The sequence below is a fragment of the Dasypus novemcinctus genome, chromosome 11 (genome assembly GCF_030445035.2).
Source record: "Dasypus novemcinctus isolate mDasNov1 chromosome 11, mDasNov1.1.hap2, whole genome shotgun sequence".
NCBI classification, from domain to species: domain Eukaryota; kingdom Metazoa; phylum Chordata; class Mammalia; order Cingulata; family Dasypodidae; genus Dasypus; species Dasypus novemcinctus.
In genome coordinates, this window is record NC_080683.1 from 126,023,553 (window position 1) to 127,081,865 (window position 1,058,313).

General features: G+C 49.4%; 2 protein-coding genes and 1 long non-coding RNA gene across 15 annotated transcripts; 2 read left to right on the top strand and 1 right to left on the bottom strand.

Annotated features, from left to right (window-relative positions):
* Nucleotides 1–10,189: 10,189 nt before the first annotated feature.
* On the bottom strand, nt 10,190–40,941 carry LOC131280479 (uncharacterized). Its single transcript, XR_009188095.1, has 2 exons — nt 40,621–40,941; nt 10,190–18,560 (listed from the first exon to the last, which is right to left on the bottom strand). It is a non-coding gene; the product is annotated as an uncharacterized lncRNA (long non-coding RNA).
* A 455-nt stretch (nt 40,942–41,396) lies between these two features.
* On the top strand, nt 41,397–188,227 carry STXBP5 (syntaxin binding protein 5). 10 transcript variants are annotated; one of them, XM_004467633.5, is made up of 29 exons: nt 41,398–41,622; nt 42,810–42,907; nt 61,391–61,472; nt 64,368–64,468; nt 91,553–91,687; nt 92,843–92,906; nt 95,101–95,184; nt 108,924–109,047; nt 111,541–111,619; nt 124,121–124,275; nt 124,952–125,024; nt 126,807–126,954; nt 127,152–127,219; nt 127,918–127,958; nt 128,798–129,018; nt 129,416–129,594; nt 132,648–132,773; nt 134,573–134,724; nt 138,472–138,537; nt 144,198–144,257; nt 144,356–144,403; nt 158,918–158,968; nt 160,676–160,717; nt 163,455–163,694; nt 164,377–164,746; nt 165,029–165,194; nt 173,233–173,344; nt 181,484–181,704; nt 183,015–188,227. In XM_004467633.5, exons 1-29 carry the CDS (start codon nt 41,482–41,484, stop codon nt 183,054–183,056), a joined length of 3,489 nt encoding a protein of 1,162 aa, XP_004467690.1. In that variant the 5' UTR covers nt 41,398–41,481; the 3' UTR covers nt 183,057–188,227. The 10 variants fall into 10 exon arrangements, with proteins under 10 accessions (XP_058163605.1, XP_058163606.1, XP_058163607.1 ...); XM_071218699.1 differs by lacking the exon at nt 41,398–41,622 and adding an exon at nt 41,776–42,260; XM_058307622.2 differs by lacking the exon at nt 173,233–173,344 and having other exon boundaries at nt 41,397–41,622.
* A 46,451-nt stretch (nt 188,228–234,678) lies between these two features.
* Nucleotides 234,679–965,019, top strand: SASH1 (SAM and SH3 domain containing 1). Of its 4 annotated transcripts, none has more exons than XM_058307625.1 (20): nt 234,679–235,291; nt 828,378–828,506; nt 885,869–885,919; nt 886,038–886,087; nt 904,450–904,490; nt 905,869–905,955; nt 907,753–907,865; nt 919,699–919,797; nt 937,001–937,133; nt 940,332–941,107; nt 944,771–944,845; nt 946,091–946,234; nt 948,339–948,474; nt 948,937–949,106; nt 949,590–949,796; nt 950,226–950,376; nt 952,358–952,471; nt 959,227–960,278; nt 960,847–960,978; nt 961,815–965,019. In XM_058307625.1, exons 1-20 carry the CDS (start codon nt 234,875–234,877, stop codon nt 962,076–962,078), a joined length of 4,341 nt encoding a protein of 1,446 aa, XP_058163608.1. In that variant the 5' UTR covers nt 234,679–234,874; the 3' UTR covers nt 962,079–965,019. The 4 variants fall into 4 exon arrangements, with proteins under 4 accessions (XP_058163608.1, XP_058163610.1, XP_058163611.1 ...); XM_058307627.1 differs by lacking the exon at nt 234,679–235,291 and adding an exon at nt 748,283–748,542 and having other exon boundaries at nt 940,332–940,657; XM_058307626.1 differs by lacking the exon at nt 234,679–235,291 and adding an exon at nt 794,399–794,506 and having other exon boundaries at nt 940,332–940,657.
* The last annotated feature ends 93,294 nt before the right edge of the window (nt 965,020–1,058,313 follow it).

The following is a 1,058,313-nucleotide window of genomic DNA, read 5'->3' on the forward strand; positions in this document are numbered from 1 at the left end:
ATAAGAAGCAACTAATAAATTATGACTAAGTTCTACTTGTAAAGCACAGCCATAAAAAGGAAAGCAAAGGCTCTTAGAAACAGGCTACATGAGAATATTCAATTTATTTTGTACTTAAGTTCTCATCAGTACAAAATGATTGATGATGGTAGAGGAAACTAAGAAGAAAACACATTTTTTATGATGGTACTTTTATTTGCTGACTTAACAAAGAGAAACTTCTACTACTCAAAGAGTGAATTCATAGTGGAAAACCACAGAGGGATCTAAATATGACTGTCTACTGTTCAAAGGCAAAAGAAACTCAGAAAATGCTGTATGTGAAAAGAAAGTTGATTCGCTAATTTTCGTATCCTCGCATTTTCTTCCCGTCCATCGGGAATTTTAGGTTTAAAATCACTCTAATTTCTCTGATTGAAATGAGATTTTTTTTTTCATATTTTTCCCATTTAGTCTCATGTCAATTGATGATATAGGTGAGATAAACAGAAATGTTCTAGGATAAACAGAATTCTAAATTAAACGATTGATTTTTAAAGCGACATGGATTAAGTTCTCCGTCAGCATTTAAAAGCTCACTTTAATTTGATAACTGTGGGGACTCAGGCAGCAACACCTTCAGTTCCTGGTTGTGCGTCGGTGTGGGGGGACATTCAGAGTGTGCAAGAGGCGAGCCCTTCCCACGAGTCATCCCAGTGCCCTCGATCGCCCCTAACGGACTTGCTCTCCTCCCCACCACCCTCTGAATTGCACCACATGCCTTTCAAAAGCTGAAGTGCTCTGAGCTTCCCCTCTGGACCGTCTACCCGGGGTGGGGCAATCCTTAACCTCTCACTTATCTGCCTTCCTGTTGACATTACAGTGACTTCCACACACGTGAACATTTGATTGTTCTCTGAGTTTTCTGTGCTTTGTCCTTTCAATGAGTGCCTGTCCTTGAGGGCTACATTCCCATATCACCTTTCCTCTCTCCTCTTCTCTCCTCTCTTCACCCCATTTCATTCCAGTTCTCTGCTGAGCAACAAATGCCTCCACTCTTCCCTCCTCTATAATAGGACATTCAAATGGTTTTGAAACAATAAAGGCTTCCTGAACTAATTGAAAGAAAAAAATTTAACTTTGCGCTGGCTCTGCCCTGTCTTGTATAATTTTGAGGCTTCTTTGCAGCTTCTCATCTTTAAAAACTCGTTACCTGTTCAGGCTTACGTCTGGAGGGGTGGCCAGCTTGTTGTCTTCGTTCCGTCTACTTACTCCACGGCCCTGCCCATGTCCTCTACCGACAGAGCTCTCACCTCTCAGGCCTTCTCTGGCTGGCATTTCTGGAGGATCTGAAATGACTGGCCGCTCTTGTCTCTAAAACGCTCTTTGGCTGCCTGAACGCTGCTGCTCTTGGTCTTGCCTTGCTTCCCAGCCCCCTCCTCCGTTCTCCTCACATGCCTGTTCCTCAAACACCGGCTTCTCTCACACATCTCCAGTGACTCTTGTCGCTGTACACAAACTTCCCGGCTCATCTCAGCCACTCCTTGGCTACAATTGCCACCTCTAAATTTATGATTCCCAAATAGACTTCAGTCAAGAATCTTCTCCAGAGCTTCACATCTCCACACCCAACCGTCTGCACAGTGCCATTTGAATTGTGAAAGGGCCCCTCATGCGCACATCTAAAATTGAACTCATCATCTTAGTCCTCCAAATTCTCCTCTCCCTCAAATGCTTCATCTCCCAGCGACGCTGCGGCAGCAGCAGGAGCCTTGGAATGACGGTTCACTCGCCGTTCACACCCGCCTGCCGAGCAACGGGAAGGGCTGCCGGCCTTTGTCCCCAGTCCCCAGGGAAGCTTCGGGGTTTTCTGTGGCAGGAGGAGCCTTTGTTCCTGGCAGTGGGCTCAGGACCACCTGACACTTGCAGGGCAGGGCCGGCCACACCTGCCGCCTTAGGGTGTGTCCAGATGTGGGGTGCTGGGGCTTCAAGCCACCTCACCTCAGCCGGGGCCCCCCCCGACCTCTGGCAGGGAAGGGGCTGCCAACTGAGCTCAACCACAGGGACATTATTCCACCAATCGCCTACATCCTGAGACCAAAATAGACCCAGGATCCCTATGCGCCCACAAGAAAACACAGGGTTGCTCTGCTGGGCTGGGGGTGGAGGGGCGACACACCTGGCTCTGCCCGGAGAGGACACGCCGGCCGGCGTGCGAGACCCTCCGAGACCTCGCCCTGCACATCGCCTCTGTGGGTTTCTTATGTGTATCCATTTACTACAGTAAAACTATAATAATAAACATTACCTATGGCGCTCTCAGTAAGTCCTGTGAGTCACTGAGTGAACTGCTGAGCCCAAGGCAGGAGCCTACGCGGTGGAAGTGCAGGCACTGCAGGGTGATCTTGCAGGGGTGCCCCACCCGCGCAGGCTGCCAGTGCCCCACCCAGCAAGCTGCCAGTGCCCCACCCGCGCAGGCTGCCAGTGCCCCACCCGCGCAGGCTGCCAGTGCCCCCACCCAGCAGGCTGCCAGTGCCCCACCCGAGCAGGCTACCAGTGTCCCACCCGCGCAGGCTGCCAGTGCCCCACCCGTGCAGGCTGCCAGTGCCCCCACCCGAGCAGGCTGCCAGTGGCCCCACCCGCACAGGCTGCCAGTGCCCCACCTGAGCAGGCTGCCAGTGCCCACCCGTGCAGGCTGCCAGTGCCCCCACCCGAGCAGGCTGCCAGTGGCCCCACCCACACAGGCTGCCAGTGCCCCACCCGAGCAGGCTGCCAGTGCCCCACCCGTGCAGGCTGCCAGTGCCCCCACCCGAGCAGGCTGCCAGTGCCCCACCCACGCAGGCTGCCCTAACTCTGGGCACAGTTGGAGTGATATCGAATTGATTATTGCAATATTTGCAGATGGTGTCAGAAGCTGTGGACGTTGCAGACGTTTGTGGGAGCCTGCAAACCACACTTGCCCCTTTCTCCTTCCTGATAAAGACCCAGTTTTGCTCAGATCTCCACCATCCTTCATCTGAGCTCTAGCCTGGTAGTCCTGGCTGGTGGAAAATACTTTAAGCCAATAGTGGTAGAGTCGTTTCCCCCAGGCCCAAGGCTCGTCCTTCCACGGAGGTGCCCCAAGGACAGCTCCCGGCCCCCCACCCCCCACCCCCAGGCCCGGGTACCCGCCCAGCTGCGCCCCTCAGACAGGCGGCCTCGACAGCTGGGGTGCAGCGCCCCCCACAAGGCGTCCCAACCTCCCCGCCATCTGGACTCTGGATCCCACCGGCACCCCGAAGCCCACCGCCCCGAGGACCCTCCAGCTCGGCCCACGCCCGTGTCCTCACCCTCGAGCCGCACCTCGGGCGGCAGAAGGAGAATAAACCCCGCCTGGAGAGAAAGAGACAGGGCGGGACAGAGATGGGGGGGATGAGAGAGGCGGAGAGGGAGGGAGGGAGTCAGAATGGTGGGGGGACAGAGAGAGGGAGAGAGAGTTAGAGAGAGACAAAGAGGGACAGGGAGAGAGAAAGAGAACAGAGGGAGAGAACAAAAGAGATACAATGAAATTCAGAGAGAGGGAGAGACAGAGAGGGAGAGATAGAGGGAGAAGGTGCGACAGAGAGAGGGGGAAGGGGGAGGGCGGGGGGGGGCTGTCCTGCGGGGGAGGGGCCAGCCAGGCACCTGTGTAAACACCTGGCCACTCCCACGAAGCAGGTGGGAAGGCACCACCCACCCAGGCCTCACCTTTGCCAGAGGCCCCTGGGGGACCCCTGGGGACGCTCTCACCCAGTTGTTGAGACGGGGCCTCTCTGAAGTCCTGGGGAATCTTTTTTCCCTGGCTCTGCTGTTTGTGCTACTTTAATTGGCTTCTCAGGCGGGACAGAACACCTGCCCGCCTTCTCTGGCGCTTACCACCGGCTGCCTTTGACTTACCTTGCTCCAGAAGAAATGTGCAGAATCGAGACAAACACCCCCCGGACCCGGGCCCGCCCCCACTCTTTTAATAAACCTTTGCCCCTGCAGTTTTGGGCCTCACCGAGCGGACTCACATGAAGCTGTCATGAGAGCACGTTGGGAGAGCTGGGGCTGGACACAGCGTGACGGGCGCGATGGAGACCGGCCACGCCATTCCAGCCGGCCACCGAAACTAGTCAGCTTAGCACCGTGGGGGGCTGTGGGGGGCCAGGTGCTGGGCGCTGCCACCTGCTCAGGAGCACCGGGCAGGCCCGCCCCGGCCGGGAGCCCCTTCCGCCGGGGACACTGGGGCGGTGCCCGGGAGCAGGGCTGGCCCGACCCGCTGCCCGCGCGGCTGAGGGCACGAATGCTCAGCCACACCCTGGAGTCGGCGTCGTTGGTGAGCACTTGGCAAAGCCGTTTGGAAACGAGGACTGATATCAGGAGCCAACTGGCTGGTGGAGCAGCGGGTGCCATCAGGGACCCCAGGGTGGGCTCCACGGGCTCCGCAGGGGGCGGCCTCGTCACTCCTGGAGGCCGGGGCCTGAGCTGGCGCAGCAGTGAGCCCGCGTGCAGCGCACCCTCCCCGGCCCCTGGCGCCCGCCGGGGGACGCGCCGCCGCCTCCCGCCCTGCTCCACGTTCTCAGGGTCTCCGTGGAGGGTCACCTTCCCCGGGCTCACCACCGCCACGGGTTTCCACAGGTAAATGAAGGGGAGGACACTTTGCGACTTGGCCTAAGCGTGGGTGCGCGGTTTGCTGAAGGAGGGCAGGTGGGTGACTCTCCAGAGAAAGGGGCACCTTCCCTTGTGTGTTCTTTGCAGACTGGCCAAGTGAAGTTGTCACTAGCCAGCACGCCCACGGAGGCGTCTCACCCTGGGTGGCCGGCGTGGCGCCGCGGCTGCAGCCAGAACAGGCAGCGTGGGCCGGGCGGGTGGAGGCTCGGGCTTCAGCCCAGGAGCTCTCCCGGCTGATTTGTTTCCCACTCCTTGCACAATGTCTGACCTTACAGCCCCTCAATCAATAGTCAACATTTTCTGGTAAAATAAATAGAAAACCCAGAGGAAGTAGTTGACCTGAGTGCAGTATGAGGTACATTTTGTTTTGAGCTATGCTTTTCTTTTCTAAAAGGAGAAATGGTTTCTGCAAAGCTGCTTTGCACCAGCAGTTCCCTTATGGCAAATCTCCCGTAAACCGCACGTCAATGTGATGGAGAAATCCGCGGTCCTCGCGGTGCGGCCGTGTTGGGTGAGGCCACCACAGCTCCCTGAGAGGGTGCAGCACCCTGAGGGCCAAGCACGGCGCGCCTGGAGCCGCGGTGCCTCCCACAAGGGGTTTGCGAGATGGACAAACCGACGAGCAGCCGTTTCGCAAAGCGAGCGGTCGCTGCGGGGAGCCGGTGGGGCCAGCAGGTATTGCCTCACCCTCCTGCTCTGGCCAAATGGAGGTGGAGGCCGAGAAGCCTCCTGGCTCACCAAGGGCCCTTCTCAAACCCTTCCCTTCCAGCTCCCCAGAGAGTGCAATAAACCGAGAACAAGTTGCAATTTGGACGTCATTAAGCTTCAAGGGGCACCGTAACTTGGAATTAAAATATAGACCCCGCTCCAGGAGGCGCCGTTTCCCCGCTTTCAGCCTGTCTGGGGTGGGCTGTGTGTTGGAGACCTGAAGGGGAGCACAGAAAGAAGGCCACCATGGCCCTGCTGCCAGCCCACGAGGCCTGAGCCCTGGAGGCCGGAGCCCCTGGACGGCAGGGCTGGAGGCCAGAGCACTGGAGGCTGGAGCCCTGGAGGCCGGAGCCCCTGGACGGCAGGGCTGGAGGCCAGAGCACTGGAGGCTGGAGCCCTGGAGGCCTGAGCCCCTGGACGGCAGGGCTGGAGGCCGGAGCCCTGCAGGCTGGAGCCCTGGAGGCCAGAGCCCTGGAGGCCGGAGCCCTGGAGGCCGGAGCCCCTGGACAGCAGGGCTGGAGGCCAGAGCCCTGGAGGCTGGAGCCCTGCAGGCTGGAGCCCTGGAGCCTAGAGCCCTGGAGACCAGAGTCCTGGAGGCCGGAGCCCCTGGACGGCAGGGCTGGAAGCCAGAGCCCTGGAGGCTGGAGCCCTGGAGCCTGGAGCCCTGGAGACCAGAGCCCTGGAGGCCAAAGCGCCTGGACACAGGGCTGGAGGCCGGAGCCCTGCAGGCTGGAGCTCCTGGATGGCAGGGCTAGAGGCCAGAGCCCTGGAGGCTGGAGCCCTGGAGCCTGGAGCCCTAGAGACCAGAGCCCTGGAGGCCGGAGCCCCTGGACGGCAGGGCTGGAGGCCAGAGCACTGGAGGCCGAAGCCCAGGAGGCTGGAGCCCTGGAGGCCGGAGCCCTGGAGGCCAGAGCCCCTGGACAGCAGGGCTGGAGGCCAGAGCACTGGAGGCCGAAGCCCAGGAGGCCGGAGCCCTGCAGGCTGGAGCCCTGGAGGCCGGAGCCCTGGAGGCCAGAGCCCCTGGACAGCAGGGCTGGAGGCCAGAGTCCTGGAGGCCGGAGCCCAGGAGGCCGGAGCCCTGGAGGCCGGAGCCCAGGAGGCCGGAGCCCAGAAGGCCGGAGCCCCTTGCCAGCAGGGCTGCAGGCCCAGGAGAAAAGGGGCCCTGAGAGCTGAGGTGGAGCCAGGGCGGGTGCAGGGGCGCGTGAGGAGCGCACGGGGAATGACGGCTGCGCGGGTCGCGTCCAGGGTAGCTCCTGGGCTCTGGTGACGGTGCAGCCGGCAGGGGCTGGGGTCCTCTGGGGTCTGGCCTCCCGCAGGGGCCCCCCCGGTGACTTCACCCAGGTCGACCTTGGCGGCCCCGGCACCCTCACGCACCCCGAGCCCGCCTGGTCTGACGAGTCCTGACGACGCTGTGCCGCAGACGGCAGCGCGCCGCCCACATGGCGCTTAGATGCTTAAAACACTTCAGAAAAACACAGTGGAATACCGAAGTGACTCTTGAGAGTGGGAGTATGAGTGATTGTTACTTTCTCCTTTATACTCTTCTGTCAGTTATACCAGGAAGAGGAGTTACTTTTAAAGCCAGGCAGGAAAACATAATTGTTATTTTTAAAACGTCTTAGGGGTCACATTCATAAAAATTGTTTCACTTTAAAGTGGTATCTGCTAAGTTTAAGTTGCAGAAAGTATGTGAGGGCCCTAGGAGCCTCCCTTTAAATATGGAATATTTCCCTTGTCCCTGAGGCCCAAGCAGTTGGATTCTTTGAGACACTAAGGATTAATTTGATTTCTCTTGGGGAACTCTATCCTTTTCAGAGTTTAAATGTGTTCTTATGATGTACATTAGGCTAAAAAAAGACAAAAAAGAGAAAAATGATCTACTGAAACGTGCACTAGAGACACGGTTGCCTATCTTTAAGTCTTTCTTTCAATGAAGGTTTCACCTAAAGGACTGGCCCAACTGGCCAGCTGTGACCTCCGGAGGTGAAATGATGACGTCCTCCCTGAGCGTCTCTTACAGAAGTGGTTGGTTTTTTAATGCCTGCTGTTTTGTGCTGGTCTCGCACGCACATTCTGTGGCCCCCAGGGGACCCTCTACGGCGGGGGGGGCCCGGCCCATCCTCCCAGGCTGTCAGGGACCCTTTGGACAGTTCCAATGGTGCTCGACGCTCTTGTCTTTTAGGCTATAATGTTGACGCCGAGCCCTTTACTCACATAGTCAGCAAGTATACAGTTGGTGCCTAATGCATGCCTACCACTCAGGATCTTTGGCAGTTTAAGATTATTTATGAATTCAAAAAAGAGAGATTATGTAGGTAAACTGGTCTGTTCCCCTGGGCGTGATCTCCTTTGATTGTATCAGATCCAGCTGAGATGTCTTTGATTAAATTATGTTAAGATTAGGGCTTTGATTTGACCACATCAGTAGGGTGTAACTCAGGTTAAGCACCTGCCCCTTGGTGGGCTATGGAGACTGACACTGGCTCTGGAAGACAGAAGAAGGCACAGGAAGAAAGAGCGCTCCACAGAGAGGGAAGAGGAGAGAACGCTGTCATTTTCATCCTGCCAGGTGACAGGAAGGAGAAGGCACAAACAGCTAAAGCCCTGGGGAGAGAGCTGAGCCATTCACCTGTCAGTCTGCAGCTGAAGAGACCAGAGCCCTGAGCAGCTGAGAAGGCCTGAAAGGAAACGGCCCTGCAGCCTGCAGCTGAGATGGGCAGAAGCTGGGACCACGGAGCCTTAGGAGGAAAAGGAAGCCCGAGCCCTCGGTAGCCCGGCAGCCACCTTCTCCAACACTTGGCAACAGACTTTGGTGAGGAAGTACCTCTTACGATACCTTGTGTTGGGCTCTTTAGGTAAGCTTTTGCCCCAAATAAACACCCTTTATAAAAGCCAACAAAATTCTGGTACTGTGCATCAGCACCCCTTTGGCTGGCTAATACAGGCTCTAGCAAAAATGAGATGGATAAGAAAAGCCTCCACTCTTAAGCATTTCATATTCCATGCGAGACCCTCAAGAGCCTGGCAAGAAACCAAAGCTGCCCCGTTGCTGGCCAACGCTCGCTGCTCACGTCTGGAGACACAGCACTGCTGCTTTCCAGGAACCATGCCTGATTTTCTCTTGTCAGAACGCCACCTACACTCTGCAAAATGGTGGCCCCTGACCCCTGAAGCGTGGCGATCCAAACTGAGACGCGTGGGAGCGCGAAACACACACCTCCAGACCTAGAGTGGAAAATACCTCATTCATAATTGTTTACATGGAGTTCATGTCAAAATGACAATACTTTGGAGATAATATATTAAGTAAAAATAGTTATTAATTTCAGCTGTTCCATTTTACTTGTTTTAATGAGGCTACCAAAATTTTTACATTATAAACATCACTCCCATTATTCATCAGCACACGTGTATTGTACAAAATTCACTCCATTTGTTATTCTGGGGGGAAAAAGAGAAGCCTACCACCTCTCAAAGTATATTTTTTATAAAGTGTCAGGGTACATGCTTGGGTTTTGTCAGTCAGCTGTGGAGGTCAGTCCAGGTGAATGAGCACACATGATTGAGAAGAAATGAATTATGTGTGAGTCCTAATAGAGTTTGTGTATAGTGTAAGGATGATAAAATTCTTCAGCAACTAGTGGCTTATCTCTAGCTTCTAGCTTTGGCATGGAGGGAGGGAAGAGAAAGAAGTTGTCTTTTCCTACCTGGGTAATTTGATTCATATTATTGAAAAATGTAATTAATTTCTAAAACTCACTACCAAATCCATTCTTGCAGGTTTTATAATAACACATCTTCATAGGATTATTAGATATTTTAAGTACAGATTCTACATGCATCTGGACATGGCCTTATACCAGAGAAGGGCCTCCTGTCACATATAAATGAAAAATTACTTCTATTTTCCCCTTAAATTAAATAAAGCAAATTTATTTCTTATTTGCTGAGCTACAGACTGGTGTTTGTAGTTTGTCATTTAAATGAGTGGAACTCAAGAAAATGTCACAAAACTTTTTAAAAGATTCATTGTACATAAAAAAAGATATTTTCAAAAAGACAATTTAATAAAATCTTTTTATTAAACATATTACTTAATTTTTATAGAAAGAATAGTCAAAATTTTAAACTTTATTTAAAAAATTAATTTTAAACAGCTTATTTTACATCTTTCTCAATAATACAGTATATTAATCAGCCTAAAGGGTTGCTGAAGCAAAGTACCAGAAATCTGCTGACTTTTATAAAGGGCATTTATTTGGGGTAGAAGCTTACAGTCACAAGGCCTTAAAGAGTCCAACTCCAGGTATCATAAGAGGTACCTTCTCACCCAAAGTCACTGGCCACGTGTTGGAGCAAGATGGCGGGCGATGTCTGTGAGGCTCAACTTTCCTTCTTCCTCTTAAGTCTCCATGGTCCCAGCTTCTTCCCATCTCAGCTGTAGGCTGGGCTAAGGCTCTTCCCTCAGGGCTTCTCAGCTGCTCTGTTCTCTTCAGCTGCAAACTTTCAGGCTCATCTCTTTCCAGGGCCTCAGCATCAAGTTCTCCCCTCTTCCATGTCCATGGAGTGCTCTTCCCCGGGATCTTCTCCACTTCTACTTCTCTGTCTCCTTAACTGAGCACCTGTTTATATAACCCACCAAGGAGGCAGAGGCTCAACTTTGAGTTGCAGCAATGACACGGTTGAATCAAAGCCCTAATCTTGATTAATAAAGTTAAAGTGAAACCTCTGAATTTAATATAATCAAAGGGGTATCATGCCCAGAAGAACAAACCAGTTTATAAACATAATATCTCTTTTTAGAATTCATAAAAAATATCAAACTGCCACATACAGATTTTGTTGTTTATTTGCAAATTATACCACATTTGAGAGTATGCCACAGAAATTTTACAATGATCATTTTTACAGTGATATATCAATAATAAAATAAGTGTGCTTCCAAAATAATTTTAGATCTTAAAGGGTTAGAACAAAACATTCCATATTTTATTACTGGAATCCACCCCTCAAAAGTCTTACTTTGAATCGATTTGAAACAAACCAAAACAACATGTAAGAGCTCACAGTATGAAATATCCATTGAAAAGGAAAATCAAGCTTTATTCTGGTGGAACCATTGCCTTTAACAGTAGATGACAATACCTAAATGGACTTCTGTGTCCCGCATCCTCTCATTATCTTTCTCTCTTGAGAAGTCCAAGACTTCTAAATGTCTATCTCTGTGATTCCAGCCATAGAAAGCTTGATCAAAATGTTACATTCACTGGCATGACTGAGCAGAATCATGATGCTGCCTCCTTTCCCCCCGTTTCCATCCATTTAATCGCCTAGACAAACATCTGCTTTGTGCTGGCCGCTGCACTGGCCCCGACACTCCACAGGCCACCTCACAAATGTGTGCTCAGTGCCCACGATCAGAGGGACGGGGAGACGGATTCAGAAGAGGGAGGCTACGGAGGAGCAGGCTTTAGTAGAAAGGGCTCCACATAGACCACAGGGGGCCCACAGCCCCCAACAGCTGGCCATGCTGCCAGGGTGATGGGACAGACCATGCTGGCCCATGGACGTGTCTGCTGTGGGACAACTGGTCTACCCTGGAGTGCAGCCCAGGGCAGCGTGGCGTGGCAGCGTCCGCGTCCTGGAGGGGGTGGTGGGTTTCCATTGGCTGCTTTCCATTGTCTCGAGGTAGATGAGGCATCACACGGGCAACTTAAGTCTCGAAGGTTTGGGGAAGAAAAATGTTTTTAGTGTGGTACTCACAACTTTCCAGTGAGCTGAAGATCATTTCCAAAACAAGATTAGATCATGAAAGTCCCTTTCTCTTAATCCTCTAATCATTCTCCATTCCATTTAGGATTAAAACAAAAAATTCCAAGTGGAATAATTTTAAAGTTTTCAGGGAAATAGAACATGTGGGACAATTTTCCTTGCCCATTAGACACAGCTCCACGTTGTACATTCCCCACAAGTGTTTTAGCTTCCAAGGCTGCTCCAAGCAAATACCATGAAATAGGTTGGCACCAGCAATGGGAAGTTATTAGCTTACAAATCAAGGAATCATTTAAGTGATGCTTTCTCCCCAAAGAGAGATCCTGGCCTGATCCTGGGCTCCTCTGCCACAGGTGAGGCACATGGCCGTGCCCACTGGGCTCTCCTTCTCTTCAGGGTTTCCTCGCTTTCAGCTTCTTGCTTCCATGGTGCTGTTTCTCTCTCTCTCTCTCTCTCTCTCTCTCTCTCTCTCTCTCTTTCCTGATTAGAAAGGTCTCCAGTAAGAGGACCAAGACCCATTCTGAATGAGGTGGGTCACATGGTTACCCCTTCACCAAAGTAGCCTCATCAAAAGGTCCTACTTAGAGTGGGTCCACAACCACAGGAATGGATTAGATTGTTTTCCTGGGGTACACACAGCTTCAAACCACCACACCCTCCTTCTAACTGGGCTTTCTGTAGACAGATGGGCCGCCCTGGGTGGGCATGTTTTCAGGGACAGGGAAAGACAAAAGCAGCTTCTGTACAGGCTCCCAACTCTAGCTCATCATCATTGAATCCTGGGGCTGGGGAAGGACGTGCCTCTTGCCTGACTTTGAGGAGCCAGGGCAGGGGCACAAATGGAGGCCAGTGGCCAAATGCTGGATGGTTATAAAATCATAAATCGCGCTAATAGACTTTTCAGTAAAACATATTTTATCCTCCTTTCTTAACAATATGCCTTCATAACTACCCAGAAAGTGAATTTAGAGTGTATATGTTAACATTTAGAACTCCACTCCTTAGGAAGAGGACCCAGCCCCCTTCACTGCCCACAGAAGAGTCCTCCTCTCATTGCCAAGGCCCCCACCCACAGGTGGGCAGGGGACACCAGCAGCACCTGCCCCCCTGCCCCTCCACAGGTGGGTGACTCCACCACCTGCTCTGCTGGCCCCTCCCACAGGTGGGCAGGTGACGTCAGCACCCGCCCCCGGCCCCTCCACAGGTGGGTGGATGACACCAGCACCACCTGCTCCCCTTGCTTAGACTCTTGGGTCCAGGAACAGGCTCAGGCATCGTCCCCGTGTCCCGGAGACCCTTCAGGTTTCTTTCATGCTATTTTTGCATAAATTCCAGACCTTTTGCTCGGCATACACATTCACATCTCGAGCTCCATTGGGTAGGTGCTTATTTCTTTTTCTTTCCTTCTGCATCACATAAGTAGCAATATAGGAATGTACAACCTCTGTATAATAGCGTGGGTACCCCCTTCAGCTGGCTTTGTGAAGTGACCCCAGGTCCCAGGTACCCTCTAAGCCCTTATCAAAAGCCGTCTATGAGGTCCGTGTCATAAAGGCAATTTAAAATCCATACAGCGACTCAGAAGAAGTCACTCTGAGGACGGATAAAGTCACTGGTGAGTCCTAATTTGTGTTTTCAGCAGCTAGCACCCTCCCTCTCGAGTGCACAGTCTTGCCCAGCCCTACGGATGCCCCATTCTCACTTCTCCAGCCCTTCTCCTTCCCGATTATGCCAGCACTCCTCAGAGCGGCGATGGGCTGTGTCTATCAGAACCATCAAAAGGCGCCTGCTAAAATGCAGATTCCCAGGCTCCATTCCTACACTTCTGAATCAGAATCTCGGGGAGCAGGGTCCAAGGAATGTGTATTTTCTCAAGCCCTGGGCCCAGGTGATTGCTGTGCATCTGAAACTGAGAGCCATGTTGGTGCAATTCTCTATCCCAGAAATCTTGTCCAAGCTCTCGGCCTCACAGAGCATCGATGGGCAGAGCACAGCACCTCTTCATCTGTACCATGGCTTTCCCTCAAGAGTCAGCTGGTTTCTCACTGTCTATCCACAATGCAGGGAGAATAAAACCCCTTTCTGGGGTCTTTGGCACCAGCGGTCTCCCAGTTACCAACTATTAAAAAAATAAGAGTCGTGTCCGCCCTTTGCTCTCGCCCGGCACGTCGGTGAGTCCCAGAGCGGTGGCTTCTCCCTCCACTGAAGTCCAATTTCAGGCAGATCCGTCTCCCAACCAACTACCGTTCCCTGAGCAGCCGGTGCTGGGAAATGGTGATGGGAAGAGCCAGTTACAGACTCCCGAGGGGTCTGCGAGAGGCAGGAAGCGGAGGCGACGTCTGAGGTGGTGTTTTCTGAGGGGCAAGTAGTTCACCAGGTGGACAGCAGGGAAGGACACACAGACAGAGCAGGGGGGCAGCAGCCCAGGGGTGTGAGTGGCCGTGAGGTTGCCAGGTGGGTGCCAGGGAGTGAATGTGGTGGAAGCCAGGGCAGTGGACAGCGCCCAGCTATGGTGTCCAGTGGGACAAGCCACCACAGAGTTTAGTTTTATTTTTCAATTAACTTCTTATATTTATGAAAATATACACAAAGGGTTTTTAAATTCAGATACTATTACAAGGTGTAGCAGTTTGATATTATTGATGAATTCCAAAAATAAATATTTGATTATGTTTGTAAACTGATCTTTTCCTCTGGATATATTAGATTATATTGGATTCAGACGTTTGCTTGGTTAAGGAATTATGTAAATCCTCTTGTGCCAGTAGGGCACCCTTGGTGGGTGGGGACTCACAGATAAAAGACATGGCAAGAGGCAGAGTTGGGGAGTTTTTGATGTTGGAGTTTGATGCTGGAGTTGAAGCTTCAGGCTGGAACCCCAGGAAGTAAATACACAGAGGAAAGAGAGGCAAGCCTCAAAAAGAGAGGAAAACTGAGCCCAGGAAGAAACAAGCCCTGGGAAGAGAGAAACCCTGAAGCCAGAGAGAAGCAAGACCCTGGAAGGGAGGAGCCCAGGAAGCCTGAGCCCTGGCAGACGTCGGCAGCCATCTTGCTCCAACACAAGAAAATAGACTTTGGTGAGGGAAGTAACTGATGCTTTATGGCCTGGTGTCTGTAAGCTCCTACCCCAAATAAATACCCTTTATAGAAACCAGCCGATCTCTGGTATTTTGCATCAGCGCCCCTTTGGCTGACTAATACACAAGGCTTAACACCGAACTGACAGATCCCCGTCCTCCCACCACGACCCCCAGTGCAGGCTCCCCTCAGGGGATGCTCTGTAATTTAAAATAGTTCAAAATGAGACGGAGCCTGGCAGAAATCTCACGGGCAGCCATCCAATGTTGGAATCACCCAGCCTTTCCTTCTGGCCAGTCTCTTGTGCAAAGAGAAATCCCCCAGGGTCCTGCCCAAGGGATGAGAACGGTGGACCCGAGGGGGACGGAACCGGCCTCTCTGCCAGGTGCCAGACCACATTCCAGCCCCAATGCCCCCAAATCCAGCTCCAGGCCAGGTGGGAACACCGCCCCAGTCCCCCACACTCCAGCTTCAGAGCCAGGTGGGAGCACTGCCCTAATCCCCCCAAATCCAGCTCCACGGCCAGGTGGGAGCACCACCTCAGTCCTCCCTTATCCCATCCCTGGGACCACTTTCTGGACACAGTCTCGATGCTTCACGTGTCCAGGAGCCTTCTTTTGGCCTGAAGTGATGTCAGGTATCCCATTATCAAATGTCAAGACACTAATTTTAGACTTACACTTAGAAAAGCCCAAATTACTTAAATGTCATATGGCAACTGGAGCAACACAAGTCAATAAATGCAGCCGAGGACAGCAGTCACCACCCGTGGGACAAATCCAGCCTACTGCCTACTTTCACACAGCCCGTAGGGAAAAGCAGTGTTTACAGTTTCAAAGAGGTTTAAAAAATCAAAAGAAGGATATTTCGTGTTGGGACCATTGCGTGAAATCCTAACTTCCGTGTCCATGGTAAGGTTTTGCTGGAACATAGCCACATCCACTTGCGTACGGATTGCCCGTGGCGGGTTGGGTGCAGCCATCTCACCGCTGAGAGCCGGGGAGGGAAGCCGCATCCTTACCCTCCGGCTCTTTTCAGGAGGGGTTTGCAGACGCCTGCTCCAGGATGATCAGCGCCAGGCCAGGGGCTTAACGCCGGGTGCTGGCCGAGGAGTGCGGCCACCTGCACTGTGGGGCCATGAGCCTTGGGCGCTAAGTCCGCGGCAGCTTAGCTGGCTGCCTCTCGGAGCTTCCCACTCGGCCCCCAGTCTCCCGGCACCCTGCTGTCGTCTTGGCCCGGGCCGCCGACGTCTTTAGGAGTGCGTGCACGCGCGTGGCTACGAGCTCGTGTCCGCCTAGGGTCACCCCTCTTGGTGGGTTGAAAGGGCACGGCCGAGATGCACGCCGCCTCGTGCCCTGCACCAAGGCCGCGGAGCCCACATGCGGCCCTTCGCAGGCGTCCACGTCCCGAGAATCCCAACCACGGTGACGGGGCAGCCGGTCGGGGCGCGTGGCGAGCCCCGAGGCAGCGGGCGAGGCCTCGAGAACCTGCCTCTTTGCGCCCCTCACTCCATTCAGGGATGAATCCGAGGAGAAGCTTCTGGCAGTGAAAGGAAAGCAGAGAGAGGTCAGATGAGCAGGTGCTGAGCCACAGCGAGAAAAGGAAGCAGGTCCCGAGAGGCTCCCGGCCGCGCAGCTGTACGTCTGCGTTCCACCCAGGACCGGGGCTGCGGTTCTCTTTGAACTGACACCCATTTGGTAGGGCCTCCCTTTCCCTCTCGTGTCTTCATCGCGACTTGGAGGATAGAAACTGCTCTCGCCAGGGCTTTCGCCACGCATAAGCGACAGAGCCGGCCGCCCGCGGGGCCTGGGGCAGGAGCTCAGGGTGTCCGCCCCAGGAAGGAGACGACGCAGCGCCCCCGGCACCGCCCGCACAAGGCGCTGTCCGAATGCTAGGGCTGGAACCTAGGCCACAGCGCTGGCCGCAGGCCTCGGGTCTTCTGACTCAAGTGCGCGGGAGCTGAGGGCCTGGACCTCGGGCTCCTCCGCCGCCCACCAGGCAGACTACGTACGGCGCCCTCGGCGTCGCGCCCCGCCAGGCCGGCAGGCTGGAGCCGGGAGAGGCGAAGGAAGTCGGGCACGGGGACCAGCAAAGCGCCTGACAAGATGGAAGGAAACTTCCAAGACAGGCAGGACACGGGCCGGCCTTTTCAGAGGAGAAGCAGCAGGGGCCTGAACCTCTGCTGACGCAGACCACAGACTCCTCCTAGCTGGGGTCAGGGGTCACAGCACGTGCGGCCAGGAGCTCACCACGGTGCTGCCCACGGGAACCCCGCGTTGGGAATACCCCCTCCAGCCTCTCCACACGGCTGAGCCCGGGGCTGCCCTGAGGTGGGCCTGAGCCACAGCCAGGCTGCAAAGCACAGGGCTGAGGCGGAGAGCGCGGCGCCGGGCGGCCTGTGTGTGCACGCGGGGGACACGCCGGTGACCGCCCCGCTGCCGGGTGGGCGCCATGCAGGACGAGGCGTAAAGGAGCCTGCACGTGCCGCGGGGAAGGCGTCGTTGCCGCAACATGGGCCCGGGGCCTGGATTCGGCCCGGGGCTTGCTGGTGATGAGAATGGCAGCAGCGCAGAGACGCACACCCGCGCCCTGCGCCCCGCAGACACTGCGCACCCCCCTCTTCTCCTGGGCCACTGTTGGGCGCAGTGACCCCCCTCGGGCACGGGTGTGCGATGTGAGGGAATCTCCGTTCTGCTCGCTCTGCTGACGTTTTTACCTCTTCTGCAGCAGCACGGCTTGATCCCAGCATGAAAGTATTTCCTTTTGTCGCTTCGCAGTGCAAACACTACCCTGGATTGGGAAAGTACGCTATTCTGCATGAAAGCAGAACACGAGGGAAGGGATGAGTTACCGCTGATGTTTCCGAGGGTTTTAAGCTGTTCTCCTGCTCAGAAGACCCTGTGATCATCCTCGGGCTCCCCGAACCCGGGCGGTGTGAAAGCCAGAGCCGCTGTCTCAAAGTGCCGTTTACACGCTTCAGGGTTCGGGTGTCACAGAATCCAAGGTCTAGAGGGGGCAGGCAGGTGCAATAGCCACAGGGATGGGTGAGGGCAAGCAGGTTAAATGGCAATGGCCGGCAGCCCCTCTGGGGGACGGGTTGGGGAGGGGTACTGTGGGGACCCCAATGTAAAGCTCCAATTTTATGAGCAGGGCGGAGATTCAGATTGGTGTGGCAGGCTTTAAGCCTAATTCTGCCTCTTTTGGTAAAACACTGTGTAGCAGTTTGATATGGTTATGAACTCCAAAAATAGATACTGGATTATGTCTGTGGTCTGCTCTGTACTGGGCCTGATTGAGTTATGATTAGGGCTCTGATTGGGCCACGTCAGCAGGGCATTGAGTCCCTGCCCCTTGGTGGGTGGGGACTCGCAGATGAAAGGCATGGCAAAGGACAGAGCTGGGGTTCTTAATGTTGGAGTTTTGATGTTGGAGTTTGATGCTGAAGCCTTAAGCTGGAGCCCCAGGAAGTAAGCTCAGAGGAAAGAGATACAAGACCCTGGAAGAGAGGAGCCCAGGAAGCCTGAATCCTCGCAGACGTCGGCAGCCATCTTGCTCCAAAAAGACTTTGGTGAGGGAAGGAACTTAGGCTTTATGGCCTGGTATCTATAAGCTCCTACCGCAAAGAAATACCCTTTATAGAAACCAACCAACTCCTGTATTTTGCATCAGCGCCTCTATGGCTGACTGATACATACTGTAAAGGCCAAAACCACAGTCCAGGCCGAGCATGTCTGTGGGTTGTGCTAGCTGGGGCACCCCTTCTTCTCCATGTAACCCAGCGGCTGGGGGCGTCAGGCTCTGCTGCGGGGGTTCGTGCAGCAGTGGCCAGGCCATCTCAGCATTGCCTGTGCACTCGGCCTCCCGGGACGGCCGCTCGGCAGGACGGCTCTTTCCAAGGTGGCATGGCCCCGAGGCCCGGCTCCAAGCTCAGGCTTGGGGGCCAGCTGGCTGGGTTGGAATCAGCAGTCACCACCGGCTGTGAAACCTGGGGCAAGTGGGTTAATTTCTTCCTGGGTCAGTGTCACATCTGTAAATGGAGTTAAGAGGACAGGCATCTGGCCATATGAAGTCATCACTAGTCAGTGATTTGCTGTTACTGTTTGCTGTCTCCCGTTAGGCAACAAGCTGAGGCCGGAGGAAACTCCTTCTTTCACAGAATGGGGACTGTCTTTCCTAGAAGTGCCCTAACAACGAATCCTGGAACACTGAAAATGCTCGTGGCTAAGCTGCACGTGTCAAAGAGGGACATATCTACAGCAAATCCTGGACTACTGAAAATGCTCGTGGCTATTAGTACACCAAGCCATCTTGTCATTCTTCCCCTTTTGGAGATCATCCATTTTGTCCTAGGGCTGGAAGGCATAAAAATCAAAGAACAGTTATTTTCCTTGTAGTGAAGCATAAAACTTATTGACAGATGCTTGTGTTCAAGTTCATTTCACATTAAATCATTCCGGAGGTCATAATTAATTTCAAGGGAACCAAAAAGTTATTTGGCAAAAATAGAGAACATGGGTCCCTATCATCTCCTCTATTTCACTCAACTAACCATAAAATTCTTAAATTGTAACTGATAACACAAAGTTCATTTTCTGTGGTACAAACATATTTGCTCACACAGGAAGTTCAAGATACCCAGTGCTCTTTAAGGAAGTCTATGGCTTTGGTTTTTAGTTCCTGTGTTCCTATAAACAAGTGAGATGGTCAGGTCTGCCGTGCTTTCGCTCTTCCACATTTTCCCTTCCCAGGGCAGGAGAGGACAATCCTGACCCCCCAAAATAATTCTGGTTGATTTTATTAAGATTGACACAGGAAGAGTCTTCCTCGGAAGCAGATGAAAGCCCGTGGCTTTGTGAGGTGTACCTGGTGTAAAGGGAAGCACAGCCAGCACCCGACAGCCTGTAAATGTCCGCAGAGACTGCGTCTGGGGAGGGGGGGGCACTTCACTCCTCAACTCTGGCCTAGAAATGAGCATCCGAAGGTAATGCTTTGGTTTTTCACTATTTTTCCTCTTAATTTATTATTTATGTTAAAAGTGAAGTCCAGAGCTGAAATTAAACACTGAGAGAGATTAGATTTGAATTGTGTATCAAATTTTAAAACATGAAAGCTTGTAAATGGATTAAACTAGGAAGCGGCATTCCAAACACAAAAAGAGCCACACAGATGGTATAGAAAGCTCTTCCTTGACCTGTAGCCACCGTTTCTCAACAGCATCTTTAGTGCATACCCTGTGGGCAAATTGGTGCTTTTCAAAGACTCTATTTAGAGACTGACCAAAACTTCATGTTTTAATTTGAAACAATAACTATAGGAAATGCTCAAGGATATGTACTCAATGTTTCATTACAGAGGGGATAGCCCCTTGCTCTGTGTGACGGCGCTTTGCCTAGCCACCGCTTTGTTACCATTGTTCTCTATCTCTGCTAAGCCATGTCCATCGTGCGCAGCTCAGGGTTACTATTGACAGCCGTTTCCCCGACTCTGCTCTTCCAGATGCCATGCTCTCTCTACAGCCATACTCACGTCTTACCGGGGATACTGAATGCACTCAGGACACAAGCCAAAATTAAGTCCACAATAGTCTGGAGAGCTGGAGAAAGTTAAAATTATCCTTCTGAATTATTAATCAAACAGTATATAAAATAATGTCCATGATGCACCATGTTTTCATTACCTTTTCCACACACTTTTGTACATTGCCCTATAAAGCCATAGCCACATCTAATATCAAGCCATATATTTTATTCATCATTATAAAACTAGGGTATAGATTGGGCTTCAATAATAGCTTTCTGTAAATATTTGTAGAAAGACTTTTAATAGATTAGGTAGGACTGGCTAAATGTTTCCTAAATTTGTACTGGATTTGTTCTACCATGTTTCATCAAACCCCTGTATTTCACAATTTTTGGGGGAGATGGAGGCAGGGAAATGCTGTTTGGCTGGCCAGCACTGAGCAGGCGTCAATGGCGAGTAACAAGCTGCCTCCCAGGGGCCAGTGCCAGGACCCGGGTGTGCCCATGCCTCGGGTGCCACAGGAACCCAAAGAGGTGACCCGCAGTGAAATTCTCCACCTGGGCCCTGGCCTGGCACCTGCTCAGCTTCACACCTGGCCCGGTCAGCAATCCCTTCTCCAAAGTCCCTCTGGTCAAAGAGCAGAGCTACTGACCTCCACACCTGGCACCCACAGAGCCCTTCTGTGCCAGGAGCTGTGCCAAGCCCTTGACACCCTTTCAGTTTGTACAATTATGAAATCGCATCTTTCGGGTGAGAAGGCTAGAGCCTGTGCGCTTACTGACCAGGAATCTGCTTCCTGTGGAGGCAAAACCAGCGACGGGCCATGAAGCGCCGTGGATGACTCGCTCCTGTCGGCGCCCCCAGCGTGGCTGCAGGCTGGCCGGGAGGCCTTGCTGGTGGCTGTGGCGACACAAACGGGAACCCGGAAGAGACCGTGACTCCAACTTAGAGGGGGGTTCCGAAGGAGGACCCTCCAGCCAGCGGGCTCTCCCGAGGCTGCAGGGGGCCCCGCAGCGGGGCCTGGGCGCCGAGGGCCCGTCACGGGTCTCCAGCAGGGGCCCCGCAGCGGGGCCTGGGCGCCGAGGGCCCGTCACGGGTCTCCAGCAGGGGTCCCGCAGCGGGGCCTGGGCGCCGAGGGCCCGTCACGGGTCTCCAGCAGGGGCCCCGCAGCGGGGCCTGGGCGCCGAGGGCCCGTCACGGGTCTCCAGCAGGGGGCCCAGCAGCGGGGCCTGGGCGCCGAGGGCCCGTCACGGGTCTCCAGCAGGGGCCCCGCAGCGGGGCCTGGGCGCCGAGGGCCCGTCACGGGTCTCCAGCAGGGGCCCCGCAGCGGGGCCTGGGCGCCGAGGGCCCGTCACGGGTCTCAAGCAGGGGCCCCGCAGCAGGGCCTGGGCGCCGAGGGCCCGTCACGGGTCTCCAGCAGGGGCCCCGCAGCGGGGCCTGGGCGCCGAGGGCCCGTCACGGGTCTCCAGCAGGGGGCCCGCTGGACTCCACTGGCCTTTGTGGCCATTCAGTCTCCATGTCTCAGAACTTCTGTGATTTGCTTAGAACTGAGCTTAAAACTGAGCTGACAGGAAAAGCACATGGAGAAACTAATAAGCTCCAAACCACGTCATAAACAATCATCCAAAAAACCACATTCCCTGGAATACACGTAAGGCTGACCTTCGGAAGACTAGTTCTTAATTTGTAATTTGTCTGTAACAGTATTTGCCCCATGGAGCATCTTTGCAGCCACATGCTTTAGTGATTCTACATTGGCTACAGAAAGAACTGGTTGGGGTTCGTTCACTAGCTCCTGGTCATTGCCATTCTGGATTGATTAACTAAAAGAAAACCCTGGTCTCAGTCAAAATTGGCACCTTTTCAGCTATTTTTAATTTTTCAAGATGAATATGTTCAAAATAAGACCAGCATGACAATTCCTATGGAGTTACTTTATTATTCAGTATCATTTATTACTATAAGGTCACATGGTTAAAAGCGAAGGCAACGTCCTGTGGGAGCACAGTTCTTTTCTCTGTCATTTACAGAGACCTTCCAGCTCAAATGCATGAACCCAAGCTTAAACTCAGAAGACAGCTGCTCTCTTGTGCGTCAGGGTTGAGTAGCCTCTGCTCCGTTTCTCTCCAAGCATCAATTCTATCCTCCTCTCTGAAGACCCATTTTCTCCACTTATTCATTTTCCCTGTTTTCCCATATTCTGTTTGTGGGTTTGCATGTATATGCTTTTCTTAGTCTTTTTTCCTTTCTAAAGCATGAACTCTGGCCCCAAATTTACTTGCTTTATTAGTCCAGCATTGATATTAACCACACAGAGTTCTGTCTCTTAAATCAGATTCCCAGCAGAGCCCAGTGCTTCAGCATCTTCCCACCAGGCCCATAAACAGGATGAAGACTCCCATGTAACAATGAGCCGCTAAAGCCACCCATTCAGGATAATGCCCGAGGAAAGAAGGGTCGGCATGCAGGCGCCATGCCTGCCGTTCACAAGCATCCACAGCATGTCATGCTGCTGTGCGCAAGAACGGGGAGCATGGGGTTTTAGGGAAGCACATGGAACATGTCCTTATACTGGACCACTTCCTGGGGCGGCGACACATGAGTGAGGGTCAGAGGATAAGTGGGAATACGACTCAGGGAGAGACAATGTTATAGAGAGCTGGGAGCAAAGCAATCAGCGCGGGCGAAGGTAAGAGCTATGAACGAGTCAGGTATTTTGGGGCAATCGTAAGTGCTTGAGTCATGACTAGAGCATACGGGTGCGGGCAGACCACCCAGAGGTAAAACTGGAGGGCCGGGCAAGGGCCAGGGCACAGACAGCCTTCCTGGCCAGGCTCAGCCCAGGGGCAACTATAACCTCCTGGGCGATTTTAACAAGAGTCATGCCATGAAAACAGGATGATAATAACAGCTAACGTTTCCTTACTAATAAAATTTCACAGGAATGCATGCAGTGTCGTTTCAAATTAAATCCATAAGGATAGAGGCCTTGCCCAACTACAGTTACTATGAAAAGACTGGAGTGTTACTTGACCTCAAGACGCACGCATCTGCTCAAAGGTAACACAATGCTAGATTTTACGAGCAGGCTTGGTCCACAGAAGACGCTGGTTCACCAAGTATTCTATGCTGCACTCTTGGTGGGCCACCCCAGCACTGACAGTCTCTGGTCGCCTGGACTTCTCCCACATCAGGTGCTGTTGAGCCCATCTACTCTATCTGTTAACTATTCGTGAACTTGGTGGCACTGAGCTGGAATTGGAGGCATCGGGTTTGGACTCATCCACATACACAAACATTCACACACGTACATATACACATACACTTAATCATAGGTAGTCATATATCGTTACAATGAGAGCGTGTGCCCTCCTCAGCTCTCTCCAACCACAGACCTAGAAGCACAGGCCACGACAGTGAGGGGCATGCCTCATCCCCAGACCTTGGCTTCTTAATACCATTTTTCACTAAAAAGAACGAGGGTTCCTTAGAGGAATGGTCAAGTCCAGGCCTGGGTGAGGGAAACTACACAATTAGCCTAGTACATTTTGTTGTACCAGAAAGCAAGAAGGTGCTCAGAAAATAATACAGAGATGCCAAAACAAAACAGGACACAGCTTAAGGAGTGTTAAAGCTAGTGGATGGAAGCTTGATGAGCAAGAAGATTTTGGCATAGTATCGGCATAACCTCCCACAATTTACTTCTCAATAACAGAGACGAACCATGACTTCACAGCAGATTACCCTAGCAAACAGACATCTAAGTAATCACAGTTAACAGTAGAAGTAATGAGACAAATTGACTTTATGTGCTTCCCAGTGTGATGCCCCAAGGACATAACAGCCCTTCTATGCTGTTACTATTGAAAATATAAAACCTGAAACTGTGAGGAAACATCAATCAAATCCAAGCTGAAGGACATCCTACAAAATTACTGACTTTACTCTTCAAAAACGCCAAGGTATAAAAGGAAAAGATAGGCTGAGGGACAGCTTCAGATGAAAGGAAACTGTAAGAGTCCTGATAATTAATGCAATGTGTGACCCTGGATTTCATCTCCAACCAGGGAAAAAAAAAAGGCAACTTATGACATTGTTGGAACAATCAATGAAATCTGAATATGAACTGGGAATTAGATTTAGCATTCTATTTATGTTATAATTCCAGATTTCAATGAAAGTACTTTGGTTATGTAAGAGACAGTCCTTAGGAAATACACACTAAATTATGTATAAAATTTAGGGACATTGTGTCTGTAAAAACCCTCAAATGGTTTAGGAAAAAAGAGAGAAAATAGAACAAACGCTAAAGTAAATGGGACAAAATGTCAACATATGTTCAATCTGGGCATAATAGTTCATTGTAATAATTTTGTAATTTTTCTGTAAGCATGCAATTAACTCAAATTAGAAGTTAAAAATTAAAAAAAAAAGACCTTTTGAATCTGCCCCAAGTAGTTAGAATAGCTTGTTTACTGAATCTCATAAATATGTCTGTATTTAGCCAAAAGGGGTGCTGATGCAAAATGCTGGAAATCTGCGAGGCGTTATAAAGGGTATTTATTTGGGGTAGGAGCTTACGGATACCAGGCCATAAAACATAAGATACTTCCCTCACCAAGGTCTATTTGCACACGTTGGAGCAAGATGGCTGCTGACGTCTGCGAGGGTCAGGCTTCCTGGGTTCCTCTGGGCTCAGCTCCTCTCTTTTCTCCACAAGGTCAGCTGTAGACTCTCAGGCTCTCTAGGCTTTGCCTCTCTCCACAGGGTCAGCTGTAGACTATGAGGCAAATGGCCCACGGCGGCAGGATGGGCGCTGGCCTCTCCCTGCGGAGCAGGCCACAGAGTGGCGTGGCGCTTAGAGCCTGGACGCCGCCAGCTCACGACACCTGCGGGAAAGAGCACCTGCGAGCGCAAGCCTGGAGCAGCGGCTGCAGGGTTCGGTTCCAGGCTAACTGGACGTCAAGTGCGGGCTGACTCAGGAGCCCTGGGCAAACCGGACCGAACGCGGACAGACACACACCACCAGCGGATGTCAGGGGCGATGAGGGTCACCGTGGGGAGCCCCCCGTGGGGAGCCACCTGTGGGGGAGCCCCCCGTGGGGGAGTTACCCGTGGGGAGCCCCCCATGGCGGCCAACCAGCAGCTCGGGTTCCTGGGGCTGGAGAGCCTCCCCGTGAAGGACTCGGCCTGGAAGGGGCTTGGAGGGCAGAACAAGGGGTCCCCGGGGTGGGGGGGGGGGCGGGGGGGAAGGCCCAGGTGGGAGGGGCGGCAGTGGCCCCTCCTGCCAGCTCCTGTGGAGGCATCGCGGGGACTCCCAGCACGATGACTGGGTGCTCAGCATTATAATCCCCGACCTGGACTAGAGGCTTTGGGTACTTGCAAAACCACCCACGTGGCAGCTTACTAGACAGAAGTAATTTTTCTTACTTTTTTTTCACTTCTTATTAGGTAATTTTTGGATTGAAGTAAATCTGGACATTTCTGTTGATAATGCATATCCCTAAATTGCAACCACAAGGGTATAAGCTAACATAAAAATTTGACAAAGTGTTTTAAAACAATACCTCAAATCATTATTTTCAAAAATGGGAGACAACCAGCAATATGGCAGCAGAGTAAGGCGCTCCTGGAGTCAGCTCCTGCTACAGGGCAGTCAGCAAACACCCAGAGCTCTCTAGAGCTAGCTGAAGCGTCTGTCTGGGGACTCCAAGAGACCAGAAGAGCATCCTGCAACATCCTTCAAGGAGTGGAAGGAGGAGATGCTCATCTGGGGAGAAGATTTGCGAGTAGAGCACTCCATACCACGGACGCCAGTGCCCATCCTCCACTGGAGGCACAAGCTGCCTCAGGAGCTGTTCCGTGGCTGGAACTGGAAGCTCCACTTCCCAAAAACAGGGGAGGAAGAGATGGATGGTCAAGCACCAACTTCAGCTACTGATTAGTACACTCGGCAAGCTAAAGTATAATCCTTAGAGCAGCTCAAGTATGAACTTATCCAAGTCAGAAAGAGGCTGGTAGCTGCCATTTTAGCTGGTAGCTGCCATTTAGCTGCCCCCTGGCATGAAGGGAAGTGGGGTGGATTGAAAATCACAGGCTGGTAGGAACTGTCTTTTTTCCATCCAGATCAGATTGCAGCTCTAGCTTTAGCCCCAGTCCCACCTCCAGCATGGAGGAGGCTGGCAGGCCCCTGTGCCAGCCTATCCAGGTAACTGCAGGTACATTCGCCTGGCACAGACTGAATAATCGGAAGTCTACCAGGGCAACTGTGGTTATTTTGGACCCACATGGCATAGACTGCTGCCCACACCTGCAGCTCCATCCCCACTCCTGGTAGGGAGAAATTGTCTAGAAGTGTCATCAGTCTATTTGGGCACCTACAGTCTAGACTTGCACAACTTGGATTATTCCACAAAGCTGTGACTCTACCCTGGCAAAGGAGAAAGTTGGGAGAAGCTTCATTGGTCCCAGGGGCAATGAGGGCAGCTTGAGCCTCCAGAACTTACAGCCCCAACTACATGCTTGTCTCCTACTGCACAACCAGCAAGGGAGAAAGGGCAAGAAAACCCTAAACTAAAGAGAGAAATTACACTGAAAATAAATACATCTAGTAAGCCAGTTGCCAAGACACCAACAAAAAATTAAAATCCACACCAAGAAACAGGATTATACAGCCCAGTTAAAGGAACAAGATAAGCCTCCAGATAACATAAAGGAGTTGAGACAAATAATCACAGATGTTAAAACAAATCTCCATAACAAATTCAATGAGATGGCTAAAGAGATTAAGGATATTAAGAAGATATTGGATGAGCACAAAGAAAAATTTGAAAGCATACATGCAAAAATAGCAGATCTTATGGGAATAAAAGCTGCAATAAATGTTATTTTTAAAAAAATACACTGGAATCATATAATAGCAGATCTGAGAAGGTAGAAGAAAGGATTAATGAGCTTGAAGAAATGGCATCTGAAAGTGAACATACAAAAGAACAGATGAAGAAAATATTGGAAAAGATTGAACAAGATCTCAGGGAACTAAATGACAGCAAGAGACTTGCAAACATACATGTCATGGGTGTCCCAGAAGGAGAAGAGAAGGAAAAGGGGCAGAAGGAATATTCGAAGAAATAATGATAGAAAATTTCCCAACCCTATTGAAGGACATGGATATCCATGTCCAAGAAGTTCAACTTACTCCCATCCAAATAAATCTGAATAGGCCAACTCTGAGACACATACTCATCAGAATGTCAAATGCCAAAGACAGAGAGAATTCTGAGAGCAGCAAGAGAAAAGTAATGCATAACATATAAGGGATATCCAATAAGATTAATTGCTGATTTCTCACCAGAAACCATGGAGGCAAGAAGACAGTCATATGATATTTTTAAGATACTACAAGAGAAAAACTTTCAGCCAAGAATCTTATATCTAGCAAGACTGTCTTTCAAAAATGAGGGCAAAAACATAATATTCACAGATAAACAGAAACTGAGAGAATTTCTAAGCAAGAGACTGGCTTTGCAGGAAACACTAAAGGGTGTGCTACAGCCTGAAAAGAAAAAACAGGAGAGAAAGGCTTGGAAGAGAGTCTAGAAATGAAGATTATATCAGTAATAGTAACTAAAAGTCTCAAAAGAATGATGAAATAAAATATGACAGATAAAACCCAAATATTTAGGAATAAACTTAACCAATAATGTAAAGCACTTATATTCAGAAAACTACAAATCATTGTTAAAAGAAATCATAAAAGACCAAAATAGATCGAAGAACATTCCATGTTCATGGTTTGGAAGACTAAATATCATGTTCGTTCTATTCAAATTGATATACAGATTCAGTGCAATCCTGATAAAAATTCTCTACCAGTATTTTAAAAATAAATGGGAAGCATGATTATCAAATTTATTTGGAAGGGTAAGGGGTCCTGAATAGCCAGAAACACCTTAAAAAAGGAAAAGCAAAGTTGGAGGACTCTCACTTCTGGACTTTAAATCATATTACCTAGCTACAGTGGTAAAAACAGCATAGTGCTAGCATAAAGACAGACATATAGACCAATGGAACCAAACTAATGGTTCAAAAAACAGACCTACACTTCCTGGGTCAAGCGATTTTTTACAAGCTGTCAAACCCACCCAGCTTGGGCAGAACAGTCCATTCAACAAATGGTACTGGGAGAACTGAATATCCATAGTCAAATGAAGGAAATAGGTCCCCTATCTCATACTTTATACAAAAATTAACTCAAAATGAAACAAAAACCTAAATATAAAAGCAAGAAGCATAAAACTTTTAGAAGAAAATGTAGGAAAATATCTTCAAGACCTGGTGGTAGATGGTGGATTCTTAAAGGAGATAAGAGGAGGACTGAGATGGACTACTGATGTTTAATGTATGTAGAAGTTTTAGTTAACTGTACTGTAAAAGTGTGGAAATGTATAGAGTTGATGGTAACATATTATAGTGAGTAATAGTTGGTTTATAAATGGGAGTGTGGCTGGAAAGGGTAGTCTAGGGATATAAATCTGTCTAGGGACAGAAAGCTAGAGAATAATCTAGGAACTGAATAGCACTGTAAACTCAGAAGTGAATGAGAATTGTGGTTGATGGTACAGATGCAGGAGTGTCCTTTGTGACCTAGAGCAGATGTACATCACTACTGCAGGGTGGTGGGAATGTGGAGAAACTTGGGGAAAACACCACTGAGTGACCTAAGGACTGTGGTTAACAGTAACACTGTAATACTCATGCCTCTATGCCAAAGACACACTGTGTTGATAATGGGGGGTATGGAAAAAGTGTGTCAAATGTACGCTATGGACCTGGTAAAAATCTGATGACATTATCTCATAATCTGTAACAAGTGTGCCACCGTGGTGTGGTGTGTTGATAGAGAGGTATTGTATGGGAGTTCTGCATGTGTGCATTATTGTTTTGTGAGTTTACAACTTCTGTCATAAAAATATATTGAAAAAATAATAATTAGGTGGGTTTGGGGAAAAATACACCAGATGTAAGATTCTTTGGTTAGTAATATTTTGAGGATGTTTTTTCATCATTAGTTAAAAATGTTTCACAGCAATGCAAGGTGTTGGTGGTGGGGTGAGCTATGAGCGCCCTGTGTGATGTTTTGTATGTTTTTTCCAATGGTTCACAATTATTACTATATGTTTATTGTTTATGTATGTTTATGGATGGGCGATAAATGATTAAAAAGATGAAAAAAGAATGGAATGGGAGACCGACATTGAAAATGGAGACAACCAATGATGCTCATTTGTCACGAAGGCTGAGATGGGCCGTTCCTCCCCCTTTCCTGTGACATGAGACGGGGCCAGGGAAGCCCGGAAGGCTGGGCTCCTGGGGCAGGGAGCGGGTGGTGATGATTTAGGTCAGTCATGAGGGCCCTGGGAGGCCATAAGCGCTCTGGTGGAGAGCAACGGAGCCAAAGCCTTGGTTTTTCAGCTTAAATTTAACACAGAAGGATTTAAGAAACAGACAAAACTGACTAGGAGAAAAATAAAAGGATCTGTCTGCTCCCCTCCGCCGTGCAGGTGGGAGGTGGGCAGGCGGCAGGGAGCCTGAGCGCCTGAGCGCCTGAGCGCCCTCTTACCAGGTTGGTGGCCCACGCGTGGAGACCCCGGCCTCCTGCTGGAGGGGCAGAAGCAGCAGTTTCCCCGGAGGGAAACCCGCACCCCACCCCACCCCAGCCGGGGGCGGCCAGCCCTGTGGGGTAGCGGCGTGGGGGCTCATCAGGCTGCGAGGCGCCTGCCACAGGACGGGGCGTTGCGTTACGCCGCAGGGACCTGGCGGGCCAGGTGGAGCCCACTTGCGGAGGCGCGGGGGGCTCAGCGAGCAGGAGGGACGCACGTCTAAACCTGGAACCCCACGCCTGCCTGGTGAGACCAGACTCATTTCACACATCTGTGGAGGAAACGACGGAGGGCGGGCTTCACCTGCGGGACGGGGAAAGTTCCTCGCTGGCAGGCCTGGGCCCTGCTGAGCACTCCGCGCCCACGCTGTGACGAGACGTCTGGACGCACTCTGGGGGCGTCTGCCTCCTCCCCTGTGCTCTGGAGAAGCAGGGAGCCCAGATGGGGGGCTGCTGGCAGCACCCAGTGACCCCTGCCCAGGCCCTTGCACCCTGAGGCCCCGTGCATGGGACGCACTCAGCCCGTCCTCTGCAGAGGCCGCGGCTTCTGGAGGAGGCCGCGTGCACCCTCGGGCCACACGCTGCGCTTCTCGAAGACTTGGTCACCTCAGGTTTCGTGAGCACCAGTGCTAGACTTAAATCACAGAGAGCTAGAAGTCGGTGTTCATTATTTGAAGATTACTTGTGGTTTTCCCAAGAGATGAGGTGGCAGCAACTAACAAATGGACCCCTCTTTTTTAATCTCTTTGATAACTTTAACGGTGCTCTTCTAAAGTCGCATTTGCTGTTTGACGCTCTCTGAGTATATCTCGCTTTCCCCCACTTTATGGAGGGCGTTATGAGCTGTAAGGCTAGGTGCTCGCTCAGCCCCATGTTGGCTTGTTCTAGAAGGCAGGGGAGCCCAGCTCCTGCCCTCCCGCCAGGGGCCGCTGACGGACAAAGCCGGGGACAGGCCAGGGACAAAGCCCCCTGCCTTCCGAGGTCCATACAAATGAACGTGGAGCGTTGGGGTGGGCAGGGCTGTGGGGGGATCTGCGCAGCCTGGGGCGAGGATGGCGTGCCCGTAGGTGGGGGTCGTCCTAGTTACGGGGCGGTGTCAGGAAGGCTGCCCGAGGGAGCAGACATCTGTGACAGCGGCCAGGGCCGTGGCGGGAGTGAGGGAATGGGCCATGCAAACACACAGGGGAGTGCGCGGGCCAGGGGCTGCTGTTGTAAATACAGTGTTAGGCACAGCCTTGCCCGGCGTTCCTGAATGGCCTGTGGCCGCCTTGGTGCTCTAACGGCAGAGCTGAGCAGTTGTGACCGGACGGCATGCGGCCTGCAAAACTGAAGCTGTTCACCAGATGGGCCTTGACAGTGTTTGCTGACCCCCTTCTGGGCAGAAGGGACCGCAGACCAGAGCCCCAGGGCGCGAGTTCCTTGCTGTGTCCAAGAGAGAGCAAAGACCAGAGTGGCTGGCACGGGGAGGCAAGGGGACAGCACCCTGGGCTGAGCAGGAACGGACAGAATCGACTTGGTTTAGGCCCACCTGTCCACTTAGCACCGAGAGGCCAGGTCCTGCCTGGGCGCCGGGCATGGAGGGCGCCTGAGAGTTGTCAGATTGCTTCCTCTACCTCAGGAGGACGGAGCCCACCGGAGTCGCCAGTGGGCCTCAAGCAGGGAACGTGTGGGCTTGTGGGCGGCGGCCAAAGTCGACTTGTGGTCTGAGACCTGACCGCGGGGGGTGGGGTCCCTGTCATGGCAGCAAAAGGCGTCATCCAGGCAGACATTAGCTTCCAGACGCCGGCCGGATGTCCAAGGGGGGTGAGCCCCGAGCCCGGAGAGGGTCTGAACCATGCCTGGGCCACGGCTCGCCAGAGGACGGGAGGTCACGCCGCGCGCCGCAGGCCTGGGGGACGCCCTGGATGGCCGCAGCGCTCGCACAGCCCTGAGGGCGTGAGTCAGCCCCCTACCCACCAGGAGACAAACCCTCGAGGGGGCAGACTTGCCGAGGCCCCCGGGGTGGTGGGCCGGCAGCCCCTGGCTCAGAGGCGGCACAAAGGGCTGGCAGCCACAGTGCAGGCCTGTGACGGGGGCAGCCACGGGCACCGGTGCCCACGGCCCCGCTGCCCGACACGCCGCTTCAGGAGGCTGCCGGGTGGGAGCCATGCCTGCGCTGCCCGTGGCAGCCCTCAGCGCCCTGAGCCTCAGGGCTCCCGTGAGCAGGACCGGCTGGTTCAAGGGTGCCTGGGTGGCCTGCAGCTCTCCCAGGAGGGGGGCCACGCCCGGTGTCACGACGGGGAGCAGACCTCCCAGCTGGCACGTGGCCGCCGGGCACAGCACGCCCTAGCGCAGCCCGGCCTCCTCGTGGCCGTGGTGCCGCGTCTACCTTGCAGGTGTGTCGGCTGAAGGATCAGGTTTCTGGCTGAATCTCAAACTCCTTTTTGCTTTCACCCGAGTCTAGAGCCCACAGTCAAATGTGATTTGCAGGAAAACAATGTCACAAAGGAAGGCCCGGAGGCCCGGCCTCCCTGCCGCAGGCCGGCTCGCTGGTCACCTCAAGTCCAGAGAGGCGCGGCAGCCCCTGCCCTAGGCCGGGCTGGCCTGACGGCAGACGTGGTCACCGGCCTCGAAGCACGCGAGTCACACCCTCCCCATGGGGATGGGGCACCAGGAAGGGCCTGCGCCGGCGCAGCTGCAGGACCGGGTTAGGCTCGGGGAGTCGCGTGGATCAGGGAGCTCTGGAGGAAAGCGGGGGGCAGTCTGAGGTATGGGGTGAACAGCAGGGAATCGAGAGGCTCCAGCGCCTCTGCCCCCCACCCTCCTCGTTCCCCACACCAGGTATCGTTTCCACGGAGATCCGGGGCGAGCAGCATGTTGCTATGGAGACCTGCAACACCAGGCGGGGTCCCCAGGAGGCTCGGTGGCCTGGGCCTGGGCTCCGCATGGCCGCCTGATGCCGCGGGGTTCGGCGCGCTCGCGTCCCCGCTACAGCAGCTGGCACCTGCTTCCGAGTGGGCGGGTGCTCGCTCTGCTGGCTGGTGCTGACCGCCTCGCCACCGGCAGGTTCAGAACCCAGCTTCCATGGGAACGCTCCAGCACTGCCTCTTCCCATCCCTCTGGTCCTGTAGTCTCTGCCTCACCTGAGCTCTCGTCTGGTGTAGGTGTGGCCAGGAACAAGCTGGGGTCTTAAAGTGTAGGAACTCGCAGCCCCAGCCCCTGGGGAGGAGCGGCTGTACTTCTGAGCCGGTCGCCCTCGATTTCCCGGGCAGGTGTCAGCCGAGTGTCCGAGACGTGGGCGACCAAGAAGGTGCACGGGGAAGACAAAGGCTGGGACCGGGGGTGGGACTTGGAGCCAGGGGGCGAGCCACTTGGCAAAGGTGGGCTTTCTAAGGAGGGGCTGCCATTGGAAGGCCTGCTGTGAACTGGGGTGCAGTGGGGAGAGGGACTGCAAGGAGAGGACGGGGAATTGGGGGAAGTTGTCCTCTACCACGTCTTTTATCTTCCTTCAAAAGTAATCTTAAAAGCCTCATTCAGAAAGACCTAAATTGTTCCCCAAGGCTTGGGGAGCTGAAGATGTGTGTGCATGTATGTGCACATGTGTGCTTGTGCGCGCACTGTGGATTAGTGCATGTGCGTGTATATGGTGCGCTTCTGCACACACATGTGAGTGCATGTGTGCTTGTCCACGTACACGTGTGTGCATGTGCATGTATGTGCTTGTGTTATGTGTATGTGCGTGCACATGTTTGTGCTTGTGCATTGCATGTGTCCTTGTGCATGTACGTGCATTTATGTCCACATGTGTGTGCTTGAGCGTGCACACGTATATTATGCTGCTGACATGGCCATAGGTGAGAGTAAAGAGCCTGGTTTTCCGTGGGAGACACCGTGGTCTTTCCACTCGTTCCATGAACGCGTTAGCAGGTACTTGAGTTCACAGAGTCTGCGCATTAAACACTGCACACGAGGCACCCGGCGAGCGCCCGGCCCCAGAGCCGGAACGCTGGTGGCCACCCGTGCCTCCAGCCTGAGGGTGGTGAGGAGCGGGCGCCCGGGGTTGAAGTCGGCCTGTGCTGGGATGACCGTCTGCAGGCACGCCTGCTGGGCGGTCAGGAAATCCACACCGGGTCTCACCTCCACGCCTGGCACCCTGAGAGGAGCTGCGCCCCCTTTGCACAACCCACTGGCGCTCACGGCCCAGGTGTGCTCTCACGATGGTGCGGCTCTCCTTGGAGAGAGAAGCCGCCCTCCGCCCTGAGGCCTGCTTGTCCATCGTCCTCTCTGGGCTGACAGGAAGGAAGGAGCCTTGGGACCTGGCGGGGGAGCCACGCCCAGTCCGCCTGCCAGCAGCTGCGGCAGAGCAAGGGGCGCCCCTGCCAGGGAGCCCACCAGCTTCACGGCTGGTGCCAGGAGACGGCCATGGTCTGGTGGGCCGAGAAGGCAAAGTGGCCGCGAGTCCCTCAGACACCCTGGGGCTGCCAGACTGCCCAAGCGAGGCCTTTTCAGGAACACCCTGCGGGTGTCTCCCCTCCCTTTCTCCCTGACACCCCCACCCACCCAGTGCGGGGAGGTGGTGCAACAAACTGTTCATTTGATCTTAGCTTTTCTAAGCTTATTTAGCTCGAGGTCTATTGTGAATGGGTGCTATTTTATTTTCAAACTCTTTAATAGCATTTATTGTCTGTTATTGTTAGCAAGTTAAGATATAGCATAATTATAAATTACATGAAAGTAATAAATAATAACTAAATATAAAACAAATATAGTACAAAATATAATATGTATTATCATAAGCTTCTTCTTTTGGACCTAGCTCTAAAATTATTTTTAAAATAAACATGTAATCCTAGATATCTAAGAAAATCAATTCTCTAAAAAAAATTGTTTTTTGAGGTACCAGGGCCAGGGGTTGAACCCAGGACCTCATATGTGGGAAGATGGCGCTCAACCACTGAGCCATGTCCGCTCCCCTGAGTTGTTTTTTTTTGTTTATTTTTTTTTTAGGAGGCACCAGGAACTGAATCCAGGACCTCCCGTGTGGGAAGCAGGTGCTCAACAGCTTGAGGCACATCCACTTCCTTCAAATCATTTTAATACAGCCCCTTCACTTTGTACAGTTCTGTTATGCAAATTTCAGTTGCTACAATTTAGTAAAACAGTACCAGTCCCCCAAAAGCATGGTACAGATTTCAGTCGACACAGTATCTTAACTGAGTTATTGATTGCATGAAGTCAAACTTTGTTGCTAGCTTTTCAGTGCACAAGTCAAATTTTAAGGAGTTATTTGAAAAGCTAACCCTCTGGTAAGACTAGCAACATTCTCAAAATGGTTATAATCCTCAAACTGTAGAATAAAATGCTGAAACCAAAAATTCTGGGAGCATTAGTCATGCCTGCAACACTGCTCCCACTGTGGAGGCAGCAGAACGTCCATGAGGATCGAATGGGATCCTCCACTACTTTGCTGATTTCCAAGTTTTAGGAGCATGGGCACAGCCCGCCCCGCATTTATGCCTCATGTTAATGTCAGGGGTGATTAACCAGTTCTTTTTTTTAAAAAATTTTTTAAAATTAAAGTTAATAGATCACAAGGAATGCTACATTAAAAAACACACAAAAAAACAAGAAACGTAAGAGGTTCCCATATAACCCACTCCCCACCCCCCACCACATCATTTTTGTAAATTGTATTTTTTTGAAGATACATACATTCCAAAAATGTTACACTAAAAAATACAAGAGGTTCCTGTATCCCACACCAACAACCTCCCTCATCATTGCAGCACCCTCATCGCACTTGGTGAACACATTTTGGGGCACTGCTGCACTATATGCATAATAGTTTACCCTGTAGTTTGCACTCTCCCCCAGTACATTCAATGGCTTATGGCAGGATATGTAAAGTCCAGCATCTGACCCTGCAGTATCATTAAGGACAACTCAAAATCCCCAAGATGCCCCCACATCACATCTCTTCTTCCCTCTCCCTGCCCTCAGCAACTCCTGAGGTCACTGTCCCCACCTCGATGGTAAAATTTCTTCTATTACTCATCACAATAGCTTTATAGTAGAATATCTGCGAGTCCACTTGAGTCCGTACTTTATTCCTCCATCCTGTGGACCCTGGGATGGCGATGTCCCCCCACCTCTAGATCAAGAGGTTTAACCAGTTCTTAACCAGGTCCACGGGCTCCTTGGGGGCGTGCATGAGCTTAGATGAAAATTCAAGAAAACATGATTCTTGTGGGGACATGTTGGTGTGGGTGTGATATATTTATTAAATACACAGTATAGTGTGGACTAAGTATGATTTTTATTTTGCTGCAGTGGGTTCTGAGTGCCATGGATAACTGCCTGCAAAAGGGTGGTAAGGATAGCACGGATGATTTTATGACGCTGTGGGAAAACTCGAATTTCGAAGTGTTTGCCGAAAATGACCATTTGAGCGGACTTTAAACTGTTAGGTTATCATGTATTGAAATTACGGGAAAGTTGTAAAACATAATTTTGGGTAATCCTAAAATTCAATTTTTAGAGATGCCAGTGTTGAGTGTCATGGAACTCTCTGCCGCTACATTCTGAGAAGGGGTCTGCGGTTTTCACCTGACTGGCAAAGGGGTCCGTGGAAAACAAAAGGTTAAGGGCCCCTGCTTTACATTAAGTTTATTTGGTTGTGGTCGCTGTTTATCTTCTGGGATTTTCTCTCCCCTGGAAGACCAACCTTTGTCCAGTTTCACGCATGCTCACAAACGCCACTTGTGCCATCACAATGGTACTCCACTATCTGCCTTATGTTTTTCAGGAATGGCCAGAGCTCGGCCATGCCACAGTGGGCACAGCTGGGCCCCAGACGAGCCCCCTGCAGGCGAAAGCCCTGGAGGCAGGGACGGAGCTGCAGGGCCGCAGCTCAGGAGCCCTGCCCTTCTCTTCCTCTGGGCCGCCACGTGGCAGCACAGCAGCAGCCAACCCTCCCGACCTCAGCACCTGCATGCATCCCGCGTCTGCCTCCCTGCCTCTGTTAGCAGCTGGGCCACACTGTCCGTTCCTGCCGGGCCACTACAGGATGCTGCTGGCCGCTCCTGGTCGGCCGGGGGCCAGGGCCACAGAATCTCTACATTCTGTCACACGGGGCAGCGGCATCTAAATTCGTGTCTAAGAGAACGTTTGCTTGCTAGAATCAGAAACATCCAGTAAGGTTATGCAAAGAAGGAAAGAAAGTGTGGCCGGACGTCACAAGGCCACGGCCGGGCTGGCTGGTGGGCCTGGAAGCCCTTCTCGGCCCTCTCTGGAGTGGCCCTCCCTGCAGTCTCCGCCCCTAAGAGGAGCCTCTGGGAGCACGGGGCAAAATGCCTAGTTAGCAGTTCTGTGCTTCAACTCCAAGTGCCCAGCCCGCCTCTGACCCCGTCAGTGTGGGCCAAGAGACAGGGTAACCTGGTCAGAGCAGGTACCAGGCTGCACATTCCTGCAGGGCACAGAGCAGGGCGTGGGGACTAACATTTCTCCTGCAATTTGCAAATTATTTAAACTCCATATTCTGTTAAATGGTGTTGGGAATCAATTACTGCCATGCACATGTCCTTCAGGACTCAAAAAAAAAAAAAGAAAGAAATTAAGTGGACAAAAATGAATGCTATTCAGTAACAAAGAAGGCATCCTATCAGTGCAAAGGGTTAATGAACGATCGTGGGGTGTAAGAGGGTATGGGAGTGTTCCCCCTGGAGTAAACATCTGAAACTGATGGGTGATGATAGCACAACTCTGGGGCAAGTGAGAGCCACGGAGGTTCACTTGGAGGAGCTGTGCACGGCAGGGGCCGTGGGACACACCGAACCCCGCGGTGGATGAGGGACTGCGGTTAGCAGGACAAGCACATGAGTGCCGTCACATGAACACAACACACACTCAAAGCTAATACACGGTGCTAGTAATAGGGCTGTTTGTGGGGAAAACGACCAAATGTAAACTATGGTAATATTTTGACTTTCTTTCATCACTGGTAACAAATATCCCACAACAATGCAAAGTATTGGTGGTGGTTGATATATGGGAATCCTGTGTGTTACGCATGATTGTTTTGTAAACTCACAACTTCTCAAATAAAAAAACACACATACAAATTTGAAGGAAAAAATCTACCACAGAGGCAGAGGGTGCTCATTGGGACACAGAGACCAAATGAAGGCAGAAGCAGCTCTCCCGGAGGACGGGGTCTGAAAATAGCTTCAGCCCACTTCTGGAAAGGGGGTATGAGTTTATACAGTACTTTCCTAGGAGGGGAATGATAGTCAGTGGGAGGGGGTCGAGGGTACAAGTGAGGTGCAGGGGCCACAGGAAGCCCTAGAGGTGAAAATTTTCCCTGATATGGCTCCAGGGTAATTGGGCAGGTAGTTATGTTTTCTTGGAATGCTGGAGGAGCAGGTGGTACTTTGATTTGCAGGGAGTGACCGTCTCTATCTCCCTTTACTCCCCTGTCCACGTGGTTTCTTTGTTCAACCTTTGGGGAAGTGCGGTGCTTTCAGACACGTAGGCTTATAGGGGGCTTGTCTTTCCTCAGTGCCCGTCAGGGGGAACCGAGTCACAGCTTGTTCATTATTCCAAACCTAGAGAGAGGGAACCTCTAACACATATCCAGAAGAGAAGATGATGTGAAGATAGCAGAGAAAGACTTGTTGCCTTGAAAATTAGACAATTGGTCACGAGCTGAGGAAGGCTGGCAGTACCAGAAGCTGAACCGGGAAGGAATGGATTCTTCCCGCAGCCTGCCCAGACTTCAACTTTTGCCCAGGGAAACTGATTTCAGGCTTCTGGCCTCCAGAGTCATGTGAGAATAATTTCCTGATGTTTTAAGCTAATAAAGAATGCTTGGTAACTGAGGTAGATGTGGTCAACCTTTCAAAAAATTTTAGCCCATAGCATCATCTCGTTACAATGTTTCAGTGTCTAGTTTATCCCTTTCCATCAGCACCCAGCTGCCCCTACAAGAGTAGCATCAGAGCCTTCCAGAAGACTTTAAGCCAGATAATGAGGCTTGCCAGATTCAGGAATATATGAAATTCATGGTCCTTGGTCATCTGTCACGAATTGTTCAGTAGGTGGGTGTGGATTCTGTTTTTTTAATTTCCATTTTCATTCTCATTGCATTAACTATTGTTTAGTGCTGCCCTGACTCAGCTAAATACAATTAGCTATTTATAATTTGTCTGTGGTTTACTATTACACACCATCTCCAGGCCTACTCTTTAGTAAATAGGTGAGAAAGAATGCCATTTGGGAGAATGCCACGTGCCCAAAGGTAGAACACTACCGGATTGCTTGGAAAGAAGATACCCATGAAAACAAAACAGAACAAGTAAATAAAACCTTGTTGAGAAATTATTATTGGTAAAATTTTCCACCATGTGCTAAATACTGAAATGAATAACAAAAAATTCTTAAATTTTCTATCCTAATTTTAAAAATCAATTGATAGACTGAAAGTGACCTAGAAAATACCACCATGATTTTGAGTGCCCGTTATTTTACCTTTGCTGTCATACAGGGAGGTGCTAGGTGCCTTGTTCTTTCTACCTCCATGGTTTCTAGATCTGTTCTAGTCTCTGAGTTTGGAGAGAACTGGCAGCAAGGTCAGGAAGTTAACCTCCGTTAGCAGACATGCTCCACATTTCTCCTCTAGGAGTCAAAGTTTGGGAACAGCGGATGAGTCCACCTGATGAGAGGGAAATCAAAACTAAAGTTTAAACTCAAAAGTAGGGGCTTGGCTTAAAGTGGTGACCTCTGGAAGCTCCTGTTTGCTCAAATACCCTGATTACAGAATGATCTACTGGGCATTTGAGTATCTATGGAGTGCTCACCAGTGGGATGCAAATGCTACATCTTTTTTCCTTCTGGTTTATCATCACTAAACTGGAAGAAGGTAGTGTTGTCCTCATTTTAATAATGAGGAATTTGACCAGGGTTATGGCATTCAAGTTCAACAGTCAACAAAGCCTAGGATTTTCCCAAACACAGTTAAGGCCTCTCAGCAAGAGCCCATTCCTTCTCCAAGAAGCTTAATAATCCAGTGATGATGAAGTGTCCAACAACTTATTTTAAACCTAAATGGAAAGGAGTGATGGTAAAATCCCAATAGCTAAGTGCCCTGTTTTTGCCATTTCCCCTATGCCGGCACCTGTTTTTTGTTTTTTTTTTCTTTTGGTCATTATTTTTTAATGTAACATTTTGTTACATTATGTTACATTAAAAAAATATGAGGTCCCCATAGACCCCCAATCCCCTTACCCCACTCCTCCCCGGCACCTGTTTTCTGAAATGCTCTCCAGTGAGCTCCCAGGCTCCTGCTCTCCTCAGCCGACTCCAGGAAGGCTGACAGAGTCCCCAGCGGGGCTTCCGGCTCCCCCGGGGTGACACCAGCCGTGTCCCCGCAGTGCCACCGCTGAGCTCACTGCACGCCTGGCAGCGCTCAGCAGGTGAGCGGCACCGTCAGACTGCGGGGCAGGGCGAGAGCAGGAACGGTTCAGCGCCTACCGCGCCTTTCACTCAACGAGAACGCGTGAACTGAATCTTCAAGCAAGACGTGCAGAGCCACTTAGAAATAGTTTAAGCCCTCGGGTGGGATTTACTGCTGCACGCAGGGAACTGTGTAGCACAACAAACGACAAACTACAAAGCGGGGCCCAGGCGGAGCGCGTGGTCCGTGACCCCCACGCCCACGGAGGAGGGCGATTTCCCCAGGTCCGCAGGCTGTCGGGGGTGGGTTCGACTTCCTGGAGCGCTGCATGTCCCCCCAAAGGTCAGGGAGCCGAGGGGAGGCCGGCGCTCCGGTCTGCAGGACGAAGCGCTGCGCCCTCGGACTGGAGCCCACCCTCGCGCCTCCCGAGCCGCCGGCCTCCCCAGCCAGCCCCCTCTCACCCACCTCTCCGGGGGGCGCACCCGTCGTCCCCAAACCTGAGCCAGACTTTGCCTCGGGGCATCCCAGGAAAGGTGGGCGAGGCGGGGAGGGGGCGCTCCCCTGCCCCTCCCCTCCCGGAGCGAGGCGACCTGGGTCCCTCTGGGTGGGCCAAGTGCTCGCAGCCCGGCCTCGTCTCCCGCGCCCGCCCACTCCGCGTGCAGCCGGGCTGGCGTGGGGTCCCCGGGGAGCAGGCCGCGCTTCCGGCGGCACCTGCATGGCCAGGCTTTAACTCGACCCCGGGGCCAGCCTCAGGTATTTTCTCGGCCTGCCCCCTTGTCCAGGGACTTTCTCAGCCTGTCACCTCTTGGCACTGACGTGCTCGCCGCCTGGACGTCCTTCTCAGCCCCGCACACAACGCGTCCACGCGGAGCCCGCTCGCGGGGCGCTGGGGGCGCGGCGGCACGACCGGCACACCTGCGCAGGTGGGCGCAGGGCCCGCTCGCGGCCCGGGCTGCCGTCGGGGCGGCCCGCTGCTGGCAGTCGGGACCCTGCACCCTCCCAGCTGCAGGAGAAGGAGCTGCGCAGTCGGGCAACGTGATCGGGTGGGCGAACCGAGCGGTCCCAGCGGACTGTCGCAGGTGGGAGGCACGTCAGGAATCGCTACTGGGAGGGAGGGTGGGGAATCGCGGTGCGCATGCGCGGCGGCTGGGGTTCCTCGTTACGCTTCTGCGCACGTCCGGCGGCCAGCTCCGCCGCTGCGAACGCCGTGCGCCTGCGCACGCCCCGTGGCCTGAGGGGTTGCGGTGCGCCTGCGCACGCCGGCCGCCGGCTCCGCCGAGGCCCCGCGGCCGCCCCCTGGCGCCTGAGGCTGTCGAGGCGGTCGGCGTCGGTCGCCGCTCGGCGGGCGTTGGCGCGGGTGCGGGCGCGTCAGCGGCGGCGGGCGGTCCAGGCGGCGGCGCGGCGCGGGCCGGCGGGGGTCTCCGGGCGCTTGCGTGGGGCCGCGAGGCCGCGACTCGAGCGGCGGCGGGCGAGGGAGCGGAGCCGGAGCCAGAGCCGGGGCGGCGGGCCCGGGCCATGGGCGCGAGGGCGGCGGGGACGGCGCGGGGCCCGCCCGCGGCCAGGTGAGCCGGCACCCGGGCGCGGGGCCGCCGTCGCCGCGTTTCCTGTGCGGGGCCCGCGCGCGCCGCTGGCGTCTCGTGCCCTCGGGGGGCCCGCCGAGACCATGAGGAAATTCAACATCAGGAAGGTGCTGGACGGCCTGACGGCCGGGTCGTCCGCGCAGCCGCCGCCGCCCGCGCCGCCCGGGCCCCGCGAGCCCGAGGTCGCCGAGACGCTGCAGGCCGAGCACTTCCAGCTCTGCAAGGTGAGCGGGGCGCGGGCGCGGGGCGCTGGGGCGGGCGCGGGGCGCGGGGCGCTGGGGCGGGCGGCGGGAACCGGGGCGCGGGGCGCGGGCGGCGGGCGCGGGGCGCTGGAGCGGGCGGCGGGGCGCGGGCGGCGGGGCGCGGGGCGCGGGAGCGGGCGGCGGGGCGCGGGCGGCGCGGGCTCCCGCCTCGCGAAGGGCCTGCGGGCGGTGGCTGCAGGGTTCGGGTCCTTCCCGCGCGGGGTCCTGGCCCTGCGGGCTGGGACCTCGGAGCCTTCGGTGCCAGCGTTGTGGCGTAGTCCACCAATTTTGAGGTTTCCTTTGGAGACCCTGCGTGGTGGTCATCGGAGAGCCAACCTGTCCAGCTGGGTGTTTGATCGTCGCTTTTCCTTTAAAATGTGCTATGAGTGGTTTAAAATATGAAATCCGGGTTTCTTTAACCGTTATGTTCGGTTGAAAAATTAGTACTGTGACTTTTGCCTGATAATGGCACGGTCATTGCCATAGGGTTCTGTAGTTCTGAAAGAATGATGCAGCGAATTAATTCACCAGATGCTCCGTGAGAAATTGAAGCACACCCGGCATTAATATCTGTCTTCCCCGTAAATACTCTTGCTCCGTATCCGCAGAGTTTCTTGAAAGTATGTAGTGCACTTTTTGCCCCATCACCTGAAGTTATGACAGATTTAACAGTAAAATGCAAACTACCAGGTGCTTGTTTTCAGTGCTGTTACAATATTGGAATAGAGGTTTGATGATTGCTATCCAGAATCCTCCAAATTAGTAATGGTATGACAGCTTCTTAGTAATTGCATTTCGCATCCAAATAAAATAATGATGAAGTGATCACGTTTGAGATAGAGCATGAGTCACAATTTAAAATGAATTTACCGAATTTTTTGCAAACTTCAGTAATTCAGTGTTAGAAATAGTAATATAGAATATTAGTGAGAAATATTCTTCTGTGGAATACAAGTTCTGTGCAAATGCAGAAACTTAAAGTGTATGACACCAGTACAGGTATTTGGTAAAATAACTTATTTGTTAATGTTGTAGATTGCAGGGTGGTTGTTTTTTTTTTTTAAAGTAGTATGTGCGTGTCATTTATAATTGGTTCTAATTCTAATGACTGCTCTTGTTTCTAAATTTATTGGCTGCCCGGGTACTGCGGGGTCACCTGCGACCCATAGACTGTCCGCCACGGATTTCCCTACCGGCCCTCGGCCCTGGCCTTCGACCCTGTGCAGAAGATCCTGGCAGTGGGGACGCAGATTGGCGCTTTGCGGCTGTATCCTTCCGTAACTTCCTGCCCTCGAGTGGCCGATGGGCAGAGGAATGTGATGAGTCTGTGTGACACGAAGTCCCGCGGTGTTGACTTTTCCTTGGTCGTTGGAATATCCACTTCCATGTGGCTGTGATAGTTCTCACCAATCACCTGATAGTAATTAAACACCTGCCCAAATAGAGGTCCAAAGTTTAGCTATAGTAACAAGAAGTTTCTAAGGGACCTTTTCAAGGATCTGTTGAAGAGGTATTTTAAGGACGAGGTTAAAAGGTATCACCTGTTAATTGCTTTTTAAAGATATTATGCATGGGAGATGTTAAACTAGTGACCCCTTTATTATTCTAATGATTTTAAAGTTTGAATTTGAATTTCATTGTTTCTGACTTGTATAGAAAAAATGCTATAGCAAATTAACCTTATATAAATATTTATGAAGGTTGACATTTTGGGAAGTTTTAGAGCATTTTGTTATAAAGTGCATGTGGATAAATATCTCAGTTTTTCCTTTTATTACACATATGTAAAAGTTCTTAGGTTATCTGTACTTTATTAGTATAGAGAGAATTACTTTTCCTGGTTATCCAGGAACTCTACTAGTTTTGTCTTAAGCTTTTTTTTCAAATACCTACTCATTCTTCACAATTATTTTTTTTAGTTTAAACTATTTAGCTTGAAATAAAATGATTTCTTTTCCTACAATACTTAAGCTGAATGTCCTTACTTATAGGCTTAAATTCATTTTAAAAAGAAAATACTTTGTTCAGCCATCCTGAACTATATCTCCTTCCTACATTTTATTTGTATTATGGAGGTAATGTATTGTTCATATAGAAAAAAATCTCTAGTGGTTCTCAAAAGACACTTCTTTGTCAGGAAAGAAAAAAAAAAGAGGGGCTTTACCCTTTACATTTCAAATTTATCTGGCTCCTGAGAAGGGCAAAGGGAACCAGTATTTATATTAAACATATACCTGCAGTCTTTTAAAATCTTAGAGAAGTATTTCATGGTGTCAGAATATGCGTCACGTTTCCTTTGTGCTTTAGTGTGCTATCTTCAAAATGCTAATAACCATTTTCAAATGGGCCATGGAACTCCAGTACCACGGGAAGGCTGGCAGTACATTGGTACCTGGGAAAGTGGTCAGATCTGCCAGGTGGAGCTGGGCCTGTGAATTCCTGAGACTGTCTGTCTAAACTGCTCTTGCCCAAAATATCTAGGTAGTTGAGGGTAGAGTATTTTAGCTTCAGTCTTTAGTGTCTTAATTCTTGAACCCAGTGATCTAAACTTTTTAGTTCATGGTTCTGATTTTAGTCTTGTGAAACAGGAATAACGTATCGGTTTAGGCACTAAGTATTTAGCTAAACTTGGTGTAGTGATAAGGCTAGTGCATTGTTGGGTCTAGATGGGCTCTTGGAACTAAAAGCAGAATTTTTTTTTCAATAAAATCACTAGATGTGAAGACAAAATTAAAATTGAATTTTAGCAGTTATTTTTGCGTTGTTTGCTTTTCTTTTGAATGAGCTAATTTTTTAACAATTTTCCCAGTATGGTCTGGATTTTTATTGTACATACCTATATTTTTTTCCTGTTTGTCTGACCGTTTATTATTTAATATAAATATAGGTGAGTATGATTACCAAGACTTATTTGATAAAACCAATTATTTTTATTTTTCTTACACAAGACTTGTATGAGTGTGATGCTAATTGCCAATTAAAAGGAAGGGTCAGGTGACCAGAGTTATTACTTGTGTATGATTTGTGCTTTGTGTATTTTTTATAGTTAGATATTACAGGAAGGCAAATGAACCTGTAATTCTAGTTTACAATTATAGTCTTTTTTTTTTTTTTTAGAACCTATCTTAATATATTTTGAATGTCAGGAAACCTGCTTACCAATCTATTTCTGTTTTCCATTTTAAGGAAATTTGTGTGAACATGCCAGAAGGACAAACTGCGGTTTGCCTACCAGTAATACCATTTCATTCCTTCTGTTAGGTTTAAGTAGCAGATGAGTTTATGAGCTTTATTGATTTTGACTTTGGTTTATAGAGAATACCTATTTGATTTTCCACATACGTGATAAAAGATATGTTGGGTTCTCTGTTCCTAGTTATTTTCAAAGATAGACGTCTAAAATTTATGATTCTAATTTCAAAGCTCCATATTGGTTTAACATGCAGATTTATTACAGTCCACTTGGAACCTCACTCTTTTATATTACCCCCTGTTGCAGTTGGTTTTCCTTTTGGTCCTCTTTGCTTTTTTTGCATCTTGTACTCTTGTAACTTGTAATACATTTGTCCTAAAATGAGTCTCTAGAGCAGAGATACTTCTAGATTAGCTGCAGAGAAGAAAGTAGGGAGCTTTACAGGAGTAGGATTGAACTGTTAACGATTCTCAGGGCTTATCGAATTTGACCAATAGAGTGTCCTTAATGTTGGAGACAGTTCTAGTCTGCCAGTAGATGCCCTAAGATGGGTCGCCTTTTTTTTTTTAAAAGGTATGGAGCTCTGGTATTGGACCCAGGACCTCATATATGGGAAACCAGTACTCAACCACTGAGCCTCATCCGGTCCCCTGAGTTTAAGTTAATCCATCTACCTTGAGTTTTTAAAAAATCTAGATGAGAAAGGTATAGCTGATGTCTCCCAATAAGAATTAGTGAAAATATGAATCCATAAATAATATTTAGCCAATAATGAGGGAAAGCGTACTGTATTTATCACATTAACATATAGAAATGGCTGATGATATCATTATAGATTTGCCTAATGCTCAGCCTTTTTGCCTTCTGGAGAGAGTGGGAGCTTGGCCTGACTTTGTATTGGGAAGTGGGAGAGTGTGATTCTATATGCTAGGTCATGTACAGCAATGTGATTCTATCATCTTAATTCTCTTTGGCTGTGTAGGAATTGGTGCAGTTTTATTGTTATGAGTAGTCTGGGGGACAGAACTCTGGGATAAAATAATTATTTCTACATGTATGAATGAAAGAAAAAAGAAATTTCTATCTGCAGGCATCTCTGATAGACTGCTGTGGTTTCTACCTGGACTTCTGGTTCACTAGCACAGTCCCAAAGTGCTTCATATCCAAAGGTAAAGTTTTTTCTAAATACAATCAACTCATTTTATATATGAATATTTCAAGGACTGAGAAAAAAATGAAGTTTCAAATTTACATAAAAATCAGATTTTTTAAATATCAAATTATACATATTTTTAAGAGCCTCATTTATTGTCTTGTGGAAAATACAACATAATACTTTCATGAGGAATGGACTGTCTTAAATTTCAGGGTAAAGTAGTTGAGTGATTTGTATACCTTGGAGTTTATTTAACAAGCTCTTATTAAGTATTAAACAACATCAGGTTATAAATTATGACCTGAATGCTGGTCATTGTCTTGCCACTAAAGAATTATGTGTCCTTGAATAATTTAATTTGTGTTGGGATCCAGTCATGTCCCCTACAAAAGGAATATTGGAGTTCCCTGCATGGTCCTGGGGGTATGAGCCCATTTGTAACTAGGACCTTTGAAGGTGTGGCCAGGTAAGGTAGGTGTGCAGGTGCTTGGAGGGGGCGAGCCTTCTACACCTTGTTCAGAGAGGATGGGGCCTATTTCCTGGTGCTGGCAGAGAGTTGAGTTTGGAATGAGGACATCTCTTGCTTTGGCCATACTGCCATTTGGGGAACGTAGTGTAGCCTTATTTTGGCATGAGAATTTGACCCATGCCATGTTCACTTTTGATTTCCTCTGGGGCTGGTCCTTGGGGGCTTCCTGACTTCTGTTATGAACTGAATTGCTTGAAGTCACTGTGGGCTGCCTGGGCCTGTTTCTCCATCGTGGTGGATTTGGGCAGGATAATGCTGTGGGTTGTCCAGATACTGCAGAACATTGAGATATTTAGATCCTTCCTGCTACCTCCCCCCAGCTGCCCCTCGCCAGGACCCCTGTGCAGTGCCTTTGTCTTTGTGATGTTTTCTTGATTTAATCAGTCCGCACTTCTCACCTCTGTTTAGCCTTCCTTCTTGATTAAGCAACTAAAATCTTAAGTTTCTACATTACCATTCCTTGTAAATATATTTAAATGTTAAGTGTCTAGAAGTGGAACTTACAGCTACAGTACTGAGTGGTATTACAGCACAGATGATGCCGTGCAGTGCAGAGTAGTGCAGTTTGCAGTGTCCACCCGTATCCTGTGCCTTATCCAGAGTCCAGGACCTGGACGGGGTCTTTGTCCAAACCATTGGATCAGAACAGAAGGAGCAGACAGACCCTGAAGTGACCAGCACAGTCTGGCCTCAAATGAGGATCCTATAGAAGGTGGCTTGGTTTGTGTGTTTAAAGTGATGAAGAGCCAAATCTTTAGTTTGGGGGTCAGCAAACTTTTTCTGTACAGGGCTAGATAGTTAATATCTTGGGCTTTACAGACCACATGTTCTGCATCGCAGCACTGCCGATGCAGCCTAGAAGCAGCCTTGGAGTGTCTATAAATGGATGAGCTTGGCTGTGTTCCACTGAAACTACAGAATTGGGCAGTGGGCTGGCCTGGGCCTGTGGCCTAACTGGCTGGTCCCTGTTTTAGTTTATCAGGCTGCCTTGCTTTAAATGTGTGCTCGGGAGAGAGTTATAACTTACATCTTTACAGTTAAGTTTTATAAATTGCACCTCCATAACAGTTTTCACTTTCTTGTAGTAGGTAGACCAGCTTTTTAAGAAAGACTGTTTTAATGATACATAGAAGAGTGTATACCAAGGTGAATTATTTTTATGACTGTTTCTGTGATCCTGTGAAAGAGGCATTGTTTTTCTGGTGAACTACAATTAGGATTTTTTTTTTAAGATTTATTTTTTATTTATTTATCTCCCCCTCCCCCATTGTTTGCACTCCATATGCTCCCTGTGTCCATTTGCTGTGTGCTCTGTATCTGTTCATCTTCTCTTTTTTTAAAAAAAAGATTATTTTCCCCTCTTCCCCTCCTCCTGCCCTATTGATTTTGCTGTCTGTGTTGTCTTCTCATTTTCTCTCTCCTAGGATTCACTGGGATTTGATCCTGGAGACCTCTGATGTGGAGAGAGGTTCCCTGTCAATTGTGCCACCTCAGTTCCTGGTCTCTGTTGCGCTTCACCTTGACTTTCCCATTGCCTCTCTTTTGATACGTCAGCACCTTGCTGGGTGGCTCACTTGCACAGGGCACTGGCTTACCACATGGGCACTCACGCAGGCACTGGCTTGCCACTCAGGCAGGCTTTCTTTTTCACCAGGAGGCCCCAGGGATCAAACCCAGGTCCTCCCATATGGTGGGCGGAAGCTCTGTCACTTGAGCCTCATCTGCTTCCCTCACCTTCTCTTTAGGGCAGCAGGAACCTGGGACCTTTCATGCTTGAGCCACCTCCTCTCCCTTGTAATTAATATGTTAGCGAAGGTGCTCACTTAGGCATTCCCTGGGGGGGTTCAGTGATCAGTTCAGTCATTGACTATTCAGCTTGTTGGAGGCCTTTACTTCCTAATTTTAATTAAAATATATTTGCATTTATACGTTTTCCTTAATATTTTCATTAAATGCAATAGATAACCTTTCAGAAGCATTCGGTTATTTTTGTAAATATTGTGGCTTTGTAGATGTGTGGACATTTTGGTAAAATACTCATTTTCATTTATGAAACAAAAACAATTTGAAAAATGAATTTTGTGGGAGCAGAATAACTCGTCACTTGTGTGGTGTCATTTTTGGAGTCAGATATGTCACATGGCTCTTCTGGGAAAGAATATGTGCATTGTAACTAGAAGCAGATACCGTACTTCTGGAAAATTGTTTTAATTGTCCACTGCATTGTTTCTCAGTATCAACAAATATAGGTATACTTTTAGTTCCTAAACAAGGCTGACTTCTTCTTGATTCTGCTGTATTAGTGCTTTTGGGAGTTGTTTTGTAAGGCAAATGATTGATGTGGTGACATGGTAAGCATACTTCTTTATGTTTATCGGTGCCATGGTTTAAAAATGCTTTAATCCTGAATAATTTAGATCCTCTTAAAATGGGGGAGAAATGGTTTCTAAATAGAAAATAGCTTATTTTTTTGGTTTTATAGTCATCTTTATTTGAAAGTTTAGGTTTGCTTCGCATGATGTTATCTGCAGATATGGTACTACTCTGAGGAGGTGTGTGGCAGTTACTGTTACATAGTGGTTTGTGGTCCCCCCACAGTGAGCCCTGCCCTGGCTCTTGGAAACCTTCTCCTGTGTGGCTTTCCTTGTAGAGCTGCTCGTTCTTGTTCTTTGTGTCTCTTGACAAGGGGAAGTGGTGTGGAAACAGATGTTTCCATCTGTTCAGTCCTTGTTCTGTATTTGTCATAATGCGCTGTGTTTTCCTTTTAAGATTCACCTTGCTACACGTGAGAAAGGAACATTAGTCCTCTGAGAATGGGTCCTGGGTGATAAAAGATGGATTTTACTCACAGTGTGAGAATGTGCACTCCTTGCTCACTTCACCCAAGACTGCTTTCTTAGGACTGGATTTAAGGGTAGGCCGAGGAAGTGGTTCATGTAGAAGTATACTTACATGTCAAAAGCCGTTCTAAAATATTGCAATTAATTTTGATCTCTTAAAGGACAGCCCAAACTCCAAAACGGTGACTGAGAAGAATGAGTACTTTAAACCACTCTTAAGTAATTATAAAAAGACAGAAATTTCTTATTCAAAATAATATTGGAAGAGGTAACTAGAGGCCTATTTCAATTATATATTGGTCTAGATGCCTCAATTTTTTTTTTTATGATTTGGTTTAGTCATATTAAAAGAAGCAGTTGACTGAAATAGTTTTTCAAATATTATTAATTTATTGTAAAGTGCTACAATTGTATTCCTGTTAAATAATTGTTCAGTCTTACCCTAAAGATTTTTCATTCCTAGCATTTTGTTAAATTTTAATGCAGAAATAGCACACATTATAGTATCTCTTAGTAGTAGACTAGCAGGAAGTGAAGATGGTGAGTCAGCAATAAAAGCTAAGTATAATTCCTGGTAGCCGTGAGGAGGTGACTGTCTTCATTGTTTAATACATTAAATTTCACAGGCAAAAGATACATAATTTTCAAAAAGGGTTTAGAATTAATGTTTGTCAAGTAGCTGAAACTATGGATTGGTTTCTTGACTCTAAAAGTAAATAATTGTTATTGGCAAAGTCTTTGTATTGCAAAGATATTCATAGGTCATAATATGCTAAATAAAATGCCCTTCACTCTATTAAACTGGGAAGGGGATGTGTCTTAAGCGATTCCTGGGGCCCCCTGGTGAAGGCGAGCTGGCCTGTGTGGTGAGGTGGCCCAAGCAGTGTGCTGGCCCACACGGAATGCTGACCCAGGCAGAGAGCTGGCCCATGTGGAGAGCTGGTGGAGCAAGATGACACAACAACAACAACAAAAAAGAGAAACAGGAGAGGCAATAAGAGACACAGCAGACCAGGGAGCTGAGGTGGCACAAGAGAGTGAGCGCCTCTCTCTCACTCTGGAAGGTACCAGGATTGGTTCCCAGTGCTCCCTAAAGAGAAGACAAGCAGGCACAGAAGGACACACAATGAATGGACACAGAAAGCAGACAGGGTTAAAAAAAAAAAAAAAAGGTGTGGGGGGGATGAATAAATACATCTTTTCTAAAAAAATGTTTTGAGTATATACCTATTGGGTGGAATAGAAACTAGTTCAGAGAGGAGTAGCAAATTAATATAAGTTTGGAAAATAAGACCTATGGGAGATGTTAAGAGAATTAATGAGGATTTAATTTGAAGAAAGGAAGTCTGAAAAATGATTTTATGAATCTTTTGTGTATCTATAAATTAATTTTAAGGAAGACAATGCTTAATTATACTTGAGCCTACAGAGTTGCCAGCATTTCTCAACCGTGACTACATTAGAATCACTATGGAGCTGAAAAAACAGAACAGCCAGACAGTGCCCAAACATGTGCTTGGAGTTCTTCTCCAGACCGACTCAGGAAGTCTGGCCTGGCACCTGGCTTCTCTATTCTCCTTTTTTAATCTCCATGGATGTCTTTGACGTGGAGCTGGCACGAGAATCCTGCTGCTCTTGAGCAGGCTGTGGGCAGCATTTGTCTGTCGCAGATGGTGGGTTGGTGTGTTTGTAAAAGTGGTTCTTTGGCCCTCGGGACGCAGGCCTCTTGTCTGAGCCGTGGTGCCACTGCCTTGTGAGAAGGCCCTGATGGGATGGAGAGGTGGGAGTCCCAGCCTCGAGTTCCAGTGCTTCCTCTGCCCCTCTGACGATCCCTGGGCATGAGAGCCAGCAGGGAAAGGACCATGTGGTCCACAAGGGGCTGGGAAGTCTAGTCTTAAACTTGCCTGGGGTCCCCACGCTGACCAGGTGAACCATGCATCACATCTCTCAGGTCAAGGTCATTTTATACATTTCATTCCTTCTCTTCCCTGACAGCCTGTTAGGGTGGACATTTTATCTTCTTTAACAGATGGCGTTGTCCTGAATAGGATAATACATGGTGTACTGCCCTTATGTGCACTCCTTGTACTGTGAGCGTGGAGTTACAGGTGAGAATTCAGAGCTTCCAGGGGCCAGGTGACATGCTGTCCAGGCTCACACCAAGTGAAGGAGGGAGTCAGCCTGGTTCTAAGGCGCGTCGCTTCACAAACGCATGCATGGTGTCCTTTGACTGCATGATGGTGGTATTCCTTTAGGTTTTATTTATTTATTTTTAAAGATTTATTTATTTATTTCTCTCCCCTCCCCCCGGTTGTCTGTTCTCTGTGTCTATTTGCGTCGTCGTCTTTGTCCGCTTCTGTTGTCAGCGGCACGGGAATCTGTGTTTCTTTTTGTTGTGTCATCTTGCTGTGTCAGCTCTCTGTGTGGGTGGCACCATTCCTGGGCAGGCTGCACTTTCTTTTACCCTGGGTGGCTCTCCTTACGGGGCGCACTCCTTGCGCGTGGGGCTCCCCTACGTGGGGGACACCCCTGTGTGGCAGGGCACTCCTTGCGCGCATCAGCACTGCGCATGGGCCAGCTCCACACGTGTCAAGGAGGCCCGGGGTTTGAACCGCGGACCTCCCATGTGGTAGACGGACGTCCTAACCACTGGGCCAAGTCCGCTGCCTCCTTTAGGTTTTACATTCATTCTTGAAAAACAGTCACGTTATGATTAAATCTCTTCGAGACATGATATTAAATGGAAAAATCATCTTCTGGCCTTTTACCCGTGGTCACCTGCCAGTTCAGAGGCGCCCACGCCCAAGCTCAGCATTGATGATGTGTTAACGGTGGATCCTGGAGAGCAGTGGGTCCTGGAGAGCAGTGGATCCTGGAGAGCTGTGGGTCCTGGAGAGCTGTGGATCCTGGAGAGCAGTGGGTCCTGGAGAGCAGTGGATCCTGGAGAGCTGTGGGTCCTGGAGAGCAGTGGATCCTGGAGAGCAGCAGGGCTCTGAGGGATTAAAGTTAGGCCTGTGTGTTGCTGGACTAGAGCTTGAGGATGGGGTTGGCTTTGTGTCCCAGAGCTGCGTCCGCTTCCGAGCATGGTTAGGGAAGGAACCTCCTTGCTTGCTGCTTTACCTCTCAGAAGCTACGAGAACAAGGTAGATCAGGACAGGGAGCTCTGGTTTGTTTCTTGTAATTTGTCCTTTATAAAGCCACCCAAATCTATAAAAATAGTGAGTGAAAGAAGGTGGAGTTGGAAAGGAGCCAGAGGTTTTGGAGAAGGGAGGGCTAGCACGAGGCTTGTGGTGCACCCTGGAAACTGGCTTCCCTGGTGTGGCTGGGGGGGGGCTCTGGAGGCAGCTTTTCTAATGCTAATTTTTAAGTCAGCCTCTCAATGTAGGGATGCAATGATAGCCACTTCCAGTGGCACTTCTGAGTCTGCTGCTGCTCTTCTCCACTTGAAAAATGCGCTGAAAGAAGCTAAATTTGTCAAGACAGAAGGGACTGGGATGGAAAGAACAACGCTGGCAGAACCTTCAGGTGTTGTTTAATTGTTGGTTTCCTGTCTCCCACGCAGTTACTTCACCAGCTTTCCTTTCTCCTGGTCGCCGTTGCACTTTCAGTGAGTGTGTGGCACCTTATGTGGTACCTCATGTTGTACCTTTCAGTGACCATTTTGGAGTTGCTTGTTTATTTCTTGTGCTCTCAACGCTGCATAGTAGGTGTGGCCTCCCACTAAAATGCAGAACCTCCAGTTCTCTCCCCACCCCCTCCTCCTCCTCTGGCATCACTGAGCCCTGGCTGCTCGTCTCCCTTGTGTAAGTTCTTGAGGCTCTCGGGTCATAGGGTTTCATGGCCTGTAGCTTGGGTCTGTCTTTGTTGTGCCCAGCACGTCCATCTGGGGGCCATGCTCTCAAGGGCTTTGTGAAATACATTTCCTTCTGTTGTTTTTTTGATGATTTTCTCTTTATTCAGTCCTCCCTGTTAGATGTCTGGTGTACTTCAGCAAGCCCTGCTTGCTTTTGCTTGCTTTCTGTATGCCCCCTTCTGGCTTCACTTCTACAGTGGGAGCTTGGGAGGAAGTGGCAGCAGACTCATTCAGCTTGCCTTCTTGCATCAAAGCCTCTTTTCCCTTCATTTTAATTCATATATAATATTTAGAATTGGGTTTTTGTTTTGCATGAGTATGATTAATGTATATTTTAAATGATTACATGGGAATGTGATTAAATTAATAAAGGGAAGGCATGTTTCCCTTAGGATTTTAATTTATATTTCTCAAACCATACTATTTCTTGAGGCAGGTTAGTTTAGGGAACGAGGGAAGGCAGCTGGTCAGATATAGCTGTAACAGCTGGGACCCCTCTGTCAGACAAGGCTGAGACCCTGCCCAGAAACTCCCTGAGGGGAGGCAGCTGCTTGAGAAAAATGCCCACCACGGCCCTGCTTATGGCATCCAATTTGAAGCTCCTGGGCTCAAAAGAAGTCGTGGATAGCGCCAAGCAGAAGGGCCTCCTGTTGGTTCCCTGAAAGCTAACAGGTGAAGGGAGAAAGGCAGCCAGATCCGAACAGCAGGTCGCTGCACTCCCTCCTTAGTGGCGGGGTGAGGGGGCTGAAGGGGGCCTACCCCGCGGCCCCACGCTCCTGCCTCACCCCTGTCTCCCTATGTACTTTTCCTTTTTCTTGTTCTCAATAATATAATAATAAACCCTTGTCACTGGTCTCACTAAACTGGCACATCTCCGAAATCTTTCTTGCAATGAAGCCAAGAACTTAGAAACCCAGAACTTTCTGCTAATACATGATCAAAGTTCCCATTCATTTAAAAGAACACTGCATTTCGTTGTTGTTTTTCATGTTAAATACTTACTGTGTTTAAATTTTGAGTAAAATGAAAATTTAAAGCAGAAAACAGGACAAAAAGAAATAAGGTGTTTAGTTGCAAAAATGCTCCATATGTAGTCTTATTTTTTCCTGTAGTTAAACTCATTCATTGCTTATGGGAAATACATTTAAAAATTCCAGATAAAAGGGAGTGTATTTAAGAATATAATGTGTTTAAATTTGTTTCCTTTAATAATTGCAGTGATTTCTTTTGGCATGAGTTCATAGTCTTTATTTTTGGTTATTTATGTGTATTTGTAGTATTTATCATTCATCTAGGTTGATTCTTAATAGTTTTATTGAGATAAAAAAGAAAATTCAGTGTTCTCTTAAATGGGGAACTTTGCTCATAAAGAAATAGTACGGTTTGAGAAATAAATATATATAAATTAAAATCTTAAGAAAAACATACCTTCTGCTTTATAAATTTGATGACTTATGTTTCATGTAATTATTTAAAATATATATTAATCATATTCATACAAATACGTTGATGAAAACTGTTGAGGAATTTGGCTTCTGTGTGGCGTTGTGTCATATATCCTATACCTTTATTGAGGTTGAATAGTTTCTTAAAGAATGCCTCCTATTTCCCAGTCTTTGACTCAGATTAAGGGAGGTCTCCTTTGTCATATCTCTTTTTTGCCCTTCTGTCTTTGTTCACTGCCAGGAGATGTTGTACTCTTAGTACCATTATATAAGTATGTTATTTTCTAGCATTTAATACAGTATTTTGTAATAATTTTCCCCACTCTTCAGCTTTCTAGCTTTTGGAAGACATGGTTGCTTACTCATTTCTGTTTCTTTTACAACACTGCCACAGGCATGAAAATGTTGATTGGACTATCATCTCGCAGATGAAGGCATTTTGCAAGGAGGTTGCCTCAAAATTATAGCTGGAGTTAGAACACTCAACTTCAGATTTTTACTTATTATCCTGCTTGGCCATCGTCCTTCATTATTAAAAGTCATAGGTATTTAATGTTATAACTGACATGAGAAGTGAGATCTAGAATATTTTTGATTTGCATGTCTTTTTCCACCTTTTTGGTTTTTGATTACTTGGAACTACAAATCATATTTGGTTCAGTTTTATAATAGTATTACACAAATCTGGTTTTATTAAATATTCAGATGTAAAATATTGATTATAAATTTCTTCTGTGTTCATTTCTCCAGTTTTAAGAGGACTTAAATTAAGGCAGAAAATTGACTCACTGTGCTTTTCTGTGTGAGGAAGGTGAAGCTGACTGCCTGACCTCCAGTTCCCAGCTCCCCTCTGACTTGCTGCGTGGCCTTGGGCAGGTTCTTTCACCACCTCACTGCCTCAGGCCTGAGCGTCAGCGTTGGTAAAAACAGGACTTAAAAGAGACGTTCTGTTGTGAGGTGATACATATAGATGCTTGACACACGTTAAGTTTCCATTAATCTTAGCTGCTTGGTGATGCTGATAAGCTCAGAGACCTCCTAATTCTTTTCTCCTCAACCATAGAAAACCCCAGCTTGGCTCCTGGATGCATGCTTCTTTCGAATTTGATGCTACAGGGTTATAAAATGGAAAGTTTCCTGTCCCTGGTCTTGGTTCCTGATCACCTCTTCTTGATTAGTCTTTGTTAATTGCTAGTTTCATTGTGTTATTTCTTAAGTATTTCTTTGATCCCTTTTTCTGCCTTCAAAGAACATGTCTAAATTTCCTAGCCATCCATTCAAATACTCTGTTCTCAGCTTAATGCTTTAACTTTGCCACCTGCAGCTTCTTTTCAGAAAACATGCCAGTTAAGGTGGTGCTTGTCTGGACAAGGACCGGCTGTGCAGTGTAGGATAAATTAATTGGTTTGCTGGCTAGTGGGGTTAGTTAGCTCCCAGAGCTTCTGATAGGCACACGGTGGAAAAATGGAGACCAGCAAGCAGTCTGAGACAAGAGGGTTGTCCCATCCTGGAGCTGAGAGTGCGGGGGAGACTGACACCAGTCGAGATGGACACACCTTGCCAAGCATTGTACTCGTGGTGGGAAGAGGAAGGAAGTCGGAAGAGTAAGGGAACACCTCTCCGTTTAACACACATCTTCGTATAACCCCTTCCAATTTTCCTTCCTTTTAATTAGACATTTCCTGCATTCTCATTTAATTGTGAGCCCAGCCATGGTATGCAAGGGGATGCAAGGGCACGGCTTAATATGGCCCAGCCTGCTGAGTGCACCTTGTTACTGTCCAGCCCCAACAGTGCATCCAAGTGATGATTTTAGGAAGAACCGTGCATCCAAGAAGAATAATTATAGCTGTGAAAGGATATGAATATTTGTATCTATTCTGTGAGTAATGTGGTTAAAGAGAAAATGTAGGCCAAAAAAGTACTTTATTTTGGGATTTACCTCATATGTAATTCAGAAGGTAGTCTGTGACTCAGAAGGTAGCCGCTGAGTTTAGGAAGTGCTTTCCTAATTAGCTGGTCCCATGAGAGATCACGGGGCAGAGCCACAGAGCTGATAATCATATTCTTGTCATGCTTATCAGCAAAGTGCTTTGAGCAGAGGAAATCAGCACGCACCAAGCCTGCTTCGTGGTGCCTCTCCTTGCACAGCCGAGCTGTGTGCAGGTCCTCCAGATACAGGTCCCAGGTACAGGTGCCCTGGAGCAGGTGCAGGTGCCCCAGTGTGACTCCCTAGTTGCAGATCTCCCAGTGCAGGTACCCTGGGTGTGAGTCCCTAGGTGTGGATCCCCCAGTGCAGGTGCCCTGGAGCAGGTGCAGGTCCCCAGGTACAGGTGTGCTCCCTCATTTCCATGCACGTCCTCCTCTGCTGAGCTGGCACTGAGCTGGGGTGGGGCATAAGAGAGCAGTGGTTTCCCTAGGGTCCTCTCGGCCTTCTGTCCTTTGCCTCCAGGCCGGGTTTCATCGGTCCAGCCTGGTAGGTGGGTTCATCTTCCCCTCTTTCTTTTCCTTCTCCGACTTCCATCTGGAACTCATGTGGACTGTGAAATTAACATCTCTCTGAGAATTTCAGAGAAAGTTGAGTTCCAGACATTCGCTGGAAAAATACCCTTCAGAAAAATTGTAGCTTATAAATATATCATTTTTTTAGATTTGTAAATAAGATCCTTTTCCTTCATCCTCATTGTTTTTAAGACTCTCTTTCCTATGTTTTTTAAACATTGTGTCTTTCCAAGTTATGCATTTTTATTTTTCAAGCTTTTTCTCACTGTACAAACAGATCAATCAGCATTTTTTCAGGAACCATCTCTTGTAATTACATTTCTTAAAGCATAAATCAGCATTCAACAAACTGCAGTCCACAGGCCAAATCTAGCCTACTGCCCGTTATTGTGAATAAGATTATATGAAATTCAAATTTCAGTATCAATAAAGGTTCATGGAGCTCAGGTGTGCCCACTTGCGTAGGAGCTGTCTGGAGGTGCTTTGGGTGGTACTTGCTGTAGTGGGGGCTGGGGGATAGCTGAGTGGCTGCAGAACTGAGTGCGGCTGTTGCCCGGCCTTTGGCAGAGAGTAGCCCCGAGCTGTTTCTCAATATCGATGTTAAAACTGCTTCTTCTGTTAGGCTCAATTACTTCTTAAGCTTTAGAACGGCAGTGTTGACCCTGGGAACAAAGTGACCGTTAGATAATATACTAAAACCTTGCGCTTTGCTTGCATATGGCCATTCGCAACTAATGCAGTGAGCAGCGGTTGCTTGGTCAGGGAAGTGGAAAAGTAGTGTGCCTGCAACTGTTGGCGATCTAATATATCTGGGGTAGACGTTTTCTCAAGTTGAGTCATGTCACTGTAGGTGACATTTAGTTCCAGCCAACAGAATGGATACAGTATTTCTGAGGTGCCTGCCCCTCAGAAGCCCCCTGCACAGTTGAGGCAATGGAGAGGGCTCATCTCATCCCAGGTCATGGTATTGTATGAGCCGAGGTGCAAGGGCCACGACAGACTGTGGTGTGGGGCGCAGGGGCCACGGCAGGTGGAATGTGGAGTGGGCACAGGGGCCACGGGTAGTGGTTGGGCACGGGCCACAGCTGGTGGCATGTGGAGTGGGCACAGGGGCCGTGGCAGGCAGTATGTGGACTGGGTGCAGGGTCCACAGCAGGCGGAGTGTGGGCTGGGTGCAGGGCCATGGCAGGTGGAGTGTGGGCTGGGTTTAGGGGCCACGGCAGGTGGCATGTGGAGTGGGCGCAGGGTCCACAGCAGGCAGTGTATGGACTGGGCACAGGGGCCACGGGAGGTGTTATGCAGGCCGGATGCTGATGCCTTCTATCTGTTCTAGCCTCCCAGTGCCTCTGGCACCCCTGTGGCTCTCAGAAAAAGACTGGATGCCTGCCCAGGGGAGAGCTCCCTGCTCCATCTCCACGGCTTCCCCACCCCTGTCCACAGCAGCCTGAGCAGGGCTGTAATGGAGTAAGGACTCTTGAGGAAATTAGTTTTTCTCTGGCCCCCAGAGCTGATTTAGTAGGCAGACTCTGTAAGGTGGGCAGCCCAGTACAGAGGACAAGGGGGAGAGATGAGTAACCTTGGGAGTCACCTGGTTTCCCTGAGCCTCAGAGCTGCGGCCTGGGAAATGGGAAACTCTCTCAGTGCTGCTGCAATTGCAGGTTCAAGGCCCAGTGCCTAAGGACGTGTAAATCTCAGCATTTCTTAGTATTCTACTAAGAAAAGACTTAACCACCTTAGCCAGACCTTGTCTCTACAGTCTGTCTTTGTCCGGACAAGGGCCCCACACAGAGGAAGAGCACACCTTCCCAGGCCCAGCTTGGCTGGCTTAGTTTTCCTCTGTGTGGACTCATGCTGTCTGCTGCACATAGAGTTCCTCGACCAGGGGCAGGAGGGACTCAGTAGAGCTGTCTGCTTGCTCTGCTGACCAGGAGTCAGCTGTGTGCATTCCCAGATCTGTTTGCACCAGTTAGAATTGATGTTACACCAAGTAATTTACTTTAATATGCGAACTGATGAAATATGAAAACAAAAAGAGAAGTGTTTTATCAAAACCTAAGACGAGTGTTTTGGAAGACTTCATGAAGTAAATTACTAAAAAATTCCCATCTGACTATGTGTACGTAAGATAACTGTAGACAGTTTCAAAAAGAAATAATTAAACTCTCCCCGAGTGCTACACTCAGATTGGCATGGCACTTGTCTTTAAAGTTCCATCAATCAAAAAGTGAACAAACCAGAATTCTATACCTGGTAGGTATGGCTTTGTTTTGTTCAAGAAAAACAACTTGGGGAACTCTCTTGTGTAGATCCAGGCTCAAAGAAAACATTGTAGCTGAGTGTTGAAAGATTAACAAATTGTGGCTGTTTTATGGTAAAATAGTAGGAAGTATAATTTTTATGATTCTTTCTGATGAACTTATCAGTTACAGACCCTGATGTGTTCATATAAGGGAGGTATTACTTTGTTCATTCGTGTTAAATTTGGTGCCAGAAAACATCATTTAGTCAGGACGATTAGATTAGCCAGACTCTCTGCTGGGTGAAAGGGCAAGGTCTGCAGTCTCAGTGAGTAAACAAAGTGGGTGAACAGATGGGGACATGGCTTACCTTGGCGTATGTGGTGTGATTTGAACAGTATCAGTGCTAGAATATTCAGTACTAGAAATTTGAAGTCAAGTTTCCTTTAGCTGCACCTGAGCAACCAGCATAGCAAAAAAAAAGCTCCATCAATATATTAGTTTACAGAGTAATAAAAGTTAATTTCTAGTGATAAAATAGAAAAAGAATCTGCTGGAAATAAATATCACCTAGAAAAGTTTCTAGAAATTGAAAGGAAAAACTGTTATATAGAAAAGAGGAGTTTAACCTATGGTACAATTATTTTTTAATTAAGAAGAGCCCTCTACATTTATTAATTGAAATATAGAGATAGTATGTACATCTAAATATGAATTTGTATAAGAACTATAATTTTATTAAATCCCACTGAATTATATTCAGATTTAGCTTTTTATTTTCATTAGTTTTTGTTAACTAGTGAGCTGTGGATTGGATGAGCAGCATTTTAGTAACTTATTTCAAGTTGATGGAGGCAAGCACACGCGGCTTCAGGTGTGGGGCTCGCCTAGCTGAGGAGTGAGGGGCAGGCTCTGGAGCCAGAGTGAGCTTCTGTTCCGTCCACAGACGTCTCTGCGCCTTTCTGGCTGTGGGATTTGGCCAAGTTAATGGAATTTCTCACTTCGGTTTCCTTACCCTTTTAAATGGGAAAAATAATATATTCTTCATGGGTTATGAGTATTAAGTGAGCTAATACATGTTTAATGTCTGACACAGAAAATATTATGCATTTGCTATTTTATGCAAATTCATAGAAATTTACGCATTAGTGCACATTCATGCTTCTTTTAAAAGATTAATACATTAGTTTTATAGTATCAGGCTATAATTGAAACATGATTATGTGATTTGTCTTCTTATGTGTAGTCTGTAGTGCTAAAAAAATGACACTGCAGGAACAAAAAGTAGCAGTAAAGGGGTTATTGTTTCTAAAAGTAATACTCCAAAATGACATTTCAGATTTGTTTGCTGACTTGGGCAAAATCAGATGCTCCGCAGGTCAATTGTCTGTTCCCTTTTTTTTTGTTACTTTAAGTGGAAGGAAAATATTGAGTCAGTAAAATATATTAACTATATGATTATCTTGGTTTTGTGTATTCCTGCTTTTAGAACTTGGAATAAAACATTTTCTTATTCTTTTCTGTTCTGTAATCTTTTAGAATTCAGTACTGATTGGGTTGGTGTGGGACAAGCCTCTGGATTGGTGTGCAGTGAGCTTCACTGGATTGGATTGGTGTGCAGTGAGCCTCACTGGATTGTACTGGTGTATAACCAGCCTGGCTCTGTAATTAGCTTGGTGTGCAGTCAGCCTGGACCCGTGATTGAATTGGTGTGCAGTAAGCCTGGCTCTGATTGGCTTGGTGTGCAGTAAGCCTGGCTTTGTGATTGACTTGGTGTGCAATCAGCCTGACTCTGTGATTGGCTTGGTGTGTAGCTGCCTGGCTCTGATTGGCTTGGTGTGTACTAAACCTGACTTTGTGATTGGATTAGTGTGTAGTAAGTATTCTAATCTGGACCCCAGTGAGCAGCCTCCGCTGTACCTCTCAGTCTGCATGTAACCCTCGGTGTCTGGAGGGAGCCCACACATTCCGTCACTCCTTAACTGGACCCTGCAGCTTCGGCCGCCCGGGAGTTGAATGTCACTGCCAGCACGACAGTGGGGCCGCAGTCATCCAGCTCCAGTTCCTGGTCAACGAGGTCAGTGAGCCACTCTCGTCTCTCTTGTTTACCCTGGAATTAGCCAAATTCTGTCCTGCAGATCTCTTGCATAAGTTGCTATTTAAAGAGTGGGACGAAAGCTAATTTCTTATAGGTCCAACATAGCAATTCATGGTAGGGCACTGTTGTGAAGAGTGATATAAATAAATAATGAAGATGCTTTCATGTTTTTTCAAAGCAGTGTTGAAATAGAATGGCAGAAGGTACTATATGTAATACATATCCATATTAACGATTGCGCTTACTGTAGATAAGAGATTATGCTTTTTAAATGAATTGTTTTGAAATCCAACCAGGAAATCAAAGTCCATTGGAAACTGGTCAGTGCCTGAATTTCTTGAGTAACACTGAATTGGGCCATGAGTTGGTGGAGGTAATTGATGATGCCTTTCCTTTTTTTTTTGAAAACCCTCCCTTTCCTTTTGATAGAGTATAAATTATGGAAGAAGCTAGAGGAAACACCTTTTTTTTTTAATCAGTAGAGGAAACACTGTGTAGGTTTGAAGAAAAGTATGAGCTGCTCTGAAGTTTGATGTTTTCTGCAAGTATTGGCAGGCAGAGAGATCTGACCATAGAAGGAAGAGAAATTACTCCAGAAAAGGCTCTGATATCTCCAGATAGGAGGGTGTTTTGTGGTATCTTCTTACCCCTAAATCCTTGGGACCCATGGAATAAATTCTTAAATGAATATGAGAAAAAATTGCTGAATGCCCCTGGTGTTTTGATGTATGGTCCTGTTGGAGCCTGAAAGGGGCACATCATGCTGAGAAGTTGGTGATATAATGAAGCCATTAAAACGTCCAAGTCATAGGCACGTGTGTAGGTCTTGTTTTGCATAGCTTCAGTGTTCTGTGTAGAACTGGGTAAATGGCATCCCAAGAGGCTAAAACAAAAAGGGAGTCAGTCACAGTATAGAAAGTGATCGGCCCCCGTGTGGCAATTCAAGATTATTTTTTCTTTTTTAAGACTTTTTATTTGAAATTAGACTTATAGTTCCATTTCTCAGTATTTACAGAGAGGACCCATGTACCTCCCACTCCTCTGACTGCTTTTGTGGCATTTTATATGCCTAGTACAACAGCAGAACCAGGAAGATGGCTTCAGTGCCTTGCTGGTGACTGGACTGGATGACCACCTGACTTCGTCCTCTCCAGGGCTATGTCACTAAACACCCTGTGTGCGTGGGGTTTTATGTGACATCACACAGGTGTGGGTTCGCACTGCCTCTACCACAGTCAAGATCCTGAGTGATCCGACGCCCAAAGGCCCTGCAAGCAGCATCTCAAGCTTTGCAGTCACTCCCCTGCCCTCAGTCCCACCCCTGGCAATCACTAACCTATTTTCTTTCTTTATACTTGGGCTACAATTGTTTAATAAAACAGTATATTAGCCAGTATAAGTAGCATCCTGCCAGTCGATTGCTTGCACACCTATGTTTCAGAAAGCTTGGAGCCTTACGGCCCTTGCTACCCACGCTAGTAGGGTTCTGTTCACATCAGTGAAATTCAGCATAGCCTTTTTTGAAGTGACCGTTTTATTTCATTTTACATGCTTAAATGTTTCATTATAAAGGCTTAAAAGTGGTATTCTGTAGCAAATTATGAATATTCAAATGATGGCCATAGCAATCTAGCGGTTGGGAATACCCAGCTGCTTGTGTAAATTTGGGGAAATCATCTGTAGGTGGTGGAGGCCAGCTGTTACTGCATTGTGGCGCTCTGTCTTCTACCTCTGAGCCTCTGAGCTGGGGAACCAGCTTCAGAGGGACGATGCCCTTCTGAAAGCAGGATGGAGATAAGGAGGATTGATCCCCAGAATGCTTGGACTTCTATGCTTGAGTGTGATGTAGAGAAGAGGATGCTTTCTTCTGAAAGGGAGCCTGTGGACTTTGTGGACATCTGCTTCTCAGCAGTGGAGGATCCGCATAGGACTGGGGAGGTCCTTTCTTGTAAATCTCACCTTCAGAGCTATTTTATTTAGTCTTCTTGGAAGAGTGGAAACTCTTACTTTAAAAAGGGAGCTTTTAAGATGGACCTTTTAAGATTTCTTGGAGTAAACTAAAGTATCAGAATTGCAGATTTTTTTTGAAGTTAATATAAATTCTTCATTTACAACTTTTGTCTTACTCTTCTCTGAGTGTGATGATGCCTTTGAGGAAGAACATTCGTGTGTCTTAATAAATCATCCCTTAGACCTGCTCCCGCATCAAGGTTACATCTCTAGGTTCTAAATATATGTGCATGGGTCCTGCTCTGGAGAACCTGCCTTACTGGGCCTGGGCTGAGGCTGAGCAATCTAGCGGTTCTCTCCCGCTGCCAGGGTTTCCTTCTTCCCACGTAATGGGATTTAATATATCAGTTGTTGAGACTTCCTAAATTAGACTTTTCAACCCACTGGACATTGACGTCTCAGTGTGCCGAGTGGTATCTTCTTTGTCCAAACCGCTCTGGTCGAGCTGACCTAGTGTAGCCCTTCTGAAGGGTTGGTGCTGAGCCCATAGCAGGAAGGCAACTTTGTGTCATATGCTGCTGTTATGACCTCTAGCATTATGTCACTAGATCCAGCTCAATCCTTGTATGGTTTTGGTGTATACGATACTAAATCATACTTTAACTTACTGAAGGAGTTGAACAAATATATCTACCCACATGCACATACCTCTCCACCTGACATAGAGGTATGTGTGTATGGGTGGTCTTATGCACAGTCATACACGTCTGCTCTTCAGACTTTGGGTAAAGCAAATATTTCTCAGAACCTAATCTGTTGGTAGAAGATTTGAAATTTGGGGAGGAGGTTTTTTGGTGGCTGTGTAGTAGCTTTAATATCTACAACATGTATTATACCTGAACTCTATTGTGGCTTGCTTTTAAGGGAGCTCTGGTGAGTGCCTTGGCTGATGACACTTTACACTTGTGGAATTTACGTCAGAAGAGGCCTGCCATTTTGCATTCACTTAAATTCTGCAGAGAAAGGTAAGAATTATCCATTATCCTGTATGTATTTTTAAAGGTATTTCCTTTGAATTTTATACTTTGACTTTGCTTTGCAATGTAAGGACTTTATGCTCAATGTGAGTATTAATGTGAAGCTTCAGAAGACAGTCACTGAAGAACAGGTCTCCTTTCCAGGCCCATCTTCCTCTCTGGAGGGAACCTTCTGGAAATACTTGTGGACTGTGTAGTCGAGCAAAAATCTCTCTATATTACTACCCCTCACCTCCATTTTTTTTTGCATTAATGGGAGCATTACACATTCTCTTTCTGCCTTGTTTTCATGGATCAGTATATCTGATAGATTGCCTAGTATTGGCCCATTTAAATCTTCCACAGTCATTTTAATAACTTAATGGTACTCCATTCTGTAGAAGTGCTATAAATAACTCAGTCTTCATCACTGGGGGTTTATTTCATTTCCATCTGGCTCTTCATTTTGCTCTCTTACTATGTTATGTGACATATGTCTTTGTTCACATATACAAGTATATCTAGAAGATAAATTTGTACAAGTGGAACAGCTTGGTCAAAGAGTATTTGTATTTTAAATTTTCGTAAATATTGTTGTCCTCCAAAGAGCTTGCTTCAATGAACATTTGTACCAGCAGTCTTTGGGGGTACTAATTTCTCTCCATTCACTACTCAATGTGTGCTGCTCTGATACCATGTTGTTGGAACTTGCAATCTTTTATTTTCAGTGGCGTCAACATCTTTTTTTATTTATAAACATTTGTATTTCTCTTTTCTTGGATGTTGCCTATTATTTCTATTGAGTTAATTCTTTTCTCATTAATATGTGTGTTCTTAACATGTTAAAAAAAAAACTTTGTCCTGTATGTTATCTATCTTCTAGCATCATTGTTACCAACATCATTATAATTATAGTGCTGGCCATATATATTTTTTTCTTTTTTAATGAAGTTAAATTTAGCAATCTCTTCTTACGTGACTTGTGAATTTTGTGCTTTAGTTGGAAAGGCCTTTTGTACCTTTTTAAAAAAGTTTCACTTTTTACGTTTAATCGTGGTCCTTCTGGAACTCATGTAACATGAAGGGTGAGCGAGGCCGTGGACAGTCCTCCAGCTCACGTAAGGCACAGGTATGATGATAGGTGTGTGTATGTGTGGCTCTGCCTTTTAGTTTCTAAGGAAAAGTTGATTTGTTTGCTTGAAGAGGTCCTTTTTCCCCAGTTAATTCTTACTTCATTAAGAATAAAATGATGATTGCAACCACTTGGCAGTACAAGTGGGAGAAAGGCAGGGGAGGCCGCAGCTGAAGAGCTGGAGGAGGATGGGGCAGCTGTGGTGGGAAGAGGAAGGAAGCCCACAGTGTCTTGGCTTGCTCGGCTCTCCCAGCATTTCCTAGAGCGTGTGGGAGACTGGGGTTGGTGCAGTCCTGGGAATGAGTCAGGGCAGGAAGCAGCGTAGAGTCTAAAGAGGTGAAAGATGTGAGGAGAAATAAATCTAACACCTGGGTTGAATGAAGAGGAAGTGGTGACACTTATACTGGTTTACTAGGCCTTCTGTAAGTATTAGATTGTCAAATAGAAAACAGATATGTCAAAGTATGTCGTAACACTCTTGGGTTCCTTCTTTCCTCTTAGAGTGATATTCCATGTTACATTTCCTTGATTTTTGGGCTGTATTTCACTTCACTGATTTTTAAGACACTTTAAATTACTAGATTGTATTTTGTAGGACAGTTTTAGGTTTACAGAATAATCAAGTTCCTTTATAGAGTGTTCCCATATGCTGCCTTTCAGGCCCCACCACACATAGTTTCCCCTGTTATTAATAGCTTGCATTAGTGCAGTGCATGTGGTGTAATCAATTAGCCAATTTTGATACACTCTTAACACTGAAGTCTGTAGTTTACTTTAGGGTCCATTCTTTGTGTTGTGCAGTTCTGAGCTTCACACATGTGTCATGCTCTGTATCTACCACTACAGTGTTATACAGAGGCGTTTCCCTGCCGAAAAGTACCCCGCGGCCCCCTGCACCCCTAATCCCTGACAACCACCACTCTTCCTCTTATTGGTTTGTCTTTTATGGAATATCACTGAATGGGAACTATGCAGTGCGTACTCTTTTCACACTTAGTAATATGCATTTAAGCTTCTTCCATGTCTTCTGTGGCTTGATAGCTCATTTCTTTTTATTACTGAATAATATTCAGTTGTATGAATGGACCAGAGTTTGACCATTCACATTGGTTGCTTCTGGGTTTGGGAAGCCATGAATGTAGTTGCAGCAAACATTCACATATGTAAGCATGTGGACTTAAGATTCCCACACAGTTGTTAGATACACAGGAGTGTCATCGCTGGACCTTAGGCTATGATTCTGTTTCTTTGCCAGAAGATAGGAAGACAGGAAGCACCTGTCTTCCAAAGTAGCTGTAATGTGTCATGTTGCCACCAGCAGTGAGTGAGAGTTTCTTTGGCTCCACATGCTTGTCTGCACTTGGTGCTATCAGAGCTCTTATTTTAGCCATTCTAATAGGCGTGTCATGGCATCTCAGTAGGGTTTTAATTTGCAGTTCCCAAATGGCATACCATGTTGGGCATCTTTAAAAATTTTTTTTCAAAGATACTTTTAAATATTACACCGATCTAAATACCATTGAGCTTGTTACACCATGCTGTATTTTAGGAGTTAACAATGGGTGACAACCTAGAATTTTTAGGTATGCCTATAGTTTATGATAAAATTGGGAATTCTTTAGATTAATGTACACATAAAAATACATGAGGAACCTAGAAAAGTGGAACTCTTAACATCAATAGACTTACTCTGTGATTGTGGGTTGTTAACTATTGTAATTTCCCTTACAATTTTCTGTATGTTTTAAATGGTCAAAGGAAAAAGTACTATTATACATCCAGAATACGTCGCAGAATGTTGAATCTCTTACTCCTGGACACTGAGGTCGTTCCCAGTTTCTACCCTCACATTAAAGAAAACTTTAAAGAAATTTTTCATGACTGTACATCATCAGGAAGTGCAACATGCCCTCGTTTTCCACACATCAGCCTCATTCAAGTTGGACTTCCCTCCTGACTAGAAGGGAAAGATGTGTAGGTGGACCTTCCCTCCTACCGGTCCTTCCTTTAGAGTTGGTGGGACCCCTAGACTGGGACTGATTTTATACAGATGATCTGGTGGCCTGCCCCTTCTCCCCTCTGGAGAGAGAAATCCTGGGGAGAAGAGGATGTCACCGTGGGGTGGCGTAGGTCCTGGGATGTCTCCTCTGCAGGTGTTTATCGTAGGCTGTGAGCGCCGTTGCTGAGGCACCATCCTGAGCGGAGCGGGGTGCTCCGGGAGCGCCATCCTCCAGAAGCTAGCCTTCCCCCCACAGTTCATTTCTTTCTGTCCATCATGTGCCTTCCCCAGCCCCTGCTCTCCCTTTTCCACCTTCTTTCTTTCCTGAAGCCAGTCTCCTGCAGTCGTCCTTGGCCCAAGGTCATCATTGTCACGTCCATCTGGCTTCTTCCTTGGCCTCCCGGCAGCCTTGGACACAGCCAGTCACTCCTCGACCACTGGCCGCCTGGGTGCTGCTTGTCTTACCTCACGGCTGGAGCCTCTCAGTCTCAGCACCCCACGAGGCGGAGAGTCCGGTGCAGTCCTTGCTCAAGTGTGTTTCCAGCACCCTTTCAAAGTTAGGCTTGGTCCTGTTAGACGCCATGGTCCTGCTCATCTGATGGATGGTCTGTCAGTTGCCCTCAGCACAAGCTGCCAGGCCCTGCATGATCCGGCTCCCCACTGCCCCACACTTCTCCCCCGGCCGTACCTCTTGCCCCTGCTCTGTGTCAGCCACACTGGGTTCCTCACTGTCCCCCAGGCAGGCACGTCAGGGCCATGGCGCAGGTGTTCTCCCTGCACAGGCCTCCCTCATTCCCTTTTACTTTATAAGATGTTTACTCACGTGTCCCACAGGGAAGGCTCTTGACTGCCCTCTGCCCTGCTTCTGCTTCCCATTTCTTTTCTGCCTGCTCAGCTGTTCCTACTATCTGTCCTTACTTGCAGGCTGTTTGTCCACCTGTGGAAAGAGCTCCTGTTTGCAGTGCACTCAGTCCTAGGGCAGCATCCAGTGTGCAGTAGGAGCTCACATGTCTGCTAGTGGATGCTGGGGCAAATGATTTGTCTCTAGTCCCCCAGGTCCACACATGGGGAATAATTGTGCTCAAGAGCTCAATGTAAAGAATTGTCCTAGGAGCCTCCTTTGCAGCAAAGTTAGATGATGAGATCTGGGACTATTGAGCTGATGATGTTTAGATACGATTTTGTACTTGAGTGGATACTGTAGTGGGTTGAGGCTTTTGGGGATGTTGGGGGATGGACATGAATGTACTTGACATTGTAAGGGGCATGGATCTTTGGGACCTCAGAGGAAGACTGTGATGGGCAGACTTCCAAGATTTCCACCTGGGGACTACACATGCCCTCTCCCAGTTACTCAGTTACTCGGTGATAGGTAAACCAAGGTGTTGCTGCAAAGCTATTTTGCAGATGGAATTGAGATCCCAGGTCCATTGACCTGAATCTAGAGAGAGGATCGCATCGGTTTTAGGCTGGGTTACCTGATGATAATGGCAGCAAGAGAGAGGGGGTATCCAGGGTGGTTTGGCTCAGCGCTGAGAGTCGGGCGTGAGTTCCTCCCAAGCACCTAGGTGATGCGAAGGTGTGGCCACACTGAGGAACACCTGGTGCAGGTTGGCATGGACTGAGGAGTGGCTGGTGGTAGATAAACACCAGTGCCCACCCACTTCTCACTATCTGCAGAATGAAGTTTAAATCGTGAACATTTTGCGTTCTCTAAAGGGCCTTGCAAGATCCATGGCTGCGTCTCACCACATCTCATTCCCCGTACCTCTCCCAGTCCTTTCATGTTGCAGTTGTCCAGCCACCCCACATTTTCACTTTTTTAGTGTACATCCTGTCTTCTGCCTGTTCGATTTGACCCTGTGTTTAGAACACAACTCTGTCTTTTAAGACTTGTCAGACTTTCCCTGCTGCTTCTCTAAATTCCAAGTCTTGGTGTTTTGTCTGCTCCGTATCACCCCCTAGTACACCGCTGTTCCCCTCACATATGGGCCATGCTTACTGGGACTGCCTTGGGTACTTGCCTGCTTAGTGCTATTTAGTCTTCCAGTCCTTGAATAGGGAACGTCCTTCCATTTGTTCAGGTCACCTCTGATTTCTTTTAGCAGTTTTTTGTATTGTAGTGTTCTGAACACAGGTCCTTTATGTCCATGGTTAAGTTTATTCCTAAACATTTGATTCTTTTAGTCATTATTAGACTTTTTTTTCTTGACTTCCTCTTCAGATTGCTCATTAGTAGTGTAAAGAAATGCTACTGGTTTTTGCATATTAATCTTCCGTCCTGCCACTTCGCTGAACTTTTTAGCTCTAGGAGCTTTGTTGTGGATTTTTTACAATTTCCTGGGTATAGGATCATATCAAAAGGGAATAGTAAGTTTACTTCTTCTTTTCCTCTTTGAGTGCCTTTCTTTTCTTTATCTAGCCTAATTGCTCTAGCTAGAAATTCTAGCATGATACTGAACAACACTGGTGATAGTGGGCATCCTTTCTTGTTCCTGATCTCATTGGGAAAGCTTTCAGTCTTTCACTGTTTAGTACAGTCCCTCACTGTTTAGTTTTTTTTTTCTAACAAGAAAGGATGCCATATTTTGTCAAATGCCTTTTCTGCATCAATCAAGGGGATCATGTGATTTTTCTTCTTTAATTTATCAATGTGGTTTATTACACTAATTGATCTTCTTTTGTTGAACAACCACCCTTGTGTACCTGGGATAACACCCACTTGATTGTGGTGTTTAGTCCTTTAATGTGCTTTTGAATTGAGTTAGCAAGTGTTTTGTTGAGAATTTTTGCATCTGTGTTCATTACGGAAATTGGTCTGTAATCTTCATGTTTGTGGTATCTTTATCTGGCTTTGATATTAAGGTGATGTTGGCTTCATAGAATGAGTTTGGTGGCGTTTTTTCTTGTTCAGTTTTTTGGAAAAGTTTGAGCAAGACTGGTGTTAAATCTCCTTTGAATGATTGGTGGAATTTATTTGACTTTATTCTGGTTGTGGTGTGTTTCCCTTCTTGGATATTGATGTCTTTCATAAGCTTTGGGAAATTTGGGCCGATATTTTCTCATGTATTCTTTCTGTCCCTTTTCTGTCCTCTTCTCCTTCCAGGACACCCATAATCCATATGCTGGTGCCTTTCACGCTGTCATTCCGTTTTCTGAGACCCAATTTTTTCCGTTCCTTTCTCTCTCTCTTCTGCCATTTTTGGTTCAGATGCTCTGCTTTAGAATTTGTTCCTCCATCAGTTCAAATCTGCTGTTATATGCCTTTAATCTCATCCATTGTGTCTTTCATTCCCAAAAGAGCTGTTACTTTTCTTCACAAGCTTTCAGCTTTCTTTATGTTCACCTAGTGTCTTCTCAATCCTTTATCTCTTTAGCCATATTTTCCTTCCACTCCTTGAATTGATGCAGTAGATTTGCGTGAACATCATTGATTAGTTGTCTTAAATCCACGTCTCATAAGGATTGTTGGTTTGTTCCTTTGACTGGACTCTATCTTCCTTTTCTTAGTATGGCTTGTAAGTTTTTGGGGATGTCTAGGCATCTGATTGTGTTGGTGAGTTTATTATGATGGTCAGTTTTTCTCTCTAGCCTAGTGGTTTTGTCTTATGCCTCTTCTTTGATTTTTGGTTCAACCTATTCTAAAACTTTAGAATTGCCTTACATTATCAAAATGTGGCCAGGGATCCACTAACGGGGTGCAGCCCCGATCCTAGGGGCCTGGGCATGGGACAGGAGAGGCAAGCCTCATCTTCCTTTACTTTCCCAGCCGGCCAGCAGGCAGCACCCCTCCCGTTGCCTCAGCTCGTGCTGCTGAGCAGCCTGGAGCCACAGTCGAGAGTGGGGCTGGCCACACTCACCGAGGAGAAACCACTCAGCCCTCGCCCACCCGCCTCGCTCCCTCCAGTGGCTGCACCAGCCGGGTTTACCCAGCTGTTCGCCTCCAAGGTGGGTCTCAAACCTCAGGGTTTTCGCTTTGGCCTCTTTGTCTCTCTCCACCGCCCCTCTGGGATGATGCGCTGCTCTCTCCTGGTCTGCAGATCCCAAGCAGTGACCTTGGACAGTTTCTCCTCTCCTCTGCTGGTTTTGCCAGAGAGCTGAGCCCATCCTGCCTCTTCCAACACTCTCTTTCCAGAACCTTCTCTACCTAATTCTTAAACATATTCACTTCTACTCCTGGTTATTGATCCTTTAGGTTTTCTTCTTTCTTGAATTAATTTTATGATTCAAAGTATTGATTTCAGTGAGATTAGAGGCTTTTATTCCATTGTGTTCTTGAGTACTTATATTCATTTTTATTTTAAAAGTTTTTTTAAAGATTTATTTATCCCCCACCCCCACCCCATTGTCTGCTCTCTGTGTCTGTTTGTTGTGTGTTCTGTGTCGGCTTGTATTCTCTTTAGGTGGCACTGGGAACTGATCCAGGGACCTTCTGGGGTGGGAGAGGTGCTCAGTCTCTTGCACCATCTCAGCTCCCTGGTCTACTATGTCTCTTACTGTCTCTCCTCTGTATCTCTTTTTGTTGTGTCATCTTGCTGTGCCAGCTTTTCTCTCGGGCTAGCATTCCTGCGTGGGCCAGCATTCCACTTGGGCCAGCTTGCCACGTGGGCCAGCTCACTGCATGGGCCATTACTCTGCGTGGGCCAGCGCTCCACTTGGGCCAACTCGCCACGTGGGCCTGCTCACCACATGGGCCAGCACTCTGCATGGGCCAGCACTCCACTCAGGCCAGCTTGTTGCATGGTCCTGCACTCCACTCAAGGCAGCGTGGGCCAGCACTCCACATGGGCCAGCTTGCCTTTACCAGGGGGCCTTGGGAACGCCACGTGGTCTAGCACTCCACTCAGGCCAATATGGGCCAGCACTCCACATGGGCCAGCTCGCCATGTGGGCCAGCTTGCCTTCACCAGGAGACCCTGGGAGCTGAACCCTGAATCTCCCATATGGTAGATGGGAGCACAATCACTTAAGCCACATCTTCTTCCCATACATTCATATTTATACCCACAATACTTAATCACTTATATTATTATACCTCCTGTACCATATATATTATAGTTATATATTACTATACTTATACTATATTAACATTTTTAAAAAAAGATTTATTTATTTATCTCCCCTTTCCCTCCCCCACCCTGATTGTCTATTCTCTGTGTCTATTTGCTGCGTCGTCTTTGTCCGCTTCTGTTGTTGTCAGCGGCATGGGAATCTGTGTTTCTTTTTGTTGCGTCATCTTGTTGTGTCAATTCTCCAGTGTGACGCCATTCCTGTGCAGGCTGCACTTTCTTTCGCACTGGGCGGCTCTCTTTACAGGGCGCACTCCTTGCATGTGGGGCTCCCCTATGCGGGGGACACCCCTGCGTGGCACGGCACTCTTGTGTCCATCAGCACTGCGCATGGGCCAGCTCCACACGGGTCAAGGAGGCCCGGGGTTTGAACCGTGGACCTCCCATGTGGTAGACGGACGCCCTAACCACTGGGCTAAGTCTGCCGCCTATACTCACTTTCATATTCACTCACTTTTATATTCACTCACTTTCTCATTTTAATTTTATTGAACCTTATTTTTATTAATACGTTTGGCCAGAAGTTGGTCTAAATGACTTTTAATAAAGAAGCAGTTCATGGATTTGTGGGTTGTACTCTTTATCTTTTCTTGATACCTCATTTATTAATGTTTGTTGCCTCTTCTCTTTTTTGTAACTTCTTAGGTCAAGATTTATTTAGTTCTTTTAATTTGCTTACAAATGGGAACAGTTTAGGGCAGTGGGATGAATTTGATGGGGGAGAGAGTGATAAAGGAGAGGATGGAGAATTCAGTCTAAGAATTTTAGGAATTTGGGGATGGAAGGCAGGAAAAAAACAGAACAACAGAGGGGGATGACCAAAGGCAGAGCTGAAGGAAGTTTGCAGAGCTGAATAAATACCTGATTCTTCTACTTGAGTGGGCTGATTGGCGCTCACATAACTCCTGAAATAATGGACTAAAAATTATACGTTTGCATTTATTCTGGCAATGTTGTCAGGGTAAGTAAAGATGATTAGGATGCTGTCAATATTTTATTCATGATCTGGATAATTTGAGAAATATGGGCCTAGATGTTATTGGTACAGGTAACTTCTAGTCGAATTAAGGCCAGGATTTATTCTTTAGATGTCACTTCAGAAATTAAAAGCAAACTAAATTACCTATATACAGTAAAAGACAGAAAACAGTGAAAATAGAAAATCATACACTTGACCAAGAAGGGGACAAAATAATCTAAGCATGTAAATAATGGCAGTAAATTCAAATTGATTAGCCTTCCCTATTAAAAGATTTCATTTACTGTTGGTTTGTTTTGAAGTATGTTGTGCATACAAAATAATACACCTGGCTTACCTGTGCTGTTGACTAAGACAGAAGGCACTCCCTGGGGCACTGTTGTTAGCAGCAGTCTTGAGACCCTCTCTTCTGCTTGACTCCGACCCTACCCTTGCCCATAAATAGCACTACCAAGTCAAATTTTGTGTTAATTGTTCCTTTTCTTTTTTCTTTCCATATTTACTCACTTGTGTTATACCTGTACTTCTAAGTAAGATGTGGTTTGATTTTGCCAGGTTTTAAGTTTTACACACATGCAGCCATATGCACGCTGTTCTGCTCTCCTTTGTTTAGAGCTCCTCATTGATGTTTTGACACTTTTCTTCTTGACATATGCAGTTTATTTCCCACTACTGCCAGTTATTATTACACCAGTATATTAGTTCTGCAGTGGAAAATGAGGGATTTTAACATTGATATAGTATAATTATCAATCCAATACCATAGTCCATATTCTCAATTTTTTGTGCCCTTGTTTTATTGATTTGTAGCAGTTCTTTTTTTTTCCTTTCATTGCATGTTGGTATTTTCTCTTTATGGTATTTTTAGTGAATTTGATTTCTTTGAATTTATTGAATTTATTATTCTTTTATGGTTCTCTGTGTATGTGTACATGCCCACACGCCTACACACACCTTGTATTAGAAAATCTCTCCCTAAATGAAGTCATGAACATTCTATCTTGTATTTTCATTTAAAAGTGCCAAGATTTAAGACTAGAAGTCCATCTGGAATTTGGTTTTTGGTACAGTATAAGGTAGGAATCCAATTTTATTTTTTCATTTGGAAAATCACTTGTCACCCCATTATTTATTGATTAGTTCATCTCGTTTCCCTGTGATTGTGAGACAAGCTGTTTTACAGATTCCATTTATATAGAAACATGGATTGGATTCCATGTACTTTATGAAGCTCCATTACTTTTAGATTTTTAATCATGTGAAAGTAAATCTGGGACTTTGTGCTATTTTATACCCCTAAATACTTGGTTGTGTGTTTCTTAAGAAAAAGTACATTCTCTTTTATAACAATAGTATGTTTTTCAAAATCAGAAAATTTAACAACAATACAATACCACTATTTAAGCTGTAGTCCACATTCAAATCTCTCATTTGTCCAGCAGTATTCCATGTAGCTATTTTTGTTCCCTAGTCCAGGATCTGGTCCAGGATCATGAATTTCATTTAGATGGTATTCTCTTATTTTCTTTTAATGTGGAACAGTTCTTTCGCCATTATTTGTATTTCTTGACCTTGATTTTTTTGCATTTATTTATATTATGTATTGTAAGTGTAAGTTACAAATAACTTTTTTTCTTTATTAGATAAATTGTGGGTTTACAGAACAATCATCCATAAAATACAGAATTCCCATACACCACCCCATCACCAATACCATGCGTCTGTGTGGAACATTTATTAGAATTGGTGATAACACATTTTTATAATTGTATTGCTAGCAAAAGTCCATGGTTTAACTTAGAGTTCACCATCTGTGTAGGTAGTTCCATGGATTTAAAAAAATTTAAAAATTCTGTTGCCAGAAATACCTAACATTCCCTTTTTAGTCATATTCACATATATATTTTTAATTGAATTCACAGTGTTATGCTACCATCACCACCATCCATTACCAACACATTTCCATCATTCTGAATAAAACTCCTACACATTTTAAGCCTTAATTTCCCATTATCTGTTCCCACCCTATCCCCTGGAATTCTGACTCTCTAAGTATGCTTATTTTAATTTTTTAAAATCAGTGAGACCAGACAATATTTGTCCTTGTAAGTCTATCTTATTTCAGTCAACATGATAACTTCCATGTTGTCACATGTATCAGGACTTCATTCCTTTTTATGGCTGAATATTATTCCATTGTGTATATATACCACATTTTATTTATCTATTCTTAGGTTGACGGGAACTTGAGTTGCTTCTATCTTTTGGCAATTGTGAATAATGCTGCTGTGAACGTCAGTGTACAAATATCTGTTTGAATCCTTGCTTCCAGTTATTTTGTATAAATACCTAGTAGTGGGATTGCCAGGTCATATGGTAATTTTATAGTTTTCTGAGGAACTGCCAAACTGTCTTCCACTGTAGCTACACCATTTTACATTCCCACCAGCAATGAATGAGTGTTCCTATTTCTCCATATGTTCTTCAACACTTGTCTTTTTGCATTTTTTTAATAGCAGCCATTCTCATGTGTCTTAAGTGTCATCTCATTGTGGTTTTGATTTGCATTTCCCTCATGCTAAAGATTTTGAACATCTTTTCATGTGCTATTTGTATATCTTTCTTGGAAAAACGTCTACTCTGGTCTTTTGCCCATTTTTTAATCACGTTGTTTGTGTTTGTGTTGTCAGATTTCAGGGTTTCTTTAGATGTTTTGGATATTTATCCTTTATTGGATATATGGTGTCCAAATACATTTTCCGTAGGTTGTTTTTTACTTTCATGATAAAATCCTATGAGGAACAAAAGTTTTTTATTTTGATGAGGTCCCATTTATCTATTCTTTCCTTTGTTGCTTGCGTTTTTGGTGTAAAGTCTAAGGAACCATTGTCTAACATAAAGTCCTTAAGATGCTTCCTTGTGTTTTCTTCTAGGAGTTAAATAATTCTCTGTCTTATATTTTGGTCTTTGCTACAGTTTGAGTTGCTTTTTGGATATGGTGTGAAGAAGGGAATCCTCCTTTTTTTTTGCATTGGAGATCCAGTTTTCCCAGCACCATTTGTTGAAGAGACCGTTCTTTCTCAATTGACTGATCTTTACCACCTTGTCAAAAATCAGTTGGCCAGGAAGCGACTGTGGCTCAATCAGCTGGGCTCCCGTCTACTATATGAGGCCCTTGGGTTCATGTCCTGGGGCCTTCTAGTCCCATGCGCTGTGGAGTGCCACCGGCCTGTAAGTGCCGTGGAGAGCCAACTCAGCAAGGTGACGCAACTAAAAGGGAGACAGATAAAAACACAGAAGAGCACACAGCGAATGGACACAGAGTAGACAACAAGCAAGCCACAAGGGGAGGGGGAGAATAAATAAAAATAAATACAGACACAAAGAAGAACACACAGTGAATGGACACAGAGCAGACAGCAAGCAAGTTGCTGAGGGGTGGGGGGTGGGGGGAATAATAATAAAAAAAAATCGGTTGGCCGTAAATGAGAGGGTTAGTTTCTGAGCTCTCATATAGATTCCACTGGTCTGTATATATATGTCCTTGTGACAGTACCTTGCTGTTTTGATTACTGTGACTTTGTAATAAGTTTTAAGATCAGGAAGTATAAGTCCTCTAACTTTATTCTTCTTTTTCAAGATGGCTTTAGCTATTCAGGACTCCTTATTCTTCCGTATAAATTTAACGATTGGGTTTTCCATTTCTGCAAAGAAGGTGGTTAGAATTTTTATTGGGATTGCATCGAATCTATAAATTGCTTTAGAGACTATTGACATCCTAATGATACCCTGGATATCCTTCCATTTATTTAGGTCATCTTTAATTTCTTTAATGTTTTGTAGTGGTCTGTGTATAAGTCCTTTACATCCTTGGTTAGATTTATTCTTAGATATTTGATTCTTTAGTTGCTATTGTAAATGGATTTTTTTTTCTTGATTTCTTCCTATTGTTCATTGCTTGTGTATAGAAACACTACTGATTTTTGTGTGTTGATCTTGCTGAATTTATTAGCTCTAGGAGCTTTGCTGTGGCTTTTTCAGGATCTTCTGTATATAGGTCATATGATCTGCAAATAGGAAAAGTTTTACTTCTTCCTTTCCAATTTGGATGCCGTTTACTTCTTTCCTTTGCCTGATTGCTCCCGCAAGAACTTCCAGTACAATGCTGAGTAAAAATGGTGACAGTGGGCATCCTTGTCTTTTTCCTACTTTAGAGGAAAAGCTTTCAGTCTTTCACCATCAAGTAGAATGCTAGGTGTGGATTTTTCATATATACTCTCTATCATGTCAAGGAAGTTTCCTTTTATTCCTAGTGTTTTTATCAAGAAAGGGTGCTGTATTTTGTCAAATGCCTCTTTTGCATCATTTGAGATGATCACTTTTTATCTCCTTCATTGTGTTAATGCGGTATGTTACATTACTTGATTTTTTTTTTATGTTGAATCACCCTTGCATACCAGGGGTAAATCCTACTTGATCATAGTGTATAATTCCTTTAATATGGACTAGTTTGTTAGTATTTTGTTGAGGATTTCTGCCTCTGTATTCATAGGAGATATTGATCTGTAGTTTTCTTGTGGTATCTTTATCTAACTTTGTGTGGGAGTGACATTGGCCTCTGTTTTGTCAGCCAAAGGGGTGCTGATGCAAAATAGCAGAAATCTGTTGGCTTTTTAAAGGGTATTTTTTTGGGGTAGAAGCTTATAGTTATCAGGCCGTAAAGCGTTAAGTTACTTCCCTCACCAAGTCTGTTGCCACGTGTTAGAGCAAGATGGCTGCCAACATCTGCAAGGGTCCAAGACTTCCTCTTCCTCTTTTTTTTTTAATTTTTATTTATTTTTAAAAGATACATAGATCACACAAAATGCTACATTAAAGAATATAGGAGGTTCCCATATGCCCCACTCCCCATTCCCCACCTCCCTTCCTTTTAAAGCTCAGGGCTCCCAGCTTCTTCCAGTATCAGCTGTAGGACAGGATAAGTCTTGTGTCTCTCCCGGGGCTCATTTCTGGCCGGGCTCAGCTCCTCTGGTCTCTCCATAAGGCCAGCTATAGACTATCAGGCTCTCTCTTAATCTTACTCTTAATCAACTATAAGTGAAACCTCTGAATTCAGTACAAAATCTAATATGCCCTGAGGAACAGACCAAATAAACAACTTTTGGTTTTGTTGATTCCTATTTTTGTTTTCCATTTCATTTATCTCTGCTCTACTCTTCCTTCTCTTTGCTTCCAGTTTTGAGGCTAGGTTTCTGATTTGATGGTTTTCTTGCTTTTTAATGTAAGCATTTAGAGCTGTAAGTTTCTACTTCACAGCATCATGTAAGTTTTGGTATTTGTATGTTTATTTTTATTTGCCTCAACATATTTCACAAGTTCATGTCTGATTTCTCTTTAATACATAAGTTGTTTAATTTCCATATATTATATATATTAATTTCCCTTTTTTCCTTTGTTATTGATTCCTAGCCTCATTCCATTGTGGTTGGAGAATATACATTGCATGGATTCAGTATTTTTTAATTTATGAGACTTGTTTTGTGACCAAACATAAGGTCTCTCTTGAAGAATGATACATGTGTACTCGAGAAGAATGTGTTTTCTTTCCATTGTGTGCAGTTCAGTTGGTTTAGTGTATCATTCAGTTCCTGTACTTTATTGATTTTCTGACTAGATCTGTCCGTTGAGAGTGGTGTGTTAATGTCTCCTACTGTTAATTTAGGACCATCAGCTTCTCCCTTGCTCTGTTGCTAGGTGCATATATATTTATAATTGTTGTTGTTTTTTTTTTTAGAAGTTTCCATGCTTTCTTTTTTTTTTTAAGATTTTATTTTTATTTATTTAATTCCCCCCCTCCCCAAGTTGTCTGTTCTCGGTGTCTATTTGCTGCGTCTTGTTTCTTTGTCCACTTCTGTTGTCGTCAGCGGCACGGGAAGTGTGGGCGGTGCCATTCCTGGGCAGGCTGCACTTTCCTTCGCGCTCAGCGGCTCTCCTTACGGGTGCACTCCTTGCGCGTGAGGCTCCCCTACGCGGGGGACACCCCTGTGTGGCAGGGCACTCCTTGCGCGCATCAGCACTGCACATGGGACAGCTCCACACGGGGTCAAGGAGGCCCAGGGTTTGAACTGCGGACCTCCCATGTGGTAGACGGATGCCCTAACCACTGGGCCAAAGTCCGTTTCCCTCCTTAAGCATTTTTAAGATCATCTTTTAAAAGACTTTGTTCAGTATGTCCACATTCTGGTCATCTTTGATGTTTTCTGGAATTTTATCCTCTTCCTTTGGATGGGCCATCATTTTTGGTTCTTTGTCTTTGTACCCTTTTATTGCCCAGTCTACATTTTAGTATTTTAAAATGTTAACTCTGGGTTTTACTCTCTGGGATGTCTTGTTTCTTGGTTTTGTAACCAGCTGGTGATAAGACCAAGACTTTCTTGAGCTTCAGCCCTCCTGCGAGGAAGGTCTGTCCAAGGCAGATGTAGTGTTTAGGGTCCTCCCCGTCTTTCTGGGCCTCTCTCTTGTCCTGGGCTTTTCTTATTAACTGTTTTGGAGATCCTCTGTTTCCAGGAGTTGCTTGTCTGATCTCTTTCCCAGGGGACAGACCTCCCTTTCCTGGGTTTGGCAGACTTGGTCCCAGACTGTCCTTGGTAATATTTTATACTCATTTTGTTGTCTCAGTCAGTTTTGCCTGGAGGGCAAATTCTGGGAGGAAGGATACCCTAAGAAGAACTTTCCCAATTTGGTCTTTCCTAGTCAAAACAGGACCAGGGACTCACAAAGGGGGCTCAGACCAGCTCTAAAGTGCCCTGTGGAGGATGACCAGAATGGTGCAAAAACCTTCTTTGACGGCCCCCCAAAGGTGATGGTGGCCCGCAACGCAGAGGAAGCGCGGCATCTTCAGATCTCCACCACCTCCACCCCTGTCCAGGGAGGATAGAACAATGGCTGTCCTCAGAGCTGGGACCCAGCAGTCTGAATTTGGTCATCGAAAGTCGTGATCAGTGATCCATGTGTCCACCCCTCATCCTGGGGAAAAGGATTTTTAGGTCCCTTTCTGTCACTAGCAAGCTGTCCAGGGACTGGACCACAAGGCAGGCTGCCGTGAGTTTGGGGGATGGGTGCCAGCAGCCACTATGCGCAGAGAGCAGTTTACAGTTCTTTACTATAATTTATCACCCTCTTTCTCCTTCTCTTCCCTAGATGCTGTACAGTGTTGTTCTGGCCTCCAGAGTTTAAACATAGTTGCTTCAGACAATTTCTGCCTGCTTAATAGTTGTTTGGGTGGAAGGACTGAGTCCTGGAGCTCCCTACTCTGTCGTCTTTCCTGGAAGTATAAACCTTGATTTTTTAAAATGTTTTTATTTTCATGTATTTTTACTCAACATCAGGCCAATGATTAAACTCCTTGCTGTCACTGTTCCTTCATTCCTGATGTTCCAGGTTTCCGTCTGTCATCCTTTCCCTTCTGTCTGAACTTTTTTTAGCAATTAGTTTAGAGCAGCATGCTAGCAGCAAAATCTCTTAGTTTTCCTTTATTTAAGAGAGCTTTGTCTCCATTTACTGGATATAAAATTCCAGGTTGCCCACTTTCTTTCAGCAGTTGAAAAATGTTCTTCCTCTGTCCTTCATGGTTGCTGATGAGAAATTTTCCTTCATTCAAATCATTGTTCCACTGGAAGTTAAAGAGAAGCATTTTTTGTTTGTTTTAGTGACAGCATTCAAGAGTTTTTTTTTTCTTTTGTTGTCTTCAGTGTGATGTTTATGATGTGTACAGGCATGGACTTCTTTGGGTTTATCTAGATTGGTGTTCATGAAATTTCCTGAATCTGTAGGTTAATATTTTTTCCAAACTCGAGACTAAACTTTCAGCCACTGTTTCTTTAATTTTCTTTTTCTACATTGCAATTTTTCTCTTTTTCTTTTGCGTTCTGATGGCATGAATGTTAGACTTTTGGAATCCCAAAGTTCCGAGGTTCTTTTTTCTCAGACTTTTCTGTCACTGGACAGTTTCTCTCAGTCTTACCTCCAGGCTCACCGACATGTTCCTTAGTCTCTCCTTTCTGATATTAAGCCCATACAGTAAGATTGTTTTGTGTTTTTTTTTTTTTGATTTTCATTATTGTGTCTTTAATTTCTAAGATTTCCAATTGGTTCTTACATCTTCTATTTATTTTCTTACATTTTGTTTTAAGAGTATGTGCCATTTTCGGAGCATTTATATAATAGTTACTGTCATTCTCAGATAATTATAACGTCTGTATCATCTCTGTATTAGCATCTGTTTATTTTATTTTCCTATGTATGTTGAGATTTTCCTGGACCTTCTTCATATGCCAAGATTTTGGATAGTGTTCTGGTCATTTTGAATATTACATAATGGGACTCAGGGTCTGTTTAAATCTTATGGAGAATGTTGTCTTAGCATAATATTCCAGCCAGCCCTCTGAGAGTTGAGTTTTCAGTGTTAGCTCTGTTTTCAAGCCTTTGGAATACTCTCGGACCTGCCTTGCCTGTGTTCACCCAGGGCAGTCTAGGAGTGACAGGTGGTGGTCTCTGTTATGTAGTTCCCAGCCTTGGTTTGCTGAGTGGGATCAGAACCAGGCATGCAAAGCTCAGAGGTGAGCTTGTGCGTTCATAAACAACTTGAAGGGTTGCTTTTCTGAACTAGTCCCTGACCACCATCTTCCTGGGACTTTCTGGTTCCCTGGGACGTTTCTTTTGGGTTCCCCTTCCACCCTGAGCTGGGGCGTTTTTATGCTATTGTGCTGTACACTTACTGTGAGTCCACCTGTGTCTAGAGATGGGCTGTGGCAGGACAGAGAGATCCACAGGCACCTGCCCCACCTGTTTGGAGCCCCAGGAGAGAGAGAAACACATGGGGACCTGTCCCACCTTCTTGCGGCCCTAGTGCCTTTGATGACCTTGCAGGCTCACCCATCTGTAGGCAGGTCCCGCTGCTGCTCCAGGAGCCTCCGTTTTATCCTGCAGCTGGTTCCACTGGTGCCAGTGTTCAGACTCCAGGCTGGCTCCACAGTTTCCATGAGTCCACTGAGATTCTCAGTGACCATGATCATCGCTTTCTATTAAGCTTATAAATACCATATCCAATAGCTGCTTTAAGATCCTTGCATGGTAATTGTGTCTTCTGAGTTATCACAGGATCATCTGACAGTCTTTTGATTGGACTGTAGGATGTATTTTCCTGTTTATTTGCACGTGTATGGAATTTTTTTTAATTAGAAAAATTCTGGGTTTACAGAAAAATCATGCATAAAATACAGAGTTCCCATATACCACCCTACTGCATTGGCATGATGTATTTTTTACAATTGATGAAAGAAAATGTTTATACTTGTACTGTTAGCTATAGTCTACAGTTTACATTTGGTTGAGTGTGTTGTATAGTCCTGTGCTGTTTATTTAAAAAATTTTTGTTCTAGGAACTTACACACAACCTAAACTTTCCCCTTTTAACCATATTCAGATACATATATTTCAGTGCTGTAATTGTAGTCACATCATTGTGCTATAATCACCACCATCATCAAAACTTTTCCATCATTTCCAGTAGAAACTGTACAATTTAGGCATTAGGACTCTCTGTCCCTACCCCAGACCCTGTTAACCTATAGTCTAGTTTCTGACTTGAGGAATTTGCTTATTCTAATTATTTCAATACAGTGCTTGTCCTTTGGGTCTGGCATTATTTCACTCAAGAGGATGTCTTTAGGGTTCATCCATGTTGTCGCATGTACCATGACTTCATTCCTTTCTATAGCTGAGTAATACTGAATGGTATGTGCAGACCACATTTTGTTTATCCCTTCATTGGTTGATGGACATTTGGGTTGTTTCCATCTTTTGAAATTGTGAATAATGCTGCTGTGAACATCAGTGTGCAAATATCTGTTTGAGCGCCTCTTTTCAGTTCTTCTGGATAGGTACCTAGAAGTGGGATTGCCAGGTCATATGTAATTCTGTGCTAAGCTTTCTGAGGAACTGCCGATTGTCTTCCAAAGTGGTGTCAGCATTTTGCATTCCCACCACCATTGAATGAGTATTCCTATTTCTCCTCTTTCTCTCCAACACTTATTTTTTTTAAAGATTTATTTTTATTTCTCTCCCCTTCCCCCCCCCCCCCTATTTTCTGCTCTCTTGTGTCCATTTGCTCTGTGTTCTTCTGCATCTGCTTCTGTTATCAGGTGGCACTGGGAAACAGCATCTCCTTTTTGCTGCACCATCTTGGCTGTGTCAGCTCTGTGTGTGTGTAATGCCACTCCTGGTAGGCTGTGCTTTTTTCACGCAGGGCGGCTTTCCTTGCTGGGTGCTCTCCTTGCGTGTATGGCTTCCCTACACAGGGGCAGCACTGTGCGTGCGCCAGCTCACCACATGGGTCAGGAGGCCCTGGGTATAGAACCCTGGACCCTCCAATGGTAGTTGAGCCACGTCTGCTTCCCTCCAACACTTGTTATAGTCTGTTTTTCAAATAGCAGCCATGCAACAGGTGTGAAATGGTATCTCTCTATGGCTTTGATTTGCATTTCCCTAGCAGGTAATGATGCTGAGCATTTTTTCATGTGCTTCTTGGCTATTTGTATATCTTCTGTGGAGTGATCCCTCTTCAAGTCTTTTGCCATTGTTTTAATTGGGTTGTCTTTTGGTTGTTGAGTTGCCACATGACAGTGGATCTTCATTCTTTTGCATATGAACACTCAGTGCTCCCAGAACTATTTGTTGAAGTCTGATTGAGTGGTCTTGGCCCCCTTGTTAAAAACCAGTAAGCCATAAACGGGAGCATTGATTTCTGAGCATTTAGTTGGATTCCATGGTCTTTACACCTGTGTGCTAGTACCATGCTGTTTTGATTTGTGACTTCGAAATAAGTTCTGAGATTGGGAAGTATGAGCCTTCCAGCTTTGTTCTTCTTTTCCAAGATGGCTTTGGCTATTCAGGGTTCCTTACCCTTCCATAAATTTGATGATTTGCTTTCCCATTTCTGCGAAGAAGACTGTTGGAATTTCGAGTGGGAGGCATTGAATCTGTAAATCCCTTTGGGTAGAATTGGCATCTTTAGCAATAGTCTTTTAAATCATGAATACAGTATGACCTTCCTTTAGGTCTTTGATTTCTGTTAGCAGTGTTTGCAGTTTTTGTGTATAAATCTTACATACTTTGTTAAATTGGTTACTAGATATTGTATTCTTTTTGTTGCTATTGTAAATGAAATTTTTTTCTTGATTTTTTTTTTTCTTCCAGTTGTTCATTACTAGCATATAGAAAGACTACTGATTTTTGGGTGTCAATTATGGCCCTCCCACTTTGCTGAGTTTGTTAGTTCTAGTGGCTTTGTTGTGGCTTTCTCAGGGTTTTGTGTACCTGGGAATATGCCATCTGTAGTTTGGAAGTCTTCTGTTTTTCCTCTTGCCTAGTTGCTCTGGCTAGGGCTTCCAGGACAGGCTGACTCGCGGTCCTGTCCTGTCCTCATCCACAGGAAAGCACCAGTGTTTCACACATGCCCTTTGTCACCTTGAGGAAGTCTCCTTCTAGTCCCGGCTTTCTGAGTGTTTTCTGTCTTCCACAGCTCTAGGTCTAGCAGCTAGAACTGCATGAAGTAAGCGCTGATGAACATTTGCAGTGTGAAGGAAGAGTCTGTTTCCATTAACAGCACAATTCACTGTCACTTAGATTGAAATTGCATTAATTGTATATGCCAACTTGGTAGAGAATTTAGATCTTTACTCTAGTGTGGCTTTCGATTTATGAACATGGTATATTTCACCATTAATTATGGCTTCATCAGTGTATTTCACGTTTTAAAATATTCTTTTTTTGGTTTCTGTATTTTTTGTATTATTACTCTACTTTTTTTTTTTTTAAAGAATCTATAAATAATGTCTTTTGTAGAATTCATTTTCTAACTACCCCTGGTGAATATACAGTTAATTCATTTTTGTATTACCTTTCTGGCTACCTTGATAAACTCTTAGTAATTCTAATAATTTTCATGGACATCCTTTTGGTTTTTTGTAAATATAAAGTTGGGCTGCTCATAGGCAGCAGCACCTAAGTCAGTTCATGTCTGAAATGTTGAAGTTATTTATATAAGGGAAATACAAATGTAAAGTAGCAAGATGATAATGTTCACTGCAGAGAAAGAAGCCAAGACCAAAACATCTAATGAGACCCAAAAAATTATGCAATTAATAATGAAAGTATAACTGAATACTAATTAATACCTATTTTAGGAAAGATCCCAAGAAATTTCAAATAATGTATGTCCACAGAAGAGATAAATATACGTTTAAGATCCTAAAAATGATCACTGAAGGTACATTCCATTCATTGAAAAAGATGAACAAAGTCATTATAAAACAAACACAAAATAAATATGCACACATGCATGCACGTATGAAATGGGGGGCTCTGTAAAGCAGCAGTTAGCAAGGTTAGAAATTAAAATGTAATAATTTGAGATAGACTTAATAGATTTCTTGCGCTAGATCGAAAAATTTGAGAACTGGTGAATTGGTAGCAAGTTTTGAAGGATAAGTTTTTGAGTGTAGCATAAAGAATAAAAATGGGAAATATAAAAGTGGCTAATGGAAGTTCTAAGGATACAGAATTCATGGCATGTTTCAGGGATAATATCTGAAGAAATAGTGACTGACAATTTGCCAGAATCAAAGAAATAACCACATGCGAAGTTGAGAGAATTACATAGGCGCTTGATAAACTACACCTGCCTGGATCCTCCAAACTTAACTGATAGCGACTGCCATTGGGACAAGAGATGCTGGGAAACTGTGGCTCTCCACTCTGCTGCTTGTCAGAATTTTGTTCATTCAGTACTTTGGGTGTTATTGAGAACATATTCAGACATACAGAGAATAAGAGTTTGCCATCTACAGTTGCTTGCTCAAAGAACTGCTAACGGCATGTATTTATGCAAGAGAAGGTTATACTTAAGTATAACGCAAGCAGTGTTGGGCAATGAAAAGGGTTATGTCCAGTTGACTGTTGACTGAGAAAAACAGCAACCAGTATTTTTTTGTGATTGAAAGATAAGATGGTCAGGACACCTCTCTGAGAGGACTTGAAAGGGCATTAGGAAGAGAAAGTGGCATTGAATAATTTCAGACGTTGTTAGAAAGCTTTAAAGGTGGCTGTGTGTCTTAAGAGTGTGAGAGCAGCCACAAAAGGGGTAGAGAACATCTAACATTATAGCCATTAGGAGGAAAAGGAGAATAAAGAAAATGGGAAAGAAATAAGTGGTGGGAAGAGAAAGTATATTTCATTGTCATGGCAGAAATGAATTCTGTTAACTTAGTAATCTAAAAATTGTAAATATTAAATTCACCTACAATTTGATGATTTTTAAAAATTGGATTTAAAAACAACTAAACAATGTACAGCTGATAAACAGTTTATGAGCAATATAGCATAATGAGACATAAGTTTGAGAATGGAAAAAATTTAAAAATATACACATCATGGTAACAAAAACTAGTGTTCTCAGAAGCAACACTAGCAATATGTTAATATTTGTATGGAGAAAACATTAAGACTTTATTGAAGGAATAAGAGAAGAACTAAACAAATGGAGAACTTTATAGGAAGGAATATTCAAGTTTTAAAATCCATCCATTTCCCACAAATTAATCTGTGAATTCTGTGCTCGTGTAATGAAACTTTAACAGGGGTGTCCATGGGACTTAAGCTGATCATAAAATTCATACAAAAAAGAGAAAGCCCCAGAATAGTCAAGACAATTTTGAAAAAGGAAAATAAGATGATGGGATGTATCCTGTTAGATGAAAAATTGATATTATAAAGCTGCAGAAATGTTGTATAATGGTCTGGTAATTATACATGGAAGACAAATGAATCCCAAAACAGTATAGTGAGTCCAGAAACAACATGCATGGGAGAGATGGCCCTGATATGGGAGAGTGGCATTGCAAACAGTAAAACATGCTCCTACTAAATGGAGAAAACAGTCCCTACCTCTTCACTAGAATAAATTACACATGAGTTAAAGACCTAAGTGTGCAACAACCACAGGAAATAAACTTGGAAGAAACACTGTAGGGAGTGTCTGTGGGACAAGGACAAGGCGGCCTTGAGCAGCAACAGGACATCGATGGAAGAATGGCTTCCGTGAACTTCAAGTTCTGTAAAGCGACGGGGCAAGGCTGCATCGGAAAGCCATAGGCTGCAAGACATTTACATTGTACCCATCCAGTAAAGTGTAACAGAAGATAATCTTACATCAAAATGGAGACAGTGAGGAGGCGGCATTTCTGAGAAAAGCAGTGTTCCAGGTTACTTTTATCGTGCATTTGTTGTATAAAAACACCTGGCATCTTCATCCACAAAGCACAATAATTAAGAAATCCTGGCGCAACATGTTCTATCAGATGTTCCTCGTTATTTCTGTAGTTGATCTCTGCTCTCTTCCTGTTTGAGAGCCACCGTTACATCTTGCCTTTCAGATATTCAGTTTTTTGGTAACTATTGATGGTGTCATACTAAGTTTCATTTCACAAGAAAGATGAATATCATGATTAATTTTTTAATGTTTTATAAAAATTGAGATATCATTAGTAAAGAATATAGTAAATTAATAAAAGCGTAAAACGGCTTTCAAAGATCTGAAGCTTATTTTGTGAAACATCTACATGTACTGTTGGGTTGTATTTAATGATGATATTGAATGAAGATTTTTCTGAAGTAACTGTGATGGTTTATCAGAAAAGATATATGGGATGATAAATAGAAAAGAAATCCTTTGAGCAGGCTTATAAAGTGTTTTTGACGGACTCTACTGTTATTTCAAATACATTTCCATGTTCATTGATGCAGATTTAAATTTTCACCTATAGCAAGACAGAAAAAGGTACAACTGTTTCAATAAATGTACCAAATACTGTCTGCTGCTTTCCTGTTAGTGAAAGCATTCATTCATTTCATAAACACTGAGTTTCTGGTCCCTGCAAATAGAGTGGTAAATTCTGAGATATATTGGGTATTAGTAATGGGTAAGGTAGATGGAAGGGTTAAATTACAGTGCAGTGGAAAACTATAAATAGGAATATAACAAAGTTTTCTATGGAATTTTAAAGATGAACCAGAAAAGGGCTACATCACCCTACTTTGGGAAAAGAGAGCCTTTGTGAGCTGAGTGGGAGGGTTAGTTGGAATGTCCTGTGTGGCCAGCGGCCCTGGGCTCTGCGCTAGGCTCGGCCTGTTGAGGAGTAGCCCCCAGGCTTGGGGTCATTGCCGGGCCGTTTTGGGAACGCCGACATGGTCCAGCTCCAAAGGCCGGGATGCTCAGCCTTTCTTCTGCTTTAACACGTTAAAGGAACACGTTAGCTTCAGGCTCAGCCCAGGGGTATTTTTTGGTGTCCATGGCTCTCAGGTCTTGGGCATTTCCTTGCTGTGTTAGTGTTCAGTGCTTCAGCTGTTTCAGCATGCAGAGATTTACTCCAGGTGTGGCTGTTTGTCCTGTGTTTGGGAGTGCAGGGCCTGTTGAATGGACACAGTACCCTGGGTCCAGGGACAAGGTGCTGTGTGGGGCCCCTGCTGCCGGGCACCCCATCCCTGGGTCAGCAGGCGCAGCAGACTCAGCTTCAGCTCTGAGAGCTGTGAGGGCTTTCTGTGCACCCTACCCTCCCAGGCATGCACACGGGACCCGGTGGCGTGTAGAGAGGTCACAGCTGTGCTGGGCTTCAGAAGGGAGCTTGAGCTCGGCCCAGGCTGTGCAGGTGGAGGGCCAGTAAGGCAGGAAGCCCTGGCCAGTGGACCCCGTGTGGCTTGCTCACCTACATATGAGCGCTTCCTGGTCCGCGGTGCTGTGCCATGTGCTGAGGACGTATTTCCTGTCCTGGTGGGCTTATCGGTTGGTGATACAAGTATCCAGGTTTGCTCACTGTTCATATTCCTTTCTACAGATTCAGTTGTGAAATTGTAATGACCTCTGATTAGGTGGATGCTCTTGTTTATAGATGATTTCAGCATTTCTTAGGAGACTGTTTTCTGACATAGAAAATTGATAATAATAAGATCTTCCAAATTTATTGTTCGACTATTTAATATTTGATAGACTGCTGCTGAAACTAAGTAGTTACTAGAATATAAATTTATGACCCCCTGACACTTAGATTTTTTAAGTCCCTCGAGTGAATTAGAGGATGGTGTTTACAGTGGCACTGTGTGGAAACTGAGCACAGGATTCAGAAGGCAGCTCTGTGGCATGCCAAGGCCTCTTCATCTACAAGTCCAGATTAAAGTGTCATCAGGTGATGTTTTCTCCCCAAACATGGTGGCCCTGGGGCTGACTGGCAGATATCTGTGGTCCTGGCAGTTCCGTCTCTCAGCCATGCACAGGGCGGCATCTCCTCTCCTGGGCTCCGCTGACCTGGCTCCTGGCTGCTCCCTGCACCCTCCTCTCCCTGTGACCGTCCCTGGAGGCCATCAGTGATGGTGGAGACTGTCCTGGGGACTGGGCCGCACTTTAAGCTGAAGTGACCTCGTCCAACGTCACAGATCGACCTCTGTCACGTGTATCTGTAACCATGGTGATCTACATACACATACGTGCTTATGTAGGCCTAAGCGTTCCAACCTGTTAGCCCTTTATTTTATTTTTTTTAAAGATTTGTTTGTTTATTCATTCCTCTCCTGCTCCAGTTGTCTCCTCTCTCTGTCCGTTCGCTGTGTGTTCTTCTGTCTGTTTGTATTCTCATTAGGCATCTCCGAGAACTGATCCTGGGACCTTCTGGAGTAGGAGAGAGGAGATTATTTTCTTGTGCCACCTCAGCTTCCTGATCTGCTGCATCTCTTGTTATCTCTCCTCTATGTCTCTTTTTGTTGCATCATCTTGCTGTACCAGCTCTCCATGTGGGCCAGCACTCCTGTGCGGGACAGCACTCTTGTGTGGGGCAGTACTCCACGCAGGCCAGCACTCTGCCTGGGCCAGCTCACCACACGGGCCAGCCTGCCTTCACCAGGAGGCCCTGACATTGGACCCTGGACCTCCTATATGGTAGACAGGAGCCCATTTACTTGAGCCACATCCACTTTCTGCGTCATCCCTTTAAATAGTAGATCAGTATAATTACGTTGTAAGTTTTAATTGCTATATAAATGCTTGTTAGGTTACTCTTTGATTATTTTATTCTTTTAAACATAACAATTCCAATAAGGAAGGCTGGAATTCTTACGTTGTATATGAGGAAATGTGGTCATGTGTATACAACAGTTTGAAGGCATGCTGTGAAGTAGGAAATGACAAGTGCAGTTTGTCTCTGCCTCCAGTTTTGCATTTTGGTCACTGGCTGTTAAATAGCCCGTCATTTGATATCTTAATTTGTGGAAGGGCATGTTGACTGCTGAGCATTGTGGAGGGTTGTGCTCCCCATAGGTCCCCCCAGGTGGACACTGTGAGGGGCTGTGCACACCTGTAGCTGCCCCAGGTGGACACTGTGGAGGGTTGTGCTTACCATAGCTGCCCCAGGTGGACACTGTGGAGGACTCTGTTCGCTATAGGTGCCCCAGGTGGACACTGCAGGGGGCTGTGCTCACTGTAGCTGCCCACAGGTGGACACTGACGAATGAGCCTGTCTCCTGTCCTGCCAAGGCTCCGGCAGGCAGGTCGGGAGCAGCCTGTGGCTGGACGCTGGCATTGGGGGCAGCTGGCGGTGCCCAGCAGTAGGCGGCTCTGGACAGCTCCGAAACTCCACCCCGTGGCTTCTCCTTGCTGGGTCCACAGCTGCCTTGCTCAGGGCATCCTCGGGTGCCGTCACCGTGGTCGAGGTGCCTGGGGCCCATTACCCTCTTTGCTTTTCCCGGTGACATGATGCTATTAATCCTCTGATGCTTTGCTCATTTCCTTTCTGGGTGTTTTCTCCCACAGGGTCACCTTTTGCCACCTGCCTTTCCAGAGTAAGTGGCTGTATGTGGGCACGGAGCGAGGCAACATACACATCGTCAACGTGGAGTCCTTCTCGCTCTCTGGCTACGTCGTCATGTGGAACAAAGCCATCGAGCTGTGAGTCCCACACCGCCCCCTGCCCCGGTCACGCCACCCTGCGGCCTGCGCGCACAGTCCTAGTGGCCTGTGTACGCATGCAGGTCGCCTGTGCACGTCCCAGGGCAGGTGCTTGCAGGGATCGAGGACTGTGTTCCTGCTGGCCAGGAGGCACCCTGTCTCTGTTCTTTTGTCTTTCCTCGCTTTTCTTTGAATGCTGGTCAAGACCCGCTAAGGAGTCACCTGGTGTTTGAAACCACGGGTCTCAACCACTACTTGAGTCCAGTATTTGGCACTTACTATAAGTGCTAAAGTCAGCATGGCACAGGGTGAATCTGCAGGTTGCTTTTATTTAGTTTAGGTACAGGGGTGATTGTTTTGAAGCTACCAGACCCTGAGGATCCTGGGGCTTAACTTCTTACCTGGTCCCGAACCCTTTTGTACCTTGTCTCCTTCAGAGTCGAAGGATGTGGGCAAGGCCCATTTCAGTGCTCCTTTTTCTTATGTTCTTTTCTCTTTCTTTGTAAACACACCTCATGTATTGTGTTTGTAGCCTTGCTGTCTCTCTGCCACGGGGATGCCCATGGCCTGTCCCCAGCGTGCCCTGGCCTTGCTGCAGTGGAGTGGTGTCCGCGCCCTCTGGCCTGGGATGTGTGGTCTTGGGGCAGCCGCCGGCAGCACGGGGTCTGGATTGTGTCAGGACCTGGGCAGGCCTGGTCTGCCGCAGCCTCTGCCCCGCTGCCTTATCCCCGCCCTTTGCAGAGTGACTCTGAGCAGCAGCCTCTTTGCAGGCTGTTGGCACCACTTCTGGGGTGACCTGTGGAGCCGAGTGGGAAGCCCCGGTGGGGACTGGACCAGGGCACAACTCTGACATTTGCTTAGAGCTCTAGCTGGGGCCAGCGCCTGCTGAGCACTTCAGTTTGAAGGGCCTTTCTCACGCAGAAAATCTCTTCATTGTCAGGTTTACTGCTTGCATCAACATGGGTCACTTAACATTTCTTTCCTACTCCTTTTTCATCCTTTTTAAGAAATCCACATCCCTGTTGGATTACTTACTGAAATTCTTCTGTCCTTATAAATATATCAGTGTTTCCTATCCATTTATTCTTACTGTAATGAGCATATAGTTGTATTGGAATTTTTAATTGAGAAAAAATCCAATTTTTTTCTTTTTAGGTCATCTAAATCTCACCCGGGACCTGTTGTCCATATAAGTGATAATCCAATGGATGAGGGAAAGGTAAAGATTTTTCTAAGTTATATTTATCATTTAAAAGAATGAATTTTAGTACTTTTAAATATGTAAACTATTCCAGGACTATGCTTAACAAAATTGATTGTGAAAAAAGGTTGTATATGTCATACGCTAAATGAAGTATTTATACATTATGAAGAATAAGTGGAAAAGTGAGAAATATTTAAAGAACCATAAATACCCTAAAATATAAGTGAAATTAACTATTATTAAAAGTTGTTTGTTTATATTTGGCTTATTCAAAATATTTTCTGGATAACCCTGTTCAAAACTGACTCTCATAGTTTTTACAGGTTTTATGGTGCCTATCACATATTGCCTTGTATTAGAGAATTCTCTGTGTCTCATATAAATTTTCCTTCATAACTAGCTCAAATTAATAATGTAGCTTTTAAACATATTAATATAACATTTTAAACTATTTTCTGTTAATTATATGTAACTCAATCTGAAACTGTTTTTGTACAATTGGTATCTCGCTATTAGGTTCATTAACACACTTAAAGAGAAGAATGTTTACTTTCCCTTGAATCTGTTTCCTAATTTAAGCCAGTCTCTGAGGTGGTTTGATTTAATAGTTGCCGTGTTTCTACCTTTAGCGTCTTATGATGGTAGCCTGTGTAAATCCTGTCAGAAACCAGCCCCTTGAGATTGGCCTGGGGCGGAGCTGACCTCACTTGCCCTGCCCTCCGCCAGCTCCCTGCATACCAGATGGGCCTGCTGGGTTAGCTTGTAGTCGTGGCGTTTGGAGTTTGGAAAGAAGCCTTTTGGGAGCCCTTGTTTTCTCCTGTACAGTTGCGGCCTCTGCATGAGAGGACTGGCAGTGCTGCTGGAGAACATTGCTCACCTGGGCCCTGGCGTTGCTCCCTTCATGGTTTCTTGACCTAGAATCATTTCCAGGTCCGTCTTCTAGAGTGGAGACAGGAACTATGAATCAGAGCAGAGCAGAGTTCACGCAGGAGAATTTGGAAAACGTCTGGACAAGGGTGGGGTGGCAGGGGACGAAGTGTAAGGCAAGGGCACAGATTCCGTTCTGCAACCTGTTCATCCAGTAGACACCTTTCAAGCCCGTACACTGTCTTGGGCCCCGTGTCTTATATAAGAGGTAGGGTGGTCAGTGCCATTAAGCCATCCTTGCGCGGAAGACCAGTGTGGTGGACTTCAAAAGTGTTCAGGTAAAGGGGAAGGCCTTCAGGCCAGCCAGGTGCTGAGCACTGTGGGAGCACCCGGAAGGGCACTGGCTCACATTTGGGGGTCACAGAAGGCTCCACTGAGGAAGGATAGCTTAAATGGCACTATTAGGCAAGGCAACCTGAGGCAAGGAGGATTGACTGGACGCTCTGGGTGAGCAGAACACAGTGGAGTGGAGCTGGGAACGCAGCCTGTGGCTCGTGGCCTGAGCTCAGCTTCTGTCCTAAAAATAATGATGAGGCATGATAAGGTGTTCAGTGGGAGCTGAACAGTGCATGGTCTGGTTTGCATTTTAAAACTGCTGGAGGTAAAGTTGGAACAGTTTGGAAGGAGGCCAGGAAGCCAGAATCAGGAGCCAGGTGTTAGGAGTGGAGGGAGGTGAACTAGAGAGATGTGAATGCAGTTTTGAAGCACCTGGGCATTTTACCTGTTGTGGGGAGACGAGAGTTGAGGAGCACTCCCCAGTTTCTGGCCTCAGTGATTGGATAGATGTTGACATAAGGGATGGTGGTGGGTGGTGATGATAGGGAACTCCAAGAAGTGGCCAGCGCAGGCAGGTGCGCTCAACTTTGGGACCACTTGCTCTGAGGCTCCTTGAGGTGCAGGAGAGGGGCCCAGGTGGAGGAGAGTCATCTGGTAGCTGGTGAGTTAGGAGAATGTAAACTCGAGAGGACATAATTAATTTTAATCAGTGTTTTATTATACTGTATTGATTAGTGAAGATGTACAGTAACAACAGTATGGTACTTATTTGTTTTTGAAAACTCAGTTATATGATGTATGGTGAGTCCCTAACCATCAAAATCAAAGATAGGCAATGTAATATTCTCAGTTGTCATCTATGTACTTATAAATCACAGTGAAAATGGCTAATATGTCGTAAATGTACACTTGAAGCATATGCTGGCAATACTTACCTTAATTGTCAGCAAGTAAATGCCATGTAATTGTATCATTCCTAGGTAATGAGCCCTTTTTTCTGTTACAGCTTCTGATTGGCTTTGAATCCGGAACAGTAGTCTTGTGGGACCTCAAATCAAAGAAAGCAGACTACAGATACACGTACGATGAGGTAATGGCAGTGATTGGCTATCAAAAGTTGTTGGTTTAGCCAATTCAAAGCAGCTTCTCTAGGAACTTAATTGGTGATTTTAGTGTAGGCAGTCTTTGTCATTGCAGCGACTCAAATAACTTTAAAAAAAAATTTACATTGTCCTTTTTTTTTTTTAAAGATACAGAGATCACGAAAGATGTTATATTAAAAGATATAAGAGGGTCCCACATACCCCACACCCCACGCCCCCCACATCAACAACCTCTTTCATCATTGTGGCATATTCATTGCATTTAGTGAATACATTTTGGAGCACTGCTATACAGCATGGATTATAGTTTGCATTGTACTTTACACTCTCCCCCAGTCCATTCAGTGGGTTATGGCAGGATGTATAATGTCCAGCATCTGTTCCTGCAATATCATTTAGGACAATTCCATGCCCCCAAAATGCCCCCACATCTCATCTCTTCTTCCCTCTCCCTGCCCTCAGCAACTACCATGGCCACTTTCACCAGTTAAATGCTACAGTTTCTTCCATTACTAGTCACAATTGTTCTATAGTAGAACACTCTATTCTGTAAGTCCACTCTAATCCTGTGGACCCTGGGCTGGTGATGTCCACTCCACCTCTATATTGAGAGAGGTCTTAGATCCTACATGGTTGATGGATACGATTCTCCTGCTTAGAGTTGTAGGCACTCTCAGTTCCCTGGATATGGTGGTTGACCATCTTCACCGCCCTGTTAGCTGACCTGTGCAAGTCCAACAAACTGGAGAGTAGGAACTGGAACTCTGCTGAGGCTCGGGGCCCAGCTGGCACATGGCCAATCCAGGGACTGAAGCCTCCTGGGTATACACCAACCACAGGTTGAGTAAAAGTGACAAAAGAGGCATGTGTAGAAAGTTCACATCTGAGTCCAACTCCATCACACTCAGGAACACAAATTCCAAAGTAGGGCCCATTGATAAGGCACTGAACTCCAGAGCCAACTGCCATGACCGTAGAATCTGTGTGTCTCTGTAGCCTTCAGGATCATCAGTACCTGCTGTTGTATCTATTTTGGCTGTCTCTGGGATCCTGCTGAGGCGTGCATAAGTGCGACCCCTCTAATGACCTCCTCGCTCTTTTGAAGACTCTTAGCCATATGAACTCACTTGTCTTTACCATTTCCTCCTTTTATTCAAAGTATTTTTTTAGTTATATCACCAGTTAGTGATTGGTAGGAAGCCCTTGGTGCCAGGGAGGCTTGTCCTCAGGAGTCATTTCCCACAGTGGGAGGAAGGTAATGCATTTACATTCTGAGTTTGGCTTAAAGAGTGGCCAGATTTGAGCAACATGGAGGCTCTCAGAGGAGGTAACTGTTAGACACCCTGAGCTCTAGGTCTAGTTCAGATTTGTAAGCACACAGGCTCATAAGCATAGTGATTAGTGTCAAGGGCTTGTCATTGGAACATCCTTCTTCATTGGTCTTTGCCCTTGCACTTGGGGGATTGTTGCTGTTCCATTGGAGAATGTGACAGAGCTCCCCTGACTAGAAACTGAGCATTCCCTCAGTTGTCATTTGTAACAGTAACTACTACGAAAATACTCAACATATATCCGAATGTTTTTATGTACCCTATATACATGCCCTGGAGAACTCCCTCCTAACAATGTGTCCCCCCTCAATAACACCCCACACCATTGTTCCTTTCCTGCCATAGTTTTGGACCACAAAGGTGGACCACAAAAGTGAAACCTAATATATTGCCAAATTCAATTAATAAGAAAATGAAATAGTAGTGATAGGTTTAAAGATTAGAAAGAGAATACGTACTAATTTAGAAAGCCTAAAATTAAAAAATAAATTGGGATATTAAGAATGAAAAATATCGTAAAACTTTGTTTTTGACGTTTTGCCTTTCAACACTGTAATAGGTGTTCTGTATGTACAGTGGCAAGGCAGTTTCTTTCATTTCTTCCTCAGTGTCTACATCCTTCCCTTTTTTTTCTAATTTTTAATTTTGTCTTCAAAAAAGTTCTAGATTACAGTAAAGTCACATATACAATATAGGGGACTCCCATATATCCAACATCAAACCCTTTTCCCCATTCCCCAGCAATGATCTTTTTACATGTTTACATTTGCTGCAGCTGATGTACAGATATTGAAACATAGCTATTAAACATGGCTCCATTTTGGTTTACATTAAGGTTTATGTTTTAGACTATACAGCTTTCTAAATTTTTAGTTTCCTTTTGTTTTACATTGTGGTTTACATTTTAGCTTATAGACTTTTATACGTGTTTGGTGTAATTTAACATGTCCTTTGTCCATCATTGCACGATCTTGTGGAACACTTCCATTGCCCCCCAGTCACCCTGCTTCCACCTATTCTATTCCTCTCTCCTCCTCCCCTCAGTGCCCACAGTGACAATCTTCCCTGCTTGAAGGATTCACAGATACTTGCAACAATGCTGAGGGCTTGACACACTAGACTATTCTTCCCCATTGGGAACCACCAATTCTCTCAAGAGACACAATTCCTTCTATTTCTCAACATCAGGCCTCCCTAGGATGTGGGTATACCTTCCCACCATTGTATGGGTCTCCACCCTATGATATAACACACTATGACAAGATGAGCACCCCCACACACCCTAGAAGCCTGCCCCTGTGTGAGATGCCCACCTTAAGCACCTTAAACAGATAATCCTTTCTTTTAATGTTTTCTAAAGAGTTTTCTCAGCCTTATAGTTTCAACCACATACCTGACAATCTCCCATGTTCAGTTATTCCCCTCAACCCCCTTACCCCCAGTTCCTTGGGCCATCTGACTCATCCTCCCAACTCTAGCCCCCCTCAATCTTACATTGCCCTACCCAAAGGTATCCTATGCCCCCATCTTCTCTCTTCCCTGTACAAATACTTACCTCTACTTTATAATGGATTTCATCCATGTAGGCGTGAGCTCACAAACTTCCTCTCCCCCCAATTTCCTGTAAGCCTATCATCTAGTCTCAAGCTCTCTGAGACAGCTTGGTTTGATTCTTTCATATCAGAGAAGTCATGTAGTATTTGTCCTTCAATGCCTGGCTTGCTTCACTCAACATAAGGTCCTCAAGATTCATACATGTTATCCCATGTGTATGTACTGTATTCCTTCTTATAGCCGAATAGTATTCCATTGTATGTATATACCACATTTTGTTTATTTATCTGTCAATGGGCATTTGGGTTGATTCCAGCTTTTGGCAATAATGAATAATGCTGCTGTGAACATTGGTGTGCATTTATCAGTTTGTGTCCTTCTTTTCAGCTCTTCTGTGTATATACCCAGCAGTGGGATTGCTGGGTCATATGGCAAATATATAACTAGTTTTTTCAGAAACTACCAAACTGTCCTCCTGAATGGCTGGATCCTTCTGCATTCCCACCAGCAGTGGATGAGTGTTCCCATTCCTCCACATCCTCTTCTGTTTTTTTGATAGACGCCAGTCTTATGGGAATAATATGGTATCTCATTGTAGTTTTGATTTGCATTTCCCTAATAGCTAGTGATTTTGAGCAGTTTTTCATGTCTTTTTTAGCCATTTGTATTTCTTCTTTGGAGATGCATCTGTTCAGATCTCTTGCCCATTTTTTATATGGGTTGTTTGTCTTTTTATTTTTAAGATATAGGAGTTCTTTATATATGCAGGATATTAGTCTCCTATTAGATATATGGTTACCAAATATTTTCTCCTATTGGGTAGGCTGTCGTTTCACTTTCTTGGCAAACTCTGTTGAGATGCAGAAGGCTAGATCCTCATATGTACAGTCATCTGATATTCGAGAAGGCAACAAAGCCCTCCTCAGCTGGGAGAGAATTGCCTCTTCGACAAATGGTGCTTGGAGAACTGGATATCCATATGCAAAAGAGTGAAAGAGGATTACCATCTCCCACCTTATACAAAAATCAACTCAAGGTGGATCAGAGACCTAATATAAGAGCCAAGACCATAAAGACCTTGGAAAGCAGTGTAGGGAGGCATCTACAGGACCTTGTCATAGGAAGTGGCTTCATGAACTTTACACCTAAAGCACGAGCAGCAAAAGAACAAATAGATGAATGGGACCTCCTCAAAATCAAATGACGTTTAATAATAGCTAACACTGTCATGCAGTTCAAAAGACCCAGAAATCTCCTTCCCTCCCCTGTCCCTGGCCATCAGTTTCTCATGCATTCCAGGTATATTCTGTGCATTCACAAGCAAATTCCGTAATGTGTTCTATTGTTTATTTTTATACCAGTGATAGTCTACTGTAGACACTTGGGGTTTCTTTCTTGCTTTAAGATCCAAGCAAGGTTTGCTTGTGATTGATGGAGCAGACTTTTTGTCTGCTCGGTAGGTCTCTCCTCCTGCCCCCTTCCTTCCTTCAGCTCTTTCTGACCGATATCTGTTGGGGAAAGAGTCTCCCAAAGATTGGACTTTTCAGACCGCACCCCTACTTTGTTTAGCTTATTCTTTTGTCCTCAGATTGCCTATAAATTGGGTAGTTTGCTGAGCCTTGATGGACTTCAGGTTCACTTTTCACTTTTAGCAAGATGCTTCATGGTTGATGCTGAAGCTCTTGTCAGGAGGAACAGATGCCCGAGTGTCTGCAGCCAGCGATGTGTGAGAACATGCACTGCGCTGACGGCGGCACGTGGGGCATTCTGATCCTGCCCCTCCCTGCCTGTGTATGAGCTGGCACACCTCTGAGGATTACTGCCATCTGGCTGCCGCATCAGTCACACCACGTTGGTCACAGGAAAGTGCAGTTCACGAGCAGAGCAGGGCACGGCAGGACTTCCCTTTACTCTCCAGTGGTGGCCAGTTGGCTGTGCTTGAGGTTTCATCCTGAGCGCAGTGGTTGAGACCTGTCTGGCGCCTTGTTCTGCTGGAGTTGCTAGCCTTGATGGTTTCCATGTCGCCCCGAGTCCTGTGGCGGTGACCTCAGTGGTCCCCGCAGTGTCCTGGCCATGCAACCTCACACTTACAGGTCTTGAGTACTTCTGACCCAGGCCCAGAATGAGATAGCTGTCCTTAGAACTGTGGCTGGAGTGTGAAGTGGTGTCTGGCAACTTGAGTTTGAGTATTAGGAGTATTTGTTTCCTATTTGGTGCCTAGCGCCGGAACTAGGAAGCGTGTGGTTTTACTTGTTTGTTTTAAGATAAACTACCTCATGTCTCCATATTGAGGCTTCCACTTTCCTAACAGCAAACTACATTAGGAGTGCTTTGTAAATACCTTTATATCATCTTTGTAAGCATGACTGAAAGGAAATACCCTGTTTTTATAGAGGCACACTTTTATTTTTAAAGCTTTTTAGTTAATAAGAATTATCAGGCACACTAGTCAAGATCTTGAAATTTTAAAAGAACATAATTTGAATGGAGTCCCTTTTATTCCTCTGCAGGTTTTGGCCCATAAAGCTATTTTCAACATAAAATTACGGGATATTTTAAAAACAGACTTTTTTAGATTTGCTTACTACAAACCTAAGTAGTGGTCTTGGTTTCAACCAGTGTGGAGTTATGGGGACTCGATTTACCTCTTGCCGTAGACAAATAAACTGGACAAAATATATGAAAAAGCAATTTCAGAAAGTAGGGAGCAGGTGGCACAGGGCGGATTCCTGAGGGGGTGAATGAGGTGTGCCCATCACTGCCGTAGCTCACTGCCTGGGGGAGTTTCCGTGTCTGAGCACAGAGAGCCCATGAGGAGCCCAGCATATCCTAGGTTGGGGAGACAGAGTTGAGAGATTTAGGAAGCCAAGGCATCTGGGTCCTGCAAGACATAGTCCCAGAGAGAAGAGAAGAGAGCCCTTTGGAGAGCGTAGGGGTGTGCAGGGGCTGCCCCGGCGGAGTGTGGGGGTGTTCAGGCGCTGCCCTGGGGGAGCTTGGGGTGTGCAGGGGCTGCCCTGGGGGAGCTTGGGGGCGTGCAGGGGCTGCCCTGGGGGAGCTTGGGGGCGTGCAGGGGCTGCCCTGGGGGAGCTTGGGGTGTGCAGGGGCTGCCCTGGCGGAGCTTGGGGTGTGCAGGGGCTGCCCTGGGGGAGCGTGGGGTGTGCAGGGGCTGCCCTGGGGGAGCTTGGGGGCGTGCAGGGGCTGCCCTGGGGGAGCTTGGGAGTGTGCAGGGGCTGCCCTGGGGGAGCGTGGGGTGTGCAGGGGCTGCCCTGGGGGAGCTTGGGGTGTTCAGGCACTGTCCTGGGGGAGCGTGGGGGCGTGCAGGGGCTGCCCTGGGGGAGCTTGGGGTGTGCAGGGGCTGCCCTGGGGGAGCGTGGGGTGTGCAGGGGCTGCCCTGGGGGAGCTTGGGAGTGTGCAGGGGCTGCCCTGGGGGAGCTTGGGGTGTGCAGGGGCTGCCCTGGGGGAGCTTGGGGTGTGCAGGGGCTGCCCTGGCGGAGCTTGGGGTATGCAGGGGCTGCCCTGGGGGAGCGTGGGGTGTGCAGGGGCTGCCCTGGGGGAGCTTGGGAGTGTGCAGGGGCTGCCCTGGGGGAGCTTGGGGTGTGCAGGGGCTGCCCTGGCGGAGCTTGGGGTGTGCAGGGGCTGCCCTGGGGGAGCGTGGGGTGTGCAGGGGCTGCCCTGGGGGAGCTTGGGGGCGTGCAGGGGCTGCCCTGGCGGAGCTTGGGGTGTTCAGGCACTGTCCTGGGGGAGCGTGGGGGCGTGCAGGGGCTGCCCTGGGGGAGCTTGGGGTGTGCAGGGGCTGCCCTGGGGGAGCTTGGGGTGTGCAGGGGCTGCCCTGGGGGAGCTTGGGGGCGTGCAGGGGCTGCCCTGGGGGAGCTTGGGGTGTGCAGGGGCTGCCCTGGGGGAGCGTGGGGTGTGCAGGGGCTGCCCTGGGGGAGCTTGGGGTGTGCAGGGGCTGCCCTGGGGGAGCTTGGGGTGTGCAGGGGCTGCCCTGGGGGAGCTTGGGGGCGTGCAGGGGCTGCCCTGGGGGAGCTTGGGGTATGCAGGGGCTGCCCTGGGGGAGCTTGGGGTGTGCAGGGGCTGCCCTGGGGGAGCGTGGGGTGTTCAGGCACTGTCCTGGGGGAGCGTGGGGGCGTGCAGGGGCTGCCCTGGGGGAGCTTGGGGTGTGCAGGGGCTGCCCTGGGGGAGCTTGGGGTGTGCAGGGGCTGCCCTGGGGGAGCTTGGGGTGTGCAGGGGCTGCCCTGGGGGAGCTTGGGGTGTGCAGGGGCTGCCCTGGGGGAGCTTGGGGGCGTGCAGGGGCTGCCCTGGGGGAGCTTGGGGTGTGCAGGGGCTGCCCTGGGGGAGCTTGGGGTGTGCAGGGGCTGCCCTGGGGGAGCTTGGGGTGTGCAGGGGCTGCCCTGGGGGAGCTTGGGGGCGTGCAGGGGCTGCCCTGGGGGAGCTTGGGGTGTGCAGGGGCTGCCCTGGCGGAGCTTGGGGGCGTGCAGGGGCTGCCCTGGCGGAGCTTGGGGTGTGCAGGGGCTGCCCTGGGGGAGCTTGGGGTGTGCAGGGGCTGCCCTGGGGGAGCTTGGGGTGTGCAGGGGCTGCCCTGGGGGAGCGTGGGGTGTGCAGGGGCTGCCCTGGGGGAGCTTGGGGTGTGCAGGGGCTGCCCTGGGGGAGCTTGGGGTGTGCAGGGGCTGCCCTGGGGGAGCTTGGGGTGTGCAGGGGCTGCCCTGGCGGAGCTTGGGGTGTGCAGGGGCTGCCCTGGGGGAGCTTGGGGTGTGCAGGGGCTGCCCTGGGGGAGCTTGGGGTGTGCAGGGGCTGCCCTGGGGGAGCGTGGGGTGTGCAGGGGCTGCCCTGGGGGAGCTTGGGGTGTGCAGGGGCTGCCCTGGGGGAGCTTGGGGTGTGCAGGGGCTGCCCTGGGGGAGCTTGGGGTGTGCAGGGGCTGCCCTGGGGGAGCGTGGGGTGTGCAGGGGCTGCCCTGGGGGAGCTTGGGGTGTGCAGGGGCTGCCCTGGGGGAGCTTGGGGTGTGCAGGGGCTGCCCTGGGGGAGCTTGGGGGCGTGCAGGGGCTGCCCTGGGGGAGCTTGGGGGCGTGCAGGGGCTGCCCTGGCGGAGCTTGGGGTGTTCAGGCACTGTCCTGGGGGAGCGTGGGGGCGTGCAGGGGCTGCCCTGGGGGAGCTTGGGGTGTGCAGGGGCTGCCCTGGGGGAGCTTGGGGTGTGCAGGGGCTGCCCTGGGGGAGCTTGGGGTGTGCAGGGGCTGCCCTGGGGGAGCTTGGGGTGTGCAGGGGCTGCCCTGGGGGAGCTTGGGGTGTGCAGGGGCTGCCCTGGGGGAGCTTGGGGTGTGCAGGGGCTGCCCTGGGGGAGCTTGGGGTGTGCAGGGGCTGCCCTGGGGGAGCGTGGGGTGTGCAGGGGCTGCCCTGGGGGAGCTTGGGGGCGTGCAGGGGCTGCCCTGGGGGAGCTTGGGGTGTGCAGGGGCTGCCCTGGGGGAGCGTGGGGGTGTGCAGGGGCTGCCCTGGGGGAGCTTGGGGTGTGCAGGGGCTGCCCTGGGGTTGCGTGGGGCGTGCAGAGGCGGCCCTTTGGAGGGCTCCTGGGGTGCGGACACTGCCCTCCGTCTCTACCGCTGCCCCTCCCCTAGCACTTTGCATTCATGCTCTCCTCCGCACGTTTGCTTCTCTTCATTGTTTTTCTGTCTTTCTGTGCTCTGCTCTTTCTTTTCTGTCTACTAGCGCCTTTGAATCCTGTTTCTACAGTTTTCCTTCTTTTATTTCTTTTATTAAGTAACCTATTAAGAATGTGGTGGAAATTATATATTAAATTCTTTGGAAAAATATACAGACTCCATGTACACAGAAAGTCTTGTATCCCCAAGTGCTTCCTGCTTTAAATCTCCTGTCTTCTCCCCAAATTACTCAGGTTTGCTTCTGACCCACCTCACTGCTGGCTCTGCATATGTGGCAAATTTTGTTAGTCAAAAAATTATAGAAATAATGGAATAAAGAAATAGCATGTGTGTTGCATTTAAAAGTCAGAATTTGGTTTTTCTTATGTGGGTGCTTTCTGTTGTTTCTCTTATCCAGAATAAATGTAAACTATTGACCCCTATAATTAGATAGTATTTGATTTTAGAACAGCTAAGAAACTGAAAATACTAGGTGCTTTTGCAACGAGATGTGGATGCCAGGGAGGACTTAGCTGCCTCTACTCTGAACTACCTCTCTGCCTCCAAACTCCTCTGGGGCTGTGGCTGTCGCCCTGGCAACAAGGCAACGGCCAGGGGCTCCATGTCCCACCCGCAGTTTGCAGGTGGCTGCGCCCAGGCTGTGGAAAAGGCACCAGAGAGCGCGCCTGGGAGGCAGAGGTGCTGCATCGACTGCGCGGCGCTGGTGTCAGTAAGTGGCTCAGTGCGCGCATGGGGTTTAGCTTCCTGCCCATGACCGCCTGTGCTGGGGTCACACTCGACCCCCAGTGACGCCGCGGTGCGTTGTACTGTACCAGGGTTCTCCAGGGAAATGGCTGACAGGAGATCTCTATAAATAGCATGAGATTTTATAAAATTGTCTCATGCAATTATGGGGATGCAAAGGTCAAGATTCCACAGAGCAGGGCTGCAAGCTAGGAGCTCCGAGGAAGGTCCTTGTTGATTCCCTGAGACGCTGGCTTCCTGAAGTAGAGATGGGGATTCTCTCTCTGATGCTGAAATCACTTCCCCTTTTAAGGCCTTCAGCTGATAGGATGAGATGCAACTCACTGTGACAACAATCTCGTTGGTTGGTGGTAGATGTAACCAGCCGTCTATGCAATCAACTCACTGTGATTAAAGTCCGTGAAATGCCGATGGGTTAACAATTAGCCCAGTGCTTATTTGACCAGACAACTAAGCACCACGATCTGGCTGAGTTGACACGTGAGCCTGACCAGCACACAGAGTAGGCGGCACATGGAGGGCTCCTGGAGCCTGAAGGAGGGTGGGCCGGTGGAGGGCACCTCTGAGAAGTCTGGACCTGGCAGGTGAGAGGCAGCCCAAGGGGAAGAACATGCAGAAGCGTAGCTCCAGAGGAGACAGGTGCTGCAGGTGGTGGTCTAGGCTCTCGAGTGCCAGCTGCCACCTTAGCCCACGTCTGCCGGAGCACCCGCCAGATGGCGGCCTTGTGCCACTGACAGCTCAGCAGCCCCAGCCCAAGCCCTCCTCCTGTTGCGAGGAAGAGGAGGTGATCCACAGCCTGCCCTGTTCCCAGAAGCCCAGCACTGCGCCACGGTGGGTGGTCGTGCTTTTGCCACCAGGAAGTTCCAAATGCAGGCCTCAGTCGGCAGAGTGGAGGAAGTGTGCAGAGTGGGTAGGGGGTCCACAGTATCACCCCCTCTTCCATCTTGATGGGGTGGGGGAAGCAGAGGAGCTCCAGACATGCTCTCTCCAAGGGCAAGAGAGGACCTTTGGGAGAAATACCTCAAAAGCCTGCATGAAATGTTCCTAGAACCTCCATCTTTTGGACAATGCCTGGAGAGGGAAGTTGTTTTCTTTTGAAAGAAAGATTTACAAAAATATTTTTCAGGCCAGAGTGGAAAGATTAAGTATGAGGGCAGATCGATGACCCCAACCTAGGAGCAACTACATTCTGGAGAGGGAATCTCAGGGCTAGGGCAAGGTTTTATGAGGTCTTATCTCCTAGTAACCCACTCTGGGGACAGGGTGCTGGGAACTGTCCCAAGCACAGGACTGTGAGGATGGGCAAAAGGGGTGGTCGAGATGGCTGCAGACCTGCTGCTCCTGAGCTCGCTCCTGCCCCATTGGGCCAGCGCAATTTTATTTGCTCCCTTGGATAACTACTTTGGGTCCCACTTTGTCCAGGATGCAACTGCTCTAGCTGTGTGCAAATGACATACCTTGTGCATTTTTTACTTTTTCCTTAATATAAACATTCTGGTTTTGTACTTTTGTCTGTTTTAATTTAAGGCCCTCATTCCTGCACCGTGCTCCCAGGTACATGAGCGATCTCAGGGAGAAGCTGGCAGCCGCTCCAGGCCTGCACAGCAGGAGTACTGCTTTGTTGCTGCTGCGTTATCGCCACACACATGCACAAACTGTTAGAAGGACTCATTTTACCAGTCAGAGCTGGCTTTCCACCATGGTGTCCCCTTGAATCCCTCCACCTAGGAAGTATTCATGGGACACTAGTTTTTAATTGGGTCAACCCATGACCTGATGTCCTACTGTAAGTTGGTCTAAACAGGAAGGTGGCACAGAGAGGTTGGGAGAGGCTGGGCCAGGTTACAAGTCAAAGGAGGAAGCCAAGGCTAAGTGAGAGCTGTCTAGATATGAAATGTGGAATTCCTGTCCCCAGCCTTGCTTGGGTACCCCAGATCCATCCTTCCCTGATTAGGCTGGGCTTGCCATGTACACTGGGCGGTTGTTGTGTACAAGGATGGATGGATGAAGCAAAAACTAAAATCCCTAACCTTTCAAAAACCTGGACTTTTCCTGCTTGGCTTCCAGAGAGATCCTACGTGGAGGCAACTTTGTGGTGTCCGCAGCCGGTGTCCTGCCCTGCTGCCGTAGTGATTAGTGTCATGGGAGCTGAAGGAGAAAGGGGCTTCGTTTGCATACTGTGGAGTCCCTGCAGACCTGCCTCGCTGTTGGAGCAGGGCAAGCGCAATAGAACGCACTTGGTGCAGTGCGTGGGTTCTGGTCCCCTCCAAACACTGCCCCCTCTAGTTACTGTGTCTGTCTGGGCTTTGTAGAGCTCCCGAAGTTGGGTTTTTATTGTCCACAAACTTCTTTTCTGTGTTGAAAGAAAAATAGCAAAGCATATTTGACAGAAGATTCTGCACCAGGCAAAAGGATCTGAAACATGTGCATGGTCCCCTCTTGAAGTAGGCATCTCAAACCATCCTTTCTTTTATAGTTCCCCTCCCCCTATTTCCTATTTTGGACTAGATCTTCTGTCCTGAAAACCTATCCCATTGCTCCTTTCCAGTTTGCCTCCCCAACCCCACACATTAATTTTGGGGGTATCTCCACAACTCTTCAGTGATTTGTACAAAAAACCTGAAGAACTTAGGAACATGCCATCCCTCATTCCCAGCCTTCTGAGTCAAGGCCATTCCTGGATGTGATTCAAGCTGGAAGAGTAAGTAACACTGCTATGTTTGGATTGACCTACCTGCTTCCTCATCAATCCCAGGACAGAGAAACAATGGGCGGGGGCGCGGTTCCATGTAGAAAGTGGGGGTGAGAGATCAAGAAGGGGAAGGTGAATGTACACCGAAGTCATTCAGGAACTTCTGTGCCTGCGCAAGAAATTCGTGTCAAGTGGCATGAGACTTTTTTGAAGGAGACAGAAGAATGTAGCTTCCTCTTTACTGCTAGAAGCCAAAGCTGTGTGTGGAGTCTTGAATTTATGGGGAGGAAGCGAGGAGAGGGAAGGGTGCACCTGCCTGCATCCTGATTCTTTCCCCTAGCTCCTGAACTGCAGGAGACTGTCCCCCCTTGGGCTTTGGTGTCCCCATCGCTGTGTGTGTGTGTTTGAGGGTTGGGTTATACTGGTACTTCTTTTCCCTTCTGCTGTCATTTTGTAGCACATGCTGACCCTTTTCCCTGGGGTAATACAATGAATAAAGACTTTACTGGTACCAAAAAAAAATGTGTGCGCTGTTTTCGTTAGCATAAAAACATTTCTCTCTTACATACATGATACACATTTATGCGTGTGTTTAGAATATTTTTATTTCTAGGTTTCAGGTTTAACCATAAACCTCTCGTATTTCCTTTACTGGTTTTTAAAAATATTTAAGTAGTTTGGTTTATAGATTTTTGGCAGTTGTTAGTACTAATATTTTGCAGAACTAATTCCATCTGTAAAGGCTACAAGGGATTGCTAATTTAAACATTTTCTGGTTTGTAGAATGTTATGTATATTTTGGAATACACTTAGTTCTGTTGTAAGAGTGCAGTTATAATTTAATTTTGGAGATAATTTGAATCAAAAGCATTGTGTTAAATATTGGCATTTAGAAATACAGCTGATTCTTTTTATCAGACATCATTCATGTTATTTAATCTGACCCATTAACATTAACACTTTCATAAAAGTCACCTTAAATGTGTAAACCTCCAAGGAGCCACATAGGTGGACTTTGGGCTAGAGGATGGTAAATGCTGACCTGTGTGAGCGCTCGTTTGTGCTGTCACCTGAGTGCCATCGGCTTGCACTGCACTCTGGAAGCCACTGACCACAAGAACAAAAGTGCCAGGGCTTGAGTCAAAGGAGGTCATCCTGGGGTCTGGGGAAGTGATTTTCTTCAAGATATCTTTTTACAGGTGAAAAATACTAATGGTAAAGCAGTATGGTTGTGGAATGACACACTTCTGGATGTAGAAAAACAATTTCCAGATGGTTTTTCTTTAAGAGGCTCAGTGCTATCAAATTTATGGTCAGAAAAGTGTCTCTTCTGAGTTTTATTAATTTCCTCAATATTTGTCATAAGGAAGGCATGTCTTGAAACTCACCCTGGGCTATTTTCAGTTGATCTTAATCCTGTAGCTGTGTTTTTGTCTCCTGAGAATTTTGGTTACTGTAAAAAACAGGTCTAATCTGTCCACTAGTTTTTCTAATGGGGTATTGGTTGTAATTACTCAGTAATTCATGTTCAAGTGTGGTTATTCTATATATCTATGAGAATACGTTTATTTTGCCAATCTTGTCAGGAGTACCACAAGCATATCTTCCTTATACTGACTTGAGGAATAAGGAAAGTAAAAAGTAATAAAGGCATGTCGATTTCAAATTAAATCTCACTTGTGCTGCAAGAGAGCTAAATGTGGGTGTGCAGAGGTGGCGTGCTGCCTGATGCTGGGCTTCCTCTCTGCCCGCAGGCCATCCACTCTGTCGCGTGGCACCACGAGGGGAAGCAGTTCATCTGCAGTCACTCGGATGGCACCCTGACCACGTGGAACGTGAGGTCCCCCGCCAGGCCGGTGCAGACGATCACACCCCACGGTAAGGCGCCCCAGCCCCCACACTGGGCAGGGGAGCTGCCTGTCGGCTGCGTTTGGGCTTTGCTGAGGATGAGCACAGGCTCCTTTCATTGTGAGGGAAGTAAGATATTCAGGCCTATACAAAGAATACCTGACAACCAGATGATAGGATCTCAAGCTAAACATCTTTATAGTTGGACTTTGGGACAACGAATATCACAGTCTTCTGAATATCCCTTCTCTGATGGTGCAGGTAGTAAATACATTTGGTTCTTACTGTTCATGTAGTTCTGTAAAGTCTCTGCAAACATCAAATTAGAGCATTGGCAAACCCTCCCTCCTGCTGCAGCACAGTGTTCCTGCGAGCCTCTGGCCACACACAGCTTTCCCAGTGGCCCGCGCGTTGCCGTGCTTGGTGCATGTTTCTGTTTAGAGATAGCCTGTCAGTGTCCGTTTTGGGTTTGTCACATGAGCTCACCCAACCTGCTGTGGGTTGTGTCTGGGCAAGACTCGTCCAGCGCCATGTGGCATGCACAGCCTTCTTGTGCTTGGAGCCTTGGGCTTTGCTTCAGCACTAGATTTGGAGTCCATTTTAAGCAGTGACACCCACGAAGAGCACATGAAAGTGTAAGCGTGATGGCGGATGTGCTGCAGAAAAGATGCTTGTTTACAGCACAAGAGCTGAAGCATACAGCAGTGCGTTGCCTCATTCAGTCTATGCTGGGAACGTAATGTCGCACCTCTGACCTTTCAGCGCCCTAGCTTCTGTGAGTGACCACAAAGTGCTTTGAGTGCTAATGGGAGTTCCACGTAATTCCCAGCATGCAGGTGGATTTGCAGTTGCAGAAACTGAATAGTGAGGCTTGACTCTACTTCCATGAGTGTGATGCACGACTTCCTTTATGCTTCGTGGCATTTCAGGGTGATCACTGGCAAGAGGCTGTCATGTGTATCAGTGTGTTTGGAACACTTGGCTCTCAGTCGTGAGTTTTGTGCCTCAGTGGGGCACAGCTGTGACCTCGTGAAAGGACATTGGCCACACTTGAAAAAGGAAAAGCACATTTGTCAGTGTCCAGTGGGGCTGGGCACAAGCTTCCAAGGTCCACACCCCATGAAATCACTCAGGATATGCCTTGTTCCCCAGCGGGTGGTGACCACACCAGTAAATGGCGTTGACCATGGAGCTCCCTGAGCCAGGGTCTTTATCCTGCCTGACACAGACCCCTAGAAGGGCAGCTGGCGTTGAGCAAGGAACACCGAGGCACAGGGAGCCCTAAACCCAGGTGCCCAGGTGCTGGCCTCAGGGCAGCCGGCCCAGCGTGCGTGCTCTCCTGGACAGGGTGACCGGCAAGACTGGCCCGAGATTGTGTGTTTGAGACCAGCCTGTGAAGGTGAGGGAGCAGGTCATGGAAGCTTCCGTCAGCCCAGATCCTCTGGCCGAGGCAGAAGAGAAGCTGATGCCCTGGCCTCAGGGAATCAACGGCCAGGGCGTCCGAGATGGGAGCCGGCGTCTCACTTGACATGCTGGCGGTGTTCCTGACAAGGCTGGGCAGAGTGCCTGGTGGCGCAGGAATGGGCAGAGTGGGCACGGGCCTGAGGAGCGCTGCTGGCCCCTGCAAAGTGGCTCCAGCGGGGGTGGCCATGGGAGCAAGTGTCACCAGGGCTCGGCCTTGAGAGCCTCCATTGCACGTCACGATTCCAAAATTAGAAAACATTCTCATGTATATAGTGAAATATCTTAACACACAGCTGATAGGTGTGCGTGATTACAGATGGACCGGTACCCGTGTGTATATATTTAGCTCATCATGATACAGGTTCAAGTACTTTAAAAGGATTGAGAGAAATATAACATTGAGATGATTAATCTGTAAGAAATGGGAATTAGATGTTTTATTTCCTTAATATTTTTCTGAGTTTCCTGTAGTTTCTACAGTGAACATGTAAAAATAATAGAAATCCAAGTTTTTTAAAGCAATCAAAATTCTTTGACAAAATGTGTTCCTGGCACACTTTGCAGAGGTTGGTATATTTTAGCAGTGTTTTAGACATTGTAACTGATGAATTTTACTTTAGATGAATATATAGAAGGGAATTTCTTAACTGTTTAACTTTCCAGCCTGTGCCACTTGAAAAATGTGAAAATGTGATTTAGATATGTTTTTCTCAGATCCAGTTATTTTAAAGCATGAATTCATTTAGCAAATTGAAAATATTTTTCTTATCGGTAATTAAGAATATTCAGAAGACTTTTGTCAGTATCTTGTATTAGGATTTTGCACATAAATGTTCCTAAGTTATTCATTTTATTTGCTTTTCCACACTGGCATTCTTTCAAACAGTAAAATTTGCTTTATAATTTTTCAAATATCTTATTTTGTATTAAATACTTTCAGAATAATAAAATGTTTCATGGTGAACTTAATTATATTTCACTTACATTTTATAAATTATTAATGTAAGAATTTAGAGTAATTCAGGATTTTAGAATTTAATGAAGGAAAATGTATTTCAGGAAAACAGCTAAAGGATGGGAAGAAGCCAGAACCATGCAAGCCCATCCTCAAGGTGGAATTCAAGACGACTCGGGCTGGGTGAGCCTTCCCTCATTGCCTGCGCCCCTGCTCGTGGTTCCTCAGACCGGGTCTCTTCATTGTTGGTGTTTGAAGATTTAGCTCAGTCTTAAATTTTTTTGCTTCCCTTATTTAACAAAAAAAACCAAACCGAAATTGGTAAATTTAGGGCAGAATATTTCTCTGTGTTCTCTTGCTCTTTAGTAATTTTTCTATATATCTTGGAGAGTTTGATGCATTTTTCTCATCAAACTTCATACATTTTCTTGGATTAGTCTTCAGTAACAATGCAGTATTGTTTATTTGCTAGTGAAAGTCACAGGTTGTAAGCAATGAAAAAAATATATTTAAAACTTAACTTCTGTACTGTATGTTACTTATGAAAGTAAATCTTAGCTTAAGCATATTCGGGAATGATTTAAGAAAAGCAGCTTAATATTAAGGGGCATTTTTGCTTTTGAAGTTGATTGCCATTGTGTGGATTAGGTCTGAGAATTGGATGGTTTTAAAAGTTTATAAAGCTTCACTTATATTTTTGCATATATCAGATGTCACATTGAAAAATATAGTAAAGGAATTAAACCTTCAAAATCTTGCTTTGAAAATCCCACAGCTTCTTACCCGCTGGAAGGGCCCTTCTGTTGAGGCTCTGGTTCCCCAGGGAAAGCGGCTGTGGCTTTTGGCAGGCGTGTCGGGCCGCGAGCCTTGGTAGGACAGTGCAGCACTGGCACGTGGCAAGGTCTAACAGCACCCCCAGAACCTTCTAGAAATGCATCTGCCTGCAGAGACTCGGGCCAAGCCTACCCCTGGTTTCCCGTGGCCCTCAGGCAAGCCCGGAGCCTTGGGATAGCTGTGAGAAATGGCCCACCTGTGCTTCCCGGCTCCCCTCGGTCCTGTGTCGGGGCTTGAGCCTCTAGTAGCCGCCCTGTGGGTCAGGCCGCTGTGGGGGGGCCCGGGGGGTCGCCTGGCCGCAGGGGCTATGGCTCGCCCAGTGCTTGTCCGCGCTGCAGCCCCCGGCTCGCACCCCCCTGTTCCAGGCCAGGGGTGCCCTAGGTGAGGGCCTGGGGGCCTGGGGCTGCGCAGGGTAAACCCAGGGACCTGCAGTGCTTGCTGGGGAAGCCCCCTGCCACCAGCTAATGTGTTTGTCACCTCGTCACTTGGCAAAGAAATTTAAATAGGAAAAGAATGGCAGCAAGAAAGGGGGTGGGGAGAAAAGTAAAAGGAAGGAAATGTGAAAACACATGTTCATAAAGCAGTGCGGAAGAACTGTACATTTACTCTCAGCAGTGCCCGTTGCCTCTGAATATCGAGGGTGAGAAAGGGCACCTCTCCTGTGTCATGTCCATCTCTCTGGGTCTCAGTTCCTTCAGGATGGCAGCAGCACTGTTCCTTTTCTAGGATCAGAAAGGAAATGAGCAGACACACTGCTGTGCGCTCCTGCGGGCGCTTCAGACACAGCGGGTCTGTCGGGGAGCACCCTCTGAGAACAGGCTCCTCCAGTTTCCTGGCTTATTTTCACTCCTGGGAGAGGACAGTGAGTAAAGGAAATGTGGCTCTTCTCCTCCCCATGACCTCCTTCTTGAGGTGCCCTATCCCTCCCTCCACTTCCTCTTGATCCCCGTGGGCAAACAGGCGCATTTCCTGAGCAGCCCCCTCCTCTCCTCGGACCGCCACTGTTTCGTCTGCCTGGAGATCTTCTGGATCCTGGGAGATCCTGGACGAGACGGGGCTTCTTCAGGGGTGTCCAGGAGCAGACGCACAGAGCAGACGCCGTCTCATCTTCCCCCGTCACGGCCCTGCTCAGGGAAAGCAGTGGGTGTGCCTATCCCACTCCTGGTCCCCAGCCCTGGGTTGTGCTGCTGGGGCAGGAGGTGGAAAGCCCGGCCTGAGAGCGGGCTGCGAGGAAGAGTAAACGCTCATAAAAGTGGAATCAAGATGTTAAATCGCCTTCATTTCCCAGTAGATTAGGCGAGTCCAGGTTTTCCCTTACATGAGTAATAGTTACAGTACAACTAATATATTGTTTTAATAGAAGTTTATGAAAGAAGGGACAATTCTTCATAAAGCAGAAGTTGAGTCTTGTCTTAGTTTGCCAGAGGGCTGCTGATGGAAAGAACTGGCAATATGTTGGCTTTCGTAAAGGGGAATTTTATTTGGGAGAAAAGCTTAACAGTTCCGAGGTCATGAAATGTCCACATTAAGGCTTCAGCAGAGATGCTTTCTCACCAGTGAGTCGCCACATGGTGAAGCACAATGGCGCCTATCTCCGCCAAGCCCCTGCCTGCCTCCAGAACCCCCGTCTCCAGAGCTCAGCCACGGGCGGCCGGGCACAGGGCTTGTCTTTCTCCTGGTCGCCTGCATAGCCTCAGCTTCTCCGCTTTCTTACCGAGCTCAGTCACGGGTGGCCAGCACGGGCTTGTCTCTTCAGCCTTGAGCTGCTTCGGGCCCCGCCTTGTGGAGACTTTGTACCCCAGCTTTGGCTGCTGGTGGTCCTCGAGTCTTCCCTCACGTGGCCGGGTCAGAATGGCAGCTTCCTTTCTCCGTGTCTTCCTTCGCGTCTCTGTTTATATAAAGCCCAGCAAGAGGGCAGGGACCAGCCTGAGACGCGCCTCACTGACCTAGTCCAGTCAAAAGCGCCTCACACTCGTGGGGATGGATTAGTTCAAGAACATAAGCTTTCCCTTCTGGGGTTCTTGAAAGAGCCGCGAACCATCACAAGTGGTGAGTGACTGTCAGAGTTATTTCTTTGCAGAACTAATAAGACTCAGGAGTGACAACCCTGGTGCTAGAGCAACTAAGAGGGTCCTGAGCCCTCAGTGTGTCCCAGGAGTAGCCCAGGGCTGACCGCCCACCCCGAGCCCTCAGTGTGTCCAGGAATAGATGGGCTGACCGCCCGCCCCGAGCCCTCAGTGTGTCCAGGAATAGATGGGCTGACCGCCCGCCCCGAGCCCTCAGTGTGTCCCAGGAGTAGCCCAGGGCTGACCGCCCACCCCGAGCCCTCAGTGTGTCCAGGAATAGATGGGCTGACCGCCTGCCCCAAGCCCTCAGTGTGTCCAGGAATAGATGGGCTGACCGCCCGCCCCGAGCCCTCAGTGTGTCCAGGAATAGATGGGCTGACCGCCCGCCCCGAGCCCTCAGTGTGTGCCAGGTGTAGACCTGGGCTGACCGCCCGCCCCGAGCCCCCACTTGTCCAGGAGTAGCCCAGGGCTGACTGCCGGCCCAGAGTACCACTGCCGTGTGGACTCACCAGACTGGTGCTCCATGCATGCCTCCTCCTGACGGGAAGGACTGATGTTAGTGGCTGCCTCCTGCAGTTGGGAGATGAGGACGCACACAAAGCTCCTGCCGCACACCCGTGACCCTAGTTTCCCACGTCAGGGGTGCCACAGCAGTACCTGACGCCTGTGGGCATCGTGTAGAACGCTCTGTTCTCTTACCTGCCTTCAGCCTCCAAGTGACTAAAGGGCCTAACTGCTTCCTTTTCTCTGGATGGAGGGTCATCTAATCTCTGAGAGGAAACAGCAGGATTTAGCACAATGGGTAACAGTGACCCATTTGTGGGTCATGGAAATGATTTTGTCAGTTGTGTCCATCGATTTTTAAATGATAGACCAGAATAGGAAGTAGCAGCACATGCTGTACCTTTTAAGGGTAGATACTGGCTCCTGGTTCATGTGTACATACACATCCATTTGCTGGATTGTGAAGGAAACCTACTTCTGTGGGCCAGGATCAAAACAAGAAAGCTGCAGAAGTAATAGATGTTTTGGATTTTGAAACTTGGGTTTAAATCCCAGTTCTGCCACTCCTAACAGTAACTTTAGGCCAGTTGCTTAACCTCGCAGCTTTTCTCTCCTGACTTTCTTCAGTAGAGCAGGGCAGTAACTACTACCTCATAAATCCATTCCCCCAGATACCTGGCACACACCAGGTGTTTGGCAAATCCCAGCTCCTTCCCTCTATTTGTACGTCCTCCTCCGGGCATATGACATAAAGAGCAGAATGCAGGGCCGGATATCAGCAAGCAGACACTCAGCCGAGCCGAGCCATACCCCACAGATACTGTAAGAGTCGGATTCCGATGTCACTCAGGGCTGCCGGCTGGGGCTGAGACTTTTACGATAGGCCCTAAAGCTGCAGCACCGCCCAGGGTAGCCTCAGCCTCCTTGAGATGCCCCTCAGGTGGCCAGCCTTCCTTGGGGCTACTCAGCTTCTGGCACCTGCACAGGTTCCCAGGCATCCTTTCTCAGTGCAGCCGTGGGCCATCTAGGTGAGTGCTGCCCTCCGGAGAAACTCAACGGCTGACCCTGGAATTCACCTTTAAGGACAGCTGGTTGGGTTTTGTGCTTTTGTGTGCCCCCTTATCCCTCCCCTCTATGGTGTCTGTATTTATTTCCAAGTGCTTTAAAAGGCCAGATGATTTCTTAAATTTTAATTTTATATCATGGGCTAATAGCTGTATTTATACAGGGTTGCCTGTGGAAGAGTATGGAAGCCCAGGCCCAGGTACCTGTGATTTAACAACTCAGCTGTCGACATGTACCTGTTTCCTACATCTGAGCATGCCCGCGAAGGCAGCTGCTGCTGCTGTCCTGGACACTCAGCAGCAAGGGTCTGTCTTTTTACCCAGCTTGCCCATACTAGCCACTGGCCCCCAAGACCTTGCTTGGACCCTCGGGTCCCTGGCTCCAGGTCCAGCAGGTGTAGGCACCGACTGCAGTTCCTGCGTGCTGGCCATTGGGATGGTGCTTTGGGCTGGGTTTGGCAAGGGTGCAGGCATCTTTTTCTTGACCTTCTCTGGAGCCCCTGCTCCTCTGGTCTTTCCTACCTAGTGCTGGTCTTGGCAGCATGCTCTGTGCCTGCACGATGGTCAGTGCTGAGCAGCAAGGACCCCGGGGTGAGTGTAAGGACCCCGGGGTGAGTGTGGGGTGACGGCCACGTTCAGGAGCCGCTCCCTTGTGTGCTGCCTTTGCTGGACCCTCACTGGGTTAGCCTGAGATTAGCCTGAGGCGTAATCCCAAGAGATGAAAATGGACCAGTAGGTGGTAGTGCTGTCTTTTGATGAGTGAAGCCATGTAAGTAATGTATGACCAAGAATGGGTGTGTTCACAGCTTCTGTCCGTCGAAAATGCTAAGATCCTCACCCACCAGCTTCTAAGCGCATCTCTCTATTCTAAGCCGTGTTCATTACTACTGCATAAAACTGGGAATGTCTCCTGACTCGCACAGCCCTTTAGGCATCCCTGGCAGGTGGGCTTGTCGGCCTTCCTGACTCATGGGGCCCTGGGCACATTTCCAGCTGATGGGGACATGAGCAGAGGCGGCCTCGCTCAGGAGAAGGGCCGTGGAGCTCAGCTGGCCCTGCTGGCGCTGGTGCTGGTTCCTGGGAGGTACCTATGTGGAAGGGACAGAGGAGGACCAGAAGACAGGACACACAGGAGGGCCTCGCATCTGTGGAGCCAGAAACAGTGAGCACTGTTCAGGGCTCCTGAGGCGGGTCAGGGGAGCAGATGAGTGGCTGGTAGGAAGGATGAATTTGTGCAAGCACTTAGCTAGCCTAACTTCAGGCAAGTCAGGTTGTAGGAACATTAAAAGAAAGAAAAGGAAAGGGGGTAGGACGGGTTCAGTGAATTCAGCAGGAGCTGGAAGGAGCAGTTGTGTGTCACCAGGCAGCGTGAGCTGCTGAGCCCTGCTTTTAAGTTAATGACTAGTGACAGAAAAGGAGCTTTTGGAGTCATGTGGAAAGAAAGTACAGACAAGTTTCTTTCTTACCTACTGCAGGGTTGTCTTAGGACTGTGCTCCAGGAGCATTCCTCTCCCAGAAGGGTGTTTGGCTGTAGAACCCAGAGCCGCAGGGTCAGAATGGGACAGGAGCCTTGAAGCTGAGCGCTGATGGCCAGCGTGGAGGTAGGAGCAGGCCAGCAGCCCATAGCAAACCCTTCTCAGTGCTCCCTGGGAGGTGGCCCCGCGGCCTTCACCCTAACCCAGTGGTCACTCTCATCGGGCATTGGCAGGGGAAGCCTCTGCTTAAACTCAGCGTGCCTGAGCGAGCCTGCAGTGGTCAGACACGGAAGATGGCAGCCATTTTCAAGGTGTTTCAAGAAACGCTCCCTTCAAAGGGCGGTCACCCAGCAGTTAGGTTGATCTGACTGTTCACCTTTGATTATGATTGCTTGTACAAAGTGTCTTTGGAAATATCTAGGGTTTGAAAAAGTTATAAGCAAAACATCAATTTCTGGTATAAGAAGCATATCGTCCCTAATTCCACCATTCTAAAGCATTTTTTCATTTTGTTTCTCTTTCCCTAAGGTTTTTTTCAGCTGCATTTCCATTTTCACTTAAAAGTATACTCTTCTACTTCACATGTCTAAAATACTATTTGTGTTTATCGGTGTATTTTTTTTTTAATAATTTGTTTTAAGAGCTTTGGAATTTACTCAGCCTTTCTCGTTGCACATTTAGTGTTTTTGGTATTGTAGATTAGAGTTTTTGTAGTATAGGTAAAGGTATAGTAGTAAACATTATTCTCTTTTTTAAGTAGCAATACAGTAATAAAACTGAATTGTTTCTTTAGGGTAAATTTCTAGCAGTGGAAATTTGAAGGTTAAAAAAATGTGGCTGCTCCTACTGAAAAATTCCTCAGTGCGGATTCCTAAAAATCCCCGTGACCTTTTTCGCACGCTGCGCTGGCCAGGCCTTTGTGCCCAGGGCCTCACAGGCAACAGAGCAGTTGGAAAGAGCCCCAGGTGTGCCCCGCTCTCAGTGCTCATCCTTCAGCCAGAGACGGGCTCCTCAGTCGTCAGCGTGCCTGGTGCTGTGAGGCTTCCGGGCGCCCCCTGTTGCGTTCTGGGGACGTGGAAGCTGATCTGCACATGTGCCTCGGCTGCGCACCCTGGAGGCTGGTCTGCGCGTGCACTGAAGTGCTTCTCCTGCTCTTTGTAGGTAGACCACCGTCACACAGCGGTGGCACTTAGGTGGTCATATCACTTTTACTTGGCAGCTTGTGCTATGAGGTTGTTGCTGCAGCTTGTATTTAGGTTGTCTCTAGAGAGCATGCATCAAATCCATGCCAGACCTTGCCTACAGTAAAAACTGCAGTATTCTCACAGATTAGTTTCGAAATCCCAGCGTGGCTCCATGGGCTGCAGGTGGTCCATTTAGTCACAAAGCAACGCCACGTGGCCAGGATTCTGCTTAAGACCTTACTCAACTTTTTGAAGCAGTGCACGGTTGTTAATTGTTAAATTCCTTTGGCTTTGCAGTTATAAAGCTCTGCATCCCAACCCATCTGTATGTTAAAACTAATAACTAATATAAATAGAAATCTCACACGAGTGCCACAAAAAATAAACTCTGGGATTTCTCTTTATTAGGGTAGAGCAGAGTGGTTGGAGAATTTGATAAGTAGAGTGGTCGTGTAAACAGTTAAGGTTACAATTAAATCCCAGTGTTAAAATATGGAGAAATAGTGACATGAGGTCACAGAATGTGCAGAGAAGCCTCTGGAAGCACAAATGTCAAATCCCAAAATGCTGCAGGCAGCACTGACCCCACGGCTGCCCCACAGCGCGTCCAGTGCCCTGATCCCTGGACCAGCGGTGCTCAGGTTGGTGCAGTGGGAGGTTGACAAACTCTAGGGGTTCCCAGCCAGGATCTAGGGTGCAGAGCTGTCCTGGAGGAGTGTGCAGTACAAGGCGTGTGGGGCAGCGCGATGGTGGCAGCTGACAGTGCCGAGAGCTGAGTAGGGGTGCTCGGGAACACAGAGGGACCCCAGTCGGGATGCTTGGGAAAGGTTTTCCGAGGCAGTCAGGGCTGGCCTGAGTTCAGGAGGTGGCAAACAGGGGCGTTCCGGGGGGGAAGGAGCTTGTGCAGCTGCTACTGGGATGCTGCTTAGGGCGGTAGGGTGAAGGGCCAAGGGGGGACCACCTCTGGGGAACTCTGTGACCCCTTACCTCTACAGTCCCGCGACTGCCCTGCCTGCAGTGCCCTCCTGGCTCCCTCCTCGTCAGCCCTTTCTCTCTGTGCTCCGGGCCGTGTCCCTGTCTGCTCAGCTGGTCTGAAGAGGTGTTCTGCGTCCTCCTGGGTGTGCGCAGTGCCTCTGGGGCGGGCCCTGTCGGCGGGGAGCAGGTTAACCTGAGACGCGTCCACTCAGTCCTCGAACTTGCAGGTTTGTGCCTACCTGACCTGAGGGTCTTGGTTCACACCAGATACTGTCAAAAGGGGATTCTATTTAAAGGAAGGAACATAAAATTACATTATTGCTAGACCTGGTTATAACATCAGAAAGAATACCTTTTATTTTACAAAAGTAAAGAAACAAGATTCCCCACCTCTATAATTTATACATTGCCTAGAAATAATCTAGATCTCTAAAACTTTAAAATACAAAACTTGGGAATTTTTTTACTTTTGCTGCTTAGTGTTAAAATATTTGACTTCATTTTGGCATTGTGCATATGACTAGATTCTTCTAAGGTAATTGTTTCACTAATATTTATTATTCAAGGTTTGGGGCCTGTATTTGTCAGTCAAAGGGGTGCTGATACAGAGTGTCAGGAATCTGATGGCTTTTATATAGGGTATTGATTTGGGGTGGAAGCTTACGGGGACAGGCCCTGAGGAGTCCCGCTCAGGGCTGCTTTCTCTCCAGAGTCCGGGGTGTTGAGCAGGGCGGCCGCTGATTCTGCCTGCTCCCCTCTTCCTCCAGGCTTCCAGGCACCCCCTCTCCTCATGAGGGCTCCCCTCTCAGCGCTTCCTGTTTCAGGCTCCACACTCTTCCCAGGGTCAGCTGTAAGCTCCTAGGGGAATGGCCATCTCTCCCCGGGGCCCCAGGGTCAGCCATGACAGAGCTGTCCCTTCCTGTGCGGCTTCTAGTGTTGGCTTATCTGGGCCCACCAGGGGTGGGGACTCAGCCTGAGCCACGCCTTACTGCCACGGTCACGTCAAAACCCTGATCTTAACAGGTAATCTAATCAGGGGCCCCTCAACTGAATCTAGTGTAATCAAAGGGTATCACACTTAGAATGTATTAATTTACAAACACAATCTTTCTCTTTGGGGATGTGTAAATAATTTCAAAACTGCCACAGGGCCTTAAAATGGAAAAAAAAAAAAGGTGACTGGGGATGGGTTCGTAGGTCAGGTGAGTTTTGTCTGGCAGTCCTGTAGTCAATTTTAAAGAAACAGCACATAAAATAGGACAAACATTAAAAAAATAAAGGCACTGATACCTAGATTTTTGCAGGAAAAAATTCCTGTGACGCTGACCTGGTGGGCAAGCATTTCCTACTGTTTCTGTTTGCTTATCCGTGTTCTCCCTGTAAGGTTAGAAAAGAAGGGAGACAATGGTGAGGGCCTCTGGACAGCTTTACTAGCCTTGGGGAGGTGGCCACCTGACCTGGGCAGCCACCCACCGCTGGGGGTGGGACACAGCACCTTCCTGTCGTGGTTTTTCTATGATACCAGGTTTTTGTTTGTTTGTTTTTAAGTTGACTGTATGTGGAGAAAACAATCAGGGGTGCTTGAAACCCTCCAAATAAGATGCCTGGCCCAGCCTCCTGCACTCTGAAAGGGGCATGTCTCAGTTCTGTTGGCCCCTTGTACCTGTGTCCTGCATTTCAAGATACTGAAGAGGGTGCACTGTCTGGTCACAACACTTTAGAAACAACAGCGTGCTGGCTAAAGGCGTGTGCATGGGTGTGGTCACAGGCTGGGCTGGTGGGATGGGGGTGGTCACTGGGGCTCAGGGGGTGGGAGTGGGGGTGGTCATGGACTCAGCTGGAAGAGCACAATTGCCCAGGTCAGTTTAGTGAGGAAAGGTGAAGAGATGGTCCACTGAGAGCGGTTAGTGGACGTGCGTTCCTGTCCGCATGTCCAAGCATACATTGAACAGTACATGCCAGCCGGGCTGTCTGTGGCACTGTTTTGATACAGCAGTGAAGACACTGACAGACACCTCTGCCCTCGTGAAGCTTTGTCCATGAAAGAGGAAGACTGGGAAGTGGACTTGGCCAGTGGTTAGGGCATCCGTCTACCACATGGGAGGTCCACGGTTCAAGCCCCGGGCCTCCTTGACCCGTATGGAGCTGGCCATGCGCTGTGCTGATGGACGCAAGGAGTGCTGTGCCATGCAGGGGTGTCCCTGCGTAGGGGAGCCCCACGCGCAAGGAGCACGCCCCGTAAGGAGAGCCGCCCAGCGCAAAAGAAAGTGCAGCCTGCCCAGGAATGGCGCCGCCCACACGGAGAGCTGCCGCAGCAAGATGACGCAACAAAAAGAGACACAGATTCCCGTGCCGCTGACAACAACAGAAGCAGACAAAGAAGAACACGTAGCAAATAGACACAGAGAACAGAAAACTGGGGCAGGGGGCGGGGAAGGGAAGAGGAATAAATAAAAATAAATCTTTAAAAAAAAAAAGGAAGACAATAAGCGAAATGAATAAAATAGTTTTTAGTGATAAGAGCTATGAGGAAATAAAGGGGGTGTATGAGGAGGGTACAGTTTCATAATAAAATATGTTCACATAGTCACATGCACATTACACCTGTATGTATACAAAAGATACACATGTGTACACATGCTGTGTACAAGCTTTCTACATGCAGGCATGTTATACGCTTCTCTGTTATATGCATATTAGGTTACGTGTGCATATGTGGTAATTGCATACAGACATGTTCTATACACGTGTGTCTGTTATACACATACTTAGGTTACGTGTGCTTAGTGATAGCTGTATATACAGGCATGTTCTACACGTGTTATACACATATACTTAGGTTATATATGCGTATGTGATTGTAGCTGTGCATATAGACAGGTTATACACGTTATACACGTGCACACTTCTGTGTGTATGTTTTACATGTGTGCACGTTATACACAAAGTGATGCACACTTAAACAGACATTCACAGGTGTGCAGATGCCACGCACATGCACATATGTTCTCCACATATTTGTGTTGCTACTATTTCTCTTTTAAATAGGTAAAATGTTTCTTTATTAGAAACAATTGATTCCTTTGCCCCAATATTTCTGTACTACTGCCAATCTATCTAGGTACATTCATTTGTTCTTTCATATCAAATAAATAGGAGTTAGAACTTGTCTCCTGTCTACACACCATGAGAAAGGAGTAGGCACTCCCTGAGGATGCCCTGCAGTCAGACGCCGTCCGCAGTGCTCTCTGCGTCTCCTGCACCGTCCCTTGATGAGGAAACTACACACAGAGAGGCGAGGCAGCTCGCCCCGGTCCTAAAGGAAGCATAGGCAGGAGGTTTAGGTCCTGAACCAGCATGTGTTTCCTACCACCTGTACCAGGTGTAAAGTCTGGAGAATATGGGAAATGCAAAAGAAGGGGTGGCATCGTGAGCAGTGGATGAGGATGGAACTGGAGACACTGGCCTGAGAGTAAGCGTTAAAAATCTATTAAGAACTCATAAATGAAGAGATTCAAGAAAGCTTACAGAAGTTTAGCTCTGTGTGCATCACCATAAACAATGTGTGTAAATCTACCATAAACATGTCTTCCCACATATGGCAAGTCAAGAGCTAATTTCTTAAGTATGCAAAGAATTCATATGAACCAGGAAGTGAATGATGACTAATCCATGTTGGCCAAAACCACAAGTAGATATGTCTTAGAAAAAGATACATGCCTCAACTGGGACATGACAAGATACTTAGAATGCAGTTTTCTAAAGTGGGCCTAGATCAGGAATTCTTAACAAGGGGTCTGTGAGTTTGAACTGAAATTCAAAGAAAGGTTATTCTTGTGGGACCGTGTTGGTGCGGGTGTGAGATATTTATTAAATAATTCACAGTGTAGTGTGGACTTAGTAAGGGGTCAGTGGTTTTCACCTGACTGACAAAATGGTCTGTGTAACAAAAAAGGTTAAGAACCCCTGGCCTAGAGAAATCACTCAGGTTTAACAATCACCGACAGGAAGCCTGAGGGGAAAGGGCGAGCTGGCTGGGGTGTGGTCAGGCCTCTGGGAAGGGCCAGCTGGCCACTGTTCTCCAGAGGCTCCTGGAAGCCCTGTGGAGGGGCGGGCGCTGTTCTCAGTCATTCTCTCAAGGGTGACCTGTGGCCACCTGGTAAGTTAATTCATTACACACGGTGGATGCCTGGGGCCTGCAGCGGCCCTCCTGGACCCTCTGTGACAAGGCCTGATTAGGAACAGAAGAAAAGGGCATGCGTTCCAGAGACTTCTCTCAGCAGAGTCCTGAGAGCAGGCAGGGCAATGGTGTGAGGGGATGGAGGAAAAAGACCTCAGGCCAAGGAATGGTGAGAGCTGGACGCGGTTGCTGTCCACTCTTACTTGAGATGACTTTCCAGGAGTCCATGTAGGTCTTGCCCAGTGCTGTGGAAACCTCCACATCCAAGTATTCATTTAAATGTTAAAATGTTAGAACTTAAGGTTCTCTTGTTTCACTAAATTAAACAATTATGGCGTTAAGGAAATTACTTTGTCTTCACTCTGCTCTTTATAAAACCCCAGTTGTGCATCTTATTTCCAGGGAGCCTTTCATCATCCTCTCCGGAGGCTTGTCCTACGACACTGTAGGAAGAAGGCCTTGCTTAACTGTCATGCATGGGAAGAGCACTGCCGTGCTGGAAATGGACTATTCCGTCGTGGACTTCCTGACGCTGTGCGAGACCCCGTACCCAAACGGTGCGTTCTGTGACTAAAGTCCAGTGGTGGTAGATACCTGTTGTTCAGTACAAAGCCCCCTCATGTGCTCCAGGGTGTAGGCGCTGCCTTCACAGCTTTGGAATCTTGTTTAAGAAGTTAACTCGGTCTCATGAGCTGCTTCTGTCTGGTTTGCTTATTAGTAGCAAGTGCCTTTGAAGGGGGAACAGAAATATTCCTGTGAAGAAGCATTTTAAAATTCTGTAAACTCGGGTATATTTGATTTCAAGAAGAATATAAATCTGAATCTTCTACAGTTGTGCTCATTGAGGTATAAAGATGTAATGTGTTTTATAGTGGTTGAGGCACATATAAAAATCCAAGAGAAACTTGAATGCCATAGTCCAATATTTTTGAGTTCTCATGGATATGTAGATTTAAATTTGAGTTTTGTTGGCAATGCTTTGGTATTTGCAGTAGAAGTTACTATGAGCTGCTTTAGAGCAAGTATTTTGTCTTGTTCATCTTTACAAAAGTGAAAAAAATTTGAATAGGTTATTAGACTCACATCATTTAAAATAGGAAAGCCTAAAATATATAGGGTCAAAATGTTAAATACTTGAGAGAATGAAGCAAAATAAAAACCAAGCAAAACAAGAAATGTTGGTCTATTTTGCTGTCCTCTTATTGCTGTTTGTGCGTTATTTTCCTATTTCAGATTTTCAAGAACCATATGCTGTGGTGGTTCTTCTAGAAAAGGATTTAGTACTTATAGACCTTGCACAGAATGGGTAAGAAATAAAACACAAAGAGTGATTCTATTGGTATGTGATGAAAAGTGATCCCTTTTAGCCTCGGATTGGCAGTTCGATCTCTCTGAAAGATCATACTTTTCACTACCTTGGCCTCTTTTTACACCTCAGACCCACACTTCTGACTGCCTGTCCAAGTTCTCTCTTAGACTAAATCGTATAGACTCTCTATTTTAAGTCAGAATATATTGAATTTCCAAAATCCCAAGTGAGTTAACCTTGCACTTGGGTGTCCTGGGGCATGCCTAAAGCCACGCCACACCTCCGAAGCAGAGCCGTGGCTCAGCCTCGGTGGCCAGGATCCCAGGGGATGGTGCCTCTGGAGGCAGCATGTGCTCTTGGCATCCAGGGGAGGAGGGCAGAGGCAGGGGCGCCAGCCTAGCTGAAGAGTGGACTGGCCTGTGGTGCAGGGAGAGCTGCCGAGGCGCCCTGCAAAGGCGAGGGGGAACCCGCCGGGCCCAGCGGCCCTGCTGTCTCAGCCTCCTTCCTGGGGCGGCCCTGAGCACAGCACCGTTCTCGACTGCATGACGAGCCCACTGTGGGCAGTGGGATCTGAGGGGTTTCTATAGGACATTCTTAGAATTACTTACTCTTGATGTGATTTGCCTTTTGCATAAGCGAGGCATTTCACATATGGTCTAGATTGATATATATTTAAGTCAAAAAAAATGTTCAGGCAACCTGAATAAATAAAATTAGGCATCATTGTATTCAGCACATATAATTGTAAATGTTGAGAACTATAGCAGTAGAATCACTGAGCTAAGGAAACACCTATGTATAAAAAGAGAAAAGCTGCTTGCCATTTTATGAATACTGATTTTTGTGTCTTATCTTCCAATTTTTTGTGTATGTTGGGGGGAGAAAGGTGAGTTCATTTTGAAATCTATAAAGGACTTTTGAAATTTCTCATATCTGTTTTTTAATTATTGTCAGTAGTGGGCTGATGAATTCATACAATTTTTGCAGATTTAGTGAGGTAGGATTTGTTAGATTTTTTTTTAAGCCGGTTTCTGGTTTTCTAGATATTTTTAAGTATTCTCATTCTAAGAACTTTAAAACCAGAGAACAAATATCATGTGTATTTCTTTAGGATTTTACTTACCTTTTAGGATTTTTAAAAAACGTTTTTTCCCTTTTTCAGTAAAATAATTCCCTATCTAGAAAACACTTAAGATGGAATTTTACTTTCGATTATCATTAAAACAAGAGAAAGTTTCTAGATTAAAATTTGTACTAGGAATTGCACTGGTTACGAAGGAGGGTTAAAAGTTGTATGAGCGCCTGCCGCTGAGGCCCTCATGCCTCGAATTTGAGAGCAGCGCTCTGGCTCTGCCAGCTGGCATGCTTGGCACTTACTGTCCCTAAGCCTTTGTTCTTCAGGAAAAAGTCCACGTCTTACGTTTGGTGCAGAAAATAAGTTAGGTAAATATCTGCTGGGCTCCTAGTCCCAGTGCAGAAGCCATTGACCGATAGATGTCCTGTTCGAATGGAGCACCGCCCTTCAGCATACCTATTGGCGCACGTTAAAAGGCTTTAATCTCTGATATGTAAGATTCTGTAGAGAAGAGCATACTTTAAGAATTGAAACATTAATTCAGGTAAATTGTCATGTGGCTCTTCAAACAGTGTTGAAAAATCGAATTCATTTTTTAACATAATTCCTTCCAAATGTGTGAATATTAAAAGTTCTGATTGTTGTGTTACTCATAGGTTGTATTCATTACATCAGTAACTACTTCCTTTTTCCTGTTTTCAAAGCTACCCTATATTTGAAAACCCCTACCCTTTGAGCATACACGAGTCCCCTGTTACCTGCTGTGAATACTTTGCCGACTGTCCCGTGGACTTGATCCCTGCGCTGTATTCTGTCGGTGCTAGACAGAAACGCCAAGGCTACAGTAAAAAGGTATTGGTTGTGAATGTCAGCAGTTCACATTATGTCATAGCATTTTATGTTTCCTACCTGGGAGTGCTTGCTACTCCTTCCAAAGAAAATACATAGAAGTTAATTTTGGGGAGCAAAATATGTTGTCTGTTGTTTTCATACATATGAAAGCATGCAATATAAAATTGTGTTATACGATACTTTTTTTTTCCTTATAGGAATGGCCCATCAGTGGAGGTAATTGGGGCTTGGGTGCTCAGAGTTACCCAGAAATAATTATTACAGGGTAAGTTAAAGTCTCTTCACCAACTAGATTAGTAACAGCTAAATATAATTTATTAAGACTCCATGAACTTTATTTAATTAATTGGGCAGCTTTGTGTTGCTTTCTAACAGGAAATAAATTAAGACCTTACCAATTCTCATTTTTACTTTTTTACTCATTTTAGTGACTATCTTTTATTTTTTTTAAAGATTTATTTTTTTACTTTATTTCTCTCCCCTTCCCCCCTTCCTCCCCCAGTTGTCTGCTCTGTGCCCATTTGCTGTGCTTTCCTCTGTGACCACTTCCATCCTCATCAGCGGCACTGAGAATCTGTGTCTCTTTTTGTTGCGTCATCTTGTTGTGTCATCTCTCCATGTGTGCGGCGCCATTCTTGGGCAGGCTGCACTTTCTTTCGCGCTGTGCTGCTCTCCTCACGGGATGCACTCCTTGCGCGTGGGGCTCCTCTACGCAGGGGACACCCCTGTGTGGCACAGTACTCCTTGGGCGCATCAGCACTGTGCATGGGCCAGCTCCACACGGGTCAAGGAGGTCCGGGATTTGAACTGCAGACCTTCCATGTGGTAGGTGGACACCCTATCCATTGGGCCAAGTCTGCTTCCCTAGTGACTATCTTTTAAAATAACAATATGCTTAACTTCTAAAGAAATAATGTTTTTCCTGTTCTTTATCTCATTTCTAACTCATACTGCTTTTCCTAGGCATGCTGATGGGTCAGTTAAGTTCTGGGATGCTTCTGCAAGTACGTATTTTGAATATTTGTTACTCATTGTGTTACACAGTCATTGTTCTTATATATCCTTTATAATTGTATAACCAACATTTAATTTGAAATTTTGGAGGCTGTAAGTTTAATACCTGATGATATAGCGAGTATAACTTTTTAATGGATTAAAGATATCCTTAAAGATTTAATTAGTAAGTTAAGGATTATTCTCAGTAGAACTATTCAAATCCTTTCTTCAAAATTTCTTCAAACTTTCTCTGCCTAGCTCAGAGAAAGGAGAAGCAAAAATATGTTCCAAATCAATAGAAATTTCTAGAGTAATTTTAATGCCTAATTCCAAACTTATGAGCCCAAAGTTTGTCTTGTTTTCACAAAACATCAAAGCAAAAAAGGAAAGAATGCGTTTAATGGGTAATGTGGCAAAACATACATGGCAAGCATTCATTAGGAATCCAGTTAACTCAGAATATGTTTGTTATATTTCATAATGTGTGAATGATATATTGATGCATTTTTAAGACAAAATACATAGAAAATAATTTAGGAGGTATAATGTATTCTTTATTGTGTTCACTGAATTTATACCTCTTTCCCCCAAACCTTTTTTTTTTAACTCATCTTTTCAGGTTGTCTAAATCCAGCATTACGGTGTTTTTTCTTTTAATGAGGGCACATTTTACCATCACTAAGTACCTTAAAAGTATAATAGAAAAATGTAGAGTTAAGAGTGAAACTATGGTTCAGCTAAAACAGGCTATTTTATTTACGTAGTTGGATTGATTAAATCCATAGTTGGATTGTTGCCTTACATTTCATCTTTTTGCGTTAAAATGTCTAACATACCTTTTTTCTAGTCACTCTCCAGGTATTGTATAAATTGAAGACATCCAAAGTGTTTGAAAAGCCACGGGGTAAGGACGACAGGCCCAGCACCGACGTCGTGGATGAGGACCCGTACGCCGTCCAGATGGTGTCCTGGTGCCCTGAGAGCAGGGTGCTGTGCGTCGCTGGCGTCTCTGCCCATGTCCTTGTCTGCAGGTTCAGCAGGCAGGAAGCGCTGGCTGAAGTCATTCCGGTACCTGCACCTCCCAGTACTTTAGATTCAGAGTGCCGATGATTTTAAATTGTTTAGGAGACTGTTTCCAATCAGATTGCTCTAGAATGATTGAAAACACATTTGTATTTGCATTGCTGTATGTCTCTTGTGAAAAGGAGCATAAGTTTTATGGTTTTTTATTGTACGTTTAAGTCCTTAAATACATTGTATTTTTCCTTTAAAGAAACTAATATGAGAATGAGTGACCTCTAATTTAGTATTAATGGGAGTCTCATCAATTCCAAAATTGTTTATATGTATGTGCACACTTGCCAACATACACTCTTGCACACGATGTTTCAAAAATTGTGTGTGTAAACTAATAAAAAGAGCTGTAATGACTCGGAATAGGTAAACTGTTGTGCTCTTACTCCAGATGCTGGAAGTTCGATTGTACTGTGAGATGAACGATGAGGGATCCCCAGAAGGAGAGCAGGCTCCACCTCTGCCCACGCCAGGGGGGAGCTCCAGCCCTCAGCCCTTCCCCCTGCAGTCCCACCCATCCACCAGCAGCAGCTCCTCAGGTGGGCTTCGCGACAACGCCCCTTGTTTAAAGTAAGTGATGAAAGATTAGAGATGTTTTAGACATCTTACAATTTATATAAATTCTGAGTCTCAGTACAATTGCTGAAATATTTTCTTGAGATGAAGTTGGGGGGCAGAAGAACATATCTTCATGTTTTGGCAATGGTTAATCCAACTCATTTGTCTTTGTGTGACAGTGTCATCACAAAGGATAAGACTGTGTTCCAGGAATTTATTCTTAATATGCTAAGGCTGGCTTTCCATCCTCACCGTAGATGGCGAGGTTCTGACTCTAACGTCACCGTCGAGGCCGAGGTTGGCTCTCTGTCCTCACTGTAGAGGCCGAGGTTGGCTCTCCAGCCTCACAGGCAGAGGCCGGGGTTGGCTGTTCAGCGTCACTGGATGAACAGGGCTGCCCTGAATGTAGGGCCTGGTCTTCTAAAACCAGTGATGACTGGTAGTCTCGGTTTATGTGGATGTTAGGTTTGTGCTCAGACACATCTCTGAAATTGAGACATCCAGTCATTTTATAATAATTTCCCGGTCTTTTTCTAAATTTTCTCTAGCACCACAGTATTCTTCTTCAGATGGCTTTATTGTAGCATTCCAGATTTGGGCACATTTTGCTTGTATACAGGGATACGTTGGATAAGTTTTCTTTTTTTCTGTTTGATTTATATTATTGAGTGTTCAGGTGTTTTTAGAGATGATGCACCTTATTGGGCAGAGAAATAGCAGTACAAGGAGTGAAGAATTCTGTGAAGACTGTTGACAGAACTGCACTGACAGAGGGGCCCGTGTGGAGGGTGACTGGAAGGAGGCTGGAGTTTTCCGTGACAGGTCAAGAGGAGAGAGCAGCAGCGTGTGCAGCGTGGGCCGGCTGGCGTGGGCCGAGGCCAGAGGCCGGAGGCCTTTGAGGAAGAGAGAGCGCCTGCATTGGTAAAGGAAGCAGGCCTGCACCGTTCTGCTCCAGACCTACTGCAGACTGCTATGGGCAGACGTCCAGCAGTGGCTCACAGATTGCGTGCTGTCCGACATGCATTCGCTGCGGAGAGAGGCGGGGTGTGGTTTACATCTTGGCCAGGGTAGAAGTGCAGGGTTAGTTGCATGTTCCTTCTGTGCCCCCTTCAGCTTGAGAGCGAGTGTTCTAAGCCAGTGGCTCCCAGCCAGGTCGCCTCTGCCCCCAGGGCATGTTGGCTAAGTCTGGAGACACTCATGGTCCAGGAGCAGCAGTGGATGCCTCCAGGCGGTGAATTCCAGCCCCCCAGCAGGCTGAGCCTCCTGCAAGGTGCCTGGTGCACACTGCTTCCCTCTCGCTCTTTACTAGCCGCCACTGACTGCAGGGTCCTTGAGCTATGCTTTCCTGCATGGTCTATGGGGGAGGGTCCTTTTTTGTGTTGCTTCCCGTGGATAGACTTGACCTCTCCTGGGCACAGAGGGCAAGTCCATGGGACACATGTTTCTTCACTGAGTTTGATTGGATGATAGGTTCTTTTGATGGCTCTTGGCTGCCACTGTGCCATCCTGGTTTTTACCTGCTTGAACTTAGTCTGGGTGAATATAACTTGTCACCATCCTCCGGCCCACCCACAGCTCCTGTGACCGACTTTGGTCTCTGTCATTGAGACTCCCCAGGCCAGCCCCGATGCTTCCTAGCGTAGTGTGTGTCCATGACTAACTAGCTGGTTTCTGCTGGTGGGGAAGAGGTGTCCCATGAGAATGTGCTCTCCAGAACCTAGGAGAGCGTTGCTCTCGATGGGCACCACCCCACGACAACAGTGGGAAAATAGTACCATTGTTTGTTTTGATCAGTAAGTAGAACTTTTCATTGAATTTTCACATTTCTCTATAAGGTGACAAGTTAATTTTTTTAAGACTTCTTTCCCTAAATTAAAGTTGTGCCTCTTTTCTATCATATGTTTCCTGGAATTATTCCAGTAACTATTCGTCTTCTCTAGTAAAAAAACAATTCCAAATTTACAGTAATAAAATGTCACTGACCATTAAAGTACTGGCTAGATGATAAAACTTAACACCACAGTTGCCCTTCAGATGGCCTCTGAGCACATCCTGAGTGATGAGTCGCCAGGCTACTTGGTCTTACGTTGCTTGTCATAGTTTTTCTTCTACTGTGGCTCCGTAAACACTAGCCTGGTGTGCAGCCAGCTTGGTTGTAGGAATTGGTCTCACTGTAGGCAGACAGTGTCCTGACCGGCAGCTCCCTCCTGGCAGCAGCACGTGGTGTGGGATTTGGGTAGCATGCCCTTCAGTGCTGAGTGAGGGGAGTGCAGGCCACTTGCACTTGAAAGACCAGCTTGCAAGGCCTGGCCCGCGCCCAGGCCCCCGTGCTGTCCATGGGGCCTGCGGGTGGCAGCGTTGCTTCCTGGGCTCCTGGACTCACCGCGGGCGGCCCAGCATGTCTGCTCAGCTATTGGTAGAGGTGAACGGCGGCTGGCTCTGACCTGCTTGGTGGTGCCAGGGCTCCCTGGCCCTGCTCACGTGAGGGGCGGCGCAGGATGGCGTCGGGCGCATCTGCAGGCCACAGCGGCCCCGCTTGGCTTGGGCTTCCTCAGAGCAGGAGCCACGGCAGCCCATGGTGCCCCGAGCCCCCTCCTCCCGCCTCCGACTCCTCTGTTGGGCCAGCTTTCATTTAGTTTACCCATATTTTAAATTTAGGTCTGCTCTCTTAATGGAGATTTTCCAGCATGCCATACTTTCTGTCTTGACTTTTTTCCTAAGTTCCCAGGTGACTGCTTCTCCTTGTTCTTGCCCCTCCCCTCCTCATTCTCACCCTCCTCTTCTCCTTGCCCCTCTTCCCTCTCCCCGCTCCCCCTCCCTCTGTCCCCCTATGTGTACTGCAAATGGTGTTTCTTATTTTTATCCATGCAGACGTTCAGTCTTTCCAACTAGAGTGAATAGCACAAATAGTCTGGATTGCAGGGTTCTGTTTTAGTAAGTTTTTATATCTAGCACGGTTTCATGGATAAAGTTGTTGTGTAGCTTTATGTGACTTCCAATTCCACAGGCTGATTAGATACCTGAAAACGGGTTAAAAGGTAGCATCATGTTTTCCTTTATTGCAGAGTCAAGACGTCGCCACTTAAACAGCCTCCGGGCTTTCAGACCGAGCTGGTCGTGCAACTGGTGTGGGTCGGTGGAGAGCCGCCGCAGCAGATCACCAGCCTGGCTGTCAACTCTTCCTACGGGCTGTGAGTACAGGCTTTGCGTCTCTGTCTCCTTTGAGCAGTCCTCGTGCCACCTCCCTTTTAGAGATGAAATGACGGTCTCTGCTATCAGATCGGCTTTTCGAGACGGAGTGATGGTCTCCCCTAAAAAGCATGTCATCACTTTCAGACCACATTCAGTGTTTATTTGAACACAGTCCTGTTGTGAATGATTTTTCCCGGGTAGCAAATGCTGCTTCCTGATACAAACTTAAAAAAACTCATGGACCAGTGGAGTATTTGAAATAAAGTTGTAAAGTTATTATCTTCTCTCCCGAAATGTATTTCGATTACAACTTGGTACAGTGGAGGTTTTAACAGCAGACCCAAGCAGACTTATAAGCGTAACAGTGGCTATCCCATTCATACTTCTACCTGCCTGAGTTAACCAGTATGCATTGTGATGTTAAGTAAGAGTCTGCTCATCCATGCTACAAGAGTATCCACTTTATTTATCAATTCATGCCTTCAAGTGTGTCATGTTAACTGTAGTACGTATTATAATATGCAGACTTACAAAGTGTTTTTCTTGCAAAAAAGAAAACCTTCATGCCCCAGCCGTCTGTGCAGTCACTAGGCTGATGACTTAAGTCCATGAATGGCCCCACATATTACAGGCCAGCACCTGCTTAACCAGGCGGCCAGGTACTGTGACCTTCACCGTCACGTGCCCCTTCTGCAGTCTAGTCCAGGCCCACAGCTTGTAACAGTTGGATATTGTTTTTGAATTCCAAAAATAGATATTGGATTAGGTTTGTAAACTGGTCTATTCCTCTGGGCATATTAGATTATACTGGATTCAGAAGTTTCACTTTTACTTGATTAAATAACAATTAGGGCTTTGATTGGGTCGTGTCAGTAGGAGGTTGGTTCCCCACCCCGTTAGTGGGTGGGACTCACAGAGAAACCACAGGCAGAGAAGGGAGTTTGAGTCTTGAGTTGGAGCCTGGGAAGTCAACACACAGGAGAAGAACACAGAGGAATAGAGACAGCTCCTTAGCAGAGGTTCCGGGAAGAGAGACGAGCCATTCACCTGATAGTTTGCTGCTGACCTATAGCTTACATCGCCTGAGAAGTAAGCCTGAGCCCAGAGAGAATTGAGCCCTGGGGGGAGAGACAAAGCCTAGAAAGCCTAATGGCTTCCAGCTGATACTGGAAGGAGCCGGGCCCATGAGCCTTTGGAGGAATGGGAAGCTGGACCCTGCAGACATTGGCAGCCACCTTGCTCCAACACACTACAGCAGAGTTTGGTGAGGGAAGTAACGTACGCTTTGTGGCCTGGTAACTGTGTCTACCCCAAATAAATACCCTTTATAAAAGCCAGCAGAGTTCTGGTACTTTGCTTGTTTCTTTTTTTTTCTTTTCTTTTTTTAATGTTATAGTCAAAAAATATGAGGTCCCCATATACTCCCCACCCCCTCACCCCACTCCTCTCCCCATAACAACCACCTCCTCCATCATCGTGAGACATTCATTGCATTTGGTGAATACATCTCCGAGCACCACTGCACCTCATGGTCAATGGCCCACATCATAGCCCACACTCTTCCGCAGTCCACCCAGTGGGCCATGGGAGGACATGTGACCCTGACTTGGAAGAAGTTTGTTTGGAGAAGATAGAGACAGTTCCACGAGAAGGCAGTGTGCCAGCAGTGCCATGCCCTGCATTGTCTTTTGTTTCAGAGATGTTCCTGAAAGATCCATCATGCTTCAGTCTCAGCACACTGCATTGGTATGTTAGCTGTTCTGTTTTCCTTAAATGTCTGCTCATCTCTTCTGTCCAGGGTGGTTTTTGGCAACTGCGATGGCATTGCAGTGGTCGACTACCTGCAGAAGGCGGTGCTGCTCAGCCTGGGCACCGCTGACCTCTACGGCTCCAGCGACCCACATCGGAGAGAGCCCCGTTCCCCGCGCAAGTCCCGGCAGCCTTCAGCAGGTAAAGAGGACAGAGCTTTTTCTGTGGGTGTAAGTTCTTCCGTTAGGCAAATAACTGGTCTAAGTTAGTCTACTAGTGAAAGGCATGAGTCTTATTTTTGGTTTTCTGCTGTTATTTTTTGCTTTGTTTTTAATATCAGTCTAGGATTTAATGGTGGGAAGGAACCACCACAGTGGCAAACTTGTTGGTCTGCATTGTGACAGGGAAATTTGTCTCTATTACAGAACAAAGTTACTTTCAAATTCTTTGCCCCTTTTTAGTTTGGTCTCTATGAGACCAGAGTGATTCATTGTTTCAGCCATTTATTTCAAGAGCATCATTACCGTGTGAAAAACACACAGATGCAGAAGTGGATTTAAATCTGCAAAAATCCTGATTTCTTGGCTAGCCTTGATTCAGTGCAAGCCCAGGTTTGTGGAAGCTTTGCTCCAAGCATCTGAGTTGCCTGGGTAGTCTTGATTAAGTGCTAAACAAGCTCCCTGCCGTGGGTCGGTGCATGACAGGGTGTGCCACGCAGGGCCTCTGAAGCTGGAAGGCGGCTTCTTCCAGCATTGGTGTCTTCCGCTGGCCCACCGGCCTCGGGGCCCCTGGCTTTTCCCACATGTGGCGAAGCACATGGCGGCGTCTCCTCCTTTCTCTCTGGGTTCTTGACTCTGGCTTCTGGTCGCTCCCGTGGCTTCTCTCTGTGGCCTCTAGGAGGGGGCTGAGGACCCCTCAGCCAGGTGGCCTTGACCAGAGGTCTGCTCACTAGGGCATGCCCGCAGCGCGCACCAGAAGAAAGCATTTTCTGGGGTGCACAGCTCTGGCCGCTGCACGGTGAGCCATCTGCCCCTATTCCCAGCCTTTCTCCTGTCTCGTGGCGCACACGTGGGGTTGACTGATGGAGCCCCAGGGATGAGGGAACCTGCCTTGGGTGTTCTTAGAGTTTGCAGAATCCAGGGTGCAGTGGCCACTTCTCTCCCTCCAAATTAGCATCCTTCTGTAATTCACTTTTACTTTTGCTCAGAAATGAACAGTATTGCGGTTTATGAGAGAAAAAGACAAGGTAGGGGATGTCGCCCTCACCATCCCTTTGACTTGATGGTTGAGTTTCCTTTTGTTTATGGGATCATTTTGTCAGGGACCATTTGGCTTCTGTGCCACCATTGCCCTCTTGACTGTGTCTCTAAGCTGTGCTGATCACAGCCAAGCGCACATGTACTGTCTTAGCCAAAGAAGTACTGATGCAAAATACCAGAAACTGGCTGGTTTTTATAAAGGATATATATTTGGAGTAGGAGCTCACAGATAGCAGGCCATAAAGCATAATTTACTTCCCTCACCAAAGTCTATTTGGAGCAAGGTGGCTGCTGATGTCTGTGAAAGTTCAGGCTTCCTGGGTTCCTCCCTTCCACTGTCTTGCTGCTTCCTGGACTCAGGGTTCCTCTCTTCCTGGAGCTTGCTTCTCTTTCCTCTGTGAGCTTACTTCCCAGGGCTCCAGCTTAAGGCTTCAGCATCAAACTCCAACATCAAAAACCCTCCAACTCTATCCTTTGCCATACCTTTTATCTATGAGTCCCCACCCCACGCCCTAATGACGTGGCCCAATCAAAGCCCTAATCATAACTTAATCACGCCCAGGTACAAACCAGATTACAAACATAATCCAGTATCTATTTTTGGAATTCATAATCATATCAAACTGCTACATGCAGCCTTTCTAGCTCTACTCTGAGCAGGGGGAACACTCCACTCTTTCTTAGCTGAGTCATTTTTCATGACACTGAAATATTGTCATATTTTTTTCTTTTTAAAATCATTGGTTTTTCTCATTTTTACAAGAGCTTTCTTAAAACTTGATTTACAATTAAAAATCCATGATTTAGATTGATCTCATAAGTTTATGAAAACAGTAGTGGAACTGCTTGTGCCTCATAAAGCGAAGAAACTATTTATTGTTGGGAAATTAGAACATTGTAATAGAGAATTTTACAGTTTTAATATTTAAAAATTTGTTAACAATTTTTAGAAACCAGTGATAATTTTACTAGTCCTAATACTGCTCTCCTTTGTACCTCATACTAGTTTACATAAAACTGCTAGAAGTTACATATCTAGATTTATCCCAGGATAGAGGCCAGTTTTTGCCCTGAAATTTTAATAAGTTTTTCTAAGATTTCACTGTATCCTATTTTATTCTGTAACGGAAGATTGTTTTAAAAAACTAAAAGGCAACGGTATCAAAATTTGCCTCAACATAACATCTTAAGCATGTCTGGGTTTCTGATTCCAAAACTTAGTTGTTTATATTTCAAGTAAAACAGAAGGTAGTGTCATGGTCCCAGTGGCAGCCCTGGTGCCTGACCAGCTGGAGCGGTGTGGAGGGCGGGGGATTGGCGGAGGGCCGCGGGGTGGCGAGGAAGGCGGAACCGGCTGCGCTGAGGCGCCTCAGCCCTCTTGGTCATCGGCTCCTTCCCTAATTTAACTAAACTTCTATCCTCCTCCGTTAAGTCAGCTTCCTACAAATGTTTACTTCTAGGCTATTTCAAGAACAGGAATTATATCACATACGTACTTGATAGTTGACAAAAATGCCAAAGGCTTAAAAAGAAAAAACCGTGCTCATTGTCATTCAAAAATGTCCTACTCCATGAAGACAAATAATATACATTCAAATGAAAAAAACGCTTGTTTAAAAAAAGCTGATTTTAGTACCTAGCATTCTCTGAAACTGTTACTGCAAAAGCTGCCTCGGAGGGCACAGGACTGGGACACCTTGTCTTGTAAGCAGGTGGACATGCGACCGCACGCTTCCCCAGCTTCCAGCCGCCGCACGTGTCGGCTTATCACCTTTCATTCCAGGCTCTTGGCCCCCCGGGTGCTTGTCACTTGCATCGTCGCCATGGTCTTGCCGGTGGCGTACGGCATGGGTCTCTGCTAAGAATTTAGACTGGTTCTGTACTTCATAGTGTGTGAAAAGAAACTTTGTTTAGAACTTTTGAAAAACATGATGGTTTGGTTTTCAGAAGTTACAACCCCATTAGATAAATAATGTGCAGTGTTTTTAAAACTCCAAATTTTGAGGGACAGAATATTTCTGCAATTATTATTCAAAAAGATGTAAGGAAGGTGTTTTAGGCACTTAGGTGAAACCATTTCGAAGTTTGAGTTTGGGGTCCCTATGATGCCAAAATAACCACACTTATTGCCAGATATTTATTCTCCTCCAAGGGAAATCCAATAAGAAGTAAATCATATACCCCTAAACTTCTGATTATAAACAAAATCTTGTGTTAGGTCTGGTTTTCTTAAAGAAAGCAGATTATCTCTTTTGGAAATCCTGTGTTAAACCTACATTCTCATTTGTTTAATTGGAAACTGCTCTATTAGTTGGAAGGGTTTTAATGTAGATGTCCCTGTGTCCCCGCCCCTCAGACCTAGGGGCAGGTGTTTGCACCAGCACAGAGCAGTCCTCTGTGCAGACAAGAGAGCACCTGTCTACACAGCATGGGTGGACACGAGCTCACAGAGATCCTCTGTGCAGTTAGGAGAGCACCTGTCTACACAGTGTGGGGCGGGTGCCAGCTCACAGTGATTGTGCAGACAGGAGAGCACCTGTCCACATGGCATGGGGCGGACGCCAATGCAGAGCCATCCTCTACTGGCTCCTCTCAGGCCCAGGAAGTCTCCGTGTGCTGTGGACAGGGGAGGGGTGTGCACGTGCCTTCGCGTGTGGCTCACTTGTTCTTTGTGTTTTGGTTTCTCTAGCGGGCCTCTGTGACATCAGTGAAGGGACTGTGACCCCAGAGGATCGCTGCAAGTCTCCAACTTCTGGTAATTTGTTTTTTTAATGTAATGAATGATTATAATTCAGCATGTATGGCAGAGCTCAATATAGCCTATCAATGTTCCTTTTCACACATAAAATTTAAAATACATCATTCGCATCGCATATTTATACTTAAAACTTTAACTGTACTCTTCGTGTTAAATGAAAAGGAACGCAGTTTGCACTAGGTAAGCATCCACCCCAGTACCTGCATAAAAATGACGTGTTCCTTAACTTTTAGTGTTTATGCATCTTAGGAAAGCGTGCTTTGCTCTGGCCATTGGATCAAATGTTTTAGCATCCACAGGCTAGTCTTGGCTCTGGGCCACCGGGCTTCCTCTAGTAGGTAGAGCAGGATCAGAGACCAGTGGCTGTGAGAGCCGCTGCGCTCTGGCTTTAATGCTGCAGAAAACATGCAACCTTGTCCAGCAGTAACTCAAGACAATGGTTCTGATTCACTAAGTTTGTGTGTTTTTGATGAAAGTAACCTCTGATACCATTTAATAGCTGCCTTTTTGTATCCAAAAATAGGTGCGTGGGACCTCTGTGGCGTGTTTTACAGGAACATTGTTTCTAGTATCTTTTGAAGCACCTTAGGATTAAGTGTACCCTAGTTTATTATTTTATTTTAGGGGATGGAGACTTTGCTAAACTTCCATAACGTGCCTCCCTAACTCTGACTACTGTATTTGTTAAATCAACCTATCTGGAAATTTTCATCACCTTTCTGCTGGGAAGATTGCTCTTAGAATTAGTAACCATGTTCTTAGACTCCTCCATAGCTGGTGCTCTCACATCAGAAACAGTTTTAAAAATGGAAAACATTGAGAAGTGCTTGTTACTTTATTCACTCATATTTCAGTTTAGCACATCTTAGCCTTTGAAAGCTCTTGCGATGTTTTCTTTTTACAAGTTCATTATTTTTCTGATGGTTGTACACTTTCTTGTTTTTAAATCAAAGTGTGTCCAACGTCTGGCTTTCTTACTTTTAATTCATATCTAGATCCACCCATTAAATAGAGCCGTAGGGATCTCTCATGGAATCAGAGGCTGCATCTGGCCACTGGTGGCGTAAACTTCAGATCAGTCGTCTGTAGTGAATGCCTGCATCCCCATTTCATCAGACTAGAGTTATTTCTGAATTTGGAGTGTAGAGTTGTGTTATCTTTGAATTATTTTTTTTCATCCACCGAATATCCCCAAATACATACAATTTAGACTTTCTCAGCTTCCCTGAAGACTACATGATCACAGCTGTCAGCATGGAAAGGACATGAGCCAAATAGAACATTATATGTTTAATTCAGTAACTTACATCTTAATATGTTACTTGACTGTCAAAAGTGTCTTAAGATACTTTATTTGGGCTTCAGTTGGTAACGTGTCTGTTGCCGTATCTTCAAGCGCGTTGATTCTCCCCTCAGCCTTGCCCAGGCTCCTGATGCCATCAGAGGCCTCTTCCACTTCTGTTCCAGCGTTCTGGGTTTCTAGCGTTTCCTTTTGATCCTTAGAGTTTCCATTGGAGTTACTTTAAGATCCACATCTGGTAATTCCAAGGTCTCTGCCGTATTCGGGTCTGCTTCTGACGCTTGGGCTTTCCCTTCAGACTGTGTTTTGTCTTGCCTTTTAGTTGTACCTAAGAGTTTTCTTTTGAATGCTGGACATGGTGCATCAGATAAAAGCAATGAAATGGTTGCTTCCTTTCCCCCCGCTGGAGCACAAGGGGCTTTTCTCCCATCTTCACCCTCAGAACAGGGTGGGGCTCCTGGAGGTAAAACTCACTCAGGTCCCGGGTCTCCCCAAGGCCGGGCCTCCGGAGTTTCTGACTCCTGAGCTAGCTGGTGCTTGGTGGCTGTCCCCCCGAAGCTGGTTCCCAGGCCCTACTCCCCCTTGGCTGTGCTTCTGTCTCTCCCTTTGTCTCCAGTTTGGGGTCAGGGGCTGCCCTGAGACCCCAGTTCTCTGGTGGATCTAAGAAGAGTTGTGGATTTTTGATTCATTCAGCTTTTTTTGGTGTGAGGGCCAGAACGACAGTTTCCAAGTTCCCAAATAATTCAGTTAAATGAAGAGAAACTCTTTTTTAAATCCCATAATCAGATTTTTGGTCTCAGAGCCCTCTATTCAATAGTCTTTCTGAAAAAAGGTAAGCAATAGGTACAGGTTGTCTTTTCCTTTTATTTTTAGGTAAATGATGTGCTCTTTGAAGTAAAGTTGATTCTGCTTTCCTGGGTGTATGACACTGGACAGACAGATGGGGGAGCCAACACCTTACTTTTATTTCAGAGCTCATATTGCCTAACTGAGCTATTTAGTAATGCTGGGGATTTTTTTTCAGTGCTGCATCAAAATATACATGACTTGTTAAAGTCAGGAGCATACCTGTTAGGTCATTCCACACTGATGCCAGTGGCCCTCGGCGCCTGCAGGCTGTGGGACTGCCTGTGTTTGTCTGACCTCAGTAATTTGGGACACAGGTTCGGATAGGATATGTCGAAAACAACTTTGGAACTTTTTCATGAGATAGCAGAGAAATTATGCTGGCCAGGAATAGGTGACAGGCAAAAAATTAATGTTTGTTTTATTTAAGTTTATGGCGTATTTTTTTCTGTTTTTCTGTTAAAAATATCAAACATTTTCAGTATTTTGAATTTGTGTAGATATGCTACCATGCCATCATTCTAAAATGAAATGTATCAGGTAAAACTAATACTAATTTTTTATATTCATGTGACTGTTTAGTATCATATAACCATTATTTCCTCTAAACATTAATTATATTTATATGAAAAACAACTAGACTATTTTTTGTTTCTCTCACACATTACTGAGTTCACTGTTATCTATGTGATATTTCCAGTAGATATAGAAGGGTTTAATGAGAATGGCATGAATTTTAAAGAGTAGTTTCTGAGGACACTGTAGGAGTAATTGGATCCTGCAGTGTTTCCATGTTCTTCTTGGTCAGAGAAAAGATGTCAAGAATGTCTGCCACCTGGACACAGAAAGGAAGTGCAGTTTTTGGTGGAGCATTAGTTCTTGACCTTATTCTTTAAGATTCAGTATTGTTTTTATTGTGATAAAAAAAGAACAAAAAGGAATGCTTTGCATTTCTTTACAGTTATGTTCTAGATATTTGCCCATAGTGGATAAGCTTCATTTGTTCGGCAGATACTAGTTTAGAGATTCCTGATTGTCAGGTACTCTAGTCAATGCAGAGAGGACCCACAAATGAGTCATGGTCGTGCCTTAAGATGTCCAGTGAGACAGCTCATGTGTGCAAATTCATAGTGTAAGGTATTAATGCAAAGTGAGCAGTGTTGTAAGGAAGCGATAAAGAAAATCAAGGGAGGGAAAGTGTTTACAAGTGGAGCGGTGTAAAAATGTTGGGGTGAGGGGAACATCATTTGAGGTGTATCTATAAAGATTAGGGAGTTTGACTCTTAAAATACCAATCCAGAAATACTTGAGGATTGTGTTTATGTTTATGATAAAAGATTCATGGGAGAAATTAAATATGATGAAAAATTAGAAACACTTTTTTTTTTTTAAGGAAAAATGAGAAATAATTTTAGTCATAAAATCGGATAAACTAATATGACTAAATTGGATGTCATGGCCAAAATAAATTAGATATTTTCTATCCATAGTAAATTTAAGTCAAAATGTGAATATAACTAAAGATATAAATGTTTTAGTTTGCTAAAGGGTTGCTGATGCAAAGTACCAGAAATGAGCTGGCTTTTATAAAGGGGATTTATTTGGGTAAAAGCTTACAGTACCAAGGTTGTAAAAAGTCCAGCTGAGGCCCATGAGAGGTGCTTTCTCAACAAAGGCAGCTGCAGCACGTTGAAGCAAGATGGCAGCATCTCTGCCCAGGTTTGCGCTCAGCTGAGGCAGCCACGCCCAAGGCTTGTCTCTCTCAGTCCTGGCTGCTCCGCATTGTTCCTGGGTGCTGCTGTACGCTATTGGGCACATGGCTTGTTCCTCCCTGGGCCTCAGCTCCTTGAGCCGATCAGCGGCTTCTCTGCTCTTGAGCTGCTATATGGGCCGGGCCTCTTGGGGCTTCCTGCTTCAGCAGCCCTCCAGCTCTCTCTCACGTGGCAGGATCGAGCATGGAGGCTTCCTTCTCCTGCACCTGAGTCTCTGTGTCTCCCTTTTTATCAGACCCAGCAAGAGGGTGGGGGTCAACCTGAGCCATACCTCACTAACAGTCCAGTCAAAAGCCCCAGAACTATCTTATCAAGTAATCTAATCAAAGGGCACTCCAAGGAACTTAGTGCAAGGAGCATCACACCTATAGAAATAGGTCAGTTTAAAAACATTATCTTTTATGGGACTCGTCAATTCAAACTGCCACAAAAACTATTACACTCACTATTTTAAAGATTCTTATCTCAGAGTGGGGTATATAGTTTGAACTTCCTATCTAGCTCATTTGCTACAAGATTGTATAAGTTTTGCTGTTGTGGTACTAGTACAGAATTTTAGCTCTGCCAGATGAATCTTACTCAACTACTCTCAAGAACCTCTAAATATTCTTTAAAAAAAAAGTTAATCAATTGCTCTTGTTCTTTATATGTACTCTTACCATCCCTTTTAGTTCCCTGACTGTTCAAGCAAATATCACGCTTGGTTTAAACAATGGTTATTTATTAGCATACAGTTTTGAGGCTAAAGGAAAGTCCAACTTGAGGCGTTGTCGGGCGATGTTTTCTTCCTGGAGACTGGCACTCTGGGGCTGGCTGCCGTGGAGCCTTGCTCTTTACTTTCTGCCAGTGGCAAGATGTGGCAGCAGCTCCTGGTGCCCTCTCCCATCTCTGCTTTGTTTCGTTGGCCTTCAAGTTCTCGCTGCCCCTGCCTTTTCCTCTTTGTAGCTGGGCTTCATTCTGCCAGTCCTGACTGGACTGGGCCACACCTTAGCTGAAGGCACCACATCGGAAGGTCCTGCTTACCGTGGGCCCACACCCAAGCTGTGGGTTAAGTTAAAGAACCTGTTTTTCTGGGGTGCATGCAACTTGAGACCACTACACCAAGGTTTCATCATTTAGGAATCATAAACTTCATATGCTGTAGAAAACTGTAGTTTCTAGTGAACAAGTGTATTTATGTTTTCATTAAGGCAAACTAACTCCTGTTTAAAGAGCTTTTGTTTGTTTCTTTAAGCGCAACCAAAAATTCCAGGACAGGAATTCCAGCTACCTGTTCTTATGCACAAGAAATGAGGGAATAAGACATTTTTGGTAGGAAAAAAGCAGCATTAAAGTGATCCCTAATATTAAAGATTGTAAAATCATAAATACCTTTAAGGTGACAGGGTTAAAGGCAGTAGTTCTGTCTTTGATATTTAACAACAGACCTACCCATAGTAACTTCACACTGATAGAATGCTAATCAAATGATTACGTGGATTGAAATATTAGGTATTTATCTCTTCATCTTGCCAAATGATTAAGGAAAAATGACCATAGGTTACATTTAACATTTACTTCTATAAGGGGCTAGTCTCCCATGGAAAGACACTGCCCTGCAGGTTGCTGTTCTACTGTAACGTTTAAGTGCTGTGAGCTGTGGGCATGACAGGGCTCATTGAGCTGCTGCCAGACCTCCTCTTGATACTTTTTCCTTCACCCACACTGCCTGTGACTGACCTGTGTCTTTATCCATGTAGGTTCTTCATCAACCCACAATTCAGATGATGAGCAAAAAGTGAACAATTTTATAGAAAAGGGTAGAGTATCTTTCTTTTAAAGTATTTCTTTTGTGTTTAATTCATTTAATTTACTTTTGAATACATTTTGACATTTTATATCAAAATGTTGTTTTCAGTGAAGACCCAAAGCAGAAAGTTTTCCAAGATGGTAGCCAGTGATCTAGGTAGGAAATAGAAATTTCTCTTTTGTTTCTAATCGAATGTCTTACTCTGTGCAATGCTAACAATAGCAGAAAATTATCCAGTGCATTGTCTTGTGTATATTAATTTGTTATTCCTTTGCTAAGCAGTAATCTCTTGGGCTGTGTCTCTTCTAAACTCTTCAGAAAAATGGTTAATAAAAATCAGTTGCAGTTCTTTCTCTGATTTACAGTGCGAATTATTCTATTTTTATTTTTGCTTTATTTAAAATAAAGCAGGGTTCAATTTATGCCATGAAGAGCACAATTTTTTAATTCTCAGGATAAGGTTTAAAGGAATTTATCCCTTTTTATTTTTTTCCCCTCCCTTTATTCCATCTTCCCCACATTTCAAAGAAATGGTCTGGCTTTCTAGTCTATAGTCTGAATTACCATTGGGTTAAATGGGAATTTTCTAGGCCCCTCCCTCTGCACTCCCCCTTCCTTGAATAACTATGAATGATGGATAGTATATTATACTATTTCCTCAGATTATTTTTGTGACTATACTTTGAAGTAAATTACTCAGAAGTTTAAAATTGGGGAACCAATATATAATCAAAATGTGGGTACATGATACATAATCAGACTAGTTGGAGTGGGGTCAGTCACACACAAAAAATGGATGTTCTCCAAAGTTTTTAAAAGGTTTGAAAAATACTGTTTTAGAAAAAAGAATTTAATGTTTGAGTTAAATCCAAACTTCTTATACAGGGTTATATTGCCTATTTCCCCCCAAAATTCCTACCACATATTCCTTGAATTGCACTAAACTAGATGAATTCTAGGCAGCTGGAATAGCTTCAGTTTTCCCCAACTGGTAATGTGTGATGTGTATATAGTTAGATGAGAAGTAGCACCACGGAGCACCATGTTGTAAGTTGAGCCCTGTTTGGTGGTAGGTTGCAGCTGACTGCCAGCCCTGCTGAAAATAAGATCGTTTATTTTGGGCAGAGGGCTCTTTGTGAATATGGAGAATTGATCATTTACCTCTTTGTATTTGTGGGTTTTTGGTGAATCATTGGTGAAAGTTAAGATCACTCTAATTATGCGATGGCACCACAGCAAAATACTTTTTCAGCCAATTTCCTGATACTCTTACTTAAATTGTACTTTTGTACTTCTTTTATTGTTACATAATGTGAAAAGTTAGAAGAGACTTTCCTACGTACAGTTTACCAACCAGCTTTTAGAATTTAATTATGTAGAAATTACAACTTTTGTGAAAGGGAATTTGTACATAGTTGTACTTTTGAATAATTTAACCGACTTCTGGTAGTGGGGTTACATTGACTTGTTAAATGTATTGAGTAGCTTCCCTTTTTCTTTGTTTTGGATGGAGTATGGCATATTTGAGCTCTTAAATATTTGAAAGATTTTACTAACAAAGTTATTAGGGCTGAGATCAGTGTTAATAGGGTAGTTTTTGATAACTTCCTTGCTTTCTAAAGTATTGACCAATTGTTTTCCTTTCAGTCATGCCAGTTTTCATAGTTAAAATTTTGAAAAACATGTATCTTTATTCAACTCTTCAAAATTACGTTAGTCCACAATAATCCATGATTATTTTTCATGTTAGGAACCATTAATATAGCCCCTACTTGATATCCAGTGTTTGTATTCATTCTTTCTCTGTGTTTATTAATCCCAAGATTTAAGCATATACAACTGGAAAGCCAACTTCTCATGTTTTTCTTCATTCAAGGAAGACTTAAGCTGTCAGGGTTTTGCAGTTTAAAAAAAGAATGATGCATTAGTTTATCTCCTTACATTAGTATCTAGTTTTGTAGTAAGACTTAGCATAAAATACTCTGTTGAAAAACACATAAATGGTCAGTGGAACAACTAGAAGAAAATCAGAATCCTCCCAAGGCCTGGAGGGGCCTCGCCAGGCCCCTGCACCGAGCTGCCCTGCTTCCAAGGTCCCCAGCCTCATCTGCAGGCACGGTGCTCAGGCTTCCTGAGCCTCCGGGCCAGCTGGTCATAAAGCACCCCCTGTTGTCACACTGGACTCTGCTGCTTGGGCGCAGGACGGTATCAGTGTGGGGGCAGTCTGACCCAGCATGAAAAACAGGTTATCAGTGTACTCCATGGATAATTTTTCTCTGCCGGTCTGCTCCATGCCCTCCAAGCTGACTCCTGTGTCCTCTCTCCCGGGCGAGGTGTCTGTTGGGTACACAGCCTCGTGCCCCCCCTGTCATGTGTGTGCCTCCTGGACGAGGCTTGGAAGGCTCTAGGGTCCAAGCACCAGCCGTCCACAGGATGGCGGTGGCCCTGTCCTGCCGATGTGGTTACCTGTCAAGTTCCCCTCTGGCATTGGGACTGAACGCTGAGAACCTGGAGGAGATTCTGAGGGAGTAGGTGCGGTGCCCTGGGCCTCGTGTCCCCCCAGACCTAACTTCCTGGGAGGCCACAGATTTGCAGTCTCAGGTGCAGGGCCTGGCTCCGGGTGAGTTTCCCCGCTATGCACCGTGGGGCATCTACCACCTCAGCTTCCCCAGGCAGGGAGCGAGTTATTGTGCTTATTCAGACCTTAGTAAAATCTTTATAACTAACATTTCCAAAGTCGTGGACTCTTCCTGTAGTGTTAGCAGTTTCCATAACTCACTAAGGTTGGTTATCAATTCTTTATTTCTTCATTTATATTTTACAACACTCTAGAAATACACAGTTCTGTAAGACTGTCATTTTAAGTTTGTATAAAAATAGTACTAAAGTGTATCTCTTTATCAAAGTATTTATATAAAATTTGGCATGACATCCTTACGAATAAAATAATAAAATATGGACCACATGCTGGCATTGTTTCGTAGATTTAAAACTACGTGATTGTTTCTAAAGACTACTAATTCTACTTCTGTTTTGTTACGATTCTCTTTCTATGATGTGTGACCCAGCCAGAGTCCCATTTCATTGCTGATTTTCATATTTAAAAGGTATTATTGCTAAGTTTGCTGATTACTTGGAGCTACAAGGAGAAAATAATTCTAGTGATTAAAGAATAAAGATTATTCCTTATAGGGACCTAACAGGGTTGCCCAAACCAAACACCATCCATTTAATGGCACTCAAGGGTTAGGCACGCCCCAGACAGTGTCCATGTGCTTGCTACTGTCCAGAGCCCTTTGTCTCTCCAGTTCTGAGTTAGTTACATGAGTAATGCTTGATTTTCTTTACTATTGTCATGTTCAAAGTCCGTTTATATGAAGATAATACTCATTAATCCAAGTGCTGTTTTCATTAGTTCTCTTATACGAGAGTCCCAATAGTTCCTTTTAAAGTGTTCTAACACAACTTAAATCTATTTCTTTGTCATTTCATTCTGAATCACTTAACACATTAGCTCACCATTTTAAAGTTGTTCCAACCCCTTTATTTTTTAAGATCTGCGGTGGAGTCTCAGAGCCTTTGACCTTGCAGAGTGGTCGCCCGTGGGGCAGCCTTGCCAGCCGGCCTCCAGGCTTGTCCCCAGGCCCCATGCTGGGCTCTCAGGCACCCACTTTTTCTCTTACGTGGTCTCTTTTCCTTTTGCTGTCTTCCCACTTCTTTCACATTCACAAGTTGAAAAATAAATTCACAGAGGTCCCTTTGGAGTTCACAGCCATATGGATGAAAAGGTATGTATCAAATTAATAAAGCAGAGTTTTAATTTATGAAATTATTTTAGTTCATTATAAAGCTTGAATAAAATAGTGCTGATATTTTTACTTTATGTTTCTCAATATTCAACCCCAAATGTGACTAGTTGCCTGTGTGGAAGTTCATATTTGTAGTCAATTCCCAGTCTGGCTGGTCAAGGAGAAGATGGGACAAGGCTGCAGTGCAGCCTACTAGTGGGCGATTGTATAGGAAGGTTGTCACTTACCTTATCTGGCCAAGACCTAAATTTCACAGGCATGTATTTTAAAACATTTATTCAAGTCTGAATTCTTCTAATGAATTCTCTTTCTTTTTCAGGATAACTAAAAACTGAAGATTATTGGCATATTGAATATTCAAATCTTAATTTTATTATTTACAACTGTATTTTATGTCAAGTTTCATAATAAAATATGCTCAGCAAAGTCTGGCTGTGCTTTATATTCCAGCACTTACTCTGAGTGCATTTATCTCTATAAAATCATTTCTTTCTTTCTTTAGAGGAATATACAGTGTTTTTTAGAAACTTAACTAAGTATACTGTTCAAGAGGTACAATGATCTTTCTAGAAATAACTTGCTGTTTGCTTCCTAGCATAGTGAAATAAATCTAGTCCTAATTAAAGTTGCGTTATTGAGATAATTCCTGTGTCCACTGTGTTTAAGCAGAGCTGTAAATGTGGGAATTTGTGTTCTGTCTTTATTATTTTGCTAGATTTATATAATACCTTTCCTATAGAAAATGCTCTTTGAGATGGTACAAAGAGTTTTATGTAATATGTGATATACAAGTCATAGTTGACATTAATTTTTATGAGTTTTTACTTTAAAAAATAGAGGCAGGAAAAAATGTGGAAGACCAAAGTTCTAGTTCAAGAATGAGAAGGAACTGTTATAGCCACGTTTCCCTGGCAGGTGCTAGTGTCACTTAAAAGTTCTCCATCCATTTTAGGTAGTGGATATGTGCTCGAGCATAGTTCTGAAAATCATCTTTTGGATAAATAAGCTTGTATTTGATTTGTTCTCTTTCTTTGTTTCACTTCTTCTTTGTACTGTGGCAAGGTTCAGCGGCAGCGATTTTTCCTTTGTCTACACATGTGCACATGCAAGGCTAGTTGCGTCCACGCCAGACGCTAAGTGCATGCAGAGAGATGGTGTTTTTGCAGGATAGGTTGATTCTGTTCCCATACTCCTGGCATCTGCATTTCAACATGGCACTTATGACACTGCCTTCTTGGTTTCAGTGGCTGTTAAAATAATATGTGATACGTGCTCAGAGAGCTTCCTTAGTCTCCATTTTCACCTTGGATTTCTTAAAGTATAAGAATAAATCTAATCTTGACAGCTGCTGTCATATTTTAACATGAATCTTGTTTCTTCTCTGTTGTCATTGCTTGCAACCTGATGTTTGGTCCCTTTACCATCCTGGTGGTTTTACTGAACAAACATACATTTGTCTAGGCATTGCCCTTCTGTTTGAGGAGAGAAATTTGATAGTTACTTTATTGACTCTTTCAGCATAAACAAAGATGGATTGGCTTTTTGGCTGCCTCTTTATACTGTGTTAATAAGTGCTTTGACCTTTCATCTCTGGTAAGCTGTGCTTTTGCCAGAAATGTAACATTCTGAAGTCAGGAGTTTTAGTTCCATATGTATTTCTTTTAAGAAACTGTATTTAGGAAACTAAGGTGCGGAACACACTGGGTAGAAGAACTAAAGGAAAAGTACAAACCACATCTTGAATTACAAAGGAGCAATGAGAATCTCTGTAACTCAGAAGCCATACAGGGGCTTCACCAGTTGCAGAGAATTACTAGCAGTCCAAACAGCCCTTGCGTGGAGGTCACTCAGCCACGCAACTCGAAAGGCTCACTGGGAGGAGGGGCGCTGACCCAGAAGCAGCCTGCCGAGCACGTCCGGACCAGGTTCCTCAGCTTGAAGAGGCTCCCGATGCATCTCAGGCTCCCTGCTGTTGACTCTTCTGTGACAGAGCATGTTGGAGCAAGGAAGATGCTTGGGACAAAAGGTAGTTGAAGAAGAGAAGCAGAGGCTCCCACGGACCTCGCTGTGAAGGGCGCGCTCCCGCGGGCCTCGCTGTGAAGGGCGCGCTCCCGCGGGCCTCGCTGTGAAGAGCACATTCCCATGGGCTTTCGCAGCCCAGGGTCGGTCAAGCCCGGGCTCGCTGTGGGTCCCACTAAGCTGAGAAAGCAGAGATTCTGCCCCAGTGGTCTCGCAGGCCCACGCCGTTCCACAAGGCCTAGTGGCCAGCGCTTGCTACAGCCTGAGAGCTGAGCAAGCTGGAAGCTTTAGAGCTGAAAAGTTCGTTATCTGGAACCAGAACTTACTGGATGGGTTTAGTATCTCCAAATGGAGGTTGCAGAAGAGTTGGTGAGCCTGGAGACAGGTAAAGAGAAATTATATAGCCCGGAGAACAAAGTAAAGAAGGGGGAGAAAATGGAACAATTTCAGTAACGTGGAATGTGTCGTGGTTTCATTGGAGGTCCAGAAAATTAAAAAAAAAAAAAAATCAGGCAGAGAAAGTATTTGAAGAAATAATGATCAAAATCTTCCTAAACAAGTGGAAACATCAACTTAAGATCCCACTGAACCCAGTCAGGAAGGTGCCACGCCAGCAGCACCCAGGCCGCAGTCAAGCTGCTGATGACAGCCAGAGAGGACCAAAGATCCAGGACACACAGGGACACAGAGGCAGGGGGCAGGACAGTGTGGCGGATAAACTGCCCCAACATATGTGCAGAGAATATAAGGTGCCAGCCAGAATGTGCTTAAAAGTTAGAATGAAATGAAGACATTTTGGAGCTGAAGACTGCTTGTCACCAACAGACAGTAAAGCCAAAGGGAGATTGATAGGACTGGGGATGCTGGTTGGTGAAGGGTGAAGAGCCTGGAAATGGTAAAAGTGTGAGCAAACAAAAGACTTGTCTTAATTCTTTAAAAACCATTTCACCCCTGAAAACCAAAACCACATTGTATATGAGGGTAGGGAAATAAGTAAGTGTAAAATGTACAAAAACAGAATCAAAGGAGGGGAAGTTAAGGGAATTTTATTGTTGTAAGGTTTTCACATTTTGTATGACTAGGTAGACTGTTCCTTATACATAGCCTGTGCTAATTTGAAGATGCATATTGCAGTTCCTGTTGACTACCAAAAGTCACAAAGAGGCCATAGCCAAAGAGCCAATGAGGAATTAAAATGGAATTCTAAACTTGTTTCAGTTAATTTAAAGACAGAAGGAAAGAAGGAACAAAATGAGTGGGAAAAAAGATGGGACAACTGAAAGGAAAGACAAAAGTATACTTAAACCCAGCCATAGTAATGGCTACATCAAATACAAATAGACTGAACACTCCAGCTGAGAAGCAGGTATGAGATTACTTTGAAAGATAAAAGCAAAACTCAATTATATGCTTCTACAAGAAAGATACTTTAGTACCAAGAAAGAGTTGGGTTGAAAATAAAAGAATGGAAAAGCATATAGGGAAGAAGATGTGGCTCAAGCAGCTGGGCTCCTGTCTACCATATAGGAGGTCCAGGGTTCGAAGCCCAGAGCCTCCTGGTGAAGGCAGCTGGGCCGTGTAGTGAGCTGGCCCGTGCGGAGTGCTGGCCTGTGTGCAGTACTTCCCTGTGCAGGAGTGCTGGCCCACGTGGAGAGCTGGTGCAGCAAGATGACACAACAAAGAGACACAGAGGAGAGACAATAAGAAACATGGCAGATCAGGGAGTTGATGTGTGGCATAAGAGAATGATCGCCTCTCTCCCACTCTGGAAGGTCCCAGGATCAATTCTCGGAGCTGTCCAGTGAGAAAACAAGCAGACACAGAAGAACACACAGCAAATGGACACAGAGAGCAGACAACGGGGATAAATAAATAAATCTTTTTAAAAACATATATAATGGAAACTATGCATAGAAAGATGACATCTCTGTTAATATTTGACAGAGGTATGTTTAAAGATGAAATATTGTCACACATAGCCATTTAATAATCATAGATCAATTATCAAGAAGACATAATAATACTTAAATGTGTGTTCACGTAATAACAGCTGCAAAACCTGATGGTACTGACAGAAATGAACAAATGCACAACCAAAACTACAGATTTTAGTACCCCCTTTTTAGTAAGTGATTGAGCAACTAGATCTTGACCTAATGTACATTTGTAGGATTCAACACCCAGTATATTCTTTATAAGAATATACCATGTTCATCAAGATAGACCACATTCTGGGCCAGAAAACAATTTTCAGCTGAAAACTGAAATCTTGTACAGCATTTCACACTTCACACACTTCTCTGCACTGCCTGATACAGTAGCTACTAAACACAGGTGGCTACTTTAATTTTTATTAAATAAAATTTAAAGTCCTTTTCTCAGCCATACTAGGCACATTTCTGTCCCTCAGAAGTGTCATATGCTTTTACTGGATATTAGCACAGAAAAGAGCTTTTCCATCATCCTAAAAAGATTGTTGTGCTACATGTTTTTGAAAATCTAAAAATATTTGGAAATTAACTCACTTCTGAGTAATCTGTGGTTTGAAAAAACCAGTGAAAATTTTAAAGTATTTTGAACTGAATATAAGGCATAAAGAAAATATTTTCTTTGACTGCTTCTACTAGAATAGTTAAAAGCAATGATCTTAAAACTCCACCTTGAGTAGAAGGAATGAAATAGTAAAAAGCAAAAATCAATGAAATAGAAAACAGGTAAGAGGAAAATAGCAAAGCCAAGTTGAGGTTTTTCAACTGAGATGAAACTCTTAGCAGAACTAGTGAACCAAAGAAAAGAAAATAGAAATAACTAATATCAGGAGTGAAAGAGAAGATAATCACTATACATCCCACAGACAGAAAGGATATAGTAAGGATATTAGAAACAACTCCATGCCCAATACTTTTGGCAAAGTAAATGAAATGGAATTTTTTAAAAAGACGTGACACAGGATGAAATAGAAAAATCTAAAGAGCTCTGTATCTTTATAAAAAATTGAATTTATATTTGTTCAGCCTTCCACAGGAATCTTCAGGCTAGGCTTCCTTATGAATACTGTCGAACATTTAGTGAATAAATAAACCTGTCTTTCATAAACTCTTCCTGAAAATGAAGGAGGAAGGACACTTGTCACTCATTTTTTGATGCCAACATAACTGATACTAAAACCTGATGGACAATGCGAGAAAAGGAAGCTACAATCTGAAGCCTTTAAACGTAGACACAGAATCTAACAGCACATTAGCAGATTGAATACAGCAGTACATATGAGGAAAAACATGATGACCAATTGTGGTTTATCCAAGGAGTGCCAGGTCGATTTCATTTGAAAAATAAGTTATTGTAATTAACCCCAGAATAAAAGTAAAAGAGCCTCATAGTCACTCAGTAGATGCAGATAAAGCATTTGATAAAATTCAACACCTCTTTATGATGAGAAGGAAGGAGTCCTCTTAACAAACTGGAATCTAGCAGGGGGCATGCACAAGGAGTCTGCAGTTCCTACAGAATAGCTGATGAAACTGAACACCTTTGCCCTAAAATCAAGAAAAGTGAGACTGTAACCTCACTGCAATACTGGATCTCAAACAAATGTGGTAGGGTCAGAAGAGGAAAGACTGGAAAGGAAGAAGTAAAACTCTGCTTTTTCACAGGGGACGTGGTTGCTTGCTGGGAAACTTAAAGTGAATTTAGCGAGGTTGCAGGGTACAGGGCAGCAGAGCCAGGTTAGGCATCTTGGAAGAAAACGCAGACCAAGCCCAGGGACTGGGGTGCTGGTGCTGGAGGCACCATCTCTAGTTGAGAAGGTCACTGTTAAACTGAGCAGGAGCCGAGGAGTACAGCGCTTATCTGCACAGTGCTGATGAAATCAGCCAAACGCATAACGGGTCAAAGAGCCCGACACGTGGAGAAGCCGTGGTAAAGATCTAACTTGAAATCCATCCAGACCTACAACCAGCAGTAAACCTTTGTGCAAATCACAGTTACAACAGGGAGTGCAAGTGTTTAAAACTGGGAAGTGTGGGAAGCAGTACAGCTAGTGCAAGTCAGGACACGGGGGCCTTTGTTCCTTGGTGAGGAAGAGAGCAAGTTTCCTGATCTGTCACAGCTGAGAACCAAGTTGATGCTACCTGAGATTGAAGCACACAGTTATAAAAATGACTTCAGCCTCTTAATGGTTTTCATAAAGCACTTTCTTACTCTTAGGAAGATCTTTTAAGAAAGAATGTATTTTGTAGTAAAGGAAATATGATTGAATAGTTTCACCTTAGTTAAGTTTAAGTAAAATTAAATTGTCAATTATCTAGTATTATATTTTTATGAAAAATAATCAGTGGCCATCTATCTGTAGTTATACAAAGATGTTCAACCAGAAATGGTTATTTCTGATTAATGGGATGTAGGATGATTCAGTGTTTCAATTCTTTAATTAATAATGAATATAAAGTCTTTTTTATAAGAATAACCTTAACTTGAAAATCTAGAAAATATCTGCAAAGACATTCTTATTTCTGGTACCATCACCACTTCAGGTTTTCCCTCTTTACACTGATATACCTGTGAACTAAAGAAAGACGTGAGCATTCACAGGGTCTGTAGAAAACAGGTAAGGCCAGGTGAGTACACATGCAGTGGTGTGCTGTACCTTGGACTCGTGCTGACACCGCACGCTGCGTTTGCCTCGTCAGGGAGAAAAGGGTCAGATGGTTTCCTGCTCCCCTTGAAGAGAAGGATGTCCATTCAGCCTTGCTTAACACAGGTTTTAATTCCATGAATTAAAATCCCCCCCACCCCCCCACCCCACACAAAACCAGACAAGTTACATTCAAAGGTTGGGGATAATCAGCCTGGCTTCAGATTTCGCAGCTACACTATACAATAAGAAAATAGAACTTTTGAGGGATACAGTTGTGAGCTGAGACCCTTTTACACTTTGCCAGTTTTTCTCTGATGCTTGTTTTTCTTTGGTTTTAGCTAAACAGAAATTTAGAAAATATGCTTGTATGCCCTTCTTAAAAAAACACCTGAAGACATACTGTGAAGATCTTGGGCAGAGAGGGATGAGAGCTTTGTACTGGCATTAGTTCTCCCTTAAGAAACTCTAGCCTAAGGATGTAATCTAAAATATATGCCAGTATTTATGTGCAACATTTTTTGTTGCTTGATGTTAATTTATAGCAAACTTGAAAAATTCCTGAATGTGTAGTTAGTGGCCACATGAAGAGATATACAGGTATTAAAACATATTCACAGATAATGACGTGAAAACATTTGTTTTAGTAAGTGAAACGAACACAATACAGATTTGATATATTATTAATCTCAAACATGTAAAGAAAAGTAGATTTTTAAAAATGCCTGGCAGGAAATATGCAAAACTACTGTCGCCTCTTGGTTATGGGCATCAATAGTGATCTTTTACCTTATTTTCCAAAATTGCTATAAAGAACACGTAGTTTTTTAAAATTAAAGATAAAAACAGACTTGTATGGGGCAACAGTAAGCTCTTGTTAATCTGGTACTGTCTGAATCTATTAAGAGGATATTTCTGTCTGTCATCTAAAAACTCAAATTCTTTGCACTGAAAAAGAATATAAGCTTTAAGGTACTGTGGGAAGAAGCTAAAAGACAGTCTTTGATGAAAGATGCCCTACAGAAGAATTTTATAGTGTTATTTCATCTCTTTGAAGTTGTGGAAAGTCAAAACTGATACCGGGTGGAAAAAAGTCAAAACAGCGGCTGTTTTTGGGGCTGGGGGAAGGATTAATGGGAAGCAGCCTCGGTGACTTCCGAGTGATGAAAATGCATGTCTTAAGAAGGGTTTGGGCAAACAGGTGTACATGCTGTCAGCTCAGTGTGTCTTTGCTGAAGATGTGTGCTTTTATATGCAAATTTTACATGAAAAGATTGAGGAACATGTTTTATGAAAATAAGAAATTTCAAGTGTTCTTGGCATTGTCTCTACACCTCTCCGATTTAGCTGAGACGGGCATAAACCACCCTGTCCCTCTGTAAGTGGAGCTGACCACCCCACCTCGAGGCCTGCTCTCCTGCAGACACCTGGCGGCGGGGGGGGGGGGGGGGGGGGCGGTGCGCCTTCTGCCTGTGCCTGCGTGTGCGAGCAAGTATTTCAAGTGTGATAAGCAAGGGTCCCTCTGTCCTGGGCCCACCTCCACATGTGCTCCTTACAGCTGTGGACTCTATCCTCTTTATGTTGCTTGATGGCTGCAATTAATACAAAATGATCAAGATTAGTCCTAACATTGCCATTTCAAGTACTATATTCAAGGAGAATGCTTAAATTTATAGCCAGTTTTTAGCAACCATGTGGTTCTAAACACATGTCAGTTGAATGACAGGTTGACCAGGTGACTATGGCTCTAATCATTGGCAGTTGAATTACTTTGCTTGACCAGGTGACCAGGCTGTGGACCTCTAGTTGCAGACTCCATAATGAAATAATTTTGCAGCTTTTATAATAAAATTGCTGTATTCAGAGAATCTACTTCATCATTTTATATGGGGTTTTTAACAATATTGCTAAAATGTTGAAATACGATCAACTGAGCAATTATTTGAAAAATAGTTATTTTTAGTTTGAAAGATAAAGTACTAGGCAAAAGAATCTATGGGAGGGATTAACTTGAAGTTTTTGGAAATATTTAAGAAGTTAAATAATTTCTAGTAGAAGTCCTAAGGGAGATCTAAACCATGTACTTCTGAAATTCAGAAGGAAATTTTGTGCTCCTGAGGGTTTTTGGCAGACATCTACGTATGATTATGGAAAGCTTTAATAGATAAATTTTTCATTGATAAAATGTTTGGGTAGTTTGGAAGTTATTCAGGTTCTTTGTCTTCCTTGCCGTGTTTAACTGTTTATTGAATATACTTTTTGAAATGAGCTTGAGCATTTGCACTTAGAGCGATTCATGGCATCCTGTGCTAATGTCCTGAAGTTTTTCCTCACATCTTGTTTAAGTTATTTGGGACTGTTAACATTGAATTAGGAGAGGAGAACATTAGGTTATTAGCAGGTGTTTTACACAGTGTGGGGGATTTAGTGCTGTCTCTTTGGTCATTTGTAATAATAGACAGCGTTGTGCCCCAGGTGCTGTCCCCGTGCTTTGCTGCATCGTGTTACAGAATCTGTACAACGACATGAGGTGGGGACCATCCTCCTTTTAGAGGGGAGGGCCTCTGAGACCACATGAGCCCCAGTGGTGGCCTGAGGACAGCCGCCACCCCGAGGCTCGCACTCCCGCCCCCTGCAGACCTGAGCCCGCTGGCTCAGAAGCCCTGTGGCCTCCTCGGTGCCCTTCCCAGCTTCTGAGTTTTCCTGGCTCTTCCCCCGAAGTTGCCTTTCCTGCTACTCCTGGCCCCTCAGCACACGGCTAGAGCCAGTGCGTCCGCGGGAGGGAGAAACCAAGCTGCACCCAGCAGGAGGGTTGAGGGGCAGCTCCAGGCGACCAGAACGGCCCATTCAAGCCTGACGGTGGGCCTATCATCCTGTCATCCGTGTGGAGGGGCCTCCGCGGCGCGCCCAGGGCAGGAGTGCTGGCCGGCCTGCCTTGCTGCGCCCGGGTGCTGGGTGCCAGCCTCCAGCGCCTTGCAGAAATACTCGACTCTGCTTCTGGAGGGCTGCTGGGGAGGTACGAGAGCTTCTACTTTTCAGGAATTGCATATCAAGTGGGACCAGTTAGCCATAGACTTCATTTTATTATTAAATTGAGGTTAGGTCAGGGTGAAAATGGGAGAACACTGATTTATAAGTTTGACCCACTGTTGTTTTTTTAAAGGGTGCTAATTAGATTAATGGCGCTTAGAAGAGAAAACCTGTTTTTGTTTTTTGTTTTTTCCTCCATGGCCCTTCACAATTTGCCTAACGCCTCCTAACACTGAATTTGTCATTTTTTTAGATGTGGAAGGTATAAACTATGACTGGATTTCTCTTTGTTTCCATGGCGCCCTTAAGGAATAGCAGGGTCTGTGCTTTAAATATCTCCTAACACTCCACAGTTTAACCCAGTAACTGCTTCATGTATTAACTAACAAACGCTTTTGAAAATTTCACATAGGAGCCGCTGTTCTGTTATGCACGTGCTGCCACTAACGCAATAGAAATGGCTAATCATGCCTAACATATTCCTATTAAGGCAGTAACTGAGTTGGAGGATAGAAAATGAATTCCAATAAATTTATGCACTCACTTTTTCATTAGGCTAAGTATGCCCAGAAATTGAAGTGCCTGCAATCCACATTTTATGTAAATACCATTATTTTAAATTGTAAGTTTTTTGTTCTTCACTAAAATGGAAATGGAAATGTTAACTTATTTCAACTAATAGATGACCAAAAATATACTTTGATTTGATTGCCGACCTAGGTTTGTCCTATATTCTAGAAATTTACTTTAAAAATATGGAGCTCTGTATCTCTGAAGATAAAGACCTGGAAAGACTTTGTATCACCTACCCAAACTCAGTCCTGTGCTTCCATTGTCCTTATGTGCAGTACATTCCTTCAGAGAAATGACTATTCTTCTCTTAGAAATCCCAACCCTTTCCTGCAAATGTAAGGAATAATTGAATGTCAGAATTAAAAATATCTCCTCGAAGTAAAAGCTTCAAGGACACAAAGATAGTAAGGCAAATAAAGTACAAACATTTTAAAAATAAAGTAAGACTTATTTTAATATTTTATTTTATTACTAATCACATTTTAATTAGCCCAGCATCTTCATTTGGTACTAAAAGTATTCACTTTTATTTTGAAAGATCCTTTGGTTTTAATAAGCATGTATCAAATATTCTTCCGAATTTTGAAATTGTATTTTATCTTTCAGCAAAGATGTCAAGGAAGTTAAGCTTGCCTACTGACCTAAAACCTGATTTAGGTAAGTAAAAATTAAATAAATAACCACAGTAATTCAGTCCCAATAATGGGAAGACACGTAGGAAATCACAAGATTTACATGTAATTGTTGGCGAGGTTGTCATTGGAAATCAAGTCTTAAAATTACTAAAATATGTTATGATTAAACATTTCCTGGAATAAGCTTTGGAGTGCCATCTTTAAATTAAAAGAATTACAATACAGATTCTAGCAAACTAAAATTATAGATTTTCCAGCTCTCTCGTATTTCATCTCTAAACAAAACCTACCATGAGATTAAATTTTGTATATCAGATTGATTTTTATTAAAAGCTGTTTTTATCCTATTTAATCATCTGAAAACTTTCTTAGAATTCTAAAATTTATAAACTTACTTTAACATGCACTTAATATTTTTAAAATAAATTGTTTTCGATACTGGAGTGAATGTCCTATGTCAAGGATCCTTGCTGTCACTGTCACTTTGTATTCACAAGCTGGGACTTGCTCCTGCATAGGGACATTTTTTCTGCACCTCACTCATGGTGAGAGTAGGGAGATGGTGCCACACGTTCATGTTGCTTTATGTTCAGCTCAGAACAGCTCCCTGACATCCAGGATGGTGACAAGTGACATTGCAATAAAGGTGAAAATAGGATTTCATGTAAAAATCTAAAGCCGAGTTTTTTAGATACATTTCCATTTCAGAAACTTCTTTTGCCTTTACTTGAACAAAATGAGTGTCTTTGAAATGCCTTTGTCCTCCAGCATCTCCCACCGCCACCACCCACTGTCGATTTTTTACTCCCTGCATACCTTGACTATCTTATTGTGCATGATACTTCAGCATCCCAGTTTTAGCCTTCCTGAATCGTCGTTTCGTCACAGATGCGCTGTAGGAAGCTCACCCTTGGCTGGGCGTAGTGCCACACCTTCCCCGTAGAACCTGAAGTTATCCCTGGTGGGGGGGCCGGAGCCTGTCCTAGCCTGGAGGGCAGCATCCCTGCTGGGGAGGGGAGGGCGTAAGTGGGACCCCTGTGTGCCCCGGGTTACATGGCGCAGTTTTTCTTAGAGAAAACAGTTTCTAAAAGGGCCCTAAATTAGTTAACTAGTTAACTACTAGTTAACGTGGTTTTGTGTCTTCCAGTATCTTAAAAATTTGCGAAACACATGTGAAAATACTTTAAAAACTAGTACAAAAGCAGAACCCATTATTTTTAAAAGAATACTCAGATTTATGAGTACTATAAATGATTTCATCCAAGTTTGTACCCCGTGCCTTTGCAGGTTGTCTTTATTCAGTTTGGAGTTTGGTGTGTGCCCATGTGTTTTAACTCCTTAAGCACGTTGTCACTCTGACTGATGCTTAACTTGAAACATTTTCCATGTTGGGCAAGCAGTTTTCCTTCAGGTTATTCTGCTCCTGGAACTACTTTTTTGGTAGAGGCTCTTATTTTAGAATCTTGGCTGCTTTATTGTTTTACGTTGATCAGCAGGTTGTGGGAAAAGCCAGCTGTGTCGATAGGCTCGAACTGTCAGATGCTGCAGTGGCAGCTGAGGTGGTAGAGCCGCCCTGTGACTCTGGAAGCTTCTGTGAATAGAATTCACTTTTGTTTATGGGGAGATGGTGCAGCGCTGTGCTTTCACTGTAGCTGCGCCATGCCAGAGTCCGTGGGCCTCGAGCCGGGAACCATGGGTGACATTATTTGCTTTTGGTGTCACTTTTCAGGTGTCAACCAAGAAGGCAAGATGCCAGCTGCTATCTACCTCGGTATGAGCTCGTTTCTTACACTGATTTTCACCCTGCGCCTAGTCGCCTCTCGGCGTTACGTTTTGATTTGGGGGTCAGGGTTTTATAGTATGAGACTCTGCCTGGGGGGTCACACAGACTTTCCAGGCACCCGAGGGGAGCACGAAAGCAGTGGCTTTACGATGTGGCCTAACTGCAGGGGGATGGGCAGACCCAGGGCCATCTGCCGTCTGGGGTTGGTAGTGAGCAGCTGGACGCTGGGGACGGGGCTGCCGTGTCTACCTGGAGTAGGAGGTGGGGAGGTCTGGCCTGGATGGAGGCACAGCCTCTGGCCACGTCGTGTCACTTGTGCGATCGTGGTGGGGCGCTTTCGGGGCTCTCGTGTGGGCTCAGGAACGCCATGGCTCTGGGCGTAGCAGCCTGGCTTCGTGGTAGCTATCTTTAAGCCTGCTACCAGGAGAATCAAATTCCAGTTGTTTAGCTTTTCTGATTCTAGGAATCAAACCACAGGGACCCAAGGCATCTGGTCTTAGGAGAAATAATTGCAAGCTGTCACTGGTGAGCTGCTGGGGGCTCCGCCTTCTTCTCAGGCAGTCCCAGGCAGATGGTGTCAGCAGCCCTACTATCCAGTTCAGAACTGATTCTCATCCAGTCCATTTTCCCAGGCTAACTGAGCCTTAGGAGTTGGTTAATCTTATTTTTATAGTAAATAACATAAGCATGCATTGTAGTTTATGAGCTTTGTATAGTTAAATTAGCCTGCTAAATTAAAACACTGTTTATTTGGCTTATGACTTAACACTGAAAGTGTAGATTGCTGTGGATCACCTATTGTAATTTTAACAAATACAGAAAGATTTTTCCCACGGGTCTTTTATTTTGTCAGATCTTCCTGTATCGTTCATTTTCGTTGTTACTAGGTCACATTCTAAAATATTTCAGTTCCCCTTGTACTGTATGTATCTTAAGTAACAAATACGTTTGACACTGGGAAATAAATATTTGTTATTTTACTAAAATAACTTTGAAAACTCTAGGGAGTTAATATTTGGCATCGGTATCACATTACAAACTTATCCAGTGTTGAGCTATTGATTGTGGAGGGTATTTCGTTTTCAGTGAATCATTCTTTTCTGCTGTGTCATAATCAGTAACAGGAAACAGTCTCAGGCCCAACGACGCTGTTTCTGGAAAGTGCATCGGGAAGCGGCTGCACTGCTGTGGGTCTGGGGGCCTGTTGTCCTGGAGGCAGCTGCGGTCATGCCAGAGCACATAGATTGTTAATTGGGTGAAGACTTTTCAGTCTCTGTGAATCTAAATTTTGATTACAAGAAGCTTTTTATTGGGGGGGAGTGTATAACCAGGACTTAGTCATAATATATATACATTTTTTTAATCCAACCCAGAAGACATTTTCCTTTTTCATGATTACAGTCATTTCTTTTGAGATAGTGATGACAGTGCGTCATTTGAGGAGCATGTTATTGAAGTGAACAGTAGAAGCTGCTGAATATAGTGTGCTGATGGAGGTGCTCTCACCTTTAGGTGGGTCTCCACCAGGTGTCACTGACCATCTTCTACACCCAAGGCAGCAGCGGGTGGTCAGTTTAGAATGAGGCGAGGGAGAAAGAGCCTGCCCTCAGCAGATAGGCCCAGGCAGGGGCAGGGGGCCAGGTGAGCACAGGTGTGTTTGGAGAGCACGGACAGCAGGGTCTGCAGGAGCTCCTTGTGGAGGGTCCTAGGCCCAGAATAAGGTGATAAGCACCATCAGACAGGTGGGCAGGAGTCTTCACGGGCTTTGCTGGCAGGTGACCGCTCCAGTGCCTGGCCAGACCTCCCCAGGCTGTGTGCAGAGCGGCGTGTGCAGTTGCCTGGGTGAGAGGCGTGGGGCCAAGCAGGGTCTCAGACAGAGACGTGGGTCTAGGGTGCCTGAGGGCACAGGTGTCCCTGCAGGTGTGCAGGCAGGAGAGGGGGCATTAGACCACGACTCACTCTGGTGCTTCCTGGGAGAGCAGAGGACCGTTGATGTAAGTGGTGCGGTGAGAAGTCAGTGCTGTGGGAAGTGACGTGTCTTGATTTCCCTTGTGAGACGTGGCAGGAAAAAAGCCCAGGAAGCATTGGGAAGTGTAATTTGGAGGGAGAAGAGCCAGAACTCAAGCTGACTTGGGAGTGGCCGCGGAAGAGGCAGCTACAGCGGGGGGTCTCCCTGTGCTTCCGGCACGGGCAGAGGGGTGCTCTCGATGCCAGAAGGGTGAGCCCGTGCCCAGCACATGGTGATAAAAGACCCTGGAGGCAGGCGGCCATTGCAGAGTGGCATTCAGGGAAAAAGGGAGCTAAACTTTATCAATAAACCTTTCCCAGGTCCAATTTGAAAAAACAAACGCCCATCATATAATAAATTTGAAACTAGAATCCGAGTACTTCTAAGTACATTTTTAAGAGGTACGAAACTAAGAATGCTGTTTCCTCCTGCTGCCCAAGCTCAGATTCTATTGCCAGGTGCAGAGCCAGCACCACAGGGGGCGAGTGCGGTGAGGGTGGAACCTGCAGGGAGCTGCGGGGAAGGGTGGCCCTGACCCTTGGCTGAGCAGCATGAAGGCATGTTGCTTTATTCTCAATGAAAAGGAAACTGAGGTTAAATACACTGTAGATTTTGTCATTTTGCGGATTTGCTCTTTGGCCAAATGTATAGAAAAAACCCAGTGTGCTCTTTTATGACTCTCGCCGTCTCATTCTGGGCGTTCTCCATCCATTTCAGATGTGAAGGATAACTCCTTCAGCCCGTCCCGGAGCTCCAGCGTGGCCAGCATCGACAGGGAGGCCCGGGAGGCCATCTCCGCCCTGCACTTCGCCGAGACGTTCCCCCGCAAGGCCGACTCGTGCCTGGGTCCCTGCCTGTGGGTCGGCACCACGCTGGGGTCGGTGCTGGTGCTGGCCCTGGGCCTGCCTCCGGGAGAGGAGCAGCGGCTCCTCCAGCCCGTGGTCGCAGTGCCCAGCGGTGCGTCCCCTGCGCTGGCCGGGCTCAGGCAGGCTGGGGCCCTAAACCTTGAGCCAAGCGAGGGTGGCACGATGGTGAATGGAAGGAAGGACGCCTGGGACAAGACTTAGAGTGTCACTAATGTGTGCAGCCATTCTGGCCTTGAGTTATTTAGACGTCTAGGGTGTGTGTCACATTAAAAAGTAAAAAAATACAGGTTAAACTAATAATGTATTTTATTTAGCCCAATATATCCAAAGTGCTATTACTTCAACTCATAATCAATATTTTTAAATTATCGAGATATTTTTCATTTAATTTTTTTGTACTGAGTGTTCAAAATGTGTGTATTTTAACCTCACAGCATACCACTTTGAGACGCAGTGGCAGCTTGTCCAGTTACCCTAAGCCTCTCTGGTAGCGCACTTGCTAGAAGGAGAGGAGGAGAAAGCTGGCAGCTGTTTACTTATCTGAAGGCCAGAGAGAGGTTTGCAGAGTTTAATAAACCGCGACCATCAGGTAGTGATAGTGATCTAGTTTTATCGCAGCTGAAGTTTGAATTCTGTCCTCCAGCTAATCATGTGCACTTTCAGTTCGGTGTGCGCTCAACTTTTTTTGAGTGTTTACTGTGTGTCACAGGTAGAATAAGTTTTTAATCTCTGAATTTGAGCATTTCAGACATTTGCTGATCTGTGTGCTTTAGGTACTATGTTGCGGTTAAAAGGTGCAGTTTTGAGAATGGCTTTCCTGGACAGCACGGGCTGCCTACTGCCACCTGCACACCTGCCCTGGAGAGAACACAGCATTCCCGAAGAGAAGGAGGAGAAGGAGAAAGCAAAAAAGCGGCGGCCCGTCTCTGTGTCCCCCTCCTCTTCTCAGGAACTTGGTGAGAGCCAATATGCAGTGATTTGCTCTGAAAAGCAAGCCAAGGTCATTGCGTTGCCAGCCCAGAGCTGTGCATACCAGCAGAACATGGTGGAGACCTCCTTCGTGCTTCGCGGCGATGTCGTGGCGCTGAGCGCCAGCGTCTGCCTGGCCTGCTTCTGTGCCAATGGCCACATCATGACCTTCAGGTGAGCACTGGGTGGGAGGAGGTTGGACGCAGCACCGCATCTCCTCCCTCATGTTGAATCAGGTTTGAAGCTTGTATTTGTTTACAGTCTTGCAAACTGGGGATTTAATTTTCTTTCAGCTAGTAGTGAGTAAGTAATTGAAGACTACAAGCTTTTTTTAAATCTCTCACTGAAATAAATCACAAGGTTTCTAAGGTCTTTGCCCTTTTTGCATGCTGGAATACTCTGGTCAAGCCTAAAACCTGCCTTGTCGTCAGTAACAGGCGGGCTTTCTCCCACCAGCCTGCCCAGCCTGAGGCCGCTGCTGGACGTGTATTACCTGCCACTCACCAACATGCGGATAGCCAGGACGTTCTGCTTCACCAACAATGGGCAGGCCTTGTATCTCGTTTCCCCCACGGAAATCCAGAGACTCACCTACAGTCAAGAGACCTGTGAAAACCTTCAGGTAAGGAGCAGCACGCTTCTGGCATTGCTTCAGAGGTGAGGCATTCTGTCAGGCCCCACACTGCGGGAGCCACGGGCGCCTCCGGGGAAGCTCCCCTCCAGGGAAGCTCCCCTCTAGGAAGTGTGAAGGGTGCGCCTGCTCTGAGGCTGCTGTGACGGCCCCAGGCACTGTGGCTCCCCTGCTGGCTAGGCTCCTCTCACCAGCGAGGGTCCGTCCATCTTATGCCCACTCTGCATCTAGACTAAAGGTCTGTCCTGCACACATTGCAGAAATATCTTTTTAAAAACAGTGTGTTATGTGAGGATAATGGTATCTGTTTGGATGTGTACACATATAAGAAATAAAGGGTTTTATTGTTTTTCCTTGGAATGTTCTTGCTGATTTATTTGAGAGAGACTACAGGCAAATACTTGAAATAAAGAGCTGTGTTTAAGTGTTTTATGTGCTTACATAATAGAAATCAGTTTAGCTTCATCTTCTAGAATAAAAGTACTCTCAAAATATTGAGCTCAAATAAAAACAGATACTTGATATTTAGAGAAAACCACTACATGAAAGAACTTCACAGTGAAAGCTTTTGCAGTTAATCTCCCTATTTTTCTTATAAATTTGCATTGTATCTTATATTTTTAGAACATGAGCTTTAGAGTCAGGAGCACTGAACTCAAGGTCCAACTTTGCTAGGGACACAGTTACATCATCCTAGACAAGTTAATGTCTCTGAAAATTCTCTCATCCTAAGAATCGCTTCAGAACAGTAGGGGTCAGCGAGGGTGGGCTGCAGACTGAAGGAGATGGGTGTGCAAAGCACAGAACACTCCCGGGCCAGTGGCGTCGGCTGTCACTGCTTCCACAGCTGGCGCATGCACCGGTTAGTGAGTCCTGAGAGCAAATCACAATCACGGATCTGATAGTTTAGGCTGAAATTCCCCAGTTACATTTGGATGAATTTTTTTTCAAAGATTCCCATACTTTTGAGTTAAATTTTTGCTTTTTATGGGAAAGATAAACTTTAAAGTTTTGCATTTAGTGTTTCCTTTCACTCATTAAATGTTAGTCTATTAGGAATGAATATAGATATCCAACTGAAGAAATTTCTGATTGACTTTGATCTGAAATGTAGCCTTCATTCAACATTAATTCAAAACTTCATTTGCAACATCTCTCCTTATTTGTCAAAAAAAATCAATGGCAGGGAAGCATTGAGATTGCAAGGTGATGAATTTTGTTTTTTTTTATTTTTAGTCTTGGAATAATGAAAGTGCTCTAAAAATGATTGCAGTGGTGAATGGACAAATATGTGATTACACTGAGTACGACTGATTGTACACTTTGGATAGATTTATGCTTTATTAATATTTGTCAGTAAAAGTGATTTGTTAAAAAAATGATGACCATACACTTTACCTGTTTATGTTTAAACGAAATGGTCTTTTAGTACTAAAGTACATTTATTTTCATAATTATCTGGAACATGCCTTCATGACATGAAGCTGAGGATTTGGTGATAGAATGTTTCCTGTGGGCAGTATTGACAGTTAATTTGCCTCTGTATTTCCAGCACTTAGAAATAATGCCATGGCAAATGTGTTGAATGAAAGAATACCATAAACTTCATGAACAGTGTTCTTTGGTTTCTAGAGTGCCCTCTAATTAAGATTTGTTTCATGTTAACCAAAAGAATGAAGGAGAGACCTGTGAGCACTATGGAATATAGGAACCAGTTTAGCCCTCCTGCCTGCAAGAACCAAAAATGCAGGCAAAATGCACGGAACAACGGACCTTAAGACGTTAGAAGTGAGGTTGTGAAGGGACGTCGCCCCGGGAGGCAGTGTGCCAAGGCGGGGAGCCCCGGCAGCGCCTCCAGGAGGAAGCTTGGTGGGGAGCAGGACTGCGGCGAGGCCTGGCGCGTCCCAGAGGCCATGTCCTCAGAGTCCTTAGAACCCGAGACCCCATGGAGTGAGCTGCACAGGGGAGTTCCCAGGGCGGGCGGGGTTCCAGAGTACCCGGGAGCGCGCCTGCTGGCAAGCAGAGGGAGCCTGCTTTGAGAGGCCAGGAGCAGGGCCCCTCCCAGCGGGACCGGGAAGCTCGTGATGCCAAACGCGCGCTGTAAAACGCGCGCTGTAACGAAGCACCAGGAGCCGAGTAGCCTAGGGCAGCAGAAGTTTTCTCTCAGTTCTGAAGGCCAGAAGTCCAGAATGGTCGCGCCGAGTCAAAGCCAAGGTGTCTCCCTGGGGGCTCTGGGGAGAATGCGGGCATCACTCCCATCTCTGCCTCCCAGTCATGTCACCTGCCCCTGTCTGTGACGTCCTTGTGAGGACACCTGTGACTGGGTGAGGACAGCTGCCCTGTAATCCAGCGTGCTCTCCCTGTGCCAACACCTTCCTTCACCTTCACAAAGACCCTCCTACCTTAGGAGGAAATGTTTGCAGCTTCCAGAGTTAGGACTGATGTGCCTGCTGGTCGTTAGTCACCCACAGCAGTGGAGTTGGGGAGAGCACTCAGGAGGTTCTTCCCTCGTTAGTGAGGAAGGACTAGCCCTCCACTGAGCACTTCCCTGCCAGCAAGTCAAGGCGTGACCCAAGGAGTCAGCCCATCCCCAGGAAGCCAGCGCAGTGTGCGCCCTCAAGGTGACGATCGGTGCTTGACGTCCAGCCAGAACTGCCAGGTGCACAGGGAGATGGGACGAAATGGCTTATAAGGGGGAGACTAATGGAAAGAACCAAATTGGCCAGCACAGATGTTAGCACAGAGGGACATTAAAACTGGTTATAACTGTATCCGAATGTTCATAAAGTTAGAGACATGAAAGATGTAGAAGAGACCAAAATCTAACTCCTAGAGAAAACAACTAGTGTTCGAGACAAGAAATATATTGGATTGGATTAACAAAGTAGACATTTCAGAAGAAACACTTAATGAATGTGAAAACAATTGAAAAGATAATTGAGTATCTAACAGTAGTATTTAAAGGTAAATTTATAGATCTAAAACTCCTATATTAGGAAAGAAAGTTCCCAAATCAATGATCTCAGCTTCCTCCTTAAGAAACTGAAAAATGAAGAGCAAATTAACCCAAAGTAAGCAGAAGAAAGAAAATAGTGAAATTTCCAAGTAGAAATCAATAAGATAGAAAACAGGAAAAACTCAATTTACCAGTATCAGAAATGGGAGAAATGACATTACTGTAGATTCTACAGATAGTAAATGCGTATTAAGGCAATATTATGAACACCTTTTTGCCGCTAAAATCAGCAATTTAGGTGAAATGGAGAAATTAACCTGAAAAGCACAAATTACCAACCCCACTCAAGAGGAAATAGATAACCTGAATAGTCCTATATCTGTCAGAGAAATTGAATTCGAGGTTAGAAACTTTGGACAAAAGAAAATTCCAGATGTCTTCACTGGTAAATTCTGTCAGCATTGCAGAGAGAAATAATACCAATTCTGAACAAACCCTTCCAAAAAAATTGAAATGGGGAATACTTCCTAGTCTAGTCTATGAAGCTAGCATTACCCTGATGGCAAAGCCAGACAAAGAGATTACAAGAAAAGAAACTGAGACCAATATCCTTCAAGAATATAAATGTAAAAATTCTAAGCAAAATTTTAGAAAATTAGAGTCAACAGCTTATTAAAAGGGTAATATATCCCAGGAATGCATAGTTGACTTAACATTTGAAAATCAATCAATGTAACTTGCCATATTAAAAAACTAAGAAAAGAAAAAGCATATGACAAAATCCAACATCTGTGCTATTTTTAAAAACCTACAACAAATACTAGGCTCAATGAGGAAATATTGAATTATCTCTCCCAAAAACCAGGAAGAGTGAGGGCATCTGCTCTCACCACTTGTACTCAGCATTGCTGCTAAAGGCTGGCCAGCACTCCTGAGCCAGAAGAAGAAAGGCGTGAGCAGCTACGTAGAAGTCTAACGGAATCTACCAAAAAAGCTACTAGAACTAACAAGGAAGTGTTCAGTAGGGTTTCAGGGTATGAGATCAGTATCCAAAAATCAGTTTTACTTCTCTATGCTAGCAATGGAAATTTGGAAACAAATTTTAAAACAATGCCATTTACAGGAACAATAACAATAGTGTGAAATACTTTGGGATAATTTCGACAAAAGATATGAAAGACCTATACATCAAAAATTGTAAAATACTGATGAAAAAATTAAATATATAAATGAATTTAGATATGTACCTTGCTCATGGATCAGACTGAATTTTAAGATGTCGTTTCTCGTAGTATTGATCTATAGGATCCAGGCAATCTCTGTCAAATCTCATCAGGCTTTTCTGTAGGAATTGGCAAGCTTACTCTAAAATTCATGTGGAAATGCAGGGGACCTAGAATTGGCAAAACAACTCTTGAGAGGGCTAATGCTCCCTCATTTCAAAAAGCAGTGGTCCAAAGGGCCTGAGATTGTGTCAGTACAGACCAAAGATTAGTGGAACAGAGTCCAGAAATAAACCCACCCATAAGTGGACCCGGGAATTTTGACAAAGGCACAAAGGCAGAATAGTGGAGAAGAGATCGCCTTTTCTACAAATAATGCTGAAATAGATACTGAAATTTAAAAATAAACTTGGATCCATGCCTGATACTACATACAAATATTTAAGGGAATCCTGGATCTAAATGTGAACTCTAGAACTTGTAGGGAAAAACATAGGAGAAAAATCTTCATTATCTTGCTTTAGGCAAAGATTTCTTAGTTATGATACCCAAAGCAAGAACCGTAAGAGAACAAATGGATAATTTCAACTGTCTTCAAAAGACATTCAATAGAATGAAAAAAATAAGCTACAAACTGGAGAAAAATCTTGGCAGAACATATATCTGATAAAGAACTTACATCAATGAAATAGAATTATTAAACCTCAACAGAAAGAAGACAAACCACTCAATAAAAACATGGACAGAATACTTGAACAGACGCTTTACTATGAAAAGATACTTCTTTAAGGAACTGCAAATTAAAATATAATGAAATACCATTAAACACTTCAGAATGGCTAAAATTGAAAAGACAACCATGCCAAGTTTTAGCAAGATGTAGGGGATCTAGAACTCTCAGTCACTGCTAAAGGAGACGTAAAATAGTACAGCCACTTTGGAAAACAGGTTAGCAGTTTCTTTAAAAGCTAAACATTCACAAACCCTAAGATCCCGCCATTCTACTCCTAGATTTTTACCCAGGAGAAAAAGTAAAATGTTCATAGCTCCGTTATATGTCCTGGCCCCAAAATGGAAACTGTCCTTGTCATTTTCACCCAGCAAATGGATAAGCAAACTGCAGTGCATTGGCCAGGGGCCTGCTTCCCCGGGGAAAGGACTGGGCTACCAGGGCACCCAGCGACTCTCAGAATAACAACACAGAGTGAAAGATCCAGGCAGAGCAGCACCCTTTTCAAAATTCCATTTTGATAGAACTCAAGAAAAATGCGAGGAAGCATTTGAGCAGTGACTTGGAGATCAGTGGTGGGAGGAAGATTTTACTGAGCGTCACAAGGAGACGCGATGGTGGATGTGCAGGTATAGGCACATCACAGTTTGTCCCTTGCACACCTTATTGTGTGCAGTTTATGGTATGTCACTTACATCTCAGTAAAGCTGTTTTTTAAAAAATAGCAGATTCTAGGGCCTTTTACAATTGTTGAGAGGCAGTTATACAGAAGTAAATGTTTATACAAAGAAGTACTGGGTTTTCTTTGTACGACCTTATTCTCATCTCTTGAGTGAAAACACAAGAAAAATTTGCATAGGTTACTTTTTCAGGTTAACAATTTATTTTTATTTATTTGTAAACCTTAGATAAAACTTAGCATAATCATAAAGAGGTAGAATATACCACTTAATTTTAAACAATTAACTTTGATAAACTCAAGTTTTATTTATAAACAAAATGCCACATACTTGCTGTGAAAAACTGATAATTGTTGAACTATTAAGCTTCTCTTAAATATACTTCACATTCAGTATTGAAATTTATTGCTGTTTGTCATTGAAAGTATTTATTTATTCACTCAATTTTTACAAAATAAGGTTTTAATGAAAATTGCCAACTTCAGTGATTATTTGATCATCTGTAAAAGAGTCTGTGGTGATAACCAAACCCCATACATTGACAGTTCACATCCTGAGTTCTAAATATTTCCTTGTAATTTTGTTCAGCTCCCCGAGACAAAGGAGGTCACAGAATCTCACATCAGACAGTGTATTAGTATTTGTTCCTGTATATTTGTTCATACTTTGAAGTGTTTAAAAAGACCAAGATACCATGTCAGAAATAGTTTGCTGTAAGTTGAGGTAGGGAGCTGCTACAGGAAGTGGAAATCGCTTTTAGAGTTCACCAGTATACTAGTCATTTAACATCAATCACCCTAAATAGTCAGCTTAATCATGGTTAAATCCTGTTTACAGACAGGTTGTTTTAATGTATCCTTTTTAATACCAGTGTTTCCCTCACATCTTGCGCCAGGACTGTAGGCGGTGCAGACTGGCAGCCGTTGAGGCTGGACCCTCCACCCTCCGTGGGGCTGTGAGGCCTGACTTGCGCACTCTCTGTCGGTTTCACGTCTCTTTGTGATGTGCAGACGAGTGCCTGCTCTTGGCACTTGGCGCATTCGTTGTCTTTGACCCCGATGAAGTTCCTCAGGTGGGTCTTGTGTCTCCGCTTTCCAAGTGAGGAAACCAGCCCTCGGAGGGCCGGCGGCAGGGGAGGGGGCGCGTACGCCTGGCCTGCCGTCCACTGCCCGCAGCCTCTCCAGAGCCAGCCAGCATCTCTGCTTTGCTTGCTGCTTATTTTGAAGAACTAAGCTGATTAAATCTCAGATGAGCCAAGAGGGGTAAAACAGGGTTCTAAAGTGAGGTAGCGGATGGTAACCCCTAAAAGATGCTCAGGTAGTGGTAGCTGTTTGCCCTTACTGTTGTTTCATCAGTTTAATGGGTACAATTTAAATTAAAAACAGCGGTGTAGTCCAATCAAGACTGGGAATATGCCTACAGTCGCCTTTGCTCTGTAGTCTGATATGAATGTAAACACATTCATGGCTGTTGGTGTGTCCTTCACTGGGTGGAGCATGGCAGTGCCGGGTGTGCTCCAGAGGAAGGAGCGTGGCAGTGCCGGGCTTCCTAAGCAAGGCTCCACGTGCCCAGGGCTCGCGGCGCCCCCTGGTCGTCAGGGCGTGTCTGCGCACCCATGCCCTGGGCACGTTGAGCCTCTGCTCAGTGCAGGGAAGAAGTCCGGCCCTGCTGGAAACGCAGTGCCTGTTTCGTCACAGGCCCTGCCCAAGCCAGAGCCGCGGTGCTCCCCGACCACGGTGCTCCCCGGAGCTGCGCGGCCGGCCCGCTGCTGCATCTTCTCCTATGCAGAAGCCCCCATCCCTCTTGGTGGACAGCAGCCTTTCTCCTCCCCTGACTTGTATCATCTCTGCTCCCTGAAGAGTCTTGACAATAATTTCAGAAAAATGTGACAATATGGAAGGAAGTCTTCCCATTTTTCTGCCAGATTTCTCAAATTCAGTTGTATGTTGGCATAATTTTGTTCCTACCATATGTTTGTCAGGGAAGAAATCATTGGTCTTTCTTAATTACCAATTTCCTGACACAGTGGAAGGTTGCAGTTCCAGATCTGTGAATCATCATCATTACCCTGGAATTTTAAACTTGCTGGTAGAAAATGCTCTTTCTTGCTGTAGAGGAAAGTCTAATTATATACACTTATCAGTTCTCATTAGTAAAAGTTATGTGAAAATTTTGTCATAGAACTTAGAATTTCTTACCATTCAGACAGGAGTGTCCTTGCCCGTAGGACCAAGCAGCGGCCCTGGGTAGAGACGTCGTCTTAGGAACCTGCTGTTTGACTCACGTGGTGTGTCTTGAATCTGATCATTCGATACAATGCATTAATAGCGACTCTCAACCAGTAATTCTCTAAGCTTAAAGAGTTTACAGTGGTAGTTTTGTGACTTATAGTTTAGTTTCCCTGAAACTTTAACAATTAAAACTTGTTTTGATTTTAAAGGAAATGCTGGGTGAACTCTTCACACCTGTAGAAACACCTGAGGCACCAAACCGGGGATTCTTTAAAGGCTTATTTGGAGGTGGTGCTCAGTCCCTTGACAGAGAAGAGCTGTGTAAGTTGATGATTTAATGTGGCTACTATACGTTTAAAAGAGAAACGTTCAAGCATACCTGTATATTACGATCAGTTTTTTATTTGGAGGTGGTTCACAGTCCCTTGACAGAGAAGAGCTCTCTAGACTGATTTATTTAACATGGTGATCTACCTACAGAACAGGAACAGTCGCGCATACGTGTAAATTATGTTCAGTTTTTCCTCTTTGGTATGACATAATTAAAAAGCATGTTTTAGCAAAATACATAAAATTATTTTCTGGCATTCTGTCTCAAATTAGGGAACTATTGTGACCCAAAATCAGAATAGCTTCTGGTGGCTAAAAAGGATATTCACAACTCTAAGTGAATAATTTAGAAAATATTTTCTTTATTTCTATTAACTGTGATTTTCATTATTATTTTAATGCTCTGCCTTTGGTTGGTGACCTTAACCTTGAAACAGTTTTCATTTAAACATTCATTCTATCTTACAAACCCCCAAATCTATTCTACCTGTAGTAGAAGCTTATTTAAACCAGCAAAATTTGGTTCATTTACTTCTTTCCACATGGTTGATGCCTGTTGGTTACTTGATCCTTGAATGAACCAGTGAATTAGTGCATGCCAGGTCTTTTCAAATAGGAGCTATTACCAGTCCTTGAATTCCTGTTTCTTTCTTTGCTAAAATATTTTAGGATTTTGGCTTCGTGTTTGTTTGACTGACTAGAAAAACCGTGACATTAAGTAGGAGGTGGCAGCGCAGTTTCATTTTAAAAACTTGTTCATGGGATTGAGTTGTGGTTTCAGTTAAAAAAGGACGACTGCTCTTCATGTGTGGAGGCTAGGCACTTTGGGATTACATTTTCACCAAGGACAGTTGATACGCTAAGCACAGATGCTAAAGGTCTGAGTATCTTCCTATCAGTTTTTTAATCCATGTGAGCAATAGGGAGCTAGTAAGGCCTCGAGGAGTTTGAACAAGGGGGAGTGTGCATGGACAAGATGGGGCCCTGGCTCCCTGGGACGAGCAGCTTGGGCCACTCCCTCCCTGGAGCCTGGCCGGGTTCGAGTAGGAGCTGGGTGCCAAGACGCTGAGCCCTGACTGGGCAGGCAGGTGGGGATCTAGGGCAGGTGTGGGTGGGAGCCCTGGTAAACAACCACCCACCTGGCAGGGGCTCCCGAGACTGCCGCTTCCGACGGGGTGGCCCCGAGGTAAGCATGCTCACACACTCCAGCCCTGAAGCTCGGCTTCCAGAAAACCTCCAGCTGAGACCGCGCGCGTCCCTGGCACTGGGAGAAGTAAATGAGAATATTCACAAAGGAAGAGAACGTGTTCTAACGTCTGAAATTAATTCTGTAAATAATTTTTCAAACATGTAATCATAGATGACCAGGAACATAAGGAATCAACACTGTGATCAGTAAGACAGGAAAAGAGCAGCAGGTGAATCACAGGCACTTTGGATATTGGAATTATCAGACATGATTATAAAATTATTATGCTTATTGCGTTAGTACCATTCATACATGCCTGAAAATGTTATCAGAGACCTGAAAACCATAAAAAAATCATTGTAGTGTGAAAAAATTAAAATGAAATTCTAAACTGAAATATTAAAAAATTGAAATGAAAAATTCGGTGGACAGCTGAGAGAGGATTACATTATTGAAAGATGGGTCAGAATAAATCACCCTGAGTACAGTACAGATTTGGGAACAAAAAAAATATAAAATACAGAGGAGAGGCTAAAGGTATAGAAGTTGCAGTGAGAGGATTTAACTTTTGTTAGACTTTCTTGAGAAGGAAATAGAAAAGAATATGGAGGAGAATCAATATATGTAGAGATTAAGACTGAAAATTTTTTCAGAATCATTGAAAGACATCAATTCACAGTTAAAGAAACCTAATGAGTTCCGAGTAGGATTTCAACAACAAAAAAGTCATACCTAGATATGTCATTTGGAAATGTAGTAAACCAAAAACTAAAAACATCTTTGAGATGGCTATGAAAATTCATAGATTACCTTTTTTAAAATCAATTTTATTGAAACATATTCATAAACTATACAGTCCATTTAAAGTGTACAGTCAGTGGCACTTGGTATCACCAGAGTTGTGCATTCATCACTTCAATCAATATTAGAGCATTTTCAGTACTTCACCAAAAAAAAAAGAAAAAAAAAAGGAAATGAACAAAAGGGGAAAAAAAGACCCATCCCTTAGTAGTTAGCTCTCAACATAGATTACCCTTTGACAAGCCACAGAAGAGAATGTAATTTACAGCTGTATGTCAGAATGTTTGAAAATACCAAATTCCAAGAAAAGCAAAACCTGTCAAAAAGACAAAGGAAGAAAAAAATCTGAATAATCTAGTAACTATTAGGTATTGAATGAGATATCTATGAGAAAGGAAAATTAAAAAGGCAAGGATCACTTGCGACTATGATATAAAATCTGAAACGTAATTTTAACATGTCCAATCCAGCATTATGTAATAAGAATAGTATACCAAGTTTGAGCTGTTCCAGGGTTCAAAGATTGTTTGTCATTAATAAAACAGATCAATCAGTAATCTACCCCATTAATAGATTAAAGGAGGAAAATCACACAACCACCCAAAAAATGCCAAAAAAAAGCACTTGTTTTAGTATTTAATATCCACCCATGATAGACTCCTAGAAGAGAAATTGACCAATTTTAGCCACAAAACATTACGTTTAGTTCCAAAAGCCCCTCAGGAATCTCACACTTCATACCAGAACCTTAAACGATCTTAAAAACTTTTCCTTAGAGCTTAGGAAAGGGATATAACGTCCACTGCTGAAGTTCCAAGAAAGCGTGGACAGGGCGGGAAATCACATAAAAAGTGGAAAAACTGGGAAGGAGAACAAAACATCGTTGATATAACAACACATACATATGTCGGAAATCCAAAACCGTCTGTACCTAAATTGGTAGAAATAACAGTTTGGCAAAGCTCCTAAATATAATGTCAGTGTACAGAGGTAAAAACTGAGTTTACATTAATGTCTAAAAATGAAATGTAGAAAATACTGCTTATAACGGATGCTGTTGTCTTAGTGGCCCAGAAGCAGCACCCCTTTTACAGCCCTACATGTGGACATCAGTGGGCCCTGCTCCCATCCTGGGGCCTTTTCCAGCATCCAGAGACCCCCACATTCACGGTGCAGGGCCCCTACTTCCACTTCCACGGCCAGCAGCGCTGAGTGTCCTCGTTGGTGTCCGGCTCCCTCTGCCCACAGCTAGAAAGAGCTCCTGGGAGAAGGGACTCAGGTGACAAGGCTGCGCCTCCTGCACGGCGCAGCAGCCCCCACTGGGCACTTCGTCACTCTGCAGAGTCCCTTTTCCTTCAAAGGTTCCAAGAATGAGAATGTGACCAACTTTGGAGACCCGTTGTTCAGCCGACCACAGATCGTATCCCGAAGTCAAGGACTTGTAAAGAAAGAAGTCATTGGAGATGTTCAGGACCTCCATGGGGAAAACGTGGAACTCGTTGAGGGACTTTAGAGGTGACCCAAAGAAATGGAGGGATATTCCTGTTAAAGAGTAGACTCAATAAAAGAGAGCAGTTCTTCCCAAATTGATACATATACTCAATCCAGGTCAAATCATGTCCTCCACCCATGCACCCAAATTTTGGTGCTGATTCTGGATTCTAAGTGGAAATTTGAAGAGCTCAGTATATCCAAGAAACACACTTTTGAAGAAACAGAGCACATTGGGAGCACTTTGCTTCTCTGGATTCAGGACTTATTATAAAACTAACCGTTAAAGCAGGTGACGCTGGCGCAGCGCATCGTGGGCCAGTGGACTGCTTGAGCAGAAGGCAGGGCCCAGCGAGCACTCGTGCTCACCACGCCCACTGGGTGTAAGCACCCAGGGAGGCGGCTTTAGGGGCTCCTGGGCATCCAGACAGGGAAAGAAAGGAGAGGAACCTCCACTTCAGAGCAGACACTAGGGCCTTTTCCTAGGAGCTTTTAAGCCGTCATGAGATACATGACAGAGCCGGTGCCAGCGCCAAGGCCAGTGCACACGGAGCAGCTGCTGTATCAGCAGGCTCTACCACCCTCACAGGCACGGTGGGAAGAGAACTCCTCTGTGTGCTGTTTAAGGGCACACATCAGCACAGCCACTTAGGAGTGCGATTTGGCATTTCCAGGAAATGTGTAGCTGCACAAATCCTTAATGAGTCAGCAGTTGCACGCCTAGGAATATGTCCTTCAAAAATGTTTGCTGTGCTGCAGCATATAAAAAGGGTTGCATGTCCTGACCAAGTGGGATTTATCCTAAGAACGAAAGCTGGGTCCAACATTTGGAAATCAGCTTAATAATCATGTTGATAGAATAAAGGACAAAACCACACGATCAATTCAATAGATGTAGAAAAAGCATTTGACAAAAGCACCATTTCATGATTTTCAAAAAAAAATCAGTGTGCCAGGAGCAGAAGGAAAATTCCTCAAACTAATAAGGAGCATAATGACATCTTAGTGGTCATTAGAAGGATCCAGAACCAAGCAAGGATGTTCACTCTTGCCACCGCTGTTCAGCATTGTACTAGAGGCTCTAGCCAAAGTCCACAAATCATTTTAATGAATAAAGGAGTTCAGCAAGGTCACAGGATATAGGAGCAATACAAAAAATCAGTTGCATTTCTGTACACTAGCAGTGAACAATCTGAAGAGTAAATTAAGAAAACAATTCCATTTACAATAGTGTAAAAAGATAGACTGCTTAGGAATAAATAACACAGGAAGTTCAAAGCATTATCTACGGACATGAGGAAGCTCCAGTTCATTGGAATGCGTCAAAGGACCTGGCCGCCTTCTGCTGAGAAGCACCCCGGTTGATCTGCCCACTCCGCGCAGTTCCTCCTGAACCCAGCTGGGTTTTCATAGAAATCCCCAAGCTGATCCTAAAATTCATGTAGGCAAAGGAGACAGAAAGCCAAAAATTTTTTAATTCATAAAAGAGCGTGTTTGGAAAAGAGTAACAGAGTTGGAGGAGTCATAGTTCCTAGTTCCAAAACATACTCTAAACTTGACTGTAAGTCAAGACAGCACAGTGTTAGCATAAGGACCAAAGGAATCGAAGGAGAGAGACGAGAACTAAAAATCCTAAATTTATGGTCAATTGATTTTAGACCAGGGTACCAAGACAATCAGTTAAATGGGGAAAATCGTATTTTCAACAGATGGTGCTAGAACAGCTATGTATCTATGTGTAAAAGACTGAAGTCGACTCTGCCTCAACCATATACAAAAATTAATTCAAAATGACTGAGAAATACCAATGTAAGAGCTAAACCTATAAAACTAAAAGAAAACACAGGTGACATATCTAAGGTCACATGTTTTCTTACATACAACATCCAAATCACAAGCAGACAAAGAAAAAATAAACTTCTTCAAGATTTAAAATGTTTGTGCTTCAAAAGACCCTGTCAAGGGGAACAGACAGCCCCACAGATTGGGATGCAAATCACTGATCTGATGTGTCTTATGTTTGATAAGGGTCTAGTATCCAGAATATATGAGGAACTCTTATAACTCAACAATAAAAAGACAAATAGCCCAATTTTAAAATGGGCAAAGGGTATGAACAGAAATTTCTCCAAAAGATATACAAATGTCCATTAAGCTCATGAAAGGACGTTCAGCATCATTAACCATTAGGGAAATGCCAATCAAAACCACGAGATACCATGTCACACCCCCCAGAAGAGCCAGGATCAAAGACAATGGCCAGTGTGTTGACAAGGACATGGGGAAATTGGAACATTCGCACGTTGCTGTGGGACTGAAGTGGCACAGCTGCTGGGAACGCAAAGCATTCCTCAGGAAGCGAAGCCAGTGACCGTGCAGGCCAGCAGCCGCCTTCTTGGGTGTGTGTGTGCCCAGGAGAAATGAAATCAGATGTCGACGAAAAACTTGCACACAGATACCCACTGAGCATTTTTCAGAATAGTCAGGAGGTGGAAACACCCTAAATGTCTGTCAGCAGATGAATCGGTCAAGAAAGTGTGACTTCTCCATGGCCAGAAGCAGGGATTGAGTACTGAGACTTGCTGCGTGGATGAGCCTTGAAAACAGGGTGCTAAAGTTCATGGTTTACCACTGAGTTTTACACTTCAAAGAGGTGAGTTTTATGGCACCTGAATTAATTTCAGTTAAAAAGAACTGTGCTGACGCATATCAGGGTGCAGACAGGACGTTGTTTGGAGTAGCCCAAAACTGAAAGCAGCCCATGGGTTCGTGAGGTTAGAACGAGTGGACACGTGGCATTTCACGCTGTGGATCGTGTGCTCCATGGAAGTGGAAGAACTGGGCCACACGCCAAGATCTAGGAGTGAAGGTCTGGTGTCTGGTGTTACACTCTCCACCAGCATTGCAGCCGCGCTGCCAAGACGGGAGGAAAGCAGGGCAGGCCACGGAAGTGGGCAGGGTGCCTTGGGGGCTGTGGTGGGAAAGGGGTAGAGGCCTTTGCTTCCGTCTACGGGACAGTGACAGCGGCGTGGGTGTCTTTGTAATTGGTAAAGCTATACATACGTATCATCAGTTTTCCTTAGGAACATTATGTTTCAAAATAAAAAGCTTAAATTGAAAGCAAGAATTAATATTAAATCAGGATATTCTGTATTTGTGAATTATAAGTCATTTTAGATTTGCAAAACATTTGCATTTCCCTGGTTATTTTTTTTTTTTTTTAAGATTTATTTTTATTTCTCTCCCCTACGTCCCCCCCGCCCAGATGTCTGCTCCCTGTGTCCATTCACCGTGTGTTCTTCTGTGACCGCTTCTATCCTTATCAGTAGCACCGGGAATCTGTATTTCTTTTTCGTTGCGTCATCTTACTGTGTCACCTCTCTGTGTGTGCGGCGCCATTCCTGGGCAGGCTGGGCGGCTCTCCTTACTGTGCGCACTCCTTGCGCGTGGGGCTCCCCTACGCGGGGGACACCCTGTGTGGCATGGCACTCATTGCACGCATCAGCACTGTGCGTGGGCCATCTCACTACAGGGTTTGAATCTTGGACCTCCCATGTGGTAGGCAGACGCCCTATCCATTGGACCAAATCCACTTCCCTACCCTACTTTTTTACTCCTAATGGGAAGAAATTGTGTCTGCATCTAGAACTTTTAAACCCAGGATGGTTCGGGGAGGGCAGTGGTGATAGTTTTCCTGGACCCCACAGTGTGACAGATTCTACAGAAGCCCACCGTGCCCCGTGGCCATGGGCTGGGCGTCACAGGCTGAGTGGTGGGACACGACCTGCAGGCTGAATGGACAAGAGGCCCTCGGTGTGTTGGGTTGGATGGCAGGCGAGGCTCGAGCTGGGTCAGGATGCCTCGGAGGGTAGGCAGGTGAGCAGGGGGTGCTCCAGCTGGGCTGCCTGGGGCTGGACGTGGGCCCCGAAACACGGGAGAAGCTGGACAGGGCAGCTGCAGGAAGCAGGGTTGGAACGAGGGATGTGGGCAGCAACCTTCAACAAAGTCTGGAGACTTGCAGCGATTATCGTTAGGTGGTCGGCCCTGGGGGAAGGGGGACAGGGACAGGGGCGTCCTGAGACCTCTTAAAAGAACGATTTGATCTATTTCCTAATCGACAAGATAAATGGAGAGAAAGGAGCACAAGCTCGTCCGTGGCTTTTGGAAGCTGAGGTGAAAGGCCGAATAAATTCATGTTTCTCTCCTTTTAAGCCTAAGCATAACTTTTTAAAGAGAAAGCATGGAGTAAATAAACTAAATCAAATCACTATGTTTAAACTTAAATCTCTTGAAGTTAATTTAGCTTTGCTTTTGCACACTGAAGAATAGTGCCATTTTGTAAGTTACTGTCTGTTTGCTCCTTATTCAATTCAGAAGTCGTTCCCAGCCCTTTTCTGCACTAGGCCTGCTTTGTGAACTAGTGTAGGGTGGAATAGGATTAGCATACTTTATTTTTGCATGTTTGAAGAAGTGTCTAAAGATTATTTTCATAGTAAAAACACGTGTTATTTACAGAGGGAAATATGAGTGTATTCCAGTTATGTGGCATCTTGATCTTAGAGTTGTGCTGTGGTGCTGGCATGCAGTAGGGTTCTGTGTCAATAACATTTTGTTTTCTGGGTTCTTGCTGTTGTTTCACACCTGCCCAGTCGGAGAAGCGGCCTCTGGAAAGGCGTCGAGGAGCCTCGTGCAGCACATCCCCGGCCCCGGAGGCATCGAGGGGGTCAAAGGAGCCGCCTCCGGCGTCGTGGGCGAGTTGGCCCGGGCCAGGCTGGCGCTGGACGAGAGAGGCCAGAAGCTGGGGGAGCTGGAGGAGAGAGCAGCCGCGATGCTGTCCAGCGCAGATTCCTTCTCCAAGCACGCGCACGAGGCACGTCCCTCACTGTTGACACACAAGCCGTAGGCACAGCGAGGCTGGTGGTTATGTTTCCTCAGCTCTTCTCCTTTTACGTGTGTGAATGTTCCCGTGTCCTTTGCACGATTGCGGCTTCCTGGTTTTGGCACCATGGGAAGCACTAAGGAGTGTCCTGCGGCAGCCTGGCGGCTGCTGAGGTTTCTGAATTCCCAAGTGACCTGCTCAGCTCTGACCTTGTGGACACAGCAGCAGCTCTGCTTCACTGTCTCAGGGAAGGCAGAGACGATGCTTAGTTCTCCTGAGTGCTGGCTTCCTCTGAGCTGTAGACACCAGAGCATGCGAAACGCCTCGGCATCTAGGCACACTTGTCAGGAAGGAAATAAGCTGCGTCCTGCGTGCTCCAGTTAGAGCGCAGTGCGTGCCGCGGCAGGCAATTCTGTTCTGACACACAGCACAGGCTGCCTTGTTGGCCAGCCCGTAAGGAGGGGAGTGGTGCACGTCCACGCACTTGTCTGGAGGGGCCAAGGAAGCCCAGGTGGAACTCGCCCTGGCCCTCTTCCCTGCCTCACGCCTGTACCCCTGCCCGGGCCCTGTGGGCCGCCTGGGTCCCCTGGAGAAACCACGTCCAGCTTGCTCCATCAGTAGTTGCTCCTCTTTACATTCTTCCATCAAAAGTCATGTCTTCTTGCTCACGAAATGGCAGGGCACAGGCGCCTGGGCCGGCGGGTCCCTGCGGGGCCTTCGGGGCGTCCATGGTCGTGTGGCTGCACCCCCTGCCCCTACTCCGAGTCCATCTTGAGCGCAGGTTGTTGCTGCACAAGCCTGAGGGGCAAGGCAGCAGGCGAGCTGGGCTCTGGCGTGGCCTCAGCCCCGGCCTCGGTCCCTTCACCCGTAAGATGGGAGCTCAGGTCACGGGGACTCACCGGGGACCTAGTCCTTCTAGGCAGTGCTTATATCACTCTCTTAGCCTTCATTGCCAGGGTCTTTCTTTAAGCACTGTTTTTAGTTGAGTTTGGAGAACTGAAAATTACCTTACTTGTAGGGCATTTGTATATGTCACCAAAAAAATGCGCTGAACCAATATTTAGTGATGCCCTGCCTCCAGGAAGCGTGAGGACTGGGAGTTCGCTCTTACTGTCCCCGGCTTCTCTGCCTCTAGCTGGGGCTGCTCCCGCTGACTGCGGTCAGTGTAAGCTGACCTCAAGGAAGCAGCACGTTAGCGCCGCAGTGCTTCAGAGGGGCGCGTTTTGAGAGATGGGGAAGCTGGGTGTCCTGTGCAGCTGGCTTTTTTAAAACTCTTTTTTTTTTGTTTCCTCCCCCCATAGATGATGTTAAAATATAAAGATAAGAAGTGGTACCAGTTCTGACAACCAGAATCCAGCCAAGTCCGACGTCGGCCAGAAAGGGAAGGCGCCTGTTGCGTCTTGCTGATTTTCGAGGAACGCGAACCTTGCAGCTGCCCACAGCAGAGGCCGCCTTTGCCCGTGCGGTCTCGCTCTGCGCAGGGCTCCCCGCCTGCTGACGCCACGGCGTGGCTCGTGCTGGTGCCAGGGGCCAGGCAGGTTGCCCTTCCCCCACAGAGACCCTGCTTCCAGATCATTCCCGCGTTAAACGTTGATTTGCTAGAAGAGCGTGTGCCGTCCCTGTCAGAGGCAGCCGGCTGGAAGGCTTGCGGCGCAGAGGCCCCGTGGCAGCCTCTGGACTGGCTCCACAGCTGACCCTCCCTCCCGTAAACGGCATGGTCATCGGCAGCCTGAGGCCAAGAGGCGCAAACTGTGGCCATCTCTGTGGACAGCGGTAGCTGTAAATCGTGGATGCTTACCCTTGGGTGACTTGAGCCTGGGCCACTCCCACGTTCGTGTTGTACACTCGTGCTTAGTCCATATTTTGTCAGAAACAAAACAAGGCGTTAAATCACTTTTCATTGAGAAGAGAAGCCGAGCGCGTCTGAGCCGCTGCTCTGGGTGTGGCGCGCGGCTGCGCGAGCAGCACTGGGTCTGTCCTCACTGGTGGTTCAAGGTGGATTTGACCAAACCGGCACCTGGTTACGTTTATAGACACAGTGAAATTGGCTAAATTTTTCATTTATGCTTGAATTTTTATAAAATGTTTAACCAAATTTACCTTTGCATTATTTAATTAAAATTGCTAAAAAAAAAAAGTTTCCTTATTTACGTAAAATGCAGCGCCTCTGTTTAGCTGCCTGTTTCCTGCCTGTGGATCCCACACAGCAGGGCTCGGCCAGTCGGTCTTCGCGCTGGGAGACGCGGCTGCGGAGTCGCCCTGTAGGAACAGGCTGTGACTCTGCACGCGGCCCTTCGAGTCTCAAACGCCAGGAGGAGAGGAGAACCGTCCCCCAGCTCAACATTCACGTCTGCGGCCAGCGGGCAGCGCGCCGGCCCCGCCACCACCGGGCGCCACCACCGAGCGGGAGGCGTAGGGCGCTCTGGAGGCGCGAAAGCAGTGGGAGGCGCATGAGCGCGCTGACGGCAGCGCAGTGAGTTGGCGAGAAGTGTTTGACATCAGTCTTGGCTCGCTAATACTCAGCACCAAGTGAAAGCGAACCTGGTGGTTCCCTAACCACGAGCAGCGCAAAACCCGAACCCTCGCGGCCTCGGGGCGTTTCCTCCCCAAGCTGTCAGTAAGTCTTTCGAGTTTACTTTGTATTATGTGCGCTGCTGCGTGTGAAAGTTTACATTAAAGTTCACTTAAAATATCACTGGCTAATGATTAAATATGTGAAGAAGGTAATTCATCCCACCAAAAGAAATTTTTAAAATACAGCTGTTTTCAAAGTGTTTCAATTTATGGGAAGCACTAACGAATAGCTTGTTTTTAGCTAATGTCATCTGTACTGTAAACATGCAGCAGTTTACATGTTGTTTAATTTGTGTCAGATATTGCTTAATAAACCCATATTTCAGTGATAGGTCACCGGATAGTAGGGTCTTTTTAAAAGGTTCAATTTTGTGAGTTTCATCAATAAAATCAGCAGTTAGAGATATAAAGGTGTTGGAAAGCTCTAAAGCAGGGGTTCTTACCAAGAGGTCCATGAGCTTGAATAGCAATTCAGAAAACATTATTTTTGTGGGGATGTGTTGGTGTGGGTGTGATATATTTATTCAAGAATACACAGTATCGTGTGGACTTAGTAAGGGTCTGTGGTTTACAGCGGACTGGCAGAGGGGTCTGTGGAACAAAGGGTTAGGAATCCCTGCTCTGCAGTAAAGCAATATACCGATTCGAGTCCCCATCTATGTGGAAGGTCGTATTAGCTCCAGTCATTTGATTTGCTATGTTGCTATTTTGTGTTAATTGCTGTCAATTTCGTTATTACTCTTATGGTGCCTGTTTATAAAGTGAGCCAATGTCGTAATTATTTTTGAAATAGAATAGATATATTTGCCTGATAAGGGTTTTATAGGAAACTTGAATGGTATTTGAGCCTTTTTTTCTCTAGTAAATTAATTTACAGATTATGCACAGCAAGCTAAGAATTTAAAGAACCCGAAGTATTTTCTGAGCCTAGGAAATAGCTTCTTAAGAGTTAGACTTGATTGAGTCAAGATACAAGGCAGAAAGTCTGCAGTGATAACCAGCCCAGGGAATTATTGTGTTTTGAGACATGACAGCTCTATTTTTTTTTTTTTTCATTTTTAAATGCAAAAAGTAGTGGTTACCAGCAAGCCAAGGAAGGATGACAGAGTTCAGGAAAACAACCCCTCCCAAAAAAAATCAAAAAAGGAAATGTTAGGAAAGCATGCTTGTTGCCCTGAGCCTACCCTCCGCCGCCGTTGGCGGCGTCTTTGACCTAGTTTGCCAACAGTAAGTGGTTCCTTGTAAGCCGTGTCCAGCTCACTCCACTTTTCATATTATACTAGACCCCATAGACATTTGCTCTGAGAGCAATTTGAAATATTAATTCTGACAAATTCTGTACATTCCACCCCTTTGAGTTTTGCATCATTGTAATCCCCTTGATTTGCATTTTAGTTGTATAAAATGACTGCAAAAAGTGATTATAGATACAACTGTTACTAAGTTCTTAATTTGGTTTTTTTATGGAAGTGAAAAAATGCTGCTAACTTGTCTGTTACTGTGTGTGACATGTGCAGTTTAAGGCCAGTGGTTTAAAGGCACATCTTTTGCTTAGGGCTTCTCAATTCCTCTGAAGTTATTCCTTGTTGATGTGCATGTTCTAAAAACAAGTCTGAAAGTGGTCCGTTCTTTAGGCCAGAGGCCACGGACTGAGAAAAGGGGGCTTCGTGGAGGACCCCAAGCTCGTCTTGAGAGCTAGCTTCCAGGCACACTTTGCTTAGGCACACTTTGCTTAAGGCATGTCTCATGCAATATTAAGCAAGCTATATCCAAAGTTATACTTTCGTGGCAAAGATTTATTTTACATTTTAACTTGGGGGGTTTGTGCAAAATAAAGAGCACTCAATGTTCAACTTTAGTTGCTCTGCACTTTTTTAGGTAGTAATAACTTGGTCATTTACATCCACATTTCTCAGTTCAAGTTAAGTGGTACCTGTGTACAAAACATACCAAGACCGTGAGTGTGCTGCTGTGTGAGGCTGGCTGGAAAGCCTTTTGTAGGGTCTGGTCTAGTTTTCAAGGATGGAAAGTGTTAAACTCGCTGTTTGTGCCATTGTTGCAACACTTTGGGATTTGTTTTGAGTTCAGACAGTAACATTATATTTACACACACTGCTAGAGAATGTAATTTTAGTTCTCAAATAGAATTTTTATAAATGTACTCTTTAATTTTAAAAAGGTGAACTTAAGTTTAAGTCAAAGTACTTAAAAAGTATGTATATTATCCATACAAAAAGTTATGTTTTATGCTTATAATAAGAAATACTGGTATCTCATATCGAGATACAATTAATTTTAAAAAATCATGCATCATTAAAAAATCTTCACGACAGAAAAGATATTGCTATAGTTTTTAAAAAAACCTCTATTGAGCATTTTCAAATATTACTTTTATTTGAGGGGAAGTGCCCATGGCAATACCGGCAAGCCCTTTCTCAGGCCTGCAGCCGGCTGTTGATGTCGCCTTCACTGTTGTTTTAAATACAGAGAGGTGCTTGAAGTAGTTTTCCAGGTGTTCTCTTCTATCTTTTTTTAAAAATATATTTCCAAAAAATGAAAACAGGGTTTATGTATTTTTGTCAATGAAGTTATTTTGTTTTGTAGTTTATAGAATTTGTTTCTTATCAGTTTGATACTTGATCAATATTCCTAGACTTTTTAATCGTATTTACTTTGGAAAAGCACACTCCTGTACCTTGAGCACCTCCTCTCCCTTTTAGGTGGTCCATTTTCTTGGATTGAAATTCATTCCCACAAAATTGTTTTTTTCGTTTGAAAATGCATGTGACAATGCTATTTACAGTTTCTGTTAATTGGACTTTTCATCACTCAATTGCTTTCTTGTGAAGTACCCAGCAACTTTTTCCGGTGATTGTGATTGATCTTACTGCTGCCACAGAAGTTTTAAAGATTCTGTGGACAGAAAATAGTTGTTGCAAAAACACACAGCAGAGAACAAAAGGAATGCTTTGGCTTACCTTTCTCAGCTAAATTAAATTACTTTAATAACTTCCCAACCATCAGGTTATAATGTCACTTTGCGTGTTACAGTCTTAAATTACGAGACCCAGGTCATTTACAGACTGAGTGCAGTAAGCCAGGGTTACGTGGAAGTGTTCCTTTTACTGTACTCTGTCAGAAAAATTGCATCCGTTTTGCTGATATTTAGCAATGAGACAGTTAAAATTGTTAGAATTTTATATATACAAGATGTAAATAAATCAGTATTAATTTACTGCAGGCTGTTTGGCTCAGGTGTTTAAAATGAGTAGGTTAATGGCTATGGAATCCTAATCTGGAGTTTCATATTTACACTTTTGCTACTTGTTTTGTATTGTTGAAACTTGACTTGAACAGAAGATGATGCGAGCAGTTGGAAATAGACTCAACATTACATCAACAGAACGTATTGCAAAGAGGGTAAATCTTGTTTTCAAGTTTATTCTGTAAATAAGCGGGGCTGTGACGCTGGGCCGTGGCCTCTGCCACGTCCTCGTGGGACCAGGAAGGCTCTTCCCAGCTGCACCTCGACTCCTCGTAACCTCGTCGCCTCCCAGGTGCCCCTCGCTTGCTGCACGTCCTTTGTGTTTTTCAGCCTCGGTCTGGGGCCGATTGGAAGGTGGCTGCACTCCTCTGCAGTCTAATGCCGTAAACCCATCTCTGTACAGCTTCATTTAAAACAAACAAGGGAAACACTCTTTGCAAACACTAACTATATAACTTTGTAGTTATTTTGCATCCCTGTACTTTACAAATTGTCATCAATGCAGAAGATTAAACTTAGGTAGTGAAATATTTTTGTAAATAAATACACTTAAGCTGGTATTTTTAAAAATGTATTATAAATTAATGTTTCTGGAAATGTTCGTATAGATGTATATGTCTCTTTATGTGGAGGGCTCTGATTGGGCAAAATAAAATCTCTCCTGAAGCCAAGCAAGTCCTTTTTCCTAGAAGTTTATTTTTCTCTCTGTGAACTGTGAAATTAGCCCATTACTCTAACCTAAGCAAATAATAAAGTGGATTCCTACATTTGCAAAGGGAAAGTCAAGATAAATCAAGTAATTTGAGGAAAAGGTACCATATTTTTCTTTGGCAGGTGAGGAGGGCAGGTAGGCGATCGGAGAGGGGCGCCTGGTCCTGCGCGCTGGTGTGCGGTGCGTCTGCAGGTCACCCCTGGCGCGGGGCCCACAGGTGGGACCGTCCCTGTCCAAGGGCTGGGCCAAGAGAGCGTCCTCGCCTCGCTGTGCTCCGAAGGCACAGGCGGCACGGATGCCCAGGGCAGAGGCTGCTGGAGGCTTCACTGTCCAGTGTCACACGCCCTCGTTCTGTGCCCCAGGACAGCTCCGGCTGATTATTGTAAAGTGAGGCAGAGTGATCTGGTTTATCATCAGTATTTTTTTCAGAAAATGTAAGCACAGAGTGAGAAATCAGAAGCTGAGGAGCTGAAGAGGGTTTCCGTGCCTCTCAGTGCCTGCCCAAAGAACTGTGATCTGGGGTGTCGGGGAGAAAGCTGCCGCCCTGGCCGCTCAGGAGCTTGTCGGGCGGTTCTCTTCAGCTCTGGGTGCTGTGACTTTTTTTTCCAGATTTTGCACAGAAGTGTTCTTTCTTCCAGAGGTGACAGAGTTTTCAGATGCTGCTGTGACTGAAACAATTTTAAGAAAGAAAAGACTTCTCTCAACCATTTTATTTTTCCCAAATTTTATTCATTTATTTAACATCAATACTCCAGTATAAAGACTCTAACCGTTACTTTTGGTCACCTTTTCTAATTTTACAAATACAGTAACAGCATCTGGTAGAAACGGAAAAGCTCTCAGTCTGAGATCCAGCTCTTTGGTAAACATTTAGAGTGTGGCTCAGCTCTGACGCGGGCTGCGTGCTGTGTGCCAGACACCGCGCGCTGGGCGTCCTGCCAGCTGGCGCTTGAGGTTTCGAGGTGTGGACTGCAGGCACCCAGTGGAGCCCCTGCGTGCGCAAGTCAGACCCCACCTCCCAGAGAGGGACCCCCACATCCTCTGCAGGGTGCAGGTCCTACCGCCTTCGGTCTAGGCAAGCGGCTCTCAGGCTGGGGCATCAGAACCCCGGGGGTTGGGGCATTGTTGGAGCAGGATTGAGCCCGACTTAGCAGGTCTCAGGGCGAGACCCTGGCCCCAGCAGAGCCATTTCGCTCGGGATGCCTCCTACAAGGCTGACGTGAACTCCATGGTAATAGAACTTGCCTGTGCATTTAATTTTTAAGAATCAAGGTGCCGTGCTAATACACCAGCCAGAAGATGAAAGTGATGTACGACGAACGTGCCCTCCACTGTACAAATGCCAAGGCAACCCGAAGGGGTCACTCCCTGGCCTGCTGTCCCTCTGCCCAAGCCAGTGGCCTGAGGGCAGTGAGACTCACCCCGGTGGTCGAGGTGGGCGACATGACACGGGCGTCTGGTGGCCTCGTGACGCACTGGCCGGCGCCGACGCCGGGCCCCGCTCTCCTGCACTGCCTCTGGAGTGTCCCCAGGGACCGCCAGGTGAGAGGCAGTGTTGTCACCGGGCGCTCTGGGTCCTGGGCTCGGCTCTTGCCCAATGACACATAAAAGAGTTTAAGGACACGCCGTAGGGTCGGCGGAGGGGAGGGGTCAAGAGCTCATTAAGAAACAACGAGCGAAGCGCGCAGTCCGTGCTGGGGCTGGGCGGCCCCCGCGGCCGGTCGCTTCGTGGGGTCTCCCTCACCGTCGTTTCTGAGGGACCCACGTGAGGCTGTTTGAGGAGATCTGGGCTTTCCCTTTTTCCTTTGGCCCCGACCGGGATTTTTATCCCCAACGAGTCTTGTTCCAGGGCCTTGCAGGGTCCCCCGGGAGGTTTCTGGGCAGGGTCTCACAGCCACATGGTCTGTCAGCTGCGCTGTCTGCGGGTCCTCAGCTGTGACCCCCTGAGCTACGCTGCCTCAGCTACCCAAGAGAGCCCGCACCCTGATTCTGAAGGGGCAGCTCAGGGGCGACGGCCCTTCTGTAGCTGCTGCGCGCTGGGTAGGGAAGCAGACCCTGCCTGACGAGTGCAGAGCCCCCTGGCTGCTGTATTGCTGTTGAAGGAAGGGGAGTCAGGCACCCTAGTTGGAGCTGGATGAAGTCCTCACTTAGCATTTTGAAGATACATGGGTAAAGAGAATGGTTGTCGGCAGGCCCCAAAAGGGGGCCAGCTGTGACGTACTGGACCACGAGAGTGAGGGAGGCCAGGGGGCCCCAGAGCCCGCGTCCGTCCTTGAGTTCTTACCTACTGTTGGTTAACTGTAGGGAGACAGTGGTAGACCTAGGTTTGATAGAAATTGCCAACTTTAGTTCCCCCATCAGTGGTTATGCCTAGGGCAGCTAGGAGAGGGCTGAGGAGAGGCACTGCCCTAGACACAAACTCACAAAGAGCACAGGCACAAGACGATGGCAAGGAAAATAACAGTGCTTAAGAGAGCCGTTCTTTTACAGGCACATTCATGAATTACTTGGAAAACTAAGTTTACCAAGATTTTTAACATGTTCAGTATCCCTCTGCATATGATCTAAAATAAAAACTATCATATTCATCAGGTATACAGGTACAGTACTTAACACTAATCAATGTACAAGTCCCTCTTTGAGCTACAGTTAATAGAGCTAAGCTCCAGGTTTGCAATACCATGCCTGTTGTCTCTCCATGGGAGCAGGCCGTAATGCCAGTTGTGTCTGATTAGGTCCTGCTCACATCACTCTGGTAATCACTGCTCCACTTGGTGTGCCCTTTGCACAGCCAGCTTGCTCCCGCGCCACTGGCCCTTAGAGGGAAGCCAAGGCCTGGGCATAGCGCCTTCAGCACCGTGAAACAGCCAGTCTGTGGGCAGCGTCCATCGTACATTGGCCACATCGAGCCATCGCCAGCTGCTGCAGGACTGCGAAACCAACCTGCTCCCATCCGCTTCAGGAGCATGTCCAGAGATGCACGAGGGCACCTCCTGCTTTAGGAGCCAGGGACCAAGTAGCCAAGAACTCACTGAGGCTGGAGGAGGGACTGAGAGCAGAATCCGTGGCCTGGCAGGGAACCACTGCCATGAAACTGGTGGCCGTAGGCACTGCCCCGAGGAAAGACCACAGTGTGGCTGCGGGAAGAGCCCCATGAGGATTCCCGTTCAGAATGGGGCTTCCTCCAGAATCAAGGAGAAGCCCCAGGTATCCCCATGGGGTCTCATCACTAGGCCACGGAGGAATTGATGGGTGGGGTAACCAGTCAAAACAGCAGCAGCTGGGACTCCGCCCCCATCATTAGCAAAGGGACGCGATAATTAATGGTTCAAAAAGCAAGCGCAGACACGAGGCAGCCCTTCCTATGTTCTGGCCCTGCTCTGCCTGGACAACCTGCACGTACCTGGGAGACCCAAAATCAGTTACTTTTTCCCATTTCTCTCATTTTCTTAATAAACTACTGACCTAACTGATCTCGCTTGCACTTAATAGTATTTTTTGTCGCATAGTCAAGAACCTAGAGAAAATCTGGCAACGAAATGGTGAGGCAACAAACATGGAATGTGTATTTTAGCCTGGTTTGAATACACAAAAGAGTTTGACAGTACTCATCTCTATCTCCTTAATTTGTATATACTTTCTAAATATGTCCAAGGCAGTTTATCAAGAATACCAAGGCATTCAAAATGAACTTAACTATTTTAGTACTTTGCTTTTTACTTTTACACCTTTACCATGATTCATAAATTAACAGGTATTTTACTTTCTCAGTATAGGAAAAACTACTTCCTCCATTATTTTATGAAAATTTAAGATACCCAGTGGAATTAAGGTTCTTTTCCCTGCCACCACTTTAATATGCAGATTGAAGTGGCCTCTGATGGGGTCCCCTTTTATGAAGTCATTTTTATTAATATCAATTTAGATTTCTAATTAATAATGGCTTCCAAGAATTAGCCATTTAAATGCTTCAGTTTAGACAATGTGTTTACAAACTCCTTATAATTAACCGTAACCACACAGACTAGTTACTTTACCTTTAGGTAAGCTTATTAAATTCGTTAGCAACCAGTGAAATTTACCTTTATCTTAATTTCATTAAACATGGACCTACACCTTTCATCTTAAAGATTTAATAAATATAATGTTAATTCGTATTCTGTAAACCTAGGGAGATTACACCTAAGCTAAATAAAATTGAAACAATCATAGTTTGTGCAAGGAATGTTCTTTTTCCTTCCTTTAAGGAGACTGCGACCTCTTTCCTTTAATGAAATTCTGAAACTGAATCTTAAAAGCATACTGACCGCTAGGTTCCTGGATGTATTATAATTGTTTTAATTATAGATCTTTCCGTAGTTTTCAAGGACTTTTCCTTTACATACCGAAATTTGACACTGGATTCTATCAGCCACCCTCATTTTAAGGCTGATAAGGGGTTTACATTGGAGATGGAGGAGTCGAGTGGCCTGTGGCTCTGAGCCGGCTTCTCATCCTTGGGTTTTTAATTCTGCCTGAGCGGGGAAGGCTGGGAAGCAGCACCCCTGGGGCGAGGCAGGGCTTGGCAGTGAGTGAGCCGGGCCTCCTTTCCTCTTTTCTCAGCAAACTAGCCTTTCTGGCCCGGGAACCGCACAGGCCTCGCGAAGGAAGGAGACGCGGCCGTCAGCCCCCGGGGCACGGGCAGCCACGCGCCCATCTGAGCAGAACCCCACCTTCCCAGGACCGGCTTTGGCCACTGCTCCTGATCCGCCTGCCCAGGAGCGGGGTCCAGGCACGGGGGCACAGGTGGCCTCAGCGCTGGCCCAGGACGTGGCCAGGGCCGCTCGGGGGACCCCAGCTCCCAGCTCGTCCTCCTGCAGCCGGGGGAGTGGCCGCAGACTGTCCACACCGGGGCCTGTCCTGTCGCAGCCCCAGGAAGGCACAGAGGCCACTGACTCACCCCTGGCCCACGTCCAGCACTCCCTGCGGGCGCCGGCCAGGGCCTGGGCCCAGAGCTCGGGCAATGGGCAGGTCTGCAGAGGCTGCCGGCCAGTGCCCAGGCCTGAGGGCTGCACGCCATCCTCGGACGCCCCCACCAGCCGGCGTCCCCACCAGCTGGCACCCCACACCCCCAGGACCCCCTGCCCAGGACCTCTGACCCCCCAGGACCTCCCAGGACCCTCCACCCGGGATCCCCCACCCCAGGACACCCCCCGCCAGGACACCCCACCCCAGAGCCCTCCTATGGTCCCCCCCTCCCAGGTCCGTCCTCCGCTGCCCGTCAGCAAAGGCGCCTGCGCCCCGGCCTGGCCTCCGTTGGCGCCTGCGCCCACTTGGCGCTGCAGCTCAGGTGAAGCCCTCGGCCCGCGCCCACCCTGCCCACCATCGCCCACTCCGGTCCCCCGGCCCCTCAGGTGCTCGCACCGCCGTCTCCTCGCGGCGTCCATGTCAGACCCGAGCCTCTCCGTCCCCAGGCAGCACCGCTGGACGCCAGCCCCCCTTCCCGACCCGGCGCCCACCTTGCCTGCCTCCCTGGCCTCCTCTCCACCAGCCGGGACCCCCCTTTGCTGCCGACGGGGCCCAGCTTGGGCACCGAGATCCCAAGATATCACTGAATGGCAGAAAGAGCAGCGCATTTGACCTCACATCAAAAGGTTCCAAAGAAGCCTCGATGACCTTCCCCACCACAGGCAGCCCCCGCTTGCCCTCACAATAAACGGAACCCCGCCACATCCCACTTCCCTTCCACGGAGGCCACCAGAAAAGCAGCACTGCCTTGGTCAAAATTCACCCCCATGTACCAACCATTCTCCTTGGGCTGAGTCCTCCCCCCCTCCATCCCCCTCCTCCCTCTCCCTCCCCCTCCCCTGCACTGAGCCCTCCCTCCTCCCTCCTCCCTCTTCATCCTCCTCCTCCTCCTCCTGCCTCCTCCCCCTCCCCTGCCCTGTCCTCCCTCATCCTGATTCTGTCCCCCTACTCCCCATCAGTCACCCCAGCTGTGGGTCCAGAGTCCATATTGAGAACACGCTGTCCCCATAGAATTCGGCTGAAACTGCAGGTTCAGGAGTGGAGCCGGTGATTGTTGTCTTTAGCACAGTGTTTGCAGCTGTTTGTTAAGAGCCAGGGATACCCAAAACAGGAGCATAATTTACAACCATTATGGAGAAAGATCCAGGAACAGTTTTAAAGTAAAAAATACAGCTCCCTTTCAAACCAGAAATACCCCTCCTCAGATTCATCCCATGGAAAGAAAAACCCAGCACATACAGATATGTGAACAAGAATATTTCTTTTAACATGGAAAAAAAAAAAAAAACTAGAAAAAAGACAGCTAATCTTCACCACAGGAACAATGAGCACAGGATAACTCAGGTAAAGCCTGGCTTCAGGTTACACCAGTTTTCTTGGAGGGGTTTCCAGAAATAAAAAGGAAAATAAAAGGCAAGGAAGTATGTAAAATATCATCTTGTTTTTGTAAAGCAAACACTGAGTACAGGAAGCTCCCAAATATGTGTACAGAGCATATTTCATTAAGTCTAAGATGGTTAGACACATCGCAACATCAGGGACAGTAAAACATGAGGAACACGTGGGCCGAAGGGAAGTGGGAAGCGATGCCGGATGTTCACGTCTTGGCGGTCAAGAAAATGAGTAGGCAGATGAGCAAAGCCATAAATGGCTGAGTCTTATTTTTTAAAAGTATGTAAGGTAAATACCCTGCTTACATGAAATTTCCATGCTCACTGAGAAACCAGACTGAAAAAGAGATCTGAGACCAATTTGTAGGAGTGCTACAGAAAATGGTCAGATTTTAAAAAGCACCTGATAGAGCCATGCTCTGGTAAAAAGACACCAACCAGGTGCTCCTGCCCTGAACCTCGGAAGATTACCCAGTGGCAAGGCCACGTTCACGTGGCTCCACGTGTGGCAAGCATTCTTATCTCATGGTTTAAAAATGAGATGAAACTAGAACAGATAAAATTTGAGGGGAAAAGCACATGTTGCATAAAGCTGGCATCTCATGTGCCCTTCGAGCACCTGGTATCAGCTGTCCTCAGTGGCATGGCACACCGACAGGAGTGGCTACCTGGGTCTCCAACCAGGCCGTGGGGCTGGACTCGGTACTGCCTACATTCTCAGCACCTCCTTTACCTGTCCAAGCATTTTTAAAACCCCCATGGACCCCATAAACGCTTTATTCAGAGCTCAATTAACCTGGATAGCTTAAGCCCTCCCCATCAGGAAGGGACGGCAAAGCTAGACTTGCCCCGTGCAGCGCCCTTTTTCTGATCCTGGGGGACAAGAAGCCCCGAGTCTCGGGGGCACGGGGAAAAGGAGAGACCCTCGAGGACAGCCCCTCTCATACCATCCAGCAACCGTGTCCACCCCAGCTCGCAGCGGGGCGCTTTCCTCAGCTGTGCAATAGGGGTCTAGCACTTTATTTCTAATACTTACAGGAAAAACAATGCAACTGTCAAATTTATAAATTTTTATGCTTGTATTTTTTTGTGGGAGGAGAATCCCTAAAGCCAAATGCTCTTTCCATGCACATAAAGATTTGTTCAGTACTAAGTGTCAATGAGAAGTAACGATCTCACCAGTTCCCTTTAACAGACAAAGACGAGCGTCTCTTAGACCCTCTTTCCATAATGGCAGGCGATGTCATTTAAGGATGACATTGAAACGGTCCCTTATGAGATGCGTTTCCGTGTCTGGCGGAGCTCATCAGCTCCTCTGCGGCGAGCGCGAGACGTCCTATAGATTCCGCGTCCCTGCTGCTGGTGAAGGTGCTGTGGGCAGATGACCCGAGGGGCTTTTGGGTGACACCGATAAAGAGCTGCCAGGCCCTTCGCGCGGTTCTGACCGACCCCATATCTTTCTTGACACGGGTTTCTGCATGCCACCCATTTGCCAAAAACATCCCGAGGCTCGGGCCAGCGTCCTCCGCCTGCCTCCCGGGCTCCCTGCAGTCGACCCTCGGACGTCAGGCTGCAGCCCCCTGCCGGCAGGTGCACGCCTCGCCGGGTGGGCCTGTCTCTTCCCAGGGAAGCCGAGTCGGCCGGGTGCTGGGAAGGCAAGGCCCGAGCGCTCGAGTCCCGCGGCTGCGACGGCAGGTCCTCCACGCCTGAGGCCGCAGGTCCCCTGGGAGGCTGCCCTGCCTGGCCGAGTTGACACTCGCGCTGCGCTGTGGCCGAGCCTCACTTTTCCGGAGCAGTGCAAGCAACTCAGCCTGTCTGTGAGGGGATGAGGACCCGAGCGGGGCGGGGCCCATGACTCTCAGGACGTCGACGGCCACGCACCCGGGCCTGTTAGATCCCCAAGGCCGGAGCCCGCGCCTCGCTGTCCTCCCGTGTCCTCTCCACCGTCCTCTCCCCCTGAACAGGCCGCTCCTGCCTCTGGCCTGCGGTCTCAACGTGGTCTCCCCGCGCTCCTGCCCCTTGCCGGGCCTCGGCGGGCCGCATCCTGTGCAAACCGCGGGGCCACCGCCTGGGCTGGCGCGCGGCGGCCTGACTCGGCTCGCCTCCCGGCCCCAGCCCCCTCGGGGTGCACCTCCCGCAGCTGCACCCCTGCCCTGGGCCGGCCCCTCCGCTCGCCCGCCTGCCTGGGGTGGCAGAGCCCGGGAGAGGGACCTGGGGCCGGGCGCACGCCGGGAACGGCATCGGCTCGCCCTGCGCCCTGCTCGGCGCGCCCTTCCCGCCGCGCCCACGGAGCACGCCTCCCGCGTGCCAGCCGCATTCCCCTCCCCTCCGCTTTGGACCCCAGCGCGAGCCCACCGCAAGGGCGTCTGCCCCCCAGCCCCACGCGCTCCCTGGCTTGGGACCCCAGGGTCGTCCAGCCCGACCCCAGCACAGGGCCACGTGGATTCCGGGCGCGGGTGCGGGCGCGGGCGCTTTGCGTGCGGGCGTGGTGCACGCGAGCTCCTGGGCCCGCGGGGTTGGCGCGGCGTGCATGGCACACTGGGCCGCGCTGCCCGCACCTACGCGGCGCTCCCACCCCCGCGGCATCCTCGGTGGGCGCCTGCGCATTAGGCCTCTGCTTGTCGCATCATCACTTTTAATCTGTGGCTCCATTATTTGCTCTTAAACCCTGAACTGTAAGCAGCCCTCTCGGCGCAGGCCTCGCCGAGGCGGAGGGGAAGGTGCCGAGCGGCTCTGCTCTGCTGGCCTCCCCCACGAAGCTGTCGGCCCGGGGGGACGGTGGGGGGGACTGAGTGGCCCTGACACACATGTTTATCATCCCAGGGAAATTGTTTGAGGCTCCCTCCGGCCCCGACACACCTGTCAGGGCGTGTAGGATTCATGGCTGATGGCGCGGTGACGGTGATGAATGCTGCCGGCTACAGGTGGGCTCGTGCTGTCACAGGGTAGAATCGCAAATTCAGTGATGAGAGCAGTTGTTTCTACACCTGTCGGTGAACAAATCACCTTTGGGGCTTTTACAGAACCAGGCAGAGGGTCCCTCCCAAACCACAGCACCAGCGGCCACGGGCACTGGCCTTTCAGGGGCTCTCTGGATGCACGGCCAGCTTGGGGTCCCCTGGGACCGCAGGGCCAGCTCCAGCGCCTCCTGCAACGCAGCCTCGTCGTCAGGAGAGAGGACACCGCGTCGTGCCTCCGACTGATGAAGGGCAACGGCGCTTGCGTTTTGACAGATGCACCACGTCTCCCACTCGCCTTCCAGCAGCAGCTGAACCGTGGGTCACTCACAGCCACTCTCAGGGAGCCAGGAGAGCACCCAGGGGCTTATTAACACTTGATGATTCCTTAGGGGAAAACCTGGAAACTGTAAATAAATGGAGAGGGTGAGTGAGCCCGCTATAGGCATACGTTTCTGTTGAATATTTTACATCTCTGTATTTTGGATGCAGTGACTCTTAGCAAGATTATCACACCTCTAAAGAGGAGAATCCTTAACAAGAAAGCTCTTGGTGAGAAAGAGTGCCATTGCTTTAGGACAAAGTGAGGCTCCCAAGCGAGTGCATCCCCGCTGAGGTGACTTGGGACCAGGAAAAACCATCCTGAAGAGCCACAGTTTACACTGACACCGTGCCTTAAGGAGACTTCCCCGAGCTGCACCCTGCACAGTGGACCTGGGGCACGCGCCTTTCCTAACACCGGGCCAGGTTGAACTGTGTCCCTAAAAAGACGTGGAACCTGCAAAGGCTCCCCAGGGCACTTGGAAGAGGCGCAACGACACACAGACCAGCCGGCGAGGAGATGGAGGCCGGGCTGGGGCGCCGTGCCGGAAAGCCACGGGGTGTCGAGCCCGGCAGGCAGTGCCGAAGCTGCGGGGGAGGAAGCAGCCCCTGGCCAGCCTCGCGTCCGGCATCGAGGCCCAGGATCGACGTCCGCTGTCGTGCCGCCCAGCGCGGGGCCCTTTCCCAGGGCAGCCCAGGGGACGAAGACGCACACCAAATAATCCTCGGGATTATGAAGGGCTCCGGGCTTCAGCACAGAGGAGGCCAGCGGCCACCCAGCCGCCCGCCAGCCTCCAGGCCCCTTCCCAGGACTGAAGTCTCAGCCACTGCTGACCTGGTTCTGGGGGCGCGAAGCCTGACACATGCCACACAGCACATGGGCAACACGCAACCTGACACACGCCACACGGTATGCAGGCAACACACAACCCAACACATGCCACACGGCATGCGGGCAACACGCAACCTGACACGTCACACGGCACGCAGGCAACATGCAACCTGACACACACCACACGGCACACAGGCAACACACAACCTGACACATGCCACATGGCACGCAGGCAACACGCAACCCGACACACGCCACACGGCACGCAGGCAACACGCAACCTGACACATGGCACACAGCATGCAGACCGTGCACGACCTGATACATGCCACACGGCACGCAGGCAACATGCGACCTGACACGCCACATGGCACACAGGCAACACGTGACCCGGCATACCACATGGCACGTGGGCAACATGCAACCCGACACATGCCACACGGCATGCAGGCAACACGTGACCCAACACACACCACATGGCACGCAGGCAACATGTGACCCGACATACCACACGGCACACAGGTAACACGTGACCCAACACACCACATGGCACATGGGCAGTGCACGACCTGACACATGCCACATGACATGCAGGCAACATGTGGCCTGGCACGCCACATGGCACGCAGGCAGTGTGTGACCCTACACACGTCACATGGCACGCAGGCTGTGTGCGACCTGACACACGCAATACGGCACACAGGGAACACACAACCCAACACACGCCACATGGCACGCAGTGTGCGACCTGACACATGCAATACGGCACACAGGGAACACACAACCCGACACACACCACATGGCACGCAGGCAACACGCAATCTGACACACGCCACACGGCACACAGGCAACATGCAATCTGACACACGCCACATGGCATGCAGGCCACACGCAACCCGACACATGGCACACAGCATGCAGGCAGCATGCAGCCCGGCACGTGCCACATGCCGACCACACACCTGCCTCCCAGGTGTGCTCTCCCACATCCCTGTCAGTGTCTCCAGGATGGGGCATGAGCTCACCAGGAAATGTGCGTGACCAAACATGAAGTGCAGGAAGCATGTGTCATGTAACTGCGCTTGCTTTTATCTCATCCTTCAAAGGTCTTTTTGCCATGTTGAAGCAATTTATAAATTATCCCCAGAGCAGGCATTCCCACGTGGTTGGGCGGCGTGTGCTAACACAGGCGAGTAAGTGGGGCTAGAACTATGGACGCTGAAGACATCCAAGTTAACAAGCTGCACCTGCAGTTTCCAAAGCCTAAACACATCTGACCTACGATGTGCCAGGTGTGGCTCTTTGGGGTGCCAAGGGGCAGTCGCGGCTCCCAGCGCCAGACGGCCAGACCATTGGTGTGTTATCAGGGTAAGTCAGAGTGACCTCGATGCACCTGCAATTAGTAGAAATGAAATGGTTGATTATAACTGAGCATCATTGCCCTCTGGTGTGAATTCTAGTTGGCAATCAAATGATGTGATAGAATTTGTCAACCTGAAACAATCATTTAAAAAGCAGAAAAACAAAAGGCCTCACTTCCTATGGATAGTTTTTGCTGGTAAACTGCTTCACTGTCCCTAGAGTGGGGTTAACTTAGAGTGTCGTGTGTTGATTTTTTAAGAACAAGCCTCTTCTGCTGTCAGTAAGAGGTGAGTACATTTTAGGGACACTGGCCGCCCCTGCTGAAGCAGCTCCAGGTCGACAGAAGTCGGTGTGCGCAGCTCCCCCGTGGTCGCCACGCCTGCTCCCTTCTGCCTGCTTTCTTTGGCTCCGGCCCTGCCGTGTCTCGAGGGGCCGGGCTGGGGCTGCAGGAAGGCTGGAGCAGTGGCCCCGGCTCCTGTGTGTGCAGCCGTTTCCTAAGGGGCCCGTGGGAGGGGGCGGGGGTGAGCAGCGTCCCCCCAGCAGACACCCCACCAAGGCCCGACACCCGCAGGACGCTGCCTGGAGCGCGGACACGGCGGCCGTGGGGACTGGCCGGAGGTCTCAGTCCCTCCCGCCACCTGCGCCCCACACGCAGCTGGTGGAGGGCCGTCAGCCGTGCCAGCGCACGCCCAGAAACAACGCACGTGCACTCACAGACACACTCATCCCACACACAAACATGAACACACAATCACACCAACTCACAAACACACACACAATCACAAACAAACGCTCCCACACAAGCACACGCACTCTCACAAGCACACCAACCCTCACACACACATAAACACACAATTACACGCGCTTACACAAACTCAGAAACACACACACTCACAACAGCATGCGCACTCCTGCCCTTCACAGGCTGCCCGCCCTGGGCCTGGGTGGCGCTGGGGCCTGAGAGCGCGGCCGCTGGGTCCCTGGAAGGCCGGAGCTGCCCCCAGGTGCCCAAGGGGTGGCAGCGGGGGCCACGGGCGGCGCCGCTCGGCCTGTTTGCCCCTTGGGCGTGGCCTACGGCTCACTGACCCCTGGGGTCCTTTGGAGATGGGAGTGGCTCATGCTAAGTGTGACGTTTTCCAAAGAATTTTCATTTGTCATTTCCCCCCAGGTTTTCAAGCTCAGGATTGTATTTTGTCCACTTGGAGTCAAGGAAAGTGGTGCTCGCCCGGCCAGCGCCTCGCTGGTCTTTCAGCAGGACTCGCACCCAAGCCTCTGAGTCCCAGCTCATCCACTCCCCCTTCTCCTCCGACACTCCCACCCCAGGCAGTGGTGGCCCCTGATTCCGAATGACACACCCAGGGGAACGCGTGTCCTCCGAGGGGCTTGCCCCCGTCACCTGCTCCCGAGCCCCTTGTCTCTTCTTTCCTTCACGCGTGTCTTTCTTTCTGGCACTTTCACCGCTGTGGCTCTCTCCTCCCTCCGCAGCAGTCGAGGGCTGTGGCCCCTGGATCCCATCCCCTGGGGCACACGTGCCCCTGGCGCCTCAGCCGGACGCACGTGCGGGTCTGGGAACGCCTCCCGGGAGGTCGCCATAGAGGCAAGGCGCGCCCCGTCGCACCCCGTGCCCTGAGCCGCTTTCTAGAGACCTGCCGCGTGAACCCGCGCCGGTCTGCCCGAGTTCCCCAGGGCCGCAGCCGCCCCGCGTCGCCGCCAGGCCGAGGCCTGCCTCACCGGGGCCTTGCGCTGCGCAGCCTGGCTCCTGGGCTCACCCCGAGCTCCCGCCCCGTGGGGTAGCCTCTCCCGGGCTTGGCTTCTTTCTGCCTTCGGGGTCTCTCTCCTGGGCCTCCGGGCCGGGGCCCACCCTGACCGGAAGCCCCGTCCCCAGGCCCGCCCTGCAGGGGGCTCAGGCCCCGGGAATAGGATTACGGCGGGGAGCCTTCGCTCCTGGGGTATGGGGCGCCGTCCCCAAGGCTGATGCTGTCAGCACCCCACCGTTTCAGCACACAGCTGCCGTTGTCCTCTCCCGGCCAGGTGAGGGGCGCGCCAGGCCCCATTACTGCGATCGCCGCCCTTTTAGCTTCCATCTTTAGGTGGGGTTGACTGTCCTTGTCCCATCCTGAGGGGCGCCAGGATGTGCAGACGGATCTTCGACACCAGGGCCTGGTCCGAGGGTCCGGCAGATTCCACAGCAACCGCACCCCGCCCCGCTGCCACTCTACACGGGTGCCTTCTTTTTGTTTTCCTTATCAGTTGAACTTTCCTGCCGGCTCAAGCACGCGTGAAGAATACTTGTAAAACCTTAGCAGAGCTCTCTCTTTCTTCTGGGCCTTTAGTCGGCAGCACTGCCAGGACCAACCCCGCACGTCGCCGCAGGGGAGCTGGAGGGCCGTTCTCAGCCCTGGAATCTGACCTGCGCGCAGTCAGGTGCCTGCTGCTAAAGCTGGGTGGACTGGGTCTCCATGGGACCTTCTAGCAGCAAATGTCCACGCCGCTGAGACAGTCGTTTCTGCTCACGCAGGAAAAGCAATCGTAATTAATCACTCACAGGGCGTCATTTTACAGTCAAGTTGAGGCAGCTCCACTCAGAAGTGTAGTTTTCCTCTGTCCCAAGAAAGTTGTTCATTTCCTGGGCTGCGCACCTGGTGATGTCTGGTGTCACTCGAGGCCAGATATTTTGGACTATTGTACGATAAAGTATTGTGGACATACACCAGCACACACCAAAGTAGAAGTTTGCTTCTTTGGTTCACAAAGAGTTTAATAGTGCCCCCAAAAGGTAAAATAACTGTTATATCCTTGAAAGTAAGATAATCCATAACTACTGCTAGTTTTTTTACTTTAAAGGTATGATTTGGATTTCCTTCAAGGAGATTTCCTTACAATTTCTGACATTCTAAGACAACTTTTCAGCAGATTTAATACTTGCAAACCCTCAAAAACAACAATAAATTGGTAGCCACATTGAAAAGGGAAAAATCCTCTTGAAGCAAATGCCCTGTCTGCTGTGGAGAAACAGAGCCGTATAACCCACTAAAAGCACGTGGGCTTCGCTCTGCTGCTCGACGTGGAAGGGCCAAACCTGTGGTCTTGAAGTAATGAACAGCAGAGACTGGACAGAAATACGTTGTTTAGCTGCTTGCTGCATAACGTGATTTACATTGTTTTTCATTCCATTACCCTTGGCTTTTAGGCACTTAGGCTGTAGCAGATTTACAGGTATTTTCTAATAAACAAGGGTTCCTCTCTGGCAAAGAGAGTGCCCTCATTTGGGGGCGCATGGACGCGCGTCTCTCTCTGCCCCTGCCAAGCTTCTCCTACTGCACCATTACTTCCCTCCAGTCCGTGGCCCCGTTAACTTTAAAAACAGATTAGAATTAGACTCTTCGATGGTTCTCACTTCACGCAAATCAAAAGGCACTGACTTAGCTGCTTCTAGAGCATGCTGGGACCGCAGCAGGCTCGGATTCGAGCCGCGTAAACGATGGTCTAAGACAGAGGGGATTCAGGGGGGATTCTGAGTTGCGCAGCCCAGGGCGAGCCGCGTCCTTAGTCTCATCCCGTTCCCGAGGCGCCCCGTGCAGGCAGGACCTTGGGGAGGTGCGGCTGGAGCCCTGGTGCGGCCGGCTGGTCAGCAGGGTCCTGTCCTTGCCGGAGCATTCCAGGGAGGCACTGAGAGCTGGAAGAGCGGGCGCAGGAAGGAGCGGCCATCGCCAGGGCCCGGGGGGCGCCGGAGCCTGGAGCGCACCTGTGACACGGCGAGCCCAGGGACCCCTGCTGCGGAGCCATCCGCCGGGCGGTGCTGTCACGGCGGCCTGGAGACCAAGACACGGCCCTCAACGACGGCCTGCGCTCCAGCCACCGCGTCAGGCTCTGGGTCTTGAAGTCTGAAAACACCCACCCGGCCACTTGGTGTGGTCGCAAGTCCCTAACGAAGGGAGCGCTGGGACTGTCCTTGTGCCGAGGAGGTTTGGCAGCGCTGTGCGCTCTCGAGGGGCGCGGACCCCGCGGGGAGGGCCTGCCCGCAGCCCGCTGGCCCACGGCCCCTCGCCTGGCGGCACTGCCCCCGGCTCTCTGCGTACCAGCCGCTGGCACACCTAGCGTGAGAAACGGAGGCTTCGGGCTGGGAGGGTGACGGGCTTCCCAGCCGCCCTGAACCACGCAGGGGACACGCAGGCAGGGGTGGACCTCACCCGTTCCCCGACTGGGAGCACCAGGTGGGTTTCCCAGGATGGCGCAGGCAAGCGAACCCCGGAGGAGAGGGTCATTCTGGGGAGGCAGAGGCCCACGTGGGTGAGTGCTGCTGCGGAAGCAGAAGAGCCCTTTAGATCTGACAGGGGAGTGGAGGCGAGGAGGCCTGACTGGGGGGCGATAGGGAGAGCTGAGGGAGTGGAGACTGTGGTGAGACCTCGGGGGATGCTTTGTGAATAGCCACAGGAAATAGTCAAGTAACGAGACGGGCCGCGGGGGTGGTTTTAGGAAGAGAGTGTGGGACGAGTCACGCCGTAGGAGGGAGGCGTGGGTGCAGGCGCAGGGGGACCAGCGCAGCAGGGGAGGGAGGGCTGGGAGGGCCAGACCCTGGGGCTTTCCCGAAACACAGGAGGGGCGGGGCGGGGCGCAGGGGCTGGAACGCACTGCGCAGGGGATCCTGGCCGAGTGCGCCCACCTTCCCAGCAGTGGGAGAGCGCAGGAGGCTGGTGGAGGGGGAGCAGCTGCTGCTGTGGGGGCTGCAGTGGACGCGGCCACACGGCCCTGGGCAGGACTTGTCCTCTACGGCCGGCCAGCGACTGGAGGCCGGAAATGGGCAAACAAAGGGCGTAGAAAGAGCTGTTTTGGGGGGAGTCAATTTTGCTGGCAGGAGAGAAGCTGTAAGAAATTGGGAGGAGGGCTATGAAGAGAAATATAAAATTTTACTGAAAAAGACTGAAAGATAAAGTGGGATAGACATGCTACATTCCAGAACCAGAAGACTGGCCTGCGCAATCCTGTTCAAAAATTTTATTTTTTCAAAGGACTGTAAAACACATTTGAAATAATAGATAGGCTACAGTAAATAATTTTCTTGGGAAAAGGAGAGTGCAGAAAAGAGGCCAGATTCTAAACATCTCAAAAGATTATAAAAATTAAGTTAGTGTGGTATGGACGTAAGGATAGATAAACTGATGAATGGAATGGAATGGAAGAGAGAATGTAGAAACTCTGAAAATTCAAAAATGTTGGCTTCATAAACTCATGATGAAGGAGGGTTATTCAACAAGTGAGCTCAGGAATTGGTGAGTTATTTTTTTTAAAATTCAGATTCTCAACTGAGAACATATAATAAATAAGAGATGAATTAAAGACAAATATAAAAATGTAAATATAAAAAACAAAAAATCTAGAAAAGATTATTTTTTATTATTTATATTTATTATTTATTATAATAAATAATATTATTTATATGTATTAGCTAACATTTGATTAGGAAATGACTTCAGTGTCAAAGCAAAGGAAGAGAACAAAAGATTTGACTACATAGGGTGTTATTTTCTGTTTCAAAAAAATCACATGCACAATTAAAAGATAAATGGAGGTACGATATTATAAAAAAATAAAGTGCTCATGCAAATCAGTAAAAGAAATATTAAGTCTCAATGATAACTAGGTAAATGGACCAAGTTATGAACAGAGTTTACCAAGAAAAATAAAAACTATTATGAAATATTTGAACAAATGCAACTTCTCTAGTAATCAGAGATGAAAATGTAAACAATATTGATATGCTAATTTCAATTGTGAGAAAAAATAGTCTTTATATTGCTCAGAACTTGGTAAGACATATCTGACTCTTGTGTCAGTTTGAGTCTTTTTTGGACCCCAGGAAATTATGTTCTTAAACTGAGCCTAATTTGAGCCTTTGATCAAAGCAGATCAGTTAAGGGGGGTCTGATTAGCTTGCTCCAGAGGGGCGTGGCCTGGGTGGGTCTTTTTCTTCTTTTTTTTAAAGAGCTTTCCCCCTTCTCCTCCCTCTCCCCCAATCTGCTGTTTTCCTGTCTGTGCCCTTTCGCTGTGTGATCTTCTGTATCTATTTCTCTTTTGCCTTCTTTTTCTCATTTCTGTCCTCTAGGATTCACCAGGATTCGACCTTGGGAACCTCTGATGTGGAGAGAGGTTTCCTCTCACCTGCGCCACCTCAGTTCCTGGTCCCTGCTGTGCTTCACCTTGACTCTCCCCTTCATCTCTCTTCTTTTGCATCATCATCTTGCTGCGTGACTCTCTTGTGTGGGCACTGGCTCACCGCGCGGGCACGTGGCTCACTGCGCGGCACTCACATAGGCACTCGTCTTACTGTGCAGGCGCTCAGCACACCGTGCGGGTGCTCAGCTCGCCATGTGGGTGCTCAGAACACCATGAGGGCGCTCGGCACGCCATGTGGGTGCTCAGAATGCCATGCGGGCGCTCGGCACACTGTGCAGGTGCTCGGCTCGCCATGTGGGCGCTCAGCGAACCATGTGGGCGCTCAGAACACCATGAGGGCACTCGGCACACCATGTGGGCGCTCAGAATGCCATGCGGGCACTCGGCATGCCATGCGGGCATTCGGCACGCCATGCGGGCACTCAGCACATCATGTGGGCGCTCGGCACACCATGAGGGCACTCAGCACACCATGCGGGCGCTCAGAATGCCATGCGGGTGCTCAGAATGCCATGTGGGCACTCGGCACGCCATGCGGGCATTCGGCACGCTGTGCAGGTGCTCGGCTCGCCACGCAGGCGCTCGGCTCACCATGCGGGCGCTCGGCACGCCATGCGGGCATTCGGCATGCTGTGCAGGTGCTCGGCTCGCCACGCGGGTGCTCAGAATGCCATGTGGGCACTCGGCACACCATGCGGGCATTCAGCACGCCATGTGGGCATTTGGCACGCTGTGCAGGTGCTCGGCTCGCCATGCGGGCGCTCGGCTCACCATGTGGGCGCTCGGCACACCATGCGGGCATTCAGCACGCCATGCGGGCACTCGGCACATCATGTGGGCGCTCGGCACACCATGTGTGCGCTCGGCTCGCCATGTGTGCGCTCGACTCGCCATGTGGGCATTTGGCACGCTGTGCAGGTGCTCGGCTCGCCATGCGGGTGCTCGGCTCACCATGCGGGCGCTCGGCATGCCATGTGGGCATTCGGCACACCATGTGGGCGCTCGGCACGCCATGCGGGCATTTGGCATGCTGTGCAGGTGCTCGGCACGCCATGCAGGCATTCGGCACGCCATGCGGGCACTCGGCACATCATGTGGGCGCTCGGCACACCATGTGTGCGCTCGGCTCGCCATGTGTGCGCTCGACTCGCCATGTGGGCACTAACACAGGCACTTGGCTCGCCACGCAGGCACTTGTGTGAGCACTCGGCTCACTGTGAGGGTACTCAGCTCACCATGCAGGCACTCATGTGGCCACGGGATCACTGCACGGCACTCATGCGGGCATTCGGCTCCCTGTGTGGGTATTCGACTCGCCATGCGAGCACTTGTGTGGGCACTCGACTCACCGTGTGGGTACTTGGCTCACCATACGGGCACTCACGTGGGCACTTGGCTCGCTGCGTGGGCACTCGGCTCACCATGTGGGCACTCAGCTTGCCGCATGGGCACTGGCTCACCACACAGGCACACTTTCTTCTCTTCTTTTTCACCAGGAATCAAAGCTGGGTCCTCCAATAAGGCAGCTGGAGGCCCTATCACCTGAGCCACATCTGCTTCCCCGGGGGCCCCAGTCCTCCTCCTGAAGTCCTTCATAAACGGAGGAATGAAAGTCACAGACACAGTAAAGAGCTGCTGAGCCAGAGAGGTGCCCAGTTCCTGAGAGGGACGGTGCTGGGAACCAGAGACTGGAATCAGAGGAACACAGGCTGAGAGGAGCCGCTTTAGCCAGAAGCAGAAGCAACAAGGCTGGGAGGAGGGGGAGAGCCGAGTGGATGCCACGCGCCTCACTGCTCACGCTGCAGCTCGGGGAAGCGCCTCTGATGGTGCCTCCGCATGGACGCTTTCCCAGCCTCAGCACTGTAAGCTTTTAGCCCAATAAACTCCCATGGCAGGAGCCAGCCCCTTCCTGGTGTATCGCTCCCAACAGCGTCTAGTGAGCTAAAACAACTTTCTTAGAGAGGAAATTAGTGGACGCTTCAAGAAAAGTAGTTTTAGCAATATGTATCAGCCACTTTAACACTAAATTTCTTCTTCTAGGAATTTAGCCTAGGAAAATAATCAGAAATATGAACAAAGAGGAATATGCGAAGATGTTCATTGCGAGCCTGTTTATCCTAGTGAAAAATATGTATTCTCATGGTTTTATACATGTACATAAAATCTGAAAGAAATATGCCAGAATGTTAACAGTGGATATTATGATTGTGTGATATTTTCCTCTTCTTTGTCTATCTTCTAAACTTTCAACTTAAGTATATATTTCTCTTAAAATAAGTTTAAAGAAGTTTTCCTTTTAAGCAGATGAATGTATCAAAATCCTATGAAATGTGTGCAGTGGTTATTCCTCATGGTAATCATCCAAATATAATTTTATTAAAGAAAAGAAAATTCTTATTTATGGATGAAAGTGCAGTATAACCAGAGAAGACATGTCTATGTGAATTTCAAGTTTGTATATTTATTATTTTAAGGAAAAATTGAATAAACATTATTCAACATGTAGTTTATAATTTTGAAGATTGAAAAATAAAATTTACAGGACATATTCTTTTTCAAAAGGAATTGGTTACCTGACTCCTGCACCTGCAAACATTAAATAAGAATACTTACATGGATTTATACACATTTAAAAAAATTGTACTAGGTGTATGAATTATGATAAAACAAAGTTCCTTGTGGTGATTTGAGTGTGAAAAATAAGTGCTTAAGCAATACTTCTTCTGATATCCTAAGTGTAATGATTCAATGATGCACCTTAAAACTCACAATTAAAATCTAGACAAATGGGAAACAGAACAGATGCCTAGAGTACAGCTGCATAACTTATCCTTGTATATAATTTATGATATAATCTGCTTTGAAAAGTTTGAAATAAGCCCAATTCTTCTTCCATATATATCTCAAAAACTCATTTCTATTATAAATGTTTTTGCAAACAGCACAATGATGTTATATTTAATTTTCATTATTATCTCCTGGAACAATTGTGTTTCTCCCTGAAATATTAAAGAAGAAACTTGTTAGCATGGGTATGTAACTTACTACACCAGTAGGACCTGCTATTTTATTTTTTTGTAAGACATTTATTTTCTTGTATTTTTAAAAATTCAGAAGACATTCAATTCATTAATGAAATATTTTCTTCATCATCAAAGCACTGCCTTTACTTCTGAGAGTCTGCTTATGCTAAAATGTATAACATGTATCCATTATTTCCAGAGCATTGACCTCGAGTAGCAGAAAACCAAGCAAAAATCTTTATAACGTAAAAAAAGAATAGTGAACTATCAAGCGGGACTGTCGCTGAAAAGTAGCAGGATGGGCTGTACCGTTACATTAGGACCGCTTGACGAATGACCCTGCGAGGAGCTCGCTCCGGCTCTCTCCGCCACTGGCGACGGCGGGGACGGTTTCTGCGCCGTAGGGCAGGCCTGGCGACGGGACTTCTGACGGCCGGGGCTGCTCCCTCCGCCTCTCTCTGTGGTGTCTCTAGTTTTCATTGTTTCGACATTTCTTTTGATTTTGACGTTGACCGTGGATTCCCTTCTGCATCTCAGCCTCTTCCCTTTAACTGAAGCCACCACGGGAGACCTGCTGTTCTGGGCAAGGTTTCCCGCGGCTTCCTGGACACGGACGCCTTTGGAGTTTTTTAAGACTAAGTTCATTTCAGGTGCCTTGTCAGTTTCTGATCAAGGCTCAATTCACATGTTAACCTCCTGCAGGGAAGGGCCCCGTGCTTTATTTGTTATTGTTTTTGTGTGGTAAGGTTTCACTTTGACACTTCGTTCCTTCTATTTCCTTGCTCTTGTCTATTTTCCCTTGGAAAAATAAATTAGGACCAGAGAAAAGGAAAGAGATAAGAAGAGAGAAAGAATAATAGTAATAATAATTTAAAAGTTCGAAGAGGAGCCATCCAAGAAAAATAATTAACATGAGTGAAAAATCGTAAGAAGGACAGAGGAATAAGATTTTAAACGTTGAATAGAAAAAATGAAATGAGAAACAAAATAGAGAAATATATATAGAATGAATGAAAAGGCCACAATTATGAGAAGGAAAAGAAAAAAGAAGAGAAAAAAATTTTAAAAAATAAGGAAAGAAAACAGAAAAAAGTGAGAAAAATTTTTTTAAAAGTTGAAGACCAAACAAAAAGAGGTAGAATGTGTGAAAAACAATAGAAAATAGAAGATAGAAAAATGAAGGAAAGAAAAGAAATAACGTAGGTAGAAAAAAATCGGTAAAAGGAAAAAGGGGAATACAAAAAAGGGGAAACACAACAAAGAGCAACAAAACAGCAGCAACAACCACCAAAAACCAGCCGGGGGAGCCTGCCCTCCCGTTAGGCCCTCGGGAGCTTCTCAGGGGCAGGTGCTCCTCAGTCATCCTGCAGCCTGCCCTGCAGGTGATGCGCCTGGTTTTAGCAATTAAAATTAAAAACAATTTAAAAAAGGAACCTTTGAAAAAGGTAGCAGATCCAAGGAAGCCTAAATCAAGCAGAGAGCCTCAAGTCCCTGCCTGACAGCGGTGGCCGCCCTCTCGGGGACCTGGAGTTGAACCAGGGCCTCGTGTGTCCTGGGAATTCGCCCCCGAGCCACGTCTCCTCTGGCCAGTGGCCCTTCAGAGCGCTGCTCCCCGCATGGACCCTCCAGCTCACCGGGGCCTGGGGCGCTCTCCCGCCCTCTCGATCTCGTCGCCTTCCCCCGGTGGGCGCCGGCCTTGCCGCCTGCCTGAGCAGACCCCTGCCCTCTCCCTATTGGACTGGGTCCCTTCCGAGATTCAAAGGGGCTCAGCTGGCCAAACTCACCGCAAAGAAACCACTCCCAGCCTCCGGCGACACGGCTCGCAGCCCCTGGGCCTGTGCGGCTCCAGCCACTTCCTGTCTCTCCGGGAAGCTTGAGGTGGCGTTGAGCACTTCCCACTCGTACAAACCCTCGCCTCCTCACCCGCCGGTGGGGGCCACTGGGCCCGCCAGCTCCTCTTCCGTCGCTTCCCGCACGTCGCCCCTGCATTTCACAGCACGATGTTGGGCTGACCCGTCTCCGGCCACCGGCCGTTCTGTCCCTCTCCAGGTCGCCCAGCCCCTGGGACCCGGGTCCACACCGTGAAGGGATGAAAACACTTGTTTCAAGGCTTACAGCGGAGGAGGCCCAGGAAGGAGGACGTCCCCAGAGAGCCTGGCGTCCTTCGAGGCTGCAAGGCCGCGAGCGCTTCCTGCCGGCCTGGCGCCCGGCGGCCACGTGCGTGCTGGGCCCTGCCTCTCTGCTCGAAGTCCCAGGCTCCGCCGGCGCCCGGGGCCGGTGCCCTCGCGCCCGCTTTCCCGCGCACGCCGGGCCCAGCTCTGCTCCAGGCGCAGCGCGGTGGGCGGCCCCGCGGCAGAGAAGCCAGGGGTCGTGGAGGAGGCGGCTGCGGCTCGCGGCGGCTCTGAGGCTGCTGAAATCCTGTGCTCGGGGCACGTGACCACACGGCCCTGAACGTGCTCAGATAAGACAGGCCGGGACGAGGCCGGGAGCCGCGGGGGCCTTGCGACTCCCAAGACACAGCCCGACTCCTGGGGCGTGGCCCCGAGCGGTCGAGCACCGAGGCTCAAAGTGCTAAAGTGAATGTTTCCTTGGCAGAGAACTTGCAGAAATGGTGCTAGTCCTTTTATACAGACTTACGGCGCAAGCTCAGCCCGTGGACGCTTGCCCCGTCCTCCGCCGAGCAGCCTGTCCGGTCTCACGGCGTCACCCCTGCTCCTCGCTCCTCCTTCACTCCGAGACACTCCACAACCACCGCCGCCAAGCCGTGTTCTCCACACCGTGTGCACAGCGGCGGAAAAAACCCAAAAAGCCTTCGCTCATCAAACCTACTTAACAGGACGCCCACGGCGCGCCGGCGAGGGGGAAGCAGGGACGGGTGACGTGTGGCGCTGCCCGCTGGCTGCTCCTGCCCTTGACTTGCGTGCCTGGGGGGCCCAGCTGAGGGGCCTGGGCCCTTCAGGGGCCTTGGGAAGAGCTGCAGGCCAGGGGCAGCGTCCGAGGGGCTGAGGAGGGGCTGCCGGCGCCGTCGGGGGCCGTTTCCTGTGGGCTTTACCCGTCGCCGTGAGGACATCGGCATCCACCAGGGATTGGGGGAAGAGTGGACGGCGGCCAGCAGGATCCCCGGCCACGGTGGGTCAGAGGCGGGGGCACGGCCGCAGCACGTCTCAGCAGGAGCCCCTGGCCGCTGTGGGACAGAGGTGGGGAGGGCAGTCCCAGGCCCCTGCGGCCGGCTCGGCCAGGGCTGCCAAGGCTGGACGGTGTAGAACCTCCGAGAGGCCCTCTGGGGCTGCACGCTGCGGGACGGCGCTGCCTCAGGCCCTCAGAGTGGCCAAGGGACGGGGCTGCTGGGGCAATTCAGAAAGCTCTGCCTTCACCAGGGGAAGGGGACCCACCGAGGACCCCAGGACCTGTGGACCCAGCCAGTGCCCTGGGACGTCCACTCTCCGGCTTCACCCCTCAAGGTCATGCAGGGTGAAGGGAACTGAGTGTCCGGCTTTGACACGCCCGTGGCCCGCCCGGGCGCCCCCTCCATGCCCAGCCCCCTCACCCATCGTCCCAATCCTATGGCCAGGCCAGTGGCCAAAGCCCACCCCAGGCGTAAGCGGCAGGCGGTCCAGCCTCCTTGAGGTGAGGGGCTCCAAGCAGGGCGCCCACCTCACACCCAGAAGCTCGTTGCTGGTCAGCGGAGAGGGTGTGGGGCGTTTCCCAGGAGGCGACAGTCTCCCAAGACGTCCCCGGGCAGGGCGCTGCCCGCTCCCTGCTCGGGGCGCTGTCCATTCCTGCCTGGGGCACTGCCCATTCCTTTCATGGGGTGCTGTCTGTTCCCTGCTCGGGGCGTTGCCCGCTCCCTGCCCGGGCACTGCCCATTCCCTGCTCGGGGCGCTGCCCATTCCCTTCGCGGGGCGCTGCCCGCTCCCGCACAAGCCATGCCCACGTCATGAGGGAGCTCCTCTGGGCACTGCCCTCCCCTGCAGCGCTTCTCCAACGTGGCCCGAGCGTTTCGGGCGTCCCTCGGCGCAGGGGCACTTTCGGGTGATGTCCCAGGCCAGGCTAGCGTTGCTCAAGGGGGAATCTCTGGCGCCAAACCCAGCGGCTGCTTTGGGTGTGCCTGGTGGCTCTGGCCCCTGCCCAGGTCCGTGCCGCACCCTGGGCTGGTGTCGGGCGTTTGTCCCCACGGTCCCCGTTGCTAGCAGGGCTTCAGCTGCAGCGACCGTCTGGTTGCGTCTACCAGGGTTTCTACACTGTCCCAGGCAGGCGCGTCGGCTCCCTGCAAGGTTTTGATCCACAAAGTGAAGGAAGAGTGTTCGCTGCTCTTGAGAGTTACGGAGGACTGCGTTCCTGGACTGCTGGACAACAAGGAAGCAAAGCGAATAACAAACAGTTCCGTCCTCAGAGCCGGCGGGCACAGCCCAGACAGCGTCGTGGTGGAGATTGGCCAGGGGGTTGGGGGCAGAGCGGGGGCTCCCTGTGGCCGCCTGCACCGCAGGGCCGGGCCGGCTTGGGTCGGCTTTGAGCCTGACGATGTCCACGCACCCTAGAGGGCGGGCCATCGCCTGCATGGCGGAGGTCAACGGAGGGAGAGGCAGCAGGGCGCCCCGGGAGGCTGGAGGGCGCTGGCCTTGCGCTTAGGGGGCGTGGCTCATCAGCGTGACCAGGTAGGGGGCAGAAGGGGGGGCTTCACAGCTGCCATCAGGAAACCCCGCAGGCCTCCCCGCGCAGCCGAGCCCAGCTCCCGGGAGGGGCGTGGTCGGCACGGAGCCTGCGTGAGCACCAGGAAGCGGTCTGCTCACTATTGTTTGTGCCCGTTTGTAAGCACAATATATGGCAACTGCAGAAATACTAAAAATGCAGAAACTACAACATCGAAATAAAAATTTACTCATAATCTCACCAGTGGAGCTAAGAATCACCAAAGGACCAACACTGCCCCACATCATAAAAATACAGCGTACGTTTGTAAATCCATATTCGTTTTCCACTTTCATCTTTCAGATCCTTAAAAAACTTGTCAGAGCCAAGGGGAGAATCACAAACTTCCATGGTGTAAAAAACGCAAGGAGGCCAGGCGACGGTGGACGGGGCGCAGTGGGGCCCGCAGGCGCCTTCGCCCAAGTCGGCTTTTACTGCCACCTCTCAGGCGCAGAGAGGAAAAGATCGTCCTGTTGTGCGCCGCCGCTCGCCAGCTCATCCTCCACTCAGTGACCCTCAACCTCACCGGTGGTCAGCGCCGGCGGTCAGGCTGGGTGGAAGGATCTCAGCTGTGCAGGGACTTGGCCAGACCTTGGGTCCCGAGCCGGCCCCCGGGCAAAGGCAGACTTGGGGTCACCACCTGTGCTGGCGACGTCTGTGCCAAGAATAAAACAGGAATGCAGGCATTTGTAAAAAGGGGGTGCCCTGTGAGCCTTTACTTTGGGGAGTCACTGAGCATCTTCAGATCTTTATGCCGAGCACAACACCTAGGACACTTGCTCTCTGACCCTTCCAGAAAGAGGCTGCTCATCCCTGCCCTGTCCACAGAGTTCACAGAGTTGTTTATTTTGCCAGAATTTAACTGGCACTCAACGTGGCATCACGACAGTGTGGACTGGTAACTGGTGTCCACTGACCGTGGACCACCGAGGAGATGCCATGTGGCCTGCTGTCCCCTCAGGTTCCCTTAGCTCCTGTTTCCACGAGAAACGTGAGTTTGGAGCCCGTATGTTGTTGCATGGAAAAGGGCGTCCTGCCACCAGGAGCCCGTGCCTGGCAGGTGTGCACTGCCCACTGAGGCAAGGCGACTCCTCGCGCGGAGCAGAGAGGGCACGGGGCAGCGAGCGTCTCTGGGGCGGGGGGGCCACACTCCGAGCCCTGAGGTGCCAGGCAGGTCCATGGCTGGACGGGGCGCACACCGGCTGTTAGGAGGAAGCACCCCAGGAGGCGCCAGCCCCCGTCACCCCCCATGTGTGAGGAGGCCACCACCTGCAGAGCCTGCCTGCCACGTTCCCGGCACCGGGTGCCAGCGGCCCCTCGTCTTCTCAGCAGCCCCGTGGGGCGCCTGTCCCTTTAGGGAGGAGAGCCGGGACCCAGGAGCCCGCACCCTGTGGCCGTGGAGCGGGACGGCTCCGGTACTGCAGCACCTGCTCAAGGACCCCCACACCCCAGGAGGTGCTCTACCTACCGGGGGCCAGAAAGGACAGCAGGGGTGGGGGTCCCGCCAGAAGGCTTTCCGTCAGGAGCAGGGGTGGGGGAGAGCGCGACCCTCCGGAGTTCCCAGCTGCGGACACAGCGGCACCAGCGCAGGCTCTGGACAAGCAGGACGCGGTGTCCCTCCAGCCCCGAGAGATGCGAGCTGTGGCCCCTGGCCCCCAGCTGAGGGGGAGGGCTCTTGTCCTCGCCGTGCTCCCCTCCAGGTGCATCCGCCTGCCTCCACCCACGGCACACGCAGGCTGCTCCAGCTCCCACGCCCTCAGTCGGCCTCCCACGCGCATCCGAGTGCTCGCCCCCATCCGTCCCCGTGGGCTGCGTCCTCGCCCGCCTGGCCCGGGTGGGTGGTGGGCAGAGGCCCCAAGGCCCGGAAGGAGCTGCGCAAGGCGTGCGCCCAGTACCGAGAGGAGGCAGAAGCGCCAGCTGCGCGCCGAGCGGTGGCTGCCCCAGAGCGCATCCGGGCCGAGCCTGGCACGCTGGCGCAGCCTGAGGGCTCTGGGGGCACGGGTCGAGAGCCCTGTGGCCCTCTGGGAGGGGCTGGGCGCAGGCGGGTGCTGGGTGGGATTGCCAAGGGCCCTACCCCTGGCCCTCCGCGGACTCCAACCACAGGCCTGCAGGACGCAGCTTGGTGCTGCGGCTCTCGGGGTGGACGGCCGGCGTCGGGGCGCGCTGCAGCGAGCGAGCCTCGTGTTCATGTTGGGGGGCTCCCTGGGGCTGGGGGGGCGCCCAACTCCAGCTTGTTGACTCATGTTGAACTGAGTTGGGAGGAGAGAGGCGCTATTTCGGGCACTTGGAACTACCTTCGGGTACAATTGCCCTTCAGGTGACCTGGGACTTTGGATTTATAGCGGAAGAGAGCGGTGGTGGTTTTGAGTCATGCCTGGTGAGCCTCCCTTGTGCAGGGAGGGGACTGCAGACAAGTTCATTTAGCCATCGGCGGAGGAGGCCCGGGGAGAGCGGGAGGGGCGAGGAGGACCCTGGCCCGTCCGTGAGCCAGAGGGTCAGAGTGAGCCAAGGGTGTTTCCCCAGTCTTTACTGGAGCCCATGGACTTGCACCTACATTAGAATATCATGAACTTCCTTTTGCACCTTATCTTGATTTTAGAACACTTGAAACATCTATATGAAGGAGTAATTCAGGAAACAATGGAATTCTACCAGAAGAAGCGATGTTAAAACATTTTGCTTGTAGATTACTCTCTTCTGTGCAAGACCTGTCCTTTCCCCCAGTCATTGGCTAATTCCCTTGGATCATCATATCCCCTCAGAGTCCTTTGGAAAATGCAGGAGCCACATGTACCTAAAAGGAACTCCCAGCCTCTGCCTCTCCACCACACAACACTGACACTCTGCTTCAAAGAAGGCTGCCCTTATCCACTGATTCCACACAGAACTAGAAGATACGTGGGCACAAGTTTCTGCAGCATTATGTAATTTATCATATCAATCTTATTTATCATCTAGTATCTTCCTCACTGAATTTCTGTTTTAATGGACACCCTAAATTTGTTGACAAAAAACATAACCACCTTCTCCTGTAATCTCATAAAACATCATAGAGAACACAGTTTTTTCAAAGATCTTAAATTTCAACTTCTTCAGAAAAAGTCTACTTTATAGCTTTTACACTTTATAAATCTTTCAGGGTGATTTTTGTAAGTAATTTCCACCTTTCTACCAATCAAAAACATAATCTTTCAGAATTTTCTGGGAAGAATAGCTGCTTTAAATCACTTTCCATTATTCCCAGGTATAAGATTAAATTAATGCAATAAAATTTAAGGAAAAAATTCCTCCTTTCATAGAGCTTTTGTGCTAATTTCTTCTATTTCCTTTCCACCTGAAATTTATGTCTCTCTCTGCTCACAGCCAGTCACTTACAAATTGTCTTTTTCCGGCTGCTCCACTGAGCTCAGGCCCTGGAAAATGGCTTTTGAGTGCCGTGATCTCCTGTCCCGCAGCATTTCCAGGCTTGCAGGCGCTGCTGAGCTCGTTTCAGCTGAAGCCAAGTCCAGCCATGCTTCCTTGTCCTCGCGTGCCCAGGGCACTTACCCCTCCAGGACAGTTTGTGTGCTCCTACTGCAGCACAGCTGCCAGGATGAGAGTGTCTCTTATTTCTTAATCCTTTAAAAAGTTTTGACAGATATTGCTAAATTAAGAAGCTCTCTACAAATCAGATCATTTCTTCAATTAGGTCAATTTTTTTTTTTTTGGTCCTGGGGCCAGGAATTGAACCTGGGACCTTGTGTGTGGGAAGCCAGTGCTCAACCACTGGGCCACACCGGCTCCCCTGAGTTGTTTTTTCTTTTGTTTGTTTGCTTGTTGTTTGTTTTGTGTTTAGGAGGCACCGGGGATGGAACCTGGGATGTCCCATGTGGGAGGCAGGCACTCAACTGCTTGAGCCACATCCCCTCCCCCCACTTTTTTCTTCATACTGAATAACAGTAAGCCTGATGCTTCTCCATTTGCTTCTGTTTTCATTCCCTATATGTAAATTCCTCCTGCATTTTCCTGTTTGACACTTCAAGGTTTGGTTGACCTTAGCTCTTGGTCTGCTCAGGGGTGAAGGAGAACCCACACTGGCTGCTCTCCTCCAAGGCTGCAGCAGCTGACCACCCACGTGACCCCAGGACCCTGGCATTGCTGCCACGTCCACGTCCTTTCCCAGCAATGGGCAGCTGCTTCCATGCCAGCTCACGTCTCCCTTACCCCCCTCGGCCACCCGCTCAGGCCGTCCATCAGAGCAGCGCCGCCTCCAGCTTCCCCTCCACATCTGCTCACCCACCTGCTCCTGTACCATCCCACCCACTCAAATGGGTGAGCCCCTGGTGCCTCTCACACCCTGCCCCACCCCCAGGGCTTCCCTGTGCGGACCCCACCATGGTAAAGGAGCCCTGCTTGACCACTCATCCCTTGATCACTCGTCTCCTGACCACTCGTCCCTCTCCAGCCCTTGCCCTTTTCTGGGAGCCCCTCTAGTTTCACTCCTCAAAGTGGCATTTTGTACTGTGGCATCTGTCCCCCCGCCCCATCCTTCCCCAGCCTCTTCAGCTCCTGGCAAGGTGCAGACTGACCCCTGTGCCCAGTGGCACAGGCGCTCCCTCCCTCCTTCTGGCAACACGTCTCTTCACCTTTTCTGGATCCCTACCTCACGGGCGCCCAGAGTGTTAGCTCTGGGCCTTTCTGTGTGAGCTCACTTTGTGCTGACTTCAAATTCCAAATCCGTGTTGCCAACGGCCCATGCAGGTATGTCTGCCCTGCCTCTCTCCCGCCACAACAGACCCACCTGACAATTCTAGTTTGATACCTCAGGCATCACCTCAAAAGTGATTTGTCCACACCCAAGCTTGCTTCCCCCATCCCCTCCAGAATCACTCCTCTCCTGCTTGGTCCACCTTGCAATGTGGCACCTGTGCCAAAATGCCAGGTGGCAGGACCTGGGTTTGTCTCTCTTCCTAGTCCGCATCTGGCAAGTACAGCAAGGATCTCGCAAATCCCGTAACCTCAGCCCAGGGAGGCTCCCCTCTCTGGCTTGGAGGCTGACTCCCCAAAGCTGCCGGTGAGGTCCTGCTGAACGTCCTCCCCTCCCAGAGCTCCAGAGCCTCCCTCCCTGGATGGAACATGCTCCGGAGCCCCCAGGACTGGGCTCCCGGCCCCCTCCGGCTGCCACTCTGCCCCCTCGTCTGTCCAGCACACGGGCCTTCCCGAGTTCGGCCCTGCTGCCCCCAGGCACCCCATGGCACTGTTCCTTCTCCACTTTATTTTCCTTCGTACTCTTTGCCTTCACCTGAAACATGGAGCTATTTATTTAGCTCTGCTGGCACTGCAGTAGCTCCGTGCTCCTGGGATGTGCTGGCACTCAGGAAGCCTCCAGTGGTGGGTGAGCAGGGACGTGCTGGGCTTCGTGGCTCACGGCTGGCTCCTCCTCACAGCTGCCCTGGACACTGCCGCGTTTCCCGGCCGGATCCTCTCCAGCGCCCTGCAGGTCTGCCATCGTCCTCCTGCCCCTTGAGAGGTGCAAGGTCTCTGAGTTCACCCCCACAGGCCTTTGTGCTTTCCTCAGGGAGGCCTGGGAGCAGAGCAGGCTTCGCGTCTCTCCTGCAGCCGCTCAGCTGTTTGGGGGGAAACGTGCACATTTCCACGGAGAAAGGACTACTGAACCCAACACTCTACGCCAGCTTTTACAATTATCAACTCACGGTTAACCCCATTTCACCTGTCACTGCCTCCACCTGCCCAGCAGATTTTGAAGCATTGTATAATTTCATCTGTAAATATTTCGGTTGAGTCTCTAAAGTAAATGACTATACATGAAACACATAAATATAATACAATTATCACACCTCAACTTACCAGTAATTTCTTAATAGCAACAAGTTTCCAGTCAGTGTTGACATTTCTCTCACTTGTAACAATGTTAAGCAGCGTGTATTTGAATCAGGTTCCAGGAAAGTTTGATATTCTCAAATAGGGCGATCTGCCTAGTATATCTCTTGTAATCTCAAAGTCATGTTGTACTATGGTTTACATTAAAGCCCTGTCACCTATATCTAGCTAGCTATCTACTTAGCTATCACCTCTACCTATAATCAATTATCTTCTTCCCATGATCATCTGTCATCTCTAACCCCATCTATAATCATCCATCACTTCTCTCTGCTATCATCTCTATCATCGATCATCTATTATATAATCATCTATCATCATCTATCTATCATCTATCTATATCTACATCTATCTATCTATCATCTATTAGCTACCTAGCTACCTTTTACATATGGTCATCTATTATCTCTATCTACCCACCCATAATCATCCATCGTCTCTCTCTTCACTCCTTTTTGAAGTTGTCCTCCGTCTGGATTTTGCCGATGGCATCTCCCACGGGTTGCCTGTAATTGGTGGTTAACTCTGGACTTTTGATCAGCCCGGCTGGGTTCAGTGCAGGTGCTCGCAAGGCCGCCTTGCGGAGTGCTGTGCACTGTCACTAGAGGGGACTCATATCGGTGCCAGCGTCTTCTCGTGCGGTCAGCCATTGGGGTATACTTGCATCAGCAGTGATCATTTTTTGGTCTCAGGACTGTATTACATTCTTAACACTTATTAAGTATCCCGTCGCGCTTTTGTTTATGTGGATTTTATCTACCAACATTCATTATATTATAAATTAAAGCTTTAAAATAGCAATAACAAACCCAATGTGTAAGGAATAAGGGACATATTCCTTATGGAAAACAACTGAGCTTTCCAAAACAAAAAATTAACAAGAAGATTGGCATTGTTTTACATTTTTCAAATCTCTTTAATGTCTGGTTTAATGGAAGACAGCTGGATGTTCCTTTCTGCTTTTGTATTTAATCTGTTGTAACATGTTGCTTTGTTTGACGTATTCGAAGAAATCCACTCTCATAATGATGTACATTTTGGAAGAGGAAGGATTATTTAATACCATTTAAAAATAATTATAGATATTCTTCTTTGATGTTATATCAAAACTGGACAAGTGTTAGTTTCTTAAAGTTTAATTGCAATGTGAAATCTGAAATGATATCCATGAACTTTCCTACTATAGCTACTAAATAAAAATCATTCGTCCATCTTGCTCTTAGCCACCATATTATTTTCTGACATCATTTGGAAAACACTGAGTCACTATTGTATATAGATCTTCCAAATGTGGACATATTTCATTATTCAATAACAAAAAAATCAGGTTAAAATAAATAACCACTGATAATGTTGTAGAATTTGAGAGAGGTTCAATTATTTGTGTATAGAAAGGCCAGGACTCAGGAATGATTTTGAGAAGGAAAAATGGTTTATTGATGGCCAGCCGGACTTGGGAGCTTTCTGTTTTAACCCGAGGCCTGAACAAGACTTTTGAGTCCCTTTTATACAGAGAGGAAAGGCCAAATGGTCCTTTTGTTTCAGTTCTCAATAGGCTTGAATTAGCATATATCTTCCACATCTTAGGTAAGCTTTTAGCATGGACTTCATACCTTCTAGATAAGCTTTTAGCACATTTGGTTTGCATTTTCCCTGAATAGTTAAAGTCTATAGAGTTTGCATTGATAAACTGTTTCCTGGGACTGGAGCTGTTGCCATGGTTACCAAGGGCAGGGCTGCAGCCTCTCACCGTACCACACCCACAAGTCAGGACAGACAGCTTAGGTGAAGGTTATCTCCGAAGAGACAAAGAGCCTCCCACCCATAGCCCACATCAATAATATCAGGAAAACCTGTACGTGTGGGAAACTGTCAAGATCAGGGACACAAATATGAGTGTTCAAAAACTCTAAATTTCATTTGAAAGCTTAAACTTTACCACCGGCAGCAAATACTGTCATTTGTTTCCTTGAAGTACGAGGTTTGCTTCATTCATTTTCTTGAACATATCTACTCAGAACCAAATATGAACAACCACAATTTGTCTCTTGGTCATTGCTTAAAACGAACAATGAAGTTCCGTGAAAAAAGCTGCTAGTTCAGTTTGCAGCTCAAGACAAGGTGGCAGAGTGGCACGCTCAGAAGTGTTCCGGGCACAGCACTCAAGACAAGGTCTCGTGCAGTGAACAACTTCCCTCCTTTGCTAAGGAAATCCCTGAGTGCAGCTGGCTTTCCCCCGCAGCACGTGGTGGGAAGAGCGCAGGGCACTTCTCGGACGCTCGTGCCACCATCTCCAGGTCCCCTGGCCCCAGCGGTTTTGCCCACTGTTCCCTTTGCACCATCAGTGTCAGTGTTAACACAGTGAAAAAGGGTCAATGAAGTCTTAGGTTTTTCATGAAAATAATATTGAACTCATGGTCCTCCAAAAGGGTCTTGGGAAACTTCGACGCTTGATGCTTTGAGCTCTGTGTCCCAGATGCCTTCGTTTGTGAGGGCTGCATTGACGATATTCTTGGCTGGAACAGTTATGCAAAGACACTTCTGCTCATCAGTACAGATCATGTAAGAAAAATGTGAAAAATGCTCGATTTGTTACCTTTCTGGGTCAGTTTTCAAAGTAATGAACTGGTTCTCCAACGCTCTCTAAAGGGTACCAGTTATGTCCCTGCTTTTTGAAAGTATCACATAAACCTATGGTTTAAGTAGATTTGATGGGTTTGATCCCTTGTAGTTGTGGTCTGTATGGATCACGCTCAAATTACTCCTTTTGTGTCTGGTGGGAGCTCACTCAGGGCGACTCCTGAGTCCTCAGGGCACATTTAGCCGTCATTGGTAGACTCCTTGTTTTCTGGTATGACGAGATCTTCCAGGTTCCTTTTGCTCCTTCGTGCTTCTCCAGAGCTGGAATCAGGGTTTCTGCAAGGTGCCCTCGCTCCTTCTAGTGGAAATGGTACCCCAGAAATAATCTACATGGTAGCTACTTCTTTATTATCAGGTTAGTCATTGTTTATAAACCTTTTTAGCAGACAGAACTAGAAAATATATTTTTACATTAAAATACATCATGAGTTCATGCGGATATTTCAGATTAAAACTTATGGCTATGGAATTTTTATTTAGCCTCACTGATCTTTTTAATCATGCCTAAAATCCTGGCTCTTGGCAACCCCGACCATCACTCATTCATGTCCCCTTAGACACACGACTCTAACGCAGCCACCAGCGCATCACGCTGAAGGCGGCTTGCGCTTTGCGGCACCGTCCTCTGCTGTTAGGGTACTCCCATCAGGCAGCTTGGCCAATTCACCATTTTCTGAAGCCTCTTGGTAGACTGGTGCTCGGATCAGAACAAAAGCCACGCAGCATTGGGGCTGGGGCCACCTGTCCTCTGAGGCTGCACGCGCCATCTGGGAGGGAGTGGCAGCCATGGGGGGCGCGGAGCGTGAGGGCGCCAGGCGCAAACACGCGAAATGGGAGATGGCACGGGGGGCTCGGAGTGCGAGGGCGCCAGGCGCAAACACGCGAGTGCGAGACAGCCGATGGGCAGAAGACCAAAGCACAGCCGGAGCTTCCCTCTCTTAGAGACGCGGTCCATTCTGGGAGGTTTTGCCCAAAGAGCCCTGGAGACAGGGTGGATTTGTCCTGTGCGTCCCTACAAGGGGGTCAGAGTTCGGGTGCAGCCAAGAGATGCGCAGTCGGCAGGTAAAACCCAAGATCGAAATCCAGAATCTCAGGAGGGGTCCACAAACTTGACATGCACATTTTTATGTAAAATTGGTGGACTCTATTCAAACTGGTTGTTCCTGTAACATAAAGAGAGGGCCTGGGAGGAGATAAAAAGGGAAGGTTCACTGTTTACTGAGCCTCACCCTTATCCCCGTGGCATCCACGGCTTGAGGAAAGGCTCCCTCACGTGGAGGTTGTTATTGCCAGAGGAGACACGCCGAAAGTCCCCTGAGCGGGCCCACACTCTCCTCCTGAAGTTGGCACGGTTTTGTGGGCCTGTCCCTTTGCCGAACGCCATGGCCACTACCCACCCTTTGTACTCAAGAGTCCAAAAATTCTTTTTGCCTCAATTCTTCCCCTAACTCCGGGGCAGCGTTGTCCTCGCAGGAGAAGTCCTGGGTGGGTCCTCGTGTGCTCACCAGAAGCCACACGCCCATCCTGCACCCACGTCCTCCCTCATGCACCCCAAGGGGCAGAGGCCTGAGGAGCCACCAAGCCCCGGGAGCCAGCCCCCCACCAGGGGCCCTCAGAGGCCCTCCTGGAAATCGCAGGCCTAATTAGCAGAGCACCTGATGGCTTAATGACCCGACAGCCCACTTACAAGCTGCAACTCAGACCTCCCAAGAGGTGGGAGCTGCAGCTGCAAAGTACAGTAAACGAAACGAAAACCTCAGATGGACTCAAAAGCAGATTCGAACAAGAAGAATAAAGGACGAGCAAACTGGAAGACCAGGCAATGGAATTATCCAGTGTGAGGAGCAGAAGGAAAAATAGTGAAGGAAAATGAACAGAGCTGGAGGGACCTGTGCACACCATCGAACAGACCAACACACACATCGCTGGAGCCCAGAAGGACGAGAGAGAGGGAGAGGGGCAGGGAAGGACTTGAATAAATAACGGCGGAAACGTCCAGATCTGAGAAAGACATGACTATACACACCCTGGTATCTCGATGGACTCCAAACAGGATGGGCTCTAAGAGAGCGACACCTGATCACGTCACAGTGAAACTGTCAAAATCCACAGACCAAGGCTTTTGAAAGCAACGAGAGAAGCAACTTGTTAAATACAGGATCCCCAGTAAAATTAAGAACAGATTTTCATCAGAAACCATGGGGTTTGGAAGACAGTGGGATGGAATATTTAAAGTCCTTAAAGGAAAAAAAGTCATCCGAGAATTCTATATTTGGCAAAATTACTTTTAAAAAATGAAGGAGAAATTAAGACATTCAAAAATAAAGAGAAGTTTACCAGAAGCCCTGCCCTACAGGAAACGCGAAAGGGAGGCCTTCAGCCTGAAACTGAGAGCGCTAGACAGTGACTCGAAACCATAAGAAGGAATAAACATTGCTGATAATGGTAATCACACTGCTAAATATAAAATCCCATATTTTGTACTTTGGTTTTTAACTGTTTCCCCCCCTTATATGACTTAAAAGGCAAATGTGGAAAGCAGTCATTAAAATCTGTTAATGTGCATGCGATGTATGAAGCTGTAATCTGAGATGGTGAGAATATAAAGGGGAAGCATGGAGCGACGGGAGTAAGAGTTGATAGACAACTGAAACTGGTTTGGTACTGGTTGACTTAGGTTGTTATTAGTTTAAGATGTTAATTGTAATTACAAATGTAACCACTAAGAAAATAACTTTTAAAATACAGAGAAACAGAAAGAAGAGAATCAAAATGGTATGATACAAAAATCAACAAAATGCAAAAAAGGCAGTAATGGAGTAAGTATGGAACAAAATAAAAAAAAAGTGAAATGGCAGAAGTAAACCTTTCCTTATCAATTATTACCATAAATGTCAATGGATTCAATTTCCAAAAAATATCAGAGAACAGAGCATTTCCAAAGTGAACTTTGAGACCAGCATTATGCTGACACTAAGACACTATAAGAAAAGAAAACTATGGATCATTATCCCTTATGATTATAGATAAAAAAATCCTCAACCCAACACTAGCAAACTGAATTCAGCAGCACATTAAGAAAATTATATACTATGTTCAAGGCATAGGAAAATCAATGAATAGAATGAAGGAAATAAAACCACAAGATCATATCAATTGATGCAGAAAAAGCATTTGATAAAACCAAACAGCTTTCTATGATAAAAAACACTCAGAAGACGAGGACCAGAAGGAAGCCTCCTGAACCTGATAAAAAGCACCTGCAAAGCCCACAGCCAACATCACACTCGATGGTGAAGGACTGAAGGCTTTCCCTCTAAGATCAGGAGCAGATGGGGCTGCCTGCTTTCACCGTTTCCATCCACCCGCTGCTGGAAGTTAACAGCCAGGGCAATTAAGAGCAGTTAGGCAAAAACAAGCAAACAAACAAAAACCCAGCCAACCAACCAGATAAACAAAAACCAACAAGCAAGGCATCTGTATTACTCAGCCAAAGGGGTGCTGATGCAAAATACTAGTTTTTATAAGGGGTGTTTGTTTGGGGTAAGAACTTACAGATACCAGGCCATAAAGCATAAGCTACTTCCCTCACCAAAGTCTATTTCCACATGTTGGAGCAAGATGGCTGCTGACAGCTGCGAGGGTTCAGGCTTCCTGGGTTCCTCCCTTCCAGGGTCTGGCTTCTCTCTGGGTTCCAGGTTCCTCTCTTCCCAGGGCTTGCTTCTTCCTGGGCTCAGGGTTACTCTCTTCTTGGGTTTGCTTTTCTTTCCTCTCTGGGCTTACTTCCTGGGCTCCAGCTTAAGGCTTCAGCATCAAACTCCAACCTTAAAACTCCAACATCAAAAAGCCCCCTACTCTGTTCTTTGCCATGCCTTTTATCTGTGGGTGGGGACTCAATGCCCTAATGATGTGGCCCAATCAAAGCCCAAATCATAACTTAATCACACCCAGGTACAAACCAGATTACAAACACAATCCAATATCTATTTTTGGAATTCATAACCATATCAAACTGCTACAGCATCCAATTTGGAAAGGAAGAAAAACTCCCTATTTGCAGATGACATGATCTTTTATTTAGAAACTCTTAAGAATCTACATATCAAATACTCTTATAGCTAATAAATGAATTCAAGAAAGCTGCAGATTCAAAATCAACACAGAAAAATCAGTTGTATTTCTATACACCAGAAATGAACACTCTGAAAAGGATACTAAGAAAATAATTACAATTAAAGTATATCAAACTAATGAAGTACTTAGGAATAAATTTAACCAAGGAGATGCAAGATTTTTACAATGAAAACTACAAAACATTACTGAATGTATTAAAACCCAAATAAATAGAAAGACATCTTGTGTCCATGGATAGGAATGCTTAATGCTAAGATTCCACTCGAAGTGACGCGCAGATTCAAAGCAATCCCCATCAAAATCCCAATGCATTTGGAAAACCCATCCCAGGGTTCAGATTGAAGTTCAAGGGACCTGGAACTGCCAAACCAAGGAATTCGCAATTCCTTGAGAAGGAAGCGTGAAGCCCAAGACTCACATTCCCAATTTTGCAGCCCACCACAAAGCACTGGCACCAAGGAGATAAGCCCTTTACCATCGATGGCCAATTTATTTTCAACAAGAGTGCAAAAACCCCTCAGTGCGGAAAAGTGTTTCAACAAATGAGGCTGGGAACACTGGATATCCATGAGCAAAAGAGTGAAGTTGGAAGCAACACAAATATCTAAGGTCGGAAAGGGAAGTGGGGACATGACTACTGATTTTACAGAAATAAAAAAACTTCACAAGAGAATACTATGAACAACTGTATGCCAACAAGTGAGATGGTCAGATGAAATGGACAAATTCCTAGAATCATACAAATTACCTAATCTGACTCAAGAGAAAATAAAAAACTTGAAAGACTTCAATGTGGGAGTGAAAAGTATAAAATGCTTAGAAGAAAACTAACAGGCAATTCTCCATGGCCTTGGATTTAGCACTGGTTTCTTAAACTGATACCAAAAGCACAGGCAACAAAATAAATAGATATATTGGACTTTTTTAAAATTAAAAACTTTTTTTTATCGAAAGTCACTGTAGAGAGTGAAAAGACAATCCACAGAATGGGATAAAGTACTGGCAGATCATATACATGAAAAGGGTTTAATATCCAGAACATATAAAGAGCTCCTACAACTCAAAACAAAACAAAACAAAAACAACCAAATTTGAAAATGGGCAAAAGAATTGAATACACATTTCTTTTTTTTTTTAAGATTTATTTTTATTTATTTTTCTCCCCTTCCCCACCCCCCCAGTTGTCTGTTCTTTGTGTCCATTGCTGTTTGTTCTTCTTTGTCCGCTTCTGTTGTTGTCAGTGGCACAGGAATCTGTGTCTCTTTTTGCTGTGTCATCTTGCTGCGTCAGTTCTCTGTGTGTGCGGCGCCATTCCTGGGCAGTCTGAACTTCCTTTTGCGCTGGGCGGCTCTCCTTATGGGGCGCATTCCTTGCACGTGGGGCTCCCCTACACGGGGGGCACCCCTGTGTGGCACAACATTCCTTGCGCACATCAGCACTGTGCGTGGGCCAGCTGCACATGGGTCAAGGAGGCCCGGGGTTTGAACTGTGGACCTCCCATGTGGTAGATGGACGCCCTAACCACTGAGCCAAGTCTGCTTCCCTGAATACACATTTCTTCAAAGAATTTATGCAAATGGCCAATAAGCACATGAAAAGGTGCTCATAAGCCATTAGGGAAATGTAAATCAAAACCAGAATGAGGTATCACTTCATACCTGCTAGGGTGGCTATAATAAAAAGGAAAAATGAAGAATAAACAAGTGTTGTCAAAGATGTGAAAAAATTGGAACCCTGTACACTGCTGTTTGGAAAGTAAAGTGGTGAAGCCACCGTGAAAAAGTTTGCAGTTTCTGGAAAAGTTAAAGGAAGAGCCTCCATTCGAAGCAGCAGAGCCCTCCGGGGCAGGACAGCTTGGCCTGAGGCTCGGTTGACAAGGGCAGCGTGCTCAGGGGTCTGCCGCTCGTCACAGCCACGTGAAACTAAAAGCTTCCCAGGAGCAGAGCCAGCCTCCTCTGTGCCTTGTTCCAAGAGGAGCTTGTCTTTCCTAGAGGCTGCGGCCTGCCTGAGCCACGGCCGTGCCCTGGCCACGGCCTCAAGTCCGTGACAGCGGAGCCGGGGTCTCTCCATGGAGTGTCTGCTCCTCTGAGGCCTTAAACCCCTTCCTGCCAGGGCTCGGAACAGGCAGCCCCCAGAAAGCACACGGCAGGGCCCATGCCACGGACACGCAGTACGAGAGAGTGCCATGGCCACGCAGCAGGGGATAGTGCCATGACCATGCAGCAGGGCCTGTGCCACAGCCACGCAGCAGCGGACAGTACCACAGCTGCGCAGCAGGGCCCGCGCCATGGCCATGCAACAGGGCCCTTGCCACAGCCACACCACGGCCATGCAGCAGGGCCAGTGCCACGGCCACGCAGCAGCGGGCAGTGCCACAGCTGCGCAGCAGGGCCCGCGCCATGGCCATGCAACAGGGCCCTAGCCACGGCCACACAGCAGGGGCCACACCACGGCCATGCAGCAGGGCCTGTGCCACGGCCACGCAGCAGGGGACAGTGCCACAGTCAGGCAGCAGGGCCCACGTCATGATCACGCAGCAGGGGGCAGTGCCACGGCCACGCAGCAGGGGCCGCACCACGGAGGTTGCAGGGCCCAGCAGGGCCATCCACAGGGCGTGGGCGAGGGCCCTGGAGGTGGCGGCCTTGTCCAGTCCCAAGACGCTGGCCTTCCCTCATCCTACTGGCACCCGTGGCCCCACGGCCCGGCAAGTCCAGCCCCCACCGCCCCTGGGAAAAGGTCCGGGGGCCAGGGGCACAGCAGCCTCTTCCTCTTCCCTTCTGAGAACTGAGAGGGCTGGGCAGTCTCTAGGTTCCGGCGGGGCAGAGGGCAGGGGTGTCCTGGGGTCCCCGCCCTGGAGTGGCCGGACAGTGATGCCAAGAGGGGCCTTGCTCAGCAGAGGGCACCCGGCACTGCCTCCGCGGTTTCCTCTGTGGACAGTTCTGCGGTCACTTCTGTGTCTGCTCTGTGGTCACTTCTGTGTCTGCTCTGCGGTCAGCTCTGTGGTCAGCCACACCTTTGGTCCCAGTCGCTTTCTTCTCCCCGGAATTCTAGTGGCCGAGACGACTGCAGGCTGGCCTGACCTCGGGAGGACCTTCCTGGGGGCTCGAGCGCGGCGGGGGCAGCAGCAGGGGCCTGGGGTCGGCGGAGGGGTCCTCGTGTGTGGCCCCATCCCCGCGTCGCAGAGCCCGGCTCCGGGCGGCTGCAGGGCCCTGGCCAAGGCGGGGGTGGGGGCGGGGGCACCGCAGCTGGCGCTGCGCCCCACACTGACCGCCTGGCAGCAATGCTCCAGGGTCTCCCCAGGTTGGTGCCGGCACTGGTGGGCTCGGAGGCGATTCTGCGTCTCCCCAAAGCCCCTTCCCTGGAGCTGAAGCACCACCCCAGGCCAGCTGGGCCGCTAGTTGGGACTAAAGAGAAGGACGGGCGCCCCTCCGTGAAGCCCACCGGCTCCCTCCGTGAAGCCCCCCGCCTGCCAGCACCTCCCGAGACCCTTGAACCGGCGATCTGCTGGTAGCCCCATGCTGGCCCCTGCACCACGGGCCACAGGGGGGGACCTCATGGGGGTCGCAGGCGCCCCGCTCCTGGAGGGGGGCGCGCCACCAGCGCAGGGGAGCAGAGCGGGCTGGAGGCATGGGCAGCAGCCGAGCCCACCGGGAAAGCGGCCCCTGAGATGGCCTCTGGGGCAGCACGGGCCGGAGGCCCCTCTCCCGTGTTCCCTCACTGCCCGGGGTTGCCTGGACCCCTCCCCGCCATCGGAGGAACTGGGCTGAGGGGAAGCCGGGCCAGGGCAGCGCAAAGCCCCCAGGCGTGGGCAGGCGCGGGCCCCGCCTTCCCTGGGAGCAGCTCCGGGTGAAGGTGCCCAAGAGCACGTCCAGGGTCCTGGGCGCCCCCCGCGGCCCTGCCGGCCCCCGGGCTGGGTGGGGGGCAGCGCCCGAAGCCCCCGGGGAAGCCTCTGGCAGCCCTGGGGTAATCGGCGGCGCGGGAGCTGGACGCCTCGCAGAGGGCAGAAACAGTTACAAACCGCGCCGGCTCCCTGCCCCGGCTGGAGAGGGGCGCCGCCACCCTCAGCCACGGGTGTCTCGTGAGCCAAGGGCTCTGGAGCTCCGGCACATCTCTGACCTTAAATTCAGGCTGTGAGGTCACAGTTCTTCAAACAAAACCCAAAATTGCTGAGCCACAGAAAGCCACAGAAAGACGATGAGCCACGCTGCCAGCACCCCGGCCGACGGCCCGGAGCCGCACAGGCGCGTTTGTCCTGGCCACCGGGGGAAACCGGCGGGTTACTCAGCATGGCCAGCTGGTGGCCAGTGGAGAGACGTCCTTGTGATGACAAAAATAACTCATGCCTGTTTCAACCAGCTCCTCTCAGCAACAGTGCCCTTAGAGGAGGTCACTGAACCAGCGTTAGGGGCTGGGCTGACCGTGTGGACGGAGAGAAGGGACCCCAGACGCTGCAAGTGTTTCCCAGGAAGGACTGTCACTTCTTTTTCTCCTAGGGAGCTCATCCTTTCCTCTTCATCTTGAGTGCGGCTTCAGGTATGGAAATATTTTGGGGCTACCAGAGCCAAGACGAGAACTTTCAATGGGTTCTATTAGGAGTGTTGTCTGCAGCAAGGCTTTTTCCATCAGAACCTTCTGGAACAAGGGTCTTTGTCTTTGCACTTCCAGCTACAGAGAGAGAGAAAGGCCTGCTGTGGACGCGGTAGCAGAGAGACCTGATGGCAGCCTGCAGGGTGCGGCCCCCTGCCACTCAGGGGCCACGCCTGTGGCTCCACAGACCAAGAGACCCCCGCCTCACTGACCCCATATTCACACCTGCGGCTCCGTAGACTGAAACACCCCCCACCCCTGCCTCACTGCCCCCGTATCCTTCCCTTCCCTTCCTCTTTTAGGAGGCAAGACAGCGTTTGCCTGGTTAAGACGGATCCTGTACACCCCTGACTTTTACAAGGCTGGGCACCCCAGAGACTGACGTTTAATGGATGGAAATAGAATTTAATTTTTGCTTTCTACATGTGAACATTTATCTTCTGAGTAAAACTGTACAAAGCCCTTACGTGGCACTAAGAAAATTTCAAAACACATTATTTTCATGCTACATCTCTAAATCAAGTTACAGATTCCAAGCAAGGTAGAAAACCTGTTTATTGATATTTAGAATTAAAATTATCATTCATTAGTTAACTGAGAGTACCAACAGGCATTTTTCTATAGTTCTGCTGTTGCCTATCAGTTCTCAGATGGTGCCAAAAAGGAGGCTTCTTGTACAACCCATTTTCTCATAGATTTTCATTAAGCCTAAAATAAATAAATAAAATACAATAATAAAATAAAAATCTGGGCTCCATACTCATTAAGTAGCAGTGAACAAGATAAATGCTTTGAACATTTTTACATGAAGGAAAACTTCTAACAAAGCACTCAAGAATAGCTTGTGGAATTGCAGGTATTCCGCGGCATGTATGAGTGAGTGATTTAGGTTCCAAGGCGGTGACTAGCCATGACCCGTAACAGGAGAGCTACACTTTTCCTTAAAGTCCAGTTTTTTGCCTGGAAGTAGAATATAGTTTAATTTCAAATTTTGTCCACTGTCATGATTTGCAGAATTTGGCTGGTATTAAAGACAGAAGACAATCTTACCTCGTTGATCTCTACAATTGATGAACAACACAGAAAGGACTAACAATCTACTCTACGTATGTCAGTGCTGAGCCCCCAGTTCCAGCTGAACCCCCAGTTCCAGCTGGGAGGACCCTGGCACTGGAGACCTCCTGGTCAGCATGCGATGGGCGATGGGCCAGTGGCTGCTTCTGACCGCGGTCGTGGAGCCCCTTGCCCGCCTGGTCCTGCCCAGTGCCGAGCCGGCCCTCCTGGTGGCTGCCGCCCTCCCAGGCGGTGGACGTGCTCCCGCACACCAGAGGTGACGGGCAGTAGCCGAGAGCTGGGGCGCCAGCAGCAGGACGAGGAGACCGAATGAGCCCTGGGGCCTTGCCGCGCAGGAGACTGAGGCACCAGCTGGGGCACGGGACTCAGACCAGAAGGTGTGGACGTCCCGCTTGCCCCAGCCTGGACAGGATGGCCTAAGAGGGCCCCTTCCCAAGAGGACAAGCCGGGTACCCACTCCTAAGCGGAGCGCGACTTGCCACGGGGCACTGGCACGGCTGGCCCGTTCTCCTCTGCCCTGATTCACTCCACCACCTCGGGCAGCCCATCCACCGCCCCCTGAAGCAGCCCCCCTGATTATAAGATGGAAAGGCCACCGCCGTGGAGCACTGAGGAAGATGTCTGTCCCTCAGCCTCCAGGGGCCAGGCTTGTCCTGAGCGGTGCCCGACTTTTCACAGCCGTGGAAGGAAAATGACGCTGGCAACACCCAGAGCTGGAAGCCTCCCAGGCTTAACCCTGGGAGCCGCCTGGCCCCTGGGCAGCCCAGCGGGGTCTGCTGGAGACCCCCTGCCCACCCGGCAGCAGGGCCATCGCAGTACGGGAACTTCCGGGCGTCGCCTCCCCTTCTGCAAGGCACCAGGTAACAAGGCTTTCACTGCATACGCGCAGAGGCAGGCGCAGAGGCCTGGCCCAAAAGTAAGCCCCTCAAATAATTGCTGAGAACTTCTGATTTTTAGCAGCATAATTCAAACTGCTGGAGGGAGCATTTTCCTCCCCCAAATCAGAGGACCCCACGTGAGATCGTAGGGATAGCCAGGCAAACGAGAGGTAACCTCTGTGCTTCACACGCGGGCCGGGCGGGCAGGCAGTGGAACCCGCTGTTTTGGGGACCAGGACGGCGTCCTGCAGTTCGCAGCTGCGGTCGCCAGGGGTCGCGGCGGGTCTGCTCCGCGCGGGCAGCGCGGGCCTGGGTCTCCGCGCTCCAGCATCCGGGAGCCCCGGAGCGTCGCCCCAACCCGCAGTGATCCCCAACTCGGGCTAGGACTGCGCCCTGGGCATATGTCTGTGCGTTCCCTTCTCCCCGATACTGTCCTTCTCGGCAGCTGTTCTTAGTTAGGGATCCGGGGGTCCCGCGGTGGTGGGAACCTTTGGGGGCTCCCACGTCGGATATTTTTCTCGGCAAAAGCCCCCGAGGCGTCGCCTGATTCTTTAAGGGGCGCGTGTCCAAAGAGGCCAAGGGCTCCCGATTTAGGGGAGGGGCCCTCCAAAGGCCCGGCGCGCAGCAGGTGGGGAAGCGGCCCGGCCTGGGCGGCTCCGGGGCGGGGGGGACGTGTGCGCACCAGCCCGCGCGCCCTGCGCCCCGAGAAGGAGTGGGGCGATTGGGGACACTGGGGGAGGTGCGCGCCCAGTTCCCCCGTCCCCCGCCCCCACCCTGGCTGCTCTCGGAGACCTGAGGACCTCAGTGTCCCCGCGACCCCGCAGGGCGGGGAGGGTCTGCGGCGCCCGGGCGCCCCACAGAGCCGCGTGGGCAGGAGCCCGGGAGGAGGGGCAGTGCGAGCGCGAGGGGGCCGAGGATGGGTGCGGGGGCTGTTGGAGAGCGGGAAAGGGCACGGGAAAGCGGGGGCACCGGCGGGGGCGCAGAGCGCGGGGGCGGGGTGGGGGTCCCGGAGGAACGCGCTCGCCGGGAGGAGGTACCCCGCCCCCGCGCTGTCCCTGGTCTCGGGCTCCGGGTGCAGCAGGAGCAGCGAGGTGTCCCCGCGCCCCCGGCCGGCGGAGGGAGCCGAGTCCGCGGCCGGCCCTGGAGCGGCCGGGGGCGCGCAGGCCGAGGCTAGCGGGTGAAGGCGCGCTGGGCTGGGTTCGCAGAGAGCCGGCCGGCAGGCGAGGCGGGAGGCGCTAGAAGGCGCCGCGGGGCGCGGGCGGCGCCCAGGACCCTCTCCGCCAGGAGCGCGGCGGCGACTGGCGCTCCAGACCTGGCGCGGGCGTGCGCGGGGGCCCCTCCCGGCGGGGCGCGGGGACGCGGGAGGCACCGACGCCGACGCGGACGGGCGCGCGCGGGCAGCGCGGCGGCCCCCCGCGGCCCAGGGGTGCGCCGGCCCCGCCCCGCCCCGCCCCCGGGCGCACCCAGGCTGCGCGGCCCGGGCGCGCACCCAGCGCCGGTTCCCGGAGCCGCCGGCCGCTCGGGGCCCGCAGCCTCTCGCCTGCGGAGGCTGCCGCCCGCCGCTGCCCGCCGCCCGCGGCCGCCGGCGCTGCCCAAGGACAACTTCCGCGCCGTCCGGCCTCTCCGCGCGCCAAGGCCGAAGTTGGAGCGCGGGCGCCGGCATGGGCAGCGGCGTGGTGTACGAGTGGCTGCGGGCGCTGCGGCTCGCGCAGTACGCGCAGTCCTTCGTGGACAACGGCTACGACGACCTGGAGGTGTGCCGGCAGATCGGGGACCCCGACCTGGATGCCATCGGGGTGCTGGCGCCCGCGCACCGCCGCCGCCTCCTGGAGGCCGTGAGCCGCCTGCGCGAGCAGGACGCCGCCACCGCCGGCCTCTACTTCACGCTGGAGCCGCCGCCGCCCGCCGCCCCCGCCGCCTCCGGGGTCCCCGGAATCCCCGGCCGCCCGGGCCAGTCCCGCGGGGATCCCCGCACTCGGGAGCGGGTGCGCTTCCCCCGGCTGAAGCTGAAGATCCTGATTCGGGACAAGCTGGCGCGCGACGGCGTGCACCTGAGCAAGCCCCCGTACTCCCGCCAGGTAAGCAGGCGCGCGGGGCGGTGCGGGGCGCGCGGAGCGGTGCGGGGCGCGCGGAGCGGTGCGGGGCGGTGCAGGGCGCACGGCTTCGCGTCCAGGCTCCTGCCCTGGCTCCCGGGGCTCCTGGGCTGTGGGCGGCTCCCCCCAGCGCTAGGACCAGGTCTGCGCTCTCGGGCGGGACCTGGCGCCCTGGGCTCCTCCGGGGAGCCGAGGGAGCTCCCCCCGGCCTCTGGGGGCTGCGGGGCCTGAAGAACGAGGAGAGCCTCGGGCCTGCCTTTTCTTTTTGCTTCTGGAGCGTCTCCGAGAGGGAGATGGGCGTCTCGGGTGCTTATGCGCCGCTGGAGAGCGGCTCCCTTGCCGGGGGCTTCCCAGTAGCGGCGCGTCTGCGAAGGTACCGGCCCGCGGAGGGTGCGGAGGAGAAGTTCAGGAGGCGCGCGCGGGTCGCCGGGCCTGGGCGTCTTACACCCGAGTGCGCTGCGCGCAGCAGTCTGCGGGGCCTGGGCCCGGGGCCGCGGAGGGGGCTCCACAGGGCTTGGCTTGTTATTAACCCGACAGTACCGTCCCGGCAATGGGGAGTGGAGGACGGAGCGCCAGGCAGAGGGCTTTCCGGAGCTGCGAGGAGGGCCTGGGGAGGGGCTGCAAGCTCCGTGGCGGGCCCGGGTGTCTTAATAGCTAACAAAAAACGAGGTTTCACACCGGAGCCGCCCCAGCCCAGAGCCTGGCCGGAGAGGGCTCCTGCGGGTGTCCAGGCCCGGCTGCCCGGGAGCCTTCTCTGTTTAACCTGGAAAGTGCACCCAGTGCCTGGATAGTGGGCCAGGGCAGCCCGGGAGCAAACAGGAGGATGGACTCCCTGGGGTGGGGGCGATGGGGGCACTGAGCGCAGAGGGCCAGGGTCCGGCGTGATGTCTGGATTTGAGAAAGTCCCAGGAGAGCTTTGGGGACACTGCTCGAGTGTGGGCGCGGAGGAGCCGCAGGGCCTCACAGGGTCGGTGTTTCGTCTTGCCAGCAGGGCAGTTCAGATGACCGGCCCCGGCAGAATCGCTTTGTACAGGACTGAGGGGGGCAGCGCGCAATGCCGGGTTGTGGTGGCCCCAGCCGGGCCCTGCGTGGGCAGGGTCTCCCGCCGCCAGGGAGGGAGGGGGCTGGGGAGGGCCGGGGATGAAACGCTGCTGACATGCCCCTGGAAGTGGGCGCCAGCCTGGCTGGGAGGCTCTGCAGGTGCGGGGCGCCGCGGAGAGGAAGGGGCCAGCCGCCGGCGAGAGGCTGAGCCTGCGGCGGCAGGATCCGGCTCTGGTTCCCGAGGTCAGGAGCAGTGGGTGGAGCTGCGGGCGCAGCAGCGGGTGCCCGCGGGGTCCCCAGCGTGGCAGGAAGCGCGGGTTCCGGGAGACGGTTCAGCTTCGTGGAACCGCTGACTTGCGTGGAAGTGCTCCTTCCCCCGGCTTTACTTTTAATAAGCCCTGCGCGAGGATGGTTGGCCAGGAGGAGACCCTGCCCGCTTTCTCCGCGGGCTTGGCACTCCACTGGGATGAAATGCGCTGGTGGGACGGGAGCAGGGGGCTGTCGTTACTTCCTTCACGGGTGCTCCAGCTCGGGACCCAGAGCCTGGCGCCGACAAACGATGGCAGGTCCACAGACGGGCTGCCAGAGAAACCCGGGCTGATCAGGACTCGATTTACAGGAAACTGAGCATCAAGGCGGATAGCGCCCGTCCTGCCGGTCGTTTGAACTGGCGGTGTGTGTGTGAGCTGCCTCTTCATTTGGGGCTTTCCGTTTTTTAAGGTTTTCTTGCCGGGTGCAGCCCGTTTCTCTGAGAACGGTGGGAGGACTTTGTCTTCAGGGCCATCCCGGTTCGGCTCTCCGCCTCTAGGCCCTGCGCAGTGGGAACGCTGCGGCCTGCCGCCCCGAGCCTGCGTGGGGAGCGGCCTTGGCATGGGGGTGCTGGCGTGTTTCTGGAGAGGACGCTAGGTGCCTGGGGCGGATGGCCCAGGCCAGGGGCGGTGACCCCTGGGCGCGGAGGGCTGCGGTGCCCAGAGAGCGCAGGTGCAGTGCCGAGCCCTGAAGTCTTTCCAGCCATCGCCGCTTTTTCCTCTGGGGTGAGTCAAAGTCAAGTTTTCTGGACAAAGTCGGTGGCTTTGGACGTCCAGGAGCCGGGAAGAGTGAGGGCTGCTGGGCAGGCCGTGGTGAGCCGTCTTCCCGGGCGCGCCCCTTCTCCACCATGTGCTGCCCCAGGGACCCATGCGCCCCCTCACCTCCAGCCCCGGGCGGCGTCCAGCAGGGCAGGACGGTGACAACAGGGCAGGGGCGTCCACCCTGGGCAGGGGGGGGTCATGGGTCGCCCAGGGCCCGCACATCCCCTGGGCCTGGAGGTGCAGTGGCCCCAGGGGAGGAGCTTTCTTGGGGGAGAACGGTGTGCCAGGGCCTGGGAGGGGCGACAAGGGGCAGGGGGTGCTCCCAGGGCTCTGCCTGGAGCCCCGCAGGCTGGAGGGCGGGCAGGGTGTGCGGGCCTGGGCCCTAGAGCAGGGGCAGCCACTGACCAGGGACAGACAGGGAGGAGAGAGGGGCTGGCAGTCGAGGCTGGGGGCAGATGGGGCAGCAGGGGTCCCTGGCAAGTCAAACAGACAGAGCCTGGGGCTGTTTGGGCGACAGGGGCAGGGAGAGAGGCCTGACCACTCGCAGGTGTAGGACGTGAGGCCATTCCTGGGGTGGGGCCAGGAGCAGGGCTGGTTTGGGGAGAAAGTTGCTGGCTTCAGGCTTAGCTTGCTGAGTGTCCAGTGGCCGTGGCCTCCTAGCATGGCTGACCCGTGGGCGCTTGGCAACACAGCTGTGGGACAGGGGAGACCTGCGGTGAAGAGGGAGGTCTGGGGGCTGATGGCAGGGGTGAGTGGTCGGGGAGGAGCGGGAGGCCGGGGGCGGGGCCTGGGGCCGCAGAGGCCAGGGGCACCTAAGGGCGCTGAGTCACAGGCGGGAAGTGGGGGAGGCGGGGTCAAGCAGGAGGGTGGTCAGGAGCCCAGGGCCCGGAGGCTCTGTGGCGTGGGGCCGCCGGGTCTGCGAGGACCTTCGACATGGCCGGTGTGGGTGCTGGGACCGCCCCCTTCCAGCAGTCAGGGCTGGAGGGCAACGCCAAGGCAGGAAGCGGAGCCGCGAGTGTAGACGGCTCTAACAGGAGCTTGCCAAGGCCGCGCTGGCGGCAGGAGGGGGACTTCAGGTCAAAGGAGGTGTGTAGTGTCTCAGCTGCTAAAACAAGAACACACACCAGATTGGCTTGAACAGTGGAAATTTACCGACTCAGGGTTCTGAGGCTGGGGGAAGTCCCAAGTCCAGGAGCCGGAGGGCGAGGCCCCCAGGGGCCGCGGTGCTCTGGGCCGGCTGCCCCTCCTCGGTGGCGGGCTGCGTGGCGGGCGGTGCGTGGCTCTCCTCTCTTCTCCAGGTTCCTTGGGTCGCGGCTGCTTGGCTCTTCCCGTGGCGTCTCCCTCTGTGTCCGGTTTCCTTTGCGCATCAGGATGTCCTGCCTATTGGGTTACCCCCCTTAATTTGGGCACCCTAATAACACCTCAAAGTTCCTGTTAAAAACAGGTTCACACCCACAGCACATGCCTTCTGTGATTTGGCCCCTGCCAAGGGCTTGTGGGTCCGCGTCCCTCGGTGTGGGAGAGGCCTGAGCGCGTCCAAGCATTGGTGGCAGCGACCCGAGAGGAGAGGATGGCGCGGAGCTGGGGAGGGGGGCGGCCTGGAGATTCAGGTCCCCTGGGAGGTGGGAGGGGCGGCACCCAGAGTGCAGAAGGAAGGGGGATCTGCCCGGGTGGGGGCGGCGGGAAGGGGCGACGGGCAGGGCTCTGCGGGTGCCACGCGCAGTCGCTCTGTGTCGCGTGTCGTGCTCCTGCACGAGTGCCAGGGATCCCGGCGGGTGTGGATAGTGACAGCTAAATGTGCACGTCAGGCGGTAGTCAAATTGCGGTCACACCAAACGACTCGCGTGGACGAAGCCGCGGCTCGTCAGGTGGCGGCGCAGGTCGTGGGGTTCCCTGACCCTGCTGAGTGTGGGGCTGCTGGGGCCGCGGGGGGCTGTGGCGGTGGTTCTTTTCTAGCAGACGCAGGAAAGCGAGGCCGGCCCCGTGGGCTTTCCCCCGTCACCCGCAAATGCTGCCCGGCCGCAGGGCGCCAGGTCAGACTGTGCCAGTGCGACCGCGGGCGGTGCCGCGGGGCCGGCTCCAGCCCTGCCTTCGTGAGCGCGTAGCAGGACTCGTGAATAGGCCACTGTGGGTCTTTTGGAGCGAGGGCCTGGGACGGATGGTGCGGAGAGACGGACGGCGCCGCGCAGGCATGTGTACCTGCCGGGCGGGAGGGGAGGTGAGTGCTCCGTGGACCTGCCCCTGGGCTGCAGCTTTGCCTTTGGCCTGGAGAAGCTGGAGTAGCTGTAAGATCCCTCCTTCCAAGATCCCATCTGCCTCGTGAGCGGATCGGGGCCGGCCGGCTCGGCTTCCTCGCCCCCAGCAGGGTCCGAGCCCCTCGGGCACGGCAGGTCCTCGGCTTGTCCATCTTCAGCCCCTGACTCGCTGCGGAACAACGGACAAAAGGAAGAGGCGAGTGTGGGTGGGGACCCTGTCCTCATCTCCTTAGAGTGGACGTCGCGTTTCCACCCCCAGGGCCTCGGCCGCCGTCCTCACCGCCACCCGCCCCACCCGGCCTGCTCCCCTCCTCCCTCCTTCCTCCCTCCCTCCCTCTCTCCCTCCCTCCCTCCCTCTCTCCCTCCCTCCTTCCCTCTCTCCCTCCTCCTCCCTCCCTCCTCCCTCCCTCCCTCTCTCTCTCCCTCCCTCCCTCCTTCCCTCCCTCTCTCCCTCCCTCTCTCCCTCCTTCCTCCCCTCCTTCCTTCCCTCCTTCCCTCCCTTCCTTCCTTCTTTCTTCCCTCCCTGCCCCTCCCTCCCTCCTTCCCCCTCCCTCCCTCCTTCCCCCTTCTTCCCTCCTTCCCTCCCTCCCTCCCCCTCCCTCTCTCCCTCCTTCCTTCCTTCCCTCCTTCCTTCCTTCCTTCCTTCCTTCCTTCCCTCCTTCCCTCCTTCCTTCCTTCCCTCCTTCCCTCCTTCCCTCCTTCCTTCCTTCCTTCCTTCCTTCCTTCCTTCCTTCCTTCCTTCCTTCCTTCCTTCCCTCCTTCCTTCCTTCCTTCCCTCCCTCCTTCCTCCCCTCCCTCCCTCCTTCCTTCCTTCCCTCCTTCCCTCCCTTCCCCCCATCTGCCTGTCCACTCTCCGTTCATTCGTCCTCCCTCCATCCTTGCACTCACCGCCTCCACCTTCCATCTGAAGCCCTGCCTGCCATGGTGCCTGGACCACAGAGCATGAAGCGGGCGTGGCCCTGCTCCCCCAGAGGAGGCGGCGTGGGAGCCGGGCCCAGGGCTGGACCGGCAGGCGCGCCACGTAAGGCCGAGTGCTGCTTCCACAAATGCCGAGGGTTTGAGAATTTCACACCTGTATTTATTTCAAATGTTATAAGAAAGAACAACCTTGGACAAAATTTGAGTGTGAGATTTGAGATCAATTTTAAAATGGGAACATGTTTATTCATTAAGTGTTTTCCAAGAGTTGGGAGTTAACGCACGCCTCCTGTCGGGCCTTGAGAGCGCACCCTTCCCTGCTGGCTGGGTCGAGGGTGGGGCAAGTGTGGCACCAGCACAGAGCGGAGCGCGGCGCCCCTCAGGCCTCGGGCTCGCCTGCCAGGGAACGTCCTGACAGCGTGGCCCGCTGGACGGAGCGCGCGGCTCCTCTAGGTCCACACTGAGCCCACCCTCCATAGCCCCTCTGCAGGGTTCAGGCCCTGCTCTGCTCTCAGGGCCACCTCGGGCCCCTCTGCAGTGGGCAGGGGTGGCCCCAAACGGGGCTTTCACGGAGGCCCCCGGCTAGCACCTGGGACCTGGTGGAGGGATGCCTGGCTCGTGGAGGGCAGACTCGGGCTGCCCTGGTCGCCCCCCGGCTTGCAGGACACCCCAGCCCCAGCCGCGGAGGGTGCGGGCCGGGCTCGGTTAGATCAGCTCTGGGCGTTCAGTGCAGGAGGTGCCTGATCACCGCTTCTGCCGGAGGATGCAGGAATGAAGATGGCTTTTAAAATATAAACATCTCAAAATTTAGACATTCAAAATTAGGTTATAGTCATCAAAACAATCGCTTGGAAGGTTGCCGCGTTGCCATCACTGGACCATCTGGACGCTCCTGTGGTGCCTGCAGGTCCCCTTGGAGGAGCTCTGGGGGCCAGTCCTCTTGAGGTGGGCCTGGTTTGGAATAAGATGGGTTTCTCCAGAGCAGTGGCCCCTGTCAAAAAGGGAAGTGGAGACCAGAACCTGACCCCAAAATAATGAGTGTGTTCGGTGTGACTTGTGAGCCAGTTTTTATATTTTGGGATGTTTATGAATCTCGTCCTGGTTTTGAATCCCTAGAAAACCTGCTTTTAGTTGTATCCGTGGCTGCACACACGGAGACTCCCCCAAGTTTTTCTGAAACACAACCAGTTCCCTGTTTCTGTGCAAAGAGCAAGATGCCAGCCGTGTCTCTCCCAGGGGACCTGGTGTGGAGGCGCCCACGGCTGAGTGGGACCTTCAGGGTGGCTGTGTGGCCTGCACAGGTTAATGTGGCCTGCGTGGGCTAAGGTGGTCTGTGCGGATTAACGTGGCCTGCCTGGGTTAGTGTGGTCTGTGTGGGTTAGCGTGGCCAGCGTGGGCTAAGGTGGCTTGCGTGGGCTAGCATGGCCTGTGTGGGTTAATGTGGCTGTGTGGGCTAGTGTGGCCTGTGTGGGTTAACGTGGCCTGCGTGGGCTAAGGTGGCCTGTGTGGATTAACGTGGGCTGGTGTGGCCTAACATGGCCTGTGTGGGTTAGTGTGGCCTGCATGGGCTAGCATGGCCTGCGTGGGCTAAGGTGGCCTGTGCAGATTAACGTGGCCTGCCTGGGTTAGCGTGGCCTGTGTGGGTTAACGTGGCCAGTGTGGACTAGCGTGACCTGCGTGAGCTTGTGTGGCTGCGTGGGCTAGCGTGGCCTGCGTGGCTTCCTGCTGGCCTTGCACTGTCCCCATTCTCAGAAGGTGCCGTCCTCCCCACGCCGGGCTGTGCTTACCTGGATGTTGGTTGTCCTCATTCCCCCTCCCCGTGCTTGAGTGACGTGGGGACGCCAGCAGCACTTTGGCCCTTAGGCCCTCGTCGAAGGCGCACTGTGAGAATAAGGAAGAAGAGGGGCGGGTTTTGATAAAAGCACAGCTATTTCAAATGGTGGAAGCGCTCAGATGCCGGCTCATCAGGAGTGTGTTCTGAAACGCGTCTTCCGGCAGTGACGGGGGTCAGAGGACGCGGGGTCGGCGTGCGCGGGGCCTTCCGTGAGCAGGGAGCAGCCGAGCCTGCAGGAGAACCTGCCCCGGTATGGACTGCGGCAGCCGCGGCGTCCAGGCCACAGCCACGCAGGGCGAGGCAGCCCTGAGGCCTGGGCTCAAGGCCTGTGGCAGGTGCCGCTGCCCTGAGAGGTTTTCCTCGGATATTTTCTAGGCTCCGTGAAAAACGTCTCCTGAAGATCAGCCTCTGATTGGGCCATGGTGGAACCGGGAGGAGAATCCTCATTTTTGGTCAATATAAAAACTAGTAATAGTAAAGGACTGTGGCTCTTGCCAAAAGGCACTGCATGTGGTCTGCCTTCTTGGAGGCAGCTCGAGGACTTTTCATTACTGCTTCTAATTGGAATAAATGGTCTGGTGCGCTCCAAAAAGCTCACTGTTGTGTTGCATACAGTTATAAATGCAAGCAAAGCAAGAACCCACTTCGTTTAAAACGTGTTGGGAAGATAAGGGCAAACTGGTGGGATGTGTTCTTTGTGACCAAAATCATAATGAGTAGGTTTCCTGAATTTTAAGATGTTTTCTTTTGACATAACTTTATGAGAAAACTAGGGGCACACCCAGAATGTACCATTTTTTAACACTCACCTCCTCCATTGGGCAAAAGTATTTTAAGTAGTGGTCATGCAGTAATTCATCATTATCCATTATTGACTTCCTTAGTATAAAAGAAGCTAATAAAAATAAAGGATAAATTTCAATGTTAAATTATTCAAATTCAGTAAGAATAGCTCATCTGTGAAATAGAATTTGCGCATTCCAAACTAAAATATTATACCTCTCAGTGTACTGTTCGACTGTTTTAAATTTTCAGCACAATAAACACTCTGAGAAGGCACATCACAATAAAATATTTAAAGTAACTCAAGTTTCATTTCTTCCTTTTTTACAGATCCCCGTTTATTTCTTACCTGCTCTTTATTTTAGGAATATGTGGTAGGACAGGGCGCCCGACAGCCTTCCCAGCCTTCCTGTTGAAGGGCTCGTTGCCCTGGGCATTTTCTGAGTTAGCCCCAGGTGAGAAGCAGCACTTGCTGAAGAACCAGCCATAAAGGCGCACGTTTGAAGCTGATACACAAATTATTAAAACTCTGGAACCACAGCTGTTAGAATTTAGGCAACAGGGGACTCTCCTCGGGGAGGGCGTGTTGTCACCGACACTGGTGAGCATTGTCTGGAGTGCGTGTTGACCATGAAGGTGGCCTGATTTCCTTGAGTTTTATTTTGTTTTTAAATTCTCCTTACTGCCTGTACTTCTTAGTTTGCTAAAGGGCTTCTAATGCCAAAGTGCCAGAAATGGGTTGGCCTTCACAGTGGGAACTTTATGAGGGTAAAGCCTTACGGTTCCGAGGCTGTGAAAAGTGCAAATCAGGGCACATCAGAGGTGCCCTTAGAAGGTCAGCGGCCTTGACCCTGTGTCCTGCCACGTGGTGAAGCAGGATGGCACCGATCTCTGCCGAGGCCCCTGCCTGCCCCTCCAGACCCCTGTCTCTGGAGCTTGGCTGTGGGTGGCGGGCACGGGCTCGTCCCATCAGCCATGAGCTGTGTTGGCCCGCCTCGTGGGGGCTTCGTGCCTCGGCTGCGGGCGGTCCTCGGGTCCCCTCTCACGTGGCCGGGCGAAGAGCGCGAGCTCCCTCTTCTGCTTGCACCTTCTTTCTCTCTGTGCCTCTCTGTGTCAGCTCCCCTAAGAGGGTAGAGACCCAACCTGAGTCCTGCCCACTGATGTAGCCCAGTCAAAAGTGGTCTAGTGAAGGTCCCTTAACCAAGTGTAATGCAATCAAAGGGTCTAGCGCCCACAGGAATGGATTACTTCAAACATAATCCTTTTTTTTTGGATTCCCCAAATTCAGACTGTCATGCCTTCCTCCTGCTCTGCCCATGCAAGGCATAAAGAAATACAGTAATTTTAGTTCAAGGCAAACTTTTTCTTCTGTGGAATGGGGGCAATAATCTATCACACGGGGTTAGAATTAAATGACATAATACGTGTGAAATATCGTAAATTCTAAAATAATTTTACAGATTTAAGGTCTTTTTACTGATAGTGAAGAAATCATCCTGCTCATGAAATAAACTTAAAAAATCCCTGATGGGAAAGTAAACACGATGAATGGAGAGAATTTGGAGAACACTGAGGCACATAAAGAAGTGAAAATGACCTATACTACAATATTTAACATTATGTATTCCTTTAAAAAATTTATTTATGTGTAAGAATATCTGTTTTATACAGATGTACAAAATTGGTATCACACCATACATGGATAAAGGTAAGGTAAGTTTACTCCTATGTTGGCAGATTTTGTTTGAAAATGATTTTAATACTAAGACATACTCTGTCGTAGGTTAATACCATAATTAATTTAAGCATTTCCTTCCTGGGTTGAAATTTTGCCCATGTCATTATTGATGATTACTATAATTTTTTTTTATTATTTGAAAATGCCATGTTTGAGAAATGGTATTTCATCATTCTCCGAATTAGCATTTCTTGGATGACCACCTTACGTAATTTCACATTTGTGGCTCTTTGTAATTACGTATTGCCCACTCAGGCTGGGCTATTGTTTTCTCCTGGTGTTAGACCATTTCCATTGCTTTGTAAGAGCCCTTTACACATTAAGGATGATAATGTTGATCACAGAGGTTGTAAACATTTTTCTCAGAATGTGGCTTACCTTAGAATTTATGTTTTTTTCCCTAATATCTGTGATTTAGAAACTCTCCATGTTCCACCTTATCAATAACATTCTTCCCAAACAGAGAAAGAGAGAGCGAGTGCAGACTCAGTGAGAACCCAGTCTGACTGCTTTCTGTGCCACTTATTTGGGGGAGTTAGTTCACCTCCGGAGTCTGAGTTTCCTCACCTGGAAAACAGGTGCAGATTCAGAGCCACAGACGGGCAAAGGGCTGCCGGGGCCGCGGGTTGCTGTGGACCGGGTGGAGGGCTGCTGGGGCCACGCGCTGCTGTGGACCAAGCGGAGGGCTGCCGGGGCCGCGGGCTGCTGTGGACCGGGCGGAGGGCTGCCGGGGCCGCGGGCTGCTGTGGACCGGGCGGAGGGCTGCCGGGGCCGCGGGCTGCTGTGGACCGGGCGGAGGGCTGCCGGGGCCGCGGGCTGCTGTGGACCGGGCGGAGGGCTGCCGGGGCCGCGGGCTGCTGTGGACCGGGCGGAGGGCTGCCGGGGCCGCGGGCTGCTGTGGACCGGGCGGAGGGCTGCTGGGGCCACGGGCTGCTGTGGACTGGGCAGCACCGAGACTGCACCCGGAGCACCTCATCTTCCTTGTTAGCTCATGTTCTTGCATGTCCATCATTTGAAAGGACCCTTTAAACGATAACACAGCAACAGTGTTTTGGTCTATTCTAGCAACTGAAAATACTTTGCTCAATTTGTCACTTGTCTTTTAGGTTTTCTTTTTTCTTTTTTTAGTAAAGAAGTGTAGTTAAACACTCTATATTTGTGTTCGCTTTTATCCTTATAAATCCCTTCTCTAACTCAAAATCAGTTAATATTAAAGTGTATTTCCTATTGATCATTATGATTTCATTTTTACCTTTAACTTTCTAATCCACCTGACATTTATTTTGGTACATGGCATATGATGAAACACTGTTTTATTCTCTGAATAGCTGCTTTTTCCAAAAACCTTCTAAATAACCTTCTCCTTTGTTGGCCGCATGCTTCCTGCAGCCTATTTTAGCTTTCAGGATTTTGTGTCAGTCCTGACTGCTTTAAATACTGCAGATTTATAATTCTGGAGACCTTTCCATGACAAGTAGGCTACGCAGCTCTTGCTCTTTTTTAAAACATTTCCTAGTTACTCTCAACCCTTTATTATTGAAGACGAGCTCCAGAATATTTTTAAATGACCTTAAGAAAAATTCCTTTTGTCAGTAATTCAACTTATATAAATTTGGAGTCTATATTTATACAGAACAGTCTCCCTAATATGGCAATTTTATGCACATCTCTTATATTTTTAAATAAACTGTAGTAAGTTTCTTCATATGATTATGTTAATGTTACTCTTTTGTTATGTTTTTGTTAATTGTAAATTGAATTTTCCCATCTTATCATAGATAACAGACAACAACCAACAATATGAAAAATTACATTAAATGCAAAGGTTCTAAATACTCCAGTTAAAGGCAGAGATTGTCATGGTGGACACAAGGGTCAAAGAAGGAAACACAAGGGAATTAGGAAATGTTTTGAATATCACTCCCTCAGCATTGGTGGGGTGCCGCTGAAGAACTGTTTATAAGGAATTTTTAGAATGAATGCTGAATGCTTTCAATATAAATGAAGTGTGTTAGTCCACCAAAGGGCTGCTGATGCAAAGTACCCGGAATCTGTTGGTTTTTATAAAGGGTATTTCTTGAGGGTGAAAGCTTACAGTTCCTTAAAAAGTTCAGCGCAGGGCTGCTTCCTCGCCAAAGCCAGCCGCCATGTGCGGAGGCAGGACTGCTGGTCGCTGCTGGTGGCTCGGCTTCTGTCCTCTCTCTCGCTCGGGCTCATTCCTTCCGGGCCTTCTGGGCCAGCCTCAGCCGCTCTGTTCTCGTCCCAAGGTCAGCTGCAAACTGTCAGGCGCACGCTCCTCTCCCAGGGCCCCAGGACCGGAAACCGCGGAGCCCTCGCGGCTGGTCTGCCTCTGTGAGGCTCGCTCTGTGTCTCCACTGATTCCAGACCCCCAGGGCTGGAGACCCTGCCTGAGCCACGCCCTCTGATGTGGAATGGAAAGTCCTAAATCTATCCTAACAGGTAGTCCAACCCAAAGCCTCTCGGCTGAATTTAGACCTGCCACGGGGACCCCACCCAGAGGAGGAGATGCCTGTAGGCGCCTGACACTTCTGTTTTTGGGATTCGTAACTAATGTCGCACAAAGGAGTGATTCGGCTTCCACGCTACGGGGCCCGAACAGAGACGGGAAAGCTTCTTAGTGTACGAAAGGCTCAGACCGGGACGGCAACGCAGCCCGAGGCTCCAAGGTCTGCGTGCTGGAAGTGGGAGAAAGAGCGGCTTTACTCAGAGAAACCCGGCGCCCCGCGGGTGGGGCACGAGGCAGGGGCCCTCGAGGGCGTGGTGGGAAGCCACGTCACCCCGGGGTCTCCTGCCCAGCCCACCACCCAGTCCATCCTGAGCAAAGCTTCAGACCATCCTGATGAGGGACAGTCCCCAAGACGCCCGGCCAGCGCTGCGCAGGGCCCCCAGGACGTCGGAGACGAGGAGCGTCGGCACCCGTCCTGCCCAGAAGAGTTCAAGGAGCCGCGACGACTAAAGGTGACGTGGGGGCCTGGACAGGGGCCCGGACAGAGAAGGGCACTGGGACGACGACGGAAGTCAGAAGTAAGCGAGGACTTTAGTTCATAGTATTAACTGTAACACATGCTCCAGGCGAACGTAAGATGACGCAGTATAATGTAATGCAGTATAAATAATACAATATAACATGATAAGAGGGGAAACTGTGGGGTATATAGGAACTCTGCAGTGTCTTTGCTGTTCTTCTGTAAATCTGAAATTATTGTAGAAATATACTTTATTAAAGGATTATATCATTAAGGCATGCATTTAACTACATTGTTAAGAAAATAAAAGGACAATACAGTACGTGGGAGAAAGTATTAGCAAAACATAGGTCTGATAAAGAATACGAAGGATTCTTACAAGTCACATGCAGTGGAAAAGCGAGCAGACATGGGAAGCTGCTTCGCCAAGGCGACGTAGATTGTGGTTGTGACCTTAAGAAGATGCCCAGGGCCGCTGGTCGTCAGATACGCGTTGTCCCTCCTGGAATGCCGCTGGTGCGGCGGGCGTGAGGCGCTGGCAGAAGCACGTGCCGGAGGAGCGGGGCGTCGGGGAGCCCTCGCGGGCCGGCAGGAGTGTCGGGTGCTGTGCTGTGGAGAGCAGGCGGCCGTGTCCTGGGAAGGAAACGCACGCCCAGTGCACCTGCGCCCGGGCGGCCTCACGCCCAGGTGGAATGCCTGCGCGCGACGCTGAGGGCAGCTCTCCCGGAAACAGCCCCACACTGGACACAGCCCCGTGGCCACCCGACAGCGGGGCCCTGGGCAGTGCAGAGGCCACCGCTGCCCAGAGCCTCGTGACACGGAGAGGCCAGAGCTGCTGCCGGGTGGAAGAAGCCACTCCCCAAAGGGCACAGGGCGGGGTCCCCGACAGGACGTCCCAGAAGAGACCAGATTGAGAGACAGGGAGATCCCCGACGGCCACGGTGGGGTGGGGAACTAGAGACGTTGGCGTGCCGTCCGCCTCGGTCGTGGTGGTGGTGCTTGAGCGCACGCAGTCGTCAGACTCGGCGAACTGTGCGCGTCCAAAGGGTGAATCACACCCCGGCAAGCCCTTCCAAGGAGCCTCAGCACGGCGCGCGGTGAGTTCCCGGGGAATGTCGGGCACGCGGGCCCTCTGTGCCTGCGACCTGGCTGCGCTCTGCACGGCTTGAGCAGCTGGTTAGCATGGCTGTGCTTTCCTTACCCGAAAAGTGGAGCAGCAGCCTGCACGGCTTGTAGGGACAGTTTGCAGGGCTTTAACGAGCTGGCGCGCGTCCCTAGAGAATCCCCAGCGTGCAGTAAATACACCCGTGTCCATGGTGGCGTGGCCGATGCTTCCGCTCCTGGGGCTGAGGGCCGAGCCCCGGTGCCGGCTGTGCCCTGGGGGCCAGAGCTGGGCCGAGGCTGCGGTGCCACTGCAGACGGGGCACCCGAGCACCGTGCCGTCCTCACGCTTCTGTCGGGGGCCTGGTGTCAAACAAGGAATGCCGAGGAGTCCGACCGCGCCGCGGGAGCCCGTGCAGAGGGCCTGTCCACAGCCACGGCGCACCTGCTGCTCAAGTGCGGGCAGAGGCGCCAGGGCAGAGGATGGCTTCCTGGAGGCAGCGTGGAGGAGGGAACTGGCTGCTGCTTGCGGGCTCTTGGGCAGGGCGTGCGCTCTGTCAACCCAGGCGCCGTGGGCACACGAGGACGACGCTTGAAGGCCTGAATCCGCACCCCGGATGTGGCTCGTAGGGACTGTGCGGGGATCCCACAGCTCGGGCGGGGGTCGCGCGGCCGTGCGTGTCCGTCCCCCGTGACTCGGCGAATGCTGGACAGCCGCGTGCTGGCCTTCGGAGGACAGTCGCCTGGCTTTGGGTGGGCGGGCGAGTGCCGCCCCGCCTCGGCCCCCAGTCCCTGGTGACGGCCTCCTGGAAGGGACGGCGCCTGTGGCCGTGGGTGTCTTCTGGGCAGTGGAGGCCCAGCTGCGGTGTCCACGCCAGGCTCCTCGGACAGCTCTGGAGTGACTTCTGGCCAGAGCCCAGGCATGGCCAGCCGGCCTGGAGTGACCCCCCCGGAGCGCCTGGACATGGCGGGGCCGTGGCCATGACACGCAGGGACGCGCTGGAAGCCTGCTGGGGTGCGGGGGCTCAGGCCGCTGAGTTGGGGGTCTCGTTGGTCTGTGCCACGGCACGCTGGGGATTATTATCAGTCAACACTAAGGACGTTCACCATGCTGTTGGCGGCAGGGACGTGGGGAGCTCGGCTGGGGCGCTGGGTACGGCGCACTCGGGCTGCGGAGGCGCCGCGTTCAGCGCGGGAGGCGGGTGGGAGCAGCGGCTCCGTGGGCCAGGGCGGGCCCGCTCTGCCGCCTGGGGCTGGGCCTGCGAGGGCAGCTGGGGGCGCGGGCCCCTCGGCAGAACCGCAGGCTGGATGCGTCGCGGGGGCGCGGCCCTCAGCGCTGCAGGGGGCGTCAGCCGGGCCACATGCCTGCCGAGGACGCGCCGCAGAGCAGAATCGGGGAGGGTGCCAGGTGCGGACAGCGGCGTCCGTCCCCTAGTGGATGTGGATGGCGGTGTTCCCTGGTGGGTGGGGAGGGGACAGCGGCGTCCCCTGGTGGGTGTGGGCGGTGGTGTTCCCTGGTGGGTGGGTGTGGACAGCGGTGTTCCCGGGTGGATGTGGACGGTGGTGTCCCCTGCCGGGTGTGGACGGTTGTGTTGACTGGTGGGTGTAGATGGCAGTGTCCCCTGGGCGGGTGTAGACGGCGGTGTGCCCTGGGCGGGTGTAGACGGCGGTGTCCCCTGGGCGGGTGTAGACGGCGGTGTGCCCTGGGCGGGTGTAGACGGCGGTGTGCCCTGGGCGGGTGTAGACGGCGGTGTCCCCTGGGTGGGTGTAGACGGCGGTGTCCCCTGGGTGGGTGTGACAGTGGTACTGGGTGTGCCGGGGGTCGTGCTGTGTGGGATGCCGCCTTGGGGAGCCCTCAGGAATGTGACCCCCTGGCCCCCTCCCCGGCCCCCTCCCCGGCCCCTTAGCCCTGACCCTGCCCCGGCCACCCCTCTCCCCCGCCTTGGTCCTGCAGCCCCCGCTTGTGCGGCTCTTGGGCCCTGCCCTGCGCACTGGGCGCATCCTTCACTGCTGCCCTGGGCCGAGATCGGGTGGGACTGGGTCCCTGGTCGGGGCCAGGAAGCAGGAGCTCTGCTCGACCCCGGTGCCTGCCCGCCACGAGGACGCGCGCCCTCCTGCGCAGGCTCCCACCTGGAGAGGGACGGCCATGGCGGTGCCTGCTCAGCGCTCACCAAGGACCACTGAGGACCGAGTGAGAGCGCGCAGTGGGGCTGTGAACCGGCCCTAAGAGCGCACAATGGGGCTGCCAGCCGGGCCTGAGAGCGCGCAGTGGGGCCGTGAGCTGGGCCTGAGAGCGCACAATGGGGCCTCCAGCCGGGCCTGAGAGCGCACAGTGGGGCCACCAGCCGGGCCTGAGAGCGCGCAGTGGGGCCGCCAGCCGGGCCTGAGAGCGCACAGTGGGGCCGCGAGCCGGGCCTGAGAGCGCGCAGTGGGGCCATGAGCCGGGTCTGAGAGCGCACAGTGGGGCTGAGAGCTGGGCCTGAGAGCGCACAGTGGGGCTGCGAGCTGGGCCTGTGGGCAGCTAGCCGGTGGCTCAGCATCCACGCCCGGCGGTGGATGGCGGGCGTCCCAGAGTGCAGTGGCCGTGTGCTTGTCCCCGCGTCGAGCTGGTGGTGCTGGAGAGGTGCGTCCTTGGTGGCCCCTCCTCCCGGTGGAGAGCCGTGTTCCTCCGGACTTGCCCTGTGAAGCGGCTCGAGTCTCTCCTGCCTCTTCTCTCAGCCTACGCCCGGCAGGGGACCCGGCCCACCAGCGCCCTCCGCGCCCGTGCGTTTGGCTCTGCGCCTCCTCCTGGTCACTGTGTGAAGTTGCCGCGCGGGGCAGTCCTGCAGAGGAGGCGTCCTTGGCGGTCACCAGCTTCCAGCTGAAACCTCAAGGGGCCGCGAGGGCCTGGCTGCCGTCCGCTCGGCCCACACCTCCACGTGCAGTGCAGTGCGGGCTCTGCGTGCTCGTCGGGGCTTCCTGCCCTAGGCGGCCGGGAGCGTCTCATGGGTAGAGTGCGCTCGCGCGCGTGCCTTGGGCGTGAGCCTCTGCGGGTGTCCTCTTGCCCCAGGTCTTCAGGCACCGTTCCCTTGGTGCGGTCGTGGGGCCGCGGTCGGGGCTGCGGGCTCCGGGTGGGCAGCGGCCGCCTCGCAGCCTCCGTGCCGCGTCCAGGCGGGCAGCTTTGCCAGTTCTTCCACCGCGGCCTGCTCCTTGCTTCAGAGTGGGCATGGGTTAGGGAGCAGGGCGAGGGGATTCTCCCCACGTTTGGCAGTGTCACTGCTCTTACTGCTCCAGACAAAGCAAACCCTTTGCAAGTTAATTCTGCATGGCTGAAATTCCTTGGCAACAGAATAATTCTGAACGCTAGTACAAAATTTATGGATTTCAATTAGGGTTTGTAATATATTATAATTCCAGTTTTATATTCCATGCAGTTCAGTGTTTTGGATTTTTAATGGGGCCAGTGCAGTAATAATAAAAGTGATTCAAATGTTCTTAGTAATTACAGAGATTTGCCGTTGCCTTTGCGTTAAAAGTGGTGATGATTTACGCTCAGGTCGCGCAGCCTGCGGCTGGATTTAGGGCTTCTTGCTATTAAGCTGCTTATTAGTGATGGTCAGTGATTTAAAACCTAAGAGCCACATTAGGGGGCTGTAAAGTTATTTATTCCTTAATAGATAATAGATAATTTGAAGCAGTCGTTAGGTAAAGTATGGCCTTGTGTAATTAAAGGATACACGTTAACCCTTCTTCTCTTCCTGCGTCTTTGGACATTCATTTCCAGGAAATGGAAACATGGGGGACTGGGTTCTCAGTAGCTGCATGGACCCACTTCCGCCTCCTGGAGCAGAGTTAACACCTGTTCTGAATGTTCCTGAGAACCCTTTTCACGTCTCTCGTGGCCCTTCTTCATAACACGTGCTCATTTCTTTTTGGATGCATCTTTTTCTAGGTGGGTTTTGCTTGAACGAGGCTGAAGAGCTCAGGGCTCCAGGCATTGCCGGGTATGTGGGCTCAGGGCCGAGGACAGGCGGGCATCCGCGTCCTCCTGTTATTAGTGATTACACGTGGTAAGCGCGTTGCAGCCTGGCATGTGTACGTGTTCACGTGTGGACATGTCACAGCCCGGTGTGTGTGCACATTCACACGTGGACGCACCACAGCCCGACATGTGCACATGTTCATGCGTGGACACGCCCAGCCCGGCGTGTGTGCATGTTCACGCGTGGACACGTCTGAGCCCGGCGTGTGTGCATGTTCACACGTGGACGCGCCCCAGCCCGGCGTGTACATGTTCATGCGTGGACACGTCCCAGCCCGGCGCGTGTGCATGTTCATGCGTGGACATGTCCCAGCCTGGTGTGTGTGCATGTTCATGCGTGGATGCTCCCCAGCCCGGCGCGTGTGCATGTTCACACGTGGACGCGCCCCAGCCTGGCGTGTGTGCATGTTCATGCGTGGATGCACCCCAGCCCAGCGTGTACATGTTCATGCGTGGATGCACCCCAGCCCGGCATGTGTGCATGTTCACATGTGGACGCGCCCCAGCCCGGTGTGTGTGCATGTTCATGCGTGGATGCGCCCCAGCCCGGCGCGTGTGCATGTTCATGCGTGGACACGTCCCAGCCTGGCGTGTGTGCATGTTCACACATGGACGCGCCCCAGCCCGACGTGTGTGCATGTTCATGCGTGGATGCACCCCAGCCCGGCGCGTGTGCATGTTCACACGTGGACGCGCCCCAGCCCGGCGTGTACATGTTCATGCGTGGATGCACCCCAGCCCGGCATGTGTGCATGTTCACATGTGGACGCGCCCCAGCCCGGTGTGTGTGCATGTTCATGCGTGGATGCGCCCCAGCCCGGCGCGTGTGCATGTTCATGCGTGGACACGTCCCAGCCTGGCGTGTGTGCATGTTCACACATGGACGCGCCCCAGCCCGGCGTGTGTGCATGTTCACGAGTGGACACGTCCCAGCCCGGCGTGTGTGCATGTTCACGCGTGGACGCGCCCCAGCCTGGCGTGTGTGCATGTTCACGTGTGGACACGCCCCAGCCCGGCGTGTGTGCATGTTCACGTGTGGACGCGTCCCAGCTGGCGTGTGTGCATGTTCACGCGTGGATGTGCCCCAGCCCGGTGTGTGTGCATGTTCACGCGTGGACGCGCCCCAGCCCGGCGTGTACATGTTCATGCTTGGACGCGCCCCAGCCTAGCGTGTACATGTTCACATGTGGACACATCCCAGCCCGGCATGTGTGCATGTTCACGCGTGGCCATGCCCCGCGTGTTCCAGGTGAGGCGGGAGTTAGTACCAGGAACTGGAGCAGAAATCCCCTTTGACGTTGATTGAATTTGGTGCATTCTGGAGTTCCTGTTCTTGCATAAAGCTTGAGTGTTACGTTAAATGAAGAAAAATCTTAGAGAAGGAACGGTCCAAACATTAAATCGAGTGAAGTGAATAAACACGTGTGTGCCGTGCCGGGAGCTGAGGCTGCGCTGAGGCGGCAGGACCTCCCACACCCGCCCGCTGTTGCCCGGCCCACATTGTGGCTCCTGTGTGCCCATGTGGACCTTCAGGGGCCTGATGCTCCCACGGGAGGCCTGGAGGTGGCTCTGCGTGTCCTGCTGTCTCTGCCCGTCCAGGGCCGCCGGGCGCCGCTGACCTGGGAACCGCGGTCGTCCTTTGTGCCCAGGAAAGGGAGGATGAAATGCGCCAGGAAAACGCAGCGCTCTGCGTGGAGTCGGAGTCTGGGAAAGGGCTGCAGAGACGAGACAATTCCAGGACCCCGGCTCCCCCTCCCCCTCCAGGGAACAGGAATTGGAAAGGCGCCCACCCCCTCCCGCCGTGGCATGTCTTAGTTTACCCTCGTTGCTCCGCCTCCTCCTTCCTGGCTGAGTGTCACACCAAGCTGGGCAGGCGGCAGCCCCTGCGGCGTCCTGCCTCACTGCCACGGACCTCCCTTCCGTGAGGCCAGGGGAGCGGGAGAGCCGCTCTGTGCTCGACGGTGGGTGCCTCCCTTGGTAAATCTGGTCTCGTATTGTATTGGTTTCCTGCTGCTGCGTAACAATCAGCTCACATTAGCAGCTGAATCACTCGCCACTATCACCTCTGAGCTCCCCCGGGAGAATTCCAGTGGGCTCGGGTGGGACCCTGGGCCTTAAGGCTGGAACCACGCGGTGGGGTCTGGGTGCTGAGGCCCACTGCGCTGGCCTGTGGGATCTGCCAGTCTGGCTGTCATGCTGTACCACACTGCTTGCCGGCCATGGCCCCGCATGGCTCCTGTTGGCTGTGGCCCCCCCGCGTGGCTTTTGCTGGCCATGGGCCCCCCCACGGCTCCCGCTGGCCTGGCCCCCCCCCACGGCTCCCGCTGGCCTGGGCCCCCCCACGGCTCCTGCTGGTCTGGGCCCCCCCCACGGCTCCTGCTGGCCTGGGCCCCCCCCCACGGCTCCCGCTGGCCTGCCCCCCCCATGGCTCCCGCTGGCCTGGCCCCTACGACTCCTGCTGGCCGTGGCCCCCACGGCACCCGCGCGTGCCCCGCCTGCTGTCCTTGGTCTTGCACCGTTGGCCCAGGCTTTGGCCTCTGCCGTCCCTTCTCTGGCCAGAGACCCCGCCCTGGCTTGCGCGTGGGGTTGGGCCCACCCCACTGACTCCTGCCCGGGGACGCGCAGCTGCAGGGGCGTGCCGCGGTGGTCCAGGTCCCACCGCCAGCGCTCACTGCGGTCATTCTGGAACCCACCCCCCCCCGTGTCGGCTCCAGGTGGGCTCGAGAGGACGTTTGTGTCGGGGGATTGACAGGTGAGGCGTCTCCATGGCAAGGTCTGGATGGGCGGGAGGGCTGCTGGGTGGGTGAGGGCAGGGGCTGGCTTCCTTCCAAAGGCTTCTTGACATACAGAAAACGCTTAAAAACAACGTAGGCAGCGGGCATACAGAAGAGCTTGCTTGAAATTAAGAAGTCGGTAATTATAAAATTTCAGTTAATTAATACAAGAAGAAGAAACGTTAACGGCAGTTCAATGGTCAAGTTAAAAGAGAGACGGCGGGCAGTGGGGGGCACGGGGTCACGGACGGTGGTGAGAGCCTTGCTGGGATTTCCCACCCTGGCCAGATGGCGCTGTCATTTCCCTGGGGCTGCCTCTTCCGAGGGGCCGTCTTTTCACTCTCGCTGCCCCTTCTGCGCTGCGCCTGTGGGTCAGCAGGTGAAAATACCTCGTTCAGGCTCTTAGAGGCCGGGTGTCAGCTGCGCTCAGGGAAGGGCGCTCGGCAGGTCCTACCCAGGGGACATGTGGAGGCGGCTGGCCCCCGTCCCTGCCCCGGGCACCTGGCGGCTGCTTTCCCCTCCCCCTGTCCCTGCCCCAGGCATGTGGAGGCAGCTTGCCCCCTGTTCCTTCCTGGGCACCTGGAGGCAGCCTGCCCCCCCCACCTGTGCACCTGAAGGCAGCTTGCCCCCCCCCCCGCGCACCTGGAGGTGGCTTGCCCCCCCCCCCCCCGCGCCCCCCCACCTATGCACCTGGAGGCAGCTTGCCCCCCTCCCCGTGCACCTGGAGGTGGCTTGCCCCCCCCACCTGCGCACCTGGAGGCAGCTTGCCCCCCCCCCCGCGCACCTGGAGGCGGCTTGCCCCCTCCCCCCGCGCCCCCCCCACCTGCACACCTGGAGGCAGCTTGCCCCCCCCCGCGCCCCCCCACCTGCACACCTGGAGGCAGCTTGCCCCCCCCCCCCGCGCACCTGGAGGCGGCCTGCCCCCCGCCCCCCCACCTGCGCACCTGGAGGCGGCCTGTCCCCCCCCCCCCCGCCCCCCACCTGCGCACCTGGAGGCGGCTTGCCCCCTCCCCCCGTGCCCCCCCACCTGCACACCTGGAGGCAGCTTGCCCCCCCCCCCGCGCACCTGGAGGCGGCCTGCCCCCCCCCCCGCGCCCCCCCCACCTGCGCACCTGGAGGCGGCCTGCCCTCTTGGCACTGCCTGGGAGGTAGAACAGATCAAGACGGCACCTTCCCGAGTAGGAGCCTCCTTCCTTTAAGCAGGGCTCACCTGAGCTCTTTCCTTTTGGGCCCTTTCAGCTGACCAAGTGCTGATGCTTCCCAGGCTGAGGTGTGGAATGGAGCCCGGAGCCCAGGGGCAGGCCGCGCCGGGCAGCTGGGCAGTCTGAGCTCCAGAGCCTGCAGGAGCCCTGCGGGGCCCAAGTGGATTCTGTGTCTGGCTGGGGTTAGTCTGGCCACTTGGAGTTGTTTAATCATTTGGGCAGGGTCAGCTAGTGTCTCCAGCACCCACCGCCTGGTGTTTATCCAGGAGGAGCTCTCCTCTGAGCCCTGGCTCCCGCGGCTGTGGGGCCGGCAGGTCCAGGACCTGTGGGCAGCTGCAGGCTGGGGGTCCCCAGGAGAGCTGAGGAGGCTTGGGCCACGTCGTCTTTTCCCAGGAAGCCTGGATGAGCCCCGCAGCGCTGAGGGCGGTCTGCGCTTAGTCGAGGGGTTCAGGCGCTGGTCCTGTTTAGGAACTCCCTACAGCGACCCTGCAGTCAGTGTCTGGCCAAACAGCTGGGCCCGTCACGAGCCCTCAGGTTGGGCCAGTTTTGAAGGAGCAGAGGGCTTTCCCACAGGTGTGCCCTGGCCAGGTCACAGGTGTGGAGTTCTGTCTGTAACGCTTCCCAGGTGTGCCTGGAGGGGGAATTCAGAGAGCGGGATCCCGGGCCCAGCCGTGACTTCTGGGAACTGACCCATCGCAACGTCCACGAAACGAGGACACACACAGCACAGGAGTCAGTCAGGGCGCTCCCTTGCGCCTTGCTTTGTTTTCTCACTGGAGAAAGGTCTCTGGTTTGGACTGCCTCTTTCCAAGAACTGGGCCGCCACGGCGCAAAGGCAGGTGCTTCCGGGCGGGGATGCACGCGGGCTCCCTCTGGACGTGGAGGCTGCCGGGGTCGATGGGCTGCTGGGCAGGATCCTTCCTGCTCTGCCCCCGGGAGGGCATGGGCTGAGGAGCCGCGCGTGCCCTACTTTGGCCGACGTGAGTACAGGTAGTGCGGTTTCACAACACGGTGAGTAGTTCCTCGGTCACATGACTGCCTGGGTTCTGCTAGACCATGTACCTGCTCTGCTTCCAGAGTGAAGAAAACACACCACAGCTGATCCATGTGGGGTTTGTAGTATGAATGATAGAGAAACCTTTGTTGTAAGCTGCTGACATTTAGGAGCTGTTTGTTACTGCTACACCTGATACACCTGGCCTGACACTCGTGCACACCAGCTCAAATCCTTGTGGCTGCTGCTGAGCATCCGGGGTGCACAGGCTCCAACCAGCACCCATGGGTGCAGCCCCACAGCCCGAGCCACAGGCTTGCTCAGGGTGCAGCCCGTAGTGGGGGCGGCTTGGCACGCGGGCATATGTGAACAGGAAGTGCAGGGAAACGCATGCCAATGTGGCAGACCCTGGCGGTGGGGCTTGTGGCTAACGGCTTCCCTTCTCTCATGAGTGGCTCTGAGAGTGGGTCTCTCCCCCGCCCCCTCCGCCCTTTATCCCTGCTCCCTGCTCCCTGACACGCTCTCCAGGGCCTGGCTCGTCGCCACTTCGAGACTCGTTCGATCTGACCCACACAATGTCTTCCACCACTGGAGCGAGTTCCTCCAGCCAGCGCGGACGCCGTCCTGAGGGTGGGTGGACGTTGCAGAGCGGATGCACGTTCTGTTCGACTTTCCGGTTTGCTGACCCATGACGGTAGACCTGCTTTGCTCTGCATCCACCCTTGGACCACGGCACCTGTCCTGGTTGAGGAAAATCCGTATCTTTCTGACATTCTTTGTTAGTCGAGCAGCATGTTGTCAGGCAAGTGTTTAAATCCTAAAGCACAGGTGAGGTTTGGTGGAAATGTTGGCCAGGAGCTCCCTGCTGCTTCTCACCTTGGGGGGCAGTCGCCTGGCACTTGGGGTGCCGTGAACAGGAACTGAACTGCCCGACAGCCCGGGCCTGGCTGTGCTCTGTCGGTCCCCCCAGAGCTGGGTGGAGTGTGGGGCACCCTGCAGCCCTGCCCTGCCTTCCCGCACTTGCCCGTGCACAGGGCCTCAGGGTGAACTGGGGACAGGGCTGTCAAGGAGATCCTGCTCTTTTTAGACATCAGATCCTTGATTGTGATGCTCCTGAATCCAAACACTTACAATGCACGTGTGACTTCCAGGTCGGGGGTGTTTTCTCAGTAGAAACGGCAGGGGCAGGTGCACGGCTAATCTTAGGTGAGTCCATATTAAGAAATCAGCAAGGTGCCTTTATTTTTTGTGTGGTCTCCAAATAGAATGTGGTGTCAAAGAGCATGATTTTGCACTTTCGGGCCTAAAATAAAAGCAGCAGTGCCATCAAGTGATGGGGTGTGGAGTGTCTGATGTGTTTAGGCCTTGGTCTCCAGGGCAGTGAGAGGCCCCGGGAAACGCCTGAGGCTCCGCGTGCGCTCAGCAGCCCGGGGCTACTAAGGGCCGGCCACCGAGGGCCAGGCCGGGGCGGGCGAGCGTTGTGGGCTAGGCCGGGGAGTTTCCACTGGCACGAGGGCTACTAAGTGCCGGCCACCGAGGGCCAGGCCGGGGAGTTCCCACCGGCACGGGGGCTACTAAGTGCCGGCCACCGAGGGCCAGGCCGGGGCGGGCGAGTGTTGTGGGCCGGGCTGGGATGTTCCCATCAGCACAGGACCCAGCCCTGCAGGGAATGTCCACCTGGAGCCGCCGCCTCTGCGGTGGCCCCTTCCCTGGCCTGGCTGATTCCAGGGGCCTGGGGTCAGGTCCGTCCTGCAGAGCCGCGAGGGGCGGCCTGGCCACCTGGGCTGGCGAGGGAGGGTGCCCGAGGTGTGAACGGTGGAAGCTTCTAGGCTGGCGAGTGAGGCTGAGCGTGGGGAGAGCGGCCCCCGGGGTGGCACTTGGAGAAGGGGCACTGCCGCGGTGCTGCGTTGAAGCCAGGGTTCTAGCAGGTTCCGGAAGATCCCGGGGTTTGACTGTTACTTGGGTTTAGCCCATTTTTATTTTAAGGTATTTGACTTTCTTCAAGGTCGCATTTTGAGCTTTGATGGTCAAGTTCCCAATCCGGGAACACAGGCCCCAGACCGCTTGTCTGTGTGGAAAACGCGCTGTGTGGTCTGATTGTGTTCTTAAATGTGCAGGGACTTTACAGCGAGGGCGCGCAGTCAGTGCAGACGGGAGGCCTGCCGCCCGAGTGGCACGTGGGCACCGTGTGCGAGTGTGCACCCCCGCCCGTGTGGCGGTGTGTCTGCGTGTGCCCACGTGTGTCCCCGCGTGTCTGTGTCCCTGTGTATGTGTCTGTGTGTGCCCCATGTGTCCCTGCACGTGTCTGTCCCTGTGTGTCCCCACATGTCTGTGTGTGCCCGTGTGTCCCTGTATGTCTGCATGTGCCCATGTGTGTCCCTGAACGTGTCTGTCCCTGCGTCCCCACATGTGTCTGCATGTGCCCATGTGTGTCCCTGCACATGTCTGCCTCTGCGTGTCCCTGCGTGTCTGCATGTGCCCGTGCTGTGCACGCGTGGCTTCACTGTGTGGCTCTGAGCCCTAACAGCTCTTCCCGTCGCCCAGGGCAGCTCAGGCGGCCCCCAGCAGCCAAGGGTGGTGCTCCGGTCCTGGGGTGCGTCGCCCACGCCTGACTCTCAGCACTGGCGGCGACGCGGTGCAGCCTGCACCCATGCGTTTCGTGCTGGACACGGGCAGGTTCGGCCTGACCAGTGTGGGGCCGTGGCCGCTGGGTGTGGCCTCGGGCTTCCGCCCATGCAGCTCCTTCAGGCGCCCAGGACTGCGCGGGCACCACTGTCCACCAGGGGCCGTGGCCGGGGGCTCCTGCCCGAGGCTGCACGTCCGAGGTCGGCCTCCAGGGCGAGAGAGCCAGGCAGAGGGGCTGGTGCTGTGTGGACAGGGCCCTGAGAGCCCACGGACCCCCCACTGCAGCCCATACGCGTGCGCACACAGACACGCAGGGCACCCGCAGAGACATGGACACACACAGTCACACACATTGACACACGCATAGACATGTGGACACACACACAGGCACATGCAGAGACATGTGCTTACTGTCCAGCTACACACCCTCACAGACAGAAAGACAGACACACCCAGACACATACACGGAGACACACGGACACACATACACGCACACATACGGATACACACAGACACAGAGGCACAGACATACACACCCACATAACTACACACGCACAGTCGCACAGGCACCCAGCTACACAGACACACCTAGACATGCAGAGAACCATGCAGGCATACGTCTGGGTTTGCACTCAGAGATGCATGCTCATGCACAGATGCGTACTCACACACACATGCACACAGGCTCTGGGCTGCCTGGGCTGGAGCAGTACTCTGCCCTGAGCAGCACCGAGCTGGCCGTCACGGGTGCAGGTGTGTGTGCTTCCGGCTCAGGGCGCCCGGCTTACACTCATGCCTGGAACCCCAGGTGAGTGGCCGGGGTGCATGGGAGGCACACGGGGCATGTGGGGGGCACGCGGGGGCACGTGGGGGGCATGCTGGGGGCACGTGCCAAGGCCCTTGTGCCCAGCAGGGCGCGGCAGCCCCGCCGGCTCCCGCAAGTCAGAGGAAGGAGGAGCAGGCGACACAGGTGGCCCTGTGGCCGTGCCCTACCGGACCTCCCACGGACGACCGCAGCCTCTGTCCCCAGCCCCTCGGGGGCCAGGCGGGGCCAGGTGGGGCCTGTGCCAGCGTCCAGAAGCAGCCACTGCCCGAGGGCGGCCTCTCGGGTCCCGACGGCGACACCGGTCTGTGGCTCGGTGGCGCTGACCCGGCTACGCCACTCGCCCTGGCTCCTGCCAACAGCGGTGCCCACAGGGGTCCTCCGAGGGCAGCCCCGAGACCGCTCAGGGGAGCGTGAGCCCACTCCTCGGGCTCAGCCTGGCCTGGCTTCCCACCAGGAGGCACCCAGAGGCCGGCAGCGGCCGCGTCCCTCTGGTGCACGCCTGTGCAGGGCTGTGTGAAGCAGCAGGACGTTCTCCCTGGAGCCGCCCTGGGGAAGCAGCAGGAGGGCTTGGCATCCTTGCAGCCCTTTTCCGTACTCCCTGTGACCCCGGGGGCTGCAGCCTGAGCAAATGGGGCGCCCCTGGCCTGTCCCCGCAGAACCACTCATGCGACTGTGGGAGGTGCCAGCTGAGCAGTGGCGCTTTCCAAGGAGCATCGTTCACTAGAAAGAACAACAAGGGGCAAACCACCGCCATTTAGACTGGACTCTTGGCAGACAGTTTCTCATAGATGAATAAGTGACCAGACATTTCAAGAAAACAACTGACAGCATTTGTTGTTAATGGTAAAATTAAAATGTTCTGAGAATTTTAGAAAATTTGTATCTGGCATGGTGACCTTGACGGTTTCCCAATACCTAAAGATGTCTTTGATGAGATGGATATGATAATAATAAATGCAATTTTTATGTATTGATAATGATATGTGTCAGCATTTGAATATCTGCATACCTCAGGGACCTGGTATTTTGCAAATTACTAAGGCATGATGTGACAAAATCATTCACGAGTAGATCTGTGAAAAGTTCAAGATAGAGCCTTGATTTTAATGTAGTAGTGCAGGAAAGTTCATTGGCTTCAGAGTTCCCGCTGCAGCTGTCTGCTTACAAACTGTAACTTGTTTGGTTTTGGCATGGCTTCAAAAAGAATATCCATACTTATTTATTTGGAAAGATTTGAAATATTCCTGTCTTTTCTAATGACACAAATGTCTGAGGTGAGATGTTCTCCAGATACTTCAACTAAACAGACATTTTGCAACATTGTTGCATGGTCAAAGCAGGTGGAAGAATCCCTTAGTCCAACAAAAGAAACTTCCAAGAGATTTGCAACAATGTAACACAGCACTATGCTGCTCATCAATTTTGTTTTCTAAAGCATTTAGTTCTCATCAAAATGTTATTTATGTTAACATGTAATATATTTGCTGCTATTGTTAAGTGAATTAAAGATCTTCAACACTTCTCAGTTATAAATCGAATATGGTAAATATCGATAGGAACCTGAAAATGATGTCGCTTTGGAGGGGTAGGCTGAGCACTTGTCGCCTCTAAAGTCCCCAGTAACGGCTCGTGAGGACTCCCCTGGGAAGGAACTGCCAGGACACCTGTGGACTCAGCTGCCTGCAGGTCTGGGGTCCGCCTGGCCCCCAAGGAGGAGACCCCTGGGTGCCTTTCAAGGGCCTGAAAGTCCCTGCAGGCTCCATTAATAGAAATTGGTCATCTTTTCTCTATTCAAGGGGCCAAGGAAAATACATCCCTCTGACACTCTAGGTTAAAATTTTCCGATAGAATTTGGTTAATGGGAATTATTAATAGAAGTTATAATGAGGAGGTTCCGATACATCAGCAGAGTAGTGGGTGGGGCTTTGGACAATGTTTCCAGGTGAAACGAAGCTGGATGAGCCCCTCTCCCCCCTTCTAAGCGAAACGCCTTGCAGTCCTCGGTTGTCATAGGAACCAGTGCCGTGTGGTCAAGCGTTGAAAATCCACCTCGAGTGAGTCACGCGTGAAGCCGCGTCACGCCTCACCGCTGGCCGCCCAGAGCTTCGACTTTGTGCCCTTGTGCTGTCCCGTCATCATAACCAGCTCTTCTGAGACAGGTGGCCCCTAAATCATACGGAAAAAGTGTGGACTGTCGATGATATCACAAGTTTGCTTTTCCGTGCAGGGAAATCCGGAAGGTCTAGCTCTGCTGGTTTTATACCTGCAGTTGAGCTGGGTTCTTTGGAATCTTCTCCCCATGGAGAAGTAACTTCTAAGCAGTGGAGCATGCTTGGCCACCTTTAAAGGGGTGTGGGGGATCCCAAATGAAAAAGAGCAGCTCAAACTGAGAAGAGTCTTGATCTCGTGAATCTTGATCTTTTAACCACAGGACAAGTTTCTTGATTCATTAAATCACTTTTCCTGCCCTCTTCACGTCTCAGATGAGAGCTCTAACTCAGCTTGGGAGACAATCTCAGTGGGGCCTCCCACCGAGGGGTCTGCGGGCAGGCATGTTCTCAGCTCCGCCGTGCTGCCGGTGAGTGCAGAGGCACAGGGGACTCCTTCCCGGGCTGAGTGGGCGGAGCTGCTCTGGCCGGTGCAGACGTCCAGAAACTTTCCTCGGAAAGAGAATGTCCTCCAGAGCAGGGGCTGCTCGGACCCTCTCCTGTCCTGCCTCCCCCCCCTGCCCCGCACTGCAGTGGAAGGCATGGCCTGTCCTCACACGGTGCCTTGCTCTCCTGCATCGCTGGTACAGTGCAGGGCAGTGCTCCGCGAATGCCTTTCCATTTGTGCATTAAACACCAGGAAGTCTGCTTTTCAGGGCAGCTGCCTTCTCTACAACAAATGGCTGGTCAAGATCAATTGAAGGTGATGCTTCACAGTTCATAGCAAGGGGTGATTTGTTAGAGTGTGGAGAGGGGTTTTATACTGGTGATGGTTTCAAAATATTTGTTGTAAGATTTTATTACTTAGTATTACCAGAGGACAGAAAGGGGCCGGAAAAGAGCTCGATTCTCTGAGCATGGGTCAAACGAGTTACTGTGCATTCAGTTGCGATTGCCTGATGATGTTACAGCAGCTAATTAATAATGGCATATTAGTTAGCATATTGCCATCAGCAGGTGGCTAGTTGAGCAGGGTGAAAATGGCATGTGCTAAAACAAATTGTACCCTAGAGAAATGTGCAGAATTGTGGGTTTTTAAAACTCTTGTGATGAAGCCATAGTAAGACTTTTTATTTGCACTTATCTTAGAGATAAATCTCGAGGTGGGGTTAGAGAGACCGGGACTAGAATAACAAATCAAAACAAAATTCCACCTTTTCTGAAAGCTTTTCTACTTTAACAAATTTGAATGTAAGCAGCAAGTTTTGTGTTTTCCCTGTCATATCAGAATTCACAGGGACAGCTCCGGCGTCCTTGCCCCCAGGCTCGTTCTTCCTCTCCTCCGCCTGTTTCCCATCTTTTGGGGTTCTGGGTGCACGGCTCCTGGCAGATGGGCCTCGCCCCCTTGGAGGAATTGTCCTATCAGTGAAGGGGCTTAAACTGTCGGCACCTGTGGTGGCTGGGAGATAATTAGCATGACAGAAACCTGAGCACAGGTACCCTGGGGGCCACAGAACACATGCTACCTGCTGGGTTTCTGCTTCTTAAGAAATTCTTACTCCTCTCTTTCCACCTGATGGACAGCCGTGCTTTTTAAATGCCCATGTGAAAAAGTAACGTTGATGCACGCAAATGCCAACTAAAGGTGATTGTGAATCTCCTCTGTTCTGGAAGGTGTGTTTTGAATCACATGTGCAGATATTATTTGACAGATATGCACCTTTGACTCTAAAATCGGTGCCCTTGAAGTGCCCCGGTCTCCAAAGTTGCTAAAATGTAACAGAAAGTGGTGTGACTTAGAAAGACCAGCTATTACAAGGTATGATTTCGTTTAATATGCTCTTTCTATTTCCTTTTCTTGCAAGAAGCGTAAAAGGAAAAGGAAGCATATCTTGTTAAAGAAAACAGGCTAGAGAAGAATAAAATACTGTTTCATTTATGGAAAAATAGCTTGAAAGAGAAAATTGAGCGATACCGAGCAGAGCTCTGGAGCTGTTTTCAGAAGCCCACGTGGTAGTGCAAGGAGGACAGGAGCCCGTGGTGGACGGGGGAGTGTGGCCGTGGGGCCCTCAGTGACCAGCCCTGTTCAAACCCGCAGGTGCCCGCTGCTGGCCTCCTAGAGCGGTTGGCGTGCTGGACGAAGCCCGGCCCGAGCGCCCACCAGGGACCGACGGCACGCCCAGAGCCTTCCTCCACAGTGGCCGTGGACGTGACCCTGGAAGCGCCCAGCAGCTTGGCCTTTGCCTTGGAAAGGTGCTGGAATAATCAGCTTAGTAGGCTGGGCACGTGACTTATCCTGGCCGGAAGCAGGACCTCGGAGTGGCACGCAGAGAGCCGAGGAGGTTTTGCAGAGACGTGCTGCAGAGGGACAGGGCGTCTGCGTGTCTCAGGACCGCCTCCCCATCCTGTGGACTCTTGATGAGGGTAGCTGAGGCCGGCGAGGCTCGGAAGTAGCTCATTCTAGGTAAAGTCCAAGGAAAAAGGTTTCTGGGACGTCCATGTGCTCTTTTAGCTCGTGGCTTGGCACTTCTTTCACTTCGCGTAGGCCTGTGTCTCCCACATTGACATGGTTTGTACAACTCTGTAGACTGCTTTGGGGAGGGGCTTCTCACTTTACGGTGCTTTGTGTAGCTCTCATAATTGAGATGGATTTTGGAACGTCGCTGAGGGGAAGAGTCCTTCTGACATCTCTGAATTCCATCTGGTCTCCCTCGGAGCTGGGAGGGGCAGCCCCCTCCAGAGCTGGTGTCCCTCGCTCTGTGGGTGTGTCCTGGCCACCCCCAGCCCCTTGTCCCTTCTCGTGGGCAGGGCTCCCAGCTCCTGGGCGGGGAGGGGCCAGGACACGCCAAGCCCTGGGCAGCCACAGCCCGTGGAGGATGCTGGGGCGTGGGATTTAAGGCAGCATCCTCGGCCCTGCCTGTGGTGGGATGGAAAGGGGGCAGTGTGGAGTCCCCTGCCACCCTGTGGAGAGTGGAGGAGGGACAGGCTGACCCTGCGCTCAAGATGGGCCTCCTGGGCGCTCCCCGCCCTGAGGGATGCTGGTACCAGCAGTGCTTCTAATTCAATGCCTCTCTAGAAGCTGAGGGGTTCTAGAGAGTAGTTTAGATCCTGGGAACTCTCATTCTCCAGTGAAAGAGCATGGAAATGGAGTCCCGGAAGTGTGGTCGGCTGCCCTGGACACAGGCACGGCTGGCAGTTCCTTAGGATTTTACTCCTGTGACCTGCCCATCATTTCGTCATGTGACTGGGGGTCTGAAATTTCCAGGCTAGCTTCTTTAAAGGCTGGTGGGTCTGTGAAGATTGCAGATGCTATTCATTGTGATCACAGATTGCCTCCTGTCTGAGACCCATTCCAGGTGCAGCAGCTGTGGCAGTTATTCCCAGAAGGACATTTGTCTGCATTTGTGGAACTGTTCCTAGATAGAAAGGACCCAATTCCCAAAAAATCTATTATTTTTACTCTGGGCGTGGTGATGCAATCCAGTACAAGTAAAAAAGGGACCTTCTGTCATTTCAAGTTTTATTTTCTGTTTGAGCAATGTCTAATTATCTTGCCAAATTTAAATCTTTGCTTTGTTGCTGCTATTAGAATTTGAAAAGAACTGATATTCTACTTAAGAATCACAATCTGGAAGGGTGAAACAGCCAATGATTTTTATATAATTTTTTGTCTTTTGTTTTTTAATTTCTTTTCTGGGCAAGGGAGCGAGTGGATTTTAAAGGCTTGTAGTTAAAGCAAGAGGATAAAACCTTTGAAATAATCAGAGCAGTATTGAGGGAAGCCCATTAGTTTCTTTGCATTAAATCAAGATGAGGGAGGAGTTAGCATATAAGAGAAAGGAGTTAGTTCTACCTTGAATATATCTAGAAATAAGTACTCTTAAGAAGAGCCGTTGTTTTCATGTTGTTTTTTCTTTTATCTAGACTGTAATGATATCAATTTTTGTTGTAAAAAGGAAGTAGCAGTTGACTGAGTGGCAAGTTTGTTATTGAGACTAGAGCTTATCTTGTTTTATATCTCCTAGAACTTCAAGAGAGATTAATTATAGAAATTTACATCATAATATTGAGGACTTTAGAAAAATTCTCTTCATTTGGTCTTAAAACAAAGTTTTGGTGATGAAAGATTTTATTCACCTAACGTGTTTCTTGGCGTAGCTTAAGGGTGCCTTCTCACCAGAGCGGGAGCTGAGCCGTGGGCGGGGGCTAAACGTGCAGCCACAAAGGGCGGCTGTGCTCGAGCAGCTCCTCACCCCAGGGGCATTTGCAGCGACCGGAGGTGTGAGAAGGGCAATAACACTGAGCAACGAGTGTTTACTCTGCAGTTACTCAGATCTTGGTTCAAATTCTAGAATTTTCCTACCCATTTTTCTCCTGGGGTGAACCTGCTAAGAACAGAGTCTGTAGCGTAGCATGAGAATTATCTTGACCAATGATTAACTCATCAAACTTCCTCTTTGTCCAAAAAGTGGGAAGGAGAAATGGTTCTGCCACTTGCAGTGGGCCCCGATTCCCACTCTCCCTCCCTCTCGCTCCTTCTTCGATGCGGATGTCACTGTCAAACCAGCCAGAAAACCCAGCGAGACAGACGGCACCCGGGGCTGCCAGCCACCAGGCGCTCGGCTGCAAAGGGCTGCAGCGCTGCTGCGTAGAGGCGCTCAGTGAGCGTCCATGGGGGAGCGGGGGGGGGGGAGCGCTTTGCAAGCCCCTGAGTTAAGGCCAGCGCGGTTCCAGCCTGGGAGGCTGGGCTGCTGTGAGGGTGCGTCTCACCTTCCTCTCTGTGACAGGTGCAGCTTCAGGAGTGCGGCCTGAACTAGCCCAGCAGCCTGTGGGCCTCGGCCTCTGGCCTTCTGAGGATGACTTACAGATCAGGAGTGGAGGGAGGGCGTTCATCCTGGAGCGCCTTCTGGGTTGAATCCTGCCCAAATGCAGAGGTGGTGGTGGCCCCCAGGCCCCTCCTGGTGGGGGACCCCAGGCCCCTGTGTGGGGAGGTGGTGGGGGAGCCCAGGCCCCTGTGGGGAGGGGGCGGTGGCCCCCAGGCCCGTCCTGGTGGTGGCCCCCAGGCCCCTCCTGGTGGGGGACCCCAGGCCCCTGTGTGGGGAGGTGGTGGTGGCCCCCAGGCCCCTGTGGGGAGGGGGCAGTGGCCCCCAGGCACCTCCGTGTGGGGAGCAGGCAGCCATGCCACAGCGTGGGAAACACCTGCCTGGATGCCAGGAGCGGCCGTCTTGGGAGCTCTGTGTTAATGAAGGATAACAGAGAGGCTAAGAAATAAAATTCTTGGACAAAGTGTTTAAATAATTAAGGATCAAAATACTAGGTTTGGTCAGGTGGGAGAGTTCTGGGTTCCCAGCAGATGCGGCATGGAGAGCAGAAGCGTTTCCTCCGAGCAGCGCGGGGCAGCCTGTGCCCAGCCCCAGCCCCGGCCCCGTCCCCAGCCCCGGCCCCGTCCCCAGCCCCGGCCCCGTCCCAGCCCCGTCCCCAGCCCCGTCCCAGCCCCGTCCCCAGCGCCGGGCCCAGCCCCGTCCCCGGCCCCGTCCCAGCACCGGGCCCAGCCCCGGCCCCGGCCCCGTCCCAGCCCCGGCCCCGGCCCCGTCCCAGCCCCGTCCCCGGCCCCGTCCCAGCCCCGGCCCCGGCCCCAGCCCTGTCCCCAGCGCCAGCCCTGTCCCCGTCCCCGTCCCCGTCCCCGGCCCCGGCCCCAGCCCCGGCCCCAGCCCCGGCCCCGGCCCCAGCCCTGGCCCCGGCCCCAGCCCCGGCCCCAGCCCCAGCCCCGTCTCAGCCCCGGCCCCGGCCCCGGCCCCGGCCCCGGCCCCGGCCCCGGCCCCGGCCCCAGCCCCGGCCACAGCCCCAGCCCCGGCCCCAGCCCCGGCCCCGTCCCAGCCCCGTCCCCAGCCCCGGGCCCAGCCCCGTCCCAGCCCCAGCCCCGGCCCCGGCCCCAGCCCCAGCCCCAGTCTGTTCTCCACTCGGGCCAGGCCGAGAGCCCAAAGCCCAAGGACCAGCAGGTGCCTTGGCCCGGCGGCGCACAGGGGTGCACAGGGGAGCCTGGTTAAGTAAAACAAGGCGCGCTGTGCAGGGCAGAGGCCTCCTCTTTGAGAAGTCTCTGAATTTGCTCTTATTGGCACTTTGAGTAGTCTCCAAGTGGCCATGCCTTCATTAGAGGCTTGTCCAGTCAAATTCAGCTTTCTATTATTTATCTCTGATATAAGTTCAATAACTTTCCTAGTCCATGATAATTATTCACCATTTTAGTTATTTCCAGAAAAAGCAAAAAAAAAAAAAGTTCAGAAAAATGAACAACATAACTTTATTTTTATGTATCAAAATATGTGTTCTGTTAGATCATGTAAATTCCTGGGAATGAGGTTTTACTTTTAGGGTTGTCTGAAGTTACCTCTTTAGAGTAAAACAAGAAGTTAAACATTCCACGTTGAGAGCATTTTTGTTTTATATTTTTGCCAACATTTTTTCCCCTGGAAGAAAAGGAAGTCAACTTTCAAACGTTATTCAAGATGGGAAGTGGGAAGGCCTTTCCTACAGCATGGCCTTCATTCAGACGATGTTTCCCTTCTTATTCCAAGAGTGAGACCCTGTCCTAACAGCTTGTGGGCAGAGTGCCGTGTTGTCGGGGGAAATGCCGCCCGCCCTGTCCCTCCGCCGGGGGGCCCCCGAGGGGCTCTGGGCTCCTGACGCCGCTGTCGATGTGAAGGCACGGCCACAGCAGGCGTGTGCATGGACCTGTCTCCTCCAGAGGCGCGCCGCCCCGCAGCGGTCTCGCTCGGCCACGTGGCCGCTCACGTGGATGAACGCGATGGGTGTCATTTCCTGGAGTTGTGTCCGTTCTTGGGCCGTAGCCTTCGGCTGGCATGGGAAATGAGAGTTCTCAGGTGACAGGAGGGAAAACGATCTCCCCGCTGCATGCAGAGTCCACATAAACCCACCTGCGTGCTTGGCGCTTGTCAGTGTCCCGTGGCTGTTCCGTGGCTTTTGAGCTCTGCCTGCTTTTGACTAAAACACCTTCTGAAGGGTCGTCTGCAGTTCTGAGCCTGGAGGTGGCACCCCCGGGGTGGCAGCGGAAAGACCGGGCATGGGGGTCTCCCACACCTGACTCATCCGCGCCCCAGACCGCAAAGCCACGACTGTGGCAGATGGTTGAGGTTCAGCTAAACAAACGGCGTCTCAGCAAGGCCAGGATTCGAATCCAGCCTCATACCTTTCTGTCTTCAGAACCCGTCTGATGGAAGAGGGGTTGTGAATCTTCACACAGGGCCGGTCCTTTGGGGCGGGTTAGTGGGTGGTGGTACATGCCCACATCGTGTCAAAAGAGCGCAGTCTACACTGCTGGGTGGTTTCCACCGCACTGGGGGGCCTCACTGAGCGTTCCTCTTCTGACCTGCAGGGTTCTGGGCCTTTTCCTTAGAGCCCACCTCTCCCCCAGGCAGTGGGGACAGAGGCGGGGCTGGGTGAGCGCTGGCTGTGGCCGCTTCACAGGCGCCTGTGATGCCCCAGCATGGGCGTCTCCAGAAAGACCCGTCCTTCTAGGAAGACATCCTTCTAGAAAGACTGTCCTTCTAGAAAGACCCATCCTTCTAGAAAGATCCATCCTTCTAAAAAGACTGTCCTGGAAAGAACATCCTTCTAGAAAAGACCATCTTCTAGAATGACCCAAACTTCTAGAAAGACCATCTAGATGGACCATCCTCTAGAAGGGCCCATCCATCTAGAAGAACCGTCCTCTAGAAAGGCCCATCCTTCTAGAAAGACCATTCTTCTAGAAAGACCATCCTTCTAGAATGCCTCCACTCATACATGTTTACCATCAGGCCTTCAGGAAGCCTCTGTGGAGCTCTGTAGAGCATCCTGGTCTGAGAGCCTGAAATTTGTCTCTAAAATCCTGTGTATCAAGTGTTGCTGGGCCCAACAAGCAGGTGGAAAGGTTGGAGGTGCTGGGGGCAGCATGAACATGTCTTTCCTTCCTTTCACAAGGAAGAAGCGTTTGTAAACTGTGGGTGGTTTACTCATTAATGCAATCACTTTGCGTAAGGCAGGCTCCCAGAGTCCTCTGCGCCTGTGGGAAGAATGCCTGCGTTGGTTCCAGCCTTCTGCTGACCCACTCCGTATTTTTCATTTAAAGGAGGAATCTTGAACAATTTTTAAATGAAAGCCATACTCTTCCCTCCTACAGTTACCCTGGGGAAGGAGTGCATTTTGCAGTTTTGGAATCGTTTGGGCACAGTTCTCCATGTGCCCGCACCTGTGCCCCACAGCAGGACGCTGTCCCCTAGTTGTCGGTGACCTCGACGTAGGCAGTGCACATTCCTTTACATCATCCCAGCTCCACCAACTTCAACTTTGTCTTGAAATGAATTGGCTTATGTCAGCATTGAGAAAAGTAGGTATTTTGAGGGAAGATATCTGTGTATTTTGGGTCCTTGCCTGTATCAGCAGTGCTGCGTTCAGTCTGGGGGCTGCAGCGAGTAGCTGTAATCCGCCTCCTTCTGTGCCTTCGATCTGCACAGCATTCACAGCTGGCGAGGTCGGAAAATCAGCTGGTGTCCGTGACATCCCCACGCCCTTCAGCATGGTCGCTGGGTGTGTGGGCTTTGGGGCCACCTCCACACGCTGTGAGCCTCTAGTCTGTCATCCCCATGGTTCCTTCCTTCTGTGGCATGGCAGGCTGCCTTGGGCACTGCAGGCGCTGGGTGACCTTGAATGAAGGAGGGACTGAGCCGCCTTTTCCACGCGCTAAGGAAACACGACGTGAGTCAGCTGCACTGGGCTCGGGGAACTTGGAGGACTGCTGCAGCTCCTGTGTTTGCAGGAAGGCTGCCCCTCACCCCAAGGCCTGGGGTCCAGCTTCTCTTAATCACAGTTCCTCCTGGGGCTGTCCAGGTCCTCTGACTTTCCTGTTGGATTTTGTGTAAAACGGTAAATGCAAATAATTAGTAAAGTAAAAATTTATATACTGATTTAGATTTTATTTTACAGAAATACATCAAGCACTGTAATTTTTGAAGGTACCTGAAGAGACTAAAATGACATGCTATTTGAAGTAAGATTTTATGTTCTCTAATATATCCTGCCATGACTCACTGAATGGACTGGGGGAGAGTGTAAACTACAATGTAAACTATAATCCATGCTGTGCAGCAGTGCTCCAAGATGTATTCACCAAATGCAATGAATGTGCCACGATGATGGAAGAGGTTGTTGATGTGGGAGGAGTGGGGTGAGGGGGAGTGTGGGGTATATGGGAACCGCTTATATTTTTTAATGTAGCATTTTTTTGTGATCTATGTATCTTTAAAAAAATGAAAATTAAAAATAATAATATTAAAAAGAATCCCTGAGTGCAAGGAAGACAATCTGTTATGCCAGGCCCTTGATATTGATGATTGTAATTATGAACTTTTTCTTGTGAAATTGAAACTTAGCTTATTTTTATATACTGCCTAAGAGTTACCTCCTGAAAGCCTCCTTATTGCTCAAGTATGGCTCTCTCTAAGTCAAACTCGGCATATAAGTGCACTGCCTTACCCCCAGCATGGGACATGACTCCTGGGGATGAGCCTCCCTGGTACTGAGAGATTATTACCAAGCACCAACTAGCAATGTATCTGGAAAAAGACCTTGAACAAAAGGAAGAAATGGTAAATACAAATGAGTTTTTATGGCTAAGAGATTTCAAAGTGAGTTGGGAGGTTATCCCAGAGGTTACGCTTATGTAGGTCTCAGCAGGATCTCATTTACTGCCACAGCAAACAGTGCCTCAAATAGCGGGGCTCCTGAGGGCTCTAGAGACATCCATAAACTATAAGCAGGGCAGACAGCTCAGGAATTTGGCATCCTCTCAGTAGGCCTTACTTTGGAATTTATGTTCCCTAGTGTAATAGGGTTAGACTCATTTATAGGTTCTCTACACATGGCTCTTCTGCCCCTTTTATTTGAACCCATAATCAGCACTATGCTTGATAAACACATGTCCCAGAGACTTAAATCTTTGGTCTGTCCATGTGCCAGTTGGGCCCTGAATTTCAGCAGAGTTGCAACTCCTACTGTCCAGTTCACTAGACTCACCCAGGACAACTAATAAGGAAATGATGATGGACAATGCCCATTCCAAGGAACAGAGTGTCTGCAACTTTAAGCAAGAAACCTGCATCCATCTGCCCCATGGGATCTCTGCCCCCTCTCAATTAGAAGCAGAGTGGGCATCGCCCTCTCCAAATCCTCAAGATTGGGGAATGCGCTATGGACGAAAGTAGATTTATTATTGTAGCAGTGGAAGAACTCTTATCACTGATATAAAGGCAATGGCCACCAGAGGTTCTGAGGGATGGGAGAGGGAAGAAGAGGTGTAATATGGGGGTATTTCCAGGACATTGGATTTGTCCTGCATGACATTGCAGTGACAGCAACAGGCCATTGTATATTTTGCCATAAGTTACAAAATTGTGCGGGACCAAGTGTAAACTACAATGTAAACTGTAGTCCACGGTTAGTGGCAGTGCTTCAATATGTGTTCATCAATTGTAACAAATGTATCACACTAATAAAGGATGTTGTTAATGGGGAAAAGTGTTGGAGGGGGAGGGAGGGGGGCACATAGGAATCCCTTATATTTTTAATGTAACATTTATGTAACTAAAACTTCTTTAAAATAAAAAAAATTATAAAAAGTTTTTGTTTGGATCATATTTTCTTTCTCTGAGTCTTAGTCTATTGCTGCTGTTAAAGCGAGTCAGACTGTTACATTGGGGCACACTTCAGCAGATGAAGGTATGATAACCTGCTTACACGTCGGTCAGCCTTCCTCCGGGCTGCTTTTGGGCACACCCCCTCTTAGATGTGTGTAAAGTGAACGTGGCGCCCTGACGTTGTCCCTTGCGTAGGGTTTCTTCCCCAAAGCTCTATCTTGTCAAGAGAAAGGCCAGAAGGCGCGAAGCCCCTGCGAGGAACCCGCGGTTGCTCAGACGGGGATTTGAACCCACGGCACCCCAGGCCTAGAGGGCGCTTGGGGGCGGGGACCTGGGAAGGGGGCGGGCGCCCTGGAATCTGGGGCGATTCCTGCCGGGGCCCTGCTGTGTGGACTCTCCAGCTTCTGTTGTCTGGGAGCTTCGTGGGGCGGTAGGGAAATGACACGGGTGGTGGGAAAGGGAGGGCGGGGCTGGGCCCTGTGACCTAAAGAGCTTCCCGGCGGGGTAGGAGACGCGACCTCAGCCTGCGGCGCAGCAGCGAGCAGCGGCGAGCGGTGCCTGCGCACACAGGTCCCAGGCGGTTCAGAGCGCTGGCATGGTGCCCCCGCCACAGAGCCGGCCGCAGAGCTGGCCACGCGGGCAGTGGGCAAGCAGCGGGGTCTCGTGATGCCCCAGGGCGGGGCGGCGGTTGCCCAGGCGTGGAGGACAGGAGGGGCATCTGGGGGACGCGGGCCTGGGAGGACGCCAGCCCTCGGCTGCGCCCTGCGCGGCACATTTCCTGCTGCGCTGCTGTTTTCAGCAGGTGACAGCCACGTTGTCTTGTTAGTACCTCGTACCTGTCAGCACCGTAGAGCTGAATTCACGCCTGAAGCGGAAAGTCGGTGCACCACAGCACTGCCCGCCCTCTCCAGGCCGTCCAAGCCGCTGTCCTCACCTCCGCCCCGGGCGCTGTGGTCACAGCACTTCCGGCACGGCCACCAACAGAGGGGCTCGTCCCAGGAGGGGTGTGGAGAGCCTGGCGTCCGTCCTCAAAGGGCCGTTAGGTGGTCTGGGGCTGAGGGGCGAAGGCGTGCACCAGGAGGAACCCCTGGGTGACGCCTTCAGCCTCACCTGGGCGTGGTCACCTGCAGCAACAGCCCCACCTGGGCGTGGTCACCTGCAGGTCCTGCCTCACCTAGGCACCCACAGCAACAACCCTACCTGGGCGTGGTCACCCACAGTGCAGCCTCACCTGGGCACAGTCACCTGCACACCAGCCTCACCTGGGCACCTTTAGCAACAACCCTACCTGGGCTTGGTCACCTGCAGCACCAGCCTCACCTGGGTGTGGTCACCTGCAATGCCCATCTCACCTGGGCACCTGCAGGGCCAGCCTCACCTGGGCTTGGTCGCCTGCAGCACCAGCCTCACCTGGGTGTGGTCACCTGTAATGCCCATCTCACCTGGGCACGGTCACCTGCAGCACCAGCCTCACCTGGCCCTGGGCGCGGTGGAGCCTGCTCTCCTGCTCCTGGTCCTCACAGCTCGAGCTCTGCAGCCGAGTTCTCCACCCTGACTCCGTCTGCGTTGGAAAGTCCAGTCAGGGAAATACGGTGGCCTGCGCATCACAGGCCGATCTGGCCGCCCCTTGTTTTAGCCTCTGTCCCTCTTCGTCGGTGGCTTCACGAGGGTGATTTTGCCTGCGGTTTGGGCCCGGAACGCACAGGCCCTGGGGTTCTCCGTGGTGGAGCTGGTGTGGGTGCTCTCACTCGCGGGTGTCTGCGTGGTGGACGCTGGCACGCTGTCTGGCCGCTGCCTCTTGTGGAGCTCTCTGCCTCATGGAGGTTCTCAGCCACAATTTGAAGGTGATTCTGTAGAACTTGGCACCTTCCCGCAGGTGGGAAGTTGCATTTGGTTATTGCAGCCCTGAGTACTGGCTAACGATGACGGAGCGTCCCTCTCGGGATGGTGGCTGCGGCTGCTGGGACAGGCGCCCTCCCAGGCCGGGCGTAGGTGAGAGACGCTTGCCACTGCCCGAGGTCCGAGGGCAGCTTGACCGCCTCCAGCCCCTGGCCCTGTGATGGCGTTAGCCTTCAGGCGCACCCAGGGTTCGGTGCTGTGCTCAGAGCGTGGGGGGCGAGTAGGAGGGGCCTGGCCCTGGGCGAAGAGGCCCTGCCTCCCAAAGCCCAGAGGGTTAGAGCGATTGCGTCTAATCCTTAAGATGACCCATGTGGCAGGCAGGCAGCCCGAGGTGCGGGGTGTGGGAGCTCTGTAGGGCGCGCTCTTTGCCCTACACCGTTGGTGCCCCAGGTCGAAGGGCGGCCTGCCACGCGTGGTGTGATTTGCGTGACACCCCTGCCACGTGTGGTGTGACGTACGTGACACCCTGTCATGTGTGCTGGTGGAAGTGCGGGACACCCCTGCCACATGTGCTGGCGTGACGTGCGTGATGCCCCTGACACGTGTGCTGGCGTGATGTGCGTGAAGCTCCTTGCCCTGCGTGTTGGTGTGACATGCGTGACGCACCGTGCCCTGTGTGTTGGTGTGATGTGGGTGGCGCCCCTCCTACCCTGGATGCACAAGTGCAACTGATGTCCCTGCATTTGCCTGCAGATTCTGAGAGTAAAATAATCATTTAGGAATTTTTGAACCCAAATAAAATAATTTTCGAGTACACGTATTTGCACTGTTTTGTCTTATCTGGCTGACAGTCCTTTTAATTTATTTTAATTAGAAAAACCAGCAGGCAGGGTCATAGGCACGTACAGGATTTCCTGTGTTCTGAGGCTATCCATCGTGATGCCTTTTAGAAAGGACTTACAGTGACCACACTTTTTGGTGAAGCAAACTAATCTCTTCGGTGCTTTTACTTAATCAATAACTGTCCAGTTGGATATGTCACAATGTATAACTTTAGTAGTCCTCATCTTTATCAAATCCCAATTTCTACATCAGAAAATTTCCCTTTCAAAATTTCCCAACAAATGCAAAGCAGGGTAATATTTATACACACATTACCACAAAGATGTTCATTCCGTGCTTTGATAGCTGTAATGTGTGAAGGTGTCATTTTGAGAAACATTAAAATTGTTGCCTTAAATTTGGAACCCGTTGCTGAATCCACTAACCCCTTCCTCCCTCCCCTGCTCTCTCTTGCTCCCTATCCCCCTCCCCCTCTCTCCCCTGTCCTCCTCCCTCTCCCCTTCCTCTCCCACTCCCTCTCCCCTCCGCCTCCCCTTCCTCCCTCCCTCGCCCTCCTCCCTGCTCTCTCCCACCTTCCTCTCTCAACCCAGTGGACCGAGGTCCTCTCTCAGCCCTCCCTTCCGTTCATCTCCTTGGCGTGTTCTGTGCTCTGGTCTCTGGTCAAACGCGAGTCACCTTTCTGAATGCCTCAGCGCACTCTGGATCCGTTGGCGCGAGGAGAGCCTCGGCAGGTGGTGCGTGTCCGAGAGGGGAGCGCACCCTCGTCGAGAGCCCCAGGCCCGGCTCCAGCAGCACCGAGCAGCCACTGCCACGAGGACGGCCCTGCACCTGGCATCTCGAGGACCACGTTGTTAAAATACTCGTGGCGAGTGAAGATGCACGCGAACCTCGCTGTGCTGTGTTTGTAGCACGCACCAGATTCCTCAGCAGCTAAGCCGGTGAGGCTCCAAGTTCCCTACGGCAGTGTCCAGTGATCAGAATGCAGACCCGCTGGGCGCAGCGTTGGAACAGGCGGAGCCTCGGAGGGCTGCCTGGCGAGTGGGGTGCGGGCGCGTTTCGGGCTCGCTCGGTGGCTCCGGACCGCAGGGAGAGCGAGGAAAGGCCCGAGGGACGCGGAAGGGCCCTGCCTGGCTCGGTGGCGGCTCCCTCGGAGCTGGTCTTCTGTCCAGCCTTTGAGTCTTCCCGCCGTAATAGAGGGTTTCTCGGGGTTTGCTTCGACACCGCGTTGCTCAGCTGTGCTCGGCGGCGGCGTGGGTCCCTGTCCATAGGATTTGCTGGTTTCAAGACCAGTGAGCTGAAGTGTTGCCCATTTCCACTCCCCCCTGCTCCGGAGGATGCTGCACAGGTGGCGTGAAGCGAAGACCGGTGCCGTGAGGCCACGCTGGTCCCGCAGGGCGACCCTGCTCTCATGGCTCCAGCTCGTCCTGGCGCCCTCTACGCGCAGGAGAACGCCAGCCCTCCTTCCCAAGGCCAGCGCCCGCCCAGGGCAGCGGGTGTGGCGGACATGCCCTGCAATGGGGGGTCACCGTCCTACTTTAGACTCGGCAGGCTGTTGTCCGCAGGGCGAACAGGACAAGCCGCTGGCTCTGCGGACGCGAAGGCGCTGCCCTGTGCAGGCGGGCGCCCGTCCTCGCTGCCACTGCGTCCAGGTGGGTGGCCGGTGGGCTACGGCCTTCGGGTTGGACATGGGTGATTAAGACTGCGTGGCGCACGAGGCCCCGTGGGGTTCCTGGGCGATGCGGCGTGGATGGTTTCCTGAGTGTGTGCGGGAGCCTGGGGGTGCACGGGGACCCCCACCAGGACAAAGGCCCCGAGTGCCCTGGAGGGGACAGAGGAGAGGGCCCTGATGCGGACCTAGCAGAGGGGGGCTGATGGCTGGCAGGGGCCAAGTGGCCGGGGCCGTGGGGGCGCTGGGAGGAAGGCGCGCTTTGTGGAGCAGGCAGTGCCTGCTGGGCCCTCACCTGGGCCAGGCCCTCACCTGTGCCAGGCCTCACCTGTGCCGGGACCCATCTAAGCATGGGAAAGCAAGGAGCTAGCCTGTGCCGGGGCCATTCCAAGGTAAAGGTGCCTTCTCCCCTGGGAGCCGAGCTGGTGGCACAGCCTGGCACAGCTGCCCCTCCTTGGAGGCAGCCCCTGGACGGCCACTGAGGCCCGCAAGGTGGGGACACCGCAGTAGGGAGGGCCAGGCTGCGACAGCAATGCCACCTCTGCTGGGTGCTTCGCCCTGGTGGCGCGGGCCACCCCCTCCCGGCTGGCGAGGTGGGAAAGGCGCCTTCCAGCTCTGGAGGCTTACGCCGTCTCCCCGCAGTGCAGGGCTGACGCCCAGGGCTGAGCGGTCCAGCAGCCCCTCCCTGACGGCCAGGCCATGCTGGCCCTTCTGCTGAAAGGGGTGTTTCTCCATGCCAGGGCGTGAAGACGGGCAGGCACGGCCGAGAGCCGTGTGGACGAGAGGCAGCCCCAGCGGTCGGCGCTGGGGCACGCCAGTTCTAAAAGCAGAGGATCAGGAGCACGGGGCCTGGTTTGTGGGCTATGAGGACAATTCAGCTCTCATTCTCTTCGCTTGTTTTCATTAGTCAGGAGACCGTCCTCCTGTCATTTACCTCGTCTGTCCATCTGTGGATCTTCCTGAACCCTGGAGGCACAGCTGGGTCAGCACTGGGATCAGACGAGTAAAAGTTCCTGAGAAGACTCTTCTAGGAGTAATGTTCCCCTAACTTGCTGAACTGCCTTTTTCTGTTATTTTATTTTTGTAGTTTGAAATAAAGTGGCTAATAAAATAAATGAATAAATAAACTGCAAACAGACAGCTGGGATCCTTTTTGGTGACAAGGCGGTGACTTTGAAGGCGTCCCGCAGGCTGTAGGGGCGGGAGAGCTCGTGCCCCTCACCGCCCGCCGAGCTGAGGCCTCAGGGGGAGCAGGGTGGACAGAGCGGGGCAAGGAAGGCCCGGGGGGCCTGCTGGATGTGCAGGTGCTGGACCACAAGCTGCCGGCCAGGCCGGGGAGGCTTCCCCAGCCACCCAGGCGAAGGGGGGAGATCTAGACGGGGCGTCGTGCAGGCCTCGGGCTGGGGGAGGCGGGGGGAGGCTGGGGGTGCAGAGGTGCCCACCGGGAGACCTCCTAGACAGTCCAGAGGCTGGAGTGGGTCTGGTGGACCCTGGGGTGGGGGCCCACTCTGCTCCCCAGAAGTGCTCGGCTGTGGAGACGAGGCGAGTAGGCAGCTCGGGCTGGGGGTTGGGGCGGGTGAGAGGCAGAGGAGAGGCCGGGCTGGCTGGGGGCTCTGAAGACAGGGCAGAGTCCAGCCTGTGCTGGACGGGAAGGGGCGGCAGGAAGGGCTGCCTGGAGCACAGTGAGGGGACGCCAGCCTCCGGCAGCAGGTCCAGGTGGAGAGGCTCTTGTGGCCACAGGTGCAGCAGGTCAAGGCAGGAAGCAACACAGGCGCTCTGGCTTTTCCTCCCTGCCATTAGTACAGCAGGTCCCTGGAGCAGGGGCAGATCTCGGGGCTCACCTGGGCTCCCCTTGCAGGTCCCTGGAGCAGGGGCAGATCTCGGGGCTCACCTGGGCTCCCTTTGCAGGTCCTTGGAGCAGGGGTGTATCTCGGGGCTCACCTGGGCTCCCTTTGCAGGTCCTTGGAGCAGGGGTGTATCTCGGGGCTCACCTGGGCTCCCTTTGCAGGTCCTTGGAGCAGGGGTGTATCTCGGGGCTCACCTGGGCTCCCTTTGCAGGTCCTTGGAGCAGGGGCGGATCTTGGGGCTCACCTGGGCTCCCTTTGCAGGTCCTTGGAGCAGGGGTGTATCTCGGGGCTCACCTGGGCTCCCTTTGTGGCACTGGGGGCACAGTGGCTCCAGGTGTCTGGGTGGTACCCACCTCTCAGCAAGTCTTGTTTTGTGAATGAAAATGTGACTGAACATTAAAACCCTTGATTTCTTAGCATCACATGCCCTTCTGTTATCTAGAACAGGATGAATAAAATCTGTATCTCGTTTTACCTAGAGAATCTCCCGAGGGATCCGCGCAGCCGTGCGTCAGGCTCTGTGGGGAGTGGCCACTAACACCAAGGCCACGGCCAGGGACAGAAAGAGGTGCCACGAGTGGGCACACCCACCCTCACTCCCACACCAAGATTTAAAATCCAGCGTGGAATCAGTGCGAGGCGGGGATTCGGAGGCCTGCTAAGCGGGAGCCCTGCAGTCACTGTGCCGTCCGATTTTATTTACGGCTCTTAAGGTCCCCACAAACCCTCCTCGTTCGTCCTTCAGTCAGTTGTCCTTGTGGCAGACGATTATTTTGAGAGAGAAAGTACATTATTATTTATGAGGAAGAGACCACACGCACGGTCCGTATATTTAGCCATCGCTAATATGCTGGGCCGGCGAATTCAATTAAATAAATTACAGGCATAACTACTTGGAAGACATATCTGGAAGGTTACAAGTAATTTCTATGCAGAGCCATCAGCCCTGGACTGAAATGAAACTGCCCATAGCCTCCTGCCCATCAGCTCTCAGCGCGGCGAAGCGAGGAGAGGGCGATCGTGCGGGCGCCACCAATGCGAGCTGACCGCTGCGCACGCGAGCGGATCCTCAAAACAAACAAAAAACGGGCAATTTCACTAGAATAAGCATTAGAAAAACTGGTTAATCTTTGACAAATGAAGAGAGATGTCTAGGATATTCTTCCTTGTCTATAATATATGTAAGTGAAAGTGCTCATCTGTGTTATGTTTATACTGTCCCCAGAGGCTCTACTGCGCTTTCCGTGCTCGAAAGGCGGACGAGGTTCTCGTCAGGCCTGCTTGGCTCACTCCCGTGTGGGGACGCCAGACACTGGATGGCCCCTGCCTCCCCTAGCGCGGCGGTGCCAGGGCCTCCGGGAACCCATCAGGAAACCCTGGGCAGCCCCCACCAAGGGCCCCTCTCGTTCCTCAGCCGGCCCCCGGCCCTGACGTCGTGCTCTCCTTAAAAAGGGCTTCCGTCATCAGGGCCATTCGAGCCCTGCTTCTGAAGCTCCTTGTCCTGTCCTGACAGGCTGGGGCCGCACCCTGGATCCTAGGCAGGGCTCTCTCTGTTCCCCCCCCAGCCCCAGAGCGTGTACCAGCCCTGCCACCGTGGCCCTGCCTGCCGTGGCCCTGACACCGTGGCCCTGCCTGCCGTGGCCCTGACACCGTGGCCCTGCCTGCTGTGGCCCTGCCTGCCGTGGCCCTGACACAGTTTCCCTGCCTGCTGTGGCCCTGCCTGCCGTGGCCCTGCTGCCGTGGCCCTGCCAGCTGTGGCTCTGCCCACTGCCGCCCAGGGCCCTCCCCCTGCTCCTGTCCAGGCTCAAGGCTTCGCCCCCCTCTGAGCTGCAGTGTCTTGTCCTGGGTGAGTGACGCGCACAGTGAGGTGACGTGGCCGCATTAGTGTCACAGGTGTCCTTGGACTAAGTGGGACGTAGACGTTCAGGGCATTTCAGGCCCCTGGTGAGATGAGCCCTCGGAGCGCCCTTGGCAGAGAATGACACCGGTAAAAAGCTTTTAGCAGAAACTGTGACAGGAAAGAAAGAGCATGAGAGAAAAACTGCTTCCGACTTTACAGAAGCCACAGCTGGTGGAGAGGCCGCAAGTCAGGGGTCCTGATACCCCCTTCAGAGGCGTTGGGGGCCTCTGGCTTGAGCCCGCCTCCCCTGCTCTCCATGCGTTACCCAAAGTCCCGGGTGCCTGCGCACTCTTGCGCGTGGGGCGTCCTCGCGGGCACAGGGTGAGGACATCGGTGCCCGTGTCCTGGTCACGAGATGGACACCCCGTGGGTGGGGTGGGGCAGCGGCGCCCACGCTGCTGTGGCTGCTGTTGAGGCGGGCGGGAGGACAGGCTGCTGCGCTGCGTGCACCCTTGTCCACGGGGGTGATTCCCTCCAAGGAGAAGGCGCGTCGCCCGGAGCGCGGCCGACTCCAGGTAACCGGCAGGCCCAGGAGGGCGGCGCTGGCCCCGGGCGCGGGCAGGTCGCTGCCCTGGCTGGAGGAACGCCTCTTAAAGGCCTGGGAAAGGCTCCTGAGGGGCGGCCGTTTAGCCCCTTCCTCGCGGGGCACGTCCGGCCACAGCGTTAGGGACCTGCCATTTCTTTGCCATTTGAAGGAGAGTCTGATTTTGGGTCTTTAATGACTTGCATCCCAATTACGTTTTATGAATTTCTAAAGAGCTTTGATTTTCTCAAGTCCTAATGGCATCTCATTTTGAGAGAAAATATACATATGCTCACTCAGCGGAGGCTAAAATCAGCTGGTGAAAAAGTAAAAATTGGGTGTTGACGTAAATCCTTTTGAAAGAACTGCAGAAACAGATAAGGGCTGTAATTTAAGTCACATTTCCTTCATGCCGCAGTCCTGAGCAGTGCGGTCGTGGCGAGAAGTGCTCGCCTCCGAGTCTGGGCTGGGCCGTGACGAGGGCCGGAGCCTGGCCGCGGCCTGCGTTTGGGGGCAGGAGGCCGGGACTGGCGGCGCGACGTCCTCGATGACGGCCAGCTGCCCTCCCACGGCGTCACAGTCCCTTTGTCACCACGTGTGTGCAGCGCCACGGAAGCAGAGCGGCTCCCCAGCGCGCACGTGCTCAGACGTGCCACAGCTTTGAAATTTCACTCTTGTGCGGCTGTTAATAAAGAGCCGGTGCTTCCAGCAGGGAACAAGCCAGAGAAGAATCCACACGTGGGGGCGGCGCCAGCCAGTTCTGGGCGTTTGCAGGAAATCGGGGTGGAGGTTCTGCTGGACCCGGCTTCAGTCGGAGTCTCCTCGGCTTGTCTTTCCGCGCGCCCGTCCTCTGGCGGGGGCGCGGCGCGGGGCGGGGTACAGCGTTAGTGGTCGCCGTGCTGGAGACGCGGAGCACGGGGAGGCCTGAGGCAGCGAGGCGGGAGCCCGGCTCAGGCAGGACGTGCTCGGCGTCCTTCTCTATTGCCACCTTTTCCTTCCGGGCATGCTGAGAAGTCTCGGCCTTCCGGGACGTGGTAAGCGGTGGTTAGGTGGTTAGCCCGCGACGTCTCCTAGCTCAGCTTGGCTGCTCCTCCGAGGCCCTCGCCCCCCCTGCGCGGCCGGCGCAAGGCGCAGCCCGAGCTCCATGCTCTGTGAGGAGAGCCCCTGCGGTGTCCTCGCTGTGCACCCGTCTTCCCTGGGGTGCCCACGTCTCGGGGCCTGTGTCGTCCACCTCTGCACCCCCAGGCCCCTCAGCGTGACTGGCCAGGACAGGCTGTTCCGGAAAAACCTCCTCCCTGACGGGAACCCAGAGTTTTGCCTCGCGGTGTAGGGGGAGGCGGTCATCCACACGGAGCCTCCGAACCGCCTCCCGGCCTCCGAAACCCCCGGCGGGGAGTTCGAACTCCCGTGCCTGAAACGCAGAGGACGGTTCGGGGCTGGTAACTTGATGGAGCAATTTCCCCCGTCCCACACGGCGCTGCCGAGGACGTCAGCGTCATCCCGAGACTGGAAGCAGGAGACCCAAACCGCCTCCAGCATCCCCGTAAACCCCCGAGCATTTGAAATGCTCGCACAGACCACAAGCTGTCCGTGAACTAACAGGCACGGGCCGTGGCTGTCCACTGCACCGTGCGTTTTAGCGCCCACAGCGGCCCTGGGGGCGGGCGGAGGGGAGCAGCTCTCCCAGGGCTGGGGGGCCCAGATGCTAACGCTGCCGCCCGCCTTTAGCCCCCGCTGCTCTGCCTCCTGGAGGGTGGGACTGGCCCCGTGGGCACCCCAGACCCCTGCAGGGTGGGCTGCACTGGGGCACAGGAATCAGCAAGACTGGGCTCTCCCTGGAAATTGAGAGCTGCCCGTGCGCAGTTGAGCCTGGCGCGTCCTCACCTGGGACCCCACACCCGTGGCCCCTGCCCATCCTCACGTGGGACCCCGCGCCCGCAGCCCTGGCCCGACCTCGCCCGGGACCCCGCGCCCGCAGCCTGGCCTGTCCTCCCCCTGGACCCCGCGCCTGCATCCCCGGCCCGTGCTTGCCGGGACCCCGCGCCCGCAGTCCCCGCCCGACCTCGCCCTGGACCCCGTGCCCGAAGCCCCCACCCATCCTCGTCCTGGACCCCGCGCCTGCAGCCCCGGCCCGTGCTCGCCCAGGACCCCACACCCACAGCCCCTGCCCGACCTCGCCTGAGATCCTGCACCCACAGCCCCGGCCCGACCTCGCCCTGGACCCCGCGCCCGCGGCCCTGGACTGTCCTCGCCTGGGACCCCGTGCCCACAGCCCCGGCCCATGCTCGCCCGGGACCCCGCGCCCACAGCCTGGCCCGTCCTCGCCCTGGACCCCATACCTGCAGCCTGGCCCGTCCTCGCCCTGGACCCTGTGCCCGCGGCCCTGGACTGTCCTCACCTGGGACCCCGTGCCCGCAGCCCTGGCCCATGCTCGTCCGGGACCCCAAGCCCACAGCCTGGCCCGTCCTCGCCCTGGACCCCATACCTGCAGCCTGGCCCGTCCTCGCCCTGGACCCCGTGCCCGCGGCCCCCGCCCATCCTCGCCCTGGACCCCGCGTCCGTAGCCCTGGCCCGTGCTCACCCAGGACCCCGCGCCCGTAGCCTCCCCGTCAGCTCAGGCGTCCAGGCCGTGTGACGGCAGCAGCCTGTGTAGGAAAGGCCCCTCCCTGGCCAGGCCTGCGTGTGGTCTCTTTCCTCTCCGTTTCTCGTGCAACTCCTTTGTGCTTCTCTCTGTCTCGTGGCCTCAGGTCGTCCTTCTCTCAGAAAATTGAGCAAAATGTTTTCAGCTTAGTCTGGTCCCTAGAAAGCGATTGAAAAGCGCGTTTCTGGCTGTGTGTGCGTTAACTGCTAGCATTTGGTCCCGGTCCTGTCACTCTGAGATTTCAGTCTGTGTGTGTCAGTGATGCCTGGAGACTCACGTCTCTCCTCTAAAAATACATTTCCCAGAGAAACAGAATCGTCCTGCGCCCTAACAACGTCCTTTTAACCATTCTGATTAGTGATTTGATCTAACTCCAGTGTTGCTCTTCCCTGTTAGTGGTGAGCCGTTACCCCAAGCGCAGAGAAGTTCCAAGAAGCCCCTCAGGTGTGGTGGGGTCCCCGCTTGGTTTGCGAACGCCGTGGCCCCAGCGCTGGCCGTCTGCTCAGGGCCCCGCTTCTGCGGGAGGCGTCCTTCCGGGGCTCGTCCTTAGGCTTGCGGGAACACGTTCCAGGGCCTTCCCGGGGCTGCGTGGCGGGGGCTGAGAGACGCGGCCCGTGCAGCAGCTGGTGCCGAGGGGTCGGCCTTAGGGAGCCAGCGCGTGCTCGCGGTGAGGCTGACGATTTCAGGATTGGTCAGTAGTGTTATTAATCCAGACAGTTGCATTCGGTCCCAGAGCCCAGTCGTCGGGTTGATGACGCTAGCTAACAGGTGCCTGCAGGGGTCTGCTGCGTGGGCTCCGAGGGCTCCAGACCCCGAGGCCATCCCGTGCCCCAGCTCTGCGGCCGGGGGCTGCTCCCTGGGCCTGCCGTGGGCTTGCGGGGAGTGAAGGTCCCTTCTCAGTGTCCCAGTGTAGCCGTCGCGCACAGTGCATACTTCTGGGCGTGAGCTGAAACCACGTGAAGACATCTTCACAGCTTCTCAAATGTACTTCCTGTCGCCCTGCCGGAAAGTGTGCTTAAAAATCAGACAGCGCAGCCGAGCGAGGAAAGCGTCACCGCGCCCTAAAACGGGCCTCGTCCAGTTCAGTAGAGCCGGAGGTGACACGTCACGCTGCCTCCGACGCGCTTGTTTTCTAAGGCGAATGCCCCGCGACCCCTGTGCCCCTGACTTCGGTGTCACGCTGAGTGGCCTGGGGACCCCTGCAGCTGTATCTGGAGCCCCGGGGTCATTTTCGGGGGTGTTGGAGAGGGGCTCCCGCTCTGGGCACGGCCCGAGGCAGCCCCGCCTCCCCCCACGGCCTCCCCTGCTGTCGGTGGCCGGGCCGCCACCCCACCCAGTGCAGGCTTGAGGGAGCCTGTGGGGCGCCTGGCTCCCAGGAAAGGCGTGTCCCTGCCCGCGCCCAGCGAGCTTGGGGAATCAGAGGCGACCTGCGCCGCGCCCCGCCCCCCCGGCGTTGACCCCCGCTGTGCCCCCCCCCGCCCGCTCAGCCCGTGTCCTGGCTGTGTCCAGGGACAACGCGGGGCCCTCGAGCCAGCGGCATGGGAGGGCGCTCCACCAGGACAAGGGCTGAACAGGGCCCTGGGGATGGAAGCATGGACAGCGCTGGAGGAGCGTGCGGGCACGGCCGAGGAGCGCGCAGAGCTGGTGTGGCCTGTCCTGGCGATGGCAGCTGTCGGAGCTCGGACGTCCCTGACAAGACTCTGCTGACGCGGGGGCCGTCGAACGGCGCAGCCGGCCAGGAAGGAAAAGGCCCAGAGAGGCTCGGTGGCCGAGGCTGGTGCGGGCGGTGACGATGGCCCCGCTGCCAGCGTATGGAAATGCCCAGCGAAGGGCGGTTTCCAGTTAGGGGAGCGCTGTCCTCTCGGTTTGTTATTGAGGCAGGCGTGCCCCGATGTGGCTGTGAAATGTTAGACCTGAAGGGAAGCGCCTTGTTTCATTTTCATCGTCTTTGTCCTGGTTAAGTCTGATGCTTTGGCTGGTGGAACAGTGACCCTGCCCAGGAGTGTCCGCCAGGGCTTGGGCTCGGCCTTGGTCTTTCCTGAGGGGATTGTACTGCCTCAGGAGCCGAGCCCTTGTGCGCAGGTGAAAAGCAGCGCGTCTCCACGTGGCTTCCAGGTGACACCAAAGGCCCTGTGCGGGGTCGGCCTGGCCGCTGGCCCTTTGGGCAGCTCTTTCCTGGCCTGAGCCACCCCTGGTTCATGGCACATGATGCTGCCCAGTGGTGGCTGGAGCTCAGCGAGACCCCTGGGCCTGGCGGGGCCTGGAGAGGGGCCTGGTGGAGGACCGTAGTGGGGCCGTGGAGAGGGGCCATGGTGGGGGGCCTGGAGAGGGGCCTGGCGGTGGCCTGGAGAGGGGCCTGGTGGAGGGCCGTGGTGGGGACGTGGAGAGGGGCCATGGTGGGGGGCCTGGAGAGGGGCCTGGCGGGCACCCTGGGGGGGGCTGGTAGGGGCCTGGAGAGGGGCCTGGTGGAGGGCCGTGGTGGGGCCGTGGAGAGGGGCCATGGTGGGGGGCCTGGAGAGGGGCCTGGCGGTGGCCTGGAGAGGGGCCTGGTGGAGGGCCGTGGTGGGGACGTGGAGAGGGGCCATGGTGGGGGGCCTGGAGAGGGGCCTGGCGGTGGCCTGGAGAGGGGCCTGGTGGAGGGCCGTGGTGGGGACGTGGAGAGGGGCCGTGGTGGGGGGCCTGGAGAGGGGCCTGGCGGGCACCCTGGGGGGGGCTGGTAGGGGCCTGGAGAGGGGCCTTGGTGGGGATGTGGAGAGGGGCCTGGGAGGGCCAGGCGGGGGTCTGGCGGGGTCTCGGGAGCCTGCTCTGCGTCCCCGCGGTGGCCCTGGCTGCTCCAGGCTCAGGGGCGGCTGCCCAGGGGAGAGGCCCGGGGCCTTCGTCCCAGGCTGACCCCTGCTCTGGCTCTGGGCCCCTTCTGGACACGCAGCCCCCTCCTCTGGGCTCTGCGTTCATCTGCACTGTGCTGGACAGGCCCCCTCACCTGGCCTCCTCCTGCCACATGCCCGCCCGGCTCCACCTGGGGCCTCTCCACCGAGCCCAGGGCTGCCGCCCGCTGCCCGCCGCCCGCCGCCCGCCGCCCGCCGCCCGCTGCCCTCTGGGGCAGACCTCGCCCCTCCCTCCTAGGAAAAGGCTAGTCTCTTACTTTTCCTCTAATTTCAAAGTTAAATGGAACTCGTCTGTTCGTGGCGGCCTCACTTCCTCCACGCTCCCGCCCGTCCTTTGGCCCCGTGTTCTGACCCGTGGCTGTGGCGGTCATCAGTCCTGATGAGAAAAGGCTCTGATGAGAGGAGGCCTGTGGGGCTCATCCCGGCCCCGTGCACGGTGGGGACGGATGTCCAGGGGCGTGGGGAGCAGGGAGGAGGGGGCGGGTGAAGGGCGCGGCCGGCGAGGCCGTGGGGTCCCCTCCTGTCGGGGGTCTGGCTGCCGTCAGCAGCGACCCCGTGGAAACAGGCGAGAGGTCGAGGGAGGTTCCTGGCGCAGCCGACCCTGCAGAGGCGCGGCCCCTGCGCAGGCCACCCGCCGCCTGCCTCTAACGGGGGGCAGCAGTCTCCAGGCCTCCACGTGCCAGCACGGCCCAGCCCCACGTCTGCGGACGCCCCCACTGAGCCCCGTGAACGGGGGCTCGCTGTCGCGGCAGCACTGCCCCAGGTGACCAGGCCGGCTGTGTCTGATCATTTATGGACGTACCCTAAGGTAGGGGTGTACTTGCCCTGCTTGAGGGTTATTTGTAGCCACACTGACCCGGGGAACGCCAGCACAGCCCGAGGCCGTCCTCTCTCCAGCCTTCCAAACAAATGGGTCCACCCTGGATGGCCGCGGGCGGAGCCGAGGCTGCAGCCTGCAGTCCTGGTGGCGAAACGGACGCTGTTTAGGAAGATGCAAGATGGATTAAAGTTATGTGACATTCAAGTGGGTCTCACTCATTGTTTCTCGTCCTGCACGGCTCTCAAGGATGAGATTTTCTCGGCCCACACGTGATTTGACAAGTGAGGGGACTGTCCACGCACTTGGACACTGCCCTGGCCCGTGGCCACCTTCCCGTGAACCGGCCACAGCCCCCTGCGGCAGGGGCCTCGCAGCACAGCAGTAGCGGGGGTTGGTTCACACCCTGCGCGCCTTTCTTCCTCGTGCTGCCTTACCTGGTAAAGGCCCCAGGGTATCCCGTGGTGAAGCGTGCTGCACAGGTGTGTCCCGTGGTGAAGCATGCTGCACAGGTGTGTCCCGTGGTGAAGCGTGCTGCACAGATGTGTGTGTGTATGTGTGTGGGGTGAAGCATGCTGCACAGGTGTGTCCCGTGGGAGAAACGTGCTGCACAGGTGTGTCCCGTGGTGAAGCGTGCTGCACAGGTGTGTCCTGGGGGGGGTGAAGTGTGCTGCACAGGTGTGTCCCGTGGTGAAGCGTGCTGCACAGATGTGTTGGGAGGTGTGTGTGTGAAGCGTGCTGCATAGGTGTGTCCCGTGGTGAAGCATGCTGCACAGGTGTGTCCCGTGGTGAAGCTTGCTGCACAGATGTGTGTGTGTGTGTGTGGGTGAAGCGTGCTGCACAGGTGTGTCCCGTGGTGAAGTGTGCTGCACAGGTGTGTCCTGGGGGGGTGAAGTGTGCTGCACAGGTGTGTCCTGTGGTGAAGCGTGCTGCACAGATGTGTCGGGGGGGGGGGGGGGTGAAGCGTGCTGCACAGGTGTGTCCTGTGGTGAAGCGTGCTGCACAGATGTGTTGGGGGGTGTGTGTGTGAAGCGTGCTGCACAGGTGTGTCCCGTGGGTGAAGTGTGCTGCACAGGTGTGTCCCGTGGGTGAAGTGTGCTGCACAGGTGGGCCTCCTAGCAGCTGAGCCACTGGAGCTCCGGCTCTGAGCCGTTAGGGCCCCTGAGCCCAGACAGCTCTCAGGCTCACACACTTGGTGTTTTTGTGTTTTTTTTTGCTATGTATGGGTATCTCTTTTTGACATTACATTGTGAATTCAGAACAGAACTCCTGGATGGGAGAGGGGACCAGGCTGAGTTAGACCTGCAGTCTCTCTTTCAGTCGCCCTCACCTGTTCTGCAACCGCCTGTGACGAGGGTCCCGCAGCATAGGGAGTATTGGGGAAGCCCCCTGTGCTGGGCTTGAGGGGACCCTGTGGAAGCAGGAGAAGGCACAGAAGACTCTCAGGATGTGGAATGAGGAGTTACAGAATAAGGACCCTTGTAGGTAATGAGAGAGACAGAGGGAGAGAGAGAGGAGGGAGAGAAGGGGAGAGAGAGGGAGAGAAGGAGAGAGGGAGAGAGAGAAGGAGGGCGAGAGAGAGAAGTGTTGGTCCCAGTACACCCACCTCAAGTGTGGGGGTGGCGTGGGGCTCGGGGCATCGAGCTGCTGGGACGGGGGTTTCTGTGGTGCTCAGGGCACTGGGGCGTGGCGGGGCGCTACCTGATTTGATGCCAATTCTAAGCACAGTTGGAGTCATGGAATACGTCCTCTAAGTTCTAATAAAACAGGTGACTGTGTAAGAATTTGAGAGCTGTGTGAAGGTGAAGATGCAATTGAAAAGGGAAGATGGCTGAAGTTTAAGATTCTCATTCTGTGAAGAAGAAACCGACCCGTGCTCTTCTGGAGATGTGTTCACTTAAGTCATTTCTGGTTGATTGTAATAGTAATTAAATTGAATTTTAAGGGGAAAAGATACTAGCATATAATGAAGGTGTCTATTCTCAGCATAATTGCAGGCTGAGGTGCGTGTAACGTTTTCAGTGCTTTGTACACTAATTTTTGTGAGTGTGGAGGGGTTTATTGACATTAATCTGGACTTATACTGACAGAAACTGGGAAGTTTTTCATCATATTTCTAGTTTTGACCTGTCTTTTCAGAGTCAGACCTTCCCCCATGGCAACCCTTTTTTTTTACTCACGAGTTGGGGTTAAATTTATGGAGTTGGGACCCAACAATGCCTTGTAGGTTGGTGGGGTCCTCTCGGGAACCCCCAGCCCTGACCCCGTCCACCGCCTGCTGTTGGCTTTTAGCTCGTCTGTTGCCAGAATGTCACGATGCGCTCAGGGCCCCAGCGGGGCCAGCGCTGCGGGGAGGGGCCCCCCAGGCTGCGAGCGGAGATGCGGCAAAGCGGGGTGCCCCGACTTGTGAGCAGAGCACCTGTTCGAAAGAAAAGCAGCTTTGTGGGAAAAAGTAGGATTTGGCTGTTCCACCTGTGTGCAGGAATGGTCAGCTTGGCAGGATGGAGTCATGTCCTCCACTAATGGCTTAGTGGACTGTCCTCTGTGGCTTAGTGGACTGTCCTCTGTGGCTTAGTGGACTGTCCTCTGTGGCTTAGTGGACTCTCCTCAGTGGTTTAGTGGACTGTCTGCTCTGGTTTAGTGGACTGTCCTCTCTGGCTTAGTTTGACGGTCCACTGTTGCTTAGTTGGACTGTTCTCTGTGGTTCAGTTGGACTGTTCTCTGGTTTAGTGGACTGTCCTCTGTCGTTTTGTTGGACTTTCCACTGTCGTTTAGTTGGACTGTTCCATTTGTGGATCATGTCAACACAGAGAAGGGTGATTTTTAAAAATAAAGGTTGTGGGAACTGTTGGCAATTCCACTCCTAAGTGTGGACCTAAAGAAGGGAGAGCAACACGTGACACAAACGTAGTCACCGACACGTGTCACGGAGTTACGGGAGCTGAAAGGGGGAAGCGGCCCGGTGCCCGCCCGTGGCAGTGAGGGACAAAGTGTGGTCAGGGCAGCGGGGGATATCATTCCTCCGTGAAAAGGGATAAGTGCTGATTTCACGGCAGCACGCGGGAACCTGGACGACATCAGATCAGTGAGCTAAGCAGGCACGGAGAACAGAGCTGCCGGCCTGCCGTGGCTTCCGGCCTGCCGCGACGAGCACCGCGCAGTGTGGGATCCGCAGGCGCTGGCTCTCTGTGCCGGAGCTATGGCCTCCTTCCAGCCCCGCGCGTCCCTGCTGCGGCTTCGTCCCTGCCTCCTTGGCCTCTGGGTTCCACCGACTTCCAGCTCCTCCCGGGACCTTCCGTCGCTCTCTCAGCTGCTTCTGCTTTTAAAGCCCCCGTAATCTGGCTGAACCCCCTCCATCCAGGGGCCAGGCCATTGCTGAAGCAAGTCCAGGGTCCTGCTTACGGGGTGCTCACCCACAGCCAGGACCAGGCACAGGTCTGAATTCGGGGTACATGACAAGCCCCTACATTCCACGTCTATGAAATATCTGGCACAGGCAATACCCAGAGGCAGGGAGCAGGCGAGGCTTGCCTGGGCCTGGGGCGGGCAGTGGTCACTTGGTGCACAGTGGGGGTCCCGGGAGGTGGTGAGGACGGCTTCACATGGTGAGAGTGGACAAAGCCACCGCGTCGTACGCTTAAAGGGGTAAAATAGTGAGCATATTTTACCCCGAGAGAAGGTGATTCCAGATAAGCATGAGCTCCTAAAAGCTCAGGACAGGGCTGAGGTAAAGGTTTGTGAATAGAGGAAAGTGAGGCGGGGGCTCAGGTGCTTGTCGGGGTGCCCCCAGGCCTGAGGCGTGCCCCCCGCACCGCGCCCCGACCGCAGGCCCCGCGTCCAGCACACCGTGGGTCCGGGGCTCCGCGCTGGCCCGGGACTGGCTCATGCTGCCGCTTTACGGCCTTTTCACTTCATCAACGTTTCCTGCAGGGGTGGATGGGGAAGCAGCTGTGAGGGATCTTTTGGGGTTTAAGCCCATTCTGGACACACAGGTATTTTGTCAGCTCCTTGAAAAATAAATGCTTCAGGTTTCTCTGCAAACAGTGCACATCACAGGAAGTGGGCCGGATGGGAGGGACATACTTAGAAACAAAAATGCCTTTTCAAAAGCCCACTGAGGACATGTGACGCTCAGCCGTGCGGCTTTCCTGTCTTCCTAAACTCCACGGGATCTGAGCTCCCCACACCTCGCCAGCTGATCCTAGGTGGGGCTCTGAGCCTTCCCTCTTCCATGGACCCCTCTGCCCATCAGTGCAAACCGTGGACCCCTGCTAGGTCCACATGCACTGTGCTAGTGAATGAGTTTCTCGCGCCCGCACCAGCACGTTTGAGCTTCGGTTGGAGCTCACCGACCCCTGGTGAAGAGGCGGGTCCTGGAGCAACCCCAAGTGGAGGGAGCAGCTGGACCGGGAGGTGAACGTTCACCACAGTGCCGGCTCAGGGAGCACCCTGGAGCCGAGAGGCCGAGGTGCCAAAGAGAAGCCCATGCCTGGGAGGGTAGCTGGCGGGAGAGAGGACAGGCCGGTCCGTGGCAGGGCTGTGCGCGCAGTAGGAGCGCAGCCAGTACGTGAACACCTGAAGGGATCACCTGCTGTCGGGGCAATGGAGCGAGGGGCTGGCGGCTTCCGTTCCCGAGTGGTCGGAGAGCTGCTCCGAGGACGGCTCAGGGCGGCCAGGCTGGGCAGGCAGCGCCGCCCAGGCAACAGGTGCGAGGACCACGGGCGCGGGTGCAGCGCTGCTGCCAGCCACGGCGTCTCCGTGGCAGGACCCCTCCAGGCGCCTGGAGACCTGGCGCGTCTGGCCGATCCCTCGAGGAGAAGGGACCTCGGCTCCGCCCGGCCAGTGCGTCCCCGCCGTGTCCTGCCTAAGGGGTCCGGCCCTGCTGGCGCAGTTCTCCCGGTTCTGGCCTCTGCTCCCACCCACCCCCTCACCCACCTCAGGTGCCAACGCAGAGCAGGACGCTCGAGTTCCAGCGCCAGGCGTGTGGCGTGACCGGCCCAGGGGCCGCGCCCACCCTGGCCGCGTTTCCAGGGCCACTGAAGGCGCCTTCCAGGCGTGGGGCCCGGCCCCAGCCTGAGACCTGGACAGCCGGCGGCCCGTGGGCCGGAGCTGGTGCAGCCGCGCTGGACGCCGCGGCTTGAGGAGACAGCTCGCGCTGCACGGCCATGGCTGAGCCTCGTGGGCGCTATGTCCAGCGGGATGGTGGCGGACCCCTGTGGAACCCCAGCGCGGCCTGCCTCCTGCGCCGTCCTGCCTCCCCTGCTGCGATGCGCCTCGCTCGTCTGCGCCCAATCCCGCTTGAGCCGATCGTGTGAGAACATGGCGGGAGCTGGCGGGGCGCGGGTGTGGAGGGCACTGGGCACCGAGGAGCCGGGCAGCGGCGCACGCCGGGGTTCTCCGAGCTCCTCTTCCTCCCAGCACGCTGCAGCCTGAGCCGACGCTGGATGCGGCCCCCTGACATTGGACAGGGCTGGGTGCGGGCCCCCCTGACCATGGACGGGGCTGGGAGTGGGTCCAACTGGCCGTGGATGGGGCTGGCCTTGGGCCCCCCTGACTGTGGACGGGACTGGATGCAGGCCCAGCTGACCATGGACGGGACTGGATGCAGGCCCAGCTGACCATGGATGGGGCTGGACGCGGGCCCTATGTGGCTATGGATGGGGCTGGACGCGGGCCCTATGTGGCTATGGACGGGGCTGGACGCGGGCCCTATGTGGCTATGGACGGGGCTGGACGCGGGCCCTATGTGGCTATGGACGGGGCTGGACGCGGGCCCTATGTGGCTATGGACGGGGCTGGACGCGGGCCCTATGTGGCTATGGACGGGGCTGGACGCGGGCCCTATGTGGCTATGGACGGGGCTGGACGCGGGCCCTATGTGGCTATGGACGGGGCTGGACGCGGGCCCTATGTGGCTATGGACGGGGCTGGACGCGGGCCCTATGTGGCTATGGACGGGGCTGGACGCGGGCCCTATGTGGCTATGGACGGGGCTGGACGCGGGCCCTATGTGGCTATGGACGGGGCTGGACGCGGGCCCTATGTGGCTATGGACGGGGCTGGACGCGGGCCCTATGTGGCTATGGACGGGGCTGGACGCGGGCCCTATGTGGCTATGGACGGGGCTGGACGCGGGCCCTATGTGGCTATGGACGGGGCTGGACGCGGGCCCTATGTGGCTATGGATGGGGCTGGACGCGGGCCCTATGTGGCTATGGACGGGGCTGGACGCGGGCCCCGAGTGACCGTGAACTGGGCTGGACACAGGTAAATATAAATGCCAGCACTATTGTATTTTGGTGTTGTGACTCCAGTTTTTACTTCCTACAGAATCTAACAGGCAAATTCATAAAATGTAGTAAGTCGGTGGTTTTGGATTCATAATGTATAGACATACAATTTTTGACAAGAACTTCATAAAGGTGGGGGATGGATGGCATGGGAACATGGTGTATGCTATTGAAGTTAACTTGGTATCAAAGCAAACGGGATTGTTGTAGATTTAGAATGTTAAATTTAAGCTCCACGGCGACTTTGAGGAATGTACCAGAGAATATGCATACTCATGGGACAGAAATCAGAGCTCAGGCTGCCAGGGCCAGGGGGCCAGGGGAACAGGGGTATGCATTATGGGCGTAGGGCTTCCCTGTGGGAGATGGGACCATTTTAGTAATGGACGGGGTGAAGGCACCGCAGCGTGGTGAATGTGGTCCCTCCCCTTGAGTGGTGTCCTTGGGAGATGTTCAGATGGGAAGTTCATGTGGTATGTGTTCCCACAATTAAAACGATGAAAGTGTGTGCAATTCAAGAGACAATGGCAATTAAAGGCATTACATTATTCTGGATGGGATCTAGCAGAGCAAGAGGAAAGGCTCAAAGGGACATTTTTGGGATATATGAAAAAATTGGAATATGAACTACAGGCTTTATGTCAATGTTAAATGTATTGGACTTGGTAACTGTGCTTTGGGCGGGTACATGATAAATATCCTTGCTCTTAGGAAATGGACGTGGCAGTTTTAATTGTTCAAGGATCATGATGCATGCAGCCTACAGCCAAGTGTTCAGAAAATAGAAAGATGATAGATCGATATAGATAGATAAAATTACACAGCATGTGTGGTAAAGTACTAATATCAGTGAATCTCAGGATCTGGGGTAGGGGTAGGTTGGAATCTCTGGATAGGGCTTGTATTATTTTTATAACTGTTACAAGTTTGAAAGTATTTCAAAATGAAAAGTTACAAAGAAGATACTTGGCAATGGCAATGCTTTCATGATGTATTTATTAATACTAAAGAACTTTGGTTTAAACCAATGGTTTTCAAAGACAAGGGGACCATCTGCCCTGCCCCTAGCCCATGGAACTCACATCCCTCTGTGGAGAACAGATGGGAACAGCTGGTCTCGTGAGGACACCTTTGGTGACCCATAGTTGATTGGTCAGTGTGCTTGCCTGTCAGTGTGCTGGTGACAGTTGGAACGCATCTTCCAGCAGAATGCCGCAGCTCTTACCTTGTTTTCCTACGTTTCTCATGTTGGTTGGTTGGTGAAGATATTGGTGGTGATTGAATTGCTGCATGTGACGATAGGGAAGGTATTACTGTGGAAGGCAAAATCAGGTTCTAAAGAGGACTCAGCAGGGCAGAAGTTCTTAGAAGTCCCGTGGGATTAGGTTCAGTGGGAGGGGACAAGATGCCCTGGTCTCGGTGTGATGAAACCAGTCACGTACGTGAAAGGCGGAGGGTGTGAGTTAGCAGCAAATATGAGGGAAGTTTGGCTTTCCTTAGATTTAGAGTGAACACTATTCGAGAGCGGTAGAAGAACGACATCTGGGCCAGCCAACGACTGACCTTAGGTTCTTTGAAGCCAGAGCAGGCCAGAAGGCTGGGCTCGCATGGTGATAACCCCGCGTTCTCCTAGTGCACAGCGCTGGGTGCTTTCTCTGCTTCTGTTTACATGGACTGGTGCCCGGCGTGCTGGAGGGGAGGCCTCTAGAATCTCGTGTTTGTGTGACGTCTTGCTCACAGCATGGAGCGAGTGGAGGACTGGCGGATGGCGTGCGGCTGCCCCCACTGGCTACTGCCACTGGCTACAGGAGACCTGCTCATGAGGAGTTTGGGGGGACTCATAGTCCCTGGTTTCCTTAGGACAAAATAGTCCCAGCTAGTTATAAACGATGAGCCAAGAGGTCAGGAAGACCTGGCCACAGGACTGATGCTGGGCGCCATGGGAAAACGGGGTGCCCCTGACCTGTGCTCACTGCGAGCTGGGTCATCCAGTTTGAAAGTGTGTGCACACGGCTAATAAGAAGCCTTAAAATAATACTCTCCAATACTGGTGCTGTGGTAGACGTAAAATTGGTTCCACTCTTTGAGCCTCATAGCTGTTCCGTTTTCACAGGCCGATAGGACAGGACTTCTAATTGGAGATGTCTTCTAGCAAATGAGTCCTTCCCACATTATTCCCTTCCCACCTTCTTGGTCTCCCTCCCTCCTCCATTCTTTCATTACCCATTAAGTGCCTTTTATGCCACGGGTAATGTGAGTAAAAGGGATTTAAACTTGGTCAGCTGTAGCCTTGACAAGGAGGTGCCTTGAGTGACGTGGCAGAAACCTGGCTTGGTGAGTGGTCCCTTCAGTTAACACCAAAAGTAGACGATGCCCCGACTCAGTGTCTGAGGCTGAGGTTTGTACCAAACTGCATAACACAGCAGGCTTTGAGGCAAAGTGCCCCGTTCTTCATGGTCATTGTTTTAGATATGCGTTGTCAGGGTTACCTGCCGCTGCTTTGGAACTCGAGCACCTGCCATCACATCCTTTAGTGAGGGCACTGCCCTTTGTCCTCCGTACCAGGGAGAGCCAGCGGCCTTCCAGCACCAGGTGACCGGGTGTCTCCCGCTCTGGGGTTGAGGACAGAGGCCTGAGCCCCCTGCTGACTGCCTCTGGTCTCCAAATCACAAGAAGGGCTCCCTTTAGATGGAGGCCGCTTCCTTTGGAGGCCAACACACAACTTCTAGGCAAAGCCTTCAACCCAACCTGATAACGGGCAGGTATTTGGAACTGACAGATAATGGTTTTTGCAGCCACCCAGCAAAGAGGATCGCCTCCCCCTCCTCCTCCTTGCTTCAAGTGTCGTGTTCATTTCCACCTCCTTTTAAACAGTTTTGTTGAGGTATAATTCATGTACCATACTACTCATCCGTCTACATATACGATTCCTGGTGTATAGTCAGAGTTCTACAGCCGTCACCACTACCGAGTTCAGGCCGTTTTCGTCACCCCAGCAGGAAACTGTGTGCATTACCACTCCCATTTCTCCCCACCCATCCCCACCCCAGCCTTAGGGGTCTGACTCTACTTTTGGTCTCTACACATTTACCTGTTCTGGACGTTTTGTGCACGTGGAATCATATAGGATTCTGTCACTAACCCGACGGTTTCGAGGCTCGTCCACGTGTGTGAGCACGTCACTCCTTTCTGGGGCTGGGCAGTGACCCTTGTGTGGATGGACCTTTTTAAATCCATTCACCAGTTGATGCACTTTGGTTGTTTCCATTGGGGCACGGTTGTAAATAATGTTACTATGAATATCTGTGTACAAATTTTTAGAACATATATTTTCATTTCTCTTGGGTATATATGTAAGAGTGAAATTGCCATGTCATATATAATTCTCCATTTATTTTTTGATGAACTGTAAAAATAATTTCACAGCAGTTGCACCATTTCAAAGTCCCACCCATTTTTCCACGTCCTCGCCAATGTGGGTTATTAACTGTCTGTTTCATTACAGCCATGCTTGTGGGTATGAAGTGTCCCTTGTGGCTTTGATTTGAAATTCCCTAATGACTAATGATACACTGACCATCTCGTTGTGTCTGTATTAGCCATCTCTAAGTCGTCTTTGGAGGAATGTCTGTTCAAAATCTGTGCCCATGTCTCATATGGTTGAATTGTAAGAGGCCTTTATAGGGTCTGGAATCATACACCATGTGGCATTTCATGTACAGCTTCTTTCATGCAGCATAATGTTTTCAAGGCTTATTCATGTTCTATCAGAATTTCATTCCTTTTTAGGGCCGGATGATACTCCATAGTGTGGACATACCACATTTTGTTTCTTTCCTTTAGAAGCCTTGCATTTTTATCTCTTCTGTTGGATTGTATCTATTCTATGGGGAGGGACCTTTTCTCTCATCAGGCTTGTACTTTCTGTAGCACCTAAATCTATTGCAGATGATATGATCCTATACATAGAAAACCCTGAGAAGTCTACAACAAAGCTTCTAGAACTTATGAATGAGTTCAGTGAAGTCACAGGTTACAAGATAAATGCACAAAAATCAGTAGCATTTCTGTACACCAATAATGAGCAATCTGAGGAGGAAATCAGGAATCAAATACCATGCACAATAGTAAATAAAAAAATCAAATACCTAGGAATAAATTTAACTAAAGATGTAAAAGACTTATGCACAGAGAACTACACAACACTGTTCAAGGAAATCAAAGAAGACCTAAATAAATGGAAGAATAATCCCTGTTCATGGATAGGAAGACTAAATATTATTAAGATGTCTATCCTACCAAAACTGATCTACGGATTCAATGCAATCCCAATAAAAATCAACACATCATTCTTTAATGAACTAGAGAAACTAACTATGAAATTTATTTGGAAAGGAAAGAAGCCCTGAATAGCCAAAGACATATTGAAAAAGAAACATGAAATTGGAGGAATTACACTACCTGACTTCAAAACATACTACAAGCTACAGTAGTGAAAATAGCTTGGTATTGGCACAAGGATAGACACACTGACCAATGGAATCAAATTGAGAGTTCTGATATAGATCCTCATATATACAGCCATATGAGATTTGACAAGGCCACCAAACCCTCTCAACTGGGAGAGAATGGCCCCTTCAACAAATGGTGCCTGGAGAACTGGATATCCATATGTAAAAGAATGAAAGAGGATTACCAACTTTCACCTTATACAAAAATCAACTCAAGATGGATCAACAACCTAAATATAAGACCCAAGACCACGAAGACCTTGGAAAGCAAAGTAGGGAAGCATCTATAGGACCTTGTAATAGGAAACATGCCAAAAGCACGAGCAGCAAAAGGAAAAATAGATAAATGGGACTTCCTCAAAATTAAAGCCTTCTGCACCTCGAAGGAGTTTGTCAGGAAAGTGAAAAGAGAGCCTACACAATGGGAGAAAATATTTGGTAACCATGTATCTGATAGGAGACATATCTTGCATATATAAAGAACTCCTATATCTTGAAAATAAAAAGACAAACAGCCCATTTAAAAAATGGGAAAAAGATTTGAACAGATACTTCTCCAAAGATGGCTAAAAAACACATGAAAAAATGCTCAAAATCCCTAGCTATTAGGGAAATGCAAGTCAAAACAACAATGAGATACCATCTTACTCCCATAAGACTGGCAGCTATCAAAAAATCAAAAGACTACAATTGTTGGAGAGGATGTGGAGGAATGGGAACACTCATCCACTGCTGGTGGGAATGCAGAAGGATCCAGCCCTTCTGGAGGACAGTTTGGCAGTTTCTCAAAAAACTAGCTATAGATTTGCCATATGACCCAGCAATTCCACTGCGGGGTATATAACCAGAAGATCTGAAAACAAGGACACAAACTGATATATGCACACCAATGTTCATAGCAGCGCTATTTGCTATTGCCAAAAGTTGGAAACAATCCAAATGCCCATCAACAGATGAATGGATAAATAAAATGTGGTATATACATACAATGGAATATTATTCAACTATAAGAACAAATACAGTACAAACGCATGTGATAACATGGATGAATCTTGAGAACCTTATGTTGAGTGAAGCAACCCAGGCATTGAAGGACAAATACTACATGACCTCTCTGATGTGAAATAAGTAAACCAAGCTGTCTCAGAGAGCTAGAGACTGGATGATAAACTTTAAGGTAGTTGGAGGATAGAGGAAGGTTGTGAGCTGACAGCTACTTGGGTGAAATCTATGATAAGCTGGAGGTAAGTATTTGTACAGGGAAGGGATAAAATGGGGGCATAGGGATAACTTAGGGTGGGACTGTGTGGGCTTTAGGGGCACTCAGGATGGGAGGATGGGTCAGATTGCCCAAGAAATTGGGGAGAGGGTGAGGGGAACATTTTATCATGGAAGATTGTCAGGTAAGTGGTTGAAATTGTGGTGCAGAGAAAACTCTTCAGAGAATAATATGGAAGGTTGCCTGTTTGGGATGTTTAAGGGTGGGGCATCTGACACAGGGCAAGCTTCTGGGGAGTGTGTGAGTGCTCATTTTGTCATAGTGGATTATATCATTGGGTGGAGACCCATACAATGAGAGTGAAGGTATACCCACATCCTGGGGAGGACTGATGTTCTCAAACAGAGGGAATTGTATCTCTTGAGAGACTTGGTGGCTCCCAATGGGTTAGGGCAGTCAAGTATGTGAAGCCCTCAACGTTTTTGCAAGTATCTATGAATATGGTCCCTCAGGTAATGAAGATTGATTGTCATGGTGGGCCCTGAGGGGAGGAGGGGGAAAGAGGTGTTGAATAGATGGAATCAGGGTAACTGTGGGGCAATGGAAGTGTTCCACAAGATCATGCCATGATGGATATAGGTCATGTTAAATTACACCAAAACTGTATAAAAGTCTATAGGCTAAAGTGTAAACCATAATGTAAAACATAAGATAACTAAAATTTAAAAAATTGTAGTCTAAAATATAAACCATAATGTAAACCCAAACAGAACCATGTTTGAAAGCTATCATTTCAATATTTGTACATTAGCTGCAGCGAATATAATATGAACATGTAAAAAGATCACTGTTGGCGAAGGGACAAAGGGTTTGATGTTGGATATGTGAGAGTACCATATATTGTATATGTGAATTACTGTGACCTAAAACTTATGTCAAGAGAAACTTAATAATCAGGACAAAAAAGAAAGAAAGGAGGTAGACACTAAGGAAGAAATGGAAGAAATTGCCTAGCCACTGTACATACAGGGCAACACCTGTAGCAGTGATGAAAGGCAAAATGTCAAAAACAAATCTTTTTCATTTTTGCATTTCTTTGATACCCCAATTTATTTTTCCTTTATTTAATTTTTCTAAATTTCTATGTATTCTATATCTAACCTTTAAACCCATCACTATATTCCATTTTTCTATTAAGGGAACCTGGCAATATATTGGGCTTCCTTTTTGAAGAAGTTTTGGACTTCAGAGAGGTTCAGCTATGGCAGGGGAGGAGCACTTGTGTGGGGTGTCATTGGTGGGGGGCACATGGTTGGGAGTGAGTTCTCCAGGGCATGTATACAGGGTACATAGAAAGATTTGGATATTTTCATAGTGGTTTCAGTTGGAAACGACAGATGAGAGAGTGCTGAATTGCTGACCAGGGGAGCTCTATCACATTCCCCAATGGAACAACAACAATCCCCCAAGTGCAATGGCAAAGACCAATAAAGATAGATGGTCCAATGATGAGCCCTTGATACTGATGGCTCCGATTATGAGCCTCTGTGCCTGAAATATGAACTAGGCCTATAGCTGTGGCATGTCTAAGAGTTGCCTCCTGAGAGCCTCCACGTTGCTCAAATGTGGTCAGTCTCTAAGCCAAACTCAGTATATAGATGCATTGCCTTCCCCCCAGCATGAAACATGACTCCCGGGGATGAGCCTCTCTGGCACCGAGGGATTACTACCAAGCACCAGTTGATGATGTAACTACAAAAAGACCATGAACAAAGAGGTCAACTCAGACTGGCAGAATATCTCAGTCTACATGTAATATCAGGTGTTAAAAACTGTTTTTTGACTTTGGATAAAAAGGGGGAAATGGAAAGGACAAGTGAGTTTATATCGCTAAGAGTCTCCAAAAAAAGAGTCAGGAGGTCATCAGGGGTTGATGCTTATGCATGCCTCAGCAGGGTACCAGAGACAGATGGAAACCCAGGTGCTGGTACTCCTGAGGGCTGCAGTGACCCACAGGTTCTATGGTCAAGGCAGATGGCTCTGTAGTTCAGGACCATGTCAGTTGGCCCTATTTTGGAGTTTGGACTCAGATATTACCTTTCCACACATGCCTCTTCTGTCACTTTTACCAGACCTGTGGTTGGCTTTTGGGTTGGTGTATACTCAGGAGACCTGAATCTCTAAACTGTCCATGTGATGGCCAGGCCCTGGGCCTCAGCAGACTTACAACTCCTACCCTCTGGTTTCTTGGACTTACCCTGGCCAGCTGACAGGGAGGTGAAGAGGGTCAACCACCATACCAGGGAGCCAAGAGTGCCTACAGCTGCAAGCAGGAGAATTGCATCCATCATCCATGTGGAACTGGACATAGCCATCCCAGGTCCACAAGATGGAGGAATAGAGTATGGATTAGAGTGGACTTACTGGTGTTCTGCTGGGGAACTATTGTGATTAGTAAGGGAAGAAATTGTAGTAGTGATGTGGCGAGGGTGGCCATGGTGGCTGCTGATGGTCGGGAGAGGGAAGAAGAGATATGGTGTGGGGGCATTTTCAGGATTTGGAGTTGTCCTAGGTGGTGCTGCAGGGATGGGTGCTGGACATTGTGTGTCCTGTCGTGGCCCACTGGGTGGACTGGGGGAGAGTGTGGACTACAATGTGGATCCACATCACTGTCCATGTGCTGCAGCAGTTCTCCAGAATGTATTCACCAGGTGCAGTGGATGCGCCACAATGATGGAAGAGTTTGTTGATGTGGGAGGGGTGGCGTGGGTAGGGTGGGGGGTATAGGGGACCTCATATTTTTTGAATGTAACATTTAAAAGAAAATAAAGAAGAAAAAAAATCAACACCTGTGACCTAACACACACTCAGTGTTCTATAACTGATGCTATGGGAGAAAATTGTTAAAAACGAGTTCTGTATCTATTTGGTTTTGATTGAGTTAAGATCATATAAGGAAGATAAGGCAGGGAGAGAGGGAGAAATGATTGTACAAAACAGATTGAGTGAGTATGAAATAAAGGAGGATACAGCAAAAGAGGAGTAAAGGGCCTGAGCAGGATGTGGGGACCTCAGAGCCTACACAGACTTGGATAGACTGGGAAAAGACACAGACACGTGGGCAGATAAGTAAGAGCCAGCGGTCTAGAGAATTCACCGCAGGTTATGTTGAAAATTGTGACAGAGGCAACTGTGTATGGAGTTTTGTATATTTAGTTTGTTTAGATAGCCTGAAACTGTTGAAATTTGAATGCGGCTGTGGTTATTCATGAATAACTGACCTGCTCACCACTACTGTAATTGTGTGGCTCATTAACAAAATAGGAGCACAGTGAATTGGCCTGCTAATTCTGCAGGTGCTGGGCTCATCAGATTTGGTCCTTGTCTGTGAACACCTGAGGACACTGGGCACTCTGTGGCCAGCGTGCGTTCCCGCGTGGGGATGGCGTCTTCGACCTGCGCAGTCCCCCCTCCTTCCAGCGTGCTGTGACGCAGACCCTCAGCTGCGAGACTCGCGAGGGACGAGCTCCTGGGTGCCCGGCCACCAGTCCATCACCAGGGGTGGGTGCCACGAGCCACCCCACCCCCACCCCCCATCTCGAGCCGCATGTCCAGCCGCCCTGGAGTGCTGCAAGTGGGGAGAGCAGGGCGGATGCAGTGGGCTGGCGCCTTGTCGCTCTTGGTTTCAGGGTAAAAGGGCTGAGAAAGCACCTGTAAACATTTTGTCGGCAGTTCCTATGAAAGCACGTCCTGAGGTTTGCTTTCGGAATCTTGACCTCACAGTTATTCAGCTGTGTCACGTTGGCATCTCTTCTGCTTTGGCTGGACTGACTTTTCAAAACCACGTGGAAATGGGCAACTTCTAGCAGACTTTTTTCCTCTTAGGAAAGGTCGCTGCTGGCCGCAGGGGCAAGCACATTGCAGGTTATTTTTCGGGGCTGAGAATGGGGAGAGGACGATTTGCAATCTGACTTGTTCAGCACGGCTGCGCACGTTGTGGTGGAAAGGCTACTGATGAGGCAGGGTAAACGCTAAATTCAGCAGAACTCTCAACCCCCAGGCTCCACGGAGAAACCCCGGGCTGTGTTAAATGCGAGGTTATTTCTCACCTATTGAAGAGAGACAGTGAACAGAGATCATATTATCATGTGGGGGTTGAGTGATGACTCAGGTCCTACGTTTCTAAGAGTTTTGGGTATGGTCAGCGTGCGGCGCTCAAGGCCCGGCGTGCCGATTCTGTGGTTTTCCACTCCGTGCCCAGCAGGGCTTCCGTGGCTTCTGTGGCTGTGGCTTCCGTGGCTGTGGCGTCCGTGGCTATGGCGCGTGTGCGACAGAGACGTGACCTGGAGCCGCTTTCGCCCGCCGAGTTGGAGGAATGTAACCTTCAGAGCTCTGCAGGAGAGTTTTGCTTGTTCCGCTGGGTTTTAGATCCATGGTGTGCTGACCTAAAATTACTTCTCCCTGAAATCGGCTGTAAAGTGCTTAGGAGGGCACCATAGTCTTAGTTTCTTGGCTTTTTGCTTCATTATCACAATGACAGTCTGACATGAAGATGCTTGATTGACTTTCCTATTTTATTGTTCTGTTTTAATTCACGCAAATCTGGGAATAATGGATTATGCCTCTTGTTAAAACTTTCCCTTTTGTTTCCTGCAAAAGCGAACAATGGGGTTATTATACAAGTGTCACACAACGTTCTTTATTTTTCTTTGAGGGAAAACAATGAGCTAGATTGCAGCCCATCCTAGAATGAATGAGGCACAGAGTTATTTCTTAGTTTTTAAAAATCCACTTCATTGTAAACCCTTCTCATTGTAAATTTTTGATAGAAATTTTGGTTTCCAGCTGTCCTCACCTTTAATCCCACGAAATCCCCGCCCTCCTGGTGCCGCGCCCTCTCGGTGTTCTTCAAACAGGAGCTTCCTCTGCCCCTTCAAGGGCAGGAGGGCTGCTTCTGTGAGGGCCCCCGTGGAGGCAGGCCACTGCTCGTCGCGGCGACGTGGGGTCTGTGGTCAGCGAGGAGCCCCCAGGCCCAGGGCTGCAGCCAGGCCAGCCACGGAGCTCAGTCTGTGAGAAACCCTGCCCACTCAGGACAGCCGTGTGCCCTCGTGGAAGAGCGCAGCTTCCTGTCCTCCCATGGCAGTGCTGACGGCTCCAGGGCCCGGCAATGCTGATGGCGGCGAGCGCTCGTAGCCACGTGCTCGTGAGGCACTTGCGAAGCCGCATGAACCTGAGGCAGTGTCCTTGGGCCCTGCTGGTGGGAATGCGGAGTGGCACAGCTGCTGTGGAAGCACGTGGCTGGTCCCTCAAAAGGTTAAACATGGGACTGCCACGTGAGCCGGGAGTGCCACGCCCAGTGGACGACCAGGGAGTCGAAGCAGGGCCTCGGATGCTGCTGCAGCCTGGTGCTCGTCAGGGCCTCATCACGATGACCGAAAAGTGGAAGCGGCCCGTAGCCATCAGCCGCCAAAGGGGTAAATGAAATGCTGTCTCCACACAACGGAATATTATTCAGCGTAAAAAGGCATGAAGTTCTGGCACCTGTGGCAACATGAAAACACTCCCGTTGAGCGAAAATGTAAGAGGAGACTTCTGCTCGAGTCCAGCACATAGTCTGTTTTGCTAGGCAGAGCTGAGCATGTTTGTATGGAAGGGTTTACGAGAAAGGAAGAGAAAGCCAGCTCCCGGTGCACCAGCCGGCCTTGCTCGGGATCTTGACTGGATTAACTAGCGCTGTAGGTCCAGGTTGATGGGTTTGACGGTCGCAGGTGGTGACCAGTCGGAAGACGGGAGGCGTTGCTGTGAGAGGGGCGGAGGCTGGAGCTGGGTCGCTGCGTGACGCGTTTGCCCTTGTGAAGTGCCTTACCTTCCATGAAAGGGTACCGGCGTTTCATACTGCCCGAGGGGTGTAGACTGGCGTTCACTGCTGAGGTGCTGCTCCGACAAGAACACTGCCTTCAGCACCCTGAGCCAGCAGGGTGTACAGCCTGGGACGCGCGCCGTTGAGGGGATGTCTGCCTGCAGGGATAAGGAGAGGAGAGAGAGCACCTGGAGAGGTGGGAGAGCACCTGGAGAGGTGGGAGAGCAGCTGGAGAGGCTGGAGAGCACCTGGAGAGGCGGGAGAGCACCTGGAGAGGCGGGAGAGCATCTGGAGAGGAGCCTGCATGGAGGGTGAGAGATTCGTGGCCCAGGACGCTTACTCAGGCTCACAGGAGGGGGCTTGAGGTCTGGAAGTTCAGTCTCTTCTCACTTGTTTGTATTATTAAAGCTCTTTAGTGCATCGATCTAAGGTGCTTTTAGTGTGAAAAGCTCATGGCTCTGGGGGATACGCACGTCAGCTGTGACGCTGCTGGAGGCGCCTTTTCCACAGCCGTGTCCATATCTTCGAGACTCACGATGGGAGACTCTTAGACGGTGTTAAGAGTAAACGTCTGTGTGTCCGTCAGGGTTCTTGAGAGAAACAGAGCCGGGGGTGCATATATAAATATGGAACTAGTGTGTGTGTTAGGAGGTTGTTGAAGGAACTGCCTCAAGAGACTGGTGTCTGGCAAAGGGGAGACCCTCGCCGCCGGCAGCGCAGCCAGCCGAGAACGCCATCAGGAGTCGCTGCTGCAGGCTCGAGGCAGACTTTCCTCTCCCTGGGAAACCTCGGCTTTTCCTCTTAGCCTCAGTGAGTGGAGGAGCCGAGGTGCTCAGGAGGCAGCGGCCAGCCCCAGACCTGCCCAGCACGCCTGGACGAGGTTTGGCTCGCGGCAAGGCCGCGCCGCGTCGACACGGGACACTATCCTTCACACCATGTCCCGGAATTTTTTTTTTTTTTTGTAGAAAACTCTTCAATGCTTACATCTAATAAAAATGTTGGTTTTTGTAAAGTCCCTTTCCTTCAGGTTCCTTTAAGTAGATTGTCCTTAATCATGATTCGTAGTGACTCTATTTAGAAATCATTTCAAGTGCATATGTATGTGTGTGAGCATATGTACCCTGTATTTTTGACCCTGTAATTCTCCAGATCATCACAAGAGCTGTGGCCATCCCAGACGTGCTTGACTGGCCTGTGGTCAAGCAGTGAAGGTCAGGGTCAGGGCCTGGAAAAATGTTTCCATTAAAAAAAAGTACTGAAGTATATCAGTCATACATGACCTTACATAAACAGTAGGTAAATAGAAAAACTGCAATTGAAGCAGGAGCGTGACGTGGTCGGGATGCATCTTTGGGAAGGACGGACATGCAGCTGGGGCAGCGGGGAGGCGTGTCGCTTCTGGGGCGGCGAGGAGGCGAGTCAGCAGCATCGTGGGCCCCGGGCAGTGGGCACTGAGGAGGCGCTTCCAGGCAGCACCCTGAGCTGGGGCTGGCCAGGGTGGCAGAACAGCCAGGAGGACAGGGGGTGGACATCTGGATGGATGCCAGGAGGACCCCCCGAGTGGACCCCTGAGTGGACATCAAGGGATGCCCAAGTAGACTCCTGAGTGGACGCCCAGGAGGACACCTGAGTGGACATCTGAGTGGATGCCGAGGAGGACACTTAGTGGACATCGAGTGGATGGAACTCAGAGAGGTCTGGGCTTTGGAGAGAGGTGGACAGTAGCTCATAGTTGGTATTTGGAGCCATGGGAATCTGAGGCCAGTTTGAATTTTAGTACTTATGAATTTCTTTTAAGTCTGGCTCAAGGTTATTGAATGTAGAATAGAGTAGAATAAGTGGGGGAGGTACTACAGGGACAGTTACTGGACATTGTATGTCCTCCCATGGCCCACTGGGTAGACTGGGGGAGAGTGCAAACTATAATGTGGACCATTGACCATGAGGTGCAGCAGTGCTCTGAAGTGTATTCACCAAGTGCAATGAATGTCCCATGATAATGAAAGAGGTTGTTGTTATGGGAGGAGCGGGGTGAGGGGGGTGGGGGGTTATATGGGGACCTCATATTTTTTGAATGTAACATTAAAAAAAATAAAGACAAATTTAAAAAGTGGTGGCTAAAATTATGACTTTCTGAAATTCATTCATTCCCACTCAGTTTTATGAAAAACATTTGTCTGGGATTTATAAAATACAACTATTCAGAATTTATTGTCCAAAGAAATTGGTGGAGATTTTAGCCAAAAGTTAAATTTAGAAAATCACTGTTCTTTCTGTTTCCTAATAAAGCAAAGTAATCAATGTGCCCTGGTTAAAATAACAGGTGACAGTAAGCTCTTGGGAACCCGGCGGTCCTGGGACGCCTGGTCACATGTCCACCTTCCTCCACGCGCGGCGTGCAACAGCGCGCTGCCTCTGACTGCTCGTCTTCAGCTTGTGCGTGGAGGTCAACACTAATGAGGCGCGAGCTCCGAGCGTGGGAGCGGTGAGGCACTGGGACTCTTCACCCTTTGGGCTCCTTTGTGAACGTGGACACCGAGGCCTGAGCGGCTCAGGACAGCCGTCCCTGAGGCCACCTGCACTGCCCAGTGACCTCCCAGCCTTTGGAGAGAACTGGTCAGCTTGTTTGCTATCCAGCCATTTAGAAGTTATTGCTGTTTCAAAATAAGTGGCGTTTTTAATGAATGCGTTTAATAGCTGCATCTCCACTGTTCATCATGCAGGGACAGGAAATGACAGGCAACAAAGAGCCTTTCCTATTTCTTGTCCTTGCATTTTTCTCCATAATTGCAAATTGACAGGGTGTTAGCTTTCCGGTTACTGCCCCTCATTTAATTGCACTAAAGGCCATTGAATTTCATCACGAGGGCCAAATGTTGCCTTTATTTTAGCAAGTAAAGGTTTGGCCATGCCTTTTTGTAAAGTGAATTTTGAAACCAGGAAAGCAAAGTGGAGATTCTGATGTCCTGTTATTTTTTCCCGGTTATTTTCTGGAATGCGGCTGACCACAAGCTCCCCAGGTGAGAGAGTCCTGGCCAGGGGACTCCGCTGGCCACAGGGGTGGGGAGGAGCCCCTTCTTGGCACCTGTGTGGGGCCGCCTTTACCCCTCGCTCCAATGCCGGCTACCTGTGCTCCAGCCCAGTGGCCAGCCCAGTGGTCAGCCCGGGTGGTCAGCCCTGTGGTCAGCCCAGTGGTCAGTCTGGGCACGTTGCTCTTCTTCTCCCTGGTCCTGGAGGCCGCCCTGACCTCGGACCACCTGCCAGGTGGAGGTCCTCAGTCTGCAGGTAAGGCCTGCAGTGGGCACACCTGGCCACACCTGTCAGCCCACCTGAGGAGGGTGAGTCACCATCTGAGGTTCACGTCTTGCCGTTTTGATTTATCATTACAAAAGGAGAAGCAAGTTGCAAAAACTATACCACATGTGAAAGCCCATGTTTCCTAGAAACACACCAAAGTTTGATCTAAAGAGGAAGTAGGGCAGTTTTGGAATTTCCAGAAACAACTACTCTCAGGTATGGTTAAATAGATTTGCCCTGTGCTCAAAGCTTTAAATAAGAAAATCATCTAAAGCCTCATTTCATCATATTATTATTTAATTCCATTTCCATTTGAACAGCGGCAGCCGGGGACACAGGTGGTGCTGGAGTGTCTGTGCGTGTGACGAGGGTCGCGTGTCTGCGCGTGTCCACACCGTGTCCTCCACGGCGCCCGGGCATCCCCTCCTGATGCTGTACCCACGCTCTGCAGCGTGGGACTGACCCTTCAGCAGAGCTGTCTGCTTGAAAGACTCGTAATCAGGCAGAAAGACCCGGCAAAATGGATTCCGTGGGATCATTTAAATGCACCGTGTGTATGAAATTGCCCTCCCAGAGTTATTTATCTGGAAAAAACACTCTCTGATATGCACAGAGCCTGTGTTTAAATCCATTGCTTTTCGTTACCTCCCGATGTTCTGAGCGTTTCTGAGCCATCTGCTGATGCAGGGCTGCCTTCTGCTTTGGTAGGAAACGCCCCAGTGCCTGCCTGGGGCGGGGGCTGCCTGGTGAACCCCGAGCTGCCTGAGGGCGGAGCTGCTGCCTCTGAGCATTCGTGCCCTCCGTTCCTGTCCAAGGCGGGGAGGATTCCGCCCTCCTCGTGGCCTGGGGTCTCTGGGTCCCCAGGACTCTGCCCTGAGCCTTGGGGCTCTTCTTCCGCTTGGCGAGAGTGTTCTGACTTCTACTCGCAGGCTTCCTCCTGCAGGCCGCCCGTCCCGTCGGCCTTCAGGAGCGACACTGACCTCTGCAGCGCGGTTCTCCAAGCATGAGGAGCAGCCCCCGTTTTTTTTCCGGAAGGCGTTCAGCCGCACGGGGTGGGGCTCAGCCTCTTAGAATTTCCCCTGGAAAACAGGGATTGCGGCAGGTTCCTCCCCCCTTGCACATGCACGCACCTTCGCCCCTCCTCTCCACAGACGTGGGTTTGCCCTGCCCTGGGCTTAGCGCTGCGCAGGGCTTGCCTGGAGGTGACGGGCTTCGGAACTGGGGGAGACAGCGGGGGCCCCGGGGAGTTTAAATCCCCTAATGCTGATGACTGGGTCACAAGGCGCCCCCCCAGGGCACTGGGCCCTGCCTTCCGACAGGCCTCTGCATTCTGCTGACGCCAGCGCCACGCCAGTGCCACGCCAGCACCACGCCAGCGCCATGCCAGCGCCACAGTCAGCAGCGCGCAGCGGCATGCCGGCGAGGTTTCCCCGTGACTTAGCAGCTACGATAGAACGTCCTCCTGCCTGGCTGGTTTGATGGCTAGAAATGTGTGTGTGTGAGTGTGTGAGTGTGAGTGTGTGTGAGTATAAGTGTGTGTGTAGAATGTGTGAGTGCGTGTGAATGTGTGTGAGTGTGTGAGTGTGTGTGTGAGTGTAAGTGTGTGAGTGTGTAGAATGTGTGAGTGCGTGTGAATGTGTGTGAGTGTGTGAGTGTGAGTGTAAGTGTGTGAGTGTGTAGAATGTGTGAGTGCGTGTGAATGTGTGTGAGTGTGTGAGTGTGTGTGTAAACTCAAGCCCAAGCCAACAGGAGCCCCAAATCCCTCCCTAACACCCTTGTGGCAGCGGGGGGTCGGTGGCAGCCACGTCCCACGGGATCGACCAGGACAACGGCGCAGGACCACGCGCCCACCGCACCCCCGCGCTGCGCTGAGGCTACAGCGGGCATCAGGCCGTTCTCCTTCCGGCAGCGCCGCCCTTGTACGCGCTTCCTCACTGTCTTTCCTTTCCCCTCCCACGTCTTCCCCTAAGGAGGAGGTTGCTGCTCTTTCATGTTTCATTTCTCATTTTAATAGGCTGTGAAAAGTAAGATAAAAACGAGTGCGTGTGCCACATACATTTGTTTTGGTACACAGGAGGTGCTCTGACACGTGTGCAGAAACAGACTCGGCACACACAAGGTGCTCTGACATGCGCAGAAAGAGACTCTGCACACAGAAGGTGCTCTGACGTGCGCAGAAAGAGACTTGGCACACAGAAGGCACTCTGATGTACACAGAATCAGACCCGGCAGGTGAGCGAGAGGAGCGCGTGGCCAGCAGCACATGGGCCCGCGTGGCCGCAGCATCTGGGTGCTGCCCCGGGGCTGAGCAGCCTGCTCGTGCTGGCCTTGTGCAGCCCCTGTGCCTGTGGGCATCTCGTCCAGAGTAGAAGTTCACTCATCTTTAGCGGCGTTGATGCTTCTCTCTGAAACAATCATTTCTCTCATCTTTAAGCTTCTCACACTAGAAACTTGCTGAATGGACAGAAACATAAGTCCCGCCACCACGACCTTCAGGGTGACTTCACTAATTGCACTTTGTGGGACAAAATCAGCTCTCGTGGCTCCCAGTGGCATCACAAGCTCACGGGTAGACGAGCACTTGGAAAATGTTGTCGTAACTGCTGCGTCTGCCTGAGCCTCTGGAGCGCCAGGCGGGCGCACACAAGAGCTGTGAGCGCCACAGCACAGAGCCAGCACCTTCCTTCTCATTCTCCAGGAAAAGCTGAGCTGGGGCCACAAAATGTGATAATCACAGAGCACGATGAGGGTGATGTTTAAAATCATGTAAGGAAAAATTACAGTTTCCAGGAAGGGTGGGCTTAAAGCAGAAAGCTTTGAAGCAGGAAAGAATGCTTAAAGCTGCAGGAGCCCTTCTACAACAAAGACCTGACAGTGACTAGCTGGCACCAAATACCACCTGCTCAAAATAGAAACCAGCGTAGTAGCGAGAAATCCAGAAACAGGCCAACTTCAGTTAGCAGTCTAGTATAAAGTCAAGGCATGTCAAAACACTGGGATCAAGAAGGTCGTTTAATAAGTAAATGGCTTTGGGTCAACTCGATAGCCATTTTGAACAAGGTGAAGCCAGATCCACTCCCCTTACCTCACATGAGAATAAATTCCTAATACATCAGACATCTAAATGTGAAGAAACAAAATGCACATGTACCAGAAAGGCCCTCTAGTCATGATGAAAAATCCTAGTGCAATAAAAGAAGTGTTTAGCTGCATAAAAATAAAATCTTTGCATGGCATTTATCACAAAGGGCTAATATTCCTAATTTGAATACTCTTTACAAATTAAGGGAAAATATGAGCAAAATTTTTATAGAAAAAATGGGCAAAAGACATGAACAAACAATTCAAAAGAGGAGAAAGCATGAAAAGATGTTCAGCATACTCACTGTAGCAGTTTGGCATTGTTTATGAATTCTGAAATAGATATTGGATGATGTTTGTGAACTGGTCTGTTCCTCTGGCTGTGTTAGACTGTATTAACTTCAAAGGTTTCACTTTCACTTGATTAAATTATTATCAGGGCTTTGATTCGGCCACATCAATAGGACTTTGGGTGGTAGGGACTCACAGAGAAAACTACATGACTGAGGTGAGAGTCGGAGCTTTGAGCTGCAGCCCCGGGAAGTAAACACATAGGAGAAGTGGACACGTGAGGAAGGAGAGAGGGCTCCAGGGGAAACAGCGGAGGCCCCAGGAAGAGAGACGAGCCGTTCACCTGATGGTCTACAGCTGGCCTTGTGGGGAGAGCAGAGCAGCTGAGCCTGGAGAGAAATGAGCCCCGGGGAAGAGACGAGCCCTAGCCCAGCCTGCAGCTGATACGGGGAGAAGCTGGGACCACGGAGCCTGGAGAGGAAGAGGAAGCTGAGCCCGGCAGACGTCGGCAGCCATCTCGCCACAGCAACAGCCGTAGACTTTGGTGAGGGAAGTAACGTACACGTAACGGCCTGGAACTGTCAGCTTCTACCCCAAATTAACACCCTTTATAAAAGCCACCCGTTCCGGTGCTCCTTTGGCTGACAAACACACATAAAAAGATAAATGCAAGTGTAAACTCTGAAACCACTTCTCCCGCCCAGATTGGCAAAAACTGACAGCAGGATGACTCCCGCTGGCGCGGCTCTGGGGAAGCAGCCCCTGCTAAGGAGCCAGCGCAGGCGTGTGCCTCAGCCAGGGGACCCCGCAGGACTCCCCTGGAGACCTTGGAGACGAGTGACGAACTGCGATGAAGGGGATGCTCTGAAGAACGAAGCGGCCGTCGGTGGCTCTGGAGCCGGCCGTGTGCCACTTCACATCAGGGTGTGCGAGGGGCATTCGTCAAGCTCCCGAAGGAAGGCAGGACTTGGCCTGAGCGGGGGGCCCCGTGCTTTCTGTGAGGTGGCCCCAGGCTCCCGAGACTCTCAGTGACGCTCAGTCAGGGGCGAGCACTTACTGGGGCTTGGGAGCGTGCGGTGCCAAAGCCTCACACGGAACAGCCGCCTCAGTCCTCACCACAAGGCGGGCCAGGCTCCGTCACTGCCCGCGTTTCACAGGTGAGGAAACTGAGGCACGGGATACGGTTTGCTCAGGTGTTGGCTGGTGACGACGCCAGAGCCTGAGCTGCTAAAACAAACGGGGCTTGCAGATGAAGGACGTTTTATGGAGCGATAGAAGAGCGAGCTTGAAAGTCACCTTCTCAAAACACCGAGAGTGAGCCTGCAACGGGCCTTTGGGACCACGCGGCTCACTGGGAGGTGACAGGGCCGGCTGTTAGCAGGTCAACAGCTCTTCTCTGGGGAAATGAGTTTAATAGTCAAGTAGGACTGGTGAAAATACCTTCTAAGAATGTTTCTTTTATGTAACTTCCCCAGAGCGGGCCAGGGTACGTGTTTGGGAACGCAGCTTTTCTACGGCCTTGGCTCCGAGAGCTCCTTACCTGCATTACTTTGCTGTCAGGAAGCTTACCAGTGACGGCCTGGAAGCTTCTCCGAAGGGTCACGTAACCAGGCGGAGGCGGGGCAGGAAGACGGGAGTGTTCGTGTGTGTTTGCGCATGTCGTGGTGGCAGCCTCAGTGCGTCCTGCCTGCGCTTCTGCTGGTCAGCCGGGGTGGCTCGGGGGCTCGGGCGCACAGGAAGGAGGTTCTCTAAATGCGGAGGAGTGAGCGGCTCCACTCGGGAATTCCTGGTAAGTTGCTTTCCTTAAGCAGAAATGAGGCAGCGGGCGTGTGCGGCACGGTGAGCGTGGCCCCGAGGAGCCACCTGGCGCCAGGGCGCGCTTGCCGTCCTCCCGTTTGAGGCTCAGCTTGCAGGGCAGAGAAGGGCGGGCGGGGTCCCTGGGCCCGGTCCCTGCGGCCTCCTCTCTCGGCACTCACGGCCTGTCAGCGCCTCCCGGCCAGGCCACCCGCCGGACTTTGCCTCAGCCTCGTCCTCAGGAAGCGCCGAGCTGGCCACCACGTGGCCGGCGGGCCCAGCGCCCCGCAGGCGTCCGTCTGTCCTCGAGCGCCTGCGCTGGGCACCCCGAGGGCTGCTCCTCCCCACAGCTCCTACTGCTGGCTGGGGGGGGACGGTGCCCCCGGGAAGCAGGGCTGGGGTGACTGCGGCCCCGGCTCTGGCCCTTGGCCACCTGCTCCCCCTTCCTCAGCTGGCACGCTGATGGCTGTGCCCAGGGCTCAGGTCCAGCTCACTGTTGGGCCCTCGGGACTTCACAGAGGGTGAGCTTGAAGTCAGGCCGCGGTCAACCCCAGGCCCCTGCTGGGACCCCGGCCCTGAATTGTCCTGGGGTAAGGAGCAGAGGGGCAGAGCCCAGCTGGCTGCAGGCGTGGCGTGTTCCCCTCTGCAGCAGCGCTGGCTTGTCTCCTCGCTCTGCCTTTTCCTGGGAGCTTCCCTGAGGATCACCCCTGAGAACACAGGCTCGGAAGAGCCCCTGTAGGGGCACTGAGGTTGTTTTTTAAAAATTTTTTTTTAATATTTTATTTTTTTAAATTAAGTTAATAGATCACAAGGAGTGTTACATTAAAAAACCAAAAAAAAGTAAGGGGTTCCCATACAACCCACTCCCCACCCCCTACCACATCATTTTTGTAAATTGTATTTTTTTGAAGATATATACACCACAAAAAAATGTTACATTAAAAAATGAGGTTCCCATATACCCCCCACCCCTCTACCCCACTCCCCCCACACCAACAACCTCCCCCATCATTGTGGCACACTCATCACACTCGGTGGACACACTTGGGAGCACTGCTGCACCACATGGATAGTAGTTTACCCTGTAGTTCACACTCTCCCCCAGTACATTCAGTGGGTTATGGCAGGATAATAAAGTCCAGCATCTGACTCTGCAATATCATTAAGGACAACTCAAAATCCCAAAAACGCCCCCACATCACATCTCTTCTTCCCTCTCCTGCCCTCAGCAACTACTGTGGCCTCTTTCTCCACCTCAATGCTAAAATTTCTTTTATTACTAGTCACAATAGTTCTATAGTAGAATATCAGTAAGTCCACATTAGTCCATATTTTATTCCTCCATCCTGTGGACCCTGGGATGGTGATGTCCACTCCACCTCTAGATCAAGAGGGGGCTTAGATTCCACACGGATGATGGATGCAATTCCTCTGCTTGCAGTTGTAGACCCTCTTGGTTCCCTGGCGTGGTGGTTGACCATCCTCACCTCCCTCTAGCTGACCTGGGTAAGTACAACGAACCAGAGTAGGAGTTGCCACTCTGCTGCGGCTCAGGGCCCAGCTGGCTCACGGCCAGTCCAGAGATTCAAGTCCCCTGAGTATGCACCGGCCCCAGCAGGGCGTTTAGGTCTGAGCCTCATGCCCAGAACATTTGGTGAATGTGTAGCTTGAAAACGTGAAATGAAAATGGAAAGTCTCCACGGGGAAGACGCAAGTGTGCAGATGCTCGTGGCGCCACCCGTGCCACCACCGCCTGGGCCTGGACACACGCTCTGCTGGGGGCACTCCACTGGGGGCGCTCTGCTGGGGGCGCGCCGCTGGGGGTGCTCCACGGGGGGTGCTCCACTGGGGGCACGCCGCTGGACACACGCTCCGCTGGGCTGCTCCGCTGGGGGTGCTCCGCTGGGGGCGCAGCCTGCGGCTCTGCCTTAGGGCGGCGGTAGGGACGCCCCAGCCACAGCTGGGCGCCTGGGGCACCGCGGGGGGTGTCTTCCCGGGCAGGGCGGGCGTGCCGCCTGCTCCTGGGCTGGGCCGGGGGTCTCCGGGGAGGGTCCGTGTGTGGGGGGGCACAATAAGCAGCATGTTTCCAGGGGTGGTGGTGACGGGAGCAGCACGGGGTCTGGTGTTTATGCGCGTACCCCCCTTCTCGATGGCACGGTGGAAGGCCATCCCGTTGGAATGGGCCAGACTTTGGGGACAGGGAATGAGGGGTGGCCCACAGCTCCTTCAGACGGGCCCTGGGCTCGCCACCGTGGACGAGGGCGCCTCCTCCCCCAGCCACTGCCTCTCTGGCCATTTTAAAAACTGGAAATGAACTAGGAGTGAAGTCTTGGAAACAAAGGAAAGCGGCAAATTTCCATTCTGCTCTGTAAGAGAACGTTTTGTTTAGTGAAGGATTCAGAAGTAGATGTGAATCCTGGGGACTGGTCCCTGAACGGTGCAAGAAGTCACAGTCCCGTCGTGTAAAGCACGGGACCGCCTCGGGGCAGCACCCGCTGGTGACTGGGCGCTCGGGCCGCTCGCTGGGCTCTCTGCCTGGGATGCGGGGTGCACGGCCGGCCAGAAGGCCCAGGCTGGCGTGTGGCCACAGTCCCGGGGGCCCCCGCCCGCCCACCCCCCATCCGTGAGCTCAGTCGCGTGCCCTGCTCTGGCGCAGTGTGTGATTGTGCACCCTGTCATATGACAGAGACGCAGCCTGACCCCCAGTTCTGAAGGCAAAGTGCGGGAGAGACAGGAAGCGGTGACGGGCACGCGAGCCCACGGGGACGAGTGCGATGGGTGGCAGTTACCCCTGTCTCACAGCGCCAGTAAGCGCCTCGGAGGGTGTTCTGTGAGCGGAAGGGCCCGAGGCCTGTGGTCACCACGTGGCCACACCTCCACGCAGTGACGGCTGTAGGGGAACGGGGCCGGCTGCCAGGGCGTCGGTGCAAAGCTCCAGGAACACAGGAGTAGGGCCGTTAATAGTGGAACCCCGTGAGGCTGAGCGTTCTCCAGTACCTTGAAAGCACGTAGCTGCCTCTACCTCTGAAACTCTGAGCCCCTAATTCAAGAATCTCCAAAACTTGATATAGGATCCTTTAATTCTCACAAGAATCCATTTCTCTGCACTTTTTACATATGGAATTTACTTGTTTTAAGGATTTGCGCACTTGAAGATTTGCAGTGAAACATCACAATTTTAGTTCTTACAGATTAAGCTGTGACACAACTTGTTGGTTTTGTGATGGCTGGGAGAATCTTCCAGAAGGTCAGCAGCTCCCAGCAGGGTTTGACTCCACTCAGTCTGCACCAACCCTGCTTGAGTTTCCAGGTACCGAGTGTCCCTGACAGACTAGAACAATTGAGAGGACCCCCTGGCCCGTTGCCGCTGCCCTTTTAGGCCCTAAAACGCAGCGGCCTGACGTTGCTGTCGTTTGCTCTCAGCAGCGTCGGCCGTGCCGTGGAGGGGGCAGGCCTGCCGAGGGTGGCTGTGCTGCAGGGCGGTAGTGGAGGGTGGCGCACGGTGTGTGTCTCCCCAGCAACCCCGCCGGCCGGCCGCTCCCGAGGTCCAGGCACTCTGCAGAAAGCCTGCTCGGTCAGCTGGCGTCTCGCTGGCGTCAGAGAGCTGCCACAGCCGTTTCTGGCGTGCTGCACGTTGACACCGTTGTGCTGATTTGAGATCCCTTCTCTAAATGAAAACCAGTGCTCATAGTCACCAAAGGTCTCCATAAAAAAGTGAAAATAAATAAAAACACAAATCCAGAGGTAGTTAATGCCAGATGAAAACTTAACTGGAATTTTTCATGACTGAAAGAAATATTTGCATGATTGAAAATTTAATATATATAATTTGATATAGATATATCGAAAGCCTGGAGCATATAAGTTGTAGGCTATTGGGGTTATTTTTGGCAATTAAAAATAAATTCCTCAGTCCTACAACAGGCAGATCTGGTAGCGCTGAGCGGTACCTGCTGACGACGGCCCCGAGCCGCGGCTGCTTGCCCTCCGGTCTCAGCCATGTGAACTTCAGCCTCGTGGGTGGCCCTCGGCCCGCGGCTCCCAAGGTCACCCAGCTTTGCTCAGCTCAGACATGTCCTGCGCCTGGTCTGTGGGCCCCGGACCTGGTTCTTAGCCTTGTGTTTTTTACTGTGTTGCCTTTATTTCATTTGGAGATAAAATTTATATAATTTATATATTAATAAAACTCAGACCAGCAGATTATCTCAGCCCACATGAGGGATCATGTATTAAAAACTGCTTTTTGACCTTGAATAAAAGGGGGAAATGGCAAAGTCAAATGAGTTTATATGGCTGAGAGTCTTCAAAAAAGTCAGGAGGTCATCAGAGGGGTTGCTCTTATACACTCCTCAGGCAGACCCCAGAAACAGCTGAAGCAGATGCATCCCCAGGTACCGGTTCTCCTGAGGGCTGCAGAGACCCACAGGTCCTACGGTCTTGGCAGATGGCTCTGGACTTCATTGCCTTGCCAGGGGGCCCCACTTTGGAGTTTGTGCTCCTGAGTGTGATGGAGCTGGACTCAGATGTGACCTCTCTATGCATGCCTCTTCTGTCACTTTACCTGAACCTGTGGTTGGTGCTGGGGTTGGTGTATGCCCAGGAGCCCTGAATCTCTGGACTGTCCATGTGCCAGCTGGGCTCTGAGCCTCGGCAGAGTTGCAACTCCTACTCTCTGGTTCGTTGGACTTACCCAGGTCAGCTAACAGGGAGGTGAAGATGGTCAACCACCACACCAGGGAACCAAGAGAGTCTACACCTGCAAGCAAGAGAATCCCTTCCATCAGCCATGTGGGATCATAGCCCCCTCTCAGTTTAGAGGTGGAGTGGACATCACCATCCCAGGGCCCACAGAATGGAGGAATAAAATATGGACTAGAGTGGACTTACTGATATTCTACCACAAAACTTTTGTGATTAGTAATGGAAGAAATTGTATCATTGATGGGGAGAAAGTGGCCACAGAAGTTGCTGAGGCCAGGGAAAGGGAAGAAGATATGTGATGTGGGGACATTTTTGGAATTTTGAGTTGTCCTAAATCATAGTGTAGGGTTTTATATATGGACTTTATCTATCCTGCCATAACCCACTGAATGTATGGGACGAGAGTGTGAACTACAGAGTAAACTGTTATCCATGTGGTGCAGCAGTGCTCCAAAATGTGTTCACCAAGTGCGATGAGTGTGCCACAATGATGGGGGAGGTTGTTGGTGTGGGAGGAGTGGGGTAGGGGGATGGGGGATATATGGGAACCTCCTATGTTTTTTTATAATGTAGCCTTTTTTGTGATGTATGTATCTTCAAAAATATACAATTTAAAAAAATGATGGGGATGGGGGAGTGGGGTGTGGGTTATATGGGAACCTCTTATGTTCTTCTAATGTAACATTCTATGTGATCTGTTAACTTTAATTTAAAAAGTTTTATTAAAAAAAGAGTGAATAAGATAGACTTGCACATATGGATGTAAATGGTTTAAAATTTATGGTTAATTTTCTTTTCTTGTTTAATTAAATTTCTTATTGTCCTGAAAAAAAATTTTTTTTAAGTGGCAGTTTAATGTCGTTCATGGCTCAAGGGTGCGTCTTCCATCGGCCCCGACGAGCTTTTGGACACCTTCACACACCTCCGTCAGGTGGGCCGTCCTCTCTGGCTGAGGGGGTGACTCGCTTTCTGTGATCAGACTAGAAATGAAGGGCGTTGAGTCAAAACGCTGAAGCTAGTGACACGTGGGACCCGGGCTGCTCTGCCAGGTGGCTGCTCCGACCAAGAAATAGAGCAATGGGAGGGGCTCTGCTGCCTGCCGGACCGCGCCCGCTGGCACCTTGCCCCACCTGGCCCCTGCCGAGCCCCCGCCCCCGCCAGGTGTCCCTTTTGGGACCCCCCCAGAGCCACCGGGCGGGGCTCCCTGCCTCCCTGGCCTCCCCCGTGACGAAGGCCATCTGGGGCCAGCAGGCCCAAGATTTACGGCTCCGTTTGGCACACATCGGGACCTGGAAAGGTGGTGCTTTTTAATTCGAATTCCCAGCCTTTGTTTATTTTTATGGTGCAGAGGTGGTTAGAGAAAGGAGGAAGGCACTGAGCAGTGACTTGCAGCATTGGTAATAGTTACGGCTAACAACTTGTGTAGGATTTGCAGTTTTACAGCAAGCAAAGCGTTGGCGTCCAACGCAAGGAAGCCTGCAGGGCACTGCGCAGGGGCGCGGTCATGACAGAATCCAGGGGGGCTGGATGAGGGCGCTCCTGCAGCCCACGGCCCCCTCCAACCCTGCCTGCGTTTTATGACGGAGGGCCGTGAAGGCTGTGGGCGCTTCCCACCACGCGGAGGTGGAGGGACAGGGAGGTCGAGCGTGAGATCCCACGCATGGCGCTGAGAGCTCACGCTGCTCCTCCACCCTCAGCGTTCCTGCCAAGAACTTTCCGCCTTGCCCTAAGAGCTCTTCCTGGTGGTGTTTGGGCTGCCTGGTTTATAATCTTACCCCTGTGGCTGACACTTGGATGATTTCCATTTTTTTTTTGGCAGGAAATATTTTATATGTATCTTTTTTTTTTCCTTTATTTTTTTATTGTCTTTTTCTAAAAAAGATAAATAGATCACACAAAACATTGTTAAAAAACATGAGAGGTTCCCATACACCCCCCTTCCCCCCACCCCCGCTCCTCCCACTTCAACATCCCCTCTCATCAGTGAGGCACATGCATTGCATTTGGTGAATACAGCCTGGAGCACTGCCATACCTCATGGAGCATAGTTTACATTGTAGCTCATGTAAAAGATCATTGTTGGGGAAGTGGGAAAAGGGTTTGATGTTGGGTATATGGGAGTCCCCTACATTGTATATGTGACTTTACTGTGATCGAAACTTTTTAGAAGACAAAACTAAAAATTAAAAAAAAAAAAAAGGGGTATAGACCCTGAGAAAGGAATGGAGGAGATTGCCTTGCCACTCACTGTACATGCAAGGCAACACCTATTGCTGTGATGAAAGGCAAAACATCAAAAACAAAGTTTTATGATATTTTTCATTTTTTAATACCCCAATTTATTTTTTACTTTATTTTAGTTTTTTTTAAAAAAATTAGTATAAGTTCTGTTCCTAAGCTTCAAACCTGTCAATACTATTTCATTTTCCTACTAATTTAATTTAGCAATATATTAGGCTCCATTTTTGAAAAAGTTTTAGATCACAGAGGGATTCAACTATGGCAGGGGAGGAGCACTGGTGTGGGGTGTCGTTGATGGGGGATGCATGGGTGAGAGGGAGTTCTCCAGGGCACGCATAGAGGGTATATAGATATGTTCGGATGTTCATTGGGTATTGTCATAGTGGATAGAGTTACACATGACTACTGAGGGAGTGCTGTGTACCCATTCTGGGGAGCTCTGTTGCATTCCCCAGTGGAACAGCAACAATCCCCCAAGTGCAAGGACAAAGACCAGTGAAGAAAGATGGTCCAGTGACGAGCCCTTGATACGAGCCCTTACTATGCTTATGAGCCTGTGTGCTTGAAATTTCAACTAGGCCTAGAGCTGCAGGGTGCCTAAGAGTTACCTCCTGAGAGCCTCCATGTTGCTGAAATATAGCCATTCTCTAAGCCAAACTCAGTATGTAAATGCATTACCTTCCCCCTAGTGTGGGACATGACTCCCAGGGATAAGCTTCCCTGGCACCAAGGGATTGCTACCAAGCTCCAGCAGGTGATGCAAATAGAAAATGACCTTGAATAAAAAGGGCAAATGGTAAAGACAAATGAGTTTATATGGCTGAGAGACTTCAAAATGATTCAAGAGGTCATCAGAGGGGTTGTGCTTATGCATGTCTAAGCAGGGTCCCAGAGGCAGCCAAAGTAGATACAGTCCCAGGTACTGGTGCTCCTGAGGGCTACTGTCATAACACATGACTCTGGAGTTCAGTGCCTTCTCAGTGGGTCCTACTTTGGAATTTGTGTTACTGATTGTGATGGAGTTGGACTCAGATATGACTTCTCTACACATGCATCTTCTGTCACTTTTACTGAACCTGTGATTCGTACTGGGGTTTTCATATGCTCAGGAGACTTGAATCTCTGGACTGTCCATGTGCCAGCTGGGCCCTGAACCTCAGCAGAGTTGCAACACCTACTTTCTGGTTTGTTGGACTTGCCCAGGTCAGCTGACGGGTTGGTGAGAATGATCAACCACCATATCACCACATCAGGGAACTGAGAGTACCTATAACTGCAAACAGGAGAATCACATCCATCAGCCATGTGGGATCTAAGTCCCCTCTCAATTTGCAGGTGGAGTGGACATAGCCATCCCAGGATCCACAGGAGGGAGGAATATAATGGATTTGAGTGGACTTGCTGGTATTCTACTACAGAACTCTTGTGACTCTAGCAATTGAAGAAATTGTATCATTGATGTGGAGATGGTGGCCATGGGAGTTGTGTATGTATCTTTTTTGCACAGGTATCAATAAATATCTCTAGGACAGATTTCCAGAAGTGGGATTCCTGGGTCAAGGCTCATGCACATTTAAAATGTAGTTTCCCTGCAAAACTGTCTCCAGAATGGCAGAAGCAAGTTGCTCATGCCACGTGGTTTCCCATGTCTCTTCCAGCATTTGGCATGCTTTGTTTTTTCTTAGTATTTCCAGTGAATTGTGCATCAGATAGTTTGTTTTTTAAGTGTTGATTCTCCTGTTATTAGAGACACTGGGCATCTTTTCCTGTGCCCACTATGCATTTTGCTTGCTTTTTTATTTCCCCAGTTCCACTGATCTTGGTTATTCCTGTTCTAGTTTCTGGAAATTCACAGTATGTGTTTTGTCTGGTGGAGCAAGCCACTCTTCACTTTTTTTTTTTCAGGATTCCTTCACCAATTGCCATTTACTCTCCCACATAGATATTGGGATTAACTCGACAAGTTGTATAGTCTGCATTGAATCTATAAATTAATTTTAGACACACTTACATCTTTACAATCTTGAGTTTCCCAACCAGGGACAGGGTTAGTCTCTCTACTTACAGGTTTTGTTTGAGGCTTTCTGTGAACTGCTATTGTTTGTGTACATTTGTTACTTGACCTTTGTAGTATTTTATACTTCTTGTCACCACTGTGAATGGGAAACATCCCATTATCTATTTCTAATCGACTCTTAAAAATGTATAGGCCAGTTATGGGTTTTTGTTAACCTTATTCTAGAGACTTTATGGTATACTTTCATTATTCTTAGCAGATGCTTATGTTTTCTTGGGTTAGAATTTTCTTATTTTCTAATTATAAAGTTACATGTTGTGACAAAATCTTTAAAGTCTAAGTTTTTTAAAATATGAAAGGCAAAGTGTTCCCACATCACTTTTAAATAGTTCTGCAACATCAAATTTTTTTCACTTACTATGTGTTAGATTTATTTTAAAGCTAGTATATGTAAATGTACCCTATTTCTTTGAAAAACTGTGTATCATTTTATTGTATGGATAATTATGATTTATTTTTCTTCAAGAAATACATTTGCTCATCCTTAAAAAACCAATAAACAAATAACATTAAAAAACTTCTGACGCAAAGAATCATTTTCCCTCTCACTGACCTTCCCTCCCTCGTGCCTCCTCCCCTGAGCCCACCGCTAGGAATGGTTTTTGCTGGTTTTCATATTTCTGAATGTTCTCATGAAACTGCTCTTTCTTATCAACTTCTATTGATTTCCTCAGTGAAGACTGGCTTTTTTTACTCTTTTACTTCCTCATTTTTTCCAAAGTAATATAGATGACAGTTTTCTTTTTAAGCCCATAGTCAGTATTTACATTGTTATAAGTATTTAAAATTTTTTCATTGCTGGAGCAAGTAGTGCTCTGTGACTTTTTGTCTTGGATTTTCTAGGTGAAGATGATTTTGCTGCTTCTCCTGTAACTATGTGGCAATCACCTTCCTCTCCTTCCCGGCTGGGCGTTCTAGACTAGCCTTGCATAGTGACAGTGGCGCTGGCTAGCTGTCCTGTCCCAACTCGTATGGAAATGTCCTATTACTGAGAGCGGGTTGGAAGTCTGCTTTTAAGAGGATCCCTACTCAGAGATTTTGAAAATAAAAACCAATGGCATTTTTAGCATAGTCCTTTGGAAGGTCCTTTAAATTACAAATGCTGTTTTATTTTTAATAACTCACATGTAGAGGGATCTTTTTCTACCAAGACCTTAACCAAGAGACTTACTTTTCTACTGAATCATTGAAAAGCAAAATTAAGGGAAGGGCAGAAAGCGTCACCCCCGGGCTCGTGCTGGGACTGCTTTGCTCGCCCATGTCTCGGCACTTGAGTGGGTCGACGTAAAGGGCGGGGCGGGTGTCCGCAGGGACAGTGTGTCCACAGGGAAAGTGGAGGGCAGGGCCCAGGAGGGGGGACGACGCGGTCTTCAGGAGACCTGGACAGAATCGGGAAAGGGCGGTCCTGTGTGCGCGGCGGCCTGGAGCTCCGTGGCCACTGGGAAGGAGTCGCAGAGCGTGCAGCCGGGCAAGCAGGGTGCGCAGTCGGTGGAGACCACCGCGCCTTAGTGCATCTTACCCTGCGGTGTGCCGGAAGCTGTCCTGGGGAACAGGTGGCCTCTGCCTCTCCAGGCCACGGCCAGGGTTCCCCTGTCCAGCACATGGCGAGGACCTGCAGGCTGGGGTTTGCCTGGCTGCGCTCAGCGGGGCCTCCCTGGACCCCGTGTTTCCGGGCTGCCCCCCGCCTGGCGCCCTTTCCCCTCCGCCTGGGCCGAGGCAGTGGTGAGGACAGAATGCCCCTCGCAAGCACAGCCCAGCCCTCCACCTGCTTCTGCGTGTTGGCTGTTACCTTCCACGAGGATGGCACTTTTCAGCTCTGTTCCCGGGGGAAACCCTGGCTCCCAGAACTCGGCGTGGGTGGGGCTGGGTGGTCCTGAGAGGGGGCAGGTGCAGCGAGCATGGAGAGAGGTCCCTAAGAGCAAAGCCTTGTGTGAGGGGTGTGCAGGATGGGGGGCTGGGGGCAGAGCTGGAGCTGCAGGGCTGGGGGAGACGGGTAGGAGTCTGAAAGGAAGGACGTCCGGGGCAGGGGGTTGAAGGGCCTTGAGGACCAGAAGCTGACGGTGGCCCCAGGAGGCTTTTCCTTTTGAAGGTGGCAGCTGTGTTTGAGCAGGTAAACTGAGTCCTGAAGCGCTGGCAATGGTGTGCTGCCATCTGGGAATGAGGCAGGCAGGGGCAGTGGCGGCAGGGGGCTAGAGGGGCCTTGACCCTGGGCCAGGGTGGGCTCCGAGCTGGACGCAGCCCGCAGCCGCAGCAGCGCGCGGGGCTCAGCAGAGGCCGAGACCACCAGGAGGAGGGGGCCAGCCAGCGGGCAGCAGCTTGAGGAGGCTGCCCACCCTCCGGCCCCCCACCCTCTGGCCCCGTCCCTGGTGCTGGAGAGAGAGCAGGAGGAAGTTTGCATTTGATGCAAGAATGCGGAACACGGCGCCAACCTGCGGTTGTCGGGGAAACCGGAGCACGGGCGTTTGGGAGGGAGGCTCAGGAGAGGAGAGGGTGGCCCGGGAGGCAGGGCACTCAGTGTGCAGTCAGCGTGGGCCATGGTGATGTCGGCCATGCAGAGCAGCTGGGAGGGGGTCCCGAGACTCCCCCTGGTGTCCCCCAAACTGTGGGCAAGCGAGCCCCCTCTGGCACGCTGTTCCCTAGGTGTTGGCACACACCTGCTGCCAGGTGCTCTCCTACGTGCCTCGAGCAACGCCCTTTAGCGCTGTGGGAAAGGTGGAGCTGGCCCTGCCTGTCCTGCCCTGTGTCTCCCTGAGGGTGGAGGGCAAGGGAGCTCTCCTTTATGTAAATGAGCACAGGTGTTTGCAGGTGCGTGTACATAAATGAGCACAGGTGTTTGCAGGTGGGTTTTCTCTCTTACCTTATGGGCCTGACTTGCACTTTCCAGGGAAGGCGAGGCCATTCAGGAACCTTCGTTATGTTAAGATTACACTGATAGCATTCTGTGTCTTGTTACTATTAAAAAATAAAATGGCAGAATTTACGAAGAACAACACATTTTGGCGTTGTAAAGTCCACAGTCCCTCATTATTACACCATTACGGCATCTTCACATTTTAAGGAATTTGCGATCATGTAAAACGTTTTGACTTTGATAGACTCCCTCTATAAAACAGCCCAATGTTTTGTAACAGCCAGCAAAGGGGTTGCATTCTTTCTGCCTGGCAGGTTAACTGCTGGTTTTGATTCCTGCCAGATCGCTTGCTGTAACATAAGCAATAAATCAGGGTTGTTTCCCTCCTTTATAGGGTTTGTTTTTTTGTTTTTGTTTATAGCTTATCCGGGCTCTCTCCCCTTGAGGGCGAAAAGACCGGGGATCCACTCGGGTACGTGTTCCCCGCCCCATCCGCATTTTAACTCCAATCCAAATGCATAAAGATAACCTGGACTTATGGATGTCCTGGGCGGGGAGAGGGCCAGAAGAGCAGCCTGAGAAACGCTGCATGTGGGAAGGGGAAGGGGCTCTCGTGCCTGTGAGCACCAGCCTATTTGTTTTCACTCTAGCGAGGTCCACTTGATACAGAGAGCCGCGATGCCTCAAAGGTACAATGTTACACATTCTGACACATCATGAAAGCATCACCTCAGTGAAGGCAGACCATGAACGTGTCACCTGGACAGCTGACTGTGCCATGTCGACTGAGGAGACGGCGAGGAGTTGTGTAAAACGACAGCTGCCCGCCGATCAGACCAAAGACAGCCCTGGGCAGGTCCGGCTTGGCGAGCAGAGAGCACTTCCTGGGGCTCACGTGGGGCTTCGTCCCCGGTGGCAGAGGAGAGACAACAGTTCCGAGCTCGGTCGTCTGCGCTCACTGCAAACGAGGGGCTCTTTTATGGCGCACGTCTTTGTGCATGTGGGGAGGGCACGCGAGGGGCAGCAGGGCTTGTAGAGAACGCAGTGTTCAGGCAGAGAAGCTTCCCAAGGTTTTTCAGTAGAGCAGAAGTTAGGTGTTCACTGAAACCATGTGGAAGGACTGTCGATAAGAATGTAATCAACGAACAGATAGGCCTACAGGTTTCCAGGAGAGGAGGGCAGGCGTTGCTGGAGCAAGGCTAAGGCTCAGTGACGAGTTAGCAAACGGCCATGTCGGGAGGCTTGCCTTTTCACTACTTAGAAGTGGAATGCTGCTGTGACCGCAGGGGAAGGAACTGGGAGAGCTGGGGGAGCAAACGCCAAGTCATCGAGGCCACAGCGTATGTCATTTACCAGTTAATTCACTTTTATTGCTGAATGTTACTAAGATAATGTTATAACAGTATTCAGCATTGTTGTTGTATGGCTGTACATGCCAAAATTTGTCCATCTTTCACCTGTTGATGAACATTTGTGTTGTTTTCAGTTTGCACTATTACAAATAAAGCTGCTATGCACATTCATGTGCAAGTCTTTGTAAAGTCATATTCTTTTCTTTCTCTGGGAAGTGGCTGGATCAGTTTGTAGTATATGTATAGAAACTGCTGGAATGTTTTCAAAAGTGGTTGTGTGCTTCTGATGTTCCCACTTGCCATAGGAGAGTTCCTGTTGCTTCATATCATAGCCCACGCTTGGCATGCTCACACTTTTTCATTTCAGAAACTCACATGGTTTGTAGTAGAATCCTGTTATTGCTTGACATTTTAGTTCCTCAATGACCGATGATGTGGAGCATTTTTCATGGGCTTGTTTGCATTTGTATATCCTCTTTGAGGAAGTGTCTGCTCAAATATGTTGTCCATGTTTTCATCTTGTTGAGGTTTGAGAGTTATTTATATATTCTGGGTACAAATCCTTTATCTGAAATGTGATTTACTAATATTTTCCTCAATCTGTGGTTTGTCTTCATATTCTCTTAATAATGGGTTTCTCTGAGCAGCAGTTCTTAGTTTTGATGAAGTCTGATTTATCACTGTTTTTCTTTTATTGGCCATGCTTTTGGTGCCATGGTTAAGAAATCTTCTCCCAATCCAGGGTCACATAGATTTTTTTCCTGCTTCCTCCTGGAGGTTTTGTTTTGAATTAAGTTTTTAATTTCAAGTAAGGGGTGACTGGATGGAAATTATTATTTTGTTTGTTTTTGCACATGGATATACAGTTGTCCCAGCACAATTTTTTGAAAAGACTATACTTTCTCTGCTGAATTCCCATTGAACATTGGTTGAAAATCAGTTGACTATAGTCCGTGGGTCTACTTCTGGACTCTCTCCTGCTCCATTAATTTTTCTGTCTTGAGGCCAATATAACACTGTCTGCATTACTGTAGCTTAATAAAAGTCTTGAATCAGGTAGGATAACTCCAATGGTATTCTCCTTTTCCAAAGTAGTTTTGGATTGTCTAAGCCCCTTGCATTTCCAAATAAATTTTACTTGAAGTTGCAGAGACCTGTAGAACAATTTGGCATGAATTACTTTCTTAACAATATCGAGTCTTCCAATTCATAAACATGGTGGATTTCTCTTTTTCATCAATTCTTTAATGTCATTCATCAATATATGATGGTTTTAAGTGGGCAAATCTTGCCCATCTTTTGTCAGGCTCATCTCTAAAATACCATATTTTTGATGTTATCATAGATGGCATTTTAAAAAATTTCCATTTCCAATTGTTCATTGTTAGTAAATAGAAATAAAATGGATTTTTTAATATTGATCTTGCCTTCTGAAAAGGTGCAAAATGCACAAATTAGTTCTCGTAGATTTGTTATTATTTTGTAGGATTTTACACATAGAGGAACATGTTGTCTGCAAGTGAGTTTTACTTCTTCCTTTCCAATTTGGATGCCTTTTATTTCTTTTGCTTACTGCACTGGCTGTAACCTGCAGTACGTGTGGAATACATGTGGCAGGGGCAGACATCTTCAAACTCATCTTCTTCCCAAGCCTTATGCAAGAGGCTGCAGGTTTTTGTAGATGCCGTTTATCAGATTGCAGACATTCTCTTCTATTGCCAGTTTACTGAGGTTTTAATTACAAATGTATATTGGATTTTTGTCAGGTGCCTTTTCTTGCTCTATTATGATGATCACATGGTTTTCCTTTTTCAGGGTGTTAAAATGGTGAATTTGAAAACCATTGCTTCACACGCTTTTTCCGTATTTACTTGCTTCTGGCAGGAGGCACATTTGGTTCCTGTTGATCTGTTTTGACTAGAATGGGAAGTCTGCCTGGGCCCTTGTTGTCCAGAGACCTTCTTCTGGTCACTCGCAGTCTTGGTCACCCCAGCTCCCAAAGGGCTCCATGCCCCCCTTGACCAGTAACTCTCCATGTAGCAAAGAGGCCAATGCTTTCATTTCCAGTTTACACCTGAGGACAACTGTTTTAGTTCCCTGGCTGCTACAACAAATGCTATGCAATGGTTTAGCTTAAACAATGGGCATTTACTGGCTTATGGTTTGAGTCTAGGAGAAGTCCAAGTCAAGGTGGCATCAAGGCCAAGCTTTCTCCCAGAAGACTGGCACTCTCGGGCTGGCTGCCAGCGACCTTGGCCTCAGCTTTCTGTCACATGGCCATGCACGTGGTGGCTTCTTCTGCTTTCTCTCCTGGGTTCCAGCTTCCAGCTTCTGGCTGTTCCCGGTAGCTTCTCTTTCTCTGTGACCTTCTCTGTGAGGCCCTCACTGATAAGATTAAGACCTGTCCTGACCGGGCTAGGTTGCTCTTTAGCCAAACTCACCTCATCAAAAGGTCCTCCTTACAAGAGTTCACCCCCCAGGAGTGGACCAAGTTTATGAGCATGTTTTATTGGGGTTCAAAGCGCCAAGCCACGACAACACCCAGGCTATGTAACTTCTTTTTTAATGAAGGCACATATTTTAAGGCCCCTCTCGATATAGAGGTGGAGTGAACATACCAACCCAGGGTCCACAGGAGGGAGGAATAAAATATGGATTAGAGTGGGCCTACTGGTATTCTACTACAGAACTATTGTGACTAGTAATGGAAGAAACTGTAGCATCAATGTGGAGAAAGAGGCCATGGTAGTTGCTAGGGAAAGAGAGAGGGAAGAGGAGATGAGATGTGGGGGCATTTTCAGGACTTGGGAGTTGTCCTAAATGGTATTGCAGGGACAGATGCTTGACATTATATATCTTGCCATAACCCACTGAATGGACTGGGGGAGAGTGTACACTACAATATAGCTATAATCCATGCAGTGCAGCAATGCTCCAAAATGTATTCACCAAATGCAATGAATGTTCCACAGTGATGAAAGAAGTTGTTGATGTGGGAGGAGTGGGGGGATGGGGTGTGGGGTATATGGGAACCTCTTATATTTCTTAATGTAACATTTTTTGTGATCTTGTATATTTAAAAAAATAGACAATTAATTTTAAAAAATTGAAAAAAATCAGAATTGAGGCCTGGCTTAATATTAAGTTTAAAAAACTCTAATCCTCAAAATTAATCAAGTGATTGATTCTAAATTAAAAGGTGACAGTGACAGTCTGTACATTTCTTTTTTTTTTCCCCCCTAAGATTTATTTATTTATTTCTCACCCCTTCCCTGCCCACCCCAGTTGTCTGTTCTCTGCGTCTATTTGCTGTGTCTTCTTCTTTGTCCGCTTCTGTTGTTGTCAGCGGCATGGGAATCTGTATTTCTTTTTGTTGCATCATCTTCCTGTGTCAGCTCTCCTTGTGTGCGGCACCATTCCTGGGCAGGCTGCACTTTCTTTCGCGCTGGGCAGCTCTCCTTACGGGGTGCACTCCTTGCATGTGGGGCTCCCCTACACAGGGGACACCCCTGCGTGGCAGGGCACTCCTTGCACACATCAGTACTGTGCATAGGCCAGCTCACCACATGGGTCAAGGAGGCCTGGGGTTTGAACCGCGGACCTCCCATGTGGTAGACAGATGCCCTACCACTGGGTCAAGTCCGCCACCATGTACATTTCTTAACCTCATCTTTTTATGTTATATTTTCTTACCAGTTCTTAAAGAATTGGTGTGATGTTGATATGCCTCTGTTGTTACATATTTTGAGACAATGAACCCATTCTTGTTTAATCAGCATTTCGGAGAGTTATACCTTTCTTTACATAATATCTCTTCTTTAAATTTATGTGTAAATATCTAATGAAAAATATATACTGGAAGTAGGAGTGGGGGTGGAATATTGTCTTCAGTGAAATTAAACGGTGCTCAAAGATATTTATTTTTGGATGAGAGGTGTCTGCTCTTCTTGCCTCTGTTCTCTAAAGTCATATTTTTGTTTATCAATTAAGCATTTTGGAGGCAATCTCACCCTGTTCTTCTGCCTTCTCATTGGGAAGTTAAACCACTCTGTGCTTTAACTCTGGGTGCTGAGGTGTCCTGCAGGAAGGAGTCTGTGTGCAAATAAACTGGCATGACTGATGGCAGGAAGAACGCTTTACTTTGGAAGGTGGAGGTGACAACTTGTGGAGAGGCTGGCTACACATTGTGTTACAGTGGTGAAGGGGTCAGACACCTGTGTTGTCTAATATTTAGCAGTTCTCAACATTTTAGGTCTCAGGACCTTTTCTCCTCTGAAAATTATTGACTCCAAAGGGTTTTTGTTTCTGTCACTTATGTCTATTGAAATTTATTCTGTTAGAAATTAAAACCGAGAGCTATTTTAAATATTTTTAATTCATTTGAAAATAATAACAAACACCTGATCTCCTAATTTTTCACTGCTTCATCAAGGACATTCTTAAGTGAACCTGACTTTAATTTTTTTTTTTTTACTGCCTGTTAGTGCATGGCAGCGAAGCACACGATGACAACCGGCAGTTTGGAGCCACCTCTTCAATTCATGCCAAGTTCACAGTTTTACATGAGAGCAAATGACAACATGGTAAAAAAGGAAGCACATGATGTCTTAGTGTTGGTTTAAAATAGGTTTTGACCTCATGGATCCTGTGAGAAGGTTTCTAGGAACTTCAGGGCTTTCCAGGCCCCTGGAAAACACTCGTGGGCTAATATTTTGGTGAAAAACAAGTATTTATACCATATATTTAAAATAATATTGTTTATTTTCATTTTAATAACATTTTTCATGCTTTTACTAAAGCATAACATTCATTCATGAAAGTGGACAAATCATAAGCATCAGCTTGACAAGTGGTTACAAAGTAAAGAACCACCCCCAGCTCCTGAAACAGGCGGTGACCCGCCCAGAAGGGGCCTCCGCCCTCCCCAGAAGGCATCATTTCCTTAGGACAAAGGCCCAGACTGATTCTTCCTGTTGTCAGACACAAAACCGGAATCCACAGGGGGGTCCTTCGTGCCTGCCTCTTCCTTCAGTCTGTGTGAGCTGTGCTAGCTGCTTTCTCACTATGAAACTCGCCTCGCCTCGCCAGCATCTTCTCTGTGCCTTGGGGAAGGGTCCGCTCCCCTCGAGCTCGGGCTCAGCGTGCAGCAGTTCATGCTTTGCACCTGCGCCTTTCAGGGGAGCCCCTTGGCCGCCCCTGGGGCCCTCCTCCTCTGCCTCAGCTGCCTGCTGACCGCACAGCCAGCCTCTCTCTGAGGGCAGCATGCACACTCCAGGGTTGCCGTTTCCCGCGTAGTGTCACAGACGGCAGATTCTAGTTTCCTACCAGCATTACCACTCTGCTTTTTTGCTGCAATTTCCTCTTTGTTGGCTGGTTCCTCTTTTGTTGACCCATTTTTGTGAACTGTCATCTGGGTTTATCCCTGGGAGATAAGGAGGCAACACAACTACAGGCTTTGCTGTCTGTGGTGAGTGACAGCTGGCAGCAACCAATCACAGCCAGGTCCTGAAAGGAGGGCTGTGATTGTTCGCTGATCATGGTGTGCATATGGCCACGTGTGGGCACGAGAGCTGGCTGTGCAGTTTTCACTTTACAGTGATTCCTCTCGGTTCCTGCCGGGGCAGTGTGCGTTGCTGTGCAGGCTGGAGCTCTGTGCCCCGGCGGCTGCCTCTATTCCTTGGTCATATGGAGACCCACTTTAGTGAGTGTCTGTCCATATCTTTGCCCTTTTCTAAAATGGCAAATTTGCTTTTCTCACCCATTTATAGGGGTTCTTTATGTATTCTGGGAATTCGCCCTGTTTTGGCCGTGGGTTGCACGTGTTCTCTGGCTCTGGCTTGTCTTTTCAGTCCTTTATTGTATCTTTCAATGAAATGCACCCCAGCTTATCACATGTTTCTTAATAGGGCTTCGGTTTTGCCCAGGGCCAGGCTATGAAGGTATTCTCTGTGGCAGTTTGATATGGTTATGAATTCCAAAAATAGATACTGGATTATATTTGTGACCTGGTCTGTACCTGGGCCTGATTGAGTTATTTATAGGGCTTTGATTGGGCCACGTCCGTAGGCTGTTTAGTCCCTACCCCTTGGTGGGTGGGGACTCTCAGATAAAAGGCGTGGCAAAGGACAGAGGGGAGGGTTTCTGATGTTGGAGTTTTGATGTTGGAGTTTGATGTTGAAGACTTAAGCTGGAGCCCCAGGAAGTAAGCTCCCAGAGGAAAGAGAAGCAAGACCCTGGAAGAGAGGAGCCCAGGAAGCCTGAACCCTCACAGACGTCGGCAGCCATCTTGCTCCAACAGGTGGAAATAGACTTTGGTGAGGGAAGTAACTTAGGCCTTATGGCCTGTTATCTATAAGCTCCTACCCCAAATAAATACCCTTTATAAAAGCCAACTGGTCTCTGGTATTCTGCCTCAGCACCCTTTGCTGACTAATAGTCTCTTTTCTTCAGTCTTTGGTGCCTCAGACACTCCCAGGACTTAAAACAGGTTTGATGTTTTTTTGTTTCTGCTTTTCAGATTGTCCCAAGTGGGCTAGTGGAGTGTGAGAAGCTGGTCCAGCAGCACAGAAGCGGAGCTCTTGGCTCTGCTCTTTGGAGAGAAGGCCGTGCGTTGAGTGCGTGAGGCCCAAAGCCCTGCTTGCTCAGGATGTCATCTTGGCGACTTGGAGGAGGGAGCTCAAGGCTCTGGGGCAGGCGTCCCGCTGGCAGGAGGCCCTGGCTTGATTTCTGGGTTCCCTTAGTATACCCTGCAGCCCTCCAGGTCCTGCCCCTCCTTCAGGAGGGAAGAGGCTGGGCGGATCCCATCCCTGTGCTAGGCTGAGAGCACAGCGCCAGCAGCGGGGACACGCCCAGAGCACGGCAGCCGGGGGACGCGGCAGGCAGGGGACGCGGCAGGCAGGGGACATGGGCCAGAGCACGGCAGGCAGGGGACGTGGCAGGCAGGGGACACAGCAGGCAGGGGACGTGGGCCAGAGCGCGGCAGGCAGGGGACGCGGCAGGCAGGGGACGTGGCAGGCAGGGGACACAGGACAGAGCACGGCAGGCAGGGGACGTGGCAGGCAGGGGACGTGGCCCAGAGCATGGCAGGCAGGGAACGCGGCAGGCAGGGGACGTGGCAGGCAGGAGACGTGGCAGGCAGGGGACGCGGCAGGCAGGGGACGCGGCAGGCAGGGGACGTGGCAGGCAGGGGACACAGGACAGAGCATGGCAGGCAGGGGACACAGCAGGCAGGGGACGTGGCAGGCAGGGGACGCGGCAGGCAGGGGACGCGGCAGGCAGGGGACGTGGGCCAGAGCGCGGCAGGCAGGGGACGCGGCAGGCAGGGGACGTGGCCCAGAGCATGGCAGGCAGGAGACGTGGCAGGCAGGGGACGCGGCAGGCAGGGGACGTGGGCCAGAGCGCGGCAGGCAGGGGACGCGGCAGGCAGGGGACGTGGCAGGCAGGGGACACAGGACAGAGCACGGCAGGCAGGGGACGTGGCAGGCAGGGGACGTGGGCCAGAGTGCGGCAGGCAGGGGACGCGGCAGGCAGGGGACGTGGCAGGCAGGGGGCGCGGCAGCCGGGGGAGGGCATCTGCCGTGGCAGGTGCTGGAGGCTGAATGCTGACTCCACTAGTTTGGTCCTGAAATGGTAGGAGGCGGCCCAGCCCCAAGACATACCAGCTCCTTAGCCTGGGACGACTGAGTTCAGCTCTGTGGGGTGCGTCCTGAATCGAATGGTAGAACGAATTGCTCTTGCTCTGCCAGCAGTGAATTGGGACGCGCCGTAAGGCATGGGGGCTGCCAGGTGCTGGTCCCCGTGAACCCCTTTTCTGTCCCCGTCAGCTTCCGTGGAAGGGAAGAGGCACCACGGGTACCGACTGGGTGGTCAGATGTCCTTGGAGTGCACTTTTATGATGGCATCAAAAGTGGCCACGGTAGCTGCGGAGGGCAGGGAGAGGAAGAGGAGATGTGATGTGGGGGCGTTTTCAGAACCTGGAGCTGTCCTGGGTGGTGCTGCTGGGACAGATGCTGGGCATTGTGTGTCCTGCCATGGCCCACTGGGTGGACTGGGGGCGAGTGTAAACTACAATGTAAACTATAATCCATGCAGTGCAGCAGTGCTCCAAGATGTATTCACCAAATGCCACGAATGCGCCACGATGACAGAAGAGGTTGTTGATGAGGGAGGAGTGGGTGAGATAGGTGGGAGCTACATGGGGGCTTCTTAAATTTTTGAATGTAACATTAAAAAAAAAATAAAGAGAGGGGAAAAAACACAAAAAACCGGAATAATGGGCTCAAAGAATTTGGTCATGAGGGGCAAGAGGCAGCCCACTCAATGGGAGAAAATATTTGGAAACCACATACCTGATAAGGGTTTGACCTCCATGTTATAGAAAGAGATCATACAACTCAGCAATGAAAGAACGAGCAATACAATTAAAAAATGGGCAAAAGACTTAAACATTTCTCCCAAGAGGAAATACAAATGGTAAAAAAAACACGTGAACAAATGTTCAATATTACTAGCAATTAGGAAAATGCAAATCAAAACAAGAGTGAGGTATCATCTCACACCTCACAGAATAGCCATTACTTAAAAAAACAGAAACCTGGAGAGGATGTGGAGAAATGGGAGCACTCCTTCCCCGTTGGTGGGATTGTAAAATGGAGCAGCCTCTGTGGAAGACAGCTTGGCGGTTCCTCAGGAAGCTAAACATAGAACTGCCATATGATCCAGCAATTCCTCTATTAGGAATATATCCAGAAGAACTGAAAAATATGACTTGAACAGCCATTTACACATGGATGTTCATAGTGGCATTATCCACGATTGCCAAAAGACGGAAACAACCCAAGTGTCGGGCAACCGCTGAGTGGGTAAGCGAGGTGTGGTGTGGACCTATGATGGAAAACTATTCAGCTGTAGGAAGAAGTGAAATTGGGACACATGTGAGATTACAAGAATGAACCTTGAAGACATGAAGCTGAGTGAAATAGGCCAGACACGGAAGGTCAAATATTGCCTGGTCTCACTAATATGAACTAAATACGAAGAATAAACACATCGAGTTGAAACCTAGAGTACAGGTTACTAGGAGATAGGATGAGGGCTGGGAAAAAACCCAAAAGGCAATAATACAGTTTTGGAAAGGCAGAAGCTGTTGGCGCTTTAGGGGAGCAGTACTTTTGTGCCAGTAACAATTTCATTTCCTGAGGAAAGAGATATGGCAAATAACTCGACTCCATATTAAATTGTAACTCAGTGTGGTGGGATGCATCAGATTTATAGGGAGATGCAAGTGATGTTGCACCCAACCATTCAACCTCCTTTTTTCTTTGAAAAAATTTCTCTGTTAGGAAAATGAATTAAGCCAGACCAATTATAATTTTGTTAAAAAATTGAGAAGACCCATTCCAACATAAGAAATACATGAACAATGCACCTTTTAATTTAAAATGTTATTGGGTACATATTAAAATAAATTATCTATTTGTATGTGATAATAAATTGCATAATTTGATTACAAGTAAAATTGGGATTAACCTATCTTTTGAAGTCTTGGTGCATTTATTAACATTTTAAAAGAAATCATCAACTTTAGCTGTTTATTTAGTTATCTGCAAGTAAGTGTTGACCTATACTTAATCAAAGGCACAAAAATTTTTTAAAGAGTGAACAGGTTTATAAATAGTTCTTTCAGGCTTGAAGGGAACAAGTGTATGTATTTTTGGTGTAGAATTTTTTTTTTAAAGATTTATTTATTTATTTCTCTCCCCTTCCCCCCTCCCCCCACCCTGGTTGTCTGTTCTCTGTGTCTATTTGCTGCGTCTTCTTTGTCCGCTTGTGTTGTTGTCAGCGGTATGGGAATCTGTGTCTCTTTTTGTTGCGTCATCTTGTTGTGTCAGCTCTCTGTGTGTGTTCTGGGTGGCTCTCCATATGGGGCGCACTCCTTGCGCGTGGGGCTCCCCTACGCGGGGCCACCCCTGCGTGGCACGGCACTCCTTGCATGCGTCAGCACTGCCCATGGGACAGCTCCACACGGGTCAGGGAGGCCCGGGGTTTGAACCGCGGACCTCCCATGTGGTAGACGGACGCCCTAAACACGGCCAAGTCCGCTTCCCTGGTGTAGAAACTTTTTGATGCAGTTCTTATATGAAAAAATTGAAACTTGTTTTGGCAATTGATGAATAAAGGTACTTTTTCTGAGCAACCCAAAATGACAATTCTACATTTATTGTAAGAAATAACACTGCTGAGTGGAACAGTCTCGTGGAAGGCTCTCACCCGTGAGAAGGTCCCGGGAGCCAGATGCTCAGACCTGGAGATGTAGAGTGAGGGTGGGGGACGGTCTCGGGGAGGGTCTGAGGCTGGGGTCCTCTCCTGGGGTGGGGACGGGCTCTGGGGTGGTCTGAGGCCTGACGTCCACTCCTGGGGGGATGGGTTCTAGGAGGGTCTGAGGCCCGAGGTCCATTCTTGGGGGGGGGCTCTGGGAGGGTCTGGGCCTGGGGTCCACTCCCCGGGGGGGGGGGCTCTGGGAGGGTCTGGGCCTGGGGTCCACTCCCCGGGGGGGGGCTCTGGGAGGGTCTGGGCCTGGGGTCCACTCCCCGGGGGGGGGCTCTGGGAGGGCCTGGGCCTGGGGTCCACTCCCCGGGGGAGATGGGTTCTAGGAGGGTCTGAGGCCCGAGGTCCATTCTTGGGGGGACGGGCTCTGGGAGGGTCTGGGCCCGGGGTCCACTCCCCGGGGGGGGGGGCTCTGGGAGGGTCTGGGCCTGGGGTCCACTCCCCGGGGGGGGGGGGCTCTGGGAGGGTCTGGGCCTGGGGTCCACTCCCCGGGGGGGGGCTCTGGGAGGGTCTGGGCCTGGGGTCCACTCCCCGGGGGGGGGGCTCTGGGAGGGTCTGGGCCTGGGGTCCACTCCCCGGGGGGGGGCTCTGGGAGGGTCTGGGCCCGCGGTCCACTCCCCGGGGGGGGGCTCTGGGAGGGCCTGGGCCCGGGGCCCCCACCGCAGCCCCCTGCCTGCGGGTCACTGCCTCTTGCCTTGGAGTCGCACTGACGGTGTTCGAGGGGGGTTCAGGTGACAATGGGCTGTGCAAACATTAGTGGAACTTTTTTCTGAATTTGATGACTTAAATCCTGTACTGGCACAGCAGGGTCTAGAGGGAAGAACCCTGAACCTGGGATGGGAAGGGGGCGCAGTTTTTCTCTCCTCTCCTGGTCTGCTGTTTCTTCTCCTAAAGCAGCGCCCCGAGCTCCGGGGGCCCGCGCGGCTCCTTCCAGCTCTCAGTGCTGCGGCTCAAGGAAAGGTTTAAGTCGATTCCCCGCTGGAACTCAGCCACTCCAGCTCTACTGCTTCTTGGTTTTGTGCTCTCACTAGCGAATGAGGGGTGCCTCCATTTCCCAGAAGGCAGCTCTCGAGGCTCAGCTCCACGGAGAGCTCCTGTCCCACCGTCAAGAACGCCGCAGGGAAGCCAGGCCGGGGCGTGGCTGCCGGGCTTCGCACGTCCTCTGCGACGCGCCGTCACACGCTCGCGCCTCCTCCTCGGAGCTGACTCGGGCTTCCACATAAAGCCACCCTGGCTTTACAGCACGCATCTCAGTTCTGACCCCACGTGATCTTTTTTGGCTTGTTTGAGTCTTTTATTACTCTCGCTTCTGATTGACAGCACTGTCCAAAAATCAAGGCCACCCTCGCAGGATGTTTTCCGGTCTCCGAGATTGTTCTTTGCAGAGAGCAAGTGCTATATAAATCTTGCTAAAGACAACGTGCTGCAGGCTCTGAACATAATTCACGGGGAATCCAAAACAATTGCAATTTGAACAACTGCAGCGTGTTGGAATAAACGGGCTGCCTGCACATGGGGTGCGGGGAATATTTACGTTTCACACTCGCCCCCGCCCACTGTGTGCCAGGCACCGAACCTCAGGCTCTTCCCACATGCCCCCTCCACCCCTGCGGTAACCACTGAGCGATTTTAAAGGGGTGGTAACTCACTGAGAAATGGAAATTCTCGTGCCCTGGTCTGGAGGGGAGCTTTCCCTGCTCCAGAGCGCAGCCAGCGTCCCTGTCCCCTGGCTGTCGGCGGAGTGCCCTGGAGGAAGCCGCTGACCGCCCCGGTGGTTGTGCATCCTGAACCTGCCCGACGCTGAGACGAGCCTCTTCTGCGCAGTTTAACGCAGTCCTTGTGATGCATCGAACGACATCCAGCGCCGCCCAAAGCCTGTCTACGCCGCAAGCCGTTCGATGGGCCTCCTCTTGGCAGGCCTCCGTGTCCGTCCCTGGAGCCGGGTCCACATGGCCGCCCGGTGCCTCTGGGCTGGGCAGGCCTCTGCCTGGGAGCCCAACACCCAGTCCGCAGGACCGCGGCGCCCGCTGGGTCCCAGGGGTGTCCAAGCCCCCCACCCCCGACCTGATGCCTGGGGGCGCCGGGCGGTCCCAGGAGAGGCTGCTCACCAGTCGGGGTTCTGGGGCCTTGTGGACCCTCGGGGAATGTTTGCTGCCAAGACGAGGTCGTAAGTTAGGGTTGGGGTCACAGAAGGCAGCTCAAATAATTATTTCTAGATATACCTACAGGAACTGGCCCCGAATAAATGCTGCTTTTTTTCAACACAGACTCCAAAGATTTGGAAAACCGTGGTGCTGGGGAGGGAGTGGAGGGAAGACAACGGAAAAACCTGCCGCCACTTACTAAGCTCCGTCGGGCTTCCAATCAACTGAAGGACTTGGCAGAAGGTGCTCCTCTGAAAATTGATCTCAATTAAAATCAGCCTGAGAGCGCTCTGCTCCCGCAGTAGCTGCGGCCGGGCGGGGCTGGCCCCGCGCCGGCTCCTGCTTTAATTTTCACCGCGGCCTCTCGCCCAGGCAGCTCGGACCTCGCGGCCGCCCTGCACCCTCACGGGCGCGCGGGGAGGGGGCGCGGGGCGGTCGGCGAAGGCGCGCCCGGGCGCCCGCTCCTGCTTCCGTTGGCGCGGCGCAGCTCCGGGATTGAATGTGGATTTTGAGGTTGAGCTCCAAGTGACCTGAGCCCCAAAATCGCAGACCCCTCCCCGAGAGGAAGGGACGAGTTTGCCCACGTGGGGTCTTTTCATACCAGGAGCTTTTTGTTACCTTTTAAACCAAAGCAAGCCATGTGACAGCTCATTACTAGGAGACAACAAGAAAGGATGCTGCTGCAGAGTGGAGCCAGTTCTCTGCAAATTAGCCCTCTTTGTTCGCTGGAGGCAGTTTGCTTAGGAGAGCCGGCGAGTGCAGTGGCTAATTAACCTGTGATTGCCCTTTCAACTTTCCAGATGAATTCATCACGGAGGGTGCTGAAGAGGAAAGCTTTCCCATGAGCGCCTTGTGCAGCATTCCCTCCCGACTTTTATGATGTCACAAATTTGCGGCAGTTTATTTTCCCCAATATTTATGGTTTCGTTTATGGACTGCTAGGCACAGGTCAGTGTGCCTGCCAGAATTCTTCATCACACTACCATCAAGTAGCAAAAATACCACTGTGGTGGATACATTCAGGTAGCATGTGCTGGGTTAGCAAGAGGAGAGAGAGTCAGTGGCAGTCTCTATGGTCAGGGCGGTGATGTCGTGGGAATTCTGAAATCTTGGGATCAGTAACAGCCATTAAAACCTATTTTGAGGCAAGAGGTTTATAGTCGATAATCTGGAAACTCAGTTCAAAAGGCAGGAACCGGCACCTGCACCTAACAGCCTGTGGGCGAGGTGGGCACAGCCCACGTCTGCCCTGGGGCTTTAGGGGCCCAGGGAAACCTCAGCTCCCCGGGCCCTTCCCGCCCCGAGAACCACCGTCAGGTACCCCAGGCGTTTATTTATTAAAAAAAAGATGACACATAATGTTACATTAAAAAATATAAGGTTCCCACACACCGCACACCCCATCCCCCCACTCCTCCCACATCAGCAGCCTCCTTCATCATCGTGGCACATCCACTGCACCTGGTGAATACATTTTGGAGCACTGCTGCACCACATGGACAGTGGTCTACATTGTAGTCTACACTCTCCCCCAGTCCATTCAGTGGGTTATGGCAGGATATATAATGTCCTGCATCTGTCCCTGCAATATCATTTAGAACAACTCCAAGTCCCGAAAATGCCCCCACATCTCATCTCTTCTTCCCTCTTCCTGGCCCCAGCAACTACCGTGGCCACTGTCTCCACATCAGTGCTACAGTTTCTTCCATTACTAGTCACAATAGTTCCACAGCAGAACATCAGTAAGTCCACTCTAATCCATATTTTATTCCTCCATCCTGTGGACCCTTGGCTCACAATGTCCTCTCCATCTCTGTATCAAGAGGGGGCTTAGATCCCAGGTACTGGTGCTCCTGAGCTACGGAGCCCCCCAGCTCCTACAGTCAAGGCAGGTGGCTCTGGAGGTCAGTCTCTTGCCAGGGAGCCCCACTTTGGAACTTGTGCTCCTGAGTGTGATGCAGCTGGACTCAGGTGTGACCTCTCCACACAGGCCTCCTCCATCACTTCCACTGACCCCAGGCATTTAAAAAAGGAAGGCTGCCCCTTCCTTCCCTCAGGATGAGTGGAAACCACCATGACTCGATGGCCCTTTCCTGGAGACGGATGCCCCTTGGGGACTTCCTGTGATTCTTAGAGTTTTCCTTTGCGTCGCTATGGTTTTGTTCACCACGAAGCCTCTGAAATGGAAGTGCCTTGTTCTCAGGCCAGTGGCCTGTTTTGGAGGATCCCGAGGTGGTCGTGGGGCTCCGCTGCTTCCATCCCACCCTTCTCCAGCTGCCCTGGGCATTGCCCGGCACCGCCAGCTGCCCGGCCAGGGGCATCCTCCTCTCAGAACTGTGCCCCAAAGCCAGGCTCACGTGCCAAGCCCCGGGCCAGGGGCGCAGCCACGCCGGGCTGGGGGGGCCTTGAACCTGAAATCTGGGCAGGGGGAGAAGGAGGCATGTGTCGAGCGAGGCGACCTCAAGCCGGGGCCCCAGGCTGGCCAGCCTCCCCCGGAAGCCAGCGGGGAGCTTGGACGTGGCCTTAGGAGGGAGTGCGTCCTGCTGGCCCCTCGGCCTTGCTGGCCCCTCGGCCTTGCTGGCCCCTCGGCCTTGCTGTCCCCTCGCTGCTGTGGGCGTCTCCGCTGGAGCCAGGCGCCACTGGATACGGCGAGATGCTGCGCCAGAGCCTGCCGCTGCCACACTCTGCACCCGCAGCCTGCCGCTGCCACACTCTGTGCCGGACATGGCGAGACATTGTAGCCACAGCCTGCTGCTGCCACACTCTGTGCCCGCAGCCTGCTGCTGCCATACTCTGTGCCGGACACGGCGAGACGCTGCACCAGAGCCTGCCACTGCCATACTCTGTGCCGGACACGGTGAGACGCTGTGCCAGAGCCTGCTGCTGGCACAGTCTGCGCCCGCAGCCTGCCGCTGCCATACTCTGTGCCGGACATGGCAAGATGCTGTGCCAGAGCCTGTCGCTGCCATACTCTGTGCCGGACACGGCGAGACGCTGTGCCAGAGCCTGCCGCTGCCATACTCTGTGCTGGACACGGCGAGACGCTGCGCCAGAGCCTGCCGCTGCCACACTCTGCACTCGGTGGATGGACGCCCATGTCCAGGCCCCCTCCCTCCGTCCTTCTAGAATCCGCCCTTGTCTTCTCAGCTTTGCACAGAGGGTTTTCCAGGCTCAGTCTTCTGGAATCCCCCCAGACCAGCACCCTGTCCTCCCCCCGCCCCCCACCCTCGGTTGTGGCGTGAGTTCTCTGTCCTGCAGCCCCGGCCCGGCCCCCGCTCGTGCCCTGTGGTGCTGAGGGCATGGGAGGCAGGGTGGTGGACCATGGCCGCTGGCCCCCAGGCAGGAAGCAGGCACTGGGCGGGGCCTCGGCCGGGCCAGGGGGCCAGGTCAGCGTGGCCGGCGCGGGGTGGCGGAAGGAGACCCTGGACGCTGGCGGCCGCGGCTCGGGTCCCGCCTCCCTTTCGGGCCTGGCCCTACTCCTCGGCTCTGCAGTGGCAGCTGTCAGTGGCCAGCCCAGGTGGCCAGCAGGGGCCCGGCCGGGGACGCCGGTGCCCTGAGCGCCCAGGTCGGCCCTCCAGGGCATCTTCAGGGACTCGGGAGCCCAGTGAGCACGGAGCAGCCCCCCTTTTCTAATTTCAATCACACGAACTCAACAGCTGGGGTGAAAGGAATTGAGGATGTTAAAAATGCAAATTTTTTTCACACCAGATTAACTCATTTAACTAACCATCCTGATCTTTAAACATTAAATATTTGAGTGTGAAACGTTTTCTTCACGGGAGGCTGGCCTGGAGCTGTGAGGAGTGTTCTAGAATAGACAGGGTACATCTCCTTAGCCAGCTCTTACGGCAGTCCCCATCGCTCAGGACAGGATTTGAGGGATTGGAGAGGAGGGGGCTGGCTCAGCGGCCTGCGGGCTGTCGGGCCGGCCGGGGTCTGGGCAGGTGGCCGTGTCCTCCAGTCCATAGTGAACGAGATCTTATTCTTAAACAGCCGAGGGCCCTGTGGCTGTGAACACGCGGCCCCTCGGGGGCAGGCCCTGCCCCAGCCGGCCCCGGGCGGGCACTGCGGCCGCCTCCCTGGAGGGGGGCTCCACCCGCGGGCCTGGAGGGTGCCTGGGTCACGGGGTCTGCTGGGATCGGGCCCCAAAAAATCCCCTGCCCAGGCGAAAGCTCCTCAGCCTTCTCTTTCCTTGGCCTGAATTACTAAAGCGGAAGATTTCTCCGGGGTGAAATCCCCCACGAGCCCTGCTGCTCGTCCTGCTGGGTGCCAGGCCCTGGACGCGCGGCCGCCCGGCGCCGGCTCGGCGGGGAGAACCGCGGGCACCGGGCATGGTGGGGCCTCCTTCCCAGGCGTTGTAACTGGAGCCGGGGTGTGGGGAGCCCACAGAGGTGCGTCCAGCCAACGCCGGGCCGAGGGGGTACGGGAAGGGGCAGCAGGGCTGCAGGGGGGTGGGGGCAGCTGCCCCGCGCAGAGGGCCGCATGGACAGCCCTGGGCGGGGAGGACGGAGGTGGGGCCTGCGGGGCTACACCCACCGCTAAATTACGTTTCTCCCAGATAAAGCCAGCAGGACCGACCCGAGCGGGCAGCGCGTGCCCTGAGCCCTTCGGTAGGGCTAGGGGTCTGATTAGGTGGGAGCATTGCCTCGCCGGAGCCGGGTCATCAGCGGCGTCCAGCTGGCGTCCAGCTGAACTAAAGGCGCTGGTTCCCGTCTCAGCTCCGCCGAAACTTGTCTCTGGGGCTTCTGTGGGCGAAGGTAGAGGCTGCATAATAATCATAATTATAAAGCTGTTATAATAATAAATATGAAACCCTCATTAGAGGGAACCCAGATACTGATCCCAACATCTTCACTAAAGATGAAAGAAAAGTAACTTTGTGTACATTCTTACATTTGATATCTGTAAGTGCCATCTGTAATTATAAGTGCTGATGAAAGCATAACATATGACAGATACCAAAATTATATGTGTGCATGTATGAACATATTAGATAAAACAGTAATATAAGAGAAGGAAAATATTTTTAAAAATTGAGTGACGAATATATGTATTAAAATAGAAGGGTTTATTTCCTGTAGGTTATAATCACTTGCTGTAATTGAAGATTTTTAGGTAATCAAATTAAGAAGCCACTGTACAGGCTTACCAAGACCAAGCTGACCCTCTCTGCTGGCCTTGGAGAAAGCAGAGCTTGAAGGGAGAAATAGACACTTGTTGAAAAGATGAAAAGGGGGAAAGTAAATAGAGGAATAAAGGGGAGCGATCCACAGAGGCTTGCTTTTAGATTTCGCGTGGACTTGGGCGTCTGGCTGTGGCACGGGAAGGGCGAGCCCGGCAAGGGGGGTACGTGGGGTTCTGAAGGCCCCGTGGGAAGCCCCGGCCGCCAGGTGCACACGGGGCGGCGTGCGTTTGGCGTGTGGAGAAGGGCGGGGGGTGCGTCTGGCTAAGAGGGTCTTCCGTGGCGTTGGAGGCGGGGCGCGCTGTCGAACGCGCGGCCGAGGTTAGCGCGGGGAGCGGGAGCGCGGGCGTGCAGAGCGGGCGCCGCCGGGTTGCTGGGCAGCGTGCGCCCCACGAGGCCGGTGCCCAGCCCCCCACGGTCCCAGTTCTGCCTCGTGGCCCTCGACGGAGCCGCAGAGCCGCCCTCGGTCCTGGGCGCGCCCGTGTGCGCAAGTGCGGGCGCACGCGTGTGCCCGCAGGTCTCGCAGCTCGCTCTTCCCGCCTCGGGCCGCGCGTGTTCCACCCCAGTGTGTCCCCACGCCGTGTCCCTGCCTTTGTCGCGCTGGCTGGACCCTCTGGCCCGAGGACTGACCGCCTGCCCTGGTGCCGCGGAGCCTTCCGGGAGCAGCGAGCGCTCGGGCACGCCTTTGGCCCCGCAGTCGCCAGTGTTTGTTTTCTTGGGGAGACTTGGACGGGATTTGAGCTAAAAGTCAAAATCATGACGTCCTGCCTCGCAGCAGAGGCTGTGGAAGAAACCCCTAGGAAATGAGTTTAGGGGCACATACGGACCCCAGGCGAGCCAGCGGGGTCCTGGGAGAGGCTGCTGAGGATGGAGGGGGCAGGGGACCCCTGGAGGGGGCAGGGGGGAAAGGGCCTAAATCTACCCCGAAAGCCCCATGCCAGACGTGGAGACTGAGCTGCTTTCGACTCTTCAGAAACAAGTGCTTTAGGATTTTGCAAGAGGAATCACCAGGCAGCACAGCAGAGGGTCTTGCCCACGTAAAAGTCACACGAGACTCAAGCACTTGATTTTCTGACTTCTAATTACTGTCCAAGCCTTTTTTGTTGAATGAGGCACAAGTCCGTTAAATGCTTACTCATCTCTTCATGAAAACATCACTTTTAAATCCTGGGGTGAATGGAAACGATGCACCCCCAGAAGTTTGCTTGAGAACAGTTGTGGATTAAGTTTGCTGGGGAGGGGTGGGGTAGGTTGGAGGGAGGAAATCACATTTTCTTGATGGATGATGGCCCTGGGAGAAGGTGCCTGGACCACCCCCTTGGCTCCCAGGAGAGAGAGGCCTCAAGGGCCGCGGCTGGCTCTGGATTTTCACGTGATGTCCAGCAGTAGCCAGCAGACCAAGAAGCCTGTGTCAGAAATCAGAGAAAGCACCGGGGACCCTGGAGCATGCACCCCGTTTCCCAGGTGGGGGGGGCAAGGGCTGCCACCAGGGGGGGCGAGCTGGCGTGGGACCTGGTGCCTGAGCGAGGCCCCGAGGCAGAAGGGGGCGTGGCCTGGGCTCCTGCTGTCCAGGGACAGGCTGCCAGGGTCCGGGCCACCTAGCCAAGCAGAGCGTGGGGCCTGGAAAGGCCGACACTGCAGGCCAGGAGCCGGGTCAGTCCATGGCAGGGCAGCTCCCTCGGCCTCCTGCAGCGCTGGTGTCCACCGTGTGTCTGTTTCCAGATCCTTCTCCAGTCGTGCTGGACCCCGGCCCAGCCTCACGCAGCCTGGCACTGTCACCGATTGCTTCTTCAGAGACCCCTCTTCCAAGTGAGGTCAGCGCGGTTGGCGTTAGGATGTTGCCTTGAGTTGCACATCCTGGGTCTTTCTCGTTCGCTTTACCCTTGGTCGGTCAGCGGTGTCCAGCATCCGAGGAGAGGCTGTGCGAGCGCGTAGCCAAGTCCCTACGGTGGCCGGGCCGGTCATGGCATCAGATTTACTCATTGCCTGGAGTTGCTCCCCACTCCCCAATTCGCTAGAAAATTCCTGATGCTTCTAACAATTTAAATGGTAATCCTAGTGTTGACTGTTACTTTTAGATTATTGGCAAAAAGTCTTTTTAAAGGTACCAACAGAACTTGATATTTCTGCTGCATTTCTGAAAGATTAAAGCAGAATTTCATTAAGAAGTAGTAGGAGACTTCACCTGTCTTCTCAGTGTTACCAGCATTTTGCATTCCAGATAGAAACATGCCAAGGTGCATTGTGTATTAAGCAATCAGAGTGCAAAAATAACAGCAATAGTCACTTCAACAGCCGAGAATATTCCGGGGCTTTCCCTGAACTGCTGGGTTGTGACATAGTGACCTATCCGTCCTGCTATTGATTTGGGCTTAACTCTCAGCTACTTAGCAGTTATTTCCATCTGCCTTGGAATTGTGTCACTGGGGTTTGTAGTGGGACCAGGCAACCTGGAGAAAATGCATTTTTGTCTGGGACAACACTGGTTTCTGGAGACAAGGGTGAGTTGTTTGTCTTGTGCTGCAGGGCGTTTTCTGCGGGTGCAGCCCCTGGAGCACAGGGATGGCGGCTCCTGCACGTGTTTTGGTATTTTTTGCTTTTCCATCCATATTTGTGTTTCATAGTCCTTTACTCACCTGAGCAGGAAGCCAGTTCCTAGGCTTGGATGCATTAAAATGTGCGCACGTGTGTGCATACATGTGCATGTGTGTGCATGCGTCCGTGTGCATGCATCCGTGTGTGTGCGTGTGTATGCATGCGTGTGTTGGTGTGCGTGCATGTGCTTCCTTGGAAAGAAATGTTTACTATCTGGCAATGCTTGGACCCACGGTGCTTTCCTTTTCTAAAGGAAAGGGAAGACTTCAGATTCCTGACCTCTAAATATGGAAGCTAAAATTAAGGTTTTGCATGTGAGGAACTCACTGGGACGTTGCTAAGAGGCGAGGAGCGCCATTCTTCCCTGACATTAAAGTTTGCCGTCAGCTTTTCATATTGCCCAGGTTAACTCCAGCTGTAATTAGGGGCCAACACCTGATTGCGTACAGACTTCCTTTAATGCCAACGTCAGCCAGAAAGCTGAGGCTGAGGCAACGCGGCCTGCGGGGCAGGAGTCCCTGGCGAGGAGGGCGGGCAGTCCAGGTGCCCGCGTGCCCGGGGATGGGCCGAGGCCCGGACTGTGCTCAGAGGTCTGTAAAGCTTAGCCAGGCGTCTCTCCAGCTAAGCCTCGTGCTCGAGGGTAGGACCGGACTTTCCTAAGGCTGCCGCTGACTTCAGGGATGACCGCAGGGCTTTAAATGCTCGGTTCATCCAGCCCCTTGTTCAGAACCATGTTTGCAAAATGTGCAGGCAGCACATCGCTGACGCTGAGCATGGGGAATACTTAAAAACAAACTGGGTTCAACATCCCAGCGGGGAAAGCAAGGAGGCTGTTTTCTGAGGCCCTGGAAGGCCTCCCAGTGGGTGAGGGTCAGGCGCCCTCTGCCCGCCCATGGCGATGGGAGCGCCGCTGGCCGCGTTCCGGCCTGCTGGCTTGGTCCTTCCTCGGGCTGGTGGCCCGGGCACCAGGTCAGCGTTTAACGGTCCGCACAGATGCAGCCCGGGGCCTTGCACTCGTAGGTTCTGTTTCTAAGACCTGCAGCCCCTGCAGAGCAGACAGGGAGCCCGGCGCTCGGTGCCCTGTGTACATCTCCTGTTCCTGTGGATGAGGTCCTTCCTGTACCGCTCCCTCGGGGGCTGTTGGGGAGAGTTTAGGGGGGTGGGTAAGAATCACAGACCCGGGAATGATCCCTGGGACTTGATGTGGCCTTGGACTTCCCAAGCAAATCTCCTCCCTGTGAGATGGGAGCATGTGCCCAGCACCTGGGATGATGAGATGAGGCCCTGCACATCAGGGTGGCCTGGGGAATGGTGTGCACAGGCGCTGGAGCAGGAGCTGAGTCAAACGGCCAGAAGGGAGCAGAAGGGGACATTCTTTTAGAAATGATTCCCTCCCAGCCTGGGACGGGAAGGCTGGCTGGGTGAGCAGCTGCAGGGTTTCTCGAGCTCACACCAGGCCCTGTGCAGAAGAGCCAGCGGTCCTGGGTCGCCTGAATTCCATCGTCTTTTCTTTTTCAGTTGCCTTAGGCATGACAGACGAGCCCAGGTATTAACAAATGAGAATCCCACTAAGATTTACCCCCTCAAACCACAGAGGTCCGACGTGCGTGTGGGACGTGTGGTAGAAACGCGTCAGGGGCCCTCAGGTCATTCCACTTTCCTGGGACTGGCCTCACTCCATTGCTTTCTGGCAAAGGGATACCGTGAGCCCGAATCGACTAAAAACCTGCCGTGTTAGAATCGCTCAGGCTCTCGGAATAGCCAGCACGCCGCCTGTTTCTGTGGCTCCAGGGACAGTGACCACGAGCTCTGCGTGCTCTGCGGCCCATTTTAACTTTAAAGGAGTTCCTCTTTTATTTGCAAGCTCCCTTTCAAGATGAACAAGCGTAAGTGTCTTTCTTCTTATTTTTGTATCTCCAAAGAGTAATTCCTCCCAATCTCAACTTTGGTAGAGCTGGAATGCAGAGCCGTTGCCTCTGAAATGACGGGATTTTCCACGAGGGTCTCAAGAGGTCGGAAGGCTGCGCCTCCTTCCGCTGTGCTCGGTCAGTGTTTTAATTCGCGTGTAGTGGAGAAGGCCCTCAGCCAGGGAAGCGCCTCCCTCCACGCACACGTAAACCGCAATTGCGCAGAGTCTTTGGGAGGAGAATTTTGTTGCGTTAAGAGGCGACTGCGTAAAGAAGGCCTCCTGCAGGGAAACGGGACGTTGGCCCCCGCCGCGCAGCCCCAGTCGGACCTTAAATTCGACCTAATGGCGGTGAGTCAGAAAGGACTTCCTACGTGATAACAGCAGGGACTCGTGCGTGTCAACTGCCCCCCCCAGCGACCACCTGTTGCTTCTCAGGGCTCCTCGGTTTCAGAACAAGCCGTAGAACGCCAGCTGCGCTGGCTCTGGCCGCCAGGACGCGAGGCCGGCCCTGGGCTCTCACCGTCTTGACCTGGCGCGTGTTCTTCCTTCACCGCTCTAGAATGCAGGTTGCTCTCTACCTCTTCTGGGCTGAAACCCGGCACTGCTTCCGGTTGCCCCAGAAGAGGGCTAAACCCTCAGCACAATCTGCGCAGTGCTCCAAGAGCTGGCCTGGCCCAGTGATTAGGGCGTCCGCCTACCACATGGGAGGTTCCGCGGTTCAGACCCCGGGCCTCCTGACCCGTGTGGAGCTGGCCCATGTGCAGTGCTGATGTACGCAAGGAGTGCCGTGCCACACAGGGGTGTCCCCCACGTAGGGGAGTCCCACGCGCAAGGAGTGTGCCCCGTAAGGAGAGCCGCCCAACACGAAAGAAAGTGCAGCCTGCCCAGGAATGGCACCGCACACACGGAGAGCTGACACAACAAGATGACGCAACAAAAAGAAACACAGATTCCCGTGCCGCTGACAACAACAGAAGTGGACAAAGAAGACGCAATAAATAAAACAGACAACCGGGGTGGGGGGGAGGGGAGAGAAATAAATAAATCTTTAAAAACGAAAAAAGAGCTGCCCTGTTCACATCCAGAATCACTTCCTGCAACCACTTTTTTATGCCAGACGGGATATTTGCAGACACCCTGCACTTTCCCAGGGACATTTTCATGATGCTCCTGCTGGGGTGCTCCCGGCCGGCCATGCTCCCTACCTGCTGTGGGTACTCTCTGGCCAGCCTCCTTTACCTGCTCGGGTGCCCTCCAGCCAGCTGTGCTCCTTTATCTGCTGTGGGTGCTCTCTGGCCATCCATGCTCCTTACATGCTGTGGGTGCTCTCTGGCCAGCTGTGCTCCCTACATGCTGTGGGTGCTCTCTGGCCAGCTGTGCTCCCTACATGCTGTGGGTGCTCTCTGGCCAGCTGTGCTCCCTACATGCTGTGGGTGCTCTCTGGCCATCCGTGCTCCCTACATGCTGTGAGTGCTCTCTGGCCATTCGTGCTCCCTACATGCTGTGAGTGCTCTCTGGCCATCTGTGCTCTTTACCTGCTGGGGTGCTCTCTGGCCACTCTCTGGCCCCCATACTCCTTCACCTGGCCACCTGTCTGCTCACCATCAGTGCAGCCTAGGTTTCTCTTCTCTGGAGAGTTCTCATCTCCCTGACTGGCTGAGGTGCCCCTTGCTTGAGACCCCTCCCCTAGCTGCCCACTCCTCACCTTGTTGATACCAAGAGTACTTCTGACTCACTCTCGCACTAGATAGTAGTTTCTTTGAGGCAGGAACAGGGTTTGTGCCTACTGTGTACACAGGGCCTGCCCAGAGTCTAACACAGGTAAGGACATGTGTGATGAGAAAAAATTGAGGGGAGGGAGGGAGGAGGGGGAGGCAGTGGAAAGCAGGGAGGGGGTGTGGAGAGGGCACTGGGCTTTCCTAGTGCACTTATCATCTCTCCACCAGCCTCTTGACATAAAACCTGTCTCCTTGTGTCTTCATGACAGCCCTTGAGGCCGAGTCATCGTCTCTAATTACTGATGAGGAATGGGGTCTCGGGGGCTCAGCCTCTGAGGCCTCCCAGCTGGTGAGCTGTGGAGCTGGGTCTGAACGCACACCTGCTGATGCCAGGCTGTGCCCCCACAGTCCCCAGAAGGCTGTCCTGTAACTGCCTCGCGGCCGCCGCGGTCAACAGCAAGTCTAACTCCCAGCTGCTGCACATTGCCCGAGACTTCCTGTGCTTTGGACTGAAATAGAAACGAGTGCAAGACAAATGTGCTGGCCTGTTGTTGTGAATCACTGTAATTAGGGGCTGGCAGAGCAGGTTCATTTAACTGAGCATGTAGAAAATACTGCATTGGGTAAAGGAAAGACCAGGGACGACAAGCTACATTTCTTGGAAAACTAGCAGTTTGCATTCCTCGCCTGAGTCCGTGTAGACACCATCATCAGACTGTGATGAATTCCAGCTGCAGTTAGGTTTGTTCTCCAGAGCCAAGGAAATGCATGGTGGATGACCTCATAAAAGTGCCAAGGACCGGCTCCCACAAGCTCCGGGGCATCTTCTGCTCAGGCTGCGTGTATCCACCGGGCAAAGAAGGAGGGTTCCCAGACAGGGGTCCAGGGCACCGCGGTGCTGACCACAAGCTCTAGGAAACTTCTCTCCTGGTCAGTTAGAAAGTTTACATGGCTAGTTACTGCAATGTGCAATAGCATTTCTTGGCCATTACATCTAACTAAAGCATAATACTGTCTTTGCTTCTTACTCCTACTGAATGTTCTTGGATTCGATGGAAGGTTTCGGCCAATCAACTTAATTATGTTTTGAAAGCAACTCCTTTACAAAGTTAATTTCCCATCCCTGCCCCGACACGACATCCAAACATGCTAGCATCAAATAGATGCAGGAGAATAACTGATTAATTTTGCTGGGGTGGTGCTGGTGTCCTAGAATTTCAAAACAGAATTGGGTATGAAGGGAGCCCTCTTCAGGGGTCCCGACTTTACAGGTGAGAACTGAAGCCCAGGCCGCCCACCCCGAGGACCACACCGCCGACTCAGCTCGTTTCCCCGCACTCTGCTCGAGGTACGGGGTGGGAGGCGGAGACCCTTGGTGCCGGTAGACTGTTGTGATTTGTTTTTTCTTTATTTTTTTCTGTATTTCATTTAATGTTACATTCAAAAAAGTATGAGGTTCCCATATATCCCCCCATCCCCTTACCCCAGTCTTCCCACATCAACAACCTCTTTCAACATCATGGCTCATTCACTGCATTTGGTGAATACATCTTGGAGCACTGCTGCACTGCATGGATTATAGTTTACATTGTAGTCTACACTCTCCCCCCGTCCACCCAGTGGGCCATGGCAGGACACACAATGTCCAGCATCTGTCCCTGCTGTACCACGCAGGACAACTCCAAGTCCTGAAAATGCCCCCACATCACATCTCTTCTTCCTCTCCCTACTCTCATCAGCTACTGTGGCCACTTTCTCCACATCAGTACTACAATTTCTTCCATTACTAATCACAATATTTCCATAGTACAATATCAGTAAGTCCACTCTATTCCTCCACCCTGTGGACCCTGGGATGGTGATGTCCACTCCACCTCTATATTGGAGGGGGCTTAGATTCCATATGGATGCTGGATGCAATTCTCCTGCTTTCAGTTGTAGGCACTCTTGGCTCCCTGGTGTGGTGGTTGATCTTCTTCAGCTCCACGTTAGTTGAGTGGGGCAAGTCCAATAAACCAGAGGGTAGGAGTTGCAAGTCTGCTGAGGCTCAGGGCCCAGCTGGCACATGGACAGTCCAGAGATTCAGGTCTCCTGAGCATACACCAACTCCAGGGCCACACAGGTTCAGTAAAAGTGACAAGAGGCATGTGTAGAGAGGTCACATCTGGGTCCAACTCCATCACACTCAGGAGCACAGATTGCAAAGTAAGGTGATTAATTTTAATAAGTGATAATCCAGAAACCAGAAATGCCAAGCACCATTCCAAAGGCTGAGCAGTAAATCGAGGGTAAAGATGAAGTCCAGCTTTCTGAAGCGTGTTGCGAGTGGCCCCGGCCGCCTCTTGCCTCTTGGTGGAAGGCTTGCGCTTGGTACTGGAACTGTTTAGCAACATCTACTCACTGACTGTGTTTCTCAGACTCTGGTTGCTGTCCTTGGAGCAGCCGTGGATTTCTTTCTTTTTTTTTAAAAAAGATTTATTTATTTATTTATTTCTATCTCCTCCTCCCCGCCCCCCCCGCCCCGGTTGTCTGTTCTCTGTATCCATTTGCTGCGTCGTCTTTGTCCGTTTCTGTTGTTGTCAGCGGCATGGGAATCTGTATTTCTTTTTGTTGCATCATCTTGCTGTGTCAGCTCTCCGTGTGTGCGACACCATTCCTGGGCAGGTTTCATTTTGTTCACGCTGGGCGGCTCTCCTTACGGGGCACACTCCTTGCACGTGGGGCTCCCCTATGTGGGGGACACCCCTGCGTGGCAGGGCACTCCTTGCGCGCATCAGCACTGCGCAAGTTCCAGCTCCACATGGGTCCGGGAGGCCCGGGGCTTGAACCGCGGACCTCCCATGTGGTAGACGGACGCCCTATCCACTGGGCCAAGTCCGCGCCCCCATGGATTTCTTAATGTGAAAAAACTCAGCATGTGAAAGTCCGGCTGTGTTCAGAGAGAATAAGGGCCCGGATGTCAACCCGCAGGGGCCAGCAGAAGTCCAGTAGGGCGCCTGGGTAAACTGAGGCCCAAGGGTGTTCGGTGGCTGCTAACGGTGCCCCGGGGGGCTGAGCAGGAAAGTGATGCTTCGTTTCTCGGCCGCTCAGGCTGGTGCCACGCAGGGCTTTGGCCTGACCCATGGGAATTCATTTGCTCGCGGTTTGAGGCTGGGAGAAGTGCACCTCAAGGCGTTCTCTCTTCTCGAGGCCTGGCCTTCCGGGGCTGCCGCGTCCTCGGCCCCGTGTGCCGGGCGGCCCCTCCTGCGCCCCTTCTCCTCCGAGTCCTGCTGAGGCCCACCCTCCTGCCTCTGTGGCTTCCTCCCCCTCCCGAGGGCTGGCCTCTCCTCAGGGGTCCCATGAGGGCACTAAGACGGGTGCTGAGGAGGCCACACGCGCCGGGGGCCTCAGGAAGGCACCTCACGGGGGTCCACACCGCAGGGCGGAGTGACCGGAGGACCTGCCCCCCTCCACCCTATACCCAGGTACCCAGCGCGGGCGCCCGCACAGCCCAGCCCGTGAGCCCTGAGGACGACGGAACAGCCGCCGCGTTGGGTCGGCCCCCCTGCCTCGCCATCCGTCTCCATCACGCTCTCTGTCTCGCTGTCTGTCTCCATCGTTGTCTCTCTCTGCCTTGCTGTCTCTTTCCATCGTTGTCTTTCTCTGCCTTGCTGTCTCTCTGCCTCACTGTCTCTCTCCATCGTTGTCTCTCTCTGCCTCGCTGTCTCTCTGCCTCACCATCTCCATTGCTCTCTCCATTTGTTTCTCCCTCTGTCTCTCTCTCTCTGCATCTCTCTCTGTGCCTCTCTCCCTTTCTCTGACTTCCTTCTCTCTGCAGCTTCCTCCCCGCCACCTCTAGGCTAGTAAGACACCCTGAGGCACAGCTGGTCTGAGGGTCCTTCCTCCCTCCCAGGGAACTTTCTTAGAGGTCTGAAAATCACGTGCTGAACATGCAGAATGGGTGCTTCTCTCGTTGTCTGAAACAAGCCTGTTTTTCCCTAAGCACTTGTCGAGCGTGTTGCCTCTGTTTAAAACTCAGGCGGCTCAGGCGACCACACGGAATGTGCTTTAGATGCTGCGGCAGCGTCGGCCCCCCGGGGCCCGTTGGAGTCACAGCCGCCGCTGTGGGCCGCTGCGTGCCGCTGCGTGCCCAGTGCAGAGGTCGGAACGGCGGGTTCTGGCCAGGGCTGCTGCTGGCCTCCTCAGCCGTGGCCTGGTGTGGGGCGTGGGGGGCAGCCAGCACAGGGCAGGGTGTCCAGGAGAGCGGGCGCCCACGTCCAGTCTGGAGGGCGCAGCCGAGCTGGCGGCGGGAGGGCGCTGCCCCAGGGCCTTGCACCCCCGCTGAACCATGGCCCCCAGCTCCTGCCCGCTCCACTCACCCGCCAGCACGTCCCCTGCGCAGGATCCGAAAGGGAGGCCGCACGCCCCGCTCCCTGGCCCAGACCTGTGCACCCTGCCTGCCCGAGGAGCAGGCCTCCCACGCAGGCCCCACGGCCCAGCAGCTCCTGGCACAGGTGGATGCTCAGCGTGTCCTGTGGCCGGGCAAGTAATGAGACAGGAGCAGCACCCCTCCCAGAGAGCCTGTGGGCGAGCCGGCCGAGTCCCCTTACGGAACCTACTTCAGATCTTTCCAGCTAGGGCCCGCGCCAGCCTGGGGCTCACACTGGGCTCCCGGGCCGGGCCCTCCCCATGCAGCTGTGACGCGTGGAGGGCGCTGAAATCCAGCAGCCCTGCGCTGGGTGAGAGGACAGGGCAGAGGTATGTGGGTGCTGGACTCTGGGCATGGCTGCCGGACGCGGGGCGTGGGGGCTGGACGCAGGGCGTGGGGGCTGGATGCAGGGTATGGGGGCTGGACACGGGGCGTGGGAGCTGGACTCTGGGCGTGGGTGCTAGACGCTGGCCATGCGTGCTGGACGCGGGCCGTGGCGCTGGACTCTGGGCGTGGGTGCTGGACGCTGGCCGTTGTCCCCAGGCCCGGGCATCCGAGGGTGGAGCTGCGGCCCCTTTGCCTTCCTTCTCTTGGGAGGTCGTGGGGTGACAGAGCCGTCCTGGGTAAACCCTGGACTCCAGGCGCCGCCCAGTGCCCCTGTGCCCCGATGTGGAGTCTGTTACATTGAGGACAGACGTTTTTGTGTTTGTGCCTTGGACTCTCATCCCTAGTTAAACTTGGGGCCCGTGTTGTGCGTACTGTGGGTGATTTAAATTTAAATTTTTATCCTGTCTCCGCCCCGCGGCCTAGGGCTGTCCCTCCCACCACCATTGGACGCAGCTCCTGCGCTGCTCGTTGGTCCGCCAGCTCGTGCCGCCGTCCTGAGCCGGCACTGCAGGCTCGGCCGCCCCACCCGGCCCTCCAACACGCGTTCTCCACGGGGAGAAAGTGCGGCAGACGTGCCGGGCCACCGGGACGGGCACGGCCTCCTTTCCATCAAGCACTGGGGGACGTGAGACGGTGACTGTCCTTCTCTAAATAGTGTCTGGAGTGAAAGAGGAAGCTCCTGCTGCTTCCGTTCCTGCTCGTGGTGTCGTTCACCAGGGAAATCCCCCCTTTTGAAGGCCCTGGCTTTGGTCCTACTACCAAATCACTCTCCGAGAGTAGACTGCGTACTCCACGAGGTGAATTAATTTTCACGGTGATGGAAATCGCCTCTCACAGGGCGCTGGGGCATCGTTTAGTGCATTGGAAGAGGTAATTTCCTCTCGAGTGTTTGTTTATTGTTTACGGGAGGACGTCGTGCCTGGTGCCAGCCCTGCGGCACGTGCTTGGGAAGCGGCCAGAGCAGGCCTCGCACTGGGCCAGGTGCTCCCGCTGCGTGCTCCCGCTGCATGCTCCCAGGCCATGTTCCTGCTGTGTGCTCCCAGGCCGTGCTCCCAGAATGTGCTCCCAGGGTGTACTCCCAGGGCATGCTCCCAGGATGTGCTCTTACAGCGTCTCTGCGGCGTGCTTCTGCAGCGTGCTCCTGCAGCGTGCTCCTGCAGCGTGCTCCAGGCCGTGCTCCCACAGCGTCCTGTGGCCTCCTGCCTTCTGAGCTCTGCACTGGCTCGGCCCAGGGCCCTGCAGGGCTCCTGAGTGAGTCTGTCTTTACCTGCACAAGAATTTTTGCCTCAAGGTTAAATTCACTGGTGTCAGAGAAGCACAGCGCTCCTCTGGGCTGAGCAGATGGGCCCTGAGGAAATAGAAGCCTGAGGGGCCATCTGGTCCAGCCGCAGCAGTGCTGCCAGGTGCGGCTCCAGCAGCTACAATCAGGCGGGTGCCTGGTCTACCTCCTGCGGGCAGAGCTGGGCCTGGCACGGAGCCCCTTGCGCCGTGGTGCCATTCGTTGTCTCTTGTTTGTTCCCAAGGCCCCAGATGCTCGAGCGCAGGTGGCCGGAGGGACACAGGCAGCCCAGGGAGATGAGCAGGGACGGTCCAGGCCAGTGGGAGCGTCTCCCTCCAGGCCTCAAGGGCTCAGGAGCCCAGAGCGCAGCACAGCGACCGGTGCCCAGAGCAGATTTTCAGGCCATTGCTCCACATCCTCTCCAGCACTTGTAGTTTTCTGTTTTGTTTTTTTTTTAATAATGACCATTCTGTAAGGTGTGAAATTATATTTCATTGTATTTTTCATCAGCATTTCCCTAATAGCTAATGATGTTGAACATTTATCATGTGCATTTTGGCCATTTGTCTTTCTCCTTTGGAAAAATTTTTGTTCAAGTCTTTTGCCCATTTTTAAATTGAATTGCTTGTTTTTTTATCATTGAGTTGTATGATTTCTTTATATAACATGGAGATCAAACCCTTTCCAGATATGCGGTTTCTGAAAATTTTCTCCCAATGAGTACACTGCCTTTTCACCTTCCTAACAAAGTCACCAACTCTACTAATTTATAAATGTGGTTGTGGTTGTGGTCCAGGGAGGTTAACGTCAGCCGAAAGAAAGCTGGAGGATGATCAAGAGATTGTGTAACAGTGATTTTGGTGGGATGATGACTGTGGTTAGTAGAACAAATACAAGGATGTTCCTCTATTACAAGGTGTTAAAAATATGGATGTGCTCAGGAAAAATACAACTAATGTAAAGCCTGGACTGGAGTTAACAGTGAAATGGTGTAATGTTTTACATCAGTGCTGGTGGCGATCAATGGCGGGTATACATGGGTGTAGGACTCTTCCTTTTGGAGTAATGAAAACGTTCTGAAATGGGCTGAGGTGATGGCAGCACAGCTCTGTGACGAGATTGAGAACCACTGATGGAAGGATGGATTGTCCAAGGCAGGGGCAAAAAACAGTGAGCCCCGTGGCAAGGGATGGGCTGTGGGTAACAAGACAAACGTGAGAACATTCTCTCGTGAACTGTAACCAATATACAATACTAATGTGTGGTGTTAATAATAGGGTGGTTTGTGGGTAAAACCCACCCAACACAAGCTGCAGGCTACACGCAGCAGCAGTATTGTGACAATATTCTTTTATCAGCTGTGCTAAATGTGTCACAACAGTAAGTGGTGGGGGTGACGGTTGGGAACCCTGTATGGCATGCATGGTTGTTTTGTTAACTCACAATTTCTCAAATAAATTAGTGAGAAAAGATAATGCTTTCTGCAAGAATATTTGACGGAAATTAGGGACTCAGGAGATGCTTCACACCTGCCCCAAGAGGCAGGAATGCGCAGAGAAGCTGCCTCCCTGCTGGGAAGATGGGAGAAGATCTGGGGTGCCCAGGGGACGCGACCTTGGCCCCCGGGGACTGGCCCACTGTCCCTGCCTGGGTGGAAGCTAGCCAGGGAGTCAGCCCCTCCCAGAGAAAGGGGGGGGGGGCATGAAATGAAGCACAAGCATTGGTGCAGCTTCTGAATTACTCAGTGGCAGCCTAAAACAAGTGCGCTGTCAAAGAGGGTTTAAATTTTCATAAATGAAAATCATTTGAAGCCAATTTGTATGGAAAGTTTTGTATAATCACACTATTTCCTCAATATTCTTTATAGCCAGCAGCTCTCTTAGCTTAGCTTGGCTTTGGGTGATTTCCAAAAGGTTATAATTTTTATATCCTCTAAAATACACATGTGAGTGTTTATGATGTTCGCATAGAGACTAATTACCATTAATGTGAAGTGCTACAAATCATACAGTTCTAATTCAACTCTCCAATAAGAAAGAAAAGAAAAGGGAAATGCTTGGCATCATTTCCTGTGAGTAGATGATCACAGGGGATTTATTCAGATTTATGCCAACATGCCCGTCTTTGGGTTGATATGCTGTCTTTGGGGTGCTCAGTAGGGTCCAGAGACTACAGGTGTTTCCATTTAAGAGTACTTTTTAACTTAAGCACCAGCAATCAACAGCAGCAAGAAGACAACTCCTTGCATATTTGAGCTTCTGAAGGAGCCTAGGGCCCTGGAGAATCCTGCCTCCAGGGTAACTGCAGGGAGTTCCTTTGCCCAGCCTAGAGACGACCAGTTTTCCTGGTTTCAAAGGAAGTTAGTAGGATATATAATGTCCAGCATTCTGTCCCTACAATATCATTTAGGACAACTCCAAGTCCCGAAAATGCCCCCTGCCATAACCCACTGAATGTACTGGGGGAGAGTGTAAACTACAATGTAAACTATAATCCATGCGGTGCAGCAGTGCTCTAAAAATGCAATGAATGTGCCACACTGATAAAAGAGGTTGTTGATGTGGGAGGTGTGTGGGGAGGTAGGTGGAAACCTCTTATATTTCTTAATGTAACATTTTTTGAGATCTATATATCTTTAAAAGAAAAGACAATTTACTAAAATTTTTAAAAATTAAAAAAAAAGGACAGTTAGTGTTGTATACTTCACAGTCACTATGGGGAAGCACCAAGCAAGGTAAAACTTTTCCCTGAGGCTTTGTTGGCCTAACTTAGAATTTGCCAATATTTCATGTTCTCTTTATCCATCTACACCTTTGAACAAGGACGTTTCTCTACAGAAATGCTTTTTCTTCTTGCTCTTGTGGTAAACTCCCTCTTAAGGTCTCTTATTTGCTTTCCCTGGCAGCTCTGCCAGGTGGAAAGAATTATTCAATCTCAACTATATAATGTTTCTAATATACTTCAAAATATTTCTAATACAGCTCTTTATTATACTCCACTTTAACTATTGGAAAATAGATCTCTCTTCTAAGCCGGAACATAATTTGAAAATGGCTTGTTTGTCATCCTTTTTGCTTTGTTACATGCCCTGTTATTTTTGACTGAGTGTCAGACATCATGTGCAGCTGAGCAGAGGAGACTGGAGCAGATAGTATCACACCTGGGAATGGACATGTCTCCTGGTCTGTCGCTCATCGGTGTGGGCGGGGCTGGTCTTGTCTCCACTGGAGATGGGTCTGGGTTTGGCCGTTGCTGCCTCCCCCTTCAGTGCACATGGACTTCTAGTGCTTCCAGCTGGGCTGCTCTTCCCTGCTGTCAGGGTGGGTTAGGAGGTGCTGAAAGGCTTTTCTCCGTGTTCCTGCCACATCCCCAGCTCTCAGCATTCCCTCTCCCCTGGGCCCCACGTGGGTTTCCTCTACATTCTTGTCCTGCCCCCAGCAGGGGACTGTGGTTGCTTGTTACTCATTGCTAGGTTGGTGGTGGGGCCGCTGAGAGGCACAGGGGGATTGACAGTTCTTGTCCTCCAACCGCAGTCTAAGGCAGGTCCTGGGAGCCTGGGCCTGGGATCCCACCACTGCCACCCCCACCCCTGTGATAGGAGAGAGTTTCCTTCCCCTCTCCAAGCAGTAGCAGACATATGCTTTGTGTCTGTGCAGGATTTGGTGCCCAAGCGTGTTTCCTGCACCTCCCCACAGCCAGGGGCTTTTGCTTCTACTCTCCCCCAAAAGCAAAGGATTTTTGCCTCTATCATGGGGCAAGAGGATTTCTGACCCTTTCCCCAGCAGCTTAAGGCTTTTGCTTCTTCTAAGAGAAAGGTCTGGGAAGTGGATGGACTTTTGTCCCTCAATGGTGGCCAGTCACCCTGGCACACCTGTAGCACTTTTGCCTTCTGACCTTCCCTTGGTCCTGCTCATGATCCCCCACCACCACAGTGGAGACACATGGAAAAGAACTCACAAGTGGGCATGGGTCTCCGTGGGCGGGGGCTCCCAGTCAGTCTGTCATGCTAGCCTACATTCAGGCTTTAAGAGTTCACAGAAATAACCTTCTTTCCTCGTCGTCATGTATCCTATCTCTTCCCGGTGGGGTTTGTCCCACTTTGGAATTTGGTTCCTGGGTTGCCCTGTGACTTCAGCTCTAAGATGAGTCCCAGAAGAGATATGATTATATAGATTACCTGGCTTTTTCTCATTTCCAGGGAAAGAGTGTTCCCCTTGGCTTTCTATGTCCCAAGTAGAAGTGGAACTTCCCCAGTTTAATTACCTTGTACCTGCCACTTCCAGCCATCTGTGATGTAGGAAGCACCCCATAAACTGTATCGAGTCCCACTTTTTCCCATCATAAATCCACGTACCAAATGAGGTGGTATGCCTCAGCGTCCCCTTTCCCGTTTCCTCCTGACTTCTCCAATGAGAACGAGCTTGCACTGAGAGATGCTGTTTATCCTCCTGGCTTGACTCTTTCTACAGAGGCTTATACATTAAATAGCAACCAATTTCAAATTTAATGACTATTATTCCTTCAGTTCTCACAGAGAAATGAGCACAAATAAACACTCCAGGTGCTTCTTAAGGCAGAGCTGAGCCAATCCTTTCACTCATTGCCCAAAACAAAAATTTAGGTAAAATAACTATGATAGCTTGTAACAAAGCACCATTTATTAAGGTTCTTGTCCATAATAAAAGAAGAACTCTTTCAAAATGTGCAACATTGAAAAGTCACCTTATCCTGCTCCTCTGTGAAGGTCATGCTGAGAGGGGAGAGTCGAGGGCTGGGCCAGGAAGGGGCTCTTGTCCTCTCTGTGCTCCAGGGCTCGTCAGATTTGCAAGGACAGCCTATTTGTACTGCTGAGAAAAATCAATTTTCATCTTCAGAGAAGAAAACGACCAAGGAAAAGACTGACTTAGAAACAAAGTGTTTCTTAAAGACTTTCCATATCCTATAAATGTTAGACCCCAAACCTAAGAGTTTGATGATTTGGAGTTTATTGTTAATATCAGACAAATGTGCATATAGTTCTACTTCAAGGAAAGAACTACTTACAAGAGTTTCATGGAGAAAGTTTTACTGTGAATACATACATCAGAATACAGTGCCAGAAACCTCCAAATAAGTCACCTTTCTCATCATGACTTATGACTTGCTCCCTTTTGGTTCATTTTCTATTCAATTTTGCTCTTAGTCCTATGGATAAATTGTTTCCATATTTCTATGATAAATTACAACAGGATTTGGCATATTTGAAGTGCAGCTTATGCAGTGCACAACCTCCAGAATAGTGTTGAGGGCTAATGAGGAGCACATTTCCACCCAGCGCCTGAGGTTAATGGCACCACGTAGTGGGCTGGGCAGGGAACGGGCTGGGACTCTCTCTTGGGGTGTGGGGTGAGGAGCCCCGTGTGAATCCATATGGGACTGTGGAGTGAGGAGTCCCATGTGAATCCACCTTCAAATGTGGGGTGAGGAGCCCCATGTGAATCCATCTGTGATGGTCAGTCTACTGTGTGAACTCGGCCAGGTAACTGTGCCCAGTTGTTTGGTCAAGCAAGCACTGGGCTAACTGTAATACAAGGGCATTTATGGACTTTAGTCACCATTGACTTTACTGCAGTGGTAAATCATGGATAGCTGGGTATAATTACATCAGTCAGGGAGATTGCCATATGCAATGAGTGATATTTAACCCAATCAGTTGAATGCCTTAAAAGGGGAAGTGATTCCAGCATTGAGAGAGAATTTCCCAGCTCGTCTTTGGACAGCCAGCATCTCCCAGAACTCGTCAAGAACCTTCATTGGATTTTCATTGGAGCCCCTGGCTGCAGCCTGCCTGTGGAACCTGGACTTGTGCATCCCCATGAAATCTCTTACTATTGACAGATATCTCCTGTTGATTCTGTTTCCCTAGAGAACCCTGAGTAACACACTGTCTCTGTACCTTGGGGTAAGGAGCCCCGTGTAAATCCATCTTTGATGTGGGGTGAGGGACGTCATCCAGCAGGACTCCAGCTTCCTGGACATGTCGGTGACTTTCTCCCTCATCCATCTGCCATGCTCGTAGAGAGAGGAGGCAAGCAGGAGGAACAGGGAGAATGCCCACGGCTGAAATTGCCTCTTTTCTTAGCAAGTAACTCAGGATGATCTTAATGATTTATTTCGCCTATTGGATCAGCTCATCTCTAAACTTGGTACGAATACACTGTTTTTTCCACTTTTAACCAGTGGAAGGGAGCTTGTGAGGAATACAGATTGGCCATAGATAAAATAAATTACCGTTTCCCCCTGCATACTAGTGTTGTATTGTGAGTTAAATTTACAATCCTACAACACGTATTTGATTAGCTACCATTTGCTGGAAAATATGCCAGAAATAAAATCTTGTTCCAGGCTCACAAAGTCTTTCCACAAAAGGAACAAAAACCTGAAATTATCATATTCTGCCCCTGAATACCTCCCACGCACATTTATTCTCCTTGTTCAATGCCCCTAGGTGGAGGAGAGAGGGAATATTTTTGAATAATCGCAGTAATAGCCTACTAACCGAGTGTTTCTGTGCCAGAGGCTGTACATCCAATTTACGTGTTATTTCTCTCCTTGTGATAATCCTGCCCAGTCCCAATGTTAAGACTGCTTACGATGGGGCTGTCTATGCATGCCCCACGTCCCGTGGGGTCTAGGCCATGCCCACGCCACGCCTTCCTGCTCCGTGGCAGGCCCCGCCCGCCTTGCCTGGCGCCATGGTGAGAGCAAGGACCCTGCCGTAGTAGAGTCTGAGTGGCCATGCCTCGGTTGGCCCCTTCCTGCCTGAGGCTGCGCCACCCACGGGTGACGCACAGGTGCCATCGGGTTCCCCAGGAAGTGCAGGGAGCGCAGGACAGCTCCTGCCACTTGCCGCGGCAATGCGAGCGCTCCGAGATCCGGCTGATTCCTGCGTGCGAGGATTCCCAACGCTGCCTCCCGTCGCCCCTCGTCTGCCCTCTTACTCGGCCTCCCCATCTTCCCGCATTTCCTCCGTGTCGCTGCCAAGCCGTAGTTCCAGAGCTCAGAACCGCTCATGCCGCTCCCCGCCCAAAGCCTCAGCCTCCTGGCTCGAGCCCAAAGCGCCGTGACCTGCCCCTGCCCCGCTTGGTGCTCCCTGCTTGTCCTCACGCCTGGCCTTTCCCACCCGCCGAGCTGCTCCGTGACCCTCCTCGTTGGCCTGGCAACCCTTGCCCACTCCTCAAGGTGGCACAGCGTCCCCTCTCATGGGAGTCTTTCCTGGACCCCCACCACCTGCAGATGCTCCGTCCCCTCCTGGAGCTCTGAGGCGGTCCCACCCGTGCCTCCTAACAGCCCCCTGGTGTGGGGTGAGACCCTGGCCGCCCCTGCCACCTGCCAGGCTGCTGCCCCCGGCGGCCGCGGCTCCCCGCTCCCCCTGGTGCCCAGGCTCCAGCGCGCAGCTCCAGCTCCCCGCAGCACGAGGCTGCGAGAGGGCCCTAACCGGCTGGTGCAGCTTCACGGCTCCCTGGAGAGCCGTCCTCCTGGGATGAGTCTTAAGCTCGGCACTAGCGATTTGGCCCCCAGACCACTCTTTCCAGTCTGTCTGCGGGAGGCCGCCCGAGCTCCCAGGGGATCATGCTCCTCTGACCTCCTCGACTGAGGGAGGTGTCGTCTGCGTGGCCATGGCCTGGGCATCGGGCGGCGCGCAGCCTGGAGAAGCAGCCTTCCTGGCCCAGGCAGCCGACGAGACGTGAGAACACAAGACACTGGACTCGTTCAGACGCCAAGGGAACCAGGTGTCTGGAAACTGGTGACCAGAGGGGAGAACCAAACTTCCTCCTCCTTTTACTCTATGAACCGCACCACCAGGTGGTCACCGGGAGAGGACTGGAAGTACCTCTTCACCAGCCACTGCCATCCGTGCGTGAAAAGCAAACGATGGGGTGAGAATATCACCACTTCACACCCCCAATGAGCTAATGGGTCCAGGCCTTGAGTGTCAAGAGTTGTAACACCAGAAAGAGAGAGGCGGCCAGTTATCCTGAAGAAAAAAGGAAAGCTCAGAACCACGGCGTGTCCTGGCCCCAGGGCCATCAACCTGAGCGAGCTGCGGCGCCCGCAGTGGGCTTGTGGGGGCGCGGAGAGGCGCTGGCTGTGCAGGAGCCAGCCCTTCCTCGTGGGGCTCCTCTGGAGACACGGCCAGGTGCTCCCACGGATCGTGGTAAAGCAGAAGGCGGGGGCCCTGTAGACCAAAGGGCTCCTAGAGAGCTGTCGTTTTAGAGTGGGCACGCCCAAACGAGCATCTGGAGAGAAGACTACAGAGCAGCACAAGAAAGAGATTTATACACCAGTCAGCTGTGGGCGGGGGCTGCGGTTCAGGTGGGCTCGGGGGCTTCGGCGAGGCTGGAGCAGTGTCACTCCTCTCCTGGGTGCTTACCAGGGTCTGCTGTGGGAGTAAACTCATCAGGTGCTGCGTTTGCTTCGTGTGGTTTCCTGGATCTGCATTTCATGTTACAGTAAGTATAATAAGTGTTTTTAAAAATGCTCGTTCAGGGCCTGCCTCCCTTTAGCTGGTGTGGCTGCTGTCCACGATGACACCGGTCCAGAGGGACACTGTAAAGTGCTGAGCAGAAAATCACTCAGCTCTCATAGGTCGACCGCACGTGTGCCAAGAACCGTGCCAGGTGCTGGGAAGCACCAGGAGCAAAACGGAATTCCTGTCTTCCTGGATCTTGGAATCCAGCGGGGAGATGAAGAAGCCACAGGATCAATAATAATAATGTGCATTTTAGGAAGTGCCAAGTGCCCACGAGGAGGAGGAGATGCCCAGGTGTGGGGCAGAGAGGGGGGCGAGAGGACGCGTCTGGTAAAGGGCTGAAGGAAGGGAGGAGGCAGGCATGTGCGGAGGTGCCAGGAGCCTGCGGGGTGGGGGTCAGGGCCCCGGGAGGCTGTGGAGGGAGGAGCCTGTGTGGGGGTGCGGGGTGTGGGTCAGGGCCTGGGGAGGGGTGTGGAGGGAGGAGCCTGTGCGGGGTGCAGGTCAGGGCCCCGGGAGGCTGTGGAGGGAGGAGCCTGTGCGGGGTGCAGGTCAGGGCCTGGGGAGGGGTGCGGAGGGAGGAGCCTGCGGGGTGCAGGGTGGGGGTCAGGGCCTGGGGAGGCCTGCCCAGCAGAACAGGCAGTGGCAGCGGCGGCAGAGGGGACCGGCATCGGGACAGGCACTCGTGCTCCTCCTGTAGGCAGGACGGGGAGGCCCTGAGGCCCGGCGGGAGGCGGGGGTCCCTTTCCCATGTGCCAAGCAGCTGGGGGGCTGAGGGTGCAGTCCGGGGGTGGGACGCAGGTGGAGCAGGTTCTCAGGAACCTGGGTGAGCGCCAGGAGGCTGAGCCAAGGAGGCCACCCGCTCAGACCCAGGAGTTGTCGCGCTGCGCTCCCATGGGGAAATCGAGGGCACTGCGAGGTTTGGGGCAGCCCAAGGCGAGCAGGTGAGGCCACCTCCTGACTGGGGCAGTTTGGAGCTCATGGATTGGCTGGTCCAGCTTTGAGTTCAGGTGAGAAACACCAGCACGTGGGTGACGTTAAACCCGCGAGGCCACCTGGACACAGAAAGGAGGGAGGCTGTACTGAGCCCCAGGACAGCCGTGCCAGGGGGAGCAGAGGGAGCGCAGAGGGCAGGGGAGCTCACGAGGGGCGTCGTGGCTGAGCACAGATGTGAGGCCTGCGGCCAGGGTCGTGGGCAGCTTCAGGTGGGGTGGGCGCGAGGGAAGGGGAGCGAAAGCAGGGACACAACGTGGACGTGGGCGCAACAGGCAGGGTCGTGCGTGTCCACGACTTCAGGGGCCTTTGGCTGGCTGAGCGTGCCGACTCTCTAGAATTGTAGCATCAGGGTAGGTAAGTCATACTGAGCCGAGCCAGGAGGGCTCCTCTGAGCCCCCACCCAACTCCCCCCCACGAGGAGAAGCGGTGGCTGGAGGGCAGCGACCCACCCGCTGCACCCCTGGCCGGGAGCAGCGCAGCCCGGCGCCCGAAGCCTGCGCCCCTCCGCACTGTACGTGTACGTTTAAACCAGGCTCTTACATGAGGCCGGCGCCGCTGTCGAGTGCGGGAATCCCAGCCTGACTCTGCCAACAGGAGCGCCTGGGACACGGGCGTTCCCAAGGGTGGCCGTGTGTGAGGACGTCGCTGGGTGCCGATGGCCTCGGAGCTCAGGTGCGGCCAGGAGGGGCTGCTGTCATTTCACTGCTGCTGCTGGGCCGGGCGACGCTGCCCCAGGCCTGGCGGCTGTGCTCGCTGCTTTCTGGCCCCCCCACCTGCCTGGGCTCTCTCTCCTCAGCCAGGTGCCCGGCAAATAGCCCACAGTCGGAATGACTGGCTACGGCATAGCTGTCCCCTGTCTTCCTGCAGCCGCCCCAGCAGTGCCCACGGAGCAGCTTATTCCCTCGTTCCCTCATCCACACATCCATCCCATCTTCCTCTCATTGTTTTTGGCTGCTGTGACACAGCGGCCACAGGCTCAGACGGTTTGTTGTCATTCATCCACTATCGCCAATTGTGCGCAAAGGCTGTCACAGGTAAAGAATTACCGTGGGGTGCTGAGCGGGGAAGCACTACAAGCTCACACTTGCCAGTCAGCACGGAGCTGGGGGAGGGAGCTGGTCGCAGTGTGTCTGAAACCTGAGAAATCCTGAGGCTGGGACTGGGAAACAAGACTTTTAATGACGTGAAGACTCATGTGAGGCAACTCCTTTGTGGACTAATGAGATTTTTCAACAAAAATGCAAAATCATAAAATATTACTCTTAAGTGGAGAACTGATGAAAAGCCATTATCGGAATGCGGTGCACTTTGAAGGAGGACTGGATTTCAGAAAAGGACCATCAGCCAGCATTCTTCAACCTGCTTTGCAATTGCGAGCTGGGCTGTCTTAGCAATCGCGTGACCCTTGAGAAAAGAATTAGTGATTGCAATCACAGCCTCCTAATCAGGCGGCTTGTGTGGAGCAATACTTGAGACTCCTGCTCAGAGGTGGGCCGTGCTGACTGGCTTTGCGATTTATCTCACATTGCTATGAGTTAGTGTTCCAGGTTTGCTAATAATTCTCTAATCTAATTAAATCAAATCAAATGTGGAAGTCAAAATAGGGGAGCCCCATAATGTTCGCTGAAGACCATGGGAACTGTGGGCTTAATTGTTGCTTTCGGCAAAGCTTGGGCTCTGCAGGGGTCCCGCGGCAGACACGGTGCTGTCAGGGCGCCGGCAGGTGAGAACGAAGCAGCGCCGTCCCAGCGTCCACCTTGCAAAACCAACGGCTGCGCCTGCTAAGGCCAGGTTTACCTCGAGAGGGTCTTGTCCGCCCTGTGGAAACTGTCTCTTTGTGAGGGTATTTGTTTCTGGAGCCTTGTTCCAGGCTCTGGCTCTGACACAAATGGCAAACATTTTTCCCTTTTCCCCTCCTAGTCATCAGCTGTTCTCCGACAGAATCAGGAGAGTAATTTAGATGGATAAACACCTGTTGTTGGAGGCAGAGTTTTAAATCTGCTAGAGAGAAAGAATTTAAGGTGCAAATGAATTATTCATTCTAAGCGAGACACAGAGCTGGCTGTAATTTGTGATTTAACAGGGCATTTTTCTAGAAACATGCTAGGTCTCTTAGCTCATTTGCTGAAGAGGGGCCTTAAGCATTTTGTGTTTTCCTTTGCATGTCAGCTGACTCCCTTCCGTTCATAGTTGGGTCTGTCAGGCTGCTGACATATTGATATTTCTAGATTTTCTTTCTTTCACAGTGGAAATGAATTCACTTGAAATTGAAAGTGTGTTTTGTTTAAACACTTGAACGAATCTACCCTTTCAATGGATGAACATTCAGCAGGCTGTTACAAAAGCATGAATATTAGTGCAGAGTCTGAAAGGACACCGGTGATTGGATAGCCGAAAGTGTTTTGCATTTGGTGATTTGTATTTCATCGATATTGGTTTGTTTTCTACGCTTTCCTGGAAGGGTTTGTCACGGGCACTGTTTGCAGAGCCCTTGCTCCCGTGGCTTTGGGATTGGGGCAGAGCTCAGAACGCGTGGCCCAGTCCACCCGCTGCCACCGTGCACCCTCTCCTCCGTGGCGGGTGGATTCCAGCTCCCCAGTCGGCGCTGGGGCCCAAGGGCAGTCTCGGGTGGAAAGTCGAGGATGACCTGTGGCATCCAGCGCCCCAGGTCGAATGTCGATTGCCTTCTTCTATCCTTCATCCAAGTCAAATTTTCCATTGTGAGTCATGTTTTCCTGAGATTTAAAATTATGGAAATTCTTTAGGCAGAAGTAGGCACAGATGGTTGTCACAGAAAAGCTGTGTTAAAGCCAGTTTGAGGTGAGCTGCGGACGCTCGGCCGAGCTAAAGCCCTGTGGGAGCGAAGGCTCTTCCCTTGGGCCGCGTTACATGCGTGAAGGTGCGCCCACCCCCAGCTCCTCAGATTTCACACTTACCTCTTCCTGTCCGTTCTGTGCAAAAATGGAGAGGATCAGAAATTAGATAAAACGAGGCATTCCTATCTTAACTTATATTTACAGCTAAAATGCATTTTTTCCCTTGACACAAAACATTCCTGCTGGGTAAGAGCAGGGCTCAGGCCTCCGTGGTTGTTTGTGTGAGGGTGGGCATGGTCCAGGCCCCTCCTGTAAAAGGCTTCATGCCTGGGGGTCCTGCGCAGGCCTCACGGCCTTCCTGAGGATCGGCCCTGCAGGAGGAGTGTCGGCTGAGGTGGGCGCCCTCTTCCTTCAGCTTGGCCAGCAGCCCGTGGCGAGGCGCTCTTCCCGCCTCTCCCTGAAAGGCGGCTGCCTTTGTGCCTTTGTGTTGGGCATCAACACTGTGTTAGGACACAGACGCGAGTCCCTGGTCGTTCAGCCTCGCCCGGAGGGCACGTCCTGGCACTCAGGAACCGTGTTCTAGCGGGCGGGCAGTGGGAGGGCCCTCGGGGCCTCCAGCACAGGAGACAGCGAGCCTGGACTCCGACTCCGCGGGGAGCGGGCTCCTTGGGTCCATCCCGATTAGTGTGACCGAGGCCTAATGTGGTCTCACCAAACATCAGACTTTTGTTGTAAGAAACAAGCACAATGGAGAGAGACAACGCTAAGAGAAGCATTTATTGATGAAAGGCCGAGCGTACCGTGGAGGAGGCGGCCAAGCTCTTGTGCAGTGAAAGCCTGTTGTTCACCACGGACCCTGCTCTTTACTGTTTCAATTATCTCCAGGTTGACAAGCGTCGATCAATACTCTGTTATTGTCTGATAATTAACACATGATGCCCGTCTCTATGAATAGCAACTACCAGGCACTAATTAACATTTGTTTGATTCCATGGTATTAAGTTGTCAAAGAGCTTGTACAATGCACGGATGTTATCAGCCGTTTCTGGAACTGCAGTTTGCTAAATAGAAATAACTGTTTTTGCGTGTGAGGTGGTGCCTGGGTTCTGTTTCTACTCATTGGAATCTGTTACAGCTTCAGTAGTTGGAGAACTCACCTAAAAGCCTGAAGTACTTCTGATGAATCGGAACTGTGGCCGTTCATACGCCAGGCAAGGAGAAAGGACTAGCCATCGGGGTGGGCAGGTGGGCCCCGAGTGGGAGCTCAAAGTGCTAATGTGGCTGAAGGTGGTGGCAGGAGTTCCCTCGAACTCAGGGGCTGGGGAGCGGCTGCGGTTCAGTGGTTGAGTGCCTGCTTCACACGTACAAGTCCCGGTTCAGTCCCTGGCACAAGAAACCGAAGAGTGTGGGGTTTAAGAAGTTTCAGATTTTTTACGGACCCGCTTGTTCTCTTCCACCTGGGGGGTGGTTCCGTGGGTCACCCTTTACGGTGTTTGCTGGTAGCCCCAAACGCTCTCACCTGCTTTCCTTTGTTCAGGGAGGCCCTCGATGAGGCAGAAGGTCTTGTGAGGCCTCCCATCCCGTCTGGAAAGCACAGGAGCAGCACTGTCTCACCGGGCGGCTGCGAGGGGAGTGTGATCCCAGGTGCCCGGACCCCTCCCCGCACCGCGCCCACGTCCGGCAGGCAAAGCACCAGCTTCAGGCCGCGGCTTCACGCCCAGAGACCTCTGCCTCCTCGGTCACATGGGGCAGTACCGCCAGCGGCCCAGCGGGAAGGCTGTGCAGAGCGGATGTGCCGAGACCCCGCAGGTGCTCAGGGCATGGTGGGCACACAGTAAGCGTCATGTGTTTGCTGCCATTATTGGTGTCGTTTTAATAATACAGAGATACATGCCTTGATTTCTTCATTTGAGATATTGACTGAGGATTTCACCCAGTTACCTCCTTAATTTGATCCAAAATTTTGTAAATGACAGAAAGTCTTGCCGTAGGACACCTAAGTTACATAACTGCTTTTCGTTGGACAGCTACTAACTGTGGAGTAACCCAGAGTTAGCACAGCTTGTGTGGGTGCAAGCACATGCCGGTTCGATACATAAACACACCAGCTGGGCATTTAGAGCCCGAGAGCTTTGGCACATAGAGCCAAAGGAGCTTGGCCCACGCGCTGTTTCCAGCAGGAGCCTGCATTTTTCACATCTTGTACATGAAGGAGTCCAAACTTATGACATTCAAAACTCATTTTTAGGCATGCATGTTAGCACTTAACTCCCAGTGGATTTCTCCTCGCCGCCTCGTTGTTCTTTCTCCATCATATTTGTCTGCGGCCTGTTGGTAAGTGGCTGGATGTGGCCACGTCTCGCTTGGAGACAGCGAGATGGTCCGTTCCCAGGAGAGCCTGCTGGAGCCTTCGGGGGCTGGTAAGGGTTTGTATTAGTGACGAGTAAACACCAGATGTGTCTGAAGATGTTTCTATTTAGTCATGGTAAAAGTAAAATATGCACCAGTCCTATTTGGGGTCAATTCCTTTCTATGAATACTATGTACCATAGTGTTGCTGAAAAATATACAGAGGAATCAATAGAAAGAGACAGTTGATTTGTGGTCAGGTTAACTTAGGAATACATATATATATAACTTTATAAAATATGTTATAGTATATTATGTAGTACACATGCATCTTGGTATAATCTACAGTTAAGTATTTGTGCATACATGCTTACACATGCATGCACACACATTACACACCTGCACATATACATACAGTGCATGCACACATGCATACATATGCATGCTCGTGTACACACGAACACACACAAATGCATCCACATGTGTGCATTCATACACAGTGCACATGAACACATGCATGTAGGTGTGTGCACACACACACGTGTGTACACACATGCACACACATACTGCTTTCTCAGTCTCTCATTCAGGGCAGCACGTCTGTCCCATCTTGGAGGCTGAGCCTTTCTCCAGTCCCCGTTCGTCGTACTTCCCAGTGTGATTTCACTGGGTGACACTTAATTAAACTTCATTTCCTCCTTTTATGCTCCAGGTATTATTATGCTGCGCTCTTCAAAGCAGTTTGCGTGCTGTTTATTGGAGCTGTGACTTCCGTCACCGCTAACCTGAGCTCCAGCAGGATGACTGCTGTGAGCGCATAGCTTTTCTCGGCAGCAGTTTCGCCTCACAGTCTGTTGTGTTGCCAGAATTCTGGAGGTGATGTTTGCATTAAAAGCATCTAAATAGAAAAAAGTTCCTTTGCTTTGGACAGTGAGGAATTTAAGTTCCTTGTTTTGGTAAATGTCCTTAGAGCTGGAATTTTAAATTGAGTGTAATCTTGGAAAGAGTGTTCAGAGTACCCACAAGCTGTGGTTTGGAAGGAAAACAGGGGGGTTGGAACTAGAGTTTGGCTGGTGACCCGTGGGCTGAAAACCCAATTTCCCCAACCCACCTGCCCCGGCCCTGCCTTGGAACTTCACCCGTGTATTGCGTGAACATTTGTTTTGTGGACAAGCCAGGACACAGAGAGAAAAGGAGAGCCTGGAGAAAGGAAGCGGGGGCAAGCTAAGGAGAGAGGGGGGATGCGGCCGAACAGCAGGCGCAGCCGTGCCTCAAGGGCGCAGCGCAAGCGCGTCACTGGCCACCTGCGCTAAGGAATCAGCTCTGAGCATGTCCAAGGCCGGGGCCGTAACTGGCGTTTGGGTCTGGCCCCAAAACACGTGCAGGCGTGACCCCGGCCTTGTGGCTGACCCTTTTGAAAAGAGGACGGCAGAAGATGTTACAAATGATGGGGAGGATGCAGCTGCAGCGCCCCGAAGCCGCTGCTCCCCAGCGCGGCCACCGCGGCCCCGATGTTGGGCACGAGGTCTCCAGGAAGGAGCAGTGACACATTTCTTTGTTCTAAGTCACCCTCCCGGTGTCCCCCACATCCCCAGCAGACCCCGAGTCAGCCGAGGGAGGCCCCGTCACGCCGCCAGGCTGCACCTGCCAGGAGCACCTGGCTCATGCCAGGTCTGCCCAGCCCTGGGGGCTGAAGAGAAGCCGTTCAGCTGGCGGCGGGGCAGGGCCATGGAGGTGACGGGCGCGGGTCCGGGTCCACCGAGCCCGGGCAGGGCGTCGGGTCGTCCCGGCAGCACGGCTCAGGCGTGTCACGCACACATCAGGGCTCGCTGTGGCTGCCCAGGCCTGAGGGCTGAGGTTTGGTAGCGGCCGACTTGGTACACTCTGGATAAGCCTCCTGGGCCAGAGGCCAGGTTTTCTAGGACTTTTTCTCTTTCCTGAAAGTAGGAAGAAATGGTTGTCTTGCTGAGCAAATAGACGGGAAGGTGTTTTGCAACCCAAATTATTTGCATTAATTCGTTACGTACTTTATTTTAGATACGGTATTTTAAACAATTCATATAATTTTAAGTTAGTTACATCATCCATTATTTGCATTAATTAAAAGTATTTACATTAATTGCATGATTTGTCTTATTTTAAATGACCTATTCCTTCACCATGTGCTTTGCTACTGTTTTAAAATAAGTAGTTCTAGAATAGAGGTTCTATAGCTGCTGACTTTTACCCCCAAAATCGGCTGGCTTTCCCCCAAAATCTCTGTCTCGAGTGGGATGCAGGCATGGGTATTTTAAAAAAACTCCCAGAGAGAGACTGGGAATCACCCGATCAAGTTGGCTTTAGCCTGTGTTTGAGTTCCCTTCCCACCACATCTCCTTGTTTATCTTGGATCTGAATTCCAGTGGAATTAGCTCCCCCGTGGGGGGATTCCAGCGTAAGGAGATGATTCACAGCAGCTGGAAGGGACCTGGCCTTTAATTAAGTGTGCGTCTGCGGCCGCTGTGGTGGTGTCGGCCGGTACGTCGTGTCCAAAGCTGCGGCCCTTCCTCTCCTTCCTCCTCCTGGGTGGACCTTGCTTCGCGGGTTTCATCAGAGGGACTGACAGAAGCGGAGGCCGTGTTTCCTCCTGAGGCTGCACGGGACAGGCCCGGTGGGCTTTCCTTCCTGGCCTTGAGCCCTCGCTCAGGAAGCCCGAGAAGCCCTGGGCCAGGTGCCGGGCAGAGCCTCCTGCTGCTCCTCGGAGGCCGGCGACCGCCGTGGCGGGAGCGCCTGGTGGCTGACTCTCGGGCGCGCTGGGCAGAGGCGTGTCTGCTTCAGCACGTGTCACCGAGGAGCAAACACGAGCGGCACGCGCCTCGTGGGCCCCGTGTGGTGGGCGCGCCGCGACACCCGGGCCCGATGGAAACCACGCGGTGGGCGGAGCTGGCAAGCCTTGCGAGTGTGCAGCGTGTTTGTCGGTCTTCCCAGGTGAAGTGTCCAGCGGGTGCCCAGCCCTCTCACTGCCCGCAGGTGGGCATTGCCTTGAAGCTGTCCAGGAGATTGTGTTATTACGCTCCTCTAAACTAGAGCCCACTCCTGCGCATACTGAGTGTGTGCGAGTGTGCACGTGTGTGTGAGTGAGCACGGATGTGCAAACGTGAGTGTGCGAGTGGCCATGAATGTGTGTGGGTGAATGAGTGTGAATGTGTGAGCATGTGTGAGTGTGCACATGGGTGTGAGTGAGCACGAATGTGCAAACGTGAGTGTGCGAGTGGCCATGAATGTGTGTGGGTGAATGAGTGTGAATGTGTGAGCCTGTGCGAGTGCGCACATGGGTGTGAGTGAGCACGGATGTGCAAACGTGAGTGTGCGAGTGGCCATGAATGTGTGTGGGTGAATGAGTGTGAATGTGTGAGCCTGTGTGAGTGCGCACATGGGTGTGAGTGAGCACGAATGTGCAAACGTGAGCGTGCGAGTGGCCATGAATGTGTGTGGATGGATGAGCGTGAATGTGGGCGCGTGTGGGTGAGTGTGCTTCCTGTGCCGTCGCGGGGCGGCTGTCTCGTGGACGCTCTTCACTGCTGCTGTCGCGGTGAAGCCGTCACCTGCCGTGGGACTCGCCGCAGTGAGCACATGCCCGCAGGTCCGGGAGGGGCCCGGGGCTCTCCCTGCTGGCCGCGCAGCGCTGTGATGTACAAAACCATCACCCTGTGAAAGCAGAAACGAACAACGAAGGAAAAGCTATTCCTGGTAGTGCAGCCAGAAGGGCCCTGGGGCTCCTCTCACGCGCTCGTACCTGCGGAGGCCGTGAGACTGACCCTGAGGACGCTCCTCTGCTCAGGTGGGCTGAAGGTGGGCTCCTGAGCGGAGCGAGCTGGACATCGCCGAGCAGCGGCCGCACACTCCCGAAGGCCTGGGCACGGCCTCTCCCCAAACACCTCGGGCTTCTGGAAAGGAGAGATGATAAACTAAAACTCAGTTTTCCTCTTGAAGAGGGGATTAAGTTCTTATTTTCCATTTTCTAAAAAAAGGAAGTAGAAATAAACAGATAAGCTTGCCGAGTTTGACTTGTCTTAAGTAGAAAATATCACTTCAGGGTATTCTCTTATTTGGGAAAGTGCTTTTGAATATATCTAATATAAGAAGCCATTGTGTCTAAATTGCACTCATGTAATAATAAATTTAAAGGGCTTTTTGAAGAGAATCATATATTCCATTATTTTGGCAATCAATCAGTTTATGAAAGTAATCTGAGCACACCATTCAATTTATTAGAGAGTATTGTTCTGGGAATGCTAATACCCAAGCTCCATAAGATCAATATTGAGTTTATGACTGAATTTGGGGCCAGGATTTAGCTTTAATGTAATCTATTTAACTTACTCCTCAATTGTTTACATACTATAGATTGTTTTTATTAAATATATTAAATAGAAAATTCATTTCTGAAGTTCATTAATTTTACTCGCAGCAAAGAAGTACTTAAGAGTGTAGCTGATTTTGGTGTTGACTTTTCTTTTGACTGTCTTAGTACCCTGTTTTATGTATTTTCATCAGATAACAATTGATATCCCTTTTATTACCTCACCCTGCAATAATTCACCTTGAGAATCTGACTTGTGTCTTTTTGATTTGAAACCAATATATATGCCTGATCACCAGAGAAATACTACCCACGAATCTGGATTTATAAAGTCTGTGCCCTCTTTTCTTGGTGGAAGTGTCTTATTAGGAGGTAAAAAGTTGAAGGGATTTCACAGTTAACCTTGAAATGCGACTCTGGGTGGGCTCATGACTGACCCTGCCAGAGTCCTGCAGCTGATGCAAGTCACATCAGGCCACATTCCCCGTCGCAGCCACAGAGAGGTGCGTCGATGCGTTCAGGGTCCCCCAACCTGGGTCTCAAATAGAGCCGTCAGCCTCCACCCCTGCCCAAGTCAGGACGGCCAGGCCACCTCAGAGCCTCATTGTAAAAGGGAAGACGGGTTGTTGTGATTAAACGGACTGATGTCTGCGAGGAAATTACAACAGTGCCTGAGGCACAGTAAGAAAAATAAATACAAATACTCTTCAAACAGTTACTGGTACTGGGGCAAAAATGATTTTTGTAAATTGTAACAAGTGGAAAATTATCTTTGTAATCATAGGAGGAAGTAGGATTGTTTCTACAGAGAGAAGTGATTTTCATCGAGTTCACAAGATTTTGTGGGAAATCACATCAATTGAAACAAATAACCTGGTTTCTTTAAGAAAGATTTATAAGAAAAGGGGAAGCCTCTAGATTATAAGAGTCTAGGAGACATATGTAGCATATTCAAATCCTTACTAAATTGTAACAAAACATTTTAAGACAGTAGGGAAATTAGAACCTCAATTATACATTTTTCTATAAAAATAAACTTCTATTTTTAGAGCAGCTTTAGATTTACAGAAAAATTACATGAAAGTTTAGGGAACTCCCGTATAACACCCCCCACAAACACACACTTTCCCATTATTAATGTCTTCCATTAGTGTGGTATATTTGCTACAATTCATGAACTAATATTGAAAGATTGCCACTAACCACAGTCTATAGTTTACATTATGCCTTATACTTTTACATTGTACAAGCACATTTTATAGGCTTTGACAAATATATAATGTCATGTGTCTGTCATTGCAGTATCATATAGTACAATTTCATGGCCCTAAATATGCCCCATGTCCCACGTCCACGTATTCATCCCCCACCCTCCCTTCTGAACCCCTGGCAACTACTATCTTTATATGATGTTACAGGTTTTCTTGTTAACACAAGGTAACTATGATAACAATAAATCTCCTTTGGTCCATGGCTCCTCTCCCCCCTCATTTTTGTTCTTTCCTCAGCCTTGAGGGTTTGGGGTGATGTCTGTGCTGACTGCCTCAGGCTGACAGGGGCTTAGATCTCATGGGGCAGAGGGAAAGAGCTGCTGTGCTTTTCGCTGTGGGTACTCCTTGTTTTGGGGATGGGGCTTGTCCATCATCATCCTTTCGTTAGTAGTCCAGGCTAAGTCCAAAGAACTGGAGAGGAGTTGGCTGTAGCTCTGCTGGGTTTCAGGGCCCTACAATCCAGTGATTTACATTTCCAAGGGATATACTTAACAGGTATATTGAAAATTATATGTTCAAACAAAAGAAGTAGAAGAGTCATGAGTAGGGGAATTATGTATGAGTACAACTATGTCCTGTTGGGGAAATAGATTATCATGTATTCCCAAATAGGGCCTGCTGAGGGAGTGGATTTCATGAAGCTGTGTGCCTTGCCTCTGGAGTCAGAATGTCCCTAGAGCCCTTGGGGAGCACTCTTGTTTGAGGCTTTGTTTACCGTGGTAGTCAGTGAGATCCACCTGAGATGTACATAAGTGTAACCTCTGGAATGAACTCCCAGTTCACTTTGAAATCTTTTAGCCTTAAAAACTCTTTTCATTTTATGTTTCCTTTTACTGAAGGTCTTTTTCCAAATGTGTCACTGGTTAACATTTGGTAATAATCCCTGATGCCAGGGAGGCTAATTCCTGGGAGTCATGTCCCATGTCGAGGGAAGGTAGTAAGTTCCTTTGCTGAGTTCAGCTTTGAGAAAGCACACATTTAAGTAAGAAGGAGGTTTTCAGAAGGTAACTCTTAGGCAATTAATTATAACTAAGCTTTGTTTCATTTTTATAAGAATAAGGTTTATAAGTACAAGCATTAAGATTAAGGGCTTGGCACATTGGCCTGTTTGATTTTATTAGGCATGGCTCATATATTCCAGAGGCTTTTGCCATTTTATTTGAGAAAGTTCTCCAGGATGGGAAACTTGGCCATTTCAGAGTTCATTGTTAAACAGTCACCCATTTTATCCTCCAGTTTTCCTTCTAGCATCATGGATGACCCAAACCATGAAAGGGAAGCCCTTTCAACCACGTTCATGCTCATACTTCAGCGCCATTAATTAAATTTGTATCGCTGCACAACCATCACCTCTGTCCATTCCTAAACTGCTACACTCAACCTAATTATAAATTCTGCACAGATTAAGCATCAGCTCACCAATCTCTACTCCCCTTCTATCTCATAGTAACTTATCTTCCAGACCCTACCTCCATGATTCATATCAGTCAAATCATGCAATATTTTCCTTTTGTGTCTGGCTTACTTCACTCAACATAATGTCCTCGAGGTTCATCCACATTGCTGCAAGTGTTAGCACTTCCTTCCTTCTTACAGCTGAGTAACATTCCGTCATATGTGTAGACCATATTTTGTTTATCCACTCATCTGTCCACTTTTGGGCAATTGGGAGTAATGCACTATGAACACTGGTATGCATGTATCTGTTCGTGCCCCTGCTTTCATTTCTTCTGGTTGTAAACCCAGCAGCAGGTTTGCTGGGACATATGGCAATTTTATATTTATCTTCCTGAGGAATCATCAAACTGCCCTCCACAATGGCTACAGCATTCTACATCCCTACTGTCAGTGGATGTGGGTTCCTTTCCCTCCATATCCTCTCCAACACTTGTACTCCTCTCTTTTTTAAATAGAAGCCAGTCTAGTAGGACGAAATGATATTTCACTGTAGTTTTTATTTGCATTTCCCTAATAGCCAGTGATGTTAAAATATTGAGAAATTATCAATAACTTCTTAAGTGAGATGATGACATTATGGTTTTTTAAATTTAAAAGAGTCCACAGCAGGGCTAACTGAGAAGCCACGAGTTCGTTGTTATCCTTCGAACACCCAGTCCTCAGGTCGAAGTTTCTCACCAGCTTGGCTGAACTTCAGCAGGACTAACAACCTCAGCTTGCCGCCATCCTGAGGTACATCTCTTTGGTTCAAACCTTCTCTGGTCACCAAGTGTTGATGGTAAGTTGTATCTGTTAGTGCATGATTTTTGCTCATAGCGAAATCACTGTAAACATGCAGAGGAATTCCGGGGGGCCTGAAGGACTAGATGGCATATTGTGGGTCCTTGATTAGCAAACGTTGAATCAGTTCTTGAGTCTGAAGTATTTCAGGCAGTTTCTTGCTTTACCTGGCCAGGTATTCAGGTAGCTGCCAATGCCTGAGAGGCACCTGGAGCTGAGTTCAAAGACCCCTGCCCTGAGGTTTAGGTAGCGAGGGGCCGAGGGGGCGGCTGGTAGCCGTAGAGTTCAGGTGAGGAAGCCGGAGGTGGCTGTCTATCCTGCGCTCGCCTCCTGCAGGCGTGTGCTTCCAGGGCTGGGCACACAGCAGCTCGTGGCTGTTTCCCTCCGTCAGGCCTGTTTAGTGCCGTCAGCGTGCATGTGGTTTCAAATCGCCACTCAGACTTTGGATGAATTTATTCTTCCTCCGATCTTCTCCGTGCACGTCACCTTCCTCACTAGACAGAGCTGGTTCCTGGCGCGGCTTAAAGCGAAGGGCAGCACGGCTTCACCGCGTCGATGTGCAGTGTGGAGCCGTGTGCCCGCGGCATTTGTAGGAAGCAGTCTCCACATGTGTGTCTGTATTTGAACGTAGTGAGGAGTCATTATTTTCTTAAGCGAAATGATTGCTTGTTAGAACACAAAATATGGAGGAGAGGCCTGCTCGTGACTGCAGGTGCGAGTTTTTCCATCTACGTAAACAACAGGTGCAAGTTCAGATGTGCCCGTCAGGGTGCAGAGAGCCCGCGGGCGCCTGAGGGCAACGCACTTCCTTGATCAGCTCCGGGTCCCAGGCTGGGTCACTGTAGGACCAGTTCAGCTTCGTGCTTTGCTTTTCCTTTTCCTTTTCCTTCTCCTTTATTTGGGGTCTGGTGATCCTCATCTGTGACTTCCTTCCTCACTCAGAGAAAAAGGCCCTGCAAGGACTCTCGGCTTCTGACTTCATCTCCTGCCCCCGTGTCCTGCTCACTGGCTGCAGGGCAGGGCTCTCAAGATTTGTGTGGGTCAGAAAAGCATAACGGGGTCAGGGGCTGTTACGTCACAGGTAGCACACCCCCACCCCACCTTTGCTGAGGTAGTCGGTCTGGACAAAGCCCAGGTGATGCGGCTCTGGGGTCGGCACTTACCGCCACTGCCCTGCCAGGCATGCTCTGCCCTCAGGCCCTTTGCACGTGCCTCTCCCCTGCTGGGAGGCTCCTCCCCAGATACCGTGTCTCACTCTTTCATGCTTTTCCAGAGTTTTCTTAAGTGTTGCTTTCTCAGGGAGGGCTTCTTTGGTCACTAAATTTAAACTCGAAGCCCCTGCCCTCCCTTCCATCTAACGAGTTGCACCTTTTACATCCCGTCCTGGCCATTCACCTGCCCCTGCTAGAACGTGAGCTTCGCGAGGGCGGAGTGTTCGGCTGGCGGGGCCTGCGCCCGTTCTGGCCCTGGGTGCCCCAGCCCTCCTGGTTCTCAGCAATGCAAAGGGCTCTGCCACCCGAGAGTCACAACTAAGAGCTGTGTCGTCCGTGCTCAGTCAGCGACAGACATCGCCCCAGGACTGGGGCAGCCTCCATCTTTAAGGAGCTCACATGCTCTTGAGATGCGATGGTTAATGCTCATAGAGAAATGGGCCAACGTGGAATTCAGTCAATAGCACTGAGGCCAGAGGCTGCCGACCGCCGTCCTGCTGCACAGAGCTCAGGCTCCCCATGTACACTAAAGGCCTGTACTTCTACTAAAATACTGTTTTTCTAGGAAAGATCAGAGCTGACTTAGAATAATGTAAATTCACATAATAAATATGAAATGCTCACGAGATGTTGGACACACGTGGTGTTTAGTTTTCCAGGCTGCTTCAGCAAATACTATGGAAAGGTTTGCCTGAAACATGGAAATCCATCAGCTTACCACTGAGGCCGTGAGAAGTCCAAACCAGGGCATCACAAGTGACGCTTCTCTCCCAAGACCACCCCGGGGCCCTGCCTCCTCTGCCACGTGGAAAGGCCCGTGGCGGCATCTGCTGGGCTCTCCCTTCTCTTCCGGGCCGTCCCCTCCGGGGGCTTGCGTGTGGCCCCTCCCTCTCCTGCATTCATTCCATTTACAAAGGGCCCCAGTTAGGGGACCACACCCCTCCTGAGGAGGTGGACACGCCTGAACTGGCGTTGCCTGGTCAAAAGCCCCTGCTTACACGGCCGGGTTTACGATCATGTTTTCCTGGGGATACATACAGCTTCAACCACCAGAGTAAACACAATCCATATATATTAGGCATTAAATATACATAATGCGCATAGTATATACACTATGTATTAGATACACATAATAGATATGATGTATTAGATTTTAAATACATGTAATAAATAGAAGAGGATGCATAAGGAATTATACAGAAATCTAGACTGCAATAGAACCATTAAACATGGATCGATTAGATTTTATAGTAGCCTTTTATCATAACCTTAAAACCAGCTACTTACTTGGTCCTGCGCTTTGATTTTTTTATGTAACAGAATGAAACATATTTGCTGTACATAGATGTATCTCTATATTTTTCCTGTGGTAAAACTGAGGATGTAAGCAGCTTCTTCTTGGAGTCGAGCTTTAGTATCTTGTGTGTAGAACGTTTCTGATAAGCACATAATTTAACTTAATCACCTCTGCCTCTCCTTTAGAAAATAAAGCTGGTGCCTTAATCGACAACACAAACAGAAGCCAAACCCCAAATAATGAAATCATCTTTCACTGTGATATCTGTTCTTGATCTCTCTTAGGTGTTCTTTTTGTTCTAAACTCCTGAAGTTTATGCCTAATAATATAAATTTGTGTTCATGATTTATATACTTATGAAATTTTCAGCATATTGTCATGATGGAACTTTTTGGAAAACAGAAAGCAATGTTAATTATCCCATCATCACTTGCAGTAATCTCTCTCAAACCCTTTTCTGGAATTGATAGAGATATTTTTCAAGCCTTGCAAGTAATAATTACAGTATTGAAAAAATGACAGCCTGTGTGTGCTGTGAGCTGTGTACTTTATTGGATACATGCAAATTAGGCTCACAGAGGGCTGCATAATAATAGCCTCTAATTATGTCACATTCCCCTGAAATAGTTTCCTATTTATACACAACGGTGCCAGGGCTGACACTGGCGAGGGGTGCCCGGTGACACGCTTGTGGGGGCCAAGCTCGTGGCGGCTAGCTAGGGAAGGGGGCGTGGGAGCTGCCCGGGCTGGTGGAGACCCGGCGCCACACTTAGCAATTCCCGGAGGAGGTGTGTGAAGAGGTGATCGGAAGCATGTTGGAATTTGTTTGGAATCCAGCTCTCTGCTTTTAGAGCTTCTTACTGTACACTTACGGCGTTCTTATGATCGGAAGCAACTCCTGGGTGGCCGCATTTATTTTTGCCTTGCGGCCCTGTAGCAGAAACTGTCAGAACGGAACAAAAATGGAATGCCAAGCTTGTTCCACTGGATTTTACAGGAAGCATGATCGACTTAACTTTGAAGAACAAACAGCAGTCAGTGGTTTGTTTAAACAGTGAGGCTGTTATCAGGGTGATTCTGAAAGCCCTTGCTTCTTTCCTTTGCATGGCGTGATTTAAACGTGCTCCCACTGCAGTGCGCAGTGCATGTGGAGGCCTTTGCCTGCCTGAGCACAATCCTTAAAACACCGTCAGTGTACGTTAAGTGGAAGGCAATGCCACACAATGCGTACACGTGTGCACACACAGGCATGCCCACACTTGTACAAGGTGTGCACTGTTTCCGTGCACGCACAGGTGTGCACACAAGCAGATGTGCACACGTGTTCACATACACACAGGTGTGCACACACAAGGCATGCACTTGTATTCACATGCACACAGGCACGCACAGTTGTACACCCATACATGCACAAAGGCATGCACGTGCACTGGTAGCTGTCACTGCTTTGCTCTTTTGAGTTCAACGCTGCTAATGGTTGAGGAAGCAGCTAACGAGTGCAGAGGGATCGTCCACATGAACCCATTGCCTTGGTGTGTCGGGGCAGCTGCCACACACACACACACACACACACACACACACTGGGCGGCTGGAAGGGAGCTTGTGTCCCAGTGACGAGGTGGCCTCTCTGTGTCTCTGGCCTCTTCAACAGCCGGCTTCTGCTGAATGACCACACCTGCATTTCTTCTGCTTATAAGGTCTTTCCTGGGGTTTCAGCACCCCCGTCCCCACGATTAGATTTGGCCTCATTTAGATAGGATCTTGGAAGGACCTGTTCACAAATGGGCCCAGTCTTCACTATAACAGCATCTTCCAGGTTCCATTCACAAATGGCCCAGCCTTCACTATAACAGCATCTTCCAGGTTCCATTCACAAATGGCCCAGCCTTCACTATAACAGCATCTTCCAGGTTCCATTCACAAATGGCCCAGCCTTCACTATAACAGCATCTTCTGGGGTCCGTTCACAAATGGGTCCAGCCTTCACTATAACAGCATCTTCCAGGTTCCATTCACAAATGGCCCAGCCTTCACTATAACAGCATCTTCTGGGGTCCGTTCACAAATGGGTCCAGCCTTCACTATAACAGCATCTTCCAGGTTCCATTCACAAATGGGCCCAGCCTTCACTGGTACCAGCATCTTCCAGGTTCCATTCACAAATGGGCCCAGTCTTCACTATACCAGCATCTTCCAAGTTCCATTCACAAATGGCCCAGCCGTCACTGATACCAACATCTTCCAGGGCCCATTCACAGATGGGTCCATGCCCACAGGACCAGTGGTTAGGACTTTACCATGTCTTTTGTGGGGCACATGATTCAATCCTCCAAAATCCAGGTACTGGGTACTCCAAATTCTGATGTGTTTAATTTTTATAGAAAGTGAATAAAATGCAGAAGTTTTTATTGGAATGGAATCCTGGCAGTGCCAGCCCGGAAGGCGAGTGCTCCTCCTCCAGGCAGTGCTGCCCGTCGCCCGCCCTCGGCTGCCCAGTCGGGGGCAGGAGCTGGCGGGAGGGGTTAAGCCCCTTCCCGTGAACTGTGGGAGCACAGAGGAAAGGCTGTGAGTGGAAGGTGAAACTGCAGAAACAGGACTGGGGTACACGGATATCTGCAGTTTAAAATATAAGTATCTAGCTGACTTGTAAACCCAACGTTTTTAAACTTGTCCAACAAATGCTTCCCTTTCTGAAGCTGTTTCTTTGAGTAGACTACACAATTATTCTAACAATGGGGCCAGTTTTGGGACCTGTGTCACATTTTTAGTATTTTCAGAGGGATTTAATATATGCCATTTGCCAGATGTTTAGAAATAACCAAAAATCATTGGGAGCCATGTCTGGAGAATATGATTATGATTAGGGAAGTCAGTGTCAGGTGTGGATAAAACAAACCACATTGTGACTCCAAGAATCACTGAACGGAAGTGCTCATTGCTGGGTCCAAGTCAGCATATTTGTGTCATGTGGAATCCCTCAAGTGTGGAAATAGTTGTGATGTTTTGTCATATCAAAGCAGATTTAAGCCTTGTGGAGTGGTACACAGCACACCTGGCAGTCAGGGCTGGTCATTCCAACAAAAACAAAAACAAAAACAAAAACAAATAAAACCTGGGTGTGCAATTACAATTTTGATACGTGCTTTTGGATCATTTGAATGTTGGCATTTTCCAATAAAGACACTGAATCTCTTTGTTTCTAGTAATATTAGAAGGAATAGTTTTTTTTTAAAAAATGTTAAAGCGAGGTTTAACCTACTTCCTTTGAAGATGGGAGACATCTTAAATTTTTGGTTTGTTTTTCAGACCAATGCTTGTCTTAATCTTTACTGAAACTTTTTTTCATAAGATTCTTGAGGAGGAGTCTAATTCAAGTTTCAAGCCTATTTACAAGCAATTTGGCTTTGGTCTGATCTGTAAACGAGGAGGTTGAACCAGGTGACCTCGGGCTCCTCGTTCCTCGTCACAGTCATGTGCTCTTGGTTAAGTCTGAATCCTGGGCCACCATTTCTGTCTCAGTTAAATAAACTGCACCTTTGACCTCTTCAGCATTTTCTTGAACAACTTGCAGATGAGCCTTTTGTGTAGCAGCATAAACACCTTTAAAATAGATTGTTGACATTGATAATTGTGCCCCCAAAGGGCTTTCACTACTATAAATTTATTTTGACACGGCCAGTGGATAGCTTAGAGACTTACCACTCAAACGCACACCCATCTCTGTTCCAGCACCAAGCGCTGTTCCCTGCGGCCATGAACCTGTGACGGGGACGGCCTGGACTTGGCGCATGAGCCCTGTGTGTTCTCGCCGAGGTGTGATAGCGCTTCAGCCTCCACAAACCACAAGAAGAAAATCAGGCTCGTTCCTCACAGAGGCGCTTTGCATCAGCATGCAGCCCCGTAATCCTCAAATCCTGCCGAGTTACGCTGAGGCGCAGGCCAAGCTGCGCAGGAGCCCGAATCAGCCATTCGCCCCTCGGCGGGCCTCTGGAACTTCAGTCTTATGCTGGTGTCCATAGCACAGCGGCAGGCGCTCTTAGCGTGGCGGACGTCCACGGCGTGTGGCGGACGTCCACGGCGCGTGGCGGATATCCGCGGATGTGACGTCTGGGTGCCCTTTCTGGAACCACTGCCGCTGACAAGAGATGAGACGGTGGGGCTGGAGATTCTTTAGGCCCACGCAATTTTGAGGAGTTTCATTTCTCTCCTTACTAATAGGGAGACCGGGGAGCTTGCTGTTTTTGGTAAATGACGTGGCCGACGGCCTCCCCTTCCCAGCCCAGTGCAGCTCCACTGCCCAGAGGACGCCTTCGCCAGCTTGGGTTGTGCTGACCTTTCAGAAAACCATCAAACAAAGCAGCCGCCCAAGGCCAGTGCGTTTCGACTCGACGGGACGGACCCGCTAACTTACGGGTGAGGACTGTGTCGGCTCCGCGCCATGCGCTTCGTCGAGGAGAAGTTGGCACCACTGTGCAGCGCCTGCTGGGTGTGTGAGCTGAGCAGCTTGGCCGGGCGACAGAGCCATAATTTATGGTCATTAATATGAAGATGTTCTATCAATTACCTAAGAAAATACCCCACTGGATTCACGTCCTTTAGTTATTAAAAAGTGGCAGCCGTCTTAAATTAGTTATAGAAAATAAAGAATTTGGACATCGAGATTAATCATTGTCCTGTTCAGCGTGCACCCTGAGCTGCAGAGCTCGGGGAAAACATTTGTTTGGAAAAGGAAAACTGCTATTACAGTTACCTTAATAGAAACAGACAATCAAACAAATCTTAATTTAAACGATTTCATGTGGCCATAAATCATCATGGCACCGAGATCTGGGGTGCAAGAAGCAGCTTCGTAATGAAACGAGGCGTGCCAGGGAGAGCTGGAGACGAGGCGGCCTCTGTGCCCACTGTCCTGCAGGGACGTTCTGATATTTCGGTCCCAAGCTGGACAGCTGCTGGTGGGGCAAAATGCAGGGCAGGTGTGGTTTCCCTCCGACTCGGCCCTGAGATGCTCCACCAGTGGCTGGAAGCAGAGCTGCTGCTGCCAGCGCCTGGAGCCGCAGCATTGCCCCCAGAGCCCACTGTGGCCTCCAGATGCCCAGGGCCCTGTGCTGCCCAGGCCTCCCGAGTGGCTGCCCCAGCTCCCAAGGCCCAGAGGCTGCCCTCCCCCGCCTCGTCCTGGAGCTCTCAGAGTCTCAGCCTGCATCTAGTCAACCCCTTGCTCCCCCTGCCCTCCTCCACCTGCCCCTCGCTCCACCTGCCCCTCGCTCCACCTGCCCCTCGGTCTACCTGCCCCTCTTTCTACCTGCCCCTCTCTCCACCTGCCCCTCGCTCTACCTGCCCCTTACTCTGTACTTCTCACTTCTGCCCCTCACTTCTAGACTGAACCCCTCCCTTTCAGTGCTTTTAGTTCCACGTAAGCTGAGTCACATAACAACAAAAAGCCTCTGTAAGAAAAATGAGGGAGGGTCCCGGCCACGGACCTGGACTCCCTTGCCGGATGACCCCTGCGGGAAGCCTCACGTTAACCTGCATTGTGTTCCCCTGCTGTGGAATTTGCAAGCGCCTTAACTGATATTTTGTGGCTGAGCAAAAATGTTTGCCTACCGGAGAGTGGAAGATGTCAGATTGTGCCCCCGAAGGCGGGCTGCAGCGCGGGGAAGCACGCTCTCCTCCACTGCGGCCTGCCATCTGCGGCCGGCCGCCTCGAGGGCTGCGGGCGGGGGAGCGCAGCTGTGCCCAGCGCGGCCCAGGGCCCGGGGCCGGCAGCAGCTCCCGCCTGCTCTGGCTCTGGCTGCTGCGCTGCTGGCAGGCGTGTGCGTTTCCACCAACCACCGACGGTGCCCCCCGTGCACGCCCCTCACTCCCCTCAGAGTGAACAGCTCCTGGTCAAGGTCACGTCTCTGGTCTCCCGGCAGGCGAGGGGAGCGGCTGCAGCCGCTGAGGGGGCGTCTGCGGTTGGCAGCGTGCTGGCAAAATGGAGAAATCAGCATGTTCCGTGCGGAGTTTTTCCAAGACCTTGCAATGAGCTTTCTTTAGGACCAATGCCCAAATGGCATTTGGAAGGACACACTCAAATGCAATTCCATTTTTTCCGGTACTATGCAGAATATGTGGATTCTCAAAGCATTATTCTTCTCAAAAGGAGTACAGCCTCACAGAAAATTCCATTTCCACACTCTTCTTTGTGAACACATCAGGTCAAATATAGCTGAAAATTGGAGAAAAATGAGGGTGACTCATCTAATCTTTCTGCACGGCTCAGTTACAAATGACACACTTCAACTTTTCAGGTAAACACTGAATTAGCAAAAGGAGCTGCCTGTGCTGGAGCATTTTCCACACCTGCTGCGGAAAGCGCAGTTAGCGTCACGGCCCGCGAGCACAACGAGGGAAGCGGCCCCACGCTGGAACGGCGGGCCTCCCCCACCATCTGTCCAGCAACGGGCAGTGGAGGCCGAGGCCTCGGCACGTCCTAGTAATTGTTTCACGTGACAGCAAATAACTGCAATGGCCCGAACAGTCCAAAGCTTCAATGGGGATTTGAGTATTGTTTAACTGCCTTGGAAGAAACATGATATGTGATAACATGATAACTTTTAAGGACATCGCATAAAAAGGATGAAATTAGTTCAGTAAGCCTCCCTGGCCAAGTCATGACGGGGCGCTGGGCCCTGGAATTCACCAGCTGCCGCTTTTTGCGCATCCGTACCTGCTCTGCTGATATCCTGATGCTGGGCTACATCCTTCAAAATTCCTCAGATTGTGGTAAATGTATTACACTGGCCTCTACTCAGCCAGGATCTGTGAAAAGAAAATGTAAACAGCATTGGTATATCTACATTTCTGTTTGGAGAAGGGAAGGAGATGATTAGATAATAAATTTCTTTTAATTCAAATAAAGTACAAAAATAACTTTCATCCTGCCTGCTGGAAAAATGTAAAATACACTTAATGCCCATTTAATAGTTTTTCCTAAACAATTCTTATAAATAATCTCAATTCTCTAAATAAAATCCTTTACTTTTATTTTATACCTTTGGCGTGGGGGGGCTTCATTCAAAACAATAATCTTCGACTCAAATTTAAATTCAAACTTAATTTTTTCCATTTCCCCAAATGTATGCCCTAGAGGGCCTAGAAGTATAATCAATCATTTTATTTTATTATTTATTTATTTATTTATTGCTGGTGTCTTTTTTTTTCTTCTTCTTCTTCAGTTGATCATTTTAAATACAAGAACTTGCTTGTTAGAGATAGGTGAGAGGAGATCGTCATTCATTATCTTTCATTGAGAAATCCAGAAATAAGTATTTTCTGGCCCAAATATGACATTGCTCTAGCAATTTAAATGAAAGATAGACCTTACTGCACAAACGAGCAAGACACAGTTGTGGATGGAAAGGAGTTCTTGTATAGAATTCGCTCTAGCAAACGGTCTGTAGTTCATAATAATGTAGTAAAGATTACAATACAAAAATTATGTGGCAGCTCTTGGAACTTTTGAAGAACCTTTTCCCAAAAAATAATTTTCCCAAAGAATAATTCTTTGAAAGATGCTGGATTTTAGAAGCCTGCTTGTATCGTCTGAATGCCTGTTAAAAGCAGACGCTCCTGGGCTGCCTAATAACAAAGTAGACCGTTCTGACTTGGTGAGCGGCGAGTTCCACCGTGCGGCTTTGGGGGCAGAGGGGCGTGCGTCTGTTTCCGGCTTGGCCCCGTCCCTCATCCTGCTGAGGGTCACAGAGCAGGCTGCAGCCTTCGGTCCTCGAAACAATTGTGGGTTCTTTGACCTCATGTGAATCAGTAACAGTGGAAAACAGTTCAGAGAATCCGACCCACAGCTGAAGAGTTTAGAAACAATTCAGGTAAATAATAGGGTCCTGTGGTAGGATTTATTAACTTTTGTGTTAATAATTAGCCATCAACTGGCTGCTGTTTTGCTTGTTTTTGAACACACAGCACAATACAACAAAACAAAAAGCCTTGATAGATAAATACGTGTGTGCTCCCTGCCAAGCCGTTCTGGACCCTGACTCCAAAGGGAAGCAGAGCAGTGCTTCTGGCTGACTTGACGTAAAACCTTGGTGTTTTGTTATCATGGGTTTTTTATGAACCAAACGCCTTTCAGGGTTCTTCAGTGTTTACCTAATGTTTTTGAGCCAGTACTGAAGTTGCGTTTAGCCCTTATGGCACATGGGCATTTTATCATTAACTTTGGTTTAAAAAATTATAATGAAATAGTATTTATCTTAATTACTGAGTTTTTGCCACCCATTTAACTTTTGCACATAAAATGTGTGCCTACCTCGTGTCCTCTAGGCTTGGGCACTCACCTGCGTTTCCACACCACACACATCCCCACACCACACACATCCTCACATACACTACACACAGATACACACACCACACATACGTACACATACCATACATCCACACCAAACAGACCACACACACTACACACAAATACACATACCACACAGACACACTGAAAACACACCACACAGTCCTCACACACACTACACACTACACTCTCCACACACATCTACAAACATCCTCACATGTACACAAACACACATCGTACACCACACACATCCACCCACAACACAAATACACACCAAACACATACCGCACATTCTCACATATGCTACCCACACATGCACATGCCACAAACATACACACGAACACATAACACACACTACACACAAATACACACACCACACACATACACACACTACATGTCCACACACCACACAGGTCCACACAGACACACTACACACAACGCACCACACGTACACAGCAAACACACACCACATGCACCCCCACACACACTACACACATCCACACACCACTCATGTCTGCACACCACACACGTCCACACACATCCTCACATCCACACACAACACACAAATCCATAAAGACACATGTCCACACACACCACACATGCACACTGAACACACACCGCATGCATCCACACCACACACCTCCTAAATGAACACACTACGCACACCACACTCACCCACTCAGGCACGCGCCACGCGCTGTCATTGCGTGGTTTCGGGAGGCCTTTGTTGCGCTGCTGCCACCAGGAGCAGGCCCTCGGGTCCGGCCGAGGAGGCCTCTTGGTGTGAACGTGTGGGACGGTGCGCCGTGCGGCGGGAGCCCGTCAGGTGACTCAGGCACGGTAACTGGCGCCTACGGTGAAGCTGCGCAGCCTGGTTCCATAGCGGGCGGCATCGCGCTCCCAGCTCAGCCTCGAGCGACCCGAGAGGTGAAGACGTGCCGTGTCGCGCCACGAGCCGCGCCCGTGTGCCCTGCGCCAGCGCGTGGAGCAGCGTCCGCTGCGCCTCTGAGGCTCTTGATTGTCGCCGAGGACTACGCAGTTTGCCTCTGACCTTCCCGGCAGCCCCCTCGTTTTCGGCACAGGCGCAGGCTCGCCATCCGTCACTCCTGGGCGGGTTCTCTATGCCCAGGGCCGCGTCATTCCTGCAAGGACGAGCTTCGATAACTGAACCCGTCACCACACCTGGCAGAGCAGTGACCCTGCAACGAGAGGACCGTGAATGGAAAGGAAAATTACAGATCGACCGAAGAAGTGTGCATCACCCCCTGCAAGGAGTTCCTCCGAGGTGAGAGGAAACAAAGGGGAAATTACTGAAGAATAATAGAGATTTCCATTGCTCAAGAACAGAACAAATCAGATTAAATGTATTCATCAACAGCTCAAGCCAACGAATAGAAAAGGTTAACCTGAAACTTCTTATCTCAACATTTCAATTAAAAAAAACAATATAAGCTTTGAGAAAAAACTAGCTATTCATAGACCCCAAAGGAAAGGGGGTCAGAATGCCGTTAGACTTTTTACTGACACTGACTAGGAGAAAAGTAAAATTATTGGAGAAAAATTGCTTTTCATCCAAGAATTTTATGTCCAGCTAAGCTATCTATCACGTGTGCATGAAGGATAACGACATGGAGGTACTCCACAAATTTGTCTACTGTGAACTAGATAATGGATTCCAGCAAAACTAAGGAATAAATCAAGAAGGGAAAAGATGTGGGCTTGTGGAAGAAAGGTCAAGGTGGCGTTGCTCTGGGCAAAGAGTGGACACTGGAGCAGGAGGATGGAGGGCTGCAGGGGAGAAGCACTCAGGAAGCAAATAGAGCTGGCAGAGTGTTTATCATGTGCAAGATTTGCCAAACTCGTCAGGCCTGACAGATCCAGAGACACCTTGGGGGAAGAGTAGAAAAGGTTCATAGAAACTGAGCCGATGGAAATGACTTTATCAATTTAAACCAACGCATAGCTTGTATGAGGAAGGAACGGCTGTCCTGGGTGCTAATGCCGTGGCAGCGGGCAGTGTTTCCTTGTCATTCGCATACAGTGACTTGATGGTGACGTAGCTGTACTGAGAAAGGTGGGGAAGCAGGTGCCCGTGCAGCTCGCCGGCAGGGCCGGCAGCCGTGGACACTGCCTCATTCCTCGGGAAGCACAGCTGTGGGGGACTCTTATGGGGGCACCCACTGTGGACAGCTGTGAAGGGAGAAAATGGGGGACACCTGCCATGGACAGCTGTGAGGACCAATTACAGGGACACCCACTGTGGACAGCTGGGGTGCTGGATGGGAGTGGAGCTGGACGGATGGTGGCACAGCCTCAACAAAGACCCCACCGGGGGCTGGGGTGGCTCGGGGAGGCGCGGCCTTCCTTCTGCAGCCCACGGGCTGTGGAGGTAGGTGGCCCCAGGGCACGACCCTGGCAGCGTGGTCCTTCCCGGCTGAGAGTGGCCACACCAGCTCTCCGGCAGGTGATTTAAGATGGAAGAGACGCCTGGTACATAGCAGGGAGCACGGCCGATGCACTCCATGCTCACCCCCGCGAAGCTCACATAGCCAGAGCTGAAGGCACCTTGTCCAGCCCCTCGAGCCGCGCGACTGCGACTCTGCAGTGGGGGGCTCATCTCGGCCGAGGAGGGGTGGGTGCTCCAGCCCCTGGGGGGGCTCAGACCCGGGCCCAGCTTGAGCCCAGGGATGCCCTCAGCCTCCAGGGCTGACGTTCAGGGGAACACGGGTGCAGGGCCCCCAGCTGCGGGCCGCGGGGTCACAGGCGTCCAGCCCCACTCCTCTGCTGCTCTGCCTGGAGGGACCCGGTGGTGGCACTGCCCAGCTGGCAGCTGCTGGCTTTGGTGGCACTGCCCGGCTGGTAGGTGCTGGCTTTGGTGGCACTGCCTGCCTGGCAAGTGCTGGCTTTGGTGGCACTGCCCACCTGGCAGCTGCTGGCTTTGGTGGTGCTGCCCGCCTGGCAGGTGCTGGCTTTGGTGGCGCTGCCCACGTGGCAGCTGCTGGCTTTGGTGGCACTGCCCGGCCGGTAGGTGCTGGCTTTGGTGGCACTGCCCACCTGGCAGCTGCTGTCTTTGGTGGCGCTGCCCGCCTGGCAGCTGCTGGCTTTGGTGGCGCTGCCCGCCTGGCAGCTGCTGGCTTTGGTGGCGCTGCCCGGCCGGCAGCTGCTGGCTTTGGTGGCGCTGCCCGGCCGGCAGCTGCTGGCTTTGGTGGCGCTGCCCGGCCGGCAGCTGCTGGCTTTGGTGGCGCTGCCCGGCCGGCAGCTGCTGGCTTTGGTGGCGCTGCCCGGCCGGCAGGTGCTGGCTTTGGTGGCGCTGCCCGGCCGGCAGGTGCTGGCTTTGGTGGCGCTGTCCGGCCGGCAGGTGCTGGCTTTGGTGGCGCTGCCCGGCCGGTAGGTGCTGGCTTGGTGGCGCTGCCCGGCCGGTAGGTGCTGGCTTTGGTGGCACTGCCCCCCTGGCAGGTGCTCGCTTTGGTGGCACTGCCCGCCTGGCAGGTGCTGGCTTTTGTGGCGCTGCCCGCCTGGCAGGTGCTGGCTTTGGTGGCACTGTCTGGCCAGTAGGTGCTGGCTTTGGTGGCGCTGCCCGCCTGGCAGGTGCTCGCTTTGGTGGCACTGCCCGGCTGGCAGCTGCTGTCTTTGGTGGCGCTGCCCGGCTGGCAGGTGCTGGCTTTGGTGGCGCTGCCCGGCTGGTAGGTGCTGGCTTTGGTGGCACTGCCCGCCTGGCATGTGCTGGCTTTCGGGTTGACTTGGGGAATGGAGTGGAGGTTCAAAGAAACCAGCGAGACGAGCGCTCTGGCTGCGTGGAGGCTGCTCCCCGTGACGCAGCGGCGTTTTAGTCAATTAACCCTTTTGATTAACTCCTCCTGCCACTTTGCGCCGTGCGCGCGCACGGAGACAGGCGGGTCCAGTGCGAGCCCCTTGGCTCTAAGCCTGCTGTGGAGCCGCCTGCAAGCCGGGCGGGAGCTCAGGGTCGGCGTCGGGCGACAGCACTGCCTCTCAGGTGAGGCCGGGCTGGTGGCCGCCTGCAGAGCCCCTGCAGAAGCCCCTTCTGGAAGGGTCCTCGTGCCCCACTGTGTTCAAGAAACCAGGGCTTTCAGAGTGTGGGCCTGCCAGGTAGCTCCGCACCTGCATCAGCAGGTATGGAAACGTTGTGACGGGGTGAGGCAGGGAGTTCTTCAGACGGGGAGCGCTTCTCCTGGAGAGCTGAGCTGACCGGGGCTGGGGTCACCAGGCGGCAGCTCTCCTTGTGGGTGATTAACCCTGGGCATTGGCCTGTGAGCCGGGTGAGCAGTGAATCGCGGCCACGGGCACGAATGAGCTGCAGAGCGCCCTGGAGCCCGCGGCCACGGACCACCTCCAGCAACACCTGCTGCTCGCACCCAGTCCCCGTTTCCTTTAAAATGGATTAATTCCACTCCTAGGAGGTCAGAGGATTAAAGCGTCGTGTCCGGCCCAGTAAAGGGGTGTCTGTGCTTGAAGGGTTTTACGAGGTTTCCCGCCCTCTCTCTCCCGCACTTGCTGTCACTGCAGCAGCAGCTTGTGCTGCAGGTGGGAGCTGGCCCACCTGTTCGGGTCTGCGCAGGTGGGAGCTGGCCCACCTGTTTGGGTCAGCTACGGCGCAGCCCCCACCATCAGGCCTCGCCTTGCTGGGCCCCCGGCAGCATCCGCCCGACGCCAGCTCTGCATGAGACCCCCTGCAAGCCCCCGTGCTCCTCAGCTCGTCCTGCACCCTCAGGACCGGCCATCGCGGGGCGCGTGTTTCCCACCCACCCCCACCCCCTTGGCGATCCGCTCCGGCCCCTGCCTCCACGAGCTCCACATGCTTTTGCCATTGTGCCCTGGGCACTCCTACCTGGATGCTTAGGATTCCCTCAGCGCAGACGCGGCCATTGCCAAAGCTGCGTTCCAGGCCCCTCTCTGCCCCTTCCTCTGGCTGCCCCTGCCTGCCAGTGTCACCTGCCCCTGCCAGCCCCTGTGTGTCAGCATCTCCTCCTCTTCTCAATCCATCTGCCAAAATCACCTTCCTGCTACCCTGCCTGCTGTCACCTGCCCCTGCCAGCCCCTGCCTACGTTCACCTGCCCTGCCAGCCCCTGCCAGTGTCACCTGCCCTGCCAGCCCCTGCCAGCGTCACCTGCCCTGCCAGCCCCTGCCAGCGTCACCTGCCCTGCCAGCCCCTGCCAGCGTCACCTGCCCTGCCAGCCCCTGTCTGCCAGTACCACCTCTTCCTGCCAGTTTCTCGGGCCCCAGCCTTGAGTGCCCTTGTCCTCTCTTCTCCTCGCCCAGGTGTCTGGCCGAGAGGACTTCTTCGAGCGTGCTCCTGCCCCTGGAGCCCTCCCTGCGCCCTTTTCCGGGGCGTTTGGCTTCATAAGGTGCTTGTTGCGCTTTGTCTCCTGCAGCACAGCGCAGCGCGGGGGCCCCTCTGCTTTGCTTCCAGAGTCTCTAGTTCTGGTTCAGTCCCTGCCGGGGTCGAGGGGGCGTGAGGGGAGCTGGGCTGTCTGCCCCAGGGAAACGAGCACACGGAGATTCCCTGTGGAGCACCCCAGGAAAATGAGCCTCCCTGGACCTTTCTTTTCCAGGAACAACGGTCTTTCAAATGGCAAATCCTTCTCCATTGCAAAGTACGTGCACCTGAGCTGAAAGGCTTTTGCCATTGGTGCGATCCTTGAAGAGCTGCTTCTGAGCAGCTGGCCAGAGGGGGTGGCTGCAGGCCGTGCCCACAGCGCCCTGGTGCCACGGACGCCGCCCTTGCCTGAGGCCCTCCACCTTCATTTTTCTTGCAATCTGCTGTTAGTTTAAGAATTGTGTCTTGAGCAAGAGAGAAGGGAAAATGCCGCCGTGATCATATGCAATACGTTAAAATGATGTTTAAAGTACCGGTGCCTGTGAGTGATGTGTAGCTGTTGGCATTAACCCAAGAATTCTCTGAACGTACCTCGGGGCGGCGACGTGGCTGACGGTGAAGCTCCTGAAGGCAGAAGTGCTGGGTCCCTCCGCCAGCCTCTTCTGGGAGGACACGCACACAGGAGTTTACTGAACCAATGAGCACGTCAAGCGTTTTACCCGACGAGAATTCTGCTTTTCCTCTGTCCCTCCTGGGGAGGCCAGCCCTGGGCTCGGGGTGCCCCCACCTGCTCGGTGACTTGGGCTGCAGGTGCATTTCCTGCAGGAGCCAGAGCTCAGGGGGCCCCTCCCGCTCGGCAGAAGGAACGCGCAGCTCGGAGGCACGTGGGTCGTCACCCACGGCCGTCTTCCTACGAGGTTCCACTGCATGGATTAAAGGAGTAATAGAAAATAAAAACAAGCCCCTAAGCCTCGTTCGAATCCAGCTCCCTGAGCTCTGCAGGCCCCTGGCTGCACTGCAGGCTTGTCTCATTCTGCTCTGTTGCTAGCTGGTTTTTACTCTCGTGTATCGATATTCTCGTGGAATTTACATCAATTCGTAATTTCATTCTTGAATTAACTTCTTAAACTTTCAAAAACACTGAGAGATATATTCTCTGAGTCAAATATAGATCAACTTTTCAAAAGCAAAGCTTATGAATTTGTAGTTTTTTTAAGGAACTACTGCATTCTATATTTTAAAGAAATGGAGTGTCTTTTACCCAGATGGACTTTAATTTCGTTTTTCTTAAACTGAGGTCTTTGCTACTGAAATTTTAAAAAGAACTAATTTACTCATATTATAGTGTTTTTCCAAAAGTGGAAAAGTGGAAAGCGAGTCAGGGGAAAATGTGACAATTTTTTAAAATGTTTCAGAACTTGATGACCATTTTAATGTGAATTGAGACCTTGCTGAACCCAACCTGGTAAACTTTTATTCATTTGATTGTTCTTTGGATACTTCATTATTCTTCCAAAAAGATTTTTACCTCTTCTAAACAAAATAAAATAATTCATGTTATTCAATGAACAGGAAAAAAATACAATTTAAGTGTTGACAGCAGCCAGTAGAAAGGGAAAGGAATCATATACAGAGTCACTGTGTTCGGTTTTCTGATTGTTTAATTGATGTTGCCTCGGAGATCTTAAGAGGAAACTTCTTGTTTTATTTAAACATTTAAACAACTGGAATCTGTCTGAAAGTGATGGATTTAGATTAGTGAAATCCACCTTCCCCAGAGCTGCCCTTACCCCGCTGAGTGCTGAGGCCAGAGCGCCACACCAGGTCTGCCCCCTCTAGCCCTGAGGCCTTAGAAGACTTAGCCTCCCTGTGCCTCAGTTTCCCCCTCAATAAGTGGGATAATGATAGAAGCCCTGCATGGTACTGCTGTTAGGATTAAATGAATCCAGATAGGTTGGTATATATCGATAAATAGATACAGAAATCTTAACTAGATAGAGAGATGTCATACTGATTAGCATAATACATTATATAACAAGATTAGACATAGCACCTGCCAGGTAATAGGTGCTGAGTAAGTATTCTCTGGGAGACTGACAATGACGAAGATGTTTTTTTCCCGGGATATCAAAAAGGAACAAAATAGAATGTTTTGTCATTGTTTTTGTATCTGTCATGATAGGGAATATGCAGTGGAAGATGAAATGTAGGTTTTAATTTTAATGCCAAAACATAATAATGCCTTTGTGAAAAATGGTTCTAAGAGCTGTTGGTGTAACATAGTCAAACTTAATAATACCATTTTATAAAATCCATTTTATAAGATCCCACTGAGTTCTTCGAGATAAGAAGAAAAAAAAATTGACTGAAAAGAATAAATGGCCAGAAGTCACAAAATAAATATGATTCATCTCTGGGCCCAAAGGTTGAAAAGATGAATTTAAATGTCTGCACTCAGAGAATCTGACCAAGTTCCAGCCCTGTGGTCGGGTGCTGTGTTTCAGGCTTGGGAGCTGTGCTCAGCTCGTTCTCTCCCCGCTCTCCCGTCCCAGTGGCCTCGGTTACCGCACACGGCACACCTGGAAGGAGAAGGCGCACCTGGAAGGAGAAGGCCACGACAGCGTGCCATTCAGGCTGTGAAACAGGAATCGGCCGCTGCTCCCAGCATGGAGCCTGCCTGTTCTGCACATCTCCTGGCGCTGGAAACCCTCTTCTGCCCTTGGAGGGTCTAGCTGTGCTTCTCCAGGAGGCTAGTCGGCCTGGAGATTAGCGGGAGGCTTGTTTGCTTGCTCGGAAAGGGTGGGTGGCCGTGAGCTAAGGCCTTGTTGGAAATTCATGGTCCCCAACTTCCTGGGGCTTCGGCAAGAGTCCAAAAGACATCAGGCTTCTTAAAAATAAAAACCCTTGTCCAGCAAGCGGCCCCTCACGACATATCCTGAACTGGCATTAAATAAATGCTGTTTTCCTAGAACCTCCATTCTGACCTTCCTTTGCCAGCATCTGCTGGGACTGTTTTATTCCAGCTCATTATTTGGGGAGATGATTTTTTGGGTGTGATTGAAATTTAAACCATGGAGTCCTTCATACTTAATTGTGTATTAGTGCAAAACAACAAGATTGGAGAGTATTAAGCTTTTACAATAGCCTGGGACTTTTCATTTGGAAGCATATCTGTGAATTTCCAGTTTATATGTAATGCAAATAGATTTTCATGTTGATTTTTTGGTTTTCTTTGTTTGGACCAATAAATGTAACAGTAATTGCAATGCCTTATTTGAATCAAACATTTCTTGATGTTGGTTATCAGATCTTATATTTAAGATCCCAAAATTGAAAAACTAGACAATTCCTATTAAATTTACCTTTTTGTGGAATTTTTCATTTTTCACATTACAGTAATTATACTTCTTTCCCCATTTTGCTTTCTGATTAGTTTATAATGAAATTTAATTAGTGTATTTGTTTTTACTGATGTAATGTATTTTTTCTCATTTTCATGTGGGTAAGAATTAAGTATCTTTAGGAATTGTCCCATTTTCTCTTTTGAGATACTAAATATATGCTGTGAGCAGCATACCGATGAATTAAGAGAATCTGAAATAAAATTCGCATTCCCTTACCTTGCCCCTCTCCAGCACTTTCAGAGCCACCACCTACCCCTGGAAATGGTGGTACTAGGAGAGAAAAATATTTCCACTTGAAGCAGAATTAACTTCCTTACGTTTGCAGGGAAGTTTTTTCAGACAAGGGGTGTTTAGTTTCTTGGCCATGGAAGGCGCAGGCGGGGAGCGGCCTTTGGAGCCTCGGCCGTGACTCGGTCGCAGACCCCTGGGGCGGTGTCCCCTCCTTCACAAACTGCGCCTGGAACTCGTGACAGGGGCCGGGCCATCCGCCCCGCAACGCAACCTTATTTCTGTTTTGTTTCCCATTTAAGTGGAATATTTTCTTGTTAGGTGATATCTGAATATACGCAACCCCCTTTACTGGTATATTTTGCACTCAGCTGCTGGTGATTTGCAAGCATCGGCTCTTGCTGGGGTGGATCTCAGGCGTGAGCCGGGCTTTTCCTTCTAGACAGCACAGAAGACACTGTCTCATGCCAGTGGTAACTGGCCTAGTTCTTTCCAATAAAAGCAAAGTTTACAGTGAGGTAGTGCTCTCCTTTTATAGAATGTAGGACGTTGGTCATGAAAATCATGGGTTTCCCCTGAAATCAAAGGAACCACATTCTAGCATTTAAAGTCATTAGTTCTAGCTAAAACAAATCTCATTGCGTGTATGATCACAAACCCCTTCTAAAGGTAAGGTAATAAAGATAATGAAGGTTGCTTTTTAACTAGATGATTTCATTCAAAATGATAGTGAGTTTCAAGTCAGCATTGTATTTTTGCTGTTTTCAATGAATTGGTGAAAGCAGATTACAAAGCCCTTGTCCCAGATTATGTGAGAGCTAAGGAGCCCTTGGTGCTCCCATGTGCTCAGGTCATTTCGTCCTATTTTTTAAAAGGTATGGGCACATCGACTGGCCTTGCCCCCAGTTCCTAACCCTCTCGGGGCTCCCCGTCCACCCCTCACCCCTGGTTTTGGAGTTCTGGGGCTTCCAGATTGAGGATGGAAGGCACCTGCCCCTGCCTCTCTCTCCTTCCTTGCCGGACGTCCACTCAGAGTGGGCGCCGCCTCATCCTCATCGTCATCGTGAGGACAAGCGCCTCCCGGCCCACGGCTGGGACTTCCACCTGCGCCACGCGCCCGCCGGGCTGGCGCCTCCCTGGCGACAACGCTCTCTCGCTGGTTACCAGACCCTCTCGCGTCAGTCTAATCTCCAGGCTCTGCCATCCCAGCCTCGACCGGACATTCGGCAGGTGTGGACCTTCTGGGTCAACACCCCCAGCCCAGAATTGCCCATGATGATGAGAATTTCCAGCGAATGAATTTAATGTTTTCTGTAGTAAGTAGGGCCCTGGGAATTTGCACCCCACAACTGCAGGAAGTCTGACTTCCTTGGAACCCTGCCCCTGCTCTTACATGAAGTAAAATCTATAAATTTCAGGGAATCGTAAATGACTACCATGAACAGAAGGTTTCAAATACATCTGGGAATACTGGCAAAATTATTTTATTTAAAGGCACTGGTTATGAAGAGTGTTATTCCAGGAAACTCTCAAGAGATAGTTAAATTTATCCTTGCCAGATAATGACTTTAGATAAGTTCCTAATTTCTCAGTTAAGAATTAGATCCAGAACTTGGCTTGCACTCTCCCTGTGGCCCTGGCGGGTGGTGGGAAGACACGTGCTGGCTGGGGTTTTCGGCTCAGCCTGCACCCCGCCAGCCCACTGCGCTGCCTTTGGAATTTTGGCAGGAAAGCACGTTCCCTTCTCAGTTTCTGTTGACTTTGTAGTCTCAACGTTAGGGCTCTGAGTCTTGGGTTCTGCCAAATGTTTCCTGAGACTATTTATCCCCAGCTTTTTTTAGTTAACTCATCCCCCAAGTGTGTGTCTAGTATTTTAGTAGATGTAGATGGCCTTGTGTTAGTTTTATCAAAGAAAAAGTGAAATACCTGATTTCATTTAGTAGCATTGCCTGTGCTCTGGTTTATTTAATTGTAAAGAGGCTGCAACAACATATTATCCTCGCAGGACAATAAAGGTTTCGACGCTGGGGCCTTGCATTGCAAAGTTATGCTATTTCCCCGCGGACGAGCCGAGTCATCTCCGGGGTAATTTATGCCTCTGGAAAGTCTAGGCTCACCTTGGGACGCGTCTATGAGCTTCCCGTTCAGTCATGTAGCCATGTGGATCTCACACACCTAGTGAGGAGACCTTCAGTAAAATTGCCAAGGGGAGTTTCGCCAGTGAAGCAGGTGCACCTATGCTGGCTTGAAACTCATGCAAGGAGGGGCCTGGGGGGACGCCCAGCTCTCCGGGGGACGAGACCCCAAGGCCAGGGACCTCAGCGTCCAGCAGAGGTGGGCTGTGCTGGTTGCCCTGAGCACAGGCGTCGGCTGCTGGGGAGCTCTGCACACACTGCCCTTGTCTGGCCAATCACTCTTTCTAAAGCTCTTCCAAACTGGGGAATGGGGCTGGGGGCGCCCTGGCTTTGAGCTGCGGTTCTGGTCTGTGACTTGATGGTTTAAGTGTCACAAATGACAAACCACACACTGCCATCGTGCTGATGGCTTCAACTTCTGACTTCTCAACATTCCAAGTATTTGCAAGGATATATTCCTCTCATCTTGATTAAATACCTTACATAGTGAATTAAAGAATTCCATTAAAGTGCCTCAGAGAAGAAAAATAATTTACGACAGGAAGTCCACAAGTCTAAGGGGTTTAGGCAGAAGTTGTGATATGACATTAAGCCAGTAACCTTCAGAGTCATCCTGATGAGTTTACCTGTATGTCCTTGGAAAGAGCCTGCTACTGTGGGGTGGGCTGCAGTCCCAGGGTTTTGCTATGGGAAGGTCTAGATGAAGCGGCCAGTTTACTCCTGCCGGTTGCCATGGAAGTGGAACTAAGCCTCGTGCTCTTGGAATGGGGTGTCCTCCAGGGAGGGGGTGCCTCTAAGATCATGCAGTCGGGGAGTCCTCACCATGCGTTTCTGTCACCTGGGGTAGTCGGAGATTTCTGGCAAGTACTGTAAATCTTACTTTTCCGTGATTTCTGCAGTAGAGCTCAGCCTTTATTGCATTAATTTCCGTGCACATGGGGCAGGGCAGACCAGTGGAGGTGAGCAGGACGTAAGAGGCCCCAGTAGAGCCCTAGGAGCTGCACACTCGCTGCGCTTGGGTACCACAGCTGGCCTGACGCCTGCGTTGCGTCCACGGGTCCTCAGTATCCACGGTGCCGATGTCCCGAGGCATCAGCAGAGAGGGTGCTGCAGGAGGCGCTGGGACCAGTTTGTACTGAACTGAAATGTGTCATGAGACAAGCCTACAAAAGCCCTGTGCTTGCTTCTGTCAGATGCAAGAATTTTCTTCTCTGCTTGGTCCAGCGCAGCGTACCCTCTTGGAACAAATACTGGTATTTTGCTGTGCAGTTCTTCCAGTAAAAGCAGCGAGTCCTAAGTCCGTCATCTCTAGCGGTCAAGGATGAGGCTCATCTGACCATTTGCAGGAAACATTTGTGTTTCTTTATCAATGTCAAAGAGGATCATATTGGATTTGCACCAAGGGTTACAGAAGCATTAGATTAATGGTTAGTAAGGCTTTTCTTTCAATGCAGGGCATTAATACTTTGAGAAATCTGCTTGGGTGTCAGCCCAATCAGCTGAGCTTGCTATCTGGTGGAGGAATTACAGGTGCTCGGGCGGGTTTATTGTGGATGGAAGGCGTTGAAAGGCGGCTGACTCCCTGAAGGGTTCTCTATTTTCAAAATATTTAGGGTGCAGTGTTGGCACTGAAACGGTTCCCTGTGGATATCTAAGTGTACTACAATTGTAATTAAGGCTACCTAAATTATTATGAAAGCAGATGACAACAGTGGAGTTTATACCACCAATAAAATGTAAACAGAAATGCTAAATGAGGATATTATGGAACCGTTTGGCATATTAATTTCTTGAATAAAACATCATACACATGAACCTAGAATAGTATATTAGAAGAGAAGTGGAAGTTGGCTAAACAAGTAATAATAAAGTGTTTGGAATTATTCTTCTGGGGATTCTTTGTGTTTTAAAATGTAACTATAAATTATAAAGAATTTTTAAAAATATGCAAACAGACCTGCATTTATATTTGTGGTAATCTAGCCTGTCTGAATAAGTGCCTGAACATACCATCAAAATAGGTTTTTCCCATTCCATGGCAATTTGGCCTGGCAAAGTTCTTAGATGAGGGCCCACAAATGCCACGTAGCACGGGCATTGGCATAACACTGGGAAGTTGATAATGCGGCCACTGAATTCCAGAAGTGACTTGTTTCATTAACTCTGATGCAGCCAATTAAAAGCCAGCACCACATGCACGGAAACATGTTATAACTTTAGAATGAATTTCCCTGCTCGGCCAGCTAAGAGAGCCTAGAAGCAGCAACTCCCAGCAGTGATTTGCATGCTTCGTCTCAGCTCGTGGTTCCTTTCTTGTTATCCAGCACAAGGAACCAGGGCTCCTTGGAGAAAGGGCTGATTCTAGAAGGGACGGGAAAGACCCAAGATGAGCCTGGGCATCCTCTAGTAAGAGAGAGTAAGGAAGTTCTGAAAAATTCCTGTAACCACCACAGTGGAGGGGGTGTCAGAGGGGCACAGGAGTCAAAGCTGGAACAACTGAGCAAGAAAATATGTCAAGTAGTGTTGAACCCCAAATATAAATAATATCCATGAGTCCCTGTGGATGGAAACAAACACTGAATAAATAAATGGGGAGAAGAGGTGAGTCCCTGTGGAGGACTCCAGGGGCCTGTGCAGGTGCCTTGCACGGAGGTGGAGCAGACGCCCCGTGTGGGCCCACGGTGACTTCCCTCCCAGGAGGGTGGGAAGGGGAGAAACCCGGCGCCCAGCAGGTGGGCAGGCTGGCCCAGCCGGGACCAGGCGGGGGCCCTCGAGGGCGTGGTGGGAAGCCACATCACCCAGGGTCTCCTGCCCAGCCCACCACCCAGTCCATCCTGAGCGAAGCTTCAGACTATCCCGACGAGGGCCATTCCCAAAGACGCCCGGCCAGCGCTGCGCAGGGCCGCCAGGATGTCGGAGAGGAGGCGCGTCGGAGCCGGTCCCGGCCGGAAGAGTTCAAGGAGCCGCGATGACTAAAGGTGACGCGGGGGCCTGGACGGGGGACTGGATGGAGAAGGGCACTGGGACAACAGCAAAAGTCAGAAGTAAGTGAAGACTTCAGCTCATTCTCTCTCCTCACCAGGGGGAGGGACCTCTCCTCTTTAACGCCGGGTTTTATTTCTTGCCTGGCTGGACGATGGTGGAAGAATTTATGGATGGCTCTTTAGGTTGCCTCCGTTTTGATTTTTGCTTTTCTGACCTTGTTGAATATACATTTTGGAAAGGAAAGGTCAGTTGTGATGCGGCGTGGCCTGGCTCTGGTCTCAGTGCTGGCCCTTCGCCGGTGCACTCTGTTCTGACCCTTAGCTTTGCAGCTCATCTTGAAACCTGGCCACTCAGTGCCCAGTGCTGCCCTACTGTGTGGGTGCTCCAAAGCTGCCCTACTGTGATGGTGCTCCAGAGCTGCCCTACTGTGACGGTGCTCCAGAGCTGCCCTACTGTGTGGGTGCTCCAGAGCTGCCCTACTGTGATGGTGCTCCAGAGCTGCCTACTGTGTGGGTGCTCCAGAGCTGCCCTACTGTGACGGCGCTCCTAGTTCCTCTTCTTTCCTTATACCTGAGAACCAGTGTGTTGAGATCTGCAAAATAGCTTGCTGACCATGGTTGTTTCTAACCTGCAGATGATTCTTTGCCTCAATTATTATACTTGGCTCTGTAATAATTCTTATCTGTTCCAAAAATCCAAACCCTCTCTTAAAAATTGGCCTTCACTTTTAGAATATTTGCCCTCAAAATATTTGAGCAATTGTAATACTATAGGAAAAAAACGTATCCAGCCTCCAAGGTGTTTTCTTGAGCGAATGATACTTATTTTACTGCATAAATTTGAATATTTAAATATTCAAATCCATCTGTGTTTCTTTAATAAACATGGCACTGTGCAATGGTCGTAACCTTCCCCAGCCTTGTTGGGAGAGTTAAATTAGGGAGCAGATAAGAATTAAGTGTGCTGAGAGCAGTAAACATTCCCTATTCTTACAGGTGTCCCGTTTTCCCAGATTAAAAAACAAATGAACAACAAAGAGAAACCTGTGCAGACCTTAACCTCACATGGTAGTCTGATACAAAATTTATCCTTTTTTCAAGTGTTGTTTAATATCGTACACTTTTAAAACATAATACTGCATTATATAAAAAGCCCTACTGCCAAATAAATGCGTTTAATTTCACCCTAGAATACATTAAACATTTGTCATGTTAAAGCTAATGGATTTTGAGAAAGTATTAAATTTTTATTAAAAGCGTACTTTAAGACTATGTCGAACATACTTTAAAATACGGTGAAGTTTATGGATTTCTCCACCGAGCGTGGATAATTTGAGTTTGAGTGATCTGTCCATGCAGGAGAAGACGGAAAGCCCATGGAGAGCCAGGGGTGAGGGGCCGAGGAGCTCGCAGCGGCCCCATGACGCGCCTGTCCACAGGCCTCCCGTGGGCTCCGTGGCCGCCGCACATGGATGTGCTGCCAAGGGAGGCTCGCCAGGCCCCTGGAGAGCAGACTCAAGATCTAAATGGATGTTCGTCAGTGTAGTTATTTGAATAAGTTTTTAGGGGTTCAGTGTTTAGTTTGAAAGCCTAATGAGTTAGCAGTATTTTAAAAACAGCATTACTGATAAATAATAGTCCTCATAATGGATCGAATCAAATATTTACTACCTATTAATGGAGAATTACAACACAGGTGTAAAATATATACTTTTTTTCTTTTTAAAGATTTATTTTATTTATTTGTTTCTCTCCCCTTCCCCCCCACCCCGGTTGTCTGTTCTCTGTGTCTATTTGCTACATCTTCTTTGTCCGCTTCTGTTGTTGTCAGCGGCATGGGAATCTGTGTTTCTTTTGTTGCGTCATCTTGTGTCAGCTCTCCGTGTGTGCAGCGCCATTCCTGGGCAGGCTGCACTTTCTTTCACGCTGGGCGGCTCTCCTTACGGGGTGCACTCCTTGCGCGTGGGGCTCCCCTACGTGGGGGACACCCCTGCGTGGCAGGGCACTCCTTGCGCACATCAGCACTGCGCATGGACCAGCTCCACACCGGTCAAGGAGGCCCAGGGTTTGAACTGCAGACCTCCCATGTGGTAGACGGATGCCCAAACCACTGGGCCAAGTCCGCCACCTATATACATTTTTGTAACAACTTTATTTTCATAAAATAAAAGAATTCCACCTTAACCAAGTTTTTAACTGAAAGACCTAAAATTTAATTTATTAATAGGGGAATGTGAAAATTCCTAAATTAAATGGATTAACTCTTTGGTTGACTATTTCTTTCATCAGAATACAAGATGTGTTCCTGCTCTCTGTTAAAACGGATCCAAGGATGACAAGCCCATTTCCATTATTAGAAAGAAGCCTGGACCCCTGCCTGTGACTGCTTTAGATGCATCCAAAACGGAAGCCCAATCTAAAGCAAGTGCTAATGTTGACCATTACCCCAGCAGTGTTTACAGTTCTGACAAGTCAGGCAGTGCGGGCAGAGAAATGCTTTTATTTAACAGTGCCCTAGCTTTATGCCTGTGAAATCCCTGACGTGGCACCCTCATGGCCGCAGTCCTCTGGCCAGTGCAGCGTCTCCTAGGTGCTGGGAATGCATTTCCTGCTCAAGGTGGAGGAAAGAATGAGAACAGGAGAAAGAATGGATTAGGAGCCACGGCATGGCACAGTGCCGTGTGGCAGGCGTGAGGGAATGGCGGGCAGCTTCCTGGGCCACGTGAGGCGCGTGCTGGCCCTCCACACAGGTGACAGGTGCGTTGGAGGAGCAGTGAGCAGGGGCGGGGCGAGGGCTGTCCCAGCTGTAGTGGAGCAGCCGGCCAGTGGTCCCCTGAGGGTGGGCTGTGGAAGTGCCCCTTGCGTGGCCCAGGGCGGAGGTGGGGAGGGCTCGGAGCCCAGTGCTCCCAGCGTCACCACGGCCCCCGAGGGGGCAGTCTTCCCTGGCTCCGGTCAGAGAGGCCAGAGCACCGCACTGCTGACCATGCGCCAGGGACACGCGGCCTCTTGTGCTGGAAGCGGCGTGGGCACTGGGCTTCTGACCCTCCAGGAAACGCAGTCCTGCCCACACTGGCTTTCGGCCGGGGAGCCTGTGCTGGATTCTCGACCTACAGAACGCTGAGATGGTAGATTGGCGGTAATTTATTACAGCAGCGATGGGAGATTATACTTCCTAATCACGACTTTCTAAATTTGCATGTCAAGAACAGAACAACTCATGTCTCAGATTCTTTTTTAAACTGGGCACTGGACTTTGGAAACTTTTTAAAAATGTAAGTCTTTTCTCAGGTTTGAATTTGGGAGTTTTAGGGGAAAAAGATGATTTTATTATTAAAAAAATCACCCACAATTTAGATTTTACTCAGTTTTACTAGGACTTCATAATCTACTTTATAAATAATAGTAATGGGAAATACAAAAACCCTGAGTCTCATTTACTCAGGATGTTAGTCAAAACAGAGCTGTTTTTATCAAGGGACAGTCTTGAAAAGAGCAAGATAGAAAAGTCTTTTTATCAAGGAACCGCATCCACCAATTTGACAGAGAATATCATTTCAAAATGTGCGTTGAAGCCCTGAGGATGCTGCTGATGACGTGGCAGGTGTGCGCCTGTGACACGCAGCCCTGTGCCTCGTGGCTGCCGTGGCCCCACCTTCAGGCATGTGGTCCTGAACTCAGCCCAATGCCTCATGGCTTCTGTGGTCCTGCCCACATGAGTGTGGCCATGACACTGTGGCCCTTTGCTTCGTGGCTGCTGTGGTCCCACCTTCAGGCATGTGGCCATGACACGTGGCCCAATGCCCCGTGGCTGCCATGGTCCCACCTTCAGGCATGTGGCCATGATATGTGGCCCAATGCCTCATGGCTGCCATGGTCCCACCTTCAGGCATGTGGCCATGACACGTGGCCCAATGCCTCGTGGCTGCCATGGTCCCACCATGCTCAGCCTGGCGTGCATGTCACAGCAGTTTCCTCAGTGAAGAGCCCGTGGCCAGCAGTGTGGCCCCTCTGGGAGCCACTGTCCACCCTCCCATTACCGCATTCTCCTCTCCTGCATGCTCCCTCCATGCTCCCTCCATGCTCGTGTGGACTTGCAGCGTCTCTGCTTGAACAAAAGCGAAGGCCGTTCTTGCCATTTTCCCTTTTCCAAGTGTTGTAAGAATTGGGTTTTTTTTTCACATTGTTACAGAGCAAGCCCCAGTTATTTTCATGCTGGGGTACTTTGTTTAGGAAGTTGCTGTAGCACGTATTGAGCCCTTTCAGCTGCACGTCCTTGGACAGGTTGCCTTTATTTTCTGATCCTCAGTTTCTGCATCTGTTAAGTGGGCTTAGCAAGTGCTTGGCATGCTTGTTGTGAGCACGAAGTGCCTCTTCTACGGCGCTCAGTAAGCTGTTTTGTCTCCCTCATTTTGCCAAATCTCCTCTACTTCTTATGTCCATCCCATGCCTTTTAATTAAGAAATGCAATATATATGAGCCTGTCAATTGCCAGCACCAAGAAAGGGAAGCACCCGGAAACTTGCTACATTCTGCACTGTTGTAGCACAGCCAGAGGGAGGGTTTCACAAAATAACGCTGTGTGCAGTTTGTCCTTGACAGCAGAAGTGACCTCACCTGTTAATGCTCTGGTTTCATCTGATTATGTCAAATACGAAAGTTATGTGTTTATTTTTTTCAACAAATTAGTTTATTTGTTGGACTTCCAGGACTCACATGACAAATTAACAAGTATCAGACATACCTACCTGCCATGAACAAGTATAAAATGGACAAAATGTGTCAAGTGTATTGTCAGGTATTGGACCACAGGCAGCCCAGGGTGTCATCACTGGAAAAGGGACCCATACCCCCCCTGGACTGTGCACACTGTATTCTGGGGGGGGACCCTGAGAGAGCTTAAGGCAGGTACGCAAATTAGCAGAACAGAATAGGGGTCCAGCGTTACACTTGGGCTTAGATGGGCAATTATTTCCTGGCAAGCTAACAAGCAAATTCAGCAAGGAAAAGAAATTCTCTTCACCAAAAGTTCTGGCATAACCGGATATCCATGTGGAAAAAATAAATAAATCTTGATCCCTACCTCACACTGTGCATCGGAATTAACCTGAGATGAATCATAAGCCTAAACATGAAAGCTGTACCTATGAAGCGTCCAGAAGGAAACAAAGAAGAATGTGCCACAGCCTTGGGAAAGGTGAAGGTTTCCCAGGGCATGCAATGAGCAGTCCCACAGCCACGTGGGCAAATGGCCTGGCAGTTTCCTCAAAGTTGAGTCTGCGCCCGCTCCGCCGCCAGCCTGCTCAGCTGGTCCGCGCACTGCCGTGTCCCCACACGTCCGCGCGCTCTGGGGTGGAAGCCCTGGTGGCCCTGCTGCCCGCTCGCCCTCACAACCCCGCAGGAGTGATCAACGGAAGGCTGCCCTGCCACCTGTGCCTGGCAACCCTGCGCGGTGAGTGCTCTGCCCACCAGGCCATGGACACGCTGCTGCCCCGGACGTGGCCGAGCAGGTGGTGGCGGGGACCCACTCCCAGCCCCCTCGAGCCCCTTCCCCTGCCGCCGCCTCTGCTTCACCAAGGATGTGCAGGTGTCGCCCCTCTGGCGTGCCCCAGTGCTCAGGCACTGTCATCTTCACTTCAGGGCACCTGTGTCTTTCTTTCCATTTTTGCTGCAAGGGCAGAGGCTGCTGTCACCTTCCTTGTCCCCGAAAACACTGAGAGAATGTGCCTGGTGGGCACTTGTTGACTAAATGAATGTTTAATTGCCAGACAACCTTGACCACAGCTATCTTAGCCTAATTTTTTTTCCATTTTTTCTTTATTTTCTTTTGAATGTTACATTAAAAAAATATGAGATCCCCATATAACCCCCATCCCACCCCACCCACACTACCCCTCCCACATCAACAAACTCTTCCATCATTGTGGCACATCCACTGCACCCGGCGAATACATTCTGGATCACCGCTGCAGCACATGGACTGTGGTCCACACTGTAGTCCACACTCTCCCCCAGTCCAGTCAGTGGGCTATGACAGGACACAAAACGTCCAGCATCTGTCCCTGCAGCACCACCTAGGACAACTCCAAATCCTGAAAATGCCCCCACACCATATCTCTTTTTCCGTCTCCCTACTGTCAGCAGCCACGTGGCCACCCTCTCCACATCAGTACTATAATTTCTTCCCTTACTAATCACAATATTTCCCCAGCAGAACACCAGTAAGTCCACTCTAATCCATACTCTATTCCTCCATCTTGTGGACCTGGGATGGCTATGTCCAGTCCCCCTCTACATCAAGAGGGGGTTTAGATCCCACATGGATGATGGATGCAATTCTCCTGCTTGCAGCTGTAGGCGCTCTTGGCTCCCTGGTGTGGTGGTTGACCCTCTTCACCTCCCTGTCAGCTGGCCAGGGCAAGTCCAAGAAACCAGAGGGGGTAGGAGTTGTAAGTCTGCTGAGGCCCAGGGCCTGACTGTCACATGGACAATTCAGAGATACAGGTCTCCTGAGTATACACCAACCCAAAAGCCAACCACTGGTCCGGTAAAAGTGACAGAAGAGACGTGTGTAGAAAGGTAATATCTGAGTCCAACTCCATCACACTCAGGAACACAAACTCCAAAATAGGGCCAACTGACATGGCCCTGAACTCCAGAGCCATCTGCCTTGACCATAGAACCTGTGGGTCACTGCAGACCTCAGGAGAACCAGCACCTGGGTTTCCATCTGTCTCTGGTACCCTGCTGAGGCATGCATAAGCATCACCCTCTGATGACCTCCCGACTCTTTTTTGGAGACTCTTAGTGATATAAACTCACTTGTCCTTTCCATTTCCCCCCTTTTTTTTTTTTTTTTAAAGATTTATTTATTTATTTAATTTCCCCCCCTCCCCTGGTTGTCTGTTCTTGGTGTCTATTTGCTGCGTCTTGTTTCTTTGTCCGCTTCTGTTGTCGTCAGCGGCATGGGAAGTGTGGGCGGTGCCATTCCTGGGCAGGCTGCTCTTTCTTTTCACGCTGGGCGGCTTTCCTCACGGGCGCACTCCTTGCGTGTGGGGCTCCCCTACGCGGGGGACACCCTTGCGTGGCACGGCACTCCTTGCGCGCATCAGCGCTGCTGCATGGCCAGCTCCACACAGGTCAAGGAGGCCCGGGGTTTGAACCGCAGACCTCCCATATGGTAGACGGAAGCCCTAACCACTGGGCCAAAGTCCGTTTCCCTCCATTTCCCCCTTTTTATCCAAAGTCAAAAAGCAGTTTTTAACACCCGATATTACATGTAGGCTGAGATATTCTGCCAGTCTGAGTTGACCTCTTTGTTCATGGTCTTTTTGTAGTTACATCTTCAGCTGGTTCTTAGCAGTAATCCCTCAGTGCCAGAGAGGCTCATCCCTGGGAGTCATGTTCCATGCTGGGGGGAAGGCAATGCATCTATATACTGAGTTTGGCTTAGAGAGTGGCCACATTTGAGCAACATCGAGGCTCTCAGGAGGTAACTCTTAGGCACCCCACAGCTATAGGCCTAGTTCATATTTCAGCACACAGGCTCATAATTGGAACCATCAGTATCAAGGGTTCATCATTGGACCATCTATCTTTATTGGTCTTTGCCATTGCACTTGGGGGATTGTTGTTGTTCCATTGGGGAATGTAATAGAGCTCCCCTGGTAAGAAATTCAGTACTCTCTCATCTGTCATTTCCAACTGAAACCACTATGAAAATATCCAAACCTTTCTATATACCCTGTATACATGCCCTGGAGAACTCTCTCCCAACCGTGTGCCCCCCACTAATGAAATCCCACACAAGTGCTCCTCCCCCACTAAAGTTGAACTTCTTCAAAAAGGAAACTCAGGTTTCCATTAATAGAAAAATGGACTATAGTGATGGGTTTAAAAGTTAGATAAAGAATACATAGAAATTTAGAAAAATTAAATAAAGGAAAAATAAATTGGGGTATCAAAGAAATGAAAAAATGGAAAAGCTTTGTTTTTGACATTTTGCCTTCCATCACTGCTACAGGTGTTGCCCTGTATGTACAGTGGCTAGGCAATTTCTTCCATTTCTTCCTCAGTGTCTACCTCCTTTCTTTTTTTTTTTTTTTCCTGATTATTAAGTTTTCCTTGACATAAGTTTTAGGTCTCAGTAATTCACATATACAATATATGGTACTCCCACATAGCCAACATCAAACCCTTTGTCCCTTCCCCAACAGTGATCTTTTTACATGTTCATATTATATTTGCTGCAGCTAATGTACAGATGTTGAAACAATAGCTTTCAAACCTGGTTCCATTTGGGTTTACATCACAGTTTATATTTTAGACTATACAATTTTCTAAATTTTTAGTTATCTTGTATTTTACATTATGGTTTACATTTTAGCCTATAGACTTTTATACATTTTTGGTGTAATTTAACATGACCTCTATCCATCGTGGCGTGATCTGTGGACACTTCCATTGCCCCACAGTTACCCTGATTCCATGTGTTCAATTTTAATCTCCCACCATAAATGCTCTGTCAGGCAGGAATAAATCAGTCTAAAACTTAGCTAAAAAGTCAGGAAGCCAAAAAGGAAAAACGGGGTGGGTTCTTGTTTTCTGAGCTGAGTAATATGATGAAGTTTCTCTCTAACAGCACAGTAGAATGCTGAATATTTTGGAGCATAAAATGATGGGCTAGATAGTAAGCTCCTCTGCCAGCTGCTAGAGAAATGGACTGCTCCCAGGGTATAAATAACTACTGTTAAGTCTCTGTAAAATTCTAGACCTGGAATGGCATACTTGATTGGAGTGAAATGAAAAGAGAAAAAATTGTTATAAACAAGAACCTGAGATTAAAAAGGTGTATTCAGAAACTACCTAGGGTGTGTTAAAATAGCCTTTGCTTGAGTGAACAAAGAGAATTAAGACACTTGTGTCTTAAAGGAATGAATGCATAGCACCTTGACATCATTTGGCATATCTGCAGCTGCCCTGGTAGCCCCCTCAATGGGGTTTATTGCGAAGGAGACTCAATTGCATGTCATGTTAACCATTTCTAGCCCAATTGCTTCAATGAAACCTCTTTAAATGTCTACTCATGTGCTACTTATTAGGACTGTTATTCTTGGGCTTATGTACCCATCAAGTACAGCACCAAACGTCAGTGCCAGGCACCAGCCAGCGGCTGCACGCGGGCCAGCACTGCCCGCTTCCAGGAGGGGCGTCCACGGGGCGGCCCCCATGTCCATCATCCTGTGCTGCCGCAGCCTGGAAATCCAGCTTCCTTTCCTGAGATGATCAGGACTAACAGCCCTGAGCTGGCTCAGAACAGGGCAGGGTGGTCCATGCGGGAGAGGAGAGGACAGAGAGGAGGAAACCTTGGAATCCGCATCTGCTTTCACAGCAGCACGCAAGCATGCTGGGGGTGCAGCTCAGCTGGCCCTGCAGACACGCGAATGTGGGAAAACTCAGGCCTCTGCTTCAGGGCGTAGACGCGCCCTCGAGGAACGCTGCGAGGCTCTTCCGGGAACTCAGTGGCCACAAGGGCGCCGGCACCGGGGCCTGCCAGGCGCTCAGCCTGAGGGTGGTGGGCAGGGGGCGAGCTTGCTCCCACCACGGCCCTGGGGGACATTCGTGAGGGAGGGATGCCCAGAGACCCGCTCCCGAGGTGGAAGCCAGTGCCGGGGCCTCTGCTGCACATCGAGAGCACTGGAAGGCTAGCTCACAGACACACACACACACACACAGAGCCACACATATACACACATGGCCATACACACACACATGGACATACACATACACACACAGCCACACATATGCACACATACATATGGACATATACACACACGGACATATACACATATGCACACATACACACAGTCGGACATATACACACATGCACATGCATGGACATACACATACACACAGCCACACACATGCACACATACATATGGACATATACACACACGAACACATACACATATGCACACATATACACACAGTCACACATATACACACATACACTCATGGACATATACACATATACACATACATGGACATACATATACTCACAGCCACACATATACACACACAGACATATACACACATACACACACAACCACACATATACACACATGGACATATACACATACATGGACATACATATACTCACACACAGTCACACATATACATACACATATATACATGGACATATACACGCATGCACTTATAAGCATGCACATATGCAAACATACACATACACACAGACATATACACACATATACACGTACATGCACATACACACATACGCACACAGGCGCACACATGTACATACACACTCATACAGACATATACACACTCTCACAGACATACACAAACTTGCATAGATATACACCAGTCACACACTCACATGGACATAAGCACAATCACACACACTCAGACATATATATACATGTACATACACGATAATGCAACACAATCACATACACACAGACACACTCATACACACATGCACACTCCTGTACTCCCACACACGCACACAAGGCATGCATGCTTACATTCAACTGCACACACACACTCTACTGATTTTGTTTTCCTGGCTGCTAAATGGACGCCACGGGTGGGCGTAGCGGCAGGATGCCCCGTCTCAAGCTCAGAGGCTGGAAGGTCCCCCACCCGTGTCTTCAGCCTGACTTTCATTTGCCGCTGTGCCCGTCCCTTGGCCACATGCAGGGCAGCGTCTCCTCCTGTGGGCTCCACTGACCCTGCTCCTAGCTCACCCTCCTCTAGCTGACCCGACTTCTAGCTGACCCGACTTCTAGCTGACCCGGCTCCTAGCTGACCAGCTCCTTGCTGACCGGCTCCTAGCTGACCCTGCTCTAGCTGACCAGCTCCTAGCTGACCCTGCTCTAGCTGACCAGCTCCTAGCTGACCGACTCCTGGCTGACCAACTCCTCACTGACTGGCTCCTGGATGACCGGCTCCTGGCTGACCAGCTCCTGGCTGCCCCGGCTCCTAGCTGACCAATTCCTGACTGACTGGCTTCTGGTTGCCCCAGCTCCTGGCTGACCAGCTCCTGGCTGCCCCGGCTCCTAGCTGACCCTGCTCTAGCTGACCAGTTCCTAGCTGACCGGCTCCTGGCTGCCCCGGCTTCTAGCTGACCCTGCTCTAGCTGACCAGCTCCTAGCTGACCCTGCTTTAGCTGACTGGCTCCTGGCTGCCCCGGTTCCTGGATGACCGACTCCTGGCTGACCAGCTCCTGGCTGCCCCAGTTCCTGGCTGACTGACTCCTGGCTGACCAGCTCCTGGCTGCCTTGGCTCCTGGCTGACCGTCTCCTGGCTGCCCCGGCTCCTAGCTGACTGGCTCCTAGCTGACTGGCTCCTGGCTGACTGGCTCCTGGCTGACCCTGCCTCCTCCCCTCCCTGTGACCGTCCCTGAGGCCGTTGTCGATGGTGGAGTCCTGGGGCTGGGCGCACCTGAGCTGCCCTGGCCTCGTCCAAGCTCCTACTTGGGGCGGCCCACACCACAGGAGTGGGCTGAGTTTGAGAACACGTTTTCTGGGGTGCAGAGCTCCAAGTCTCCTGCCTGTAACACGCACACACTCTCACACTCACACACACTCACACATGCACACCATGAAGAGGGTCCACAGCTTGGCAGACACCCAGAGGACAGAATTCAAGATGCAAAGAAAGGGCAAATTTTGGGGAAACATTCTGCTGTAGGAAATGAAAGAGTTTTTTTTTTTACAAACTATCTGATAGCTCCTCGAAATTCAACAAAACACTCCCTCTGAAACGAGATGTGAGGTGACTAAGGGCACATGATTAAACAGAGGGTGTTGAGAGGGAAGCAAAGGAAGTGATCTTGAGAGGAGAAAACATCAGAAAAGAAACGTAGCTGGGCAGGGCGAGCAGCCCTCTTCCAGGGAGGCTGGTGCGGGCTCGCCTCGGCGCCCCTGGCTGCTGGCCCCGCCCTCTCCCACAACCCTGGGCCCTCCTTGCCTGGGGCCTGAAGCCGCCTGGGGACAGTTCTGACCTCCCGCATGGCTTGCGCTGCACCCTGCAGACCGGCCGGTGCCCTGGGCCCTAAACGCGCCCACTGGCTTCATGGAACTGCCCGCGCTTGCGTTTTGAGAGCCCGGTCCAGCGGCAGGTGGCCTCTTGAGGGCTGCGCAGGGGTCGGGCCCGAGGGCAGCCGGGCGGCATGGAGGACACAGGTCTGAGCTGGCGGCGCTGAGGGCTGGGCAATGGACGCCGTGGTGCAGGCTGGGACACCGCGGATCAGCTGCAGCCATCAGACGGGCCTGTGATTCCCGGCCACGTGGCCGCCCGTGCCCTGTGTCAGGTTGCCTTCCCTGCCATGCTGCCCGAGCCCGCGCCATGCAGCCTGGGGAGAGCACCGTGTGCCCACCGCGACACGCGGTCCCAGGCTTCTGTGCCTGTTGCCTGAGCCAGCTGGGGGCTGGGCAGTGGGCAGCAGCACGGCCGGCCGGGCTGGGCTGCCTGGGGTCTCCCCAGGGTCCTTGACCTCCACGAGTCTCAGACTTTCTAAATTTACTTTTTCTACCAAACTCTCCTAGAATTGAAACCACAAACTGCAACAAGTCCAGGCAAACAGAGGGTCTGTCACCCCACGTTTTGGTGCCTGGAGGGTTGGGAGTGGGGGTCCGCCTGCGGCCTCGCCTCCGGGCTCTGCCCTAAAACGCAGGCGAAGTTGGGGTGGGTGTGTCTTCAGGACCGAGGGAGCCTGCGCGGCCCACACGCGCCAGCATGGGGGTCTCCACACGGCCGGCCCCCCCGCACACGGCAGCTTTAGGCTGTGAGTGACCCCCCCCCCCCCCCCCCCCGCGCGCTTGGGAATAAAACTGGAGTTTCCTCCTAAAGTGTCACAATAGGCCTCTTCTGCTCCAGCGTGGGGCAGCGACCGTCTGCGTTGCCACTCTCTCAACTCAAGCCAGGGACTTCCAGGAGGCCGGTCGTGCTGGCAGATGAGTCTAATGCTGACTCCCGCCTCTTCCTCACTCCTGGGCTGCGGGTGGCACTTCCCATGCGTCACCGCGTCGCCGCACGGCCTCATTGCCGCATCGCCGCGCCACACGCGGCCCGGGAGGGGCAGCCCCTCTCTCCTTCGCCCTCCTTTGCCTCTTCCGTGGTGATGTTCCAGGGTCTAGGCAAGGCAAGGAGGATTCTGAGTCTGTAAATCACGAGCCACCCTTCCGCGAAAGCCTCCTTGGATGCGGCGGCTGTGCTGGGCGTGGACCCGATGGAAGCACCACGCCCACGGCGCACACTGCGCGCAGCTGTCCTCTCAGCGCTGCAGCCTCGCTCTGCTCTCGCCCAGGCTGAATAGAGGCGTGTGGGGCTTCGTCTTCCTACCGTGTGTCTCTGAGCACAGCGATAAATATTGAAGCGTGCAAGGTGTGAGGATTTTCACGCACACCCAGTGCAGCCCGTGCAGCCTGTTAGGTGTTAGGACAGGTACGCATTTGCTCTCTCGGCATGTGCGCGACGTCGCAGGGCTCTCTTTTCTTCCCTCTGTGCTCCTTCCACGCCGCCACGACGCCTGGTTCAGCGCGTGTTGAAATTCTGTGCGGCGATGTCGCTGGGACCTGCTCCGTGCCTGGCCTGCTGGCTCACAGCCTGCGGGAGGCGTGCCAGCACCACCGAGACCGCCAGCGCACGCTCAGAGCAGCTGGGCACGTGCGGCTGGTTATGAGGAAGCACGCAGAGTAGCTCAGAATACTTAAGAGGCACCAGGGGCTGCTTCTCAAAATATTTATGGCCTTTTATGCTCCTAAAAACAATAATTTGCCTGAAATGATACGTGTAGCTCTGCCACACACACTTCCTGTGGCCTCTTTGCTTGTGGAAACCTGCCCTGAAAATACCGATGTTTAGCAGCGAGTGGGCCAGAGGGGCCTGGTACGGAGGCAGCGCCAAACGGCCCTCCTGGATTCTGAGCATCCAGGGGAAGGCCCAGTGAGGCCGGTGCCAAGGCTGGGCCGCGGGAATGGGGCCAGCTTGGCCCGAGGGGTCGGGGCGTCGAGGGGGCCGGCGCCAGCGAGCGGCTTTAGGGGCCGCAGGGTCCATGCTGGGGGCCCGGTGGATGGACCACTGAGTGGGGACCCCACGTCTCCAGCCTGCCCGCCACGGCAGGCGGACCCTGCGCTAGGAAGAGGGGCGGAGCGTGTGAGGGCACAGGGCACTCCTCTGTCAGCCTCTCAACCCCGTTAGCGCAGCCCGTGGTCCCTCCACCAGCTGTCGCGGCTGAGCACGCAGCCCGCAGTGCCCTTTTGTGTGCACAAAAGACGTCCGGAGGAAGTTCCGCCATCTTGGTGAAATGGGAGCCCTGGGGCCAGTGGAGCCGCGACAGCCGGGGTCCGGGTTTGTGATTTTTCCCAAAATCGAGCCTGCAGTCCATGTGCAGAGCATCTAACCTAGCTCTGGCTTCGCTCACAGAGAGCTGGTGTTGGTCGTGAGTTAAAAGTGAGCAGCTCCTTTTGGAATGAAGCTTATCGCACCCTCTTGTTATGGGACTAAGTGAATAAAAATACAGTAGGGAGAGAAATAAATGACTGCACCCAAGTATTGACTAGATGTTTACAGAATAGTATGAGAATATCAAATGTATGCAGAGTACTCACATCCCATATAAAAGGCAAGAAAATGCCAGGATCTTTGTCACGGTTGTCTTTGAACAATTATTGACTTGACAAGGTTTCTGAGTTCCGCAAAACTTTGTACGGTGAACCTCCATATATGCAGAGAAGTATTTTTCCTCTAGGGAGTAGATTTCAGAGGTGACAAAATGGAGTCAAAGGCCTGCAGTGAGGGGAGCCAGACCACCTGCAGCGTCTCCTGCTGTTGGTCCCCGTTTTGTGCGTTCAGCAGCGTGAGCCTCCCTGACGCTGGTGGAGAGGAGGCTGTGGTCAGCCCACGCCTCCAGGGCTCCGGCCAGCGCGCCAAGCCTGGGACCGCGCGGTAAAAAGGGCCGCCCCAGGGCCCGAGAGCGGGGCTCATCCCCGCCTCCTGCCCGGCGCCCCTCTTCTCCCCTCTGCCTTACTCTGCGCGCCTGCGCCTTCCTGCCGTGTGCTCCCCGAGGGCGTGCGGCCTCGTGCTCACCCTCATGAGGTCCACCACGCCCGGCCCGGAGCAGAAACCGGAACACGCAACGGGAGCAGCAAAAGGCGCAGCGCCGTGGGGAGGCGCGTGCAGTGAGCGTGGAGGCGACCTCGCTCAGGCGCAGGCACGCCGCCCTGCATGACTCCGACCACCGGGTAGAGGAAAGCGGCCACAGCCGGTCTCGGCCGGTATTGAGGGCCGACTGACGATCGTCTCTGGTGCCCGTTTTCCTGATCGGTCGCCACGGCTTGGCTCATGCTACCTGCAAGGCAGGTAAGTCCCTTCTAGAACACGGGAGACAGAGGCGCCTGCTCTGCCCGCAGGCCAGGGTCGTGAGGAGGCCGCACAGGCCCCCAGTCAGGACCTCGGCTTCTGCCAGGCCCGGGTCGCGTGGCGGCTCTCGCTCCTGCTCCCGCTCCCGCGGCCCTCACCTGCCCAGGTGTCCTCGCTCGGCGATCCCGCAGCGAGGGCGACGGGCCGATGGGATGCTGTGCCTGTCGAGCGGCGCTGGCTGCTCTGCGTGACAACCAGACGCAGGTCGAGTTCAGGGACAGCCTCTGCGCCCGCACGGGGGATGAGCCGGAAAGGCGGTTCAACGTGGCGAGAAGACCCTTCAGAGTGAGGAGAACTCCCCAGAATTTACCTAAGGACAAAGGGGCTGATTTTGAGGAAGAAACAGCTGCTTATAGTGCAGGTCACACTAAAGTGTGTGTGTTTGTGTGCATATGTATGCACACACACAGTGACATGCACACACACAGGGCACACATGCACACACAAATGTACACACACGGCACAAAAGCCACACTTGCACACTCACACATGCACACACAAACTCACCCAGGACACACACATTTACTCACGTGTGCACACAAATGCAGTCGCTCAGGGCACACACGTGCACACTCATGCACTCACACACACTCCTCTTCAAGGGAATGGGCCAATCACCCTGAGGCTCGCACGGTAGCAACGGGGTGTGGGGACCTTGGCGGGCGGCAGGGCTGCGTGGAGCCGACGCCGTGGCCCGCGATGCTCCTGCACGTCGAGCCGCTGGCCTTGCCCTAGAACGAGCCTCAGCTCTGCAGGCGCTGGCCACACGTGTGTGCTGTCTTGAGGGTGGTGACGGTTTCGTGGGCGTGTGCACGTGTCCATACTCAGCAAATCATGTGCGTAAAACGTGTGCGGGGCTATGTCTGTTACCCTCCATAGAGCTGTTTGCAAACAAAGGAACAAAAAGCAAACACGGTTTTGGCGCACTGGGCTGGGGAGCTCATTTCACTCTCAGGAAGTGTCATCGATGTTGGTCTAGTCAAGTGCCAGCATGCGAGGCCAGTAGCCTCTGCGGGCCTCCAGGACCGTCCATGGACAGGACACGAGACCAGTAGCCTCCGTGGGCCTCCAGGACTGTCCATGGACAGGACACGAGGCCAGTAGCCTCTGCGGGCCTCCAGGACCATCCATGGACAGGACACGAGGCCAGTAGCCTCCGTGGGCCTCCAGGACTGTCCAGTGTCCTCAGGACCGTGGACGGGACGTGGACAGTTGTGCTGAGGGGCATCTGGGCTGCATTCGGCTTCCGTGGCAGATGCCTCTGGCCCGAGGAGGTGCCCACCGCTGCTAGAGTGGGAATGGGGTGTCTTCGGGCCTGGACCCAGCTTGCGAGCGACCCCGTGACCCCTCCACCCAGCGGCCTCCTGGGGCTTGCATTTCAGATCTCACTTTACTTCCAGGCCCCCCACCTTCTGCGGGCTCCTCAAAACTGCAGCAGTAGAGCCGCAGGGAAGGTGTCACAGCTGCCGGTGGATTCTGAGGAGGGGGCCCTGAATGGAGGGGCAGGCAGGCCCAGCCCCTGCCCTTCGGCCTGGCATCTCCGACAGCCGCAGCCCTGGCCTGGGGAGCAGGTTCAGAGCTGCAGAGCCGAGCAGGGGCAGCCGGGGGCCGGCGAGCGCTGCGGGGCTGAGGGAGCGTGCGCCAGGGGGCTCCTGGGGGCCAAGGCAGCTAAAGAGGGGCAGGGGACCCCTCCTCCCCAGTCCTGCCCCACGTCCAGGGGGCCGGTGTGGGGGGAGGACGGAGCAGGAGGCTGCAGGGCTGGGGGCCTGGGGGTTTGCGTGAGGAGAGTCCCGATGTGGGAGGCGGGGATCCCCAGGGGTATGGGGGAGGTGTGGGGTGCAGAGGCTGTGGGCTGGGTGCGGGGGCTGCTGGAGGGTGCGGGGGTCACAGGGGTGCAGGGGCCGCTGGGGGGTGCGAGGGTCACTGGGGGTGCAGGGGTCACTGGGGGGTGCAGGGGTCACTGGGGGTGCAGGGGTCACTGGGGGGTGCAGGGGTCACTGGGGGGTGCAGGGGTCACTGGGGGGTGCGAGGGTCACTGGGGGTGTGGGGGCTGCTGGAGGGTGCGGGGGTCACGGGGGTGCAGGGGCCGCTGGGGGGTGCGAGGGTCACTGGGGGTGCAGGGGTCACTGGGGGTGCAGGGGTCACTGGGGGTGCGGGGGCTGCTGGGGGGTGCAGGGGTCACTGGGGGGTGCGAGGGTCACTGGGGGTGCGGGGGCTGCTGGAGGGTGCAGGGGCCGCTGGGCTGAGTACGGGGGATGTGTGGGGGGCTGCTGGGGGGTGCAGGGGTCACTGGGGGGTGCGAGGGTCACTGGGGGTGTGGGGGCTGCTGGGGGTGCAGGGGTCACTGGGGGGTGCAGGGGTCACTGGGGGTGCGGGGGCTGCTGGGGGGTGCAGGGGTCACTGGGGGGTGCAGGGGTCACTGGGGGGTGCGAGGGTCACTGGGGGTGTGGGGGCTGCTGGGGGTGCAGGGGTCACTGGGGGTGCAGGGGTCACTGGGGGTGCGGGGGCTGCTGGAGGGTGCAGGGGCCGCTGGGCTGAGTACGGGGGATATGTGGGGGGCTGCTGGGGGGTGCGGGGGCTCTGGTGGGGGTTTGGGTGAGAATTTCTTTGTGGCTTTTAGCTGGATGAATTAGTTACACTTTAGTTTTCATTTCAATAGCCCTCTTTCATCTTCATTGTTTTTTTCTCCTTCCCCAAAAAATATTTCTGCTACCTTTCAAATAAGAATCAACATTTAGAGTTCTGATTATATTTTTAGGCTCGGATGTTTGGCAAATTGGCATCCATCCCAGTGTTCACATATTTAAAAGAACTTTAAAATTAAACAATGATCCTGCCTACTTTTCTCAACAGCTAAAGGAGAAAGCACAATCATTCTTTATAGTTTGGAATATCCCATTATAATTAACTTTAATCCATACTAAATGGACTTTAAGAAAACAGGCTTTTCTCTTCTCAGTTCAATTTCATTTTTCATTTCGAGGTAGCTCCTGCTGATTTTTGTCAGACATGCACAAATGTGAATGGTAATGAGGCTTTTGTGTAGGTATGTGAAATTCAAAACCCATCCCTAGTGAATTAACTCTAAAAAGAAAGTTATACTGTGGGAGACCAAGACACCCGAGCAAAGAGCTTCCATCGTCCAAAGCCAGTTTCCACGTAGCCCAGGTGGGCGGTAGAGATCCTCAAGGGCTGTGTGTGCAGCTTCAGCGGGTCTGCCACGTGAGCGGGCGTGCCACGTGAGCGGGCCTGCCACGTCAGCGGGTGTGCCACGTCAGCGGGCCTGCCACGTCAGCGGGCGTGCCACGTCAGCGGGCCTGCCATGTGAGCGGGCCTGCCACGTCAGCAGGTGTGCCACATCAGTGGGTCTGCCACGTGAGCGGGCCTGCCATGTCAGCGGGCGTGCCACGTCAGCGGGCCTGCGGCATGGCCCGGGCAACATCTCGCCCGCCGGCAGGAGGAGGGCAAAGGGATGCGCTGGTCGGCTTCCCCTACAGAGCGCCCCAGCAGCATCGCCTCGTGGCACCCCAATTGCCTCCTTTGGCAAACTACGATTTGGTCAAGCGTGGGCATCGCCAACTGAACTATTTAGAAAACTGCAAGAGTTTCTGTCAACGCCGTTTTGCTTCGAGGACTTTTTACATGTAAGTGTTTTAGTTTCTCGGCTGCTCACGCAAATACCGTGCGATGGTTTGGCTTAAGCAGTGGGAGTTTACTTGCTCATGGTTTGAGGCTAAAACAAAGTCGAGATCACGGCGTCCTCTCTCCCCGAGCCTGGCTTCGGGGCTGGCTGCGGGCGCCCTTGACCGCCGGCTTGTCACACGGCGAGGCATGCGGCGGCCCCCGGCCCCCTTCTCCCCCGGCTCCGTGACCTCCAGCTTCTGTCTCCCGTGGCTTTTGTTGACTTTCCCTCTGCTTGTCAAGGGCCCCAGGGCTGGACAGAGGCCCCTCCTGGGCTGGGCCGCGCCCCGACCTCAGCACCCCACGAAGCCTCCGAAAGCATCACGGCCAGGACTGGCTCAGAGCGAGCGTCTCAGCAACACGTAGCTCCAACCTCCCGGAAGCTTGGTTAACGTTGCCATTACCATCTCCTGTGCTTTTCTGTTTCCTGTGACAAGCTAAACTACCCAGCACACAGCAGGCACCCAGCCAAGTGTACTTAAATAAAGCAGCGAACAAACCCACACATCCTGAGCAAAGGATCCGGATCCGTGCTGCCCTAGGAAGCTTGTTCATTTTATCTAAAATGTTTACTTCCTATAATTTTCTTGTAACATAAATTGAACATATTGCCTTCTTCCATGGATGTGATATAAAATTACTTTTGGCTTGAGTGATCTCTTTGTAGGCTTAGAAATAAAATTTTCCAATGTAGGCAGTCGTTAGATTTTCATATTCTTGATGGCACTTTAGCTCAGCTGCGAACCCCTTTGTCTTACGAGCCCCCTCACGTGGCCTGGAGGAAACCTCAGAGGGTCCCAGCAGCTTGCAGCTCTAATGAAGGTGATGCTCCAGCGCCCACGGACGATCGGCCTGGGGCCAAGGGGAGGCCCTCCACGGCAGGGCTTCGCCGCGTAGATCGATGTGGTGCAGGTGGACGGCCTGTTACCAGCTCGTCCTCGGGCTCCGCCGTGCTCTACGGCAGACATGGCATTGCCACTGTATTTCCTAGTAAAGCAGAAGGTAAGTTACCCCGCAGTATACTAGTTTATTAACTTTAAAGGTAACATCTTCTGTTCATTCAGTGGCTGTAAAATTGAAAAGGTAGAGTTTAGGCCCTTCTTCCCCCACAGAAGCCTCCCGTCTTGGCACGTTGCCTGGGCGTTTCGGTTTCCTTGGCTGCTGAAGCAGATACCTGGCAAAGTCTTGGCCAACAAGGGGGAGTCAGTGGCTCTGGGTTTGAGGTTAGGAGAGTCCACATCGGTGTGCCCTCAGCGATGCCTTCTCCCCGCGGACGCGCCCTCCCTGCTGGCTGCGCGGTCCTTGGCCGGCTCTCTGCCGTGCAGCAGGGCCCTCGCCCGCGTCTCCAGCTTCCCCTCTTCCGGATTCTCCTGACACCTGGCTTCTTGCTTCCCGGGGCTTTCTGTTGCCATCTGAGTGTCAGTCTCCTTCTAAGACCCTGTGAGGCGTTGAGACCCATCCGGGGTCCCCACAAGCGAGGCCCCCTCAGGCCCGGGTGCCCCCCTCAGGCCCGGGTGCCCCCCTCAGGGACAGGTTAGATTTACAGGCATGCTTTTCTGGGGCGCACACCGCTGCAACCCACCGCACCATCCTCCGAAAGGGACGACAGAAACACACGCTTTAAAGTGAAAAAAGAAAAGCAAACATCCAGGAGGGTCTTCGGAGCACTTTATGACACCACCTACCTGTGCCTACACCTGCCGCCCGGTTTCAGTGGGAACAACCAAATGCACGTAAGCGCGTCCTGACCTGCACGATCAGCCCAGCAGCTTTAAAATGTTGATTTAAGATGACGAGATGCCGCTTTGCTGAACTGAGTTTCAGGTTGAAGTTTTTTAAAATCTGTTTGCATGATTTTCCCCTTTTGAGGTTTGACCATTATCTGAGTCACCGGCATGACTTGTTTTATCTTCCCCTTGACAGTGAACGTGAATTTAAGTCACCATTTGCATCCATATTGTGGTTTAAATGCACCTCAAAATGCAACACGGGTTGTTTTTTTGAACAATTTGCCACCACCCGTGTGATTTATAAATGAAGCTCACGACATCGGGACCCGGGTCAGGTGGGCGTCTGGCCCGCTGCCACGGCGGGGGCCTCTGAGTCATGCGCGTACGGCCGGGTGAGCTTTGATTCTCCCCCCAGTTTTATCACGGAGAACTTCATGTGATTTGTTTGCTTGCCAGCTCTTGGTCTTAAGGGAATATCCAGGTGACCCAGAATTTTACATTTTTCAGAGGATTTGCAGAATCAGTAGCCATGTTCCCAACCTCCCTGCCCCAAGGTTTAAGAAGTGCCACATGAATGTGCTGAGTAAACGCATGTAAATAAAATAAAGAGCAACAAAACTGTTAAGTGGCTGACTTATACATTCTCTAAGTGATAGTTTGCATGAGCTTGATTTTTTTTTTTAAAACAGATTCATGTTTCCTTGACAGATTTCTGAAAAATTCTACAAGTATTTGTCTATAATAAACTTTGGAAGATTTTTAAGCTCCCTGACTGTATCATATTTCTCCAACCTGAATTTTCCCAAGATCTGAGAGATTCCTAAGCACTCAAGGGTTTAAATGAGCTTGCAGCCTCATGCATGGTCAGCGGCCTATTAGAAAATAGACTTTTAAGGAAGTGAACATGGCACTGTAGGTGAGTGATGGAGGCTGGCTGCTACATGTAATTTTAGGGTAGGGGTTTTAAAATCAAGAGCCCTGGGATTACTGTTTATATGCCATTTAGGGACAAGGCGGCAGCAGTGGCGAGAACGAATCCTGCGGTGCACCTCAGCATGCACCAGCTCGCCTGACCCCACAGTCCTGCGCTGTGAGCTGCTCTGATTCCATCTGGAATGATGAGAGCCGGGTCTCCGAGCCCTGGGGCGGCCCGGCCCTCGGCCCAGCGGGCCCTGGCCTGGGGCAGCCCCTCAGCAGGGACGGTGCCGCAGGGCTTGGCGCCTGCCTGCCCGTCCTCAGGCCGTGAAGCCTGTGGCGCCTCAGAGCTCCCTCCAGTTTTTCAACTCCGCTGTTCAGCTGCAGCCAAGAGATTACTCTGCGCAGCTCCGATAAGCCAATCTCGCTTCAGAATATCGCGCTAATGTGAGGAATTTTGGAAATGAGTTTGATAACTGTGTTCACATTTCAAAACTTTGGATTTTCAGCATCTTTGGGAAAGTAGGAGCATTTCCAAGAAATGTGGTTTTAAAAATTTTTGAAAAGCTTAAATCAGAGTTCAAGATGCACGGGTTTCAGGTGCGGCACTGAAGGAAAATTGCAGATAGGACAAAAACACTGCAGAACCGACCAAGTAGGAATCTGCTAATTGCATTTTAACAAGTGGGTTCTTTACTTTGTAGAAAGCCCCAGGGTCCCTTTGGGTGCTGAGTTCTGGTGCATGTGTATATTACGGGGCGAAGGGGCGCAGCTAGAGGTTGGAGATCGTCTTAATTACAGAACAGGCGGAAGGGTGACAGTGCGTCCTGCACTGGAGGTGAAGGGTAGGTCAGTTTCTTCGGGTGCACACAAATTCTACGTGTGTACTTTTGCAAACAACACCCTTGAAAATGTGTGCCCGTGCTGCCCGGCTGCTCCCATGTGCCCAGGGAGTGCAGAGAGGGCGGCGAGCAGCCGTGCGCAGGCTGGCGAGGGCGTCGTGAGCGGGACGCCGCGCTGCGGTTGGCGGCTGAGCAACGTGAGCGGACTTCCGAGCGCGGGCCGGCGTCCTCACTGTGCCCACCGCGGCCTGCGCTGCTGCCCCTGCACATGTTCTGCGGCGTGCTGTGTGAGAGAGTGGGCATTACTTCCCGCATTATTTGTAGAAGATAAAGGGAATGCTTTTCTTAATTTGGTTCTTGGCATATTTATATGGATGTTTTGAGGCTCCAGAAATGGCAATTATCACAAATATCCCAGTGGGCACATTTTATTAGTGTGCTCAGAGAACGCTGATGCATCAGGCTGACATCTTTTCCTGTAGCTCTTTGGTCACCATGATAACTGGCTCTATTATAGCTGGATAGTGTGATCTTAATTTTCCTTTTGTGGGTTTGAGCGATTTACTCTCATCAGAGAATTATGAGTTGAACATCTACTTCGAGTTTTGAAAATCCCCTAATTTTTATGGAGATTTCTCTGCCTATGAATCTAATGAAAAAGGAATCAATTAACACTTCACATATATTTACTTACCCATGTGGAAGTAGCATTACAACCACAAACTCTGTTTATGTAAGCTCTCGGTAGGAACTGGTTTTAATTCATTTATTTTACCATGATTACAATTTTTAGTTGAGCAAATATTGAACCTTATTAGCCCCACCTGTGCATCCTGCTGCGTAATGTGCACTGGCACATGTAGTTAAGATTCCTCGGGCTCGGAACAAAAACGTTGCCATGGGAACCTGATTCCAAGCCCATGCTCCCTTGCACAAGTCACCTGCCTGATGGTGGTGGTTTCCATGGCGACCGAGGCCTTGTGCAGGAGACGCCAGGAGCCCCTCATGGGCGCGTGCACTGACAGGCGCATCTGGAGGAGGGGCCCGAGCCGCCGTTCTTGCTTCCAGAGAAAAGGTCCCCGTCAAGGGGGCGTCACGAAGCTGCGCGTTCTCAGCCTCCTTCCCTGCCCCTGTGCCTCCCCTGTGGGCTGGGTGCGGGAAGTTGCAGGACCGGCTCTGGGGACCCCACCCGGAGCACCCACAGGCTCTGGACCCAGCCGCCGGCTCCGGTGCTCATGAAGGCCCCTCGCAGCTGACCCCACAGGCCACACAGCCCGAGTACATGAACTGCCCACCTGAAAGAAGTCCATGACTCCACGCTAGCATGGCCGCATCCCCTTGGCCACAACTCCTACATTAACGCAGCCACGTCCCCTTTGCCACGACTCCTACATTAATGCAGCCATGTCCCCTTCTCCACGACTCCACACTAGCGTGGCTGTGCCCCCTTGGCCACGACTCCTACATCAACGCAGCCACGTCCCCTTGGCCATGACTCCACACTAGCATGGCCACGTCCCCTTGGCCACGATGCCTACGTTAACACGACCACATTGCCTCGGCCACGACACCTATGTTAACACGGCCACATCCCCTCGGCCTCAACTCCTATGGTAATGCAGCCATGTCCTCTCCACAATGCCTATGTTAGCATGGCCACGTCCCCTTGGCCATGATGCCTACATTAGCATGGCCACGTCCCCTCAGTTATGACTCCTACCATAGTGGATACACGTCCCCTTGGCCACGACTCCTATGTCAATGTGGCCATGTCCCCTTGGCTACGACGCCTACATTAATGTGGCCACGTCCCATTGCCGGTCCCTCCTCTGCTGAGGCCAGGTGGGGAAGTGGGCCCTGCACCTCACGACAGAGCCTGGGCCATCCCAGTTGCTGTGCTCCTCGTTCAGCATCCCTACACATGCCGGCCACGGGGTCCGCGGCTGCCGGAGCTGGCTTGCTCTGCGGCTTGGCTCCTCTGAACACCCGCCTTGCGCTGTGCAGCAGCCCCCACCACGCTGGCAGCCTTGGGGGTGCTGAGTTGGGGCCGTAATTAGTGCCAGGCATCCTTCCAGCACAAACCCTAATCAGATCATCTTTCTCCACGAGGGAAAGGGATGTAGGGAAATGAGGTGGGTCAGAGGAAGTAGAATAGGGAGCGCCTTCCAAACGTGTTTAGGACACATTAGCTTGCTTGTTTGAGAGGAACCGTAACTTAGAAGGTTGAGGTTAGCTTCTGCCAACAAAGGCCTTGGGAAGTCAAACAAATGCAGGATGCCTGCCCTAGCACACGGCTGCAAGTAATGCGTGCAGTGTGTGCACCCACCATGTGTGTGCACACGTGTGTGTGGTGTGTGCATGTGCACAGGGTGTGGGACTGTGCAGTGCGTGCATGAGTACCTTGTGCTACGTTTGCAGGTGAATGTCCATGTGTGCATGCTGTGTGCACATGAGTGTGTGCACACACAAACATATGTGTGCAATGGGCGTGCACGTGTATAGTGTGCACACATGTATGGTGTTTATGCATGTGTATTGTGCATACACATGATGCATGCCTGTGTGTTTATGTGCTCTGTATGTGCATGTGCATATATGCCCCCTGTGTGTTCATGTATGTAGTGTTGTGCATGTGTGTGTGAGTGCAGGTATGTGCATGTGCAGGTGGTGTGTGCACGTGTGTGTGAGTGTGTGTATGGCAGGTGTGGGTGCGTGTGCACGTGTGTGCAGAGGCACACTTAGATCGCCCGGTACCGTTTCCAGTGCCGCCATCTACCTGCAGATAGACGTGCAGGTAGCTGTGCCTCCAGGTGCTGCCCTGTGCGGGCTCTGCCAGGACAGGGAGGTATGGCGCAGTGGGCCGGGTGGTCTTGGTGGATGGGGGTCCAGGAGGGCCTTGGTGCTACGACAAACAGGCTCGTGTTCTGCTAGCCGCAGGCGCCACGCTCAGACCCGCGTTGAGGCCGTTCCCTGGACCCTGGCAGAGAGCAGGGGTCCCAGAGGAGAGAGCAGGAGCCTGGAATTGGGGGGCGCCCCGCGGGCTGGCTCCTTGTCTCGGGACCACCGCCCCAGTCTGCCTGTCCTAGAAAGTGCCCGTCTGTGTCTCTGGCCCTGCAGGAGCTCTGCTCATCCGCCCAGCTCTGCTCGCATTGGCTTCCCTTTTGCTACTTGCAGCGTTTCCTTCAAATGTTCTTGACCATGAAACAGAAAGGAAGGGAGAGTAACATTCTGGTTCCTTAAAAGCAAAATAAATAGTAGGTTGGGAATAAGCTGCGTTTATTATTTCCTCACTAAGAAAGAGTTTTCTGTAAAGAACCGAGTCGAGAAAGTCTAACTAAACCACGAGAGCTGTCACAGTAGCCGCAGAGGCAGGTGGCTGCCCACAGGGTGGTTTCCCTTCCTTCTCCCCCAACAGCCGCTGTCCTCGCCTGGCAACTGCCCACGACACAACACTTGACTCTCTTCTGCACTGAGAGGCACAGAGATCACCGTAAAAGGGGGGGAAGTTCCTTTTGTTCTGCTGCGAGGATGGAAAGGCGTCTAGACCTGACTAAAATATTCATCTTTAACTAAAGAAGCATAAGCCACAAGAGAAGGTGAAGTTTAATGCAAACATTTTTAATCTTAAAAATAAGCAAAAAAATAAATAAAATAAAAGAGGTTGATCATGAAATAAATATATCAAATACTCCAAATTGGATGAAAAGTTAGGTCAAACTGTTAAGCTCTCCATTCTCTTCCCGTTTGTGCCACCACTGCAGGTTAATTTTAAATTTCCAGGGTAAATTGGAGCGTGTGTGGATGGTGAAGAGCAAAGAGAGTTTTCTTTCCCGGGGTGCTCGGTTCTCATATTCGGGGCTCCCCCGCTCCCCTCCTGAGAAGTGTCCTCAGGCTTCAGGTGGAAAGACTGGCTGGGTCCTTCGTCAGTTGGATGAGCCCCCTGGGTCCTTCTGCCAAGATCCCTGAATTCCATTTGAATTTAAAGCAGGCCCGTAGGCTTGGAGAGCGCTGCGGCGTGTTCAGGGAGACAGACGGAAGGAGTTATTTTAAGCGTCTGGGGCATCTTCCTTCCCAAGCCTGTCTGGCAGAGGCTGGCAGTGGCTCCGTGCTTGCCCGCCGCTGGCTGCGCGTGGGTCCCGAGAAGGGCGAATCCGGAATGTGCACACTGACATTCTCAGCCTCAATTTTAGAAAATTAAGTGGGGAGACGTTTGAGGAGCCATGCAGCCCCGTGGAATTCGACCTGAGGGAGTGAGATCCTCTTTTTGTGGAGGAATTTAGGGCTAATCCTTACTTTATCGCAAAGTACCAGGGTTTTAATCCTTATTTTATTAAAAACTAGAAACTATGATCTTAGACCACATTTTTCAAGAAGTTATATATTGTTTTTTTTTTTATTTTTGTGGAATCTCAATTACCATGTCAGTGTAATACTAGAATATTTTAAATTGAATGGTGTCATGACAGAAAATATAAGGAAGAGAAAAAAAATTCAGTCATTTAAAGACAAGAAGAAAATTCTGTAATTGCTGATAAATGTCTGTGGGACTTATAAAATATTTTCAGATATAAAAGTAAATTTAATTTTATTGTAACATTTTTCTCCTTTTCTTAAAGAGTATTATTTAATGAGGGTTGGGCTTCTAGGGAGTGTGTGAGTGCTCATCTTGTCATATTGTTACATCAGTGGGTGGAGACACATACAATGAGCAGAAAGGTGTGTGCCCCCATGCTGGGGCAGGCTGATGTTCTCAAACAGAGGGGAGGGGGTCTCTCGAGAGCATGGGTGACTCCCAGTGAGGGAGGACAGTCTAGTGTGTCAAGCCCTCAGCATTGTTTCAAGTATCTGTGAATCTGGTCTTTCAAGCAGTGACAATTGATTGTCACTGTGAGCCCTGAGGGGAAAGGAAGAGAGGAATAGAATAGATAGAAGAGGGGCAAATGGGGGGCAATGGAAGTGCTCCATAGGACTGTGCAATGATGAATATAAGCCATGTTAAATTTCACCAAAAATTTATAAAAGAGTACAGTCTAAAATGTAAACCATAATGTAAACCATAATGTAACCAAAAATTTAGAAAAGTGTACAGTCTAAACTATAAACCATAATGGAAGCCATAATGGAACAATGGTTAGTAGCTATGTTTCAATATCTGTACATCAGCTGTAGCAAATGTAACATCCACATGTAAAAAGATCATTGCTAGGGAAGGGGGAAAAGGGTTTGATGCTGGGTATATGGGAGTCCCTTATATTATATACGTGATTATACTGTGATCTAAAACTTTTTGGAAGACAAAATTAAAAAAAAAAAAGGATGTGGACAGCGAGGAAGGAATGTAGGAGATTGCCTTGCCACTGCACATGCAGGGCAACACCTATTACTGTGATAAAAGGCAAAACATCAAAAACAAAGTTTTATGATATTTTTCATTTTTTAATACCCCATTTTTTACTTTATTTTAGTTTTTCTAAATTATTAAGTATTCTATTTCTAATCCTTAAACCTGTCAATAATCTTTCATTTTCCTACTAATTGAATTTGGCAATATATTAGGCTTCATTTTTTAAGAAGTTTTGGATCGCAGAGGGGCTCAGCTATGGCAGGGGAGGAGCAGTGGTGTGGGGTGTCAGTGATGGGGGATACATGGGTGGGAGGGAGCTCTCCCGAGCACGCATGTAGAGTATAAAGATATGTTTGGATGGTCCAATGATGAGCCCTTGACACTGATGACTGTGCTTTTGAGCCTGTGTGCTTGAAATTTCAACTAGGCCTGGAGTTGCAGGGTGCCTGAGAGGTACCTCCTACTAAATTCTCTTTTAAGATATTAGGGATAGGAATAAGTTTTCACAGTAATTTTACTTATATTATGTAAACTATTTGTCCCTTACATTAACAGAGCCATAAAAAAAAGTGAATTTCCTTGTCTTTTTATGAGAACTTCACTCTGATTGATTTTACTGGCAAGAAGACATTTGGGGGAGCCCCCAGGGTGCAGCCCCCAGCCCCCGACCTCATGGTGCAGCCGTTCTTGGGCTGACATGTCCCTCTGCCCCACGCCCCTCCCGTCCTCTGCTCTCCACCGCCCTCTCCCAGACCCCCGCTCCCTTCCTGATAGCTCTAATGACTGTTGTGTTTCATTTACTGTGTAATTACCACTTTTCACCCATAATTAACTTGCCACATCTGCGTGTTGCCACCCCCTCTGACCTGGCTTGCAGCAGACAGGTCCCACATCCTGGTCCATGAAAGAATTGCCCCAAGGTAAGAAAAAAGTAACAATGTAGTGAATTAGTCATTAAACTAAGGTTATTTGATATTTTTTATTCTGAGACAATGTTCCTTACAATTTTAGTTCCAAAATGGCCTTTTCCGTAATAGAATGATGGTGATTTTAATTAACAGGTGTGTATTAGTCAGCCAAAGGGGTGCTGATGCAAAATATGAGAAATCTTTTGGCTTTTATAAGGGTATTTATTTGGGGTAGAAGCTTACAGATACCAGGCCATAAAGCATCAGTTACTTCCCTCACCAAAGCTTGCTGCCACGTATTGGGGTGAGATGGCTGCCGACGTCTGCGAGGGCTCCGGCTTCCTGGGGTCCTCTCTTCCTGGGGCTTGCCTCTCCCCGGGCTCAGCCCCTCTGCTCTCTCCACAGGGCCAGCTGTAGCCTGTCAGGTGAACGGCTTGTTCCTCTTCCCAGGGCCTTTTCTCTTTCCTTACGACCAAGCTCCTCGATGTGCTTACTTCCCGGGGCCTCAGCTCAAAACTGCAACGTCAAAACTGCAACATCCGATCTCCAACTCTGTCCTTTGCCACCTTTTATCTTTGAGTCCCGACCCACCAAGGAGCAGAGACTCAACACCCTACTGCCGTGCCCAATCAACGCCCTAGTCATAATTTATCTTGGCCAGGTATTGACCAGTTTACAAACATCATCCACTAGTTCTTTTTGGAATTCATCAATAATATCAAAGTGCTACAAGGTGTATTAGAGCTCTCTAGGGAAACAGCCAACAGGAGGTATCTGCAAATAGTGTGAGCTTTTATAAACTTGTCTCACGTGACTGTGGGGGGGCACGAGTCCAAGTTCCTAGGGCAGACTGCAAGCCAGGGGCTTGCTGGAAGGTCCTCGAGTTCCCCAGGAGACGCTGGCTGTCTAAGAAGAGCTGGGAATTCTCTCTCTAAATGCTGAGATCATTTCTCCGTTTAAGGCCCTCATCTCTTTGGATGAGCCTCACTCACTGCTGCAATCTCCTTGGCTGAGTAGACGTACCCAGCCCCCCGGTGCCATCAACTCCCTCTTTTTGATCCATGAAATGTCCTTGCAGTAACAGTCAGGCCTGAGTGCGCTTGACCAGACACCTGGGCACCAGACCTGGTCGAGTTGGCACGTGAGCCTGACCAGCACAGCAGGTTTGTTCCTTTTGATTAAAAAAAATCAGTCACTCCATGCCAGTCCCTCAAAGCCTTTGAAACTGAAATCTGAGTCTGGCGCTTCTGGCCAGCAGCCTGTCCCTGCCAGCACCGCCCTCAGGCATTCCTGACACTTCCCATTGCGCAACTCATGCGCTAGGAGCCCCAGCTGTGTTGCTCTTTATCTTTTATCCTTTCACGTATTTTATTTTATCTGCTGCTAATTTAGGGGGAAGTCCATTTTATACCCACTTCTTCATCCTCATGACACCTGGTTATGGTTTCAATGTTGACAGCAAATCTCAGAAACACACTTGTTGGACAACTGAGTATGTAAACTTCCAAACTTGGAGAGGTAACAGAAAGCATGGGTTTGGGTGGGTTTGTTTTTATCAAGGGAATTAGATGGCACATTTCAGACAGTAAAATGGCAAAGACCACGATAAACTCACCAAAGCACTCATTAGAAGGTGAGGTGGAAAGCTGTGGGAGACGATGCTGAAGTAAAATCCACGTGGTGTCCTGCCAAGCGCCGTGGGAAGGAAGGAGAGCGGTTACGAGGCACGTTTGCTGGTGTTCTGCAAATGTGAGCTCTGTCGTGCTTACAGGCTGCTTCTTCAGCCTCGGAAGTCAACAGCAGGGAGAACCCTTTCCTGGTATGCACAGAATGTGCGTGTGGTTTTGAAATCGGGAGGCCTGCTCGCATTTGTCACGCTGGCCGAGCAGTCAGTTCCGTTCTTACAAATGGCCCTAGCTCGTGGCACATACTTTCTGCTGACCACGGAGGAATTTCAGTCAGAAGTAGAGCTTTATTGATGCTTTGTTTTGGTGACCTTTCCAGGCCCGTTTGGTGGCATACTGGTCCTCTCTCCCGAGAGCTTTGAGAATCTAATAGGATGGAATGGGTCAGATAATGAAAGTCCCTGGTACATTAACTTTCAATTTCATGAATGTCTGAATATTGCCAAGAAGATGAATAGCAGGCCTTCCTTCGCTTTTACATTTTAACGTCTATACGCTAATTAAGTCTCCCCTGCGTGGTCAGGAGCAGAGCTCCGGTCTGCATTCTTAGCACACCTTTCTATCTGAGAGCAGTAGTCCACGAGCCCAGGTTAATTTATGAACCACAGAGCAGGCAACTCAGTAACGCCCACTGCTAGAAGAGGGGAACGGATCACGAGTTACAGCCTGCGAAGCGCGCACGGGTGCTCCCGGCTCCTTGCTTACCTCGACTTCACTGACCTGAGAGGGCCTTGGGGAGCAGAGTCCCCGGGTCAGGGTCATCCCCGAGCAGTGCTCCCCCGAAGCCCGTCTGCTCGGGGACCTCCGCAAGCGCAGCCCTTGGAAAGGCTCGGCCGACCGACCAGCCTGTGGGACAGGGCTCCCCACTCCGCGAGGGTGAGGAGTGAAGAAGGCGCTGAGCAGTTAGCGTGGGCGCGGTGGGCAGCTGCGTGGCCGGCGGGCGGAGGCACCCAGGGCTGGCCCGAGACTGGCCCCTGCTCAGTGCTGCGCTCACCGTGACTCTGACATAAAAATGCTCCTTTGCATTTGCTGGAAAGAATCCAAAAGAGGAACAGAAGGAACCTGTGCTTCTAAAACCCTGAAAGAGGTGAATGACTTACCCAGAGCTCGAGCACAGGCAGGGGCCTGGTGGGGGCTGAGCGTCCTAACGTGCGCCTCCTGGAGATAAACTCGCGCTCGGTCGTGGTCCAGCCAGTGTCTCCGTGTACTCTGCTGCTTATTTCATTTCCTCTTACAAAGCGGGCCTGCTAGCACGTGGGTATCTTCCCAGCACCCACTCCCAACCTCCCGTTCCCAACTGCCCACCCCCCCCGAATGCACGGCCTCTGGGTGCCTATGTCAGCCTGTGAGAGGAGCGGGCACGAGCTCCAGGCCACCTGGTGGCCCCCTCCTCTCCGCACGGGTGGTCCCGCCGAGGGCGCAGCCACAGATCACGGCAGTGCTCTGGCCCCTGAGGTGTGGGGACCGAGCGGGGAGACCTGGAGGCCTCTGAGGAGGCCGCTGGCGGAGAAGCTCTGCCCCTTCTGGGCCGCGGAGGGTGCGGGTGTGAAGGTCAGAACCACGGCCGCCGTTTCCACATCCGTGACGGAAGCCAGCCTTGGGACAAAGGTGACACCGCGGCAGCCAGAGCGGGGAGATGGAGACAAGGGGGGCCCCAGAGAGCGGGGAGATGGAGACCAGCGGGGCCCAGAGAGCGGGGAGATAGAGACAAGTGGGGGCCCAGAGAGCGGGGAGATAGAGACAAACGGGGGCCCCAGAGAGCGGGGAGATGGAGACAAGCGGGGGCCCAGGCAACACGGGGGCCGACAGAGCCGCTCCTTCTGGGGTCCTGTCATGGCCCTCTGCGTAGGGTTTTCTTTCAAGGCCTTTGAAGGCAGCTCAGCTGATACGTCCCTCTGAGAATGAAATCCTGTCGTGCTCAGTGTCCAGTGACGTCTCTGAACACAGGGCTAGTTAGACCGCCAGAGGATGGGCTGAATGGACAGAGCGGCCGAGCGACCTGAGCTCTGGAACACGTCACGCTACCTGGTGCTCACGGCCAACGTTTTTATGTGAAATCAAGTTGAAGTGCATTTCCGGAGTAGTTTGGGTGTGACGGCCTTGGAGGCCCCCGCAGTCGAGCCCTTCCAGGTCCCACAGGCTGCTCGTCTGCTCACCTGCGCTGGAATGTGCACTCGGTGCCCCTCGCCCTCCAAACTGCGCTCCCACGGAAGGCCTGGTCACGGCTCCTCTTTTCCTGGACGAGAGCCTGGCCGGGATCCTGGCAATTCCAATGTCCAGTTCTGTCCAGGTCAGAGTTTAGGAGGCGTCAGGTCCCAAAACAGATCTCTACAAAGGTTATTGATGTATTTATTTTGAGGTGCTGGGGCCGGGGAGTGAACCCAGGACCTTTAAGTAGGAAGCTGGTGGTCCACCACTGAGCCATGCCGGCTCCCCTGAGTTGTTTTTTTTTTTCATTTGTTTGCTTGTTGTTGTTTTTTGTTTGTTTTCAGGAGGCACCAGGGACCAAACTCGGGACTTCCCATGTGGGAAGCAGCTGCTCAACCGCTCCAGCCACCTCCGCTCCCTAAAGGATATTTGTTTAAGTTTCCCAATTTTAATCTGTTTATACAGAATTTTATAAATGTGTCTGGAGCAATTGGGTAGCTGGATAATTCTTGAGAGTAGAATTGACCGTGGCTGGCCTGACTTAAGAGAGGATGAACTCCCCGTCCCCAGCACTGACGGTGCCACCAGGCGCGTCGTGGACGTGAGGCCGTTTGACCCAGTGGGCATGGCGGTGGCGGGAGGGGCACAGGGTGGGAAGCCGCTGGCACCTGCCTGGGGCCCGTGGCCGGGCTGAGCTGGGAGCCTGTGCTGTGCTTCCTCGCCAGGTGTTCCCGAGTCTGACGTGTGCGCGTCCCGAGGTACGGCTCAGCGTGCCTCGGAGGGGACGTCTGGGCGAGTTCGTGCCTCGGAGGGGACGTCTGGCTGTGGACGTGCCAGGCCGCGCGAGGCACGCTGTCCTCTGCTGTGTCTGCCGGGCTTGCTCACGCCTGGTCTGCTGGCGCCCGGGAGGGGGCTCGGGCGTGCTCTGATGGCGCCTCAGAGACCTCTCGTGTCGGCTCAGCCTCCTGCAGGCACCGCCTGCTTGCTGCGTGCATGGCGCTGCGGGTCCCCACGAGCCCCTGGGGTGGGTCTGCCGCGATGGAAGGCGCCTGGGCCGGCTCGTGGAGGCTGCGGCGCGCCCTGGCCACTTACCTGTGGGAAACAGGCATCTCCCTGGCAACCAGACCTCAGCTGGCCTTGGGGGAGGACCTGGAGGAGCCGAGGCAGTGGCAGGAGGGACCCGGAGGGCAGCTCGGGCCCCGGGTGCAGAGCAGGCGGCACTGGACGGGAGCTCGGGTGCTGTCTGGGCTGCGACGTGTGAAATAGGCGATGCTGCGACCGTGAGGGAACAGCGTGGAGGAGCACGCGGCTGCCACGGTGCGAAGGCCGGAAGGATTCACGTTGACCCTGCATTTCTCAGATGCCCTGAAAGCCTCAGAGGCCAGCAGCAGCCGGGAGGGGGCAGCTGGCCTGTCCACGGCTCGAGGACGAGGGCCGTCTATCCAGAGCCACGGTGAGGGAGGACTGTGGGGCCTGGAGAGGAGAGGGGCTCTGCGCAGCGAAGCTGGGAATGTTTGCTCAGAAGGCAGCCCAGTTAAAGAGAAGCAGGAGCGAGTTTTCTAGGAATCGCATCGAGCTCATCCTCGTTAAAATTTAAGAGGCGGCGAAACAAGGCTGAGATTGGTGGTCGGGCAGACGGAAGCTCCGTCCCGCGCGTTCCGCCTCGTTGGCTGCGCCTCCTCCAGGGCAGCAGAGGCTGAGGGGGCCTTCCTGAGGGTCAGTTGTCCTGCCTCGGGGAGAGACCCCTCCGGAACCCGACTCACCTAAAAGTCTCGGGACGTCACGGGCGCTCTCCGTCCGAGCCAAGCAGCCAAAACACAGCCAGGGAAGTTGTTGTGCTTTGACTTCAAGATCCCGCTAAAAGAGGCTTCAACACTGTTAAGTCAGGCTGGACTTGGAGTTTGCCTGGAATAGAGTGACCGCGCGCGGCTCTGTCTCTGCTCACATCAGTCTGGACCCAGAGGCTATTTATTAAACAAATGCAGCAGAACCGGCCACCGTTAAGGGAGGAAATTGGTTTTCCTGCAGTCCTGCCTGCTTCTAAATTAGCAGAAGCAAGTGCTAATAGGAAACCCCGTGACCAGTAATCACATTTTCCTTTCTCTTTGTTGGAAAATCACAGATCCACATTAGCATTTCACACTGGTTAAGGGCTGGCATACGTGGTCTGCTCAGGGGCTCCGGGGTGAGAGTCGGGGAGGGCAGGGGTTCTGGGCAGGGGGTTTCCTGGGCAGTTCATGTGGACGCCGAAGGCCTCCTGGACAGCAATTCCAAAATAAAGCACAAAAGACGGGCCATCGTTTACTCAGGTGCTGACGCAAAATCGATGCCCGCACCACCTGCTCTGATTTACTCCAGTAATTATTTGTGAGCCCATAACTAAGACGCTGTCAAAACAGGACAGCCTCAGTTTCTGAACGCTTGTGCTTGCTTCTTCCAGTGGATTAATTCACACGTAATAATGAAAACGGCACCTGCCTGGGTACTGGCCGCCAGGCAATCCATCAAATGCGTTAGCGAATGGGGAAAGCAGCGCCCCTCCCGGCGCCGGCCGCGGGGGCCTCAGGACTGACTCCTCCGCGGGTATTTCCCTCCGTTCTGGTGGACTTGGGGTCCCCAGAACTGCAACAGGAAGCACAGCGGCTAAATGCTCTATCTCCAAAGTGAGGGTTTTCCCAGCTCGGGCCCCCCACCCCCCACCCCCGTGCTGTCCCTTCTGACTCTCTCCACTGTGTGCTGCTCACGCAGGCAGTTGGGACGTTATCCAGACAGGACAGCTGTCCCTCACAGAGCCCCTGGGGCCCTTGCAGAGAGCTAATTGTTGTTAGGCTCATTTATGTCTGAAGCTGAAATAGCTCTTCCCGAGGCGTCTACCAGTCGGTCCAGCTTTGCCATCTCCAGGGCACACTCATTCCATCTTCTACATCAGGGATCCCAAGCTGGGGTCCTCGGACTTGGATGGGAAAACAATGCCATCTTTTTTCTCCATGTCTAACCGAAATTTAGAAAATATTTTGGTTCTAATTGTAGGCATCTGAGCATGTATTAGCATCAGTAGCTATGGCTTTGAGACCAGTGCAGATCACACCAGCTTGTCAGATCTCAGTGCTGCAGGCGCTCTGTGCTCCTCACTCTTGGAAGTCACCGTGCTTCGTGCGTTGCTAACTATAGAATGGTCCAAGGCACAAAAAGAGATTCTGAACTCCTGTTCTAAGTCATGAACTAGCTGGTCAGTGAGAATCAAGGGGTTAGGTAGCTTCTTTTGATCAAAGCAAAATCACGCTCTTGCTGGCGACAGACAGACTGTCAAGTGCAAACTCTGCTCTTCACTCTGGGCGGCTCTGGGGCTGGCGCTGGGAAGCCCCCAGGCTCGCTGCCTCCGTCCCCGCCCCCTCTCCTCCCTCACCCTTTCTCGTCTTCAGGGAAATTTCCCCCACTTAGTAAATGGTGTTGCGGATGATTTCTACACGAGTTAGCTCCAGAGCAGAGTGGCCAAGAGCTCACCTTCCAGAAGACATGATTGCTCAAAACAAAACAGATTTATTTATTACGAGATTTTTAAATGGCCATGAGAAGTGTTTTCTGCAGGAAATACAGCTCACCTCAGCATCACCAGCTTAGTGAAATTGATTGCTGCTATCGAGGTTCAAACCAGAACTCCTGAAGAGTAGATCAGTTTAAAAACTCTCCTTCTTGCGAGGAAAATACGGGATCAGAATAACTTCGCAGCCAGGCTCGCGTCCTGAGCTGGAGGGAGGGGCTCCATCGGTGACCAGCCTCCAGGAGGCTGAGGAGAGCAAGCACATAGTCACCCGATCTCTCGAACACACAGCCTGCCACTTTTCTCCATAAAATCATTCTATTTTTCCATAAAATCACTTTCGAAGCACAAAAGTTTGTTTCTAGAATAAAGAGATGCTGCTGAAATCCATCCATGGACAGAGCTAGAGGAAAACAGGAGAGCCAGGCTTGGAGTGTGTTCTCACGAAAGCCTGGAGCCCCAGACCAGGCAAACCTGCAGCTGCCCGCCTCCAGCTCATCATCTAGAGACTGCAGGGGCGAGGTCCATCAGCCCTAAAGTTCCTTCCATTACCTGCCTTCCCGGGATTCTGAGGTCTGTGAGAATTAGAGGCCCAGATCTTGAAGCCCTAAATCCTACGTCTCAAAGCTTTGAGGGGAGAAGCCAGCAAAGGCGAATGGTTGCTGTGCACACGTTACCACCAGTCCTGGGTGACACATCGCGGGGTTTGGTTCAGCCCCGCCTTGAAGCAGCCCCTGAGAAGGGTTCCCTTGCGTTCCATCTCTCAGACACGAAGCCCCCAGGGCCGGGGCTCCCCTGGGCTGCTGTCTGGGCCGCTCTGCCTAGGAGCCCGCTGGCCTCATTACCGGCTGGCCCCTCGGGCGCTGGGGCCCGGCTCTCATGGACTGAGTTCACTCACCAGGCTAGTGGAGCCTGGAGTGCTGAGAAGTGGCTTCAAGTGTTGCTTCCCACACGTGGCAAGGACACAGTGCAGCCCTGGGCCACTCGATGCGGCCATGATTCAGGTCAGCGTTCAGCCACGCCCAGACCAGGTGCCCCCTCTTGCTGGCTCCTGGCCATTGTGCAGGCCCAGCATGTGTAAACTCCCAAGCTCTGCAGGTTTGAAATCTTTTCTGTTAAAAACAAAAAATTTTGTCTTAATCTGAATCCATTATGTCAACAATAGGCACATTTTTTTTCTGCAAAGGGCCAAATAGTAAATATTTCAGGCACCTGGGATTATAGGTTCTCTGGGATTGTAGTACTCTACTATTCTGTGGTAGTTTAAAACCCTGCTTTAGATCAGGTGGCCTAATTCATAATTATCCACAATGGCTGCTTGGGGTAAGTAAAATCACCAGAGTTCATCATCCACTATGATGGATTTTTTATAATTATGGGTTTTAGTAGTCATCTACCATAAGCAGACACTCTCTTATTAATAAACCTTTCCATTTATATAAAAAGATAATGCCTATGATTTTGAGGGGAAAAATTCAGAGGTGCATTTTGAATATCGGATATAACCAGTAGACAAAATGTTATTTTGAGGGCAGTTTTGAAAATTTTATTCTTTATTTTTAAAATCTCAATGTTACAAGTTACTCTGTTAACAAAAGATAATAACTACAAAACAATAATAGGTTTGGTCTGTAGTTATACTTCCGCCTTATTTTGGTTCATTCTTCAGTCTTGAGGGATTTGAGATGATGCCCACTCTGACTGCTTCAGGCAGTCAGGAATTATGGGGCAGAGGAATGGGATTGTTTTGCTTACAATTGAAGATACTACTTGTTTTTGATGTGGGACTTGTCCAAAATTATCATTTTGTTAGTTGTCCAGGGCAAGCCTCAAAAACCGGAGAGTAGGAATTGGATACAACTCTGCGGGAATTCAGGGTTTCACCAGCTTAGGAACAATGTGAAGAGTTAAGTCTCTCAGAAATCTATTTAACAGTTACCTTGAAAACTACAGATTCAAATAAAAGGAGTAGAAAAATCATGATGAGTGGAATGATAAATGACTACACCTAAGTTATATTAGGAAAATAGTTTTTTGTATATTCCCAAACAGGGCTTGCCAAGGGGTGTTGATTTTATGAGGCCTTGTGGCTCGCCTATGCCCTTTCCAAATGCATGGCTGGTTGGCACTTGGCAATAATCCCTTGGTACCAGGGAGGCTCATCCCTGGGAGTCATGACCCATGCTGGGGGGAAGGTAATGAGATTATTTAAAGAGTTTGGCTTTGAGAGAAGCCACATTTGAGAAACAAGGAGGTTTTCAGGAGGTCACTCTCAGGCATTAATTATATAATAACTAGGCTTAGTTTCATGGTTATAGGAATATGGTTCATAAGTGCAAGTGTTAAGATCAAGGGCTTGGTTTATTGGCCAGTTTTCTTTTATTAGGCACAGTTTATATATTTCAGGGTTTCTTGCCATCTTACTTGACAAAGTAGCATGTCTTCCCCAGGAGGGGAGCTACTATGTGGGACTCTATTCAGAGAACATACCTATGAGAATAAGAATGTATTTATATCCCATAGAAATATGCTTTAGGTGCATTTTTGCCACCCTGTGTTGTCCTCTAGCTTGCCTTCTAATGACATGTATGACCCAAAACTTCCCTTTTCAACCACATTCACACACACGTTGCAGCATTGTTAATTACACTCATATCACTGGGCCATCATCACCTCCGTCCATTTCCAAACCATTACAATCAACCTATTTATAAATTCTGCACAGATTAAGCATTGCCTCACCAATCTCTACTCCCCTTCTATCTCCTGGTAACTTATGTTCCAGATTCTACCTCCCTGAGTCTACTCACTATCCTTTGTCCATATCAATGAGATCATGCAGTATTTGTCCTCTTGTGTCTGGCTTATTTCACTCAACCTAAGGCCCTCAAGATTCACATGTTGCCACATGTATCAGTTCTTCATTCCTTCTTACAGCTGAATAATATTCCATTGTGTATATATACCCTATTTTGTTTATCCACTCATCTGTTGATGCAATCTGGGTTGTTTCCATCTCTTGGCAATTATGAATAATGCCACTGTGAATATTGGTGAGCAAATATCTGTTTGTGTCCCTGCTTTCAATTCTTCTGAGTATATACCTAGTGGTGGGATTGCTGGTTCATATGACAATTCTATACTTAGTTTCCTGAGGAATGGCCAAACTGTCTTCTGCAGTGGCTGCACCATCCAAATACCACCAGTATTGAATTTCTCCACATCTGCCCCAACACTTGCAGTTTTCTGTTTTTTAATAGCAGCCAGTTTAGTAGGTATGAATTTATATATTTCATTGTATTTATTTTTAACAAATCAATTTTACTGATACACATTAATAAACATATAATTCATCCAAAGCATACAACCAATGGTATTTGGTATAGTCACTTATAACGATGTGATGTGCATTCATCAATCATTATTACAGCATTTTCATTATTTCAATAATAAGAAGAAGAAACAAAAAAACAGACAAGCAAGAAAATCCCTCACCTCTCCATCTCCCTAGCTTCCCCCACTGTACATAGCTGCTGTTTCTGGATATTCTATCCTAAGTGTATAATCAATGGCTTTTAGTATAATCACAATGTTGTACATTCACTATTTCAAAAATTTTAGAACAATTTCATACTCCAAAAAGAAAGACTCCACACCCCTTAGCATTCCTTCCTCAGACCTATACAACCATTAATTTCCATTCATCTTTATAAATTGATTTATATTTTATTTATATTTACATTTTTAATAAATGGAATCATACAATATGTAGTACTCTGTGTCTTGTCTCCTCTACTTAGTATAATGTTTTTATCTGTCTGGTATTAACATTTTATATTATTAACTTACATTTGTTCCACTTCAAAGAAAAATGGTCTTATATATGCAATTCTACCCATATTCTATTTCACATAGTATATTTATGTTTTACATAATATATTTCATTCATAATAGGGCAATCATACAGTATTTGTCCTTTTGTGTCTGGCTTGCTTCACTCAACATAATGTTCTCCAGCTTCATCCATGTTGTTTATATGTTTCACAACTTCATTTCTTCTTAATGCTGCATAATATTCCATCCTCCACAATTTGTTATCAACTCATCAATTAATGGACACCTGGGTTGTTTCCAACTTTTAGCTATCATGAACGATGCTGCTATGAACATCAGTGGGCAGATGTCTATTTGTGTCACTGCTGTCAGTTCTTCTGGGTATAATATACCTAACAATGGTACTGACAGGTCCCACGGCAAGTTTGGCATCTTCCTTAGGAACTGCTAAACCGTCCTCCACAGTGGCTGTACCATTCTACATTCCCACCAACAGTGAATAAGCATTCCTATCTCTCCACATCCTCTCCAACAGTTTAAGTTTTCTAAATTTTAATAGCATTCAGGCTAATAGGTGTGCAATAATATCTCATTGTAGTTTTGTTTTATATTTCCCTAATTGCTAGTGATGTTGAACATTTATTTCACATGCTTCTTTGTGATTTGTATTTCTTCTTTGGACAGTTCTCTTTTCAAGTCTTTTGCCCATTTTTTAATTGAATATTTTGTCTTTTTATTGTTGAGTTAAAAGATCTCCTTTCATATCATGGGTATTAAACCCTTATCAAATATGTAATTGCCAAATATTTTCTCCCATTGAGTTGGCTGCCTTTTCACCCTTTTGCAAATTCCTTTGAGGTGCAAAAGTGTTGAATTTTGAGGAGGTCCTATTTATCTATTTTTTCTTTTGTTGCTCATGCTTTGGGCATAAGGTTTAAGAAACTACTGCCTACCACAAGGTCTTGAAGATGTTTTCCTATTACATTTTCTTCTAGGAGTTTTATGGCTTTATTTTTATATTTAAATCCTGGATCCATTTTGAATTAATTTTTGTATATGGTGTGAGATAGGGTCTTTTTTCTTTCTTTTGGATATGGCTATACATTTCCCTCAGCACCATTTGTTGAATAGACTGTTCTGGCCTAGCTGGGTGTGCTTAACAGTCTTGGCAAAAATTGCTTGACTGTAGATAGTAGGAACAATTTCTGAGTTCTCGATTCAGTTCCATTGGTCAATCTGTCAGGATTATGCCAGTACCATGCTGTTTTTACCACTGTAGCTAAGTAATATGCTTTAAAGTCAGAAAGTGAGAGTCTTCCAACTTTGTTCTTCTTTTTTAAGATGTTTTTTTCCTATTCAGGGCCCCTTACCCTTCCAAACAAATTTGATTATTGGTTTTGCAAAAAACAGCTGTTGGGATTTTTATTGGGATTGCATTGAATTGGTAAATCAGTTTGGGTAGAATTGACCTTGTAATGATATTTAGTCTTCCAATCCATGAACACTATTTATTTAAGTCTTCTTCAGTTTCTTTTAGTAGTGTTTTGTAGTTTTCTGAATATAGGTCTTTTATGTCCTTGATTAAGTTTTTTCCTAAATATTTGATTGTTTTAGTTGCTATTATAAATGGAATTCTTTTCTTGATTTCCAACTCAAATTGCACATAGTAGTGTATATAAACACTATTGACTTTTGCATATTAACATTGTATCCCACCACTTTGCTGAACTTGTCCATTAATTCTAGTAGCTTTGTTGTGGACTTTTCAGGATTTTCTAGATGTAGGATCATGTCTTCAGTGAATAGTGAGAGTTTTACTTCTTTCTTTCCTACTTGGGTGACTTTTATTTCTTCATCTAGCCTAATTGCTCTAGCTAGAACTTCTAGTACAATATTGAATAGTAATGGTGACAGTGGGCATCCTTGTCTTGTTCCTGATCTTAGTGGGGAGTTTTCAGTCTTTCACCATTGAGTACAATGCTAGCTGTAGGTTTTTCATATATGCACTTTACCATATTGAGAAAGCTTCCTTCTATTCCTATCTTTTGGAGTGTTTTTTATGAAGAAATGGGTGCTGTATTTTGTGAAATGCCTTTTCCGCATCTCTTGAGAGGATCATGTGATTTTTCTTCTTCAATTTATCAGTGTGGTCTATTACACTAGTTGATTTTCTTGTGTTCAATCCTTGCATACCTGGTATAAAACCCACTTGACAGTGGTATATAATTCTTTCAATGTGCTTTTAGATTCTGTTAGCAAATATTTTGTTGAGGATTTTTGCATTTGCATTCATTAGAGATATTTGTCTGTAATTTTCTTTTTATGTATTATCTTTATCTTGATTTGGTATTTGGGTGATGTTGTCTTCATAGAATGAGTTTGGTAGCATTCTTTTCTGTTCAATTTTTGGAAGAGCCTGAGCAAGATCGGTATTAGTTCATCTTTGAATGATTGGTAGCATTCATCTCTGAAGCCATCTGGTCCTGGGCTTTTCCTCTTTGAGAAGTTTTGATGACTGTTTCAATCTCTTCACTTGTGATTTGTATTTTAAGGTCCTCTATTTCTTCTAAAGTCAGTGTAGGTGGTTTATGTGTTTCCAGGAATTTGTCCATCTCATCTACATTTTCTAGTTTTTTGGCATACAGTTGTTCATAGTATCCTCTTAAGATAGCTCTTATTTCTATGGGTTCAGTGGTAATGTCTCCTCTCTCATTTCTGATTTTATTTATTTGTGTCTTCTCTCTTTTTCTCTTTGTCAATCTAGCTAAGGGTTTGTTGATTTTGTTGATCTTCTCAAAGAACCAACTTTTGGTTTTGTTGATTGTCTCTATTGTTTCTTTGTTCTTAATTTCATTTATTTCTGCTCAGATCTTTACTATTCCTTTCCTTCAGCTTGGTTTGGTATTCGTTTGCTGTTCTTTTTCTAGTTCTTCCAGATGTGCAGTTAGATCATCAATTTTAGCTCTTTGTTCTATTTTAATGCAAGCATTGAGAGCTATAAATTACCCTCTCAGCACTGCCTTTGCGGTGTCCCATAGGTTTTGATATGTTGTGTTCACATTTTTATTCATCTCAAGATATTTGCTGAATTCCCTTGCACTTTCTTCTTTGGCCACTAATTGTTAAAGAGTGTGTTGTTTAATCTCCATGTATTCATGAATTTTTCCTTTTCTGTCCATTATTGATTTCCAGCTTCATTCTGTTATGATCAGAGAGAGTGTTTGGTATAATTTCAGTCTTTTTAAATTTATTGAGACTTGTCTTGTGACACAACATATGGTCTATCTGGGAGAAGGATCCATGAGCACTTGAAAAGAATGTATATCCTGTTTGGGGATACAGTGCTCTTTAGATGTCTGTTAGGTCTGGTTCATTTAGCACATTATTCAAGCTCTCTATTTTCTTATTTATCCCCTATCCAGATGTTCTATCCAATACTGAGAGTGGTGTATTGAAGTCTCCAACTCTTATTGTAGTGAAATCTACTTCTCCCTTCTGCTTTGCTTGTGTGTGCCTCATGTACCTTGGGGCACTGAGGTGAGGTGCATAAATATTTAGAATAGTTATTTCTTCTTGATGAATTGCCTCTTTTATTAATGTTTAATGACTTTCATGCCTTATAACAGTTTTGCATTTAAAATCTATTTTGTCCGATGTTAGTATCACTACTCCACCTCTTTTTTTTGGTTACTGTTTGCAAGGAATATCTTTTTCCAACCCTTTACTTTTAACTGGTTATGTCTTTATGTCTAAGGTGAATCTCTTGTAGATAATTTATAGATGGCTCATTTTTAAAAATCCATTCTGTCAGTCTGTCTTTTGACTGGTCAGTTCAATCCATTAACATTCAATGTTGTAACTATAAAGGCACTACTTACTTCCTCCGTTTTGACCTCTGGCTTTCTGTTGCCATAGTCTTTTTACCCTTCCCAATAATCTTCATTTCTATACTCTTCTCCAAGTCTCTCACCCTTGTTTTTCCTTTCAGGCTGCAGTACTCCCTTCAGTATCTCTTGTAGTTCTGGTCTTTTGGTAAAATGTCCTATCAGTTTTCATTTGTCTGTGAAGACTTTGAACTCTCCTTCCTTTTGGAAGGACAGCTTTGCCAGATACAGTATTCTTGGATGGCTGTTTTTCTCTTTCAATACCCTAAATACATCATACTACTTTCTTCTCTCCTCTATGGTTTCTGATGAGAGGTTGGCACTTAATCTTTTTGTGTTTCCTTTATATGTGATGCTTTACTTTTCTCTTACTGCTTTCAAAATCTTCTCTTTATCACTGATATTTGTCATCATAAATAGTAGGTATCTCAGGGTAGCTCTGATGATGTTTAGTCTGTTTGGGGTGCATTGTCATTCTTGGATATTGATATTTGTGTCTTTCATAAGAGTAGGGAAGGTTTCAATCATTATTTCTTATTATTTTAAAAATATTATTTTTGGCTCTTTTCCATTTTCTTCTCCTTTTGGGACAGTAACTATGCATATGTTTTTGCATTTTGCATTGTCATTCAATTCCCTGTGACCCTGTTCCGTTTTTTACATTCTTTTCTATTTCTGTTCTCCTGTCTTTTCCAGTTCATATATTCTGTCTTCAAAAATCACTAATTCTGTTTTAGAGCTGTTCAAATCTGCTCTTATGTGCCTCTAATGTATTTTTTAATCTCATGTATTATGTTTTTCATTCCCATAAGGTCTGTTACTTTCTATGCATACTTTCAAATTGTTCTTTATGTTCACCCAGTGTCTTCTTAATATCCCTTAATCCTTTAGTCATATTTTCTTTCAATTCTTTAAAATGCTTTAGGAGATTTGTGTGATTATCATTGATTAATTGTCTTAAATCCTGAATCTCTTCAGGATATTTGCTTTGTTCCTTTGGCTGGGTCATCTCTTCCTGTTTCTTTGTATGGCTTGTAATGTTTTCTGATGCTTGGGCATCTGATATGTTGGTGAATTTACTCTGATGGCCAATTTCTCTCTCTTACCTATTGTTATTATTTTTTCACAACTCTTCTTTGATATTTGGTTCAACTTATCCTAAGTCTTTAAAATTGTCCAGCTTAAGTGACCAAAGTCATGCCAGGGGTTCACTAATGGGGAGCAACCTTTCTCCCAGCCATGGGGTAAAGAAAGCAGCAGTTTCCGTCCATCTAATTTCAAGACTGACGAGCAGATGGCGCTTGTTGGCATACATTTCCATGAAGGTGTGACTTTCTTGGTTTTCCTTTATTTTCGCCTGACCAGAGACAAGATTCAAAGCGGACTTCACTGACCGAATTCACTGAGGAAAAGCCCCCTGACTCCCGCCCCCTTTTTCCTTGTAACAGCTGGCAGTGAGGAAGATGCCTGCTCCCCTTTCAGTCAGCTGAGATGAGTCAGGGGTTTTACCCACTGAATATCTGGGGGATGGCCCTGGGAGGTTTAGTAAGTCATGGTTTGTTGCCTTGCCTTTGGTGTCTCTCTGTCGCTCACCCTCCTGGGAGTTGTGAGGCACTGCCCTGGTCTGCTGACCCCAGAGCAGGTCCCATGGGGCATTGGCTCTTTCTCCATTGTTCTGAGGCTTATATGCCTAATCTGATGCCTGCCCCCACAATTCCTCACTGTAGTTGTGATTTGCCTTCCCCTAATAGCTAGTGATGTTGAGCGTCTCTTTATGTGCTTTTAGCCATTTTTATTTCCTCTTTGGAAAAGTGTCTGTTCAAGTCTTGACCCTTTTTAAAATGGGTTGTCTTTTTATTATTGAGTTGTAGGATTTCTTTATGTATGCATTATATTCTACCCTTATTGGATATGTTGTTTCCAAGTATTTTTTTCCCAATGTTCCTCCCATTGAGCGGCTGCATTTTCATTTTCTTGACAAACTCCTTTGAAGCACAAGATTTAACTTTGAATTTACATGTCATATTTAATTTTTGTTTCTCTTTTTACCCTTTTATTACCTTTACTAATAATCTTCTTTTCTACATTCTCCTCCAAATCTATCTCTCTTATCTTTTCCTTTCAACCTACAGAACACCCTTTAGTATTTCTTGATGAGCAGGACTCCTGTTAATGAAGTCTCTCAATTTCTGTTTATCAGTCAATATTTTCATCTCTCCCTCATTTTGATTTTTTGAGGTACAAAGGACTGGAGATTAAACCATGGACCTTGTATGTGGGAAGCCAGTACTCAACTTCTGAGCCACATCAACTTCCCTGAGTTGGTTTTGGCATTTGTTTTTGTTTTGTTTTTTAAAGATTTGTTTTTATTTGCTTATCTCTCTCCACCCCCTCATTGTTTGCACTTGCTGTGTCTGTTCATCTTCTTTCTCTCTTTAGGAGGCACTGGAAATGAACTGAGGACCTCCAATGTGGGAGGGACAACTAATTGCCTAAGCCACCTCTTTGTTGGGTCTCTTGTTCTGTTTTTCCTCTTATGTCTCTTGTTGCCTCATCTTGTGTCAGCTTGCTGCACCTGCCCATCATACCAGCTCATTGTCTTCTTTAGGAGGCACCAGGAACTGAACCACAGACCTCCCATGTGGTAGGTGGGAACTCAGTCGCTTAAGCCACATCCCCTTCCCTAGCATTTGTTTTGCTTGTTGTTTGTTTTTGTTTTTTCAGGAGGCACTGGGAACTGAAACTGGGATCTCCCATGTGGAATGTGGGTGCTCAATCATTTGAGCCACGTCTAGCCCTTTTCCCTCATTTTTGAAGGACAATTTTGCTGGGTATAGAATTCTTGCATGGAAGTTTTTCTCTTTCAGCACCTTAGCTATGTCATACCACTGCCTTCTCACCCCAATTATTTCAAATGAGAAATCAGCACTAATCTTATTGAGGATCCCTTATAAGTGATGGGTGTCTTTTGTCTTGCTGCTTTCAGGATCCTTTCTTTATCTTTTGTGTTTGGCAATGTGATTAGTATGTGACTTGGAGTAGGTCTGTTAGGATTTTTTCTGTTTTGTAGTATGCTGCATTTCCTGGACAAGTACATCCATGACCATCATAAGAGTTGAAAATTTTGGGGTCTTTATTTCCTCAAACACTCCTTCTGGCCCTTTTCCCTCCTCTACTCCCTCTGGGACACCCATAATCCATTTGTGCATTTCATGCTGTCATTCAATTCCCTGATTCTCTGATCAATTTATTCCTCTATCTGTGAGATTTTGGATGTCCTATCTTCTATTTCACTAACACTTTCCCCTGCCTGTTTCAAGTCTGCTGTTGTGTGATTATAGTGTATTTTTGATTTCTTCTATTGTGCCTTGCATTACCATAATATATGTTATCTTTTAATGTATGTTTTCAGTTTCTTCTATGTGCTTACCCAGTGTCTTCTTAGTATCTTTTATATCTTCCTTCATCTTATTGAACTGATATAGGGTATTTGTTTGGACATCTTTGATTAGTGGTTCCACATTCTGGGTCTCCTGCTTTTTAGTTTATTCTTTTGACTAGGTCATATCTTCCTGCTAATTAATATGGCTTGTAACTTTTTGCTGCTGTCTAGGCATCTGTTTACCTTGATGGGTTTATTCTGTTAGTTTCTCTCTCTTGCCTAGGCTTTGTTTTTGTTTGGCTTTGGGTTAAGGCTCTTCTTTGACACTTGGTTCCACTTATTCTAAAAAGAAAAGAAAAGAAAAAGAGGAAAAGGAAGAGTAATAAAAAGAGAAGAAGGAAGGGAGGGATGGAGGGGTGAGGGAGGCTCCCTCTCAGGCCCCTGGCATCTGGCTGGGCTCCTCCTTTCCAACCACCCATGTCCACCTGTCCTCCATGCTCCCCCTGTGCCCACCAGGTACCCAAATGAGAAGAAAAAAGAGAACAACTGGCCTCTCCCTCAGCCACCTCATCTGGCTTGGCTCTTCCACGCTGGCTCCCATGTCAGTTGCCCCACAGCTTCACCACCTCCCCATGCCTGCTAGCCTGCCTGCCTTCCCACCACTTCTGGAAGATGAGTGCAGCCTGCCACTCCCCACGCCACCGTTTTGGACATCCTGATGGCATCGTTTTGAAAGCATTTATTATCCTTCCTCTGGACATTCAGTATTTATTAAATACCCCAAATTTAGCAGGAGGCCCATTTAGTTCACTACTCATGCTACATGTTCAACAGATTCTCCTTTTCTTCTGCTCTCTAAAAGAGGCACCGACTTTTTCCACTGGAGGCCACATTTAGTGCTCTTAATATCCCATCACGTGGCACCAAATTATTCATGGACGCTCAGCATTACTTTTCATTTCCTGATTTAGCACTGGTGTTGGATTATTGCTGCTTGCTGCAGTTTTAGGATTAATTGTCCCGATTGGCTCAAGGCAAGCCCTGGGGTGTGAAGGAAATGCTCAGAAGTCTGCTGTGTCCATAAGGCCAGGAGCATGTTCAGAATCTCTGTACTAGTGGAGGCTGCCACTCACCTAAGCCTTTGGTAGGTGAGGGCAATGCAGATGGCTGAGTACCTGTCTAGCAGTTTAACGGTGGAGATAATGTCTGTGTGCAGATGGATGTAAAATCCAGCTGGTTCTGGTGCCCAGTGGCAGAGGCATTTGTTGGAAAATAGGGGAGACAGAATTTTGGTAACATAAGACATGTCAGGATGAAAATGAGAGAAACCAAACAGTCTATGACTTAAGAGCAGTCTGAGCTGGGTGGATTCTTTGCTGAGTATGTTTTAATAAGTTTGTTTAAATTTGACTTTGCATTCTTTTATTTTTACATAAAAAATCCAAGTAGTAAACAGTGGCATGAATGCTGTTTAAATGAATCTGGAATTTTGAGAAAACATCTGTATACCAACCCCACAGGCTTTTTGGCCAACATGATACAAAGTGTCCTTATTATGGGTTAATAAAATGATAACATACCAAAGCAATTTATTACAGACATCAAATAAAACCTAGCAAAAACCTTTGTGTGTGTTAAATTTAGAAAATCTAGGACTTGCCAGAATTAACTGGTTTTGAAACTAACCAGCAGAGGCTGGCACTACAATTAAACTTCTATTATTTTTACTAGATATAAAATTCCATGTGAGAGCTTTCTTAAAAGGCCTCTTTAATTATAGAAGTATAATATTTCAACAATGGGATAAAAAAAAACTGCAGAAATATATTCTCAGCAACTAGACACATTCACCTTAAGAAAAAACAAAAATGTCATGTTAGATTCCCATCCCAAGGTACAAGTTGTGTTGATTTTAATTATTATAGGATTGCACTGAATTCTGAATCTTAACCCATGTCATTTACCTCGGACCCTAAAGTAACTAGAAAACAAAACTTGTGAGCACTGACTGCAAGTCCTCCATCTGTGGGCTCAGGACTGCTGGGGGCTGTCGCAGACGGTTAGACTACAATATTGTTTTTAATTTGGGGGGGCATCATCCAAAGGGAACTCACAGATAATTAAATAACGTCAACCCACACCAGCCTGCCCCACAGCATGGAGCCAATAGTCCCCATTGGTTTGGGAACCGCAACAAAGATACTGGAAAAGAAAATACAAATTTTTATCACAAAAATTTAATTTTAAATACATTTTAAGTAGTGTCCTGAAGTAAAATTTTGCATATCAATACATATGTGTGTTCCTGAATCCTAGTATCATTTTACTCTGAAACATTTTACACTTGGGGCAATAAACAAAAATTGCTTATTGTCCAAATATAATAACTGGCCAAACTATAGTAGTCTAGTACTGTAAATCTAAAATTATTGAAAAAGTTATTAGCAGTTTTTAATCATACATAAAAGTTCTTGACTGTTTTGATCTGTAGATTCATTTAGCTGTCATAGAGAATGTTCCCTTAAGCATGGAAGCAAGCTGCAGATGAGGTGGCCGGTGACGGATCCAGCGCTTCATATGCAATGTCAGGGCAGGAAGCACTAGTGTTAAAAAGTGTCAGGAGTCTTTAAAGGGTGTCTAATTAATAATATTAATGTCTTCCTACTCAGACGTACTGTAAAAAATATTGGAAGGTCCGAGAATGATTATGCGACATTTCTAGAGTATTTACATATTGCAGTATGAACATATGTTTAATTTCTTCAATAAATTCTTGGTATCCATTGTTCCAATAATATGATTTTCTATCTAAGAAGAGATGATTAAGCTGGAAATGTTACCACTAACACTGAACTGATTATATGCAAATTGATGCAACTTACAAGTAGCAGAGCTTTGAAACCGCAGCTGCAGCCTGCATTTTAACTGAAAGCTGCCCACGATTGCACCTCGCACTCCCTTCTCCGTCATTTGATCAGGGTGATGCGTAGTAGGAGAGCAGTGGAGCCAACTGCCTTAAGTTTAAAATGCAGATAAGGAAACAGGCACAGCATTCTGGGGCCCTGGGCCCCCCCCCAGGTGCCTTCCACCCCCACCATTGCACATTAGGTGGAAACAGTGAGCGGGACTTGACCCAGCAGTCCCTTATCCCTCACTCAAGGCCTTTACACCACACTGCCCGTCTTCTCGTCTCCTGCTAAAAACGTGGCACAGCCTGGTTCACTGGTATAGAGTCGGTAAGGAGGAAACAGAGCCTGCATCCTAAAGCTTAGTTCCAGTTTTGTTAGATCGTGGAGATGCTGATGTCTGCTTCGGTTTCCTTCTAAAGCACAGAAGCATGTGAAGCCATGTGCTCTGACAGGTCAAATCTGCTCAAGCCAAGCAGGTACTGTGCCCTGGTGCTGTAAATTTCTCTCACAGCTTCTCCTAGGTGTCTCTGTAATAAGCTGTCACTCGAGTCCCTGCCTTGGGGACTCCAAGAGCAAACTGCATCCAAGGAAAGGGAAGGATTTGTGACCCATGCAAGACGATAACGCTTCCCTCATTGGCCACTTCTGGCTCCTTTGAAAGCGAATCCCAGAATGTGAGACCGTGACCTGCAGCTGAAAGATGAAATGTCAAGCTTGAGGCTCCTTTGGGACAATTTTCATACACCAGCAATGGGTCCATGTGGAGAGTTGGGCCATGGGCTGGCCAAACATAAAAGGGAAGCTCATTCCATATTTCCAAAAGTCTACTAAAGTAACCAAAATAGCAAGGATTCAAAATATAGCAACTTTGTCCAAAATGTATTTTTTATTTTCCTTTGGGGATATTACCTTTTGAAGTGTAAGAAAAATTTTTAACACATTAATTACTCTCTTGCCAAGATCGTCAGTCATTATTTCCTGCAAGAGAAAATTTTGCATTCTTCAATATCTATCCCAATAGCTCTGGCCTTTTAGTTAACATTTCATATTGAGAAAATGCTTTATTAATGAGTTTTTCCATATTTTGTCCCTTTAAGTTGAGGAAATAACATTATTCTATTAATACTACCATTAAAATACCTATATCTTATGAAATTGTTGCTAGGGCGGGAGAAGTGGGGGGAGGGGGGTGGGGGGTATGTGGGGACCTCATATTTTTTTAATGTAATATTAAAAAAATAAAGACAAAAAAAATACCTGTATCTTACTGTCAGAAACAAATAGTACAAATACAAATAAAAACTATTTTAAATCTATTTAAATCTAAAGAGTTTAAATCTATTTAAACTATTAAGGTGGATCCTATGATTGCTTTTTATTTATCCATTCTCATTTCTGTTGAATAGATGAATTGCTTTAAAAATATTCATTGAGGAACCACTCTGCACTGGGCAAACTCTGCATCAACTAGTCTGGACTTGGCGATTTTACAAATTGCTCCAGGGTTCTAATGTGCAGCTCTAGATCAGAAGCCCCCGTTCTGGAGCCTGAGTCTGAGGGAGGCAGCTTTGAGAAGAGTCTGCGGTGAGAGAGGGAGTTCCCAGAGGTTGGGAATAGCAGGATGTGTGTGGGCAGGAAAGGGGGTGGAGAGCGCCCCAAGTCCTCAGGGCACTCCAGCAGCCTCAGTGGGATGGGACCACCTCCACTCATGAGAGTTTCCCCGAAGGTTTCGTCAGAACCACCTGGGAAGAGCATGACTATCACCAGCGTAGCGAGGGTCCATGTAAAACGACAGCTTCCTGCCAAAATGAGAGGTTGCATAGACCAAAGACCACCTCAGACAGGTCCAGCTTGGTGAGAAATGGACACTTATTGGGGGCCCACATGGGGCGAGGACGTGTGGGGTAAGGACGATTGTCCTCGGCAGTGGGAGGAGAGACGACAGTTCTGAGCTGGATCATCTGCACTCACTGCAAATGAGAGGTCTTTTATGGTGCATGTCTCCATGCATGTGGGGAAGACACATGAGGGGGCACACGCTCTTAGAGTGCAGTCCTAGGGCAGGAACGGGGACGGGCTTTTGCCACGTTGGCCGGGAGGGGAGGGGTTACTAGTCACAGTGAGGCGAGGGTGGTTGCGAGTACAGAGAACACAGGGTTCTGAGGGTTTCCAGGAGCGAAGGTGAAGCTTTTGCGATGTGGGGTCAGTCACGGGTTCCCGAGGCCTCGTGACTCTTTGGGAATGGCATGTCCTGTGACTGGAGGGAAAGAGAACTGGGAGGGCTGGGGGGAAACGCAAGGCTCTTCCTGCCACAGCCCCAGAAGCAGTAAAGGAGGAGTGAGCTGACCCTGCTTCAGAAGGAAAGCTGCCTGTGGGGTAGGGGGTCCTGTGTGAGGTGAGGCGCACCAAGCTGACCCTGACTGACTGCCGAGGTATGACGGGTGCCAGGGTAAACTTTCCATATTTGAAATGATAGGCCCTCTTTAAGATGTGAAGATGTACTTGTGTAGAAAATGTCCCCAATATATTGTTGAGTGAAAATAAGCAGATAAAGACCTGTTCATAATACAATTCCAATTTTGTGAAAAAATTTATAAGGGTAAAATATGTGGTAGAAGGATTTGTATAAATATGTTAACAGTAGTTATGGGTGATTTTTAACTTTTTATTATTTTCTGTATTGCATAAATTTTTTACAACAATAAACTATTCTATAATTAGGAAAATATTGTTAATAATTTCAAAACATAAAGCTTTCTGTTTGTGTGTGGGGAAATGTTATGGTATCAAAAACAACTACAAATTTCAGCTACTTCTATGTCCAGAAAATGAAAATAATATCTTTTATCCATGAGAATTATTGCAGCTAATTTCTTGATCCTGAAGAAGCAGGGAGGAGTTGAAACACTAGAGAGGAAGCATTTCATGCCAAGCCCCCTTTTTATAAATCCATTATCTACTCAAAGTCTTTGAATCAGCCCACTGCTGAGCAGACACACTGCTCTGTACCAGGTCGAGAACGAATTAGTACAACCGAGATTGTGGTCAGCCCTGTGCTGTGGGGCAACGTTGTCCCCCTGCAGGGGCTTCAGAGGGGAGAACTGAAGGTTGCCATAGCCACGAAGGCTCTGGGGGCACAAGACACACTGTCCAGCTCCCAGCAGAGGCTCCGTAGTTGGCTCGCACTTGCTGTGTTATACTTGAACATACCTTAGTCATTGGTTGTAAAGTGAACAAGTGCATTATTGGTTAAAATTTCCCTGAAGGTGAGTAAGGTTTTGAGTCATCTGATGGTATAAAATAGGGCGTTCTAACTAAGTGAAATGACTACCTGAAGACATAGATACAATGTAGAGGTCTATGGAAACCAGATCAAGAATTTTAGTTTTGATGCTGTCAGAACCACTGAAGACATGTTTTACATAAAGAAGACAAGATTTAAGGCAAGAACATGCCTTCAAATATCTGAAAGGTTGTATGCCTTCTCAGAAAGCACAATGAGACCCAAAGAGACATGCCGAAGAGAAGTACACTATCATGTAAAGTGGAATGGGATCATTTGCTGGGAAATTTTTCTCCACTTTTGTTTTTTATTTGGAATATGAACTTGAAAATGCTCTAGGGGAGTTTCAGCAATCAGATAAGGCATTAGACTAGAGGACTCCAAAGTTTGTTCCAACTCCTTATAGTCTAAGTAGCTAGTGACAGCATATGTTTGGGTCCACTTGGACTATTTGGGCAAAAAAAAAAAAAAAGAAAAGAAAAATCAGAAGACTTCTTCTTATCATATCAATGATAACAATAACTGTAAGTAGTCTAAAACCCAAGTTAAGAGGCAGAGATTCTCAGACTCAATATCAAAGTACAACTCCATGCTGCCCACAGGGGTACACTTGAAACTTAAAGATACAAATAGGGTAAAAGTAAAAGGATGGCAAAAAGATATATGATACTAACACAAAAAAGGGACACTGGAATAGCTGCATTGATAGCTGACAAGGTAGACTTCAGACAAAGACACTTGCCAGGACTAAAGTGAGCAATTTATAATGATAAATGGGTCAGTCCATAAGGAGGACATAAAAATTATAACAGGTGCACCAAAGAACAGAAATTCAAAATTCTGTTTGGGTCAAAATGCAAGGAGAGAGAGAGAAATTCACAGTTATTGCCAAAGATTTCCATATCCATGTCTCAACAATTGATAGAACAAGTAGACAGAAATTCAGTAAGGATATCGGAGACTTGAACATCAAGAGCAAACAGCTTTATCGAATTGGCATTTATAGAACATGCCTCCCTGCAAAACATGCACAGAATATGCACTCTCTTCAAGTGCACATGGAACATTCTCCAAGAAATACCATATATTGGACCATAACACAAGTCTTAAGTCTTATTATATTTAAGCAGATTCAAGTGATATGAGTTATGTCCTATGATCCCAAAGAATTAAACTAGAAATCAATGGCAGAAAGATCTTTGGAAAATCCTCAAATATATAGAAATGCAATAAGACACTTCCAAATAAAAATGAAAACGCAACATATCAAAACTCACAGACTACCGCTAAAACAGAATGTAAGGAAAAATTTATGGCCCTAAATGTGTAACAAAAAAGGAAAAGATGAAAGTTCTCAAATTGATTACCTCGGCTTTCACCCAAGAACTAGAAAAAATAAGAGCAGTGAAACTAAAAGTTGGTAGAAGACTGGAAATAATAGAATCATGTGGAAATCAATGAAATTGAAAACAGAAAAACAAAAGAGAATCAATGTAGCCAAAAGCTTGTTTCTTTGAGAAGGTGAATAAAATTCATAGACTTCATTTTCAAAATCAATAAAATTGATAGACCAGGGGAAAAAAGAGAGAATGCGCAAATTACCAGTGTGAGGGATGAGAGCCATGGCATCGTTGCAGAGCCTGTTTTAAGAAGATAGGGCGCGTCGTCAGTGATGGCGCAGGTCAGAGCCACTGGGCTCCGGCTGACTGGCGTTCCAGCTCAGGCGCTGCGTGAGGGGGTTTGGCAGCCTGCCCGCCTCCACCCACCCATGCCAGGAGATCCCCACCCCGCCGGCCGAGACAACCCAAAATGCCTCCGGGCAGAATTGCTCCCTTTTGCAAACCACTGACTTAGATGAAATGGACAAATCTCTAGAAAGGCACAAACTACCAAAGATCACTCAAAGAGGAAGAGACACCTGAATAGCCCTGTATCTATCAAAGACGCTGAATTTTTAAGAAATCTTCCAACAAAGAAAACGCCAAGCCCAAATGGCTTCACTGGCAAATTCTACCAAACATTTAAGTAAGCAAGAATACTGAACTACACAATCTCTTTCAAAAACTGCAAACAAAATTTCAGTAGATTGACTCAGCAATATTTTAAGACAATGATACATCATGACTGAGTGGGGTTTGTCTCTGTAATGCAAGGTTGGTTTACATTTTAAAAATTAATCACTAACTCACCAAATTTTCAAACTGAAGAAGAAAAACTGTATGGTCATCTTACAAGATGTAGAAACAATTGGTAAAATGTAACCTCTCAGCAAAATAAACATAGAAGCAAACAACCACACCTTGATAAAGGGCATCTATAGAATATCTGTAGCAAACACCACACTCAGTGGTGCAAGACTGAGTGCATTTCCCCCAGATCAGGAACGAGACACAGTATCTGCTGTCTGCTTCTGTTCAACATTTTCCTGACAGTTCCAACCACAATAACAACCAACAATAAGAAAGTATATAAATAAAGAGCATCCTGATTAGAACAGAAGAAGCAAAACATCTTAATTCACAGACTCCATGATCACCTCTACAGGAAATTCAATGGAATACAAAATAGTACTAGAACTAAGTGAGGTTAACAAGGCTGCAGAATATATGATAAATATAAAACCTCCCTTGTGTTTCTATATACTAGAAATAAACAGTCAGAAATTGAACTTGTAGAACAATACCATGTAGAATTGCATTTAAGTAAGAAATATTTAGGGATAAATTTGAAAAATATGTGCAATACTTGTACCCTGAAAAGGACAAAACATTCTGAGAGAAATTAGTGACCTAAACAAATGGAGAACTAGATGGAGCCCATGGGTCAGAAGTCTCATTATTGTCAAAATATCACTTCTCCCAAGATTTATCTATAGATTCAAGGCAATCCCATTCAAAATCTGAGAGACCTTTTGGAAAAATTGACAAATGGATTATAAAATTCACATGCAAAGGACTTAGCATAACCAAAACAACATTGATGAAAAAAAGTTGTAGGAGTAGCACTCCTTTAGATTGAGCTAATCATGACAGTGTAAGGTTGGCAGCAAGGTGATAAATTGCTGCAGCCAGCAGCCTTCAGCAGCCACGGAGCCACGGCAGCCAGCGGCCTCCGTCACCCAGCCTTCAGCAGCCACGGCAGCCAGCAGCCTCAGCCACCCAGCCTTCAGCAGCCACGAAGCCACGGCAGCCAGCGGCCTCCATCACCCAGCCTTCAGCAGCCACGGCATCCTGCATCCTGTCACCCAGCCTTCAGCAGCCACGGCAGCCAGCAGCCTTCAGCAGGCACTGCCTTCAGCAGCTGTCACCGTCGAGGTGTGACCCTCCATCCTCAAAAAGGCCTCTGCTCACGGAGGGCTCAGTGATGGCTAGCATTTCTAGTATTTTAATTAAGGTGTAATACACGTTGTTTTCTAGACACAATGCTGTTGCTCACTAAACAGACCACCCTCTAGTGTAAGCGTAACTCTCACATGCACTGGGTGCCTCCCTTGATTGTGCTTCTCGCTTTGCTGTGGTGGTTGGAATCAAGCCCGTGTTACTTCAAGGCGTGCTTGCATCCTGAGCGATCCCGTTTACGTAAGTTTCCAGAAAATGCAAACTGACCTCTAGCAAAAGGAAAACAGCAGTCCCTTGGGTGTGGCGGTGGAGGCGGGGAAGGCGCTGGGGAAGTGGCCAGGCACAGGAGGGCCCTCGGCCCCTCGTCTGGGTGGCGGTGCAGGTTTCACAGGAGTGATTCATCTGTACACGTTGGAACTTAAGTTGTAGGCTTTAATATGTGTAATTTGTTGGATGTCAATTGTACCTCCATAAATCTGCTAAAAAAAAAAAAATCTGATCCACTGGAGGATGCCACTGTGAGAAAGCAAAGTGAGAAGGCTTCGGAACGGTCAGGATGGCGCAACTTCCTTTCCTGGGATAGCGGTCAGGGCAGGACGTTTGGAGTGGCGCCTGGTCGTGGCTCCTGGAGGAATCTGGCCACAGCCTGTGGCTGCTGGGCTAGAATCCTCCACGCTCTATGGCCATGTGTCCCGTGGCCCTGGCCCTCCCAGCTCTGCAGGCTCACAACCCACGGCCATGGCCCTCTGTGCTCTGCAGGCCCACGTCCCGTGGCCATGGCCCTCCCAGCTCTGCGGGCTCACAACCCATGGCCATGGCCCTCTGTGCTCTGCAGGCCCACGTCCCGTGGCCCTGGCCCTCCAAGCTCTGTGGGCACATGTCCTGTGACCATGGCCCTCCACACTCTATGGCCATGCATTCTTTGTCCATGGCCCTCCACGCTCTATGGCCATGTGTCAGACTCCATCCCCGCCATGAAACGTGGGTTCCGCTGGGCTTCCCTGGACCTGCATCAGAGAGTCTGCGTGTAAGGGGTGGCCAATCGCACCCTACTTTTTACATTGATTTGCTTACTTTTGTTTCTGTTTTATATTTAACCATTTGTAATATCCTTGTTAGGAATCAACACTATAATGTGGTGTGCTTATGCACTGCTTATATTTTATAGTTATCAGAATATGTGCAAAGAACTACTTAATCAGCATAGGCTATGCGAGAAATAATTTTTCCCTGGCACTTCGGCTTCCACAAGGAGCGTGATGGCCAGGCATGCCCAGCGCTGAAGGCCTTCGGTGCCGTCTCCAGGGTCTCGAGGTCCCAGGGTCTCCTCGGAAGGCCCTCTCAAGGCTCTGGGTGCAGATGACCCACCTCTGCCTTGGACGATTCCTTCTGCAAAGCCTGCTCGGAGCACGTGGGGCCTGCGGCTGGTGGAGAGGGGCGCCTGGGCAGGTTTGAGGGAGGCCTGCTCCACTGAAACTTGCCTGCCCTGAGCCCCGGAGTCCACCACGCTTCCTGGGTGGCCTTGCTGGGTGCCACCTTGGCCTGGAGCAGCCTGGGCTGTTGGACGGGGCAGTGGTGCTGTTGGGGCTTCTTCAGTCAATTCTTTCTCCTGCTCTGCATCTTCCTAGGTTGCCTGAAACTTTCAGTGAGTTTGCTTGATTTGGGCTTCATGATTAGACAGCCAAAGTAGATACAACCCCAGGTCCTGGTGCTCCTGAAGGCTACAGAGACCCACAGGTTCCATGGTCATGGCATATAGCTACTAATTTCAGTGCCTTGCCAGGGGGCCCTACTTTGGAATTTGTGTCCCTGAATGTGATGGAGTTGGTCTCAGATGTGACCTTTCTACACATTGCTCTTCTGTCACTTTTACTGAACCTGTGGTTGGCGCTGGGGTTGGTGTATGCTCAGGAGACTTGAATCTCTGGGCTGGCCATGTGCCAGCTGGGCCCTGAGCCTCAGCAGAGTTGTAGCTCCTACCCTCTGGTTCATTGGACTTACCTAGGTCAGCTAACAGGGAGGTGAAGAAGGTCAACCACCATACCAGGGAACCGAGAGAGTCTACAGCTGCAAGCAGGAGAATCACATCCATCATCCAGGTGGAATCTAAGCCCCCTCTCAATTTAGAGGTGGAGTAGACATCACCATCCCAGGGTCTACAGGATGGAGGAATAAAATATGGATTAGAGTGGACTTACTGGTATTCTACTATAGAGCTATTGTGACTAGTAATGGAAGAAACTGTAGCACTGATGTGGAGAAAGTGGCCACAGTAGTTGCTGAGGGCAGGGAGACGGAAGAAGAGATGTGATGTGGGGGCATTTTCAGGACTTGGAGTTGTCCTAAATGATATTGCAAAAACAGATGCAGGGCATTATATATCCTGCTATAACCCACTGAGTGTACTGGGGAAGAGTATAAACTACAATGTAAACTATAATCCATGCGGTACAGCAGTGCTCCAAAATGTATTCATCAAATGCAATGAATGTGCCACAGTGATGAAAGAGGTTGTTGATGTGGGAGAAATGGGGTGGGCAAGGGTGGGGGGCATATGGGAGCCTCTTATATTTTTTAATGTAAAATTTTTTGTGATCTATGTATCTTCAAAAAAATACAATAAAAAATGACAGCGGTGGGGGTAGGAAGGGGGATATATGGGAACCTCATGTTTTTTAATGTAATGTTTTGGGTAATCTATTAACTTTTTAAAAAGGTAATTAAAAAATTAAATTAAAATTTAAAAAAAGGAAAAACAAACAAACAAACAAACAAACAAAAAAGTCTATTGTGTCAGTTTAGGGGGCAAGAGACGCCTAGCCCTCTGTTTGACTGAGGATATCCTTAGATATTGTAAATTGTTTTAGAAATAAGTAAGCAAACACTGGCTTTGGCAATTGGAGATAATCAATTTTCAGAAATGATAAAATGCTTTTAAATTGTATAGTTGAGGATAAACACGCGACTGGGGCCTGGGGCGCTGTCACCGGGCAGCAGCGTCACCTGCGCCCTGCCCCCAGCAGGCCTCAGGACTAGGGAGCGTGGCAGAGCACGGGGGGCTGGCGGGGGGTCGGCGGACGGGCTAGGGGGGCTGGCGGGGCCTGGTGGGGCCTGGCGGGGGGCTGGCGGGGGGCCGGCCCTGAGGCAGAGCCCGTGGCAGGGAAAGCAAGCTCGGCCTTCGCTCAGCCTCAGTCCCTCACGGGGTCTGCTGAGCACCTCCCGTTCTTGGGGAAGAGCCATGAACGCTGCGCCAAAGCCCCCACCCTCTTGGAATTTACATTTTAGTGGAGAGAAAGACAACAAGCAACGTAAATAAGGGACTATTTAGTAGAGAGATGCAGCTAAGAAGGAAAAAGGAAGCAAGTGGGAAGGACTGACCGGAAGTGGGCGGCTGGGTCCCCCCGGCCAGGCTGGGTGGGGGAGCCTCTGTGGGTGGGCTGAGGGGGGCCTCACCTGAGCTGCCCGCACGGAGTACCCAGGTGGAGAGGCCACGCCCACATCGGGACGCCCCTGCCCCGCGGGAAGTGAGCGTCCAGCTGCGCTTTCACGTCCCAAGGGCTAGAAATCCAGCCCCCAAATGGTAACATAGACCATAGCGTCCCACAAGGAGGAAACCACAAAGCCAAGCAGGTGGTTTAGGAGCATGGAGAGCTGGCTGGACGAAGCCCACTGTCGCTTCCGGAAGGCCACGTCTGCGGGAGGTCGAGGCAGATGGTGAAGCACAGGTAGGCACCAGATTGTGGCTAAAGGACAAGACAGCTGTCCAATTTTGACAAAAACTTTGTAAATACTCACTACTTAGGTTTTCACAAATAACCGTCCAATGAGGGGAGAAAACACGGATTGTAAGTCAAAATGCAGCGCTCTTGGGGGGCCAGGATCAGAGTCGGGGCCTCGTACACGTGAGGCAGGTGCTCAGCCACGAGCTCCACCGCGCCCAGCGCAGCGCCGTCTTGGTTGGGCTGCGCGTGCGTCCGGCGTCTGCTCTCCTGCTTCATGTGGTCGGGCTGCGCGTGCGTCCGGCGTCTGCTCTCCTGCTTCATGCGGCCGGGCTGCGTGTGCGTCCGGCGTCTGCTCTCCTGCTTCATGCGGCCGGGCTGCGCGTGCGTCCGGCGTCTGCTCTCCTGCTTCATGCGGCCGGGCTGCGTGTGCGTCCGGCGTCTGCTCTCCTGCTTCATGCGGCCGGGCTGCGTGTGCGTCTGGCGTCTGCTCTCCTGCTTCATGTGGCGCGGTCGTCAGGTCTTCTCCCTCTTCTCTAAATCCCTCACCACTCTACTGAGAACTTGTCTCTGGCGCTCCCTCGCTGGAGTCTAGGTGCAGGAGCGCAGGTCCAGGGACAGCTTGTGCCCGTCATCCTAGAGTGGACAGCACATCAGCGCTAAATGTAAAGCGTATTTCCTACAGTGCAAAGCAACCGCCAAAGTGGTGCTGACATTAAGCTGCTCTCTTAATTAGCGATCCTGTGTAACGCAAGACAATTGCAGATCTTTACACAGGTCAAATATTTCAAGACACCATTCTTCTTCATTCATAAAAACAGACTTTATTTTAAAGTCCTTGGAATTTAAATGAAGCCTGTGCATTGTTGAGATTTTGCTGGCTGCAGTAGATTTAGGATCTTCTCTCCTCGGTTGGCACAGCCCCAGCCCTGCGGGCACACCTGAAGGGAAGGCGCCATCCGAGCGCCCGATGCCCCGAGCGCTGTCTCCATAGGGCCAAAAGTGTCGCAGGACCACAGAGGGTGTTCTTGAGTAGAACTGCCCTGTGGTTTATTAGCTGATTTCTTCAAACCTTAAAAGTAATTTTTTTATACGAATGGCAGCCAGCCCAATACGTAACTTCAAGATAGAAGCGAATTGTTTGTGTACACTGAATCGTTTTTCCTTCCCCACACGCACTAGTGAGTGAAATCACAGGGCACGTGGGTGATGGTGACACTGAAGGAAGCGTCTGTGTCCAAGGTTCTCTCAGCTGTGGGGTCAGCTCCTACCTGCCAAGCAGGGACCGAGCCGCTGGCCTCCCCAGCCCCCTTCCGTCTCGGGGTCTCACTCCCGTGGAGGGACTCGGGGGGTTGAGAGGCCGTCTTCCTTCTGCCGCTGACTTGGCGGCCTGCTCGGGCAGGGCCTGCTTAGGGCACAAAAGGCTTCAGGAGGGAGTGGGGGCTGCTGTTGGATTCTGAAGAATTTCTGCAGAGGTCGTCAGCTTTTAGCCTGTGTCTCCAGCTCGACCCCCCTGAGTCCTTCAGCTCCCCGCAAGCCCAAGAGCAGCTGCAGGCCCTGAGGGAGCCGGGCCAGCTGTGCCTCCGGCCCCGCACACCCGGCCGGCGGCTGCCCTGCTCTGGGACCATCCAGAGACCAGAGCCCAGTACTGGGCCAGAGCCAGCCTGCTCCTGCTTCTCTGAGTTTTACCTTCCTCCTTTCAAAATTGAACGTGTTCAAGCCCCCTGCAAGGCGGCAAATCAGAGAGAGGGCGGATTTCTTGGGGGGTGTTCAGATTTTATTTTAATTATTGTTTTTCTTCTGTGACTGTCCAAATGCTCTGGAGAATCAGGTTAGACATTAGAAAGATATGTCGCTGTCCCGTCGCCTTGAAATTCTGCTTCTAATGCCTGTTAAAGGCGTGGATGAAAAGTTGGCTCATCGTGCAGTGAAACTGCCTGGAGACTTTGCTCTCGGCAGTCGAAGCTTCTAGAGCTCCTAGTTCCCTCGACCGAGGCTTGTTCTCTTCTTAAGTTCCTCACCTTTGGATTTCCAAAAACGCACTGCTTTCCATCAAGATGACAGGAGCTGTTGACATGTCAGGCACAGTTTTCCACCCCCGAAAGCTCCGGGTGTAACCTGGGAGCCGCGAGGGGTTTGAAAAGCCTTTGCTCATTAGCTAGAGTTTACTTCTGGTATCAAATAATGTAAAACTTTTCCCTAAAGTAAATGTAGAATTGTTGTGTTATTGAATAGAACTCATAAGTGAAAGTAAGTCAGTTTTAGGCAGAACGTTACAGCAACCAAATTCACAACTGTCCTTTATTTTCACATCTAGAAATATCCTCTTTGAGATCTCAAATACAATGTTACATTTGGTAAAATTTATTGTCTGGTTTTGTACTTTTATGCGCAGGTGGTATATATTCTCTAGAGCGGCACTTTTTTTGGTCAATCTCTAGTTTGATTAAAAGTAGAAATTGTCGATTGTACTGAATGTGTCCCAACTGTCAGTCTTAGCTTTGAGAGTTTTTCCAAAATCCAGTTGATGTAGACTTAGGATCAAAGTGGGGTAGATGCAGGGGCCCCACATTCCAGGATGATTCCCTTTGGAAATAGCCCTTATTTAAAAGGATTTGGAGGGAGAAACCATTCACTTAGTGGGATTTATGTCACAGGAGAAGGGTCAAAATTTTAGAAGCAATGTTTCTCACAACACGAGGCCGTCAGTGCCGGGCCCAGCTGCCTCTGCATTTGGCTGTGCTCTCCTGAGCTCCTGCCAGGGACTTAACATCCCTAGTGGTGTCTTTCTGAATTGATTCACATCAGAAAGGAAAGACAGGACTTTCCCAAGGGAAACCGTCTCTGGACTATTGTAACCTTGCCTCGATTTGTAATACTGATAGCTCTTCAGCAGCTAAAATCCATGGTGGAAATAGTCAACCCCTGCATATCCACTGAGCAGGCACAGTATGCTGCATCGGGCGTGATGCAGCGCTAACAGGTTTTGTGACCTGCTATAAAAGCCACTGAAGCCAAAACTGGAGCAGGCTTCCCAGGCAGTTGTCAGTGAGGTTAAGGATTAAGCTGGGCAGCGTCTTTGCATTTCCCTCGTTCTCCCGCTAGGGCACTTCTCTATGGGTGGACATCTACGCCGCACACGTGTCGTCCATCCAACGGGCCTGAGGTCTGACCGTCCTCCTTCACCTCTGCTGCGTGATCCAGCCGTCCACAGCTCCTGTCTCCAAAGCATTGAGTTCCCAGGGCAAAGTGGCCATTTTTTCCAGGGTCCTCATTTTTTCCAGGGTCCACTTTGATTTTTTCCCTCTTTAAAAGGCGCTTGCACGGGATCTGCCTCCCCACAGCCAAAGCCTCATCTTCTCTGGTCTTGAATTCCAGGGACTTGGCGGAAAGTCCCAAGGCTGCGTTTAGATTTCTTAGGAGAAGCTTTGGGCCCTGAGTATACTGGAGCGGATATGACCGGCTTTAGCAAACCGCCTTGTATTTTCCTCTGTGAAAGTGTTCTGGAAAAGAACTGATTTGATCCATGGGCAGAAGCAGCTGCTGCGCCACCATCGCCGTCGCCTCCCTGTGGTGGCGCCCAGAATGTTTTAGAAACGAGGTGCCCCTTCACGCACTGCACCCAGCGACGGTCACACGCCCGGTTTGCAAACCTGTGACATCAGAGAGCCGCAGAGGAGGGTCTGCCGCCATTGCCACCGCGTTTCATTCGACCGTGTTGGTGTGGGATACGAGGTCCTGTGTGGTGGTTTTTCAGCCTGTGTGGCTTTCACGAAACAAGCTCGAGCCACCCCGGGAGGAAGAGGGAGCCTTTGAGCCTCTCAGCCTCCCACGTGGGCGTCGTGTTTGAGACGCGTTGATCACAGGAGCCCCTGCCCGTGCCCGCGGCTGAGAACGCGCAGTACCCAGAGCCAACTGCGGACACCTCGGAGGCACGCAGCTTTAGAGCAGGTTTCCTTACGCAGGGATTCTCTCAGAGCCTTACTATGCTCATAGGTATTACAAATCTCCAGGAGGCGAATTAATTATACCACATTCCAAACTCTTCTCTCCAGAGCCATTTTCCATTCACCATCTTTTGGGGCCAGGGTTCCATGCATCCTATTTTCCACTTGAAAAGAAACGAAAGAGGAAAATCAATGGTGGAGCCACGATGTCAATGTTATTTGTGTAGACAGTTGTCGGTCTCTGACGTGTGAGAGTGTGTGAGTGCCTGTGTGTGAGTGCCAGTGTGTGAGTGTGAGCAAATGGGTGTGAGTGTGTGTCTGAGCGAGTATGAGTGCAACTGTGTGAGTGAGCGAGTGGGCGTGCAAATGAGTGTGAGTGTGTGAGGGTGCATGATGGCGAGGGGAGGGGAGGGGCTCGAATCCTGGGCTTAAGTCTGGTCTGTGCCCAGGGTCCCTGACGCTGCTGCGATGCTGATGCTCTCGTGGATTTGCCTCCGTCACCACGGCAAGTGCGAGCCGCGCTTCCCCAGGCCTGACTGTCATAGCCCTTGGGGTGAATTTCCAGGGCAGGTGAAGCCTCCAAGGCTCTCTGTGTAATCCCTCACGACCTTTTCTGAATCGGTCTCAGATGAGGACGTGTCCTGGAGCTCATGACTGTGCTGAGGCGAGCTTGGTGGCTGCTGCCTCAGGGGTGTTCCGGGGCAGAAGTACGAGAAAACGCCCTTTGGTTCTGTTCCGCCAAGAGCCGGTAAGTCCAGCACCTGCTGCCCGCTCTGAGCGGGAAATGCAGTTCAGCCTCTTGGCAGCCTGTTAAGCTAATAGAAAACATTTTCCAGTGAAAACTTGAATTATAGTTATACTATATAATGCATTTCAGTTTTTTTTTCCTAATGAGTTCTCCTTTTAATTTTTTCTTTAAATGTGTAATGAGAGTTTTATGTCTTTAATAGCTACTAAATTAAAAGAAGCAGGTTTTTATTTATACAGGTTTTTTTTAGCATTCAGTTGGTAAACTATCGCTGTGTCTTAGGGATTTGGGATTTTAATTTTTTCTAATGAACTACTTCCAAGTCTGTGGAATACCAGTGTGTCTGCACAGCTACTGCCGGACGTACACACGGAAGCCGCGTTGGCTCTGGCAGTCAGTGTGCAGCAAGCTCCCCGCCGTGGAGCCAAATCCCGTGAGCAGGTGAGGAATCGTTCGTGGAAGCGCCACGACTGCGGAGCCTGGAGCTGCATTGCCGTGGTGGACTCGGCTCCTGCCACGCCCGTCTCCCGAGGCAGGGAGCCAAGGGCTGGAGCTTGCTGCAGGGTCACACCGAGCGCCCTGCAGGCCGGTCCGAGGACGAGCTGGACGTCCACAAGGACGAGGGGCACCAGGTGTCGATGGCCCAGGCCCGGATCCACCTAGTTTTCTTTATAATTTCCTTTTATCACACATTTCTACCATGAACTACTAGTACTCTTAAACTCAGAAAACGACGGTTATAAAAAATACTCACCTCTCTCCTTTCCCACTCAACTCCCTCCTCCTCCAACCTGGAGAAGAGGGTCTCGGCCCTGGGCGTGTAACGTACCCGTGCACACTGCGCCGACTGGAACGTTTCAGAACAGCGCGAGCGCTCTCCCGCACCCCAGGGCAGGGGCTGCACGCGGCGCTGCCACGGAGCCCCCGGCTTGTGTCCCGTTAGAGCGTATGGTTTCATTTTCTTTAAAAAAAGAGGCACAGACTTAACACGGGGCTGTAAGGAAGAAATTGTTTTTATCCAGCGTGAGAAGGCCTGCGTGGGAGCACCCGCGTGAAGGGAATGCTGGACGACTGGGACCCTTTAAGGCTGCGCGCGGCGTTCCGCGCTAGGAGAAGAAAATGCTTCCTGAGTGTTTATCTCTCTGGGCTGCTAAGGTTCTCGGTAATAGTGAGACATAGTTTATAAACAAACTGTTGGCTCTCTGACAGGAAAACCTTTGGGCAAATATTTACTTCGTTAGTGGATGAAACGTGTCGGGCTCCACACTAACGGAACGCATCTAATTAGATGTGCCTTACTTTCGCACAGTCGTGGCCGGCTCACCACATTCCAACTTATTTAAAAATATTTAAATCTAATGATGATTCTCTATTTCATGCTCTAAAATAGTGCAGTCAGAAGTGAATATATACAGAGACACATCTCTGAATTTGCAGAAAATCTAACATCACGTGTGAAATCAAGGGAGGGGTATTTTTTAAAAAGCTTTAGGAATAATAAATACCTCTTTATTCTTGGTTTGTGGCAGGAGGGAAAGTAGTCCGTTCTTGGAGAGAAAGGACCTCGGGCTGCCCTCCTGCCCGCTGCTCCCCCACGCTCTGTCCCGGGAGGCCCCGTCCAGGCTGCTGGCTCGTCCACACCCACCACTGGGAGCACCGCTGGTGCCTTCAGCCGTGTCACAGCGCAAAGCACCTTGGATCTCAGCGCCGGGCGGGCCAGTCCCACCTTGGGTCCCAGCACCAGGCAGGCGGATTCCACCTTGGATCCCAGCGCCGGGCGGGCCGGTCCCACCTTGGGTCCCAGCACCAGGCAGGCCGATTCCACCTTGGATCCCAGCGCCGGGCGGGCTGGCCCTCCTGGCTCACTTGCTGGTTGAGGTTTAAAATGTCTCCATCAGGTATGGCCATTGGACCCGAGGTTAGCCAGGCAGGCCCAAGATAGCATTTGCTAAGCGTTTGGTGTCTCTCTACTGCTGGAAAAGGCTTCCATTCCCTCCAGGGTCCTCTTGTGTTTAAAATACAAACTTCAATAGGAATGTTGAGGGAAGCGGATGTGGCTCACCTGATAGAGCGTCTGCCTGCCATGTAGGAGGTCCAGGGTTCAAACCCAGGCGCCCTGGCCTGTGTGATGAGCTGGCCCACATACAGTGCTGCCAAGCGAAAGGAGTGCCATGTCCCCTGCATAGGGGAGCCCCACGTGCAAGGAGTGTGCTCTGCAAGGAGAGCCGCCCCATGCAAAAATAGCATAGCCCACCTAGGAGTGTCACCACAAATGTGAAGAGCTGATGCAGCAAGATGATGCAACAAAGAGAGACACAGATTCCCGGTGCCGCTGAGAATGCAAGAGGACAAAGAAGAACACACAGAGAATGGATACAGAGAGCAGACAACGGGGGGGAAGGGGAGAGAAAGAAAATAAATCTTAAAAATATATATGTAAGAATGTTGAAAGAGCCCTTGTTTATTGCCATGCACTAAATATTGTGGATTTACTCATCTTTTTTATGGCAAATCCTTTATACCAGGCGTGGTGGGAGATGGGGTGGGGGAGTTATTTTATATATATATAATACATATATTTTATACAAGATGTTGACTAAAGCAAGTTCTTTAGAAAACTTACTTTGAAACAGATTGATTTTTGTTTACAGCTACTGAAGGCTGAATGTATATACAACACAGGGAAATTTCCTTCTGGTGAAGCATCTTTGTGAGTTCTTTCAGATGACTTCTTGGGTTATATAAATTTAGTTCGAGGTCATTATATGGATAATTTGTTACTAAGTAAAGTAGTTTGTCAGGTTACGAGACATTACTCTTCCAATAGGTCTTTAATTAGGACAGATGCACTAAATAATTCATAGCAAGCCTCAGCCTGGAAACATTTATAATACTCAATTATACCATTTTACAGGCAATGGAAAATTGTTTTTGTGTAGTCTGGAAATTGTGGGACTTAATTAATTACCTCCAATGTTTTAGACGTGTGCTCTGTGATCTTTAAATGCATTAAATTGGCAACTCTTGAAATGGTAAAAATAGAGTTCAGATTCCCCCGATGGCAAAGGGTGAAGATAAACTATGGCAGAAAAAAATCCTCCCCACGGCGGGCAGGAAACAGAACCAAATTACATATCTAGGGGCATTTGGTTTAGAAGGCTCTCGAGTGCATGGTGATTATTTTAAAAAGGAGAATTTTGCGTGGTCTTTAAAAGCATTGGACTGGCTGTCAGGTGCAGGTTCTCCCTGGCTTCCTGAGATGGGGTGCAGAGAGCAAGTTGGGGAAGTGGGGGACAGGCAGCTTTCCCTTCTGTCACGTCCGCAGAAACGTGTTTCTGCACAAATAGCTGTGCCCCATAAGGTGTCCCGAAGACGAGTGTGAGAGGCATCTGCACATCACGGGGCTCGGGCCCGAGTCTGGGGTCTCAGTTCTCCGAGGCATACACTTAGGAGTGCGGTGCTGGGCCAGACAGCGATTCCAGTTTACCTTCCCGAGGGGCCCACACTGTTCTCCGCAGCTGGTGGGAGCTGTGGCTGCGCCATTTCCCTTTCCCACCAAGAAGGAGCAGGCATTCCTCTAGCTGCATCCTCGTCAAAGCCTGTTACTTTCAGATGTTTTTTAAACAATAGCCATCCTAGCGGGCGTGCAGTGGGAGGAGTGGACCTGGCTTGTACTTTAAATTAGCGTTTCCTTAGTGGCTAATGATAGTGGCATCTTTTCACTTATTGCCATTCGAATATCTTCTTTGGAGAAATGTCTGTTTAAATCCTTGGCCCATTTTTACAGTTGGGTTGTTTGTTTTTTGTTGTTGAGTGGTGGGAGATTTCTTTGTACACTCTGGATATTAAGCCCTTATTAGAATTTTTCTCTCTCTGCTTACATTACCCATCTACCTTGCCTCTTGTCAACGCTCTTAGCATATTAATCATAGTTATTTTTAAATTCCTGGTCTGGTAATTCTACAATCTCTGCCATATTTGAGTCTGGTTCTGATTCTTGGGCTCTCGCTTGTGCTCTGCTCGTCTTGCCCTCTCGCTCTGCCTTGTCTTGGCGAAGGCCACACATGACGTCGGAGGCGAAAGGCCTCCCTGCAGACTTTAGGTGTGAGTGGCTGGAGGCAGGCTGTGTTTACCGCAGACGTGAGGGGCCAGCTTCTCCTTGCCGTCCTGCTCCGTCTCCTCTGTGGCTCTGGTGTCCCTAGAGGTCCTCTTTGAAGGGCTCTTCCTCAGCGGTCCTGCTGGTGGTAGAATTCTGTGGTCACTCAGAAGTCCGGCCCGTGTGGCGGAGAGGTTGGAGGGAGAGGAAGTGCCCATGTCCCTTGGTCTCAGGCCAGTCAGGCCAGAGGGGGCGGAGGTGGGCATCTCCCTCCCCGCCCTGGGTGGGCTCTGGTGATTCTGGTCCCTCGAGCAGCCCCTTGTCAAAGGAGCAGAACTCTCTGGGCCTATTTCAGGATGGTTGCTTCCCGCCCCCCGCGGAGCCAGGGGGCTTTCCTCCCATCTTCACCCTCAGATCACTGTGGGGGTCCTGAAGTAAACTCGCTCAGCCCTGGGGTCTCCCCAAGGCCAACTCCCGGGCTGGTCTGGGCTCGGCAGCTGTACCCCCAGAGCTGCTCTCTCTTGGCTCTGACTCTCTCCCTGTGTCTCCAGTTTGGGGGCAGCAGCTGCCCTGAGACCCCAGTTCTCTGGTGGATCTAAGAGAGTTGTGGGTTTTCGGTTCACTCAGCTTTTCCCTTGTTTCACGGGCACGAGTGGCATGTCAGCTGGCCTTGGATCAGCCCAGGTCGGACCTGGCACCTGACGTGGGTCGGCAGGGTTGGTGAACTGTGCTGACCTTAGCATTGTTGTTAATTTTTGTGCCTTAAAAATTAATTTTAAAAATGGCTATACATTGAAAGCTGAGGGGAGGGATTTTTTTAAAATATGCTGCTATTAATTATAATGTGAATTTCTTTCAAAGAGGAAAGAATATCCCAGGACATGCTGGTGAGAGTCTTTAAAAATATCCATATGGTGTAGGAAGGTTTTCTGCGTATATATTAACTAACATACATGATCCGTATTAGTTATACTGGATTATTCGTAAGAAGTATAACTTTCCTATTAAATGGCTCTAATTTTATATCGAGAGAAATTTAAAAGTACTCAAATTACAACAATAACTTACTACTTAGGTTGGCTTCTTTTACTTGTAATTATTCTCTTATCAGATTTATCTTTCCTTCTTTATTAATTGAGGTACCTGCAGCATTTTCACGCATAGATTCTTTTAATGTCCTCTGTCCCTTCTGGAAAATTAGGAAGTATTTTATGATGCATAACCAATGTTATTTCAGAAAACTAAAATTAGTGGTAGGGTTATATTTGGGAAGAGTAGAATCATATCAGTGAATTGTTTCAAATTACATTTCTCTTAAGAACATCATCAAGTTACTGCACTTTTTAAAAATCAGGCCACGTATGGAGTAGAAATCCATTTCAGCCTATATGCTACTAGTGAACATGGCACTGTGCTTACTTAACTGCTCAAAAAGCTTTGGAGCTGTAGGGTGCCTAAGAGTTCCCTCCTGAGAGCCTCCATGTTGCTCAAATGTGGCCAGTCTCGAAGCCAAACTCAGCATGTAAATGCGTTACCTTCCCCCCAGTGTGGGACATGACTCCCGGGGATGAGCCTCCCTGGCGCTGAGGGACTACTACCAAGTACCAGTTGATGATGTAACTAGAAAATGACCTTGAATAAAAGGGTCAACTCGAACCAGTAGAATATCTCAATCTACATATAATACCAGGAGTTAAAAATGCTTTTTGACCTAAATAAGGGGGAAATGGAAAGGACAAATGAGTTTATATGGCTGTGAGTCTCCAAAAAGAGCTGGGAAGTTATCAGAGGGGTTGCCCTTATGCACACCTCAGCAGAGTCCCAGAGACAGATAAAGTAGATACAACCCCAGGTACTGGTTCTTCTGAGGGCTACAGAGACCCACAGGTTCTATGGTCATGGCAGGTGGAGTTCAGTGCCATGTCAGGCTGGCCCTACTTTGAAGTTTGTGTTTCTGTGTGATGGAGCTGGACTCAGATGTGATCTTTGTTCACAAGCCTCTCCTGTTACTTTTACTGGAATTGTAGTTGGTGCTGGGGTTTAATATATACTCAGGGGATCTGAATCTCTGGACTGACCATGTGATAGCCCAGGCCCTGAGCCTCAACAGACTTCAGCTCCTACACTCTGGTTTATTGGACTTACCCCACTCAGCTAACAGGGAGGTGAAGAAGGTCAACCACCACACCATGGAGCCAAGAGTGCCTACAACTGAAAGCAGGAGGATTGCATCCAGCATCCATGTGGAATCTAAGCCCCCTCTTGATATAGATGTGGACACAACCTTTCCAAGGTCCACAGGATGGAGGAGTAAAGTATGGATTACAGTGGACTCACTGATAATCTATTCATGAACTATTGTGATTAGTAATCAAAGAAAATGTGGCATTGGTGTGGAGAAAGTGGCCATGGTGGCTTCTGGGGGTAGGGAATGGGAGGAAGCGATGCGATGTGGAGGCATTTTTGGGACTTGGAGTTGTCCTGGGTGATGCTGTAGGGACAGTTACCAGACATTGTATGTCCTCCCATGGCCCACTAGGTGGAATATGGTAGAGTGTGGACTATCATGTGGACCATTGACCATGAGGTGCAGTGGTGCTCTGAGATGTATTCACCAAATGCAATGAATGTCTCATGATGATGGAGGAGATTATTGTTATGGGAGTAGGAGTGGGGTGAGGCGGGTGGGGGGTATATGGGGACCTCATATTTTTTTAATGTAATATTAAAAAAACAAATAAAGACAAAAAAAATAAAACTACAATGATATACCAAAAAAAAAAAAACTTTGGACAGCACTGAGCGGGGGAGAAGCCTGTCCTGGGAGCTTTCGTCCTCTGGTTCGCTTTCCTCTCCATAATCGTGGCCGCACAGTTTTGTCATTACCCAAATATTGCAAATCTGACTCTCAAGGACATTATCCACCTCACCTTAGCTCTTAGAGTTCTTTGTCCCATTATTGGTCTAAACTGTTTCTTGCTCTTTCTGGTAAAGGAAGGACATGCCCCACACATTGCCTCAGATAATCCCTATTAAGGAAAAGCCCTGTTCAACCTACAATGGCCTTTTCTTGCATTTATTGTCAGGCTCACTTTACAGCCCTAGCCCCGAGTTTGCCCAGCACCTGCCGTCCAGGCAGCTAGCACATGACCTGGGCACTGGGGACCAGGCACTGAGCAGCTAGGTGCTGAGAAGCTGGGCACCACGTACCTGGGCACTGGACAGCTGGGCACTGGGCACCTGGACACTGGGCACCTGGGCACTGGGCCCCTGGACATTGGACACCTGGGCACCGGGTCCCTTGGCATGGCAGCTGGACACTGGACACAGAAACTAGGCACTGGGCACCTGGACACTGGGTATCTGGGCACTGGGCACCTGTGCACTGAACAGCTGGGTAGCTGGGCACTGGGTGTTTTGGCACAGACAGCTCAGCACTTGGGCACTGAGTAGCTGGGCACTGGATACTGGACACCTGGGCATTGGGCACCTGGGCACCGGGTGCCTTGGAATGGCAGCTGGACACTGGACACTGAGCAGCTAGGCACTGGGCACCTGGACACTGGGTGTTTTGGCATGGATAGTTGGGCTCCTGGGCACTGAGTAGCTGGGCACTGGATACTAGACACCTGGGCACTGGGCCCTGAGCAGCTGGGCACTGAGAAGCTGGGCACCAGGTACCTGGGCACTGGACACTGGATGGCTGGGCACCTGGGCACTAGTATCTGGGCACTGGGCACCTGGGCACTGAGCAGCTGGGAACTGGGTGCATTGGCATGGGCAGCTGGACACTGGACACTGAATACCTGAGAACTGGACAGCTGGGCACCTGAGCACTGAGCAGCTGGGCACCTGGACACTGGGCATCTGGGCACTGGGCACCGGGCACCTGGACACTGAGCAGCTGGGCACTGTACACTGAATACCTGGGGCACTGAGCAGCTGCGCACTGGATACTGGACACTGGGCATTGGACACCTGGGCCAGGACCAGCCTTGCTGTTGCTGGTCCATAATCCTGATGGGGCCACAAACAAAGATGGACATGTGAGGCTGCTCAGAGAAAGTTCGCTGTGGGGAGAGCTCGTATCGGGACTCCCAGAATAAGTGCTTTTGAGGATGTTGAACAAGAATTGGAGGGGGGGGAGCACTGTGGACATTTGGATTTTTCACAAAAATAGTGTAATAACATTCAGAGTTTGGTTTTACTTTAATTTCCGTGATTGCTGTGTTTGTGATGAAGGATTCAAAGTGCGGGTGGGCTTAGGCGAGTCTTACAGCAGGGCGGGGGATCTTTAAGCCGGGGGTCCGCAGGGTCCTGGCCGCTCACCTGAGGAAACACCCAGGTAAGGGGTTGCTCCCCCACCGCAGTGGCGAGGCCAGCCCCATTTTTTAAGTGGACGCCATTCACTCACCCAGTCAAGACTGTGTTTCCATTTAGATGGTGACTCTTAAAACCTCTCTTTATAGAAATAGGAATTACAAGTGATTATTTTAGTTTCCCTATTGCAGCAAAGCCAGGAGTTCTGAGTGGCAGGAAAACCTAACGGTGCTTGAAGAGGCGGAGAACAGATTTATAATGTGCGAGCCCAGAGGAGAGTCAATCTCCAAATTCTGAGCCCTATTTTCAGCTTCCTAAATTTACATAGGATCTTATGTGGGACTCGCATGGCTCTTGCTCATTGGCTAATGCATCGCTAGGCAGAATTTTGCAAGTGGGCTTACAGAAGAGAAGGCAGGTGCAAGGTCATGCTTTCGTGGGCTTATTCACAGAAGTGGGGGGCAGAGTGGCTCATTAGATATTTTTCTGTAAGGTTATGCTTTTTATTTCTCAACATCCTATGATTAGAAAGTGAATTTCTCAAATTGTACTTCTAGTTGAATGATTCTCAGCTGACACCCCTCGCTCTCTGCGCTGCTCGAGGCTGTTTCCTCTCTCCACGTGGGCCCAGGCCCAGCCTTGCCGTGGACCTCACAGGCACCTGCAGTGGGCCTCCTTCTACGGAGAATGAGCTCTGAGGCCGGGCGCCGGGTCAGCGCTCAGCAGGGCATGCTGGGTGTGCAGTGCAGCCCCAGGTCCTGGCTGAGAATGCAGCCTCCTCCGCCCAGCACTGTGCCGCCCCCGGCCCTCTCGGCCAGGCCCCTGGTCCCAGCAGTGCCTCCTGGACTCGTCCGGACCCGCGAGGGGGTTGCGGAGGTCGGGAGCACAGACCTTCGAGCTCCCCAGGGGTGCCGAGGTCGGGAGCACAGACCTTCGAGCTCCCCAGGGCGCGGCGGTGGAGCTTCTTGTGGCTGGAGGGGAGGCCCCCGGTCGCTCTGGCCGGGCAGCGCCGTGTCTTCTTTTGGCGCCAGGCCACTTGAAACCACGTTTTGGGGAGTTGTGATTTCCACCATTTCTGCTGCCACTGCTAGAAAATGGAGCGTTTGGGGTAAGCGGTTGTGGGGCGCACCAGCTCGGCCGTGGCCACGTGCTCGGGGCTCTGTGGATCGAGGGCTGCTGTGCTGGGGCCCACTGACCTGACTCCACCGTGGTGGGAGCGGCGTTTGGGGAAAGCAGGGTTTGCGGCCCTGAGGCTGCCCCCTGGAGGGGGACAGGATGGGGGCGTCCAGCCCAGGGCTTGGTGGGGGCCTTGGCACCCCCTTCTCTTCTGTCCTTTCATGGGATGTTGATGGCCGTCAGGGAAGGAGGGCCTGGCCAGGTCTGCGTGCAGGCTCCCGGCTTTTCTGGAAACACAGCGCAGCGTTCTAACTTGACGATGGTGTCACGGGCGCCGTAGAGCTCTGACGGGGTCTGAGGGAGACACAGCGATTAGCAGACGGAAGCCAAGCAGGGAAGGCAGCAGGGCTGCTTGATGAAAGCGCGTCCTAGGGGGCATCTGCCCGCGGGCTCTCACAACTGCGATGGCGCGGCGGGGTGAAGCACGCCTGCTCCCCGGAAGGCAACGGGGCCACTGCACGGGCATGCGATCAGCTGGCGTAGCCTGGGCTGCACAGCGCGGGGCTCTCTCCCCTGTCTCTCTTTTCAGGTGAGGAGGGGGCCTGAGCTTTCATGTCCAGCCCCCTCGGACGCCAGCCCTCAGGCAGGGAGGGAAGTGAAGTGTGCTGGCTGAACGCCCGGACGGGTCAGGAGCGCCGCCCGCTCCGTGGACTCCCTCACGACGTCCTGACGCTCGGGGTGTGGTGCGGTTATTTCTGTACCCCTGGAAGGAGCCGAGATTCTGGACAGCGGGGACCCGGCCGACGTTGTCCAGACTGGACAGCGCGCAGCTGCGCGTCCCAGCGTCCTTTCGCCCTGTGGCTGCAGGTCTCTCCCTCCCTCCCTTCCTCCCTCCCTCCTTTCCTCCCTCCCTCCCCGTCCTCTCTCTGTCCCTCCCTTCCTCCCTCCCTCCCTCCCTCCTTCCCTCCCCCCTCCCTCCCTCCCTCCCTCCCTCCTTCCCTCCCTCCCCGTCCTCTCTCTGTCCCTCTCTCCCTCCCTCCCTCTCTGTCCTCTCCCTCCTTGTGGAGCAGGTGGGCTGGGGGCTTGTCCCTGGGGGCGACTCCTGCTGCGCCTCCTCCCGACTGCGGCCCTGATTGTCCTACCACACGGCCCAGCAGTGGAGCTGGTCAGCTTCCAGTTCAGACACAGGCAGAGCAGCCGCCGGGGGCCACAGCAGCCCAGGGGGCCGCCAGACCCCAGCCTGATAGCGGCGTGCATGCCGGGGTGAGTGCTGCCTGCCCCTCGGGGGGGCAGAGCCCTGCAGAGCCACGACGGCCATGAGCTCAGCCCTGACAGGGCCTGACTGAGAGGCGGCCTCACGAAGGGCCAGATGCCGACCTGCACCCCGAAAATGCATGAGAGCCCCCAGTGCTGGCCTGTGCTCCAATAATGCATGAGAGCCCCCAGTGCTGGCCTGAACCCCGATAATGCATGAGAGCCCCCCAGCGCTGGCCTGCACCCCTGAAAATGCATGAGGCCCCAGCACTGGCCTGTGCCCCGATAACACATGAGAGTCTCCAGTGCTGGCCTGCACCCCCAAAAATGGATGAGAGTCCCCAGCATTGGCCTATACCCCGATAATGCATGGGAGCCCCCAGCACTGGCCTGTGCCCTGAAAATGCACAAGAGCCCCTAATGCTGGCCTTTGCCCCAAAAATGCATGAGAGCCACCAGTGCTGGTCTGCACCCCAGAAATGAATGAGAGAGCCCTCAGCGCTGGCCTGCACAGTGAAAATGCACGAGAGCCCACCCAGCACTGATTGGTACCCTGTAAATATGTGAGAGTCCCCCCAGTCTGTGCCCCAAAAATGCATGAGAGAGCCCCAGGGCTGGGGTACACCCTGAAAATGCACGAGAGCCCCCCTCGCCACACAGGTGCTGTGAAGAGGGTCTTCCCATTGAATGGGTCTGGGGTCTTCACCACATCCTACTTCCCTCCTGCCTGCATGGTGGCGTTGGGGCAGGATTTCCGCCTGCTGCCTCCCTGCTGGGCTCGGGAGGGTCACCCCCTGCCCGCTCGTCCCTGGGCACTTTCCCGACCCCAGGCTTAGTGTCCAGCCGACCCCACCCCGCGCAGGGGTCTGCCTCACCCTTATCCTGTAGACAAAGCCCTCGCCAGCATGTTGGTGTCCTTGAGCACGTCGTTGGCACGTCGTTGGCTGTGGACAACGAGCAGGGCAGGGGGCGCGGGTGCCTGCGTGGCAGGAAACACCCTTGTGGCCCCTCGTGCGGGGGCATTGGGAGGCTGTCGGCTGTTTAAACAGAAACAGACCGTGAAACTGGACCCCACATCACAGGAGATCCGTTGCTACATACGTGTTTTTCCCCATTATTAGGAGACGAATTTTAGAAGGCAAGTCATTGTAATTTAAGCAAGTTGTTTAATACAGTACCCAAAATTACTGTGAGATAGACATTTCCTGAGATGGAAATATTTGGTTATTCCACGTTCCCACTTGGATCTCTTTCCATTTCTGCAGTTTACTGGCCTGCGTCCGTGTGTAAGGTGCCCCCGACATTTAAAATGTAGGTTTTTACGAGTTGGGGGAAGCGATTGCTTCCGTGGGAGGAAACAGTCTGTAATTGCATGTAAATGTTTTCACTTGGCTGAGCTGCTTTGCCTGTGTGCGGAGGATCATTTTAATTTACACGAGAGTGAAGGTTTTCTGAGATTGACGTGTGCGCCTGCTTGTGTATCTAATTTCCACTCCATTTACACCGGAGTCTAGCAGTCACAAGGGGCATTTTGCTATAATGTAAGTGCTACTTAAAAATAAAATAAAATTATAGTTAAAAGCTAAGGATTGCTGTGCCGTTTCTAAGCACTTCAGAGCAGGTCTGCGGGCAGCCTGGCCCTGGGGACATCGCCCCAGGGCAAAGCAGCCGCGTCCTCCCCCGCGGCTTCACCCGGCACCACGCCTCTGCTCCCAGCCACGGGGTCAGCGCGCAGAGGTTCTCTCTGCAGAAACTGTTGCGGACGAGATTAGGAGGCCTTACTTTTGATGTGATATTTGAAAATCCAGTAATTATACAGGTATGGTTTCGCTTTCTTCTCTTTGCTCCATTAAAACCTTCTGGAGAAAGGACTGGCTTCTCGTCTCCTTTATTGACAGTGGAAAGGATGCGACATTTTGACATTAATCACCCGCAAGTGAAGACGAAGGCAGCGGCCCAGACATTCTCATTTTATTTTCTGTCACTGAGAATCTAATCGTCAAGGCTGGTGACTGTGGACGGGTTGTGTGTGTCGCCTCTTCCCCTTGCATCCTGAGACCCCTCTTATCTGATTGAATGTGCATTATTAACACCCCAGCCTAATTAAAGGCTCTGACTTCGGAGTCGGAAGCACGGCTCCAGCCTCGGAGCGGCTCCTTCCCCGTGATCCTTCGTGGGCAACGTCTAATTTAGTGATTTACTTCTCCAGTTACTGTCCCCGTCGTTTCTTCCCCGTAGCCTCTGTGAAATAAAGCGGTGGGTTTACTCCTGGGAGACTGGGGCATCTTGCCTGAGCCCGAGGTGGCATCGGCCACGAGAGCCGCTGACGTCCTGCAGGGCCAGCGCCTCTGGACGGGGTCGGGGTGGAGGTGCCCCTGCCCTCCTTCGAGGCTTTGCAGTGGAGCTGCTGAGCGGCCGGAGCAGCCCCCACCTGGACTGGCCTCCCCTGGCTGCATCCCACGTCCCTGGCCCAGTCCCCGTCTGCCAAGCCGGGACAACCCCTCAATTACCGTGATCGTTCTTCTCAGACTCCTAGAGCTCGGGGAATTGTCCACTGCGCCTGTGCACGTTGCTCTGACGTCATCCACTTAGAAATAGAAGGGACGTGTCAGGTAAATAAACGCTTTTAGCCTCATCACCTTTCTTCATAGTTAGGTAGCTTTTGACTGACCCATCTTAGTTCAGTTTATGTGTTTTCTTTCAGTTGTGCTAATTATACAAACACAAATGGCCTGAATCATTTAATTTTGCAACATTCAGTCTTATTGACTGAAAGGCCTTGAACTGAAGGGTGACAGCTCAGGAGGACTGTACGACTTAACTCTGTGCATATTGACACCGGCAGGGAAGGAATAGAAACCTTAAACAACTTCCTTAAGAGGATAGGAGCTATTTCTAGCTTGGATCATGCTAATCCTGCTTTGAGAGAAGGATCCACTCCTCGAGACTTAGAAAACTTTGAATAACCTTCAAATTTTTAAAATCATTTCCTATGCAAATGGATTTCATGAGTTTCCTTGTCAATATGCTTCATCCTAAAAGGATATACTGCACTGCCAGGATTTCTCTCGAGACCTCTAAGCCAGGCTGTCCCGTGCTGTGTGGACGGTCACCCTGCGCAGGCTAGCTGTGTTTCACAGCTTGAGGACCTTCATCCAATGGCAAGTCTCAGTGTCTGAGGTCGAGTCAACACTTCTTTGTTTAAGAAAACATGGGAAAGAAAAAGAAACATGACTGGGATAAGATGGCAGCTGTGAAAATACTTGTTTCCTCTCTTACCATAAATTCCTAAAAGATAAAGTAAAAATTTGTGAGAATTATTTCTTCTGGTAAACAAAATAGTGTGCCATGAAGGAACCAGAAATTTTGATAAAATACCAAAAAAAAAAAAATCTTAAAAGCAGACGGGATCAGATTCATAGAGAAATGAGGTTATGAAACACGAAACAAACCACTGCCTAGACTTGGACTAAAAGGTGCGGCGTCCCCGTGGCGCAGGCTCTACGGCGTCCTGGGGGCGCAGACCTACAAGTCAGGCTCACGCCTCGCTGGGGCGGGGGCTGCCCGCAGTGAGCCCTTTCACCTCGTTGCGCCAAGGACCAAAGAAATGCGCACGGTTTTATGGGTAAGTTCTACCACATGCTTTAAAAACTTGTAATTCCTATATTACATAAATAGTTCCAAAGCAGAGAAAACGCTAGAAAGTTTTCCATGTCATTCTCTATGGCTAGTATAATGGAATAAGTACCATAAAAAACAACTGTAGTGCAAGCTCATTTATGGACTTAGATGCAAAAATCCTCCATAAAACACTTGCAAATCAAAGCCATCAATATTTTTAAAAGGGTATTTTACCAAGAATACAGTGATGTTTCATCTCTAAGTATCTACTGTGTTATAATGTATTAGAAATTAATTTTATGGCATCAATTTTAATATAAAGTCCACACAATCATCTCTAGAGATGCCAACATTGCATTTGGTGTAATTTAATACCAATTTCTGAGCAAAACAGCAGAAGCTAGAATCCACACAAACCCAAAGCAAAACAAAACACAAGAATAAAAGAAAATTTGAAGGTCATCCATCAAACAGGAGAAATAAAGTTTTGAAGAACCTACTGTTAAAATTATGAAGACGAGTTGCTGTGCCTCTTGGGCTGCCTGGCGTGGGAACTGCGTCCACGGAGGCAGCGTGGCGAAGGGGGACACCTGTGCTGCGCTGCCTCGCTTTCCCGAGGAAGGAGAAGGGACGGCTGGAGAGAAAGGAGCCAGTGCTGAGTCGGGTGGGGGAGAGCGGCCCTCTCCTCACCACAAAGGCGCCGGGGCAGCAGCGCAGGCGGCAGGGCCGCCGGGGCCCGAGTGCTCGGTCAGCTCTCCCCTGGGCCCACCACGCGGGCCCAGCACCCGGTCTGCATGGGTGGGCCGCGGCCCCCGGGGAGCCCTTCCCATGAAGCCGCCATGGCTGTCCAGTCGGGCCTTAAGAATCACACCCAGGACTCAGCCAGGAGCTAGGACACGGCCGCCAGCCACACGGTGGAACGGCCACAGTCGATACAAAGAATGCACCTGCCACCCCAAAGCCCCCGGGGTCGCTTTGTCAGCCTTCCCTCTGCCCCTCCCACTCCTGCCCTCATCTCCAGACAAACTGACCTGCTTCCCATCCTTAGAAATTAGTGTGCACTTTCTGGAGTTCTGGAATGTACTTTTTTCACTGGTTCTTTCAGTAAAATTATTTTGAGATTCTTCCATGTTATAGCATATATGAAGAGTTTATTTTTTTTTCTGTCGTTGATTCCTATGGCATTGTGTAGATACACTGTAGTTTGTTCATCTTTTCACCTTTTGATGGATTTGAGTTCTTTCCAGCCTGGAGCTATCACAAATAAAGCTCTAGAAATATCATATAAAAATCTTTGTATAGACATGTGCTCTCATTTCTCATAGGTAAATACCTAGGAGTAGAATGAGCTGGTCACAAGGCATCGGTATGTTTAAACTTAAAAAAAAAGGTCAAACTAGTTTCCAATGTGGTGGCAGCGTCTCACATTCCCGCGGCAGTGTGTGGGATCCTCGCGCCCTTGCCAGCTTTTGGGGTGCTCATTCTTCTTAGCTTTAGCCAGTCTAGTGGGCAGAGCAGGAGCCGATTGTGATTTAAATTTCCATTCCTTGATGTTCGTCCCATGATGCTGAGCATCTCTTCATGGGCTTCTGCTCCACTGATGAACCTTCTTTGGTGAAGTACCTGTCCAAGTCCTTTTGTCCATTTTAAATTTGACTTTTTAAAATCACAGTTTGAAAGATCTTGTATATTCTGGATCACACATGTATTTGCAAACACGGTCTTGTCTGTGGGTTGTCTTTCCTTCCCTTACTCATGTCTTTAGATAGCTGAGGGTCTTGATTTTGATAAAGCCCCCTTTGTCATTTTTTTCTTTTTTGGATCACGCTTTTGGGGTTGTATCTAGGAAACCTTTCTCTACTTTAAGGGCACAAGGATTTCCTTCAACTCCTTTCATTTTTGTGTGCAGATCAAGGTTCCCATTGATATCATTTTATTTCTGCTTGATGGACTTTAACATTTTTTTGTGTGTAGCACACATCTGCTGGTGATGACATTTTTCAGCTTATAACCATCTAGGAACATCTGTATTTCATCACTACTCAGCCATTTGGCTAAGATCAAATGTAAAAACATCTGTATTTAGCCAAGTTTTGGGTAGATCCATTTACTGTATAACGTTCTAGGTTGGTGGAATCATCTTCTGTACTTCATAAGCTCTTCTGCACTGTCTTTTAGCTTGCATTGTTTCCAATAAGAAACTGGCTGCCAGACTCATTTTTACTCCTAAGTATAAAACAAATCTTTTTCTTCCTCTGGCTGCTTTTATGATCATCTTCTCATCACTACCTTTTGGCAGTTTGATTATGATGCCCCTTAGTAGAATTTCCCTCATGTTTCCTGTGCTTACATCTTGTTGAGCTTCTCAGATCTGTGGGATAATAGTTTTCCCCAAATTTGTAAATGTCTCGGCCATTTTTTGTTCTCTGCTCTCTTCTCTGGACTCCACTTATGTGAACATTGAGTCACTTGAAGTTTTCCCACAGCCCACAGTGCTGCGTCCATTTCCCAGTCACTTTCACTCCTCTCATTCTGGACAGTCTCTGTTGCTGTTTCTTTGTGTTCACAATATTGTTGCTATGCCATGTGTAATCTGCCTTTGAACCCATCCACCATATTTTCCATCCCACACATTTATTTTTCATCTTTCAAAGGTTGGTTTTATTCTTTTTTATACTCCTCATGCCTCTACCTAACATATTCAGTCTTTCCTCTAGCTTCTTGGACATAGAGAATTCCATCTGATATAGTTCTATATTCTGTGTCATTTCTGGGTCATTTTGGGTTGATTGATTTTTCTCTCCATCTTGGGTTGTATTTTCCTGCTTCTTTGCATGATGTCTAATTTATTATTGGATGCCAGACTTTGTGAATTTTAACACAGTGGAAAGCTGCCACAGTCAATAGAGAGAACACACCCGCCATTGGGTGTTGGATGTTTTTGTATGCCTGTAAATATTCTTGAGCTTTGCTCTGTCATATAGTTAAGTTACTTGGAAACACTTTCACTCCTTAGTGTCTAGAGATGTTTCCTGTTTCTGAGCTGAAACTCGTCTCGGTGCGCTGATCTGGCCCCTGAGCTGGCAGGGTGGCTGACTGTCCCTGGGCACTGTCCCCTCGAATCCCCGTGGGGTACTTCCTCCCCAGCCTCGGCTATTTCCTCACACACCTGCGCTGGTCAGTACGCAGCCGAGGTTTTAAGGCGCCCCTCCAAGCAGCTCTTTCCTCTCCGGCAGATGCCTTGGCCTCCCTGGACCCCGGGGGACTGCTGGCCTCTGTGTGGTGCCCACTCCGCAGGCTGTCAGCTGGGGCAGCCTGGTGCTTCCCTTGCGAGTATGAAGGCAAATGTGAGAACAAAGAATCCAAGGAAAACACTGGTTACATGTACAGCTGAAAAAGATTAATATTATAACATTAAAAATACAAACCATGAGAAGAAAAGACAACCCAAGATAGTACGGGGAAGATTCAGAGAAGAAGAAATAGACATAGCCTAGATGCATGTAAACTTCAGCTTGTCTCTCTCGTGTTCTTGGAACACAGCCGCCACGCTGTGTGGAAGAAGCCCATGGAGAGGGCTTGCCTCCCAGGCCTGCCCTTGCCTCCCAGGCCTGCCCTGGTCAAGGCCCGCTGGAGCCAGCACCCTCTGTCCTGCCTATGAGTGAATGAGCCTGCAGGTGCTCCAGCTCCTGCCTTTGAGCCAGCCGCCACAGCTCCTGTGCAGCAGGGATGAGCTGGAGGGACTGAGCCCTGCCCAAATGGCAGACTGGTGAGCAACAGAGCATAACTATTAGAAACAACAACAACTTGTGCTTGACCTAATTAATCATCCCTGTCTGCAAATGGAGCATGGACTTTTTAGTTGTTTGATAGTAAACAGTAAAAAGATTGATACATTCAGCTTTGGCAGAGATGCACGGAAACAAGCTGACAGACAATGGCAGGAGTGTAAATTTGGACAGCTCTGACAAGTTCTATTGCGAGATGAGGTGTACGTGCCCTTTGACATAGTGAGTCCAGTTCTGAAGGTCTGCGCTATAATTATACTTACTTGCATAAGTGCATAAAATTTTTAAATAAGGGTTCACTGAAAATAAAATTGAAAGCAAAAAGAATTGGGAGCAACTTGAGTGACCATCAATTGCAAATGACCTGAGACACTGGGTGTTCCTTCTTGGAGAACTCTTCTTTGCTATGGAAATAAAGTGGTTCCCTCTACAGCTGGACAAATAAATACTTCTAAGCCCCAAGGCTGAGTGGAAAATTATAAGGAACACATAGTGTAGCATCCTATTTCTTTTTAATTAGTAACCGTGCATCAGAGTATATGGTTTTATGACTGTAAAAGAACAAAAAGACATCGGAAGGCTTTGCATTAAAAGGACAGCCAGGAGCCCTCTGGGTGGAGAAGTATAGAAGGGAAGGGCACTTCTGTGTTATGTGTAACTTCTGTGTTACTTGGACTCTTTCAACAAAGAACCTGTATGTGGACTGTTGGTGTAATTATAAAATGAAAACATGGGGGAAACTAGGTACCAAAATAAAGAAGAGGAAAGGGAGTGAAGAGAGAAGGAAACAGAAAAGGAAACGCAGCTCAGATGCGCCTCGCTGGGCTCAAGAGCGGGTTAATCGCTTGCGGCTTGCGTCTGTTTCGGGGACCGCGGAGTGCAGAGCGGGGGACAGGGTTCTAAGGGTTGTCTAAGTCGTCATAACTCATTTGTGGAATGCGGATCTGGGGGTCGATGATGAGATTACATGTTTAAGGGAAGAGATTCCGCTTGGGGAGAACAGTCCTAGCTGATTGTCTGGGACAGACAGGTACTATTATAAATAATGTTGGAAAAGGTGTGTGGTCTAAAACCATGAGAAATCTGTTCCTCCCCCCTCCTTCCTTCCTTAGATTCTTTATTCACTTCAACCACCATTCGCTGGGCACTCGCTGGCCGGCCGCCTTGTCCTGGGGGTGCTGGAGGCAGAGCCGAGCCCGGGGAGGGAAGTCCCCGCCCCGCCCAGCTCTTTCACTCTCCGTCTGGTTCCGAAACCAGGCTTTTGAGAGTGGACACTGGCTTTGCCGCCAGGGAGAGCATGTCCCAGGTGACTGGTCCTTGTCTGCTGCAGGGCAAATGGACTCGGCTTTCGGTTTCTCGGCCACGCTCATCCCCAGGAGGCCGCTGGCTCCAGCAAGCCCATTTGCCTTTCGGTGTTTTGTTCCAGTCCCCTGAGGCTCCGGGGGCCGGCCCTGGCTGTGGGCACACCCTGCGTCCCGCCTTCCTGCTGCCCTGACCCCTGCGTCCCCATTCAGCCCCGTGCTCGGGGGTGGGTGAGGACGGCCTCGGCCGGGGCTCGGCCTGGACTGGCCGCCTGAGCTAGGACGTCCGGCGGTCACCTGCTGGCCTCGGGCCCCGGAGGAGGGGAGCTCAGGACAGGCCCCAGCTGGCTGGAGGCGGGAGTCACCGTAGCAGAGAAGAGAATACGTTATTTAAGTTAAAATGGACGTAGTGGGGGTTTTCTCGTGAGCCACAGTCACGGGTTGCAAAGTGGGATGCAGAATTCTCTTGGGTCAATTATTCCACCTACCGTAAGAGGGCTTTCATCATATCAGACAAATGTCCCCACATAGTTTCAATTCACAGTTTTATCTCTCAATAAAATTAGCTTTTTAGTATCCTGAGATTTCATGTAACTGCGTGACATGAGGTTGTGATTCACTTCAATTTTTGCCAAGTATTTAAATGTCTCAGCAATTTTTCTTGAATAATCCTTTTCGTAAAAGCTATAAATTCTGCCTTGTTTTTCACATAGAATTTATTATTATTATTTAATGAGAAGTTGTAGGTTTACAGAAAAATCAGGTAAAAAATTCAGCGTTCCCATATACCCTACCCCTTATTATTCACTTTGCATTAGTGTGGTGCCTTTGTTAGAACTGACGTAAGAATATTCTCATTCTATTAACTGTAATACGTAGTTTACTTTAGGGTGTACTTCTTCCAATGGAGCATCCCATTATTAACACCCTGCATTAGTGTGGACGTTTGTTATAATTCCTGAAAGAACACTTTTCTACTGAAGTCTTTTGCCCATTGTTAAATTAGGTTGTCTTTTTGTTGAGTTGTAGGATTTCTTTTTATATCCTGGATATTAAACCCTTATTGGATAATGGTTTCCAAATATCTTTGCTCGTTGAGTAGGCTGTCTTTTCACTGTCATGATAAAGTCCTTTGATGCACAGAGGACAGCAAAGTCTCGGGCTGCCGTCTCCTTTCTCCCTTGGCTTAGGCACTTTTTCAAGCTCAGAAATCAGCGTCTCCTCTTGGGCATCGTGTGTTAGGGCCTGAATTTTTCTGGTTGCATTGGTTTCATAGTTGTTACTTTCCGGTGTCTGCTTTGAAGAGTGACACAATCAAGAGAAAAGCCCATCATTGTTGCAGCTCATGGACCCCAAACACGGAACATTCACAGTCAGGGCCACATTTGTTGCCTTTAAAATACCAAAGAATCAAAGCAAGGTACAAAATCCAGCGAAGGTTAAACTCTTCCTGAGCTCTGAAGTAAATGAAGGCATGCTGAGAAGGTGAGGGCCTCGGTTTCCTTGGAAAGTCTTCATTCTACATCTTCCCCTTGGACCAGGGCACATTTGCATATCCTCTTGCTCTGAGCAGACACAGGGTGAGGTGGGTTCAACCTTCTGGAACCTGATATTTCTCCAGCTTAGTTTTTAACCATAGCCTTGTTTTTTTCACATAGCCCCCATTAACCTGTCACCAAATAATGACCTGCAAACACTGGGCAAGTACATCATCCAAAGGTTTGGAGATTTCCTCTTAATTATAACCTACGATCAGGGCTAATGAGGAATTTAATTCTTCCCTTTATTTAATTCTAATTTTGGGAAACAGCCTGTGCTCTCATATTTCTTATTCACCACCTCTGCCTGGTCCACTGAATTTCAAACAGTTCTTCAGAGCACATGCTTACATACCGCCTTCTTGAGGTCCTTCCTGATCCTCTCCCTGCAGACTCTCATTGTAAGCTATTTTCTGCAGCCTCCAGTAACATCCTGACATCATCATAATTATGTACATACCTGTATGTTTTCAAAGTCAGAAACTGTGCAAAATCCACTTGGAAAGTCCCTGTAAACCTAGTTTATAATAGAGGCTTTATAAAAATATTTGGCCAAATTGTGAGACATCAATTTTTATAAACCTTCCAGGGATCCGTTTGCCAGGAATGATCTTTTTTTTTTCAATATACATACTTTTTAATTTTCTTAACAAGATGTTTAGATTACATAAATGTTACATAAAAAATAAAGGGTATTCCCTTATGCCCCGGTCCCTACCTCTTTCACATTTTCCCACATTAACAACATCCTTCATTAGTGTGGTACATTTGTTTAATTGATAAACACATTTTGGAGTATTACCACTAACTGTGGATTATAGTTTACATTATACTTATCACTCTCTTCTGCGCATTTTTGTAAGTTATGATAAAATATACAATAGCCTGTATCTGTCATTGCAAAGTCATTCAGGACAATTCCAAGTCCCAAAAAAGGCCCCAAATTATATCTATTTTTTCCTCTCATTCCCCTCAGAACCTCCAGTGGCCACTGCCTCCACACCAATGATAAAAGTCCTTCTATTGCTAGAATCACAATAAGTGTATAGTAGAATAATTGTAAGTCTACTCTAGTCCATTGTTCATTCCCCAAACCTGAGGATCCTGGGATGGTGATGCCCACTCCACCTTTAATGGAGAGGGGGCTTAGATTCCATGGGATAGATAGATAGGATTCTCTTGCTTGCAGTTGTAGACTCTCTCTGTTCCTTGAGGTGGTCATTGTCCATCATCATCTCCTTGTTATTTGTCCTGAGTGTGTCTAATGAACTGGAGGGTAGGTGTTGCATCTCTGTTGAGATTCAGGGCCAAACTGGTATATGGGCAGCCCAAAGATTTATGTCTCTTAGGTGTACACCTTTAAACTTTAGTATTAACTATAGGTTCAAATAGAACGGGCAGAAGAGTCATGTGTAGGGAAACCACAACTGAGGCCAACTGTCACACTGGGGAGCATAAATTCAAAAATAGGGTCTGCTGGCAGGACACCAAACTCCTGAACTGTTTGCTCTGCCTACAGTGTCTGGATCTCTCCAGAGCCCTCATGAGGCCCTCTATTTCAGGAAATATTTACTTTGGCAGTCAAGGAGATCCTGCTGAGATGTGCATAAGCATAACCTCTGGAATGACCTCCCAACTCACTTTGAGGTCTCTTAGCCATATAAAATCATTTGTCTTTGCTCTTTCTCCCTTTGGTCAATGTCTTTTTCCAGTTGCATTGCTAATCGGTGCTTGGTAGTAATCCTTTGGTGCCAGGGAGGCTCATCCCTGGGAGTTGTGTCCCACATTGAGGGGAAAGTAGTGTGTTTATATGCTGAGTTAGAACTCCTTGGTTAGGAGTAATGCTAACCATTTCCTCCATGTGGTCAGGTCTTCAGGAAGGTAATGAACCTCAGAGCAGAAAATGATAGTGAGTTATTGATCCTCGGCTAATTACTTATCAACCACTTCATTGCTAATTTAATGAATAACATGAATATAAACCTTTATGTTGACTCTCTAAAATGCATTGCAAGATAGGTCAATATCCCAGCCCTCATTGTATGGATGGGGAAAGAAGATGTAAAAACCTGATGATTAATTACATAAAGGTTATTCTTTATGGCAATGACTGAACAAAATAAAACTCATCCTCGTCAATTTCTCACACAACAAACAGATCTTCTAAATGTAACCTGAGGACTAAAGAAATGCATGTTTTTGCTAAGTATGTACTTAATTTGATTTAGATTCAGAAGCTGTACAGCCAATGACATTTTTTCAGCAACAGACATCTTGAGATGGTGGACTGACCCACAAATAGAATCTCGTTTGCTGTCAAAGCATGTGGGAAATGATGGGAAGCTTAAGCAGATAGTTCCATAAATTTTAGATTTGTTTTTCATAAAAATTCTACAATCATTTAATGCTCTAATATGCATTGTGGATTTCTAAGATGGTGTTATGGCATGGAGTATCTCCAGATTTCCCTGTCTGTGAAATGCTGCTAGACCTTCCCCATCTGTCTTATCGCTCCGCTCCCAGCAGAAGTCCCTTGGGACCTCCACGAGCTGCCTTGAGCTGGCGGCTCATCCTTCCTGGCCATTCACAGCCTGGCTCTCCCCTCCCCACCCCCCCACCTGTTATGGGGCCAGCCTCCTCTTTGGACAGGGTGTGGGAGTGTGCTGCACTCACAGGCCCACAAAGTCTCTGATATGTTCCCCAAGGCTGAGACCCCACGTTGAAAATGCAGTGCCAGTGCCCAGGTCCCCGAATAGCCGAGGTGGAAACCCTGCTCACCCGGAGTGCCCTCGCTGGGTTGTTCTTGTGTGTGAGCAATCCATCTTGCCCTAACAGATACACTTACTCTCCCGACTTCTCTTCCCCAAGCCAGACTCCTTTGTCACAAAAGTTGTGGACACCTCACAACTGTTGCCTGGACTAACTAGCCCCCACCAGCTAAACTGAGGAGCAGGCTGCTTTTCTTACCCCAGAGGCCGGCTGTGCAGGGGCATCTCTTGCCCCATTAGACACGCTGAGTTTGGAAGAACATTTTATCATCTTGGCCAATCTTTTTACATCCTCATATATGTATGTGTGTGTGTGTGTGTGTGTATATAGTCTTTGTTAGTGCAGAATTCAAACCAACAGATTTTTAAATACATTATTTTTTTAAGTTTGTAGAAAATATGTATTTCAATTCCATTTTTAGAGAAAGGTGGGCATTTTACTTCTCAGGTGCAAAACATGTTATCTGAATTTACTCCCTTGTTTACTCATGAAAATTATCTTTTGTCATTTTTTTTATTAGAGAAATTGTAGACTTACAGAAGAATCATGCATAAAACAGAGTTCTCAAATACCACCCTATTACTAACACCTTGCATTAGTGTGGTGCATTTGCTGCAACTGACAAAAACTGATTTTTATAATAACACGATTTTTATAATAACACATTTATATAACACTATACTGGTTTACTCTAGGGGTCGCTGCATTGTATGAGTATTGTTTTCGATACCTCAAAAGTGAGGTCTGTTTATTTTAGAAGTTTTAGAACATATGGGTAAGCAAAACTAGGAAAACAGAAAGCATACCACCCCACCTCCAGGGAAGCACCACTGTCCATGCGTTTGTGTGTTACTGGTCACATACAAATGGTGACGATGAAAGTGAAAACTCCATTTACTTAAAACCACAGGTCTTGTAATTTTCACATGAATGAAATATACTAGAGCTGATTTTAAAGAAGGCTGTGGTGCACCTTAGAGAGCTCCAGAGCTGACGGTCGTGAGTTGACATCCTCCCAAGTGCCCACTTGTAAATACTGGGCTCTGCTCCTCCTCCGAGGCCTCCTGTGGGCAGCGGGACCCTTGGCCACTTTGGGTTTTCCTGCCAAGCCCAGTTGACTTGCTTCTCAGTCAACGTCCCAGCGCCTGGCACGCGGCGAGGTTTTGGAGATGCTGCTGGAATGCGAGGCGGGGAGCAACAATTCTCCAGCTGGGCCATTGGCGAGTCCCTTGGGGCGTGCACAGCCTCACCCTGGAGCCCCGGGACCCTTGCAAAGGCCTGGGGTAAGAGCCAGGAGGACGGCGGCTTCCACTGTGCTTCTCTCTGCTGAAACTTTCCTCTTGATTTTGAGGGCTTTTAACCTTTCTGGCGTTTGGCGCCATTGGCAGGGCCAGGAGCTCACGGGTCGGAAGCTGTGCTTTCTCAGGGGCTCTGGCCTCCGGCGCTTCTTCCGTGGGTGAGAGGTTGGGGCCAGGGCCCCCTGTCGTGCCGCCTTGCAGGAGCCTCCGGCCCCTCCGACCCCAGGGCGCTGCCGAGTGCTCAGTCCCAGGAGTGTGTGGGAGGTGCTGGGGAGCGGCTGGACCCACGGAGGCCCCTAAGGCTGAAGACAAGCCCCTGCTGCCTTGAGCCGAGGTGGAGCCGGCGCGGGCTCCCAGAGGCCTCCCGCCTCTCCCCTGGGCTCCCCGTGAAGCAGCTTCGCCGAGCCCCACAGGGCGGTCAGTACGCTGCCAGCTGCTGCGCTCTGTCCTGGCTGATGGCTTCCAGCCACCTGGTGACACTGTGCAGCAGCTGCCCCCTCCGCGGCCCGGCCCGGCCCCGCGACTCGGTCACTCTGGCTCCTCTTCCTTCTGCCCCAGCCTGGCCCGACTGCCGCCCTCCAAGGAGAGCTGCCGCTCTGTCCACTGCCAGCCGGCCAGTCACACTGCTCTTCCCGTGCAGGCCCGAGTGCGGGCCGGGGCACCTGCAATGCGAGGGGCAGCTCGGCCTCCCTGTGCAGTCCACTCCATTCAGCGTCCGATCCACCTGGCCTGCTCGGAGCCCGGAGCCTGAGCCCTGGGGGGCCCGTCTTGGCACCCACACTGGACCCAAGCTAACCTGGCCAAGAGACCCTTAGTCGCTGCTGCAGCGTGTCGGAAGTGGGAAGGAGCTGGAGGGGCTCTGTGTCAGGACACTGAGACCCCCGCCCCTCTCCACGGGCCTCTCCGCCCTGTCCAGCTGCCGGGCTCCTTCCTCGGGGCGGAGGCCCAGCTGTACTTCCTTCACGTGTGGCCAGCTGGAAAGGGAGCTGCTGCTGGCAACAGGCTCAGGCCTGGGAAATGCCCCCGGAGTGCCCACCCTGCGCCCTTGGCCCTTTGAGGCCAAACCTTGGTGCTTCTGGCTGGGGCAGGGCTGAGGGCCAGCCCCCCACAGCGCCCAGGATAAGCCACCTCTGTGCCCCACCCCCTACCCCCGGTCTGGCTGCTGCGGCCCCTCCCTCCTTCCAGTGCGTCCTGCTCCCCTGTGCATGGGTGACTTACCCAGGCTCCCACCTGTGCTCTAAACACCGGCTCTCTGAGCCGCTGCCTCCCACGGGCACAGATCAGGTAGAAAAATGCACGGAAGCCATGTTCCAAGGGCGCCTTTCCCAACGCCCTAACCGCCCTCAGGGCCACGTCACAGTGAACAAGCTGCAGAGCGATTTGGGGCGCTGTGTGCATTCCAATCCCAGCCCAGTCTGCGGGGCACCGGGGGCCTTGATGAGTACAGCAGGCACGGGGTTGCAAAGGGGACCTGGACGGCACACCAGGCTCCTGCTCCGTGAAGTGAGCTAGGAGGGGACAAACCGCCTCCTGCCTCCTCGAGGTGGCAGTGACCGCCCTTCCAGAGCCTCCCTGACCCTCAGGTGTGTCTGCAGGTGACTGGACGCTTAGCTCACCTGGTGGGGCGCAATGGACCGAGGACGGGCCTGCAGGTCTGGTCCGTGAGGTGCTGAGCCCACTGGCCTGGACGCAGCAGGGGTATGGGATGGAGGGAGCCTTGTCCTTAGGAAGCAGGTCCACTGAAGCCCAGGTGAGCCCTTGGGGGACAGGTCCACTGAGGCCCCAGGTGAGTCCTTGGGGATCAGGTTCCTGAGGCCCCAGGTGAGCCCTTGGGGGACAGGTCTACTGAGGCCCAGGTGAGCCCTTGGGGGACAGGTCTACTGAGGCCCAGGCAAGCCCCTGGGGAGCAGGTCCCCTGATGTCCCAGGTAAGCCCTTGGGGGGGCAAATCACCTGCCTCTGTTCCCATGAAGAGGCAGCTGTTCCCGGGAAAGCAGCCCTAGAAGCACATCCGTTGGTCCAGTGAATTTTCAGTTATGCCTTCGGTCCTATAGTGGGAGTTTTTACCTCTAAGAAATGTCGCCTGCCAGGTGCTTTAACGTTCCAGTTTTACTGCTGATAACTTATACCAAAATGCACATTATTGGCATTTTATTTTTCTTATTTGCAGTAATTTCAAAGATGTAACTGAGCTTAGCTGTAAATTGCTGGTTTTAGCTCTCAATGGCAGGTAGTGATTGATCACTGACAACTCTGTTTATTCATTGTTTCCTGACTAAAATCTCCTCAGCCCCTATAAAAATGTAAATGATCCAAATCACTAGTTTGGCATTATTTCTTCCCCTAAGCTGCTGAAATGTTTCTATATTCCCACATTTTCAGTGCAAATCCAAGCAGCTGGTGCTCCCCCAACCTACGTGAGTGACGAGCTTCAGACTCCTGACACGACTGTTTTCCCAGGGGGCTGCTGGCGGGAGCCAGGCGCAGGGGCGTTGGCCGGCCGTGGGGTCTCGGCTTCTGCAGGCAGCTGTGCGTGGGCTTGTGGGGCAGGGGCGCAAGGGCTCTGCCCCGTGGCTGCACCTCCGGTGGCGGCACGCAATGCGGCCTCAGGAGTGTCCAGCTACCTGGGCCGCGCCGTCTAGCCTGTCTTGACTAGAGCCCCAGGGCTCTGTGTGGGCTGTCGCCACTGGGGAGGGGCAGCCACATGTCACCTGCATTGCTGTGGACTTGCACAGAGACAGACGGGCAGATGTCCTCTGGAGACCAGCACTGGTAGTCGCTGAAATAGAGGAGAGAACTGTGGACGTGGGCTTCTCAGGAGCCCAGCGAAGGGACCCAGTGGTGTTTCCCCAGCCAGACCCTGGCTGAGGCTGAGCTGCTCTGCATGGCGGGACGTGGCTGGGTGGCTGGGGTGTGGCTGGGAGAGGCTGGGGAACAGTCAGGTGTGGCTGGGGTGGCTGGGGTGTGGCTGGACTTGCCTGGGGCACAGCTTGGTGTGGCTGGGCAGGCTGGGGGTGGCTGGGTGGCTGGGGTGTGACTGGGCGAGGCTGGGGCACAGCTGGATGTGGCTGGGCAAGGCTGGGTGTGACTGGGACGTGGCTGGGGTGCGGCTAGGCAAGGCTGGGCGTGGCTGGGCGTGGCTGGGTGGCTGGGGTGCGGCTGGGTACAGCTGAGGTGGCCCGAGAGTGGCGGTGCGTGTGCCAGGCCTCAGCCTGCTGCTGCCTGCCCTGGAGGTCATCGGGATCCTGGAAGGAAGCCCCGGCCCTGGCTCTTCCTGCTGGACCCGCTGAGTAGGGAAGCCAAGGCCAGCACCCCGGGCTCTTTATAACGAAATGCCTTCATAGCCCATGTGGAAACCTGCTGGGACGAGAAGCTGGCAAAGCCCCTGGAGCAGTTTGGCCTTTTTATAAATTCCAAAAATAGATATTGGATTATGTTTGTAAACTGGTCTGTCTGAAGTCTCACTTGCACTTTGTTAAATTATGATTAGGCTTGGATTGGGACACTTCAGTAGGGTGCTGAGTCCTCACGCCTCGGGGATTTACAGATAAAAGACGTGGCAAAGGACAGAATTTCTAGTTTTGAGCTGGAACCCGGGAAGTAAGCACACAGAGGAGCAGAGCAGCTGCGCCCGGAGAGAATCGAGCCCCAGAAAGGGAGGAACCCAGGAAGCCTCAACCCTGCCGACGTCGGCAGCCATTTCACTCAACACATGGCAACAGACCTTGATGAGGGAAGTAACTTAACGCTTCATGGCCTGCGTTCTATAGGCTCCTACCCCAAATAAATGCCCTTTATAAAAGCCAGCCGACTCCTGGTATTTTGCATCAGCGTGCCTTGGCTGACTAATTCAGCCTGCCTTTACCTGTGAGAAAATGGGTGCAGATACCCAAGGACACTTCGCTTTTGGTGGGAAATGAGCTGGAATAGGGGTTGGCACACGAGAATCGCCCCCTGGCTTTTCTTGTCGCTTTTGCTCTGCCTACTTGGTAATAAAGTTTTGTTGGAAGGGGCTGCCCTCCTCTGTGGCCATTGGCCTATGGACCCCCATGCTGAGCCAAGGGGTGGGGACTCAATGCCCTCATCATAACTTAATCACGCCCGGGTACAGACCAGATTACAAACATAATCCAGTATGTATTTTTGGAATTCATAACTATAGCAAGCTGCTACACTAGGCCACATGAAGAAATAAAGATCTCCAGTGCAGGTAATGGGTAAATATAAATGCCTCTACTGTTGTGTTCTCAGTTCTGAACTCTACTTTTACTTCCAACAGAATCTAAGAGGGAAATTCATAAAATGTAGTAGTAAATCAGTGGTTTTTGGACTCATAATGTATAAATATGCAATTTATAATAAAGGTGGGGAACAGAGGGGTATGGGAACATAGTTTGTGTGCACTATTGAAATTAAGCTGGTATCACAGCCAATGAGATTGTTACAGAATTAAGATGTTAAATTTAACCCCTATGGGAACTACAAAGAAAATATCAGAGAAAATGCAAGCTTGTTGAGATAGAAACTAGAATACAGGTTGCCAGGTTTGGGGGCGGGGGAGTGGGAAGTTAACGCACAATGGGTGTAAGGTTTCTTTTTGGAGAAACGGGAGAGTTTGGGTAATGGCAGGTGGTGAGGGCACCACAGTATCTTGAATGCTATTAAGCCCATTGAATAGTATGCTTGGGAGGGACTATGATGGGCACATTTATGTTGTATGTATGTTCCCCTAATTAGAAAAGAAAAAGAAAGAGCAGCTAAAGAGACAATGACAAGTAAAGACAATACCGATCCTGGATATCATCTTCCAAGGGAGGAGAAAAGGCTCAAAGGAACATTATTGGGAAAAGTGAAAAATTTGGAATTGGACTGTAAGTTTATATCAATGTTAAATTTGTTAAACTTGAAAACTGCACTAAGAGGGCTGAGGAAGTGAATAGCCTTGACATGTAGGTGGCCATATTAGGTGTTCAAGGAGCGTAAGGCATATAACCCACACTCAAGTGTTTAGACGTTAGATGGATGTGGGACGTTGTATATCCTGCCATAACCCACTGGATGGATTGGGGGAGAGTGTGAGCTACAATGTAAACCATGGTCCATGCGGTGCGGCAGTGCTCCAGGGTGCATTAACCAAATGCGATGCATGTGCCACGATGATGAAAGAGGGTGTTGATGTGGGAGGAGTGGGGGGAGGTGTGGGGTATGTGGGAACCTCTTACATTTTTTAATGTAACATTTTTAGTGATCTATGTATCTCAAAAAAAAAAAGAAAAAAAAGAAGATGGATAGAAAAAATAATATGGCAAAAGGTTAAAATTGGTGGATCTGGTTCCTTGAGGGTGGGTAGGAGTATGCTGGGCTTCTCTGTATAGGGTTTGCTTTATTTTTGTAAATATCCTATAAATTTGGAAGTATTTCAAAACAAAAAGATTTTTAAAAATGGGATAAAGGCAACTTGGGCTGGACGCTGGTCTGCCCCCTACCAGCACGTGGCGTGGGGCTCATCCTAGCTGCTCTGACCTCGCCCTGCCTTGGGGAAGGAGCATGCCGCCCCTTCCTTGTCTTCTCTGGAAGGTCAGCCATGTGCCTGATGTGAGCCCCTCCTACTGGGAGGACACCACAGAGGGCAGCGTGGCCATGGCCTCCAAGCACACTCAGCTCATCTGTTCTTGAGCAGTTCCTGTGGTGAAACCCTGAAAACTCCAAGAGGGAAGAATGTGGGTGTTTGTTGTTTGTTTTTGAGGTACCGGGGCTGGGGATTGAACCTGGGGCCTCGTAGGTGGGAAGCCGGCGCTCGACCACTGAGCCACATCCACCCCCTGGAGTGTGTTTTGTAACCACAAGGTTTAGCACGTGGAGATCCTGCGCGAGCTTGCAGGAGGAGTGAGTCCAGACCGAGCTGGGGCAGAGTGGCCGGATGCTCGCTTATCACTGCAGCGAGCCCTGCAGGAGCTGCAGGCTGGCTGGGCACGTCACGCTGCCCGACCCTCTGGAGGCCGGCCTGGTGTGCCCGAGGGCCTCCGCAGAGCTTGTCCGTGAGGCCCGCGTGTTGTAGTCAAGAGCCTTCATTGTGGCTTTTTTAACTGGCATGAGTTACTGTGCCCTGCGGGTAACTTCCCCTGGGCTGGTGAGCGTGGTGCCAGAGCCCATCGGGCTCACGCCGGGGTGTGGCGGGAAGGGTGGAGCCAGCTCCCAGCGCCTTTGCTGGCGGCGCCCCACTGCTCTGGAAAAACCTGGCTGTTGCTCTCTGCACACGGTAGCTCCAGCTTTTGAGGTTACGTCTCGTCTCCTGACTTTCAGGAGGTCATCAGCTCCTCGTCTTCACGAGTCCTTCTGAGGGATGTGAAATCGTCGCAGCTCAAAGCTGGAGGGCACTCAGGGCTCGCTCCGTCCATCTTCCTGGAGGCCAGGAGTGGAAGGGCCTCAGCGAGACGCCAGGGCTGAGCGCCGGAAGCTCCCCGAGCCCAGGCTTTACCAGGCCCACCCGTCTGCCTCTCGTGGTGTGCGCCGACGCCCCCTGACCTTGAGTTACCTGTAACTGAAAAGGCTGTCAACCTCAGACTGTGCCCTCCAAGCGTCCTCTCCCGGCAGCCGGCTCCAGCAGTCTTTAGAGCCAGTGCTGGACATGATGGGAGGCAGGCGGCCAGCCCAGGGTGGAGGGCCTCGGGGCAGCCAAGCCGAGCAGGGCCGTGCGCGGGGATGCCAGCCGGGCCTCGGGGCAGTCTCCTTCCGCAGGACAGCCTGAGCTCAGTGCCCTGGTCAGGAACGTGTTGGAGCAAGCGTGTCCAGAACAGCACACGCCTCGGTGCCTCTAAAGTCTCTTCTGTTATCTCTGTTCTTTTTTCTTATACGAGCATTTTATTGTATTTTTTTGAAGCTACATAGACAGACACCTCTTATATTTTTTAATGTAACATTTTTTTTGTGATGTATATATCTTCCAAAAAATACAATTTACAAAAATGATGAGGTGGGGGGGTGGGGAGTGGGTCATATGGGAACCTCTGATGTTTTTTGTTTTTTTTTAATGTTTTTTAATGTAACATTCCTTGTGTTCTATTTACTTTAATAAAAAACATAAATAGAAAAAATAAAAATTAAAAAAATTAAATGAACTTGCTCCCTCCCCTCTTGTCTGTATCTCCAGGCTGGAACTCCTGTTAAAATGGTATGGGCATAGGTGGGGCTAGGATGAAGAAAAATATTTCTTGGGTGGTTAAATAGAATTCCCCAATCACTTCTGCTGTAATTAATATAGAATTTAAAGCTAAAAATCCAGGCATTCGATGAAGTGTTCAGAGTCTCCTGGTGGGATCTATTTTTTTAGTAATGCTTATCTTTCCAAGGGGCACAGTTAATTTTGTCAGTACTCTGTAAATTATTACAGAAATTACAGATCTACTAGAAAATCGATACAACTAATTGTAAATTAGTAGATTTCCAAGTGTGAAGGAGCGTGTAAAAATTTAGATGAGTTTTCAAAGACATGCCCGTTCCAGTGGCAGGGCCGGGGGTTCCAGCTGTCCACCGACGTCCTCAAGTGTAAACAGGCTTCTTTCTCCCCTCCACCCGCCACCCCTCATTTCTCCACTGATTTACTCTGCCACTGCAGCAAGGAGCATTTCCATTAGCCACCTACTGTTAAATTGCACAGTCACTATGATTTTTAAAACTTCCAACAGGCAAACAAGCCAATGGAGAAGCAACTGGGGCTACCGTCTGCCTCCAACATGTTTATGCGCCCCCCGTTCACGTGGAAGGTAAACAACATGCACGGGCAGATAAATTGGATCTAACAGGGGCTGAAGAAAGAGGGTTTCTAACAAGGGCAAGTCTGAATAGATGTATTTGTGATTCTGTGTTTGATATGCTGAACAAACAGCCCTCCTGTTATCTTTGTGTGCCCATGAATTTCAGCATGGAATTAGCTGTTTTTATGGAAACACCACATCATTGCCATTCAGTTTTAGGCAAAAGTGGGCTTGCCAATAAAAAGCCCAGTGACCCTCACAGAGTTACATGGAGAAAATCAGTGAGAGTGTGCCAAGCCTTGAGCTCTTCCTCTCCTGTGCAGTTGGGTGAATATGTAAGAAGCACTGTAACTTTGCATTAATTTACACGTCACCTCTATGCTTCTGGGTTGTGGTTTGGTTTCCTAACTTAAGTCGGGGCAGCTGAGCACCTCGTTCCACAGGTGAGGAAAGGTGCAGTGTGGTGAGGACACCTGCCCCGAGTCCACAGCCAGTCCCAGCCTGGCGTTCCCATGGACCTAACCTTTGCACTTCCAGGGGAGTCATGCTGGGGTACAGAGCTCCAAGCCACCAAATGGATATTTCATGTAAATGCCTCCAAAACGCTTGCTTTGCCCAGGAAATCAGCTGTTTTTGCCTTTTCGCGGGGTTTGAATATCCTCAGCCGTAAACTGGCCTTGAAGAACGTTCTCAACAGGCTCTGGGAGAAGCCGTGGCTTCTTGGGCTGTTAAGACGGGCAGTAGGCTGGTGGCAGGGAGGAAGGCGGTGAAGCAGAGGCTGGGTGGGGCTGAGCCCAGCAGGCGCCGACACGCCCTTCCTTCTGGGATAAGGTAATCTCCCCTCCGCATTCAGCCTCCAGCTCGGCTCCAGCGTTTCACCCGCGCCTCATGTTGTACTCATGTCCCCTGGCACTTCCAAAGCGTTTTCTGAGATACGCCCCAGGGCCGAGCTCTGCTTCCCCTGCCCTCCCAGCGTCTGAGATTCTCCAGGGACACCCAAGCCAGAGCTTCAGGAGGAGCAGCCGGGATTGCCTTGTGAGCTGGTCGCGTCACACTGACAGACGCACTTTCCTCTGATTCTGTGTATTTCTGAACAAAAATTCAAATATCAATAAATTCACATTTAACTTCCTGAATGTCATAAAAAGGTTTGTTGTGCTGCACAAGGAAGCATGCTGCAGCCTGTTCTTTCTGATAAGAACGTTCTGCTTTGAATTGCAATTTTATTATGCATTTATCTTTATTATACAAAAGCCCATGGCAATCAATGCAAAGAATGCTGGCGTCTTTGATTTCATAGAAATGTGCATCTCTGAAACAGGCGAGGATATAGCAATTTATCCCATAGAAACGTGCAGGTCAGTAAGTGTAGTCTTTTCTGGGCAGTTTTGAGTGGAGGGACCTTCTAGCAACACTTTGTCCTGAGCTCTAAAATGTTTTCCAAAGAAATTATCCATGTCAGTGTTTCCTTCCTAGTTTACATAATGCCATGATGCAATATTTGCATAGAAAACAGCATTAAACTAGCCTCTTTCTTCTGGAATGCTGACTGCACTTACCAGGGCCATGTCCTTTTATCTTTATTCATAGCAAGTCTGTGAGAGGGGACAGAGGAGCCCTGGCCCGGCCCCTCGTACAGGGCAGAGGTCTGGGGTGAGAGGCAGCGTGGGGGGACAAGGGGCTTCCGCGGGGGAGTGGGGGTCCCGTGGACCTCCAAGAGGCTCCTAAGTGGACTCAGAGTGGCAGAAACTACCTGGCATGCTTTCCCCTGGAAATGGTTTTGGGATATTGTGATTTTTCCTAGAGAGCGGTGTGAAGGATGCTGCATTCACTCAGGCAGATACTGAACCACTGTTTTCTCTCCATGTGTGCAACTGTGTGCGTGTGTATGTGAAAGCATGCTTAACCGTGCATGTGTACCTTGCATGAGTGTGCATGTAAGTGTGTGCATGAGTGTGTGGTGTGTGCATGTGTCAGTGTGTCAGTGTGTGTGTCTGCCAGAACCCTGGGTCCGCTGGGAAGCATGGGGGGGAGGTGCGAGTGACTGAGCCTTGGAGAGGAACCTCAGGAGCCTAAACGCGGGGCGCCGCTAGCCTCTAGCTGGACGGCCCTTCTGACGTGCCTGGCAGTGTTGTCGTGGGGGGGGCCCTGTTGCTGGGAGACCTCAGGCAGTGGGGGCCCCTGCTGCCGGGTGACCTCGGGTGGAGGGTGAACCCCTGCGGGTGCTCTGTGCCCTTATTTGTAAAGCGCCCAGATCAGAGCAAGCGGTTTCATGGCCTGCTTAGCGCCGAGCAGCTTTAAATCCTGCAATGGGCAGCGGACTTGGCCCAGTGGTTAGGGCTCCATCTACACATGGGAGGTCCGCGGTTCAAACCCCGGGTCTCCTTGACCCGTGTGGAGCTGGCCCATGTGCAGTGCTGATGCGCGCAAGGAGTGCCCTGCCACGCAGGGGTGTCCCCCGCGTAGGGGAGCCCCACACGCAAGGAGTGCGTCCATGAGGAGAGCCGCCCAGCGTGAAAGAAAGTGCAGCCTGCCCAGGAATGGCACCGCCCACACGGAGAGCTGACACAACAAGATGACGCAACAAAAAGAGACACAGATTCCCGTGCCGCTGACAACAACAGAAGTGGACAAAAGGAGACATAGCAAATAGATACAGAGAACAGACAACCGGCGGCGGGGGGGAGGTAGGGGAAGGGGAGAGAAATAAATAAATAATCTTCAAAAAAAAATCCTGCGATGTTTCCAGGTGCCCTGTAATAATGCAGACGTCACTTTTTAATATCCAGCGTTAGGAGTGGGACAAAAGCAAGTCCTGCTTGGGGCATCATGTGAAGAGGAGCCCAGGAACCTTCCGTACAAGACAGAGCAGACGCCTCTGGTCTGTTCCACAGTGGCTGCGCTGCCCAGAGAAGAGCGTGTTCGGGGTCCCGGCAGCATGCCCAGGCGGGGCACAGCCCTCTGCAGTGCCCCCCACCAGCCTGTCCACCCTCTGCGGTGGCCGCTCTGTCCAGCTCATCCACGCTCTGCAGTAGGCCCCCACCAGCTCACTGCCCTCTGCAGTGGCCTCTCCACCCAGCTCGCCACCCTCTGCAGTGGCTTCTTTCTCCAGCTCGCTGCTCTCTGCAGTGGCCTCTCTGTCCAGCTTGTCCATGCTCTGCATTCGCCTCTCTGTCCAGTTCATTCATGCTCTGGGGTATCCTCTCTGTCTACCTTGCAACCCTCTGCGGTGGCCTCTCTTTCCAGCTTGCCACCCTCTGCGGTGGCCCCCACCAGGTCGCTGCTCTCTGTGGTAGCCTCTCTGTCCAGCCCGTCCACCCTCTGCGGTGGCCTCTCTGTCCAGCTCATCTGCCCTCTGCAGTGGCCTCTCTGCCCAGCTCGCCGCCCTCTGCGGTGGCCTCTCTGCCCAGCTCGCCGCCCTTTGCAGTGGCCTCTCTGCCCAGCTTGCCGCCCTCTGTGGTGGCCCCCGGCCAGCTTGTCTGCTCGTCCCTCGCTGCTGGTGTCACAGGCCTCACAGCTGCCCTTCCCGAGGGGTTGGGGGCACTGGAAGGACTGCTGTGCACCCTGCATTACCGAGTGGCCAGGGGAGAATCCTGCTCCTCAGAGAGCAGTCCAGAGCTGGCAGTTTAACGCCCGGGACACAGGCAGGCCCTCTAAGCCCCCCGTGTGGCGTTCTCTGCTGCTTGTGGCAGCAAGCCCTGCATGACCTTTGCTTCTTAGTGTTTCAGTGCTCGGGTCGAACGCGGTCTACTGGGAGCCCACCCTGTGGGGTGGGGCAGACGTGGCCTGCTCAGCGTGGCAGGGCCTCGGGGGCCGTGGAGGCCGAGTATGTGTGGCCCTGGAGACCCCACTCGGGCTCAGGGCTAGGCTGGTGGGCATCCTCGGGCCAGCGGTCCTAGCTGAGGCAGTAGGAGGGGCCTTCACTCAGGTGTGGAGGCCGGGCTCACCTGTGCACTCACACCTGTCTCCTCGGGCAAAGCTGACCTTGCCGAAGTGATAAACTTTTGTCCACATGGGGCCCTTAAAGGCGTTTGTGAACCATGGCCTCTGAGCTGGGGGCTGTTCTGGCCCTGGGGGTCCCAGCCATAAACTTGAGGTTGAGGTCCTATGCAGAGCAGACAGGTGAGAAGGCATCACCTGCCCTGGTGGTGCCACGGAGAAGACAAAGGGGAGATGGTGTGGCCCTGCGGGCAGTTTCCGTCAGGCTTCTCTGGAACAGCGGCTGGAGGTGCTCTCTGGAGGGGCCTTCCTGGACAGAGCAGGGGCTGCCCTGGGCCACAGGCCACCTCGGACTCCAGAGGCAGACCCCTGCCCCTCCTCTCGCCCCCGAATGCTTGGGGGCCACAGGCCTCGTCGGCCAGGCCCTGGGTAGGGCTCCGTGGGCAGCAGGAGGCTCCAGGAGGGTCAGAGGGCTTGGGCGTGCCGGGGGCCTCGGGGGGCCGGAAAGGTCTGGGGTCATTTTGGTCTCAGCAGTTTCAGGCTCCTGGAGCTCAGGGGGCAAAGGCAGATGTGCCCACAGCTCTTGTCCTCAGGACCCAAGGGTCTCCCAGTTGGCCTAAGGAAGCCCCTCCCCAAGCTTGCCCTGCTCCCAGAGGGGGCCTCGAGCCAAGACATGGCCAGTCCTGAGACAACGGGTGGGGGCAAGGCTGGAAGCCCCTGGGATGAGGGGTCCAGGGGGACAAGAAGCCCCTGGGGTAAGGGTCCAGGGGGGAAGGAGCAGGAAGTCCCTGGGGTGAGGGGTCCTGGGGGCAGGAAGCCCCTGGGGTGAGGGGTCCTGGGGGCGGGAAGCCCCTGGGGTGAGGGGTCCTAGGGGGAAGGGGCAGGAAGCCCATGAGGTGAGGGGTCCTGGGGGCAGGAAACCCCTGGGGTGAGGGGTCCTGGGGGCGGGAAGCCCATGAGGTGAGGGGTCCTGGGGGCGGGAAGCCCCTGGGGTGAAGGGTCCTGGGGGCGGGAAGCCCCTGGGGTAGGGGTCCTGGGGGCGGGAAGCCCCTGGGGTGAGGGGTCCTGGGGGCGGGAAGCCCCTGGGGTGAGGGGTCCTGGGGGGGAAGGGCAGGAAGCCCCTGGGGTGAGGGGTCCTGGGGGCGGGAAGCCCCTGGGGTGAGGGTCCAGGGGGCGGGAAGCCCATGAGGTGAGGGGTCCTGGGGGCAGGAAGCCCCTGGGGTGAGGGTCCAGGGGGCGGAAAGCCCCTGGGGTGAGGCTCTGGAGAAGGTGGCGCTGCCATCGGGGCCACCACAGGTGCTCCCAGGTCCTGACGACTAGCCCCGGTATGGGGCCACAGACTGACCCCAGGCATCCCCAGGGCCAGACAGGGTGAGCCCTCAGGGAGGGGCTTCCAGGGGCAGGAGGAGGGTGATGAGTGACAAGGCTTAGGTGGAAAGGCCTTGGATGGGCAGGTGAAGGGCCAGCCGTCCTGGTGCCCTCGGCCAGGGGTCCATCCCTGCAGGCTGCCCCATGGCCATCACTCTCGCTAGACCTCCCCTCTCTGGGGTTGTAGAAACTGAGGTCATAGTGGCCTCAGGAATTTCCCCAGCAAGTGATCTTAGTTCACATGCTGTGAAGATTAACTCCGGAGCTGGCTGTGCTGACTGCAGGATATGTGAGTCGAGGTGCTAAGGAATCTGAATTCCTATCACGGATGTAAGGTTTGATATTGTCCTCTGGCTCTTTCAAAAAGTTGAAAATTACCTGGGACTTTTCTCAAGGAGCTCAAACAGCCTTGGCTTTAAACTGAGGTTCAAAAAATTCCTATTACAAAAGTAAAAAATAAATAAAATAAAATGAAGTCCATGTGCACACACACAGCCCTCCCTGGGCCTGGCACTTGAGGCCTGGGTGGCTTGAAACTGCGTGTAGCCCAGAGAGCCATGCTCTGAAGCTAACCCCGTCCTGCGGCTGTGGATCCAGAGCAGGTGGGGCCTTGCGATGAGGTCGCTTCAGCTAAGGATGGCCTGGAGTGGATCTTAATCCTCTTACTAGAGTCCTTCGTAAATGAATGAACAGAGAGAGAAGCAAGAAGCTGGAAGCAACGCAACCCGACATTGGAGAGGCCAGCGGACGCCACCATGTGCCTTGCCAAGTGGCAGAGGAGCCAAGGGTCCCCGGCAGCTGGTCTTCGGGAAGAAAGCGTCACCTGATGATGCCTTGATTTGGACTTTTAGCTTGTAGGCTGGTAATTTCCTATAGTTAAAGCCAGCACATTTTATGGTATCTGCTTGAGCAGCTTAGCAAACTAAAACAAGGCTCTCCAGGATATTTTAATGGTTGTTAATTTTTCAGTGGGAAAATTCATGGCTGGGTAAGTTGAGTCGTTTCTGAATAATTGGAGAGCTTCAAGCAAAAGAAAAATTCTCTGTAATCAAGAGGTGATTGAATCCTCAACGACCCTCTGCCTTGTGCTCAGCTTCTAGGAAGAATTGGCTTGAAGGGGGCGTAGGCGTTCGGGAGAATCGGCTCTCCTCGTCCTTCCATCTTTGTGAATCAAAGCTCTCCGCTCTCCAGCTGGCGGTTTTGAAGCCTTGGTTAATGCTTTTATTACCAGATCAAGGAACTTTCGTTACTGTCAAGAGTATTGAAAGTATGTTAATCAGAAGGCGGAGGGAAGGATTGCGGGTGCTTAGCAGAGCCTGTGCTGACTTCTCTGTCGGCCAGCAGCCGCGACGGGATCACGACTTTCCTGGAGTTTGTGTGTGAGGAGACGTGGATCAAGGGACGCTGCTGGCTGCGCAGGCCGCAGCCCGCAGCCGCTCCCTTCCCGGTGGGGGGCGTGCACAGTTAGCGTGGGACCGCGACCCCACGCCAGTGTGGTGGCGCAGCAGGTTCCCCCGGACATGTAGGCCCCGCCTCTCAGGCCTGGGGAGGCGCAGGTGGGGGCTGGGCGGGCATAGAGGTGGGCGCAGGCGGAGGCACCTGGCCTGGGTGGGGACCCAGGAGCGAGGCAGCCCCCTGTGGGCTTGGGGGGGGCTGGGCGGGCATAGAGGTGGGCGCAGGCGGAGGCGCCTGGCCTGGGTGGGGACCCAGGAGCGAGGCAGCCCTCCGTGGGCCAGGCGTGGTGCCCAGCCGCCCCGGCCCCCGTGTGCTGCCCAGCTGCCACTTCCCCAGCGCTGCCGCCGCCTTGTGTGAAAGGAGGTTCCGGTCGTTTCTGCGCCGGGAGCTGCTCCTGTGGGTTGGGGCGTGATGCAGGGCGCCGAGGAAGCCCCCAGCTGGTACCTGGGCATGTGTTCCTTCCAGAAAGCTCGTTCTGTTGGCAGGAGCCCAGCTGAGCCACAAGGACGGTCAGCAGTGCTCACTCTTTCGTTGCTGAAACGCAGCTCTTTTGCTCCATCCGCTTGGAGGTTCCAGGGCTCGTAGAAGCCCTTTTCCTCTCCACGCCGAGGGCTCGGCCCTGCCTTGCATTGTGCACTGGTGCCTCACTCGCCGCCCCTCTTCCCACCAGGAAAACAAGCTTGGGGCACTCGGGGTGGCCCGGCTCACCCTGCGATCTCCCTGAGAGGGCAGCTCCAGGACGACCTTATGCTGTGCTTCCTGAGGCAGGGAGGGGCACCAGGGGCTTGTTGGGGCAAACGGGTGCAGGGCTGGGCAGAGAGGGATGCTGGCCACAAAGCGCTCCTGAGGGGGGACAGGCTGCCTTGGGGACCTCAGCATGTCCCATAGTGGGGGACAGGCTGCCTTGGGGGCCTCAGCCAATCCTACGGGGGGACAGGGCTGCCTTGGGGGCCTCAGCTGTCCTGAGGGGGGACAGGCTGCCTTGGGGGCCTCAGCCTGTCCCCTGGGTGCCCTCTGCACCGGGGGCTCGCGTGTGCCTGAGCTGGCTGTGGGCACTGAGGATTGAGCCTGTGTCTGGCACGGCAGCTCTTGATGCCAAGGTCATTCCCAGGAGGGGCAGGAGAAGGAATTTTCCTGTAAGTCATGTAATTTCTCAGCCTCCAGGAGTTTATCCTGTATTTTTTGAGAATTTCCTGAGAGTGGGTCAGGAAGAGTTGAAAGGGCCCTAGGTAGTCTCGCTGCGTTGTGAAAAGTGAGCCGAAGCTTGGAGTGAGTGTGCGGTGACACTCAACACAGCTCGGGGTCTGTTCCCAGCATGTGCCTTCTGTGCAGGTGCTGAGGCCGTAAGACGAAAGGAGACACCCCGGTCCTTCAGAGACGCGGCGCTTGGTGCGGGGGGCCAGGAGGGCCTCTGCGGTCCTGTGTCCTGACGGGGCTGGGGAGCGGCCACGAGCCCGGCCACCTGGGTTGAGGGCTGTGTCTGCTCGAGCCCTGAAGGGTTGTCCAGCGCAGGGCTGGGCTCCACAGTGGGCAGGTCACTGTGGCCGGGCTGGGGCTGGGGAGGTCCGAGGGGCCTGAGTGGGCTGAGGGCCCGGCAGAGCCAGGGAGGACATGCGGTCAACCTGCCTGGACCCCAGGCTGAAAGGGACAGGGGGATTAGAGCTCATAACCCTGTGAGACTCAACTTTAGAATGTTCTACCTTGAAGCGGCACAGGGAACAGCAAGCATCCACGTGTAATTTGCTGCATAACCGTGAACTTAACTTAGATGCCAGGGCAGCCTGTATCCTCTCGCCAGGCTGCGGCTGAGGAACGGGCTGGGGAGGGCTTGTCCCCGCGCGTTTCCTGGCACAGTGTGTTTCCTGGCAGCCGGGGAGTCACGGAGGCTGACTGTGACGCAGCCGGCGGCACAGAGAGAGAGGGAGGGAGAGACAGAGGGAGACAGAGAGAGACAAAGACAGAGACACAGAGAGAAAGAGGGAGACACAGAGGGAGACAGAGGGAGACAGAGAGAGACAGAGACACAGAGAGAAAGAGGGAGACACAGAGGGAGACAGAGGGAGACAGAGAGAGACAGAGACAGAGAGACACAGGAAGACAGAGGGAGACAGAGACAGAGACAGAGAGGGAGACAGAGAGACAGAGAGAAACAGGGAGACAGAGGGAGAGACACAGAGGGAGAGACAGAGACAGAGATAGAGAGAGGGGACAGAGACAGAGAGACAGAGACAGAGAAAGAAATAGAGACACAGAGGGAGACAGAGAGACAGAGAAAGACACAGGGAGACAGAGGGGGAGACAGAGACAGAGAGAGGAAGAGGCTGGCCCTGCATGAGGGATGGCCAAGGCCTTTGCCCCCCACTCAAGGGCACAAACACAGGGGGGTTCGTGGGCACCCTGGCGCCCATCCACTCACACGTGGCGCCTGCCACGCCCCCTGCCCCAGGCGTGGCAGAGAAGGCCCTGAGCAGCCTGTCTCATGGAGGAATTCTGATTCTGGTGAAAGTCTGGGAAACGTCCAGTCGACCAGGACACGTTCCTGCCGTGTCAGCAGAGAGCGCGGGCTCTGCTGACCACCGTGCGACGGGGCCTTCGCAGATTCCCCGCTGGGTGGGGTCCAGCTGGGGTCCTGCGGTGGGTGCCTGGAGGGAAGAGGTGGGAAACGCGGAGAGTCTAGCAGGGGTGAGGGTGCGGTAAGTGTCAGGGGTCCCCGAGGTGGGGCCGTGGGCTGGGGGAAGGCTGTGCAGGGGGCCACGGGCTCAGGCCACGGGCCGTGGGCTGGGGGGAGGCTGAGCAGGGGGACCACGGGCTCAGGCCACGCCCTCCTAGCCGCCGACTTGGCCTGCGTCTTTGTGGAGCCGCCGCTCGACGTCCACGCCCTCAGCCTGCAGTCAGGCTCTCCCACTCCTGTGGCATCCGCCGAGCCCGCGCAGGTACAGAGCTCCTCCAAAAGTCCCGCCCGTGCCACGCCCATGTGGAGCGGAGGCAGCAAGAGGCTGGGCCCAGCTCCAGGAGTGGACGCTGCCGGACCAGCGGCTGGAGGACAGAGCTGGGGGAGGCCAGCCCAGCGTTTGAGGACTCCAGCGCAGGCCCCCATCTCCCGCCCCCACTTTCCTAGGAGACCTGGAGTCGGGTCTGGGCGCCTCGGGACCCCTGGACCCTTCCCCACTGGCTCACGTCACCCGTGTCCCTGCTCTCCAGATGGCCCCACAATGGAGTGCCCGCCCCCAGCATCCCAGGCAGCCTCCTGGCTCCCCGAGACCCCCGCCAGTACCCAAGACCCCCGCCAGAACCCGAGACCCCTGTCAGTACCCGAGACCCCTGCCAGCTCCCCGGGTGGCCTCCCACCTCCCTGAGCCCCCCGCCAGCTCCCTGAGCCCGTCCTGCTGGGGGACGTGGCCTCTGGTGGGGCTCCTGGGGTCCTCAGAGCTGCCTTGGCTGCCCCTTCCACGCAGTGGGCATCAGGACACGGGATGAGCAAGTGGAGGGAGGGCGGCTGGCGGAGGGAGGGCGGCTCCCCGCGTTTTGCTCCCGCTCCTCCAGCCTCATGTCCGCCTCACCCTTCCCGAGACGTGGCATCTAGAAGGGAAACTGTTCTGCGTCTGTAAAAGGAGGATCCTGCAGGCCAAAGTCAGGGCTCAGCTGCTGCAGGCTGCGGCCAGTGTCACACACAGCTTCTTTCTAGAGCCGTCAGCCGCGCGTTTCTTCTGCGCTCCGCGGGCAGCCGAGCTGGGGCCAGGCGCTTGGCTGCGTCACTGCTGACAGTGAGAAGGTTCTCCCGGCAAACGTGGTGCACGCTGGGAGACTTGATGACTAAACTTACCTGGAGCAGGGTTAACCCAGAATTCTAGGTGCCAAGTTTCATCACCGCGCGTCAGAGGTTTGGGGCCAGTAAACAGCGTCAGTCTTCGCTGTCCCCTCAGACCCCCGGCCGCGCTGTCTGCAGGGGCGCTGCTCGCTTTCGGGGCGTCTCTTCCTCCTTCCCCTGAGGCAGATTCCTGGGAAAGGGCTGGGATGCTGGCTTCCAGGGCAGTCTTCTCTTCAGTTCAGAAACCCAGACAAGGTGGGGTTTCAGCTCTGGGGGTCCTGCAGGCTGCCCCCCTTCCGTGCCCAGGGCCCCCTGGCCCCAGGCCGCCTCCCGTCCCCCACCCAGGTCCTGCTGGCCCCAGGCCAACTCCCGTGCCCCCCCAGGTCCTGCTGGCCCCAGGCTGCCCCCCATCTGTACCCAGGGCCTGCTGGCCCCGGGCCGGCCCCCGCCCCCCCAAGTCCTGCTGGCCCCAGGCCGCTCCCGCACCCCCAGGTCCTGCTAGTCCCAGGCCAGCCCCTGTGCACCTCCCAGGTCCTGCTGGCCCCAGGCTGCCCCCCATCTGTGCCCAGGGCCTGCTGGCCCCAGGCCGACCCCAACCCCCACCCAGATCCTGCTGGCCCCAGGCCGCCCCCCACCCCCCAGGTCCTGCTGGCCCCAGGCCAGCCCCTGTGCACCCCCCAGGTCCTGCTGGCCCCAGGCTGCCCCCTGCCCCCCAGGTCTTGCTGGCCCCAGGCCACCCCCTGACCCCACCCAGGTCCTGCTGGCCCCAGGCTGGCCCCCGCCCCCCACCCAGGTCCTGCTGGCCCCAAGCTGGCCCCTGTGCACCTCCCAGGTTCTGCTGGCCCCAGGCCGCCCCCTGCCCCCCAGGTCCTGCTGGCCACAGGCTGCCCCCCGCCCCCCACCCAGGTCCTGCTGGCCCCAGGCTGGCCCCTGTGCACCTCCCAGGTCCTGCTGGCCCCAGGCTGCCCCCTGCCCCCCAGGTCCTGCTGGCCCCAGGCCGCCCCCTGACCCCACCCAGGTCCTGCTGGCCCCAGGCTGGCCCCCGCCCCCCACCCAGGTCCTGCTGGCCCCAAGCTGGCCCCTGTGCACCTCCCAGGTTCTGCTGGCCCCAGGCCGCCCCCTGCCCCCCAGGTCCTGCTGGCCACAGGCTGCCCCCTGCCCCCCACCCAGGTCCTGCTGGCCCCAGGCTGGCCCCTGTGCACCTCCCAGGTCCTGCTGGCCCCAGGCCGCCCCCTGCCCCCCAGGTCCTGCTGGCCCCAGGCTGCCCCCCGCCCCCCGCCCCCCACCCAGGTCCTGCTGGCCCCAGGCTGGCCCCTGTGCACCTCCCAGGTCCTGCTGGCCCCAGGCTGCCCCCCGCCTCCCACCCAGGTCCTGCTGGCCCCAGGCTGGCCCCTGTGCACCTCCCAGGTCCTGCCGGCCCGCGGGCGCTCTGGGTGCCTTGCCCCTCTGTGCACGGCTTCACGCCGTAACAAGCTCCGCGTTCCTGCGCTCTGAGCCTGGGCAGCCCGGGGTAGGAGCCTCAGGCTGGGGACGCTTGCACAGCAGCCGCTTCACCTCTACTTCACTCCCTCTCCCTAGGTAAGTCGTGTTTTCTGCTCGTTGCTCCGGAGTGCGGACGTGCCTGGTGAGTCTCCTTTTGTCTGTCTGCGGTGTCGCTCCAGGGTCTCCGAGGCGCCCAGGGCTGCGTGGAAGTGCCTTACGTGGAGGAGGCTGGTGTGTGTTAGACGTCTTCTTTCTTCAAACTAGATCTTTCTTCAGAGATTTTTTTTGAGTTATATGATAACATACTTGTTCTCAAGTTTGGAAAAGGGCCCGAGAGCTGCTTCAATGTTGATGAAAACTTGCCTTTCATAAATTCTGTTAGCACATTTCCTTTCCAAAAATCTTCACTTGTTTCTGCCTTTACTTGGAATGTTTTTTAATGTTCTCCGTTCTGTTTTTGCTAAAACCGTAAAGCTCCACATAAAGGCGTTTTGCTTGAGTTTTATGGCTGGTGTTTGGTGTCGGGGCTCCTCCGCCCCCCTCGTGGCCGTGGCGTCCTGGCGGTGGTGGCCAGGCCCTCCTCACCAGGACCCTCCGCGAGCTGCTGAGCCGGGCGCTCCCCTCCTCGGTGGCCTCGCTCGTGTGGCGGCTGCTCCGTGGGCGGTGGCTGGGCTGCTGCTCTCTGGGGAGCTTGTCGATGCCAAGAGTTCTCGAAAGAACGGCTGAGCGGGAGTCCAAGGCAGTGAGAGCAGGAAGGAGCGTCCCGGGCTCGGAGTCAGAGTTGATGGTGGAGCACGTCACACCGGACGGCTTGGCTCATTTCATGCCTCACGCTCGTGCGCTCTCCACGCTTCCGGGTTGGCCCAGAGCTGCTAGGCCACCCGCCCTCCCGGGGGTGCCAGGGACCCAGCCCGCGTCTGTCATGGCACGGGACCTGGCTCGACGGCCTGCTGTGATCCGCCCCCACGCATTTCCCACCAAGTAAATCTTGATCTTACACTAATTACTTTTTCTGAGATATATGAGTTTGGTCCTCAAAGAGACTTTCACTTACACATCTAGATTCATCAGCGGAAGGCTTTGTGTTTCTGTTCTGCAGGCGATAATCTGCCTGTAAGTCGTGCTCCACTTGCGCTCATGCGTGTGCGACAGGACGCGTTCGGAGGGGAGCACTGGAGGCCGGCGGGCTCGCTCTTGATGCGCTCACGCGTTTGCACGTCACTCCGTGTCCTGTACGACGTTCTCCCAGGCAGGGTTCAGGCCTGCCGCTGGGTTTTTCCATTAAGGACTCTGGATTAAAAAGATAAAAAACCGGGAGACAAAATGATGGAGAGGGGAGAAGGTGAGGCTTCAATTCGTGTTTCCCCAGACTTTGAAGTGTTCAGAAGCCCACAGGCTGCACCAGGATGCTGCTGGAACACTGGCCGCACAACAGCCGCACAGCCCCGTCCTGGCTGACAAGCCTGGCCGCGCTGGGGTGCTTTATTCTTTGCCTTTGACCTTTCTGGATGGCGTAAGTGAAATACGCTGGTGTGGGTTTGAAAGGGCAGGAGCGAGCACAGGCAGCGTGTCGAACTCTCGCGCAGCCAAGGAGACATGCTGGCTCGGCCTCTGACCCCACTTTGGTGTGAGATATTCCTTTGTTATTTTTACATTCTTTTCACTTTGTTCAGGTATGCCATCCAGAAAGGTCAAATTTGAAGAGGTGGCTGCATTTTATTTTCACTAGAAAGAGACCTCAAAGGTACCTTATTTGGGATATAGTCTGTTTTTAACTTGTTCTATGGTTTGTATCATGTTATTCTATTGTAATCATCTTAGCTTTGAAATGAGATGAGCTAGAGTTTCTCCTAGTGAGAGTCTCTAGAAATTCTTATTCCTATTAAAATGCCCACGTACCTATTTATGGCATGTAATGACCACCTGAATTTGTTCTGCTGGTAATAGAAACTGTCTGATTATGTGAGTGATAACTGCATGGGTTATGACAACTCTTAGGTGATAACATTGGCTCAGAGACAGTACTTCCTCCACCTCGAGCATTTGATTATACCAGGTGCTTTCTGTTATGTGGCATCTGCCACTTAGCTCAAGTCCGTGCTTGGTCATGTGGCACCTGTACTCAGCTCAAGTCTGAGCCCAATTATGTTGCACTTGTACTTAGCTCAAGTCCAAGCTCAGTTACCTGGCACCTGTCACTTAATTCAAGTCTGAACTTGGTTATGTGGCACCTGTACTTACGTGTACTTAGCTCAAGTCCAAGCTTGGTTACATGCACCTGTCACTTAACTCAAGTCCAAGCCTGGTTACGTGGCATCTGTACTTATGTGTAGTTAGCTCAAGTCTGAGCTTGGTTACATGCCCCTGTACTTAGCTCAAGTCCGAGCTCAGTTACCTGGCACCTGTCACTTAGTTCAAGTCCCAGCCCATGCATTATGGAATTGGCTGAGCTGTGGATGGCTTTGCCGTCCGTCGTGAAGCTTGCTGTGCTGTGGGCTGTGAGACCTGCCCACTGAGTTAGCGTGACCCGGGCCATGGGAAATGTGCCCAGTTAGGGGCAGAGAGAAAATGTCATTGGTTTTTCTATACCTGGTCTGACAACACCCACAACAGAGCTCCATCTCGGCTGCTTTGAGCAGTCAACTTCCGCCGTGAGGGCGCAGGTGACGGTGCCTGGGGGCCTGGCCCCTTCCACCACGAGCACGCAGGTGACCTTCTGGGGCCAGGCCTGCCAGGGTGGCCTGCAGGGCCAGAAAGGGGGTCTGTGCACAGAGCCTGCAGGCCCCTCCATCCCCGCCGTCCCCACTGTCCCCTCCGTCCCCTCCGTCCCCTCCGTCCCCTCCGTCCCCTCCGTCCCCTCAGTCCCCACTGTCCCCTCCCTCCCCGCTGTCCCACCATCCCCTCCGTCCCCTCTGTCCCCTCCATCCCTGCTGTCCTCACCGTCCCCTCCATCCCCTCTGTCCCCTCCATCCCCTCAGTCCCCTCCATCCTCTCCGTCCCCACTGTCCCCTCCGTCCCCAATGCCCCCACCATCTCCCCCATCCCCGCTGTCCACTCTGTCCCCGCCGCCCCCGCCATCCTCGCCGTCCCCTCTGTCCCCACTGTCCCCGCTGTCTCCTCCGTCCCCTCTGTCCCCTCTGTCCCCGCCGTCACCTCTGTCCCTGCCATCTACAGGGCTCTGAGCCGGCCCTGCCCCAGGAGGCAGCACCCGCAGCCCAGGGGGCCGTGTCCCACCATCTCGGCTCCGGTGGCTCCAGGTGCCTCCAAGCAGTGTCCCCAGAAAACCCAGCGGGGGGCAGCAGGGCGCCTCACCTCAGCCCATCTAGGCGCCTCCCTGGGGTGTTCCAAGCTGAGGCGAGGCGGCCCCGCTCTGCTGCCGTCCTGTGGCCCCTTTCCCTTCCCACGTCCTCCTGGGATGGTGGTTTTATTTCCCTACTTCTTACCCTGCATTCTTGCCACTCCTGGCTTATGATAAATCCTAAAATCTAGGAACCTGGCTTGGCTCTCAATATGATAAATAAGAGCAAACAGGAATTTGGAAAGTTCTTCTCCAAATTTTTGACTCAACTCAAAAATCCCAATTTGGCCACCAATGCTGAATGCCGGCCCTGTCCTCCCTCCCTTGCTTGCACGCTTCCCTTTTCACTCCTGCTGAAGCAGCTCTAAGTCCTCGGTGCGCTGGAAGGCGGGTGCCCGGGGCTCCGTGCAGCGGCCGCGGCCCAGGGTGCAGACAGGCCCCTTGCGGGAGGTGGCAGGTGCAGAGCCCCGCGCTGTGGTCAGAGGAGACTGGACGTTGCGTGGAGCCATGCTGCCAAGGGACTTTGACCGAGTAGAGCCCCCCCAAGTTGCTCCCGGAACCCAGAGCGGACCTGGGGCGGCCGCTCCCCGGCTCGGGGACCTTGAGCCTGAGTCAGCCTGCCTGGGGCCGCACGGCTTCCCCGGGAGCCAGGGCCCAGAGGACGTACACGGCGCTGGCGAGGCTGGGGACGGGCAGCTGACGTGAGGGGAGCGGGCCCTCCAAACCGCCTCCCTCGTGCTGACGACTCACTGTGGATGAAGCGTGGCCTGGCCAGGCCGTCCAGAGGAGGAGCTCCCAGCCAGCACCTGCTTGTTTGGAATTTCTCAAAATCGCTCTTTTTGGTTTAAGAAGTATAAAATACCAGTCATTTACACTCAGTGTCCCATACAGTACAAGTGAAATAATGTACTTGTATTTGAAATATCAAGATAAGTAGTTTCTTTTCTGTAGCAATTGAGGACTATAGAGCCGTGCTGGGTGGAACGGGAATCAATTATTCTCAGTGCATCAAATAAAACATCAAGATATTCCAAAACACTCCTCGTGGCAGTGTCGTGAAACTGCGCCTTTCCGATGCTCTCGGATGGGACCTACGTGAAATAAAACTTGCAGAGGCCTTGTCATTTTATAGGAATGGCCTCCTTTGTTAATTGAAAATGTTACAGCTTTTTATGTTGACCATGATGGAATGCCTCTGAGGACTTTTTTAATTATATTTTTGCAGCTTGGCCAACTTTTATGTTTTAATTTTTAATTTCCTTCTCCTGCTTTGTGCTCTTTTCTACTTTTCATGTGCTGTACTCTTTGCTGAGTCCCAGAAATTATCCTGCGATCTTTGGATCCATCTAACGCAAGGCACCTGTTTGTCAATACCCATTTTGTCCCTTTTGAGAATCCAGCACATTTTAAAAAGGAATTATGTATTTTTTAAAATCTCTGTAAGACCCAGGACCCCTGTAAGCCCTTGTGCTCTCCTAAGCTGGTTAGTCAGCTACATGTGCTCTCGTTTTTATTATGGTGATCTCTCCCTTCCTTTGGCCATTTCAACCACTCTGCCATCAGAGCTCTTGTCAAGAGAAGCAGATGGAGATGAAATGTGTGGGGAAGGCTGAAGGGGCCTGATGGAGATGAAATGTGTGGGGAAGGCTGAAGGGGCCTGGGTGAACCCCGCTGAGGCCGCAGGTCCGAGCAGCGGGAGCCGAGCCTGGGGCAGGGGCAGCCCTGCCGGCCCCGCTCTAGTCACCACTCATCCTCTTCCACCACACCAAGCCGAGTTGTAGAGAAGTTGGAAACTATGCATTTTCATATGGAATTCCCAGAACAGGTAAATCCGTTGAAACAGAAAGTGGTTAATGGTTGCCTACGGCTGGGGGTAGGGTGGGTTTGGGGCTTGGACAGGGGTCTGAGCTAAAGGGGAGGAGGGCAATTGTGGATTTGACTGCGATTATCCAGGGTAATCCCCAAGTCTGCTTATTTTTGGCTAATTTTATGCTAAAATCAGCTAAAACATTTATGTGTGGTCCTACTTACGCCAACCTCTAGCTAATGCAATTATAATTACGTTATACTTGGAATGTGAATATTTATACCTATAATGTGTAAGCTTCCCCCGGGGTGGGCCGTGATGCTCCCATGTTTACTCGCCCGCACCGCGCGTGTCTTGGAGCACCCAGCTCTAGGTGGGATTGCGTTTTGCTAGCAGCGCGCCAAACATGCCCAAAACTAGCGGGGTTCGGGCTTCATGTTACAATGAAGTATCTTCATTTGCCTAGAATAAGTTTTTTAAAAATCAAAATTTTTATCATAGAAAAAAAGTCTTAAAGAAAACTCCAAGTATATTTTTATAGAGAAAACGTTTCAGAAATTTTCCAGATTAAACAGCTTGACAGCAGCTTATTGGCTGATGGGGTTAAGCTGTCAGAGACCTCTCAGAACGGTACTTGAACTAGATGTGGTCAATATTTTTCCCTTTTATTCTCATTGGAGTATTTTTATTTGATACTCAAGTCTTTGTTTCATCACCTTTCTGTTTTACGGTTCGATTGTGTTGAATTATTTTTAAAAGTGGAATACCTGGAGTCCTGCAATTAAATGGAAAAGAGAAAGTCTGACAGTGATCAAAGTACATTTTAGAGTATCAGACTGAAAAAACATCTTCATTTCAGACAGAGTCACAGTTTAGGGGGTTAGCCATGAGTTGTTCCAATTATGAGGAAAATTTTATGATCTCCTAGAATTTTTTAATAGAACTCTTAGTGGGAAATTCTGTAGCTTCCTAGATAGCCACTAAACCGGCAAGGACTGAAAAAGATGGCAACAAGGTTTTAGTCAGTAGGACCTTTAATTCCCTTGTTTGAAATGAACGAAGAGTAAATTAGAGGTGACTTCATCTTGTTAAAACATAGGTCTTAATTTTTATTGCAGCACTCAGCTGCAGCTTTACCTGCATTAATTTGCTGTTTGCACCCCTGCTGTAATGGATTTTAAGTCTACATTTTAAAAAAGAAAAATAGTTAAGTCTTCTCTAAACGCTTTGTTGATTGCTGATAATATTTCAAGGTCATTGTATACTTCTTTCTGTTGCCTCTATAAACTCTAAAGCCCATGCCTTTGTTTAATATAAAAAGTATGGTTTCAGAATCACTACAGTAATTATTTCCTATGGAAAAAATGCATTACTTCACAGATTTTAAATTGCTCAAGGGTACAAAGAAATATTAAAAAGTAATTTCATAGATCATAACAAAGCCAAGGTTTTATATTGTTTTTTGGAAAATTTAAAATTAATTTGAACAGCTTAGTCTATTAGCATCCAAGGGTAAACCTATTTAGGTGAAAAATTATTTTCATATGTAAGCTTTTTATGAAACTATTTTGTGAGGATATTAATGAAAATTCTTTCTTACATATTGAATCATTTACCTTATTTGATATGTATTCTTGAAAAGCAAATATATTTCCCTTTATACATCCTTCCTAGGATGTTAAAAATCCACGTACAGTAGTTTTGTTTTACAAGTGTCAGCACCGTCGCTGCTCAGAGTTCCATTCTGGATGACCCCACACCAGGGAGAAGGTTCTAGACTTAGATTCCCCTCAGCCAAACTGCTGTCCCCAGTCAGGAAGCACGGTGTCCTCAGGTCAGGGACCAACTTTGCAGCGGCAGCATCGACGCCCATTCCCGCAGTGGGTGGACGGGGCGCTTGCCTCAGCCCTGAGCCCTCTCGCCTGTCCCAGCCTCGCCCCCAGGCCGCACGGCGTGCCCTCTCCACGGTGGGCCAGAGGCGCCGGCACGTCGTCACCCTGTTGTCTGTGCCACCAGCACACAGACCCAGAGAGCAGGTCAGGTCTGCATAAAAAGAAAACACACGTTGGCTCCAATAAACAGAAAATTTCGATGGGAACGCATGTAGAAACTTCAATAACACAAAAGGACCACAGGATCTGCCTTTTGTATGTCAGGGTTTTTGCTTGTTCGATTTTAATAAGATATTGACGCTCTCACAATGTAGAATTTAAAAATGAGATAGTTTTCCTTTGGCGGCTCAGGAGTAAGCAGGAGCGTGTGAGCTGGCGGCTGCGCCCCTCCCTCTGCGTGGAGCAGGTGGAGGGCGCGCTGTCTCTGACCTGCCCTGGCTTCCGAGTGTGGCTCGGCGTGGCCTGTGGCCGGTGCCTTCTGGGGGCCACTGGCTGCTCTCGAACCAGGAGATTTGGAGCCCCCCTCCACACCATGCCAGGGGACCCCAGACCTGCCCAGCCCTCCCCTGGAGGGGCCTCGTCTGGCCTAACCCCCCCAAAGCCGCTGCCTTAGTTTCCAAGGGCAGCGCCTGGCGGCTTGTCCCAAGTCAGTGTCCTGCCAGGGGCTTGGGGGCCGTGTCTCCCCTGCGGCCAGCCTTGTTTCAGGAGCCCCCGTCGCCTCGGTGACGCTCGCAGAGCTTAGCGCCACGCACGGCGGCCACTGCCGGGCCACTGGGCATCTACGATTCAAAGCTTGCGTCCTGTGTGCATATGTACATAGTAACACGTGTGCTCTCTCTTTTTTTTTAATTAGCTTTTAATTTTTTAAAATTCATTTTGTAAAAATTTCGCACTCAAAATATACGAGGTCCCATTCAACCCCACCCCCCCCCCCCAGCATTCCCCCCCCCCCCAGCAACACTCTCCCATCATCATGACACATCCATTGCATCTGGTAAGTATATCTCTGGGCATCGCTGCACCTCATGGTCAGTGGTCCACATCATAGCCCACACTCTCCCACGTTCCATCCAGTGGGCCCTGGGAGGCTCTACAATGTCCGTGTGCTCTCTTGATGTTCACCAGACAAAAGAGCCTCTGAGGATGGTAGCACCTGGACCCCTGATTAGTGCTGAGAAAGCAGCCCCAGAAACCCAGCTCCCCACGAGCCCAGCGCTCAGCCCCGTCTTTAAGGGGGGGGGGGCGGGAGCAGACTGGAGAGACCATTGATTGGGGTTGAGTCAGAGCAACTGCAGTTACGATCGACAAGGCTACAGGATCCACATGAAATGAAAGAGCTCCTCCAAGTCCAGCCCCAGGTCGCAGCAGGTGAACGCGCCGGCTTGCACCTGTTCCTGCTCCTCAAACTCGGGGTCTGGGGCTTGGCTGGACAAAGGCAGCACAATCTACCTGAATTTCAACTTACCCCGACCCTCATTGGATTAAGAGTTGCTAAGCATTTCCTTTTTATTTTCTTCCTGGAAAAATAATTGTCGTCAGAACGTTGATTTTCTTGGTGCCTGTCCCGTCACTAGATCTAAAGAGCCAGGTCCCCACTCTGGAGGGGCCTAAGACTGCAGAAGGCCTTCTGAGTTTCGTGTATTTTACAGATGGCTCTTTGAGGAAACGGTAGCATAAAAATGTGATCTCAGTATTTAAAAACTGAAGTAATTGCCTACATTGACGGGTAAGAGTGAAGATCCCTTAAACAACTCATCAAATTCCTCCTCAATGCCTTGGGCAGAAACTCTGCTTTTTAGTAGATAAAAATACAAAGATGCAGCCCAGCGTCTGCCCTGGACACACCACTTGAAAGCAAGTTTGCTTTCTGAGTTAAAGGAGGCAGAACAAAATCAAGTTGGGGGAGGGAAGCGGCTGTGGCTCCATCAGGTGGGCTCCCATCTACCATATGGGGGGTCCTGGGTTCACGTCCCAGGGCCTCCTTGTGAAGGCAAGCTCACCTACACGCTGCGGAGAGCCACCTGGACTGCTGATGCCATGGAGAGCCGACTCAGCAAGGTGACGCAACAAAGAGGAAGACAAGCAAAAACACAGAAGAGCACTCAGCGAATAGACACAGAGAGCAGACAGCAAGCAAGTCACAAGGATGGGAGGGGAAATAAATAAATATGGACACAGAAGAATGCACAGTGAATGGACACAGAGCGCAGACAGCACACAAAAAAGCCACAAGGCGGGGAGGATAATAAAAAAAAATCAAGTCGGGGGAGCAGGTGTAGCTCAGTAGCTGAGCACCTGCCTCTCACATTTGAGGCCCCTGGTTCATTCCAGTACCTCCTGAAAAAACAAAAATCAAGTTGGGCCATGCAGCCTTTGGGATGAAGAAACATGTTCGTAGAAAGAAACCGCGGGCATCATCTGTTAAATTCTCGTCGACTGCCGTGTTCTGTCATGGTAAGCCTGTGCCTGAGGCCCCGGGCGTGATGGCACACGGTGGCACGAGCCCCTGCTGCCTCCAGGCACCTCTTCTCAGCCCGCGTGGAGCTGCCAGGCGTCTTAGGATGGCCACACGGCGTACAACTCCTGTTCACAGTCCTGGGGGCTTCACGGTGGGCCACGCACCTGACCCTGCGTCCGTCTTCGTCAGCCCGTCCCCGCTCAGCCTCCCTGGATGGGTGCCGGAAGTGACTCACCTCCCCAGGGGCTGCGTCTGCTTCTCGGACCCTGCGCAGGGGCTGTGCCCAGGAGAACACCTGCGCCAGCTGCCCGCTGCCCCTGGCGTGCAGAGCGCCTCTTCTGCTCCCGGAGCTGGTGGGGGCAGGTCGTGCAGGTTTTACGTAGAGCCGTCAGACACGGCAGCTGAAAGTGAGTGAGGGGAAAGCACGGGTCTGTGTTCTGCTTGTGGTGCAGCGACAGAGGAAATAGGGCATATTCCTGTGCACTAGACCCTCAGATGACTTAATATTGGCTGGCTTAATTTTTAAAAACTATTTGATGCTGGATTTTTCTGGCTGTAACTCTGCTTGGGTAGAATACCCAGAAATTGCAAAGGAGTTAATAATTCCACTCTAGAAGAACAACATGAAAACCCATTCAGAATGATTAAAGTGCTGTAAAATCTCTTGGGGACTATTTGCTTGCAATTTGTTATTTGTTGGACTGTCACCGGCAGCTTTTATGAATGGGAAATGATTGTTATTTACAGCCTTGTTCGCCTTTGATAGAGGCTGTGCTGCCAAGGTTACTCCGGCTGAGAAACGAAGATGTACTTCTCCTGCTTTTAAATCAGGGGTCTGCTGGATCTGCTATAAAGCAAAGAAGACTTTCTTTTTGTTATATTAATAAAAAGGGAAGAAAGGAAAAGGGAAAATTGGACGGTATTCATGCCAAGTGGAACGGAACACCCATCAGCGTCCTTCGGTTCATAAGTACTGGCTGGCAAAGGAAAAGCTCGATGCTGCAGGTAGAACTTTTGACCTGAATTATTAGATATTTCCGTGCACAGTCTTTGTTCTGGGTTAAATCTCAGGAGGAAAACCGGGAAGAGTAAATGTCCACATACAAAGCGTCCACTGATTTGCACAGAACTGAGAAAACCGTTTCGTTCACACAGGAGCATGGCACCTCATTCACGACGCAGCCCTTTCTGCGTTGTCAGCGCCACAGAGCCCCTCGCTGAGCCCGCCTCTCCTGGCTTCCCTTAGATGCGTGTCTGCTTGGGGAGGGACACTGCCCAGCAGTGAGTCTCAGTATGCAAGAGATGCCACGAAAGAAAGCAAGAAGATGCCACAAAAACGGCAAGAAAATGCCACAAAAAGGCAAGAAGATGCCACAAAAAGGCAAGAAGATGCCACATAAAAAGGCAAGATGCCACAAAAAGGCAAGAAGATACACAAAAAAGGCAAGAAGATGCCACAAAAAAGGCAAGAAAATGCCAGGAAAAAGTCAAGAGATGCCGTGTGATAAGGCAAGAGGGTGCCACGGGAAAAGTCCGTTAACACCTCCAGACTAAACCTGGTGACAGGGCTGTGCAAAGACACACCACTCCGCACAACCTGCCCAGCACCTGCAGGCAGTGTTTCATCTTCCATGGAAAGTGCCAGCAACGTGCTTGGCCACCACTAGGAACTCGAGAAGGAAGTGAGTTTTCCTACAAATCAGCTGCTGGACGGCCAGCCGCCTCCTAGAATATTCCACGTGAAACACGTTCCAGTGTGAAGGCCATGGGAAACCCCCACTTTGGCCACACTCTGAGTCCAGCCAGGCCACGGCGTGTCTGAAATGCACTGGGGGTTTTGATCCTCTGGCCACCTGACTGCTCGCCCAGCTCGTGGGCGTCCCCATCTCCTGAGTTTGCCAGCACCTGGCTCCAGCCTGTAGTGGGAACGGAGTAGGAGAAGGACCTCACGCCTCGAAGGACATTCCTTCCCTGTCCACTGAGGGCTGGCCCGAGCAAGGGGATCTGAGCTCGGATTTTCGCCCAGGCCAGGGGGCTCCAGCGCCTCCCTCCACAGGTCAGCGGGGTTCCTTCCATCCAGGGGCAGCTCTGGGCCTTGTAGGGCCTGAAGTTTACATAATTTGGAAGAGCCACTTAAAGAAAAGGAGTACAAATTCCAAATATGCAAATTTAGCAACAGGGCCTGGAGGTCGCCTGGGAGGGGCAGGCGCAGCCTGGACGGTGGCTCCTCCTCTCCTCCAGCCCCGCAGCTGCATCTCCTTAGAAAGACGCGGCCTCCAGAGAGGACCTGGGGCCTGGTCAAACACGTATTTGTTCCGCCTGTTTGGTGCATCTTCCTGCAGCAATTTGTCCCTAATTTCTAACTGGCAAGCAAAGTAGACTCTTCTCCAAGGACTCAGAAAAATTGCTTCTGTGTGGCGGGTCTGCCAGGGCCACGTTGCACTCTCGGGGCCGCGCAGTGCCGCAGATCCCGAAGCCCACCCAGCGTGAGCAGCGCTGAGCGTGAGGCGCAGCAGGCTGCGGAGAGGGGACCCAGCGCTGCTCCCACGGAGCCTCTGCCTGCCGCCCAGCCCTCCCCCACTCCCCTGACCCCCCACGATGCCACAAGCCCTCGTCCATCAGGGGCTCAGCCTTCCTTCTTTTATTTTTTAAGTAACCTAGGCATTTATTTCTCCTTTGTGGAAAAACCCAAGTGGCATCCATCCAATATGGCAGCTCCCTGGTCTCCAGGCACAGGCACCTTCTAGCGTCTTCTGCAGGGATTCAGAGAGTGTGAACCCCCCAGTCAGAAGGTGGCTCCCTCCGTGCCTTCATTACAGCAGGAAGGAGAAAGAGGAAGGGGCCTTCCCTGAGCTGGAAGCAGACATGGACGTCACCACTGTAGCTGCTGTCGTAGTCGCTGCTGTGATTGTGATTGTTGTCACTGTGGTTGTCATTATCGTCATCATTGTCATGGTCATTATTGTCATAGTTGTTGTCACTATGGTTATCATTCTTGTCACTGTCATTGCCATGGTTGTTATTGTGGTTGTCATTGAGTTTGCCATCATCATCAGTGTCATTATCACGGTTGTGGTTATCATGGTTGTTGTTGGGTCATTGTGGATGTCATCATGTGGTTGTTGTTTCATTGTGGTTGTCATGGTTATCATCGTTGTCATTGTTATTGTGGTTGTCATTGTGTATTCTCATCATTGTCATCATCGTTGTTGTGGTCATCATCATTGTATGCTTGTCTTTGTAGCTGGCCACAGGCCAACTGATCATAACCATCCCAGTTTGCCCAGAACAGGCCCAGCCTACGCAGCTGTCCTGGCAACCTCGTCTGCAACCATTTTTTTCCCAAAACACCTGAGAGTCTAGTTTGGAGGATAATCTAAATGGGTTCTTCAGGACCTTAAGAGAGGCTGTGGGCTGAGCTGCACCTGTGTCCCTGCACTGTGCCCCTTCGGAGGGCATGTGCTGGATGAGCTGGCATCTCCTGCGTGGTCCCTGGTCCCATCAAGCAGTCACACCCTGGGTCAGTTTTTCCTCTGTATGGCGCACTGAGTTGACAAAACGTTTCTCACTAATCAGGTTGTGAGAGGAGGAGCTAACACTTCTCTAATTGGCCTAGAAGGTATCTGGAGACAAGGTGAAGCAAAGCCTAACCCGAGGGCTTAAGAAGCCAGAGCTGGATAGCTAATCCTTCCTCATACGGAACTCTGAAAGTTGAATGATTGACAAATGACAGTGTTTTAGTTTGCCAAAGGGGTGCCAATGCAAAGTACCAGAAATGGGTTGGCTTTTGTAAAGGATATTTATTTGGAGTAAAATTTCACATTTCCAAGGCCATGAAAAATCCAACTTGAGGTGAGGTGCTTTCTCACCAGTCAGCTGCCACATGTTGAAGCAAGATGGCCGCCATTCTCTGCCCAGCCTTTCCTTCCCCTCTGGGCTTCCTCTCTCAGGCTCGGCCGCTCCGCTTTCTTCCTGATCTCTGCTGCAGGCTGCCATAGCCTCCTCTATCAATCTTGGCTACTCTGCTTTTTTCCCATGTCCATCTGTGAGCTCTCAGGGGTGCAGCAGGGCTGGTCTCCTCTTGAGCAGCTCCATGGGCCCAGCCTCCTGGGGGCTTTGTGCTTAAGCAATCTTCTTTCTCACATTGCAGAATCAAAATATGCCAGCTCCCTTTTTCCCTTTGTCTGTCCATGTGAGTCCATTTATATCAGACCCAGCAAGGGGCAGGAGACTCAACCCTCTTGAGTCAGGCCCAATCAAAAGCCCTAAGTTGATCTTATCAAGTAATCTAATCAAAGACTCCTCAGCTGAATTTAATACAATCAAAGGGTACCATGTATCATGCCCATAAGGGTAAATTACTTAACAAGCATAATCTTCCTCTTTTGGGGATTCATAAAATAATCTCATATTGCCACAGATGGGAAATTAGTTTACAAGTAAAAAAAAAATAGTATGCTTGTTGCATCTTTTCTTAAGTTTCTACTATAAGCCAAAATACTTGTGGGGCTTTTGGAGAGGTGCTTGAAGGAAGCTTTCAGAGTTCATGGAAGATTATCATGTGCATAGGTGATGAATGAGACGTGGTTTCATTCTTCGGTATGTGGTACTGGAGAGAACTTATTTAGGGATTCATCCTGTGCTAGCTGCTAGCACCCAGCCACCAGGAGCTGCAGAAATGCCCAGCAGTCCATGAAAAGACTTGGAGATGTGGCATTTTGTTGGGGTTGGGTTGCCTCTTTGGTGGGTCTGTAATAAATTCAGCAAGAAGCATATTTCCTATGTCATTCCCACAGTGGCCTGGGGGAGGCATTTGAGAGGACAGTGAGGACACCGACTGGGCTCTTGGCAGGGTGGGGCCTGCGTCTGAGCTTCTTCATTGAAACATTTGGGCCGGGAGTGAGTGTGGCTGGGTGTGAACATGTGTGACTGGGTGTGAACATGTGTGGCTGGGTGTGAACATGTGTGGCTGGGTGTGAACATGTGAGGCTGGGTGTGAGTGTGGCTGGGTGTGAACATGTGTGGCTGAGTATGAACATGTGTCACTGGGTGTGAGTGTGGCTGGGTGTGAACATGTGTGACTGGAGTGTGAACATGTGTGGCTGGGTGTGAGTGTGGCTGGGTGTGAACATGTGTGACTGGGTGTGGGAGTGAGTTGGGAGTGAGGGGGCTGAGTCTGCGTCTCTTTTCTACATCATGATAAAATTGCAGCATTTATCTTTAGTAAGAAAGCTAGAAGGAAAATCATCCACGTCATTGGCTCTTCCCTTCACTGCATCAGGACACATTCAGGACATTTAGATATTGAAGTCCACCCCTCATGGCCACAGGGAGGGCCACGGGCACGGGGAAGGTCACGTGTCACGGGCACGGGGAGGGTCACACGTCATGGACACAGGGAGGGCATGCGTCACAGGCCCGGGGAGGGTCACACCTCAGAGGAAGTGGCCACGGTCCCTTTGCCTCTCTCTGGGCCTGAGTGCCCTGTTGGGTTGACCTGCTCGGCCTCCTGGCCTCTCTCTTCCCTGGAACTTTCATGGGCTCTCAGTCTCCAGGGATTTGCTTTAGGCCCAGATCCCCGGAACAGACACCCTTGAGGCTCCGCTTCAGGCTGGGCATTTGCTCCTCACGTGTGGCCGCAGCAGAGCCGTGTCCGTGTGGCATGTCCTCGCGTGGTCACCATGTCCAGGAGCTGCCAGGCAAGTGCCTGTTTCTCACCTCAGCGGCACCCCTCCCCCCGGGCAAGCGTTTCTCTGCGCTTTTTCCAGCGCTCCCTTGTGCTGCTTCCTTCACCAGGCAGGTGGGCAGAAACCCCCGGCCTCTCAGCTCAGGGCCTCGGGGGTTCTGGAACTTTCTGATCATGGTTCCTGTGAAGCATCACTGAATAGTGTGTCACAAGCCTGAGGTTCATTTAAATCATTTCCACTTCTGTATTCTCCAGCTTTGTATTTCACAGGCAGAAAGTGAATCTGAGTTTACACAGTGCAGTAGATTTTCTTATGAAAATGTATACTAAATCTCCCTAGACCTATAAGAGGTAATTAATTTTAAAAAGTAAAAAATTAATAAAGGTGCCTAGTGCTAAGTCAGGTGCCTTCTCAAGAGGAGAGAGCATTCTGGAAAGGCTGCCTCGGGCTGCTGGGGGCTGGCAAGCAATGGGGCCTGGGGGTCTGGTCAGGTGCGTCACCGGGAACCTGATGTGGAGCACGAGGCCCAAGAGGTGGGCGCCAGAGCCCTTCCCTCAGCTCCTGGTGGCTGGAGAGGAGTGGCCAGTCTTGAGGGGTCTGGCCCCTTATCAGCCCCCTCCCGGGCGCCCATGTGACATCTCGATTCACTCCGCAGCTCCCCACTGGGCATGCCGGGTTCCTGGGCGCCGGCGTGCCCCGGGCCACCAGGGCCAAGTCTCAGAAACTCAGGCCCTCCCGGCGGTGAGCCCTGAGGACACGCGTGGCAGGCCGTGGCGGCCACAGGTGGGGTGATCGGGTGTGGTTCAGTGTATTACACGGTTAGCGTCCCCTCAATCTTGCTTGGCAGTGTAACACGGATATGGCTACAGCCATGTGAATGGAAATAAGAAGCATTTAAAAAGCATGCTCGTGGGCTCCCTGCCCCAACACAAAACCACCCCCGCCTCTGTCCACGTGCAGCCCGTAATATTAGCTTCCACTCTTGGAACGTTTTTCCTACCGGCAGTTTGCCACCGTAAGGGGCTTCTCCTCCCCAAGGCAGGGACCATAGTGTTGACTGAATTCAGAAAAGAGGGAGCCCTGACAACCAAGAGCAAGTGGAGGGGCGGAGCAGACTAGCCATGACAGCCCGAGGGGCCCCCGGGCCAGCCCACCTGCCCCCTGCCCACAGGCCACCTGCCCACCTGCCCTGCTGCCCCCTGCCCACCTGCTCACCTGCCCACTTGACCACATGCCAACCTGCCCCCTGCACACCTGCCCACTTGACCACATGCCAACCTGCCCCCTGCACACCTGCCCCCATCCACCTGCCCACCTGCCCTGCTGCCCCCTGCCCACCTGCCCATCTGCTTCCCTGCCCACCTGCCCCCTGCCCACAGGCCACCTGCCCACCAGCCCACCTGCCCACCTGCCCACTTGACCACATGCCAACCTGCCCCCTGCACACCTGCCCCCATCCACCTGCCCACCTGCCCTGCTGCCCCCTGCCCACCTGCCCACCTGCCCACATGCCCACCTGCCCATCTACCCCCATGCCTACCTGTCCCCCTGACCACCTGCCCCCTGCCCACTTGCCCCACTGCCCACCTGCCCCCCTGCCCACCTGCCCCGCTGTGGCCTCCCACTACTTCCTAGGCCTAAGGCAGAGACACAGCATTTAGCGTGAGCACAGTGGGTCCCCGCCAGGTGAGTCCTGCCCCTCACGCACAGGCGCGCCAGCCGCCGCCCCTCCTGGAAGGCGCAGGTCTAGTTACATGACGGTTCTCAACGACACCTGCCTGTGCAGCACTCCTCTGTTCATTTGGCCCAATCTGATCCCAAATTAACATTTTAGAAGTCTTGTTCTCAAGGCTTCTCTCCATTTCCTCCATGACTGTTACTGCCTGAAGAGCCAGTGTGCTGCGCTGGCAGCTGAGAAGCTGCCCTTCTGCCCGCGGGCAGTAGCAGGCTGCAAAGGTCTGATAAAACCGGGGTAGGCCTGTCTCAGAGGCGGTGGCAGGTGCAGGCAGCGCTTGGAAATCTAGGGCTAGGACGACACTTAGCCACAGCCCGACCCCCAGCCCCACCACAGGAGGAGGGGAGGCAGACCCCCGTCCCACGCCCACCTCGGGCACGGCTGCCCGATGAGCCATCGACCTGCTGCTCACCCAGTCCCTTCGGTCCCCGAGCCAGGGCTCCGTGTCGCTCTGCCTCGGTTTCCTCATCCGTACCATGAAGTGACAGCATCTGTGTCCACAGGGTAGTGGGGATTTGGGGAGCGAATGCTCAGTACGTTCTAGGAGGTCTAATTTTGGGAGCCTCCCTCAGGAGGTTGGGGTTCGTCCTTCTCTGCCGTGAAGAGCGCCCCTGTCTGGGAACCCCATGTCTGTTCCTGCCACATCCCCCCGAGCTAGGGCAGGGGCTGTGCGTGAAGCACCCCCTGACCGGGCTTTCCTCCGACAGTGGGATGCAGGTTCCCACAACAGAGTCCCTGCTGGAAGGTGTTGGAAACGAGCAAGCCGTCAGGAGCCCGCGAGACATTCCACATCTGCGCAGACGACGGCGGGTTCAAGCGTGATGAGTGCCTGCTCCTATCAGGCCGGTGGCGACCGCGATGCTCTCTGACAGGTTTGTGTGGGAACCCCCTAAGTGTTTGCTACAGAGAGCGAGCTTATTTGAAGGGGAAAGCGTCCACATCAGCCCGTCAACGCTGCTGTGTCTCCCAAGACCGCAGGATGTGGGTGCGCGCCTGCCGCTCTGCGGTGCCCAGTGGCCGTTCCGACATTAAATGTGGGCTCCACCGGCAGCTGACGAGTGACGGGGCCCACTGCTCCTGGCCCTCAGGACGGCCCTTGAAGCAACCAGGGGCACGCGCGCCCCCGTGTCTGCGTCCCCCTGCTGGTTCGGTTATTTTCTTTACCTGCACAGTTATCCTTGAATCCCGGGAGGGGCTGTCCCATGGCAACCCACAGGGGAGTGTGCAAGGAGACGGAAGACGTCGCTCAGCTGGGATTGCGGGGCCCTTGCGAAGGCCCTGCGTTGTGCGTGACTTCTCGGGCTGGCGCGGCGGGCACAGCACGCCTGCTCGGCCTCCCTGGGCTGCATGGCCCTGCTGCCAGTCAGGGTGGTTCTCACGCAGCCCATTCCTTGCCACGGTGAATAGGCTGAGAATTAGCAACCTTAGCTGAAATGCATTGATCATCATTTATATGCAGAGGCTTAAATGATAATATGGAAATTCTAAATTATTCGTATATTGAAAATTGGAGGCTTATGCATAATGCATAGCAATTTTTCAGAGAGTTAGGGCTAAACATTTACAGGGAGAAAATCATGAAACATGTGTCAAAGCATAAAGAATGCATGTTTGATATATCACCCATTTAATAATATATTTATGCAGAGAAGGGAGAACAAATGTCTCCTTTTATGCATGCCATCAATAGCTACTGTGTATATAGCACATTACAGTTTTTAAAGTACTTTCCATGAATTATATCACGTGAGATAAGGATCCTATTTTAATCCAGATAATTAATTATATTTTTCGAGAACATCGGCATTTCAAATGGATAGTGGTTTTCCAGAAGCATCAATAAACAAAACCACTTTTATGAGTTATTTATGTGAAGTAGGTCCCAAATATATTAAAGTAATTGATTTTTACATATTTGGCCTATCATCTCCATCATCATATTTTCTTGAAGTTATTGGGTTCCTAATTTAGTTGTTTGGTTTGGAGAGAGGAGGAGGTTTATAAACATAAGATAGTAACTATCTGAGCTCCCCACCTTGCAAAGCACCGCACTCTGGGCAGCTCGTGACCGCAGACGTTTGCCAGCTCACTCGGGGGCCCAAGTCTGAAGTCGGCTGTCAGCCTGCCACCGGGGCCCAGGCCCTGCTTCCGCTGTTGTAGACGTCCTTCTTCATGTCTGTCTGTCTGAACTTCCCTCCTCTCATGGGTAGAGTCATGAGGGCCAGGCCCCCTGGGACAGCTCAGCCACATCCTAACTAACCCTCAAAGAGCCTGTTTCCAAAAGAGCTCACCTTCACAGGTCGGGGTGAGGACGCGAATCTGTCTTTGGGGGCATGATCAATAGCAGGCATTTTACGGTGCAGCCACAAGTACGTCTGTTAGCCTTTCGCATGAATTTCTGGGGTTTTAGGCATGTCCTGGAGCATCTGTGATGGCAGCTGTGCAGTGAGGGGTCAGCTCTGAGCAGACAGGAGGGAGCACTGCGGAGTGGAGGGGGTGGGGAGCGCTCAGACTCAACAGGGCCTTCAAATACGCCCACCGGATTACACTTCATCCAAGTACACGATGCAGAAGATGCGTATCAGTAAGAGCGTAGCTGTGTGCATTCACCACGAAAGGATGCGCTCATGGCCCTGTGCATGTGTGCTCACGGCCCTGTGAGTGCTTGCACAGGCATATAGCAGCTGCAAGGGCACGTGGCACCCAGGGGCTTGCCTTGGGGGGAGCATGCGGCGGGGAAGGCAGGGCCATGGCAGGGCTTTCAGGTTTTGCTCCATGCACATCTGTACAGTTTGGATTTTTTGCAGTGAGAATATATGCATCTATTACAGGTGTAAAGCAAAGTAAGGCAAGGATGCACAGAGGCCAGGAAGAGCAGGTGCAGCCGCCTGCTCACCCCTGCGTCCACGCTGCTGGCCTGGTGGGGAACTCCCCGGGCTTCCTTGTGGTGTCCAGGCAGCCTCTCCACCAGGGCCTTTCTCACCCCAGTTGATGTGTCTCTCCAGGGGTGGGCTGCCAGATGTTGACCGACCGGCCTGGGCAGCTCCCATCTGTGGCAAGTACAGGTGTTCTTGGTGCAGTTATCCCGGATGGCCGATTTCGAGCAGCCAGGTGCACCTGGAGCAGCTTGCAGCCTTCCTGGAGATTGCCAGGCACGTCTGTCCCAGGTGCAGGCCGTGAGTCTCCTCTGGGCAGGGGGGCGGTGGGGGGCTCTTTCAGACCCAGCCTCGGGCTTCAGGGAGGGGCACGGGGGCGACTGCTCTGTGGCTGGGCTGTGTCGACCCTGCCGCAGGCGGCCAGGGCAGGGCGTTTCCCGCCAGCGTGAGGCAGGTCTAGTTCAAGGCCTTCATCCGTGCAATGGACACAACGGCATCTCTGGTGCTGCGGCCCAGCTTCTGAGGGCACGGGGCCAGGCACAGCTTTATTTGTTGGGACGGGAGAGGGTCTTTGGTGGCGGCAGACCGAAGAATGAAAGTAACTCCACAAAGAGGCAGGAAAATGGGGAATAAAATAAAGGGCCTCAGAACGAGGACATTTCATACCCGAGTTACATAAACAGGGTCTGGTGATGTTGTGGAGGAATTACGGTCTATGGTACCATCTGCACCTGTTTCCCTGGGAGGAGTCTGTTGCATTTTAACTTGTGTCCTAGGGCAGTGGCGGCTGCGTGCTGCAGCTGAGTTTTCCTGGGTGGGGGGGTGGGGGGAGCCAGGGCCAGGACCCCACAATCCAGCCCACGCAGCAGGCTGTTCCCGTAGGACACAGGCTGCCTTCACATTTTACAACAGTACAGCACTTAACAGAATACTATGAGTTCTCTACTAAAAGCCAGTAGACTTACAAAGACATGTTGCCAGGGAGGGCCAAGAAAGGAATTAAACCAGTGAGACAGGGATCAGTAGCTACTGCATTAACGTGCTGTGTTCTTGAAGGTCTCATGCCACGCTTGCTGAGGGGCTGTGCTCTGCCAGCCAGCACCGTGTTAAGTCTGAGGAACGATGAGGGGCAGATATGCTGGTCTAACAGTACACAGACGGCATTCCACTAGTAGATAACACGTACCAGGTAGGGGAGGCCTATGGGAAGGCTTCCAATACTAGACATTTTCCCCTTCTAAATTTTCTGCAAAAGCTGGTTTAGGCACAAGGAGCATCACATAGACACACTCACGCGGCCCCAGCGTTTTGCTGCCTGATTGGCTGCCTTTCTGCTTTTGCCCATCAGCTTTCAGGGAACCAGTGGGGAGGCCTTTTTGTTTGCAGTCATTCAGGACTGTTTTTGAGCCCAGAACTTTTAAACTAGACTTTGTGACCAGAGTCTTTGGCAGGCTTTAATTTTTACTAGGAGCCTTCTCTGTTTCAGATTTGCAATACTATACAAGTTGTCTCTCCCTGGAAGCAGGCCACAGTGTGAACTGTGTTTGTTCTACTCGCATGCTCTGGTAATTATTGCTCCACTTGGTGTGTCCTCCACACAGCCAGCATGCTGCAGCACTGCCGGCCCTTGGAGGGAGACCCCAGGTTCTACCTGCCTGGAGCACAGTGCCCTCCGGCACTGAGCAACAGAGCCAGCCTGGAGGCAAGTCCACCATACATCTGGCCATATCAAGCTACTGCCGTCTGCTGCAGGAGTCCAAAACAGTAACATGGAGCAGGTTCAGAGATGTGGTACTTTTATTGTTTTAGGGGTTATCGTGACTGACCTAGCCAATAATTCAAATGGAGGGGCCCCATGTAGGGTACTGCAGGCCTGGTTTGATTGCAAAAGAGAGTTTGACAATATTGAAATGTGTTTTTTTCAATGTTGATATACATTCTAAATACTTTCAATGTAGTTTATAACATATTAAATGAACTTAACTATTTTTAGTACCTTACTTTTTACTTTTATACCTTTACCATGATTACATATTTTATTTTAGCAGTATAGGAAAAAATGACTTTCTCTATTATTTTATGAAAACTTAAGATTTCCAAAGGAATTGAGATTATATTCTTCCTACTACCATCTTAACATGCAAGTTGAGGTGGCCTCTGACAGCTTTTTCTGTTATGAAGTTACTTCTTGTTATTAATATCAGTTTAGGTTTTAATTTAATAATGGCTTCCTGGACTTAGCCATTTAAATATTTCCCTTTAGAAAATGCTTTTGCAAACTTCCTATAATCATAAGATACTTTTACCTTTAAATATGCTTATTGCATTTTAATTAGCAAACAATGAAATTTACTCTTATCTATTTAAATCTTGTCATACATTCCTCATTCTTTTCTGTGAAAAAGTCACTTCACTTTAGCACAGATCTCTATTTCATTAAACATGAACTTACAATTTTCATTATTTTAAAGATTTAATACATATAATGCTATTTCATTTTATTAGTGCCCTATAAACTTAGGGAGATTACTCCCAAGCCAAATAAAATTGGAACAATTATAGTTTCTGCAAGAAATGTTTCCCCTTCCACAGGAGGCTAAAACCTTTTCTTTTTTTCTTTAATAAAATTTTAAAATTATGAACAACTTTAAAAGCATTCCAACTACCAGGTTCTGGGACATATACTTGTTTAATTTGTTTTAATCATAATTTAGAAAATCTCTATGGCTTTCAAGGTTTTTTTCTTTACTCATTGAAATTCGGTGATTGGATTAATTATGCTCATTTTAAGGCGTTTAAAATGTTTAAATTGGGGAATTACAGGAAAAACTTTTAATTCCCCTGCCTGCATTTCTGTATCTTGTCACACCTATCCTTTTTTCCATTCTTCTTTTTCCTTATTCGAGGAGGAGGCCATAGTGTCCCGTGCCGTGGTGTCCCACCGGTGGTGGCTGATCTCTGGGCCTGGACTTGAGGCAGCCCGTGGCCCCTGGCCTAAGCATATCCATAAGTCAGGGTTTTTGACTGATCGCTAACCTGGCACAGGCACGCAGTTACAGAATCCTTCATTTCTGCCTGTGCTAGGCACATGGTCTGTTCTAGTTCTGACTCTTGCTAAGCAGCACACGGAGGCCTCGGCCACGCGTTCTGCCTCGGCAGCCACCTGAAGCCTCCTGACAGGGGCCGTGCTAGAGCTGCGGCTAGCGGCAGTGTTTGTTTTTCTTATTTCAATACAGCTGCTTTGCTACCTGCTGTCGCACAACCAGCATGCCTGCAGAGGTTTTAGGGCTTCCCCACATTCTCTTGGCAGACCCCACTCATCCTGGAGGCAGCCACCCCTCCTCCCACGAACATGGGCCAACATGGATCCATTTCTATGGGTGGGAGCCCACCGTAAGTGGGACCTTTGGATGAGCCTCCTTTGGTGGAAGTGTCACCCTCCTCATTCAGAACGGGTCTTAATCCTGTCACTTGAGTCCTTTATAATCAGAGTGAACGCAGAGAGAAAGAAAGAGCGTGCCATGGAAACAGGAAGCTGAAGCAAGAATCCTGGAGAAGAAGGGAGGGACCCGCGGACTTCCCTGTGAGCCTTGCCACGCGGCAGAGGAGCCCAGGCTCGCCGGCAGCCGGCTTTCAGGAAGAAAGCGTCACCTGATGATGCCGTGACCGGGACATTTTCATGACCTCAAGACGTAGGCTAATAAATCCCCACTGTCTAAACCAGCACATTTCTTGGCGTCTGCTTTGAGCAGCCTCAGAAACTGAGCCAGCCCAGGAAGGTGGCTTGGCACGGTCGGCAGGTGGTCCATTCTCGGAGGCTGGCATCGCCCGGCACAGCAGCAAACCAGGCCCCGAAACACCCGGTTCTTAATCCAGGCTCCTGTGGCGTGAACCCACAGTTCTAGGATGAAATTACGGGAAGACGTTCCTGGAGTCAAGCGCGGCCCACTCCAGATGGCTGCGGCCTTACACAGAGAACCCAGATGCCACCGGAGCGAGCGAGGAGGGAGGACGGTGCAGTGTCCCAGGAGGCCGTGTGGCCAAGGACCCCTGCGGGCAGCCGGCGCCGCACGGAATGCCGCAGGTTCTTAGAGTGGCCGTGCCCATCTCAGCGGAGCCGTCTGCCTACCGTGGCCTTGGAACGTGCGGGCAGCTCACGGGCATCGGCAGGGAGGGCGTCTGGCTGGGGCCCAGCCGGGCAGGTGGTCTGAGAAGGCTGCGCCACCCGCTCTGGAGTTGCTGCTCGTGGCAGGAGGCCTGTACCCCCTGCTGGAGGTGAGTGTCCAAGCACCTGGGGCCCAGGCTGCCCAGGAGATGCCCGCCACCCGTGCCCACCCCAGCAGGAGCAAGGCCGGGCCTGCGGGGTGAGTGCCACTCTCCCTTCTGGAAATGCCCTTCGCAATGCGAAGCCTGTGAAAAGGCTCCGTGGTGTCACAGAGCTTCCCCGCGAGGGAGGCAAAGCTGTTTTCTCTTCCGTGGGCCCCGTGAGGCTCGAATCCTTTCCCTTCGTGGTAGCTCCTCGACAGAGAGCATCCGTGCCCAAAGCATCTCCCAGGCAGGGCGGCAGGAGCCCACGTTCAGCCCGCGGGCGCGAGGCTCCCAGTCCAGCCGGCGTTCTCGCCTGGACCTCGCGGAACCAAGGGCGGAAATGGTCCACAAAGGTCCTTGGAGGGGCTTCAAGGCCTAAGCAAGGCAGTGGCACCGAGGAGGGGAGGTCTGGGTGCTTAGCACGTGCACATATCGCTCACGTACGCGCACACCCGTATGCACAGGTGTGCGCGGGCTACCACTTCCACACAGGTGCACACATGCACGAGCACTTGCTCACACACACAAGCAGGCACACACCCATATGCACATGTGTGCGCGGGCTACCACATCCACACAGGTGCACACATGCACAAGCACTTGTTCACACACACAAGCAGGCACACACACATCGCTCACATACGCACACACCCATAGGTACATGTGTGCACAGGCCACCACATCTACACAGGTGCACACATGAACGAGCACTTGTTCACACACACAAGCAGGCACACGCACACATCGCTCACGTACGCACACACCCGTATGCACATGTGTGCGCAGGCCACCACATCTACACAGGTGCACACATGCACGAGCACTTGTTCACACACACAAGCAGGCACACGCACACATTGCTCACATACGCACACACCCATATGCACACGTGTGCACAGGTGTACCACATCTACGTGGGTGCACACATGCACGAGCACTTGTTCACACACACAAGCAGGCACGCACACACACATTTATGCATGGGCACACCTACACATTTGCACACATGCACAAGTTCATGTGTATGCACACAAGCACATGTATAAACACAGGCATACTTGAACACACACAAAGAACACACAAGCACACACTCACATGAGGCACCCTTGGCATACATGCGCACATGCACACTCGACTTTCACACACATGTGTGTGCCTGCAGGGGCACCCATTTGCACACAGGCACACACGTGTGCCTTGCACACACGAGCCTCTTAGGTGGATGTGAAGACGACCTCCCTCATTGTCCAGTGCCTGCCTTCCCACACTCGGCCCCCCTTGTGCCCCCCCACACACCCCGTTTCTTTCCCAGGGGCCCCTGGGGACAGTGTCACCCTCGTTCACTGTGGCGGTCAGGGAGGCCTGGGCTCCGGCCTGCAGTCCCTGAGGCCGCGTCCACACACGCCCCTTCCGCTTGAACCTCCTGCTCTGGACGCTTTGCATTGAGCACAGCTGTGCAGCTCGACTCCTGAGCTGGCGTGACGCTGCTGGTCATCCCTCTCCCCGCTTGTGTCCGCAGAGGTTTCCCTCCTTCCCGGCCAGCCCCGAGCACAGGCCTGGCCCCAGCATCGCTGGCTGGACATGTCCGCAGAGGCAGCAGCTCCCCCAGCGCCCGCTCCACCCGGGCGTCCCTGGCCCTCTCAGTGTGGAGAGCACCTCCTTGCTCAGAACCAGCTCGCAGTCAGCCCCCGGCCCTCCCTGGCCCTCCCCGGCCCCTCCCCGGCCCTCCCTGGCCCCTCCCCAGCTCTTCCCGGCCCCTCCTCGGCCTCTCCGCCTGGACAGGTCCCCATCCGGTGTCCGTTTGTCCCTCAGCCCCTGGACAGCAGGGCCTGGCCCTGTGTGTCCTGGGGGCCAGGCAGGGCCCCCTCCCCGCACCATCTAGCATGGGCTCCAGGCCCCCAGCCCATCCCTGCCCACCCAGGATGCCCGGTCCTGCTGCTCCTCTCCAGCCAGTCTCCCAGACGCTCCGGGCACTAACCAGGTGACGCCCCCCGCACCTCCCTGTGAGGGCGTCTGTCTGGGCAGAGTGTGAGCTAAGGGGAGGCAGCACAGGTCACATGAAGTGGCTTCTTAAGCCCATGTTGGGAGCAAGAAAGATCTAAAAACACAAATAATAAAGCCATCCTTGTTTCAGAAAGAAGTAAAATTCTCCCTAAAGCTGTAGCGGCAGATCTCACACTCCCCTGGCAAATCTGAAACCTGAAAATCCTCGAGGATCAGGCCGGATGCGAAATTAGGGCTGAGGACGTGGACTGGCCGGCAGAGCCGGTCAAGTAGCACATCCACAGGCGTTTCGGAATTGATTAGCCCATTTTTCAAGCATATGATTATAAAACTGCCTAGTCATGGCTGATTTAAACAAAACCAGCACCTGCGTTACAGCTGCTCAAACACTGACTGGCCCCCTGCGCAATTCATTTACAAAGTTCACTGCAAGCCCTGCCTTTGGCCATTGTTTTCTGAGGACTCGAGGTTCACACTCTTGAGCAGCTGGCTGTGGAGCGGAGCCCCACTCCCCAGGGCGCCAGCACCTCGCCTGCCCTTCCCCCTTGCCCTCCCTCCCCCTCCTCCTCTCCTTCCCTCCCTCTTGCCCTCCTTTTCCTCCCCCTCTAGCTCCCCCTCCCCCTCTTCCTTTCTCCCTCCCTCCCACACTCTCCCTTCCTCCTCTCCCTCCCCCTCTAGCTCTCCCCCTCTCCTCTCCTCTGTCCCTCCCTCTCTCTACCTCCCCCTCTAGCTCTTCCCATCTGTCTCTCTTCTTCTCTCCCTCCCCCTCTCCCTCCCTCCCTTTCACCCTCCTTCTCTCCTTCCCCTTTCTCCCCCTCCCTCTCTCTCTCCCTCCCCTAGCTCTTCCCCTCCCTCCCTCTCCCCTTCCTTCTCTCCCTCCCCCTCTAGCTCTCCCCCCTCTCTTTCCTTTTCTTCTCCCCTCTCTCTCGTTTCCTCCCTTCCTTCCCTCCCTCCCTCTCTCCCTCTCTCTCTCCCTCCTTCTCTCCCCCTCTCTCCTTTTCTCCCTCTCCTTCTCTCCCCCTCTCTCCTCTCCCTTCCCCTACCTCTCCCCCCACTCCCTCCCCTACCTCTCCCCTCTCCTCTCCCTCCCCTAGCTCTCCCCCTCCCTCCCTCTCTCCCTCTCCTTCTCTCCCTCCCCTAGCTCTCCCCCCCCTCCTCCTACCCCCCTCTCCCTCTCTGCCTCTCCCTCCCCGCCCTCGCTCATTTCTAGGTTTGTTTCTTTTGATTCTCTGCTTGAGGACTAGTTTTAATAGTTCCACATGAACTGAGCGTGCATCCCTGGCGTTCCTGAAGGTCGTGTGCTTTGTGGCGTCCTGGGGTAAACGTGCTGCCGTAACTCGGCCTCCAAGCGCCGCTGCTGGAGGGTTTGTGACCGTGGTGAGGGCACGAGCGGCTGTGGGCGGAGGCTGACACGGAGGGTGGCAGCATCGCGGCCCCTCTGGTTTGAAGGCCTGGACCAGGTCGGCGTCTAAGCGTCGACTCTTAATCTGAGGAACGAAGCGCTGCTGGCGAGCCGCGTTTCTCAGTCCCCACCGTCTCCTACGCCTGTGGGCAGCAGCAGAGTGGACGGGGTCCACAGCCAGACCAGAAGGTGCCCCGGGGGTGGCGGGGGTAGACACGCTCGGCTCCTGGCCTTGTCTTCCACACCTCTCACCTCTTAGCTGCCACAGTTTTATGATGTTTAAAAACTGTACCCAGCAGTGAAAACCATTCTGTGATTTACCTTCCCCAAAGGGAGGAGGTCGGTGCTGACTGGAAGCTTCTGTGTCTTCCCGAACCTTGAGCCTGCTGTTCATTCGGGTCTGAATTCCGCCAGCACCCAGAGCAGCCTGGGCGCCCCGTCCTGCCCGGAGGGCGCCGGCTTCCAGGGCGCTGGGCTCCGGCGGTGCTAGGCTGTGTCGTCGGGCGCGCAGGGGAGGCCCGGGGCCTCGGTTACTCTGCGTTTCTCTGAGAATGTTTGTCTCTTCCACATTTGCCAATCTATCTGCCCTTCCCTCAGAGTCATTAAGAAACAAAGCAGGGCGCGGCTGAGGGAGAGGGGAGTCCACAGGCCCCAAATCGCAGGCGCCTCGCTCGGGCCTGCAGGGAGGCGCATCCTGGGCGCTTCAGCCGCGTTTCACGGGAGGAGCCGCAGAACCCTGCAGCCCCTGTGAGAGGAAGGGGGCGCAGGCCGGGCCCGACGTGGGTCGATGCCAGGGAAAGCAGCTCCGGCGCGGCGCACCCGTGGCTTTTCACAGCCCTTGAGGCATGGCCACAGGAACCTCCCGCGGAGGCGCGGGTCCCAGGGAGGGAAGGTGAGCTCGCCCCGCCTTCCGCTGCCGCCCCAGGACCTGACTGAGAAGCCGGCGTTAGACACAGCCAATCTAAGGTCCACAGGATGGAGGAATAGAGTATGGATTAGGGTGGATTTACTGATATTCTATTCATGAACTATTGTGATTAGTAATGGAAGAAAGCGTGGCATTGGTGTGGAGAAAGTGGCCATGGTGGCTGCTGGGGGTAGGGAATGGGAGGAAGAGATGTGATGTGGGGGCATTTTCGGGGGTTGGAGTTGTCCTGGGTGGTGCCGCAGGGACAGTTACTGGACATTGTATGTCCTCCCATGGCCCACTGGGTGGACTGTGGGAGAGTGTGGGCTATGGTGTGGACCATTGACCATGAGGCGCAGCGGTGCTCAGAGATGTATTCACCAAATGCAGTGAGTGTCTCATGATGATGGAGGAGGTTGTAGTTATGGGGGGGGAGTGGGATGAGGAGGGTGGGGGGTATATGGGGACCTCATATTTTTTTAATGTAACATTAAAAAAATAAAGACAAAAAAAAGAAAAAGAAATATATATTTACCTTGAAAATAAAAGCCAGGCAGAACCGGCGCCCCAGGGGGTTGGGGCCTCCTGGCCCATCAGGTCCAAGAGCAAGTTGTTATGGCAACAGGAGTAACGAGCCTTTCTCCGTGAAAATTAAGCCTGCCTCCGTCCCAGCCGGAGTCCACAGCCTTTCCAGGAGAAGGGTCCAGTTTTAATTCTGAGGCTTGTCCCAAACCTACCTCTAAACCAGAAGTTCGCTTCAATTAACCTTGTTCCCAGGGGAGCGCGGGGCAGTCCTCCACGCCAGGCCGGAGGCCGGAGGACGAGGGAGCTGCTGGCGGCCTGGGCCGGAGGGCTTGGCCGCCCCCCCCCGCCACCCACCTCCCTACCTGCCCCCCACCCCTCCCCCTCCAAGTCCCCGAGACCCAGGCGCAGGGGCTCTGCTTTCCAACAGGGACCCCTGGGTGCTGGTCGGGCGCAGCCTCAAACGCGGGGCCTTCTGAGCCGGGCACTGGCTTTCAGGAAGGGGTGAGGGGGCCGGGCCTGAGAGGGCTCCGTCCTCCCTCCCGCTTCGCCCACTCCCCTCGCAGCCCCTTGCTGGGCAGCCGAGCAGCCTGTGGGGGGATTTGGGGTTGCGTCTTCACCTTGCCTGGTGCATTTCTATTGAGTTAATCATTTCTAAGTCTCAAGGCCAAAGTTTTCACACTTAAATTAACTTGTAGATATGTAAAACAACAAGGGAAAGAACCAGCCCCGCCGAAAGGCAAACTTCACTTCCTTGCCGTGGCTGTCGAGGCTCCTTCCCCGGTGCCTTCCTGTGGGAAGAGAAAGGCCCTCTGTACGAGACAGAGGGTGCCGGAGGGTCCTTGTCAGCCCCCAGCTGCACCCAGGCCTCCTGGAAGGGCAGTAGGGGGTGCGGTCAGCTCGGGGCCGAGGCCTGCCCTCCTCTGGCTTCACAAGCTCCCACGCGGCCCCACATGCTCTGGACACAGTTGGTCTCAGGTGGGCCTAGAGCCTGCACCTTTGCCACACTCCCCAAGAAGCCCTGGTGCCCGCCAGGCCTAGGCCCTGGGCAGCGCAGGGCAAGGACGAGGGCTCCCCCTCTCCTGGAGCGGCCCTGACTGCAGGCACTTCTCGGGGGTCCTCGCAGCCCCCTGGCACCATTCTAACAGGAGATAGCATTGAACCCCGCCCCGCAGAGCCACCTGCTGCCCCTCCTTGCCTCCCCTGGGGGTCCCCAACTCTTGCCAGAGCTCCCATGGCCACCTCCACTCACCTCGGACCTCCCCGATGTGGCCGCCCCAGGCCCAGGCCTGTCGCCGCCTTCCTGCTGCAAACAGCCTAGCGTTTGCTGGCGTGTCCCTAGGCCAGGGTCAAAGGGCAGGGCGCCCAGGACCTCCCCCTGCAGGGCCAGGAGGCCACAAGGCCCCAGGTCAGATGCGGAGGTGGCGGGGGCTCGGGCCCCGGGGCCGGCCTGCTGCTGCCAGCGCAGGGGCACGTTCTGGAAGAGGCCAGAGGAGGGCTGAGGCAAGGCCACGCTCCTTTCGCACCCACGGGTGCTTGGCCGCTTCTATTTTCCCTTGTTACGGGGAGAGAGTCCCTTGGGGCATTTCCACCTTCGGCGTAGCCCCGGGCGTCTGCAGGCCAGGACCTTCCCATCTGCCTTGTTTCTACTGGTCTAGATGTGCATTCGGTCAAGATGGGGAAAGAACACTAAATGGCACGACCTGGTGAGCTGGGCGTACCTGGTAGGCGGCAGGTGGGGCTAGCTATTGCACAGCTTGGCCTGAATGTTCAAGTTACGTTACAGTTAGATTTTCTTTAAGCATTTCTACCAATCTTCCCTTTTTTACTTTTCCAAAACCTTGTTCCTCTCCCCAACCCCCCTCTCATCCAGGCACAATTTTCCCTTAATATTTTTTGTTTTGCAACAGCAGAAATGCAATGATTTGACACTTGGCGTGTGGCGATTCAGAAACCAGAGTGTCCTGCTCACCAGCCTGGGCGTCTTTATCTGACAAAGACCATAGGCTCCACGGTCACCATGGCAACCAAGTCGGCTTGTAATTGCAACCCTGGAAGGCTAATTTTTTCCTTCAGATTGCGGCGTATGTTTAACCTGTCTGAAGTTTCAACAAACCATCTTTTAATGACAAGTGTTTTGAAAGGTCTAATTTAGTCTGTGTGGTTGAGGTCACATCACTCCTTCCTTTTTAACTTAATAAACCAGCTCTGATGGGGGCAGGGGCCGCACTGTTCTCTGACCTTCCGAGACCACAGGCCACACGCGGCACGCACACGGCACTCGGGCCGACGGCGAGAAACAAGTGCGGCCAGTCAGGACGGAGGCTGGAGGAGCTCAGGACGGGGGTCAGTCTGGACGGGGGACAGAGGACCTCGGGCCACATGGCCAGTCAGGACGGAGGCCGGAGGAGCTCAGGGCCACACGGTCAGTCAGGATGGGGGACAGAGGACCTCGGGCCACACGGCCAGTCAGAACGGAGGCTGGAGGAGCTCAGGACCACACGGTCAGTCAGGACGGGGGACAGAGAACCTCGGGCCACACGGCCAGTCAGGACAGAGGCTGGAGGAACTCAGGGCCACGTGGCCAGTCAGGACGGAGGAGCTCAGGGCCACGCACCACGCTCTGCCCTGCACTGACCCGGGAAAGGGCGTCCTGGTCCTCTGGCCCACTGTCAGGACAGACGACTCTTTTGATGCGCTTGGCCTTGGGTGGACGTCGTTAACGGCACCACATCATATATTTGAATGTGGTTAACGGGGAAATTTTAGGTTGTACGTACATGTTAAATAGAAAATATCTGTAGGACTGCACAACACAAACAGTGACTTCCGGAGCAAGCCAGGCCCTGCAGGTCATAGTGCAGCTTTAAATGTTCTCTCATCCAGGGCAGCAGTGCCACATGGATGCCAGGGGCTGCTGGTAGGCTTCTACGAGGTGGGCTGGGGGCGGTCAGCCCAGGACGTCCGATGTGTCACTCGGGCTTCCCAGGATGCCCCTGGCCCAGGCCTTGACCTGGTCCAGCCGAGGTCCTTCCCCAGGGGTCATCTCGGGCCGTCAGCTCCTCAGAGCAGGGGCCGAAACCGCCCCGTCCCTCAGGCTTCCACCTGAGCCGCGCCATGAACCAGAAACTCAGGGGTGGAGGCCAAGGTGAAAAACTGCATTTTCAGCGTTCTCCTCTCCAGGATCACAGAGTGCTTTTTGGAGGAAAGAAAGGAATCCGCGTGCGTTTCAGATCTGCTGTCATTATTAAAAGGTGCAGCCACGAGTCTCAACGCTGCAGCTGTTTCACGAGGGCTTCTCTGCACAGTAATCATCATTCCGTGCCTGCTGTAGTCCACCATCAACTATGCTCTTAGCTTATCCAGAGAGGAGAAACAGGACTTCCTTCTTTTTCCAGAATATGGAGAAAAATTGCCCCAGACCTGAGAATATAATATGCATGTGATATCGGAACCATTTTGGGATTATTTTTTCATTTATTAAAATCCATTTAAAATATGCTCCCAGTTCATCTTTTAATCCCTTTCTATAAAGACAAGAATTTTCCTACCTTTGACTCTCAGTAATTTTTGTCCCCACCAAATAAGAGGGAAGGAGGCAAGGGAGGTCGCAGAGCCCCCCGTGGTCACTGAGCTCGAGGCTCCCGTGGGAGTTGGGGTACTGGGAACCTCAGATTAGAGGGTTCTGGGCAGCCTGGGGCCCACCGACGACATGGGAGAAAAACTCTTGTGCTCTCTAACCTCAGGTTCTCATGGCACTTCCATGACTGTCTTATAACAGATGATTGTGGGGGCCATGTGTGGCGCATGACCTGGCTGGCTGTCACCTTTTTATGCTACAAGAATCACTTTCTCCTCTATGGGTTAAAACGCGGGGTGCGGCTCTCGGGTGCTAATGTGCTACATCTATTAGCACCAACAGGTGTCCTCTATGCCTCAGCACTAACGTTTAACATTCACTTTATTGCGCATGCAAGATGATTCCGAGCCCCTCTTTCGTGGCTGCAGGGTGCTGTCCTCTGGCAGGAGCCTCCGGGCCCCGCTGTGGGAAGGCTCACCTGGGAAGCCTGCCTCCGCCAGGGCACCGCTGTAATTTGCCAGAAATGGAATTAGAGCCCAAGCACGTGTTGGGTAAAAAGGCCTTCGATCCAGGTCACACACGTGGCTGCCGTGTGATCTGCCCAACGTCATGCAGTTGGACTTTCCATTTTAAGTCTCCAATTCACCCGACCGATAAACAAGAAATTGGTTTTGGCTTGTGGTGTGAACTAAGGACCTAACTCCACCTTAAAGCGACTAACTGCTTTTCCAGCACGGTTTATGGAAAAGGTGCCCCCTGCCGCCTGACCTGCAGGGCCAGCTCGGATGTAAGCAGGCATCTTGGAAAGCGCTGGGACATTGGCTCCTCACGTCCATCACTTCTCAGTAGCCTGGAGTTAATCTCATGGCGACACGCAGTGCAGGTGGCTGGTGGCATGAGCCCTGGCCACGAGAAGTTCTATGAGAATTTCTATCATAAGAGAAAACAGAGAGAGAATTGAAGCTGGAGTACAGGCAACAACCTCCACCATAAGTGGCCGTGAGAAATACAGGGCTGTAATTTCCATGTTCTGCCCTTGTCGTGTTAACTCCCAAAGAAATGTTTAGGAAATATTCCCTCTTCCTACCATTTGATATAAGTTGGGTAATTTTAAAAAATCTTGGTGAAACTTTTGGGTAATACCACATGATGCTTCTTGTGGAAATGTTTTTACGTCATGATTCCAAATGGTCAGTAGATACAGCAGTCCTCAGGCTTTCCATTTCTTCTGAGCTAGTTTCTGCAGTCCTTAGAGGGATTTGCCTGTTAGCATGGAGCCTTTCATAATGAACTCTTACTATATTTTAATCTTTTGCAGCATCTGAATTTATTTCACTTCTTTCTGATTTTGATTTCATTTTTCTCTTTTTTCCTTATTCTAAACAGTTTTATAAATTTTATTGGTCTGTTTAAATTTTGTCAGTCTTAGTCCTCTCTGTTGTGAATTTTGGTTTTATTCCACCCATCTGTTCTCACTTCCACTTCCTTCTGTTTTGTTTGCTTTCATGCTGCTGTTCTTATACTAACTTCTTAAGGTAAATATTTTAATGATCTATGAAGTATTTTTTTTAGCTACATCCCTAGTTTTGATATTCAGTACTGGCATTATCATTTTCTCCTAAATATTTTCTAATTTTTTATCATGATTTCTTACTTAACCCTTGAGTATTTTAGAGACAAAATGTTTCCTTAAAAACAGAATACCTGAATCTCTGAACTGACCATGTGATAGCCAGGCCCTGAGCCTCAACAGACTAGCAAATCCTACCCTCTGGTTTATTGGACTTACCCCACTCAGCTAACATGGAGGTGAAGGTCAACCACCACACCATGGAGCCTAGAGTGCCTATAACTGAAAGCATCCAGCATCCATGTGGAATCTAAGCCCCCTCTTGATACAGATGTGGAGTGGACACAACCATGCTAAGGTCCAAAGGATGGAGGAATAGAGTATGGATTAGAGTGGACTTACTGATATTCTATTCATGAACTATTGTGATTAGTAATCGAAAATGTGGCATTGGTGTGGAGATTGTGGCCATGGTGGTGGCTGGGGGTAGGGAGTGGGAGGAAGAGATGTGATGTGGGGGCATTTTTGGGACTTGGAGTTGTCCTGGGTGGTGCTGCAGGGACAGTTACTGGACATTGTATGTCCTCCCACGGCCCACTGGGTACACTGTGGGAGAGTGTGGGCTATGGTGTGGACCATTGACCATGAGGTGCAGCAGTGCTCAGAGATGTATTCACCAAATGCAATGAATGTCTCATGATGATGGAGGAGGTTGTTGTAATGGTGGGAGGAGTGGGGTGAGGGGGTTGGGGGGTATATGGGGACCTCATATTTTTTGAATGTAACATTAATAAAATAAATAAAGACAAAAACAAAAGAGAATACAAAAGAGCATGTATGTTACACTATCTCTTGTATAAGAAGAGGGAATAGAAAAATATTCACATATGTGCTATTCATTTCAAAGAGGAACAAAAAAAGAATCAAACAATGTTTGATTTTTAAAAATTGTGTTACCTGCAAATGGTGGTGGGGATCAGGGAGGAAGAAATTTTAAAAAGAGTCATATTTCTCTGAATACAACTTTTTGTATGTTCTTGACTTTAGAAACATATTAATGTTCTATACATTAAAAAAATAAAATTATATCAACAAGATTGAGAAGGGAGGTAAAATCTCTCTTCTGAACTGAAAGCAAACTGAAACATGTGAATTGCACTTCAAACGAATCCCATAGCTACACTGAAAGAAAAAAATCCAAGTAGCTTATGAACACAGTATCTGGCTGCATTGGCAAGGTTGTGGGGCAAGAGTTGCAAATAGACCCTGGAGTGCTCTTAGTAGATTTTGTTTTTGTAGTGGTGTGGGTAAAGCAATTCTGAAGTAATTTGGATGCATGATGGGGTTTAACAAGTAAGTAATTAAATGTGTTGATGCTGTTGGGAGCCAAGCTGTCCCTATGAAAGAAGGGACATAAACTCAGAAAGGGGAGGGGAAGGAAGACTCAGTGGGGATGGAGTGGAATTGGAGGTGTCTATGTGAACTCATGAACACATTATTTCTAAAACGTGTCCACCTGTGCAACACATGTAATGTGTGTGTGTGCACGTAGCCATGTGTCTACCTCTGTGTATACTTTTGCAGATATTTTCTAGCTCAGTTTGACTTCCAGCATCCAGATCCAGTAAGCCATGCATTTCTCAAAGGAAATTAGGCTCACCAAACAATGGCTGGCTACAGGTCTGGGGCCTGGATGGTACAAGATAAACCTGGGTCAGAAACAGAGAATGACCCCAAGAATGGTGGGACCATGTTACAAGGACAGAGGGGCCAGCTGGAAGAGGCTCCCACTAGCCTGATCTGGGGCAGTATGAGCACCAACATACTTATAGAGAGTAGTGAATTGTAAACCACTGGAAAAATGGGATTCTATTAGTCCACATTGATAGTAGGCAGACAGAGATGAGAGAACAAGAGCAATATGATGATGGATAGATGGATGGATGGATAGATAAATAGATAGATAGATAGATAGATAGATAGATAGATAGATAGATAGATAGATAGATAGATAGATAGAATAGATAGATGATAGGTAGGTAGATAGATGATAGATAGATGATAGACATAGATGATAGATGATAGATGGATGGTAGGTAGATGGATAGATGGTAGATAGATAGATGATACATGATACATAGACACACAGGCAGATAGATAGATGATAGATAGATAGAAGATTGGCCTGGTTTGAGTTTTCTGTGTACCCCAGAAAATTATGTTCTTAAGCTAACCCTTTCCTGTACATGTAACCCTGTTGTATGTAGGACCTTTTGGTTAGATTCAGTTGAGGAACCTTTTGATTAGATTGGTTTAGTTAAGGGTTTTTTATTAGACTGCAGGGCCTAGGTGGGTCCTAATCCTCTCACTGGAGTGTTACATAAATTGAGGATTTAAACAGCAGCACACGGAAAGTAAGAGAGCTGCCATTTTACCCTGCCGTGTGAGGAGGACTCGAGGATCACCTATAGCTGCAGAAAGAAAGCAATCCCGAGGTTCAGAGAGAGGCTGGAGGCTGAACTCAGCAGAGCTGCCAAAGCTGAAGACATGAGGCCAAGGAGAGATGAGCCATATGTCTGATCACCCACAGCTGAGCCTGGGAAGAAAGTGAGCCTGGAAGTAAAGGCGGAGAACAGCTGCCATGTTGCCTCACCATGTGGCAGGAGTCCAGGATCTGCCAGCAGCTGACTTTGGGTGAAACAGCATCTCCAATGATGCCTTGATTTAGACATTTTCTCAGCCTCAGAACTGTAAGCTTTTATCTTAATAAATTCCCTTTATAAAAGCCAACACATTTTTGGTATATTGGCAGCCTGTGGCAAACTAAAATAGAGATATATAGATAGATATAGATAGATAAATAGAAATAGACATAGATAGATATATGGATAGACAGGGTAAAGAAAGGATGCGGCTTACTTGCAGTAAATACCAAGAGCTGACCAGTAAACATGGGCTATGTGCTAGAAAATCATTATTTTCAACCATCGCAATATAGATTGTTCATATAAGAATATCAATGGATACTAAATTTAGGGGCAACTTTTGATGAGGAGCTAGATGTTTGCATGGTCCTAAAATGAAGGGGCAAATAATAATTATGTAGTAAATAAAGTGAACACCATGACCAGGCGATCAGAATGGTACCTCTGATGAGGAGAGAGTGGGTACTGGGTGCTTTGAAATATGACCCCTACTTGAGAAGGACACGACTCCACTTGTGCTATTACATGCTTTCTAGCTAGGAATGCATGATCTGAATATAATCTTGAGGAAACTGATAAACATCAGATAAAACCACAGATGAGGAATGTCCTTTAAAAAATTCAAGGGGAAGGAAAACCTTATTCTTAAAAAATATCAATGATGAATTTATCTGTTTTCCTTGTAGTTTGGTCAGTTTTTGCTTAATTAAATTTGAGGGTGTACATTGGATATATACCAATGATAATCATGTCTTCCTAAGATGTTGATCCTGTTCTCTTTATGTGGTGGTATCTATCCCTTCATGGCCATTGTATATGATGTTACTACAGTGATACTAGCTTTGTTTTGTTTTCACCAGTATTTGCATGGCATATATTTTCTCATATTTACTTTTAGCCTTTCTGGTTACTTGCATTTTAGAAGTGTCTCTCATGACCATCTACATGCTGCCTTGGAGCTGTATGTACCCAGAACAGCACGTGCCTAAACCTCATCCATTCCTGTGGGTGTAATCCTAGTTAGGTGGGATCTTTTGATGAGGCTACTTCAGTTAACAGTGACCAGCCTTGTTCAGGGTGGGACTTAATCCTATTACTGAAGTTCTTAGAAAAGGAATGAATACAGAGAGAAAGCCAGGGAAGCAAGAAGCTGAAAGCTTTGACCCATGTGTGCTACATGCAAAGCCAACAAGTTTGTTATGAGATCTGTGTGAACAGAACCACTGCCATCCTGGACTAAAAGTGTCAGATTAAAGGAAAAATAATTTCAAAGACAGGACCATGGAAGCTGCGGTTGGACTGAAGACATCTTCTCAAGCCAAGATAGCAGACCCACCCATATGAGGAAAGAGTGTGCCCCAAGTAGAAGAGCAGGACTTGCTCAGCAAGAGTGCTGTCACCCAGCCTCTCAGATGCCTGGGAGATTGTGGAGAGTCCAGCAATCACCCCAGTGATTGAAGAGGTTAGAGCCTTCACTCCAGTGTTTGGGGGAGAGCATGACCACTGCACATGACCTTGGAAAGGGTGAGGCTGCCACTCCTTCAGTTCTGGAGGAGAAACCATCATTCCATAGATGAATCTCAGCTCTTGAAATCTAAGAGCATATGCTCTGCAGGGTTTCAGAATTGTTTGAGACCATGTGACCCCTGTTTTCCTAACAAATTCTCCCTATGAAAATGGTAATGTCTAAACTATGTTTATTCCTCCTTTGAATGTTGGAAGCAGATAACTTGTTCTCTTGGTTTCACAGGTTCACAGACAGAGGGTAACTGTGTCCCCTGGAAAGAGTATACCTATAACCAATTTAGATGAGACTTTCTACTTGGCATTGTTACTGAAATGACATCCATGAATGAATGTATTTTGCATATAGAAAGAACATGTTTTGGGGGGGATGCAGAGGGTGTAGTGTGGTAGGTTGAAGCTGTATGTACCCCAAAAAAGCATGTTCTTAAATCTAATATATTCCTGTGGGTATAAACCCACTGTAAATTGGATCTTTTCATGAGGCTACTTCAGTTAAGGTGTGTGACAGTTTGAAGTTTTGTGAATCCCAGAAAAGATCATGTTCATTGAACTAATCCATTCCTGTGGATGGGAGACCCTTTGATTGCCTTAGATTCAGTTAAGGGACCTTGATTAGATCACCTGATTAGATTGTTTTAGGGCTTTTGATTGGGCTACATCAGTGAAGCATGGCCCAGGTTGGGTCTCCGCCCTCTTGCTAAAGTCTTGTATAAGTGGAGAACCGAGAGCAGACACACACAGAAAGAGAGCTGCCATTTTTACCCTTTTATGTGAGAAAGGACTCCAGGATCACCTGCAGTTGCAGAAAGACAAAGAAGCCCCAGAAGGCTGAGAGAGAGGCAGAGAGACCTCAAGAAGCTAGGAGCAACTCAAAGCTGAGCTGACTAGCCCCATCATGCGCTTGATCATCCGCAGCTGAGCTTGGGGGAGAAAGGTGGCCTGGAGGAAGCAGACACCCAGATCCAGAGCCACCATTTTGCCTCACCATGTGGCAGGAGTCCAGGATCCAGCAGCAGACCTCTGGGGAGAAAGCCAAACCTCTCTGATGATACCTTGATTTGGACATTTTCACAGCTTTGGAACTGTAAGCTTTTACCCTAAAAATATTCCCTTCATAAAAGTCACACCCCTCCAAAAGATAGAGAAAAAAGCCAACCCATTTCTGGTGTTTCACATCAGCAGCCTTAGCAAACTAAAGCAAGGTGTGACCCACCTCAGTCATCATGGGATTTAATCATGTCACTTCTGTCCTTTATTAATGGAAGGAAAACAGAGAAAGAGAAAGCCATGGAAGCAAGAAGCTGAAAGCAATGAAATCCAGAAGACAAGGGAGAGGCCAACAGATGCCACCAAGCACCATGAGCCAAGGATTGTCGGCAGCCAGTCTTCAGGAAGAGAGCAGCACCTGAGGATACCTTGATTTGGACATTTTCATGGCCTCAGCTGTAAGCTAGTAAATTCCCATTGTTCAAGCTGACCCATTTCATGGTATCTGCTTCGAGCAGGCTAGGAACCTAAGGCACCTTCATGTACTTGAAAGACATCTTTGTCTTTTAAAAATTTTTGGAGGCAGTGGGGATTAAACCCAGGATCTCATACATGTGATGCAGGTGCTCAACCACTGAGCTACACCTCCTCCTCTTCTTTGTCTTTTACCTATATCATATTCAAATTTTATTTATTGTAATTACTGATGCATTTGTATTTGTTTCTGCCCTTTTTATCTTGTGCTTTCTATTTTAAATCAATACTTTAACCACCCTCTGAACAATACAAAGCCTTTAGAGCATGTTTGTTCTGACCATCCTTCCCAATTTATAGGCTATTCTTGTCATATAGTTTAGCTGTATCCTTTCTTTTTAACCCACCAGGTATTATGATTGCCTTTTCGATGCTGGCTTAGATATGTGCACACACTTTCTGGGTGTTTGCACATCATTTCTTCCTTCCTTAAGCCTATCCCTCCATGCACAGCCACTGCATGTGGCTTTCCAGCACCTGGAGGGGCCATGGCCTCAGATCACTGTTCCCTCCCAGGGTGCTGTAGCCCATGTAACAGATTCTAGCTGTCTGTCTTTTTGCACACTGCAGATATCCTCCTGCAATGATTACTTCAAACAGTCCTCTCCTCGTAGGTCCCCACCTCCTCCAGCTGTTGCAGTTGCCTCTTCTTTGCTTTGGCATTGTCTGCTGTTGCATGTCTAGGTTTAAATTTGTTTATTTATACTGCTTAGTGCAAAGAGTATAAAGAGAATATGAACTACAAAAAGTATAAAATTGAGGAAGTTCTTGGCTATTAGCTCTTCTACTGTTGCTTCTGCTCTCTTTTCTCTCCTCTATCTGATCTGCAGTGACACATGTTTGACCTCATTGCATTCTCTTGGACGTGATTTTTCTCTCGCTTCCCCATCTCATTGTCTCTCTCTGCTTCATTCTAGATAATTTCTATGGATCTAGTTCCTTATTCACCAGCTCTCTCTAACCTATACATGAAAACTCTTAGCAACTCAGTTTTTAATTTCTCCAAGGTTGATTGGGCTCTTTTTCAAATAGTTGATCTTTTTTTCCTTTTCTTTTTTGTTAGTCCCTTGCTCTCTGTACTCATGTTTTCAAACTTGCTTGTGATTTTTAAAATGTATATTAACCATAATTACTTTACATTCTGTGCCTGAGGATTCTGATTTCTGGAAACTCCACAGTTCTCACTGCTCCATCTGTTTTTTCTGAGCCCTTGTGCTCTTGATGTCTTCTATATTGTGATTTTTCCCATTTCACGAGGGGAGCGGCTTTTCTGGTCCAGAAAAATGCTAAGCATGTAAGCCACTAAGGGCCCCTTCTAGGAGGATCTTCTATCCAGAGCATCCGGACTCCTTCCATGAGGATCTAATATCCAGGGGCTCCTTCCACGAGGATCGTATGTCCAGGGCCTTGGTGGACCCTGACCTGCCTGCCGTCTTCCCCAGGTGGCCACACGGTTGAACACTAAGGCTGGAGCTCCTGCTGAGGGCAAATGGCCCTGAAGCCACAGTTGCCTTCCTCTCAGGCTGCCCACTGCAGGTTTCTGCTTTCACATAGTTTTGACCTTTCCATCATAAATGATTTTTAGTATTTCATTTAAAATTCTTATCTGTTTTTAGCAGGCAAGTCAGACAAAGTATCTGGTGTGCCATACCACTGGAAATTTCTAGAAGCCCCCATATATGTTTTTTACCAACCTTGTATCTTTGTGATTTACATTGTCTTTTATCTGAAAAACATCTTTAAAGAGAAAAGCTAGAAACTCGCTGCCGGTGTCTAACGTGCCTGTCGCACCTGTGAGGAGGTAGGCAGCTGCCACTCGTGTTGCCCTAGCGCTCGTCCTGTGGCTGGAGCCAGCAGTGGCCATGCAGGGGGAGCAGGACGGCGGTCAGGGACTGAGTCCAGTGCCTGGAGGTCAGGGTGAGAGCCAAGCCCTTCGCGGGCACAGGGAGACTCTTCCGTCTGGAGACACTCAGGTCAGCCTTTCTCAGGACAGACCTTCCTTAGCACAGACCCTCTCTCTGGGAATTCCCCCAAGCCTAGTTCCACATATGCACACACGTGCACAAATGCTCTCCATTTGCACTCATACACACTCATATATACATGCACTCATACAGACACACTCACACATGCACACTCATACACGCACTCATACATGCACTAGTGCATACACACAATGACACATGCACACTTACACATACTGGCACACACTCATACATGCTCATACACACATGCACACTCACACACACACTCTTAGATTCTGACAGAATATTTAGACTCCTTTTGTAAGGAAATGATATATTCTGAGCATTAAATACTTTAAGTTGTGATTGAATAGCATATCCTTAGCATTTTCCATGCAGCATTCTTTCACAAATACATGTTGTCCATTGAATGGTTGTTCAGGGTTGACCATGGTTTTATTTTTAGCACATTCAAGTGGCTTCTCCCTCTTGGCTCTTAAAAACTGAGTCTATGAACGACCTTACAGTCCATCTTTACCTAATTCATTTGATTGTTCCCTTAGAATAAATTCCCAGAAGGTCAAAAGACACCCGTGTTTTTGAGGTCTGGTGAACCCTGCCTGTTGGGGGCTTGTGACCAGTGTCCTCCACCAGGAGCTCCAGGGCTGTGGTGAGCTTTGAAAGGTGCCATATTCCAGGGGAACCTCTGATTAATTTCTAGTGGAAATCAATTTCACCAGACTTTTTTCTGCCCCCTTTCCAAGTCTAAAACTCACAAAACTATGCAGTAGCATCTCAGGAGACCAATCAGCGACACTCGCCTTCTGCTGTCCTAAGTTATTCTCTTTGTCCACAGACATACTGGTGGGAATTCACAGTGACTCCCTGTCAGTCATGTGAGGTAGCTTTTTTGACACTAATTCTACTTGAATTTGATCATGTGAGAATTTACTGATGTGATTTCTAGCACAGAACACTGAGATATTCATTTGTAAAGTAAACTAGAGGCTGGCTACCATGCATGGCTTTTTTATTTTTTAATAATATTTTTATTTTTTAAAAGGTATTTAGATTACATAAATATTACATAAAAATATAGGAATGCCCATATACCCCACCCCCCACACCTCCCCCTCCCTACCACCTAAACAACATCCTTCATTAGTGTGGCACCTTCATTGAAATTGATAATTGCATCCTGGGCATTGCCACTGAGCATGGACCATAGTTCACGTTGTAATTTACACTCTGTCCCACACAATTCTGCATCTTATGGGAAGACACAAAATGGCCCATATCTCTTGTTACAGTGTCATTCAGACGATTCCCAAGTCCTGAAAGAGCCCCATATTATACCTGCTTTCCCACTTCCTGCCCCCAGGGCCTCCAGTGGCCACTGCCTCCACATCAATGTTGTAATTTCTTCCATTGCTAGAATCACAATAAGTTTACAGTAGAATACCAGTAAATCTACTTTAGTCCATAGTTCATTCCCCAGTCCTGAGAAATCTGGGGATGGTGATATCCACTCTCCCTCTAATTAAGAGGGGACTTTGATCCCATTCAGCTGATGGATGGGACTCTCTAGCTTGCAGTTGTAGGCTCTCTCATTTTCTTGGTATGGTGGTTGTCAGTCCTTACCTCCTTGGTAGTTGTCCCGGATGAGTCCAATGAACTGGAGAGTAGGTGTTGCAACTCCACTGAGGCTCCAGGTTCAGCTGGCATATGGACAGCCCAAACATTCCAGGCTCTTGGACATACCTACAAACTCCAGCACTAACTATAGGTTCAAATAGAAGGGACAGATGAGCCATGTGTAGGGAAGCCATAATTAAGTCCAACTCTGTTATTCTCAGGAGCACAAACTTCAAAGCAGGGCCCACTAGCAAGGCACCAAACTATCTGCCCTGACCGTAGGACCTGGGTGTCTCCAGAGCCCTCGGGAGTCCCACTATTTGGGATAGTATACACTTTGGCCATTTATGAGCTCCTGCTGAGATGTGCATAAGTGTTACCTCTGGGATGACCTCCCGACTCACTTTGAAGTCTCTTAGCCATATAAACTCATTTATCTTTACAATTTTCCCCTTTTATTCAAGGTCTTTTTCCAGTTGCATTACTAGTTGGTACTTGGTAGTAATCCCTCTGTGCCAGGAAGGCTCATCCCTGGGAGTCATGTCCCACTTGCTGGGGGGAAGGTAATGCATTTATATGCTGAGTTTGTCTTAGATAGAGGCCACATTTGAGCAACAAGGAGGTTCTCAGAATGCAACTCGTAGGCACCCTGCAGCTCCAGGCTATGTTTCAATTTCAAGAGCAAAACACTCATAAGCATAGTCGTCAATATCAAGGGCCCATCAGTGGACCATCCTCCTTCACCAGTCATTGCCCTGCACTTGGGGGACTGTTGCTGCTCCATTAGAGAATGTGGCAGAGCTCTCCAGGATGGGAATTCAATAGTCTCTTAGTTATTGTGTGAGTCTCTACCCACTGCCATGCATGACTTTAAATTTGCTTTCTGTTTCCTAGTAGACAGGATTTTTGTTTATTAGCATTCTTGCTTTCCCTGCTTTCATGATTATGCTGTATAAAATGGCTTTCCTATGCAAAGCTTTTGGCTAGGGGACAACAGACCAGCTAGAACATATTTGGAAAGGCTATTTCTCTCTCACCATGCACCGAAAATATTGTAAGCCTATGTAACTCCTCAGCAAGCAACATCTGTCACTGGTGCTGTGTCCACACCATCATCTGGGAATTGAGACCCATTCCCAACACACCTGCTTATAATTCTCTGCCAGTGACACTGCCCGGCTGTGCATCCCTTTGCGTGCTGGAGGAGGCTCTGGCTGAAGTTGGCTTGAGCCTTGCAAGGGGGCAGCTGCTTAGAAGCCCCTTTTCTGAGGGAAGGGTGGGACATCTGGATAGAGGCAGGTCAGAGTCAATACTAATCCAGCCAAAGCTTAGCTTTTCCCAAAATTGGATGGGCTATTCTTGCAATTCTTGTTAGTGCAAATGAAGGCTTTTGCAAAGCTTTTATGCTGGTTTTCCTTGTGAATTTCAGCCTAATAATAGGAAAAATACTGAATTTAGGCAGGCCAATTCCATTAAAACCTGAATCAGACAAAGGATGTAATAAAGTGCTCTTAATTAAAGATTGAAATGAAGCTCGGCACCAGTACCGACGTGACCTGTAAAAATGAAGCTGAGAGAGCACACATGCTGAGAACAGGATTTCTGACAATCTGCAGCCACATATTTTTCCTGGACCATCTTACCATGTTATTTGTGTAATGATATGTTTTTACTGTAGAAGTACAGCCTATGCACTTTTGGTTGTTCTTATTTGGAAGCAATTGAATAGTTGAAATTTTCAGGGCAAGATTAAAAGTAATACTTAAGAATTAGAACCATGTATAAGAATCACCTGGGGTTTGCCATCAGCAGATTTTGGGGGGTCTGTCCCTCATGAGTCTAATTCAGAATGCATGAGTGGGCTGAGGAATCCCCCTTTCTAACAAGCACCCCACAACTTTATGATTGGGGTGGCCCCAGAGGAGCCTTTGAGAAACACTGCTTTTAAAAGGACCGTTAAGAGAATAACAATCTACGAACGGGGGCTCGTGTGCTATGCTGGGTTTTATTTAAAGGGCTGCAGGTAGAACCCTGGTGCCTCGAGAAGGGGGCAGACTCCGCTGTGTTGGGACCTGACGCCCAGAGGCCCAGAAGTCCCCATTGGCGCAGCGTGCAGCTCCCCCCCCCACCTTGCAACGTGAAGACCCCTCCCTGCCTCCCTGCTCAGTGTGACGTGGCCAGAACCTCCCCGTCACCTCCAGAGGGAGTCAAGCAGACTCTCAGGTCGTGATGCTTGCATGATGCTCAGTTCTTTCCAAGGGGTCGAATTGACAGTGTGGTCACCACGAGGCCAAGGGCAGAGCAGGGCCACAGCCTGGCACCCAGGGGCCCACCCCGAGAGGTGGCCCTCCCAGACATCCTTCTGCATCTTTGTCCAACACCTGAGCCTGGCCTGGCCATCTTGGAAGGGGAGGCCCGTGCTGCCCAGACCCACACCGTCCTCTCCTGGCGGAAAGGGGGGCGCTTTCTCTCCTTTACGCAGCTATAAGTCCAGGCCCCTGTTCTTTCCTCACTGGTCTCAAGGCTCCCTCCATCCCTCTGTTTCCACTCCCTGCTTCCCTTCATGCCAGACACTAAACTCCATTTGGGGGTGGAGGTGACAACACGTGGCGTCTTCCTTTGTCCTTTCTCTGTCGAGTGCCATTCTTGGAGACCCTTTTGACATCTTCTGAGCTTGCTGTTGGTGCTTCCAGGCTGCTACACAAATGCCACTCAGTGGTTTGGCCTAAATGGTGGCGTCCGTGGTCTCTCGAGGGCCGGTGGGTGGGTCCTGCTCTCCCTGGGCTTTCCCAACACAGAGTGGCCCTCTCCTCCCTCTTGCGGGCGCTCGCTCACCCCCAGCTTCCAGCTCTGCCCTGGGGCTCCTCTGACGATGTCTAACTTCTGCTGTTTGGAAGGAACCTCAGAAACCCTGGTGGACAAATTCCAGAGCCCCTGTTTCCAGCGGGGTGCCCATCAAGACGGAACGATCTGGAGCCAGGCATGGCCCCTGCCGCTGCACCCACGTGGCTGGAACTTTCCTCACGCTAATTCTGTGGCCGTAGCAAGTCGACCTCCTCACTCCCGTGCTGTCCTTGCGACGAGGCTGGAGCTGGATGCCGTTTCGTTAAAGCTCCTGATGTTTATTGTGGTGTGGGCTGGGGTTAATCTAGAGCAGGTTTTGTGAGAATAAAGGACACCTTTTCTGGAAAAGGCGACATCGGTGCCTGCTAACTTTCCTTCTCTTCTGATGATCAGGCTCTTGTGCAGCAAAGGAGGAGAGGGAGAGGAGGGAAGAAGGGAAGGAAGGAGAATAGGAGGCGATATCAGAGAAGCAGAGAAAGAAGGTCTGGGAAGAAGCAAAGAGAAGCCGAAGCAAGCAGCAGCCACAGCTCCACTCAGCCTGTGTGGGGCCTGAGCAGTCACCCTCTGCCCAAGGACATTCGGAGGTCAGCCAGCTTCCTGAGCGGAGAGGCCTGAGTAAAGCACGGGGCCTTGCATCGACAGGTGCTCCCGTGCAGGCCTCACTCCTGCCCTGGCTTCTCCCATGTACTTGAGGAGTGCCTGTCTCTTCACATGCTCATCTGCTCAGCCCCCTGCTTCTGCTCATAGGTGTAAGTTCTCAAGTGGCATCGGCCGCCTGCCAAGACACCCTGCAAGGCTCTCCTACCTCTCCACAAGAGGCTGGGGGCTGGTTGACGACTGTGCCGCAGGACCACCCCACGTGGCCCTTGAAGAATGTGACCTGGCTCAACACTTTTGATGTTCCTGTGGCTTTAAAAAGATACCAAGTTACATCCTTCCCTGCCTGGAATGGAGAGAAGCAGCTTCCGAACTCCTCGTTCTGCACGGCACAGCGGAGCCTTGCCAGAGGCCGCAGGACAGAGGAGCTGCCTGGGTGCCAAGAGTACCTCTGCCAGGCTGCGGGGCGATGCAGCACTTGGCTTGCTGTCTCCAGAGGCAGCAACCTGGGTGCAAAGGAAGGTTCACGCTGTGCATAAGATGTTCTTGCTAACGGGAAATCTGGACACAGTTCTTAAGAAACCACGTGTCAAGCCCAGTGCAGTGGCCGTGACCTCCTCCTTCTCCCAGGGAGGTGCTTCTTGGGCTCCTCAAGCCTCTTCTGGACAACAGGGAGTGGCTTATGTGGCCTGACTCCCAAGGGTGAAGGAAAGTGAAGCACGAGATGGGGACATGGCATCCATGCTTTCTAGAGCCAGCAGGAACTGGGAAGGAGCGTCTGGAGCTGGGCGCTTATGGGCCTCTGCCCTGCTCTGCCTCGGTCCTGCTGTGGTGTGCATTTGGGCACAGGCCCCGTGTTTGGAAGCTTAGCTCGCCTACGGCCCTGACACTCCATGAACAGACCTCTTGAGATCTCAGGATGGAAATGGCAAAGACAAATGCGTTTATGTGGCTAAGAGTCATCAAAAAAGAGTCGGGAGGTCATCAGAGAGGTCGCACTTACACACACCTCAGCAGAACCCCAGGGACAGCCAAAGTAGATACAACCCCAGGCAGAGGTGCTCCTGAGGGCGACGGAGACACCCAGGTCCTCCGGTCATGGCAGATGGCTCTGGAGTTCAGCGCCATGTCAGTTGACCCTACTTTGGAATTTGTGCTCCTGAGTGTGATGGAGTTGGATGCAGTTGTGACTACTCTACACATGCCTCTTCTGTCACTTTTACTGAAACTGTGGTTGGCACTGGGGTTGGTGTATGCTCAGAAGACTTGAATCTCTGGACTGTCCATGTGCCAGCTGGGTCCTGAGCCTCAGCAGACTTACAATTCCTATCCCCTGGTTCATTGGACTTACCTAGGTCAACTAACAGGGAGGTAAAGATGGTCAACCATCACACCAGGGAACTGAGAGTGCCTACAACTGCAAGCAGAATTGTATCCATCATCCATGTGGGATCTAAGCCCCTTCTCAATATAGAGGTAGAGTGGACATCACCATCCCAGGGTCCACAGGATGGAGTAATAAAATATGATTAGAGTGGACTTACTGGTATTCCACTATAGAACACTTGTGACTAGTAATGGAAGAAATTATAGCATTGATGTGGAGACAGTGGCCACAGTTGTTGCTGAGGGCAGGAAGAGGGAAGAAGAGATGTGGGGGCATTTTTGGGACTTGGAGTTGTCCTAAATGATATTGCAGGGACAGACGCTGGACATTATATATCCTGCCATAACCCACTGAATGTACTGAGGGAGAGTATAAACTACAATGTAAACTATAATCCATGTGGTGCAGCAGTGCTCCAAAATGTATTCACCAAATGCAATGAAAAAAAAACTTATATTGAGGCGGGGGAAGAAAAAAGATCTCAGCATGGGGCCTTGTTTCTGCACGATAAAATAAGGATTTTAGCTTGGGGTTTACATAGACCCTTAGTTGCTTCTTTTATGATTATGTGGTCCAGGTGGGACTCCCCCTCCTTCCCCAACACTGTATACACTGGGGTATTCTCTGCTGAATGTGCTAGAAGAGGAGAGAGCGCACTGGCTTACGAAGGCAAGGACAGCGACTCCGCGGCAGACACAGAGCTGGCACCTCCAGGCGTCAGCCCTAGACGATCATGGTCCATCACAGTTTAGCTGACAGCTCCTATTCTCTTAGCAGTTCTCCCCCTCAGTGCGGTGGGAAATTCGGGGTTTCCGGGTGTGAGATGCTACGCGGGTCGTGCAGAACCCCGGCAGAGCTGCGGTTCTCCCGTACACTTCCTGGCGCTCTCGCCTGCACGTCCAGGGCCTTGGGGGCCCAGCGACGCGCTCGGTGCCACGTCACTGTGCTTGGGGGTCGCCTTCGTTCAAGAGTCTGTCCGCAGAGCGGGAAGGGCCGACCTCCCTGCTTTCCCTGTCAAGCGGGGAAGGTGCTGTCAGCTGGGCAGAAAGGGGATGGGGTTTCTTACACTGTGCCGCGCGCGTGCAGGGGGGCCCGTCACGTCCCCAGCCGCCACCTCAGTGCCCAGGTGCTCCAGCGGCTGCGGCTCACAGCGGCCCTCGCGGGGTCTCCAGGGTCAGGAAGGCGCGCTTCGGCACCCCCTGCCGCCTGCACGCCCCTTGTCCTTAGAGGAAGGAGCTAGGCCCACACGGGCTGAGCTCCAGAACGGGAGCAGTGTGGAAAACCAGCCACTAGCCTAGAGCCGCACAGGTTCCGCTTTTGAAACGTTGTGTCTTGCATGCAGCATGAGTCAACTAAACTCTTAAACTGAAGAAACTTTAAAATAGCTCCTCTGTTTTCACACTGAATGTGGTGGTTGGTGCACAGTCAGGGACTCCAGGTCTTCGTGCGTGGTGCCCACGCTCACGGGCAGCGCGAGGCCGCGGACCGGCCGCCATCAGCGGGACGTGCCAGGGGGTGGCCGCGTCGGCCTGAGCAGCGTCCCCTTGGGTGCCCGCCCCGAGGAGCTTGGCTCTGAGACAGTTCTGCGCCTGCACCGCTAGCTTGCTGTGTGTGTGGCCTCAGGGCCTGCTGGTTCCCAGGGTGGACGGAGGCGCTGCGGCTGTGCTCTCTGAGGTCCGTCTGTGCCTGAGCATGTCCGTGTGTCCTGCGGGAAGACCAGCCACCTGTCCTTCCACAGCGCCCCCCGCGACTCGGGGTAGCCTCTCCCTGTTCCCGGAGGAAACACTGAAAACGTTTTCTGGGTGCAACACCCGTTCTCCTCTGGTGAGATGAAGGCTGGAAGGAAGATCAAATCAAATCGCAGCAGGAGGGACCGGCCTTTAAAAGCCTCCCTGACTGGAGCCTGAGTGGCCATCTCAGGCCGTGCTCCACGCAGGACCTCGTGGTTCCTTCTAGAAAACCAGGCGCTCCCTTCGCCACCGCTTCCGAGCAGGCTGCCTGGGGAACAAGCGGCGCAGGCGCTGGGGCTGGAAGCTGCTCTCGGGGCCATCCTGACCCTCAGCCTCGGAGGCGCGGCCCTCAGCTCCGCCAACGGGCGAGGAAGGGCGGAGCGGGGCTGAGGCTGCACCTGCATGGCCCGGAGCCCACGGCGTCCGCAGCCACTCCCGAGCTCCTCACCCACATGGCAGATGCGGCGGGGGCAGCCGGAGGGGGCATGAGGGGTGGGGCTGGAAGGGACGTGAGGAGCAGGGACAGAAGGGTTGGGGGCTGGAGGGGGCATGAGGAGCGGGCATAGGGGTGGGGGACTAGGGGGGGCGAGGAGCAGGAACAGAAGGGTTGGGGGCTGGAGGGGGCATGAAGAGCGGGCATAGGGGTGGGGGAGTAGGGGGGACGCGAGGAGGGGGCGCACAGGCGGCGGGGGGTGGGCGGCGTGCAGCTTGCGTCACTGCTGCCCAGCTGGCCCTTCGGGGACCGGCCCTTGCTGGCTGCTCCTGTGTGTACCCGGCACGTTTGTCTGTCAGCACAGGGCCCCTCTTCCTCTCCAGCACCCCCAGGACCCCTCCCCACTCTAGTCCGACCCTCCCAGGACGTCGGGGCCTGGAGGCCCATCCCTGGGTGCGGCACCGCTGTGCGCCTTGCACTCACCGTGCGCCGCCCCCCATCCCGGATCCCGAACGAAGGAAATGTGGAAACTGGGTTCTGTGCTCCTGGGAAGCTTTGTCTGGAGCCAGTTTTTAGCCTTAGTCCCACGTTTCCAAAACTCCACCTCTTGGTGCCGCTGACGTTTTCAGGGCCCCTGAGTCAGCTGCGGAGCCGGACACGCTGCGCTGTAAGGACGCTGCCCACCCCACGGCGCACGCAGGCCGTGCTTCTGATGGGCGCCCCCCCGGTGGACGCCCCTCCCGGTGGACGGCCCTCCCGGTGGACAGTCCTCCCCATGGACGGCCCTCCTGATGGATGCCCCTCCTGATGGACAGCCTCCCTGAGTGGACCCCCCTCCTGATGGACAGCCTCTCTGATGGACAGCCCATCCCTCAGTAGATGGCCCTACTGGTGGATGGTCCTCCCTGATGGACAGCCCTTCCTGATGGACAGCCTCCCTGAGTGGACACCCCTCTTGATGGACGGCCCTCCTGATGGACAGCCCATCCCTGAGTGGACTCCCCTCCTGATGGACAGCCTCCCTGGTGGACGGCCCATCCCTCAGTGGATGGCTGTACTGGTGGATGGTCCTCCCTGATGGACAGCCCTTCCTGATGGACAGCCCTCTCCGAGTGGACAGCACTTCCTGGTGGACAGCCAGTCACGCCAAGGTGGAGTGGCGGCGAGCGTCCACTAAGGACCCGTGCAAGGCCTCGGCTTCTTCTGTGCAGGGACCTGTGGCCGCCCTGAAGCCAAGCCTGGAGGAAACGCCTTTCTCCTAGTGCCCAGGCGCTCGTGGCCGCCTTGCTGTCCACGACCCCCTCGTTTCCAGGACTGAGTGAAGTAGCTATTTCTCCGTCATCGGCATTGCCATCGGGTTAAGAGGAAGTAACCTGTTCGACAAGTGTTTCATTAACAAGAATAAAAAAGGTAGACTGAGAGATGCCAGTAAAAGTTTGTTACATAACTTTAAATGCTTTAGAACAGCGTCACGGTATCCTGCGTAAACAAAGAGCGGCCCTTTGTGGAGCGGCTAGTAGCAGAGCCCTTGCAGCAAGTGTTGGCAACGGCTTTGTCATTACTTTCCAGGCCCGTGAGATTCACTGTGCCTGGTTTTATCACAGACATTTTTATGTCAGGATTTAAACATTTTCCTATTGAACACTCTTGTAACAACTGTAGTTTTATCGGGAAGAATTGTTATAATTGGCCTGGATCATAGTGCGATCACTAAATGATAGACATAAATTAAGCTGAGATTCAAATTGAAGATACATCAGATAATAGGAAAGTATGATTATGATTAAATGTGCCCAGTGTACAGCCTGCTTTGGGAGTGCACTTAAACCTATTAAAAGGATGAAACGTGATTACTTGTTGGAATATAAACTGTCACAAAAACGCCTCTGCCAATTTCCGCCTTGCTCGCTGTCACTGCGCAGATAGGATATTCCGTGTGTAGTTTCCTTAGTCCTAATATAGTCAAGGGGTGCTCCGCACAGGTGCTCGAGGGTTTGGGAAGCAGCAGCAGAGATGGGGTCTGGGGGGCGGCCCAGCTCTGGGAGCACGTGTCCCCTGTGTCACCGGGGACCTCACGTTGTCACAGTATTGGCTCTGATAGCGCTTGCTGAGGACGTGGGGCTCAGCAATGTCCGTATCCCCACTTTTAGCAGGATGGAAAGCATGAAAACCGTCAGATAGCACATTAATAACTTCACGGGATTGTTTGTCTGCCTACTGAAGATCAGAGGAACGTAAAACATCAGATTCACAGGTTTTATAATTAATCCCTGCTTAGCTCAAAGAAGCAAAAGCTTGAGACCAAAAGTAGTTATTTCATCATTTTTGCGCATGTATTCACCTGGAAACGCTTGAAAAAGGGCATTCTTGGTCTGTGTTCTGTGTCTTTCCATTCGCACCTGAAACGTGAGAAAACGCCCCTTTTTCTCCACCACCCCTTTAACTCATTCCTTGCTGGGACCTGTGGGGCTGACGTGCCAGGGGTGCAGGCAGGAAGCCTCTGGCTGGTGTCCAGGAAGGGGGCCACACTTCCTGCCGTTTTCTTCCCAGGGGAGACTTTGTGAGCCAGCCTTACCCAGTTAGCCTGAAGCTCTAGGTTACTGTTTAATAATGAGGAAAGAGACAGCCCCACCACTGCCATCCACCACCCATGGCATGGAGGAGGGTCATCCCCTTGTACTGCCATGGGCTGGGGGGCAGCCTGATGATAAGCGGATCCAGATGATAGAGCAGAAGGAGCCACAGGAAAGGGAGCTGGAGCTCTGAATGGACCACTCGTAAGCCTCCCACCGTCGGAGGCTTACCCCCTTCATTTACGTCTCCTTGTGGAGGCATTCTCTTGTTTGTAACTAAGAACGTAGGAATAGATACAGACTTTGGAACTAAGAGTGGGGTTTACACGTGGTGGGCTTTAGAATTTTGAACTTGCTCTGTCTAGGAGTCAGCAGGGAAGAGTGGAACGTGCCTGTTTTTCTGTCTGGAAGTTGTCAAGTCTCATATGGTCACAAATAACTGTTTAGGTGATGGTCTGTTGTGCCTCACATGGTTCAACAGCCAACCAAGGCTGCAGCATTCAGTGATTTAGTTGAAAAAACTAAAACCATCAAGAGGGAGACAAGTTTGGCATGAGCCAATCAGAAAGGAACGGAGAGCGAGAATATGGGCTTTCTATTAGAAAATAGAAACCATTTTGGTCCTGCCTAAATGGATAACGTCCAGTTACCTGAGGTCTGGTGAGTTGGAAAATCCCATTCTCTTCCCCAAGGTCAGTGGAGCAAAAGCAGGGGGAGGCACATCACCAGAAGAGCTGGCGCAGGGTCCTCATCCCCGGTCCTCCCGGGGGAATTTGGGGTCTGTCTGCAAGTCCGTCCCGGGCTGCAGGCTCTTGCCCCCACATCTGGAGGCCCCACGTGAGTGACCCGAACAGCTTGAGTGCCGACTTCAGTAACCAGGGGACGTGGGACACCTCCAGAGCAGACGCGCGTCGGGGGCTGGCGGCAAGCTCCTCCGCGCCCTGCTCAGGACGCGTCCCCGGGTGCTGTCCCGCAGGGCCCGATGGGTGCTGTGGGCCGCGGCCGCTCTGTGTTGACCACACTCTCCCTTTGCAAGTGGTCATCTGTGTTGCGGCTTCTGCCATCTCTGCGCCTTGTTTTGGGCTGTGTAGGTGACGGGCAGCTCACTCCTGCCTACTGGCCCCGGAGCATTAGGAGTTAGGTCTGCACTGGACAGCGGACTCCCCAGCAGCCCGCCCAGAGCTGGGGCGACGCCCTGGGGAAGTGATTTCTCTCTCTGGCAGCTCAGTAGAGCCATGGGGGGCTTTGGAAGTCCCTGCAGCTGGGCTGTTCCCAGACTAACTGGTGGGAATTGGGTGCGCCCAGCGGCTCCACACGCCCAGTTCCACGTGGTGTGGGGCTGGGCCCTGGCTACAGGAAGGGGTGCAGGTCGTCCCACTCCTGGTCTGGAGGCTACCCGCCGGTGCCGGACCTACCGGCTCTAGCCATTCACAGGAGAGCCTGCTGCCGGCACGGAGGGCCCTGGGCTTGGCACATTCCAGCCGTGGTGAAGCGCGGGAACGTTGCTCCAAGGCCGGGGAAGAGTGGGCTTAGTGGAGCCGGCCTCCCGAGGAAGGATCCTCTGTGTCTCAGGGGCCGGTGAGCTCCCCTTCGTGGCCAGCACGGCTTGACTTGGGTTTTCCCCGCACGTAACTGACGGATGCTGCAGCAGGCATTGCTGGTGCTGAGCCCTGGCGCCATGATTCCTTCCCCCTGCACCCAAGGCACCTCTCAGAGCACGGCTCTCGGGCCCCAGGAGCTGCAGGGCCTGCACCCCCAGGAGGGTGTGGGTCCACCCTCTGGGCAGGCCTGAGCAGGAGCCCACCTTCCCTGCCTGGAGGCGGGCAGCCTCAGGGTAGGGGACCCCCCCCCCCCCGCCGCCCGGTGGCACCTGCACCTGGGCTTCCCACTTTCACCTGGGAGCACGGCCCTCACAGACGACTAGAGCACAAGTCTGTCTTGAAGCTCCCTCTGGGAGCTGCAACGGAGGCCCACGCTCACCCACGAGAGGTGCCTTGTGCCACACAGAGCACACAGTGTGGATTGGCAGGCGTCTGCCTTCTCCGGGCACACCAGCTCGTTGAGCACCTCCTGCTCACATGCCCACCCCGGCGGGGCCTCGTGTTAGAGCTGACCTCTCCCATTCTACCAGTCAAAGGCCTGAGGCTGCCTCTGGGCTGGGGGGCGGCGTGCCTGGCTGCGTCCACCTGAATCCCAGCTTCGTGCTCAAGTCCCTTCTTCTCTACTAACGACAAACTGTCTACTTCTTGTGGAAGGCAGAGGGTGTCTGGGGGCTGAGCTCTTAAGTCGTGTACATGCAAGCCTCACGACTAGGATTCTTAAGTGGAAGTGTGATGGGGGCAGTTCACTTCTGGGCTGCAGCACAGCCAGAAGGGAAAGAGGCAGGGCTCACAGTGGTGGGGGGCCCAGGTGGCACACAGCACTCTGGACACACAGGTGGTGCCCAGTCAGGGCTCACTGGACGGAGCAGAGCAGGAGGCCTACGGGGTGCATGGGAAGGTTCTTGTGCCAGCTGCAGGCAGAGCAGAATCGTGCCTGAGTGAGCTGGCACAGGGAGCTGGTTTGTGGGCAGGAGCTACGGCCTTGCCTCTCGTGGAGGTTCAGACAGTTTGACCCCGGTGGTCTGCCTGGCATAGTGTGGGCAGTTACCCTGTTTCTGTGCACATGTGTGTGCATGTATGCCCGTGTGTGTACATAAGCGTACTGTGTTTGTGTGCACATGTGTGCACATGTGTCTGTCTGTACATGCATGCACACGCATGCACGTCTGCTTTCATGCTTGTCTGTGCATTCATGTGTATGTGCACAGATATGCATGTGTCCGTGTGCGTTTCTGTATGCTGAGCGTGTGCGTGTGTCCCTGTTACTGTGGCTGGTCTGTGACTCCAGTGGGGTCTTATGTAAATGTTTAAGCCGCGCCTTTGGGCATTGAGGAGGGGCCTGGCCATCCTGGACTAGCATTTCGAATGAGTTGAGGGCTTCATCCTGGAAGTGGCTGGAAGGTGGCAAAGGAGAGAGTCTGGGCGCTGGGGAATCTCGGAGGGACCAGGGAAGGGGCCCTGGGCTGCATGGCCCTGGGCCTCAGCAGGTGGACACGCTCTGGCCACTTCATCCTGGAGCCCCTGGCTTGTGTTTGTGAATGAAGTTACAGATTTTCATACAAGGACCAGAGGGATTTCTGTTTAAAATAAACACAGACAATGCCTTCAACATCTGGGGCTCTCGTACATACATTTAGAATACTCTGGTGTCCACAGAGACTTCCTGTCAATCCAGGCTTGGATATGATACCGTAAAGCTTGTCTTTTAATGGAGGATAACCTGAGGAAAACTTTAAAAAGGGAAGGGTTAAAGATCTGAGCTTTAAGTGAAATCCCAGAAATGCCAACATTATTTTCCTGCGAATGCTCTAAATCCTAGATTCTAAGAAAATCAAGCACACTGATGATAGCAAACCAATGTCCTAAATATTATGTCAATTAATACGCACTGAACCCCCTGCTTTGCTCTGGCCCCAAACTGAAAGCAAAAGAGTGTAAAGAGGAATCGAGGACGCTTGCCAGGTCAGGCTTGTGGACCCGCCTGTGATGGCCTCGCCTCTCTCCTGCCTTTGGTCCACGTCGCGTGACCTTCAGAACAGCCTCTAAAAGAGCCCTTGGAGCCAAAGTGGCTTCCACACGCTCTCAGCCAGCAGCAGTGGGTCAAACCCATGCTAGGCAGGACAAAGTTTTAGGGAAGATGAATGAACAACACTAAGAGATAGCAAGATGCAATTAGCAATGAGAGATTTTAATTATTTATAGTTTATTTCTTATTTGGAAAAAATAAAACCTAAACTTTGAATGTTGTTAAATCCTTAGAGGTGAAGATGGTGCCTGGGAAGCTGGATGATCATTTGAGCTGGAAGTGTTGTTTGTTTGCTGTGGGATTCGCCACTGAGCAGTGCTGGGTTCTCCTAGGTGACCACTGAGTGGTGTTGGGCTCTCCTGGCTGACTGCCAAGCACTGTGGGGCTCTCTTAGCTGACCACTGAGCAGGGTTGGGCTCTCCTAGCTGGCCACCAAGAGGCACTGGGCTCTCCTGGCTGACCGCCGAGCACTGTTGGGCTCTCTTAGCTGATGGCCAAGCAGCATTGGACATTTCTAGCTGACTGCCAAGTGGCGTTGGGCTCTCAGAGCTGACCACTTCTGTTGGGCTCTCCTGGCTGACCACTGAGCAGGGTTGGGCTCTCCTAGCTGGCCACCAAGAGGCACTGGGCTCTCCTGGCTGACCGCCGAGCACTGTTGGGCTCTCTTAGCTGATGGCCAAGCAGCATTGGACATTTCTAGCTGACTGCCAAGTGGCGTTGGGCTCTCAGAGCTGACCACTTCTGTTGGGCTCTCCTGGCTGACTGCCAAGCACTGTGGGGCTCTCTTAGCTGACCACTGAGCAGGGTTGGGCTCTCCTAGCTGGCCACCAAGAGGCACTGGGCTCTCCTGGCTGACCGCTGAGCACTGTTGGGCTCTTCTAGATGACTGCCAAGTGGTGTTGGACCTTTCTAGCTGACTGCCAAGTGGTGTTGGGCTCTCAGAGCTGACTACCAAGAGGCACTGGGCTCTCCTAACTGATGAAACTTCACACACTGGGTTGGTGAATAATCAGTAAGGGTTTTGTGCTCACTTATATTTAGAATATTATTTTCAGAACATATTTAGAGCCAATATGTCAGTCATATGAATTAATAAAAACTGTATTTGTTAAAGGTACAATGGATTAGTAAGAGTAAAACTGTTCTTTAAAATTTTAAATTCCACATACTCAATTTTGATCAACATTCATTTGTTGCTTGGGAAAGAAAAACATTTCTAGCCCCTTTAAAATTTCCAATCAAATATTGTGGGATGCAGTAAAAGTAGCATTTAAAGGGAAATTTCTAGCACTGAATGCAGATATGTGAAAAAAATTCTAAAATCAATAATCTAAACTTTGACCTTAGGAAATTTAAAAAGTAAGAGCAATTAAATTCAAAGTAAACAGAATAAAATAAGCAATAAAAATAGAGCAGAAATCAATGAAATTGAAAACAAGAAAATAGAGAAAACCAACAAAACCAAATGCTGGTTCTCTGAGCAGTTCAATAAAATGGGTAAACCCTTAGCCAGGGAGAGAAGAGACAAATTATTAATATCCTGATATGAAAGAGGAACCATCACGATAGATCCCATGGGCACTAAAAGGATAATGAAGGTATATTATGAAAAATGTTATGCCCACAAATTTAAGAACTTAGATGAAATAGAACAATTCCTTGAAAGATGAAGCTATGACAGTTTGAAGTTCTTTTTTGAATCCCAAAGCATTACATTCTTAAGCTACTCTATTCCTGAGGGTGTGGTACCCTTTGATTACATTAGATTCACTTTAGATCACTTGATTAGATTGCTTTTGGCTGGACTACATCAGGTTGAGTCTCCACCCTCATGCTAAGTCTTATATAAACGGGACATGGAGAGACACATAGGAGAAAGGAGTTCGTCCATTTCTGATCTTGCCCTGTGTGAGAGATGACTCGAGGACTGCTCACAGCCAAAGCTGGGCCCTCGGAGCAGCTCAAGGCTCAAGAGATGAGCCGTAAGCCTGATCGCCCAGAGCTGAACTTGGGAAGAAGGTGGAGCAGCTGAGACCAGGAGAGAAGGCTGGAACGAGACAGGCCCTGTGCCTGGCCACCACAGCTGAGCTCCAGGAGACAGGAGACTCTGCAGGGGGAGGCAGGGGCCTCGGCGGAGACCATCCTGCTTCTCCGTGTGGCAGGACCCTGAGGAAGCTCCTCTGATGATGCCTGGATTTGAACCCTCCACGGCCTCGGAACTGTAAGCCTTTACCCTAAATAAAATTCCCATGTTAAAACCAACTCATTTCTGGTTCTTGCACTGGCAGCCCTGTGGCAAACTAAGACTGCAGCCTACCCAAGCTCCCATGAGGAGAAATGGATCACCTGAATAGGCTACCTCTACAAAAGAAATTGAAGCAACAACTAGCAGCCTTCCAGAACAGAACCACCAGGCCCACATGGATTCACTGGTTAATTCTACCAAGCATTTAAGGAGGAAATGCTGCCAACTCCCTACAATCTTTTCCAGAAAATAGAAGCAGTGGAATGTTTCCTAACTCAATTTGAGGTCAGTGTCACCCTAGTATTGAAACCAGGCAAAGACAGTACAAGAGAGGAAAATTACAGACCAATATCTCCCATGAACGTAGGATGAAAACCCTCAACAAAATATTAGCCAGTCAAAGCCAACAATGTGTAAAAGACATGATCAGGTGGGATTTATTCCAGGTATACAAGGCTTGTTCTACTTTCCAAAATCAATCAATGCCATCCAGCACATCCACAGAGTAATGAAGAATAATGAACTCACAAGCCATGAAAAGATGCATATTGCTCAGTAGAACAAGCCAGGCTGAAAGGACCACCTACTGTATGGTTTCAACTAGATGCACTCTGAAAAAATAGAACTGTAGTGATGGAAAGATCAGCAGTTGCCAGGTGCTCAGGGGCAAGAGGGGAGAGGAGTGAATGGGTGGCACATGGGGCAGTTTTTGGGCAGAGAAACTATCCTGCATGATTCTATGGCAGTGGGGACATGACACACTGCGTTTGTCAAAACACACAGGCCTGCAGGACACAAAGAGCAAACCTAAAGTGAACTGTGAACTTCAGTTAGTGATAATGAAGCATATCGGTTCATCACCGGTAAAAAACGTGACACGTGAACGCAAGACATCAATAAAGGAGAAACTGTGAGAAGGGGAATATGGGAATGCTGTACTTTCTGCTTAACTTTTCTGTAAAACTGAAACTGTTCTGAAAAAAAGCTTGTTAATTTTAAAAATTCTAAATGTCTTTATTTCAAAACACCCTAGAGTTGTGAAGAGAATTGCTGTGCATTTCTTATGAAAATACTTGGGCCCCCCAAACATCTGTTAAAGGCCTATGTTTGTAGTTATTCATATTCGGTATGTGCCTTCTAAATATGCCCATGAAAAAGAAAATGATTACTCTTCCTCCGATGTTCACAGGCACTCTAAATCAGCCAGCTGGTCTCTTGTCATGCCTGAAAATAAATAGTCTTTTAGTAAAAAGTGACAGTAAATCCATCCACGGCGTAAGTCGCTTTACATGCCAGTGGAAATTCCATTGGTGCGATGACTTATGGCCGGAGAAGAGCAAGAAGTGTGTAAAGAAAGAGTCGATGCACAGAGGTCCACGTGCATTGCCTTGAATAATTCATCATCAGGAAGTGGAATCACCTTGTTTTATGGCAAGGCAGGAATCTCAAGGTCCACATGTGAAGCTTTTTTATGATTATTGAAGATTCAGAAGTCATTTAAAAACATGACCTGTTAGAACAATTCAGTGCACCAAGTCTATTTGCGAACCCCATGTTGTAAATCATGGTCCATTCTGCGACTGTGGCCGCACAGCATTGGAAACCCTGCTGTGGGGTCCTGGTGTGCCAAGAGAGCCCCACCCCGGCCTTACGTCGCTGTTTACTGGCACTCGCTCTACTGTGTCACCATTTTAAGTTGTTGCTCTATTAAAACTACTGTGGACTCCTTTAGCCTGGTTTTGTAAACTGGCTCAGATCCCCAAAGCTGTAAAGTTATATAGAGATTCTACCTTTTCTTTCCACTGAGACCCTGGGTTTGGAGTCTCTCACACATGGAACGGGCTGGGGAGGGCGTTAAGAGATCTCCCTGCATCCTGTGTAGAGCAGGAAGAGCCCAGCGCCCTGCTCAGATGATGCTGTCAGAGTGGGGGAGGCCCTTGATCGGGGCCCATCCCCAGGTCCGCACGCCCTTCCGTCTAAGTGTCTGTTGTGGCTGAAACTACTGGGACTGTTTGGCACTGGCGCGGCCATGGCGGCTCCTCGAGGACCCGTTCAGCCTCGCTCTGCGTGTTGCCCGAGCCCCTGCCACGCCAGGCCTTCTGGGAACAGCAGGAGCCAGGGGAGCGAGCACCCGCCTCAGGGCTGGTGTTGGGGGCCAGGCCACAGACCAGGACAGCACAAGCCTGTTAGACTGGGACAGGTGCTGGAAGGGAGGCAGGGCAGGGAGGGGGAGAGGGGAGAGTTGAAGGAGAGCAGCCAAAGGGCTGTCACTAGAAAGGTAGCCCCCGAGTGCCGCCGAGGAGGCAGAGCAGGCTGTGCATCTCCCTCACCTGCCCAAGCAGTCGGCTTGCCAGGTGCCCGCCAGGTGCCCGCCCAATGTTGGAATTCTTCCTTCCACCCAGAATACGTTGTCTCAGTTTGCTGGGGCTGCTACGACAAATACCACACACGGGTTGGCTTAACGAGCAGGAATTTATTGTTTCGCAGTCTTGGAAGCCAGAGTCCAACCGCAAGCTATTGCCCGGGTGTGCTTCCCCCAGAGTCTCGAGCATTCTGGGGATCCTCCTGCACCCTCTTTCTGGCTTCCACGTCCCTGTGAATATCCCATCATGTGATACCTTTAGGCAAGTGATTTTATCAACTACACCCTGCCCATGGGAAAGGTCCGAGGGCAGGGAGCACCAGATGCAGGTCCAGTGAGCCAGGGCCTGCTCTGGCCGCCAAGGAGCTGAGTCCACCAGTTCTGTTGAGGCCTGGACAAGAGGGCTCTGCCCAGGGAGACCCTTTATCCTGAAACCTGGGAGCTGAGGCGGCAGCAAAGCCATTGTTTCCCTGAAGGACGCTGTTTCTCAGCATGACCGCACCCTTGAACGTCTTTTGCAGAAGAATTCTCCTGTGATCAGGAGGTTCAGCCAGCTTTATTGCAGGTAGAGGTCAGGTAGCTTTGTGATCGTTCATTTTTACTTGTTTTGCTTGACATTAAAAGAAGGAAAGGGGAAGTGGACTTGGCCCAGTGGATAGGATGTCTGCCTACCACATGGGAGGTCCGTGGTTCAAACCCTGGGCCTCCTGACCCGTGTGGAGCTGGCCCATGCGCAGTGCTGATGCACGCAAGGAGTGCTGTGCCATGCAGGGGTGCCCCTGCATAGGGGAGCCCCATGCGCAAGGAGTGTGTCCCATAAGGACAACTGCCCAGTGTGAAAGACAGTGCAGCCTGCCCAGGAATGGCGCTGCACACACAGATAGCTGACACAGCAAGATGACTCAACAAAAAGAAACACAGATACCCAGTGCCGCTGATAAGGATAGAAGTGGTCACAGAAGAAGACACAGCAAACAGACACAGAGAGCAGACAACTCAGGGGCGGAGAAGGGGAGAGAAATAAGTAAAAAATAAATCTTAAAAAAAAGAAAAAGAGCCTTTAAACAGTTTTGAGAATTCTGTCTCCATGATAGATAAGAAAAAATGTTTACTATTTTATAAACCACATACATTTTGAATATAGATGCATAAATTATGCATCTACATATGACTATAAATTTCCCCAATAAATTTAGTTGCAAAATTCCTATTTGTCTCTTTCTTAACACGATGTGAAATATAGCATATGGACTCTGTGTAGTGCCATTAATTGTTCTGAGGGGGGAAATGGCCAGGGTTGAATTAACCTAAGTGTCACCTCATGGGTAAAAAATTACTACACGATGTAAGTACATTTCACTGTAATAGAATGGGCTGTCTAATTAAATAGCAGGTCAATTGGGAGAGGAGTGAAATTTAAAACTGAGAAAATAAGTTCACAAACATTCCATTTCTAAGTGGACTTTCATAATGATATTACAGGAGCAAGGAGGTATCCACGCTCTCTCAGGCAGGGCATGGACACTTAGAATCTTTAAAAATCTAAATAACAGAGACCTCCACTTCCAGAAAGATGGAGTAGTCATGCTTTTCCCTACTCCTCCTTCTAAGTACAACAAACCCCCTGGACATCGTGTATTAAAAACAAAAAGCAAAACGCTGATGATGACCCTGAAAGGGGACGAGAAGGCAAACGAGCTAGAGACCACGGGGCCCAAGGAATGACATGGTGGTGAGAGCTCACCGGATTTTCTTTTTGCCTCATAATCCCAGACCTGGAGTCAAAGAAGCTGACAATCTGAAATTTCTGACAGGAGCAAATAAAAAAAGGCCCCAACAAAGATTTCCCTTTCTAGCCAAAAGATCAAGAAAATGGACACCTAGCAAGACAGAAAACTTAGAAAATAATTGCTGTACTCCAGCCCAACACTGCTGGAACAATATGGTCCCACTTCACCCACTCCCACGAAGACCAGTGGGGAGCCCTCCCAGCTGTGCCCCCTCTAGCTTTCCTTTATCACCTAAGGTGAAGGGAGCTAAGAAACACTGGTGGAAGTCACAGACCCACTAAGAGACTGAGATTTAATCAGAAAGTAATAGAAGCTTCCCTTCCCCAATACCTTTATACCATACCAAGAGAGTTCCAGTTTAACATCAATGAATTCCAGCTAAAAAATCTGTAAGACACAAAATATTTGAAACTAAAACTGAAACTAAAACTGAAAGGAGAAATACACAAATCCACCATTGTAGTTGGATGCATCAACCTCCCTCTCTCAATAATTGCTAGATTAGACAGAAAATCATCAAGGACATAGAGCTCAACAGTACCATCGAGCAACAGGATCTAATTGCCAGTTATAGAGTGTTCCACCCAACAACAGCAGAATACCCATACTTTTTAATTGCCCGTGGAACATACACTGAAATAGACTAATCCTGGACCAACAAACCTCTCTCAACAAACTTAAAAGAATTGAAATCATGCAAAATGTGTTCTCTGCCCACAGTGTAACCAAACCAGAAATCATTAACATAATGATAACAGGAAAATCTCCAAACAATAGAAAACTAAATAATGCACTTCTAAATAATCCATGAAACAAAGAAATCTCAAGGTAAATAGAAAAATACATTGAACTGAATTAAAATGAAAATACAACATCAGCATTAGTGAAGAGAGGCAAAATTATAACACTAAATACATATATTAGAAAAGAGGGAAGTTTCACATCAATAATCTAAGCCCCCACCTGAAGAACCTAGAAAAATAAGAGCAAAAAACAAAAAAATTCAAGACATACAGAAGGAATGAAACAAGACTATAACACAATGAAATTGAAAACAAACAAAAAAAATTTTAGAAAATCAATGAAACCAATGGCAGTATCTTTAAAAAGAAAAATTTACAAAGACTGACAAAGGAAAAAGAGAGGAAATGTAATGACCAATATCAGACATGAAACAGTAGATACCATTTCAGTACCTGTAAACAACTAAAGAATAACAAGAGACTACTTTGAGTAACTCTACACACAAATTTGACAATTTAGATAAAATGGACCAATCCTCAAAAAACACAATTTGCCTCAACTCACCCAATATGAAATAGATTATTTAAATAGCCTATACTCAAGTAAATTGAATATTATTTTAAAACTCATCACCCCAAAAAATTATTCAGGTATAGGTGATTTTACTGGAAAATTTTACCCAATGTGTAAAGAAAAACTAGCATGAATTCTGCAAAACCTCCTCCAGAAAATAGAAGAGGAGGGAACACTTCCCAATTCACTTTATGAACCTTTTATTATACCAATACCAAATCCAGACAAAGACAATTAAAAAAAAAATAAAACTACAGACCAATATCTCTCACAAATATAGATGCAAAAATCCTTCCCAAAATATTAGCAAATAGAATTCAGCAATACATAAAAATTTTATACTACCAAATAGAGTTTATTCCATAAATGTAAAGCCTGTTCAATATAATCCACCATATTTACTTGCTAAAGAAGAAAAATCATGTGAACATATTAACTGATGCAGAGAAAGTATTTGACAAAAGTCAAACTCATTCTTGATTTTTAAAAATCTCTCAAAAATGGGAAGAGAACTTCCTCAACTTGATAAGAAAACATCTACAAAAAACCTACAGCCAACATTATACTGAATATTGAAAGACTCAATATATCCCCCTAGACTGGGAGTAAGATAAGGATGTCTGCTCTCACAGTTCTTACTCAACATAGCACTGGAAGTTCTAGCTAGTGCAATAAGACAAGAAAAGGAAATGAAGGGCATGAAGCTCTGAAAAGAAGAAATTAAACTGGCCTTGTCTGAGATGTCATGATTGTCAATACAGAAAATCCTAAGCAATCTACCAAAAAAAAAGCTACTAGAAATAATAAGTGAGTTCAACAAGGTTGCATGATACAAGATAAACATGCAAAAATCAATTGTATTTCTATATGCTGACAATGAAGCAATGGACACCAACATTAAAAACACAATACCACTTACAATCACTTTTAAAATTAAATATTTAAGTATACATCTAGCAAAACTTTTAAAGACTTGTATGCTAAAAACTACAAAATGCCGATGAAAGAAATCAAAGATTAAATGAATGGAAAATATACCATATTCATGGATTGAAAGACTCAACATAATAAAGATTTCAGTTTTCCCAAAAGTCAGGTTTAAAACAATTCCTATCAACATCCAAGCAAAATCTTTTATAGATATAGGTAAAATTTTTTCAAAATTTATATGGAAATGCAAAGTAACTAGAATAGATAAAACAATATATTTTTAAAAAGAATAGAATGGGAGGAATCAGTCTATCCAATTTCAAGAGTTATTTCCAGCTACATTAATCAACACTATGGGGTATTGACGAAGGGATAGATACATAGATTGATGGAACAGCATAGAGAACCCAGAAATAGACTCAAACAATTATGCCCAAACACCCTTTGACAAAGGTTCAATGGAGGAAACATAACTTTTTCAACCAATGGTGCTGGAGCAGGTGGACATCCATAGGCAAGAGAGAGAGAGAGAGACTCAAAATGGATTATGGACTTAACTGTAAGATGTAAAACTGTAAAGATTTAGAGAAAACACAGGAGGAAATCTTTGAGTTCTTAGACTTGACACCTAAAGCACAATCCATAAAAGGAAAAATCAATAAATTGAACCTCATCAAATTTAAAACCTTTTGCTCTGTGGAAGACCCTAATAAGAGGATAGGAAAAAAGGTAGTACAGAACAAAGGACTTGTATCTAGAATATATAAAGAACTCTGAAAAGTCAGCAGTGATAAAACAAACAATTCAAATGGTCAAAGACATTTCACCAGACTGAGGGCAAATAAGCTCATGAAAAGATATTAACACCAATAGCCATTAGGGAGGCACAAATTAAAACCACACCGAGCTATTATTATACACCTATCAGAATGGCTAAAATAAAAATAGAAATAATATCAAATGCTGGTGAGGACGTGGAAAAACTGGATCAGTGATCATTGCTGGAAAGAATGTAAAATGGCACATATGCTCCAGAAAACAGTTTGGCAGTGTCCTAAGAAACTAAACATGCAACTATCGTAAGACCCAGAAATTGCTCTTCTGGGCATTTATCCCAGAGAAATGGAAACTTATGTTCATATAAAAGCCTAACACAAATGTTTATGGCAACTTTATTCATAATAGCCCAAAATTGGAAAGAACCCAAATGTCCTTCAACAGGTGTGTGCTTGAACAAATGGTGGTATATCCTTTTTACAGCTGGGAGTAATTGCTGGGGTATAACCTCAGCAGTAAAAGGATCAAACTATTGATTCCTGTGCAACCTGGATCAATCTTCAGAGAATTATGCTGAGTGAAAAAAGCAGCGAACTCCAGAAGGTTACATACTGTGTAATTCCACTTATACACATTCTCAAAATGCCAAAATTACAGAGATGAAGAATATATTAGTGATTGCCAGGGGTTAGGGAGGACATGAGAAGAAAGTAGGTGTGACTGTAAAAAGACAACAGGAGGGATCTTGCAGTGCTGGGAGTGTTCAGAATCTGGACTGTGTCCATGTCAACATCTAGGCTGTGATGATATACTATATTTTTGCAAGAATTTACCATTGTGATATTGGATAAAGGTTATGCAATCTCTTGGTTATTTCTTACAATTTCATTTGGCTCTATAATTACCTGAAATAATTTTTAAAGATTTCAATAACTTCTCAAATGCAGTCATTTTTACTTGTATTCACGATGTATATTTTTTGTATAATAAAGGGGACCTCTGTGGAAGACTGAGTGGATTTTAAATTTCTATACTTATCTTCCTTAAGGAGAATTTCATAAATTAGTCAGGGTCTGCTAATAACTGCAGGAATTTATTTCATATTATTGATTGGCTTATTAGCAGACCAAAGAAATAACAGAAAATCAGCATGAACAGCGTCATAACTTGTTTTCTTTTCTTTCCATAGTTGTAATCTTCCTAAATCAAAGCTAATAGAAATTATACATTATCCTGCAGTTCTCGCTGCCAAGCTGAATGATCCGTTTCTCCGCATGAGAATTGTCCGGGTAGAGTGTGTTTGTGTCTCCTTTATAAAACCTGCGTTGTTCAACTCTTTCTCCTTCCTTCGCCCACGCCTCCCCCCACCAGGCACTTAGAGCGCTCACCGCGGCCGGGCGCTGCTCTAGGGGCTGGGCCTCCCTGACAAAGGCCGGTCTCATACACGTGACCCTTAGTAGGACCACAAAACAGTTCTCCAGCGCGGTCCAAGGAAAGTGTGTCTTTCCAAATTACCTTGAATGGCTTTTCCTTGTTGTGAATGGAAAACAAACTTCAAAAAGGAGCATGCGGCGCCGTGAGGACTGCTTCCGGTGATCCCTCTCCGGGAATCTCCGAGTTCGAGCGTCTGGGGCACCTTCTCCTGCCCCTCCTCGCGTCAGAGCTGCCCTGTGCCCAGCACCTCCGCCGCCTCCAGCCCCTGCAGGAGGGAGGGGGCGGGCAAGGAGCCTTCCTGGGCCCATGCGCTGCTCCCCTGAATCCTGGGCTCCTCTGAGGCTCAGGGACACCTTCGCTGTGGTTCCCGGGCTTGAGCCTCCTAGAACCTCCCAACGTGGACTGAACGCCCTGTGAGAGACTCTGAAAGGGCACCGGTGGCAGTTTGGTATCGCTTAGGGATTCTGAAAATGGAGATTAGATTGTGTTTGTAAACTGGTCTGTCCCCCAGGGTGTATTAGATTGCATTAGATTAGAGGTTTCACTTTTACTTTATTTAACCAAGATTAGGGCTTTTATAGGACTAGTCTTTGGGGTGGCTCAGTTTGTGTCCCCACCCCATTTGTTGGCTGTATAAACAGATGCTCAGTCAAAGACAGGGAAGTAAGTCCACGGAGAAGGAGAGCACAGTCTAGTTTTGAAGGCTGGCGCCCCGGGACAGAGCCAAGCTGTTCACCTGATAGTTCACTGCTGAAGAGACCAGAGCCCTGGACAGCTGAGAAAGCCCAGAAAGAAACGAGCCCCGGGGAGAGAGACAAGCCTTGCACCAGCCCCAGCTGAGAAAGGAAGGAGCTGGGACCACGGGGTCTTGGGGGCAGAGGACGCTGAAGCCTCGTCAAGCCCGGCAGCCGCCCTGCTCCAACATGTGGCAACAGGCCTCGGTGAGGGGAGTAAACTGCACTTTATGGCCTTGTGCCTGTGAGCGTCTACCCAAATAAATACCCTCTGTAAAAGCCCACGGAGTTCTGGTACTTGGCGCCAGCACCCCTTTGGCTGACTAATACAGCGTCCCTGCTACTTAGAATGAGAAAAAGCTCCTCAGTGTTGATACTGGGTCGCCGTGCACTCTGGGTTTGCACACCTGTGAGTGTAGGCGCCACACAGACAAGCTTATCCTACAACTTCTCCTTGTTTAAGAAACACATCATCACGTCCTCTCCCTTAGGTCAACGTGGATGGCTCGCTTTCGTTTTGCTTCCCTGGACGATGAGGTCACGTGAGTGTGATGCCAACATGTTCAAGCACAAGCGCCGTTCAGTTTTTGGCTTTTATTATTGTTCTTAGTGCAGACACGTCAGACTTCATCTCCACTTGTGATGACCAGGGGAAGGCAATGCACCAGGAGCAAGAGGGGACGGACGCATGGAGGGAAAGTCAGGGCAGCCCGTCTCCCAGCCTCGAGAGGTGCTGTGTTGGGGGTGGCGCTCAACACTGCCTCTGTTTGGGAACGTGTTACTTTAAATCTCCACTGACTATAAATCCGAAGGATGCTGTATCTGTTAAGACTGCTTAAGCGATTTTCACGACCTAAAGTTGGATAAAGTGTCTGCTCATAATTAAGAATTTGCTGCAGAGTTGTTAAAGGACGGGGAGGTGCAGCTGGGTCGCTTGACCCAGACAAGGACAGGCCAGGGACAGTCGATGGTGACTGTGTGAAGCAGAGAATTGGAGCCTTTTCCTCAACTTGCAGCATGGCTTTGACAAAACCTTCTCCCTCATCTGTGAGAAGCGTGCATTAATTGTTCTAAGCAGCCAGCACCTTCCTTACAACCGAGAAAGGCCAGCGGGGCCAGGGCTGTCCCCTAGTGCCCGCCCTGCAGAATGCGTTGGGGCTGTACCTGACCCACCCAGAAGCAGCTCCTTCACAGCCGTCCTCAGCAGATGCCCTTGACCCCACAAGGCACCGAGCAGAATCCTCGTGGGAGCTGGTGGAGGGCCGTGCCTTCCCTCCAGACAGGGAAGGAGCCATGCGCCCACCCTTTCCCAGCCCTAATTCTCTAAATCCTTATCTGAACTCCTTTTAAATTTAATTCAAGCCACTGTCTGCTCTGTGACTCCATGCAGCCCATCAGCAGCGTGTGTTCATAGTACAAAATTTCAAATGAAGTGAAACTTCAAAGCCATTTGCTAAGGGCGGGACAGGGGGGCCTGGCAGAGCCAGAAGGAACTCATAATCTGCCGAGGACTCTGGCTGGAGAGCTGAGCTTAGCGAGACCTCCCTTTCCGCTTAGCCGTAAATGTGCAGCTACTAGGCACAGCTCGGGCCCTGTCCTGAGCTGCAAATGAAGCCTGAGGAGGAGGGGAGAACGGGCCTGCCTGGTGGGAAGGGGCATTTCTGAGAGTCCTGAGTTCCCTCCCTGCACAAAGGACCCTTCCCTTGGTGTTGGCTCGTCCAGGAAGAGGGGCTGGTGTTGGAGGGAGACCAGGGGCAGGCAGGACAAGTGCTGCTGCCTGGGGGAGGGTCCACAGCCTGCGTCGGACTTCAGGGGACAGGAAAGGCCACAGACAAGGTCCCGGGGCCTCCCACAGAACCAGGACGCACAGGTGGACCAGCGTCTCCACTCAGACTTCTCGCCCAGGGGCTCAGCGGACGGTCAGGAGGGCCGGAAGGGCACCAGCTCTGGTCACACTCAAGCTGCTCTGGCCAGGCACCAGTCACATGCATGCACACACCAGCATGTGCACATGTAGGCATACACACTCGTGCTCACACAGGCATGCACACACACAGGAGTGCACAAGGTCACATGCACACATGCACACACAGATGCATGCACACACATGGGCATGCACATGCGCGTGCACACACTTGTGTGTGCATGCACTTGCCCACACAGGTGTGTTCACATGCATGCACACATGTGCACACATGCATATCCACACCTGCAGGCATAACTATTTACATTATAGAAGGACCACACATGCACACGTGTGCATACTTACATGTAGAAGCCACACAAATGTGTGTGCACATGTGCACACACATATGCATACCTGCGCGCACAGATACACAAGTGCACACATTTGCATGTGCACATGTAATCCACCCATGCCCGCTCGTGCACATGCACACACACAGTACCTACAATGACAGAGTTCAACTGTTCTGTGACCCCAAGGTGTTTTTCAAAGGCATGAACACTGAAGGGCCCTACAACTATGGGAGGAGGCATAACGTTCCAATACCCAAATCTTTGTGGGAGAAAGGGAAGGAACGCTTTGCTCCTAACTCTATCTGCAAATTGGTGAGCTCTTGTGTAGAAACTAGAGCTTTCAGCCAGCAGCTTCTCTCACCTCCTTTCCTTTGCAGTGCGGTATCAATTCAGCAAGAGTTTATTACACAGGACTTCTCCGGAAAGAACCTGCAGGACTTTGGGGGGAGAGGCTGAAAACACTCAGGAACAATTAAACCTGAAAACACAGAAAACAGTGCTAGATAACGAATAGTGAAATGCTAAAAGAAATACACAAAAGTGCAATAAAAACGTTCAGGCAGTGTGTCTTGGGAAGTGTAATTTAGGAGGAGAGTGGCAGAGTCTGTTGTAAACTCTAAAAAGGGCGTCTGTCAAAACTACCTGGGTCCTCTTCGGTGTGGCTCATTTCCCCAGGCGCAACACCTGGTTGTTTGTTCCATTTTTAAATCTGAAAGCCAAATTCCTTTCTGTCACAGTTACACTGCAACCACAGTCACAATCAGAATGTGTAAACCAAGTGCAAATGCTGAGACGCCGCAAGAGCAGCTGCCGTGGGCTCCCTGTCTTCTACCTGCTCAGCTGACCGACTGCGGCATCGATGAGCCTTGTGTCAAAATCGCTCACGGAAGTGGCCCTGCTTGTTTCCAGTTTTCGGGTAGTCTTTATTACTGATTGCAGTCGCAATAGTGCAGTTTTTCTTTTGATAGAAAAAGGGAGCTCAAAGCAGATAAAAAGAAGCATTTGCTTGTCCCCAGTCAGGCCTTGGCTTTTGATCATCGTTCAGTCAGAGACTTGGGGAATCTGTTACTGACAGTCACTCTCAGCTCGCCGCAGGTTTCTGCGTCCATGTGTACTTCCACTTTCTATTGGTTCTTCAAGTGCTGCTTCTGGGAGGTGCTCATTGTGATGCATCATATCTGGGGTGTCTCACGTTGGAGCGTGCTTAAAAAGCTGGCAGGAAGCAGCACCCAGTCTGTGGGTGAGCCATGTGGGAATGACAATATAGAAATTAATTTGGATTTATGGGCTAAACTCTTCTGTCTTGCTTAAGATAGTATCTGCAATTTGAGATGGCATCATTTTTAGCATTTTTAAATTTCTTTATCTATAATGTATGTATAATGCCCAGAGCCAGCTAAATCATTAAACCTTATCCAATTTCCACCAAAATTCTCTTTGTACTAAAAAAAAATGTGACTCCCACAGGTGAAAGTGCACTGAAATCTACGTTAGCACTAGCTTTTGTGGCTCCACTGCTTTGTTAGTGTTCAGTGATTCTCCATGAGCGTGGGGCACGCTCAGACCTGCATGCAGGGGTCTGTGTGCCCCCCCGGTCTGGTCCCCTCTGCCTGTTAAGTCTCTCCCGAGGAGCAGGAGTCCTGCCGTGCCTCCGTGTAAGTAAACAAGTGTGGACGTTAAGGTCATTTCTTACCCACATGTCACCTGTAACCTTTGCGTGAAATGTCATTCACATTAGCATAAATATTAAGAGTTGCCATTTCTGCTCGATATAGGTCTGCCTTCAGCTAATCAGTCCTTCATGCATTTAAATAGGAATATTAGAATGATGGTAATTACTTCAGCTTTCCATGAACAATCTATCAAGGCGCTGCCTCTCGCTGATGGCATTGCTCCTGGCGAGAGGACAGTGAGGGCGGAAGAGCCGTGTTTGGCTGCTGCCTCCTCTTATAAATTCGTTCTTAAGCACATGATCTTTTCCAAGAGTAAATGTACATGTTGCTTTAGGAAGACAAGAGCAATCTGAAGCGTGTGGAGACCAAGAAAATTTGTAATGAATTGTAGAATAAGACTTGATTATTAAATGCATGAGAGAGAAAATACTTTCAGGCAGACGACCTGTTTGTAATTACAAATTAGCATGAAAGCCTGACATACATACATATATAGATACACATTCACACACGGCATAATGTAGAATGTTCTAGCTTATTTTTAAAGTGCCTTTTATAAAAAATGAGACCTTTTATCCTTTGCACAAATAAACTTCCGTGGTTCTATAAATTACTTTCACTTGTATATTCAAGACTTAAAAGACTAAATTTAAAAAGAACTTGGACATTTGTACAATGTACATGGATATCTTTAAACATCTTTACTAAATTGGAGGCAGAGTTGCTAATGAACAAATGTTTTAAGGTATTTCATATCTGCACTGCCGGGAAACTGCTGGCTTTGCTTCGGCCGTCTTCCCTCTTTGTCTGCACAGCAGTGTTTGTTTGCACTGAGATATCAAAATAATTGCATGCTTTGCTTCATTGTTTTCTAAAAATTAGTAGAAAATTGGATAAAATGATTGGTTTGATGCTGCAAAAGGCATAATCTTTTAAACCTACAATGCACACAAAGGTAGAAATCTCTGTGTAGGCTGACAGCAAATCTTTAGCTCAACAAGGTATTTGCTGAACTTAAGCCAAATACGTAGTACACATATTAAACAAAATTGAAGCGTGCTATTTTCATGTTAAAACTCCCCCTCTAAATTACATGTTTGCACGTTCTTCTGTGTAGATGCATAGAAAGTATCTCCATTGTTGTGAGTACGTGGGCTAGCACACTCCGGACCAATTTATGCCAGGGGTTCCCTCCGAGGGAGTGGGATTTGTGCACAGGTTGTAAAGAGAATCTAGCTTTTTGTGATACTTCAGCTTTGTCTGCATTTTTGCAATATATATTTGTATATTACTTGGATAATTCAAAAGATAGCAACAAGTAAATGGCTTAAAAAGCATGTACGAAAGGCTCAAAATACATTGGCAATGTTTTGATCTAAAAAGTGATGTTTAATTGGAGATCTTAGAATACCTTCTATCTCTTGGAAAGCAAACTCCTTCTAACACTCATGCCTACCTGTGAGACATTTGACGGCTCTTGGGGAAGCTTCATGCTTGAAAATTGTGGCTCTGATCCCCGGGTGTGCCCTGGGTGGGAAGGGACGCCCACGCCCGTCAGGGGGGTGGCACCAGGGCTGGGGGGCATGGTTGGAAACGCCCCAGCCCCTCCTGGCTGCGGTGGCAGGACTGGGTGCCTACACAGAGCCTGTGTGTCCTGAAGTGCAAACCCACGCACTCCTGGAGAATACAGATTTAGGGTCAACATAAAACTCATGAGACTGTGTTTTATGCGCTCATGTGTTTCATGCCATCAGCATATTATAACAGCACTTTGAAAAAAGTTTAAGTAGATATTGGCTTTTCTTGCCAATATCAAGATTTATTGGTTTAAGAGTTATTGATCACAGGCAAATCTTGGCCATTATTATGCCTTGAGGACAGATAAATCTCTATCAGCTGAACACAGATCAATACAATTATGCTTAGCTTATGCACATCTTTTCCTTAACCGTATTGGGTTTTCAACCAAATCGTGAAATATGAGAGATGCTACCAAGGAGGCTGCCTGAGGACCTGCGCCAAGCACACTCGCGCTGGGCGCGGCAGTGCCAGGGCTGGGTGGATTCTAGCCTTACCTGCTCTTGCCTGGAGAACTGAGGCCACCACAGCAAAACCAGAAGTTAATCTTTGAAGACATTGACTCAGTATACAAAATATCAAAGGATAAAGTACAAGACCTTTGGGGCAGTCATACACTGAAGGGGCGACGAGAAGGTTCAGGGCGATGGGAGGCGGGCAGCTGCAGACAGCCGGGGTTTGTAATTATTGTAAACACCTCTGCATTAGGTGCAGAGATCATCTCCTAACATTTCCTTCTACATCCTAAAGCTGTGTCTGTGTTGTTGTTTAGTTTTGTTTCACCTTTGGTGAAATTTAAAGCTTCAGTTCTTCAAGTGTTTGAGATTTGGCCAAGCTGGATCTCCTTGCTAAGACCTACTACAAGTCTGATATAAAATCAAGGTTTTCCCCTAAGTTTCAGCTTGATTCTGGTCTGCGTTTGGGCAGACAAATCCTTCTGTATTTTGAGTCTGTTGTGCTCACTCTTTATCCTGCAGCCGTGCCTCATCTGTGCATTGCTCCTTCTCTAGCTCGGGTCCTTCTCTAGCTCGGCCTCAAGCACTGAGAGAGGCTCCTGCTCTGGAGAACCCGCTCGACTTCATGGCAGCCCCCACCTGCTACTCCGTCTCATGAGCAGGTGCTTATGTCAGCTGGACTTTATAACGAGCAATGCTGACATTTTTAAAAAGCTCTTGAATAGAGTTTAAGGTGAACTTTACAGGGTGTGATAATTATCAGGCAGGCAACTCTGAACTCCTGGATACAGGAAAACTTTTTTCCTACTGATCCCACAGTTAAGCTCAAACTACCTTTGTCTCTTGTGCCTTTTTATCTCTGGTTGACCCCACAGGTAACTTTGAAACTGACGTGGGCCTACTGTGACAGCTTTCTGAGTGTTGTCCAAGTGTACGCTTTATCATGTTCTGCCCCATCTCAGCAGATGTACGGATGAAACCAATCACAGTTGGCCTGGTAGTGCTGTGCAGGCAGGAGAGGAAAATAAAGGTTACACACCTCCATAACGTGTTGTAAGAAGCCTGTGTCCTCTGTGAGTTTGAGGAAGCAGTGCATACCCCGAGAGGGGACATCAGGCTCAGCCGTGGTCACAGTTCAGTGCAGCGATGCTCACCGGGTGCAGAGCAGGCAGGGTCCCAGCAGCTCCAGCTGAGTGTGCCCTGTGGCTTTGCAACCGGTACTCGGTCCATAGCCCAGTGGGTCCCAGGTTGGCCCAAGCTGGTGAGAGGCGGGCCACCAGCCCTCCTGGGCCCGTCCATGGGGGTCCCTCCTGGGTCGTACACGGGGGTCGACTGTCCACACACTCCTCCTGGGTGCTGCCCAGAAGTTGCAGAGCCCTGGCTTCCGTGGCCTGGGTCCTGCGTGCGTCGAGAATGACGGGCATTTGACTTAGGGGTCAAGGAAGCATCGTTTTGGGGCAGGAAGTCGGACATCTGGCCCTTCGGCCCCTTTTGTCGGGCCCAGTCTCGTCTTGGTAGCACGGCTGGCTGGAGGCCGAGCGAGCCACTGCACCTTGATAAGAGAGGCAGCGGCCCTTCAGATGAGCTTGTGGCAAAGCCCAGCGTCAGCGAGGCCGTGACGCTGCTTCACTGAGCGTGAAAGGGCCTGCGCCGTGGTATCGAGGGGGTCACTAAGCTGGAGAAATGCTGTCTCCGGCCTTTCACACCAGCACCTGCTGAAGACAAACACGTTCACGTGAAGACCCCCCAAAGCTGCGGCCGTCCCGCCGCAGTCCTTGAGCTGTTGGGTCCCCAGTCCTTGAGCTGTTGGGTCAAGTTGTCCTCCCCAATTCCAGGCTGGAAAGACGGTCCCCTGCGAGGCTACCTGTGCCCTGCAGCTACGTCACGCCTGTGTTAACACACGGAAAAGGACCGCTTGTGAAAACTTGAACATTTCAAACCCAAAACTCTTGATTTTTTCATGTACCAAGAAAGGAAAAGGAATTCATTTAGAAAAATGTAAACTATTTATTAAATTTCTAGCATTTTCTTCAGTTTTAAAAAAAATTCTAGATATCTAAGATTAAAACATAAGCAATGTATTTAAACTACACTTGGCTTAGGCTTCTGAAAATATGTTATGCCATAAAATCTCATTTATTAAAAAATCCAAAGAGCTAACAGGATCAAATAATCATTTTTCATTTTTATACAAGGAAAATTGACATTCCTATATAATGAAGACTCAAAGCACAGAATAGGGTTAGTGGAAAACATATACTTTACTGTTTTTGAAGGTTGTAATTATTTTAATGCGGCAGCTCAGCTAAACAAATACCATCAACCCAAAATAGGGTTACTGCAAGTCTTTAAAAGGACTTCAAGTTTTGTTTTTGGCAATATCATAGACTAAACGCTCTGAACAGACCTTCTGAAAACAACTGAAAATGATAGATTTTTTAAAAGCTTTGAAGGCTCAGATGAGATGGCAGGAACGTTGAAACTCCACAGACATCAAAAACCACTGGAAACAGGGCTGGAGATGTGCGCTGACAATGGGAGCTTTTGCCTGGGCTTTGCTCGAGTTGATCTTGATCATGGCAGCAGGTGGAAAGGCTGAGGGAACTCTCCTGCCGGGAACACCTGCTGGCAAGCGCGAGGGAACCCAGCCTTCAGCCCACACGTACCCTGTCCAGTCGCCTGCCTAGACAGAGGAGGAGAACTCGAGACCCCCTGGCAAACAGCAGCCATCGGGTGGGCTCACAAGCTTCATGAAGCTCACACTCTTCTGTCATTCGAGCACTCAAGTACAGACTGCACCTCAGAGTGGTGCTGGGCCGAAAATGCTAATAGCAAATGCCCAGAGGCAAATGCAAATCCTCTAAGGAAACCATCCTCACTCCAGGTGGCAAAGAAAGGCTGTGGGTGGAGTTTTGAAGCATAATGACCTTATAGCAAGCGAGGTTCCATAGCAACACTTTGGAGACTAGAGTTATCAGAAACAGAATATAAAATGAGTATGCTTAATATGCTTAAAGAAATAAAATATGCACAAGTAGCATTTTTAAAATGACCAAGCAGGTGTGAAAAAATAACCAAATAGAACTTTTAGAAATAAAAATATGATATATGAATCTGGGATTGACAGCCCATTAGATTGTTGAACAGAGAATGAGAAAACTGAAAAATACATTTTTTTCAGATTGCAGCACAGAAAACATGGGAAATATAAAAAGACAAGTGTGGAGATGTGGAGGATAGAATACGAAGGACTAACATTTGTCTAACTGGAGTCCAAGGAGGCGAGAATGTCAAGAATGGAGACGACTGTAAGCCTCAGACTCAGGAGACCCTACAAACTCAAGAGGTCACAGTGAAACTTCAGAGCACCAGAAGTCCTGGACAGGCAGGGAGCAGGCCCTGGGGGCCAGGGAACGGCAGCTCTGTTGGTGGCTTATCCCTGGCAGGAAGGAGGAAGCCAGAGAAGTGGGATAAAACCTCCAGTGTGCGCTTCAGGTCAAGGAACTGATCCCCATAGAAGGGCTGAGATCCAAGACAATAACGAATAAGAAAGGTGGTAAAGTTTAAATGACTGTATAGAACAGTAACAATAATCTCTTAGGTGGCAAAAGTAGATCAAAGATGCCCTAAAATATGCATAATTTCACATAAATCCAAAGCAGAGTGATCAGAAAAAGTAAGAGATCCCTATGTTATTGGGGAAAAGTAAATGTATTTATAAATTTTAAACATTGGCCAGTTAAGATGTAAAAATTTAGGATAATCACTAAAAGACTAGATGAAGAATACTCAACTGTCAAATTAATAGAAGACAGAAATAGAATAAGAAAACCCCTCAACATAGAAGACAATAAAGGAGATGAATTTAAAAATAGAAAAAGAGAAAAATGGAAAGTACAAAACAAGATAGAAATAAATGCAAATATATTGATCAATTTTAAAGACATTAAATGGATTAAATTCCCAGTTAAATGACAAAAGATGGTTAGATTGCATAAAATATTCTTTACACTGCATATAAATATAACTTAAAAGAGACAATAAAGAGTAAGGAAAAGTTATAAGTCAGAAATGCAAACAAATTAAGAAATACTAACCAAAAGAAAGTTAGTGTAGCCCTGTTAATATCAAATTAATTCTGCTTTTAAGACAAAATACATTTCTAAAGACTACAACCTTGACTACAGAATAATAGATTTGATTCACACATCCTTCGTCATAACTGATAGACCAAGCAGACAAAAAAATGGGATATAGATTCAAGCACAATTAACAAGCTTGATCTAATGAATCATATAAAACAATATGTATGAATATTTATTGTATTCTAGCATCAATGCATATTTACAAGCTTTAATCACATATCAGTTCACTGGACTAAAATTAAAACTAAAAAAGGAATAGACAACCGGGGTAAGGAGGAGGAAAGGGGAGAGAAATAATAAATAAATCTTTAAAAAAAACTAAAAAAGAAAAAATCAAATAATTTATATCAAGAACATGTTCTCTGATCACATTGCTATTCAAAAAGTTAAAAAGATCACTAAATAAATCACATATGTTTGAAAAGTTATAACCACTTCTAAGTATCTCATAGATCCAAGAATAAGTACTGAATAAATACTAAAGGAATATAAATAGATGATAATAGATGATCGATAGATGGGTGGGAAGGTAGACGAAAGGATGGGTAGAGGGTAGAAGGCTAGATGGGTGGGTGGTTGGCTGGACAGGTAGATTGACAGGTGAGTGGGTGGACAGAGGTGCATACGTGGATGAATGGATGGGTGGAAGTGTGCATGGATGGATGGGTGGGTGGATGGATGGATGATAGAAGAAACATGACAAAATTTAGAACAAAATGATATCAATCACATTCAAAATTTATGTGACATGACTAAATTGATCCTCAGAGGGAAATTTATAAATCAGAATTCTTATATTAGAAAAGAAAGGCTGAAAAAATGAGTGAGTAACCTACAAAGTTAGAAAAGAACAACAGAATAAGACTATTTGGGTAGAAGGAAGAAAATGACTTTCAAAAGCCAAATTTCATTAATTAGAAAAAAGATATAATAAAGATGGTTAATAAAAACAAAAGCTTAAAAAAATAATAGAATTGGGAAACTTAGGGCATACTGATTAAGAAAAAAAGTGGCAGAGAAAGGACACATATACAAAACTAGGAAAGAAAGAATGTATCACCCTATGGAGAAAAAAAAATAATGAGACTATTCAGAATTGTACACCATTTAACTGGAGAAATTAAGCAAAGCAGAAAATCCACCCCACCCCATCCCGAAATAACTTACCAAACAATACAAGAATATACCAAACCTGAAAATTCCTAGAATCAGTCAAGAAATTGATTAAGTAGTTAAAAGTCTCCAAGGAAGAAAATACTAGCTCAATTGGCTTCACAGACAATTCCTAGGTATACTCCCAGTCATTTTATGAAGCTCTGATAACCCCGCTACCTAGTTATGAGAAGGAATAATTATAGACAAAACCCTCTCATGAATATAGAGAGAAACAAAATATTAACCATTAATCCAGCAATGTATAAAAAAGGTGATGTTTCATGATAAGCGTACTTTGTCCCAAGAAAGCAAGTTTAACATTAGAATATCCACTAATGCAATTTACCACATTAAAGTTTTTTTTAATTACATGATCAGTTCCACAGATATATTTTTTAAAAATAACTTATACACTTGCAGGGAACTATGCAAACAAAGTTTTATTTACAATGTAACCGACAAACAGCATCTTAGTGCTTTGACTATGAACAGCAAATCCCAAATTTGACCAAATATCGCCTGCCCATGAATTTATTATATATACCTTCTTCTGCCTGGTAGTTTCATAGCCATTCTAGGGTCCACAGGATGGAGGAACAGCATATGGATTAGAGTGGACTTACTGATATTCTATTCTGGAACTGATGTGATTAGTAATGGAAGAAAATGTGGCCTTGGTGTGGAGAAAGTGGCCATGGTGGCTGCTGGGGGTAGGGAGTGGGAGGAAGAGATGCGATGTGGGGGCATTTTCGGGGGTTGGAGTTGTCCTGGGTGGTGCTGCAGGGACAGATGCTGGACATTGTATGTCCTCCCATGGCCCACTGGGTGGACTGTGGGAGAGTGTTGGTTATGGTGTGGACCATTGACCATGAGGTGCAGCGGTGCTCAGAGATGTATTCACCAAATGCAATGAATGTCTCATGATGATGGAGGAGGTTGTTGTTATGGGGGGAGGAGTGGGGTGAGGGGGGTAGGGAGTATATGGGGACCTCATATTTTTTTAATGTAACATTAAAAAAATAAAGACAAAAAAATTCCAATAGCAGGAGTAACTTTAAAAAAAAGCTAATAAAATGAGGAATAACTTTTCCCATTTACACAAAGGATAACATGAATTTTACATCATTGGAAAAGTAATTATGAGTCATTGTCATAGGAATATCGAGCCGTGAGGCTGAATGTGGTCCCCGGGTGGCGGAGGGGCTCTTGGGGGGTGTTTGAGGACCAGGCCCCTGCCAGTGCTGAGGCGGAAGCCAGCTGGCTCGTGGCCCTCGCACAGGCGGGTGGAGCAGGTGGGTGCTGGATTTGAAAGGCCGTGGGAGCAGGACGGGGTGCTGACGACTGGGGGGGGTGGGGCAGGCAGTGAGGAAGGGGCTGGAGATCGGGACACCCCAGGAGCTCGGGGCCGTGGGGAGGGGGGCGGTGTCCTGGGTGCCCAGGCCGGGAGCGTGGCCAGGTCTGGAGGCCCGGGTTGCTGGGGTGCCCCGCGTGGCTTGTGGGGCCCAAGGAGGACTGAGAGCTTCATCTCCGCGCCCCGCCCTGTCCTCGTGGCTTTGGGTCTGGGGGAATCGGGCGCCTAATTCGGGAGTGGGGTGGGCCCTGCGCCCAGCGTCCTGGCCCCAGCCGGCCCGCCCCCACCTGGGCAGTCTCGTCCCTGGGGTCAGCGCGGCTGGTGACCCCTGCCTGGATGCTCCGTGGTCTTCACACTGGCACTGGAGCTGCTCTGAGGGGCGGGGGCCCCTCGTGTCTCCTGACCCATTCTGATGATCTGCTGAGGGAGGGGCCCCGCGGGGAGCTTCGGCCCCCTGCTCGAGTCGAGCCGACGACGGGCCAGCCTTGTAAAAGGCCTTGGAACCGGAAGGTGTCTGAGTGGACGAAGGCCTCTCAGCGGGAAGGGGCCCGTTTGGGTGATTTGAGCTCTTCAGCTGTCTGAATACGATGACACCCCCTCGCTCCACTGCCCCTGCTCATCTCACATTCACCATGTAAATGCCCACAAGCGGTAAGATTATCATTAAGAACCAACTTCAGCCAAAAACAAGAAAGTCAGCAGGAATGCAAAGCACTAAACTTAATCTGAAAAAATTAGTGTGCCGACTTTGGAACTGTCTGAAATGATCCTGCAGATTCTCTCTCCACGTCGTGTGCATGTACATAAACACACACACAGGAGCAGGCACACACCTGTGGGTGTATATATGCTTATGTGTGTCTGTATTTGTTTGGGAGGGAGAAATCTACAGTGTGGCCACTTGTCAAGGTTGGCGCATCACTGGCCTCGCTGAGGTGCATTACGTGGAAGCGAGAAAGTGAGGGAGAGGGAGCTGACGAGCGTCCCCGTTACCTACTGCTGTGTAACAAATCACCCCAAACGGAGCATCTCCTTTGGCTCCTGGTTCGGCTGGCCCCACTGGGTGGTTCTCCCTGGGGTCTCTCATGCAGAGTGGCCAGACAGGCGCGAGGTCTGAGGCCGCCCCCACGGCCATCCGCTCTTGCAGCCTCCTGGCCTGGGCTTCCCCCAGCTCGGCAGCCAGATCCAAGCAAAACCGCCGTGTGACCTGGTCTTGGGCTGCGCGGGGTCATCCCAGGCCCACCCAGCGTCAAGGGCGGACTGGGACCCGCCCCCAGTGGGGGGTGGCCGGCTCGGCATGCACGACCTGCAGCGGCACCGCAGCCCCTCACCGAGGGCCACTCAGCAGTCCCCTGGCAGAACCCAACGCAGGCCCGTCTCCTGGCTCTGTCCCGTGGCACCCGCTCTGGATTAGACCCGTGAGGCCCAAATGTAGAACCAGCAGCAGGGCAGGGAGCCGGCGACCCGGGCGCCGAGGGATGTGCTGTCCTGTGTGTCTTAGAAGAAAGGCATGTCTCAGTGTACACAGCACACAGGCCAGGGCGGAGCACGCCCAGCGTCCTGCTACACCTGCGGGGGTCTAAATCCAGGCGTTGGTCATAGTTTTGGTCAGCCTGTGTGGTTTAAATGTTTGTGACTTTCACCTATTAAAATTCCATTTGAAGCCTGATCTAAGAGGACCAGCTGTGAAAGAGCTGCACTCAGAGAATTAGTAGACACACAGACACTGAGTCAGTGGACAGACACCGAGTTAGCAGACACAGACACGAGCCCCTGCCCTGCGAGTGAGTGGACACGTGGACACGTGGACACATGGACACATGTGCCACTGCCCTGTGAGTGGGTGGACACATGGGCACATGGACTCATGGACACATGTGCTGCTGCCCTGAGAGTGAGTGGACACATGGACTCATGGACACAGGCGCCGCTGCCCTGCCAGTGGGTGGACTCATGGACACATGCGCTGGTGCCCTGTGAGTGAGTGGACACATGGACACATGGACACAGGCGCCCCTGCCCTGTGAGTGAGCAGACACGCAGACGCCAAGTCAGCAGATACACAGACACACCTGGGGTCCCTGGGGCTCCAGCGGGGGCTGCGAGTGCAGCAGTGGCCGCCCGTCCAGCGCACCGCCCACTTGAGGAACAGGCTCTCTCATGGGAGCCGCCTTGGGGCCGACGGGGCCGGTCCTGAGGCTGAGGAGGGAGGGCTTGAGGACACGCTGCGTCGCCCTCCCCACAGGAAGCGGCCACGCCGGGACCGTCCAGCCATCCCTGCGCGGTGCAGCAGAGCCCCTGCCCTCAGGCGTCCTGTGAAACTCCAATTTCACAGCCTGTGACGGCCAGAGGACCACGTCCCCGCCTCCCTGTCCCGCAGGCTGCAGGACCCCCGACAAGCAGGAGGCCCTCAGGGAGCTCACGCTCAGGGGCCGCGCCGCTTCAGCACCGCTGGCCCCTTGAGACGCGCACGAGTTTCAGCCGCTCGCTAAATCCCCCTCAGCCCAAGTTCTTTCATGATGAGATGCTGGTTCCTTTATCAGTGATACAAGTATCCTGACCATGGAATTTGCGTCATACATACCCGCCGGTTGGTGCAGGTACTTGGCACGTGAGAACCTCGTGGGGCGGAGCCTGCGCAGGGCACCCACGCAGCACGGGGCTCCCTCTCGTGGCAGGCAGCGTGTTCTAAATCTACCACCACGGTAGCCGCAGATACAGCGGCCGCTCTTCTCCTGGCCAAGGAAGGCTGAACATGTGTCAACCCCCCACCCAGCTCCCCGGCCCCAGTCCCACCCCTCTTCCTGGTCATTCGGGCCCATTCCTAAGGCCACTTCAGCCCTCGGCGTGCACCCCGGCTGGCACGCCTCACTCACATGCCACGCCTGGGGCTCTGCCACCCCAACCTTTGCAGGCCCCGGCCGGGTGGACGCTGACGTAAGAAGCAGATGTGGGGCGCGCTGGGGAGGGGCCCGACCTGGCCTGGCCCCCAGCCTGCCCGCCGACTCTGTGGTCTTCTCTTCTGCAAATTGCCATTTCTAGCCCAGAGCATGGGCAGGTGCTGCCAGGGCCCGGCAGCTCTGTGGACAGCAAGAGCCCACGTTTCAGGTGAGAAGTGAGTGACACAGGCTTGGACCACCTGCTGCCCGTTTCCTGCCCAGGTGTGTCCAGCAGAGACCCCAAACTCCCAGCCGTGGCCCAGGTGGCCCCTTTCCACTGAGATCCTGGATGGTTCAGCTCTAGGTCCTGCCTCCCTTTGCTCTGTGGGTCCCACGTTAGCCGGCGGGGACACCCAGTGTCCAGCGGTTCTCAGCTGGCAGCACAGCTTGTCCTCCTCTGCATCTCCTCCTGGCAACATGGGGTGGGGGCAAGGTGGGGGTCAGGGTGGGGTCCTGCCTTTAGCAGCTTTCAGGTATGGGTACAAGGGAGACCCCCAGGAAGGGCCGCTGTGCTGCCCGTTCCCTGCTGGGCGCTGTGCCAGGTCAGTCATCAGGCGAGGATGCAGCTCTTGGAGCCATGCCTGGTACACCCCGTCGGAGGGACCCCTGCCTGGTACACGCCATCAGAAGGACCCCTGCCTGGTACACCCGGTCGGAGGGACCCCTGCCTGGTACACCCGGTCGGAGGGACCCCTGCCTGGTACACCCGGTCGGAGGGACCCCTGCCTGGTACACGCCATCAGAGGGACCCCTGCCTGGTACACCCGGTCGGAGGGACCCCTGCCTGGTACACCCGGTCGGAGGGACCCCACAGCCTGGTACACCTGGTCGGAGGGACCCCTGCCTGGTACACCAGTCAGAGGGACCCCTGCCTGGTACACCCGGTCGGAGGGACCCCACAGCCTGGTACACCCAGTCAGAGGGACCCCTGCCTAGTACACCCGGTCGGAGGGACCCCTGCCTGGTACATGCCATCAGAAGGACCCCTGCCTGGTACACCCGGTCGGAGGGACCCCTGCCTGGTACACCCGGTCGGAGGGACCCCACAGCCTGGTACACCCGGTCGGAGGGACCCCTGCCTGGTACACCAGTCAGAGGGACCCCTGCCTGGTACACCCGGTCGGAGGGACCCCACAGCCTGGTACACCCAGTCAGAGGGACCCCTGCCTAGTACACCTGGTCGGAGGGACCCCTGCCTGGTACACCCGGTCAGAGGGACCCCTGCCTGGTACACCCGGTCGGAGGGACCCCTGCCTGGTACACCCGGTCGGAGGGACCCCTGCCTGGTACACCAGTCAGAGGGACCCCTGCCTGGTACACCCGGTCAGAGGGACCCCACAGCCTGGTACACCCAGTCAGAGGGACCCCTGCCTAGTAGGTCGGAGGGACCCCTGCCTGGTACACCCAGTGGGAGGCTCCCACAGCCTGGTACACCTGGTCAGAGGGACCCCTGCCTGGGACACCCCGTCGGAGGGACCCCTGCCTGGCTGTGGGGATGGGCGCAGCCGCTCCCCTCACCGCGACGGCCAAAGTGCGCCAGGTGATGCCACGTGTCCTGGGGGGCCATCCCTGAGACCCGCTGGCCCCCAGAAGCGCCCAGGGCTGTCACTTCCTGTCGCTGCTGCCGTCGTGTCTCCATTTCCTCAGTCTCTTTCGCGTCACAGTCTCACTCACGATGTTAGAGCCTTGAGCATTGGGCAGTGATTCCTCGTGGGGGCCCTGAGGGCGGGCTCAGCTCCCGGCGGGCGGGGGCACCAGGGCTTCGTCCAGGATGTGGCTGCAATCCCAGGGCCCGGGGCAGAGCGGCGGTTTGGGGCACCGTGTGCCACGACGACCCCGTCACCAGGGCCCTGGGACGGCCAGGCCTGGGCAAGTGTCCCGAGTGGGAATCCCGCCGCTGCACTGTCCCTGGCCCCGTCTTGGTCACTTCCACGTTGATTAGCCGTCAGTGCCCCTGTCTCGTCCCTCGTCTGAGCCGGCCGGGGCGCCCGGCTCAGGGCTTGTTCCCACGTGAGGCCGGGCCTCTCGCTCCGCAGAGCCGTTACTCTGCCCACTGAGGCTTGTCCCCGCGTCGGGGGCGGAGTCACAGCTGCCGCGCAGCGCACGACCCAGCCAGCGGCTGCCGATGTCCCTTCCTGCGATGTCCCCTCCTCCTCCTTCTGGAGTTTTCCGTGGGTGCCATCCCCAAGGCCTGGGTCTCCCTGGGGATTCCAGCAGGTGCAGGCTGCTCGTAAGGAGATCACACCTGCTGCAGCATCACAGAACTAACAAACCAAATTCAGGCCTGAAAGTCGGCCTCTCGCAAACGTTTGTTGCCTAAGCCTCTGGGGCATAAAGTATGTAATTAGATGAGGCCGAGAGGAAAGTGGCGTCTGGATTGATTTTCCTGAGCAGCCTGAAGAAGAGGCTTGAAGCCAGGGCTGGTCTCGTCCCACCTCCCCTCCAGGAATCCCCGGGGCCCTGGGCTCGCCCCAGCCAAGTCCACGGGCAGAGCCTGGCCAGGGCGCTGGGAACCGGCCAGGGGGCCGAGGTTGTGCCTGGCTGCCCCAAATCCTCAAATCCCAGGCCAGGGTTTACCAACCGCCAACGTGGCCGCTCGAGTGGGTGAGGGTCCACGCAGGCCCACCGCGCGCCGTGCACCCAGACTTCTCAGTCCTAAACATTTTTTCAGAGTGTTTTGTTTAAAATTCAACAAATCTGAACCGCTCCTTGGCGAGCATAGCACTCGGATTCTAACACAGCTGCTTTCCCTGCTGCTTCTGGGCTGGTTTTGAAGAGAAATGCAGCAAAGCGTGGCAGTGCCAGGGCTTCTCCAGGGCCACGTGCCCCTCTGCCCAGCCCCTCAGTGGGCAGGCTCGCCCGCCTGTCTGCCTGCGGTGTCCTGGCCACAGCCCTTTGGGAGACGGGCAATGAGGTGGCCAGGCAGGCTCTGGCGCAGGAGCCCGGCCGCTGGCCGGCCTGAACGTGCCTCCACGTCCAGCACCTGCCCTCTCTGGCTCCTGAGCCGCTGGCAAACCTTGCCAAGGGGTGTGCATGCCAGTAAGAGGACATTTCAAGTTCTCTCAAGTTATGTGGGATTTTCACGTAAAAGATTCCACCACTTACAAATCACAGTTTTAAGAAAACAGAAGGAAGAAAAGAGTCCCAGCTACAGGAATGAGCCCATGTGTATTCAACTTTAGAAGTGATGACCAAAAACAATTGACATAGGATTTATTCCATTTACCACTTAGCCTTAATTCTTGAACAGCAATTTTTGTTATATGTTTTCTTACTTGTTTTCCCATTCTATTGGCATGTATACTATATCTGGTGAAAGTTTGAAGCGAAGCTTTGTGCCATAACGTTTCCTTTGTGATTCACTCCCCCATTACCTTGTTTGTGTCTCACAGGCCCTGTCTCCAGGTCTAGGAACAAGTCTGAGTCCCCACCACACTGACCCCATCCTCTGTGACACTATTTCTTTGCACAAATAAACTTTTCTTATCTATTTATTACCTGGCACCTGTCCTGGTATTAAAAGATGCTCTTTGCCTTCCAGAGGCTTGCATCTATGGGTGCTTGTTCGATTCCTTCATTAGCAATTTTTTCAAGCATACTTTTTATCTGTTTCTAGTTTCTCCTATAGCTCCTTCTTGATATTTATTCTTCTTAAGTCACAACTGGAGGAAGGAGAGTTCATGTGTGAGCATGTGTGTGCATGGGCATGCATTTATGTGCATGAGTTGTGCATGTGTGTGCATGAGTTGTACTGTGCTTGGGTGTTTGCATGTGTGTGCATGTGTGTGCATGAGTTGCACACATGTTATATTTGCATGCAGGTATTGCATGGGTCGCACTATCTGCATGTATGTGCATGGGTTGCACATGTGTGTGCATGCAAGCACACACATGAGTTGTACTGTGTGCATGTATGTGCATGTGTTGTGCATGTGAATACATGTTTGTGCATGAGTTGCACATGTTGTGCATGCATGCATTTGTTATCGCGCACTGAGAAGCATTTGGAATGAGAAGGTATTTGCTTTCATTCTGTGTGCTTTTGCTTTAGCATAACAGCCTGGTAAGGGAACACTTGTGGACCCCAGTGGACTTCATAAAATTATTAATTAGAATTACTTTTTAAAACAAGCTGGCTGGCTGTCAACATTGTTTCCATAGAAAATGTCCAAGAGTTGGAAGAGGACAGGAAAATTGTGATGCCATAAGGACAATTGCAATGAACTTAGACCCCCCCCCCACACACACAGTTTTTCTTTCCAGGAGTTTGAGTCATGAAGAAGTTATGAAGTTATGAAAGAGGGAAAAGACTGTGCTCCTGCGTATCAGTTTTCATGGGCACCAGTTTCAGGGTGTGGATTTATTTCATGGACTCCTCTTCTGAGTTGGGTTGCAGAGGGAGGAGTGGTTAGTTGGTAGCCTTCTGAGGTCAGGGAGTTAGATAATCCTGTTCCTGGGAGAAGAAATCCTGGGCCAGGACCCTGCTCTGTTTGAGAGGGGAGCACTGCTTTTTTGGGCAGTGGCTGGGACAGAACTGTGTGTACTGGGCCGCGTGAGCCCGAATCCCATCACAGGCCAGAGGGTGCAGCCCTCTCACCATGTGAACCCAAATTAAACCACAGGAGCAGGGTGGGCACGTGGCAGCGTGTTCCTCTTTGCTTGGAACCTTCGTCTCCTGCAGTCGTTTGCAGAGCAGCACTGCTTGCATAACAATTGAGCGGATCTGATATTTTAGGTGATGATGTCAATATATATTACACTGCAGCCTACAACTGGCTTGAAAAATAGCTAGGGCAGGAGAATGGTCAGGGCAAAGCTGGGATTGAAAAGGACCTAAGGAAAAGGCACATATCAGGAGACTCTTAAAAGCTTCTAATGACCTGTTATTCCCAAGAGGCTCTTGCTACTGGGAATATTGAATTTATTTTCTGCTAAACAAGCTTTGCATTTAATACTATCTTTCTGTCTGTCTGAGACCCACAAGAATTTATTTTACTTTTTTCCTGCTGAAAGCGTTTTTAGAACAATACATCGTATGGGCAATCCCACCTCCCCTACATTATAGATTCTGTAACAGCAGAGGTCTGGTGTGCACTTGACTGTGTCTCCAGGTACATAACCGGTATGCGATGGATGGATGGATGGATGGATGGATGGATGATGGATGGATGGATGGATGGATGATGGGTGGATGGATGGATGGATGATGGATGGATGATGGATGGGAGGGTGGGCAGGAGGGTAGGTGAGTGGACAGGTGGGTGGATGGATAGATGATGCATGGATGGATGGATGATTGCTGGAAGGAAGATGGATGGGTTGGCGAATGGCTGGGTCTTTGGGCAGGGGATAGGTGAAAGGACAGGTGGGTGGGTAGATGATGGATGGTTGGATGGGCGGGTGCATGTGTGGATGGATGGACGATGGATGAGTGGGCAGATGTATGGATGTATGGAAAGGATGAGTGAGTGGGTGGATGGAAGGATGAGTGGATGGGTGGATGGATAGAAGAAGTAGATAAGCACGTGGCTTTGGTTTGGATGTGTGCTTTGTCTGTGAGCCTAGTTTTGAGTCAGGCTGTTTTTAATTACTGAGCCTCACAGACGTGTACTGGAAGTTGATGCCCTGCTGTTTGTGTGCAGAAGTGGAAGTGTAGAGGGCTAATGAGCCCTTAGGAGGCCGGCACTGCTTTCCACTAAGGGAAGCCAGTTTATTTTTGGTCTAGAAAATGAATTAAAATTTGAAATTGCTTTCCCAAAATGGTTGCAGTCTTTCAAACCAAAACCAATACCAGTATGACTGGTATTAGAAAACAAAGATGTAGAAAGTGCCCTGAACATGATTCACGGATTGCAAAGGGCCCTGCCTGTGGTGGGAGAGCTCACGAGGATGGAAACAGATGCAGAGGCGGCTGCTGGTCCCCACGCCTGTCCTGAGGGTCTTGGTGTGTGCTCTGAAGGACAAATCACTTCCACGTGACCTCAAACAAGAACTTGGTTAGCTCCATCACAGGAAGGCTAAGAATAGAGCTGCGAAGAGGAAATAATGTATTATTCTGCTGCTTTATTAATATCTGGCAGAAAGAGATGGGTTCTTTTTATAGCTGGGCATCATTTTAGCTTGCACATTATAGGTGGTGGCTTTTTAAAACACAGAAATAAATGTAGCTGTCCCCTAATAGGAGCAATTTCCCTTCATATTTCTCTCATCCTTGTCCCGTGAGGCGACAGCTGAGGATGTGATGGGAATACTGATCCATGCAGAACGCCTCTGATCTGCTGAGCTGAGGAAGGCACATCCGCCTCTGGGCAGCTGCCTCTTGGAGCAGGCTTTGCTACGTGGATCAGAAAAACAGCTGGCAACTTGCAATATGTTGTACAAAAGACCTTTTAAATGTTTTGTTGTTTCCAGCTATGATATAGTGTGAGTCACTTAAAATACTTTTTGTTTGTACACCTCTTTGATGGAACAAAATCCTGCTTAGCAACTGGTAAAAGCATAAATACCAGTTTAAGCTCATAATTGATAATTGTGGAATTCTGCGGCTCTTCAGTGGTTGGAAATAAACCTCTGCTTTACGGTACTTTCTTTTTTTAATCTAAAAGTTTCACCCTGGGAAAATACTTATTTCAAATCCAGTCCTGATCTAAGTGTATGCTAAAACAAACAGCCTTTGTTAGTTATTCTGAATTATTGGAAAAGGAGAACATTTACCCAGTGATTTTGCTATGTTACAGGATGGAGTTATTTGTTTCCAGTGGCTGTTGTTTGCATGACAGAATTTTGGAGTCTCTTCTCTGTTTTAGACTGTTTGAGATTTTTACCCATAAGATTTGAATAATAATTCCCATGAACATAAAGTCACATTTGTGTTTTGGGGAAAAACTTTAACCCCAGACGCTATACTCCTTCCCCTTGCTTGGATGTTTTTTGGTTTATATCTTCTATTTTTTTTTTCATTTTATTCATGAGGCTATTTTCTTGTATTCTCCCTCTCTCTCTTTCTCTTTTTTAAATAAATTTCATTTCCTGCCTGCAGTCCAGGTTTCTGGTAACAATTAAGGTTGCTAGTGCAGGGCAGCGGACTTGGCCCAGTGGTTAGGGCGTCCGTCTACCACATGGGAGGTCCGCGGTTCAAGCCCAGGCCTCCTTGACCCGTGTGCAGCTGGTCCACGCACAGTGCTGATGCGCGCAAGGAGTGCCGTGCCATGCAGGGGTGTCCCCCGTGTAGGGGAGCCCCACACTCAAGAAGTGCACCCCATAAGGAGAGCCACCCAGTGGGAAAGAAGTGCAGCCTGCCTAAGAATGGCGCCACCCACACGGAGAGCTGACACAACAAGACGACGCAACAAGAAAAGAGACACAGATTCCCGTGCTGCTGACAACAACAGAAGCGGACAAAGAAACAAGATGCAGCAAGTAGACACAGAGAACAGACAATCGGGGTGCAGTGCAGTGTGGGGGGGGAGGAGAGAGAAATAAATAAAATAAATAAATCTTAAAAAAAAAAGGTTGCTAGTGCAAAGATACTATGTATGTTTAGAGAAAGAGGCAAACACAAAGTTACTGAGATTTTGAGAGGCCTGGATTGACTAAAAAAGAAGATATTTGCAATTTTCTAAGTGTTCCGGAGATTTGTCTAGGTAACGGATGATTTTCCATCAGATTGGTGTCTCAGATCTGATAAATTTCCAAAATTTCCACACCAGACTTTCGGAGCCAATGCTGGGAAGAGGAGTGAGGAGCCAGCAGCTTAGCTGGGAGAGGCTTGTGGAAACGTTGGATGGTAGAGGGCACATGGGCCGCCCAGGCGAGGGAGCAGGAGTGTGCAGACCCCGGGCTAGAGGCGAGACCACCGGAGGAGAGCTGGCTCGGAGGAGGCGTGGGGTGGGACCAGAGCAGGTGCAGCCATTCTTTGCATTTCCTCTTTATCACAGAGCAACCTCCGTTCACGAGGGCCTCGGCTTTTATAAATCACTACACTTTAGAAATGGCTGGGAAAGGAAAGTCTGGAAGGATAGAGCTCTAGCGCTGCCCTTGGCGGCTCTCGCCAGGTGGAGCTCCGTAGGCAGGAGGAGTGGGGCTGGCGGGGAGGCAGAGCGGGTGTCCGTGTGAGCCCTGGAATAGATGGAAGCCCTGCAAGTTCACGCCAAGACGCACAGCCTGGACCTGTTTTCTGGTTGCAAATCTGAAATAGCAGCAATTCATCTGTCAGCCTGACATCTTTTTGTCCTTCTTTTCGATCACTCACGGGAAAAAAAATTATTTTGGACTGACCGATTTGGCAGCTTTCTTACTGCCTATCCCTTTAGAGATGTTAAAAGATAGCAACAAATTTAATTTTCTCTGACCCTGCAGGTTTTAAAGTTGAACTTTTACCCATTCTCTTTGAGTCCCAAGACCAACAATGCAGCATGCAGATAGCTGACCGATGAATGAGCTGCTCCCTGTAGTGAATTCTCCAAGGATGGGACAGCCTGACTCAGCTCTTGGGCAAACAGGAATTGTGCCCTTGGCAGAGTTGGAAGGGGATTCCTAAGGAGGAGAGGTCATTGGGGCGAGCACAGCTGGGCACGAACCCACAGCCCACCGTCACGGAGCCAGACACTCCAGGAAGAGCCGGGGCTGGTGCCAGAGACCCAGAGGAGATGGGCAACGGCGCCCCAGGAAGGTCAGCGTGGGGCCAGGAGGGCGTCAGTCAGGACCAAGGTCTGGAATATTTGTCATCGCGGGGAAACAGGTGCTTTGCCTGAGGAGGCCCTTGGCCCCCTCCTCACTGTGATTGACTGTTGGGTGGGGGCGATCCTGGGCAGAGCTTTATAGGCCAAAAGCTCAGTAATTTGCCATGTCCTCTGTTTCTAGGGGAGCCCTCCTTCAAGCCAGCGTACGTGTCAGGATGTGCCACGGGCCGTGGGCAGTGCCAGCACTGACCGAGTGGCACGGCACCATCCCTGCACGTGGCGTGGAAAGCGCAGCCTGCGCTGGAGGGGGTCCCAGCTGAGCAGGAATTGTCAGGGTCCAGGACCCTGCTGGGCACATGAGAGGGTCACCCTCCGAAGGAACCGTGCACTTTGTTTGGGTTTTGGTTTGGTTTGTTTTTTTTTTGCTGTAAGTTTCATTTTGTGATTCAGAAATATTCACTCTCTTAAAAATTGGTTTCATTTCTTAGTGTTCTCACATTCTTTTGGTTCCTTTTATTAGAAATCAAGCTTACAACTGAGTCCTTTTAACATCCATAGATTCCACACAAAATATAAAATTTTCTAGATGTAAAATTAGTTGGTAGGTTCCCTTGTGGAATTCGACCCACTCTAAAGTCATTTACTTTACCCTTTAATTTTGGAACTTAGTTCATAATATTTTAAAGACCTTGAACTCACCTGGCAATATGGCAGACTTATGGCACTTCCCGTGTCTTCTGATTGAAATTCGTTGCACACCCTGCACCCATTAATTTTGTTTAGTGTTGCAGTATAGCCAGTTGCGTGCATGTATACAATCTATCTCTCCACTTAGACTGCAAGTGTCTTGAAGGCAGAAATTGGGTCATTAATCTTTGTATCATCAGCAATTAGAGTATGGCGTATCATAAATATTCAGTGTTCCTAACTAATCAAGGAAATGAAGGATTATAATTATCATAATAAGCAAGAGCTACTTTTTTTTCTGTTGACCAGTCTCTACCACTTTTTTTTTGAAGATTTACTTTTATATTTATTTTTCCCCCCACCCACTGGTTTGCGCTCACTGTCTGCTCTCTGTGTCTGTGTGTTGTGTGTTCTCTGTGTTTGCTCATCTTCTGTTAGGAGGCACTGGGAACCAAACCCAGGACCTCCATGTGGAATGGGGGTGCCCAATCACTTGAGCCACCTCTGCTCCCTGCTTTTTGTGTCTCTCATTGTGTCTCCTCATTGCATCATCTCATTGCGTCATCTCGTTGCGTCAGCTCACCGTGCTGGCCTTTCGCATCAGCTCACTGTCTTGCTCATCTTCTTTTAGGAGGCACTGGGAACCAAACCTAGGACCTCCCATGTGGAATGGGGGCGCCCAATCACTTGAGCCACCTCTGCTCCCTGCTTGTTGTATCTCTCATTGTGTCTTCTCTTTGCATCATCTTGTTGCATCATCTCGTTGCATCATCTCGTTGCATCATCTCATTGCGTCAGATCACTGTCTTGCTCATCTTCTTTAGGAGGCACTGGGAACCAAACCCAGGACCTCCCATGTGATAGGTGAGCGCCCAGCTGCTTGAACCACATCCACTTCCCTCTACCAATTTTTTAAATAGCATCATTGAGATATACCTCACATACAATACAATTTGTCCATTTGAAGTGTACAATTCCAATTTTTCAGTACTGTGTATTGACAGATTTATGTAACCATTACCACAGTCAATTTTAGCACATTTTCCTTCACCTTAAGATTGTTATCACCCCCTCCTCATTCTGAAAAAACACTTATCTACTTTAAGTCTCTGTACATTTCCCTATTCTAGACTTTCATTGAGTAGAATCATACAGTATGCAGTCTTTTGTAATTGGCCTCTTTCACTTACCATGGTATTTTCCAAAGTTCATCAGTATTCTAGCATGTATCACTACTTCTTTTCTTTTTATGACTAAATAGTATTCCATTGTATGTGTATACCATATTTCATTTAACTGTTCATTCATTTATGGATATTTGGGTCGTTTCCACCTTTTGGCTATTATGAATAATGCTGCTATAAATATTCATGAACAAGTTTCTGTGTGGACGTATGTTTTCATCTCTTTCATTATCGTACCTAAGAATCCTTTTTCCATGAATGCCATGGAGATTTACCCCTATGTTTTCCTCCAAGATTTTTATATTGTTTGCTCTTACATTTAGGCCTTTGATTCATTTCGAGTTACTATATGCATATGGTGTGAGGTAGGGGTCCTTTGTTTTTTCGCCTGTGGCTATCCAGTTGTCCTAGCACCATTTGTTGAAAACCCCTTTTCTCCTTTGACTTACTTGGCACCATTGTTGAAAATCAGTTGACCATAGATGTATGGTTTATTTCCAGACTCTCAATCCTAGTCCATTGACTTTTGTGTCTGTATGTGACAATACCTATCCTGATTACCATTGCTTGGTAGTAAGCTTTCTTTTTTTTTGGCTCTTCTGAGTCCTTTGCAATTCCATATGAATATTAGAGTCAACTTGTGAATTTGTACAAAAAAGTCCCCTGGGATTCTGGGAGGGGTTACATTGAGTCTGTGGATCAGTTTAAGGAATATTGCCATCTTAATTTTTTATTTCTACCAACAATATTTTATAGTTTTCATAGTATAAGTTTTGTACTTTAAGTTTATTCTTAAGTATTTTATTCTTTTTGATGCTATTATGAGTGGAATTCTTTTCTTAATTTCATTTTCAGATTATGAGAGCACGTATACAGAAATAATTGATATTTGTATGCTTATCTCATATTTTAGAGTCTCACTGAACTCACTTATTAGTCCTACCAGTTTTTAAAATGAATTTCACAGGGTTTTCTATATTCAGGAATAAGGCATCTGTGGATAGAGATAGTTTTACTTCCTTTTAATCTGGATGCCTTTTATTTATTTTTCTGTGTAATTTCCCTGGCAAGAATCACCAATGAAGTAGTAAGAGCAGACATCCTTGTCTTGTTACTTTTCTTAGGGGGAAGCATTCAGGGTTTTACCATTAAGTATGATGTTAGTTGTAGTTTTGAATGATATCTTTTATCAGGTTAATGAAGTTTCCTTCTATTCCTAGTTTGTTGAGAGTTTTTATCATGAAAGATTGTTGGATTTTGTCAAATGCATTTTCTACATCATTGAGATACTCATGTCATTTTGCTATGTATACTATTGATATAATGTATTACATTAATTGATTTTCATATGTTAAACCAATCTTGCATCCCTAGGATACATCTCACTTGGTCATGATGTATAATTCTTTTTATATGTTGCTGGATTTGGTTTGCTATTATTTTATAGGATATTTGCATAAATATTCTTCACAGATAATGAGAGATTTTTTTTTTTCCCTTGTGATGTCTTTGTTTGAGTATTTATTAAGGTACTACTGACCTCTATTTCCTCCTCTTCTATTTTAGGAAGAATTTGTGAAGAATTGGTATTAATTCTTTGAAAGTTTGGTATAATTCAGCAGCAAGATATCTGTGCGTAGGCTTTTCTTTGTGGGTAAATTTCTGATTAAATCTCTGTACTTGTTATAGGTCTGTTGGGATTAACTATTTCTTCTTGTGTCTTTTTCAGTGTTTTGGGTCTTTTTCAGGAAAGTATTCATATCATCTACATTATCTAATTTGTTGGAACACAATTGTTCAGAATATTTCTTTATAATATTCTTTTATATCTGTATAAGATCAGTAGTAATGTCTGCTCTTTCATGTACGATTGTAATTACTTGAGTCTTATCTTTTTATTTCTTGGTCAAACTAGCTAATGGTTTTTCAATTTTGACAAACTTTTTCAAAGAAACAGCTTCTTGTTTCATTTGTTTTCTGGTTTTCAATCCTCTGTTTCACGGATTTCCATTCTATTATTTTGGCTTGCTTCAAATTAAGTTTGTTCTTCTTTTTCTAGTGTCTCAAGGTGAAAGGTTATGCAATTGCTTTGAGATCTGTCTTCTTTCTTAACGTAGGTATTCATAGCTAAAATTTCCCTCTAAACACTGCTGTAGCTGTATCCCCTCAGTTTTGTATTTTATGTCTTTATTTTCATTCATGTCAAAACATTTTCTGATTTCCCATTTGATTTATTCTTGACCTATTTAAAAGTATGTACACTGTTTCATTTCAACTCACATAGTTGTGAGTTTCCAAAAATATTTCCTGTTACTGATTTCTCAGTGCATTCTATTGTGGTTGGAGATCATACTTTGTGTTTTTTAAATTCTTTTAAATTTATAGATTTTTTAAATGGCCTATATAATAATGGTCTATGCTGGAGGATATCCACTTGAGAAAAGTATACATTCTGTTGCTGCTGTGTGGAATGCTCTATAAATGTCTGTTAAGTCCAGCTGGTTGATAATGTTATTCAAGTCTTCTATTTTCTTGTTGCTTTTCTGTCTAGTTGTTCTATCCAATATTGAAAGTGAACTATTGAAGTCTCTACCACTAATGTTGAATTGTCTGTTTCTCCCTTCATTTCTATTAGTTTTTTGCCTCATGCATTTTGATGCTCAGTTATTGGATGCAAATATGTTTATAATTTTTATATTTTCCTGATAGATTGACCCTTCTATCATTGTAAAATGTCCCTTATTATTTCTAACAACATTTTTTACACTAAAGTCTATTTTTTCTGATATTATTTTAGTATTCCAGCTTCCCTAAAGTTGCTTTTTTTGTATCTTCTCCCATCCTTTGCTTTCAATTGGTTGTGTCTCTGAATAGAAAGTGTGTCTCCTCTAGAAAACATGTGGCTGGATCATGGTTTGATTTTATCCAGCCTGACAATCTTTGCCTTCTGATTGCATTGTTTAATCCATTCACATTTAATGTTTTTATTGACATAATTGGAATTGCATCTGTCATCTTACTTTTTGTTTATATATGTATGCCTTTTTTCTTCCTCTATTTACTCATTACTGGTTTCTTCTGCAATGAGTATTTCCTAATGTAGCATTTAATTTCATTAATGATTTTTCACTTTGTTTTTTTAAAATTATTTGTTTAGTAGTTGTTTTAGGGTTTACTATATGTTTATAAGAATCAGCATCAAATTTATATTAGATTAATTCTAGTAATACATGGAAACATTACTCCTTGCTTTCTTCTCTCTCCTCCTCTTTCTTGTATTATTGTTATAAACATTATATATATTAATGTTACAAAGCCCACAATAAATTGTTATAATTATTTTTATCATCTCTCATCATTTCCTTAGCCATTACAGCCTCACTCCTGCCTATTTCCTTTGTGCTGTTATTGGCAAATATAATACACATATATTTTATACATTATATACTATATATGCATATTATTTTACACAATTTCTTTTTAAATCAGTTAAGAGGTGAATAATGCTCATTAACAGAGTCTGCTTTAATTACATAGTTACTTTTACTGGTAATTACCATCTGGGGTCACTTGTTTTTAGTCTAAAGAACTTTCTTTAGTACTTCTTGTAAGGTCGTTTGCTAGCAACAAATTTTCTCAGTTTTTGTTTGTCTGTGAAACTCTTTATTTCAACTTCACTGGATATTGGATTCTTGGCTGATAACTCTTTTATTTGGGTACTTTGAATATGTTATCCCACTATCTTTTGCTGAGAAGTCAGCTATTACTCTTATTGGGGTACCCTAGTAAGTGACACATCATTTGCCACTTGCTGCTTTCCAGATTTTCTCCATATCTTTGATATTCAGTATTGTTCCTTTGATGGGTCTGTTTATGGATTCCGCCTTTACCCTACTTGGAGTTCACTGAGCTTTCTGGATTTGAAAGTTATTATTTTTCATTAAATTTAAAAAATTTTTCAGCCATTATTTCCCCTAATATTTCTTCTTTATTTATTTATTTTTTAAAGATTTATTTATTTATTTAATTCCCCCCCCCTCCGGTTGTCTGTTCTTTGTGTCTGTTTGCTGCGTCTTGTTTCTTTTTCCGCTTCTGTTGTTGTCAGCAGCACGGGAAGTATGGGTGGCTCCATTCCTGGGCAGGCTGCACTTTCTTTCGCACTGGGTGGCTCTCCTTACGGGTGCACTCCTTGCGCGTGGGGCTCCCCTACTCGGGGGACACCCCTGCGTGGCAGGGCACTCCTTGCGCGCATCAGCACTGCGCATGGGCCAGCTCCACACGGGTCAAGGAAGCCCGGGGCTTGAACCGCGGACCTCCCATGTGGTAGACGGACGCCCTAACCACTGGGCCAAGTCCGTTTCCCTAATATTTCTTCTTCTCATTTCTCTCTCCCCTCTCTTTTTGTCACTTCCATTATCTATATGTTACTGTGCTAAATGGTGTCCTATATTTCTCTGAGGCTCTGTTCATTTTTCTTCTTTCTTTTATCTGTCTGTTCTTCCACTTGCATAATTTCTATTCATCTACCTTCAAATTCACTAATTCTTTCTTCTGCCAATTCAATTCTACTATTGAGCCCCTCTAGTGAATTTTGTATTTCAGTTATTGTACTTTAACTCCAGAATTTCCATTTGGTTCTTTTTAAAATTTTCTTTCTCTATTGATATTCTCTATCTGCTGCAACATGTTATCATATCTTCCTTTACTTCTTCATTTAAACTTTCCTTGGTTCTGTGAGACTATTTATAGTGACTACTTTGAAATTGTGTCCTGTTAAATCTAACATCTGCTCTTACAGGCAGTTTGTGTCACCTACTTTTTTTTTTTTTTCCTGTGTATGGGTAATAGTTACCTGTTTCTTTTCAAGTCTCATAATATTTTGTTGGAAACTGGACATTTTAGATAATAAATAATAGCAACTCTGGGTACTGGTTCCTCCTCCTCCAGGGCCCATTATTGTTTTTGTGTGCTTATTTGTTTAGGAACTGGCTGCATCATTTTAGTGACCTGTCTCCCCTCCCACAGGGGTAAGACTCTAACGGGTGTTGCTCCTCCAGAAGGTGCAGCTTTGTGTATGCCAGCGTCGCCTGGATCAAGTGGCACATGGGATTCTCTTCCATGCTTTCCCTGATCACACTCACCTGTTTTGCCCCTATTTGAAGGCAAATTGCTCTGTTGTTTGCAACACTGCCCTAGGACATAAATTCCTCTACAGACTAATCTACTCAAACCGTGTCCCCTTGGATAGGTAACTTCTGAGGGCAGTGCATATTTGCTCTGACTCCAGGAGGGCTTCTCCCAGTGGTCTTATCCCTAGTTCTCTCCCATAAGCCAGTCTTCAGTATATGCTGCATCTTCATTTGATCCAAAATATCCTCCTAATTCCCTTCACCACAACTTCCACTGTTTAGGAGAGCACTCTTGGAGTTCACCTCCTCCACAGTGTTTCAATGGAGTCTCTGGGATGAGATTGGGAACTATCTATTTTAAGGCCTGCTTATGCCCCAGGCACAATCTCTGAGCCTGGACTCAAGCTAGGGGTGGGGACTTTGGCAAGCTTCCCTGAGGACCTCCCTTTCTAGAACCTGAGCACTTAGTGGAGGGGGATGTGGACCCACCTCCTCACAAAGCAGGGAAGGGCTGTTGGGACCCCAGTGACCTTGGTGCCCTGCACCAAGACAAAGCCTCTCTTCCATGAGGAGGGACTGGGCAGAAGGGACCCCTGCACTCACCCAGGAGACTTGGCCTCATGGCAGAGCTCCAGGCAGGATGTGGAGTGTGACGTCCTGCTCTGGGGGCTGGAGGAGGGAACCCTGGGCTCTCGGCTGCACCATCTGGCATGAAGTCTCTGCCATGTTGAGCCGAGAGGATGAAGGCACTGGTTGGGTTCAAATATCACAGACTCCTGCTTTTCCTACCAAAATTTCAAAGATTTTCATGTTTGAAAATGTTTCTTCATTTGCAATTGCCCTGAGGACCATTGCCAAAGTATTGTGGGAGAGAGAGAAGAAAGGACAAAGATACTGAGTTAACAATTGCCAGGAATTGTTTGGTTGGGTGAAGTCAAGCGCTCTGTCTTAGAACATGGAAGGAGCAGAGGAAGAGCAGCTCGAATGCCCTCCCCAAGGAGCCCTCCCTCGGCACCCCTGAACAGGAAAGGCTTGAGTGTTTGGTTTTTCCATATTTAACCAGAAATGGCAGTGAATGACAGAAAATAGCTTACAAGAGAGTTTTGTTAAAATGAGATAAAAAGCAGAAAACATTGAAGTAGTGCATTATTGGGTATTCAGGATGGGCACAAATGGTGCTTCTCACCTTGGGCTCTCTGCCAAGGAGCATGGAACGCAGGATGAGTGGACAAATGAGAAGCCAGTCTCCATTACGGAGGCTCCCAACTCAAGGAACTAAGGTGAACGTTGATTGGCCCCATAAGTATGTTAATGGTCAGAATTGATTGGATTTAATTAGGTTTACTGAAACTCAAGGAATCCTTCGGAGAGAATTGTCTAGCTTCACGCTTGGTTATAAGCTCTCCACACCTATTAGCGCATTTAACCCAGTTAATGTCGTGCTCTGAGGTAGGAACTGTGCCCTCCTCCTCCATTCCTCCACCGAGGAAGCTGGCTATGGGGCTCAGTTCTCACCCAGCTCACAGCCTGGGAGGGGCGGGCCTGGGCGTGGAGCCAGCGTCCCTTCCAGTATCCTCGTGTCCTCCACCTCTGACCACGCAGCCTCAACAGCTCCACATGTGCTTTCTCTCCAGGGCCATGGGCCCTTATTTACTTGACAACTGAAAGCCCAATAAAAATATTCTTTGAGGGAAACGGCCTTGGCCCAGTGGTTAGGGCGTCCGTCTACCACATGGGAGGTCCGCGGTTCAAGCCCCGGGCCTCCTTGACCCGTGTGGAGCTGGCCCATGCGCAGTGCTGATGCGCGCAAGGAGTGCCGTGCCACACAGGGGTGTCCCCCGCATAGGGGAGCCCCACGTGCAAGGAGTGCGCCCGTAAGGAGAGCCACCCAGCGCGAAGGAGGGAGCAGCCTGCCCAGGAATGGCGCCGCCCACACTTCCCGTGCCGCTGACGACAACAGAAGCGTACAAAGAAACAAGACGCAGCAAAAAGACACAGAAAACAGACAACCGGGGGAGGGGAGGGGAATTAAATAAATAAAAATAAATCTTTAAAATATATATATATATTCTTTGAAAATTAGGCCCTGCTCTCCAGCTTTTTTAAAGGCAGCACCCTTAACTAAGCTCCTGAGTTTTCTCCATCTACTTCCCTGATAAGTGTGGCTCGGTCTGTCAGGCCCCAGTACCCATCCGCTGCGCTGGATTCGCACACCTGGCTCTGCACCTCGTGGAGGAAAGTCGAGGTGACCGCCTGAGTTTTCCAGATTACATGGCAATGGAAATGTCATGCCACATTTGGAAAGGAAGGCATCTAATAGAGGAGGAATGTTGAAGTCCCACGTTTGTGGACAAACTGTTGTATACAAAGAATTAGCTAGTGCCAGGGTTATAAAGCAGCTTGTAAAATTGCTAGAGCCTTAAAATGCTACAACCTAGTCCAGAAGAAGGCACGGGTTAGATTGATTTAGCACAGCATTCAGAGCCCGGTTCACACCTGCCTGCCTTCCTCTTCCAGCACGCTGGCTATGCCATCGCTGAGGACCTCCTGCAGCCTGTCTCTCCTCGCACTGGCTCCGCCAGCTCCGCCAGTGTAGTGTCTGGGAGGCGATTCGTGGGGGTAGGCAGCTGGGGAGCTGGTCGATGTTGAGAGGAAGCTGGGGAGCTCTGCAACGGGCATGTGGTTTGTGGTAATACCTGTGGGTGATGATGTTTACCCATTTGGCCACCAAATGTGGACTAAGGAAGAGGAAAAGCTTTAAGCTTAGGTTGTTGGATGAAAGGACAGAAAATAGGAATGAAGTGGGAGTTGATTTTGAGAGGAAGACGGGAAGGTCGGTTTTAGTCTTGTCAAGGTTCAATGGTGATGAGACATTACACATGTAACCTTCAGCAATGTCAAGGCCATGAAGTCAAGCAAAGACTGAGGAGCTGCTCCCAACCCAGGAGACTAGAGACATGCACCTGTGCAGCACGGGTTCCGGAGCTAATGCTTCTACTGTGAAAACATGCTGGAACAATTGGCAAACCTTGGTTAGAGACTTAAGACACTGAGGTTTCATACTATTTTTGAAATTATTTTGTTACTTTGAAATTGTTTTTTTAAATAAAAAGCAAAAAGTTAACAGAAAAGCAAAAAATGAGATACAAAATGTCAACAAAAAGTTGACATTGCTAATATACCTTAAGATCTGCATGAGTAAGATAAGTATCTTAAGACACATGTTCACAAACAAACCCAACGATTCCACTTGAGACTTTATTCTGAAGAAATGATAATACACATGAAAGTATTTGAGACCACACTATCCAGAATTGCAATTTAGAAACTATCTAGACATGCAACTTAAAAAAGGATTGACTAAGTAAATTCTAGTCTGTCTACTTGCTGAATGTTGCTAAGATATATTACAGTTTGATGCAATATTTGGTGGCAACATATAAACATCTTCTACTAAATATTAGAAGCAAAAAATAGCATATAATCTACTGTATTAACTACAATTATAATGTGAAAATATGAATACGAAACACATCAAAATGATAGAGGTTTTGAAAAGGTGGAATTCTTGGAGATTATTTTCTCCTTTTTAATTGTTCAACCTATCATAATGTGTTTACATAGCTTTCATGATTTTAAAGATATTTTAAGTCAAGTAGTAGTTACAAGTGCTCAGGAGAGCAGTCAGAACTGACAGTTGGAATTTAGGGTACTTGCCACATGGTTGAACCCGAGGTAGTCAAAGTCTCAGGAACAGAATAGAGAGAAGACCCAGAGGCGGCTGAGAGGGAGGATGGAGATGAGAGGAGGGGAATGTGGTGAGCAGGGGTGTGGGCTGGAGAAGGTCCTGGGGTGGGTGGGGGGCAGGGGGTGTGGGCTGGAGAAGGTCCTGGGGTGAGGGCAGGGTCGGGTGCGGGAGGGTGGCCCTAGGAGGAGCTGGAGGAAAGGACACGCCCACCACCCAGCATCTCCCTCCAAGCAGCTTTACTCCACAGAGGATGTGATGATGTCACGTGGGGGCCTTTTTGGTACTTGGAGCTGTCCTGAATGATATTGCAGGGTCAGACGCTGGACATCATATATCCTGCCATAACCCTCTGAATGGACTGGGGGAGAGTGTAAAATACAATTTAAACTATAATCCGTGTGGTGCAGCAGTGCTCCAAAATGTAGTCACCGAATGCAGTAAATGTGCCACAATGATGAAAGAGGTTGTTGATGTGGGAGGAGTGGGGTGAGGGGGGTTGTGGGGTATGTGGGGACCTCTTATATTTTTTTAATGTAACATTGAAAAAAAAAATAGAGACCATGGGGGGAAAAATACAAAGGGCCTTTTGAAAATTAATCCCCTTGTTTACATTGTGGTGTTTTAACAGGGGCAATGGAGTTTAGAAACTGCCACAAAAGGGGCTTGAGCCGTGAAAGCACCTGTGAGCCTCTCCTGGTGACCTTGTGCTGTCAGGAAGGCCATTCCTGAGTCAGGGAAGGTTTGAAACTCCTCCCAGCAGCATTTTCTCCTCCAGCACGGTTCACTTGATAAAGTTTACAGCCTTCCATGTAACTGCAGAGCATTTTATTCTTTTTTTGATTAAGCCGCCTTTGGAATCATTTTGGTCCCTTTATGGTCTCTTATTTAATCTGTTTTTCCATAGACTAGGGGGAGGAAAATTCTATCAGTGGTCAAAATAATAATTAGATCTTACAAGTCGCAGCTGACGGCTGGAGGCATGTGTGCTTACTAGTTATCTTCTCCATCTGCCTTCTCAGTGAACTCTTAATCCCCAAACACACCTATATCTTCTCAAGCAGTGGGAAAAAGAAATGGCCAAAATGGACCTTTTCCCAATTTCAAGAGTTACTAATATTTGGATTATTTCCTATTAAAGCATCATTCCCATGGTATGAAAGCTCCTTTCCAGAGGCCAGGGAAAATATGAATTAAGAAAACATCAAGAGGTTTTGTTTCTATATGGAAAATCTTTCATTTGCATAAAATCAGCAACCAAATCTTTTGGAAATCAATTCTATAACAAGGATAGGACCATTACAAAAATTTAAAAAGAAATCCACTACAAAGCAAATCTTAAAGCCACATTCAGGCTTAAAATGAGGAAAATATCAATTCTACTTCCTAAAGGATGTCTTTAAAAAAATCTTTTAATTAACGCCGGCCCTCAGGGCACTGAGCAATTGTTAATTAAAACAAGGAGGGAAGAGAAGCCAGAGACGCCAGCTGAACATTTCCTTTCCTCTGCAGGGGACGACTGCCACGCCAACGCTAATAAATATGAGTGTTTTGGAGGGGAAGCATATAAAAATGTAAAAAAGAACCATAAGTCAGGTTGGCAGACGCTAGCAGGTGGGCACACTCATGGGGTGCCTTGGGGGGTCCTGAGAAGTCAAAGGCTTGGCTTCTCGTCCCACGTGGAGGCGCCCAGCGAGCCCCTACCCCGAGGCGTGCAGTGGGCACCAAGCTGGGCTCAGCGCTTCGTTGCCTCTCAACCATCGAGTTGGCACTTTGAAGTAATCATTGTACCCCTTTGCTCACCTGACCTGGCACATTGTTAGTTCCTATTTCCCTATCCTTCCCTCCCAGCACCCCGCTCCCCACGTGAAAAGGCTTTTATCTTTTGCAGCTCTCAGAAATCTACACTCAACAGGCAGAGCTTTAGAAACCTAGAGCAAAAAATGTAAGAAAGTCTGTTTCTCGCTTTATTTGGGAAGTGTCATTAGGTAGACCCATAGGCTGTACAGCGTGAAAAAAATATTTCATTAGTTGACATTAGGGCAATGAAGGGTAGCTTGTCCCCAATTTTTCTATGAACATTTCAGTCTTTTTATCAAAGCTGTATTTTCAAAAGCAGACCTCGGTTCCTTAGGGTTTGGGTGCTTTGCTCGTCTTTTTCCTTTCCCCCTTGACCCTGCCGCATCGGTCCCTGGAAGGGCTCCCGCTGTGTCTTCTCAGAGCCGCCGCCGGCTGAGATCAGGGCGGGGAGACTTGGATCTCGCTGCTTTAAGTCAGAACGTCTTCTTCCCCACAGCTCTGGCCTTGCTGCCCTAGCACTTCATCCCTAAAAGAACAAGCTCTGAGCAGGCAGAGAGCTGTGTTCTATAAAAATACCAAATTGCTGCTTATTTCCGCCAACTCCGGTCAGCCCAGACACCAGGCAGGAAGGCCATTTCTTCTCTCCTTTCACTGCTGTAACGATGTCTGCGGAAAACGCCTGCTTTTCCTCAGGTGCCCAGAACGTCTTGTCCATGCTCGGGCCAGCGCGGGAGCGACAGGGTCCAGGCCACGCCGGCCTTGTCCCTCTCTTCCACCACTAGCTACTAAGGGCCACTTGGGGCAAACTGTCTAAAAGGAACCAGCAAGGAACGCCCCGCGCAGTCCTGTCCGCCGTGGACCTCCTAAGAGTCACCACGCTGCGCTCCTGGTCTTCTCCATCACAAACGCGGGGTGGGGCCAGGGGTCTGCATCTTATCATGTGATGACCCTCCCGCTCACCCCAGAACAATAAGGGGCAGGCCCTTTGGTTCATGCGCGAGAGGCACTCAGAGGCCGAATCTGGCTGAACTTCTGTGATACATTGTGATACACTGTGACATGTCATCTACGGGGCATGCCCTGCCTCTGACACAAGTGCGTGCAGAGACGTGCCCTGGAGTTTGCGCTGGGGCTGGACCAAAGCGGTCAGTCAGGCTAGACGCCAGCTGGGGGTGCACAGAGGAGTGGGCAGGTGATGCTTGGTGGAGCGGGCAGGTGAGAGCACAGAGGAACAGGCAGGTGAGGAGCACAGAGAGGCGAACAAGTGAGGAGCACAGGAGCAGGCAGGTGAGGAGCACAAAGGAGCAGGCAGGTGAGGAGCACAAAGGAGCAGGCAGGTGAGAGCACAGAGGTGTAGGCAGGTAGGAATGCTCAGAGGAGTGGACAGGTGAGAAACACAGAGGAGTGGCAGATGAGAAACATAGAGGAGTAAGCAGGAAGGGATGCTCAGCAGAGCAGATAGGAGAGGAGCAAGAGGAATGGGCAGGTGAGGAGCACAGGAGTGGGCAGGTGAGGAGCAGAGAGGTGTAGGCAGGTGAGAAACACAGAGGAGTGGCAGGTGAGGAGCAAGAGGATCAGGCAGGTGAGGAGCAAGAGGAGTGGGCAGGTGAGGAGCAAGAGGAGCGGGCAGGTGGGGAGCAAGAGGAGTGGGCAGGTGATGCTTGGTGGAGCAGGCAGGTGGGGAGCACAGAGGAGTAGGCATGCAGCCGGAGTGGCCAGGCAGGACAGCAGGCCTGGGCTAGAGATGGGCAGCAGGGTGCAGGGCCCCTCCCAGCCAGGCGGCAGCCCTCCCCCAGCAGGGCTCCGGCCCCCACCCAGCCGTCCACCATGGAGGAATGGAGCTGCATCCCCAGGGAAGGCCTCCTGTGTGGCCAGGGGTCCCTGAGCTTCCGAGAGGCGCCGCCCCTGCTGGAGGCATCGGCTGCCACAGTCATTTGGGAATTCATGGATAGAACTTGGCAGTCAATCTGTGGTCCCAGCAGGGATTCGGTGGCATTAATGTAGTAGGTTCATTCCAAGGAACATCCGCAGAACCAGTTTTCCCAGAGCGCTTTGGCGACGCTTCCCTGACTCCGCGAGGGCTGGCGCAGTAGCTCTCCTCCCATTTGTGCTGACCGGAGCCTGCTCTGGGGTTCGGGAGCTGTTTCCAAGTGGCTGGCCTCCGAGGGCACACAGCTCTGACAGCTCTGCCCCTGCAGCTTGGAGGTGCGGCTCTGCCTTTTAAAAACTGACCGTCCATTAATGGACATGCACTTTATAAAACTATTTCCAGAGATTGGGAGGCGGATGTGGCTCAAGCAATTGAGCTTCTGCCTACCGTGTGGTCCCCAGAACAACACTGTCACCCCAGCCTCTGCCCCGTCCTCACCAGCTGGGCCTCGTGCCTGGCTCAGGGCACCCCATTCCTTAGGACACCCTCCAGGGGCACGTGCAGGAAGGCAGGTCCAGAGGGGCCCCGCGAGCCGAGAGGGGCCCAAGAAGCTGGGCTCTGAGACTCCCTGTGCTGACCACTCCTGGCCCTCCGCCCCCCCAAGCTGATGACCTTGACCTTTCCCTCCAAACTCACCTGGGCTGACCCTCCAGACTGACCCTTCCCTCCCCTCCAGGCTGACCTCCACGTGGCTGCACCCGGGCTGGGCAGGGGCAGCCTTGGGGGCTGAGAGGTAAATCCCCCTGGACGCCACTCCCTGCCCTGGCCAGGACAGGCACTTCTACCCACCCTTCTCTCACCCCTCTGCTCCTGGCCAAGCAGCTGCTGCCCCACGCTCTGGGGGAGGAGGGCCCCGCCTTGCCCGCACCTTGATATTCTGAACTGGCCACAGACTCTGGCAGTTAGCAGATCCCTCTGCCTTGCCTGCTTGCCCAAGAGCTAGCGTACCCCCTGCCTGGGGTCCCAGGGGCCTCGGAGCCGAGGCTGGGCTGGAGCGGTGGCCGGGGAGTTGGATGCAGCTGTTTGTTCTTGGCTACATAAAAGTGACTTTCTTAGTCGTACCTTCATGGCTTTTATGTGTGGAACGTTCTTCCCATTTAAAAATCAGGTGAGGATCCATCTGTACTTTAGTCTTTATAGATTCTATCCCAGTCTTAAAAGCCTTTAGTCCATATGGGATGCATTTTAGCAAACGTGGTAAATTAAAAATCAAGCTTTTTTTAAGCAGTGTTTTCATAGCTCCCCCTTGGCTTAGTGTCCTGGTGTCTGGGCTTTCCTTTCTGTCCTCAGCGTGGACTTTCTGAGCTCTCTGCATCCTCCCGTCCTTCTCTGACGTCACCCACATTCCCGGCCGCTGTCAGAGGCGGGAGCTGCTCCAGTGCGGTCGGGACCTTCCCTCTGGGAGCTCGCCTGGCCCAGCAGCCTACGCATCCTGCCTCACCCCAAGCCCTGCGCGGCCCCGCCTCGGCCTCCGGCCACCGCGACCCCCCAGCAACACGGACCCTCTCCCTCGTTCTCAGGCAGCTGAGACCCCTCTCGGATGCAGTCAGAACCTTGGGCCCTTTTGCCCCTTGAATCTTCAATGTCCTTGAGGCCCGATTTAAAGCCTGGCTCCCTTCCGGACCATTCCCATTTGTCCCTCCCAAATCTCTCATTTTCCCAAATTCTCAGGGCACTTGCTTTTCTGACAGCACTTGCCCTGTTGGACCTGGAGTCTGCTTGGGTCCGTCTCTCCTTCTGCACTTTCAGCATCTGCATGGAGGTTCCTACGCAACCCAGTAACAACACAGGAGTAGCGCTTTCTAAACTAAGCTCATGTTTAAAAGGAGCATAATGAGGAGCAGATCCACCGATTTTACGGAGCCAAAAATCTAGAAACAGTTTAGGTGAGCTGTGTGGTTGGCTTGACCACTTTTTGCTTCTGTCGCCCCTCCTTCACGCACGAGCTGGAGGACACGTTGGTCTTCTCTGCTTTGCCAGGCCGGTGCCCTCGACCTGCATTCCTCAGCTTGCTTGCTGGAAGGTGAATGATAGTGAACGCCAGCCCCAGATGCACAGGGCGGTAAAGCGCACGCGCTCTCCTCTGCCCCGCAGCCCCCCGACCGCGCGAGCTGGGAGCAAAGGGCCTCGGGCCTCCCTGTGGTCAGCCCAGGCAGCAGCCCAGCGCTGAGGGACCCCCGCTCACGCCAGCTCCAAGCACCGCCTGGGAGAAGCAGCCAGGGCTGTGAAGTGAGGGTGCAGGACCCTAGGAGCATGAAGAGGAGGGCGAGAAGGTGGCGTCCACAGACCGGGCCGCGTGGGTGGAAGCTTCCAGTTGCCTGCGCGGGAGCCTGCGCCACCAGGGTGGGCAGAGAGGGGGGAGGGCCGGCCTCCCCCACCCCAGCACCCCACTCCCCAGGTGGGCTGCTAATCAGAAAAGCCTCAGGACAGGTGGTGGCTCGGGCACCTCCAGAAGCTTCTGGAAGCTGAGCTGGGCTCTGGCCCTGTGCGGTCATGGGCCATGATGATCTCAGGTCTGGCCTGGAGAGAGCAGCCGGCCCTACTATGGCGGTGGTGACAGCGTTTCGGAGCAGACGTGCAGCCCTGCACATGCGGTCTTGCCAGGACGCCCCCCTCTCTGCTTTAGGGGCCATGACTAATTCATTACCAAGGTTAGAGCAGTCTGCTGAGTGTTACCTGCAGGCGTTTCTTGTGGTGGAAATATTAAAGATTCAACACTTACATCAGTGCGCCTAATTCATATTCCTGAGCCTGTGGGCTGAGAGACGAGCTGGGAAATAGTCATTTTCTGCTTCGGTTTGCTGAAATGTTTAAGAGGATTATGCTTTAACTACTTCTTTGATAAGAACAAGGAGAGCTCGATTCAGGAAGGCTAGAATTCGAAGACTGAAAGCCACAGTGCCGTTTATTTCCTAAAACTGCCGCAGATCAGGTTTGACACGAGAGCCTTGGGTTCATACATGTAGTACCTGGTAGTAAAACCTAAAATACAGACTCCCACGGGGTGAATCGAGGCCACGGCAGGGCCTCAGCACTTTCCAGAGCGGGCACACACCCATGGCTGTGCTCCCAGGTTTCTCCAAGGAGGCTCTGGAAATGATCCTGAGTCAGGCTGAAATCCACCCCACTTCCATGAGAAGGTACCGTGGACCGGGTGATTTTACTTTTTAAAATCATGAACTGTATCACTTGGAGAAGCACACGTAAAGTAGAGGCCAAGTTTTAAGATAATTTTAGCACAGGCCCCCGGGTGACTGCTGCCCGTTGAAGAACGAGTCCCCTGGTATCTCCTAAGTGCTGCTTTCCGGGAGGAGCCACACCGAGTCCTGGCTGAGCTAGAGAGGGAGGGTGGCAGGGCCAGCACTGGTGAAAACAGAGCAACACGTGCTTCCCTGAGTGGCAAATTTCAGAGTTCTTGAAAATAAACCCTTTCGGTGTTGTCCTTGGGTGCACCTACAGGAGACTTTTAAAAGAATTCACCAGTCAGTGTGTATCAATTCAAGCTCAGGCAACTACTGAGCACCAAGTGAATGCAAAACTACTCTACAAAATAATAGTTTCTGTGCTCAGCTGCATTGCAAATTCTCTGAAGAGAATTTTTTGTTTCTAAAAGAAGTATATAGCATGAAAAGACTCCCTCAAGATTTTTGTTTTGTTTTGATTTTTTTTTTTACTAAAGGTGTCCTTTTTTTAGAGAAATATCCAAAAAAGACTGACATTTTACTGACAAGCTTAAAGAAATTCTGTCCTAGGATATCAATATATCACCAATCAAGTGCTGATAGGTCCCCAAATCCAACTTAAAGTAGCTAGAACATTAGAAATCGGAAAATGCTTCTTCTTTTTTTTTTTTTTTTTTTTTTAGTTTAAGGAGTTTCTGAGCCATGAAAAGCAATCTGGAATGTGCAGACCTTGGCAGAACCCCGACCTTGCTCAAGGTCACGCACTGCTAGGCTGCAGTGTCCTCTGGGTGAAATAAAGGCCCAGGCACAGTTATGGCAAGCTGACGTCCTTGTCATGCGCTAAGAGTCGGCGTCTGAGCAGATGTGCCCTGGAGTGAAAGCCCTGGCGGGAGAAGCTCTGCCGGCTCCAGCGTGGCTGCCGCTGGCTGACAGCTGGGAGCAGCTCCCGCACCTCAGGCCAGCACGGCAGGCTTGGGGAGCCCTGGGCTCCAGGCAGGGGCCTCCAAATGGACAGCAGGCTGGTGAGTCTCAGCAGGGCTGGCCTGTTAGACTGCTCCTGCCGCACGGAATAATGGGTTACATTGTTCAGACTCTGGACCTACTTTACCAAAATAGCATGAGTTTTCCTAGTTCAGCGTCATCCCGTTACATATTACTAATAGATGATTAACTTAGAAATAACTGAGGGAAACCATTGAGCTAGATTTGTTCGTTTTCTAATTTTACAGTGCAGCAAGAAAAAGTGATCCAAAACTACTGAACAAGTATATACTGTACAGAAAGTTTAGAAAAAGAACCTTGCTCATCTCAAAAGATGAAGAGAGAGGTTAGGGCATTACCTAATCAGTCACAAAGTACGAACCCCAGGGAGCGTGTTCTGAACTGAGCGCAGCGCGGCGCTCTACCGGGGCAGCCTGGGGCGCGCGCAGCTGTCTCGTCCTTGGCACCAGGCTTCCTGGGGCCTGGGTTCCCGGGAGACCCTGGAGAAGCTGCCTTTTCAGAAGTCCTGTCTCACTGCAAGTGCAGTTTTGCGTTTCAGTGAAGTATTCAAACGCTGTTTTTCTTTCCTGGGAAGTGTGGTTTGGGACCATAAATTCGTGACCCTTCCATTTCGTGGTTTGCACTTGTGGATTAATAGAGTGAATCCTTTCTTTTTCTTGAACTGACAATTGACATGGCCAAACCTCTCAAAATGCATCTTTACACAAGAGCCAGTCCTCACGGGGAAACGTGCAGTATTCACTAAAGGACCACGTGTCCCCGACACCCTTCATCCTGCTGCAGGGATTGACGTGCGCTCTCCCCAGCCAGGCTCCTCCCAGCGGAGGGAAGAGCCGCTCCTTCCAGCTCAGCACACCTCCAGACGGTTTTTGCTTCCCTCCCTTTTTGGCACTCCAGCGCAACGTATCCTCTTAACGCTTGGTTTACGTGCTCTTTCTCTGATATGAAGCTGCACAATAAATCCTTCTCGGTCAAAAATATATTCAGTGGGCATTACTGTTTGAAGGCAAACTTTCAGGGGTCTTTCTGCCAACACATCTGCTGCCCTTTGGAAAATTGGAAGTGGGCAAACGTGGGCCAGGGGCCTGCGCTCTGTCCCAGGACCACAGTGAAGTATATTTAAAAATGGCAGCTCGTCGGGGTGGGCAGCCTGCTCCGGGGGGGCAGCCTCCTCCAGGGGTGAAGCCTTTTCCAGGGGGGCAGCCTCTTCTGGGAGCTGCACCCTCCTCTGGGGGTGCCGCCTTGTCCAGCAAGGGCAGGCTCCTCTGGGGGAGCAGCCTCCTCCAGGGGGTGCAGCTTTGTCCGGGGGGGCAGCCTCCTCTGGCGGGGGCAGCCTCTGTGGGCAGTCAGGGGCGCCCCAGCTGCTGTGGCCATCAGGGAAGGTCCTTCTTGGCAAACCTGGGCCCACAGACACTCTGCCATCTTACGGGAACTGGTTTACCTAACGCCTGCAGGGGGAACGGTCACCTTTACCTTACCCTCTTCCACAGCCCTCAGAATTAAGCACCTACTATTTGCACAGTGGCTCCACTGCCTTCTCCACCACCTCACCTGCTGCAGGCTCTGGTAGGGGTCAGTGACCCCACAGGACCCTTTGACCTCAGGGCTTATCCTTGAGCAAGGGGAAGGCGGTTCAGCCCCAAAGCGTCCCGGGCTGCCGGTACCCTAGGCAGGAGTCGAGACCCCCGCCCGGGGCCTGTGCCCCGCGCAGCCCAGGGCTCGCCTCTCTGTGGGAAAGGTCCAGGGACATCTTGACGGGTGGCTCCCCTCGCCTTCCATCCTTCCCACGTGGAGACCAGGGCTCGGGCATTGACCGGCCGGCTCCACACGGGACCCCGAAGCCCGCGCGGGGGCATCCTCGGAAGAGCAGCCGAAGCCGCCCGAAAGCTGGGAGGTCCGAGGCGGGGGGCCCCGCGCCTTGGGCTCCCCAGAGGCTGCTGGCCCAGGGGGGTTGCAATGACCCCGAGTGTACTGGGCTGACTCGCTGGCATACTTAAATGCATTGGACGAGACAGGAACCTCCACACTGCATGACAGAAAAATGACAAAAAGCTTTCAAGGGTCAAGAAGCCTAGCAGATCACTTCAGACCAGCGGAAAAAGGAAACTCTTCTTGGACCCTGCAGACCTGCCAGTTCCATCAATTTTAAAACGAATGTAGTGCGTTAGAATGCGAGTACTTTGAGCTGAGTGATTATGTGCTAAATTATAATAGCTTTGGGCATCCAGTTGAGAGCTTAATGAATGAGTTACATGAAATGTTAATATCATTAATACCAGAGGAATTATTTATTTATTACTGTCATCATGTATTACATTACATATTTCCAAAACCCATGGCAAAAAAACTTAAATCTTACTGTTACTTCGTGATTCCATTGAAAATAAGAACCATCTAGCAATATTGATCTGAAAGGAAGAGGTGGCTAATTATAGAATTCACTTTAGCTCCCCCAAATTACTTCTGATAAATTATAGGCAGTCTCATCTCACTGTGTAATCTTGCTTAGTATGAAACAGTATTTGAACTTTAGCAACTGGATAGACATAAGAAGACTTGTATTTCCTGATACCATTTAAAAGTCAAGTGGGCCTCTGCTTTGCAGTCAGACGGCTGGGTGCTGCTCTGATCGGCTCTTCACTGGGGTTCCCACACCCCTCGTCTTTAGGATTAGGTGCTGCCTCCTGGCTTCTGCCAGCCACAGTGTTCAGGATCCCAGGTCAGTGACCGCAGTCCCCAAGGTAATGTCGGACCTGCAGAGAAGAGCGACCACCGGGCTCTTCAGGGAAGATGGAGTTAGGCTCACAAATTTATTCCTCACAGGTCTGGGAAAGGCGTGTCCTCTGGACATCCCTAGGGTAGGTGGGCAGGTCTTAAAAGGTGAATCCTTTCTAGCATCCCACTTTCTCTGTAAGCTTTTGGATCTTCTCATCTACAGTATAGCAGGGTAAATTGGGCATCTTGACCCCAGGCAGTGTCAGCCGCCTTCTGGTCCATGCTTCAGCCAGTCACCCAGACAAGCCACTAGAGCCCTTTCTAACCCCTCAGTCTACAGCCCTGAACCCAGAATCACCCAGGGGTGATATTTTGTGTCCAAAACTGTGTGTGTGTGTGTGGTGTGTGTGTGTGCACATGCGCCATCACTCCATTTACGCAAAGGCAATGCCAGTGCAAGAAATAGTTAATCCATTTTCTTTCAAAATTAAGTGGCTCTCACTAGGACACAAAAAAAGCTTTATGGGCATAAAAAAAAGCTTTATGATAAATCATGGGTCAAAACTACTCTTTCAGAAAACCTTGTATATTTTTTCTTATTAAAATAATTGACCATTCAAGCATGTTTAATATAATTTCAAAGAAAAGGTTGCCTTGAGATGGGATAGATGAAAAGAAATTTTAGTGACTATATTGGTTTAACTCTGGAATACAGATTCTAGCATTTGTTTTTCTGATAGATCTTTATTATGAGACCAAAATATCATATAGAATTATTAATAACTCCTCATACACCAAAAGCTTATTTTCATTTCTTTGTAGTTTCATAGTTGGTTTTGCCATTAGATTTATTAGATTCAGGATGAATTGTAGAAGGCTCTCTAGTTCTAGGGCAGGGCTGCCGGGCTGGTGCAGGGGAAGCTGGCCTTCCTTTCAATCAGTAGTTCCCCTCTTCATCCATCCATCGGAGCTCCTGGAAGACCTCTTGTGAAACAGTTCCTGCTGCTTTACAAAATTGAAGACTCCTCTTCCTCTGTCAGGGGCTCCCATGCCACGGTCTGGAAAATGAGATTTTGAGCAATCACTTGGGCAACTTACCAAGGGCCACCCCAAAGGGCCTCCAGGTTCCCAGGTGAGTCTTCTTCAAGCCTTGTGTTAAATTTTATGTCATCCATGGAAGTGGGATTTTACTGTGGTTCTGATTGAAACTGTATTAGTCAGCCAAAGGGGTGCTGATGCAAATTACCAGAAACTGGCTGGTTTTTATAAAGGGTATTTATTTGGGGTAGGAGCTTACAGATACTGGGCCATAAAGCATAAGTTACTTCCCTCACCAAAGTCTATTTCCATGTGTTGGAGCAAGATGGCTGCCGATGTCTGTGAGGGTTCAGGCTTCCTGGGTTCTTCCCTTCCAGAGTCTTGCTTCTCTCTGGACTCAGGGCTCCACTTTTCCCAGGGCTTGCTTCTTCCTGGGCTTGGGGTTTCTCTCTTCTGGAGCTGGTTTCTCTTTCCTCTGTGTGCTTACTTCCCTGGGCTCCAGCTTAAGTCTTCAGCATCAGACTCCAGTGTCAAAACTCCAACATCAGAAACCCTCAACTCTGTTCTTTGCCATGCCTTTTATCTGTGAGTCCCCACCCCTTGGTGGTGTCCTAATCATAACTCAGTCATGCCCATGTACAGTTCAGATTACAAGCATAATCCAATATTTCTTTTTGGAATTCATCAATTATATCAAACTGCTACAGAAAGGTACAAGAAAAGGTTCAGATTATAACTTTACTCTGGTCATTTGGGATAATGCTGGAAAGCTGGGTGTTTTAGTTTCCTCACTGCAAAAATCAATATCATGCAATGAGTTGGCTTAAACAATGGGAATTGATTGGCTCACGGCTTGGATTGTAGGTGTTTAAAATCAGGGTGTCGACAAAGCAAGGCTTTCTCCCTGAGTACTGTGGCGATCTGGGCTGCCAGCAGTCTTTGGCTTCTCCGTCATGTGACCATGCAAGTGGCAGTGTCTTTTTTCTCTTCTGGTTTCCGTTGACTCCAGCTTCTGGCTGCTCCATGTATCTTTCTGTTCTTCTGTGAACATCCCTATAAAGCCTCCAGAAACAGGTTGAGAACATCCTGAGCCGGCCGGGCCACGCCTTAGCCGAGGTAGCCTCATAAAGCCCTGTCTACAAGGGTTCACATGCCCAGGAACGGGTTAAAAACATGTTTTCCTGGGGTTCAGAGCTCTAAGCGACCACATCTGGGTAGGACAGGCAATCTCCTTCCTGATCTGCCACCCCTGGATAGTAAAACTGAAAATACATCTTTTTTTCCCCCAAATAATATGCTTTGAGGTATGTTTGCGCTCCATGTTCTGCACTGAAGTTTAGTTTCCTCTCCACTAATAATTTCTGACTGAACTCAGAACAGGAAATGGCTCTGATGCCATCCTTCTGTGCTCGCCAGAGCACATGTCTGCTCTATTCAGCATTTTTCCAGGCTTGTTTTGCTTTACACTCTCAGGTTCCAGCACTTTTGATGCTGAATGCATGGGGGCGGGGAGTGAGGCACAATAAAGCTCACAAAGAACCAAATATACATAGGCAAATGAATTCCAAAAATATGGCCCTGCAAATAACTGCATATTTTAGAATAATATTTGTTTTAATTAAATGTTCTTTAATTCTGCTGCCTTGCTCTGCTTCCCTCCTCTCTCCTGTGTGGATACCTCTTTTACTGGCCCCTGGATGGGAAATGGGGCAGGAAAACCTGGACAAGGTTTGTATGTCCCAAAGAGAAGGTCTCCCGAGCCTTCCAACACTGACTTAGAAGGTCGGACTCTTTTTCCTACCACGGACAGCTTGAAAACTCCTCTCAGTGTAAGAGCAGAGAGTGTTCACCAGCCGTGGTCACGCATGCGACCAAGAGTTTGGAGACCAACTCTGCGTTGGCATTAAGCACAGGGCTGTATATCGCCATTTTCTTTGGGCAGTAATTAGAAATTGAAACATCTCCAGCAACAAAGAGGAAAATGACTTTGAATGAAGGAGTTAGGCAAAGATGAGTCAAGACTGGCAAAATGTTGATAATTGCTGAAGCTCGGTGATGAATTCTTTGAACTTCATTATACTCTTCCTTCAACTTTGTACATGTTTGAGAACTTCCTAAATAAAAAACGTAAAAACATAGTTGTTGATGGGGGTAGAGTGGGGAAACATATGAACATAGGCGATTGTCAGGTATGTGGTTGAGAGTATATTGTTGAGAAAACTTCTTCAAAAATATAATAAGGAAGGTTACTTGTTTAAGATGCTTAAAGGGGAGAATCTGACATAGGACAGGCTTCTAGTCAGTGTGTGAGTGCTCATTTTGTCATAGAGGGTTATATCATTGGATAGAGACCCATTCAATGAGAGTGAAGGTATACCCACATCCTGGGGAGGACTGATCTTCTCAAATAGAGAGAATTGTATCTCTCGAGAGAAATTGTGGCTCCCAATGCATTAGGGCAGACAAGCATGTCACCCTCAACATTGTTGCAAGTATCTCTGAACATGGCCCTTCAAGCAATGAAGAGTGATTGTCATTGTGGGCCCTGAGGGGAGGGGGAAAGAGATATTGAATAGGTGGAATCAGTGTAACTGTGGGGCAAATGAAGTGTTCCACAAGATTAAGCAAGGATGGATATAGGACATATTAAATTACACCAAAAATGTATAGGGGCCTATCGGCTAAAATGTAAATTGTAATGTAAAACATAAGATAACTAAAAATTTAGAAAATTGTATAGTCTAAAATACAGACCACAATATAAACCCAAGTGTAACCTTGTTTGAAAGCAATTGTCTCAATACCTGTACATCAGTTGCAGGAAATATAGTATGAACATGTGAAAAGATTATTGCTGAGGAAAGGACAAACTGTCTGATGTTGAATATGTGGGAGTACTATATATTGTATATATGAATTACTGTGGTCTAAAACTTTTGTAAAGACAAGCTTAATAATTAGGGAAAAAAAAAGAAGGACATAGACCCTGAGGAAGAGATGGAAGAAGTTTCCTTGCCAATGTGCAAACAGGGCAACACTTATTGCAGTGATGGAAGGCAAAACAACAAACACAAAACTTTTTCATTTTTTAATTTTTTGATACCCCAATTTATTTTTACTTAAATTTTTCTAAATTAGTATGTATTCTATATCTAACCTCTAAACCCATCACTATATTCCATTTTACTATCAATGGAACCTGGCAATATATTGGGCTTCATTTTCAGGGAGGTTTTGGGCCACAGAGGGATTTGATGGTGGCAGGGGAGGAGTACTGGTATGGGGTGTTATTGGTGGAGGGTACATGGTTGGGAGGGAGTTCTCCAGGGCATATGTGTGGGGTGCATAAAAATGTTTGGACAGTGACTACGGTTGGGAACGATGGCTGGGGGAGTGCTGAGTTCCTGGCCGAGGGAGCTCTGTCACGTTTCCTAACGGAACAGCAACAATCCTCCGAGTGTAATGGCTAAGACCAATAAGGAAAGATGGTCCAACAATGAGCCCTTGATGCTAATGACTATACTTGTGGGCCTGTGGGCCTGAAATAAGAACTAGGCCTAGAGCTGCAGGGTGCCTAAGAGTTACCTCCTGAGAGCCTCCATGTTGCTCAAATGTGGCCAGTCTCGAAGCCAAACTCAGCATGTAAATGCATTGCCTTCTCCCCAGCATGGGACATGACTCCCGGGGATGAGCCTTCCTGGCACCAAGGGATTACTACCAAGTAACAGCTGACGATGTGGCTGGAGAATGACCTTGAATAAAAGGGTCAACTCAGACCAGCAGAATATCTCAGCTACATGTAATATCAGGAGTTAAAAATGCTTTTTGACCCTGAATAAAAGGGGGAAATGGAAAGGACAAATGAGTTTATATGGCTATGAGTCTCCAAAAAAGAGCTAGGAGGTCATCAGAGGGGTTGCCCTTATGCACACTTCAGCAGAGTCCCAGAGACAGCTAATGTAGATACAACCCCAGATATTGGTTCTTCTGAGGGCTACAGAGACCCACAGGTTCTATGTCATGGCAGATGGTCCTTAGTGTCATATCAGTTGGCCCTACTTTGGAGTTTGTGGTCCTGAGTGTGATGGAGTTGGACTCAGGTGTGATCTTTGTTCACAAACCTCTCCTGTCACTTTTACCGGACCTGTGGTTGGTGCTGGGGTTTAGTGTATACTCAGGGGACCTGAATCTCCAGACTCTCCATGTGATAGCCAGCCCCTGAGCCTCAATAGACTTGCAACTCCTACCCTCTGGTTTATTGGACTTACCCCAGCCAGCTAACAGGGAGGTGAAGAAGGTCAACAACCACACCAGGGAGCCAAGAGTGCCTACAACTGTAAATAGGAGAATTGCATCCATCATCCAAGTGGAATTGAAACACCCTCTTGATACAGAGGTGGAGTGGACATAATCATCCCAGGGTCCACAGGATGGAGGAATAGAGTATAGATTAGAGTGGACTTACTGATACTCTATTCTGGAACTAATGTGATTAGTAATGGAAGTAAATGTAGCACTGAGATGGAGAAAGTGGTCATGGTAGCTGCCGAGGGTGGGAATGGGAAGAAGAGATGTGATGTGGGGGCATTTTCAGGACTTGGAGGTGTCCTGGGTGGTGCTGCAGGGACAATTACTGGACATTGTAGGTCCTCCCATGGCCCACTGGATGGAACGTGGGAGAGTGTGGGCTATGATGTGGACCATTGACCATGAGATGCAGTGATGCTCAGAGATGTGTTCACCAAATGCAATGAATGTCTCATGATGATGGAGGAGGATGTTGCTATGGGGGGAGTAGTTGGGTGAGGGGGGTAGGGGGTATATGGGGACTGCATATTTTTTGAATGTAATATTTAATAAACTAATAAAGACAAATAAATAAATCACATATTGCACTGCTGTAGGAAAAAAATGCTCACACGTAGCACTCTCACATGTACACACACCATATATACACACACATAGCACTTGAACACACACATCTCACCCCCTCATGCACACCACACACTCATATACACGTTACACACCATGTACTCACGCACGCACTGACACAGACATGTGCACACTCACACAACACACATGTGCATGCACCACACACCATGCACACACACAATATGCACATGCATACATGTGTGCCCACTGCACTACATAGTGCTTATACACAAGGACTTCTCCCCCTCTCCGTCCACTGAGCCCCAGAGGGCTTGGCACTGCCTGAGCAGCTCTGGGTTTGGGGAAGCTTGGCTGGGACTGGGCCGTGATGCCCCAGCTGTGCCTGGGCCCTGCCTTCCCACCTGTAGCAGGGCCTGTGTTGCGTCAACCCAGCCAGCACCACCATCCTCCATGCATGGCAGGGCCTCAGCCTGCATGGGACAGTCTGGACACACCTCACCTCACCAGGGTTCTCATAAAATACTCGTCTTTTACAGGGTGTGTCTTTTCACCCCTCATCTTGGGACTCATGCCTGGTCCTGGGGAGCTGAGCCCATCGTTTCCTGGCGTCCAGTTCAAACAGGAGCACCCAGCATTGTCCTTCAATTGACACTGAAATTGAGGGCAAAAAGTCAATGCTGGAAGGGCCATCTCCCCTGCCCTGCCCTGTCCTACAGCTGTGCACATGCTGTGGGAGGACGGCCTCTCCTCCAGCCGGTGCCTTGGTCACCAGTGCAGGGCCTCGCGACCACTCCTGAGCACAGCAGTCAGCACGGCCCCAAGACCAGCCTGTCCAGGTGCCCAGCAGTGAGCACGGCCCCAAGACCAGCCTGTCCATGCGCCCAGCCGTGAGCATGGCCCCTAGACCACCCTGTCCATGTGCCCAGCAGTGAGCATGGCCCCAAGACCACCCGTCCATGCGCCCAGCAGTGAGCACGGCCCCAAGACCAGCCTGTCCATGCGCCCAGCAGTGAGCACGGCCCCAAAACCACCCTGTCTGTACATTCAGCAGTGGACACGGCCCTGAACCGTTGTGTAATGGGGGTGGGGACACTGCATGTTTTCTGCTAACCCTTACACAATTCAACATGACATTGACTTTTGTCCCATTTCCGTCTTTCCAATTTAGTCTTTTGAGCCGTGGACTACTTGGCAACTTTATCAAAAACCTGGCTGCCTAACATTGGGATTTCCCTGAGGAAGACTATGATACTAAGTTTTCAGACCAAAAAAAAGTTATGTTTACTTCACAAAAGAAATATTTCCTGATCATGTGGACAATATATGCCTTTGAAACACTGAACATGAACATTTTAGAAATGCATGTTGTTCTCTTAAAGGTTTGAGTTTAGCCACTTGTGAGGAATTTCTTGTTTTGAGGAGTCTAGTGTTGTTGCCCTGGAAAGCACCTCTCTCTGCAAACCTGCTTCTGAGTGGTTGGCCTAGGTGTGTTGCTCCCTGAGAGGACAGCAGTTCTTTAGAAATGGAAAGACTCCCAAACTAACTGCATTTGCTTTCATATTGACTAAACTTTAGCATAAAATTCCTAGATGGAAAAAAATTTTAGTTTCATAGGTAATCCCTAGTTTATGGCCAAAATGAATCTCTACAAATAAATTTCATGGGCTCTTTGTTCCTTCTAAATCACTAATGCTAGTTTCATTTTTAATAATTTATTATTTATTTCAACTCAATATTACAAGTTACTCAATAAACACAAGATAATAGCTATAATAACAATAAATCTGCTTTGATCTGTGGTTATACTCCCCCCACCATTTTTGCTCATTTCTTAATCTTGAGGGATTTGGGAAAATGTCCCCCTGACTGATTCAGGCTGAGAAGGGATGTAGATATTATGGGCAGAGCAATGAAATTGTTTTGCTTGCAGTTGAAGATGCTCCTTGCTTTGGGGATGGAGCTGGTCCATCCTCCTAATTTTGTTAGTTGTCCAGGGCAGACGCGAAGAACTGGAGGGTAGTTGTTGGCCACAACTTGCTGAGTTTCAAGGCTCCACCAGCTTAGGGACAACCCGAAGATTAGGTCTCTACGAAATATACTTAACAGGTAAATTGAAAATTAGAGGTTCTAATAAAAGGAGTAGGGGATTTAGAAATTAGTATAACTATGTTATATTGGGGAAATAGCTTTTCATACATTCCCAGACCCAGGAGTGCTGATTTCATGAGGCGCGCCCAGGGGGTGCTGATTTCATGAGGTTGTGGGGCTTGCCCATGGTGCCTGGATGTCCCTAGAGCCCTCAGGAGCACTGTTGTTTGTTTTTTTTGTGGCTTTGTTAAATGTGGCAATTTGTGAAATCTGGCTGAAATCTGCATAAGCATAACCTCTAGAATGACCTCCTGACTCTTTGAAATCTCTTAGTCATGAAACCTCTATTTTATTTATTATTTCTCCCTTTTTGTCAAGGTCTTTCTCCAAATGCATTACTGATTAACATTTGGTAATAATTCCACAGTCCAGGGAGGCTTATCCCTTGGAGTCATATCCCACACTGGGGCAGGGGAGATGGGTCATGGACTTTTTAATATTAACTTCACTAGTTTTAAAGCAAAAAAATTTTTTTGTTAAATAAAACTTTGATTTTTTTTTAAGTCCTACAATCTAGTGTGGTTTCAACATTGTGCAGATTCCATGATAAATTTACCATAAAATCTATACATACCATTGTACATTGTGGCTACTGATGAATCATATTTGGCATGGCTTCTATTTCTGCTCAGTCTAAGTATGGCAGCAGTCCCCCGATGTTGCCCCACCCACCATGCTGACCCTTCCCCAAGAGCCTCCTCAGCCTCCCATGTGTCTCTCCCACACTGTACCCACATTTCCTCTGCTTATAAGGATACTAGACACCTGGATTAAGGTCCTGCTTGTCCAGTTTGGACCCATTTTAACTAGTAATATCTTCAAAACTCTTATTGACAAATATGTCCACTTCCACAGAAATAGGGGTTAGGTCAGTCCATAAGACCCCCAATCTTAAATACCAAGGTTTCAAGTTTCTGATCCATTATTTACTCTTATGACTAGAATGGCTCTAATCAATTTCTGGTTGTGCTTAGCTTATTTGTAACCTTTTAATGATTACATTCAAAACTTCTTTGCAAGATAATTCATTTTGAAGGTTTGTCTTGTGTTTTTGAAATAGACTCTGCTTTCATTTAAATATCATCTGTCTCCACAGGGAAAAGAATGAAAGTGAACCTCTACCTTACACCATATAATACCCCAAAATGGGACAAAGACCTAAATATGAGTTAAAACCATAAGACCCTTAAAAGATAACACAGAGGAAAATCATCATGACTTTGGATTTGGCAATGGATTCTTAGATAAGACACCAAAATCACAAGCAACAACAACAAAAAACACATACAAATTGGACTTCCTCAAAATGAAAAACTTCTGTGTATCAAAAGACATTATGAAGAAAGTGAAGGGAAGCAGATGTGGCTCAAGCAATTGGGCTCCTGCCTACCCTATAGAATGCCCAGGGCCTCCTGGGGAGGGCAAGCTGGCCTGTGTGGCGAGCTGGCCCATGCGGAATTCTGGCCTGTGCAGAGTGCTGGCCTGTGCAGAGTACTAATCGGCACAGGGGTGCTGGTCCACGCCAAGAGCTGGTGAAGTAAGATGACACAACAAAAAGAGGCACAGAGGAGAGACAATAAGAGAAGCAGCAGATTAGGGATCTGAGGTGGCACAAGAGAATGCTCACCTGTCTCCCACTCCAGAAGGTCCCAGGATGGTTCCCAGAGCCACCTAATGAGAATACAAGCAGACAGAGAAGAACACAGAGTGAATGGACACAGAGAGCAGTCAATGGGGGGGGGGGGGGGGGAGAAATAAATAAAACTTAAAAAAAAAGTAAGGGAAAAGAGAACCTACAGACTAGGGGGAAATCTTTGTAAATCATATATTTGGTAACTTTAATATCCATAATATAAAAAGAATTCCTACAATTTAACAACAGAATGTCAAACAGCCCAATTTAAAAAATGAACAAAGGACTTGAATAGACATTCTTCCAAATAATATAAACAAATGACCAATAAGTACATAAAAGGATGTTCACACCCATTAGAAAGGCTATTTTTTCAAAAGACAAAGGAGGGAGGGAGAAAGGAAGGAAAAAGAAAAGATAAGTGTTGGCAAGATGTGGAGAAAACACAGCCCTCGTGCACTGTTAGTGGGAACGTAAAATGGCACAGCCATGTGGAGAACCGTGTGGCGGTTCTTCAAAAAGTTAAACAAAGAACTGCCATATGACCCAACAGTCCCACTCCTAGGCATATGCCCAAGAATAGAAAGCAGGGACTCTGACAGGTGTTTGCACACCGATATTCATGCAGCATTATTCACAATAGCCACAAGGTGGAAAAGCCCAAGTGTCCATGAACGGATGAATAGATGAAGCGTGCTGTGCCCACAATGGAATACTGTTCAGTCATTAAAAGGGACTGAAATTCTGACACATGCTACAACATGGATGATACTTCAAAACATGCTCAGTGAAAGAAGCCAGACAAAAAGTACAGACACTGTTTGATTCCATGTGTATGAAATCTCTAGTATAAGCAAATTCGCAGAGACAGGCAGCAGAATCGTGGTGGGGGGCGGGGCGGGGATGGGAAGGTATTTCTTAATGGGTATGTGCTTTTGCGGTGATGAAAGAGTTTTGGCAATGGATGGTGGTGATGGTTGCACAATATTCTGAATGTAAGTAATGTGACTAATTGTACACTTAAAAGTGGTTAAAACTGTGCAAATTTTGTAGTATACACAGATAGACACACATATATATGCTACCACAATAAAATTAAATTTAAAACATTGCAGGAGGGCGGCCTCCGCTTGGAGGCTGTGGGTCTCCCTGCTCGTCTTGGGGCTAGGGAGGCGGGAACTGATTTCTAAGCCGGGTGAGACAGAGTCCTGTGCCCTGGGCTGTCACGCCCATACTGGAGTGTGCAGGGGTTTGTGCTCAGCTGCTCTGTCCAGCGCTCGGTGCTTCTGCTCGCCCGCCCCTCCTGCTCAGTCTCATCCCCCTGCTCTTCCCCCACCTGCAAGGACGTAAAGGAAACGTGGCTCAGTGGAGGTGGAATTCCTCCAGGGCTGTGCCATCAGATTGGAAGCACAGCTCTATTTTCCTAATAGCTATAACAACAAAGTAAAGGCAAGGTGGTTTGTGTGAGCAATTTCCCAGCATTATCACCCCCCCTGGAAGGCAAAACACCTCCTCTCAGTGTGCACGGGCCAAGCTGCTACTGGAAGGAGGTGGAGGCATGAGGAGGTGGGCTTCTGCCAGCCCCCATCTGTCTCCCGCCTGCTGCCCGAGGCTGTCACCCAGCTAAGTCAGTTTTAGGAAGTTTTGATGCGAACTGGATAGTGTAGCAACACGAAAACAATAATTCTGGTATTTACTACTGGATTAAGTGCTGTTCTGTCTAGACTCCACTTACTATTTACATGAGAAAAAGATTAAAACTCAGTCGACCTTCAGGAAAAGAGGTAGGAGAAGCCCAGCAATTTTAATTTAATGTTCTGTAACAAACAAGGGGAAAGAGATAGAGACTCCCTTTTTGAGGGAATGTTAATTATCTAAAGCTTAATTACAGATAACATCAGGAGGAGAAGACATAAAAGGCTTGAAATGCAGCCAAAACATTTCCCTAAGAACATTAAACAATGACTGTTGTTTACAATCCACACATGGCACAGACATAAAGCTGATGTGGGAAAGGACCAGGCCTGCTACTTTAAAACCAGCTTGTTGGAGAAGCAAGAGTACTTGAAGTTAGTTCGTTTACCAAAAGAAAACCAGGTTTTGTGAATGTTTCCCCTTTAAAATAAAAATTAGCAGATCCCTGGTGGACACTTTGAAGTAAAATCCTAGGAAATAATTCAATCCAAATAAAAATAAATAATTTATGAGGTCTTAGAATGAGAACCACAAATAAAATAGAATTTTCAGACAATTATCTCCATCTAAGTACAACAGAAACAAAGAAAAGCAAAAATTTTATGTCCCTGTCACTTCATTACTGAATTCTATTTGAAAATGTACCTTTTCACTCAATTTTTACTGGGTATAGCAAAGAATAGCTTACATTTATCACGTCTACTCTTTTGTGCTTTTTTTTCTTTCACAATTGACGTCTCTTAATGTCCCACTGCCTTTCAAGGTGAGTTCAGGACAGTGGGAGGTGGGGTGTGGAGGTTGGAGGAGCTGAGTGCCAGCCCCTCCTATATGTGGAGAGAAGACCGTGGGGTGGGGGGAGCTTGTGGGGGGGCGGGATTTGGGAGGAGGTTGGGGGGAGGCCACGGTTGGCTCCAGGTCTGGGGTGCAGACAGCCTGGAGCGCCACGCCCTGTGGCACCGGAGCTCGGAGAAGGCACAGGCTGGTCGACTCCTTTCCCTGCAGGAAGGAGGTGCAGCCGCCAAGGGAGGTGTGTGTTTGGGGAACAGCAGGAGTGGGGGTCCCTCGGGGGGAGGAGGAAGAGAGCAAGGGGTTCATTGCTTGTCCCTCATAGGCGCCGAGTTTGGAGGGAACTAACATGGCATGTTTGAGGACGTTGTGTAAGATGGTGCTGGAAGAAAACATTGCAGACTACGAGGGGCTGAACCCCTCTTTCGTGCTGCACAAGCAGGGCTTTATTCAGAACATCTCAGAGGTTTTTAAACTGGATTTTAGAAATGCTCTTAACATTCAAAATCATCTCAAGTGGCTCCTACTTCAGCATCATGCCGGATCGGGGTGGGGTCCAGCTTGGCTTCAGTGACAGAGGCTCCCCCAGCAGAATCAAGGGACCAGGCTCCCCGCCCTGAGTCCAGGTTTTCCCAATGCAAAAGCCACCCACCCCCCAGATATGGCTGCTCCCCACTCCCCCATGGTACCCACAGATGGCCTCATTTCATGGCTCCATCTCTTGAGAAGTTCGGGGCAAGATCACTGAAGCAGGGTCACCTGGGCCCTCCTCCCCCAAGGAATTGGCCAGGGCCATAAGCGAGACCCCAGACCCTTCATCTTGGAGGAGATCCTGTTTACCCTGGGCCTTCGCCTTCTCCATGGGGAGTGGGGAAGCCATTGCCATCATTCCTTTTTTTTTTTTTTATCAGACAAGTAATTTTTTTCCCCATTCTAATCCATATTTTATTCCTCCATCCTGAAGTCCCTGGGATGGCAATGCCCACTCCACCTCTAAATTGAGAGGGGGCTTAGAGCCCACATGGCTGATGGATGGGATTCTCTTGCTTGCAGTTGTCGACTCCCAGTTCTCTGGTGTGGTGGCTGACCATCCTCACCTCCCTATTATCTGACCTGGGTAAGTCCAACAAAATGGAGAGTAGGTGCTGCAACTCTGCTAAGGCTCAGGGCCCAGCTGGTACATGGAAAGTCCAGAGACTCAAGTCTCCTGGGTATACACCAACCCCAGCACCAACCACAGTTTCAGTAAAAGTGACAGAAGAGGCATGTGTAGAGTAGTCACAACTGCATCCAACTCCATCACACTCAGGAGCACAAATTTCATAGTAGGGCCCACTGGCAAGGCACTGAACTCCAGAGCCATCTGTCATGACTGTAGGGCCTGGGTGTCTCCATAGCCCTCAAGAGCATTACTACCTGGGGTTGTATCTACTTTGGCTATCTCTAAGATCCTGCTGAGACGTGCATAAGTGTGACCCCTCTGATGACCTCCCGATTCATTTTGAAGTGCTTAGCCATAGAAATTCATTTGTCTTTACCATTTCCCCCTTTCACTCAAGGTCTTTTTCTAGTTGCATCACCAGCCAAAGCTTGGTAATAATCTCTCAGCACCAGGGAGGCTTATCCCCAGGAGTCATGTCCCACACTGGAGGAAAGGTAATGCATTTATATGCTGAGTTTGGCTTAGAGAGTGGTCACATCTGAGCAACATGGAGGCACTCAGGAGGTAATTCTTAGGCACCCTGCTGCTCTAGGCAAGTTGAAATTTCAAGTTCATGGGCTCATAAGCATAGTCATCAGTATCAAGGGCCTATCATTGGACCATCCTTCTTCACTGGTCTTTGTCTTTGCATTTGGGGGATCGTTGTTGTTCCATTAAGAAATGCAACAGAGTTTCCCAGGATGGGGACTCAGCACTCCCTTAGTTGTCATGTGAAACTCTACCCAACCTGTAAATACCCAATGAACATCTGAACATATCTATTTACCCTATATACGTGCCCTGGAGAACTCCCTCCCACCCATGCATCCCCCATCCATGTTACCACACACCACTGCTCCTCTCCTGCCATAGTTGAACCCCTCTGTGATCCAAAACTTCTTAAAAAATAAAGCCTGATATATTGCCAAATTCAATTAATAGGAAAATGAAATAGTAGATAGGTTTAAAGATTAGAAATAAAATACTTAATAATTTAGAAAAACTAAATTAAGTGAAAAATAAATTGGGATATTAAAAAATGAAAAATATCATTAAAAATTTTTTGACATTTTGTCTTTCATCACTGTAATAGGTGTTGTACTTTATGTATAGTGGTAAGACAATCTCTTCCATTTCTTCCTCAGTGTCTTAATTTTCTTTTTATTGTATCTTCAAAAAAGTTTTAGGTCACAGTGAAGTCACATATAGAATAGAGGGGACTCCCGTCTACCCAGCATCCTTCCCCTTTTCCCCCATCTTTTGACATGTGGATGTCACACTTGCTACAATTGCTGTACAAATGTTGAAGCATAGCTACCAACCACGGTAGTACCCTGGGCCTTCTCCATGGCAAATGGGGAAGCCATGGCTTTCATTCTTTTTAAAGCATGTTAATCAAGGTTTTTCCAAAGCTTCCAGGCCAGGTTTTGTGCAGTCAGGGTTCCCCCAACCTGGCGACAAGGACCCACAGTAGGTGTTTGAGGACAGGAACCCCCACCCCAAAGGGAGAGACGCCCAACCCCCACCCCCACCCCCACCCCAGACCCCAGCCACCTGCTGGCTCAAACAGGTTCTCTTTCATTGTCTTATAGTCTTTCTATTTTAAACCCTTTTGAATGAGGGGTAAATAAAATAGTCTTAGTTTATATATATCCAGAATCCTAAGATGAAGAAAACTCGTCAAAGCAAAGCAGCGCCTTCATCTTAAACCATTCTCAAAATACTTCAGTCTTTCTCAAATAATAAAAATGAAGCCACACAGGTGTCCAAGGGAGGCAGTAGAGCTTTGCAGGGACACTGCTGCGGGTCTGTCCATTCTGGCCCCGAGGTCTGTGCTCTGCCCCTCCCAGGACATCCTCCCAAAGGGCCCCCTGTGCTGGGGGACAGGAAGGCTGGTGCCCCGGGCATCTGGTTTCAGGGTGCCCGGACCTCATGTGCGCACACCCTGCGGCTGTCGGCCCACCTCCCACGGCCGGCACAGATGGCGGCTTGTCCCGCTCACCGGTGCGGTTTTCCCACGGGTGACGGAGAAGTTAAGGTCCGAGCAAGCCTGGCCTGTGGGTGAAGAACCTCAAGGGAGGCACACGCGGCACTGGGCTGCTGGACTGGGGAAAGAGTATTCACAAATATTAGAGAGAAAGGGCAATTTTTCATCACTTTTCAAACCAGACTGCCTTTGTCAAAGGTTGTCTTCTCAGCCTGCCTCGGAATCACTGGGAGACGTGAACCTCAGCTCACGCTCAGCACCTCGCGGTCTTGTCACAGAGGCTTGTCCTGGGCAAATCGCTGGTCTGTCTCCTCTAGGAAGTGTCCGTGCACCTGCTGGGATGCACCAGTCAGGTGGCGGGAAGGCTGTGCACGCCGGAATGTGCAAGAGGGCCTGGCCAAGACCCGACAGGGTAGCACTGGGCCATTTAGGGGGGCCTGTGGCGAGGCTCCCCTGCCCCGGACGCAGCTGTGCTGGCGCCTGTGGGCACCCACGAGCAGGTCACACGGTGGTCGGTCCGGCTGCTGGCGTCACAGGGGCCATCGCCGTCGGTGGAAGGACAGCAGCCTGGCCGGAGGAGGCACCAGCACAGGTGTCCCACTGCGTGCCCGGCATCATGGCTGATGTTCACACATGTGTCCTCACTGCTCCTTGCAGGAACGTGGCCAGGTCGTTAGAGGGAGGAGGCCGAAGCTGGACAGGTGGACAGTTGGCTGAGGCTGAGGCTGGGAAGGGCCCAGGGGCATCACCCTGTGTGGAACCGCAGGGGTCTGCCTGGCCGCTGTGCCCCAGCAGGTCAGATGTGGGGCTGCCGAGAAGGGGGTGCTTGCCAGATGGGGCTCGGCTACGCGAAGGGACAGGGGACTCCTCTTACGTCTCCAAGGAGAGCAGTGGGAGGCCTCGGGGAGCCCTGAGCGTGCCAGGAGACCTGGAAACAAGGCTGCTTCCAGAGGCAGCAACGGAGAGCTCAGAGCGCCATGCGGCAAGCGGCAGCGAGGAGAGGGTGTGGTGGGAAGGGCAGGACGCGGGGGGCAGAGTGGGCAGGGGACTGGGAGGCAGGGCCCGGGGCACGGCGGAGAATTGTTCTCCAAGCCTGAAAGCTGCTAGGTGGCCGAGCAGTGGACACACAAGCTCTCCAACCAGAGAAGAGCTGGAGGCCGCCGTTCCTGGGTCAGAGGCACACGCACACCGAGGGTGTGCGGCGTGACCCAGAGCCCACCGCCCAAGCTGCCGCCGTAACGCCTCGAAATCTCAGGGTTGATTTTTTTTTTTCATTCTATTTTCTTTCTGGTCCAAAAACTTCTTGGCTGTCCTGAAAGTGGTTATTTTAGAATAAAGGAACATTTCTATTTCAGTTTTGGAAAAATGGGCCTTTTGTCAGATTTAATTCGTGTGGCTGAACTTGTGAATTTCTGCCTGAGTCTGCAGTAAAGCCTCTCGTCGGCAGGCCCCGTGCCCTCCCCCGAGGCTGAGCGGGGCTGCGTGCCGCCTTCCTCCAGCTCGCTGTTATCCCCCCGTGCGTCACCGCAGACCGTGGCAAACGCCTTCTCTGGCCTCCTCCAATCTTTAAACGGAAAACTCTGAGTGTTAGACGCACTCCCCATTCTGAAGACACAACGAACAACGGTGGCATCCAAAACACCTGAAAGGAAACGGGAAAACTCTCTTTGTTCACTCTAGACTTTAAATTACTTTATTCGTGTTTGGCGAGGAAGTTTTTGAATTTTACTTTCAGTCAAACTGGCACTATGACAAAAGATTACATCATCACACTGTTTTAAATTCAGAACACGAGCCTTTGTGTTATGAACTATTAAGTAAGATGCAAACGTGACGTGGTTCTCTTGACAACATTTGCTTCCAGCGCCTCCTTCAACTTTGGGAGCCTCAGCGGGAGCTCCTGGCTGCTGGCCCCAGGCTGTCCCTTTCAAATGCCACAGGAGCTGGAAACCAACCATTTTATGTCGAAATACTCCTTTTTTACATAGTCAGTGTTCAGAGAACCAGTACAGTTTTTTTGTCTGCATTTTATAATAAGCATTTCCACGTCAGTAACGTGTTTCTTCTTTTAATGTACGTTTAACAAAGCCGTGCAGTTCCAACAGACCACCGGCCACGGCGGATAACGGGAATGGGTGTCTGCTGTGCTGACCCCGGCGTTCTGCTTCAGCGCCCTCACGCATTTGTCCTGTATTGGTTCCTGACATGCTCAGCTGGGTGCCCTTTATTTCTAAGTGTAGGTGGCCTGCCCCGCTCCTCCGAGCCGCCTCGCCCCTCCCACACACAAGCTTCCCTCGCCAGCCTCCCAGCAGGCTAAGTGCAGGTTTTATATAATGTTGACACTGTTCCATGATTATAACTATGTAACTATTTTTCACAGTTGAGCCATGCGGTATACTGTAATTTTATTACCTTTCCTGTTTGTTGTTGTGTTTTCTCTGGAGTTGATAATTGCCTTAGTCTTATTTGTGCATGTGCCTTTGCTTAGTTTTCTTTGTACTCATCACTAATTCAGCCCTATCTTTTCCAAAAGAGATAAAAAGCATTCTTCCTAATGCTGTCAAACCGTCAGAAAAGAGAATGCCCACTGCTTTCTTTGACAACGGTCTGCCAGGATCCCCTGTCTTTGTGCTTTGACCCAGAATGTTTGTTCTGGAAGCTGACTTCACCATCACCATGGTACCTCCCCCTCGCCCCTCCATTTCCTGGGCTCCTCCCCATCTTTCTCTTCTTTATTCCCTCATTATGGTGGGGCACACTCAGCGGCTTCCTGAGAATGCTCACAATGGAGTAAATAATTGTGATGTTCAATGTCTAAACAGGATTTTTTCAATTATCACACTTGATTGTTTGGATCAGTACTGTATTCTGGATGGTGAGGAATTTTGTCTAAGAATATCAAAGTCTTTCCTCCATTGTTTAAGGTTTTAAGTGATGCTCTTGTTTGAGGCCATTCTAAGCAAGTTTCCATTACTCTGGAAAGGTTTGGGTATTTCTCTATAACCTTAGGTTTTTCAGGGATACACTTTGGTGTAGATTTTTAAATGTTTTGTGTTTGCTGCAGTTTGGATCCTTTCAACCCGTCGATTCTTCCTGTTTTTCATGAGTTCTGGGGAATTTTCATATATTATTTTTTGGATAAACTCATTCTCTCCCCTTTTTTTAGCTTTTTCAAAGTCTTGTTACATAAATATTGTTAGATAGATATTTGATTGTATTTGAATGATATTCTAGTTTTCTTATCTGTTCTCCCCTATTTTCCATTCCTTTGGGTTTTTTGTTTTGTTCTATGTTACTTTCTAGAAGATATCTGAAACTTTAACTTTCAAGGTTTCTTTGAAGTTTTTTAAAAATTTATTAATATTACTGCGTTCATTTCCTCTTCAATTTCTAAGAGCGCCTAGTCTCTTAATGCTACTTTTTTTACCTCTCCCCTCTTCTTACATGGTGTGTTCTTCTCTGCACCTTCTGAGAACATTAATGACAGTGTTTCAGGGATATTTTTCTGCCCCCTGAATTAATCTGTTTCCTCTGAGTCCCTTGTTTCGGGGTTTTCTCAGAAGCCCATGGTCCCTGGTGGCCCATTTGTGTTTAAGAGTGAGGCACTAATGTTCCAGTTGAAGCTGTTTGTGCAAAAATGAAACGGTGTCTCCAGGGTCCTGAACAGTCCTTTGGAAGAACGAAAATATGAGTTATCAGGCAGGGATTTCCCATTTTGTTGAGGGCTTCCCCCGAAAAGCATCACCTCCTCCACCCTGCCAGGTGGTGTAAGCCCAAGTGTGAAGTTCTGGAAAGAGGAACTTGGGGTAGGTTAAATCCACTGGGGGTTACTTGGAAACTAATTACCAGAGTTGCTACTTCCGTGAGAAAATGCGTTCTGAGTTCTAAATGACCAAGTCAAATGTAAACTTCTGGAACATTCAAATGTGGAGACTGTATTGCATTTGTGTCCACCTGGGGCTGTGGGAGGAAAAGGAAGATCATATCATCAACCGGATTGTACGGCGACTGGGAGCAGGAAACCTGAAGTCACAGATGGGCTGTAATGCGGAATAGCACATCGGACTACAAACGATGCGATGTGTGGCCGCTCAGGTCCGCTCTGCCCGAGGCAGAAACGGCGAGTGGGCGTGCGACGTGGGCCGCGGGGAGCAGCCTGACCATGCTCGGGACACCGTCCGGCATCCTGGGAGCCTTGAGGGCGCTGGGGTGGGCCGGGAGGCTCAGGTCCTCCCTGAATCTGGTTCTGCTTTTTATTCCCATCCGTGGCTTGGTCCTGTTAATGGCCAGCTCCGCATTTCAAGGCAGGAGGAGGGCTGGATGTGGAGCTTTCAGGGTGGAGCAGGCAAGCGTGTCACACCAGGGCCTGGCGCGGTGGGCTCACAGCACGGCGGTGCAGTAACCAGGGAGACGGAATGAAAATGAAAGGAGAAAGTCCATAGTGGGATCAATTCCCCCAAATCAGAGTATGTCCAGCTGGGCGGCCCCTGGGACCCCTGGACCCTTCTCATCGCTTGGGCCTTGGGTCAACACGCGTGCGCACACACCATGTATAGTGTTTATTTTGTGAAAGGCTTCAAGAGGTCCATCAGGTGATTGTGACGTTGTTGAACTGTGGTGGAAAGGATTCTAAAGCAGCATGTCCTGGTCCACTCAGAGGACGTACTAGGATGGAGGCCATTGCTCGGGCCAGGCCCTGTGCTGGGTGCAGACTTTGGTATAAATATTGGGCCACGGAGTTTACAAACCCAGTGCCATCATCTGCCCAGCTGGACACCAAGCACTCCATGGCCTTTCCTGGAAATGAGCATCTCCACGGTCGCCAACATTGGTTTTATGGAATATAGTTTGCTAGCAGTCCTAATATAGTATATGAATTCTTTTTATTTTAATATTATGTCTACATTTGTAATTGTAAGAAAATTTTACAATTATCCATTTTTAAATTAAAACCAAAGTACAAACATGCTTAGCAGTCTGTTGCTGTATTAGTCAGCCAAAGGGGTGCTGATATAAAATACCAGAAATGGGTTGGTTTTTATAAAGGGTATTTATTTGGGGTAGGAGCTTACAGATACCAGGCCTTAAAGCGTAAGTTACTTCCCTCACCAAAGTCTATTTTCACATGTTGGAGCAAGGTGGCTGCCGATGGCTGCGAGGGTTCAGGCTTCCTGGGTTCCTTCCTTCCAGGGTCTTGCTTCTCTCTGGATTCAGGGTTCCTTTCTTTCCAGGGCTTGCCTCTTCTTGGGCTCAGGGTTCCTCTGCTTCCTGGGGCTCCATCTTAAGGCTTCAGCATCAAACTCCAACATCAAAACTCTAACATCAAAAACCCTCAACTCTGTCCTTTGTCATGCTGTTTATCAGTGAGGAGACTCAAGGCCCTACCGACGTGGCCCGATCAAAGCCCCAATCATAACTCAATCAGGCCCAGGTACAGACCAGATTACAAACACAATCCAATATCTATTTTTGGAAATCATAGCCATATCAAATTGCTGCAGTTGCTATCAAATGATCAAGTTGGGTAAACTATATTAGTTTCATTTACTAAATGTACTGAGTAAAATGAGTAAATGTACTGAGTAAAATGTACATGAGTAAAATGACAGTAAAATGTACTGAATTGTTTAAAACCAAATACTTTCTAAAGGTAAATGACACATTATAAAAATTAAAAATTTCAGCATCTGGTGAACCACAAAATCTCCCAGTATTTGTAGATGGTGATTGTCACCAAAATAGTTATTTTCTGTGCAGAACAAACTTGGTTTTCAGTGACTGTAGTGTAGCAAAAGAACATCTTTTAACAGTATCCATGAAAGCCAATCTCATCCAGGGCTAATGTTTTCAAGTATTACATACAAAAGTTGAGCTGGAAATCTCCATCTTCCAAGAGGAAGTGGCTGCAGCCCACTCACACACAGCTCTGCCTTTCACATGACCTTGTGCACGTCCTGTCAAGCAAAGAGCTAGAACTGAATGTGCCCACAGCCTCCTGGCCTCACTGGTCGTCCCACCCCTGTATCAGCAAATAGGAAGAAAGGATTCAAGACTCTCCTGTCAGAGATACATCAGTGAATATTCATTGGGCTGTAAGTATTTTGAATACAGCTTGAAAAAGTTTTCACTTTTGTATAATAAAAATTCCCAAAGTTTTAAAGTCACAGACGCACTTTAATCAGCTTTGTCGTCTTAGCACACTTCCTGGCAGGTGCAATGCCGCGTGTTTCAGATGCATATACATGCACATTTGACTCCTACGAGGCAGAGAGGCCCTTGGCAAAGGGAGATGTAAACCAGGAATGTTGAAAGTGTAATCCAGTGGCATCCCAAATAACACCCCTCAGGCTGTGCAAGCGAGTTCCAAATTACCAGCAAGCACCATTTGCAACTTCTCAAAAACTGGTATTGGGAATAAAGCCCCTGACAGCTAGAGCCATTTGGCGACTGGGTGTTTCCTTGCTCTGTCTTGGAGCGCTTGCGTCACTTGGGGAACCCTCTGAAGTGCTTTTCAGTCGTGCTGTGCAAGAGGCATTTCCCCTACCTGTCCCCTCCTGGGGAGGGTCCAGCCTGAGTGGCCAGGGAGGTAAAGTGACGGCTGAGGAGGCGCAGCGGGCAGCTGCGTAGCTCTGACTGGCACTCAGAGCAGGGGGATAAAGGGGTGGGACCCGCCACCCTTAATCTCAGGTGGAACCCAAGTAAAGAGAAAAGCTGTTAACATGAGTGGCGATCTAATTTATACACAAGTTCAGAATCAATGTTTGTTAAATATCTTTACTTTCATGTGGAAAATTCCCATATGTTAATAGTTGTGTCCTTAGTGTTAATTGACCGATGACTGTTCGCATATAGTGGTAACCTCAGTGGAATTTCTGAAATCAAACTATAGGTAATGAAAGGACATCAATATTCTACATGCATTGATACATTATGCAAAATAACCTAATTTGGTTTTTGTACAATTTGATACATATGAACAAAAATATATATATATAATTTACAGATGCTTATGTTATGAAATTAGAATCATTAAGAGACCCATGGACACATCAGTCTACTTACGAAATAAAGCATCACCAATGTGATTGTGGCTTCTGAAATTTCCTCCCCATTCTTACCCCTTCTCCCCTCTCCCGCCTAATTGTGAGCCTCCAGATTGTGTGCATTTGTTGTTTGGTTTGGTTTTGAACTTCACAAAATACCATACTGTATATATTCTTCGTTACTTACTTTTAATTTAGTTATTTTTATCCAAGTTATTCAAATGCATAGAGTTAAATAGTGCCGCAAATCCTGATATAACGTTCTCACCCCAATATCAGCTCCCAACTTCCTGCCTCTAGAGACAATCCCTTTCAACTTTTTAATGGAATTTTCTCATTTTCCCCACATATCTTTAAGTAATATGCTCACGTTGTTAGGAACAGCTTTCCCACCTTGGAGCCTGAGAACCGGGTCTTTCCCACACTTCCCAGGCCTCACCTGCAGGTGGCGCTGCGCCCTGTTTGGGGCCAACAGGCAGAGCCGAGTCCGTCAAGGATTACTTTTTCTTTTCTGCACAATTCTGGGTTTTCCCTAGGATGAATAATTAACTTATTTTTTCATTCATTGAGTTTCTATGTACCTATTATGAATTCAACTCGCAAATTTCCCCCAGTCATAGAAATCTCCTTTCAAATTTTTCAAAGCTTTAGACCATCTATTATTTTCATGTTCTTCAAGAAATCTTCTGAACTGCCCCCAACTGGACAGTGCCTCACTGTCCTTAGTGATCTCCACTCATGATCGTTCTAGAGACTTCCCTGGCCCTGGCCCCAGAGCTTCCTTTTTCTTTGCTGCTCCCTTGTTAGGGTGGAGCACACGAGCCAGGAGCTTTCTAAGAGGTGCATGGATGAGATGTAGCTGAGGGATGACTGTCTAACATTGTCTTTATTGGCTGGTCGCAGAATGCTAGGCTGGGAATCATTTTCCATTTAGAATTTTGAAAACATCTTCCACCTCATCTTGCTACTGAAAAGTGCCTTTCTGTTCCTTGAATCTTTGTCCAAAATCTGTTTTTTCTCTCTCCAAGCTTATAAGGACTTCTCTTTGTTGTAGGATGTCTGAGATTTCACAATGATGTGCCAACCCATTTAGCTGGGCACTCTGTGAGCGCTTTAGTCTGGGAAATCATGTTGTTTAGCTCTGAGAAGTTGAACTATTCCATTAATAACCTCCTTGTATCCAATTTCTCTCATCTCTTTTTATGGAATGATTATTCAGAAGTTGCACCTCCTGCCCTAATCCTTACATTTCCTTATTTTGTTCACTCCTGATTTCCTTCCCTTGGTCATTTTGCTCCACTTTATGAGCAACTTCTTCAACTTTATTATCCTCTTAATAAGTTTTTCATTTCTGCCACTAAACTATTTTCTTTTCCCAAAAGCTCCTCTTTTTCTTGAAATATTTCTTTTTTTCATAGTTCCTCTTCTTGTTTAATAGACCCAGTCTTCCACATTTCTCTCTGAGGATTTTAATTCTATTTTTTAGTTTCTAACATATTCTCTGCATGCCCCAAGTTGTCTCATTTTCCTTTTTTGCTTTAATCTTTTTCTTTCACATTTAATACCTCCCTGGATGCCTGACACTTTCTGTCCATTCATATTTGAGAGTGGAGTGCAAAATAGCATATTGGAATCTAAGTTATATGTGCTAAGAAATATCTTTTCCGAGTTCATGGTTTGTCTTTTTCACTTTCTTTATGTTATCATTCCATAAATAGACTTTCTAAATTTTAATCAAGCACAGGTTTCAATTTTTCCTTGATGATTTTGTTTTTCATTTCTTGTTTAATTAGCTACTCCCTGATCTTGAGGACATAAAAATATTTTTCTATACTGCCTTTTAGAAGGCTTATGTCTTTTACATTAAAATGCTTAAGTCACCTTGAAATAAATTTTGTGTTTTGTGAGAGATAGGTATCTAATTTCAGTTTCTCTCAAGTCCATTCTTTCCTACTCACTCCGTGGATGGCTGCCCAGGTGGTTGTGTCTATGTGGGGGCTCTGCATTCTGCCCAGGTTCCAACCGTCCATCTCTACATACAACACTACATAGCTTTATAATAAGGCTTGACATTTGATGGGACAGGCTCCCCCACCTTATTTTTATCTAGCATAGAAGTGAGGAAACTGATTCATTCATTCACTCCTCAAAAATGTGTTAACTACAGATTATGTTACAGACAAGCCCTAAGAACTGAAAGACGAATAAGATGCAGCCCCTTCCCCAAAGGAATGGACGGCCTGGGGGCACCGGCAGGACAGTGCTGTGACCCGGTGCGCACACAAAGCCCGGTGCACGGGGCAGGGCCCAGCGCCTGGGCCGTTCTGACCACCCAGTGGTCGTCCAGACTCCATCTGAAGAGACAAGCGGGCATCGCCAGGGTGGGGCCGGCGAGCAGGGCTGCGGGGGTGTTCAGTACTGACGATCAGCCTAGATGAGGACGGGAGAGGGCCACGCCGCCGTCCAGAGCCTGGGGTGGAAGACCGAGCGGGGGGTGCCCTCGGCTGCGCGCTGGGCGAGGGTCTGGGCGCAGGCCAGCAAGGGGACGGAGGGAAACCGCCCTGTTTCAGGGCTTCCGGTGCACTCTGGAAACCACAGCTGGGACAGCAGAGGGTGAGTGGGCAGTGCGGCAGCGGCTGCCAGCCTGCGGGAAAGGGTGCCGCGGTGAGGCGACGCCAGCGGGTCATCAGAGGGCCTCCCGCAGCTCCGGAGCCAGCCAGCGTGTCCTGCTTCAGGGGCGGTGACAGGTGAGAGGCAGGCAGCTGGAGACGCAGGCTGCAGCCTGGGGAGCGCGGCCAGCCAAACCCCAACAGCCCAGCACCCCGAGCTCTGGGTGAGGGCGCTCCAAATAAGCGGGGTCCTTGGTGGTTAGAGTTTCGGATGCGTTTGCTCAGGTTTCCAGAACACCCGCTCTCATGCCTCTCCCCATTCAGACATGGACAGCCCCTCCTGCTGCCTCCCGCAGTGCCAGCGCGGGGCCTCCAGGGACCTGGTACTGGAGAAGGTGCCTGGGGAGGTGAGGACACCCCCCCACCCCCGGGCAGAGGGGGAGCTAGACGCCTGCTGGCCCTGCCTCCTTAGGGGCCCTGCAGTGTGCCTGGAGGTCCTTTGGAACCCAGAACGGGCCATGGAGAGTTTTCTGTGACAAGGGAGCACGCAGATGAAAGCGTGGACGGGGCTGCGTCTCTAAAGCACAGTCTAGAGTTAAGTCAAATGGCATTCTCTGCCAGGGATGTGAAGATTCAAATAAAGTAGAATAATTACAAGTAAAGGTTGGAGTGGATGTAGCGCCTGCTTCCCAAGTACGAGGTCCTGGGTTCAAGCCCCGGTACCTCCTAAAAAAAATTAAGAGGCTGATTTCCAGGTACCCTTTAAAACACTAAATAAATAATGTTTTAGTTCATGGAATATCTCAGGTAGTTTTCCAACGACTGGCATTGGGCATTCCATATGAAAAGTGCACTATTGCGCTTTAGGAATTAAACGATTGCTGCCCCTGCCTCAGACACAAACGTGTGTGCCACATCCCCCTGCTTCCTGCTTCATGCCAGCCCGGGCTGCACCACAGGTAGGTCCACTTCAGGTGGGACGTGCCAGTGCCACAAATCCAGGTTGGCGCTCACCTGGCAAATGCCAAGTGCGTCTGTCACCTGAGGCAGAGGAACTTGAAATACTCATATTACGGCAGGAGCAACCCCTCAGCTGAGCTTTGCGAAGCCTCTCATTATGCCCTATTTATGCCGGAGGATACTGGTTCCAATGGGATGTGAGCTATGTTGCTGAGAGAGCCGAAATCAGCAGCACGGAGGCAAAGCTCGGTGAGCCGTCCCAGCCAGCTGCTGGCCGTGCACCCCCAGCGCGGGGCCTGCTCTACCTCTCCCGGCGGACGCCCCCTCCCAAACGGCCCTTTAGCTCCACCTCGGCTGTTAGGAGGGGCGAGTGCCCTCCTGTAAGCCAGCACCGAACGCTGTGTGAACCGCGTCAGGAGCGCCCCAGCACCTCCCAGCAGTGCCGGCACACTTGGTGCTTCCATCCCCAGGGCCCGCCGCTGGCCGCCCCTGGTCCAGGCCGAGGCAGTCTGGGCTCCCCCGGTGGCCCCTCCTGGCATCAGCCTGGCATCTGCTCTGCACAAGGCCTGGAAAGTGTGAGCTGAAGGAGAAGCTTCCCAGCCACACTCACCCTCACAAAGAAGTAGGAGAAGGCCATCACGACCACCCGTAAGAGCAGAAATGACAACTTTCTAACAGCAAAATCAATCATTTTAGATGATTCACCTTAAAGCCTTCTGATTCCTAAAACTGACGCTGCCATATGGTACAGGAAAGCAGCGTGACAAAGGTCTGGAGGAACGAGCTCGTCGTGAGCAGCACGCGTGACGCTGATGGGCGGGTGGTGGGGTACAAGGGAACGAGGCCCCGCGGGGTGAAACCAGCTCAGAGCGGCACGTGGTCTGTGGTGCTGGCACCAAGGACCCAGCGTGTAAACTTCTGCTTTGACATTAAACTGCTGCATGTGCCAAGAAGTGCTGAAGACAAATGTGCAAAGGACCACACACCGGCTTTCTAAGAGGAGATGCACAAACCACCCTCGGCCCTGCATAGCTGAGGCAGAGCGGAACAGGAGGACCCGGAGTTCTGGAACGTGGCCGGGCGAAAAACGCCCTGCACCCTGGAGGGCAGCTCGCCACGCCCCAGCGAATGACCTGCCGTGACGCGTGCTCGCTGTGTGCCGCGACAGCTCTCAGGAGCGGCTGCCTCCTTACCTTGACAGCAGGTGATCACACCCACCCCAGGAATGAAGGGGGGTCAGGGTGATGAGAGGGTGAGGTGACCACTCAGGGCTGGTGGATGGACCTGAGAGTCAGAGTGATGAGAGGGTGAGGTGGCCACTCAGGGCTGGTGGATGGACCTGAGGGTCAGGGTGATGAGAGGGTGAGGTGGCCACTCAGGGCTGGTGGACGGACCTGAGGGTCAAGGGCATGGGAAGGTGAGGTAACCATTCAGGGCTGGTGGACGGACCTGAGGGTCAGGGTGATGAGAGGGTGAGGTGACGCTCAGGGCTGGTGGATGAACCTGAGGGTCAGGGTGATGAGAGGGTGATGTGACCACTCAGGGCTGGTGGATGGACCTGAGAGTCAGAGTGATGAGAGGGTGAGGTGGCCACTCAGGGCTGGTGGACGGACCTGAGAGTCAGAGTGATGAGAGGGTGAGGTGGCCACTCAGGGCTGGTGGACGGACCTGAGAGTCAGAGTGATGAGAGGGTGAGGTGGCCACTCAGGGCTGGTGGACGGACCTGAGGGTCAAGGGCATGGAAAGGTGAGGTAACCACTCAGGGCTGGTGGACAGACCTGAGGGTCAGGGTGATGAGAGGGTGATGTGACCACTCAGGGCTGGTGGATGAACCTGAGGGTCAGGGTGATGAGAGGGTGATGTGACCACTCAGGGCTGATGGATGGACTTGAGGATGATGAGAGGGTTAGGTGACCACTCAGGGCTGGTGGACGGACCTGAGGGTCAGGGTGATGAGAGGGTGATGTGACCACTCAGGGCTGATGGATGGACTTGAGGATGATGAGAGGGTGAGGTGACCACTCAGGGCTGGTGGACGGACCTGAGGGTCAGGGTGATGAGAGGGTGAGGTGACTGCTCAGGGCTGGTGGGCAGTTTATGCCCCACACAGGGCCGTGGGGAAGCTTTCTAGGTCCTGTATTACTGGAGGCCGAGCTCCCGTGGCTGGACTTGGATACCTGCGATTCCAGATGGGCTCCGCTTGCTGGAATCCAAACAGCTGTGACCCTGGGAAACCTCACAAAGCCAGCAGGGGTCTGCTAACCTTTCCTCTTTCCTTCCTTCCCGCACATCCCAATCATGAAATAGGCCATTAAAGGTGGTCAGAGCTGGTGGCTCCTGCTGGCCCCTCCCTGTCCTCTCACTGGTCTGCACAGAGCCAGCCGTGCTCCTGTGCAGATCCCTGGCCCAGGCTCTGGAGGGAGCAGAGTAACCCTCGGGCACACATCAGGAGCTTGTATGTCTGGTCCCATCTGCCTGGTAGTGCCTGAGGGACTGGCCATCCCAGAGCCTCCCCTGTGTGTAGAAGGCGGCTCACAGAGCCCTGCCACAGGATGCTGTGGAGCGGTCAAGCAATGCTGCCTGGGGCAGGGTGTGCTGGCAGTGCCCAGACCCTGACAGAACTGCTTCCTAAGAAGGCAGGACATTCCATCTGAATAAATAGGGGAATTATGCAGAGTACGCCCAAAACAAGACACTTGCAAAGAAAGGCCCAGGGAAGTCCCTGCACTGGAGCTCTACTCCACACTCATCATAAGGATAAGCCCTTCAAGAGGGCAAATTCTACAAAGACTGGAAAGTGCTGTCAGCTGGATACAGGATTAAGGAACAGATTCCTCTGAGTCTAAATTCTAATGATAACGTATGGAGATACCAAAATGGCAGGATGGTGGGAAGATGGGAGGGTAGGAAGCTTCACAATTGGTCCATCCACCAGAAGAACTGGTAAACAGGCAGAGACTCTCTGAATCAACTATGTTGAAAGTGCAGAGTCCACTAAGACCTGGGCAGCATCCAGGGAGGTGCAGGAGGAAGAGGCTGGTGAACTGCAGTGACCTCTGGTGAGTTCCATCCTCCCAGCAGTGGCCACCATTCTCCTTGCTCAAGCCTTGTAGCAAACCCTGGGGACTGTGGCTTGAGCCCTGGGGCAGCTTGCTGGTGCCGGGGTGGGACATAAAGATCTTGTACTCCAAACTCCGGGGATGTGCAGTCTGGTTAGATAACCAACCAACCAACACATGTGCAATTACACAGTCTGTGAAAGGTGCTTTTGCATTGGATTGTTTGGTTTTGTAAACTCCTGGCACTCAAGAAAATTTCCGTCATAGCCTAGCTGGACACAAACTCAGGAAACAACTCAAAGATTAAATCCCAGAGTGAACATTTAAAAATATTAAAATTTACACTGTGCAACAAAAGAGTATAAGAAAAACAAAGAAATAGGAAATGATGGCCCATCCAAAGGAAGAGAATAAAAATATAGAAAGCACCAATGAAGATCAGACTGTGAACATATCAGACAAAGACTTTTAAAAATTATCTTCAATATGTTCAAGGAGATGAAGGAAAATACAGAGAAAGAACTAAATGATATCAGTAAAAGAATGAATGGACAATATTGGAACCTCAGAAAAGAGAAATATTTAAAAGGAACAAAACTAAACTACTGAGAGTCAAAGACCATAATACCTAATAAAAAATTCCTGAGTTTCAACAAGATTGGAGCTGGCAGAAGAAAGAATCAGTGAACTCAAAGACAAGACAATTGAAATGAATCAGGCTAAGGTGCAGAAAGAAAAAGGAAACAGAAAAAGTGAAAATAGCTTAGGAGACCTGTTAACCACCATAAGTCATACCAATATGGGGCTCCCTGAGGAAGAAGGAGAGAAAGGAGCAGAAGGGATATTTAAAGAAATAATGGCAGAAAACTTCCCTACTTGGCAAAAGACATGAATATGCAATCCAAGAAAATAAAAAAACACCAAACAGAATAAACTTGAAGAGACATACATCCAGACACATGATGGTCAAACTGTCAAATGCAGAGACAAGGAGAGAGTTCTAAAAGCTGCAAGAGTAAAGCAAAGTGTTATGTACAAGGGAGGAGTCCTGATTAGATTAAGTGCCAATTTCTCATCAGAAACCACAGAGGCAAGAAGGCAGTGGATTGAAATATTTAAAGTGCTGAGAGAAAACAATTGCTGACCAAAGAACTGTATATCCAGTGACTCTTTCAAAGATGAGGGAAAGATTAAGACACTCACAGATAAATAAAAAGCCGAGGGAGTCTGTCACACTAGACCTGCCCTGCGAGCAACGCTAAGGGCTCCCGGGTCTCCAGCGTTCTTCAGGCTGAAAGGAAACAGTGGTTCAAAGCAGCATAACGAGATAGAGACCTCCAGTAAAACCACAGTAGTAATTATGAATGACAGTGTTCTCCTATTGTAATTTTTGGTATATTACTTCACTTCTTACTTCTTATACCTGCTTAAGTGCAAATGTATAAAAAGTAATGATAAATCTATGGTTTTAGACATACAAAGTACAAAGACATAATTTGTAACAAGTGCAAGAAAAATGGAGGTATATCGGAAAAGCATATGTGTAGGCTAGTTAAGTTAAATTGGTATCAAAACAGAAATGATTGTTATATACTTAGAATGTTAAATTTTAACCCCATGGTAACCACAAAGAAAATACATGAAAAATATATCAACAAAGAAATGAGATGGCACTCAATATGGTACAATACAAACATAAATAAATAAAATATGAAAGTAGTCATTAACAGAAGAATTGAGTCATAAAAGGTATAAAACATTTAAAGACTATTTAAGAAAATGGCAGAAGAAAGTCTGAATTATCACTACTTATTTTAAATGTAAATGGATTAAACTCTTCAGCCAATAGGCAAAATTGGCAGAAATAAGTTTTAAAAAACACAATACAACACAATACAACACAATACAACACAAAACAACAATGCTATTTATGAAAGACTCACCTAAATTCAAAGATAAAAGTAGGTTGAAATTGAAAGGATGGAAGACTACATACCATACAAGTAATAATAAAAAGAGCTGAGGTGGCTATATTACTATATGATAAAATAGACTTTAAGACAAAAACTGTTATGAGGGGAAAAGTAGGTCATTATATACTGACTAAGGGGTTAATTCAAAAAGACATAAATAATATAAGTATATATGCACCTAATAGCAGCAGAGCCTCAAATATATGAAATAAATGTTGAAAGATTTGAAGGGAGAAATAGACAGTTCTTCATTAATAATAGGAGACTTGAATCCACTGCTTTCAATAATGGATAGAACAGCTAGAGAGAAGATAAATAAAGAAATAGAAGACCTGAACAATATTCTAAACTAACTAGACCTAACAGACATATATAGAATAATTCACCCAAAAGCATCAGAATACATATTCTTCCCAAATGCACATGGATCATTCCCCAGGATAGATCACATATTAGGTCACAAAACAAGTCTTAATAAATTCAAACATATGAAATCATATAGTGTATATTTTCCAACCACAATGGAATGAAACTAGAAATCAATAACAAAGGGAGAAATGAAAAATTCACAAATATGTGGAAATTAACAATATACTAACAACCAAGGGGTTAAAGAGGAAATCACAAGGAGAATTAGGAAATATTTTGAGATGAATGAAAATGAAAACACAGCATACCAAAGTTTTTGGAATGCAGCAAAGGTAGTGCTGAGAAGGAAATTTATAGGGCCAAATGCTTATATTAAAAAAGAAGAAAGACTTCAAATCAGAGACCTAACGTCAAAACTGGAGGAGCTACAAAAAGAATATATTCAACCCAAAGTGAACAGAAAGAAGAAAATAACAAAAATTAGAGCATAGATAAATGAAATAAAGAATAAGAAAAACAACAGAAAGAATGAACAAAACCAAAAGTTGGTTCTTTGAAAAGCTCAGTAAAATCCATAAATCTTTAGCTATATTGACAAGGAAAAAAAAATGAGAGAGGACACAACTAAAATCAGAATTGAAAAGAGGTATATTACTACTGATCCTACAGGAAAAAAAAAAAAAGTTTATAAGAGGATACCCTGAAGAAATATATGCCAATAAATGAGATAATCTAAATGAAATGGACAAATTCCTAGAAACACACACTCTATCGCCACTGACTCAAGAATAAATAGATCTCAACAAACCAGTAACTAGTTAAGAGGTTGTACCAGTAATCAGGAACATCCCAACAAAGAAAAATCCAGAAAAATCCAGGATCATGGGGGAGGGTTTAGCAAACATTCCACGAAGAGTTAACACTAACCCTGCTCAAACTCTTTCAAAAACTTTGAAAGGAAAAAATTCTCTCAAACTCATTCTATAAGACCAAAACCACCCTCATACCAAAACCAGATAGAGGTACCCCTAGAAAAGAAAACTACAGATGAACAGTTCTAATGAATATAGATGTAAAAATCCTCCACAAAATACTAACAAACTGAATCCAACAGCACATCAAAAGAATTTTACACTATTTTCAAGTAGGTCTTATCCTAGGTATCCAAAAGTATTTCTGCATAAGAAAATCATTTGATTTTAATATACCACATTAACAGAACAAAGGAAAAATATATGATCATCTCAATTGATGCAGAAAAGCATTGAACAAAATCCAGCGTGCCTTCTTGATTAAAAACACTTAGAAAGCTAGGAATAGAAGAAAATTTCCACAACATGATAAAGAGCATGTATGAAAAACCTACAGCAAATATCATACTCACTGGTGAAAGACTGAAAGCTGTACCACCACGAAAGGAACAAAACAAGGCTGCCCACTCTCACCACTGTTATTCAACATTGTACTGGAAGTCTAGCCAGAGAAATCAGGAAGAAAAAGAAATAAGTTCTATCCAAATTGCAGATGACATTATTCCATATACAGAAAATCCTGAAAAATCCACAATAAAATTCCTAGAGCTAATACATGAATTCAGCAAAGTGGCATGGTACAAGATCATACGCAAGACTCAGTAGTTTTCTATACACTAGTAATGAGTGTATAGAAATACACAAAAGAAGAAATCAAGAAAAAATATATTTGTAATAGCATTAAATAGAATCCAATATTTAGGAATAAGTCTAATGAAGAGTGTTCAGGACTCATACTTGGAAAACTACAAAACATTGCTAAAGAAACCAAAGAATATCTAAATAAATGGAAGGACATTCCTTGTTCATGCCAATTCTACCCAAAGTAATTTACAGATTCAAAGCAGTCTCAATCAAAATTCCAACAACGTTCTTTGCAGAAGTGGGAAAGACAATCATCAAATTTATATGGAAGGGAAGGGTGCCCAAAGAGCTAAAGCCATTGAAAAAAAAGAATGAAGTTGGAGGCTCACACTTTCTGATCTTAAACCAGGTTGGGGAATGAACTATGGAGCACATGGACCAAAGTAGACTTACTGGTATTCTACTATAGACTTATTGTTTTTCTAGCAATAGAAGAACGATTATCACTGATGTGGAGACAGTGGCCACTGGAGGATCTGAGGGAAGGGAAAGGGAAAAACAGGTGTAATATGGGGACATTTTTGGGACTTTGGAATTGTCCTGAATGACATTGCAATGACATATACAGGCCATATATCTTGCCATAACCTACAAAATTGTGTGGAAGAGAGAATAACTACAGTGTAAACTATAATCCATGCTTAGTGGTAATGCTCCAAAATGTGTTCATCAATTGTAATGAATGTACCACACCAATGAGGATGTTGTTAATGTGGGAAAATGTGGGAGGGGTAGGGAGTGGGGCATTTGGGAATCTCCTTTGTTTTTTATGTAACATTTATGTAATTATATATATATATATATATATATATATATATATGGAAAATTCTCCCATTTCTTTGCTTGTGTACTCACAATAAATTACCTTCTACTGAAAAAATAAAAGACATTACAGAGCCACAGTAATCAAATAACACAGTGCTGACACAAGGACAGGTATATAGACCAATGGAATTCATTGAGTGTTCAGAAATCAACCCTCACATTTAGGGCACAATGAGAGAAAATATTTAGAAACTGCCTATCCAATCAAGGTTTAATTTCCAGATATATTAAGAAATCCTAAAACTCAACAGTAAAAAGACAAACAACCCAACTTTTAAAATGGGCAGAAGACTTGAATAGACATTTCTCTAGAGTGGATCTATAGATGGCAAAGCAGCAAATGCAAAGAGGTTCAACCTCATGAGCTCTCAGGGAAATGCAAATCAAATCCACGAGGAGAAACCATTGCACACCTACCAGAACGGCTATTTAAAGATGGAAAAGCACCAGTGTTGGAGAGAGCGTGGAGAAACAGAGCACTCATTCATTGCTGGTGGGAATGTGAAATGGTGCAGCTGCTCTGGAAGACAGTTGGGCGGTTCCTCAGGAAGCTGGCTGTAGCGCTACCACATGCCCCAGCTCCCCTATTGTAGCTACTCCTCAAAAGAACAGAAAGCAGGATGACGGTTTCCAGCAGCATTATTCCAAATTACCTCCCAGGCAGTGTTTCCTGAACTTGCTCCAGTGCTGGCGGCACTTTCACGCTGCCCCCGACCCGTGTCCCAGCAGGAGAAGCCTGAGGACAAGGCGTGCTCCTGCAGGACATGCCGCCAGCCTGCTTCCAAGGAAAGGACAGCTGCCCCTGGCGCCTGCGGGCGCAGGCTGAGTCTATGCCAGGTCGCTTGGGGTTTCAAGCCACGGCTCTGGGGAGAAGGGACCTGCCACCAGCGCACGTGGTGCCAGGCTGGGAGACTCGCTCCCCATGGCAACCACGGCCCACCTCAGCCCCTGGTCCCCAGCTCTGCAGGCCTGTGGTGGATTGCTCTCAGGGGCATTCTCGGGGACGCTGCTGACCTCCACCCCAGGTCCTGCAGACAGCCGGCACAGAGAGGGCAGCCTCCTGGAAGGGTACAGGACGGAGGACAGAGGCACGGGGGCGACTACTAAGCTCCGTGGAATGTGCCTGTCCTGCGCTTTTGCCCTGGGCTGCCAACCCGAGGCGCCTCGTCCGAGGGCAGAGGGGCTTGGGCCCGTGCTGTCCCAGCCCCTCCCTCTGCATAAAGCCACACAGGCTGAAGCCAAGCGGGCCCCTTCCCAACTCAGGAAATGGGCCCAGCTGCAGGAAGCGGAGTCTGAGGCCAGTGTGTTGCCACCACCTGCTGGGGAGGGGGCAGCCAGACAGCAGGCAGGTCAGGGTCTCCCAAGGAAGAACCACATGCGCTTTCTCCCCGAGAGGGACCCCGGGCTCATCTCCACCTGCCGGAGCAAGCCCTTGTGGCGCCCTGACCCCTCCAGCCGCTGGCTGAAGTGGGCCGGACAATGGGCCTTGTGGCCGTGCCAGTGAGACCAAGGGAGCACAGCTGGTGGACACCCCCTCCCTGGAGGCTTCCAAAGCAGAACTGCTGGCGCCCTGCCCTGGGCCCCCACCCTAAGGTCCCCCAACCTGAGACTAAGTTTCCTTCACCCCAAAGAGCCCATGGCCATGGCTGAGGGGACCGAGAGGGCCAGGGTGCTGGGCTCAGACCAGCAGTCACCCCCTCATATGAGGGATGCCAGACTCGGGACCAGCAGTCACCCCTTCATATGGGGGGTTCCGGATTGGGGACCAGCAGTCACCCCTTCATATGGGGGGTGCTGGGCTCAGACCAGCAGTCACCCCTTTATATGGGGACACTGGGCTTGGACCAGCAGTCACCCCCTCATATGGGGGGCTCTGGACTGGGGACCAGCAGTCACCCCTTCATATGTGGGGTACAGGGCTCAGACCAGCAGTCACCCCTTCATATGTGGGGTACAGGGCTCAGACCAGCAGTCACCCCCTCACATGGGGGACGCTGGGCATGGGCCTGCCATCGCCCCCTGTCTGGACCCTGTCCACCATCCCAGCCTTTCAGCATTGGGATGTCAATTCCTAAAGCCCACCCATAACACTCGCGTCTGTCCCTGCGCCACGGTGGGCTTGGGGTCCCCTGCTGCTGGCTCTCGGGCTTCACTCCACTCCGAGCTGCAGAATTCCTGATTTCCATGCCTGTCTCCTAGGAGACCACGGGCCCAGGAGGCTGGAAATTACGTGCTAACGAGTCCAGGGATCTCAGCCTTCACCACTTCCCCCTGCCTTCCTCTGTGATTCCTCTTGGAAAGAAATTCAGTTCTCCTATTTCACAATCTGAGGAGTAAGTTTTAAATCTGTTTTTGACATTTAGACTATGGGTGTTTGGAAGGCCAGAGCCCTGCTGCAGCGCTGCGCGGAGCGCCACAGGATTTCGGTGGGTGGGCTCGTGGCGGTTTTGTGCTCATGCATCTGTGCTCTGCCTATGTGGTGCCGCGTCCCAGCCTGTGCCCAGACCACACGCTCCGCCTTGAACCCTGTGCTTCGCGGGTGCCTCCTCCGTGCCGCGCCCGAGCTGGTAACTGCAGTTTACTGGGCACCTCCTGTCAGCCTGGTGCTGGGGCAGCGCCGGCACCGCTGGAATCTTCCAGGGAGCAGACAAGCTCCAATCTGAGAATCGCTGTCGGCTGCTGGAGCAGGAGCCTCCCAGCTGCCTCTCTGAGGCACACAGCTGGGGACCCCGGGCAGCTAGCTTCACCAGGCTGGGGCCACCCGAGGCCCATTTAGGCCACGCTTCCATCTCCTGAGTACACCTTCCCACTGTGCCCTCCAGTGCCCATGTTCAGTTACTCTGTATCAGCGGTGCTTTGCCGTGCCCTCCAGTGCCCGTGTTCAGTTACCCTGTATCAGCGGGCACTTTGCCGTGCCCTCCAGTGCCCGTGTTCATGCTTGCCCTGCATCAGCACATTTGGACTGGAGGGCGCAGAGGGCGATTTGCTGACTAAGGCAGCATGCGTGAATGTGCCCGAGGAAGATGCACTCAGGCAGGAGAGAAGCCACGGCTGAGGCACAGCGGTCAACCCAGGGCATGAGCAGGGCTGAGGGAAGGTGAATTTAAGCATCCTGGCTCACGTTCCCTTCTGGTTCTCCCCACTGTCCTTCCATTGGGAGCTTTTCTTTTCCTTTTGTCTCTCAATCCAGTAACCCTGCAGCAGTATCTTCTGCTAACTCCCCACCACTTGGTAGAAAGCATTTAACTACCATGTTAATACTTGTAAAATAAGGAAAAGTAGCTCTAAGACCTGTATCCAAAATATGCAAAGAACTCTTAAAACTCAAAAATAAGAAAACAACCTAACTAAAAAGTGGGCAAAAGATCTGAATAGACACCTCACCAAAGAAGCTAGACAGATGGCAAATAAGATATGTCTTTAGGGAATTGCAATTAAATATACCAATAAGATACCACTGCACACCTATTAGAATGGCAAAAATCCAAAGAGCAACAACATCCAACTCTGGTAAGGACATAACCAGCAGCAATGTTAACTCATTGTTAACTCAATGTTAACTCAAATGGTACTGCCACGTGGGAAAGCAGTTGGCAGTCTCTCGCAAAGCCAAACGTAGGCTTAAGATATGGCCCAGCAATGCCTCTCCTGGGTAATTTCCAGTTGTTCTGAAAGCTTATGTCCACACAAAAACCTGCACATGTATGTTTATGGCAGCTTTACTCCTAATTGCCAAAAATAGGAAGCCACCAGATGCCCCTGCGGGTGAAAGGATAGACGCACTGTGATACAGCCACACAGTGAGAATCGCTCAGAGGAAAAGGGATGAACTCTCAGGCCACGTTGGTCGAAAGGAAGAAGCCGGTGTGTGCACGGTGTGATCTCAGCATATGACACTGTGGAAAAGTCGAAACCACAGAGACAGGGAAAATACCAGGGTGTGCCTCAATTGCAAAAGCGTACCACACCAGAAAAGGTCAGGGGTGAGCAGGAGCACGGGGGCTTCAGGCCGTGAAACTATGCTTCATGGCGCCAGAGTGACAGACGCGTGATGTGACGTGTTTGTAGAAATCTATAGAACCGTGCAAGTCGGAGTGAGCCCCTCAGGAAACGGTGGGTTCCTTTGCTAATACAGTGTCCACACTGCTTCATCGGCTGTGACGGGTGACACCCCAGTGCAGGGTGTCCGCACAGAAGCCGGGGCGGGGCTCTGGACATCTGTGAAGGACAGGGCTGTGTAGCAGCTTGTCTCCGCTTGGCGTTAAAGGAATAGTTGCTATTTTTATCAATAGCAGACCAGGGTGTCTGGTGGTCTCCAAAAGCTGTCACTGCCCCAAGCCAGCACCCTCTCCCTGATGCTGAGCCGCTGCAGGCTCTCAAAGTCTCTGACTCGTGGGAAGTTTGGACTTCACACGGTGCTCCAGATGCGCTGTGGCGGCCGGCGGCAAGTGCCAGTGATGCCCACCCTCTCCAAGCTCTCCTGGTGACGGCACATCAGCCTCGCTGGTCGACAAGCACGCACATGTGCATTGCACGGAAACGCCTGTTCACGCAGACAACCAAGAGGGGCAGCATGCTGGGCGCTGGGGGTGCCCAAGAAGGCCCCCCTCCAGCGGCCCCGCTTCCTGGCCCTGGAGCACCCCTCCCCTCGCCAGCCAGCCCCAGCGCGTCGCCGTCCCCTGCGGTGCTGCAGGCCTGGGGACGGGCCTGGGACCACCTTGGAGATGACCCTTGTCCACTGACTCCAGGAGAGGCGCCGGCTTCGGGCCCTCCCTCGGCCGCTAGGAACCAGGGCTCACTCGGGCCTCAGGGCCCGGAGGCTTCGTCCAGGGCGGGCTTGCTCTGCCACCGCCCCAGGACGGCGTTCGCGCAGCCGCTCTGCCGTCGGAGCGCTGCTGGGCTGCACACTCGTGTTTCTAGAGGGGAGGAAACGCTCACGCCGTCCGTTCCCCTACTTCACCCCGATCGTTCGTGTCAACGGGACGCTCCCCTTAGACAGCGCCAGGGGAGCCAAGGTCAAAGCCGCGAGTCCCTGCTCCAAGCCGGCGCTGTGCGCTGTGGCCCCGGTCTCCCCAGCCGCTCAGGCAGTGCCCAGAGGCCCTCTGTCCGCTGCCCACCCGCCCTGCCTCACCCTGGCCAGGCCGTGTCCGGAGGTGAGAAGGTCCGGCGGTCTGCCCCGCGCAGCCCGGTCCCAGGAGCCCTCCTCGAGCTCGGCTGGGACACCGTCTCCAGCCCAGAGGCATCAGTGACCGCCACGTCCTCCAGGGAGAAGCCCAGAGGTCAGCACCCAGCACTCGGCCAAGCTCCCGTTTGCAGCTTCCGTCTGCTCTTTGCCACCAAACTGCACTGTGCCTGGCCCTCCTCACCTGCCCCAGGTGTGCTTCTACCGCACACCTTTGTGCAGCAGGTCTGCACATCCGGGCCACTCACGCCTCAGGAAAAGTGTTGAAAGCCTGCAACCCCAGTTAAAAGCCGTCTCCGCTTTCCCCGCAGGGACACGACCTGTGACCTGTGGCCGTCGCGAGCCTTTTGTGCTGGGCTTTAACGTAGCTCCACGCCTCCCGCACCCACTCATTCACGCCAGATTCCAAAATAGACCCACTGGTTCATTTCTTTTCAAGTTAGCGCCAATAAGCTCAGAACACTCTACCTTCTCCAAGCCGAATGTTGGCTTTTTGCCATATGCCGTTGAGGTGTAAGCCAATTTTATTATTTTTGTTATGATATACAGCTTAACTGTGATGATAAATTGTGTAACCCAGTTGAGTGCTTTGAATTAATTATATGCTACTGGGCTTATTTGACATAGGAATATAAAATATAAAATAAGTAATTGTCTCTTCCAAGAGTGCATCTCACGCTGGTCCACACACACACGAAGGATTACCCTAGAAACTCCTCAAATGCTTGCTGCCATCGTGTGGACAGAGAGCCAAACGCCAGTGGACCCGGGAACCTCTCGGAGCTGCGAGAGAATCCAAGGAGCCGCCGTCCTCAGACACCAGGGAACCTGGCTACTTGCTCTTGATCATTGTGACCCTGAAATGATTGCCAAAATGTACCTGTAAATTATCTTAGTTTTCTCATTCTAATACTCAGGAAGGAGGGGAGGGGTGGGTGGCAGGGAAAAGTGCCTGGAGGATTCCCAGAGGCTTTGCTCCGTGAGCATAAAAGCCAGGAGTTGGGATTGTTTTAATTATTGTGGTAGCAATTAGCAGTTCGCCCTCGAAAGTCCGTAATTTGCTGTTGGTGACACCACAGCATCATCCTTTAGACATTTGAAATACTCCAAAATGAGGTGCTGGAGAAAGGCGAGTGTCTGCACATTCTCTAAAATCAGTGCTTGGTGAGGGACAAGCAGAACTCGGTGGATTTGCGAGAACGGGGCTGAAGGAGAAGAAGGACCCAGCAGCGAGCCCTTCACTTCCTCGTGAGAGGGGCTCTACTCTTGTTTCCAGCAGCAGGTCGGTGATCTCCTGTCCAAGCTGTGTGGGGGCTCGGAGTGTTTTCCTTCTGTGTGAGGCGCAGTCCTTCAATACGCCCGAGTCAGACCTCACCTTAGAGAAACGACCTCTTACCTGTACAAGGTTAGGCCCGAAAGAGATCCAGGACGGCACCCGGCCCTGCCTCATCTCCTCCCGCTTCCCTCTCCTCCCCTGCCCTTGTTTGTCGCTCTGGGAAAGCTTTTGTGCCGTTAGCTTCCTATGCAGACTGTGCCCAGCAATCAGAGCAGAGCTGAATATTAATTTCCAAACAGCATTTACTGACTGTGCACTCAGAACCGGGTTCTGCACTGGGCACAGACTTAAAGGAGCAGAAGCCCTCCCCTCCGAAGCTCAGTCAGAGGGAGACCGTTCAGAACCACGGGAGGCCAGGGTGGAGGGGCAGGGCACCAGAGGCGAGTGGCTGCAGATGTGAGGGCACCCGAGGGCAAGGGCCAGGGGCCAGGGGCCAGGGGCAAGGGGCAGGGGCAGGGGCAATGGGCAAGGGCAAGGGGCAAAGGGCACGGGTAAGGGGCAGGGGGCAAGGGGCAAGGGGTAGGGGCAAGGGCAGGGCAGGGGCAGTGGGCAGGAGCAAGGGACAAGGGGCCAGGGGCCAGGGGCAATGGGCAAGGCCAAGGGGCAAAGGGCAAGGGTAAGGGGCAGGGGGCAAGGGGCAGGGGCCAGGGGCAAGGGCAGGGCAGGGGCAGTGGGCAGGGGCAAGGGATAAGGGGCCAGTGGCAAGGGGCAGGGGCAAAGGGCAAGGGGCCGGGGCAAGGGGCAAGGGGTAAGGGGCAAGGGCCAGGGGCAGGGGCAAAGGGCAAGGAGCAGGGGCAAGGGGCAAGGGCAAGGGCAAGGGGCAAGGGCAGGGCAGGGCAGGGCAGGGCAGGGGCAGTGGGCAGGGGTAAGGGACAAGGGGCAAGGGCCAGGGGCAGGGGCAAAGGGCAAGGGGCAGAGGCAAGGGGCAAGAGCAAGGGCAAGGGGCAAGGGGCAGGGGCCAGGGGCAGGGGCAAAGGGCAAGGGACAAAGGTGGGCCCTCCAAGCTGCCAGACCACAGGTGAGGGAAGGAGCGTGGGCACTGCACCGTCACGCAATCACCATGCCAAGGGCGCACCGTGCTGCTGGCAGCACCGTGTTGAGCAGCCATTGTGCCAAGTGGGCGCTGTGCTGAGTGGGATCAGGGTGAACGGGCAGCTGAGCAGGCAGCAGGCCGAGTGGGTGCTACGCTGAGTGAGCATGTTGTCACCAAGTGGGCACCATGCCATCGGGTGGATGCTGCGCCACCGAGTGGGCACTGTGCCGAGTGGGTGCCATGCCGAGTGGGCAGTGCTGCGGGGGTGGCAGTGTGGCTGGGCTCAGGCTGCCAGAGGGCACGGCCAGGTCTTTGTTTCGTTTCTTCGGGAGCAACAGAGAAGGCATATGTGGGGGCATCAGGCCTGGACGAAGGGCGCGCTGTGAGCCCCTTCCAAGCTCACCCCATGTCAGAGCAGAGACGAAGAAGAGGGAGAGCGAGGAGGCCGCAGCGAGCCGGGGCTTGGCAGGTGGAAGCTGACGGCAGAATGTCGGGGTCCTCCGTGCGCCGAGCGAGCAGGAGCAGCGTGGAGTCAGGGGCACGCCCAGGAGACCAGTGGTGGGAGCCCACGGACGCAGAGGCCACGGGGAGGAGGCCTGAGGCTGGGGGAGTCTGTGGTCAGAGCCCGTGAGGTGAGGTGTCCCAAGGAGGGCAAGGGCTGGACAGGAATGGGAGCAGCAAGAGGGAGCGAACGCAAAGCAGGGTTCCCTCGGCTGCTGACGAGAGGGGCGCAGGCGCCCTGCATGCCCGGACCGGGCCCAGGGTGGGAGCCCGGCCGTTAAACTCCCCAGCTGAGCCCCCGGCAGGGATGGAGCCCGCTCGGCTGGCTCTTTTTTCTAGAAGCTATACTGGGAAAGGAATGCAGGAGAACAAGGAGAGCCACAGGAGGATCCCTCCTGGTGAGAGAGATTTGAGAATAAACTAAGGGGGCGATACAAGATGAAAGGGAGTCACTGATGAAGCTCCAGGAGAAAGTGGGAGGTGTGGAAGAAGCTGTTTGTAGGTGGAAGCGACTAAACTTCATTATCAACAGGCCGGTCACTAAATACGTCCTCAACAGATCAGTGTGAAATGTCTCCACTGCGAGCAGACAAGCTGGTGGAGAAAGCACTGCAGGGACTTTCTGGGTGGCAGGAGAGTGGGAGACCCTTTCAGGGCTTGCTCTGCCTTGACTTCCCTGATTCTCCCACCCACCCACCGTTAATCTCCTCTTACCTCCAAGTGGACCCTGCCCGGATAGGAGGTGTTCCTTCTATACCCACCACCATTTCTCCTCTTCACTTCATCAATCAGTTTCATGAGCACGTTGCATTAGCAGGTGTCAGGAGAGGGAGTTTGGACTGTACCTGTGATCTACCTCTAGGCACATGCCAGACACGTGCAGATGGGCTCCTTGCTTTGCCCTGTTCTGAGAGCCACATTGAGTGTGTGTGTGTGTGTATGTGTGTGTGTGTGTAGCATGCATGCAAATCCATGCAATGTGGCTCTCTCTCACCTGCACAGGACGACTGCAGAGCTCATCATGCATGCGACGTGGCTTTCACATCTGCATGGAAACATCACGGAGCTCATCACTATGCATGCAACGTGGCTCTCACATCTGTAAGGGATGACTGCAGAGCTGGTTACCATGTGTGTGACGTGGCTCTCTGGCATTTGCACAGCATAACTGCAAAACTCAGTGCTGGGTTTGGCTCTGCCTTTTGTCCCAGGACAGTTTTGCTCAGACAGGCCATCCGCAGCTCCAGTGGAGGCTCTGAGCTCCCATCTACTCTCTGCAGCTCAGCTGCTTTCTCAGGGAACCCGCTCGTCTCTGGGGCTCACTCTGCCCTGAAGGCAGGGGTGCGATGAGCCGCTCACTCCCGCTGCTGGTCAGGATGCTACTGGGTGTGCATCCTCAGCGCTGTGGCGTGACTGCGTGCCTGGATCCCTCCTGAACCGTCGTCCCGGCCAGACTGGAGCCCACCACATATAGCTCGTGAAGTTCAAAGCAGAACAAAGCTGAGCCTCGGGCACTGGCCTCACCGAAGCTGTGCACGAGGTTTACTGTAGGTTTTCAACTCATGAAACAAACATGGTACACAGTAAATTTTATGATCCGCCATGACCTGTTAACAAGATCATCACCTTGTTTCCTGATGGAAATGTCAAAAACAACCTGGCCGGTTGGGGAAATGCCTTGAGTATCACCCTAATAGAAACCAGCTTGAAACGCTTTATTCATCCAGAGCTGCAGCGGGGGCGAAGGAGAGCTGCCCACCCACCGAGAGGGGGCCGGAGTCTGCCTCCACCTCCACGGGCTAAACGGGCAACGAAAGCACTAGCCAAGGCTGTCCTGCCGGGGGGCCGGACAGACGGGCAGAGGGCGGTGGAGGTGACCCCACAGAGGGCTGGACAGACGGGGCAGAGGGTGGCAGAGGTGACCCACACAGGGCTGGACAGACGGGGCAGAGGGCGGCAAAGGTGACCCCACAGAGGGCTGGACAGATGGGGCAGAGGGTGGTGGAGGTGACCCCACACAGGGCTGGACAGATGGGGCAGAGGGTGGTGGAGGTGACCCCACACAGAGCTGGAGAGATGGGGCAGAGGGTGGTGGAGTTGACCCCACACAGGGCTGGACAGACGGGGCACAGGGCACAGAGGCGCCTTCCTTCTGATAGTCCCACTGTTGTTTCTCGGCTCGGTTGTGGTTACTGTACAAAGACTGTGACTCTGGTAACTAGACATGTTTTCCTCTTCACCCGCTGTGCTCGAAAGCAAACATTCAAGTCTGTGCAGGTTTTTAATTTAATCACAATCCTGTACCATCTGATTTTCTTGCACTTTCTTGTTGCCTTCTGTTTTTACTTTAAATCTATATCACAGAGGTGTATTATGTGCACTTTGTGAGCTGCATTAAGTCATTGTTGGATAAAGGATATCCTTGATCAAAAATAAATAATGTAGGAAGCGGATGTGGCTCAAGCGGTTGAGCACCTGCTTCCCACATGGAAGGTTCAGTCCTGGTGCCCCCTAAAAACAAGTAAAACAAACAAGCAAACAAACAAAAAACAACTCAGGGGAGCCAATGTAGCTTCATGGTTGAGCGCCAGCTTCCCACATATGAGGCGCAGGTTTCTAACCCCAACCCCAGTTCCTCAAAAAATAATAATAATAAAGTAAGTAAATACACAAATACTGAAAAGTAACCTCATGCATTCTCGTTGGGTTCCCATTTTGAGCAGTCCATGACTTATCCCAGAGCTCGGCCAGCCTTGGGGAGTCCGTCCAAGGGGCTCCGGGCACCGCAGAGGTGGACTTCCTGTGAGGGCAGCGCGCTGAGGCTCCAGTGGCCTCACGTGGGTGCCAATGCATGCCCGTGTGTGTCCTCCGCAATGTGGCCTGAGAAACGGGAGTGAGACAGATGGTCAGCGGGCAGCAGGCGGCTCGGCCTGCCTGGACAGTGCTTGAAGGACAAGAGCCCTTCCCCACCTGCCCAAGCCCACCTGGGGCAGACAGACCCGGCGTCACCCTCGATGGCTCCCACCTGCCTCCTGTTAGAACAGCCTCCTCGCAGCGTCCTGTGGAGCCACGAGAAGGCAGTGCCGTGGCCCGCCCGGGCCAGCGCGGCCCAGGATTCCGCTTGGTTTCACCCCCTGTGAGTGCACACGGTACTGCCCCAAGGACCTTCCACACCTGCGCTTCCACACCTGTGCTCCCCCACCGGCGCTTCCACACCTGCGTTTCCACTCCCTAGCTTCCACACCTGCGTTTCCACACCCGCGCTTCCACACCTGCACTTCCACACCTGCGCTTCCACACCTGAGCATCCACACCTGCGTTTCCACTCCCTAGCTTCCACACCTGCTCTTCCACACCTGTGCTTCCACACACACACTTCCACACCTGAGTTTCCACACCTGCACTTCCACACCTGCGTTTCCACACCCAAGCTTCCACACCTGCGCTTCCACACCTGAGCACCCACACCTGCGTTTCCACACCCTAGCTTCCACACCTGTGCTTCCTCACACATGCTTCCATACACACACTTCCACACCTGCGTTTCCACACCTGAGCTTCCCCACCTGAGCTTCCACACCTGAGCTTCCACACCTGTGCTTCCACACACATGCTTCCACACATACATTTCCACACCTGCACTTCCACACGCACATTTCCACACCCGAGCTTCCATACCTGCGTTTCCACACCTGAGCTTCCACACCTGTGCTTCCACACCTGAGTTTCCACACCTGTGCTTCCACATGCACACTTCCTCACCTGTGTTTCCACACCTGAGTTTCCACATCTGAACTTCCACACCTGCACTTCCACACACACACTACCACACCTGAGCTTCCACACCTGTGCTTCTACACTCGTGCTTCCACACCTGCGCTTCCACACCTGAGCATCCACACCTGAGTTTCCACACCTGTGCTTCCACATGCACACTTCCACACCTGTGTTTCCACACCTGAGTTTCCACATCTGAACTTCCACACCTGCACTTCCGCACACACACTACCACACTTGAGCTTCCACACCTGCACTTCCACACCTGTGCTTCCACACTCGTGCTTCCACACCTGCGCTTCCACACCTGAGCATCCACACCTGCGTTTCCACACCTGCACTTCCACACCTGAGCTTCCACACCTGAGACATGCAGGGCAGGTCTCCCTGCCTGCCTTTCTCGACAGCTCAGGGCGCTGAAGGCGGCGCTCACCACACAGTCCATCACATCCTGCGCCGAGTCCCGTGGGGGTCTCACTGAGTGGACAAATGTGCCCCCACGGCTTGGGGGCAGGCGCGGGCGCTTAAGGGCTGACTAACTGCGAACTCCAGGCCGGAAGTGGTGCCGACATGCTGTAACACCGAGGCTCACTGCGCGTGGTGACGTGCTGCTCCCTGGTCCCAGCCCACGCGGGTGCTGGCCTGGCCTCGGCCCCGGAGGTCCCGTCTCAGCTCCTCCGTCTGCACCAACGGCCCCAGCAGGTCCTGGGATTCCCGAGGGCGTGATTTGCTTGGCCGGGTCCCTGGGCCAGTCTAAGGGAAGCCCTCGGAGGACCACCAGGGCCCTGAGCCCCTGCTGGGCCTAAAGAGAACGCGGCAAAGAAGTGGGGGCAGACAGGAGGGGCGAACGGAGAGAAGGCACCTCGCCAGCACCGAGGCAGCAGCGCCCGAGCCAGGGAGGAGAGCCCGCGTTCAGCATCGTGCCGCAGGTGAATCCGCAGCCATGAGAAGGGCCGGTCGCCTGAAGAGCGGGGACCCTGCCTTGTGACGACGGCGATGCCAGGCTGGTGCCCGCAGGGTGAGGCAGGAGGCCGGCAGCAGTGCAGGAGCGCAGCGGCATCCTCCAACCCCACTGGCCCACATGGGCGCTGGGATGCAGGGGAGGCGCTGGAGCCCGGGACCCTGGGGCTTGGGGGGCCCTGCGTATCCGCAGGTGCATGTGCCCACGCTGGCAGCCTTGCCCTCAGCTGCGTGGGCTCCAGGGTGAGCACCAATGTCCCTGCAGCCAGACCCCGCAGCCAGACCCCGTGGCCGAGCTGTGAGCTCCTGCGCCCCCGCGCCCCCGCCCCCCGCCCCGCGGGCTCAGCAGCAGCCTCTGGCTCCCGTACACCCTCCAGGGCCATTCTCGCTGCCAGTTCATTCTCGGGAGCACCCTGGGAGTCTGTGGAGCCCAAATGAAACGCTCCCTGAACGAAAGCCTGGATGGCCGCTGCACAGTGCGCTGGAGACGCACCTCGAGGGTTCAGGCTTTGCGCTCCTTGGACGGCTCAGGCACAGCACAGGAGTAGCTGTCCCTGGGGCTTTTGTCGTCAGCCTCTGCCCTCGCCTGCCACGGCCCCGACGACTGAGTCTCTGCCACAGCAGACCTGGGGGAAGGAGAAGTGGAAGGTCCAGGCTAAAGCAGAAGCAGCTCCAAAAGGCCAGGCCCCTCCATCAGCGCCGGGAGCCGCGCCGGTTCCTCTGAGCTTGGGGTGACCTGCCTGCAAGTGGCTCCAGCCAGGCGCTGAGGCTGCTCGCGGGTCAGGGAGGCGGCTGCAGGAGGCGCCGTGTCTGGGAGCACAGGTGTGTTCGTTAAGGGGGACCCCGCGGTGCCCTCCTGAGGCTTTTCCTAGGGTCAGACTTCTGAGAAATGCCGGGGCAGTGGCCAAACGTCCTGGGACTTCTTCAGGTGGAAGCTCAGGGGCGCTGCAGAAGCACGTGGCAGAAATTAGAGGCACGGCGCCTGCTGCAGGGGGCTTACAGCTCGGCTCTGTGCACGGCAGGGCATGTGCATGCGGGCACACGTAAGCACACGTGCATACACACACAGGCACACACCCACTCGTGCACAGACAGGCACAAGCACACACAGGCACACCCAGGCCCATGCACACACACCCACTTGTACAGACACACTCAGATGTGTACACACAAGCACACTTACACCCACATACCCACACAGGCATGAGCACAATCACGTATGCACACACAGGCACACTCGCATGTACACTCACGGGTATGCACACACACAAACTCACATGCACATACACGTGCACACCCACGTGTACACAGGGCACACACAGGCACACATACACATGCATGCACTCACATGTGCACACTCCTACACACACGTGCACACTGAAACACACGTTTGTTATTAAGTAAATGTGGCGTCCCTTGTGGGAGCATCCAGGCAGCCCCCTGCAGGCCCGTGGGGTGGGCTCTGACTGGAAAGGGGGTGACAGTCTTGAGCATGGCCGATGCTGGACCTGCGCACGCCAGAAGGGGCGGGCAGGAGGAGAGCGTGGGCTGCTGGCTGAGGTGGGCAGCCGTCCCGCCCTGCCCAGCCTTGCAGCTCTGACCAGTGCCCCCGACTGGAGCAGTGCCCGGTGGCCTGTGCTGCTGGCAGGGGCAGCACCACTCAGGCCATCCCCATTTCTTGCCTGTCCTCATCTATGAAAACCTGTTGGAGACGGTTTGATCCCTGGGCCCCAGCGGCTCAGCGCCGCAGAGGGTCCTGACCCAGGATGGCCCACGCCCCTCAGGCACTGGCTCCTGCCCAGTGCGTGGGACCCACTCCCTCCCAAGGCCTTCAGGCACCACACTGATGCTTGGTTTTGCACTTCATCTGTGTCTCTGCTTGATTTCCCCATGGCTTCTAGTTGGGGGAAGAATAATTCTATTTGGTAATTTAAATTTTAAGAAACTTAAGAATCCTTCACCAACTCTCCCTTTCCCAATATAAAGTCTCCTACTCGGAAGGGAGTTCAGGAGAGAAATTTGGGGGGCAGCTCCTAGAGGAGACACCCAAGCAGTGGGGAGTAGAGACAGACAACCTCTGGGAGGAGCTGCCTCTCTCTTCCTTTTGTTGGGAAAGAGGAAAAGTGTGAAAAAAGAGGAAAAGTCCTTGTCTGACCAGTGTCACCCAAAGCTGACAAGAAGCAGAAACAATGGAGCTATTCTCCGAATTTAATGATGTAAATGATGTAAATTTAATGATGTAAATGTTTATTTAAACATCCAACTTGTATTATAACATAATACAAAATTACATCTCCTATTTTGTTAAAGCTCACATTTGATAGTAGGATTAATTTTATCTTTATTTTCGACATGATTTAAAAGTCATGAGAGAGCATTTGTTCCACTGAACAAGAATTATTACTCTGCAGTAAATTAAATGGTCTCCCCAGAGTTTTCAGTATACATTTATGGCTTATCTGAGTCCTCTTGCAAATAGCATTACACCCGCTCATGTGTAACACAGGCACCTTACAACAGAGCACCCCAACTTTCTCCATCCCCATCACTTTGCTGTCCTTCATTTCACTTACCAGAAGCCGCAGCCACTGGAAACATGGTTGCTGTTGTTGCTTTGAGCAAACTTTTAGCAGTTAGCTCAGGTAAGAGTCAAAAGTAAGTGATTTTATTTTCCCATCATGCTTGAGCTCTTCTTTCCTTCGTGTGGAACTGCGCGACTGGCCCAATCATTTTCCCGCTCTGAGGAGCTTCTTGTACCAGTTCTTACCAGGCAGCTCTGCTGGCAGCAGGTGCCCCGGCTTTTGCTCATCTGAGAAGCCGTTCCTTCTCCTCCGCTGCAGAAGAGCAGTTCACTTGGCCTGGAGTTCTGGGGCTCGTTGTCTTTCAGCAGTGCCCACACTAACTGCACTCGCCTTGCTCGCGTGGCTTCTGAGACGCCCAGCCTGACTCCTGCCCTTGTGCAGGGCACAGTGCTAGTTCTCTCTGGCCTCGTTCCAGGTCTTCTCTCCCCATGACTTTCTGCAGTTGGAAGATCATGTGCATCGGTGCAGTTTGCTGGCCTCTGTCCTGCTCAGTGTTCTGTGAGCTTCCTGGATCCGGGCTTTGGGGTCTGTCTGTAATTTTGGAAAACTCGCAGTCATTATTACTTCAAATATTTCTACTGTTCCTTTCTCATTTCTTCTCCTGGTACTTTCCGCCCACATGTGTTACACTTTTGTAGGTGTTCCTCTTCTTGGGTATTTTGTTCTGGTGTCTGTTTTGTTTGGCTCCTCAGTTGGGAATGTTTCTGTTGCCGTATCTTCAAGTGTGTTGATTCTCCCCTCAGCCCTGCCCAGGCTCCTGATGCCATCAGAGGCCTCTTCCACTTCTGTTCCAGCGTTCTGGGTTTCTAGCGTTTCCTTTTGATCCTTAGAGTTTCCGTTGGAGTTACTTTAAGTTCCACATCTGGGAATTCCAAGGCCTCTGCCATATTTGGGTCTGGTTCTGATGCTTGGGCTTTCCCTTCAGACTGTGTTTCGTGTTTTTTCTTGCCTTTTAGCTGTACCTTGTAATTTTTTGTTGAATGCTGGACATGATGTTTCAGGTAAAAAAACTGGGGTAAATAGGCCTTCAGTGTGAGATTTTGTGTTTATCTGGCTGGAGTTAGTCTGTGTTTACTGATTTCTCCGATGTCCTTGTTTTGTCTCCACTCTTGTCTTTGGGTTTCCCTAGAGCTTTTTTCTTAAACAGGATCTTCCTTAGTAGTTCCTTCACCTGCAATGATCTTATAAGGTGGCAAGGGAGAGGAGAAGGAAGCTGTATTAGTCAGCCAAAGGGGTGCTGACGCAAAACACCAGAACTCTGTTGGTTTTTATAAAGGGTATTTATCTGGGATAGGAGCTTACAGTTACTAGGACATAAAGTGTAAGTTACTTTCCTCACCAAAGGGTTGCCACATGTTGTAGCAAGATGGCTGCCGATGGCTGTGAGCATTCAGGTTTCCTGGGTTCCTCTCTTCCTGGGGCTCAATTCACTCTGGGCTCAGCTGCTCTGCTTCTCTGTGTGCTTACTTCCCAGGATCCAACTCAAAACTCCAACCTCCCTTCTCTGCAGTGCAGTTTCTCTGTGAGTCCCCACCCACCAAGGGGGCGGGGACTCAACGTCCTACTGATGTGGCTCAATCAAAGCCCTAATCATTATTTAATAAAGTAAAAGTGAACCTATGAATCCCACATAATCTGATATTCCTGGTGGGACTGATCAGTTTACAAACATAATCCAATATCTATTTCTGGAATTCATAAAAATATCAAACTGCAACAGAAGCATTTAATAAGCCTATGAGGAACTCTCATAAAGGCAAGAGTGGGTGGGAGTTGGGTGTTCCTTTTGCCCATGTCCAGTGCAGGAGGGACTGGAGTTAGGTGTTTCCCACCCCAGGTCCCTTAGTCTAGAGGAGGTGGGAGATGGGTGTTTCCCATTCCAGGTCCCTTAGTCTACAGGAGGTGGGAGATGGGTGCTTCCCAGTCCAGGTCCCTTAGTCTAGAGGAGGTGGGAGATGGGTGCTTCCCAGTCCAGGTCCCTTAGTCTAGAGGAGGTGGGAGATGGGTGCTTCCCACCTCCTGGTCCATTAGTTGAGAGAACGTGGGAGATGGGTGTTTCCCACCTCCAGGTCCCTTAGTCTAGAGGAGGTGGGAGATGGCTGTTTTCCACCCCAGGTCCATTAGGCTCTTGTAAAACCTGTGTTGGATAGGCTCAGGTGAAATCATTTCCTTGAGAGCAGCCCTTTGTTAGGAAAACAGAACTACCTGGGCCTATTTCAAAAGGATTACTTTCCTATCCCCCTGCTGGAAGCACAAGGGGACTTTTCTCCCATCTTTATCCTGAAACCTGGTAAGGCTCCTGGAGGTAAAAGTGTGAGAACTACCCCAAAACTGCCTCTAGCTCCTCCAAGATTTTTAACTCTCAAGCTAAGCCATGCTCAGTCTCCAGCAATTTATCAGTTCCCCCTACGTGTCCTTACTAGTTGCTAGCTGCAGATGTGGATTCTGCTCCCAGTAGGTTGTGACGCTCTGTCTTCACCTGTCTCTCCAAGTCTGGGGGCAGTGGTTACCTTACAACATCAATTCTTTGATGGATCTAAACAGAATTGATTTTCAGTTTTTTCAGATTTTTCTTGTCATGTGAATGGGAGTGACAGCTTCCAAGATCTTTACATCTTGGGCCTGAAACTGGAAGTTCAGTACATTTTAGTTGATATTATACTTTGAGTTCTCATTTTGTTGAAATGTAAACCCTTGAAATGCATCATCTAAAACTGTTTTTTCCCATAAAACAGGAGTGTGTATAGGTTTGAATATCCAAAAATATTAACTAAAGACCAATGGGTACTGTGGTCTAGTGCCTACAGCCATCAGAGGACAACTGCCATTCATCCGAAAGTGCCTCTACTGCTTCCTTCTTTTTGCCTGTTTGTTCCTTTTCCTTGGATGTCATTCACAATGCTGTGATCATTTCAGGCAAGGTCACATAATGGAAAAATTATGGGCTTTGAACTAGCCATTCCAAGGTCGCAAATCCTGCTCCGCTCTTATAGATAGACCTTAAATGAGTCACTTACCTATTTGGAGTCTATTTTGTTATCTCTAAACTAGGAAAAATTATACCTGTCTTATCTGGTTGTTGTGCAAATTAATTAAGAACACAGGTAAAGCTTTAAAGGGCTTGGTAAGCACTCACAAATGGTAGCTAGGGGACTTTTCTTTGGGAAATCTCCAAGATGCTTTCCATCGACTCCTCTCCTTCCTAGATGCACATACTGCTCCTCCCACCAGGAGGCAGAGCCTACCTAGTTCTCTCTGGCAAGCCTTGGTAATAACTCAACCAGCAGTGCCCAAAACCAAGGAGGCTGCCATCTTGGTTGTCTCCAATTGGGCCTTTAGTCCAGCCCAGCATTCTCAGATGGAGCCACAGGACAGAACTTGGGCAAGAATGACCCAGCTGAACCCCTCAATCCAGGGGACAATGAAGGGCAACCATAATTTGCCATTTTAAAGCCACTATGTTTTGGGGTGTCTTGTTACTCATACAACAATTCAATAACTGGAACAAAGCCACAGGGAAAATTTCTATTTTAAGGCGCAAATAGTGCTAGCCCAGAGAGCCGATGGGAGGGAGGGGATATTACTATAAACATTTATTAGTCATAATTTTGTTCCTCAATTCATTGTTTCAAAACTTTCAAATAAGCACTGTTAGGAAATTATAAAGACACAACTGTTGGATGGATAAGAAAACAAGCAAGTGAATGAATGTTTCCTATTTTATATTAATAAATCCCCTAGGAGAAAGCCTCTGATGGCCAGTAATCAATCAAGAAGTTTCATGAAGAACCTATTATTTATAAGCCAATTTGGGGATATAAGCCCTAACCCAAGGAAGTTCAAGGCTTATAAATATCAAATGAAAGAGCATTAGAAATAATGATAATGTACAAACATGGTTTGTAGCAATAATAGATATAACATGAGTTAGAGATGAGGAAATGCTTTTATGTTGGTAGAGCTCAGACAAGCCTTTCCACAGAAGTGGGACTGACTCTGCTCTAGGAAAGGGGACAGAGGCAGAAAACCTCCTGGAGATGCTGGGGGCTCAGAGGTGGGGCTCAAGGTCAGGATGGAGCTGGCGCTCCATGTGAGAAAGCGTCCAGTGCAGGAAATGAACACAGGGCCCGGGCGGTCCATTTATCAGGACCTCAGGGTGGAGAGAGGAGGCTGGGCGCGCAGGAGCATGAGTGTACTGGAACAGAAGGGTGCCGGGGGCTTGTGTGATGGTGCGCCTCGCAGGGTTGTGTATGCACCACAAATGCCCGTGGTGCTGTGGGCCTTTCAGAGACTTTCCTTTTCGTTGTGATCCCATTAAACCCGTGTAGGAGGTGGACTAGAAGCCTGAAGGTGGTACCACCCGCCAGGGGCCACGTGCCCTGCTGAGCACAGCACACACCACCCTGCCCGTTCCAGGTTTTACTTTGTCTGGAGCCCACCAATGTCTCCAGACGACCTGTTTACAGCACAAGATAACCCATAAGATTGCTCTTTAAGCTGCTTTGAGAAATGGCATATTACTCTTAGTTGAAAATAATGACTCTGAGTGCTAGACCAAAATAGAGTCTGCCTATCACTGAAATAATTCAAAAGACTATTTTTATGAGTCACATTCTGCATGATAAAAGCAGTCATTTCATTGACTTTAATGGACAGAACCCTCTGTAAATCCATACAGAACCACATCCTCTGGCTGAACGTGACACCTTCCGCCAAGTACACATAAATGGCTCCAGTTAAGTGCAGGTGGAAGCATAAGTCACGCCGAAGACTCGCAGAAGAGCTCTTCATTATTAACTTATTTGGGGAGATTTTGTCAGTCTATAAAGCGAATCTGAGCTACTGTCCTTGGTGCCACTTGGTGCCTCTTCTTCGTCCTGTGAAAACCAAGGACACTGCCCTGCCTCTTCACCATCCACTTTATATGCGTCTCCCCTCTCCCCCTGTGAGATTCATTGTGACGCATCTCCCTGGGCTGCTGCCGTGTTCCCGAGCATCTGCGCCTGCCTGGACAACGGCCCTGCCCGCAGGCCCCCCTCCAGCCACTGGCCAGGGACTCAAATCAAGCCCACTTCCCCTCCAGGACCCTCGAGAACATCCTCATGGGCCCATTTGATGGAAAGAGTCAGAGCCTGCTGTGGCACAGAGGCTGGGGAGGCACTGCACACCGTGGGGGGTGGGGTGCAGAGTGCAAGGAGGGGGCCGTGCACCCCACCGGGGTGCTGGCATGCGTCCCTGAACCAGGCCCCAGGCGAGGTCCCTCATGGTGGACTAGCTGTGGCAGGACGGCACCCAGGATTTAAACACCAGGGAGGACTTGTCGGTGACAAAGGGTTGGCGTTTATAGAAAACCTTCGTTTGCTCATCGGGAGAGCGTTCTGAGCCTGTGGGCAGTGATTCTAGACAACCGTGGGTTTGACCGTGTGCACACACCTTCTGCAAATGTGTCGCAGAATTGCACAACGCGGAAAGAAAATGAAGCACATGAAGACCGCCCACAGCTTCCCCTCTTATTCTTGTGTGTGGCTCTGTGTATTTAGACCTGCGAGGCAAACCCTCTCAACGTGCCCTTCCTAATGGCATGCACACCCCAGGAATGGTGTGGGATGTTCCGCGTCAGATGTAAGCTGCGTGTATGCTTCATCGACGTCATTCTTGATGAGGACAAATTCATTCTCCATCTCTGTTCGCTTGTTGATCTCGTCCTCATACTTACTCTTGAAGTTTTCCACCAGCCCGGGCATGTTGCCAAGCTCCTCCTCCAGCCTCAGCTTCTCCCGGCCCAGCGCGTCCAGTGGTCCGGAAGGTTGTTGATGTAGCTCTCACGCGTGTTGTCCGTGTCGCTCGGAGCAGTATTCTCCTGCTGCAGGAGGCTCCGCTGGGTCTCCAGCATCTCCTGCTGCTGCTCCACAAACCACACCTTGGCAATGAAGGAAGCAGACTTGTTGAGGCTCTTGATCTGCTCCTGCTGAGTGCGCTCGGCCTGGAGGTCACTGGTGCCCACCAGCCTCAGGGGCTCAGCAGGCTCTGTGTCAAGGTGACGACCGTGATGCCCCCACACTCCCTGCCCCGCTGTAGCCCCCAGCCAGACCCGTGCTGGTGTCCACGCTGCCTCGGAAGCTGCGGCTGCCCACCCGGGAGAAGGCCGAGGAGCTGATGTGGGAGCCGGGCCCACTTGTGCATGAGCAGCTGCTGAAGACCTGGAGGCCAGAGCTGGGCCACCTGATGGGCACGGAGGAGGCTGAAGAGGTGGGCAGGTGGGCCAAGCGGAGATTCGAGTAGGAGCTGAAGAGCTGCTTGGTGCGGCTTGACTTTTTATACGGGCAGATTTGGTTCCAGAAAAATATTTTTAAGGTCGCCAGGAACAAGGAGGGTTTCTCAATAAAATGTTACTGATTTTAATGATGACTTCAGCCTCTCTTTCTTCAAGGGAGGGAATAAGGAGAGAGAGGGCCACAGAGATTGTGCTGGCTCAGTCCACACTGGCAGAGAGCCCGGGAGGGGCTTTGAGCCGCGTCCGTGGGAAAGCACCTCCCTGCCTAGACCAGGTTTGCGAAGTCCCCCGACGCATCCTCTCTGCACCTCTGGCCGTTCAGGTAACGCCGCAGACTGAGCCTCCCAGCACCCCTGGTCCCCGTGCAGACTTCCTAGGCAGCAGAAGCTGGCAGAGAATTTCTAATCAAACTATCTTTTGCCAATGTTTTAATAACTATCACTAATTTTTATATTTTAGCCTTGAACTACAATTCAGAGCAAAATATAAAGAAATATGAACGAATAAACAAATAGAAATCAGCCCGCTAGGCCTGCCTGGAGGATCCTGTGGCCTCCAACCATCCTCCACTGCCTTGACACGGCTTCTGGTTTATGTGGAGAAGCACCTAGACCGCCCTCTCCTGGTCACGTGGAGACCAGCCCTTCCGGTATCTTCCAGCAGCGCAGACGTACTGTGACTTTGACCATCGCGTGGTCCTAGGTGATTTCAGGTGTCCGCTCGGTCTCATACCTTTCCTTTATGAGACTAAGTACATTATTCACAGCTAGAGAGAAGAGAGGCTCAGGGTAGAGAAAAGGACATGAACTTCGAAGCCATCGGCTGGGTTTGAATCCTGAGTTTCCTATTACATGACCATGGCCAGGACGAAACATCCCAAGATTCTTAATTTCTGGAGTTGGGTGGCTTTGTGTGGTTGTTGGACAATTGAATGAAGTAGGAATGGAGAGTTCCTAGACCCCGAAGCTCAGTCCTCATCACTCTGCCACCAATACACAAAATTGTGAATGCCACCAGCCGAGCAGCCCTGGAAGAGCCCAGAGGTGTCTTTGACCCTTGGTCTCCTCTTTGACTCTTGGTCTGCCTTGTGGGCTTGGGAAGATGAAAAGTTTAACACCTGTGCATGCTGAACATCCAGTGTGTGTTCCACAGAGTTTAGGTCACAGTCTCCCCATGCACCTCTGCTCTGCAATAGCAGGAAATCTCCTACATTTGTTATTATCAGGCTAGTAGTTCACCCGACATTGGGGTTAGGGAAGGGCTCTAAATGCTCTCCAAGTCCAGCCTGATGTTTGATTCCAGTCCTGAAAACAGCCACCCGTGACGCCCAGGCTCGCTGGCTTGAGTCCATCTCTAGATTGGGGGTGGGGAAGCTGCGGGCAGCCCCCGTGCCCCAGGCAGAGCTCCTTGTCCTCTGGAGCCCTCGGGGAGCTGGGGGTCTCTACCACTCTGCCTCCAGCTCGTCGGTGGCACCTGGGCTCTGTGCCTTTACCTTCAGGAGGGCTGAGGGCTGCCTGGGCTGCCTAGGCAGCGGCTCGCTCCTGAGCCGGGTGGGAGCTCCGTTCCCCTTCAGCTGCCCTGTCCCTGGTCCGGAGGCCGTCTGGCCCTGGCCGTTTTGGAACAGTGTGCCTGGCACTGGAGCAGGGCCGGGCCGACCACAGGTAGCTGCGCCAGCTCATCCCGCGGGGCCTTGGGAATCGACCCGAGCGGCCCTTTTTCTCAGCCATAGAACACCCCTTGGTCAGGATGTGCCCTCCGTGGGCACACTGCCCACTTCTAACTCAGGAAGCCCCGGCCCAGCCTCCACCCAGGCTGCCTGGGGGCCCCTCGGCTGTGGGGGAGACAGGGCCCCTGCTCAGGAGAGCAAAGCCTGGTGGGCACACGCTTGCAGGATATCAAACGAGAAGCAGGCATCCTCGTCCTCAGACTCGAGTGCGCTGCGGTCAGAACCCCCGGAGGCCCGGCCGGCTGCGCTTTGTCCTCACTTGGGGCTCAGGGTCCTGAGCGCCTATCCAGCCACGGCCCTCAGCTGTCCCCACGCCCACTGGAGGTGGGACGTGTGTGACGGCCCTGCCCTGGACGTCCTCACACTCCTCCCCATCTTGCTGCCCCCCCAGGCAGAGAGGGGCCTCCAGCCGCCCCCACCCGGGGACACTCTGAAGGCTCATCCTTCAGAGGACAGAGGCCAGGAGCCTGCAGGCCCCGCCTGCTTCTGAGGCAGAGGAAAAGGGGAAAGGACCGAGAGGGCAGGCGGTGGGCTAGGCCTCCCGGCCGGCCGACATGGACACACAGTGGCACCGCGGTCCCCGGCCTGGGAGGAGGCACTGCGCGACACTGTCCTGGCGCCGGAGCTCCTCCAGCCTCACGGAGCCATCTCACAGCACTGAGGCTCAGCAGCTGTCAACTGATTTTTGCCTCATCCTTTTCCTGTAAATTGTTTGCAAATGAGTCAAGTGGGTGCTTCTCCGGGGCTTCCCGCTACCCCCAGCAGAGGTTCTAGCCACAGGCTGCGCTGGCCCAGGAAGCAGCCCGGAAGCTCCCGCCGCGCAGGTGGCTGGCGAGTGGCCTTCCACTCCCAAATGCCAAGGGGTCCTTTAAGTATGGGACGACTGGAATGTAAAATGAACAAAAAAGAAAGGGTCAACATAGAATCACGGGCCTCTGAGGAGTGTTTCAAACCCGTGTCTCTCGTGGGACAGAGCTCGCCCACGGAGGGCTGCGTACCCCGCCCTGCAGGGCGTCCACCTCCACTGGGGCAGGAGAAACCTCCGGCAGATGGGAGCGCGTTGCTCTGCGTCTCCCCGCCTGCGGGCCTGGGCCCCTGGCTCCTGGCGAGGCACCCGGCTAGGGCTGGCAAGCACTCTGGAGGCTCCTCGCAGAAGCTTCCTACCCCCAGATTTACCACTCCTTGGCCAGCTTTCCGTTTGCCCAGGCCTCTTGGTTCGTATTTGGTTTTATGGATTTAAGCAGTTACTCTGGCAAGGCTGGTACTAATTTGGGTACCACGGGAACAGAGCTGGCATCCCCGACGCTGTTCCGGAAAGCTGCCGCACCAGGGCAGGGCAGTGCGAGGCCAGAGGCTCAGCTGGGCATCTGCGCGCTGCATGTGACCACGACGGCGGCTGTGGCGGCTGTTCCCAGAGCTGCAAGGAAGGGAACCTTGGGGCCCTGGGGTGCAGCTTGCTGCAGGAGACGCGGTCCCTGCTCCTCACCTGGGGCGTGGGCGTCCCTGGACCCAGATGTGTGCAGAATGCTGGTAGAACGTGTGACGGTCATGAGTCCACAGAAGCCAAAGGCCCAGTCCGCCCAGGCCTCCATTGCTGCAGTGAGATCTGTTTCTTCTTTCTTCACCTTGAAGGAAGGGGGGCGTGAGGGTGGACCTCCCTGTTTCCAGGTGGGCCTATTTCCAGGTGGGTTTATCTCCAGGTGGCATCTCTGTTTCCAGGTGGGCTTTCCTGTCTCCAGGTGGGCCTCTCTGTTTCCAGGTGGGCCTCCCTGTTTCCAGGTGGGCCTCTCTGTTTTCAGGTGGGCCTATATAGGTGGGTCTCCTGTATCCAGGTCGGCTTCTCTGAGGGGCCTCAGGGTCAAGGACAATCACCACAGACCTAGTTCCCCAGGGATTTTGAGGTCTCGGTGGGAATAGTGGGAATGCTGTAGCAAAGCTCAGCAGGCTTCACACCTCGTGGAGCGTCTGCCTGCAGAGCCCTCCCTGCGGCCCAGAGGTCCTTTCCTGGGCGACTGCCCACACCCAGGTGAGCCACGTTTATAAACACGGAGCCGCCCCACCCACCCCAGGACTGCCCTTGGCAGGGGCCGTCACAAGCCCGGGTGCTTTGCTCTGGGCGTATCAGTATCTCCTTGAATGACACATAGCTGGGGCTTGAATCATCGTGGGGAAGCGCCCGCACCCGCCTCGCCCTGGCGAGTGTAAACCCCATTTCCCCCAAGACTCCCAGCGGGGAGCGGCCTGGAGGCCTGCGATGAGAGTGGCCAGCTGCTCTCCTATGCGCAGCCACCGGAGCAGCCCAAGTGATGCATGCGACGAGGCGGAGCGGGAACGGCACCTGCAGCGCACCGCGGTTAGCAAGGGAGGCTGAGTTTTGGGGCAAACTCATGGTAAGTCGAATGAGGTGTTTATGGAGAGGGTGTGCACTGTTTTTTTATAAAATCTAGAGGAACGGGGAGTTTTAATCAAAAGGTTGAAGTTTTGCTCATTACTTTAGAATGAAACCTGCCTTCTGCATACCAAACGGTGTTCGTGATGAATGGCTTTGCGTGGCTTGCTGGGGTGGATGTTTCTACCCAGGGATGAGCTGAGAAGGACACACCCGCCTCCCTACAGCAGTGTGGCTCGGAGGGCAACGGGCTCTTAAGTCACAAGGAGTTTACCTCATTGAGGCGTGTGTTTCTTGGGACAGTGTGGGACCATGGCTTTTGATTTCCTTCATATGTACCTCTTGTAAGAGGGCATGTGTGCTTATCTGTACTCGTGTGTAAACATACACCTGTGAGTGCCGTGCTCTGACCAGCAGTCGAAGGTGCATGCTTGTGTGCGTCTGCCCGAGACCAGCTCCGCAGCTCTGAGATGAGTCGGGGGCCCCGGGCCCAGGGCTCAGTGTCTGAGGGCCCTGCTTGGCTGGCACGGTGGTTTAAATCGTGGTCTGAGCCACACCCTCTTGTCTCCCCTGACCTGTGCTGCCTTCTTCTGTGACAGGCTTCGACCCCGAGAGCAAATTTAAACGCTGTTTCTGGCGTGATCCCTTCTGTTCGTTTACAACAGGCGTCGTCTTGCCGGATCTGACAGGCAAGCTGTGGCATACGATACTTTTGGAGAACAGGGGCTGAAAGTCAGGTACTAGTCTAGACAGAGCCAAAAAGCTTGGCCAAATATCCCTGTCAGTACTCAGATTTGGTTTATTCAAGTCCTTCACTCATTCACTCAGCAAACCTGACTAGTGTCTGGAGACTCAGCCATGACCGTGCTCTTGCAATACGTGGATGTTTAAAATACTTTTTTTTTTTTTGGCTTTTATAAAGGGTATTTATTGGGGGTAGGAGCTTACAGATACCAGGCCATAAAGCACAAGTTACTTTCTCCCCGAAGTCTATTCCCACGAGCTAGGGCAAGAAGGCTGCTGAGGTCTGCCGAGAGCTCAGGCTTCGTGGGTTCCTCTCTTCCCGGCGCTTGCCACTCCTTTGTTTTTCTTAACAGTCTGTTGTGACAAACTGGGAAAGAAAAAGATATTTTCCCTGCCTACCTTGGGCAGGGAGGGTGTCTCTCCTCCTCCGCTCTGAGCCGTAGGCACGTCCTTGGCTCCAGGGCCCTCCAGGCAGGGCCAGAGCCAGGCCAGGAGGCTCAGGGGGAATGGATGCCTGCCTGCGGCCCTGTGCCCCTGGCGCCCACCTGGGGTCCCGGGAACGTCCTGTCAGTCCTAAGGCAAACCCCGCTCGCGGTCAGGCTCGCGGTGCCCTGCCCAAGCCGAGCAGCCCCGAGCACCACCCCTCTGCGTGACCTCCCAGCCTGCCCAGACCACGGCACCCAGCACCCGCGCCCCTTGCTGGGATCTAGTGAGAGCAGCAGCGCAGCTGGAAAGCTGCGACCAGGCACCGAGGGGCGGGGCGGGCGTCCTCGGCTCAGAGTGAGTCAGAAGTGGGTTTGGCGAGCTGGTGCGCTTTCGCCATGTCTGTGCCCTAACTGAGGCTGCTGGGCAAGAGCCACCTGGCTGAGGATCGCGGGGCTGGCGTCCTGGTATGCCAGCCGGAGGGAAGACGGAGCCCCCGCCGGGCAGCTGGCACCCTGCGCCTTCCCTCACCCCTCCTCCTGCAGGGCCGGGCGCCTCCCACCACACCCTCCGGGAGACCCCGGCAGCCCCCAGCCGCTTGCCTGGGCACGGCTCCCACCCAGAAGCCGCGCACACCCAGGCACCATGGCTGGACCCCGAGGAGCTGCCATGGGGCCTCCTCGATGGCCAGGGCTTGGGGAAACGCAGTGGACAGTAGCACTGCCATGGCCCCTGCCTCCAGCCTGCCTGGACGTCCAGCAGGTTTCTTCTTCCTAGACGAGGCCCTTGTAGGCCCCACCCCGTTCTCCAGCTCGTCTGAGCCTCTGCCTCCAGGCCCACTTGGTCCTGCCCGCAGAGGACAGCACAAAGGGGGCCCGTGAGCGCAGGCGGCGGAAACGCCTGGTCTGGGCCAGCGACAAGGGGCCCCCAGGGAAGGCGTGCGAGCGGAGGCCACGCAGAGGCCGTGCAAGGAGCCGAGGTGCCAGAGGCGCAGCCCTGCGTGCAAATGGCATTCCCGGATCAGGCTGCTGGACGGACCAGAGTGGACAGCAGGACGTTTCCAGGGAAACCGAGACACGGTGGGGGAGGTTGCAGGCCCCTCGTGGAGCTGGTCTGCTGCTCGATGGACGAAGCCTGGTTCTCCTCCTTAGCGCTACCCCAAGTCAGAAAACTCACAGACGCCCCCCGTTCCTTGAGTTAGCAAGCCCGTTCCAGAAAATTCCCCAAATGACCTGCCGTCCTAGCCTGTCTCCTCTAGGCAGCCATTCTGCCACAGGAAACAGGCTGAAGACGAGCAGCGGCGCGTCCACACCAGGAGGCAGACACTGGAGGTCTCAGCACCGTGTGATGCGCGGGAGGCGTGTTTCTTCTCTCTTCCTCTATCCCCCTTTTACTTTGAGGAGTCTGCGCCTCTCCTTTCCCCTCTTCTTCACTAACTCACCTCCCTGCCTTGCTTTTGGCGACTCACAGCGACTCTGACGTCAGACGATTCACCTTCCCACAGACACACGCGCCGGCCTTTGCTTAAACCAAGCGCCTGCCCGCGGTTGGCAAAGGGGAAGCAGCTTCTGCAGCAGGTACGCCAAGGGCGCGTTAGACTGGCCCTCCCGGCTTCCAGGGAGATTCCGAATCTCAGACAGCGCGAACTTTAAGAGCACAATGTACTTGGCCTGTATATTGTTTTAGTAGCTCTTTTTCAAATTTGAGCCAACATTTAAAATTCAGATTTAACCTAACAATCCAGAGACAGATTTCCTTGAAGAAGAAACAAAAGATGCAGTACCGCCGAGTGGGCACTGCCGCCCGACACACGGCCCCCTGCTCACACACGCGTGGTGCTTGTCGAGCCCTGGAGCCCGCGCTAAGCAAGCTCTGCTTCACGTGGAAGGAAACGGAGCGCGGGCTCGGCGCCTCCCCGGGATTCCTGAAGAGGTGGAAGCAGTTCAGGACGGGACCTGAGCTTGGCTGAGGCTTCACCTCTTTCCTTGGGTTTCCTCCAGGGGGCGCTAGTTGTTCCCTGGATCCAGGAGCAGACAGGCTGGCAAGGCAGAAGGTGGCAAAGTCCCCACATGTGGGACAGTCGGGCTACGGGGTCCGAGCAGGTTTTCCTGAGAGCAGAAGTCTGGGAAGATCAGGAAAAACAGGGTCTCGCTTGCGGCTCTTGGTGCAGTTCTATTTTACATCATCATCCTGCCTGTTGTAATTCCAGGAAGGACGTGCTCTGTCATTCGCTTCTCTCCTTCCTCATTCCTCCTTCTAAACCGTGTGCTTGGAGATGGGGCTGTGATGAGCCTTTAAGGGTGTTAGCGCCTCAGGCTCTCGCGCTGAGGGCTTGGGGGGCTTGTCCTCGCAGCTCCTGACCCCTGACCCCACGAATCTGGGCCGAGAAGGCCTGCGGGTCCTGGGGGAAACCGCGCGCTGCCAAGCGGGACGAACCGTGTCACCTCCGTGTCCCCCCCCCTGCAGTTCCTTTAATGCCAGTCAGAATTCGTTACGGAGAGTTGCAGCACCGGCCGCATACTTCTGTGTTGTGCCAGGTACGGTCAAACGGCCTCTTACCTGAAGGGAGGGAGGGTGGAGGTTTGGGGGTCTGGAGCAGGAAAGAGGCCTCTGTGCCCTTGACCCACAGGCTCTAGACAGCACTCAGCCTCTTTCTTGACTTGCCCTTGCCCCTCAAGGCGATCGCACGCCTGGCTGCTGCCTCTTCTTGCACCTGTCCCCCCAAGCTCGGGGGCTTTGGGCTGATGCAACAAGGTCCCTTCCTGTCCCTGGGCACGGGGAGTCCAGCCCGCCCCTCGGACAGCCGCTTTCCACATTCCCGTCAGCCCCTTGCGTGCGTCATGAGGTAAGGACGGAAACGCCGCAGGCTGCTTTGGCACTGATTGAGCACCGCAGACGGTGGGCTTGGCCTGAGCCGCGCCAGCAGGTGGGATCGGGGGTGACAGCGATAATGGCGAGTGGGCACTGCCCAGTTCCAGTGCTGGATGTGCTGGCCTCTCACGGGCACCCTGAGTTCCTCCTCACGCACTCCTCCTTTCTGCTAAGGTCAAGGTTCAATCTTGAGTACCCCAATTTAAGAGGGACCCAGGGCACAGAAGTACTGCCCAGGTGGGTGTGGGCCCGGGAGCCGCCAACCACATGTGTGCACCCCGAATTCCAGGCAGTGCCCCAGATCCCATTTATTGTGGCAGGTTGTCGGGTGCTGCTGACACTGGGGTTGCAGGACCCCGCGTTGAGAACGGCTGGCCCTACGCTCAGAGGGCATCAGGTGGGGGCGGCTGGAGCAGCTTCTGGGGTGCGTGACCCTGCAGCGTATCTGAGGGTGCAGGAGAGGGGTGCCAAGGTGTGGGTCAGGCCCCATGGGCAGCCTGGAACGGTCAGCTGGATGCGGGCAGAGGGGGTGCGGCGTGGCAGGGGCCCAACAGGAGGGGAGGTGCCCGCGGGGTCCGCGGCTGGCCCCAGCCGCCCCTGCCTGCTCTGCCGGCGTGTCCTCACTGCCTCCGGGGCAGACCCCACACCCCAGCCCCTCCCTCTCAGCCCACGGACTCATCCACCTGACCACCGATGCCTGGTGAGCAGGTCGCCGCAGCGCGGGTGCGGGGAGGTTTCCAAGCCCTGCGCGCATCAGCCACACTGTACCTCAATCCCAGTTTGCTCTCAGGTGGGCCAGCCTTCTCTGGACTCGGTGAGGCCTAACTCGAAGGGAACTGCTCCGAGCGAGGGTTGCCTCCAGCCCCCCAGGCCCCATGGGCTCTGTCCTTGCAGCCAAGGCACTGAGCAGCCCCATCTCCACCCAGAGATGACCCACAGGGACTGACGAGGCTGACCCACCCTGCCCTTCCAGCAGGCAGCATCCTGGCCGTCCCCTCAGCCCCGCAGGCCGTCCACCCTGGCTGTCCCCTCAGCCCTGCAGGCCGTCCACCCTGGCTGTCCCCTCAGCCCCACAGGCCGTCCACCCTGGCTGTCCCCTCAGCCCTGCAGGTCGTCCACCTTGACGTCCCCTCAGTCCCGCAGGCCGTCCACCCTGGCTGTCCCCTCAGCCCCGCAGGTCGTCCACCCTGACGTCCCCTCAGCCCCGCAGGTTTTCCACCTTGACGTCCCCTCAGCCCCGCAGGTCGTCCACCCTGACGTCCCCTCAGTCCCGCAGGCCGTCCACCCTGGCTGTCCCCTCAGCCCCGCAGGCCGTCCACCCTGGCTGTCCCCTCAGCCCCGCAGGCCGTCCACCCTGACGTCCCCTCAGCCCTGCAGGTCGTCCACCTTGACGTCCCCTCAGCCCTGCAGGCCGTCCACCCTGGCTGTCCCCTCAGCCCCGCAGGTCGTCCACCCTGACGTCCCCTCAGCCCTGCAGGTTTTCCACCTTGACGTCCCCTCAGCCCCGCAGGCTGTCCACCCTGGCTGTCCCCTCAGCCCCGCAGGTTGTCCACCCTGACGTCCCCTCAGCCCCGCAGGTTTTCCACCTTGACGTCCCCTCAGCCCCGCAGGCTGTCCACCCTGGCTGTCCCCTCAGCCCCACAGGCCGCCCACCCTGGCTGTCCCCTCAGCCCCGCAGGCCGTTCATCCTGACGTCCCCTCAGCCCCGCAGGCCGTCCACCCTGGCTGTCCCCTCAGCCCCGCAGGTCGTCCACCCTGACATCCCCTCAGCCCTGCAGGTCGTCCACCTTGACGTCCCCTCAGTCCCACAGGCCGTCCACCCAGGCTGTCCCCTCAGCCCCGCAGGCCGTCCACCCTGACGTCCCCTCAGCCCTGCAGGTCGTCCACCTTGACGTCCCCTCAGCCCTGCAGGCCGTCCACCCTGGCTGTCCCCTCAGCCCCGCAGGTCGTCCACCCTGACGTCCCCTCAGCCCCGCAGGTTTTCCACCTTGACGTCCCCTCAGCCCCGCAGGCCGTCCACCCTGGCTGTCCCCTCAGCCCCGCAGGCCGTCCACCCTGGCTGTCCCCTCAGCCCCACAGGCCGCCCACCCTGGCTGTCCCCTCAGCCCCGCAGGCCGTTCATCCTGACGTCCCCTCAGCCCTGCAGGTCGTCCACCTTGATGTCCCCTCAGCCCCGCAGGCCGTCCACCCTGACGTCCCCTCAGCCCCGCAGGTCGTCCATCCTGATGTCCCCTCAGCCCCGCAGGCCGTCCACCCCATGGGGCAGGAGTGGGCCCTGCTGGGAACCACATGCTGAGGGTTCTTGGGAGACACAGCCAAGGCGGAGGAAGAAGCTGGGAAGGGCGAGGGCTGTGGTTGATTGCACAACGCAGGAATCCAGAAGGGGCGGCTTCTAGAGGAAAAGCTGGTAAAAGAGGTTCTGGAGGCAGGAGGAGTGAAAACACGGACGTGACGGAGAGAAGTCCAGAGACCACAGGAAGAGGTGGAAAACTAGATAAACCATCCGTAGTGGGTGGTGTGACAGGTGCCTGTCCCCAAGGCGAGCCGGAGGCTTAGGAGAGTCCTTCTGGGGAGACTTGCCGCCATCGTCCGGGTTTAGCTGCTGCCGCCTCCCCGCATCCCCAGGCACAGCTGACCCCCGTGGCCCCAGGGTCCCAGCCCCCCAGGGTCCCAGCCCCCCCATGACCGCAGGGTCCCACCCCCCCTGGCCCCAGGGTCCCAGCCCCCTGCCGTGCCCCCAGGTCCCAGCCCCCCCCCCGTGCCCCCAGGTCCCAGCCAGCAGCAGCAGCTCCTCCTCTCTCTTTCCCTCCTGCCCTCCTTCAGCTCTTTCACGTTCTCCTTTAGCAAATCAAATGTGGCTGAATATAGATAAGGAAGACTCGGGGAGACGGCTGGGGCGGTGCTTCCAGGAATGTTGCTGGCAGATAACTTCACACATCAGAGCGAGTCGTTTCCTTCTAACACGTCAGGGCTGTAGCCCCCACGAGAAAAAGCACTTCCATCCATGTGTTTATGTTTCAGAATAATAATATTTGCCCATGTGAGAAAACGTGTGCCTCCACGATGCGCCTCATTACAATTCACAATCCCAAGACAGTGCATCTGCTGCAGAACGCGAGAAGGCGTTTCTGTGAAGTAACGGCCGCTCGCAGCTCCTGCGCCGACACCGTCGGGAGCCGCGCAGGCGACCCTCCGCTGGCCGTTCACTCTGCTGATTTCTGGAGGTTCTTCACTGCGTCCCTTCTGCTGGTGGACGGCCTCCCCGGCCCCACCCCCACCTGTGCCCTGGAGCAGAGGGGGGTCACCCAACGCCCTGGGGACGGTCCCGCTGTGCTGGCAGCTGGCAGGGACGTGGGGCTGGCGTTGTGCCTGTTCTCCCGGCTGCTGTGCCGCTGAGCTCCGCGACGCCCCTCGGGCCCACCTGGAGGCAGTCGCAGCCACACAGCACCCGGGCACGGTGGAGGACCTGGTGACACTTTCCAGGGGGGAATTGGCAGGGAGGGGGCCGATACCGCCCGGGAGCCCCGTCAGCAGGCTCCGCAGCACCCAGCAGATGAGAACGTCAAGACCTACTCGTGTCGGGAGCGGCGGAGCTCAGTGGCTGAGCACCTGCTCCCCACGCATGAGCCCTGGGTTCAATCCTCCAAAAAGATCAAAGACTCGTTCCTGTCGCGACAGAGTCATCCTCAGTCCTCAAAGTCGCTGGTGACTGAGGCCCTCCACGTGGTGAGGTGGGCGGGACCCGGGCAGCCTCTGGGCAGTTCCCACCTGCATGGGACTGAGTGAGAGGAGGGGAGGCAGCCAGTGGGTCCAGGGTGGAAATTTCCTCCCTGCCCTTGGAGATTATTTTTCTTTTTCAGTGTTTGTGCAGTCCTTCTCCAGTCTCTACCGTCCTCCAGAGTGCTAAGCGAACGGAGTTTGTCCTTTCATTAGCTGGTTCCGTGGGGAAACTTTCCTGGGGGCTGCCGAGCTTGGGCCACAGACCATGGAGCCGCTCACTGCAGCGAGTTCAAAACCCCTGTGTGTCCACCGCAGGGACCCAAGTCCCCAGAAACCCAGAGTGGAACACAAGCTGCGAAGTCATGCTGCATACAAAACAGCCACCAGGGCAAGGAGAAGCAGAGAGCTGTCACAGGAGGTGCTCTCGTTCCATCCCGGCCTGTCGGCTGGACCCTGGAGTGACCTCATCTGGCTCCCTGGGGTGGGATGCCCTGATGGGGAAGAAACCAGAGGCAGGAGAGCTTCACAGAAATAAAGGGGTGAGGGGTTTAAGCTGAACTCTGTAAGGCAGGATGTGTCCCAGCACTGAGAAGCGTAAGGGAAAGGGGGCACTGAGGGAGGGAGAGAATTATTTTTTTTAAAAGGTGCTGGGGAGAAAATTCTGCACACAAGCAAACAGCTGAGATCAAGATTCTCCAAGAACAAAGAGAGGAAAGGAAATTTTCTCCTGGAGTTGAAACAATTGCACAAAAAGTACAATCTTAAAAATTCTACCACATACTGAGGGCAAGAATCAGAGGAAGATTGCTGAGAAAATCTGAACATTTAAACATGGAATACTCTAAAGGTCTAAAATAATTTGAATCAAATGTCAAAAAGAGCCTTAACAAAACCAATCAACAATAAAGCCCAAGACAAGAGGGAGAAACTGACCTTCAGAGTTAACTCATCAAGATAATCAGATGCCCAGACACCAGCAAAAAAATACAAGCCGTACTGAAAAACTGGGAGATACAGCTCAGTTTCTTTTATAGTTTTGGCTTTACTTTCTTTATAAGGAATTAAAACACTTCCATGGGCCCCCAGCATTTTGCAGGCCCTGGGCAGTGGGCAAGCTGACCCCTGCCCTGGGCAGATGCTCTGCCTTGTGTCGGTCCTTCTGTGCTCAGCCCTTTGCAAGCCACACGAGGACTTCTACCATACTGCATGTCCACCTGGACTAGTTCTCACCCACTTAAAGTGCGCCCTTTTGAAATTTTAATAAGTGAATTTTTAACAGAAAGTTGATCACATCAGCATAAATGAAAAATCAGTCTAACTTGCCACGAATAGAAAATGTACATTAATACAAGTTAACAGAAACACACATTAAGTCCGTGTGTGCTCTGCCTGTCTCGGAGTGGTGCCTTTTCCAACGCACATGGACTGCACTCCCCAGTCCAGCCAGGCCTGCACCCCAGTCCCAGGGCTGCCCACCTGTGCAGCAGCCACAGCCTCGCCCAGCGATGGCCCCAGGTCAATTCTGGTCTGGGTGTTTGATCCTGTCATGCCCCTATTCCTGCTCTAAAACAGAGATCCCCTGCTGCCCCGTGAGCAGAACCGAGCACTGGCAGAGCGCCCGCCCATTGACGGAGCCGGCTGGGACGTCCCTGGCGACTGAGCACCGGCTGGACGTTCCCTCCAGGCCAGCACTGCCTTAGAACGCTCGGGATGACAGGCACATTCCAAACCCAGTTGGTCAGCCTGTTACTCCATGAACCTGTTAAGCATTCAAAATGTGGCTACTGCAACCAAGGGACTACACTGTCACTTTTTCTTTTTCACTTTAAAAGCAATTTATTGAAGTATATCATTCATACATGAACATACTTAAACAATAAATATATAGTAAAGACTGTGAACTTACAAAATAAACGTGTGTATCGTCATACAGGGCTCCCATACATCACCCTTGGGCTGTTGTGAAACATTTGTAACAAGTTATGAAAGAGATTGTCAAATATTGCTACTCATTATAGTCCATATCTCACCCTTGATGTCCTTTTCCCCCAGCCCACTCTTTTTTGTTTATAAACTCTACTATTTGTCTAAAGTGTACAGTCAAGGGCGTTTGGCATAATCCCCAGTTGTGCGTTCCTCATTTCAGTCAATCCATATCGGAGCACTTTCATCACCAAAAGGAAAACAGCAAAACTCTAGCCACAGCCATCCTGCTGCTGGCACAACCTCAGGCGGGAGGACAAAGGCAGCGGAGAGCCTTTGTGGGAGGCCAGGAGGCTCGCAGCCCCAGGGCAGGTCCTGGTTTTTATGAAGGAGACGCAGCTGCTGGCGGCTGCTCCTGTCAGCTCCGGCTTCTAGAAGGTGCCGCCTGCAGGGACGCGCAGTGCGTTTCCGCTGCCCCGGCTTGAACGCCAGGTGGTCTCCGGCTCCTTCAGGGTCTGGTGGGGTCGGGGCCCTGTCCTTGGTGTATCGCACATGGCCCCACAGACTAAACTCCTCCCTCTGTTTCTGGGGATCCTCCCGTGAACCCCAGCTTGTAAGCCTCCATTAACGTCTTCGGAGGATAAGTAGCTCTTTTTCCTGACCTTCCCACCATTGGCGTGCCCCACCTGCCCCGCCTCCCAGCGCGCCTCATCGCCAGGCCTCGCCAAGTGAGGAAACCAAGGACTCCCCTCACAGCCAAGTGTGTCAAGATCAGGAAAGATACGGACAGCGTGAAATTTAAAGTTCGCTGCAGCAGGTGTCTTTCTACGTGGGTCATCACAGACAGAGAAGGCAGAGAAGCTGAAGTAGTCCTGCCCCCAGGTTTGACAGTGAAGGAGCTGAAATGAGCCAGACGTGCTGATTTGAAATGTATAACATTTTTTAAATTCTTAGATAAAAACAAAAACAGAAGGGATAAGTCAATGAATAGCAAAGCTCAACTTTAAAAAGCGGAGGTCACTAAAATTAACATACTTCGGTGGCTCAGTCAAGATGTAACTGCTTATGGAGCCTGGGACTCCCTGGCCAAGGTGTGCACGCGTGTGCATGTGGGGTGTGCCTGCCTGCACACACGTGTGTGCCTGTATGTGTATGCACTTGTGTGTATTGTATAGTCATGTGTCTTCTGTGTATACATGTGTGTTCGGTGTGCATGCATGTGGGTATGTGTATATGCAGGTGGGTGTGCGCTCGTGGGTGTGTGTACATGTGTGTATGTGGGGCTGTGCCTGTCTGTACACATGTGTCTGTATGTGCATCACACGTGTGTATTGTATGGTTATATCTTCTGTACACATGTGTACATGTGTGTTCTGTATGCATGTGTGGGTACATGTATAAAAAAGTAGGTGTGTAAATGTGTGTGTGTGGCTGTGCCTGTGCACACATGGTCTATATGTGCAGCACACGTGCATATTGTATGGTCGTGTGTCTTCTGTGTGTACATGTGTGCTCTGTGTGCATGTGTGTGGGTATGTGTACATACAAGTGGGTGTGTGGATGGGTGTTTGTAGGTGTGTAAATGTGTGCATGTGGCTGTGTCTGTGCACACACATGTGTCTGTATGTGCATGCACAAATGTGTACTGTATGGTTGTATGTCTTGTGGTGTACATGTGTGCTCTCCATGTGTGCAAGTGTGTGTGTGCTTGAGTGTGGGTATGTGTATGTGTGAATATGTTGTTTATTTGTGCACATGTTTGTGTATATGTTCCTGTGTGAACATGCATGTCTCTGTGTGTACACATGTGAACATGTCTGTGTGGTATGTGTGCATCTATGACCACCGTGCACGTTGCCTGAGTGTGTTGCACGTGTGTGTCTGAGTGCCTGCACGCGTGTGTATTTCCTGTTTCTGGGGGGGGCTTTAGGGGCTGGTGACCCTCCCGTCTGCTTGTGAGGACACTGCATGCAGGTGTCGTTCAGCCCCCTTCACAGTCTGCTGCCCTCGCTCGCGTTGCTCCGCAGCCACCTGCGCGGAGTGCATCCACTCAATCACAGCCCGGTCGCGATCGTCCTGCTTCTGGATGGCTCATGTGACGTCAAAACCTGCAGGTGTCCAGGACAGCCAGTGTCCAGCAGCATCTTCCTCCCCTTGCTCGTTTGTTTACCAGGGCACTTCGTCTTGTCTTTTAAAGCTGAACGTTGTCGAGTCTTCCTGCCTTTGCTTTGATAGTTGGGGAAACCTACACTTGAGAGCAGGAAACCAAAAAGGCAGAATAGGAGTGAGTGTGTCTGAGCAGCGGCGGCTCCTGGAAGCGCAGACGGCGGGCGCGGCGGGCTTCAATGCCACGTGGTTACCTTTGCAGGTCGCCCGGGTCCTCTTGGTGGTCTGGTGTGTTCTGACGCGGGGTTAGCAGGCAGGCAGGTTCGGGCGAGCGAAACGCACGGTGCGCCCATTTCCCACGTGTTGGTAAAGGCGAGGGCTGGTGACCGCAGCTGGGCAAGACTCGCCTCTGGGACCTGGAGTCACGGCTGCACTCCGGGCGTGGGCGGGTCCTCCTCGCTGCCCTTCTCCCCATCGGCACGGGGGGCGCACGCCCCACGCGCTGTTCTGCGGCTTTCTTGGGAACTTGGCGCAGAGTCCAGGCCCGCCCACGCTGGACCCTCAGGGGCCTCTCTTCCACTAGAGCCCCCCCTGAGACGCCAGGGCTCTCCTCTCACCTGCGCAGGAGTGAGGGCGCGCCTGGTGTGGCGGGCCCGGCATGGCTTTGGGGTTCTGCACGGCGGCCCGTGAGGGGCTCCGTGTGTTTTTTGAGCAAAGCTGAGCCCACCCACCTCCTGCCCTGTTAGTCCTGTTGGGCATGCTGGCTGCTGGGCAGGCACGTTCCCAGGAGCCCTCGGCTCAGCTCTGCGGAGATGGAACAGGGCCGCTGGTGCTCAGCAGCCCTGGACAGCCTTGAGGCGCTGCTGATCTTGCTCTGTTTTCTGACATTGTCACCTTTGAGTCTAAACCCACCTCTCCTGCAGCTGAAATCCAATAAAAGTCTGTAGGATTAGCCCCCTTTGGAAGTCAGTAAGAAACCCTACCAGTAAATGTCCTCGTTCTGCCAAATTCAGCCAGCTTCTTGGGAAACTAATAAAATCTCAAAACAGCTGGGAGGGGGTTCTTGTGGGGGAGGAACCCCCGAGGGTCCAGCGTGTGTTGACCCTGACTCTGCGCCATGTTCGTCAGACCTACTGCACTCACCTGGTGGCACACAGGTACCCAGTTCGGCCATGGTGCTCAAGCTTGGACGCACTGCGAGCAGGCGCCTGTCACCGCGCAGCCTGCACCTCTGCCTCCCCTCATAGCTGATGGTAACAAACTGCTGGTGAGTTGAACGGGTAACAAAGAGGCACCTGCGCAAGGTGGCCTTAATGCCGATCCTTTACTGACGACAAGTCTGTGTTCCCACTGCAGCCCTGACAACAGGCTCGGATGTGGAATCACCTCCCAGAGCAGCCTGGACCTTCCACGACACTACAGAAAATACCTAATTCAAAAAATTAAATGTTTTCCTGGCAAAACTATCACCAGCAGAAAATTCTGAGGTTGACTTTCCAGAATGTGGTAACAAGGAAGTTTTCCAGTACTATTTTCCCACATCTACTTTAGAAGAGTTTAGCTCAATTTTTTCCTACTGCTTTTATTTTCTAAAGAAAGATTGCCCAGATTACTTCATAACTTGGCCTCTGTGCTTCCTTTTGCTTGAGTGCATTAGGTTTTTAATATTTATTCACTTTTCAGAATCTTTTGTTATTACAAGACTTGTGAGTGGACAATCAAAACAGCAAGTGCATTGAGTTACTTCCAGTGGCAAATGCTGTTGTTATTATAACATGAACAAAACCAAGAGACTGTGGGCAGCTCGAGACACTTGGGCCCCAGCTCCCTAACCCTAACAGGGCGCGTGACCTCGCACCCCCAGCTCCAAAGGAGCAGCATTTTGGTTTCCTGGGCTGCTCCAGCAAATACCATCCAATGGCTCAGCTTAAACAAAGGGGATTTATTGGCTCACGGTTTTGTGGCTAAAGGAAAGTCCAAGTCAAGGCGCTGTCAAGGCGATGCTTCCCCCGAGGACGGGGGCACTGGGCTGCGGTGACCTTGGTCCTTGGCTTGGCCCTGGGCACACGTGGCCCCCTTCTCTTCTGGCTCCATTAATGCCAAAGCCTCTGGCTTCTGTGGCTGACCTCAGCACTGGGCCCAGTCCTGGCCCAGTGCTGCCTGGTGTTGCCTGGTGCTGCCCGGTGCAGCCTGGTGCTGCCCAGTCCTGGCCCAGTGCTGCCTGGTGCTGCCTCTGGTGCTGCCTGGTGCTACCTGGTGCTGCCTGGTGCTGCCTGGTCCTGGCCCAATGCTTCCCGGTCCTGGCCTGGTGCTGGCCCACTACTGGCCCAGTGCTGCCTGGTCCTGGCCCTGTGCTGGCCCAGTGCTGCCTGGTTCTGCCCGTCCTGACCTGGTGCTGGCCCAGTGCTGCCTGGTCCTGGCCTGGTGCTGCCTGGTGCTGGCCCTGTACTGGCTCAGTGCTGCCTGGTCCTGGCCTTGTGCTGGCCCAGTGCTGGCCCAGTGATGGCCCAGTGCTGACCCGGTGCTGGCCCAGTGCTGCCTGTTCCTGGCCCGGAGCTGGCCCAGCACTGCCTGGTGCTGGCCTGTTGCTGCCCAGTGCTGCCTGGTGCTGGCCCGGTGCTGGCCCAGTGCTGTCTGGTCCTGGCCTGGTGCAGCAGGGAGGGGATGGCCTCATGAGGTCAGCAGGGAGGGGGCGGCCTCCTGAGGTCAACAGAGAAGGGATGGCCCCCCTGAGGTCAGCAGCCCTTCCTCAGAGCAAACTCAGAGACAGGAGGGACCGGACCCGCCGGGGCTGCTCATTCAAAGTGCCCAGGCATTGCATTTACATGCTGAGTTTGGCTTCGAGACTGGCCACATTTGAGTTACATAAAGGCTGTCAGGAGGAAATTCCCAGGCACAGTGCTGTTCTAGGCCTTGTTCTTATTTCAGGCATATAGGTTCACAAGCATAGTCATTAGTATCATGCTCTCACTGTTGGACCCTCATTCGAAGCCAAACTCAGCATGTAAATGCAATGCCTTCCCCCCAGCGTGGGACATGACACCCGGGGATGAGCCTCTCTGGCACCAAGGGATCACTATCAAGTACCAACTGATGATGCAACTGGAAAATGACCTTGAATTGAAGGTTCAATGTGGATCTAGCAGAATATCCCTGTCTACATATAATAACATGACTTTAAAATGCTGTTTGACCTAATGTAAGGGGGAAATGGAAAGGAGAAATGAGTTTATATGGCTACGAGTCTCTAAAAAAGAGTCTGGAGGCTGTCAGAAGGATTGCCCTTATGCACAACTGAGCAGAATCTAAGAGACAGATAAAGTAGATACAACCCCAGGTATTGGTTCCTTTGAGGGCTAAAGAGACCCACGGGCTCTATGGTCATGGCAGATGGGGTTCACTGCCATGTCAGATGGCCCTTCTTTGGAGCTGGTGTTTCTGCGTGATGAAACTGGACTCAGATGGAATCTCTTTTCATAAGACTTTCACGCTACTTTATTGGAATTGTAGTTGGTGTTGAGGTTTAAGATATATTTAGGGGATTTGAATCTCTGGACTGACAATATGATAGCCAGGCCCTGAGCCTCAACAGACTTCAGCTCCTACAATCTGATTTATTGGACTCACCTCACTCAGCTAAGATGGAGTTGAAGAAGGACAACCACCACACCATGGAGCCTAGAGTGCCTACAACTGAAAGCAGGAGGATTGCATCCAGTATCCATGTGGAATCTGAGCCTCCTCTTGACATAGAGATGCCATGGACATAACCAATCCAAGGTCCACAGAGAAAAGGTGGCATTGGAGTGGAGTGGGAAAAGTGGACATGGTGGCTGATATGGGTATGGGGAATGGCAGGAAGAGATAAGATGTGGAGGCGCCTTTGGGACTTAGAGTTGCCCTGGATGGTGCTGCAGGGGCAATCACCGGACATTGTAAATCCTCCCAGGGCCCACTGGATGGAATGTGGGAGAGTATGGGCCATGATGTGGACCATTGACCATGAGGTGCAGAGATGCCCAGAGAGGTACTTACCAAATGCAATGGATGTATCATGATGATGGGAGTGAGTGTTGCTGGGGGGGGGAGTGGTGGGGTGGGGGTGGTGGGGTTGAATGGGACCTTATATTGTTTTTTTAATGTAATATTTTTACAAAATCAATAAAAAACAAACAAACAAACAAAAAAACAAAGTGCCCAGGGCTCCCGGAAACCCCGTCCAGTTAGGGTGGTTCACCATGAAAACAAAATCTCTCTGGTTTTTCCAGTGATGTGAATTTAATTCATTCTCATTTTTTAAAGCTGCTTTCTGGGACCTGAGAATGCTTTCTAAATGTTCATTCCATTTTCCCATTTGCCATTCATCTCGACCAGCACACCTTACTGCAAATTGAATTGCTTGCTAAATTTGAAAGAGATCAATAAATAGCAGCAGAAACTACATGGGGGTCATTTGATTTTTCTTTTTTTATTAACAGGCCCAATAAATCCAAGCTTATTTTCTTCAAATAAATCAGCTGGAAATAAAAAATTGCTTTGGGGCATTTTACAAGGCTACACCTAAAATAAAATTTTGCTTTCACTGGTGGCCTGCATTAACATGACAAAGCCTCAGTAGAGCTTGCTTGGCACCAGATTTGCATCCTCCATTTGCACGGGTGTCCTTTGCACAGCCGCATACAAGTAAGCAAACAGCACGGTGTCCTTTGCACAGCTGTGTACAAGTAAGCAAACAGCACCCATGCCAAACAGCATCCTTTACAGAGCTGCGACAAGTAACTGAAAAGATCTGAATCAGAACAGAGTGAAACTGAAAACGCTATCTAGGTCTGGAGGACTCTCACTTCCTGACTTTAAAGCCTATTACCTAGCTACAGTGGTTAAAATGGCATGGTACTGTCATAGGACAGACAGATTGACCAATGGTACCAAATCAAAAACTCAGAAATTGACCCTCACATCCACAGCCAAGTGATTTTTGACAAGGCTGTTGAGCCCCCCAACTGGCCCAGAACAGCCTACTCAACAAACGGTGCTGGGAGAACTGGATATCCGTATCCAAAAGAAAGAGAACCCCTCTCTCAAACCTTTCACAAGAAATTAACTCAAAATGGCTCAAGGCCTAAATATAAAAGTGACAACCATAAAACTCCTAGAATAAAATGTAGGAAAACCTCTTCAAGATCTTGTGGTAGGCGGTAGTTCCTTAAACCTTACACCCAAAGCATCAGCAACAAACACAAAAATAGATAAATGGGACCTCCTCAAAAGTCAACACTTTAGCACCTCAAAGGTCTTTGTGAAAAGGATGAAAAGGCAGCCAACTCAATGGGAGAAAATATTTGATAATCACATATCTGATAAGGTTTTAATATCCATGATCTATAAGGAGATAAGGAGATCATACAACTTACCAATAAAAAGACAAAGTATCCCATTTAAAAATGGGCAAAAGACTTGAAAAGACAGCTGTCCAAAGAAGAAATACAAATGGAGAAGAAACATAAAAGAAATGATAAACATCACTAGCGATTAAGGAAATGTGAATCAAAACTACAATGAGATATCATTTCACACATATTAGACTGGCTGCTATTAAAAAGTCCAAAAATGTAAAAGTTGGAGAGGATATAGAGAGGTGAGAACTCTTCTTCACTGTTGGTGGGAATGTGGAATGGTATAGCCACTGTGGAGGACTGTTTGGCAGTTCCTAAGGAAGTTGAATATAGACTTGCCATGGGACCCTGCAATACCATTGCTAGGTATATTATACCCAGAAGAACTGACAGTTGTGATACAAATAGACATCTGCACACTGATGTTCACAGCAGCATCGTTCATGATAGCCAAAAGCTGGAAATAATCCAGGTGCCCATCACCTGATGAATGGATAAGCAAATTGTGGAGTATACACAGAATGGAATATTATGCAACAGTAAGAAGAAAGGAAGTTGTGAAGCATATGACAACATGGATGAAGCTGGAGGGCATTACGTTGCGTGAAGCAAGCCAGACACAAAAGGACAAATACTGTGGGATAGCCCTATTATGAACTAAATATATTATGTGAAATATAAATATATGATGTGAAATATGAATATATTGTGTGAAATATGAATATGAGTAAAACTGTAATTTTTCCTTGAAGCTGAACAAATGTAAGTTAATAGTACAAAATGTTAATACAGGCAAAAAAAACCATTATACTAAGTGAAGGAGACCAGACACAGAGTCCTACATATTGTATGAATCCAATTTATATGAAATGTAAATACAAATTAATTCATAAAGATGAAAGATTAGTTGTTATGCAGGTCTGAGGAAGGAATGCTAGACATTGGAGTCTTTTTGGAGTAATGAAACTGTTCTAAAATTTTTAGGATGATGAATGTACAACATTGTGATTATACTAAAAGCCGTTGATTATATATTTTGGATAGAATATCCAGAAACAGCAGCTATGTACACTAGGAGAAGCATAGAGAGATGGAGAGGTAAGAAATTTTATTCTTTGTTTCTGTCTGGGTTTGTTCGTTGTCTATTATTATTAATATTGAAATAATGAAAATGCTCTAATAATGAAGTGACAAATGCACAAATATGATTATAGCTAATGCCATTGATTATACACCTTGGAGGAATTGTGTGTTTAATAAAATGTATCAATAAAGTTGATTTTTTTAAAATTGCTATCTATAGAGAAAATTGATTTCTGTGTTGGAAGGTTTTAGGGCTCATACCAAAAATCAGGTGTTTTGATCAAATTTTTGCAGGAACATTTCATTTTGGAAATTACCTGGATTCAGTGGAATTTACAGTGACCCCTCCAAGACTCATTTGGGCTCATCCAGTGCTTGGGGGTTGGGGGAGTGGGGCTATGGACAGTGACTAATTGGCTAATTAGAATTCCTGAGGGCTGAGGGCAGGGACAGCCCAGGGAGTGACCGGGAAGTTGGAGCCCACTACGGAGCCCGGCAGTCTCAGGGACCCGGTGGCCCCCGCCTGTGCCCCCCCTTCCACCTGCAAGTTGCCTCCACTGTGGGTCTCAGCCCCTCACCACTCCCTCCCAAAGTGCCTTTTTTCTTTATCCCCCTTTTTTAGTCTCCTCATCTCTTTCTTCACTAAATGCATAAAAGGAAACTAAGAGCCATTAAGTGTTTGCTTTAATACTTTTATTTTCCCTCTTCTTAAATTCAAACCAAGGTGAGCTTTGAGTCCTCCTGACCTTTGACCTCTCTTATTTTTGTGAGGCACCTTGGTTGTTTTTCCTCAAATGGATTCCTAGGCTAAGGAGATCCTTAGGTAGCTCAGGATCGATGAGTTTGTACAAATGAGTCCAACGTTAGGATTTATCCCAGGCACAATCCAGCTCTTCCTCTAATAGCTCAGCTACACAATATTTCAGATTTTCCCCTGGGCTGAAGGTAAAGCCTGGTGGGGTGGGGCCTAGTGGGGTGGGGCCGGCTCCCTGCACCCCCAGAGGAGGCGCCCCGCCCCCCAGCAGCCCCCCCCACGTGCACCCCAGGAGGGCTGCTGAGAGCTTGCACCACTGTATTCCTCCCGCTTCTTGAAAAACTCTGCAGCAGGTTTGTCAAATACCAACAACACGATGTTTAGGGCTACACGCCCCGAAGCAGGTTATCCCTCGTGCATTAAGGAAACGACATAACCGTAAAGCCATTTGCCTCCATTACCTTATAAATCACTGCCGCAAAGCACTCTGTGTTCCAGATTCTCCCCAGTGCCATCCGCCCCCTCCACACCTGCTCTCCGAGGCGCTCCAGGGATGGAGCCCCTCTCGCGCCTCAACCACAGGCCTAGCCCCGTTCTCTGCTGCTCCCGGGCGGAAGGCTCCGGGCCTGGCCAAGCGCTGGGCTGGCTCTGAGCTGAGGAAGACCCGCTCTGTTCACGTCCCCGCCCCAGCCATGCCCCTGTAATCTGGGACAGGTGACACGGTGCTTTGATTTTTTCTAAACTGGTAGAGCCCATTTCTTAAAATGTTTTCTAAACAATTACAAACCACTTCCCTCTTAAATAGGTTATATTGGGAATAATGTGTGTGGACGTTGATCCCTTAGCCCGAGAGGCCGCATCCTGTCCTCCTCCACGGAGGTCGAGCTCAGTCCCAGCCTGTTGGAGGTGGGTGCTGCGCCCTGGATGGCCACCAAGAAAGAAGGAGCACGCAGGTGACAGGAGCGCTGGCCATGGGAGGAGCCCGGCTGCTGCAGCACGAGCCCTCTGGCTGGCCTGCCTCCGCCTCGTGCGTGGCAGTGGCTGCACTCCACACTGCATAAACCAGAGGCCTGGAAAGTCACAAGACGTAACTTCACCAGGAATGCGCAGATTCAGACTTCATATAAACACAGTTCCTCGCCATTGGTCATTTTAAAAAAAGGTTTAATTGCTAGATACACTACCCAGTGAGGCTGCCGCTGCCTTCCCAGGCTTTGTCAAGAAAATACCGAATCTTCGTAAATATTCAGAAGCTTTGACTCTCAATGTGACTAACACAACATTGCAAATGAGAGGCAGGAAATATTTGCAAATATTTGCAAGACAATTGGCATTTCATCTTTAGAGAAAGGTGTTTTCTAACAGCAACATTTTTGCACTTTTGCTTTCATTTTATTTAAAAGAGAAATTATTTTAGAAGAAACATTATGAAAAGGCACCCCCTCCCCCCCCCCCCTCCTCTTGTATATGAGCTGCACAAGCTCTCGGGAGCCAACCGGCAGCCCTCTGAAGACAGGCCTGTTTTTCTCCCAGTGACAGAATGAAACACTGGACTCTATGCCAGGCTTTTTTTATTAAGGAGCTTAAAGAAAGATAGTTTTATTTTATGTCTTATTATTTCTTAAGCAGTTAATCAATTGTAAACATTTATGTTTTTAGTGTACACTACATTTTTGAGTTTTTAATTGTAGTAAATTCAGCAATTTATTCTCGACCCTGAATTTTCCTAATTCCGTAGCTTTGCCCAAGGTACAATAAATGTGAGAATCAAAAAGCAGAAGGTAATTCATGCCTGTGTTTACATTGTGCCAACAGGGTATCATATGGGTGCACTTGAATCTACTTTTATCTGGGGTGCTTTGAGAAACACACTGCTGCACCAGCCCCGTTTCAGGGACGCGGTGGGACCCTGGGGAGGGCTTTCCCAGACAGACACAGTCCTTTGGCTGGAGAGGGCTGGCCACACCCAGATAATTGTCATCATTACGTATTCAGGTGTGAGGTGTGTCACAGCCCACACAAAACCGGCCCTGCCGGAAAAGCCTCTTTGGGCAGGAGGGAAGAAAGCCCAAGAGCAGCCTCTGAACTTCAGGCTGTCGTTTACAGCCAGCCCCGGGCCAACCCCAGCAGCCTCCGCCCAGGCACCCCAAGATGTGCTCCTCTCGGAACCAGGGTCACTGTCAGCCATCGTTTCAGGCACCTGCCCTGGCCGTGAGCCAGAGGCTTCTAGAAGGGCTTCCTGCTCCCACCTCTGGGCAGGCAGCAGGTGGCACCAGCTGCAGAGTCAGCTCCCAGGAAGTTGCAGGCGGGGGGGGGGGGGGGGGGGGGGGGGGGGCGGGGGCAGGCCTGGGGACCAAGGGCGTGGCCAGGTAAACTCACCTGTCCCCACCCAGTGACAAAAGAAGGCAAAGCAGTTACCCCAGCCCTGGGCCAAAGCCTATTGAGACGTTAACCTGTAAGATGAAAACTGAAACGAATCCTTCTCCAAATTTTAACAGACAGCCTGCATATCTTCTGTTACCGACAATTACGTCCCACGTAATAGAAGACTATTTCAGAGAGCTACCTAACTAGCAGTGTGTTTGATGTGGACAATTTCAGTATATTTTAGGATTTTGTGGTCTACAAATTTTAGTTTTTTTCTCAGATATTTAACCCCTGAATGTGTTGAGATTTAGTAGTATTTTCAGAAGCATGGGACACTTTTCAAATGTGTTGCCTACCCTTGTTTTTAAAGCATTCTACTCAATTCTAAGAGGCAAAAGTACCGAAGAAATCAGGATTTCTCCTTTTAATTTAAGCTCTTTATTGTCTAGCAGAAATGCTGAGGCACACACATGTACCTTAAAATTCACAGTGGTACAGGACAAATATCTTGGAGAATAGTCCACGGAGAAAGTGGGTTTTGTCAGGTGGATTTGGGGTGGGGGGGAGGAGGAGGAGACAGAAACCCTTCTGGATAGCAAAGAAAGGGTTCAGGAGAAGCTGTGCCTGACTAGAAAGACTGGTGAGAGCCAACAAACCTTAGTACCTGTTCACTTTGAGTCCAAAATGCACTGCACAGGTCTGGCAGTGAAGACAATTTGCATAAAAGAGCCTTGGGGGCGGGTAGTTGATTGCACGTCTGCCCTCAAAGCGAATGTAAACTACATTCATTCAACCTAAACTGCATCCATTCAACAAGCATTGTTTAACTAAGCCCTCTGCACACAATACTACACAAGGAAATGAGGAATAAGGAGCAATAAAAAACTCCTCTTCCTTAAGCAACTTACAGCTCTGACAGAGGCAAACAAATTCAATTGCACCAGCGCTGCATTTGAACAAGTCAAGCACCGGCTCAAAAGAGCAAGTGACCTCAAGGTGCTGCTCAGCTCAACGCAGAGTTGTGTGCCCAGTCTGGACATCACACTCTGAACATCTTCATGGAGGTTTAATTGAGATACCATATAATTCGCCCACTAAAAGTTACAATTCAAGGGTTTTAGTATATTCACAAAGTTGTGCAACCACAACCACGGTCTAATTTTGGGGTGCTTTCATCACCCCAAAAATCCTGTACCACTGCAGTCCCGGCAACCTCTAGTCCACCCGCTGTCACCGTGGGTTTACCTGCCCTGGACACTTCCTATAAGTGGAACTAGAAGGTACGCATCCTTTTTGTCTGGCTTTTCTCTCAGCACAGGGCTGCCAAGGGGCACCCAGGTTGTAGCGGGTATCAGGACATCACCTTTTGTTGCTGGATAATATCCTGTTGTGTGGATGGAGCACGTTTGTCTGTCCACCCCTGCCGATGAACTCAGGCTGCTTCCACTTTGAACTTCGATGGGATGCCAGTCTGTTCGTGCTCAGGCTTTTGTATCAACATGCTTCATTTCTCTTTTATTTTTTCATTTCTCTTGAGCATAATGTACCCACGAGTGGCATTACTCAACCATATGGTCCCTCTTGGCTGAACACTTGGACAAACTTCCAAACGTTCATACAGCAATGCAGGAGGGTTCCAATTTCTCCATATCATCTCCAGTACTTGTTATTGTCTGTCTTTTTAATAATAACCATCCCAGGAGGTGTGAAGTGGTACCTCACTGTGGTTTTGATTTGCATTTCCTTAACCAGTGATGTTGGCCATGTATATATCTTCTTTGGAGAAATTTCTAGTCAAATCCTTTGCCCATTTTTAAATTGATTATTTATCTTTTCATTTCGGGGTCATAAGAGTTCTTTTTACATTCTAAGTACAATTCCCTTATTATATAAATGATTTGCAAAAAAATGCATCTCACATTCTGCGGGTTGTCTTTTCACTCTCTTCATGGTGTTAATTTTTAGTTTTTGTGATGTCCAGCATATCTACATTTTATTTTGTTACTTATGATTTTGGTGTCGTACCTGATAAACCACTTCTTATCCTAAGGCCATGAAGACTTATTCCCATACTTTATTCTAAGAGTTTTATAGGTTTAGCTCTCACATAGAGGTTGGTGATCTATTTTGAGTTCACTTTTGTGTGTGGTGTGAGGTAGGGATCCAAAGCCATCCTTCCACATGTGTACAGCAAGTTTTCCCAGCACCATTTGTGCAAAAGACTAATCTTTCCTCACTGGATTATCTTGGTATCCTTGTCTAAAATCAATTGAGCATAAATTCGAGGGTTTATTTCTAGACTCTCCATTTCCATTGTTCTATATGTCTGTCCCTTTGCCAGTACCACACTGTTTGATTACTGTAGTTTTGTAGTGTTTTGAAATTGGTATGTGGGAGTCCTTAGACTTGGTTCTTATTATTCTATTATTGTTTTGGCTATTCTTGGCCCTTTGCATTTCCACATGAATTTTAAGATTAGCTTAGCACTTCATATTGTGAGGTTGTTGATAAAGTGAAGCAGATCTAGGGAATATTAGAAAAAACATTTCAACAATTCGTGGCGGTTAATCTGCTAGAAGGGATGTAAAGGCACAAGAGGGATGGCTTCAGAGTTAAAAGTTGTCACATAGAGAATGGTTTCCGTGAATTCTGTGTTACTCTAGATGGTAACAGTTAGTAGGCAGGACCTTGCTCTAAAGGTGAACTCTGTAACAACCAGACTTCCCTAGAAGTGAACCAGGTTTCCTCACACTTCGGTTTACCAGTCCCGCAGAAGATTTACGGAAGATGGTGTGGCTGTGACACGAGGGCTCGGCAGCCCCGAGAGCTGGAGACATTGGGCACAGTCCCAGCCCACCCCAGCCATGTGAGCAGGCGCTGCCATTACCCCCCATGCTGGATGAGGAACGAGCCCTAGGAAGGCTCAGGTAAGGAGTGGCTCCAGACCAGCTCTACTGAGGCCAGCATCCACGCTGCCAGCCTGCCCCAGACCAGCTCTACTGAGGCCAGCATCCATGCTGCCAGCCTCTCAGGAACCAGCTCTGCTGAGGCCAGTGTCCATGCAGCCAGCCTGCCCCAGACCAGCTCTACTGAGGCCAGCATCCACGCTGCCAGCCTCTCAGGAACCAGCTCTGTTGAGGCCAGTGTCCATGCAGCCAGCCTGCCCCAGACCAGCTCTGCTGAGGCCAGTGTCCACGCTGCCAGCCTGCCCCAGACCAGCTCTGCTGAGGCCAGTGTCCACGCTGCCAGCCTGCCCCGGACCAGCTCTGCTGAGGCCAGCATCCATGCTGCCAGCCTGCCCCAGACCAGCTCTACTGAGGCCAGCATCCATGCTGCCAGCCTCTCAGGAACCAGCTCTGCTGAGGCCAGTGTCCATGCAGCCAGCCTGCCCCAGACCAGCTCTGCTGAGGCTAGTGTCCACGCTGCCAGCCTGCCCCAGACCAGCTCTGCTGAGGCCAGTGTCCATGCTGCCAGCCTGCCCCAGACCAGCTCTGCTGAGGCCAGCGTCCATGCTGCCAGCCTCTCAGGAACCAGCTCTGCTGAGGCCAGCGTCCATGCTGCCAGCCTGCCCCAGACCAGCTCTGCTGAGGCCAGTGTCCGCGCTGCCGGCCTCTCCGGGAGCTGCGTGCTGAGGCAGCAGATGCAGGAAGACTGGATGCTGAGAAAGGCCACGCCCCCAAGGACGAGTTTGGGTCAGAGGTTTTAATAACCGAGGTGGGGCGCTGTTGGTGGAATGTGGAGGTCAGTGGGGCACTGGTGCATTCCACCACAATGCGCCCTGTGCTCTGCGGAGATGAACCTGACCCCCGCTGGCTCAGGAAGCTGCAGGCCAAATAGGAAGGCAGACTAACGGGAACTGGTGAGTGCCCTACGCGCCCAGAGGGACAGAGCTGCACAAGGACCTGCTGTGCACCGGGGTTGGAAGGAGGAGCCCGAGTGGCCATGCAGGGACAGAGGGGACAGAGCCACAAGCTGAGCATGGCGCAGGGCCCTGGGAGGACCACATGGAATTCCGTCTGGAGCATGACATGAGGAAGGGAAGGACAAGACCACCCAGCAGCCACCTGCTGAGAGCGACCAGCCCGCGGCCAGGTGGAGGGGGAGCAGTTTGTGGTCGTCGTGGTGAGGAATCGGACCCAAGGTGTGTCTGAAGGTGTGTAAGTGGACGGAGGCAGGTCTATCGCAGGGACGTGGATTAATCGGTTCCAGTGACACAGTAAAGACGGGGTAGGGGAGGAGCCGGCATGGGTGGGGAAATTCCAAGCTTCTTTGCCAATGTTTTTTTTTCATTTATTGAAGTATATCCCTCATAAATGAACATTCGTAAACAATAAGTGTACAACAATAGTTGTGAACCTGCAAAACAAACATACAAAACATCATACAGGGCTCTCATACTGCTCCCTGCCATCAATACCTTGCATTGTTGTGAAATATTTTTAACTAATGATCACAGAGAATCCCCGAAATATTATTACTAATCAAAGAACCTTACATTTGGTGTATTTTCCTCAAACCCATCTTATTATTGTTATGATTTGTATATCATTTATACATGAACACACATAAACAGTAAATGTATAGTAAAAGTTGTGAACTTACAAAGCAAACGTGCATAACAGCATACAGGGGTCCCATACATCAACCCACTACCAACACTTTGCATTATTGTGAGACATTTGTTACAAATAATGAAAGAATATCATCAAAATCTTATGAAAAACTATATCTGTATCTTATATTTGGTGTATTTTCCCCCAACCAGCCCTATTACTATTTTTTAATATATTTTTATTACGGAAGATATGAATTTACAAAATAATCATACACATGTGTGGAATTCCCATACAACACCCCTCTATCAACACACCACACTGTGGTGGAACACTTGTTACAGATTGTGAGATAATATCATCAGTCTATTACCACTAACCATGGTCCAGAGTGTACATTTAGCACACTATTTCCATACACGCCCATTATCAATATGGTACATCTTTGGCATAGATGCATGAATATTACATATTACTGTTAACCACAGTCCATAGGTCACTCAGTTATATCTTCCTCCTGCTTCTCCACATTCCCATCACCCTGCAATAGTGATGTACATCTGCTCTAGGTCACAAAGGACACTCCTGCATCTGTACCATCAACCACATTTCTCATTTACCTCTGAGTTTACAGTGTTATTCAGTCCCTAGATTATTCTCTAGCTTTCTGTCAATTGGCATTTACATCCCTAGACTACCCTTTTCAGCCACACTCCTATTTGTAAACCAGCTATTACTCATTATAATGCATTACCATCAACTCTATACATTTCCACACTTTTACAGTAAAGTTAATTAAAATTTCTACATACCTTAAACATCAGTAGTCCATCTCAGTCCTTCTCTTATCTCCTTTAAGAATTCATCACCTACCACCAGGTCTTGAAGATGTTTCCCAACATTTTCTTCCAGAAGTTTTATGATTCTTGTTTTTTTATATTTAGATTTTTGATCCATTTTGAGTTAGCTTTTTTAGAAGGTGTGAAATAAGGGTCCTCTTTCCTTCTTTTGGCTATGGATATCCAGTTCTCTCAGCACCATCTGTTGAGTGGACTGTTCTGACTGAGCTGGATGGATTTGACAGGCTTTTTAAAAATCATTCAACCATAGATGTAAGATTCTGTTTCTGAACCATCTATTTTGTTCCATTTTCTATGTGTCTGTCTTTATGCCAGTGCTATGTAGGTAATATGATTTAAAATCTGGAATTGAGAGTCCTCCAACTACACTTTTCCTTTTTAAGATTTTTCTGGCTATTTGGGGCTCCTTACCCTTCCAAATAAATTTGATAATTGTGCTTTCCACTTGTTTAAAATATGCTGGTGGAATTTTTATCAGGGTTATATTGAATCTATACATCAATGTGGGTAGAAATGACATCTTAATGATATTTACTCTTCAAACCTTTCTTTTTAAATTTATTTTAACAATGCATTGTAGTTTTCTGAATATAAGCAGTTTACATCCTTGGTTGAGTTTATTCCTAAATATTTTATCCATTTAGTCACTATTACAAATGGAATTTTTTTTCTGAATTTCTCTGCAAATTTGACATTGCAATTGTTTTTTAAAGTCTGTTTCATCTGATATTAGTATAGCTACCCTGAGTTTTTCTTTTCTTTTCTTTTCTCTCCTTCCTTCCTTCCTTCCTTATCCATTCCACCAGTCTGTCTTTTGACTGGGGAGTTTAACCCATTAACATTCAAAGTTATCTGTAAAGGCAGTTCTTATTTCACCCACTTTGACCTTTGGATTTTATCTGTCATATTTTATTTTCACTACTCTTTTGAGACTTTTACTTACTTTTTCTCCTATAATCTTCACTTATAGACTCTCTTCTGTGTTTTCTTTTCAGACTATAGCATTCTCTTTAGTATTTCCTACAAAGCAGGTCTCTTGGTTACAAACTCTCTTAGTCTCTGTTTATCTGTGAATATTCTAAACTTGCCTTCATTTTTGAAAGATAATCTTGCTGGATATAAGAATCATGGCTGGAAGGTTCTCTTTTAGTATCTCAAATATATCATCCACTGCCTTCTTGCCTCCATGGTTTCTGATGCAGTAGGAGCTGAGGATGTAGTTGGTGCTATGAGCTGTGGAGGCTCAAGTTGCCCTCATTACACCAGGGACTGACAAAGCTTCTCCCAACTTTCTCCTTTGCCAGGGGTAGGGACAGAGTCACAGCTGTGTGGAATAACCCAAGTTGTGTGGGACTAGACTGTAGTTGCCCAGAGAGACTGATGAAGCTTCACGCCCCTTCCTCCAGACACTGCAATAAAGGTGACCATGGCAATTCTTAAAATAAGACAGCAATGAAGTTTGCCTCATCAATCGACTCTTCATTTCAAGAAAGATTTCTCTGTAGTGTACGATGTTGTATGACACCATTTTACCCAGAAGTTCTTTCAGAATTGGAGTCACTCCTCTGAAACCCCACTACTATTTTATGAGCTAAGCTTATGGAATAGTCTAAATCTTTGTTGTCATTTCAACAGTGTTCACAGCATCTTCATCAGGAGTGGATTCCATCCCATGAAACCACTTTCTTTGCTTAGCAATAGGAAGCAACTCATCATCCATTCAAGTTTTTTAATTTTTTAATTTTTTTATTAGAGAAATTGTAGGTTTATGTAACAATCATGCATAAAATTCAGGATTCCCATACACCACCTCACCACCAACACATTGCATTCTTGTGGAACGTTTGTTACAATTGATGAGAGCACATTTTTATAGTTGTTCTACTAGTAGTTGCAGTATTGATTAAATTCCATGGTTTCACTACACGTTTGTGTAGAGTAGTTCCTTGGATTTTTAAATATTTATTCTGTTACCATATATACAATCTAAATTTCCCTTTATAATGACATTCAGATAAGTATTTCAGTGCTGTTAATTGTGTTCACAATGTTGTGCTACCATCACCACCATCCACTGCCAAAGTATTTCCATCATTCCAAATAGGAACCCTGTACATTTTAAGCCTTAACATCCCATTCCCTATCCCTACCCCATCCCCTGGTAATCTATATTCTAGTTTCTAACTCTACAAATTTGCTTATTCTAATTGTTTTAAATCAGTGCAATCACAAAACATTTGTCCTTCTGTGTTTGGCTTATTTCACTCAACATGATGTCTTCAAGGTTCATCCTTCTTGTCACATGTATCAATGCCATTCCTTTTTATGGCTGAGTAATAGTCCATCATATGAATATACTGCATTTTATTTACCCATTCATCAGCTGATGGACACTTGGGTTGCCTCCATCACTTGACTTTGAATACTGCTGCCATGAACATTGATGTGCAGACATCTGTTCCAGTTCCCACTTTCAGTTCTTTGGGGTCTGAACAGAGGAGTGGGATTGCTGGCCATATGGTGGTTCTGTACTTAGCTTCTGAGGAGCTGCCCCAGTTTACCTTCCCCTAACCATGAATGAGTGCACCTATTTCTCCACATCCTCTCCAGCACTTATTTTCTGGTATCTCATTGAGGATTTGATTTGCATTTCCCTAATGGCTAATGATGTTGAGCATCTTTTCATATGATTTCTGGCCACTTGTATGTCTTCTTCGGAGAGGTGACTGTTCAAGTCTTTTGCCCATTTTTAAAATTGGGTTGTCTTTTGTTAAGTTGAAGGATTTCTGTAGATATTAAAACTTTATCCAGATATGTGGTTTCCAAACCATTGTGTAAACTGTTGTCTTATTTTCCTGTTAAAGTCCTTTGAGGAACAAAGTTTTTCATTTTGATGAGATCCCATATATCTATTTTTCCTTTTGTTGCTTGTGCTTTGGGAGTAAACTCTAAGAAAATCATTGCCAATACAAGGTCCTAATGATGCTTCCCATTTTCCTCTAGGAGTTTGGTAATTATTTCTCTTATATTTAGCTCTTTGATCTATTTTGAACAGTTTTCATATATAGTGTGAGACAGGAGTCCTCCTTTGTTTTTGTTGTTTCCAAATGGAGATCCTATTTTCCCAGCACCATTTGTTGAAGATACTATTCTTTACCAATTGAGTGGTCTTTGCCTGCTTGTCAAAAAACAGTTGGGGTAAGTGGATGTAGCTCAAGTGATTGAGCACCAGCTTCTCATGTACGAGGTCATGGATTTGATCTCCAGTATCTCCTAAAAACAAAACAAAACAAACAAGTAAAAAAAATGGACACTGTATGTCCTCCCATGACCCACTGGGTAGAATGTGGGAGAGTGTGGGCTATGATGTGGACCATTGACCATGAGGTGCAGCGGTGCTCAGAGATGTATTCACCAAATGCAATGAATGTCTCATGATGATGGAGGAGATTGTTGTTATGGGGGGAGGAATGGGGTGAGGGGGGTGGGGGGTATATGGGGACCTCATATTTTTTTAACATAATATTTAAAAAATAAATAAAGACAAAAACAAACAAACAAACAAAACCAACTCGCATTGGGGAGCAGATGTAGCTCAGTGGTTGAGTGCCTACTTCCCATGTATGAGGTCCTGGGTTCAATCCCCGGTACCTACTAAAAAAAATCAGTTGGCCATAAATATGAGAGTTGATTTCTAAACTCTCAATTTCAATTCCATTGGTCTATAGTGTATGTCCTTGTGCCAGTACCATGCTGTTTTGATTACTGTGACTTTATACTAAGCTTTAAGATCAGGAAGTATGAGCTGTCCAACTCATTCCTCTTTTTGAAGATGGCTTTAGCTATTTCTGGCCTTATACTTCCATGTAAATTTGGTGATTGGCTTTTCCATTTCTACAAAGACAGTTGGAATTTTGATTGAGATTGCATTGAATCTATAAAGTGCTTTGGGTACGAGTGACATATTAATGATATTTAGTCTTCCAATCTGTGAACACAGACTACCCTTCCATTTATTTAGGTCTTTGATTTCTTTTAGTAATATTTCGTAGTTTTCTGCATACAAGTCCTTTAAATCCTATCTATTCCTAGATATTTGATTCTTTTAGTTGTTTTGTGAATGGAATATATTTCTTGATTTCTTCTTCCAATTATTTATTGCTTCTGTATAGAAACACTGATTTTTGGTGTTGGTCTCATAACCCACCACTTTGCTGAATTCATTTATTAGTTCTAGGAACTTTGTTTTGGATTTTTCAGGATTTTCTATAGTAGGATCATATCATCTGCCAATAGGGAAAGTTTTACTTCTTTCTTTCCAATTCAAATGCCTTTTATTTCTTATTCTTGCTTAATTATTCCAGCAAGAACTTCCATACAAGAGAGTATTGCTGTAGGGGGAGTGGGGGGCGGGGGCGGTGGGGTTGAATGGGACCTCATATTTTTCATAATGTAATTAAAAATAAATAAATAAATAATTTTTTAAAAAAAAGAACTTCCATACAATGTTGAATAACAGTGATAAGAGTAGCATCACTGTCTTTTTCCTGATCTTAGAGGGAGAAAAGCTTTCAGTGTTTCACCATTAAGTAGGATGTTAGTAATAAGCTTTCCATGTATGCTCTTTATTATTTTCAGGAAGATTTCTTCTATTCCTACTATTATAAATGTTTTTTATTTTATTTCAGGAAGGAGTGCTGAGTTATGTCAAATGCCTTTTCTGCTTCAATTGAGATGGTCATGTGTTTTTTTCCTTCATTCTCTTAATGTGGTGTATTATACTCATTGATTTTCTTATGTTGAACCTATCTTGCATACCAGGGATAAATTCCCTCTTGATCATGGTGTAATTCTTTTAATATGTTTTTGGATTCAGTTTGCTAGTATTTTGTTGAGGATCTTTGCATCTATATTCATAAGAGCTATTGGGCTGTAGTTTTCTTGTACCATCTTTTTTTTTTTTTTTTTGGTAGGTGGTATATTCTTTTTTTATTTTTATTTATTTTTTAAAGATACAAAGATCACACAAAATGTTACAATAAAAAATATAAGAGGTTCCCATTTCTCCACTCCCCACCCTACCCCCAATCCCCACATCAACAACCTCTTTCATCATTGTGGCACATTCATTACATTTGATGAATAGATTTTGGAGCACTGCTACACTGCATGGATTGTAGTTTATATTGTAGTTTACACTCTTCCCCAGTCCATTCAGTGGGCTATGACAGGATATATAATGTCCTGTATCCATCCCTGCAATATCATTCAGGACAACTCCAAATCCGGAAATGTCCCCATATCACCTCTTTTTCTCTCTCCCTGCTTCAGCAACTCCCGTGGCCACTGTCTTCACATCAGTGATATAATTTCTTCCATTGCTAGAGTCACAATAGTTCTGTAGTAGTAGAATACCAGTAAGTCCCACACCAAGTAACTGAGGATGGTCTTGTAGCATGTTTATCTTATTGTAATATGAGGGTGATATTGGCCTCGTGGAATAAGTTAGGAATTGTTCCTTCCCCTTCCATTTTTTAGGTGAGTTTGAGCAAAATTGGAATTAATGCTTGGAATGTTCAGTAGAATTACCCTGTGAAGCCATCTGATCCTGGACTTTTCCTTGTTGGGAGGGTTTTGATTACTGATAGGATCTCTTAACTATTATTGGCTTGTTGAGATGTTCTGTTTCTTTGTGAGTTAATGTAGGTAGTTCATTTCTAAAATTTTGTTCATTTTATCTTTGCTATCTAATTTATTGCTGTAAACTTGTTCATAGTATCCTGTTATAGTCCTTTTATTTCATTGGGCTAGTAGTAATGTCCCTCTTTTCTCTTCTGATTTTAATTATTTGTATCCTCTCTCTTTTTTGCTGTCAGTTTAGTTGAAGGTTTTTCAATTTTCTTGATCTTTTCAAAGAACTAACTTTTTTTTTTTCTGGATCTTCGGATTTTATTTTATTTTTTTCATTAAAATTATTTATTTTTACAAATTACATTAAAAAAATACGAGGTCCCAATCAACCCCACTGCCCCCACCCCCCACTCCCCCAACAGCAACACTCTCCCATCATTGTGAGACATCCATTGCACCCAGTAAGTACATCTCTGAACATCACTGCACCCCCTAGTCAATGGTCCACATCATAGCCCACATTCTCCCACGTTCCATCCAGTGGGCCCTGGGAGGATCTACAATGTCCTGTAATTGTCCGTGAAGCACCACCCAGGACAACTCCACGTCCCGAAAACGCCTCCACATCTCATCTCTTCCTCCCATTCCCCAAACCCAGCAGCCACCATGGCTACCCTTCCCACACCCATTCCACATTTTCTCTGTGGACATTGGATTGGTTGTGTCCATTGCACATCTATGTCAAGTGGGGGCTTAGATTCCACATGGATACTGGATGCACTCCTCCTGCTTTCAGTTGTAGACACTCTAGGCTCCATGGTGTGGTGGTTGACCTTCTTCAACTCCATGTTAGCTGAGTGGGGTCAGTCCAATAAATCAAAGTGTAGGAGCTGTAGTCTGTTGAGGCTCTGGGCCTGGGTGTCTTATTATCAGTCCAGAGATTCAAATCCCCTAAATATATCTTAAACCCCAGCACCAACTACAATTCCAATAAAGTAGCATGCAAGTCTTGTGGGAAGAGATCCCCTCCGAGTCCAATTCCATCATGTAGAAACACCAGCTCCAGAGAAGGGCCATCTGCCATGGCAGTGAACCCCATCTGCCATGACCATAGAACCCGTGGGTCTCTTTATCCTTCAAAAGAACCAATACCTGGGGTTGTATCTACTTTATCTGTTTCTTAGACTCTGCTCAGTTGTGCATAAGGGCATTCCTTCTGACAACCTCCGGACTCTTTTTTAGAGACTCATAGCCTTATATTCTCATATCTCCTTTCCATTTCCCCCTTACATTAGGTCAAACAGCATTTTGAAGTCATGTTATTATATGTAGACAGGGATATTCTGCTGATCCGTATTGAACCTTTAATTCAAGGTCATTTTCTAGTTGCATCTTCAGCTGGTATGTGGTAGTGATCCCTCGGTGCCAGGGAGGCTCATCCCCGGGTGTCATGTCCCATGTTGGGGGGAATGCTCTGCATCTACATGCTGAGTTTGGCTGTGAGAGTGGCCACATTTGAGTAACATGAAGGTTGTCAGGAGGAAACTCCCAGGCACAGTGCTACTCTAGGCCTTGTTCTTATTGCAGATGTATAGGCTCAAAAGCATAGCCATTAGTATCAGGAGCCCACTGTTGGGCCCTCCTTCCTTCTTGGTTCTTGCCGTTGCCGCTGGGGGACTGCCGCTGCTCCCCCAGGGTCCATGACAGTGACCCCCCGGCCAGGCGCCCAGTACCCCCACAGCTGTTGTTTTTAATTGTTTCCACTATGAGTATATCTAGACATTACTATATACCCTGGGCATATGCCCTGTATAACTCCCTGTCAGCCATATTTATCCTGTCAATAACATCCTATATCAGTATTCCTCCGCTGCCATTGTTGAACCACTCTGCGATCCAAAACTTCCTGTAAAGTGAATCCCAACATAATGTCCGCTTCACAAGAGTCTTAGACCACCGAAATTCATATATACAATATACAGTACTTCCCCAGATCCACCATAAAACCTTTTCCCTTCCACAGTGATAATCTTTTAGCTTATTCATATCATATTTCCTGAAACTGATGTACAGATTCCGAGACAATAGCTTTCAAACAAGGTGACATCTGTGCTTACTATGTGGTCCATACTTTAGATTGTACAGTTTTCTAAATTTTTTAGTTATCCTATGTTTTGCCTTATGGTTTACATTATTAGTCTGTCGTCCCTATATGTTTCTGGTGTAATATTACATGTTTTATATTCATCCTCGTGTACTCTCACAGAACTCCTCTCTTGCCCCCATATTTACCTTGGTTCCATCCATTCCACATCCATTTTCCCCCTCCCCTTGAGGCCCATAACGCCAGCCAATCTCCATTTCCCAAGAAGCCATGTCCAGAGATACTTGCAACAGTATTCAGGACCTGACTTTCTCAACTGCCCTAATGCCCTGGGAGCCATCCTTTCTCACGAGAGATACAGTTCTCTCTATTTTACGGCATTAGTCCTCCCCAGGATGTGGGTCCACCCCAACTCTCATTTCTTGGGTTTCTTCCCAATGATACAACCCACCTTGGCAAAATGTGCCTTCAGCTATTCCCCCGGAGTCTGTCCCACATCAGACCATATCCCCTGAGCATCCTAACCAGGTGTCCCTCCTACTTATACTTTGATATGATTTTCTCAACATTTTGTTCTCAACGGACACCTGACACTCTCCCATGTTCGTATGTTGCCCCAGAACTAACTTTTGGTTTTGTTGATTCCCTCTATTGTTTCTTTTTTTTTTTTCTATTGCATTAATATCAGCCTTAATCACTGTTATTTCCTTCCTTCTGCTCACTTTGTGTTTAGCTTGCCTTTTTCCCCCCTAGTTATTCCAGTTTTGTGGTTAGGTCTCTGATTTGAAGTCTGTGTTCTTTTTTAATGTCAGCATTAATAGCTGTAAATTTCCCTTTAAGCACTACCTTTGCTCCATTCCATAATTTTGGTATATTGTATTTTCATTTAATTCACCTCAAAAAATTTCCTAATTTTGCTTGTGATTTCCTCTTTAACCCATTGGTTGTTTTAAGAATATGTTGTTTAATTTCCACATATCTGAATTTTTCCTTTCTCCTTGTTGTTGGTTTTTAGCTTCATTGCATTGTGGTTAGAGAGTATACCTTGTATTATTTCAATATTTTTTAATTTATTGAGACTAGTTTTGTGACCTAACATATGGTTTATCCTAGAGAAAGATCCACGTGCACTCAAGAAGAATGTGTATTCTGTTTTTGTTGGATAAAGTGTTCTATATATGTCTGTTTGGGCTAGTTGGTTTATAGTATCATTCAATTATTGTATTTCCTTATTGATTTTCTGACTAGATGCTCTATCCATTATTGAAAGTAGAATATTAAAGTCTCCTACTATTAATGTAGAACTGTCAATTTCTCCCTTCAAATCTGTCAGTATTTGCATCATATATTTTTTGGTTCTGCTGTTAGGTTGGTATATATTTATCATTGTTACATCTTCCTATCATATATATAATGATCATCTTTATCCCTTGTATCTGTTTTTGACTTAACATTTATTTTATCTGATGTTAGTGTAGCTTCCCCCACTTCTGTTTCCTACTTGCATGCTATATTTTTTCCAGCCTTTCACTTTCAACCTATGTGTATGGTTGAATTTAAGGTGATTCTTTTGCAGACAGCATATAGTTGGGTCATGTTTTTTATCCATTCTGCCAATCTCTGCCTTTGGCAAGTTAAATCCATTTACATTTAAAGTCACTACAGATAATATGCAACTTTTTTCTGCCATTTTACCATTTAACCTTTGTATGTCAGGCAGGGCACCAAGAGCCTCTCCAACAGCTCCCCACAGCTGAACTTGGCTGGCTTGCCCAGCAAATGCAGCCCCTCAACTCACTGTCTGCTGCCGCCCTAAGGCAGCACAGCCTCTTTAAATCTCCACGGCCTCAGCCCCTGCTGGAGTGGGCTGAAGCTATGGCTGTCACTGTTTTTGTCCAGGGTGGACTAAAACACTGCTCACCCTTAGCGTTGGGCTCCCAGCAACCCGAATTCACTAATCAAAGGCTGTGATCAGGGAAGCAGGTGAGACTCAAGTGCCTGCTTCCCACATGGGAGATCCTGGGTTCAGTCCTGGGTGCCTCCTTTTAAAAAACAACAACAACAAACAAAACAAAAAACAACAAGCAAACAAAAATGAGAAAACCAACTCAGGGGACCCGATGTGGCTTAGTAGCTGAGTGTCGGCTTTCCACATACAAAGTCCTGGGTTCAATACACAACCCCAGTACCTAAAAAAAAAAACTGTTGTCAGTGACCAGCCATGCCCACCTCTGATCATGGGAAAGGGGATTTTTACGTGCCTTTATGTCACCAGCGAGCTAGCCAGGGGCTGGTCCCAGGGAAGCCTGCCGTGGGAACGGGATGGGCGCTGGGAGCCCCTGCACAAAGTAGCAGTTTACTGCTCATTACCTTAACTCACCAGCCTCTTCCTCCCACTCCTCCCTGGATGCTGTACAGTCTTCTTCTGACTTCCAGAGTTTCAAAATAGTTGTTGCAGATGGTTCCTGTGTGTAGGTGTTTTGGTGGAAGGACTGATCCTGGAGCTCCCTACTCCACCATCTTCCCACGATCCTCTTCCAATCCAGTTTTATCATGAGAATGCAGCAATTCAGTCCCTTCTTCAGGTTCTACGTCTAGTTCTCTTGCTATTTCCACCACATCTGCAGTTACTCCTTCCACTGAAGTCTTGAACCCCTCAAGGTCATTCACAAAGGTTGGAATCGACTCCTTCCGGTTACCTGCTAGAGTTGATATTTTGACCTCCTCCCATGAACTGTGAAGTTTTTCATGGCATCCACAATGGAGAATCCTTTCCAGAAGGTTTTCGATTCATTCTGCCCAGATTCATCAGAGGAATCATTACGTATGGCAGCTATAGCCTTCTGAAAAATAATTAAATAATAAGACTTGAAATTTGAAAAGGCTCCTTGACCCATGGGCTTCAGAATGAATGTTGCATTAACAGACATGAAAAGAACATTACTCTCATTGTACAACTCTATCAGAGCTCTTGGGTAACCAGGTGCATGGTTGGTGTGCAATAATATTTTGAAAGGATTTTTTTTTTCTGAGCAGTTCTCAACAGTGGGTTTAAAATATTCAGTAAACCAGGTTGTAAACAGATATGCTGTCATCCAGGCCTTGTTTTCCCATTTACAGCGCACAGGCAGAGGAGATTTAAAAAAATTCTTAAGGAACCTAGGGGTTTTGGAATGGACAACGAGCACTGGCTTCAACTTCAAGTCACCAGATGCATTAGCCCCTAGCAAGAGAGTCAGCCTGTGCTTTGAGGCTGGAAGCCAGGCATTGACGTCTTCTTTCTAGCTATCTAAGTCCTAGATGACACCTTCCATTAGAAGGCTGTTCCATCTACATTGACAGTCTGTTGTTGAGTGTAGCTACCTTCATCAATTACCTTATTAGATCTTCTGGATAACTTGCTGTAGCTGCTACATCGGCACATGCTACCTCACCTTTCACTTTTATGTTATGGAGACTGCTTCTTTCCTTCAACCTCATGAACCAACCTGTGAAAGCTTCAAACTTTTCTTCTGCAGTTTCCTCACCTCTCTCAACCTTCATAGGTTTAAGAGACTTAGGGCCTTGCCCTAGATTAGGCTTTGGCTGCCTTAAGGAAATGTCATGTCTGGTTTGATCTTCTATCCAGACCACTAAAACTTATTCCATATCAGCAAAAAGACTCTTTCACTTTCTTATCATTTGAGTGTTCACTAGAGCAGCAGTTTTAATTTCCTTCAAAACTTTTCCTTTGCATTCACAACTTGCCTTAATTGTTTGGCATAAGCCTAGCTTTCAACATGCCTCCCTCACGAAGCTTAATCGTTTCTAGCTTTGACTTCAAGTGAGAGAAGTGTGACTCTTCCTTTCATTGAACACCCAGAGGCCACTGTAGGGTTATTCATTGGCCTAATGTCAACATTGCTGTGCCTCAGGGAAGAGAGGCCCAGCAGGAGCGAGCTGGGGGAGCGGCAGAACACACATCGACGACAGAATTCTCGGCCTTCTGCGAGCACGGTTTGTGGTGCCCCAAGACAATCACATAATAACACCAAAGACCACTGATCACAAATCAGCATAGCAGAATGAACAACGAAAAGGTATGAAATATTGTGAGAATCAGCAAAAACGTGACAGAGACATGAGTTGAGCACATGCTGTTGGAAAGAATGGGCTGATGACTTGCTCAGCACAAGGCTGCCACACAGATTCAATCTGTGAAAAAGGCAGGATCTCTGAGGCGCACTAACACAAGGCATGCTGAATTTTTTCAACATGATTATTTTCCACAGAACATGTTAAGTTGATTAGAAACTATGTAATTTGAAAAGTATGCATTTGTGCTTGGTTTCCTGTTGTCTACTTGTGTACTAACCCAGTAATTTCCAGGCTATAAAAACACGTCAGGGGCCCCAGGGTGGAAGCTCTTGCCCTAAAACAAGTCCAGCCCGCAACTGGAAGGGGCAGTGCAGACGTGTTTCCAACAGTGATTGTAGGTACAAATACAGAAAAAACTCGTGAGCCAAGGTTTGGCTCTCAAAAGAGCACCTGCTCATTCCAAACAGTTTTGAATGGCCCCACTTGTCTAGTTACAGCTGTTTCTAGACCCTCTGTTTTAAGCCTACAGATGAATAAAGTCTGTCGTGCTTTGAAATGTCGCCCAGGATTAATGAAAATGTAAGAGACATGTGCAGAGATTCGGGACTTTTCCTTCTTTCCTAGCTTACATTTTCTTCCTTCAGTCTGAGGGCTCTGGAGGACCCTGCTCAACTCTCCAGGCAGTGCAGGATTCTGGAAATAATGGCTGGCAGGCTGTGGGCGCCTTCCCAGCCTTATGGGGTTAGAGTGTGGGCTAGAAACGGGCATGTGGGAAGTTACCGAGATGTAGAACGTCTCCAGGTACCTTGCAGGTGTGCCTAGACCAGTGGAGGTGCTAGAGCCACAGGGTTTATTAAATCAGTTAAACCACGCGGGGAAAAGCACCTTGGAAAGGATGCAGGCAGGTCCCAGCTGGCCTGTGTGTGCTCCTGCCCCCAACCCTGCCCCCAGTCCCCTAGCCCCCTAGCCCCTCTGCTCCTGGCCCCCTGCCCCCAGCTCCTGCCCCCTGCCCCCCTACCCCCTCTGCTCCTGGCCTCCAACCCTGCCCCCGGGACCCTCTGCTCCTGACCCCCAACCCCTGCCCCCAGTCCCCCAGCCCCCAGTCCTCCTGCTCCCTCTGCTCCCGGCCCCCTGCCTGCTGCTCCTGTCCCCAGCCCCTGACCCCTGACCCCTACCCCCTCTGCTCCTGGCCTCCAACCCTGCCCCTGGGACCCTCTGCTCCTGACCCCCAACCCCTGCCCCCAGTCCCCCAGCCCCCAGTCCTCCTGCTCCCGGCCCCCTGCCTGCTGCTCCTGTCCCCAGCCCCTGACCCCTGGCCCCTGCCCCCACTGCTCCTGCTCCTGGCCCCCTGCCCCCAGCCCCCCGCCCCCTGCCCCCACTGCTCCCAGCCCCCTGCCCCCAGCCCCCTGCCCCCTGCCCCCACTGCTCCCAGCCCCCTGCCCCCAGCCCCTGCCCCCCCTGCTCCTGGCCCCCAACCTCTGTTCCCCGCCCCTCAGCCCCCAGCCACTGACCTGCCACCCCTGGCAGGAACAGTGAGTTTGCTGTGCCTTGGGTCCTTCCTTTTAAGGAATAGAGTTAAGTCAGAGAAACGAAATTAAGTAATTTCTGTGCCTGCTGTGAGGAGTGTTTTATTGACTTGTGTTTTCCTTCACCTGCACCAGTGTCCCTCTAAGGAGGGAAAACGCGCCTTTGCTCACAGCTGGAGCCCCAGCACTTGGCCAGAGGCTGCTCTGCAGTTTCAGTTCTGGGGTTAAATGTGGGTTAAATTCAAACCTCACTGTTTTCATGGAATAATTGCTAACGAGCATAATCGTGTTCAGATGTAATTTGTTTCATTTGCAAGTTGGCAGGACCGAAGGAGGCGGCTTTCTTTTGAAATGGTTAGAGATGGTTATTGGGGTGAGGTCACTGGTTTACAGTGAAGTCACTTTTTTCCCTACAGTCACATTAATAGTGATGGAACCCAGAATCTTGTAGCTGGCTCTTTGGCAAAAGGAGAAGATGGGATTTTCAGAGTTTGGGCCATTGCCCTGGAGTTGGAGTGACTTTCTCACCCAGGGCTGCTGGGGCTCCCACCCTTACCCAGCCGTCTTGGGGGTCTGCTGGGGACTCCTGCCCTCACCCAGCCATTCTGGGGGGCTGCTGGGGACTCCCACCCTCACTCAGCCATTCTGGGGGGCTGCTGGGGCTCCTGCCCTCACTCAGCCATTCTGGGGGCCTGCTGGGGACTCCCGCCCTCACTCAGCCATTCTGGGGGGCTGCTGGGGACTCCCGCCCTCACTCAGCCATTCTGGGGGGGCTGCTGGGGCTCCCGCCCTCACTCAGCCATCTTGGGGGGTCTGCTGGGGCTCCTGCCCCCATCAGCCATCTTGGGCATGGGGGGGGCTGCTGACCAAGGAACCTCCCGAGCTAAAGGCTTCACAGCACAACTGGTGGAAAATAACTAAAATGAGCATCTCAGGTGGGATTTATTGTCCCTTGATCTGTCCTGAAATAATGAGGGAAGAGGTATTTTTCAAAGTAAGAGTAAAAGCATAACCAACTATTTTGTGCTCCTCACAAAAGGAAAATATCTTCCTCCTGGGTCAGCAAGAGCTGCCAGCTTAGACCTCTAGGCATGGGCTTTACTCCCCTAGCTTTATTTTTGCCTGCAGTCACCAATTTTTCTAAAGTTATTATCTCTTTCCTTTCTTATAAGCCAAACCTCTCAGGGCCTCCACAGAACTATTTTTGGTAAGCTCTGAAAACATCGCTGAAAAACGTTTAAAGCCCTTCATGGGGAAAACATACCCGCTGGGTTAAAATCAGCAGATTCTAGGCTCATGTGGAAAGTAAAGGTTGTGTCTATCTGTTCTTGGGCTGAACACAGGGTGGGAGGAGCCCAGAGGTGGAGGCCGGCATTAGCTGGTGGTCAGCCCACAGGCCAGCTAGAGAGACAAGCCTCTAAGGACCCAGGCGCCTCCAGGTGCTGAAGGCACACATTTTGCAGCTGCACGTCTAGAATTTTCCTGAAAGGCACACTTTGACTCCTCGGCCAATGGCACCTCCTCCCCTTCTTCAAACGTGAGATTAAATTTGTATCGAAGGCATTCGCGGGAACAAGCCCCAGAGCCATCCCTGCTGCCAGCGCCACACCCCGTGGCTGCACAAACCAGGTGGCTCCGTGGCTGGAGGTGTCGAAGGGCTGCAGCAAATCTGTCTCCTCCACCCAGGGGCTCCTTTACTTGTCCTGCCTCAATCTTCTCATCTGTACACAGGGCTAATTCCAGAATGTTTAGGACTGTTGCAAGGATTCAAGTAGATAATACATTTATAGCAATTACCCCCGTGGCAGTTTTGTTTATGAATTCCAAAAGCAGACATTGGGCTATGTTTGTTAACTGGTTTGTTTCTCAGGGCATATTAGACTATATTGGATCCAGAGGTTTTACTTTTACTTGATGAAATAATGATTAAGGCTTTGATTGGGCCACCAAAGTGTGGGGACTCACAGAGAGAATGACATGGCAGAAGAGAAAGAGTTTTTTGATCCTGGAGCTGTTCACCTGAGAGTTGATAGCTGGCCTTGCGGGGAGAGCAAAGCAGCTGAGCCTGGAGAGAAACAAACTCTGGGAGAGAAGAGACGTATCCCAGATTACAGCTGTTATGGGAAGAAGCTGGCACCACGGAGCCTTACGAGGAAGAGGAAGGCTGAGCCCTGGCAGACGTCAGCAGCCATCTTGCTCAACACGTGGCAACAGACTTTAGTGAAGGAAGTAACTTATGCTTTATGGCTTGAACTGTAAGCTTCTGCCCAAATAGATACCCTTTATAAACCCCACAGATGTCTGGTGTTTTGTATCAGCGCCCCTTTGGCTCACTAGTACACCCCCATTGCTGGCACACACTGAGCTCTCCATAAATGTTAGACATCTTGATAAGTGAGATCTGGTAAAAATGAAGGCCAATGGGCTCCTCATTTGTGGAAAATTATTTCAAATCTTATTATTTCAAATCTGATAGAGATAAATGGAACAGCCAGGTGTGGCTGTGATTAGACACATCAATTGTACATTTCTTCACACATAAGCATTTTTAAGTCATACAGGACTGTTCAGAACCAGCCGCCTGCAGTCAGCAGCAAGTGGCGAAGCTTTGACTACTTTGCCGCATGGTAGTTGGGGTGTGGACTTAATTTTAATTAAGATGGGGTTAAGTTTTATTCATTGATCAGAGAAAGCACCATCATAGAAAAAACATGGTGGCTTTATAGCTGCTGGGCAGTCTCAACACCGGTGCCCCTTATGGCCATTTGGTGAAGCCATGCAATCTTGTATCTGCAGTTTTGATTCGTATTTGTGAGCTTTTACCTGAAGACAGATCTTTGGCCTAGTTTTCCTTTGTAAATAACCAGCTAACATAAAGGTCATTATGACTCAGAGAGATGGGAAAGGGTGGGAAAATATGTGAGTGCTTCTCCCTTCAGTGGGAACCTGGATGGAAGCCTCCGTTTGGAAGCCAGAAGGCAGAGTTCCACTTTTTCTTGGCAAGGCTCTTGGTGTGACTCGCTCCTTGGCCTGTGTTTTGCTTGGAATTAGACTGAGAACACGGCATGCGCAAGCGACTTCAGAATCTACTCACAACGAAGACTGCACTTTCCAGAGCTAAATCTAATTCCCCTCGGCCAGGAGGGCTCCATCTCAGAGCCTGTGACTTCCGCCCTCCCGCCCATGACCATGAGGCTTTCACAGGAGAGGTTGAGCCTTCACAGGTGGCGTGAAGTGTGAGGGGTGAGCTCACGTTCCCATGAGCAGTTCTCTGGGAAAGGGGGGCTGCCACTCTAAAAGCACAATCTTTATTCTGATGACTTTTCTTCAGTGGAAGAGACTGTGGGGGCCTCAGGGTCACATGGTTCACCTACAGCTACAAGAGTTAACAGTGGGTACTAACCCAAAGTTTAGATTCCTCCTGAAAAGACCATAGGCTGTGGCTATATAGAGCTATGTCCCAGTCTGTTGGCACCCCATATGTGTCATTTTTATCCTCATTAATAGGATAATGCCACATGCTGGTTGCCTGGAGATGGGATGTTCCCATTGGCAGATAGTAAGGAAAAGCTGTATATGACAAGAAAAATTGAAACATTTCTTTAAAGTGGGAGTTTCACTTGTGGTCCTCTAAATACTGTGACAAGAATCATCATGCTTTATCACCTTGTTAGTTGTTGGAAAGACTTGAAATATAGAAGAAATGAAGCTGGGAAGCCCACGATTTATTAAATCAAAATCTGATCCTCCACAGAGGACAGTGCAGGAGACTTACACTTAGGAGCTGCATGAGGAAAGCAGAGTTGGCCCAAGGGATAGGGCATCCGCCTACCATATGAAAGGTCCGCGGTTTGAACCCCAGGCCTCCTTGACCCGTGTGGAGCTGGTCCATGTGCAGTGCTGATGCATGCAAGGAGTGCCCTGCCACGCAGGGGTGTCCCCTGCTTAGGGAAGCCCCATGCACAGGAGTGCACCCAATAAGGAGAGACACCCAGCACGAAAGAAAGTACAGCCTGCCCAAGAATGGTGCCACCCACACAGAGCTGACACAACAAGATGATGCAACAAAAAGAAACAGAGATTCCCGGTGCTGCTGATAAGGATAGAAGCAGTTACAGAAGAACACAGCAAATGGACACAGAGCAGACAACTGGGGGGCGGAGGGGGAGAGAGAAATAAATAAATAAATCTTTAAAAAAAAAAAAGAGCTGCATGAGGGGCGAGGAGAAATGTCCACAGGGCCACTGCCCATGCCAACCCTAGCCCTAAACCTAGCCCTAAACCTAACACTGCTGTGAACCTAACCCTAACCCTAACACTAACCCTAAACCTAGCCCTAAACCTAACACTGCTGTGAACCTAACCCTAACCCTAAACCTAGCCCTAAACCTAGCCCAGCCATAGCGGTAGCCCGAGCCCTAACCCTAACCCTAACTACCCTAAATCTAACCCTATCCCTGAGCCCTAACCCTAAATCTAACCCTAGCCTTAACCCTAGCCCTAAACCTAACCCTAGCCCAACCCTAAGCCTAGCCTCTCCCTTGCCCTGGCCCTAACTGCCCACCCACGATGACCCCTGAATTCCCGTCTGTGTCCCGTGACTCCGCCAGAGCCTCTAAAGAGCCTCCCCAGCGGCAGGTAGAAGAGCAACAATGCGCACCGCGGCCCCGAGGGGCTCCCTCCCCTCCCTCGTCCAAAGCCCCCTGGAGCCCAGGTGTAACCCCCTGCTGTTCCGCTTTCCTGTCCTCCCCCGACTGACCCAGGAAATGCCCCCCAGCCCCCACCCCTGCCGACAGGGAGACTGTGTGTGTGCACTGTGCGTGTATGCGTGCATGTGAATAAGTGTGCACGTGTGTGTGTGCAGCTCACAGGCTGTAGCTCAGCGCTCCTCTCTCCAGCTGGCCAGCTTCCAGGACCCTTCCAGGAAACTGCCACTGGGGCCTTGGGGCAATGCTGAGGCTCCTGAGCCTTGGGCCTAGGATCTGCCGGTGGACAGTGAGACCAAACAGCTCCAGCTCCCTCTTTCTAGACACAGGCACTGTTTCTCTCCCACACTCGGCTCTCTCAGGGAGTGAGGAGGGCCCAGGTAGCCGTAGATGCTGCTAATTAGATTGGGTCTCGCTGCCATCCAGAAGTGATGCCAAGATAGAGCCAGGGGTCCCTGCCTGAGCTGGAAGCATTTGTCTCTCACCTCTGAGGCACAGATTGTCAACCTAAAGTTAACTCTTAACTTGGAGCAATTAATTATCCCATATTAAGCGAACTGTTTGTTGTCTCAGGACCAGAAACAGTTGAAAATAACTGAAGATGTGCTGGTAAGAGAGAATGGAGTGCTTATCACACTTTATTTTGGCTTGTGCTCACTCTCCCTCTCCTGCCCTCCTCTCCTCCCCTCTCCCCCCTTCCCCCTCCTCTCCTCCCCTCTCCCCCCTTCCCCCTCCTCTCCTCCCCTCTCCCCCCTTCCCCCTCCTCTCCTCCCCTCTCCCCCCTCCTCTCCCCTCTTCCCCCCTCCCCCCCAGTACTCCTTGAGATCGACTGAGCCGTGGTATCAGAAATGAGAACTAACAAGGATTAACGCTGTGGATAAGTAGAAGCCTTTTCATCACTTCTCATATTATTGTTCAGTTTGTGTATTTTCCTCTGGATTTTGTTTTTAAAACAGAGCATTTCCACTAGATCTTTTCTTACCTCAATTTCAGCCTGAAAACTGGAATGCAGCGGGTGAATCGGCTGTTTTGCTTTAGGACAAGCAGCTCCTCTGGGGCGGAAAGGCTTTGACGCGTCCCAGCCTTCTCCGTGGGGTCTTCGCAGGGCTGGTCTGCTCCTGGTTCAACTGGCTCCAGTGCCCAGTTCAGAGGGACTTCCAAGCCCTCTGAATGTATCAGATCTGATAGACAAGACAATGGCAGGAGTTGTCTAGTGTGAAAAAGAAAACATTTTACGGGAGAGGTCCCTTCCATCAGAGTTGCACTGTGTCTGATATGACTGTAAACAAATAAATGTAAATATAAAGATCTTGGACTTTCAAAGCATTATGAACACTTTCATGGTAAAAAGTAAGCTGGTTGAAAAAAAAATTATTTTTAAATTTGGCTAAAATTTTCCCTGCCTACTAGTTTACTGAGAACGTCGGCGCAGCTTGTTGGTTCATTCACTCCCTCACCAAATGTTTCTTGAGCCCTTACTCCAAATGTTTGGAATGCAGGTGGACCTGGTTCTCAAGGAGTTTACAAACTGGGGTGGTGGTGAGGGAGGACAAACACAAGGCACATCTACCCCTGGGGACAGAATGCTCACTTTTGTCAACTTGCCACAGTCCAAAGTCCAGCTTCACTGGCCCAGGAAACCTCACAGGCACTGTCTCCCAGAAGTGGGTTCACAGAGGCCCAGTCCCTAGGGTAATTACTAATAAACTAGAATCCCAATTTAATAACTCAGCGTGAGAAACAACTTCCCGGGGACCGGCCCCTTTGGTCTGACAGCGAGCCCATCACAGGCAGCCCCTGGGGGAATCAGAGTCCCTGGAGGCGTCTTGTGAGGACAGAGGACCAGAGGTGAAGGTCCGAGAAGCTGGGAGAGCACCGGTCTGAGGTAGCCGAGAAGTAAGCTGAGCGTAAGGCGGCTACGGCATTTATTGGGGGCCCCAGGGCACAGGTCCAGGGAGCAGCCCAAATCCTGTCCCTCCTGGCGCCTCCAAGCAGGGTCTCCGAAGAAAGAGAAGATGGTGCAAATTGTGCTTGTGGGATATTCCTCGTCTCCTCCAGCCTAGACAGTTTCCCGGCTCCTTGTCTAGGGTTTTCTCAGTGCCCGATGTCAGGGCTGTTGGGGCTCGCCTGCTGCTTGAGGCTCTGCGGACCTGGGCCCCTGAGCTTCGGGTGAGATGCGCCTGCCAGAGGCCCTCCGCCCCCACTTAAATGTGTTGCTCTTTCTCCTAAGTGGGTAGGCTGTGCTCGGAGGGCAGGGCCCTGGTGTGGAGACTCCCGCCTGGCAGGCTGACCCTGGGGCCTGGCTTGTGGGTCCCGAAGCACAGTTCACAGCTGTCCCAGGGGGGCAGTACCCTCTGGCCTCCTGGCCCCCACTTCCCAGCAGCTGCGCACTCTGGTCAGAAAATATTTTCACAGGCCTTTCACTTTAAGACGCTTTGTATTTATCTCTAATCTAATGCATTATGTACTGCTTTTGTCCCTTAACGTCCCATGATAATCCGTATTTCAAGGAACCCTTAAATAGTGATAACTACATCAGGAGTTTACAATGCTCTGTATTGCGAGCATGGAGCTGGAGGAGCCTTGCTCCTTGAGGCAACACGTCCTTCCAGGCCCATCCAGAGAGCCTCAGCCATGGCTCCATGAGGGCGGGAGTCAGCAGCCCCAGAGCAGCATCCCAGAGACTCTGCCGAAGCAAGGAGGCATCTCCTGGTTCTTGTTTTGTCCAACAGCAACACAAGCCCTTCCCCAGGGGAAAGCTGATGTATTATTAAATGGAGAGAGAATGGGTGCTCCTTGAACAACAAAGCAGCAAAACACGCTGAAAAACTATAGCTCTTTTGGGAGCATAATGTTCACGCCACGGCGTAGACGACCTCAGAACCTTCTCCTCCTGGTTTGGGCCCATTGGACATTTATTCTTGTATGTTTTGTTTTTTAAAGCAGCAATTACTGTGTTTGACTGTAAAACCATTTCCTACGATCTCATCATCAACTTGGTATGATATTGCTCTTTGGAACATTTGCAACATTTTCAACTTCAAGTCAAAAAAAAAAAAAAAAAACTCCATGAAAGCAGTCACTTTCCCGAGTCTCAGAAGGAGACTCTAACGGTGCCACGTGGTTCAGGGCTCTGTGTCTCCCATGGGGCAGATAGACCAATGACACTGAGAAAAGATGCTTCAGATTGAAGCTGGGGCTTTCTTCTGCTGACAGGGGCAAGCACGGTCATGTTGAAAACAGACACACCTACTCTTCTGCTGCATTCTGTCCTTTAAAACCAACCTGCACAGATTCTACTATCAGGAGTCAGTGTTTTATAGTCTGAGAAAACACAGTGTGCAGCTAATGAAGATTTAGCATCGTGCCTGGCACAGGACCTGGCTCCAGCCTGTGTAGTGAGGGCAGGAGAGCTGCGGGAGCAGCCGCCCTTGGCCTGGGAAGCCTCACCCTGTACTTTCCACTTGGCATCTGGCAAAACGCGTGCAGTGGACGGCAACTCTACCAAATGTGCACTTGGTGGTTCCTGGAGAGAGAAGCCTCTGCTCAGAATGTGAGTGTGCATGAGTGTGTGTGGGTGTGAGGTCTGAGTGAAGATGGGTGCATGTTTATGCATGTGTATATGTGAATGTGCAGGTGTGTATATATATGTATATGTGACGTGTGTGTATGCACGTGCATGAGTGGGTGTGTGTTGAGTGTGTGCGTGTGTGGGTGTAGTTGTGATTGTGTGTTTACACAGGCACACATGAGCCGTATGAGACCTGGATGGAATTTGGGAGCTGCCTTTCGGAGCCGCTGAGCTGCTCCTGTGCAGCCTCTGAGCTCCGACAGACACACAGGCAGCCGTCCCACACTGCTTCTCCCCGGCTGTTAGCCTGGAACCGTTTGCCACACCCCGTCCTCGGCAGCCCCCTCCGAGTGTGCATCAGCACTTGTCTGCAGGCCGTGGCCCCCCTCAGGGCCTTGGCGTCTGCAGGCCATGGCCCCCCTCAGGGCCTGGCCCCCAAGGCTTGTCCACAGTGCTCTCACAGCCAAGGGAGATGCCGCGAAGGCAAGCGGGCTGCCGGGCGCCCAAGGCGCAGGCTCAGGCTCTGCTGGCAGGAGTCTCCACGGGGCGCCTGCCGCTGCTCTGCTGCGGGCCAGTGTGCTAAGCATGCGCTTTCACTTGATGCTCGGACAGAGGCGCCACAGTGCTGGCGGGCATCCGGAGGGCATCCAGAGATGGGGTTAGAGGAACACACTGGCTGACGCACCTGTGCAGCACCTGCAGTGCCAGGAGGGGCGGGCGATTGAACTTCCTTTTCCTTTGGACATAAGCCTCGCTCCTGAAAGTCTCTGCTGTACAGCCTCCGATTTCTAATTCTGGCGTATGGAGGGGGAAGCAGCAGGGCTGCTCTGAGGTGCCATCACCTTGCTTAGACTCCTACGGGCCATCAGTGGCAGCACTTCGAGGAAAGGGGCTGCGAGGACAGGTAAGGAAGTGCAGGATCGAATTTAACAGCGATTCTCACGTGATGTGCATGGAAGGTGCAAAACCTAAGCCTTAAAAGAGCACTGGTTTAAAAGGTGGAACATTCCTACTTTATTAACCTCCTTCATGTGCATCATCACCATAATACTGATAAGGGACAGAGCTTCCAAAATCTACTTCTTTGGTTTAGAAATAGAAAACATGATCAATATTGGCTTCCAACTTGGTGGACTAATTATTGAATTCTGTCATTCTTAGTGTGTCAGTTCTTTGATGTGATGAAACAGGCATAATAGCTAAAATTAAAAAGAAGAGTGAGAAAGAAAAGCCCATTCCCAGACACTGCACAGCTGCCGTGCCACGTGCCAGCCTCTGAAGGGTCTGCACATCTTGTGACGACAAGGAATTATCCACCAGTGCGCCCAGTGTGCGGCTCTCACCCTGGGTGTGGAGAGTGACGAGCCCTCCTACGTCGCTGACAGAAATACACAGGCAGGAAAATTCCACTGGAAGAAAGAGGACCGGCCGGAGGCTCTAGTGACCACATGTCCCCCAAGCTTCAAGCCGTTCGTCCTTTCAGGAACTCGTGCGGCCAGCCTGTGATGTTCTCTGGGTGGGAAGTCAACGCCAGCGCTCACAGGAAAGCAGAGACAAGATTCGGTGCCCTCACCTGCCAGCATTGCTGGGCGGGAGGACTGGCCTGCAAGTCAGGAGGGCCTGCCTCTGGAATGCTCTGCTGCCTTTTGCCCTGTCAGCATTAGTCTCCTTTCTAGACCTGCCTGGCTCCACATGCACAGCCCAGACTCCTGGCCCACCCGTCCTGAGCCTCAGGGCTGAGGAAGGGGAAGGTACGGATGAGGTGGAGCGTTAGTGCCCCTTGCTGGCCACCTCGGAGAAAGTCCCAGTGAAATAATGCTGGAGCTGCAGGTTCCACCGAGCGCACGCGCTGCTCAGTGGTGGAAAGGTGGACTGATCTCACCTGGACACCTGCTGCTGGTTTCAGGAGGTGTGACAAGGACGAGATGGGCAATCACTTGCAGTGCACACTTCCTCTTAAGGAGAAGTTCAACCTGAAGACACACTGCATGCTAAGGCTTAGCCTGACCTTGAGTAAATCCAGGTAAATACTTTCCCATGAATGTACCTTTATGAGGTAACAAACTCTTCCTTGGCCCAAAGTATAATTTTTCTCAATTATGCCTCCAAAAATATGTCTGGCTTCTCAATCTATAGGGAAAAATAGACATCAAACATCCTTAATGGATTTCCCAGTTCAAATTAACTTCCAAAACTGACACAAAAACTTCTTTCTACAGAGGGAGAGAGCAAGCATATCTACAGTCATGCATGAGATAATGGACAATTACATTTAGCCTAGTACAAGTGGGCTCTGGTTATGGCTCTGGTTTTCTCTGTCATTTTTTAGGATGTGATGCACTTTAGGAAAAACAGCCCAGGGAAGTGGCTCAAGCGATTGGGCTCCCATCTACCAAATAGGAGATCTGGGGTTCGACTCCCAGGGTCTCCTGGTGAAGACAAGGTGGCCTAAATGGAGTGCTGGCCTATGCAGAGAGCTGGCACAGCAAAATACACAACAAAAAGTGACACAGAGGAGAGATAATACGAAATGCAGCAGACCAGGAAGTTGAGGTGGTGCAGGAGATTGAGCTCCTCTCTCCCACTCCAGAAGTTCCCAGGATTGGTTCCTGGTGCCACTCAAAGAGAAGAAAAACAGACACAGAAGAACACACAGCAAATGGGCACAGAAAGCAGACAGCAAACAAACAAAGATAAATAAATCTTTAAAACGACATTAGCCTGGCCACAGCTGTACCCCCATGCTGTCCACCAGGGCCACTTAACTCTGAAGATTCCCTCAGAAGCCACTGTGGCAAGCTTGGGACTAGATCTCCAGCCCACAAGGGGCCCATCAGGACTTTGGGGCCACAAGACCCTGCTCTCGGGGTGATGGGCAGTGGCGAGGGTTATGGGACCTTGGCCCCCGTGCCAACCTCGGAGTTGTGGCCACAGAGGGGCCCAGCAGCAGGGCCCAGACAGGTGCCTTCAGAGGCCTGGAGGACTTCAGGACCTGAGGAGCCAAGCTGTCCTAAAAGAGAACAGAAGACACACTCACACTCCAGATTCAAAACCCCTGCAAAGCTCTGAAAACCAAGACAGGGTGTTACTGCCTGAGAACAAACATACAGATCAGTGGACTCAAGTCCAGAAATAAACTCACAGATTTTTGTCAGTTGATTTTCAGCAAAGGTGCCAAGACACTTAATGGGGGAAAAGATAGTCTTTCAACAAATGGTGTGGATTTCCACAGACTGAAGAACAGCACTGGATCCCTACCTCATGCCATATACAAAAATTAACTCAAAATGGATCAAAGACCTGAACAAAAGAGCTAAACTTATAAAACTCTTAGAAGAAAATATAGAAGTAAATCTTTATACCTTGGATTAGGCAATGGTTTCTTAGGTATGGCATCAAAAGCACACACAATGAAAGAAAATGCAGGTAAATTGCATATAATAAAAATAAAAAATTTTTGTGCCTTAAAGGACACCATCAAGAAAGTAAAGTACAACCCAAAGAATGGGAGAATTTTTTTTCCAAATCATGTGTTTGATAAGGGTCTGTATCTAGAATACCAAGGAAACAAATACAATTATTCACTAATAAAAAGACAAATAACCCAATTTAAAAGTGGCAAAGGATAATTTTTTGATTTGTTATATATTGTTCCTTTTATTTTTGACATCTTTGCTATTATTGTAAATAAATTCCTAGTTTGTTTCAAGCTTTAAAAAAAAAGGATGTAAATTGACATTTTTTCCAAAGAAGTTATACAAATGGCCTGTAAGCACATGAAAAGATGCCCAACATCATTAGCCATTAAGGAAATTCAAGTCAAAACCACATGGAGGGAACAAATGACACCCACAAGAAGGGCTAGACTAAAAAAACATAATCACGGGTGTTGGTGAAAATGTGTGAAAATGTACCGGTGGGAATGCAAAATGGTGCAGCTACATTCATAAAAAGTTTGGCTGTTCCTTAAAAATTAAGCCCAGAGTTACCACAGGGCCAAGCAGTTCCACTTCTCTATGTGCCCAAGATAACTGAAAAGAGAGGCCACAGAGAGACTCGGACATGACCTTCACGGCAGCATTATTCACAACAGCCACAAGTGGAAGCAACCCTAATAGCCAACGGCTGACGAATGGATGAACAAAACGTGGCAAATCCATAAAACAGAAGAGGCAGCGGAAAAGAAGCAGCATTCTGACCCTGCTCCATGTGGATGACCTTGAAGTTGACCTGCTCAGGGACTGTGGACACCGCCGGCCACAGAGGGCTGCATGCTGTGTGATTCTAACTCCAAGAGAAGCCCAGAACAGGGAAACGTGAGAGCCAGGAGGGGCCGGGGAAGGGGTGTGGACGGGGCGGCTGAGGGGTGCAGGGTTTCCTTTAATTTTTGGGTGATAAAATGTTCTGAAGCCGATTGCACAACTCTGTGAAGCTGCTAGAAGTCACACAACTGGACACTTTAAGGGAGTGAGTTGTATGTGACGCTGCTACAAAACTCAAGCCTAGGGGACCAGAGGAGGTTTCAGCACGTCTTCCACCCACCCGAAACAGGGCTCAGGGGACCCGGGCATGCAGTCGGGACGCTGGCCGCCAGTGGCACCCCTCGGCCCATGCAAGGCCAGTGGCTGAAACGGGGATGTTGGGCAACGGCTCCCAGCCCCCACTTCCCTTGAAACTCAGATTTCAAATTAGACCTTCGGGCGCAGGGGAGCGGAAGCCCTGGTGTCTCCTGGAGCTCCAGGCTGCCAAATGCACTCGTAAGGGCAAACGCTTTCTTGTCGGTGTCGGTTTGCTTCTTGATCTGCCTGTGGCGCAGGGGCTGAGCTTTTGATCTGTGAGTGTGTGGAAAACGCTCCATGGGCATGTCTTGGATGAAAAATTAGCACGTGGCTCCCCTCTTCCCACCTGCCAGGACACATGTAACTCCTTGCAGACTAAGGAAGCTGAGCGAGGCCAAGTGACCACAGAGTTGACGTATTTATCAAAGCTTAACACGTACTGAGCGTTTCTGGCCTGACCCTTCGCCAAGCGAGCCACTTCCTCACCTCGTGTAACCGTCATAGTAGACCTGGGAGCACTATTCTCACTCCCCTCTACAGAGTGGCCTGTGGGGCCCCAGGGTCCTGGCCGTGGCACCAGGGAAACCCAGGGCTGGCTCCGCGCGTGTGCCGCGCCTCCGCTCGCGCGCTCCTGGACGGCCTTGGCGGAGGTGGACGAGGCCCCTGTCCTGCACCTTCGCACCCAGGCTTCCCGCGGCCCATTGAAGACAAGCAGCCCCGGGAAGATGCCCGGGGACTTGCTGGCTGCAGCCCACTCAGCCCCTGTGAGAAGACACAGCAAGCAGGCCACCCTCCGCGCCCGCCCTCCCGCCGAGGTAGCAGGCTCCAGCAGGTGTGGGCCTGCCCTGCGAGTCCGTGGGCCTGAGCGCGGCCACCCGCCGCCCTGGGCCGGGCAAGAAGGCAGCTTGGGAGTGCGAGCAGGAAGCGCCAAGGCTCGGCCAGCCCGGCTCTCCGCAGCCTCGGCCCGCTCCGACGCCCTTACCTCCCGGGCCTCCGGCCGGCTCCACCCTTCCCTCCAGCCAGCGTCGCTGTCTGCCGCTTCCCCTGGGCATCAGGTCCCAAGGCCACGGTGTTTCCTGCATGGTGGGGGCGCTCCCTTCTTGCTCAACCCCCCCCCCCTTTACCTGGGCTCAAAACCCCTGCCCATCCAGCTTTCTGTTATTCTGCTCTGCCCTGGACCTGTGGGACGTGAAGCTGGCCGGGCGGGCCTTGTGGACACCTGGGTGCCAGGTGGCTCTGAGATGCCCAAGGGGTCTGTAGCCGCCCCTGCCCAGGCCTCAGTGAGGAGGAGGGCCAGCCTCAGTTATTCTTTTTCTTTTTTTCTTTTTTCTTTTCTTATTTATTTGAGAAGTTGTGAGTTAAAACAACTGTGCATACCACCCAGGATTCGCACACATCACCCACCACCTTGCACTGCTGTGACATTTGTTACAAATGGTGAGAGAATGTCGTCATGTCACTGCTCTCGAGAGTCTGTTTTTATTTGGCAGATTTTTCCCACAAACCATCTGAGTCTTAACACCATGTATTAGTATCGTGCCTTTGTTATAGTTCACGGGAGAACACGCATATATTTATACTTTTGACCACAGTCCATCTTCTACCATAGGGTTTACCGTGTTACACAGGCCCCTGCCTCGTACAATCCATAAAGCGTACACTCAGTGGCACTCCGTTTCATCACAGAGTTGTTCTGTAATTAGCTCTGTCCATTTCAAAATTCATTACTCCAAAAGGAAAAATACCCTACCCTCTTACACCCCCTATTATTGATGGTTAGCATTGATAAAAATAATTACAATATTACTGTTGACTGTCGTCTATACATTAGTTATATTTTTACCATGCACCTCCATATTCTTAACAACTTCTAATAGAGAAACATTCTTGTATTTGTTCTACTACCACAATCATCACCTACCGTAGTATTCATTATATTACAGTCTCTGAATTATCCTTCAGCTGTCTTTCAATTGACATTAGCCTCCCTAAACTAACCCTTTCAGCCACAATCACATTTATAAATCATCAGTGTTGATTATACTCACTGCGATGTGTTACCATCAACTCTCACCATTTCCCCACATTTGCACCCCCCACCCCCATTAAACATTCTACATACATTCAGCATCAGCTCTCCCTTCTCAACCCACCTCTGTCTCTTTACTAACCCACACTCTAGAGTTTACCTGCATGCGCTTACTCATCATATTTAGTTCATCTTAGTGAGACCATACAATAATTATCCTTTTGTGTCTGACTTATTTCACTCAACATAATGTCCCCAAGCTCCATTCATGTTGTCATATGCATCCTGATTTCATTTCTTATTGTAGCCGAATAGTATTCTATTGTCTGTATATACCACAGTTTATTTATCCATTCATTGGTTGATGGATGCTTGGGTAGTTTCCATCTGTTAGCAATTGCGGATAATGTTGCTATGAACATCCGTGTGTAAATGTCTGTTTGTGTCACAGTTTTCAGTTCTTCTGGATATAGTCCTAGCAGAGGGATTTCCAGATCATCCAGCAGTTCTATAATTAGGTTCATGAGGAATCACCAAGCTGACTTCCACAGTGGCTGCACCATTCTACGTTCCTAGCAATGGTGAAGGAGTGTTCCTGTTTCTCCACATCCTCTCCAGCACTTGTGGTTTTCTGCCTTTTAAGTAATGGCCATTCTGAATGGTGTGAAATGATATATCTCATTGTAGTTTTGATCTTCATTTCCCTAATAGCTAGCAATGTTGAGCATCTATTCATGTGCTTTTGGCCATTTGTATTTCCTCTTTAGAAAAATGCCTGTTCAAGTATTTTTCTCATATTTAATTGCTTGCTTGTATTTTTATCCATGAGTTGAATTAACTCTTTATATATCATGGAAATCAAACCATTATCAGATATGTGGTTTCCAAAAATTTTCTCCCATGAGTAAGCTGCCTTTTCATCTTCTTAACAAAGTCATTTGAAGCCCAAAAGCTCTGCCAAGATTTAGAGTCACTTAGAGAAAAGGTTTATCAAAGCTTTACAAAGAAGAAAGATAGTGGAGATTGATTTCAAGAAATATATAAGTTTGACATGTGCATTTCCAACCTGAAATGACAAATAAGGCACCTGGGGAAAATGATGAAAAGTTGGTCTGAAGTTTATTTTTGGAAACACTGTGGAACCGTGGCACGTGGCGAGGCTGGCTTCCCTGCGCTCGTCTCCAGCGTGTCCTTCTGGAACCCTCAGCCTTTCTGGTTGTGGCGCAGCTACCTGTTCCTCCTGAAGATTGAGAGGGTGAGAACCAGGGCTCAGGGTCTCATGCAGGGAGCGGCAAATTGGGGGGCCCCAGGACCCCGACACTCTGAGCAGGGGCAGGGCAGATGCTGCTGGAGTGTGCTGCTCCCACCTCCAGCTTCTGGGAGGTGTTTCCTTTTGTTTTGGTGTCTTTGTTATTTGGGGCAATGGATTGTGTGTTTGGGAGTAGCAGAAAGATGTTGGGATCTTAGAAAGCTGGAGATGCTCCGTGCCATCCCAGTGTCACCTGGTCCTGGCCCTGCCGCTCCCACACCCTTCACCTCCAGGTCCTGGTGGGGGAACAGCGAGGTGAGAGGGCGGGGGCCGCTCTGGTCCAGGGGAGAAGGGGGCACAGCTCGCTTCGCGCAGGGCCTTCTGGGCTCCCAGGCTCTCAGCGGGAGGTCGTGCCTGGGTCCGGGCCCCACCCGGCCTGCGCTGGTCCCCGCCTGGTGGGCCCCACGTGGTGGTCCCCGCCTGGTGGTCCCTGCCTGGTGGTCCCCGCCTGGTGGTCTCCGCCTGGTGGCCCCTGCCCAGTTGTCCCCGCCCGGCCTGCACTGGTCCCTGCCTGGTGGTCCCCGCCTGGTGGTCCCTGCCTGGTGGTCCCTGCCCAGCCTGCGCTGGTCCCCGCCTGGTGGTCCCCGCGTGGTGATCCCCGCCTGGTGGTCCCCGGCTGGTGGGCCCCGCATGGTGGTCCCTGCCTGGTGGTCCCTGCCCAGCCTGCGCTGGTCCCCGCTTGGTGGTCCCCACGTGGTGGTCCCCGCGTGGTGGTCCCCGCCTGGTGGGCCCCGCCTGGTGGCCCCTGCCCGGTTGTCCCTGCCCAGCCTGCACTGGTCCCTGCCTGGTGGTCCCAGCCTGGTGGTCTCCGCCATGCGCCATGGCCTTGGCGTCTGCTTCCGAGTCCCGCTTGGCAGAAACCCCCTCACTGGTGGGACGGCTGGAGGTGGACCCCGGTGCCGACTCGGGTCAGGACCGGAGCCAAGGCTGGAAGGAACAGCAACAGCTCCCGGATCCAAAGCCGCACCTGCCCCGCATGCACTCGCCCCGGGCAGCCCCCGCCCCATCATCCAAAAACGTCCCCTGCTCACTTGCAATATCTAGCTTTCCTTACCCAGTTTCACTGAACGGGCCCCAGTGTACTTTCTAAGTGCCTAATTGATGCCCACGAGCAAGATCAGAATTCCAGAGAAGGTATTTGCCGATTGCTTTGAAAGGAGCCTGTCAGTCCAAAGGAACCCCAGGAGTCCAGTTGTAGGTGGTGGTACGTTCTTTCCTCTCCAGTGCCAGCTTTTAAATTAAAACCTGACAGATCAGCCATAATTGTAAATACATCCTCCAAAGTCAGGGAAACCCTGATATTTCAAGATACTGGTCATCGTCAGTTCAAGTCGCTGACATATAGGGCTGGCTGGCAGCCTCGACCATGTCGGGGCCTGGGCAGGGGCTGGGCAGGATCCCGAGGACAGGGAGACACGCGATGGCCACTACGTGTCGCCACGTGCTGCTGCGCTTACAGTCCCTTGGCGCGTTCCTCGGCCGCCAGAGGCCTCCTGGTCTTTCCTGTGAAGACAGACGAGCCTGGCGTGGCCGGGCAGTGACTGTCGGCAGCGCGACGTCACGGTCACGTGCCATCTTAGCAAAGCACTGTCTTCTGCATCTGACTTTTCACGGGACTCTCTTCTGCCTAGTCACTTGTGGACATTAAAGGCAATGCTGTCCACATGAACTTTTAATGTTTTAGAATTCTATATAAAATTTTCATTTTATTTTATTAAAAGGAAAAATCGTTTTACTTCTCAAAGTGTTGTCTTGCCTTCTTTTCAGGGCTGTTGGATTAGGCTAAACTTCATGATGTCTCAGCTTGGGGGCTCTGGGGTCTCGGCCCCGTCGCATCTCAGCTGATTTGGGTCTTGGCCAGAGTGGCCTGCGGTCTAGAGAGCCAGTCGCTGGACATGCGCTGGAGCATTAGACTTACCCTTAAGTTGATTTCTGCACGTTTCGCATTGCAATAATCCTCCCCTTCCTTTTCTCGAGCCAAGAAAACTGTGAACAGGAACAATTCAATTTCAGTTTACAGAAAAGGCGGTCGATGAAGCAAGGGGGTGGGACGTGGGTGTGGGGAAACCGCTTGGTGCCAGTGGGGGGGCTTGGTCCACGTCAGGGGCCTGTGTCATGCGTCCGGCATTCGGAGGGGAGGCAGCTCAGCCTCTGCACTCCTCTTCCTGGAGGCGATTTGTTTTAGAGTGGATAATCCCTGGGGCTATGAGCGTGTCCCACATCTGCCCTGAATTGGAAACAGATTCTGTGAGAACTTACATCCGAGCTGCTCTCCCTTCCTCGAGTCAGAGCTGCAGCAAGGGGCCCGGCTCAATGGACACACAGGCTGCCCCCTCCGTGGACCCCCCCGGCCGCAGGGTAGGTAGGCGCCCGTTCTCAGGCTGCGCGGGGCTGGTGTCCCTTCCGCGCTTGGGCAGGCGGGCTCGAGGGGGCTGCTGCGGGAAGACGTTTACGTAGCTGTCAGCCTCTCGGTTTCCAGTGCTGGCCATGCATGGATTGAAATTCCAAGGCTGGTCACAGCTTCTGCTGAGGGACGCCTCTGCCTTGGTGACATCAAATATGAAAGATATTTTTATGTAATTATGTAGATATTTACATGAAAATGTCCTCAAGGCTTTAAAAAGGTTTTGAAAACCAAGAAAAGTTTTGACTGTTAAAAAACAAAGCTTTTCCACCCTCTGTTTATCTATGAAATTATTTTAAAATATTCCCACACTGCTAAGACCGAAAAATGTAACCACGGGTTTCCTTTGACAAGCCTCAGGGCCGGAACCGCTGGGTTAAGTACTTGGCACCTAAGATTCCCCGGGAGTCTCTTCTCCATTGCCCGAACAGCTCAGTTTCTGTCTTCTCTGTTGAAACAGCATATTATACAGTGTGAAGTTCTCCTTTTAAAAAGCAAATTCAATTATCTTAAATGGGTGAAGGGGTAAAATGCACATGAGGCTGGAGCCCAGCAGCTTGTCGGGGCAAGGGCAGCTGGCCCTGGGCTAGGAACGCAGAGGCCGCTGAGGCTGGAGAAGGAGCCCGGGCTGCGCATGTGAGCGCTTGCTGCGTGAAAGCAGAGGTACTAGAGGGAAGCCTGGGCACAAAGGCCAGTTTCAGCCTGTGGGGCTGAGGAGCTTCTGCCAAGGAGGAGGCAGCGGCCGAGAGGGGCCCAGCGCGCCTGCGGCGCTGCGCGGCCGTGGTGTGATAAAGGATGGCATCTGAACCCCGGGGCTGCGGGGCAGCCGCTCCCTGAAGGTCCAGAGGCCGAGGGTGGCCAGAGAGGAAGAGCAGAGGGCGCCAAAGTGTCCCGGAGAACCACGCCCACTCCTGCGACAGGGGCTTCCCGGCTCCAGGAAGAGCCGCTGAGTGGCCCAGTTGGCAGGGAGCAGTTTTAGCCCAAATGCCAAAATACTCTTCCATCTTGACTGGCTGCCTGCAGTTCTTGAAAGAGGAAAGGCTTTTCAGATGCCAAAATTGCCTGCGTAGCGTGTCATGAGACCGTGCCCTCTAGTCCCAGCAAGACAGAGCCCTTTTTCTTTTCCAGAAAGAGGCACATTTGGGTTTTTGTGCTGGAGGATGCGGAAAGCTGTACTGATCTACTTGGGCAGGAGGGGCATGGTCGGCCGCCCTGAGAGCGGCAGAGGTTCCGTCCGGAGCGGATGGGCTGCCCTGGGGAAGGTGGGTGTGTGTGTCTTAAGTGAACTCACCCAGTTAATCCGCCTTATCAATTCTCAACTCAGAGGTCTGGGAAGAAAAGAAAAAACAAGTGTGGCAGAGTCTCCCAGGACGAAATTAGAAATACACATTTAACTGCGATTTCCTTAAGCAAAAGCCACCCCTGCAATGCCCCTGCCTCTATTTCAGCAACAAAATAAGGAGGCCTTCCCATGGGCCAATCCCCTTCCCCACCTCGCCCCCTCCTCTACCTCCAGCCCCTCTGTGATGGGCACCAGTTCGCAGCCTCCCTGCCCTCGAGCGGCTCCAGGGTGCTGCAGAACAGGCCTCCCCAGACACAAGGAGGGCTCCCACTCACCCCTGAATGCAGACGTATCCAGAGCACAGAGGGGCCTGTTACATGTTTCTGGAAAAGGAAAGAAAGACGTTCTATTGTTATTTGATGGCGTTGGAGAATAAACCTGGTGGACTGTGTGCTTTTGAAAGTGTTTGATGACCTTGGAAGCTTCTGGCACTGTAGGCTCCTTTCTTTATGGGACCCTATACACCTTCCAGGGCACTCTCCCCAGAGGGTCCCCAAGGCTGGAGTCCTAGAAAATTCTCTGCAGGTGCTTTCCCACCTCTGCTTTATCCTGCCTGGAATGTCTTCTTCCCCTTCTTGATCAGCTCCAGTGTCGACCCAGCTAGAAACCCTCTCGATTCCTCCCAATACTCCCTCTGCAGCCTTGGCCACAGACACTCCAAGAAAACTCTGCCCCCGCCTTCGGGTGGTACCTCCACTGAATGTCTACAGTTGCAAAGGAGGAGAAGTTAGGAATTCCCCTCTCCACCTCCTCATTTCCATCACACCTTATAAGTACCTCCATGTGTTGGCATTTATCACATTATATTGCAATCTTTTATTTATATGTTGTTCCCTTCACTATACTGAGAACACAGGGATTCAAGAATTTCTCCCCAGAACTTACTACAATGTCTAGAACATAGTAAACATTTAATAGAAGGATGGATGGGAGGTTGGTGGGGGACTGGATGGCTACATAGCCAGATGGATGGATGGATGGCATGCTGGGGAAAATATTGATTTATTTAGAGGTTGAAAGGCTATATAGCAATGTCTATGGAATTCTGAATGAGACTTTTGGGCCCTTGCAAGAATATAAAATGGATAGAATTTGTCCTTTATTCTTTTGCCTCCACTATTCTATTCCTCCTCTAGTGGGAGGGTCTATGAGTAGTGGAGAGAGCATAAAGCATAGTGGAAGCACGCAGCAGGGACTCCACTTTCTAGCTGTGCTGGCTTAAGTTTTTTTTTGGTTGTTTTTTTTAAGTAAACTTTTCACCTCTCTTTACACTTTCATTCATCTGAAGATCGTGTAATACCTGCCTTCAAGGAGTGTGAGGATTACATGAAAACCCATCTAAGAGCCTCAGCCTCATGTGTCACCACTGGGGGTAGAAGACAAGTGTTGATACAATGTGGATCTGGCCTGAAATGGGAGGCGTGGCACTGAGCAAAGCAGCTGTGGCTGGGGCACTCTCCCTTGGCCATCGGCATGTCAGTAGCATCAGCTGCTTCCCGTATCACTTGGGTGATTAAAAATGAAATAAAAAGGCTTGGGAAAATGAGAGAAAAGAGGAAGAGGGTTCAGGGGGTTTGTGAATAAGTATGAGAAAGAGATTGCGCAAAGTAGAGTCAAGTAGATGGGGAAGAGGGAACAGTAAACCAGAGAGAAAAGGGAGGGGATGATAAGGAAGGTCTTCTAGGGCAAGGGGCAGCAAAGGGGAGGGAGGGGACGAGACAGCACCTCGTAGGGAAATTGCCCTTCAAGGAGTACAGAAGGAGCCTCTCCACCACGAGAATTCATGCCAAGCACTTCCATAAAGGACAGGAAGTCATGAAGGAGTTAGGGTGCCTGGCGGCTTTGCCACGTGTGGGCTCTGCTCAAGCTCTAAGCACGGGCTCACTCTTCAGTCCTCACGGCAGAGGTCAAAGGCCAGGCAAGACAGGGAGGGAGCGAGCACACACCATCACCTACTGTGGACCGGGCAGCCTGATCACGGGGCAGGTCGTGGCCGGCACCCTGGGCCCCGCACCTGCTGGGGCTGAGTCAGGTGCTCCGGCCACCTGCATGTGGAGTCCAGGCAACTCGAAGGGCAGTAGCTCTGTGGGTGGACGGACATCTGGCCCTTTGTGTCCAGACCAGCCAGCTGCTCATGCGGCCCAGGAGAGTTGGGCTCAGGTCACTGTCCAGGACTGCTGGGGACAGGCCAGGTCGGGTCCGACACGGGCAGTCGTACACATGGCGCTGCGCGACCTCCTCGGTGCTCCAGGTACTGTCCAGAGAATCCTAAGAAAACCCCTTGGGGAAGCTCGTAGCTCTGCAAATGGGAGACAGAGCCAATTACACTTTTTAAAGCAACAAGATGCACAGTTTCGTTCCATTTTATCGTATTCAGAAATGGGGTCTGTTCAATAGTTAACATATTAACAAATTTAGGAACCTCTAGCTGGTAGGAATAGTGCATGCCCCTTTGCCTTGTCTCCCAGTCACTAGAAGCATTTCCACACTGGGTGACTGTTTGGGGTGACTAATTCCCAGGATTCTTCGTGCCCCTCGGATGCTCAGAGCGTGCCCTGGGGAGGGTAGCTCAGCTTGTTTGAAGGGCCTGCCCCACACCTGGCCCAGGGACCTGCCTAAATCCCTGCCTTCCAACTCAGGAGAGCACGGAAAGTCTCCTTTGGCCCAAGAATCATCGGAACAGAGCAGCAGAGTGTCCACGCTAGCCGCCGACCCGGGCGCTGGCAGTAGCCTGCCAAGGCTTTGCCCCCCTTTTTTCCCATCAGAGCCTGGCTGGGGAATGTCTCACCTAAAACTGGCTCGTGTAAAAATCAATCCCCTTTAGAGCATTTTTACACCTATACAGGTGCCCTGGAAATAAACATTAATTAAATTTTAATTAAATTTAAATTCTGAGTAAAAGGTTTCATATAAACTGACTAAAAAGAGCTTAACTGTGCAAAAGTAGGTCAAATAGAAAAAGGCACTTCCCAGTATACAAAACAATACAATCATTTTTCAAATCCTGCAAATCCAGTAAGTGCCTATTAGAAATATGAAATTAAGTTAGATGTGCCCACAGAGAGACCTCTTTTGTTTCATCTTTAAATTGCCCCCAAATGCAAGACAATGTGGGCAAGCAGCTCTGGAGAGGCTTTCAGTGAACAGGCCAAGGAGCGGACATTCTGCCCCTCCCCACGTCCTGAGGACGCTCCCCCCAGTGCCGAGGCTCAGCGGGCTTGCGGGCGGTTCCAAGGGGGCCTGGACCCGCTGGGCCAGGCGAGCCCTGCACGATCATCTCAGGCTGCGGGGATCCCGTCCTGGACAGGACCCCCATCCGGGCTTGTTTCCCGCCTTGTGCGCAGAACGGGCGTGGAGCGGTGTGTGCTCACGAGGCCAGAGCAGGCTCCAGCCCTACTGGGGCACGGCCCCAGGAGCTCCCGCCCAGCAGGTCCCACTCCCAGTGCTGCCAACTCCCGCGGTGGGCGGCAAAGCGCCCCGAAAGGGCAGTCAGCAGAGGTCGAGGGTCCCTCTGACCACTGACCTCTTGCAGCTGAGTTTTCTGGGGAAGTTTCTGGCTGCAGCACCTGCAGGTTCCATGAGGGGTGAAGGAGGCAAAGCCCCTAGAGCAAGGTCTGCACACAGCAGGTGCTCAATAGCAGAGGCCCTGTTACCATAGCGAGGAGATGAAGACATCAGAGAAGAAGGTCTTGGGGTGCAGGGAAGATTGGGAAGGCCACTTCCTGCGCACGTCCTGCCAAGGGCCCGTTTCTGGGGGGCTCTGAGGTCAATGTCCACCTGGAGGTTGTTAGAAATGTAGGGATGAGACTTAAGGGCAGCGCGTCCAGGCTGCACGCCTTCCCCCAGCCCCAGAAAATGAAAACGAGGAGGAAAAAGTAAACCCGCAGTGCAACAGTGATGGGGCAGTGCAGGCAGGGTCGCGGAGATGAGCCGTCAGCCCCGCCGGGGAGCGCGCAGGTGGTGTCCTGCCCGGGACGGGGTGCAGCCTGAGGGGCTCGGGAAAGGGCCAGGCTCCAGGCAGGACTGGGCGGGAGTGGCAGGGTGCCCAGCCCGCCCCTCTCCGTCGTAGCAGAGGCTGAAGGAGCCTACCAGAAACGCCAGGAGGCATGAGGGCCTGGAGCAGCTGGCCTGACCGCGTCCAGCACGCCCGTGGCCAGAGCCAGGCAGAGGGGACGCCCTGCAGGTCCTGGAGCAGGGGTCCCAGCGGTGGGCAGTGAGGCCCGTGGACACGGCCTCTGTCCAGTGGCCCTGAAGCCACTCCCAGGGGACAGAGATGGAGCAGTCCCTACATGGGAGCAGGGCAAGGGACATCGTGCAGGAGAGAAGAGCGCGTCCAAGGGGGCACCCCAGGAGCCAGGGCAACAAAGCAGACCTGCAGACACAGCCTGCAGGAGGCCGAGGACCCCCTCAGAACAAGGTGGAAACGGGAGAGCCTTGAAACAGAGGATCTCAGAAAAGGTCAAGTATCCACACAATAAGGGTTCTAGAAGGAGAAAGCAGAAAACACACACGAGAGGAAATCAATGAAATAATGAACAAAAGCTTCCCAGAAATGAAGCAGGGGCTTCCTGGTGAGAGCACCCCACCCTGCATGGGCAGGAGAGAAGCTAGAACGTTCCAGGCACGTCCTACAGGGCAGCGCGGGCCAACAGGGCGCCCACCCGCTGTGGAGGAGAGGGCAGAGCACAGGGGCTGCCGCCCCTCCCAGAGCTCAGCCCCAGGGACGGCAGCCGCGGGGGCACACTCCTGTACCCGGAGCCCGAAGGCCACACGGGAGGGTGCCTCCCAAACCAGACAGCGCCAAATGACCCGATGCACCGGGCCCTGACGTGAGCAGGGGAAAGCCAGCCAAGTGAAAAGGACAGCACCAAGGACGGAAAGATCTACAGCAACCACTGCACGTAGTGCTCAAAAGCGGCTCCAAGGGGAAGGGTCAGCTCCAGAGACCCCAGAGCTGCACGGCCATGTCTGGGCAGGGGAGGGGCGGGCCACAGAGTCACAGGTCACAGGGCCACCCCAGCTGCTCCCCAGCTCCTGGGGACCATCTGTATCCCCCTCCCAGCCCTATGGACAGCCCTGAATCCCCTTCTGGCCTTGGAGACCATCCCGACCCCACCCCAGCTCTTGGGAACTGCCCCATGACCCTCTCCAGCCCGGGGGATGGCTTGAGACCCCCTCCCAGCCCTGGGGACTGCCCGAGACCCCCTCCAGCCCTGGGGACTGCCCGAGACCCCCTGCCCCTCCAGGTGCTGCCATCAGGTCCTGGCTCTGGCTCGATTTTGTGCCCCCAGGACACGAACCAGCACAGTTGCTACACAGGGAGGTTGGTGAGGGGAAGGCAGCAAAGGGAGGTTAAATTTCCCACTTTTATTCTAAGAAGTTAATACAGGAAAAGAAATCAAGGCTTGACAGGATATGCACATTAGAAATCAGAAATGAGGAAGAAAGTGCCAGGAGATACTAAGAGTCTGGATGGTTGTGCCAGGCAGAGGGTGCCAGGGAGGGGTGGAGCCCGCGCGCTCTGCGACACTGCGTCGCCCTGCAAGCCCTGCCTGTCCTCAGGGTCTCGCCTGCAGCTCAAGCCTGGCCCCCCTCCCCAAGATCACGGCCCCTCTGGGTGGAAGCTCCTCTGGCCCACCCACAACTTATGGCCCAGGAGGCAGGGAAGTTCCCGTATTCCAGAGATTCCCGGGGACCCTCCCCCATCGCCTGGGGCCCACTGTGGGGAGGACAGGTGAACTGAGCCATACGCCTTCCGCCAGAGGCTGACTGGACAGCAGAGAGGAGGGGGCCACGAGGAAGAAAGAGACCACTGCGGCACGTCCCTTCTCCTGCCACCACCCAGGGCAGCTGCAGCTGCAGCCCCCCGACAGCTGCAGAGACCCTCAGCTCCAGCCCCTCCCTGCTTCCACGGCACATGCAGGGTGGAATGTGGGCAGGACACTGTCGGGAGGAGAGGTGGGTGTGTGCTAGTATGGGTGTGTGCAAGTGTGCCAACGAGGGCGAGTGGGTGTGCAGGTGTGTGAATGAGGGTGGGGTTTGTGTAAGAAAGTGTGTGAACGAGGGTGAGGGAGTGTGTGCAAGTATGTGAATAAGGGCTAGTGGTGCAAATGAGGGTGGGTGAAAGTGCAAACAAGGGCAAGTGGGTTGTGAAAGAGGGTGAGTGGAGGTGTGCAAGTGTGTGAGTGAAGGTGTGTGCGAAGGTGCGAAGGAGGGTGTCTGTGTGCAAGTATGCAAACGGGTGTGAATGTCTATGAATGTGTGTTGTGTGTGAGTGTAAATGCATGTGAGAGATGTGAGTATGTGGGGGAGTGTATGAACGGGGGTGTGGGTTTTAGTGTGCTCAGGTGTGTCTGAATGTGAGTGTGTCCACGTGTCAGCATGCTTGTATGTGTGTGAGCTTTGAGTGTATTATGAATCTGAGTGCACAAGTGTGAGTGTGTGTATGACAATGTGTGTGAGCACATGTCTGGCGTGTACGTGTCCGTGTGCACGAGCTGGTGTGACCGTGTCTGGCTGTGAGTGTGAACCGGCCATGGGCAGGATGTCTGGAGAGGGGCTGCCGCCGCGTGGCGCCAGGCGCCTGGGGTCTCCAAGGCTCCGCCTCTCCAGTGGAGCGTGAACCGAGCCCGCGGGCACGCATGCGCATGATGTTGAGGCCCCAGGGTGGGCGCGGCACGGGGTCTTCCAGGCCTCGGGGGCGTGGCGTTTGCAGGTTTCCAGGCGTGAGGCAGGGTCTCCCTCCTGCAGATTCCAGGCGTGCAGGGTGGGAGGACGGCGCCGCAGAGGGGCCCGCGCTCGGGTCGGTGCTTCCTGATTTCTGAGGGGTCCGGGTGCCTGGAGAGGCGGGGGACCCGTGGCAAGCTCAGCCCTGTACTTGTACTCGGGGATCCCGCCGAGGGTTTTGGGGTGCCCGTGCCTTGGGTGCAGCTCGCAAGCCGAGCTCACGCGTGCCATGCTGGGGCATGCAGCGTGTGCACAGCACGTGCATGTGCAGGTGCGTGTGCGTGTGCACAGCTCGGCCAGTGCGCTTCCTTCCCCGTGAGCCCGGGGCCCCCACGCTCGCCCCGAGCCGCCGGGCCTCCCTCCGCCCAGTTCCTGCGCTGGCCCCGGGCGGCTGACCTGAGCCTCTGGGCTCAGGAGGGCTGGAGCTTCGAGAGAAGCAAAGTGGGTCCCTTGACTGGGGACTTCATGACCGGCAGATCGTGCCCCAGAGGTCCTGCGGGCGCTGTGCCCTAGAGTCACACAAGCTGATGCCTGACCGCGGCCCTGCGCTGGCCCTGCCCGAGGCCCTTCCAGATGGGCAGCCCGGCCCGCAGCCAGCCCCAGCGCCCGGTCCAGGACCGGCCCAGGATGGGCCTGCCAGGCTTGCGGCTGAGGCCCTGCTTGGGGCCAGCAGCACCAGGACATAGAGCGTGACGGGGGCCCAGGCCCACTCAGGACCCCAGCCCAGAGAGCGCGGGGGGGGGGATCGGAACGGGGGTGACCAGACGGGCCAGGAAGGGGGGGTGGGATTGAACCTGGCCAGGACCCCCAGCCCAGAGAGCCTGCCCGGCTCGGGCCTGCCCGTGTCCCCAGCTCCGAGGCCCCGCCCGACTCCTCAGCACCCTCCCTGCAGCGCCCACCACACCCCAAGGCGGAAAGACACAGAAACAGAGACAGACACAGAGATGTAGAGAAAGAGACATAGAGACAGAGAGAAACAAAGGCATAGAGACACAGAGACAGATGCAGAGACAGACAGACACAGAGACACAGATATGTAGAGAGAGACACAGAGACATAGAGACATAGAGACAGAGACAGACACAGATGTAGAGACAAAGAGATGTAGAGACAGACACAGAGATGTATGGACAGAGACACAGCCATCCAGACACAGAAATACAGAGACATAGAACAGAGAAGGAGACAGATGTAGAGATGCAGAGACATAGAGACAGAGACAGAGACAAACAGATGTAGAGACAGACAGAGGCGTAGAGATACAGACACAGAGACAGACAGAGAGTCACAGAGACAGACACAGGGATGTAAAGACACTCAGAGAGAGAGATACAGAGACACAGAGGCACCCAGATACAGAGAGACGCACACCCACATTCAGACACAAACACACTGATAATAAATAAACTCTCGAAGCCTCAACATGGAGGCACCAATGCTAAGCAAAACCGAAAACCTAAACTAGTTTCTGTTTCCTATGTGTGCACAGCTTACACAGAAATATTTAAATTCAGCTGATCAGTTATGGCCAGCTTCTTCCTTGTTCCTAAGCAACCACCTGCTTCCCACTTTCAAGAACCCCCTATGTAATAGGGGAACTTCACACTGGCCAGTCAGAACCTTCCTCACGTGCCTCAATGACCTTCCCCTTTCCACCCCCTGGGGAATGCCTGACTACTTTCCAAATGGGATGCTACCCAATTAGGAACCACTCAAGAAAGCTGTGAGACCCTAGATTGCAGGAAGTTTTACTTTTATCAGCACACACAGAGACAGAGACAAACAGGCCATCCTACCTCAAGCCGCCCTAAGTTCAGAAAAAAGTCCTGGTCACAATTAGTTGAGATTTCCAGCCTGTCCACTGTGAGCACCAGGGTCTCTGCTCCCCCGTGTGGACACAACCGTACCCAGACCATGTATGTCAAGGCCTGGTCACCAAGTGAAGGCAGCCAGAGAGACCCCCATCCCCTGAGGGTCCCTGGGAAGGAGCTGGGCCACGCACCATGAAACCAGGGCGCACAACCAGGTGTGCAACCAGGGGCTGTGCTACCAGGGGTTGTGCAACCAGGGCGTGCAATTAAGGTGTGCAATCAGGGCATGCAACCAGGGGGCGTACAACCAGGGCGTGCAATTAAGGTGTGCAATCAGGGCATGCAACCAGGGGTTTGCAACCAGGGGGCATGCAACCAGGGTCTGCAACCAGGGCATGAAACGAGGGCGTGAAACCGCGGGGCATGCCGGTGCTCTCCCTTCCTTGCTGTGCAGAGACCAGGTCAGGGCGGTCCAGAGCTGGTGCCGGGTCGGCCCCAGCTCAGACCCTCGACACACTCTGTGGTCCGAGCAGACTTGTGCTTTGAGTCAGCCCCAGCCCACACACTTCCCTCTCACAAACCTAGGGCCCCTCGCCCACGTTTGCTGCCGTGTTCCCTTCCTGTGGACTTCGGGGTAAAAGGCAGTGATGCGCCGTGCTCCTGGTGGGTTTGTCTGGAGGGCACTCACCACAGAATAAGCCTAAAGAGAAGGCTTTTAGGCAAAGGCTCCCCTTCCAGTCCAGCCTCAGAGGCCTGGACAGCTGCAGTGTAAGCCTGCTGGACTTGGAGGACGTCTGAGCAACCTGAACACCCGTGAGGGAGCTTCGTGTGTTGGGAGGCTGCTTCCTTTCAGGGTGAACAGAAGGGGTTCGGTTTTTAGCCTTCCAGCTGCACTGGTGATGCTTCCTCTGCGTTTCAAGGGAACGTTCAGTATTGACCTGTGACTACAGCTTGCATCCTTTGTTCCCAGGAGCACAGTGTGAATTTTCCTTCTTTCTCCCAGTGTAGAACTGGGGATTAAGGAAAAAGCTACTGTGCTGATGCACCACAATCTGGGACAGCGATGCCAATGCAGATTGTCCACGCCCTGTCCTATTCTGTACCTCAGTCTCCCCCAGTTCCATGCATTTCCCAGCATTCCACACCCGTCGTTGCTGAGAGAGGCAGAAAAAACCGCCGCTGCTGATAGGCCAGGTGCTCAGCCCGACAAGTCGCGGGAGGGGAGGGGGCATCACAGGAACTGGGCAGGGGGCCTCGCGGAAGGTCTCGGAATGTTCTGGAGTGGGTCATCTGAGCCGGGCAGCCAGGTCCAGAGCCAGCTGGTCCCAGATGTACAACTAAGACAGTGTCGCATACGGGGCACCTGCACTGTTAGCGGTGGCCCCTAAAAGTGGACAAACCTGGATTTCTGCAACTTAAGTGCCATAAAGGGATATCATGGCTTGGATCGTTTCCCTCACTTTTCTGGAATAAAGTTCAAGAACGCTTAAGCCCTTTTGAACAAAATGCAGATTACATCAGAAAAGGAAAACAAATGTTTAACTTTTTAAAGAAATCCCAAGGCTCTGGATTTGGCCGAGAGCCAACAAATGTCTCCTGTGGCGTGTTTTGTTTTGAATTCTCACTTGAATTATGACCTAACTGGGCAAATATTGTCCAGGCCATGGGAATCCCCAACAAGTGCAAAGTATGTATGGAAAGCTTGATTTTCTCTCTGAACCAGGAATCACTGGTAAAGCTGTACAAGGGAATCTCCACTAAGGCATGCCTCTGGCCTTTGGGCTGATGTTAGCGAATTTGAGAAGTCAGCAAAGTGCCATTTCTGCCTGTGTTTCATCTTCTCTCTTTTTTCACTCTTTCCTTTTTGAATGCATCATCTCTCCACACTTCTTTTTAATCCGCCCCCCTTCTCAATGCAGGGCATGATACTACATTTTAATTTCTGCTTTGGCTGCACCTCACTGCTACTCTGCACTGCCTTTCCCAGGGTATTCATACGTCAACTTTCCCCCATTTCTAGAAAAAAAAGAGTTGTGGTTAAAGACAATAACCCACAGCCTGCAGTTGAGAGAGAGGTACTGAGGGAAAAACTCAGTTTAGCATCCCAAAAGGCCCAGGCCCCGGGGGCCCCAGACCCGCATCACAGATCCCAGGTGGGGTCCAGAGGCCGCTCAGCCCATGTGTGTGTTACCCCACAACTGACCTGCTGGAGTGGGTGCTTGTGTTTTCGGCGGCCCCTTTGCACTGAGCTTTGAACTCGACGGTGACCCTGGCCTGGGCTTCACAGGCCCACATCCCTCAGCCTTGGGCTCAGTCAGGGAAGGGCAAGTCCGGCAGATGGGAGTTGACCTCAGGAACCTGGCTGGGGCCCTGGAAAGCCACTGGAAAATAGGGGCCTTCTTGGATAATTTCTGGGGTGGTTGAAGCCTGGAGCTCTGGAATCCGCCTTCCACTGAGCCTACAATAAACCAGCCGGGAGGAAAGCAGAGCTTCACAAAGAGTGAGATGCCGATGCCCCTGAGCACACGGTCCAGCCCAGTATTTCAGTGATAGGAGCCCACCCAGTTTCCTTGGCTAGGTCTACTGCAACCCAGAGACCCCACATCACCAGCCTGCCTGGCTGGGAGCCTCTTCCTGCAGCACACGTTCACCCTTCTCCTTAGGCCACCCCACCCTCTCCCTCCCCAACAGCTCCAGAGCCTTCAGCACCCAAGACGCCCAAGGGGACAGGAGGTTCAGGGCACTGGAAGGCCTTTCAGTATGAGTCTGGGGAGGCACGGGGTTGGGCGGGGCAGGGGGCTTGGCTTGGAGAAACCTAAGGAGCAGCCACCTGGGCTCAGGATGGGGGACAGAGGGCTCTGGAGGGAGCAAACAAGCACATACTGCCCGGCCACTGCCTGTGATGATGCCGGCAATGATGTGGAAACGGGCGTGCTGTCCACGTTGACACCGATTAGAGACTGTGGCAGTTTGATATGGTTATGAATTCCAAAAATAGGTATTGGATTATGTTTGTAATCTGGTCTGTACCTGAGCATGATTAAATTATGATTTGGGCTTTGATTGGGCCACGTCAGTAGGGCTTTGAGTCTCCACCCCTTGATGGGTGGGGACTCACAGATAAAAGACACAGCAAAGGACAGAGTTCGGGGTTCTTAATGTTGGAATTTTGATGTTGGAGTCTGATACCAAAGCCTTAAGTTGGAGGCCCAGGATGTAAGCTCACAGAGGAAAGAGAAGCAAGACCCTGGAAGAGAGGAACCCTGAACCCAAAGAGAAGCAAGACCCTGGAAGGGAGGAACCCGAGAAGACTGAACCCAGGCAGACGTGGGCAGCCATCTTGTTCCAACACGTGAAAATAGACTTTGGTGAGGGAAGTAACTTATGCTTTATGGCCTGGTATCTGTAAGTTTCTACCCCAAATAAATACCCTTTATAAAAAGAGGTATTTTTGCATCAGCACCCCTTTGCCTGACTAATATAGAGACCCTAGAAGACTCAGCACCAGGGGGAAACCTGAAAACAGGGTTTGACTGTGGAAAGACCCAGCAATCAGTCTCTTACTTGGAGCACTGCCCATGTGCGCCTAACCCATTAGTCCTTTTAATTTCTTAGGCTTCGTTTGGTGGCATCTGTAAGCTCTGGCTCGTGGTACATACAACGTGGTCACTGCCATGACTAGAAGTCTGTCCTCGAGGAGACCGGGGACACAGACTGGTGACTGACACTGGTTCCCGACATGACCTGGGCCATTAGGACATGGTGACAACCACGTGGCAAATAGCTTTCCCAGACTTGTTTCAGTGAAATCAGGCTAAAAGGGATATCAAAAATAACTTTAAAGGGAAAGTGAGGTTACCGTCAAGAAAGACAGATTGGCCAGGAAGCCAACGGGAGACCTGAAATGGGAGTTGTGACCGCCGTGCCTTGGAATGGGAATAAGGGCTAATGGGGTGCTGCAGGCTGCTGGATAGAATTAGCCTTCATCATTCGGGAAACAGGATACAGGGGCTGAGGGAAGACGGCCTCATTCTCTCTGGTGAGTGGTGTTTGCAGAGAGTTGTGATTGGCTGCCCGCTCTTACACACTACTTAAACCATGTGAAATGATCCTTTTTATTGCATTGACAATTTCACATGGTTCAACCTAGAACAAGCTATGGAAGTGACCCCAAGTCTACCCAGCCTCAGTACCCCAAGATGTATGAGCCATTCTCCCTGCCAGAAAGATGGGTATAGACTTCTGGAGTTTTCTGAGTTGGGGAATATTTAACGTTGTATTTTCTGATCATTGGTTATGAATATGATAAATCTGAATGCTTTGAAGAACTTAAGGGGAAGAGTACTTTCATTCAATTAGTTTGTACATTTTTCTAGTACCTTTATGATGAAAACCTCTATTAAGTAGCTCATGCCTCAACTTTGAAAACCTGGCTTTCTACCCTTCTTTACCATAGTGGGGTGTGTTCTTAAGCTTTCCCTATGCTGAGAACAGACCTAGGAATTTTGGATATGCCCAGATACTCTCATAAACATAAATTGATTGAAATGACTTATTTGTCCATTAACCTAATCAGTCTCTGTCAACCCGAGAATGTAGCCATTTAATTTATCACAAAATAGTGGTATGATGGTTAGGCTAATATGTCAACTCGGCAGGTCATAGTGCCCAGCTGTTTGGTCAAGAAGACAGTGGGCTAACTGTAACACAAGGGCATTTCACGGACTTTAATCATCAGTGAGTTGATTGCATAGATGGTAGGTTATATCTACAACAACCAAGGAGATTGCCATCAGCAGTGAGTGACATCTCATCCAATCAGTCAAAAGGGGAAGTAATCTCAGCGTTCAGATAGAATTCCCAGCTCTACTTCAGTCAGCCAGCATCTCCTGGGGAACTCATCAAGGACCTTCATCGGTTTGCAGCCTGCCCTGTGGAATTTGGACTCCTGCATCCCCCTCGTTGTCCAATCAGTTCTGTTTCTCTAGAGAACCCCAACTAATATGGCTTGGTTCCAGGAGTGAATCTTGAGAAAAAGAATCTTAAACATGGGATTTCTGAATTTTTTAATTGGCTCTTTGCTCTGATTATATTCAAGAACACTAATGACTCTCTTTCCAGTAATCAAGAGGCCACTAACAGTCCATGGCATAAATTGACAATAGAGATACACAAAATATCACCACTGGATATGACTTCTTCTATGCTTTTAAGAGGAAAGGATCTGGGTGAGATTGTTTTTAACAATACCTTAACAGAGTGTTGTGGAGTCAAAAGTTACAAAGATTTGGGCTGGCTTCTCCTAGATACTTTGGATACAGTTACAGAAGAAAGGAATGAGCTAAAGGCTTCAAATTTGCAACTTAAGTTCTGCATGAATGATGTGAGAATTTCTATGTGTGCTCTGAAAGAAAATCTTGTTTTGTGCAACTGCAGACTTGAGATCTCTGAAAACCAGGCTCAGAGTCTTATTGTATGAATAGCAGAGTTACAACAGAAACTAAAATTTCAGCCTTGCATTGTATTTTCTGCTAGAGTGAGGGCATTGATTGGAAAGGAGTGGAACCCTGAGAATTGGGATGGAGAAATATGGTTTGATGATGATATCAGTGGAAACACTGAAGCCCTAAATTCTTCTGAGACCTTGCCAGATAAACCATATAGCCAACTCATAATGGCCTGCCCTGAGGAGTCCACGTAATGTCAAGTTTGCATCACCCAGCCTTCAGCCTGCCCCAAGGAGTCTCCACCTTCTCCCAGCCCTGATAAAAACACCAGAAGTAGTGTCTTCTCATGGAGCAAAGAAAGCATGGTGCAGTTGAGTTTGTTCCTTGGCTCTTTCCAGGGAGTGCCTTGAGAGGTAGGAGGAGCCACACAGAGCAGCAAATGGCAGAACCTTTGGTAGTTTGTCAGAAAGGAATTATACAGGCAAAGATAAACTACAGAAACTACTGATCATTGCTGATACCTACCAATGACTTATTTTCCATGAACGTAACTTATTTCCCCTGTAAACTTGGACCTAGTGTGTTTTGTACATCTAAGGACCATCCATTGTCAGAAAATTAAGTTTGGACTTTTATTGGCAAAGTGCCTTCTGATTTGTCTGCTTAGCAATTATGTTTGAAGGACTCACAGCATATTCAAATATTATATTTGAGTGCAGCAAAGTGGCACATAATGTTGTTATTCTCCTTTGTTCCCACTTCTAATTTTTAGGGCAACTATTTAGAAAAACTTACTGATAATTGATGAACTTCAGACAAAAAAATATATATCACATCCACCGTGGTATGTGTGCACTTGAAGGAAGTTCTGAGGGTTATATCCGTGATGCTACATCCTGCCCCATGGCTGTGGCCTATGCAGTGAGTTGAGCATTGCAACCATATGTTTTCTTTTTGTCATTTTTTTAAAGATACACAAATCGCACAACATATAACATTAAAAAATATGAGGTTCCCATATACTCCCCGTCCCCCTCACCCCACATCAACAACCTCTTTCATCATTGTGACACATTCATTGCATTTGGTGAATACATTTTGGAGCACTGCTGCACAGCATGGATTATAGTTTATTGTAGTTTACACTCTCCCCCAGTCCACCCAGTGGGTTATGGCAGGAGTAAGCATATGTTTTCTTAAACACCTGGCACATGCTTATTAACTGCTTTGATTACTCTTGCAGTTTGACTAGGAATTTTACAAGTTGCGCCCCATCAAGGAGCATTACACAGTTAACAAAGTCAAGCAAAATCAATATTGCCATCACGCGATGGGTATTTCAGTAATTCCTGCCACACAGACGCCATATTGAGCCGTGAATGGGACTTTGTCAGTAGATATAAAACACAGATGTAGCCAACAAACTGGCATTTCCCTTCATTGTAGGGCAGGTCCCAGGTGCTCTGTACCTGTACAAACGTGGCCGAGCAGGCTGAAAGGGAAAGTGTCGAGGTGGGGGAGGCCCCTCCGACTTATGGGCTGAGTAGAGGCTGCTCTTTTAAATCAAACGAAAGCTAAGAAGAAGGCACAGGTGGGCCTTCAGTTGTGCTTCTCCTCGTTTCAGTCACTGCTTTCCCAGAGGAGTGCTGGGTTATGGGGAAAGGAAATCCAGAGTCAGAGAAGAAGCAAAGTTTAGAACTGAGAAAAACAGATCTCAATATTTTAAAGAATCATGTTATTTAAAGTTCCTCCAGAAAAAGGACAGCTACCTTCTTTACTGTTGGTAGCAAAACCAGGCAAAACAAAAAAGTGTCGAATGTGGAGCAGGAGGGAACTGACTTCACAGAAGTACTGGGCGAGAGCTTCTGTGTTACTTGGGCATAGGAGGGGAGCTGCTTCTGCCCGTGTTTCCAAGCATCCTCTTGGGCAGCTGGTGGTGAGGCCTGCGGCCGTCCCACCCGAGGGTCTCTTCCTTCCTCTTTCTAAGGCTGCCCAGGGCCTGAGTCCACCCAGGCTCACCCTGCGCCTGCCTGGGAGGCTCGGGTACCTCCCCCTCCTAAGGTTTTCTGCGTGTACTGGCAGCGGAGGTGAGGACGGTGCTCAGGGCTTCCAGGCGTTTCTAGAAATGCTCGCAGGAGCAGTGGGCCTGGGGGCGAGCACCGCTGCCCGTTGGGCTGGGGCAGCCTCGGGCCCCCACTCCGCCCCAGGAGGGGGCTGCAGCCAGAGCGACCTGCATGTGCCTCCTTTGCAGGGTCTGCGTCAGGCACAGAGGACGCCGCGCCACCGGCAGCCCTGCATGGTCCGGGAGACCCGGGGGTTCCTTCTACATGGTGAGGCCCAGCCGGGCGCCCGAGCCTCCTGGGGTCAGAGGGCAGGAGGCTCAGGGCGCTTGACCGGCTGCCCTGGACACAGTCATGGCCAGTAACCAGCAGCTGGCATCCCCCGGCCGCGCACGGCACTGCGGGCAGAGGCTGCCCAGCCGCTCATGCTCGCAGGGGGTCCTTGGCTTTTTGTCCTCCAACCGGAAGTGGTGATGGAGGCAGAGGGCTGACCCACCCGCGCACTCCGGGCGCTGCCCGCCTCCCCTGCCCGCCTCCCCTGTCCGTTCCCAGTCGCCGGGCAGACCGGGCGCCGTGTGGCGGGCCAGCCCCGAGGAGGGCGTGGCCTCGAGATATCTCATTTGTGCCACTGCTTGCAGGCTCTGCAGTGTCGGAAGGGCCCACACTCAAGATGCACAGCCTGCCCAAGAGGGACAGGGGGTCCCGGGGAGCCGCCCCCAGGGCCTGCCAGAACCCATCACCGTTCCTGACCTCCAAATGCGCAGTCTGTTATCCCAAGAACAGGAAAAACGAGGGCTCCATCCCTCATGCCACCCAGGAAGTGTCCGAATCGCTGTACAGTCTGTGTCCACTAGGACCCTCAGGGCGCAGGAGAAACGGAGGAGAGGCATGGGCTTGATTTGGTCAGCAAAGTGGTTCCATGGAGAATCCCCCGAATTGCAGTTGGGCCCTTGGTGCAGTTTGGGAGACGCAGGGACCCAGACACGGCGAGTGCGTCCTCCATGCCCAGCGGCCAGTCTGATGAAGCTGCTGCCCTGGCACTGGCCTCCCGCTCGCTTGGACGTTGCACAGAAAAACCCAGTTCCCAGCCACGATTGCCTCGCGATTGCGCTGCGACCGTGCCCGAGGCAGGCTGGCCTGCAGGTGGGGACGGTGCCTGGAGCCCATCACTGCGTGGGCTGGGGCATGGGGGGCGGGGGCCAGGGCACCTCACGGCCTGCCTGCCCTGGGGCCCCTGCCAGCTCTGACACCTGGGACACGGCATCCTGCCTCTTGGAGCCCCCCAGTAGAGTGAGGGTACCCGGCTGTGGGAAAGCTGCCGCGGTCTCTCTGTAGCTGGACACACTAAGTTGCTGGCACCCCGTGTTCTAAATAAAACCCTGCAAGGGGCAGTTCTGTGAGCTTTGCCCAATTCCAGAGCCCAAGGGTGGAGGAAAACAATTGTCTTAAAAATTTGAATTTCCCTTATATCTTGTGGGTGGAGAAAAGCACCAAGGAAAAGCACTGCTTTTCATCCTCAGGTAACTCCATCACAGATTCACATTTAACTTTTTCAAAGACAGGATTAAACACAACGAGCACAGCTGTTTTGCTAAAGTACATAAAACCTGGTTCGCACTTTTGAAATAGGCAAAGAAAATGTCCACGAACGCCGTGCAGGTCTTTGGCACTGATGACTCGTTTTCACGCACACACCAGGGTCCCCTCACTGTCCTGATCCAACAGCGGGAGAACAGCAGTTGGGGTCAGCAAAGGCCTGTGTCTGGCCCAGCCCCTCTGCTTCCCAGGTCAGCAAGCTGAAGCCGGCGCTCCTGGTGCCCGCTCAGGGGTGGTGAAGTGTGGCTTTGAGGAGAAGGTCACCCTATTTTTCATGCCCCAGTGGGGTGAGCAGACTCATTACACATGTGAGACCCTCGAGAAAGGAGCTCTGTGCTCACATGCACACTCATTCACACTTGCACATGCATGCTGTACACACTCACATGTGCTTGCACACATGTACACACACACCACTCAATTCTTGCTTCTCCCCAAATTCTGATACAGTCCGTCAGAGAAGGTCTGCTGTGAACTAATCAGCAGTTGAGGCATGTTTGGACAGAACAGGCCTTTATTCTTTGGGTGTACAGAGTCCAGATTCTCGTTTCTGTTCTAGCTCGGGTGAAATGGAGACAAACGGTGCAGTGGCATCACTGGCGAGAACCCTGCCTGCCTCCCTTGAGGCTGCTGGCTGTGTGTCCTCCCCACCGCGGCGAGGCTTCTCCCGGGGGCCCCAGCCTGCGCAGAGTAAGCTGACGCAGCACCAGGTTGGCCTGCCCGCCCCCTGCCACCACACCTCTCCCCTGTGGCATGGCTCAGCCACTGGCCCTCTCCGGGAGGCCCACAGCCTGGGCCCATGCCCTCGCAGCCCAGCGGACACAGCCACTTGTGTGTGGTGCCTCAAAGTGTGGGAAGCCAAACGCTTAGAGTTCTTCCAGAAAATGAAATGTAAACTTCCTTATTATTCCAATCCTTCTTTACATGTACTGACTCTTTTTGCATGAACCATTAGCGTATACCTTTTTATTCCTGGGAAGTATTCTGTTGGATGGATATACACAATGTATTTACCCATTCACCAGTTGACGGACATCTGGGGAGTTTCCAGGTTTTGGTGATTACAGATAAAACTGCTGTGAACATGCGTGTACAGTCTTTGCGTGGATGTGTGGCCAAGGAGTAGAACTGTTGGGTCATAGGGCAGACTTTTTTTTAACTTTAAGAAAAGATGCCTATTTTGTCCATAGTGGTTGTATCACTTTATATTCCCACCAGCACGTAGGAGAGTCCCAGTTCCTCCCATGAGGCTGCAGTGGTACCTCGTGGTGGTTTTAATTTGCCTTTCCCTGATGGTTAAGGGTGGAGCTCATTGGCCATTCAGATTTCTTCTTTTGTGAACAGTCTGCTGAAATCTTTTGCCAGTTTTTTTATCAGGCTGCTTGTCTTCTTACTACTGAGTTTTAAGAGTTCTTTACATATTCTTGAATTTACTTTAATTGAGCTTTTTCTGCTTTATTACCATTAAACCCCTTGTGACTTTAAAGGAGGGAATTGTTTAAAAGCAACTTTCTGAGGCAAATTGCATATTCTTAAACTTGGTTTACTTTTGCTATTGGGAACAGCCCTTCCACAGGAGCTCACGGTGTCCCGGCCCCGCACACCACATCCAGGGACCCAAGGGCAGTGGAGGCCTCAGCCCCACTTCAGGTGAGAACCTGGGCACAGCGGGCTGAGGAACCGGCCTGGTACCAGTGGACCGCCAGGGCGGCCGCCCGTCCCTTCTGCGTGGTCAGAGGAGAGCCTCGTCCTAACGGGCGCCAGGCTGCTCAGCCGGAGCACAGCCGGGAGCCCACACGGAGGTCCTCAGGGCTGCTACTCGCTCCAACTGCCGCCTCTGACCAAGGATCTGGGCAAGTTAGCAAAATATGGAAGGCGCACTTGCCCATGCTCGGGAGGGCAAAGGCCAGGCCCAGAGGTCGCGGCTGTGGGGAAGGCAGCTTCCTGTGGCTCCAGTACTTCCACATGGACGGGGCCAGGGGTCGTAGGGCCAGGGGCCAGTGGGAGGCCTGGGCAGGGTCGCCCACAGCCCTCAGGAAGTTGTTTTCCTGAGGAGAGATGATGCTAAGGTGCCTTAGACTTGCGCTGTGTTTGAAGGCATTTATGGGTTTATACGTAGGCAACCTTTATTTGATCATGACAATACTTTAAAATGAGGACGATGATGACAGAGGAAAAAAAGGTAGATTTGAATTTCAGGTAAATAATGATTTTTTTTTTTTTTTTGGTATAGCTATGTCCCATGTGATATTTGGAACATATTTAATCTGGCAGATTTATTGAAGTATCAGTGTTGGCAAAATATCTCCATCTTTGGGGAAAATTAGCATATGGCTACGGTTTATGAGTTTTAAGGGAACTAGCATTTGACTAAAAGAAAATTTAATGAAATGTTGATTTGAAACTAATTTTACTATAATTTCTTATGTGGAATTTCCTACTCTGAGTAAGTCTGTGTGTGCTGTTGAGAACCAATAGGTAGCCATATTTTTGCTTCAGGTGAAATACCATTAAGTAATTCATAAGTAAAAGCATACAGAAAAATGTACCAGTGTTTAACGACATTCCTCATGGTGCGTAAGCACGTGTTCAAAGAGGGCATATCCAGTGACCACCTGCAGCCTCGTTCTGTGCCGGAGTGCGGGGGCGTCAGGCACAAAATGAGCCTCGCTGCTGCGTGGGGCCGACACTGGAGAAAGCGGGCGAGGGATGTGCAGACGCTGCTTGTGGGACAATCTAACTCTAAGATTTACTTCTCAGCATTTATCGGTGCCGAGACGTCAACGTCACTTTGTCCTTCTCTGGAGTTTGATGCCTGATACCCCTAGAAACCCGAGAGGCTTGGAGTGGCCAGGCCAAGTCAGGGCAGAAGCATCAGCCGTCCAGAATGTCCCTCACTCCCAGGGCTCGCCCCCAGGAGGGGCCCACCCTCTCCTCGCCCCCTCCCCGCCCCCTCCCTGCGCCCTCCCCACCTTCACCTGTGCGACATTTTCAGAGCAGAGCACCGAGTCCCGAGTGGGGGTCCTGGGCCTGCTCCTGCTGTGCCTGGTTCAGCACCTTCTGCGACTTCCCTTCAGAGGCCACACTGACCGCTTTGGGTGGAAGGGCAGTGGCTCTGCTGTGACATCACCCTAACATGCTGTCGGGCGTGTTTAGTAACTGGACCAGGGAAGCTTAACACAGTGACGAGAAATGCGTTCTTCAACACGCCCTCCTTTAACTAGCATGACTGGATGCACGAGATGATGTTATGCTAATGCTCCTTTTTGTAGCCTCTGTTGTCCTCCTCGGTCAATTCAAGGTCAGCAGGACATTAAAGCCTTCCTCACCCCTCCAGCATCCTCACCAAGTGGTCCAGCCGTCTTAGGTGCCCTCAAATAAACTTCAGGGACCTGGTTAAAAAATCAACAGAATTAATAAATAAAACTCTATACTGCCCCAAAATAAGATAGTCTGTTCTTTTTATTTAGAGCAAGAAAACAACATCAGGCCAGAGCTTCAAAAGCCCTGAAGCTCTATAAAGAAGGATTCCTCGCATCTGTTACTTTAAGAAAGAAAATAGGCTGGCAAAACCCTCCTTAGCAGAAGTAGTAGGAGCAGGCCTACTCCTGAAAACAACTAACCATTTCTCACTTAATTCAAAGACTTTATGGATTTATTTTCCCAAGGCCCCTAAGAAGTTATTGCTATTATTATCCGGGTTGATAGAGATGGGGAAGCGCTTCCTTAGGGCACACGGCCACGAGGCAGCGGGCCCGGGCTAACCCGGCGTCTCCCTCCAGAGCAGAGGCTCGTGTGCTGTCACCTGCACGCGGGGTCCTGCTGCGTGGCAGGAGGGGCCCTAGGAATCATAACCCACCCATCCGATTGCCGAGGACCTGCCAGTGCTTGTGCCGCAGAGAGCTAGAAAGGTTTGGGTTCAGGCACTGCTCAGTTCTCACTGCCTTGTCAGCACGGGCCCTGCCAGAGGAGTGCGGCTGCCTCTCCCTGCTCACCTTTGCCTCCCTCTGTCTCTGCCTCTGTCTCTCTCTGTCTCTATCTCTGCCTCTGTCTCTGTCTCTGTCCCTATCTTTGTCTCTGTCTCTATCTCTCTCTCTGTCTCTGCCTCTACCTCTCCCTCTACCTATATCTCTCTATATCAACCCTGACACCTATATCTACATCTGTATATAGTAATGAATCTTTATAACTATTCTTCTCCTACTTTCACCAAAGGAGATGAGAATGTTTGACTCCAGCACCCTCTGTACCTTAAACTTGATTAAAATCTAAGAACATGGCTCCACCCAAAAGCAGCAGAATACACACACACATATTCTTCTCACACAAATGGAACAGTCTCCAGGATGGACCATATGCTAGGTCATAAAGCAAGCCCCAGTATAAAAGGATTGAAATCTAAAGTAGAAATCAAAATCAGAAGGAAGTTTGGGAAATTAAAAAATATGTGAAATTAAACAATATATACTCCTAAATAACCAGTGGGACAAAGAAAAAAATCACAAGGGAAATTAGAAAATACTTTGGGAAGAATGAAAACATGCCAAAACTTATGGGATGCTGCTAAATCATTTACAGATGTAAATGTCTATATTAAAAATGAGGAAAAATCTCAAATCAATAATCTAATGTTATTAAAATTAGAAATGAAAGAGGAAACATCACTACCAACCCTACAGAAATAAAAAGGCCCATGAAGGAATACTATGAAGAATTGTATCCTTGCCTCTCTCCAAATCAGATAACTCAAATAAAATGGACAATTTCTTAGAAAGACACAAATTAATGAAACAGGCTCAAGAAGAAACAGAAAACCCAAATAGGCCAATAACAAGTAAAAAACTTGAATTTGCAATTTTAAAACTTCCCTCAAAGAAAAGCCCAGACCCAGATGGTTTCACTGCTGAATTCCACTAAGCATCCAAAGCAGAAGTAATACCAGTGCTTTACAAATTGTTCCAAAAAATAGAAGAAGAGAGGCACTTGCCAACTCATTCTAAATTCATTCTATGAGACCAGTATTACTCTGGTATCAAAATCAGGCACAGACATTACCAGAAGAGAAAACTTTAGGCCAATATCCCTTCTGAATATAGATGCAAAAATCCTCAACAAAATATTAGAAAATCAATTTCAGCAATATATAAAAAAAGGTTATATGTCATGATCAAAAGGAAATTATCTCAGGAATGCAAAATTGGTTTACCATGCAAAAATCAATTAATGCAACACATCATAGTAATAGAATAAAGAGCAAAACCATATGATCATCTCAATAGATGCAGAAAAGCATTTGACAAAATCCAACACCCTTTTGTGATTAAAGAACACTTAGTAAATTAGGAATAGAAAGGAACTTCCTCAATCTAATAAAAGGCGTCTACCAAAAACATTATATTGAATTGTGAAAGGCCAAATGCTTTTCCCACTAGGTCAGGAACAAGACAAAGATGTCAGCTCTCTCTACATCTATTAAACATTCTACTGGAAGTTCTAACGAGAGAAATTAGGCAAGAAACAGAAATAAAGGATATCAGATTGGAAAGGAAGAAACAAAACTATATCTATTTGTAGATGGCATGATGTTGTATACAGAAAATGTTAAGGAAGCCACTAAAAAGCTATTCAAATAAATGAATTAAACAATCAATATACACAATCAATTCTATTTCCCTACACTAGCAATAAACAGTCTAAAAAAAGAAAAAAAGAAAATAATCCAATAATAGCCACATCAAAAATAATAAAATACTTAGTTATAAATTTAATAAAAACAGTGCAAAACTTTCACTGAATACTACAAAATACTGTTGAAAGAAATTAAAGAAGATCTAATTAAATGGGAAGATAGTCCATAACCATGGATTACCAAACTTGATTTGGTAAGATATCAATACTCCCAAATTGATCTACAAATTCATCAAAATCCCAGGTGGCTTTTTTGTAGAAATTGACAAGTTGATCTTAAAAATCATATGGAAATGCAAGAGACCCAGAATAGCCAAAACAATCTTGAAAAAGAAAAATAAAGTTGGAGGACTCACACTACCCCACTTTAAAACTACTACAATTCTACAATTAATAAGACAGTATGGTACTGGTTCACAGACAGATATATGGATGAGTGGAATAGAAATTAGAGTCCAGAGACAAACCCTTTCATCTATGGCCAACTGTTTTTTAAAAGTATTTTTATTCACACACCGTACAATCCACCCAATGTGTGCAATCAACAGCTGTCAGTATAATCACAGAGTTGTGCATTCATCACCACAATCAATCTTAGGATATTTTCGTTGCTCTAAAAAAAAAATCCCATTCCCTTTATAGCCCCCTATTATTGACACTTAGCATTAGTGAGGTACCTTTGTTACAATTGATAGAATAATATTAAAAATGCTACTAACTAGAGACCATAGTTTGCATTAGATGTATTTTCCCCATATATCACCCTGTTATTATCATGGTGTATAAGTGTATAATAAGAACATTCTTATATCTGTACTATTGACCACATTCATTGCTCACAACAGGGTTCTCTATGCTATACAGTCCCATGGTTCAACCTCTAGCTTTCCTTCTAGTGACATACATGACCTAAACTTACCCTTTTGACCATAATCACACACATGATTAATTACACTCATGGTATTGTGTTCCTGTCACCTTCATCCATTTCCAAATATTTATAATCAACCTTATTAAAAATTCTGCATAAATTAAGCATCATCTCTCTATTCTCTACTCTCATTCTATCTTCTGATAACCTATATTCTAGATATTAACTCCACGAGTTGCTCATTATATTTAGTTCATAATAGTGAGATCATATAATAGTTGTCCTTTTGAGTTTGGCTTATTTCACTTAACGTAATGTCCTCAAGGTTCATCCATGTTGTCACATGCATCAGTACTTCATTCTTTTTTTACAGCTGAATAATATTCCATCTATGTATATATCACATTTATCCATTCATCAGTTGATGGACACTTGGGTTGTTTCCATCTCTTAGCAAATGTGAATAAGGCTGCTATGACAATCGGTGTGCAAAAGGTCAACTGACTTTTGACAAGAGTTCCAAGACAATTCAATGGGGAAAGAATCATCTTTTCCACCAGTGGTGCTAGGACAACTGGGACACGCAGAAAAATGAAGCTGGACCCATACTTCACACCATATATAAATATTAGCTCAAAATGGATTGAAACCATAAAATGTAAAACTCTTAGAAGAAAGCAGAGGAGTAAATCTTCATGACCTTGGATTAGGCAATGGTTTCTTAAATACGAAACTAAAAGCACAAGCAACAAAAGAAAATGTAGATAAAATGGACTTCAAATTTTAAAACTTTCATGGTGCATACAATACCATCAAGAAAGTTAAAAGACAGCCCACAGGATGGAAGAAAATATTTACAAATCACATATCTTATTGGAACTTGCATGTAGAATGTATAAAAGAAACTCTCATAATTCAGTAGTAAAAAGATGAACAACCCAATTTTTCAAAAGGGCAAAGGTTGTGAATAGAGATTTCTTTTTTTTTTAAAGATTTATTTTATTTATTTCTCTCCTTGTCCCCCTCATTGTCTACTCTCTGTGTCTATTCATTGTGTGTTCTTCTGTGTCCACTTCCATCAACTGGCAGCACTGGGAAACTGCATCTCTTTTTTGTTGCATCATCTTGCTGTGTCAGCTCTCCGTGTGTGCAGTGCCACTTCTGGGCAGGCTGTGCTTTTCTCACATGGGTCAGCTCTCCTTGTGGGGTGCACTCCTTGAGCATGCGGCACCCCTACGCCAGGGCGCCCCTGCATAGCACAGCACTCCTTGCACATGGCAGCACTGCGCGTGGGCCAGCTGACCACACGGGTCAGGAGGCCCTGGGGATTGAAACCTGGGCCCTCTATATGGTAGACGGACACTGTATCATTGAGCCACGTCTGCTTCCCTGAATAGGGATTTCTAAAAATATATATTATATACATATTATATATATATATATACATATTTCTAATAAACACATGAAATGATGCTCAACATCATCAGTCATTGGGAAATGCAAATCAAAACCATGAAATGCCACCTCATACCCACTAGGATGGCTAAAATTAAAAAGACAGATAGAAACAAGTGTTGTCAAGGATGTGGAAAAAGTGGAGGCTTTGTACACTGTTGGTGGGAATGTAAAATAGTACAGCCACTCTGCAAAACTGTTCAGTACTTCCTCAAAAAGTTAAACATATAGTTAACATATTACCTGGCAATTTCACTCTTAGAAGTTTTTGTAAAATTAAAAACAAAATGTTCATGGTAGCATTATTAATGATATTCAAAAAGTGGAAACAACTCAAATGTCCATCTGCTGATTAATGGATAAATAAAACGTGGTATATCCATCCACACAAAGGAATTTCATTTGTCAACAAAAAGAAATGCGTACTCGAAATGTCGTGCGGACACAAAAGGCCACGTACTTCGTGAATCCATTACGGAAACTGTCTAGAATAGGCGAATCCTGAGGAGATCAGCAGTTGCCAAGAGTTGGGGGAGGGGGAGTAAGTGCTGAGGGGTGCGGGCAGCTTTCTGGGGTGCTGAAGATGTCTGGGCGCACAGCCCTGGGAACCTCCTGAGGTACAGCAGCCTGTGCTTCCAGGGAGTGAATTGCAATCGGGGTGAATTTTACCTCAGATAGGGTTTAGGAGGCTCCTGGCCTCCTGCTCCTTCTGTCCTGGCTGCCCTTAGGTCTCAGCTTCTTCCAGTACTTCCACGGCTGCTCTTCAAGACTCAAGTAGCTTAAACCTCACGTCTCCCAGAGCCGCTCTCCTCGACCACTTCCGGGACGGGCGTCTTCAGCACTGCCCGCCCCTCCGCTCGCATCCACCTCCCTGACCTTCCGGAGGGCATGAGCCCTCAGTCCTCTCCCTCATCCCTGGGCGCGGTGTCCCCATGGCTGGTGGAGCCGCTGGCTCTTGACCTCCAGGTGGGCTCCCAGAGCTCAGGCTCCTGTGGGAACGTTTGCCCCAATCCTCGGTCCTCGGGATCCAGGCAGGAAACCGCCGCCAACGCAGGGGCTTGGCGAGCACTGGTGAGGGCTGAGGGGAAGCCTGGGATACCTGTTCAATCACGGACGCAAGCCAGGCCGAGGGCGCCCCACGGGCCTCGAGAAGGCAGCTCTGCCGGGCGGTGGAGCGGGCAGCGCGGCCGCAGGGCATGCGGGTCAGGCCTTCTTCCTCGGCCGCTGTCCACACGGCAGGCCTCCTGGGAACGGGGACAGCAGGCATGGGCTGAGGACCGTGGACCAGCAGCCTGACCCCTGTCCAGCCTCAGGGGTCCCAGGAAGGCCTGTGGGGACCGGGGGTCTGCCGCTCAGCCTCGTGCCCGGGCCCCCCCAGGCCTGCCCAGTCTCCGCCCCTGATGAGTGGGGCGCCCCCTCCGCGAGCTCCCTTGAGGCCGTGGTCAGCTTCCCTCCTCCGCCCGCCGCGGCCTGTGTCCACTGGGCATTTCTTCAGCCGGTGGGGGCGGCGCCTGAGCTGGCGTCCTCACAGTCCAGGCGGCTCCCGAATGCCTGGTTCTTCTGTGGGATGTTGCGCAGGGCGAGCAGCTGCAAGACGGGCCCAAACACTTTGAAAACCTGAACCTGTGTTTGGTAAGGCAGACAGGGCGCTGCACTACCCCAGCGGCGCCCTGGACCGTTCACCTCAAGGAAGACACTCCTCGCGCGGCGGTCCCTGCCGCCGTCTTGCCGCTGGTGCGCTTCAGCGTAGTTTACCCACCAGGGCCCACGTGAGGCTCAAGGCGTTCCCGTGACCCCCAGGGGCCCTGGCTCCCCCCAGCCGCCCCCCAGCCTGAAGCCGCAGCCCTGCTGAGCAGCCGAGGGCCGTGGAGGGGCCCCGGACTCCCTGGGCTCTGAGGTCCCGCCGGGCCTGGAGGGAGAAGAGCGACATGCGAGCCGTCGCCGGGGCCTGGACCTCCCCGAGGCCCTGAGCGGGTTCAAGCTCCAGCCACGGCCCAGTGCACTGGGCAGGACGCGGGGAGGTGGGCAGCGGGCAGCGCTGGGGTCAGGCCCTCCACAGGCCCCGCGCCTCCTTCACCACCCAGCAGGGGTGCATCCCGGGGTCTGGCGCTCCAAGGTCCACGGCCTGCTCCTGCCGTGGCCTCAGCAGGCAGGTCTGGGACCAGCCCGTGCTCCGCAGGAGGGGTGGAGGCGACGACCAGCTGTGCTCACACGTAAGCACGCGGGGACGGCTCCTCTGAGGCAGCCTCGGCCTCCCCGTCCTGTCGGTTTCCTGCTCTTCCACCCCACGCTGACCGCAGCCTTTGAAGGACGCTTCCAGCCTTGCCCTGGGCGGCCGGAGGAGCCGGCTGCACCGGAACGGCGGGTCCTCTCCTCACGCGGCTGATGGCAGCTGCTCGCCGAATTGGGCGTTGGTCAACTGAAACTGGCTTTATCATACTTTGGTAGAAAGAAAATGACTTGATTAGCAGCACTTTACCTAGTCACTTGACTTTTCCATTAAGGGGTCAGCAACAAACATATTTCATTTCATTTTCCCTGAAATAATTGAGAAAGTTCAAGAGGAAGAGGAGCCCAGAAAGGCCCATGATAGTAGAGGACAGGAAGGAGGGTGCAGGCCACGCTTGGGCTGGACCGGCGTGCGAGGGGCAGGAGAAACGCTGATGCTGAGAACCTACTTTGTGCTGAACCCTGGGCAAAAAAACCTTCTGGCTCTTATATCAGCTGTTTACTGAAAACTCAGTAGGCTTTTAAAGTACTTCCTGGGGCAGTGGGTATAGCTCAGTGGTTGAGCACCTGCTTTCCACGTACGAGGCCAGGGTTCAACCCCTGGTACCTCAAAATAAAATTACTTCCTGCTTCTCTTTCTTGCTATCCAGCCTCTGATGTCTGAAAATGGAATCGTTTCCTCTCCAGTCTGTGGACTCTCTCCTCTAATGGCCCATCAGGAATGGTTTGGTGTTTGTGGTTAGGCTGCCTTGGGAAAGAGTGGGGTTCCTGGAGGGACTGAGGGTTGTAACCAGAGCGGGCAGTGGGCCATCCTCCCGTCTCGAGTGGGCCTTCTGAGGCTCCCTGCCTTCCAGTGCAAAGGCTGAGCAGGGCTGCCTTGCCTCCGCGGAGGGGCAGAAAGGCCTGGGCTTGCACACCCACAGCTGAAGGCCGCGCCGAGGGCTCCCCCACGCAGCTTGGTGGCTTCAGCTCAGAGTCCAGCCTGCAGAGCCTTGGCTGTTCTCCTGTGGCGTAGGATTTCCCACCTCCGCCTGCGTCCACCCGCTAGTTCAGGCCCCAAATTGCACTGAGCTGACCCTGCACAAGGCCAGGACAGACCGAAACGGCCACGCCTCAGGACGGCCCGACTTGCACGTGGGGATGGAATGCTGTCAGAAGAAACACAGCTGCCCTTGTGCCATGGGTGGGGTGGGGACACGTGTCGTCTTCTCGTGTTGCTACAGGGAAAGGCTGCTCTTTCCTTGTATTACAAGTTTAAGGTGTGGAGGTCAGCTGTCAGAACTGGGCAGCTGACCTTTGCCTGCCTGCTGGGGTGAGTCAGAGCTGTAAACACATGGCGCCATATATGAGCACAGGTCTTCCCTCGGCCAAGGGGGAAGAAGGATCGGCCAGCTTTGAGTAACTCCCATTATTCCATCTCCGTTAAGGAGTCATTCCAGGGGTATTATATAATAGTAAGAAAATACTGGCTCAAGGCTCGCTGCTGTGGGCAATGGAGAGAAGCCTGTCAAAGAGTTTAGGCCTCAGGAGAGGATCGAAAGTACACACGGCTCAAGGAAGTACATAAGAACTAGACCTGAGTTGATCTGTGCACTATCTTCCAGCAAATAGTGTTGGAACAATTGGACACCACATATAAAAGTGGATCTCAACAAATCTCCCAATTAAAAATGGACAAATTACTTGAATAGACATTTCTCCAAAGAAGATTTACAAATGGCTAATAAGCACATGAAAAGATGTTCAGCATTATTGGTCATCAGAGAAATGCAAATCAAAACCACTGTGAGATGCGACCTCATACCTACTAGAATGGCTACTATTTTAAAAGATGGAATGTAAGTGTTGGCAAGGATGTGGAGAAGCAGGAAGCTTAGTGCACTGTTGGTGACAATGCAAATCGTGCAGCTACTGTGGGAAACAGTTTGGTGTTTAACAAAAAGTTAAACAGAATTACTAGATGACAACACAATCCCACTTCTTGGTATATGCCCCAAAGAACTGAAAGCAGGGAGGGACAGGGACATGTATTTGTACACCAGTGTTCATGACAGCGTTAGTCACAATAGCCAAAAGGTGAAAGCAACCGGAGTGTCCATCAGCAGATGAATGGATAAGCAAAATGTGGTCTATCCATGCAATGGAACACTCCTCAGCATTAAAAAGGAATTAAGTTCTGATACATGCCACTACATGGATCAATCTTGAAAGGCATCATGCTGAGTAAAAAAAGTCAGACACAAAATGACAGATATTGCATGATTCCACTTATATGATGTAGCTAGACTATGCAAATTTATAGAGACAGATAGTAAATTACAAGTCTTCAGGGGAAGGGGCTGGGGGGCTGATGCACAGTGGGTATAGGTTTCTGCTTGGGAGAGGGTGCTGAGAGTTCACGACTGATTCCATGCGATGGTATACTTGGAAGTGGTTGAGATGGGATGGCTTAAGTTGTGTATACACATTTTTTTAAAGAAAAAGTAAAAAAAGTGAACCTCAACCTTTATCTTATGCCATAAAAATTAATTCAAAGTAGATCATGGACCCAAATGTAAAACCTAAAGCTATAAAAACTTCTAGAAGGAAACTTAGGAGAAAATGTTCGTGACTTTGCAAGGCAACTATACCTTAGATAAAACAAATAAATATGATCCATAAAAGAGAAATGAATTTAATAAAACTTGAAATTCTGCTACTCAGAGAAAACACTTGATAATGAAAAGACAACCATAGCCTGAGGGAAAATATTTGGAAAACATGTATCTGATAAAAGATGTATATCCAGAATATGCAAAGAACTCTCATAACTCAGCAATAACAAAACAACCCAAGAAAAAAGTGGTCAAAAGACTCAACAGACTCCCTGGGGAGAGGCATGGACAGGACACAAAAGCAGGCCATGGGGGTGCCAGGCCAAGTGCCAGGAGTGCAGTGCTGTAGGGAAGGCACCCCGCTGTGCCCAAGGGCAGCAGAAGTTGCTCAGCACCAGAGCGGTGTGGGGAGAGGGCAACTGAGGGTCCCACCCAAGAATCAGGGAAGCAAGCGGGTGTGGGGAGTGGCTGAGGTGCCGGGCGAACGCCTCTGGAAAGGAGCCTTCGTGTTCTGCTCTCCACCCACTGCGTCTTCATCTTCCCACCCAGGAAATCCATCTGGAGGTCAAACGTCCTTCCTCTTGGCCGCAGCTTTTCTTTATGTGCATTTGTGGCTGCCAGTGGAGGACGGTCCAAGCAAACCTTAAGGATTTTACTTCTTCTGTTATTTGAGGCATATCAAATCCTATGATTCTTGGTTAATGGTATTTAAATACGACTAAGGCTCTCACTACCAAACTATTTGAAAGATTCCTGGCAAGGCAGGTGGTGGAGGGAGAACGTGGCTTCAAGTGGCTCTTTGTTGCTCTCAGTGTGGAGACTTGGCCCTTCTGTGCCCCCAGCCCCTCGACAGGTGGCCACGCCGCTGTCATTCCCAGAGCAGGTGGAGCGTCGCCTAACGCTGCGCCTCACGACAGGGGCCTCAGAGCCATGCATGCAGCTGCGTGCCTGGTGCTGCCTTACTCCGCAGCCGCTGCGCCGCGTGAGCTGGGGTGCCCAGCACCGCTGCACGCATTTGGCTGCTTTGTTGTCCTTGGGCAGCTCTGAACCCTGGACAACTCGGGGAGGAAACCTAGTTCTTCTGAAAATCTTTGAGCATAAGCTCGGTGTTTTCCTGTCCAGACTTAAGAAGCAACTTTCATAAACAAGCGTGGGCGTCTCAGACAGGGTCCAAAGCGGGGGCGGAAGGGCTGGGAGGCAGCCCTGCCTTGGACACAGCTGGGCCAGGAGGCCCTGAGCACTGCTGCTCTTTCAGTTCGTCCCGTAGAAGCCGCGTGGTGGGTAGGCGCTGCCTGCCTCCAGGGCTCACAGAGCCCCACTGGGCTTGCACAGTAACTGTAATGCTTTCCTTCAAACAGAGCAAAAACACACACTCCCCCAACTTGGGAACGGCCTTGGCAACTGTATGGGGCTCCCTTCAATCACTCAACTTTTTGGAAGACAAAACAATTCCAGTGATGAGTCGTACCCATTGAAAACAATTTATATGGTAGACAGAACTTACTGACCCCACTGGGCATATTGCTCTATGCTGGAGTCTAGGGAACATTTCTAAGGTGCTCTTGGTCATCATCCTTTAGTCAGTGGCATACTTTTCATTTTAAGCCCTCAAATAAAGTTTTGAAAATAGACACCTCTCTAGCTACCTCTTCTCTCAGCCAATGAGCGTCATGGCCACGTCCTTAGTTCAGGGGGATGCACAGACAGAGGTGGGCTCAGAATGCCTTTGCTCTCCTAAAGGGAAAACAGTATAAATGGTATTTTTAAATCTGAAAACACTGCAGGGATTAAATGAGCTGCTCTTCACCATTGGCATTAAATGGAATCAAAATGACAACTTTAAAAGCCACGTTGGTCATCTCTTGAGCACCCCTTTATGCCAGATATAGTGTATCTAGTTATTTTCCATACAAAAAATAAAAGTAGTTAAGATATTTTCATTGGTCACTTACTAGGTACCACCCATAGCGTTGAGTTCTTCCCACAAGAACTCACAGATTGCTCTCAGCACCATGCCACATATACTGCGGCTTCACCAAGTTAAACTAAAGAAAAGAGCTGAACTTGGTCTGTCCAGGACCTCCACCACCTCAGATCCTTCAGTGGATGGTCATTTTCCTTCTTATGCAGAAACCACACTACTTGATCAGATTCTCTAATTTCTTGCCCTGTCAGAGCCTCAGAGCCAGAATGGCCTGCACACCTGAACCTCTCGTGTGCAGAGGTTTCCTGTCTCACCTTCTTGGCTCTCGATGCCTGTAGACCACGAGAGTCAGTGAAATGTTTTGCTGGTGACTAAGATTCCTGAGGAGAACTTGCCAGGTTTGTTATTGCTTTTCTGAGACTCCTGAGCTCTGTCACAGTTGTGGGAAGAGGTGTGTACACTGAGGACATAGGTGCGTTTAAGGCGTGAGGCTCGCAGGGCTGTGGTTACTGCGTTTGCGCTCAGGACCCATGTAGGCACTAGCTCTGAGCTCCTTTTTGAGTCAGCTGGGAAGGAGAGGGACCGGAGGCAGAGCCAGCTGCACAAAGCACCTCCAAAGCATCGTGGAAAAGCTAGGGGTAGGTAGTAAAGAAGGTGGACCATGTCCAAGAAAATCAGGGGCGAAACTGCTTGTTACTGGCCCAAGGCTACACGCTTCCCTTGGATGCAGACCAGCAGTTCTGATCGCTTTACATCCTGTGCACAAGCTGAGGATAAAACGTGGCCCAACAGAGATCTCTTCTTAGTCTGTGACACCCTGTTTATCATCTAACCTGTAAAACAGGAAAGTGAAACACTGAGTGGACCAAAGGGTGGGGCCTGAGTGTTTGTTATTATGAAAGAGGTTGTGTTAGTCAGGGTTCTCTAGGGAAACAGAATCAACATGAGATACCTGTCAGTAGTAAAAGATTTTATAAGAGTCTCTCACGTGATCGCGGGGATGCACAAGTCCAGGTTCCACAGGCAGGCTGCAACCAGGGGCTGCAATGAAAGTCCAATGAAGGTTCTTGATGAGTTTCTGGGAGACATCGGTTGTCAGAAGATGGCTGGGAAATTTTCACTCAATGCTGGAGTCACTTCCCCTTTTAAGGCATTCAACTGATTGGATAAAGCGTCACTCATTGCTGATGGCAATCTCCCTGGTTGATGCAATTGTAATCAGCTATCTCTGCAGTAAAGTCAGTGTTGACTAAAGTCCATAAATGTCCTTTTATTATAATTAGCCCAGTGCTTCCTTGACCAAACAATAGGGCACAAATACCTGGCTGAGTTGACACATCACAAAGGTTAAGAACTTTGTTATTGTGACTCCTGATTCATCGCTTTATATACTGGGTGTTGGGTCCATTCAGGTCCCAAGCTGACCTGCCGGCCCTGGTGTCTCCGTTTGCACACTTACCTGCTTAACAGTGAGGCATTCTGAATCCATAATGATGTAAAAGGTGGGATTATGCTTTGGGGACTCTGTTTCTCAGCTTCAGGAGTTCACTCATGCCAACCAGCAGCTTTTACATGGACATCTGGAAGTTGAGGATGCGGCTGTGAGTCCTGGTAACTCACAGCATGGCAGGACACTGGCCTAGAGCACTTCCAGGCTCTCTTTTCGTGGGTGCACTCCGAATTCCTCCTACCGAGAATATTCCCCATGCCTTTATGTGTTTATGTCAACCTTTAAGTAGCATATTTTATTTCTTCAAGACAACGTGCCATTGTTTATGTGGCCCTTTCTCGGTTCTGGGGTGGTAAGATTCTGTCCACATCCTCAGCCTCACAAAAGACGTCATCTCCAGCCCCTGAGCAGAGCTCCCGGCTGCTTTCCAATACTCCACTCATTGCGGCGTCACAGGATATAGCCATTGTTCGGGCTTTTGTTGCATCCGGTAGCATTTCTGAATCTTGCAGCAATTTCAGTGACACTTTTCCGTGCATAGGTCACTTCCCACTGGCACCGTGTGACGAGGGAGGCCCCGGCCTCATCCGCCATGAACGCGTTCCGACCGTGGGCCTGCGGGTGGCGGCCTGCGGGTGGCGCGGGAGCCACGGCAGAGCTGGTGGCAGATGGGGGAGGATGCCGAAGTGGGGGAGAAGGCGCCGTGAGCCTGGGTGTCGGGCAGTCCCCATCCTCCCCTTCCTCCTGGCCAGGGGTCCTCGTGGCAACCTGCTCAGCCTGGTCATTCCCTGCTCCTTCAGAGTGGTACCTGGTGACTCCAGGGACTAGGAAATTAGGATTTACCAAAATGCAAAATGTGGGATGACCCAGAGAATTGGGACTAGCTCCCTGGCTGACAGCGCCCCAGGCGCAGCTCTCTGTCCTGCTGCTCCCACTCAGCTCCTTGGGTACGCCTCTGCCTGTGTACCTGCAGAGCCGCTCGTGGCTAGCTTGTGGTGGCTCTTCATTTAGGTGAAGCCTCTTGCAGGAAGTCTTCCGGGATGCCTCCAGGTGCTCCTGCCTTCATCACGGGTTGAGTCTTTGTGCACCTGCTTCCCTCACTGGAAGAAGCTCATCGAGGCCGGGCTCTGTGACGCTTCCACATTCCCAATGCTAGCACAAAGTAGAAATCCAGTGAAAAGCCCTTGACCTGAAATGTCTGAATGAGGGTTTTATGAAAAACCTACTATGATCTGTTCAAGAGAGTCGTGGTGAACAAAGGTAACGTGACCAGGTTGCGTTGTTACAGAGAATGTGCACAGCTGACGGGCTTAGTCTGGCTGCTGTAAGTGAAGTTGCACAGCGTTAGCGTTAGCGTCAGCGCCTCTGTGCGGGGCCTTGTCAGCAGGCCTCTGAGGTCTTCACTCTCCTTCCCTGTTCTACTTAACGCATAAACTCCTTCAACCCCACGCCCCCCCCCGTCCTCGTCCTCTTTCCTCTTCCATTCTTGCCCGTCGCCCTCTACGCCGTGCAATCCAACTTCCCCCCTCCCGACCCTGAAGCTGACCAAGCCAGGGCACCGTGGCTGCGTCTCCCTCCTTCGGCTCTTCCAAAGCCAAAGCCGGGACATGCTGACGCTCTCCCGCTTGGCCCCGCCGTCCTGGGCGCCGTGGCACCTCTGTGGCCACGCTCTGACATGCTGGTGTTCTGGGTTTCTAGGTGCACTGGACTGATTAGCCGTTCCTGCTACCCCAAGAGGAACATAGGGCCCCAGCTCCGAGGGCTCTGACAAGGGCTCCGGGGAGCCTGGATGCCTCCCATCTGCTATCAGCTGTTCTGTGTTGTCTAGGAAGGTGATTTCCCTCCCCAGGGAGTCTCTGAAGACCCCCTGTGCCCGGGGGGCCCTCCAGGGAGGTGTGCACTGCAGTGCGCACTGCAGGAGGAAAACAATGGGGCTCGGGATGCAGGGAGGGCCTGGGAAAGGCCAGATGGCTTCCGGAACGAGGCGCATCCAGGCCGGAGCCACTGAAGGGAAGGGGCCCGCACGGAGGAAACCACGTGCTCGCAGGCCTCTCCACCAGGAAGCGGGGAGTCCCATCCAGCTATGGTGCGGAAATGAGAGCCGCAGCTCATCGGAGGATTCTGCAGCAGTCACGCCCCTGCTCTCCTGAGCGCTAGATCCATGCAGGCACTGCGAACAAGGTCACGCGGCAAGCAGGGAGAGTTCCATATGACTCCCCCAGCCTCCACCCTCCGTCCAGCCGCCTGTCCTTCCCTCCAGCTCCGTCCCCAGCCACGGCTTCAGTTCACGGCTCTCTGCGTCAGTTCTTAGTTGAGGAAGAAAGAATCTGCTTTAGTTTTTTTTTAACCGCCCCCCATGGCTTTTTGCATGCTGTCTGCTCTCTGTGTCTGTATTTATTTTATTTCCCCTCCCTCTTTGTGGCTTGCTTGCTGTCTACTCTCTGTGTCCATTTGCTGTGCACTCTTCTGTGTTTTTGGTTGTCTCACTTTTTTGCTGTGTCACCTTGCTGAGTCAGCTCTCCGCAGTGCCTGAGGGCCAGGCGGCACTCTGGGGCACCTGCTGGCCAGGCAGCCCTCAGCAGCGTGCGGGCGAGCCTGCCTTCAAAAGGAGGCCCTGGGACGCAAACCCAGGGCCTCATATGGTAGGCGGGAGCCCAGCTGATGGAGCCACAGCTGCTTCCCTTTAGCTTGTTTTTGAGAACAGCAATTTGAAGAGAAGCATGGATCACACACAGTTGTTGGGCAGAGGAAGAAGGGGCCCTGGGCTGGGCTTTTCGGGCATGACTGTCCAGATTGCCCGAGTCTGAGGCATTTCTCTGCATGTGGAATTTTGGGGCTAAAATCATGTTAGTCCCTTACAAACCAGGATTCCCCATCTGCAGATACACCCAGACTAGGCCAGCTAGAGCTAACCTGATGCCCCCACCACCACCAGGCAGCCCCCAGCCAGGCACCCCCAGGTCAGGCACCTCCAGGTCAGGGACCCCCAGCTGGGCCCCCCAGTCAGGGGCCTCCAGGTCAGGGACCCCCAGCTGGGCCCCCAGGTCAGGGGCCGCCAGGTCAGACACCCCCAGCCGGGTACCCCCAGGTCAGGCACCCCCAGGTCAGGGACCCCCAGCTGGGCCCCCAGGTCAGGGGCCTCCAGATCAGGGACCCCCTGCTAGGCATCACGAGGTCAGGCACCCCCAGCCAGGCACCTCCAGGTCAGGGACCCCCAGCTGGGCGCCCCCAGGTCAAGGGCCTCCAGGTCAGGGACCCCCAGGTCAGGGACCCCCAGCTGGGCCCCCAGGTCAGGGGCCGCCAGGTCAGACAACCCCAGCCAGACACCCCCAGGTCAGGGGCCGCCAGGTCAGGGACCTCCAGCTGGGCACCCCCAGGTCAGGGGCCTCCAGGTCAGGGACCTCCAGCTGGGCACCCCCAGGTCAGTGCTGGGAAGGAGTCGGGGTGGGCCCAGGGGGAGCAAAGTGGTGGCTGCCCCTGAATCTCTGCCTGCCCTAAGCCGCTGTCTCAAGCCTTTGCGCCTCCTCCAGGTCCCTTTGCCCTTCATGGTAGAATGAAGCTAAACCTGACACTCCCTGCTTAGCGCCGGCCTCCTCGCCGGCCTCCTCACTGCCACTTTCCTCATCTTATCTCAGACTCTGGGGCAGCGGTAAAGGGTGGGGCCCGTGCCACCGCCCCTGCCTCCAGCTCCGTCCCCTGCAGCCTGGAATGGCTGCCTGTCGGGGCTGCCCTGGCTAGCGTGGCCCTCAGACCCCTGGGGTGTCACGATGGAGCAGGGTCTCCCCGCCGCTGCCTTGCTCCCTGCTGGGCACCCTCTGCTGTGCGTCACGCTCCTGAGAAGCAGCTCTGCCATCGTCACGGGTGCAGACGTGTGGCAGCAGGGCTTGGGGAAGCTGCTGCAGGAAGCGCTGGAAGAGGAAAGGAGGGTGGGCATGTGAAATCTCGAGTTAAATCAGGGGAAGAAAAACCAGTTAAAAGTGTGGACTATGGGAAACGGACTTTGGCCCAGTGGTTAGGGCGTCCGTCTACCATATGGGAGGTCCGCGGTTCAAACCCCGGGCCTCCTTGACCCGTGTGGAACTGGCCATGTGCAGTGCTGATGCACGCAAGGAGTGCAGTGCCACGCAAGGGTGTCCCCTGCGTGGGGGAGCCCCCACGCGCAAGGAGTGCGCCCGTGAGGAAAAGCCGCCCAGCGTGAAATGAAAGAGCAGCCTGCCCAGGAATGGCGCCGCCCACACTTCCCGTGCCGCTGACGACAACAGAAGCGGACAAAGAAACAAGACGCAGCAAATAGACACCAAGAACAGACAACCAGGGGAGGGGGGGGAATTAAATAAATAAATAAATCTTTAAAAAAAAAAAAAAAAAAAGTGTGGACTATTTCCAAAGTAAAAAGTAGTACAAATTGAGTGACCTATCTAGAAGAAACATTTAAGAATCTGTGGCACTTTTACCCAGCCTTAAAAGATTATTCTGTCAGTTAAACATCCTCCATTTCCCCTCTTCAAATTTTATCCTGTCCTGTCCCTCATCCCTACCCCACAGTAAAAAGTAACTCTCAACTCTGGGCCAACAACTAAAAAAAAGTAATTCTCACTCAGCCTGTAAAGAATTATGAACTGTGATTAGTCTAGATTAAAACAGATTTGTATGAGTGTACCAGTGAATGACTGGCTTGTCCCTTTGCTGTTATTTAGCTATAGCCTCTTAATTTTGCATTCCAGTAGCTGTTACAGAAGGAAATAAAACTTACAACAAAAATACTTAACTGTTCGTTTTGATCACTGAAGAGTAGTTCATTTTTGAAATCCCTGTCTATGTTACTGTTGAAGAATTTTTCAGGAAATGAAGATTTGTGTTTCATCATTTTGTTCCTCTCATGTGTATTCCATTTAGATCAGGAAATTGACATTTCAACCCAAAAGACTTAGGCCAGATGTTAGTCCACTGGCTGAAAGCTGGATTTCCTGCCCCGATAGGTGACCTCTGCAAGCAAAATAGGCTTTTTCTTCATGGGAAGACAGTCCAAATGACCTCATTTCTAGAACAAGCGTCCTTTGTAAGTGTCTTTTTGCTGTTGGAACCAACATCATCTGATTTTTGAGAACATTCATTAGATAAAGGGTAGTTAGAACCTTGTTTCATTCCTAAGCCATAGGAAAAAAATGGCCCAGACGATCCACTTCTTTGCTTTTACAGTGTGTGAGCTGAGGGGAAATGGTGCCCGCTCGCCCATGTTAGCATTTCCCTGGCTCGCAGCTGGGCCAGGCCAGAGGCGCGAGCTGCGCGCCCTGCGCCGTCGAGCGCGTGCTGGTGCCCGCCCACCCCCACTGCCCTGGAATCTTCTATCCCGCCTGGAGACGCCCTGCTGGAGCTTCAGCTGTCTAAGGAGGCTCAGAGAGCTGAGATAAGGAGCCTCTGTGTGCCACAGGAAACGCCATCTGAAGGGCACGCTGCAGGGGAGGATGGGAGGCGCCGGGCTCAGCGCCCGGGAAGAGCGGGCTGCCCGCCCACGAGGGGACGGACGTCCTGAGGTCCTGAAAGCAGGTTCAAGCTGATGGGGGGTTTGAGAGTTCTCACCCCTGTCTTTTTTTTCTCTTTTTTCAGGAATAGGAATGGGCGTGCCATTCAATAGCCAGCAGCAGGATTTTAGGGCTCTAGACTCCCTGTGATCCGAATGTTGTCTCATCCACAGGGGGCGGCAGGTGGAGCACGGCAGAGGTGGTGTGGGGTTAGTGTCAGGCGGGGGCCGGCCTTCCGGAGGACCGACCTTCCCCAGTTAGTCTACATGATAAGTAAGTGCCTTTTGGTAGAGTGCAGGAGGAAAAGGGTATCACCTTGCATTGTTTTAATAAGTCAACACATTTTTCTCAGAATGTTATACGCAGCTTAGTGCAACTTGCTTTGGCGTCATAAGCAAGTATCATTGATCATAAAATAATTTTTTCTGTTTGGCAACCAAAGTATTCTGGATAGTACTTCGGTTCTAGATAAGATTGTGGCAGTTTTCTGGGTTTATGAGAATTGTGTAAGAGACAATCTTTTGACCTATGTAAATGACATTATATCATCCCAAAGAGCAGAGCAACAATTTTAACTGAAGCTTTTAAATGGATGAAAAATTAAATTCTTTTCCTCAACAACGTTTAAGCAGGCATTGTCACGACGGTGTGAAGTTCGTCAAATGCAGGGGGCTGACAAAGCAGTCTGGTTGGTGGGTGATAATCCCCGGCTGTGCATTTGAGCCTTTCCTTGTGTAATCTGGAGCTTCTTCGGCATGCGCTGGCCTCCTGTTAACACTGCTCCTCAGCCAAACCAGTCCCTGGCAGGGAGTGTGATTCCCACATGGCCTTCCTCGGGTGGGCAGGCCTCTCTGTAACCTCACCCTGATTCAGAGGCAGCTTTCCGGCTTGCTTGAACCTTCTGGAGCACACTTCCCATAGCACGCGCTCTGAGGATCGTTCCCATCTCCGTAGGCAGCCCACCCGGGATTCACGTCTTGCTAACAATGTGCACCACGGAATCGTTCGGTATCCTGCTATTTCATAATTACAAATGGCTTTAGAATCATCTAAATCGCCTGACCCTGCTATATATATAATAAAATGAGCGCAGGCCATGGCCCTGTGCCTGGTGGAATGATTCCCCAGCTGCCCCTTGGCACTCGTGTGGCCTCAGCTCTGGCACCCTGTGGGCCCTGCCGCTTTCCCACGCTCATCTCTGCTCTGCAGGTGGCTCTGACTTTACTCCTTCCCCACAGGTAAGGCTTCAGCGCTGGCCTTGGTACACCTTCAAGGCATCTTGGAAAAAATTTGTTTGGGAGTGTGACGGGGAAAACATTTTAGCATTTTAGTCTCTCCTTGAGGTTAGCTCCGAGCCCTAGTGGAATAGCTCTGGCAGGAGGGGAGAAGCAACATTCAAGGAGCATTTCAGCAGCAGGCTGTGGGGTGAAAAATGAATTGAACTGTTTATAATCTTTCAGATTCAATCTATGCTAAGGCAGAAAATGCATTCTTTTAAAAATGAAAATATTTAAATGACACTGTGTTCTGAGAACATGTGCTGATCCTATTGGCAATACATTTTAATTCCAGTACTTAGCTGTCTTCCCTCTGCAGCCAAATATCTGATGAGTTTCTGATGGGATCTCCATTTGCTTGTCTCATCACAATGACTTTTACGGGCTCGTTTTTAAACCAATCTACTGGCATAGGTTTTCAGTAAGTTGTATTTCAAAACCTCGGGTTCCCATTTGTCCCCCCAGAGGCCCGAAGTTCCTCCAGAGCAGCGGTTCTTGCACTCAGGGCCAAGCCAGCAGGTCTAGGGGCCTGGGTCTGCATTTGCAACAGGGCTGGGGCCAGGCATGCGGTCGCGGGGGGTCCTGCTGCGATGGTGCCAGGGAAGGCAGGGAGAGGACCAGGGACGCTGGGGCGGAGCCTGGCGAGGAGGGGGTGGCTGCCAGGTCTGACTCCAGGCAAGTCTGCGCCATTCCTCAGCCACCACACCCCAGGGGCAGGAACTCCACGGTGTAATCCTGAAGAGGAGGGTGAGCAAGGAACTTCTGCGTTCCTGGACATCGATGTCACCCATGGGACGGGTGGGTGCAGGCGATGGGGAAAAGGGCAGGCACTGGGCTGCCTGAGCCCTCAGACAACCTCAGGGCCAGGTAAGTAGGTGACGGTATTCTGTTTTACAGATGGGATGACTGAGGTTAAGCGAGGCTAAATCACATGCCCAATGTCATAGAAATAATTCAGAATTCAAACCCAGCTCCAGACAAGCCCACCGTGTAGACGGCACTTTCCTGGAAACAGTGCACTCCTCTTGGGCCAGTGACTCCTCACAGGCTGCAGGCAATACAGTGGCTTCTACATGTATGTGCGAACTTACAAACATTTACATATGCACGTGTGCACACATACAAACCCAATCAAAGTTTTCAAGGATCGCTGGTTGACAAAGCTGCAGTATCAATATTTACTCTCCCTGGATGCACTCTGATAGCTTTCTTTTCCTTCCTTATGATAAATGCTTATTGGGTCCACAAAACTGATTTATCAGCCAACCGTAGGCTGTACGAGTGGTTTGGAAAACCTTCTTCCTGACTCTTTGCTGTAACAGTTCCTGGGAGCTGGAAAACAAGGAGCGCTGGATCCCTGAACACTTACTGCTAAGCACCTGCTGTGCTGTCCACAGCCATGGGCAAGTGTCCTCAAGGTCCCAACGTGCGACACAGACTGTCCTTGCAGTCGTCAGGGTGTTTCCGTGGTGAGTCTCGGTAGCTGTGCTCACGGGGCTGATCATTCACGCGCGCCAAGGGCAGTTCCTCGTCTCCAGAAGGCGGAGCTCGCCAGAGCACCTCCAGAGGTTCTGTGATTCGTTTCAGGAGCCCTTTGTAAGTGGATCCCACAGCTCCAGCGCAGTGGGACAGTGATGATGACAAAGGAGGGTATGCAGAAGGGCTCCACAGGAAGTTTTGGGAAGAATGCCATTGCCTACCAGGGAAAACACTGTCTTGGCAGCACTCATTTTGACCTAAAGCAGGGCTTTTAACCAGGTGTGGTGAGCTTGAACTGAAAATCATTCCATGGGGACGTATTGGTGCAGGTGTGGTCTATTTACTAACTAACACACAGTACAGTAAAGGGACCTGTGGAATGGAAAGGGGTAAGAGTCCCTGCTCTAAAGCTTCAGAGAGGTGATGATGAATAAATTGAAGATCCTGTCCGTTTAAAAATGGCCAACAAAAATACGTGTTCCAGAAGTAGAAAAGATGATACAACAAACTAAAATTTCACACTTAAACAGACAGCAAAATCACAGGCACCAAAAATTCCAAAAACCTATATTTATCTCATTTCCTTATCCATTTACTAGGTGTATCAGGAAAATGAGCTTAAATATCTAGGGCAGATTGACTTTTAAATTTTTAATTTATTTTTTGTCCATTAATTTTAAATTTAAATTTTCAGTCCATATGGCAATTTATTTTTTAACAAATCAATTTTATTGATGCATATTAATAAAGCATAAATCTATTCAAAATGTATAAGTGGTATTAATATTTGGTATAATCATGTAGTTGTGCATTCATTTCAAAAACTCTTAGAGCATTTTCATCATTCCAATAATAATAATAAACCAACAAAAAACAAAACTCATCACCTCTCTCCATGCTGCCCCTGCTGTACCTAGATGCTATTGTTTCCATCTCTCATTTGTTTATATTTTGTGAGAAGTCACATATGCAATTTTACCCACATTTGTACTTGACATGAGGTTTCACTATTTTATACAATCCTATGTTACAGACTTACTTTTTTATGAGGTACCCAGGATTAAACCCAGGACCTTGTACATGGGAAGCAGGGAACTCAACCACCAAGCTACATCCACCCCCCCAGACCGATTTCCCCAGACCGATTTTTAAAAGTGCCAAATGTTGCCTGTGGTTTAATTATATTGAGGTGTGTATGTGCTGTTGCTAAACACTGGTGATCTTTAGATGCCACTCCTGAGGGAGGTGGCAGTTACTGTGGTCTTGCCTCAAGATGGGTGGGGATCTGGCAACTTAGACAATTTAAATGCTTTGCCCAAGTCAAGTTGGCCACTGAAAAAGCTCTTCCTCTGTAGAAGCAGCAGAGCTCTCATTTTCTTGAACAGGCTAAGAAACTGAACTTAAACTCATAATAAACTCAGCTCTAGAAAACCATATCAACCTCCTCCCCCCATCATCCCGGGAAAACGTCTTTCCCTTTCAAACAGGTTATCGTCAGGGGTTAAGTTTATACATTTAGTTACTTTTGAAGAAGAATTTTGAATCTTCCTGTGAGGGCGATTCACCATTTGCATTGATCGGCGCTCTTGGTAATCAGTGCTTTGGGATCCCAGGACATCTCTGATCCCCTCACTCTCACCGGGTGAGGGAAGGAGACGTCCCAGGAGGGGCCTCTCCCCCGAGCAAGGGCCGTCTCCGGCACCTCACCTGGGGACCCCACTCACACGGAGGCAGATTCCTGTGGTTTCCCAAGTTCATCAATCACAAAATCAAACGTGATGCGTATCGCCACGTCCTGGGGGACACTCCGGTGATTTCCAGCTGCGCTGGAGGAGATGCACCTCTACAGGACCATTTCCCTCGTAAAATGACCCACGTGCGCGCGGGCCCAGAGCGTGCACTGGGGATTGGCTACCAGCGCCGAGTGCTGAAAGCAGAACAGGGGCCCTCACACCCAGCGCGCGCCTCCGGACTGGCCGAGCCCGGGGGTGTGCGTGGCGCCGCGGACCCCGGCCCAGGCCCGGCCGGCGCGGGCGGTGGTCGAGCCCCGGCGCCCCCTCGGGGCAAAGCCGGGCGGCGGCGACCCTCGCGCCCGGGAGCCCTGGCGGCAGAGGCGGCGGGAAGACGCGCCGGCCGAGTCCCGAGGCCCCGCGCGGCTCGGCCGGCGGCGCCGCCCCCTGCCCGGCCCGCGCGCCCGGCCCGCGCGCGCCCGTCGCCGCAGGACACGCCTCCGCGGCGGCGCTCCGGCCCCGGCGCCTCGGGCGGCCTCGCCTTCCGCCCCCGGGCGCGAGCCCCTGCGCAGCGTCGGCGGCGCCGGGCGGGCCGGGCGGGCCGGGCGGGGGCGCGCCATGGAGGCCGCGGGCGCGGAGGCCGGGGCCGGCGCCGCCGGGGACCCCGGGCCGTGCGACGCCTTCTCCCGACTCTGGTCCGACGTGATGGGGATCCTGGTGAGTGGCGGGGTCCCCCGGGACGGGCGCGCCCGCCGCCGCTCGCAGCCTGGCCCCCTCCGAGGGTCGGCGCCGCTGCGGGACCCGGGACCAGCGCCCGCCCGGGCCGGCGCCGACCTGGCGACAGCCTGGAAGGCGCTCCGCGGTCAGCCTGGGCACCTGCTGGGAAGTTGGCGCGGAAAAGCTCCCCCGAAGGACGGGTGCAAGTGGGGCGCCCCGCGGGCCCGGGGCCGAGGCTGCGTCTCCATGTGCCGCCTGACCTTGGGAGGAAAACAGCCATTTCCCTGCTCGGGACCGCGGGCAGTGGCCTGGCCGCCGGGGCGGCCTCTCCCGTCTGGCTGCAGGCCGTTTGTTGTTACGGGCACCGAAGCCGTGCGGCTTGTTTTGCTCAATCTGAGCTGTCGTGGGCTTTGAAATGCCCAGAGTAGCCGAGGCGCCCGTGGATCTGGCGCGACTGAACACAGCCCCCGTGTGCAGGTGTGACGCGCCCACCTCTGGGCTTGGCACTGGGTGGACTGTGCGGGAGCGGGCCGGCCGGACGGGGGGTAGTGCGGAAACCAGGTCCGCGCCTCTTGGTGAGGGATTTTGAACTCGCCAGTTGTGGAGGCATCGTAAAAGGCTGCAGCTTTATTTACTTTAGAGCTTTTAGTTTTCTAGTGGGAGGAGGTGGAGTCTGTGGAAACTGCTCTGGTCCTGAGAGCCAGTGTGTGCTAGAGCCGGGGAGCCCACGCACGGGCTCGGGAGGTGGCTCAGCCTTCTGCGGGGTCTGCCAGGTCGTGGCCCCTATTTACACTTCCCATCCTCAGTTTTATCGTCTGAAAAATGGGGTCAAGAAGACTTGCTTTTTGGGTCTTTCGAGATTTAGCCAAGTTGGCCGTGAAGTGCTCACCACGTAGTGGGCATCCGTGACCGATGGCGCGCGCCGTGTTCCCTGCAAAGGGGAGTCTGTCTCATTCTACAGACACCCCTGGCAAACCGCTGTCGCGGCCTCCACTGACGCCCAAACTGCCCAGGGTGCCAAGGAGGGCTGGCCCAGCGTTTCTCTCTGCTCTTCCCAGTCTCTGGTATTTTAAAAATGCATGTATTTTCTTTGGATTTAGCAGCTCCTGTTTTTGCACTTTCTGCATATTAAGGATGAATATGGTCCTTCACTGAAATTCCAGAAAAACCGCTGAATGTTTGCAAGTTAGGCAGATTGTTTTTTAAGTTGGCGCATCTTTTTATTTCTCCTTAGATCCCACTCTGTTAATTTTCCGTGTCTGGGAACGTGGGTTTGGTGACGTCACGTTCCGCCCCTCAGCAGGTGTGGGCTGGGCTGGAAATGAGGACTCGGCTGTTCTGGGGGTTTGGCAGGTGGCGCTTTCTGAGGATTTGCTTTCTTCCCACAGATTCTGCCGCTGTGGGGTCAATTTTGCAGTGTTCTTTGGCTGACTTAAAAGAGGGGGTGGGGCTGGAGAAGCTCAGACTTGTGACTCAAAGGGAAGATGGAGGAGAAAAAAAATGCTAATATGTTTTTATAGAGGTAGTATGGCATGGACTGGGAAGAATGCAAGGCATGTCCCAGACAGGTTATGCCCACTTAGGTTTCCCATCCTTTACAGCCTGGTTTTCTTTTGGGGTAAACATGGTGCGCTTATGCTTAGATTTGGCGTCCCCTGCTTTGTTCGTGCCTGTAGGGAGACCCCAGTTAAAAGGGGGGACTTGCCTTCTGTTGGGAAGCCAGCCATAGGCCAAGGCTTTGGAAGAAAATGCATCTTTGGAGGAATATTTCAAGACACAAAGCCGGCAATTGACCTCCCCGTGTTACTAAACAAACAGTACTGTCCTTCACTTTGTGTTTAAAGTGTGGGCCTTTGCATGGTCTCTGCCTAGTCCAGGTGGGTGAGTGACTGACGGCCCCTGCCGTGCTAGTGGCACTGCCGGTCGCCTCAGGTCCACTAATGCCATGCTTTTGGTATATGAGGTTAAATGTCCTTCGACAGATTGTTTTTCACTCCTGACTTGAGGGAACTTAGCCAGAGGCCCTCCTGCAGCTTCAGGCACAGCTCCTTCCAGAGTGCAAATGAAGCCTCCTGTACCTCCAGGTAAAAAGGCCTCCGAGGAAGGAGCCGGGGAGGTGGCCCCTTGCCGCCAGGGCAGGGTGGACCCGCCAGGGCAGGGTGGGCCTGGGTGTGGGTCAGGTGGAGCCCAGAAGGAGTCACCCCAATACCCAGGGCTGCTCCTCAGGACACACCTTGCATCACAGACTGCTCTTTTCCAGAAGAAATGGCCCTGTCCTGTACGGTATGAAAAGGCTGAGCAGAGCTAGTTCATAAGAAATGCATGCGAAGGAGCAAATAGCGGAAGAAGGAAAAGGGTCCAGGGTGTCTGAGTGCTATTGAAAAAAGAGGAAAAACCTGTGCGGGTCCAAAAGGGGAGCCAGGCTGCAGGCGGCCCTGTGGGCCTGAGCCCCCTGCCCTGGGGTGCGTTTGGAGGAGACGGTCATTGGGCAGCCCTCGCCCTTCCGCTGACGCGTGTGGGTAAATTGTAAAATGCTCCTGAGTTCTCCTGAGAGTCCTGCAGCCTGGCTCTGCCACCTTTCACTGTGACACGCTGAGGCTCTGCTGGGAAGTGTGAGTTAAAATCCTGTGGGAGCTGGCGCTTATCTGCAGACACAGCCTTCCCTTTTGGGGAGTGGAGGGAAGAGGAGGAGCTAAAGAGCAGGACTTACTGAGGTTTTCCTTAATTTTCTAGGACTCATTACCCATTGTAAACGCTGATGGGCCCCCACCTCCAGGTTCCCAGGACCCCTGAGGGGGCCCAGCTTGCAGGTTGCCCCTTGCCGCTCCCTGCTGACTGGCAGCTGCTCTTGCTGGCAGGATGGCTGCTCCGCGGCACCTCCCCTCTTCCCGGATCTGTCCTGTTCCACGATTTACACCCCTTTCCTGGCAGTGCTCCCCGAAGGCCCATTGTGTGGAGCCTCCTGCTCCCTCCTGGCCGTTTCGGCCCTCGGCGCGGCTCTGTTCAGCTGTCTTGCTGTTTACTCCAGTCCGTTCTTATTTTATTTTTGTAGCCACCCATTCCGTTGTTTTGGCCGAGTGTGGGGAGGGCAGATGCCAGCCAGGTCCTGGGGCTTTTAAGCTGCTTACCCTGGAGAGCCTTGCCTTGGGCTGCCGGTTGAGCAGGCTGGGGTCAGCCCACTTCAGACATCCTGACTTCCTCAGCATTTCTCGTTCCTCGTAGCCGGTGGGAGCCTCTTGGCTCCCATGAGGAGTCGCGGTGATGGTGCAAAGGGCTAAATGGGAGGGGGGCAATTGAGGGGCGCAGCGTGTAATGGGGGTGAGTGGGAACCGCAGCCCAGCCACCCCGAGTTCTTCCTTTCACAGTGCTGCTCAGGTCACCGAGTCTCCTGCCCAGTGCAGAGCAGTGCAGTCTCTCTTCTCTCGGCGCCTCCCGGTTCTGGGTCTGGTTCTGCCTTCCTACCCATCCCCCCTCCCCCCCCCCCCCCCCCGGCTCCACTTGCTTTAGGGGGGTGTTTCTCTCCAGTTGTGAAGGTAGATGGAGCCACTTGGGCAGGGGGCAGCAGAGGAGGGGCGCTTCTAAGGAGGCCCCCTTCTTAGATTCTCTCAGCAGAAACCCCCACTTCACGGCCGAGGAGGCTGCACCCTCTAAATAGGTGGGGGGCCGGGACAGAGGAGCTGCGGTTTGGTCCACGTGGTGTTTCCCTGAAATTAACCCCCCTTGCAGTTTCGGGGCTCACCTGAACTCGTCTCTTGGGACGTGGTGAGCTAAGCATTGGCAGCCCGTGCCCGGGGTTCCAGAAAGGCCTGCTTTGGCTGGGCCTGCCCCCCTCAGCGAGCTGCCCCTGAGTGTGGTGGGACACGGGGTCTGCCCCGGAAGCACTGTGGCTGTGGCTCTGGCAGGTGGCCCAGGCATGCAGAGGCTCCCGGTGCCCCAGTCAGAGTGGAGGAGCCACTGCAGGTTTGTAACCTGGTGGGCAAGGCGACAGGCAGCCTCCGCCAGCTGAGGCGCGATAGGAGGAAGGAGCTCCCTACCCAGACCAGAGAGAAGCTGAGTGACAGGCCTCGTGTTTGGGGCGTGTCCACACAGCCTCCTGAGGCCAGCAGTTTACCCCGCAGCAGTCTAGCATTGCTGCACAGCTTTCTCCTGACAGTTCTTTTTTTTTCTTCTTTTGTTGATGCCGAATGCATGTAGAATGTTTTATAAGTCTATATAATTCCTTTCTTCTTTCCTTATTAGAGAAGTTATGGGTTTGCAGAACAATCACGCATAAAATACAGGATTCCCTATACCACCCTATTATTAACACCTTGATGGGTGTGGAACTAATGTTACAATTGATGAAAGCACTTTTTTATAATTGTACCATTAACTATAGTCCATGGTTTAACTGCGTAGTATAGAACCACGGATTTTTAAAAGAAAGTTTTATTCTGTTACTACATATACACCCAACATTTCTTCTTTTAATCATACTCAGATGCACTCCTCAGTGCTGCTCTGTCACAATGTGGTGTCACCGCCCCCCATTACCAAAACCTTTCTATCACCCCAAACAGAAACTTCAAATGAAGCATTAACTCTCCAGTGCTTGCCCCACCCTGTCCCCTGGTAACCTGTGCTCTAGAGTCTAACTCTGAGTTCACTCCTGTTGTAGCATATAGCAGGAATTCATTTCCTTTTATGGCTGAATAATATTCCCTTGTGTGTATATTTTTGTTTGTCCGTTTGCCAGACAGTTGAGTTGCTTCCATCTTTTGGGAATTGTGAATAATGCTGCTGTGAACATCAGTGTGCAAATATCTGTTCTAGGCCCTGCTTTCAATTCTTTGGGGTATATACCTAGAAGTAGAATTGCCGGGCCTTATGGTAATTCTGTACTTAACTTTCTGAGGAACCACCAAACTGTGTTCCAGAGCAGCTGCACCATTTTATTCCCACCAGTAATGAACGAGTATTCCTGTTTTTTTACACCCTTTCCAAGACTTGTTATTTTCTGCTTTTTAAACAGAAGCCATTCCTACTGAGTGTGAAATGGTATCTCATTGTGGTTTTGATTTCTGTTTTTCTAATGGCTAATGTACATTTTTCCGAGTGCTTTTTGGCCATTTGATAACATCTTTGGAGATACCCAAGTTTTTTGCCTATTTTATAACTGAGTTGTCTTTTTGCTGTTGAGTTGTAGGATTTCTCTATGTATTCTGGATATCAACTCCTATTTAGTATTGGATAGATGGTTTCCAAATATCTCCTGTTCTGTAGGTTGTCTTTCAACTTTCTTGATGAAGTCCTTTGATGTATGAAAATTTTTAACTTTGACGAAGTCCCATTTATTATTTTAACTTTGATGAAGTCCTATTTATGGTGTAAAGTCTAAGAAACCATATCCCAACACAAGGTCCTAAAGATGCTTCTGTATGTTTTCTTCTAGGAGACTTATGGCTTTGGTTGTTATATTTAGGTCTTTGATCCATTTTGAATTATATTTTGTTTGTGGTTTGCATTTTTTCATGCTTTTGCAAGTGGAGATCCAGTTTTCCCAGCATTATTTGTAGAAGAGACTACTCTTTCCCTGTTGAGTGGACTTGACAGTCTTGTAAATCACTTGGCCTTAGACGTGAGGATTGATTTTGGAGCTCTCAGTTTGATTCCATTGGTCTATATTCTAACCTTATGATGGTACCATGCTGTTTGTAGCTTTTTATTAAGTTTTTAAAATAAGGAAGTGTGAGTCCTCTGACTTTGTTCTTTTTCAAAATGTTTTTTTTTCTTTCTTTTTTTGCTATTTTGGGTCCCTTGCTGTGGCAGTTTGATATTATTTGTGAATTCTAAAACCCAAGAGATGTTGATTATATTTGTGGACTGGTCCGTTCCTCTGGGTGTGATACCCTTTGATTGTATTAGATTCAGCCGAGACAACTGATTAACATATGTTAAGATTAGGGCTTGATTCCATGACATCATTAGGGCGTGCAGGGTTCAGTCCTCACCCCCTTGGTGGGCAGACACACAGAAAAAGACAAGATAGAGCAAGAGGGACAGCTCATTAGACTCAGAGAAGATACCCAGAGGATCCTGCAGCCTGGGAAGAGAGACGACCCTGATAGTCTACAGCTAACCTTGTGAAGAGACCAGAGCAGCTGAACCTGGAGAGAAATGGGCCCCAGAAAGAGAGAAGACCCTTATGCCAGCCTGCAGCTGAGATTGGAAGAAGCTGGGATGACAGAACCTTAAGAGGGAGAGGAAGGCTGAACCCTGGCAGACATCACCCTCCATCTTGCATCAATACACAGCAACAGACTTCAGGTGAGAAACTACCTGTTATGGTACCTTGAGCTTGGAAGAAGCTGGGACCCATGGAGCCTTAAGAGGAAGAGGAAGGCTGAACCCTCACAGACATCGCCCACCATCTTGTTTCAACATGTGGCCAATGACTTTGGGTGGTCCTCTTATGGTACCTGAGTTGACCTCTTTAGGGCCTGGTAACTGTAAGCTTCTGCCCTGAATAAATACCTTTTATAAAAGCCAAAAGATTTCTGGTACTTTGCATCAGCACCCCTTTGGATGACTAATACATTTGCATTTCCATATATAGTTTAAGATCAGCTTGTCAATTTTTGCGAAGAAGTCATCTGGGATTTTGATAGGGATTGCATTTGAATATATATATATTGCTTTGGGTAGAAGTCATCAGGCTTCATAAGTACTTTATTCCAATCCATGAGCATGGAATGTCTTTACATTTATTTAGGTCTTTGATTTCTCTCAACTATGTTTTGCATAGTTTCCATGTACAGGTCCTTTGCATCCTAGTTATTTGATTCTTTCAGTTGCTATTATAGATTTTTTTTTCTTAAGACTATGAGAATTAACCAAATCTTCAGTCTAATTTCAAGGTAAATGCATTTTTGTTGACTGCATGGAATTTTTCTTTTTCAAATGGAAAGCCTATTTATTTATTAATTTTCTTCTAGTAATGAAACCTGAAGACAGGGGGCTGTTCCTCCTTAGTGCTTGTGCTCGCTGTCTGCCTGGTGCCTCTTCTGTCCGTTGCATTTCACTGGGAAACACTAATTCTTTATGAAGAAAGACATCTTGTCCCTCTTCTTGCATGTCAGTTTGCAGAGAGACTGGGTGTCAAGGCCTTTTGGTACCTCTGGGACTGGGAAGACCAGACTTGAGAAAGGTGCCTTTTCTGAAGACGTCTCCTGTTCCTTTCCCTGAGGTGGCTGGTGGAGACATGAGCACATCTTGCGTTGGAATTTTTAGTACATGCTGTTCAGGTGATTGCACCATGTGGGCAGTTTGTCCAGAGAGACATTGCAGACTCAGTTCACAGTGTACTTCAGTGCTTTGTCCACTATTCAGCCAGTGTGGCTTTGTGCTTTCTCCTGGCATGCAGACAACGTGGAATTAAATGGGAAATAAGATGCATAATAGGAATCAGGTAATTTTAGCTAAAAATGCTGCTGAAAAGCAGAATAAAAATTCTTTGGTGTGAATTCCGAGCTACTTTCAAACTTTATTAGACACCCCTGACTCTGTTGGTTTCATTATTTTTGCTAAGCCTTGCTATCGGCCATCAAGTTTTTTTCACGAGAGCTAAAGAAAATGTTTATACCCTTTTTTTGGTGCGCTTTAAAAAATATAGTGTTTCATTATTAAGTTATTTTTAGAAGAAAGGAATATTCTAGTTCAAGAATAAGCATCTTTGCTATAGGCTTATATTCTTTTTTTCAGAGAACTTAAAAAATTGACATAAAATAAATGAACAATTTTGCACATTTCCTTGTGTTACTATGTCTCAAACTTGATTTTTTTGGAAAATGTCTAATTTTAAAAAAGAAAAACCAAATAGTTAAAAGTGTACTTCTAAGTCAAAACCTTTAGAAACAAAAAATAATTACCAGGGAGTGGGTATAGCTCAGCGGTTGAGTGCCTGCTTCGTATTTATGAGGTCCTGGGTTCACTTGTCAGTGCCTCCTAAAAAAAAATTAAAAAAATAATTGTCCTCTGTAGTAGTTTGATATTATTGATGAATTCCAAAAAGAAATATTGGATTATGTTTGTAGACTGATCTTCTCTCTGGGCATATTAGATTATATTGGATTCATATGTTTACTTGATTAAGTGGTTATGTAAACCTCTTGTGCCAGTAGGGCGTTGAGTCTCCACCATTTGGTGGCTGGGACTCACAAATAAAAGAAGTGACAAAGAACAGAGTTGGAGGGTTTTTGATGTTGGAGTTTTGATATTGGAGTTTGACGCTGAAGTCTTAAGCTGGAGCCCCAGGAAATAAGCCCACAGAGGAAAGAGAAGCAAGACCCTGGAAGGGAGGAACCCAGGAAGCCTGAACCCTCACAGACGTTGGCAGCCATCTTGCTCCAACATGTGAAAATAGGCTTTGGTGAGGGAAGTAACTTACACTTTATGGCCTGGTATATGTAAGCTCCTACCCCAAATAAATACCCTTAATAAAAACCAATTAATTTCTGGTATTTTGCATCAGTACCCTTTTGGCTGACTAATATACCATCTCTTAAAATATGGAAGGTAGTATAGTAGAGTAGTTCAAACTGGGATCCAATATTAGGGGACCTAGTGGGTACTTAATGTGCCTCAGTTTCCTCATCTGTGGAAGGAGAGGATAGCCACTCTGTTACCCAGTTCTCCTGAAGACTGATGGAATTCCTAGAGCTGAGTGTGGGCTAAGGTTAGTGCTTCTAAATGTTAGTCATTTTAAGTGTTGAACCTTCTTTAATTAAAATGTGAATTAGTCTCCCTTCACCTTCATCTTAAATGGAGGCTTAATCTGATTCCAAATTTAGGATTAATCTTAAATATTGATTTAACTTAGTTGCCTTTTTTTATACAGATTTAAATATAAATGCATGGGAAGTGGATGTGGCTCAAGTGACTGAGCTCCCACCTACCACATGGGAGGTCCTGGGTTGGGTTCCTGGTGCCTCCTGGAGAAGACGAGCAAGACTGTGAGCTGGTGCGATGGGCTGGTGCGGCGAGCTGATGCAGCAAGATGATGCAACAGGGAGACACAAAGAGGAAACACAATAAGAGAGACAGCAAAAGCAGGGAGTGGACATGGCTCAAGTGATTGAGCGCCTCTCTCCCACATGGGAGGTCCCAGGTTTGGTTCCCAGTTCCTCCTAAAGAGAAGACGAGCAGACACAGAGTGCACATAGCAAATGGACACAGCAGACAATGGAGGGGAATAAAAAAACATAAAACTTTAAAAAATGCCTAAATTTCTTCAAGGTTTTAACCTTCAGGTGACATGTTAGGAAGTACATGTAAAAATATTCTGTATATTCGAGAAAGACTATATGAATGCTCTTCTATAGTCAGAAGACAAGATCTTTGAGTTTAATTAGGAGTCTGCAGTCTCCAGTGAAGAATTTGTCAAGGCGTCATGGTGGCAGCCCTGCCAGAGCCCAGAGGGCTTGATGGCTCTTTTCAGTGTGAATTTGGCAGAAAGTGGCATTCAGTGAGCATTAAGGAAGAATCCTAAGCCTGTAATAAATACACTTGCCACTTATTTATCATTTTATTTTTGGGTATCTTTACTGTGCACCTCAAGAAAACATAAAGGATTTTGAAACCTTTGGGAAAGTCTGGGAAGATAAAACATTTCATTTTTAGAGCACCGCTGTTCAATCCTTTCTAAGAACGGAAGCACTAGATGGCCCCGCTGGCACCCTGTCTGGGAAGTCTCCTTTGAGCCTCCTAGTGCTGATGCATGGCCTTGACTAGGATGTACAAACCTGAGGCTCAGGGTGAGCATTTAAGTAAACAGGTGCCACCTGATTCCTAAGTGATACATGGGGGTGGGGTGGGGCAGGGGACGGGGCTGAAGCCTTAGCAAAGAACTGCCACTTTTTCAGCAGAAGTGAATGTCCAGTGTCCTGTATCAAAGAACACTGGGCTCTTCAGTGGCCACATACCCCAGATTTGTGTCTTTATATATCAAGTTGCCTTCCACGGCGGGAAAAGGGGGAGCAGAGAGAGCTCACATGTTCCGTCAGCAGCAGGTGCTTCTTAGCAGCGCCTGCCTCACTGTCTGGGTGCACGATCACACGTGTGCCTTGGTGCGTTCTCCACGAGCGTTGATGGCCTAAGACCCCCCCAGCTTCCAGAAACCCCCTCTAGCTCTTAAGGAATTTAAGGTTCCTGGGTCACTTTGAAACGTGACTGTGTTTCATCGCCTGTATTTCAAGAACCTTAATCCAGCAACTGCTGATGGATTTTGGCCTCTATACATTTTAGGCTTCCGGGTTCATCTGTTTAATCTGTGAAATGTAAAATTCTGAGGTTATGTTCCTGCCAGTGCCCTCAGAAGTGGACTGGCCCACATGGATGCTTTGAGAGGGGTTTGGGTAAAAGCCAGAAGTCAGCAGTAGCTGCTTTTCCAGGTCCCACCTGGATGCTGGGCCTCGAGTGCCACAATGGGGAAGGCGGCCAGTAGGGCCTGGTGGGGTCCCGTGGGCAGAAGGTATGGGCACCTGGCATCTGTCTGGCTCCAGCAAGCTGAGAACAGCCTATTCAGGAGGCCCCGTCCATGCTGCTAGGAAAGACAGTGTCCTGTTGACCAAAAAGCTGTTCACGACGCAGAGCAGTATGGTTTTATAATATGAGATTGGCTTTTGTAAAAGTCAAGATCGTAAGGCACATTAACCTGGTGTTTGTGTACCTGCAGACCTACCTGTGAGCAGGTTTGAGGATGTTCCATTCTTGTCTTTACATATAAACAAGAAAATCTAGCACAAGACTTGCCCACGGGCTCTGGGTTCCAGAGGGCCAGCCAAAGCAGGACCGTTTGAGTCCTGGATTGCTCCTCAGGTCAAGATAAGGACTGAATAGTGCAGTGTAGTTGCTAGGAGCTTGGTCAGGCTCCCAGTGTCTTTTTGGTAGAAAATGACTTAGCAAAATGGATGGGTCCGGGGCAGTGTGCTGGATTAAACCAGCTTCATCAGTGCAGAGGAAAGCACGCTGGTGCTTTTGGCAAAACTGGGTGGCGCCCAGCCCGCCACCACCTCTCCTTTGCTTGCGTGTAAGCCGCTCTTCCTTGGTCCTTGGTTCTTTGGCTTCTGGCTTTCAGAGGCTGTGCCTGCTCATCCACTGTCCTTCATGGGTGTTTGACTCTGGACAAGTAAGCTGTGTTCCTTTCCTTAACGTAGGGGAGTGTGCAGGGAGAACTAAGTCTCTTCTACCAGCCACAGCAATTCAGCCGTCAGCACGTTTTTGGAGGACCCGCCCAGTCTGCAATCCTCGAAGCTGGCTCGGGATAGAACAAAGAACACCTGCAGTTAACTGCCCAGCCAGCCACCTTGATGATTTTCCCCCAAGGAGTGTGTTTGCAGGTTATGTTTTTGTGTGATTAGATATTCCTCATTGAAACTTGACAGCCACAGACGTGCTCATGAAGCCTTTTGAGCTGGACTGCTGTGGGCAGAGGCAGGGCCTGGCACTTGGACAGCAGGGACACAGAGGAACAGCCGGGCTTGCGGGCAGCACTGCGCCAAGCTCTTCCCACGCGAGGTCAAGTCCTCCTGACAGCCTGGTGCTTTGTCATCGCCCCCTATCTACAGGGAGCAGCTGTGGGTTGTCGGAGGAGGAGGCAAGTGCAGAGAGCAGCTTCTCCAGCTTTCATGCCTTGCACAGGCGCCTGCCTTGACCTGCAGGGAAGGGGCTTGAGAAGACGGATGAGCAGCGAGCTCAGAGCCCTCTGCGGCCTGTGGAGCCTGCTCAGCCTGGGAGTGGGGGCTCCACCAGAGATGGGCCACAGGTACCCCCACAGCTAGATAGGAGGGTGGAGTGAAGGACCAGTGAAGGGAGGAAGTTGCAGAGCTTCCCAGCTCCCCGCCAATAGGCCTGAGCCCTGCTGTGGCCCTCCCGCCGCCCTCTTGTTGGTCCTATGGTGTTTTCCAGGCAGGGACAGGGACCCTGGGCTGGCGAGTGGATGGAGGTGTCTGTGCTTGGTGTGGACTTGCCTTCCCCACCCCTCCCAGCCACCCCGACCCCTGAGAGAAGGTGGAGGAAGGCTCCACCTTGATTCTCCTGGGGGAGGGGAGCCAGGGGAGCTGGGAGGGGGAAAGCTGCTGGCTGAAGCTTCCCGCTGCTCCCCTGTGGGCTCGCCCTCCCAACCCAGCCCTCCTTCCAACCCAGCCACAGGGAGAGGAACCGCTATGCCCAGGGGCTGCTTTAGAGTGTGGGCGGAGCAGGCAGCCCCACACCCCTGCGTGCACCACCGCAAGTCTTCCAGGGTCCTTGAATGCGCTGGTGTCTGGTGATAGTGCAGGGTTTGGGGGTCAAAAGTTGTTGACTGTATCCAAGGGTCAGGAACGCCGGCAGGAGAGGACGGGGAGAAAATGGATTCTACACCGCACATTCTAAAACCTGTGGGCCCTTCTGGAAAAGTCCAGACCCCTGAAAAAGTTAACTTTATTCCCTGCGTTCACTCAGAATATATGCTTTCAGAGAAATGTCTCCGTAAAGTACAACGAAAGTGGACACTTAGGAACTTGCTCACCACTTTCACCACCTTTTTACTGGGGCCTCTTGGGCCAGACCTGCCTACGAAGATGCTGCTGGTTCTCCTGAGAGGACGTGAGGAGGCAGGCCCTGCCCTGCACGGCCCTGCCGAGGGGTCCTGAGATGGGTGGGAAGACACGCCGTTTTGGGGAGGCCCGGGCTATGCCGAGGTCGGAGGTCGGCAGCTGTGTGGGGCACAAGGTCTCGGAGTGCCTGGAGGGACACCTGCGGTGGAAGAGGGGCTCATTTGCCCCGAAGCTTTGTCTGGACCTGGCGGGGGCACTGAGCACGGCCAGGGTTTAGGTTTGGGCCTGCACTTTGTCATTTGTAAAGTTAAAAGGAAATAGGGCCTCCGTGTAGGGCTTTCTTCCGAGTTACGTTCCTGTTCTCCTGTCTCATCGTCTTCATTGTGGTTCTGATGGATTCTGGAAGTAAGTTTAAAAAACTAACTTTAAACGTAATACCCACTCAATCCGCTGCTTTCCTGTGATTTCTGAGAGCACCTGGCCAATTGGGAAAGACTGTCAATTCTCTGTGTGCCTGTCCCGTAATGCGTGGCCGCCTGACACCTCCTAAACAAGGTGCATTTCCTGGCTGCCCTCTGCTCCCTTGGTTGCTGCTGGCCATTTGCCCTGTACAGGGGCCCTCAGTGGCTAGCACCGTCCTGGCTGGGAGATGCCGGGGCCACCTGGGGCTGCAGGCCGGCGTCAGGACGTGCACACGACATCCACGGAAGGGAGAGGTTTTTTCTGTGGCATCTCTAGTTGATTTAAGCATAACACTCGTGCTGTTTCTGGTACGTGAAAATATGAGTCCACGTAATGTTTAAATGAAGCTGTGTGTTTACAAGCTCAGTCAGACTTAGCCTGAAAATCTGTGGTTCCTCTGTGTGACCGTTCCTATGGCTGAAGCACTTGTGGAGGCATCTCAGGGCTTTAAGAAGCTTAGACTATTAGTTCTCTAATTTTGCCACATAGGAATGATAGCTGGGATTACCGAGTGCCAGGCCCCTTGCGGTTCCTCTCCTAAACTTCACGGCAGTCCTGCCCCGTGCTGCCTGCTCCAGCCTTGTCCTGCCCTGTCCTGACCCGACGCTGCCTGGTACTGGCCTGATGCTGCCCGGTGCTGCCCCAATGCTGCCCGGTGCTGGCCCAGTGCTGCCTGGTGCCGGCCCAGTGCTGCCCAGCACTGCCCTGTCCCGACCTGGTGCTGCTTGGTGCTTGCCAGGTGCTGAGCCCATGCTGACCTGGTGCTGCCCTGTCCTGACCTGGCTCTGCCCGGTGTGGCCCTTTGGTGCCCGGTGCTACCTGGTGCTCGCCTGGTGCTGGCTCATACTGCCCGGTGCTGCCCAATTCTGGCCCCATGCTACCTGGTGCTGGCCCAGTGCTGCCTGGAGCTGCCTGGTGCTGGCCCAGTGCTGCCTGATGCTGCCCGGTGCTGCCTGGTACTGGCCTGGTATTGGCTAAGTGCTGCCTGGTCCTGGCCCAGTGCTGCCCAGTGCTGGCCTGATGCTGGCCGGTGCTGCCTGGTCCTGGCCCGATGCTGCCTGGTGCTGCCCAGTGCTGGCCTGATGCTACCTGGTACTGCCCTGTCCGGTCCTGACCCCATGCTGCCTGGTGCTGGCCTGGTCCTGGCCCAATGCTGCCCGGTCCTGGCCCAGTGCTGCCTGGTGCTGCCCAGTGCTGGCCTGATGTAGCCTGGTACTGCCCTGTCCGGTCCTGGCCCAGTGCTGCCTGGTGCTGGCCCGGTGCTGACCCAATGCTGCCTGGTGCTGGCCTGGTGTTGGCCCAATGCTGCCTGGTGCTGGCTGGTGTTGGCCCAGTGCTGACCGGTCCTGGCCCAATGCTGCCCGGTGCTGGCCTGGTGCTGGCCCAGTGCTGCCTGGTGCTGGCCTGGTGTTGGCCTGATGCTACCTGGTACTGCCCTGTCCTGACCTCGTGCTGGCCTGGTGCTGCCCAGCGCTGTCTGGTCCTGGCCCAATGCTGTCTGGCACTGCCTGGTGCTGCCTGGTGCTGTGCGGCACTCGGCTGCATGGAGAGCTGCCTCTCTGTGTTCCTGCCCCAGGTGAGGGGTGGGCAGCGAACTGGGCAGACCGAAGGGGTGGGGATGGCTCTCCACACTGGAGCGTAGGAGTGAGAGTCCAGCCCTTGGAGCTGGACGTTGCGGCCTGGCCCACATTTGTCTGCCTTGTGTGGAGAGTGAGATGCGTTTCTGTTGGCGCTTCACTTCTGACCTCCCTCCGGTCCACCTGCAACCTGGGCGCGGGCCGGCCTTGCGTTGTTTTTCCAAGGCCAGCCCGGTGTGCAGAGCCATAGAACAAAACAAGCTGCTGCAGAACCCTGCAGGATTTCCTCAGGAAGCTTGGGGCGGGAGGCAGGTCTGACCAGGACAAGAGATCCAGGGGCTGGGCAGGTCTGACCAGGACAAGAGATCCAGGGGCTGGGCAGTGGCCGGGCCAGTGTGTCCTGGGCATGGCCTTCCCACCATGCACTCGGGCCGTGCCCTTCCCCAGGCCCCTCCACTGCCCCTGGCCCTGCCCCCTTAACCAGGGCCTCGGCCCGCGCTGGCCGGGCCTGCAGAGCTGGGGTGAAGATGGGGTGAGTGCTTGGCTCAGAGGCTCCAGGGCCTCACTGCGGTGGGTCAGCGCTCTGGCCTTGGCCTGCAGCGGGTCCCCGAGGTTGTCCGGTCTGCTGAGAGGAGGCCACAGGGAGAACTGGAGCTTGGACACGGTGCCTGTTGGACCCGGCCCGGCACCAGGCATGCGCTTTCTCCTGGTGGTGGAGAGGCTGGTCAGCTGTGCCGTGCAGCCCAAGAGCATCTGGCACACCACAGTTCATTTTAAAACACAGTGGGCGAGGGGGCTTGCTGTGCAAGTTCTCGGGAGATGGCTTTATGACCTAAGTGAGCAGTAAGGTGAGTGGAGTTCGTCCCATGCCAATCTTGGAAGTTGCAGTTCTGGGGTGAGGAAGTGGGCTGGCAGTGTTGAACCCACATCTGCCTCTCAGACATGGCCGGGACCTGCAGTGTCCATCAGCACTTGTGGCACGTTAGTGAAACCTACATCCAGCCTTACACGCTTTAAGTGAAAGAGCGGGAGAGTTCCTGGCACACAGATGGGAGTGTCAGCCTCTTCCCTAACTGATCCTCCTGCCCTGCAGCATGTCCACCCATGCATGAAGCACATGCACATACACACGTGTGCACACGACACATACAGCACACACATGCATGCCCATGTGCACACAGCACAACACATGCAGTGCACTGCATGCAGTGCGCATGTGCACACAGCTCGCATACCAGATTCTCCAGGTACAGGCATCTTCCCAGGCTGTGACTCCACAGCGTGGGTGAGTTGGCGGAAGGCATTTGGCTTCCTCACAGACTGTGCCAAGTGGAAAAAGTGGGTAATGTTCAAGGTGTCCTTCGGGTGTGTGAATGCTCCATGCCGCCTCTTGGCCTGGCAGGTAAAGACTCATTCAGCAGTTAAGCTTTAATTGAAGAGTGAGCACATGTCAGGGAGTACACCTTGTGCATTTGTGAAATGAGAAGTAAACACTGCAGGTGCAGTGCCTGCCGGCCCCTGAGGGCACAGCTACCCCCAGGCCTCTACCATTAGTGGGAAAGAGCCGTTTTGGAACCTGGTTTTTCCTGCGGCTCTGGAGGCTTCTAATACTATTTCATCTCTAGTCACATTTACTTCACATTGAAATTATTTTGGCCTCCACATTGGTGATTTCATTATGGTACAGGGGAAACTTTTTAAGGTCAATAATCTAGGGTTGATGGATATTCCATAGAAGTACAAGCAACTATTGATTCAGCAGCATAGCCCTTGAGCAGCAGGTACCTTTCTCTCAGAGCCACAGAAACACTTAATAAGTTGCTTAAGGCTTCAGATCTGAGCTTGGGGGATCTTGACCTCTGGTTCTTCCATTTCCTTGACAAAAAAGGGGGCAGAAACCCAAACCAAAAGAAAAGGAAAAAAGAAAAAAATCCCACAACAAAGGATAAATAGATATAGGTAGCAGTAAATCATAGCATTTCCCTTACTCTGGGTTATTCACTAACAGAGCTTTCTCTAAATGTAATACAGAGTTTCCTGGAATTACTATAGATCATCTGTGAACTGCATATAGAGCGCCATGGAGTAGCCTGTGCTCTTTGTTACGAAATGGAACACTGGTTCTTTTCTATGAGACATTGTTTAAATTACAGTTACACAGGAAGCACACCACCACCCTACCTCAAATTCAGAAACAGGGCCCTGCTCAAGCTCTCCACTGCCACACTTTTCGCTTTCATATGGAAAGAGTAGCGCCTGTCCATGGCAGACTTGTCTATGGTGTGAAATCATCTTCCCTTGAGTAAAGCTGCTGTTTTGCAATATTGTGCTTTCTATATTTGACTTTCTTACATTTATAAAATAATAAACAACATAAACTTTAAAATGCTGAGTGTTAGAACCAACACCTCTTAGCAGTTTGTTTTTAATAAGCTTATGTAATTGACACCTTGGACCGTATTCCACTGGTTTCTTTTGAAACCATACAGAGTGAACAGGATGATGTGTGGACCAGGGCACCGGCTTTTTACGTTATGAGCACCAGGTTGTAAAGCTTGCTCAGAGCCCGAGGTCTTGCAGGCTCTGCACAGCATGCTGTGCGCGTTGTTTCACCCAGCACTGTCGGCTGCTGCTGCCTCATTCTGTCCATGTGTGTTAAGCCTGCTCTGCACTGCCCCAATTGCTGGCACTGAACACAGTTTAAACCAGTGTCTGCCCTCGCAGATTTCAGTTTAGTTGGAAAGGGGGACAGTCCAAAAGGTAAAGAAGCAAGATGTAGGCTGTGTTAGTGAAAAGAAGTAGATGTGGCTCGAACGGTTGAGCGCCTGCTTCCCACACGGGAGGTCCTGGGTTCTGTCCTTGGTACCTCCAAAAAATAAAAAAAGCAAGCGAACACACAAAAGAAAACTCAGGGAAGTCCATGTGGCTCAGTGGTTGAGTGCCGGCTCCCAGAATGCAAGGTCCCAGGTTCAATCCCTGGCCCTGTGCTTGCTAGAGATGCATGGCCAAGAGCAAGGCTGGAGAATGTGGGTGGGGGCGCATGCAGGATGTGGGAGGCAGGCGCTGGGAAGAGCCTCGGGAGGGGTGGAAGGGGGCCAGACACTGGGACTCCCAGAGGTTTGAGGATTGAAGGAGTAGCCGAGCCCGTGTGGCTGGGGCAGTGGGCCAGGGAGAGGGGTCTCAGGTGGAGGGGCTCTGCTGGGGGAGGGGGCCAGATGGGTGAGAGGCCTTGGCTGAGTGGAGGGGGCTGTGCTGGGGGGAGGGGTTCAAGCTGGGGTGAAGCAGAATCACATGACCCACCTGGGCCCCGGGGTCTGGGTTCTCCCAGGGTCCGGCTCCCCCTGTCTGGACCACCGTGGGCTGCAGGTGCAGGTGTGAGAGCAGGGAGACCAGTTTTCCATTTCCCAGCGTAAAATGCTGTTGCTGAAATGCTGGGCTTGCAGCCTCTTTTCTAACCAGGTGACTCCTGGAGGGGCGTTGGTTCCTTTTGCTCTGCTTTGTAGGGGTCCCCCTTATGTGGCAAACAGTTAAAATAAAAATATTTGTTGGGTTCACATGACAGGAAAAGGGGGATTTCTTTATTTTTATGGAGCTCTAGAGACACAACATTTTTGGGTGGGCGGTAGTTGTGTTCAGCTTGTAAATCCAAGAGCAGGGATGGAGAAGGAGGTAGGGTACCTGAGCAAACACCGGCTGATGAGAAACTGGTCAAAGAAGTAGGATTGGGCTGACCGGTAAAAGTATTTCTTGATTGAAATTAATTACTCTTTTAGAAAGTGTGCATTCGTCTTCTTGAAAAAGCCGTTGTTGATGTCAGGCAGGTGGCAGTGCAGGGAGTCGCCGTGACCCTGCCTGGAACCCGGTGACTGGGCGGACCTTCTCCACGTCCCAGTTCCCCGCCTGTTGCAGGTGAGCACGTGGTGCAAGAAGGCCCCGGGCCCCCCGGCTCCTGCGTGGGCCTTGGAGCGGGAGTCTGTTGCACTGGCCCCTGCAGGTTAAGGAGCTGGTGGAGGCACCAGCCAGGGGCTGAGTCGCGAAAGGGGCTGGAAAGGTCAGGTGTGTGGTGAGTGGCCCTTTGGGCATAGCTTGGAGTCTCCCAGGCAGGGGTGAGCTGAATTCTCCTGGGTCTTGGAAAGAAAGCTCTATTGTGGCATGTGAAAAAAAAGGTCCTAAAATAGACTCCAGGAAGTGGGAGCGAACGGGTTCCCCTCAGCCTCACCGGCAGGTTGCAGCTCGCTCCCCAAGGGACCGGCAGTTTCCGGCCAGATCTCTTCCCCTGGTGTCCCGAAGTTGGAGGCCGAGGTTGATTCTGGGCATACTTGGTGCCTTTTCCGTCGTCTGCCTTTGCCTTTTCAGCTGCTCCTTCCTGTCAGGTGGTGAGAAGAATGTGAGCTGCAGTGCCTGGAGCTCCCCCTTAGCCATCTGGTGTAAAAGCTTCTCCAGGGAGGACTGTGGGAAGATGGCGGAGTGGAAGCCCCAGGCGCCCGTCCCTCCACGGGGCAGAACCCGTCTGAATCAAGTTTTGAAACTTTGGATTCTAGGTGAACACTGTGCAGCACTGGTGAAGAGCTGGAGTAGGAGGCTGGTAAACTGCAGTGACTGTGGGTGAATCTCACCCACCCTCAGGGCTCCCATCTCCCACACTCCAGCTCCTTGCCAGCAGTGGGGACTGCAGCCATTAGTGCCCAGTTTCTTTCACTTACAATATTTTTGTAAAATTGTAATTTTTTTAAATTAAATCATTTGTGGGTTTAAATAAAAGTCATGTATAAAATACATTCTCATATATCCCTTATTGTTGACATTTAACATTGCTGTGGTACTTTTGTTTCAGTTTAGGAAAGAATATTAAAATAATCCTGTTAACTGTAGTCCATAGTTTGCTTTCAGTGTATTTTTCCCATATACCACCTATCTTTGTTTGCCATGGGGCTACCAATGGAAAGTACCAGAAATGTGTTAGCTTTCATAATGAGAATTTTATTAGGGTAAAAGCTTGCAGTTCTGAGGCCATGGAATGTCCAAATGAAGGCATCCTCAGAAATGCTTTCTCAGCAAATTCAGCTCTTGGTGATCCTGGCATGCTGCCACGTGGTGAGCAGGCAAGATGGTGGGTCTGGTGGTCTCGCACTACTTTCTCCTTGAGCTCAGCTGTGGCCAGTGAGCCATCTCTTCCGGGGCATCTCTCTTGAGCTCAGCTGTTTGCATTCATGTTGACTTTATCTTTACTTATATTCATCAGAGCAGTGTTATAAATCAATGTGTGACTTCCAGTGAAGATGACTGAGTAGAAAGTTGTTTGGCTCACTCTTCCAAAATCAACTAGTGGACCATTTTTAAATTGGATTGTCTTTTGTTGTTGAGTCGTAGGTTTTCTTTATATAGTCTAGATATTAAACCCTTATTAGATACAGTTTCCAAATATTTCCTCCTGTTTTGTAGGTTATCATGCTTTCATGAAAAGGTCCTTTAATGCAAACATGGTTTTAATTTTGATGAGGTCCCATATATCTGTTTTCTTTTTAGATGTAAATTTTAAGAAACCATTGGCTAGCATAAAATCTTGAAGATACTTCCCTCTGTTTTTTTCTAGGAGTTTTATAGTTCTGGTTCTTACATTTAGATCTTTGATCCATTTTGTAAGTTGATTTTTGTATATGATATGAGGTATAGGGGCCCACCTTCCTTGTTTTGCATATAGGCTTAGTTTTCCTAGCACCATTTGTTGAATACACAGTTCTTTCCCAATTGAGTAGACTTCGCAACCTTGTCAAAAATCACTTGTCCAGGGGAGTGGATTAAATGCCCGCTTAAATGGTTAAATGCCCACCTCCCACGTGGAAGGTCCTGGGTTCAGTTCCCAGTGCTTCCTGAAAAAAACAAAAACAAAAACAAGTGAAACAAACAAAAAACCCACCTCAGAGAAGCCAATGTGGCTCAGTGGTTGAGTGCCAGCTTCTCAAATATGAGGTCCCCAACTCAATCCCTGGCACCAGTACCTTAAAAAAAGAAAATCAGTTATCCATTAACATGAGGATTGATTTCTGAACTCTCAGTTCAATTCCATTGGTCCATATGTCTGTACTTGTGCCAGTGTCAGTGTGTTTTGATTTCTGTCGCTTTGTTATAAGTTTTACGATTGGGAAGTGTGAGGCTGCCAAATTCATTCTTCTTTTTTATTATGGCTTTGGTTATTTGGGGTCCTTTACTCTTTCCTATAAATTTGATGATTGACTTTTCCATTTCTGCAAAGAAGGCTGTTGCAATTTTGATTGGGATTGCTATGAATATGTCAATCGCTTTGGGTAGAATTGACATCTTAATAATAATCCATGTATTGGGAATGTCCATTTATTTAGATCTTCTTTTATTTAGCAGTGTTTTGTAGTTTTCTGTGTATCAGTCCTTTACATCCTTGATTAGATTTATTTCTAGATATTTGAATATTTTAGTTACAATTGTAAATGGAATTTTTTCTTGACTTCATTTTCAGATTGTTAATTACTAGTATATAGTTCAGAGCTTTGCATGTTCTTAGACTCTGCCACTTCGGTGAATTTATTAGTTCTAATAGCGTTGTGAGTTTTTCAGGATTTTCTGTATATAAGATCATGTCATCTGCAAAAAGGGAAAGTTTTACTTCTTCCTTTCCAAATTTGATTCTTTTTATTTCTTGTCTATAGCTAGAGCTTCCAGTGTAACAGTGGTGACAACCCCTTGTTCCTTGTCATTCTTGTCTTGTTCCTAATCTTAGAGGGATCATTTCCAGGCTTTCACCTTTGAGTAGGATGCTAGCTGTCGGTTTTCCATACATGCCCTTTGTCATGTTGAGGAAGATTCCTTCCATTCCTAATTTTCTAAGTGTTTTTATCAAGAAAATAAAGGATTTTTTTCAAATGCTGTTTTCTGCATCAATTGAGATGATTCTGTGTTTTTTTCCCCTTCATTTTGTTAGTGTAGTACCTTACGTTGATATACTGGGAATAAATCTCACGTGGTCATTGTGCATAATTCTTCTAATGTACTGTTGGATTTGGTTTGCTTGTATTTTGTTGAGGATTTTTGCATCTATATTCATAAAGGATATTTGATCTGTAGTCTTCTTTTGTGGTATCTTTACCTGACTTTGGTATGAGGGTGATGTTGGCTTGGTAGAGTGAATTAGGAAGTGTTTTCTCCACCTTAGTTTTTTTTTGGAAGAATTTGAGCAGGATTGGCGTTAACTCTTCTTGGAATGTTTGGTAAAATTCCCCTGTGAAGTCATCTGGTCCTGGGCTTTTCTTTGGTTGGGAGATTTTGATTACTGTTTCAACCAATTTACTAATTATTGGTTTACTGAGATCTTTGATCTCTTCTTCACTCAGTGTAGGTAGTTTGTGTTTCTTTGAATTTGTCCATTTCATCTAGATTATCTCATTTGTGTGTACAGTTGTTCTTAGTATCCTCCTATAGTCCTTTTAATTTATGTAGGGTCAGAAGTAACTTCCCCCTTTTCATTTCTAATTTTAGGTATTGGTATGTCTTTTTTTCTTTCTTGGTTTAGCTAAAGGTTTGTCAACACTTCTTGATCTTTTTAAAAAACCAAATTTTAGTTCTGTTGTTTCTCTATTTTTAAAAATTATTATTCTCTATTTCATTTCTCTGCACTCTGATCTTTGTTTTTTCATTCCTTCTTGCTTTGAGTTTAGTTTGCACTTCTTTTTCTAGATCCTCCAGTTTTAATATTAGGTCTCTGATTTGAGATCTTCTTTAATGTAGGCATTTTAGGGCTATAAATTTCCCTGTAAGGACTGCCTCTGCTGCACCCCATAAGTTTTGGTCTCTTATATTGTCATTTTCATTTGCCTCAAGATATTAATATTTACTCTTTTCCCTTGTGTGTTTTTCTTGGACCCATTGGTCATTTTACATTGTTTAATTTTCCACATACTTATGAATCTTCCATTTCTCTTTGTTATTAATTTCTAGCTTCTTTCTGTTGTGGCTAGAGAAGACACATTGTATGATTTAAATATTTTTAAAATTTTTGAGACTTGTTTTTGACAAACATATCGTCTACTCTAGAGAACGATCCATGTGCAGTAAAGAATGTGTATTCTGCTGCTGTCCGGTTCTGTGTTCTATACAGTCTGTTAGATTTTGTTCAAGTCTTTCGTTTCCCTCTTGATCTTCTGTCTGGATGATCTTCTTGATTGAAAGTGGTATACTGAAACCATCCACTAGGAGAACCATCTGTTTCTTCCTTCAGAACTGACTATTTTGCTTCATATAGTTTGGGGCTCTATTGTTTGGTTCATACATATTTGTAGTTTTTATGTTTTCTTGTTGAATTTTCCTCTTTAGCAGTATATAATGACCTTTTTTGTCCCTTATAACAGTTTTGACTTTGTCTGTTAATCTGATATTAGTTTATGTACTTCAGCTCTGTTTTGGTTACTTATATGAGGATATATATATATATATTTTCCCCCCTCCCATCTTTTCACTTTCAACCTACTTATATATTTGAATGTAATGTAAAGTTCTTGTAAACAGCATATAGTTGGTTCATTTTTTAAAAAATCCGTTCTGCCAGTCTTTGCCTTTCCAATAGAATTTAATCCATTTACATGCCAAGTAACTATTGATAATGCAGGACTTTCCTCTGCTGTTTTACTATTTTATCTTTGTAAGTCTTGTACCTTTTTGTCCCTTAATTCTTCTGTTAATGCCTACTTTCTGACTTGTTTTTTTTATTATATAATTTTGATTCTCTTATTTCTTTTGATTCCCTTATTTCTGTCTGAAGATATTTTTCCTGTGTTTTCTATATGGTACCATGGGGTTAAAACTTAACATCCCAAATCTATAAAAATCATACTTGATTTTTGTATCAACTTATTTTCAATAACATGTACATACACTATTCCTATATCTGTCCAACCCCCATCAATTTTTGTATTTGTTAAAATTTATATCTTTGTACATTGTATGTCCAAAATCATAAATTTAGCATTACTTTTTTTTTAATCACCCCCCTTGTGGCTTTTTTTGCGTGCTGTCTGCTCTCTGTGTCCATTCGCTGTGCGTTCCTCTGTGCCTGCATTTACTTTTATTTCCCCTTCCCCCCTTGTGGCTTGCTTGCTGACTGCCCTCTGTGTCCATCGCTGCACTCTTCTGTGTTTTTTGCTTGTCTCTTTTGTTGCACCGCCTTGCTGTGTTGGCTCTCCAGGGCACTTGCGGGCTGGGTGGCTCTCCGTGGCGTGCGGGCGAGCCTGCCTTCACAGGGAGGCCCCGGGACGTGAACCCAGGGCCTCCCATATGGTAACAGGAGCCCAACTGATGGAGCCACAGCCGCTTCCCTTAACGTTACTTGTTTATGCATTTGCTTTTTAGCACTTGTAAGAATTAGTAACTGAAGTCACACATCAAAAAATACAATAGTGCTAGAACTTATGATTATCCCTACGGTTGCCTTTACTGAAGGCCTTTATTTTTATGCATTTAATGCACTGTCTCTAGGATCCTTTCCCTTCAGTCTGAAAACTCCCTTCAGCATTGCTCATAGGGCTGGCCTAGTGGTGTTGAACGCGCTCAGCTTTTGTATATCTGAGAATGTCTTAATTTCTTAATATTTTTTGAAAGAAAGTCTTGCTAGATATAAATTTTTTTTGTAGGCAGTTGTTTCCTTTCAGCACTTTCACTATTTCATACCACTGCTTTCTTGTCCCCACGGTTTCTGATGAAATGTCATTTAATTGTGTTACTATGCCCTTGTACACTACTCATTGCGTTTCACTTGCAGTTTTCAAAATTCTCTCCTTGTCCTTAGCAATGGACAGTTTGATCACTGTGTGTCTGGGTGTGGTTCTCTTTGAGTTTATCTTCTTTTGGGATTTGTTAGGATTCTTGAAAGTGCACATTCATGTCTTTCATTAAATTTGGGGTATTGTCCACCATTATTTCTTTGAATGTTCTCTGCCTCTTTCTTCTTTCTCTTTTCCTTCTGGGACTCCCATTGTGCATAGATTGGTGTGCTTGGTGATGGCCCGCAGGCCTCTTAGCTCTGTTCATTCTTTTTTATTCTTTTTCTTTTTCCGCTCCTCATCCTGAATCACTTCAGCTGTCTTGTCTTTGAGTTCCCTGATTCTTGTACTAACTGCAGATTGCTGTGGAAGCCCTCGTGCCAGCTTTTCATTTCTGCAATCATGTTCTTCAACTTGGTTTCTGCTGAGAATTTCAACGAGGTCCCCATATTCTTCATTCGTTGCTTTCCTGATATTCTTTCATTCTTTCTTTGTGTTTTCTTTTATCTCTTTGAGCATATTGTAGATCATATTTTTTAAAAGTCTTTGTCCAGTAATCCAAAGTCTATTCCTCTTTATTGATTTTTCTTGCATTTTCATCTTGTTCCTTTGGAAGAACCATTATTTCCTGTTTGTCTTGTAATCTTTTGTTGCACACTGTACATTTTAAAATTTAAGGTTTTAACTCTGGCTTTTAGTCCCTAAACTGCTGCTTCCTTAAATTGTATCCAGCTAGTGATGTGACAGTGATTTTCTCTAATGCAAGGAGCTAATCAAACACAACAAACAAAAGCAAGAAGCACCTTTGCTTCTTGAATTGGCTGTGTTGTCTGGTGGTCTCCAGAGCTTTGCTCTCCTATCCAGGTGAATGCCAGGTACAGGATCCTCTGTCTTACGTGACCTGTGGAGCTGTGGATCCTGCTGCTTCTCCTGGGCATGTGCTGGCTGGAGGCCTTAGGAGCCCCCCTCCTCATTTGCAGTTTGCAGGAATTCCTGGAACCCCTCCCAGTCCCTTTGAAATGGACTTCTCCATGTGACCGTGCTTGGAGTGCTCACCTGAATCCTGTCTCACGTTCCTCCAGCTGTCTGCAAGCATCTTCCCTGCCCTCAGCCCTCAGGACAAACTCCAGGCAAGCTGGAAACTCATTCCACCATCAGGAGAGAAGCAGTCAGACTCCACCTGATTGGTTGGCGGTGACATTCATGTGCTCCAGTGCACAGCGGTCACTCGGTTCCTGCTCGAACAGGCCAGGAAGCCTCGGTGCGAGCGCCAGGCTGGTGCCACTGCATCATGGAGGGGGTGGTGGAGGGACCAGGGGCGACTCCAAGAGCTGCTTCTGTGGCTGGGAAACCCGCTTTCTTGATCCACACTTGCCCACTGAGTGCAGCCTTCGGCTCTTCTCGTGGTTTTGAGGGCAAGCACTGTCTTTAAGCTTCTCTGCCCCCTTTGCCCGTGGTGGTTTGGAGCAATGGCTGCCCTCAGAGCCGGCCCCAGCGATCTGAAACAGCTGATGGAAAGCAGCAGCCAGTGGCAGACTCCCCTCCCAGGGCTGGGCCTGGATGTTTCCTGCCCCACCTTGGCCCCAGCAGGCTCGGCCGGGGGCCTAAGCTGCAGCCCCTGCTGCTGCGGCCCACGAGGCTGAGGCAAGGCGCGGCGGCCGCGGTGGGGGCCGAGCTCACCCGCCTTCATCACAGTCTACCAGCCTCTTCCGCTCCTCTCTGGATCCCAAGCAGTTCGTTCAGTCAGTTTCTGCCAGTTCAGAAGTCGTCGTGGTGGAGGGACTGCGTCCCCGAGCTGCCTGCTCCATCTCCCGCTGTCTCCGTTTTGCTGAGTTGGATGTGTGGTGTAGGTGCTCTGTGGCTTTGTGGGCAGGTCAAATGCTAAGTCCTTTGCCCTGAGAGACCATGTGATGACAAAAGTAAAGGGCACCTGAGTCTGCACATCTCTTTTCCTCTTCTTAAGGACAGGGATGGGGAAAAATTCTTCTTAAAAAGATACTGTACATTCCAAACTCACCACCATTTTAGCTGTAACTCAGAAAGACATTTTGGGATATTTCAATAAAAGAAGTGAGAAGTTAAAGATCCTTTGATTATATGAAAGTCTTCTTCATTTGTCATCTTAAAATAGAAACTGAGGTAAGCAGATGTGGCTCAAGTGATAAGGCCTCCGCCTACCATATGAGAGGACCTGGGTTCAATCCCTGGGGCCTCCTGGTGAAAAAGAAGAAGAGAAAGCATGCCTGCATGGGGAGACAGTGCCCGTGTGGCAAGCTGAGTGCCCACGCAGCAAGCCAAGTTCCCGCGTGGTGAGCCAGTACCTGCGCAAGTTAGTCTCACAGCAAGATGATGCTGCTGCTAAAGAGAAACTAAGGGAAGAGTCAGTGAAGCGCAGCAGAGACCAGGAACTGAGGTGGTGCAATTGACAGGGAACCTCTCTCCACATCAGAGGTCCCCAAGATCGAATCCCAGAGAATGCTACAGGAGAAAGACGAGAAGAAAAGACAAAAAGAGAAATAGATACAGAGGATCACACAGTGAATGGACACAGACAGCAAATACAACAGGGTTGGGGAGGGAAGGGAGAGGGGAAGAAAAAAATTATTAAAAAAAAAATAGAAACTTAGGGGAGAGGTGTAGCTCAGTGGTTGTGCACCTGCTTTCCATGTACGAGGTCCCAGGTTCAATCCCCAGTACCTCCTTAAAAAAAAAACAAAAAAACTGAGGTAAACATCAGATGAAATTGATAGATAAAAAAGATAAGGAATAAAATGAGTAATCAAATCAGTAAAAGTCATTCTGACTTTAGAAGTGAAATATAACAATTTTAGATCATACAAAAGAATATTAATTCATTAAAAAGAGACATTTCAAATAGAAGTAAGGTCTTATGGTCATGTAATTTTTGATAACCATATAATTAAGAGGAGTGAACCCACTGAAAATAAATTTTAAAATCCCTTATGTGACATAAAGAACTTACATAAGTGAAAATAAAATATAATTCATAATATATCCCTCGGTAGTAAGAATATCAATAATGTATTTGTTAATGACAGTTGACAATTTTAAACAGTATTTACATTTATGCAGTGTACCAGAAAACTCTCAATGCTCTGGAAAGTTAAGAGAAAATCCCAAGGAGGTTTTCCTCAAGTTTGACCACAATCTTAAAAGTTTGCATGACACTACTTATAAAATGATTTGCAGTAGGGAAACGAATGTGGCTGAAGTGATTGAGCTCCCACCTACCACATGGCAGGTCCCAGGTTTGTGTCCCAGTGCCTCCTAGATGAGCAGATGCCACACCTGCCACAACGAGAGCTGGAGGCCACTACCCGGTTCAAGAGAGCTAGAGGCCACAACATGCCTCAGCCAGAGCTAGAGGCCACAACCTGCTGCAAGAGAGCTGGAGGCTACAACATGCCTCAAGAGAGCTGGAGGCCACAACCCACCGCAAGAGAGACGCCACAACATGCCTTAAGAGAGCTAGACGCCACAACATGCCTCAGCCAGAGCTAGAGGTCACAACATGCCTCAAGAGAGCTAGACGCCACAACATGCCTCAGCCAGAGCTAGAGGTCACAACATGCCTCAAGAGAGCTAGACGCCACAACATGCCTCAGCCAGAGCTAGAGGTCACAACATGCCTCAAGAGAGCTAGACGCCACAACATACCTCAAGAGAGCTAGACGACACAACATGCCTCAGCCAGAGCTAGACGACACAACATGCCTCAAGAGAGCTAGACGACACAACATGCCTCAAGAGAGCTAGACGACACAACATGCCTCAAGAGAGCTAGACGACACAACATGCCTCAAGAGAGCTAGACGCCACAACATGCCTCAAGAGAGCTAGACGCCACAACATGCCTCAAGAGAGCTAGACGCCACAACATGCCTCAAGAGAGCTAGACGCCACAACATGCCTCAGCCAGAGCTAGATGCCTGCACCCTGCAGCAATGAGCAGACACCTGAAAGGACAGATGCCACAAACCAACAAACACCACAGCGCACAGGGAGCAGGTGTGGCTCAGGCTGCTGGGCACTTGCCCCTCATGTGGGAAGTCCTGGTGCCTCCTGGAGAAGATGAGCCAACAATGAGCAGAAAGACAAAAGAATCACCTGGGGGAGGGGTGAGGGATAAATTAGTAAATAAAGTAAATGAAAGTTTAAAAATCTTTTTAAAAATGATGCAACAGAAATAAAATTTCTGAACTATCAATTAAAAGTGAATTTCAAACATGGTGGAAGAAAACCAGGCTTATCTTTGAAATTTTTCTATGTAAATGATATTGCAGAATCATTATCATGTGGCAGGATGATCTGAGTATACAGCCAAAAAAGTAGGAAAACATATACTATAAGAAAGTATTAGACAATTAATTAACAATATGGTCTCTGGATTTTTATCATGTTTGGAATGTGTCAGCTTTGTAAAAATTGGAATGTGTAGTGATTTCTCATTCTAAATAAGTATTGTCTTTCGTATCTGCAAAAAAGGTAGTGTGACTCAGAATTTCATAACTTACGTAGAAAAGCAAAATTTGGGGAAATAAGGTTTTCCCTGTTCCTAAACTTGAGCTAACACTGCTTTAGCTAAATGCATGAGGACCAGTGGGGAAATAAGGAAGTGAAACACAAGAGGAAGTAATAAACACTGCTTTAGCTAAATGCATGAGGACCAGTGGGGAAATAAGGAAGTGAAACACAAGAGGAAGTAATAAACACTGCTTTAGCTAAATGCATGAGGACCAGTGGGGAAAATAAGGAAGTGAAACACAAGAGGAAGTAATAAACACTGCTTTAGCTAAATGCATGAGGACCAGTGGGGAAATAAGGAAGTGAAACACAAGAGGAAGTAATAAACACTGCTTTAGCTAAATGCATGAGGACCAGTGGGGAAAATAAGGAAGTGAAACACAAGAGGAAGTAATAAACACTGCTTTAGCTAAATGCATGAGGACCAGTGGGGAAATAAGGAAGTGAAACACAAGAGGAAGTAATAAACACTGCTTTAGCTAAATGCATGAGGACCAGTGGGGAAATAAGGAAGTGAAACACAAGAGGAAGTAATAAACACTGCTTTAGCTAAATGCATGAGGACCAGTGGGGAAAATAAGGAAGTGAAACACAAGAGGAAGTAATAAACACTGCTTTAGCTAAATGCATGAGGACCAGTGGGGAAATAAGGAAGTAAAACACAAGAGGAAGTAATAAACACTGCTTTAGCTAAATGCATGAGGACCAGTGGGGAAATAAGGAAGTGAAACACAAGAGGAAGTAATAAACACTGCTTTAGCTAAATGCATGAGGACCAGAGGGGAAATAAGGAAGTGAAACACAAGAGGAAGTAATAAACACTGCTTTAGCTAAATGCATGAGGACCAGTGGGGAAATAAGGAAGTGAAACACAAGAGGAAGTAATAAACACTGCTTTAGCTAAATGCATGAGGACCAGTGGGGAAATAAGGAAGTGAAACACAAGAGGAAGTAATAAACACTGCTTTAGCTAAATGCATGAGGACCAGTGGGGAAATAAGGAAGTGAAACACAAGAGAAAGTAATAAACTCTAGACCAGAAACTGTGACCCCTTCAAAAGAAAAAATGGGTTAAAAAGGAATTTGTTTCAGTGTTTTAACAATTGCACTAATTATAGTAAGTGAAGAGATGGTTTGAAGTCGCTTCATAGTTAGCAGTTTGTTTCGTAGCATCAGTGCGTTGTAGTGATACCTGTGGTGTGACATTCCAAAGGGTGCAGTGGGAGTGCTCCCCTGAAGCAGCGAGTTTTAGTGAAAGTGCACATTTTCACTGAGCAGTGCCCTGCTGTTTCAGCAAGTTGGGTAAAATGGTGCAAGGTGACCAGACAGCCCTGGAAGTGGCTAGAAAATCATCTTTGCTTCCATCTGATTGGGAGGACTGGCTCCTTTCCAGGGATGGCAGACCACACCAGTTCTTTAAAACATGCCCTTTTCTTTTTCCCTGCTTGGCATTTAAGTCATCATGACTGATTTGAAAGTGGGATTGTGGGGGTTTGATTCATATCGCAAAAGCAATTTGGGAAAAGGGAAGCAGCTGGGCTGCCTCCTCCAGGTGGCTGTGACCTGAGCACAGGTGGGTTGGATGGTACAACCTTTTGCAGGTGAGGTGCTTGCTTCCCCTGGCCTGAGCTGAGCATCTGATTTTCCTCTTCATGAGCAACAGGTATGTTTTACAGGCCCCTGAATTATTGGGAGGTTGAAGATGAAGTGAGACTTAAACTTCACTGGTAACCAAAAAGTTTCATAAGTAGCTTGCAAACTGTAGGACTGAGCAGTCAGCTTTGATGGTGTTTCTAGGATACATGGAAGAGGAGTCGAAAAGAGAAGGAAAAGTCATCAGAACCAAGTATCCACATAATTGTCTCTAAATTTTAGCTGGTGGCCTTAATTAGTCCCAGAAAAGAGGCAACTGTGATAGGTTGTACACTTCAAAAATGTGAAAGCTGGCAGTTTTTAAGAGAACTCAAAATTCAAGACCGGACATTAGAACCTTGGTGCCCCTGTAAGTGGGTGTAGGAGATGGAGAGAGAGAAGGACAGACACAGGCAGACAGAGATAGAGCAACCCTGGAGCCAGGCAGCGAGAGCGAGGGGAGGAGGCAGGTTTCGGGGGCGCAGCTGTCCTGCTGCCAAGTTCACGCAGGTATGGAAGACTTTGAATTGCCTCCTGGATGGCTGAGGGCAGTAATCGGCTCTGGACTCCGGAAGGCAGCAGGACCCAGAGCCCAGGGAGACTGCCGGGCTCCAGCTGTGGGAGAGGCAGCCTCAGGGCTGCGCTCCTGAAACTCACAGAGCCTGTTCCCCCTCTCTCAAGCCTGGTCAGGTCAGGAGAGTGCTCCTTGTCTTTTCCACCTAAGAGAGAGCTAAGAAAATACCATGTCCCGGGGGGGGGGGGGGGGCAGCAGGGCGGTGAGGGTTTGCTGTGTAGCAGGGGCAAGGCCCTGGGGCTAAAGCCCTGGCTGTGCAGGAGGACTGAGCAGGGACTTCTGACCAGCGCTGTGCCCTCCCAGGGCAGCTATTAGCCGCGGGTGGACAGATGGACGTTCCCGGGGAGCTGCACCTCTGCCTCCCCTTTCCTTCGGTCTCTTCCAGTGCTCTCCCAGTTACCTGGTGTTGGGGTTCAGGTGGTTGGGGGAGCGGCCTCTGGCTCAGGAGGCAGCTGGCTGGTTGCAATATGCACCCCCTCCCGGGCCCCCTTCCCTTGGCCTCCCCTGGGCCCCCCACCCCTTCTGCAGCCCCAGGTCACTCACCAGCAGCATCCTTCTCTCTGGGCGGGGCTTGGGGACACTTTGTAGGACGCCTGGTGGGTGGTCCCTTCTCAGCAGAGGCTGGCCACTGTCAAGGCAGATTACACAGCGGGGGTAGACAGACAGGGAAACCCTGCCGGAGGTCGAGATTCTCGAGCTGTCCTTGGGACTCCCTTCTGATCACCACCTCCATTTCAGGAGCCACCCTGGAGGTTTCCAGCCTGGCTCTCCCCATGAGCCTCTCTGCCTTCCAGCAGTTTCCTGACTGCTGGCTGCCAGGCCTGTTTCCCTGGGCAGTTGAGGGGGACGTGGGATCCCTCTGCCTGCTCTCCTGGCTTCAAGGAAATTCCCTCGTTTATAGGAAGGGAAAATGATTTCTCTCCGTGTCCAGTTCCCTTAGTTCCGGAGGCCCAGTGAGTGCAGATGTGGCGTAGAGGTGCGCGCTCTGTGGCCCAGGCCTGGGGTCCTGCAAAGAGACTTTCGGAGGCCCATCTGCTGTCTGGCAGGGCAGGTGGTTGTCGCCCTGCAGAGCGGAAAGTGGGTGCACCCTTGTGCTGCTCTTGTGGCTTCCAGAGTGGTCTTGCGAAAAACACTTGGAGGAAAGGAGTCTGTGCTGAAAAGGGGATTTCCACACGGTGGCAGGGCCGTGAGCCCCCCGGGCCTTGGGCGATGAGCAGTTGGGAGCCCCCGGGGCAGGCGTGGCCTCCAGCCGGCAGCCCTGTGGGCCGGCAAATATGGGCTTCTGTGGGCAGGCGTAGCTTCCAGTGAGCAGGCACAGCCTCCAGTGGGCAGCTCCGTGTGCGGGCAGGTGTGGCCTCCAGTGGGCAGGTGCAACCTCTGGTGGGCAGTCCCTTGGGCAACTCCGTGGGTGGGCAGGTACAGCCTCCAGTGGGCAGTCCTGTGGGCGGGAAGGTGCTGTCTCCTGTGGGCAGTCCGCGGTCTCCCGTGGGCTGGGGGCCTTCAGTGGCCGGGCAGGCACAGACTCCGGTGGACAGGCGCAACCTCCAGTGGGTAGCCTGGTGAGTGGGCAGGCGTGGCCTCCAGTGGGCAGGGCGGTCTCCTGTGGGCAGCTCGGTGTGCGGGCAGGCGCAGCCTCCAGCGGGCATGCACAACCTCCGGTGGGCAATTCCGTGTGCAGCTCCATGGGCGGGTAGGTGTGGCCTCCAGTGGGCAGTCCCGTGGGCGGGCAGGTGCGGTCTCCCGTGGGCTGGTGCGGCCTCCAGCGGGCGGGCAGGCGCAGACTTGGGTGGACAGGTTTGGCCTCGCTCCAGGAGGCTCCGGGGTCAGCGCGGGGAGGGGGTGCGCCTCCTGGCCCCGCGTCCTGAGGGCCGCGCTGGGTGGGGGTGGGGGCTGGAGTTGCTTCCTAGCGTCCCGCATCCAAGACGAGGGCTTGCGCTCATTTAGGGCACTCGGCTCCCGGGTGACGGGGGCCTGGGGCTCTTCTCCCATGAGGGGCGTTCGAAGCTCCCCCCCTGCCCCAGGTGCGCCCGGGACCGACCAGCAGTTGCTGCGCCTGTCGTGGCCCCTCAGCCGGCGCCTTCCCGGGCCTGGGCGGTCCCTGCGGTCCTCGAGCGCTCGAGCTCCAGGACGCGGCCTCACTGCTGCGCTGGGGGCGGCCCAGCTGGGGGCAGCCTGGGGGGGCGGGGCCCAGCTGGGGGCGGGACCTAAGTGGGGGTGAGACCCGGGTGGAGCGGGAACTGGTGGGGGTGGGGCGGGACCGAAATGGGCCCCGGGCGGGGCGGGGCCCAGGTGGGGGTGAGGCGGGGGCGGGCACCCAGGCGGGGCGAGGTCCAGGCAGGGGTGCCCAGGAGGGGGCGTGGCCCAGGCAACTGAGGCCCAATTCGGGGCGGGGCCCAGCTCGGGCGGGGCCCAGGTGGGGGCGGGAGCCCAGGCGGGGCGGGGTCCAGGTACCGCAGGGGACCCAGGCGGGCGGCGCCCATGCGGGGTGGGGCCCAGGCAAGGGTGGGGTCCAGGGAGCTGAGGCCCAGGCGGGGCGGGGCCCAAGTGGGGCGGGGTCCAGGTGGGGTTGGCGCCTGTGCGGGGCGGGCCCAGGCCAGGTGCGTCCCAGGCGGGGCGGGGCCCAGGCCAGGTGCGTCCCAGGCGGGGCGGGGCCCAGGCCGTGAGGCCCGGGGCTGGGGGCACTGGCGCGGCTGAGCGCGGGCTTCTCTGCCTCCCCCACCCCAGGACGGCTCTCTGGGGAGCATCGACGACCTGGCCGAGCAGTACGCGGACTACTACAGCACCTGCTTCTCGGACGTGTGCGACCGGGTGGAGGAGCTGCGGCGCCGGCGCGTGTCCCAGGAGCTGGACGCGGTGAGTGGCGAGACCTCCTGGGCGCGCCAGTCGGAGGCAGGCAGCGGCCCGCGCACCCGGGGAGCGGATCTGGGCCAGGGCAGACTCCACCGATCTTCGTGCTTATTGAGAGTCTTTTTTTTTTTCTGAATTACACATTGTTTATCCATTCATCAGTGGATGGATACTTGGGTGCTTCCATCTTTCGGCAGTTGTGAACATTGTGGCAGTGAACATCAGTGTGCACACGTATTTGTTTGAGTCCCTGCTTTCAGGTTTTTGGATGTACCTAGAAGTGGGATTGCCAGGTCACATGGCAATTCTCTACTTTACTTTCTGAGAAACTGGCGAACTGCTTTCCACAGCAGATGTACCATTTTCCACCCCCACCAGCAGTGAAGGAGTGCTCCTGTTTCTCCACATCCTCTCCAACACTTGTTATTTCCCGTTTTTTTCTAGTGGGTGTGAAGTGGTACCTCACTGTGGTTTTGCATTTTGCATTTCTCTAATACCTAATGATGTTGAGTATCTTTTCATGTGTGTTTTGCACGTTTGTATACCCTCTGGAGAAATATTTTTCAAGTCTTTTGCCATTTTATGATGGATTGTCTTTTTGTTCATTTGTAGGATTTCTTTATTCTAAATATGAAACCTTTATTTGATATGTGGTTTCAAAATATTTTCCTCCAATTTTATGGGTTATCTTTATTGTTATTTTTTAATAGGAGGTACTGGGAATTGAACCTGTGACCTCATCCAAGTGACACGTGCTCAATCAGAGCTACACCCGCTTCTCTGTTTACTATAATGAAGAAGTCCCATGATGCACGAAAGTTTTCAATTTTGATGAAGTTCCATTTTTACTGTTTGTTGCTTGTGCTTTGGGTGTAAAGTCTGGGAAATCATTTCCTAACAGAAGTCCCTGAAGATGCTTCCTTATTTTTTCCTCTAGACATTTTATAGTTTTCTTTCTCATATTTAGGTCTTTGATCCATTTTAAGTTAATTTTTCTATATGGTAGGAGGAAGGGGTTCACCTTCATTTTGCATATGGGATCCAGTTTTCCCAGCACGATTTGTTGAAGAGACTATTCTTTCCCTATTGATTGGACCTGGTACCCTTGTGAAAAGTAATGGGTGGGAGTGGACGTGGCTCAAGCAGCTGGGCTCCCGCCTCCCACCTGGGAGGTCCTGGGTTTGGTTCCTAGTGCCTCCTAAAGAAGACGAGCCACAATGAGCCGGGAGCAGAAGTGGTCAGCGGCTGAGCGCTCGCCTCCCACATGGGCAGTCCTGGGTTCAGTTCCTGGTGCCTCCTGAGGAGGATGAGCAGATAGATGAGGGGGAGGGGGGGAGAAGAAAAATTAAAGAAAAAAAGTCAGCCATAAATATATCTACTTCTGAACTCTCAGTTCACTTCCATTGGTCTTTATGTCTCTCCTTGTGCCAGTACCATGCTGTTAATGATCACTGTGACTTTGCAGGAAGTTTTAAAAGTGGGAAGTGTGAGTCCTTCTCTTTCAGGATGGCTTTGCCTCTTGGGGCTCTTATTATTCCATGTAAATTTGATGACTGACTTTCATTTTTGCAAAGAAGACTGTTGCAATTTTGATTGGGATTACAATGAATCTGTAAATCACTTTGTAGAACTGACATTTAATAATAAGTAGTCTTCCAATTCATGAACATGGAATGTCCTTCCATTTATTTAGGACTTCTTTGATTTCTTTTAACAGTGGCTTATAGTTTTTCATGTATAAGTCCTTTACATCCTTACTTAAAATTTATTCCTATTTTATCCTTTTAGTTGCTATTGAAAAATGGATTTGTTCTTGATTTTCTTCAGATTCTTTATTATTAGAGTATGGAAATACTACTGATTTTTGCATGTACCTGCCATTTCATTGAATTATTAGTGTTAGCAGTTTTGCTGTTGATATTTCAGGATTTTCTATGTGTAGGATCATGTGAGTTACAAATAGGGAAAGTTTCACTTCTTCCTTTCCTATCTGGATGCCTTTTCTTTTTCTTGTCTAATTGCTCTGGCTAGAACTTCCAGAAATATGTTGAATAATAGTGATGAAAGTGGGCATCCTGTCTTGTTCTGATTTTAGAGAGAAAACTTTCAGTCTTTCACCATTGAGCTATGGTTTTTTGCTTATTTATTTTTAATATATGGCTTTATCATGTTGAAGAAGTTTCCTTCTATTTCTGGTTTTCTGAGTGTTTTTTATCAAAAAGGAGTGCTGGGTTGTGTCAAATGCCTTTTCTCTATTATCCGAGATGATAATGTATTTTTACCCTATTTTTCTACTAATGTCATTAGTAGAAACATTGTGCCTAGTTTCTTTTTTGTGGTGTACCGTTTTGATTCCCTTTGTTTTTCCTTTTCTCTGTATTTTTGGTTATTTTCTTAGTGGTCACCTTTGTACTTAACAATGAGCATCTTAAATAACCTTGTTTGTCTTGTATAACCAAGCTTCAGTTTTATACAAGATCTCTGCTTCTATGTATTTCCATCCCTCCACCTTTATATTGTTACTGGCTCAGATTACATCTTTATACATTGTATGCTTATTAACATGGATTTTACATGTCAGTTTATACATTTTCCTGTTAAGTCATATGGGGGGAGGAGCATTTACAAACCAAAAGTACAGCAACACAGGATTTTATATTTACCTGTGTAGTTTCCTTTACCAATGCACTTTTCTAAAAATTTTTATTCCCCCCTGAGATGGTTCCCTCATCTGTCTATTTGTCTTCCTTAGGAGGCACTGGGAACCAAACTCAGTATCTTCCATGTGGGAGGCGGGCACCCAGCTGCTGAGCCACTTCTGCTTGTGGCTCGTTGCGGCTTGCTCGTTGCAGCGCGTCTTCTTTAGGAGGCACCAGGAACTGAACCCAGCTCCTCCCATGTTGGAGGCAGGAGCCCAGCTGCTTGAGCCACACCTGTTCTCCCCAGTGCTTTTTATTTCTTCTCAAAGCTTTGGCTTTGAGTTACTGTGTAGTGCGCTTTTCTTTCAGCCTGAAAGACTCCCTTTAGCATTTCTTATAGGTCTGGTTGGTTTTCTAGTAATGATCTTTCAGCTTTTGTTAATCAGGAAATGTCTTATTTTTCCTTCATTTTAAAAAAAATCAAATTTATTGATAAATATTAATAAACCATACAGTGCATCCAAAGTGTACAAATACATAGTATAAATACATAGTTTATATTGGTGTAAATACATAGTTGTGCATTCCTCACTTCAGTCATTTTAAGAGATTTTTCATTATTCCAATAATAATAATAAAGAATAAAAAATAAAAGAAAGCTCTGCCTCTCAATCCCTGTTGTACATAGCTGCTATTCTGTTTCTGTCTTTCTAATTTATTTATATTTATGTTTTGTATGGTTGGAGTCAAATAATATGTAGTACCTTTTGAATATTTTCTTTCACTTGGTATATTTCCTTTTCTTAAAACCCTTAAGGGAAGATTATTAATATATTAGTATCACTACTGTTCATATTTTACTTTGCTTGTATTTTTGTCTGATATTAACATCCCGTAACATTGAAGTAAAATTGTTTCAAAAAACAACAAACTTATATATGCAATACCACCCATACTCACATTGCACATGAGGGTTCACTATGCTGTACAGTCCCATGTCACAGTTTTTAGCTTTCCTTCTAGTAAAATACATGGCCCTAGACTTTCCTTTTCAACTAGTCATACCTACATATTAGTATTGCTAGTTTCAAACATTATGATATGCTTTCACCATTTCTGTTCATTTCCAAAGATTTATGAACAACCTTTTTACCAGTTTTGAACAGTTTAACCCTCAGCTCTCCATTCTCTAAACTTGTTCTATTTTCTGGTGACCTATTGTAGTTATTAAGTTCATGAGTTTACACAATATATTTAGTTCATAGTAGCACAATTGTACCATATTTGTCCTTTTCTTTCTGGCTTGCTTCACTCAAGATAATGTCCTCCAGGTTCATTCATGTTGTCATAGGCTTCATGACTTCATTTCTTCTTAATAATCCATAATGTGTACACACCGCAATTTATTTATCATTCATATAAAAAGATGCTACAAGTCAACAACAAAAAGATAAACAACCCAATTAAAAAATGAGTAAAAGACCTGCATTCATTGATTGGTGGACACCTTGGTTGTCTGCATCTTCTGGCAGTCGTGCATAACGCTGGTGTGAACATGGGGGTGCAGATATCTGTTTGTGTTGCTGCTCTGAGTTCTTCTCTACTAATGGTATTGCCAGGTCCCATGGCAAGTCCATATTCAACTTCTTTAGAAACTGCCAAACCATCCTCCACAGTGGCTGTACCATTCTATGTTCCTTCCAACAGTGAATAAGCGTTCCTTTTCGCATCCTCTCCAACTTTTGTAGTTTTTTGACTTTTTAATAGTGGCCATTCTAATAGGCGTGAAAAGATATCTCATTGTAGCTTTGATTTGCATTTCCCTAATCCCTAGTGGCTAGTGATGCTGAACATTTTTCCTTTTTTTTTCATTTGTATTTCTTTTGGACAAATGTCTATGCAAGTCTTTTACTCATTTTTTAATTGGGTTGTTTATCTTTTTGACAAAGTCCTTCGAGGTGTAAAAGTATTTAATTTTGAGGTGGTCCCATTTATCTATGTTTTCTTTTGTTCCTCATGCTTTCATTGTAAGGTCCAAGAAACCAGTACCTGTTACAAGATCTTGAATATGTTTCCCTACATTTTCTTCTAATTGTTTTATGGCCCTGGGTTTATATTTAGGTCTTTGATCCATTTTGAATTGATTCATGTATAGGGAATGAGATAGGGGTCCTCTTTCATTCTTTTGGATGGATATCCAGTTCTCCTAGCACCATTTGTTAAAGAATCTGTCTATCTCAGTAATATGGACTTAGTATGTTGGTCAAAAACCAGTTGACCATAGAGGTAAGGGTCTATTTATGGACATCTCGGTTCTGTTACACTGATCAGTGTCTCTCTAGACTATGCTGATACCATGCCTTTTTGACCACTGTCATTTTGTAATATGTTTCAAGGTTAGACAGAGTCCTGCCACATTGCTCTTCTTTTTTTTTTTAAAGATTTATTTATTTTTATTTATTTTTCTCCTCTTCCCCCCCACCCCAGTTGTCTGTTCTCTGTGTCTATTTGCTGCGTCTTCTTTGTCCGCCTCTCTTGTTGTCAGCAGCATGGGAATCTGTGTTTCTTTTTGTTGCGTCATCTTGTGTCAGCTTTCCATGTGTGTGGCACCATTCCTGGGCAGGCTGCACTTTCTTTCGCACTGGGCAGCTCTCCTTACAGGGCACACTCCTTGTGCGTGGGACTCACCTACATGGGGGACACCCCTGCGTGGCAGGGCACTCCTTGCGCGCATCAGCACTGTGCATGAGCCAGCTGCACACGGGGTCAAGGAGGCCCGGGGTTTGAACCGCAGACCTCCCATGTGGTAGACGGACGCCCTAACCACTGGGCCAAGTCCGCCGCCCACATTGCTCTTCTTTATAGAATGGTTTTAGCTATCCGGGTGGGTGCCCTTTATATTCCAAATAAATTTGTAATTGACTTTTTAAAAAAATTATCTTTTATTTTTATTCTTGGAGGTACCAGAGATTGAACCCGGGACCTTGTACATGCAGAGCAGGTGCTGTACCACTGAGCTACACAAATACTCTGCATAATTGGCTTTTCTATTTCTATGAAGTAGGCAGTTGAAATTTTGACTGGTATCACATTGAACCTATAAATTAGATTGGGCATGATTAATATCTTTACAATGTTTAGTCTTCCAATCCATGAACATGAAATGTATTTCCATTTGTTTAGGTCGTCTTTGATTTCTTTTAGCAATGTTTTGTAGTTTTCCGACTTATACATCCAGTACATCTTTGGTTAAATTAATTCCTAGGTATTTGAGGGTTTTTTTTTTTTTAACTATTGTAAATGGAGTTTTTTTTCCTGATTTTCTTCTCAGATTGTTCAATACTAGTATACAGAAACATTACTGATTTTTGTATGTCGATCTTGTATTCTGCCACTTTGCTGAACTTGTTTATTAACTCAAGTAGCTTTGTGGTAGACATTTCAAAATTTTCTAAATATAGGATCATGTCATCTGCAAATAGAGTTTTACTTCCTCTTATCCTATTTGGATGACTTTTATTTTTTTTCTTGTCTAATTGCTCTAGCTAGAACTTGTAGTACAATGTTGAAGAACTGGTGACAGTGAGCATCCTTGTCTTGATCCCAATCTTAGATGGAAAACTTTCAATCTTTCCCCATTGAATACGATGTTGGTTGTGGGTTTTTCATATATGCCCTTTATTATATTGAGGAACTTTCCTTCCATCCCTATATTTTGAAATATTTTTATCAAGAAAAGATGTTGGATTTTGTTGAATGCCTTATTTTGAGATGATTGTGTGGGTTTATTTTTCCCCCCCTCAATTTGTTAATGTGGTATATTATGTTAATGGATATTCTTATGTTGAATGACCCTTGCATACCAGGAATAAATCCCCACTTGGCCATGGTGTATAGTTCTTTTAATATGCTGTTGGATTCTCTTTCCAAGTATTTTCTTGGGAATTTTTGTATCTATATTCGTTAGGAAGATTGGTCTGTAATTTTCTTTTCTTGTGGTATCTTTATCTTGCTTTGGTATTAAGGTGATGTTGGCTACATTAACTTTGTTGGGTAATTTTCCTTCCTCTTCAATTTTTGAAGAGTTTAAACAGGATTGTTATTAATTCTTCTTGAAATGCTTGGTAGAATTTACCTGTGAAGCCATCTGGTACTGGAATTTCTTTTGATGGGAGATTTTTGATAATTGATTAATCTCTTTAAATGATATTGGTTTGTTGATTACTTGTATTTCTTGTAGAGTCAATGTAGGTTATTTGTGTGTTTCTAAAAATTTGACCATTTCACCTTGGTTATCTAACTTGTTGGCATACAGTTTCTCATATCCTCTTTTTAAAAATATTTTTTTTTATTTTAAAAAGAGATTTAGATTGTATCAATGTTACATAAAAATATAAGGAATTCTCATATGCCCCACTTCCTCCCCCTCCTACACATTCCCACATTAATAGTCATTAGTGTGGTATGTTTGTTACAATTGAGGAACCCTTATTGAAGGATTGCTACTAACCACAGACTACAGTTTACATTATAGTTGATACTTTGTCCTGCACAATTTTGTAAGTTATGACAAAGTATACAATGACTTGTATCTGTCACTGCAGTGTAGGTGAGGACAAATCCAATGTCCCCAAAATACCTCCATATTATAGCTATTCCCTCTTCCATCTCTCAGAACCTCTGGTGGCCACTGCCTTTACGTCAATGGTAAGAGAGTTCTTCCATTGCTAGAATAATAAGCCTACAGTAGCATAATAATAAGTCTACTTTAGTTCATTGTTCTTGCCCCAATCTTGAGAATTTTGGGGTGGCGATGCCCACTGTGCTTCTAAGTGAGAGGGGGCTTAGATCCCATGGGGCAGATGGATGGAGCTAGCTTACTTGCAGTTACAGACACTTTCTTTCTCTTGGGATGGGTGTTATCCATCATCATCTCTTTGTTAGTTGTCCTGACTGAGTCCACTGAACTGAAGAATGGATATTGCAACTCTGCTGAAATTCAGGACTGAACTGGCATATGAATGGACCAAACATTTAAGTCTCTGGGACATGTATTTATCAAGTATAGTGCTAATTATGGGTTCAAAGAAAAAGGGCAGAAGAGTCATGTGTAGAGAACCTGTAAATGAGTCTAACTCTGTTGCACTGGGGAACATAAAGAATCCCAAGTACAAAGGCAATGTCTAGTGAAGAAGACAGACCATTATTCCAAACCCTTGACATTGGTGATTGTATTTATGAACCTTTTCTTGTGAAATTGAAACTTAGCCTAGTATTATATACTACCAAAGAGTTATCTCCTGAAAGCCTCCCTGTTGTTCACATGTGGCTCTCTCTAAGCCAAACTCAGCATATAAGCATACTGCTTTACCCCCGGCATGGGACATGACTCCCGGGGACGAACCTTCCTGTTACTGAGGGATTATTACTAAGCACCAACTAGCAGTGCATCTGGAAAAAGACCTTGACCAAAAGGAGGAAATGGTAAAATACTAATGAGTTTTTATGGCTTAGAGATTTCAAAGTAAGTCAGGAGGTCATCCCAGAGGTTATGCTTATGCAAGTTTAAGCAGGATCTCATCGACTGCCAAAAGTAAACAGTGCCTCAAATAGTGGGGTTCCTGAGGGCTCTAGAGATATCCAGAAACTATAAGCAGGGTAGACAAGCTCAAAATATTCTATTATGATCCTTTTTATTTCTTTGTGGTCAGTCATAACATCCCTTCTTTCATTTCTGATTTTATTTTTTTTGTTTGTTGGTCTAGCTAGGGGTATTTCAATTTTATTGATCTTCTCAAAGAACCAACTTTTGGTTTTGTTGATATTCTCTATTGTTTTTTTCCTTCAATTTCATTTATTTCTGCTCTAAACTTTATTATTTCTTTCCTTCCACTTGCTTTGGGTTTGGTTTTCTGTTCTTTTTCTAGTTGCTCCAGGTGTACAGTTATGTTTTTGATTTTAGCTCTTATTTCTTTTTTACACATAGGCATTTAGAGCTATAAATCTCCCTTTCAGGAAAAGGTAAAGACAAATGAGTTTATATGGCTTGGAGATTTCAAAGTGAGTGGACAGGTCATCAGAGAATTAATATGTATGCATGTCTCAGCAGTATATCATAGAGAGCCAAAGTAGATACACCCAAAATAGTGGGACTCCTGAGAGCTCTGGAGACACCCAGGTCCTACAGTCATAGCAGATAGCTCCAGATCTTGGTGCCTTGCCAGTGGGCCCTACTTTGGCATTTTGTGCTCTCAAGTGTGATGTAGTTGGTCTCAGATGTAACTTCTTTACACATGCCTCTTCTGTTCCTTTTATTTGAACCTATAATTGGTGCTGGAGTTGGTAGGTGTATGTCCAAGAGACTTGAATCTCTGGTCTGTCCATGTGCTACCTGGGCCCTAAGCCTCAGCAGAGTTGCAACACCTACTCTCTAGTTCATTGGACTTACCCAGGACAACTAGCAAGGAGGTAAGGATGGCCAACCACCACACCAAGGAACCAAGAGAGTCTACAGCTGCAAGCAAGAGAGTCCCATCCATCAGCCATACGGGATTGAGGCCCCCTCTCAATTAGCGGTGGAGTGGGCATCAGCATCCCAGAATCTTCACAATTGGGGATTAAATATGGACTACAGTGGACTTACTGATATTCTACTATAGACTTATTGTGATTCTAGCCATGGAAGAAATTATTTCATTGATGTGGAGACAGTGACCACTAGAGGTGTTGAAGTCAGGGAGAGGGAAAAAGAGGTGTAATATGGGGGCATTTTCAGGACTTGGACTTGACCTTGAATGACATTGCAATGAAAGATACAGGCCATTATATATCCTGTCATACATAACCTACAGAATTGAGTGGGAGAGAGTGTAAACTACATTGTAAACTATAATCCATGTTTAGAGGCAGTGTCTAAAATGTGTACATCATTTGCTGTGAATGTACCACAGCAATGAAAGAAGTTGCTAATGTGGAGTAACATGGGAGTGTGGGTAGTGGGGCATATGGGAATCCCTTATATTTTTTTATGTAACATTTTATGTAATCTAAATATCTTTTTAAAATAATTAAAAATGTATTTTAAGAAAATTCCTTTCAGCACTACCTTTACTGTATCCCATAATTTTTTTTCCCCATAAGTTTTGGTAAGTTGTGCTCTCCTTTTCATTCATCTTGAAACATTTGCTAATTTCTCTTAGAATTTCTTCTTTGACCCACTGATTATTTATGTATGAGTGTGCTGCTCAGCCTTCACACATCTGAGAATTTTCCCCTTTCCTGTTTATTATTAATTTCCAGCTTCATTCCATTATGATCTGAGAAGGTCCTTTGTATAATTTTCAGCCTTTTTATATTTATTGATACCTGCCTTGTGACCCATCATGTGGTCTATCCTAGAGAAAGATCCATGAGCATTTGGGAAGAATATATGACCCATGGATTTGGGATGCAATATTCTGTTTTTGTCTGTTAGGGTTACCTCTTTTATCATAGTGTTCAGATTCACTGTTCTAATTTTTCCATCTAATGATGTGAGTGGTGTATTGAAGTCTTCCAACTATTATTGTAGAGATGTCTGTTTCTTTCTTCAGTTTTGCCAGAGTTTGCCTCGTGTATTTTTGGGCACCCTGGATAGGTCCATATACATTTATGACTGTTACTTCTTCCTGGTGGGTTTTCCTTTTTATTAATGTATAATAGCCTTCTGCATTGCTTATCCTTTTTTTTTGCATTTAAAGCCTGTTTTTGTCTAATATTAGTATAGCTACCCCTGCTCTTTTTTGGTGGTTACTCTTTGCATGGAATATCTTTTTTCTAAATTTTAACTTTCAGCTGGTTTGTATCCCTGGGTTTAAGGTTAGTCTCTTGTAGACTCATATGTCTACAGGTATATGGATGGCTGATGTTTTTTATCCATTCTGTCTTTTTATCCACTCTGTCTTTTCATTGGGGAATTTAATCCATTCACATTCAATGATATTACTGTAAATGCATCATTTACTTACACCATTTTATTCTTTGGCTATCATATCTCACATCTTATTTTTGTCTGCCTTTTTTATTCTTTTAGTTTTCCTTTCTGATAGTCTTGCCTTCTACACGCTCCTTCAAGCCTTTCTCTTCTTTTTCTTCCAGGCTTCCTTTAATGCTTTCCACAAAGCTGGATTCTTTTTTACAAATTCTTTTATTTGTGAATATTTTAAACTCACTTTCATCTTTGAAAGACAATTTTGCTGGATAAAGAATTCTAGGCTGGCCATTTTTCTCTTTCAGTATCCTCATTATGTCATACCATTGTTTCCTTGCCTCCGTGGTTTCTGATGAGAAATCCACACTAAGTCTTACTGGGTGTTCCTTGTAAGTGATGGTTTGCTTAGACCTTGCTGCTCTCAGAATTTGCTCTTTATCTTTGGTGTTTGACATTCTGAATAGTATGTGTCTTGGAGTAGGATGCATTTGAGTTTATTCTGATTGGAGTACTCTGCGTTTCTTGGACATGTAAGTTCATTTCTTTTATGAAAGTTGGGAAATTTTTAGCTATTACTTCCTCAAATACTCTTTCTGTCCCTTTTCCTTTCTCTTCTTCTGGAACTTCCTTGACACTGAAGTTGTTGTACTCTGTGTTATTATTCAACTCCTTGAGCCTCTGCTCAATTTTCCCCTTTTGTTTCTCTCTCTGTTCTTCTCTCTTCAATTTCAGTTCTGTCTTCTGCATCATTTATTCTTTCTTCTATCATTTCAAGTCTGTTGTTTTATGCCTCTGATGTGTTTTTGATTTCACCTATTGTGTCTTTCATTCCCATTAGATCTGTAATTTTTCTATTCAGGTTTTCACATTCTTCTTTGTGCTTGCCCTTTTTATGTCCTTCACCTCTGTAATCATATTGTCTTTCAACTCATTGATTTGATTTAGGAAAATTGTTTGAACCTCATTGATTAGTTGTCTTAAATGCTGTGTTTTATCTGGGGCTTTGATATATTCCTTTGCTTGGGTCATATCTTCCATTTTGTTATATGACTTGTATTTTTTGCACATGTCAGCATCTGAGTATGATGATGAGTTTGATGCTCAATTTCTCTCTCTTGTGTAGGGATTTAGTGGTGGGAGGCTGTATGTTTCTGCTCTTCTTTGATTGTTGGTTCAACCTGTACTAGCTCTTTAGGATCATCCATGTTTAGTTGCTCAAATATGGGCCATGGATCCAGTAATCTGTGCCAGACTTGATTTTGAGCGCCTTGGAGAGTGAGGCTGTTAAGGCCAGAAAAAGCTTCCCTTTTTGTTTACTTTTTAATTTCCTTGCAAGCACTTTCTTTCTAATTTTTTTAATTTTTAAAAACTAATATAAATTTTTATTTTTTAAAAGATACTTAGATTACATAAATGTTACACAGAAAATATAGGGATTCCCACATGCCCCACTCCCCATACCTCCCACTTCCTCCCACGTAAACTACATCCTTCATCTGTGTGACACATTCATTGCAGTTGATAAACCCATCCTGTGACATTGCCACTGAGCATGGACCATAGTTCACATTGTAGTTTACACTCTCTCCCACACAATTCTGCATGTTATGGTAAGATATAAAATGGCCCATAGCTGTTGTTACAGTGTCATTCAGGATGATTTCCACATCCCGAAAGAGCCCCGTATTTTTCCCACTTCTTGCCCTCAGAGCCTCCAGTGGCCACTGCCTCCTCATCAGTGTTGTAATTTCCTCCATTGTGCAAACACTTTCTTGGTCCATTGGCAAATGGCGTTCTTTGGCAGTTCTAAACCTGGTCAGTGTGTGTTTGCCCAAATCACCATGACAGAGGCTCCTGCCTCAGCACTCTTCGATCCTCACATATCAAACTCTAGAAGCTGTTCTCTTCCCTTTGCTGGCAGTGCCCTCCTGACTCCGAGGTATGAAACAGTTCCACTCCCCTCTGGGTCCTCAACAGCCAGGCCCGGTCAGGAGAGAGGGAGACTGAGGGTTGGATCTCCTTAGCTCCTTGCTGGCACACCAGGCAAACATGGCATCCCACTTAACCTGGAAAGGTTCCTTGGACACAACAGACCAAATTTATGGGTTAAGAGTTGAATCAACCTTAGGCTGCCTCCTTCTCTGTCCCCCTTCCTGGGGAGATGGACCCCTGTGGTCCTCTCTGTCCATAGCTTCCAGCCAGAGACCAGAGAATTCAAAGCTGTCTGCTCCAAGGGAGAGGGGAGGGGGCCAGCAGCTGCAGCTGCAGCTTAAGTTCAGTCTTTCCATTGAGATTCTTTTCCTGTGCCCCTCTCTCTTCTGGGTGGTGTCTAGCCTTCCCCTGGTGCCCTAAACCCCACAATATTTTTTTCAGGTTATTTCTGACTGTCCTCTAGCTACTTTTCTGTGAGAGAAACGATTCCTGTCTTTTACTTCACCATCTTCCTGAAAGTCTCTCCTTCATTTTTGAAAGATAAATTTGCTGAATATAGCATTCTTGATTGACAGTTTTTGTTTTTGTAAGGACTTTAAATATGCCATTCAATTGTCTCCTGGCCATCATAGTTTCTGATGAGAAATCTACTGTTAATCTCTTTGGGAAATCCCTGTATGTGGCAAGTCACTTCTCTCTCGCTGCTTTCAGAATCTTCTTTTTACCTTTGGATTTTGACTTTCACTCTAATGTGTTCGGGTACAACTCTTACAGTCTATTCTGCTTGCAGTTCATTGAGATTCCTGGATATGTATATTTGTATCTTTCTTTATATTTGGGAAGTTTTCAGCCTCTGTTTCTTCAGATACTTTTTCTGCCCCATTCTCTCCTGTCCTGGGAATTGAGCAATGGTTAAGTTGGTGTGCTTAATTGTGTCCTGCAGATCCCTCAGGCCCTGTCTGTTTTTCTTCATTTTTATTTCTTTCTCTTCCTTATGTCTTATCTTCTAGTTCCCTGATCCTTTCTTCTGTCTGTTCAGATCTGCTATTGTTCAATTACTGTATTCTACAACTTCATAATTTTTGCATTTTTAAAAATAATTCCCCCCCTTTTATTTTGTTCCTATATTTTCCTAATACCATTTAGTTCATTCTATTTGGATTCCTTTAGCTCATTGAACATATTTAAAACAACTCATTTAAAGTTTTTTGGTTTTGTTTTTTACCAGTAGTTCCAATGTATGTGCTTCCTCAGGTATTGTTTCTGGCAAATTATTTTTATTCCTTTGAATGAAATGTACTATTTCTTTGTATGTTTTACAATTTTTTTGTAGAGAATCCATTGAGTTTTTGTCTTATTATTTCTCTGGATATCAGTTCTTCCACTGCTCTGGGATTACCAGTTTTTTGTTGTTGTTGAGAGCTGGAGTCATCAATTTGTGACTTTCGTTAACTATTTTTGCTCTCAAATGTGGAATAGAATGAGGAAAGAGGAAAAAATATATATAGATTCAGGCCCTTTAACACTTCCTTGACTGTTTTGCGAGGGTGTGGGGCAGTGGCCGTCCACAGAGCTGGCCCCCGTCTATCTGAAGTGGAGGGTTCAAAGCAGTGTGGGTGGTTAGACCGTATGGCCGTACCCCCACTGACGGCTGAGGCCTGCTTGTGACCCACCCCAGTACCAGCAGCTGCCCGGGAGCCCTGCCTGCATCTCCATGGCCACCTGCCATACCGCTGGGCATGAGATCTGGGCATGGTGCCTGCTGCATGGAGGCGAATTCACTAATATTTACTACAGTGCCCCAGCCTCTTCCTCCACGTCTTCCACATAGTTACATCCTCCACCCTGCAGTACAGTAGTACTGACGTTCGTAGTTACCCGTGCTGTGACCAGATGTCTTTATGCTTCACGCCACTCTTCCGCTGGCTGAAGTCCTTGCCTTCAGTCTGCGGAGCTCCCGTGAGCACTGCTTGGAGCACGGGTCCAGCGGTGATGAATTCTGTCACCTTTTATTCATCTCGAGTGTCTTAATCTCCCCCTTATTTTTGAAATACAGTCTTCTCCTATATAAAATTCTTGATAGGTAGTTGTTTCCTTTCAGCACTTTGTATGTTTCATCCTACTGTCTCCTTGTGTCCATATTTCTGGTAAGAAATTGGCATTTAGTTTGAGACTCCCTTGAATATTACATGTTGATTTTCTCTTCTGGCTTTCAGAACTCTCTCCTTGACCTTATCGTTTGATGGTTTGATTACTGTATCTCTGACTAAGTTTCTCTCCAAGTTCATCCTGTTTGTTGTGGTTTTTGAGTGTTGATATTCATGTTTTTAATTAAATTTAGGATGTTTTCTGCTATTATTTCTTTGAATATTCCTTCTGCCTCTTTTTCTTCTTTCTCGGATTCCCATAATGTGTAGATTGGCACATATATATGTTGCATATTGTATAATGTGTATATTGATCGTGTTCCAAAGTTCTCTTTGGCTCTGTTCACTTTCCCTCATTCTTTTTCTTTCTGCTCTTCAGCCTGACTTATATTAACTATCTTGTATTTTTGTTCATAGGTCCTTTCTTCTGCTAGCTCCAGTCTGCTTTGGAAACGCCTGGGAATTTTTCATTTCAGTTATTGTGCTCTGCAACTCTAGTATTTCTGTTTGGCTCCTTTTAAAAAATTTCTCTCTTTATTGAGATCTATTTTTCATTCATTGTTTTCCTGATAACCTTTAGTTTTTTCTCTGTATTTTCTTTTATCTCCTTAAGGATATCGAGGATCATTTTCTTAAAGTTTGTATCTGGTGTGTCGAAAATCTGTTCTTCATTGAAGGTTTCTGGATTTTTATCTTGTTCCTTTGGATCAACTCTCATTTCCTCTTATTTGTTCATCTTTCAATCTTTTGTTGCACAATATACATTTAATATTTTAGAGTATTACCTGTGGAGTTTAATTCCTGAGCTGTTTGTTCCTTAAGTTTGTATCCAGATAGTAATGTGAGATAGATTTCTTTGAGTGCCAGGAGTTAAGTAAAACAAACCAATGCACAAAATCCTTTTTGTAGTCTTTACAGCCTGGCTGTTCTTTCAGTGCTTAGCCCTCCCCCCACAGAGATCAGCTTGAGCTTATGTGAGTGGGGGACTCTCCTGTGCTCCCTGAGCCACGTCTTGTCCTGGACATGTGCTTGCTCATGACCTTAGGAACTCCCTGTTTACACAAATTCAAAAGCCCCTGCCCTTTCTATGAAGTAGTCTTTCTGCTCTCCTGGATGCTCTGTGGCATGACTTAAAGCAGGCAATCCTTTACTGAAGTCTGGTTTGACTTGTTTCTTAAAAGTGCTTTAGCACTGCTTCTGCTGCAGGGCAAATTATAAGAAGAGGGTGTGCCAGAGAGAGCTTTCCAGGTTCAGTCTTTCAGGCTACCACCCGGTAGGTGGTCCCCCACACCCAGGCACCCGGCAGGGGTTATCTGCTCCCTCCACAATGGGCCGGGCACCCACTATGGGAGTGCAGGCTCCGCCTGCTCGCGGATGAGCCCGCAAGTGCAGAAAAGCTCTCATCACGTTTTAAAGCTGTTTTCTTGCCCAGTTACTACAACCCTTTAACTGTTTCCTGGAATTTTGAGAAAGATTGTTCTGGTTTTTGCTAGCCGCTCAGTAATTCTGTGGGGAAAGCGGCAGCCGGGAGCATTTTACATGCTGTTGTCTATCATCACCTCCTTGCCTTCTTGGTCCATGCAAACCCTTGTTCTATCTGGGATTTTTAAATTTCATGAATGCAATCTTTGATATTTAAAAGAAAAACCACCCCTGCTTTTTCCACTGAACATCTTATTCTAGGCTTTCTTGCATGTCATTGAACTTCTTTGTAGTTACATCTCTGTGGCTGCATCTCTTCTCATTGGGCTCATTGAGATTCATTATGGCTGTTTGTGAAGATTTTCATGTGGGCCTTTATGTAGTATTTGACATCACATGTGATAAATAGCACATCCATAGCTTGGTTAATCTATATGTTTTCTGTATGCGTGCTAGTATTGTCATGCTGTACATTCACCTTAAAATATCTTAACAGTAAGTTCCACATTTATTAATTTAAACTTGTCACATTAATTATACATGGATTCATCTTAATTCAGTATTTTTGTACCTATTTTGTCTCACTGTAGTGACCTCAAAGTACATCAGGAAAGAAAGGCCTGCCATCTGTGTCCTCCTCATCCAAAATGCCCCCCCTTCTAAAAAGTTTTTATTTACTTTTTAAAAATACTTATATTATACAAATATCATGATAAAAATATAGGAGATTCCCATATGCCTCACTCCCCGCACCTCCCACATTTTCCCACATAACAGCATCCTTTATCAGTGAGGTGCCGTCATTGTGATTGATGAGCACATTTTGGGGCATTGCCACTAAGCATGGATTAAAGTTTATGATGTCGTTTACTCTCTCCCTCCCAGTTCTGTAGGTTATGACAAGATTTATAATGGCCTGTTTCTGTCGTTGCAAGGTCATTCAGGACAATTCTCAAGTCCCAAAAATGCCCCCGTTGTACACCTGTTTTTCCCTCTCCTTGCCCTCAGAACCTCCAGCGGCCACTGCCTCCTACGTCAATGATATGATTTCTTTCATTGCTAGAATCACAATAAGTATATTGTAGAATACCAGTAAGTCCACTCTAGTCCACAGTTCCTTCCCCAGTCCTGAGTACTATGGGATGGTGATGTCCACTCCACCTCTGGTTGAGAGGGGCCTGTGATCCCATAGGGCCGATGGATGGGACTCCTGCTTGCAGTTGGAGACTTGGTTCCTTGGTGTGGTGGCTGTCCATCCTCACCCCCTGCTAGTTGTCCTGAGTCCAAAGAACTGAAGAGTAGGTGTTGCAACTCCGATAAGGTTCAGGTCCCAGCTGCACACCAGCCCAAAGATTTAGTCTCTTGGACATATACCTATCAATTCTAATACTAATTATAGGTTCAAATAGATGGACAGAAGAGCCCTGTATAGGGAAACCACAACTGAGTCCAACTCTTGTCACACTGGGAGCATAAATTGCAAAGTCGGGCCCCCTGGCAGGGCCCAAACTCGTGAGCTGTCTGCCCTGCCTGTAGTGTCTGGAGGTCCCAGAGGCTGTGGGAGCCCTGCTGTTTGGGGAGTGTTTCCCGTGGCAGTCAGTGAGATCCTGCTGAGACGTGCATCAGCGTGACCTCTGGGATGACCTCCCGACTCACTTTGAGGCTCTTAAGCCACATCAGCTCATTTGTTTTTACCTTTCCCCGCTTTCGGTCAAGGTCTTCGTCCAGTTCCAGTGCTGGTCGGTGCCTGGTAGTAAAACAGCCCTCGCAGGGCTTCCTGCGTCAGTGTTGAGGAACAGGCTCTTGGGCTTTAAAAAAGCTTAGAAAACCGATGATTCGGTTGAACTCTCCTTGTATTTGTCTTGTTTTCTGTAAATCTACTTATGGTAGGAGTGAAGACAGCAGCCCGTTGGAGCCCGTGATGCTTCGACTGGTCATCTCGTCCCGATGGCCTTTCTGCAGGGCTGATGTCTGGGTCCCGGGCCCGTCGCCTCGTCCCACGGAGGCTGTGGTGCCCCCCGCCCTTCGGGGTGACCCCCACGCTCTTCCTTAGCGCAGCCAGGAGGACGTCCCCCGGAGCAGCGGCTCTCAGGGGCCGGGGGTGCTTTGTGTTCGTGGGCTGGGAGTCGTTTGACGGGTGAAGTGAGTCCAGGTGCATAAGGCGCAGCAGCGTCAGCGGGTGGATTCCAGGTTGTCGTGCTAGGAGGGGCCTGGGGCCTTCACCTGCCTGGGGCAGGCCTTAGAGCTGTGAACAGGGGCTCACCCGTGTTTCCACACTGGCACACCCCAGGCCCCCAAGGCCTTTTGGGAAAGCTACAGTAGAAACGACACAGCTTTCCTAGACCACGATGGGTCATCGTGGTGATGTCCAAAGAGCACCAGCCAGTGGACGCCTCGTCCAGGAGCGGGACTGGCAGGATCGGCTTTCTCGGTGCCTCCGAGGGTGAATCTGCTTGGGTGTTGGCAGAAGACAGTCTGTGTGGCTGTTGGTGCGCCTGGAAGCCCTGCCTTGGGCCATCCCGTGCCCGTCTTGCCTGTGCCCTTCTTGCCTCTGGTCTGTGCCCATCTTGCCTGTGGGCCATGCCCGTCTCGCCTGTGCCCATCTCTCCTCCAAGTCATGCCCGTCTCGCCTGTGCCTGTCTGACCTGTGTGCCGTGCCCATCTCGCCTCCGAGTCATGCCCGTCTCGCCCGTGGGCCGTGCCCGTCTCGCCCATGGGCCGTGCCCATCTCACCCGTGGGCCATGCCTGTCTCGCCTGTGTCCATCTCGCCTCCGAGTCATGCCTGTCTTGCCTGTGTCTGTCTGACCTGCATGCCGTGCCCATCTCGCCTCTGGGCTGCACCTGTCTCACCTCCGAGTCGTGCCCGTCTCGCCTCCGAGTTGTGCCCGTCTCGCCTGTGCCTGTCTCGCCTGTGTGCCATGCCCACCTCGCCTCTGGGCCTTGCCTGTCTCGCTTGTGTCCGTCTCACCTGTGCCTGTCTTGCCTGTGCCTGTCTTGCTTCTGGGCCTTGCCCACCGTACCTGCAGGCCGCGCCTTGCAGGGAGATGCTCAGAGGAGACAGACCAGCCCTGGCACCCGCGGGCCCAGAATGTAACTAAAAGCGCAACATGTCAAGTCAGGGAGAAGCACTGTCCGCGCCACCGCTGTCCTCTGGGACGCTTCTGGGGCGAACACGTTGTTCCTGCGTTTCAATGATTTCATCTCTCCAGCATCTGTGTGCCCAGACGTGGGCAGTGGGAGGGGGGCCTCCAGGTGAGTGGTGATCCCAGGGGCCCCCCGAGCCAGGCAGCCCCTCGTTCCACCTCCAGCATCTTGCAGTGGGAAAGCCCGGGGGGGGACCTGGGTTCAAGTTTGAGTCCTTCGCCCACTTGGCAAGTTGCGGAGCCTTCCGGAGCCTGTTTCTGCACCTGTGGGATGGGGGTGAAATGTGTCACGACGTCTCTGAGGAGTAAACGAGTAACTTAGAGCTCGCGAGCGGCCTCTGAACCCCCTCCCCTCCTCATTCCGCTCTTCGATGCCGAGCTACCTGACGGTCTCCTTGAAGTTCACGCACACAAGTGCGAGGGGGGTTTTAGCTTTTTATTTTGGGAACTTTCAAGCGCCTCTAAAGCAGCAGCAAAGTGTCGTGCCTGCCGAGCCCCTCGCTCACCCCCGACTGCTTCCCGCCCCTGCTGCCCATGCATCGTCCTCCGCCCCACTCCCAGGTCATCACCATTTTTTTTCACAGTTCTCTGCTTTTGGGTAAAATTTTCGTACATTGAAATACACAAATCTTGGTCTTGGCTGCACAGTTCTGTCAAGTGGACGCATCTCTGTATGCTGCAGGGAGCACGTCCTGGTGTCCGCCCCGCGGTGAGTCCTGCCTGGCGCACGGCGTGTGGCTTTCGCTGGCTTGGACACAGCACAGAGGCTGGTGCAGGGCAGTCAGTGTGAGTTCATTCATGCACACGCTCATTTTTAAAATGCGGTGAGCATCGGGCCTATCTCGGGAATTTTGCGCTCCTAGAAATACAGATAAAGACTTGTCCTCTGCCCACAAAGGGGTCACACGGGACAAGGGAGCTGACTGTTAAATTCCAAGTGGGACACGGAAGGGCCAAACCCAGCTGAGAAAGCCAGCAGGACTTCCTGGAGGAGGCGACCCGCCCAGCTGCTGTGAGGGAAGAGGAGCCCGGGAGTGTGGCAGTGGGCAGTGCAGGACCCCCAAGGCAGACTTCGCAGCTGGCACTGCGCAGCCCCAGAGGCTGAGAGAAAGTGGCTGTGGATGCATCCTCGGGACGTGGAGGGAAGGCACAGGCGGTTCTCAGGCGGCCCTGCTCCCGCAGGCAGCCACGCCAGGACGGCTGTTATGACCGTGCCCTGCCCGACAGCGGCGGCCTGCGGAGCTTGTCCTGCTGGGGCGGAGCCTCGGCCCGGCGGCGGAGCCTCGGCCCGGCGGCAGAGCGCATGGGCCAGCTCTCCGTGTGGGGGCCCTGGACTCAAAGGGTCTTGGGCTGGGCCGCCTCGCCCCTGTGCTGCCCGGAGCTCTCGCTGCGCCTGACCCGCGGGGAGCGCTGTGCCGCTGTGCGAGGCTCAGGTGGTGGCTCTGGCTCGGGGGCTTGGGCTGTGACTGGCGCAGGGTGCAGTTGGACACTGGCCTCCCGAGGGGTCTGCGTGCTCTGCCCTGGGACTGAACACGAGGTCGGAGCACACTGCCGCATTGTGGCTCCAGCCAGATGGCAGCACATTTTCTGCTCTGGCCCCTTCCGGACAAAGCTCTCCTTGTCAGCAGTGCCCAGTCCCAGTTTAGACGGCGTTTTTGTGCATGGTGCCGCGGGAATGTGAACCTGCCCATAAATTGGAGGGAGGGCCATCGGGTGGGGGACGGGGGGGGGGGGGGAGGGGGCAGAGGACATGGGGGAGGGGACGAGGGCTGTGGGCAGGGGAGAGCTGTGGGCAGGGGAGGGGAAGAGGGCTGGGAGGACATGGGGAGGGCGGTTGGCTGGGGAGGGGGGCTGTGGCTGGGGAGGGCTGTGGGCAGGGGGAGGGGTGTGGGTAGGGGAGGGGGTCTGTAGGCAGGGGAGGGGAAGAGGGCTAGGGGGACATGGGGAGGGCTGTGGGCAGGGGAGGGGAGCTGTGAGCAGGGGAGGGCCATGAACGGGGAAGGGGGGAGGGCTGTGGGCAGGGTGGGCCTGGACGCCCGGACGCCCGGTGCTGACAGCAGCTTTCCCTGGCGCCTCTGAGCTCCTCCCGTCCCAGCAGTGGTTTTGGGCGAGAAGGTTCCTTTCCCTTCAGCCTGGAAGGCCCGGGGGTCTCCTGTAGGAGCTGGTGAGGTTGGGCCTGGTGCTCTCCAGCGGGCAGCTCTGGAGAGCAGGGCCGCCTACCTTTCCATGCACATCTGGTTCTGGCTTTCCTTTTCCTGACACGTTCACCTGCTTAGTGGAAGTGGAGCTTTAATTTAGCAGCTGTGGACGTGATCAGACGACCGGAGTCCAGCTCAGGAGGAGCTGACTGCTCCTGTGGAGCTGGTGCGTGCATATTTTATTTATAAGGGATAGCTCGCGAGCTTTCTGGGGTGATGTAGAATATCGAGATATTCCAGATGTGTGCTCATGCCAGGCCACCTGCTGCGTGGTCCAGCCGAAGCTGATGGAACACAATCACAAGCAGGCCCTGGCGTCGCACCGAGCTGGGAGCACCGCACGGGTGTCCGTGGCCATCTGGACGTGCTTGGGGTGTCTCTTCACACCTGTGATGGAGCTGTGACCTCTCACGAGGACGCCAGAGGCAGACAGATCGCCAGCTGTGACTTGAGGGTCGTTTTGGTTCATTTGCGTGTGCTTTCTCGTTTGGTGTGGGTTGTGCTTCTGTAAGATAATCCTTCAATTGCTTTCATTTTTCAGAATCCCTGGGAATTTTATCTGAATTCTCCATTGGAGTCATTGAAGTTGGTCCCTTGACTTAGTTTTTAAACCTTTCTTTCTGAAAAGCTTTAACTTAGGGAAGAATTGTTGTTTCTTATTTTTGATGCATTTTTAAATGCCGGTGGTGTGACTGTCAGTGCAGCTCCTCCACGTCCGCGGTCGTTGGTAGCTTCACGTGTCTGAAGCTCAGTGCACTTGTCTTTTATCTGCCCCACGCCCCTTGCCCACTGAGAACACTGCAGTAAGGGGCAAAGTAGGAGAAGGCAGCGGAATGCTTACACTTCCTCCAGGGCCACAGAAACGATGCTCAGGAGCGGGTCATGGCTGAGGAAGCACCTCTTTTAAAAGCCTGTCTGATGGGTAATGGTGCTCTCAGCTGGACAGAGGCATAAGCGAATGTTCCAGAAGTCGGGGTCGCTTTCTGCCTCAGTGTCTGCCTGCTTGTGGGGCGGCAGCCCCTGCTGCATTGGGTGCCACGGAGGATGCACAGGCGGAGGATGCGCAGGCTGCGTGCAGCACTTTGCACAGTTCCCAGGCAGTCGTGGAGTCCAGCAGGTGTTTATAATAAATATTACTTAAAGTAGCAGTGCAGATCACTGACCCGTCACAATAATGAATTAAGACTTGTTCAAGGGGAACAGCTCGTAAGTGTCAGAGCCGGGGCTTAAAATGTGGTGGCCGATCCCACGCCGTTCGCCCATTACCCCTGGAGGCTCTCAGCGCTTTCCTCCAGTCTGCGGCCTGAACGTAGAGGGTGCTGCGTGCTTGGGTAACAAAAAAGTGCAATACTGTGGTGCATAAAGTGTAGAAACAGGAGTATACACTTACTTTTATTACACAAATTACAGTATTACCCTTGAAAAATTGGAAACATCTAGAATTCTTTGAAGTAGTTTTAATTGTCCGAATAATACTTCCCGAAGATGACAATCCTAAACAGATTCAAACTAGCCTTCCAGGGTTCCACGGGAGTGTCCACATTCTCTGCTTCATCTTCTCTTCATCTCCTCTTTCGCCTCTCTCTGCACGTCCACACTTGCACTCACACACACTCTTTACAGAGAAGATCAAAGCCAGTGTTTTACTTGAAGGTTGACTAGTTGCTAGGACATAAATAGCACTGAAAAATGCTCAGCCAATGGTGAGACAGAGAGAAAAACCAAAAACTAACAGGAACTCAGCCGGTCAGCAGCCCAGACTATGGTCAACACCTGACTTACTTGATAGGGTCTGTGAGCAATTCTGAATGAAAAAGAATTGGTTAAATTATATCCCTACATGTCTTAGAACACAGGGGATAATGTATTTTAGAAAAATTCCATTCAGAAGGTTAAAATTAAGACATCTAGTTGTTTTATCTGCATCTTTTTTTTAAAAAAAGGACACTGTATTTAAAGAACTGCTCAATATTAGGGATTCTACAGTATTGTAATTTAGTGTATTATGTTAGTAAGTGTTTGGATAGCATAAAATGGTGGAAAACAGCATTTTCCCTGATTGTGAAGGGTGGGAATTGGTAAAGAGAGAAATGTAAAGACATTTGCTGGGCTTCTGGTGTGTTTCAATAACTTAGTTGCTATCTTGGGGAAGTTACTAGTAAAGTAGCAAATACAACCACCCTGGGAAGATCTTGCTGAAGGGGATGCGACGCCTGGTCAGAGTCCCCAGGGCCCAAGCTCCGTCGGCGGTGACGGCAGCTGCTGTCCCCGCGAGGTGAACGGGCGTGGGCAGGGGCGGGGCGGGGCAGGCGTTTTGGGGGTGGCTGGGTCAGGACGCCCACAGAGCAGGTGCAGGCTGTCTCTGGTGTGGGGCCTTCGCTTGACGCTGGCCCCAGGTGGGTGGCAGAAGTGAGCAGCCGTGGTGGAGGAGCCTTCCCGGGTTGCAAGCGCAGAGCCCGCCAGGGTGAGTCCGACTGTGTGTGTGGCTTGTTTTCCCATGACGAGCTGTGCGTGTGTGACTTGTTTTCCCCTGTGAGAGTGGCTGGTTCTCCTTAGGAAGCGTCTGAACCCTGGCCCCTGACCGCGCACCATGAGTCTGTCCTCCAGCCGCTCCCGTAATCCATTCACCCTAAAATGTTCCCTTTTAATGTGTACAGTTCAGTGGTGGGTAGTAAAGTTGTGGGGTTGTACAACCTTTGCACGTCTGACTTCAGCATCCTGGAGTGCCTAGAATTCTGCTTTTCACCTTTTAAGGCTATGGCTAGAAAAGTGCCCTCCTGCGTGTTCATGGAGCGAGTGATTGTAACGCTGCGCTCTGGAGGTACCTGGATTCTTAACTCAGAGTGAGCCTTTCCTGTTGCCACTTGATTTTAAAAACAGGGGGAAACATGAATGTGAAAAACTTTTTAACCAAGAAAGTTTTGGAAAATACAGCTCTGGAAAAGAAGTGTCCCTATTACAGAATAAACTCATTTATTAGTAAAAACGTAAAGTATGGTGGGTTCGGAATTCTAATTGGAGGGGAAGCCTCCCTGTTGAAGTGTGTGTGACAAGAAAGCTCTTTCCTGCCTCAGTATGCTGCTTGCTCTGAGCCTGCTTATGAAATGGCCCCAAGGATAGTCTGCTGTCTTAGAAAGGGTCTCTAAGGTAAAAATCCGGTCCAAGGGGGCTGGGGATGGTAGAAAACCGTGCAGTCCTGCCCTGCGTTCCAGGCTGGGGTGCCGGCTCCCAGCAGGGTTCTTCCACGCGGCTGAGCCTGTTGCACAGCCCAGACCTGCGGGGCGAGAGGGCGAAGGAGAGCCACGCTAGTGTCCACCTGCCAAGCCCGCCAGGCTCTCCTGCCAGGAAAGGATGTGGGTTCCCCCCGGGGGCCCCCCGGGGCACCTCCACGCTTCCTTTTCCTCTGACTGCACACCCTGGTGCTGCTGCCTGCCCTGGGCTCCCTGAGCACAGCAGGCTTCGAGGCGCCTGCTGGCCTCCAGGGCTCCAGCCGGTGGCTGGCACTGACCCAGCAGGGCCTGGAAGTCCAGTCCACCAGGAGGGCCCTGCAGGACAGGAAGCCGTGCTCCACGGGGCACAGGGCAGGGACTGGGACTGTCCATGCTGGATTAGCTGTCGTTCTGTCCTGCCGTGGATGTGTTATCTCATAATTGGGGGAGGTTGTGATGGAGGAGGGCAACCCCCACCTCTGCCACTGCCCACTGGCCTTAGATCTCCGTCCGCACCCTCACTTCCTGTGTGCTCTCGCAGCCCCCTCTGACCTTCGTGGTCCCAGCACCTTCCCCTGTGGCATCTGCTCTTTTTCGGCCTGGTGTCCTCACTCGTGGACCCTTCTTACCCCTTCTACCTCGTAGCGAGCCCTGGGGGGTGGGGAGCTGTGCCCTGGGTCCCTTGGCACATCCAGTGCCTGTATCTCAAGGAGACCCAAAAGGTGGGAGCTGAGCGTCCAGCCATGGAGCTCCCGTTAGGCGGCATTCTGGGACTGGCAGTGTTCAATGTAGACATTTCCATGAGCCAAGTTCTGCTTAAATGAATTCTCTAGGGAAGCTTGGTTTTCATTTTTTTAAGGTGTCAGCAATGCTGTGAGAACCACCGTCCGTGAAGGAAGGGTGGCGTTTGCACCACGAACGTGGGGGCCACTGCCTCAGCTGAGTGGGGGCACTGTCCTGCTGCCATGGCTGTGCTGCCGGCCGCCTGCTTCGGGTACCGCAGCGCGGCCACGAGAACCTGCTGGTGGCAAGTCGGAGTTGCACGGGAGCCCAGGGGTGTTTATGCAGAGCCACTCTCAGATGCGCAGGGAGAGTGCGTGAGTGGTGAGGGTGGTGGGGTCCCTACAGGAAAAAGGCAGCGCTTGTGGAAAGCAGCACGTGGCCACTTCTTTATGGTTGCATGTGCAGATCACAACAGAGATTACTAGTGATCTGGAGCAGACGATCCTTGTCTCAGAAAGTTGTCAGAAGTTCAAATCCAGGCGTCACAGGACAGGACCGAGGCAACTCTGCAGGCGTAACGTCCTCTGAGCTGCCCCGGCGTGGGCTGTGAGCATCCACCCAGGTGGCGGAAGCCCCTCTGGGGCTCGTGGACCCCACTGGACACTACCAGCACGTGAGCGTCACCCGCTGCCACGTCTGTGACACAGACAGAGTAAGTGCCTGCTGGGCCCTTTGTTTTACTTAAGCAATCGCACAATGTCCACTGCCTCCTTTCGGTCCCCAGTACTGGCTGAGCACTTGACTGGGTGCTCTGAGGACCAGGAGAAATACAGCGTGGCATGGGGTGAGGTCGGTGACCCCGGCGCTGTGCCGTCACACTCGGGCAGCGTGCATTGGGCCTCACCGCACAGACTGCGTGGACTGGGGAAGCTGCGCAGCCTGCTGGGCTGGCCCCGGGCGAAAGCTTCTGGCTGATCCGACCAGCACTGAGGCGTTGGAGAAGCCTGTGTCTGTCCCGTGATGCTTCCCCATGTTTAAGGACGGCTACATTTTTGTAAATGTTAGCTTGATTTTGATTTAAGAACTGAGAAAATTACAGATCATTTAAGACATGATTTACCACCCAGCATTTGTGTTTCACAGAAATTTGAATTTGCACCTCCCTCCTATTTATTTAGGTGCTGGCAGCCTGAAATAAGATTCTTTAACACCCTAAGTATCCATGAATGAAAGGAAAAAAAGAGCTGCTTTTAAAATGATGTGAAATGAAGAATTTGTTGTTTGTTTTAAACTTATAATTTGTACCATAGTTACTGCTGTTTGCTGTGAGTCCCCCAAAGCAAGATTATCATGTAGTACCTAGGGAAATAATTGGAGAAAAATCCTTACTCTTGCAAAAAAGAAGAGGTACTCCGTATAAAAAGCAAGTCTGCGTATCCAGATGCAGTGAGGATTTAGTGACGGGCTCTCCAGGGGCGCGTTTGCCTTCTTGGAGATGTGCGAAGCTGCTTCCTGAGTGCACAGTCTCGCCGTTTCTTCAGTGGCTTGAACTGCTGGAATGTTCGGTTTGAACTGTGTTTACACGTTTACGGTGCTTAGTGGAGTTAAGTTCCAGTTAGTGAGGTTAAGTGACTCGCGTCGGTGGCGCCCAAATCAGGGCAGCCTTGAGTGCCCCTTGGAGCTGCTGTTGGAAGCAGAGGAGGTTTTTCCTTGAGAACCGTGTTCTTGGAGCCTGGCTTTAGCAACAGCAGCTACGAGCAAGGCTGTGCTGTAGCAGAGACAAGGGTGGCCCAGGCCGCGGAGGCTCTGCCTGGAAATGGGCGCGAGGTCGGTGATGCGGTGATGCATCAGAACTGGCTGGGGAGGGAGGGAGGCTGGGCTGCACCCGCGCCATGGCGCGCCAGAGCAGGAGGTGCTCACCAGCAGCCTGGGCCCAGAAGATTCCCTGCAGGAGCTCGGTGGCAAGGAGAGTTCACATCCCGCCCTGCCTCCCTCCCCTCCCTTCCCCACAGCAGAGCTGCACTTGTTTGTAGCCAAGGAGAGAAGATGAAATGGAGGATGGAAATGGCGGGGGAGCGGGGAGAAGGAGGCTGGAAGCACTGCTGGGAAGTCAGGGTCCACACCTGCAGCTTGGGGCGTCGGTTCTCCTTTCCCCGGCAAGTCGCTGATATTTGCAGCAGGTGCTCTTCATCTCACAGGACTCGCTTCCCTACTTTTGTCAGTGTAGTACTTGATAAAAAGGGGTAATTCTATAAGGAAATATATAAAGCACCAAATAATGAGGTTTGAGAACCCAGTCTTGATAACTGTTATCAGACCCAGAAAGCCAATAATGGGGAGACTTTCTAGAAGGTCCCTGCATGTGTTTTGTTGTCCCCTGGGCGGTGGAGCAGAGCGTCGGGCTGAGCTCCGGAGTGCTGTGCTGCTTCCTCTCCACGTGACTGAGGGCAGGTCAGTCAGTCTTTCTGAGCCTCAGTCTCCCCTTCCAGAAGACGGAGGTGAGCACGTCACCTACCTCCCAGGGCTGCAGCAAGCGAGCCAGTGCCATGGCTTCACGGGAGCACAGTGTTTCTCGTTTTTACGAAGGGTGGCCAAGACTTCGGCCCATGACTAGAAAGTGAGATTGAATGTCGTTAATTGGGGAAAAAAAAAAGAGGAAGTTAGCTCGGGCTGCTGGGTGCCGTCAGCTGGACACTGTACGTGCCGGGGTTAATCCGAGGCAGTTGTTCGCATGCCTGCGAAGTTCCGAGTACTGTAAAGGGACCGCTTGTTGACTTTCAGATCGTGCCTCTTCCTTTCTCTCCTCTTACGTGGCAGCTTGAGAGAAGAATTTCCCTGCCCCACATTTGGCAGCTTTGGCGGCTTTTCTCTAACGGCTTTGATGTTTGTCATACCTGGGGAGGAAATGAGAGGGATAAAGCAACACTTGAGCAAAAGCATTAGTTCTGTGGGAAGTAAATTTCAGGATTATTCTCTGAAAATGAGGCTGATTTAGATCAAGGAGGGCTGCGCTTCGGTTTGGCTGGTCCTGGAAGGTGCCACCGCGGTGAGGCCACACAGCACTGCTCCTGCCAGCTCCGAGGACCTCCAGGCGAGGGCAGCGGCCCAGGCTGGCGGGAGCCACGTCACAGGAGGCCTCACCGGGGCGTGGCGTGGGCAGAATCCAGGGAGCAGCTGTTCAGAGGCAGCGCCCCCGACCCCGCTCCCCCAGGTCCCGCCCCCACACGAGCGCCCCTGGGGAGGGACTCGGGACCTGCGTCCGTAACTGAACGTAAGGCCTCTGAAGCCTGAGAGCCTTGTGGCACCGTGGCCTGTGCCCCCCAGACCCCGCTGTCGAGGCCGCTGGCCCCACTGGCCGCACTGGGAGGCCTGGCCGTGCCCATGGGCCGAGAGACATCCTCAGGCCCACCACCACGACCCCCTGCAGTGGGGTCACACCTGGACGGGCAGGAGCCGTCAGTTCCTCCTTTCCTTCCTGAATCCCTCATTTTCAGGAGAAGAGGCGACACAAAGCATGCGCTGAGGTTTCCTGAAAGCTGGGCTCTGATCACAGCCGTGTCCTTGCTGGTAAAACCGCAGTGGGGTCAGCGACCCGCAGAGGAGATGCTGTGGGCTTTGTCCAGCTGGTGGGTAGATTTTAAAAATAGCTCTTGAGTTTCAACATGTGCTGCACACACGGAGCCCTTCGCACGCGTCGCCATGTGGAGCTGCAGGGTGACAGGTGTCCTTGCAGGCAACAGGCGCCGGCACTGCCCGTAGGAGCAGCGTTGTGGCCTGGGGCTGTCTCGAGAGGCTGCCCCCTCGCTGGGCTGCAGCAGTTAGCTAACCACAGCCTCCCTGGGACACAGGTGATCGTGGAGCAAGGCTTGTCTGTGCCCGTAGCACCTTCAGGTTTTGCTGGACAAGGCCAGGGTCTGAAGCACACAGGAGAGGCCAGACCTTAGGCCTAGCCCATCCCTGCTGGGGAGGCCTGGTGGCAGGGATTTCCTGGAGAGACTCGGCCTCCAGGCCTGACGTGACGTCTGGAAGGCGCAGGAGGTGAGGAGTCCAGCCGACCCTGAATAAGGCCGCCCCCTCCCAGCCCTGGGGCTTCAGATGAGATGGTCCCTCCCTGGGACAGTGGAAATAGAAGGCTCTTTTGAAGACAGGAACGTGTGTAGGAGTTCCTGAAGTGAGGCGCAGGAGGTGGCTGTGGGGAGCTTTAGCGAGTGCCGCTTGCGAGCCTGCCCGTCTTCCGGGGAGCCCAGCAGCGGGGAGTGGGCCGCAGCCCCATGCCCGGCCCCGTCAGAGGACCCGCCTGGTGGGCAAAGCGGGCCCGGGCACACTCCGTGGTGTGGAGGCGCACGGCTGGGTGACCCCAAGGGGCTGTGGCTCCTTCTGTAGTTACTGGTACAGATTGACTCAGTCATTGATTGCTCTGTTGAAATTGTGCTGTTCAAATATCATTAGTTAAGGGAGATTGCCAGGAAAATAATGACTGGGTTTTCGGTATTCCCAAACCACTCCTCCAGACATCCCCTGCCTGCTTCTCTGCGTAAACAAGGGCAGGTGGCCGCTTGCCGTCCGCAGGAAGCCCACGACACGGGAGGAGAGAAACGTGCGGCTGAGTGGGGTTTCTGTCCTTTCTAGCACATTCTGCCATTGATTTGCTTTATTGCTCAGCATACTGCTTTTCTCGTGCTTTGAACAAATTATACAATTTTAGTTGGTACCCAAGGACTAAAAGCATAAGAGAAATTTCAATTCAGTCTATAAGTGTTGCTTTCTTAGCAAGTGCCAGGGCACAAAGCCTCGGGCACCAAGGCCACTCCACTTCCTGTCTGTCTACTCCACCACCTTCCCCTGTCCATTCACTTGGCAAATGTACTCAATTCTCGTTTTTTTCCTCTGCCGGGCCTTGGGAAGATAGTGCTGGGCTCCCTGCAGCCCTGCCTGTCCTGGAGGACAGATACCAGCCAGCTGCAGGACGGGGGCCGCGGCAGAGGCTGTGAGCTCAGGGGCTCAGGCTTGCAGGACGGGGGGCTGTGAGCACAGAGGCTTGGGCTTGCAGGACGGGGGCTGTGAGCACAGAGGCTTGGGCTTGCAGGACGGGGGCTGTGAGCACAGGGGCTCGGGCTCGCAGGATGGGGGGCTGTGAGCACAGGGGCTCGGGCTCGCAGGATGGGGGCCCGTAGGGGAGGCCGTGAGCACAGGGGCTCGGGCTCACAGGACAGGGGGTCACGTGGGAGGCTGTGAGCACAGGGGCTCCGGCTTGCAGGACGGGGGGGCGTGAGCTCAGGGGCTCGGGCTTGCAGGACGGGGGACCGTGAGCTCAGGGGCTTGGGCTTGCAGGACGGGGGTCTGTGAGCACAGGGGTCGGGCTCGCGGGACGGGGTGCTGTGAGCACAGGGGCTCGGGCTCGCAGGACGGGGGGCTGCCGGGGAGGCCATGAGTACAGGGGCTTGGGCTCATAGGATTGGGGACCGCAGGGGAGGCCATGAGCACAGGGGCGTAGGGGCTCAGGCTCACAGGACAGGGGGTCACGTGGGAGGCTGTGAGCACAGGGGCTCGGGCTTGCAGGACAGGGGTCCACAGGGGAGGCTGTGAGCACAGGCTCAGCGAGGCTCCATGGAAAGGGGCCTCTGCAGCTCCAGCTTGTGGCTTGTAGAGCCGGGGCAGTTTGGTATAGCCAGTCTCCCCCTGCGTTGAATCTTGCCTGGTAGTTGTCTCCTTCCTGTCTCTTGCCTGTTTAGTCATTCTCAGCCTTTTCAGTTTTGGTAAAATTGGGTGGGTGGGGGGATGGGGACAGTTACTTACTGCTTATGAGTGATTATGGCAAAGAACTGAAAAATCACTACATTTTCACCCGTCATTGTGTTTAGTATAATAAGCATTTCCATGAGTTGTAAAGGACATGTCTGGTGAATTAAAGTTTGGAATATTTAAAACCTACACTTTTCATAGCAACTTTCAAAGTGTATATGCATAACTTTTTTTTTTAATCTCTCCCCCCACCCTGTTGTCTGCCCTCTGTGTCCATTTGCTGCATGTTTTTCTTTGTCTGCTTGTATTCTTGTCATAACATTTTAACTTTATATCATACTATTGATGCTTTCTAATTGTATTGATGACTCAGGGTTTGGGGGCAAAGGTGAGCTCTCTGAACTTTGGACTCTTGAATTGTATAGAATGAGTGAAAAATTCAGGTTAGTGCTTTGAATTTGTATGTTACTTTGGGGCTTTCTATGGAAAATGTGGGTGATGTAGAGGTGCTGCCATACCATTATAGGATTACATCTTTTTAACAGATCTCAAATTTATACCATGCAAGACTCTCTTCCGTTGGCTCCCTGGGTAGCGCTTGTGTCTGGGTCAGTTTCCGCCTCTTTAGATAGACGCACATGCAGCGTTCAGAGACACAGCTGTCCACCTGCTTCAGGCACAGGGATTGTGTGGAGACCCACTGGGACCCTGGAAGGTGCTGGAAAGGACCACCTGTGTTTTCTGCAGGGGGCCTGGTCCTGGTGGTTTCCTGTCGTGCTCCCCGAGGCGTTCGTCTGCTTTTCCTGAGGAGAAAACCCCCTCTCTAGGGGGAAATGGCTTCTGCAGTGTTGTGTACATGCGAATTTGCTGTGCATGTAATGCACATAATCTTATGTAAAGCAATTGCTTTCTAGTTAACACCCTGGTAATCTTTAGGTGATTCTGGCCAGTTAAGAAAGGACAGGAAAGTACTTCTGGTTCTTTCTTTTCAGCCAACAGGAGATTTGATAAGACAGTTTAAGAAAAAGACAAAGTAGATCAAAATTTGTGACATACATTCTAATTAATTGATGCTTCAGAGTCTAATGATATACTTTTTAAAGGGTAGCAGGTCTATGATATATGTGTGTGTGTGTGTGTGTGTGTGTTGAATACATATCTTTAAGTGAACGCTGCTCCACAAAGATCTATTTGTGGAAAAGAAGTTGGTCATCATACAGGATTTTAAAAATTGACCCAGCTCTATACCATGCTTCTTCTTCTTGTCCCAGTCTGGACTCTCAATAGTGTGTATAGGTGTGTATGTCAGTTTGGAACCAAATCTGACTGCTCTACAGAAGGAATAACTTTAGAAAAATACATTTTAAATAGAAAAATTTTGCTTTGCTTTCTAATTGCAAAGTAATATGTATTTATTGTAGAGAAATAATAAAATACAGAAAGGCCTACAAAAGATAATAGAGCTCATCCTAGCCCCCCACCCCCACCCTGGGACAAGGACTTGGGCTTATTTGGTCCCTCCACATACATTCATCCAACAAATGTCAAGTACCTGCTAAGTGCTCTGCTGGCCTCTGGGGGTTCTTCAGTGAGCAGAACCCAAATTGTCTGCCCTCCTGGGGTTGAGCTTCTGTCCATGTTCACCTCTTGCCCAGATACACATGGAATGTGTGCGGCCATCGGTGTGCTTGCTTGTTTTCCTTCACACTCTACAAGGAACAGTTTATGATTAAAATATTTTCTACTATTGTTACTTTTCCTTAATCTTCTGTCTTGTGAATATACAACAGTTAACTGTCCTATAATTTGAGCTATTTAGGCTTTTCCCAATTTTCCCCCTTCTTGACTACTTAGTACCTGGAGGTAGATGAATGCATACGAGTATATCAGGTTGGAAAGTAGGAATGACTTTGAGACTCTTTAAATTACCATCTGGAAATAGTCTATAGTTTTCAATCCTACCAACAGCATATCTGGTATTTATTATTGGTGGGAGAAGGCAGTAGTCTCATGGTGCATTTTATTTTATATTTCTTTGGTTGTAAGACACAACGTATTTTCATATCTTTGTTTCCATGACTCATCTCTTAAAGTCATTTGCCCACTTTTCTATCTAAATTTTTTTTTCTTATTTATTAGCACTCTTTATATATTGAGCCATTTAATCCATTATCTTGTATGTGGCAAATTTTTCCCGGAGGATGTGCATTTTCTCCAGGTAAATCATGAGGAGGGGGATGAGGAGGCCCTTTTGGTGGGGATGAGAGCTGGTGTTTACGGATGCTGCCTCCACACCACAGCAGGAGCAGCTGCATTTGTGGCAGCAGTGCTCACAAGCAGCAGAGCCCTTGAAATACATTCTTTGTGCAAATAGGCTGCCTTAGCACCATCGTTTCTTCCTGCCAGAGTGGGAGAGCCACAGGGAACACGGAGGCCTACGAGCAGGGGGTGAATTCTGGGGCACTGAGCAGCTCCTGGCCGTGTTGCTATCTTGGTACGCCTGCCACCCCTTATACCCAGTGTGCCCCTAGAGGGTGAATGATGGACGAAACCCCACACCTGCCTTTCTGAGCAGTGATAGTAACCGTTAAAGAAACAGATAAATCTCAGTAATTTCAGTTATGTCACTTTTGCCATTTAATAAATGGGTATTTTTTATTTCATTTACTTTTAAACTAATTTTAATAATTCCAAAGTAAGTCATTCAAAAATCAGTGCTCAGGAGGGGGGAAAACTGCAAGATAGGAACAGAAATGCACAATTTGTGCACATTACCTTGAGGTGGCCTCTGATGCAGGACATTGTATATCCTGCCATAATACACTGGATGGACTGGGGGAGAGTGTGAACTACAGTGTAAACTATGGTCCACTCCAGGCTGTATTCACCAAATGCAGTGAATATGCCACACTGATGAAAGGGGATGTTGATGTGGGAGGGGTGGGGTGGGGCGTGGGGTATATGGGAACTGCTTATATTTTTTATTATCCCACCCCCCCCGCCGCCGCTTTTTGCGTGCTGTCTGCTCTCTGTGTCCATTCACTGTGCGTTCTTCTGTGTCTGTATTTATTTTTGTTTACCACCCCCCCAGCTTGTTTTTGCTGTTTGCTCTCTCTGTCTGTTCCCCACGTGCTCTTCTGTGTTTTTGCTTGTCTCCTGTTTTTGTTGCCGTCACCTTGCTGAGTCGGCTCTCCGCAGCGCTTGCAGGCAGGGTGGTACTCAGTGGCCCGTGGGCGGGTGGTTCTCCACAGCGTGTAGGTGACCTGCCCTCACAAGGAGGCCCCAGGACGTGAACCCAGGACCTCCCATTGGTAACGGGAACCCAACTGATGGAGCCACAGCGGCTTCCCCTCTTAACGTTTTTTAATGTAACGTTTTGTGTGATGTATTTATCTTTAAAAAAAAAAAAAAGACAAAAAAATAAATAAATTTTAAAAAGTCTGATTTTGTAAATGTCTATAATACAGCAGTAAAATGTTTAACCTGGGCTAAAGTTGTGCACTTTTCTTAACCCCCTGAGATTCCAGTTTCATTTTATTTTTATGTTTCTTTCTCAAAGAGCATAATGTATGTAATATGGTTTTTGATGTTTTAAATCATTAGGCAACGTGGCTAATGAAGTCAAGCATCTTTTCATGTGCTTTTTTTGACCATTGTATATCTTCTTTGCAGAAGTGTCTATTCAAGTCTTCTGCCCATTTTTAAATTGAGTTTGTCTTTTTGTTGTTGAATTGTAAGAATTCTTCTATTTCCATAGTGGTCTTTTGTCTAGATGTTCTGTCCGTTACTGAAAGTGGTATATTGAAGTCTCCTACCATTAACGTAGAACCATCTATTTTTTTCCCTTCAAATCTGTGAATATTTGCTTCATATATTTTAGGGCTCTTCTGTTAAGTGCATATACATTTATAATTCTTATTGAACTGACCCTTTTGTTACTGTGTAGTGTCCTTCTTTGTAACAGTTTTGACTTAGTCTATTTTATCTGACACTGGTATTACCTCTCTTTTGGTTATAACTTACATGAATTTTTCCCCATCCTTCCACTTTCACCCTACTTGTGTCTTTGAATTTAAGGTGAGTCTCTTGTAAACAGCCTATAGCTGGTAGCTGGGTTATGCTTTTTCATAACCCATTCTGCCAATGTCTGCCTTTGACTAGAGAGTTTAATTCATTTCCATTTAAAGTCACTATTAATGCAGGATTCTGTTTTGCCATTTTGCTGTTTGTTTTTTTAAGTCTTACATTCTGGCTCTCAGTTCTTCCATTACTGCCTACTTCCATATTTACTTGATTTTTTTGTAGTGAACCGTTTTAAGTCCCTTCTCATTTCCTTCTGTGTATATTTTTCAAATAGTTTCTTTGTTGTTACCATAAGGCTTAAATTTAACATCCTAAATCTGAAGCAAACATGTTTGATTTGATACCAACTTAACTTCAATGACGTACACAAACTATCTTCCTATACCGGTGTCCCTCCAGCTTTTCGTTGCACTTTTTAAGAGTGTATCTTTATACACTGTATGTTAAAACTATTATTACTTCTATGCCTTTGTACTTTAGAACCTGTAAGAAGGAGAAAGTGAAGTTATGTACTTAAAATGTCCATACAATGCAGTAGTACTGGCTTTTTAATGAAACCATGTGGTTAGCTTTACTAGAGGTCATTATTTCTTTAAGCAGCTTTAGTCCATTGTCAGGGTCTTTTTCTTTCAGTCTGAAGAACTCCATTTATTTACTTACTTTTTATAATTACTTTTTATTTTTTATTTTTAAAGAAGCTTTAGATTACATAAATGTTACATAAAAAAGATGGGGGATTCCCATATGCCCCCACACACACACACACACTTCCCCACATTAGCAGCATCTTTCATTGGTGTGGTACATTTGTTGAAATTGATGAAAACCTGTTGATGCACTGCTACTAACCTTTAACATTGCAATAGGGCAGGCCTAGTGGTCACGAACTTTCTCGGCTTTTGTTTTTTGGAATCGTCTTATTCTCTCCCTCATTTTTGAGTCTTGCCTGATGATTACATTTTTCATTAGCAATTCTTTTCTTTTGGCATTTTAATTAATCTTCCTATGGCTCCCTGGTATGTAACGTGTTTCTTTACTCTCACAGCTTTCAGAAGTCTGTCTTTGACTTTGGCATTTGACGTTAATCATTACTTCAGTTTGTATCCTGTTAGTGATATAACAGATATTTTCTTGAGGAGCTACAAAATCAAACCAATGCAGAAAACACTTTCCACAGTCTTTGCACAATTGACTGCATGCTGGCTGTGTCCTCCTTCAGAGTTCAGCCCTCCTTCTAAAATGACACCTGAAGCAAAACACAGAGCCCTCTCCATCTTTTGTGAACATGTATTTTGCCCTAGGCATGTGCTTGTGGCCTTAAGAATTCATTCCCTGTTTATGGAGATGAGCATGCCCCCCTTTTCCCTATGAAATACCTCTTTCTGAAGCTGATATCCTTTGCCACAGGCTTCTTAAATTTGATTGTTTCTTAACCTCCTTATATGTCTTTTAAGCTGCTTCTGCCCACAGGGCCAGACCTGGGGGTGAGCTGGAGGGGAATCTCCTGGCTCAGCCTTTCAGGTGGCCTCCCCTAGAGTGGCATTGGCACCCGGGCGTCTGGAATGTGCTCCCCGCACAACAGGCCAAGCCCTGGAGCACACGCCCGCTTCCTGCGTCCTGGCAAGGGGCTGCGGGAGGGGCCAGCGCGGGTACCACCTGCTTACCCTACCATTTTTTAAACAACTTTTATAAGCAGTTTTATGAAGATATATTCACACTTCCTACAATCCATCCAAAGAGTTCAGTGGCCCTTAGTATAATCACGGAGTTGTGCATCCATCACCACAATCAATTTTAGAAAATTCTTATTACTCTAAAAAAAAACACATACCCTTTATACCCTGTTATTGTTGACACTTTGCATTGGTATGATATCTTTGTTAAAATTGATGGAAGAATATTAAAACATAACTGTTAACTATTATCTGTAGTTTGCATTAGGTGTATTTTCCCCATATACCACCCTTTTATTAACACCTTTTATTAATAGTGATGCATATTTGTTTTAGTTCATGAAAGAAAATTATGTTTGTACTATTAACCATAGTCATCATCTACAACAAGGTTCGCTGTGTTATAGAGTCCCATGCTTTATCCTCTAGCTCTCCTTCACCTTTCAACCACAATCACACACAATTAGGCACTACTATATTCAAAATAATGTGCCACCATCACTTCTATCAATTTACAAACGTTTATAATCAACCTAAATATGAATTCTGTACAAATCTGCTCCCCATTCTCTACTCTTCATTCTGTCTCCTGGTAACCTATATTCTAGATTGTAACTCTATGTGTCTACTTATGATTATTAGTTCATGTTAGTGAGATCATACAATATTTCTCCTTTTGTGTCTTATTTCATTCATCTTAATGTCCTCAAGGTTCATCAGTGTTGTCTCATCAGGGCTTTATTCCTTCTTACAACTGAATGTATCACATTTTATTTATCTGTTCATTGGTTCATGGATACTTGGGTTGCTTCCATCTTGTGGCATTTGTGAATAATGCTGCTATGAATGTTGGTGTGCAAATGTCTGTTTGTGCCCCTGCTTTCAGATCTCCTGGGTATATACCTAGTAGTAGGATTGCTGGATCATAGGGCAGTTCTATACTTCCTGAGGAACTGCCCAATGGTCCTCTGCAGCTGCAGAACCATTCTGCTTTCCAACCAGCAGTGAAAGAGTGTTCCTGATCCTCCGAAGCCTCTCTGAAGCCTGTATGCCATGTTTTTTGTTTAGATAGTGGCCATTCTAGAAGGTGTGAAATGTTATCTCATTGTGGTTTTAATTTCCATTTCTACTAATAGCTAATGATGGTGCGCATCCATCTTTTCATGTGCTTTATAGCCATTTGTATATCTTCTTTGAAAAAAATGTCTATTCAAGTCTTTAGCCCATTTTTAAATTGTGCTGTCTGTCTTTTTATTGTTGAGTTTTAGGATTTCTTTGTATATTCTGGATGTTAAACCCTTATTGAATATGTGGTGTATGAGTATTTTCTCCCATTTAGTAGGCTGCTTTTTCACTCTTTAAAAAAAATTCTTCAAAGGACAAAAGTTTTCAGTTTTGAGGAGGTCACATTTATCTTTTTTTTTTTTTTTTCATTGTTTTCACTTTGTTTGTAAAACCTAAGAAACCACTGCCTATCCCAAGACCTTGAAGAAGCTTCCCTACATTTTCTTCTAGGAGTTTTATAGTCCTGGTTTTTATATTTGGTCTTTGATCAATTTTGAGTTAATTTTTATATAAGATGTGATAAAGGGGTCCTCTTTCATTATTCTGTGTATATATATCCAGGTCTCCAAACATCATTTGTTGAAGAGACTATTTTTTCCCAGTTGAGTGGATTTGGCAGCCTTGTCAAAATTCAGTTGACCAGGGGAGCAGATGTGGCTCAAGTAGCTGAGTACCCACTTCCCACATGGGAGGTCTCAGGTTCAATTTCTGGTGCCTCTTAAAGAAGACAAACAATGAGCAGACAACGAGCAGACAATGAGCAAAACCAAAACAAGCAGGGGGTGGAGGTAGTTTAAGCAGTTGAGTGCCTGCCTCCCACACGGGAGGTCCTGGGTTCTATTCTCAATGCCTCCTAAAGAAGACAAACGATGAGCAGACAATGAGTGCAAACAACGAGCAAAAACAACTAGCAAAGAGGCAACAGAGCCATTGGGTGGCGGGGGGAGGTTTAAAAAATTTTTCAATTGACCATAGAAGTGAGGGTCTATTTCTGAACTCTCAATTCGATTCCATTGTTCTGTATACTTATCTTTATGCCAGTACCATGTTATTTGGACCACTGTAGCTTTGTAGTATGCTTTAAAGTCAGGAAGTACGAGTCCTCTAACTTTGTTTTTTTTCAAGATATTTGGAGACACTTGCCCTTCCAAATAAATTTCATAATTGACTTTTCCATTTCTACAAAGTAGGCTGTTGGAATTTTGATTGGGGTCGCATAGAAAGTGTAAATTAATTTGGATAGGATTGACATCTTAATGATATGTATTCTTTCAAACCATGAAGACAAAATGTCCTTCCGTTTATTAAGGTATTCTTTGATTTCTTTTAGCAGTGTTTTATAGTTTTCTGTATATAGGTCCTCTCCCTCCTTGGTTAAATGTATTCCTAGGGATTTGATTTTTTTAGTTCCTATTTTCAGATGGAATTTTATTCTTGATTCCTCCTCAGATTGCTCATTACTATTTATGGAAACACTGTTGATTTTTGCATGTTGGTGTTGCACCTGCCACTTTGTTGACCTCACTCATTGGCTCGCTGGTTTCTGCTTTCTCCTGCAGCCTCACTTTCTTCCTGAGCTCAGCCGTGGGGGATCAGGCAATGGCAGGGATCCCCCCACCCCACCCCAGCTCTCCACCAGGCCCGTTACTTCAGCTTTTGTCTCTCCCAAGTTCATCAACGTCTGGAGGCTTCTGTCTATCACTGCAACTTGACCTGTGTCAGTGGCTTTTGAGTCCTCATTTATAAAAGATTCTAGTTGTAGGATTGAGACCCACCCTGGGCCCTACAGTCTAATCAGAGGCCCTAACTGAAGTGATCTAATCAAAGTGGCCAATCAAAAGGTCACAACGGAATCTAGTCAACAGATCCAGTCTACACAGGGTTAACAGGCACAGGAATGGCTTCACTTCAGGAACTCAATTTTCTGGGGTGGAGACTAGACTCAAACAAGCACCAGTGCCTTTTATTTATTTTTTCTTGCTGAACTGCTCTAGCTTGAACATTGAGTATCAGTGGTGACAGAGGGCACCCTTGTCTTGTTCCAGATCTTATAGAGAAAGCTCTCAGACTTTCACCATTAAATATGATGTTAGCTATGGGGTTTTCACATATGACATGCATCATATTGAGGAAGTTTCCTTATAACCCTATTTTTCTCAGTGTTTTTGTCTATCAAGAAAGGGTGCTGAATTTTTTCAAATTCCTTTTCTGTGTCATTTAAAATCATGTTCTTTAGTGTGTTTTTTTCTCCTTAAACTTGTTAATGTTGTGTATTATATTAATGGCTTTTCTTTTGTTAACTACCTTTGCATACCCCAGATAAATCCTACTTGGTCAAGGTGTATAATTATTTTAATGTGCTCTTGGATTCTATTTGCAGCCATCTTTTGAGAATTTTTGCACCTATACTCATTAGAGGCATTGGTCTATAATTTTCTTGTAGTATCTTTATCTGGCTTTGGTATTGGGGTGATGTTGACTTCATAGAATGAGTGAAGTGGTATCCCTCCTCTTCAAATTTTTTTGTATAGTTTGAGCAGAATGGGTGTTCACTCTGCTCAATATCATGGGTGGAATTCACCTGTGAATCCATCTGGCTCTGGGGTTTTGTTTGTCAGGAGGTTTTGATGATGACTAATTCAATCTCTTTACTTGTGAATGGTCTCTTGAGTTCTCCTATTTCCTCTAGAGTCAGTATAGATTCTCGTACTGCGACGAATTTGGCCATTTAATCTAGGTTGTCTAATATGATGGCATACCATGGTTCGTAGTACCCTCCTATGATCTTTTTATATGTCTGTAGGATCTGTAGTGTGGTGATCGTTAGGCTAATGTGTCAACTCAGCCAGGTAATTATGCCCAGTTGTTTGGTCAAGCAAGCACTGAGCTAACTGTAATATAAGGACATTTATGGACTTTAGTCATCTATGAGTTTACTACATAGATAGCTGATTACATCTACATCAGTCAGGGAGATTGCCCTCAGCAATGAGTGACACTTTATCCAGTCAGTTGAATGCCTTAAAAGGGAAGTGATCTCAGCATTCAGAGAGTTTCCCAGTTCAACTTTGGACACCCAATGTCTCTCGGAAACTCATCAAGGACCTTCATTGGACTTTCATTGGAGCCCCTGGTTTGCAGCCTGCCTGCAGAACCTGACTTGTGCATCCCCATGGTCTCTTGAGAGACTCTTATAAAATCTCATACTATTGACAGGTATCTCCTTTTGATTCTGTTTCCCTAGAGAACAGCTTGGCACTGGGAGTGATTCTTGAGGAACAGAATCTTAAACATGGGATGTCTGAGGTGGTTCTGGGAGTTGTGCAATTGGTTCTTTATAACAGTCCCTGGCATGAGTTGGCAATGGATATAATCAAAATATCATCACCGGATTCCTTTACTTCCAGGTTTATAAGAAGCAAGGATCTGGGTGAGAGTTTTTCAACACCTTAAAAGAGTTTTGTGGAGTTAAAGGGTGTAATGAGTTGGCTGGCTCCTCCTAGATACTTTGGATACAGTTACAAAAGAAAGGGATAAGCTAATGGCTTCAAATTAGCAACTTAAATGCCACATGGTGAAAGTTTCCACCTGTGCTCTGAAAGAAAATCTTTCTTGTAGCCACAGACTTGAGATATCTGAAAACCAGACTCAGGGTCTCATTATATGAGTAGCAGAGTTACAAAGGAAACTAAAATATCAACCCTGTAGGGTTTCTGCAGTTAAAGTGAAAGCATTGATTGGAAAGGAGTGGAACCCCAAGGATTGGGATGGAGACATATGGGATGATGAGATATTGATGGAGACACTGGAACCCTGAATTCTCCTCAGATTTTACCAGATAAGCCTGCAATAATCTGCCTTGTGGAGACCACACCTTGTCAACTTTGTATCACCAGCCTCCAGCCTGTCCCAGGGAGTGGACCTCCTTCCAGCCCTGAGGCAGGCACCAGCCAAACTCCTGGGGCCACTGCCCAGCCTCCACCCTGCGCTGAGGAACCTGCCTCTCAACCCCTGCCTGAAGAGATTAATCTCTTTTACCAGATGAAAATGCAAAGGAATGCCCTGAGGTCAACAGTTTCCAAGACATTTCTAATCCTTCTCCTTACCCACCCCCACCATCCCTCTTCTCTTGGAAAACTATTACTAGACTAAAATCACAACAGGTCCTCAGTGGCAAAATACAAAGTGTGACCCATGAGGTAGTACGCTATACTCTGAAAGAGCTGCATGAGTTTTCCAAATTACATAGACAGAAATCAGGGGAATATGTGTGGGAATGGATACTAAGGGTATGGCATAATGGTGGAAGGAATATAAAGTTGGATCAGGCTGAATTTATTGATATGGGCCTGTTAAGCAGAAATTTTAGATTCAGCACTGTAGCTAGAGGGGTTAGAAAGGGCTCTAACAGTTTCTTTCCGCCACCAAAAGGTGGCCTAGCACATCTGAGGTTGAGATGCGGGATTTGGCGAGCTGTACAGTAGATGAGGGAATTCAAAGGCTTACAGAGACTGGAATGCTAGAATGGATTTACCATTTAAGGCCTCCCCACCCACCCCAGGAATGTCCGGAGGACACACCTTTAACCAGACTATAAGGAATAAATTTGTAAGACTAACTCCATCTTCCCTGAAGAGCTCTGTGGTTGCTCTTCACTGTAGCCCTGATATTACTGTGGGAACTTCTGTCATAGAATTGGAATCCTTAAACAGTATGGGTATGATTGGATCTTGGGCTGGTAAAAGTCTGTATCCGTAGTCAATTACCAAAGACAACGTGGGCTTGGCTACTGCAATGAAAGGCAGACTCAAAATAGTCTGTCACATAGACTATGGCATTGGCTACTAGATCATGGGGTACCTAGAAGTGAAGTAGACGGGCAGTCTACTAAATTCCTACTTGATCTGTATAGGTAGAGGAGTTCTGGGTCAAGAGAACGAAAACCTAACTCTAATTATAGACACAGAGAATCACAGACTTGAGACAGTTTACAGACCCAGAGCCCCTTGAATGAGGAGGAGGCCAGTCCCTTTGGGGAAGACTCCTGTTAAACTGTCAAAAATTTATACTGTTAATATTCCTCCCACTTCTCCCCAAGGAGACCTAATGCCTTTTACCACAGAAACTGTGCATTGGGTAAAGAAAATGATCAGACATTTTGGGGGATTATTAGACACTTGCTCAGAAGTGACATTACTTCCAGGAGGCTCAAAACGTCACTGGGGTCCACCAATCAGAGTAGGGGCTTATGGAAGTCAGGTGATTAATGGGGTTTTAGCTCAGGTCTGTCTCACACTTGGCCCAGTGGGTTCCTGGGCCCATTCTGTGGTTATTTCCCCAGTTCCAGAATGCATAATTGGAATAAACATACTCAGTACCTGGCAGAATCCCCACATTGGATCCCTGACTTGTGGAGTGAGGGCTGTTGTGATTGGAAAGGCCAAGTGGAAGCCACTAGAACTGCCCCTGCATAGCAAAATAGTCAGAAGCAATTCCAGACTCCTGGAGGGATTGCAGATATCAGAGCCACCTTCAAAGATTGAAGGATGCAGGGGTGGTGATTCCCACCACGTCCCCATTCAGCTCTCCTGTTTGGCCTGTGCAGACAAGATGGGTCTTGGAGGATGACAGTAGAATGTCAAAAACTTAATCCAGGGGTGACTCCAAGTGCAGCTGCTGTCCCAGATGTGGTATCATTGCTTGAGCAAATCAACACATTCCCTGGTACCTGGTATGCAGCTATTGATCTGGAAATGCTTTTTTTCTCAATTACCCTTAGTAAGAACCACCAGAAACAGTTTGCTTTCAGCTGGCAAGGCCAGCAGTATGCCTTCACTGTCCCGCCTCAGGGGTATACCAACTCTCCAGCCCTATGTCATAATGTTGTCCACAGGGAACTTGATCATCTCTCCGTCACACAAGACATCACACTGGTCCATTATATTGATGTTATGTTGATAGGACCTAGTGAGCAAGAAGTAGCAAAGACTCTAGACTTATTAGTAAGGCTTTTGTGTAAGAGAGGATGGGAAGTAAATTCAATGAAAATACAGGATCCTTCCACCTCAGTGAAATTTCTAGGTTCCAGTGGTGTGGGGCATGTCAAGATATCCCTTCTAAAGTGAAGGATAAGCTGTTGCATCTGGCTCCTCCTTTGACCAAAAAAGAGGCCCTGACACTTGGGTCATATGATCCAGCAGATCCAATGGTGCTAGAAGTGTCAGTGGCAAATAGAGTTGCCCTTTGGAGCCTATGGCAGGTTCCTCTTGGAGGATCACAAGGCAGACCTTTCGGATTTTGGAACTAAAGGATTTTGCCATCCTTTGCAGGTAACTCCTCTCCTTTTGAGAAACAACTTTGGCCTGCTACTGGGTCTTAGTAGAGATTGAACACTTAACCACAGGCCACCAATTTACCATGAGACCTGAGTTTCCTTCCATGAGCTGGGTGTTGTCTGATCTATCAAGTCATAAAGTCGGGCATGCACAGCAGCCATTGTAAATGAATCTATGCTATCAAACTCTAGTAGATTATGTCACAACTCTTAAAACACAGCCAGGATAGACTACATAGCACACCACGAAAGGGGATGTTGGGTGCCTGCAGCTGTGGCAGAGCTAGGCACTGTTTTTCACGTTCGTTTCTCCATCATTTGTGACTCTTCTTTAGGTTCCTGGTATCTGGCAGATTGACTAAATAGAGTCAGCACTTGAGAGAGATTGGCAGATGAATGAATGTGTGAACACCTGTTCGTTACTGCTGCCGCTAAGGTCTGTGGGTTTGGTCCAGAGTGTTTAGAGGCATTGGGTTAGGACTTGTTTATTTTCCATAAATATATAATGCAAGCAGGAAATTATCCCACAAAAGTTCATTTAATTTCCCGTTTAGAGTAGCACAGGTGGTGGAATCATAGTCAGAGGTTTGCACCAGCAGTTAAGGCCTCATCCTAGACAGACAGAAGGACATCCAGAAGTCATGCCTGAATTCCCCACAGATGATGTAATCTATTCTTATTGGACACCTAGGTTTACAATCTCTTTCCTTGTAACTTTGAAACTCTTTGAAGACCAGGCCTGAGTTCAGACCTGGCTCTGCATGCACCGAGCCCTTGGCTGTCCAACCATTGAATCCCAGGGGAGGGGCTGTTTGAGACAGCTGTGCCAGCCAGCACCTCCCAAAGTGTGGGTCCTTAGCCAGCAGCAGCAGCACTCAGGGTCGGTGGAGATGCAGGTTAGCAGGGCCTTGTGGCTGGGCTCCAGGTGAGCTAGCCCTCTGCTTGTGTTCCCTGTCTTCTCGGTGCACAGCACACGCTGTCATTCCATCCTCTGAGTACAACCATTTCCAGGATAAGGTTTTCTTGGATTTCCTCATTCCCTGGAAGATGTGGCACTGAGAGCCAGCAGTTTCACATACCACAGCCTTGTCCTGGGCAGAGGAATGTGGCTCCCATAGCTGGATGTTAAACACAGGTGCTTCCCAGGTCTGATGGTGGACACTGACACGACTGGGCTATAGCTGGGATTGTGGTGGACACATTAGTGTCAGCAGGTGGAGGAAAGCGGGGAGCAGGGCACACTGAGTGGCCCCGGCAGAGGCACCCCCAGCTCTGCTCATGACTAAGAGGCTGCCATCAGCCATCTGGGGAAGGGTCTCCATCAAAAATGTGGGCTTCATCCTGTCGGTGTCACCTCCATACAAACTTGGACAGGGCGCTCCTCCGCGAAGCACGTGTAGGTCCTTGAAGACCTTGGTGTTAGAAAGGAAGCTGTACCTGTAAGAGAACAAAAACTCACCCTATTGTGGAGGAGAAAAGAATTTTATTAATGATCTTGCAAGAACGGCATGCCACCTGGACAGAACGGCCAGCACACCAAACAACAAGAAACACTGACATTTATCCCCTAAACCTAACGTGCAGGTCCCACCCCGTGCCCCATTGATTGGGTACTTCAGGGGTTACAGCCTATCCGAGAGGTCTAACTAACTTACCCGGGTCCTGCTCTGAGTCACTGCTCCTGGGGTCCCTGCATTCCAGCGGGCCGGGCAGGCTCCACCACTTTCACTCCTGGCGCTGCTGTCCGGATTGGCCCCACCCTTGCCTCTCACCATTGACTGCCCTAGCTGTGGCCCTGCCCTCACTTTGGCCCCGCTCTCACTTTGGCCCTGCCCTCACTTTGGCACCATTTTTCAAATTCTTGACACCAAAACTGCTGGAATCCCTTTCCCTCCCCCTTCCAACTGCAGAGCTGGCTCTGGCTTCACCTTTATGTGAAAATTAAACTTAACCCTTTCCTTACAAACACCACCTTTCTTCTTAGTTTTCACAATTTAGTTTCTCAAATCTGCTAAGAGCCTCCTCGCATTCTTCATCATAGAGAGCTTCCTCTTTAAGGGGGTTCTAGTTGCTTTGCTTGTACTGTATGGGCATCTGTTTGATTAGGCCTGTTTCAGCGAGTTTTTAGCTAACCCTCGGGCACATGGGATGGCGCAATATCCAACTGCGGTGAGCACCCCGGCCACGGTGATAAGGGAGGTCAGGACAGACGGTGCCACCCCTTTCCATTTTCCGGACCAGCTCTCTAACCATCCCGTGAGTGGGTTGTCAATGCCAGAATTTTCTGCCAGTTCTTCAGTAAGGTGGTTAATCCTTACACCACTTTGGTGATAATCCCATTTGGGGCTGTATTATTGGGGATGAAGGTACAGCAACTGCCTTTTGGCATATTATACATCGTTCACTTACTTGTTTAGCCAAAGTATAAAGAAAGGCCCATTCATCCAAAATACTTAAGAACCAGATCACACATGGCCTTACCCCCCAGTGACTCCCTTGGTGTTAGACTGCTAATACCTCTCTCATCACTTGTTTATTCAAAATTTGTCTGCCTTCTGGAAGGAGGCACTTCCCTTGATCATCTAGGGTCGCTCCTAACTGCTCCAGCTCTCTCACCTCTTCAGAGAATGTGGGAATGGAGCATATCAGGATCAAAGGGGATCTAAGGGAGGCTTCCCTAGCCTCTCCATCTGATAACCTATTGCCCTTTTCTTCAAACGTATGAACTTTCTGGTGTCTGCATGCACCACTGATATTTCCCTGGTTAAGAGTAGATTGGCCAGCACTTGTTTTATTAATTCCCCATGGACTAGCCCTTTTCCTTTGCTGTTAATCCCCTCTTCCCAAATTTTCCCAAAGGTGTGGATCATCCCAAAGGCATACTTAGACTTAGTGTAGACTGTTCCATCTTTTCCTCTAATGCTTTGATGGCTTGATTTAATGCATACAGCCCACAAGTTTGAGCTGACCAGTCATTGGGCAGTTGGTCAGCTCTTTTACCTTACAAGTTAGTCCATCCACAGTTGCATAGCCACTGTGCCTCCTTCCTTCTAGGACCCTGGAGGACCCATCTATGAATGATTTTTCCTTTGAGTGCAGGGGAGGGTCCCTGAGGTCAGATCGGACTCGGGTCTTATACTCAGTCAGGTCTAAACAGTCATGCTCAGAGCCTCCATTTGGTCAGATCCCTTCCAGAGGAAGGAGGCCGGGTTTTGGCTATGGTCTGTTGTCAATACCAAGTCATTTTTTCCATTAGGATAGCCTCATACCTCAGAATTTGGGAATCAATCAGCCACCTTCCCACTTTCTAAGACAAAATAGTTCTTACCTGATGAGGGGTGCTAATGACAAAGGCTCCCCTGAAAGTCAACTTCCTGCTCTCTTCTACCAGGAGAGTGGTTGCTGCCACAGCTTGAAGGCATCCAGGCCATGCCCTGGAGACGGGATCCAGGATTTTGGAAAGGTAGGCTGCAGGTCTCCTCTGACCTTCCCAGATTTGGGTCAGAACTGCCAAGGCTGACCCTTAATCTATTGTAACAAACAGGTGGAAAGGTTTCTTAAGGGAATGGAGGGTTAAAACACGGGCCTGCACCAGTGTTCGTTTGAGCCCCTCTAATGCCCCTATTTTCCATTCTTTACATTTTAATTTGTCGGGCTCTTCCTCCAACAGTATTTGATATAACCCCTTAGTTTGGGATACATAAGAGTCTATCCATACTCTACAATCCCCTACAAATCCCAAGAATTTCCTTACTTGTCTTGTTGTCCAGGGAAGAGGTAATTCAGTTATGGCCTCAATTCTCTCTGGACTTATTTTCCTCTTTTCCTCACTGATGAGATGGCCCAGGTACTTGACTTCCCTTTGTACAAATTCTAACTTACATTCTGATACCCTTAACCCTTGATATCTCAAAAAGTTCAATAGGTTCTTTGTGGTTTGGGCCACCAACTGCCTTTCTTCAACTAATACTAGCAGATCATCTACATATTATAAAAGACTATTTCAGATGGAATTGAAAATTTCTCCAATACTTTTTCTAGTTCTTGCCCAAAGAGGTTGAGGGATTCCGTGAAGCCCTGGGGTAGGACCGTCCATCTGGACTGCTGCCTCCTTCTGGTGAAGGGACGCTCCCACTCAGATGTGAACAAGTCTCTACTCTCTGGGTCAAGGGGCAGGTCCAAAAGGCGTCCTTCAGATCTACTACACTAAACCATTCATGATGATGGGGATCTTACTGAGGAGGGTGTAAGGGTTAGGGACTACAGGGTGCCGAACCTGGGCGATTTGGTTAATGACCCTCAGGTCCTGCACCATACTCCAACTACCGTCTGATTTTTGGATGGGTAAGATAGGAGAATTAAAGGGGGACATAGAGGTTCTAAGAGTCCATCTCAAATGGCACCCTCAATGATGGGTTGAAGTCTCTGTCTCCCTTTTAGGGGAGTGGGATATTGTTTCTGACAAACAACTTCTCCTTCCTTCTTCAATTTGATCTTAATAGGAGGAACCTACAACCCGCCCCCCTTCACTTCCTTCACCCACACCTTCTACTTGATACCCTTTTCATCTTCTCAGTAAGTAAGACTAAAGCCCCTTCTTTCTGTCCATCTCTCACTCCCAACTCCAGCTGCATGGGTATTATCAGGTCCCTTCCCAACAAATTACTCCCAGCTTCTAGGATGTACAACAGAGGGCTCAGAATTTGGTTATCCTCCCAGTGAATATCAGTACGCTCAAAAATGGGAACTTTAAACCTCTCCCCTTTACTACCGAGACTGTGAGGAAACTACCAGAGAGTTTGGTCCCATCAGGAGGTAGTTCCTAGAACATCAAGCTCCTCCGGTGTCTGTCTAAAAATGTAATTTCCTCTTGCTATGGGCCCTCCTTTAGATTTGCTAGAGGCTCCCAGTGGGCTCTTGATATTAGGAGCCTCTGCCTCCCCCCCCCCCGCCCCGTCCTCAAAGTTCATCAGGGGTATGGCCCAACCTTCTTTTTTAAAATTTGGACACTCCCTCTTAAAATAACCAGGTTTCCCACAGTAATAACTCCCTGCAGAGTCCTGCGCTCTCTCAGCCCCTTTAGCCAGCTAACCCAGCCTACTCCCCTTCTCGTCTCTGCCTGCCTTCTCCCTGCCTGCCCCCTCCCTGCCTCGCTTCTAATCTTTTCTGGACCATGTGGTCGACCTTGCTCACCATGCCTCTGGCTCTCTGCTTCTGCTTTCCCCCTCCTTCCTCACAAACACTTTCTGAGAGGTTTATCCATCCATCCATCCATTTTCTGGATCTTTTTCTGAATGTCAGGCCAAGACCCCTTTACATAACTTACCTTTAGCATTCCTTTGGCCACAGGGTCATCAGGGTCCATTCCTGAGTATTTCCTCACCTGGTCCCTCAACCTTTGCAGGTAAGCAGAGAGAGTCTCATCTTTTTCTTGATTCACCTCAAAGGCCTTATTTAAATTTTGGGATTTAGGCATGTCCAATGTTATCCCCTATATAATGAGGTCACTAAATGCCTTCATTTATGCTCCAGTGCTCTGATCATTATTACCTCAGCTAGGGTCTACATTAGGGAACTTCTGTTCTGCTGCCACCACCCCTTGTCTGGTGGGTGCTGCCTTCCCACTCCTTCATAGCCGCCCTCCTCACCACCCCCCTTTCTCCTCCTGTAAAGAGGAAACTCAGCATAGACACTAGTTCAGACCAGTTAGGGCCCAGGAATTGACCCACTTGCTCAGCCAGCCCTGGTGGCTCTTGCATTAATGACTCCATCTCCTTCTTAAAGTTCCGACTTCGGTACTTGACAGTGGGGCATTTACATCACCAGTCTCCTGGCCCAATTGGTGCTTCAAACAAGGGATAAAGAGGCTCAATGGGGTATGTTCCCTCATCCTCTTTTCTTCAGGTGCCTTGTAGGAGGGAAGGTCCTGTATATCCTTCCTACATTATTCCAATTCCTTCCTTAACTGCTGGTGGGTTGTAACTGGTGGGGCAGTGGGCACCGATTGACCCTCTGGCTCCCTGGAGTTTTAGGTGGGTTCTGTTGGACCTTCTGAACCCACCAGTTCCTGCCCCTGGAGGAGAGGAGAAACACAGGAAGGAAGAAGGCTCAATAGAGGGTCCTAGGTTTTAGCTTTTTCAGACTTAGTTTCTGGGTCTGGAGTTGTGGCTTTCATGGGATAGAGAATGTCCTTCCTCCCCTTCCGCCACCACATGGCAGAGCCAGACCCATCCTTGGAAAAGGGTTTCTTTTCATTAACATAAAGTACAAGGTCAGCATAGAGCCAATCCTCATCTGCCCCGTATTTTGTCCAAAATACATTGGGCAGTTAAATGCTTTCTTTGGCCCAAATGTAACAGCAATACTTAATCATTTTCTCTTTATCCTTTCCTTTGGTCCAGTCATTATCATTCTAGTGTTTCAACATCCTCCCTAATGGACTGTCTGGAGGAATGTCCTGGGGGACCCAGCAGACACCCCCTTTCCTCTTGTCCCGGCCAGCCAATTGCCCCTATTCCCCATTCCGAGTCTTCCTTGGGTTTCTTTCTCTCAAACCTTTTTGCTTGGTCCGTCTCCAGCCCTTTCCCTCACGGGAGAAGGGAAACGGGAATTGGGACTCCTCACTGGCTTTGTGCAGTGTGTCACCCGTCTCATGCACACACAACCAACCCCAGACTCATCAGAGCTTCCCCCCACCAAGGCAACACCTAACAGTCCCTTTTCTTACCTTGGCCCATGAACAGGGCATCCTGGTCACCGAGAGGCAGGTTTTCCTTCCCTCTTCTCATCCACAATCAACAGATCTAAGTGTCTGGTCTCGGGTCCTTCCAGCTGTCAAAGGTGGGCCCCAGCGGCGGAGCCCCCGACACTGCTCAACAGCGGGGCGCGCCTTCCCCTCATCCGCCCTGGGGTCCCCCTCAGAAGCTTTGGATCCTGGACTAGCCCCCAAGATTGTTAGAAAGAAAGCTGCACCTGTAAGAGAACAAAAGCTCATCCAGTTGTGGAGGAGGAAAGAATTTTATTAACGACTTTGCAAGAATAGGCGTGCGACCTGGATAAAATGGCCGGCGTGCCAAACAGCAAGAAACAGTGATATTTATACCCTAAACCTAACACGCAGGCCCCTCCCTGTTCCCCACTGACTGGGTACCTCGGGTTACAGCCTACCCGAGAGGTTTAACTTACCTGGTCTCGCGCTGAGTCGCCCACGTTCCCTACATTCCAGCGGGCTGGGCGGGCTTGACACCACTTTTCCAATTCTTTTTTTTTTAAAGATTTATTTATTTTATTTAATTCCCCCCCCCCCTTCCCCCGGTTGTCTGTTCTCTGTGTCCATCCGCTGCGTCCTGTTTCTTTTGTCCACTTCTGTTGTCCTCAGCGGCACGGGAAGTGTGGGTAGCGCCATTCCTGGGCAGGCTGCACTTTCTTTCACGCTGGGAGGCTCTCTTTACGGGGCGCACTCCTTGCGCGTGGGGCTCCCCTACGCAGGGGGCACCCCTGCGTGGCACGGCACTCCTTGCACGCATCAGCACTGCGCGTGGGCCAGCTCCACACGGGTCAAGGAGGACCAGGGTTTGAACCACGGACCTCCCATATGGTAGACGGACGCCCTAACCACTGGGCCAAGTCCGTTTCCCAACTTTTCCAATTCTTGGCACCTAAGCTGCTAGAACCCCTTTTCCTCCCTCCTCCAACTGCAGAGCTGACTCAGCATCCCCTTCCTCTGAAAACTGAACCTCACCCTCCCCTTGGGACCGTGCAGGTCCTGGCCCAGGAGGTCCAGGAGGTGGGGCGGGGCCAGGGCTCTGCATTTCTGACCAGCCCCAGGTGCTGCTGCTGCCTCTGCCTGGGGATCTTCAGCCCAATAGCGGGGCCAGAGGGTGTGGTTGCTGGAGGTTTGCTTGACATAGGGTTTTAGGGTGAAAACGAAACCTAATGATAATCAAATGGTCCGTTTTTTTCATCGCCGTTGGAAAAACCAAACTAAACTAAGCCTTAAGTGATTTGGCTAGAGGTCTCCCAGGCAGAGCAGGGCTGGAGCGGGCTGGAGCAGGGCTGGAGCAGGGCTGGAGCGGGCTGGAGCGGGCTGGAGCAGGGCTGGAGCGGGCTGGAGCAGGGCTGGAGCAGGCTGGAGCAGGGCTGGAGCAGGGCTGGAGCAGGCTGGAGCAGGGCTGGAGCAGGCTGGAGCAGGGCTGGAGCAGGGCTGGAGCGGGGCTGGAGCGGGGCTGGAGCGGGGCTGGAGCAGGGCTGGAGCGGGCTGGAGCAGGGCTGGAGCAGGCTGGAGCGGGGCTGGAGCGGGGCTGGAGCGGGGCTGGAGCAGGGCTGGAGCAGGGCTGGAGCGGGCTGGAGCGGGCTGGAGCGGGGCTGGAGCAGGCTGGAGCAGGGCTGGAGCGGGCTGGAGCGGGCTGGAGCGGGGCTGGAGCGGGGCTGGAGCAGGGCTGGAGCAGGCTGGAGCAGGGCTGGAGCAGGGCTGGAGCAGGGCTGGAGCGGGGCTGGAGCGGGGCTGGAGCGGGGCTGGAGCGGGGCTGGAGCGGGGCTGGAGCGGGCTGGAGCGGGGCTGGAGCAGGCTGGAGCAGGGCTGGAGCGGGCTGGAGCGGGCTGGAGCAGGGCTGGAGCAGGGCTGGAGCGGGCTGGAGCAGGGCTGGAGCAGGGCTGGAGCAGGGCTGGAGCAGGCTGGAGCAGGGCTGGAGCGGGCTGGAGCAGGGCTGGAGCGGGCTGGAGCGGGCTGGAGCTGCCCTGGCCCCAGGCTGAGGACCTCCAGCGATTGAGATGGTGGGAGTGGGAGTGGGCTGTGGGCGCCTGTGGGGAAGCAGCAGCTATGGCAGGTCTGAGGGTCGCTCGGGATCCCCAGGGCAGGGCGAGGTGCCAGTCCTGAGCCTGAGCAGGGAAGTCCAGCCCTGGTTTCCATGGTGAAGGGAATTAGGATTTTCTGTGTGTCGATGGCCAGTTGCCTCAGGGGGCTGGCAGGGCCTCTGGTGGGAGTGGGACGTTCCCCCATGTGTTGCCCCTCCCTGGGCTTTCCCAGCATTCCCCCTCACCTGGGTGGAGGGCAGTAGAACGGGAGAAGGGGCGGGATGGTCCTCGGGCGGTGGTGGAGGGACGAGGGCTCGCCGTCCTTCCTGGGATGCGCCCACCTCCACTCAGGTTCCCACAACCTGGCACTCCTGTCCCCGTTTCCCGCAGTGTAAACTGAGCTTAAGTAACAGCAGTTAAAGTTGGAGAGTCCAGAATTGAGCAACCAGGGCTCTGAGCAGTAAGGGCGTGCTTGCTTTTCAGACAACAATAAAGAAGCAAGGATGTTTTTACGATTAAAACTTGGGGAGAGGGAACTGTTTAAAATTTGAGGCATAACCTACTAGAATTTGATAGGATAGACTCATTTACAATGGGGGGTAACTTTTCTGTTTTTTAAAGTAGGGTTTATCTCTGAGTTTCTCTGCCTTTTCATCTGTTTCTTTGTAAGGATCTGTCCCGAGGAAAAAAGAAAGCAACATGGTACACTTTGTGGCTTTGCAGTCATCCCATAAAATGGTAGCTCTGCCAGCAGCTCCTTTTCCCAGTAGTTTAGGGCTGGGTTGCCTCCAGCTAAGGGAACTCCCCCCTGAGAGGAGGCTCCCAGCCCCGAGCCTCGAGCCTCGGCTGAACCTTGCGAAGCCTGAGGTCCTCTCTCCATTCCACCACCTCCTTTTATTCCACTTGCAGGAGAGCTTGGCGTGGCTGAGCTGGGGACCCTGAGGTCGGAAGGGAGCGGGGTGTGCCCTCCACTTTCCCAGCGGTAAAGTTCACTTGGCTGCTGACCCTGGGAGTCTGACGGCAGGGAGAGGTGTAGATTTCCACGGATGGGTGTGTCCCAGGGCCCCTGGGCCCTGCGGTCTCTGAGGGCCGCTTCACATTTCACCCAAGCCCACCAAATGTGACATGCAGGTGCCTTCGTGTGCACATGTACCAGCAGGCGTAGGCACACATGCATACACACACTTGTGTTTGGGTTTTGGCAAACTACTGATTTCAACTCATGTTTGTTTTTTTTGCATCCATGTTGGATATAATAAGCATTTAGGGAAATGTTTTCAGAAATTTGCCAAGTTCACAGATGGATTTGAGATTTTATCACCCCACTACTTTTTTGTCATTTGATTCATTAAAAAAAAAATCTATATAGTACTATAGTTTATTTCATCAAAATATAAATAAGATAATTTTATTATGGATCTTTTCTATTAATCACAAAATGCTTGCATCATTTTCTGTGACACAAAAATATTTAATATAGGGCATGCCTAATTTGAGAAATTGTTTCCATTTTTATATTTATATTAATATTTCCTTTAGCAAATTTTGTTTTGGGGACTTTTATGGTTTTTAAAAAATATAGGAGTAGTACATACTTGAAAAATATGTGTAAGAATACTTTTCACATATTTTCTCCTGCATTTATAAACATACACATGTATAATTAGTTTAAAAACATATGTGGGATCTAGATACTGTATTCTTAAGCTGATCTTGATCTTTCATCTTAAAAATAATGAAATAGTACACAACTACCTGCTTAAAAACAGACAAAAGAGGCAAAAGAACTGAAGCCTAAATCACTGCTATTAACATTTAGTATGTAGCTTCCAGTTTTCCTGAGTATACACGTGTACATACACATACAAACATCAGGCACACATGCTGGGACATGTTTATATTTTGATTTAGTTTTCACTATTATACTTCATTGAGTTAAGAAGGTTTGCTTAAGAGTTTACTGTGGTTGCTAATGATACTGGTTATCCTTAAGTAATGCTTCTGTAAGTAGCTCAATGATGGTCAGAGTCCATGCAGCCACCTTTATTTTATTTTTAATATTTTAGCTGAGTTATAATCCCCTTATTTATAATGATGAGTTACTGGGATTGGCCACCAGTTTTGGTGGCTCTCTTAGGTACTTCTGGATCCTCACATCAAAAATGGATGCAAACCATGGCATTAGTTCTCACCAAATAGTGCTTAGAATACTCGGGTGAAAAGCCAGTGAGTGTATCAACTTCAGGAATGGTAAGGATGATTATTTACACTTGGGGGTGGTAATGAGTGCATTCCTGGTGAGATTCCTGTTGTGTTCAGCTTTGGAATGCATTTCTTCAGCATTCTGTCACAATATTTAGATGCAATAACTGAATTTGATGAACGTATTTTTTTCCCCAGTGACCAAAGAAAGTGCTCAGGTTATAGAAAAGGGTCACATTTTTGGTGATTATGTAAACTTTAATATTAAGAATTGTGATATTTGGTGATGTGATGCCTGGAGTTTTCTTCAAAGCAAAGTGGGGTGGTGTGAGAGATACAGCAGAGGACACATTGGGCCATTGCACTGCCCTCTGCTTGGTCCATAACAAGTTCAAAAGAAGAGAGAGAAACTATTTTGGTATTTCAGACTTCTAAGGGGTAGATTCACTCTGAAATATAATTCCAAGAGAAGCTACTTGAACAGACTATAAAAATCATGAATAATCCTCATGGGCAGTGTTGTGAGTAAATGGTTTTATCTCATTCCTCATTTTAAAAATGTGTGTGAACACCATCTCCTTGGTAGCTTGTATGGTGGCCAGTGCTTCCTGAGGACGTGCCACAGTACTGCCCATCAGTATGGCCTCTTGCATCTGGCGTGGCATGGCTCCTGAGCTGGTGCTCCAAGGCTCCTGTGGTGGAGCTCCATGGCTCCTGAGCTGGTACTCCAAGGCTCCCAAGGTGGAGCTCCATGGCTCCCGAGCTGGATCTCCATGGCTCCTGTGGTAGAGCTCCATGGCTCCTGTGGTGGAGCTCCATGGCTCCTGAGCTGGTACTCCAAGGCTCCCGAGGTGGAGCTCCATGGCTCCCAAGGTGGAGCTCCATGGCTCCTTAGGTGGAGCTCCATGGCTCCTGAGCTGGTGCTTCATGGCTCCCAAGGTGGAGCTCCATGGCTCCTGTGGTAGAGCTCCATGACTCCTGAGCTGGTGCTCCATGACTCCTGAGCTGGTGCTCCATGGCTCCCAAGGTGGACCTCCATGGCTCCTGTGGTAGAGCTCCATGACTCCTGAGCTGGTGCTCCATGACTCCTGAGCTGGTGCTCCATGGCTCCCAAGGTGGAGCTCCATGGCTCCTGTGGTAGAGCTCCATGACTCCTGAGCTGGTGCTCCATGACTCCTGAGCTGGTGCTCCATGGCTCCCGAGGTGGAGCTCCATGGCTCCTTAGGTGGAGCTCCATGGCTCCTGAGCTGGTGCGCCACCTTGGAGCACTGCCGCCCTGCTGGGAGGAAGCTCAGGCAGATGCACGGAGCTCCCGTGGGGTGTCTGGCCACAGCCCCTGCTGAGGTCCAGCTGTCAGCCAGCATCACCTTCTGTGTAAGTGAATGCGCTAGCTTCCAGATGATTCCAGACCTCCACCAGCCCTAGTGTCTTCCTGGTCAAGGCCCTAGACCCCATGGAGTAGAGGTGAGCCTTTGCTGCTGTCCTCGTTCCGAGTTCTTACCCACAGGATCCATAAGCATAGCACAGTGTGTCAGTTTATGCTGCTGCAGTAGACGGTTTGTTGCCTGGCAGTAGCTGCGGGCAGAACCAGGGTATGTTAGTGAGGAAGAGAGCACTCTTACTTCCCATGGATCGTTTCTTCCCGTAACCGATACTCCATGACAGTTTCAACGGTATTAACAATTTTTGCTATTTCCATCAACTCGGAGAGTTCCCAGTTGGGAGTCCCACCATGGACCATCAGTTGTTCTCTGAGTGAGCAATCAGGTCTCTCTCGTTTGTTCTCCGGAATCCGCCCATACAAGGGCTTCCTGCCCCATCCCCGAGTCACACTGGGTGAATTGGAGGCCGAGAAGGGGGAAGCCTCATGTGGAGACCAGCTAGGAAGCCCGTATGGAAACCACTTCAATTTTAAGAGACCAAACCTCTAATTTTAAAGGACTTTAGTGTTTCCAGAAAATCTGTATCTCCACACTCTCCTCCCACCATCCCCTTGTGTTTCCCAAATCCTCCCGTCTCCTCTTACACGTCCGTTTGTCTCTCTGGTGTGCCACGTTTGGAAGCCTCATTAAACCGCATCTGTTCTGTTTTAGGAGAAACCCGATGCCGGCCCCACGTCACGTCAGCTGCGGTCCCAGATCGAAGTAAGCACGATGCCTTTAATCAGCTACTTTTGCCTCTGTCTTTTTTTTAAAGTGATCTTCTCTAAAGTCAGATGAAGCTCTTCTCTGCCTCACTGACGCCACGAATCTTCTCTCCTAGGAGTCGCTGGGCTTCTGCAGTGCTGCGTCCACCCCGGAGGTAGAGAGAAAGTAAGTGGCCCCTTCCTGAGGGCAATGGGCCGGGGCTCCGGGCCGGGCAGTGGCCAGTGTCCGCGCCTGGAGCACTGAGCGGCTGGCCAGGAGTGTGGCTGCAACGCGTCCTGTCTGCCGGGGGCGTGCAGGAAGCTCTTGTTCTGCGTTCGCTTTTCGAGGTGGATGAAAGTCATGAAGAAGCCAGCACAAACATGAAACATGGGGCAGAGTCAGCAAGGAGCCGCCTGCACCTCAGTTTGGGGTGACACATGGGATGTTTCCTCTTGCAGGTCCTGTTTTCGCTTTGTAAGTTCCCCCTTCGTGGAAGGTAATTCCACGCTATATCTCGTACTTCCAGTATTTCTTTTAGGCAACTTAAAATAACAGGAACACAACCTTTCCCTTCTACTTTATTCCATCATAGTTACCCTAGAACATTCTGGATAAAAAACTCTGAGGGAGTTCAGGTATCCTGACAGCCACGGGCTTGTCACAGAGCCACCGCACAGCTTCAGGCCCAGAGAGGCGTCGGCCCGGCTTAGGGACGAGTACTTCTGGAATGAGCACACGTGTCAGGAGCAAACATATGTGCTCGTCTGTGCACGTGCATGTGCCAGCCCAGGGCAGCTTAGGGGCGCTGGCATCTCCTGAAGAGAAGAGGAGCGTGGAGGGTGGTGAGCGAAGGGCAGCCTGGCCCACTCGAGTTAGATGTACAAGGGACGTGCACTTCCTTTGTTCTGGGTGTGCGGTGGCGCCCAGGAGACCACAGGGTGGACAGGAGGCCAGGGTGGACGTGGTCTGGGCCTGGAGGTGGCATGGGGTGTTGACCGGGCCCAGGGCACAGATACGGGTTCTCTCGGCAAATGAACTCGTCAGGAAAGGGAGTGTTTGCCTGCTCTCCTCCGAGGGCGTGAGTCCCCAAATCTGCTGCCCTCCTCCGTGGGGAGCCGTTTGTCCTGACGCCTTTTTGAGCGAAAGAAAGCGCCTGTGTGGGCAGCTCACAGGCTCTGAGGGCCGCAGCTCTGCAGGGTGTGCTGACATTTTGACACGTGAATGGCTTATTTAGATGTGGGCATTTCCAAACGATTTGAATGTTTCCACACATTTTGTCCTTCCCTTCACTATTGATGATTTTTGAAAATTGTGGTGCTTTTGTTTTTACTTTAAAAAACTTTGATTTGAAAAAATGTTAAACCTACAGAAATGTTGCAGAACTTGCTCAGTGAACTCCCATACAGCCTTGAGCTAGACTACTAGTTTTTTCCCAACATTTTTTTCAAACTTTTAATTTAATTGTGTAATATAGAAAACTGAGAAACATAAGAAGCAAAGCACACAGAAGTCATTTAGATCACAAGCAGTTTTCAGTTTGACATATCCTTCTAGGTCCTGTGTGTAGACACACAACTGGGCATATGTTTTTATGTTGGCTTTGTGTTTTTCAGGAGGTACCAGGCATTGAACCTGGGACCTCGTGCAGGGAAGCAGGCACTCAACCACTGAGCTCTACCCGTTCCACTAAACTGATCCATTTTGGTATCTGGCCACATTTGTGTGCTCGTACTTCCTCCCCTGCACACGTGCACTGTGGAGAGCTGCGGGCCATCGCTGCCGAGCCCTGGGGGAGAGCTGTGTGCACACCCTCACTCAGCCCACGTCTCCCAAGAACAAGGTTGTTACTGCAGAAGCACAGAAGTAGCAGGGATTTTCCCCAATATCTGGTTCATACTCAGATTTCTCTAAGTGTACCAGTTGTATCGCTTACAGAGCACTGTTCAGTCCAGCTGTTCTCCTGTGACTTGTCACACTGACCGTCACGTCCCCCAGGCCTCCTTTGACCTGAGCAGCCGCTCAGGCCTTCCTTTGTCTTTCACAGTGTTCCCATTTTTAAAGAGTTCAGGCTAGTTTTGTGGACCTTTCCTCTTCTTTGCTGTTGTTCTTGTCTGCACGTCAGAGGCACAAAATGTCCTTCTGGTGACACTCGGTTTGACCATCCATTAGGTTGTGTCAGCCAGATTTCTTCCAGAAGTGCCGATTTCCCCTTGTTAACTAAGGAGTAATCTGGGAAGATGCCTGCAGTGGGCTGATCCTCTTCAGGTATTCTGGTTCCTGTGAGGACTGTGCGGTGGTGTTGGTAGCATTCTTTTTTTTTTTTTTTTTTTTTTAGCAATAAAAATGTATTGCTTTATTGGATTAATACTAAAAACAAAAACAAAACAGCTGTATACTGTTTACAAAAAAAAATACAACTATCATTAAGGGCAGAGAAGGACTAGAGGTGCAAGAGTAGAAAAATATAAGCTAGGCAAATATTAGCGACAAGCTTGTATGCTATATTAATATCAGTCTTTAAGGTAAATAGCACTGTCAGAAATAAAGAGACTTACAACCTAATGTTAAAATATTTAATTCACAGGAAGCACTCACAATTTTAAATTTGTATGCACTTAACATATCCCAAATCCACATTTACAGTGGAAGATTTTAACATGCATCTCTTGATAATTGAGAGATCAGGCAGATTAAAAGTAAGTAAGAACACAGAAGATTGGAGCAACACAATTAACAAGATACATCTAATGGACACATAGATAGAACCCCACAATTACAGATTGCACATTCTTTTCAAGCAGATGGACATTTATAAAAATCAGTCACATTACTAGACTGCAAAGCAAGTCAACACATGCTAAGGAATAGGTGTCAGGAAGGAAAAGTGGAAGATACTAGGAACGTGGCCATATGAAAGTAGCTTCTTTCCCCGCAACTCTCAACTCAAATCTATTTGCCCCTTCTGAACCTGGACAACTTCTCAAACCTAAAATCCACTGGGTGTGAATGAGACCTGGGGCTCCTGTGGGATTCACCAGATAGGAATGATTTGGGACTCTTTCTCCCATGGCAAGCACCTAGAAGACAGTCACATACGGGGGCAAGACCAAGACGGCTTGGGACTCCAGGGGCCTCCGCAGGGGAATGCCACTCTGCAGGCTTCTCCAAGCTGGGCTCAACAAGGAAGGGACTGAAGTGCTCCTGCCTCACAGGAAAGCTCTGACAACAAGCCTGAGCCCCAGGTAGCATTCTTAAATTGAGACCTTAATAATTGTTTTGATAATCTTCCAAAAGGTTTACTTTATTTTCAGATGAGGTATCACTCTTGAAACCCTAGGTCAGATTTTTATTTGAGTAGATTTGATGCAATATTTATGTTGAATAATCTGTATTCTTTGTACTTAAAAATTTTGTGAGTGCAAAATCCTGCTGTTCCTCAGATCAGAGTGCTTGCAGGCCTTTTTGCAGTTGGTTATCTGGTCGGCGTTGGCCAGCCGCAGTGTCTGAGTCAGCACTGCTGCTCTCTGGGCAGGAGTTGTCCTGTCTTTGTGTTCTGCAGACACAAGGACATGCAAACACACACAGCTGGTGACGCACCATGGCAGCTGCCCTGCGAAGTGCAGGCTGCAGCAGGCAGTGCTGGGCTGCTGGACCCGGCTCCAGCCACACGACCTGCCCAGTTAAAGGCCATTGTGGGGGTGGCATCTGGCACTAAATGGGTACAAGGGCCTGATTTCTGAAAAATCTGCTGTTACCCCAGAGGTAGTTTTTCCCAGTGGTGTTTAGCACTCAGCAGGGTTTAACATCTGAAGTGACAGGAATGCAGCTCTGGTCAGAGGGGCAGAGGCGCTGGGTTTCTTTAGCAGATGGGGAAGACAAGCAGCGAGAATCTGACACATCTGCTCTACAGCACACGGATAGTCCCATAGGCAGGCTGCAGTCCCAACTTCACCTGTGGCTGTACTGAGCTGCACAGTCTGTGCATGCATACATGTATGCACACATGCACACACCTGTGTATCTAAGTATGCACCTATATCCTGTGATGCAGTAGCCTGTACAGTCTGTGTGTACATATGTGTACACATATGAATACACATGTATATCTAATGTGCAATTGCATTGCTATGCTGTGCTGGCCTGCATTGGCTGTGCACTCATATGTGCACACACAAGTCCACATATGCACATGTGCATACCTAAGCCTACAGCTGTATCCCTATGATGTGTTGGCCTGTACATTCTGTGCATGTATGAACACACACATGTCTAAGCATACACACATATTCCTATGGTGTGCTGGCCTGTACAGTCTGTGTACATGTATACACAGATGTACACACATATATCTATAGTCACACAAATGTTCATATGCACATACCCATAAATTTATGTATACACATTTGTACATACATGTAGATCTGTGTATACGTGTATATGTTTATGTACATAGCCATATGTTTACACACATATTTATGTATACACACATGTATATTTAAGTGATGTGTACATACCCATTTGTATATATTTATGTATATGCACATGTATTTAGGTGCACACATATAAAATTTATTGATATATACACCATAAAAACATATATTTATGTATATACACTCACACATGTATTTTTTAATAGGGTTTGCCCTTCCAGCTTGACACAGTTCCCATCATCCTTATTTTCTTACAGTCTGTTTGGTCCCTTAATATACTTTCATGGAAAACATGATGGGCAAGCTTTCATTTGAGCATTTTCTCTGTGTGCCTCTTGATGTTGCCTGTTGATGAGATGACCAATCTTGGATTTGTGTCAACTGCCTGAAACGTTGAATGTTAGTTAAATTTCCTGTTACTCCAGCTCATCTCCAGAATGTCTGGATAGCAAAACTTTTTGGCTGTAAAATATCTTTATAACTATTTATTAAGAATGCTACAAATAACTGAGATCCTGACAAGTAGTGGCACAGACAAGAAGTTCCGACACATCCCCATTCCAGGGTTGGCGCCATAGCTCAGGTGTCTGGGGCCTCGACTCTGCCCATCCCCACCGCGTGGCTTTTGTCCTCCAGCCTCAAAGTGGCTGCTGCCTTTCCCAGTAGGAGTGGGAAGAGGAAGGAGGGAGTAGGCAGAGCAAAAGGCCAGCAGCTTCCTGGAAACCTGCATCACATGTTGTTGTATGACCTGCCCCACTCCAGGTCTTGCAGCAGCTGTTATTGCACCTGCTTTGTAGAGGACACTCCTTTCTGGGCCCTGGGACATGGGTGGACAGAACAGATGTGAGCTGCATGCAGCTCACATTTGAAGGGAGGGAGAGGTAACAGAAAAAATTATGGTGTTTTTAAAATGATGTTAGGGAGGAAAATAAGCAAAGAAAGGAGCCCAGAATGGAGTCAGAGTTTGGAGAAGGGAATGTTTTTAGCTGAGCACGTCACAGCCCTGAACGAAATGGGTTACTTTCCTAAGGAAGAAGGGAGAAGAAATGTGAGGTGGGAAACTGGCACTGTTTTCCAGGTAGTTTATTCTTAGATTGTATGTGCATACCGACAAAGCAGGGTACCTGAAGAGGAGCTGGCTGCGTGTCAAGCTGGTTCGGTGGCCTGGCTTCTAGGAAGCCAGCTCATGGGCTCGTCTGCTCGTTCCCAGGTCTGTCTAGACACCCTCGCCTTTATGGCGTCAGTCCTCGTGGACTGAAAGTTGGGAAAGAAAAAACCTCTCATAGTAGGTATTTTTACTGCATGCTCATGCATGCCAGGAGCTGAGGTGAGCACTCTGCTCCCTCAGTTTCCTACCACCCCACAGAATTTTGTGGGTGCTTCCCCTTGTGGGGTGTGCAGACAGACTTCTGCCCGCAGCACGCAGAGCTCGGCCCTGTGCCTGCTGCTTTCACAAACAGGAGGTTAGAAGCAAATTCCCGTTCAGTAAATAGTAGCAGCTAAAGCTAGAGTCTCCTGGAGATTAGAGCAAGTTTTACTGTCATCTAAATACAAAGCTTTGTCTTAGTTTTTCCCTCTGCAGAGGCCAGAAGGCTCGAAATATATCTCAAAACATTGCCATTACCATAGGCAAAGTTAAACCTCTTTTCTCCTAAGTCCCTCACAGGGTTGAAAATCTATTTGTTTCAATACCTTTGACTATACAAGTACTGTTTTTTTGGTGAAAAAGTCCAGAAAGCGTTGCAGGATGGACTTGGAAGTGAACAAAGGAGGGTGAGCTGGGGCAGCGTCCACAGGTGGGTCTGCGGTGGACACAGCCCCGAGACGCCTCGTCTCAGCTGCGCACCCCGGCACTGCTTCACGCTCAGCGTGTTCCGTCGCATGCTGGCCACGCTTGGACAGAGCCGCGCCCCTTCCCCTCGAAACGTCCGCCCTCCCCTCCTGTCCCTCTGGGCAAGGAAGGGCCCCTGGGCGTGTGTGTGCCAGGTTCTTGGCTGCAGCCCCATGGGGCGTGCGGGGAGCTGCGGGCCCATCACGCATGGGTTCTCATGTCCCTGCACAGCCCATTGCTGTCTGTGTGCGAGTGTGAGTGGGTGTGAGGAAGCATGTGTGTGTGAATGTGAGGTGTGTGCGAGTGTGTGCATGAGTGAGCCTGGGTGTGTGAGAGCGAGTGTGAGCATGGATTCAGGTGTGTGTGCACAAGTGTGAGTCGAGCGTGTTTGGGTGAGTGTGTGTGACTGGCCTCTGGCCTCGTGCCCTGCGCCTCCCTCCCTGGAGCTGGCGGGGGCCACACTCGGCTGCTGAACAAGTGAGCAAGCCCCCTTTGCTCTCCACGCTGGGAAAGTCTCCCTCCTTGCCCAGCACTGGCTTCTCCTCCAAGCCGCTCCTGCGTCATTCCTGCTGAAGTTCTCCCGAGCTCGTTGCCCAGTGGCAGCCAGGCCAGTGCCCTCTCCGCGGCCCGTTGTCGGGGACCTGCAGCTCGGCTCCTCCTCCCTGACCCACTCTTTGCTGCTGCCTTCCTCCTGCCCGCCCCTTCCTCGTCATCAGCCCTTCGTCCTCAAAACCCCCACAGCCAGGCCAGGGCTCCAGGCCCAGCTTGGGCACTGCCTGCAGCTCCAGCGGCCCAGCCCGTGACCTGCCTGGGGCCTGTGCCCAGCCCCCCAGGGCGCCCCTGAGGCAGGCCTCCCAGCCACCCCTCTCTCTCTCCTCCCTGGCCTCACACCTTGGGGCTTCATCACCTCTCACTTTGTTCCTTAACCCCCAAGCAGTCAATTGCCAAGTCAGGTCTGATGCTGATGCTATTTCTAGACTTTTCCTTTTGTGTCTCCTCGTCCTCACGGCTCGCTTTGTCCTCAGTTGCCTTTGAGACCCTGTAGGAAGTACAAAGTGCAGTTACAAACCACTTAGGTTTACCCAGGTCGTCACCCTCGCTGGGGTTCTCTGTTTCCTCACGCAGCTTCATTCTCTTGTCTGCTGTCCTTTCCCTTGAGCCTGCAGAACTCCCCCCAGCCTCTCCTGTGGGGCCAGTCTAGTGGATGAACTCCTTCTGCTTCTCTTTGTCTGGGAATGTCTTAATCTCCCTTATTTTTGAGAGAGAGTTTTGCTGGATATGGAATTCTCGGTTGGCAGTTTTTTGCTTTCAGCACTTGAAGTATGTCGTCCTGTTGACACCTTGCCTCTGTGGTTTCCAGTGAGAAATCAGCACTTAATCTTTTTGAGGCTTCCTTGTATGTGACCCGTTGCTTCTCTCTTGTGGCTTTTAGAAGTCTCTCTTTATCTTCGGCATTCTACCATTTGATTATGACATGGTTTGGCCTGGGTCTGTCTGGATTTATCCTGTCTGGGATTCATTGAGCATCTTGGATAGGGATATTCATGTCTTTCATTAAATTGGGGGAGTTCTCAGCCACTATTGAGGATTCTCTCTTCCCCTTTCTCTCTTCTTCCGGGACTCCCACAATGCGAATAACGGTACACTCGTGGTATCCCAAGGTCCCTTCCGTTCCTCAGATGGGCAAGTTCATTTGTCTTATCTTCAGCTTCTCTGATTCTTCTGCCAGCTCCAGTCTGCTGTTGAGCTTCTCTAGGGAACTTTAAATTTCTCTTACTGTGGTCTTCAGCTCTGTTAGGTTTGTTTTCATTATTTCCTTCTCTATTGATATTATCTTGGTGTTCATCTGTCAATTTCCTGGTTTCCTTAATTATCTGTCCATGTTTTCCTGTAGCTCTTTGAGCATATTTTGTATCATTTTTTAAAGAGTCTTGGTATGTCCCAGTTCTGATCCTTCTCAATGATGGTTTTTAATTCTTTAATCGTTCCTGTGCCTGAGCCATTGTTCCTGTGTCTCTGTATGTTTGGTAACCATTTCTTGAAACTGGGCATTTTGATATTTTAATGTATTGTTGGAATTTAGACTCTGAGGTGCCTTTGCCTCAAGCTTGTATCCAGCTAGTGTTATGACAGAGCTTTCCTTGATTGCCAGGAATGCACAAAAAAATAAAAATGAAAATGAAAGGAAGGAAAAAACCTCTTCCAGTCTTCGCTGATTGACCTGGACTGTGCTCTCCTTGAGGGCTTATCTGTACAGTGAGTTAGGACAGTAGCTCCAAGCCACAGTGCAGGGGCCTCCCTGACCCTTTATGTACATGCTTCTCGTCTTGGGCATGTCCACGTGGCCCTAGGAATTCCCTGTTTACCAGTGTCCCCTCTTCCCTAGGAATTGGCTTCCTTTGGGTCCTAGCACTGCACTGTGTCCTTTGGCCAGCCTCTCCTGCCCAGGAGCAGGACTGGACGCTCCTCAGCGTCCCGTGGGGAGCTCTGAGCCTCTGCCCAGGAGCAGGACTGGATGCTCCTCAGTGTCCCGTGGGGAGCTCTGAGCCCCTGCCCAGGAGCAGGACTGGACGCTCCTCAGTGTCCCCTGGGGAGCTCTGAGCCCCTGACCAGGAGCAGGACTGGACGCTCCCTGGTGTCCCTTCAGGAGCTGGGAGAGCCGCCTTCTATGTGCAGGGTGGTTCTGGACGGCGAGTCCCTCGGGCAGGTTGGGTCAGACACACACGCTCTTGGCACGTGCGCAAAGGCCACTCTGTTCCTCCGGAACCAGGTCCAGGGATCCACAGTGGAGCATAGCCGGCTTTATGCCCAGTCAGTGAGGGGTGTGGAGGGGTCACCAGGTTGCTGACCACTTCAAGTAGAGTTTTCTTGATTTGGCACTTGCCTGGGGGCTGCAGTCCTTTAATGCTTTGCTGGAGCTTTGAGAAAGAGGTACTAGTACTTGGTGGTGGTTCAAAGCACCTGGGGGGGACAGGGCCCAGAGCGTCTCACTTGCCCATCTTGATAGAGGCAGGGGTCCATTCCTCCCTTTTACTGTATTTTATTGTTGGATTTTTATGAGCCCTTTGAGGCGTATACTATTTTGGGGAATAATTAGCTTGCCTGAGTTTCCAGAACAAGGAAAAGCTAGAGACCGAAATCTGAATCCGGCACCCAGCCGTTGCGTGCTGGGTTAGGCAGCTCTGCAGGTCCCGGGTAAGTTGCTTTCCGTGTCATCATAGTTTCCACAACTCTAAGATGAGAACTCTGGTGCCGTCTCCTTTCAGAGTTGAGAAAACCATGGACAGAAAGGGAAGTAAGTTAGGGCCTGGCATGGGTGCAGTCCACCCTCCACCCCGGCTGGCCCCAGGGGCTGTGGCCCTCCATCCGCGCGTTTCTGCACCCGCCGAGCCCGCATGACTGAGCACTCCTTGAGACCCGGCGCACTCTCTCGTGGCTTGTGTGGGCAGGTGACCAGCACCCCCCCAACCCCGTTGAATGCACGGAACTCCAGCTCCTTGGTCAGGTGTTGCTGAGGCCAGCATTGGCCTCGCCTGTCACCCCAGTGTGTCTGTGTCTCCCCAAGCTGAGAGCCACTTTGCTTATTGATAGTCATGGTCCACAGACCTTCGCCTCTTGAGAGACGCTGAGTGAAGTCACCAGCATGCGCACCCCCCGTTGGCCGCACACCCCCAGGTTGGCTCTGCACTCCTCATTGGCCGCGCACCCCCAGGTTGGCCATGCACCCCCATGGCCGCTCACCCTCAGGCTGGCCAAGCACCCCCAGCCTGGCCGCGCACCCCCAGGTTGGCTGTGCACTCCTCATTGGCCGCGCACTCCCCGTTGGCCATGCACCCCCATGGCCGCTCACCCTCAGGCTGGCCAGGCACCCCCAGCCTGGCCGTGCACCCCTAGGTTGGCTGCACCCCCCGTAGTTGGCCGCACACCCCACCCCCAGGGTGGCCACGCCCCCTCCGCCTGGCTCCCTTCTCCACAGAGCCTCTTCTGGAGGGCAGACAGCAGACCACAGACCTCCAGGTAAAGGGGCACTGCCTTTGGCTGTACACAAATAGTTTAGCTATTTTTAAATCTTCACAGCTTTCCACACCTGGAGGTTTGCTGGAAAACTGCATTTTTGAGTTTTATAATGGCCATATTTATGTCTTCGAAATGTGTCTTCGAAATGTGTAAGAAAGTCTCCTGCTGGTCCTGGGACACCTCCTTGTGCACTCGCAGTTCCCAGGCAGCGGGGAGGGGCTCGGTTCCCTGCGGGGAGACCTGGGCAGGGTCTCCTCCAGCTCCCCCTTTGGAGATTAGCTGCCGAGGTCTGGGGGCAGGAGGGCTGGCCAGGCCGCGTCCTTGGAGCTGAGGTCAGGGCAGCGGTCCTGTCCCTGTCCCAAGCGTGCGTGGGGCGTGCCCGAGGAGGAAGGTCCAGTGTCAGCAGCTCAGCCTGGGCTCCGGGCCTGTGCCCGCTCCCTCCAGGGGTGGGGCAGCTCCCACTGCTACAGCAGCCCTGGGAGGGGCCTGTTGCTTGTCCTTGGAGCTCAGCAAGGTGGGACTTAATGCATGGACAGCAATCACAGGTGTAGGGGAAAGCACGTGGGAGGGAGGCCTGGCTGTCAGTGTGACTGCAGGCAAGTGCTCCCGAGTCCTCCCCAGAGGAGGAGGAGTGCTCCAGAGTCCTCCCGAGGGGAGGCGGAGTGCTCCAGAGTCCTCCCGAGGGGAGGTGGAGTGCTCCAGAGTTCTCCCTCACAGGAGACCAAGCGAGTGCTCCCCAGTCCTCCCCAGGGGAGGAGTGCTCCAGAGTCCTCCCCCAGAGGAGACCAAGCGAGTGCTCCCGAGTCCTCCCCAGGGGAGGAGGAGTGCTCCAGAGTCCTCCCCCAGAGGAGACCAAGCGGGTGCTCCCCAGTCCTCCCCAGGGAAGGAGGAGTGCTTGAGTCCTCCCCACAGGAGACCAAGAGAGTGCTCCCGAGTCCTCCCCAGGGGAGGAGTGCTCCCGAATCCTCCCCCACAGACCAGCGAGTGCTCCCGAGTCCTCCCCCACAGGAGGCCGAGCGAGTGCTCCCTAGTCCTCCCAGAGGAGGTGGAGCGAGTGCTCCCGAGTCCTCCCCACCTCACCACATGCGCGCCGCGTCTTCACAGGGCCTGGGCCCACAAGCAGGGGCTTGCAGGGGGTTGCTTGGCCGGCAGGAGGGGCGGGGAAGGCGTGGCCAGGTAAATAGGCAGGACCCCCCAGAGATGGGCCAGACCCTCCCAGGCCTCAGCTTGGCGTTGTGAGGACCCGGAGGGGCGACCCCTTTCCTCGGAGCCTCCCAGGCAGGAGCCCTGCGGGAGGCCGGCCCCCCTGCAGCGGGAAGGGCGTGAGGGGGGGGGCTTCCGCTGCGCCTGCGCGTCCTGCGGCGCCGTCCCCGCGAGCTGCGCCCGGGTCCTGCGTCAGCGTCCTGCGTCAGGAACCAGGGCGGCTGCGAGCGAAGCTGGCGGCTCCGGTGCGGGGAGGGCGCCGTCGTCGCAGAGGGAGGGCGGTGGGCCCGCGGCGTGGCCGCAGGGGGTGGAGAGCGGGCTCCGGGCGGGCTGGGCCTCGGCCCCTGCTCCGGAGGGGCCCTGCTCGGGGAGGGGTTCTGCGCGCCGCCCGCCCCTTGCCTGTCGGGGCTTCCGCTCCTTCGTCCCCAGCGCCGCGCTCTTTTCTGGAGAGCACGCCGTGCCCAGCGCTCCTTTCGGTGCTGAGGCGGAGGCCTGCGCTGCGGCCCCTGGGTGGACCCCACCCTGTGCCTCTGCTCGGCCTGGCTGGGCTGCTGGGCCCTGCTGAGCCAGGACGCAGCCACCCGCGGTGCAGGGGCTCCGTGTGTGCGGAGGAGCCAGCCTGCGGGGGCGCACGGCCACATGCCGCCCGAGATGTCCATGTGCCGGGAGGACAGGGGGCTGCAGTCCCTGATGCCGCCTCCCCCATGGCCCACCCCGCCGAGCACACCTGGCATGGCCAGAGAGGACTTCCCGCCAGACTCGAACCGGAGACCCTCCGCGGCCCCACCTGGCCCCCCTAGAGGGAGGCACAGATGTCCCCATGCCTCCCTGCATCCCCTATATCCCCTCTCTGGTATCCCCACTCCTTCCCCAGTCTCCATAGGCCCAGGGGCCCACCCCCTCACCATCCTAGCAAACTCAGACGCCCCAGACATCACCCACCGCCTCCCCAGGGACTGCCTCCCCCTCTATCCTGGAGTCCCCACACCCCTCTGAGCCTCCCACATCCTTCTCCTGTCCCTTCACACACCTTCATCCCCTTCGACCCCCAGTCTCCTACACCCCTTCCCAGCCCCCTCCCCAGGGGCTCCCCAACCCCCTCCAGGATCCCCCCAGTCCCATATGACCGTGCCCCCCAGCACACTGGCTGCATGGCCAGGTTTTGGTGAATGGGAGCTGCTGTTTGTCTCCACTGAGAAGGTTGGGACTGTGAGGAGCTATTGCCATGGAAATGCTGGAGGCAGGGCCACCATGAGCTGCTTTGCCCCTCTTCTCCCCCTGGAGGCTGGTGAGGGCCAGTCCCCTGTGCAGACCCTGCTGGCTGACCAGCCCAGCCTCACCCTGATAGCCCCTGGAGTCTGCCACGCACCGCAAGTTGGAATCCGCCTCCCAAAAAACTGGCAGCCATGGCTTTCCGGGAAGTTCCTCACATAAAGCTGTTCTTGGAGCACATATTTCACAGTAAATTTTAAATGGAAAATAGAAGGAATAATTTTGCTCCATTTATAGAATTAAGTAGTAGTCTTAAAAACATGAACAAATTTTATTTTTTTAATGTATTGCCTATGCACATACAAAGCAACTTATGCTTTTTTCTTTTTGTATGAAAATTAACTTTTGTGGTGAATGTATGCTAAAAACCTCTTTTTTGTTTTATTTTGCTTATGAGAATAGTAATTTTGAAGAGATAAAGACCTGAATAAAATTTAAAATTCACATTGAGGTACAATAAAGGCATTAGTTTTTACCTTTCTTGTCAAATCAGACACAAGAAGTAGTTAAGTTGCATTCTGTTTCTTATGCCTGGGCTGCAGGCTCCTCTGGTCACATTGGAAGCTTGCATTGCTGTGCAGTGCCTGCGTTTAGAGACCCTCCCTTGGGTCCATGCCCCGTGGGATGGGGGCTCGCAGATCAGTGGGTGGACCCTGGATGAGAGCAGGGCACCTCCCTTTCCTCAACCTTGCCTACCATCCTACCAGGATCAAACCGCAGCGGCTGGAGCAAAGGGTGTTCTCTCGAATCACAGGGTGTGGGCAGCCCGAGCATCCTTCCTTGAGACAGCTCTGAGCTTTGTGCTCATTTCAGGCAAGAGCAAAGAGTGAAAAACCTTGAAGGCTGAGCCATTCCTTCTGTGGAAACCCTGCGTCCCCACCAGCGGCACACAGGAGTCCCACTTCTCTGGCCTCCACTGGTTAGAGCGGAGTTCTGGGGGTGGGAGAGCAGGTGGAGGTGCCTGGCAGCTCCCCGGAAACTGCAGGCCCCTGTGTGTCTCCCGCACTGTGGCTCATCGTGGGTTGCTTTTACGTGGCCGTTCCTCCGTGGCCTTGTATAAAAGAGGGTGCCTTGGGCAATTCTGAAGGCAAGTGCTGGGTCTGCAGGATCAGGAAGGTCTTTCTACCCCAGCGCTGTGAAATGAGCCTTCCAGGCCATGCAAGGTGCATCCACATCACACGAGATCGAGGACCCGAAGGCCACGGGGGCCGTGCCCGGCCACGGCAGGCCGGCTGCTCCCCAGACAGGAGATGCTCTGCACCAATAGCCTGTGCCACGGTAACTCTTGCGGCCGAGGGGCAGTGGACCCGCTCAGTGACCTTGGTGCCTGCTGGCCACTTCGAGGTGCCAGAGCCTGGACCCCAGAGGGGAGGTGGCTGGAAGAAAGGCCAGTATTCCAAATCGCTAGCCCCTCCTAATGTTGGGCAGCCACAGCATGTTCTCAGGGCCATACAAGTCGTGACTCGTGGAAACCTCTGGAAACCCACTGGTAGGGGACTGTTTTCTCCACTCTGCATAGAACAAGCAGGACTGGCAGGGGCTGTCACCTGCCCAGTGTTGGTCAGCAGCTGTCCCACCTTGACACCAGCCAGCTGTCCATCAGGTACCAAGTGCAAAGCAGGGCGACCAGGCTTGTTTGCAGCAGGGAAGACCATGTTTGGAAACCCACGTGCTACTGTCGGGGTGGAGAGCGAATGCCAAGCTGTGCCCAGGTTGGATGTGTCTTTCATCCCCATTTCTCTGAATAAGATGCCCCCGTTTTGTTTTAAGATCCCTCTTTTGATACAGCTCATATAGAAAGAACAGGCTGACCTAAAGTAGTTCTGATTCTAAACCAAAAATACTATAAAAAGGGGTGGTGTAGGAGAAATTGAAAATGACAAATCTTATGGTTGGAAATTTAAAACTTGTAAATGAAGGTTTGCAATGTATGATGAAAGGTCGTCTTCAAATTGGATTATAAAAGATTGACTCATACTCTTGTTTTGAGACAATATCCACACTTAATAAATATGAAAAATCTGTTTCTTTTGGAAAGTTATTATTACATGTCTTGATGGACTGCACCCATTTTCTATGATATAAAATGTTCATAATCAAAAGCTACTCAGCATCAGCAAAAGAAGGTTCAGAATAGCTTTATGACACACAGAGTAAACTATATTCTTCACCTACTGCTTAATAAGATGCTGGGATATAAGCCAATGGGAATCATAGAGTGCTAAAAACACGTTGGACAAAGATATGTTTACGTCACATTCAGTCATTGCGTGTAGAAAGTATGATGGGAAGAGGTGGCGCAATCAGGATGCTCGTCCTTATTTGAAATAAGCTGATGGAACTGGCCAAGTTGGCTCACAGGCCGAGGGGCCAGCACAGGAGGCAGCTGTGGCGCTGGGTGGGAAGAGAGCATGGCCAGGCCACCGAGGCAGGCGCGGAGTTCGAGTTCGTTGTCCTGACTTCCGTGAAGAGGGTGGGGGCCCTGGGTGGGCGGAGCCCAGCACTGCCAGCCCTGGGTGGTGGGGCCCGGTGCGGGGCAGGTGGGACCTCAGACCTGCCGCGTCCATTGGTGCAGGCAGGGGCGGGAAGAGAAGGGGTGGGAGCAAGGCCTGAGCCGCATCAGCCCCTGCAGCGCGCCCACGTCGAATGTCGCCATTAGAGGGGGATGGTGAGGAGGGAATTGTTTTATTTTTATTTTTATTAAATGGAGGAGATGTGTTTCTAGGATGAAACATCTTTGATACTCAAAGGATGAGGAGAAATAACGATTTGCAGTGTGAAGGTAAGTAGCAGATCCTATAAGTGAGACGTAAAGAGAATGTTTACTACAGAGAAGCCACTCAGCCTTCCTCCCCGACCCCGTGCCGTCGCTGCACTGCCTGCTTTGGGCACTGCTTCCGCAGGCCTCGGACAGTACAGAAAGAGGCCCCAGTGCAGCAGATGCCCTCATTTTACATACAACAGGAAGAAGACGGTGGAGAAGTTCACATTTCTTAAGTGCAGGTTTCCAGTAACGTAAAACCTTAGAAATAGGTGGTAACTGTCTTTCTTACATTTCTTGGTGACAGTGAAGTTCAGTGCAGCTCCTGCAAGCAAAGTGGGTAGAAAGCAGTTTGGGGCATTTTTTGGTACTTGTTGCAGTTTTCTGTGGCAGCCGTTGTCTACAGCGGCGAAGTAGAGTTGTCCTTCCCTGGAGGTGACTGTGGGCGATTTCTACATCAGTAGACGAAGTAGACTGGAAGTGGACTTTCTGGTGAGTGAGCCGAGTGGCTGGTCTGTCCTCCTGCCAGTAGAAAGAGGCTCTGGCACAGGCAGTCACACCATGTCTCGAAATGCGCAGAGTTAGCAGCTGTGCGTGTCCTAGTCCACTTGGGCGCTGGGAGCATGTATGTTGAGTCCTGCTGGATGTTCTGGCATTTAGCCCTGGAGTGTCAATATGTGACAGTGCCCTGAAATCACGCCTTAAATAACAGAACAGGCACATGTGCGAATGGGTGAATGGGGGGTTCTGGCACCTGCCTTACTTGTACTAGGAAACCTTGACCTGTCAATCTTTGGATGGTATGTAGATTACGGTATGTAAATTTCGGCTGCCTCCCAGCAATTCAAATAAAGAGCCTCCGGTGCCCTCTGCTGGCGCTTTAGGAAAGTGCATGTGGCGATTACAACGTGCTCTTATGGAAAATCGGGTCAGAAGTCCAAAGCTGACGATAAGTTACTTAAAAGGATGATCTGAAGAAATATCTCTGTACTTTCTTCAGAACTTTGTAAGTCAGCATTTTAGAGAGCAGAATACAGTTGCACTTTGTGATAGCTGCAGGAATGAGAACTGGCCTCTTTTTCAGAACAAGCTTCGAAGTTGTTTTCTGGTATTAGACATACTCATGGGCAGAGAATGGAAAGGACTAGAAGACCCAGGGGGCCTCTGAGCTCTTCTGGAATGGAGACACTCTATGCATTTTCTCTGGGTTCAGGAGGGCGAGGCATTGCTGGAAGGAAAGCAGGGCTGAGAACCGAGACCCGTAGCTCCTGGCTGGCTCGGGTTTGCTTTGACTGCTTCCTGAGCAGCCGTGGTTCCCTGTGAAGCTGGGATTAGGAGCCAGTGACTGCTGAGTTCCCTGCGGTGTTAAGGTTCATTTTCTAAACCAGTGAAGGACTAAAGAAATAGGTTTCTTTTGACCATTTTCCCATGAAAACATTTCTTCAGAAAAAGTAAATTTCACCTGTAGTTAACTGGTTTTATCAAACCTTAGCAATGTCCTTAGCAATGAAGTCAAGACTCCCTCGTCCTTGGGATGAGTGTGAAAGTGGGAATTCCTCTGCATTAAAGGGTCACGTCAGGCTGGTAGAGACACGGTAGAGCCACGTCACCGTGGCTTTGAGTTCAAAGAGGAGCCAGACCTTGGCTGCATATCATTTCCCAGCAAGGAAACCTGCCCTCACCCCCAGCCCCTGTGCTTCCGAGGCCCTGCGCACGTGCTCGCCCTCATCTTTTCTGCCCCTTCCCGAGCACATTCACCCTGCACCTGGCTCGTGGCCATGCTCAGCACATTTCCTGGATGAGTTAGGATTTTAAACGCTGTTTTCTGAAAGACTTTCTGAGTATGTATATGTTTAGACATTTCCATTTTTGCGTACGTTTTCTGTATTCATCAGAGGAAGGGGAAATAGCTCTGCTTACCCAGCTCCTGCTGTGTGCTCTCTGAGCCCCTGCTGTCTCCCCGGTTTACAGCCGAGGACTGCGGGTATTTTGCGAGTGGTGAGCAGCTCTGACCTCACGTACTTGGAGGACGCTGGTGCTTGTGTGGCCTGTGCCTCCTGTTCAGAAACCTGCCGGCAGCCGTGCCCGAGGGTGGCCAGGCAGAGTGAGCTCTGTGTGAGAAAGCGCCCCCCGGCCATCCCCGTGCGCCCCGTGGTCCTTCTCACCTGCAGTGCAGGGTGGACAAAGGGTCCTGCTGGGCTGTGGGTTCCTGCCTCTTCTCAGGCCGTCTCCTCCAGTGGTTGGACCTGTCCTGAAGAGCGTTGACCAGACCCCTCTGCCCTGCACTCCGTGGGCGAGTGTTTAGGATTGAAGCACGCCCCCGAGCACATGTGCTGCTGTTCCGTGCTGGCGCTTTCTCTCGCCACCTTGTCGGCCCAAGGACACCAGTCGTGTCCTCTATGCTCCACCACCATGGACAGACTTGGCTGCACGGGCAGCTCTCACCTTTCTGAGTCAACCTGGTGTTTCTTGTGTTTGGTTTCCCTGAACTCTTGACTTTAGTTGGTGTTTGTATTTTCTGGGGAATTGGCTCCTAGCTGGTTCTGGCCGTGTGTCCTCTTCAGGTCATTGGGGCCATCTGTGTCAGGAGTTGCTTGCTGGCACCAAATGTGGTGCCCAGAATGTCCCGGTGGATTTTGAAAGCATCCACTTATTTGCCGCCAGTTAGAAGTGCAGTGCTTTCATGTGAAAATGCCATGTGGCCTCTTCTGGAGAGAGGAGGGCTTGGCATCGTGGACGCTGCCCTCGCCACCTGGCTGACCCTGGCGAAGTGTGCAGCCTCTGCATGCCGGGAGCCCCCTTCCGTCTCCTACAGCCGACCGCATGGCTCGCTTGCTGGCCAGGGGCGCTAGTGTCTGTGATGCTGGACCCATGTTTCATTGCTGTTGGCCGTCTCTTTCCACGATGGAGTCCCCTCAAAGGCAGCGACTTAAGTTGGAGTTACTGCCTCGCAGAAACGTGAGGGGCTTTAGCGGTCACCAAGCCGAGTCCCTCCTTTGAGTTCCTTATAATCTGTTGTTTTTTTCCCTTCTAGGAACCCTCTTCATAAATCAAAGTCAGAAGACGGCTCTGTCGGTCAGTACTCCTCTTCTTATTATAACAATTTATGATCATTCTTTTCTTTTAATACTTTATAGAAAACATAAATATATGAAAGTTTTGAAAAACCACAAAGAATCTTTTCACCAGGAAATAAACACTATGATTTTGATGTACAATTTTCTTTTTTTCTGTGTGTGTTTCTTAAAACATAATTGGGATCATGCTCTGTATACATTTTTCACTTGAGCATGTCACGAGGCTTCGTATTCTTATAGTATAGATTTTGTCTGCACAATATTCATCATACTGCTTAGCCAGGATTTACTTGGCCAGCCTCTTCTGTGCTGGGCAGTTAAGGGTTCCCAGGTGTTCATTGTCACAGGTGGTGCTTGTGGGCCGAGGAGGGCAGCCATTAGCATTGCTGCGCCCCTCAAGCAGGAGCCCCAATGGGCCTCCCCGAGGCACGGCTGATCTAGACCAGGGACGCTGGCCATGCTCCCCTGCTGGCCTGCTCCAGGGCAGCACTGCGGCCACTCGGGCAGTGCCACTACAGCCTGCGGGCAGCTGCGGCTCTCCTTTCTCTGTAAAAATTCATTTGTTTACTCTCCCCTTTCTCTTTGCTTTTTAAAAGTTATTACATATTACTGCTCATCAGAACTCTACCAATTTCTGAAAGCATCTAGTGATGGCAGCAGAATTGTTTGCACTTGAAAGCCACTCAGTCCAGAGTAGGAAGAGCAGCGCGAGGGCCAGCTGGGGTCAGCAGGATCCCCGTGTTCCCCAAATGCCAGGAGGTCGAGGTCATGACCCCTCGCACACTGCACACCGTGGACACGTGGGCCGGTGCACGGCCCAGCACCCAGCAGACGTCTGCTCTCCTCAGGTCTGAAAACAAGTAGTCCAAGGGCAGATCAGCGGCGGGAGAAACACAAAACAAGGCTAAATTCGTGAAGCATCCTGGCTGTGGTTTAGCTGGGATACTTGTGGCTAAGACCAAAGGGGACAGTGCACCACAGGGCGAGGCAGAAGCAGGCACGCTGGTAAACAGGCCTCAGAGGAATGCAGGAATGCGTGTGTGCTTTTTTTTCTTTTTAGAGAAGCTGTAGGTTTACAGAAAATTCATGCATAAAATACAGAGTTCCTGTATGCCACCCTGTGTGCTTGCCTTTTGATGTGGCTTTATTTCTCAAGCTAAGTCCTCCAGTGTACTGTTTCTTGCTACTAGGAAATTTGCATTTCTTTCAAGCAACTTTATAGGCATTTCCCTGTCTTTCTCAAACCAAAGGAGAATAACTGTCTTCTTTTGTGAAATCAAAGTATTCTCACAAGCTTTGAATTATAGGAAAGAGGCTTCTTTTGTTATTAATGAACTCATTGCTTGTGCCTTTTCTTTCTTTTATCATTTTTTAAGGAAAAGGAGATTGGAAGAAGAAAAATAAGTATTTCTGGCAAAACTTCCGAAAGAACCAGAAAGGAATAATGAGACAGACTTCAAAAGGTACTGACGTAGCTGACAGGCTGAGAGCTTAATCTGCAAGGTAGAATACCACGTCACATGTACCCATCAGGCATTCGCCTTCCTGAGACAGCAGCCTTTCCTTTAGGACCGTGCCCACTGCTGTAGTTTTTAAGCAGAGGAAACTGGAAAGGATCAGCAGTCCTTTCTTGACGTGGAACTGGCTGCAAGCACCAAGTCCTTAGTTTCCTCGGGAGGCCTTTCTCCTTTCTCACTAGGGAAGTCTGAGCATTTTGCTAGTCTTGGATTCCTTCTACCCCCTACCCTAGCTTGGGCCCTTGGAATCATCTGAACTTTTTATGCTTTTCTGTGCCTGGGACTGTTATGGGGCCGTTGCCCCTGGAAACGCTGTCCAACGGTCTGCCCTTGTGGGAATTTGCCGGCTGCTCTGCTCTGGGCTGCATCTTTTGTTGTTGTTTATATAGTAAGGAAATATGTTGTCCCTTTGGAGGCTCAGTTATCTGATTGATGTTTCACTAGTTCAGAGACAAACCAAAACGAAGCCACGGCGAGACGTCCAGCTACAGGAGGCCATCACTAGATAAAAATTTTAGTGGATTGCCAGTGAAACTGCTTGTTTTCCTTTACAAAATCTTGGTGTTTTGCTGTGTTTAGAATTATTTCCACACATGGAAATGAAAAAAGTGCACATGGACACGTCAGAAGCGTTCCTGGCTCCTTGGCAACCTCTGCTGTGGCCACTGCTTTTAAGTCCTGATTTAAGGGAGCTATTCTTAAATGCCTCCAGTGCTTCCTTTTGGTGTACACCCAGGATCACGTGGGATTCAAAATAAACCCTGGGTTCTAGCAAAGTCTGATTTAGGAAGAAGGAGAAAGGCAGGAAGGCAGGCTGTGACCGGGTTGTTTACAGGCCAGCCAGCTCCTTTCCTCCTGTGCTACTGAGCCAGTGTGGATGGTGGGTGAGTCCCAGAGAAAAAACACGGGTGGAACATCTGGATGGACCCATTACAACAGGGAAATGAGAGGGAGAGGCGGGGGCCCCCAGCCCAGGCCGGCCCTGCCGAAAGTGGGCCCCTTCACTGAGGCGAAGTGGGCTGTAGCTGCCCTGCAGCAGGGCCAGCTTCCAGCCTGTGTGTGCAGCACTGCTGGCCAGCGTGGCTGCAGCGGTCAGGAGGCTGCAGGAAGGCTCTCCAGGTGGGGCATGCCGGGGACACTCTTGCTCGCCACGCCCAGCCGCCTTCAGTTTTGGGTGGGAAACACACATTCCTGACTGTCTGGAAACATCCTTAGGACAGTAATACTTTCAGATACCCCCACAGAGTACCTTCCTTTAGGTGAGCTCGGAGAGCTCCATGCCCGGCTCTTGTTTGCTTGTGCCTACCTGAGGAGCCGCAGCAACCAGATGGCTTAGTGGGTGCCTGGGGTTTACCGACTGCACAACAGGGAGCCCTCCTTCCTACCTCTCTGCATAAGCGTTTTTTTCCCTTTCACATCTCAAATGAAGGATGCGGAGAGCCTCCGGTGGAGGAGCCTCGGAAGGCTGTCTGGTTTCGAGGGGTCGACCCCTGGCAGTGTTCTTCCAGGACTCCTCCACTCGACCTCCCATCCTTGGAGGACTGTCTGTCCTGACACCCCGTGTTCTCGGAACCTGTCTCCAAACCGGCCCTGCTGTCTGGTGCTCCAGGAGCCACATGCAGCCCCTGCCCTGCCGTACCTCAGTCCCTAGCGAGGCGAGGCAGTGCCCCAAGGACATGGCACCGATGGAGGACTTTCAAGACACCTCCCGTTTATCCTGCTTGCTTTGTCTTCCATCTCTAGGTGAAGATATTGGTTATGTTGCAAGTGAGATAACAATGAGTGACGAGGAGCGGATCCAGCTGATGATGATGGTCAAGGAGAAGATGATAACCATTGAAGAGGCTCTTGCAAGGGTATGGTCGCAGACATGTGGTTTGCCTTTAAATGTTTGGGGCATTAAAGGTACAGGAATATATTATTATTTGACGTAGTATTTTGATGGTCATCAGGTACACAAATTATGAGATAAAATATTTGTTTTGTTTTCTTTAGTTCTTTATGCATTCTACTTTGTGAAGTGAAATTTCCATGTTCAGTGGATACTTAATGATCACTTTAAAGAGAAAAAAAAGCCCTTCTGATTGCCATTGCAAAGTTCACCAGCCTTTGAAAAGGTGAAATATATTATGTTATAAACATTCTAAACATCAGTTCTGTAATATGTCTTCAGAAACTAACTTTGAATACTCTAAAGGTTAAGTTTCAGATATACCATAAAATTTTGCTTAATTTCATTTCAAGTAGAATTATTTTTTTCTCAGCCACTGCCCCCACCTTGTTGTTTGCGCTCACTGCCTGCTCGCTCTGTCTGCTTGTCTTCTCATCGCTTTAGGAGGCACCAGGAACTGGTCCTGGGACCTCCAGTGTACAAAAGAGGTACGCAAATGCTTGAGCCACCTGAGCTCCCATTTTGTCGTGTCTCTCATCGTCTCTTCTCTGTCTCTTTTGTTGCACCAGCTCGCCATGTGGGCCAGCTCTCCTTCATCAGGAGGCCTTGGGAAACAAACCTGGGACCTCCCTTATGGTAGACGGGAACCCCATCTGCTTGTGCCACATCCGCTTCCCTCAAGTAGATTTTAATTGCAGTTTGCTTTACCATTTTATTGCTCTGAATAAAATTAGGCACTACAGGAAGCCAAATTAAACTTATAACATGGGACAGCATTTATGGTAGCAGGGCAGCAGTTTATTAAGAGATTTCCTGGTTTGTTGTTGACCAACAAATTGACCAGTTGGCTTTTGCGTTTCACTTTAAACAGAGGTCATTGCTATGTAGGACTAGTCTAAATTAGGCATGTTTAGAAATCCACCATAAGCTATCAAATCACCAAGCGACCATTGCATGAGTTATGACTTTGTCATAAAGTAGAATTTTGAAGGACTAAAATCTTGAAACAGGGACAAGCATACTTATATCAGTTTGGTGTACCTGATTCTGAACGGCAATAGTGTCTTTAAAATGTTTAATTTATTAAACATTTGATTTATTATAGTGTTGCAATGAAAATAAAAAGCACTTGATGTTGGTCACTATCGTGGCTGATATTTTGCCGTTGTGAACTTTTCTTGATGCCAGGTATCTTACATCAGAGCCTGAGTTGGGAACTCTTGGGCAGCTGCTTTATGGAAGGAGGCTGTTGGAAGAGACCCCTAAGTGAGGGGGGAGGCAGTGTGAGCAGAGGGAGAAACTGGACTGAGATGTGATCCAGCCTCTACCCCATCCCACAGGGAGCAAGGAGCTCTGGACGGGGAGCTATACTGCAGGATGCGTTCTACCATTGAAAAGGGGGCTAAGTCTGACTGCTGGAGCAGGATGCGTGTGAGCCCCTGCTCACGGGAAGTGGCTGGGGTAGGGGAATGGGCACGTCAGGATGTGCAGGCATCTGGTAGACCAGACCACAGGAATTTTTTTAATTATATATTTTTTATTGAGAAGTTGTGAGCTTACAGAACAATCACACATAATATGCAGAATTCCCATACATCCCCCACCACCAATACCCTACATTGTTATGAAACATTTGTTGCAGATTATGAGAGACCATGATCAGACTATTACCACTAACGATGGTCCATAGCTGGTGTTTTTTTTCCATACACCCCTGCTATTAACCCCAAGCATTAGTGCTGTGCATTGTTATGGTTCGAGAGGGCGCTCATCTTTGTATGTTAAGCACAGGCCACCTTCCACCTCATGGTTCACTGAGTTACGCAGTCCCCTGCCTTGTACAGTCTGTCCAAAGGGCACACTCGGTGGCTCTCACGTTCATCTCAGAGTTGTGCCATCATCATCTCAGTAAATTTTTGAATGTTTCCTGAGTCTAAGAGAAAAAATCCCATGCCCCTTAATATTGACCCTTAGTGTTGTTATAGTATCTTCTTTGACACTGAAGCAAGAATATTATGGTATTGTTGTTAACTATAGTCCAGAAGGTACATCATTTGAATTTTTCCCATCTATTACCATATACTTTGTAATAGTGATATACATTTCTCCTAGTTCATAGAAGAACATTCTTGTATTTGTACTATTAACCCCAATCCTCATCCGCCTCCAGGGTCACTGTTACACAGTCCCTAAGATCATTCTCTAGTTTTCTTCAGTTGTCTTTTACATCCCTAAACTACCCCTTTCAGCCACAGTCCTGTTTATAAAGCAGCCATGTTAGTTACACTCACTATAATGTGGTAACATCAACCCTACCCATTTCCACACTTTTACAGTCCAGCTAATTGAAAATTCTGCTTATTTTAAACATTAGTATACCTTCTTAGCCCTCATCCTGTCTCCTAGTAACCTATACTATAGATTTTAACTCCATGTCTTTATTCTTTGTACTTAGTTCACATTAGTGAGACCATACAATATTTGTCCTTTTGTGTCTGGCTTACTTCACCCCACATGATGTCCTCAGGTTTCACCCATGTTGTTATATGTGTCCTGATTTCATTTCTTCTTACAGCAGCATAGCATAGTATTCCATTGTATGTATATACCACATTTTGTTTATCCAAAAATGAGTTGTTTCCATCTTTTGACAATTGTGAATAATGCCACTATGAACATCAGTGTGCAAATGTCTGTTCATGTCACTTTTTTCATTTGTTCTGAATATATTCCTAGCAGAGGGATTGCCAGATCATATGGCAGTTCTATATTTAGCTCCCTGAGGAACTGCCAAAAACGTCTCCAGAATGTGTTGTCTTCTGTTTAAATAAAGGTGGTTCTAGTAGCTGTGAGATGGTATCTCAGTGTAGTTTTGATTAGCATTTCCATAATAGCTAGTGGTATTGAACATTTTTTCATGTGCATTTTGGTCATTTTTAGTCCTCTTTGGGGAAATGTCTATTGAAGTCTTTTTTTATTTTTTGATCTTTTTTTTCTTTTTTTAATGTTATATTAAAAAAATATGAGGTCCCCATATACCCCCCACCCTCCTCATCCCACTCCAACCCCCATAACTACAGCCTCCTCCATCATCATGAGACATTCATTGCACTTGGTGAATACATCTCTGAGCACCGCTGCACCTCATGGTCAGTGGTCCACATCATAGCCCACACTCTCCTACAGTCCACCCAGTGGGCCGTGGGAGGACATACAATGTCCAGTAACTGTCCCTGCAGCACCACCCAGGACAACTCCAAGTCCCGAAAACACCCCCGCATCACATCTCTTTCTCCCACTCCCTACCCCCAGCAGCCACCATGGCCACTTCCTCCACACCAATGTCACATTTTCTTCGATTACTTATCACAATACTTCATGAATAGAATATCAGTAAGTCCACTCTAATCCATACTCTGTTCCTCCATCCTGTGGACCCTAGAATGTTTGTGTCCACTCCATATCTATATCAAGAGGGGGCTTAGATTCCACATGGATGCTGGATGCAATCCTCCTGCTTTCAGTTATTGAAGTCTTTTGCCCATTTTTTCATTGGATTGATTGCTCTTTTATTGTTGAGTTGTTTGATCTCTTTATATACCATGGAAATCAAACCCTTACTGAATTGACAGTTTCTAAATATTTTCTCCCATTGTGTGGGCTACCTTTTAGTCCTTTAAAGCGCAAAATTGTTTCAGTTTGAGGAGTTCCCATTTATCTGTTTTTTTTTCTATTGCTTGTGCTTTCAGTGGAACTTTAAGAAACCACTACCTACCATGAGGTCCTGAAGATGATTTTCTTAATTTTTTTTCTATGAGTTTCATGTTTTAACTTTTACATTTAAGTCGTTAATCTATTTGACTTAATTTTTTTTAAAAAGTTGTAGGGTAGGGATCCTCTTTCTTTCTTTCGGATATGGATATCCAATTCTCCCAGCACCATTTGTTGAATAGACTGTTCTGCCCCAACTGGGTGGGCTTGACAGCCTTGTCAAAAATCACCTGACCATAGATATGAGGGTCTGTTTATGAATAATCAGTTCGGTTCCCTTGGTCTGTGTGTCTGTCTGTATGTCAGTACCATGGTGTTTTTACCATTGTAGCTAGGTAATAAAGTCCAGAAGTGAGAGTCCAACTTCGTTCTACTTTTTTAAGATGTTCCCAACTGTTTGGGGCCCCTTGGCCTTGCAAATGCATTTGATAATTGGGCTTTCCGTTTCTTTAAAAAATGCTGGTAGAATTTTTAAAAGGATTATACTGAATCTGTATTTGTATATCAATTTGGGTAGAATTGTCATTTTAATAATAATTAGTCTTCCAATCTGTGAACACAGAATGCTCTTACATATATTTAGGTCTTCTTTGATTTCTTTCAGCAGTGCATTGTAGTTTTCTGAACACAAGTGCTTTACATCATTGATTAAGTTTGTTCCTAAATATTTGATTCTTTTAGTTGCTGTTATAAATGGATTTTTCCCGAACTTCATCCTCAGATTGCTCATTTCTGGTGTCTAGAAACAGTACTGATTTTTGTGTATTTCTCTTGTATGCTGCCATTCTGCAAAACTCATTTATTAGCTTCAGTTGCACTTTATTTCAATTTTTCAGGACCTTCTAGGTATAGGATCATATCATCTGTGAATAGTGAAAGTTTTACTTCCTCTTTTCCAATTTGGATGCCTTTTATTTCTTTTTCTTGCCTGATTGCTCTAGCCGGAACCTGAAGCACTATATTGAATAACACAGAGGCAGTGAGCATCCTTGTCTTGTTCCTAATCTCAGTGGAGAGCTTTCAGTCTTTCACTATTGAGTACAGTGTTAGCTATGGGTTTTTCATATATGCCCTTTATCATATTGAGAGAGTTTCTTTCAATTCCTATCTTTTGGAGTATTTTTATCAAGAAATGATGCTGTATTTTGTCAAAGCCATTTCTGCATCAATTGATAGGATCATGTGATTTTTCTTCCTTGATTTTTTAATGTGGTGTATTAAACTGATTGTTTTTCTTGTGTTGAACCACCCTTACATGCCTAGTATAAAACCCATTTGATCATAATGAATAATTCTTTTAATGTGTTGTTGAATTCAATTGGTGAGTATTTTGTTGAGGATTTTTGCATCAATATTCATTAGAAAAATCAGCCTGTAATTTTCTTTTCTCATAATATCTTTATCTGGCTTTGGTATTAGGGTGATATTGGCTTCATAGAATGTGTTTGGTAACGTTCCTTCCTGTTCAATTTTTTTGGAAGAATTTGAATAAGTTTGGTATTAAATCTTCTTTCAATGCTTTGTAGAATTCACCTTGTAGCTATCTTGTCCTGGGCCCTCTCATTTTGGGGAAGTAGTTTGATGACTGTTTCAATCCTTTACTTGTGATTGGTTTGCTGAGGTCTTCCATTTTTTCTAGGGCTAGTGTAGGTTGTTCATACATTCCTAGAAATTTTTCTATTTTGTCTACATTGTCTAGTTTGTTGGCATACAGTATTTCATAGTATCCTCTTATGATCTCTTTTATTTCTGTGGAGTTGGTAATTATGTCCCTGTTTTCATTTTTTATTTTGTTTGTATCTTCTCTCCTTTTTCTTTGTCAGTCTAGCTAAGGGTTTTTCAATTTTGTTACTCTTCTCTAAGAACCAACTTTTGGTTTTGTTAATTCTCTATTGCTTTATTTTTTTTTTCCCCTCAATTTCATTTATTTCTGCTCTGAACTTCATTCCTTCTGCTTTCTTTGGGAATAGTTTGCTGTTCTTTTGCTAGTTTAATCTCCATATATTTATAAATTCCCCCCTTTCCTGCCTTTGTTGATTTTCAGCTTTATTCCATTATGATCAGAGATAGTGATTTGTATAATTTTTTTATTTTCATTTTTTAATTTTTTTACACTTTTTAAATTAAAGTTAATAGATCACAGAGTGTTACATTAAAAAAGATTAAAAAATAAAAATACATGAGGTTCCCATATACCCCACTCCCTACCCCCACCTCATCATTTTTGTAAATTGTATTTTTTTGAAGGTATATGCATCACCAAAAAAATGTTACATTAAAAAATATAAGAGGTTCCCATATACCCCCCCACCCTCCCACCCCAACAACCTCCCTCATCATTGTGGCACACTCATCGCACTCTGTGAACCTATTTTGGAGCACTGCTGCACCATATGGATAATAGTTTACCCTGTAGTTCTCACTCTCCCCCAGTACATTCACTAAATAGGTATAAAGTCCAGCATCTGACCCTGCAATAGCATTTAGAACAACTCAAAGTCCCAAAAATGCCCCCACATCACATCTCTTCTTCCCTCTCCCTGCCCTCAGCAACTACTGTGGTCACTTTCTCCACCTCAGTGCTACAATTTCTTCTATTACTAATCACAATAGTTTTAGAATCTTCCAAAAAGAGTCGGGAGGTCATCAGAGCAGAGGGGTCATGCTTATGCACATCTCAGCAGAACCCCAGCGAGAACAAAAGAAGATACAACCCTAGGTGCTGGTTCTCCTGAAGGCTACAGAGATCCACAGGGTATATGGTCATGGAAGATAGATTTGGAGTTCTGTGCCATGTTAGAGGGCGCTACTTTGAAATTTGTGCTCCTGAGTGTGATGGAGCTTTACTCAGATGTGGCCTTCCTACACATACCTCTTGTCACTTTTACTGAACCTGTGGTTGGTACTAGGGATGATGCATACTGAGGGGACTTGAATCTCTGGAATGGCCACATGCCAGCTGGGCCCTGAGGCTCTGCAGAGTTGCAACTCCTACTCTCTGGTTCATTGGACTTGTCCAGGTCAGCTAACAGGAGGTGAAGATGGTCAAACACCACACCAGGGAATCAAGAGTGCCAACAACTGCAAGCAGAGGAATTGCATCCATCATCCATGTGGAATCTAAGCCCCCTCTTGATCCAGAGGTGGAGTGGACATCACCATCCCAGGGTCCACAGAATGGAGGAATAAAATATGGATTAGAGTGGATTTGTATAATTTTGATTTGTGACCCAACATAAGATCTATCCTGGAGAAAGATCCATGAGCACTTGAGAAGAATGTATATGCTGCTGTTTTGGGGTGCAACATTCTGTATATGTCTAATAGGTTTAGTTCATTTATCATATTATTCAAGCTCTCTGTTTCTTTATTGAATATCTGCCCAGATATTCTATCCAATGATGAGAGTGTTGTATTGAATTCTCCAACTATTATTTGTAGCAACATCTATTTCTCCCTTCAGTTTTTCCAGTGTTTGCCTCATGTAATTTGGAGCATCCTGGTTAGGTGTGTATACATTTGCGACTCTTATTTCTTCCCAGAGAGTTGCTCCTTTTTTAATATATAATGTTCTTCCTTACTCTAGTAACAACTTTGCTTTTAGTCTATTTCATCTAAGTATACCCCAGCTTTTTTTTTTTCTTGGTTACTGCATGCATGGAGTATCTTTTTCCAGCCTTCTACTTTCAATGTATTCATATTCTTGGGTCTAAGGTATGTCTCTTGCAGACAGCATATAGTTTACTCATTTTCTTATCTGTTCTGCCAGTCTGTGTCTTTTGATTGGGGAGTTTAATCCATTAACAATCAATGTTCTTACTGTAAAGGCAGTTCTTACTTCAACCGTTTTGACCTTTGTATTTTATCTGTCTTATTTTCACCACTATTTTGACACTTTAGTGTCAAAATTTTACTGACTTAATCTGCATTTCTAGACTTCTTCCCAGTCCCTCTCCTATCTTTTCTTTTCAGACTGTAGCACTCCCTTTAGTATTTTCCAGCAACGCTGATGTCTTGTTGACATACTCTTCTCAGTGTCTGTTTTATCTGTGAATATTGTAAACTCACCTTCATTTTTGAAAGACAGTCTTGCCATATTGCTGACAGTTTTTCTCTTTCAGTATCTTAAATATATGCTACCACTGCCTTCTTGCCACCATGGTTTCTGATGAGAAGTCAGCACTTAATCTCATTGGGTATCCCTGTATGTGATGAATCTCTTTTCTCTTGCTGCTGTCAGGATTCTCTCTTTACCTTTGGCATTTGACATTTTGATTATTATGTGTCTTGGCGTAGGTCTATTCACATTTATTCAGATGGGAGTATTTTGTGCTTCTTGGATATGGATATCTATGTCCTTCCATAGGATTCAAAAATTTCCTACCCTTATTTCCTGAAATATTCCTTATGCCTCTTTTCCCTTCTTTTCTCCTCCTGAGACATCCATGACACCCGTTTGCACATCTCTTGCTGTCCTTTAGTTCCCTGAGACCCTATTCAAATTTTCCATTCTTTTCTTTATCTGCTCTTTTGTATGTTCTCTTTCTGAGTCCCTGTCTTCAAGCTCATTGATCCTCTCTTCTTCCTCCTCAAATCTGCTGTTATATGACTCCAGTGTATTTTTAATTCCATTTATTGTGACTTTCATTCCCATAAGATCTGTTAGTTTTCTATGTATGCTTTCAAATTCTTCTTTGTGCTCACCCAGCCTCTTCTTTTTTTTTAAAGATTTATTTATTTATTTCTCTCCCCTTCCCCCCCAGTTGTCTGCTCTCTGTGTCCATTTGCTGCATGTTCTTCTGTGACCATGTCTGTCCTTATCAGCAGCACCGGGAATCTGTTTCTTTTTGTTGCGTCATCTTGTTGTGTCAGCTCTCTGTGTGTGCGGTGCCATTCCTGGGCAGGCTGCACTTCCTTTCGTGCTGGGCGGCTCTCCTTACAGGATGCATTCCTTGCACATGGGCCTCCCCTATGCAGGGGACACCCCTGCGTGGCACGGCACTCCTTGAGTGCATCAGCACTGCACGTGGGCCAGCTCCACACAGGTCAAGGGAGCCCAGGGTTTGAATTGGGGACATCCCATGTGGTAGGCAGACGCCTTATCCATTGGGCCAAGTCCTCTTCCCCAGTATCTTCTTAATATTTTTAATCCCTTTAGCCATCTCAGATTTGTTTGAACAGCTATGATTAGTTGCTCAACTCATTTATGTCATCTGGAGACTTATCTTGTTCCTTTGGGCCATATTTTCCTATCTTTTGATATCATTGTAACTTTTCGCTGGTGTTTTATCATCTGATTTACCAGATGTATTTATTCTGGGCCCAGTTTCTTTCTCTAGTACAGAGCTTTCTATTTGAATCACTTTGTGCTGCAGCCCCTCCTTGGTTCCTCCTGATTTAGAACTTTATAGTGACCTGTGTTTACCCAATCTGAATTTTTCCAGCTCTTTTTCTTCCATTTCTTGTCCTTTCTTCCTTTCTGGATATGGTTGCTATTGTAAAATGTGGAGGCTAAAGCTGTCCATATTGCCCCAGGAACCAATGAAGTTTCTCCCACCTTTCTACCCTGCCAGGGATAGGGACGATTATTTTGTAATAATCCAACTCATGCAGGCCAAGACTGTCTGTCGTTGCCCAGAGGGACTGGTAGAGCTTCATGCCCCTTCCTCCCTGGCCTGGGCAGGGATGGGACTGCAGGTGTGGGCAGCAAACCAAGCAGTGTGAGTCAAACTGACTGCAATTGCCCAGATAGACTGACCTAGCACTGTCACCATCTCCTCCTCCTCTTTCTTCCGTGGGTATTGCAGGAGGCCCTTCTGGTCTCCTGGGCCCCCAGATGCTTTAGAGAGCGCTGGGCGATGATGAACCGCGCTGCAGGACACGCTGCCTCTGGAGCCGTGCTCTGCCGCCACCTTGCCCCCCCGGGTCCCAGAATTTTGACCTGGGAACCTGTATGCCTACTGAATCACTTCCTCGTAGCAGTGGCTGGGCTTCAGAGTCCATGGACGGCAGCAGCACAGCTGAGGATTTCACAGAGGTCCTGTGCAGACAAACAGGGAAGGGTTCATCTCAGAGAAGCAGCGGAAGGATTTGATATGTGTCTCAATACATGAAGGGCTGTGAAGCAGTGTGTGCTGAAGGCTGCTGTGTTCTTTTTAATCTCTACTCAGTACTGAATAAAAGTGAATAAAATTACTAGGGGTGTAGGCTAGGTATAATGTAAATGTTCTTTACAATAAGCACTGCTGGAAATGGAAGATTGTCCTCTCTCTCGAGATCTCTGACATAGGATAAACAGCCCCCTACAAAAAACGACCTGCCCTAAGAGTCCAGTTGCGGATCTCAGCTATGAGAAAACTCGAGGCTAGGGGAGGTAGATGCCAAGGGCTATTTCTTCCTCAGACATAATGATCCATTTTAAAATGTCATTACTTTAAGACTTCTGGAATTAAACTAAATCTACAGATTTGCTTTAAAATCTATAAATTCTTCAATGGAAATCATAAATTGCTGTTTGTCCTTGAAATTATAATTAAAAACTTTGGAGCAAAGTAGAATATAAAATCTTAATTGTATAAATAATAACTAAGTTTTTTTCCTTATAAAATCCACTTTTAGAAAATTTTAGAGATGCTATTTTATAACTTTAAAGCACATAGCATTTTGAAACTAGACTAGTTTTTTTAAAAAGTTAAGTGTCCAAGTTTGAATAGGGCGTAGAATTTGAATCTTTATCCGAACAAGCACATGTGCTTTTAGGCCCCTGAAGTAGGTAATGGAGATAAACAGGTAGCAGAAGAAAAATAGTGTCTGTTCATAGTTGACTAGTTGGGAATTGATATCTTCTTCCATAAGATAAAAGGAAGCTTCTCTATAGACTCCCAGGCCTGGTATGAAAGTGGAGTGGGGAGATAGAGAAGACCTGTTCAGCGTTCCCCAAAGGCAGCTGTGTCCTGACTGCGGGGAGGACAGGGCCTTTCAGAAACCCATAAACCTTGAAGGAAGGTGCATTCTAGCACGTACCATTGTGTGCAGGTGTTAGGACAACGCTCACCCCCTGATGGATTAGAAGGATTACAGTGGAGTCCGTGCTCCTGACGGCGACGTTCAAACCTGAGCCCACGTTGAGTGAGCTCTCATGTCTGAAGCCACAATGGCCATGCTAATCGCTGTAGTAGGTAGCAGATTGTGCTGGTGGAGAAACGGAAGCCGAGGGGCAAAGCAACTGGCCCAGGGCCCTGTGGGCACTGCTTCTGCAGCCCAGCCCCTGGCGCCCTGTCACTGTCCCCCACAGAGGTTTGCCGTGTCTGCATCCTCACAGAATGCAGCCGTCTTGGCGCTCTGCCCTCTTGATAGGGCTTGGTTTCAGGGGACGTGGCTTGACCATTGTTGTGTTGAAATCCCTAAGTGCACTGGCCTTGTGATAGGATGTGGACGCAGCAACCTCTCACCCTCCCTGTATCAAGCAGCAGAGCTGGATTTGTGTGCTTTATGAGGTTTTCACACATGCCGTTCTGAGCATTCCTTTGTTAATTCTGCTAACTTGCCTAATACCATCACACTTGCCTTTCTTTGTTGTTCGGGAGCATGGAGCTCAGTTTCTAGCCCAAACTTGAGGTACCTCTGAAGATAATCTAGTCATCTGGTTACTTTCTCCCCATCCTCCATGGTCCCCTAACCCATCACACTAGGTGGTAACCCTGAAAGACAACTTGAGCAGTGTTGAGCAAGAAAAGGAAGTGATTTTTGTTCGTGAAATTTCGTAGTCTACCACATTGTGTCTTCCTAAAAAGAAGCATGTGTCTGACTTACATGGAGGTAATTCATACGTCAAACAACAGTGTCTGTCTTTTAATATCTAATTGAACAAAGAAAGGTGGTTTTTGATGTTGGAGGTCGGCAGATAATGGGGACGAGCAAAGGCTTTTGGAGGACAGCCCTCTGCTCCTGCTTCCTCGGGCCGGAAGCCTCGGCGCAGCAGACCGCGCCTGCCCACGAGCTGCACCTCACGCGTCCTTTCGTTGCAGATCAAGGAGTACGAGGCCCAGCGCAGGCAGCCCGCCCCGGAGCCCACCGACTGGCCCAATGGCCCCTTCCCAGCCTGCGACGGCTCGTCCAACTGCACCGTGAGTCCGCGTCTCTGGGGGACGAGGGTGGCTCAGCATGCCAGCGCTGGAGCTCTGTGCGGGTGGTGGTGCCTCTCGCGGGGCAGCAGCTGTGACGCCCCTAGCTTGGTCGCCCAGGGAGTTCCTTTCCATTCTGCAAATATTTATGGGCCGTGGCCCTGCAGGGCACCTTGCTGGGGCCAGAGACCATGAGAGGAGCGGCCTGCTGGCACCCTGCTGCCGCCCATGGGGGCACGACGGCCAGACAGTCCAGCCAAGGTCGGACTCGAGCGCCCCTTAGACTTCACAGAGCTCCTCCACCCTCAGAATCCACATTTAGCAGACAGGAGGAGCAGCAGCTGTTTGCAGTTTTCAGAAGAAATTATCCTTAAGATTTATTCCCACATAATCTCTGGCCCTTAGAAACTACAGCTCAGTTTGCAGATGCGGTTTGCACATAGGTAAGCGCTGAGTGCAGGATGGTGGACAGAGGTGTGTGGCTTGTGGCTCGCGCTGCTCTGATGCCTCCCCGGGCCTGCAGACCAGACTGCCTCCCCGATCCCACCCCATCCTACCCCAACTGTCCTGAGCACGCTGCCCAGCCCACCCGGGCTGCGCAGGGGCTTCTGCTCATACCTGTCCCCCACTGGAGGTGGCAGTGTCTGCAGTTCACTGTGACCTGTGACTGAAGCCCAGCAGCCCCGTGGGCTGGCTGCAGTGCCCAGGCCCAGCGCCCCAGAGCTGCAGACAGGCACGAGCAGGCGATGGTCTTACTCGCTCTCATAGTTCTGGTTTCTTTCGTGAAATCTGGAAGCAGCTCCATCCCTGGCTCCCTGTCCATGATAACCACCAGTCCGCAGACCTCGGTGATAAGTCCTCACCCCCCAGCTCACCCGAGGCCCCGTGTGCTCTGGCCCTAATCGGTTTCTCCAGTCTCATCTTCCCCCCTCGCCTGCTCGTGCTACTCGCCACAGCTTGTTTTCTAGACCTCCATGGCTTTCTGCATCTAAGATGTCATTCCCTCCACTTCTTCCCGGTGAAAAACCCCTTCGTTCTCTCAGGTGAAGCCCCACTCCCAGACCCTCTGTGGAACGTTCCTTGACCTCAGGTGTAATGTATTGCTTCCTGTTCTGTGCTTTTGCTAAAGTGGCTAAACATCAGACCTCACTAGGATGCCTCAGGTTCTCCTGGAGGATTAGAATTAACTGTCGGTATTTCGGGTCCTTGGACGCGTGCACCCCTTGAGCCTGAATTGCGTGCTCCATGATCTTGGCATCTACAGTGAGTGCTTGGCCCCCTACCCAGATCCTGGCGTGCATGAGAAACAGGTAACAGGCGATTGGTTTATGCCCTTCAGCTGCAAGCTTGTCACACAAACTTCCCTCTGCCCCGGGGTCCCGGGTTTCCCTCTCAGCTACAAACAGAGGGTCATCAACTTGAAAGCACTGCCCGGTTTGCTTTTGTGTGAGGCATTGTCATTTTCATATGTTTTTGCCAGGAGTGCGCCCTGCACCAAGTGCAGCCGGAGGCCCAGCCCTGGGCCCCGGGGCCAGGACCAGCACATGACACTGCAGATGAGTGCGGGAGCGCAGGCCAAGCTGCGGGAGGAAGTAGAGGCCGGGGTCCTAAAGCAGGACGCGCACGCGACTGAGCCAAGCAAGGGGTTAGGAGCCTTGGCCCACGCAGAGCGGGAGCAGGCGGACCCACGAGCTTGGACCCGGAGGGCAGGCCTCTCGGGGGAAGCAGGGAGAGCGCCAGGCCTCGTGAGGCCCGCAGAGGCTCTGTCAGCGCACGTCTGCGTCTGAGTGGTCCAAGGGGAGCAGGGCTGCACAGGGGGACGAGCGCACCCTCTGGGCTCCTCCTGGTTCTGAGAGACCTGACGGACCCTCCTGCTGCCCCCAGACATGGTGCTAGAGGCGAAGGAGAACACGACAAGCCTGCCAGGCAGTGCACACATGGCCGTGCAGTGCTCAGCCGGCAATGGCACCTGCCCACCTCCACTCACCCACACCCGCACCCACCCACTCACCCACCCCCCTCACCCATACCCACTCACCCACCCCCCTCACCCACTTACCCCCTCACCCACCTACTCACCCACCTACACCCACACCCACGCTGTTTTGGTCAGCCAAAGAGGTGCTGATGCAAAATACTAGAGGCCTGTTGGCTTTTATAAGGGGTATTAATTTAGGGCAGGAGCTTACAGATGCCAGGCCACAGGCATAAGTTACTTCCCGCACCAGAGTCTATTTGGAGCAAGATGGCTGCCGACATCTGCAGGGTTCAGGCTTCCTGGGTTCTTCTCTTCCCAGGTCTTGCTTCTCTCCGGGCTCAGGTCCTCTGTGTTCTCCACAAGGTCAGCTGTAGACTGTCAGGCGAACAGCTCTGTCTCTCTCCCTGGGGTTTTTGCCATGTCTAAGGAGCTGCTTCTGTTCCTCTGTGTTCTTCTCCTGGCTCAGGTCCTCTCTCCCAGGGCTTGCTTCTCTTTCCTCTGTGAGCTTACTTCCCGGGGCTCCAGCTCAAGACTCTAGTATCAAAACTCCAACATCAAATCTCCAACTCTGTCCTTTGCCATGCCTTTCTTCTGTGAGACCCCACCCACCAAGGGGCAGGGACTCAAACCCTAATGACGTGGCCCAATCAAAGCCCTAATCATAACTTAATCACACCCAGGTACAGATTACAAACATAATCCAGTATCTATTTTTGGAATTCATATGCGTATCAAAATGCTACCCTTACCCACACCCACTCACCCACACCCGCACCCACCCACATCCCTGCCTGCGGTGCACCCCCCACTCACGTAGACCTGAGGTGCCAAGTCCTCGAGATGCCAAGCTCAGACTGTGCTGAGCACGCTGCCCCGGGGTGCATCAGCCCGGCTCACACCCTCACCTGCCCTCGGCCCACGTGCCTTTACGGAGCAGTGCAGGTTTTGTCGTTGTCTGGATCTGCCGCCTTGCAGAACGGCTGCTTCAGGGTAATTCCACCCATCCTGCTCCAGTGCGGCACGTCGGGCCTCTGGTCATCTGCGTGGAGCCCGGGGTGCGTCGTGTTCTGCTCTGGACGTGAGGCCTGCATGGCCACCAGCCTCAGAGCCACTCTCGCCACGGCCTTCGCGCTGCTTGCGTGGCTTCCTGCCCTGCCCTGACATTGGTGTTGCTGAGCAGGAACTTCCTGGCACGTCCCAGTGTCCAGGACCGTAAAGGAATAAAGGCAGTTACCAGGGAAGTGGAAAACTGCTTTCTTGTGGCCACTACCTGCTTTAATTAATAATAAACCTGCTCGTGAGGCTGGAACTCTGAAAAGGGGTTTTGGTTGAGTTCTTAACTTGATACCTTGTTAAGTCTCTGAACACTTAAAAAATATTGTTGGGAAGCAGACTTGGCCCAGTGGTTAGGGCATCCGTCTACCACATGGGAGGCCCGCGGTTCAAGCCCCGGGCCTCCTTGACCCGTGTGCAGCTGGCCCATGCGCAGTGCTGATGCGCGCAAGGAGTGCCGTGCTACTCAGGGGTGTCCCCGCGTAGGGGAGCCCCACACACAAGGAGTGCGCCCCGTAAGGAGAGCCACCCAACGCGAAAGAAAGTGCAGCCTGCCCAGGAATGGCACACGGAGAATTGATGCAGCAAGATGACACAACTGAAAGAAACACAGATTCCCATGCCACTGACAACAACAGAAGTGGACAAAAACAAGAACACATAGCAAAATGGACACAGAGAACAGACAACTGGGGAGGGAGGGGAGAGAAGGGAAGAGAAATAAATAAAATAAATCTTTTAAAAAAATAAATTTAAAAAAATTAAAAATATTGTTCTTTTTTAGTCAGTTTTGGTGAATACTTTTTCATTTGCCTCCTGTAAGGGGAGGGTTTAGAGTGCTCTTTTTAAGTTTGAAAATTTATGCCTTGAGGTTCAGTTTACCTTCTAGTTAGGAAGGCTTTTAAAGAAATCATGCTTTCTGCCTTACTGGGTTTTATGGTTTTCCACTTAAGCTGACAGTTTTAATAAGTCTTAGTTTTCATGTTTCTGTGGAAATGCTTACTGTGAAATATTCTTCCAAACGTGAAGTTATTTAAATTGCTATTTAAATTACTTTTATTTATTTATTTTTATTTTTTAAATTACTTTAAAAATATGTGGTGTATAAGGAGAAATTAAGTCTTCACTTCCCTCCGTTCTGTACTGCTCTTTCACGTCAGTTCACAGAGAATGTTCTGGAAAAGTTGGAATTGCGTCTCTGGATCTGAAGCAACCGTGACGAGATGTTCTGTGACATATTTCCTAGAGCAAGTCCTTATTTCATAATTGGTCACTTGTGCTTTGGAGAGTTTTTGAGTTGGGAACTGCTTGCACAGCGATGGCTGGGAAGACACCGTCACAATAGCCAAATGATGGGAAATGCTGTGATTTCCACCAATTAACTTGGTTAAATTTTGTAATATGTGAAATCATATCCGTTAGGGTTTTAGACTGTCACTCTCTCCCGGCCTTCCTGGGCTTTGAACGTATCTGCCCTGGCGTGGCTGGAGGCACAAGGTAGCCCTGTGGTCAGGCCGTGGCCAGAGCAGGGTAACGGGGACCCAGGGCCAAGCGTGGTCACGCTTTTCACAGTGTACCATTTTAGGTCTGTCCCCTGAAACCTCCATTTCTAATAAGGTGTTTCGGGTGTCTGTCGCAAGAATGCTAAATCTTTTTTGAGACTTTCTAAAATTATAAACCACAGACTTCTCCTTCGGCAGGCAGGTTTTTGAAGTCATTTGCCTGCCTTATAACAGAACTCGGAAGCACATGTGGAAGGAGAGGCTGCCACAGCCTTTGCCTAAACCAGACCTTTCCGCGAGGCGTGGGACGCGTGTGCCCCGGCCAGGAGAGCGTCCCGCAGCCGTGTCCGTCGTCCTGGGCGAGGCGTCGTTTCTGCTGTGCAGGCGGCGCTGGGGGTGAGTGTGGGCTGAGCAGGGCCCGGGGCTGTCCTGGCGCCTCTCGAGTCCGTGTCTGGCCTCAGCCGGGTTCCCTGCCACGCTGTTCATAAGGTGCTTGTTGTGACTGAATTTCCTCTCCTAAGGTGAGCTCTAAGACATGTCCCTAACTTAAAATTATGAGAGGTATTTTATATTACACGTAGGCATAGTTAAAATCAACATCAATAGCGTTCATGTCCTCACGGGGAAATCTGATCCCAAAAGAAGACTTTTTGGCAGCCTGTGACAGATTTACAGAATTTTCTCCCATCTGTAATTTAAAAATATATATGATTTTCAGATTTCAATGTCAGTGACACTGACATTGCTGCATGCTTGAATTATGTGAAAACTCACATATGCCAAGAAGCAGTGTGACGAGGCGCGACAGCTCCAGGGACACGGGGCTTGCTTTCCCTCTGTTCTCTTCTCGTCCGTTCTTTACTGTTGCATCATATCACTGTGCTTTAAGAGAGGAGGATTCCAAACGGAAATAATAATTGCATTTCTGAATAAACGGTTTTTAATTTCACTGACATACACTGCACCTGTATTGTAAGGCCATGTTACTGGGCTCGCGCCCAGGTAAGCTTTGCAGTCTTGCCTTCTGGCAGAGCCCTTTCTTGGCCTGTCTCATGGAGCAGCCCTCGAGCCCGGATTCCTGCGGACAGGTGGCAGCAGGTCTGTGTTCCAGGCTGTTACATTGTGCCAGAATCTTCCCAAATAGGATCTTTTTAAAATATATATTTTTTTTTCTGAAAATTATTTAGAGTATATAAAAAGTCATATTAAAAACAAGTAAAGGGTTCTCAAATACCCCATTCCTTATACCTCCCACTTATCCCCACATTAACAACTTCTTTCGTTAGTGTGGTACTACATTCATTGCAATTGATGAAAACATTTTAGAGCATTGCCACTAGGCATGGACTGTAGTTTACATTGTAGTTTATAGTCTCTCCCACTCCATTCTGTAGGTTATGGCAGGATATATAATGGCCTGTATGTGTCATTGCAAATAAAATTTTATTTCTATTATTTTTTTTTTTACTTTTTAAATTTTTATTTGTCTTTTTTTTTTAAAGATACATAGATCACAAAAATGTTACATTAAAAAATGTAAGATGTTCCCACATACCCCACACCCCATCCCCCCACTCCTCCCACATCAGCAACCTCTTTCATCATTGTGTCACATTCATTGCATTTGGTGAATACATTTTGGAGCACTGCTGCACTGCATGGATTATAGTTTACATTGTAGTTTATTCTCCCCCAGTCCATTCAATGGGTTATGACAGGAATATAATGCCCTGCATCTGTTCAAAATAACTTTTATTGATTCTGGTCTTTTAATGCATGTATGAAGCTTTCAATTGGTTATTCAGATTTTTATGGATAAATCTCTTTTATTTGACTGGATGTGAGTGTACAGGAAGAAATAATTACTCTTAATTTTAATAAAAGTGATTCTGAAACTAAAATGATAGTAATTTAGGGACATATTGAAATTCTCTTTGAAAAAGTTAAACTAATTCTTTAGGTCTATAGCTTGCGGTAGGAGACAGCTGCCTCCTTGGGCGGCCAGGACGCCTGCTCTCGCCTGCTCTGGGGTCTGTCTTTATAAGGCATCCATCCAGCGCAGTCGGCCGCACCTTACCCCAAAGTAGGTCTCCAGGAGACCCTGTTTACAGCGGCCTGGCACCCATGGAAATGTGGATCAAGCTTCAGAGCACCTCTCTGCCGTGGCATGCCAGCTAGGAAGGGTCCCAGCTCTCCCCTGCACTGCTCTGCCTGTTTCTGCCACACCTCTGTGCTTCCTCCCTGGAGAGGGTCAGTGGCCGCCTGCCTGGAGATTCTGCAGCCTGGTGAGCGTCTCTCCCAGCTTTCTGTGAAGACCTTACCCTCCCGACCGTCACTCTTAAACTGCTCGGTTGTCTGCGGCGGCAGTGTTTTCACACACCCTGTTCACGTGGTAGTTGTGTTAGGTAAGGCCTTGGGAGCACCGCTTGCATAGCGTGAGAAGGGGTCTCAGTTCAGGGGGGCCCTGACAGTTTACTGCGGAGAGCTGACAAGGCATCTCCCTCTCCCCCAGTGTGTGCAGGAGCAGGGCGCTGGGCGCACGCCTGTAGGCCCTTCTCAGCTGCCACTGGAAATGACAAAATTTCCAGGCACTGCACAGGCCTAGGCTGCCTGTTTTTTAAAAAAATAAGTTTAAGACAGGCCTAGGTTACAGTCCAATCTGCTTATTTCATTAGGTTGAACCAGGCTCAGTTAGAGATACCAGTTCACTTGTTCAACAAAACGAGTCCCAAGCAGGTAGTTCCGTCCGCACAGCCGCCCGGGATCCAGCTTGGCGGGGTGGGCACTTAGCCTGGCAGCGCCTCTTGACCCTGGAGATCGGGCTCCGTCCATTCAGTGTCGTGGATTTGCTCCACTAATCCTTACTGACTCAGCCGCCTGAACGCCGGGGTTCATCGTGATGAGAGAAGGACCCGGGCCGATGGCCACGTCTGACCGAGGCTTACTGAATTCTGCGTTTGTCCGTCCCCTGGTGGGGTCTCCTTTTTATGGGTTACCACAACTCCTCGCTGTATTACAACAGTTAATTAGAATGATGGTCAGTCCTCGGATAATTGTGCTATTTGGACCGCACAGTATTCTGTCTCCACAGAGTACTTCTATAAAAGCATCCCCTTTCTCTCCTCTCGGTGTCACCCACAGCCTCTGGTGCCCGCCTCGATGTCCCTGGGAGCGAGACGCTGAGAGGATGTGGGTCTGCAGTGGAGGGGAAGGGACATGCGTGTGTGTGATCATGTGGCAGAACCGCCGCGGTGCACAGAGAGCTGCAGAGGGGACAGCGGGGTCAGGCCGGTCGGGTGTTCTCCCTTGCCCCCTGTGGAGAGGGCAGCCCCCACGGGAGGCCTTGGGCTTGAGTTGAGTCGTCCAGGAGGAGGAGAAGCAGTCGTCAGTGGAGGGAGCAGCAGGCCGGGGGGTGGCGAGCAGAGTGGACCTTAAGCCTGAGTGATGTGAGAAAGTTGGTGTAAATATCAAGGCTTTCTCTGTATTGGTATTTTGACTTCAAGGGCATAGATTCTATTCTTTGCTCATTCATTCTTATTATAAATTGGTACTGTAATAGCCTGTGTCGTTCTCTATTTCTTTTATATTTTATTTTGGTAAACTGCATGTAACAAAATTTTCCATTAATCATCCTTAACTGTACTAGTCCATTGTACTAATTGCACTCACAGTGTATGCTACCATACCACTATCCATTACTAAAACTTTTCCATCAACCCACACTAAACCCTGTACCAGCTCATCGGTCACTCCTCACCCACCCACCACCCCTGGGGGCCCATTCTGCCTCTGTCCCCCTGTTCTGGATACCTCATAAGACCTGGGCTTGTACGCTGCCTTTGAACTGGCCTCTGGGTGTGCTCTCTCACAGCATGCTGTTGCACGCGTCAGAACGTACTTCTTGTTATGGCTGGATTGTATTCCGTCGTAGGGGTGGACCTCGTCCTGTTTATCCTTCATCTGTTGATGGGCGCTCGACCTATAGTGAATGATGCTGCTGTTAGCACTGGTGTGCAAGTATCTGTTCGGGCCCTGCTTGAAATTATTTGGTGTACACTTAGGAGTGGAATTGCAGGGTTTGTATAGTAATTCTGTTTAACTCTTTGAGGAACGCTCAAATGTTTTCCACAGCGACTGCACCATTTTACTTTCTTACCAGCAGTGCATCAGGGTTCCAGTTTCTGCACACCCTCACCATTGCTTTTTATTTTCTGGGTTTTGTTTTGGTTCGTTTTGCTAATAACACCCTAATGAGTTTGAAATGGTACCTCCTTGTGGTTTTGATTCGCATTCTCTTCGTGGCTAAGGATGTTGAGTGTCTGTGTCCTCTATGTCCTTCTGACTGCATTTTAAAAACTCTCCTATTCTCATCTTCTTTATCTTGCCTTTGAGGTCTTGTTTATGTGAATTTGTGCTCCTGTTTAGTTATTTTACAGAGTGGAGCATCTTGAGTGATTTCTTTTCCTTCCTTGATGGTGTCTTCTCCAGCGTTTTTGCCTCCTCTCTACTGCACAGGTGGCTCTGGCCACGTCTCTTGGTGCTGATGTGATGGGGCCATGCTTGGCTTGTCCCCCACGCCCTGGCATTGCTTGGCTTCCCCGCCTACACCTGCAGCCGAGGGCTCCATCCCGGATCCAGAGAAGAAGGAAGGAATCTCGGTGAGCGGCCGGGCTCCTGCCTGCTCTCCCCAGAGACTGGGTCCGTTCAGTCGCTCGGTTCGCTGGCGGGCACGGGGTACTGGCTGCTCTGCCTTTATTTCCGCCCAGGTCACTTTCATTATGGATCACCCACCTTTCCATTCATGGCTCTCCTGAAGCCATTTCCACTGCTCTTCATTCAGAAGACAGACAGGGCACACGTTTGCTTCCTTCCAGATGCCGGGGACATGGAAGAATTCTCGGGAGCCCTTGGCCTTGCTGTGGAGTGGCCAGGTGCTCTTGGAGTATTTGCCTGCTTTTTAGTAGATGTTACGTCCGCTGCCCGTTTTGTTAGGTGCTGTGGGCACGATGCTCTGCGGCGATCTGGCCTACAAGCTTTGCCCATCAGCATCCTGTCCAGCTCAGAGGGTTTCCTCTTACTCTGAGGCAGGGATTTGCCTGGACTTGTAGCTTGGACTTGAAGTCACCTAGCTTGTTCTTTATTCTGCACGTCGAGGAGTGTGAGGCTGAGGTTGTGGACTGTGACTGGGGGCTGGCGAGCTTGGGAAGGCTCGTGCCTGCTCCTCCTCCGCCTGTGGTTCTCGGGTCCCTGCGTTTCCCATCTCCCTCGGCCTCCTGAGCACGATGGATCGCACTGTCCAAGTGCTCGTGCCTGACCCATGACTCAGTCGTGCGCGTTGCCAGCAAGCAGCGCGACTTCCCGGACCCCACCCTGTCCCTCCGGAGATGGCCCACTTCTGGGATGGAAACCCCCGCGCGCTCCAGAAATGGCCCCTCGGCAGCCCATGGCCGAGTCCTCTTTTCTCCAGGGCTTGGTGCTGGCAGGGGTGGGCAGGGGGGTGGCCGCCTTCCTGGTGGGTGTGTCATCTGGACTCACCTGGTCCGTCTGAGCAGGGGGTTCTCAGCCCAGGCAGTAGAGGCAGGGCCAGGCTGGGGGATTCTTGTGCCGAGGCCCAGGCGCAGCTGTGGGACGACGCCTGGGGCAGAGCAGTGTGCAGAGTGAGGAAAAACAATTCCAGGTTCATGCATTTAAGGAAAGGGTAAAATTGACTGGAACATAGCAGCCATTTGCTGCTCCTTTGGTTATATAGTTAGCTTTTTAAGTTTTTTAAGATTATTAAGTGCTGACAAGCCTCTGCCCTTAGGGGATGATGGTATCGCCCAGCTTTTCATGCACTGTCCCAAATAAAAGAATCACAAAACCATCTTCTCTTCCACCACCCCTCCTCCTTGAAATGTTGCTACAACTAGTTAATTTAGAAACTGTCAGAGTTTTCAGTGCTATACTGCACCTCTGGGAGAAGAACAGAATCTCATCTTTTTTTCCATATGCAGACAAAAATCTAATTTCGGAGGGCAGTGATGTCACCAACTAACGAGCAAAATATTTCTTACCAACAGATGAGCCTTTCCCCAACTGCTTTGTGAAAAGGAAAATCAGCCCACAATGTGTTTCGTGTTTTGTGCAGTCGCTTCCAGGAGGCATGGACACGTTTCGGGTAACTAATCTGCTTTTGTAAACAGACCTGGCTGCCGTGTGCCCAGGGAGTCTCCTGTTCCACGCTTCTTTCCAGCTGCCGCGTTGCAGCCCGGCCTCGTGTGCCCCGAGGAGGGAGTGGCCCCTTGGACCAGCAGAGCACCCCCACGCATGTCAGGAGGTTAGGAAGTCGAGCTCCGCGACACGGGGCCGTTGGCAGCAGGCGTCACGCGCTGTGCAGAGGCGGCGGCCCTGGCTGGCCAGCACTTCCTGTCGGGGTCCAGGGCCTGGCCAAAGGACACATGGGCTCCGCAGGGCCGCGCATGCCCGCCCATCCTCCTGCATATCCCGGCTGCTTGGTTCTGCTTCCCTTTGCATTCATCCCATTGCAGAACCGCTCAGGCACACGCCCCGGGCAGTGCCATCCTCTGGGCTCGTGTTCTCTTCTCTCCCAGGGCACTTGCTCGGCACCTTCAGGAAGTACCTGCTTAGCGCCTAGTAATGGTTTTACGTACCTAAGTGAGAAAGATACTGTAGTGCTCACTTTTGGCAATGGTGTGGCCAGTCAGGCTCTTTTTATGCTGCTGGTGAGATTCTGAAATAATAAACCTGTTTTCAGAACACATTTTTAATATACATCAAAAACTTTCAAGGTATGCCCATTCTTTTACCCACTAATTCCTCAGTTTAATCATTCTAAAAGAAAAGCATGTGTTGGAGTTTTACTATAAAGTGTTCATAGAATTTTTGTTTATAGTTCTGAAAAACTGGAAACCATATTATTATTTGCAGTACCACCAGCTTGTGATATTGCATTTGTCAAGTATTTGTTCACCTGAAACCTGCTTTGCTGTGTGGCTTTGGCTGTCACCTGTGCTCTACAGCATGGCCCCCGAGGCCTCCCTGTGCCACTGCTGCCGTCGCACGTCCTGGCTGCAGCCGCGGGCTGGACCCGCAGCCTGACGTCCCTCACAGGGGTTGGCTGAAGGCTGGCACCCTGGGCTGCTGCTTCTCCTGCGTCTTTGGGGCAGCCGAGGGCGCCACCTGAGGGGTGGCCGTGGGCCCGTCCGGTCGCCCTTGCCTTGGCGCTGTCAAAACCGCTGTCTTTGGAGAGGGTCGGGGCGGCGATGTCCCCACCGCGGGGCGACCTGCATCTCCCTGGGGTCCAGTGCAGGCACCGCCGAGGCGGCGGGTGTGGGACGACTGCGGAAAGTTGCAGTCTGGCCTCCTCGAACCGAAAGCAGAACATCTCTTTTTAAAAGCGGTTCTGGAGCTTGAGTGTCGACACAGGGGGCTTCCGTGTTTCCGTGAAGGAACGCTGTGCGTCCCCGCACTTCAGAGGGCGGCTCTGGCCCGGGCGGTGCTCCCGCTCCGGTTCCGTGCCTGTTGCTGGGCAAGGGGTGCCCGTGGGCGCCACGCGGAGCAGAGCCTAGTGGTCTGCAAGGCAGCCTTCTAAATAAACCCCACGGCGTGGCGGGCTGCGTGTGCACATGTGGGAGAAAAGCACCAGGATTTACCAATTTTTCTAACTGAATGCGAGATCGGATTATTCTTTTTCCTGAGTGTTTCTACATTTCCCAAATTTTCTGTAATTACATAGATTTAATGTGTAATAAAAAATAAACAATGTTATTAAAAGACATAGTATCCCAAGGAGATGAAAGGCAGAAAAGCTTCCCAGGGGAGGTGGCGGGGGCCGTGAGAGGCACCCAGGGCTCACTACGGTGTGCACATGGGTGCGCGAGCATCGGGGCGCGGTGGGCCGGGCAGCTGTGGCGAGCCTGGGGAAGCTCTGAGCCCGGCTCTAGTGCGGAGCTCAGCAGCCTGCGGGACCCGTCCCTAGGCCGGTTTTAAAGCGCGAGAAGCCAGGAAACCAGTGCTTGCCGCGTTCTGTTGGCGATGGGCCGAGGCCTGGCCCCTGGCCCTGCCCAGAGTCGCTGGGTCCAACCTGGGCCCACCACCAGCTTGCAAAGGTGCAGGTCTTTCCTTGCCTCTGGTTTTACGCAGCACCCAGAATGGCGGATTTTAAGGATTTGGTGTTTGAATTCCGGTCACTGACAACCAGAAGGAGCCTCAGGTTTACGCAGCACGTGCTGACCGGCTGGTAATTGTGCAGACATAGTTTTTAAGATGACAGCCCTGGGACGTGCTCGGCCAGCTCTACATGCAGGAGCGCGAGGTGGTTTGCTCCAGTCCTTCAGCTGGCGTGTCCCCTCGGAGAGGACTGAAGGTGGACAGTCGGGAGCAGCTCTGGTATCGTGTGGGGAGGCTCCACGAGGGAGGGTGGCGCCCCCAGCCCCACGGCCTCACGTGCAGGCCCAGTTGTGGCGGGACCTGCCCTCGGTACTGAAACCCTTCCGTCCTCCCGACGTGCATTAGGGTTTGACCCGTGCGTGTAAGGACGCCATCTGCTTGCCGCCATGTCCCCGGCGTCTGCACAGCCTGTGGTGTGTGACAAGGCGGTGCTGCCTCAGGTGTGTGCGGCTCCATTGTGTGTAATTGTGGGCGTTGGACCCGTTGGTGGGTGCAGGAGGAGGGCATGTCTACGAAGCTGCAGAGGGCAGGATGGGATCTGTGAGCGGGCCAGGCCTTCCTGGGGGAACACAGGGACTGCCTCTGAGGACGGGGACGCTGATTGTGAGGCGCGGCCTTTCGCTGGGGCTTCAGGCCCCACTTTGGTTTGTAGTCTCGCTGGCCCCCAGGTGCCTCTGACCTGCCCCTCTGCCATCCTTGGGAGGGCCAGTAGTTGCACTCACTGGTGAGTCCTACACAGCGGGCGCAGGGACCCTTGGAGTGGGAGAGACCCCCGGGCCGGGCAGCGCCCACCCTCCTGCAGGCACAGGCGTGGTGACGTGGCCCCTGCCTGTGCCTTGTTGCGAGAGCACGAGGAGGTCCCACCCACTCGTCCTCGTGCCCCACCCAAGACTGCCCCAGACCCGTTTCCCGGGGGCCGGGCAGTGACCACGGGGTGATTTGCTGGGGCCGTTTTAGAAGCATCAGAGACAGGGAAATAGCCTGTGTTTCCTGTCATAGCAAAAATAGGAAAAGGAATGGGGAGGGAGAAAGCTGCAAGTCTAGGAGAAGCCAAAATCATAAGTTTTAATCCAGCGATTTCAAAAATAACCGCTGGAAGGTGCCTGCCCTTTCCAGCCGAGACGCCCCTCGGCGGGTCGGGGCTTTGCCGCGTCAGTCCTCCTGGGTCTGCTCAGCCTCGCGTTCTTTTCTCCTTTCTCTGGAATTCCATGGACAGTAATTAAGGAACCAGAGGCCAGCAGGAGGTCAGCGAGCTTCGTCACTGAAAACGGGGATTGTTTGCCATGGACAACACTCCCTTCTTCCCTGCGGTGAATGGATTTGCTGAGAGCCGATGACTTGCCTTCTCACGAGTGGTGCAGTTAGCGAGTCGCTGGGGTGCGCGAGCAGAGCAGCTAATTGAATCCAGCGTCCTCACCCGCCTGCCTCGGCCACGGAGCGCGCGGAGCCTGTTGAGCATGTAACTCCAGGAGCGTGTGCGGAGTGCGTGCTCCTGGCTGCCGAGCGGGCCGAGGCACCTCGAGTGGGGGCGCAGGCGCCGACCTTGTACAGGACCCTCCCCAGCTGCTCAATGCCGAAGCCGGTGAGTCCCCCACCCTTTGGACTGCTCTGCTGGGCCGTGCCCTGCCTCCCCTCGGCTCCTCTGCCTCTGTCCTGCCCTGGTGAAGGGGTGAAGTGGGGCCCGAGCCACGCTGAGCTGTGGCGCTTGGCCCGCGGCCTGGCAACTTTTCTTTTAAGCTGAGCGCTGTTGGCAGAGAGGCCCAGGGGTCTGACGTGTGTGCTGGGTTCTTGCTAGACCCTCGAGAGACCATTGTGTGGACTCTGGAGCTGGTGTGTTCTCCACGTCAGAGCCTCCTGGGGAGGCTCGACTCTATCGGGCTTTCTGAGGGTGGCTGTGGGCGCTCTGGGGGCAGCGTGGGGGCAGCGTGGGGGCGCCGGGGCTGGGAGCAGGTTTCTGCACAGGGCGGGCGGCCGTGGTACCAGCTCAGCAGCCCAGCGTCCAGGCAGCACGGGGCCACATTTGTTGGGGTGCAGCAGCCGGGTTGTCTTCCCTGTTGGAACACTGCAGATGTGTGCAGGACACACTTGTTCCAGAAGAGTCCGCAGGGAGGCAGTGCCCTCCCTCATGTGCCCGCTGGGCTCCAGCCTCCGGCCGCCGGCGCTGTCTCTTTAAGCAGCTCGGTTCTGGGCCTTGGTTTGGGCCATTTGTTATGCTTTGAAACTGTGGAGCCAGCTGTCTGCAGGCTGATGTCATGTTGCCATGGAAACCAGAAAGGAAACACTTGCGCTCACCACAGAACCACTACGCAGAGCTGGCCAGCGTAATCAGGCCAGCCACGTGGGCTTCCTGGTGGAGAATGGGCCCTCCTCAGGCCGGAGCGTTTCTGTTGTCAGTAGGTGGACCCAGCTTCTGGGCAGAGCCCTAGTCGGCTGGTTTCAAGGTGAGCCCTCTGCTTTCCTGCTGGGGCGAGGCAGGATGCAGCCACCACCTCACGCTTCTGTCACTTTTCCATTTTAGTTTACTTAAAACCTGTTTTCTGGTAGTTCTGAGCCTGTTTCATGGGACCAGTCATTCTCCTTATATATAATACAGGTTTATTTCACCTTCTACAAAGTTCCTCCAGGTGGAAAGATTTCTTTAATAGAAATCTATTTTTTAATTAAAAATTTTTTAATTCATGTATTTTTATTTTTCTTAATTAAAAAAATATCCCCATACTCCCATCCCTTGTGGTATATTCCTTCATAAAAAGACACAATATCTTATTTGCAGCATTTGGGAGGTGGCCCATGCTTAAATGTAGAAATATGAAATGAGGAATTTAGGTTCTTCTCCTTAGTTCAAAAAAAATGCATGCCTTTTATAGCATCCTTATGTTAAAACATCTGTAGGAAGAATGTAGATGCAAACATTTCAGACCTCTTTTCCTCTGGATTCAGCAAGAAATGAACACTCAGCACCTCTCCGTTAGTGATGCGTGTCCTTGGGGATGCACTGTTGAACTCAGGTGACTTCTTGGCTGACACAAGAGGAAACTTCTATAGAATGACCTTGGTTTTTAACTTGCTTTTTCATCGTATTAGTTGCACTGCATCTGTTTTGTCTACTGCCCAAATTGTGAAAATGTGAAGAAAGTTCTTATTTGCCATGTGCTGTCATTTGTGAATGGCAAACACCTCCCAAACCTTCAATTTTTAGAAAAATAATCACTTGAAAATTCTAAAGAGATCATGTTTCTAAAAAAAGATAGCCTTGTGAAAGCAGTGAATGAGGAGCTGCTCGTCCTGGCTGCCCGTTTGGCTTCTCCCTCAGGGCCCACTGTGGCCTGTGGCCTTTGGCCTGAGATGCCCAAGCCTCCTTTCTCCTTGCGCTTCACCCTCCCCACCCAGCAAGGAGAAGCTCGCTGTTTGCCTGGGTCATTTTGTTTTTGTCTTGACTTCAAAAAGTTTTGTTGGAAAAGTCAGACATGGTCTAGTGTGTGCCACTGCCGTGCACTCAGAACTTTTGTGACGTAATGTTGGTTTCCTTCAGTTAGCACTACTGAGCTCCTGAGCTACAGCAGAAAGGCAGAACGTGCCTTAGTCTTGCCACGTAACCCCACATGCTGGGCCAGCCGCGCGCGCCTCTGGTCAGCCACCCCGGCCACTGCATCACACACCAGCCGAGAAGCGTGGAGTCCACACCAGACAACTGCCAGCATGCATAGCAGCCGTGCTTATTAGTTTACTTTTTACCATTTTAAGTTAGGAAGAGAAACGCTGTAAGCCTAATGGCCAGGGTAAAAAGGGAAGGAGGGAAGACGTGGGTGTGAAGGACGAGTGGGGATGCTGCGAGAGCGCAGCATGCTGAGGACGCCGCCCTTGCGCTGTGGGTCGAATCTGCCTTGCTTTTCTCGCGTTTTGAGCAGATAAAACAGGAAGCAGCCTATTGAATGTTGCTAACTTGGAGACGGAACCGTCGTTCTGTTCACAAGGGGAGGATTGTTTGAGCTGGAGCCACTGCTGCTGAGGGAGAATTTTTTCCCTGCTCTGTAATGTGTGATTCTTGAGGGGAAACAGCTGGGCCTGAGCGCCCTGGAAATGAGACGGGATGCTGGGGGACGTGGACTGGACTGTGTGGGGAAGGTCTGCTTCGCCCCATCCCTCGGAGGACCGCAGGCACTGCTCCCCGCCCAAGCAGGCGGCACGAGCAGGAGAGGCGGACGGGGGCCGTGCTGTGGCAGGGAGCTCCTGGCGGTGGCCGGCCACTGTGTCTTCTTGCCCACCCTGCTGGCTCTGATTTTCCGGGAGGAATGGAAAAAGCCAACAGGATTTTGGTTTGGAGAAGTCGCTGATGGTGGCGGTGGGCAGCCTGGGCCAGTCCACGGAGCTCCCCAGGAGACGGACCTCCTGAGTGGTGTGTGGCGAGCCTGCTGGGCCCGGCTAGCGACCAGGCAGTCTTCTCCCGGCTGGGGCCCAGTGCTGGAGCAGTTTTCTGATCAGCTTTCCTTTGCTTCTTTGCCAGTCAAGAGAACCATCGGATGATGACACGGAGGAGTCGGTGAAGTTTAAGAAGCTCCACAAGCTGGTCAGCTCTACTCGCAGAGTGAGAAAGAAGCTCATTCGGGTGGAAGAGATGAAAAAGCCCAGCCCAGAAGGTAAAAGCGCGCACTCTGCCCTGGCCGCGCACTGCAGTCACATGGGTCAGAGCCTCAGTGGAAGAGTCAGGCGGGCGGGCCGGCATGGCGTCCTGGGTCTGTCATTTGAGTGTCACGGAATGCGGCCGGACCCCCAGGTGTGGCCCAGGTGGAGCTGAGGCATGCTCGAGCTCTTCACGTAGGCCCCCGGGCCGGATGTTTCCTCTGCCCCATCCCGCGCAAACCTCTAGTAGTGGGGCACTTAGACCACGCGCAAACCTCTAGCAGTGGGGCACTTAGACCGTGCACAGACCAAGGCGGTTTGCCCTCCCCGTAAACTGTCTCAAGTCTCGGTTCTGTTAGGCTTTAGAGACGCGTGTTCAGGAGCCACGAGCAGGTACCTCGGGTTGCTGTCGGCAACCGTCAGCCTTGACGTAGAATTATGACGGTCTAAATTCCAACCTTATTTGTCTCTCTCCTTATTTGTAATGTGCATTTGATGCAATTGTAAAATTACCCCAAAAGGGTAAAATGAAAGATTTTCCCAGTTGGGAAAAAAATGTTAAATGAATTGGAGAAGATAATGCCTTTAAAGATGCATTACTTGTCAAAATGTTGCATCTGTGTTGGGAGGAATTTCAGAACTTGAGCGTGTTGATTTTTAAGTGATCGTTGTAGAGGCTGTCTGTTGTACATGGTAGATTGAGCAGTATAGTGAACCGAATTTCCCCATATTTGCACAGATGAAGATTTCCCGTTATTTTTATTTTTGTTATCTCCTGATGTTTTTGTCAGTTTAAACGCTCTAGAGGAATACTGAAGGTGAGGGGGTCCCTGAGCAAGAGGGGCCGGAAGGGAAAAGAACGAGGAGATAGACGTACTTTATGGCCAAGCTCTCACGCTTAGTGCTGGCATGATTCCGGGGCTGTGTTTGGCCTGGAGGCTGCTTTGACCCTAGGGTGTTTTCCAGCTTTGCACATCCCTCCCCTCCTGGCAGAGACCCTCAAGAAGTCACTCAGGGCTGCTGGGGACACAAGGGCGAGCATGTGGGGTGGCACCTGCAGGCGGCACCTGCAGGGCAGCTCAGGTGCGTCTGCCAGGGCCTGGTGGGAGTCAGGTGCAGGCCCGTGCTGCCTCCCCACAAGCGGCATGGATCACTGCCTTACTCTGCCAAGTGCTGCGCCTTCCCACAGAAAGATATTTGACAGAAGTGGAAACCTGATTTCTATATTTCTGTCAGAATTTATCAATTCATCTATAGCAGAGAAACACAGTTGGAAAAGGAAGGCAATAGCACCAATTCCTCTGGGTGAGAAGAGGGACTTGGGGAGCCTGCCTGCCCGGGGCGTTTCTGGGGGCTCCAGTGCCCGCTTCAGGCCAGCTGCCATCCTGCAGGAAGGAGTCACTGCATCCACCCTCGTTCCGGCTGCCTCTCCTCTGACTTCTGTCTGCGCTGAGAGCAGCGGTGTTCCGACAGCCTCCCCTGCCAGGCCCTTCTCTGTACCTGTCTAGGTGCAGTCCTCAGAGCAGCCCTGGAGGCAGGGTGCTCAGCAGCCTCGTCTTAAAATCGAGGAAACTGGACAGAGGCCTCTTCCTTCCTCGGTCCCCTCCCGGAGCCCCAGCAGGCCAGGCCGGGCCCCTCTCCCACCCCGGGCTTGCCCCGGCGAGAAGCGCTTCTGGGCAGCCCTTTTCAGCCCGTGAAGTGCCCATTTCCATGCTCCCTTGAGGCACGCTGCTTGGCCGGGGTCCCCCGCAGATGGGAAACCAGAGGCCGCCGCCCCTCCTTCAGTGCTCGTAGCCCCTGGCTGCGGTGGGGTGGGGTCTCCCCTGGAGCCTCACTGCCTGCAGGGTGGCTGGACCCGCAGCCTGAGGGGGTGCTGAGACTACGGGCAGCCGGTGCTCCAAGGTCCTCAGGCTGCATTGCCAGGACCCTCCCCACAGGCCAGGCATTTGCTAACCTCCAGGCTCCTTACCAGAAACAGGGGGCAGTACCCGGCTCTTGCGACTGCCCATGACAGTCCAAAAGCTCCAGGCCGCTGCCCAGAGGCGGGCCCGCCTGACCCAGAGGCTTTTGGGACCTCGGGCTGGCCAGAGCCTTTGCCCTCGCCCTTCCTTCCTCAGAGCCACCGCTGGGTCCCAGCTGTGGGGGAGATGCCCTCTTGCATCCAGCAAGGCCAGGATCCTTGGTCTCTGCCCCTCGTTTGTCTGAGGACGGGCAGGAAACCGGCCCGGCGAGTCCTGGTCAGCACCCTGGGCCTGCCACACTCCTCGAAAGACCCCGAGCCATCGACGGCCTTCCTGCTTTGGGCAGGACACTGCCTCTCTTCTCTGCCCCACTCCCCATTCTCCCACCTGTCTCCTCGACGTTGCTTTAATGCCTACCTTGGGCCAGAATTGGCAGAGCAGTTTTCTCATCTGTGTGGCAGGGTAAGGCATGTCCCTCTTCCATTGCAGTCGCCTCCCTGACAGGGGCCACTGCCCCTTCACCCCGGCATTGCCCTGCCCTGGCCCGTAGCCCAGTGGGTGCGTTGGATGCCAAGGAACTTGCTGCTTTTTCCTCTTGGCAGCAGAGCTGGGGAAAGCTGCTGTGCTGAGCAGTTTCCTTGCAGCTGAAGCGCACGGGCATTTGGGGTCACCGCACCCGCCCGCCTACTGTTCCCCTCACATCTGTTCGCACAACACATGCCGAAAAGAACTCACTTTACTGCCAACAAGTCCAAACCTTCCCCTGGGCCCAGAGGCCTGGCTCGCCCCCTGGCCTGGGCAGGCTCCGAGAGCTGGAGCGCGGCGGAGCGGCTCTGCACGGCCTGCTTGTGTGTCGCGTCCGAGCAGGGCCTGCGTGGGGAGCCTGGCGGGGAGCCCCAGGCCCCCGCTGCGCTGCTCTTTCCTGCAGGCAGCCGCCCTTTCTGGCGTTCCACACCCCTTCCTTTGGTGACGTGAGCAGCGGCTTGGCCATGCGTCAGCCAGCCTGCGTAGTGCGCCGGGGCTTTCAGGAGGCCATGCTGTAAGCCCGGGGAGCTGGTGAGGACAGACGACATTTCAGCAGGTCCCTGTAGGTGCTCGGTCCCTCAGGAAAACTGTAGCCCAAGCCTCTCTGCGTTTGGCATGAGTGAAGCCACAGGCTTGCCCAGCTGCCGCTTGAGCCGGGCCTCCGGCCTCTGTGTCGGCTGCTGGCTGCAGCATGGCGACTCACACGCATCTCTGTTGGCTCCCCTGCAGGTGGGGAGCAGCCCGCGCCTGAGAGCCCCCCAGGCCTGGGCGGGAGGCCTGCCCTTTACGCCGGGGTGCACAAGAAACCCTTCTCCTTTGAGGGCTGCCCCGAGAAGGCCCCGGAAGATGATGCAGACGCCCTCGCCCCCTCTCCACCGTCCAGCAGCCTGGACGCCTGGACGCCTGGCCGGAAGTTGGTCAAAACCTTCAGCAGAGGAGAGAGTCGGAAGGCGGGGGCTTTCTTCTCCTGCCCGGAAGAGGGAAAGGCACAGAAGGTCTCCCGCTCACTGACCGAGGGGGAGCTCAAGAAGGGTCTCGGGTCTCTGAGCCACGGGGTAAGTACAGGCGGCGCGGGCCTCTCTGAGGGCCCCGGACGCAGGCGCCACCGTCTTGTGTCCCTGGACGAGGCGCGGAGTGTCGCGAAGCACATCCGTGCGAGGAGAATGGAGGCCGATCACTCGTGTTCCAGAGCTTTCCTCTGTCAGCGCCCCTCCGGGACGGGCGCCGGCGGCACCGCCCGTGGCCTGCAGCTGCTGAGGCAGAGACCCCCGGGGGGCAGGAGGGTCCGGGGGCGCGCCTCGGCTGGCGAGCTCATCCTCACCTGTGCGCGGGAGCGTGGCCTCCACGGAGCCCCGGGCCTGGCCCCGCCGGCTTGGGGCCTGAGCAAGGCCGAGAGGCAGGACCTGGCGCGGTGCTTGCTGGAGAAGGAGGCAGCAGAGCGGAAGTGGGCCGCCACCGTGGACCGCTGCTCTAGACGGGTCTTCTTGAGGGTCCAGCCCAAGTCTGTGAGTCGCAAGGCCGGCCGGGCCGGCATGTCGCTTCCACGAGGTGCATCAAGCAAAGGGCCCTGTCCAGCTCTGGCCACCCCCCCTCACCTCCAGGCTGTGCTTGCCGGGGGCCTCTCCCACCTCCCACCTCCCTCCCCCCACCTTCCCACTTCCCACCCAGGGGCCTGTCTGCTAACTGAAAGGGAAGAAGACGAGAGCTTATCCGCTTTCCTAAAGGCTTTTAGATGCCCCTGTCTTTTTAAACAAAGAAGCAGCATTTGGAAATGCACACACAGCTTGTCTGTTGTCCTGCGTGTAGCCAGGAGTGAAGCGCTTACTTCCAGATAATAAACCACTGCAGGTTAGACTGGGGGGGGCAAGCCTGCCCGACACGAAGCTGGCCCGGGCTGTGAGCACCCCAGGCCTGGAGCCTGGCCTCCCCGCCTGGCCTAAGCCATGCCAGGCCCCGCTGCCTGGTCAGCGCCAGCCACCCACTCCCGGCTGTTCCTACATCTTACTTTCTATCTTTTCACCCTCATGGGAACCTTGCAGCACTTTAATGCTATGACTGTGTAGCCAAAGCTTGTCTCTGCTTCTCTCCAGCCCTTTTTGTTTGTCTGGGTTTCATTTTTGTTTTAAAATGACAGTTCTCCTCTCTTACTCACGCTCATGTCCGTTTTGTATAAAACACAGTGGCCAGCCTCAGCCTGGCTTGGCAAGGGGTCTTCCCAGCTCACGTCCACTGTGAAACAGCCCCCCCCAACTGGCTGACCCACCCTTGTGGGTTTAGATCATGCAATGCTGAGAATTTCCCCAAATTAGTACCTTGAGTTGTTCGTGTCTCATGTGGAACCCGTAACATATGTAGGTTCATAACATAAGATTGATATCTACATAATAGGCTGCATATGCTATCATCACTTAAAATATTGTAACTTCATGTGTTTCTAAGATCTGTGCTAACATGGGGGCCATGGACTGACTCTCCTGGCATCATGTGGACATGAGACAAGGTTGTTTTCAAGCGCTGATTTTTAAAAAATATATTTGCTTTGCCCCGTAATGGTAGTACTGTATGTGATCTCTGTCCCAAAGGTCAGCCCAAGGCTGAATATTTTTAAGGCGCTATGAACTTAGGGCAGTGCTGGGCAGTGCGGAAATATATGTTCAGTGCTCAAGTATATTTGGACATATCTTTTCTTGTACAATCAGAAAAACAGTATTTAATTTCCTAATTATCCAGAGAAAGTGATATAAAACAGTGTTTTAATAAGGAACAAGAAACTTTTTTTCTTGTTGTTTTTCAGGGAGTTAGGATTATTTTCTTTGCTCTGTTTATTTTAAAAGTTCTTTTATTCTCCTTTTCACATATTTCCTTTGTTTTACCCAAAGCTGTCCTTTATTCCTCAACCTTGAGCTTTTTGTCTTCTAAAAATGCCATATTTGCTTGATGAAACCTCAGGGAAATGATAATGCCTCTTACTCACTAGATGTGGTCACTTGTCTTGCTTTTTATTTGGTCATTAAATTTTTGTTTGGGGGAACAGACATGCATGGCATTTTGGAATTTTGTCCATTTTTAAATATGATCCCGAACATGGTTTTAGCTGCATGCCATACTCCATTGATCAGCGCCCTCTCCCCAAGCATGTCTGAGATGCTTCTGTAATTGTCTGTGCAGAAGATGTAAGGACTGCATACCTTCATTTATATCACAATATCAAAGAGTGACTTAGTGGCTTATTTTTCTTTTAACGTTTACAATGTACTTTCTCCGTTCAAGGAGTGCTGCTTCAAGAAAAAGTAGGAGATTAGTTTGAGGACTATTTATTGTTATACTCCTTGTCAGTCATCCATTGACTGAAGAAAAATTTGTTCCAGGTATCTTGGCTTATCGAAGGACGACGTCTTAGTTGGTATTTAAGAAAAGCAGTCCACTCCTAGCTTTAAGCTTTCTGTTTTAGGAATAAATGCATACAGCAGGCATTTAGAAACTTAACGAGCATTTAATTTATTGCAGTCACAGTTTCCACATAAACCCTCTGTCAGCTATTTCACGAGCGTTAGAAGTGACAAGCTGGGCTCCAGTCTCATGGAGCTGCCGCCGCTTCAAGCAGGACGTGCTGACAGGCATCTGGGCTCCACAGTGTCCTGGAGCCTGAGGCGGGCAGGGCCTGGGATAACGCCCTTGTCCTTGCAAGCAGGAGGCGCTTGTTAGGCCTTTTTGCTGGGCAGGGAGAGCTAGTGTTCACGTCAGCCTGGACGGCGGGCGCCGCGCCACCTGCGGCCAGGGCCTTGGTGCACGTCTCTGCATGCAGGCCTGTCTTCAGAGTAGACGGAGGTCCAGCTAGGTGACCGCACGGGAGTCAGGTGGGCTGTACATCAGGCTCGCCCAGTTGGAATGCGGCCACAGAACTCTGCCCCGGTGGCGGCTGCTGCTTTGCGAGGGGGACTCTCTGTGGTGTCCTGGCGCCCGCTGCCCTCTTGCCGTCCCGCCCCTCCTCCTCGGTGTGCTCTCCTTTTCCCTCAAGGTTCGCAGACCTGACTTCAGCCCTTCCTGTGCTTGTTTGCCGTGACTGAGCCCCGGCTTCTTGGTCCCAGTGGCCAGGAGACGCTGGGGCTGCTGTGAGTGCAGCGGCCCTCATGGAGCACCTGCTCCTGAGTCCAGTGGTGTGCAGTGTCGCTGCCGGAAGCTGGAGCGCAGCGTCTGAGCCCCTCACCCAGGATCTGGGCCACGTCTGGGAGCCCAGCGCCTGGCATTACCCTTCCAGAGAGTTTCTCAGTCAGCCAATTAAAGTATGTAGAGCAAGCCTATTTATTTTAAATAAGCAGCATTAGCTAGTTATCCAGCGTGCTGTTCTGGTATCCAGTAACTCTTCACTAGCTCTTTGAGAAGTTCGTGTCTGCTGTTCACATCCTAGTACAGCTGCTCCGAGATAATCAGCAGTGCCAAAAATGGGGGCTTTGGGTTGCACTTATTTTCCTAGAAGTTTAGGTGTTTTTGCTTGTTTATTTTTTTAGACAACAGTGTTTTCAAATCAAGTTCTGGAAATACAAAATTACTGATCTATAAGGCCTTCCATGAAGTTTGAAACCAGCTAAAAGTTCCTCTTTAATAAAGAACGTCAATATTTTTCCTGTTGAATTTAAAGAGCATGCTTGAAGACAGTGTTAATCCAACTTTTTCTCTGTGGGGAAACGTAGTCTCTACCCTTTACCCTGTTAGCAAAGGGCCCTGTGTAAGTAGGCTGGGAAAGCTGCGGCTGAGGGAGGGCTGCCGTTGCCATAGCAGCCTCGCTCCTTCCCCGGGGATTGCACCTGGCCAGAAGTCGCTGGAAGCTCTTAGCAGCCGTCGGCTCCGTCCTCTCTTCTGAGGCCGCGAGCTCACAACCCTCTAAACGGCCTTGCCGTCATTTTGTTTGTTGCTGATATCAGGGCTGTCAAAGGGGAGGCAGGGACCCTGCGGCTCTGAACAGGCGAGGGCTCCGTGGGGTGGTGTCTGCATGTCAGGGCGCTGCCTCTTGGCGGGAGGTTTCTGGGAGCCTGAGTCATGCACCCTTCACCTCATCGCTTCCACCTGCACACATCTGTGGCTCGTGACGTCCTGCCCGTGGGACAGGCCCGTGCCCTCTGCCGCTGCCGCAAGGTAACCCCCCTCCTGTCCACCTTTTCTCCTCACAGAGAACCTGCAGTTTTGGAGGATTTGACCTGACAAACCGTTCTCTGCACGTGGGCAGCAGTCACGCCTCCCCAGCGGTGAGTGGCTAGGGGCCAGCGGTTTGGATGGGGGAACGTGGTGCAAGGGCCGGGTCTCGGTGTGCTGAGAGTGGAGGCCGCGCACGCAGGCGGTCCTCCGCCGTGTGAAAAAGCCCGTTTCAGGGCCTCCGTGGGCGAGGGAGGGCTCCCCCAGACCCCCTCCTCTCCTGGGCAGCCACGTCCCAGCTGCTTTGATCCTGGGCGAGTGTGGCGGCATGGAGCCCGAGGCTGGCCTCTGCTGCCGCCGTGGCCCGGGCCCCGCTCCCGGGGTTCTGCCTCTGGGCCTCAGCCCAGGAGCTGCCGGGGTGTCCAGCTTGCCCCCCCAAAGGCCACTCTCTCAGGCCTAAAGGGTTTAGGTGAGCTTTCCGTGCAGCTTTGCCTTATGCAGTTTGTCATGAAACTGTGAAATTTAGATTTCATGCTTTCCATTTGTTAGCATCATGTGTGATACAAGAAGGGTTTGAGAGTTTCCTGAGAAAATAAAGCTATTTTATTTGAATGTCAAATTTCATTGCTTTGTAAACCAATAGTATTATGTAGTAAAACATTTAAAAAAGTGAGAGAAAGTGTAATTTTTTTCCTTTCTGAGAGGAAAGTTCTTTTTTATGCAAAATAAAATGAGTACAGACCACAGTCCCACTTGTCAGACCAGGAAATTTCAAACCTGGAGGAGCAACACCCGCCACGTGCTGCAGGCTCTGCGGCCAGCCTTTCCCGCTGGTTCTCCTGGGAGGAGCCCCCTGGACGTCAGTGGACGTCAGTGCACGTCAGCACTGCTGGGCCAGCGCCACTCAGTCCCTTTGGTTGTGGTTTGGTTTTGAGGAACCAAGATGGGGATTGAACCTGGGACCCGGCGCTCAGCCACTGACCTACATTGGTCTCCCTGAATTAGGTGTTTTTGTTTTGTTGTTCTTCATTTTTGTTTTTAGGAAGCACCAGTAACTGAACCCAGGACCTCCCCTGTGGGAAGCAGGTGCTCAACCACTTGAGCCACATCTGCTCCCACCTTGGGATTTTAAAATTTTGGAAAAAGAAAAATGTACTAAGATTGAATAAATAAAAAGCGACCTACTTCATTTTAAACAAAAGCGCCCTAATAGGTTTTAACTTTCATCCAATGGTTGAATGACAGCACTGAGTTAACCTAGAAAAAAATTTCAAGATCATGGGGTGGCAGTATTTTTTGGAGAGAAATGGACTTCATTTTCTCTCATTAAAGGCTCTTAAAATATCTGGTATTTACAGGGTAAAGAAGGAGATTTTCTGTACAAAGAAATAATCAAATCACCCACTGCCTCCCGTATCTCTCTTGGAAGAAAGGTGAAATCAGTAAAAGAGACAATGAGGAAACGAATGTCAAAGAAATACAGCAGCTCCCTGTCTGAGCAGGTAAGTGGCTGCCTGGGCCCTGCCCACACCCGGGGAAGGAAATCTGTGCTCTAATGTGAATTCAAATGAAGGATTTTGTTTTCTAAATATCCCTTGCTACAAAATGGTTGCTACAAAATCAAACCTAAGAAAGAACATTTGTGTTTTTCTTAGCTGACTTTTCAAATGTGGCACTGATAAGTTGTTCTAGAAGTCTAAGAACTCTGAGAGAGAAATCAGAAAGCTTCCTGGCTGCAGGACCTGGACAGGAGTTCCCTGGTGGGGAGGCTGTTCTCACAAACTGGCCCTCCTGATAGACCCCAGGGTATCGCGGAATTGGGCTTTTCTCCTCGCTCTGAGGATTGCGTCGCTGGAAACAGGACCAGGTGTTTGTGTCTTCATGGTGTGGGTGCCTGGCACTGGGGCAATTTGGGCCATTAGAGTTCAAGATGCCCCCTTCTGCTCCTGGCTGATGCATCGTATTCTGTCCACGTTTCTGGACTTGAGCTGGCTTGAAGTGGCCCCGAAGCCCTTCACCCACCAGACCCCATGGCCTGGGGGCTGGGGATGCAACAGGGCTGCTCCCTGCTGTCCGCTGGCAGGAGGGCCTGCGCAGCCCTCATCTCTCTGCTCGTGGCAGCTCTTCTGGTGGTTGGCTGGGCCTCCTCCAGTGGGGCCACGCCTGGCGCCCTGATCGGGCAGCCGCGCACATCCACACGCCAATGGCCCAGCTAGCCCAGCTAGCCGCAGGGGCCTCTCCGCAGGCTCCTCGCTCTCTCCTGGGCTCGCCCACCTGGGGATGATGCAGTGCAGGTGTCGCGCCAAGGGAAGCAGTGCCATATAGAGCACTCGACTTGGTTTGCTTTTCCGAAACTTCAAAACAGCCACAGAAAGATTCTACACACTCAGGTCCTAGGCTTACTGCTTTGCAGCTCACAATCAGGATTCTAATGTCAGTTTGAACATTTTTTCCTGTAATTTTACTACCCTGGTGCAATTTTGTCATGTTGGTTCTCTAGTTTCTTTAATCATGTCACAGAAGTAAAAATATATAGTAACAATTTATCATTGTGTGCTTTTGGGAATGATTGTTCCCAAAAAGAATGATTGTTCTTAGTTCTTTCTTTTAACTCTTTTAGTAAATATACCAACCAGCTATAATGGTAAGAGTTTTTTTCTTGTCAGTTCACTTCAATAAGTCCAGCACCTGTTCTTGTAGGTGACAAACATGTGGTGAATACATTGATTTTTCAAAGCTTGGGGGCGCTGTCTTTCAAATATGTGCAATTTTTCCAGAAGTATCTAGAAAGAGCTTGACTGGTGAAGTCTGCTATTCCATGATTCAGCGAGGCGGGATAAGCCTGTGTCGAGGACTTGCCTTTACGGTTTAGTCGTCCCTGCCCGCCGCTCCGGTAGCTGCCTTCCCACCGTGTAGCCAGGCGCTGCCGCTGCCCCTCGGTGTCTGCAGGGCAGTGCTCACTCCCCGGACTTGCCACCGTGCAGACAGCAGAAATCGTTCAGTTTTCATGTTCATGTGGTTGTGTAAATGCTTAAGCCACAGAGTAACCTGGACACTTTATCATAAACTGAAAAATAGCAATTTGCCTTGTATCTTGGTCCTAAGTTGGTATTTCTTTAGCAAACTTTAATCATTTATGTAAATGCAGCCATAGGATTCTGGGTTTTTTTTCTTTTTCTTTTTTTAAACAAGGAATACTCTGAATTTTAGTGTAAATGTTTCCCTCCAACATAGCTTAGTTACTCTCTGGTGGTACTTCTCCTTACCACATCAGCCGTGGATTGCACTGGACTATTGTGTAAGCAGAAATCTCTAAGGGTTAGCTAGGTATTTTGTCTAAGATATAGATACGTTTTTCTCAGTTGGAGTTTTTAAGGAACATTTGTTGTAGCAGAAGTAACTTTGAGTACTTAAAGCAGTAGTTACATGGGCTGTTACAACTTTAAAATTAAGCGGGGGTGTAGGTTGAAAAGGAGGCGGATATTGGGTATGGAATCAAAAGGGGATTTGCAGATGAATTTAATCGATTCAGCTGAGGACTGGCATGCTGAGATTACCAAGCGGCACCTGTCCACGCTAACGGAACTTCCTGGAAACCCCTTTCAGGACTCCAGCCTCCGTGAGATGCCCGGCTGCCCCCCGCCCTCGCAGCCTGACGCCCCCCAGAAGGACAAGCCCAAGCTCAAGGCCGGGGGCTCCGTGGAGAGCCTGCGCAGCTCCCTGAGCGGGCAGAGCTCCATGAGTGAGTGTTCTGTCGCTCCTCTGGGGGCTTAGAGGGCTGGTCGCGGGTGGTCCCAACGGCAGTGCAGGCCCCTGTGCGGGGAGCTCTCGGGCTCTCCCGAGCGGAGGCCATGGCAGCTGGCACAGAAGTGGGGATGAGCCCGCTCGGGAGGGTCTGGGAATGGGGAGAGGTTGCTGGGAGACAGGCTGTGGGGAAGGGGCCCACCAGCTGCGTGGCCTGGGGAGGACACCGAGGGTGACACCCACCCACCCGCCAGGCTCCTGAGTCAGGTAAGTCCCTTGACCCCCGGGTTTGCTCATGTATAAAACGGGGGAGGCTGTACCCTCCACATCATGTGAGATCCTGGGCCACTAGCAAGCCGTGAATTCAGCCCCCGGGGCTCCCAGCGCCCTGCTCGGCTCAGCCGCTGGTGCGGTCAGTGTGGGACTCTGCTGACACGATCGCTCCCTGCTTTTCCCACAGGTGGTCAGACGGTCAGTACCACCGACTCCTCCACCAGCAACAGGGAGAGCGTCAAGTCGGAGGAGGGCGACGAGGAGGAGCCCCCGTACCGGGGCCCCTTCTGCGGGCGAGCCAGGGTGCACACGGACTTCACGCCCAGCCCCTACGACACAGACTCGCTCAAGCTCAAGGTGAGTCTTGGGGCCGCCCCTGGCGCTCGCCTCTCCTTGCTGCCGCATGCCGGGCAGTCGGGGCCACCTTGGCAAACTGGTCTCCCCTGTAGTGAAGCAGCCAGAACCGGCAGAATTGGGGTCTGGCCGGCCTTGCATTGGCCCCACTGTCCAGCCTCGCCCCGGCCCTGTGCTCTGGGCCAGCGGCCCTCTAGAACCCCTGCTGCGCCCCCAGTGCGCTGATGCTGCTGCCTCCTTGTGGGGTTGGTCCTGTTTTGGCTCAGTCTGAGTCTCCCACAAGTGGGGTGACTGCAGGACTGGGGCTGGCCCTGGTATTCGGTGGGTGCAGAACTTCTGTCCCAGGAGGAGGCACTGCTTGAGAGGTGGGGGCGTCCAGAGCGCCAGGCCACCTCCCTGTGGTGCAGGGGTGGGGCCTGCGCTCATGGCCGGGGGCCCCGTGGTTTCCCTGCGCACGTCCCTAAGGCCACTGTCCCCTGACTGCAGCAGGGAGACGTCATCGACATCATCAGCAAGCCCCCCATGGGCACGTGGATGGGCCTGCTGCACAACAAGGTGGGCACGTTCAAGTTCATCTACGTGGACGTGCTCAGCGAGGAGGAGAAGCCCAAGCGCCCCGCGCGGAGGAGGAGCAGGGGGCGGCCGCCGCAGCCCAAGTCCGTGGAGGACCTGCTGGACCGGATCAACCTGAAGGTCAGGCCCGGTCCTTGCCACCAGGACACTCACGAAGGGGGCGTGGCCACACGCCTGCTGGGGGTCTGAAGCGGCCACCACCTGCTAGTGGCCCGCCCACTGCCCGCGGCGCCGGTGCCCCCTCCAGGGCGCGAGGCTGCTCGCTCCCAGCACCTGGAAGCAGGTCTGCAGTGTCACAGCCTGTGGACCCTTGCAAGTCCTCGCCCTCGAAAGCACAGGCCCTCTGAGTTGTAATCCCTCCGCTGTGTTGCTTTCAGGACCCGGCTGGCATCCGGGCTGCGGGTTCTTTGCCTGCCGGGGCATCCGGCACAGCCCATGGTGAGCGCAGCGCCCGCCCGCTCCCTGAGCCCCAGGTCACATCACAGGTTTAGGGTCACCTTTAGGTCCGTGCAGCGCTGTCCCCCTGCTGACGGCCCTCTTTCCTGGCAGGAGCACGTGTCCACCTTCCTGCTGAATGGCTACGAGGACGTGGACACCTTCAAGCTCCTGGAGGAGGAGGACCTGGACGAGCTGAACATCAGCGACCCAGAGCACCGGGCCGTGCTCTTGACAGCCGTGGAGCTGCTGCAGGAGTACGATGGTGAGTGCGCGTGCAGACGCCGCAGAGCCCACGGGGGCTGCTGTGTCCATGTGTCAGGCAGCACTAAGACACTAAGACACGCTCACTTGGGAGAGGAGCGCATGCTGCCGGTGCAGGGAGCCGCCTCACGTCTTCTGGGTGGTGCAGCTTCGGGCGTGCTGGTCCCTGCAGGCCATGAGACCCCACAGTCTGGGTGACCGACAAGCTGGCAGTGGCCAGCCAAGGTTCGTGAGTGCCCAGAGCACAGGAGGAGTCGTTTTCTTACTGAACAGGTTGGCTAGGGAATGAACGTCATCACCTTCCATTGAAGAAGAAAATGTGCAAATTTACACATAGCAGATAATCCAGTATTAACTTATGAGGCATTTTACAGCCTGTACACAGAATGCGGTGAGCACCCAGGGGCGGCTTTGTCCAGGGCTCCCTTAATCCATTCTTATCTTGCTCTTTATTCTTTAATCTGACATCAAAAATATTCTCGAAATTCCTCATCGTGAAAGAGCTATCCTTTCTGGCTATTGAACTCCAAAGCCTTTCTCTCCCGCACTCTGCTTTAGGATATCGGTATCTGATAGCGGCTCGCGCTCAGAGGCACACCAGACTGGGGCCGATGGGGGGACGGAGGCTGCAAGGCCAAGCGCCTCCATCCAGAAGAGACGGGGCCCGCGGCTCGGCAGGGACGTTCCCTCCTGCCTCTCAGCCTCTCCATGAACCGCGAACAGGGAGGGATGGGGGCACGTTGCCTCCGAGGACAGCTGGTCAGGACTGCTCTGTGAACAGGTCGCTCCGGCGTCCGGCTCCCCCAGGAGGCCCGGGGCCGGTAGGCAGGTTGGGTGTGAGTCTGCAGAGGGCAAGGTCTCCTCTCCGTACTGGACGCGTCCCTGGATGAGGTTGTGCGTTTGTGCCTTCTCAGCCCCGAGATCAGCTGGTTCAGCCGCTCTGTCCGTTGTGCTTCCAGAACTTGGGTGCCACAAGGCAGGATCCTGGCTCAGCCCACCTCCTACTGAGTCCTTGCGATGTGTCCTGAGGCTTGTGCGTGTCACTGCCCTCCCGTCGCTAGTCGCTACAGTGGAAGGCTGAGCAGGCTGCTCAGCTTCCTCATGAACCCGGTTTGAACCCGGGCTTTTCAGCACACAAAGTGTTACTTTCTGGTGTTGGTTCTAAAACCAAAGACTTGAAGGGCCCGTCTGTGAACAGCCAGATCCTAGGTCCTTGGCGAAGCCAAGGTTTGCTTTCCTTCAGCGCAGCTTGAATTTATTGTGCTCATGAAGCACTGCCTCTGAGCACTGCTGACATCCAGGAACGCAGCAGGTTCCTGTCAAAACAAATGTCGGGGCCTGGAGAGAGGTGTGCCAGGCCTTTTGGCAATCTTGGAAGCATTTGGAACTCTGCCCTGAGAGCAAGACGTGGGTCCCGCCTGCCCCGCCTCGCTCCCCCCAGGGCTCCCCGGGGAGAGACCCATTGTCCTAGAGCTTGGACCTTGAGCTCGAGCTGCAGGCTTGGGTCTGCCAAATGAAGGCTCCCTTCTAAGAAAGGAAATGAATCATAATTAAGATTGTTCATTAGGAATTTTTTTAATGCAGAAAACTAGGGAAAAATAAAAATCTACATATCCACTTCTTAAATCTTTAGTCCTTATTTTTTTAAAGAAATAAAATGTTACAAAACTTTGGGAAGCCCTGCTGTCCTCGACTCCACCCTGGCCTCCTGCTGGGTAACCATCCTGCTCCTCAGACGCAGCTCGCTCTTGGTGGGAGGGGAGCCCTGTGCGTGCGTAGTAGGCAGGGGCTGTAGCCTGAGGCGCCCCCCAGGCCCGTGGGCTCCTGCAGTGGAACCTGTGGTCTCCCCACAGGGCACGGGCTCCCCATCCTGGGTTGTAACCGATAGCACAGGGCCTGCATTTTCCTCAGTAACATGCTAGGGTGGCACAAAGCCCACTCCAAATCCCAGACCATCATTCTGTGCTCTGCTCACTCCCCAGGTAGCAGCGACCACTCTGGATCACAGGAAAAGCTGCTTGCCGATGGCCAGGGCCTGCGTGGAGGCTCGCCGCGGGACTCGGGGTGCTACGAGAGCAGCGAGAACCTGGACAGCGGTAGGCCCGTGGACCGCGGAGCCGGGGGTGGCGGCTCTCCACCTCAGTTCCGTAGCCTTCAGGGAGGGTTCGCCAGGTTGTTGGTGCTCGCAGGGGATGCCCAGACGAGCCCGGGCAGCGATGTTTAGAGACAGAAAATCCACAGGCATTCCGCAGTCATTCTCCCACCCACTTGGCACACAGACGGGGGGGTTCAAGGAATTCTGTGTCACAGGAGGAGCCCAGGCGCCCCGAGACTTCGAGTCTCTGCCCAGTTGTAGATCACACAAAGCTGTGGGACTTTGAGTGAGGATGGCTAGACCTGCATTGCTACCTGTGAGCTGGAGTTGTTGGTCAAGTTACTTCCTGTCTCTGGGCCCCTTTCCTCTGGAGTAGTTCTAAGAATTAAGCAACAGAATAATGCATTAATAATGCCTAGCATTTCTTAAACGCCCGCTGTGACTTGGGCTGAGGGCCCAGTGTATAGACATGCAGAGCCCTGCGATGCACTTTTCTCAATGAGGACAGCAAGCCCAGAGGCTAAAGGCCCCAGGCTTGGTCCTTTCTCTCCGGTCATGTTTCTCACCCACAGTGGCCCTGCTCCCCAGCAGGTCAGGGCAGACCTGTTGAGACCTTGTGGTTTCCTCACACCGGGACTACCCTCACCTGCATTCTCCAGTGCCTGCGCAACCAGCTCTTGGTCTCTGGACTTAATTGAACTCTCAGCAAGAAGGAACTTAGTTTGCACTTGTTATAATAATTACCCTCAGAAACGACAGTTTAGATTACAATATGCTGACCTATTTTAAATAAAGAAAAAAAACAACACATAACATAGGTTTCTTTGCTGACCTCCAGGTGCTCTGTTGTGAGACTTTCTTTGAAAATCTGAATATTTGCTTTATATGTTTTGTGGCTCTGTGGTAGGTCCACGTGTGTTAATTGTTATGTCTTCTTGTTGAATTGACCCCCTTATCAATATAGTGACCTTCTTTGTCCCTCATAACAGTTTTTTACTTAAAATCTATTTTATTTGATATTAGTATAGCTATCCCAGCTTTCCTTTCTTTGCTGTTTGTATGGCATACTTTTTTTCCATCCTTTGACTTGCACCCTACTTGTGTCTTTCAATTTAAGGCGAGTCTCTTGTAAACAGTACATAATCAGGTCATGCTTTTTTTATCCATTCTACCAATCTCTGCCTTTTGACTGGAGAGTTTAATCTATTTATATTTAAAGTCACTATTTTTTTTCAAAAATCTATTTTATTTATTTATTTCCCACCCACCCCACCCCCAAACCCCTGCACCCCTGTTGTTTGCACTCACTATCTGCTCGTTGTGTGCTCATTTTCTTTTTCGGAGGCACTGGGACCTGAATCCAGGACCTCCCATGTGAGAGGGAGGCACTCCATGGCTTGAGCTACCTCCCCTTCTGTTTGTTGTGTCTCTAAATGTGTCTCTTCATTGCATCAGTTTGTTGCATCAGCTTGATGCACCAGCCTCTTCGCACCAGCTCACTGTCTAGCTTGTCTGCTTTAGGAGGTACTGGACACCCAATTGCTTGAACCACATCCACTTCCCTTAAACTCACTACTGAAAATGTAGTGCTTTCTTTTACCATCTTGATTCGTCTTTGTAAGTCTTTGTAAGGTCATTTTTTTGATCCTCAGTTTTTCTATTAATGCCTACTTTCATATTTATTTGATTTTTTCCTTCTTTATTTTTTTTAAATATTACATTAAAAAAATATGAGGGCCCCACATACCACCCACCCCCTCACCCCACTCCTCCCATATCAACAACCTCTTTCATCATGTGGCATATTCGTTGCATTTTTTGGTGAATACATTTTGGAGCACTGCTGCACCACATGGATAATGGTTTACATTGTAGTTTACACTCTCCCCCAGTCCACCCAGTGGGCCATGGCAGGACACACAATATCCAGCATCTATCCCTGCAGTACCACCCAGGACAACTCCAAGTCCTGAAAATGCCCCTACATCATTCGCTTCTTCCCTTTCCCTACCCGCAGCAGCTACTGTGGCCACTTTCTCCACATCAGTGCTACAATTTCTTGCATTACTAATTGTAATAGTTCCATAATAGAATACAGTAAGTCCACTCGAATCCATACTCTATTCCTCCATCCTGTGGACCCTGGAATGGTTATGTCCAGTTCCCCTCTATATCAAGAGGGGACTTAGATTCCACATGGATGATGGATGCAATTCTCTTGCTTGCAGTTGTTGGCAATCTTGGCTCCCTGGTGTGGTGGTTGACCTTCTTCACCTCCCTGTTAGCTGACCAGGGTAAGTCCAATAAACCAGAGGGTAGGAGTCGCAAGTCTGCTGAGGCTCAGGGCCTGGCTATTACATGGACAGTCCAGAGATTCAGGTCTACTGTACCATTTTCAGTCCCTTCTGATATGTTTTTCATGTTTTTCTTTTTGATTACCATGGGGCTTAAATTTAACATCCTGAACCTGCAACAATCAAGTTTCATTTGATACCAGTTTAACATAAGTTAAACATAAGTTCCTATAACCCTCTGTCCTTCCACCTTTTTGTTGTACTTGTTACAGATCATATGTGTATACATTGTATGCCCAAAAACATTTATTTATCATTACTTTTAATGTGTCTGCATTTTAGAACCTGGAAGAAGTAAAAAATGGATTACTTACCAAAAAATACAATGTACTAGTACTGTCATTTATGACTACCCATAAGGCTACCTTTACCAAAGGCCTTTATTTCTTCATGCTGCTTTGACCTACTGCCCAGTGTCCTTTCCTTTCAGTCAGAGGAACTCCCTGTAGTGTGATGAACTCACTCAGCTCTTGATTATTTGGGAATGTTTTAATCTCTTCCACATTTTTGAGAGAAAGTCTCACCAGCTCTCACATTCTTGTTTGGCAACTGTTTTCTTTCAGCACTTTATTTTGTCCCATTGCCTTCTTTCCTCCATGGTTTCTGATGAGAAATCAGCCTTTTATTTTATAGGGACTCTCTTGTATGTAGCTGTTGCTTTTCTCTTGTGGCTTTTGGAACTTTCTCCTTGTCCTCAGTATTCAGCAGTTTGATTTCTATGTGTCTGGGCACGGTTCTCATTGAGTTATCCTGTTTGGGGTTCATTGGGATTCTTGAGTGGACACACACGTATCTTTTGTTAAGGTTGAGAAGTTTTTTGCCATTGTTTTTTAAAAACTTTCCTTCTGTCCCTCTCTCTCTTTTCTCCTGAGACTTCCATAATGTGTATATTGGTACACTTGATGGTGCCCCACAGATATCCTAGGCTCTGTTTGCTTTTTTATTCTTTTTTCTTTCTGCTTCTCAGCCTGATTCATTTCAGTTGCCTTATTTTTGAGTTTTCTGATTCTTTCTTCTGCTAATTCCAATCTGCTTTTGAAACCCACTGGGGAATTTTTCATTTCATTTATTGTGGTTTTGAAATCCAATATTTCTGTTTGGATCCTTTTTAAAATTTGTCTCCTTGTTGAGATTTTCATATTGTTCATTCATTGTTTACCTGATACTCTTTAGTCTCTGTGTTTTCCTCTGTCTCATTGAGCAAATTGAGGATTTCTTTTTAAGGTCCAATGTATCCAAAATTTGGTCTGGAATTTTATCTTGTTCCTTTGGATGGGCCATGATTTCCTGTTTTCTTTGTTTGTCTTGTAATGTTTTCTTGCAGACTGTACATTTTAATATTTCAAATTGTTAACTCTGGGATTTAGTCCCTGTCCTGTCTGTTCCTTAAGTTTATATCCAGCTAGTGATATACAGAGATTTTCCTCAATGCCAGGAGCTAACAAAGCAAACAAACAAAAGCAAAAAGTATCTTTCATTGTCTCTGTAAGTGGCAAGGCTGAGGTCTGTGAGGGCAGGGTCCTCTCCTTACCTGAGCCCACGTGGACTCTGCTTCTTATCCTGGGCTTGTCCTTACCCAAGGCCTCAGGAATTCCCTGTTAACAGGAATTCACAGAATGGCTTAAAGCAGGCAGTTCTTTGCCCCATGCATTTTGACTTAGTTATTTCTTACCTGCTTTAGCTGTTGAGATGACTTTCCTGTTCACTCCTTCACGCTGCCACCCATGGCTTGGCGCCACCCTCCAGGCACCTCGGCCTGTCATAGGAGCTGTTCTGCCTCCTCATTGGGGTGCAGGCTGGTGCCACGCTGTGCTGGGGGGGCTAAGGGAGGAGCCGGCAAGGTGCCATGCTTCACCAGCCGTTGCACACTTGCACAGCTCCTGCTATCCTTTACCTCTTTTCCAGAGTTTGGAAGAAGATGGTTCTGCCAGTTTTTGCTAGTTGTTCGAAGATCCTGTGGTGCATTGGCCACTGAGAGTGCCTGATGCAGCCGCTTGGCCTGTCGGAAGCCCCAGGCTCGCCTCGGTTTTGAACCAGTGGCTCCGATAGCAACCCCCTGATACCTGGGCTGGAGGTTATTCCCAGCACTTAAGTTTTGCAACGGTAGGATCAGCCACACATTTCACTTTGAAAAGCAGCACAAATTATGCAGCCAGAACCCCACAATGCAAACTAAAAGGATTTTAAAAGAAAGATATTTCCAAAATAGATTTTACCTATTTTGTACTTTTCTTCTTTTCTGCTTTGTACCTCCTCTACCTTTGTTTTTTCAAATACTAAACCAAATTCCACAAATGTGTTCTAACTCTAACTGGGGAAGTCTTTTTCTTGAATGGAGCAGTCCATACAAGTTGAGTCTAAAGTGCCAGTGCTGTTTGCTTCAGAGCCCGGGCCGCCTTGAGCGCTGCTTTCACCAGTGGCCGTGTACTCTGGGTGTGGGGGTGGCGTGACTGTGGGGGTCACAGCAGAGTGGGCTGTGCCCGAGCTGTGCCATGAGCTTCCCATCCCCCCCAACTTCGATAAAGGAAGCTTCTGAATTATCTTGAAACTTATTTCAAGACTAAAATTTTCTCAAGAAGGATGATTCTCTTGCATTATTAACTCAGTGATAATCTGCGTTTCCCTCTTCATCACTCTAGTCTGTAGTTCAGTCCTACTGTCTGTGCTTCCTGGCTGCTGTGTGAGGAAAATGTTTCCTTTAAAGACTTGCAGCTATAAAACTTACACTGTGTGTCCCCTATGTCCTTTTCTTACTCAATAAAAACCAATCTTGGCCTGCTGGGAACACTGAACCATGCGGCTGTCAGCCCACTGGGGCTCCCGGGCAGCAGTATTTGCAGTGCCTGAGTTAGGCAGTGGTTGCTAGGGTCACTGAGGAGCAGGTGATGGGCGGGGACCAGTGTGAAACCCCATCGTGGTGAGATTAGAAACAGCCCTCAAGGGGCCAGTCTCTGCCCCACAGGGGAAGACCAGCGAGGAGAGTGCTGCTGCTGCACTCCACCTGAGGGGCATACTTCAGCCAATTCCGAAGCTGCAGGCTGCAGTTTGCTGGTGGGTTATGACGCCCGCTAGTGGGTCATGGACAGCACACTGCCCCTCTGCCCACGGCTCGTGCCCAGACCTCTTCTTTCATTCCTTTTCTGCCACCTGCAAAACATGCAGGGGTTTTACGAAGAGCATGTATGTTGTGTCCCTCTCAGCAGAGGCGCTGGCCACACTTTCTCTCCTTTTGCAGCCGGTCCACCACCTGTTTCTCTTTGCTGCTCATTTGTTGATAGGGTGATATGGCATGGCAGGGGGATGTCAAAATTCCAAATAAAGTATTTACTTTAAAATATTTGCTAAAACAGTAGATTAGGAAGATTCTATCCTTATATTCAAGATGGTAGCTTTCCAGCAATAGAGTCAGACATTTCTTTCTACCTTGCAAACCAACCCATTCTGGGTCTAGGGTCTAGGATTTTTATCTTTTTCTGCAGGCTTAGAGTGTGGAATCATTTGGTGCATGTTTTGTGCCTTCTGTGACATACCCCCAGGCATCTCAGCCCATTGCCAAAACCCAAACATGTTACAAACCAAAAGAGCTAGTGTGGGAGTGTGTGCAAGAGTGTGTGTGTTTGTGCATATGTATGTTGACAGTACTGATGAACATAAAGCATAGAGTACAGCTCCTGGCCCGTGGAGAGTACATTCTCAGGAAAGCTCATCAGCCAGCACCAGCTAACATCTGTCGGTGAATACGTGTTATGTCCCTTCTCAACATGACGGTGCATTTGAATCAGGGCTGTTGCTTCATGGGACCTAGAACCATATAACAGGTTTATAGATTGTCTCTGGAAAAGTACTCACTTGTTCGTGCCAAGGTGGGTTGACTGTTCCTGAGATGCATTTGTTTGTAACATGTGAACACACAACCAAGAGAGGAGCGGCTCCGGAAGGTGTAGTTTGAGTACTCGCTGGTCACAGCGAGCCCTGAGGGGCACTGGTGAGGTCCACTCTTCTCAGCCCTGACCTTGGGAAACAGCTCACCCAGCAGAAGTGAGATGCAACCTTGGCAAAGCCCCAGGAGCACATCGGGGACGTGGGCAGTTAACCTTCTTCCTCCCTGGTGGCAGCTGGCAGCAGGCTTGGGCCCAGGTTCCTTTCACACAACGTGTTTCTTTTCCATGCGACTCACTTAATTTCAGTCTCCCTGTGTCCTTAATAAGGCTGAGGATTTTTCTAAAAAATGGGGCCTGGTAAACGCTCATCAGTCATGGCCATGTGCAGTCCCTCCGTGCTCTTAGGGGCCTTGACGGTGGGGCCTGGGGCTTGGAGACCCAGTTGCACCTTTGTGCCTTTTTGCTCCAATTCGATCACTTTCTTTTAAAGTGTGATTGTAAACAATCTCCTTGTCTCACAGGCAGGACACGGAAGACGGGCCCCGTTCCCAGGAAGACGTCGCCAGGGCCCAGCTCCCAGCCTTCGGGCAAGAACCAGCAGGGCAGCTGCCCAGGCTCGCCCCTGACGACACTGGTGGGCGCATGGAAGCAGAGCGAGAGGAGCAGCAGGCTGGGCGGCACTCTCCCCGCTCGCGGCGGCCAGCCATGCGTGACCAACTCGGGCAGAAGCTGGAGAAGCCTCCCCGCCTCCGCCTGTCGGAGCCACGAGACCTTGGGAGCCCCAGCCATGCAGACTCGGCCCCGGTCCCTTTCCCTAGGTGACCTACAAGGACAGCCTGGTGCCGACGGAGACGGGCGTCATGGGGCAACGGGCCCCTCCCCTCAGAATGTGCCAGAAGTGCCACAAAAGACAGCCATGGCCACCACGAAGGCCCAGCCCACGGGGCGGGCCTCTGCTGTCGACAGTGCAGTGCCGCTCACCCAAAGCAAGAGGTTTTCTGACCCCCAGAAAATTATGACAAAGAAAGCAGACGGCTGCACCGCAACCCCTGCACGGGGCGTGCCACCCCCTCAGTGTTTGCCCAAGAGCTCTGAGGCCCTCCCTGCCAGAGCGCAGCTCCCCGTGCTGAGGACACCTCTGGGGGGCCCCAGGAAAGGACACAACATGGAAGGGCCAGATCATCCCCCAGGCACCAAAGAAGGAGTCGATGCTGCACAGAGGGCCCCAGAGGTGAAGTCACAGCCTCCACCCGTTCCTGCCAAGAAGAGCAGGGGGCGCCTTGCCCATGGACTCCTCCCTGCCCCCCGCAGCCCTGGCGAGGGCCCCCCCAGCCTCGACGTGCCGAGCCTGCCCGTCAAGAGCCCGAGGGACTGCCCCCCGGCCCCGCGGCCCCCCTCGCCCAGCCCCCGGCCGCCGCCCTGGCTCTCAGAGCTCCCAGGCAGCAGCCTGAAGCTGGGCCTGGCCCTGGCCAGGAAGGCCTCCTGCCCCCGGGGCGGCGGCCTGGAAGCGCTCACGGAAGACAAGCTGCAGGCCGAGGGCATCGACCTCACCGAAGAGCCGTACTCTGACAAGGTACCCACCCCACCACGGCGCCACACAGCCTTCTCAGCTGGGCCAGGGTTGGCCAGGAGGGGAGGGCCGGCAGGTGCACACTGGCCCTGCAGCATCCTTTTCTTTTGTCTGGCTTTTGCTTTTTCTTTTTGTTGCCATGGTTTGCAGGGAGAGTTGGGCGCGCATTTCAACATGGGTGTCTCCTCTCTCATCTTCCCCGTATGGAAGACAGGTGGTAACTTGCATAACACACTGTGAAAACTAGAAAATAGTTCAGATATAATATTGGTGGCTCTTGGAGCCCCGAGGAGAACATCTGTGGGTCGAGATTTGCTGCTGCAGGTTAGGTCATTGCCTGCGGCAGTATCAGGTGAGGTGCGGAGCTGGCTGCAAAGCTGAGGTTTACTCTTCTGCCTCAAGCTCACTGGAACTTGAAAGAAAGATGCGGCAGAACCCCTCGAAAGCATCCGCTCTGACAATAAAATAAATGTCCCGTGGGACCTCTGGGTGTGTTTCCAGCTTCTGCCTGCTGGGCGCTGGAGAAGAGGTCCCCGAGTCTCTGACACTTTGTCTCTGCTCTGCTTCCCAGCACGGCCGCTGCGGGATCCCCGAAGCCCTGCTCCAGAGGTACGCGGAAGACCTCGGCCAGCCCGAGGGGGCCGTGGCCACCAGCATGGACCTGATCCGCGTGAAACTGCTGCGGAAGCAGCACCGCATGGCGGTGAGCAGCAGGGCTCGGATGCACTCGCAGCAGCTGCGCGGCAGCCGAGGGCTTCCCAGAGCTGCAGAGAGGAGATAATGGGGAGAAGCAGCTTTGGAGAGGAACAAAATGGAAGCTGTCCCTAGTGCCACACTGTTAATCCTCTCTGTGGACAGAGGCGATGGCGAATGTGCTGTTTGAAACCTGATGGTTGTAATTGGCAGGTCGTCCATCTGTTTACCCATTATGAGAAGTTACTTTACATTGTTAGTATTTCAGAGCTTTCTGGTAGACAGATGTAGACAATACAGAGAGGAACATTATCATTAATAGACCTTTGTAGACTTCCAAGAGTAGTTTCTGAGGATTTATTCCTTGAAGAGGTTTTGCTTAAGAGTGTGCAAGATTTCAAGGATTTTCACGTTTTAGCAAATCGCCTTTCTTGAAAGATGTGGCACTTTGTATTTCCAGTGGGAGAGCATAAATGCCCATTTCCCCTGCCCTTGCTAACACTTGATATTATTGCATATTAAATTCTTTATAACCATATTGATTAAACTCTTAGTTTTCTGGTGGTTGACATAGATGTAAATGCAGTGGGAAATCTACTTTATAGTCGCTCTCCTGAGAGGCTTCTTCCTTGAAGATCACAGTGCAGCGAGGCATAGACATACTCAGTTTGGAGACATGAGCACATAAATGGGTTAGACCTAATTCCACGTACATTCTAGAGCCTGCGTGCTCCTTGGACAGCTGCCTCGCAGTGTGGCAGGGTCAGTGCAGCCCCTGTCAGCGCCTGGCAGCCGCCGCCCACCACGTCTGCAGTCCTCGTAATTCTGATCTCTGTGTTCCTGCAGATCCCGAGTGGCGAACTCACAGACATCTGCAGAAAGCCCCTCTCCCCTGGCTGCATCTCGTCCGTGTCGGACTGGCTGGTCTCCATCGGGCTGCCCATGTACACCAGCGCCCTCGCCGCGGCAGGTGTCAGCACGCTGAGCCACGTGCCTTCTCTCACCCACAGTTGCCTTCAGCAAGCCGGCATCGCCGAGGAGAGACACAGAAACAAGCTCGTGGCCGCAGCCCGGCTCTTGAGGCAGCTGCCAGGCCCAGAGGCCGTGTAGCCAGGCCCCAGCCCTCCAGCCACCAGAGGCTCTACTCTCTGTGGTTGGGAGGTGGACACAGCTCCTCCTCTGGACTCACAGGCCAGGCCAGAAGGCAGCCTAGCTCCTCCTCTGGAACAGCCCCCTCTTTAATCCCCAAAGACAAGACAAGTAGATATTTTATTTTTGGAACGCAAAAGCAGCAGATGCCAACCTGCGGCAGAACTGCAGGGGGAGGGTGGGCGGGGGGAGGGCGGACACCCGTTTCTGCGCCTCTGGCTGCCGGCTGGACACCCGGCAGGCTTTGGAGAGGCCTGTGCAGCCACGTGCCCAGTATTGACCATCCTCACTCATTCAGAAGTAGGGAAACTGGCTGCACCAGAAAAAATATGGTTCTGATCTCCTTTGGGTAAACAAGAGACATTTTAATAATTGCTTTCTAGCAATCAGCTTTTTTTTGCCTTAACATGCGCTTTTAAGCAGTTATCAGATAGATGGTTCACAACCTTGTAATTGGTTCCAGCTCTTCAGCTTAGACAGTCTAGTGTGTCTGGGGTGTTTCAGTAAAAAATGGGCTTTTCTAATTATCTCGTTTTAACATGACTTGTTTTGTAGGGGTGTGTATCAGGCACGGATTTCACATTGGCTTTCAGTTTTTAAAATAACAATAAATCCAGTAAAAGGCTATGTGGAAGTTCACAAGGGGCGCGCGTGTGTGTGTATGTGTGTGTGTAGTGACTACCTTTCATTTTGATCAATGTAGATTTTTTTGGTTTGGTTTTGGTTTTTGAGGTATTGAGGACCTTGTGCTAGGAAAGCAGGCGCTCAACCGCTCAAGCTACATCCACTGTCCAGTCAGTAGTTTTGTCACCCGTTGTTGGCCATTGTTTTGCAGCATTGACTTGGAGTTCTGGCTGTGTCATTCCAAAATTCATTCATCAGCTAAAAAGTCACTTTTGTTAAAAAAAAAAAGCAAAAAGAAACAAAAACTATTTTAAAATTTAATGTTCCAGAAAGTGTGTTTGAAAGGGAAATGGTTTGTTTTCTTAAGTTTTATAGTGATGATAGTGCTGTCCTCTTTGTTCTCTGACTGCTCTTAAGAACGACACAGTGGGTTGGCTTAGTAAAGGGGCTTCTGGGCTCGTGGTCTGAGGCTGGACGGCTGGAGCTTCCCAGGTGGCCTCTGCTGCCACTGGCAGTCCTGGGTCACGTGGGAATGTACATGGCAGCGTCTTCTTTCTCTCCTGGGTTCTGTTGACCTCTGGGCTCTGACTGCTCCCTTGGCTTCTATCTCTGTGTCCAGCTTCCTTTGTGTATGAAGAGCTCCAGCCAATATTGGACGAGGCCCACCCTCATTCATTTTGGCCTCACCTTCCCCAAGGACAGCCTCAGGGGTCCTGTTTACAGTGCGTTCACGCCTGGGACCTTTTGTGATGTGATGTAGTGTTTACAATAGAAACACTGTAACATAGGCCTTTATCAAAAGTTCTATCAGTTATTCAGTCATACAGATGGTTTCCTTCAGGAAAAAAAGAAGATGATTTCCCTAATTACATAGCCATCTCCAGTATACACTTTAGTGTATCCATGTTTCTAAGGAAAAGGATGTTCTTAAGTGACATATATTTTCATACTCTGTTGCCATGCAGTTTTAAGATAATATATTTATTCAATAATATTTACTTTATATGAGGTATGTGAAATTTGTGGAAATGAAGAATAAGCTAAAGCTGTCAGATTTCTATTTGAACTCTTAAAGCCAGCTCTCACATCTTGGTGTTCCTGAAGATTTGTCCTGTCACTGGGCGGTAGGGGTCCTGTCTGCTGCTCTTCCTGCTTGGCATCCTGAGGGTCCAGCCCACGGCTGAGGATGAGCCAAAAGACAACAGAGCTTAGGCTAGCGTAACAGGAGAAGAAGTCATGGCCTTCCAAGTAGCATCAAAAAAGGGAATTTCCTGGATTTGCGTTTTTGAAAATGCCATACCATGTGTCTGTCTCCTTTCTTAGGGAATCATTCCCTTCACAAAGAAAATCAAATTCAGAGACTGGATAATTTTCAGTGGGAAGGGGTCTGAGATTTTTATTTTATTTTGCTGTTTTTATTATTTCTAAACATGTTTTGTGTTCATTAGTTCTTCTTTTGATTTAAGTGTTTGGTTTAGCCCTAGAAAAGCCTGCATGTTTGTGTGTGGCTGGAGTTTGTGGACATCAGTGGATGGTGGTTGCTTCAGTGATACCCAGTTCTAGTCAGTGGTGAATTTTGAGTCACTGTGAAAAATGTTCTTTGGAAAGCACCAAAGATACCTGGAAGGGCAGTTTGGCTCAGGTAGCAGCATATCCACTGTGTATAAAGTTTACTTCAAAAGCTGTTTGGAAGGAAATGCAGCCTACATTCCCAGATAACCAAGAAGCAGGTGTCTTCCCATGGCCTTGCCTTACTCAGAAGCCTTTTCTCTATTCTGAACCGGGCATGGGTGAAATTGGAAACTGCTAGTCCACTGGAAATCAGTTCCTGACCTAAAAAAGTTTGCTTTCACCACCGCAGCAGAAGAGGTCACTCCAAGTCAAGCTTCATGCGCCTACTGTGTAATTTTGAGAAAAAAGTTTAGTAGTGCGAGTCCAAGTTATTTTGATTTTAAAACTGATATAGGAAAGAAATTGTCGAGCAAATTATATAACAACTAACAACATTGCACTTTCTGTATATGAAATCAATATTTAAATAACTTATTTTTTCCATTGCTGTTCTTAAACATTGTAAGTAGCTGTAATATACCAGTACCAATATGTTCTTGCAATTGCTTTAGTCAAGAAAGCTATGTATGTTTTAAAAAGTGTAAAAATGATTGTGATGATTCATTCAGCAAAAAGAAAGGTGGACAGAAGAGTTTTCCTATGTATCAAAATTGATTATAATTATTTCATCTCTGTATCTATAAAAATAATAAATTCTTCAATTGAATATGCCTTTTTTATTCCTTGGGCATTTAAAAGGCAATGGAGTAGAAATTAAAAGGAATTTATAAAATGTGAAAATAGTACTTGTATGTGCACTTTTTTTTTTTTTTTACTGGGCAAAGAAATTTATTAATCTTTGTTTTCAAACTTTATTCCCTGGCTTCTTCAGCTTAATTAGCTGAAGGTAGTCATAATATAAAATAGCAGCTCCAAGTAACTTCAAGTTCTGTCTTCAGAAGTTCATCAATGTTCTCTACAAGGTCTGGAACTTCCTCCTCCTCTCCTGTAGCAAGTGGTGCTTTTCCATCCACAGACTGGGCAGTGCTTCAGCTGGTCTCTTCATTCTAGCCAGGCTGGCTGTGCCAAGCTTGTCGCAGATGCTGGGTGGCATTTCTGTCAGCTGCTTGTAATGGTGCAAGTTTTCGCTGCCAGAGATGCCTGAACTTTAGGGTTGTTAAAGTAGATCCCATATTAACTGCTTCAATCCCAGAGATATTGTTTACCTCTAATTTCTTTAAAGAGAACTAAAATTTTTATCATCTGCTAGAGCTGTTACATGGACCACCTGCCTCTTTCTGTGAGCAGTTCCTCTCCCACCAGTGCACACTTGTGCTTGCAGTATGGTGAATTTCTCTTGGTTCATGATAGTTTATCTTGTTGGAGCAGAAATGGGGCTGCATGGGGCACTAGGGTTGGCTCTCTGGGGGTTTAAGACCAGGGGAGACCAGGTGCGCTTACGCGGGAACACGAGGTGGCAGTGAAAAAATGTAGTAGTTTGAAACCTCCCATTGTCCATTCAAAGCACATGAATAAGCAATTTTAATTTAAAATTTTAATCCTTTTTCCCCTTGAAATATTATATGTATTCTACATTCTCTATGAATCTGCTGTTAATGCGATAGTTTTATGTGTGTTGTTTCAATCATCCCATCAAGCTTGCCTAAGATATTTAAGATACTCACTGAACTCAAAAAGGGTAAAACCAAAAAGACCACACCACCCAGTGTTACAATCAAACTGTTGAAAGACAAAGTTTATAGTGCTGAGGTGCCTTTCTTGGGCCTATGGTGCTCTGGGCACCTGGAGCAGGAGGCTGTGCCCCGAGGCTCTCCAGGTGGACAGCCCCCCCACACACACACCTGGGTGGGTAATCACAGAGCAGGGGGCTTGCACCACCTGGAGACCCTCCTGGAGTACATCCAGTGCCTCCTGGGGCCTCCTGTGTCTTCTCATTCCTGAGCCTCAGCTGCAAGCGCAGGCCTCTGCTGTCCCCAGGGCCGCTCACCTGGCCAGCGGCTCCTGGCAAAGCCTGCCTGCTGAGCAAGGGGAGCGGCCTGCAGATGAAGGTGGCCCAGGGCGCTCCTGGGGTGTGGGCGGCTGCACTGACCAATGAGAAGCTCAGGCCATCCTGCGGCGGGGAGTGCTGGGATCCATATCAGAGTGTGCTCGGTACGCTGAGGGGCGGGGCTGCCGGAAGCACCTGTGCTCCAGGGTGGCTGCAGTGGTGCTGGGAAGCCCTGGCCAGGCCACTTCTCTGCTCTGAATGCAGGAGCAGGTTGTGGAGGTGGGAGGGAGTTGCTGCCTCTTCACCTGTAATGCCTGACCCAGGGCGAGCCCATCAGCCGCAAGGTGGGCCCCACAGGCCTCCCAGCTTCACCAGCTGCAGTTCCACACCCCACACCCCAGAGCCAGCCCCTCTTGTGCTTTCTCTCACACCCCACTACCCTACCTTCAGATACAGAATCCAGACGCGCCTCACCCCAGTGCTGGCACCTTGGCAAGCCTCCGCAATGGCAGTGACCTCTGGACAGGGTCCCCTTGCTCCTCCTCCTTTCACGGCCAGGCAATCCTGTTCAGACCTGGGTGAGATCACATCCGTCTTGTGCTCAGAAACCTTCAGCCGTTCCCCAGCTCACCAAGAGTAAAAGCTGAAGTCCATACAGGACCTGCCAGGCCGACACTGACCCTGCTTCTCTCCTTGATTTGCAGCTTTTACTACTCGTATTCTCTGCCTACTCATTTTGCCCCAGCAACACTGGCCTCCTGGAGGAGCTCCCACCAGGCACAGGGCACTTCTCCCTCAGGGCCTTTGCATATTTTAGTCTGTTCTGTTCACTCTTCCCCTAGATAGCACCATGACTTGTTGGCCCTGAATTTATTCAATAAGCTCTTTAGAACTTAAGTCTCTCCCCACTTGTATCCTCTTTCCCTGTTTAGTTTTTTCCGTAGGACTCATTACTTTCTAATATACTGTTATTTACTTATGTAATTTATTAACACTAGAACCTAAGCTACAGGAGGGCAGGAATTTTTCTGTTTTGTCCCTTTTGTTGTCTAAACAGCTACATTAGAAGGTAGAATAGAGTGGGTGTTCAGTAAATGAATGATACACACTCTGTTATAACTTGGTATTTCCCTGTGGTAATATATCTTTGACAGAATTGTATAGATACAAAAACAAAAACAAAAATTGCCCTCTCAAGTTTCCTCTTTTCTTTTGCAATTTGAAATCCACCAAGTCAGTTGGCCCAGATTGCCTATCAAGCCCCAGGTTCATTACATTTGACTCAGTATACACTGAAGCCCACCTGCCTAAACCAGCTCCTCTAAGATGGACAAACCCTGCTCCAGTCAGTAGAAGTCAAACTAATTTCCTTTCTATAAAAATCCTTTCCAATCCCTAGAACCCTGAAGCTACTTCCGTTCTGGCTTCCTTTGCTGCAGCAAAACTTTGGTTTCCAGAGTAAAATGCTGTAGTCTGCAAACTTCACTTTAGTTTGTCTTTCACATGTTTGGAGGCCCCAGTGAGGTACAGAAGGTGTCTTCTGGGACTGCGGGCTCCAGTGACTGGCCAGGTGGGGTGTCCACAAAACACCCTTTCATGTTGGCTGTCTGATGGCTGAGACCCGGATCTACCCAATTAACCCCTTCCTGTATCTGAACTCTGCAATTGGTATCAAGTTCAATTGCATTACATTCAGGACTTTGGTTTAGGTATCTTTGGCTTGAGTTTGGTTTTGGTTCAATCATCAGCCCTTCCATTGATTTCGTTTAATTTCTGCCTCCAGCTCTCTAATGAACATCTCTCTCAGAGACATTGGGCTTGGGAATTCATGATGTCCTCTGAACTGACTCCCAAGTCAGGTCACATAGCAAGTTGTTGGCTATCCTCTTGCTCCTTTGTAATGAGCCTCCTTTTCTACCCATTGGGCTGCCCATGGTCAGTTCCAAGTACCTACCTGGAATGTCCACTCATCAGGAAATTCCAGATCAGAGCAGTATCCAAGCAGCTGAGCCAAAAGGCCAGGGGTCCAGGAGACATTTCATCTGACCACATCCTGTGGGGCCTTCTACCCTAAATCTCCTGCTTCTTATACATACTCCTCTATGGTCCTGTGGCTTTCTGTTCATGAGTGGATCTGACAAAGAACAATTTGTCTTGTGGTGGCCACTTTGAGAAACTTGATAAGAATTAACTCGTGCACTTGAGAGGCACTTTTAAAAAAAAAAAGGAAAAGGGGATCCAAGGTTGGGTGCTTGGTCAGTTTCACTTCAAGGTTCATTAGAAAAAGAAAAGCCAGAAACAGAACAAAGGCCAGAGAACTCCAAAATGAACCAATAACTCCCCATCTTTTCTCACATAGTTACTCTAAGGAGTTCCCCTTCATCACTTAAGGGAATATGATCAAGTACAGCCTTCTTTAAAGAGGAAAGCTTTTGTGGTACCAAGCTGCCTGCTAGAGCAGAATTCAATCCCTGTGCCTGAACTGAATTAGGAGCTATAATTTCCCCAAACAAGATCAGCAAATATTTATAGACAAACTTAGAATTCTTTTGGGCATGTGATCCAGGGCTACCTGACCTATGTCAGCTTTGTACCTGTTGGTCAGAGCCTCAGATGCTGAATCCAGGAAGGCAAAAGCTGGTAGGACTGACCTGGAGAGGGCCAAGATTCTTTCCACAATCTGTCTTAGAACCAGAGAGGCTTGAGAATAAGGGCAAAGTTTATGCATTAATAAGATGACCACTCAGGGCAAATGAGATCTTAAAAGTCTCCTTCACATGTTACAATGGAAACCCTTTAGTTCTCATGTTACATAACCTCAACTTGTCCCATCTGCCAAAAACAAAAGTTCTGAAAAAATGTAAGAGTGGAGCAAGAAGAGAAAGTCAGCTCCTTTATGTAAACTAGGAGTTTTGTATTTCTGTGTTTGTGTGGTTTTATGCCTGACTCATGGCTGAAAAACTTTTCACTGAAGCTGTAATTCTCCATTTGTGTCTATTTGATGTATATTTTCCTAATTCTAGATGGCAATACCAAATTAACAAACAGAAATTCTTAAAAGAGCTCTGTTCCAATCGCTTAAAGAAAAATAAGCACTTACATATAAATTAATACTCTTAGTGTCCCCAAAATTTCATGTTCATCCTGTTTGGTGTTCCTGAACTTCTTGGATGTCTTTTGCCATGTTTGGGAAGTTCTCTGTCTTTATTTCTTTGGCTATTCATTCTACCCATTTCTCTCTTCTCCTTCTGGGACTACTGTAATGTGTATACAGGTGTGCTTGATGGTGTCTGTATTAGTCAGCCAAAGGGGCCTGATGCAAAACACCAGAAATTGGTTGGTTTTTACAAAGGGTATTTATTTTGGATAGGAGCTCACACATACCAGTCCATAAGGCATAAGTTACTTCCCTCACCAAAGTCTATTTTCACATGTTGGAACAAGATGGCTGCTGATGGCTGCGAGGAATCAGGCTTCCTGGTTCCTCCCTTCCAGGGTTTTGCTTCTCTCTGGGTTCAGGGTTCCTCTCTTCCCAGGGCTTGCTTCTTCCTGGGCTCAGGGTTCCTTTCTTCCTGGGGCTGGCTTCTCTTTCCTCTGTGAGCTTACTTCCCAGGGCTCCAGCTTAAGACTTCAGCATCAAACTCCAACATCAAAAACCCTCAACTCTGTGCTTTGCCTTGCCTTTTTATCTGTGAGTTCCCAACCACCAAGGGGTGGGGACTCAGTGCCCTAATGACATGGCCCAATCAAAGCCCTAATTGTAACGTAATCATGCCCAGGATCAGACCAGTTTACAAACACAATCCAATGTCTATTTCTGGAATTCATAATTATGTCAAACTGATACAGTCCCATGCTGTCTTAGGCTATTTTCACTTTTCAATTTTCTTTTTTCCTTCTATTCCTCAGGCTGACTCATTTCAAGTGTCTTGTCTTCAATTTCACTGATTCTTTCTTCTTCCAGCTCCATTCTGCTCTTAAAACCCTCCTGGGCATTTTTACTTCATTTATTGTGGTCTTCAACTCCAGTAATTCTGTTTGGTTCCTTTATAAGTTTCTATTTCTTTACTTATGCTCTCATATTGTTCATTCATTGTTTATCTGATAATCTGTAATTCTTTGTCTGTGCCTTCCTTCATCTTAAGAATTTTTAAAAAGATTTATTTACTTATTTTTATCCCTCCCTCATTGTTTGTGCTTGTGATCTGCTTGTCTTCTTTTTAGGAGGTACTGAGAACTGGACCCAGGGCCTTCCATGTGGGAAGGAGATGCCTAATTGCTTGAGCCACCTCCACTCCCCCTTAAGCATTTTTAAGGTAATTCTTTAAAGGCTTTGTTCAGTATGTCCACATTCTTGTGTTCTTCATTTGTGTTTTTTGTATTTTTATCCTCTTCCTTTCTATGGACGATCGTTTCCTGTTTCTTTGTCAAGTACCCTATTTTTGCACATCATACACTTCGATATTTTGAAATGTTAATTCTGGGATTACTCCCTGGGGTGTCTGTTTCCTGGCTTTAGAAATCAGCTGGTGATAAGGCAGAGACTTTCTTGAGCTTCAGCTCTCCTATCAGGAAGGTGCACCCAAAGTGAAGGCAGTGTGCAGGGCTTTCCCTATCTTATTGGGCCTCTGCCTTGTCCCGGTCTTTTTGCTAGTTAGCTGGTTTGGAGTTCCCCTGTTTACAGGATTTTGGTTGTCCTTTCTATTTCCCAGGGAACAAACCTCCCTCTTTCAGACATCTGAAGCCCTGAAGCCAGCAGGCCTTTGTCCCAGAATGTCTGCTGCTATAGTTTTTTTTTTTGTTTTTTTTTTTTAATACTTCTTTCATTGTCTCACAATGATTTGCCTGGAAGGAAAATTCTGGGAGGAGGGGTCAACTCAGGGAGGGTTTCCCAAAAGAGGACCAGGATCCTATGGAGGGGGCACAGACTAGCTCCAAAGTGCCCTGTGAAGGAGCGCAGGAAGGGCACCCAAAACTGCTTCAATGGCTCCCAAAAGCTGATTTGATACTTTGTAGAGTTTTATATTTAAGAGGTTTGTAGTGATCGGTAATGGCTTAGCCATCTTAGAAAGTTACATCTTCCCTATGGAGGTTGGAGCCATCTTGTGAGCAGAGAGTGGGTGGATAAATGTAGTCTAGGACAAGTTGGTGACTAGAGTTTACCTTTATATTCATGAGGGGTCCCTTCTGCAGGTAAAGGGAGTAGGGTAGCAGGTTAGGGTTTTGGCAGTGGTGAATTGTATTATGTGAACCAATCTAGCAGTAGGGGCTACTGTTCACAGGCGAGAAAGAGGCCCTAGATACATGATCTAGGGTTAGATAGTAAAATCTTAGTGGGATCTGGTGTGCATTTTGCTTTCAGGGAAATACACCAAGAACAAGTCCTTCTTGTTCATGCTTAACAGTGAGAAGGTAGAAATTTCTGGGAGATGGCATCAGAGTAGCTTGGCAGGGCTGAACTTGACTCTCACTTCCATACTTTAAAGAATATTGCATAAAAAATAAAATATAAAAAAAAAGAAGTAAAAAAAACAAAAACAAAAGAACTTGCATAGCTACAGAGTAAAAACAGCATGGTACTGGCATAAAAAATGGACATATTGAAGAATGGAACTCAATATAAACAGACCTCACTGCTATAGTCAACTGATTCAACAAATGGTGCTGGGAGATATCCACATCAAAATAAAAAAGGAGAGCCTTCTACAAAATTTACTCAAAATGGATCAAGGACCTAAATATAAAAGTGACAACCATAAAAATCCCAGAAGAAAATGTAGGGAAATATCTTCAAATCTTGTGGTAGGTGGTGGTTTCTTAAGCTTTACAAGCAAAGTATGATCAACCAAAGAAGAAATAGATAAACAAGATCCCTCAAAATTAAACTTTTGTTCTCCAAGACTTTGTCAAGAAAGTGAAAATGAAGCCTTCTGAATGGGAGAAAATATTTGGAGAACATGTATTTGATAAGGGTTTGATATCCATGTTATATAAAGAGACCATACACAGAAGCAGACTTGGCCCAGTGGTTAGGGCATCCGTCTACCACATGGGAGGTCTGCAGTTCAAACCCTGGACCTCCTTGACCCGTGTGGAGCTGGCCTATGCACAGTGCTGATGGATGCAAGGAGTGCTGTGCCATGCAGGGGTGTCCCCTGCATGGGGGAGCCCCACGCGCAAGGAGTGCACTCTGTAAGGAGAGCTGCCCAGTGCAAAAGGAAGTGCAGCCTGCCCAAGAATGGTGCCACACACACGGAGAGCCGACGCAACAAAAAGAAACACAGATTCCCGTGACGCTGACAACAACAGAAGTGGACAAAGAAGAAGACGCAGCAAATAGACCCAGAGAACAGACAACTGGGGAAAGCAGCAGGGGAAGGGGAGAGAAATAAATAAATAAATAAATAAATAAATAAATAAATAAATAAATAAATAAATAAATAAAATAAGAGATCATACAACTCAATGATAAAAGGACAAACAATCCAATTAAAAATGGGCAAAAGTCTTGAATAGACAAAGAAAATATAAATGGCCAAAAATCATGTGAAAAACTGTTCAACATCACTAGCTATTAGGGAAATGCAGATCAAAACTACAATCCATGTGGAATCTAAACCCTCTCTTGATATAGAGTTGGAGTGGACATAACCATCCCAGGGTCCACAGGATGAAGGAATAGAGTATGGATAAGAGTGAACTTACTGATATTCTACTATGAAACTATTGTGATTAGTAATGGAGAAAATTGTAGCATTGTGTAGAAAGTGGCCATGGTATCTGCTGAGGGTAGGGAGAAGGAAGAAGAGATATGATGTGGGGGCATTTTCAGGACTTGGAGTTGTCCTGGGTGGTACTGCAGGAACAAATGCCGGACATTGTATATCCTGTCATAACCCACTGGGTGGACTGGGGAAGAGGGTAAACTATAATGTAAACCGTTATCCATGTGGGGCAGCAGTGCTCCAAAATGTATTCACCAAATGTAATGAATGTGTCACAATGAAGAAAGAGATTGTTCATGTGGGAGGAGTGGGATGAGAGGGTTGGGGGGTATATGGGGACCTCTTATACTCTTTGAATGTAACATTGAAAAAAAAATGAGTGAGGAAAAAAAACTACAATGAGATACCATTTTGCATTTTATAGAATGGCCATTATTTAAAAGGCAAAAAGCTGCAAGTACTGTAGAGGATGTGGAGAAATAGAAACTCTCCTTCACTGCTGGTGGTAAGGTATAATGCTGCAGCCTCTGTGGAAGACAGTTTGATGGTACCTCAAGAAGCTGAATATAGAACTGCTGTTTGATCCAGAAATTCCGTTACTAGGAGTATATTCAGGAGAACTGAAACCAAGGATGTGAACTGGTATTTGCACAGTGATGTTCATAGCAGCATTTTTCACAATTGCTAAACATGGAAAAAGCCCAAGTATCCATCAATTGATGAATGAATAAACAAAATGTGGTATATACATACAATGGAATACTATTCAGCTGTAATAAGAAATGAAATAGGAATATGTAATGCAAATGACAACATGGATGAACCTAGATCATGGGTTCTTAACCAGGGGTCCATGGAAAGCTTTCAGGGGATCTGTGAGCTTGAATTGAAAATTCAAAAAAACATTCTTGTGGGGATTTGTTCGTGTGGGTGAGATATGTTTATTAGGGGGATTTTTCCTTTTCGAGTAATGAAAACATTCCAGAGTTGACTGATGTGATGATGGCACAAACTCTGTAATGAAACTGAGAGCCACTGAGTATACAATCTGAATGGATTGTACAAAGCATAGTAACATATAACACAGTGAATCCTGTGGTGGAAGATGGACTGTGGTTAACAGAACAAATATGAGAACGTTCTCTCATGAACTATACCAAATATATAATACTAATACAGGGTGTTAATAATCAGTTTTGTTGGAAGAAAAATACACCAAATATTATATGGGCTATAGGTAGTAGTAATATTTTGATGTGCTCTTTCATAGCTTATAGCAAATATTTCACAACAATGCCAGGTGTTGGTGGTGGAGTGATAGATGGGAGCCTTGTATGATGATAGCATGTTCTGTAAGTTCACAACTTTTAATATATACTTATTGTTGATGTACGTTCATGTGTGAGTGATATACTTCAATAAAAATTTTTAAATGAAAAAAATACAGTGAAGAGGTAAATTGTAGTTATGAAGTCCAAGGATGGGGGTTGATAAAAGTGGGGTAAAAGTGGTGAGCCTCAAACTAAACTTTCAGGAACTGATGCCTTAATCATAGCATAATGAGGTGAACCAATCATGCAAAATTGGATATACACATTCTGCAATATCGAATAAGGCCTAAGAAACTCTTAGCTGTTGTTTTGTTCCCAGGAAGGGAAAGCTTCTCATGGTGGAAGCACCAGGTGGGGAGATAATCTTACCTTCAAGCTGAAATTCATGGCCTAAATATCACACATGCAAGGAGTAGCGTTGAATGTGGTCCTTAAATACCTTATGGTAATTTAGAGCCAGTATCTTGAGGAAATACAATGTTTCTGAAGAGAGGATCTTAGGAAAGGTCATAGGTAGGTGTATTCTACTTTAATGGTTTCTGTACTCCATATATGTCCAATGTAAGTGGAATTTTTGCTCTTAAGGAAGGGGAAATCCTGCTGTTTAGTTCCTCTGTTAGGTGGTTGCTATGCTGGTGAGGTCCAAGAGGACAGAAGAATTCTGGACAGGTAAAGCTGTAAAGAGTACATAATTGATGGAGATGAGTTGGGAATTTGTTAATTGAGTCCTTTGGGGGCACAGTTGATCTTGATACTCCAATTCATGATGATGTTTCTCCCTAATAACTTTACTGTTGTAGTAGGACTGAGAAGAAAGTTAAGTTTGTCCTTGAGAGGATCCATGGAAAAATGAAGTGTTTTAGGGATAAATTATGGGGTATGTTATCAAAGCCCATCAAAGGTAAAGCTTGATGACTCCCAGGAAGTTGGGCAGGGAATGGATTGATATTCAGGGTAGAATGAGTTCCCACATTGTGAGAAATGTGATGCCCTTTGACTTGTGAAGTAATTTCTCCTAGTATTTGAGAAGGAACCAAGGGCACTGGATAATTACTTCTTTGGGTGGGACTCAATACTCCTCTTGAGAGAGGGATGTTTGAGTTCATTCCTTTCCCTTAATGTCTGTGAAGTCTCAAGTCAGTTGTCTTTTTCTTTTTAATAGCTTCTTGTGTTCCAGTCAATGGAAACCTGCCTGTTAAGGGTTTGTTTGATTTAAATATTTCAGGCTTTTCTAATTGTTTAGTTGTAAGACCAAGAATATGTGTTGTATATTTTCTAGTTTCTTAGAGATACTATCTTCATAATGTTGGCTTTGACTTTGAAGTTCACATAAAATCATATTACTAATATCTATGAATAAAGATAATTTTACTTTTTGATTTCCAGTATGGATGCCTTTTATTCCTTTTTCTTGTCTAATGGCTCTGGCTAGAACTTTCAGTACAGGTTGAAGAGGAGTGGTGAATGCAGATATCTTTGTTTTGTTCCTGATCTTGGAGAAACTTTCATTCTTTCACCACTGAGTCTGATTTTTAGCTGTGGATTTTTTTTTTTTCATAAATGCCCTTTATCATTTAAAAAGTTCCACTCTATACATAGCTTTGTGTAAAGTTTTATCATGAAAAGGTGTTGGATTTTTCAAATGCATTTTCAGTATCAATTGAGATGATCACATCATTTCTTTTAGTACATTCTATTAATGTGGTTATTATATTGATTTTTTGTAATCTTTCCTTCCCCTTGACGAGTATCATGCATTCAGCTGAGTAGTTTACCAAATTCTTTCCATGTTGTAGAAATTTTAAGAGTCAGAGTCTCTCTATTTCAGGCCAAGCTGGTGGTGGCTCTTCTATGACACAGCTTCAAGAACCCAGCAATATGACCTATCATGTATGTTAAGGGAACCACTGCAGATAAGAGACTTATCCAAGGATACATTCTGGATAATTTTATCTATAGCAAGGTGAGTTTTCAGGTTCAGATTTGGGTTTGGGTTAGAGGTTTGGGATGAGGTTTAACAGTATTGTTAGAGGTTAGGGTTCAGAATTTTGGATTGGGTTCTGATTCTGAGTTAAGAGATTAAGGGTTAGATGTCAGGAATTGGCATTCTTGTTTCTGGTTCAAAGTTGGGCTTTGGTATTAGGGTGTAGGGTTTGGGTTGTGTGTGGGAAAATAATTACCTGTTCCTTATTGTAAATGTTGTACCTGTTCTATTGAAGATGTTGCAGTTGTTCTCTGTTATTGTAGATGATGTTGCAGTTCTGATAGCAAACAGCTGCTTGGTGGTTTCCAATAAATACAAGGCAGAAACTAGGGTTGAGGTTCTCAGTTGCAGAAGTTGTGTGTCCCCTGGTCCTACCTTTATTTCCTCTCTTGTGTCTCTCTCTCTGTCCTTTATTTCATAAAGTTCTGTGTTGCCTTCCCTTTGAGCCAACCTATCACTGAACTGATTCCAACAGTTGTGTGTTAGGGTTTAGTATTAGGGTTTGAGCTTATGGTATAGGGTTTGGGTTTCAGGTTATGTTTTAAGTGAGCATGAAGGTATTAGGCATATACAGACCCTTGTCCAGTTATTTGTTGTTGCCCCACAGTACCTTGTGAGATACATGAACATTGTTTGGCAGGTGTGCCCTCAGGATAATTTTTCAAGTGCCACTCTTTGAACTGAATCATATCCATCTGGTAGGAAAGCCTGGGGTTCATGCCTGCCTCAGTTTAAAGAAAATGTTTGAAGTCCTCTCCATAGACTGTATCCAACTAATGCCAGACACAGCTGGAGTCCTGATTGGAAGTTATCCCTAGCTGGAATTCTGTGGCATTAGGGCCCTTTTAGATATATTTGTGAAAGCTCATTTCTTCTCTGGGGCACCAATGAACTTGGCTAAGAGAGTCAAGGGAGCAGTGGATCAGAAAATAAGAGAGTAGCAGGACTGTGAAGGCAGAAGTAATGCAGGGGGCTTCTTGTTGCATGCAAATTGTTGAAGGTGGGGGTTTGGACCCTTTATTCAGTTGGGAGTGGCTCCCAGACAGGGTCTTTTAATCAGAGAACTTTTCTTGTCCTACCAACATGGGCTATGTTCATGGAAACCTATGGGGTCAGGCAGAGTGCAGATGCTGACCTGCTTCCTCCACCTCAGCCCAGGATGTCTGTGGAGTTTGCTACCTCAGAAATCAATGTTTCTTCAAGCCCTCCCTTTCTCTTCCAGGTCATTTTTCTTTCTTCTCACGCATCTTTCCCCATCTTGCAAGTCATTACACTGAAAAACATGTTGCTTCTGACCCCTTGTAGAGTCAATGTAGGTTGCTTGTGCATTTCTAGGAATTTGTTTCATCTATGTTATCTCATTTGTTGACATGCAGTTTCTCATAATATCTTCTTATGATCCTTTTTAATTCTATGGGGTCTGTTGTAACCTTCCCCCTTTCATTTCTGATTTTATTTTCATCTTCTCTCCTTTTTTCTGAGTTAGTCTAGCTGAGGGTTTGTCAATTTTATTGATCTTCTCAAAGAACCAGCTTTTGGTTTTGTTTTCTCTATATTTTTGTTCTCTGTTTACTTTATTACTGCTCAAATATTTATTATTTAGTTTCTTCTGCTTGCTTTAAGATTGGTTTCTTGTTCTGTTTCTAGTTCCTCTAGGTGTTCTGTTAGGTCTTGGATTTTAGCTTTCTTCATTTTAAATATAGTCATTGAGGGCTATAAATTTCCCTCTCAGCACTGCTTTTGCTGTATCCCATACATTTGGGTAAGTTGTGTTCTCATTTTGTCTTGAAATATTTACTAATTTCTTTTGCAAGCTTTTCTTTGACCTGCTGATTGTTTAAAAGTGTGTTGTTTAGCCTCCACACATTTGTGAAATTTCCCCTTTCCTGTTATTGATTTCCAGTTGCCTTCTATTACAATTTGAGAAGCTGTTTTGCAAAATTTCAATCTTTTCTATTTATCAAGACCTGCTTTGTGACCAAACATGTGGTTTACTCTGGAGAAACATCCATGAATATTTGAGAAGAATGTATAGCCCACTGAGTTGGGATGCAATGTTCTGTATATGTCTGTTAGGTCCAACTCCTTTATTATATTAGTCAAGTTCTCTGTTTCCTTTTTGATTTTCTGTCTAGTTACCTATCTAATGAAGTAAGTGATGTGTTGAGGTCTACAACTATTATTGTAGAGTTGTCTGTTTCTCCCTTCAGTTTTGCTAGGATTTGCTTCACTTATTTTTGGGCACTCTGGTTAGGTGTTTAGAAATTTATGACTGTTACTTCTTCCTGGTGGATTGTACCTTTTATTAAAATGTAATTTCCTTTGGCATCTCATATAACTTTTTGCATTTAAAGTCTGTTCTGTCCAATATTAGTATAGCTACCCCTGCTCTTTTTTGGCTACTCTTTGCATGGAATATCTTTTTCTAACCTTTTACTCTAAGCCAATTTGTTTCCCTGGATTTAAAATGAATCTCCTAAAGTCAACATATGTGTGGTTTTTGTTTTTGTTGGTTTTATTTTTATCCATTCTCTCAACCTATATCGTTTGGTTAGGAAATTTAATCCATTTACATTTAGTGATATTACTGTAAATGCATTATTTCCATCATTTCTTTCTTTGGCTTTCATGTGTCATGTGTTGTTTTCATCTGTCATAATTCTTTTGGTATTCCTTTCTGATGGTCTTCTCGTCTACACTCTCTTCTAAGCCCCTCTCTCTCTCCTGTCTGGTTTTTTTTTTTTTTTTTTTTTTTGGCTATAAGGCTCCCTTTAAAACTTCCTTCAAAGCCAGATTCTTTTTAATGAATTCTCTTAGTTCCCGTTTATTTGCAAATATTTTAATCTTGTCTTTATATTTGAAGGACAATTTTGCTGGATATAGAATTCTCAGCTGCCAATTTGTCTCTTTCAGTATCCTAATATACCACTGTCTTCTCACCTTCATGGTTTCCGGTAAGAAATATGCACTAAGTTTTACTGGGTGTCCCCGGTATGTGATGATTTGTTACTCCTTTCTTGCTTTCATAATTTTCTCTTTATCTTTGGCATTTGATATTTTGAGTAGTAAGTGTCTCCCTAATCCTCCATCTTCCAGAACTGGCCACCTAATTATTAACACCTTATTAGTATTATGTATTTGTTATAGTTCTTGGGAAAATGTCCTCATATTTGTTCTGTTAACCACAGTATATCTTCCACCATAGAAGTCACTGTGTTATATAGTCCCATGCTTTGTTCAATCCATTCAAAGTATACATTCAGTTGCTCTCATTTTCATCATAGGGTTGTGCTGTAATCACCTTGGTCAATTTTTAGAACATTTTCATTACTCCAAAAGGAAAAATCCCATACCTCCTTTCTCCCCCTATTATTGTCCCTTAGAATTGATATATCTTTTCACCATTGCTGAAAAAATATTACAGTATTACTGTTAACTATTGGACAATAGTTACATTAAGTTACAATAAGTTACATTAGTTTTAATTTTCCCATATATCACCATATTTTTAATTTGCAAAAAGTACATTTTTATTTTTATTTATACTATTAACCATAATCTTCATCTACCACTGAAATCACTGTTATACAGTCCGTAGATTATTCTCTAGCTTCTTCAAATGCTTTTTTGGAGTCATTTGAGATGAACTTGTGTTTTTGTCTTTCATTCTATTATTGTGGTTATTTCATTTGTTTAATTTTTAATTTATCTCTAATTGTAAAATATGCATTACAAATTTTATTTAAGCCATTTTAAGGGGACAATACTGTGACATTAAATACATTGACTATATTGTGTAACTTTCACCACTATCTATTTCTACACTATTTGTATCACCCCAAACCAGAATTCATTCCCATTCAGCAGTAATTCCCCAGTTCCCTTTTCCCCCACCCCTGCTAACCATTATTCTGCTTCTTTTCTTTATGAGTTTTACCTTCCCATACCTTTAGCATATAAGGGTTCCTTTTTCTCCACACCCTCACCAACTTTTCTTTTTCCTTTTTTTTTAAACAATAGCCATCTTAATGGGTGTGAATTAGTATCTCATTGAAGTTTTAATTTGTATTTCTCTAATGGCTAATGGTATTGAGCATCATTTCATGTTCTTATTGGTCATTTGTATATCTTTTTGGAAGAAATTGTTTTGTTTTGTTTTTTTGTTTAGTTTTTTGTTAGTTTGTTTTTAGGAGGTACCAGGGATTGAACCAGGAATCTCATACATGGGAAGCAGGCACTCAACCACTGAGCTAAACTGCTTCCCTCTTATAAGAGTTTTATGGTATTAGCTCTTATATTTAGGTCTTTGATTTATATTGAATTAATTTTTATGTGTTGAGAGGTGGGATCCACATTCTTTATTTGCACATGGATTTCCAGTTGTCCAAGTAAAATATATTGTTTCTCATTGAATGGACTTGGACCCTTGTTAAAGAGCAACTGTAGACATGCAAATATTTGTGTGGGCTCTAAATTCTAATCCACTTGTATAGATTACTATCCCATATGCCAGCACCTAGGTTTTAATTACTGTAGCTTCATACTAACTTTAAAATCAGGAAGTGTGAGTCCTTTAATTTTGTTCCTCTTTCAAGATTGTTTTGGTTATGTGAGTCCCTTGCAGTGCCATATGAATTTGATGATCAGGTTTTCCAGTTTTGCAAAAGAGACTGCTGGAAATTTGATAGGGATTGCATCAAAATTTTACATCACTTCATGCAGTATTGATATCTTAACCCGAGGACATTGGTGAGCAGATGAGCCTTCCTCATAGATTCTGAGGTGACATTCCACTGGCCCAGAACACACCCTGGTGAGAGGAGAGGACTGGGAGGCCATGCATGGCTTGCTTCAGCTGAAGGAAATGTTTTCAGCCCCCCGTGGGGAATGCAAGTGGTAGTGCAGAACAGGGTGAAGCTTGTGCCAGGGTACATCCATGGGGAGGTCCTGGGTGGGTAGTCCCCAGTGGAAAGCATTTCTGAAGTCCCCTTCAGGTCCCAAGTCCTGGTGAGCCTGCCTAGGAAGCTCAAGGATGCAGTGGGACCAGAAATCACCGTGGGTCACAGGGGTCCTAGCTGCTCCAGGTTGGTTCTGGGTGGGGCTTGGTAGTGGGAGAGGGCATGGGGTGGGGGTCCATCCACCTGGTGGGAGTGGATCCCAGGCTGGCTGGGTCAAGTGCACAGCACTTCCTAGCCCATCATCCCTTGGCGATTTGTGGAAATCCCCAAGGAGACAGGCAATGGGTAGGCATGGGACCGGCTTCCTCTGACTCAAGCCAGAAGGTCTGTGGGGTGGCCACCTGAGATATCCCCATTTCCCCATGACCTCCCTCCCTTCTGCCTGGAACTTCCCTCTCTCCTGGCTCATCCCTCTGCATCTTAGAACTTACTCAGTGGGAATCCTCTGTGCCTGACCCCAAACCACACTATCCAACTGATGTCACCAACTCTTATTCACTCAGGCCTGTGGACTCTCTTCTTCCACTTCCTTCAGAATTCTTCTTATGATGGGCATGGGCCTGGTGCTCATTCCTTATTCTCCTTGGCCTCCAGAGTGAGGTATTTGTAGTTCCAGGAAGATGGCATCATTGTAGGTGGGCACTCCCTAGCTCTCCAGCAAAAAATGACTGAGAAGGGGTAAGATACTACCTGAATGAGCTATTTTGGGAACCCACAGAGCAGGACTCTTCAGGGCATCAATTTGGAGGGAACTGGACAACGAGATAGAGAGCCCAAGGGAAAACTGTGAGTTGGTCACTCCTATGACTGGAAATGGTGGGCAGCTAAGCCCCACCTTCAAGGCAGATAGCCTCCATGGACCCCTGACTCTCACCAGCCAGTGAGAGGGAGGGAGCATTCTCTGGGAAGAGGGAGGTTCTGATGAGGGGTGGGGAGTGGTTTCCTTTCCCTGGATTTGAACACCTGAACCCCCTTTGAAACTCGGGGAAGACACCAGCCAGCACCAAGGTGGCCCCAGGGAGAGGAAAGGGAGTCTGCTCAGGCAGGCTGTCACACCCAGTCACCTTGGGGAAGAGGAACTTGGGAAGGGAGGGTGCAGAGACAGGCACCTAACTAGCCCAACAGCTGAAAACTACTAAAATTCCAACTCCCCTAAGGGAAACAGGCAGTAGAAAGTGCTCAATAATCTTCCAAAAGCCTATTTAGGGTTCCCTGGGAGGAGGAGGGGTCTGGAAGAGGGTCAAGTGGTTTCTTTGTGGTGAGTTTGTCAAGTGAGGCCCCTCTGAATCTCAGAAGGGACCCTGACCTTACCAGGAGAGGGGAGGGGGCATCTGCTCACACAGGCTGTCACACCCAGCTGCCCTGGGAGAGAAAGCAATTAGAATAGAGAGGGGGTGGGTAAGGCAGGAACCTAATCTGCAGGACTCTGGCCAACTGCCAAGATTCTAACATGCCTGAGAGGAAGTGGGTGGATAACTTCTGAAAGGCTAACTGGCCTTAGGAGAAGGTTTAGCTAGTGGAGGCATTCCCATCTTGAATATACCAGGTCCTCCATAGATCCCAGACTCTTTCTAGACAAGTGATCCATGGTGTATCAGACATCCAGCTGATACTTGGCTACAGGGAACATATAGGCATTCTTTTTGTATTAGCTTTTCTTGGATCTCTTGTTTTTCCTTTAAAAGATTCCTTTTTTTTTTCTTTTTTTTTTTTTTTTTTGAACTTAGTTTATTTGCTAAAACCTTGTTCAAAACCTGCAGAAGGCAGGCTGCAGTGTGATTGATTGATAAGCACTGACAGCCTGAGAAGCTCCTTAGGGCCCTAAGAGGGAAGGCTGGTTTTCTTTTTTTGTTTATTTGTTTGTTTGTTCATTTGCTTGTTTTTTGTTCTTTTATTTTTTCCCCTCTTTATCCTTTTTTAAAAAAGTTAGGTACTGCTGTCTTCTTTCTTATGAGTTTACCCTTCCTTTCAATTTTTTCTACCTATGCTATTACTTTTCTTTCCTTCATCTTTCTAGCTTATGTTTTCTCTTATTCTTTCATTCCACCTCTTTTTGTTTGGTCTTCAATTTTTCTTGTTTTTATTTATCTCTCCTTTTTTCTTTTTCTTTCTTTTTTTAACTCTTTTATTATTTTCTCTATTCCCTTTCCCACTCTTCTCATCACTTGAGTCTTTTAAATCATTCTATATATTTTTCTCTATTCTGTTTCTCATTTCATTGTTTCTATTCTACTTTTTAAATTCTTATTCCTCTGCACTTCTTACTCAAGTTTATTATTCATTTTCATAGGCCTTTTATGGTTCCTCTTCTACCTTTTACTATTATTATTACTATTATCCTTTTTCTCATCTTACCTCTTTCCCTTTTTCTGGTCCTAATTTTTTTTTTTTTCCAAGGGAACATAGACAACAGTAAGGAACAAAGTGTCAAATTGAAACTGTTAGGCCTCAAAGCAGGGCCTTTATGGATAACCAGAGACGGCATGAAGAAAACTTAAACACGAGAGTTAGGCAAACTCACATTTATTACATCTGCAGAGGTAAGGAGCAAAGGCCAGTCCAAAGTGACTTAGACCCAACTCCCTCTGCTGCAGTTTCACTCTTGTTTAAATACCCAGGTTGCTACTTAGCATTTGCTTTGATTATGCATTAGTTATTATGCATATGGATGAACACACATAGCTGGTTATATAATTGTGTGATTAGTATATTCAGAAAATCACGCTTGCACATACATTGCATGATCAAGAAAGGGATGGATAACTCCACCCCTGGGTAGGAATTTTACTATGTTAATTAAGCAAGTTGAAGTGAGAACAGCAAGAGGCTACTTCTGCACAGGTCTGGCCAACTGGTTAAAACTGGTTTTCATACTTCATTGCCTCAACAGGATATTCTTGGCCAGCAAAAGCAGAATTTGGCCCAAAGAGAGGGTTGCATTTCATTACCTTCTGATTTACATACAATTCTTTTCTTTGTATCCTAGCTACAGGGAGAGAAACAAGTTACTTTCAGGTATTTGGTCATCCTACATTCATCAAAACCTTACCACATAAAAAGACCGCAACAAAATAAAACTCTAGAGTAGAAAGAGAAGCTAATTAACTGAATTGACCCATCAGGATAAACTGATGCCTAAACACCAACAAAAAATTACAACCCATGCTAAGAAGCAGAAAAATATGGTCCAGTCCAATGAACAAACTAAAAACCAGGAGGAGATGCAGAACACGGAACAACTAATCAGGGTGTGGTATTTGTCATCATACATTGAAAGGGCACAAAAGATTGCAATAACACAGGGTCTTGCAATCACAGTCAGCCACATCCATGCACAGTGACCCTTTGTGGAAAGATCCTCCAGTCAATTTCCAATTCATCTGATGAGGCCAGCAACTGGACTTGGGACCCAGGGGAAGCCTGCACATGCGCCATGCCATAGGCTCCTCACAGCTGTGGCTGGAATTCTGATGAACTTCCCAGAAATATGCTAAGCCCCTCTCTAAAGTAAAAAAATAATGGCTTCCAAATACCTGGGGGCCCAGGAGGGTTGCAGATCTGATCTGCTCCCCTCTTGGTGTCTATCAGCTGGTTGAGTGTTCCCCAGATTCTTGAAATACACTACATGAGCCCTGACCAAACCTAGTTGCCTTGAGGTCCCTCAGCATGAGTCCCCGACCCTCCCTGTGTGTCTCCCTGCCTGCATCTTCCTAGGATCATTCAGAATATCATTCCCATTAGCTCTCACTTCCACCCCCACAACCCCTTGGCAAACAGTGGATGCCAGTACTGGCCCTGGCTCATGCATGTGCCCCAAAAGGCTGTCCATGGCTTGTCTTGTCTGAGGTTCTGGGAGTTCTCCTAAGCCCAATTCTGGAACAGGAAAAGCACCACCTGGGCTGACTTGGTGACCCCAGACCCATGGCCAGTCTTTGCAAAGGAGGGATGCACCCCATATAGGTCCAATATTAGTGGAAGTTTTGTTCACAAGAAAGGGGAATCCTGTCTTATAGGCTATTTCCTCAGATAGATGGAAGCTTGGCTGGTGAGGTCTAAGAGGACAGACAAATTCTGGAAAATTAGATAGAGCTGTTAAAGAGTACAAGTATGATGGAGATAAGTCAGGGGCTTATAAAATGAGTCCTCTGGGGACACTTGATCTGATGGGATGTCCTTCAACTTGTACTTTCTCCCTAGGAACTGAGAAGTAATTGAGGGCACTGGATAATTACTTCCTTGTGTAGGACTCAATACTTCTTTTGAGAGAGGGATGTTTGAGTCCTTTCTTTTCCCTTAGTATCTGTGCAGTCTCAGGCCAGTGTGTTTTTTCTTTGCAACAGTGACATGTGTCCCAATGGATGGGGACCCACCAGTTAGGGCCTTGTGTGATTAACATTTTTCAGACTTTTCTAATTGTTTACTTGTAAGGCCATGAGTTTGAATTGTATGTTTTCTATTTCTTGGAGATGGTATCTTCATAATATTGGCTTTGACTTTGAAGTTCATATAAAATCATGTTAACTTTGAATAAAGATAATTTTACTTTGCTTTCCAATATGGAGGCCTGTGACAGTTTGAAACTGGGTGTACTAATCCATTTCTGTGCATGTAAACCTATTATAGATGGGAACTTTTGATTAAATTACTCCAGTTAAGGGCCTTTGAATAGATTGTGTGACCCAGTGTGGGTTTTTCATAAATGCTCTTTCTGTTAGCTGAGATGAGCACATCATATTTTCATTTCATTATACTAATGTAGTTATTACATTGGTTGATTTTTTTAACAAATCAATTTTATTGATACATATTAATTAAGCGTACAATTCAATCAAAGTGTACAATCAATGGTATTTGGTATAATCATAGTTCTGTATTCATTACTTCAATCTTATTAGAGCATTTTCATTATTTTAGTAACAATAATAATAAATAGAAAACAGACAAACAAGAAAATTCTTCACTTCTCAATCTCTCTTTTTCTCCTGCTGTGTATAGCTGCTATTTCAGACTATTCTTGCACAATTATTTATATATTAAGCAGTTTTTTTGACTTTATTCATTTTTAAAATATGACATTAAAAAATATGAGGTCCCCATATACCCTCCACCCCCCTCACCCCACTACTCCCCCCATAGCAACATTCTCCTCCATCATCATGAGACATTCATTGCATTTGGTGAATACATCTCTGAGCATCGCTGCACCTCATGGTCAATGGTCCACATCATAGCCCACACTCTCCCACGTTCCGTCCAGTGGGTCATGGGAGGACCTACAGTGTCTGGTAATTGTCCCTGCAGCATCACCCAGGACAATTCCAAGTCCCGAAAATGCCTCCATATCTCATCTCTTCCTCCCATTTCCCACACCCAGCAGCCACCATGGCCACTTTCTCCACACCAATGCCACATTTTCTTCGATTACTAATCACAATAGTTCATGTATAGAATATCAGTAAGTCCACTCTAATCCATATTCTATTCCTCCATCCTGTGGACCTTGGATTGGTTGTGTCCATTCCACATCTATGTCAAGAGGGGGCTTAGATTCCACATGGATTCTGGATGCAATCTTCCTTCTCTCAGTTGTAGGCACTCTTGGCTCCATGGTGTGGTGGTTGATCTTCAACTCAATGTTAGCTGAGTGGGGTAAGTCCAATAAACCAGAGTGTAGGAGCTGAAGTCTGTTGAGTCTCAGGGCCTGGCTATCATATGGTTACTCCAGAGATTTAGATCCCCTGGGTATATATTAAACCCCAGCACCAACTACAATTCTGGTAAAGTAACAGGAAAGAGATCACATCTGAGTCCAGCTCCATCACAAAGAAATATCAACTCCAAAGAAGGGCCAACTGACATGGCACTGAACTCCATCTGCCATGACCATAAAACCTGTGGGTCTCTGTAGCTCTCAGAAGAACCAATAACTGCGGTTGTATCTACTTTATCTGTCTCTGGGACTCTGCTCAGGTGTACATAAGGGCAACCCCTCTGATAACCTCCTGGCTCTTTTTCAGAGACTCACAGCCATATAAACTCATTTGTCCTTTTCATTTCTCCCTTGATTTAGGTCAAAAAGCATTTTTAACTCCTGTTATTATATGTAGATAGAGATATTCTGCTGGTCCAAGTTGAACTTTTTATTCAAGGTCATTTTCTAGTTACATCATCAGCTGGTACTTGTTAGTGATCCCTTGGTGCCAGGGAGGCTCATCCCCAGGAGTCATGTCCCACGCTGAGGGAAAGGCAACGAATTTACATGCTGAGTTTGGCTTAGAGACTGGCCACATTTGAGCAACACGGAGGCTCTCAGGAGGTAACTCTTGGGCACACTGCTGCTCTAGGCCTTTTTATTATTTCAGGTGCACAGGCTCACAAGGATAGTCATTAGTATCAAGGGCTCATTGTTGGACCTTCATTCTTTTTTGGTCTTTGCCATTGCACTTGGGGGATTGTTGCTGTTCCTTTAGGGACTGTGATAGAGCTCCCCTGGCTAGGATCTCAGTTGTTGTTTTTAATTGTTTCCACTAAGAAAATATCCAAACATTTTTCTGTACCCTGGATATATGCCCTGTAGAACTCCCTGCCAACCATGTGTCCCCTGTCAATAACATCCCACACCTGTATTCCTCCACTGCCATTGTTGAACCTCTCTGTGATCCAAAACTTCCTGAAAAGTGAAGCCCAATATATTGCCAGGTTCCCTTAATAGTAAAATGGAATATAGCGATGAGTATAAAGGTTAGATATAGAATACATATTAATTTGGAAAAATTCTATATCCTATCTTTTTCTTTTCTTTTTTCTAATTATTAAGCTTATCTTCACAAGAGTTTTAGATCACAGTAGTTCATATATACAATATACAGTACTCCCACATATCCAACATAAAACCTTTTCCCTTCCACAACAATAATCTTTTAACATATTCACACCATATTTACTGAAACTGATGTACAGATAGATATTGAGACAATAGCTTTCAAACAAGGTAACATTTGTGTTTACATTGTGGTTTATATTTTAGACTATACAATTTTCTAAATTTTTAGCTATCTTATGTTTTATATTATGATTTACATTTTAGCCTATCAGCCCCTATATAATTTTGGTGTAATTTTACATGTCTTATATCCATCCTTGCATACTCTTGTGAAACACTTCTATTGCCCACACAGTTACATTGGTTCCATCTATTCAATACCGATTTCCCCCTCCCCTTAGGGTCCACAGTGACAGTCAATCTTCAACTCTTGAAGAGCCATGTTCAGAGATACTTGCAACAGTGTTGAGGGCTTGACATGCTCAACTGCCCTAATGCCCTGGGAGCCACCATTTCTCTTGAGAGATACAGTTCCCTCTATTTGATGGCATCAGTCCTCTCCAGAATGTGGGTATTCCTTCACTCTCATTATATGGGTCTCTACCCAAAGATATAACCCACTCTGGCAAAATGAGCATTCACGTATTCCCTAGGAGTCTGTCCTGCATTGGATTATCCCCTTTAAGTATCTTAAACAGGTAACTTTCCTTATTATATTTTTGAAAAGGTTTTCTCAGCATTATACTCTCAATGAACACCTGACAATCTCCTATGTTCGTATGTTGCCCCACCGTCCCCCCAATTTCTTGGGCAATATTACCCATTCTCCCATCCCTAGCCTCCCTCAAGCCTGCAAATCCCCACCCTTCTTTGTACACATACTTACCTCCAGCTTATCACAGATTTCACCCATGTAGATGTCAGCTTACGTCCTTCCTCTACCCCCCGATTTCCTGTAAGCCTACCATTCAGTCTCTAGCTCTCTGAGGCAGCTTGGTTTACTTATTTCATATCATTGAGGTCATGTAGTATTTGTCCTTCAATGCCTGGGTTGCTTTACTCAACATAAGGTTCTCAAGATTCATCCATGTTATCACGTGTGTTTGTAGTATATTTGTTCTTAAAGCCGAGTAGTATTCCATTGCATTTATATACCATATTTTATTGATCCATTCATCTGCTGATGGGCATTTGGGTTGATTCCAACTTTTGGCAATAGTGAACAATGCTGCTACAAACATTGGTGTACATATATCGGTTTGTGTCCTTGTTTTCAGTTCTGCTGGGTATATACCCAGCAGTGGTATTGCTGGGTCATATGGCAAATCTATGGTTAGTTTTTTGAGAAACCGCCAAACTGTCCTCCAGAATGGTTGGATCCTTCTGCATTCCCACCAGCAGTGGATGAGTGTTCCCATTTCTTCACATCCTCTCCAGCATTTGTATTCTTCTGTTTTTTTTCATAGCTGCCAATCTTATGGGAGTAAGATGGTATCTCATTGTAGTTTTGATTTGCATTTTCCTGACAGGTAGAGATTTGGAGCATTTTTTCATGTGCTTTTTAGCCATTTGTATTTCTTCTTTGGAGAAGTGTCTGTTTAAATCTTTTTCCCATTTTTTAAATGGGTTGTTTATCTTTTTATTTTCAAGATATAGGAGTTCTTTATACATGCAAGTTATATGTCTCCTATCCAATATATGGTTACCAAATATTTTCTCCCATTGTGTAGGCTCCCTTTACACTTTCTTGAGAAACTCCTTTGAGGTGCAGAAGCCTTTAATTTTGAGGAGGTCCCATTTGTCTATTTGTTCTTTTGCTCCTTGTGTTTTTGGTGTGAAGTTCATGAAGCCATTTCCTATTACAAGTTCTTGTATATGCTTTTCTACATTGCTTTACAAAGTCTTTATAGTCTTGGCTCTTATATTTAGGTCTTTGATCCATCTTGAGTTGAGTTTTGTATAAGGTGTGAGATGGTAATACTCTTTCATTCTTTTACATATGGATATCCAGTTCTCCAGGCACCATTTGTTGAATAGGCCATTCTCTCCCAGTTGAAAGGGTATGGTCGCTTTATCGGATATTATATGGCTATATATATGAGGTTCTATATCAGAACTTTCAATTCCGTTCCATTGGTCTGTGTGTCTCTCCTTATGCCAATACCATGCTGTTTTCACTACTGTGGCTTTGTAGTATGTTTTGAAGTCAGGTAGTGTGATTCCTCCAGTTTCATTTTTCTTTTTCAATATGTCTTTGGCTTTTCGGGGCCTCTTTCCTTTCCAAATGAATTTCATAGTTAGTTTTTCTAGTTCCTTAAAGAATGCTGTGTTGATTTTTATTGGTATTGCATTGAATGTGTAGATCAGTTTTGGTAGGATAGACATCTTAATAATGTTTAGTCTTCCTATCCATGAACAGGGAATATTTTTCCATTTATTTAGGTCTTCTTTGATTTCCTTGAACAGTTTTGTGTATTTCTCTGTGTATAAGTTTTTTACATCTTTAGTTAAATATATTCCTAAGTATTTGATTTTTAAATTTACTATTATAAATGGTATTTGTTTCTTGGTTTCCTCCTGAGCTTGCTCATTATTGGTGTACAGAAATGCTAGTGATTTTTGCACATTGATCTTATAACCTGAGACTTTACTAAACTCATTTATGAGTTCTAGAAGCTTTGTTGTAGACCTCTCAGGGTTTTCTATGTATAGGATCATGTCATCTGCAAATAATGAAATTTTGACTTCTTCCTTTCCAATTTGAATGCCTTTTATATCTGGTTCTTGGCTCATCACTCAAGCAAGTACTTCTAAGACAATGTTAAATATAAGGGGAGAGAGTGCACATCCTTGTCTTGTTCCTGATCTTAGAGGGAAGGATTTTAGGATTTCACCATTGTAAATGATGTTGGCTGTGGGTTTTTCATATATACTCTTTATCATGTTGAAAAAATTTCCTTGTATGCCAATCCTTTGGAGTGTTTTTATCAAGAAATTGTGCTGTATTTTGTCAAATGCTTTTTCTGCATCTATAGATATAATTGTGATTTTTTTTTCCTTCAATCTGTTTATATGGTGTATTACATTGATTGATTTTCTTATGTTGAACCATTCTTGCATACCCAGAATGAATCCCACTTGGTCATGGTGTATAATTCGTTTAATGTGTTGTTGAATGCGGTTAGCAAGTATTTTGTTCAGGATTTTTGCGTCTAGGTTCATCAGAGAAATTGGTCTGTAATTTTCCTTTCTTGTGATGTCTTTGTTTGGCTTTGGTACTAGGATAATGTTTGCATCATAGAATGAGTTCAGTAATGTTCCTTCTGTTTCAATTTTTTGGAATAGTTTCAGCAGGATTGGTGTTAGTTCTTGCTGGAATGTTTTGAAGAATTCACCTGTGAAGCCATCTGGCCCTGGGCTCTTCTTAGTTGGGAGGTTTTTAATGACTGATTCTATCTCATTACTTGTGTTTGGTTTGTTGAGATCATCAATTTCTTCTTTTGTCAATATAGCTGCTTATGTGTTTCTTGAAATTTGTCCATTTCCTCTGAATTGTCATTTTTGTTGGAATATAGTTTTTCAAAGTATCCTCTTATGATAGTCTTTATTTCTGTGGGGTCAGTGGTGATATCTCATTTCTTATTTTTTGTATTTGCATCTTTCCTCTTTTTTTCTTTGTTAGTCTCACTAAGGGTTTGTCAATTTTATGGATCTTCTCAAAGAACCAGCTCTTGGTTTGTTTATCTTTTCAAGTGCTTTCTTATTTTCTATTTCATTTAGTTCTGCTCTTATCTTTGTTCTTTCTTTCTTTCTTCTTCCTGTGGGGTTACTTTGTTGTTTTTTTGCTAATTCCTCCAAATGTGCAGTTAGTTCTTCATTTTTTGCTCTTTCTTCTTTTGTGATGTATGAATTTATGGCTATAAATTTCCCTCTCAGTACTGCTTTTGCTGCAGCCCATAAATTTTGGTGTGTTGTGTTATCATTATCATTAGTTTCAAGGTAGGTATTAATTTCTTTTTTTTATACCAAATTTTAATTGGTTTATTACTAAAATACATTTGATCCATTATTATTTAATTTTAACTACATTTGTTTAAAGAAAAAGGAAATATTGATAATAAATATTTTACAAATGTATTTTTCAAATGAAGTTTTGAAAACTGAATTGAAACTAATGCTTTTAAAGTGAGGAAATATTTGTCCATATTATTTGTCACAGAGTGGCTTAAAGAGCTAACAACAACAAAAAAAGGGATAGAATAATTAGGCATTCCTCAGGATAGAAACATCTTAATATGAAATATAGAAGAATTTGTAATTTTAAAAAACTTTTAAATTCATTTTTAAAAAATATTACATTAAAAAAATATGAGGTCCCCATTCACCCCCACTACCTCCTCCCCACCACTCCCCCCACAGCAACACTCTCCCCCATCATCATGACACATCCATTGTATTTGGTGAGTACATCTCTGGGCATCGCTGCACCTCATGGTCAATGGTCCACATCATAGCCCATACTCTCCCACATTCCATCCAGTGGGCCATAGGAGGATCTACAATGTCTGGTAATTGTCCCTGCAGCACCACCCAGGACAACTCCAAGTCCTGAGACTGCCTCCACATCTCATCTCTTCCTCCCATTCCCCACACCGAGCAGCCACCATGGCCACTTTCTCCACACCAATGCCACATTTTCTCGATTACTAACCACAATAGTTCATGAATAGAATATCAGTAAGTCCACTCTAATCCTTACTGTATTCTTCCTTCCTGTGGACCTTGGCTTGGTTGTGTCCATTCCACATCTATGTCAAGAGGGGGCTTAGATTCCACATGGATACTGGATGCAATCCTCCTGCTTTCAGTTGTAGGGGCCGACAGACTAATAATGTAAATCATAATGTAAAACATAGAATAACTAAAAATTTAGAAAATTGTGTAGCCTAAAGAATAAACCGCAATATAAACACAAATGTTACCTTGTTTGAAAGTTATTAATTTCTTTTGAGAGTTCCTCTTTGATCCACTGTTTTTCTAAGAGTGTGCTGTTTAATTTCCATATCTTGGTGTGAAATCTGGGCCTCTGGCCCTTGCAGATTTCCAGCTTCACTCCACTGTAGTCAGAGATATTATTTTGTATGATTTCGATCTTTCTGAATTCATTGAACCTTTCTTTGTGGCCTAGCATATGGTCTATCTTGGAGAATGATCCATGTGCACTTGAGAAAAATGTATATCCTGCTGTATTCAGGTGTAATGATCTGTATATGTCTATTAGATCCAGCTCCTCTAATATACTGTTCAAATATTTTGTTTCTTTAGTGATTCTCTTTTGAGATGTTCTGTCCAAAGTTGATAGTGGTGTATTAAAATCTCCCACTATAATTGTAGAGGCATCTATTCTTTCACTTAGTTTTTCCAGTGTTTGCCTCACATATTTGGAGATGCCCTTGTTATGGCTGTTCATTCTTGAGAGATTGTCCCCTTCACTAACATGTAGTGCCCTTCTTTGTCTCTCACAATTGTTTTGCATTTAAAGTCTATTTCGTCTGATATTAATTTAGCTACTCCTGCCTTTTTTTGGTTATTGTTTGCTTGTAAGATTGTTTTCCAACCATTCACTTTCAGTCTCCATGAATCCCTGGGTCCTAAGATGTGTTTCTTGTAGACAGCATATAGATGGGTCATATTTCCTTAGCCACTGTCCCAGTCTGACTCTTTTGATAGGTGAGTTTAATCCATTGACATTCAGTGTTATTACTTTCAAGGAATTATTTATGTTAGCCATATTTTGATTGGGCTTGTGTTTGTCATATTTTGTTTGTTCTTTTCCTTCTCTTCTTGTCTTTTTTGTTGCTCTTACACTCTCCTCCAACTCTGCCTCTCCTGTTTCTTCCTTTCTTCTTGCAGAACTGCCTTTAGTATTTCTTGAGGGGGAGGTTTCTTGTTGACATGCTCTTTCAATTTCTGTTTATCTGTGAATATTTTGAATTCTTCATCATTTTTGAATGCTAGTTTAGCTGGGTAGAGTATTCTTGGTTGGAAATTTTTTTTAGTACCTTGACTATATCATACCACTGCCTTCTTGACTCCATGGTTTCAGATGAGAAATCAGCACTTATATGGAGCCTCCCTTGTATGTGATTGTTTTCTTTTCTCTAGCTGCTTTTAGAATTTTCTCTTTGTCTTGAGCATTGGATAATTTGACAAGTATATGTCTTGGGGTGGGCCTGTTGGGGTTTATGATGTTTGGGGTGCATTGTGCATCCTGGACATGTACATCCATCTCTCTCAGTAGATTTGGGAAGTTTTCAGCCACTATTTCCTTTCCTGCAACACCCTTTCTGTCCCCTTTCCCTTCTCTTATCCTTCAGGGATGCCTGCAATATGTATGTTTGTGTGTTTTGCATTGTCATTCAGGTCCCTAAGTCCTAGCTGGATTTTTTCTATCTTTTTATTGATCAATTCTACTATCTGTTTGATTTCAGATGTACTGTCTTCCACATTGCTAATTCTCTCCTCTGCCTCTTCTAATCTGCTGCTATTTGCTGAGAGTGTATTTTTGATTTCTTGAACTGTGGTGTTCATTCCCATCATATCTGTTATCTTTTTGCATATGTCTGCAATTTCCTCTCCAAATATTTTCTTCATATTTTTTTATTTCTTTTAAATTTTATTCATGATTATAATTTATTCAATTATTGATTATATATAGATTCAGTTATTGTTATAAGAATTTTTTCCCCAAATTCTACTCAATTTATTCATCTTTTAAAAAGATATTACATTAAAAAAAATGAGGTCCCCATTCGCCCCCATTGCTCCCACCCCACCACTCCCCCCACAATAACATTCTCCCCTATCATCATGTCACATCCACTGCATCTGGTGAGTACATCTCCAGGCATCACGGTGCCCAATGTCCCATGCTCCACACCATAGCCTACACTTTCCCATGCTCCATCCAGTGGGCTATGGGAGGACATACAACATCCGGCAATTTTCCCTGGGGCACCACCCAGGACAACTCCAAGTCCTGAGAATGCCTCCACATCTCTTCTCTTCCTCCCATTCCCCGCACCCAGCAGCCACCATGGCCACTTTCTCCACACCAATGCCACATTTTCTCAATTACTAACCACAATAGTTCATGAATAGAATATCATTAAGGCCACTCTGATCCTTACTGTATCCTCCTTTCTGTGGACCTTGGCTTGGTTGTGTCCATTCCACATCTATGTCAAGAGGTGGTTTAGATTCCACATGGATATTGGATGCAGTCCTCCTGATTTCAGTTGTAGGCACTCTAGGCTCCATGGTGTGGTGGTTGACATTCTTCAACTCCATGTTAGCTGAATGGAGTAAGTCCAATAAGTCAGAGTGTAGGAGCTGAAGGCTGTTGAGGTCAGGGCCTGGCTATCATATTGTCAGACCAGAGATTCAAATCCCCTAGATATATCTTAAGCCCCAGTACCAACTACAATTCCAGTGAAGTAGCATGAAAGGCTTGTGAAAAGAGATCCCATCTGAGTCCAGCTCCATCATGCAGAAACACCAGCTCCAAAGAAGGGCCAACTGACATGGCAGTGAACCCCATCTGCCATGACCATAGAACCTGTGGGTCTCTTTAGCCCTCAAAAGGACCAATACCTGGGGTTGTATCTACTTTATCTGTCTCTGAGACTCTGCTCAGGTGTGCATAAAGGCAATCCTTCTGACAACCTCCAAACTCTTTTTTAGAGACTCATAGCCACATAAACTCATTTGTTCTTTCCATTTCCCCCTTAATTTAGATCAAACAGCATTTTTAACTCCTGTTATTATATATAGACAGGGATATTCTGCTGGTCCACGTTGAACCTTTAATTCAAGGTCATTTGCTAGTTGCATCATCAGCTGGTACTTGGTAGTGATCCCTCGGTGCCAGGGAGGCTCATCCCTGGGTGTCATGTCCCATGCTGGGAGGAAGGCATTGCATTTACATGCTGAGTTTGGCTTTGAGACTGGCCACATTTGAGTAACACGAAGGCTGTCAGGAGGGAACTCTTAGGCATAGAGCTGCTCTAGGCCTTGTTCTTATTTCAGGTGTATAGGCTCACAAGCATAGTCATTAGTATCATGCTCTCACTGTTGGACCCTCATTCCTTCCTGGTCTTTACCGTTGCACCTGGGGGACTGCCGCTGCTCCACTAGGGACCACGACAGAGCCCCCCCCCCAGCCAGTAACACAGTACCCCCCCAGCTGTTGTTTTTAATTGTTCCCACTATGAGTATATTCAAACATTTCCATGCACCCTGGACACATGCCCTGTATAACTCCCTGTCAACTATATAGCGCCTGCCAATAACATCCCATACCAGTATTCCTCCACTGCCATTGTTGAACCACTCTGTGATCCAAAACTTCCTGAAAAGTAAGCCCAATATAATGTCAGGTTCCTTTACTAGTAAAATGGAATATAGCGATGAGTTTAAAGGTTAGATATAAAGTACATATTGATTTGGAAATATTCTACATCCTATCTTTTTCTTTTCTTTTTTCCTAATTATTGAGCTTCTCTTCACAAGAGCCTTAGATCACAGTAATTTGTATATACAATATACAGTACTACCACACATCCACCATAAAACCTTTTCCCTTCCACAGCGATAATCTTTTAACTTATTCATATCATATTTACTGAAACTGATGTACAGACTCTGAGACAATAGCTTTCAAACAAGGTGACATCTGTGCTTACATTGCGGTCCATACTTTAGGGTATACAGTTTTCTAAATTTTTTAGTTATCCTATGTTTTATATTATGGTTTACATTATTAGTCTGTCATCCCATATATGTTTTTGGTGTAATATTACATGTTTTATATCCATCCTTGTGTACTCTCACGAAACTCCTCTCTTGCCCCCACATTTACCTTGGTTCCATCCATTCAACATCCATTTTCCCCTCCCCTTGGGGCCCACAGTGACAGCCAATCTCCATTTCCCAAGGAGTCACATCCAGAGATACTTGCAACAGTGTTCAGGGCCTGACTTGCTCAACTGCCCTAATGCCCTGGGAACCATCCTTTCTCTCGAGAGATACAGTTCCCTCTATTTGATGGCATTAGTCCTCCCCAAGATGTGGGTCCACCCCCACTCTCACTACTTGAGTCTCTACCCAATGGTACAACCCACCCTGGCAAAATGAGCATTCAGACATTCCCCAGGAGTCTGTCCCATGTCAGACCATCCCCTCCGAGCTTCCTAAACAGGTAACCCTCCTAATTATATTTTGATACGGTTTTCTCAGCATTTTACTCTAAACCAACAACTGACACTCTCCTATATTTGTATGTTGCGCCTCCCCCCAATTTTTTGGGCAATATTACCCATCCGCCCATCCCCAGCCCCCCTCAAACCCGCAAAGCCCCACCCAAAGGCAACCCCTTGCCCCCATTTTATCTCTTATTTGTGCTCATACTTACTGCCAGCTCATCATAGATTCCACCCCTGCAGACGTCAGCTCACATCTTTCCTCCACCCCCCAATTTCCTGTAAGCCTATCTTACAGTCTCTAGCTCTCTGAAGCAGCTTGCTTATTTCATATCATTGAGGTCATGTAGTATTTGTCCTTCAATGCCTGGGTTGCTTCACTCAACATAAGGTTCTCAAGATCCATCCATGTTATCACGTGTGTTTGTAGTGTATTTGTTCTTAAAGCCGAGTAGTATTCCATTGTATGTATATACCACATTTGATTGATCCACTCATCTGTTGATGAGCATTTGGGTTGATTCCAACTTTTGGCAATAGTGAACAATGCTGCTACAAACATTGGTGTACATATATCGGTTTGTGTCCTTGTTTTCAGTTCTGCTGGGTATATACCCAGCGGTGGTATTGCTGGGTCATATGGCAAATCTATGGTTAGTTTTTTGAGAAACCGCCAAACTGTCCTCCAGAATGTTTGGATCCTTCTGCATTCCCACCAGCAGTGGATGAGTGTTCCCATTTCTTCACATCCTCTCCAGCATTTGTATTCTTCTGTTTTTTTCATAGCTGCCAATCTTATGGGAGTAAGATGGTATCTCATTGTAGTTTTGATTTGCATTTTCCTGACAGGTAGAGATTTGGAGCATTTTTTCATGTGCTTTTTAGCCATTTGTATTTCTTCTTTGGAGAAGTGTCTGTTTAAATCTTTTTCCCATTTTTTAAATGGGTTGTTTATCTTTTTATTTTCAAGATATAGGAGTTCTTTATACATGCAAGTTATAAGTCTCTTATCAGATATATGGTTGCCAAATATTTTCTCCCATTGTGTGGGTTCCCTTTTTACTTTCTTGACAAACTCCTTTGAGGTGTAGAAGGCTTTAATTTTGAGGAAGTCCCATTTATCTATTTGTTCTTTTGCTGCTCGTGCTTTTGGTGTGATATTCATGAAGCCATTTCCTATTACAAGGTCCTGTAGATGTTTCCCTACACTGCTTTCCAAGGTCTTTATGGTCTTGGCTCTTATATTTAGGTCTTTGATCCATCTTGAGTTGATCTTTGTATAAGGTGTGAGATGGTAATCCTCTTTCATTCTTCTACATATGGATATCCAGTTCTCCAGGCACCATTTGTTGAATAGGCCATTCTCTCCCAGTTGAAAGGGTATGGTCGCTTTATCGGATATTATATGGCTATATATATGAGGTTCTATATCAGAACTTTCAATTCCATTCCATTGGTCTGTGTGTCTCTCCTTATGCCAATACCATGCTGTTTTCACTACTGTGGCTTTGTAGTATGTTTTGAAGTCAGGTAGTGTGATTACTCCAATTTCATTTTTCTTTTTCAATATGTCTTTTTCTAGTTCCTTAAAGAAAGCTGTGTTGATTTTTATTGGTATTGCATTGAATGTGTAGATCAGTTTTGGTAGGATAGACATCTTAATAATATTTAGTCTTCCTATCCATGAACAGGGAATATTCTTCCATTTATTTAGGTCTTCTTTGATTTCCTTGAACAGTCTTGTATAGTTTTCAGTGTATAAGTTTTTTACATCTTTAGTTAAATTTATTCCTAAACATTTGATTTTTAAATTTACTATTGTGAATGGTATTTGTTTCTTGATTTCCTCCTGATCTTGCTCATTATTGGTGTACAGAAATGCTACTGATTTTTGCGCATTGATCTTATAACCTGCAACTTTACTAAACTCATTTATGAGTTCTAGAAGCTTTGTTGTAGACCTCTCAGGGTTTTCTATGTATAGGATCATGTCATCTGCAAATAATGAAATTTTGACTTCTTCCTTTCCAATTTGAATGCCTATTATATCTGGTTCTTGCCTCAGTGCTCGAGCAAGTACTTCTAAGACAATGTTAAATAGAAGGGGAGACAGTGGGCATCCTTGTCTTGTTCCTGAGTTTAGAGGGAAGGATTTTAGGATTTCTCCATTGTAAACAATGTTGGCTGTGGGTTTTTCATATATACTCTTTATCATGTTCAAAAAATTTCCATGTATTCGATCTTTTGGAGTGTTTTTATCAAGAAAGGGTGCTGTATTTTGTCAAATGCTTTTTCTGCATCTATAGATATAATCATGTGATTTTTTCCCTTCAATCTGTTTATATGGTGTATTACATTGATTGATTTTCTTATGTTGAACCATCCTTGCATACCTGGAATGAATTCCACTTGGTCATGGTGTATAATTCGTTTAATGTGTTGTTGAATACGATTAGCAAGTATTTTTTTAAAGTATTTTTGCGTCTAGGTTCATTAGAGAAATTGGTCTGTAATTTTCTTTTCTTGTGGTGTCTTTGTTTGGCTTTGGTACTAGGGTAATGTTGGCATCATAGAAGGAGTTAAGCAATGTTCCTTCTGTTTCGATTTTTTGGAATAGTTTCAGCAGGATTGGTGTTAGTTCTTTCCAGAATGTTTTTTAGAATTCACCTGTGAAGCCATCTGGTCCTAGGCTCTTCTTAGTTGGGAGGTTCTTAATGACTGATTCTATCTGTTTACTTGTGGTTGGTCTTTTGAGATCATCATTTTCTCCCTTGTCAACATAGGCTGCTTATGTGTTTCTAGGAATTTGTCCATTTCCTCTGAATTGTCATTTTCGTTGGAATATAGTTTTTCAAAGTATTCTCTTATGATATTCTTTATTTCTGTGGGGTCAGTGGTGATATGTCCTTTCTCATTTCTTATTTTGTGTATCTGCATCTTCTCTCTTTTTTTCTTTGTTAGTCTTGCTAAAGGTTTGTCAATTTTATTGATCTTCTCAAAAAACCAGCTCTTGGTCTTGTTTATCTTTTCAAGTGCTTTCTAATTTTCTATTTCATTTAGTTCTGCTCTTATCTTTGTTATTTCCTTCCTTCTTCTTCCTGTTGGATTACTTTGTTTTATTTTTTTCCTAATTCCTCCAAATGTGCAGTTAGTTCTTCAATTTTTGCTCCTTCTTCTTTTTTGATATATGAATTTATGGCTATAAATTTCCCTCTCAGTACTGCTTTTGCTGCATCCCATAAATTTTGGTATGTTGTGTTATCATTATCATTTGTTTCAAGGTAGTCATTGATTTCTTTTGAGATTTCCTCTTTGGCCCACTGTTTTTCTAAGAGTGTGCTGTTTAATTTCCAAATCACGGTGTGAAATCTGGGCCTCTGGCCCTTGCAAATTTCCAGCTTCACTCCACTGTTATCTTTTTGCATATGTCTGCAATTTTCTCTCCAAGTGTTTTCTTCATATTTTTAAACTTCTCCTTTACTTCATTAAGTTGGTCTCTGATATATGCTTTGAGATCTTTAATTACTTGTCCAATGCTCTGCTCCCCTTCCTGGTTTTTAGTTTGTTCATTGGATTCAGCCATGTTTTCCTGATTATTGATTTGGTTTGTAGTTTTTTGTTGCTGTCTGGTCATCATTTTATCTTGACAGGTTTAATCAGTTCCTTAGCTTCTTTGTCTAGTCTTGGGGATTAATTAGTTGTTGTTCTTGCATAAGTGTTATGTCTTCTCTTTGTCACTTTGTTCTTCTTACTATAATTTCTTGTTGCTGGCTAAATTCACTTTGAAGGAAAATATTAGGGCCAGGGAAAGGAAATTGTGTAAGAAAAGAAAATGTGTAAAGTAGTATTGGTAATAAATGTTAACAGAGCAACAATGTGAGATCTGGGAGAATGGATATTAGACTCATGTAAGTTGTGTAGAGTTATAGCAGTAAGTAGAGTACCTATAATGAGAGAGTCAACTGAATATGGGGAGGAATATAGTATGAATTAAAAAGCCAGTGTTTTCATGACAGAGGAAAAGAGAAAAGAAAGACAATATTATCAAGAGTGGATAAAAGACAGAAAACAGAACAAAGGTATTAGAAATTAAAAGTTAGACAATACGCAGACCAAAGAAAGGGAGGTTGAATGTAAGAGAGACAGTAGATGATGGAGGATAGCAAGATGTGGGGAAAAGGGGATAGTGTAGGTGGCCAAAATAAATTCATACAGAAACAAGGAAATGAAGGATGAGGAAACACAGCAAATGTGAGGCACTCCCTGCAGCACCTATTGTATAAATAAAATAAAATAAGAAGAAAAAGAGAGAAAATAAAAAAAAGAGAAGAAAAAAGGGGGTGGGCAAAGAAAAGGGAGGGAAACAAGCAAGTAAAAGAAAAGAAGAAAGAAAAAAAAACCTAAATAAATGAAGGACTTGGAGGATACAATGGGAGAAAAGACCGGGACATAATCCAATATTAGTAACCAAGACAATAAAAAAAAAAAGAAAAAAGAGAGAGAGAAAAAAAAGAACACAAATGCCAAGGGCTAGGACAATCAAGGTCCTCAGATGGACCTCAGGGTGTGGTGGATTCAGGGATGGAAAGTCTGTGATATTTCAGACTCAAGAGGTGTGAGTCTCTGGAGTGTGGGCCACCAGGGTTTAGGGGACACAGACCTGGGAACCATGCATCCAGTTAACAGGGAGCCTGGGAGCACCGCAGCACAACACAGCCTTCAGGGATCCCCGCAGCTGGGTGCCAGCCCTAGGGGGAGGGGTCATGCCAACAAACTCTGATCTTCATGTCAGAAACCCAAAATTCCACCTCTCACAAGAGTCTTTTCTGTCACTGTCGCAACAAATTGACTTCAGGACACCTCCCACCCTGCAAGCCCCCAAAACAGCCTGCTGGGGGCACTGCTGTACTATAAAAAATTCAGGGACCACCACAGCTGGGCCGCCAGCCCTAGGGGGAGGGGCTCTAGCCAGAAGCTCTGACCTCTGTGTCAGAAACCCAAAATTCCATGTCTTGCAAGAATGTCCTCCGGCACTGTCTTACCAAATTGACTTCCAGACACCTCTTGCCCTGCAAGCCCCCGAAACAGCCTGCTGGGGGTGCTGCTGTACTACAAACAGTTCAGGGACTGCCAAAGATGGGCTGCCAGCCCTAGGGGGAGAGGCTCTAGCTGGAAGCTCTGATCTCTGTGTCAGAAACCCAAAATCCACATCTCACAAGAATTTCCTCCATCACTGTCTCACCAAATCGATTTCCAGACACCTACCACCCTGCAAGCCCCCAAATAACCTGCTCAGGGCTTGGGAACTCCCCAGCACAGCAAAGCCTTCAGGAATTGCCGCTGCCAGGCTGCCAGCCCCAGGGGGAAGCATCCCACGTGCAGCCCCAATCTCCGTGAAAGAGACCCAAAATTCTACCTTTTACAAGAATCTTCTCTGTCACCATCCTACTAAATCGACATCCAGACATCTCCTGCCCTGCAAACATCCAAAACAGCCCAGTTCAGCAGGATTCCAACCCTACTCAGCCGCTTCTTTGCAGGAGAGATTATAAGGTGCACTCACTCAGATGCCATCTTGTCCTCCCTCTTATTAAGCAGTTTTATTGAGATATAGTCACATACCCTATGATCTATCTAAAGTGTATAATCAATGGCTTTTAGTATAATCACATCATTGTGCATTCATCCTTGCAAAAAATTTTAGAATTACTTCATTATTCCAAAAAAGAAAAACTCCACACCCCTTAGCATGCCTTCCCTAGCCCTACATAACCACTAATAAAATTTCAGCCTTATAAATTGATTTATATTGACTTATAAATGGAATCACACAATATGTTACACAATAAATTTAGTTAATATTAATGCAATCATACAGTATTTGTTTGTGTCTGGCTTGCTTCACTCAATGTGATATCCTCCAGGATCATCCATATTGTCAGATGCTTTATGACTTCATTTCTTCTTACCACTACATAATATTCCATTGTATGAATACACCACAGTTTGTTTATCCATTCATTGGTTGATGGACATCTGGGTTGTTTCCAACTTTTGGCAGTCATGAGTAATGCTGCTATGAACATAAGTGTGCAGATGCCTATTTGTGTCATGGCTTTCAGGCCTTCTGGGTGTATACCCAGTAGTGGTATTGCAGGGTCATGTGGCAAATCTATATTCAACTTCTTTAGGAACTGCCAACAGTCCTCCACAGTGGCTATACCATTTGCAATCTCACCAACAGTAAATAACTGTTCCTATCTCTCCATATCCTCTTCAACACTTGTAGTTCTCTGTCTTTTTAATAGTGGCCATTTTGATAGGTGTGAAATGATATCTCATTGTAGTTTTGATGTGCATTTTCCTAATAATCAGTGATGTTGAACATTTTTTCATGTGTATTTTGCCATTTGTATTTCTTCTTTGGACAAATGTCTAGTCAAGAGTTTTGCCCATTTCTTAATTGGGTTGTCTTTTTATCATTGAGTTGTAACATCTCTTTATATATCATGGCCATTAAACCCATACTGGATGTGTGATTTCTAAATATTTTCTCCCACATTGGTTGATTTTTGTCATCCCTTGCAGGGTATCATGTATTCCATCAATCAGTTTACCAGATTGTTTCCATCATGTAGAAATTTAATAGAGCTTTTTTTCATGGTGTCCCTTCCATGGATGTCAAGGGGACTCAGTGCATAAGACAAGAGACACATCCAATGATATTTCCAGGATATTTTATCTTTAATAAGGTGAGTGTTGAAGTTCATGATTTGGAGTAGATGTTCAGGATGAGATTTGACATCATTGTTAGAGGTTAGGGTTCAGTATTTGGAATCAGATTCTGATTCTAAGTTAGGAGTTATGTTTAGTGTTAGAGTAGGGGTTCACTTTCAGGAATTGGCATTTTGGTCTCTGGTTCAGGTTAAGGTGTTAGGGTTTAGGGCATAGGGTTTGGGTTATGTGTTAGAATTTGGGGTTAGGGTTTAGCTTTATGGATTAAGTGAGCATGAGGATTTAGGACATCACAGACCCTGCCAAGTTCCTGATTGTTGCTCCGTGGTTGTTTAAACATCTCAAAATTTGCAAGATCCTTCAGATGGTCATGAGTAGAGCCTGCCAAAGTGGGATGCTCATGGATGGAACCCTGTATCTCATGAGGGGACCCATGGGCATCACTTGGGGGATGGGCTCTCAGGATAATGTTTCAAGTACCACTCTGTGGATCAGAACTATATGCGGACAGGAGAAGAGACCTGGTTTTCTGGCCTCCCTCAGCTTAAATGTTTGAAGGCCCTTAATGGACTGGATCTGGCCAGTGCTAGGTGTGTCCCATGATTGGAAGCTGTCCCTGGTTGGGATCCCATGATCTTTGGGCTCTCTTAGAAATATTTGTGAACGCCCCTCCTTCCTCTGTGGTCCCAATGAACTTGCCCTACATGGTCAGGTATATGGGTGAGCCAGAAATTGAGAGGGTAGCTGGATGTCAGAGCAGAGCTTGTGCTGGGAGTTTCTTGTATGTGGGCTTCAGGTTGTTGGAGGTCAGAGTCTGGATCCCTTGTTCAGCTGGGAGTGGCTTCCAGGCAGGGTCTTTAAATCAGAGAGCTTTTCCCATCCTCCCAAAACCGGTCCATTCTCATGGAAATCTTTGGTGTCAGGCAGAGAGTAGGTACTGGCCTAGGTTCTTCTGTCTCTACCCAGGATGCCTGTGGGATTTGTTCCTTGAGAACTCTGTGTTTCTGTATGCTCTCCCTCCCTCCTCTGGTTCAATTTTCTCTTTCTTACTCATATTTCCTATCTTGTAACTCATTTCACTGGGAAACCTTTTGCCTTTGACCCCAAACCTTACTCTTTCACACCGAGTGGCATGGACTGTTTGCAAATCCATCCTGGGTGCCCTTTCATACCATCTTGTTGGGTGAATGTCACCAAAAATTCTCCAAATTCACTACAGATGCATAGATGGAAGCTGGCTGGTTTGAGGGCTCTGAGCAGTGGAATCCTTCTGCATGACCTGAGTGCTTCCTTTCTCCAGGGTTTGATGAGGCTCCAGAAAATGTCCCTAACTGTGACTCTGCCCTCACTTGTACAGAACCTGCCAGGACCAGCGTTAGATACCATGTGCCTGGGGGCCCCCAGGGACAGTCCTCAATTCTTCTGAGCCTCTGGGAGCTATTCCAAGCCCATTCCCATGGCCATAACCAAGTCATGTGGGCCAAGGAGCTGCCAGGTGGGACTTTCTCTGATTGTAGTTGTCATTGGTGGGACAGGTATTCCCAAGGGCAATCCCCCCAAATTTTCCCAGGCCCTCTTCAGTGGCTGGAACGTGGTCCTGCTGAATCCTTCAGGCCATGGCAGCCTGGGAAGATGTCCTTGGTAAAAATAGCCACCATTCTTAGGCCTCTGGTCAAGAAAAGTGAGCTCTTGGTTCAGGTGTGCTGGCCTGTTTTCAGGTTCCACCTGGTGGGTGCATTGTGTATCATGTGGCAGTCAATAGGATGTTCTAAATGAGGGCTTCCAATTATTGACCAGACTACAGTGGTTGACTTTTTATACTGTCAAGAATGTGGACCTGATGCCCAGGTCCCAGTGTAGAGTTACAGTGAGGGTTAAGATTAGAAAGTCAGATTTAAGTTTATAGTTAGAAAGGGTTATGTTTAGGGTGATGGTTAGAAATAGTTTTCCTCAGAAACTCTAAGTCTTCTTCTGGCTGTCTCTTGAAATTGTTCCTGTGGCTTGATGTGGGAACCTGCTCTGTGGGCATTGGGGAAGGGATCCTATTACAATCCAGATCACCCCACCTGTCGATCGACACATGAGCCTCCAGAAATTTTTGGTCACACTTCCAATGCCATTACTTGTCAGGCTGGTGGAATACCCCAAACTCTTTCTCAGGGCCATTTTGTGCCCTGAGGGCATATAATGCATCATGAAATTTTCTAGTATTCATGTTGGCTGAGGGAAACTAGTTGAGTTTGATTTGAAGGCCCAACACAGGCATTGCAGGTCTGGTCTCGATATTGGTTGTTGCTCCTCAGTTGTCTGAATATTTTAAAATACTTTCAAGCCCCCTCAGGGTGCCAGTCACACAGCAGCATACCTAGGAGGCCTGGTGAAGGTGTCTAGTGTCTCGTGAAGGGAATCCCAGGGATCACTAGGTGGATGAAACTCCTGAAAGTTTTAAAAGTCCCACTTCAGTGAGCTGAACAATGCACAGATAACAGGAAAACCCATGGATGCCTTTTTTGTCCCTAGCCTCTGAAAGATGTCAAAATCCCTTTAGCCAACTGTCACTGGCCCTTGCTAGGCAGGGAGGCCTTTGCTGGGAGTGTCTTCTGATCAGTAGCTGTCCTTGCCAGAACCTGGTCTTAATGCCTTTCTGAAAAATTGTGCAAAGGCTTCCTTCAGCTCCTAGGGTTCTGATGAACTCGTTCTAAATAGGGAAGGGGCTGGGTGGACCTAAACTGAGCAGGTAGGTGGGATGTCAGGGAAGAGACAGTGCTTAGAGGCACATTCTTCAGGCTTCTGGGAATGGGCTGCAGCAGTTCCTTCAGCACCTGGAGGTGGATGCCTGTGCCTCATGGATCTCCAGGTTGAGAACAATGCCCTCCACACCCACACACACCTGGGAGGGTAATCACAGAGCAGATGGTCCTGCATCACCTTGGTGAGACCCTCCTGGGATATGTCCACCACCTCAGAGGCAGCACCTCCTCTTTCTCTCTTCTCACAACTGTCCCCTCCACCTGCCCAGCTTCACTTCCTGCAGGGGTGAGCATCTGCCCAGTTCCCAGAGTGAGGCCTTTCTGGATGATGGAGGTGGGGAGTGTGTGGGCAGGGACCACAGCCTGCAGGTGCAGATGGAGGCAGCCCTCAAGAGGCCTGCAATCAGGACAGTCACATTGACTCACAAGAAACAGGGGACCTCCTGCTGCATGGTCCTCTGGAAGTTCATATGCAAAGTGTCCATTGTGGTGGAGGGACAGGGTGGCTGACAGAACCAACGTGAGCTCAAAGCAGAGCAAGCTTTAGCACATAGTGGCCATGGTGACTGCCAGGAAGCCTTCCACCATGCTGCTTTTATACCCTGACTGCGAGAATGGGCTAATGAAGATGGAAGGAGTTGCCACTACTTCACATACAATCTCAATGTGCACATCAGCCCAAGGTGGGTCTCACAGGCTTCCCCACTTCAGAGGGAATATTTTCATGTCTCCTGTGATGGTTAGGTTAATATGTCAGCTTGACCACAGAATGGTGCCCAGTTGTCTTGTCAAACAAGCACTGGGCTAATTGCAATACAAGGACATTTCATGGATTTTAATCACAGTGAGTTGATTGAATAGATGGCTGGTTACATCCACAATCAACTGAGGAGTTTGCCATCAGCAATGACTGACATCTCATCCAACCAGTTGAAGGCCTTAAAAGGGGAAGTGATTTCAGCGTTCAGAGAGAATTCCCATCTCTATTTTGGATAGACAGCATCTCCTGGGAACTCATCAAGGACCTTCATGGGAGACCCTGGTTTGTAGCCTGCCCTGTGGAATCTGGACTTGTGCCTCCCCATGGTCTCATGAGACAATTTTATAAAATTTCTTAGTATTTACAGGTATCTCCTGCCAGTTCCGTTTCCCTAGACAACCCTGACTAATACAGCTTGGTATCAGGAGTGTTTCTTGAGAAACAATCTTAAAAGTTGGATTTCTGAATTTTTTCTGGGAGTTTTGCAATTGGCTCTCTACTCTGATTAGATTCAGGGGCATTAATGACACCCTTTCCAATAATCAAGAAGCCACTGACAGTCCATGGCATGAGTTGGCAATAGAGATACACAAAATATCACCACTGGATATGGTTACTTCCATGCTTGTAAGAAGCAAGGATTTGGGTGAGAGTGTTTTTAACACCTGAACAGAATTTTGTGGAGTTAAAAAGTACAATGATGTTGGCTTAGTGTTCTTAAATATGCTGGATACAGTTACAAAAGGAATGGATGAGCTGAAGGCTAGAAATTTGCAACTTAAATTCTGCATGAATGATGTGAAAGTTTCTATGTGTGCTCTGAAAGAAAATATTGTTTTGTGCCCATGCAAATTTCAGATCTATGAAAACCAGACTCAGAGTCTCATTGTCTGAGTAGCAGAATTACAACAGAAACTAAAATCTCAAACTTGCAGGGTATCTGCTGTTAAAGTGAGGGCATTGATTGAAAAGGAGAATAAACCTGAGGATTGTGAGAGACATAAGGGTTAATGATGATATTGGCAGAGACACTGAAACCCTATTCTGCTGAGATTTTGCCAGATAAACCTGTAGTGGTCTGCCCTGAGGGAACCATCCACTGTCAAGCTTGCATTACCCAACCTTCAGCCTGCCCTGAGGAGTTCCTACTTCCACCCTGCCTGGAGGCAGGTATTGCCCAAGCCTGTACTGCCCAATCTCTAACCTGCCCCAAGGAGTCCTCCTCACTTCCCTGAAGAAACCATCAAACCATCACTTAACCTCCACCCTGCCCTGAAGAGTATACCATCCAACCTCTGCATGAAGAAATTAATCTTGTTTCACCAGATGAAACTGCAAGGGAATGCCCTGAAGTAATCAGCTTGCAGAACACTTCTAAATTTTCTGCTTACCCACCCCCACCACTCCTCTTTACTTCTAGAAATATTACTAGACTATAATCACAACAAGACCTCAAAGGTGAAGTACAGAGTATGACCCATGAGGAAATATACTGTACTCTAAAAGAACTGAGTTTTCCAATTTATATAGACAGAATTCAGGAATGGATATTAAAGGTATGGGATTATGGTGAAAGGAATATAAAGTTTGATCAGGTTAAATTTATTGATATAGACCCATGAAGCAGAGATTCTAGATTCAGTGCTATAACTTGAGGGGTAAGAAAGAGCCCTAACAGTTTGTTTGGATGGCTGGCTGCAACATGGACCAAAGGTGGCTGACATCGCCTGAGGTCAAGATGCCCAATTTACCCTGGTATACTGTAGATGAGAGAATCCAAAGGCTTACAGAGATTGGAATGCTAGAATGGATTCACCATTTAAGACCTGCCCATCCACTGCAGGAATATCCAGAGGACACACCTTTTACCAGGACTGTGAGGAATAAATTTGTGAGACTAACTCCATAGCCCTTGAAGAGCTCTGTGGTCATTCTTCTCTGTAGGTCAAATATTACCTTGGGAACTGCTGGCATGGGACTAGAATCTTTAAACACTATGGAGTGATTGTGTCCTGGGCTGGCAGAAGTCAAGGAGCAGCACTTAATTGCCAAAGATAAGGTGGACGTGGTTACCACACAAAGCAGCAGTCAAAATAGTCTGAGTTGCACAGACCTGTGGTGTTGGCTAATGGGTCAAGGTGTACCTAGAAGTTAAGTAGATGGGCAGTCTATTAAATTCCTTCTGGATCTGTATAGGCAGAAGAGTTCTAATTCAAGTGAATAAAAGCCTGATTTGAATTTCAGAAACAGAGAGTCAGTGCCCCTTCATCAACTCCCAGACTTGAGACACTTTACAGACCTGGAACCCTTGATTGAGGGGAGGGCCAGGTTCCTTGGAGAAGGACCCTGTCACGCTGCCAAATATTTATAATGTTATACTTTCTCTCAGCTTTCCCCAAAGAGAACGATGGCCTTTAACCAGGGTAACTGCATTAGGGAAAAGGAAATGATCAGATATTTTGGTGATTATTAGACACTGGCTCAGAAGTGATATTAATTCCAGGAAACCCAAAACATCACTGTGGTCCACCAGTCAGAGCAGGGGCTTATGGAGGTCAGGTTATCAATGGAGTTTTAGCTCAAGTCCATCTCACAGTCGGTCCAGTGGGTCACTGGATCCATTCAGTGATTATTTGCCCAGTTCCAGAATGCATAATTGGAATAGACATACTCAGTAACTGGCAGAATCCTCAAAGGACTTTATCATGGAAGTATAGACAACATATTCCATGGGAGAAGATATTTGGAAACCATATATCCAACCAGGGTTTAATATCCAGGATATATAAAGAAATCTCTACAACTCAACAACAAAAAGACAATTTCTTGTAATAATTGGTAAAAGATTTGAATAGACCTTTTTCTGAAGAAAATATACAAACGACCAAAAAGCACATGAAAAAGATGCTCATCATTAGCCATTAAAGAAACACAATGAGATACCACTTCACATCCAGTAGAATTACTATTATTTTAAAAAGAAGAAAATCCCAGGTGTTGGAGAGGAAGTGGAGAAATAGAAACTTAGCATTCAAGCTGATGCAAATGTAAAGTGGTACAGCCACTATGGAGGGCAGTTTGGCAGTTTCTCAGAAAGTTAAATATAGAATTACTCTTTGGCCTAGCAATCCCACTTCTAGGTATATAGCCAAAGGAACTGAAGCAGGGACTCAAACCCATATTTGCATATCAATGTTCATAGAAACATTATTCACAATTACCAAAAGATGGAAACAAACAAGTGTCCATCAACTGAAGAATGGATAAATAAAATGTAGTATATACTGGAATGTTATTCAACCATAAAAAGGAATGAGATTCTGATTCATGTGACAAAAATGATGAACCTTAAAGACATCATGCTGAGTGAAATATCAGACACAAAAGGACAAATATATGATCTCACTGATATGAAATAATTAGAATAAGCAAACTCTAGAGTCAGAATCTGGAATATAGTTTACCATGGGTCTAAGCAGGGTTAAGGGATGGGAAGTTAATGCTTAACTTGTATAGTTTCTGTTTGGTTTGATTGGAATGTTTCAGTATGGATGGTGGTGATGTTATCACAATATTGTGAAAGTGATGAACATTACTCAACTATATATTTTTATGTGAATAAAAGGAGAAATTTCAGGTTGAATATAGATTATAAACTATTAAAAATATACACAGGACTGTACAACAGAGTAAACCCTATTGTAAACAATGGGCTATATTTAATAGTACAATTATAAAAATATTCATGAAATGTAACAAATGTACCACACTAATACAAGGTGTAAATAATAGTGTGATATATGGGAACTCTGTATTCTATGCCTGATTTTTCTGTAAATCTACAACTCCTCTAATTAAAAAAAAATTGAGGAGACATATTGAAATGCTAGTATAGCTATACTTAATAGTTTTTATTTCATGCCACACAATATTCTAAGCACTTTCTACATATTATCACATTTAAAACTCACAACACTGCAGTGATGATAGTAGTATAATGGTCTTCAGATGAGGAAACTGAAGCGAGAGAGGTCTCATAATTTGCAGATGGTCATAAGGCATTATAGAGGTTGCCTGGCTGTTCACCAAAACAGTTTCTTCATTCTTGGCAGAGAATGTAGGTAACCTCTATTTCCCAGCCATCCTCACATTTAGCTGTGGTCGTGTAACAGAGCAGAAGCATGTGCACCAATTCCACGTCTGGCACATAAAATTCTGTACCCATGGTCACCGTGCTCTTTGGCATTCTGTTGGCTTAATGAGGCGGAAAAAAGCTCTCCTGGATGGCACAAGTTGAAGACAGAAGAGCAGGAAGTCCTAGGGGGCCTGGAGGAATTCCCACTTGGAGGGAAGCCACACCCACACCACACGCACTCACTTTAGGTTTGTAAGAGTAAAAATATGAGCATCTATTTTATTTGAGCCATTCTACATTTATGACTTTTTTGTCCCACCAACAATGTGATGTTGCGCTCTTTGTGGGAGCCTGCCTCAACAAAAGCCTTAAACAATATGACGCCGACTGAGTGGCCAGGTAGTGGGCAGTGAGAAAAGTGTTGTCAGAGCCAAGAAGATCCAAAGCCATATTATGCAAACCACTTGGTAAAGCTGCTTCCTGCAGTAACCTGAAAGGTATGATAGCTAATTTCTCATGTCAGTTTGGCAGGTATTGTGCCCAGTTGTCTGGACAAGAAAACATGTCCTGACTGTTATAGTGAGGATATCTCATTGATTTGTATCATTAATCAGTTGATTGCATCTATGGCTAACTACCTCTAAAAATAAAGAAAAGAATTTACCTTCAGCAATTAGACAACTCTCACTCAGATGAAGGTTTAAATGGAGATCTGAGTATTTCAGAAAGTTAGAAAGAAGAATGTCTTTCTGCCTGACAGTAACCCTAACCCTACAAAATTCAGATTTGTCAATCCCAACCATTGTGTGAGCCAATTCATATGATAAATATCATAGTATTTACATATACATACATACAAGTACAAAAACACATCCTCTCAATTCTGTTTGCTGAAACCTGACTAATTCTTATTTTGGAAAGAAGAATGAGGTACTCTTGTGACAAATACCTAAAAGCTGGAAAAAATGTATTGAATATTTATTTGATGAGATTTCTAAGATTAGTGTGGAAAGTGCAGCCTCTTTGCTCCTTGTGGCTTATGGCAGGATGCAAGAGGAAGGGAAAAAGTTGAGAATTAAATTCTTAAGAACAAAATTTATATGGTGTATTAGTCAGCCAAAGGGGTACTGATGCAAACTACCAGAAATCTGCTGGGCATTATAAAGGGTATTTATTTGGGGTAGGAGCTTACAGATGCCAGGCCATAAAGTGTAAGTTACTTCCCTCACCAAAGTCTATTTGGAGCAAGATGGCTGCCGACATCTGCAAGGTTCAGGCTTCCTGGGTTCCTGCTTTCCTGGAGCTTGCTTTTCTCTGGCTTTAATGGTCCTTCCTTCCTGGATCTGGCTTCTCTTTCCTCTGTGGGCTGACTTCCCAGGGCTCTAGTTTAAGTCTTTAGCATCAAACTCCAAAATCAGAACTCCAACATTAAAAGCCCTCAACTCTGTTCTTCCCCATGCCTTTTATCTCTGAGTCCCCACCCACCAAGGGGTGGGGACTGGGTGGGGATTCAATGCCCTAATCATAACTCAATCATGCACAGGTGCAGATCAGATTACAAGCATAATCCAATATTTCTTTTTGGAATTCATCAGTTATATCAAACTGCTACATATGGCTAAGAGACTCCAAAGTGAGTTGGGAGGTCATCAGAGGGATGGCGTTTATGCACGCCTCAGTAGGATCCCAGAGACAGCCAAAGTAGATACAATCCCAAGTACTGGTGTTCCTGAGGGCTACAGAGACACACAGGTTCTACAGTCAAGGTATATGGCTTTGGAGTTGATGGTTTTTTTCCTGGGAATCTTTCCATTGCACCCAGATATACTGAATAAGAAATTCATCTGAGGATATTTCATCAGCACTAAAGTGGAAGTTCTTTTTTGTAACCTCATGTTAGAAGTTAGGGATAGGCTCTGGCTTTAGGGATGGGGATTGGAGCAGAGTATAGGGCTCATAATAGGGGATGAGAGTTAAGCATAGAGTTTAGCATTTATTTCAGTAATGGTGTTTGATACTGTTTTGGGCTTAGGTTTTAGCATGTAGTGGTCAGGATTGTGATTTAGATTTCAGTTTTATTTTTGGTAGTGGAGGTGATGAGGTTAAGGGCATGGTAATAGGATTTGGGTTAGGGATATGGGATTAGGGTTGGAATCAGAGGCAGGGTCTTAGGGTTAGTGGGGTCACCTAGGAGGTTAGTGGGTTACAGCCAGGGGATTAGGGTCTAGGGTTTGGGGAAATGGTACTAGGGCCATCGTTAATGGTTTGGGGTAATGAAGTTGGCTGTATAGGGTAGCAACTGAGGGTTGGGGTTAGGGGCTAGAGGATTAGGGTTTTAAGGATTGGGGTTTAAGGATTGGGGTATGTGTTAAGAGATTGGAGTTAAGGGTTAGGGTTTATCTTTGAAGGAGCTCTGGTCCCTAAAGCATGTTCCTGTTTCATGAGGGTAAAAGGAGTCTTGCTGTATAGAACCTGAACATCTGCTTTGCCCTACAGGGTGACTATGTTCACTTGTCTGGTTTCTCATGAAACTCATATTTCTTGGGTTAAAGAGGCACATTGTACTCACAGTCTTGGTAAGTCTTGAGGTGCAGCCCAGAGTCTTTCTGGAAAGGAGCTCTATCTGGTATATCTGAGGTTTTCTGTCAATGTCAAGTTCTCAAGTTTTGACGGGGATGGTTACTAGAGGAATACCTGTTTTGGTAAGTAGGTGGGGCATGTTAGCCAAATGGATGCTGATGGACAGTACCAGAAATCTGTTGACTTTTATAAAGGTTATTTATTTGGGGTAAAAGCTTACAGTTACAAGGCCCTAAAGAGTCCAACTCAAGGTACATAAGAGGTGCTTTCAAATCCAAAGTCAGTTACCATGTGCTGAAGCAAGATGGTGGGCGATATCTATGAGGGTTCAATCTTCCTCTTTCCTCTTAAGGCTCCATGTGCCCAGCTCCTTCTAATCTCAGCTGTAGGCTGTCATAGTGATCAGCTGCTCTGTTCTCTTCAGCTGCAAACTATCAGGTGAAATGATTTATCTGTCCTTGGGGCCACAGGATCAAAGTCCTCCTCCACTTCTATGACTCTCTCTCTTTACTGGCTTATCTGCTTCTATCTGCCTTTTTGAGTAAGTGTTCTTTTATATAGGCCACCAAGGGGCAGGGACTCAACTCTGCATACCCTAATGACATGGTCAAATCAAAGCCCTAATCTTGATTTAATCAAGTACATGTAAAGTCTTTTAATTTAAATCAATCAAAGGATATCATACCCAGAGGAGCAGACCAGTTTACAACCATAATCAATATCTCCTTTTGGAATTCATAAATAATACCAAACTGCCACATGGGGGATGAGCACAGACTCAGTAGTTACTGGGATTTGTTTCATTTGCTATCTGGTATGCTACGAGGATGAAAGAATTATGCTTATGGTAGAAGTACATAGGACAGAATAGGGTAAAGAGGAGATGAAAGAAAATCATGTTGGAGGAAGGGCATTGTTAAGGATGGAGATATGACATTCTAGGGGAGTGGAGAATGAGTAAATGCTTAACAGATGGATAGAAGAAAGGGCAGGAGGTAAGGAAATCTGGTATTGTTCTGCAATTTTGGGTAAAAACTGACCATTTCCTGACATCTACGTATTCCAAAGGTCTTGATAAAAACTGTCTACTTTTGCTGTAATCTAATACTGGAAGCTCCTGGTGATGCCTTGGTTTGAGGTCTCCTGTTGGAGTGCTTTACCAATTTAAATAGTTCTTAATTTTTTTTTTTTTAGCTGTGAAACAGGGATCCAAGTTTAAATACCTTGCAGTGTAACAGAAGTGTTAGCAATGAGAAAAGAGTATAAGTTTTTGCTGGGTTCATGGTTAGTTTTTCAATGATGATGTTTCAGAAAACCAAGTTTTCTACCTGTGGTTTATGCACCCAGTTCAGTTACTGAATGCATATTGGAAGGCTGCCCTAACTTGGTTGTAGGAGTAGATGTATGTGATTAGTTCCTGGCAGTATGTGAGCATGTCTGATGGAGTGAAAATTGAGTCTTCTGCTGTCAGGTACTCATAGGGCATTCTTGTAGGTCTTCCTATGAGAAGACATAGTCTTTCAAAGGGGAATGGACTATGGAAGTGTGGGTGAAGGCCTAAAGTCATAAGGAAAATAGGCAGCACTGTTGACCAATGTGAGTCCAGTCCTTCAGGTAATTTAGCTAATTGAGATTTTAGGATTTCTTCAGCCATCTCAATAGCACCTAATAACTAGGGATGATAAAGGCAATGGAGACTTTTGTTGATTTGCATTGACCTTTCTGCCTTTCTTATTTTATTTTTTACATTACCTGTGAAATGAGATTCCTTACCACTTGAAATAGTAGAAGGGATTTTCAGGTTAGGAAGAATTCATTCAAGAAACACTTTTGCAACTGAAATTGTCGTAGTATTTTGACAAGGGGAGAGTTCAACACACTTGGAAAATATACAAAATCAAATACATACACATTGGTAGACTTGTGGTTTTGGCAATTGGATAAATTCTATTTTTCACTAATTAAAGGCCCTGGTAGGGCTGACTCCTTCCCTTTCCCTGCTTCTACAGTTTTTCCAGGATTATAATTTTGACAAATGAGACAAGTGGTACCTGTCTGATTCAGATAAAAGCTGAAGTGCCCAAACCATAGTTTTTCTAAATTATCCTACATTTGTCTTCTCCATTAAAAGTCAAATTATATAGGCCACTCACAATTTGTCAGCCTTGGAAGTAGGAAACACCAAGTAGCTGTTTGGGTGTCTCCAGAGCCCATTGTGATGACTGTACATTCAGGCTTTCCTCATCCAACCTTTTTTTTTTTCCCTGAAGCTGCTGTTGCGCCAGACTGATCTCATGTAGGGTATATTTGGAAGCAAGTTAACGAAAATGCTTTAATGGGTATCATATAATGAGGCAGAAAAATCACACCATGCATTTGTGTCTGCCCTGTGGTTAGATATCACTGGAATTTGACCCTGAGGGTCTGTAAAAGAGGCGGTTAGTGTCACATGTTTCAGCCAATTCATTCCTTCTATTTTCATCTGAATTTTTTGTCATGACCTTCAGTCTTATTGACAGTTACCTCAAATGATAATCACAGGTATTCCAGGAGCCCTGCTATTTGTTGTCAATGTTTAATTTGAGATGATGAAACTGCTTTGTTTCCATAACATCCCTGAGTCATGCACAACTTCAAAAGCATAGTGACTTTCAGTACAGCTGTTAGTGCTTTTCCCTTCCACTTTTTAATCATGCCAAGTGAAAGTTATTTATTCTTTTACTTGAGTTGATTTGTCACTTTGTTGGGCTTTATATTTAAGGGTTGTATTGATCAGTAATGGCATATCCAGCTTTGAAAGGCATGTTCTTCCTGTGGATATCATAACCGTGCTATACGGAGAGTGGGTGGGTAAATGTGGTCTAGAACAACTTAGTGACTGGAGTTAGCAGTCATGAGGGGTCACATGAATTGTACTGTGTGTGGTGTAATAAGATATCATAAGAAGTAAATTGAGAGGTGAAAATTGTGTGCTTTCAGTAAGTGGTAAAATTTGCATAGTATGGTGGACATAGACACTGAGCGAGTGACCTAGAACTAAGGTAGTTTGAACCCACTTGGCAGTAGCAGCTATTGCTCACAGATAAGACAGACAGGCCTTAGAGCCAGAGCTAGGCTACAATCTCCTAGTGGCCACTGGTGACCATTTTGCTTGTAGGACAGTACACCAAGGGCATGTCCTTCTTGTTCATGCCCATCAGTGAGGAGGTAAATTGTAGTTAGGAAGTTCAAGGGTGGGAGTGATAATGGTGGGCATTTAATACATTCACATACCTGTTTGGTTGATATGCCCCCCAAGAAACTTGGGAAACAATGCATAAGTGATAGCATAATGGAGTGAAACAATCATAGAAAAATTAGGTATCAGCATTCTATAGTATCCCGCAGAAATGTCTTAGCTTTTTATTTTGTGCATAGATGTATGTCTACTTTGAGGGTTTCTTCACCCCATATGTCCAATATTAGTTGGATTTTTATTCACAAGAAGGGGGTAGTCCTGCATAATAGATTGTCTAGGTCCTCAGTTAGCTGGATGCTGGGCTGGTAACATCCAAGGGGACTGAGAAATTCTGGAAAATCAGATGAAGATGTTAAAGAGAGCATGTATGATGGAGGTGAGATGGGGACTTGTGAAATGAGAACTTTGGGGGCACAGTTGATCTTGATAACTGAATACATGAGACTCTTCCACCTAATAAATGTTCCATGTTGTTAAGAATGATAAGAAAGTGACTTTTGGCCTTGAGAGGCCCTATGGAAATGTCAAGTGGTTTAGACAGTAAATTATGGGGTAAATTATCAAAGGTAAGGTTTGCCCAGAAGGTGGTCAGGGAATGGATTGGTAGTCAACATGGAATGAGTTGCCCCGTGTTAGTGGGAAACATGGAGCCCTTTGACTTGGGCAGTAATTTCTCCCTAGGAATTCAGAACTAACTGAGGGCTCTGGATAATTATGTCCTGGATGGAACTTAGTACTCCTCTTGAGAGGGATGTTCAAGTCCTGTCTTTTCCCTTAATGGCTGTGCAGTCTTGGACACATTGTTTTTTTCTTTGTAGTAGCAACACAGGTACCAATCAGTGGGGACCCACATTTAGGGGCTTGTCTGACTTAGCACTTTCAGGCTTTTCTCATTGTTTATTTGTAAGACTATGAGTTTGTGTTGTAGATTTCTGTGACTATCTTCATAACATTGACCTTGAGTTTGAAATTCATATAACATCATGTTTTCTTTTAAAAGTGAGAATTTTATTTCTTGCTTTCCTATGTGAAGGCCTTTTATTTCTTTTCTATGTTGAAGAGGAGGGTGAAAGCAGGCACTCTTGCTTTATTCCTGATCTTGGAGGATAATCCTTCATTCATTCTCCATTGGATTTAATTTTAGCTGTGGGTTTTCCATAAATTCCCTTTATCATGTGAGGAAGTCCCCTTCTATACCTAGCTTTGTGATTTTTTTTTTAAGGAGGCACCAGGTATTGAACCTGGGACCTCGTTCATGGGAAGCAGGTACTCAATCACTGAGCTATACACACTACCCACTTTGTGAATGTTGTTATCACAAAAGCATATTGGCATTTTTCAAATGCTTTTTCTGTGTTCTTAGAGGTGATCTTTTTTTTTATTACATTCTATTAATGTAGTTATTGTGTTGATTTATTTTTGTAGTCATACTTTTCCATTGAATGGTATCATGTATACAGCAGAGTAGGTTACCAAATTGTTTCCATCATGTAGAAATTTAAAATTCAGAGAGTCTTTCATGTTGTCCCTTCTCTCTTTCAAGGGAAGCTGGTGATGGGTCTGCTGCAACACAGCCTCCAGAACCCAGAGATAGGACCTACGGTCTATATCAAGGGTCATACTGCATAAGATAAGACAGTCAGCCAAGATATGTGCAGGAATGTTTTGTCCATATTAAAGTGCATGTTTGGTCCATGTTTTTGTTTGGGAAGAGGTTAGGGATCAGGTTTTAAATTATTGTTAGAGGTTAGGGTTTATGATTCGGGATCAGGTTCTCTTTCTGGGTTAGGACTTAGATTTAAGCTTAGAGCCCCATTCTGGGGTCTTAATGACCATGCCTAAGATGGTCAAACGTACCCTCTTAGGCAAGGGTCAAGTGAAGCAGAAAATGAGTGGGCAGCCAGGCTGCTGGGGAAGAGCAGTGTTGCAAGCTTCTCCTTGTCCGTGGGCAAGGCTTCCGGTTGCTGGTCAGAGCTTGGGTGCCTTGCTCAAGTGGGAGTGCTCCCAGGCAAGGTCTTTTAGTCAGAGAGCTCTTCCCTGCCTGTGAACACTGGGTCATTTACACGGAAGCCTGTGGGGTCAGGCAGAGGGCGTGCTGACCAGGTTCCTCTGCCTCAGCCCGGGACGTTTGTGGGTTTTGCTACCCAAGAACTCCGTGTTTCCTCATGCCTTTCCTCCTTCAGGTAATTTTTTTCTTTCTTCTCATTCATCTTTCCCCATCTTGTAACTCATTTCACGGGGAAACCTTTTGACTCTGACCCCAAACCTCACTCTATAGGAAGTGGCATTGACATGGTTCGCACTTCCACCCAGGGTGTCCTTTGGTGCACTTCTCTTGGGTGAACATCACCAAAATAATGTAAATCTACTACAGGGAAAGGATGGGAAAGAGCTGGTTTGAGTGTTCTGAGCATGGCATCCCTTTACTTGACCTAGGTGCATCCTTGTTCCCTTTTGTCCAACCTGTACAGCATCTGCCAGGACCAGCCCCAGACCTGGTCTGCTTGGAGGCCCCTGAGGCTGTGCTCACATTGCCTGAGTCTAGTGCCAAGGGCAGAACCAAGCAAAGATTCTCAGGGAGGCCCCAGTGGGCCTGTGCCCTGACCAGCAGCTGTCACTGGTGGGACAGGTATTCCCCTGACCCCGGCCCTCTTCAGTGGCCACAGCCACACAGAGCCCTGCTGAGCCCTTCAGGCTGGTGCACTCTGGGAGGATGTCCATGAGTAAAACCAGCTTTTTCTCTCTGCCATGGACAAGAAAAGCTCATGTGTTCTTCCAGCATTTCAGTCTGTTTTTGGGTTCTGCCTGGCAGATGCATTGTGTATCATCTTTCAAGTCATCAGGATGTTCTAAATGATGTCTTTTCATAGATGTCTGGGCAACAGCAGTTGAGCATTTATATTGTCAAGGCTGCAGACTACACAGCAGATTCCAGTGCACACCTGTGGAGTTAGGGTGTGGGCAAGGATTAGACAGAGAGTGAGGTTGAAGTTTATAGTTAGGGAAGTAAGGACAGGGTTGTGGCTAGGGTGGTGGTTATAAATAGTTTTCCTCAAATTGTCTTCTGGTGGCACCTGGTCACATATGAGTCTTTGTTTTAAAATTGTTCCCGTGACACTGGGTACAGGTCTGTGGGCTTTGGGGAAGCTCTATATGACTTATATCGCTTCAGCTGGCAGCCCGCAGATGTGCCTCCAGGAATTTTCAGTCACACTTCTTATGCCATTTCCTTCCAGGCAGGTGGAATTTCTTGTGAGAAGGTAATCCAAAACCCTTTTCAGTGCCATTTTGTGACCTGAAGACAGAAGATGCATCATAACATTTTCTCATGTTCACTTTAGCTGAAGGAAACTGGACTCTGACTTATTTGCTCAGAGATGGCTCCGCAGGTCTGGTCTCATATTTGGCTGATGCTTCTTGGTTTGTGAACATCCAGAAAATTTTCAAGTCCCCTCAGGGTGTCATACTGGTGCTAGCACATCCAGGAGGCCTGGGGAAGGCATCCAGGTTTGCTTGAGGGAATCCGGCACATCACTGGCTGGGTTAGCCTTTTGAAAGTTTTAAGTCCCACTCTAGGCACCTGGGTAAGGCACAGGTAACAGAAGAGGCTGGTGTAGACCTATTCTGGCACTAGCCTCTATAAGATTGTCAGAGACCCTTAGGGAGCTGGCACCAGCCCTTGCCAGGCAGGGGTCCTTTGCTGGGAGTGTCTCCTGATAGCTGTTCCTGATGGAAACTGATGGTCTTAGTGCCCTTCTGAGAAAAAGTGCAAAGTCTCCCTTCAGCTCCTGGGGTATCGATGAACCTGCTCTGAAGCGGGAATGTGTTGGGTGCACTTAAACACTGTGTGTAGGGGGTGGTCAGGGTGGAGACAGTGCTCCAAAGCACCTTTCTGAGACCTCGGGGCTGCAGAAGACCCTTCAGCACCTGGTGGGGAGGCCATGCCCTACTGGCTGTCCAGGCTAGGAACAGTCCCCTCCACACCTGCACACACCTGGATGGGTAAATCCAGAGCAGGTGGTCTTGCAACACTTTGGTAATACCCTCCTGGATACATCCACCAACTTGGAGTCAGCACCCCTTCCTCACCCTCTTCTCACTACTTCCCCTTCTTCTGCCCAGGCCTTCCTTGCTCTTGGGCTGCTGGGACCAAAGGCAAGGCCAGTTGGCCTGAGGTATTCAGAGCATGTATGGGTGGTATAGCAGCCCATTGGAGGGCCTGGGGCCTGGGGTAGAGGTGCTGACCGATGAGGAGCTCTGGTCATCCTGCTACAGACCTGGTGGGGGCTTGTAACCACAGTGCTTATTGGTGGGCTGAGGGATGGGGGCAGCTTTTCAGCCAATGTGAGGTTATGACACATCCAGCTTAGCGCCCAGCCACTGTGGGGGCTGCCGGGTCTAGGGGCTGCAGGGAATATTGGTAAGTGGCAGCCGTGCTGTCCTTCTGCCCTGACTGGAAAGCACTGAGGAGGGACAGAGCTGCCCCCACTTCTCCTGCAGTACCTGCCCCAAGGTGCACGTCAGCCCAAGGTGGGTCCCCAGGCCTCCAACTTCACTGAGGGTCCTCTTTGACCTCATTGTCCTCCTTTGCCCCAGGCTGCTCCCTGGCCTCACCCTCCTCAGGACTGGCTTCTGCCACAGGCCCCTCACGCATGTCTGAGGGAGAGAGGTGGAGGTTTGTATACTGAGGGGGAAGTTTCCAGGAGCAATGGGAATTCTAGGTGGACGAGCTGTGGCGCCAAGGGGCCGTGGCACCTGCCGGGAAGTTGCCGCCATGTTTCTCTTCCACCACGGCTGAGGTTATGGGTGAAGGAGGAGGGTCACTTCCCTCCTCCGCATGCATAACTTTAGGCCAAGGTGGGTCCCCAGGCCTCCTGGCTTCACCAGCCTCTGTTCCATCCCCAATACTCCAGCATCAGCTCCTCTGTGCTTTTTCTCTGAAACCATTTCCCTTCCTTCGAATACACTCAGAATCCAGACATTTCTAACCTGCTCCAAGCGTCAGCTTGTATTAGGTTATCAGATCACTTGTGCAGATAGTACATAGTGCAGAGTATTCAAATTTCCTCATTTATTTTCCTTTTTTTATTAGGGATGTTGTGAACTTACAAAATAATCACTCATACAGAATTCCCATACATCACCCCTCCACTAAAACCTTACATTATTGTGAAATGTTTGTTACAGAGTGTGGAAAAACATGATAATACTATTACTACATGGTTCACAGCTTACATTTGGTGTATTTTTTCCATATACCCCTATTACTAATACCATGTATTAATATTTGCTATAGTTCATGAGAAAACACTCATATTTGTACTGTTAACCACAGTCCATCATCTACCACATAGTTCACTGTGTTACACAGTCCCATGCCTTGTACATTCTATCCAAAGTGTACACTCAGTGACTCTCATTTTCATGACAGATTTGTATGGTCATTATCCCAGTAAACCTTTGAATATTTTCCCTAGACTTTTATCAATTAAAAAAAAATTATTTTGTTAACATGTGTATTGCATAAAATTCAAACTAAGAAACACAAGTTTTTATTGACAAAACCCAAAGCATAGTAATAATGAGTGCAACGTTTTGTAATACAGGTCTCATAATGAGAAGGGATACCACCATTTTGCTTCACTGAACTTATGAGTAAGTGTTCCCTATCTTCACAATTGATAGCAAATATATATCTGTGAAAGCTGACTGTGTGCACGAGAGCAAATGAAGGTTCATGTGACCTTATCATTCTTTAATGCACTTAAGTTTCAAATATTTCCCTCAAATATCCACTGATGAATAATAATACAATATAAAATCTATGGGCATTAAATACCTTACATTTCCATCTGCTGTGTGAATTTGTCTAAATAAGCCTTTTCCATCCACTCTGTAATATTAGTGCATCTTGCTTATTTCACTTAGCATAATTTTTAAAAATGCAAACCAAGGTTTATTCTGTAACATTTCCTTTGTCTCTATCATTATTTTTTTTAAAAAATTAATTTTGCTGGTACATATTAATACAGCATAAATCCATCCAAAGCGTACAATGAATGGTATTCAATGTAATCACATATTTGTGTATTCATCACTTCAGTCTCTTAGGGCACTTTCAGTATTCCAATAATAATAATCTAAAAACAAACAAAGCTCTTCACCTCTCAATCTTTCAGTGCTTCTCCTACCATACATTGCTCCTGTTCTTTTTACTTCTTTCTATTACATTTGTATTTATATTTTGTAAACTGTCTTATATATACAATATCACCCATATTTGTGTTTTATATGAGGTTTTACTGCCATATGTAGTCCCATGTTATAGTTTTTAGCTTTCCTTTTAACCACTTTTAACTTTTTAACCACTGAAAGCTTTTCCTTTCAACCACTACCCTACCTGTACAATAGCACTGCTACTTACAAACACCATGATATGCTTTCACCATTTTTATTCATTTCAAAGATTTACAATCTTTTTAGCAATTATGCACAGATTAAATCTCAGTGTTCCATTCTCTAACCACATTCTATTTTCTGTTGATCTATATTCTAATTATTAACTCAATGAGTTTACAAAATATTTTTAATTCATAATAGTATTAGCATAATGTTTTCATTGTTCATTCATGTTTCAGTTTTTATTGGAATTCCGTTCCTTTTTACAGCCGTATATTATTCTATCATATCCATATACCATTTTGTTTCATCAGGTGATGGACATTTGAATTGCTTCCACCTTTGACTTTTGCAGCATCTGCTAAAAACATTCCTGGACAATTTTTTTTCATTATATAAACACATTTATGGGAATGATCACAGAATATGTGACACAGTTATGGTATAGACATTACAAAAAACAAAATTGATGTCAATATAAGGTTTTACTACATATTAAGAATATGAGTTAGTCAAATATTTGGCCTGTACAACAAAGCAATATTCTAAAATGTGTCATTTGCAGCATTAGAAAAAAATCATGTAAATAGCAAGAATTATAATGAGAAAAATGTAGATTTTATATTTTACTGGGTTTATCAAAGGATACTGAGTTTTACTGTTGTTGTCCTAGAATAAACTGTCATGATATTTCCATTAATTTTGTACTGTAGATAATTTTTGTTGTATGGTTTTGGCAGTGTGCTAGAAGGGAAACAAAGTCTGTCAACACCCATTTTAGTTAATCTTTCAAATATTTCACACAGCATCAAAAAACTACAGGACTGTGATTGTCCTTGTTGGAGGGAGTTTGTTGGTTGCTTAACTTTTTTTTTTTAAGATTTATTATTATTTTTTAAATTTATTTCTCTCCCCTCCCCCCCCCATTGTCTGCTCTCTTTGTCTATTTACTATGTGTTCTTCTGTGTCCACTTGCATTCTTGTCAGTTGCAGTGGGAATCTGTGTCTTTTTGTTGCATCATCTTGCTGCATTAGCTCTCTGTGTATGCAGTGGCACTCCTGGGTGGGCTGCACTTTTTTTCGCTCATACTCCTTGCGTGTGGGGCTCCCCTATGTGTGGGACACCCCTTTGTGGCACGGCATTCCTTGCACTCATCAGCCCTGTGCAAGGGCCAGCTCACTACATGAATCAGGAGGCCCTGGATTAGAACCTTGGACCTCCCATATGGTAGGCAGATGCTCTATCAGTTGAGCCAAATCCGTTTCCCTATTTGCTTTACTTTGGAGGCACAGTCTTGGATCACATCCTGTTACAGTTTTTCTACCTTAATAATGTACTTGTGAGAAAAGGGCTGAAATGTTGCCTTCAGACATAAGCATTATTAAACTAATAAATATGCCATGTCACTAACAAAAAGTCAGAGGATAGTTACAAAAATAACATAAACCCTATACAGAGAACTCCTATATATTCCTACCCCCATATACCAGATTCCCCAATTTTAACTTATATATCTTTATCATTCCATTCATCCATTTTCTACACACTTGACTGTAGGTTGTATATATCATGGTCCTTGAACACTATATACTTCAATGTACATTTCATAAGAATGATATTCACTTATGCCACCACCTTAAATAACAGTTACGAAGTTCAGAAATTTAACATTGATATGAAGTTCAAAGTATGTACCAATAATGTCCATTTGAGTCTTTTTCTTCCCTTGATATAACCCATCCAGGATCATGTATTACATTTAATTGTCATTGTCTCTTTAGTTGCACTTTTTTTTCTTTTAACTGTGAGAACAAATATATAACATAAACTTCCCATCTCAACCACTCCCAAGCACACAATTCCATGGGATTAATGACATTCACAATATTTCAGTATCCTCGCCAAATTCCATTAGTAAAATTTCACCTCTTTCTAAACAGAATCGCTACACTTATTGTGCCTTAGTTTCTCTTAGGAAGCTTTATAGTGAGAGAGTAAATCAGAAGTGATGATGCCTGAATAGTGGAAATGGAGAGGGAGGGAAAAGTAAATAGAAATCTAGACGGAACCTGCAGGTCCTGACCCCTGGGGAGGAGGTGAGGAAGGAGGTAGAGTCCGATGACTCTCCGTTTCTGGCCCTTCCGAGATGGGGAGCATAGGAAGAGGAGGCTGTGCTGGGGACAGAAGGGGGTGGGTGAAGTGGATGAGTCTAGTTTTGCTACACATTTTTTTCTTTAGATTAAAATGAAAAGAAAAATATAATTGGAAAGCACAAAATGGAAAGTGCATACTAGCTAAAACTATTAATCCTTATGTAAATTGATTTAAATTCATAAAAATTGAAACATTTAGTTTGTGACTATGGGGCTTAGTGAAGATGGAAATAATATTATTTAAAAAATTTATTTATATTTAATTTATTGAAATATATTACTCATACATAAACATACATAAACAAGAAGTATATAGTAATGGTGAAATTACAAAACAAACACATATATCATCAAACAAACATATATAACATCTCACCCTACCACCAATAACTTGTATTGTTTTTAAACTTTTTAAACTAATGATTAAAGAGCATTGTCAAAGTATTACTACTAAACAAAGTAGTTTTCCCCTAACCATTCTGATTGTTATTATCTTTATATCATTTATATATAAACATACATAGACAATTAAGTGTGTAGTAAAAGTTGTGAACACAAATCAAACATGCATAACATCATACAGGGTCCAATACATCAACCCTCCACCAAAGCCTTGAATTGTCATGAGAGGTTTGTTATAAACTATGGAAAAACATTGTCAAAATCTTACTGCTAATCATAATCCTTATCTTACTTTCGGTGTGTTTTTCCCCCACCAACCCTATTATTATTTTTAAAATATATTTTTTGTGACAGAAGTTGTAAACTTATAAAACAATCATGTACATGTGCAGAACTCCCAAACAATACCTCTCCATCAACACACCACAATGTGCTGTGTCATTTGCTACAGACTAAAATAATATCATCTGATTGTTACCATGTCCATAGTGTACATTTGGCTCATAATTTCCATACTGCCTCAGTATCAGCACAGCACATCTTTTGCATAGATGCAAGAATATTATATTATTACTACTAACCGCAGTCCATAGGTCACTCCAGCTGTATTTTCCCCATGCTTCTCCACATTTTCAACATCCTGCAGTAGTGATATACATTTGTTCTAACTAACAAAGGACATTCTTACATCTGTACCATCAACCACGATTCTCACCCACCTCTTGGTTTACTGTGCTATCCAGTTCCTAGATTATTCTCAAGCATTCTGTCAATTGGCATTTACATAACTAGACTACCATTTTCAGTCACATCCCCATTTGTAAACTAGCTGCTACTCACTGTGTGTTACCATCCACTCTATACATTTCCACAATTTTACAGTAAATCTAATTAAAACTTCTACACACATTAAACATCAGTAGTCCACTCAGTCCTTCTCTTATCTCCTTTAAGAACCCACCACCTACTAGCAAATCTTGAAGATATTTTCCAATAATTTCTTATAGTAGTTTTATGATTCTTGCTTTTATTTTTAGTTTTTTGATCCATTTTGAGTTAACTTTTGGATAAGGTGTGAAATAGGGGCCCTCTTCCCTTCTTTCAGCTATGGATGTCCAATTTTTTCAGCACCATTTGTTGAATGGATTGTTCTGCCTGAGCTGTGTGATTTTGACAGGCTAGTAAAAAATCACTTGACCATACCTGTGAGGGTCTGTTTCTGAACCATAAATTTGGTTCCATTGGTCTGTTGTGCCTGTCTTTAGGCAAATACCTTGTTGTTTTTACCACTATAGGAAGGTATTATGATTTAAAGTCTGGAGATGAAGGTTCACTTTTCTTTTTATGATGTTTCTGGCTATTCAGGACTCCTTACCCTTCCAAATAAATTTAATGATCATGTTTTCAATTTTTTCTTTAATGCTGGTAGAATTTTTATCAGGATTACATTAAAGCTGTATATCAATTTAAGTAGAATTGACATTTAATGATATTTAGTCTTCCAATCTATGAGCATGGAATGTTCTTCCAGTTTAGGGTTTTTTAAATTTGTTTTGACATTGAGTTGCAATTTTCTGAATACAAGTGCTTTACATCATTGGTTAAGTTTATTCCTATTTGAGTTTTATCTTTCATATTTTATTTTCACCACTCTTTTGACACTTTCAGTTACTTTTATTGATATAATCTTCATTTCTAGACTCTCTTCCAGGCCCCTCTCTCCTGTCTTTTCTTTTTAGGCTCTAGCACACCCTTTAGTATTTCCTGAAGATCTGGTCTCTTGCTTAGAAATTCTCTCAGTTTCTGTTTATCTGTGAATATTCTAATTTCACCTTAATTTTTGAAAGACAGTCTTGCTGGATATAAGATTCTTGGCTGGAAGTTTTCTCTTGTAGTATCTTAAATATATCAGACCACTGTCTTCTTGCCTCTGGTTTCTGGTGAGAAATCAGCACTTAATCTTATTGGATATCCCTTATATGTTATGCATTGCTTTTCTCTTGCTGTTCTCAGAATTCTCTCTTTGTCTTTGGCCTTTGACATTCTGATGAATATGTGTCTTGGAGTTAATCTATCTGGATTTTTTTGGATGGGAATACGTTGTGCTTCTTGGACAGGGATATCTATGTCCTTCAATAGGGTTGGGATATTTTCTAACATTATTTCTTTAAATATTCCTTTTGCCCCTTTTCCCTTCTCTTCTCCTTCTGGGACACCCATGACACATATGTTTGCACACCTTTTGCTGTTATTTAGTTCCCTGAGACCTTGTTCAATTTTTCTCATTCTTTTCTTCATCTGTTCTTTTGTATGTTCACTTTCAGAGACCATTTCTTCAAACTCACCAATCCTTTCTTCTGCCTCCTCAAATCTGATATTATATGATTCCAATGTTTTTTAAATTTCATTGATTGAATCTTTCATTCCCATAAGATCTGCTATTTTACTGTGTATGCTTTCAAATTCTTCTTTGTGCTCATCCAGTGTTTCTTGATATACTTAATTTCTTTAGCCATCTAATTGAATTTATTAAGGAGATTTGTTTGAACATCTATAATTAGTTGTCTCAACTCCTTTATGTCATCTAGAGGTTTATCTTGTTCCTTTAACTGGGTCATAGCTTTCTGTTTTTTGGTGTGGATTGTAATTTTTTGTTGGTGTCTTCGCATCAGGCTTACTAGAATATTTTTTCTGTGTGCAGTTTTTCTCTTTAGTTTAGGGCTTCCTATTGTTTCTCCCTTGCTGGTTGTGCAGTAGGAGCCAAGCATGTAGTTGGGGCTGTAAGCTGTGGAGGCTCAAGCTGCCCTCATTGCACCAGGGACTAATGAAGCTTCTTCCAACTTTCTTCTTTGCCAGGGGTAGAGAGCATCACAGCTATGTGGAATAATCCGTGTGCAGGCCTAGACTGTAGTTGCCCAAAGAGACTGATGAAGCTTCACATCTATTTCTCCCCTGTCTGGGCCAGGGATGGAGCTGCATTTGTGAGCAACAATTATGCAGTGAGGGTCCAAGATGACTGCAGCTGCCCTGGTAGACTTCTGATTTTCAGTCTATGCCAGACAAAGTTCCCTGCAGTTACTGGTATAGGCTGGTGCAGGGTTCCTCAGCCTCCTCCCCGCCAGAGGCAGGGTTGAAGCCTAGGCAGGCTGCAGGCCAATCTGCATGAAAAAAACGGATTCCTGTGACACTGAGAGTTTCGGTCTGTTCGGCTTTGGAAATAGTATTTTGATTTTGATTCTGGTTCTCCTCTTGTCTGTCTGACTACACAAAGGTTCAATCTTTTCTTGAGCTCTTCTCTTCTATTTCCTTCTCTTTCCCACATACACACATTTATTTTTTTCTTTTCAGTAAGTATTTTTTTTAAATAACAGCTTTAGGTTTACTTAAAAGTTTCAAGGATAGTCTAGGGTATTCCTGTATACACAAACCCCAGTTTAATAAATTTTTAACTACTTACTTTTAAATGGTACAGTAGTCAGAACTAGTGAAGAAATATTTCCACGGTATTATTAACAAATTCTGTAATTTATTTGCATTTTCTTAGTCTTAATAAACTTTTTCTGTCTCAGGATTCCACCCAAGGTACCACATTACTTTTTTGTCTATTTTCTTAGAGAAAATGTAAGCTTATAAAACAATCATGCATAATGTGCAGAATTCACACACATCACCCCTCCAATAATACCTTACACTTGTTAGAGATTATGAAAGAACATGATCAGACTATGACTACTAAGTATGATCGACAGCATATATTTGGTATATTTTTCCATATAGCCTCTATTATTAACACTATGTATTGCTATTGTACATATGTTAGAGCACATGAAAGAACACTCTCCTATTTGTACTGTTAAGCACAGTCCATCTTCCACTACATGGTTCACTGTGTTGTACTGACCCGTGCCTTGTATAGTCTATCTGAAGTGTATGCTCAGTGGCTCAAACTTTCATCACAGTGGTGTGCAGTCTTCGCCCCAGTAAACCTTTAAATGTTTTCCTTTGTCCAAAAGAAAACCCATACCCCCCCATTATTGACCTTTCTTTGACATTGATCAAAGAATATTTTAAAATTGCTTTTAATTATAGTCCACAAGTTCCTGTGACTGAAAGGAGTAGTCTAGGCATGTAAATGTCAAATGAAATAAAGCTAGAGACTAATCTAGTGGCTGAATAACATTGTGAACCCAGAGGTAGATGAGGATTGTGGTTAATAGTACAAATATAAGAATGTTCCTCAATGACCTATAACACATTATGTCACTATGACAAGATGGTAAAACTACAGTGATACATTAGAAAAATAAAATTCATGTATTTTTTTTTACAGTTCTTTAGTTGGGATGTATAGCAGTTTGATATGATTATGAATTCCAAAAATAGATATTGGATTATGTTTGTAATCTGGTCTGTACCTGGGTGTGATTAAGTTATGATTCGGGTTTTGATTAGGTCACCTCATTAGGGCATTTTTGGGTGGGGACTCACAGAGAAAAGACATGGCAAAGGACAGAGTTGAGAGTTTTTGATGTTGAAGTTTTGATGTTGGAGTTTGATGCTGAAGCTTTAAGCTAGAGCCCCAGGAAGTAAGCACACAGGAAAGAGAAGCAAGCCCCAGGAAGAAAGGGATCCTGAACCCATAAAGAAGCAAGACCCTGGAAGAGAGGAACCCAGAAGCCTGAACCCTTGCAGATGTCAGCAGCCACCTTTCTCCAACATGTGAAAATAGGCTTTGGTGAGGGAAGTAACTTATGCTTTATGGCCTGGTATCTGTAAGCTCCTACCCCAAATAAATACCCTTTATAAAAACCAACCAAATTCTGGTATTTTGAATCAGCACACTTTTTGGCTGACTAATACAGGATGTTTGCCTCTTTATTTTTACTAATTCTTTATGTATTTTGTATGTTACACTATTATCAGAAAAATAGTTTACAAATATTTTCTTCCATTCTGTAGGTTTTCTTTTCATTTTATTGATAATGTTCTTTGACTCAAAAGTTATGTCAGATGAAGTCCATTTTAGCTGTGTTTTCTTTTTGTGTTGTGCATTGGTGCAAAATATAAAAATCATTGCTTACTTCAAGGTCCTAAAGCTCCTTACCTATATTTTCTTGTAAGAGTTGAATGGTGTTAGCTCTTATATTTAGATCTTTGACCTAGTTTGAATTAAATTTTGTACATGATGATGAGTAGTTGTTCACATTCATTATTTGCATGTGGATTTCTTGTCCCAATATCATATTTTGAAGAGATTATTTATTGTTCCCCATTGAATGGACTTGGACATTTGTCAAAAATCAACAGTCCATAGATGTATGGATTTTTGTCTGGACTTTAAATTCTAGTCCATTGGTACATTTGTTTATCCATATGTCAGTACAACACCGTGTTTACTACTGTAGCTTCACAGTAAGCTTTGAAATCAGGAAGTGTGAATCCTCTCTTTGTTCTTTCAAGATTGTTTTGCTTATAAATGCCCATTCTAGTGCCATATATACTTGATGATTATCTTTATCTTTTTTGTAAAGAATAATGGAATTTTGATAAGGATTGCATTGAACTTGTAGATCCCTTTAGGCAGTATTGATATATTAATAATGCTAATTCTTTCAATTCATGAACACTGGATGTATATCATTTGTTTAGGTCTTCTATAATTTCTTTCAGTAGAGTTTTTTATTTCAATATCACAAGGTATTTCAGTAGTCCCTTGAGATTTCTTCTTCAACTCGTTGGTTGTCTAGTAATGTATTGTTTGATTTCCACGTAATTGTAAATTTTCTAGTTTTCCCCGGCCGTTGTTGTTCGAGAAGATCCTTTGCATGATTCCTGCATTTTAAATTTTATTTAGATTTTATGTAGCGGTCTAAAATATGGTATACCCTGGAAAATTTTCCTTGTGTATTGTATACATGTATTCTGCTGTTATATATATGGTTATCAGTATTATATCTTGGTTTATTGAACCTTTTATTAATATACATTTTTTTAAACCTGAAAACTATATTTTCTAAAAATAATATGGTTATTGAGGCTTTTATTGATTACCATTCTCATTGAATTAATTTTCCCCTTATATTTCTTTTACCTCCTTTTGTGTTTGTACCTAAAGTGAGTCTTTTGTACATAACATTTAGTGGGATCAGGCTTCTCATCCAATCTACCAATCTCTTCCTTTTAATAGGGGAATCTAATTCTTTGCCAGTTAAGACAATAATAGAAGAATTTATATCTGCAATTTAGCTATTTGATTTCTGTATGTCATGTATGTTTTTGTTCTTCAATAACTCCTATACTGCCATTTTTTTGCTTCTAGTGACTTTTTATAGTGTACCATTTTGATTTCTTCCACTTTCCCCTGCTCTATATTTTTATGTTATTATTGGTTGCCTCTGTAATTAATAATAACATTTTAGCCTAAAACAACCTAGTCTCATCTCAGTGCTAGTCTATTCCCATAATACTCCTTCTCTTCTTCTTTGTATTCTTGTTCTCTTAGGTTACTTCTTTGTATGTTGCAAGCTTATTAGCATAGATTTTAAATAATTTTTACATATCTAAGTTATGTGTTTTGGGGCACTATTATTAAGTGAATAAATGCTTATTTCATCTTGTTGTATAGTCCTTTCCATTAATGTATAGTGTTCTTCATTGTCTCTCATAACTGTTTTTTTAGTTTTTGATATTTATTAGAGAAGTTGGCTTGCAGAACAACCATCCAAAAATTCCCATATACCACACTGTTATTATATCCTTTCATTGGTATGAAACATTTGTTACAATTGATGGTAGCACATTTTTATAATTGTAGTATTACCTGTAGTCCATGGTTTAAGTTAGTGTTGACTGTATAGTGTAGATCTGTGCATTGCACAAGACTTATTCTGTCTTGTAATAGTTACTCTATCTTATCCAATATTAATATATCTACTTGAGTTCTCATTTGTTTACTAATTGCATGGAATATTTGTCCATCTTTCTAGTACATCATTTGCTTGAGTAAATTCAATTACTTTACTTTGCAACTCCAATTTTTTTTCTTTTTATAATTTCTATCTCTATTTGTTCTGACAGTTTTCTATTTTCCTGATTTCCTTTAGTTCTTTCTATATGGAGTCACTTAAGTCATTGAACATTTTAAAGACATGCTATTTATAGTCTTTTACTAATAGTTCTAATGTATGAGTTTCCTCAGGGATGTTTTCTTGTGATTTTTATTTTTTCTGTGAATGTATTATAGTTTCTTTCACTGTGGATTTTGTAACCCAAAGTTGATTCCTGGATATTCTGATTATTACATTGTTAGAATTTTGGAAATCTGGTATTCTCAGTCTTCTCAAATAGTGGGTTTGTTGTTGTTGTTGTGTTTGGATTTTTTTTTTTTTTGTATGGCAAGTGTGGTTGTTGTGAACTGCTTGGTATATAATTTTGCGTCTTTTCCCAAGTGTATTTTGCTCCCTAATGGGAAACAGAAAGAGAAAAGGAAAAAAAGGAACGGTCTCAAGACACTTCTGCCACTTTTTCCCAAGTGGGTTTTGAACAATGGCTGCCCTTAGCTCTGGCTCCTCAGTGATCTGGTGTAATTGATCAAAAGCAGTGATTTGTTTTTTTTGAAAGAATTGTTTGTTAATGGCCATCCTGATATCAGCAAGGTCCACCTTAAACCTAGGTCACAGTTTCATCTCCATAAGAAATTTTACTAAGATTGTCATTATCATGAGGATTATTCATTATTATTTTTCTCATGACTTGTCACTATTGTTAAGCACTAGAGAGCTTCTGTATCTGTGACATGTGTATGATTTATTGATGATGTCAGAGATTCCCCCCACACACACACATACAGCCTATGCATAGTTTTCCTGGATCATGCTCAATGCCCTTTCATGTAAGGAGCCTGCAGATAACTCCCAAAGCATCAGATTGGGAACATACAGCACAAGAACACATGAAGCTTACAGGTGGTCTGTGCAAGGCTTTGGTCATACGTGGGTACCTGGCAGTTGATGTCCCTCTCAAAACTAAGCTAAGTGTCTATCATCTGGAGACCAGGAGTGCTGGCCTGCAGGGCCCTGGGGGGAGGCTTGTTGTCCCACCTCGGGTACCCTTTGATGCAGCCTTTTATGAAGAACGCCATCCAAATTCTCCTAAATCCACTGCAGAGGATGGATGAGAGTCTGCTGGTTTGAAGGCTCTGAGAGTGGAGTCCCTTTACCTGACCCAGAAGCCTCATTTCTCCCTTTAGCCTGATGAGGCTACAGACAGTGGTCCAAGTTGCATGTCCACACCAGCCGCCCAGCATTTGCCAGCTGCAGCCACAGATCCAGTCTGTTTGGAGGTCCATGAGGGAGTGTCCAAAAAATCTGAGCTTCTGGAAGGTATTCTCACAGTCAGAACCAAGTCAGCTTGCCTGAGAAGCTCCCAAGGTTTTTGCTATGACCAGCAGCTGTCAGTAGTGGGACAGAAATTCCCAAGGGCAACCACCCAAAATGCTCCTAGGTCCTCCTCAGTGCCTGGAATGTGTCCCTGCTGGACCCTTTAGGCAGGGCAGCCTGAGAGGATGTCCTTGGGCAAAAGAAGTTGTCCTCCCTCCTCCCCCAGCTAAGGAAAGCCATCTCATATTCAGGTGCCCTTTGGTAGTGTGTGCTTGTTTGGGCCGTCATATGGTGGACGTGCTGTATATTATCTTGGAAGTTGAGAGGATGCTCTGAATAATTTCTTCCAATAGACATCTGGACCACATAGGGTGACCTAAATACTGCCAAGGACATAGATCAGATGACTAGATTCCAGTGTACACCTGAAGAGTTGGGATGAGGTTAGGATTAGAGAGAGAGTGAGGTTCAAGTGTATAGTTAGAGAGGTAAGGACCGGGTTGTGGTTAGGGTGATGGTTAGAAATGGTTTTCCTCAACTTCTCTAAGTCCCCTTCTGGAGGGACCTATTCACATATGTTCCTGTCTCTTCAAATTGTTCCTGTGACACCAGATGCATGTCCGTAGGCCTTGGGCAGGGTTCCCCTGCACAGCTTAGATCATTCCACCTGGTGATCGACAGATGAGCCTCCAGAAGTTTTCATCCACAGCTCTAATGCTTTTGCCTGCCATGGCAGTGGAATGACCTTGGAGAGGGCATCCCACACCCCCTTTCAGTGTCGTTTTGTGACCCAAGGACGTTAGACTCTTCACATAGTTTTCTGTTGTTCACGTTGGCTGATGGAAACTCCTAGGCTCCAACTTGGAGGCCTGCTCTGTGTTGTTGCTCTTCAGTTGTAGAAACATCTGGAAAAATGTTCAGGCCCCCTGAGCGTGTCAGGCATGTGACAGCACATGTGTGAGGTAACTGGCACTGCCCTTGGCAGGCAAGGAGACCTTGCTGGGAATGTCTACTGATTGGTAGCTGCCCCCGAGTCCCTCTAAAACCTGTGTAAAATCTCCCTACAGCTCTGGAAGTTTGGATGAAATTGCAGTGAATGGTAAGGGGCAGGTAGCCCTAAAGTGAGCATGTAGGCCGGTTATCAAGGCAGATACAGTCCTCGGAGGTGCCTTCCTCAGGCCTCCGGGCTGTAGTGGCCCTATCAGCACCTGGACGGGGGAGTCCATTATCCCATGGCTGTCCACCCCACCCACACACCTGGAGGAGTGCCACAGGAGGCAGGATGGAGCTGCCACGGCTTCTGTAATTCCTGCCTGACATGTCCAACATCAGCCCAAGGGGGGTCCTGCAGGCCTCCCCACTTCACCAATCACAGCTCCATTCCCAATACCCTGAGTCAGCCACTCACTGTTTTTTCTTGGACACCAGAATCCAGTGGGTGGCTGGCTCACCCCATAACCAGTGCCAATCCTTAACAGTGGCAGTGACCATCTGACAGGGCTCCTGCTCCCACTTTGTCCCACCATCCCTTCATGTACAGAGTGATCTTGTTCAAACCTAAATGTGATTTCATAAATTTTGTGCTCAGAAACCTTCAGTGGTTCTTCATCTCATTCAGAGTAAAGGTAAATCCTCACAGGACCTCTCAGGCTGAACTGACCCTGTTCCTTACCTTGTTTCACAGATTTTACAGCCAATATTCTCTACCTGGTGGTAGCTATGTGACCTGTTTATCTTCCAGTTTCTTCCTTGAATCATTGATTGCCTAAGAGTGTCTTGTTTTACCTCCTTATATTTGTGAGTTTTCCCTTTCTACACCTGTTATAGATTTTTAGTTTCATTCCACCACAGAGAAAATGTTTTATATAATTTCAATGGTTTTAAAATATTTGAGACCTGTTTTGTGACTCAATATATGGTGTATCCTTGAGAAAGATCCATGAGCACTATTTTGTTTTAAAGTTTCAGTGTTTATTTATTTAATTTTTTAAAGATTTATTTTATTTTTATTTATTACTCTGTTTAGATATTACCCCCAATTTGAGAGAGCTCTATTGAAGTCACTAATTTTGTAGACATCTATTTTTCCCTACATTTTGCTTTTGATCACCTCATGTATTTTGGGGTACCATGGCTAGGTGCATATGTATTTATGATTGTTACTTGTTATTGGTGAATGTCCTCTTATTAATATGTAATGTCTTCTTTGTCTCTTTGAACAGTTTTGCATTTAAAATCTATTTTGTCTGATACTACTGTTGCTACTTTAGCTTTTTAGTTTGCTCATTGCATGGATTCCCTTTTTCCAATCTTTCACTTTCATCCTCCTTGCATCCAAATGAGTCTCATGTGGAGACCATATAAATGGTTCATATGTTTTTTTATCCATCTGTTAGCTTGTGTCTTTTGATTGGGTAGTTCAGTACATTAACATTCAATGTTGTTACTGTAAAGGCATTACTTTGATCATTTTATCTTTCATATGTCATATCTTACTATTTTCTACACTTTTCTTTTATCATTTCCTTGAATGTTTCAATGTTTTCCAAGACTACAGAGTTCCAAAATAGTTCTTTTACACTTCCTGGTAATTCTATATACTAATTTTAAGGAGGGATCTGTCTTAAACCTTCTGATTCCAAAGCATTCCCCATTTACTTTGGTTTATTTTTGTATGTTGACCCAGCCTTGCATTCCTTGGAGGAATACCTCTTTTCCTAATGTACAATTCTTTAATATGCTGCTGGATTCTCTTTTCTGCTGTTTTGTTTGGGTTTAGAAGCTATATTCACAATGAATATTGATCTTCAGTTTGCTTGTCATACCTTTCTGTCTTTGTATCAGGGAAATTCTTAGAATGCTAACCCCATTGAAAGAATTAGGAAGTTTTTTAGTTTTGCAAGGGCTGCCGATGCAAAGTACTAGAAATAGGTAGGCGTTTTTAAAGGGGATTAGCTTGGGGTAAAAGCTTACAGTTTCTAAGAACAAGAAAATCCCAATGGAGGGATCCTTATCCCTGGCACCAGAATTCCTTTTCCTTAGGCAGGGACAGGGGGTTTGAGCTGCAGCGTTCCAGACTCCAGCTGGGCCTCCTTTGTTTCAACACCACTGCTCCCTGTGAATGAGTGCTTCCCCCTGCCGTGCCATTCCTTGTGCAAGTCCTTCCCCCAGAAAATCCCTGGCAGGCCCGACCTCTGTGTGGGGTCCCCAGTGGCTCTCCTTGTTGGCTGGGGCCTGCGGCAGCACGCATGACCTCTCAATGCCAAGACAAGAGCACTCCTTCCTGTCCGCCAGAGACCCCACACGCCCTTTTCTGTGGGTCAAGGGGAAGTTGGGCAGTGCAGTCTGAGGGCCACACTCCCTGCCTGTGGCTGCTGATTGGCCTCAGGAGGAGTTTGGCTCTGAGCGCTTCGAGCTCATGGGACCCTGGGAAGGCTGCATTCACAGTCTACAACTCATGCTTTGCTGATGTCACGGGGGTATGGAAAGTTCCTGTGGGGAGGGGGGGTTCAAGTCATGGCCTGATGGGACCAACAACCACAGTCTTGCACTGATTCCCCTCATTGCACGTTCAATCACTGACTGGCTCCCTGTCTGGGTTGTGAGAGGCCCTGTCCTGAGCTCCCCATGTGCTCTAGCCTGGCTTCCCCATAACCAGGAACTAAAGGTTGAACCCCTGGCTCAACACAGAGCCCAGGAGCCTGCACCAGCCTCCCACCTGCCCTAGGTGAGTGTGGAGAGGCCCCTTCCATCTAGGTTATCAGGGAAGTCAAACATTCTCATTGTACACTTTAATTAGGAAATATTGGTCTCAAATGCATTTTCTCTGTAAATAACAGTTTCTAGCTCTAGTGGTGACTGTGAGCTGTTGGTGCTGGATGCTCACCTCTAAAAGAGAAAGATTCACTGATTGCCAGAGGGTTGCTCTGGCACCAGTAATTGTCCCCCAACACTCAGTCTGCCCTGGTAGTAAGGCTAAATTCCCTGAGCTTCCTCATGTCCTCTCATACACCAGCTGGGGACAGGCTGGACATCCAGTTCAGGGATCCTGTCTGCAAACACAGGGGCAGGGAGGCCAAAGAGGAAGAGGAGGGGGCCACCTGGCCTTATCATCAGCTATATTCACCTGCCTGCCTCCAGGTGCCCTGCTCCTGGCTGTCCTCTGTGGGTGGCACATGGGCACCTTGACCGTGGGGAGGTGGCCAGATATCAGGTAGCCACACTTCCTTGCCCTCTTTTTTTTTTTAAAGATTTATTTATTTATTTAATTCCCCCCCCTCCCCTGGTTGTCTGTTCTCGGTGTCTATTTGCTGCGTCTTGTTTCTTTGTCCGCTTCTGTTGTTGTCAGCGGCACGGGAAGTGTGGGCGGTGCCATTCCTGGGCAGGCTGCTCTTTCTTTTCACGCTGGGCAGCTTTCCTCACGGGCGCACTCCTTGCGCGTGGGGCTCCCCCACGTGGGGGACACCCTTGCGTGGCACGGCACTCCTTGCGCGCATCAGCACTGCGCATGGCCAGCTCCACACGAGTCAAGGAGGCCCGGGGTTTGAACCGCGGACCTCCCATATGGTAGACGGACGCCCTAACCACTGGGCCAAAGTCCGTTTCCCTTCCTTGCCCTCTTCACCTCCAGCTTCTCCAGGTTCTCCAAGCCCACCAAGCCCATCAGCAGCATGGCCCCAACCGGCAGTGTTCCAGGTGCCCCCAAGGTCCATGGGACCAGGGAGGCACGAGGAGGGTTGGTGGCACATGGCGTTAGCTGGTTCCTGCGAGCAGAGCTGTGGATGCATCACCCACATGTGCCCTGCAGTGACCAGTGGGTATCACTGCCCTGTGTGTGGAGTCCCCCTGGTCGACCTAGTCGGCCAGGGGCTGTGGGCACACATGCTTCCCGATCCTGCAGCGGGAGCAGAGCTCTAGAGCCCACCGCTCACATGTGTAGGTACCTGGGTGGGGCTTGATCTTGCCAGAGACTCTCCTTGCCTACTCCTACCTAAGCACCAGAACAGCTAGGGAGGCTGCCAGGCAGTGGTTGGTGTGATGAGCCCTGACCCTGGGGGATGACGTCCCTGCCAGGAGCCCAGCAGCAGGCCAGCAGTCGGGAGCTGCCTGGAGAGCCATGGGCAGGGGAGGAGTGTCCAAGCCTGAGGCAGAGGGCAGTTTCCCAGATGAGTGCCCTGTCCTGTCCTCAACCGGGGTGTGGGTGGTAAGCATGCCAGTCATATGCCCACACCCTATTCATGGGAGGCAAGTTGGTGTATCCTCTCTGAGCACATGCTCACACAGTTTATGTCCAGCTCTTTGGTATAAAATTGGGCAACTGACACCAAGAGAGAGGGAGCAATTGGCCCAGGGCTCAGGGCTGGGCAGAGTCCTGAGTGTAAGGTAGGGTTGTGTCCTCCAAGCCAGGGCTCCATATATCCCCACAGGGTTTCCTACCCAGGCAGAAACCTCTAGGGCTTGTCTCAGGGCCAGGAGCCAAGGGCTGCCTTGGACCACTTCCCAAGTGGAGCGCAGTCTGGGAAGATTCCTGGGCCAGGGCTTCTCCTAGAAGCAGGTGCTTCTTTTCCTCCCCCTCCTGCTCCAGGTCCCAAGGAACCTTCAGGAACTTCTCTATTTGAAAAGAAAGGGATGACTTCCAGGGCTGCAGTTTCCTTGGGATCACTGCTTTGGGTCAGTCAGTACTCTCACTCACTCAACAGAAGTTGAGTGCATCAGGTTGCTCGCAACCACGTCAGCATTTCCAGTGAGGAGCACAGAATGAATGAGTGGACAGTCAAATGATGGTGCCAAAAGATCCCTTGACCCCAAGGCAACAGGAAACTCTCCCCTGGCTCCAAGTCCCCCAACAAGACCTCAAGACTCTTTTGGCAAAATGGACTAAAGAAGGACCATTCCAGCTGAGCACTGGTCTTTGCCAAAGCAAGCCGAAATAGACATTATTCAAACAAAGGTCTGTCTTTGACCATCAGTTATCATAGACCAGGCCCCTCAGGGTGTCCCTGCCCCATGTGTAAGGAGATCCAAACCAAGACCAGCCCCTTTCCCAGCTGCAGAATCTTCAACCTGAACTCTTCCTGTCTCTGCCAGAGAGTGATGGTGACAACTGGCTCTGCCTGCTGGACAGCAGCCTGGTTTGTGGATACAATGAACCAGGGCATCCTTCCTTCAAGGAATGTCCCCTCTATGCAGGGCTTGGAGGATGGCATCAAGCATCACATCACAGTCAGAGCCAGACTCAGTGTTGAGATCCCAGCCCTCAGAAAGGACCGTACCAGGGCTTTTCTGGCTACTGCGCTGACAGCAGGGGACAGGGCTTGTCCTACGCACTTCATTCGACCAGGGCACAAGCTTCTGCTGGTTGGGACAGCCCCAGCCTTCAGTCCACGGAGTCAAGAATCTGCACATCCATCTCGATCTTATTCCTGTCCAATTACTTGAGCCCTTCTCTCTCCTCTTCATCATCCCCCTCCTCATCCAGAGGCTGAAGTCTTTAGAGACCAAGGATCTTGGACATAGAGCCAGAAGCTTAAAACCAGGAAAAAGCAGAGATAGAGAGAGACAGAGAGAGAGAGAGAGACAGAGAGAGAGAGAGAGCAACTGCTAATACCTTGATTTTGGATTCCTAGCCTCTAAACTCCTGAGCCACTAAAGTTCTGTAATTTAAGTGAACCAGCACACTTGAGGCCTAATTCCAGCTGGGACACCTCAGCCCTGCCCCCAGAATATCAGGTCTGAAGTTTCTCTAAAGACAGATGTCAGAAGAGGTCAATGCTTTGAGGGCACTGGAGCTTTCCCACTTGGGAGGTACCACCTTCATGAACCACATGCCTAGATGCCTGCAGCTCCACTTGCCATGGGCTCCAGCATCTTAACATTCAGGTCCAATCCTTAATGGTCAAGGTCTCCCTCCCTGACATTATACTCCCACATCACCCAAAGTGTGGCCGATTGAAATTATTGGATGAATACCGAAGAAGAGAAAGATGATGTTTTTACAGCCATCTCTTGCTGTGGGTGTGATCCACTTTGAACTTGAGTAGAGAAGTTGAAAGCATGACTATCAGTAGAGAGGCCTTTGATTAGATGACTTAATAAGACCACTTGAGGGTCTCGATTGGACTATGTCAGTGAGGCCTGACTCAGGTCGAGTCTCCCCCGACTGCCCTCGCTGGTACTGATACAAGCAGAGGCACAGAGAGAGAACCAGACAGAGGCAGGGAAAGCACGCTACCATGTTTGATTCTGCCGCACTGAGCCTGAGCGAGGAGGTCCAGAAGAGAGCAGCCCCTCACCAGCTTTGCTGAGAGCTGTGGAAGAGCAGAGGCCTCAGCAGAGACCCATGGCCATCTCACTTTACCTCGTGGCGGCTGACTTTGGTGGGAAAGCACCTGTCACCGTGCCTTGAGTTGGACTTTTCATGTCATTGCTGCTTTGACCCCAAAGAAATCCACTAACCCAAGCCAATCCATTGCTGGTAATTTGCAATGGCCGCCCTTGGGCCAAGGAAAACACTGGGACTGTAGGGGGCCTGGCCCAGCACATCCATGCTCACCCTGCCCACCAGTCAACCTGCTCTTCCCACCATGCTCACCACCCCTCACCTGCACCATTCCAGAGACTCCCCGTGCTGTCCACGGCCCCAGGTAGCCTGCCTTGATGTGTCCCTTCTGGAGTGGGCGACTTTCTGTGTGCCCACAGCACCTTCTCCTCTTTGTGTCAGCAGTGACCATATTCTTATGCCCAAATCTACCCCTCCCCAGCTGTCAGCTCTAGCAGGGCCTGGACAGTGCCTGACTCCATCCCCAGGGCCAAACCCCACAAGGCACTCCATAAAGGTTTGTGGAGTGACTGCATGACTGGGAGGCAGCGGGAAGAGAAGAGATTTGGAAGCTTTCCAGCATGACCTCTGAGCTGTAGACCATCAGGCTGGTGACCGCAGGCTTTTGAGCCCTGAGGAGGAGGATAGGACCTCAAGGCCAGAAGTCATCTGGGCACTGACCTTCCTGACCAGCTGCTTGACTCTTACACTGGACGTGCAGGCAGCACGGTCAACAGGGAGGTGACCACACACCCACCGTGTTCAGAGCAGGATGCTGAAGCTGGCCTCCTTACCATGGAGGTGCTCGAGGACCCAGGCCTGAGTGTGGGGAGAGTTCATGCCCCATTGGCAGCCCCCAGCTCTGCCATTCTGTGTGCCATGGCCAGGAGCCCTCCTGGGGTGCTCCCCACCGTGCATTCCAGCTCCACAGGAGCCTCGTTCAGCCTTAAGCAGGTGAGGCCTTGTCCACCCCAGAGCCCCCTGCCCGCATGGCTATTCCCTGTAACTCACCACCTGCTTGGGCTCTTCTGCAAAGCACAGCCTTTGGAGTCAGAGTGTCTGGGGTGGAAAACACACAGCTGTAGCAGGTCATGGCCCTGTGTTGGGATCGCAGACCCTGCGTTTTCTAGAAGGCCAAAGGAAGCCAGTGATGGCCAGCTCGGTCAGATGTGTTGGGGTTGAAGAATTGGTGTGAAGCCTCGAAAGAGCTTTGACTCAGGAGGTCCCTTGGCCCAGTGAGAATGCCAGAGGCAAGGCCCCACTCAGGAAGAGGGGAGAGTGAGAACAGGGACCGTGAGCCCACTTCAGAGGCTGGGCTCACTCTCTCGGAGCTGCAGGACTTGAGTACCAGAGCTGCCTGCTCACCATCCATGGGGGCAGGGTCAGACAGCCCAGAAGGGCTCCTTAACGGCAGTGAGCACTCTGACCCTCAGCTCTGGGGGTCCGCCCTGCATCCACCCTGAGCTCCCCTGCCCCTCTCATATCCCCCTGGGCTCTGCTAGAGACGGGGTGGGTTCAGGTGCCCCGGGTCTTCTCAGGAAGGACAGGAGGAGGTAGAGGGGCAGGAGCACAAGGCTGACCTGCCTTCTCCCCTGCTCTGACTTGCAAGGCTGTGCCCGCCTCCAGGTCTGCTCCAGGTGCACTGTTCTCTGGCATGTAAGAAAATTAAAAATCAGTAAGAGAGGCTTTTCCGGCCTTCAGAGATTCCATCCCCATGGCCCTAAGAAGCAGGTCTGCCACCAATACCTGAGTCCAGAGCCCAGTTTTGAGCAAGTAGCAGGGCCCATCTTAACAATCCATGTCTGGGTCGAGGCAAGAATCAAAGAGCAGTGGTAACACAGCCTCCCGCCAGTCCATCCCTACCAAAGGAAAAAAGGGAGCATCTGAGTACATTGCATCCTCATTAGATGCCCAGACATCAGCAACAAATTATGGGCCCTAATAAGAAAACAGAAGGCATGGCCCAAGAAAAGGAACAGACCAAAGCCCCAGAAGAGACGCAGGATTCGAGAGGCCTCATCGGCGAGATGCACAGAAATTTCCAAAATTGCAATAATGAGCTGAGGGACAATGTGGCTAAGGAGATAAATGACAACAAGAAGACATTAAGAGAGTGCGAAGACACGTTTGAAATCTTGACCAGCAAAGTAACAAAGCTCATGGGAATGAAAGACAAAAGAGGTGTGATCCATAGCCCATTGGAGGCATGCAACAGCAGACTCGGAATGGCAGACGAGAGAATAAGTGACATTGAAGACAGAACAAGTGAAATGGAAAGGAACAAAGAAAAGAGAGTGAAAAGAATGGGAAAGGACTTAGCAGGGGCTCAGAGAGTTGAATGACAACACAGGACACAGCCACGTACACGTCATGGTCATTTCATAAGGAGAAGAGAAGGGAAAAGGAGCAGAAAGAGTCTTTGAGGAAAGATGAGTGTAAAAGTGTCCCCATTCTCATGGAAGAAATGAAGTTACGAGGCCAAGAAGTGCACCATACCCCAGTCAGAATCAATCCAAAGAGACCTCCTCCAGGACACATACTGCTCAGAATGTCAAATGTCAAAGACAAAGAGAAAATTCTCAGAGCAGCAAGGGAGAAGCAAACCATCACCTACAAGGATGCCCAGTAAGACTCCATGCAGATTTCTCTTGAGAAACCATGAAGGCAAGAAGACAGAGGCATGATACAATTAGGAGAGTGAAGGAGCAAAACGGCCAGCCTAGAATTCTTTATCCCACAAAATTGTCCTTCCAATATGAGGGCGAGTATAAACCACTCACAAAGGAACAGAAACTAAGAGACTTTGCCAAGACGAGAATTGACCTTTGCAGGAAATAGTAAAGGAAGCCTTAGAAGCTGAGATGAAAAGACAAGAGAGAGAGAGGCCTAGAGAAGAGCAGAGAAGAAAGACTAGCAGAATGGGTAACCCAAAGAGTAAGAAGACAGGCAAAAATAGCATATGACCTAAGAAAACTGAAGAGTAAGACAGTGGAAGTAAATAAGGCATTTAAAGCAATATCATTGAAGGTGAGTGGATTAAACTCCCCAATCCAAAGGTACAGGCCGATGGAATGGATAAAAAAAACCATGAGTCATCCATGTCCTGCTTTGTAGACTCAGGGCTGCAAAATGGCTGAAAGCAAAAGGTTGGAAAAAGATACTCCATGAAAACAATCACCAAAAAGAGCAGGGGGAGCTAGACTGCTCTCAGGCAAAACAGACTTTAATGCAAAAAGTTATGAGAGACAGAGAATGTATGAAAAAAAGAGACCATCCACCAGGAAGCAATCAGTCGTCAATATCTATGTAGCTAACCAGTGTAGCCCAAAATACATGGGACAAACTCTGGCAAAACTCAAGGGAGAAATAAACATCTCTATGAGGATCATTGGAGACTTCAATGCCCCACTCATATCATGAGATAGAACAATTAGACTGAAGAGCAACAAGGAACGAGAGAAGTTGAATGGCACGATCAACGATTTAGACCTAACAGTCATCTACAGAAGGCTGCATCCAAACTCAGTGGGTTCTGCTTTCTTCTCAAGTGCCAATGGATCTTTTTTCCAGGAGAGATCTCATGTTAGGGCAAAATGCAGCTCTTTGATCAATAGAGAAAGATTGAAATGAATCAAAGCACCTTCTGAGATCTAAATGGAATGAAAGTGGAAATCAGTCACAAAGAGGTCCAAAGTAAATTTACAAAGGTGTGGAGGCTGAAGAACACATCCTTACATAACCAGTGGGTCAAAGAAGAAATCACAAGTGAAGTCAGTTAATCTTTTGAGACAAAGAAATATGAGAACACAACTTATCAAAACGTAGGGGATATAGCAAAGGCAATCTTGGAAGGGAAAATTAGAGCCCTAAATGCTGACATGAAGAACAAAGAAAGAGCTAAATGCAAAGATTGAAGTGAACAAATAGAGAAAGTAGAGGAAGAGTAAACCAAACGTGAAAACAGCAGGAGGAAAGAAAGAAAGAAAAATTGGAGCTGAAATAAATGAAATTGAGAACAACCACAAAAACAATAGAGGAAATCAAGAAAACTTAAAGCTGGTTCTTTGAGACAAACCACTAGCTAGACTAACCAAAAAAAAAAAAAAAAAGAGAAAAGATGTGAATAATTGGAATCAGAAATGAATGAAAGTGGGGACATTGTGGTTAACTCCACAGAAATAAAAAGGATCACAAGAAGATGTTATGAGGAGCTGCATGCCAACAAAGAACACAACCCAGATAAAATGGACAAATTCCTAAAAACGGACAAACAACCTACACTGGCACTAAGAAAAATCAAATATCTTAACAGACCATCACATTGAAAGAGATTGAATCCATCATCCAAAATCTCCCACCCAAAAATCGTTCGGGACCAGATGGCTTCACAAGTGAATTTTACCAAGCATTTTGAAAAGGATGAACACTAATCCTGTTTAGACTCTTCCCAAAAATTGAAGAGGAGGGAAAATTACCCGAGACAGTAGATGAAGCCAACATCAGCCTAAAACCAAAGCCAGGTAAAGATACCACAAGAAAAGAAAATTAGAGAACAATCCCTTAACTGAACATCAACGCCAAAACTCTCAACAAAATATTGCCAATAGAATCCAAGAGCATATCAAAAGCTCATGCTTTGTCAATTCCTTGGCATGATGGAGGCTCATACACCAGAGTCATGTCCCATGTTGCAGCGAAGGTAATGCGTTTACATGTTTAATTTGGCTTAGAGAGTGACCACATTTCAGCAACATGGAGGTTATCAAGAGATAATTGTTTGACAACCTGCACCTCTAGGCCTGGTTCATATTCAGGTACACAGGCTCATAATCACAGCCATCAGTATCAAGGGCTCATTGGTGGATCATCTGTCTTTAGTCTTTGTTCTTGTATTTGGTGGATTCTGGGTGTTCCTTTGTGGAATGTGAGCCTCCCTTTTGCTGAGGGATCGCTACAAAGCACCAACTGTTGATGTAAATTAAAAAAGACACGGAATACAAGTGTAAAATCAGCCCAGCCAAATATGTCAAACTAAAAGTAATATCATTTGTGAAAAAGTGGTTTTTGAATTTGGATAAAAGGGTGAAATGGAAAGAAAAATGAGGTTATATGGCTAAGAATCTCCACAGTAAACTCATGTAATCATCAGTTAATTATGCTGATGCAAGAATGAGCATGGTGTGAGAAATAGTTGATTAAAGATTAGTGTAAGGCTAGTTTTAGGTTAGAGTTAGGGTGATTGTAAGGGTTGAGCGTAGGGTTAGGGTTAGTGATTAGGGGTTGGGTCAGGGTCAGGGTCAGGGTCAGGGTCAGGGTCAGGGTTAGGTCAGGGTCAGGGTCAGGGTAAGGGTCAGGGTCAGGGTCAGGGTAGGGTTAGGGTTAGGGTTAGGGTTAGGGTAGGGGTTAGGTCAGGGTCAGGGTCAGGGTCAGGGTAAGGGTCAGGGTCAGGGTAGGGTTAGGGTTAGGGTTAGGGTTAGGGTTAGGGTTAGGGTTAGGGTTAGGGTTAGGGTTAGGGTTAGGGTTAGGGTTAGGGTTAGGGTTAGGGTTAGGGTTAGGGTTAGGGTTAGGGTTAGGGTTAGGGTTAGGGTTAGGGTTAGGGTTAGGGTTAGGGTTAGGGGTTAGGGGTTAGGGTTAGGGTTAGGGTTAGGGTTAGGGTTAGGGTTAGGGTTAGGGTTAGGGTTAGGGTTAGGGTTAGGGTTAGGGTTAGGGTTAGGGTTAGGGTTAGGGTTAGGGTTAGGGTTAGGGTTAGGGTTAGGGTTAGGGTTAGGGTTAGGGTTAGGGTTAGGGTTAGGGTTAGGGTTAGGGTTAGGGTTAGGGTTAGGGTTAGGGTTAGGGTTAGGGTTAGGGTTAGGGTTAGGGTTAGGGTTAGGGTTAGGGTTAGGGTTAGGGTTAGGGTTAGGGTTAGGGTTAGGGTTAGGGTTAGGGTTAGGGTTAGGGTTAGGGTTAGGGTTAGGGTTAGGGTTAGGGTTAGGGTTAGGGTTAGGGTTAGGGTTAGGGTTAGGGTTAGGGTTAGGGTTAGGGTTAGGGTTAGGGTTAGGGTTAGGGTTAGGGTTAGGGTTAGGGTTAGGGTTAGGGTTAGGGTTAGGGTTAGGGTTAGGGTTAGGGTTAGGGTTAGGGTTAGGGTTAGGGTTAGGGTTAGGGTTAGGGGTTAGGGTTAGGGTTAGGGTTAGGGTTAGGGTTAGGGTTAGGGTTAGGGTTAGGGTTAGGGTTAGGGTTAGGGTTAGGGTTAGGGTTAGGGTTAGGGTTAGGGTTAGGGTTAGGGTTAGGGTTAGGGTTAGGGTTAGGGTTAGGGTTAGGGTTAGGGTTAGGGTTAGGGTTAGGGTTAGGGTTAGGGTTAGGGTTAGGGTTAGGGTTAGGGTTAGGGTTAGGGTTAGGGTTAGGGTTAGGGTTAGGGTTAGGGTTTAGGGTTAGGGTTAGGGTTAGGGTTAGGGTTAGGGTTAGGGTTAGGGTTAGGGTTAGGGTTAGGGTTAGGGTTAGGGTTAGGGTTAGGGTTAGGGTTAGGGTTAGGGTTAGGGTTAGGGTTAGGGTTAGGGTTAGGGTTAGGGTTAGGGTTAGGGTTAGGGTTAGGGTTAGGGTTAGGGTTAGGGTTAGGGTTAGGGTTAGGGTTAGGGTTAGGGTTAGGGTTAGGGTTAGGGTTAGGGTTAGGGTTAGGGTTAGGGTTAGGGTTAGGGTTAGGGTTAGGGTTAGGGTTAGGGTTAGGGTTAGGGTTAGGGTTAGGGTTAGGGTTAGGGTTAGGGTTAGGGTTAGGGTTAGGGTTAGGGTTAGGGTTAGGGTTAGGGTTAGGGTTAGGGTTAGGGTTAGGGTTAGGGTTAGGGTTAGGGTTAGGGTTAGGGTTAGGGTTAGGGTTAGGGTTAGGGTTAGGGTTAGGGTTAGGGTTAGGGTTAGGGTTAGGGTTAGGGTTAGGGTTAGGGTTAGGGTTAGGGTTAGGGTTAGGGTTAGGGTTAGGGTTAGGGTTAGGGTTAGGGTTAGGGTTAGGGTTAGGGTTAGGGTTAGGGTTAGGGTTAGGGTTAGGGTTAGGGTTAGGGTTAGGGTTAGGGTTAGGGTTAGGGTTAGGGTTAGGGTTAGGGTTAGGGTTAGGGTTAGGGTTAGGGTTAGGGTTAGGGTTAGGGTTAGGGTTAGGGTTAGGGTTAGGGTTAGGGTTAGGGTTAGGGTTAGGGTTAGGGTTAGGGTTAGGGTTAGGGTTAGGGTTAGGGTTAGGGTTAGGGTTAGGGTTAGGGTTAGGGTTAGGGTTAGGGTTAGGGTTAGGGTTAGGGTTAGGGTTAGGGTTAGGGTTAGGGTTAGGGTTAGGGTTAGGGTTAGGGTTAGGGTTAGGGTTAGGGTTAGGGTTAGGGTTAGGGTTAGGGTTAGGGTTAGGGTTAGGGTTAGGGTTAGGGTTAGGGTTAGGGTTAGGGTTAGGGTTAGGGTTAGGGTTAGGGTTAGGGTTAGGGTTAGGGTTAGGGTTAGGGTTAGGGTTAGGGTTAGGGTTAGGGTTAGGGTTAGGGTTAGGGTTAGGGTTAGGGTTAGGGTTAGGGTTAGGGTTAGGGTTAGGGTTAGGGTTAGGGTTAGGGTTAGGGTTAGGGTTAGGGTTAGGGTTAGGGTTAGGGTTAGGGTTAGGGTTAGGGTTAGGGTTAGGGTTAGGGTTAGGGTTAGGGTTAGGGTTAGGGTTAGGGTTAGGGTTAGGGTTAGGGTTAGGGTTAGGGTTAGGGTTAGGGTTAGGGTTAGGGTTAGGGTTAGGGTTAGGGTTAGGGTTAGGGTTAGGGTTAGGGTTAGGGTTAGGGTTAGGGTTAGGGTTAGGGTTAGGGTTAGGGTTAGGGTTAGGGTTAGGGTTAGGGTTAGGGTTAGGGTTAGGGTTAGGGTTAGGGTTAGGGTTAGGGTTAGGGTTAGGGTTAGGGTTAGGGTTAGGGTTAGGGTTAGGGTTAGGGTTAGGGTTAGGGTTAGGGTTAGGGTTAGGGTTAGGGTTAGGGTTAGGGTTAGGGTTAGGGTTAGGGTTAGGGTTAGGGTTAGGGTTAGGGTTAGGGTTAGGGTTAGGGTTAGGGTTAGGGTTAGGGTTAGGGTTAGGGTTAGGGTTAGGGTTAGGGTTAGGGTTAGGGTTAGGGTTAGGGTTAGGGTTAGGGTTAGGGTTAGGGTTAGGGTTAGGGTTAGGGTTAGGGTTAGGGTTAGGGTTAGGGTTAGGGTTAGGGTTAGGGTTAGGGTTAGGGTTAGGGTTAGGGTTAGGGTTAGGGTTAGGGTTAGGGTTAGGGTTAGGGTTAGGGTTAGGGTTAGGGTTAGGGTTAGGGTTAGGGTTAGGGTTAGGGTTAGGGTTAGGGTTAGGGTTAGGGTTAGGGTTAGGGTTAGGGTTAGGGTTAGGGTTAGGGTTAGGGTTAGGGTTAGGGTTAGGGTTAGGGTTAGGGTTAGGGTTAGGGTTAGGGTTAGGGTTAGGGTTAGGGTTAGGGTTAGGGTTAGGGTTAGGGTTAGGGTTAGGGTTAGGGTTAGGGTTAGGGTTAGGGTTAGGGTTAGGGTTAGGGTTAGGGTTAGGGTTAGGGTTAGGGTTAGGGTTAGGGTTAGGGTTAGGGTTAGGGTTAGGGTTAGGGTTAGGGTTAGGGTTAGGGTTAGGGTTAGGGTTAGGGTTAGGGTTAGGGTTAGGGTTAGGGTTAGGGTTAGGGTTAGGGTTAGGGTTAGGGTTAGGGTTAGGGTTAGGGTTAGGGTTAGGGTTAGGGTTAGGGTTAGGGTTAGGGTTAGGGTTAGGGTTAGGGTTAGGGTTAGGGTTAGGGTTAGGGTTAGGGTTAGGGTTAGGGTTAGGGTTAGGGTTAGGGTTAGGGTTAGGGTTAGGGTTAGGGTTAGGGTTAGGGTTAGGGTTAGGGTTAGGGTTAGGGTTAGGGTTAGGGTTAGGGTTAGGGTTAGGGTTAGGGTTAGGGTTAGGGTTAGGGTTAGGGTTAGGGTTAGGGTTAGGGTTAGGGTTAGGGTTAGGGTTAGGGTTAGGGTTAGGGTTAGGGTTAGGGTTAGGGTTAGGGTTAGGGTTAGGGTTAGGGTTAGGGTTAGGGTTAGGGTTAGGGTTAGGGTTAGGGTTAGGGTTAGGGTTAGGGTTAGGGTTAGGGTTAGGGTTAGGGTTAGGGTTAGGGTTAGGGTTAGGGTTAGGGTTAGGGTTAGGGTTAGGGTTAGGGTTAGGGTTAGGGTTAGGGTTAGGGTTAGGGTTAGGGTTAGGGTTAGGGTTAGGGTTAGGGTTAGGGTTAGGGTTAGGGTTAGGGTTAGGGTTAGGGTTAGGGTTAGGGTTAGGGTTAGGGTTAGGGTTAGGGTTAGGGTTAGGGTTAGGGTTAGGGTTAGGGTTAGGGTTAGGGTTAGGGTTAGGGTTAGGGTTAGGGTTAGGGTTAGGGTTAGGGTTAGGGTTAGGGTTAGGGTTAGGGTTAGGGTTAGGGTTAGGGTTAGGGTTAGGGTTAGGGTTAGGGTTAGGGTTAGGGTTAGGGTTAGGGTTAGGGTTAGGGTTAGGGTTAGGGTTAGGGTTAGGGTTAGGGTTAGGGTTAGGGTTAGGGTTAGGGTTAGGGTTAGGGTTAGGGTTAGGGTTAGGGTTAGGGTTAGGGTTAGGGTTAGGGTTAGGGTTAGGGTTAGGGTTAGGGTTAGGGTTAGGGTTAGGGTTAGGGTTAGGGTTAGGGTTAGGGTTAGGGTTAGGGTTAGGGTTAGGGTTAGGGTTAGGGTTAGGGTTAGGGTTAGGGTTAGGGTTAGGGTTAGGGTTAGGGTTAGGGTTAGGGTTAGGGTTAGGGTTAGGGTTAGGGTTAGGGTTAGGGTTAGGGTTAGGGTTAGGGTTAGGGTTAGGGTTAGGGTTAGGGTTAGGGTTAGGGTTAGGGTTAGGGTTAGGGTTAGGGTTAGGGTTAGGGTTAGGGTTAGGGTTAGGGTTAGGGTTAGGGTTAGGGTTAGGGTTAGGGTTAGGGTTAGGGTTAGGGTTAGGGTTAGGGTTAGGGTTAGGGTTAGGGTTAGGGTTAGGGTTAGGGTTAGGGTTAGGGTTAGGGTTAGGGTTAGGGTTAGGGTTAGGGTTAGGGTTAGGGTTAGGGTTAGGGTTAGGGTTAGGGTTAGGGTTAGGGTTAGGGTTAGGGTTAGGGTTAGGGTTAGGGTTAGGGTTAGGGTTAGGGTTAGGGTTAGGGTTAGGGTTAGGGTTAGGGTTAGGGTTAGGGTTAGGGTTAGGGTTAGGGTTAGGGTTAGGGTTAGGGTTAGGGTTAGGGTTAGGGTTAGGGTTAGGGTTAGGGTTAGGGTTAGGGTTAGGGTTAGGGTTAGGGTTAGGGTTAGGGTTAGGGTTAGGGTTAGGGTTAGGGTTAGGGTTAGGGTTAGGGTTAGGGTTAGGGTTAGGGTTAGGGTTAGGGTTAGGGTTAGGGTTAGGGTTAGGGTTAGGGTTAGGGTTAGGGTTAGGGTTAGGGTTAGGGTTAGGGTTAGGGTTAGGGTTAGGGTTAGGGTTAGGGTTAGGGTTAGGGTTAGGGTTAGGGTTAGGGTTAGGGTTAGGGTTAGGGTTAGGGTTAGGGTTAGGGTTAGGGTTAGGGTTAGGGTTAGGGTTAGGGTTAGGGTTAGGGTTAGGGTTAGGGTTAGGGTTAGGGTTAGGGTTAGGGTTAGGGTTAGGGTTAGGGTTAGGGTTAGGGTTAGGGTTAGGGTTAGGGTTAGGGTTAGGGTTAGGGTTAGGGTTAGGGTTAGGGTTAGGGTTAGGGTTAGGGTTAGGGTTAGGGTTAGGGTTAGGGTTAGGGTTAGGGTTAGGGTTAGGGTTAGGGTTAGGGTTAGGGTTAGGGTTAGGGTTAGGGTTAGGGTTAGGGTTAGGGTTAGGGTTAGGGTTAGGGTTAGGGTTAGGGTTAGGGTTAGGGTTAGGGTTAGGGTTAGGGTTAGGGTTAGGGTTAGGGTTAGGGTTAGGGTTAGGGTTAGGGTTAGGGTTAGGGTTAGGGTTAGGGTTAGGGTTAGGGTTAGGGTTAGGGTTAGGGTTAGGGTTAGGGTTAGGGTTAGGGTTAGGGTTAGGGTTAGGGTTAGGGTTAGGGTTAGGGTTAGGGTTAGGGTTAGGGTTAGGGTTAGGGTTAGGGTTAGGGTTAGGGTTAGGGTTAGGGTTAGGGTTAGGGTTAGGGTTAGGGTTAGGGTTAGGGTTAGGGTTAGGGTTAGGGTTAGGGTTAGGGTTAGGGTTAGGGTTAGGGTTAGGGTTAGGGTTAGGGTTAGGGTTAGGGTTAGGGTTAGGGTTAGGGTTAGGGTTAGGGTTAGGGTTAGGGTTAGGGTTAGGGTTAGGGTTAGGGTTAGGGTTAGGGTTAGGGTTAGGGTTAGGGTTAGGGTTAGGGTTAGGGTTAGGGTTAGGGTTAGGGTTAGGGTTAGGGTTAGGGTTAGGGTTAGGGTTAGGGTTAGGGTTAGGGTTAGGGTTAGGGTTAGGGTTAGGGTTAGGGTTAGGGTTAGGGTTAGGGTTAGGGTTAGGGTTAGGGTTAGGGTTAGGGTTAGGGTTAGGGTTAGGGTTAGGGTTAGGGTTAGGGTTAGGGTTAGGGTTAGGGTTAGGGTTAGGGTTAGGGTTAGGGTTAGGGTTAGGGTTAGGGTTAGGGTTAGGGTTAGGGTTAGGGTTAGGGTTAGGGTTAGGGTTAGGGTTAGGGTTAGGGTTAGGGTTAGGGTTAGGGTTAGGGTTAGGGTTAGGGTTAGGGTTAGGGTTAGGGTTAGGGTTAGGGTTAGGGTTAGGGTTAGGGTTAGGGTTAGGGTTAGGGTTAGGGTTAGGGTTAGGGTTAGGGTTAGGGTTAGGGTTAGGGTTAGGGTTAGGGTTAGGGTTAGGGTTAGGGTTAGGGTTAGGGTTAGGGTTAGGGTTAGGGTTAGGGTTAGGGTTAGGGTTAGGGTTAGGGTTAGGGTTAGGGTTAGGGTTAGGGTTAGGGTTAGGGTTAGGGTTAGGGTTAGGGTTAGGGTTAGGGTTAGGGTTAGGGTTAGGGTTAGGGTTAGGGTTAGGGTTAGGGTTAGGGTTAGGGTTAGGGTTAGGGTTAGGGTTAGGGTTAGGGTTAGGGTTAGGGTTAGGGTTAGGGTTAGGGTTAGGGTTAGGGTTAGGGTTAGGGTTAGGGTTAGGGTTAGGGTTAGGGTTAGGGTTAGGGTTAGGGTTAGGGTTAGGGTTAGGGTTAGGGTTAGGGTTAGGGTTAGGGTTAGGGTTAGGGTTAGGGTTAGGGTTAGGGTTAGGGTTAGGGTTAGGGTTAGGGTTAGGGTTAGGGTTAGGGTTAGGGTTAGGGTTAGGGTTAGGGTTAGGGTTAGGGTTAGGGTTAGGGTTAGGGTTAGGGTTAGGGTTAGGGTTAGGGTTAGGGTTAGGGTTAGGGTTAGGGTTAGGGTTAGGGTTAGGGTTAGGGTTAGGGTTAGGGTTAGGGTTAGGGTTAGGGTTAGGGTTAGGGTTAGGGTTAGGGTTAGGGTTAGGGTTAGGGTTAGGGTTAGGGTTAGGGTTAGGGTTAGGGTTAGGGTTAGGGTTAGGGTTAGGGTTAGGGTTAGGGTTAGGGTTAGGGTTAGGGTTAGGGTTAGGGTTAGGGTTAGGGTTAGGGTTAGGGTTAGGGTTAGGGTTAGGGTTAGGGTTAGGGTTAGGGTTAGGGTTAGGGTTAGGGTTAGGGTTAGGGTTAGGGTTAGGGTTAGGGTTAGGGTTAGGGTTAGGGTTAGGGTTAGGGTTAGGGTTAGGGTTAGGGTTAGGGTTAGGGTTAGGGTTAGGGTTAGGGTTAGGGTTAGGGTTAGGGTTAGGGTTAGGGTTAGGGTTAGGGTTAGGGTTAGGGTTAGGGTTAGGGTTAGGGTTAGGGTTAGGGTTAGGGTTAGGGTTAGGGTTAGGGTTAGGTTAGGGTTAGGGTTAGGGTTAGGGTTAGGGTTAGGGTTAGGGTTAGGGTTAGGGTTAGGGTTAGGGTTAGGGTTAGGGTTAGGGTTAGGGTTAGGGTTAGGGTTAGGGTTAGGGTTAGGGTTAGGGTTAGGGTTAGGGTTAGGGTTAGGGTTAGGGTTAGGGTTAGGGTTAGGGTTAGGTTAGGGTTAGGGTTAGGGTTAGGGTTAGGGTTAGGGTTAGGGTTAGGGTTAGGGTTAGGGTTAGGGTTAGGGTTAGGGTTAGGGTTAGGGTTAGGGTTAGGGTTAGGGTTAGGGTTAGGGTTAGGGTTAGGGTTAGGGTTAGGGTTAGGGTTAGGGTTAGGGTTAGGGTTAGGGTTAGGGTTAGGGTTAGGGTTAGGGTTAGGGTTAGGGTTAGGGTTAGGGTTAGGGTTAGGGTTAGGGTTAGGGTTAGGGTTAGGGTTAGGGTTAGGGTTAGGGTTAGGGGTTAGGGTTAGGGTTAGGGTTAGGGTTAGGGTTAGGGTTAGGGTTAGGGTTAGGGTTAGGGTTAGGGTTAGGGTTAGGGTTAGGGTTAGGGTTAGGGTTAGGGTTAGGGTTAGGGTTAGGGTTAGGGTTAGGGTTAGGGTTAGGGTTAGGGTTAGGGTTAGGGTTAGGGTTAGGGTTAGGGTTAGGGTTAGGGTTAGGGTTAGGGTTAGGTTAGGGTTAGGGTTAGGTTAGGGTTAGGGTTAGGGTTAGGGTTAGGGTTAGGGTTAGGGTTAGGGTTAGGGTTAGGGTTAGGGTTAGGGTTAGGGTTAGGGTTAGGGTTAGGGTTAGGGTTAGGGTTAGGTTAGGGTTAGGGTTAGGGTTAGGGTTAGGGTTAGGGTTAGGGTTAGGGTTAGGGTTAGGGTTAGGGTTAGGGTTAGGGTTAGGGTTAGGGTTAGGGTTAGGGTTAGGGTTAGGGTTAGGGTTAGGGTTAGGGTTAGGTTAGGGTTAGGGTTAGGGTTAGGGTTAGGGTTAGGGTTAGGGTTAGGGTTAGGGTTAGGGTTAGGGTTAGGGTTAGGGTTAGGGTTAGGGTTAGGGTTAGGGTTAGGGTTAGGGTTAGGGTTAGGGTTAGGGTTAGGGTTAGGGTTAGGGTTAGGGTTAGGGTTAGGGTTAGGGTTAGGGTTAGGGTTAGGGTTAGGGTTAGGGTTAGGGTTAGGGTTAGGGTTAGGGTTAGGGTTAGGGTTAGGTTAGGGTTAGGGTTAGGGTTAGGGTTAGGGTTAGGGTTAGGGTTAGGGTTAGGGTTAGGGTTAGGGTTAGGGTTAGGGTTAGGGTTAGGGTTAGGGTTAGGGTTAGGGTTAGGGTTAGGGTTAGGGTTAGGGTTAGGGTTAGGGTTAGGGTTAGGGTTAGGGTTAGGGTTAGGGTTAGGGTTAGGGTAGGGTTAGGGTTAGGGTTAGGGTTAGGGTTAGGGTTAGGGTTAGGGTTAGGGTTAGGGTTAGGGTTAGGGTTAGGGTTAGGGTTTAGGGTTAGGGTTAGGGTTAGGGTTAGGGTTAGGGTTAGGGTTAGGGTTAGGGTTAGGGTTAGGGTTAGGGTTAGGGTTAGGGTTAGGGTTAGGGTTAGGGTTAGGGTTAGGGTTAGGGTTAGGGTTAGGGTTAGGGTTAGGGTTAGGGTTAGGGTTAGGGTTAGGGTTAGGGTTAGGGTTAGGGTTAGGGTTAGGGTTAGGGTTAGGGTTAGGGTTAGGGTTAGGGTTAGGGTTAGGGTTAGGGTTAGGGTTAGGGTTAGGGTTAGGGTTAGGGTTAGGGTTAGGGTTAGGGTTAGGGTTAGGGTTAGGGTTAGGGTTAGGGTTAGGGTTAGGGTTAGGGTTAGGGTTAGGGTTAGGGTTAGGGTTAGGGTTAGGGTTAGGGTTAGGGTTAGGGTTAGGGTTAGGGTTAGGGTTAGGGTTAGGGTTAGGGTTAGGGTTAGGGTTAGGGTTAGGGTTAGGGTTAGGGTTAGGGTTAGGGTTAGGGTTAGGGTTAGGGTTAGGGTTAGGGTTAGGGTTAGGGTTAGGGTTAGGGTTAGGGTTAGGGTTAGGGTTAGGGTTAGGGTTAGGGTTAGGGTTAGGGTTAGGGTTAGGGTTAGGGTTAGGGTTAGGGTTAGGGTTAGGGTTAGGGTTAGGTTAGGGTTAGGGTTAGGGTTAGGGTTAGGGTTAGGGTTAGGGTTAGGGTTAGGGTTAGGGTTAGGGTTAGGGTTAGGGTTAGGGTTAGGGGTTAGGGTTAGGGTTAGGGTTAGGGTTAGGGTTAGGGTTAGGGTTAGGGTTAGGGTTAGGGTTAGGGTTAGGGTTAGGGTTAGGGTTAGGGTTAGGGTTAGGGTTAGGGTTAGGGTTAGGGTTAGGGTTAGGGTTAGGGTTAGGGTTAGGGTTAGGGTTAGGGTTAGGGTTAGGGTTAGGGTTAGGGTTAGGGTTAGGGTTAGGGTTAGGGTTAGGGTTAGGGTTAGGGTTAGGGTTAGGGTTAGGGTTAGGGTTAGGGTTAGGGTTAGGGTTAGGGTTAGGGTTAGGGTTAGGGTTAGGGTTAGGGTTAGGGTTAGGGTTAGGGTTAGGGTTAGGGTTAGGGTTAGGGTTAGGGTTAGGGTTAGGGTTAGGGTTAGGGTTAGGGTTAGGGTTAGGGTTGGTTAGGGTTAGGGTTAGGGTTAGGGTTAGGGTTAGGGTTAGGGTTAGGGTTAGGGTTAGGGTTAGGGTTAGGGTTAGGGTTAGGGTTAGGGTTAGGGTTAGGGTTAGGGTTAGGGTTAGGGTTAGGGTTAGGGTTAGGGTTAGGGTTAGGGTTAGGGTTAGGGTTAGGGTTAGGGTTAGGGTTAGGGTTAGGGTTAGGGTTAGGGTTAGGGTTAGGGTTAGGGTTAGGGTTAGGGTTAGGGTTAGGGTTAGGGTTAGGGTTAGGGTTAGGGTTAGGGTTAGGGTTAGGGTTAGGGTTAGGGTTAGGGTTAGGGTTAGGGTTAGGGTTAGGGTTAGGGTTAGGGTTAGGGTTAGGGTTAGGGTAGGGTTAGGGTTAGGGTTAGGGTTAGGGTTAGGGTTAGGGTTAGGGTTAGGGTTAGGGTTAGGGTTAGGGTTAGGGTTAGGGTTAGGGTTAGGGTTAGGGTTAGGGTTAGGGTTAGGGTTAGGGTTAGGGTTAGGGTTAGGGTTAGGGTTAGGGTTAGGGTTAGGGTTAGGGTTAGGGTTAGGGTTAGGGGTTAGGGTTAGGGTTAGGGTTAGGGTTAGGGTTAGGGTTAGGGTTAGGGTTAGGGTTAGGGTTAGGGTTAGGAGGTTAGGGTTAGGGTTAGGGTCGGTTAGGGTTAGGGTTAGGGTTAGGGTTAGGGTTAGGGTTAGGGTTAGGGTTAGGGTTAGGGTTAGGTGTTAGGGTTAGGGTTAGGGTTAGGGTTAGGGTTAGGGTTAGGGTTAGA

Bases quoted from the DNA above. Each gene is read 5' to 3' on its own strand.
- STXBP5 (XM_004467633.5), top strand. From the start codon at position 41,482: ATGAGGAAATTCAACATCAGGAAGGTGCTGGACGGCCTGACGGCCGGG. The intron at 144,258-144,355 runs GTAGAGTATCTT...TGTTGTTTTCAG, and splicing joins GAACAATTTTATAGAAAAGG to TGAAGACCCAAAGCAGAAAG. The intron at 158,969-160,675 runs GTAAGTAAAAAT...GTCACTTTTCAG, and splicing joins TGACCTAAAACCTGATTTAG to GTGTCAACCAAGAAGGCAAG.
- SASH1 (XM_058307625.1), top strand. From the start codon at position 234,875: ATGGGCAGCGGCGTGGTGTACGAGTGGCTGCGGGCGCTGCGGCTCGCG. The intron at 950,377-952,357 runs GTGAGTGCGCGT...CTCACTCCCCAG, and splicing joins GCTGCTGCAGGAGTACGATG to GTAGCAGCGACCACTCTGGA. The intron at 960,279-960,846 runs GTACCCACCCCA...TCTGCTTCCCAG, and splicing joins AAGAGCCGTACTCTGACAAG to CACGGCCGCTGCGGGATCCC.